The sequence below is a fragment of the Somniosus microcephalus genome, chromosome 9 (assembly GCF_052327205.1).
Source record: "Somniosus microcephalus isolate GS21.2 chromosome 9, FLI_Smic_1.0, whole genome shotgun sequence".
NCBI lineage: Eukaryota > Metazoa > Chordata > Chondrichthyes > Squaliformes > Somniosidae > Somniosus > Somniosus microcephalus.
Window position 1 is genome coordinate 16239593 of NC_140995.1, and position 904946 is coordinate 17144538.

Sequence of the window (904946 nt, forward strand, 5' to 3'; positions counted from 1 at the left end):
TCCTGCCTCAAAGTCCAGTGTATAGAACCTAAGGGGCGAGTGGGTCGAACCACTCAAGGTTTTACTTTGCAAGAGAGAGCGGCCTCTAGAGAGAGAAACCTCGGCGATCAAAAACCCCTTACATCTCCATTCATATATTTGACAGGTCTATCTGTCAAGTGTATGAAGGGAGATTCTCTTCTCCTATCGGCTCCCCATGGCCCACGTGATCCCAGGGACGCTTGCGAACTGCTTGCGCCTCTGGGATACGTGGGCCTCTGCGCATTTTGAGTTGGAGAGGCCCAGGAACGGAAGTGTCCGGACCTCAGGAGCCCTCAGGTTAAGTCCGTGGATTTTTTCCAGATCGGAGGCCTCCACACGCAGGAAGCCTCCGATCGGAAAATACAGGCCAATATATAGTGCAGTACATGTTATCATATTGCTGTCCTTATTAAACAATATATAATTCAACTTATCACGAGCAAAGCTATAGATCTGCTGATATATATAAAAAGACCACAACTTGCATAAGTTTTGCTCATTGCACTTCCTGTGTCCTGTGGATGTGGAAGGCGCTATACAATTACAAGTTCTTTCCTTCTTTCTATATTTGAAATGCCAGTAACAATGTTTTCTGTTGGAGACCTACGCTTGAGCCTTGAGTTTACACAGGTTCCCAGATTCATCACTGTTAGTTGAAGAGACTCAATTTAGCGGCTGTCAGATCCTAACATTAACCTGCCTGCACAATTCCTAGATTTCTGTTATGATTTATAGCACCACTGATCATTCACAAAGTACACCAGGACTTGCTGCTTGCAAATCCCACCTCCGCCAATGGAAAATTATTAAGAATAAAACCCCTCAGGATGTAATGATCAGTAACATGTCATTCTAGAATGGTACACTAGGTGGAGCTGTATGTTTAGTGGTGGGCTACCCACAAGGCAGTAGTCAAGATGGATGCCTGTACACTAGTCCACATGGCTGAATAAATGACTAGCTCAAGCTAGCTGTTCATAATGAAAACGTCTATTTATTTATGAACATAACACAGGGATCACAAAAGTAATTGGTGTTTGTTGTTTTATATAAAATACCAAATACAAGGTAAAGCATGAATTCTTTAACATTTTCTAGGGTAACTTTTCTGATTATTTTTACATTCAGGAGGTTGTTACACTCAAATTGTTGTTTACAGCATGTTACGTCTGCGAAAAATGGAACGTTAAATAGTGTCAAATTTCAAGGTGGAATCTTTATATTTTGTGACACATTATAAAGGCTAACAGGTATCTGCCTTTCTTTTGTTTGTTTACACTGGGAACCCGAATGAATGATTGTTTGTGCAAACAGCTCACAACTTGTGGAAGAACTGTACCATTATTCAAGTTTGGAGGAAATTCTGAATAAAGTCCTGAATTGAAAACGTCTTATCAAGAGCTCCTGCTAAAAACATATGGGTCCTGGTAATTCCCGTGGTGGCACATCTCCACGTACGTTCATGGATTCGGGGTGGGGCAGGGGGGAGGGGGGCGATCACACAATTTGCATGGCAATGGCGGGCTAGGGGCAAGGAAAGTAAACATCTTTCCGAAGAGTTCCGGGCTAGTGGGTGCTGGATTCCCTACCCGGAAGAAAAAAAGGGGCTGCTTCAAAGATCAAAGGAAGAAAAAAATGTCATGTCCAAATCTTTTGGCGGTCCGGGAATGCTGGGGTTGACCAGGGGTACCTGCGCTGACAATACACTGGATCTCGCCTCCATCCTGGGGCCTATTTATTCCTCAACCATCATCACTAACAAAACAGATTATCTGGTCATGATCACATTGCTGTTTGTGGGAGCTTGCTGTGCGCAAATTGGCTGCTGCGTTTCCCACATTGGCTGTAAAGCGCTTTGGGATGTCCTGAGGTCTTGAAAGGCGCTATATAAATGCAAATCTTTCTTTCTTTCCTGAAGAATGCTCAGGGGGCAGGAACTCCAATGTTCATAGTTTCTGCCCCTACCCTGCGCTCTTTACATAAATGACTTTGCAAGGGGTGGTGAAGGCCTATATAAAACCAGACAGCAAACATACTACAGGTAGAGATTTATTTGTGTAATTGTGATATTTATTTACTTATTATCTACCGGCAGTGGGTAAGGAAAACAATATTCATTTAATTTCCAGGAATCAATCAAAAAACACTTATTTCACGGCTTCTTGGAAAATCTCTTAAAATTTCTTCTAAGTTCTTTCACTATGGAGGTGGACATCATTCGTACTTCCGTTCCCCAGCAGTCCCCTTGCAACACTCTGACTCACCAGAAGAGACACCATGAGCGATGTACTAGTTTATATATTTAAATGTTGCTTCTAACGTTTGTTTTGCCCATCACAATAGGCGGATCAGACTTCAGGCCTCATGTCTTTCCATTTCATACTTGCAGCTGATTGACTCAATTTTCATATTTATAAACTCGTCAACAAATTACAACCGAACAGATGGGGAACATGTCAATCAGCTAGTAACAAGCATGAATGAAAAAAACATCAATCATGCCAGTTCTAGATAAGCAAGGCCTTCATAAGAACATAAGAATTAGGAGCAGGAGTAGGCCAAACGGCCCCGCGAGCCTGCTCCGCCATTCAATAAGATCAAGGCTGATCATCGACCTCAACTCCACTTTCCCGCCCGATCTCCATAATCCCTTGATTCCCAGAGAGTCCAAATATCTATCGCTCTCAGCCTTGAATATACTCAACCATTCAGCATCCACAGCCCTCTGGGGCAGAGAATTCCAAAGATTCACAACCCTCTGAGTAAAGAAATTCCTCCTCATTTCAGTCTTAAATGGCCGGCCCCTTGTCCTGAGACTCTGACCCCTAGTTCTAGACTCTCCAGTCAAGGGAAACAACCTCTCAGCATCTACCCTGTCAATCCCCCCTCAGAATCTTATATGTTTCAATGAGATCACCTCTCATTCTTCTAAACTCCAGAGAGTATAGGCCCAATCGACTCAATCTCTCCTCATAGCGCAACCCTCTTATCCCAGGGATCAATCTAGTGAATCTTCGTTGCACCGCCTCCAAGGTAAGTATATCCTTCCTTAGATAAGGAGACCAAGGGCTGGATTTTCTCAGCCCCGTAGAGGTGGGCATGGAGTGAGACAGCCGGTAAATTTGGAGAAAGTGGGGGCGGATGGCAAACCCTCCCCTAACCCGCCTCCGTGCCCTTTTACCAGGAGGCGGGAAGATGTGCAGCTTCGGGTCCCATCTCCTGGAGGCGGGAAAGGCATTTAATCCTTTTAACTGCATGTTAACAGTTAGTTAACAGGCAGAAAAAAGGATTAGTGCCATTTTACCTTCACAGGCGAAGGCTTCCCGACCTCGGAGAACCCCGTCGGGTTGGAGGAGGCAAGGAGGAGGCCTGCGGTGGTTGGAGGCACCTGGAAGTAAGATGTAGAGGTGAGTGGTGGGTGCAAGTGTGGAGTGGTAAGTATGCAAGGTGAGTGATAAGTTTTTAAAAGTGTTCACTTACCTCGTTTTCTTTCGACAGCCTTCAGCCGCATTGGATCGGGAGAGCCAACATCCTCCTTGTCAGTTTCACAGACTGGCTGTTGGAACCTCCATACCAACAGTCATGTGAATTTTACAAAGTTGAAAGGTTTGATGAGTCCTGAACACAAGGACTCATCAAACTAAAGAGAATGTCAGTGTTTGACAGCTTTGCAGAGCTGACATTTCTTCTTTCAAGAAGTCTTGACAGATATCACGTCTGACGTTGATGTGCTCTGTCAGTGACATCCTCCCTAAATTGGCCTGCTGAGCCCGCAGGACGGGCTTAACAAGCTCAATCAGGGGAAAATCCCCTGGTTGGTCAGGCGAGGATGGAGGCGGGAAATTGACACGACAAGCAGCAGTCCCGCCTCCAACTCGCCTCCATTCACAAAATCCAGCCCCAAAACTGTGCCCAGTGCTCCAGGTGTGGTCTCACCAAAGCCCTGTACAATTGTAGCAAGACTTCCTTACTCTTGTACTCCAAACCCCTTGCAATAAAGGCCAACCTGCCATTTGCCTTCCTAATTGCTTGCTGTACCTGCATGCTAACTCTCGGGGGGAGAAATTGGGTTCCTTTGCGCCTCTCATTATCGCTCCTGGGGGGTGCTAATGGGGTGCAAATGCCCTAGCGCCCGGGTGCGGCGCCGCTAACACCTCTCGCGAAATTCAACAGGAGTTTAGCGGCTGCGGTAGCTGCGCCGGTGATGATGACATCATCGCTGTGCGCAGCGCCCCGTTTGCGCCCTGGCCGCAAACTTCCCTTGCGCCCCCTGAATTATCGCTGGGCGATGAGACTGACAGGATCAGGGGGGCGTTTTTGCAGCGATGGCGGCACTACTTAAAGGGCAGGTGTCGGGCAGCCATTTTTATTTTGGCCGACTGCCAGCACCTGCCCACCTTTAACATTTCTATGCGGGGTGACATTTGCGCTCCAAAATGGACGCTACCCAATTTCTCCCCCTCTGTGTTTCCTATACAAGGACAGCTAATTCTTGCTGAACACCAACATTTAATAGTTTCTCATGATTTAAATAATGGCCCAGAAATTCGGGTCCCAACGCGTGAGTATGTGCTGGGTACTCACGCGTAGGCCCAACGAAAGTGCCGGTTTTGTGCATGCACTGCGCATGCGCGGGAAACTGGCACTTCCGTTCCCCTGAAAGAAGGGGTTGACAGGCAGCGCGTGCGCATCGAACTTACATTCTTTTTGCAGGTTTCTCCGGGAGGGTAGGTCTCCAGCAGTTGCACTTTTAAAACGCAGGTGCAAGGCCTGCTTTTAACAAGGTAAGTGGTGAATTTATTAAAATTGAAACATTTTTTTCCGCAGGTTTATTTTTTTTAAAAATACTTTGAAGAAAGGTATGTTTATTTTTAGCCCCATTAGAAAATGTAATTAATTTTTTCAAAAATTTAAATTATTGTTTAAAATAGTTATTTCATGTAATTTATAGTTATTTTAAAAATGTGATTTTTAAAAAAAATTATTTGAAATGTTAGTGATGTTTTGGGGCTTATAGTACAGTATTTATAGGTTTGACAGGTCTTCCTGTCAAACTCATGAATGAAGCATTCCCTGCTACCATTGGCTCTCCATGGCCCACGTGATCCCAGGGGACGCATCGAACGAACTGCGCCCCTGGGATACGCAAGCACTGCGCGCCGGCAGTTGGAGGAGGCTCAGGATCGGAACCCCACGCGGGCCCACAGCTCAACGGTCGGCAAGCTAGGTAAGTGCAGGTTGGAGGCTTGCACCCGCGGGAAGCCTCCGACCCGAATTTCTGGGCCAATATTGGCCCAGAAATTCGGCTCTCCACGGGTGAGTACGCACGGGGTACTCACCCGTAGGCCGAATGGAAGTGCGGGTTTGCTGCACGCACTGCGCATGCGCGGGAAACCGGCACTTCCGATCCTCTGAACGAAGGGGTTCAGAGGTCGAACGCGCACAGGGGAGGCTGCGCGTGCGCTTTGAACTTAGGTTTTTTTTGCAGGTTTTCACGCGAGGTTAAGCCTGTAGGATTTACACATTTAAAAAGCAGGCGTAAGGCCTGCTTTTTACAAGGTAAGTGGTCAATTAATTAAAATTAAAACATTTTTTCCGCAGGTTTATTATTTTTAAATACTTTAAAGCAAGGTAAGTTTATTTTTAGCCCCGTTTTTTTATAAAATTATTTTTTTCAAAAATGTAAATTATTGTTTAAAATAGTTATTTAATGTAATTTGTAGTTTATTGAAAAAGTGTGATTTAAAAAAAAAATTATTTGAAGGTTTAATGCTATTTTGAAGCCTGTAGTATTCATAAGTTTAGACAGGTCTTCCTGTCAATCTTATGAATGGGCTTTTCCCTCCTCCGATTGGCTGCCCATGGCTCACGTGATCCCAGGGGACGCATCGCACTAACTACGCCCCGGGACACGCAAGCACAGCGCGCCGGCAGCTGGGCCAGGCCCCGGAGCGGAATTCCACGGGGCCCTACAGCTCAACTGCCGGCGCGCAAGGTAAGTGCAGGTCGGGGGCTTGCACCCGCGGGAAGCCCCCGACCCGAATTTCTGGGCCTATTAATAATCAAGGAAAAAATTAACAGGCACTTGGAGAGGTTTAAGCTAATTAAGGAGAGCCAACATGGATTTGTAAAAGGCAGATTGTGTTTGACTAATCAAATTGATTTTTTTGATGAAGTAACCGGGAGGATTGATGAAGGGAATGCAATGGATGTTGTCTACATGGATTTTTGGAAGGCATTTAACAAAGTACCATATAGAAGGCTGGTTAACAAAATTGAAGCTCATGGAATAGGTGGGTCAGTGGCAGCTTGGATAAGGAATTTTCTTAAGCACAGAAAACAGTGAGTTGTGGTAAATGGCTATTTTTCAGACTGGAGGATGGTAGACAGTGGTGTTCCCCAAGGGTCAGTGCTGGGGCCACTGCTTTTTTTGATATATATAAATGACCTGGATATTGGAATACAGAGTCGAATTTCTAAATTTGCCGATGACACCAAACTTGGGGGTGTGGCAAACGGTGAGGATGATACCAATTGACTGCAACAGGGCATAGAAAGGCTAGCAGAATGGGCAGACAAGTGGCAGATGGAATTTAATACAGAGAAGTGTGAGGTGATACATTTTGGCAGAAGGAACAGGGAGAGGCAATATACACTTAATGGCACAGTTTTAAAGAGTGTGCAGGGACAGAGGGACCTGGGAGTTAATGTGCATAGGTCCCTGAAGGTGGCAGGACATATTGAGAGAGTGGTTAACAAAGCATATGGGACCTTGGGCTTCATAAATAGAGGTATCGAGTACAAAAGTAGAGAAGTTATGTTGAACATTTATAAAGCGCTGGTTAGGCCACAACTGGAGTATTGCGTCCAGTTCTGGTCAGCACACTTTAGGAAGGATCTGGAGGCCCTTGAGAGGGTGCAGAGGAGATTTACTAGAATGGTTCTGGGGATGGGGGAGCTTAGCTACAAGGACAGGTTGGAGAAGCTGGATTTGTTTTCATTAGAACAAAGGAGGTTGAGGGATGATTTGATAGAGGTGTACAAGATTATGACGGGGAAAGGCTGTTCCCACTAGTTAATGGTACAAGAACTAGGGGGCACAGATTTAAGGTTTTGGGCAAGAGATACAGGGGGGATGTGAGGAAAAACTTTTTTACGCGAGTGGTGAGGACCTGGAACTCGCTGCCGACGGAAGTGGTGGAGACAGAGACACTCATTGTTTTCAAGGGGAGACTGGATAGGCAATTGAGGGAAATAAACTTGCAGGGCTACGGGGATAGAGCAGGGGTGTGGGACTGACTGGATTGCTCTGCAGAGAGCCGGCACGGACTCGATGGGCGGAATGGCCTCCTTGTGTACCGTTATGACTCTATGGGCAGGATTTTCATTGGGCCGTGGAGTCGGGATTGGAGGCGTGCGGGGGGTTAAAATCCCAAAATCAGGGGTCCCGACCCCTTCCCACACCCAAACCCGCCTCCATGCCAGTTTCAAAGGAGGCGGGTACCCGCCCCGCACTGGGACCCGCCTACCCGAGCCGGGAAGGGATTAGTGCCAATTAACTGCCTGTTAACAGTTAGTTAACAGGCAATTTTTAGCCTAATCCCTATTTTTGATGTTGAAGTGTGGGATTCCCGATGGCTCCAAACCACGCCAAGTTAGAGGAGGCGGGCCGTCGGGTTGAAGGACTTGGAGGGGTCGAGATGTCAGTGTTCAGGTGAGTGATGTGTGCATGAGTGCAAAGGTAAGTGTGTTTGGTGTGTCTAAAGTGATTAAATAAGTTTTACATACCTGTACTTACCTTTTCAGCCTTCCTTGCTTTAGGTTCCGGGAGTCCCTCATCTCACCGGCACAGAAAGCAGAATGGCTGCGAACTGTCAAAAGTGACAGCCTTCAGCTTACTGTGCAGGAGAGATTTCTAACTGAGTCTGTGGAGAAGGACTCAGGTTAGAAGTAAGACTGTCAGTGTTTGACAGCTTCAAACAGCTGTGAAACGCTGATATTTCATCCGTCAAAGGCTCTTGACAGATGAAATTTCAGTCTGTGACGTCACCTGTTGCTGGGTGGCCCTTAATTGGCCTGCTGAGCCCGCTGGGTGGGCTCAACAAGGTCAATCAAGTTAAAATCGCGTGGATTGGCCGCATCTCGATGGAGGCAGGACTACAACCCCGAAAGTTGTAGTCCCTCCTCCCGCCTGACTCCTTAACGAAAATCCTGCCCTGTGACTCTATGGCTCTACACAGTCTTAACTGTAGCACTGGTGAATTAGGGGATGAATCGGTTTCACTCATTGTGAAAACACACCAGGTTTGTTTCTGTACATCCAACCAGTGATGGTTATACCTCTAGGATTTATTTAGTAAATTCAGATACTGTAAGAAAGTCGTTTTAACTTAGCAAACAAGGAGTTAAAAGAATACAAACTATATTGAGCCAGAGGTCAGATGAGATTATTGATCAGATGCCTTATTCAAACAACCAGGACTGGCTGCAAGGAGATGGTGACTCATCCCAGGGAAACAAATTAAAGAAACTGTAACTGCAGGGAATCTCGAGTCAGTTGAATACTGCAGCTGAATTTTATGTTTAGTTGAAAAGGTTTCTCCCGGATGGATCAGTGGGTAACTGAACCACCTGGTGTGTAACTGAGCCATACAGGTCTGGAAGGCATCAGGCCTCATTCCCAGTCTGTGTTGAGTTAGCTGATCTCAACACGGGTGGCAGCAGGGGTCCTTTAACCAGCCTCCGTACTTTTGGACTATAGTGGGGGATGTGGGGTAGAAACATAGAAGATAGGAGCAGGAGTAGGCCATTCGGCCCCTCGAGCCGGCTCCGCCATTTAACGAGATCATGGCTGATCATCCAGAATCAGTACCCTGTCCCTGCTTTCTCCCCATATCCCTTGATCCTTTTAGCCTTAAGAAATATATCTAACTCCCTCTTGAATATATTCAATGAATTGGCCTCAACTGCCTTCTGTGGTAGAGAATTCCACAGGTTCACCATTCTCTGGGTGAAGAAATTCCTCCTCAGCTCAGTCCTAAATGGCTTACCCTTATCCTTAGACTATGACCCCTGGTTCTGGACTCCCCCACCATCGGGAACATCCTTCCTGCATGTAGTCTGTCTAGTCCGGTTAGAATTTTATAAGTTTCAATGAGATCCCCTCTCATTCTTCTAAACTGCAGCGAGTATAAGCTCAATCGACCCAATCTCTCCTCATATGTCATTCCTGCCATCCCAGGTATCAGTCTGGTGAATCTTCGCTGCACTCCCTCCATGGCAAGAACATCCTTCCTCAGATAAGGCGACCAAAACTGCACACAATACTCAAGGTGTGGTCTCACCAAGGCCCTGTACAACTGCAGCAAGACATCCTTGTTCCTGTACTCGAACCCTCTCGCTACGAAGGCCAACATACCATTTGCCTTCTTAACCGCCTGCTGCACCTGCATGCTTACCTTCAGCGACTGGTGCACAAGGGCACCCAGGTCTCGTTGTGGTGGGAGCGGTGGCGGAAACAGCCAGGGTTCTTGCACCTGCACAAGTGACAGTTGCTGGAAAGTACGGACGGTGGGCGAACAAAACGTCAAGGCAAATGCTGAGATCCACCCATTCGGGAACCTCTGCCACTGACCCCACCAACATTTGTGGGGTTAGGAGGTTGGTCCCTTACCATGTAAACGGTGAGTAGTCTTTTTGTAAGTGGGGGGGGGGGCGGGGGCTGCAGTTAAATACATTTTTTTTTAAGTTGTAATAGTTACTTCAGGATATCCAGGTCACAATCCCGGCCTAAACCGGTCCTTTGTTTGGCCCGCATGCTGGGTCCATCTGAGAGTCGGAGATTTTGGGAACTTCCACCACAGGGAGTTTCTGCACCAATGGCCTTGTCTGGGATGCTAGAGGCTGTGCCACCAATAGCCCAACCAGCAAAGTTCCAGGGAAGGCTGAGACTCAGCTGGTAACCCTCCAGCTGGAGTTATGGCGGGAATGTGCTGCAGATTCTCAGCCCCATTCGCTGCTTGGCTCACACACGAAGAGCGGCCACTTGGCCAGGTGCTAGATGGCTGTCTGTACTCACTCAATGTAGAACAATCTGAAGTCGTACATTGCGGAAGTAATGTTGGGGCAAGGAAAGACGACTTAACTAGTAAGGAACCAAAATTCCGATGGTGTTGCTGCATGGGCGGGACAATGTTGTTGTGACGCTGACCGCACGGTAAATTATGGGGTCAGCTAATTTGACTAATGAGAGGCGCAGATGCTGTGTAAATTCAGCCTGCACTGCCTCAGGTACGCTGGGATGGGTGGGCAGGATACATGCAAAGTGGCGGGAGTTAGGCCACAACTGCACCCTGAATGGTTGTCAGTTTGCGAAAGGGGGCAGAAAATAGTTGGAGGAGAGGTGGAGGTAGAAAAACCCGCCGCTACTTAAAGGGGCAATGGCAGCAGACAAGCTGTGCGGGAAGGACAGCTACCCGATCAAAGAGAAGAGCTCCAAACTTCAGTGAGTCTGACTCGAATGCCCTCCTAATGGAGATACAGAGCATCAAAGATGGGCTTGTTTGGTGTTCAGGGCTGAAGACTTACCCAGAATGTGGGACACACTATTTGAAGTGAGGTGGCTGTGGCAGTGAGTACCACCTCATTGGCCACAGGACTCCTCCGCGGTGCAGGAAGAAATGTAGTGACGTCACCCGAGCAGCCAAAAATAAGCTACCTGCTCCCTCGACCCTTGCGTCGCTTTGTATGTGTGGCTCACCTTCATTCATTGCACTCTCTGTGCTCCAGGGCTGCACTTTGAACCACTGACCCCTTCTTCCATCGTGATTCATCTGCTGCCTACAAATGCACCTTTCCTCACTGTGTGTCATGCATGAGCAAACCTCCCTAACTCACCACACCTTCCTTCCTGTCCTTCTTATAACCTTATGTGTCAAACTGTTGTAACAAAAGACTCTGTCCAGCCTTCCCTGCACTATCCATGTCTGGTGTGGTAAGTCACGCAGGTAACCTACCCTTCTTTTCTACGAGCTGAAGTTGTCAGGTGCAATTCTGGCATAAATGGTAGAATTTCTGGGACAGCTGCTTTTTGCTCTCATTATCCTGTCATTTGCATATATGGTGGGTGGGGTGGGGTGGGGCGTGGACGTCTTCTGCTAGCACCCAGTTGCAAAGGAAGTCAGCGTGTATTTTAGAACCGTCGTAACTCTGGCACATCTGACATGCCCCAAATTCCCGTCCACGGAGCCAGAAGTCTGCGGGATTTCGGGGCCCTGATATTTTAGATGGAGCAGAGGAACAGAGTGGACCTTGGTGTGCAGATACACAGGTTATTAAAGGTGGCAATGCAAGTTGAAACGGCCATCAAAAAAAGGCAAATGGAATCTTTGGTTTTGTACCTTGAAGCATTGAATGCAAAAGCAAGGAGGAACTTATACAAGACCTTCGTTAGGCTGTAGTTGGAGTATTGTGTGCAGTTTTGGACACCCCATTACAGAAAGATATAAAATAATAGAATGGGTGCAGTTTAGATTCACTGGGATGTTCCCAGGGAGGAATGGTCTCATTTATGGTAAGAGACTAGACAGGTCAGGGCTTTTTCACTAAAGCTAGGAAGGTTAAGGGAAGATGGAACAGGAACATGTCTGATTTACTCTGTTATAATGGTGAGCGTAGTCTGCCTCATCATTGTCCTTAATGCAAAATCCGGTCCATTAGGAAAGATGGCCAAAGGCTTGGTCAAAGAGGTGAGTTTAAAGCAGCATCTTAAAGGAGGAGAGGGAGGCAGAGAAGTTTAGGGAGGGAATTCCAGTGCTTAGGGCCCAGGCAGCTGAAGGCACGGCCACCAACAGTGGAACGATTAAAATCGGGGATGCGCAAAAGTCCAGAATTGGAGGAGCGCAGAGATTGTGGAGGGTTATAGAGCTGGTAGAGATTACAGAGATAGGGAGGGGGGCGAGGCCGTGGAGAGATTTGAAAAGAAGGATGAGAATTTTAAAATCGAGGCGTTGCCGGACCGGGAGCCAATGTAGGTCAGCGAGCACCAGAGGGGCGATGGGTGAACGGGAATGGGTGCGAGTTGGGATCCGGGGCAGCCGAGTTTTGGATGAGCTCAAGTTTATGGAGGGTGGGAGATGGGAGGCCGGCCAGGAGTGCGCTGGAATAGTCAAGTCTAGAGCTAACAAAGGCATGGGTGAGGGTTTCAGCTGCGGATGAGCTGAGGCAAGGGAAGGAGACGGACGATGTTACGGAGATGGAAGTAGGCGGTCTCGGTGTTGGAGCAGATATGTGGTCGGAAGCTCACCTCGGGATTAAATAGGATGTCAAGGTTGCAAATGGTCTGGTTCAGTCTCAGGCACTGATCAAGGAGAGGGATGGAGTCAGTTGCTTGGGAACAGAGTTTGTGACTTGGTCTTCCCAATATTTAGTTGGAGAAAATATCTGCTTCTCTAGGATTGGCTATGATAAATTGACCCTTAGTGTTAGGGGGATTAAATGCGTGGGGTTACGGGGATAGGGTGGGATATGTGTTGGTGTAGGGGTTACGGGGATCGGGTGGGATATGTGTCGGTGCAGGCTCGATGGGCCGAAATGGCCTCTATCTGCACTGTGTGGTTTCTGTGATTTCTGTGATTTCTGACTGGATGTCGGATAAGCAGTGTGCCAAATTAGAGATGGTGGAGGGGTTGAGAGAAGAGGTGGTGAGGTAGAGTTGGGCGTCGTCAGCGTACATGTGGAACCTGATGGATGATGTCGCTGAAGGGCAGCATGTCGATGAGAAATAGGAGGCGGCTCAAGGACAGATCCTTGGGGGATTCCAGAGGTAACGATGCAGGAGCGGGAAGAGAAGCCGTTGCAGGTGATTCTCTGGCTACGACTGGATGGTTAAGTATGGAACCAGGTGAGGGCAGGCCCACCCCAGCTGGACGACGGATTCAGTAGCCCAGCCCAACTCAATGCCTTGGAGCAGAAGAGAAAATTGTAAAAAAAAGAAAAAAGCTCTCAGGAAAGGTAAATAAATGTGATATTATCACACACTCTTTCAATAACTACTAATACAGAATTGAATCAATAAGAACATTAGAAACCATGGAATAGGAAGATGTAATTGTGATTTCTTTCAATGAGCAACATATGCACAATTTGAACTGTTGTATACTCTATAATCATCTAATTTCCAGGATGTCAATGTACTATTATTTGACCCTAACTGGTTATATTCCATAGATTATGTTCTTATGGCCCGAACAGCATCTCAGAATGCAGCACTTAATCATCTATCTCTATACTTATGCCTATATCTTTCAGTCTGTTTCATAACCAAATATTCAAGTACAGGAAACTCTCTTTTTACCGGCACCTAAATAACCGGAAATCTCTCTTAACCGGCAAAATTCAGGAGTAGGTTCAGGTAAGTTTTACTTCATATTAGTGGCCGTGTAACCGGGGTTCCTGGATCTGTGGCCGTGTAACCGGGGTTCCTGCTCCTGTTGCCATGCAACAGGTGCGCCTGGATCTGTGGCCGTGTACGGGGCTCTCGTACCTTAGTAAGTATACCTCTCTGTAATCCGGACCTTTTGGATCAACCGGCACCACGCCGGTCCCATCGGTGCTGGATAAAAAAGTTTCCTGTAGTTCCTTTCAAAAGAGTTAATCAGCATAAAACTGACACCTTCGATAGGAGCCTATTCCATAGTTTCACAGCTATGCCAAAAAAAATTATTAAAATTTCAGTCAGTTTTAAGCCTTGAGATTTTGTACTTGTGTCCTCGCAACCGGCAATCAGTTTGTTGAACAAACTACCGACATCTGCCATATTATTCATTCCAATCAGCATTTTAAAAACCTCTCGATTTTCTTGAGCGAGAATAAGCTCAGTTCTGTCTATCCAGTTTCATAGCTTGGTATTTTGAGACATAGAATTATCCTTGGTGGCCTTCTCCGAATACTCTCCAATGCAACCATGCTCTTTTCAAGATAAAGTACCTCAAATTACACTTAGTATTTCAAATGTGGCTTTATTAATGTTTGTCTTGTTTGTACATTTATTTACTGCGTGGCAAGGTGCAGCTGTAAAATGACCCTAACAAGGATCGCTGTGTCATAAACGTGACCTGGGCAACACAGGAGTTAAATAAAGTCTGCTGGGTTTTCAGTTTGAGATTTCCAATAGTGTAGTACATGCTGCAACAGCTTTAGACTGGCAAGCGATGATTAACTATGCACTTGAGCCTGTGCGTACTCGGGATGGAGTTTCAGGTGATGACACTCATCTGGGGAAGAGCTCCGCGGGCGGGAGAAACATTGTCTGAAGTTTCACAATTGGTATTCTGCGCAGGTGTTGGGATCAATATTGGAGCACCAAAGCTCAGCTGCAGCAACTCTTGCGTTTTTCCCATAAGCAAGGAGGCTTGGGTTAAGTGGTAGCAAGTCTTGTGGTCCCGCTCCTGTCATAATCTTGTAAAAGAATGACAGCCCAGGCACTTCTTTATAATGTTAAGAGGGCCGAATCAGGCTTGAAGGTGGCAACCTTACCCTCGCCCACTGTACTACCTGGCCTAGGAATGTTACAGTAAAGAATTTTCTCTACAGCTTGCCAAAACAAGCCTGGGGGGGAAAAATTCAGTTGTTTGCGCCTCCCGTTAGTGCCTTAAGAGGGCGCTAATTGGGCGCAAAGCAACTAGCGCCCGTGCACGGCGATGTTTGCGCCGCTCGCGAAATTAACTAGACATTTTGCGGCGGCGCTAAACACTACCGCCACAATCTCCTGCACCGGCAGATCATAGAATCATAGAAAAGTACAACACAGGAGGAGGCCATTCGGCCCATCGAGTCTGCGCCGGCTCCTTTGAAGAGCAATCCAGTTAGTCCCACCCCCCCGCTCTTTCCCCATATCCACGCAATTCTTTCTCCTTCCAGAATGTATCCAATTTCGTGACGTCAGTTGAGTGCGCAACGCCCCGGTAGCGCCCGGGACCGGATATTGAGTGGCGCCCCCTGCCTTACCGCCTGCCGCTAGCAACGACAGGTTGGGGGGAGCGTTTTGCAGTCAGAAAGGGACTGGGGGAGCACTATTTAAAGGCGACCGCTTCCTGCCTTTTTTTGTTGGTGACATTTTTGCACCACGCATTCTGAGAGAGAGAGAGAGACTTCTGGAGAGATTCAATGCTGTGTGAAGGGGTTTTGGGTACTGAGCAGCACTTAATTTTGATTTGCCCTTCCTTGCTTCGCCTGTGCTCTGAGGTAGCGCCTCGCTCCTCGGCATTTGCGCCTTAAGACAGATGTGAAGCGCCTGATTTAGCGCTCCAATCACCTCCAGGGGCGATAAAAGCCAAGTTTGCCATCAGAGGCGATAATTAGCGCCAGGCGCTAAACTTTGCGCACGGCCGATAATGGCGCCCCAAACGGGGCGATACTGAATTTTTCCCCCCTGGAATATTGAATCACGGACTGGATATGAAAACAAGCATCCTCGAGATGCATTCCAGGACTTGATTACTTTGTTGCTTATAGCCTTTGATTGATTTTCCACTTTTAATAGTAGTATATCAATCATAAGACTGAAGTTTCAGCAGTGAAGGAACTGTGCCTCAGTATACATAATCCATGACAGACAGTAGGTCAGTAGTCAGTAAGGGGCCATTCCAGTATCGCTATTTAAATGGAACTTTAAAGTGAACTTCTATAACTTTATATCAGTCATGGTTTCATGGCATTTATTCTGACGAGGGTGGTGGGCATGCCCGGGAGTACAGAGGTAGCACAAGAGGCAAACAAGAAAACAAAATAGAACAATTGGGTCAAAGAGTCACAGAATATTCATACATTATAAACACAGGAACAGGAGGAGGCCATTCAGCCCCTCAAAGCCTGTTCCACCATTCAATTAGATCATGGCTGATCTGTATCTTAACTCCATCTATCTGCCTTGGTTCTGTAACCCTTAATACCCTCGCCTAACAAAAATCTAACAATCTCAGTTTTTAAATTTTCAATTGACCCCCCCAGCCTCAACAGCTTTTTGGGAGAGAGAGTCCCAGATTCCCACCACCCTTTGTGTGAAGAGGTGCTTCCTGACATCACCCCTGAACGGCCTAGCTCTAATTGTAAGGTTATTGTAGTGTATGTACCCGTCTACCTTTAAGAGAACTATTGTATGTAACCATTCACCTTTAAGAGAACTATTTTAGGTGTGGCACTACTTTGTTTGGCTTCTGTATACGGTAATACCGACGGTGACCACACCAGTATATAAGTGTTGTGCCAGGAGTTATTGGGCAGATTCGCCCTGACCTTCGAATAGTAAAGTCCTGTTTTAAGTTACTCTTGGAGTCTGTGTATTAATTAACTAAACAACCCACAGACTTTACAGTGGCGACGAGTCCGATCGTATCCTGTGGCAACAATAATTCCGAAGCAGTTAACGAGCGTCGAGAAGAGGCAACCGCCCTCGTCATTCTGCTGGGAGAAAATTCGAGTCTGCAGAGCTGGAAAGGAGGAAGAATTCAGAGACAAAGACTTCCATCAGCAACAGGCACTGACTGTCCCTTCTGCCACGGTGAGGAGTGAGCCGATCAGCACGAGAAGCAAGGCGGCCACGGGGACTGTGAGTAAGGGAAAAGTAAAAAGAATAACCGGAGGATAAGGGCGGTGCACTCGACCACGGTCGAGGGGGAAAGGAGCCGGACAGAAGTCGGGCCCAGAGGCGCTGAGACTGGGGCAGCGTGGAGCAAGGAAGCCGCGGTACAGACAGGCTGGGGACGCAACGGCGTCGTGAGACAGCTAGACCGCGACCGGCGAAAAAGGCCGGGCAGCGACCGAAGCCACGAAGCGCTGCGACCGGGAGCGTAGGCGCGGGAAGATATAAAAACTCAGCCGCAGCCAGGGAGGGAAGCACCGGACTGCGAGACGGCTGGGAGAGGCGTTTGGGAGCCGAGCGAGCGGGAGAGGCAGAGCCGACCAAGGGAGACTGCGCAAGAGCCAGTCCAGCGGCTGAAACTGTTCTCCGTCAACGGGGTGTACCCAGCGCTGGTAGAGCCGAGCGAGCGGGAGAGGCAGAGCCGACCAAGGGAGACTGCGCGAGAGCCAGTCCAGCGGCTGAAACTGTTCTCCGTCGACGGGGTGTACCCAGCGCCGGTAGAGCCGAGAGAGCGGGAGAGAGACCGAGCCCGAGCAAGGGGAACTGAGCGAGAGCCAGCCCAGCGGCTGAACCTGTTCGCCGTCAACGGGGTGTACCCAGCGCCGGTTGCCTTGCCGAGAAAAGGGAAAGCACTGAAGCCGACGCGCAGGCTGTGAATCTGAAAGCCAGCGGCCGTCGCCTGTGGGGGAAAGTGTACCCCTCCCGCTAGGGAAGAAACGTGGGAAGCCGCCATTAGGCGGGGAAGAAGACAGAAGTGGGAAACTGCCATTGAAGTGGGCGGGGAGAGAAGATAAGCGCGGGAAACCGCCATTTTCGCGGGAAAACCGCCATCTTAGAGAAAAAAAAAATAAGTTAAAGAAATAATTCGGGGTGTTATCAGAAAGAGAGGAAGATGCCTAAGCATGGTAACATCAATGATTTTAATGCCGAGGTAGAAGACTGGGCCACGTACGTGGAACGCATCGAGATCTATTGTGAGGCCAATAAAATAGAAGAAGATGACAAAGCTATAACCTTGCTAAACTCGATGGGCGCGAAGACATACGGGCTCTTGAAGCATCTACTATCACCAGCTAAACCGGCGGATCAGACTTTCGATGATATTGTGGCTGTTCTGAAGGATCACTTGAACCCCACACCGTTGATGTTGGCGGAACGATTCAAATTCTATGCGAGAACGCAACGGAAAGACGAAAGCAATGCAGAATACTTGGTCGAACTGCGTAGACTAGCGAAATACTGCCAGTTTGGAGGGAATCTGACAGAGGCATTGCGAGACAAGTTCGTGTGCGGGTTGGCAAAGGAAGGAACGCAAAAGCGACTACTCGAAGAGAACGACCTTACACTTGACAGGGCTGTCCTTATTGCAGCATCGCACGAAGCCGCAGCGAAGGGAACTGCGGAAATGCAGCTAAAGACAGCAGCACTAAGTGTGGATCAAATTACCTCGACAACAACAAAATGCTATTGTTGTGGGAAGACAACACACGACCAGAACCAATGCTGGTTTAAGAACCAGGAATGTAGGAAATGTGGCAAACTGGGTCACATAGCTAAGGTATGCCGGTCAGGGAAGAAGACCAACAACCAAAGGACCAACAACCAAAGGAAGCCATCACAGGAAAAGTACAACAAGGTACACAAGGTGGCTGAGAAGAGTTCAGACGAACAGAATTCAGACTCAGACCCAAACGGCCAGGAGCTGGGTAGTCTGAGAATTCACAATGTGAGTAAGGAAGCTGACCTACAAACTATCTGGGTCATGCTAAAAATAGCTGGAATCCAAGTGAAAATGGAGTTGGACACTGGATCAGCTCTATCAGTCATAAATCGAAGCGATTACCACCGGCTATTCTCACATATACCCTTAAGAGATACCAAGTTCGTATTGCAGACATACACGGGGCATAAAGTATACCCCATGGGAAAGATAAGAGTCAAAGTGAGAGATAGGGGTAAAGAACACCCAAGAATGAACTTATACGTACTACATGAGGGAGGACCACCACTTCTAGGACAGGAGTGGATCAAGAAAATAGACATGGAATGGCACTATCTAAAAGCCATAACGAGTGAGGACTCGGTGCAGACAATCAGCTCAGATTCTGAAACGGATGACGATAAGACCAACCCAAATATGAAAGACAAGGCTGAAATGGACTTGCCGATGAAGGTTGGAAAAACGAAGGCATGCATCAAGGCTTATGCTCCGGAGAAGAACAAAGTTTCAGAACAGAACTCCACCGAACAACGACAACCTAGTTTGACAGAAAATTCTGAGCCTGTTCAAGTTACGGACATATCCATGACGGAAGAACACCGAGCTCGGACTCAAACTTATTGCAAATTACGACAACAATTAGAACAATTGAGTTACCGTCTCGTACAAGAGATGAAAACAATGAAAAAGTTCTATGACACCGAATGGGAGAATCTGGAAAGACAACAGAAGCAGCTAGCTCAAGCAGAGAGCGACCATAGAGCCATCGTGACCAATTACCGATCACATCTCCCTTATGCTGTTCAGGAGATAGAATATTTGCAGGAAGAAGCAAATGAAGAGGAATCTTCGGGAAGCCAGGATTTTATTCCAGTTCTTCTCTACGACTCCTTACAAGCAGAGTGTGAGAAGTTGAAAGAACAGTATGAACAGGCCCAGGCTACAATTCTGGAAGGGGTTAACTCGGCAACCTCCGAAAAGCTAGTTTCAGTGGAAGCATATGAGCAACTGAAGGTGGAACATGAGCAAGAAGTCCAAAGGCTGCAGGAAATTCTTGATGAGCTCAAGGCCAAGACAGACTCATCGGTAGAAGTTCCATCCATAGATGAGAAATTAGAGGTGAAAGACATGGCAGAACATGAAAGACAAGATGTACAAGAACTCATAAAAATATTAAAGGAAACCCAAGACAAATATGGGGCGGCAATGACCGAGATTCAACAACTTGAAGAACAGATTCAACTGGGAATCCGTTCAGTGGAAGAAAAGGGAACTGTAAGAAACACAGCGACTGTAAGAATGGCCTCTGAACATGAGCTAGAGAGCATCAAGGCGCAACTTCTCCGAGCGCTGGAAGCCAAAGTACAAGAGGAAAAGAAGGTGAAAGCATTGGAGGAAAAGGTGGATGAAATGGAGAAGACTCTGACCCACAGTGTTCCCGTGGAAGAGTTAACGGTCAGCCAACTCCTTCATATGCTGAAGGACAAGACTCTACAATGGGAACAATCTGAACACGAGCTTCAATCTTCAAAGGGAAGGAGTTCGGAGCTCTCAAAAGTTATGGAAATAGCTGAGGTTGCAACACAGATTTTACAGGGATGCCAAAAGTACGCTGAATCACATCAATGTGAACAGCAGAATGTTGAAACAGCTGCTCCAGTAGAAGGATTGAATAGCCTGATCAATCAATCCCCGAGGGAAGGGGAAGTATTGAAATCACAAACGAGGTCATTAGTGAAGGATTTGCAGGAAACCCAGGAAGAGCGGGATGAATATGAACGCATGAAGAAGTCTCTTCAGGAAAGATGTCTAGGGAGGGAACAACAGTCGGCTAACGTCCAGTTGGGTACGGAAGAAGTAGCAGGCCCTCTCGCTAGACTAGCTCAGGACGACACCGAATATTACCATGACCTGTTGAGTGACACGGAATATTACGATGACTTGGTCTGCCCAGCTTGTGATGAAAACTCCCAAAGTGCAGAAATCAGGATGAAGCACTTAAAGTCTAAGGAACATAGGGAGATGGTGGCGCTACAGCTGGCAGCGGATAAGGGAGCCCCGAGAGTCTCCAAGAAGCAGAAAAGAAAAAGACGAAGCAGAAGACGATAACCATCTAAATCATTATCACTTCTATCAGATCATGCACGTGGGCCCCACGAAGGGGGCCAAATCAGTTGGAAAGTAGGAAAAATTACCAAGGCAGTCCAGCTGTTTGTAAAAGTCAGCACTTCTGGTTCAGCAGGACGGAAGTTCAAGCTGTTAAGCCAAGGGAAAGACTATTGGATGAGTCACGCTAGAAATGTGAACCGGCTACACCACAGAGATGTTGTTCGGACCGAGTCAAGACCAGAGACTGAATCTGTGAACTGTTCCCGCAGAGACTGAATCTGTGAACTGTTTCCCGCAGAGACTATATCTGTGAATTGTTTTACATGAAGTTGATTATATGTTATGTTTAATGGGGAATAAGTATGTTGTAAGCTAAAAAGGGAGGATTGTAGTGTATGTACCCGTCTACCTTTAAGAGAACCATTGTATGTAACCGTTCACCTTTAAGAGAACTATTTTAGGTGTGGCACTACTTTGTTTGGCTTCTGTATATGGTAATACCGACGGTGACCACACCAGTATATAAGTGTTGTGCCAGGAGTTATTGGGCAGATTCGCCCTGACCTTCGAATGGTAAAGTCCTGTTTTAAGTTACTCTTGGAGTCTGTGTATTAATTAACTAAACAACCCACAGACTTTACAGTTATGCCCCCTTGTTCTGGGCTCTCCCCCACCAGAGGAAATAGTTTCTCTCTATCTACCCGATCAAATGCTTTAATCACCTTAAAAACCTCAGTTAATCACCAAAAGTGTGGATAAAAAATATAAAAATATAATAGGGGCCGAGGTTATGATCTGAAGTTGTTGTACTCGATATTGAGTCCGGAAGGCTGTAAAGTGCCTAATCGGAAGATTGTGTGAGCTCAGTTGGGTAGCACACTCTGCCTCTGAGTCAGAAGGTTGTGGGTTCACAGTCCCCACTCCAGGGACTCGAGCACAAAAAGCTAGGCTGACACTCCAGTGCAGTACTGAGGGAGTGCTGCACTGTTGGAGGTGCCGTCTTTCGGATGAGACGTTAAACCGAGGCCCAGTCTGCTCTCTCAGGTGGGACATAAAAGATCCCCGTGGCCACTAATTCAAAGAAGAGCGGGGGAGTTATCCCTGGTGTCCTGGGGCCAATATTTATCCCTCAACCAACATAACAAAAAACAGATTATCTGGTCATTACGACATTGCTGTTTGTGGGAGCTTGCTGTGTGCAAATTGGCTGCTGTGTTTCCTACATTACAACAGTGACTACACTTCACATAGTACTTCATTGACTGTAAAGGGCTTTGGGACGTCCGGTGGTTGTGAAAGGCGCTATAGAAATGCAAGTCTTTCTTTCTTTTATTTAATAATGACAGGAGGGCTTCCACAGACAAAGGGAGAGGCCCATGCTACAAGGAGAAGGTAATGGACAAAATTGGACCTTGTTGTGCCTGTTTTCTGGGCGGAAACAGGTGCAAAGAGGTCCAATTGAGGGACTACCCTCCCATGCCCGAATAGCATCAGAAACATATCCGATATATTGGTTCGGGCTGCCGACTAAAGCAGGTGTTAAGCCCCTTTAATAGTCTAATAAGGGCCCTGACGCCTGTCTTAGGACCCAAACCAGAAATTGGTTTGCCAATTATCTGGTCTACGTGTGGCCTAACCAGTGGCCCTTAAGGGAACCGCTGGAAGCCACCACCAAAAACCTAAGTTAATAAAAAAATTACTTGAGTGTGGAGCCGGGAGAAGCAGAGGGCGAGGGTGCATCGGCTGGAGAAGGGGTTGATCAGGACAACCAGCATCCAACAGCAAGGAAAAGGAAGTCACAACTTATAGCCTGGTGCTTTCAATGAATAAAGGTTGACGTGCAAAGTACAGGCACTCTACACCTGCCTGTTCTCCCACCCACACCCTCACAGAAGAGCTTCTATAGTTGCTCCCTGACGAAATGCTAGCTAGATCATAAGGCTTTGAACAAAAAAAGGTGCCAGTACCTATTGTGTGCATTTCCCAGCTTTTAACAACCTTCTGTTGCCACTTTGCCTCCAACCTCGCCATCTCCCATAGCCTCATTTGCCTGGCTGCCTACGATTTACAGTGTCTCCCACTTATGTGGACTGAGGCTTTTCAGTAATGGTGCTCCTCACTGGTTGCATTTCTCTGGAGCTGGTTATGGGTCCGCTTTTTCTTTGGAGGGAGAGAAGACAATGTTCAAGGCATGCGAGTGGCATGGACATTGTGGCGTGGACATTGTGGCGTGGACATTGTGGCGTGGACATTTACCCGTATGAATGCATGCATCCCATGAGAGGTGGATGTCCGTTGTTCCTTCAACTGAGGTGTCCTTGAAGACTAGTAGGAGCCTTTGTGGCAGGTAATGTGAGTTACCAAAGTGGTTTTGGGTAAAAATGGTGCTCGAGTGTTTTCAGAGATTTTCCTTTGCAGAAGTGAGTTTAGCTAACACCCAGGAGCTGAGAGAAAGAGTATGAGAGGCAAAGAGGAGAGTGACGGGGGCATGAGTATTGGTATCAGAGTCTTGACTTACCCTTGAGAGATCATTGAACCTCTTCCTGCACTGTGTGGCAGTTCTGTAAGTGGTGGCGGTTGTACTGACAGCTTCTGATAATTGAATGACACTCTTGCAGGGTTTCCTGTCCTCTGTGGCCAAGAGTCTCTTCCTTCTGTGTTCATGCTACTGGATTCAGTGTACATAACTTTACATTTGTCAGCACTAACGTCCTTTGCCATTCCCTTGTGCATTTGCTCAATTGCTCCAGGTCCGTTTGAATGGTATCATTCTCTTTTATATTTGCCACTGAGTGACATTGTCTTGTGTCATCAGCATCTTTTATATTTTTTTATACAGTAGTTCCTTTCTCTGAGTCAACAAGTTGGAATTTCTGAAGGATGGGAGATCAGCAAGGAGTGCATGGAGTAGTCAACAACAACAACAACTTGTATTTATATAGCGCCTTTTACATAGTAAAACATCCCAAGGCGCTGCACAGGAGTTTGATAAGACAAGAAATTTGACACCGAGCCACATAAGGGGAAATTAGTGCAGATTATTAAAAGCTTGGACAAAGAGGTAGATTTTAAGGAGGAGCGTCTTAAAGGAGGAAAGAGAGATAGAGAGGTGGAGAGGTTTAGGCAGGGAATTCCAGAGCTTAGGGCCAAGGCTTTTGAAGGCACAGCCACCAATGGTTGAGCGATGATAATCAGGGATGCTCAAGAGGCCAGAATTAGAGGAGCGCAGATATCTCGGGGGGTTGTGGGGCTGAAGGAGATTACAGAGATAGGGAGGGGCGAGGCCATGGAGGGATTTGAAAACAAGGTTGAGAATTTTAAAATCAAGGCGTTGCTTAACTGGGAGCCAATGTAGGTCGGCGAGCTCAGGGGTGATGGGTGAACGGGACTTGGTGCGAGTTAGGACACGGGCAGCTGATTTCTGGATGACCTCAAGTTTACGCAATTTGAACGTGATGACGGTATGGATAACGGTTTCAGAGATGGAGGAGCTGAGGCAGGGGCGAAGGTGGGCAATGGAAGCAAGTGGTCTCAGTGATGGATAGGGTGAGGGTTTAAAGCTCAGCTCAGGGACGAACAGGACAACAAGATTACGGACATCTGGTTCAGCCTGAGAGATTGGGAAGGGGATTAAGTCATTGGCTAGTAGGTGCATTTTTTTGGTGGGGGTGACAGCCATGGCTTCAAGCTTCTTGATGTTGAGCTGTGGGAACTTGTGACTCATCCAAGACTTGATTTCGAACAGGCAAAAGGCTCTATTTTTCCATTACTTCTCCTAACCCCTCGACGGCACAGAGGCAGTGGAAGAGTTGAGAGAAGTAGTGGAAACGTACTGCTGGGTTCATCGATACACATGTGATAAATGATCCCTCACCTGTGAATGATGTTGCAGAGGGGCAATAATGAAAAGGAAAGAGCCATGGAGAGTGACATAAGAAAACTACCAGGTACTAGGCCTGAGTATTAAACAAGGCTTTAATCAACTGTCTTTCAACATGGAGATCTAGTTGTGTCCTTCACTAGTTCCTGTTAAAGAATGTCCTGAGCAAGCTGGGCCCATGCCCGAGTATTTATACTCTCCCGGGACAGCGCCACCAGCAGGCCGCCCAGTATTATTTCATAAGTCATTTCCACATGAATGACAAGATTCATGTCAGCGAGATCCTTAGAGATGATGCTGTGAGGGAGGGAAGAAAAGCCATTGCTGGTGAGGCAATGACTGCATTTGGATAGGTGGGAATGGAACTAGGCAAGGGCAGTGTCATGGAGCTGGATGGTGGAAGAGAGGCAATGGAGGAGAATGGCATGATCAACTGTATCAAATGCTGCTGATAAGTTGAGGATGACAAGGAAGGATAAAACATCACGATCACAGTCACATAGGATGTAATTTATGAATTTGGCTCGGCCATTTCACCAAAGGGATTCAAACAGGGAACTTTGGGAGAGAAGGGCACAGGGCTGGAAAACAATGACATGTTCAAAGACCTTAGAAAGGAAAGGAAGGTTGAAGGTACATTGGAGGTGGCTGCAAGGATAGTCTTGATCTTAGAGAGGAAGAAGTTCATGAGCGGCTCAGATTTATTTTTTGAGGTGCAAGTAGAGATGGTGGAGGAGAGGGGTTTAAGGAAATGGTTGGTCATGGGAAAAGAAGCTTGGGATTCTCCTCGCCCTCTAGTATGATCCTGGAGTATTAGGTGGCTTTATGTTAATTCTAATCTCATTTTGATTGTTATAGTCTAGCTCTTGCTACATTTCTCTGTTTTTTTATCTCATAGTAATATCTTTTCCAGGTCACAAGATCACAAGTCAGTTATGGATGAGGAAGACCATTTGACCCATTCAACCAGAAACACCCTATAGCCTCCTATTGCAGCACCTAATTTCTTATATGTATGCAGGGTTTACATCTCTCCACTCTACTGGAAGTCCAATCCAAATGTTCATCGCTCGCTGCATGAAGAAGAACTTCCTGATATCAGTCTTAACGTTACCTTTTACTAGTTTAAACCTATGTCTTTGTCCTACTCGCAATTTAATTTAAATTTACATTCCAGCTTTACTTATTCCATTCTCTCAATTATCACGTATAACTCTGTAACATCACCTTTCGGGTGTCTCCTTCCTGAGCTGAAAAGCCCAGGTATTTCCAGTCCTTCTCTATAACACTGGCCTCGGACTCTAGTGCTCAGCTTTGTGGCTCTTCTCAGCCCCGTGTCCAGTGCTTGAATGTCTCATTTATGTCTTGGCAACCAGACCTGAATGCAATATTCAAGGTGTGGTCTGACAAGAGCACAGTACAGTTTTTATCATAACCTCCTCTGACTTATATTCAGCTGTTTTGGCAATGTAGTTCAATATTCTGTTGAATTTATTGATTATTTATTTTAAAACAAACCACCATATATTGTACTGGGGAACATTAAACGTAGGCAGTGTAGGAACGGTAGTTCCTATCTGAATAATTGCAGTTCGACTCAGTAAATCAAAACAACAAAGTTTAATAACAACGAGGTTAACTAGTAAACTACAGGAGAAGATGTATACAGGTCTGTTCAGGCTGCAAGGCACTCGAAGACTACTGGAAGGTTCTGGAAACTGACATCATGACGTCATCGCGTTCTTCGCGCCACTGGCGGTCACGTGATTGGCGTCATGACGTCATCACGCAGAGTATAGGAAGGTACATACAGTATAGTTAACAAACAGCTTAAAGGTGCAGTACGTGGCTACACTACAATGCAGTTAAAGAGATTATTCTCAAATGTTCTGAGTCTCTTAGTGGCTCCGCCACAGCAGGTTAATTGATGAGAAAATGTTGGGCATTTCCACCCCCCCCAACGAAATCATAGAATTCAGCTTTAGCCACTTTACAAGAAATTGTGTGCGAGGGCTGTCCCACCACTTGGGAAAGATCTGTATTCAGATCCCTCAAACATTCAGCTAAGCCTGTACCTATGGCAAAATACTATACAAAGATAAACGTGATTAAAATAGATGGCTGGGAGAGTCGATAGTAAGTATTGCACAGGGCAGCTGGGTAGTTGGCTTTGTACCAAATGCAGTAATCCAGTTTTCTATGTTTTATACTTATCCGCTTGTATTTGGCAAAACACCAACTGTGCGGTCTCCTCCTGATGTGAGGATAGTTGGCCGCTTCCCCCCTTCAGCCTCAGGAAGCACTGCTCCTTTGCGCACAGTGACATTACGCAGCATACAAACAGCTACAATAATTCTGGAAGCACTTGCTGGGCTCTGCTTTAGGACTCCACCAGATTTGTTAAGGCACCTAAAATGAGACTTCAGAATGCAAATGGCCTGCTCTATCACACTCTTGTTGTCCCATGGATCTCATTATATTTATTGCCTGCAGGTGCATTGTGCCAAAATCAGTGGTTTAAAACATTTGAAACTTTAAACAAAGAAATACTCTGAAATTGTGACCGCAATGCCTTTAGAGTATTTGTTGAGAAGAATACTTCTTCCCCTAAGTGCAATTTGAAAAAAAGTCTCTCACTTACCTGATGGCTTAATCGGTAAATGCACCATGTGGTTGAACATTAGTTATATGGACAAGATTTCAGATTTGATTCTGGGCAGCTTTTGAGCCATAACTGGGCCTAGCAACCAGGGGTTGAGGGAGGAAAATAAAACAGGGTTTCGGCTCCTGGTCACTATCTATGGCCTGTGCCTGCATCTCTACAGACAACAGGCATGGACAGGATTGGGCTCAACAATAATGCTCAAAATAGCTTACCAATATTAATTCTCTCGGCTCACGCGTAAGAATATTCAATTGGGCAAGGTACCTGACATAAGAAAACTACTAGGCACTTGGTCTAAGCATTAAACAAAGCTTTAATCAACTGTTTTACAACATGGAGGTCTAGTTGTGTCCTTCACTAGTTCCTGTTAAGAATGTCCTGCGCAAGCTGGGCCCGTGCCTGAGTATTTATACTCTCCCTGGACAGCGCCACCCGCAGGCCACTCAGTATTATTTCATAAGTCTTTCTTTCATGAATGACTGATTCATGTCACCAACCGTACTGAAATTTAACTTACAGTAGTCATTTTTTTTCCTTCCACAAGCCGAACGTCCCAAGCATCCCACAGGGGCTGAAGATTTCACAGCAAATATGACAAATGCAGGAATTGAGCTGGTCTATTATTCAGATGAAGTGGGCTTATGGGGTGGAGTGATAAAGTATGTCTCGCTCCCTGAAGTTAAGTGGCACCAATAAAACACAGTTTGCAAAGTGGTCGACGGTTCCCGCCGTGTTGTTCGGCTGACTTCTTTCTTCAAACACCTGCAGGGTTCAATATATATTACTGTTGCTGCGGGTGCGGTGCCAGGCGGACTCATTGGCCGGGATTTTGCCAGCGCTCAGAGGGCGGGTTCGGAGGCGGGTCAGCTGTTAAAGTCGCAATGATTGATGGCGGGTTGGAAGCCCGCCTCGATCCCGCCTCCGGTGAGTTTCAAGAGTGTTGGGTCTGCGATTTCACAACAGACCCGATACCAAACGGCGGGTGAGGGATTTAACTCCTTGTTACACGCTTGTTAACTGCTATTTTGACAGCCTTTTCCTATTTTCCAACATTTTAATAGGAATTTCACCACGTTCGGAGATCACGCCAGCTAAGTGTGTCGGGAGGACCATCGAGCTGGAAACTTCACAGCTGCAACTTCAGTCTAAAAGCTGCACTCTCACAGCTGCTCAATTTCAAATGTCAGAGTTTGCTGATTTCATGATTTGGGAGACACAAGGGCTGGATTTTGATACTGGAGGCGTGTAGGAGGCGGGACTACAACTTTTGGGGTTGTAGTCCCGCCTCCATCAAGTTGTGGCCAACCCACTCGATTTTGCCTTGATTGACCTTGTTGAGCCTGCCCAGTGGGCTCAGCAGGCCAATTGAGGGCCATCCGGCAACAGGTGACATCACAGATTGACATTTCATCTGTCAAGAGTTTTTGACAGATGAAATATCAGCATTTGACTGCGCTTTGAAGCTGTCAAACACTGACAATCTGTACTCTAAGTTAATTCCTTCCTCTCAGGCTGATTTAGAGATCACTCCAGAACAGAAAGCTGAATGCTGCAACTTTTGACAGCTCGTGGCCATTCTGCTTTCTGTGCTGGTGAGATGAGGGACTCCCGAGACCTGAAGGAAGGAAAGCTGTAAAGGTATGTAAAGGTAAGTAAAACTTCTTTAAACACTTTACACACACCAAACACACTTACCTCTGCACTCATGCACACATCACTCACCTGAACACCGGACATCTCGACCCCTCCAAGTCCTTCAGCCCGACAGTCCGCCTCGCTAACTTGGCGTGGTTTGGAGCCGCCGGGAATCCCACACTTCAGGGATAAAAATAGGGACTAGGCTAAAAACTGCCTGTTAACTACCTGTTAACAGGCAGTTAATTGGCACTAATGCCCTTCCTGCCTCGGGGAGGCGGGTCCCAGCACAGGTCGGGTATCCACCTCCTTTGAAACTGGCATGGAGGCGGGTTGGGGGCGGGATGGGTTCGTGCCCCCTGATTTCGCGATTTTAACCCCCCACACGCCTTCAATCCCGCCTCAACGGCCCAATGAAAATCAAGCCCATTCTGTCTTGAGGCTGTAAGTGTGTGGTGTTAACTCTATATCCACTGTCACCTCCATTGCTGGACGTAAAAGGCACCCTCACCCTTCACTGTGCCACCTCAAATTGTGAACACACATATGGCAACGATGTCAAACATTAACTTATTCCAACATAATAAAAGAATAGAAACTTAACATTGAATTCTATCAGAACACACAAGTGAGTATCATTGTGATTATTTATGTGTCAGCTTTCTCTTACGCGTGCTTCTACGTTGTGCTACCCCTATGGCTTCAGCAGATGTAGAGACAGCCTGCTCACTTCCCTGCTGCGCCTGCTGAGACGCCTTTGGTGGTCGTCCTCTGGGTTTTGGAACCTGTGAAGGCCCCGCCAAAGGCTGCTCCTCCTGCGGCTGTACAGGGGCAGATTCGGCCATCACTGCTTGGGGGAGTCATCTGGGGCTCTGACCAAGGGGTTGGCAAGGGGATGGAAGTTTGAGTGCTTGGAGAGGAGCCCCCACTTGCATGTCGCCGCCCGCCACCATCCCGCTCATGGACCACCATCACATCTCTGCTAGCAAGTAGCTGGAGAGCACCTTGCTGCACATTTGTGGGGCCATGAAGACCCGTCTGTACTCATAATGGGGACATCCATGGTCCTCTGGTTCCTCTCCACGATAGATGCCCATCCATCCTCCATAGCAGATCATCTATTTAGAAGAGTCACCTTGTTGTTTTGAGTCTGGTGATTTATGTCCTCCATGGAGGTTGCCATCCTTTCCATGGCGGGACCTACATTCGCCATTGCGTGCGCCACGCATTGCTCATGTTTGAGATGGACTCCTCCATTCTCTGCACACTCGCAGTCACTGTGGTTGCAAACCTAGTCAGAGCCTCCTGCACTTGTTCCTGAAGCTCCAGCACCGCTCTCTTTCTGGATGGCCCCCAGGGGCACAGCGTCTACATGCAGCTGAGCAGAGCTAGGAGTGTCCTACGGCCTCCGACGAGGACTCTCCACTGCTGTCGCTGTCTCCACCATCTGCTCTTGCTCACTTGTGACTTGTGATACACCAGGTGACACCACCTCATTGTTCCGACAAGGTAAGGATGCGCACGTGCTGATTTTACTCTCTTAATCTGCTGTAATTAAATTATCTTTTTCCTGCAGGTCAGATTAAAACAAAAGGGCTTGTTCCAACTCTGGCCAGATGTATTGAATAGAATGAACGTCTTTTTGTTGGAGAAGTTTTAGAATAACGACTGGAATGCTACATAGTGGCGACGCTTGACAAGAAAATAGTCTTTGAATAAAAGGTTAACGTTGGTAAGGTGTATTAATCTAAAGTACGACATCAAACATATATAAAAAACATCAGAGATTATTACAATATGCCAAGCAATGGTCTCTTTATGTCTTGCGGCTACCTTGCAAGTTAAAACATAAACGCACCAACGTCTTGTGGCATCCAGTGAACGACTTTTACAAAAGCAAAAGCTGATATTTTATTTTGTGATTAGCATTGTACTTAATCGTTAATTCATTGGAGGTTTAACGTTCTTACACATTTTTTGGGGGGCGAGGCCGAACAGCATTTTGGTGAATATTTTCTGCTGCTTTCTCGCCCCACGCGTATATTACTACAAATGCCCTTTTGCTGTATGTTGTAAGGAATTGCAGTAAAGTGGCCACAAGGCGATTTCGAATTTTCATCCAACTCTTTCAGACTACTCAGACAGATTGATTGACTGTATCAGCCAGCCACAGGAAAGCAGCAGAAGATATATACAGTGCAACATTTGTTTCCTCAATGCCGAAGAAACTGTGAAAATAATTGGTTAATAGGCAAAGAAAATCTATATTTTCAATTTTAAGATGGGGATGGTAATTGAACATGTAAAGCAAAAGCTGTAGTCAATGTGGCTCGTAAATTGTACAGGTGAAACAAGTATATTGTTGCCCATTTAGACAGCATTACTGAATCTGAAGTGATAATAAATAAATATTTCCAAATTAAAATTAAGAACCTTAGAACAGGTTTGAGTAGATAAGGAGAAACTGTTTCCAGTCACAGAAGGGCCGGTAACCAGAGGACACAGATTTAAGGTGATTGGCAAAAGAACCAGAGGGGAGATGAGGTAATATTTTTTATACACAGTGAGTTGTTGTGATCTGGACTGCACTGCCTGAAAGGGTGGTGGAGGCAGATTCAATCTATGGAGAAAGAGCTGGGGAACGGGACTATTTAGCTAGCTCTACCTAAGAGCCGGCACAGGCACGATGGGCCGAATGGCCTCCTTCTGTGCTGTATCATTCTATGATTCTAATAAATACCAACATTACTCATGGTTAAAATCAGTAGTACAGATTGAGCGTCCCAAATCCGGAGTTCTGTAATCCGGAATGTTCCGGAATCTGGCCTCCGGGACAATTGGTGGCAGGGGTCCGGAATCCGTAAAATGTTCCGGAATCCGGACACCCTGAAGGAGGCTTACCAAAAGCGCAACCTGGGCCCAGGCATTTCCTGACTCGGCGCATGTTTCTGATGTCCGAAGTCCGGAAATATCGCAACCTGGGCTCAGGCGTTTCCGGACTTCGGACATCAGAAGCACGTTCCGAAGTCCGGAAAATCCCGAAAACTGGCTCGGCCTCGGTCCCGAGGTTGCCGGATTCGGGACGTTCTACCTGTATTAACAAAAGTACTGCTTACCAGTGTGTCAGTGGTGTGTGCAGTGTTGGTTTGCAGTGTGTGTATACATCTATCTATGGTGCGATTATGTGTCTGTCCAAAATATGGCATGTGTGCTGTTTGTCCGTGGTTTGTATTTGTGATTTATGATTGTCTCGCTGTGTTTGTGTGTGGCGGATCAATTTGTGTGTGTGAATGAAAGGGTATTTTGATGTACGGCGTGTAGTTTCCTTGTGCTGAGGGATTCCTTAATGTTATTATTTCACAAGGTGGGTTTTGAGAATGTGCAGGCATGCTTGAATCTCAGGATAGTTGAATTATCGTTGTGATTTCAGAGCTAGGATGGGAAGAGGAACAGCTGCTGGGATGTATTGAGCCCCCGCTGGGAAAACCAGCAAAACGCCAGCAAAACGTCTTCGAAAAAGCAGGTCTTCTTCAGCTACAATATCTTACAGACACGGAACACAGTTTGGAAGGCGAAGGGTGAGGAATAACAATACTTACAAAAATAAAGTTCAGTGGGCCAATAGTGTTAGGTGAAATAAAGGCAAAGTGTTAATAACTACAGGAGTGTTCCTTTCAAACATTTTCATTAAAATTGCAAGAAGTTTCAATACTATGGATTGAAAATGGAATATTTTCCTGAACGTTTTACTTAGCTTGCAGCAAAAACACTATTAACGTAAACAGGGTACGGTAGCATAAAGTGGTCATGTTACTGAACTAATAATCCAGAGGCCTGGAGTAATGATCCGACGGAACGTGAGTTCAAATCCCATCACGGCAGCTGGGGAATTTAAATTCAGTTAATAAATTAATCTGGAATAAAAAAGCTAGTATCAGTAATGGTGACCATGAAACTATCGGATTGTCATAAGAAACCCATCTGGTTCACTAATGTCCTTTAGGGAAGGAAATCTGCCATCCTTACCCGGTCTGGCCTACATGTGACTCCAGACCCACAGCAACATGGTTGACTCTTAACTGCCGGTACAGAGGGATCTGGGGGTCCTTGTACATGAAACACAAAAAGTTAGCATGCAGGTACAGCAAGTAATTAGGAAGGCAAATGGAATGATGGCCTTTATTGCTCGGGGGATGGAGTATAAAAGTAGGGAAGTCTTGCTACACCTGTACAGGGCACTGGTGAGACCGCACCTGGAGTACTGCGTCCAGTTTTGGTCTCCTTATTTAAGGAGGGATATGCTTGCATTGGATTCAGTTCAGAGAAGGTTCACTAGGTTGATTCCTGGGATGAAGGGGTTGACTTATGAAGAAAGGTTGAGCAGGTTGGGCTTATACTCATTGGAGTTTAGAAGAATGAGAGGTGATCTTATTGAATCATATAAGATTCTGAGGGGGTTGGACAGGGTAGATGCTGAGAGGATGTTTCCCCTCATGGGGGAATCTAGAACTAGGGGGCATAGTTTCAGAATAAGGGTCGCCCATTTAAGATGGCGATGAGGAGGAATTTCTTCTCTCAGAGGGTCGTGAATCTTTGAAATTCTCTACCCCAGAGAGCTGTGGAAGCTGGGTCATTGAATATATTCAAGGTGGAGATAGACAGATTTTTGAACTACAGGGGAATCAAGGGTTATGGGGAGCGGGCAGGGAAATGGAGTTCAGGCCAAGATCAGATCGGCCATGACCTTATTGAATGGCAGAGCAGGCTCGAGGGGCCGAATGGCCTCCTCCTGCTTCTATTTCTTATGTTCTTATGCACTCTGAGATGGCCTAGCAAGCCAGTCAGTTAAGGGCAATTAGGGATCGGCAATAAATGCTGGCCTTGCGACGCCTACATCCCGTGAATGAATATAAGAAAAACATATTTGAAAATTTATGCTTTGAAAATGCAAGGCTCTGGATCGCAATTACTTAATCTATCTGTATAAAAAGTTTTGTAAGAATATTTAATCATGTGTGAGCATAGAGTTCCTCCTGTGTTGCTGATTGGTTCATGCTAGCCATATGAATTTTTTTTAAATGAATTAGGAAAATATGGATTTTCATTAAAAAAAAAAATTCTGTAAATATAAACATTCTGGCACTAAGTTTCAAATGGTTTGGTAGTGCGTAAACCTGGCAGATCTAACTGGGTGAGGGAGTGCAGAATTACAGAGCGTTTGCCCGTTTTATGTCACTTTTACGTTCTAGGAACACAGGAGCAGGAGTAGGCCATTCAGCCCCTTGAGCCTGTTCCGCCATTCCGTTAGTTTATGGTGGATCTGTATCTTAACTCCATCCACTTGTCTTGGTTCCATAATCTTTAATACCCTTGCCTAACAAAAATCTATCAATTTCAGTTTTGAAATTTTCAATTGACCCCCCCCCCAGCCTCAACAGCTTTCGGAGGGAGCGAGTTCCAGATTTCCACTGCCATTTGTGTGGAGAAGTGCTTTCTGACGTCAGCCCCTGAACAGCCTGGCTCTAATTTTAATGTTATTCCTCTTTGTTAGAGACTCTCACCAGAGAAAATAGTTTCTCTCGACCTACCCTATCGAACCCTTTAATCATCTTAAATACTTCAATTAGATCGCCCCTTCAACTCATGGGGAAATCTAGAACTTGGGGGCACAGTCTCAGAATAAAGGGTCGCCCTTTTAGAACTGAGATGAGGAGGAACTTCTTCCCTCAGAGGGTCGTAAATCTGTGGAATTCTCTGCCCCAGAGAGCCGTGGAGGCTGGGTCATTAAATATATTTAAGATGAAGATAGACAGATTTTTGCAAGATAAGGGAGTGAAGGGTTATGGGGAGCGGGCAGGGAAGTGGCTTTGAGCCCAAGATCAGCCATGATCTTATTAAATGGCGGAGCAGGCTCGAGGGGCCAAGTGGCCTATTCCTGCTCCTATTTCTTATGTTCTTATGTTCTACATTCAAGGGAATACAAGCCTAGTCTATCCAACCTGTCCTCATAATTTAATCCTCTTAGTCCCGGTATCATTCTGGTGAATCTGCGCTGCCTCCTCTCCGAGGCCAATATATCCTTCCTGAGGTGCGGGGCCCAGAACTGGATGCAGTGTCCAGGTTGGGTCTAACCAGAGCTTTGTACAACTGTAACAAAGGGCTGGATTTTGCCAATGGGGAGCTTTTGGAGGCGGGACTCCCACTTGTCGGGTTTTAGTCCCGCCTCCATCAACGTCTGGCCAACCCACACTATTTTCCCTTGATTGACCTTGTTAAGTCCGCCCAGCAGGCCTAGCAGGCCAATTAAGGGGAAGCCGGTTACAGAGAACGTCAGCGTTTGACGTTTCATCTGTCAAAAATTTTGACAGATGAATTGTCATCGTTTGACAGCTCTGTGAAGCTGTCAAACACTGACATTCTCTGTAGTTTGATGAGTTCTTGTATTCAGAGTTCTTTCGCAGAAATTAGATGGCTGTTGCATTGGAGAATGCAGCGTCCATCTGTCATCTCTGCCGCGGAGGTGTGAGACTCTCCGCATCCCCAACGATTGAAGCCTGCAGGAAGAAACAAAGGTAAGAAAACTTTTTCTAACACTTTTCACTTACCTTACATACCTCTCCACACTTGCACCCATCACTTAACTTCACAGCGCACTTTTGCACTCCTCCGACCCCCGCAGACCCACTGCTCGCCTCGGTGACCCTGGCGGGGTTCGGGAAGCCCGCACTTGTGTGGGTAAAATGGAGATAATCCTCTTATCTGCCTGTTAACTACCTGTTAACAGGCTGTTAAGTGGCTGTAATCCCCTTCCCGCCTCGAGGAGACGGAGCCCGGCGCAGTCGGCTACCCACCTCCTGGGAAGATAGCACGGAGGCATGTTTGGGGCGGGATGGGTACCAGCCCCCAGATTCCGCCTCCATACCCGGCTCCCCAGGGCTGGCAAGATCGTGCCCAGAACTTCCACCTTTTGTATTCCAGACCTAAATTTTTTTTAAAATATTCGTTCATGGGACGTGGGTGTCGCTGGCAAGGCCAGCATTTATTGCCCATCCCTAATTGCCCTTGAGAAGGTGGTGGTGAGCTGCCACCTTGAACCGCTGCAGTCCGTGTGGTGAAGGTACTCCCACAGTGCTGTCAGGGAGGGAGCTCTAGGATTTCGACCCTGCTGGAAGCGATGGCGGGTGTAAGGTAAGTCTGCTTTAGCTACCGACCAGAATGACATCATAAGTCCAAAATTGTGACTTTTACACCCTACAGTCCACTGATCTAATATATGCCACTATAAAACATTCACCACCACTCTCCTCCGCCTGGCTGAACTTGTTCTCACATTGAACAACTTCTCCTTTGACTCCACTCACTTCCTCCAAATTAAAGGTGTTGCTATGGGAACCCGCATGGGCCCGAGCTATGCCTGCCTTTTCATGGGATATGTGGAACATTCTTTGTTCCAGTCCTACTCAGGCCCCCTCCCTCGCCTCTTTTTCCGGTACATCGATGATTGTATCGGTGCCATTTCCTGCTCTCGCCCTGAACTAGAAAAGTTCATTCACTTTACTTCCAATTTCCACCCTTCCCTCACCTTCACATGGTTCATCTCCGATTCTTCCCTTCCCTTCCTTGACTTCTCTGTCTCCTTTTCTGGCGATAGGCTATTGACAAACCTCCACTACGAGCCCACTGACTCCCACAGCTACCTGGACTACACTTCCTCCCACCCCGCCTCCTGTAAGGACTCTATTCCATTCTCTCAGTTTCTCCATCTCCGCTGCATCTGTTCTGACGATGCCACCTTCCATACCAGTGCTTCCGATATGTCTTCTTTTTTCCTCAACCGAGGATTCTCCTCTACTGTGGTTGACACGGCCCTTGACCGTGTCCGTTCCATTTCCCGCACTTCTGCTCTCACCCCTTCCCCTCCCTCCCAGAACCACGATAGGGTTCCCCTTGTCCTCACCTTTCACCACACCAGCCTTCACATTCAACGGATCATCCTCCGCCGTTTCTGCCACCTCCAACTTGATCCCACCACCAAACGCATCTTCCCCTCACCTCCCCTTTCAACATTCCGAAGGGACCGTTCCCTCCGCGGCACCCTAGTCCACTCCTCAATCACCCCCAACACCCCTTCCCCTTCGCCCGGCACCTTCCCGTGCAAGCGCAGGAGATGCAACACATGCCCTTTTACCTCCCCCCTTTCCACTGTCCAGCGCCCCAAACACCCCTTCCAGGTGAAACAGTGATTTACTTCTTGCAATCTAGTATACTGTATTCGCTGCTCACGATGCGGTCTCCTCTACATTGGGGAGCCCAAACGCAGATTGGGTGACTGCTTTGCGGAACACCTCCGTTCAGTCCGTAAGGGTGACCCCGAGCTCCCGGTCGCCTGTCACTTTAATTCACCGCTCCACTCCCACTCTGACCTCTCCGTCCTCGGCCTCTTCCTCTGTTCCAATGAAGCTCAACGTAAGCTCGAGGAACAGCACCTCATCTTTCGATTAGGCACTTTACAGCCTTCTGGACTCAACATCGAGTTCAACAATTTCAGACTGCCCCCATTTTTCAGGCTGTTTATGTTTTTGTCATCCCCATTTGCAACATTTTATCTCCCCTGCCTCCTACCCTAGCACAGACTGTTCCTTCCTCCCCTCCCCTTCCCCTTTCTCTGCCCCTGCTTAAAACCTGTTACATCTCTAGCCTTCTCCAGTTCTGATGAAGGGCCCCAGACCCGAAGCGTTAACTCTGTTCCTCTCTCCACGGATGCTGCCTGGCCTGCTGTGTGTTTCCAGCATTTTCTGTGGTTACTTTGCCGCACAGCCGATGAAGACTGATTTGGGGATCTTACGGGGTAATTGCTGCTTTTTACTGTGTTGTTAGAGAGAGGCTCATAATGTGAATCTGGATTGGCCTTGTGACAAATTTTTTTCTGCTCTTCATTTTGAATGCTCCTTGACATGAATCTTGTCATTCATGTGAAAATAACTTATGTAATAATACTGGGCAGCCTGCTGGTGGCGCTGTCCAGGGAGAGTATAAATACTCGGGCATGGGCCCAGCTTGTGCAGGACATTCTTTAACAGGAACTAGTGAAGGACACAACTAGATCTCCATGTTGAAAAACAGTTGATTAAAGCCTTGTTTAATACTCAGGCCACGTGCCTAGTAGTTTTCTTATGTCACTCCTAACTTAATTTGGAAGTCTCCTATGAGACTGTTTCTTGTTTGGAGAATTTCCGTAAAATTAAGAGGAAGGATGCGAAATGTTTTTTGCATGGGGATTCGTATCTTTATCATTTATTTGCTGGAGGTGGAAGATGAAGAGCAACAGCAGGAAACCTGAGAAGCCAAAACTTATAAGGCAGTATCGCAAAGAATCTACAAATACTCAACCACCAGGGTGCATAGCTCCAGAAGATCATTCCTCAATATATCCATGCAGTTATGTGTCACAAGGTCTTTGTGTTCTGCAGGGCATGTGGAGAGGTTCTGAAGCTACCATTCACTCCAGGATGCTCTGCATTGTAGAGAAGTCCATTTGAAGAGCGCCGGGAAGGATGGCTTTGGACTTTGCTGTCATCTCTGCCATCTGCTGCACACCTTTGGAGAATTTTGTCTATGTCTTCATACGGTTCTGATGCTTCGCAAACATTTGCCTTTTCATGGCAAGGCCCCTGTCACCGTCGTCTGTACACTCAAAAGCCAGTGTCTGACATCTGCTAAGCTTCTGCTCAGGTAGGTCATGCCCACATTTAGCAATTGCAAACAAGGAAATCCTGTGGAACAGTTCTCCACAAACTCACTCTGTAAATGTAGCTCAGGACCAAACACCTGCCAAACAACCAAAAACACACTCCAAAAGCACCCTTGCGGCTTAAAATGACTAACCAAAGACTCACCTTAATGGAAGTGAGGATCCTTTTAGATGCCGCTTGTGAAAGCTGCTTACTGATTGTTCATGCCGAGATTTGCTGGGCGGGTTAAGGAATTGACGTTTCAGGTACGCACGGACACCTATTTAACAAAAGGACTCTGATTCAGGTGCAGGACCTATTTAAATGATGCCTGCGTTCGTTACAGGCAGGGATGCCTGTTGAGCGCCCAAAGCAATATGGCGTTGTTGGCACTTCTGGTGCCGTCCCGCTCGGAACGCCGCGCTGCAGAATTTGACTTAGTGGTGCCTGTTTTGGACCCGGAAAATGTACAAAACGCATTTCAATTTTTACCCCCATGAATTTGATCATCTCTATCTGTATTTGTTCTTGTGTTCCAAACAAGATATTGTCTACTGTTTTTCAAAGGGTGGTGACTGATATAGCATTAGCTGCTTTAGCTGGGAACTCATTCCATATATATATACAATTTTGTCGGAAGTAAAAATATTCCTTTCAAATGAATTGGGATGTTTTAATTTTTATTCTTCTGTCCTCTAGATCTCCTTTCACAGTCGAAGCTAAATAATCCATTTATATCAATATTAACCAGTCTTCTCAGCATTTTAAAGAAAGAAAGACTTGCATTTCTATAGCGCCTTTCATGACCACCAGACATCTTAAAGCGCTTTACAGCCAATTAAGTACTTTTGAAGTGGAGTCACTGTTGTGTTGTGGGAAACGCGGCAGCCAATTTGTGCACAGCAAGGTCCCACAAACAACAACGTGATAATGACCAGATAATCTGTTTTTGTTATGTTGGTTGAGGGATAAATATTGGCCAGGACACCGGGGATAACTCCCCTGCTCTTCTTTGAAATAGTGCCGTGGGATCTTTTACATCCACTGGAGAGAGCAGACGGGGCCTCAGTTTAACGTCTCGTTCAAAAGACGGCACCTCCAACAGTGCGGCACTCCCTCAGCACTGCACTGGGAGTGTCAGCCTAGCTTGATGTGCTCAAGTCCCTGGAGTGGGGACTGTGAACCCACGACCTTCAGACTCAGAGGCGAGTGTGCTACCCACTGAGCCCCGGCTGACAAGATGTGGATCACATCTCTTTTCAAGATTTTTTTTTCTTGAATGAAAATAGTTTTAGTTCTGTGGGTTACACTAGATCAGGAACTGTGGGGGAAATGTTCCCCGTGTGCTATGTGTAGCCAAATTGCAAACTTACTTGCTTAATAAACAGGTTTACAATTTTGTCACACACAGCGTGCAAATCCTCCGCTCTTTCATTACGTCACTGCTGTTTTTAAAAAAATACTTATTGTACATACAATTTTTACACTCGCTATGTTTATCAATTTTCCTGTTAAATCTTACAATTACAAACCAAACCAAAATTAAAATTTTTCCAATGCATTTTTGTACTGCTCCCCATTCCTACTTCAAAAAGTTTGAATTCTACTCCAAGTAAATGTATAAAAAATACATTTCATCACAGTAGTTTTGATTTTTAACACCTCCCTGTTCCAGGCTGACTTCACTCTTGCCACTTTTGGTTTTTGAATGATAATGATTAAAACTTATTTAATTTGAGAGGTACAGCATTCCAGTAATAACAGTCACTACAGGGGCGACTGCTTTTAATATAATCCAGATGTCATGCAAAAGAAAAACCTCCTCTGCTGTACTTGACTGCTTATCTGCACGCTCAGGAATTAGTGCCTCATACCGTCACACTGCAGTGGCTGATAATCCTTGAATACATTAAATATATAATTTTCGGCCAGGCTACAATTTTAGCTGGCGAATGTGCAACTGTGAGGTGTAATACTAAATTATAACATTTTGCTGTGCTGCTCAGAACTTCATTTCTGTGGATGCAATTGCTTTGAAATGAGGCTGCTTGAATGTTAGTGTATGAACGATTAACCTATTTGTATGGAATTTCTTTGTACACTGTTTTAACATATTTAACATAATGTTTGAAGTGTTTAATTTCTAGACAAATGCGTGAAAATGTTGGTCTTGCTTGTGGGGTTTTATCATGTCGAATGTTATCAGAAGTACAGCACTGATGATAAACCAGACCAAAGTGCTACAAAAACCCGACGCCAATTTTTCTTGATTTAAGAGCATTCGTCCCACTTCTCATTTTTTCTAGCTGTGTTTCTCTTGATTATGCACCTCCTGGTGCTGAAAGCATATAGAGGCCTTCTCCAATGCCTGTTGAGTCAGTTGCTAGGAGGATCACCAATTTTTCCTCCTTTTTTTGTAGGGAAACGTGTTACATAAGAACATAAGAAATACGAGCAGGAGGAGGCCATCCGGCCCCTCGAGCCTGCTCCGCCATTCAATAAGATCATGGCTGATCTGATCTTGGCCTCAACTCCACTTCCCTGCCCGCTCCCCATAACAGTCTGAAAACAGTTTGCAAAAGCAGAGCTAAGAGATCATTTCAAGAATGGTAATTGATGTATTATTTAAAATCTGCGCTGGTTTTTGGTTCTTCCTGCCACAGTTATATGGATGGCTTAATCAATCCCCACGTCCTTTACAAAGCTGGCCATAAGAACATAAGACATAGGAGCAGGAGTAGGTCATTTGGCCCCTCGAGCCTGCTCCGCCATTCAATGAGATCATGGCTGATCTGATCTTGGCCTCAACTCCACTTCCCTGCCCACTCCCCATAACCCTTGACTCCCTTATCGTTCAAAAATCTGTCTATCTCCACTTTAAATATATTCAATGACCCAGCCTCCACAGCTCTGTGGGGTAGAGAATTCCACAGATTCTGAGAGATGAAATTCCTCCTCATCTCCATTTTAAATGGGCGACCCCTTATTCTGAAACTATGCCCCCTAGTTCTAGATACCCCCACGAGGGGAAACATCCTCCCTGCATCTACCCTGTCAAGCCCCCTCAGAATCTTATATGTTTCAATAAGATCACCTCTTGTTCTTCTAAACTCCAATGAGTATAGGCCCAACCTGCTCAACCTTTCCTCATAAGACAACCCCTTCATCCCAGGAATTGTAAGGATTCGCAATAATTTACAGTTCTGAAGATTAATTTTTTTGATTAAAGAATCCCTGGGCGATGTGCCTTTAAATTTCCAGGGATAAAAATGGCCGTCAGACCGCATGGTCAAAGACAAAGGGACTTGGAAGCAGCTTGTGTGTGTGTCTGTGAAAAAGGGGTGATCAAAGATGGCTGCCCGACCTCGTGTCAGGACACAGAGACAATCGACATGAAAAAAGGAGGATCAAAGATGGCTGACTAAACTGCCAATCAAAGGCAGTTCGGGGAGTTCCCTCCCTGCAGAGACAATCGATGTTTGTTTACAGAAACTGCTACAAGAATGTTTGCACAAGGGATTAACCACTTGACTGCGGTTTAGCCTGACCACAGAACAATGGCCTTCTGTTTACACTCCTCCCAAGCTGTTTGCATAGTAATACAGCTCCATTCAAAACCCATCAGGATGAATGGAAATGGTTCAATAGCCCATCACACACAATGAAGACACATCTAAACTGCAGCTTTATATTCAAAGCTCAGCACAGACAAGTGAAGAGACTTTTAGACTGAGAAAAGGAACAGTTTAAAATGAATGGGTTTGGATGAATCACCCATTACTGGACAATGGGGCAGTTGGATCCCTTTTGTTTTAGCCCAGAAACATCCAGAGCTGGGCAGGCCCCAAATGGGGGTATAAAAGATAGCTTCCCAGAAGCTCTCTCTCTCTCTGTCCTTGCCTCCGTGTGCCTCTACAGTGTGGGAGTCTGCCTGTGGAAGCGAAACACTAGCAGTTTACTTTTAAAACACTGGGGTGTTTTTCACTTCGGGGCAGTGAAGATCTAAGTTCACAGGGCACGGAGCTGGCCTTCCACAAGGCAACTTAGAATAGGCATAGGGGTGGGAATAAAGTGGGAATTTCATTAGAATTGTGATTTTAGTCAATTTCCCTCGTTGTGTCCATTTTTCCTCCCCTATTTAAGTAAGTCAGTGTTGCACCTAGCAGAGAAGTGCTATAGTGAACACTGGATTCGGTATTTAAACCTGTATTAAAAGTGAGTAGCTGTTTTAAAGTACTTTATTTAAAACTGTATTAAAAGGGGTGTTGCACCAAGCAAAGTAGTGCTGTGGTGAATGCTGTTAGCTGTTTTTAAAGTAACTGTATTAAAGTGCTGTGTTTTTAAGTAAAAGCCACAAAGCTAAGGTGCTGTAGTAAGTAAAGGGTCTTTTAAGTAAAAGGTACTGGATTTAAAATAAAATCAGTGTTGCACTGAGCAGGGAGCCCTCTAGTGGACACTGAGTGTACTGCGTGTATTAATCAAAGGAGAGTTGCACTGAGTAGGGAGCCCTCTAGTGGACACTAAGTGTACTGCATTTAAGCAAAACTGTTGTACGAGGCATAAGAGCCATATCGATTAATTTAAGTTGTTTCTTTCTTTTGTTTTCAATAAATACTGCTCTGTTTTGCACCCAAACCACAAGTCATGTTTTTTTCTGTCCACATCGCCACCGAATAAGTCCGGGGGTGTAAGGGGGGGGGCTTCTTTTAACTGGTTTAAGATATTTCACCTGGTCAGGCAGCCTTGCTGCTACACTGTAAACTAATTTCCAATAAACCAATTTTAAAACAGCGGTTTCGAATCGCTACCCCACCTTCCAGTTCTGACTGCAGGACTTATAATTAATGATAATAAAACGGACACGTGGTTTGGATGAGAGAAAAATCAAGTTTTATTAACTAAAAGAAACTATAATCAAATATCAAACTATACCACACGAACACAGTAATTACAGTAAAATTGCTTAAATGGGGGAATGCAGACGGTAAAAACAAGGGGTAAGTGACTACAATGTTGGTTAAACAATCTTAGCAATATCCCCTTAATTCACCATCCCCCAAACTCCTTACTAGGCTGCTTTGCTGAGGAGTCAGAAACTCTGCTCACATGTGGTCCAGCGAAGTGAGAGAGAGAGAGAGAGGCTCACCTGTGGTCCCAGGAAGTAAAGAGAGCGATAGCTTCTCAGGAGCTATCATATATACCTTGTGAGCCCCCCCTCTGCTGTTTGCCTGTCTGGAAAATTCGCGCCCAAAAAGTTCCAATTCACAAGAGAAAAGCTGTGATTGGCTAACTCAAAGTGGTTGGACTGGGTTAGTGTGTCTGCACTGTGGGGCCGAAATGTTCCCACCCACATCCGGAGCCCACCTGGGCTAAAACAAAAGGGAAATTCAACTGCTCTATTGTCCAGAATGATGGATGATTTAAACCCATTCAATTCTTAAAACGGTTGCAAATCGAAATCCATTCCATGATTTCAGTCTATCATTGTCTGTGAATGCCTTGAATTGCTGTGTAAACATAACAGTTACAAATCGATTGTCCTGCGGTCAATTCTCAAGTGGGCAATTGCTTAAGTCAATAAACAACTTCAAGTGCTTCGAAGGGAACCTCCCTTTGATTGGCAGGTCTGACTCACAGCCCCTGTATCCTCCCACTTTATACACACAGGCAACTCGAGCTACTTGCTGCTCCTTTTGCCATGCTTTCTGTGGCCATTTTAAAACCTTTTGTGATTGCCCAAACTCCAGGGAACGATTATTAATAAAAGCACTGTCTTCAGGTGTGTGAATATTTTCCACAGAATTCCTCGACTCCCGTGTTGTCCACGTTCTTTCCATCTCAGAACAGTCTTTCGCGGTTCTAGGCACATTTTTAAAACACTGTAGACCAGTCACATCACCCAATTCTTCGTCCACGATGTGGACCAATATTTTCAATCTTCAGGAAAATAGGAGAAATTTTGCAACCCCTACAGGGGTCAGGACTCAGGAATAGGGGAGCGCTTCAAAACTGCAAGGAGGTCCCTGGAGCAGCTCAGAGGCTTCTGACTGGCCAGAGACAAATAACCCCAGCCCCGCTAATTCCTTACAGAATCAACCTCGTGAACTTTCTCTGAACTGCCTCCAGTGCAAGTATACCTCTGCTTGACATCTTCCAACATGATATGGCAGAGATGGGGAACAAACCTGTGTCCTTTCACTCTATAAAACCACACGTTGTACTCCAATCAGAGGGTCACAAGATAGTTACAGATTAGCAATGACATTTGGACCATTTTAGTTTATCCAACCAGAAATACACTATCACGCCATCCAATTGTTTCTTAAATGTTTCTGGGTTTTTGTTCCCACTCCTGTACCTGGAGGTCCATTGCACATGTTGATCATTTTTTATCTAAAGAACATCAGTCCTTAATTTACCTTTTAGTTTGAACCTGTATACACATGTGGAGGCCATAAGTTGAGCAGATCACCCGTGAGCCAGAGGTGGGATTTGGGGCACAATCTGGATCTGCTGGGTTTCTGTCCCATTTGGGCTTCATCAGAAATCCCAATGTGGAGCAGGAGTGGGGCCATAGGTGCATCTACTTCCCCCCCCGCCCCCCCCATCATCCTGCACACACACATCTGCAGCCAGCTTTGAGGGGGTGTGTCTGGGGTGTTCCTGGGCTAGCAAAGGAATTCTGCCCAGCGCACTTAACTGATAGACACAGCAGGACCTACACTTGCTCTCAGTAGGAGTTAAGATTCAGCCCTGTGTGTCTCAGTAAGGATTCTTCAATCTGATTGGTTAAGGAGACAAGAGTTACTTGTCCTGTTCACACAGGTCCCAGATCCCCTGCAGAGGGCACTGCGCTGCTTTGGATTTTCAATTACTGCAAGTTCCAGTGCCCATAGAAAGTCTGTGAGCAAGTTTAACTGTGATGAACAGTGGGCGCCGTTCATTCGCCGCTGACCGCAAAATTGCGGGCCAGTGTATTCCAAAACTGTTGCAAAGAGAGATAGCAAAAATCATTATACAAAGCATTACACAATAGTCTCAACAGCCTGTGGTTGTCCTACCTAGTTATAAGCTAATTCTCTCATTGTACAATGTGACAGTATTTCTCTGTGGAGATCACCACCCACTTGCCTCTCACAGATTTCAATGTAGCACCATCCTCAGCTTTCTTCTTATTGAAATATAATACTTATTATCAAATTAATGCGCAATTAAATGGGTGCAATTCAGTCTCGGGGCTCAGGTAGTTGGGCTGATTTTGTGTCAGTTGAACCAAATCAAATGGAGAAAGTTCCTGCCTGTTTAATAATTCATGTTGTTCTCCCTTCTGCATCTTTGTCTGTCCATTATATCACTGCAATGCTATGCCTAATCTAAATAAGAACATAAGAACATAAGAAATAGGAGCAGGAGTAGGCCAATCGGCCCCTCGAGCCTGCTCCGCCATTCAATAAGATCATGGCTGATCTGATCCTAACCGCCAATCTACTATCACAGAACCATCTCCTGAATCTAACAGAATTAGACACACAAAATAGGAGCAGTATCAGGCTACACGGCCCCTGGGCCTGCTCCGCTACCCACAGGGCCATGACCGATCCGAACCTAGACTCATGTCCAAATTCCTGCCCGCTCCCCATAACCCTTTATTCCCTTTACTTCTAGGAAACTGTCTATTTCTGTTTTAAATTTATGTAATGATGTAGCTTCTACAGCTTTTTGGGGCAGCATATTCCATGGACCTACCACCCTCTGAGTGAAGTAGTTCCTCCTCATCTCAGTTTTGAAAGAGCAGCCCCTTATTCTAAGACTATGCCCCCTAGTTCTAGTTTCACCCATCATCGGGAACATCCTCCCCGAATCCACCCGATCCAACCCCTTCACAATCTTATATGTTTCAATAAGATCGCCTCTCATTCTTCTGAACTCCAATGAGTAGAGTCCCAATCTACTCAACCTCTCCTCATATGTCCATCCCCTCATCCCCGGGATTAACCGAGTGAACCTTCTTTGTACTGACTCGAGAGCAAGTATGTCTTTTCTTAAGTATGGACACCAAAACTGTATGCAGTATTCCAGGTGCGGTCTCACCAATACCTTGTACAACTGAAGCAATACCTCCCTATTTTTATATTCTATCCCCCTAGCAATGAAAGCTAGTTGAAGGAAACAGCCAGCAACTTAATTTGGTTTCTTCATCTGTGGGTGAGTTTATTTTTGCAATTTCCCCCCCCCCCTTCTGTTCAACTGTGTGCATCAAAAGGCTTTGCAGGGTTGCCTTGGGGTTAGCCTTCTTCCAGTATACCCTTTCACACATTGGGTGCCCCAATGGGAAATAAGGGGGAATGCATGAATGTAAGAGAAGCCATGTTACATTACGAGAGGATGGCTTCTATCCGCCATCTATCAGCAATGGCAGACTCAATTGGACTTGTCCGACGAAAGATGCATACAATGGCTTAGGTTCATCAGGGAGGCATTGACCGAGCACTGCCCCATGTTCCTAGATAACCTCCAGCTAAACTCTAGGGCAGGCATGGCACTGAACATGTTTGCCTCCAGTTCTTTCCAGTCTGGCATCAACAAAGTTGGTCAGCCTGCAGTCCACAGGCGCATTTAAGCTGATGACTGACACATTGTTTGTCAGAACAAGCAATTTTATCACTTTCCCTATGGACAATCAGCACAAGCACGAGTGAGCCATAGGATTTTTCCTCGTGGCTGGGTTTCTTAAAGGTCAAGGCACTGATTGCGCACATGTAGCCCTACATGCACCTACACACAATAGTGGGGCATTAATGAACCGAAAGGACTATCATTGGGCCTGAATTTGCAGTGGGTATTACCGGTGAACGACCAGCGTTCGCCGTTATTACTCCTTGGAAACTGGCTGCAACTTCAGGATGTAGCGCATGCGCATCTAAACGCGGAAATCCTAAAGTTGCAGTCAGTCATTGACTGCTCCAACACTGGCTGCATGTGCACCCCACCCCACCCCTCGTCCCCATAGCCGACAATCAGTGAAGTCAATAAAACTGAACAAAACTTGGGCTTTTCCGCAGTAATATCACTGTTAAATACCCCATTAAATGTTCAGTCTTGTTGGATATGGTGTAATTGGGATTTTAACAGTGTATTGACTGCCAAACAAACATTATGGCCCTGAGAAACTAATTTTAATTTTGTGGAGTGTCAAAATTCTCCATTATGATAAAAATTACAATTTTTAAGAAACTTAAATTTTTATTAAAATATTTTTTTTAATGTTCTTATTTATTTTAGGTTCTACCTTATCCCCATGTGAGAGCGCCAATCTTTGTTTTGATCTTTGTAACATTTTTAAAAAGTCAGGATAAAAGCAGGTTCTCATTTCCTGCTTCCCTGTCTAAGAGAATTCTGCAACGTGATTGGCTGTTTTGACAGCTTGTTGATATAGCAGCAGATCACATTAGGGATTCTCCATTATATTGCACTGAAATAACTTGCGCCTTGAAGAAGGCAAACTTCTTGCCACAGAAAATTCCGGGCCATTCTGTCAATATACAGATAGTCTGCAACCATCTGCACAGAATCATACAGATAAATGCTCGCTTCCCCAGCAGCTGTCCCCTCCAAGTCACTCACCATCCTGACTTGGAAGTATATCGGCCGATCCTTCATCGTCGCTGGGTCAAAATCCTAGAACTCCCTCCCTAACAGCATTGTGGGAGTAGCTTCGCCACACGGAATGCAGCGGGTTCAAGAAGGCGGCTCACCACCACCTTCTCGAGGGCAATTAGGGATGGGCAATAAATGCTGGCCTTGCCAGTGACGCCCACATCCCAGGAATGAATAAAAAAAAAGTCATAATGCCTTCATTTTGAAGCAATCCATTATCTCCCCTTATTTGACCTGCAAAGAAAAGTACAAGGTTGGCGTCTAAGAGACCAAGGTATCCTCTCCCCCATGTCTCATATTACATCGACAGCAGCTCTGCTGAGCCGATACAAGGCTCATGCGAAAACCAGAGCCATCATGAAGCACACCTTTGGTGTGAATCAAAGATTCCAACACCTTGACAGCTCAAGGGTATCCTACAGGACAGTCTGGTTAAAATATCACACATTGTTACCATTTACTGTACACTCCATACCTCCACTCTTCAACGAGGACCAGTTGGAGCAGGAGGGCACAGTACATCACTTATAGGAGACATGGTTCAGGAGCCAAAGGATTGTGCTGAATAAGCACCTGTTTTGGCTGCGAGAGTTGTTCACAGTTATCTCTCCCACATGATACCTTTTAATAGTTACCCCGTTGAACCTATTCATAAACTGTCCTCCCTCCATCTTTCCCATGCCTTGCAAAAATAATTACCATTGCCTACATTGTCATAGCAACCTAATTAATTGGCAGCCATACAACTCTATCAACTTCCTGTATATTTCCTGAGCTGTGCAAACAAAGCTCTCTGTACATGCTCCAACTTAAGTGCCACCTAGAAGGACAAGGGCAGCGGGCGCATGGGAACACCACCACCTCCAAGTTCCCCTCCAAGTCACACACCATCCTGACTTAGAAGTATATTGGCCGTTCCTTCATCGTCGCTGGGTCAAAATCCTGGAACTCCCTCCCTAACAGCGCTGTGGGAGCACCTTCACCACACGGACTGCCGCGGTTCAAGACGACGGCTCACCACCACCTTCTCGAGGGCAACTAGGGATGGGCAATAAATGCCGGCCTTGCCAGCGACGCCCACGTCCCACAAACGAATGGAAAAAAAACCCCCCAGATGTTCTGGCGGTCAGGATCCCCGTACTGCGGATGGATATGATCTCAGCAGTTGCTTCTTTCTCTCCCTCTGCCACCTCCACCTGTTCCTGCTCACTTGTGTCTGTGCTTCACCCAATGTATTCTCCTCAAGCTCACTTTCTAAATCCTCCTGTGATGTGTACTGATTCCACCCACTTTTTCTAAACTTCTGCGGGTCATGCCATCTTGCTCCCCCTGGGGGGTGGTGATAAGATGAACCTATACTGGTGCAGATACCCACTGGAATTATTACAATTAGCTGACCCCCACCCTGACTTTGGTACTGCATTGAAGGAACAAGCCCAAAATTCTGCTTCGGACCAAGTTGCAACTAGGGTGGATCTCGGGACAAAGGACTGGAAAATGGGGTGAAACTAGGTTGCCCCTGGATTCTGCCCCTAGAAACATAGAAACATAGAAGATAGGAGCAGGAGTAGGCCATTCGGCCCTTCGAGCCTGCTCCGCCATTCAACGAGATCATGGCTGATCATCCAAACCCTCGCACCCGGTCCCTACACCGACAGCCATCCCTATTTGTTAGCTCTTGCCATTTTCCGGTGGTGGGTCTATGGGTGGATCTTCCCCCATCCCACATGTCACGAAGGCTTGTCTGAGGGAGTTCTTGCTAATTCCACCCTTTAAGCACTTTCACTGCCTTAGTTGAACTCTTGCCAACTGAGGCCTGGTGTGAATCCCACTGAGGCCCCAGTAAAGACCCAAGGCTTGCCAGAAGTAAGATGATCAGTTCCCTGTGGGAATGGTCGCTAGGTATCTTTGGTGGAGCGATTCTGTGGCTCTCCACCTTTGTGCTGGCATTTTGAGATGAGGACAGGTTGAGATCTGGTGTGGTGAGATGTGGAGGCAATGGGCAAGGCACGAGTGGGTAGCAATGAAGGTGTCTCCAGTGTGAATGTGGGACCAGGAGATGAGCTAGGCTGGGTTCTTTAACAGGCTTGGCAGAGTATGATATCCAGAATGGGGTTGTCAATTTTAAAAATGAGACCTATTGATTTCAGCAATAACTTTGTTAATTATAACCACACAAGACAACCTCACAAATTGCAATAAAACAGGAATTTCTATAAAGCAGGAAGCAATAAAAGCACCAGAAATCAAGACTGGTTTCATGCATAACAATCTTTATTTGTCTACATTTTGTACAACATCTTACAACAAGAGTGAATACAGTATAACATCATAATAATTACATCATTAATAAGGTGAATAGAGTGTAACATTTTTAAAAGAAAGAAAGACTTGCATTATATAGTGACTTTAACAACCTCAGGATGTCCCAAAGCGCTTTACAGCCAATGAAGTACTTTTGAAGTGTAGTCACTGTTGTAATGTGGGAAACGCGGCAGGCAATTTGCGCACAGCAAGCTCCCACAAACAGCAATGTGATAATGACCAGATAATCTGTTTTTTAGCGATCTTGATTGAGGGATCCATGCTGGCCAAGAGACTGGGGTGAACCTCCCTGCTCGTCTTCGAATAGTGCCAAGGAATCTTTTACGCCCACCTGAGAGGGTGGACGGAGACTCGGTTTAACGTCTCACCCAAAAGACGGCACCTCTGACAGTGCAGTGCTCCCTCAGCACTGCACTGGGGGTGTCAGCCTGTGTTCAGGTCTTTGGAGTGGGACTTGAGCACACAGCCATCTGACTCAGTGGCAAGAGTGCTACCACTGAGCCAAGGCTGCCACCTAAAAGAAAAATGCTCATATTTCATTATCTCTTGTTAAACAACAAAGAATTATAACAAGATTTTAGATTAAAAGGTAAATGCAGTATATCCTCTTGAAAGTGTCCCAGTGTCAGCTGTGGCTCAGTGGGCAGCACACTCGCCTCTGAGTCAGAAGGTTGTGGGTTCATAGTCCCCACTCCAGGGACTTGAGCACATAAATCTAGGCTGACGCTCCAGTGCAGTGCTGAGGGAGTGCCGCACTGTTGGAGGTGCCGTCTTTTGGATGAGACGTTAAACCGAGGCCCCGCCTGCTCTCTCAGATGGATGTAAAAGATTCCATGGCACTAGTTCAAAGAAGAGCATGGGAGTTATCCCCAGTGCCCTGACCAATAGTTATCCCTCAACCAACATAACAAAAACAGATTATCTGGTCATTATCACATTGCTGTTTGTGGGACCTTGCTGTGAGCAAATTGGCTGCTGCGTTTCCCATATTACAACAGCGACTCCACTTCAAAAGTACTTCATTGACTGTAAAGCGCTTTGAGATGTCCAGTGGTCATGAAAGGCGCTATATAAATGCAAGTCTTGCTTTCTTTTAAAAATTGATAATGAACGCTCGCATATCGTGAGTTTTTTTATGCTGCTAAGAATTCTGTAATTTTTAATTTGGTGGAGATCAGAAGTCATCAACCTCCCAGTGCATAAAATTCATCAAACATTTCACTGTCTTTTGACCTGTTGGATCGAGGCAGAACGCACCGTGCAGAATCTACCTCTCTAACCTTTGGAATTTCTAGCTCTGGCACATTTCATTTACATCCTCTGTTGCCAAGTCTTTCAGAAAAGGAGCGATTACTGCATCAATCACATCCGTGCAGGTGTCAAGGTCACCGTCCACTGAAGCAAAAAGATCGAACTCGACCTCACTCAGACTGCCGGGAATCCCCTCACCCACCTGCTCAACTTCGACTGGGTCATTACTTTCCTCGCTAGAAACCAAGGGGGGGAATTTTAACCCCCCTGCCAAAACTCCATGTGGGTTGGGGGTCGTGTGGGAAGTGAAAGCGTTAAAAATCAGAATCGCGACCAGAACATTCCTCCAACCCGCCCACTTCCAGTTATAACGGAGGCGGGACAAGGGGGCGGGCAGCCAACCCGCTCCCAGGAGGTGGTTTGTCTATTTAAATATTATAATGAGACTGCCATGCCTCACATTTAACCTCCATTTTAAATTTAACTTTAGCTGGCTGGATTTTGGGGGCCTCCTGAAACCCACCAGCTAATGCAAGGCAAAGACTCCTGGATCCTGGAGGTAAGTACCTTTACACTTACCTCTTAGATCCAGCGTCCCTGCCTAACCCACCCCCAGCGATTGGAGACCACCCCTCCACGAGGCCTCCGATTCTTCCCCACGAGATCCCCCCTGCCCCATGCTCCTCCAGCCCTCTGATGTTGTCTACCTCCCCACCTCCTGCTTCTCCTGGCCCCCCGCCCCCCCGCTCCTCCTGCCCCCGATCTGCTCTAGACCCTCCTCCGCTCCTCCGGCCCTCCGATCTGCCACTCTGGTCCCCGATCTGCTCCCAACGCCCCTCCGTTCCTCCCCATGCTCCTTCGGCCCCCCCCCTTCCAACCCGGCCCCCGCCCAATCCCTCCCTCTGTCCTCTCTGTCGTGCCGCAGGCCTACCCGCCCGCAGCCAGCCAGCCTCTCAATCTGGCTGGCTACGGGCAGGAAACAGAAGTATCCAATGCAAATCAGCCCCTGTCGTTAAATTCGGCAGGACCTGCGGGAAACCCGTTCTCCCGGGTTTCCCTGACCACTTCTGAGCCCTGCCAGCTCCCAACCCGCCAAACTATTAAAATCCAGGCCCAAACTGCAGTTTCTAAAGTGGTCACTGATGCAGCTGGGAGGCGATGCATTCCGATCTGTACTGGATAAGTGCATAGCATCCAACGTTGGAGATTTTCATAACCTGTGGAACGCCAGTTTCTTCAGTGGAATCTAAAAGAGAAGGCAACTTGCGCAGCAATTGCTTCTTGTGGTGGCGCTTCATGCTATAAATGATGGAAGTGGTGTTAGATGGTAAAAAGTGAACCCTCTCTTGTGATTAAGAGTCAGATCGTGGCAAGTGGCGTTATCACTTCATAGCATCACCTTCTTGCACCACTTGCTCATCCTTGCATTGAAAGACCACAGCCACTTTCCGAAAACTGTTTGCATCATCGCATTAACGCTACAATTTCAGATCATAACATAGAAACATAGAAGGTAGGAGCAGGAGTAGGCCATTCGGCCCCTCGAGCCTGCTCCGCCATTCAATGCGACATGGCTGATCATCCAAATTCAGTACCCTGTCCCTGCCTTCTCCCCATATCCCTTGATCCCTTTAGCCTTAAGAAATATATCTAACTCCTTCTTGAATATATTTAATGAATTGGCCTCAACTGCCTTCTGTGGTAGAGAATTCCACAGGTTCACCACTCTCTGGGTGAAGAAATTCCTCCTCATCTCTGTCCTAAATGGCTTACCCCTTATCCTTAGACTGTGACCCCTGGTTCTGGACTCCCCCGCCATCAGGAACATCCTTCCTGCATCTAGTCTGTCTAGTCCTGTTAGAATTTTATAAGTTTCAATGAGATCCCCTCTCATTCTTCTAAACTCCAGTGAATATAAGCCCAATCAACCAATCTCTCCGCATACGTCATTCCTGCCATCCCAGGTATCATTCTGGTGAATCTTCGCTGCACTCCCTCCATAACCACGGCCCCATTATATTTTTATATATTTTTTATCCACACCTTTGTTTTGTGCCTTTTCCTTGTTTCTCTCTCTCCCACATGGCAGCTGTCTCTCACTCTGCCAGCGCATTTCACACTTCATCTAGAGCCGTCTTTTGTCTCTTTACCTGTCCTATTACCATCTCGTCTCGCCTTGAATATCTCTTAATGTCTCTTCACCTCTCAGACCTTCCCTTTGTTCTTTCATCCCCTCCCCCATTTCCCAGCCCCCAAACTGGCCTTTTAATCTGTTTCATTTCCTGCTTTTTTCTCAGTTCTGACGAAGGGTCTTCGACCTGAAACGTTAACTCTGTTTCTCTCTCCACGGATGTTGCCTGGCCTGCTGAGTTTTTCCAGTGTTTTCTGTTGTTATTTCGGATTTCCAGCATCTGCAGTATTTTGCTATCGCTCCTTTCATAATCAGTTGGAGAAGTTTTCTCATTTCTAAGGCAGTTATTGGTTTTCCTGATCATGTCAGGTTTCACCTTGTGCAGAACTATTTGGTTAACGCACAACTAAATTGTAAGGCATTTCCTCCCCCTCATTTTGCCGCCCTTCACTGTCTCTGCTTTTGTTGCGTAGGTTTGATCAAATGACACAATAGGAAGGTCTGGTCTTGTTGCAACTGTAAACACTGTCGGACGGCTACTATGCAAAGAAACCCGGCAACATTTCCTCTACATCGGCAGCGGATTTGTCACTTTCCGCTTTATCCCATGCAGCTTGTTGTAAACAAGGGATGTGTCTCACTTTACAGCGGACAGGAATCCACTTGATCTTCAAAGCTTTCCACGTCGAGTTCTTTGACAAGCTCATTAGCTTTAGCTTTCAACAGGCTTTCTGTCAAGCGGGACTTTCTGAGCTCTTTTCGTGATGAAACCAGCGAAGCAGCACTTCATCGACATCGGCCATCTTACTCTCACTCTTCCATTTCCGATCCTGCTCTCATTTCTTTCCCAGTCCTTCAAGACGTCCATTTCTATTTTCAGAATTCTAGAAACTTGAGATTCAAAAGTGCCGCGCTTCTGCGCGACCAGCTTTTAAATCCTCGATTCCTTTAAACTCTTCAGAACGTTCACTTGCTCGCGCAGCGACGACTCCCGGCACTTTTTTTTGTTGAGCTACCTGTAAATTAGACTTCTATCCCTCTCTCACCACACAACTCTGCCTGTCACTTTAATTCTCCGCTCCACTCCCACTCTGATCTCTCTGTCCTCGGCCTCTTACACTGTTCCAATGAAGCTCAACATAAGCTCGAGGAACAGCACCTCATCTTTCAATTAGGCACTTTACAGCCTTCTGGACTCAACATTGAGATCAACAATTTCAGACTATAACCCCTGCCCCCATTTTTCAGGCTGTATGATTTTGCCATTCCCCATTTGCACCATTTTATCTTTCCTGCCTCCTACGTTAGCACAGAATGTTCCTTCAGTTCCTTCCTCCCCTCCCACCCTTCCTCCTCTCCCTGTCTCCGCACCTGCTTAAAGCCTGTTACATCTCCAGCTTTTTCCAGTTCTGACGAAGGGTCACAGACCTGAAACGTTGACCCTGTTTCTCTCTCCACGGATGCTGCCTGGCCTGCTGAGTGTTTCCAGCATTTCCTGTTGTTATTTCAGATTTCCAGCATCTGCCGTATTTTGCTATTCTAACAAACAGGTGATAGCCAGGTCACCCCGGTTCTCAGGTACAGTAATCACTGAACCCAATCAGATTGAGAGGTGAAAGCCTTAGGTTCAAAGGTGACAAGTCTCAATAAAGGGGGGTTTCTGCGTGGCGTGCATGCATATAAACTGGAATGGCAATAAGTGAAATTGCAATAAAACAAAATTTTCACAATTGGAAATATAGGGGAACAAATGGGACTTTAGAAATTGTTGTATTAAAACAGGAATCGCGAGTTGCAAATAGACTGTATTAATGAAACACATGAGACGATTCATTAGGTTAATTCCAGAGATGAGGGGGTTGACTTATGAAGAAAGGTTGAGCAGGCTGGGCCTATACTCATTGGAATTTAGAAGAATGAGAGGGGATCTTATTGAAACATGTAAGATACTGAGGGGACTCGGCAAGGTAGATGCAGAGAGGATGTTTTCCCTCGTGGGGAAATCTAGAACTCGGGGGCACAGTTACAGAGTAAAGCGTCGCCCTTTTAGAACTGAGATGAGGAGGAATTTCTTCTCTCAGAGGGTTGTAAATCTGTGGAATTCTCTGCCCCAGAGAGCCGTGGAGGCTGGGTCATTAAATACATTTAAAGCGGAGATAGACAGATTTTTGCAAGATAAGGGAGTGAAGGGTTATGGGGAGTGGGCAGGGAAGTGGCTTTGAGCCCAAGATCAGCCATGATCTTATTGAATGACGGAGCAGGCTCGAGGGGCCAAGTGGCCTATTCCTGCTCCTATTTCTTATGTTCTTATAGTAATTAAAGAATGTGTTAATCTATCTAGTTAATAGCAGTTGGGGCACAGGGGACCGTCATGAATGCCAGAGAAATATTTGTTTATCAGAAATGACACTCAAAAATGGTCTTGGAATGTGATTGATCCCTGGTTATAAGGTTCTGGGATCTGATTGGTGTAAAGGACAGTAGAGTTATACACCCCTACACAAGTTTTTCATTCATAATGGCACCAAAAATCCATCCTTGTTTGAAACCCTAGTGGTAATTTATCAAGTAGATGCTCAAATTGTATTATCTAATTAAAAATCATATTGTGTATGTTAAATTAATACATATCTGATCTTTAACCTGTCTCACTTGCATCATAGTTTCCTACATTACAACAGTGACTACCTTCCCATAAAAAGAGTCCTGAGGACAGTCCTTCTTTCTTTCAGCTGTGTCAGTGTTTGAGTGTCAGCCATGGCTCAGTTGGCAGCACCCTTGCCTCTGAGTCAGAAGGTTGTGGGTTCATAGTCCCACTCCAGGGACTTGAGCACAAAAATCTAGGCTGACATTCTAATGCAGTGCCGAGGGAGTGCTGCACTGTCAGAGGTGCCATTTTTTGGATGAGACGTTAAACCGAGGCCCTGTCTACTCTCTCAGGTAGACATAAAAAACCCTACAGCATTATTTCGAAGAAGAGCAGGAGAGTTATCCCCGGTGTCCTGGCCAATATTTATCCTTCAATCAACATCACTAAAACAGATTATCTGGTCATTATCACGTTGCTTGTCTGTGGGAGCTTGCTGTGCACAAATTGGCTGCCTCGTTTCCCACATTACAACAGTGACTGCACTCCAAAAGTACTTCATTGTCTGTAAAGCGCTTTGGGACATTCGGTGGTCGTGAAAGGCGCTATATAAATGCAAGTCCCTTTTTTTTCTTTTTTCTTTTTCTTTTCTTTCTGCTGTATAGTGTCAGAAATGCGCACACAATGGGCTGGATTTTGATTCTGGAAGCATGTAGGAGGCGGGACTACAACTTTCGGGGTTGTAGTCCCGCCTCCATCAAGTTGTGGCCAACCCATGGGATTTTCCCTTGATTGACCTTGTTGAGCCCACCCAGCGGGCTCAGCAGGCCAATTAAGGACCACCCGGCAACAGGTGACATCACAGATTGACATTTCATCTGTCAAGAGCTTTTGACAGATGAAATATCAGCGTTTGACAGCTCTTTGAAGCTGTCAAACACGGACAATCTGTACACTAAGTTAATTCCTTCGTCTCAGGCTGACTTAGAGATCTCTCCAGAACAGAAAGCTGAATGCTGCAACTTTTAACAGCCATTCTGTTTTCTGTGCCGGTGAGATGAGGGACTCCCGAGACCTGAAGGAAGGAAGGCTGTAAAGGTAAGTAAAACTTCTTTAAACACTTTACACACACCAAACACACTTACCTCTTCACTCATGCACACATCACTCACCTGAACACTGGACATCTTGAACCCTCCAAGTCCTTCAGCCCGACAGTCGACCTCGCTAACTTGGCATGGTTGGAGCCGTCGGGAATCCCACACTTCAGGAATAAAAATAGGGATTAGGCTAAAAACTGCCTGTTAACTACCTGTTAACAGGCAGTTAATTGGCACTAATCCCCTTCCCGCCTCGGGGAGGCGGGTCCCAGCACAGGTAGGATATCCGCCTCTTTTGAAACTGGCATGGAGGCGGCTTGGGGGCGGGATGGGTCCGTGCCCCCTGGTGTCGAGATTTTAACCCCCCACACACCTCCAATCCCGCCTCCACGGCCCAATGAAAATCCTGCCCAATGATTTTGTGCGTATGTTTGTGTGTGGAAGTGAACAGTTCAGCATGATTATAATCCAGTCGGAAATGAAAGGTTGATTCGACTGCTATTTGCAGGCTCCTGCTGCCTTTGGCATGCAGACATAAGATTTTAGAACACACTTGCCTAATTTTTGACTTGCAGCCAAAGGGAAGAGTGGCCTCCTCATATCAGTGATCGCTGATGCTTTCTTATAGTTTCTGACTCTTAACTGGAACAGTATTTTTGGAAATAAATATGCAGTGAAAGCCATCATGCGAAAGGGAGTCATGACACTGGATTATAAATTCATTCTATTGAAAACTAATGGGCATAATAAAGGTGCAAATTTAATTTTTGTTTTGGACAGATTATTCTTTTCCTGGAACAGCATTATTTGAAATCTCCAGTTCTCTGCTGTCATAATGGCACGAAGCTTTGTGCTTCACTAAATGTGATAACTCATGCAGCACAAACAATTAAGATTCTTTCACATAGATTGTTTAATATTTTCAGGTATCTTTTTGGGTCGGGGGTTAAAATATCAGTATCCCCAAGGTAAGGGGCTCTTTTAGCACCTGGGCTGCAACCTCCCTCCCCCAGCCCCGACCTCCAGCCTCCCTCCCCCAGCCCTGATCTCCAGACTCCCTCCCACAGGCCCCGATCTCCAGACTCCCTCCCCCAGCCCCGATCTCCAACCTCCCTCCCCCAGCCCTGATCTCCAACCTCCCTCCCCCAGCCCCGATCTCCAGCCTCCCTCCCCAGCCCTGATCTCCAACCTCCCTCCCCCAGCCCCGATCTCCAGCCTCCCTCCCCCAGCCCTGATCTCCAACCTCCCTCCCCCAGCCCCGATCTCCAACCTCCCTCCCCCAGCCCCGATCTCCAACCTCCCTCCCCCAGCCCTGATCTCCAACCTCCCTCCCCCAGCCCCGATCTCCAGCCTCCCTCCCCCAGCCCCGATCTCCAGCCCCCCTCCCCCAGCCCCGGTCTCCAACCTCCCTCCCCCGCCCCGAACTCCAACCTCCCTCCCCCAGCCCTGATCTCCAGCCTCCCTCCCCCAGCCCCGATCTCCAACCTCCCTCCCCCAGCCCCGATCTCCAACCTCCCTCCCCAGCCCTGATTTCCAGACTCCCTCCCCCAGCCCTGATCTCCAACCTCCCTCCCACAGGCCCCGATCTCCAGACTCCCTCCCCCAGCCCCGATCTCCAACCTCCCTCCCCAGCCCTGATCTCCAGCCCCCCTCCCCCAGCCCCGGTCTCCAACCTCCCTCCCCCAGCCCCGATCTCCAACCTCCCTCCCCGCCCCAACCTCCAGCCTCCCTCCCCCAGCCCTGATCTCCAGACTCCCTCCCACAGGCCCCGATCTCCAGACTCCATCCCCCAGCCCTGATCTCCAACCTCCCTCCCCCAGCCCGGATCTCCAACCTCCCTCCCCCAGCCCCGATCTCCAGCCTCCCTCCCCCAGCCCCGATCTCCAGCCTCCCTCCCCCAGCCCTGATCTCCAACCTCCCTCCCCCAGCCCGGATCTCCAACCTCCCTCCCCCAGCCCCGATCTCCAACCTCCCTCCCCCAGCCCTGATCTCCAGACTCCCTCCCCCAGCCCTGATCTCCAACCTCCCTCCCCCAGCCCCGATCTCCAGCCCCCCTCCCCCAGCCCCGGCCTCCAACCTCCCTCCCCCAACCCCGATCTCCAACCTCCCTCCCCCAGCCCCGATCTCCAACCTCCCTCCCCCAGCCCTGATCTCCAGACTGCCTCCCACAGGCCCCGATCTCCAGTCTCCCTCCCCCAGCCCCGATCTCCAACCTCCCTCCCCCAGCCCTGATCTCCAACCTCCCTCCCCCAGCCCCGATCTCAAACCTCCCTCCCCCCAGCCCCGATCTCCAGCCTCCCTCCCCCAGCCTCGATCTCCAGCCTCCCTCCCCCAGCCCTGATCTCCAACCTCCCTCCCCCAGCCCCGATCTCCAACCTCCCTCCCCCAGCCCCGATCTCAAACCTCCCTCCCCCCAGCCCCGATCTCCAACCTCCCTCCCCCAGCCCTGATCTCCAGACTCCCTCCCCCAGCCCTGATCTCCAGCACCCCCTCCCCCAGCCCCGGTCTCCAACCTCCCTCCCCCGCCCCGACCTCCAGCCTCCCTCCCCCAGCCCTGATCTCCAGACTCCCTCCCCCAGCCCTGATCTCCAACCTCCCTCCCCCAGCCGCGATCTCCAACCTCCCTCCCCCAGCCCCGATCTCCAACCTCCCTCCCCCAGCCCTGATCTCCAGACTCCCTCCCCCAGCCCTGATCTCCAACCTCCCTCCCCCAGCCCCGATCTCCAGCCCCCCTCCCCCAGCCCCGGCCTCCAACCTCCCTCCCCCAGCCCCGACCTCCAGCCTCCCTCCCTCAGCCCCGATCTCCAACCTCCCTCCCCCAGCCCCGATCTCCAACCCCCCACCCCCAGACCTGATCTCCAACCTCCCTCCCTCAGCCCCGATCACCAACCTCCCTCCCTCAGCCCCGATCTCCAACCTCCCTCCCTCAGCCCCGCTCTCCAGGCTCCCTCCCCCCCAGCCCCGATCTCCAGCCCCCCTCCCTCCCAGCCACGATCTCCAGCCCCCCTCCCCCAGCCCCGATCTCCAGCCCCCCTCCCCAGCCCCGATCTCCAACCTCCCTCCCTCTGCCCCGATCTCCAACCTCCCTCCCCCAGCCCCGATCTCCAGACTCCCTCCCCCAGCCCCGATCCCCAACCTCCCCCCCAGCCCGATCTCCAGCCCCCCTCCCCCAGCCCCGATCTCCAACCTCCCTCCCTCAGCCCCGATCTCCAACCACCCTCCCCCAGCCCCGATCTCCAGACTCCCTCCCCCAGCCCCGATCCCCAACCTCCCTCCCCCAGCCCCGATCTCCAACCTCCCTCCCCCAGCCCCGATCTCCAGACTCCCTCCCCCAGCCCCGATCTCCAACCTCCCTCCCCCTGCCCCGATCTCCAACCTCCCTCCCTCAGCCCCAATCTCCAACCTCCCTCCCCCAGCCCCGATCTCCAGACTCCCTCCCCCAGCCCCGATCCCCAACCTCCCTCCCCCAGCCCCGATCTCCAACCTCCCTCCCCCAGCCCCGATCTCCAGACTCCCTCCCCCAGCCCTGATCTCCAACCTCCCTCCCCATGCCCCGATCTCCAAACTCCCTCCCCCAGCCCCGATCTCCAGCCCCCCTCCCCCAGCCCTAATCTCCAACCTCCCTCCCCCAGCCCCGATCTCCAGACTCCCTCCCCCAGCCCCGATCTCTAGACTCCCTCCCCCAGCCCCGATCTCCAGACTCCCTCCCCCAGCCCTGATCTCCAACCTCCCTCCCTCAGCCCCGATCTCCAACCTCCCTCCCCCAGCCCCGATCTCCAACCTCCCTCCCCCAGCCCCGATCTCCAACCTCCCTCCCTCACGGTCTCTCTGGGAGTCTACCATCCTTTGCAGACTGGAAATGATGGGCTCCATGGTGTGCGCAGAGCCTTGTGCAATGTTGGAGGTGGACACCTCCATGCTCCTTATTATTGTCAAGAGGCTCTCGGGCACCATTGCCATTACACCTATCATGTCCATGTGCATGCCCATCGCCCTCCCCATTGAGGTCCTCATCTGAGTCCTGTACAGCAGGACGCGCCTGCGAACTCGCCCACCGGAGAGCTGGACCCCGAGCTATCCTTTCCCCATGGCCTTGCTGCAGCCCACTTATCCCCGGTGCCTCAGCCCGCTACTATACTCGCCTCTAAAGAATGCGTAGTGCCAGCATCTGAGCTGGTGCCTGCTGGTGAGACATGCAGTGACGCAGTGTGTTCTTCCTCCTCCTCTTCCCCCGCCTTGCTCTCTATGGTGCCCTCAGGGACAGGTTGCTCAGCTGCTTGCTCATTATCTGAAAGCATAAAGGCACAAGAGTTGGACTAAAGTGAGGGGAGGGGGGCAGGATGGAGAAATGCTTGCATACAGCATGATCAGCTGGAAAGTGGGATGTGAGAAGAAGGAGTAGGGATGAACACACTGTTGTTGTCCCCAAGGGGGTCAACGTTGCCGGTGGCCATGGTGCCCACCACCTAGTGCCCAATGACCTGCTGCTGCTTGCTGAGGCAGCTGCACAGCCAGCAATGCTGAGAATGAGGTTCTGCAGCATCAATCAACCTCCCCTTTAAGTAGTGAAAAAAGCCGGTGGCAATCATGACTTTCGATTAGACTGCACCTGATATTGGTCCATTCTTTGAGTGTACTCTTTTGGTGTAGACCATAAACAAATAGACTGTAAGTTAACAAAAAAAAATTTAATGAAACTTAACAACTTAAACTAAAATTTGGCTGCCTGGGGTGATGATGCACTCCAGTCCCTCTGGTGCCCACAAGTCGCGGAAGGTCTCAAGTGTGCCGGCGGACACCGCGTGCTCCATCTCCAGGGCCACCCGGGCGTGAACATGGCCGCCGAAGACAGGCGGGCAGTCGCGCCAAACGACCCCCTCGACCGTCCGCTGCCTGGACCAGTTGATGGCCACTTTGGCCAGGCCACCCTTTGAGTGTAACGCCAATGAGCTTGGGCTTTAAGACTTGAATTAGCGCTCCAATCATTTCTTTGATCAGTGAGCACGAATTTTGCGTGCAGTCTAAACCATTAGCGCCTGGCGCTAATTCTCCAACTTTTCTAATTTTACCGCCCATTCCTGGGCTATAATGCATTTCTAGCCCAATGTCTTTATATATTGGCAGAAGCGAATCAAAAAGCGTGCCACAATTAAATTACATTTAAATAGTTGGCAGCATTATCAATTTAAGCTCAATTACACAGAGGGAACAGCAACCACCCAGGGATCTGTAAGTACTTGAGCAGAAAAAAAGAGCGACAGTAACTTGGTTACTGGAAATAAATTTAAATGACGATTAAAAAGCAGCAAATAACGTAACTTTAGAAATTCAAGTTGGTGAGTTCACACCTTCATTTGTTTATGGATGTCAGTGTAGGCTTCTGAAAGAACCAAACAGGTGAGCCTAAAAGCACTGATTAGTAAGCAAATGTGAATGAGTTATCCAATTTACATTACAATCCTTTTGATCACCTTTCCTCCCATGTGATAATCATAGAAAATTCATATACAAAATGGAAATTTAAAAAGATCTGTGCAACAATGTGATGTCAATTAACTTAACTAATAATGGGCCATGCACAATATGCAGCTTTTCAAATGCTTTGTCGTTTGCTCCTAGCCTCCTGTGTAATATACAGTTGACATAGGAAAAGACTTAAGGGTATATTTTTGTGATCCACGTTCATGACGTTCCAGGTACTTTGTCGTAGGGGAGGACTTGGAAAATCTACCCTTTAAAGTTGCATTGGTCTCGAACAATGAAAGGACTAGATTAATATCAGACCAAATTCTTGGGTACATTTGAGTATGCAATCTTTGAAGTCGTACAAGGAAAATCTGAATGGGGGCACACAGAGGGTTCACCGATAGTAAGGACGGTTCCGATTAAGGAGGAGGACAATTTTCAGGCTGATAACTTTTTGGCAAACTGAACTGACAGTAGCAGGGCCCATTTTTCAGCCTTCTGTTGTTCATTTCAAAAGGCGACCAGAAATTTCAACTGTGTGTTCCTCATTTACATTTTTACCAGGAACAGGAAGGCAGAATATTATCTGAACGGCAATAGATTGGGAGAAGGGGAAGTGCAACGAGACCTGGGTGTCCTTGTGCACCAGTCGCTGAAGGTAAGCATGCAGGTGCAGCAGGCGGTTAAGAAGGCAAATGGTATGTTGGCCTTCGTAGCGAGAGGATTTGAGTACAGGAATGAGGATGTCTTGCTGCAGTTGTACAGGGCCTTGGTGAGGCCACATCTCGAGTATTGTGTGCAGTTTTGGTCGCCTTATCTGAGGAAGGATGTTTTTGCCATGGAGGGAGTGCAGCGAAGATTCACCAGACTGATACCTGGGATGGCAGGAATGACGTATGAGGAGAGATTGGGTCGATTGGGCTTATACTCGCTGGAGTTTAGAAGAATGAGAGGGGATCTCATTGAAACTTATAAAAATTCTAACAGGACTAGACAGACTAGATGCAGGAAGGATGTTCCCGATGGCGGGGGAATCCAGAACCAGGGGTCACAGTTTAAGGATAAGGGGTAAGCCATTTAGGACAGAGATGAGGAGGAATTTCTTCACCCAGAGAGTGGTGAACCTGTGGAATTCTCTACCGCAGAAGGCAGTTGAGGCCAATTCATTAAATATATTCAAGAAGGAGTTAGATATATTTCTTAAGGCTAAAGGGATCAAGGGATATGGGGAGAAAGCAGGGACCGGGTACTGAATTTGGATGATCAGCCATGATCTCATTGAATAGCGGAGCAGGCTAGAGGGGCCGAATGGTCTACTCCTGCTCCTATCTTCTATGTTTACCTGATCCCTGATAAAGACTTTACAACAACCCAACCATGGCATTGGAAGTACATGTACTTCAGCAACGCGGCTGCTAAAACTGCTGTACTTTTCTTTTAACTACCGTATTCAAGGCTAAAAATGTCCCGCTGATGCGCAGGGCCGGGTGGATCTCTGAACTATGAAAAGCATCTGTAATCAATTAAGTAGCTCATGTTCTATCAAGCTTGATTCTAAGCAGTAACATACACGCTGACAGGAGATTTTCTTTTTTTTGCAAAATGTGATGAACACTGGGGGGAGGGTCAGAAGATGGTTCTGTTGCTGAACTCAACGGGATCGAGGAGCCCCTACTGTTCATTCCCGCCACACTGCTGCAGTTCCAGACAAAGAATTAGTTTGGCACAATATACTGCATTGACTGCGGTTGGAGTAATTGAGAACATGTCTTGAAAGCTCCATGGATGTGGAGGGTAAAAAAATGATTTTCCTTCTTTCTTACGCTAGGTTCCAAAATTAGTTGTGGTCAATTTTAAATTTGTCTGCCTTTTTAGTTTCTTGCGGCGTCAAAACGGTGCAATTAGTTAATGCTCAGACATGCCGGCCAGACATAAATTTATTATTTAAAATCAATGCCTGTTATAAATCTCATCATCATGAAGAAATTACTCATGAAATAACGCTGGACGGCCAGCTGGTGGCGCCGTCCAAGGAGTATAAATACTCGGGCGTGGGCCCGGCTTGCTCAGGGACATTTTGTAAGACAGGAACTAGTGAAGTACAACTAGACCTCCATGTTCTGAAACAAGTTGATTAAAACCTTGCTTTATACTCGAACCAAGTGCGTAGTGAGTTTTATTACATCAATGCCGAAAAGTAAACACTTGTCAGTGCCATTTTAATCAGGCTCGGAGTATCTTTCAAATACATGGACAGTTAGAAATTTTATGGGTGATTCCGCGGTCTGGCGCTCCCAGTGGTAAGTGATGCTCGCAGGAAGCGCACCTCGGGAATGTTAAATTTGTGTAAAAAAATAACAAGAAAATGTTATTGATTTGAAATTCGTATCTTAACACCAGCAAAGATTTTGGCTGTTAGTGCTGGCTTAAATAGATTTTGTAAAAGCCATGAAAGAGAGGGCGTGAATGAATATTGACAAGTAACATCAAGGAAAACCCAAAGATGTTTTATAAATACATATAGAAACATAGACACATAGAAGATAGGAGCAGGAGTAGGCCATTCGGCCCCTCGAGCCTGCTCCGCCATTCAATGAGATCATGGCTGATCATCCAAGTTCAGTACCCTGTCCCTGCTTTCTCCCCAAAGGCAAGGGGATAACTCAGGAAAGAGTAGGGCCTATTCGAGACCAAAGAGGTAACTTGTGTGTTGAGGCAGAAGACGTGGGTATGGTTCTTAATGAATACTTTCTGTCTGTCTTCACAGAAGAGACAATGCAGACATTAAGGAGGAGTGTGAAATATTAGATGACATAAACATAGTGAGAGAGGAGGTGACATGAATCAGTCATTCATGAAAGAAAGACTTATGAAATAATACTGAGCGGCCTGTGGGTGGCGCTGTCCAGGGAGAGTATAAATACTCGGGCACGGGCCCAGCTTGCGCAGGACATTCTTAACAGGAGCTAGTGAAGGACACAACTAGACCTCCATGTTGTAAAACAGTTGATTAAAGCTTTGTTTAACGCTTAGACCAAGTGCCTAGTAGTTTTCTTATGTCAGGAGGTATTAAGGGATTTAGCAACTTTGAAAGTGGATAAATCACCAGGCCCGGATGAAATGTATCCTAGGCTGTTAAGAGAAGCAAAGGAGGAAATAGCAGAGGTTCTGACCATCATTTTACAATCCTCTGTGGGTACAGATGTGTACTGGAGGACTGCTAACGTTCTACCCTTGCTTAAAAAGGGAGAAAGGGATAAACTGAGTAATTACAGGCTAGTCAGCCTAACCTTGGTGGTGGGCAAATTATTGGAAACATTTCTGTGGGACAGTATTAATCGTCATTTAGGTAGATATGGCTTAATCAAGGACAGTCAGCATTGATTTGTTAAGGGACTAACTTGTCTGACTAACTTGATTGAATTTTTTGAGGAGGTAACAAGGAGTGTTGATGAGGGTAGTGTGTTTGATGTAGTCTACATGGATTTTGGCAAGGCTTTTGACAAGATCCCACATGACAGACTGATCAGAACAGTAAAAGCCCATGGGATCCAAGGGAAAGTGGCAAGTTGGATCCAAAATTGGCTCAGTGGCAGGAAGCAAAGGGTATTGGTCGATGGGTGTTTTTGTGACTGGAAGGTTGTTTCCAGTGGGGTTCCGCAGGGCTCAGTACTGGGTCCCTTGCTTTTTGTGGTATACATCAATGATTTAGACTTCAATGTAGGGGGCAGGATTAAGAAGTTTGCAGATGATACAAAAATTGGCCGTGTGGCTGATAGTGAGGAAGAAAGCTGTGGACTGCAGGAAGATAGCAATGGACTGGTCAGGTGGGCAGAAAAGTGGCAAATGGAATTCAATCCGGAGAAATGTGAGGTAATGCATTTTGGGGGGGTGGGGCTAACAGGGCAAGGGAATACACCTTAAATGGTACGACACTGAGAAGTGTAGAGGAACAGAGGGACCTTGGAGTGCATGTCCATAGATCCCTGAAGGTAGCAGGCCGGGTAGATAAGGTGGTTAAGAAGGTATACGGGATACTTGCCTTTATTACCCGAGGCATAGAATATAAGAGCAGGGAGGTTATGCTTGAACTGTATAAAACACTAGTTAGGCCACAGCTAGAGCACTGCGTGCAGTTCTGGTCACCACATTACAGGAAGGATGAGATTGCACTAGAGGGGGTGCAGAGGAGATTTACCAGGATGTTGCCAGGACTGGAGAATTTTAGCTATGAGGAAAGATTGGATAGGCTGGGGTTGTTTTCTTTGGTCCAGAGGAGGCTGAGGGGAGACTTAATTGAGGTGTATAAAATTGAGGGGCCTAGATAGTGTGGCTAGGAAGGACCTATTTCCCTTAGCAGAGTGATCAATAAACAGTGGGCATAGATTTAAAAGTAATTGGTCGAAGGATTAGAGGGGAGTTGAGGAGAACTTTTTTCACCCAGAGGGTGGTGGGGGTCTGGAACTCACTGCCTGAAAAGATGGTAGAGGCAGAAACCCTCATCGCATTTAAAAAATACTTGGATATGCACTTGAAGTGCGGTAACCTACAGGGCTACGGACCAAGAGCTGGAAAGAGGGATATCTCTTTTTTGGCCGGCACAGACACGATGGGCCGAATGGTCTCCTTCTGTGCCGTAAATTTCTATGACTCTATGATTAAATTAGCGGTGTTATTATAAGTGGCTCATTGTGTAACAACAATGTAAAAGGATCTAATAAAAAATTCAGATGAATATACCTATATAATTAAGAGTCTTGCTTCTCGTGCTCACTCACTGCATCGTGCCATTCAAAGGCATCACACCTCAAAAGTGTTATATAGCCAAAGGGCAAAGATTAGTGATAAGCACACAAAATATCTGATTGACTTAAATGCGAACAGATCAAAAAATAACAAAATGTACCAATAAGCGAGGGCCGATGGGCAGAAAACCAACCAATCAAATAGCTCAATATTTTTAAATACCATTCACACACTTACAAGTGCCACAAAATCAACCAATCAAATTGCTCAAGTGACTTCCTCACGTTTACAGCTAGCTTTTTCCTTCTTCACTCAACTGAGTGATTACAGCTAGTAATAGCATTTATAACAACAATGACCTAATTGTTGAATATACCCGTACAATTGGTTACCTGGGCTTGAGGCTGCTGCTTCCCAGTTGCTCTGAAGAAATTGTGTGTGTGTACGTGTGTGAAACCTTCACTATTGCGCGCCATGCTAAGTTGGGGTAAAATGGTATAGTGGCTATGGCGTCGGACTGGTGGCAGCCCAGAAGTTGAGTTTAAATCCCGCCATGGCAAGTGCTGAAATTGAGTTCACTAATCTGGTAATTGGTGTACTGGCACGAGAAAAAATAACAATCAACGCTATTGGGTTATTATTGAAAAAAAAACATTGATTCACTGATGACCCTCAGGGAAGGGGACTTGCCACCCCTACCCGGTCTGGTATACACCCGGCTCCAAGCTCACATTATGGGGTTGACTTTTAGTGCCCTCTGAAATGGCCGAGCAAGTCACTTAGGCGTGAAAACAATCACTGGCTGCTTGCATGGACATGTCAATAAATGTGATCTTGTCAGCATCGCCCACATCCCATGAACAAAGGATGTATGTGGAACTGTGGCACTTGACAATAATAAGGAGCAAAGGACCAGGGAGTTCTGTGTATATGTGTGACAGTGTTGCATCGTGAGGGCTGTAAATTTAACCCTTCTTAACTTCAGTATTTAGACACACTGGCCCCGATATTGAAGTCGAGGCAGGTTGGGAGCGGGGATTCCGTTATCGCGTGGGAAACCTGCCCCTCGGCCTTTGCGCCTTAAGACAGGTGTTAAGCGCTTGATTTAGCGCTCCAGTCACCTCCAGGGGCGATAAAAGCCAAGTTTGCCATCGGAGGCGATAATTAGCGCCAGGCGCTAAACTTTGCGCACGGCCGATAATGGCGCCCCAAACGGGGTGATGCTGAATTCTTCCCCCATTATGTCTCCCAGCAGCAACCCCTTAGGTCTACTTGCAGGTCCAAAGAGGTCAGCGAGCTTGTACTACTACAGGATGAAAGCATCATGGCAGCTCGCTGGGAATCTGGCGCACACCTGCATAAACCTTCTCTTGTGGTTGCACACCAGATGCAAATTGATGGAGTGGAACCCACATCTGTACAGCCGCTGACACTCTGCACCTGCGGGAAGCCAGCCAGAGACTCAAACCTGAGCGCCTGCTCATTCTGACTGGCATCATCACAGGCGAAGTTGACATCATTGGCGGTCTGACCTCCCTGACACATCCGAGCACAGCCGACTGGGAGATCCTGGATATGTCTCCGGAGGGAAGCCCTGGAAGGATCCCGAGGCATAAAAGTTATGGGGGGTGGAGGATGGTCACTTTCACAGCCACTGGTAATGCACGGGCACCAGGTCCACCAGGGAGCAGGTCTTCTTCTAGGAGGTTGCAGATGTCTACCACCATCTGACACGCCGATCTGAGCCACTGGAAGGTCTGCTCTTCCGAGAGGCCTAGGAAGCTGAGCCTCTGTCTGTACACACTGCGAGCTGCACCCCTCTCTGCTGCTCCCCTCTCTGTTCACCACCTGCTGGTCTCTCCACAGCAGGCTGTTGATGCTGCTGAAGGTTAGCTTGCTCCTCATCCGAAGTCCAGCTGCGAATGGAAAGCTGGCACACAGCTACCGAGAGAGAGGAGCTGCAACTTTGGGAGGAATACCAAGGCTGCAAACCCATGAGTTCACATGAACAGGAATGTCTGCAGATGGTAGGCAGACAAATTTGAGTCTGTGGAAGAGGGTTGAAGTTGGAGGCAAGATGGCAAGAGAAGGTTGGCAAAAGCAGGGCAAGGCTGTTCATGAGTGTCAGCTTCATGTACCTTCTCAAAGTGCCCTGACACTCAGCTGCTATTTCTTCAAGAACAAATGTCGCCGTGCGCTTGCCGAAACAAACTATTCTGCAGTTCATATCGCAGGCGGTGCGCTGGAGGAAGAGGCCGGCCACTCCGATGACCACCCAGCCACTTCCAGAGACACAGCCGCTGCCACTTCCACATCTGAAGTTCCTGCTACTTCATCACCATCTCCGTCATGGCATCTTACCTGCCCAAGCGCCAGCCCAGAGACACCCACTGAAGAAGGAGTAGTTAGTGAGTCAGAAGGGTCGTTGCTGGGCGAAGCACTCAGCACTATGAGCATGAGGACCGGGAAGTGGATGGAATGGGAGAGTGCTGTTTCTCCATGGACTGTGGTGAAATGCTCACCCTTGGCTGTGGAGCCCTGGGTCTCAGAGGCCCTGTCTTCAAAAGAACTATCATTAGGGAGCATCGATCTCGTGCGCAGGCAGTGAAGATATTTCCAAGCAAATGGTTGAGATGATGGAGAGGTGGGTGGAGTCCACTATACATAGCTGCGAAACAATGCAGGATGTGTAGTGGACATGAAGATGAAGAACATCTCCATTCACGACATGAAGAACACCCTGTAGAAAGTGATAGTCGAGGAGGTTTCTGCAGCAACAAGGCACCAGGAGGAGGTACTAACGACACCGGTGGCTTCCAGACTGGCAGCTGCTGCTGTTTCAATAGACATCTTGAGGGGGGGGGGGTGAGCCTGAATTACACATTTGCGCAAGGCTTCCAAGGTTCCAAAGCCTTTGATGTAAGGAAACTACTAGGCACTTGGTCTAAGCGTTAAACAAAGCTTTAATCAACTGTTTTACAACATGGAGGTCTAGTTGTGTCCTTCACTAGTTCCTGTTAAGAATGTCCTGCGCAAGCTGGGCCCGTGCCCAAGTATTTATACTCTCCCTGGACAGTGCCACTTGCAGGCTGCTCAGTATTATTTCATAAGTCTTTCTTTCATGAATGACTGATTCATGTCAGCCTTGTTGGGACTGTTCTTGTTGGATCTGCAATGACAACATCCAGTAGCATCTCTGACCTGTTTGGGGTGGATTGAAGGTTAATTTCTTATAAGGCCTAGCAAAACCTCCCATGCAAGGCTGGGCCCAGTAAATCCAAGTGTTGACCGAATTTACAGCCCTTTGGCTGAAAGAGCTGTGGATTTTCCGATCCCCGTGTTCAGACTAATTGTGAGTCATATCGTTATTTTTCCCTGAATCACCACTGAGTTTTTTTGTGCTCTCAACATTATCGATAAAAATTACATTAAAACGTACTTCATTCATATTAAGAGAATCTCACATCTAAATAAAAGCAGGAACACAGGGAAAACCCTGGCAGGGATGAAGCTGAAGACCCTGGAAATAAGTTTTACTGGTGGCTTCCAGTGGAGCCTCGACTGGGACAGAATCCCAGCCTTCCCCAAATATGGTACCCTGTATCAAAGGCGGGTGGAGACTCCCCATACTGGGAGTTCTAGCGTCCCAGGTTTTGGTGGAACGTCATGTCAGTGTGGAGGGTGATATGTCCCGTGAGATGGGGCAAACCTGAAGGGCGCAAGACAAGGTAGATTTGTTTAACTTTTTGTATTATCGACTCCTTTTTTTAGGGAAGTGAAGTGGTGGAAAAACTGTTTCTCTGGGGCAGTAGTTACTAAAATTAGACATTAAGGGGGAGAAATTGGGTACCTTTGCACCTCCCGTTATCGCCTCCGGGGGGCGATAACGGGGCGCTAACCACTTACCGCCCGCGCGCGGCGAGAATATCGCCTCCCGCTTAAATTCGGTGAGAGGTTTGCGGCGGCGGTATGGCATTGCGCTCTGATCTCCTTCGTCCGGAGATCATGAAGTCATCACCGTGCGCATCGCCCTGGTAGCGTCCCGGACCCGAACTTCGGTTCCGCCCCCCTGCAGCATCGCCGGGCGATGACACCGACAGCTGCAGGAGGCGTTGATCGGGTGCTTCGGGGGCGAAAGTTAAAGGGGGGGTTGCCCAACTAAGTCCCTAAATTTTTCAAATTGTTTTTTGTCAATTTTACTTTTTTCCTTCTCCTCGGCCCGGCACTCTGCTGGCATGCATGGGGCTGATCGAGCCAGATCGCGGCCGCTGTCGGGGACCAGCTAACTGGTCCCAATGCAGAGCTTGCAGCGACGGCCCTTCCCTCTACAGGGGAGGGAAGGAGCCTCGGAACGCGGCAGCGCTGCCCGGGATATTGTGCAGCAGATTTGCACGGGACATTGGGCAGCATTCCACAATCAACCCGCCTGCGTCCTTTTGTGCTCCAGGAAGGAAGTGGAGCGCTTGCTTTAGCGCTGTACTTCCTTTTTGGAGCGCTAAACCCAATTTTGTGAAAGCCGGGAATCAGTAGCGCCTGGCGCTAGGTTTCCCAGTTTTCAAAGGTTACCGCCCCTAAACGGGGTGATAATGAATTTCTCCCCCTAAATCTGCGTTTGATAGAAGCACTGAAATCTCTCTTAACCTGCAAAATTCAGGAGTCGGTTCAGGTAAGTTTTACTGTATATTAGTGGCCGTGTAACCGGGGTTCTTGGATCTGCAGCTGTGTAACCGGGGTTCTTGGATCTGTGGCCGTGTAACCGGGGCTCCTGGATCTGTGGCCGTGTAACAAGGGTTCCTGCACAAGTGCCGTGTAACCGGGGCTCCTGCACCTGTGACCGTGCAACAAGGACTCCTGGATCTGTGGCCATGTAACCGGGGCTCCTGCACAAGTGCCATGTAACTGGGGCTCCTGCTCCTGTGGCTGTGCAACAAGGACTCCTGGATCTGTGGCCGTGTAACTGGGGCTCCTGGACCTGTGGCCGTGTAACCGGGGTTCCTGCACCTGTGACCGTGTAACCGGGGTTCCTGCACCTGTGGCCGTGTAACCGGGGTTCCTGGATCTGTGGCCGTGTAACCAGGGTTCCTGGATCTGTGGCCGTGTAACCGGGACTCCTGCACAAGTGCCATGTAACCGGGGCTCCTGCACCTGTGGCCGTGTATGGGGCTCTCGTACCTTGGTAAGTATACCTCTCTGTAATCCGGACTTTTTGATCAACCGGCACCACGCCGGTCCCGTCGGTGCCGGATAAAAAAGAGTTTCCTATATTCCAGAAACCACGTGGAGACATATTGGAAATCTATCAGGTATGAAATCCCTTTGGCGATATACTATTAGTTTTTCTCCCACAAGGTACACAAACACAGAAGCAGACAAGACACTTCGGTACTAAGATCCGGCCCCGTGGTGTGAAATGCGACTCCATTATTATGGCTTCCAGCTGCAGAGCACAGAGTATGGATGAGGACAATGACTCAAGTGATTCATCAATAAAAGGTGAGTCATTTGATGTTTTTTTTGATTTATATAGAAAGGAATTCATAGTTCAAGTCAATTTAATATGAACCTGAAAATTGTTTTCATCTGACCATAAGATTGTCTCCAAACGTCTGCAACTTTTTCATTCATTCCATACTTTGGGGGAAGATTTCTGCTGTGCACGATTTCATAAATCGTATCTGTTTTCATTTTGCATGTATTATGATTTGACTATAAGCAAAAAGCAACAGGAGCCTCCCCAAGCTGCAAATTGACAAATTTAAACCTATTTATTAAAGTCAAAAATTGCATCTTTTATTCCAGTTGGAACTTTTTCTTGAAGGTTGAATCTGAGTTATCCAAAAACAAATTCTCTTTTTAACCATCAGGTGTAAAGTTATGGTGTTGCAGTGTTAAAGAAAGAATATATTATGGCGGTTAAACTCACCTCCATAGCGCCAGTACTTTCAGCCATTTAAAAAAAAAAGCCTAATTTCTGCCCACTTCCGGCGCGGCGCGGCTCGTGCTGTTCACCATCTTGGTGAGGGCGATAGCACGGGTGGGTGCGCCGGCAGTATGCAGATCGTGTAATGCTGATTTGACATGTGACCTGCCATTTTCGACATCACCGCTCCATTCCCGTGCATTCAGCTGCACGAGGGACCCCCCTGCCAACGCTGCTTAAAGGGCTACATCCAACTTGCAAGTAATTTGCTTATTGCTTTTGTACTGGCTCTTGCAGAGTTTGTTGGAGTACTGGGTTACTGTAAGAGATTTCTAAAGTTGTTAGTGTGCTGGATGTTGGGGAGGCATTGGGCTCGATTTTGTCAATGGGGAGCTTTTGGAGGCGGGACTCCCACTTTTTGGGTTGTAGTCCCGCCTCCATCGACTTGTGGCCAACCCACGCTGTTTTCCCTTGATTGACCTTGTTAAGCCCGCCTGGCAGGCTCAGCAGGCCAATTAAGGGACACCTGGTTACTGGTGACATCAGCGATTGACATTTCATCTGTCAAGAGCTTTTGACAGATGAAAAATCAGCGTTTGACAGCTCTGTGAAGCTGCAACACTGACAATCTGTCTTCTAACTTGAGTCCTTCTACTCAGACTCAGTTAGAGATCTCTCCAGACCAGAAAGCAGAGGCTGCAGCTTTTGACAGTTCAGCGGCCATTCTGCTTTCTGTGCCGGTGAGATGAGGGACTCCCGAGACCTGAAGGAAGGAATCCTGCAGGAGAAAGTAAAGGTAAGTAAAACTTATTAAAACACTTTACACTTACCTCACACACTTACCTCTGCACACATGCACCCATCACTCACCTGCACAACGGACATCTCGACCCCTCCAACGCCTGCAGACCGACGGTCCGACTCGCTAACTTGGCATAGTTCGGAGCCGTCGGACAGCCCACATTTCAGGGCTCAAAATAGGTATTAATCCCCTTTCCGCCTCGGGGAGGCGGCTCCCAGCACAGGTCGGGTACCCGCCTCCTGGGACATTGGCACAGAGGCGGGTTGGGGGTGGGAGGAGTTCCTGCCCCCCAATTCTGCAATTTTCCCACCACTCCCGCCTCCTCGAGGCTTGGAAAATCGAGCTCTCTGGCTGCTACTGGAAGGCCTTTGAGTTCACCACTTGCTCCCGGTCATGGGCGCTCTAGTTGCAGTCCCCCTTGTGCTGCAGCATGACAGGGTGATGGAGCAGAGGCAGCAAAGAAGACAAGCTGCTCGCAGGGAAGAGGGAGGAGGAGGGTTCTCAGCAGGAGGCCTTACTCAGCTAGGGTCTTCAGGGAGCACTTCTCCTACCTGCACCTAAGCCGGGAGTAGCGTGTTCGCTGGCTCCGCTTCACCAAGGAAGTGGGCAGAGAACTCTGCCACCTCTTGGAACCAGACCTGCAGCCTCAGAGCGATGACGGCACTGCCAGTGGACCTCAATGTGACGGTAGCCCTGAATTTTTTTGCCAGCGGATCCCTTCAGGCTGGAACAGGCGACATAGCAAACATCTCGCAGTTCGCCGTCCATTGCTCCATCCAGGAGGTCACAGAGGCTCTGTACGCTAGGAGAGGGAGCTTCTTTGTCTTCTATCTAAGCAGAAGCAGGAGGAGCGTGCCAATGGCTTTGCCAGGAGGTCGGGCTTCCACATGGTGCAGGGTGCCATTGACTGCACATACACATGGCTTTGCGGGCACTGCATCACAATGGTGAGATGTACCATAACCGCAAAGGGTACCACTCACTTAACGTGCAGTTGGTGTGCAACCATGCCCAGCACATCATGCTGGTGAATGCCCGCTATCCTGGTGACAAGGGCTGATGACTCCCCTCCACAACCTCACCACTTGTGGCCAGTACTCATATAATGAGAGCCACGCTGCCATGAGGAACTTCATCGAGCAGACCATCGGGGTGCTGAAGCATCGGTTCTGCTGCCTTGACCGCTCGGGAGGAGCCCTCCAGTACGCACCGGAGTGGGTGCCCCAGTTCATGGTGGTCTGCTGCATCCTCCACAATTTGCCCATCATGAGGGCACAGCCCTTGCCACCACGGGTTCTGCGACCATCTCAGGAGGAAGAAGAGGAGGAAGAAGAGGAGGAGGAGGAGGAGGTGGAGGAGGAAGAAGAGGAGGAGGAGGAGGAGGAGGTGGAGGAGGAAGAAGAGGAGGAGGAGGAGGCGGAAGGGAGGTAGCAGCCTGTACATCCACGTTCCAGATGGGCTGTCCAGGACCGCATCATCAGACTCCGGTTCCCCTGAATGAAACGTCAGATCCCTGTTGCTCAACCTTTCCATCCCTCTGTCACAGAATATCACAGCGGCCTCTTGGCCACAATGCTAAAATGAAAGCCACCACTAAACAAACATTCCAAACCAAATTTATAAATCAATCAATCCAATATTACATAACAAAATCATCTAACCACCCTCGTGTATTCCCTTAGTGCCTATCTCCCGTGTGCCTTTCCCTGTCCTGGTGCTCCTACGAAGTGCTACCCCAGTGGCTACAGCATGACTGTTGGAAGGATGCTGACTTTCAGTGGCTGAGACTGCAGATGGCCTTGCAGGACAACCTGGTGCAGCTCTGGGCCTAGAAGGCCCGGCTGAGTATTGCACCAGATTGGCATGGGCGGCAGCAGTCTGGGCTGGCTGGCTGACAGGCAACAGCAAGGGCACTGGCAGAGTGGCAGTGGTGGAAGTACAAATGCTGTCATCCTGAGAGAGGACAGCAGGTTCGTGTCCGGGGCGGCACCCTAGCGATCCTAGTAATCTGTTGGAGTACAGATTGCTGGACTGCTGTGACACCCTGCAAGCCCCTTTCAGCACTAGTAAATGCAGCCACGATGGCAGCAGTCTGAGCTTGCGCGCCAGCAAGCTGAGCCTGCCTGAGAGTTATCTGAGCCTGCATGAGAGCAGTCTGAGCTTCCACTGCAGCACTCAGACGGGTCACTTCTGCTTGTGCTACAATGAAAGCTGAGGCATCGGCCATCAGACCCCGCATCATGGTTTGATCCACAAGTGCGCTAATGGAGTTGCTCGTCACTTCCATCCGGGAAATTATGTTCTCCAAGCTCTGCACAAAGCCCTATGCAAAGTTGGTGCTGGACTCCTCCATGCTCCTTGACAGTGACAACAACATTTATAAATCAATGTCTCTCTGGCAGGCCTACCAATGCACCAAGCATTTCTGTATGCATGATCATCACCCTTCTTCTGTAGGCTGCCCGATCGAAGTCCTCATCTGAGTCCTCTGCAGCAGAACTAGTGTGTGACCTCGCTCTCCAGGGAGCTGGCACCTGCGCGACCCTACCTCCCTGCCCTGGCTGCAGGCCATTCGTGCCCGGTGACTCACCACGTGCCGATCCCATCTCTATACTACCCTCTAAAGTGCGCGCAGTGCCAATATCTGCGCTGGTGCCTGCGAGTGTCAGATCGAGTGACCATGTCTCTTCTTCTCCATCACTCTCCTCTTGCTGTTCCTGCACTGGCTGGCTAGGTTGGAGCTCTTGGGTATCTGAAAGGAGAAAGGCACAAGGGTAGGGTTGTGTTGAGGGGAGGGGAAACCAAGATGTGCATGATTACACCATCAGCAGCTTGTAAGTGAGAAGAGATTGTGAGATGTGGGGGAAGCCTTTGTGACGGCCCCTCCAATGATGTCAAGCACCGTCTCCTCCAGCTGTGTAAGGATATGCAGGCTTGCTCGTCCCTCGCTGGTTAGTTGCTGCTGCCTTCGGTTATGAGCCATCATGCCCTGCAAGAGAAAGAGAAGTGTGTCAGTGAGTGTGGTGCAATGTGTTTGGGTGCTGTGTGTCAGTGAGTGTGGTGCAATGTGTTTGGGTGAAGTGTGTCAGTGAGTGTGGTGCAATGTGTTTGGGTGAAGTGTGTCAGTGAGTGTGGTGCAATGTGTTTGGGTGAAGTGTGTCAGTGAGTGTGGTGCAATGTGTTTGGGTGAAGTGTGTCAGTGAGTGTGGTGCAATGTGTTTGGGTGAAGTGTGTCAGTGAGTGTGGTGCAATGTGTTTGGGTGATGTGCCTGTCATGGTTGTGTGTGTGGAAGCTGTGAGATGTGGGTGTGAGGCTTGCAGCAGTGGTAAGTGTGTGAGGATGAGGTGAAGCTATGAATGTTAGGTTTGAGTCGTGATTGATAGAGATTGTTGGTAGGCATTTGATGGGGGTGTGGTGCATTGAGCAGTGTGTGAGGCTAATGGTGTAGATGGCAGGAGATAGCTTTTGAAGATGCATTCACTGACCTTGACCACTCGTGTGAGCTTATTGAACTTCTTTCAGCACTGAATCCTGGTCCTGGGGGCAAGATTGCTGGCAGTGAACACTTCGGCTATCTGCTCCCACTGCCTGCTGACTGTGTGTCTAGAGTGCCTCCTGGCCCCCCTGTAGATAGAGGGCCTGTCTCCCCCTTTCTACCCCCTGCACTAAGGCCTTTAGTGCTGTGTAAGAGAACCTTGGTGCCCTTTCTCAGCCCTGTTGAGCCATTCTTCACTCACAGTTGCATTCATAAATAGTTCCAGTAGCTGCTGAATGCAGAATGCACCTCACCTTTAAGAGGTGTAGACTGCCTTTAAGACGTGGAGGCTAGCTGTAAACAGACCTATCCTCGCAGAAACTTCGGCCCCATGCTGACGCTCAGCCACTCAGCAGCGTGCTCAGCTGAACGCAGCAATCATAGTAATTAACAGGCATGATGGATGCGTGCTGCCTGCATTACTTTGAACAGGCGTGGTCCTCATGCCCATTTTTGTGTCTAATCGAATTTTTGACCCATTTTCATGTTCTCAGGACATCCTGCAGCATTTTGTAACCAATGTGTTAATTTTGAAGGGCAGTCACTGTTGTTGTGCAGGCAAACATGCAGTCAATTTACACACAGCAAGGTCCCACAAACGGCAAGTGAATGAACAACCAGAAAATCTGCATTTTGTAGTGTTGACTGATGGAGGAATGTTGTCCAGGACACTGGGAGTACTAATGCCCTTCTTCAGATAGTACCATGAGAGTTCCACCTTGGCAGCCAGACAGGGTCCCAGTTTAACATCTTACCTAAAAGACTGCACCTCGGACAATGCAGTACTCATTCAGTACTGTGTTGAGGTGTCAGCCTGGCTTATCTACCCAGTCTTTAGTGAGGCTTGAACCCACAACCTTCTGACTGACAGGGGAGAGAGTGCTACAGGCTGAAGTAAACTAACAAATAGTAATTTGACACAATGGCCCAGTAATTCGGGTCCCAACGCGTGAGTAAGCACCGTGTACTCACGCGTGGGCCCGATGGAAGTGCCGGTTTTCAGCATGCACAGCGCATGTGCGGAAAACCGGCATTTCCTTTCCTCTGAACCAAGGGGTTCAGAGGTGGAACGCGTGCGTGCAGGAGTCTGCGCGTGCGCGCTGAAATTCCTTTTTTTTTTACAGGGTTGCCCGTGCGTGAAGGCCTCCAGTTTTTACGCGAGAAAAAAGCAGACGTAAGTACTTAGTTTTAAAAGGTAAGTGGTCTATCAATTAAAGTTAGAACATTTTTTCAACAGGTTTATTATTTTTAAAGACTTTACAGTAAGGTAAGTGTATTTTTAGACCCGATTTGTTAACAAATTATTTTTTCAAAAATTTGAATAATTATTTAAATTAGTTTTTTACAGTTATTAATGGTTCATTTAATTAGTGGGATGTTTTTTAAACTTTTATTTGAAGTTTAAGTACTGTTTTGGGCGCCCGGAGTTTTCATGAGTTTGACAGTTCTTACTATCAAACTCATGAATGAACTTTTGCAACCTCCGATTGGTTGCCCAATGCTCACGTGATCCCAGCCGGCTCATCGAACTAACTACGCCGCTGGATCACGCAAGCACAGCGCGCCGGGAGCTGGACCGGGCCACTGACAGGAAATCCATGCAGGGCCAGGCTTCAACTGTCGGCGCGCTAGGTAAGTGTAGGCCGGGGGCTTGCACCCGCGGGAAGCCCCCGACACCAATTTCTGGGCCAATGCAGGATATTGTGAATAGGAGACAATATAGATCTGTGCATTTGCTTTTCTCTATGATGGACTGATGCTGTTCATTTTCTTGCACATGTATTGGTATTTTAGATGGTGGTGGGGGAGCTAGATGGTCTGGTTGCAGCATCGCCTCGAGAGACAGCAACCTTATCCATACCTGTTGCAACCATGCCCTTGTTGCTGAGCACTCTCTCAGTATGTTCAGTGATTTGTGTGTGGGAGTAGTCCTCTAAACAACTAAGACAGCAGTGAAACTTGGGGTAATGGCCCAGAAATTCGGGTCGGAGGCTTTCCGCGGGTGCAAGCCTCCGACCTGCACTTACCTAGCGCGCCGGCCATTGAGCTGTGGGACCGCGTGGGATTCCGATCCTGGGCCTGCTCCAGCTGCCAGCGCGCAGTGCTTGCGTATCCCAGGGGCGCAGTTAGTTCGATGCGTCCCCTGGGATCACGTGGGCCATGGAGAGCCAATGGCAACAGGGAAACGCCCATTCATAAAATTGACAGGACGAGCTGTCAAAACTATAAATACTATAAGCCCCAAAACATCACTAAAACTTCAAATAATTTTTTTTTAAAACATCACATTTTTAAAATAACTCTAAATTACATAAAATAACTATTTTAAACAATAATTTACATTTTTGAAAAAATTAATTACATTTTCTAACGGGGCTAAAAATAAACTTACCGTTCTTTAAAGTACTTAAAAATAATAAACCTGTGGAAAAAATGTTTTAATTTTAATTTATTCACCACTTAGCTTGTTAAAAGCAGGCCTTGCGCCTGCTTTTTATATGTGTAACTCCTGGAGATTTACCCTCCCGGAGAAAGCTGCAAATAAAACCGTAAGTTCCAGGCGCACGCGCTGCCACTCTGGCGCACACGTTCGACCTCTGAACCCCCTTCCTTTAAGGGGAAACGGAAGTTCCGGTTTCCCGCGCATGCGCAGTGCATGCACGAAACCGGCACTTCCGTTGGGCCTACGGGTGAGTGATCCAAAGGCATGCGTAGCAGCTGTATGACCATTCATGAAAGATACGCCCACTGTGTGAAATACATCTGCCATTGGGGCTCAGCTCTGCATGGTGGACTGCAGTTCCAATAAATCATGCACGGCGCCCAGGTGTAGATGGTGGATTCTTCCACAGTCACTGCCAACCGTTGCAAATTGTTCTGCATTAATATCAGATGGCTCCAGGAGATTATCATGCTCAAACAACAACCTGTTCTATGCAGGCTCCATGAGATCTGCATCCCAGTGCTCTGTAGCTAAGGAAGAGCACAAGTTGACCCTCCACCCAGTGGATTTCTGCTCTTGCATTGCACATACTCCTCTTCACTGGTGCTCTATGATCCATTCGGTGCTCCCTCCTCAAGCTTACTATCTAAATCCCCTGGGGCAAATATATCTCTGCTGGTAGATTGAGTAACACAGGGTGCTATTAGGCATTAGTTTCTGTAAACCTTTCTCTTACTATGGTTCGGACTTCGAGAATTACGAATAAGCGTAACAATGACAGACAAGTTTGTGATCAATAAAATTGGTCTTTATTCACACTATATTCAAAATTCAAGTGTACAATCGCAATCAATATGCACCCAATTTACCTGTACATAAAAGTATTTCCCAGCAATTTACACTCTACCTCTGAGCGATTTATATTCCAAGTCAACCATACATAAAAATACCCCTTTTAACAATATCTAAGCTCTATGTCTGACTTTCATACATACTCCTTTATCTCTGGGTGATCGGTCCAGGGAGAGTTGTAAGTCGAAACATAGACTGGCCAGCTTTCTCTGTTTGTCTGTTCTTCTTCTGTGTTCCTTCTGTGTTCTGAATTTCCCGCCTATGGATCACTCTTTATAGCACCTTTCTGTCGGCCCCACTCGTATATCACTGTCTGCCTCCCTCTGATAGGTCAGTTTCACTTCAAACCTTTCCTGATTGGAGTTCCTTCCGCATGACACGTTCATGTTCCTGTGAAGTGTGTGGGGGCGGGACTTCCTTGTCAATTATGTTCCTCCTTCCTGTCCATGTAGTCTTACAAACAAAGGACCATATGCTGACCACCAGGCAAAGGACCTTCTGCTGGCTTCCACCATTTTGAATCCATCTGTAACCATTTCACAATTCATTCTGAGCTTCGATCTCCACACGGTAGCAGCGGTTTTATTACAATTTTCAGAATCTTACACTTCTAGTTCCCTGGGAACTATGACCACTTCTTGAGGATGCCTATAGAAACAGAAGAGTATGTATATTGGACTGCTGGCTGTAAATCACATCTTCAAACAATGCTTGCCCATCAATATACTGTGTGTCATCAAGTATTGTGCTTGAGTGTATGCATGTATGCGGAGGCAGCATTGGTGGTACCTCTCCAGTGCTTTGAGGTGCTTGCTGTACATGGTCCATGTCTCTGAGGCATGATCCTCTGCAAGATCCTGCAAATCCATTGGCAGGATAAGTGTACCAACGTCAGTGTTCTTGCTTAGGCCAACATCCCCAGCATCGAAGCTTTGACCACGCTCAATCAGCTCCGATGGACGGGTCACATTATCCGCATGCCCGATACGAGACTCCCAAAACAAGCGCTCTACTTGGAGCTCCGGCACGGCAAGAGAGCCCCAGGTGGGCAGAGGAAATGCTTCAAGGACACCCTCAAAGCCTCCTTGAAAAAGTGTAACATCCCCATCGACACCTGGGAATCCCTGGCCCAAGACCGCACAAAGTGGAGGAGAAGCATCCGGGAAGGCGCTGAACACCTCGAGTCTCTTCGCCGGGAGCAAGCGGAAGCCAAGCGCAGGCAGCACAAGGAGCGCACGTCAACCCAAGCACCCCACCCACCCGCCCCTTCAACCACCGTCTGCCCCACCTGTGACAGAGACTGTAGGTCCCGCATTGGACTCATCAGTCACCTGAGAACTCATTTTTAGTGTGGAAGCAAGTCATCCTTGGTTCCGAGGGACTGCCTAAGAAGGAGACACGCATGTGTGAAAGTGAGTAAGTGAATAAGGAGAGAAGAACTAACAATGATGGTATGAGCACTGAACTTGGGGAAGGTCTCCAGCTTTACTCTCCTCTCTTCTCACTGCTTGTTGCCAATCATATCCAAAGTGGCCTTCTTGAGTTTTTAAAAAAAAGTGATCGATTGGTTAGATAAAGGAAATGCAGTACATGCAGTGTGTATGGATTTTAGCAAGGCATTTCGTAAGGTTTTACACAAGGAGCTTGTTAGAAACATTCAGGCATATGGTGCAAGAGGATGATTAGAAGAAAGGATGGAAAGCTGCTTAACAAACTGAAAACAAAGAGTTAAGATAAATGGCTGTTACTTGAAGTGGAGAAAAGTCGGAAATGGGTGATATCAAGGCATTTTTTCTCAGTATATGTAGATGATTTGAACTTAGCATAGGAAGCACAATCTCAACATTTCCATAAGAACATAAGAACTCAGAGCAGGAGTCGGCCATTCGGCCCCTCGAGCCTGCTCCGCCATTCAATAAGATCATGGCTGATCTTCTACCTCAACTCCACTTTCCTGCACTATCCCCATATCCCTTGATTCCCCGAGAGTCCAAGAATCTATCTATCTCAGCCTTGAATATACTCAAAGATTCAGCATCCACAGCCCTCTGGGGCAGAGAATTCCAAAGATTCACAACCCCCCGAGTGAAGAAATTCCTCCTCATCTCAGTCTTAAAAGGCCGGCCCCTTATCCCGAGACTATGCCCCCTAGTTCTAGATTCTCCAGCCAGGGGAAACAATCTTTCAGCATTTATCCTGTCAATTCCCCTCAGATTATACGCCCAATCTACTCAATCTCTCCTCATAGGACAACCCTCTCATCCCAGGAATCAACCTAGTGAACCTTCATTGCACCGTCTCTAAGGCAAGTATATCCTTCCTTAAAATTGTGCACAGTACTCCAGGTGTGGTCTCACCAGAGACCTGTACAATTGTAGCAAGACTTCCTTACTCTTATGCTCCAACCCTCTAGCAATAAATGCCAACATGCCATATGCCTTCCTAATTGCTTACTGTACCTGCATGCTAACTCTCTGGGAGGAATTTTGCCGGCGCCCGGGGGGGGGGTGGGGGGGGGGTGGTGGGGGGGGGGCTTGGAGGCGGTACTACTGGCAAAATTGCAAAGATTTTTCTATTCGATTATGGGATGTGGGCGTCGCTGGCAATGCCAGCATTTATTGCCCATCCCTAGTTGCCCTTGAGAAGGTGGTGGTGAGCCGCCTTCTGGAACCACTGCAATCTGTGTGATGAAGGTACACCCACAATGCTGTTAGGGAGGGAGTTCCAGGATTTTGACCCAGCGACGATGAAGGATCGGCGATATACTTCTAAGTCAGGATGGTGTGTGACTTGGAGGGGAACTTGGAGATGGTGGTGTTCCCATGCACCTGTTGCCCTTGTCCTTCTAGGTGGAAGAGGTCGCGGGTTTGGGAGGTGCTGCCGAAGAAGCCTTGGCGAGTTGCTGCAGTGCATCTTGTAGATGGTACACACTGCAGCCACGGTACGTCGGTGGTGGAGGGAGTGAATGTTTAAGGTGGTGGATGGGGTGCCAATCAAACGGGATGCTTTGTCCTGGATGGTGTCGAGCTTCTTGAGTGTTGTTGGAGCTGCACTCATCCAGGCAAGTGGAGAGTAATCCATCACATGACTTACTTGTGCCTTGTAGATGGTGGAAAGGCATTGGGGAGTCAGGAGATGAGACACTCGCCACAGAATACCTAGCTTCTGACCTGCTCTTGTTGCCCTTTGAATACTGGAGTTGAGATCACTTCATGCGGGTCCTCATCACACCCTCTGCCGCGCATTGGACACCAAACCTAGAAGTAAAATGCTAACAAGCTGGCTCAGTTAAAAGCCATAGACATACGTGCTGAACTTACTTCCAGGTTTCCCGCGCAATATTGGCCACCCCTCACTCCCAACGCATCTCCAAGTAAATACCAAGGTCATTATTCTTCACCAGAAATGAGCAGGTGACCAACCTGCTCCCAGGGGATGGTACCTCAATTTAAATATTGTAATGAGGCTGGCAGCCTCTTTTTCCCCGTCCATTTTGAATTTAACTGCCTGGGGACGGGTTTCACACAATTCGTGAAACCCAGCAGTTAAATTGCTGCATCCAGGAGGTAAGTGGATTTATACCTACCTCCTGGATCCAGGGACCCGACCTAATCCACGTCCTGTGATTGGAGACCCCACCACGAGGCCTCCGTTCACCTCCCCAGGTCTCCCCACCCTAGGTCTCCCCCCCACCCCCACCCCCAACGATGATGATGGGGCCGGCCCCGGTCCTCCGGCCCGCCCTGCCAATCCTCTGCCCCACGACCCCTGGCCGTCCCTCTCTCCCCCGCGATCCCCAATCTCCCCCACAGATCTCCCCATTCCCCCCGCGATCCCCGACCAGCCCCCATCACCTGCCGATCCCCGACCTCCCAGATCCCCGATCCCCTACCAGTCCTGCAATCCCCATCGCCGATCCTCTTTACCCCCTCCCGATTCCCGAACCCCCCCTCACCAATTCCCAACCCCCTCCCCACCAATTGTCGAACCCCTCCCGATTCCCGACCCCCACCTTCCCCCGCCCCGCCGATTCCCGATACCCCTCCCCCGGACAGACCCCTCGCAACTGAGGCCTACCTGCCCCGCAGCCTGTATTAAAATTTACATTTACAATTCAGGCGTGACCCCAGCGCTGGTAACAACCGACGTGCCGAAACTGATGCACAAGAGGACCATGCAAAATAGGCCCACTTGCGTCATCAGGACATGATCGATTGGCGAGCCTGGGGCTAGTTACGCTCCAAGAGTCAGTGTGCCGGTCGTGAAGAGGAGGAATGTCAGCCGGCGGGGACATCGGCCCCAGCTGTGTGGTAAGTCTAGGATGGGAGGGGGTGGAGTTCGGAAATGGGGGCGAGCAGTGGCTGGCAGTCGCCTGCACTCCTGCTCCTCCAGGCTCCATATTCAGGTTAAGTAACTTTTATTTTTGGCTGACCTTTTTCTTGGCAGCCTCCAGCAGTCCCTTTAAGGGCTGTTTGTTTGGCTGCGTTAGGGTAGAGTAAACTGACCGCAACATGTACGGCGCATGCTGTGGTCAGTCGCGGTCCAATTCCCAAAGGGGCCTGAAATGGGCGTTAGGCCGCTGCCTGTGCGAATGGAGGGCCTAATGCTAGTTTCAGGTTGGCACCTGGGATGACTAAAGGAATCCCTAACCATTTTGGGACACTGCACTCTCTATGGCGCGGCCTGAAATGTGGGCAATCTGCATGGCATATTAAACACTTCAGTGCCCATTTCTAACCCGAAAAACAGAGTGCACAATTCAATTTCTAGGGCTGAGTATTTGGAAAATATGACATCAGAACAAGAGGGTTGTCCAGGATTAGTTAATAAGCTTCAGATATGTAAGTGCTATATGCTGCTGGAAGGAGTGTGGGAGGAAAGTATAAAGCTACACTGGAGAGAACCATATAATCTTTGTGCCCGCTGCCAAGTAGTTTTACACAAATGACATTTCACATTTTAAAATAATAAGTATATATTTAAGAGCTGTGTGGTAGCTACATCTAGGAGCCCGAAGTTTGAATCTCAGTTTTAACCAACATTGACACTCAGGAGTGGAGGCTTTGTCACCTCCCCTGGGTGATGGTAGGGGAACTACGATTGGCCCCAGCAATCTTGGGCCAGGGAGAAGAAAAATCAGCCCATTCTCCCCTGTTCCTGGTCGTGTCCAGTGACTCCGGCCGTAAACTGCTGCGCGTGGACATTGGTTGAGAGTAGGATCAGACTCTGCTGCGATGCCTCTGCAGTTAAATAGCTTGCCGATATTCACTGCCGAGGCGCACTCGTATAAGATTAGCTACACTCGTAGGGCCTGTGGAATCATACTCCAGCCTCAGGCATCACATTCAGCAGAGGAGGGAAGAAAATTGGAGGTTGGGGGGAGAAAGAGATGCAAGTTTCACCAGGTCCACTACGATGAACCGTGTCAGCCACGTGTTCAGTAAGAATCTAAATTTGTGATTATCAGGCTGGAACATCCCATCTTCGAGAGGGAGCTAAGAGGGTATGAGAAAGAAATAGTGAAAAGCTGGGAGGCAGACAAGCCGTTTTTGTTGTTCATGTTATTTCTATTTCTGGATGCTTAGATTTTACTTTTTATTTAATTATGTATTGGTAGAAGTTTGAATTGATAGAAAAACACAGAATAAGTCACTGGAGCCTTACCTAGTGCTTTTACTAAATGGGATAGCAGCATCCGCAGGTCACACACCATTAACTGCTTTGTTGTTCTCCATTAGCTCACAACATCCCCAGCCCAAGCAGCTGTTAGTGTGAGGAAAGTCAATTTTAATATTCACCAACGGTAGCATTCACTGCACATTGTATTAACTGCAGGACCTTATAGTGCTGAAAACACGCAGCATTAGGAGCAGCAGCAGTTTTTTTTGGATAATACTGCAAAGCATAAGCTGTCATCTGTGTCTGCTATGTAGACGTTTGTTGGTGGAAAGCATCTGTGAGCATGATCCCTTAATCTAATCTCCCTCCTTCCCTAAACCTCTGCTTTTGGTCACCTGTGTCCTAATATCTCCTTCTTTGGCTTGGTGTCAATTTTTGTCTGATTACGCTCCTGCGCAGTACCTTGGGGACGTTTTACTACATTAAAGGTGCTATATAAATGCACGTTGTTGTTGTTGTTGTAAGAGGTATAAAATACTGGGGGCGTTTTTCATTTCGCGACTGTTCCCTTATTCAGTGTGAATAATTCGGGGGTTGTTTCGTGGGATGAAAAATCTGGAAAAGAAACTCACCGCTCACTTGCCACCGAAGGGCACCCGATGCGATTTTTGAACAGGCCTCGATTTAAAGGGCCAGGACTCCCACCCAAAACAGGAAGGAGCCTCACTGAAGTATTTAAGTTGGGTCTTAAGACGTGTCTTGGGGCCCCCCCAATACCAATTCTGGCCAGTGGAATTGGGCTCTTGGCCGCCTAACCAGTGGCCCTCAAAGAGACGGCTGGAGGCCGTTCCAGGAGCCTTGGAGGTAGGTTTTTAAAACCGTATGGGTGAGACCAGGAGGAGCACGATTCTGCCGGCTTGGCTCTGCCGCGGGACTGCCAGAATTGCCGCACCCCTCCCAACAACCCCCCCGGGTTGAATGGCGGAGCAGGCTCGAGGGGCCGAATGGCCTACTCCTGCTCCTATCTTCTATGTCTATGTCTATGTCTATGGACCGGTGAACTGCCTGTCGGTGCTCATTTAGCGCCGGCAGACCGCCGATTTTAATGAGACCCAACCACGAAAATGGTAGGCAGGTGGTGCGATTTAAAAAAAAAAATATTTATTCGTTCCGAGATGTGGACGTCGCTGGCGAGGCCAGCATTTATTGCCCATCCCTAATTGCCCTTGAGAAGGTGGTGGTGGACTGCCTTCTTGAACTGCTGCAGTCCGTGTGGTGAAGGTACTCCCACAGTGCTGTTAGGGAGGGAGTTCCAGGATTTTGACCCAGCGACGATGAAGGAACGGCGATATATTTAACTCGGTTGCCAGATGTTCACTCAAGACGAAAATATCCTCCACCATCTGCTGTTCACATCCTCGCGCCAAGCTTGATTTACATTGTTTTGAACATTGCAGGGTGGAAGAATTCAAATTTAAACAGTACGGTGCGATTGATTCAGTCTGCTTGTGGCAAACAGTTACTTTTCAAATTTGAGAGGTTCGATATTCTGGGATATAAATGAAGCAATTCCGTTTGAATCAAAGAGTCAATCTAAAAATCTCTGAAAGTAAGAACTGGTCAGTTTGAATACTCCTGAAAGATAGAAAAAATGATTTGAAATCTCCAAGAAACAGTTCACATTAATAGAGGCTCTCACAATGATAAGGACTAAAAGCAAAATAATCACTGTATAGAAACATAGAAGATAGGAACAGGAGTAGGCCATTCGGCCCCTCGAGCCTGCTCCGCCATTTAATGAGATCATGGCTGATCATCCAAATTCAGTACCCTGTCCCTGCCTTCTCCCCATATCCCTTGATCCCTTTAGCCTTAAGAAATATATCTAACTCCTTCTTGAATATATTTAATGAATTGGCCTCAACTGCCTGTTGTGGTAGAGAATTCCACAGGTTCACCACTCTCTGGGTGAAGAAATTCCTCCTCATCTCTGTCCTAAATGGCTTACCCCTTATCTTTAGACTGTGACCCCTGGTTCTGGACTCCCCCGCCATCTCAACATTTATTTTTCAAAGGTTTAGCTCAGTTCTTAGAGTTGTGAATTTTCTATGATTTTTACCACTTTGAGGAGCTCGTTAATAAACTTGCTACCATAAATAGATAATAGTATTATATCACTGTTGGATTATTGTTTGTTTAATACATTTGCTTAATATTTCAAACTTAAAAGCAAGGTCGGGTGTGTTGCTCTACAGCACTTGAAGATTTGAGTGAGATATTATGGAGGCATAGCGTAAAAATAAGCCAGCCAGGGTTTGCCGTTTGCGATGCTGGGCACATTACTGGAGGTTTGCTGAAATCTCAGGGGTAGTATTCACCTTGGCAGTAAATTGGTGGAGCGGATGGAGCGTCCATGTCTAGGGAAGTACTGACTCCCTGAATTTGGCTTACTTGACCCATCTTACATTAGCCAATCCAAATTATATTAACATTAACACATAAACTACTAAGTGAATGAGTTAAACTTTTCTTTCCAAAGTCATCAAAGACGAATTCAGGTCATGAAATCATGAACTAATATTTTTTTAACACAATTATAAAAGCACAATCTTAATGCTCACATGACTTAGATAATGGGCCAAATGTTACTCGAGCGGCGTACCTCGTGGCATTAGACTCTTTCTTGCAACTCGCCAAGGCTTCTTCGGCAGCACCTCCCAAATCTGTGACCCCTTCCACCTAGAAGGACAAGGGCAGCAGGCGCATGGGAACACCACCACCTCCAAGTTCCCCTCCAAGTCACACACCAACCTGACTTGGAAGTATATCGGCCGATCCTTCATCGTCACTGGGTCAAAATCCTGGGACTCCCTCCCTAACAGCACTGTGGGAGTACCTTCACCACACGGACTGCAGCGGTTCAAGAAGGCGGCTCACCACCACCTTCTCAAGGGCAACGAGGGATGGGCGATAAATGCTGGCCTTGCCAGCGACGCCCACATCCCATAAAACGAATTAAAAAAAATATCGAATATAATTTTGTATTGTAATTTGCTGGAAGTGCGAGCTGATAACGGTGTGACAAGGGCAACGTCTGGGACCTCAGTGAATGACGGGACGAACAGACCATCTCCTTAAGGATTGAAAAAAGAAAGAGGATTGATGGCAAAGGAAGGTGAATTCAATGTCAAATCAGGTACAGAAAGAGAAATAAAGAGAGGGAAAGAAAGACTGGACTAAGAGACAGAGGAAAAGAGACAGAAAGGAAAAGTAAGAAAATAAGGTTAAAATTTTAATATTTTAAACTCTCTAAGAATAATTTATTACATGCAGGAATGAGACTAAACAGTTTACATTGTTCCCTTTCTGGGCTGGAGAGGTTGATTGACATCGCATTAGCAATTATCATGTTGTTAAAAGGGTACTTATGCTGTTAAGTATGAGCCCTAATTTTCTGTGGAGAGTTTAATGGGCAGTTAATGTGCAAATTCAGCAAGTTCTTCAAAATAACTGTGAGGGTGAAGGCAAGCTGCTGTTTGTGCAAAACAAACGGTGGAGTGGTATATATCGACCAGCAAGTAATGGAGATTTGCAACTCCTGCAGCATCTCTTCTTCCCCTGAACTTACTGACGATTTGTGCATTCATCACGGCGTGCGTTGTGAACTCGTTGTTATTTTTCCAGGAAGATTTGACTCATTGTTATCTGATGGAATTAATAACTTGGGTTACAAAGGCAGTTCAAGTATAATCACAGCAGCTCAGCATCAGCTGGGCTCCACTTATTACAAGTTGATATTATGCCCATTGTCCAAGATCGACATAAAGTCAGCAAGATTAGTTTAGATTAGGCTCCCTGTATAGCTGGTAGGTTAACAGCTTTGAATGGCTAGACGATTGGATATAGTCTATTGGATATATCTTAAAAATCTAATTGGTTTAGCTTATTGCTGATAAGCCTGCAGCTTTGGCAAAGATTTATGAATGTTTTGCAGCCTCGTCCTTCTGAGTCAGTGTCGTAGGGTTGATGGTCTCACCTCTTTCTGGGATATTCAGGTCTACCTCTGGGTTATCATCATAAGAGTTCAGTCTTCTTCCAATGTCTGTTCTCTCTTGGTGGTATTAATGTTATTTCTGTTCCCTGGAACTTAACTCTTATGTACAAGTGACACGCTGAATTATTTGCCATCTCTGGCTACTCGAGTTGCTTAAGTCTTTCTGAGCTCGCGTAGCCTCTCTCTCTTAAAAAGCTTTCTATCCCAGGAGATTACATGGCTGCTGGAGGGGAGTGGCTGTCTAATCATGATGCTTCAGGCATCATGACTGTGTGGGACAGGGTTGATGGACCAAAAGGTCTTTTCCTGCCCATCATTTTCATATGCTTGCATGTATCAGTCTTTTTCTCTGGCTTCTCTGTTCGACTTCTCGTTCATCCTTTGTCAAAAACACCAGGGGATAAATTGTATAAGGCTTGAAAATGGGCACAGGGATTGCAATGCGCGATTAACCTATGCCTGTTCATTGGCTGTATGCATCAGCGGGGGTCAAATGTTGTGAGTGCCTAGTGCTACTTAAAGCCAGCCTGCACCTCTTAAAGGGGAGGTGCATTGTGACTGCTGGAGGTGGTGAGATCATTCTGAATATTGTACTGTGGAAGAATCAACAATGGGAGAGAGCTGCACCAAGGTTTTCAGACACTGCACTGAAGGTCTTGGTGGGAGAAGCGGAACAAAGGAGAGATGTTCTGTATCCACAGTGGGGCAGGAGGCCATTCAGACACATGCTCAGGAGGCAGTGGGAAGAAAGAGCGGGGGAGGTCATTGCCAGGAGTATAGTTGCAAGAACCTGGATGCAGTGCAGGAAGAGGTTTAATGACCTCACACGAGTTTATCTTCAAATGCCATATCCTACCAACTGCACCACCAGCCTCATCCACTGCTCAATTGACTACACCCCCATCACCCACCGACCAACAATCTCTATCAATCAAGACTCAACCTTACCATTCACGTGCTTTACCTGCCCCTCACACAATTAGCACTGTTGTAAGTCTCACAACCACAATTCACAGCTCACACCGGCTGGCACAGATTCTATTATTTGTTGATTGACAATACCTTAGACATGCTCATGACAAGCACTTATAAATGAGCAATTTTTAAAAATCGTTTTGAGGAAAAACAGATTGGTCCATTCATTTTAAATATTTTACTTTGCCTGGACTTTAAATAATTGTGGTAAATCAATCCAGATAAGGATTAAGTCATTCCCAGGTCTTGTTGTGAAAACTCTATTCGATTCATTTTGTCTGGATTTTCTATCCCAGGCACTCTTTATTATGTAAGAAGTCACACAACACCAGGTTATAGTCCAACAGCTTTATTTGAAATCACAAGCTTTCGGAGCGCTGCTCCTTCGTCACCTGACGAAGGAGCAGCGCTCCGAAAGCTTGTGATTTCAAATAAAGCTGTTGGACTATAACCTGGTGTTGTGTGACTTCTTACATTTGTCCACCCCAGTCCAACTCCGGCATCTCCACACCATGACTCTTTATTATGTCAATATAACCTTCCATTCAAACTCGACAAATCTGGGTGTGGCTAGCCAGCTGCTAACTGTAAAAAATCCATTGCCCTCACGATTTCTCAAACACTATTTGTAGGACACCATTGGGCATTTTTAAGGGACTTTAACTACACTAACAAGATGTCACTGATACCAACCTACAAGATGCACTTCAGCAACTCACCAAGGCTTCTTCGGCAGCACCTCCCAAACCCACAACCTCTTCCACCTAGAAGGACAAGGGCAGCAGGCGCATGGGAACACCACCACCTCCAAGTTCCCCTCCAAGTCACACACCAACCTGACTTGGAAATATATTGCCGTTCCTTCATCGCCGCTGGGTCAAAATCCTGGAACTCCCTACCTAACAGCACTGTGGGAGTACCTTCACCACACGGACTGCAGCGGCTCAAGGCGGCGGCTCACCACCACATTCTCAAGGGCAACTAGGGATGAGCAATAAATGCTGGCATCGCCACCGATGCCCACATCCCATAAATGAATTAAAAAGAAAACAAATTTCCACCCTCAATATAGCAAAGCTTAGAATTTGGACAACAATAATCAGATTGTAATAGTCATAGTGAACTTTAGTCACTTTTTACCAAGATCATTATTTTCCAGTAACACAGTGGGATTTATTTTATTTTATTAATAACCTAAGTCATATGAACAAGTGCACATTCTAAAATATTTATGCAAAGGTGTACGCTATAATGTTGGAAAAAGTGCAAATAACGTCAAAAGTCACAATTATCTGGGGGAACCATGTCCCCGGACACTGCTCGAAAACAAATCATGTGCCCTCAGTGTTCACATTCTCCATCAGAAATTTGTAGATTTACAGTTGGACAAAAATTAAGACTATAGCAGTGTTTTTATCGCCATAGCATGGGTGCAGCAGCCATTGACAGTTTATTCATAATGCAGTAGGAGCTTGAGAAAAGAACAGCATGGGAGCGCAAAGGCCATAACAGGCATGCTACTCACTAAATCAGACTGCTTTGTACCACAACAGACACAGCTATCCTGGTCCTCATTGAGTCCCAGTACATGATGAGGCTCAGGCATAGTCACGCTGTGATGCAAGCGTGTAATCTGGTCAAGGTTGACTGGAAGGGACATTCAACCATCCTAATTGCACCACCAATGGTAGTGCCCTCAACTGTTATGTCACAGGGACTTTCTATTCTACGTGCAATGACAAGACACATCTCCAAATTTAGCCACTTTGTTATGTACATAGAAACATAGAAGATAGGAGCAGGAGTAGGCCATTTGGCCGCTCGAGCCTGCTCCGCCATTCAATGAGATCATGGCTGATCATCCAAATTCAGTACCCTGTCCCTGCCTTCTCCCCATATCCCTTGATCCCTTTAGCCTTAAGAAATATATCTAACTCCTTCTTGAATATATTTAATGAATTGGCCTCAACTGCCTGTTGTGGTAGAGAATTCCACAGGTTCACCACTCTCTGGGTGAAGAAATTCCTCCTCATCTCTGTCCTAAATGGCTTACCCCTTATCTTTAGACTGTGACCCCTGGTTCTGGACTCCCCGGCCATCGGGAACATCCTTCCTGCATTTAGTCTGTCTAGTCCTGTTAGAATTTTATAAGTTTCAATGAGATCCCCTCTCATTCTTCTAAACTCCAGTGAGTATAAGCCCAATCGACCCAATCTCTCCTCATACATCATTCTTGCCATCCCAGGTATCAGCCTGGTGAATCTTCGCTGCACTCCCTCCATGGCAGGAACATCCTTCCTCAGATAAGGCGACCAAAACTGCACACAATACTCAAGGTGTGGTCTCACCAAGGCCCTGTACAACTGCAGCAAGACATCCTTGTTCCTGTACTCGAACCCTCTCGCTACGAAGGCCAACATACCATTTGCCTTCTTAACCGCCTGCTGCACCTGCATGCTTACCTTCAGCGTACCTTGCCTTAAGGAGATGTCTGAATCCCTGTCTTGTTATGTACCCACTGCACAATTCAGCTAGAACCAGCAGTAGCCCAGCCACTGCATGGAAGATGTCAGCAATGGCTCGAGTCAGTGGCCTGAGTCAGAAGGTTGTGGGCTCAAACCCCACTCCAGAGACTTGAGCACATTCTCCAGGCTGGCACTTCAGTGCAGTGCTGTGTGAGTGCTGTACTGTCAGAGCTGTTGTCTTTTGGATGAGCTATTAAACCAGGTGGGCATAAAAGATCCCGTGGCATTATTCGAAGAAGAGCAGGGGAGTTCTCCTAGCCAACACTTATCCTTTAACCAACACCTAAAACAGATTATCTGGTAATTTATCTCATTGCAGTTTGTGGGAGCTTGTTGTGCACAATTTGGCCACCTCATTTCCTACATTACACCAGTGACTACACTTGAAAAGTACTTAAAGACTGTAAAGTGCTTTGGGATGTTCTGAGGTTGTGAATGGTGCTATATAAATGTGAGTCCTTTGCTTTCTTTATAGGTGCACAAACATCTCATTGCCCAGATTTAGCAATGCACTTTGCCTATTGGACATATTTTAAAACATGGAACTGCTAATTGCGTTACCTGTTGAGTTGTTCCTAAGAGGTGTCTAAGATGTGCATATGTTTGGTTTTGTTTACATTTAAAATCAATAGACTTCGATTTTTGCACAATAAAGGATGTTTTCAAATTTGTATTTAGTGAATAAATGTATGCATGTGGTGTGAATCTTAATTGTGTTCTTCTAAGGTGTTTTAAATTATACATTGTGATTCATTTAAACTTTTACATATTGTTTGCTCGTATTTCTTACTGCTAAGTACCCTCCTTGGCAATGGTGGTTGACTACGAAGCAATTGATTGAATTCTTTACAATTGACAAGTTGCCTGTGATACAGAATGATTACTACCTACATGTGCAACAATCCTGATGTATTTTCCCCGTGCTGTAGTCTCTGGGGTCTCAACGCCTTCAGATACAGTGGCTGCAGTCACTCGTGAAGGGCACTGTACTGGTCCAGAACTGCAGCTGACATTACAACCAAAAGATGTTCCTGCCTTTCTCCACTGCATGTCGCTGCGAGAGACTATCTTTGCATGAAGCCCAATGACCTGACTGAACATAGAAGAGTGAGGCTTTATGTAGTTGTTCACTCTATCCCTGATGGTTGGCTAAAGCCTTCACCTCCCCCCAACGCCCCCCCCCCATACACCTGCCCTTGGGAATTATCTGCCCGAATTTCTCATTTTGCCGCTTGTGCATCCCCGATTTCCTTCGCCCCCTCTCCATTGGCGGCCGTGCCTTGAGCTGTCTAGGCCCTAAGCTCTGGAATTCCCTCCCTAAACCTCTCCGCCTCTCTACCTTTAAGACGCTCCTTAAAACCTACCTCTTTGAACTAGCTTTGGGTCAAATATCCGAATATTTCACTATGTGGCTCGGTGTCAAATTTTGTCTGATAACGCTCCTGTGAATCGTCTTGGGACGTTTTACTATGTTAAAGGCGCCATATAAATGCAAGTGGTTGTTGTTGTTGTTGTTGCTTCTCTTTCCACTTTCAAAGGTCTCCAAGATTTGCCATGGAATGGTGATCCTGACGTAGATGATAAAAGTGGGAAAGTGTTTCATTCCGAATAACTCACTGTGGTGAGCACAAAACTTGCCAAAAAAATATAAGTTGCCGAATAAGCTCGTCAAGTCTTTAAAGCGGTACTAAACCAATCGTGTAATATAGACTATTCATTTTTGTTAATCTAACGATTTCATAATAGTTTCCTTTGTGAATTAGCTTTGCTATTACCTCTGTGCAGTAGGAAATCATTATAAGTCGAAAATAAAACTTGAAGCTATTTTTTTTGATTGTTGCTGTCATGGAAGACATCAGCTATTTCAACTTACTTTTGTTTGTATTAATTTAACGCTTCACCGAGCTTCTTTCACATAGGTGGGATATTAGAGCTGTTATCAGTCTCAATTACACTTATACTTAGAGATATGTGCAGCTTAGTAATGAGAATTTTCAGACTTCATAAAAATTTACCATGCAAAATAATTTATTTTATTGTCCACGCATTGCAGTGATCTGTGGGACACAGGGGAAGTTTTTGGAATGTCCATCCCTGAAGGTCACTTTGTGTTACGTTAAGGCAATTGATCTTTCCATTTTCTCACTCTCTGCAGCATCCACAAGCCATCTGTAGTCAGAGTTCCATCATCAGTAGCAGCTTAAATTCGTCCTGCTCCTATCACCATGAGACGAGATTCTGCGTACAGGAATACTGCATTTGCTTGGGGGTTGTGAATTTACGAGTTGTTGTTCTAGGGATTAAGTCCACTAATTTTGACAGGGATCGTGAAAGCAGTTGTGTATGTCAAATCCACGTTTGTGTGGAATGAAAATTTTGGACCGAACTGGAGCATGGTCACTTGACTGAAACATTGGCCCTGAATTTCTGATCGGAGGCTTCCTGTGGGCAGATGCCTCCGATCAGAAAAAAACTCTACGGACCTACCTGCTGATCCCGGAGATATGGAGGCTTGCGATCCTGGGCCTCTCCTCTCGGAAATGCGCAGAGGCCCGCGTATCCCGGGGGCGCAGGTGGTTCGCAAGCACCCCTGGGATCACGTGGGCCAGCTCAACCAATGGAAGAAGGGAATCTCCCTTCATACTTTTGACAGTCCCGTACGTACAGAACTGTCAAAAGTATGAATGGGCATGACTGCAAAAAACATACCAACACACTGAAATAAATAAAGAAAAACCATTACATATATAAAATTAATTAAAATGGCATTTAATTAAATATGTTAAACAAAAATATAATGTTTTGAATTTTTTAAATATGTTTTAATGGGGCTTGTAAGTGCAGGGTTCTCAAAATTCCCGCACTCCCAAAATTATGGATCAAGGGACCCTATTCGGACAAGTTATTAGAAACAGGGTACCCAAAATGGCTTCTGTAACCTCGTGACCAAAACCGACAGGATTTTTAAAGCAGGGCTCTGCAGACAAGCAGGCCCGGAGACGAAACTTAAAATGCAGGAACCTGTGAAAAGGACTCTCTGGAGCCAGCCAGACAAAGTAAACACAGAATATACATTCATTCGACTTGAAATGGATCAAGCTAGAATGGGCCTAGAATCGAGGCTATTAGTTTTCTAATATTTAATCGGTAGCAGCTCACAGCAGCCATCAAGTCAGGATGGGGACAATTAAGTTTCATCCATGACAAACAACCAGGACATCGGGGTCATTAGACCCGGAGACAACCACTCCACAAGTCGTTAAAGTAAATGGCTGTGATCAGTTTAAACGAGCCCGCCAAAAGTAAGACAAAGGACTGACCTGATTTGGCGCGCAGATAAGGAGTTGAAGAACGGGTATAATTGTAGGCCCATCAGTGGCAATCGCTCTCTTAACACTCTTATCTTTCTTGACTCATGCCCTGGCCTCGTGGCGGGCTCTCTTCTCGCTCCCCGCGCCGCTCAGCAACCAAAGACGCCCATTACACCGGGGCCAAACGCGGGAGGAGAACGAGACCCGAGGTCAATACCACACAGGCCATAAACGGGCAGACGAGACGAGACGAGACGAAGAAGAAGGTAAACCGGTAAAGGCAGAGAAGGGTAGCGGAAAGACGCATTGGGGAAAACCAAACACCTGGTTATAAGCTGGCGTTTGGTGAATAAGTTGGCAGTGCATGCATGGACAGTAAAACCCCATTTTTGAAGAATAAGCTAGCGTTCAAAGAATGGATAGCAGCGCCCGTGACGAATAAACTGGCGTTCGAAGCATGGGTAGTAAAATCATTTAGACGGTAAAGACCGCCAATCGACCCCCAACCGTAACATTACCGCCGACGACCGCCCGAGGGAGAAGAGGAAGAAAACCCATCGCGACTCGACAACAACGGTAGCTGAGGAAAAGGAGGGTGCTTCGCATCAACAACTTCAGCACCGCACCCTGAGACCACGTGGCGACGGGATACCCCAAAGGACAGCAAGAGCGGACCTCAAAGCCAACCCAATTAAAGCAACAGGTTTTGGATTGGTGCGCATGAATTCCTGGCCCCTCATAGCTTAATCTAGTTAGGTATAGGGGGTGGGATAAGGATAAGGGGATTTTAATGTAGTTGTTTTCCCTCGATGTGCCGTGTGTTCCCCATCCCCATATACTTGTAATTGTTTATGCCTGTATTTCTTACCAGTAATTTTCATAAGATTGTTTTATTCTGCTTTTAATAAAATGTTGGTTTTCTTACACCAAACCACTTGTCTACTCGATTTTCTGTATCGCCGCCTGTACCTAAGTCCGGTGTCTAGAACCCAGGGGTGTGGGAGCGATTCGAACCACTCAAAAGACAGTCAGAGGCGAAGCTGACTGAGCGCACACGCCACCCCCTACAGGCTTAATATAACCTTACCTTATTGGACAGGGTTTTTAATTTATAAGTGAGTGATAACATCTTATTTTTCTATTTTTTAAAACTCTTATGCTGGCCTTACACCTGCTTTTATTAGGCATAAGAATTCTATGGCCTTTCAGCAGGCGGAAGTTGAGCAAATAGCGCAACTCTCCACCCGCAGAGGCCCGTCTCCCGGGCATGCGGATGGTCTGTCACGAGGATCTCTTGACAGATCGCAAGTTCCGGGTTTCAGCGCATGCGCTTCACGTGCCTAAACCTGGAACTTGCACGGCCCCTACGGGCGCGTACACACCTCATACACACCCGTAGGGGTCGGAAATTCAGGGCCAATGTATTATGTAAATTCTGCAAGTGGTTCCAAGGTCCAAGCACATTGGGTTGAAAGGTTAGAGGAACTATTCCATGGCTGAAACAGGGAGACTTGTTTTAACCCAAGCAGCCTGGCAGGGGCGGCCATTAAAATTGGCTCCCGCTGTATTTGCGCTGGCCGTTATTTTAACTCCAGGTTTCGTTTAGGTGGCTGACACGCCAGGTTCCTCATGAATGCATGCAAATCAGGGTCCAATGACGTAAGTGGGACCCCGATGCGATATTAACTGGGTGGGCCAGAAGCCCCGCCCAGCAGCTAACCCGCTGAGTAAAATCTTGTGGGATTGGCTATTTAAAGGGGCACTCGCATCATAGGGATCTGTGAGCTATTGTGCTTAATGGATTTCCAAGGGGCTTTGAAACTGCGGATTGCTCGTTTTGGTCGCTTTTTGCATTACTCACCCTGGATAAGCACTCACAGTTTATCATTGGTGCCATTTTTGCTTCATTGCTTTCGATGGAGGAACAGTTTGAGGTGGAGGGTCAGCAGCAGCAGCAGCAGCCTCAACAGGCAGGATTAGCAGCAGATGCACCATGTGAGAAATAGCTCCTGAGAGTTCCAACATCATTGTGGCCGGAAACAGTGTGATGTCAACGGAATAAAGTTACTAATGACACTCACACCGACATCAAACCTTATTATGTGAAAAAGAACTTAAAGTGCAATGACTATGGTTATGTAGGCAAATAACAACACTTAAAGGGGAATGTACTTATTCTCTTATGCTGCCATCCATACCGTGCTCCATCCAGTAAGGCAGCCATGAGCTGTTGAAATTTAGCCAGGGGAGTTTCAGTGATAGTTGAAACTATGGGGCTAACTTTAATTTTGTGATGTTAGATGTAGCAAATGAAGGATGGGGGTGGGTGGTTTTTAATTTTAATTTTATGACTCCTGGCATCCCCTCTAACTTTAACCTAATCCGCCCACAGGGTCTAAGGGCCAAGAGTCAGTTTCCTGGATGTGATTGAAGAGCACTGCATCAGGAGGCTGTCTCTCATGTCTGGGGCATTACAGACTGCACTCCTGTAGCCATCAAGGTACCAGAAGAGGAGCCGGCAGCTTTTCTCAACAGGAAGGGCTGTCACTCAATTAATGTTCAGCTGGTGTGTGTAATCAATCTCTGCGTCGGTGCTTGGGAGAGAGATGGAGTGCATGGCGGTGCCTCCTCAGCAGGATTGTTCTCAAGAGGTGTGTCCTTCTGCAGGACCTTGCCTCTAAGAAGGACCTGGAGGAATGAGAAAAAGGACAAATGTTAGACTGGCACTGACAGGCTCGACAGTAGATGACAGACTTCGTAATGCAGCTTGAAGTTGTCAAGATAACTGAATATGCTTATTCCTGAGATACATGAAGGGTACAAGTAATAGGCAGAGATGTAATACACCCTTTATAAACCCCATATGAATTTCCTTTTCATGGAAAGGAACGTTGGGTGGGATGTGTAACAGGCAGCCGATCTGCCACTGTCCATTTTACACCCACCCTGAAGTTGAAAGCTGCGCCTGTTGTCTGTGAGATGCATCCACCAAGGTTGAATAACATAATGTCCGACTGCTATTTTGGAGTTTTACTCGTTTCGTTTGGGTCACAGAGAAGTTTTTTTATTGTTGAAAGTTTTAAGTGTTGTTACTCACATTTCCCAGGATGTTAAATGAAGTGAAGAGGATCCGAGAGAGTGAAAACTGTAGAGAGTCTGATGGAAAGGCTGAATGATCCCTTCCTGTTCGGTACTTTACGTTCTGATTCACAGAACCACAAAAAATCCCTATTAGAGACACAGCAATTACTGCAATGATGCAACTCTCATAGGCTTACAAGGGTCCAACGGACCAGCTTTGTGGATGGATGCTGGCTCTTCGACTTTCTTGAGTTGTCACAATTTTAATTTTTTCCCCCTCCTGGTACCACTGGATTTGCCAGCGGAAATCCACTGAGCTGCTACCTTTGGAAGAAGAGAAGGAGGGCTGTCAGGCTGCCCGAGAGTTGCTCAATGCCCTCTGCACACCCCCATCTACAGAGGAAGGAGAAATGACCTCTCATTGACTGACAAAATGCTGATGGAGGCCTATCTTCCCAAAGGAAGCTTTGTGATGATGTCTGATTGCCTGACTAACTCTTATGGTGATTGCTGTGCTTCTGAGAACCAATCACTGCAGGTCATGCATTCATTGGGCAGTGCATGAAAGAAGGCATACCTCAGGTGATCAAGAGCCAGCATTTCTGATTGGCTGCAGCTGCCAAGATACCGCAAACCATTTTTGCAGGCCCTGGCATACCTACCCACCAATGACCGCGGCTGCTGTCTTCTTAGGAGCTGGGCTAGCAGAGAGGCTGATGCAGAGCGGTGTCACCTGCTGCAAGGAAACTTGCAGCTATATTGCAGCAGAGGGCTGGCACGTACAGAGACAGTAACGGCCAGCTGTGGCCTGAAATTTGGCTGCACCTTTTTGTCTCTACCAGTCAGTCATAGAATCATACAACACAGAAGGAGGCCATTTGGCCCATCATATCTATGCCAGCTCTTTGAAAGAGCTATCCAATTGGCCCCACTCCACTGCTCTTTTCCCATATCTCTGCAATGTTCTCCCTTTCAAGTATTTAGCTAATTCCCTTTTGAAAGTTACTATTGAAACTGCTGCCACCACCCTTTCATGTACAGGAAACTTTGGTTTATCCGGAGGTTATATGTCCGGAATGCTCGATCTAACGGCAAAAATCAGGAGCCGTTTGCTATAAGTTTTTTTAGTTCTCGTTGCTTTTTTTTTCCCCAGTCAGGCTCTGCAAGGCCTGTAGCTATAGAAACAGCTTCAGCTAGAGACGCTTGCAGCTGCAGCCAACTGTTTTGAAGCTGTTACTAAGCAACAGGGTTTGTTGACTCACACGGAGCTTTTCAGTTCCGTATGTTTCAACATTAATGCTGGTTTGTCCGGCAGTTTTGATGGTACGGCACCAGCTCGGTCCCGTCAGTGCTGGATATCAGAAAGTTTCCTGTAGTTCATTCCAGATCATAACAACTCGCTGCGTAAAAAAATTCTCCTCATTTCCCCTCTGGATTTTTTGCCAATTATCTTAAATGTGTGCTTTGGTTCCTGACCCTCCTGCCAGTGGAAACAGTTTCACGCTATCTACTCTAACAAAATCCCTCCTAATTTTAAACACCTCTATTAATCGCCTCTTTACCTTCTCTGCTCTGAGGAGAACAACTCCAGCTTCTCCAGTCTCTCCACATAACTGAAGTCCCACAACCCTGTATTGTGTGCAGTTTTGGTCGCCTTATCTGAGGAAGGATGTACTTGCCATGGAGAGAGTGCAGCGAAGATTCACCAGACTGATAACTGGGATGGCAGAAATGACGTATGAGGAGAGATTGGGTCGATTAAGCTTATACTCGCTGGAGTTCAGAAGAATGAGAGGGGATCTCATTGAAGCTTATAAAATTCTAACAGAACTAGACAAACTAGATGCAGGAAGGATGTTCCCAATGGCGGGGGAGTCCAGAACCAGGGGTCACAGTCTAAGGATAAGGGGTAAGCCATTTAGGACAGAGATGAGGAGGAATTTCTTCACCCAGAGAGTGGTGAACCTGTGGAATTCTCTACCACAGAAGGCAGTTGAGGCCAATTCATTAAATATATTCAAGAAGGAGTTGGATATATTTCTTAAGGCTAAAGGGATCAAGGGATATGGGGAGAAAGCAGGGACAGGGTACTGAATTTGAATGATCAGCCATGATCGCATTGAATGGCGGAGCAGGCTCGAGGGGCCGAATGGCCTACTCCTGCTCCTATCTTCTATGTTTCTATGTTTCTATGTAAATCTCTTCTGCACCCTCTCTAGGGCCTTGACATCCTTCCTAAAGTGTGGAGCCCAGAATTGAACACAATACTCCAGCTGAGGCCTAACCAGTGTTTTATAATGGTTTAGCTTTCCTTGCTTTCGTACTCAATGCCTTTTCTATATTAATAAAGTCAAGGTTCCCATATTTTCTTTTAGCAGCCTTCTCAACTTGTCCTGTCACCTTCAAAGATTTATCTACATACACCCCCGGTCCCTCTGTTCCTGAAGCCCCTTTTTAAACTGTACGATTTACGTGATATTGCCTATCCTCATTCTTCCTACCAAAATGTATCACTTCACACTTCTCTGCGTTAAATTTCATCTGCCATCTGTCTGCCCTTTTCATCAGTCTGTCTATGTCCTCCTGAAGTCTGTTACTATCCTCCATTGTTGTTTAATACTTTTCCGAGCTTCATGTCATCTGCGAACTTTGAAATTATACCCTGTGTACCCAAGTCCAGGTCATTAATATATATCAAAAAGAGCATAGAAACATAGAAAAATAGGAGCAGGAATCGGCCATTCGGCCCTTCGAGCCTGCTCCACCATTCAGTATGATCATGGCTGATCCTCTATCTCAATACCATATTCCCGCTCTCTCCCCATACCCTTTGACGCCTTTTGTGTCTAGAAATCTATCTCCTTCTTAAATATATTCAGTGACTTGGCCTCCACAGCCTTCTGTGGTAGAGAATTCCACAGGTTCACCACCCTCTGAGTGAAGAAATTTCTCCTCATCTCAGTCCTAAATGTCCTACCCCATATCCTGAGACTGTGACCCCTCGTTCTAGACCCCCCAGCCAGGGGAAACATCCTCCCTGCATCCAGTCTGTCTAGCCCGGTCAGAATTTTATACGTTTCAATTAGATCAGTGGCCCTAATACTGACCCTTGGGGACTAGCACTGTATACTTCTCTCCAGTCTGAAAAACATCACTAGTAGTGGGAACGGAAATTGTGTGCAAGTGAAATTTAAAGGAATGGGCACTATTAAAGGCAACTGTTACAATAGGGTGACAAAAATGCTGAAAGGCTTTGGAGAGCCTCAAAAGACATCTCAACTCATTATCAGCCTTAGGCAGGCCTGAAGAGATAGGGGTTTAAGCAGCGCTGGACAAAAATGAAAGGAATGTAAACTCCATGTGTAGCCATAAGGCTGTAGGCAAGTAACAGCGCCTCAGCACCTGATCCTGTGTACTGGCAGCTGCAGTTGAGATGATGCTGCATGAGGTGGTTGTACATTAGTAGCACCATACGTCCACATTACCTGGAAAGAGAAGAAGGCAGTCTTGATCAGTACAGTCACTGGCTACGTTAGCCACATGGTGTATGTTACCACCAGGTGTCCTTACAGCAATTGGCGCAGCTCTCCATCTGACTTTCAGCTGACTTGGATCCTGTAATGAAAGAAAGAAAGGCTTGGATTTATATAGCGCCTTTCACCATCTCAGGACGTCCTGAAGTGCTTTACAACCAATTAAGTATTTTTGAAGTGTAGTCACTGTTGTAATGTAGGAAACATGACACCAATTTGTGCACAGCAAGCTCCCACAAACAGCACTGTGATATTAACCAGATAATCGTGGAGAAGACCTGAAAACGGGTGCAGGGATCGCGGTGCACAATTAACCCGTGCCCGTTCATAGCGTTGCAGGCAACACATTAAATTTGTACTGCCTGCTCTTTTAAAGGATTTTTATGTGCAGCCAGCGCTACCCACATTGTTCATTGGTTGCACGCATCAGCAGGCGGCCTGATATTGCGAGTGTCGAGTGCCACTTAAAGGCAGCCTGCTTCTATTAAAAGGGAGGGGCATTGTGGGCTGAAACAAGTGGTGGGAGTTTTTCCAAAACTGAATCTGCGCTCTGATACTTTGAGCAATGGCTGAACATGTGAGAGAGCGTGCACCAAGGTTTTCAGACAATGCACTGGAGGCCTTGGCGGAAAGGAGCAGAGATGTCCTGTATCCACAATGGGGGCAGGAGGCTCTCCAGACACATACTTGTGAGGCAGTGGGATGTAATAGCGGTGGACGTCAATGCCCAGGGATGTTGCGCGTTGAACATGGCTGCAGTGCAGGAAGAAGTTTAATGACCTCACACGAGTTGTCGAGGTGAGTGAGTTCATCTTCAAATGACACATTCTGCCAACTGCACCACTAGTCTCACACCCACTGCTCAATTCTCTGCACTGCCATCACCCACCTACCAACAATCTCTATCGTCAGTACTTAACCTAAAATTCATATGCTTTACCTCACCCTGACACACTTAGCACTGTTGTGAGCCTCGCACCCACAGCTCACGGCTCACACACATTGGCAGCTATTCAACCATGACAGCCACATCACCCAGACCTATTGCAGGACACTCACCAGACACACTTCTCTCCTTGCAGGAGAAGGTGGCGCCTAACAGCAGGCAGCAGTAAAGAAGTGGAGGAGGACAAGTGCTATTGCATGTTTTAACCCCCATGGAGGAGACAGTGCTGGCCATCATGGGAAGGGACATCACTGAGGCTACAGCCACTGGCGGGGCTGGAGGGATCAATGATGAGGGTATCTGCATGCCTAATTCGCCTCTTACCCCACTTTTCCCTCATCCCACAATCTCTTCTGACTCATAAGCTGCAGATGGTGCATGCATCAGCAGGGGGCCCGATATCTCAAGTGTCTCATTCTACTTAAAGGCAGCCTGCACCTCTTAAAGGGGAGGTTCATTGTGGTTTCAACAAGTGGTGGGAGCTTTTTCAAAACTGAATCAGTGTTGTGATACTTTGAACAATGTTTTCAGACAATGCACTGGGGGCCTTGGTGGAAGACGTGGAAAGGTGGAGAGCTATCCTGTATCGCAGGGGGCAGGAGGCCCGCCAGACATGTGCTCAGGAGGTGGTGGGAAGAAAAAGCGGTGGATGTCAATGCCAGGAGTATTGCTCGTCAAACATATATCCAGTGCAGGAAGAAGTATAATGATCTGACACGAGTTGTCAAGGTGAGTGACTTCATCTTTAAATGTCCTACCAACAAAAATCCTACCAACTGCATCAATAGCCTCACCCACTGCTCAATTCACTACACCTACCAAAAATCTCTATCAATCAGGACTCATACCTAACATTCATATGCTTCACCTCACCATCACATGCTTAGCACTGTTGCAAGCCTTGCACTCACAGCTTGCACACACTGCGAACTATTCAACCATGACAGCCACATCTGCCAAACAGATTGCACGGCACTCACTGGCTCTCTCCTGCAGGAGGAAGGTGGCGCACAACCGGAGGCACCAGGAACTAACCGGAGGGGGAGGGGCTCGTCTGCATTTTCTAACTTCCATGGAGGTGACGGTGCTGGCCATTAGGGGAAGGGCCATTGCTGAGGCCTGTAGCACTTTCTCTTACTACTGTTCGGACCTCGAGAATTATGAATTAGCTTAACAATGACAGACAAGGATGTGATCAATAAAATTGGTCTTTTAATCAGACTATAGTTCAAAATTCAAGTGTACATAAAAGCACCTTTGGCAATAAATTCAAAGAACTTCTGGCAATAAATATGCCTGCAACTTATCAATTAAAAGTATATAAAAATGCCCCTTTAATGATTCAAATGTACATAAAAGTACCCCCTTTAACTTTATCTAAGCTTATGTCTGACTTTCATACATACTCCTTCATTTCTGGGTGATCGGTCAAAGGAAACTGTGAGTCAAAACATGAACTGGCCGGCGTTCTCACTTCAATCTTCCTCCTGCTTTGTCTTCTCTGTTCTCCTTCTTATCTCTGCAAACTCCCGCCACTAGGTTATAGGGCCTCTCTGCCTCCCTTGGATAGGTCTGTCCACTCCAAACCTTCCCTAATTGGAGTTCCATCCGCATGACACATTCCTGTTCCTGTGAGATGTGTGTGATGTGCCTCAATGAATCCGAGACTCGCCGTGGTCGATGTTCTTCCGGGGGTGGTGAAAGGATAGTGGGTGGGTAAGAATTGCTGTGATCATTGTTGCTGTTGTTGTCGTGGTTGTTGTCGTTACCGGCTGGGGCGACGTCTTTTATGGACACGGTGTCCTCCCTTCCGTCGGCGTGCCGGACATACGCGTATTGGGGGTTGGCGTGGAGTAAGTGCACTGACTCCACGAGGGGGTCCGTCTTGTGGCCCCTCACATGCCTTCGTACAAATACCGGACCTGGGGTGGAGAGCCATGACGGCATGGATGCGCCTGAGGTGGATTTCCGGGGAAAGACAAACATTCGCTCGTGAGGCGTGGCATTAGTGGCAGTACACAATAGCGACCGTATCGAATGGAGCACATCTGGGAGAACTTCCTGCCAGCGGGAGATCGGGAGGCCCTTGGTCCTTAGAGCTAGAGTGACTGCTTTCCATACTGTCCCGTTCTCTCGCTCCACCTGGCCGTTACCCTGGGGGTTGTAGCTGGTGGTACGGCTCGTGGCGATCCCCCTGGACAGCATGTACTAGCGTAGCTCTTCACTCATGAAGGACGCCCCCCTATCCGTATGGATGTAGCTCGGCATACCGAACAAGCAGAACAGGCTGTTGAGGCATTTAATGACCGTGGCGCTGGTCATGTCTGGGCAGGGGAAGGCGAATGGGAAACGGGAGTATTCGTCCACAATGTTCAGGAAGTAAACATTGCGGTCGACTGACGGGAGGGGGCCCTTGAAATCTAAGCTGAGCCGCTCAAAGGGCCGTGTAGCTTTGATTAAGTGGGCTCTATCTGGGCGGTAGAACCGAGGCTTGCACTCAGCGCAAGTGCGGCAGTTCCTGGTCAGAGACCGAACTTCCTCAATCGAGTAGGGTAAGTTGGGGGACTTTATGAAGTGGAACAGCCGTGTGACCCCTGGGTGGCAGAGGTCGTTGTGGAGGGTCTGTAGCCGATCCCCAGTGGCGCTGGCACACATCCCTCGTGAGAGGGCATCGGGGGATTCGTTAAGGGCCCCTGGCCGGTAAATGATGTCATACTCGAAGGTGGAGAGCTCGATCCACCACCTAAGAATCTTATCATTTTTAATCTTCCCCCTCTGTTTATTATTGAACATAAACGCTACCGACCGCTGGCCGGTAAGTAGGGTGAAGCGTTTGCCGGCTAGGTAGTGCCGCCAGTGGCGCACTGCCTCCACGATGGCTTGGGCCTCCTTTTCCACGGAGGAGTGTCTGATCTCGGGCCCTTGGAGGGTCCTCGAGAAGAAAGCTACGGGCTGCCCCGCCTGGTTGAGGGTGGCCGCCAAGGCAAAGTCAGACGCATCACTTTCCACTTGAAAGGGAGTGTTCTCGTCCACTGCCTGTAGCGTGGCCCGCTCAATATCCCGCTTAATGCTTTTGAAGGCGGCGTGGGCCTCAGCAGAGTGCGGAAAAGAGGATGCTTTCAAGAGGGGGCGGGCTTTGTCGGAGTAGTTGGGGACCCATTGGGCATAATAAGAAAATAACCCCAGGCACCTTTTCAGGGCTTTGGGAGTGTTGGGCAGGGGGAGCTCCCGTAGGGGGCGCAATTGGTCGGGGTCTGGTCCGATTTCCCCATTCTCCACCACGCTGCCTAGTATGCAGAGGCGCGTGGTGTTGAAAACGCACTTGTCCTCGTTGTAAGTGAGGTTGAGTTTTTGTGCAGTTTTCAGGAACCTCTCGAGGTTCGAGTCGTGATCCTGCTGGTTGTGACTGCAGATGGTGACGTTGTCGAGGTAGGGGAAGGTTGCCTGCAAGTGGTGGTCATCGACCATGCGGTCCATCTCCCTCTGGAAGACCGAGACCCCATTCGTCACCCCAAAGGGGACTCTGAGGAATTGGTAGAGGCATCCGTTCGCCTCGAAGGCGGTGTACGGGCGGTCCTCTGGTCTGATAGGGAGCTGGTGGTACGCTGACTTGAGGTCGATGGTGGAGAACACCCGGTATTGGGCGATTTGGTTCACCATCTCGGATATGCGGGGTAGTGGGTAGGCGTCTAGCTGGGTGTATAGATTAACCGTCTGGCTATAATCTATCACCATCCGCTTCTTCTCGCTACCCCTCACCACCACCACTTGGGCGCGCCACGGGCTGTTGCTGCGTTCGATAATGCGCTCCTTCAGGAGCCTGTCTACCTCGGTCGCGATAAACCGCCTGTCCTCCCAGCTGTACCTCCTGCTTTTGGTCGCTATTGGCCGGCAGTTGGGAGTAAGGTTCGCGAATAGCGAAGGCGGCTTTACCTTCAGGGTAGCCAGACCGCACACTGTGAGGGGCGGCTGGGACCCACCATAATTGAGCGTGATGCTTTGGTGGTGGCACTGGAAATCCAGGCCCAAGATCACGCTCGCACATAGATTCTTCATGATTAGTAATTTAAAATTATCGTATACAGTTCCATTAACGGACAATTGTACCGCGCAGTAACCCATAATGGTCGATGTCTGGGTTTTATCAGCCATAGAGATGGTGCCCCGAGCAGGGACCACCGTTAGAGAGAGTTGTTGTGCTAGTTCAGGGTGGATAAAACTCTCCGTGCTTCCACTGTCAATTAAACATTTAACCCCGCACCCGTTTACTTCGATGTCCACCATTGATTTGGATAGTGTTAAGTCTGTGTGTTATATTGCGAATTACTACACAGACCACAAGAGTAAACTTTAACAGGACTTTACTGGTTGAAGGTCAGGGCGGATCTGCCCAATAAATCCTTACACAGCACTTATATATCGGTGTGGTCACCACCGGTATTACAGTATACAGTAGCCAAGATAAAGTAGTGCAACCCTTAAAATAGTTCTCTTAAAGGTGGAACGTTACATACACTACAATCCTCCCTTTTTAGGTTAACAGTATATATTCCCATTAAACATAACATCATAACATATATACACAACTTCATGTAAACAGTTCACAGATTCAGTCTCTCTGGAGGCTTCCTGACTCGGTCCGGATAACGCCTCGGTGGTGTAGTAGTTTTCGGTGGTGTAGTAGGTTCTTCTGGCAAGGTCGATTCGGCTTGCAGGCCAGTGTCAGGTTCATCTGATTCCAGTATTACCGGATCGGAGGTAGATGTCATGGGTATCTCTGCTTCAACATTAGGCGTATAGAGTTGTGGAGTAGATTGGCCCTTTTCGGATGACTCTATGATCTGGTCAACATGGCGCCTTATTATGCTTTCCCCAATGTCCACGGTATACATCAGCGGTCCTAGCCGTTTGCAAATAGTTCCAGGCTGCCATTTCTCGGTACGGTAGTCCCGGGCCAAAACATGTTGACCTATCTGGAAGGTTCTAGTTGGCTTTTCATTCATGCCTTGAAATTGCCGGTTCTCTACGTCCCTTCTGATGTTTGGCTTGATCAAATCCAGCCGGCATCTTAGTCTTCTATTGAAAAACATCATGGCGGGAGTTTGGTTTGTGACCGCATGTGTTGCATTCCTGTACGTCAACAAGAAGTTATCTACCTTATGTTGTAGATTTATGTCTTCATTACCCATGGCCTTTATGGCCTTCTTGAAGGTCTGGACAAAGCTTTCAGCTAATCCATTGGTGGCGGGATGGTATGGGGCGGACGTGTAGTGCTTAACCCCATTGCTTTTTAAGAACTTCTTGAATTCTTCGGACACAAATTGCGGTCCATTATCAGAACAGATCTGTTCCGGCAGCCCATTCCTGGCAAATATGGTCCTTAATACTGTGATGGTTTTTTCCGTGGTGGTGGAGGACATCTTTATTACCTCCGGCCACTTGGAGTGTGCATCCACCGCGATTAAAAACATTGAGTCCATAAATGGACCAGCAAAGTCGATATGTACCCTTTTCCATGGAGATGAGGGCCACTCCCATGGATGCAGAGGAGCTTGTGGTGGGGCGTTTTGGACCTTCTGGCATCCTAGACAGCTCTTGGTCATTTCTTTGATGTCTCCATCGATACCTGGCCACCACACAAACGCTCTGGCTAGGTTCTTCATTTTCACTCCACCCAGATGCCCCTCGTGAAGCTCCTTTAGCACTTTATGCTGGAGTTTGGGTGGAATCACCACTCTGGATCCACACATCAAAGTTCCTCGGCACACTGACAGCTGTTCTCTTCTTTGCGAAAATGCTGGCAACATTGGTTCGCCATGTGCTGGCCATCCCTTCACTGTTAAATCGTAGACTCGTGAGAGAGTCGGGTCATTTCTTGTTTCCTTTTCTATCGTAGAATTGGTTACTGGTAGACATTCCATTATGGTTGAGTGGAACATCTCCACTGGGTCCACTGTAGGCGCCTCTTCTACCGTTGGCAACGGTAGGCGCGATAACCCGTCAGCATTCCCATGCTGTTTGGACCCTTTGTATTCGATGTCATATTGGTGTGCCCCTAGGAAAATGGACCACCTCTGTAGCCTTTGCGCTATCATCGTGGAAACGGCCTTGTTAGGGTTGAATATGGATACCAACGGCTGGTGGTCTGTCAGCAGTGTAAACTTCTTGCCCTGCAGGTAATGGTTGAATTTCTTTACTCCCCACACAAGGCTGAGAGCCTCCCTATCTATCTGAGCATAGTTGCGCTCAGCGGAGGTCAATGATCTGGATGCGAATGCGACTGGCCTTTCCGAGCCATTTGGCAACTTGTGTGAGAGTACTGCTCCAATACCATAAGGGGAAGCATCACAAGCTAGATGAAGAGGTAGCGTTGGGTTGAAGTGAGCCAACACTTCCTCAGAGGTGATCAATGCCTTGCTTTTGCGAAAGGCCTTCTTACAGTCCTCGCTCCACTTCCATGGTACTTCTTTCCGCAACAGAGCATTCAGCGGGTGCAGCACCGTGGATAGATTTGGCAGAAACTTATGGTAATAGTTAATCAACCCCAGAAACGACCTCAACTGAGATACATTTTCCGGAGCAGGGGCCTTCACAACAGCTTCGATCTTGTCAGGTGACTTGTGCAGCCCCTCTTGGTCAATGACATGACCACAGTACGAGATCCGTTTCTGGAAGAACTCACATTTCTGGTGATTAACTCGAAGGCCATATTCCTTCAACCTAGTGAGCACCAGTTTCAAATTTGCGAGGTGTTCCTCCTCGTCCTCTCCTGTAATCAGGATATCGTCCAAGTAACACTGAGTGCTTGGAATTCCCTATAAGACCTGCTCCATGGCCCTCTGCCAAATTGCTGGAGCCGAAGCCACTCCAAAAACCAGTCTATTATATCGATACAAGCCTCTGTGCGTGTTGATTGTGAGATACTGGCGCGACTCTTCCTCAACTTCCATCTGTAAGTACGCTTGCGCCAGGTCTATCTTGGTGAAGTGTTTCCCGTCAGCCAATGAAGCAAAGATATCCTCAATCCGCGGAAGCGGATATTGTACCGTGTGAAGCATCGGATTAACTGTGATCTTGAAGTCTCCGCAGATGCGGACCTTTCCCGGTTCCCCTGGCTTGTTACTCGATGAATGCTTCATGACGGGAACAATGGGCGTGGCCCACTCACTCCAGTCCATCTTAGACAGTACCCCTGAACGTTCAAGCTCTTCCAGTTCAGCCTCCACAGCAGGTCGTATCGCATAAGGTACCGATCTGGCTTTGAAAAATTTTGGGGTTGCATGTTCTGCAATCTTGATTTTCGCCTTAATTCCTCTCAGTATTCCCAGTCCCTGTTGGAATACCTCTTCAGCCTCATCCAATATTCTGGACAATCGTTCAGGTTTGACATCTTTCTTTCCGGAATCTACCGTTATTGTGTTTAGGGAGTGCCAGTCCATATTTATTTTCCTGATCCACTCCCGTCCCAGAAGTGGTGGACCTCCCTCGGGTAGTACATATATGTCCATTCCTTGGTGTTCTTTGCCCTTGTGTAACACCTTGACTTTTATCTTTCCGATGGGGTATACTTTTTGCCCCGTGTATGTCTGCAATACTATCTTCGTATCCCGTAGGGGAATATGTTTGAATAACTTTTTGTAATCTTGCTTATTCATGACCGTCAACGCCGATCCGGTGTCCAATTCCATCTTCACTTGAACTTTTGCAATCTGCAGTGTGACCCAGATAGTTTGTCGGTCAGTTTCCTTACTCACATTGTGAATTCTCAGACTACCCAGTTCCTTGCTGTTGGAGTCTGAATCCGAATTCTGTTCATCTGAACTCTTCACAGTCACCTTATGTACCTTTCTGTACTTTTTCTGCGGTGACTTATTGTTGCTGGTCTTCTTTCCTGACCGGCATACTTTAGCTATGTGACCAAGCTTGCCACATTTTCTACATTCCTGGTTTTTAAACCAGCATTGGTTCTGATGGTGTTTTGTCTTCCCACAACGATAACATTTCGTTGTACCCGAAGCCATTTGATCTACGCTGAGTACCGCTGCCTTCAGCTGCATTTCCGCAGTGCCTCTCGCTGCAGCTTCGTGCGATGCTGCAATAGTGACAGCCTTATCAAATGTAAGATCATTCTCTTCGAGCAGTCGCTTTTGTGTTCCTTCCTTCGACATCCCACACACGAACTTGTCTCTCAGTGCCTCTGTCAGATTTTCCCCAAACTGACAGTATTTTGCTAGCCTACGCAGTTCAACCAAGTACTCCGCGTTGCTTTCCTCTTTCAGTTGCGTTCTCACATAAAATTTAAATCGTTCCGCTAACATCAGCGGTGTGGGGTTCAAATGATCCTTCAGGACAGCAACAATATTAGCGAAAGTCTGATCCGCCGGTTTAGCTGGTGATAGAAGATGCTTCAATAGCCCGTATGTCTTCGCACCCATTGAGTTTAGTAAGGTTAGTGCTTTATCATCATTTGATATGTTATTTGTCTTACAATATATCTCTATGCGTTCTACATACGTGGCCCAATCTTCCACCTCGGAATCAAAATCGTTGATGTTACCACGCTCAGGCATCTTCGCAATCTTTTTGAGAGCCAACAACGAAATTTTTCTTTAACTTTTTTTTTAAATGGCGGTTTCCCGCACTTGCCTTCTTCCCCGCCTCCGAAAATGGCGGTTTCCCGCGCTTGTCTTCATCCCCGCCTCCGAAAATGGCGGTTTCCCGCGCTCACACGGTCTCCCTCGCTCGCTCGGTCTCGTTCTCCCTCGCTCGCTCGGTCTCGTTCTCCCTCGCTCGCTCGGTCTATCTCTCCCGCTCGCTCGGGCTCTGGCTCTCCCGCTGGCTGTGACGGCGATTGCCGTATTGCTGCGTTCGCCCTCCCCAGTGGTTTTCAATCGCGCCTCCCAGCCCCTCTTGCAGTCCGGTCCTTTCCCCCCCGGCTGCGGCTGAGTTCTCCGCGGTTTTCTTTTATTTGTTTTATATTCCCCCGCGCAAGCGGTTCTTGGTCGCTGCGCCTCGTGGCCTCGGTAGCTGCCCGGCCTTGTTTACCGGTCGCGGTCGAGCTTGCTCTCGACGCCGTTGCGTCTCCCAGCCCGCTTGCAGCCCGGTCTCTCACACCGGCTGCGTTTGCCTGCACCGCAGCTTCCGTGCCTTACGCTGCCCCAGTCTCAGCGCCTCTGGCCCCGACTTCTGTCCGGCTCTTTTTCCCCCGGCCGTGGTCGAGTTCTCCGCCCTTATCCTCCATTTAAAAAAAAAAATGTTCTCCCCTACTCACAGTCAACGTGGCCGACTTGCTTTTCGTCGCTGATCGGCTCACCCACCACCGTGATATAAGGGACGATCACTGCCTGTTGCTGATGGAAGGCTTCGTGTCAGAATTCTTCCTTCTTCCTTGCTCTGCAGACTCGAGTCTTCTCTCAGCAGAATGACGAGGGCGGATTCCTCTTCTCGACGTCCGTTACTGCCTTGGATGTATCTCTGCCGCAGGGTAAGATCGAACTCGTCGCCACTGTAAAGTCTGTGGCCTAGAAATTCAGTAGGCTTAGCGCCCCATTTGGGGCGCTGGAGGGCCTAGCGCCGGAGTTATGGCCAGTTGGCAAATTCAGTGGGGCCCTTCCGTCGGTGTTACACCGGTTGCGCTGCGCCGGCACCGATGACGTCATCGGTGTGCGCAGCGTCCCGGTTGCCGTGGTGACGGGCCCCAGCGCCGAAATTGAGTTGCGGCCGCCTCGCCCGTGGCAGCCGCAACTAAGACTTTGGCAACCGAGTCTTGCAGGAGTTAGCGCCGGCGCATTAAGGTCGCGCGGCGGCCGGCCGCTTTCCCGCCGGCCGCCTGCCCGCACCTCCCTCCCCGGACTCCTCCACCCCCCCCGCGGAACAGATGCATCTGGCCTGCAAGCCCGGCACTTGTCCGAGGTGCCGGGCTCATTTTTCTGAACATTTGAACGGCCAGCGGGCGGGTGCAGGCAGCTCCTCCTTAACTGAAGGAGGAGGCCTACACTTCCCCAGCCTGCCGCACCGCATCGGGTGCCGCAGCGCCGGAATTGTGCCGCAATGCGGCACTCAGCGCCCATTTCGAGGCGCTGACACCCTCTAGTAGCGCCGGCAGCCGTTTGGGCGCGGCGCTACTGAATTTTTGGCGCGCGCAGGGGGACTTAGCGCCGGCGCTAAATTTCCGGCGCTAAAGCCCTGGCGAACCCACAACCGAATTTCTAGGCCTGTGTGTTATATTGCGAATTACTACACAGACCACAAGAGTAAACTTTAACAGGACTTTACTGGTTGAAGGTCAGGGCGGATCTGCCCAATAAATCCTTACACAGCACTTATATACTGGTGTGGTCACCACCGGTATTACAGTATACAGTAGCCAAGATAAAGTAGTGCAACCCTTAAAATAGTTCTCTTAAAGGTGGAACATTACATACACTACAGATAGCGGGTGCGGTCTGGTCTGGTCCACTGTGACCGATGCCACTGTAGGGCCCTGATCGAGACAAGATGGCGTCCACGCTGTCTGCTCACAAGATGGCGGACCCCACGAGGTCGGGCAAGACGGTGTCCCAGATGGCCGCTCCCACGGCGCACACGCGGCGGTGGCGGGTTTTCCAGCGGGGTTCCCTCTGCACACCTTCCCGAAGTGCCCCTTCTTACCGCACTTAAAGCAGGTGGTGCCTTTCGCCGGGCACAGGTTTCTGATGTGCTTCGGCTGCCCGCAGAAGTAGCAGTTGGGGCCCCGATGCGTCGCGGCTGTCGTAGGGCTTCTGGGGGGAGAGCGGGGCCCCGACGGTGTCAGGCTGCCGGGCGGGGAAGATGCCTTCCAAGATGGCGGTGCCCTTGGTGCACACAAGGCAGCGTGGGCAGTGCGGGCCGAAGAGTAGGCGTCCGAGTTTCTCTGGGCCACATCCAGGGATCGCGCTGTGTCCACAGCCTGTTTCAGGTCCAATCCCGTTTTTTCCAGTAGTCTCTGCCGGATGTAAGTGGAGCTGAGGCCTGCGATAAAGGCATCACGAACAAACTCGTCAGTGTACACTGCGGCTTTTACATCTTGGCACTTGCAGTCTTTGCCAAGCGTTTTCAGGGTGACTAGGAACTCATCCAGCGATTCCCCAGGTCGCTGTGTGCGAGTAGCGAGCAGATGCCTAGCGTACACCTCGTTCGTAGGCTGCTGGTAATGTGCCTTTAGAATGTCGCAGGTGGCCGGGTACGTGTCGGCGCCTTGGATGAGGGGGTAAACCCGGTGGCTTACCCAATTCCGCAGGATTCCGAGTTTCATACTCTCAGCGTCCGTAGCGCCTGTGATGGCTGCGGAATTGTCCAGGAAGAATTCTATACACATAAACCAGTGTCCGAATCGTGCCGATGCGTCCGAAGCATGCGGGTCCAAATCCAAACGTTCGGGTTTCAAGAGTTGGTCCATCGCGTTGAAAATTGAGTTAATAAAATTGATGTGCCTCAATGAATCCGAGACTCGACGTTAACGGAGCAAAGCAAGGCTTTTATTAACTCAGAAAGTAATACACATTGGAGAAGTGTCTCTCATCCAGAGATCTGCTGTACTGCTGTGAGACACGCTGGGGTTTGCTTAAGTAGGGGCCAGGTATGGGCGGAGCCCTACACACAATACAATACAGGTAAGGAAATGAAACTGAAACTAAACTAAACACAGGGAATACAGTGCCTGATGAATGGCATATTTCATCACAGTGTGTTCGTCCCTTCTTGTCCATGTGGCCTCTCAACCAAAGAAGACACACTGACCACCATTTTGTGTCTTCACAAACAAAGAACACATCCTGATTTCTTACATTTTAAATCCGTCCGTTATCATCTTACAATTCGTTCGCAATTTCGATCTCCACACGGTAGCAGTGGTTTTATTACACTTTTCAGAATCTTACAGGCCGTGGCCACCGGCAGAGCTGAAGCCATTGAAGATGAGGATATCCGCATACCTAATCCTCCTTCCCTCATCCCACTTCTCCCTCATCCCTCAATCTCTTCTGACTGAGAAGCTGCTGATGGTGTAAGCACACACTTCTGACTTTCTCCTCTCCCCTCGCCACAGCCCAACCCTTGTCCCTTTTTACTTTCAGATACCCAAGAACTGCAACCTGTCCAGGCAGTGGAGGAAAAGCAAGAAGACAGTGAAGATGAAGACACACCATCACTCGATTTCACAGTCGCAGCCACCAGCTCAGATACTGACACTGCGTGTAATTTAGAGGATAGTATAGAAGTGGGGTCTGCACGTGGTGAGACACTGGGCACAAGTGCGCTGGAGCCAGGGCTGGGGGAAAGGATAGCGCAGGTGTCAGCTCACCAGAGGGCGAGGTCGCACACTACTTCTGCTGCAGACGGCTCAGATGATGACTTCGATGGGGCAGGCGACAGAAGAATCCTGATGGGTGTACACACCCAAATGCTTGGTCCACTGGGAAGCCTGTTGGAAAGCCTGCATTCAATGTCAAGGAGCATCGAGGAGCCAGGCATCAACTTGGCACAGGGCTCTGCACAGAACTTGGAGCCCATCCTTTCCAACATGGAACGTGTGGCTACCTCCATCAACACACCTGTGGAGCCAACCATGGTGCAGCGTCTGATGCCCGATGTCTCAGCTTCCACTGCAGCATGAGCAGCTTCCACCCAACGTCTGAGTGGAAGCTCAGACTGCTGTCATTCAATCTCCGCTTCCTGCCATTGCAAAACGGGTGCTAACAGGCCCAATTTTGCACCCCCTCTCCCCCAGCCCATGACTATAAATATACTGTCAGACTATGTAGCTGACATCAAGTCGTAGATAAGCTGAACTTTCCTCCAGCAAAACATTGGCAAGTCCAGAACCATCCTTTTCTCTTGTCATCAGAAACTCCACACGCATCCTTGATTTCAATCCACCTCCAGGCTGAATCTGACAATGTGCAACATGGGTGTCTCCAGGTGAGCTGGAAACCCCGCTTCCCATTCATCATTAAGGCTGTCTATTTCTACCTCTGAAACATCTCTCACCTCCGTCCCCAACTCACCCCTACTACTGCTGAAACCCTTATCTCTGCCTTGGTGACCTCCAGGCTCGGCTTTTCCTGTGCCCTTTTTAGTAACTTCCTGGGCTTCTCCCAATGTAAACCCCAACTTATCCTGAACTCTGCTGGCCATACCGTAGAAAGCCCAAGGTACCCATCACCCCAGTCTTCACTGACCTGTAGTGCTCACCATCCCCCAGTGCAGTGATTTCACATGCATGTCCTCATCTGCAAATTCCTTCGTGGTGTCAAGCCATGCTACTTCTGCAACCGCTTCTAGCCCTATGATCTTGCTTTTACTCTGTGCTCTTTTGAGTCTGAACTGCTCCCTGCTCCATCAGCAGTGGTGGAGCCTTCAATTATTATAGAATAAATTATCAAAGAAACTATTATAGCACTGGTGGGATGATGTAGTTGAGGGGGGTCAAAGACAGAGTCTATTTGGTTAGAATTCAGGAACAATAGAAGACTTGTTACGCTATTGGGTGTACACATTCGGCTACCAAATAGTGGGAAGGAGATAGAGGAGCAAATTGGCAGGCAAATTACGGAACGGTGGAAGAACTACAGAGTAGTGATAATGGGGGACTTCAACTATCCTAATGTAGACTGGGATAGTAACAGTGTAAAGGGAAAAGAGGGGGAGGAATTCCTGAAATGTGTTCAAGAGAGCTTTCTTGATCAATGGATTTCCAGCTCAACAAGAAAGGAAGCAGTGCTGGATCTAGTTCTGGGGAATGAAGCAGAGCATGTTTCAGTGGGGGAACATTTGGGGAACAGTGATCATAACATCATCAGGTTTAGAATAGTTATGGAAAAGGACAAGGTACAATCAAGCATAAAAATACTTGACTGGAGGAGGAATAACTTTAGTGAGTTGAAAAGGGATCTGCCCAGGTGGATTGGAATCAAAAAGTGTTCAGCAAAACAGTAACTGAACAATGGGAGACCTTCAAAGAGGAGATAGTTCAGGTACAGCATAGACACATTCCTATGAAGGGGAAAGCTAAAGCTCCCTGGATGACTAAAGATATAAAGGTTCAAGTGAGACAGAAAAAGGAGGCTTATGACAATTGTAAAGTTCATAATAGAGTAGAGCACCAAGCTGAATATAGAAAGTACAGAGGAGATCTAAAAAAGAGTGAGTATAAGAATAGATTAATGGCTAACATAAAAGGGAACCCAGAAGTCTTTTATAAACACATAAATAGTAAAATGGTAGTCAAAGGAAGGGTGGGGCTGATTAGGGACCAAAAAGGAGATCTTCTTATGGAGGCAGAGGGCATGGCTGAGGTACTAAATGAATACTTTGCATCTGCCTTCACAAGAGAAGAGCATGCTGCCAATGTAGCAGTGAAGGAGAAAGCAGTAGCGAGAGTGGATCGAATAAAAATAGATAAAGAGGAGGTACTTAAATGGTTGGCAGTCCTCAAAGTAGAAAAATCATCCGGTCCAGATGGGAATGCATCCTAGATTACTGAAGAAAGTAAGGGTGGAAATTGCAGAGGCTCTGACCACAATCTTCCAATCCTCCTTGGATATGTGGGTGGTTCCAGAAGATTGGAGGATTGAAAATGTTACACCCTGTTTAAAAAAGGGGAGAGGGATAAACCTGGCAACTACAGGCCAGTTAGCCTAATGTCAATGGTGGGGAAACTTTTAGAGACAATAATCCGGGACAAATTAATTGGCATTTAGAGAAGTGTGTGCTAATAAATGAAAGTCAGCATGGATTTGTTAAAGGCAAATCATGTTTGACTAACTTGATCGAGCACTTTGATGAAGTAACAGAGAGGGTTGATGAGGATAGTGCGGTTGATGTTTTGTATATGGACTTTCAAAAGGCATTTGACAAAGTACCACATAATAGACTTGTTAGCAAAATTAAAGCCCATGGGATTAAATGGACTGTGTCAGCATGGATATGAAATTGGTTAAGTGACAGAAAGCAGAGAGTAGTGGTGAATTGTTGTTTTTCAGACTGAAGGGAAGTATACAATGGTGTTTCCCAAGGGTTGGTATTAGGACCACTGCTCTTTTTGATATATATTAATGACCTGGACTTGGGTATACAGGGCATAATTTCAAAGTTTTCAGATGCTATGAAACTCGGAAAAGCATTAAACAATGTGGAGGATAGTAACAGACTTCAGAAGGACATGGACAGGCTGGTGAAATGGGCAGACACGTGGCAGATGAAATTTAATGCAGAAAAGTGTGAATTGCTTGGAAGAATGAGGAGAGGCAATATGAACTAAATGGTACACTTTTAAAAGGGATGCAGGAACAGAGAGACCTGGGGGTTTATGTACACAGATCTTTGAAGGTAGCAGGACAAGTTGAGAAGACTGTTAAAAAAGCATATGGGATCCTTGGCTTTATTAATAGAGGGATAGAGTACAAAAGCAAGGAAAGCTAAACCATTATAAAACACTGGTTAGGCCTCAGCTGGAGTATTGTGTTCAATTCTGGGCACCACATTTTAGGAAGGATGTCAAAGCCTAGGAGAGGGTGCAGAGGAGATTTACTGGAATGGTACCAGGGATGAGGGACTTCAGTTATGTGGAGAGACTGGAGAAGCTGCGATTGTTCTCCTTGGAGCAGAGAAGGATAAAAGGAGATTTGATAGATGTGTTCAAAAGCATGAATGGTTTTGATAGAGTAAATAAGGAGAAACTGTTCCAGTGACAGAAGGGTCGGTAACCAGAGGATACAGATTGAAGGCGATTGCCAGAAGAACCAGAACTGACATGAGGAAACATTTTTTGACACAGTGAGTTGCTGTGATCTGGAATGCGCAGCCTGAAAGGGTGGTGGAAGCAGATTCAATAGTAACATTCAAAGGAGAATTGGATAAATACATGAAGGGAAAAAATTTACAGGCTTATGGGGAAAGAGCAGGGGCGTGGGATTAATTAGATAGCTCTACTAAAGAGCCGGCACAGGCACGATGGGTCGAATGGTCTCCTTCTGTGCTGTATCATTCTATGATTCTATGAATTATCATGCCTCTGCACTCTGAAACCCTCTTCCTAAATATTTCTGCCATGCCACATCTTTCCCCAGAAGCCTCCTCATAACTTATCTTTTCAACCATATCTTCGATTATTTCCCCAAATATTTTCCTTATTCTTGCCCAATGTGTGATCTGCCCCTTTGTGATCCCCCTATCCCTCTGGCAGTGTCTCCTCTTTGAGCATCTCACCTTGTTCCACCCCTCACATCTCCCTTTTAAAATCCTTAGTCGGTACCACCCACCCAAATACTACATCAATTTTCTCAATGAGATATCTTCTCTGCTTTCCTTCCTCTGCCTCTGCACTGAGCGACTTCTCATCCTCGGTGGTTTCAACCTCCATCTCAACTCATCTTGCTCCCTCTCCTCTGAGTTCACTGCCCCCCTTTCCTCCCTTCATGTCAACTCCCCCACCCATATACGCGGTCAGCCCCTTGATCGTATCGTGTCACGTGGCCTCGCTATCCACTTCGTAACCACCTCCGGCCATTTCCTTATATCACTCTCTACCCATATTCCCCTTCCCCCTCTTAAACCTCACTTTTTTTTCGCATCCTGGAAAAAACTCTCCCTCAAGTCCCTTCCCACTTTCTAATTCCCAACTACCTCGCCTTTGGCCTACAATTCTCCATGACATCTCTGCAGCTACTGACTTACTAATTCACACCCTCTCCACCACCTTTGATGCCCTTGCCCCCACTAAAATAATTACACTCTCTCACCCTAGTCTTTCCCTCCGGTATACCCCACATCTTGAACAAAGACTTGAACGTCTTTGGCGGACTACTGATCTAATCATCCATCACCAGATTTGGCTAGATCATATAAAGCACTATCGAGTCCTACTCTCCATCACTGAAACCGCCCACTATTCTAAGATCAGCCAGAACGGCAAAAAGAGCACCAGACTAACCGTCTTCTCAAACCACCCTCCCCTGCTTCCTCCTCCCTCACCTCCAACAATAAATGTGAGGAGCTCATGGACTTCTTTGTTAAAAAGATTGACAACATCTGTCCAACTGCTTCTGCTTTCAATTCCCTCCCTTCCCCTAGCCCACTGGACCTTACTTCCTCTCCATTTTTCCCCTGCCCGAACCCTAAATTTACATATTTCTCTCATTTCTCTCCTATCTTCCCTCTTGCCCTTTCAAAGGTCATCTTGTCAATGAGAACGACCTCCAATTAAATATCTTGAAGACTGAAGCCTTGTCTTCGGTTCACACCACAAACTCCATTCCCTTTTCACTGATTCGATCTCTCTCCCCAGCAACTGCCTAAGGCTGACCAAGTCTGTTCACAACCTTGGTGTCATAGTTGATCACAAATTGAGCTTCCTAACTCATATCCGTTCTATCACTAAGACCACCCATTTCCACCTTCGTAATATTGCCCGTGTCCGATCTTACCTCAACTTATCTGCTGCTGAAACCCTCATCCACGCCATATCACCTCTAGACTTAACTATTCCAGCGCACTCCTGGCCGGCCTCCCTGGTTCTACCCTCCATAAACTTGAGGTCATCCAAAACTCTGCCGCCCGTGTGCTAACTCGCACCAAGTCCCGTTCACCCATCACCCCTGTGCTTGCTGACCTACATTGGCTCCCAGTTAAGCAACGTCTCGATTTTAAAATTCTCATCCCTGTTTTCAAATCCCTCCGTGGCCTCGCCCCTCCTTATCTCTGTAATCTCCTCCAGCCCTATAATCCCCCTAGACCTCTACGCTCCACCTATTCTGGCCTGTTGAACATCCCCGATTTTAATCGCTCCACCATTGGCGGTCATGCCTTCAGCTGCCTAGGTCCTAAGCTCTGGAATTCCCTCCCTAAATCTCTCCGTCTCTCCACTTCTCTTTCCTCCTTTTAAGATGCTCCTTAAAACCTACCTCTTCGACCAAGCTTTTGGTCACCTGCCCTAACATCTTATATGGCTCGGTGTCAAATTTTGTTTCTTTTTTGATAACACTCCTGTGAAGCGCCTTGGGACGTTTTATTACTTTAAATTTATTGCTATATAAATATACGTTATTGTTGTGAAGTACCTTGGGTCTTTAGCTGCATTAAAGGTGTTATACAGGAAACTCTTTTTTATCCGGCACCGACGGGACCGGCGTGGTGCCGGTTGATCAAAAAGTCCGGATTACAGAGAGGTATACTTACCAAGGTATGAGAGCCCCGTACATGGCCACAGGTGCAGGAGCCCCGGTTACACAGCACTTGTGCAGGAGTCCCGGTTACACGGCCACAGATCCAGGAGACCCGGTTACACGGCCACAGATCCAGGAGACCCGGTTACACGGCCACAGATCCAGGAGACCCGGTTACACGGCCACAGATCCAGGAGTCCCTGTTGCACGGCCACAGGTGCAGGAACCCCGGTTACACGGCCACAGATCCAGGAAACCCAGTTACACGGCCACTAATATATAGTAAAACTTACCTGAACCTACTCCTGAATTTTGCCGGTTAAGAGAGAGTTCCTGCTGCACTTTCCATGACTTTAAGCATTTTAAAGCCCTGGATCATGTTCTCTCTTAATTTTCTTTTCTCCAATGAAAATAAGTTCAGTTCTGTGAGATTTTCCTGATTGAGGCCCAGAACGATCCCATCACTCCTCTCTGAACTCTCTCCACCGCATCAATATGCCTTTGATGGTAGGATGTGCCCAGCTGCACACAATATGCCAAATGTTGCCTTATCAATGAGCTGCATAGGATTAAAATACTCTAGCCAGAGTTCGAATCAAATACCCTTGAGATGCTTCACAGTACGTGATCAGCATTGCTGATATTAGCGCCACATTGATTAAGCAATTTCAATGAATGCTTGATTTTCACATCCAAGCACTTTACATTTTCCTCCTCTGCCTACTGATATTCATTATGTGAACACATCTAATATTTCCTGTACAAATGTGCATAATCTTATATTCTCCCTCTGAATACAAATAGAATTGCTATCTTCCTGGGGGGGCGGGGGGAGAATATCACTTTGGATACTGTCCCTTTAAGAAATCCATGCCTTGCTCGCTGCTGGATATCAGGCTTCCTTCTGGGGCGTGCCTTTAATTTTTTTTTTCCCACCGTCAGCACCTGATCTCTCCTCTGTTGTCTGCCATATAAGAAAGTTCGAATCAACATTTATTGATTTTCTATTTGCTACAAACAGTTCAAATTCTCTCCTGCTGTCCCTGTGTTTGTAGCAGAGAAGCTTTTTAACTTCTTTCAAGTTAATTTGTGCAGTTTAGACTGCAAAAATTCTCATGCTGTTTTTTTTTCAGTGGCATTATTTTGAATAGTGGCCTGCTGCAGCCTTACTTGATGGGGCCAACCCACATTGACTCCCTATCCCCATTGTAGGAACTAGCCTATTGGAATGCTTGGTTTGTGTCATGGATCCTTACCAGCAATTAGCTTCCACAACAAATTACCTTTGTCACCTTCCAGACTATGCACAACAGCCTATTGTGACCAACGACTTCTTTGGAAGGTGATTCTGGCCTCTATAATCTGAGGAAGGATGTTCTTGCCATGGAGGGAGTGCAGCGAAGATTCACCAGACTGATACCTGGGATGGCAGGAATGACGTATGAGGAGAGATTGGGTCGATTGGGCTTATATTCACTGGAGTTTAGAAGAATGAGAGGGGATCTCATTGAAACTTATAAAATTCTAACAGGACTAGACAGATTAGATGCAGGAAGGATGTTCCCGATGGCGGGGGAGTCCAGAACCAAGGGTCACAGTCTAAAGATAAGGGGTAAGCCATTTAGGACAGAGATGAGGAGGAATTTCTTCACCCAGAGAGTGGTGAACCAGTGGAATTCTCTACCACAAAAGGCAGTTGAGGCCAATTCATTAAATATATTCAAGAAGGAGTTAGATATATTTCTTAAGGCTAAAGGGATCAAGGGATATGAAGAGAAGGCAGGAACAGGGTACTGAATTTGGATGATTAGCCATGATCTCATTGAATGGCGGAGCAGGCTCAAAGGGCCAAATGGCCTACTCCTGCTCCTATCTTCTATGTTTCTATGTTTACTATAATGTTCAGGTTTAACCATAGAGATCTCAGGGTCTAGATCCCAGGCTAAACCGAAAACGGACTGTTGATAATGTACATTCACAAAAACACTCCCCTAATGATATATCATTTAAACCACATGCATTCTGCATTCACACATATATCCAGGTAGAAAGCATCAGTAGTGCCCAGGCTCCATACAACCTCCTTCAATATTATTCCTAGGTTAGTCCAACCTCTAGATTTGACTTCCAGTCAGGTTTCAGTTTGAGGGACCAGATCTTGGTCATCACGTTGCTAATGTCCCAGACTCCTCCATCACCATTCCTGGGTATGTCCTGTCCCACTGGCTGGAGACACCCACCAGAGGTGGCAGCACAGTGGTATACAGTTGTGTGGGAGTGGCCCTGGAAGTCCTCAACATCGACTCTGGACCCCATGAAGTCTCATGGCTTCAGGTCAAGTATGGGCAAGGATATCTCCTGCTGATCACCAACTACTGCCCTCCCACATCATAGAATCATAGAAATTTACAGCGCAGAAGGAGGCCCATCTTGTCCGTGTCGGCCGACAAAGAGCTATCCAGCCTAATCCCACTTTCCAGCACTTGGTCCGTAGCCTTGTAGGTTACAGCACTTCAAGTGCATATCCAAGTACTTTTTAAATGTGATGAGCATTTCTGCCTCTATTACCCTTTCAGGCAGTGAGTTCCAGACCCTCACCATCCTCTAAACCTCCTAAACCTCAGCTGATGAATCAGTACGCCTCCATGTTGAACATCACTTGGAAGAAGCACTGCGGGTAGCAAGGGCACAGAATGTACTCTGGGTGGGGGACTTCAATGCCCATCACCAAGAGTGGCTCGGTAGTACCACTACTGACCTAGAAGGACATAGCTGCCAGACTAGGCCTGTGGCAGGTGGTGAGAGAACCAACACGAGGGAAAACCCTACTTGACCTCGTCTTCACCAATCTACCTGTCGCAGATGCATCTGTCCATGACAGTATTGGTAGGAGTGACCACCGCACAGTCCTTGTGGAGATGAAGTCCCATCTTCACACTGAGGCCACTCTCCATCGTGTTGTGTGGCACTACCTCTGTGCTAAATGGGATAAAATCAGAACAGATCTAGGAGCTCAAAACTGGGCATCCATGAGGTGCTGTGGGCCATCAGCAGCAGCAAAATTGTATTCCACCACAATCTGTAACTTCATGGCCCGGCATATCCCTCATTCTACCATTACCATCAAGCCAGGGGACTAACCCTGGTTCAATAAAGAGTGTAGAAGAGCATGCCAGGAGCAGCACCAGGTATACCTAAAATGAGGTGCCAACCTGGGGAAGCTGCAACACAGGACTACATGCATGCTAAACAGCAGAAGCAGCATGCTATAGTCAGAGCTAAGCGATCCCACAATCAACGGATCAGATCAAAGCTCTGCAGTCCTGCCACATCCAGTCATGAATGGTGGTGGACAATTAAACAACTAATGGGAGGAGGAGGCTCCATGAATATCCCCATCCTCAATGATGACGGAGCCCAGCATGCGAGTGCAAAAGACAAAACTGAAGCGTTTGCAACCATCTTTTCCAGAAGTGCCGAGTGAAAGATCCATTTCAGCCTCCTCCTGAGGTCCCCGCCATCACAGAAGCCAGCCTTTAGCCAATTCGATTCACTCCACGTCATATCAAGAAATGGCTGAACACACTGGACAGAGCAAACGCTATGGTCCCCGACAACATCCCGGCTGTCGTGCTGAAGACTTGTGCTCCAGAACTAGCCGCGTCTCTAGCCAAGCTGTTCCAGTACATTGGCATCTACCCGACAATGTGGAAAACTGCCCAGGTATGTCCTGTCCACAAAAAGCAGGACAAATCCAATCTGGCCAATTACTGCCCCATCAGTCTACTCTCAATCATCAGCAAAGTGATGGAAGGTGTCATTGACAGTGCTATCAAGCAGCACCTAGTTACCAATAACCTGTTCACCGATGCTCAGTTCGGGTTCCGCCAGGACCACTCAGCTCCAGATCTCATTACAGCCTTGGTCCAAACATGGACAAAAGAGCTGAATTCCAGAGGTGAGGTGCGAGTGACTGTCCTTGACATCATGGCAGCATTTGACCGAGTGTGGCATCACGGAGCCCCAGTAAAATTGAAGTCAATGGGAATCAGGGGGGAAAACTCTCCACTGGCTGGAGTCATACCTAGCACAAAGGAAGATTGTTGTGGTTGTTGTAAGCCAATCATCTCAGCCCCAGGACATCGCTGCAGGAGTTCCTCAGGGCAGTGTCCTAGGCCCAACCATCTTCAGCTGCTTCATCAATGACCTTCCCTCCATCATAAGGTCAGAAGTGGGGATATTCGCTGATGTCTGCACAGTGTTCGCAACTCCTCAGATAATGAGGCAGTCCATGCCCGCATGCAACAAGACCTGGATGACATTCAGACTTGGGCTGATAAGTGGCAGGTAACATTCACGCCACACAAGTGCCAGGCAATGACTATCTCCAACAAGCGAGAGTCTAACCATCACCCTTTGACATTCAGCGGCATTACCATCACTGAATCCCCCACCATCAACATCCTTTGGGTCACCATTGACCAGAAATTTAACTGGACCAGCCACATAAATACTGTGGCTACAGGAGCAGGTCAGAGGCTGGATATTCTGCGGCGAGTGTCTCACCTCCTGACTCCCCAAAGCCTTTCCACCATCTACAAGGCACAAGTCAGGAGTGTGATGGAATACTCTCCACTTGCCTGGATGAGTGCAGCCCCAACAACACTCAAGAAGCTCGACACCATCCAAGACAAAGCAGCCCGTTTGATTGGCACCCCATCCACCACCTCAAACATTCACTCCCTCCACCACCGGCGTACCGTGGCTGCAGTGTGTACCATCTACAAGATGCACTGCAGCAACTCACCAAGGCTTCCTCCACAGCACCTTCCAAACCCGTGACCTCTTCCACCTAGAAGGACAAGGGCAGCAGGCACATGGGAACACCACCACCTCCAAGTCCCCCTTCAAGTCACACACCATCCTGACTTGGAAGTATATCGCCGATCCTTCATCGTCGCTGGATCAAAATCCTGGAACTCCCGAACAACACTGTGAAAGTACCTTCACCACACGGACTGCAGTGGTTCAAGAAGGTGGCTCACCATCACCTTCTCCAGGGCAATTAGGGATGGGCAATAAATGCTGGCCTTGCCAGCGACGCCCACATCCCAGGAACTAATAAAAAAAAATCAGGTGATTGCTTTCACTAGTACAAGCTCCCGCACTGCCCGAAGCAAGCACTTCAGGACTGGTGTTGATCCAGTCCAATTTCCAATGACAAAAGACTTTTTACAAGAAAGGTAGTTAGACTTCCCGTAGAGGTAATGCCGAGGGGCACAACAACATTGCAGAAGGGATTCCATTCCAGGAACACACTTACTCATTAGCAGGACTGCCTGAGCAGTGTGCATTCACTGACCTTGACCACTCGTTTGAGGCCATGAAACTTCTTTGGGCACTGGAGCCAGGTCCTGAGGATGACACTACTGGCAGTGACAGCCTCGGTGATCTGGTCCCACATCCTTCTTTCTGAAGGGCCTCCTGGCCCCCTGTGGGTAGAGGACCTCTCTTCTGGTGTTGACCCCCTGCACAAAGCTCATGTGCTGTTTCCAAGGCCGTGGGTGGCCTTTCCTTGACCTGTTAAGCCATTTGTGTTAGTGCTGAAGCACTTTTAACATTTTTGATCAGCAGAAGGCAGTTCATCTTTATGAGGTGCGGACTGCCTAGTGCTGTAGGAATTTTAAATTTTAAATTCCTTCCGCTTCCTCCTCTTCCGCTTCCTCCTCTTCCGCTTCCTCCTCTTCTGCTTTTTCCTCTTCTGCTTTTTCCTCTTTTGCTTCCTTCTCCCTCTGCGAGCAGCTTGTCCTCTTTGCTGCCTCTGCTGCATCTCCATGTCATGCTGCAGCCCAAGGGGAACTGCAACTAGAGCCCCCAGGACTGGGAGCAAGTGGTGAGTATTTGAAATGAAAAAGACCCAAGGGTTGGGTTGTGGTGAGGGGAGAGGAGAAAGTAAGAAGTGTGTGCTTACACCACTTGTGACTTGTGAGTCAGAAGAGATTGAGGGATGAGGGAGAAGTGGGATGAGAGGAGAATTAGATATGTGGAAGCCTTCATCTTCAATCGCTTCAGCCCCGCGGACTTAGCAATGGCCCTTCACATAATGGCCAGCACTGACTCCTCCATGGGGTTTAAAGTATGCAGGCATGCCTCCCCCCCTCCCGTTAATTCCTGTTGCCTCCTGTTGTGTGCCACCTTCTCCTGTAAGAAAGAGGGCAGTGTGCCAGTGAGTGTCTTGCAATATGTTTGGGTGATGTGGCTGTCATGGTTGAATAGCGGTCAGTGTGTGTAAGCTTTGAGATATGGGTGCGAGGATTGCAACAGTGCTGATTGTGTGAAGGTGAGGTAAAGCATCTGAATGTTAGGGTTGAGGCCTGATTGATAGAGATTGTTGTGAGGGTGTAGTGGATTGAGCAGTAGGTGAGGCTAGTGGTGCAGTTGTTAGGATACGGCATTTGAAGATACACTCTCTGACCTTGACAACTCGTGTGAGATCATTAACATAGAAACATAGAAAAATAGGAACAGGAGTAGGCCATTCGGCCCTTCGAGCCTGCTCCGCCATTCAATATGATCATGGCTGATCCTCTATCTCAATACCATATTCCCACTCTCTCCCCATACCCCTTGATGTCTTTTGTGCATTAAACATCTTCCTGCACTGTATCGAGGTCCCTGGGGCTGCACTCCTGGCATTGACCTCTTGCCACTGCCTTCTAAGCATATATATTAAGGGGTTTAGCATCTTTGAAAGTAGATAAATCGCCAGGCCTGGATGAAATGTATCCCAGACTGTTAACAGGAGCAAGGGAGGAAACAGCAGAGGCTTTGACCATCATTTTCCAATCCTCTCTGGTTACTGATGTGGTGCCGGAGGACTGCTAACATGGTACCGTTGTTTAAAAAGGGAGAAAGGGATAGACCGAGTAATTACAGGCCAGTCAGCCTAACCTCGGTGGTGGGCAAATTATAGGAAAAAATTCTGAGGGACAGTATTAATCATCATTTAGAAAGGCACGGATTAATCAAGGACAGTCAGCATCGATTTGTTAAGGGACTCACTAACTTGATTGAATTTTTTGAGGAGGTAACAAGGAGGGTTGTTGAGGGTAGTGCATTTGATGTAGTCTACCTGGATTTTCGCAAGGCTTTTGACAAGGTCCTGTTGAGTCTGTGTTTTCAAATGTAGTTATGCTGAATAACAGGACACAGACTACAGAAGTAATTAAACAGGTCTTTAGTGATTGAGGGTCAAGGCTGAACTGGGATACACTTTGCTCCGCAGGGTTTATATACCGGTGTGGTCACCACCGGTACTACAATGTACAGGAGCCATCAAAAAGTAGTCCATCACCTTAAGGTATCCTCTTAAGGTGGTACAGGTTACATACACTACAATTCCTCCCCTTTTAGCTTAACAGTGCACACCCCAAATTAAACATTACATGGATAACATATATACAATTTTCACACAAAACTGTTCAAAGATTCAGTTTCTGAGGAGGCCTCCTGATCCGGGCCGGATAACGCCTTTCAGGGGTCTCTGGTTCTCGTTGCTGGGGTGACTCATCCATTTGATCTCCTATGGATTTAACATCATCATGTACGTTCGAGTCTGAGGTAGATGCTACAGGCTGAATAACTTCTTCAACTGGTGTCTCTGCCGTAGACATGGGGTCGACCCTTGTTCTCGATTCCACAAGTTGGTCAGCATGATGTCGTATTACGTTCTCTCCAACGTCTACCGTGTACATCAAGGGTCCTTGTCGGGCACGAATTGTTCCGGATTGCAATTTATCATCCCTATAGTCCCTGGCCAACACTGGTTGTCCTATTTTGAAACTCCGAGTGGCCTTGTTATTTATGTGCTGGAATTGCTTGTTTTCGACTTCCCTTCGCACATTGGGTTTTAACAAATCCAACCGGGACCGCAACCTCCTGTTATAGAACATTATGGCAGGGCTTTGATTTGTCACTGCATGCGTGGCGTTTCGATATGCCATCAGGAAATTGTCCACCTTGTGTTGTAGTGGAATATGGTCTTCGCTCATGGCCTTTATCGCCTCTTTGAACGTTTGTACAAATCTCTCGGCCAACCCATTTGTAGCCGGATGATATGGGGCAGATGTATAGTGTTTCACCCCATTCTTTTTCATGAATTTCTGGAATTCTTCTGACATGAACTGTGGTCCGTTGTCTGAACATATTTGTTCCGGCAACCCATTCCTTGCAAATATGGTTCTTAGAACTGCGATCGTCTTCTCAGAGGTAGTGGTCGACATCTTAATCGCTTCTGGCCATTTAGAATGTGCGTCTACTGCTATCAAAAACATGGAATCCATGAATGGACCTGCAAAGTCGATATGCACACGTTGCCATGGGGTTGAAGGCCATTCCCACGGATGCAGCGGTGCAATTGGAGGTGCATTTTGAACTTTTTGGCACCCTGAGCAGCTTTTAGTCAGATCCTCTATATGTTTGTCGATACCTGGCCACCATACATAAGCCCTAGCAAGGCTTTTCATCTTGACTCCCCCCAGATGACCTTCATGCAATTCCTTCAGAGCTCTCTCCCTTAATTTAGGAGGAATAATCACCCTTGTTCCATTCATCAATGTTCCTTGACATACGGACAGCTGTTCTCGTCTGGCTGAGAATGCTGGTAACAGTGGGTCACCATGTGCTGGCCATCCCTTCACTGTCAAGTCGTAGACCCGAGACAGTGTCGGGTCGTTTCGGGTCTCTCTCTCAATACCCGCATTGGTGACTGGTAAGCATTCGATGATGGTCGAGTGAAATATCTCGACAGGGTCAACTGCCGGTGCCTCTTCCGCTGTAGGTAGTGGCAGGCGCGACAGCCCATCAGCATTACCATGTTGCTTTGTACCTTTGAATTCGATATCATATTGATGTGCCCCTAGGAAAAGGGACCATCTCTGAAGCCTCTGCCCCGTCATTACCGGAACACCCTTCTTAGGGTTGAAAATGGAAACCAACGGCTGGTGATCTGTCAGCAGCGTAAACTTTTGGCCTTGCAGATAATGGTTAAATTTCTTAACTCCCCACACGAGGCTGAGAGCCTCCCTATCTATCTGAGCATAGTTGCGCTCTGCGGAGGTCAATGATCTGGATGCGAACGCGACTGGCCTTTCCGAGCCATTTGGAAACTTATGTGAGAGCACTGCCCCGATACCATATGGAGAAGCATCACAAGCTAAGCGAATAGGCAACGTTGGGTTAAAGTGAGCCAACACTTCCTTAGAGGTGATCAGTGCCTTGCTCTTTTGAAAAGCCCGCTTACAATCATCGCTCCACTTCCATGGTATTCCCATTTGCAAAAGAGTGTTCAGCGGGTGTAACACCGTGGATAAATTTGGAAGAAACTTGTGGTAATAGTTAACCAACCCAAGGAACGACCTCAACTGGGATACATTTTCCGGAGCAGGAGCTTTCACAACAGCTTCGATTTTGTCAGGTGACTTATGGAGCCCCTCCTGGTCAATGACGTGGCCGCAGTACGAGATTCGCTTTTGAAAGAACTCACATTTCTGGCGATTAACTCTGAGCCCATATTCTTTCAATCTGGCGAGCACCTGCTCCAAATTCGCGAGGTGATCCTTATCATCATCTCCTGTAATCAGAATGTTGTCCAGGTAGCATTGTGTGCCTGGAATTCCCTGCAATACCTGCTCCATGGCCCTTTGCCAAATCGCTGGAGCCAATGCCACTCCAAAAACCAGTCTATTATACCGATATAAGCCCTTATGTGTGTTGATCGTGAGATACTGGCGTGACGCTTCATCAACTTCCATCTGTAGGTACGCCTGCACCAGGTCTATCTTGATGAAGTGTTTCCCGCCAGGCAGCGAAGCGAAGATATCTTCAATCCGCGGAAGCGGATATTGCACCGTGTGAAGAACCGGATTACCAGTGATCTTGAAATCGCCACAGATGCGAACCTTCCCAGGTTCCCCCGGCTTGTTGCTCAACGAACGCTTCATGACAGGAACAATGGGTGTGGCCCATTCGCTCCAGTCCACCTTGGACAGTACTCCTGAACGTTCTAGCCCTTCCAGCTCTGCTTCCACAGCAGGTCGTATCGCATAAGGTACCGGTCTGGCTTTGAAAAATTTTGGGTTTGCATGTTCTTCAACCTTGATGTTTGCCGTAATTCCTTTCAGTGTTCCCAGTCCCTGTTGGAACACCTCCTTAGCATCGTCTAATATTTTGGACAGTCGTTTAGGTTTGACGTCGTCCTCTTTACAGGCATCTACAGTCAGTGCTTGTATGGAATGCCAGTCCACATTTATTCTCCGGATCCATTCCCGTCCCAGTAGTGGCGGACCTCCATCAGGTAACACATACAAGTCCATGTTCTGACTTTCTTTACCATTGTAGACCACGTTTACTTTTATCTTTCCTTTGGGGTATACTATTTGCCCCGTGTATGTTTTCAATACAATCTCCGGATCCCTCAGGGGAATGTGCGAGAATAACCTTTTGTAATCTTGCTTATTCATGACCGTTAATGCCGATCCAGTGTCCAATTCCATCTTCACTTGGACTCCTGCTAACCGAAGCATGACCCAGATAGTTTGGTGGTCTGCTGTGTTACCCACATTATGTATTTTTAGACAACCCAGTTCCTTACTGCTGGAGTCTGAATCCATCTTCTGTTCATCCGAACTGTTCTCTGTCACCTTGTGTACTTTTTTGTACTTCTCCTGCGGCGACTTTTTGCTGCTGGTCTTCTTTCCTGACCGGCATACTCTCGCTATGTGACCAAGTTTGCCACATTGCCTGCATTCTTTATCTTTGAACCAGCACTGGTTCTGGTCATGCGTTGTCCTTCCGCAACGATAGCACTTTACTGCGCCCAATGCCATTTCATTGGCGCTGAATTCCAATGGCCTTTGCTGTATCTCTGCAGTGCCTCGTGCTGCTGCCTCGTGCGATGCTGCAATGCTGAAAGCTTTGTCCAGCGTAAGATCCTTTTCCTCTAGCAGTCGCTTCTGGGTTCCTTCCCTTAGGAGCCCACACACAAACTTATCTCTCAGTGCGTCTGCTAGTCCTGTACCGAACTGACAGTACTTTGATAACTTGCGCAGTTTGGTTAAGAATTCAGCGTTGCTTTCTTCTTTGAGTTGAATTCTTTTGTAGAATTTAAATCGTTCCGCTATCAGCAGCGGCGTGGGGTTTAAATGCTCTTGCAGGATAGTAACAATATCCGCGAAACTCTTTCCTACCGGTTTATCTGGTGTTACAAGGTTCCTTAATAACCCGTACGTCTTCGCACCCATCGAGTTTAATAGGGTTAGTGCTTTCTTATCCTCCAGTACCTCATTCGTTGTACAGTAAACTTCGATGCGTTCCACATAAGTGGCCCAATCTTCCACATCGCTATCAAAAGCAGTGCTGTTACCCGTTTTTGGCATCCTTGTTGAGTTTCCTTTCCTTCGGATATGATTATTATTTTATTTATTTATTTTATTTTATTTTTTTCAAAATGGCGGCTTCCCGCGCTTGGCGGCTTTTCCTGCGCTTGGCGGCTTTTCCTGCGCTTGGCGGCTTTTCCCGTGCTTGGCGGCTTTTCCCGCGCTTGTCTTCTTCCCCCGCCGACTCAAAATGGCGATTACCGCGCTGTTGCCGTTCTCGCCTCCCAGCGGTCCTTTATTTTCCCCTACGCTGCTGCTCTTGTTCCCTGCCGCTCCCGCGGTCCTTGTGGTCATAAACGCTTTCCTGGCTGCTGCGCATCTCTGCCCCGATTGCAGTCCAGCCCCTGACACCGGCTGCGGTCATGTTCTCCGCCCTTTTCGTCGTTTCCCTCCCCTTCTCTTACTGACAACTCGGCCGACTTCCCCCCCGTGCCGCTCGATCGGGCTTACCCGCCGCTGTCGTCGAAGGGATGTTCACTGATGTTTGACTCCATGGCCAGAAACCAACCCGGGTTCCCGATGGCCTCCCGTGCGATGCAGTGCCCAGCAGGATGTTGAGGGTGGATGTCCTTGTTCGACGCCCGTTTCAGAGCGCGAAGCTTCCTTTGATGCAACTGCCGCTAGGTAAGACCAGGCTCGTCGCCACTGTTGAGTCTGTGTTTTCAAATGTAGTTATGCTGAATAACAGGACACAGGCTACAGAAGTAATTAAACAGGTCTTTAGTGATTGAGGGTCAAGGCTGAACTGGGATACACTTTGCTCCGCAGGGTTTATATACCGGTGTGGTCACCACCGGTACTACAATGTACAGGAGCCATCAAAAAGTAGTCCATCACCTTAAGGTATCCTCTTAAGGTGGTACAGGTTACATACACTACAGGTCCCACATGGCAGACTGGTCAGAACAGTAAAAGCCCACGGGATCCAAGGGAAAGTGGCAAGTTGGATCCAAAATAGGCTCAGTAACAGGAAGCAAAGGGTAATCGTCGACGGGTGTTTTTGTGACTGGCAGGCTGTTTCCAGTGGGGTTCCGCAGGGCTCAGTACTAGGTCCCTTGCTTTTTGTGGTATATATCAATGATTTAGACTTCAATGTAGGGGGCATGATTAAGAAGTTTGCAGATGATACAAAAATCGGCTGTGTGGTTGATAGCGGGGACGAAAGCTGTAGACTGCGGGAAGATATCAATGGACTGGTCAGATGGGCAGAAAAGTGGCAAATGGAATTCAATATGGAGAAGTGTGAGGTAATGCATTTGGGGAGGGCTAACAACACAAGGGAATACACAATAAATGGTAGAATACTGAGAAGTGCAGAGGAACAGAGGGACCTTGGAATTCATGTCCACAGATCCCTGAAGGTAGCAGGACAGGTAGATAAGGTGGTTAAGCAGGCATACGGGATACTTTCCTTTATTAGCCGAGGCATAGAATATAAGAGCAGGGAGGTTATGCTTGAACTGAATCAAACCCTAGTTAGGCCGCAGCTAGAGCACTGCGTACAGGAAGGATGTGATTGCACTAGAGAGGGTGCAGAGGAGATTTACGAGGCTGTTGCCAGGACTAGAGAATTTTAGCTATGAGGAAAGATTGGATAGGCTGGGGTTGTTTTTCTTTGGAACAGAGGAGGCTGAGGGGAGATTTGCTTGAGGTGTATAAAATGATGAGGGGCCTAGATAGAGTGGATAGGAAGGACCTATTTCCCTTAGCAGAGAGGTCAATAACCAGGGGTCATAGATTTAAAGTAATTGGTAGAAGGATTAGAGGGGAGTTGAGATAATTCTTTTCACCCAGAGGGTGGTGGGGGTCTGGAACTCACTGCCTGAACGGGTGGTAGAGGCAGAGACCCTCATCACATTTAAAAAGTACTTGGATATGCACCTGAAGTGCTGCTACCTACAAGACTCTGGACCAAGAGCTGGAAAGTGGGATTAGGCTGGATAGCTCTTTTTTGGCCGGCACAGACACGATGGGCCAAATGGTCTCCTTCTGTGCCATAGATTGCAATGATTCTATGTGCTTGGAGGGCCTCCGACCACACTAAGTATACAGGACATCTCTCCTTCATTCCAACTCTTCAACCAAGGCCTTCAGTGCAGTGTCTGAAAACCTTGCTGCACGCTCTCTCCCGTGGTCAGTCATTGTTGATTCTTCCGCAGCACAATATTCGGATTTATCTCGGCACCACCAGCAGACGTAATGCACCCCCCCTTTAAGAGGTGCAGGCTAGGTTTAAGTAGTGCTAGGCACTAACGCTATTGAGCCCCCTGCTGATGCATACAGCCAGTTAGCTGGTATGCATAGAAATTAGAATGGAGCGTTAAAAAAGTCTGTTCTGTCTGAAGATTGCAGCAGCAGGTGGCAACAAAAGGGCTTAGCTCACAGTTCATTGTGAGGTGGCTTGAATGGGTGTCTCAGGAGCGTTATTGTGCCACTTTACAAGAATGGCTACCGAGGCAGCCAGAGAAGGGCGTAAAAGAAGAGCACACAACTTCAATGAATTGGACCTGCATGATGGAACGGAGCTCAGGAGAGCCGGACTGCTGGGTGTCTGTGGGAGGAAGCCTCCATCAAATGTTTCTTTTGCCACGTGGAGGAAGGTGCCACTGGCACTGATTATCAACTCTCTCACCCCGGGACTGTACACCAGGACTGCAAGAAGGTCAGTGACCTGATCAAGGTAGGCAAGGTAACGCATCAGCTACGTTCCATTTTCTCCCTTGGGTCCCAACCCGCCGTCAAAAAAACATTTTCCCAGCTGACCCGCCAGCGAACGCGCCCGCTGACCCCCCCAAAAAAATCCCCCCCCCGCCTTGTAAGTAATCAGCAATCAGTTTCTGCCTCCTTGCTCCGACTGAATCACAGAAATCACAGAAACCCCACAGTGCAGATAGAGGCCATTTCGGCCCATCGAGCCTGCACTGACACATATCCCACCCGATCCCCGTAACCCCTACACCAACACATATCCCACCCTATCCCTGTAACCCCACGTATTTAATCCCCCTAACACTAAGGGTCAATTTTTTTTATCATAGCCAATCAACCTAACCCGCACATCTTTGGACTGTGGGAGGAAACCGGAGCACCCGGAGGAAACCCACGCAAACACGGGGAGAATGTGCAAACTCCACACAGACAGTCGCCCGAGGCCGGATTCGAACCCGGGTCTCTGGCGCTGTGAGGCAACAGTGCTAACCACTATGCCACCGTGCTGCCCGACTGCAGGCTGATGGCTCTCTTGCTCCAGCACATCTTCCTCCTGTGCGGTCTCCTCCTGATGTGAGGATAGTTGGCCGCTTCCCCCCTTCAGCCTCAGGAAGCACTGCTCCTTTGCGCACAGTGACATTACGCAGCATACAAACAGCTGCAATAATTCTGGAAGCACTTGTTGGGCTCTGCTTTAGGACTCCACCAGATTTGTTAAGGCACCTAAAATGAGACTTCAGAATGAAAATGGCCTGCTCTATCACACTCTTGTTGTCCCATGGATCTCATTATATTTATTGCCTGCAGGTGCATTGTGCCAAAATCAGTGGGTTAAAACATTTGAAACTTTAAACAAAGAAATACTCTGAAATTGTGACCGCAATGCCTTTATTCCCCTAAGTGCAAATTAAAAAAAGTCTCTCACTTGCCTGATGGCTTAATCGGTAAATGCACCATGTGGTTGAACATTAGTTACATGGACGATTTCAGATTTGATTCTGGGCAGCTTTTGCGCCATAACTGGACCTAGCAACCAGGGGTTGAGGGAGGAAAATAAAACAGGGTTTCGGCTCCTGGTCACTATTTATGGCCTGTGCCTGCATCTCTACAGACAACAGGCATGGACAGGATTGGGCTCAACAATAATGCTCAAAATAGCTTACCAGTATTAATTCTCTCGGCTCACACGTAAGAATATTCAATTGGGCAAGGTACCTGACGTAAGAAAACTACTAGGCACTTGGTCTAAGCGTTAAACAAAGCTTTAATCAACTGTTTTACAACATGGAGGTCTAGTTGTGTCCTTCACTAGTTCCTGTTAAGAATGTCCTGTGCAAGCTGGGCCCGTGCCCAAGTATTTATACTCTCCCTGGACAGCGCCACCCGCAGGTCGCTCAGTATTATTTCATAAGTCTTTCTTTCATGAATGACTGATTCATGTCAGTACCCAAGGATAGCCAACACATCAACCACACCCCAGTAAAATTCTGCACCTTCAGGTGACGAAAGGGAAAACTGGCGCTGGGTGGGGTGGTCACTACAGAGTGATTAGCATCTTGACCATTGATTATCGTTGATCCTTGCAACATGCGAGGCAGGGCACTGAAAAGAGATGTTCCTTTTGTTCCCAAACTCCACACTCTAGACAAACTGCTCCTTTTCGAGCTGCAGGCAAGCTGGGGCCAATGGTGTGTAAAAAAAATCATTTCCACAGTCACACTGGGAGACTACATTGAAAATAGCAGCCCCCTTGATGAGGAGCTCAGCCATCACATGAGTGTGAACAAAATAAAGTCAGCAGGAAGACATTTCTCCTCTGCTCAAATCCTAACCAGTCAGCATAATCCAGAAGTATATATCATTAAGTTACAGTCTTATGCACGCCCTTTCCATTTTGTTTTATAATTTATATTATATCGTCAGTAAAATAAAAGCAATTTAATTACAATTAAAATTAGTCTGTGAGCTGGTCAGTGTAGAACAATACTCACAAGAATCACATAAGTATGTTACGCAGTTTAAAGCAAAATCAACACACTAGTGACACATTGTATAATGATCAGGCTAGTGAAAAAGGAAAAAAAAAACTTTTTATTCATTCACAGATGTGGGCGTCGCTGCAAGGCCAGCATTTATTGCCCATCCCTAATTGCGAAGGTGGTGGAGAGCCGCCTTCTTGAACCGCTGCAGTCCGTGTGGTGAAGGTACTCCCACAGTGCTGTTAGGGAGGGAGTTCCAGGATTTTGACCCAGTGACGATGAAGGAACAGCAATATATTTCCTTGTCAGGATGGTGTGTGACTTGGAGGGGAACTTGGAGGTGGTGTTGTTCCCATGCGCCTGCTGCCCTTGTCCTTCTAGGTGGCAGAGGTCGCGGGTTTGTGAGGTCCTGTCAAAGAAGCCTTGGCAAGTTGCTGCAGTGCATCTTGTAGATGGTACACACTGCAGCCACGGTACACCAGTGGTGGAGGGGGTGAATGGTTGAGGTGGTGGCTGGGGTGCCAATGAAGTGGGCTGCTTTTTCCTGGATGGTGTCGAGCTTCTTGAGTGTTGTTGGAGCTGCACTCATCCAGGCAAGTGGAGATTGACATAATAAAACTCACTACGCACTTTGTTCGAGTATAAATCAAGGCTTTAATCAACTTGTTTCAAAACATGGAGGTCTAGTTATCTTCCACTAGTTCCTCTTTACAAAATGTCCTGCGCAAGCTGAGCCCACGCCTGAGTATTTATACTCCTTGGACGGCGCCACCAGCTGGCCGTCCAGTGTTATTTCATGAGTCTTTCTTCATGGATCATAAAATTCATAACAGAGATTATTCCATCACACTTCTGACTTGTTCTTTGTAGATGGTGGAAAGGCTTTGGGGAGTCAGGAGTTGAGACACTCGCCGCAGATTACCCAGCCTCTGACCTGCTCTTGTAGCCACAATATTTATTATAGTTAAGTTTCTGGTCAATGGTGACCCCCAGGATGTTGATGGTGGGGGATTCGAGGATGGTAATGCCGTTGAATGTCAAGGGGAGGTGGTTACACTTTCTCTTGTAGGAGATTGCTGTGGGTCTGGAGTCACATATTGCTGAGACTGGGTAAGGACGGCAGGTTTCCTTCACTGAAGGACGTTAGTGAACCAGATGGGTTTTTACCACAATCCGATAGTTTCATGGTCACCATTACTGATACAAGCTTTTTATTCCACATTTATTTAATTAACTGAACTTAAATTTCCCAGCTGCTGTGGTGGGATGTCTCCCAAATCATTAGTCCAGGCCTCTGGATTACTAGTTCAGGATCATAACCACTATGCTACCGTACCCTTACTTGCATTTATATAGCACGTTTCAAGACCTTTACAGCTTATGAAGCATATTTGAAATGTAGTCACTGTTGTAATGTAGGAAACGCGGCAGCCAACTTGCGCACAGCAAGCTCCCACAAACAGCAATGAACTAATGACCAGGCAATCTGTTTTAGTGAATGTTGGTTGAGGGATCAATGTTGAACAGATCACTGGGGAGAACTCCCCTGCTCTTCTTCAAAATATTTCCATGGGATTTTTTACGTCCACCTGAAAGGAGAGATGGGGCCTCGGATTAACCTATCGTCCTAAAGATGGCACCTTTGATAGTACAGAACTGAAGTGTCAGTTATGTGCTCAAGTCTCTGAAGTGGGTCTTGAACCCTCAACGTCCCTGACTCAGAGGAAGAATACTATCACTGAGGCACAGCTGACGCAGTACGTAGTGGTACAGTGTATAATTATGAGCTAGTCATCATATCAAATATACCTTATAAATCTCTCATTGACCAGACAGTCACACTTGTGGCACAAACTCAAATATGGCTATTGCTATTCTGGGGTACCAGCCACACTTTTTCTTTATTCGCTTATGGGATGTGGGCGTCGCTGGTAAGGCCAGCATTTATTGCCCATCCCTAATTGCCCTTGAGAAGGTGGTGGTGAGCCGCCTTCTTGAACCGCTGCAGTCCGTGTGGTGAAGGTACTCCCACAGTGCTGTTAGGGAGGGAGTTCCAGGATTTTGACCCAGCGACGATGAAGGATCGGCGATATACTTCTAAGTCAGGATGATGTGTGACTTGGAGGGGATCTTGGAGGTGGTGGTGTTCCCCTGCGTCTGCTGCCCTTGTCCTTCTAGGTGGAAGAGGTCGCGGGTTTGGGAGGTGCTGACGAAGGAGCCTTGGCGAGTTGCTGCAGTGCATCTTGTAGATGGTACACACTGCAGCCACGGTGCGCCGGTGGTGGAGGGAGTGAATGTTTAAGGTGGTGGATGGGGGTGCCAATCAAACGGGCTGCTTTGTCCTGGATGGTGTCGAGCTTCTTGAGTGTTGCAGCTGCCCTCATCCAGGCAAGTGGAGAGTATCATCTAAGCTTCATTGTCGGGTTAGCTAACCTCTCAGGCCAGCAAGCTGCACAACAAGCAAACCATAACATTTATGCCTGAAATAACCCTTTCTTCACAGTTACCGATTACAACAATTAGTTCTGGATTGTTGCCCTGCAGATTGCAATTTACAGAGTGAGAGAAGAGGGAGTGTTTCATAGTGGTCCAACATCAATTTCTCAAATCTGGCTTTTAGAAATTAAACTTTGAGAAATGTTATCTTAGAGTAGAGGGGTTTAAAATTAGGAGCTGTGCCTACAGCTCGCCCATAAAGGGCCTTGTGACCAGTCTGGCTAGGGCTGAAAGATTGTAGTGCTTTGTTGTCGTACAAAGTAGCCACCTTAGGGAGGTCTGGAGGAGTTGGGCACCCCAAGGGCAACAGGGGAGTCAGGCATACGAATAGCACCATGAAGAAGATGCAGAGGACACCCCGTTGCCCGCTCAAGGACAGATTTGTGGCAATTTGACACAGTATTTTCCCAATGCATGAACGCTTCTCTTTACAGTTTTCCCTTTTCCACCACAAGGATGCTTTCATTTGTAGAAAGTTTGCCATGCGCATCAACTCACATGCCTCCCATCCACACCACCTCAGGCATACACTAAGTACATAGACAACAAAGGAGAGGATGGCAAAAGGGAATACGAAAAGGTTCGGAATTAAGTCAAAAAAAATTAGGAAGGCAAAGGGAAACTACAAAATTAAATGATCAAGGAATATAAAAAGTAATAGTAAAGTCTAATGATCAAGGAATATAAAAAGAAATAGTAAAGTCTAATGATCAAGGAATATAAAAAGAAATAGTAAAGTATTCTACAGACACATAAATAACAAAAGAAAATTCAGGATAGGGATAGGGCCACTAAGGGATGCACACAATAAATTCACAGGTAATAACAGCGAAATGGCAGAAATATTAATAATTACTTTGCCTCAGTATTTACCAGGGAGACTAACATGGTGGACATGACTTTAGAAAAATAGATCAAAAAAGATATAAAGACATGTACGATAAAAAGGGGGGAGATAATTGATAAACTAATCAAGCTTGGAGAGGATAATACCCTTGTTCTGGATGGATTGCATCCGCACGTATTAAAAGAGGTAGCAGAAGCACTATTACATATATATAAATAAACATTCATTATAAATGGGAATAGTGCCAGAGGACTGGCGGGCAGCTAATGTGATTCCTATATTTAAAAAGGGAGATGGAACAAGTCCAGGGAACTATAGCCGAATTAGCTTAATGTCGGTGGTAGGAAAGGTAATGGAATCCTTACTCAAAGATGCAATAGAAAAATATCTGGAAATTGAAAATATAATAAAGAATGGTCAGCACGGATTTCAAAAGGGAAGGTCATGCTCGACCAGCCTTATTGAATGATTTGAAGAAGTAACAGAGAGAATAGACAAGGGTAAGACATAATATATTTGGATTTTCAAAAGGCCTTCGTTAAGGTACTGTACAGTAGAATCATGACTTTGGCTATAACATGTGGAGTCAGGGGACAAGTAGCAAGCTGGCTATGAAGCAGAAAACAGAGAGCAGGGGTTAAAGGTGGTCACTCAGATTGGCAAAAGGTGGGAACTAGTGTTCCACGTGGATCGGTACTGGGATCATTGCTGTTCACCATTTACATAAACGATTTGGACTTGGAAATCGGAAGTCCAATTTCAAAATTTGCGGCTGACACCAAATTGGCGGGTATAGTTAATACAGAGGTGAACTGCAACAAAATACAGGAAGACATTAATGAACTTGAAGAATGGGTGTGCAATTGGAAAATGAACTTCAATCTGAGGTGGTACATTTTGATAAGAATAAAGAGGCCGCATACTTCTTGGAAAATAAGTGTCTAAATGGGGTAGAGGAGCAGAGGGATCTTGGGATACATATACACAAATCACTAAAAGTAGCAATGCAGCTAAATAAGGCCATAAAAAAGCAAACATAGCACTGGGGATCATTTATAGAGGGATAGAATTCAAAAGCAGGAAAGTTATGTTAAACTTGTATTGAACCTTGGTTCGGCCACACTTGCAGTACTGTGAACAGTCTGGTCTTCATATTATAAAAAGGATATAGAGGCACTGGAGAAAGTGCAAAAAAGATTGACTAGGATGATACCAGAGCTGGGGCTATACCTATCAGGAACGATTGAACAGGCTGGGGCTCTTTTCTCTGGAAAAGAGAAGACTGAGGGGTGACCTGATAGCGGTCTTTAAGATTATGAAAAGGTTTGATAGGGTAGAGAAAGAAAAGATGTTTCCACTTGCTGGGGAGACCAGAACTAGGGGCCATAAACATAAGACAGTCACTAATAAATCCAATAGGGAATTCAGGAGAAACTTGTTTAACCAGAGAGTGGTTAGAATGTGGAACTCGCTACCATGGGGAGTGGTTGAGGCGAATAGCAGAGATACATTTAAGGGGAAGCTGGATAAGTTCATGAAGGAGAAAGGAATAGAAGGATATGTTGATGAAGTTAGCTGAAGAAGGATGGAAGGAGGCTTATGTGGAAAAAGAAAGAAAGACTTGCATTTATATAGCGCCTTTCACGACCACCGGACGTCCCAAAGCGCTTTACAGTCAAAGAAGCACTTTTTGAAGTGGAGTCGCTGTTGTAATGTGGGAAACGTGGCAGCCAATTTGCGCACAGCAAGATCCCACAAACAGCAATGTGATGATGTCCCAGATAATCTGTTTTTTGTTCTGTTGGAACATAAACACTGGCAAGGACCTGTTGTCCAAGCCACTTGCATGCCTTGCCAAAAACAATATCTGCATGCTCATCAACTATAGTGCAACCACAATTCCAATTAAACCTATAGGAACAGAGGTAGACCATTCAGCCCTTCAAGTCTGTTTTGGCATTTAATTTGATTATGACTGATCTGTATCTTAACTCCATTTACCCACCTTGATACCCTTAATACACTTACCTAACATAAATCTATCAATCTCAGTTTTTACATTTTCAATTGACCCCCCCAGCCTCAACAGCTATTTGGGGGAGAGAGTTCCAGATTTCCACTACCCTTTGTGTGAAGAAGTGCTTCCTGACATCACCCCTAAACGGCCTAGCTCTAATTTTAATGTTATGCCCCTTGTTCTGGACTCCGCACCACCCCCCCCACCCCACCCCCACCAGAGGAAATTGTTTTTTTTAGCTATCTACCCTATCTAATCCTTTAATCATCTTCAACACCTCAACTGTATCACCCGTTAATCTTCTCTGTTCGAGGGAATACAAGTCTGTGCAGCATGTCCTCATAAGTTAACCATTTTAGCCCCGGTATCATTCTGGTTAATCTGCACTGCACGCCCTCTAAGGCCAATATACCCTTCCTGAGGTCTAGTGACCAGAACTGAACGCAGTACTCCAGATGCCATCTAACCAGACTTTTATACAAGTGAAGCATAACTTCCAACGATTTGTATAACAGCACTCTTGAGATTTAGGCTTACATTCCATTAGCCTTTTTAATTATTTTTTGTACCTGTCCACTAGTTTTTAGTGATTTATGTATTTGGAGCCCTAAATCCCTCTGCGCCTCCACAGTTCCTAGCCTCTCATCATTTAGAAAATACTCTGATCTATCTTTCTTTGGTCCAAAGTGGATGACCTCCCACTTTCCCACATCTGCCACAGTTTTGCCCACTCGCTTAATCTATCAATGTCCCTTTGGAACTTTCTGCTCCCATCTACACTACTTACTGTTCCACCTATGTTAGTGTCGTCAGCAAAATTGGTTATACGGCTCCCTATTCCTTCATCTGAGTCATTGATAAATATAGTGAAAAGCTGAGGCCCCAGTACAGATCCCTGGGGGACACCATTAGTCACATCCTGCCCATTGGAGTACATGCCCATTAACCCTGCTCTCTGTCTCCTACCTCCTAACTACTCCATGTCAATAGGTTATCTCAAATTCCACGCGCTCTCATTTTTGCTAACAGTCACTTGTGTGGAACCTTATCGATTGCCTTCTGGAATTCCATCTAAATAACATCCATAGACATGCCATTATCTACCATGTTAGTAACCTAGTCAAAAAATTCAACTAGGTTAGTTAGAGATGAGGTCCCCATTACAAATCCATGCTGGCTCTCTCTGATCAGTTCATATTAGCCCAAGTGCTCAGTCACTCTGTTCGTAATAACAGATTCTAGTAACTTCCCCATAACAGAAGTTAGACTAATAGGTCTGACGTAAGAAAACTACTAGGCACTTGGTCTAAGCGTTAAACAAAGCTTTAATCAACTGTTTTACAACATGGAGGTCTAGTTGTGTCCTTCATTAGTTCCTGTTAAGAATGTCCTGCACAAACTGGGCCCATGCCCGAGTATTTATACTCTCCCTGGACAGCGCCACCCGCAGGCCGCTCAGTATTATTTCATAAGTCTTTCTTTCATGAATGACTGATTCATGTCAAGGTCTATAATTTCCTAGTTTATCTCTCCTACACTTCTTAAATAATGGAGTGACATTGGCAATATTCCAATCCAAGGGGACAACTTCTGAATCATGAGAGTTTTGAAAGATCATGACTAATGCATCAACAATTTCCTCACCTACTTCTATTAAAACCCTGGGGTGGAAACAATCAGGTCCTCGGGATTTGTCTGTCTTCAGTCTCATTATTTTCTCCATTACCATTTAAAAAAATGATATTATAGTAAGTTCCTCCCTTGATTTGTTTTTAGTTTTCCGTGCATCTCTGGTACTTTATCCTTGTCCTCTACTGTGAAGACCGAGACAAAGTCATTATTTAGCAAGTCTGCCATTTCCTTATCTTCAATTATAATATCATATGCATCTGTCTTTAAGCGGCCCATATTAACCTTGGCTATCCCCTTTCTCTTAATATACTGATAAATACCTTTAGTTTTGTCATTGATATCCCCGCAAGTTTTTTCTCGTATTCCCATTTTGCAGCTCTTACTACTTTGTATCCCTTTGGTGTTCTTTATATCTCTCATAGTCTGCAGGATATCCAATATTCTTGGCATTTGTATAAGCCCTTTGTTTTAGGGGCTAGAAATTCGGTGCCTTAGCACCTCCCGCTATCGCCTCCAGTGGGCAATAACGGGGCACTAAGATCTTACTGCCTGGGTGGGGCGACATTACCGCCGCCCGCGAAATTCACCTGCCGATTTGCAGCGGCAGTAACCCTTATTGCCACCCCCACCTGCGGCCGGAGATCGTGGCATCATCCGCTCACGCATCGCCCCGGTAGTGCCCCGGTCCCGAAATTCATTTCCGCCCCCTGAAGCATCGGCGGGCGAAAACAACGCCAGCTTCAGGGGACATGCATCGGGCGACCGGCTGCTTCGGGGGCGATGCTTAAAGGCGAGGTGGCCGAGGTAAGTTAAAAAAAAAGTACCGTTTTTGATCCGTTTTTTTTTCCGCGGGTTCCTGCCTGCGATCGATCAGCCCGGCACTCTGCGTGAGTGCCAGGCTGATCACGTGGGTTCGCCACTCTCTTGGTGGTCCAGCTAGGTGCACTTTCTATTGCAGAGCCTGCAGCGATTGCCCTTCTCTTTAAGGGAGGGTAGGAGCCTTCCAATGTGACAGTGCTGCATGGCCCAGCGTGCAGTGCTGCTGAAGTCTCCGCCCCGCCTGCTGCCGCTCGCGCTCCAAGAGGGAAGTGGAGCGCTTGATTTAGTGCGCCACCTCCCTCTTAGAGCGGGAAAACCAAATTTTTTAAAAGTTAGAAAAATATAGCGCCTGCCGCTAATTTTTCAAACTTTTAAAAGGTATCGCCCCAAACAATTTCACCCCCTAGATTTATACCATCTCCCACCCCTTTTGTTGAATGATACAGCGCAGAAGGAGGACATTCGGCCCATTGGGTCTGTGCCGGCTCTTTGAAAGAGCTGTCCAATTAGTCCCACTCCCCTGCTCTTTCCCCATAGCCCTGAAAATGTTTTCCCTTCAAGTATTTATCCAATTCACTTCTGAAAGTTACTATTGAACCTGCTTCCACCGCCCTTTCAGGCAGCGCATTCCAGCTCACAACAACTCGCTGTGAAAAAATGTTTGCCCTCACGTCGCCTTTTGCCAGTTACCTTAAATCTGTGTCCTCTGGCTACCGACTGGAAACAGTTTATCCTTATTTTCTCTATCAAAACCGTTCAAGATTTAGAACACCTCTATCAAATCTCTTCTTAACCTTCTGTGCTCTAAGAAGAACAACCCCAGCTTCTCCAGTCTTGCCACATAACTGAAGTCCCTCAGCCCTGGTAGCATTCTGGTAAATCTCTTCTGCAATCTTTCCGAGGCCTTCCTAAAGCGTGATGCCTAGAATTGGACACAGTACTCCAGCTGGGGCCTAACCAGTGTTTTATAAAGGTTTAGCTTAACTTCCTTGTTTTTATATTCTATGCTTCTTGATGTGCCTCAATAATCCCGAGACTCGATGTTAGCGAAACAAAACAAGGCTTTTATTAACTTAGAAGATAACATGCAGTGGAGAGAGGTATCTTCCATCTGGAGCTCTGCAGTACTGGATATGAGGCCAGACTGAGCTGGCTTACATAGAGTCCAGGTATGGGCGGAGCCCTACACACAACACATTCCATACATTCCAATATACAATACAATGGTGAGGAGAAACCTGAAACCAACCACAGTCACAGGCAATACAATGGTGAGGGGAAACCTGAAACCAACCACAGTCACAGGCAGTGATGAATGGAATATTTCATCACATTCACCCCTTCTATAGATTTAGTCTGTTCGGGGGTTTGGTAGTCCTCTGCGACCAACGTGGCTGTTGTGGTGTCGCGGGTGTCGGCTGGGTGTCCCCGGTGGCCTCCTGGGTCTCTGCCGGGGGTGCCGCCAGGGTTGTTGAAGGGGTAGTTGGTGGGGGTGCCGTTGGTCGATGTTCTTCCGGGGGTGATGAAAGAGTAGTGGGTGGGTAAGAGTTGCTGTGGTCGTTGTTGCTGCTATTGCCGTGGTTGTTGTCGTTACCGGCTGGGGCGACGTCTTTTATTGACACGGTGTCCTCCCTTCCGTCGGCGTGCCGGACATACGCGTATTGGGGGTTGGCGTGGAGTAGGTGCACTGGCTCCACGAGAGGGTCCGTCTTATGGCCCCTCACATGCCTTCGCACGAATACCGGACCTGGGTGGAGAGCCATGACGGCATGGATACGCCTGAGGTGGATTTCCGGGGAAAGCTAAACATTCGTTCATGAGGCGTGGCATTAGTGGCAGTACACAATAGCGACCGTATCGAATGGAGCACATCTGGGAGGACTTCCTGCCAGCGGGAGATAGGGAGGCCCTTGGTCCTTAGAGCTAGAGTGACTGCTTTCCATACTGTCCCGTTCTCTCGCTCCACTTGACCGTTACCCCGGGGGTTGTAGCTGGTGGTACGGCTCGTGGCGATACCCCTGGACAGCATGTACTGGCATAGCTCTTCACTCATGAAGGACGCCCCCCTATCCGTGTGGATGTAGCTCGGCATACCGAACAGGCAGAACAGGCTGTTGAGGCATTTAATGACTGTGGCGCTGGTCATGTCTGGGCAGGGGAAGGCGAATGGGAACCAGGAGTATTCGTCCACAATGTTCAGGAAGTAAACATTGCGGTCGACGGACGGGAGGGGGCCCTTGAAATCTAAGCTGAGCCGCTCAAAGGGCCGTGGAGCTTTGATTAAGTGGGCTCTATCAGGGTGGTAGAACCGAGGCTTGCACTCAGCGCAAGTGCGGCAGTTCCTGGTCAGAGACCGAACTTCCTCAATCGAGTAGGGTAAGTTGCGGGACTTTATGAAGTGGAACAGCCGCGTGACCCCTGGGTGGCAGAGGTCGTTGTGGAGGGTGTAAGATTCGCAATTTTCAGCAAAAATCACGCAAGAAAACTGGATAAAATTAAGACTGTTTATTGACCAAAGTAAGCTTGCACAGAAAAACCTTTGATAAAAGGGCATACAAAATGGCCGCCAGGCCCCGTGATCAGTTTATGAACCATTTTATTTCTGTTACTGCAAGCCAGACAGGCTTGTGGATTGAAGACAGTGAGCCCACGAAAGCCAATCTCTGGGAACCGAAACTCAGAGCAACAGCATACATATTCAATGGATTATAAGTACAGGATGGGGCCCATCAAGATATGGGCGGACAATGTAAAAACACTTATACCCATTTATCGTACAAAGGAAAAATCGTTTAGCAGCCATCAAGGAAAATGTCCGGACCGATCAATATGCGAACCGAGCCACGGTGACAATGCAAAAGACATTGAAAGACATTATCGGCCAGGAAGGCCAGTTTAAGTTATCACCGGCTCCATTACAAGACAAAGCGCCCCTGCAGAGATTTCTGCCTGCCAAAATTAATACAAAGACAGGACTATGATTTGGCGGGAGATAAGACTGTCCCAAAAGAGTATAACTATGGATTGAAAGTCCAGCTAAATAACTTCGGACTCCGGGTTACTTGAACAACTTCTTCTTCACTGCCACGGCTTTCTTGTTGGGCGACTTCAGGCTTCCATTTTCTTCAAGAACTTTCTTCTACGAGGAACGAACGAAGGGCGGACGGTGCCCGGATCGGCGCCTCTTCCACTTCGGCAGATCGATGAAAACGTTTTCGTCTTTTTAAAGACGGACGGTTTCGGTAAAAGGACAACGTGGTCGGTGTTCAGCCAAACAAGGCTCGGCCACGACGAGAAGACGACGAGGGTGGCCCGGGTACTGGGGTCGGGAGATCATCGACGACCCAGGCCGACGGAGAAGAAACCCTCTGGAGAACCGGCGATCGATGCCACAAGATTCTCCCAAGTGCATAGCCTGCATCTGGGTCTGCTCCATGAACCCAAATTGACTTGGTGGATCTCAACCTTAACGAGCGCTCATCGAGGCTGGGTCTACCCCACCGCCTCGAGGGAGGAGAGAATATCGACTGCGCCAGAAGTTTCCAAATCCACGTGACGACGGAAAGCGGTGCCAAAAAGGCTGCGAACCCCCCTTTCTCGCGATTTCGAGAGTGGTGAGCATGATCCCAAGTTCCCCAGGTCGAAACTTAGTTTAGGTATAGGGGAGGGAGTTAAGGGAAATCGTAATGTGTTTCCCCTTTTTCGATGTGCCGTGTGTTCCCCATTTCCATAGAGTCAAGTTCATAAATTTGTGCATGATTGTAGTAACTTTAATCTGTGCCTATGATATGTATTTTGTAATGCTTCAAACTGTTTAAAAATAAAAGCATCCATTTCGTGCTATTCAACCTGGTCTATTGAGTTCTTTCTCTGCACTACTGTTCTCTGCACCTAAGTCCAAGGTCTAGAACCGTAGGGGGGAGTGGGTCGAACCACTCAAGGGTAATTATTGCACGAAGCCTGGCAGGAGACCAGAAAGAGCAAGAGAAACCCCCTACAGAAATGGCGACCGCGGCAGGACCTTGGCAGCAGGAAAGTAGTGTGTTAGATCAAGATCTGAATAGACGAAATGTGATGGATGAAAGAATAGCAGATTATGTTTTCGGAAAAGTCAACCTCACAAAACAATGGATATCTGATCTACTAAGGGATAGGCGCCCGCTAGACGCAGCCATCAAGTGGACAGCGGGTAGAGAGCATAAGAAATCTGTAGAAAAGGCGGTCTGGCTGATGTGCTACAAGAAGCAAGTCCAGCTTTTGGACCAGGTAGTTGCAGCACAGACAGTCCAGATCAACGGCTTGCTTAAAGGCGTGGAGGAAAAGGTTGCGGGAGGTCAAAAACTGATTGAATCGCTTGACGCGCTGAACCAGGAACGCCGCTCTGTAATTCGCTGCCACGAAACCCGGGTAGAATATTTAAAATGTCAGGTCGTGGAGGCCAAGGCCAGTGAAGGTAGAATGAGAGAGAGGTGTTCCCGTCTAGCCAAACAAGTAGATGCCCAAGAGGAAAAGCTCCTGGGAGCCAGGGCAGCATATAAAATGGCCATGGAGGATAGATCTGAGAACACCGACCACAGCACTTGCCGCCGGGAGCTAGAGGACCTGAGAAAGGCCCTAGCGAAGGCAAACGGGTTGGTGTGTCTCATAAATCCACCAGCGAGTCAGCTGTTGCTAGCCAAGGAATCCAAAAGACCGATTCCACAAGAGGCAGTTGGGGTACCAACCCCCGAACCTTCTGCGCCTCCTGCCTATGAGGAGTCTTGGACTCCGGGACAGGAGACGGAGACGGTAGAGGAAAAGAGCCCTGAGGTAGAGCAACCCCAGACAGTAGAGTCGGGGTCGGCGCCAATGTGTCCAACGAGACACCGGAGGATCGGTCCAAATGAAGAAAATGGCGATGACGGACCCCTTGAGAGTCAGATCATAATGCCTCATAGCGCACGACAGCTAAGAGAGATGATAAGTCACATCCCAAAACTCTCCGAGTCAGGAGATCCCTCCGTGCATTTCAGGGACGTGGAGCAGACCGCAGCAGTCAATGACTGCGACGGGGTTGAACAGTCTAAAATGCTGCTGTTCTCCCTGGACAGTTCGCTCCTCCAGTGTCTCCCTGACGAGAGCAAGAGAGGGCACAGGGACTATGAGTTGCTACGGGATGAGATTCTGGAGATCATGGGAGAGGGGGACGGAACTCCGTTCCTCCGTTTAGAAAAGACAGTGCAGCTAGAGGGAGAACCCCCACGGGTTTTCGCCGACAGGTTGTGGCCAGTGTATCGGCGCAGCTGCCCGGGCGGGCCGGCCCGGGCCGGGCTGGATGGCGAACAAAGGGCTCACTGGCTTCGGTGCCTGGTAGCAGGTTGCCTGCCAGTAGTGAAGGAACAGGCCAAAGCATGGTTTGACCCCACTAACGCCCGCTCCACGGAGGAAGTAGTACTAGATCAGCTCACGATCAGTTATAGAAACAACAAGGGCAAGAAAACGCCTGTTGTGAAAGGAAAGGTGCATGAGGTGAGACCCGCAGCCTCTGCTAAAAAGGAATGGCGTCAGGAGGGAAATCGCCATCCCCAAGCAAATAGCAGTTGTTACGGGTGTGGGAAGGAGGGTCATTGGCGCAAGGACTGTAGGAATCCTTGGAAGGATAAGAGGGAGAGAGAGTTCGCCGCAGCCCAAGATCGAGCCCAAGCCCGAGTCGCCAATGGCCCGAGAGTTTCCCCAACACCAGCACAACCACAAGTGCAGGCCGCTGCCCCAACACCAGTCCAGAACCCAACCGTAGCTTTTGCCCCGAATGAAGGGGGTGGTGCGGTTGTGGACCCCGCTGCGATCGAGTCAGTCTTGGAGACTATGCGGTCTCTGATGACCTGGCAGGGGAAGGTAGCGGTTGCTAACAGCCCTATCGCCCCCGAGACCCCAGCCGAAACACCTAAATGACTGATGCCCGCGCAGCCCATCTACTTGTGTCCGCTCCGCTATGACGCTTGGAGAAGACCTGTGGTGGAGATGGAGGTGGAGAAACAAAGGGGTAGTTACCTGTTGGATACGGGAGCTTCATGTACCTTGATCCACACGGACAAACCTTTTGCCTCACCTCTGTCCGCCCAGGCTCCATATTTAGTAGCGGGTTTCACGGGTAGAGCACAGGCTGGCGCGCACTCCCTCCCGCTCTCCATTCAGTTGGGAGCGCTCCACACCACATGGACGTGCATCCTATTGAAGTGGAAAGAGGGGGGGGGGAAAGGCATCCTCGGGGCTGATTTCTTGGTGGAACACGGGATCCTCGTGGACCTGAGAAATCACTGTCTCTGGGGAGCCGAGGGCGGTTTAGGTAAGGTAGTCGTAATCCCGGGGAAGGAAGAAAAGGGGGCCCTGTGCACTATGAAGCCATCAGGAGGTTACGATCTCGAGCTCATGATAACAAACGTCCCAACGGACTTGCAGGCGCGTGTGTCAGAAAATCTGACCGCGTTCGCCACCCACAAGCACGACTGCGGGAGAGTCACTGGGTTCGAAGTCAGCGTAGACGGGGACCCCATGATCCGACCCCAAAAGCAGTATAATTTCCCCAAGGAGGCAGAACCCGACATGGAGACAGCAATATCTTCATTGGTACAGCAGGGCGTATTGAGGACGATAGCCACCCACGTGAACTCCCCATTATGGCCGGTAAAGAAACCGGACAATTCGTGGAGAGCCACGGTGGACTATAGAGTCCTCAATAGTAATATCCCAGCCTGCGCGCCCACGGTAGCAGCAGTTGCAGACTTAATAGGGAGTATTCCAGCATCGGCGACCACATTCACGGTGCTGGACATCTCGAACGGTTTTTGGTCCATTCCGCTGCGGCGGGAGGACCAGTACAAGTTTGCCTTTACTTTCAAAGGGCAACAGTACACCTGGAACTGCTTACCACAGGGTTTTCACAACAGCCCCAGCATTTTCCATCAGTGTATGGCGGGGAGTTTGAAAGAGTTCAGCCAGCCCAACCAGATAGTGCAGTATGTGGACGACTTACTCCTGTTCACAGATACAAGGGAGCAGCACGGCCCACTGTTAGCCGAATTGTTGGAACTGTTAGAAAGGAAGGGTTTCAAAGTAAACCCAAAGAAAGCGCAGATCGGCCAGCAGGAAGTTAAATTCCTGGGTCTGGCCATCCGCGCTGGGGAAAGAGCCATAGATAAGGCCAGACGGGAATCTATACAAGATCTGCCGATTCCCAACACAGTAACGGGTGTAAGGTCCTTTTTGGGATTGACCGGGTACTGCAGAGATTTCATCGAGGACTATGCTGCCACAGCGGCCCCGCTACTTCGACTCTTACACAAGGGAGTCGAGTGGTCTTGGGACGAGGGGTGCCAGGCAGCATTCGAGAAGTTGAAAAGAGATCTGCAGACCGCGCCAGCCCTAGGGGCCATAGATGGGGGAGAGGAGTTCTTTCTGGAGGTAGCCGCTAGTGGGGACAGCCTGAGCGCAGTACTGCTCCAAGAGCGGCACGGCAAGCTAAGACCAGTAGTTTATTCCTCCAGGGTGCTCACGGATGTGGAGAGGAGTTTCTCCAATTGCGAACGGCATCTCCTGGCCACGCATTGGGCTGTGAACAGATCAGTGATCTTCACAGGGACCTCTCCCATTACGCTCCTCACCCATCACACCCCCACGAAGATGCTTCTGGACGGGAGGATTAAGGATGGGACCGTAAGCAGCGCTCGGATTGCGCGCTGGACCCTCCTCCTTTCCCAGATGGATCTCAAAGTTAAAGGCCTCTGCGCGCCAAGGCTCGCAGCCAATATGGCATATCCCGGGACAGCCCATCAATGTTCCGTAGAAGGGGTATGGGAAGTTAACATAGGTTTACGGGCCGGGATACATCCCACGGGCCACGAGATCTACGTAGACGGTTCTAGCACTGTAGCTGACGGCAAGCGACTCACAGGGTGTGGAGTTTATGACCCTGCGGCAAACATTGCCCTGGCAATAAAGCTCCCCAGCACTATGAGCGCGCAGCAGGCTGAACTGTCCGCGGTGGCGTACGTGGTTACCCACCCCGAGATTTTCCCAACCCCATACACGATTTGCTCAGACAGCATGTTCACGTGCAATTCGTGTACGGAGTACCTCGCCATCTGGTCCTGACGCGGGTACACCTCCGCGGACGGGCGGCCTTTAACAGTTAAGCCCTTGCTGGAGAAGATCCTAGCAGCTGTGGGGGAGAAAGGAGAGGTGTTCATCCATAAGGTGAAGGCTCACTCCATTACAGAACCCCGCAGTCAGGGCAACCAGCAGGCGGATGCGCTAGCCAGGGAGGGTGCCCGCAACGGCATTCTCTGGGACCCATACGAACCCGGACCCGTGGCGGCGATCCAAGGCAGGGAGGGAATTCCCGGGAACACAGGGGTGACACCGCCCCCAGACCTAAAGACCGTCCAAACCCTGGATCCCGCCCTAAAAGCAGTCCTAAAAGCCATCACAGAGGGCAAACAGGTAGAAGGTCCGTACAGTACGGCAGCCCTCACAGTCAAAGAAGGTATGCTGTTCCGAAAGGAGCAGTGGGTTGTGCCGCAGCAGCACCGAAGGGAATTCCTGCAATTGGCCCACGAGGGTCCAGGAGCGGGACACCCCGGACCTGAGGTCACCTGGCAACGGGTGGAGCAGGCGGGATGGTGGCCGGGACTTCGGGACGATGTCCGCGAGTTCTGCGCAAGCTGTCTTGTGTGTGCTGCTAACAACCCAGACCCCCACAAAAGGAAGGTGCCCATGGGGCACATCAGGAGGGTAGAGGGACCATGGCAGTCGATTCAGGTCGACTACATAGGGCCCCTGCCCGCCGCCCAGGGAGGCTATAAGTACTGCCTTGTCCTGGTAGATGTGTTCACCAAATGGGTAGAAGCCTTCCCGTGCAGAACAGCTACGGCACTGGGTACTGCTAAGATCTTGATTCGGGAAGTGTTCTCACGGTGGGGTCTCCCCCGTTTTGTAGAGTCCGACCAAGGGAGTCAGTTCACCGGTCAAGTAATGCAGAACGCCCTCAGGCTCTTGGGCATTGAGGGAAAGTGGCACGTAGCATACAATCCCCAGTCATCCGGGATTGTTGAGCGTATGAATCGGACCCTCAAGGAAAAGCTGAGGAAAGAGACAATGGGCTCGCCCCAGAAATGGGCGGAGGTCCTGCCTTTAGTCCTCATGGGGATCCGAGCCAGCCAGTCCAAAAGCACGGGGTATTCCCCGCACGAGTTAATGACTGGAAGGATCATGCGAACACCCACCCATGTGCTAGCCCCGGTGCTCACTGAGGGCCAGCTCCGAGAGGTGAAACGGGACAAATTCGCCCAAACCCTCTTGGAGCGCCTGAGACAGATTTATGGGCAGGCGGCTGGGAACATGGGAAGACAGCACCAGGGAAATAAACTGTTGTTGGAACCTCGGAAACAACAAGAGTGGGTAGTCGGGGACCAGGTCATGGTCCGAAACTACGCCAGGGTAGGGAGTTTTGAACCACTGTACATGGGGCCATACAGCATTGTAGACAAAGCCAGCCCCATGGTTTATGCAGTGAAGACGCCCCGACGTACCAAATGGTTTCACATCAACCAGTGTAAACTGTTTAAACCGGGTACACCAGGGCCACCAAAGGGGACCAGGTCTGAGAACAAAGATCCTCAGCCTGTAACAGAGTCACAGACCACACAGGCTGGAGCAGTAGCCTGCGTGAAGGGAGAGGCCATCCCATTGGAGTGGGAGGTCTCATCTTTTGAATGGGATTTAGGCAGGGGAGAGCCCGAACAGCTCAACCTCGCTTTAGACCCAATCACGGAGGAGGAAGAGTCAGAGGACGGCAGTCCCGCCCTCGACTCAAGCTTGGGGGAGGTAGGGAGTGGGGGTGAAGACTCGTTACCTGTAGGGACAGGTGAGGTGGAGTCGGAAGCCACAGATCCCGACCCCGGGGGGGCGGAGCCTGAGGAAGGGGAGCTGGAGCCGGCAGCTGTGGAGGAACCACAGGCTGTGACGGTAACAGTCACGACCCCAGGTCCATCGGCCCCGGGAGCCCAACCCAAAGCAGCCCCTCGTAGGTCAGCTCGAGCGCCCCAGCCCAGAAAATTTTGGCCAGATTCTCCCCATCCTCCCCAACCACGGTTTAAAGCAGCCCCAGGAAGACATGATCCCCGTTCAGCAGCGACAGGCTGCGGGGGATCAAGGCCAAAGATCAATGCAGCCCCACCGCAGGGTGTGGCACACGACAGACCTCACAGGGATTCGGAAAGCCGCCCCACGGAGGGCGGCGCTGTACATAAGTTAAGATAGGTAATTATGGTCATAGTTTAAGGAATGTAAAGTATATGGTGTTAAGAGTACAATTTTGAAGTCTGCCCGGTATGTGTGTTTGTTAGGGAGCAGGGTCCAGGAACCCGCGCGTCCAATTAATTTAGGCCAGCACCTATCGGGAGCCCGGCTACATCATTTTGTTGGTTACAGAAACCTGGGATACGATGGAAAGGATTGTCGTCGCGTTCATGGCGATCGGGTGCGGGTGGGCCTACCGAGGCCGCACCAAGGACGTCATCATTTTCGGGTGCTCCGGGGACACGGCCCCCATCGCAACGGATGGGACGGGGGAGCGAGAGGTAGAGGAAACCGCCACCTACTTCCACCAAGGGAGATGGCCAGGTTGGCTGGGAACGAATTCTATGGAATATTCCAGCAATTTCGGTTTTGCCTACCAAGAGACTTCATTAACGTGCCCTCGAGTGAGGATCCTAGCGCCCAGAGTCAGCGTCACCGTGGGAAAGAGGATTTGTCTGGTGTGCAATGGGAACGTACCACCAAGGCGATGGTGGTGGCTACGAAAGCTGGGAAAGGACATGAGAAACTCTACGGTCGAGTGGGAGCGACTGGGTAATAATACCCATCGGACTATTACGGGAACTCACGGACAATTACGTGTGTGTTGGGACAAATGGTGGGAACCGGATGAGGGAATATATGTCTGTATGTGGGGTTCGAGACGCGTCTGCCCCAAGGGCGTGTCCATCTTCTTCCAGAGGCAGTGGCAGGATGAAGGGAAGGGGATGAGATGGGATGTTAGCACTCGAGCGTGCGGAGCCCCATACTCCCCTATTCCGGTGAACGCCACTGAACTCATCACCCGCCCACGCAAGCCCCTGCCCACGCTTCCGGTAGCACTAGCCCAGAAAGGAGGGTGCCCAACCACCACCAGGGGACCCGGGAACGGTTTAGTATTGGTACCCACCGGTCAGGTGCTGTACCAAGGGGTACACTACGCGGTGGCCTCAGTGATTTTAAATCTCACTGAGGTAAGATTGCCGGAGTGGTGTCCCAAAGAAACGGAACAATTATACCAGGTCCTGTTAACCAGTATGTTTAGACAATTTTACGAATTTGATTTTGCCGACATCGACAGAGACAAATTATACACCACACTGCCAGAAGTTTTGGATCGAGTCGGGAGGCAAAGAAGGGGTACTGTAAATGACATATTCACTGCTTTTAATACCGGGACATCTGTTGTCAACGCTCTAGATAACGTGGAACTGCAGACACAGATCAACGGTTTAAAAGCCCAGTTAAGGAACATATTGACAGACGAAAACAAGGTCGTGGGTTCTGAGTTGCATGAGGACCAGGCCATGACACTACACTTTAAGGACATAATTGCTGAGCTGGAGAAACACGCGAGAACGGTAAATGCACTCATTAAGGAGGATCGGAATGCGTCCGATCAAGCTGCGCAAAACGAGGCCTGTGTGCTGTACGGGGCGTGGTTATTGGGCGAGGGCCGCAGTAATCTTGAGGATTTAAAACAGGGTTTGGTCCCGTCCTGGATCAGCAACAAGCACTTGCAAGCGCTCCACCCTTTTGAGAATGCATTAAGCCCGTGCCAGCTCAGACTAGCCGCAGAAGCATACCCAGTTCCAGTGGACTGCGGACATTCGAATCACACTATTATGGGAATAGTAGTAAGAATGCCGGTGTTGGGTCCCGCAGCAAAGCCCGCCCCGGTATACAGAGTAGAGAACATTGGAGTCATTCAGGGGGGCGCACACATTCGTTACGCAGTGGTCCCGCCTTACGTCATCAGATGGGAGCATACGATGACAGGCACCGACCTCTCGGGATGTCGGAGCCGGGGAGCACACATCATCCTGTGTCCCCAGCACTTGAATGCCTTTTTGAAACCACAGTGCGGGTTCAGAACCGCTAGCGCGAAGCCGGTGAATTGCACCATGGAGGCAATGGCAGAGGACCATGTGCCCCCACAGGTAGCATATATCGGGGGTGGGACATACTGCGTCACCACTGCAGCGCCTCAGTACCGATATGGACAACACGAGTGGTGTTCGGTCGGTGATAGCAGTTTCTGTTTCAAACCCAGGGCCGAGGTTCAAGTGGCACAACAACGAATTGTTCCCATTCCTGCGCCCTCCACTGTACACATCACTATCAAAGAGAATTTCACAGACTTACAACGATTTGTCGCGCATTTTGGTTATGTCATTCCCCCTCTTCCCGAACACCTCACCAAGGTTTTAAAAGCCGTTATAGTTTCGCAGAAACATTTCTATACACTGGAGCAGAAGACTTTAGAGATAGGAAAAGACATATTGGATATAACCATCCCACCATGGTGGGACTTGTTCACCAACATAGAGGTCCCCGCCTGGATTAGAATAGCATCCCATATCCTAGTAGTATGTCAGGTTTTGATTGTGATATTTTTGCTCTTCGTGCATTGCAAAAGAGGCAAACGCCTCCAGAGGCACGAGAACACAGGAGAATGGAGAGAACGCTATGTGCAGATGGGGGAAGCAGATACCCCACTCTAAGCTGCTAGTATAAGATTAAGCGTCCCACCATTTAAAAAAATTTTTTTTTTTTTTTTTGATTGTTTTGGGTTATAAGGAAATAAGTATTGTCATGTTATTAGTTGTTCTTAAGTTTTTTTGGATTAATAAAAGATGCATGCAGATGGCGCAAAAGGGTATCAACCCCTGCCCATCTGACAGGTGAAGGTGTTATAGTTTAAGATTTGCTGTCTATGATTCCAAATGTGCATGAGGTAATTTTCATTTTTCTCCGGAAATGGGAACTGCATGTGTCGTGAGGGGCATAGATAGTTAAGTGCCAGGAATGTTTGGATGTGGGGAATCAGGGAAAATTTGCTCATCAAGGATTATTGATACTTTAAGCAAGCTATCAGTATCACAGGGGGGCCTGTAAGATTCGCAATTTTCAGCAAAAATCACGCAAGAAAACTGGATAAAATTAAGACTGTTTATTGACCAAAGTAAGCTTGCACAGAAAAACCTTTGATAAAAGGGCATACAAAATGGCCGCCAGGCCCCGTGATCAGTTTATGAACCATTTTATTTCTGTTACTGCAAGCCAGACAGGCTTGTGGATTGAAGACAGTGAGCCCACGAAAGCCAATCTCTGGGAACCGAAACTCAGAGCAACAGCATACATATTCAATGGATTATAAGTACAGGATGGGGCCCATCAAGATATGGGCGGACAATGTAAAAACACTTATACCCATTTATCGTACAAAGGAAAAACCGTTTAGCAGCCATCAAGGAAAATGTCCGGACCGATCAATATGCGAACCGAGCCACGGTGACAATGCAAAAGACATTGAAAGACATTATCGGCCAGGAAGGCCAGTTTAAGTTATCACCGGCTCCGTTACAAGACAAAGCGCCCCTGCAGAGATTTCTGCCCGCCAAAATTAATACAAAGACAGGACTATGATTTGGCGGGAGATAAGACTGTCCCAAAAGAGTATAACTATGGATTGAAAGTCCAGCTAAATAACTTCGGACTCCGGGTTACTTGAACAACTTCTTCTTCACTGCCACGGCTTTCTTGTTGGGCGACTTCAGGCTTCCATTTTCTTCAAGAACTTTCTTCTACGAGGAACGAACGAAGGGCGGACGGTGCCCGGATCGGCGCCTCTTCCACTTCGGCAGATCGATGAAAACGTTTTCGTCTTTTTAAAGACGGACGGTTTCGGTAAAAGGACAACGTGGTCGGTGTTCAGCCAAACAAGGCTCGGCCACGACGAGAAGACGACGAGGGTGGCCCGGGTACTGGGGTCGGGAGATCATCGACGACCCAGGCCGACGGAGAAGAAACCCTCTGGAGAACCGGCGATCGATGCCACAAGATTCTCCCAAGTGCATAGCCTGCATCTGGGTCTGCTCCATGAACCCAAATTGACTTGGTGGATCTCAACCTTAACGAGCGCTCATCGAGGCTGGGTCTACCCCACCGCCTCGAGGGAGGAGAGAATATCGACTGCGCCAGAAGTTTCCAAATCCACGTGACGACGGAAAGCGGTGCCAAAAAGGCTGCGAACCCCCCTTTCTCGCGATTTCGAGAGTGGTGAGCATGATCCCAAGTTCCCCAGGTCGAAACTTAGTTTAGGTATAGGGGAGGGAGTTAAGGGAAATCGTAATGTGTTTCCCCTTTTTCGATGTGCCGTGTGTTCCCCATTTCCATAGAGTCAAGTTCATAAATTTGTGCATGATTGTAGTAACTTTAATCTGTGCCTATGATATGTATTTTGTAATGCTTCAAACTGTTTAAAAATAAAAGCATCCATTTCGTGCTATTCAACCTGGTCTATTGAGTTCTTTCTCTGCACTACTGTTCTCTGCACCTAAGTCCAAGGTCTAGAACCGTAGGGGGGAGTGGGTCGAACCACTCAAGGGTAATTATTGCACGAAGCCTGGCAGGAGACCAGAAAGAGCAAGAGAAACCCCCTACAAGGGTCTGTAGCCGATCCCCGGTGGCGCTGGCACACATCCCTCGTGAGAGGGCATCTGGGGATTCGTTAAGGGCCCCTGGCCGGTAAATGATGTCATACTCGAAGGTGGAGAGCTCGATCCGCCACCTAAGAATCTTATCATTTTTGATCTTCCCCCTCTGTTTATTATTGAACATAAACGCTACCGACCGCTGGTCGGTAAGTAGGGTGAAGCGTTTGCCGGCTAGGTAGTGGTGCCAGTGGCGCACTGCCTCCACGATGGCTTGGGCCTCCTTTTCCACGGAGGAGTGTCTGATCTCGGGCCCTTGGAGGGTCCTCGAGAAGAAAGCTACGGGCCGCCCCGCCTGGTTGAGGGTGGCCGCCAAGGCAAAGTCAGACGCATCACTTTCCACTTGAAATGGAGTGTTCTCGTCCACTGCCTGTAGCGTGGCCCGCTCAATATCCTGCTTAATGCTTTTGAAGGCGGCGTGGGCCTCAGCAGAGAGCGGAAAAGAGGATGCTTTCAAGAGGGGGCGGGCTTTGTCGGAGTAGTTGGGGACCCATTGGGAATAATAAGAAAATAACCCCAGGCACCTTTTCAGGGCTTTGGGAGTGTTGGGCAGGGGCAGCTCCCGTAGGGGGCGCAATCGGTCGGGGTCTGGTCCGATTTCCCCATTCTCCACCACGCTGCCTAGTATGCAGAGGCGCGTGGTGTTGAAAACGCACTTGTCCTCGTTGTAGGTGAGGTTGAGTTTTTGTGCGGTTTTCAGGAACCTCTCGAGGTTCGAGTCGTGATCCTGCTGGTTGTGACCGCAGATGGTGACGTTGTCGAGGTAGGGGAAGGTTGCCTGCAAGTGGTGGTCATCGACCATGCGATCCATCTCCCTCTGGAAGACCGAGACCCCATTCGTCACCCCAAAGGGGACTCTGAGGAATTGGTAGAGGCGTCCGTTCGCCTCGAAGGCGGTGTACGGGTGGTCCTCTGGTCTGATAGGGAGCTGGTGGTACGCTGACTTGAGGTCGATGGTGGGGAACACCCGGTATTGGGCGATTTGGTTCACCATTTCTGATATGCGGGGTAGCGGGTAGGCGTCTAGTTGGGTGTACCTGTTGATCGTTTGGCTATAGTCGATCACCATCCGTTTCTTCTCGCTACCCCTTACCACCACCACTTGGGCGCGCCACGGGCTATTGCTGCATTCAATAATGCGCTCTTTCAGGAGCCTGTCTACCTCGGTCGCGATAAACCGCCTGTCCTCCCAGCTGTACCTCCTGCTTTTGGTCGCTATTGGCCGGCAGTTAGGGGTAAGGTTCGCGAATAGCGAAGGCGGCTTTACCTTCAGGGTAGCCAGGCCGCACACTGTGAGGGGCGGCTGGGACCCACCGTACTTGAGCGTGATGCTTTGGTGGTTGCACTGGAAATCCAGGCCCAAGATCACGCTCGCGCATAGATTCTTCATGATTAATACTTTAAAATTATCGTATACAGTCCCGTTAACGGACAATTGTACCGTGCAGTAACCCAGAATGGTCGATGTCTGGGTTTTATCAGCCATAGAGATGGTGCCCCGAGTAGGGACCACCTTTAGGGAGAGTTGTTGTGCCAGTTCAGGGTGGATAAAACTCTCCGTGCTTCCACTGTCAATTAAACATTTAACCCCGCACCCGTTTACCTCGACGTCCACCGTTGATTTGGATAGCGGGTGGGGCCTGGTCTGGTCCACTGTGACCGATGCCACTGTAGGGCCCTGATCGAGACAAGATGGCGTCCACGCTGTCTGCTCACAAGATGGCGGACCCCACGAGGTCGGGCAAGATGGCATCCAAGATGGCCGCTCCCACGGCGCACACGCGGCGGTGGCGGGTTTTGGTTTTCCGGCAGGGTTCCCTCTGCACACCTTCCCGAAGTGCCCCTTCTTACCGCACTTAAAGCAGGTGGTGCCTTTCGCCGGGCACAGGTTTCTGGTGTGCTTTGGCTGCCCGCAGAAGTAGCAGTTGGGTCCCCGACGCGTCGCGGCTGTCGTAGGGCTTCTGGGGGGAGAGCGGGGCCCCGACGGTGTTGGGCTGCCGGGCGGGGAAGATGCCTTCCAAGATGGCGGCGCCCTTGGTGCACACGTGGCGGCGTGGACGGCGCGGGCTGAAGAGTAGGCGTCTGAGTTTCTCTGGGCCACATCCAGGGATCGCGCGGTGTCCGCAGCCTGTTTCAGGTCCAATCCCGTTTTTTCCAGCAGTCTTTGCCGGATGTAAGTGGAGCTGAGGCCTGTGATAAAGGCATCGTGAACAAGCTCGTCGGTGTACACTGCGGCTTTTACATCTCGGCACTTGCAGTCTTTGCCAAGCATTTTCAGGGTGCCTAGGAACTCCTCCACTGATTCCCCAGGTCGCTGTGCGCGAGTGGCGAGCAGATGCCTAGCATACACCTCATTCGTAGGCTGCTGGTAATGCACCTTTAAGATGTCGCAGGCGGCCAGGTACGTGTCGGCGTCTTGGATGAGGGGGTAAACCCGGTGGCTTACCCAATTCCGCAGAATTCCGAGTTTCATACTCGCAGCGTCCGTAGCGTCTTTGACGGCTGCGGAATTGTCCAGGAAGAATTCCATACACATAAACCAGTGTCCGAAGCGTGCTGATGCTTCCGGAGCATGCTGATCCAAATCCAAACGTTCGGGTTTCAGGAGTTGATCCATTGTGTTGAAAAATAAGTTAATAAAATTGATGTGCCTCAATAATCCCGAGACTCGATGTTAGCGAAACAAAACAAGGCTTTTATTAACTTAGAAGATAACACGCAGTGGAGAGAGGTATCTTCCATCTGGAGCTCTGCAGTACTGGATATGAGGCCAGACTGAGCTGGCTTACATAGAGGCCAGGTATGGGTGGAGCCCTACACACAACACATTCCATACATTCCAATATACAATACAATGGTGAGGAGAAACCTGAAACCAACCACAGCCACAGGCAATACAATGGTGAGGGGAAACCTGAAACCAACCACAGTCACAGGCAGTGATGAATGGAATATTTCATCACACTTCTATTAATAAAGCCAAGGATCCTATGTGCTTTTCTAACAGCCTGCTCAACCTATGCTACCACCTTCACATATTGGTGTCTGTGAACTCGCAGGCCTCTCTATTCCTGCACCCCATTAAAAATTGTACCATTTAGTATATATTGTGGTGTACCGATCACAGAAAGGACACAATCCGCTTTTCGGTCCGTAGACTATATATCAGGCGTCATGCCTTTAAGAAGGATCACACCTTTAAGAAACGCGATCTGCAACATAGTTAAGCCCAGAGCGGGGGAGGAGCAGTCGAAGCTGTGGACTAATAAAAAGCAGTCAGACTTGGTGTAGTCCCTGACGCCATTTTGTGTTCAACATGTAGCCTTAACAATTAAACCTTTTCTGTTGAACCTCTCCGAGTTCAGTATTTTTTGCTAGGAGTACGTAGACTCCTACAATATTGTCTTTCCTCATTCTTCTTACCAAAATGTATCACTTCACACTTTTTTGTGTTAAATTTCATCTGCCATGTGTCTGCCCATTTCACCAGTCTGTCTATGGTCCACCTGAAGTCTCATCATTGTTTACTACATTTCTGAGTTTCGTGTCATTTGCAAACTTTGAAATTATGCCCTGTATACCCAGGTCATTAATATATACTAAAAAGAGCAGTGGTCCTAATACTGACCCCTGGGGAATATCACTGTATACTTCCTTCCAGTCTGAAAAACAACCATTCCCCACTACACTCAGCTTTCTGTCCCTTAGCCAATTTTGTATGCATGCTGCCTCTGTCCTTTTAATCCCATTTGCTCTAATTTTGCTAACATGTCTATTACGTGGTACTTTATCAAACGCTGTTTGAACGCCTATATACATATCATCAACCATACTACCCTCATTGACCCTTTCTGTTACTTCATCAAATAACTCAAATCAAGTTAGGTCAAGTACGATTTACCTTTAACAAATCCATGCTGACTTTCATTTATTAGCCCATACTTTTCCAAGTGCCAATTAATTTTGTCCTGGATTATCATCTCTAATTGTCTCTAACAACCAAGGTTTTTTAATTACTCAAGTAGAGCTCTTGCCCTTTAGGGGTACGTACACATCTTGCATTGTACCAAATACTTCTTTGAACAACTCCCACTGTTCATTTGTAGTTTTATTCATTAACAGTTCTGCCCAGTCTATTGTGGTCAATTTCTTCCTTGTCCCTTCAAAGTCAGCCTTACCTAAATTTAATACCTTGGTTCGTGACTCACCCTTCTCCCTCTCAAAAGTAAAATCAAATTCAATCATTGTGGTAAACCACGTTCACTATCGTATCACTGTTAGTAGTTAGCACTGTTCACCACTGTTCGTTATAACTGTATCACTGACCACTATTGTATCACGGTACGAGGTCGCCTCTTGCCACACTGCTATACCTGGGATGACCACTGCCGACTCCGCCTTGGCTCCACCCACCAGGCCAGGTATAAAGGTGAGCGACTGGCTGGTATTCCTCCTGCTTGGATCGGATCACCCACGAGAGTGGGCTCTGTTATTTAGTCAATAAAAACCTTTAGTCACCTTCGTAACTCTTCGCCTTTTATTGGAGGAATTGATAGGTATATCAATTTTATTGACTAAATTTAATGATGTCCGACAACGAGTCACAACCGGCGGAGGAGCCACCAGCGCAGCTCCCAGGAGCACAGCCACACCAGCCAGCTTGGCTGCGAGCCCTCAGACCGCCGTACCTGGACCTGAACCCACGAGCAGCAAACTCAGCCGCAGACTTTAAACACTGGCTGGTCTGCTTCGAATCATACCTGAGAGAATCCAGCGTCCCTCAGGCATCCAAACTAAGTGTCCTGCAGGCACAACTGAGCCCGAGAGTATACACTCTCATCGAGGACATGACTACCTACGAGACCGCCATCAACCTGCTGAAACAGAAGTACCGGACCCCGGTAAACTACATGTACGCTAGGCACCTCCTAAGATCACGGCTGCAACAGCCAGGAGAATCAGTAGCCGAATTCTCACAGGCGCTATATGCACTCGCCAGGAACTGTGACTTTAAATCGGTGTCGGCAGCCGAAAATACTGAAGATAATATCCGCGACGCATTCCTGAAAGGCCTACGGTCCGAGTACTCACGGCAAAGACTGCTGGAAGCTAAAGACCTCAGCATGGAAAAAGCTGAAGCCCTCGCTATCTCCCTGGAAGTGGCCCACCAAGATCAGGAAGCATTCACCAGGTACTGCTTGCGACCCTGGGACTCGGGCCCGACCCCTACCACAGCACCCTTCCCAGCGCCGCCCCCGGGACCTACCTCTGCGTCGGCGTCCCGGACCCGACCGGCCCCGCCACCCCCAGCACCGGCCCCGACATCGGGCATCCGCGATCGGGCCGCCGGCTGTTTTTTTTGTGGCCAGGAGAAGCACCCGAGGTCGCGCTGCCCAGCCAAGAACTCCATATGCAAAACCTGCCTGAAGAAAGGCCACTTCTCCAAGGCCTGCAGGAGCGGATCCTCAGAGGCCAGCAGTGCCGCATGCGAACTATGGGGGCGGCCATCTTCGTTTAGGGCAACTGAGGCCAGCATCCCCACACATGAGCCATGGGGGCGGCCATCTTTGTTTAGGGCAACTGAGGCCAGCATCCCCACACATGAGTCATGGGGGCGGCCATCTTTCATTAAGGCAACCGACCCCAATAGTGCCTCATGTGAGCTACGGGGGCAGCCATCTTCTCCGTCATTTTGCCCTACCTCGTGGGAGACGCCATTTTACTCACCGCGCCCGACCGCCTCGCCCGCAGATGACAACGACTCGCTCAGCCACACACTAGCTTCCGTCACCCTGGACCAAGCCCGCCCGCACCATCTGTCCAAGTCAATGATGGACATCAAAGTGAACGGCCATGCCACGACCTGCCTGTTCGACAGCGGAAGCACGGAGAGCTTCATCCACCCAGACACGGTGAGCCACTACTCCCTCTCTGTCCTACCAACGCGCAGCCGAATCTCGATGGCATCGAGGTCCCATGCCACGGACATCAGCGGCTACTGTGTCGTGACCCTGTCGGTTAAGGGCACGGAGTATAAAAACTTTAAACTCCTCGTCCTCCCCCATCTCTGCGCTGCCGTCCTACTAGGGCTGGACTTCCAATCCCACCTCCAAAGCGTAACCCTAGCATACGGTGGACCCCTCCCCCCACTCACAGTCAACAACCAGCAAACGTTAAACCGCCCACCGCGTAACACCTGCAGCCTCTCCACCCTCAAGGTCCCGCCACCCTCTCTGTTTGCTAACCTTACCCCTGACTGCAAACCCGTCGCTACCAAGAGCAGGCGGTATAGCGCCGGGGACAGAGCCTTCATTAGCTCTGAGGTGCGGCGCCTCCTGAAAGAGGGCATTATCGAGGGGAGCAGCAGCCCCTGGCGTGCCCAGGTTGTAGTCGTAAAGACCGGCGATAAAAACCGCCTGGTCATCGACTACAGCCAGACCATAAACAGATATACCCAGCTGGACGCATACCCCCTCCCCCGCATATCTGACATGGTCAATCAGATTGCACAGTATAAAGTATTCTCGACCATCGACCTGAAGTCGGCCTACCACCAACTCCCTATCCACCCTGAGGACCGCCAGTATACCGCCTTCGAGGCGAATGGGCGCCTATACCACTTCCTTAGGGTCCCCTTCGGTGTCACTAATGGGGTCTCGGTCTTCCAAAGGGAGATGGACCAGATGGTTGACCAGAACGAACTGCAGGCTACATTCCCCTACCTAGATAACGTCACTATCTGCGGCCGTGACCGGCAGGAACATGACGCGAATCTGGAGAAATTCCTCCGTACGGCCCAACGGCTGAACCTCACCTACAATAAGGAGAAATGCGTGTTTAACACCACGCGCCTTGCCATCCTCGGCTGCGTAGTGGAGAACGGAATCATCGGCCCCGACCCAGAAAGAATGCGCCCCCTCATGGAGCTACCCCTCCCCCACTGCCCTAAAGCACTTAGGAGAACCCTGGGGCTTTTCGCCTACTACGCCCAATGGGTACCCAATTACGCGGACAAAGCCAGACCCCTCCTGAAAGCCACTTCCTTCCCCCTCACGGAGGAGGCGTGCGCGGCCTTCTCCCTCATTAAGGGAGACATAGCCAAGGCCACGATGCACGCAGTGGACGAGTCCATCCCCTTCCAGGTGGAGAGCGACGCATCCGACTTCGCCTTAGCCGCCACCCTAAACCAGGAGGGGAGGCCAGTAGCCTTCTTCTCAAGGACCCTACAGGGCCCCGAGATCCGACATTCGTCGGTCGAGAAAGAGGCCCAGGCGATCGTGGAGGCAGTACGGCGCTGGAGGCACTACCTGGCAGGCAAACGATTTACCCTCCTCACCGACCAGCGTTCGGTGGCTTTCATGTTTAATAACAAGCTGAAGGGCAAAATCAAGAATGACAAGATTTTGAGATGGAGAATCGAGCTCTCCACCTACGATTATGAGATCTTGTACCGGCCAGGCAAGCTGAACGAATCCCCTGATGCCCTTTCACGAATGACATGCGCCAGCGCGCATATCGATAGGCTTCAGACCCTCCACGACCAGCTCTGCCACCCCGGAGTCACCAGACTCTACCATTTCATTAAGGCCCGCAACCTGACCTACTCCATCGAGGAGGTCAGGACCATGACCAGGAACTGCCAGACCTGTGCGGAGTGCAAACCGCACTTCTATAGGCCGGACCGAGCAAGCCTGATCAAGGCCACCCGCCCCTTCGAGCGCCTGAGCATCGACTTTAAGGGGCCCCTCCCGTCCTCTGACCGTAATGTGTACTTCCTCAACATCGTTGATGAGTACTCCCGTTTCCCCTTTGCCTTCCCCTGCCCCGACATGACCAGTAGCACGGTCATTAAGTGCCTGAATGCCCTCTTCGCCTTGTTCGGGTTCCCGAACTATATACACAGCGACCGGGGCTCCTCCTTCATGAGCGAGGAACTCCGGCAATTCCTCCTAGAGAGAGGTATTGCAGCAAGCAGGACCACCAGCTACAACCCCAGAGGTAACGGTCAGGTGGAAAGAGAGAACGCGACGGTATGGAAGGCCGTCCTCTTAGCCTTAAAGCCTAGGGGCCTCCCAACCTCCCGCTGGCAAGAAGTCCTCCCGACAGCGCTGCACTCCATCCGGTCATTACTTTGCACGGCCACTAACACCACCCCCCATGAACGAATGTTCGTTTTCCCCAGGAAGTCGACTACGGGAACCACTCTACCAACCTGGCTGACCGCCCCGGGGCCGGTCTGGCTGCGGAAACACGTGAGGGCCCATAAAACGGACCCCCTGGTCGAGAGGGTGAACCTCCTGCACGCCAACCCCCAGTACGCCTACGTGGCGTACCCAGACGGGCGGGAGGACACTGTCTCCCTACGAGGCCTCGCACCCTCAGCCGATCCGGAAACACCGCCACCACCCCCCCCAACCCCAGCCCAGGTAGACGGCATGCCGGAACCCCACGAGCCCTCGCCGACCACGCAAACACCAGCATCAACACCAGATAAGGCACCAGCACCAGATAAGGCAACACCACCGCTGCGGCGATCGGAGAGGCTTACGAAGCCTCCGGACAGACTGACCTACCAGAATTGGTAGTACACTTCACCCCGCCGGACTTAATTCTAAACAAGGGGTGAATGTGGTAAACCACGTTCACTATCGTATCACTGTTAGTAGTTAGCACTGTTCACCACTGTTCGTTATAACTGTATCACTGACCACTATTGTATCACGGTACGAGGTCGCCTCTTGCCACACTGCTATACCTGGGATGACCACTGCCGACTCCGCCTTGGCTCCACCCACCAGGCCAGGTATAAAGGTGAGCGACTGGCTGGTATTCCTCCTGCTTGGATCGGATCACCCACGAGAGTGGGCTCTGTTATTTAGTCAATAAAAACCTTTAGTCACCTTCGTAACTCTTCGCCTTTTATTGGAGGAATTGATAGGTATATCAATCATATTGTGGTAACTGTTAGTTAGGTGCTCCCTTACCGTTAGATAGTTGACTAATTGTGGCTCATTGCTCATCACTACATCTAGCATGGCCTGTTCTCTTGTTGGTTCAAGAACATAGTGTCCCAGTGTCTCAAATACACGCATGAAATTTGCTGCCTTTGAGAATTGAGCTGTTCTGCTTCTCCCAGTCTATGTGGTAATTGAAATCTCTCATTATAACCACTCTGCTTTTGTAACAAGCTTCTCTGATCTCCGTATTTATGCATCCCGCTAGTTTATCACTGCTATCAGGAGGTTTGCAGACAATTCCTACCAAAGTCTTGCATATTTCTCTATTCCTCAATTCTACCCAGGCGTTTCTGTTGCCTGTTCATTTATATATAATTGATATCCCTTCTTTCTAATGCTGTAACAGTGTCCTTTATCAATATTGCTACTCCTTCTCCTTTTCCAATTTCCCTGTCCTTTCTAAAGACCTTATAATCTGGAATATTTATCTCCCAGTTATGCCCAGTTTGGAGCCAGGTCTCACTGATGGCCACTACATCATACCCTTTAAGCTTGATTTGTGCTTCTAATTCACTTGTTTTATTCCTTTTGCTATGTGCGTTAGTGTAAAGAATCCTTATTTGCCCTTTTACCCTGATGCAGTTTTTCTCACGCTTTTGAACTTATGACGCTTCTTATTTTCCATCACTCCTGTTGCATTTTATCAGTTATTTTGTTAATATTTCCTATATTTTTTTTCTAAACCTGAAGTATTTATATTGCCTTTAACACTATTTATGACCTGGTCTTTGCTCTCATCCCTTTTTCTCATCTTTAGACTATTGTCACTTTTATTGACTATACTACGTGACATGAATCTTGCCATTCATGTGGAAATGACTTATGAAGTAATACTGGGCGGCCTGCTGGTGGCGCTGTCCAGGGAGAGTATAAATACTCGGGCATGGGCCCAGCTTGCTCAGGACATTCTTTAACAGGAACTAGTGAAGGACACAACTAGATCTCCATGTTGAAAAACAGTTGATTAAAGCCTTGTTTAATACTCCAACCAAGTGCCTAGTAGTTTTTTTTACATCACTACGTGTGTGTCTTGCTGTTTCTTTTTGTCTGCATTCTCCTTGGTGCAGTTGTGCAACTTGTGACCTCTTACATCTAGCTTTCAGCCTCTTCAGTTGCTACCTGAGTGGCAGAGGTATAAGGGCTGGATTTTGTCAATGGAGGCGAGCTGGAGGTGGGACTGCTGCTTGTCGTGTCAATGTCCCACCTCCATCCTCGCCTGACCATTCAGAGGGATTTTCCCCTGATTGAGCTTGTTAAGCCCACCCGGCGGGCTCAGCAGACCAATTAGGGAAGAATTCACTGACAGATCACGTCAACGTCAGACGTGCTATCTGTCAAGACTTCTTGAAAGAAGAAGTGACAGCGTTTGACAGCCCTGTGAAGCTGTCAAACACTGACATTCTCTTGCGTTTGATTCGTTTTTGTGGTGAGGACTGAAAAACCATTGTAAAAAAGTAAATTTCAGATGTCTGATGGATCGGAGGGTCCATCAGCCATTACCTGAAATTGACAAGGTTGTTGTCCGCTCTCCCGATCCAGCACGGCTAAAGGCTACAGAAGTAAAAAAAGGTAAGTGAACACTTTTTTAAACTTATCACTCACCTTGCATACTTACCACTCCACACTTGCACCCATCACTCACCTCTACACCTTACTTCCAGGTGCCTCCGACCACCGCAGACCTCCTCCACGTCTCCTCCAACCCGGCGGGGTTCTCCGAGGTCAGGAAGCCTTCACCTGTGAAGGTAAAATGGCACTAATCCCTTTTTCTGCCGGTTACCTACCTGTTAACAGGCAGTTAAAAGGATTAAATGCCTTTCCCGCCTCCAGGAAACGGGACCCGAAGCTGGCAAAAGGGCACGGAGGCGGGACAGGGGCGGGTTTGCCATCCACCCCCAATTTCTCCGATTTTACGTGCTGTCCTGCCTCCATGCCCGCCTCCTCGGGGCTTGGAAAACCGAGCCCTATGAGTTAGCTGGATTGCTGCGTTCCTCTAAGAGCCTTTTAGGACTGAGATAACTCTTGTCGCAGCGAAACTAAGGGGACGATTTTGTCAATGGGGGCGCGTTGGGGGCGGGACTGCTGCTTGTCGGGTTTCAGTCCCGCCCCCATCGACTTGTGGCCAACCCACGCTATTTTCCTTTGATTGACCTTGTTAAGCCCGTCCAGCAGGCTTAGCAGGCCAATTAAGGGGAAGCCGGTTACAGAGAACGTCAGCATAGGATGTTTCATCTGTCAAAAATTTTTGACAGATCAATTGTCATCGTTTGACAGCTCTGTGAAGCTGTCAAACACTGACATTCTCTGTTGTTCGATGAGTTCTTGTATTCAAAACTCATCAAACCTCTTTTGTGAGCAGAAATTAGATGATTGTTGCATCGGAGAATGCAGCAGCCATCTGTCATCTCTGCCGGTGAGGTGTGGGAATCTCCGGTTCCCCAACTGTTGAAGTCTGCAGGAAGAAACAAAGGTAAGTAAACATTTTCTATCACTTTCCACTCACCTCACACATTACCCCTCCACACTTGCACCCATCATTCACCTCCACAGCACACTTTTGCACCCCTCTGACCCCCCACAGACCCACTTCATGCCTCGCTGACCCTGGTGGGGTTTCCCGACGTCGGGAAGCCCGCGCCTCTGTTGGAAAAATGGGGATAATCCTCATAACTGCCTGTTACCTACCTGTTAACAGGCAGTTAAGTGGCTGAAATCTCCTTCCCGCTTCCAGGAGACGGGACCCGGCGCAGGTCGGTTACCCGCCTCCTGGGAAGATATGGCATGGAGGCGGGTTGGGGAGGGGATGGTTACCCGCCCCCAGATTCTGCCATTTTCCCAGCAGTCCTGCCTCCCAACCCGCCTCCCCAGGGCTGGCATGATTGCGCCCTAAGTCTCGAGATGGACCTGCTGCAGTTTGCATTTTTGTTGCTGCAGGAAGGGGAGTCTGTCCTTGTCTCCTTTCTGCCACAAGTGCAGGCACTTGAGGAGGATGGTGAGAGCGAATGAATCCGCTGCTATCTTGAGAGACAGCAGCACCATATGAGTGTATTCCTCCTGTGCCACTCGAACAAGGCATTGGCTGTGAATGGTCACTCATTGGTGGGGAAGCAGACCAAATGTAATCATTGAACGATAAGGGAGTCGAGGGTTATGGGGAGCGGGCAGGGAAGTGGAGTTGAGGCTAAGATCAGAGCAGCCATGATCTTATTGAATGGTGGAGCTAGCTCGAGGGGCCGAATGACCTACTCCTGCTCCTACATCTTATGTTCCTATGAAGCACTGAGAGATAGTTGCCTGTAAAGTGTCAAAGCTAGAAGAGATAGCACCCTCCATTGTGTCACCAGGCCTCTTTAGCAACAGTCTGAACATCCATACCACAAGCTAAGACTGCCCTTAACCTCTTTGGCACAATGGACTGCAGTGCTACAAATGCTTCCACTGTGGTACTGCAGATTTGGGTAGTGGGCTCCTCCAATTGACTAGTCATCTATTGCACATTCTCAGAGAGCATTGGCAGTGCATATACTTACATTTGATGCTCTGCCAGCACTTTTCTTTTAAAAGCAGAAACCATCGTGAGATCTGGGTCCTGGGGATCTTCGGTCTTCTGACCCTCCGGTCAGCAATGTCTGCATCTTCATCTTCCACCCCCAGCTGTTCCCTGTCCCCCTCGTACTCTCTGCATCAGTCTGTGCACTCCCCGCTCGTTCACCCTGTAATGCCTCTCAGCTAGAGGTCTCTGGGCAGATGCTCGGCAGGGAGAAGGTAAGTGACGCACTTCTTCCTTCTCTGCTTCTTGTCATTGTTCTGTCACATCTAGAGAAGGTAAAGAAACATAGAAACATAGAAACATAGAAAATAGGAGCAGGAGTAGGCCATTCGGCCCCTCGAGCCTGCTCCGCCATTCAATGCGATCATGGCTGATCATCCAAATTCAGTACCCTGTCCCTGCTTTCTCCCCATATCCCTTGATCCCTTTAGCCTTAAGAAATATATCCAACTCCTTCTTGAATATATTTAATAAATTGGCCTCCACTGCCTTCTGTGGTAGAGAATTCCACAGGTTCACCACTCTCTGGGTGAAGAAATTCCTCCTCGTTTCTGTCCTAAATGACTTACCCCTTATCCTTAGACTGTGACCCCTGGTTCTGGACTCCCCGACCATCGGGAACATCCTTCCAGCATCTAGTCCCATTAGAATTTTATAAGTTTCGATGAGATTCCCTCTCAATCTTCTAAACTCCAGCGAGTATAAGCCCAATCGACCCAATCTCTCCTCATACGTCATTCCTGCCATCCCAGGTATCAGCCTGGTGAATCTTCGCTGAACTCCTTCCATGGCAAGAACATCCTTCCTCAGATAAGGCGACCAAAACTGCACACAATACTCAAGATGTGGTCTCACCAAGGCCCTGTACAACTGCAGCAAGACATCCTTGTTCCTGTACTCAAACCCTCTCGCTGCGAAGGCCAACATACCATTTGCCTTCTTAACCGCCTGCTGCACCTGCATGCTTACCTTCAGCGACTGGTGCACAAGGACACCCAGGCCTCGTTGCACTTCCCCTTCTCCCAATCTATTGCTATTCAGATAATAATCTGCCTTCCTGTTTTTGACACTAAAGTGGATAACCTCACATTTATCCACGTTATATTGCATCTGCCATGCTTCTGCCCAATCACCCAGAAGAAGAAGAAGAAGAAAGGTTAGAAAGGGTTACTGACGAGCAGAGTCTACACACACTTTTCAGTAGGAGTGACATGAGGATTTTGTGATCTAGTTGTTGGCAGGTTATGTATGGTCCAACAGCATAAGAAAGAAAATAAGCAGAATGTCAATACAAACCTACAGTTGGCAACTCCAATTTCCTTTGCTGTCTGCCTCTCCACCAGCTGCAGTGTTATACCTTGAAGTGGGGTGAGAGGACAGAGGTAAGGGGCTCCATCACATGTTTCCTATCTCTCCTCTATTATGGGCTGCCCTCTCCTTTTGGATGGATGCAAAAATTGAGGACGCCGCTTCTTGTCATGAGGTGTCTTCAGATCCATGCATTAGCAAGCAGATCATATTGGGGTGATGACGCAGAACAAGCAATTACATACCACTGGGCTCAATGAGTGTAAGGCTGTGAGTGAAGAAACACTTGTGGGTGAAGGCTGGGCGTAGGAAAGGTCCTGCAAGATCTGAACATTAAGACAGAGATGAGGAGAAACTTTTTCTCACAGAGGGTAGTGAATATTTGGAACTCTCTTCATCAGAGGGCGGTGGAAGCAGAGTCTTTGAATATTTTTAAGGCAGAGGTAGATAGATTCTTGGTGAGCAAGGGGGTGAAAAGTTATCGGGGGTAGGCGGGAATGTGGAGTAATCGGATCAGCCATGATCTTATTGAATGGCGGAGCAGGCTCGAGGGGCCGAGTGGCCTACTCCTGCTCCTAATTCGTATGTTTGTATGAAGCACTTAAAGTCAGTGAGGGGACGGTTATTTTAAGATATAGTGGATACTTGTTGCCATGGCCTCCTCCTTCCACTGTGCCTGGGCACTTCTACCAAATGGCCTCCTTTGCTCCAATAGAGCATCTCTCCTTAACCTTATTTGGCCCATTAGCACTTCCACTGAAGACTGAAAATTTGGGGGCTCGGTGTCCTTCAGCAGACAACTGAGACAGTCCTCCCTTGCAAAAAAAATGTCTCTGGATGATACCTGGCCTTTTAAGCCCCTGCACGCATTCAAATCCCGCCACATCACACCATTGCCTGCCCCTCAAATGCTGAGCTCCAAATAGGAGCAGGAATACGGCTGGAAGCCTACTTAGAATATTTAAATGAAACCAACACTGTAAATTTGGCAAGGGTCATCACTGGGACAGTTGGATGGGAGAAATAATGTATGATGTCACACTGTCATTTACCGCCTCGTGTAAATATGGCCACCTGTATTTGGGTGGGTGGTTCTGGCATCCTGTTCAAGTGATGCAGGAAATTCTGATAGCCATTAAAAATGTCCCCACTCCAGTTGCTGCCCACTCCTGCCAGAATACTGGTGAAAGAGAAACGTGCCAGGTAGGCTTTCTCATCTAGCCACCGGATGACAGTGGCCTTCAGCAGGATTCCAGTCACCATAGAATCAAAGAATCATAGAAAGTTACAGCACGGAAGGAGGCCACTTCGGCCCATCGTGTCCGCGCCGGCCAACAAAGAGCCGTCCAGCCTAATCCCACTTCCCAGCTCTTGGTCCGTAGCCCTGCAGGTTAGAGCATCCCAAGTGCACATCCAAGTACTTTTTAAATGTGGTTAGGGTTCCTGCCTCTACCACCCTTTCAGGCAGTGAGTTCCAGACCCCCACAACCCTCTGGGTGAAGAAATTTCCCCTCAAATCCCCTCTAAACCTTCCACCAATTACTCCAAATCTGTGCCCCCTGGTTTTTTGACCCCATGCTAAGGGAAATAGTTTCTTTCTATCCACTCCATCTATGCCCCTCATAATCTTATACACCTCAATAAGGTCTCCCCTCAGCCTCCTCCGCTCCAAGGAAAACAGACCCAGCCTATCCAGTCCCTCCTCACATCCAAAATTCTCTACTCCCAGCAACATCCTTGCAAATCTCCTCTGGACCCTCTCCAGTGCAACCATGTGGCTAGTTTAATTTTTTTTTAACTTACAAGTTAAAATAAATAGGCCCCTTTTCTGGAGTATTAATTTAAGGATGCTGTGAAAATGATTGTCATCGCCACGAGTTGGCTAGGGTTGAATACCGGAGGAACGGATATATACTTTGCAGTTTTCCTTCATTACCTTCAACGGTTAGGGAGTGTTTATATGTAACTTTCTCTCCGCAGATTAAGTGGGATGGGCAGAATCAATGATGGAGTAGATTGTGTATGGTTTGTGGCAGGTTGCTCAATTGTCTACTCCAAGGTGAAATTACAGACCACACTTGGAGCTATGATGCCAATAATGTCTTGACATTAGCAAGTGCATATTTTAGGTAAGCTCTGTAAAATATCTGGTATGGTACTTCACTGAGAAAACTGCCCTTTAACTAGATACAGTGTAATGAAAATGCATAATGACATGTAATATTAATTTTGGAAGAACTATGGTTAAGAGACAGTAATTAAAGTCCTGCTGTGAAACTGACCATTCAATGCAAATTAGCAAAGAATGGGGATTAAGGCTATAGTTGTCTCCTCTCCATCTTGCAGTAACACCATAATTAAACAGGGTGAGGCAAATAGGGAGTTCCTCTTCTCGTTCTTAGGAATTTGTGTGACTGATGATGCACTCCCATATTTCCTGCAGGGTACGGGAGTGACTGCTGATAGACTGCCTGAGCACCGCAGGAGCTGGAGGGATGGAACACAGGCCTCAAGTTCAAAGCTACCTGTCAGTTCTAATGACTTCTTTCTTGAGATGTTTTCGGTGTGTGAGCAGAATGGCCTGCAGGGGTCCTAGCAGCGAGCTGTCTGAAAAACTACTAGAAAGCGCCTTATTTGTGACCAGAATAACAGTAGCCCGTCTCTCAGCATCGCTGCTTTACATGCAGTGTGCGTATCTGAGAGGCACACAGCAGCCTTCCTGATATGGTTACTGTACAGCAGTTATTGCTGCGATGCATTTAGACGCTATGCTGCTGTAATTTGTCCCGACATGATATCATCTTTTGGCTCGGTCCGCAAACCCATGTCTGTCACAATTTTTAAAAAAAATTCTCAAGTCCTGTTTGTTTTGAACTCGGCTAGCAATGACACAAGACCCCAGCTAGTGGAAGACTGAAAAGAACAAATGATTTAATCTAAAAATCTCATTGGAGCTAAAAATATTTGCGTTTGGATGTTTCCGATGTAGCGACAGGTTTTTCTTCCTCTTCCTCGACTGTATAGGCTAGACTGTGGTCAATATATAGTAGCTCTGTTTATCTGATAATAGTGTTAGCAATATGGAACTACTCACTGGTATGAAAGGCTTTTCAAGTGCCTGTTAGATATTTTGTCAGCATGTGTAGCCTTTAGTCAAGTGTATAGTGATCTGCCACTGGTGGCTTTTCCAGAGTCTTATCCATTTATTCATTCTGGCTGCAGTTACTGTGTAAGGACCAATCAGTAAGTGGTTGACAAGTTTGTACAGGTTTCTCAAAATTTAACACTCCCTCCCCCGCCGCCGCTCTCCTCCAACACAAACTTTCACAGCCTCTGTGCCGCTGCACGCCGCAAACCCTGACCGGTGACCTTGACCGCGCTTACTGATTGTGCAGTTATTTAACTTCTTATTCGATTAGCCTCCTGCCACCTGTCAAGACACGGCCTCATCCCCCTGCCGCCCCCCACCCCCCCCCCCGCCAACGCGCGGCGCTACCTAATTGCAGCCAATCATCTGTTGGGCTGACATTTTACTCCTGGCGCAACAGAGGTTTTTTGTGTTGCAGTTGCTGGTGGAAAGCAATGCAGTTTTGCCCTTGTTCAAGGCGCAAGCCCAATAAATGAAGCAGAATATCTGTCCAGCAGGTCCAAACTAAAGGGATATGTGCACTTAATAGGACGTGCCTGCATACGGGGACAACTATTTACATCAGTTTTTTATCGAGATTCAAAAGTCAATTTCATATGTTTGTCAGCCTTGGTCAAGGCTGGGCGTAGGAGCGGGAGAAACATAGAAACATAGAAGATAGGAGCAGGAGTAGGCCATTCGGCCCTTCGAGCCTGTTCTGCCATTCAATGCGATCATGGCTGATCATCCAAATTCAGTACCCTGTCCCTGCTTTCTCCCCATATCCCTTGATCCCTTTAGCCTTAAGAAATATATCCAACTCCTTCTTGAATATATTTAATGAATTGACCTCCACTGCCTTGTGTGGTAGAGAATTCCACAGGTTCCACTGGGTGAAGAAATTCCTCCTCATCTCTGTCCTAAATGGCTTACCCCTTATCCTTAGACTGTGACCCCTGGTTCTGGACTCCCCGCCATCGGGAACATCCTTCCTGCATCTAGTCTGTCTAGTCCTGTTAGAATTTTATAAGTTTCATTGAGATCCCCTCTCATTCTTCTAAACTCCAGTGAGTATAAGCCCAATCGGCCCAATCTCTCCTCATACATCATTCCTGCCATCCCAGGTATCAGCCTGGTGAATCTTCGCTGCACTCCCTCCATGGCAAGAACATCCTTCCTCAGATAAGGTGACCAAAGGGAGGGAGAGTGCTTGGCAGAAATGAAGTGAAAGGAAGCCCAATGTGGTGATACAAAAGAGATTCTGTGAGGAACTGATAGAGTAAGGCAGCATCTGACCCTTTTTTGAGGGGCGGCTAACTGGATATGGAGCTCCGCGAGGTGGGTGGATGTGGATTGTCCAAATTGGCACTTCAGGGCACCCTCCCTGAGCATTCCCGGCAGCAGGTGGTAAGCAGATACTACCTGCGGGACCTGGGAACTGATGGAAAAGAAAATGGCGCACTTCACGGAATCTGGCAAAGGAACACCTCCCGACAGTAGCATGTATCTCATGTATGGCCACAAGGATTGAGTCCTGCGAAATGTTGCCTACTTTACGTGTAGACTCCACCCATGCCAAACCCTTACACAGTCTTATTCTTTGCATCTCATGCATGCCATTACCTCAGGAGGGGCATACCTTCAAGATGCAATGTAGAATTGTAAACCAGGCCGGACTCACCTCTTACAAGGGCATAACACTTCAAGTTATCTTAGAGCTGCATAATGCACACATTATTGACACTCACGTTGGCATACAGGTTGTGCACGTTTGCAGCTGGTGCACGTGCTCCTTCAACCTCCACCTCTCCGGGGGTGGCTCTGCTGATGGTGCACGTGCTCCTTCAACCTCCACCTCTCCGGGGGAGCTCTGCTGCTGGTGCACGTGCTCCTTCAACCTCCACCTCTCCAGGGGGGGCTCTGCTGCTGGTGCCACGTGCTCCTTCAACCTCCACCTCTCCGGGGGAGCTCTGCTGCTGGTGCACGTGCTCCTTCAACCTCCACCTCTCCGGGGGGGCTCTGCTGCTGGTGCACGTGCTCCTTCAACCTCCACCTCTCCGGGGGGGCTCTGCTGCTGGTGCACGTGCTCCTTCAACCTCCATCTCTCCGGGGGGGGGCTCTGCTGCTGGTGCACGTGCTCCTTCAACCTCCACCTCTCCAGGGGGGGCTCTGCTGCTGGTGCCACGTGCTCCTTCAACCTCCACCTCTCCGGGGGAGCTCTGCTGCTGGTGCACGTGCTCCTTCAACCTCCACCTCTCCGGGGGGGCTCTGCTGCTGGTGCCACGTGCTCCTTCAACCTCCACCTCTCCAGGGGGGGCTCTGCAGCTGGTGCCACGTGCTCCTTCAACCTCCACCTCTCCAGGGGGGGCTCTGCTGCTGGTGCCACGTGCTCCTTCAACCTCCACCTCTCCGGGGGAGCTCTGCTGCTGGTGCACGTGCTCCTTCAACCTCCACCTCTCCGGGGGGGCTCTGCTGCTGGTGCACGTGCTCCTTCAACCTCCACCTCTCCGGGGGGGCTCTGCTGCTGGTGCACGTGCTCCTTCAACCTCCATCTCTCCGGGGGGGGGCTCTGCTGATGGTGCACGTGCTCCTTCAACCTCCACCTCTCCAGGGGGGCTCTGCTGCTGGTGCCACGTGCTCCTTCAACCTCCACCTCTCCAGGGGGGGCTCTGCAGCTGGTGCCACGTGCTCCTTCAACCTCCACCTCTCCGGGGGGGCTCTGCTGCTGGTGCCACGTGCTCCTTCAACCTCCACCTCTCCAGGGGGGCTCTGCTGCTGGTGCACGTGCTCCTTCAACCTCCACCTCTCCGGGGGGGCTCTGCTGCTGGTGCACGTGCTCCTTCAACCTCCACCTCTCTGGGGGGGCTCTGCTGCTGGTGCACGTGCTCCTTCAACCTCCATCTCTCCAGGGGGGGGGGCTCTGCTGCTGGTGCCACCAGGTGCTACATTGAGGGTTGAACCCCAAACCTGGAAAGTGACCTCCCTTGTCAAGACAGATTATTATCTGAACGGCAATAGATTGGGAGAAGGGGAAGTGCAACGAGACCTGGGTGTCCTTGTGCACCAGTCGCTGAAGGTAAGCATGCAGGTGCAGCAGGCGGTTAAGAAGGGAAATGGTATGTTGGCCTTCATAGCGAGAGGATTCGAGTACAGGAACAAGGATGTCTTGCTGCAGCTGTACAGAGCCTTGGTGAGACCGCACCTTGAGTATTGTGTGCAGTTTTGGTCGCCTTATCTGAGGAAGGATGTTCTTGCCATGGAAGGAGCTCAGCGAAGATTCACCAGGCTGATACCTGGGATGGCATGAATGACGTATGAGGAGAGATTGGGTCGATTGGGCTTATACTCGCTGCAGTTTAGAAGAATGAGAGGGGATCTCATTGAAACTTATAAAATTCTGACAGGACTAGACAGACTAGATGCAGGAAGGATGTTCCCGATGGTCGGGGAGTTCAGAACCAGGGGTCACAGTCTAAGGATAAGGGGTAAGCCATTTAGGACAGAGATGAGGAGGAATTTCTTCACCCAGAGAGTGGTGAACCTGTGGAATTCTCTACCACAGAAGGCAGTTGAGGCCAATTCATTAAATATATTCAAGAAGGAGTTAGATATATTTCTTAAGGCTAAAGGGATCAAGGGATATGGGGAGAAAGCAGGGATAGGGTACTGAGTTTGGATGATCAGCCATGATCTCACTGAATGGCGGAGCAGGCTCGAGGGGTTGAATGGCCTACTCCTGCTCCTATCTTCTATGTTTCTATGTTTCTATGGGCCCTCTGACATGCCCAAGCAGCTCCAGCAGAGTCTGTAGAACAACCTGAAATAAAAACAGAAAATGCTGGAAAAACTCAGCAGGCCAGGGCAGAGCCTGCGGAGAGAGAAACAGAGTGAATGTTTCAGGTCGATGTCCCTTCGTCAGACTGGAAAATGCTGGAGATGGAGCAGGTTTTTAAGCAAGTGTAGGGGCAGGGAAAGGGGGGAGGGGAGGAAAGAACAAAAGGGAAGGTCTGTGATAGGATGGAAGGCAGGAGAGATTAAGAGACAAAAGGGATGATGGCGCCTGACCTGCTGAGCATTTCCAGCATTTTCTGTTTTTATTTCAGATTTCCAGCATCCGCAGTATTTTGCTTTTGTGTTCGTGTAGATCAACCTACCTGGGTAGTGCAGGGTTTGTGCCACCCATCAACAGGGCAGCTTGAATTAGTGTATTGGCCTCCTTATAAAGATGGCGCGAGGTCACAAACTCCTTTTGGTCTGGTTGCACTGACTTCTCTTCATACAGTCGGCTAGGGGCTGCATTTCCTCCCTTCCCATTCCCGTGGGAGTGCAAGAAGTGGCCATTGCGGCACAGGCGCCTGCCTGGATTATTTCAATGAAGGAGCCTCCCCCTGACCCCGGACACTTCAACACCAGGTGCTGCCCAGCCCTCACACCAGTGGAGCGGCCCCGTGGATTTTCTGAATTAACAGGTTTAACAGGTACAGAAAGCCGTTTCTGATGGCTCAGCTTCATTTATAAAAGGCGCACAGTGACGTAATAAAACTCACTACGCACTTCGTTTGCACATAAAGCAAGCCTTTAATCAACTTGTTTCAGAACATGCAGGTCTAGTTGTACTTCACTCGTTCCTTGTCTTACAAAATGTCCCTGGCAAGCTGTGGCCGACGCCCGAGTATTTATACTCCTTGGACGGCGCCACCAGCTGGCTGTCCAGCGTTATTTCATGAGTAGTTTCGTGATGAATGATGAAATTTATAACACGCAGTTAATGACATAAGAACATAAGAAATAGGAGCAGTAATAGGCCACTTGGCCCCTCGGGCCTGCTCCGCCATTCAATAAGTTCATGGCTGATCTTGGGCTCAAAGCCACTTCCCTGCCCACTCCCCATAACCCTTCACTCCCTTATCTTGCAAAAATCTGTCTATCTCCACCTTAAATGTATTTAATGACCCAGCCTCCATGGCTCTCTGGGGCAGAGAATTCCACAGATTTATGACCCTCTGAGAGAAGAAATTCCTCCTCATCTCAGTTCTAAAAGGGCGACCCTTTATTCTGAAACTATGCCCCCGAGTTCTAGATTTCCCCACGAGGGGAAACATCCTCTCTGCATCTACCTTGTCGTGCCCCCTCAGTATCTTTTATGTTTCAATAAGATCACCTCTCATTCTTCTAAACTCCAATGAGTATAGGCCCAACCTGCTCAACCTTTCTTCATAAGTCAACCCCCTCATCTCTGGAATCAACCGAGTGAATCATCTCTGAACTGCCTCCAATGCAAGTATATCCTTCCTTAAATAGGGAGACCAAAACTGTACGCAGTACTCAAGGTGTGGTCTCACCAGTACCCTGTACAGTTGTAGCAGGACTTCCCTGCTTTTATACTCCAACCCCTTTGCAATAAAGGCCAACATTCCATTTGCCTTTTTGATTACTTGCTGTACCTGCATGCTAACATGACATCACATTGCTCGGTCAAACCACCGGGATTTGTGGGGCAGGTTGTCCCTACCTGAATTGAAATAATTTTTGTCGGCTCACTGAGGCTCCTGCACCCCATTGTGCTGCCTGGTAAGAAAATCCTGAGCAGCGCATTTCCACCTGCTTCTCGCGCATGGTCAGTGCACCATAATTTCCGCTCCCACCCTCCCACCATCCCACTAACCCCCCATGCCTGCCGCACCTATGCCAGCGGCGTACGGAAGTGGACTTACAGCTCCTAAGTACCCGTTGTTATATGTCTGTCCATTTCTGAATACCACAGTAGACGCGGTTTTAACTTGGGGAGGGGGGAGGGAGGAGTTGATGGGCAAGTGTGAGCCGACGTGAGGACCCGGCCATTTTAACTCCTGGGCCTCATTTAAATGTACCAAGCGCAACTCCTGCCTGAACCCAATGTAAAATGCACCAGGTTGGCAGGCGGGAGTCGCATGAACGAGGCCCAAGGCCGTGGCTGGGGTCCTGCGTAAACGGCCCCTTGACAGTCAGGTAAATGATGGGTGTCTCTTAATTTTGTCGCTTAATCTCTCCCGCCTCCCATCCTATCACAGACCTTCCCTTTTGTTCTTTCCTCCCCTCCCCCCTTTTCCGGCCCCTACGCTTGCTTAAAAACCTGTTCCATCTCCAGCTTTTTCCAGTTCTGACGAAGGGTCACCGACCTGAAACGTTAACTCTGTTTCTCTCTCTCCACAGATACTGCCTGACCTGCTGAGTATTTCCAGCATTTCCTGTTTTTATTTCAGATTTCCAGCATCCGCAGTATTTTGCTTTTGTATATTAAATGATGGGTGTGGTTGGGGGAGGGAATCCCTGGGTCCTAGGTCAGCAAGGCTGGTGAGCTGCAGACGCAAATAACCACGTGGGAATATGATGTCGTGGCGATAATGGAGACCTGGCTCCAAAAAGGGCAGGATTGGGTTTGAAATATTCCTGGATTTAAGGTGTTCAGGAAAGAAAGGAGGTGGGGTGGCAGTATTGGTTAAGGAGAATGCTACAGTGCTAGACAGAGAGTGGGAGGAAAAATTCGGTATCGACCATTTTGGGGCGCTAACATCACCCAGGCGCAAACTTTAGCGTCCGGCAACCTCAAAATTGAGTTGTAGCGCCCTAGAGGGAAGTGGAGTGCTAAATCAAGCGCTACACACTTCTCTTAGGGTGCTAACGTCGGGGAGCAGGGCGCTACCTCAAAGCGCTACTCAAGTTCCGGCGCTGTCAATTACAAGTACTCAGACAGACTGGCGCCTGCCAGTTCTTAAAGGGGAGGTTCAATGGTGCTGCATGGCCTAACCCTGACCATTGCTGCTGGTGACCTGGGCCTTCAAGGAGTTGCAATCCATCACCCACAAATCTCATGGCTGGTCAGAGGCCCAGGGAGAGAGCTCGCCGGTTCAGCGACCAGGCATTGGAGGCTCTGGTCGCGGCCGTGGAATGCCGACGGGCAGTGCTGTCCCCAGACACTGGCAGGAGGTCATTGCCCCAGGACCTCAGAAGGATGTGGAGGGAGGTGGCCCAGTATTTCTCAGCCAGAAGTGTGGTCCACAGGACTCACACCCAGTGCCGCAAGAAATTCAACGCCCTCCCTCGGGTGGTCAGGCTGAGTACATGTTTGAAGAACCTCTACATCCCGCCATCTCAACCTCACTCTGTGCACACACTGTATAAACCGCCACATCCCCAACACTCACCCACCAACTATGGCCATTTACTAAAAGTCACATCCACTTCTCACACCTTGCATAAATTAACAGCTATTCAACTATGGTAGGCACACCTGCCAAACACACAGCTGCACACTCACCCACACCCTGTTCTTTTTCATGGAGGCCAAACTTGCTCATAACAGGAGGGAGCAGCAATGCACGGGAGGAGGTCAGCCGGGGCTGCACCCCCTTACACAGCTGGAGGAGTGAGTGCACAGCATCATCGCGGCCCAGGTCGTGGGTGCTGTGGCAGTCGGAGAGCTCGACCCCCTTAAGCACAACAACGGTATGTTCCTCACCTCTCCCTCTTCTCTTATACCACTTCCCCCTCACAACACAAGCCCTTCCCACTTTCCATCTAAGTATACTGTCTCCATCCCTTGCTCCCTTCCTGCCCCCCTCCCCCGACGTTAAACCCACTCTTGTGCCTTCCTGCTTTCAGATAATCAGCCACCATCTGACCAGCTTGTCCCTCAGCCTCACAGTGGCAACGACGCGGGAGAGGAGGAGGAACACCAAGCCGGAGCCTCACTGCCAGTGTCTCCCGAGGGCGAGACATCCGATAATGGGGCCACGCTGTCGCTGGAGGGGAGCAGGGGAAATGGCTCTGATGTGGGTGAAGCTCTGGGACCCAGCGGGCTGCAGCAACGCCATGGAGGAAAGGGAAGCTCGGGGGCCATCTCCCCGGAGGGTGAGTTCGCCATCAAGTTCTGCTGCACAGGATTCAGATGAGGACCTCGATGTGGAGGCGATGACCAGACGGGCGATGGGCATGCACACCGAGCTCATGGGTGTAATGGCAAGGGTGCCTGAGAGCATGGATGTACTGGCTAGGAGCGTGGAGGAGTCCGCCTCCAGCATTGCACTCATCTCTGCGCAAACCATCGAGCCCATCCTTGGAGAGGATGGTTGACTCACAGAGAGGCCGTGCAGACCCAGACCTCATGCCGTGTGTCATGGGTGAGGTGGCAGCAGCTATTGCAGCACAGGCCGAAGCAACGCAACGGCTTAGTGCTGTATTGGAGTCAGTGGTTGGTGGCATGCAGTCTCAGACTGCTCTCATGCAGTCTCAGATATGATGCCACGCAAGCGCTGACTGCTGCCATCCTCACTGGGTCACCCACAATCCACCGGGGATCACACGGTGCCGCAGCAGGCCAGCAGATCTGTGTTTGAACAGATTGCTCCGGATGCAGAGGTTCTGCCCCGGGGGAGTGGCAGTGTGTCGGTCGAGCAGGAAGGTGATGTCCTCTCTCAGGATGACAGCATTCCTGCTCTTACCACTGCCACTCCGCCATTGCACTTGCCGTAGCCTGTAACCCAGCTAGCCCAGACTGCTGCCGCCTATGCTGGGTTGGTGCAGTCTGCAGCCGGGCCTTCCAGGCCCAGAGCTTGTCGAGGGCGTCCTGCAAGGCCATCTGCAGTCTCTGGCTCCCAGACTCAGCAGCCGTCCACCAGCCTTGCTGCAGCCACTGGGGCCACATTACAGAGAAGCAGTAGGGTTGGGAGGAAGGAATTGCAAAGGAGAGGGAAATCATTGACGAAGGGCCAGTAAATAAAATGTTAATAGCAAATGGGGGGGGGGGGGGGGCGGAGTGTGTGTACAAAAGTTTGCGAAGTGTTTGTAAATATATTGTTCAGTTTGGTAAGAAATAGTTCTGTTTGTGAAGAACCAGTTGTGGTTGTTCATAAATTGATATGTTTGTTTATTATTGGTTGCATTTGATAAGAGAGAATTGTGCAGAATAATAAATGTTTATTTCGACGTAGCAAATTTTATGATGTTTCTCATTTGAGCTTTGCCCGGTATAGGGGCTGCGAGCTGGCTGTAATGATATGGTTGTGCTGCTCAGACGCCATGTGCTATCTCATTTACTGGAAGCGCTGTGTAATGAAGCATTCATGAACGGCTCCTGCAGAAGCAACATTGAGTTGCTCCCTCCTACGTTGGTGCTGCTTCTCCTCCTCTTGATCCTCCTCCTCTGCCTCGTCCTCCTCCTGTCCCTCTTCCTGCTCCTGAGGTGGACCTGCAATCCCTGGTGGCAATGGCTGGGTTGTCAGAATGGCCAGGTTGTGCAGCATGCAGCACACAACAATAAAAAGGGAGACTCAATCAGGGGAGTACCGCAGGGCTCCTCCGGAGCGGTCAAGGCAGCGGAACCATTGCTTTAACGCCCCGATAGTGTGTTCGATCAGGTTCCTGGTGGTGCTATGGCTCTCATTGTATGCGCGCTGAGCAGGAGTGTTGGGGTTGTGGAGGGGTGTCATCAGCCAGGTGGTGAGTGGATAACCCTTGTCTCCGAGCAGCCAACCATGAGCTTCATGTGGTGGGTGGAACAGTGCTGGGACACCGGTCTGTCGCAGGATGAATGCATCGCGGCTGCTGCCAGGATAGTGGGCATTGACGACAAGGATGCAATGTCTGTGGTCGCACACCAACTGAACGTTCAGAGAGTGGTAACCTTTGCAGTTACGGAACACCTCTGCATTGTGATGAGGTGCCGGCAATGCCACGTGGGTGCAGTTAATGGCGCCCTGAACCATGGGGAAGCCTGCTATCCTTGCAAAGCCAGATGAGCATTCATGCTGTTTCTCTCTGGTGATGGAGAATGAGATGTACTCCCTTCTCCTTCTGTACAGAGCATCTGTGACTTCCCGGATGCAGCAATGGATGGCAAACTGTGAAATGTTTGCAATATCCCCTGTTCAAGCCTGGAAGGAGCCGCTGGTGTAGAAATTGAGAGCGACTGTGACCTTCACTGACACTGAGAGAGACGTCCTGGTCCTGAGCTGAGGCTGGAGGTCTGGCTGCAGGAGGTGGCAGAGCTCTGTGACCAGCTCCTTGCTGAAGCGGAGCTTTCTAAGGCCCTGCTCCTCTGAGAGATGAATGTTGGAGAAGTGCTCCCGGAATACCGTGGGAGGGTAAGGCCTCCTGTTGAGAGCCCTGTTGGCCCTCCTCCCTCTGGCCACGTTTTCCAATCTTTCTCTCTGCCTCTGCTGCCTCCGACAGTGACGCTGGAGGGCGAGGTGCAGTGCCAGTGCAGCCCCCATTAAGTGTTGGAAATGTTACACTGTCAAATGTAACCCAAATGAACCTGATAAATTTTTGTCCGGAGCAAAACTCCAAGCAGGAAATCTCAAATGGGTCAAAGCGCCTGTCTGCTTCTGCCAAAATGACATGACAGCATTATTTGCCGACAAAAAAAAAACCAGGAAGTACACGCCTTTAAAATAGCACTCCCCAGCTCCCAGCCCACTACAAACTGCCTCTTCTACCTGTCATTCCTAGCGCCAGGTGCTGAGGCAGGGGGCGGAGATGAATTTCCGGTCCGGAGCGCTACCGGGGCAATGTGCGGCTGGATGACGTCATGATCTCCGGGCGCAGGAGATCGTGGTGGTAGTGTTTACCGCCACTGCAAACCACCAGGTGAGTTTCGCCGGTGGCGCTAACATCGCCGCGCCCAGGCGGTAAGTTGTTAGCGCCTCATTAGCGCCCCCCGCAGAGGCACTAACGGGAGGCGCTAACCAACCAAATTTCTCCCCCAGGATGTCCTGGAGGGGTCAAGGACAGAATCTATTTGGTAAGAGTTAAGAAATAATAGAGATGTCATTACACTACTAGATGTATTCTATAGGCCACCAACTAGTGGGAAGGATATAGAGGAGCAGATTTTCAGGGAAATTACAGAGCAGTGCAAGAACTATAGAGTAGTGATAATGGGTAACTTCAACTATCCTAATATAGACTGGAATAGTAATAGTGAAAAAGGGCAGAGAGGGGGAAGAATTTCTGTTGTGTGTTCAGGAGAACTTTTTTGATCAGTATGTTTCTGGCCCAACGAGGAAGGAGGCATTGCTGGATCTGGTTCTGGGGAATGAGGTGGGTCAAGTGGAGCAAGTGTCAGTAGGTGAACATTTAGGGGACAGTGATCATAGTATCATAAGGTATAGATTAGCTATGGAAAAGGACAGGGAGCAATCTAGAGTAAAAATACTCACTTGGAGGAAGGCCAATTTCAGTGGGTTGAGAACGGATCTGGACCGGGTAAATTTGAATCAAAGATTGGCAGGCAAGACTGTCATCGAACAACGGGCTGCCTTTAAAGACGAGATGGTTCGGGTACCATCCAGGTACATTCCCATGAGGGGGAACGGAATGGCAACCAAAGTCAGAGGTTTAGAAATTGGGCTCCTTTGTGCCCCTGGGCAGGGAGGACTGTAGCTTTCAAAAACTCTTATAATAATGTGTCTGTGACTACACAAACCACTCTGGGTCCAGGTATATTGTGTATCAGTAAAACAGTCCGTGTCTACACAAACCACTCTGGGTCCAGGTATATTGTGTATCAGTAAAACAGTCCGTGACTACACAAACCACTCTGGGTCCAGGTATATTGTGTATCAGTAAAACAGTCCGTGACTACACAAACCACTCTGGGTACAGGTATATTGTGTATCAGTAAAACAGTCCGTGACTACACAAACCACTCCGGGTTCAGGTATATTGTGTATCAGTAAAACAGTCCGTGACTACACAAACCACTCCGGGTTCAGGTATATTGTGTATCAGTAAAATAGGTTTATTAAGCATTAAACATCCAGTACAAAGAAGCAATACTTAACAAGAAGATAGTCACAGTCTGTTCGTTCAAACCCCGGCGTTCCTTCCGAGTGACTGGGGCGCAAGTCTCCTGAAGTAAGTTGCTGTGTTCTCTTGACCGATGCGCGCTTCCTTGGGATCTTGCTGTGTTCCGTTGACCGATGCTCCTATTAATCTCTGGTTACACGGTGCGCGCTTTTGATGTTCAAAACCTATATCTTTATACCCTTTTTCCTCTCGTTTTGCCTACGTGGCAGTAATTAACCCTCTGACACCTGGTAAAAAGTCTTGCTTCCCTCGTTAGCCATCTTATGACCTTGTTGATGCTTCTAGCTTTTTCTCTATGCATAACAAAGTACCCTTATCTCAGATGTTCACTTTTCACAGAACACTTCCTAGAATGTTGACAAAACAGTCTGTCCATCCGATAGCTGTACCAATGAAGGATGTCTCCAACTCTTATCTCTCTCTCTAGTTTTTATCTCTTTAAGCATAATTTTGCTGAATTCCTCGTCTCCATAAACTTAGCACACCATTCCGTTACTTCAGTAATTTTAAACAGAGGTTTTTAGTCAGGTTGGCATAATCCCATCCTGCTTTGCTCTCAGCCATTCACCATTTTATACAGGCTTTTAAGCTTTCAACATACAATTTCACATTTTATAGTTATATAAAAATGGTTATAGAGTCTTAATAATGTTTACTAAATCCTACAGGTACACCCTATCCTACAGGACACTAACGGGGCGTAAATGGGTTTGCGACCTGGCGCGCCGATAAATCCGGTGGGAGTTTTGCGGCGGCGGTAAGACATTATGCCTCGATCTCCTGCGCCCGGAGATCGTGACGTCATTGCTGTGCGCAGCACCCCCGGTTGCACCCTGGATGAAAAATTCCCTCTCACCCCCTTGCTTGTACGCCTGCCATTAACAATGACAGGTAGAGGAGGCGGCTTTCAGTCGGATGTCCCCTGGAGGAGGTGGCGCTATTTAAAGGCGTCCACACCCGGTTTAGTTGTCATCGGCCAACAATGCTACGTTGTTAGTTGCACATAGGCAAAGAGGCCTTTTGACCGATTTGCACATTTTGCATTTCAACGAGTGTTCTGCCTCGTAAACACTATTTTGTTTCATTGAGGGAAGATTTGAAAGTGCAATATTTGTATCCTTTCATGCGGGCTATACTGGCACTGGACCTCGGTAGTGGGGAAGCTTTTAGAAACAATTATCAGGGACAAAATTAACAGTCACTTGGACAAGTGTGGATTAATTAAGGAAAGCCAGCACGGATTTGTTGAAGGGAAATCATGTTTAACCAACTTGATCGAGTTTTTTGATGAGGTAACAGAGAGGGTTGATGAGGGCAATGCGGTTGATGTGGTGTACATGGACTTCCAAAAGGCGTTTGATAAATTGCCTCATAATAGGCTTGGCAACAAAGTTGAAGCCCATGGAATAAAAGGGACAGTGGCAGCATTGGTATGAAATTGGCTAAGTGACAGGAAACAGAGAGTAGTGGTGAACGGTTGTTTTTCAGACTGGAGGAAGGTATGCAGTAGTGTTCCCAGGGGTCGGTACTAGGACCACTGCTTTTCTTGATATATATATGTATATATAGCTTGGACTTGGGTGTACAGGGCACAATTTCAAAATTTGCAGATGACACAAAACTTAGAAGAATAGTGAACAGTGATATGTGGTCAGGAGCTCATTTCAGGGTCAAATATGACCCCAAGGTTGCGAACAGAGTGGTTCTGCCTCAGACAGATGTTAGGGAGAGGGATGGAGTCAGTCCCTAGGGAACAGAGTTTGTGGCGGGGACCGAAATTAATGGCTTCGGTCTTCCTAATAGTTAATTGGAGAAAATTTCTGCTCATCCAGAGCTGGATGTCAGATAAGCAGTCTGACAATTTAGAGACCATGGAGGGGGTCGAGAGAAGTGGTGGTGAGGCAGAGCTGGGTGTCATCAGCGTACATGTGGAAACTGACGCTATGTTTTCAGATGATGTCATGAAGGGGCGCCATGTAGAAATAGGAGGGGGCCAAGGATAAATCCTTGGGGGACACCAGAGGTAACGATGCAGTAGCGGGAAGAGAAGCCATTGCAGGTGATTCTCTGGCTATGATTAGATAGATAAGAATGGAACCAGGCGAGTGCAGTCCCACGCAGCTGGCCAAAAGGAATGGCTTGGACATTGTAGGGATGCTTTATGGTGCTGGTGTGGGGTGGTGCCAACCTGGTGCATCATGAGGCAGCCAGGGTGTACAGCGTCAAGTGAAGTAAATCTGGCCATGATGAGGCCATCCCTGGCCTCCCGGGCAGCAATGTGCTCAGGTGCTGATGCCCTCTGTCCTGTGCAGCATCAGTTGAGTGCAGAGAAGGTTGGTGTTGTTGTTGGTGCTGCTGCTGTGCCTGGTGCTGCTGGTGTTGGGGCTGATCATGGTGGGATTCTGAGGACCAAGGTGAGAGAGTGTAAAAGGCACCCATGTTGATGGAATAGATGGCAGGTGAAGTGGAGATGACAGATGCCTTCTGTCAATGGTAAGAGTGTTCTCCCAATGAGGTGAGAATGGTTGGAGAGTGGAAAGTGGAAAGCCTGCAGAATGCATGCTGGAAATGGAGTTAGAAAAAGCTTCTGCCTGAGGAAAGTTAATATCAGTCAGGTGGGAGCTTTTACTGTACATTTGAAGCTGTCAAGTAATCAGCTGGAGCAATGGCCACTGAACTCATGCCTCAGCTTGACAGCCATGGTCTGCGCACAGCGGGGATCCCATGGTCATGAATTAAAGACAAAAGGTAAGTGAAAAAAGGCTGTTAAGCATCTGGCAACTAGTGCTAATCATTTGAATTAGGTCCCCGCCCCGCTGCTCTGTGTTGACAGACCCGACATTGGGAAAGGCGCGTGGCGGTGGGTTCACAGTGGGCTCCAGACCCGCTGTGAAAAAAAACACTTTCCCACCCAACCCGCCACCGATCCCTCCTGCTAAGTGCAAAAGAAAGAAGTTATGATGAACCTTTATAAAACACTGGTTCAGCTTCAACTGGAGTATTGTGTCCAATTCTGGGCACCACACTTCAGGAAGGATGTGAAGGCCTTCCGAGAATGGTTTCAGGGATGAGGGACTTCAGTTATGTGGATAGACTGGAGAAGCTGGGGTTGTTTTCCTTTGACCAGAGAAGGTTGAGAGGAGATTTGATAGAGGTGTTCAAAATGATGAAGTGTCTAGATAGAGTAGAGAGAGAGAAACTGTTCCCATTGGCGGAAGGGTCGAGAACCAGAGGACACAAATTTAAGTTGTTTGGCAAAAGAACCAAAGGTGACATGAGGAAAAACTTTTTTATGTTGCGAGTGGTTAGGATCTGGAATGCACTGCCTGAAAGGATGGTGGAGGCAGACTCAATCACGGCTTTCAAAAGGGAATTGAATAAGCACCTGAAGGAAAATAATTTGCATGGCTACGGGGAAAGGGTGGGGGAGTGGGACTAGCTGAAGTGCTCTTGCAGAGAGCCGGCACGGGCTCGACGGGCTGAATGGCTTCCTTCTGTGCTGTAACTATTCTATGATTCTAGGTTAACTTGTGGGGCCCGGAGTAGCACTCCTGGTCCTCTTGGGAGGACTCGTAAAAATCAACATTTTATTGTGCAGTAAACACGTCTGCTGCATATATGACAAATAAAATTGAATTGAATTGAATGATGCTCAAGTTAAACTTAAAAGAAAAATTACTTACCTTTTCCGCACTCTCCTGGGCTTTCTGCTCCTTTGTGCCCGGTGTTCCTGGATAGAGTTAAAATAAATAAAGTTGGGTCTGAGTGACGTCTCAGGGTGCCTCACTAACTGGCCAAGACATGCCTGTTAAATGGCACGCAGTGCGAGACCAGCAAGGATCAGGTGAGTAGGTCGCTGCAAGGATTTTAACCTTTTAAGCCCCCCCCCCCCGCCAACTCCCGCACTCCTCGGGCTGGATTTTGCCAATGGGGAGCTTTTGGAGGCGGGACTCCCACTTGTCGGGTTTCAGTCCCGCCTCCATCAACTTCTGGCCAACCCACGCCATTTTCCCTTGATTGACCTTGTTAAGCCCACCCAGCGGGCTTAGCAGGCCAATTAAGGGAAAGCTGGTTACAGAGAACGTCAACATATGACGTTTCATTTGTGAAGCTGTCAAACACTGACATTCTCTGTAGTTTGATGAGTTCTTGAATTCAAGGCCTCATCAAACCTCTTTCTTTCGTAGAAATCGGATGTTTGTTGCATCGGAGAATGCAACGGCCATCTGTCATCTCCAACGTGGAGATGCGAGACTCTCCGCATACCCACCGACTGAAGCCTGCAGGAAGAAACAAAGGTAAGTAAACCTTTTCTAACACTTTCCACTTACCTCAGATACTCACCTCTCCACACTTGCACCCATCACTTACCTCCGCACCACACCTTTGGACCCCCGCAGACCCACTACTCGCCTCGGTGACCCTGGCGGGGTTCGCAGCCTTCGGGAAGCCTGCACTTGTGTGGGCAAAATGGGGATAATCCTATTTTCTGCCTGTTAACTACCTGTTAACAGGCAGTTAAGTGGCTGTAATCCCCTTCCTGCCTCCAAGAAGACGGGACCCGGCGCAGGTCGGCTACCTGCCTCCTGGCAAGCTGGCATGGAGGCAGGTTGGGGCGGGTTGGGCACCCACAGTACTCCACTATGATTTAAAATGCTTATTTTTTGTGATTAAACCCACTTTCGGCTGCATTAATCAAACATCACCAAGTTACCACTCTTCAATATATCAAGGAATACTTTTGAAAGCAATTTTTTTAAAAACAAATTACATTTTAAAACGCTGCCCGATTGCGCTGGTTCATGGCAGATTTTGCCATTGGCAATATGCAAATGTGTTTGAGCGGAAACTTGGGGGCGGGGGAGGAGGGGAAAGAAAACATTTTTCCAAACGGGTACAACTTTGGGTGCAATTTGCGCCGGAATCGCCGATTGCACCCAAAGCTGAAAGTCTACCCCCAAAACTTTGCAAATGATAGTTAGGCCGTTTATATTCAAAGTACAACCCTGCAGATTTCTCCTAATGCCCTGCAGGCCTTCGAGAAGGCTCTAAAAATTAAGCTGTCACTTTTGGGTGCAAGGACACTAATAAGTGGATTTTCAGTGTTCTTGCTCAGGCCAACATCCCCAGCATCGAAGTTTTGACCACGCTCGATCAGCTCCGATGGACGGGTCACATTGTCCGCATGCCCGATACGAGACTCCCAAAACAAGCGCTCTACTCGGAGCTCCGGCACGGCAAGACAGCCCCAGGTGGGCAGAGGAAACGCTTCAAGGACACCCTCAAAGCTTCCTTGAAAAAGTGCAACATCCCCACCGACACCTGGGAATTCCTGGCCCAAGACCGCACAAAGTGGGGGAGAAGCATCCGGGAAGGCACCGAACACCTCGAGTCTCTTCGCCGGGAGCAAGCGGAAGCCAAGCGCAGGCAGCGCAAGGAGCGCACGTCAACCCTAAGCACCCCACCCACCCGTCCCTTCAACCACCGTCTGCCCCACCTGTGACAGAGACTGTAGGTCCCGCATTGGACTCATCAGTCACCTGAGAACTCATTTTTAATGTGGAAGCAAGTCATCCTCGGGTCCGAGGGACTGCCTAAGAAGAAGAAGAAGTGGATTTTGAATGCTTTTTTTTAAATTACAAAGGAACTGACTACTGTACCCCAATCTAACTAGAAAATAGTTTGGTATATTTTTTAGAAGTCATTAAAGGTAAGAGTTGAACCGATACACGCACGCACACAACTCTGTACTCGTCACTGGGCTGCCTGAGAATTAGGTGCGTATTCACTGCTGTGCCACTAGGGAAGAGTGATGCATCTCCCACCAGACTCCCAGACAGTATTCTCCCCCTGCTAGGTGGCTTGGAGACAAATACAAGGAAAATATTACAAATGCTAGAAATCTAAAATAAGAACAGGAAATGCTGGGGATACACAGCAGGCCTGCCATTCGATGCAAGATAGGTTAATGTCTTGGGTAGAAATCCTTCGTCAGAACTGATACCAGCTTAGAGTAGAAAATAATGGAGCAGTAAAATGATAAAATGTGCAATCAGGTAAAGGCATAAAGGGAAATTAGGGGGTGGGAATGAGACAGTAAGTAAGTGGCTACTTTCCTACAGCACCTTTTGCCATTAAAAGCTCTCTCATCTGGGATGTTGTGGGAAAGAGGGAGGTCGAAGAACGGCCAAAAAAGTCCCTTCTTACAAAAAAGTCTTGGAGCGGTGAAACAGTCCACGATTGGCACTCTGTTGAATTGCCAGTGCTTATCTGTGCTGCTGTGGGAATGGGCTGAGTGAAGGCTACGCAGCTTCCCCATGGCGGTGGGGAGTGTGCGGCGGGGGTGGGGGAGTTGTCACCAGGCTTCATTGGCAGAGACCCAGTCAGCTGCCCCTACTCTTGCCTACCGTTGCTGTGTGGCCCAGGAAGGCCTCAATAAGAGAAGGGAGAAAATAACTTGAGACAAATAGAACAAGGAGAGGACAAAAGCAAAATACTGCAGATGCTGGAAATCTGAAATAAAAACAGAAAATGCTGGAAATACTCAGCAGGTCAGGCAGTATCTGTAGAGAGAGAAACAGGGGGTAAAATTCGGTTGCTTTATGCCTCTGGTTAGCGCTAATGGGGCACAAAGCAACTGGCGCCCGGACGCGGCGATGTTTGTGCCGCTCGCGAAATTGACCAGACATTTTGCGGTAGCGCTAAACACTACCGTCACGATCTCCTGCACCCGCAGATCGTGACGTCAGTCGAGCGTGCAACGCCCCGGTAGTGCCCCAGACTGGATACTGAGTGGCGCCCCCTGCCTTACCGCCTGCCGCTAGCAACGACAGGTTGAGGGGAGCGTTTTGCAGTCAGGAAGGGACTAGGGGAGCGCTATTTAAAGGCGACCACTTCCTGCCTTTTTTTGTTGGTGACATTTTTGCACCACGCATTCTGAGAGAGAGAGAAACTTCTGGAGAGATTCAACGCTGTGTTGAGAAGTTTTGGGTACTGACCAGCACTTTGCAGGTTCATTTTGATTTGACCTTCCTTGCATCGATTTAGAAGAGACTGTGGGGGCTGCACTCTGAGCTTTTTCGCTGGGCCTCTCCATTGTTCTTTCCAGCAGATTTGATGTACAGGTCTCTCCAGGCCGAGATTCAAGGCTGCAATGAGCAGGGTGTGGATGGAGAGCAACATCGACCCTCCCCTTTAAGAACTGGCTGGCGCCAGTGTGCCTGTGTTCCATTGCTGGCTGACATCACATGAGCTTCGCCAGCGCTCTGAGTTAGCGCCTCGCTCCTCGGCGTTAGCGCCTTAAGAGAGGTGTGTAGCGCCTGATTTAGCACTCCAATCACCTCCAGGGGCGATAGATGCCAAGTTTGCAGTCGGAGGCGATAATTAGCGCCAGGCGCTAAACTTTGCACCCGGCCGATAATTGCGCCCCAAACGAGGCGATACCAAATTTCTCCCGCACAGAGTTAACGTTTCAGGTCGATGACCCTTCTTCAGAACAAGCAGAGGGTTACGTGTCCTCACACTGTGCATTAAAAAAAATGCACAGTCAGGTTGATTCAATATTTAAAGAAATTCTAATTTAACAAAACACCATGTGGGATAACATAAAAGCAGTTCCAACAGATTAGAATTAAAATGTTACAAATGGATTAAAAATGGAATGCGCTGCCTGAAAGGGTGGTAGAAGCAGATTCAATCGTAACTTTCAAAAGGGAATTGGATATTTACTTGAAAAGGAAAAATTTGCAGGGCTGTGGGGAAAGAGGGGGGGAGTGGGATTAACTGGATCGCTCTTTCAAAGAGCCGACATGGTGATGATGGGCTGAATGGCCTCCTCTGCTGTAAGATTCAACAATTCTATGAATAAAAGAAAAAGAAATGTGGAGATCAGAATAATTTATTGAGATTAAGTAATGTAAAAGATGACTGAGGATTTGAAATCTCACATTCCTTACATCAGCTGTGGTTCAGTTGGTAGCACACTCGCCTCTGAGTCAGAAGGTTGTGGGTTCATAGTCCCACTCCAGAGACTTGAGCACGTAAATCTAGGCTGACACTCCAGTGCGGTGCTGAGGGAGTGCTGCACTGTCGGAGGTGCCGTCTTTCAGATGAGACGTTAAACCGAGGCCCTGTCCGCTCTCTCAGGTGGATGTAAAAGATCCCACGGCACTATTTCGAAGAAGAGCAGGGGGAGTTATCCCTGGTGTCCTGGCCAATATTTATCCCTCAACCAACATAACAAAAACAGATTATCCGGTCATTATCACATTGCTGTTTGTGGGACCTTGCTGTGCGCAAATTGGCTGCCGCATTTCCCACATTACAACAGTGACCACACTTCAAAAGTACTTCATTGGCTGTAAAGCGCTTTGAGACGTTCAGTGGTCGTGAAAGGCGCTATATAAATGCAAGTCTTTCTTTTTACTAACTCTACAGTAGAGCAGTATCAGTTTGAAGCACACAGCAAACTGTATTAAACCAAGGGGTCAGCGTACAGAGATTTGCAGTATGTACCTTCAATGAACAGGTGTCTACTATCCAACATCCATATCTTAGAGCCAGGGCACAAAGTATTCACATTATGTCGGGGCCAGTAATAGTGCTGCTTTTCTAAAAAAAATTATTCAGACCCTTCCGAATAAAATGTCTTTTATTTTGGGGAGAAAATGGTATTGTAAATGAGACGTAGAATTGACAATAGGAAAAAGAATGTGCCAAATGCATGTAATTTTTTTTCCCTTTGTGGTTGACATCTATTAAATTTGACCATCTTTCCATTATGATGTCGTGCTTTCCCAGTTAATTTAAGTAATAATTTCTGGGAACCTGCGGGGGCTTGAGCAGCAGAACTTTTGGTACGTTCTGACATCTCTATGCGCTATCAATTATTATATAGTTAATGCCTGGAGCCTCATTTCATTGTGCTTTTGGAGGACAAATCGCAGGCTGGGAGAAATCCATTCACAGCTGTTTAATTAAGGAAAACTATAGGTTACAAGACAATATATTAAGAGCAGCGCTTTAAATGCATTTCTCCGATCCTTAGGCACAATGCCACTAACATGAAGAAAGCTGGGTTTTTTTAAACTGAATGGGAACAGCCTTGTATTTCGCAGACTGTTCCCAGCCGAATGACGAATTGCTACGTGAAGATATTTGGTGGGGAGGGGAGTTTAAAGGCAAATACAATTTTGTACCCCTGGAGAGGGTGTGTACAGTGTACAGTGACTGCAGACCCGCTTGGGCACACGGGTCCCTTTGTGTAGCCTCAGCAGAGGTGTGGCTGCAGACTGCAGAACAGCTGTTTGCTTAATAACGTGCCACTGTCCATCAGCTGTAAGGATTAGCTATATTTAAAGAGAGTTAGTGGATCGCAGATTGAAAGCAGGTGAAGCAGCCATCTGCACACTCTCTGCAGGAAAACGTATAGCCTGTATATGAATTGAAGGTTCTGTGATGGTTTTAGATTCAGAAAATCGTGAGAGCAAAAAAATGTAGCAAGCACAACACAGGAAGAGACGCGAACACTGCAAAGGAAACTTTCTCATAGATCTGTTCCTTTAATTGGTTTTTAGTTGATTAATCAGTAATGATATCAGGGATTCACTCCCGTGTTAAATAGAAATCTCTATAATTTGAATGTAATGATGCTCAATCTTACTGCAATTTTGTGCTTTTTGATTTGCTCAGATTTCTAAAATTGCCGTTGTATAATTATTTGGAGGAATATTATTTACTGCGTACACTTGCTGTATTACTTAACACATAAGTGCCCAGTTTATTACTTATTATGCTGGAACAGAACAGTGCTCATAAATAATTTTTTTCACCAGTCTAGGCTTATTGCAGGTGCACTATAGAGGTTGCTGATACTGGGATCATGTAGGCTGATTTTTTTTTGACTGCTAATTAATCCACCTTTGCCAACTAATTTTAATTGATTTTTTCTCCCAAATAACCTCACTGTTTTTATCATCATCTGAAAGCTATATATACAGTAGTTGGTTGATCATAGTATATGTAGAGTTACACACCATTCACAGGTGTGTATATTTTACAGCTTCCCTTCCTTTCCAGCTCAGGAATTCCATCTGTGAGAGAACCAGCTGCCCAAATACCACAATAAGCCTCCAGATATAGTGTCACTAACACTGCCACTCATGCTCAGTGGCCACTGTGTCTTTATCCTGCCTCCCCCTCCCTATTTTTGGCCTGCAGCCACTAGCCAAGGAGAAACACCAACCGTGCTTATGTGTAGTGCTGTTTAAATTTGCAGCTGTTTACATGCCTACCTCTTTTTTATATATATATATATATATAAAATGTGTGAATTTTGTGTGCCGTTACATAAGAACATAAGAAATAGGAGCAGGAGTCGGCCATTTGTCCCCTCGAGCCTGCTCCGCCATTCAATAAGATCATGGCTGATCTTCTACCTCATCTCCACTTTCCTGCACTATCCCCATATCCCTTGATTCCTTTAATATTCAAAAATCTATCGATCTCTGTCTTGAATATACTCAATGACTGAGCCTCCACAGTCCTCTGGGGTAGAGAATTCCAAAGATTCACCACCCTCTGAGTGAAGAAATGTCTCCTCATCTCAGTCCCAAATGGCCGACCCCTTATTCTGAGACTGTGACCCCTGGTTCTAGACTCCCCAGCCAGGGGAAAAATCCTGCATCTACTCTGTCAAGCCCTGTAAGAATTTTGTATGTTTCAATGTGATCACCTCTCATTCTTCTAAACTCCAGAGAATATAGGCCTAGTCTACTCAATCTCTCCTTGCACTCCGTCTATGGCAAGTATATCCTGCCTTAGGTAAGGAGACCAAAACTGTACACTAAAGCTCCAGGGGTGCTAAATTCAGTTGATTTCCTAAGAGGGCGTTAATGGGGCGCAAATCAACTAGCGCCTGGGTGCGGTGCTGCTAACGCCTCCCGCGAAATTCAGCGGGAGGTTAGCGGCAGCGCTAACCGTTAGCGTGGTGCAGCACTGCGCCGCCGCCGATGAAGTCATCGCCATCCGCAGCGCCCCACTCACGTCCCGGCTGTAATATTGGGTGGCGGCCCCCGACTTACCACCGGACGCAATGTCCGCTGGGGTCAGGGGGGCCTACCTGCGGCTGGGGTGGCGCTAGTTAAAGGGGAGGTGGCAGGTGGCCATTTTTGTTGCTGGCCGCCTGCCAGCACCTGCCTCCATTCCTGTCCCCAACCCCCCATGAATTCCCCCCACTGCGGGGTGCCGGCTGCTCTCCGTGAGCCCGGCATTCCTCTTGAGTGCACTTTAATAAGTGGAGGAAGGCCTGTAGTACCGCGGCCTGCACGTAGCGCCACGATATTGGCTCGCAGCACCCCAAGAGGGACGCGGGCACTTCCAGTAGCGCCCCTCCTCCCTCTCGGGGTGCTACCTGGGAAATTTGGCCGCGGGGGCACTAACTTTTTCGGGGCGCTAAAATCAGCGCCCTGGCAAAGATAGCGCCCCAAAGGGGGCGCTACCAATTTTCACCCCCAAGTGTGGTCTCACCAGGGCCCTATACTTTGACCCTTACAAGACTTTGGAGATGGCACACTGCAGATTCATTAAGATGCTGCCTGGAATGAGGAAATATAAGTAAGAAGAAAGACTAGAGAAATTGGGCGTTTCTTCTTTAGAGTAATGCAGATCATCAGGAGATATGATAGAAGTGTTTAAAATTATGAAAGGATCAAAGAAGCAGACTGTTTCCTGTGGTTGAGGGGGTCAAAAATGAGGGGCCCTAGAGACAAGGTTAAATGTAAGAGATTTGGAACAGAGGGCAGGAGAAACTTCTTTACACAGAGAGTGGTGAGGAGGTGGAATTCGCTTCCAGGGTTAGTGGTTGAGACAGAATCTATGAGAGAGGAATTGGTCCCCAAAGCACCTGTTTTTTGGACACCAAAGTCATGTTGTGAGAGGACCAATTTCCAGGTGTGATCTGCCATGCCCGATCCCCGCCACAGAAGTAGGTAGGCTGCCAAAATAACAACAGAAAATGCTGGAAAAACTCAGCAGGTCAGGCAACATCCGTGGAGAGAGAAACAGAGTTAACGTTTCAGGTCAAAACCCTTCGTCAGAACTGGGTCCTGACGAAGGGTCTTTGACCTGAAACGTTAACTCTGTTTCTCTCTCCACCGATGCTGCCTGGCCTGCTGAGATTTTCCAGTGTTTTCTGTTGTTATTTCAGATTTCCAGCATTCGCAGTATTTTGCTATCGTAGGTATGCTGCCAATTTGGCAGCCGGCAACTTCTGAGTACCTGGGCCAAGTGCCTAAAACAGGTGTTAGGCCCCCTCAGTAGGCTAATCAGGGGCCTAACGTCTTCTTTTAGGACCCCTGCTGTCAATTTTGGCGGAGAATGCGCAACGTCCTTAAAGGGACTGCTGGAGACTGCCGAAGAACAGGCAAGTTGCTTAGGTCTTATTTACTTCAGTGTGGATCGGGAGGAGCTATACTGTGAGCCGCTGTTGGCCACCACTTGTCCGTTCGCCTACCACCTCCTCCCCACCCCCCCCCAACCCCGGTATGACTTATCCACAGACCGCCTCTGCGTCTGTGCTGGCCGGTTTTTGGGAAGGTCCCAATGCAGCTCGTCAGTGTTATAGAAACGAGACCCAAGGCCCAATTTGGAGTGAGCCTTGAACCTCCATCGCTGGTTCTAAATGTGCCGCTCACTTTGCGGCAGGAACCGGGGCAAAAGCAATTTCTTCCCCAACGTCAACAGTCAAGATTAGGTTGGATAGTTGGATGAAGGAAAAGGGGTTCAAGGGATATGGGAACATGGTGGGTAAATGTGAGATTAGCTTGCACAGAGGACCACAGACTGGTTGAGCCGAATGGGCAGTTCTCACGTTGTAACTGCTACGTATTTCTGTTTCTGTGTTTCCGGATATGTGAAATCTGTGTATATCTACAAGCAGCATGACCCATTCAGCTGTGTGAAAAAAGATATGCTTTTTAAGTTATAATATTGAGTTGGCAAATCTGTACTGCATTTTTGGTAGCGCCACATTACTTGGTTATGCCCTAATGAGTGGATCCGGCACAACTGGCTTTCTGCTTCAGGGCTTGTGAGTTATTTGGTCCTGCTCACTTATGCAAGAAGCTCTGTGTTAGCAGCTTATCGTGGAACATCCTAGACACATACTGAATTAGGTTTTCACATTACCCTTCCTCAGTCCTTAGTGCCGTATGACTACCGTGAGTTTTTCTCAGTTTCTGACTGGGTTCCAATAAACATTTAAAATTCTCCTGCTGTGCATTATCATTCCTGGGATGTTAAATCTTGATGGATTTCTTCAGCATCTGTTTTAAATGTAGGTTAATCGTGGGTTACTTGTTCTGCATTAGGGGCAGTGCATTTATTTTGTTTTTAAATGCATTCCAGTTGAATTAATGGTGGGTCTCTCATTTGTGTGTCAGCCAGGGGAGGTAGGGGGAGGTCGTGGAGAGGGAAATGCACCTATTCCCAGATGGCAGAATGTTTTTTTGTTCTTTAATAGCCCCTTGATGTTGCACCATATGGAGCAATTCTGTTGCAGTAAATACGACAAATTTACTTTCTCTGCCATACTGCACATGTCTGCTATACCCAGCGGAACGTGTCTGGGCGAACAGTGGACTCTGGGCTCTTGACTACAGCAATGTATTCGAAAAGAGATGGGAATTTAAGGCAGTGATACCGTGCTGTCTGCAGCCACTGGCTCAAAACCGCTTGGCGCTCTTGTGACCTGCTGACAGCACAATACTGGGGTTAACTTGGCCCAAGACATTTGATTAATTAGGAGATTTGACATTAGCGAAGGAGACACGAGGGCAGATTCTCCCAGGCCCTGTGCCACCCGCCGTGCCCCACGCGCAGTCAGTGTAAGCCCTAAAATAGGCTGTGTGCCCAATCTTACGAGGCGTGATTTGGAGGAGATGAAGGAGACTGCACATTTGGCCTGTACAAGCTGCACATAAATATGCAAATGAAGGCTTTCAGCTTCCAACCACAGCATTAGCCTTATCCATAAATACTGGGCGCGTCCTTGCTCGAGCAGGGAAAACCTGTTTAGTAGGCCTTCTTAAAGCTAGTTTGTTGCTTTTTTATGATAGCAAAATACTGCGGATGCTGGAAATCCGAAAAAAACAACAGAAAACGCTGGAAAAACTCAGCAGGCCAGGGCAGCATCCGGGGAGAGAGAAACGGAGTTAACATTTCAGGTCGAAGACCCTTCGTCAGAACTGGAAAAAAAGCAGGAAGAGGGATAGATTTTAAAGCAAGTGGGGCTGGGAAAAGGGGGAGGGGATGAAAGAACAAAAGGGAAGGTCAGTGACAGGATAGAAAGCAGGAGAGATTAAGAGACATTGAGAGACATTAAGAGATATTCAAGGAATAAAGGATGGCTCTAGATGAAGTGTGAATGGCGCTGGCAGAATGAAGGACCACTGCCATGTGGGAGAGAGAAAAAAGCCCAGACGAAAGTGCGGATTTAAAAAAAGAAGGAATATATATATATATATGTATTACGGGCAGCACGGTGGCATAGTGGTTAGCACTGTTGCCTCACAGCGCCAGGGACCCGGGTTCGAATCCGGCCTCGGGTGACTGTCTGTGTGGAGTTTGCACATTCTCCCCGTGTTTGCGTGGGTTTTCTCCGGGTGCTCCGGTTTCCTCCCACAGTCCAAAGATGTGTGGGTTAGGTTGATGGGCTATGATAAATTGACCCTTAGTGTTAGGGGGATTAAATACGTGGGGTTACGGGGATAGGGTGGGATATGTGTTGGTGTAGGGGTTACGGGGATCGGGTGGGATATGTGTCGGTGCAGACTCGATGGGCCGAAATGGCCTCTATCTGCACTGTGGGGTTTCTGTGATTCTGTGATATGTGATAGGGGCCGAGGTTATGATCTGAAATTGTTGAACTCTGTGTTGAGTCCAGAGGGCTGTAAAGTGCCTAATTGAAAGATGAGGTGCTGTTCCTCAAGCTTACGCTGAGCTTCGGTGGAACAATGTAAGAGACCGAGGACGGTGAGGTCGGAGTGGGAATGGGGCGGTGAATTAAAGTGACAGGCCACCGGGAGCTCAGTTGCTTTTTATCCTGCATTTGGAAATGGGATTGTTTTTTGCTAATAGCATTTTGAAGATTAATCATTGTGTGCCTATAGGGATGGGCAATAAATGCTGGTCTTGCCAGCGACGCCCACATCCCATAAACTAATAAAATATATATATATATATAGATATCTTTTGGGGTCCCTATTGCTGACGTTTTGTACAACCCTCACTTTTGCTTTGCTGCACTTCTGTTTAAGGTACTAACTATCTGCTGCAGTCAAAGTACAATTTAGGAAGGTTGGGAGGATGATCCTCGCTGCATTCATGCCCATATTGTTCCTTGATTTGGATGAGCAAGACCACTTCATGGTGGGGCATTATTTGCAGACCCATATGACCTCAGTAGCTAAGTGTACAGATCATGCCACTCCTACCTGGACCGCTCAGCTGAAACCTGTCTTCAGCACCACTGCTTTAAGGCAGATGCAGCAAACCGGTTGCAGCACCTGCGGCAGCCTGATTCACAGATCACACAAAGGACATAGAAACATAGAAACATAGAAGATAGGAGCAGGAGTAGGCCATTCGGCCCCTCGAGCCTGCTCCGCCATTCAATGAGATCATGGCTGATCATCCAAACTCAGTACCCTGTCCCTGCCTTCTCCCCACATCCCTTGATCCCTTTAGCCTTAAGACTGGGACAATCTGTGGCTGAGATAGTCACAGCGACACTAGGCTTCCATGCCACGGGATTCCTCCAGGCCACGTCAGCCAAACGAGCTGGCATTGCAGTTCATTCCTGCATCGGGCAAGTGGCTGATACCGTGCTGTCTGGTGCACAAACAAGGGTGAGCGTCCAGCGGCAGGATGAGGAGGGCAATAGAGCAGCAGGCCCACACCAGGAGGGGGAATGAGGAGGTAGGGGAGAGTGCGCCTGGCCTCGCCTTGCTATGGAACAGCCCTGAATATGGCTGTGCTGATGCTGCTTTCTCCATCCAACATTGCATTTGAACAAATCTGTCCCACAGCACTGCAGTGATGTCTGAGCTGCTCTATTGCACAGTCTCAGACAAGTGCGGCCCTGTGCTCTTGCATGAACTAGTGTCTGACAGCAGGCCCCGGTAGAACATCAATCCCTTGCCCATGTTGTGAGGTGAAACAGCGATTTACTTGTACTTCTTGCAATTTAGTATACTATATTCGCTGCTCACGATGTGGTCTCCTCTACACTGGGGAGACCAAACGCAGATTGGGTGATCGCTTTGCGGAACACCTCCGTTCAGTCCGTAAGGGTGACCCCGAGCTTCCGGTCGCCTGTCATTTTAATTCACCGCCCCATTCCCACTCAGACCTCACCGTCCTCGGGCTCTTGCATTGTTCCACGGAAACCCAGCGTAAGCTCGAGGAACAGCACCTCATCTTCCAATTAGGCACTTTACAGCCTTCCGGACTCAATATCGAGTTCAACAATTTCAGATCATAACCTCGGCCCCTATTACATTTTTATATATTTTTTTATCCACACCTTTGTTTTGTGCCCTTCCCCCTTTTTTTCTCTCCCACATGGCAGCTGTCTCTCATTCTGCCAGCGTATTTCACACCTATTATCTTAATGGAAAGAAACTGGAAAGTACTGAAGTACAAAGGGATCTGGGGGTCCTGGTGCACGAAACTCAAAAGGTTAGTATGCAGGTGCAGCAAGTGATTAAGAAGGCCAATGGAATGTTGGCTTTCATTGCTAGGGGGATAGAATATAAAAATAGGGAGGTATTGCTTCAGTTGTACAAGGTATTGGTGAGACCGCACCTGGAATACTGCGTACAGTTTTGGTGTCCATACTTAAGAAAGGACATATTTGCTCTCGAGTCAGTACAAAGAAGGTTCACTCGGTTAATCCCGGGGATGAGGGGATGGACATATGAGGAGAGGTTGAGTAGATTGGGATTCTACTCATTGGAGTTCAGAAGAATGAGAGGCGATCTTATTGAAACATATAAGATTGTGAAGGGGTTGGATCGGGTGGATGCGGGGAGGATGTTCCCAATGATGGGTGAAACTAGAACTAGGGGGCATAGTCTTAGAATAAGGGGCTGCTCTTTCAAAACTGTGATGAGGAGGAATTACTTCACTCAGAGGGTGGTAGGTCCATGGAATATGCTGCCCCAAAAAGCTGTAGAAGCTACATCATTACATAAATTTAAAACAGAAATAGACAGTTTCCTAGAAGTAAAGGGAATTAAGGGTTACGGGGAGCGGGCAGGAACTTGGACATGAGTCTAAGTTCGGATCGGTCATGGCCCTGTGGGTAGCGGAGTGGGCCCAGGGGCCGTGTAGCCTGATCCTGCTCCTATTTCGTGTGTCTAATTCTGTTAGATTCAGGAGATGGTTCTGTGATAGTGGATTGGCGGTTAGGATCAGATCAGCCATGATCTTATTGAATGGCGGAGCAGGCTCGAGGGGCCGATTGGCCTACTCCTGCTCCTATTTCTTATGTTCTTATGTTCTTATGTAATCTAGAGCCGTCTTTTGTCTCCACTAGTCCTATCATCATCTCGTCTGGTTTTGAATACCTCTTAATGTCTCTTCACTTCTCTTTTGTTCTTTCATCCCCATTTCCCAGCCCCCAAACTGGCCTTTTAATCTGTTTCATTTCCTGTGTTTTCTCAGTCCTGACGAAGGGTTTCGACCTGAAACGTTGACTCTATTTCTCTCTCCACGGATGTTGCCTGGCCTGCTGAGTTTTTCCAGCGTTTTCTGTTGTTATTTCGGATTTCCAGCATCCGCAGTATTTTGCTATCGTATCGTTGTGGGGACTCTACTTGCTCCTCCTCGCTTGTGAAATATTTGCTTCGCCCAGTGCTCTTTCCTGAAACTCTTGGCAACAAGAGCGGGTCAGAGGCTGGGAATTCTGTGGCAAGTGTCTCACCTCCTGACTCCCCAAAGCCATTCCACCATCTACAAGGCACAAGTCAGGAGTGTGATGGAATAATCTCCACTTGCCTGGATGAGTGCAGCTCCAACAACACTCAAGAAGATCGACACCATCCAAGACAAAGCAACTCGCTTGATTGGCACCCCCTCTACCACCTTAAACATCTAACACCTTAAACTCCTCCTCGCTTGTGAAATATTTGCTTCGCCCAGTGTTCTTTCCTGAAACTCACTAATTATCAACAGCCGGACCACTGCCAGGTGCAGGAGGAATGTTTGACTCAACCTGATACGATACACGAGAAATCTGGCAATGTTTCCGTTTAGCTGCGCAGTCCGAAGCCCCCCCGCACAGACCGTTTGCCGTTTCTCAATGGGAAATCCGTGCATACACGAAAGTTTGAATGGGCCGCGCAGCCCTTAAAGGGACGCACACCCCAAAAATAAAAATTACAGGGAACCTTGCCTGCCATCACTGTATCTTGGAACTTCATCTTGGGAAGAGCCTACGGGAAGAGAAAAAGGACAGCCAGTTATGATGCAATCACAAGACAATGGCCGGGATCTTCTGGGGTCCGTGCAGGCGGGATTGGAGGCGGGTCGGGAGGGAAATTTGAAAAACCTTGGAGCGGGTCGGGAACCCGCCATCTTCCCGCCCCCACCGGCCTTTCCCTCGGGCGTGTTTGCCAGCGTGGCAGCGACCCGTATGGCAGAGGCGGACGATGTAATTGAGATCATTATGAGGTACTTGTCAGACCCTTAACTGTCTTTTTAACCCTACCTTTCAAATTTCCCTGGATGAGCTCGGGGATCACGCAGCTCAGGAACCACGTCTGTGAACCTAAGGCCATTGATGCACCACATTCGTGCGCAGCTTAAAAAGTCCAATATTAACTCCCACCTGACAGCTGGTCACTTTCCTAAAGTAGGTGCTGTTGCTGAGTGCATTGTCAGCACAGATTTAGCTTTCTCGATGTTGCAAGTGTCGGGATCCACTGTTACCTGATTGGTAGAACCTACCACACCATTGACAGATTGCTTCTGTCATCTCTACTTGACCTGCCATCTATTACATCAGAATGGGTGCTGTTTATACTGTCTCACCTTGGTCCTCAGATTCAGACTCCTCTGCTAGCAAGGAACTGGAGAGCGCTTTGCTGCACAGCAGTGGGGCCATGAGGGCCCACATCTACATTGACATCCCTCCTAGAAAGGAGGATTATGAGCGTCTGCCATTTATTCTCCATAGATAGCCATCTATTCTCCATGGAGACCATGTGCTCCTGTGAGTGGTGCATTAGCTGTTCTATGCAGGTGGCCATCCTATCCATGGAGGAGCCTACAGTCGCCATCACCTGCAACACAGTGCTGCTCATGTTGGAGATGGACTCCTCCATTCGCTGCACATTTGCAGACACCGTGCTCGCAAAACCTGTCGGAGCCTCCTGCACTTCTTGCTGCACCTCCAGGATCACCCTCTTTCTGGATGGCCCCCGAGACTTGGCGTCTGCATACAGCTGAGCAGAGCTGGGAGTGTCCTGCACCCTCCCGTGAGGAGTCTCCACTGCTGTCCCTGTTTCCACCATCTGCTCTTGCTTACTTGTGAGTTGTGAGACACCAGGTGAGAACATTACTCTATCTCGTGTTGCACCCACCAAGGTGTGCGTATCTGCGCTGGTGCTGGGTGCGCTTATGTCTGGTGATGGTGTGCCCTCAGAGGCTGGAGACTCCTCTGAGGAATCATCTTGTTCTTCCTCCTGGACAGTGAGCAGGGGCGGGGGCGGGGGGTGGTGGGGGTTAGGGAGGCTCTTGATGGACCTGTGGGAGAGTAAAGAGATGAGTTAGATATGTCATATCAAAAATGGGTACAGATACCATTATGCACATGATGAACATTCACTGGCTGCTAACATCAGTCCCCATATGAGTGACTGCTGTATGCCATGTGGCTCTATGAGATGTAATTCTGTCACCAGGTTGCTGAGATGTCCCCCTCTCTCCGTCTCCCAACTCCAGCTGGTCTGTGACTCCAGACACTTCCAAGGCAGCCTCCTGTGCTGCTGTTAGGGTGGCCACTGATGAAGGGCCACCTCCGGTACTCTCCCTCTTATTGTGGGCTCTCTTTTCCTGCAAGGAGGGAAAGAAGAGAAGGTTGAGTGAGCATGATGGAATGAGTGTAAGGAATGGATGGGTTACATTTGGAGAGGGTGACTTTGATGGAGTGGGGTGACAATGCCAAGTGGCCTCCTTGTGTGTTGTTAGTTGGTATGTTTGCAGTTGGTTTGAGGGGTGGTTAGTCAGATGGGGATCTGATAATGTAGATAGAGAGAAAGGGATGGGTGGACGTGCAAGGTATGTTGGTGTGAGTAAGGATGTGCAGGGGCAGGGTTGGGGAGGCAGAGTGATGGGGCTTCAATGAGAGGCACAGCAGGATGAAGTTGAGTGTGACTTTTCACTCACCTTTCCGGATCTAATGAGATCATTGAAACATTTGCAGCACTGCACCCAGGTCCTCCTGACTACATCCCTGCTGTTGACCTCCTCTGCTATTTGGAGCCAGGCTCCTTTGGTCTGTTGGGATGGTCTCTTCTGCCCACTGGCAGGGGAGAGGACCTCCCTGTATACTCTCACTCCCTCATACAAGCATATGGAGTGCGTCATCTGAAAACCTGGATGCAGCCCTCTGCCTCTGTGCAGTCATGCTTAAAAATCTTTCCAACACTCCAGTGGTGCAGTGCAGTGCCTGCACTATCCTAGATGAACCTTCAAATGCAATGTGGCCATGGCTCCTTTAAATATCCCGGCTGAAAACACATCATCGATGACATCATCAGACCCGCACCATTTAATAGGGCGGCCTTAATAGGCCCCGTTAACGGAAAGTCGATCTTAGGAGCGGGATGAAATGAAGAACAGGGTTGCGACCTGCCATGGAGACTGCCCACACCCGACCAGCCCAAGCACAGAGAATTCCGACCACTGCCTTCAGAGAGAGGTAAGAGCATAAGGCCCCTGAAATTCTGCAAGGGTTCACCTGATCTCCCACCATAACTATGGTGGGACAGCAGCGCAGCTCCCAGGGAAAGGGTGTAAATGGCAGCCATTGACAATATTTCTCCTGGGCATTTCCTGGGTCTCCTGCTGAAGTTACAGCCTGTTATGTCTGACATTGGTGATAGGTACTCGATTGCCTTGGCCTGAGCACATGGAGTTTGATAGTGCTGTTATCATTGTATTGTGTATAGGCATTCGATTGCTTGTGCCTGGAAGTATGTGTGTGTGGCAGCCATTATAAAAGCATCATGAACTGAACTCTGCTGACGGTCTCTGGATTATCAAATGCAAACGCAACACAGCCGTTGACTGGGAGAAACTCGCTGTGGAATTTCAGGGCCCTTAAGATAATTTTTGCACTTGATACAGCTGCTTCGCTTGTGTAGCCCCAGAGTTGGAAGAAGACAGGGAGTGTGGAGAAGATTGCAAAAAAAGGAGGGTATTTGCTGGTTGGTGGCATCACCAAGCACAGTGTCACCAGTGCCTTTAACCATTCAGGAATGGAATGACGGCTATCTCAGGTGGATAAGTTCTTTCAGGATTGCAGGGCTTCTATCTGTCAATGTCCTTTCTGGGTGGTTTTACACAGCAAGAAGAATACAATGAAGAACAGTAAAGGAACTCGTACAGCACCCCAAACAATACCCTATGATTATAACACCTGGGACCAATGCTTTGTGAAGGGGATAGTATAAATCTTTGTGATGGTAGTACTACGTGCAAACAGAACTTATAGGTACTGTGTGAAAGGTGTTTGGGTATCCCACTATAAATGTGCCCAGCTCCTTTGTATTGCTGCTGCCTTTGCAGGATGTGCTCCAAGAATGGCCACCCTCTTTTGCTCTATCTCCTGCAGCAGGACCTCCAGGGCTTTGTCACTGTAAGGGGCAGTTGTGCCCATATTGCCACCTTCCAACTCGTCTGTCACTGAGCAAATGCCACCATCACCAAATCCCCCACCATCAACATCCTGGGGGTCACCATTGACCAGAAACTTAACTGGACCAGCCACATAAATACTGTGGCAACAAGAGCAGGTCAGAGGCTAGGTATTCTGTGGCGAGTGTCTCACCTCTTGACTCCCCAAAGCCTTTCTACCATCTACAAGGCACAAGTAAGGAGTGTGATGGAACACTCTCCACTTGCCTGGATGAGTGCAGCTCCAACAACACTCAATAAGCTCGACACCATCCAGGACAAAGCAGCCCGCTTGATTGGCACCCCCTCTACCACCTTAAACATCTACTCCCTCTGCCACTGGCGTACCATGGCTGCAGTGTGTACCATCTACAAGATGCACTGCAGCAACTCGCCAAGGCTTCTTTGGCAGCAACTCACCAAGGCTTCTTTGGCAGCATCCCCCAAACCCGCGACCTCTTCCACCTAGAAGGACAAGGGCAGCAGGCGCATGGGAACACCACCACCTCCAAGTTCCCCTCCCAAGCCACACATCATCCTGACTTAGAAGTATATCGCCGATCCTTCATCGTCGCTGGGTCAAAATCCTGGAACTCCCTCCCTAACAGCACTGTGGGAGTACCTTCACCACATGGACTGCAGCGGTTCAAGAAGGTGGCTCACCACCACCTTCTCGAGGGAAACTAGGGATGGGCAATAAATGCTGGACTTGCCAGCGACACCCACATCCCATAAAAACGAATTGTTTAAAAATGGTGTGAAAAAATGCATCTCCCCTTTAAGGGCAAACATTCTCCCTTCAAGTGATGGTTGCTGGATAGATTTTGCCACTGGCAATCAGTCAGGTTTCAGGATTGACTCCCTTTGCATGCTTTAAGTGCCCAAGGAGCCAAAGCAAATAACAGCTTTATTAGAAATTACGAACAACACAGCTTTACGTTGAAGGTTTTTCAAGATTTCCCTATTTTCACATTGATCACTAAGTTAATTGCCATGGTGATGAAAGAAAGGGTCAGTGACCATTACAACACTAAACCATCAGAGGAAACTATGGTTTTCACACCTCCTACATTGGAGATCTCACCGAAATGAATTGCTCTCCAGAAAGGGAAATAATTTTGGCACAGTGCACAGCTAGCTTAAAAAGGGAAGGCAAAATTCACAATAGATGCAGTCGGTATCATGTTGTTGCACTATTAGACAACAGTTGGTTAATTTTTACTTTGGGCGAGTGTAAAACGGTCGATATCAATTCAGCCTACCATTATAAATCCCCCCCCCCCCCGATTTCAATTCCATTGAAGGCAATAGAAAATTGGGAGAGAAGCGTAACGGCAGCTGAATCAATGTTGCCTGTGTTACGCTATCGCCCTGTCAGCGCTGAACAGACCCAACACGCAGTGGCGGATGAGGCAATTTAGATCATTAGCTGGATTGTTAAGAGGCAATTAAGTATTATTTTAAGCTTACCTTTAGATTTTAAGAGTTTGCCAATGGCTTCCCCGCTGCTCGGGGATCACGTCAGGTAGGGAAGTCGGGTGTTGTGTCAGCATGGGATGATATACTAACTTGACAGCTGCAACTGGCCTATATTTCATAGGTCTTCACTTTCCAAGGTTAGAAGCTGTTGCTTACTGTATTTGGAAGACAGATTGAGCTTTATGCAGCTTGCAAGTGTTTGGAGCAAACTCTCTATCCAGTGTCACCTCATTGGAACAAACTCTCGCACCATTTACAGATCGCTTCTGTCATCTTGACTTCACCTGCCATAGAAACATAGAAGATAGGAGCAGGAGTAGGCCATTCGGCCCCTCGAGCCTGCTCCGCCATTTAATGAGATCATGGCTGATCATCCAAATTCAGTACCCTGTCCCTGCTTTCTCCCCATATCCCTTAATCCCTTTAGCCTTAAGAAATATTTCTAATTCCTTCTTGAATATATTTAATGAATTGGCCTCAACTGCCTTCTGTGGTAGAGAATTCCACAGGTTCACCACTCTCTGGGTGAAGAAATTCCTCCTCAACTCAGTCCTAAATGGCTTACCCCTTATCTTCAGACTGTGACCCCTGGTTCTGGACTCCCCGGCCATCGGGAACATTCTTCCTGCATCTAGTCTGTCTAGTCCTGTTAGAATTTTATAAGTTTCAATGAGATCCCCTCTCATTCTTCTAAACTCTAGTGAATATAAGCCTAATCGGCCCAACATCTCTTCATACGTCATTCCTGCCATCCCAGGTGTCAGTCTGGTGAATCTTTGCTGCACTCCCTCCATGGCAAGAACATCCTTCCTCAGATAAGGCGACCAAAACTGCACACAATACTCAAGGTGTGGTCTCACCAGGGCCCTGTTCAACTGCAGCAAGACATCCTTGCTCCTGTACTTGAATCCTCTCGCTCTGAAGGCCAACATACCATTTGCCTTCTTAACCGCCTGCTGCACCTGCATGCTTACCTTCAGCGACTGGTGCACAAGAACACCCAGGTCTCGTTGCACTTCCCCTTTTCCCAATCTATTGCCATTCAGATAATAATCTGCCTTCCTGTTTTTACCACCAAAGTGGATAACCTCGCATTTATCCACATTATACTGCATCTGCCATGCATCTGCCCAATCACCCAACCTGTCCAAATCATACTGGAGTTTCTCTGCATCCTCCTCACAACAAACACGCCCATCCAGCTTTGTGTTGTCTGCAAACTTGGAGATATTACATCTAACTCCCTCGTCTAGATCATCAATATATATTGTGAATAGCTGGGGTCCTAGCACCGATCCCTGCGGTACCCCACTAGTCACTGCCTGCCACTCGGAAAAAGACCCGTTTATTCCAACTCTTTGCTTCCTGTCTGCCAACCAGTTCTCTATCCAAGTCAGTACCATACCCCCAATCCCATGTGCTTTAACTTTGCATGCTAATCTCTTATGCGGGACCTTATCGAAAGCCTTCTGAAAGTCCAAATACACCACATCCACAGGTTCTCCCTTATCTATCCTACCAGTTACATCCTCAAAAAATTCAAGTAGATTAGTCGAGCATGATTTTCCTTTTGTAAATCCATGTTGACTTTGTCCGATCCTGTCACTGTTTTCCAAGTGCTCTGCTATTACATCTTTTATAATGGACTCTAGCATTTTCCCCACTACCGATGTCAGGCTTGCCGGTTTATAATTCCCCATTTTCTCTCTACCACCTTTTTTAAATAGTAGGGTTATATTAGCTACCCTCCAATCCATGGGAACTGTTCCAGAGTCTATAGAATTTTGGAAGATGACCAGCAATGCATCTACTATTTCTAGGGCCACTTCCTTAAGTACCCTAGGATGTAGATTATCAGGCCTTGGGGATTTACCGTCCTTCAATCCCATCAATTTCACTAACACCATTTCCCTACAAATACTGATTTCATTCAGTTCCTCCCTCTCATTAGACCCTATGTTCCCCGACATCTCTGGAAGGTTATTTGTGTCCTCCTTTGTGAAGACAGAACCAAAGTATGCATTTAATTGGTTTGCCATTTCTTTGTTCCCTATTATAAATTCCCCTGATTCTGACTGCAAGGGACCTACGCTTGACTTCACCAGCCTTTTTCTCTTCACATATCTATAGAAGCTTTTACAGTCAGTTTTTATGTTCCCTGCATCTTTACTCTCATAATCTATTTTCCCCCTCTTAATTAATCCCTTTGTCCTCCTTTGTTGAATCCTAAACTGCTCCCAATCCTCAGGTTTGCTGCTTTTTCTGGCCAATTTATATGTCCTCTCCTTGGATCTTATGCTATCCCTAATTTCCCTCATTAGCCACCGTTGCGCCACCTTTTTTGTTTTATTTTTATGCCAGGCAGGGATGAACAAGTTCTGTAGTTCATCAATGCGATCTTTAAATGTTTGCCATTGCCTATCCACCATCAACCCTTTAAGTAACGTCCCCCAATCCATCCTAGCCAACTTGCGCCTCATACCATCGTAGTTTCCTTTATTTAAATTCAGGACCCTAGTCTCTGAGTCAACTACTTCACTCTCCATCTTAATGAAGACTTCTATCATATTATGATCACTCCTCCCCAAGGGGCCTCGCACAACAAGATTGCTAATTAATCCTTTCTCATTACATAATACCCAGTCTAAGATGGCCTGATCTCTAGTTGGTTCCTCGACATATTGGTCCAGGAAACCATCCTGTATACACTCTAGGAATTCCTCCTCCACAGTATTATTACTGATTTGGTTAGCCCAATCTATATGTAGATTAAAATCACCCATGATAACTGCTGTGCCCTTATTGCACACGTCTCTAATTTCCTGTTTAATGCCATCCCCAACCTCAGCATTACTGTTTGGGGGTCTGTATACAACTCCCACTAACATTTTCTGCCCCTTGGTATTTCTCAGCTCTACCCATACAGATTCCACATCATCAGAGCTAATATCCTTCCTTACTATTGTGTTAATCTCCTCTTTAAACAGCAATGCTACCCCACCTCCTTTTCTTTTTTGCCTGTCCTTCCTGAATATTGAATACCCTGGATGTTGAATTCCCAGCCTTGGTCACCCTGAAGCCATATCTCCGTAATCCCAATTATATCATATCCGTTTACATCTATTTCATCAACATCGGTGCCCTTGAAATTATCTCACCTTGATCCTCAGAATCCCACCCCAATCAGCCCCAACACCAGCAGCACCAGGCACACCAGCAGCACCAACATCAACACCAACCTTCTCCGCAATCAACTGATGCTGCACAAGACACAGGGCATCAGCACCCGACCACATTGCTGCCCGGGACGCCAGGGATGGCCTCGCCAGATTTACTTCACTTGACGCTGTACACCCTGACTGCCACATGATGCGCCAGGTTGGCACCACCCCACACCAACACCATAAAGCTTCCCTACAATGCCCAAGCCATTCCTTTCACACTCATCACCATTGCGGGAGGTACCGTTATGTCTCACCATTCACTGCAATTCACTAAGCCCCTTCCAAAGGTGCACACAGATCTGTCCAAGAATGCAAAGTGTTGAAAATAAAGATTTCAATGTTTGGCAATATATTAACCAAAACTTGACATGATCATTGGCTAAAACACCCAAGTGCCTACCTTTGTGTGTTATTAGTTGGTATGATTGCACTAGGATGAGGGTGAGTGTGAGGGGTGGCTAGTGAGATGGGAAAGTGAGAATGTAGATAGAGAGGGATGGGTGGAAGTGCAAGGTACGCTGGTGTGAGTAAGGATGTGCAGGAGTAGGGTAGGGGAGGCAGAGTGATGGGGATGTGTTGAGTGGCACAGCAGGATGAGGTTGAGTGTGGCTTTGCAGTAACGTTTCGTGATCTACTGAGATCATTGAAAGGTTTGTGCCACTGCAGCCTGGTCCTCCTGATGACATCACTGCTTGTGCCCTCCTGTGCATTGTGCAACCAGGCTGATGATTGAGAGTAGACTGTAATTGGCCAGATTGGGTTTGTCCTGTTTTTTGTGGACAGGACATACCTGGGCAGTTTTCCACATTGTTGGGTAGATGCCAGTGTTGTAGCTGTACTGGAACAGCTTGGCTGGAGGCGCGGCTAGTTCTGGAGCACGTCTTCAGCACGACAGCCGTGATGTTGTCGGGGCCCATAGCCTTTGCGGTATCCAGTGCGCTCAGCGGTTTCTTGATATGACGTGGAGTGAATCGAATTGGCTGAAGACTGGCTTCTGTGATGGTGGGGACCTCAGAAGGAGGCCAATATGATTCATCCACTCGGCACTTCTGGGTGAAGATGGTTGCAAATGCTTCAGCTTTGTCTTTTGCACTCACGTGCTGGGCTCTACCATCATTGAGGATGGGGATATTCTTGGAGCCTCCTCCTCCCGTTAGTTGTTTAATTGTCCACCACCATTCACGACTGGATGTGGCAGGGCTGCAGAGCTTTGATCTGATCTGTTGATTGTGGGACCACTTAGCTCTGTCTATAGCATGCTGCTTCCGCTGTTTAGCATGCATGTAGTCCTGGGTTGCAGCTTCCCCAGGTTGGCACCGCATTTTTAGGTATGCCTGGTGCTGCTCCTGGCGTGCTCTTCTACACTCCTCACTAAATCAGGGTTGGTCCCCTGGCTTGATGGCAATGGTAGAGTGAGGGATATGCTGGGCCATGAGATTACAGATTGTGGTGGCATACCATTCTGCTGCTGCTGATGGCCCACAGCACCTCATGGATGCCCAGTTTTGAGCTGCTAGATCTGTTCTGAATCTATCCCATTTGGCACGGTGGTAGTGCCACACCGTGTGAAGACGGGACTTCGTCTCTGCAATGACTGTCACTGCTACCAATGCTGTCATGGACAGATGCATCTGCGACAGGTAGATTGGTGAGGATGAGGTCAAGTAGGTTTTTCCCTTGTGTTGGTTCTCTCACCACCTGCCGCAGTCCTAGTCTGGCAGTTATGTCCTTCAGGACTCAGCCAGCTCGGTCAGTAGTGGTGCTACCGAGCCACTCTTGGTGATGGACATTGATGTCCCCCACCCAGAGTACAGTCTGTGTACTTGCTACCCTCAGTGCTTCTTCCAAGTGGTGTTCAACATGGAAGAGTACTGATTCATCAGCTGAGGGAGGGCGATAAGTGGTAATTAGCAGGTGGTTTCCTTGCCCATGCTTGACCTGAAGCCATGAGACTTCATGGGGTCCGGAGTCAATGTTGAGGACTCCCAAGGCCACTTCCTCCCAACTGTATACCACTGTGCCGCCACCTCTGGTGGGTCTGACCTGCCAGTGGGACAGGATATACCCAGGGATGGTGATGGAGGAATCTGGGACATTGGCTGAAAATAACATAGCATTCATTCAAAACTCACAGCCCTGGAAGCAGCTCACCCTGCCCTTGCAAACGACAAAATCACAGACTGAGAAGAATGGTAATTCACCTTTTGCTCTACCCCACTGAGCAGAAAATGCATCCACCTGCCCAGTAAACCCAGCAACACATCCCACACAGCAGAACGGCAGTGTTCAGTCAGAGCAGGCAAACCCCCCACTATTCAGCTACGACCTCTCCCCTGTGGCACCCCTCCCCACAGTGAGTAGAAATTTTAACAATGGACGTAAGACACCAACCCCGGGCAGCAGAGCTGTCGATGTGCAGTGCCGTCATATCACACTCCCAACGCCCACAGAGCACAAATGCATGGCCGTTGAAAGCAGTGAATCTCTTGTGTCCCTCCCAATCAGAAAGGTGGGTTTGTGATGTAAGCTATCCTTCCCCGTACCTGAAGCCTTCTCCCTGCCTTTTCTCTGCCCACCCCACCTCGCTTCCACCCCTTCAGATCTTCCTATCCCCCCTCCTATTCACTTCCTCCATTCTCCTGTCCCGATCCCCTCCCCCATCAACATCCTCCTCTGACTCATCCTCCCACTTCTTTACTTCTCCCTCGTCTCGCTTTTCCCTGTCCTTCAGCCTCCCATCCCCTCTCTGCCTCTTCCTCTCCTCCTTTCCACCACCTCTGCCTTGGGTCCAATTATTCGCTGCTCTTTAACCCTTATTGACTTGAATACTGTCCTTGGTCTTGACTCTCACCACAGGAAATTGTTAAGTCCCCTAAAATATATCCAAGACCCTTCAGTGGTAACATGTCCGGTGTAGGCAGCCGAGCTTCCTTCCCCATTATAGGTACTTTCCCCATTCCTTCCCCATTATTGGTACTTTCCCCGTTCCTTCCCCATTATAGGTACTTTCCCCATTCCTTCCCCATTATAGGTACTTTCCCCGTTCCTTCCCTATTATAAGTTGTCCCAGTGAAGCCATTTGCTCAGCTGTGACAACTTCTGCAGTGGATCCAGAAGTGACTGAATCACAGACACTGTTAGGCATCCTCTGCTACTCACAAGAAATATGTTGGCCCCCTCTAAACATAATGGCCCAGAAATTCGGGTCCCAACGCATGTGTACGCACGGGGTACTCACGCGTAGGCCCAACGAAAGTGCCGGTTTCGTGCATGCACTGCGCATGCGCGGGAAACCGGCACTTCCGTTCCCCTGAAAGAAGGGGTTGACAGGTGGAACGCGTGCGCCGGAGAGGCAGCGCGTGCGCATCGAACTTACGTTTTTTTGCAGGTTTCTTCAGGAGGGTAAGTCTCCAGCAGTTACACTTTTAAAAAGCAGGTGCAAGGCCTGCTTTTAACAAGGTAAGTGGTGAATTAATTAAGATTAAAACATTTTTTCCACAGGTTTATTATTTTTAAATACTTTAAAGAAAGGTAAGTTTATTTTTAGCCCCGTTAGAAAATGTACTTAATTTTTTCAAAAATGTAAATAATTGTTTAAAATAGTTATTTCATGTAATTTATAGTTATTTTAAAAATGTGATTAAAAAAATGTATTTGTAGTTTTAGTGATGTTTTGGGGCTTATAGTATTTATAGGTTTGACAGCTCTTCCTGTCAAACTTATGAATGAAGCATTCCCTGCTACCATTGTCTCTCCATGGCCCACATGATCCCAAGGGACGCATCGAACTAACTGCGCCCCTGGGATACGCAAGCACTGCGCGCCGGCAGTTGGAGGAGGCCCAGGATCGGAATCCCATGGGGACCCACAGCTCAACGGCCAGCACGCTAGGTAAGTGCAGGTCGGGGGCTTGCACCCGCGGGAAGCCTCCGACCCGAATTTCTGGGCCATTGAAAAATATTATTAACAGCATATGTCAGGAGAAGCCCTGGTATGTAGTTCCTTCTTGTGAGGCTGATCTTAACCCACTTGCAACCTTATCACTCATTGATTATCTTATTAATCTCACTTATACAAATAAAAATCATGCTGCCCCTAACACATCTTCTATTTATTACCAAAGTTTATGATCACAGCGCTGTTTTCTTCCAATATGTATGCATAAGGGAAACAAGACCCTGGATTTGCAATGGTAAACCTATGCTTGTCATCTCTGACCCGAACCAAAGACGGCTGCAGAAAAGAGCAATATATATTTAGATCAAACTGGGGATATGACGACATAGAAATTGGATCACGGTTTTCAGGCGAGAAATGGGAGCCCACCATGGGTCCAATAAGGCGGGTGTCGCGCCCGTCTCTGTTCTGAAGTGCCCAGTTGGATCAGGTACCCTCGTAGGTGTGCAGGGTGTGTGCTCGAAATATTCAGACAGCTCATTATAATATTAAAGTGAGCATTTTATGCCGGTTTTAGGATCCTTTTGTGAAATTGATCTGCCCCAGTGCCTGACTTTCCGCATGATAAACTCCCCCATGGCTCCAGCAATCAGCAAGGACCCCCAAGGAGCGTTGTTTAAAGGGTTCATCCCCTTCTTTCAGTTTAGTTGCTAGTTTGTCCTGTTGGGCTGCTGATCAACTTCCTGGCTTTTAAAAAAAATCTTTGTGCCACTCCTGAATTTGAGAGTCCTGGGAACAATTTTTTCCTGGTGCTGGAATGCTGGTCTGCTTTGCAAATATTGTAGTTCACTCATGGGTGGTCTCCAAGGAGGCTGGAACGGAGCTTTGGTACCTGCTGAAGCCCCAACTGGAGCCCCAAACCAGGGCAGGGTCGGTACTACCTGTGGCTGTCAAGGTCACTGTGGCCCTTAAGTTTTACACTGTTGTGTATGTACCTTTAAGGGAATAACTGGTCTTAGACTGCAGTACCGGCAGTGACCACCTCGTATAAAAGGCCCTAGCAGGCTTCTGTAGTTTCAGTTTCAAGCTGCCTCTTGTTCAGTAAAGTACCTGTTAAACTGTTCTCCCGAAGTCCGTGTATTATTGAGGCGCGGACTTTACAGTGGCGACGAGTAAGTTCGAACTCACCTGCAGTGTGGCATTATCTCACGGGGATCTCGCCTGAAAGGAAGGTCCTGGAAGGTCGTAGTCTGAGCAACGGGCGTCGACCGAGGGCAATCGCCCAAAGAATCCATCGGTGTTTGGAGAATTGCGGGAGAGACTGTGGTTCCAGCGAATCGTGCTGGTAGCAGGTAGCGCGCTGACCCTTCCGGACTGCGGCGGGCTCAAGCTCGATCGAGCGGCTCTACAAATCGGGCCGCGCAGCATTGCCGGGAAAAGAAAACAAGAGAGAGAGGGTGGAGCGCACAGGGCGCGGTCGGTGCTCGAGAACAGGACAGCGGAGAGAAACTAAACGGGGGGGGAAGGAAAGCGAGACGCGCCGAAGTTGCCGGTCGCCGCCATTACCCCGTAGAACGCTAGGAGCAGCGTGGCAGTAAGGGGAAGAAGCAAAAGCGCGGGAGGCGCCATTTTATCCCATTGGGGAAGAAGCAAAAGCGCGGGAGGCGCCATTTTAAATCGCCCAAGATGCCAAAAAGTGGCAGTATCACTGCTTTTGACAACGAGGTAGAAGACTGGACCACGTATGTGGAAAGAATTGAAGTGTACTGCAAGGCAAATGAGGTGGCTGATGGAAAGAGGGTGTCGGTATTATTAAATCTGATCGGTGCGAGTACGTACGGCCTATTGCGGAATTTAATTACCCCAGCTAAACCAATGGAGAAAAGTTTTGAGGAGATTGTTCATATCTTACAGGAACATCTAAGCCCTACACCACTGCTGATAGCAGAAAGATTCAAGTTCCATAAAAGAAACCAGCACAAAGATGAGAGCAATGCTGACTATCTTACGGAACTACGCAAGTTATCGAAGCACTGCCAGTTCGGAGCAGGACTGGCAGACACCTTACGGGATAAGTTTGTCTGCGGGCTCCAGAGTGAAGGAACCCAGAAAAGACTACTTTCAAAAAAGGACCTGACGCTAGAACAGGCTTTCAGCGTGGCAGTATCCTACGAAGCAGCAGCACGGGGAGCTGCGGAAATACAACAGAAACCACAAGAATACAGCGCTAACGAAATGGCGTATGGAGCCAAAAAGTGCTATCGCTGCGGCAGAACAACCCATGAGCAGAAGGACTGCTGGTTTAAAGACAAAATATGCAGGCAATGCAGGAAAATGGGACATATAGCAAGAGTCTGCAGGTCGGGAAAGAAGACCAACACGACAAGAACTACTAAGGAACAGTACAGGAAAGTAAAGAAACTGACAGATAGTAGTTCAGAAGATCAGGAGAGTGATAAGGACTCCGGGAGCAGGCGACTAAGTTGTTTAAAGTTACACAACGTGATCGCAAAAGAAGATCACCGAACCATTTGGGTCACCCTCATGATAGCAGGGTCCCCAGTGAAGATGGAATTGGACACAGGATCAGCCCTAACTGTCATGAATCGATGAGACTATGAGCGGCTATTCTCACACATACCCTTAAAGGACACATCCATTGTATTGAAGACATACACGGGGCAAAAGGTCTACCCCAGAGGAAAAATAAGGGTGCCAGTTGAATATAACGGAAAGGAAACACAGAAACTATACATGTATATACTACGAGATGGAGGACCACCATTATTGGGACGTGAATGGATCCGAAGACTACAATTGGATTGGCATTCCATTCTGGCACTAACTGTGACTGACAAAAAAGATGATGACGTCGCACCTGGACGTCTGTCACAAATTCTATCTGACGCGGAAGAGGTGTTCCAACAAGGACTTGGGACTCTAAAAGGAGTAAAGGCAACCATAAAGATTGAGGATAACGCAACCCCAAAATTTTTCAAGGCCAGACCGGTGCCATACGCGATACGCCCAGCTGTGGAAGCTGAACTGGAGAGTCTGGAGCGTTCGGGGTTGCTGTCTAAGGTGGACTGGAGCGAGTGGGCCACACCCATCGTTCCTGTAATGAAGGAAGCATTGAGCAGCACACCTGGGGAGCCAAGGAAGGTTCGCATCTGTGGGGACTTCAAGGTGACTGTGAACCCAGTCCTGCACACAGTACAGTATCCGCTTCCGCGGATAGAAGATATTTTCGCCTCACTATCTGGAGGGAAACATTTTACAAAGATTGACCTGGCTCAAGCGTATCTACAAATGGAGGTGGAAGAAGCATCTAGGAAATACCTCATGATAAACACTCACAAAGGCCTTTACCAGTACAATCGACTGGTATTAGGGGTAGCATCGGCCCCGGCTATGTGGCAGAGGGCAGTGGAACAAGTCCTGCAAGGGATCCCGGGGACCCAGTGTTATTTGGATGACATCCTGGTTACGGGCGAAAATGACAATGAACACCTTGCCAACCTGGAACAGGTGCTCACGAGATTGCAGGAATATGGGCTACGAGCCAACCGTCCCAAATGCGAGTTCTTCAGGAGACAAATCTCGTATTGTGGCCACATGATTGATGAGGAAGGGTTGCATAAGTTGCCGGACAAGATTGAGGCTGTAGTCAAGGCTCCAGCACCAGAAAATGTGTCGCAACTGAGGTCGTTCCTCGGGTTGGTGAACTACTACCATAAGTTCTTGCCAAATTTATCTACAATTCTGCACCCACTGAATGCCCTCCTTCAAACTGGTGTAATGTGGATATGGAGTGATGAGTGTAAGCGTGCCTTTCAGGAATGTAAATGCCAAATCACTTTGAAAGAAGTATTGGCCCACTACAACCCAACACTACCGATTCGGTTGACATGTGATGCGTCACCTTACAGCATTGGAGCGGTGCTGTCACACAAATTCCGTGACGGTTCAGAGAGGCCAATAGCCTTTGCATCGCGCTCGCTAACCTCAGCCGAGCGTAACTACGCCCAGATTGACAGGGAGGCCCTCAGCCTGGTGTGGGGGGTGAAGAAGTTCAATCACTATCTGCACGGGCAGAAATTCACCCTACTGACTGATCATCAACCCCTGGTCTCAATTTTTAACCCAAAGAAGGGCGTTCCTGTGGTGTATGTAACCTGTTCCACCTTAAGAGAACTACCTTAAGAGATGTACTATTTTCTCTTGGCTGCTGTATACTGTAATACCGGTGGTGACCACACCGGTATATAAGTGTTGTGTAGGGATTTGCTGGGCAGTTCAGCCCTGACCTCCGAATAGTAAAGACCTGTTAAAGTTATTCTTGTGGTCTGTGTCCAGTGATTTATAATAAGCATAACTGGGACACACAGACTTAACAGTGGCGACGAGTCCGATCTTACCCTGTGGCAGTTTTACATCCAAGGCAGCTTCGTCCTCAGAACGGGCGTCGAGAAGAGGCATCCACCCTCATCATCCTGCTGAGCACCATCGCACGGGAGGCATCGAGAACCCGGGTTAAAAAGAAAAATTCTGACCACGAAGCCCTCCATCAGCGACAGGCAGTGATCATCCCTTCTACCACGGTGGTGGGTAAGCCGATCAGCGACACGAGCAGAAAGTCGGCCGCGTTGACTGTGGAGTGGGGGAGGGAAAACGGAGGAAAAAGGGCGGAGAACTCGACCACGGCCGGTGAAAAGGGCCGGGCTGCAATCGAGGCCGAGAGGCGCAGCGACTGGGGCAGCTTAAGGCACGAGAGCCGCGGAGAACTCAATCGCAGCCGGTGTAAAGGACCGGGCTGCATGCGGGGCTGAGAGGCGCAACAGCAGGGGAAGCATGAATGCCCACGGGAACCGCGGGGGAGTAAAAGCAGCGTCGGGGAATTGAGAACCGCTGGGGAGGCGAGAACGGCAGCAGCACGGCAATCGCCATTGCAGCCAGCGGGGGAAGAAGGCAAACGCGGGAATCCGCCATTGTAGTCGGCGGGGGAAGAAGACGAGCGCGGGAAAGACCGCCAAGCACGGGAAGCCGCCATTTTAGTAGGCGGGGGAAGAAGACAAGCGCGGGAAGCCGCCATTTTGAGAAAAAGAAAAATTAAAAAACTTGCAAGGATGCCTAAACATGGGAACATTAATACCTTTGATAGCGATATCGAAGATTGGACCACGTATGTAGAACGCATGGAAGTTTATTGTAAAGCAAATAAGGTACCAGGTGATGAGAAAGCACTAACCTTATTAAGCTCAATGGGTGCGAAGACATACGGGCTATTGAAGCACCTTCTGTCACCAGATAAACCGGCGGATCAGACTTTCGCGAATATTGTTACTGTTCTGAAAAATCATTTAAACCCCACGCCGCTGATGATAGCGGAACGATTTAAATTTTACAGAAGAACGCAGCTGAAAGACGAAAGCAACGCTGAATTTTTAATTGAACTGCGTAAGTTTGGAACAGGACTAGCAGATGCGCTGAGAGATAAATTTGTGTGTGGATTGTTAAAAGAAGGAACACAAAAGCGACTGCTTGAGGAGAATGATCTTACGCTTGATAAAGCTGTCACTATTGCAGCATCGCACGAAGCCGCAGCGAGAGGCACTGCGGAAATGCAGCTATGGTCACCGGAACTCAGCACCAATCAAATAGTCTTGGGTACAGTAAAATGTTATCGTTGTGGAAAGACAACGCACGATCAGAACCAGTGCTGGTTCAAAAATCAGGAATGCAGAAAATGTGGCAGGCTTGGTCACATAGCTAAAGTATGCCGGTCAGGAAAGAAGACCAGCAACAAAAAGTCACCGCAGGAAAAGTACAGAAAGGTACACAAGGTGACAGAGAACAGTTCGAACGAACAGAAGTCAAATTCAGACTCCAGCAGTAATGAACTGGGTAGTCTAAGAGTACACAATGTTGGTAATGAAGCAGACCTCCAAACAATCTGGGTCACACTTCAGATAGCAGGAGTCCAAGTGAAGATGGAATTGGACACTGGATCGGCATTGACGGTCATGAATAAGCAAGATTACAAAAGGTTATTCCCACATATTCCCCTACGGGATACGGAGATTGTATTGAAAACATACACGGGGCAAAGAGTATACCCCATCGGGAAGATAGAGGTAAAGGTGGTCCACAAGGGCAAAGAAAGCCGAGGAATGGACTTATATGTGCTACCTGAGGGAGGTCCACCACTACTGGGACGGGAGTGGATTAGGAAAATAAATATGGACTGGCATTCCTTAAAAGCACTAACGGTAGATTCCGGTAAAAAAGATGTCAAACCTAAACGATTGTCCAGAATATTGGACGATGCTAAAGAGGTGTTCCAACAGGGACTGGGAACACTGAGAGGAATTACGGCAAACATCAAGGTTGAAGAACATGCAAACCCGAAATTTTTCAAAGCCAGACCGGTACCTTATGCGATACGACCTGCTGTGGAAGCTGAGCTGGAAGGGCTAGAACGTTCAGGAGTACTGTCTAAGGTAGACTGGAGTGAGTGGGCCACGCCCATTGTCCCCATCATGAAGCGTTCATCGAGCAACAAGCCGGGGGAACCGGGGAAGGTTCGCATCTGTGGAGATTTCAAGATCACTGTTAATCCGGTGCTTCACACGGTGCAGTATCCGCTTCCGCGGATTGAGGATATCTTTGCTTCGTTGTCTGGCGGGAACCACTTCACCAAGATAGACCTGGCGCAGGCGTACTTACAGATGGAAGTTGAGGAAGAGTCACGCCAGTATCTCACGATCAACACGCATAGAGGCTTGTACTGGTATAATAGACTGGTTTTTGGAGTGGCATCGGCTCCAGCAATTTGGCAGAGGGCCATGGAGCAGGTATTACAGGGAATTCCAGGCACACAATGTTACCTGGACGATATTCTGATTACAGGAGATGATGACGAGGAACACCTTGCAAATTTGGAACTGGTGCTCACCAGATTGAAAGAATATGGACTTCGAGTTAATCGCCAGAAATGTGAGTTCTTTCAGAAGCGGATCTCGTACTGTGGTCATGTCATTGACCAGAAGGGGCTTCATAAGTCTCCTGACAAGATCGAAGCTGTTGTGAAGGCTCCCGCTCCGGATAATGTATCCCAGTTGAGGTCGTTCCTAGGGTTGATTAACTATTACCATAAGTTTCTGCCAAATTTATCCATGGTGCTGCACCCGCTGAACGCTCTTTTGCAGAAGGGAGTACCATGGAAGTGGAGCGAGGACTGTAAGAGGGCCTTTCGCAAAAGCAAGGCATTGATCACCTCAGAGGAAGTGTTGGCTCACTTCAACCCAACGCTGCCTATTCGTTTGGCTTGTGATGCTTCTCCATATGGTATTGAGGCAGTACTCTCACACAAGTTGCCAAATGGCCTGGAGAGGCCAGTTGCGTTCGCATCCAGATCATTGACCTCCGCTGAGCGCAACTATGCTCAGATAGATAGGGAGGCTCTCAGCCTTGTGTGGGGAGTAAAGAAGTTTAATCATTACCTGCAGGGCCAAAAGTTTACGCTTCTGACAGACCACCAGCCGTTGGTATCCATTTTTAACCCTAAGAAGGGTGTTTCGGTGATGACAGCACAGAGACTCCAGAGATGCTCCCTTTTCCTAGGGGCACATCAATATCAGATCGAATTCAAAGGTACAAAGCAGCATGGTAATGCTGATGGGCTGTCGCGCCTGCCACTACCTACAGAGGAGGAGGCACCGACGGTTGACCCTGTTGAGTTATTTCACTCGACCATCATCGAATGTTTACCAGTCACCAATGCAAGTATTGAAAGAGAAAGCAGGAACGACCCGACACTGTCCCGGGTCTATGAAGTGACAGTGAAGGGATGGCCAGCACATGGTGATCCACTGTTACCGGCATTCTCAGCAAGACGAGAACAGCTGTCCGTCTGTCAAGGAACATTGATGTATGGAACAAGGGTGATTATTCCTCCTAAGTTAAGAGAGAGAGTTCTAAAGGAACTGCATGATGGTCATCTGGGGGGAGTCAAGATGAAAAGCCTTGCTAGGGCTTATGTGTGGTGGCCGGGTATCGACCAACAGATAGAGGATCTGACGAAAAGCTGCTCAGGGTGCCAAAAAGTGCAAAATGCACCTCCGATTGCACCGCTGCATCCATGGGAATGGCCTTCAACCCCATGGCAACGTGTACATATTGACTTTGCTGGTCCATTCATGGACTCCATGTTTTTAATTGCGGTGGACGCACATTCTAAATGGCCAGAAGTGATTAAGATGACTACCACTACCTCGGAAAAGACGATCGCGGTGCTAAGAACGATATTTGCAAGAAATGGATTGCCAGAACAAATATGTTCAGACAACGGACCGCAGTTTGTGTCAGAAGAATTCCAGAAATTCATGAAGAAGAATGGGGTGAAACATTATACCTCTGCCCCATATCATCCGGCTACAAACGGGTTGGCCGAGAGATTTGTACAAACGTTCAAAAAAGCAATAAAGGCCATGAGTGAAGATCAGATTCCACTACAACACAAGGTGGACAAATTCCTACTGGCATATCGAAACGCCACTCATGCAGTGACAAACCAAAGTCCTGCCATGATGTTCTATAACAGGAGGTTGCGGTCCAGGTTGGACTTGTTAAAACCAAATGTGCGGAGGGAAGTTGAAAACAAACAGTTCCAGCATATAAATAACAAGACCACTCGGAGTTTCGAAATAGGACAACCAGTGTTAGCCCGGGACTATAAAAACGAGAAATGGCAATCTGGAACAATTCGGGCCAGACAAGGACCCCTGATGTACACGGTAGATATTGGTGAAAATGTAATACGGCGTCATGCTGACCAACTGGTAGAATCGAGAACAAGGGTCGAACCCATGGTTACGGCAGAGACAACCGTGGAAGAAGTTAGTGAACCTGAAGCATCTACCTCAGAAGTGAATGTACCTGATGATGATGTCCAATCCATAAGAGACCAACTAGATGAGTCACCCCAGCAACGAGAATCAGAGACCCCTGAAAGGCGTTATCCAACTCGAATCAGGAGGCCTCCTCAGAGACTGAATCTTTGAACTGTTTTGCATGAAGTTGTATATATATATGTTATTATGTTATGTTAAATGGGGATATAACTGTTAAGCTAAAAAGGGAGGATTGTGGTGTATGTAACCTGTTCCACCTTAAGAGAACTACCTTAAGAGATGTACTACTTTCTCTTGGCTGCTGTATACTGTAATACCGGTGGTGACCACACCGGTATATAAGTGTTGTGTAGGGATTTGCTGGGCAGTTCAGCCCTGACCTCCGAATAGTAAAGACCTGTTAAAGTTATTCTTGTGGTCTGTGTCCAGTGATTTATAATAAGCATAACTGGGACACACAGACTTAACAGTTCCGGTGATGACGGCGCAACGGCTGCAAAGATGGTCACTTTTTCTAGGGGCACATCAGTATGACATAGGGTACAAAGGTACGAAACAACATGGAAACGCTGATGGGCTGTCGCGCCTACCGTTGCCTTCGGCGGAAGAAGCACCTGCAATGGACCCGGTGGAGCTGTTCCATGCGACCATAGTCGAATGCTTGCCTGTTACAAACGCAAGTATTGAGAAGGAAACCCAAAATGACCCGACACTCTCTCGGGTCTATGATTTGACGGTGAAGGGATGGCCAGCATACGGTGACTCACTGTTGCCAGCATTCTCGCCAAGGAGGGAACAGCTGTCAGTGTGCCGGGGAACCTTGATGTGTGGATCCCGAGTGGTAATTCCACCCAAGTTGAGAGATAGAGTACTCAAGGAGCTTCACGAGGGTCATCTGGGAGGGGTAAAAATGAAGCGCCTAGCTAGGGCGTTTGTGTGGTGGCCGGGAATCGATAAAGAAATCGAGGATATGACCAAGAGATGCACAGGATGCCAGAAGGTCCAAAACGCTCCACCACAGGCCCCGTTACATCCATGGGAGTGGCCCTCATCTCCATGGCAATGGGTACACATTGATTTTGCTGGTCCATTTATGGACTCAATGTTTCTAATCGCTGTGGACGCCCATTCGAAATGGCCAGAGGTCATTAAAATGTCTTCCACCACCACGGAGAAAACTATTGCAGTCCTAAGGACCATCTTCGCCAGGAATGGGTTGCCAGAACAGATCTGTTCCGACAATGGCCCACAGTTTGTGTCTGAGGATTTCCGGAGGTTCCTGAAGAATAATGGGGTGAAACATTACACATCTGCCCCATATCATCCAGCCACAAATGGATTGGCTGAGAGGTTTGTTCAGACCTTTAAAAAGGCCATAAAGGCAATGTATAATGACGACATACCACTGCAACACAAGGTGGATAACTTCCTGTTTGCTTACCGGAATGCGACACATGCAGTAACCAACCAAACTCCAGTCGTACTGTTTTTCAACCGGAGACTAAGATGTCGCTTGGATTTGCTCAAACCAAACATAAGACGAGATGTTGAGGATAAGCAGTTCCAGCACATAAATGAGAAGCCAACCAGGAGCTTCAAGATAGGACAACCAGTCTTGGCCCGCGATTACCGAACAGAAAAATGGCAGCCAGGCACGATATGCACAAAGCAGGGACCACTAATGTACACAGTGGACGTTGGAGAGAGCATCATGAGATGCTATGCTGACCAGATTCTAGAGTCACAGGAACAAGCTAAACCTGTACCACAAGCATGTGCACCTGATAATGAGCCCGAAGTACAGATTGCGTCTACCTCAGAAGCAGGGGTATTGGAAGCTGACGAACCAACCAATGACAATGAGCCAGAATTGACTCCACCACCAGAACAGGATACTCGAGAAAGGCGCTATCCAGTCCGGATCAGGAAGCCTCCTCAAAGACTGAACTTATAAATGACAATTTCAGTTGATGTATATATTACTGAGAAAATTGTAATTGTAATTAGTTATTATTTAGTTGTTAAATGAATGTTATGTACTGTTTATCTAAAGGGGAGGAATTGTTGTGTATGTACCTTTAAGGGAATAACTGGTCTTAGACTGCAGTACCGGCAGTGACCACCCCTGTATAAAAGGCCCTAGCAGGCTTCTGTAGTTTCAGTTTCAAGCTGCCTCTTGTTCAGTAAAGTACCTGTTAAACTGTTCTCCCGAAGTCCGTGTATTATTGAGGCGCGGACTTTACATACACCATGGGGTCATTCCAGGCTGCGGTCGATGACATCAGCCAAACCTCGCAGTTTGCTGTTCACTGCTGCATTAGAGTTTTTTAAAATTTGTTTCTGGGATGTGGGCGTCGCTGGCAGGGCCAGCATTTAAGGCCCATCCTTATTTGCCCTTGAGAAGGTGGTGGTGAGCCGCCTTCTTGAACCGCTGCAGTCCGTGTGGTGAAGGTGCTCCCACAGTGCTGTTAGGGAGGGAGTTCCAGGATTTTGACCCAGCGACAATGAAGGAACGGCGATATATTTCTCAAAGTCAGGATGGTGTGTGACTTGGAGGGGAACTTGGAGGTGGTGGTGTTCCCATGCGCCTGCTGCCCTTGTCCTTCTAGGTGGAAGAGGTCGCGGGTTTGGGAGGTGCTGCCGAAGAAGCCTTGGCGAGTCGCTGCTGTGCATCTTGTAGATGGTACACACTGCAGCCACGGTGCGCCGGTGGTGGAGGGAGTGAATGTTTAAGGTGGTGGATGGGATGCCAATTAAGTGGGCTGCTTTGCTCTGGATGGTATTGAGCTTCTTGTCGAGTTGTGACCGATGCTCTCTATTTGAGAAGGAAGGAACATCTCCATCTCCTTCCTCCTGGTCCAAGTGAAGTGGGACGAGACGCACTAGGCTTCAAACGCATTACAGGCTTCCCAGGGCCCAAGGGGTCATAGGCTGCACCCCCAACGCCTTGCGTGTTCCCCATCACCAGTCTGACGTCTTCCTCAACAGAAAGGGATATCACTCCCTCAGTGCCCAGCTTGTTTGCGACCACAGGCAATACATCACGCAGGTCCGTGCCTGGTTTCCGGGCAGCAGCTATGATTCATCCTGCGCCAGTCCTCTGTCCCACCTCTATTTCAACCAAACCGTCAATGGAAAAGAAAATCAGGCATGTTGTAAAACGGAATGGCGATATGCTGTTGCCCGTTTTGCGCTATTGCCGAAGACCAATTTCACCTCCGGTATGTTTTTATGTAAAATTCCAGTTTTAACGAAGGTGAAATGAAATTAGCAAAGCATGCATATTTCCAAATCCACATTATTCTTGTAATAAACTAAAATCACTGTAATTTGGTTACATTTTTGAAATTGAGGGTAATAACTACTACAGTTAACTAGTTAACTTATGTCATGAATCTTATCATGACTCATGAAGTAACACTGGGCGGCCAGCTGGTGGCGCCGTCCAAGGAGTGTAAATAATCGGGCGTGGGCCCAGCTTGCTCAGGATGTTTCTGTAACCAGGAACTCGTGATTGTAACTAGAAATCTCATGGTTTTGAAACAGTTGATTAAAGCCTTGTTTTATACTCAAACTAAGTCTTTTTACATCAACTTGTAAACTTCAATTGGCATTAGACCTCCCAGTTTAGAGGTGATTACTTTAGACTATAAATGAGGACTGAAATATCGATCAACAATTGTACATATGAAAAATAGCTTAACTGGTTTCTGTTAATGTTAGATGTTATAGTGATTTAAGTTACGTTTTTAGGTAACAGTGCGTCCAAGTTAATAAATGGATTTTATGTGTAATTCAGCATAAGTGGTAGACATTTTAAGCTATTAACTGCTCCTTAATGTGATTTCCTATCATATTAAAGATTTCTTTGAAAAAAACTTAATGGTAAAGAAATAAATGAGACTTTCAAAGGATGATTTAACAATAAATTCAAAATAGATACTGAATTTTTTATTGGAAAATATTAATCGTTCGAGGTTTTCCTGAAAAGCTGTGTTAAAACAATGCCCATTTTTGGCGCAAAAGATCAAAGAAATTAATTACTTACATTCCTTTTTACGCTATACCCAAATTTCCTTGGGGGGGGGAGAAATTCGGCATATTAGCGCCTCCTGATGGCACCTGGGCGGGGTGCTAGCGTGGCGCTAATGGGTTTGCGGTGGGGCACGGTGAACCCAACGCCGCAAGTGACATTCACCCAGGATTTAGCGCTGCCGAAAACATTTAGTGCCTACGCCTTTAGTGGCTGCCAGATCATGATGTCAATGCATGTGGAATGCCCCGGTAACGGCCCAGGTGCAATATTGACTGCCGCCCCCTGCCTTAGCGCCTGGCGTGAACAATGGCAGGAAGTGGAGGCGTGATGCAGTTGGACGGCCGCTGTAGGAGCGGTATTTAAAGGGATCAACATCCGGTTTGATTTTAGTCACCAATCAATGCTGTCCTCTCAGTTTGACAAAGGGAAACGGCCGTTTTCAGTGAGGTAAACATTTATTACTTTCAGGAGTGTTCTGGCTGGGCCACTCAGCTCCTGACCTCATTACAGCCTTGGTCCAAACATGGACAAAAGAGCTGAAACCAAGAGGTGTGGTGAGAGTGACTGCCCTTGACATCAAGGCAGCATTTGATCGAGTGTGGCATCAAGGAGCCCCAGCAAAACTGAAGTCAATGGGAATCAAGGGGAAAACTCTCCATTGGTTGGAATCATACCTAGCACAAAGGAAGTTGGCTGTGGTTGTTGGAGGTCATTCATCTCAATCACATGACATCACTGCAGGAGTTCCTCAGGGCAGTGTCCTAGGCCCAACCATCTTCAGCTTTTTCATCAATGACCTTCCCTCCATCATAAGGTCAGAAGTGGGGATGTTCGCTGATGATTGCACACTGTTCAGCACCATTCGAGACTCGTCAGATACTGACACAGTCCGTGTCCATATGCAGCAAGACCTGGACAACATTCAGACTTGGGCTGACAAGTGGCAAGTAACATTCGCACCACACAAGTGCCAGGCAATGACCATCTCCAACAAGCGAGACTCTAACCATCTCCCCTTGACATTCAATGGCATTACCATCGCTGAATCCCCCACTATCAACATCCTGGGGGTTACCATTGATCAGAAACTGAACTGGACCAGCCATATAAATACTGTGGCTACAAGAGCAGGCCAGAGGCTGGGAATTCTGCGGCGAGTGTCTCACCTCCTGACTCCCCAAAGCCTTTCCACCATCTACAAGGCACAAGTCAGGAGTGTGATGGAAGACTCTCCACTTGCCTGGATGAGTGCAGCTCCAACAACACTCAAGAAGCTTGACACCATTCAGGATAAAGCAGCCCGCTTGATTGGCACTCCATCCACCACCTTCAACATTCACTCCCTCCACCACCGGCGCACTGTGGCTGCAGTGTGTACCATCTACAAGATGCACTGCAGCAACTCGCCAAAGCTCCTTCAACAGCACCTTCCAAACCTGTGACCTCTACCACTTAGAAGGACAAAGGCAGCAGATGCATGGGAACATCACCGCCTACAAGTTCCCCTCCAAGCCACACACCATCCTGACTTGGACCTGTATCGCCGTTCCTTCACTGTCGCTGGGCCAAAATCCTGGAACTCCCTTCCTAACAGCATTGTGGGTGTACCTACACCATATGGACTGCAGCGGTTCAAGAAGGCGACTCACCACCATCTTCTCAAGGGCAATTAGGGATGGGCACTAAATGCAGGCCTAGCCAGCCAGCGACGCCCACATCCCATCAATGAATAAAACATTTTTTTGTCAGCTTCATTGTGTTGAGATTTCGAACTCCTACACTTGGATACGTTAATGGGGGCTATACTGGCGCTTGACCTCGCCCTCCAGCATCAACATCGGAGGCAGAGACAAAGATTGGAAAATGTGGCCAGAGGGAGGAGGGCCAACCGGGCTCTCAACAGGAGGCCTTATCCTCCCAAGGTATTCCGGGAGCACGTCTCCTACATAGATTTAACTGAGGAGCAGTGTCTTAGAAGGCGCCGCTTCAGCAAGGTGGTAGTCACAGAGCTCTGCCACCTCCTGCAGCCAGACCTCCAGCCTCAGATCAGGGCAACCCATCTCTCTCAGTAGCAGTCAAGGTCACCGTCGCCCTCAATTTCCATGCCAGCGGATCCTTCCAGTCTGTAGCAGGGGACATATTTAACATTTTGCAGTTCGCCATCCATTGCTGCATCCGGGAGGTCACAGAGGCTCTCTACAGTAGGAGAAAAGGAGAAGGGACTACATTTCCTTTCCCATCACCAGAGAGAAGCAGGACGAGCGTGCATGTGGCTTTGCCAGGATAGCAGGCTTCCCCGTGGTGCAGGGCACCATTGACTGCACTCACGTGGCTTGGCGGGCACCCCGTAACAATCCTGAGGTATTCCGTAACCGCAAAGGATACCACTCACTTAATGTCCAGTTGGTGTGCGACCACAGACAGCGAATCCTCACCGTCAATGCCCGCTATCCTGGCAGCAGCCACGATGCCTTCATCCTGCACCAGCACTCTTCCAACCACCACATCAAGCTCGCGGCTGGCTGGTCGGAGACAAGGGCTCTCCGCTCTCCACCTGGCTCATGACTCCCCTCCGCAACCCCACCACTGCTACTCAGCACTCATACAATGAGAGCCATGCCACCACCGGGAACATCATCGAGTAGACCATCGGGGCGCTCAAGCAACGGTTCCGCTGCCTTGACTGCTCAGGAGGAGCCCTCTGGTACTCGGCTGAGCGGGTGTCCCTTTTCGTCGTGGTCTGCTGCATGCTCCACAACTTGGCCATCATGAGGACCCAGCCCTTGCCACCAGGGATTGTGGGACCACCTCAGTAGGAGGAAGAGGGAGAGGAGGAGGAGGAGAAAGAGGAGGAGCAACAGGAGGAGGAACAGCAGCGAGGGAGGAGGCATCCACCCAATCGGCCTTCTGGAAGGGCGGTCTGTGACTGCCTGATCAGACTGCGGCCCTAATAAATTCTATCCCACATCTCAGTTGCTGACAACATCCCCATCATTCCATCCATTTCGCTTGCCACATCACAGCTCAAAGCTGAAATGAGATACAGCACAAAATCGGCACAATTCCATTAATAAATTTATCAACATTCAGTAAACACATATATACAGCAACAATATTAACTAATCACCCTTGTGCAAATCCTTACTTCCCCTCTTTACAGTGCCTTTTCCTAATCTACTGTTCCTTCGTAGTCTGTCCCCAATGGCTGCAGCAGGGCTGGTGGAAGGCTGCTGAGTGTCGGTGCCAGAGACTACAGATGTCCTCGACCGGCTGTACATTGCACCACCTCAGGCTTGGCGGCGGCAGTCTGGCCTGGCTGGATGACAGGCAGCGACAAGGGCAATGGCGGAGTGGCAGTGGTGGGAGCAGGAATGCTGTCATCCTGAGAGAGGACAGCAGGTTCCTGCTCCACTCACCCACTGCCACTCCCCCGATTGGACTGCACCTGAAATTTGTTATCGCTGAGCGGGTAGTGCCCCGCTCTCTGTGTGTAGTGCCCTAAGTTAGGTGATTAGCGCTGGTTTTAGCGCACCAGTTCTCTCTTGGAGCGCTAACAATCAATTTAGCGGGAGGTCAGAAGGATGGCGCTAATTCTCCAAAGGGGGGAAAAGTTGGGTGGCACCCCTTTTGGGGCAAAAGTTACCGCACCTCCGCTGGAAATTCAGTAGTAGCACCCCAAGCAAGAGGAGGAGCACTACTGGAAGCATTTCACCTCCTTCTTGGGGCGCTACAACCGAAGGTCGCGGTACTACGTGCAACAGCGCCACTCGCTTCGGCACGTAGCGTCGCGTCATTGCAGGACTCCCTCCCCCAATTAAAGGGGAGGGGCCTAGTGCGGTGTGCACCGGGGCCCTGCCGGACCAGCGGGGAGCGGGGTGCCGTGAAAGCGATCGCGGCCGGCAGCCCGAGAAAAAAAAAGGGGAAGGGGGCAGGTGCTGGCAGTCGGCCCCCAAAAAATGGCCGCCTGGCACCTGCCCTTTTAACTTGCGCTGCCGCCGCCGCTGCAAAAAATGCCCCCCCTGGCCCTGTGGGACATATCGTCCGGCGATAGGTCAGGGGGCGCAAGGGAAGTTTGCAGCCCGGGGCGCAAGCGGGGCGCTGCGCACGGCGATGGTGTCATCGCCAGAGGCACAACGCCACAGGGCGTTACAGGCTAACCTTCCACTGAATTTCGCGGGAGGTGTCTGCGGCGCCGTGCCCGGGCGCTCGGGGATTTGCACTCCGTTAGTAATGAGAGGCGCAAATCAGCCCAATTTTTCTCCCCAACTTTTTAAAATTTAGCGCCCCAGCAGGGGCGACACCGAATTTCTAGTTGATCTTTTATGTCAATTTTGAGAAACCTCTGCCGACTCCCTCTGCTGTTCATTAACATAGCCCCGCCCCTATGCAAAACTGCAGCTCATGCAAGCTTCCTGACAATGTGTTAGTTCTGAATGGGTTGTAAATTTACACCTAAAACTTCAGGTGCCAAAGAAGCCAAAATCATATTTCTGCTGCATCATTCCAATTTTTAAAGCGTTTTTAAAATTTCTCCTCACTTGTGTTCTCTATGTAAGGGTTAGGGACTTCTTTAAACTGGTTTAAATTAATTTTCCTGGTCTTGCAGCCTTTGCCTGCATTCAGACCAATTCCAATAAAACCAATTTTAAAACAGCGGTTTCGAATCGCTACCCCTCCTTCAGTTCTGAGTGGAGGAACTTATAATTAATGATATTAAAACGGAACAAATGGTTTGGATGAGAGAAAAATCAAGTTTTATTACCTAAATAAACTACAATCCAAAGAATAAACTATACCACACGAACACAGTAATTACATTAAAACTATATAACAGGGGGGTTGCAGACGGCGAAAACGAGGGATAAAATGACTACAATGTTATTTAAACAATCTTAGCAATTACCCTCAAACCACCACCCCAAACTACTGCTAGGTTGCCTTGTTGAGGATTCAGAACACCCTGCTCACCTGTGGTCCAGCGAAGTAAGAGACAGAGATAGCTTCTCAGCAGCTATCTTTATACCTGGTCAGGTCCTGCCGTTCTGTCCTGCAAGGGCTGTGTGCAAAATTCCCGGCCCAAAGGGTCCAATACACAAGAGAAAGCTGTGATTGGCTAACTCAAAGTGGTTAGACTGGGTTAATGTGTCTTCCGGAGCTCCCTGGGCTGAAACAAAAGAGAATGCAACAGCCCTATTGTCCAGTGCTGGGTGATTAAAAAACCCATTCAATTCTTAAACGTTTCCCATTCAAGATACAAAAGTTTCTTCTGCAGTTTAGGTGTATCCACTCGATATACAAACAAATGCTAATAGCATTCAATTGCTTTGTAAACAAAGCATTGTCCTTTGTCTTCGGCCATGTGGTGACAGCCATTTTTATCCCTGGAAATTTAAAAGCACAATGCCCAGGGATTCTTTAATCAAAAAAATTGATCTTCAGAACTGTAAATTATTGCGAATTCTTACAGTCCGCCCTTGGATACTGCCAGCTTGCTTGTAGTATCCTCTTGAAGAGATGAGCAATAATTTCTGACCCCTCACAAACAATCATCCCCTGTATTTACCTAATAGCTATCTGCCACTGATCCCCGTCCCATCTATTCCCCTTTAATTCAAGAAAAAAAACCATGGTACGGTAGGCATCTTACAGACACTTCAGTTTTCAATAAGGGGTCTCATACCCCTACACGCTTGTAAAATTATACAGTGTAAACCAAATTTACAATCACTTTTTACATCATAAGTTATTACAAAATGTTGCAATCTTAGTTACACAATGTAATCAAAATGATCCCAAGCACGGAGAGGGTCCTACGCCTCTGCTCAACTTGGAGTTGTCACAAACTGGTCCCAAGCACGGAGAGGATCCTACGCCTCTGCTCAACTTGGGGCTGCAACACAAAATACAAAAAATCATTAAACAACATGCTTAAATGAACCCCGATCATCGATGATGGGTTGCGAAATTCGAGTGGGCATTGCTCCTCCCACTCGGGCAGTAAAAGTACCTTCCACCCCCTTTAATCGTCTTAAACTTTAAAACAGGCAGAATGGATTTACAGACCAGCCTGCTCCGCCAGCCCCGAGCCATTCCCTTGTCCTTTTGTGGAGGTGGGGTACCCCTCCTGTTTAAAATATACCTTAGCACAGACCGAGACTGGGGAGCATGGGATCTCGACTCCCAGTCTTTCCCCCTCCCGTCTACCCTCAACTGGCTGTAGAAAATGATGGGTGCCTGTGTGGTGGCTCTCCCTGGCCCCACACTGATCCGGCCACCCACTCCTCCTTCCCAGCCACACTTACCCTCACTTTGCCCGTGGGCCCCCGGGTGAATTCCTCCCTTCCCGAACGCACCCACGCGACTCTTGGGTATCCCCCTCCCCTATACAATCCTACCCGGGCCATCACCACCCACCCCCGGGGAATGCGTCCCTATGACCAGGTGCCCGCGCTTCCCCCTCATGACTCCTCAACAGCGAGGTCTCCCGCAAGTGAACTTCGGTCAGGATAGTGCTGGGTTGGGGGCCGTGCCCCACCCAGCTGGGGCCATCTCCTCCCCGTAGGAGGAGTAGGCAAATTCCTCCGGACACTGTCCGGTTTTTCCCGAAGATCGCTGCGGGGTCTCCTGGATTCGTCCAGTGGCGAAGTGATCCCCAACATTCTGTCTCCATATCTTCATTTGGTGTCCAGCTCGGGCTGGGCGAACATGGCTGCTTCATTTTCCAATCTCCTGTAAAAACTTAAAAGGACACGCAACCAGGTCTCACGGACCTGCTGCCTTAGGTGGAGACATGGTCGGGTCCCTCGACCTCGGACCAAAACGCAAACATTCGGCACACATGTAAACTTAAACGCTTTAAACTTAAACTTAAAACTAGTTATATCAACAAAACTTAAAATACACCTTAAAGCAAGCTATATACACACACATAGCTATAATACAAATGCCGCCCGTCTCCGGATGGCCAGGCTAATCTCTGGCCCCGTCGCAGATTGCTGCTGGCTGCAGCGAAGCTGGACTGCCTCCTGTCTCTGGTCCCCTGCAGCTTATGGCTGTTGAGTGGGGACCCCTGTTCTTTGGCTTCTCCCCGGTTTGGGAGATTGCTCTGTGTGGCAGGTACCCTGGTGACCACTTTTTCTTGGGCTTGCGGGCCCGCTGAGACCTTCTGAGGGGCGTCTCTGTGGGGGAAACTTTGGCTGGTGGACCCTCAGCTTGGGTCACAGCCCCAGCTGGCTGGGAACCTTCTCCCCCATGTCCAAATAGCCCGCACTGTATAATGTACCTGGCAGCCTGCCGGTGCAAATCTCTCTCTGGGTTTGTCTGCTCTTCCCTGCCCACTCCTGTGCTGGGGGCAGGTATACTCTCACCACCCGCTGCTGGTGGCTGGAAATTTTCCTCCCCATGTTTAAAACCTGGTGTCAGCTCCCTCCCTATGTCTCCTGCAAGAGGGATTGCTATCCCTGCCCCCGCAGGGTCCCACATCATGGGGTGGACCACTCTAGAAGCGGGCTGGGAAGCTGGTCCCTTTAAACAGGCCACAGTGCCTGTCTTTACAGGCGGTGAACTTGAACTTGCCTTGTACAATTTTTCTGAATTTCTCTGTGCCCCATCCCTGCCTGTAATCACTGCCATTGGCCTGGACCCATATAAAGTGCCTGCACGTGCACTCTCTTTGACCAGCATACCGGCCAGTCATTGTGGGGAGGCAGAGGTGGGCGAGGGGGTTGCAGCACCATTGATGGCTGCTACCTTTCCCTGGTTGGTCAGCAGAGACCGCATTGCTTCCAGTAGCGACTCGACTGAGGCGGGGGAGATTCCTGTCTCTACCCTTTGGGCTGGGGCTGGGGGATTCTTTCCCTTGCTACCCTTCCAGGGATTCTTACAGTCTTTTCTCTAGTGACCGTCTTTCCCACACCCATAGCAATTTAACCTAGCCTGGGAGGGACTGTTCCCCTCCTGGTGCCACTCTTTCTTATACTGAGCCCCAGGTTCAACCTCGTGGACTTTACCCTTTTGCTGGGGGCTCTCACCATTCCTCCCATTCCTAAACCAGCCACCTATACCCCGATAGGTCAGCCTACACACTGCTGCTAAAATTCGCGGGGCTACCCACATACTGAAAATGAGAGAAACTACAGCTGATGCTTTCTCCAGATCCAGACCACTCATTAAACCAAAAACTGCCTCCACTCCTACCTGGCTCACCATTGTAAGGGTTGGGGGCTTCTTTAAACTGGTTTAAAGTAATTTTCCTGGTCTTGCAGCCTTTGCCTGCATTCAGACCAATTCCAATAACACCAATTTTAAAACAGCGGTTTCGAATCGCTACCCCTCCTTCAGTTCTGAGTGGAGGAACTTATAATTAATGATATTAAAATGGAACAAGTGGTTTGGATGAGAGAAAAATCAAGTTTTATTACCCAAATAAACTACAAACCAAAGAATAAACTATACCACACGAACACAGTAATTACATTAAAACTATATAACAGGGGGGTTGCAGACGGCGAAAACGAGGGATAAAATGACTACAATTTATTTTAACAATCTTAGCAATTACCCTCAAATCACCACCCCAAACTCCTGCTAGATTGCCTTGTTGAGGAGTCAGAACACCCTGCTCACCTGTGGTCCAGCGAAGTAAAGAGAGAGAGAGATAGCTTCTCAGCAGCTATCTTTATACCTGGTCAGGTCCTGCCGTTCTGCCCTGCAAGGGCTGTGTGCAAAATTCCCGGCCCAAAGGGTCCAATACACAAGAGAAAGCTGTGATTGGCTAACTCAAAGTGGTTAGACTGGGTTAATGTGTCTTCCGGAGCTCCCTGGGCTGAAACAAAAGAGAATGCAACAACCCTATTGTCCAGTGCTGGGTGATTAAAAAACCCATTCAATTCTTAAATGTTTCCCATTCAAGGTACAAAAGTCTCTTCTGCAGTTTAGATGTATCCACTTGATATACAAATAAATGCTAATAGCATTCAATTGCTTTGTAAACAAAGCATTGTCCTTTGTCTTCGGCCATGTGGTGACAGTCATTTTTATCCCTGGAAATTTAAAAGCACAACGCCCAGGGATTCTTTAATCAAAAAAATTGATCTTCAGAACTGTAAATTATTGCGAATTCTTACATCTGTACATTTGAATGCATCGTTATGACGTCCGAATGATGTGCGTTAAAAATTGAAAAACCTCCACTTGATGGCTTCAGAGTTAAATTTTTATGCATAACAAGGGACTTAAAGAAGGAATATGGAATGAATTTCCTCGGGCCCCGATTGTTGACACCGATTTCCATGTTTTTAACACTGGGTTTTACGTTCTGTCATGTGCTAATGTGATTCTCAGCTAATTTCGGCGTAACTCGCTGATGGGAAGATTGGCGAAAATTTCCAGTTACACCGTTCCAGTTTCTAAGTAAAAATTAAAGACAAAAGTGCTTTTGAAGGTAGGATTGTTGTCTTTTGAGTGTTTTCTCATCTTACAGTGATTAGATTTTCTCCATCTTCAAAACTGACCTCTCTTACTCTGGCTTTAGTCTCCATACTCCTTGCTTTAAAGGAGAAAATTACTTGTACAGGGATCCCTCCCCAACCGCGGGGAATGCGTCCCTGGAACCCCCCGTGGTTAGTAAAACAGTTGGCAAATACAGTATAAATGTTCAAATAACACAATAAAAAAGGATATAAAAAGCAATAAAATCATGTTATTTACCTTAATCCTAAATTAAAAATCGTGTATACGCAAAATTCACTGCCGCGGTTGGCAAAAGTTGTCGCAGAGAGGAAACCGTGTATACTTGAAATCCGCGTATGGCAAAACTGCGGTTGGGGCAGGATTCCTGTATATGTTCATATATATGTATCATCTTAATAGTGTTAAAAGTAGACTAACAAAATACAAATACAGGAAACTCTTTGGTATCCGGCACCGACGGGACCGGGATGGTGCCGGTTGATTAAAAATTCCGGATGACGGAGAGGGTTATCTACCGAGGCTATTTTTAACAAACAAAAATAAAAAAATCAAGAAATGTGCAGTATACAGTAATTGGGTACTCACCTACAGAATGTTGTGTTAAATGGATGTTGGAAGATGCTTGATTAAGTACAGTACTGCCAGTTGAGGGTAATCCATAACTCTTTAATTACTTAACAGTAAAACAAAACTTATACAGTAAACAGAAAAATGGCGGCTCGGAAGAGACTACCGGCAGCGCAGGAGAGTCAGACTCCTGTTATTGAGGTGTTCGGACTTCCGTCAGCGCCAAGAAGCCGAGTAGTGGCAGTTTGGAGAACTACCCCCACTGACTAACTCGGCCACCGCGGGAGACTCGGACTCGGACTCGACAACATTGCTGGTTATTGAGGTGCTGTTTTCGGAGTATGCATTTTGCCGGTTAATAGAGAATTCTGGATATTTAGGTGCCGTTTAAACGAGAGTTTCCTGTGTATGAAAGCCTACACAAGTAATTAAAAATAATGCATAAATATCATTTGTAATGAATCCTGAATTTTATAATGTGGCTTGGAGTCGTTTTGTAAATTCATTCTTAGAATGTAGGCACCACTGGCAAGATCAGCTTTGATTGCCCAACGCCTATTAATACAACTAGAGGGCAACCACAGTTCCACTGTGAACAGAATGTTATATTCACAGGATGGCATGCACAGCTTTTGAACGCCCTGCGATAATTTCATTTGCAATGAAATATGGATAACTAAGTATATGTGGCAAATAAGCAGAGAACTACAAATTAAACAGGATGTGGTACGGCATAGTAAGGTTAAGGAAATGCATGTTACTCTTCACAATTTTCTTTGGAAAGGGGATTTTTGTGTAGTCACATTTCAGCACTGCTAAATTATACATGCAGTCCTGACAAGTGTATTTTGGGCATATTGTGGTAATTCTTATTAACAAGTCACAGTGCCCTACGATGATGGTTAGTTTTCCGATCTGACAATTATTTGCTGACATATGCAAGAAATTAAAGAAAAATTCCATTAATTGTATCTTACTTGATGAATTGCCAATCGTGAGCCAAAATTATACTTCCCTTTACACGATTTCCCTCCCCCCAACTCACACACAAAAAGCTTTAGATCATAAAACTATGGGGACAGACATTTCACTATCCGAGCATGCTAATTACGCACAAAATAGCGTGGACCAGGGAGTTGCTGGCATAAATATTTTTTTATAAAATCAAACACTTTTTTCATTTCAAGCACTGGTTCAGTTTTATTTTTATTTTGAACTCAGGGTGGGAGAATGCATCAGCAAGTGCCTTCCTGGAATACCCCTTTAATTATCAAGGCATCTTAATTGTAGTGTGTTGCAATATTGTTGGTTTGACTCCGGAGGTGCAGAATGGTTACATCTAATACACATGGTCAACGGAACATCAAAAAAAGTTTCTTAGATACCGCAGCCATTTCGGATCCATTGTGATGTATCCAGGCCTCCAACAGCTCTCCCTGAGACTCTGTTCGTGTGTGCACGCCACACTTGACTATTTATAGTTTGCATTAGGGATTCTAGCATGGAAACAACGAGACACAATTATTTGCAGGGAGCCATTAACCCTTAGATTGCCAAATGCTCCAAGCAAATTCTCAGCCACATGGACTGAATATTTTTGCAAATATTGAATTCAGGTGACAGTCTTCTGCTTCTTCTTTCCGATGGTAGCAGCAAAGCCAATCAACTGTCAATATCCAAGTCAGATATCCAGGCCAAAGCTTCCGGTGCAACGGCATGGTTATCTTGTAATAAAAACAGAAAATGCTGGAAATACTCAGCAGGTCAGGCAGCATCTGTAGAGAGAGAAACAAGAGTTAACGTTTCAGGCCGATGACCTGACAAAATATTAAGGAGTTCAGCATCTTTGAAAGTCGCTAAATCGCCAGGCCTAGATGAAATGTATCCCAGGCTGTTAAGAGAAGCAAGGGAGGAAATAGCAGAGGCTCTGACCATCATTTTACATTCCTCTCTGGCTACAGGTGTGGTGCCAGAGGACTGGAGAACTGCTAACATTGTACCGTTGTTTAAAAAGGGAGAAAGGGATAGACCGAGTAATTACAGGCCAGTCAGCCTAAACTCGATGGTGGGCAAATTATTGGAAAAAATTCTGAGGGACAGTATTAATCATCATTTAGAAAGGCACGGCTTTATCAAGGACAGTTAGCATGGATTTGTTAAGGGAAGGTCATGTCTGACTAACTTGATTGAATTTTTTGAGGAGGTAACAAGGAGGGTCGATGAGAGTAGCGCGTTTGATGTAGTCTATATGGATTTTTGTAAGGTTTTTGACAAGGTCCCACTTGGCAGACTGGTTAGAACAGTAAAAGCCAATGGGATCCAAGGGAAAGTGGCAAGTTGGAGCCAAAATTGGCTCAGTAACAGGAAGCAAAGGTTAAAGGTCGATGGATCTTTTTGTGACTGGAAGGCCTTTTCCAGTGGGGTTCCACAGGGCTCAGTACTGGGTCCCTTGCTTTTTGTGGTAGAAACAATGATTTAGACTTCAATGTAAGGGGCATGACTAAGAAATCTGCAGATGATACATAAATTGGTCATGTCGTTGATAGCGAGGAAAAAAGCTGTAGACTGCAGGAAGATATCGATGGACTGGTCTGGTGGGCAGAAAAGTGGCAAATGGAATTCAATCCGGAGAAGTGTGAAGTAAAGCATTTGGGGAGGGCTAGCAAGGCAAGGGAATACGCATTAAATGGTAGGATACTGAGACGTGTAGAGGAACAGAGAGACCTTGGGAGTGCACGTCCACAGTTTGCTGAAGGTAGCAGGACAGGTGCTTAGGAAGGCATACGGGATACTTTCCTTTATTAGCCGAGGCATAGAATATAAGAGCAGGGAGGTGATGCTTGAACTGTATAAAACATTAGTTAGGCCACAGCTAGAATACTGCGTACAGTTCTGGTCACCACATTACAGGAAAGATGTGATTGCACTAGAGAGGGTACAGAGGAGATTTACGAGGATGTCACCAGGACTGGAGAATTTTAGCTATGAGGAAAGATTGGATAGGCTGCGGTTGTTTTCTTTGGAACAGAGGAGGCTGAGGGGAGACCTTATTGAGGTGTATAAAGTTATGAGGGGCCTGGATAGAGTGGATGGGAAGGACCTATTTCCCTCAGCAGAGGGGTCAATAACCAGGGGGCACAGATTTAAAGTAATTTCAATTTTGGGTACCCAGGGTTAGCATCGACCATTAGCTTCCTATATCTTGCCGTTACCAAGTCCAGTACCTGATGTCCCCTACCGAGGTCTTTTAGATGGCCAGATGTGGTTGTTCAAATATTTTCGTGCTCACATTTTTAGGCTGTGCCAGATCCCCCGCTGAATGACTTCTAGCACCAGTTTCCTAACATTGAGAAGAAGTCAATTCTTGATGTGGCGTGTATCCTGGTCTGCTATTACTGGTTCATAGAATGATACAGGACAGAAGGAGGCCATTCAGCCCATCGTGCCTGTGCCGGCTCTGTGACAGAGCGATCCAATTAGTCCCACTCCTCTTGCTTGTTGATGGTGCTTGGCTCTTTGATTATTTTTAAATGGTCGAGAAGCCTTAGGCTGTATTTCACACAAATTCATTGATTTTAAAACATGCAGGCCCCAGTTTTCTTCTCCTCTGTGGCCTGGTAACGTTCAACTCCAAGGTTTAAAGCAGAATAAAAGAAGCAAAGGACCTAGTAGGTCAGGGATCACAGGAGGTGGGGGGGGGGGGGATGTGGAGCAGTTACACTCCAACCAGATGCAAGGTGAAGGTCTTTCAGGTCCACAGCAGCAGCTGGATATCCACTCCTGATTTTATGTGCAGGCCCCAGCCAAGAAGTGTGCCTGCAACTGATGATTATTGGGCCCAGGCAGATGGCCTGAACCCATTAATCCACGTGGGTCCAGCCAGGTCAGGTACTTCGGGCGCTTGCCACCTGACTTGCGGCCAGCCGTGGAGGAAAGGGAATCGAGACTGAAAACTGTTAACTGATTCAGTGCTCCTCACACAAAAGGCATCATCTAGACACAAAAGGCATCAAGCGGTATGGGGAGAGAGCGGGAATATGGTATTGAGATAGAGGATCAGCCATGATCATATTGAATGGCGGAGCCGGCTCGAAGGGCCGAATGGCCTACTCCTGCTCCTATTTTTCTGTTTCTTCTATGTTTCTATGTTTCTTCACCTTCCACAGTGGTTAATGCTTGAGTGTGTGTGTGTGTTTGAACTCATTCTCGTACCCTACCACTACACTTCCATACGCCAATTACGTGTGACGCTTTCACCTGATGCGTTCCAATATGAATTTTAGAAATCATAAGCAAATCACAGCTGACTAGTTAGGGAGTCTCAAAGAACAAGCAGCAAAATGATCAATTAAGTATCAGTAGTCGATTGATAGCTATTAATGAACAACTAGCAAGAAGTAGAAAGGGAATGAATTAAATAGAAACTGTTTCTACTGGCAGGAGGGTTGGTAGCCAGAGGAGACAGGTTTAAGATAATTGGCAAAAGAACTGAAAGGACGGTGGAAACAGATTCAGTAGTAACTTTCAAAAGGGAATTGGATATATACTTGAAAAAGAAAAAAAATCGCATGGGGAAAGAACGGCGGAGTGGGACTAATTGGAGAGCTCGTTCAAAGAGCTGGCGCAGGCACGATGAGCTGAACGGTCTCCTTCTGTGCTAGAAACATAGAAACATAGGAGCAGGAGTAGGCCATTCGGCCCTTCGAGCCTGCTCCGCCATTCAATATGATCATGGCTGATCCTTTATCTCAATACCATATTCCCGCTCTGTCCCCATACCCCTTGATACCTTTTGTGTCTAGTAATCTATCTATCTCCTTCTTAAATATATTCAGTGACTTGGCCTCCACAGCCTTCTGTGGTGGAGAATTCCACAGGTTCACCACCCTCTGAGTGAAGAAATTTCTCCTCATCTCAGTTCTAAATGTCCTACCCCGTATCCTGAGACTGTGACCCCTCGTTCTAGACACCCCAGCCAGGGGAAACATCCTCCCTGCATCCAGTCTGACTAGCCCTGTCAGAGTTTTATACGTTTCAATGAGATCCCCTCTCATTCTTCTAAACTCTAGTGAATACAGGCCTAGTCGACCCAATCTCTCCTCATACAACAGTCCTGCTATCCCAGGAATCAGTCTGGTGAACCTTCGCTGCACTCCCTCTATGGCAAGTATATCCTTTCTTAGGTAAGGAGACCAAAACTGCACACGGTACTCCAGGTGTGGTCTCACCAAGGCCCTGTATAACTGTGCTGTAAGATTTTATGAAATAACTCAAGCATCCAAAGATGTGCGGGTTAGGTTGATTGGCTATGATAAATTGACCCTTAGTGTTAGGGGGGATTAAATACATGGGGTTACGGGGATAGGGTGGGATATGTGTTGGTGTTGGTGTAGGGGTTATGGGGATTGGGTGGGACATGTGTCGGTGCAGGCTCGATGGGCCGAAATGGCCTCTATCTGCACTGTGGGGTTTCTGTGTGATTCTGTGATGTGATTTAAAAAACATACTTTGCCATCTTCAGTAATCCAAGGACCTCGTTAAGAAGAAACCTTGTAGCACAGCAGACATAAAAAAGTTCCATAATCCACAGAAAGAAAATCAGTAAACTTATTCCTACTGCTGCCTTTCTGTGTCTGAAATTTCAGTCTTTGTGCCAGCTGAATAAACAAAGCGAAGCTTCCTTTTCTTGCCTCTCTCTCTCCCTGGGGATTACTTGGCTTTGTGGTGGTGGGGTTGGGGGTTGGTGGGGGTTGGAGTCGGGGTGGGGGGGGCAGCAGGAAGTGTCTCGTTATGAATGTGGGGCATGCTTGATGGACCAGCTAGTCTGTATACAGTTTTGGTCTCCTTACCTAAGGAAGGATATACTTGCCATAGAGGGAGTGCAATGAAGGTTCACGAGATTGATTCCTGGGATGGCGGGACTATCGTATGAGAAGAGATTGAGTAAACTAGGCCTGTATTCTCTTGAATTCAGAAGAATGAGAGGGGATCTCATTGAAGCATACAAAATTATTACAGGGCTTGATAGGGTGGATGCTGGGAGAATGTTTCCCTTGGCTGGGGAGTCTAGAACCAGGGGCCACAGCCTCGGGATAAAGGGTAGGTCATTCAGGACTGAGATGCGAAGAAATTTCTTCACACAAAAGGTGGTGAATCTTTGGAATTCATTACCCCAGAGGGCTGTGGAGGCTCAGTCATTGGGTATATTCAAAACACAAGTCGATAGATTTCTGACTAGTAAGGGCATCAAGGGATATGGCGATAGGGTCGGTGAATGGAGTTGAGGCAGAAGATCAGCCATGATCTCATTGAATGGCGGAGCAGGCTCGAAGGGCTGAATGGCCTACTCCTGCTCCTATTCCTTACGTTCTTATGTTCTTCTTTTCCAGCCTGTGGTTTCTGTATATTCGTACACAATTGAAAAACTTTTTTACGCAGTGAGTGGTGATGACCTGGAATTCGCTGCCAACGGAAGAGGTGGAAGCAGAGACACTCACTGTTTTCAAGGGGAGACTGGATAGACACTTGAGGGAAATAAACTTGCAGGGCTACAGGGATAGAGCGGGGGAATGGGACTGACTGGATTACTCTACAGAGAGCTGGCACGGACTTGATGGGCCAAATGGCCTCCTTCTGTGCCGTTATGACTCTATGACCCTTCAGAGACTAATGAACATGACCTTGGAATGGAGGAAGGGAGTATTTTTTAATGATTTCCTATTGATAGAGTATGCTAAAACTTACGAAGGGAGATTTTTAAATACGTGGGCAGAAATCATGAGCTAAGAAGTGCAGAATTGGAAAATCCCGGCCACTGTTTGTAAGCCCCATCTACAACCCCTGTTGAGTGATGGAATAGGCTCAATTGCACTAAAACCCAGAGAGGCCATTATTAGGCTTGGTGAATGCTTAAAGATACTTGTGCATTTTTTATATTTAAAAACAAGAAAACAGAGTAAAGCAGGAACTTTTAAACTCTTATCTGACAGCAAAAATAATAATATAAGGGCTTGTATAGCATCATTACAAAATAGAATACAACAATAGAAGTCAATAATAAATTAGCCAAAAACTGTAGTTCAGTAATAATAATTAACAATGAATCCAAACAGCATGCAATATTAATATTACTTAGCAATACAGCCAGCGCTCCGTCCCCACATAGGTGTGAGGTAACCCAATGCCAAGCAGAAAGCGGGATTTTAGGAGGGTGACCAAAAGCTCGCTCAAAGAGCTGGGTATCAAGGAGAGTCTTCAAGGAGCAAAGCGCCAAGGGGATTAGGGAGTGATTTCCAGAGAATGAGAGCTAGGCAGTTGAAGGTATGGCTGCTAATAGTGGGGTAAAGATAGGGAGGAATATACAAGAGGCTGGAATGGACAGTACCGAGGAGGGGATTGCACATCTGGAGCAGATTACAGATAAAGGGTTGTCCAAGATGATGGAGGGATTTAAACCTAAGGATGAGAATTTTTAATTTGGGGTGCTGGGTGATTGGGAGCTAACGTTGGTTAGCAAGGACAGGAGTGATAAGCGTGTGGAATGTGGCATGTGGAATGTATTGCGGGATAGGAGACGGCATGAGAGTTTTGGATGAGTTGAAGTTTATGGAGGTTACATGATGGGAGGCTGGCCAAGAGGCCACTGGAATAATCGTGTCTAGATGTGACGATGGGATATATGAGCGTATCCATGGCAGGGTTAGGGATGGAGATGGATGATTTCATGGAGGTGAAGGCAGTCTTTGTAATGGAGAGGATTTGGGATTCAAAGCTCAGCTTGAGGTTGCAGAGAATGCCAAAGTTGTGAACAGTATAGTTCAGTCTGAAACAATGGCTAAGGAGGAGGATGGAGCTGGTAGTGATGATACAGAGATTTTGGTGGGGCCAGGTGATAATGGCTTTGTTCTTTCCAATGTTTATCTGGAGGATGTTAAGGTTTACCCAAGCCTGAATGTCAGACATGTAACCTGACAGCACAGGGTTCGTGGAGGGCCCCAGCGAGATGGTGGATAGTTAGAGCTGGGTATTATTGGTGTATTTGTATAAACTGACCCCTTGTCTGTGGACGACATCTGCAAAAGGCAGCATGTAGATGAGAAAGAGGAGGAGGGAGAGGCCAAGAATGGGTCCTTGAGGGACTCTGGAGGTGATGGTGCAGGGGTGGAAAAAGAAGCCATTGCTAGAGCTACTCTAGCCCTGATTAGATAGGTAAGAGTAGAACCAAATGAGGGCAGTCCCACGAGCTGGACAGCATTGGAGAGGCGTTGGAGGAGAATGTTGTGGTTGATCATGTTGAAGGCTGTAGAGGCTGATGAGGACAAAGAAGAATTACAGTAACACAGAATCTTGTCCATGACTTTGTTTAGGGCTGTTCTCGTGCTATAGCAGGGATAGAAGCCTGATTGGAGGGATTCAAGTAGGACACGAATCTGAAACACGACAACATCTTCAAGGAGTTTGGAGCTGTAGCAGTAGTTAGCAAAGACAGAGGGGCCAAAAGGTGTTTTTTGATATGGGGGTTGACAATAGCAGTTTTGAAAGGGAGAGAAACACTGCCCGAAGAGAATTTTGAAAAAAAATTCATTCATGGGATCTGGGCGTCGCTGGTGAGGCCAGCATTTATTGCCTATCCCTAGTTGCCCTTAAGAAGGTGGTGGTGAGCCGCCTTCTTGAACCGCTGCAGTCCGTGTGGTGAAGGTGCTCCCACAGTGCTGTTAGGGAGGGAATTCCAGGATTTTGATGCAGCGACGATGAAGGAACGGCTGATATACTTCCAAGTCAGGATGGTGTGTGACTTGGAAGGGAACTTGGAGCTGGTGGTGTTCTCATGCAGCTGCTGCCCTTGTCCTTCTAGGGGTAGAGGTCGTGGGTTTGGAAGAAGCCTTGGCGAGTTGCTGCAGTGCATCTTGTAGATGATACACACTGCAGCCATGGTATGCCGGTGGTGGAGGGAGTGAATGCTTAAGGTGGTGGATGGGATGCCAATCAAGCGGGCTGCTTTGTCCTGGATGGTGTCGAGCCTCTTGAGTGTTGCTGGAGCTGCACTCATCCAGGCAAGTGGAGAGTATTCCATCACACTCCTGACTTGTGCCTTGTAGATGGTGGAAAGGCTTTGGGGAGTCAGGAGGTGAGACACTCGCCGCAGAATACCCAGCCTCTGGCCTACTGTTATAGCCACAGTATTTATGTGGCTGGCCTAGTTAAGTTTCTGGGCAATGGTGACCCCCCAGGATGCTGATGGTGGGTGATTCGGCGATGGTAATGCCATTGAATGTCAAGGGTAAGAACATAAGAAATAGGAGCAGAAGCAGGCCATTCGGCCCCTTGAGCCTGCTCCACCATTTGATGAGATCATGGCTGATCTGATCTTGGCCTCAACTCCACTTTCCTGCCCGCTCCCCATAACCCTTGACTCCCCTGTTGCTCAAATGTCTGTCCATCTCAGCCTTGAATATATTCAATGACTCCGCTTCCACAGCTCTCTGGGGTAAAGAGTTCCAAAGATTCACGACCCTCTGAGAGAAGAAATTCCTCTTCATCTCCGTCTTAAATAGGCGACCCCTTATTCTGAAATTATGCCCCCTAGTTCTAGTTTTCGTGATGAGGGGAAACATCCTCTCAGCATCCACCCTGCCCAACCCCCTCAGAATCTTATGTTTCAATAAGATCGCCTCTCATTCTTCTAAACTCCAATGAGTATAGGCCCGACCTGCTCAACCTTTCCTCATAAGACAACCCTACCATCCCAGGAATCAACCTAGTGAGCCTTCTCTGAACTGCCTCCAATGCAAGGATATCCCTCCTTAAATAAGGGGACCAAAACTGTACGCAGTACTCCAGGTGTGGTCTCACCAGCTCCCTATACAGTGCTCCCGGGAGAAGGATTATTTTGAATGTTCCTGCCGTCACTTTTTCAGCACTTGGGATCAGTGAAGAATCTGGAGAGCCTCCAGACTGTTGATGGTCAGTTTTGTTTAAATTCCAAATCAGTTATCAGTAATACATTACACTGAGCCTCATCGGGATTCAAGGCTGTTATCCTTTCCATCATTCGCCTGTTGCTGTTCATTCTCTTCAGGTTTTTTGGCAATTAAATCGTTACAAGACTTCCGTGACAAGCTGTCAGCATTTTCATTTTCTGCTGCAATGGTGGATGTCAAAGTTGCAGAGCTTAATTTTATCCTCAATCGTGCTTCATTGTTCGTGCTGACGCAATGTGGCTAGTCGTGTCTCCGTGCGCTGGTGTGCAGTTTTGTTTTATGTCCCAGGTACACCATTTTACATTTTTGAAGTAAGTGAACATTTACCAAATTAAATCCATTCCGGTGTGCGTCCCATTGACATGCCGGATTTTTTTTCCGTTCACGAGGTCCTCACATGACGCATCTCAAATGTGGATGTAATGTAAAGCGCTTTTTGAACATCTTTTCGGCACAGTCAGTGGCAGATTCTGCATCCCAATTCGGATTGAAGTAAATAATTTGCTTCTCCCGGGAGCATTGTGCCCGTGGTACATATTTCACCTTAAAAAGGATTAAAGTACCATTGGTGATGCTGCATGCACTGCACTAACAAAACTTTCTCCCTTTCCTAATAGTGCACGGCTAAATAAATATGCCATGGCACAGGCAATGGGATAGGTTAGATTATTTAATAAATGGGCATCAATTTTGGCAATAATTAGGAAAGTAAATGGTATGTTGGCCTTTATTACAAGAGGATTTGAGTGTAAGAGTAAAGATGTCTTACTGCAATTATATCGGGCCCTGGTGAGACCACACCTGGAGTATTGTGTACAGTTTTGGTCTCCTTACCTAAGGCAGGATATACTTGCCATAGAGGGAGTGTAGCGAAGGTTCACCAGACTGGTTCCTGGGATGGGGGGATTGTCCTATGAGGAGAGATTGAGTAGACTAGGCCTATATTCTCTAGAGTTTAGAAGAATGAGAGGTGATCTTATTGAAGCATACAAAATTCTTACAGGGCTTGACAGGGTAGATGCAGAGAGAACGTTTCCCCCTGGCTGGGGAGTCTAGAACCAGGGGTCACAGTCTCAGAATAAGGGGTCGGCCATTTGGGACTGAGATGAGGAGAAATTTCTTCACTCAGAGGGTGGTGAATCTTTGGAATTCTCTACCCCAGAGGGCTGTGGAGGCTCAGTCATTGAGTATATTCAAGACAGAGATCGATAGATTTATGAATATTAAGGGAATCAAGGGATATGGGGATAGTGCAGGAAAGTGGAGATGAGGTAGAAGATCAGCCATGATCTTATTGAATGGCGGAGCAGGCTCGAGGGGCCGAATGGCCGACTCCTGCTCCTATTTCTTATGTTCTTATAATTGGTGCTACATTGTGATTATAATTAAGAGGGGTTTATGTGAGATGTGGGATTATTAGAATAGTGCTTTAGATACTCTTCGAAAGCGAATGGAATGTTGACCTTTATCTCAAGGGTACTGGATTACAAAGAGGAGGAAGATATGCTTCAGTTGTTATAGTGCCTTGGTCTAAAGTGTAATTGCCTGATGCTAACACTGGGTAAAGTTGGATAAGTTCAGTTCCCTAACATTGGTATGCCTAACCTATTAAGTACAAAATTCAATTCTCTCCCACTGCCAAAATTTGAGATCTGCCTCATCAGGAAAAAAAGCTGTTCCCACAGAGCCATTTTCCTCTGCTTAATGATGGCAGCACTTCTAGTCACGAAACCGCATTGGTACGATGGTTCTCTTTGTCTCTGCTTGGCCCGGCTTGCCAAGGCCTCTAATTAGCTAACAATACGAACTGCACTCTTTGAATACAGTCCTATTTAAACATTTTACAATGTTCCTGCCATGCTATCAAAAGTATGTTGTTCCTGACAGGCGTTAAGCTTGTAACTGCAGAAACTCCAGCCCAAGTACCCTGCCAAGCAATGACCAGCTACCTAGGTCCCTCGTTCGGCCCACAATTCTTCCCACTTGCACATGTTCCTTGGATCGGCGACAGACGTCCATTTTCTGTTTTACAATTGATAAAAATCTAGCAGTAGTGTTTTACCAGCTGAGGTTATTTGAACATAGATCCGTTCCACAGTGTGAATCTGGAAAAAAATGGAGTTACCTGTATGTACACTGGAACATACAGTAAACTCTTTCTTATCCGACACCTACGGGACCAGGATGGTGACAGTTGCTGAAAAATTCTGGATAACAGAGAGGTAGGCAATTTTTAACACAAACAAAAATAAAAACCACTGACTAACTCGGCCACCGCGGGAGACTCGGACTCAGCAAAACGAGTGCTGGATGGATTCGCCAAGATTACCGGTTATCTATTTTGCCGGTTATTAAAGTATTCCGGATGATTAAGTGCCATTTAAACAAGAGTTTACTGTATATACTGTTTTGAGATTATTTTATTGATAGACATTAAATATGTAACGGCAGAAACTCCAGCTGGGCCCATCACTCCTGCCATACAGGCTCACAAATTTGACTGGATATTTCACTGCCATTTGTGCTGATTTTGCTGAAATGGAGGTGCAGGGGGTGGGGGTGTGGGGCGGGGATGAGGCGCTCTCTTCTAGGACAATCACTGCAGTGGTGTCCATCTTCCTCCGCAATAATTATAGATTTATTTATACACTCCAGACCACTCAGGAGAAACACCATAGGAGATCAGGTAGTAATAATAAATTACCTCCTTTCTGATTAAAAAAAAAGGTTGGAGATACACATCAGGTTTATCAGGAGCTGAAAAGAGAAAAGGGCCCAGTTATGGTGCGGCGGGTGGGATTTGAGTGGGAATGGGGCGGTAAGTTTGCGGGGGCCATTTTAACTGCGTAGCTGCCCCTGTAAAGTCTGCGCCTCAATAATACACGGACTTCGGAAGAACAGTTTAACAGGTACTTTACTGAACAAGAGGCAGCTTGAAACTGAAACTACAGAAGCCTGCTAGGGCCTTTTATACAGGGGTGGTCACTGCCGGTACTGCAGTCTAAGACCAGTTATTCCCTTAAAGGTACATACACAACAGCCCCGTTACTTCGGGTCGAGTGGGTTAAGATTGCCTCCCTCTGTATGTCAGGTCTTTATTCATAATAATAGTGAAGGTGCAATGTGTGCTTCACACCAGTCACTGAAAGCAAACATGCAGGTGCAGCAAACAGTTAGGAAGGCAAATGGTGTGTTGGCCTTCATTGCAAGAGGATTTGAGTACAGGAGCAAGGATGTCTTACTACAGTTATACAGGGCCTTGGTGAGACCACACCTGGAGTACTGTGTGCAGTTTTGGTCTCCTTACCTAAGAAGGGATATACTTGCCATAGAGGGAGTGCAGCGAAGGTTCACCAGACTGATTCCTGGGATGGTATGAAAGGATTCGCAAATTTCATGTCTCCCCTGAAGATTTACTTCTGGCTTATTGGAGAAACCCTGGCTGGACTGAGTTTAAAATCCAGGGCTCCAGGGCCCAACAAGATGGCTACGGTCAACCTCATGGCCAAGGCCTGCAAAGTTCAGGTTTGGACTGACAAAGAAGGAATGTTCCAGAAATTAGAAGGCAGACAGGCCTTCTGCATTTATGTATGAGAAGCAAACAGTGGCATTCGGGCCTCTGATTAAAACCCATCAAGGCCGTTTGCACAGATAATCAACGGGTAATAGCTGCATTCAGACCTTCGTTGGCTGACTTCAACACTGTTTGGAAATGATCAACGGGGCATTAAAACTGGAATGGCCCCATCACAAGACCAGTTACACAAAGGAAAACACTTATGGGACGTCTAAAAACCGATTAACCGGCCATCCAGGTCGATGGGCCCAGAACGGTTTCCTTTGTATAGACTTCAACACGTCCAGGTCAGACAAAGAAACAAGCTGATCTGGCGAGTGATAAGGGCTCCCAGAAAGGGGTATAAGTAGTCCCTCGGGAAGCCATCTCTCTCTCTCTCTCACCTGGACTCCGGTGCCTTGCCTTACCATCAAGAAGATCGATGACGAAGAGCCCATCCAGGGAAGCAGGATACCGACAGTTACCTTTGAATCACTGGGGTATCTCTGCTCTGGGTGGCGAAAACCCTAAAGACATCAGCAGGCAACGGGGCACGGAGCAGGCGTTCTAACATCCGAGACTGGTGAGCATAAACTTTCTGGCCCATCGCAAGACAACTTAGATAGGTGTAAAGGGTGGGAGTTAAGGGGATTGCTAAAATTGTCATTTTAGTCATTTTCCCTCGATGTGTCCGTTTCTCCTCCCCCACTAAGTGTAATTGTGTTACATACATAGTGATTTTCTCTGTATAGTTTATATTTTTCTCTATTTTTAATAAACATTGGTTTTCTTTGCACCAAGCCACTGGTCTCATTTTGTTTATATCGCTGCTCGTAATAAGTTCGGTGGTCAGAACCAGAGGGGAAGTGATTCGAACCGCACGGGGCTGGAGCAGCTCAGATACACCTGATTGGCCAGACACAAACCCCAAACCAAAACCCCCTACAGGTAGGACTGTCGTATGAGGAGAGATTGGGTCGACTAGGCCTGTATTCACTAGAGTTTAGAAGAATGAGAGGGGATTTCATTGAAACGTATAAAATTCTGACAGGGCTAGACAGACTGGATGCAGGGAGGATGTTTCCCCTGGCTGGCTGGGGGGTCTAGAACGAGGGGCCACAGACTCAGGATAAGGAGTAGGACATTTAGGACTGAGATGAGGAGAAATTTCTTCACTCAGAGAGTGGTGAACCTGTGGAATTCTCTACCACAGAAGGCTGTGGAGGCCAATCACTGAATATATTTAAGAAGGAGATAGATAGATTTCTAGACACAAAAGGCATCAAGGGGTATGGGGAGAGAGCAGGAATATGGTATTGAGATAGAGGATCAGCCATGAACATATTGAATGGCGGAGCAGGCTCGAAGGGCCGAATGGCCTACTCCTCCTACTTTTCTATGTTTCTATGTTTCATGTGCATTGTACATCACCCAGATAATACATGCACTGATGCGCTACTGTCTCTTTACTTTATTGGAAGGAGTAGATGTGGAGGCAACTGGAGTGGTCTGCAGAGGAGTTGGTTGCTTACCTCTTCGTGCTGCAGACTTGTGTACTAAAATAGCTTGCCTTATTTCGGCTTGCTTGCTTTTGGGATTGCTCTGCTTGCTATCCAGATGTAAATGCAGCCAATTTGGGGAGCACTCAGCTGTTCCTCTTCACCTCCATATCCCAAACCCCCACCATCGCCATTAATCAACTTGCAGACAAACAATTTCCATTGCCATGACATCTCCGTACCTCTCATTGATGGTTCTCTGGCGTCTTTCTGCCAACGCACGGCCATCTGTTATCTCGCCTTGGATTTTGGACCCCAATGCAGTGGTTGCATTCATGAGAGGTGCTGCAACTGTGCTTGCCGACCTGAGGGGTTTAGCCTGCTGATACTTTCCACCCATGTGCACTCAGTGCCTTCTGTTGAATACTGCTTTTTTCCATAAGAAGAAAAATATATATTCAACGAGTAAATACATTGTTCAGTGTATTTAGGCTGCAGCACAACACTAGAAAGCGAAAGGTCACGATAACTCTCACTAAGCCATCTGCATTTCCTGTTGGTGCCGTCTTTCGGACCAGATGTTAAACCCGGGCACCGTCTGCCCTCTCAGGTGGATGTAAAATATCCCATGACGCTATTTCTAAGAAAAGCAAATGAGTTTTTCCCCCGGTGTCCCGGTCAATATTTATCCCTCTCCCTCAACCAACATTACTGCAACATTAATACGATAGCAAAATACTGCAGATGCTGGAAATCCGAAATAACAACAGAAACCGCTGGAAAAGCTCAGCAGGCCAGGCAACATCCGTGGAGAGAGAAACAGAGAACCTGTCCCATTACCATCTCGTCTCGCCTTGAATATCTCTTAATGTCTCCTCACCTCTCACAGAACCTCCCTTTTGTCCTTTCATCCCCTCCCCGCATTTCCCAGCCCCCAAACTTGCCTTTTAATCTGTTTCATTTCCTGCTTTTTTCTCAGTTCTGACGAAGGGTCTTCGACCTGAAACGTTAACTCCGTTTCTCTCTCCACGGATGCTGCCCTGGCCTGCTGAGTTTTTCCAGCGTTTTCTGTTGTTATTACTACAACATTACCTGGTCATTATAACGTTGCCTTTTGTGGAACCTGGCTGTGGACAGAAATTGGCTGCCGTGTTTCCGACAACAGTGGCCACGCTTCAAAAAGTACTTCATTGGCTGCAAAGCGCATTGGGAATGTCCTGAGGTCGTGAGAGGCGCTATATAAATGCAAGTTCTTTCTTTATTTGATGGCAGCCCATATTGTAGAGGGGAGAGGGATGCAAGAGGGGAAAAAGTAATGTTAGGTGCTGAGATGTTATAGAATATTTTTTTTTTCAAATGGTGAAAAGAAGTGAAGTGGAGGAGCGGGCAAATTCCTACCAAAAGAACTTTAGTATCAGCCCTTAGTGGGTTTGCCCATAGTACCCAGGACGAGCGGTTGTCCTTGCCCTCACATCATTGAGTAAAATGTACTTGTCAGTATAATGGGCCGTAATTTTCCCAATCTGGAAAAAATCTACGCACTTACCCGAGGGCTCCCGAGGTGCGTATAGTTCCGATGCTGGGCCTCTCCAAACTCCAAGTGCGCAGGGCCCACGTATCCCAGGGGCGCAGGCGTCCCCGGAATCACGTGGGCCATGGGGAGCCAATAGGAGAAGGAATCTCCCTTCATACACTTGGCAGATAGACCTGTCAAATATATGAATGGAGATCACCCCAAAAACACTTCAAAACATTAAATAATTTTTTTTTTAAATCACGGCCCAGAAATTTGGGTCGGGGGCTTCCCGTGGGTGTACTCACCCGTGGAGACCCGAATTTCTGGGCCCACATTTTAAAAATTAGTTGAAATGACAATAAATTAAACAAAAATTTAATTTTTTGAAAAAATAATTAAAGTTTTTTATGGGGCTAAAAATAAACTTACCTTTTTTAAAGTATTTTTAAAATGATAAATGACTGAAATTTTTTAATTTTTTAAAAACATTTTTTTCAACTCTTATCCTGGTAAAAGCAGGCCTTATGCTGCTTTTACTGGGCGTAAGAATTCTAAAGGTTTTCTGTGGGCGGAGGTTGTCCAGAAAACGGAACTCTCCACCCGCAGAGGCCCTTCTATAGGGAGGCGTCCGATCTGTCAAGAGCATTCTCGACAGATCAGAAATGCCGGTTTTCAGCGCGTGCGCTGTGCATGCCTGAAACCAGCATTTCCGATGTCCCTACGGGTGTGTACACAGTGCGTACCCACCCGTAGGGATCGGAATATCCGGCCCATTGTTGTTTAACTGAGGTTCGAGCTTGCATGTCCTTTTAGTGTGTGTGAGCTGGGACACTATGGTGTGTTGCAGTGATCCATCTCAAGGAGAAGACTTGTCCTGTTTCACAGAGGACCTGCCCTGATCCACATCAGTGTTATATATTTGTGCCATCACCTTCCCCAGCAGAAATCAGCTAATTCATCTTAGACTGGGGATTAAACTGGGACTTTGCTTGCCTGTGTTGCTTAGCTACTCACTGGATCAATTTTCTGATCCATTGGGGGGCCTGTAATTAATTTTTAAAGAGAGATACTTAAAGATGATTGCCTTTTGTTTAGTTTTCTGTACCTTACTTCATATATATCTGTAAACGGCGAGTCAAAAATTGACTAGGTTTCAGATCCAGCATTGGTCCAGTCTTGCAAGGGGATGTTAGCTACAACAAGCATCGCCACTAACAAGATGTATCATTACTGTATTTACCATTCGTTTTTTTTTTGGTCCAGAAATTCGGGTCGGAGGCTTCCCGCGGGTGCAAGCCCCCGACCTGCACTTACCTAGCGCGCCGGCCGTTGAGCTGTGGGCCCCCATGGGATTCCGATCCTGGGCCTGCTCCAACTGCCGGCGCGCAGTGCTTGCGTATCCCAGGGGCGCAGTTAGTTCGATGCGTCCCTTGGGATCACGTGGGCCATGGAGAGTCAATGGTAGCAGGGAAATGCCCATTCATAAAATTGACAGGAAGAACTGTTAAATCTATAAATACTATAAGCCCCAAAACATCACTAAAACTTCAAATAAATTTTAAAAAATCACATTTTTAAAATAACTATAAATTACATAAAGTAACTATTTTAAACAATAATTTAAATTTTTGAAAAAATTAATTACATTTTCTAACAGGGCTAAAAATAAACTTACCTTTCTTTAAAGTATTTAAAAATAATAAACCTGTGGAAAAAATGTTTTAATTTTAATTAATTCACCACTTACCTTGTTAAAAGCAGGCCTCGCATCTGCTTTTTACATGTCTAACTCCTGGAGACTTACCCTCCCGGAGAAACCTGCTAGAAAAACGAAAGTTCCATGCGCACGCGCTGCCTCTCCGGCGCACGCGTTCGACCTCTGAACCCCTTCCTTTAAGGAAGCGGAAGTTCCGGTTTCCCGCGCATGCGCAGTGCATGCACGAAACCGGCACTTCCATTGGGCCTATGGGTGAGTACCCCATGCGTACTCACCCATGGAGACCTGAATTTCTGGGCCAATATATTATCGCAAATATGCAGAGGCACGGATGTGGAAAAAGTATTCTGAAATAAAGACAGAAAGTGCTGCAAGACACTCAGCAGATCAGGCAGCGTCTGTGGAGAGAGAAACAGAGTGAATGGGGGCAATTTTAACCCCCCTCACCCCACCACGACAGGCAGAAGAGGGTGGGGTGGGGGCCGGGGGGGGAGGGTGTTAAATCGGTAAATATGTGAAACCCCAACTCGAACCCGCCTCGAACGCACCTACTTCCAGTTTAACTGTGGCGAGTCCGTGGGGGGTGGGGGGGCGCCTGAGTAACCTGCTCTGGAGGGGCGGGCCTGTGATTATAATGGGGCCGGATGTTCCGATCGGAGGCTTCCTGCGTGCGGACGCCTCCGATCAGGAAAAAATCTACGCACTTACCTGCTGGCTCCGTAGGTCCCGAGACTTGCGATCCTGGGCCTCTCCTGGTGTGTGCGGGCAGAAGCCCAGGTATCCCAGGGGGCGCAGATGGTTCGCAAGCGTCCCTGGGATCAGATGGGCCATGGGGAACCAATCAAAGAAGGGAATCCCCCTTCACACTTTTGACAGGTCTCTCCGCACCGATCTGTCAAAAGTATGAATGGGGATCACTTAAAAAAGAGTTAAATATTAAATAATTTTTTTTTAAATCACGCATTTAAAATGAGTTAAAATTACATTAAATTACATATTTTAAACAAATTTAATTTTTTGAAAAAAGTAATTAAAGTTTTTTACAGGGTTAAAAATAAACTTACCTTTTTTAAAAGCATTTTAAAATTATAAATGAGTGGAAAAAAATACTTTTAAATTTTTTTAATCTCTTATTTACCAGGCATAAGATTTTTAAAGGTTTTCAGCGGGCGGAGGTTGTGCAGAAAGCGGAACTCTCCCCCCCGCAGAGGCCCTTCTCCAGGGCAGGCAGAGGATCTGTCAAAAGAATTCTCGACAGATCGGAAGTGCCTGAAACCGGCACTTGCGAGGCCCCTACGGGTGCATACGCACCTCGTATGCACCCGTGGGGGTCGGAATAGCTGGCCCAATATGTTAGTGAGGCTCCGACCCTCATATTTTGGCTGCATTTAAATTTAACGGTGGCCGGCTGGGTTTCCCAGGGCTTGGGAAACCCTAAAGGGCAGTTGGAGCTGCCAGATCCAGCAGGTAAGTGCTTTTTAGAGCACTGCTTGTGGGCTAAGAGGAGCAGTAGAGCTTCCCCCAGACCTTTCAAGCAAATCTTCTGCTGGGATCGGCCGACCCCCCAAGATCTGCCAACCCCATCTATGATTTTATTGTTGACGTTACTGTTTCTTTAATTCACCTCAGAAATGGCAGGCCATTGCTTCTTCTTCTTCTTCTTCTTCTTCTTCTCCTTCTCCTTCTCCTTCTCCTTCTCCTCTTTCCTTCTCCTTCTACTCTTTCCTTCTCCTTTTTCCTTCTCCTCTTTCCTTCTCCTCTTTCCTTTCTTCTCTTTTCTCTCTTCTCTTTTCTTTCTTCTTTCTGCTTTTTTTTTTATCCACACTTTTTATTTGGTCCTTTTCTTCTTCCCTCCCACGTGGCAGCTGTCTTTCATTCTGCCAGCGCAATTCACATTTCATCTAGAGCCATCCTTTGTTCCTTAACCTGTCCCATTACCACCTCCTCTCGCCTTGAATATCTCTCAATGTCTCTCAATGTCTCTTAATCTCTCCTGCTTTCTATCCTATCACTGACCTTCCCTTTTGTTCTTTCATCCCCTCCCCTTTTTCCCAGCCCCTAAACTTGCTTTCCATTTCCTGCTTTTTTCCAGTTCTGACGAAGGGTCTTCGACCTGAAACGTTAACTCTGTTTCTCTCTCCACGGATGTTGCCTGGCCTGCTGAGTTTTTCCAGCGTTTTCTGTTGTTATTTCGGATTTCCAGTATCCGCAGTATTTTGCTATTTTGATATTATTCCTAGCTGGCCATAAAATTGTCACTTTGCAATCCCATAGCATCATATCACTACTAAGCCACAGAGGAGGTTTGAGGTAGAAGGGGATGGGACATCATATGGGTGCTGTTTTCAGCTATCACAGTTCCTTCTAATACCTTTCACTAAACAAGGGCTAGATTTTCCTCTGAATTATTGCCCATTTTATGGTGCTTTTTTGGGGTGGTAAGTGGAGTAAAATGGGGTGATAATGTCTATTGTCTCAAAACTGTTTGTCCAACATTGAACCAGAATTAACCTCCTAAAGAATTGTCAGTCCCATTCAGGGCCACTGAGAGCTCGCCCCAGTCCATTGAATTGGGGCCATGCGGCTAACCCCTCTGACCCATCACAAACCAGCAAATTATTACTGCTACGATATAAGTGGCTATAAGAGCACCACTAAGGTATCCCTCAGGAGGGCACTGCATTGAGGAGGCCATTTTATTTGGTGTAGCTGAAAGTCACTATTACTTTGCTTGTATCACTGTGTTAAGCACTTTGCTGCTATTTTTAGTCTTCAAACAGTGTGAGCTTTGGACCGGGAACATTGATTTCCTGATGGTTCCTACCATTTCCATATTATGAAGAGGATATTATGAGGATCTGAATGGATAGATTGGAGGCACTTGGAGTAAGAACAAAACCATGGCAAATGAACATTAACAAACATATTTGGAGCATTCACGGCGCTCTCAAGGATTAACAATTGTCAATTGCTGACGGTTATAGCGGCATTACCATCGCCGATTCCCCCACCATCAACATCCTGGGGGTCACCATTGACCAGAAACTTAACTGGACCAGCCAGATAAATACTGTGGCAACAAGAGCAGGTCAGAGGCTGGGTATTCTGCAGCGACTGTCTCACCTCCTGACTCCCCAAAGCCTTTCCACCATCTACAAGGCACAAGTAAGGTGTGTGATGGAATACTCTCCACTTGCCTGGATGAGTGCAGCTCCAACAACACTCAAGAAGCTCGACACCATCCAGGACAAAGCAGCCTGTTTACATAAGAACATAAGAACAGAAGAAATAGGAGCAGGAGTAGGCCAATCGGCCCCTCGAGCCTGCTCCGCCATTCAATAAGATCATGGCTGATCTGATCCTAACCGCCAATCTACTATCACAGAACCATCTCCTGAATCTAACAGAATTAGACACACGAAATAGGAGCAGGATCAGGCTACACGGCCCCTGGGCCCGCTCCGCTACCCACAGGGCCATGACCGATCTGAACCTAGACTCATGTCCAAATTCCTGCCCGCTCCCCGTAACCCTTAATTCCCTTTACTTCTAGGAAACTGTCTATTTCTGTTTTAAATTTATGTAATGATGTAGCTTCTACAGCTTTTTGGGGCAGCATATTCCATGGACCTACTACCCTCTGAGTGAAGTAGTTCCTCCTCATCTCAGTTTTGAAAGAGCAGCCCCTTATTCTAAGACTATGCCCCCTAGTTCTAGTTTCACCCATCATCGGGAACATCCTCCCCGCATCCACCCGATCCAACCCCTTCACAATCTTATATGTTTCAATAAGATCGCCTCTCATTCTTCTGAACTCCAATGAGTAGAGTCCCAATCTACTCAACCTCTCCTCATATGCCCATCCCCTCATCCCCGGGATTAACCGAGTGAACCTTCTTTGTACTGACTCGAGAGCAAGTATGTCTTTTCTTAAGTATGGACACCAAAACTGTATGCAGTATTGCAGGTGCAGTCTCACCAATACCTTGTACAACTGAAGCAATACCTCCCTATTTTTATATTCTATCCCCCTAGCAATGAAAGCCAACATTCCATTGGCCTTCTTAATCACTTGCTGCACCTGCATACTAACCTTTTGAGTTTCGTGCACCAGGACCCCCAGATCCCTTTGTACTTCAGTACTTTCCAGTTTCTTGCCATTAAGATAATAACTTGCTCTACGATTTTTCCTGCCAAAGTGCATAACCTCACACTTTCCAGTATTGTATTCCATCTGCCAAATCTCTGCCCACTTACTTAGCCTGTCTATGTCCCCTTGCAGGTTTTTTATGTCCTCCTCACTCACTACTTTCCCTCCCATCTTAGTATCATCTGCAAACTTTGATATGTTACACTTGGTCCCCTCCTCCAAATCGTTAATATAGATTGTAAAGAGTTGGGGACCCAGCACTGACCCCTGCGGAACACCACTAGTTACTGATTGCCAGTCTGAGAATGAACCATTTATCCCAACTCTCTGCCTTCTGTTAGATAGCCAATCCTCTATCCATGCCAGAATATTACCCCCAATCCTGTGATTTTTTATCTTAAGCAATAATCTTTTGTGTGGCACCTTGTCAAATGCCTTTTGGAAGTCTAAATACACTACGTCCACTGGTTCCCCTTTATCCACCCTATATGTTACTTCCTCAAAGAACTCCAGCAAATTTGTCAAACATGACTTCCCCTTCATAAAACCATGCTGACTTTGTCCTATTAAATTATGATTATCCAAATGTCCTGTTACTGTCTCCTTAATAATGGACTCCAAAATTTTACCTACCACAGATGTTAGGCTATAGTTTCCAGCCTTCTGTCTACTGCCCTTTTTAAATAAGGGTGTTACATTAGCAGTTTTCCAGTCTGCCGGCTTCCTGTTTGTTTGGCACCCCATCCTCCACCTTAAACATTCGCTCCCTCCACCACCGGCATACCGTGGCTGCAGTGTGCACCATCTACAAGATGCACTGCAGCAGCTCGCCAAGGCTTCTTCGGCAGCACCTCCCAAACCCGTGACCTCTTCCACCTAGAAGGACAAGCAAGGGCAGCAGGTGCATGGGAAGACCACCACCTCCAAGTTCCCCTCCAAGTCACACAGCATCCTGACTTGGAAGTATATCGCCGATCCTTCATCGTCACTGGGTCAAAATCCTGGAACTCCCTACCTAACAGCACTGTGGGAGCACCTTCACCACACGGACTGCAGCGGTTCAAGGCGGCAGCTCACCACCACCTTCTCGAGGGCAATTAGGGATGGGCAATAAATGCTGACCTTGCCAGCAATGCCCACATCCCATAAGTGAATTTTTAAAAAGTCGTCACGGGAGACATTTGTTCCCCACATGCAGATACCCAGTCACCCGGGTTTACAGAGGATCGTACTTAGATTTCTCTGAATTTCAACTTCTGCCGGAAGACCTAAAGCCCACTTCCACCAGGAAAAGAAAAACAAAAGAAAAAGAAAGAATTACATTTACATAGCGCCTTTCATGACCACCGGACGTCCCAAAGTGCTTTACAGCCAAGGAAGTACTTTTTTGCAGTGTAGTCACTTTTGTAATGTAGGAAACGCGGCAGAGAATTTGCGCACAGCAAGCTCCCACAAACAGCAATGTGGTAATGACCAGATGTTTTTTTTAGCTAAAACAGCACGGCATGTACCAATCCTGAATTTCTTTGCCACTGATCCTTCAAGGCAGCATCTGGTGATCTTTGCCACATCAGACAGACAGCAGCTCAGCATTGCACCAAGAAGGTCACTGATGCTCTTTTCAGGAGCACCATGCAATTCCTATCCTTTGCACTGGAATCAGAGAAAGAAAGAGAGAGAGAGAGAGAGCTATCCAGCTCTACAGACTGGCAGGGCTCCACGAGTGCAAGGAGCAATTGACAATTGTTAATCTTTGAGAGTGCTGTGAATGCTCCAAATATGTTTGTTAATGTTCATTTTCCATGATTTTGTTCTATTATTTTCCTTTGTTTAATGTTCTTTCCTGTTTTATTAAGTGAGGGGGGAAGGTGCGGTATTCCCCTTTTAGAGCTATCTATGGCTGTGCTATTGATCTTGTTTAGAGAGTATCTTTGTCTCCACACGGAAGCTGTTACCACTTTTAATATTAACATGGTCGCTGAGGGTGTTTCCCTTTCATTCTGAATCTCATGAGGGTTCCTAGCCCTTCTGCTAGTTGAGTATGATGAGATATAATGAGTGAATTTCTGCCTGTGCGGGTATGGAATATTTCCTTTATACGTCTGTTATATCTTCTGTTATTTCCTACAGTAAGCTTTGCTGTACTTTGCCTTATTGGCCCCGATATTTACTGGGAGGCAGGGAGGGTGCGGGTGAGGCCGAAAATGGTCGAAGAATCCGGCAAGGTCGGGGGATGCTGAGGTTCTGACGGTTATAGCGGAAGGACCTCATTATTATTTTGTTGGTCCCCCTCCCCCTCCAGCCCTCCCCTGGCCGGTGGTGGTGAGGGAGCACCAGCGGCAGGTGGCCGCAGCCAGAGTCCCTTGGGGACGGGCCCCGGCAATCAGGAGGGTGGGAGGGAGGGCCCGTGATCGGGAGGGGCTGGGGGAAAGGTCGGCAATTGGGCCGGGGGGGAACAATCCTACTCCCCCTGGCCCACAAGGAGTGTTGAATAAAGGCACTTACCTCGTGGAGCTGGTCGCTCCCGCCTCCCCTTTCACTGCTGAGTTTTCCGACTCCTGGGAAACCGGTGCAGCAGCAGTGAATTTTAAATCAGGCTCCCGACTACACTGTGAGAGTCCAATTTAAATATGTCAATTAAGAGTTCCGCCTCTCCACGGCGGGACACTCGAATGCCCCGATATCCAACACCGTAAAAAAGGTGACCAGCATGTGCGCGGTAGGTTAGGGACGCATTCCGCGTATTTCACTTTTTAGCCTATCCTGTCTGCCGTGCAGAGGCGGGATTTAATATCGAGGCCATTATGTGGCCTGCTAAAATCCCATGCTTCCCTAACTCAGGACCTGCAGTTTTTCCCTTGTTGCCAGCACTGGTATTTTTACGTAACCTTTATTCCCTTAAAGAAAAAGTGTGGGACTAACAAATCTAGAGCCCCCTGGATGTCAAGGGGCATACAGGGTAGGATAAAGAAAAAAGGGGAAGCTTATGATAGGTACCGAGGGCTCAATACTGCAGGAAGCCGAGAGGAGTATAGAAAGTGCAGGGGTGAAATTAAAAAGGAAATTAGGAAAGCAAAGAGAGGGCATGAAAAATATTGGCAAGTAAAATCAAGGAAAACCCAAAGATGGTTTATAAATGCATTAAAAGCAAGAGGATAACTAAAGTTATGGGCCTAGAAATTCAGTGCCCTTAGCACCGATTTTGCGGCGCTAGAGGGCCTAGCGCTGCAATTGGCGCCGGTTCCTAAATTGCCTGGGGCCCTTCCGCGGCGGTAGACCGGTAGCGCTGCGCCGGCACCGATGACGTCATCGGTGTGCGCAGCGTCCCGGTTGCTGTGGTAACCCGGCCCCAAGCCGAAATTCAGTTGCGGCCGCCTCGCCAGTGGCAGCCGCAACTAAGACTCCGGCAAACGAGTGTTGCCGGAGTCTGCGCCGGCGCTTTAAGGAGGCGCGGCGGCCGGCCGCTTTCCCGCCGGCCGCCTGCCCGCAGCTCCCTCCCCGGACTTCTCCCCCCCCCCCCCCGGAACAGATGCAAGCCCGGCACTTGTCCGAGGTGCCGGGCTCATTTTTGCAGATATTTGCGCGGGCCGCGGCCGGGTGCAGGCAGCTCCTCCTTAACGGAAGGAGGAGGCCTGCACTTCCCGAGCCTGCCGCACCGCAGCGGGCGCCGCAGCGCCGGAATAGCGCCGCAATGCGGCGCGTTGCGCCAGTTTTCAGGCGCTAAAACCCTTCAGTAGCGCCGGCAGCCGTTTGGGTGCGGCGCTACAGAATTTTTGGCGCGCGCAAAGGGACTTAGCGCCGGCGCTAACTTCCGGCGCTAAAGCCCTGGCGCAGCGCAAACTCAATTTCTAGGCCATGGTCTATTAGGGACCATAAAGGTAACTTGTGTGTGGAAGCGGAAGACATGGATATGGTTCTCAATGAATACTTTGCGTCTGTTTTCACAAAAGAGAGGGACGATGCAGACATGGCAATCAGGGAGGAGGTGTGTGAAATATTAGGTGAAATAAACATAGGCCTCGATTTTCATTGAGCCATGGAGTCGGGATTGAAGGCGTGCGGGGGGTTGAATTCCAGAAATCGGGGGTCCCGACCCCATCCCACCCCCAACCCGCCTCCATGCCAATTTCAAAGGAGGCGGGTACCCGCCCCGCACTGGGACCCGCCTACCCGAGGCGGGAAGGGATTAGTGCCAATTAACTACCTGTTAACAGGTAGTTAACAGGCAGTTTTTAGCCTAATCCCTATTTTTAAGCTTGAACTGTGGGAATCCCGACGGCTCCAAACCACGCCAAGTTAGAGGAGTCGGGCCGTCGGGTTGAAGGACTTGGAGGGGTCGAGATGTCAGAGTTCAGGTGAGTGATGTGTGCATGAGTGCAAAGGTAAGTGTGTTTGGTGTGTCTAAAGTGATTAAATAAGTTTTACATACATTTTCTTACCTTTTCAGCCTTCCTTCCTTTAGGTTCCGGGAGTCCCTCATCTCACCGGCACAGAAAGCATAATGGCTGCGAACTGTCAAAAGTGACAGCCTGCAGCTTTCTGTGCTGGAGAGATTTCTAACTGAGTCTGTGGAGAAGGACTCAGGTTAGAAGTAAGTCTGTCAGTGTTTGACAGCTTCAAACAGCTGTCAAATGCTGATATTTCATCTGTCAAAACATCTTGACAGATGGAATTTCAGTCTGTGACATCACCTGTTGCCGGGTGGCCCTTAATTGGCCTGCTGAGCCCGCTGGGTGGGCTCAACAAGGTCAATCAAGTTAAAATCGCGTGGACTGGCCGCATCTCGATGGAGGCGGGACTACAACCCCGAAAGTTGTAGTCCCGCCTCCTTCCCGACTTCTGAATGAAAATCACCCCCATAGAGAGAGAGGAAGTATTAAAGGGTTTAGCATCTTTGAAAGTGGATAAATCCCCAGGCCCCGGATGAAATGTATCCCAGACTGTTAAGAGAAGTAAGAGAGGAAGTAGCAGAGGCTCTGACCATCATTTTCCAATCTTCTCTGGCTACAGGGGTGGTGCCAGAGGACTGGAGGATTGCTAACATGGTACTGTTGTTTAAAAGGGAAAAAGGGATAGACTGAGTAATTACAGGCCAGTCAGCCTAACCTCGGTGGTGGGAAAATTATTGGAAAAACTACTGAGGGACAGGATAAATCTTCATTTAGAAAGACACGGATTAATCAGGAACAGTCAGCATGGATTTGTTAAGGGAAGGTCGTGTTTGACTAACTTGATTGAATTTTTGAGGAAGTAACAAGGAGGGTCGATGAGGGTAGTGTGTTTGATGTAGTATATATGGATTTTAGCAAGGCTTTTGATAAGGTCCCGCATGGCAGACAGGTCACCAAAGTAAAAGTCCGTGGGATCCAAGGCAAAGTGGCAAGTTGGATCCAAAATTGGCTCATAGGCAGGAAACAAAGCGTAATGGTCGAAGGGTGTTTTTGTGACTGGAAGGCCGTTTCCAGTGGGGTTGCACAGGGCTCAGTACTGGGTCCTTTGCTTTTTGTGGTATATATCAATGATTTGGACTTGTATTTAGGAAGTATGATTAAGAAGTTTGCAGATGATACAAAAATTGGCTGTGTGTTTGATAATGAAGAAAGCTGCAGACTGCAGGAAGATATCAATGGACAGGTCAGGTGGGCAGAAAAGTGGCAAATGGAATTCAATTCGGAGCAGTGTGAGGTAATGCATTTGGGGAGGGCTAACAAGGAAAGGGAATACACAATAAATGGTAGGACTCTGAGAAGTGCAGAAGATCAGAGGGACCTTGGAGTGCATGTCCACAGATCCCTGAAGGTAGCAGGACAGGTAGATAAGGTGGTTAAGAAGGCATAGGGGATACTTGCCTTTATTAGCCGAGGCATAGAATATAAGAGCAGGGAGGTTATGCTTGAACTGTATAAAACACTAGTTCGGCCGCAGCTAGAATATTGTGTGCAATTCTGGTCACCACATTACAGGAAGAATGTAATTGCACTAGAGAGGATGCAAAGGAGATTTACGAGGATGTTGCCTGGGCTGGGGAATTTTAGCTATGACGAAAGATTGGATAGGCTGGGGTTGTTTTCTTTGGAACATAGGAGGCTGAGGGAGGAGCTAATTGAGGTGTATAAAGTTATGAGGGGCCTAGATAGAGTGGATAGGAAGGACCTATTTCCCTTAGCAGAAGAGTCAATAACCAGGGGGCATAAATTTAAAGTAATTGGTCGGAGGTTTAGAGGGGATTTGAGGAGTCATTTTTTTCACCCAGAGGGTGGTGGGGATCTGGAACTCACTGCCTGAAAGGGTGGTAGAGGCAGAGACCCTCATCACATTTAAAAATACTTGGATATGCACTTGAAGTGCCGTAACCTACAAGGCTACGGACCAAGTGCTGGAAAGTGGGATTAGGCTGGAGAGCTCTTTGTCGGCCAGCACGGACACGATGGGCCGAATGGCCTCCCTCTGTGCTCTAAATTTCTATGATTCTATGATTATTTGTTTTCCTTAGACCCACACTCACCACAGGGAATAGTTATCCACGTATTTGGAAAACTTGATTTGGTTCCAGTTAAGCACATATTTAACATTTGTTGTAATTTCCTCCGATGCAACAAAAGTGGTGAATGAGCAAAAGTCTGCAAATGAGCTGCCTGGTTGTGCTAGCTTTCTCTTCACTTCACAGATTGAATACGTTCTTATTGGCCATTACCTCGAAGATTTACGACACAAATAAATCTGGATCACAGCACCTTGCTCTGGTCTCTTTCTGTCTTGCATTTCCCTTCCATGCCATGTTATTCCATTGCTTCTTTTCTTTCCAGGCCACGTTAACAAGGCGCAGTCATGGCGGATAATTCTACGGCAAGCCTTTGCTCATTTGTTAATAAGCACCCAGATGTAAATTGTGCCAAACTGCAATATTGCGACGCTTGCACATAAAGCCGTCGTGATGGAAAAATGTTTGCAAGGTATCCTTGGCCCCCGAAAATTGTCTGGATGCGATGCCTTGCCCAGAGTTAGTGGGAGGTCACACGATTTGCATGATCCCTCCGGGTACAAGTGCTACTGTTGGCATATCTCTGGCGCCTGCTCATCGCATACAGCCAAAAAAAAACAGGCGCATGTTCACCGCAGTTACTGGTCTAGTAATCCAGAGGCCTTGACTAATAATCCAGTTAGAAGGTGAGTTCAAATCCCACCGTGCCAGTTTGAGAATTTCGATTCAGTTAAAAATAAATCTAGAAATAAAAAGCTGGGCCGCGGGTTCGCTGACCTCGGCAGGTCCATGGCCAGCGACGTCAGTGGCGGGTCCCGACCCCGCTGCTGGTTCCAGCCCGCTGTCCAAATGAATTTCCCTTGATTGGGTTTGTTAAGCCTGCCCAGCACGTTTCCCAGCCAATTAGAGGAAGCGGACCTGGTGACATCATTTGATGACGCGTCATCACTCGGCTTCCTTAAAGGGAAGGTGTCCAAGTTTATTTTGACATTTGTGCTGTCAGTGTTCTACAGCATTGAGGTGCTGCAAACACTGACAAGCACAGCACAAAGGCACAGGGCTGCACCCAGGCTCTCCCATGACTCCCTCCATATGCTTATGGAGGGAGTCACAGCAAGCAGGGAGGTTCTCTTCCCTTCCCATGGGTGGAAGAGACCGCCCCAGGAGATCAACACAGCCTGGTTGCACATTGCACAGAAGGACACAAGCAGGGATGTCGTCAGGAGGACAAGGCTGCAGTGGCGCAAAACTTTCAATGATCTCAATAGATCACGAAATGTTACTGCAAAGCCACACTCAACCTCATCCTGCTGTCCATCTCATCACACCCCCATCACTCTGCCTTCCCTACCCTACTCCTGCACATCCTTACTCACACCAACTTACGTTGCACCTCCACCCATCCCTCTCTATCTACATTAACACTTCCTCATCTCACTAGCCACCCCTCACACTCACCCTCATCCTAGTGCAATCATACCAACTAATAACACACAAAGGTAGGCACTTGGGTGTTTGAAGCAATGTCCATGTAAAGTTTCTGTTAATGTGGTGTCATTGAAACCTTTATTTTCAACACTTTGTGTTCTTGGACAGATTTGTGTGTACCTTTGGAAGTGGCTTAGTGAGTTGCAGTGAATGGTGAGACATAACGGTACATACCGCAATGGTGAAAGGATTGGCTTGGGCATTATAGGGATGCTTTATGGTGTTGGTGTGGGCTGGTGCCAATCATGTGGCAGCCAGGGTGTACAACGTCAAATGAAGTAAAGCTGGCCATGCTGAGGCCATCCCTGGCGTCCCGGGCAGCAATGTGGTCGGGTGCTGATGCCCTGTGTCTTGTACAGCATCAGTTGATTGGGGAGAAGGTTGGTGTTGTTGTTGGTGCTGCTGGTGTGCCTGGTGCTGCTGGTGTTGGGACTGATCGTGGTGGGATTCTGAGGTCCAAGGTGAGATAGTATAAAGGGCACCCATGCTGATGGAATAGATGGCAGGTGAAGTAGAGATGACAGGAGCAATCTGCCAATGGTGAGAGAGGTAATGAAGTCAGACTGGATGGAGACTTGTGTAAAGACTTGCAGCATGGTGAATCTGTAGTGGAAATGCAGTGAGGAAGAGCTTGTGGCTGAGGGAAGATATCTCTGTAAGGTCAACTCAACAGCTGATTCAATGGCCACTGACCTCCCGCCTCAGCTTCACAGACGTGGTCTAGCACCAGCGTGAAACCCATGGGCGAGCTATCAAATTCAAAAGGTCAGTTTAAAACCATTGTTAAGTGGCTGTAAACAAGCCACTAATCATTTAAATTGGCTGCCCCGCCGCTGCGTGTCGGGTCTGCTCAGCGATCACGAACCCGATATTTGGTAAATGCGCGTGGCGGCAGGTTCACAGCAGGGTCCCAACCCGCTGGGGGAAAAAAACGCTTTCCCGTCCGACCCGTCACCGATCGCGCCTGCTGACCTCCTGGAAAATCTTGGCCCTGGTATTGGTTAAAGAAAAAAGGTGACCTTGAAACAATTGGATTATGGTAAAAACCCAACTGGTTGATTAATGTACCTTAGGGAAGGAAACATGTTGTCGTCACCCGCACCTGGCCCCGTATGTGACTTCAATCTCACATCAACATGGTTGACTCATAACTGCCCTCTGGTGGCATTCTAAACTGCTCAGTTGAATCAAACCGCTACAATAAATATCACGCGGACTGCAGCGGTTCAGAAGGTGGCCACCACCACCTTCTCAGGGCAACTAGCGAAGGGCAATCAATGCCAGCCTAGGCACCAATGCCCACATCCCGAGAATGAATAATACAAAAAAACTGGGGGAGGGGATTGACCAGTCCCCTTCAGACCTCAGCCATTTCCCACACCACCCCTCTGTAAAGGAGCTGACCCAGATAATCTTCTTAATTGTACCTTTGATTCAGTGGGTGCATGCCACTTGCCTCCCTTGGTAGGCGCCCCTTCGGCCTCATCTCTCTTGACATACCATTCTCCGGTGGTATGATGGGCCCCAAAATAGCCAGGGAAATGGGAAAACCCATTGTAGGCAGTGTCCCATTCCCCCCACTCTCCCCCCACCCCCACCATCGCTGATATTGGTGTTAGGAGTGGACGGAAGTTCCTCCCCTTACAAAGCATGCCGGAAAATCCTGGGAGTGGCAGGGACCCGGTGCATTCCTGTCATTTTCCATTGGGTTCCATTGGACTCCTGCCAGACTTACAGCGGGAGACCAGCGGAACCCTCACAGATTTTCGTGTTTTTATTATTGAAGATAGCACGTCTCTTGCAGTTCTCTTAACATCCCGTCTGTGCAGCAGTCATACAGAAGTTAAGGCCTCTGTTCATGGTTGTAAGAATAGATCTCGAGTGCCACAGCAATTTACATAGAATGGAACAACAAAATTACTTTGAAACCGTGTCAGCTGTGGCTCAGTGGGTAGCACACTCGCCTCTGAGTCAGAAGGTTGTGGGTTCACAGTCCCACTCCAGGGACTTGAGCACATAAAGCTAGGCTGACACTCCAGTGTAGTGCTGCACTGTCGGAGGTGCTGTCTTTCGTATGGGATGTTAAACCAAGGCCCCGTCTGCTCTCTCAAGTGGACGTAAAAGATCCCATGGCACTATATCGAAGAAGAGCAGGGGAGTTATCCCCGGTGTCCTGGCCAATATTTATCCCTCAATCAACATCACAAAAACAGATTATCTGGGTCATTATCACATTGCTGTTTGTGAGAGCTTGCTGTGCGCAAATTAGCTGCCGCGTTTCCCACATTACAACAGTGAATACACTGCAAAAGTACTTCATTGGCTGTAAGGTGCTTTGAGACGTCCGGTGGTCGTGAAAGGCGCTATATAAATGCAAGTCTTTCTTTTTGTTATTTGCAAATTACTAATGCTACTGCACTGTTTGATATAAATGGAATAAATGACAGGGAGTGGAGATTTATACAGAAATCAATTGATGATGGCAGGCTGCATGACCTACTCATCCTTTAGACTCCGTGATGATGTGGTCCAATGATTTTCCTGTTTTATATTGTTTGCATATATGGCCGCTCCCCACTTTTATTCTATATATGAAACGCAAATGTGAAGAGTGGGCGTCTGTAGGGAATGTGTAGGAAAAAGACCTAATAAATAAAGGCTTTCCCTCTTTTTGTGTATTTCCTGGTGCTGATGCTGAAGGACTAGGGAACTAAAGGCCGTGATTTCCCCTACCTCGGCGGGTCCGTGGCGGGCGACGTCGGTGGTGGGTCCTGACCCCGCTGCTGGCTCCAGCCCGCTGTCCAAAATGATTTTCCCCTGATTGGGCTTGTTAAGCCCGCCCAGCGTGTTTTCTGGCCAATTGAAGGAAGCGGGTCTGATGATGTCATTTGATGATGTTTCATCAGCCGGTTTCCTTAAAGGGACCATGCGCAAATTGATTTTGACAGTTGTACTGTCGGTGTTCTACAGCAGTGAGGTACTGCAAACACTGACAAGCACTGCACAGAGGTGCACGGCTGCACACAAATTTTCCAATGACTCCTTCCATATGCTTATGGAGGGAATCAGAGCACGCAGGGAGCTTCTCTTCCCATCCAATGGGCGGACGAGACCGCCCCAGGAGATCAACGCAGCCTGGTTGCACATTGCACAGGAGGGCACAAGCAGGGATGTCATAAGGAGGACCAGGCTGCAGTGGCGCAAACCTTTCAATGATCTCAGTAGATCACGAACGTTAGTACAAAGCCACACTCAACCTCATCCTGCTTGCCACTCATCACATCCCCATCACTCTGCCTTCCCTACCCTACTCCTGCACATCCTTACTCACACCAACTTACCTTGCACCTCCACCCATCCCTCTCTATCTACATTATCACTTCCCCATCTCACTAGACACTCCTCACACTCACCCTCATCCTAGTCCAATTATACTAACTAAAAACACACAAGGGTAGGCACTTGTGTGTTTTAGCCAATGTTCATGTGAAGTTTCTGTTAAAGTGCTGTCAAACATTGAATTCTTTATTTTCAACACTTTGCGTTCTTGGACAGATTTATGTGAACCTTTGGAAGTGGCTTAGTGAGTTGCAGTGAATGGTGAGACATAACGGTACACCCCGCAATGGTGATGAGTGTGAAAGGAATGGCTTGGGCTTTGTAGGGATGATTTATGGTGTTGGTGTGGGGTGATGCCAACCTGGCACATCATGTAGCAGCCAGGGTGTACAGCATCAAGTGCAGTAAATCTGGCCATGCTGAGGCCATTCCTGGCATCCCGGGCAGCAATGTGGTCGGGTGCTGATGCCCTGTGTCCTGTGCAACATCAGTTGATTGCGGAGAAGGTTGGTGTTGTTGTTGATGTTACTGGTGTGCCTGGTGCTGCTGGTGTTGGGGCTGATCATGATGGGATTCTGAGGACCAAGGTGAGATAGTTTCAAGGGCTGATGGAATAGATGGCAGGTAAACTTGAGATGACAGAAGCGATCTGTCAATAGTGAGAGAGGTTGTTCCAATGAGGTGACACTGGATAGACAGTTTGCTCGAAACACTTGCAACCTGCATAAAGCTCAATCTGTCTTCCAAATGCAGTAAGCAACAGCTTCTGCGCTTGCAAAGTGAACAGATGTAAGATGGGAGCTTTAATAGCACATTTGCAGCTGTCAGGTAATGAGATGATTCCATGGTCATTTAACTCCCGGCCTGCTTACCTGACGTGATCCCCGATCAGCGTGGACCCCGTGGGCGACCTGGTAAAATGGTAAGGTGAGCTCAAAATACTTTTTAATGGGCTGTTAACAAGGTCATAATGACCTGAATTGCCTCCCCCGCTGCTGTGTGTCGGGTCTGTTCAGCGCCAGCAGACCCGACATCTGGGAAAGGCACGTGGCGGCGGGTTGACAGTGGGGTCCTGACCCGCTGTCAAAAAAAACAATTCCTACCCGACCCACCACCGATTGCGCCCGCTGACCCCCCGACCCCCCAAAAAATTCCCCCCGAAGTGTCTGCAGTGATTAAAAGGGATGATCGATTCATAAGAAACCTGATATCACAACTCAGGATTCCAATAAAAACCTTCATAAATCCTGGAGGCACCGGGTGGGGTGGCTATATTGATTTACGGATGTTTGGTACAGCACCAAACAACAGCAAGAGATAATCTCAGAAACGGATTCTCTCTTGAATATGCTGGAAATATCTTTCCTTCCCATACAGGCAACAGGTTGCGCAATGGTAGATTGTAAAATGTGTGAACAAATGTGTTTTTACAGCTTCACATCTACGACAGGATGAAAACCACTAAAAGTCCCACTTTTTGTGTTAATTCAAGGTGAAGTTGAATGAAGGAATTTGATGCAGTCAATCTAACTCTGGCTAGGAAAAATAGCAGTAGCTACTGAATAATACAGTCCCTTTCACAGATAGTGTTCGATGCTAAAAACTGCAGCTATAAATGATAATTTGAAATTGCACATTTATATTCAGTCAGTTCTGGAATTGTTCTGCGAATATTTAAGATTTCCTGAATCTCACTATTACAAATATGCAAATAGTTCATGATTTTTTCAGGACAGCTGCATTGATTATTCAGAGGCTTGCAAGTTTAGAAACCAGTAGTGAAAAGATTCAGGATAAAACAGAAAGTGTGGTGCGATTGTTTACCATTTTTTGACTCTCTTTTTCCTCTATTCTTTTACATAGAAACATAGAAGACAGGAGCAGGAGTAGGCCATTCGGCCCCTCGAGCCTGCTCCGCCATTCAATGTGATCATGGCTGATCATCCAAATTCAGTACCCTGTCCCTGCCTTCTCCCCATATCCCTTGATCCCTTTAGCCTTAAGAAATATATCCAAATCCTTCTAGAATATATTTAATGAATTGGCCTCCACTGCCTTCTGTGGTAGAGAATTCCACAGGTTCACCACTCTCTGGGTGAAGAAATTCCTCCTCATCTCTGTCCTAAATGGCTTACCCCTTATCCTTAGACTGTGACCCCTGGTTCTGGACTCCCCGACCATCGGGAACATCCTTCCTGCATCCAGTCTGTCCAGTCCTGTTAGAATTTTATAAGTTTCAATGAGATCCCCTCTCATTCTTCTAAACTCCAGCAAGTATAAGCCCAATCGACCCAATCTCTCCTCATACGTCATTCCTGCCATCCCAGGTATCAGTCTGGTGAATCTTCGCTACACTCCCTCCATGGCAAGAACATCCTTCCTCAGACAAGGTGACCAAAACTGCACACAATACTCAAGGTGTGCTCTCACCAAGGCCCTGCACAACTGCAGCAAGACATCCTTGTTCTTGTACTCGAACCCTCTTGCTACGAAGGCCAACATAGCATTTGCCTTCTTAACCGCCTGCTGCACCTGCATGCTTACCTTCAGCGACTGGTGCACAAGGACACCCAGGTCTCGTTGCACTTCCCCTTCTCCCAACCTATTGCCGTTCAGATAATAATCTGCCTTCCTGTTTTTGCCACCAAAGTGGATAACCTCGCATTTATCCACATTATACTGCATCTGCCATGCTTCTGCCCAATCACCCAACCTGTCCAAATCATACTGGAGTTTCTCGGCATCCTCCTCACAGCACACACGCCCACCCAGCTTTGTGCCATCTGCAAACTTGGAGATATTACATCTAGTTCCCTCGTCTAGATCATTTATAAATATTGTGAATAGCTGGGGTCCAAGGACCGGTCCCTGCGGTACCCCACTAGTCACTGCCTGCCACTCGGAAAAAGAGCCATTTATTCCAACTCTTTGCTTCCTGTCTGCCAACCAGTTCTTTATCCAAGTCAGTACCTTGCCCCCAACCCCATGTGCCTTAACTTTACACGCTAATCTCTTATGCGGGATCTTATCGAAAGCCTTCTGAAAGTCCAAATACACCACATCCACTGGTTCTCCCTTATCTGTTCTACCAGTTACATCCTCAAAAAATTCCAGTAGATTAGTCAAGCACGATTTACCTTTTGTAAATCCATGTTGACTTTGTCCGATCCTGTCACTGTTTTCCAAGTGCTCTGCTATTACATCTTTTATAATGGACTCTAGCATTTTCCCCACTACTGATGTCAGGCTTACCGGTCTATAATTCCCCGTTTTCTCTCTACCACCTTTTTTGAATAGTAGGGTAACACTAGCTACCCTCCAATCCATGGGAACTGTTCCAGAGTCTATCGAATTTTGGAAGATGATCAGCAATGCATCTACTATTTCTAGGGCCACTTCCTTAAGTACCCTAGGATGTAGATTATCAGGCCCTGGGGATTTATCGGCCTTCAATCCCATCAATTTCACTAACACCATTTCCCTACAAATACTGATTTCTTTCAGTTCCTCCCTTTCATCAGACCCTATGTTCCCTGACATCTCTGGGAGGTTATTTGTGTCCTCCTTTGTGAAGACAGAACCAAAGTATGTATTTAATTGGTCCGCCATTTCTTTGTTCCCCATTATAAATTCCCCTGATTCTGACTGCAAGGGACCTATGCTTGACTTTACCAATCTTTTTCTCTTCACATATCTATAAAAGCTTTTACAGTCAGTTTTTATGTTCCCTGCAAGCTTACTCTCATACTCTATTTACCCCCTCTTAATTAATCCCTTTGTCCTCCTTCGCTGAATCCTAAACTGCTCCCAATACTCAGGTTTACTGCTTTTTCTGGCCAATTTATGTGTCTTCTCCTTGGATCTTATGCTGTCCCTAATTTCCCTTGTTAGCCACGGTTGAGTCACTAATTTTGTTTTATTTTTATGCCAAACAGGGATGAACAAATTCTGTAGTTCATCCATGCGATCTTTGAATGTTTGCCATTGCCTACCCACCGTCAACCCTTTGAGTAACATTCCCCAATCAATCCTACCCAACTCGCGCCTCATATCAGCGTAGTTTCCTTTATTTAAATTCAGGACCCTAGTCTCTGAGTCAACTACTTTGCTCTCCATCTTAATGAAGAATTCTATCATATTATGATTGCTCCGACCCAAGGGGCCTCGCACAACAAGATTGTTAATTAATCATTTCTCATTACATAATACCCAGGCTAAGATGGTCTGATCTCTAGTTGGTTCCTCAACATATTGATCCAGGAAACCATCTCGTATTCACTCCAGGAATTCCTCCTCCACAGTATTGTTACTAATTTGGTTAGCCCAATCTATATATAGATTAAAGTCACCCATAATAACTGCTGTGCCCTTATTGCACGCGTCACTAATTTCCCATTTAATGCCATCCCCAACCTCCGCATTACTGTTTGGAGGTCTGTATACCACTCCCACTAACGTTTTCTGGCCCTTGGTATCTCTCAGTTCTACCCATACAGATTCCACATCATCAGAGCTAATGGCCCAGAACTTGGTGTCGGGGGCTTGCCACGCGTGCAAGCCCCCGATCTGTACTCACCCTGCGCGCTGACATCTGAAGCCCGGGCCTGCTTGCATTTCCTGTCACAGGCCCGGTTCAGATGTCAGCGCGCAGTGCTTACCTGATCCAGCGGCGTATTTAGTGCGATGTGCCGGCTGGGATCAAGTGAGCACTGTACAACCAATCATGGCAGGGGAAGGTTCATTCATGAGTTTGAGAGTAAGAACTGTCAAACTCATGAAAACTACGGGGGCCCAAAACACTATTTAAACTTTAAATAAAAATTAAAAAAACACCCCAATCATTAAATTAAGTATAAATAAGTTAAAAAAAATAATTTAAACAATAATTTTTTTTTTTGAAAACATTTTTTTTTAATAAAAAGGGTCTAAAACTAAACTTACCTTATTGTAGATTCTTTAAAATAATAAACCTGTGGAAAAAAAATTCTAAATTGCACTAAAACACCACTTACCTGTAAAAATAAATACTTACGTGTGCTTTTTACAAGCGTAAAGACCGGAGGCCTTTACACATGCGCAAATCCCCCAAAACAGAGGAAATCCAAGACGCACGCGCTGCCCCCTACAGCGCATGCGCTAGCCTCTTCACCTCTTGGGTTAGAGGAGAGGAAATGCCAGTTTTCAGCGCATGCGCTGTGCATGCTGAAAACCGGCATTTCCTCCGGCCAGACGCGTGAGTACCCCTTCCGTACTCACGCGTTTGGGGAGGAATTACTGCCCCAATATCTTTCCTTTCAATTGTGTTAATCCCCTCTTTAACCAGCAATGCTACCCCACCTCCTTTTCCTTTTTGCCTATCTTTCCTGAATATTGAATACCCCTGGATGTTGAGTTCCCAGCCTTGGTCACCCTGGAGCCATGTTTCTGTAATCCCAATCATATCATATCCATTTACCTCTATTTGCGCAGCTAATTCATCCACCTTATTACGAATGCTCCTCGCATTAAGACACAAGGCCTTCAGGCTTGTTTTTTTTAACACTCTTACATCTTTTAGAATTATTATTTACTATGGCCATGTTTGATTTAAACTGTGGTGTATGTGCCTTTAAGAGCAATTATGGTGTATGTGCCTTTAAGAGCCCCAGGTGTGCGTAATGCCGGTAATTGCCACTTGGGCTATATAAGCCTGTGTATTGTGTATATCCTTTAGAAACCCCCCCCCCAGGCTTGCTTAGTAAATACCTATGAACCAACTCCTGTCTTCAGTGTCTTTATCTACACATGGACACTACAGTGGCGACGAAGTGGAAACGGACTTACCTGCAATTCGGCAGCACCTCAAGGACATCGATTCCTCCAGCGTCCAGAAGACTCAAGGAAGTAAGAGAAACTGTGGTTTCACCAGCTGGCCAAGCTGGTGACAGGTACTGCGCTAATCCTTCCTGGGCGTCAGGCTGGAGCTCCAGCGGCGGGCTCTACAGCTGAGACAGGCAGCGAAATCGGAGGCAAGCAATAATGGACTGGGAGGGTGCACTCGAGAGACGGCCGGTGCGGCAAGCAGGTCAGCATTTAGACCTCCGTCGGGAACGAGTCTCCAACAGTGAATAAACGGAAACCACAGTAAAACAGCGTTGTTATCGGTAGCAGCGGCGGGAAAGCGCGGAAAGCGCCATATCGTTGCTACAGAGAGAAAAAAAAAAGCGCGGGAAGTGCCATATCTTTTCTGAAATGCCTAAATCTGGTACTATTGAGGCTTTTGAGGGCGAAATAGAAGATTGGACCACATACGTGGAAAGAGTAGAGGTTTATTGCACTGCAAATGGAATAACAGATGAAAAAAAAGCTTCAGTACTTCTGAACTTAATGGGCGCGAAGACATACGGGCTGTTACGAAATTTAATCACTCCAGCCAAACCAAAGGACAAGACTTTTAAAGAAATTGTTGATACCCTGCAGGAGCATTTGAACCCAACACCGCTGCTGATAGCGGAACGATTCAAGTTCTTCAAGAGAAATCAACACAAGAATGAAAGTAACGCTGATTACCTAACCGAATTAAGAAAGCTATCAAAGTACTGCCAATTCGGAGCAGGACTATCGGATTATCTTCGAGACAAATTTGTTTGCGGTCTCTTAAGTGAAGGAACACAAAAAAAACCGCTTTCTGAAAAAGATTTAACATTGGACAAAGCTTTCAGTATGGCTGTATCATACGAAGCAGCAGCAAAAGGAGCTGCAGAGATACAACAAGAGACACAGGACTTCGGCACCCATAAAATGACACAGGAGTTCGGAAGATGTTATCGCTGCGGCAGATCCACCCATAACCAGAGGGACTGCTGGTTCAAGGGCAAAGCATGCAGGCAATGTGGTAAGATTGGACACATTGCACGGGTATGCCAATCTGGACAAAATAAATCCACTGACAGAAAACAAAAAATCAATGAAGAAAAGTACAGGAAGGTACAAATGATGACGGACAATAGCTCCGAAGACCAGAATAGCGATAGCGACTCCGGAAACAAGAGACTAAGCTGTCTCAAATTACATAATGTACTTGCCAAAGAGGATTACCAAACCATTTGGGTTACCCTCACAATAGCAGGGTCCCCAGTTAAAATGGAGCTAGATACAGGATCAGCTCTAACCGTAATAAATCAACGAGATTACGAGAGGCTATTTTCGCATATACCTCTAAAAGACACATCCATTATCTTAAAAACATATACGGGGCAGAAAGTCTACCCCAAAGGAAAAATAAGGGTGCCTGTGGTATACAACGGCAAAGAAATACAACAGTTGTATTTATACATTCTACAAGATGGTGGTCCACCGTTGTTGGGACGTGAATGGATAAGGAAGATACGTTTAGACTGGCACTCCATTCAGGCACTGACGGTGACCAGTAAGGAAAAAAACAATGATGACATCATACCTGAACGATTAAAAGACATCTTGGCCAACGCCAAAGAAGTGTTTCAAGAGAAACTAGGAACCTTGAAAGGCATCACCGCCTCAATAAAAGTGGAAGATACAGCAATTCCAAAAATTTTTAAGGCAAGACCGGTGCCATACGCAATACGTCCGGCAGTCGAGGCAGAGCTGAAGAATTTGGAAAAGGCAGGCGTATTATCCAAAATAGATTGGAGCGAATGGGCAACACCCATCGTTCCAGTCATGAAAAAGACATTGAAAAATAACTCTGAGGAACAGAAAAAAATTCGCATCTGTGGGGACTTTAAGGTGACTGTAAACCCGGTCCTTCACACGGTACAGTATCCTCTTCCGAGGATAGAAGATATTTTCGCCTCACTATCCGGAGGGAAACGTTTCACAAAAATTGACTTGGCACAGGCATATCTACAGATGGAGGTTGAGGAGACCTCTAAAATGTATCTCACAATAAACACACACAAAGGCCTGTACCAGTACAATCGACTGGTTTTTGGAATAGCATCAGCTCCAGCTATCTGGCAAAGAGCTATGGAGCAAGTCCTGCAAGGGATTCCGGGGACTCAATGCTACCTAGACGACATCCTTATAACAGGAGAAAACGACAACGAGCACCTTGCCAATTTGGGGCAGGTGCTCACTAGGCTGAAAGAACGGGGCCTACGAGCAAATCGCCCCAAGTGCGAATTTTTCCAAAATCAGATATCATATTGTGGCCACATAATTAATAAGGAAGGGTTGCATAAGTCACCTGAAAAAATTGAAGCAGTTATAAAAGCCCCAGCACCTGAAAATGTTTCACAATTAAGGTCATTCCTGGGATTAATAAATTACTATCATAAATTTTTACCGAACTTATCAACTATTCTACACCCTCTTAATGATCTTCTACAGACAAGAGTGATTTGGAAATGGAATGAAGACTGTAAACGTGCCTTCCATAAATGTAAAGACTTAATCACATCCGAGAAAATTTTGGCTCATTACAACCCATCACTACCAATCAGACTGGCGTGCGATGCATCCCCTTACGGCATAGGAGCGGTATTGTCCCATAGGTTCCCTGATGGCTCGGAACGGCCGATAGCTTTTGCGTCACGCTCATTGAACTCAGCTGAGCGTAACTATGCCCAGATAGACAGGGAAGCACTCAGCCTGGTATGGGGAGTGAAGAAATTCAACCATTACCTACACGGACAAAAATTTACCTTGCTGACTGACCATCAACCCCTCATCTCCATATTCAACCCTAAAAAAGGTGTCCCCATTATGACGGCACAAAGACTACAGAGGTGGTCCCTTTTTCTAGGGGCACACCAATACAACATTGAATACAAAGGGTCAAAACAGCATGGGAATGCTGACGGTTTATCACGCCTACCGTTGCCAACGATAGAAGAGGCACCTACAGTAGACCCAGTAGAGATATTCCACTCTACCATAGTGGAATGTCTACCGGTGACAAATTCTGCCATTGAAAGGGAGACAAGAAATGACCCTACTCTCTCACGGGTCTACAATTTAACAGTGAAGGGATGGCCAGCACATGGCGAACCACTGTTGCCAGCATTCTCGCAAAGAAGAGAACAGCTGTCAGTGTGCCGAGGAACCTTGATGTGTGGATCCAGAGTGGTGATTCCACCCAAACTCCAGGATAAAGTGCTAAAGGAGCTTCACGAGGGGCATCTGGGTGGAGTGAAAATGAAGAACCTAGCTAGGGCGTTTGTATGGTGGCCAGGTATCGATGGAGACATCGAAGACATGACCAAGAGCTGCCTAGGATGCCAGAAGGTCCAAAATGCTCCGCCACAGGCCCCTCTACATCCATGGGAGTGGCCCTCATCTCCCTGGCAAAGGGTGCACATCGACTTTGCTGGTCCATTTATGGACTCAATGTTCTTAATCGCAGTTGATGCACACTCCAAGTGGCCGGAGGTAATAAAGATGTCCACCACCACCACGGAAAAAACCATCACAGTATTAAGGACCATATTTGCCAGGAATGGGCTGCCGGAGCAGATATGTTCTGATAATGGACCGCAATTTGTGTCCGAAGAATTCAGAAAGTTCTTAAAGAACAATGGGGTAAAGCACTACACGTCCGCCCCATACCATCCCGCCACCAATGGATTGGCTGAAAGGTTTGTCCAGACCTTCAAGAAGGCCATCAAGGCCATGGGTAATGAAGACATAAAACTTCAGCACAAGGTGGATAACTTCTTATTTGCATATAGGAATGCAACGCATATGGTTACTAACCAAACTCCCGCCATGATGTTCTACAATAGAAACCTAAGATGCCGGCTGGATTTGGTCAAGCCCAACATCCGAAGGGACGTGGAGAACCGGCAGTTTCAGGGCATGAATGAAAGGCCAACTAGGGCCTTCCAGATAGGCCAACCGGTTTTGGCCCGGGACTACCGTACCGAGAAATGGCAGCCTGGAACTATCTGCACACGATTAGGACCACTGATGTATACCGTGGACATCGGAGACAGCATAATAAGGCGCCATGCTGACCAAATCATCAAGTCATCCGAAAAGGGACAACCTACACCACCACTCTATACATCTGACGATGAAGTAGAGATACCCATATCTACCTCCGATCCGGTGATACTGGAGCCCGATGAACCCGACACTGGCCTTCAAGCCGAATCAGCCTTGCCAGAAGAACCTACTACACCACCAGAAACTACTACACCCCCGAGGCGTTATCCGGACCGAGTCAGGAAGCCTCCTGAGAGACTAACTTATAATTAATTAATACAGCAATGTATATTATTTTGCATATAACATGTAATTAATAATTACTTAAAATATGATGTGCTAGTTAGCTAGAAGGGGAGGAATTGTGGTGTATGTGCCTTTAAGAGCAATTATGGTGTATGTGCCTTTAAGAGCCCCAGGTGTGCGTAATGCCGGTAATTGCCACTTGGGCTATATAAGCCTGTGTATTGTGTATATCCTTTAGAAACTCCCCCCCAGACTTGCTTAGTAAATACCTATGAACCAACTCCTGTCTTCAGTGTCTTTATCTACACACGGACACTACATAAACCCTTGAGTTTTCTGACTGCCACCTTTGTTTTTCTCCTTCCTTTCTTTTGCTTCTATCCTTGTTTCCCTTTCCTCTGTCTCCCTGCTCAGGTTCCAAACCCCCTGCCATTTTAGTTTAAACACTCCCCCTAGGACATCGGTCCCGGTCCTGCCCAGGTGCAAACTACCATTTGACTGTTTCTAAATGCAAGATTAATTTCATTAATGTGATTATTTGGGGATCTGTGCTATTTAGTTTATGGCATTTTTCAAGTGTAAGTAAACAGAACGTATAATAGAAAATGCTGCAAGTACACAGCTGATGAAGTGGCACCTAATTGAGATCGGTTAAGATTTTGGGTGGGACCCTTGGTCAGAACTTTAATATTTTGTTTTATTTTCCGATTTTCAGGTTTTTTTCTTTTTCTTTTTCTGACTGCCCAACACCTAACTTTGAAATCAGATTCAATCACTTGAGCCAGTATTTAAGTCTTGCCTAGCTGCATCATATTTTAAGAATATCTGCATGCTATTCACAAAATATTTGCTGCTCAGACCCTATTTCTAAGATTCTGGGAAGTGCTCAAGTTAAGAATATGCTCATTTCAGCCTGTGGGTTGCTTCATATATAAATTTAGCTCATATGCTAATTACTGTGGTATTACTTTCGGAATATGACAATGGGGGCAGCATGTTAACAAGTGTTTTCTGTAAGTGTGAAAGTCCCACAGCATTGGCATTCTAAATATCAGTGAGGATTTAAGGTTTTTGTCACTCCTGGAAAGCTCCTTTAACAGATGACTACCAGTATGACCTTTTCCTTATTCTATGGAGTGTTGATTGGGTCTTTTTTAAAAACTGGACCGGACAAGCATACTACCTTCTGGAGATCTTTAATAACACAGTTATACTTTTATACTGTAGCCTGGCTTCTGACTCTTGCAAGTGACGTGTTGCTCAAAATTGGTCCTTGCAACTTTTAAACTTTGGCCTTTACCCAAAGTCAGGGTGTCCGTCCGTCTGGCCAGCATTCTGAAAATTGCTTTTTCATAATCTTGCATAGGTGGGTTGAGAACTCAGACCTCCGGTAGTCAGGGAAAAAAGGCAGCCATGTCTAATTGCCAACACTGGCGCACTGTTGGCAGAAAGCTACATTTTGAAGCGGCTCTCCGTGCCTCTGGTGGCACTAGTTTCAGTGCTGTCTCCAAGGCAGCCTGCCTATGGAAGCAGAGCTGTATTATGAATAGAGTGCCAGACATTATGGGCTGGATTTTATCAATGGAGGCGAGTAGGAGGCGGGACTCCCACTTTTGGGGTTGTAGTCCCACCTCCATCGAGTTGTGGCCAACCCACTTGATTTTCCCTTGATTGACCTTGTTGAGCCCACCCAGCGGGCTCAGCAGGCCAATTAAGGGCCACCTGACAACAGGTGATGTCACAGATTGACATTTCATCTGTCAAGAGCTTTTGACAGATGAAATATCAGCGTTTGACAGCTCTTTGAAGCTGTCAAACACTGACAATCTGTACTCCATGTTAATTCCTTCCTCTCAGGCTGATTTAGAGATCTCTCCAGAACAGAAAGCAGAGGCTGCAGCTTTTGACAGCTCATGGCCATTCTGCTTTCTGTGCCGGTGGGCTGAGGGACTCCCGAGACCTGAAGGAAGGAAGCCTGCATTTGTAAGTAAAGGTAAGTAGAACTTATTTAAACACTTTACACACAGCAAACACACTTACCTCTGCACTCATGCACTCATCACTCACCTGAACACCGAACATCTCGAACCTGCCAAGTCCTTCAGCCCAATGGTCCACCTCGCTATCTTGGCGTGGTTTGGAGCCGTCAGGCAACCCACACTTCAGGGATAAAAATAGGGATTAGGCTAAAAACTGCCTGTTAACAGGCAGTTAATTGGCACTAATCCCCTTCCCGCCTCGGGGAGGCGGCTCCCAGCACAAGTGTAGGATTCTCAAAATTTCTGCACAACCCCAGAACAGAAGGAAAGGTCATTTTAAAAGTGATTTTGGAACATCACAGAAGAAATCTGTAAAAAGGACAACAGTGTGGTTGGGCCAAACAGAAGGATTTCAAAGAGTTTAATTTAAGGAAGAGATTTTTGGACTGGTTTCAGAGTTATTGGGCAAAAAGGATTTAAATCAAAATCCCAGGAAGATTTGGCTGGTTTAAAAAAAAGACATGTTCAGACTTGTAGGAAAAGGCTGCAACAGGAATGTGGGATTGACCTCTGCAGAGGAACAGTTTGTGTATTCGAAAGTAGCCAGACTGTCTGGGAGGAACATTAAATGAAACTCAGCCCCTATCTGGGAATTTGCATTCAATCAATAAATCAATGAAAACTTCAGCCTCACCTAAAGCCCAAAGCCCATTAAAACCCATGCATAAAAGAACCTGCACAGAAATTGAAGGCCTTACAGGAAATCTAAGATTAAAGTACTGTTTGAGACATTCAAAACCACTTTACACCTTCTTCAACTAGTCAGGAAGCTATCCCGAAACCAGTTAACTAAATGGGACCAATCAAGTGGCCCTTAACGAGCCAGCCAGAAATCTAACAAGATTAGCAGGTTTCATTTTCGTATAAACTAAAGACCTGTCTCCACAAGAAGGCATTCTTTCGATGGGTTCGGACAGACACAGAAAGAGGCACAGCTCATTCGAAAGACATCAGCCTCGGGACAACAGAAGGAGAACGGAAGGAATCGCAGCAACCAAGGGCCCCACGAAACAAACAACCAACAATATTACCAACAACTAGGTAATATTGGGCCACCGCGACCAACAAGAAACCAACCTGGAAGAAACCGAAGAGCTGCAAGTTTTTCCCACTCTATAAACTATTCCAGCGTTTGGTGAGCATTTCCTGGTCCTCTGGAATTCAACCTAGTTAGTATAGTGGGATTGGGAGGGGTAAGGTATTTTTGTCTATTGTCATTCTCCCTCGCATATTCTGAAGTGTTCCCCCTTTTAGAGTGATAAGATTTATTGTGTTGTGTATATTTTCTTGTCACAAATAAAATCCAAGTTCTTTTCACCTCAGTTGTCTGCTGCAATTTCATTACAACCCCCAAATAAGTCCAGGGCTAGAACCAAGGGAGTGGGAGCGATTCGAACCGCTCAAAGGAGTCAGAGGTGAAGCTGGCACACACACCACCCACTACACAGGTCAGGTACCCACCTCCTGGGAAACGGGCATGGAGGCGGGATGGGTTCGTGCCCCCCGATTTCACAATTTTAACACCCCACATGCTTCTATTCCCGCCTCCACGGCCCTGGGAAATTCTAGCCCTATTAGTTTGAATATATTCTTACTTTGATTGTTCACTTGAGCGAATGATCACTGTTCTGGTCTGTGCAATGTTCATCTGTTAGAATAAAATTGTGCATATTTGGACAACAAAAGAAAGAAAAATCTTCCATTTATATAGAGCCTTTCACAACCTCAGGATATCCCAAAGCCCTTTACAGCCAATTAAGTACTTTTTTTCGAAGTGTAGTCACTGTTGTAATGTAGGAAACGTGGCAGCCAATCTGCACATAGCAAGGTCTCACAAAAACAGCAATGTGTTAATGACCAGATAATCTGTTTTAGTGATGTTGGTTGAGGGATAAATATGGCCAGGAGGACTGGAATATAAAGGGGAGAAAGCTTTGCTACAGCCCTGGTTAGACCACATCTGGAGTACGGTGTACAGTTCTGGGCACAACACCTTCGAAAGGATATATTGGCCTTGGAAGGAGTGCAGTGCAGATTCACCAGAATGTCACCAGGGCTCCAGGGGTTATAGTATGAGGAGAGATTACATAAACTAGGCTTGTATTCCCTGGAATATAGAAGGTTAAGGGGTGATTTGTTTGAGGTTTTTAGGATTTTTGAAAGGAATTGATAGAGTAGATAGAGAGAAACTTTTCCACTAGTGGGGGAGCCTAGGATGAGGGGAAATAATTTTAAAATCAAAGCCAGGCTAGTCAGGAGAGAAGTTAGGTGAAACTTCTTCAAGCAAAGGGTGGCAGAAGTGTGGAACTCTCTCCCACAAAAAGCAGTAGATGTAAGCTCAATTAATCATTTTAAATCTGAGATCGATAGATTTTTGCAAACCAAGGTATTAAAAGATATGGATTTAAGGTGGGTAAATGGATTTAGAATACAGATCACCCATGATCTCTTTGAATGGCAGAACAGGCTTGAGGTGCTGAATGACCAACCTCTGTTCCTATATTCCTAGGACACCTGGGAGAACTCTCCTGTTTTTCTTTGAATAGTGCCATGGGGTCCTGAGAAGACAGACAGGGCCTCAGTTAACATCTCATTTGAAAGCACCTCAGACAGTGCAGCATTCCCTCGGCATTGCACTGAAGTGTCAGCCTGGATTGTGTTCCTAGTTCTACTGGAAGGGGACTTGAACCTGCAACCTTCTGACGGAGCGGCGAGAGAGCTACCAGCGAGCCATGGTTGATGCTACAGACCAGGGGTAGTCATGTTCTCTGCAATTATTTGCACTGTATTGCCTAATGTTAGCCAAACACGTTAGGATTTTTAACATTCCACTCGGAAATAAATTAGATTACAGAAATGAAAATGATGCATGATTTAGATATTGACATCCTCTGGCTGTGTCCATGGATAAAATTCCCCAAAAGAACATGCAATGTCAAGTGGACAGAAATGAATTCACTGGCTCCCATCTGAAAGTTATGACGATTGTATCCTTATATGGCACAATAAAATACTTTAACTGAAAATACTACAGCAGCATTCAGACTTTCCTTATATAATCTCTGCTTTGCATCAGAAATAATTTTTTAGACAGGGAGAGGGAACTATTCAATATCTGCTTGCAAAATATAATTGAATATATTTCTAGAAGGTATGATTTTGTAATGTTACAATGTTGTAGATAATTATCAAATGTTATTTTTTGAATGTCAGAATCTCCACAACTTGGATTTCACAGCAAACGTGTGGAGTCCTTTTGTTTTCGCGAAAGGGTTACTATTGTCCTCATTTCACTTATCGTGTGAGATCAGGCCACTATCTGATCTGACAGTGCGAGGACAACAGCTTGTGGGCTATGGTGGTCACGTAGGCTTCAGGAGAATGTGCCTCTCGACAGCGCAGCCGAGTGTGTAGGAGTTCAGCTTCACTCTCCCCTGGACTGAAAAATCCAAGCTGCCATTTTTTTTTAACAGACTGTAAATGATTCCTATTCCTTGGTTCACAGAACATCCGATGCAGTGCCCAATCAGCTGAAAACCTCCACAGACGTCATTAGTTGTTTTGAGCACTGGCGTCTGCAGCTGCTCGGAAAGTGGAGGCTCCATTAGAGCGGCTCCATTGATTTCTGAATTAAAATGCACAAGAGCTAGCAGCAGAGACACACACACACAAGCCCCGGCAAAAAGGCAGGCGCAGCCGAGGAGGAAAGTCACACATATATGTTTTGAGCACTTTGGCCGTCGGTTCAGCATTTTTTTTTTGTTCTGTATTGGGGTGGGGGGGAAAAACCAGGTTAGAAACTGCAGACCTCTTTTCAGGCTGCTTGACAGAAGAGCCAAGCAGCCATTAGTGGAGATGCTGCGAGCGTGCTTGCCAGCCAGGCAGTGATGCGCGGTAGTTCCGCCCAGACGTGTGCCTTTGCCATTTTCATTTTAATCAGTTTGATCAGGACGTCTGCTGATTCATTTTTGCAGGACGGCCCCTTGAGAACCAGGGTGGAAGCCTGAGGCGAGCCACCGTTGCATCATTGCAGCATTCCATATCAGCTGGACTGCAGCAAGCACGGATTTTAAAAAAAGCATTTAAAACAAAAACCCACGCTGATACAGTGACCCCCCCCCCCAACCCAAACCCCCAGCACCAGATCAAAAACAACAACAACAAAAAAATGCAGTTTTCAACAAAGAAAGGGTAGAAAAGGAGACTTCACTGCATCAGCAACCAAGGTGATACTTTGTATTAAAATTCATTATCATTCATTCATAAAAGCAGAAAGATTCAAATATAAAAATTAACTTGCCCGTTATACCTGTTTCAGTCAGAGTGTGTGATTTTCAGAACTGACAACCTTATTATGCAGCACCTCTTATTGATATTATTCTGCTCTTGGTTACCATGGCCACATAGCAAGAGACATTCAATTTTCTGTGTTCCATCATCATTATCTATGAGGCCATCTGTTGTGGAAAATGAATTCAGCCTCATTTGCATGACTGATAAGCGTTTTTTTTTTATCTATTTAACAGAAGGTCATATGCCGGAGATTTGAAGCTGGTAAAAAGATGTGAAAAAAAAAGCCTATCGAGAGGATGAGTGGGAGTGTGTGCATTAGTGGATGTATGTGGAAGTATAACAGATCCCTTAGGCCTGGTAGCCTATCGTGCTGCATTTGTCATCCTTGCCAAGGCGACATTTCTACCTAAGCTTCTGCACAGCGAAGAGTGCTGTTCTCTGCAGTCTGGTTGAAGTGACAGTATTTTGCTTATTGTGGTGGGTGTAGTTTAGTTCTCTCTTTTTTTTTGTTCCCAATTTCTCTGAATAGTCTGCTTATGTTCAAATATTTCTAGTACGGGTTGATGAGATTCCTCTCTTTTTTCAGCTGTGATCTGTGCTGTGTTTTAATAGCTATAGCGTTTGGAAAAGAGAAAGTAGGAATAGCACAGGCAGTGCCGGGTGTGATGCAGTTCAGATTTATATTCGAGCAATGGTTAAAAAAAAAAGAACGTAATTTATAAAAATGTTCACCTCTGAGAATATACTGCATATGCCCTTTTAGTTTGTTTGTTGAATCCAGTAGTTCAGTCTTCAGTTGTGTTTGTTGGTTACTATTGACAGCCGTATACCTTGTCCTTTCTAATTCTATATCCGATCTTGTGGTAAAAGTTCGTCACTGATCTGTTATTTGTTGAGCTGATGTAATTGGTATAAAGTCAGGACACAAGCTTGAAGGTGGCTGGAAGTTATTATGTCCACATGTGCCTACAAATATTATAGTGCCATAGTTTCAAAAGGTTGGCTTAACTGATCATCAGCAAAGAAAGCCTAATATTTTATAGAACAAACAGCAAAAATATATTTCGGGCTTCCCTTAATTTGAAGACAAGTAAAAGAGACAGTATTTAGAATTAGAGTCGGCAGATTTAGGCCATAAATGGAAAGTATCAAACTTGACCTAGATGATAGAACTCTTAAAATGCTGCCTCAAACTAGTCCCATTTGGATCTTCAGAAAATTAGTTTGAATGCTGTAAAGTTTTAAATGATTCTGAATCAAGGTTAATATTCATAAGGTAAACATACTTAAAATGTCTTGAATGTTCCCCAAAACTAAACAAAACAGAATTATTTGGACTTAATATATTTCACTTTTAAAGCTCATCACATTGACGTAGGCCATCATAACTTGCTCTGTCTCTTTTACAAATCCATTATTACTTTATAAAGCTTTTATTGCTCTACTCCATGGAGCTGCTCAGCACTTTCAAGCTTATGTGCCCTGCAGAAGCAGAATATTTATTCAAATACTTGCAAGTTTAGAAACCAGTTGTGAAAGCTTCAGGATAAAACAAAGTAGGCTGCATCAGAGTTCACCCTATTTTTTGCCTACCTATTGGTGCTATTTTTCCTGCAAGTTTACTTTTGACTGTTTCTGATTCCAAGATGAATTTGATGAATGTGATTATTTAGGGATGTGTGCTTCACTGCTGTTATTCTGTGGACACTGCTATTTAGTTTGTGCTTCAATCCATTTGCTGGTTATTTTTTGAGGGGTGGTTTCATTTGGGAAATGTGTCTTGAGTGTCCTGTCAGCACCGGGAGCTGTCCATGGCTGGTGCTCTGAGCCCTGACTGACCCCCTACCAGCTAACAGACAGACTGAGAATGACTCTTTCGCTTTACCTTAGTTATGCTTCATGCTGATTTGTTAGCTAAGGATGCTTCATTGTGTTGGGGACTTAATAATACACCCAGCGTGTGCCTTGCTGTCATTAAAGCTGCAGAATATATTTTAAGAAATCCAGCATTATTTTAGAAGGCTGTTTTTTCTGAAGTCACAATTGTAAACACAATTAAGTTATTTGTGCAACTTTTCTACTCTTAAACTTTTGAAACCCGAAGTAATGAGTGTTGTCTTGGATAACTGATATTGTTAATGAAGATATTAACATAAAGATTAGTATATTAAATGAATTCAGGACAGAGCTCAGTGAATCATAATTTCCTAATTATATCTCACTGGTGATTTTGAACAGATAAAATTGCAGTGTTTAAAAAGTATTTTTTTAAAACTCTTATTTTATTACAGATAACAAAAGTTGTGAGAATCTTTTAATAAATTAACGTTTGATGCCCACCATAGTATTTTTGCATTGTTCTAAAGTATGACAGAAACAACATTTTTATAATCTTTGCAGTTATGGATATTGGTCTTTTTTTTAAATGGTATGACTGTAGAAGTTTATATACATCATTTGGTTGACAATAGGGAATGGCAAATGTGTTTTATAAGGTGCAAAGCAAATTTAGCGCTCAAAAGGTTTAATCTAATAATTCATAGACTTTATCCAATTTAAAAAGTAATGATCTGAAGCAACTCACCCAGAGATTATTGCTGTAATCTGCAATGGTCTCTAAAGCTCCAAACTCTAATTTTCTTTTTGCAATTGCTGTTTTTTAAAAATTTTTGAATCAGATTTTTACACCATAAATATGCATTTAATTTTATGAAAAAATGTTTGAAAAATGTTGAAGTTTTAATTTTAAATTAGGAGGATAGTGGTTTTTTTTTTTTGGTCAGATCTTACATTCAGCCTTTCCCTTTATTACATTATATACAGCACTGCACACAATACACACACAGCTCTAGAGATTCAAGGACCCATGGGTACTGTATTAGCAGTACTAGGTATAGAACCCCAAACCATGATCTCGTAGAATCGACCACAGAATTGATGACAGTGTTAGGAAACACTTGTCACGTTTGCTTCCATTGTTCTGATATCCATGAAATTTTTGACCACACATTTTTGATTTGGTTGGAATACAACTTTCCCTGATGTAAGTCTGTAGCTGAGGAAGAGGTAAGTCAGCAATATGCTAGTGATTTTAAACTGCTGCAGAAAGGATTGTCTCTTAAGGGAGCTCATATTCGATGCATACTACATAGCTAGGCTTTCTGCAGTCTCTTGTCTGTCTGATGCCCCTAAGCTGAGGTTGTGTTTGAATCAGCAGCCATCGCGGAGTGTGTGCACTCCTCTGCTCCCTTTTATTGTTGTTTTTAACTATGAATTTCCAAGCCTCTGTCTCGGCCTGTTGATATTTCCACCAGGACTATTATCACTTTTGCCCATGTGGCAGAGCTATTAGCGTACAGATGAACAGTGGTGATCTTCAGGAGTTTTGAAAAAAGACGAGACGTACAGGTGAAATGTGTGATTAGACAAATGGAAAAAGTATTGTTGCGGGGGGGGCGGAGGGGGGGTGTGGGGAGGTGGTGGAAATCAAGGTCATTGTTGAAGTTTATTGTTATGGAGCAGGTTAAGCAATCTTCTGGGCAATGCGCTGCAATATGGAAGGAAGGGTGTTTTTTTGCTTTTGAAGTGTTTCCTTGGTCGTCTCGGGCCTAGTTAAGAGTGCAGAATCTGACTGCAGTGCCTAGGAAGTCCCTGCTCTCTCCGACTCCTTTATGTCTGGTGCGTCACCACATATCCCAGTAAGGTAATTATTTTTGTTTTGGCCTTTTATTTTTTTTTTTTTACAGCATAGCTCAATTGTCGTAAAATGTGTGTTGAATGTGGATTTTGAAAGCTGTTGTTACTTGGAAAATGAATGAAAGTTGAAAAAAAATAATAATGATAGTTTCTTGCACTGTAATTTTTTTTAATGCAATGTGTCAGCTGGATAATTTTTAGATTTTGTGAGCTATATTTGTGCACGTACATAACATTCTAAGGGGTCGGACCATTTCTGGTTTGATGATGGACAAAAAGGAAAGAAAGTATAACATATATATATATAAATGCATGAGATTATTTATCATAAACTGATTTTCTGAATAATCAGGACTGCTGCTTTTTTTTATAACGAGCTGTATAATTTGGCCAGTGGATTTTAATTCTCAGCAGCAAAAATGTACCTTTGGGTCTCACCAAAAGAAAAATAAACAAAACAAAAAGAGGGGCCGATAACCGAGGTAACAAAATGGAGAAATAGGAGGATTGTGAGGCAGCAGGTTGTGAACCTCACTGGTAAACTTTTGCTACAGGCTGAAAAGCTGAGAAAGATCCGCCAGCATATTTGTAGGTAGCGTGTATTAATTTTATTGAACCAGCAACACAAGATCCAAACTGTCTGTCTGTCTTTGGCATCAGAGAATTAATTTAAAGATACCACAACTGGTGCACTGCCCATAAAACGTGGAAGCATGCCTCAGTCTGTTGTAGCTACTTAAACATAAAATACAGCTTGGAGTCCACATATTCGATAAATTATTTCCAATGCCCTGACGAATAGAAAAGGTTACCGAATCACAGTTTTCCTTTTCCCTTATATAGCAATAATATAGCTGGTCCTGTAACATTCATGTCTGGTTACATAGAATTCCCCCCCATCCTCTCCCCAACCACCCCACTATCTTAACTTATTGCATATAAAAGAATTCCACCATATGTCAAATTAAATATTCATGGAATTACCCATCGTACTATTTAGTACAGATTCCACGTTGGCTAAAAATAGATCAGGAGCATGAACCATACAAAGTAAAGGTAAAAAGCTAGAATACCGAAACAGAAACAAACGTATACTTAGTTTACAGCATCTTCTTATCATGAACATTGCTCACATACAAGATTACCTGGCAACAGTTTTGAAAACAGAATTGAAGAAATAGGATAACAAGGAAAATCTAGGGGACTGTAAATAACATTATGTGTGAACCCAACATGTGATGGAAAGAGATATTGTACAGCTTTTGTGCTTGTACTTGAACTTGCAAATACAATGTATAAAAAAAACTGAATTGAATTTTTCAGTACCACAACAATGCGTTGGATTTTCTGTGCAGTGGAATGAATCAAACTGCTTCTGCACATTCCTACAGAGACCACATCTTCTTTTGTTACAGTGACGATGGCTTTTATTTAAACTGTAAGAAAAAAAGATCAAAACTGCACAACATAATTCATTCAAAATTTATCCTCAATTATATTCCCAACTGAGAACGTTCCCAGTGCAGTGGTTCCTTTGAATGTCGTGTTTGAGAGGTACAAAGTATTTTTTTTTTTAGTTTTTAAAATAGCTAGCTCACTGGTGCCTTATGATTGTAATTTATTTCCAGTAACCTTGTGAATATACTTTAAAATTGCGGAAATTAAAAAAGAGTAATCATTTTAGCAGTATTTTTTTTTCTGTCTGCCTGTGTATCTGGCTCTGTCTTAGAAACGAGTTGTTCAAGTTAGTGCTGCAAATCTGCTGTTTTATTTGCAGAGGAGTAGCTGCACTTTGAAATGACTGGATATTGTAGGTACTGGAATGGATTAGGTTGGTGGCTGAAACTTTTCATGCACGTTTTTAGGCTATTAGTAAGTGCTGGTCTTTTTCTTTAAGTGGAATTTGCTTTCATTTTAGTCCTATAAAATGAAGAGGTATGTAGTATTAGTTCTGTGTGCCCTGAACATTTCCAAATAACTAAAATCATTTTTATTAAAAAACCTGTACTGTATTGAATGAAAATATATAACAGACACGACGAGTATGATGTATATGTTGTACTATATATTGCTCTACAGATCTGGTGTTAATGACATTAATGCAGTAAGAAATATTCATTTTCTGTGTTTTGAGAACATAACATTATTTTATAGTAATAAATTGTAGATGGATGACCATATATTCGTTTTACTTTTTTTTACTTTCCATTTGTGTAATTCAGCTGAAATTGAGCATCAGACCATCCCAATTTCAACTTCAGCAATTTTTGCAAGTTAATCAATAGTTTACTTGGCCCTTCTGAAAGTGCGACTGTATGATGCTGTTATCTGTGTCCGAGTGCTGGGTGCCACATATTCACCGTCTTCTTTTCCTGTTTTCAAAGCATGAATGACTTTCACAAGTGATGAGCTCTGGCAGGAGATGTTCAGATCCGAAAAAATCACCCCGCTCTCCCTCCTCATTGTTGAGCCGATGTAACACGGAGGATTACTGAACTATGTGGACAGCTGCAGTAGGAATCCCCCAAATTAATGATTTCTAAGCAAAAGATTTATTTTCAAATGAGCAAAAACCAGCTTTAAAGCTGTGTCTGTCTCCGTACTTCTCAGCAGCTGAGGAAAGGCTGCATTGATTTCAACCAGCAGCAGGAGATGTGGGGATCTGAAGCTGAGGCCCGAAACATCTTTTACAGACTAGATGCAGGAAGGATGTTCCCGATGGTTGGGGAGTCCAGAACCAGGGGTCACAGTCTAAGGATAAGGGGTAAGCCATTTAGGACTGAGATGAGGAGGAATTCCTTCACCCAGAGAGTGGTGAACCTGTGGAATTCTCTACCACAGAAGGCAGTTGAGGCCAATTCATTAAATATATTCAAGAAGGAGTTAGATATATTTCTTAAGGCTAAAGGGATCAAGGGATATGGGGAGAAAGCAGGGACAAGGTACTGAGTTTGGATGATCAGCCATGATCTCATTGAATGGCGGAGCAGGCTCGAGGGGCCGAATGGCCTACTCCTGCTCCTATCTTTTATGTTTCTATGTTTTAAATCCTCCCCGACCGGCGGGAACGGAGCAGGTGAGCTGTTAAATTTGGGGAAGCGTACTTACCGCCCCATTCCCTTTTTTGTTTGAACTGACTGATCCTGGTTTTCACGGAGCAACAGACTCCGTTCAGAAACCGGCCGGGGTGCCTCAAGAATGTATTTAAATGGGGGTTCCATGACGTAACTGTGATCCCAACACAATTTTAATCGGTCGGGGCAAAAGACCTGCCCAGCGGACAACCCGCTCCGTAATACCTCGTGAGCTTGACCTCAGAAACTGACTGACATGGCCTGCAGGAAATTTAAAGGGGTACTCGCCACCATTAATGTAGATCAATAGGATTTCTATGCTTTTCTGATTAATGTATTCCAAATTCATTTCTGAGCTTGGAGATCGCTTCTTTTTCATTTGTTTGCCTCACTCACCCTGACTAAGCATTTTCAGCTTATCCTAGGTGCCATTTTTTGCTTCTTTATTCTGGACAGACTAACAATAGCAGTAGCCTCAGCAGCCAGGGAGAGCAGCACCTGTGCCTGTTAGCGCCACAGAAGGCGAGGGAGGCTGCTGGTAGAAGGCCTTACCCAGCCCACAGGGTCTGTAGCCTGAGTCGCTTTCCTGGACGTCTCAGGGGATCAGTTTGTCAGGAGGTGGCACTTCATCAGCCAAGCGGTTACAGATCTGTGCAGCATCCTGCTGCGCGACTTTCTGCCTGCTTTGACCAGAGGTGGGGTGGGGCAGCCTCTGTCGGTGGGGGTGAAGGGTACCACCGCCCTGAACTTTCTCGCCTCTGGCTCCTTCCGGGCTACTACAGGAGACATCACCAGCATCTCCCAGTCTGCAGTGGACAGCTGTAGTAGGCAGGTCACCAATACCCTCTTAGCCAGAGCCAATCTAGTACATTGCCGATGGACGCCAACAGCCAGAACGAAAGAGCTCTAGGATTTGGAGCTGTGGCCGGCTTCCCTTGTGTACAGGACATCATTGACTGCACACATGTAGTTATCAAGGCACCAGAGATTGAGCCAAGAGCTCTTCTCAACAGGAAGGGCTATCAATCCATCAATGTCCATGGTATGAATCTTGTCATTCATGGGAAATTACTTATGAAATAATACTGGGCGGCCTGCTGGTGGCGCTGTCCAGGGAGAGTATAAATACTCGGGCATGGGGCCAGCTTGCTCAGGACATTCTTTAACAGGAACTAGTGAAGGACACAACTAGATCTCCATGTTGAAAAACAGTTGATTAAAGCCTTGTTTAATACTCAGACCAAGTGCCTAGTAGTTTTCTTACGTCAGTCCAACTGGTATGGAATCACCATCGATGGGATTATGCAAGTCTGTGTCGGTTTCGCTGGCAAACTTTCACCAAACTTTCACCCTGAGACACTCATTCCTCCCCCCTACTATTACACCCCTCCAGGAAGGTCAGAAGCTGGCTGCTAGGGGACAAGGGATACACCCCTCCGCAACCCCAGCACACCTGAGCAGCACAGGTACAACAATAACCAAGGGACCACCGGATACATCATCGGCATCTTGAAGCTACGGTTCCGGTACATTGATCACTCTGCGGATTCCCTGCAATAGGCCCAAGATGGTGTGGGTTGTATCACAGTAGTTTGCTGTGTTCTGCATAATAAAATAGCTATGTAACGGTGACTGGAGTTGGAGGAGGCAGAGGAATGAGAGGCATCGTCGTCCAGGAAGAACTGGGTGAAGGTGATGGAGAACCGGAGGAAGGATCTGGGATAGAACGTAGGAAAAATCTTGCCTGATAGGCGATCCCTCTCTCACCTTTATTCACCAACCTCTCTCTTGCTCCATTGCAACTTTTCTATGTTATCAGTATCAACCACTAGCAGATCTCCTCTGGAATTGTTCACGGTGAGTTGGAGGAGGTGCTGTTTTATAATAATGGACGTGTTGTGCTAAATAATGCACCATGTACTGTTAGGGCCGTTGGTTTTTCAGGCTACTGTTTATTCAGCCTACTTTCCTCACTTTTGACTGGTTCATTGTCTACCCCTCTCAGGTCTGATTTATTGCTGCTTTACTTTGAGATAATCAACAAAGTGTGACTACTGTAGCGTGGCGGAAACTAAGGCCGGAATTTTGAATACCTCAGGTGGGTCCGGTGCGGGCGGTCAGCGTGGCGGGTCGCGACCCCGCTTGGTGGTTCCATCCCACTGCTGAAAATGACTTTCCCTTAATAGGGCCTATTAAGCCCCGCCCAGCGCGTCACCCGGCCCAATTAAATGGTGCGGGTCTGGTGACGTCATTCATGACGCGTTTTCAGCCGGGATCTTTAAAGGGACTATGGCCACAGTAGATTTGGCGTTTAATCTAACACAGTGCTGTCAGTGCACTACAGCATTGGAGTGCTGCAAACACTGACTGACATGAATCTTGTCATTCATGTGGAAATGACTTATGAAATAATACTGGGCAGCCTGCTGGTGGCGCTGTCCAGGGAGAGTATAAATACTCGGGCATGGGCCCAGCTTGTGCAGGACATTCTTTAACAGGAACTAGTGAAGGACACGACTAGATCTCCATGTTGTAAAACAGTTGATTAAAGCCTTGTTTAATACTCAGACCAAGTGCCGAGTAGTTTTCTTACGTCACTGACAAGCACTGCACAGAGGCCGAGGGCTGCACCCAGGTTCTCCGATGACTCCTTCCATATGCTTATGGAGGGAGTCAGAGCACGCAGGGAGGTCCTCTTCCCTTCCGATGGGCGGAAGAGACATCCCCAGGAGACCAAAAGAACCTGGTTGCAGATTGCAGAGGAGGTCACCAGCAGGGATGTGGTCGGGAGGACCTGGGTGCAGTGCCGCAAACGTTTCAATGATCTCATTAGATTAGGAAATGTTAGTACAAAGCCACACTCCGCCTCATCCTGCTGTGCCTCTCATCACATCCCCATCATTCTGCCTCCCCTACCCTACTCCTGCACATCCTTACTCACATCAACATATCTCCACCCATCCCTCTCTATCTACATTATCAGATCCCCATCTCACTAGCCACCCCTCACCCGCGTGCAATCATACCAACTAACAACACACAAGGGTAGCCACTTGGGTGTTTTATCCAATGTTTTTGTAAAGTTTCTGTTAATGTGGTGTCAAACATAAGAATCTTTATTTTCCATACTTTCCGGTATTGGACAGATTTGTGTGCACCCTTGGAAGTGGCTCAGTGAGTTGCAGTGAATGGTGAGACATAACGGTACCCCCCGCCCTGCAATGGCGATGAGTGTGAAAGGAATGGCTTGGTCATTGTAGGGATGCTTTATGGTGTTGGTGTGGGCTGGTGCCAACCTGGCGCATCATGTGGCAGCCATGTGGGTGTACAGCATCAAGAGAAGTAAATCTGGCCATGATGAGGTCATCCCTGGCCTCTCAGGCAGCAATGTGCTCGGGTGCTGATGTGTCCTGCATCCTGTGCAGCATCAGTTGATTGCGGAGAAGGTTGGTGTTGTTGTTGGTGCTGCTGGTGTGCCTGGTACTGCTGAAGTTGGGGCTCATCGTGGTCCGATTCTGAGAACCAAGGTGAGACAGTATAAATGGCACCCATGTTGATGGAATAAGAACATAAGGACATAAGAAATAGGAGCAGGAGTCGGCCATTTGGCCCCTCGAGCCTGCTCCACCATTCAATAAGATCATGGCTGATCTTCTACCTCAACTCCACTTTCCTGCACTATCCCCATATCCCTTGATTCCCCTAGAGTCCAAATATCTATTGATCTCTGACTTGAATATACTCAACGGCTGAGATTCCACAACCCTCTGGGGTAGAGAATTCCAAAGATTCACCACCCTCTGAGTGAAGACATTTCTCCTCATCTCAGTCCTAAATGGCCAACCCCTTATTCTGAGACTGTGACCCCTGGTTCTAGACTCCCCAGCCAGGGGGAAACATCCTCCCTGCATCTACCCTGTCAAGCCCTGTAAGAATTTTGTATGTTTCAATGAGATCACCTTTCATTCTTCTAAACTCTAGAGACTGGATGGCGACATTGCTGGAAAGACTTTCAGCCTGCAGAATCTGTGCTGGAAATGGACTGAGCAACAGCTCCTGTCTGAGGAAAGTGATCATCTGTCAGGTGGGAGCTTTCACTGAACATTCGATGCTGTCAAGTAATCAGCTGGAGCAATGGCCACAGAACTCCCGCCTCAGGTTGACAGACGTGCTTCCCGAGCAGCGTGGTTGCCGTGGCCATGCAGTTACATTTAAAAAGTAAGTTAAAAAAGCCTGTTAAGGGTCTGACAACTATCTGTTAATCATCTCAAATGGGTCGCCCGCCGCTGCCGGTCGGGTCGGCTCCGCGATGACAGACGTGCCTGAGGGAAAGGCGCGCGGGGGGCAGGATAACAGCGGGTTCCCGACCCGCTGTCAAAAATAGCAACTTTCCCACCCGACCCGCTACCACCCTGGAAAACTCCGGCCTAAGTGTGATGCTTACAGGAAGTACAGTATGTGGCATATGCAAGACATTTACAGATGGTCGTTGATTCTCTGACCTTTCCTCTCATGCTCTTCCTAAGCTGCAGCCAAGACACCCTTCTTCATTCTGCTCCGCATTGTTGAAATCAAGACTCATCCCACTGCTTAATTCATACCTCCCAAGACTTCAAAACTTTGGAATTCCTTAGCCCGTGTCATAAGCAAGTCTGGTGTGCAACTTTTTGTTTGTCTGGACATATCGCAAATAATTCAACTCCGCTGTATCATCTTTTCAGAACCTTTGTTAACTGTATGTTCTTGACAATCATGATTGGAACTTGATTTTGATGCTGTCCCGTGTTACATGCAAGGAACTCTGAAGATCATACAGGTTAATTTCAGAAGGATAAGTTGCCATAATGTAGTGGTATACATTATGGCAACTTATATAACTACTCTTTTTAAAATTCATGTCTTATAGTTCCCCCAATAGATCAGTGAGATTACCCAATGAGTAGGTAACTATAGAGACTGGGAAAGTCCCAAATTCAATCCTAGTTCTGTGCAGAGCTATCTGTTCTCAGACAGGATGACAATAGGGGCTATACAATTGGCCTTAGAGTCAAGGATTGCTTAAAGAGAGAAAAATTGACCAAGATTGGCACTCCTGATTGTTGTCTGGCAACCCTTTCTATGTCAGGTGCGTACAAGATTGAGCTTTGGTGTAATAGCCCTGGCAGTTAAATAGCCAGCTGATGCTCGTGTCAAGGCACATTTGTGAACAATGGCCACTTGGGTAAGGTAGTCAACACCCATGGAACTGTACTCCAACATGGAGTTAACACCTACAGGGGAGAAGGGAAGAAAAAACATCACATATTGTTAATCTTGAACAATGTATTACAGTATCACAAGCAACATAAAACCACCTGTCTAAAATGACCATGTAATGACATTCGCAGTAGTACTCATTGTAATGATTCAGATTCAAACTCTGCATTAAGAGGCTGACTGCCAGTAAAGCCCACCTTCTGTCAGCCCCAAAGGTGGCTATTATCGACAGTCTTTACTGCATTTAAAGAGCTTTGTCATGGTGTGCGGGCTTAATTTCTGAAATAGTCAGGATTAACCTCCTCTAAAGTCTCAGAAGGGAATTTTAACCCCCCAAAAATGGGAGGTTGGGGTCGGATGGGAGGTTAAAGTGTTAAAAACTGAATATCGACCGTAACCGCCCACTTCAGGTTTTAACGGGGGCGGGGGGGGGCTGCAGGTGTGGGGTGCAGGTGTGGGGGGGGGAGGTCACGGGCGGTAGGTTGGGCGGGGGGGTGCAGGTGTGATGGGGGAGTGGGGTGGGCAGTCCACTTGCTCCCAGGAGGCAGGTCACCCATTTCAATATTATAACGAGGCTGGCGTGCCTCATGGCGATCCACCATTACAAATTTAACACTGGTTGAGCGGGTTTCCCAGGCCAAGGGAAACCTGCCAGCTAAAGGAAGGCGAGGACTGCTGGATCCAGGAGGGAACTGCCTTACCACTTACCTACTGGATACAGCGTCCCTGCTTCACCCACCCCCCGAGGCCTCTAATCCCCCCACGAGGTCTCCGATTCCCCGCCCCCCCCCCCCGAGGCCTCCAATCTCCCAACCACAAGGCCTGCAATTTCCCCCTGACCTCACCCCCCCCCCGCCCCCCCCACCCAAGGCCTCTGATCCCTCCTCCGGCCCCTGATTACCTGCCTGGCCTCCCCCCTTCCAGTCCCGGTGCTCCTCCGGCCCCCCCATGCTCCACTGGCTCCCATATCCCGACCACTGCCACCCCCCACCCCCCGCCACACCCCCAGATGCTCCTCCGGCCCCTGACCACCCCCTCCCCCGATCCCTCCCTCCTTCCTCTCTGCGGCCCAGTGCCATCGGCCTACACGCTCGCAGCCAGCCAGCCTCTCCATGCGGCTGGCTGCGGGTGGGAAACAAGACCTTTCAAATGCTAATCAGTTCTCCCGGGCTTCCCGACCACTTTCTAGCCACCCACCACCCCCCCCCCCCCCCGACTGCCCCCGCTCCCAACCCAACTCCAGATTAAAATTCCGACCTCAGTTTCTCGGCCAGCATATTGTCTATTCGGAATTTCTCACTGCACCAGAGTCATTGGCTGAGGAATTCCTCAGCGCTTCTCCCACTCTGCCAGCATTGTTCTGTCAGAGGTGCAGCGGAAAGCCCGTTAGCGCGTGTAAATGGAGTTCCTGCTGAACCTCCAGCGAAGGAACGTTGGCGGTGCCAGGAATGTCCTGGCTATTGTTTACTGCAGCAGGAACTATCGCGATGCAAGTTCTGCAGTTTGTTTTCTAACTTTCTCCGTTGAAGCATTGACTTAGAAACATAGAAACATAGAAACTAGGAGCAGGTGTAGGCCATTCGGCCCTTCGAGCCTGCTCCGCCATTCAACGAGATCATGGCTGATCATCCAAACCCTAGCACCCGGTCCCTACACCGACAGCCATCCCACCCAAGCCCTATCCCCGTAACCCCGTAACCCCACATATTTAATCCCCCCTAACACTAAGGGCCAATTTTTATCATGGCCAATCAACCTAACCCGCACATCTTTGGACACAGTTCCAGAGCTGCAGACAGCTCTCTGCTAACTCACCCGAGTAACCATTATTGAGAACTGAGCCTAAGCAGTGAGTGTTGGTAGGCTGTTTGGTTAGGGGAGAAGCAACGATGCTGTTGTTTCACAAAATTTGTCATCACCATCTAATGAGAGAAAATCAGCTTGTGGGTCGCTAAGGGTCACTATCACACATCTTCTGGCGTCTATTTTAGAATTAGCATTTTCCTGGGAGTTGGTTGCCAGCCCACACTGGTCATGTGTTGAATGGTTGATAGAAAGAGGGTAAAAGATTACTTCAAATTCAGACAGAAAATGAGAAACACAGGAAAGAGAGCATGTCAAATGTAACAGTTCTTCAAAACTGCCAATTTGAGACGAGGGCAGCTCAGAAATTAGAGTACTGAGATTTAAAATTGGTAATAATTTACCTCACACTTATTTGTGCTAAAAGAAACCAATAAAGGAATCCCTATTTTTATCCTTTCATCAAACCGTATGAAAGTGAAATGTTGACTATATGTTTGGCATCTACTGTGCATCATTTGCCATATGTAGCTTCAAAACGAATGTCTCAGAAGATAATGTTACATTTTCTGGTACTGTAATGTTCTTTTAAAATATTTGTATCATTTATGAAAATCGGTATCCAACGCTGACTTGCACATGAGCAATCCGTTGTATCACTTACTGTGTGCATGTGTGATGCTTTTGCATGCTTTTTATCTGTAAAATGCAGCGTATCAAATTAGGGATATCCTCTTGCTCTACATAACAAAAAGCTGGCGTGGTAAAGCTCACAAAGTCATTATTAAGCTTTATAATTATCTTCCATAAAACCATAGAGCATTACAGTACGGATAAAGGCCATTCGGCCCATCGTGTCTGTTCTAGCTTTTTGCTGGAGGCATCCAAAATTAACCTCGCCGCCCTGCACTCTCCCCTTGGCCCTGTATCTGTTACTATAGAATGATAGAAAGAAAGAATGACTTGCATTTATATAGCGCCTTTCACGGCCTCGGGATATCCCAAAGCGCTTTACAGCCACTGAAGTACTTTTGAAATGTAGTCGCTGCTTTAATGTAAGAAACGCAGCAGCCAATTTGCGCAAACTGCAATGTGATAATGACCAGATAATCTGTTTAGTGATGTTGGCTGAGGGATAACTATTGGCCGGGGACACCGGGGATAACGCTCCTGCTCTTCTTCGAAATAGTGCCATGGGATCTTTTACGTCCACCTGAGACAGCAGACGGGGCCTCGATTTAACGTCTCATCAGAAAGACGGCACATGCGACAGTGCGGCGCTCCCTCAGCGCCGCACTGGGAGTACCCATGTCTCAGTGGGAACTGGTGTTACATGAGGTGGCACTGAGCCACACAGCTCAGGAAAGGTCCCAGATTTGATTCCAGCTCTGTGCAGAGTGGGCTGCTTTCAGCCAAGGCAGTCTTGGGGGGTTCAACAACTGGTCTCAGTATCTCTGCTGTAGGGAACACAGCCAATTGCTGTCAATTCCTGAAATGTTTATGTGTGCGTATCCGAGATAAAGACGGGATCGGGCCCGGCTGTGATAAGCCTCATGGCTCAATAGCCCCCTGTGACTCACTATCCATGCTCACATATGAACGATGGCTACTTGAGCAAGGTACTGGAGGGATGCCAATATCCATACAACCAAGCCCGAGCATGAATCACAGTCTTTGAAAGCAAAGTGAAGAAGATGGGAGGGGGAGAGGGGGGGGGGCGTTCATATTCTAATTTTCCACTGACACTGAAAAAAATAATCTATTACTTTAGCTAACAGTTCAAAATTAAATTGTTGTGAAGAATACACGTTATTTTTTACTATATGATCGGGTTCTCTGAGCTACTGGCTTAGCCAAAACTGATTTTATGTATTTACTATTGTGAATTAATTTGAAATTGGTCAGCTAACGGTAAATTATTCCTCAGGTAAAAGTGTTTAGCCACAATCAGCTGTAAATTACATTTGAAATATAAAGAAGCCACGCAAACTTGCAAAAAAGGTGTTGTACCCCCAGTCAGAAAGACCAGTAGCTCAATGAGCACTGATGTGCAGTACGTGTGGTGACTTGTGGTGCTTAAAATGTTAAAAGGATTCAATAGGGAAGTCACGGAGAAATGTTTTCCTCTGGTGGGGGAATAAAGAGCAAGGGGACATAATCTTAACATTAGAGCCAGGCCATTCAGGTGAGAAATCAGGATGCACTTTTTCCCCACAAAGGGTAGTCGAAATTTGGAACTCTCTCCCCCAAAAGGCTGTGGATGCTGGGGGTTAATTGGAGCTTTCAAGACTGAGATGGATAGATTTTTGTTAGGTAAGGGTATCAAGGAATATGGAGCAAAGGCGGGAAAATGGAGTTGAGGGGCAGATCAACCATGATCTAATTGAATGGCAGAGCAGGCTCAAGGGGCTGAATGACCTACTCCTGTTTCTAAGTTCCTAGCTATTGTAGTAATCTTGGACTCAGGTTTAGAGGGCCCATAATTCTAGTAGCAGAGCAATAGGGACTTTCAATCAAGGGTTGACAGCTAAAGTAGCCTAGCATCACATTCACATTCAGGGCACCAGTGGACCACGAGAATACTGGAGAGCCATGAACATGGTCCTGCATATTCAAGGTTAGAGTGAGGCTCTGTGTAGTATTCCAAGGGGTCGAATTTCCATGGGGTCTCCCCCAACCGACTTCCTTAACTTCAGCGGAAGATCTGTGGACACCCTGGAGAAAGAGTGTAAGCGGTGTTTACCCTGTTTCTGCAGATCTTCCGCTGAAGTTACAGTGGACAGGGCGGGGTGGGGGGAGAAATCCCAGAGAAATCAACCCCCAATTCTCTAGCAGTGGTTTGTTGGACTCTCATGCAGAGGGCGCTGGTCTACAATGGTACAGTGAAACTCCCAAGCAGAGTGCTTGATCACTCAAGCAATAGGGTCCAGTGCATTTAGCAATAGCTAATCTTTAGACCTTGTTGCGCCTCAGTATCTTTAGCAATAGATTACTGAACTGGCGTTCAAAAGCCCAAGTTTGAAACCCCAACCTTGACTGTCTTTTGAGCACAGCAACCACTTTGCCTTCATGAATGAGTTCAGTTTTTGATTAAGCTGCAGAATGTTCACTTTCAGGGGCAGTAAAGATTGGCAACAGCTGATTCCATCTCACTGCATGCCTCTCCTGTTTCATATGGAGAAGCATTCATTGATAAGTCTGTGACACAGACTATCCTACTCTTCTGACTCAAAGGTAGCCTGGAGGCAGGAGGGAGACAGAAAAAGACAAAAAAATGGGGGAGGAGTAAAATAGTATTGAAGAAAAATGATTAGGCCGTTGATATGGCATTAGGAAATTCCTGTAGCATCAGCTATTATCCAATCAAATTGCAGAACTGCTTCTTCTTGAGGTAGTTCTGTAATACGTGTTGACTCCCAGTTCTCTGAGCTCAGCCTGTTTACAGAGCAGTGCCAACAATTGAAAAGATGCATCCAGACTTTAATTTGCCCAACAATGTCAGGGTTAGGTCCATTCAGGGCAACAATGTACATCTGCATATGGCCCACTCCTGGTCTGAAAAATGTCAGCCCATGGCAGGCTATGCCACCAGGGGTTGCCTTTTACGTTTTGCCTTCAGAAATATGCAGCAAAACCACCTTGCTAAATGGAGTTTGTTGGAGAGATTTAATTCATCCCATTAATGCTATGGAAATGCTTCTGTTACTGTGCCAGTCACACTTGCAGGGTGCAGATGGGGTGCACGCGTGTTACTGGAGTTTGCTGGTGCATACTTCGTATGAATAGACCATTAACTCAGTCTGAGGTGCTCATTACCTGGCTGTGTTCATTAATGGGTCATTACTACAGGAAACTTTGTGCTATCCGGCACCGACGGGACCGAGCTGTTGCCGTCCCATCAAAACTGCCGGACAAACCAGCGGTAATGTTGAAACATACAGAGATTTTGAGCTCCGTATCTGGCAACAAACCCTGTTGCTTAGCAACAGCTTCTAAACAGTCGGGCGTACCTTGCTGAAGCTGTTGCTAAGCTACAGAGACGCTTGCGAGACCTTGCAGAGCCTGACTGGTGGGGAAAAAAAAGCAACGAAAAGAAAAAAAACCTAACGAAACGGCTCCTGATTTTTGCCGGTGGCTCGAGCATTCCGGACAGTTAACCTCCGCATAAACCAAAGTTTTCCTGTATATAGGAACATGGTCCAAATTTCAAAAATGCCCTACTATCCTCCGTCCCTTATCTGCTCAAGTTTCTTTTGTCAAAATGTATCTCGCTCCCTCTTGAACTCTCTTTCGCTGTCTGCTTTCAGTGTCTCTCTCTTGTGCAGTTTGCTTGCCACGTTTGCCCCCTCTGTGTTAAGTAGTTAAATCTAAACTACCTGTTCACTTTCCTTTGTCTGAGCTTAAGTCCTTGCCCCGTTACAGAATTTGTGGTTATGTCAAGCAACTTATCTATACTCCTTGGAATTGTAACTACTTACTTAAGCTTCATTTTATATAATTTTAATAAGTTTTAAAATGTTATAATCTCTGGTGTCAACATCCCAGATTCCCCAGACTCTGCTCAGGGCCCTAATCCCTTAGTAGGGCAGTGTACAGGACAAAAGATTACAGGGTAATTTTAGACCACCTGGACTGAATTGCAGGTGAACGGAGTTGTTTGCAAGCAGTACAGCTTGCTGTTATAAAAAAAAATTAGGAAATGGAACTAGAAAGAAAAACATAAATAAACTCCTTTTATCAGTCAGCCTTTGATAGAATAGCCTGGGCTAAATGTTCAAAAAGAATATTCAAATATTTTGAAAGTTATCAATTTTATAATATAAGGAAAATTCAGCTCCCAGTGGAAAGCCTCGCAGGGCAACGTTGTAAGTCAGAGATAGGGCTATAATGCTAAGGCCCGATTATTTAGTGAGGCTTCACATTGGGAGCCTCGCCTCATTGAATTTATATTTATTTACAGGAATAATAGAACGAAAAGTATATTCTTTGTCGGTGGAATACTTCTTTCTTATCAGGTGATTGTATTACAACCCAAGTATTGTTAAAAAAAAAGAAGGGGGGTATCCAAACTGCAGCCTGCGGGTCACCTGCGGCCCCTGAAACCTAGCAATCTGGCCCTGAAAGCTCAACCAACTCCTACCTATTTGTGCTTATTTTTCTTATTTTCTGGTTTATCCTGTCTGAGTTTTTGTGGGCCTGGAGGATTGGAAGAGGCTGCTTTTAGCACAGTTGCCTCGCTGGTGGTTAAATCCTAAATCAGAACACCGGGATCTGTTAGTCTCGGCAACTTGAGATGGATGCAAATTAATAGGAACATGAATTTAAGCTTAATATGTGGCCCCAAGTCTTCATGCTACATTCTTGTGTGGGCCACGAAAACAAAAAGTTTGGACAGTTTTTTATCCACACTTTTGGTTTGTGCCTTTTCCTTTTCTTTCTCTCTCTCCCCCACATGGCAACTGTCTCTCACTCTGCCAGCGCATTTCACACCTAATCTAGAGCCATCCTTTGTCTCTTTTACCTGTCCTATTACCATCTCGTCTCGCCTTGAATATCTCTTAATGTCTCTTCACCTCTCCCAGACCTTCCCTTTTGTTCTGTCATCCCCTCCCCCATTTCCCAGCCCCTAAACCTGCTTTTTAATCTGTTTCATTTCCTGTTTATTCTCAGTTCTGAAGAAAGGTTTCGACCTGAAACGTTAACTCTGTTTCTCTCTCCACGGATGTTGCCTGACCTGCTGAGTTTTTCCAGTGTTTTCTGTTGTTATTTCAGATTTCCAGCATCCGCAGTATTTTGCTATCGTATTGGCCCAGTAATTCCTGTCACAACGCGTGAGTACGGACGGGGTACTCACGCGTGTGCCCGGAGGAATTGCCGGTTTTCAGCATGCACAGCGCATGCGCTAAAAACCGGCATTTCCTGTCCTCTGACCCAAGGGGTTAAGAGGCAGAACGCGTGCGACTGCACAGGCAGCGCGTGCGCAGTGAAATTCCTTTTTTTTTTCAGAGTTGCCCGAGTGTAAAGGCCTCCGGTTTTTACGCGTGGAAAAACCAGACGTAAGTATTTAGTTTTACAGGTAAGTGGGCTTTTAGTACAATTTAGAATTTTTTTTCCCACAGGTTTATTATTTTTAAAGAATTTACAGTAAGGTAAGTTTAGTTTTAGACCCTATTTTTTCAAAATTTATTTTTTTCAAAAAATTGATTAATTGTTTAAAACATTTTTAAAAACTTATTTATAGTTAATATAATCAGTGGGATGTTTTTAAAAATGTTATTTAAAGTTTAAGTAGTGTTTTGGCAGCCCATACTTTTCATGAGTTTGACAGTTCTTACTCTCAAACTCATGAATGAGTTTCCCCTCCCCTGATTGGCTGCACAGTGCTCACCTGATCCCAGCCGGCACATCGCACTAACTACGCCGCTGGATCAGGTAAGCACATCGCGCCGACATCTGAACCGGGCCTGTGACAGGAAATGCAAGCAGGCCCGGGCTTCAGATGTCGGTGCACAGGGTGAGCGCACATCGGGGGCTTGCACGCGCGGCAAGCTCCCGATCCTAATTTCAGGGCCATTAAGTTTGGACAGTCTTGTCCTAAAGGGTACAGGCTATGAAATCTATTATCTTTTTTTTTGTGAAAGTAACTAATATATTTGCGCTTTAGCTTCCACTTATAGTTCTTACCTTCTCTTTGTTCTTTGTTCTGGCCAGTCCGAGCAAGGTGTTTGCCTCAGAACCATCAGTTCTGATGGAGGGCATCACATGAAGCATTAGCCTCTCTTTCCCTATCGGAGGCTGCTTTGTGTTTCCCAGCGTTTCTGTTTTTATTTCACATTCCCAGCACCATCTTTCCTTTTTGATCAGTGCGTTCTTGGGGACGATGCTTGGGAACCGCTCAAGCGTTCCCTCGCTGTTTACGAAAACGTTTGATTTCCCCGCGAGTGTGTTACAGCCTCAAATTATGTGAAAGGTGGTGAGTTCCTTTGCAACTCATCGTTTTGAAAAAAATGTGCTCGGCTGTGAGCTCCAGTGTCAATTTGGGTCAGCAGGCTGATGGTCTATGAAAGATTGCATCATTTTTGCATCATCAGCTTGTTGTGTCTGTTCAGGGCCTCACCTAGAGGCAGCTGCAGTCAAGGAGTGATGACGCTAACAGAGGTTAAAAAAAAAATTCACGTGATATGAAAAATATTGATGGATGGCAAAGGATTACAGGCAGTATTTCAGTCTCAGGGTTCAAATGACAAACACATTTCTTTTGTGGTTAATACTGAATAACGCAACAGGATTACTGCCTTGTAATCCGTTTGCCACCCACTCAGTATCCTCCATATAGCATACTCCCAGGCATCTGTTAAAAGTGGATGTATAAAACAATGTTATGACTTGAGAGTTACACTGCCACCTCCACATAACACTCTGGCCAGGGATAGTCAAGATCTGCACATGTGCACAAACAGGCAGTGCAGAGCTCCGATTAAGCGCACTCAAATATATGTTAAAATGCCAATGTTTAGCCAAGAGCCACTGGGATGGCTAGCTTTAAAGTTTCACTTTACAACAGCTGCAGTTAAAGTGGCGTGAGAGCACACCCCATACCTAAATTCAATTCAGGTGCTTTCACGCCTCATTCATACGACAGGGTTTGTGGTGGTGCAAAGCTGCTCTACAACAATGCAAAATGTATGGGGAAACTGGCTTGTAAGGAATTGTTTTGTATAGGGCTTGTAAAGTCATTTGTAAGAAACTGTTTGCACAATAGATGCCAGTTACTTACCGTTGTGTATTTTGAATGTGTATTAGAATTGTCCCACATGGGATACCATAGTGGTGATTTGCAATGCACTATGGGAAATGTAGTGCATTGAGTGAAGAAGCACATTGTAAATAAAATGGCCGTTAACTATACTCTCCACCCCGGAGTCCTTCTTAATTGTTATATAGGTAAGGGTATAAAACCCCTTGAGACACAACAAAACTGGCGACGAGGACGACGGACTTGCGCATCACTTTGCACTGGAATCGGCGATGTTTAATGTAAGAAGTTCCTGTCTTTTCTTAATGGCGCGCCCGCAGTTTAGTGCTGATGCAATCGCCTCGTAAAGGTGGCGGTTCGTGTGTTACACAAATAAGAAGGGGGAGAGTAACAATACAGTGAAACGAAGTGGAGGAAAAGGACTGTAAAAATTTTTTTTTAAAGTGGAGGAAAAGGACTGTAAAGAAAAAAAAAGAAAACAAAATGGCTATGCTAACCGGAGCATTTGGACCATTTGATGAAATGGCGCAGCAATGGAGTGCTTATACAGAGCGTTTCGGATTTTTCATGACTGCAAATGGCATTAAAGATGACGTGAAAGTGGCGATGTTCCTCAGTGTGATCGGAGCAAAAACATTTGGCTTGTTACGGAGTTTGATGCACCCGGATAAGCCCGGCGCTAAGACATATGATCAGATTGTGGAAGTTTTGGAAACACATTTCGCACCCAAGCCGCTGCTGATTGCCGAGGTGTTCAGGTTTCACAAACGAAACCAAGGGGAGGGTGAGTCCATAGCCGAATATGTTGCAGTGCTAAAGAAGCTAACTGAGCATTGTGAGTTTGGTGAAACTCTAAATGACACTGTCCGTGATAGGTTTGTGTGTGGATTAAGATGTGAAGCAACACAGAAGTGCTTGCTCACGACTGACAAACTGACGCTTAAATCAGCCATGGAGCTCGCTGTGCCTATGGAGTTAGCAGCTAAAGATGCACAGCTGTTGGGGGCTGCAACAAGAGTGCACAGGGTAGTAGCTACACCGGATAAGCATGCAAGGGGCGCCAGAGAGTGTTACAGATGTGGAAGGTCAGGTCATCAGCCATCTGACTGCTGGTGTAAAGACCTGACCTGTCGGAAATGTGAAAAGAAAGGACACATTGAACGTGTGTGTAAAGGACAAAGTAAATAATCCTACACAGAGACACACAAAAACAAACAAGGAAACACATCCAACTGGCGTTCTAAAAAGAAAAACCTACACATGGTGAAACAAGAACAGGAAGACAGTGACACAGACTCTGATGGGAGCTGAATCTCCATGTGTTAACGGTGAATGGAGGCTCATCAGGCTATGGAGTCACTCCACTACTAGAGGGAATACCGGTCAAAATGGAGCTGGATACAGGGGCTGCTGTCTCCTTGATTTCAGAGAAGCTATTCAAAGAAAAACTGAACCACCTATCACTGACGCCGGCCAAGCTCATCTTAAAGACCTACACTGGGGAAACAGTCCCAATGCTGGGTAAGACGGAGGTCAAGGTGGAGCTTAATGGACAAACCGTGATGCTGCCAGTTTACGTGGTCAAGGGTGACTATCCATCCCTGATGGGCAGGCCATGGTTGGAGAAAATTCATCTGGATTGGAAAAAAGTGAATGTGGTGTCAGTCGAAAAGGCGGGGCTAGCGGCAGTGTTGACAAAGCATGCGGCTGTCTTTGACGGAGAATTGGGGAGTATGAAGGGGATTACGGTCAAACTCAAGGTGAAGCCTGACAGCCAGCCACGATTCCTGAAGGCCAGGAACGTTCCCTACGCCCTCAGACCAAAGGTGGAGGCTGACCTGGAGCATCTGGTCAAGATAGGGGTCCTGGTGCCGGTTTCGCACAGTGAGTGGGCCACGCCCGTGGTACCAGTGATGAAGAGTGACGGCGCAGTTCGCTTATGTGGAGATTTCAAAGTAACAGTGAATCCTGTGCTCTCAGCTGAACAGTACCCCCTCCCCATCATTGAAGGTCTTTTCGCGGGTCTAGCAGGCGGTCAGAAGTTTAGCAAGATTGATCTATGCCAAGCCTACTTGCAGATGCATGTAGAAGAGGACTCACAGAAGTACCTCACCATCACCACCCACAAGGGCCTCTACAGGTACTGCCGCCTACCCTTTGGTATAACGTCAGCACCAGCATTGTTTCAGCGGGCTATGGACCAGATCTTAAGCGGCATTCCAGGGGTACAATGTTATCTCGATGATATCCTTGTCACAGGAAAGGACAACAACGAGCATCTGCAGAACCTGACGAAGACACTGGGAAGACTTGAAGAATATGGCTTACGCGTTCGCAAGGACAAATGCAAATTTTTCAAGCCATCAGTGGAGTACCTAGGCCATGTCACCGACGTGGACGGCCTACACACAGCACCGTCGAAAGTGAAAGCCATTGCCGAAACTCCTGGACCTACAAATGTTGGCCAGCTGCGGTCATTCTTAGGTCTCCTGAACTATTACGGAAAGTTTATTCCACAGCTGGCATCACTGTTGAAGCCATTACATGAGCTGCTGTGTCAGGGCAAGGCCTGGGCATGGACGAAGGAGTGCGAAGCTGCATTCAAGAAAGCAAAAGCAGCTTTGACTGACCCCAGAGTGTTGATGCACTTTGACCCGTCGTTGCAGATTCAGCTGGCCTGTGACGCGTCGCCTTATGGCGTCGGCGCAGTCGTGTCCCACATCTTTCCCTCAGGCGAAGAGAAGCCGATTGCATTCGCATCAAGGTCCCTGAGCAAGGCGGAGGTGAAATACCCGCAGATCGAAAAAGAGGCTTTGGGCATCATCTTTGGAATCAAAAAGGTCCATCACTACTTGTTCGGAAGGAAATTCACCTTGCTGACGGATCATCGTCCTCTGACATCGACCTTTGGTCCACACACAGGAATACCCTCCCTGGCAGCGTGCAGGATGCAGCACTGGGCGCTGATGTTAAGCGCTCACAATTACAACATCAAATACCAGAGGCCAGCAGCACATGGCAATGTGGACGGATTGTCAAGACTTCCGCTGCCTGTGCCCTCCGAAGGCTGCGAGCAGAAGATTTTCTACTTTGACATGGTGAGCAATGCCCCTGTCACGGCCCAGCAGGTCAAGAAAGAGACCAGAGTGGACCCTACGCTATCCAAGGTGCTGGATCGGGTGATGCGAGGAGACGGATCACGGGTGTCAGATGCACCACCTGAGCTCCTACCTTACCTGTCAAGAGGGAAGGAGTTGTCTGTCATGTCAGGATGCCTCCTTTGGGGCATGCGAGTGATCATACCACCAAAGCTGCGGAAACATGTCCTCAACGAGCTGCACTCAGGACATTGTGGTATTGTCCGGATGAAGGAGCTGGCACGAAGCTACTTCTGGTGGCCCGGTCTGCATCATGAAATTGAAGTTGAAGCGAAATCATGCCCATCATGCGAGACAACCAGGGATACGCCAAGAGCAGCGCCACTGCATCCATGGGAATGGCCGGCGACACCGTGGCAACGGATCCATCTGGACTTCGCGGGACCAGTAGAAGGAGCGATGTTCCTGGTCGCGGTGGACTCCCATTCCAAATGGCCGGAGGTTGCAGTAATGTCCACTACCACTACAGAGAAAACCATCGAGACTCTGAGAGAGATGTTCGGGCGATTTGGTCTGCCGGAGCAGATCGTAACCAACAATGGAACACAATTCACATCCCAGGAGATGGAGGAGTTCCTCAAGAGCAATGGAATCCAGCACACGTTCTCCGCGCCTTATCATCCATCCACGAATGGATTGGCGGAGAGATTTGTCAGAACACTGAAACGCGCGTTGAAAGCGGCAAGAAGTGATGCTCCTCTAAAGCAGCACCTGAATGCTTTCTTGCTGAAATACCGAAACACGCCTCATGCTACGACTGGAGCATCTCCTGCTTACTTACTCATGGGAAGGCAGCTACGGACACGCCTTGACCTGCTGAGGCCAACGTCCACAGAAGCAGTGGTGCACGCCAATCAGCAGGATCAAGTCAGCAGACGAGCTCAGAGGTCCAAAGAACGACACTTTGTGGTGGGGGGCAAAGTCCTCGCGCATAATTACACCACCCCGGAGCGGTGGGTCCCGGCTACGTTCATTCAAAAGACGGGCCCCGTTTCATACCGAGTCCGCACCGAAGACGACCGAACATGGAGACGGCATGTAGACCAGTTACTGCCAAGACAGTCGCCACAGGTAACCCAAGAAACAGAGGATCAAGGACCTGCTGGGGGCTCCAGCAGGGACTGGTCGTCTGACCCTGAGACGGTGGCACCATCCACTCTTGTGCCATCGAGGGAGGAAGCCACGCCTGCAGGGTCACGGGAGAGCCAGCCAGAGCCTGCTCCTGAGACTAGGCGTTACCCCCAAAGAGAAAGGCAGCCTCCAGAGCGCCTTAGTTACAGTTAGTGCTAACCTGTGTGCATGGGGCAGAATAATCCCCAGGGTTAGCGGAATGTAGAAGGCAGTCTACCCTCTCTTCCAAAGTTATAGTCATTTTCAGTTATTCTGTTTTGTGGACATTCTATTTTAAGGGGGAGGTAATATGTTGTGTATTTTGAATGTGTATTAGAATTGTCCCACATGGGATACCGTAGTGGTGATTTGCAATGCACTATGGGAAATGTAGTGCATTGAGTGAAGAAGCACATTGTAAATAAAATGGCCATTAACTAAACTCTCCACCCCGGAGTCCTTCTTAATTGTTATATAGGTAAGGGTATAAAACCCCTTGAGACACAACACTTACAATGGTTTAACATATAGATAAGTTTAAGCTAGCTTTGGAGTTTGATGGTAGACTTTCTCATTTTTGCTACAGGTAAGTGCGTCTTGAATCATAGAATGATACAGCACAGAAGGAGGTCATTCGGCCCATCGTGCCTGTGCCGGCTCTTTGATACAGCTATCCAATTAGTCCCACACCCCTGCTCTTTCCCAATAGCCCAGAACATTTTCCCCCTTCAAGTATTTATCTAATTCCCTTTGAAAGATATTATTGAATCTGCTTCCACCGCCCTTTCAGGCAGTGCATTCCAGACCACAACAACTCGCTGTGCAAAATGTTTTTTTCCTCATATCGCCTCTGGTTCTTTTGCTGCAGTGTGTACCATCTACAAGATGCACTGCAGCAACTCACCAAGGCTTCTTCGGCAGCACCTCCCAAACCTGCGACCTCTTCCACCTAGAAGGACAAGGGCAGCAGGCGCATGGGAACACCACCGCCTCCAAGTTCCCCTCCAAGTCACACATCATCCTGACTTGGAAATATATCGCCGTTCCTTCATCGTCGCTGGGCTAAAATCCTGGGACTCCCTCCCTAACAGCACTGTGGGAGTACCTTCACCACACGGGACTGCAGCAGTTCAAAGAAGGTGGCTCACCACCACCTTCTCAAGAGCAACTAGGGATGGGCAATAAATGCTGGCCTTGCCCACATCCTGTGAAAGAATTAAAAAAAAATTATCTGAAATCTGTGTACTCTGGTTACCGACTTTCTGTTACCAGAAACGGTTTATCCTTATTTACTCTATCAAAATCCTTCATGATTTTGAATACCTCTATCAAATCTCCCTTTAACCTTCTCTACTCTAATGAGAACAACCCCAGTTTGTCTCTCCACATAACTGAAGTCTTTCAACCCTGGTACCATTCTAGTATAAATCTCCTCTGCACCCTCTCTAATGTCTTGACCAACTTCCTAAAGTGTGGTGCCCAGAATTGAATACAGTACTCCATCTGGGGCCGAACTAGTGTTTTATATAGATTTAGCATAATTTCCTTGCTTTTGTACTCTTTGCCTCTATTTATACAACCAAGTATCCCGTATGCCTTTTTAACAGCCTTCTCAACTTCTTCTGCTACCTTCAAAGACTTGCGTACGTAAACCCTCGGGTCTCACTGTTCCTGCATCCCATTTAAAGTTGTACCATTTAGTTTATTTTGCCTCAGTCATTCTTCCTACCAAAATGAATCTTCTCTGTGTTAAATTTCACCAGTCTGTCTAAGATCTACATAAGAGTGGACTTACCTGATATTTTCCTCCGTGTTTTAGACTCAGTGGGCTGGATTTTGTCAATGGGGACGTGATGGAGGTGGGACTCCCACTTTTTGGGTTTTAGTCCCGCCTCCATCGATTTGTGGCCAACCCACGCGATTTTTCCTTAATTGACCTTGTTGAGCCCGCCCAGCGGGCTCAGCAGGCCAATTAAGGGACACCCGGTTACAGGTGATGTCAGGGATTGACATTTCATCTGTCAAGAACTTTTGACAGATGAAATATCAGCGTTTGACAGCTCTGTGAAGCTGTCAAACACTGACAATCTGACTTCTAACTTGAGTCCTTCTCCACAGACTCAGTTAGAAATCTCTCCAGAACAGAAAGCTGAATGCTGCAACTTTTGACAGCTCGCGGCCATTCTGCTTTCTGTGCCGATGAGATGAGGGACTCCCGAGACCTGAAGGAAAGAAGCCTGCGTTAGTAAGTAAAGGCAAGTAAAACTTATTTAAACACTTTACACACACCAAACAAACTTACCTCTGCACTCATGCACCCATCACTCACCTGAACACCTGACATCTCGAACCCTCCAAGCCCTTCAGCCCGACGGTCCATCTCGCTAACTTGATGTGGTTTGGAGCTGTCGGGCAGCCCACACTTCAGGGCTAAAAATAGCGATTAGGCCAAAAACTGCCTGTTAACGTAGTTAATTGGCACTAAACCCCTTCCCGCCTCGGGGAGGCGGCTCCCAGCACAGGTCGGGGGCCCGCCTCCTGGGAAACGGGCATGGAGGCGGGTTGGGGCCGGGAAGGTTTCATGCCCCCTGATTCTGCAATTTTCCCCCCACTCTCGCCTCCAAACCCGCCTCCACGGGGCTTGGAAATTCGAGCCCAGTGAATCTGTAAGCACATTTTTTTTATCAACATGTTTATTGATTCATTAAAACTAATGCACAGAAGAAAATATCGGGTTAAATGGTTTGCCGTCTCGGAAACTTTTGATCACAACTTTAGACACTGGTGACGCAGGGTTTTGCAGGCAGCGAGCAGGAATCGGAAAACTCGGCTCATGACCTTGCGCCCCTGATTTAATGTCTACCGCATTATGTGATATACGATTTTGGCAGATGGGAGGAGGCCGTATAAATCTACTGGCCTCATTTAAGTATAAAAAATATGCTATGTATCCCACGCTGAATTTTGGGCAAAGCTTTGTCCCAAACCGAACTAAGTCCTTAACAACTGGGTGGAAAAGGAAGCCTGGCCTGCTCAAAAGAGGTTCTTAAAGAGAGATGGTAGTTTTTGATAAAGCTAAAAAATAAACACATTTTGGCTGCATTTTGCTCTGTGCACGAGGCGACTTTGCTGGGCAGCCCTCCATTTGCTGTTCTTCGGCTGCCGTCTCCCTCTTGAAGAAGAGTGTGCGATACAGCTTAGCCACAATGAAAGATGGCGTGCAAGAGGGCAATAGTTGTGTGAAATGCTTGAAATGGAGCCTTCCAGAGGCTGCAGCAGCTCCCAACTTAGATGTGTACAATGGTTGATGGACCCTAAATGAAAGGTGTGCAGGAGTGTTGAGCACACTAATCTTCACCTTGTTCCTGAGGACAGCATGGTTTTCCTCATTTGCAGCCTAATATGAGGGAGTTGGGTGACTGCATTGACTCAATGACAACCTCCCTCCATTCAGCTTTCACTTGTGCTTTTATTGGAGGGCAGCCATCAGTTGCAATTAGGGCCAACATCCTTTAATTCACCTCATCTAGTACCATCTCTGTCACTGCAACATAAAGGCCACATCACGGAAGACCTCTCCTGGTCCCTCAATACCTCCTCTCTGGTGAAGAAGGCCCAGCAGCACCTATATTTCCTAAGGAGGCTGAAGGGATGTAACCTGTCACCCCTGATCCTCTCTAACTTCTACCGCTGCACAATAGACAGCATCCTGACGAACTGTATCACAGTATGGTATGCCCTGCAGCGGGTAGTCAAAACTGCCCAACGCATTACCGGCACCCGGCTACCGACCATAGAGCACATATGCCAGAAACGCTGTTTACGGAGGTCACGGTCCATCATCAAAGACCCTACCCACCCCAGCCACAGTCTGTTTGCCCTCCTGCCATCTGGGAGACGCTACAGATGCATTCGCACCCGAACGGCCAGATTTAGGAACAGCTTCTTTCCCAGGGCTGTCATCCTACTGAACTCCACAAATAAACTCTAAAGCCTGCACATCTGCCAATGCACTTTATTATGGTTATGTTTATGTTAATGTATTACAAGCCAAATGAATGTTGAATGTTTAAATGTCTTAATCTAAATGTACACTCTCGGGAGCCGCAAGCCTACATTTCGTTGTACTGCACTTGTGCACTAACAATGACAATAAAGTTGATTATGATTATGATTATGATATCGCCGTGAACAATTAATCGCTTTTGTGTCACTATCATAACTTCCCCTTCAAAGGTGAACCGCATTCCTTCAAGAGCTGCTGCCTTGCAAGATATTGCGCTCCTCAGCTGCAAGCCAAACTTTTCAAGTTCCAGTAGCCTGTTCAAAACAGGGGAAGGACTCCCGTTGCTAAGTTCTCCATAGCTGGCCCCTGAGCTGCCGGCACTGTTCTGCATTCGAATGCTCTCCTAGCCGGCCTGCCACCTACCTTCTTCTTAGGCAGTCCCTCGGAACCGAGGATGACTTGCTTCCACATTAAAAATGAGTTCTCGGGTGACTGATGAGTCCAATGCGGGACCTACAGTCTCTGTCACAGGTGGGGCAGATGGTGGTTGAAGGGGCGGGTGGGTGGGGTGACGTGCGCTCCTTCTGCTGCCTGCGCTTGGCTTCCGCTTGCTCCCGGCGAAGAGACTCGAGGTGTTCGGCGCCTTCCCGGATGCTTCTCCTTCCCTTTGTGCGGTCTTGGGCCAGGGATTCCCAGGTGTCGGTGGGGATGTTACACTTTTTCAGGGAGGCTTTGAGGGTGTCCTTGAAGCGTTTCCTCTGCCCACCTGGGACTCTCTTGCCGTGTTGGAGTTCCGAGTAGAGCGCCTGTTTTGGGAGTCTCGTATCGGGCATGTGGACAATGTGACCCGTCCATCGGAGCTGATGGAGCATGGTCAAAGCTTTGATGCTGGGGATGTTGGCCTGAGCAAGAACACTGACGTTGGTACGCCTATCCTGCCAATGGATTTGCAGGATCTTGCGGAGGCAGCGTTGGTGGTATCTCTCCAGTGCTTTGAGGTGCCTGCTGTACATGGTCCATGTCTCTGAGGCATACAGCAGGGCGGGTATCACTGCTGCTCTGTAGACGATGAGCTTAGTGCCGAGTTTGAGGTCCTGGTCTTCAAACACTCTCTTCCTCAGGCAACCGAAGGCTGCACTGGCACACTGAAGGCGGTGTTGGACTTCGTCATTGACGTCTGCCCTTGTTGACAGTAGGCTCCCGAGGTACGGAAAGCGGTCCACATTGTCCAAGGCCTTGTCGTGGATTTTGATAATCAGGGGGCAGTTCTGCCTGAGCTGCGTGTCCGCTTTTGAAATGTGAAGTTTTGGAGATGAAACCTTGAATGGTTCACACAGCCCATTAAAGGGACCGCCCAACCTCCCCCAAAAATGACGGGGAACATTGCCTACCACCCTTCGTAAACTTGAGATCATCCAAAACTCTGCTGCCAATAACCGAACTCTCACCATGTCCTGTTCACCCATCACTCCATTGCTCGCTGACCGACATTAGCTCCCAGTCTGGCAATGCCTCGATTTAAAAATTCTCATCCTTGTTTTCAAATCCCTCCATGACCTCACCTCTCTCTATCTCTGTAACTTCCTCCAGCCCTACAACCCTCTGAGATCTCGGCGCTCCTCGAATTCTGATCTCTTGCGGCAAACCTGATTTCCTTTGCTCGGCCGTGCCTTCAGTTGCCAAGGCCCTAAGCTGTGGCATTCCCTCCCTAAACCTCTCTGCCTCACAACCTCTCTCTCCTTCTTTAGGTTACTCCTTAAAATTTAGCTCTTTGACCAAGCTTTTGGTCATCTGTCCTAATATCTCGTTACGCGGCTCGGTGTCAAGCTTTGTTTGATTCACGCTGCTGTGAAGCACCTTGGGACCTTTTACCACATTAAAGGCGCTATATAAATGCAAGTTGTTGTTGCTACAGACACCTGTGCCTGTGGCATTCTCTTAAATTTAGAGCCAAGGAGTAAACATTAGAGGTTATTCTGTAGAGATTTATTATCAATTAGATAGTGTGTTGGTCTATTACATTACAACAGTGACTCCACTTCAAAAGTACTTCATTGGCTGTAAAGCGCTTTGAGACGTCCGGTGGTCATGAAAGGCGCTATATAAATGCAAGTCTTTCTTTCTTTTTCTTTCTTTCTTTCTTTCTTTCTTTCTTTCTGCATCTTTATGGCTTCTTTAAAAAAAAAGTTTTCTTTTACCTTGACAAAACAAGTTACGCAGACCAGAAACAGCTCAATTAAAACATCACAGGTTAAAATAGTACCTCATTTTCTTTATGGCAAGAGACTAGGACTTGCATTGGAGCAGTAGGATTTAGGTGTCCATGCACAGAAATCACTAAAGGTTAGTGCACAAAGTGTACAAACAGTAATAAAAAAAAGACGAATGGAATGTTGTCCTTTACCTCAATGGGGTTGGATTACAAAAGTGAGGAAATGATCTCCAGTTGTATGGCGCCTTGGACATACCCCCTCTGGAGTACTGTGTTCAGTTTCTGGCTCCAAACCTTAGGAAAGATCTGTTGGCCTTGAAGGGGAGTCGGCACAGATTCAGCAGAATGATACCGGGGTTTAAAGGGTTAAATAATGAGGGCAAGTGCATAACCGTGGTTTGTAGTCCCTTAAGTTTAGAAGCTTGACGGGTGATCTAATGGAGGTGTTTAAAGGGATTTTAAAGGGTAGCTGCCGGAATCATTTCTTCTGGTGGGAGAATCCAGAACAAGGAGGCATAATCTTAAAATTAGGACTAAGTCATTTGAAGTGAAATCAGAAAGCATTTTTCACACAAAGGGTACAACAACAACAACAACAACTTGTATTTATATAGCACCTTCAATGTAGTAAAACGTCCCAAGGTGCTTCACAGGAGCATAAGACAAAAAAATTGACACCGAGCCACATAAGGAGAAATTAGGGCAGGTCAAAGAGGTAGGTTTTAAGGAGCGTCTTAAAGGAGGAAAGAGAGGTAGTGAGGCGGAGAGGTTTAGGCAGGGAATTCCAGAGCTTAAGGCCTAGGCAACAGAAGGCATGGCCGCCAATGGTTGAGCGATTATAATCAGGGATCCTCAAGAGGGCAGAATTAGAGGAGCGCAGATATCTCGGGGGGTTGTGGGGCTGCAGGAGATTACAGAGATAGGGAGGGGCAAGGCCATGGAGGGATTTGAAAACAAGGATGAGAATTTTGAAATCGAGGCGTTGTTTATCTGGGAGCCAATGTAAGTCAGCGAGCACAGGGGGTGATGGGCGAACGGGACTTGGTGCGAGTCAGGACACGGGCAGCCGAGATTTGGATGACCTCAAGTTTACGTAGGGTGGAATGTGGGAGGCCAGCCAGGAGTGCGTTGGAATAGTCAAGTCTAGAGGTAACAAAGGAATGGGTGAGGGTTTCAGCAGCAGATGAGCTGAGGCAAGGGCGGAGACAGGCGATGTTACGGAGGTGGAAATAGGCGGTCTTAGTTATGCTGCGGATATGTGGTTGGAAGCTCATTTCAGGGTCAAATATGACACCAAGGTTGCGAACAGTGTGGTTCAGCCTCAGACAGATGTTAGGGAGAGGGATGGAGTCAGTGGATAGGGAATGGAGTTTGTGGCGAGGACTGAAAATAATGGCTTCGGTCTTCCCAACATTTAATTGGAGAAAATTTCTGCTCATCCAGAACTGGATGTCGGACAAGCAGTCTGACAATTTAGAGACCGAGGAGGAGTCGAGAGAAGTGGTAGTGAGGTAGAGCTGGGTGTCGTCAGCGAACATGTGGAAACTGATACTGTGTTTTCGGATGATGGCGTCAAGGGGCAGCATGTAGATGAGAAATAGGAGGGGGCCAAGGATAGATCCTTGGGGGACACCAGAGGTAACGATGCAGGAGCGGGAAGAGAAGCCATTGCAGGTGATTCTCTGGCTACGATTAGATAGATAGATAAGAATGGAACCAGGCGAGTGCAGTCCCACCCAGCTAGAGGACGGTGGAGAGGCGTTGGAGAACGATGGAGTGGTCAACCATGTCAAAGGCTGAAGACAAGTCAAGAAGGACGAGGAGGGATAGTTTACCTTTGTCACATTCACAAAGGATGTCATTTGTGACTTTGATGAGAGCCGTTTTGGTACTGTGGCAGGGGCGGTAACCTGATTGGTGGGATTCCATCATGGAGTTGCGGAAAAGCTGGGCACGGATTTGGGAGGCAACAACACACTCAAGGACTTTGGAGAGGAAAGGGAGGTTGGAGATGGGGCGGTAGTTTGCAAGGACGGAGGAGTCGAGGGTTGTTTTTTTGAGGAGAGGGGTGATGACAACAGATTTGAGGGAGAGGGGGACAGTACCTGAGGAGAGAGAACCATTAACAATGTCAGCTAACATGGGAGCCGGAAAAGGAAGTTGGGTGGTCAGCAGTTTAGTGGGAATAGGGTCGAGGGAGCAGGAAGTGGGTCTCATGTACAAGATGAGGGAGAGGTCATGAAGGGAGATCGGAGAGAAACTGGAGAAAGATGTGAGTTCAGGGCTAGGGCAGGGGGGAACCTTAGAGGAAGTTTGGCCCGGTGGGCTAGGGGAAGGAAGGGAACTGGCAGAGGCAGTTGAACGGATGGTCTCAATCTTAGAGACAAAGAAGTCCATGAGCTCCTCACACTTGTTGTCGGAGGTGAGGGGTTTAAGAAGACGGTTAGCAGTGGAGACTAGAAGCCGGGGATTATCTTTGCATTCCAGAATGATCATGGAATAGTGAACAATTTTGGCAGACGAGAGCAGGGCCCGATAGTGCTTTATGTGGTCCAGCCAGATCTGGTGGTGAATGGCTAAACCAGTTGTCTGCCATATCCGTTCAAGTCTGCGTCCCTTGGACTTAAGAGAGCAAAGATGAGGGCCACACCAGGGAAACGGCCAGGGTGAGAGAGAGTAATTGTTTCAGTAGGGACTAGGGCATCAAAGGTTGTGGTCTTCTTCTTCTTATCGTGTCCACGGACAGTCTATACATAGCCCAACCAGAACTGGACACATTTTTGCGCCTTGTTGTTGAATTCGGCAAGATCTGCAACAGTGCAGGGTTCCTCTAACGATGGGCATTGCAGGAGATGTTGCATAGTCTGTGCCTCAGTTCCACATTCACAAGTTGTCGGGCTGGTTGAATATCCCCATTTGCTTAGTGACACCTTTGAGCAACCTACACCGGTCCTAAGTCTGTTAAGGCACTTCCAGGTTGCCCAGTTGCAATTAGCTCCTGGGGGAAGGCTTTTATCGAGTAAAATTTCCATCGCTGGGGGTTGTTCGAGACTGGCGAGCCGGTCTTTCCACAAGGCGATGCGGTATGGTTGAGCAGATCGGTAGCTGCAGAAATGTCGTGGTGAATGGAGAGCCAAAGGCTGGACAGCTGCGATTTTGTAAGTGCAGTTGTGAGAGGGTTGGGAGAGAGTATTTTCCAGGGGCGGACACAGAAGGAAGTAGGGTTGTGGGGGTGGGGTAATGGAAGGGGGATGTGGGTGGAGAGCGATACGAGGAAGTGGTCAGAGATGGCCTTAGCTGCGATTGACACGATGGGAGTAGCGAGGCCACGAGAGATGGCAAGGGTAGTGGAAATCTGGAGCTCTATTCTTCAATAGGCTAAGTCAAATATTCAAGACTGAGAACAATGCATTTTTGTTAGGTAAGGGCATCAAATGGAATTGTGGTACAGATCAGCCATAGTCTAATAGAGCGGTGGGATGCTTATCATATGCATGAACTGCAATTTTCTTATTGTGGATTCTTAATTTGCATAGAAATAGTAAAATTACTAAAAATCTGGTCAGTATTGTTTTTGGAATTCTGTGGAATGGTGGTTAGCGGGGATTTTGTTGGTATTAGTGACAATACCATGATTCAGGAATGTGATAATTAACTGCAGTGAAAATAAAAATTCAAACTTATTGGAGTTAATTATCACTTAATGCTTCTCCCCGTAAAACTCATTCCAAAAGATATTGTAAGCAAGTCTATGTGATAAATAAAACATCACACCACTGGCAGCACGGTATGGACATTCTGTCATGCGTGTAAACCCATCATAACTCACTCCTGCAGTACTCATGATTTACAGGTCATTCATGGGTGACAGAATTTCCATGATGCATTTCTATTGGGTATAACTTATGTATGTATCTTAAGTAAAATTACCACATCTGAACAAATGAGTGGAATTCAAGAAAAGTCAGGGATCAGAAAGGCTATTCAGTCTACCAAAACTCATAGCTTTGTAATAAAGCTCCTTCATCTTCAATCCTGATAGCCAATTACAGTGAGCTCAGAATAATTTTGCAATAAGACTCGGTGACCTAGAATCCCAATTGCAATTTACAGGCGTAAAAGGGTGCCGGAGGGTCCAATATGGTGGGCATTGTGTGTGTGGTCAGTCTGCACCAGAAGTCCGGCTTCCGCCATTTTGGATCGGACTGCTCAGTAGGCACCCTGGGCGTACGCCTGAAACTGGTGTTAGGCCTCTGATTTGCATAGGCAACGGGCCTAACACCTGTTTCAGCCCCCGCCCCCTTGTGAAATTGGTTTGTGACTGACCACTGCCGCCTGCAGTCAGTTTCTTCAGGCGTACAGCAGCCAAACCAACGACACAAAGCTGGGTGGGCGTGTGTGCTGTGAGGAGGATGCCGAGAAACTCCAGGATGATTTGGACAGGTTGGGTGATTGGGCAAAAGCATGGCAGATGCAATATAATTTGGATAAATGCGAGGTTATCCACTTTGGTGGCAAAAACAGGAAGGCAGATTATTATTTGAATGGCAATAGATTGGGAGCAGGGCAAGTGCAACGAGACCTGGGTGTCCTGTGCACCAGTCGCTGAAGGTAAGCATGCAGGTGCAGCAGGCGGTTAAGAAGGCAAATGGCATGTTGGCCTTCATAGCGAGAGGGTTTGAGTACAGGAACAAGGATGTCTTGCTGCAGTTGTACAGGGCCTTGGTGAGACCATATCTTGAGTATTGTGTGCAGTTTTGGTCGCCTTATCTGAGGAAGGATGTTCTTGCCATGGAAGGAGTTCAGTGAAGATTCACCAGGCTGATACCTGGGATGGCAGGAATGACATATGAGGAGAGATTGGGTCGATTGGGCTTGCACTCGCTGGAGTTTAGAAGAATGAGAGGGGATCTCATTGAAACTTATAAAATTCTGACATGATAAGGCAGGATCTGGCCAAATTGGACTGGGAGCAGCTACTTATAGGAAAATCCGCATCAAAACAGTGGGAGACTTTCAGAAGGGAAATAGAGAGAGTACAATGCCAACATGTTCCTGTAAAGGTCAAGGGTGGGACCAACAAGCAAAGGGAACCTTGGATGACAAGGGATATACAAAAATGCATTAGAAATAAAAGGGGGGCTTTTGGCAGTTACAAAAGACTAAAGACGGAAGAAGCCCTAGAGGAGTATAAAAAATGCAGGGGCATACTTAAAAAAGAAATTAGGAGGGCAAGGAGGGGCCATGAAATAACACTGGCGAGCAAAATAAAGGAAAATCCTAAGATGTTTTATAAGTATATTAAGGGCAAGAGGATAACCAGGGAAAGGGTAGGGCCCATTAGGGACCAAAGTGGCAATCTGTGTGTAGAGCCAGATGATGTAGGCGGGGTTTTAAATGAATTTTTTGCATCTGTGTTCACTATGGAGAAAGACAATGCAGACATAGAAATCGGGCAAGGGGGCTGTGACATACTTGAAAATATTAGCATCGAGAGGGAGGAGGTGCTAGCGGTTTTAGCAGGCCAAAAAGTGGATAAATCCCCAGGCCCGGACGAGATGTATCCCAGGCTGCTGTGGGAGGCAAAGGAGGAGATTGCAGGGGCTCTGACACAAATTTTCAGAACCTCTCTGGCCATAGGGGATGTACCAGAGGAGTGGAGAACAGCTAACGTAGTACCATTATTCAAGAAGGGTAGCAGGGATAAACCAGGGAATTACAGGCCAGTGAGCCTAACATCTGTGGTAGGGAAATTATTGGAAAAAATTCTGAGGGACAAAATTAGTCTCCACTTGGAGAGGCAAGGATTAATCGGGGATAGTCAGCATGGCTTTGTCAAGGGTAAATCATGACTGACAAATCTGATTGAATTTTTCGAGGGGGTGACTAGGGGGGTGGATGAGGGAAATGCTGTGGATGTGGTTTACATGGACTTCAGTAAAAGCTTTTGACAAAGTCCCGCATAGGAGACTGGTCAAGAAGGTAAGAGCCGCATGGATCCAGGGGTGGCCTTGGCGCGTTGGATCCTAAACTGGCTGAGTGGCAGGAGGCAGAGGGTGATGGTCGAAGGTTGCTTTTGTGACTGGAAGCCTGGTGTCCAGTGGGGTACCTCAGGGATCGGTGCGTGGTCCCTTGCTGTTTGTGATCTACATAAATGATTTGGATGAGAAGTGGGGGTGGAGTGCGGGTGGGGGGTGTTTGGGGTTGGGAGAGAAGTTGGGGGGGGTTGGTAAATTGTGAGGAGGAAAGCTAGGAGGACGATAAACGGTTGTGGAGGAGTAGGTTCGGGGTTTTGGTTGGGGTTCAGATGGGCGAAGGTGGAATGCATTTACTGAAAAGTAGCGAGGTGATGCATTTACAATGGAGGGGATAGGGAACTGGAGGAAGTTTACAATGAGGGTCAGAGGGCTAGGAAGTACAGAGGGTCAGGACCTTGGTGTACATGTACATAGATCCCTGAAGGCAGCGGAAACAGGTAGATAAGGTGGTTAAAAAGGCATATGGGATACTTGCCTTCATTAGCCGAGGCATAGAATATAAGAGCAGGGAGGTTATGATGGAGCTGTACAAAACGCTGGTGAGGCCACAGCTGGAGTACTGTGTGCAGTTCTGGTCGCCTCACTATAGGAAGGATGTGATTGCTTTGGAGAGGGTGCAGAGAAGATTCACCAGGATGTTACCTGGGATGGAGCGCCTCAGCTATGAAGAGAGGCTGGACAGGCTGGGGTTGTTTTCCTTGGAGCAAAGAAGGCTGAGGGGGGACCTGATTGAGGTGTACAAAATGATGAGGGGCATAGATAGGGTAGACAAAGAGGAACTTTTCCCCTTAGTCGGGGGGTCAATAACAAGGGGGCATAGATTCAGGGTAAGGGGCAGGAGATTTAGAGGGGATTTGAGGAGGAACTTTTTCACCCAGAGGGTGGTTGGAATGTGGAACTCAATGCCTGAAAGGGTGGTAGAGGCAGGAACCCTCACAACATTCAAGAAGCATTTGGATGAGCACTTGAAATGCCATTGCATACAAGGCTATGGACCAAATGCTGGAAAATGGGATTAGACTGGACAGGGATGGATGGGCGGCGCAGACACGATGGGCCGAAGGGCCTCTTTCTGTGCTGTAAAACTCTATGACTCTATGAGGACTAGACAGACTAGATGCAGGAATTATGTTCCCGATGGTCGGGGAGTCCAGAACCAGGGGTCACAGTCTAAGGATAAGGGGTAGGCCATTTAGGACAGAAATTAGGAGGAATTTCTTCACCCAGAGAGTGGTGAACCTGTGGAATTCTCTACCACAGAAGGCAGTTGAGGCCAATACATTAAATATATTCAAGAAGGAGTTGGATATATTTCTTAAGGCTAAAGGGATCAAGGGGTATGGGGAGAAAGCAGGGACCGGGTACTGAATTTGGATGATCAGCCATGATCGCATTGAATGGCGGAGCAGGCTCGAGGGGCCGAATGGCCCACTCCTGCTCCTATCTTCTATGTTTCTATGTCCTTAAAGGGACTGCTGGAATCTGCCAACTAAAAGGTAAGTTTCAAGTTTTTATACTTACCTCATCGCAGCTCCACGTTAAAAGCACGCTCCGCTGCCGGCCGCTTTTCGCCCCCTCCTGATGCCTCCCTTCCCGTACTGTCCCAAGGGCCTCCACTGGCACCTGAGCCGGCTGATCTTACTGCCACCAACCCCCCCCCCCCGCCCCCACCCACCGCCACCCCTCCCCCACCTCCCCCCCCCGCCCCTGCAGCCAGCGAGCTGCCTCTGGTACTGCATCTGGCATCCACAACTCGCTGGTACTATCCTAATGAGGCCAGCAAGCCAATTTGCCTTGGTCCTACCGCCAGTCTCATTAGGCGTGTGCCGTGTGTGCTGCGCTCAGCTCCCGTTCCAATTCGGCCGCCATCCAAATTCCAGGCCCACAAGTTTGAGAAAACAATCCTTTGCGTACCACTTTGCACCGTAATCCAAGAACTTCCTAAGACAAAAATAAAGCACTTAAATGATTATAAATCAGTAGTATCAATCTTAACTGTAAAAACTGTTTTATTTCTGGTGAAGATTGCTGTTGAGCAGCCTAAAGCATTGATCTCCCCTTGGATTTAGTGAGTACCATTAATGCCTGTGCTCGCACAATTCTAACCCTTGTTTATGCTTGGCTGCAAAATCTGTTACTTATTTGCCAGTTCACCGTGCACAGGATTTTGAATGTTGCACTTTTAATTCACGGGTCAGTTACACTACATATTTTGTGTTGGTGCAAAGCTATTTAAAACCAAGTCAAACCTAGGAACGTTGCCTGATGGAGATGAGGCTCCCCGTCACCACCGCCACCCCCCCACCCCCCCTCCACCCCCCCAAAACAGCTGCATGACACATAACAGACAAGTTTCTGAATATTGGTAATTCTGCTGCTGGCTTCCTGGTATCTGGAAAAAGTCATGTTGCACATAACAAAACAGTTCGCTGTCAACGAAGCTTCTCATTTGAGTCTAAGCATTTTCAATTGGTGTCCTTATGTTGCTTAGCGGCTGGTCAAAGAGGTTTTCATTGCAGGATCGTGCTGATTGGCACCTTTCAAATGTTGTCTCCACTGCAGCCAATCATTGCTGCAGCACATTATGCATGTCAGAGACGGAAGTATTAATCACTGATATAGATCTTTCCATTCAGCCCAGCCTCTCGTCTATCATAGTGTGCATAGTGGCCACAACATTTTTCAGTATCTTGTTGGTTTTCAATTTTCAAGACAGCTCCATTTACCTCTGCGCCTGCCTGTGCTTCAGCTCTCGGGGAAACTGCAACCTCTGTTTGGTCTCTCCAGCGCATCTTCGACCAGCGAAGGTGGCTTCTGATGAGGTGTGTGGTGCAATAGTGTTTGTAGCCTGGAAGTTAAAGGTCCTTTGGGAAGAGAGAAAAGGTAGATATTGTTGGGAGACTACAGAGGTAATATGACACTCAGAAATACTGTTATTACATGCATTTTGGAAGACATGGTGTGGCACTCTAAGCACACAATAACAGGTAGTAGAGAGTTTTTAAACCATTATCGTCATCTAAGCTTCAGATCAGATTTAGTGTAGTAGCTGTTATAAATCTCATCATCATAAAGAAACTACTCATGAAATAACACTGGATGGCCAGCTGGTGGCACCATCCAAGGAGTATAAATACTCGGGCGTGGGCCCAGCTGGTATGGGACATTTTGTAAGACAAGGAACTAGTGAAGTACAACTAGACCTCCATGTTCTGAAACAAGTTGATTAAAGCCTTGCTTTATAATCAAACCAAGTGCGTAGTGAGTTTTATTACGCCAGTAGTCATATGCATGACATAGAAGGGAAGACACCTATTGAATTCGATAATCAATTATTGAAACATATAAGATTCTGAGGGGGCTGGACAGGGTAGATGCAGGGAGGATGTTTCCCCTTGTGGGGGAATCTAGAACTAGGGGGCATAGTTTCAGAATAAGGGGTCGCCCATTTAAAACGGAGATGAGGAGGAGTTTCTTCTCTCAGAGGGTCGTGAATCTTAGAAATTCTCTACCCCAGAGAGCTGTGGAGGCTGAGTCATTGAATATATTCAAGGTGGAGATAGAGATATTTGAGCTACAGAGCAGTCAAGGGTTATGGGAGTGTGCGGGAAAGTGGAGTTGAGGCCAAGATCAGATCAGCCATGATCTTATTGAATGGCTCGAGGGGCCAAATGGCCTACTCCTGCTCCAATTTCTTATGTTCTTATGTTCATCACTGACAGATACGCCCATTTGGATCACGGTCACTTTTTAAAGACTCTTGAGACCAAAGAGTTCTGCCGCAGCATTCTCTGGGTTTGTTAGAACTGTATATTCCTGTGGCTCCCCAGTGGTGTTTTTCACAGGCCCAGTGACTGAGGGGGGATCTTTTTGTTTGGTGATCTTGTTCACATCATGGAACTGGTTCCTCATCCGCCAGATTCTGTCCAGAGACTGCATTACCCAGCTTGTTATATGCTCTCAGGCACGCTTCCCGGCCAGTGGCCTTAACATGGTGTGCTGCTGAGCTGAAGCTCACCACTTTCTGACGACGAGGGACACTTCCACATCGATGGAAGGCACTTTTACTGGTTGTTTTCTGAATTTTATTTTGCAAGTTTCTGAACAGCACATCTGCATTATCAGGCAAATCGTGTGTTATAGTGATCAAAAGGCCCATTTCCTGCTAATTAAAATGCTACACTGTGATTATCATTAGGTGGCTTAAATTCCCTGCTGCTGACCGCAGTCTGCCATATTGTGCAACTTGTAAGAACAATTCTTCCATTGAGCGGCCTAACAAGTGAATCTTGCGCATTCACTTTCACAGTTACAAGTGCTTGTTGGGTCATCACATCACACCAGAGCCATGTGCGGTTGTACTTATACATTGGTTGGTGAATGGTGGTTGTTAACAGTTGGAGAACATTGTTGCAAACAAAATAAATAAGAGTCCTATCAAATATTTACCTGCAGCATCAGAGAGGAAGACTGTGCTGTATTTGCACGCAGCGACTCAATCAGTGTAACTGCAGTAATGTTCATTGTGATACGTGGACATTGGAGAAGTTTTCTACCTTTCCTCCTTTTAAGACGCTCCTTAGCACCTACCTCTTTGACCAAGCTTTTGGTCATCTGCCCTAATAACTCCTTATATGGCTCGGTGTCAAATTTTGTTTGATAACGCTCCTGTGAAGCACCTTGGGACGTTTCACTATGTTGAGCGTGCTAATATAAATGCGAGTTGTTGTTGTTGTAATTCACATTATTTTGGAAGTATTTTACATAACCTTTTCAATTCAATTTTATTTGTCATATATGCAGCAGACGTGTGTACTGCACAATGAAATGTTGATTTTTACGAGTCCTCCCAACATTGGAATAAATATGGCATAACAATGATAAAAACACTAATAGAAAGACAGTAATAATAAATAAAACAACAGTAATAAATAATAATAAATTAATCGTTCATGAGTCTTATGGCCTGGGGGTAGAAGCTGTTTCGAAACCTGTTGGTACGAGACCATATGCTTCGGTATCTCTTACTGGACGGGAGCAGGGCGAAGAGGTTGTGGCTGGGGTGACTCGCGTCTTTAATGATTCTCAGGGCCTTCCCCCGGCACCTTTCGGGGTAGATATCTTTCCACAAGTTTAACGTGATCAAAGTGCTCCTGCGCTGGGATGGTGGTGTTTTGTAGTTTAATTGATTTTTTTGCTATCTTTTTTTTTAAACCCGCATTTAACTGTAATGGAAAGTGATAGCAGCAGTATGATGCCTGATTGCTGGTGCATCACATGACATGCAACCCGTTATAGTTTGAAAGCAATCCTGTGAAAAAGTGATTTGCACTGGTCTAAAATGTATTTATCTGTTAACCCTGCTGTGATGGTTTTTTATGTATTTGGGATAATACTATGAACGTAGGAATGCTACAAAACATGAAACGAGAATAAAGCATTTGGGTGATCAAGCTTACTGCTTCCACCAACCATGTACAATCCTTCCTATCATGGATTCTATCCAAGCCATTTCATTTCCTGAGGGATAATTCTTGAATGTTTCTTCCTACCCCACTGAAGGTAAATCAAGCGAAACTCCAGAATGTGTATCTAACCGTACATTGTGTATTATTCATCCTTGACCAGATACCTTCCTTGGCATATTTCCATAGTTCCAGCTGCTCAGGAACAATCTTGTTCCACACAACCTTTGGTCATCTCTATCTGTACGTTTTCTTATAACCCTCACTCTTGTCCCAAACAACTCTACTGAATTTCGGCGATGTGGCCTACACTTTCCGGCGGCCGCTAACTTTAGCGAGCGCCCGACTTTAGCGCCCCAAAAGTGTCCAGACTGAATTTCTAGGCCCAGATGTTCATCCATCCCTTTTGAAAGGTGTGAATCATAGACATCAATTCCGAGCACAGGACATTATCAACTAATAGCTACTGGGGAGAGAGTTACAAGGTTGGGACTCAATCAGGGATTCTGGTGACACCATAAATCACGGAAGCACCAATCGAACAATTTATGAATGTTAGCAGGAGGCTGAGATTGAATCTTTTGCTCCCTTATCAGCAGATAGTTTTTTCTGTAATGCTACTAACTGCATTTGAACTGGAAAAATTAAACCAGAAGTCTCTTCTGTTCTGATTGTGCTGACGTGTAGAGCAAGTGGTGGTGTGGCGGTGTGTGTCTGTGGGGGTGAGACAGTAATGGCAGTCGGCAGTGTTGCTGCAGTGCTGAGAGTATCAAAGCTGATCCTAACAGCCCCAAATCAGAATAACATTGGCACATGACTCACAGCATAACTTTTCGAAAAGTTGCTTTCTGAATAATCATCCAATTGATATGTACTGTAATGCTATTAACTATACCTTGCTAACCATACATAGTAAAATATGATCGAATCCTTTATGGCAGAGGAGATTGGTCGAAGTAGGAAGAAAACTTCACAAAACAAGTTGAACTTCACAAAGAAACTGATTCTTCTCACAGCAGACTGTAATATCCTACCTTGCACTCGTCATTCTCCCATTGATCCCTGGCTGTTGTCTTGTAGTCAACTGAGTGTCAGCCAGTGGTTCAGTTGGTAGCACCCTCGCCTCTGAGTCTAGAAGGTTTTGGGTTCAAGTCACCAACTCCAGGGACTTGAGTACAAAATTCTAGGCTGACACGCCAGTGCTGCACTGTCGGAGGTGCCGTCTTTCGGATGAGACGTTAAACCGAGGCCCCCTCTGCTCTCTCAGGAGGACGTATAAGATCCCCATGGCCACTATTTCAAAGAAGAGCAGGGGAATTATCCCTGGTGTCCTAGCAAATATTTATCTCTCAATCAACATCACTAAAACAGATTTTCTGGTCATTATCACATTGCTGTTTGTGGGAGCTTACTGTGTGCAAATTGGCTGCTGCGTTTCCTACATTACAACAGTGACTACACTTCAAAAAATACTTAATTGGCTGTAAAGCGCTTTGAGATGTCCAGTGGTTGTGAAAGGTGCTATATAAATGCAAGTCTTTCTTTCTTTATCCTGTAGTGTCCTCTTTACTTCAAGGTTAATGGTGAACAGACACCATGATTCCAGGGTGAAGGCTACTTTGGCAATAGAATGTGTCATTTGACCTCCAAAGTAAATCCCCCTCATACACAAGCCTTTTCTCTTTTTTCTTGCTTTTTTTCCATAATCAATTTCTTCTCTCCCCCCCCTCGCACCACCACCCGCCACCCCCCCCCCCACCCCTGCCCCCATCCTGGGGGAAGAGTTTCATAGGCATCAAATCATCCCCTAGTACCTTACGCAGATGGCTATTTGCTCTGAGTGAGCCTAGACAATGAATGTCGACAGGACATTTGGCCATGTAGGGCATAAAAACTATCCCAATTCTGTTCTCACCTAACGTACTCACATCAACACTTTCTAGCACTGGATAAAGATCAGGATCGGATATTCCCTCTTCCCTGAGTCACTGAGACTTCTTTGTAGGGCCCATACTGCTCCCATACAGTTTAATTTTGATTCCTTTCTTGTGCTCCTTATTGATTTCTTTCATCCATCCATCCTATATATACACAGGGTTGATTCATAAGAACATAAGAAATAGGAGCAGGAGTAGGCCATTCGGCCCTTCGAGCCTGCTCCGCCATTCAATAAGATCATGGCTGACCTTCTACCTCATCTCCACTTTCCTGCACTATCCCCATATCCCTCGATTCCCTTAATATTCAAAAATCTATTGATCTCTGTCTTGAATATACTCAACGACTGAGCCTCCACAACCCCCTGGGGTAGAGAATTCCAAAGATTCACCACCCTCTGAGTGAAGAAATTTCTCCTCATCTCAGTCCTACCTGGCCGACCCCTTATTCTGTGACCCCTGGTTCTAAACTCCCCAGCCAGGGGAAACATCCCTCCTGCATCTACCCTGTCAAGTCCTGTAAGAATTTTGTATGTCAATGAGATCACCTCTCATTCTTCTAAACTCTAGAGAATATAGGCCTAGTCTACTCAATCTCTCCTCATAGGACAATCCCCCCATCCCAGGAATCAGTCTGGTGAACCTTCGTTGCACTCCCTCTATGGCAAGTATATCCTTCCTCAGTTAAGGAGACCAAAACTGTACACAATACTCCAGGTGTGGCCTCACCAAGGGCCCTATATAATTGCAGTAAGATGTCTTTACTCTTATACTCAAATCCTCTTGTAATAAAGGCCAACATACCATTTGCTTTCCTAATTGCTTGCTGTACCTGCATGTTAACTTTCAGTGATTCGTGTACAAGGATACCCAGGTCCCTCTGAACAACAACATTTCCAAATCTCTCACCATTTAAAAAATACTCTGTTTATCTATTTTTTCTACCAAAGTGGATAACTTCACATTTCTCCACATTATATTCCATTTGCCATGTTCTTGCCCACTCAATACAATACAATACAAATCGCTTTATTGGCATGATAAGGTACATCTTATGTTGCCAAAGCATCAAAATACATTTATGGTTGAACACATAAACGCGGTTCCATTCATACAGTGTATAAACAGGTATATCCCTGAGTTTATAAATATATTTTCGCCTTGTTTATATATACTCTTGTCTTAGTTTACTGGTTGTCCCTCTGTTCATGGCAAGCTGTAACATAGTGTGCCGCCAGTGTTACACAGCTTCTCTCCTCCCCCAGTAGGAATGGGAGTTTTTGGTTGTCAGTCAGATTTCTGAATTCAGGGCATATTTGTGAGAATTTTTGATAGAAATTCTCTCTGATGCCCTGATATTTTCCACAGGCTGTGAGGAAGTGCATCTCTGTCTCAACCACTCCCTGACTGCAGTGAGAGCATATCCTGTCTTCTCTTGGCAGCCTGGTCTGCCTGTGTCTGCCTTTTTCGATCGCTAGGCTATGTTCGCTAAGTCTGTACCTTGTCAAGGTTCTTCTCAGTTTGTTATCCTTTACCATGGTCAGGTAATCAGCTATGTTGTATTGTCTGTTTAGGGCCAAGTAGCAATTGAGTTTGCTTTGGGTTTTTGTTGTTTCTGCCCAATATGACAGATATTTTTCCTTTTGCTTAGCGACGATTGTGTTGGGTCGAATTCTTTGTGTTACCCTGTCACTGTCCTGGGGCTGGTTATTGTTAGTATTGTTATTAGTTACTTTATTGAGTCCCAGGACTAGTTGACTGAGGGTATTCTTCTTTATGGTCAGCTCTTGGCATTTCAGGGCGTCGTAGTGATAGCATTGGGGGTTGCTCATTTGTAGGTGATTCCAAAATTTGGTGGCTCTTTTCACTTAGCCTGTCTATATCCCCTTGTATCCTTCTCACAACTTACATTCCCACCCAGCTTTGTATCATCAGCAAACTTGGATATATTACATTTGGTCCCCTCATCTAAATCATTGATATAGATTGTGAATAGCTGAGGCCCAAGCACTGATCCTTGCGGTACCCCACTAGTTACAGCCTGCCAACCCGAAAATGAGCTGTTTATTCCTACTCTCTGTTTTCTGTCTGTTAACCAATCCTCAATCCATGCTAGTATATTACCCCCAATCCCATGAGCCCTAATTTTGTTTAATAACCTCTTGTGTGGCATCTTATCTTCTGAAAATCAAATACACCACATCCACTGGTTCCGCCTTATCTATTCCGTTAGTTACAACCTCAAAAAAATCTAACAGATTTTTCAAACACGATTTCCCTTTCATAAATCCGTGTTGACTCTGCCCAATCCTATTATTATTTTCTAAGTGCCCTGTTACCACGTCCTTAATAATAGATTCTAGCATTTTCCCTACTACTTATGTCAGGCTAACTGGTCTGTAGTTCCCCGTTTTCTCTCTCCCTCCTTTCTTAAATAGTGGGGTTACATTTGCTAGCTTACAATCCGCGGGAACCGTTCTAGAATCTATGGAATTTTGGAAGATGACAACTAAAGCATCCACTATCTCTATAGCCAACTCTTTCAAAACCCTAGGATATAGGCCATCAGGTCCAGGGGATTTATTGGCTTTCGTCCCATTAATTTCTCCAGTACTATTTTTTTATTATTACTATTTTCTTTCAGTTCCTCATTCTTGCAAGAACCTTGGTTCTCCACTATTTCCGGGAAGTTTTTTGCGTCTTCTTCTGTGAAGACAGACACAAAGTATTTGTTTAATTTCTCTGCCATTTCCTTATTCCCCATTATAATTTCTCCTGTCTCAGCCTGTAAGGGACCCACATTTACTTTTGCTAATCTTTTCCTTTTTACATACCTATAGAAGCTTTTACAGTCTGTTTTTATGTCTCTCGCTAGTTTACTCTCATTCTATTTTCCCTTTCTTTATCAATTTCTAGGTCCTCTTTTGCTGAATTCTAAAATCCTCCCAATCCTCAGGCTTACTGCTCTTTTTGACAACATTATAAGCCTCTTCCTTTGATTTAATACAATCTTTAACTTCTCTTGTTAGCCACGGTTAGACCACTTTTCCTGTGGGGATTTTGTGCCTTAAAGGAATGTATATTTGTTGTAAGTTATGTATTCATTCTTTAAATGCTAGCTATTGCTTGTCTACTGTCATACCTTTTAATGTAGTTTCCCTATCTACCTTAGCCAACTCACCCCTCATACCTATGTAATTTGCTTTGTTTAGATTTAAGACCCTAGTTTTGGATTTAACTAAATCAATTTCAAGCTCAGCATAAAATTCTATCATAATATGGTCACTCTTCCCCAAAGGCCCCTTTACGACAAGGTTGTTAATTAACCCTTTCCCACTGCACAATACTAGATCTAAAATAGCCTGTTCCCTAGTTGGTTCCTCAACATACTGATCTAGAAAACTATCTTGCATACATTCCATGAATTCGTCCTCCACACTATTACTGCAAATTTGGTTTGCCCAGTCTATGTGTAGATTAAAGTCTCCCATGATCACTATATTACCCTTGTTACATGCACCTCTAATTTCCTGATTTATACTCTGCCCTACATTACAACTACTGTTTGGGGGCCTATAAACAACTCCCACCAATGTTTTCTGCCCCTTGCTGTTTCTTAGCTCCACCCAAACTGATTCTACTTCTTGATTTTCGGAGCTAAGATCCTTTCTCTCTACTGTCTTTATCCCATCCTTTATTATCAGGGCTACCCCTCCTCCTTTTCCACTTTGCCTATCTCTTCTAAAAGTTAAGTATCCTGGAATATTTAGTTCCCAACCTTGGTCACTTTGCAACCACGTCTCCGTTATGGCAATTAGATCAAACCTGTTCATTTCTATCTGCGCTATTAATTCATCTATTTTGTTGTGAATGCTTCGCGCATTCAGATATAGTGCCTTTAGTTTTGACTTATTTCTATTTATCCCTGATGTCACCTTAGTCACTGATGACTTATTACCTTTGTTACTCTCTCTGTCCCTTCCTGACCCACTCTGCTTATTTTTACCCAAATCTCTACTCTGCTCTAGAGCCGTGACATTTCTCCCACTGCTTTTAAATTTATTCTTTCCTGAATCCTCCCACCCCGCCTTCATTAGCTTAAAGCCTTGTCTACTGTCGTAGTTATTCGGTTCGCCAGGACCATGGTCCTAGCCCGATTTAAGTGGAGCCCGTCCCAACGGAACAGCTCCCTCTTTCCCCAGTTCTGGTGCCAGTGCCCCATGAACTGAAACCCCTTCCTCCCACGCCATATTGAGAGGGAGGAGGTACTAGCGGTTTTAGCGGGCTTAACAGTGGATAAATCCCCAGGCCCTGACGGGATGTATCCCAGGCTGCTGTGTGAGGGAAGGGAGGAGTTGTAGGGGCTTTGACACAAATTTTCAGAACCTCTCTGGCCACAGGGGATGTGCCAGAGGACTGGAGAACAGCTAACATAGTACCATTGTTCAAGAAGGGTAGTAGGGATAAACCAGGAAATTACAGGCCAGTGCGCCTAACATCAGTGGTAGGGAAATTATTGGAAAACATTCTGAGGGACAGAATTAGTCTCCACTTGGAGAGCCGGGATTAATCAGGGATAGTCAGCATGGCTTTGTCAGGGGGAGATCATGTCTGACCAATTTGATTGAATTTTTCGAGGGGGTGACTAGGTGTGTGGATGAGGGTAGTGCAGTTGATGTAGTCTACATGGATTTCAGTAAGGCATTTGACAAAGTCCCACATGGGAGACTGATCAAGAAGGTAATGAGCCCATGGGATCCAGGGCAATTTGGCACATTGGATCCAAATTTGGCTTAGTGGCAGGAGGCAGAGGGTGATGGTCGAAGGTTGTTTTTGTGACTGGAAGCCTGTGTCCAGTGGTGTACCGCAGGGATCGGTGCTGGGTCCTTTACTGTTTGTAGTGTACATTAATGATTTAGATATGAATGTAGGAAGTATGATCAGTAAGTTCGCAGATGACACGAAAATTGGTGGAGTGGTAAATAGCGAGGAGGGAAGCCTCAGGCTACAGGACGATATAGACGGGTTGGTCAGATGGGCAGAACAGTGGCAAATGGAATTTAACACTGAAAAGTGTGAGGTGATGCATTTTAGGAGGACTAACAAGGCAAGGGAATAAACAATGAAGGGTAGGATCCTAGGAAAGACAGAGGATCAGAGGGACCTTGGTGTGCATATACATAGATCCTTGAAGGCAGCAGGACCGGTAGATAAGGTGGTTAAAAAGGCATATGGGATACTTGCCTTCATTAGCCGAGGCATAGAATATAAGAGCAGGGAGGTTATGATGGAGCTGTACAAAACGCTAGTTAGGCCACAGCTGGAATACTGTGTGCAGTTCTGGTCACCACACTATAGGAGGGATGTGATTGCATTGGAGAGGGTGCAGAGGAGATTCACTAGGATGTTACCTGGGCTGGAGCGCTTCAGCTATGAAGAGAGACTGGACAGGCTGGGGTTGTTCTCCTTAGAGCAGAGAAGGCTGAGGGGGGACCTGATTGAGGTGTACAAAATTATGAGGGGCATGGATAGGGTAGATAGAAAGGAACTTTTCCCCTTAGTAGAGGGGTCAATAACCAGGGGGCATAGTTTCAAGGTAAGGGGCAGGAGGTTTAGAGGGGATTTGAGGAAAAACTTTTTCACCCAGAGGGTGGTTGGAATCTGGAACTCACTGCCTGAAAGGGTGGTAGAGGCAGGAACCCTCACAACATACAAGAAGCATTTAGATGAGCACTTGAAACGCCACAGCATACAAGGCTACGGACCAAGTGCTGGAAAATGGGATTAGAAAAGACAGGGCTTGATGGCCGGCGCGGACATGATGGGCCGAAGGGCCTCTTTCTGTGCTGTATAACTCTATGACTCTATGACCACTCTTTGAGCCATGCATTTAAACCTCTAATCTGTTTGTCCCTATGCCAACCTGCCAACCAGAAATTATTACCTTTGAGGTTCTGCTTTTTAATTTGGATCCTAGCTCCTCAGACTCCCTCAGCAGAACTTCATTCCTCGTGCTACCTATGTCATTGGTTCCTACGTGGACCACGAGAACTGGATCCTCCCACTCCCACTCCAAATTCTTCTCCAGCCATGAGGAGATGTCTTTAACCCTGGCACCGGGTAGGCAACACAACCTTCGGAACTCCCAGTCGCGGTAGCAGAGAACAGTATCTATCCCCCTGACTACACTGTCCCCTACCACAACTACATTCCCTTTCACTCCCCCCACTTGAATGGCCTCCTGCACCATGGTGCCATGGTCAGCTTGCTCATTCATCCTGCAGGCTTTTCTCTCATCCACACAGGCAGCAAGAACCTCATACCTGTTGGACAAGGGCAAAGGCTGAGGCTCCTCAAGCACTGCACCTGAGGTCTCCTTACCTGCCTGAGTTGCAGTCACACCCTCCTGTCCCTGACCACTAACCAGACCTGTACCACTACCTAACCTAAGGGGTGTGACTGCCTCCTGCATCAAAGTGTCCAGGTAACTCTCCCCGTCCCTGATGCCCCGCAATGTCTGCACCTCAGTCTCCAGCTCAAAAACTCTGAGCTGAAGTTCCACAAGTTTCAGGCACTTACTGTAAACGTGGTTGTCCGGGATCACAATACTCTCCACAAACTCGCACATGCTGCAGTTGCGGCACACCACCTGCACTGCCATCTCTATATGCCATCTAATCATCGCCCTAAACCTTACCTGTTTTTCATCCCTTCATTGTTTCTTTCCTCATCTCCTGATACTTCTTAATAAGATAAGGGGCAGGAGGTTTAGAGGGGATTTGAGGAAAAACTTTTTCACTTAGAGGGTGGTTGGAATCTGGAACTCACTGCCTGAAAGGGTGGTAGAGGCAGGAACCCTCACAACATTCAAGAAGCATTTAGATGAGCACTTGAAACGCCACAGCATACAAGGCTACGGACCAAGTGCTGGAAAATGGGATTAAAATAGACAGGGCTTGATGGCCGGCCCGGACATGATGAACCAAAGGGCCGCTTTCTGTGCTGTATAACTCTATGGGGGAAAAATTCAGTTGGTAGCGCCACCCGTTAGCGCCTTAAGAGGGCGCTAAGTGGGGCGCATACCAACTAGCGCCCGGGCACGGTGACATCTGCGCCTCTCGCGAAATTGACTGGACATTTTGTGGTGGCGCTAAACACTACCGCCACGATCTCCTGCGCCGGCAGATCGTGACGTCAGTTGAGTGCGCAACGCCCCGGTAGCGTCCCGGACTGGAAATTGAGTGGCGCCCCCTGCCTTAACGCCTGCCGCTAGCAACGACAGGTTGAGGGGAGCGTTTTGCAGTCGGGAAGGGAATGGGGGAGCGCTATTTAAAGGTGACCGCTTCCTGCCTTATTTTGTTGGTGACATTTTTGCACCACGCATTCTGAGAGAGAGCGAGACTTCTGGAGAGATTCAATGCTGTGTGAAGGAGTTTTGGGTACTGAGCAGCACTTTGCAGGTTCATTTTGATTTGCCCTTCCTTGTATCGATTTAGAAGAGACTGTGGGGGCTGCACTCTGAGCTCTTTCCCCGGGTCTCTCCATTGTTCTTTCCAGCAGATTTGATGTACAGGTCTCTCCAGGCCGAGATTCAAGGCTGCAATGAGCAGGATGTGGATGGAGAGCAAAATCAACCCTCCCCTTTAAGATAAAAATAGAAAATGCAGGAGAAACTCAGCAGGTCAAGCAGCATCTGTGAAGAGAGAAACAGAGTTAACGTTTCAGGTCGATGACCATTTATCAGAACTCCCCTTTAAGAACTGGCCGGCGCCAGTGTGTCTGTGTTCCATTGCTGACTGACATCACATGAGCTTCGCCAGTGCTCTGAGGTAGCGCCTCGCTCCTCGGCCTTTGCGCCATAAGACAGATGTGAAGCGCCTGATTTAGCGCTCCAATCACCTCCAGGGGCGATAAAAGCCAAGTTTGCTGTCAGAGGCGATAATTAGCGCCAGGCGCTAAACTTTGCGCACGGCCGATAATGGCGCCCCAAACGGGGCGATACGGAATTTTTCCCCCTATGACTCTTAATCGTGCTCAGTAATACAGGAGAAGCTACACTATGAGGCACATAAATAGATTCACCCACCCACTTGTTTCGTGCATAACGAGTATTGCTATTTATACTTGCATTTTCCCCTATTGGATTCTTTCCTGCAGCAAAACTAGTCTACTGTATCAATAGAATCCATTGTATCAGTCAAAGTGGTCCCGAGGGAAGCTAAGCCTAAGCTTGGGACCTCAGTTTGAAGGTGGGGTGGGGTGGGGTGGTGCTCATTACAGAGGGCCCAGGAGTAGCAACATTTCCCATATAACACTGCCCAGATATGGATGGTGGACTTTTCCAGGGACGCCCCCACACTGTACCGTCTGTTTGGCAGACTCTCAGATGACTCCTTGAAGCTGTAACGTGCAGCCACCAAAGAATGTTTGGTGAGGTCCAAATCTCCAGGCTCAACAGTTGATGGAGGCTTTGAGCTGGCCCTCTCGCAATTCCATCTGTTTTTCTTCTCCTCACTTATTCCTTTGTGTTTCACCAAGTACTCCCTCCTGCAACTAGTTAATGGATAGCTGGTGCTTGGTTGAAGCTGTAGACATAGCTCAGCCACCTCCTCCTCCCGTACCTGGAGGAACAGATTAAAACATGCTTATAATTCTTGCAGTAAGGCACCCCTTGAAACACGATGAAATATTGCACTGTGTTATGCTGAAATGCTGTATTTTAGGTCAATGCATGAAGAACTGAATAAATAAGGAAATAATAAAGGAAAAGTGAAGCCAGATCCTCTTCCCTCCATGAAAATGTGGGAGGGTTCTAATTTCACCCTCCCTCGCTCCCTTGATTCCCCCCTTGTCCATAATCTTGATGGCTTTCCTCAGAAGGAGTCAGGGGTCACAGGCTTGGCAACCCTCTCCTGTCTGCATTTGCGTGCTCTGTCACCTCCATTCATGCTGTCCTGCTGTCTTTTTAATAGCAGGGTCGCCCTCTCCACCAATAGAGCCACCCTTCATTGCATGACTTTCTGCAACAGAACCTCTGACACCTGCTCACTGAATGGGGTTGTTCTGATCATAGAAACATAGGAAAATAGGAGCAGGAGTAGGCCTTTGAGCCTACTCCGCCATTCAGTATGATCATGGCTGATCCTCTATCTCAATACCATATTCCCGCTCTCTCCCCATACCCCTTGACGCCTTTTGCATCTAGAAATCTATCTATCTCCTTCTTAAATATATTCAGTGATTTGGCCTCCACAGCCTTCTGTGGTAGAGAATTCCACAGGTTCACCACCTTCTGAGTGAAGAAATTTCTCCTCATCTCAGTCCTAAATGCCTTACCCCGTATCCTGAGACTTTGACCCCCTCGTTCTAGAGCCCCCAGCCAGGGGAAACATCCTCCCTGCTTCCAGTCTGTCTAGCCCCATCAGAATTTTATACGTTTCAATGAAATCCTAAGGGGGAAAAATTCAGTTGTTTGCGCCTCCCGTTAGCGCCATAAGAGGGCGCTAATGGGGCGCAGAGCAACTAGCGCCCGGGCGCGGCGATGTTTGTGCCGCTCACGAAATTAACTAGACATTTTGCGGCGGCGCTAAACACTACTGCCACGATCTCCTGCGCCGGCAGATCGTGACGTCAGTCGAGTGTGCAACGCCCCATTAGCGCCCCGGACTGGATATTGAGTGGCGCCCCCTGCCTTACCGCCTGCCGCTAGCAACGACAGGTTGAGGGGAGCGTTTTGCGGTCAGAAAGGGACTGGGGGAGCGTTATTTAAAGGCGACCGCTTCCTGCCTTTTTTTGTTGGTGACATTTTTGCACCACGCATTCTGAGAGAGAGAGAGAGAGACTTCTGGAGAGATTCAACGCTGTGTGAAGGAGTTTTGAGTACTGAGCAGCAATTTGCAGTTTTATTTTGATTTGCCCTTCATTGCTTCGCCAGCTCTCTGAGGTAGCGCCTCACTCCTCGGCGTTTTCACCTTAAGACAGGTGTGAAGCGCCTGATTTAGCGCTCCAATCACCTCCCAGGGCGATAAAAGCCAAGTTTGCTGTCGGAGGCGATAATTAGCGCCAGGCGCTAAACTTTGCGCACGGCCGATAATGGCGCCCCAAATGGGGCGATACCGAATTTTTCCCCCTAACTGTTTTTTCAAGCAAAAAAAAAAATCACAGTTCATTCTTATCGGCAGCCAGCAGCCTCTTTGGAGCTGTTGGAACGGGAAACTCCACCCCTGAACTTGGCCAACTCCCAGTGCATCATGCGCAATACGCCTGGAGTGACTTGGAATTATGTAAATGAGCTTACTTCACATTATGGGGCAAGGTCAGCACACTCAGGCACAAGTACAGCCAGCACCTCGCAAGCAGCGGTCTCATACTAACAGCTTCAGAGTACTGACTTGGATAGAAAACTGGTTGGCAGACAGGAAGCAAAGAGTTGGAATAAACGGATCTTTTTCCGAGTGGAAGGCAGTGACCAGTGGAGTACTGCAGGGATCAGTGCTAGGACCCCAGTTATTCACAATATATATTAATGATCTGGACGAGGGAACTAGATGTAATATCTCCAAGTTTGCAGATGACACAAAGCTGGGTGGGCGTGTGTGCTGTGAGGAGGATGCAGAGAAACTCCAGTACGATTTGGACAGGTTGGACGATTGGGCAGATGCATGGCAGATGCAGTATAATGTGGATAAATGCGAGGTTATCCACTTTGGTGGCAAAAACAGGAAGGCAGATTATTATCTGAACGGCAATAGATTGGGAAAAGGGGAAGTGCAACGAGACCTGGGTGTCCTTGTGCACCAGTCGCTGAAGGTAAGCATGCAGGTGCAGCAGGTGGTTAAGAAGGCAAATGGTATGCTGGCCTTCATAGTGAGAGGTTTCGAGTACAGGAGCAGGGATGTCTTGCTGCAGTTCTACAGGACCTAGGTGAGACCACACCTTGAGTATTGTGTGCAGTTTTGGTCAACTTATCTGAGGAAGGATGTTCTTGCCATGGAGAGAGTGCAGCGAAGATTCACCAGACTGATACCTGGGATGGCAGGAATGATGTATGAGGAGAGATTGGGTCGATTGGGCTTTTATTCGCTGGAGTTTAGAAGAATGAGAGGGGATCTCATTGAAACTTATAAAATTCCAACAGGACTAGACAGACTAGGTGCAGGAAGGATGTTCCCGATGGTCGGGGAGTCCAGAACCAGGGGTCACAGTCTAAGGATAAGTGGTAAGCCATTTAGGACAGAGATGAGGAGGAATTTCTTCACCCAGAGAGTGGTGAACCTGTGGAATTCTCTACCACAGTAGACAGTTGAGGCCAATTCATTAAATATATTCAAGGAGTTAGATATATTTCTTAAGGCTAAGGGGGATCAAGTGATATGGGGAGAAAGCAGGGACAGGGTACTGAATTTGGATGATCAGCCATGGTCGCATTGAATGGCGGCGCAGGCTCAAGGGGCCGAATGGCCTACTCCTGCTCCTATCTTCTATGTTTCTATAATTGCCCCCCCCCCTCACCCTGCCAAGGAACATGGTCTTTCATTGGTAGCTCAGAGCAATAATTTCAACCATTGTCCTCAGCAACCAGGCTATGGCAACCCTGCAATCAAATTCAAAAAAGGTTTGACAAAAATAGCAAACTTGTATAACATTCTTATGAATCTACAGTAATACTTCAGCTATTTCCTTCTCATCAGAACCTCAGTGAACTGTAGACTTCTTTGGTCAAGCATATCTATATGCATGCATAGCATCAGTAGATAATTGATTGGGCATAAACATTGGCCAAAGTTGATATTTGGTTGTAAATGGATTCTATTGTATGACTGGTGCTACAATGCAATAGAATAGCTACTGCAGTAGTATGTAAAGTGTAGTGTTGAAGTATTGATATCATTCTGAAAATAATAAAGCTTAATTTTATATAGCTTAATGTAGCCGTGACTTTTAATATTGCTCATTTTAAAGTGGAAGGGACCCCGATAAACATATGGAAGGGGCATAACACCAGTTTCAGTTGGGCGCCTTGGGCACTTGGAAATTGCCATCTTCCAATTTGGCAACTGGCACACTTCCGGAGGAGATTGCGCCGGGAACTTTCTCTTCCTTTCTCTTTCTTTAGGTGATCCTCACAACAGCGTGGCTAAATTTGGGAACTCAACATGTGGAGCATTGAACATGTGGAGCACTGAACATGTGGAGCATTGCAGATGTGAGCACCGTGCTACCACTTCAAATTGCACCATGGTTGCATTCACTGGTGTCAAATTTCTGAGTACGTTGTGATAGCTGGGAACCTCACCCAGTGACCGCATGTGCTCAGAAAATCTACCGCATTGTGCTGCAACGCTAGCCATTTTTCATTGAGTGAATTTGCAATTTGACTTAAATTTCCCACCATGTTAACTTTGCATGTGATGCAAAAAGTAGTGGTAGAGGCTAAACCTTTCATCATTCACTTCCACTTCAGTTAGTGAGCATTTATTGCTGTTGCTTTGAAGCATTTTCCTTGGTGAAAGTTCTAACTAAGGTTTAGGATGTCAGTGCTGGGGAATGGAACCTCTTGTCACTTTTGCCAGCCAGTGTCAGCATTAAAGATCCTCAGGTTAAAATCTCTCTTACCTGCCAAAGCAATGTTTCTAAGCCCCAATCTCAAAATAATATCTCAGCAGTGTGTATGTTTCCAAAGATCTGGCAGAGACCCAGCACAACCGTTCCGTGCCATTTTCTGGTGGGCTGCCACTGGTGTTATGGCAAGATACTACCAAAATTCATTGGGGCCTTTGTACGCGCGCGTCCCTCCTTCTCTCACTGGCAGCTGTTAGCAATTACAATTTTTACTTTTTCTAACTCTCAACATAACAGGTGATAATCAGGTAAGAACCAAAGGCGACACGAGGAAAAACCTTTTTGTGCAGTGAGTGGTTAGGATCTGGAATGCACTGCCTGAAAGGGTGGTGGAGGCAGACTCAATTGTGGCTTTCAAAAGGGAGTTGGATAAGTACCTGAAGGAAAAAGATTTGCAGGGCTACGGGGAAAGGGCGGGGGAGTGGGACTAGCTGAAGTGCTCTTGCAGAGAGCCGGCACGGGCTCGACGGGCCGAATGGCCTCCTTCTGTGCTGTAACCATTCTATGATTCAGTGCTGCCATTTCCCTTTTAAGCTGCAGCAGGTTTTATTTCCTGCTCCTGGACCCCAGGTTTCAGTCTCTCCCAATTCAATGTCACCTTTGGATCTTCTGCCAATCACCTTAAATCTGTGTCCTTTGGTTCTCAACTCTTCCGCCAATGGGAACATTTTTCTCTCTCTCTACTCTGTCTAGATCCCTCATGATTTTGAACATCTCTAATAAAAACTCTCCTCAACCTTCTCTGCTCAAAGGAGAACAACTCCAGCTTCTCCAGGCTATCCACGTAACTGAAGTCCCTCATCCCTGGAACCATTCTTGTAAATCTTTTCTGCACCCTCTCTAAAGCCTTTGCATCCTTCCTAAGGTGCGGTGCCCAGAATTGGACACAATATTGCATACTACAGGAACAACAATGACAACTTGCATTTATATAGTGCCTTTAAAAGAGTAAAATGTCCCTAGGCACGTCACAGGAGCATTATCAAACAAAACTTGACACTAAGGCCTAGAAATTCAGTGGCCTGCGCCACCAGTTTGCGCCCAAAGAGGGCACTAAGTGGCTTTTGCGCCACTGGCCACACCTACCGCGATATTTAGCGGGGCGCTAATGGTGGCGTTAGCCTGTAGCGCTGCGCCGCCACCGATGACGTCATCGGTGCGCGCAGCGCCCCGCTATCGCCCCGCTGGCCATATTTGATCGTGCCCGCCTCCTCAGTGCCGGCCGCAAATAGCGACCGGTACACAGGGGCCTACCTGTGGCGGTAGTGGCGCTAGTTAAGGTGGAGGTGCGGCCGGCCGCTTTTTCGGCGCCCGCCTGCCCGCACCTCCGTCCCCGGCCTCCTACACCTTCCCCCCCCCCCCCCCCCGCGGCATTGCCGGCTGTTTCCCGAGAGCCCAGCACTTCTCCTTGGTGCCAGGCTCATTTGCCGGCACTTGCGAGCGGGGATCGCGCTGTTGCAGGCACCTCCCCCTTAACAGTGGGAGGAAGGCCTGCAGTACCGCAGCGTGCCGTGCCGCAGCGTGTGGCGCTGCGGCCCTTAGCGCGCCGAAATTCAGTTTCAGCGCCCCAAGCGGGGCGCGGGAAGCCTCGTTTAGTGGCCCACTTCCATTTGGGGCGCAGAAACTGAATATCTGGATGGCGCAAGTGGCTCCGCACGCAGCGGTAATTCCGGCGCCCAGGCGAGCTTGGCGCCCCAAACTGAATTTTTAGCCCTATGTCCCATAAGGAGATATTAAGACAGGTGACCAAAAGCTTGGTCAAAGAAGTAGGTTTTCAGGAGTGTCTTAAAGGAGGAAAGAGGGATAGAATGGCGGAGAGGTTTACGGAGGAAATTCCACAACTTTGGGCCTAGGCAGCTGAAAGCACGACCACCAAGGCTGGAGCGAGTAAAACTGGGATTGCGCTAGAGGCCAGAATTGGAGGAGCGCCGAGGTCTCGGAGGGTTACAGGGCTGGAGGAATGGACAGAGATCGGGAGGGGCGAGGCCATGGAACGATTTGAAAACAAGGAGGAGAATTTTAAAATCGAGTCGTTGCTCAACTGGGAGCCAATGTAGGTCAGCGAACATAGGGGTGATGGGTGAAGGGGACTTGGTGAGAGCTAGGATATGGGCAGCCGAGTTTTGGATGAGATTAAGTTTGTGGAGGGTGGAAGATGGGAGGTGGGCCAAGCGTGTGTTGGAATAGTCAAGTCTAAAGGTAACAAAGACATGGATGAGGGTTTCAGCAGCAGAGGAGCTGAGGCAGGGGCAGAGTCGGGCAATGTTGTGGAGGTGGAAGTAGGCGGTCTTGATGATGGAGCGGATGTGTGGTTGGAAGCTCATCTCGGGGTCAAGTACGACACCAAGGTTGCGAACAGTCTGGTTCAGCCTCAGGCAGTGGGATGGAGTCGGTGGCTAGGGAACATAGAAAAATAGGAGCAGGAGTAGGCCATTCGGCCCTTCGAGCCTGCTCCGCCATTCAATATGATCATGGCTGATCCTCTATCTCAATACCATATTCCCCAAACGGGGTTTGTGGCGGCGACTGAAGACAATGGTCAGAATTTTGTTTACCTGGGTGGGTCGGGCGTGGGCTGTCGCCATGGCGGGTCGCGGTCCCGTTGTTGATTCCATACAACTCCTGAAATCGACTTTGTGCTAATGGGGCTGATTGAACCCACCCTGCGCGTTACCCGGCCCTATTAAATGGTGCGGGTCTGATGTAGTTATCGATGACGCCTTTACAGCCGGGATATTTCAAGGAGCCATGGCCACGTTGCCTTTGAAGGTTCATCTAGGAGTGGGCAGGCAGCACACTGCACCATTGGACTGCTGCAAACATTCCCAGAGATGACTGCACAGAGACAGAGGGCTGCACCCGGGTCCTCCGATGACTCCCTACATATGCTTGTGGAGGGAGTCAGAGAATGCCGGGAGACTTCTCTACTTTTATACTCCATCCCCCTTGCAATAAAGCCCAACATTCCAATTGCCTTCCTAATTACTTGCTGTACCTGCATGCTAACTTTTTGTGTTTCATGTACGAGGACGCCCAGATCTCGCTGTACCGCAGCATTCTGTAGTCTCTCCCCATTTAAATAATATTTTGCTTTTCTGTTCTTCCTAGCAAAGTGGATAACCTCACATTTTCTCACATTATACACCATCTGCCAAATTTTTGCCCACTCACTTAACCTATCTGCATTGCTTCGTGTCCTTCTCACAATTTGCTTTGTATCGTCTGCAAATTTGGCTACTGTACACTCGGTTCCTTCATCCAAGTTATGGATTGTAAATAGATTGTAAATAGTTGGGGCCCCAGCACTGATCCCTGTGGCACCCCACTAGTTACAGTTTGCCAACCTGAAAATGACCCATTATACCGACTCTCTGTCTTCTGTTAGTTAGCCAATCCTCTATCCATGCTGACATATTACCCCCAACATCATGAGCTCTTATCTTGTGCTTTTATGTGGCACCTTATCGAATACCTTTTGGAAATCCAAATGCACTACATCTACTGGTTCCCCTTTATCCACCCTGCTCTTTACATCCTCAAAGAGCTCTAATAAATTTGTCAAACACGATTTCCCTTTCATAAAACCATGTTGACTCTGTTTGATTGTATTATGATTTTTTGAATGTCCTGTTACTACTTCCTTAATAATGGATTCCAGTATTTTCCCAATGACAGATGTTAGGCTAACTGGCCTCTAGTTTCCTACTTTCTGTCTCCCTCCTTTCTTGAATAGGCACATTACATTTACGGTTTTCCAATCTGCTGGGACCTTGCCAGAATCTAGGGAATTTTGGGAGATTACAACCAATGCATCCACAATCTCTGCTGTCACTTCTTTTAAGACCCTAGGATGCAGGCCATCAGGTCCAGGGGACTTGTCAGCCTTCATCAGCGATGCAGAAATTGCTATCAGGGAGGAGGAGTGTGAAATATTAGATGAAATAAGCAGAGTTAAACAGGAATTATTAAGAGGTTTAGCATCTTTGAACATGGATAAATCCATAGGCCCGGATGAAATGTATACCAGACTGTTAAGAGAAATAAGAGACAAAATAGCAGAGGCTCTGACCATCATTTTCCAATCCTCTCTGGCTACAACTGTGGTGCCGGAGGACTGGAGGACTGCTAATGTGGTACCGTTGTTTAAAAAGGGAGAACGGGTTAGGCCGAGTAATTACAGGCCAGTCAGCCTAACCTCGGTGGTGGGAAAATTATTGGAGAAAATTCGGAGGGACAGGATAAATCTTCATTTAGAAAGACACGGATTAATCAGGAACAGTCTGCATGGATTTGTTAAGGGAAGGTCATGTCTGACTAACTTGATTGAATTTTTTGAGGAGGTCAGAAATGGGGATGTTCGCTGATGACTGCACAGTGTTCAGCGCCATTCACAACTCTTCAGATAATGAAGCAGTCCATGCCCGCATGCAACAAGACCTGGACAACGTTCAGGCTTGGGCTGATAAGTGGCAGGTAACATTCGCACCACACAAGTGCCAGGCAATGACTATCTCCAACAAGCGAAAGTCTAACCACCTCCCCTTGACATTCAACGGTATTACCATCGGCGAATCCCCCACCATCAACATCCTGGGGGTCACCATTGACCAGAAACTTAACTGGACCAGCCACATAAATACTGTGGCAACAAGAGCAGGTCAGAGGCTGGGTATTCTGCGGCGAGTGTCTCACCTCCTGACTCCCCAAAGCCTTTCCACCATCTACAAGGCACAAGTCAGGAGTGTGATGGAATACTCTCCACTTACCTGGATGAGTGCAGCTCCAACAACACTCAAGAAGCTCCATCCAGGACAAAGTAGCCCAGTTGATTGGCACCCCATCCACCACCTTAAACATTCATTCCCTCCACCACCAGCGTACCGTGGCTGCAGTGTGTACCATCTACAAGATGCACTGCAGCAACTCGCCAAGGCTGCTTCGACAGCACAATCCAAACCCGCGACCTCTTCCACCTAGAAGGACAAGGGCAGCAGGCGCATGGGAACGCTACTACCTCCCACTTCCCCATCAAGTCACACACCACCCTGACTTAGAAATATATCGCCGATCCTTCATCGTCGCTGGGTCAAAATCCTGGAACTCCCTCCTTAACAGCACTGTGGGAGTACCTTCACCACACGGACTGTAGCGGTTGAAGAAGGTGGCTAGCCACCACCTTCTGAAGGGTAATTAGGGATGGGCAATAAATGCTGGCCTTGCCAGCGACGCCCACATCCCATATACGAATTTTAAAAAAACAAGGAGGGTCAATGAGTATAGTGCTTTTGATGTAGTCTTATATGGATTTTAGCAAAGTTTCTGATAAGGTCCCACATGGCAGACTGGTCATGAAAGTAAAAGTCCATGGGATCCAAGGCAAAGTCGCAAGTTGGATCCAAAATTGGCTCAGAGGCAGGAAACAAAGGGTAATGGTCAAAGGGTGTTTTTGTGACTGGAAGGCTGTTTCCAGTGGGGTTCTGCAGGGCTCAGTACTGGGTCCTTTGTTTTTTGTGGTATATATCAATGATTTGGACTTGAATGTAGGAAGTATGATTAAGAAGTTTGCAGATGATGCAAAAACTGGCTGTGTGGTTGATAATGAAGAAGAAAACTGTAAACTGCAGGAAGATATCAATGGACTGGTCAGGTGGGCAGAACAATGGCAAATGGAATTCAATCCGGGGAAGTGGGAGGTATTGCATTTGGGGAGGGCTAACAAGGCAAGGGAATACACAATAAATTGTAGGACACTGTGAAGTGCAGAGGATCAGAGGGACCTTGGAGTACATGTCCACAGATCCCTGAAGGTAGCAGGACAGGTAGATAAGGTGGTAAAGAAGGCATACGGGATACTTGCCTTTATTAGCTGAGGCATAGAATATAAGAGCAGGGAGGTTATGCGTGAACTGTATAAAACACTAGTTAGGCCACAGCTAGAATACTGCGTGCAGTTTTGGTCATCAAATTACAGGAAGGATGTGATTGTACTGGAGAGGGTACAGAGGAGATTTATGAGGATGTTGCCTAGGCTGTGGAATTTTAGCTACGAGGAAAGATTGGATAGGCTGGGGTTGTTTTCTTTGGAACAGAGGAGGCTGAGGGGAGACCAAATTGAGGTGTATAAAATTATGCGGGGCCTAGATAGAGTGGATAGGAAGGACCTATTTCCCTTAGCAGAGAGGTCAATAACCAGGGGGCATAGACTTAAAGTAATTGGTAGAAAATTTAGAGGGGATTTGAGGAGAAACTTTTTCACCCAGACGGTGGTGGGGGTCTGGCACTCACTGCCTGAAAGGGTGGTAGAGGCAGAGACCCTCATCACATTTAAAAGTACTTGGATATGCACTTGAAGTTCCGTAACCTACAAGGATACGGACCAAGGGCTGGAAAGTGGGATTAGGGTGGATAGCTTTGTCGGCCGGCACGGACAAGATGGGCCGAATGGCCTCCTTCTGTGCTGTACATTTCTATGATCGTTTGATTTAGTTCCATTAGTTTGCCGAATACTTTTTCTCTATTGATATTGATTGTTTTAAGTTCCTCCCCCCTTTTGCCCCTTGATTTTCCATTATTATTGGGATACTTTTAGTGTCTTCTACCGTGAAGACAGATACAAAATATTTCTTCAAAGTCTCTGCCATTTCCTTGTTTCCCATTATTAGTTCCCCAGTCTCATCCTCTAAGGGACCAACATTTACTTTAGCTACTCTCTTCCTTTTTATATATTTGTAGAAGCTCTTACTGTCTGTTTTTATATTTCTTGCTAGTTTAATCTCATAATCTGTTCTCGCCCTCTATTATTTTTTTAGTTATCCTTTGCAAGTTTTTAAAAATTTCCCAATCTTCTGGCCTACCACTAATCTTTGCAACATTGTATGCCTTTTCTTTCAATTTGATACCCTCCTTAACTTAGCTGCCACGTCGGTAACCGCGCCCGGGGGAAAGGCACGTGGGGGCGGGATGACGGCGGGTTTCCGACCCGCTCCAAGATATTGCAAATTTCCCACCAGCCCGCCTCCGATCGCACCCGCACGGACCCCAGAAAATTCCGGCCAAAGGCTTCGGTCTTCCCAATGTTTAGTTGGAGGAAATTTCTGCTCATCCAGTACTGGAGGTTGGACAGGCAATGTGACAAATTAGAGACCGTGGAGGGGTCGAGAGAAGTGGTGGTGAGGTGGGTGTCATCAGCGTATTTGTGGAACCTGATGTGTTTTCAAATGGTGTCGCTGAGGTGCAGCATGTAGGTGAGAAATAGGAGGGGGCCAAGGTTAGATCCTTGAGGGACACCAGAGGTGACGGGAAGAGAAACCATTGCAGGTGATTCTCCGGCTACAATTGGATAGATAAGAATGGAACCAGGCGAATGCAGCCCCACCCAGCTGGATGATGGAAGAGAGGCATTGGCGGAGGGTGGAGTGGTCAACCGTGTCAAAGACTGCAGACAGGGCGAGAAACATAGAAACATAGAAGATAGGAGCAGGAGTAGGCCATTCGGCCCCTCGAGCCTGCTCCGCCATTTAATGAGATCATGGCTGATCTTCCAAATTCAGTACCCTGTCCCTGCTTTCTCCCCATATCCCTTGATCCTTTTAGCCTTAAGAAATATATCTAACTCCTTCTTGAATATATTTAATGAATTGGCCTCAGCTGCCTTCTGTGGTAGAGAATTCCACAGGTTCACCACTCTCTGGGTGAAGAAATTCCTCCTCATCTCAGTCCTAAATGGCTTACCCCTTATCCTTAGACTGTGACCCTTGGTTCCGGACTCCCCCGCCATCGGGAACATCCTTCCTGCTTAAAACGAGAAGGACGAGGAGGAATAATTTACCGTGGTCACAGTCACATAGGATGTCATCTGTGACTTTGATGAGAAGCAGAATAAGTATATGTTCTTCAGATTTGGCTAGAGGGTAACTGGGCTCTCCTTGCTCTGTGAAGGCAACAGATGGTACATTGTGAGTTAATGAAATCTCTTATCTGTTTCCACTTATCCCGCAGTTCCAACGGGGGGAGGATGGTATGCTCAAAGAGTGCGAGGGTGGAAGAATCTGCGCTACATCGTTGTTGCACTTTCACAGATCCTCACTGCCTTCGAGCATGGCCCCCTGCTGGGAACATAGGATTGGTCAATTTACCCTGACATGCTTTATTATACAGCAATTGTGTACAATCAATCCATTTGGAGTGTGCGGACACATTGATGTGACATGGTGTAAATTATGCAATATCTGAATAAGGGGATCCAACAACCTGCTCTAGGCTACACCTTCGGATAATTTACAAGTTTTGCATTTAAACGTATGAACAGTGGGGATTGAGACATTGATTTGGCTCAGTGAAACCCTCTCTCCCATTGCGATATATATATAATGTAGTACGCATAACCTTGCTATAGACACTTAACATCTGAACTGCCACGCACTTACTAACATTTCTGTGCAAGTACAGCTGTTTTAGCATACGCCTTTTACAATTGCAACTGCTCATTGTGGTCATATATGCTCCATGCTACTACTTTATATTAATATACATACCTTCCCATTGCTATTCTAGTGATTATTACAGAGTTTGCCATTTTTATCATATATTTCCATGACACGAAACTAGAAGGGATTGTGAGTTGTGAGGAGGTTGCAAAGAGGCTTCAAGGCGATTTAGACAAGTTGAGTGAGTGGGCAAATACCTGGCAGATGCAGTATAACATGGATAAATGTGAAGTTATCCACTTCGGTAGGAAAAACAGAAAGGCTGAGTATTATTTAAATGGTGATAGATTGGGAAATGTTGATGTACAGAGGGACCTGGGTGTCCTCGTACACCAGTCACTGGAGGCAAACATGCAGGTGCAGCAAGCAGTTAGGAAGGCAAATGGTATGTTGGCCTTCATTGCAAGAAGATTTGAGTACAGGAGCAAGGATAAGAACATAAGAAAATAAGAAATAGGAGCGAAAATAGGCCACTCGGCCCTTCGAGCCTGCTCCACCATTCAATGAGATCATGGCTGATCTTCTGCCTCAACTCCATTCACCGGCCCTATCGCCATATCCCTTGATGCCTTTACTAGTCAGAAATCTATCGACTTCTGTTTTGAATATACCCAATGACTGAGCCTCCACAGCCCTCTGGGGTAGAGAATTCCAAAGATTCACCACCCTCTGTGAAGAAATTTCTTCTCATCTCAGTCCTGAATGGCCTACCCTTTATCCTGAGGCTGTGGCTCCTGGTTCTAGACTCCCCAGCCAAGGGAAACATTCTCCCAGCATTCACCCTATCAAGCCCTGTAATAATTTTGTATGCTTCAATGAGATTCCCTCTCATTCTTCTGAATTCAAGAGAATACAGGCTTAGTTTACTCAATCTCTTCTCATACGACAGCCCCGCCATCCCAGGAATCAATCCCGTGAACCTTCGTTGCACTCCCTCTATGGCAAGTATATCCTTCCTTAGGTAAGGAGACCAAAATTGTACACAGTACTCCAGGTGTGGTCTCGCCAAAACCCTATATAATTGGAGTAAGACTTCTTTACTTCTGTACTCAAATTCTCTTGTAATGAAGGCCAGCATACCATTTGCCTACCTAATGGCTTGCTGCACCTGCACATTCATTTTCAGTGACTCATGTACAAGGACACCCAGGTCCCTTTGAGCATCTGCATTCCCCAATCTTTCACCATTTAGGAAATACTCTGCCTTTCTGTTTTTTCTGCCAAAGTGGATAACTTCACATTTATCCACATTATATTCCATCTGCCATGTTCTCGCCCACTCACTCAGCCTGTCGAGATCCCCTTGAAGCCTCTTCACTTCCTCTTCACAACTGACACTGCCGCCTAGCTTTGTATCATCAGCAAATTTGGAAATGTTACATTTAGCCCCCTCATCCAAATCATTGATATAGATTGTGAATAGCTGAGGCCCAAGCACTGATCCTTGCAGTACCCCACTAGTCACAGCCTTCCATCCTGAAAAAGACCTGTTTATCCCTACTCTTTGTTTTCTTTCTGTTAACCAATTCTCAATCCATGCTAGTATATTACCGCCAATTCCATCTGCCCTAATTTTGTTCACCAACCTCTTATGTGGGACCTTATCGAAGGCCTTCTGAAAATCCAGATACACCACATCTACTGGTTGCCCTTTGTCTACTCCACTAGTTACATCCTCAAAGAACTCCAATAGATTTGTCAAACAGGATTTCCCTTTCATAAATCCATGTTGACTCTGCCCAATCTTACTATTAGTTTCTAAGTGCCCAGTTATTGTATCCTTTATAATAGATTCCAGCATATTCCCAACTACTGATCCGAGGCTAACAGGTCTGTAGTTCCCCGTTCTCTCTCTCCCTCCTTTCTTAAATAGCGGGGTTACATTGGCTATCCTCCAATCTGCAGGAACCGTTCCAGAATCTATAGAATTTTGGAAGATGACAACCAATGCGTCCACCATCCCAATGGCCACCTCTTTCATAAACCTAGGATGTAGGTCATCCAGTCCTTGGGATTTATCGACTTTTAGTCCCATTAATTTTGCCAGTACTGTTTTTTTACCAATAATAATTTCTTTAAGTTCCTTATTCTCACCACACCCTTGGTTTTCTCGTATTTCTGTGAGGTTTTTTGTGTCTTCCTCCATGAAGACAGAAACAAAGTATTTATTTAATTTGAGGAAAAACTTTTTCACCCAGGGGGTGGTTGGAATCTGGAACTCACTGCCTGAAAGGGTGGTAGAGGCAGGAACCCTCACAACATTCAAGAAGCATTTAGATGAGCACTTGAAACACCATGGGGCTGGATTTTCATTCAGAAGTCGGGAAGGAGGCGGGACGACAGCTTTCTGGTTTTAGTCCTGCCTCCATCGAGATGCGGCCAATCCACGCGATTTTCCCTTGATTGACCTTGTTGAGCCCACCCAGCAGGCTCAGCAGGCCAATTAACGACCACCCGGCAACAGTTGACAGATGAAATATCAGTGTTTCACAGCTGTTTGAAGCTGTCAAACACTGACAGTCTTACTTCTAACCTGAGTCCTTTGATGCAGACTCAGTTAGAAAGCTCGCCGGCACTGAAAGCTGCAGGCTGTCACTTTTGACAGCTCGCGGCCATTCTGCTTTCTGTGCCGGCTGAATGATGGACTCCTGAAGCCTAGAGGAAGGAAGGCTGTAAAGGTAAGTACAGGTAATTTAAACTTCTTTACACACTTTAGACACACCAAACACACTTACCTTTGCACTCATGCACCCATCACTCACCTGAACACCGACATCTCGACCCCTCCAAGGCCTTCAACCCGACGGCCCGCCTGCTCTAACCTGGCGTGGTTTGGAGCCGTCGGGAATCCCACACAACACCCCTCAAAATAGGGATTAGGCTGAAAACTGCCTGTTAACTACCTGTTAACAGGCAGTTAATTGGCACTAATCCCTTCCCGCCTCGGGGAGGCGGGTCCCAGTGCGGGGCGGGTACCCACCTCCTTTGAAACTTACGTGGAGGCGGGTTTTGGGTGGGATGGTGTTGGGACCCCCGAATTTGGGATTTTTGCCCCCCCCGCACGCCTAAAAGCCCGCCTCACGGCACACTGAAAATCAACCCCCATCACATACAAGTCTATGGACCAAGTGCTGGAAAATGGGATTAGAAAAGATAGGGCTTGATGGCTGGTGCAGACACGATGGGCCGAAGGGCCTCTTTCTGTGCTGTATATCTCTATGACTCTATTAATTTCTCTGCCATTTCCTCATTCCCCATTATAAATTCTCCCCTGCCTGACTGTAAAGGACCTACATTTACCTTCGCCAGTCTTTTCCTTTTCACATAACTATAGAAGCTTTTACAATCCGTTTTTATATTTTTCGCTAGTTTGTGCTCTTATTCCATTTTCCCTTTCTTTATCAATTTCTTGGTCCCCCTTTGCTGATTTCTAAAAAGATCCCAATCCTCAGGCTGACTGCTTTTTCTGGCAACTTTATAAGCTTCCTCCTTTGACTTAATACAAGCTTTAATTTCTTTTGTTAGCCATGGTTGGATCACTTTTCCTTTTGGGTTTTTATGCCCTAGAGGAATATATGTTTGTTGCAAATTATGCATTATTTCCTTGAATGTTAGCCATTGTATGTCCACCTTCATACCTTTTAGTGTAGTCTCCCAATCTACCATGTCTTACTGCAGTTACACAGGGCCTTGGTGAGACCACACCTGGAGTACTGTGTGCAGTTTTGGTCTCCTTACCTAACAAAGGATATACTTGCCTTAGAGGGAGTACAGCGAAGATTCACCAGATTGCTTCCTGGGATGGCAGGACTGTTGTATGAGGAGAGATTGGGTCGACTAGGCCTGTATTCACTAGAGTTTAGAAGAATGAGAGGGGATCTCATTGAAACGTATAAAATTCTGACAGGGCTAGTCAGACTGGATGCAGGGATGATGTTTCCCCTGGCTGGGGCTCTAGAACAAGGGGTCACAGTCTCAGGATAAGGGGTAGGACATTTAGGACTGAGATGAGGAGAAATTTCTTCACTCAGAGGGTGGTGAACCTGTGGAATTCTCTACCACAGAAGGCTGTGGAGGCCAAGGGCTCGTATTTCCAAGCCCCGTTGAGGTGGGTTTGGAAGCGGGAGTGGGGGGAAAATTGCAGAATCGGGGGGCACGAACCCTTCCCGCCCCCAACCCGTCTCCATGCCCGTTTCCCAGGAGGCGGGTCCCCGACCTGTGCTGGGAGCCGCCTCCCCAAGGCGGGAAGGGGATTAGTGCCAATTAACTGCCTGTTAACAGGTAGTTAACAGAAAGTTTTTGGCTTAATCCCTATTTTTAGCCCTGACGTGTGGGCTGCCTGACGGCTCCAAACCACGCCAAGTTAGCGAGGCGGACCGTTGGGCTGAAAGGCTTGGAGGGTTCAAGATGTCCGGTGTTCAGGTGAGTGATGGGTGCATGAGTGCAGAGGTAAGTGTGTTTGGTGTGTGTAAAGTGTTTAAATAAGTTTTACTTACCTTTACTTACTAATGCAGGCTTCCTTCCTTCAGGTCTCGGGAGTCCCTCATCTCACCGGCACAGAAAGCAGAATGGCCGTGAGCTGTCAAAAGTTGCAGCATTCTGCTTTCTGTTCTGGAGAGATTTCTAACTGAGTCTGTGGAGAAGGACTCAAGTTAGAAGTCAGATTGTCAGTGTTTGACAGCTTCACAGAGCCGTCAAACGCTGATAATTCATCTGTCAAAAGTTCTTGACAGATGAAATGTCAATCCCTGACGTCACCTGTAACCGGGTGTCCCTTAATTGGCCTGCTGAGCCCGCTGGGTGGGCTCAACAAGGTCAATCAAGGGAAAATCGCGTGGGTTGGCCACAACTCGATGGAGGCGGGACTACAACCCAAAAAGTGGGAGTCCCGCCTCCATCACGTCCCCATTGACAAAATCCAGCCCCAAGTCACTGAATATATTTAAGAAGGAGATAGATAGATTTCTAGACACAAAAGGCATCAGGGGGTATGGGGAGAGAGCAGGAATATGGTATTGAGATAGAGGATCAGCCATGATCATATTGAATGTTGGAGCAGGCTCGAAGGGCTGAATGGCCTACTCCTGCTCCTATTTTTCGATGTATCTATCTATGTTCTATGTTGTCTTCTCCTTTGCATATTTGAGGACTTCATCTCTCACTCAAAAAATGTGATTGCGTCACTTCATTCTGGGGCCAGGTCAGCAAGTATGCGTTTTTTCTGATACTGCAACGCCAATTTCTACTCCAATTGCATGCTCCACACAGTTGGATTTGTGAAATTTCTGACTTTTATAAAAGGTGAAGTAGCTTCATAAATAAATAAATAATACTTGCATTTATATGGTGCCTTATCACGCAGAAGCATCTTACAGGCTTCGCACGATTAATTATTTTTTCCTGAACTGCAGTGTAAAATTGAAGTGTTACGCAGGCAAACAATAACACTGCTTGAGAAAGCGAATCGCGATTGGCTGTTGTTATTTTTTGTAACTGCTGATGGAATTGCATTCTCAGGTCCTCACATTTAAAAAAAATCTGTGCCCCCGCCCGACACAAGCTTAACTCCCCTCGCCTGGCAGTTTTTTCAGGTGCTAAATGGGTGCCTAAGACAGCAATTTGGCAGGCAGGAAGCACGCGCTCATCACGAGCCAGATGTACGCTGCCCACCATACTGGTATGGACAAACAAATGGTCGCATTTATTACCAACACCAGATTTCTGATTGGTCACCTTAGAGGACAAAACCTGATATCTGATTGGTCACCTTGGAGGACAAGGCCTGATTTCTGATTGGTCCCCTTGGAGGACAAGACACACCCAACAGTTTCTCTGGAATGTGTAATCAGATCCTGCCTGCCTAAGTAATCAATTACTTTGTAAAGTGTAATTCAAGCCATTCTGACTGCTCCAGACAGAACAGAGCTGACATAGAACGGACAGGGCTCACCCTCACAGGTTGAGACCTTCACACACCCCCCAGACAAGTTCCTGCCCCCTCAACGAGTTCCTAATCTTTCTCCCAACCCCCGAGTTACTGACCTTTTCCCTCCTCAGCAAGTTCCTGACCCTGACTATCCTCCCCCAAGATCCTAACGTTCTCCCCTTGTCCGAGTGCCTGACCTCCCACCCTCCGAGATCCTGACCCCCTCCTCCCTCCAATGTTTCTGATGTCCTCCACCCACCCAAGTTCCTGAACTTCTCCCCCCCCACCAGTTCCTGACCTTCTCACCCTGCCCAAGTTCCTGACCTCCTCTCCCCTCCCCTCCGACCCTCTCTCACCCCCCCTCCAACCCTATCTCTCCCCCCGCCGACCCTCTCTCTCCCCCCTCCGACCCGCTCTCTTCTCCCTCCTCCGATCTCCTCTCTCTCTCCCCTCTGATCTCTCTCTCTCCCCTCCGATCTCCTCTCTCTCTCCCCTCTGATCTCTCTCTCTCCCCTCCGATCTCCTCTCTCTCTCCCCTCCGACCTCCTCTCTCTCTCTCCTCCTCCTCTGGACAGGCTGAATTCAGAGAGAATGTTTCCAATGGCCGGGGAGCACAGAACCAGGGGCCACAGTCTAAAAATAGCGGGCAAATCATTTAAAACAGAGATGAGGAAGAATTTCTTCACTCAAAGAGTGGTGAGCCTGTGGAATTCCCTGCCACAGAGGGCTGTGAAGGCTAATTCAATAAATATTTTCAAGAGAGAATTGGATATATTTCTGAAGGCTAAGGGGATTAAGGGTTACGGAGAAAAGGCGGGGACGGGGTACTGAACTGGTAAGATCAGCTATGATCTCAGACGAAGATCAGCCATGATCTCATTGAATGGCGGAGCAGGCTCGAAGGGCCGAATGGCCTACTCCTGTTCCTATCTCTATGTAACTATGATCTCCTCTCTCTCTCCCCTCCGATCTCCTCTCTCTCTCCCCTCCGATCTCCTCTCTCTCTCCCCTCTGATCTCCTCTCTCTCTCCCTCCGATCTCTCTCTCTCCCCTCCGATCTCTCTCTCTCCCCCTCTGATCTCCTCTCTCCCCTCCGATCTCTCTCTCTGTCTCCCCTCCGATCTCCTCTCTCTCTCCCCTCTGATCTCCTCTCTCTCTCCCCTCCAATCTCCTCTCTCTCCCCCTCCGATCTCTCTCTCTCCCCTCTGATCTCCTCTCCCTCTCCCCTCCGATCTCTCTCTCTCTCTCCCCTCTGATCTCCTCTCTCTCTCCCCTCCAATCTCCTCTCTCTCCCCCTCCGATCTCTCTCTCTCCCCTCTGATCTCCTCTCTCTCTCCCCTCCGATCTCCTCTCTCTCTCCCCTCCGATCTCCTCTCTCTCTCCCCTCTGATCTCCTCTCTCTCTCCCCTCCGATCTCTCTCTCTGTCTCCCCTCCGATCTCCTTTCTATCTCCCCACCGATCTCCTCTCTCTCTCCCCTCCGATCTCCTCTCTCTCTCCCCTCCGATCTCCTCTCTCTCCCCACCGATCTCCTCTCTCTCTCCCCTCCGATCTCCTCTCTCTCTCCACTCCGATCTCCTCTCTCTCTCCCCTCCGATCTCCTCTCTCTGTCCCCTCCAATCTCCTCTCTCTCTCCCCTCCAATCTCCTCTCGCTCTCCCCTCCGATTCCCTCTCTTCACCCTCTGATCACCGATTTCCTCTTTCTTTCGCCCCTTTCGATCTTCTCTCTTCCCCCTCCGCCACCACCCCTCCACCACTGCCACCAATGGATCCTTACGGAGCTGCAGGCCACAACTGTTAGGTACTGCGCATGCGCAGCTCTGGGATACCGTGCATGCGCAGAAGGCCGCTAAAGTGCTCGTGCAGATAATCACTGCAAAAAAAGGGCGTCCAGGGCCCACGCCTGTAACAGGTATCAGGAGGTCCTTTGCTTATGCAAATAAGGGTCTCAGCACTTGTTTGAGGCAACCTGTGCAAAATTGGGTTGCCCTTAATGCTGGGGCGTCTTCATTCAGGAGCACAAGGTCTACTTGCGGCCATAAAGAAGTCTTACTCCAATTATATAGGGCCTTGGTGAGACCACGCCTGGAGTACTGTGTACAATTTTGGTCTCCTTACCTGAAGAAGGATATACTTGCCATAGAGGGAGTGCAACGAAGGTTCACGAGATTGATTCCTGGGATGGCGGCACTGTCGTGTGAGAAGAGATTGAATAAACTAGGCCTGTATTCTCTTGAATTCAGAAGAATGAGAAGGGATCTCATTGAAGCATACAAAATTATTACAGGGCTTGATAGGGTGGATGCTGGGAGAATGTTCCCCTTGGCTGGGGAGTCTAGAACCAGGGGCCACAGCCTCAGGATAAAGGGTAGGCCATTCAGGACTGAGAGGAGAAGACATTTCTTCACACAGAAGGTGGTGAATCTTTGGAATTCTCTACCCCAGAGGGCTGTGGAGGCTCAGTCATTGGGTATATTCAAAACAGAAGTCGATATATTTCTGACTAGTAAAGGCATCAAGAGATATGTCGATAGGGCCGGTGAATGGAGCTGAGGCAGAAGATCAACCATGATCTCATTGAATGGCGGAGCAGGCTTGAAGGGCCGAATGGCCTACTCCTGCTCCTATTTCTTATGTTCTTATGTTAACCAGCAGTCCTTAAAGGGACCTCTGCAGGCCGCCACCAAAAAGTTACGATTAAAAAAATACTTTCCTGAACTAAAACCATGGGTTGCTGTCGCCCACCGCCTGACCCCAATGTTTCCTGTAATTTTGTTTGGCACTGCGCGGCCCTTTTAAGGGGTTGCGCGGACCATTCAAAACACCGCGCATGCGCAGTTTTGGCATTGAAAAACCGGCTGCACGTGTTCACTGGAGCGCTGCGCGGTCATGAAGTTTAAAGGGAACATTAATTCACCCCCCCCTTCTGATTGTCATCTCGACCACCCTGCTCGACACCCCACTCTGCTGTCCCCCTCCCTGATTGTCCCTCATCCAGTTGCCCCCCCGCTCCCGATTGCCCCCTCCCAATCCTTGCCTTTCCTGGCTGCCCCCCCCCCCTCCCAATCACCTTCCCTCCCCCTTTAAACACTTACCTGAGGCTGCCACCAGCGACCCGAAATTCCAAGGCTCTTTGCCGGCGAGTTGCCCGTGCTGGATGTGCATCAACCCTACCCATTCATGCGCAGGGGTCGTGCTGACAGGAAAGAATTTCTAAGCCACAGTCCTTTTGTCTTCTTGTTGCCCTGCTTTCTTCCCCATTTTCACCTCTTCTTAAAGGCATTGACTAATATTGGGTTATGCTTCCATGGGGGATGGGTGTTCTCTGATACCACATCCAAGTGATCATTGTTTGTGTACAAGCCTAGGCAGTGAGTGTAGGCACTCTGATTGAATCACCGTCACCCTGATCCTATCCTTAGCTGAAGTCCACATATTTGATCACTTATTATAGATAGCAATCTTGAGCACGAACCCCAGCCAGTTGTGTTTTTTGCTAGCTCAAGAGCATTGCGATTAATGTCTCTGACACCCCTGATTCTGGAAAACAAGAAATATTTTGACTACTGACAACTGTAGTGAGTGTGATAACAGTTAAGTTGCACCCTCCAGTGCTTATACATGAAATGCAGCGGTCACTACAGCAAGCAATCTACAGGAAAAGATCTTGTACAGTACCCCATCTGGTGTGGTACAGAGTCCCATAGACTGATGAGGTTTGATCCATAGTTTGTGCTGAGTGTTTTAGGGGTTCATGTCGTTCGGAGATCACGTCAGGTAAGTAGGTCGGGTTCTCCATGTCTCCCCATTTCTGAGAATAGGTGACAGCTGCAAAAGTGGTATGAAAGCTACCATTTCACAGCTGGTCACTTTCCAATGTCAGAAGCTTCAGCCTTCGGGACTTGGAAGACACTTTTGAGCTGTATGCAGTTTGGAAGTGTTTGGAGTAAACTCTCTATCCACTGTCATCTCCTTGGAGCAAGCTGTCTCACCCTTAGCAGATTGCTTCTGTCATCTCAACTTCAGCTGCCATCTATTCCAGCAACATCGGTGCCCTGGAAAACATCTCACCTTGGTCCTCCACAATCAGCCCCAAACCAACATCACCAGGCACACCAACATCACCAACAACAACACCAACCTTCTCCGCAATCATCTGATGCTGCACAGGATAGAGGGCATCAGCACCTGACAACATTGCTGCCCGGGAGGCCAGTGATGGCATCACCATGGCCAGATGGCATCTGCACCTGACCACATTGCTGCCCGGGAGGCCAGTGATGGCATCACCATGGCCAGATTTACTTCACTTGACACTGTACACCGTGGCTGCCACATGATGCGCCAGGTTAATACCACCCCACACCATAAAGCATTTCTACAATGCCCAAACCATTGATTTCACACTCATCACCATTGCGGGGGATACCGTTATGTCTCACCATTCACTACAACTCACTAAGACACTTCCAAAGGCGAGCATAGATATGTACAATAAGGCGAAGTGTTGAAAATAAAGATTTCAATGTTTGACAACACATTAACAGAAAATTTACATGAACATTGCATAAAACACACAAGTGCCTACCCTTGTTTGTTGTTAGTTGGTATGATTGCATTAGGATGAGGGTGAGTGTGAAGGGTGGCTAGTGAGATGGGGAAGTGATAATATAGATCGAGAGGGATGGGTGGAGGTGCAAGGTAAGTTGGTGTGAGTAAGGATGTGCAGGAGTAGGGTAGGGAAGGCAGAGTGATGGGGATATAATGAGTGGCACAGTAGGATGAGGTTGAGTGTGGCTTTGCAGTAATGTTTCATGATCTACTGAGATCATTGAAAGGTTTGCGCCACTGCAGCCTGGTCCTCCTGACGACATCCCTGCTTGTGTCCTTCTGTGCAATGTGCAACCAGGCTGCGTTGATCTCCTGGGGAGGTCTCTTCCGCCCATTGGAAGGGAAGAGAGCCTCCCTGCGTTCTGTGACTCCCTCCATAAGCATATGGAGGAAGTCATGGGAGAGCCTGGGTGCAGACATGCACCTTTGTGCAGTGCTTGTCAGTGTTTGCAGCACCTCAATGCAGCAGAACACTGACAGCACAACTGTCAAAATGAATGCGGCCGTGGTCCCTTTAAGGAAACCAGCTGATGACGCATCATCAAATGACGTCATCAGACCCGCTTCCTTTTAATTGGCCGAGAACCCCACAGGGCGGGCTTAACGAGCCTTATTAATGCAAAATCCTTTTCACAAAACGGTTGCAGCCGGGAACGGGACCGGAACCCGTGAACCACCTCTCCTGTCGCGATCCCGCCTCCGCTGGCAAAATCGCGGCCTATCTGTCTAGTTCACACACAGAGAATGGCTACGTCGATAAGGTAGCAGAGTATTACTGACTCAGATGGAACCATTTCCTGCTTAATTCATCACCTTTCAGAGAAAATTTGGAGGAAAAACTGAAAGTCCTATTGGCAGATATTAGCAGTCTCTAGATAGTAGGTAATAATAATCTGAATAATAGCAAAAGATATAAAATCCCCTGTTTATATATTAGGAGGAAAGAGTAGACTTTTTGGGAATAGAATTATTGCAAAGGGAATGGCGTATAAAAGTAGGGAAGTCCTGTTACAACTGTACAGGGTGTTGGTGAGACCACACCTGGGGTACTGCGTACAGTTTTGGTCTCCTTATTTAAGGAAGGATATACTTGCATTGGAGGCAGTTCAGAGACGATTCACCAGGTTGATTCCTGAGATGAAGGGGGTTGTCTTATGAAGAAAGGTTGAGCAGGTTGGGCCTATACTCACTGGAGTTTAGAAGAATGAGAGGAGAACTTATTGAAACATATAATATTCTGAAGGGGCTTGACAGGGTAGATGCAGAGAGGATGTTTCCCCTCGTGGGGGAATCTAGAACTAGGGGGCATAATTTCAGAATAAGGGGAAACCCTTTCAAATCGGACATGAGGAGGAATTCCGTCTCTCAGAGGGTCGTGAATCTTTGGAATTCTCTTCCCCAGAGAGCTGTGGAGGCTGGGTCATTGAATATATTTAAGGTGGAGATAGACAGATCTTTGCATGTTAAGGAAGTCGAGGGTTATGGGGAGCGGGCAGGGAAGTGGAGTTGAGGCCAAGATCAGATCAGCCATGACCTTATTGAATGGCGGAGCAGGCTCGAGGGGCCGAATGACATACTCCTGCTCCTACGTCTTATGTTCTTATTACTCAGTATTTTCAGTCGTGGTAAGTTGGTAATAAACATCCACAAGTGCAAGTCATAGTGTACACTTCTAGGCTTTTTAGGGATGTGAAAATAAAGCAAGACAAAAATAGTACTGCTTTCATCCAAAAGAACTTGTCATTGAGTCATAACGGCACAGAAGGAGGCCATTCGACCCATCGAGTCCGTGCCGGCTCTCTGTAGAGCAATCCAATCAGTCCCATTCCCCTGCTCTATCCCCGTAGCCCTGCAAGTTTATTTCCCTCAAATGCCTATCCAGTCTCCCCTTGAAAACATCGAGTGTCTCCGCTTCCACCACTTCCGTCGGCAGCAAATTCCAGGTCCTCACCACTCGCTGCGTAAAAAAGTTTTTCCTCACATTCCCCCTTGTATCTCTTGCCCAAAACCTTAAATCTGTGTCCCCTAGTCCTTGTACCATCAACTAGTGGGAACATTATTATTTCATTATCTTATTATTCCTGTGTGCAATATTTTTTTTAAAAACAACAAATTTATAGCTTGCAGTTCAAACAGGAATTATGAGCAATAATTATGGCACCTAATTAAACTCAAAGTCTGGGTACTATGTAAAAAGAAAGCACTTTGTAGGATTCAATAAGACACAGGAGTTATATTATACAGCTGTTATATATGGCATTAAATATCTCGGAATCATCAAATGTAATATATTACCTCTGGATTTATGGTTCTGCTTTGTGTTTTTAAATAAAGAAACTAATTTTTAACAATATTCACTGCTGAATTGAAAAACATTGAAATTTGGTTTAACCATCACCATTATCACCTGAGTCGATTAAATATGCACCTATGTTTCTGATAATTTTTCAGTTGTGGCACGTTTGAAACTTTGGGCTTGAATTTCCAAGCCCCGTTGAGGCGGGTTTGGAGATGGGAGTGGGGGGAAAATTGCAGAATCGGGGGGCACGAACCCTTCCCACCCCGAACCCGCCTCCATGCCCGTTTCCCAGGAGGTGGGTGCCCGACCTATGCTGGGAGCTGCCTCCCCAAGGCGGGAAGGGATTAGTATCAATTAACTGCCTGTTAACAGGTAGTTAACAGGCAGTTTTTGGCATAATCCCTATTTTTATTCCTGAAGTGTGGGCTGCCCGACGGCTCCAAACCACGCCAAGTTAGCGAGGCGGACCGTCGGGCTGAAGGGCTTGGAGGGGTCGAGATGTTCAGGTGAGTGATGGGTGCATGAGTGCAGAGGTAAGTGTGTTTGGTGTGTGTAAAGTGTTTAAATAAGTTTTACTTACCTTTACTTACTAACGCAGGCTTCCTTCCTTCAGGCCTTGGGAGTCCCTCATCTCACCGGCACAGAAAGCAGAATGGCCGCGAGCTGTCAAAAGTTGCAGCATTCTGCTTTCTGTTCTGGAGAGATTTCTAACTGAGCCTGTGGAGAAGGACTCAAGTTAGAAGTCAGATTGTCAGTGTTTGACAGCTTCACAGAGCTGTCAAACACTGATATTTCATCTGTCAAAAGCTCTTGACAGATGAAATGTCAATTCCTGACATCACCTGTAACCGGGTGTCCCTTAATTGGCCTGCTGAGCCCGCTGGGCGGGCTCAGCAAGGTCAATCGAGGGAAAATCGCATGGGTTGGCCACAAATCGATGGAGGCGGGACTACAACCCCAAAAAGTGGGAGTCCCGCCTCCATCACGTCCCCATTGACAAAATCCAGCCCAAATCTTTTAGTTTTAAGTATGTAACAGTTAAACACATTTATGTACATAAACAACTCTTAGCGTTTTATTAATTGGGAATTAAAGGACAGTAACTTCATTGAATAACCAGGGTCTCTCCTGGGCAGTGATCACAGAGGGGGTAATTTTGACTTTGAGCACTAGCGTAAAATGGATGACAGCGAATCAGCTTGTTTTACATCTCTCTCGATTATTATTTCCATTGACTTCAGTAGAACTAAAAATTGGGAGGGATGCAAAACGGGCTGCCTATTTGCTATCGTCCGTTTGACACTATCGCCAAAGTCAGAATTACCCCCCCCCCCCTCCACCCCCCGCCCCTCGAGAATCTGGAGCACAGACGTGAGGTTACATTTTCATCTTCCGTCGTCTGGGCAGAGATCTGCTGGTGTGGGCTGCCTGCCCGGTGTAGAAAATCAGACCCTGTTCTACAAGGGCATTCCACTCCACCAGGTTAGCACCCAGACGCTGGTGATGAAAACTTACCCAGTGATGTTCAGTCGCTCAGACAGCTCAGCGTTTCAACCTAGCCTGCATCTTAACGGTCACTGCTCAAGAGCTGTCTGTGGAGAGGTGACCTAAATAGGCGAATCCAGGTAATTGCAGTTGTTTGTGAGGTCAAAGGCACCGGCGGCAGTTTGTAAATTTCTAGCTCCAGGTCAGGGGAAGCCAAGGTGAAATGATTGGCTTTTTTCCACCCCCCTCTTTTTTGTTCAGTTATTATTTTGCATTTGTAACAAACTTTGAAGTGTGATCTCTGGAACTTGACAGAAAAAACTATATAAATGTATAATGGTGAGACCACATCTTGAATATTGTGTGCAATTTTGGTCGCCTTATCTGAGGAAGGATGTTCTTGCCATGGAGGGAATGCAGCGAAGATTCACCAGGCTGATACCTGGGATGGCAGGAATGACGTATGAGGAGAGATTGGGTCGATTGGGCTTATACTCGCTGGAGTTTAGAAGAATGAGAGGGGATCTCATTGAAACTTATAAAATTCTAACAGGACTAGACAGACTAGATGCAGGAAGGATGTTCCCGATGGCAGGGGAGTCCAGAACCAGGGGTCACAGTCTAAGGATAAGGGGTAAGCCGTTTAGGACTGAGATGAGGAGGAATTTCTTCACCCAGAGAGTGGTGAACCTGTGGAATTCTCTACCACAGAAGGCAGTTGAGGCCAATTCATTAAATATATTCAAGAAGGAGTTAGATATATTTCTTAAGGCTAAAGGGATCAAGGGATATGGGGAGAAAGCAGGGACCGGGTACTGAATTTGGATGATCAGCCATGATCTCATTAAATGGCGGAGTAGGCTCGAGGGGCCGAATGGCCTACTCCTGCTCCTATCTTCTATGTTTGTATGTTTCTAAAAGCAATATAAAAGGAAGTACAGTATCTGGAGTGCTTGTTTAGTCTGACGTATCATTTAAATACATTCAGTTATTTTTAGCTGCAATTCTTGATTTTCGTTACAGACAATGATGAATTATGGTGAAATCTTATTCTGCAAACTCCTTTTTCTTAACCTTTTTGGTCCTAAAACTTTTCTTGTTAGGTGATTTGATTGTTGATAATAACTAACAAGGTAGTTAATTGCGGGTATGGCAGCACAGTGGTTATGTTACTGGCCTAGTAATACAGAGGCTGACGTAAGAAAACTACTAGGCACTTGGTCTAAGCGTTAAACAAAGCTTTAATCAACTGTTTTACAACATGGAGGCCTAGTTGTGTCCTTCACTAGTTCCTGTTAAGAATGTCCTGCGCAAGCTGGGCCCGTGCCCGAGTATTTATACTCTCCCTGGACAGCGCCACCCGCAGGCCGCTCAGTATTATTTCATAAGTCTTTCTTTCATGAATGACTGATTCATGTCAGGGGCCTTGACTAATAATCCAGAGTATATGAGTTCACATCCCACCATGGCAGTTTGTGAATTTGAATTCAGTTAATTAAATTTAAAAAATCTGGAATAAAAAGCTAGTATCAGTAATGAAACTATCGGATTGTCGTAAAAACCCAACTGGTTCACTAATATCCTTCAGGGAACGAAGCATCCCATCGTTACCCAGTCTGGCCTATATGTGACTCCAGACCACAGCAATGTGGTTGACTCTTAACTGCCCTCTGAAATGGCCTAGCGAGCCACTCAGTTGTATCAAACCACTACAAAAAAGTACAATAACAATAAAACCAGATGGACTACGTGGCATCGACTTAGGCACCTAATTTGGACAGGACAAAGGTGCACCCAGCCCAGTCTACCCTGCAAAATCCAAAATCCCCCTCACTAACATCTGGGGACTTGTGCCAAAATTGGGAGAGCTGTCCCACAGACTAGTCAAGCAACAGCCTCACATACTCACAGAATGATACCTATCAGCCAACGTCCCAGACTCCTCCATCACCACCCACTGACAGAACAGACCCACCAGAGGTGGCGGCACAGTGATATACAGTCGGGAGGGAGTGGCCCTGGGAGTCCTCAACAGTTACTCCGGAACCCATGAAGTCTCATGGCATCATGGGCAAGGAAACTCGCTGCTGATTACCACCTACCGCCAGCCCTTAGTTGATGAATCTGTACTCCTCCATGTTGAACATCACTTGGAAGAAGCATTGGGGACACCCTCCAAGGGAACATAATGTACTCTTGGTGGGGGACTTCAATGTCCATCACCAAGAGTAGTTCGGTAGCACCACTACTGTCGAAGCTGGCTGAGTCCTGAAGGACATAGCTGCCAGACTGAACTTGCGGCAGGTGGTGAGAGAACCAACATCTTGGCTTCCTCCTAAGGTCGCGCCATCACAGATGCCAGTCTTCAGCCAATTCGATTCACTCCACATGATATCAAGAAGTGGACAAAAGAGCTGAATTTCAGAGGTGAGGTGAGAGTGACTGCCCTTGACATCAAGGCAACATTTGACTGAGTGTGGCACCAAGGAGCCCTCGTAAAATTGAAGTCAATGGGGATCATGGGGAATACTCTCCACTGGCTGGAGTTATACCTAGCATGAACGAAGATGGTTATGGTTGTTGGAGGCCAATCATCTCAGTCCCAGGACATAGAATTACATAGAATAGAATTATAAAGAACATACAGCACAGAAACAGGCGATTTGGCCCAAATAGTCCATGCCAGCGTTTATGCTCCACTCGAGCCTCCTCCCGTCTTTCCTCATCTAAATCTATCAGCATAACCCTCTATTCCCTTCTCCCTCATATGCTTATCCAGCTTCCCCCTAAATGCATCTATACTATTTACCTCAACTACTTCCTATGGTAGCGAGTTCCACATTCTCACCACTCTCTGGGTAAAGATGTTTCTTCTGAATTCCCTGCAGGACATCGCTGCAAGAGTTCCTAGGCCTAACCATCTTCAACTGCTTCATCAAAGACCTTCCCTACATCATAAGGTCAGAAGTGGGGATGTTTGTTGATGATTGCACAGCGTTCGGTTCCATTTGCAATTCTTCGGATAATGAAGCAGTCCATGCTCGCATGCAGCAAGACCTGGACAACATTCATCAATATACGGGGAGTCACCATTGACTAGAAACTCAACTGGACCAGCCTCGTAAATACCGTGGCTAATACAGCAGGTCACAGGCTGGGTATTCTGCAGCGAGTGACTCACCTCCTGACTCTCCAAAGTCTTTCCACCGCCTACAAGGCACAAGTCAGAAGTGTGATGGAATACTCTCCACTTGCCTGGATGAGTGCAGCTCCAACAACACTCAAGAAGCTCGACACCATCCAGGACAAAGCAGCCCGCTTGATCGGCACCCCATCCACCACCTTAAACATTCACTCCTTCCACCACTGGTGTACCATGGCTGCAGTGTGTACCATCTACAAGATGCACTGCAGCAACTCGCCAAGGCTTCTTCGGCAGCACCTCCCAAACCCATGACTTCTACCACCGAGAAGGACAAGGGCAGCAGGCACGTGGGAACACCGCCACCTCCAAGTTCCCCTCCAAATTACATTCCATCCTGACTTGGAATTATATCGCCGTTCCTTCATCGTCGCTGGGTCAAAATCCTGGAACTCCCTCCCTAACAGCACTGTGGGAGTACCTTCGCCACACGGACTGCAGCGGTTCAAGAAGGCGGCTCACCACCACCTTCTCAAGGGCAATTAGGGATGGACAATAAATGCTGGCCTTGCCAGCGACGCCCACATCCAATGAATTAATTTTTTTTTAAAAGAAACTGCAAACAGACAGCAAAATTACATTAAAAATAGTAGCATCTGCAAGATGTTGACATGGAGCATTTGCTGCTGGTTATGGTAATACTTAGCTCAGGAATTCCCTGCATAAAACCCGCCACCTCTCTGCCTTCCTTTAAGACGCTCCTTAAAACTGACGTGTTTGACCAACCTGCCCTAGTATCTCCTTATGTCAAATTTTGTTTGATAACACTGCTGTGAAGCACCTTGGGACGTTGTACTACATTAAAGGTGCTATATATATAAATACAAATTGTTGTACTTAATCCTTCGATTTAGTAGAACAATACATTCGCAAGTTATCTTTGGATCAAACAAGATGGAGGAAATTCAAAAAAAAAAGTGTAAATGTTATGGGGTAAAAGTCAACCTTGACAGGGTATCTAAACGGGCGATAGCGAATCAGCCGCCCGTTGTACACCCCGCCCAATTTCCCTTTCCATTGAAGGCACGGTGTGTAATGGGACAATCGATCCGCTACAACTGATTTTGCTCTCCTGTTGAAGTTGAACATCAGCCCCTATAAGTAGACTGTAAAAATGTTTTAAAAGTGTCCTGCCTCGAGGTGGACTTAACTTTGTCCTGATCAACAGCTGTCAGTTAAACTTTAATCTCGGCAAGTTCATCCGAAAAAGGAATCAGATCGACCTTTTGTATAGATGAATGGCTAATCAGTGGGGGGTGGAGAAGTGCTGCAGCAGGGCACAAGAGAGCAACTAATGGCAGCCGGTAGACAAGAAAACAGCAAACAATTGGAGATAAAAAAAAAGAATGATGCTGTGTGGAAACTGGAGAGTTGCTTTGTTTTGTAACTCAACAGAGCTGAAAAGAAGCATGCCCACGTTTTGGAATTTGACAGCCATCCCTAAAAAGACTTTGGCGTTTCAGTGACCCATTGAAATGATGCAGCACCAATAAAACAATTGAATCTTTCCTACAACCAGACATGATTGTTCTACCTGGCTTTAAAAGAAGCGCCTCTTCAAAATTTGGCACTGGATAGAAATTACGACATAAAAACAGGCTGTTCGGTCCAACCAATCCATGTTGGTATTTATCCTCATGTGAGCAGGATCCCATGTGGCCATTCTGTTTCCATAGCCCTTTATTCCCCTTTCCTTCAACCACCCATCGAACCTATTCTTAAATGTTGACAGTGGTGTCCAAGATTTGCGTGCACACTTACGACGGGAAGTGTGCGAGCGCGCCATCTTGGTAAAGTAGATAGTGTGCGCATGCCTGCCGACCATCAGCAGGATATAGAGCAGGGAGATAGTGACTTAGATTGGCGTGCAACGCTGATTTGAAGCTACCACTGCCATGTTTAAAGTCCCCACTTAGCCGAACGCCCTGTCCTTATCTCGCTTAGAAGAACATGGCGCTAAATGCATGAAGGACCAAAGCTCACCCCCCCCCTGGTCGTGGTATTTAAAGGGATCATGCAGGAGTTACAGGTCAGTTGCTGGATTATTTCTAAGCATTTATGGCTGAGATTTTAAAGTTTCATTCATCGACAACGGGAGGTATGGCTGCTCTTGTAGGGCTGCTACTGTTATTCCCTTCACACATTGTTTTCCTCAGACATGGATGGCCTGGTAGGCCTACCGGTCGGAACAGAACATGACTGGGAGCATAAAGGAAGACACCACAGAGCAGGACAAGAAGAGGGGGGAGGAGGAGTAGGAGGAAGAGAGATGGCAACCTTGGCCGCCACTATCTGCCAGGGCTCTACAAGAACAGCTCATTGAGGAGCACGTCCACTGATGTCAGATACACCTCCCCATTCACCAGCACTGTCACTCTCCTTACCTTTCCTATTTCAATAACCATCACGTTGCCCTCTTTCTGTCAACACTTATTGGTATCTCCCTTACTTGACTGAAGACATATAAATGAACACCAAATGCACATTCAAATCATAATTTATTGAAATAACCATTGCAGAATGCTAACAAAGTAAAACTAATCACCCTTGTGCATTCCCTCAGTGCCTATATTTTGTGTTCCTTTCCATATCCTGGTGCTTCCCCAGTGGTTGGAGCTTGGGAGGAGGAAGGCTGGTGAGCTTCATTGAGGAGACTGCAGAAGGCCTTGGAGGACGACCTCGAGCGGCTGTGGGCCTAGAGAGCCTGGCTGTAGACTGCACCACATCGGCCTGGGCAGCAGCAGCCTGGGCTGGCTGGAAGGCAACAGCAAGGGCACTGGCAGGGGTGGGAGCAGGATTGTTGTCACCCTGAGAGAGAACGACAGGTACCTGTCCCATGCAGCCACTGCCACTTTCCCAGGGTGGCGCCTAAGCAATCCCAGTAATCTGTTGGACAACAGATTGCTGGACTGCTATGATGCCCCTGGAAGCTCCTTCCAACAGTGGTATCCAGAACCATGAGGGCAGCAGTCTGAGCTTCCATTACAGCAGTTTGTAAGAGATAGAAGCTGTCAGATTTGTCATGAGCCCTCACGGTGGGTTCCACAGGTGTACTGATCAAGGTGACCACCCATTCCACCTCGGAAAGGATGGGCTCCAAGCTTTCCGCAAAGCCCTGCACCAATTTGGAGCTCAACTCCTCCATGTTCCTTGACATTATGTGTAGGCTTTCCAGCGTGCCAAACTTTTAGTGGTGTAGACCCATCAGCCTTCTTCTATAGCCTGGCCCATCGAAGTCATCATCTGACTCCACTGCAGCAGGACTAGCGTGTGACCTCGCCCTCCGGCGAGCCAGCACCTGCGCTATCCTTTCCCCCCGGCCCTGGCTCCTGCCAACTTGTGTGCCCAGTGTCTCACCACGTGCAGATCCCTCCTCTGTCCTAGCCTCTATAAAGTACGCGGAGTGTCACTCTCTGAGCTGGTGGCTGTGAGAGGGAAATCAAGTGAGGGTGCATCTTCATCGTTGCTCTCCTCTTCCGCCGCTGGTTGCTGAGCATCCACTTCTTGGGGATCTGAAATGAAAAAGGGACTAGGGTTGGGATGTGGTGTGGGGAGAGGAGAGAAGAAGGAGTGCCTGCTGACACCATCTGCAGGTTCTCATTCAGAGTGCGAGGGGAGAGGTAGAAGTGAGACTAGAGAAGCAGAAATAGCTATGCAAAAGCCCTCATCATCGATCCCTCCAATGCCGCCAGTGGCCATGGCCTCCACAATGCTCCTTCCTATTATAGCAAGGATTGCTTCCATCCAGGGGCATGGGGACGTAGATGCCCGCTGCTCTAATTACATCCTATGTGACTGTAACTGTGGTAAACTATCCCTTCTCACCCTTCTCAATCTGTCTGCAGTCTTTGACATGGTTGACCACAACATCCTCCTCCAACGCCTCTCTATTGTCCAGCCAAGTGGGCCTGCTCTAGCCTGTTTCCATTCTTACCTATCCAGTTGTAGCCAGAGAATCACTTGCAATGGCTTAAAAACATAAGAACATAAGAATTAGGAGCAGGAGTAGGCCATACGGCCCCTCGAGCCTGCTCCGCCATTCAATAAGATCATGGCTGATCTTTGACCTCAACTCCACTTTCCTGCCCTATCCTCATATCCCTTGATTCCTCTGGAGTCCAAAAACTATCTATCTCAGCCTTGAATATACTCAAGGACTGCGCATCCACAGCACTTTGGGGCAGAGAATTCCAAAGATTCACAACACTCTGAGTAAATAAATTCCTCCTCATCTCGGTCTTAAAAGGCCAGCCCCTTATCCTGAGACTATGCCCCCTAGTTCTAGACACTCCAGCCAGGGGAAACAATCTCTCAGCATTTACCCTGTCAATCCCCCTCAGAATCTTATATGCTTCAACGAGATCACCTCTCATTTTTCTAAACTTCAGGGAGTATAGGCCCAATCCACTCAATCTCTCCTCATAGGACAACCTTCTCATCCCAGGAATCAATCTAGTGAACCTTTATTACACCGTCTCTAAGGCAAATATATCCTTCCTCAGATAAGGAGACCAAAACTGTGCCCAGTACTCCAGGTGTGGTCTCACCAAGGCCCTGTACAATTGTAGCAAGACTTCCTTACTCTTATACTCCAACCCCCTTGCAATAAAGGCCAACATGCCATTTGCCTTCCTAATTGCTTGCTGTACCTGCATGCTAACTCTCTGTGTTTCCTGTACGAAGACACCTAAATCTCTCTGAACACCAACATTTAATAGTTTCTCACTATTTAAAAAATATTCTGTTTTTCTATTCTTCCTACCAAAGTGAATAACCTCACATTTCCCCACATTATACTCCATTTGCCACCTTACTGCCCACTCACTTAACCTGACTATATCCCTTTGCAGGCTCTTTGTGTCCTCCTCACAGCTTACTCTCCCGCCTAGCTTTGTATCGTCAGCAAACTTGGATACATTGCACTCGGTCCTTTCATTTAAGTCATTAATATAAATTGTAAATAGCTGAGGCCCAAACACTGATCCTTGCAGCACCCCACTAGTTACAGCCTGCCAATCTGAAAATGACCCGTTTATCCCTACTCTGTTTTTCGTCTGTTAACCAATCCTTTATATCCATGCTAATACATTACCCCCAACCCCAAGTGCCCTTATCTTGCTTAATAACCTTTTATGTGGCACCTTATTGAATGCCTTTTGGAAATCCAAATATACTACATACACTATACTACATCCAACCTGTTCAACCTTTATCCACCCTGCTAGTTGCAACCTCAAAAAACTCTAATAAATTTGTCAAACATGGTTTCCCTTTCATAAAACCATGTTGACTCTGCCTAATCATATTATGATTTTCTAAATACAGGAAACTTTGAGTTATCCGGAGGCGAACCGTCCGGCAAGCTGGAGCCACCGGCAAAAATCAGGAGCCGTTTTTTATTCTTTTCGCTTCTTTTCTTTGCTTTTTTTGAACAGTCAAGCTGTGCAAGGTCTGTAGCTAAGCAACAGCTTCAGCTACAGACGCTACAGAGACGCTTGCCAACTGTTTAGAGGACAGGGTTTGTTGATTCATACGGAGATGAAAATCTCCGTATGTTTCAACATTAGCTCTGGAGTGTACGGCAGTTTGGAGTGTACGGCAGCAGCTCGGTCCCGTCGGTGCCGGATATCACAACGTTTCCTGTACCCTGTTACCACTTGCTTAATAATGGATTCCAGCATTTTCCCAACAACTGATATCAGGTTAACTGGCCCGTGGTTCCCTGTTTTTTCTCTCCCTCCTTTCTTGAATAGCGGGGTTACATTTGCTACCTTCCAATCTGCTGGGACCATTCCTGAATCTAGGGAATTTTGGAAGATCACAGCCAATGCATCCACTATCTCCGCAGCCATCTCTTTTAGAACCCTAGGATGTTGGCCATCTGGTCCAGGGGATCTTTTGGCTTTTAGTCCCATTAGTTTCTCAAATACTTTTCCTCTACTGATATTAATTACTTTAAGTTCCTCTACCCATTCCCGCACCGTTACCTCTGGATTCCCCCAAGGCTCTATCCCTTTCCTATTTCTCATCTACATGCTGCCCCTCAGTGACATCATCCGAAAAAACATTAGGATCCACACATATGGTGATGACACTCAGCTCTACCTCACCACCATCTCACTCATAAGAATATAAGAATATAAGAAATAGGAGCAGGAGTCGGCCATTTGGCCCCTCGAGCCTGCTCCGCCATTCTATAAGATCATGACTGAATTGATCTTGGCCTCAACTCCACTTTCCCGCCCGCTCCCCATAACCCTCGACTCCCCTGTAGTTCAAAAATCTATCTCAGCCTTGAATATATTCAATGACTCCGCCTCCACAGCTCTCTGGGGTAGAGAATTCCAAAGATTCACGACCCTCTGAGAGAAGAAATTCCTCCTCATTTCCGTTTTAAATGGGCGACCCCTTATTCTGAAACTATGCCCTCGACTTCTAGATTCCCCCAGGAGGGGAAACATCCTCTCAGCATTTACCCTGCCAAGCCCCCTCAGAATCTTAAATGTTGCAACATGATCACCTCTCATTCTTCTAAACTCCAATGAGTATAGGCCCAACCTGCTCAACCTTTCCTCAAAAGATAACCCTTTCATCTCAGGAATCAACCTAGTGAAGCTTCTCTGAACTATCTCCAATGCAAGTATATCCCTCCTTAAATATGGAGACCAAAACTGTACGCAGTACTCTAGGTGTGGTCTCACCAGCGCCCTGTACAGTTGTAGCAAGACTTCCCTACTTTTATACTCCATCCCCCTTGCAATAAAGGCCAACATTCCATTGGCCTTCCTAATTACTTGCTGTACCTGCATGCTAACTTTTTGTGTTTCATGTACGAGGACACCCAGATCCTTCTGTACTGCAGCATTCTGTAGTCTCTCTCCATTTAAATAACATTTTGCTTTTCTATTCTTCGTTCCAAAGTGGAGAACTTCACATTTTCCCACATTATACTCCAGCTGCCAAATTATTACCCACTCACTTAACCTGTCTATATCCCTTTGCAGACTCTTTGGGGGAAAATTCAGTCGCGCCCCCTTTGGGGTGCTAACTTTGCCGGGGCGCTACTTTTAACGCCTTGAAAAAGTTAGCACCCCTGCGCCGTAAATTGAGTGGTAGTGCCCCAAGCAGGAGGCGGGGCGCTACTGGAAGCGCTCCCCCTCCTTCCTGAGGCGCTACCATTCAATATCACGGCGCAATGGGCAACAACGCCACTCGCATAGGCACGTTGTGCCGCGGTACTAAAGGCTTCCCTCCCCTGATTAAAAGGGAGGGGCCGAGTGCAGCGCGCACCGGGGCCCTGCTGGACCACTGGGGAGCGGGGTGCTGGGTGACAGATTAAGGAAGCAAAAGGGGGCAGGTGCTGGCAAGCGGCCCAAAACAAAAGGCCGCCCGGCATCTGACCTTTAATTTGCACCACCGCGGCCGCAAAACGCCACCCTGACCCTGTCAGACATAGCGTCCGGCGGTAGGTCAGGGGTGCAACTGAAGTTTGCGGCCAGGGCGCGAGCGGGGCGCTACGCACGGTGATGATGTCATTGCCGGAGGCGCAGCGCCGCAGGGCACTACCGGCTACCGCCGCTGCTAACCTCCCGCTGAATTTTGCGGGAGGCGTTAGCGGCTTCCCGCCAAGGCACTAGGGGCTTTGCGCCCCGTTAGCGCCCACCTGGGGTAATTTTTCCCCCTTTTTCTCACAACTTTCTTTCCCACCTATCTTTGTATCCTCAGCAAATTTGGCTACAGTACACTCGGTCCCTTCATCCAAGTCAATAATATAGATTGTAAATAGTTGAGGCCCCAGCACTGATCCCTGTGGCACCCCACTAGTTACTGATTGCCAACCTGAAAATGACCCATTTATCCGAACTCTCTATTTTCTGTTAGTTAGCCAATCCTCTATCCATGCTAATATATTACCCCCAACATGATGAGCTCTTATCTTGTGCAGTAACCTTTTATGCGGCACTTTGTCGAATGCCTTTTGGAAATCCAAATACACTACATCTACTGGTTCCCCTTGATCCACCCTGCTCTTTACATCCTCAAAGAACTGTAATAAATTTGTCAAACACGATTTCCCTTTCATAAAACCATGTTGACTCTGCTTGATTGTATTATAATTTTCTAAATGTCCTGCTACTACTCCCTTAATAATGGATTCCAGCATTTTCCCAATGACAGATATTAGGCTAACTGTCCTATAGTTTCCTGCTTTCTGTTTCCCTACTTTCTTGAATAGGAGCGTTACATTTGCAGTTTTCCAATCCACTGGGACCTTTGCAGAATCTAGGGAATTTTGGAAGATTACAACCAATATATTCACTATCTCTGCAGCCACTTCTTTTAAGACCCTGGGATGCATGCCGTCAGGTCCAGGGGACTTGTCGGCCTTTAGCCCCATTAGTTTGCCTAGTACTTTTTCTCTAGTGATGGAGATTGTTTTAAGTTCCTCCTTCCCTTTTGCCCCTTGATTATCTACTATTATTGGGATGCTTTTAGTGTCTTCTACCGTGAAGACAGATACAAAATATTTGTCCAAATTCCCTGCCATTTCCTTCTTTCCCATTATTAATTCCCCAGTCTCATCCTCTAAGAGACCAACGTTTACTTTAGCTACTCTCTTCCTTTTTATATACTTGTAGAAGCTCTTACTGTCTGCTTTTATATTTCTTGCTAGTTTACTCTCAATCTATTTTCTCCCTCTTTATTATTTTTTTAGTCATCCTTTGCAAGTTTCTAAAAATTTCCCAATCTTCTGGCCTACCACTAATGTTTGCAACATTGTATGCTTTTTCTTTCAATTTGATAGCCTCCTTAACTTCCTTAGTTAGCCACGGATGGTTCATCCTTTTTGTAGAGTGTTTCTTTCTTTCTCGACCCCTCCACTGCCTCTGATTCGTCATGCTGCTTGTCCAACATCCAGTATTGGATGAGCAGAATTCTCCATCCCTCTCCCTGACTATCTGAGGCGGAACCAGATTGTTCGCAATCTTACCCGACCCTGAACTGAGCTTTCAACTCCATATCTGCTCCATCAGCAAGGCCGCCTACTTCCACCTCGGTAACATCGCCCGTCTCCACCCCTGCTACAGTTTATCTGCTGCTGAAATCTTCATCCATGCCTTTGTTACCTTTAGACTCGACTATTCTAATGCTCTCCTGGCCAGCCTCCCGTATTGGACCCTCCGTAACTTTGAACTCATTCAAAACTCTGATGCCCATACCCTAACTCTCACTAAGTCCCGTTCACCCACCACCAATAATCCCTCTAATTTTTTTTTCGTGGCCGGTCTCTTCAGCTGGCCCATTCAAATTTTCGCGCGTGCACAGTTTCTTCCGTGTGAAAGCCGGTGAGTGACCTGCGCTGGACCTCCAGTCCGAGCGGGAACGTTACCCATGACCCCTGTGCTCGCTGACCTACATTGACTCCTGATGCCTCAATTTTAAAATTCTCATCGTTATTTTCAAATCCTTCCATGGCCTCTCCCCTCCCTATCTCTGTAACCCTCTCCAGCCCCTACAACCCTCCACGATCGCAGCGTTCCTCCCATTCTGGGCTCTTGTGCATTCCCGATTTTCACTGCTTCTCCACTGACTGCCGTGCCTTCAGCTGTCTAAGCCCTAAGCTCTGGAATTCCCTCCCTAAACCTCTCTAACACTCCGTCTCTCTTTCCTGCTTGAAGATGCTCCTTAAAACCTACCTCTGTGACCACCTGTGCTAATATTTACTGTATGGCTGAGTGTCAAATTTTGTTTGATCATGCTCCTGTGAAATGTTAAAGGCGCTATGTAAATGCAAGTTGGTGTTGTTGCTCCTCTACCAGTTGCAGTCTGCTGCCGCCTGTTATGCGCCACCTTCTCCTGCAAGAAAGAAGGAAGTGTGTTAGTGAGTGCTCTGTGACATGCCTGTGTGATGTGGCAGTCATGGTTGAACAGCTGGCAGTCTGTGCGTGAGGTGTGAGTTGTGGCTGTTAATACTTCTGCAGTTCTGAGTGTGTGAGGGTGAGGCCATCTCCAATAATCTCCTCTGTGGTATCTTTTCAAAGAATGTCTAAAAGTCCATGTATGCCAAATCCACTGTCTTTTCCCCACCCGCCACATCTGTCACCTACTCAAAGAACTCGATTAAATTTGTTAACCACAATCTTCCTTTCTGAAATCCATGTTGGCCGCGTCTAATGATTTTCTCTTCATATAGATATTTATTAATTCCATCTTTAATTAAAGATTCCAAAATTTTTGCTACCACAAGTATTAAACCAACTGGCCTGTAATTACCTGGGTTAACTCTGCCTTCCTTCTTGAAAATGAGTGTTACATTGGCCACTTTCCAGTCCTCAGGCACACATTCACGCTCAATAGAACTCTGAAATATAGGGCCTCCACCAATGTTCTCTTTAAGCTGCCCAGTTGCCTGGAGCTCCCATGTGGGCCACTTGCCAGCTTTACAATAGGAATAACCGCGCATGCGCAGGAATTAAGGCCGCACACCCAAAAAAAAAATTAAAGGGAACATTGGCCTTCACTATTTCTTACCCCATTCCCCTCAGGAGCGTTGGATGTATCCCATCTATTCCTGGTCGTTTTATCCTCCTTTATCTTAACTAACTTCTCTAATACTTTCATTTTGTTTATTATAATGTCCCTCGCCTAGTTTTTACCCAATTCATAATTTACCAGCTCCCTAATATCCTTTCCTATTGTAAGCACTGAATCAAAGTACTTGTTAACTATCCCCGTCAATTCCCGCTTATCTTCGACTAACACACACTATCCTCTCCTCTCCGGGCCCTCACCCCACATTTAACAATTGTGTTTTACTGATGTACTTGTAGAATGCTTTAGTGTTTTGATATTTTTGCTTTCCTTATCTCTTTCTTAATCTCTTATTTTCGTATATTCAGTTTTTTCAGTTAATTATGCACTCTTTAATTTGAGTTCCTTTCTGATCGCTTTATTTATCCACAACATTCTGAAACATTTGAAGTTGTCACTCATATATATATATATATGTATAATTTTGCGATCACCTTTTTAAATATATCCTATTGTTCATCCTGTGTGCCAATATCTCCTTCCACTTCACTTCAGCCACCTCACTCCTCATCTTTCTAAAATCTGCCATTTTCCAATCTGGTGCCCGTGTTTTTGTGTTAAACTTTTCCCTTTCTATTTGGCTCTTAAACATTATCACATGGTCACTTCTCCCAAGGAGTCCAGTAATGCCTCTCCCTGGTAGGCGTACAAATGTACTCTTTGAGGAATGTAAACATTTTAACGCTATTTTAATTGTCGTTGAAATATCACTTCAGCTGTAAAAGCACCCAGAATTGAGCGCTTAAATGATGGTTGCAAAAATAAGTATATAAGTTCACCGTAACTATTTGTAGGAGGCTTCTGCAGAATTCCAGTCTAGACATCTCTGAAATGACATCTTATCACCAGCAGGCTGGAATTCCCCAGTGGTGCCAGAGGGCTAGAGGGTTGTAAATGTTACACCCCTGTTCAAAAAAGGGGAGAGACATAAACCTGGTAAACATAGGCCGGTCAGCGTAACGCCGGTGGTGGGGAAATGTTTAGAGACAAAATTAATTGGCACTTGGAAAATATATGGGTTAATAAATGACAACCAGCACGGGTTTGTTAAAGGAAAATCATGTCTGACAAACTTGATTAAGTTCTAAGATGAAATAGCAGAGATGATAGTGCAGCTAATGTTGTTCATATGAACTTTCAAAAGGTATTCGATAAAGCGCCACATAATGCACCTGTTAGCAAAATTGAAGCCAATAATATTAAAAGGGGCAGTGGCTGCGTGGATACAAAATGGGCTAAGGACGCAGAGAGTAGAGGTGACTGGTTGTTTTTCAGACTGGAGGGAAGTATACTGCGGTGTCCCCCAGGGTCAGTATTAGGACCACTATTATTTTTGATATATATTAATGACCTGGAATTGGGTAAGTATACAGGGCATCATTTCAAAGTTTGCAGATGACATGAAACTCAGAAATGTAGTAAGCAGTGAGGAGGATAGTAACGGACTTCAGAAGGGCATAGACAGACTGGCGCAATCAGGAGGCACATGGTAGATGAAATTTATTGCAGAGAAGTGTGAAGTACTGCACCTGGAAGGAAGAATATGAGAGGCAATTGGTACAATTTTAAAGGGGCCACAGGAACAGGGAGACCTGGGGGTTCACATGCACAAGTCGTTGAAGGTGGCAGGGCAAGTTGTTTTAATCAAAGTGTTATAAAAGCATACGGAATCCATGACCTGATAAATAAGGACTTAGAGTACAAATGCAAGGAAGTTATGCTAAACCATTATAAATCACTGGTTAGGCCCCAGCTGGAGCACTGTATCCAATTCTGGGCACCACACCTTAGGGAGAATGTCAAGGCCATAGAGAAGGTGCAGAGATTTACGAGAATGATACCAGGGATGAGGGAGGGACGCCTCTTATGTGGAGAGTCTATAAAAGCTGAGATTGTTCTCCTTAGTGCAGAGAAGATTAAGGGAAGATTTAATAGAAGTGTTCAAAATTATGAAGAGTTTTGATAGAGTAAGTAGGAGAAACTGTTTCCACTGGCATGAGGGTCAGTAACCAGAGGACACAGATTTACAATAATTAGCAAAAGAACCAGAGGGGAGAGGAGGAGGATTTTTTTAAGCAGCGAGTTGTTATGATCTGGAATGCGCTGCCTGAAAGGGCGGCGGAAGCAGATTCAGTCGTAACTTTCAAAAGATAATTGGATAAATACTTGAAAAGGAAAACTTTGCAGGGCTATGGAGAGGGAGCAGAGAAATGGGACTAATTGGATCGCTCTTTCAAAGAGCCGGCACAGGCACGTTGGGCCGAAAGGCCTCTTTCTGTGCCATAAGATTCTATGAGGGTGAAATTGGACAAGGACGGGGACGTAAAACAGGCAGAATCGCATTTGCTGATTGTTGTAGGACCCGCCTGATATTGAGTTCTATTGAAGTCAATGGAACTGAATATCGGGCGGAGCGTATAACGGTGGGTGGATGCGACACCGCCTGTTCTGTGTCGTTGGCCACGTCTAATTTCACCCCCAATGATTCTACAGGAAACTCTCTCTTAACCGGCAAAATTCAGGAGTAGGTTCAGGTAAGTTTTACTTCATATTAGTGGCCGTGTATCCGGGGTTCCTGGATCTGTGGCCGTGTAACCGGGGTTCCTGCACCTGTGGCCATGCAACAGGGACTCCTGGATCTGCAGCCGTGTAACCGGGACTCCTGCACAAGTGCCGTGTAACCGGGGTTCCTGCACCTGTGGCCGTGCAACAGGGACTCCTGGATCTGTGGCCGTGTAACCGGGGTTCCTGCACCTGTGGCCGTGCAACACGGACTCCTGGATCTGTGGCCGTGTAACCGGGACTCCTGCACAAGTGCCGTGTAACCGGGGTTCCTGCACCTGTGGCCGTGCAACACGGACTCCTGGATCTGTGGCCGTGTAACCGGGACTCCTGCACAAGTGCCGTGTAACCGGGGTTCCTGCACCTGTGGCCGTGCAACAGGGACTCCTGGATCTGTGGCCGTGTAACCGGGGTTCCTGCACCTGTGGCCATGTAACCGGGGTTCCTGCACCTGTGGCCGTGCAACACGGACTCCTGGATCTGTGGCCGTGTAACCGGGGTTCCTGCACCTGTGGCCGTGCAACACGGACTCCTGGATCTGTGGCCGTGTACGGGGCTCTCGTACCTTGGCAAATATACCTCTCTGTAATCTGGACTTTTTGATCAACCGGCACTACGTCAGTCCCGTCAGTGCCGGATAAAAAAGAGTTTCCTGTATATAACATCACCGGCTGCATGTCAGGCAGTAGACAGATTAAAACCTCACTGGCACAGAGTGTTGCAATGCTGATGAAATTCCTCCCACAATGAGAAAAATAATGATTGTCTCAGAAATCTGGGATGTATTTTAAGTGACCAGTTAATGTTCTGTTGTCTCACGTTAGCTTCTTAATATCTATCTGAAACTTTTTCAAAACATCACAGTTTGTTTCTCAAATAAACATTACACAGACTTTGGATGTGTTGTAAGAATTCTCAATCAGCATAGGCATAAGTTTTTGGTTGTTTCATCAAACTGTGTCTTGAAAGTGACAGATTTGAAATTAGCAAATGTGATAGAAACGCTGGATTTCAATTTAGTGTTTCTTGCAGTCCTCTTCGCCTCTGTAGCAGAAAGTACAACACAATTGTTTCTTTCGTCCAAGTATTCCTGGTCATGTAAATGAGTTTGCAACAGTTTCTCTTCATTACATTTTGATTTATCGCCAATTTTAAAATTTCAAGCAGAAAGCCGTTCAAAACCAGAAGATACGACATGGACACAAAAGCAAAATACTGCGGATGCTGGAAATCTGAAATAAAAACAGAAAATGCTGGAAATACTCAGCAGGTCAGGCAGCATCTGTGGAGAGAGAAACAAGAGTTAACGTTTCAGGTCGATGACCCTTCGTCTGATGAAGGGGCATTGACCTGAAACGTTAACTCTGTTTCTCTCTCCACTGATACTACATGGATTTTTTTTTAAATCGGCCCTTTTTATGTAAACTATCTATTGGCTGTACAGCAGCTTACCTGAAGTAAAGTATTTCAGCGGCACTACCCATCTTTTGAATTGTCACTTCTGGTGAAGGGTGACACACAAATTGTTGATTGACCCGATATGGATTCCCTGTTTCAGTTTTCTAACATTTGCGAGTTTTCTTTGCATCTCTCGTGTTTCACTGAATCCGCAGAACTAGCAGTTCAAGGTGTCTGGTGCAGGACTCACCGTCGTCACAACAATAACTTAGGCTATTATAATGGCCCTGAAATTAGGATCGGGAGCTTGCCGCGCGTGCAAGTCCCCGATGTGCACTCACCCGGCGCACTGACATCTGAAGCCCGGGCCTGCTTGCATTTCCTGTCACAGGCCCGGTTCCGATGTCGGCGCGCTGTGCTTACCTGATCCAGCGGTGTAGTTAGTGCGATGTGCCGGCTGGGATCAGGTGAGCACTCTGCAGCCAATCGGGGAGGGGAAACTCATTCATGAGTTTGAGAGTAAGAGCTGTCAAACTCATGAAAAGTATGGGCTGCCAAAACACTAAAACTTTAAATAAAATTTTAAAAAACATCCCACTGATTATATTAACTATAAATAAGTTTTTAAAAATGTTTTAAACAATTAATCAATTTTTTGAAAAAAATAAATTTTTAAAAAATAGGGTCTAAAACTAAACTTACCTTACTGTAAATTCTTTAAAAATAATAAACCTGTGGAAAAAAAATTTCTAAATTGTACTAAAAGCCCACTTACCTGTAAAACTAAGTACTTACGTCTGGTTTTTCCACGCGTAAAAACCGGAGGCCTTTACACTCGGGCAACTCTGGAAAAAAAAAGGAATTTCACTGCGCACGCGCTGCCTGTGCAGTCGCACGCGTTCTGCCTCTTAACCCCTTGAGTCAGAGGACAGGAAATGCCGGTTGTCAGCGCATGCGCTGTGCATGCTGAAAACCGGCAATTCCTCCGGGCACACGCGTGAGTACCCCGTCCGTACTCATGCGTTGTGACAGGAATTACTGGGCCAATGTCTCTGGTGTAATAAACTATCTCAAGATGCTTCATAGTGGCAAATAAAAACCCATAACTTGACACCATGCTGTAAAAAGAGAAGGGTTAGGGACAAGAACCAAAGGCAAGATCAAAGAGCTAGGTTTTAAGGAGGCTCGTGAAGGAGGGCAGTGAAGTAGTAAAGCGGTAGGTTCTAGCACTAGCAGGCCATTGTGTGGAGCCAACGTGCTGAAGGCTGTGCTGCTGAGGGTGAAATTGGGGGACGGGGGGTTGCAAAGTAGACCATAGTCGGAAGAGTGGAGGGCCTGTGATTCAACAAAGGGCTGAAGGAGGTTTCAGAAGTAGGGAGGGGGCAAGACCAAAGAAAGACTTATAAATAAAGGTAAATCCTTTTGAAATTGATATGTTGGGGATGGCAAGCTACTGAAGTATTGTGTGCAGTTTTGGTCGCCTTATCTGAGGAAGGATGTTCTTGCCATGGAGGGAGTGCAGCGAAGATTCACCAGGCTGATACCTGGGAAGGCTGGAATGATGTATGAGGAGAGATTGGGTTGATTGGGCTTATATTCGCTGGAGTTTAGAAGAATGAGAGGGGATCTCATTGAAACTTATAAAATTCTAACAGAACGAGACAGACTAGATGCAGGAAGGATGTTCCCGATGGCGGGAGAGTCCAGAACCAGGGGTCACAGTCTAAAGATAAGTGGTAAGCCATTTAGGACAGAGATGAGGAGGAATTCCTTCACCCAGAGACTGGTGAACCTGTGGAATTCTCTACCACACAAGGCAGTTGAGGCCAATATATTCAAGAAGGGGTTAGATATATTTCTTAAGGCTAAAGGGATCAAGGGATATGGTAAGAAAGCAGGGACAGGGTACTGAATTTGGATGATCAGCCATGATCGCATTGAATGGCGGAGCAGGCTCGAGGGGCCGAATGGCCTACTCCTGCTCCTATCTTCTATGTTTCTATGAAGGTTGGCAAGGACAGGGTGATAGGGGAGCAGATTTAGTGCAGCATAAGATGCAGGCGGTGGTGTTTCAGACGAGTTGCAGTTTGCGAAGGGTAGAACGAAGGGGCCAGTGAGGCGAGCACTGAAGTAAACTGGAGGTTTGCCGCAAAGTACTTCAGCGGTAGTTCTTCTTCTTCTTAGGCAGTCCCTCGGAACCGAGGATAACTTGCTCCCACATTAAAAATGAGTTCTCAGGTGACTGATGAGTCCAATGCGGGACCTACAGTCTCTGTCACAGGTGGGGCAGACGGTGGTTGAAGGGGCGGGTGGGTGGGGTGCTTGGGTTGACGAGCGCTCCTTGCGCTGCCTGCGCTTGGCTTCCGCTTGCTCCCGGCGAAGAGACTCAAGGTGTTCGGCGCCTTCCCAGATGCTTCTCCTCCACTTTGTGCGGTCTTGGGCCAGGGATTCCCAGGTGTGGGTGGGGATGTTGCACTTTTTCAAGGAGGCTTTGAGGGTGTCCTTGAAGCGTTTCCTCTGCCCACCTGGTAGTAGGTGAGTTGTGAGGTGGGGGGAGGGGGGGCGCCGAGCCAGTGATGTTGCTGAGATGGAAGTAGGTGGCTTTTGGTAAGGCAGAGAGGATGTGGGGTTTGAAGATCAGCTGAGGTTCAAATAGGACACCAATGGTCCACTTCGCCAAATTCAGCCTGAGTGGGAAGGCCAGGGAGAGGAATGAAGACAGGCGTTGAGCGGTGGAGTTTTTGGTGAAAGCCAAACAGCATGGATTTGGTCTTGCCAATATTGAGTTAAAGCAAGTCCTTGCTTATCCGGTACTTAATGTTGGCTGAAGAGTCAGACAGCTCAGCGGTGGGTGTTGAAGGTGATGACAATTGTTGCATAAAACCTAAAGAACACTTATTAATTTCCTGTAAAGGAGGCTAATTTATATATTTGTTGGCTGTATGTGTGTGTGGGTAGACTCATTTGTGTTAACACAATAAGAATGGCAAAAAAATAGAATTTTGTGGTGAGATAGAAAATCTGCTTAAATTATTTTCTCTTTGTGTAAGTTTTCTTAAATTCAATTAAAAAGAAGTTTATTGTTCTGATGGGGGGGAAGTGGGGTGATGTAATTCTGTGCTCATCAAGCTGAAAGATATTCAGTGCTGGAAAATAGAAAATCTTTCCTTTTTTTGAAGCCAGCGTCAGCATCAAGAACTCCCGGGTCAGCCACATCAAGTGAAGCTCCCTGCACTCTACCTCACTAGTGCACTCCCTACTTCTCAACCAAGTTAATTCCTTCTCCCACAGCAGTCTTCACTGTGGCCACCGAGTCAGCTTGCTAATTTAGCAACAATCCGCTTCTCATTATTTAGGGTTTTGTGCTGTGGACTCCTTCTTACTAGAAACTGGATTAAGACTGCCCCCAGAGTTATTTCAGTTCGGTCTTTGTGAGAGAGGAGATTTTCTTCACATCAGTCTGGGCTGGCTGGATTCAGAGGCAGGTTCTACAAGTGGGAGCACATTGGTTGAACCTGAGATGCCATCAAATCCATACGTACTTTTAAAGTTATTGTGGTTTTTACAGCCTAATTTGCCATCTAAAATAAATAGGAACATGGCAAAGATTAGTGGATGTGCATTTATGAATCCTGCACTTTACTTTGGCCTTATTGAATTTTTGAAGCTAATCTGGATTTGCATTGTTTGTTGCTGAACGTAATAGGATGAAAGACTTCTTAATTCTACCATCTTTGCCCTTTCCCTAATTCATTGCACTCTTATCGCCTTCTGTCATTCTCCTTTTCTCAGTCGCCCGGTCCATTTCAGTGCTGATTTTCTTTGCTTCCTGCCTTTGCTGACTGCCCCACTTGTGATTTAGTTTTACCTGCCTTCCCATCTCCCTTTCTTCACTGCTATCATTTTATTCCTCACTGCAGTTCAATCTTCATTTTTCTCCATTTTTCACTTTCCTCGGTGCCTCAGTTTATACTGATCTCTGTTCCTTTCCTGCTACCTCCCACTCAATTTCCATTCTCCGCCTTCCTGCTCCTCTATTTGTAAATGTGCAACAACAGAATACATATGGGAGAAGTAACGGTAAATAATAAATTAATACGGAGCACACAAAGAAAATGGTAACATTATTCCAGCACAAAATGAAAAAAGAAAAATTTAAAATGGAATATTGCAAAGGGGAGATTAAAATGTGATCATATAAGATGTATAAAGATGAATTTTAAAGATGAGGATCAGATTGTAAGAGAAAAAAATTAAAGACAAAATGGAATAATTATAAATACAGATTTCATAAGGAAACTAGTAAAATAAGTATTGAAGGAATACTTGAAAAAAAGCACAAAGAACAATCAGTTCCTTTTTTATTTGCGTGCAAGTGTGTTCAGTTTGGGTACAGTTACATGTAGCAGCTGTCATGTGTGCATGCATGCTGGTGTGCACATTTATATAGGTGACATCTGCATGCTGCATTGTGTACTTACTATTGTGTATGCTTCTGAGGTCTGTGCCTCTCTGCCAGTGTGTGTTGGGTGCTTGTCAGAATGTTATGTATGATCGTGCTGACAGACAGGGCATGTAGAATAGTTTTATACTAGTTCTTGAAACAGATGGTCAGATTGACAGTACAGTTTATAAAGAGACACAGTACGGGAATGGAGATGGTCTTGCTCGAATCTGATGGGTTTTTGAGGCGCGGTTTTATAGTTGTGACCATTTTTTGTATGCGGATTTTCATTGCTGCCCTGCAGAAAGAGAAGAGTCTGTAACATCAGAGCCGGCATGTGGCAATTAGTGAATTAAGCATGCCAGTGCACTTCAAAGCACCGCTGAGAGTGAGACGTGTGTAAAAGGAAGTCAGCAGGTAGAAGATAGAAGGCGAATATGATTTCTTACGGTGCACTTCAATTTTCTGGGCAGTTCAGGAGACAGCAAATGGTATGCTGCAGAAAGAGACTCATAATCAACCGCACTGATATTTGAGAACGAGGACATTTGATAAGAATGAATCTGGGAAAGCACAGATTACATAATCATAGAATGTTACAGCACAGACAGACCATTTGACTCATCAAATCTGTGGCTGGGGTTTTTCTCCACATGAGCTACCTACTCCAATCCCACTCCCCCGCTCTACCCCCCCACCTATAACCTTTAATATTCCTCTTTATCAAGCAACTATCTAATTCCCTTATAAAAATAATGATGTACTCTGCTTCAACGTAAGAACTTAAGAAATAGGAGCAGGAGTAGGCCATTCGGCCCCTCGAGCCTGCTCCGCCATTCAATAAGATCGTGGCTGATCTTCTACCTCAACTCCACTTTCCTGCACTATCCCCATATCCCTCGATTCCCTTAATATCCAAAAATCTATCGATCTCTGTCTTGAATATACTCAATGACTGAGCCTCCCCAGCCCGCTGGGGTAGAGAATTCCAAAGATTCACAACCCTTTGAGTGAAGAAATTTCTCCTCATCTTAGTCCCAAATGGCCGACCCCTTATTCTGAGACTGAGACCGTTGGTTCTAGACTCCCCAGCCAGGGGAAACATCCTCCCTGCATCTACCCTGTCAAGCCCTGTAAGAATGTTGTATCTTTCAATGAGATCCCCTCTCATTCTTCTAAACTCTAGAGAATATGGGGGGAAAATTCAGTGTCGCCCTGTTTGGGGTGCCATTATCGGCCGTGCACAAAGTTTAGCGCCTGGCGCTAATTATCGCCTCCGACGGCAAACTTGGCTGTTATTGCCCCTGGATGTGATTGGAGCGCTAAATCAGGCGCTTCACACTTGTCTTAAGGCGCAAAGGCCGAGGAGCGAGGCGCTACCTCAGAGCGCTGGTGAAGCAAGGAAGGGCAAATCAAAATATACCTGCAAAGTGCTGGTCAGTACCCAAAACTCCTTCACACAGCGTTGAATCTCTCCAGAAGTCTCTCTCTCTCTCAGAATGCGTGGTGCAAAAATGTCACCAACAAAAAAAGGCAGGAAGTGGTCGCCTTTAAATAGTGCCCCCCCAGTCCCTTTCTGACTGCAAAATGCTCCACTCAACCTGTCGTTGCTAGCGGCAGGCGGTAAGGCAGGGGGCGCCACTCAATATCCGGTCCGGGGCACTACCGGGGCGTTGCGCGCTCGACTGACGTCACGATCTGCCGGCGCAGGAGATTGTAGCGGTAGTGTTTAGCGCCGCCGCAAAATGTCTAGTTAATTTTGCGAGAGGCGCAAACATCGCCGCGCCCGGGCGCTAGTTGCTTTGCGCCCCATTAGTGTCCTCTTAAGGCACTAACGGGAGGCGCAAACAACTGAATTATTCCCCCTATCGGCCTAGTCTACTCAATCTCTCCTCATAGGACAATCCCCCCATCCCAGGAATCAGTCTGGTGAACCTTTGTTGCACTCCCTCTATGGCAAGTATATCCTTCCTTAGGTAAGGAGACCAAAACTGTACACAATACTCCAGGTGTGGTCTCACCAGGTCCCTATATAATTGCAGTAAGACGTCTTTACTCTTATTCTCAAATCCTCTTTTAATAAAGGATAACATACCATTTGCTTTCCTAATTGCTTGCTGTACCTGCATGTTAACATTCAGTGATTCGTGTAGAAGGACACCCTGGTCCCTCTGAACACCAACATTTCTCAATCTATCACCATTTAAAAAATACTGGGCTAGAAATTTGGTGCATTTGCACCTGTGGTTAGTGCCCTTGGCTTGAATTAGCGCTCCACCTCCCTCTTGGGACGCTAAAACTGAAGTTAGCGAACGCCGGCGTCGTTTTTTGCCGGGTGATAAATTTAGCGCCCAGGCGATGTTAACGACCCAAAATGGTTGCTAATGAATTTTCCCCCACTCTGCTTTTCTATTTTTCCTGCCAAAGTGGATAACTTCACATTTCTCCACATTACATTCCATTTGCCATGTTCTTGCCCACTCACTTAGCCTGTCTATAGCCCCTCGAAGCCTCCTTGCATCCTCCTCACAATTTACATTCCCACCCAGCTTTGTATCATCAGCAAACTTGGATATTTTACATTTGGTCCCCTCATCCAAATCATTGATGTAGATTGTGAATAGCTGAGGCTCAAGCACTGATTCTTGCGGTACCCCACTAGTTACAGCCTGCCAACCCGAAAATGAGCCGTTTATTCCTACTCTCAGTTTTCTGTCCGTTAACCAATCCTCAATCCATGCTAGTATATTACCCCCAATCCCATGAGCCCTAATTTTGTTTAATAACCTCTTGTGTGGCACCTTATCGATCGCCTTCTGAAAATCCAAATACGCCACATCCACTGGTTCCCCCTCATCTATTCTGCTAGTAACAACCTCAAAAAACTCTTACAGATTTGGCAAACGTGATTTCCCTTTCATAAATCCATGCTGAATCTGGCCAATCCTATTATTATTTTCTAAGTGCTCCGTTAACACGTCCTTAATAATAGATTCTAGCGTTTTCCCTACTACTGATGTCAGGCTAACTGGTCTGTAGTTTCCCGTTTTCTCTCTCCCTCCTTTCTTAAATAGTGGGGTTACATTTGCTATCTTCCAATCCATGCGAACCATTCTAGAATCTATGGAATTTTAGAAGATGACAACCAATGCATTCACGATCTCTATAGCCACCTCTTTTAAAACCCTAGATTGTAGACCATCAGGTCCAAGGGATTTATCGGTTTTCAGTCCCATTAATTTCTCTAGTACTATTTTTTTACAATACTAATTTCTTTCAGTTCCTCATTTTCGCTAGACCCTTGTTTCTCCACTATTTCCGGGAGGTATTTTGTATCTTCTTCCATGAAGACAGACACAAACCATTTCCTTATTCCCCATTATAATTTCTCCTGTCTCAGCCTGTAAGGGACCCACGTTTACTTTTGCTAATCTTTTCCTTTTTACATACCTATAGAAGCTTTTACAGCCTGTTTTTATGTTTCTCGCTAGTTTACTCTCATATTCTATTTTCCCTTTCTTTATCAATTTCTTGGTCCACCTGTGCTGAATTCTAAAATCCCCCCAATCCTCAGGCTTATTACTGTACTCATTATAAGCCTCTCCCTTTAATCTGTTACTATCTTTAATGTCTCTTTTTAGCCATGGTTGGACCATTTTTCCCATGGCGTTTTTATTCCTTAAGGGAATGTATATTCGTTGCGAATTATGAATTATTTCTTTAAATGTTTGCCACATCAAAAATGATTTGCGGAAAAGAACTCTACATCCTAACCACCCTCTGTGTAATTCCCTGGATCTAGTGCATCTACAATGCCATTATTTTAATGTGAAAAATTTGCAGGGCAATGGGGAAAGAGCAGGGGAGTGGGACTAATTGGAGAGCTCTTTCAAAGAGCTGGCATAGGCACGATGGGCCAAATGGCCCCCTTTTGTGCCTAATGATTCTATGATTCTAAATCCTTCCTGTAATGTGATGCACTAAAATGCACACTACTCCAACTACATTATAATTAATGTCTTGTATAAGTTCAACATTACCTCCTTAGTTTTGTCTTCTATACCTGTACCTATAAAACCATGGATTCTGTTGGTTTTTGTCACCTTTAATGAACTGTGTATCTGTATACTGAGGTCCCTCTGCTCCTCTACTCCATTTAAAATCTTACCATTTAAGTTGCATTTGCTTTCCCTCTTCATACTTCCAAAATGTATTACTTTCACATTTTTCGACATTGAACTGCAGCTACCACCTGTCTGCTCATCCTGCATGCCTACCCATGTCCTCTTGCAGTCTTTCATAGTCCTTGTCACAATTTGTCAACCTTTCAATTTTGGTGTCATCGGCAAATGTCAATATTGTTCCATCACTCCTAAGTCCAGATCATTGATGCACATCGTAAATAAGAGTGGCCCCAGTGCAGACCTCTGTGAAACACCATGGGAGGGAATTTTAATCCCCCCACCACCACGGGTGGGAGAGAGTCGGGAGTTAAATTGCAATATTTGCAAAAAAACGACCCCATCCAGCTGCAAACATGCCTGCGTCAGGGTATCTGAATAACCCGCTCTGGAGAGGCAGGTCCATAATTATAGGCTCAGTTCCTGATATTTTGGCAGCAGCTTGAAGTTAACGCCACCTGCATGGGCAGTTCAGAGACGATTCACACGGTTAATTCCAGAGATGAGGGGGTTGACGTATGAAGAACGGTTGAGCAGGCTGGGCCTACACTCATTGGAATTTAGAAGAATGAGAGGTGATCTTATTGAAACATGTAAGATACTGAGAGGACTCGACAAGGTAGATGCAGAGAGGATGTTCCCCCTCGTGGGGAAATCTAGAACTCGGGGGGCACAGTCTCAGAATAAAGGGTCGCCCCTTTAGAACTGAGATGAGGAGGAATTTCTTCTCTCAGAGGGTCGTAAATCTGTGGAATTCTCTGCCCCAGAGAGCCATGGAGGCTGGGTCATTAAATACATTTAAGGTGGAGATTTTTGCAAGATAAGGGAGTGAAGGGTTATGGGGAGCGGGCAGGGAAGTGGCTTTGAGCCCAAGATCAGCCATGATCTTATTGAATGGCGGAGCAGGCTCGAGGGGCCAAGTGGCCTACTCCTGCTCCTATTTCTTATGTTCCCAGGGCACAGGAAACCCAGCAGCTAAAGAGGGATGGGAGCAGACGGATACAGCAAGGAGTTGCTTGTATAGCACTGTTTTCAGGCCAGGAGGAGCAGGAGAGCGGCCCCTGGTCCCTCGAGAAAATCTTCTGCTGCGATTGTCTGACCGCCCCAAGCCCCCCCGCCCCACAACCACCTCCCACCCCGTGATCTCTTCCGGCCCCCCTCTCCCTCCCGATTGCCAGTCTGACACCTCCCACCAACCACGCGATCTTTGCTGATTGTCGGGGACCGTCCCCATCGATCCCCGGCTGCACCTATCTATCTCTGGCTTTCCCGCCCAGCAGCCAACCCGCCTGTCAATCTGTCCAGCTGCCGGGTGGGAAACGGAGTAAAAAAATGATCATGAGGTCCTGCCCTTAAATTCAGCAGAACTCCGCGTTCCCAGGATTTCCGGGTTTCACACCTGCAAACACGTTCCCCTGCTCCCTCCCCATCTCCCCATAAATATTAGGGCCCACATCTTTCCACCCAAAACACGACTTTGCATTCTGCTCTCTAACCATAATGTTTATTCATGTGGCCATATTACCTTTAATTCCATGTGTCAACGTCTTTGACATACGTGGTAACTTAAATAATGCTTTTCAAAAATTCATATAAACCACATCCACTCATTTCCTTTATCTGTTATTTCTATAAAGAATTCTGTAAGATTTGCCAAGCATGTTCTGCCTTTTAAAAATCCACGCTGATTAACCCTTATTAACTCATGTTTCTCCACGTGCTTAATAATTTCAACGTATATTATAGACTCTGTAGTTTGCTAACAACTGAAATAAGACTAACTGGTCTATAATTTCTTGGCTTATCCTTGTTTTATTTTTTTGAAGGGGGAGTCATATTTATCACCGTCCAGTGCTCTGCACAATTTTCCTTTCCAAAGAATTTTGGAAAATTATAATCAATGCCCCTCCTATTTCTTCACAAGCTTTCCTCAATATCTTTGGATGCCAACCATCAGATCCCAGTGATTTATCCATCTTAAGTTTGAGTTATTTCTTTAGTACCATTGCTCTTTCAATAACCAAATAAGGGCAGCACGGTGGCATAGTGGTTAGCACTGTTGCCTCACAGCGCCAGGGACCCGGGTTCGAATCCGGCCTCGGGTGACTGTGTGGAGTTTGCACATTCTCCCCGTTTGCGTGGGTTTTCTCCGGATGCTCCGGTTTCCTCCCACAGTCCAAAGATGTGCGGGTTAGGTTGATTGGCTATGATAAATTGACCCTTAGTGCTAGTGGGGTTACGGGGATAGGGTGGGATATGTGTTGGTGTAGGGGTTACGGTGATCGGGTGGGATATGTGTCGGTGCAGGCTCGATGGGCCGAAATGGCCTCTATCTGCACTGTGGGGTTTCTGTGATTCTGTGATTCTGTGAACCTCCACGAACAGGTCTACAGCCATCTAAGAAATAAGAGCATAAGAACATAAGAAATAGGAGCAGGAGTAGGCCATACGGCCCCTCGAGCTTGCTCTGCCATTCAGTAAGATCATGGTTGATTTTCAACCTCAACTCCACTTTCCCGCCCGATCTCCATATCCCTTGATTCCCCTAAAGTCCAAAAATCTATCGATCTCAGCCTTGAATATACTCAACGACTGAGCATCCACAGCCCTCTGCGGTAGAGAATTCCCAAGATTCACAACCCTCTGAGTGAAGAAATTTCTCCTCATCTCGGTGCTAAATGGCCGACCCCTTATCCTGTGACTGTGACCCCCTAGTTGTAGACTCTCTAGCCAGGGAGAAACAGCCTCTCAGCATCTAACCTGTCAATCCCCCTCAGAATCTTGTATGCTTCAGTGAAATCTCTGGTGGTTCGACAATCCACCTTTTCTGTGAAAGCTGAGGCAAAGTGATTATTTAATATTTCTACCATTCCCTTCCTCTATACTACAAGTTTGCCTCTTTCATCTCTTAGCAGCCTTACCTCAACACCTACAACGACTCCCACCACTACCTCTACACATACCCCTACCATTAGCATGACTATCCTCTTACTTCTAATGTGACTATAGAGAGGTTTTTTCTTGCTGTCTATGTTGTTTGCCTCCTCTGATGTTAAAGATTCAATGGCACTGTTTGAAGAAGAGCAGCGGAGTTCTCCTGGTGTCCCGGGCAATATTTATCCATCAATCAACATCACTACAGATTATCTGATCATGTATCTCATTTCTGTCTGAGGGATCTTGCTGTGCGCAATTTGGCTGCTGTGTTTCCCTATGTTACAAGAGTGACTACACGTCAAAAGTTCTTCATTGGTGGTAAAGTGCTTTGGGATGTCCAGAGTTCATGAAAAGCACCTTCCTTTCCTTTCAGTATAGCACCAAAGTTGAAATGAATTGGAAGGAAGACCCAGCAAATCAAGAGTAACGGTTAAGAAATACCAATCTTGGGTTTTATAAGCATGTAGTTGACATGAAGTGAAAACTGAGGGAGGTAAGGGGTTTCACAGTTTAAGGTCCTGGAACAGTAGTTAGAGTAGGAGATAGCGCAGTGAGTCTTGATTTCAACACCGCGAGGATGCAAGGAGGAGAAAGAGCTTATAGAACGTAGGAGGAAGAGAAGAAAGTTCAAAAAAGAGCTAGATAAGTATCTGAAAAAAGGATGGGATGGAATATCTTGTATAGATATAGGTGATGGATAATTGTCCTGAGTGACATTGATTATGCTATGGTGCCACTTAAATCATAAACCCACTATTATACAGGGCCATCTCTTTTTGGTTCCAGTCCATTTGGGACAGTTACATGTGGAATGCAAATAGCTGTTGCTAACTAACATAAATTGTGATGTCATCTTGGTATATTTTGTGCATGGTTACATGTAGGGCTGAGAGAGAAATTTCAGTTTTCTCATACATTTTACCTGTGGTTGTTCATTCTTCGCAGGAGATGAAATAGCTGCACCAAAGTCATCAGAGAATAAATTGTATGCAGTTTTCTGGAGGGAGTGGACTTGATCGGTTGAATGGCTTTCTCTCATTCCCTACTTTAAGTGTGGTGACAGGAGGCAGCAGAATGTAGATAAAGGTGGGCGCAAAGGAAAATACCTATCTATATAATAGATGCAATATGTGGAAAAGATTTGTAGAAGACATGCCTGATGGCTAGAATCTTTAATGTAATACAATCGATAGCTAAAATGTATTCATCTTAATAGTAAGGTAACATATATATATATATATATATAGTCGGTAGAAAGGCTTTTTTTTTGTTCTTGTGTCCATTAAAACTGATATAGCTTGTGGGCAATCTTTAACACTGTATCAGGCAGCAGCTGATGGGTAATTGTCCTGAGTGACATTGATTATGCTATGGTGCCACTTAAAACATAAACCCATTATTATACAGGGCCATCTCTTTGGATGGAGGGTCTTTAGATCCCCAGTACAGAATAAAACAGAACAATAGAATTTCTCTTACAATCTACAGATCAATGGAAGCATGTTCCAAGCTTAATCCCTTGAAGCAGACTAGATTAGTTTTTCAGGCAAGTTTATAATATTTCATTTATATAATTAATAAAAAGAATGAACTCGTTAAAAATAACTTGACGTTTCCCCCCCCCCCACCCCCGTATTTGAGGTGCCCTATTCTTGCTTTACTTGTGTCTGTCGTGAAAGCATCATGGTCGCGGCAAGTCGAAATGGCCGAATACAATCAAGACTTTTCTATATATTTTTTTCCTCTGGCCAGAGGCTTTTTTGTTCTTTCTTGTAGGGCCCAAGCTTAGTTTTCTCATTTCTACTGCTCATCAATACAAAACTGATTTGACGCTGAGCTGTATAATAATAAGCCTTTCACCAGCCAGGCCTGACACTTGCCTTGTAATTAAGGCCTTGATAGTTGTGTTGATGGGAAATGAAAGAAAATGGCCTTGTTCTCATTCCAGAGAATGATTGCTGGTTCTGGTACTCACCTGAATTCGACCCATTCTGCATTGTGAACATGATTGCTGAAGTGTGAGTAATTGCAGTACAGGCAGATGACATTTTCACAAAGCATACTCCCCACTATTCCAAAGGGAATTTGCAGAATATTTGTCTGTGAAGCTTATCAAATGTGTATTTAAAAATGCCCGTTAAAAAGAAGGGGGAAAATCGCAGACAAATACTAAAATTTTCACCTTAACCTGCACTTGAAAAACATTAATCCCGCAGTGTCATTTTAAATTTTTTTTGCCCTAAAGAAAAATCAGTGATAATGCTTGTGAGTAATATCACCAAATATAATTCCTAAAATGTTTCTATCAGGTAGATGCTCCATATTTCATAAAACACCTTTGGAGTAGAAATGAAATTCTACGACAAGGCATTTGACTTGTCCTGGATAAGGAACAATCTGGAATATTAAAGCAGCTGTTCAGGAATGGAGTTTTTTGAGAGAGGAAGCATAGCAAACTGCTTCCATTCCCATAGCCCTGCCCGAACTTTCGTTAAAGCCTCGATTCTAAGAAGACGGTGCTGACATAAACAATGCATGTCAGATCACAGATGCAGTTCCAGTGTCTGGCTGGGGTTGCTGGCCAAGGTGCTGAAATAAAGCGAAGCATATGCTTGTACCAGGGAAGCAGTAGAAGGGGCAGTGTTCAAAGCAGCTACAGCCGACAGAAATACATGCGAGAAAACCCTGAATACAGTTCTACTTTAATGGAGAATTGAAACATATTTCTCCCCCCCCTCCCCCCCAAAAAAATTTGCAAACATTGCGATGTAAGCAGCCAGTTTTGGGGGGTTGCCTATTCCAAGATCGTTTGCACGGTAGATAGGTGTCTAAGTCTTGTGTGCACTTGGAACAAGAGAATAATGCTGAGATGTTACAGAAAGCATTGACTACATGTGTAAGTAACAGGACGTGAAGTTCAAAGTGGAAACCTTGGAAGTATAAACCTCTAAACTTAAATATTTATTCGTGGAATCTAAAATACTGATTTTTGTTTTTAAATCACCATACAGTGTACCGGCTTACTCTGTTGCTTATTTTGCACTGTATCAGCCAGGGTTAAATAATATTTAGAAGCAAATTTGTTTCTTTCAAATCTGCAGTGGTGCTTTTCACGCTATTAGGAGATTTATGGTAGAGCAGCTCTCCTGTGGTTGCTGATTTTAGCTGATTATAAACACCGTGCCAGGCCCCCAAGGGTCCCTTCATTTTCCTGACACACTTGACTGCTGCCCCATTAACACTTCGTCTGTTATTGCAATATACCAATTTTAATTAGTATCATTGAATTTGGAGCTTGACGTGAAAATAATGCAGTATATATTTTTTGGTTACGAAAAAGATGTGACTACTTTTACTACTATTCCTTATTACTGGAGACAAAAGAAGTAAATACACTATATATATTTTTTTTAATAATTCCTTTCCTGTTTGGTTTTTGACGCGTTATTTCCCTGGTTTAGATGTTACCTTCTCACATTTTCCATAGAAAATGAATTCAGAAGAAAACTGGTGAATCGGCAGACGTGGACTCACAGCTGCTGTGACAAGCTCAGAGGAGCAAAGTGTGGACCAAAGAAATAATCACGCCACCAAACGACTTCAGGTACAGAACCATCAAATGAAAGCTCTATTTTGGAGTCTTTGAACAGTTGAGTTTTCCTTGTCTTCTTCAGTCTTTTCCTTCCATTTCTAAAAAAAAAAAAAATGATTGCTAACCGCTGTGATATTATCTGCTTGCTCTTTCATGAGTATTCACAGGCAGTAAAGGAGCTGTATTATTTTTGCATTCACTGTCACCAGATGATTCATGGGTAAAAGGCCCCTTTTGCCGTTCGATTAGATGATGCATATGCTGTTCTTGTTGCTAAAAAAAAAAATCACGCTCCTAAGTAGAATGAGCCTTTACAGAATCATGCAGCACTTGATAAGAAAGGAGGCTAGATAAATTGTAAAGCCAGAACGAGATGGGAAGGGGATAAATCATACGCCTATCTAGCTAGGCTTTTTTTTAATCAACAGTGATTGTACAATGATAGACTGGCTGCTTTCAGATGCAAAGAGCTATTTAATTTTTTTAACTATTTTTCAAATGCAGATTTTTGGTTGTAGGTTCTCTAATTATTTTCAGTTATGGTTTTATGGAAATTTTAAAAATTGTACCATCGGATAAATGAAGTGTCTAATGCAGCAGCTATTTAAATGGATGAAGATTATAAGAGAAAATAAAAATGAGAACAAAAGAACATCCAATAATTATGACGTTTAAATGAAATCAGCAACTAACTGGTTAACAGAAAGTACACACTTTTGCATGAAAAAGCAGTGTAGCGTTTCTGTTGGTAGATAGGAAAATCCCAAGCAATGCTGCTTAGCAGGACAGTTGCACAGACATCCTTGCAATGTAAATAATGTCTGTAATATTAAAACATTACCAAATTCCATTGAAAAGAGGGTAGAGAAAAAAAAGAGACATGTTATGAATAAATTAGCTATTAGAACTTAGAATACCAACAATATCATCACACTTCCCTACTTATAGGATGGGTTTCATTTTGTTTAATATGCAGTGCAACAAAAATGTTTTTTGCTGTGAATTTTGTACATTTTTCACTGGTCTCTCTCTCTCTCTCTCTCTCTCTCTGTCTGCTGCTGTCTACTTCTTTTAAGCTGCAAAGAAAAGGAAGGAAGTGGCATTAGTGCCTGATGTACCAGGAACGGCAGCTTATCGTTCCATTTTTCAGGTGGTGTGTCCCAGACTCTTTGATTATTTGCGTTGCATATAATTTGAATCGTTGTTGACCAGATCCTCTGATGGGTAATTTGGTTAGATGCACCATCTTGATGTGGTACTTAGTCATGTAGTCAATGAAAGCCCAAAGTTCACGACTGCAGTGAGAGCGTTGCAGCAGCCCCCTGCATTCGGGAGAGGACGATTGGGTAGGCTTTCTGCTCTTTGCCTGCTACCCAGCAGTGCCTGCTGGAAATGCCTGCTGGTGCAAAGAAAGATGGGCACAGCGATGGCGGACCCGAGGAGCAAGTAGTCACCCAGCACTCACTCTCTCCATTCACATACACACAAACAAGAGGTTTTACAGGACTGCGATTGCCTGGGGAACTATATTTCAGCATTGAGCTGTAGCGTTAAAGGTAAACAGAAAAATAATGGAGATAAAAGAAAAGAACTATATAGAGTAAAAATAAAAAACAAACTTATATCGGACATTGAAAAAAAAGAAAGACTTGCATTTATATAGCGCCTTTCACGACCACCGGACGTCTCAAAGTGCTTTACAGCCAATTAAGTACTTTTGGAGTGTAGTCAACTGTTATAATGTGGGAAACGCGGCAGCCAATTTGCACACAGCAAGCTCCCACAAACAGCAGTGTGATAATGACCAGATAATCTGTTTTTGTTATGTTGGTTGAGGGACAAATATTGGCCAGGACACCGGGGATAACTCCCCCTGCTCTTCTATGAAATAGTGCCATGGGATCTTTTACATCCACCTGAGGGAGCCTCGGTTTAATGTCTCATCCGAAAGATGGCACCTCCGACAGTGCAGCGCTCCCTCAGCACTGCACTGGGAGTGTCAGCCTAGCTTTACGTGCTCAAGTCCCTGGAGTGGGACTTGAACCCACAACCTTCTGACTCAGGCGAGTGTGCTACCCACCGAGACACAGCTGACACTACATTGATAGGTCAGGTCCCCCCGCTAAAAGGTCCTTAGTACCAAATACTGTCCTTTGCTGCTACATAGTGGGGAAGAAGAAATGATCTTAGAACTTGCGTTGCATTTGACATCCTCTTGGGAGAAATGCAACTGAAGTTCTGGTGCACCGACATGAATACTTGGTGGAAATGGATTTAAAATGGTCAAAATACATTGCTGAAGAATGACGTGTTGGTTTATTTTACCGTTTAATAAAAAATAATTTCTCTTTTTTTACTCCTCTCACTTAGTTTCCTTGCCTCAGCCCCCTTTCCTTTGGTGGGTGGCTGACTCTCAGGCCATTGCAAAGACTGCTCCTTATCCTATTGTGAGAGGTGTGCATGAGCACCCCCTAGGTTAATGACAGTCTGATTCTTACTCTCGCTCTGTGGAGAAGCACACGCCTTCTGCTTGGCTCCTTCTCACTAATCAGAAGGTAACCTTTTGGTGATCCTGTGCCCTAACATTCCGCCACACTGCTTTCCCTCTTCATCTGAAATATCCTTTTATTTATTTTTTGCCGAGACCAATTTGTCATGCTTTTTGACTGTTGCCCCAGATGCGATTAGCCAACTCAGCACAGACCAGAGAATCGACCTGGAACCCAGCTGTACTACATGGCTACATATCACATCACACGGTGCACTTACTGACTAAGTAATCAAGGAGTCTCTTTTCTTAAAAAATCATATGCAATGCTAATATATTAGCTTTCCAGAAGGATAGAGTATTCTGCTATTTTCAAGTTTATCTCCTTGCTCAGACAATTGGAGCTTTCAAGACGGAGATAGCTAGATTTTTGTTAGGTAAGGGTATCAAGGGATATGGAGTTGAGGTGCAGATCAGCCAGGATCTAATTGAATGGCGGAGCAGGCCTGAGGGGCTGAATGGTCTACTCCTGTTCCTAATGTTCCTATGTTGCTTGGGTACTTGAGGTCATGCACCATCTATGGCAACTGGAGCTATCAGACCCCCCTGCTCCCCAGCCTTCGCTAATGTCACTCTTTGTCCTGCTACCAGGTGTTGCGAAAAAATGAGACGGCCATCGTCCCACCTTCAGTTTTCTCCTTATCCCTGAGAAAATGCTTGGCTTGTTTTCCCACACAATGGAGCCGAGTTTGTTTTCATTATCACGCCGTTTGTTGCCAGGAATAGAGAGGTAGCGAGACCAAAATCACTTCCCATTCCTGCTGATACCGGCTGCACCGGGTTTTTGTAGCGGGCCGGGAAATAATCGCCCAGTACTCCCGCCGTATACGGGTGGGAAGCTCAATAATCTACGCAAATGGAGGCCCTATGATGTGTTACAATTTTAGTGTTTTAATGGACAGCAAGCCTTCTGTGCAAGCTCACCCAGTGGGACTCTATGTAGAGTGGCCTAACCAGTGGTCCTTCACGAGACGGTGGATGGCCACTCCGAAAATGCTCCAGGTAATTTCTTTTAATGACTTTTTTTGTGTGGGCCTGAAGGAGCTCCTCCTGACCCCACAAAAAATCATTTTGTCTGCCACTGGACCCTCGGCAACCGTCTCCCCCGGTGATAGCACGCCCCTCCCCCCATCCCCCACCTTAATTAAATACTGCTGGCTTGGCTCCATGGAGACTCTGCTACTGGATTTCCAGTGCCCCAACTCCTCCCTGATTGGCGGGCTGCTTGTCAGCGCTCTGCCTGTCGCCTGCTCAAATAAGCAGGGTCAGGAGAGAAGGGACCCCTTATATTTCCAAGATTAGAGACTGAACTGAGTGCAGAGGGGAAAACAGTTAAAGAGTGAGGTCGACTGCTGTGAATGGTGCCTGGCACAGAGGGAGCTAAGGTGTGCTGCAACACTCGGCAGCACCATGTCATTAAAATATATTTTTAACTAATTGATACTAGAGTTGTCGCTATTGTAGCATAGCGTCTGATAACAGGAAATTTTAAAATGTTATCGGAGTCCAAGAAGCCTTTCTTGGATACAAAAGTCACAGTAAGTCTTCAGATACTTGCCCATTGTTTGCGTAGACATCTAAACTTCCATTGGAGCAAGCGCTAACATGACCAGCAGAGTGGAACCTCTCATTTTGTGCTTAATTAATTAACAATAACACAGAGTGGATTGCGGGGAGACATGTCCCCCTGTTCCTATTGGTTGAGAAAGTCAGTAAACACCACCAACAAAGTAATGTAATCAAACATGCTGATCGTAAAGGTTCATTTCAAAGATTAGTGGTCCAATTCATTGGTGTGCTAAGCTGTAATTTTCCCCAAATAAGTTTCTTATTTCAGATGACCTTTCTGGGCAATTCCACATTGAAAAAGAAGGAGAACCTGACAACCAAACCTGAGCTTCCCTAATGCACCTCTCAGTGACCAGTTAAAGCATGGCTTTGGCTGCTTTGAATGGCATTTGCCAAAAAGGGACTTTGAGAGGTTGAAAGCAAAGAAAATCTAAACAAACTTTAGGAGTAGGAAATATTGGCTATTTCCCAGATTGGCCATGATCTTATTGAATGGCGGAGCAGGCTCGAGGGGCCGATTGGCCTACTCCTGCTCCTATTTCTTATGTTCTTACGTTCTTATACCATAATGCACAGTGAAGTAAGACTTTCTGAATAATTCTATGAGGACATTTTTGACATCCAGTTCTGGATGAGCCAAAATTTTCTCCAATTAAATATTGGGAAAACCGAAGCCATTGTTTTCGGTCCCCGCCACAAACTCCGTTCCCTAGCCACCGACTCCATCCCTCTCCCTAACATCTGTCTGAGGCTGAACCACACTGTTCGCAACCTTGGTGTCATATTTGACCCTGAAATGAGCTTCCGACCACTTATCCGCAGAAGAACAAAGACTGCCTATTTCCACCTCCGTAACATCGCCCGTCTCCGCCCTTGCCTCGGCTCATCCGCTGCTGACACCCTCATCCATGCCTTTGTTACCTCTAGACTTGACTATTCCAACGCACTCCTGGCTGGCCTCCCACATTCTACCCTACGTAAACTTGAGCTCATCCAAAACTCAGCTGCCCGTGTCCTAACTCGCACCAAGTCCCGTTCGTCCAACACCCCTGTGCTCACTGCCCCGTGTCCTAACTCGCACCAAGTCCCGTTCGCCCAACACCCCTGTGCTCGCTGACCTACATTGGCTCCCGGTTAAGCAGCGCCTCGATTTCAAAATTCTCATCCTTGTTTTCAAATCCCTCCATGGTCTCGCCCCCTCCCTATCTCTGTAATCTCCTCCAGCCCCACAATTCCCCCGAGATATCTGTGCTCCTCTAATTCTGCCCTCTTGAGCATCCCTGATTATAATCGCTCAACCATTGGTGGCCGTGCCTTCTGTTGCCTGGGCCCTCAGCTCTGGAATTCCCTGCCTAAACTTGTCCGCCTCGCTACCTCTCTTTCCTCCTTTAAGATGCTCCTTAAACTCTACCTCTTTGACCAAGCTTTTGGTCACCTGCCCTAATTTATCCTTATGTGGATCGGTGTCAAATTTATTTTTCTTAAAATACTCCTGTGCAGCACCTTGGGACGTTTTACTACGTTAAAGGTGCTATATAAATACAAGTTGTTGCTGTTTGTGCGATAGTATAAAATGGGAGATCATGAATTTGCAGCCATTTTACATCTATCCTGATTTCAATGGAAATAAGATTCGGGAAAGATGTAATATGGGCTGCTGATTCGCTATCATCCGTTTTACACTACTGCACAAAGTCAACATCTACCCCTAAGGGGGAGAAATTGGGTGAGTAGCGCCACCTGTTAGCGCCGAAAGAGGCAGCCAGTGGCTGTAGCGCCACTGGCTGCGCCTCCCGCGATATTCAGCAGGGGCACTAATGGTGGCATTAGCCTGTTGCGCCGCGCCGCCACCGATGACGTCATCGGTGTGCGCCGCGCCCCATTAACACCCCGATCGCGATATTTGGTAGCGAACGCCGCTGTAGCGCCGTTCGCTACCCGCGCCCGGTTCACGGGGCCTTGCTGTGCCGGCAGTGACGCAAGTTAAGGTGGAGGTGTGGGGCGGCCGCTTTTTTCGGCGGCCGCCTGCCAGCACCTCCGTCCCCGGCCTCCTGATCCCCCCCCCCGCGGCATTGCTGGCTGTTTCCCGAGAGCCCGGCACTCCTCCTCGGTGCCGGGCTCTTTTGCCGGCACTCGCGATCGGGGATCGCGCTGTTGCAGGCCCCTCCCCCTTAACAATGGGAGGAAGGCCTGCAGTACCGCAGCGTGCCGTGCCACAGCGTGTGGCGCTGCGGCACGTTGCGCTGCGATATTCAGTTTCAGTGCCCTAAGAGGGACGTGGAGCACCTCGAGCCTCGCCCCGTCTCCTCTAGGGACACTGAAACTGAATTTTTGGCGATCGGTATTACTCCGAACACTGCGCAACAATCAGCGCCCAGGCGAACTTGGCGCCTCAACCCAATTTCTAGGCCTATGTGTTTTAAGTTAAGCCCACACCTAAGAGATCCTTCAAAACATTCAGCATCATTGCAATAAAATGCTAACTGAAGAAGACAGGCATTAAATCAACTGTAAGCACAACGTAAGCTCGAGGAACAGCACCTCATCTTTTGATTAGGCACTTTACAGCCTGCTGGACTCAACATTGAGTTCAACAATTTCAGACCATAACCCCTCAGGTTGTTTATGATTCTGCCATCCCCATTTGCAACATTTAATCTCTCCTGCCTCCGACCCTAGCACAGACTGTTCCATCAGATCACCCCCTCCCCTCCCCTCCCCTCCCCCCCCCTCCCCCTGCCTCTGCGCCTGCTTAATATCTGTTACATCTCCAGCTTTTTCCAGTTCTGATGAAGGGTCCCAGACCTGAAACGTTAACTCTGTTTCTCTCTCCATGGATGCTGCCCGGCCTGCTGAGTGTTTCCAGCATTTTCTGTTGTTATTAAATCAACTGTGTATGTTTGAGGAAAGGAGGTGTTAAGTCTGTGTGTTATATTAAGAATTACTACACAGACCACAAGAGTAAACTTTAACAGGTCTTTACTAGTTGAAGGTCAGGGCTGCACTGCCCAATAAATCATTACACAGCACTTATATACCGGTGTGGTCACCACCGGTATTACAGTATACAGCAGCCAAGATAAAGTAGTGCAACCCTTAAAATAGTTCTCTTAAAGGTGGAACGGTTACATACACTACAATCCTCCCTTTTTAGGTTAACAGTATATATTCCCATTAAACATAACAGCATAACATATATACACAACTTCATGTAAAAACAGTTCACAGATTCAGTCTCTCTGGAGGCTTCCTGACTCGGTCCGGATAACGCCTCGGTGGTGTAGTAGTTTTCGGTGGTGTAGTAGGTTCTTTTGGCAAGGTCGATTCGGCTTGAATGCCAGTGTCGGGTTCATCTGGTTCCAGTATCACCGGATCGGAGGTAGATACTATGGGTATCTCTGCTTCATCATTAGGCATATAGAGTTGTGGAGTAGGTTGTCCCTTTTCGGATGACTCTATGATCTGGTCAACATGGCGCCTTATTATGCTTTCACCAATGTCCACGGTATACATCAGCGGTCCAAGTCGTGTGCAAATAGTTCCAGGCTGCCATTTCTCGGTACGGTAGTCCCGGGCCAGAACTTGTTGACCTATCTGGAAGGTTCTAGTTGGCCTTTCATTCATGCCTTGAAATTGCCGGTTCTCTACGTCCCTTCTGATGTTTGGCTTGAGCAAATCCAGCCGGCATCTTAGTCTTCTATTGAAAAACATCATGGCGGGAGTTTGGTTGGTAACCGCATGTGTTGCATTCCTGTACGCCAACAAGAAGTTATCTACCTTATGTTGTAGATTTATGTCTTCATTACCCATGGCCTTTATGGCCTTCTTGAAGGTCTGGACAAACCTTTCAGCTAATCCATTGGTGGCGGGATGGTATGGGGCGGACGTGTAGTGCTTAACCCCATTGCTTTTTAAGAACTTCCTGAATTCTTCGGATACAAATTGCGGTCCATTATCAGAACAGATCTGTTCCGGCAGGCCATTCCTGGCAAATATGGTCCTAAATACTGTGATGGTTTTTTCCGTGGTGGTGGTGGAGGGCATCTTTATTACCTCCGGCCACTTGGAGTGTGCATCCACCGCGATTAAGAACATTGAGTCCATAAATGGACCAGCAAAGTCGATATGTACCCTTTGCCATGGAGGTGAGGGCCACTCCCATGGATGCAGAGGAGCTTGTGGTGGGGCGTTTTGGACCTTCTGGCATCCTAGACAGCTCTTGGTCATTTCTTCGATGTCTCCATCGATACCTGGCCACCACACGAACGCTCTGGCTAGGTTCTTCATTTTCACTCCACCCAGATGCCCCTCGTGAAGCTCCTTCAACACTTTATGCTGGAGTTTGGGTGGAATCACCACTCTGGATCCACACATCAAAGTTCCTCGGCACACTGACAGCTGTTCTCTTCTTTGCGAAAATGCTAGCAACAGTGGTTCGCCATGTGCTGGCCATCCCTTCACCGTTAAATCGTAGACTCGTGAGAGAGTCGGGTCATTTCTCGTTTCCTTTTCGATGGTAGAATTTGTTACTGGTAGACATTCCACTATGGTTGCGTGGAACATCTCCACTGGGTCCACTGTAGGCGCCTCTTCTACCGCTGGCAACGGTAGGCGCGATAACCCGTCAGCATTCCCATGCTGTTTTGATCCTTTGTATTCTATGTCATATTGGTGTGCCCCTAGGAACAGGGACCACCTCTGTAGCCTTTGCGCTGTCATAATGAAAACGCCCTTTTTCGGGTTGAATATGGATACCAACGGCTGGTGGTCTGTCAGCAGTGTAAACTTCTGGCCCTGCAGGTAATGATTAAACTTCTTTACTCCCCACACCAGGCTGAGAGCCTCCCTATCTATCTGAGCATAGTTGCGCTCAGCGGAGGTCAATGATCTGGATGCAAATGCGACTGGCCTTTCCGAGCCATTTGGCAACTTGTGTGAGAGCACTGCTCCAATACCATAAGGGGAAGCATCACAAGCTAAACGAATAGGTAGTGTTGGGTTGAAGTGAGCCAACACTTCCTCTGAGGTGATCAATGCCTTGCTCTTGCGAAAGGCCTTCTTACAGTCCTCGCTCCACTTCCATGGTACTTCTTTCTGCAAAAGAGCATTCAGCGGGTGCAGCACCGTGGATAGATTTGGCAGAAACTTATGGTAATAGTTAATCAACCCTAGGAACGACCTCAACTGGGATACATTTTCCGGAGCGGGAGCCTTCACAACAGCTTCGATCTTGTCAGGTGACTTGTGCAGCCCCTCCTGGTCAATGACATGACCACAGTACGAGATCCATTTCTGAAAGAACTCACATTTTTGGCGATTAACCCGAAGGCCATATTCCTTCAACCTGGTTAGCACCAGTTTCAAATTTGCAAGGTGTTCCTCACCGTCATCTCCTGTAATCAGGATATCGTCCAAGTAACATTGAGTGCTTGGAATTCCCTGTAATACCTGCTCCATGGCCCTCTGCCAAATTGCTGGGGCCGAAGCCACTCCAAAAACCAGTCTATTATATCGATACAAGCCTCTGTGCGTATTGATTGTGAGATACTGGCGTGACTCTTCCTCAACTTCCATCTGTAAGTACACTTGCGCCAGGTCTATCTTGGTGAAGTGTTTCCCGCCAGACAATGAAGCAAAGATATCCTCAATCCGCGGAAGCGGATATTGCACCGTGTGAAGCACCGGATTAACTGTAATCTTGAAGTCTCCACAGATGCGGACCTTCCCCGGTTCCCCTGGCTTGTTACTCGATGAACGCTTCATGACGGGAACAATGGGCATGGCCCACTCACTCCAGTCCACCTTAGACAGTACTCCTGAACGTTCCAGCCCTTCCAGCTCAGCTTCCACAGCAGGTCGTATCGCATACGGTACCGGTCTGGCTTTGAAAAATTTTGGGTTTGCCTGTTCTGCAATCTTGATTTTTGCCTTAATTCCTCTCAGTGTTCCCAGTCCCTGTTGGAACACCTCTTTAGCCTCATCCAATATTCTGGACAATCGTTCAGGTTTGACATCTTTTTTTCCGGAATCTACCGTTATTGCGTTTAGGGAATGCCAGTCCATATTTATTTTCCTGATCCACTCCCATCCCAGAAGTGGTGGACCTCCCTCAGGTAGTACATATAAGTCCATTCCTTGGTGTTCTTTGCCCTTGTGTATCACCTTGACTTTTATCTTTCCGATGGGGTATACTTTTTGCCCCGTGTATGTCTGCAATACTATCTCCGTATCCCGTAGGGGAATATGTTTGAATAACTTTTTGTAATCTTGCTTATTCATGACCGTCAACGCCGATCCGGTGTCCAATTCCATCTTCACTTGGACTCCTGCTATCTGCAGTGTGACCCAGATAGTTTGTCGGTCAGCTTCCTTACTCACGTTGTGAATTCTCAGACTACCCAGTTCCTTGCTGTTGGAGTCTGAATCCGAATTCTGTTCATCCGAACTCTTCTCAGCCACCTTATGTACCTTTCTGCACTTTTCCTGTGGTGACTTTTTGTTGCTGGTCTTCTTTCCTGACTGGCATACTTTAGCTATGTGACCAAGCTTGCCACATTTTCTACATTCCTGGTTTTTAAACCAGCATTGATTCTGATCGTGTGTTGTCTGCCCACAACGATAACATTTCGTTGTACCCGAAGCCATTTGATCTACGCTGAGTACCGCTGCCTTCAGCTGCATTTCTGCAGTGCCTCTCGCTGCGGCTTCGTGCGATGCTGCAATAGAGACAGCCTTATCCAGTGTAAGATCATTCTCTTCAAGCAGCCGCTTTTGTGTTCCTTCTTTCGACAATCCACACACGAATTTGTCTCTCAGTGCCTCTGTCAGGCTTTCCCCAAACTGGCAGTATTTCGCTAGCTTACGCAGTTCAATTAAATACTCCGCGTTGCTTTCCTCTTTCAGTTGCGTTCTCGCATAAAATTTAAATCGTTCCGCTAACATCAGCGGTGTGGGGTTCAAATGATTTTTCAGAACAGCAACAATTTTAGCGAAAGTCTGATCCGTCGGTTTAGCTGGTGATAGAAGATGCTTCAATAGCCCGTATGTCTTCGCACCCATTGAGTTTAGTAAGGTTAGTGCTTTATCTTCATCTGATATTTTATTTGCCTTACAATATATTTCTATGCGTTCTACATACGTGGCCCAATCTTCAACATCGGGATCGAAATCGTTGATGTTACCACGCTTAGGCATCTTCGCAACCTTCTTGAGAAACAAAAGAATTATTTTTGTTGTTGTTTTTTTTTCTTTTACAAAATGGCGGTTTCCCGTGCTTGTCTTCTTCCCCCGCCTCCGAAAATGGCGGCTTCCCGCGTTTGCCTTTCTCCCCCGCTGGCTGTAATGGCGATTGCCGTATTGCTGCGCTCGCCCTCCCCCAGCGGTTTTCAAATCGCGCCTCCCAGCCCCTCTTGCAGTCCGGTCCTTTTCCCCCCGGCTGCGGCTGAGTTCTCCGCGGTTTTTTAAATTTTTTTATTTTCTCCCGCGCCTTACGCTGACCCGGTCACTGCACCTCGCGGCCTTGGTAGCTGCCCGGCCTTTTTCACCGGTCGCGGTTGAGCTCTCTCTCGACGCTGTTGCGTCTCCCAGCCCGCTTGTAGCCCGGTCTCTCACACCGGCTGCCTTTGCAATCACCGCGGCTTCTGTGCCTTACGCTGCCCCAGTCTCAGCGCCTCTGGCCCCGACTTCTGTCCGGCTCTTTTCCCCGGCCGTGGTCGAGTTCTCCGCCCTTATATCCTCCGTTTTTTTATTTTCTCCCCTACTCACAGTCAACGTGGCCAACTTGCTGCTCTTCGCTGATCGGCTTACCCACCACCGTGATAGAAGGGATGATCACTGCCTGTTGCTGATGGAAGGCTTCGTGTCAGAATTCTTCCTTTGCTCTGCAGACCCGAGTCTTCTCTCAGCAGAATGATGAGGGTGGATGCCTCCTCTCGACGCCCGTTAAGCTGCCTTGGATGTATCTCTGCCGCAGGGTAAGATCGTACTCGTCGCCACTGTTAAGTCTGTGTGTTATATTGAGAATTACTACACAAACCACAAGAGTAAACTTTAATAGGTCTTTACTAGTTGAAGGTCAGGGCGAAACTGCCCAATAAATCATTACACAGCACTTATATACCGGTGTGGTCACCACCGGTATTACAGTATACAGCAGCCAAGATAAAGTAGTGCAACCCTTAAAATAGTTCTCTTAAAGGTGGAACGGTTACATACACTACAGGAGGACATGTAGAAGAACAATCTGGGCTGTTGTGAAAGTATGCAGTTGCCTATTCCTCTATGGGAATTCTCCTGATCTCCCACCATAACTTCAGTGGAAGATTGGTTGAAACCCTGGAGAAATAGCACTAACCTCACAGGAGTTCTACCCCAATAACACCTAGTTATGTCTTAAACAAGCAGATATAGGTCATCTCATTTATAGTGGAGACACTTCAATCTGCAACAGTGTCTGAGTTTCTGGGGATTCCCTATTAATCTTTAAAAATCATAAAATCATTAAAAATAGCTTTCTTATTGAAACGATGCTTTTCTTCTCTGCATCCTTATTTGCTGTTCTGCTTTTGTTAATTCTCAAACATTTGAGCCTCAATGCAATTATAATTAAGCCATTAGAGTGTCAGTGTCAATTATTAAGGACTTCTATTAAAAAAAATAAAGTCTGCTGTTTTAGTGGTTTTCCAGCTTATAATTCACAAAACTAATTTGGTGACTAACATAATTATTAACTCGCTTTTGGTTACCATAACCTTTGAAAAAATATCACACTTGATTTTTTTTACTGTTGAGTGGGAAGTAGGGTTTGGCGTGACTTATGTGCAATGTGGTTAGTTTGTTGTCAAAGGTCATTGGCTCTCAATAGTGTTTGCCACTGAGTATAGAAATCAGGAACTGACTGAAACTAATTAGCTGTTGGTGTGCTAATCTTGAATACCATTCTTGAAAAGAACATGACAAAAGGAGTTTGCTTTTGGAGTTGTTGCCATTGGAAAGAGAATGCAAGAGAGCTCCTTAAAAGTTGTCATTTTCACAGTTTATTTCATGGAGCACTCCTTTGAATTTTATCTCGAGGATAAAAGATTCATTGTGAATGATTGTAATTCAAAATGAATAGCCATTAACATGCTTACACTTGGTGGTTGCTATATATACTAAACAATGTTATTCAGTGAGAAGTGTGTATGTTTCTTCCTCATTCTCTTAGGTTGTCAATGGGGAGAATCATTACAAATGCAGCTCAACGTAATGGGCAGTATTTTCCGATCAGAGGCCTCCGATCTGGTAAAATCTACGAACTTACCTGAGGGCTCCCGAGGCACCTATACTTCCGTTCCCGGGCCTCTCCAAACTCCAAGTGCGCAGAGGCCCACGTGTCCCAGGGGCGCAGGCGGTTCGCAAGCGTCCCTGGGATCACGTGGGCCATGGGGAGCCAATAGGAGAAGGGAATCTCCCATCATACACTTGACAGACAGACCCGTCAAAAGTATGAATGAAGATCACCCCAAAAACATAGTAAAACTTTAAATAAATTTTTTTTTAAATCACCTTTTTAAAATTAGTTGAAATTACAATAAATTAAATATTTTAAACAAAAATTTAATTTTTTGAAAAAAATAATTAAAGTTTTTTACGGGGCTAAAAGTAAGCTTACCTTTTTTAAAGTATTTTTAAATGATAAATGAGTGAAATTTAAAAAAAAAAACTTTTTTTCAACTCTTATCCTGGTAAGAGCAGGCCTTACACCTGCTTTTACCAGGCGTAAGATTTCTAAGTGTTTTCAGCGGGTGGAGGTTCTGCAGAAAGTGGAACTCTCCCCCCACCCCCCGCAGAGGCCCTTCTCCAGGGCAGGCGGAGGATCTGTCAAGAGCATTCTTCACAGATCGGAAATGCCGGTTTTCAGCACATGCGCTACCCATGCCTGAAACCGGCATTTCTGATGTCCCTACGGGTGGGCACACTGCGTGTACACACCCGTAGGGATCGAAAAATACGGCCCAATGTTTTTGATGTTAGTCATGTTGTGACATTGAGATAGTACTTGACATGAATCAGTCATTCATGAAAGAAAGACTTATGAAATAATACTGAGCGGCCTGCAGGTGCCGCTGTCCAGGGAGAGTATAAATACTTGGGCACGGGCCCAGCTTGCGCAGGACATTCTTAACAGGAACTAGCGAAGGACACAACTAGACCTCCATGTTGTAAAACAGTTGATTAAAGCTTTGTTTAATGCTTAGACCAAGTGCCTAGTAGTTTTTTAACGTCAGTACTCACTTGACCCTTCCAGCGCTGCTTAAAGGCACCTCTCCTAGGTTTTTGCATCAGTTCTTTTCCCTGTTTCCAGCAGTCAGGCACTCCTCTGTTTTTCCTGTACCCTTGAAGTTAATTACAACAGTTTATGCTTTGTCAAACTTCAAACAATTATTTCAGTGATGTAACTGCTTTAAAAAAAAAATGTGTTTATCTTTTTGAAGATTTTAAATGTTGCGTGAAGTGCTTTACAGTGATTCATATCCACAGCTACTATCTGTGGTACTTGTCCTGCAAACATAATATATCCATGCTTGGGTTTCTCCACCTGCATTTCCTGGAACTAGCTGTAGAAGTGAAAATGATCCTTCAGGAATATGTGCACTCTACGAGTGAGCCCGAGGCAACAGGAAAGTTGGCAACCCTGCCAGCACTGTTTAGCTCCATGCCACTAAGATGCCAGTATGGCCTGCTCCATTGCCAGAGAAACAGTCTTGGACAGGATAAGCATTCTTACTTCCACTTCTGGGGGGCTTTGCTCCATGGTGGAATCAGCCACTGCCACACAAAGATCAAGGGGGGAAAATTCAGTTGTTTGCGCCTCCCGTTAGTGCCTTAAGAGGGCGCTAATTGGGGCGCAAAGCAACTAGCGCCCGGGCGCGGCGATGTTTGCGCCGCTCGCGAAGTTAACTAGACATTTTGCGGCGGCGCTAAACACTACCGCCATGATCTCCTGCGCCGGCAGATCGTGACATCAATCAAGTGCGCAACGCCCCATTAGCGCCTCAGACCGGATAGTGAATGGCGCCCCCTGCCTTACCGCCTGCCGCTAGCAACGACAGGTTGAGGGGAGCGTTTTGCAGTCGGGAAGGGACTGGGGGAGCGCTATTTAAAGACGGCCGCTTCCTGCCTTTGTCGGTGACATTTTTGCACCACGCATTCTGAGAGAGAGAGAGACTTCTGGAGAGATTCAACACTGTGAGAAGGGGTTTTGAGTACTGAGCAGCACTTTGCAGGTTCATTTTGATTTGCCCTTCCTTGCTTCGCCAGCGCTCTGAGGTAACACCTCGCTCCTCGGCATTTGCAACTTAAGACAGGTGTGAAGCACCTGATTTAGCGCTCCAATCACCTCCAGAGGCGATAAAAGCCAAGTTTGCCGTCGGAGGCGATAATTAGCGCCAGGCGCTAAACTTTGCGCACGGCTGATAATGGCGCCCCAAAAGGGGCGATACTGAATTTTCCCCCCAAGCTTCTTGCTGCCTAGCCCTTGGCAGGATGAACATTATATAATAGGAAGTCAGTACTTGGGGGAAGTAGGGCCATTTTGCCATGCAGTGCACTTTTCTTCTCTTACCTAGGTTTTTACAATTGAACTTTGAGCCTTCCTATCATTCCCTGAGCAGGAGTTGTGACAACCCCAGATGATCACTTCACAACACAGGGACAAGAAGGTGTGGATCCTATGGTTGCCCCTCCAAGTTCCAATTGTCAGAAGTTCATGACTCAAGTTTTACCTCGATGAAGGATGTTATTTGGAAGTTGGCAGGGAACTTTCCTGCCCTTGCCTTTGCTATTAACAGAGTTGGAGAACATAAGAACATAAGAAATAAGAGCAGGATTAGGCCATATGGCCCCTCGAGCCTGCTCCGCCATTCAATAAGATCATGGTTGATCATCGACCTCAACACTTTCCTGCTTGATCTCCATATCCCTTGATTCCCTAGAGTCCAAATATTTATCTATCTCAGCATTCACAGCCTTCTGGGGCAGAGAATTCCAAAGGTTCACAACAAATTCAGAACCTCCACTGATGGTTAAGATTGAGGAACCCATTCCTCTTTCCCCTCATGAAATGCCTGTATCAGATGTTAGAGGCTGCTGTGTCTCAAGTGTAAGATTGCTGAGTTTAGGCACTATGGGGGAAAAATTGGGATGCTTTGCACCTCCCGTTAGTGCTCTAGGGGGCGCTAACGGGGCGCAAAGCAACGAGCGTCCGGGCGCGGCGCCACCCACACCTCCCACGAAATTCAACAGGTTAGCGACGGCCCGCTCGCACCCCAGCCGCGATCGTCGGGAGCGCCCCCTGACTTACCGCCAGACGCTATGTCTGACGGGGTCAGGGGGGCCTACCTGCGGCTGGGGAGGCGCTATTTAAAGGCGAGGTGCGGGGCGGCCATTTTTGTTGCTGGCCACCTGCCAGTACCTGCCTGCGCTCCCGTCCCCGGCCACCTGAACCACCCCCCCCCCCCCCGCGGAGTGCTGGTTGCGCTCCAAGAGCCCGGTACTTCTCTTGAGTGCCGGACTCTTTTGCCGGCACTCCCGATCCCCGGGGGCCCAGCTGGGGCCCGGGTCGCACTGCGCAAGGCCCCTCCCCTTTAAGAAGGGGAGGAAGGCCTGCAATACTGCAGCGCGACATGCTGCAGTGCCGTGATATTGACTCGCAGCGCTCCAAGAGGGATTCGGGGCGCTTCCAGTAGCGTCCCGCTTCCCTCTGGGGATGCAACCACTCAATGTCTGGCGCGGGGGCGCTAGCGCCCCGGTGAAGTTAGTGCCCCAAATGGGGCGCTACTCAATTTTTAGCCCTATATCTCTCTACACTCTGCAACATCTGCAAGGGCAAAGAACATCTGGATCAAGCGTTCCAGAGGGTGGCTACTTACAGAGTCAGCAAATAGTCAAGAGAAACAAGAGTTTAGGGATAGGATAGGAGTGGGCGACCATCCACAGGAAGGGCAGGAATAGACGAAGGTTCAGGAAATCACTAGGTTCCTGTAGCTGACTGATAGCTACATCGTTCTGGATAAGAACATAGGAACATAAGAAATAGGAGCAGGAATAGGCCACTTGGCGCCTCGAGCCTGCTCAGCCATTCAATAAGATCATGGCTGATCTTGGGCTCAAAGCCACTTCCCCGCCCGCTCCCCATAACCCTTCACTCCCTTATCTTGCAAAAATCTGTCTATCTCCACCTTAAATGTATTTAATGACCCAGCCTCCACGGCTCTCTGGGGCAGAGAATTCCCTCAGTATCTTATATGTTTCAATAAGATCACCTCTCATTCTTCTAAATTCCAATGAGTATAGGCCCAACCTGCTCAACCTTTCTTCATAAGTCAACCCCCTCATCTCAGGAATCAACCGGGTGAATCGTCTCTGAACTGCCTCCAATGCAAGTATATCCTTCCTTAAATAAGGAGACCAAAACTGTACGCAGTACTCCAGGTGTGGTCTCACCAATACCCTGTACAGTTGTAGCAGGACTTCCCTGCTTTTATACTCCAACCCCCTTGCAATAAAGGCCAACATCCCCCATGTGTGCGGGAAATGCATCCAGCTGCAGCTACTTGCAGACCGCATTGCGGCGCTCGAGCTGCGGGTGGATGAATTTTGGAGCATGCGCGATGCTGAGAGGCTCGTGGATAGCACGTTTAGCGAGTTGTTCACGCCTCAGGGTAGGGCAGCACAGGGGGTGACCATCAGGCGGAGCAACAAAGGCAGGCAGGTAGTGCAGGGAACCCCTGCGGACATCCCCCTTTCAAACAAGTATACCGCTTTGGATACTGTTGAGGGGGATGACTCACCAGGGGAAGGCAGCAGCAGCCAACTTCCTGGCACTGGGGGTGCTCCTGCTGCCCAGGAAGGGGGGAAAAAGAGTGGGAGAGCAATAGTGGTAGGGGATTCTATAGTAAGGGGAACAGATAGGCGTTTCTGTGGCCGTAGACGTGAATCCAGGATGGTTTGTTGCCTCCCTGGTGCCAGGGTCAAGGATGTCACTGAGCGGCTGCAGGGCATTCTGGAGGGGGAGGGTGAACAGCCAGTGGTCGTGGTCCACATTGGTACCAACGACATAGGTAAAAAGAGGGATGAGGTCCTGCATCAAGAATTTAGGGAGCTAGGTAACAGATTAAAGAGCAGGACCTCAAAGGTTGTAGTCTCTGGATTACTCCCAGTGCCACGTTCTAGTAAGTATAGGAATGGGAGGATAGAGCAGATGAATGCATGGCTAAAGAGTTGGTGTAGGGGGGAGGGTTTTACTTTCCTGGATCACTGGGCCTGCTTCTGGGAAAGGTGGGACTTGTACAAGTCGGACGGGTCGCACCTGAACCAGAGCGGGACAAATATCCTTGCGGGGAGGTTTGCTAGCACTGTTGGGGGGGGTTTAAACTAACTTGGCAGGGGGATGGGATACAGAGGGGAGCTGAAATAGGGGGGGATGTGCTGCCAATTATAGAGAAAAAAACAAGTCAGCTTGGTAGACAGGGCAAATATATAAGGGCAAGGCTGGATGGCATCTATTTTAATGCAAGGAGTCTTGCAAATAAGGTGGATGAACTGAAGGTGTTGATAAACACATGGGAGTATGATATTGTTGCTATCACGGAGACATGGTTGAGGGAAGGGCAAGATTGGCAGCTCAATATTCCGGGGTACAGAATCTTCAGGCGAGACAGAGGGGGAGGTATAAGAGGAGGGGGTGTCGCAATATTAATTAAGGAGTCAATTACTGCAGTAAGGAGGGATGATATATTAGCAGGGTCCTCTAATGAGGCCATATGGGTGGAGCTTAAAAACAAAAAGGGGGCAAGCACTTTGCTGGGAGTGTACTATAGGCCTCCAAACAGTCAGGGGGAGATAGAGGAACAGATATGTAGGCAAATCTCAGAGAAATGTGCAAATAATAGGGTAATAATAATGGGGGATTTCAACTTCCCCAATATTAACTGGGATAGTCAGAGTGTGAAAGGCTCAGAGGGTGTAGAATTCTTAAAGTGCATCCAGGAGAGCTTTTTGAGCCAGCATGTAGAAAGTCCTACAAGAGAGGGGGCGGTACTGGACCTAATTCTAGGGAATGTGGCCGGCCAAGTGGAAAAAGTGCTAGTAGGTGAGCACTTTGGTGATAGTGACCATAATATGGTAAGATTTAAGGTGGTCATGGAAAAGGACAGGGATGGGCCGGAAATAAAGGTTCTAAATTGGGGGAAGGCCGATTTTAATAGGATAAGGCAGGATCTGGCCAAAATGGACTGGGATCAGCTACTTGTAGGAAAATCCGCATCGGAGCAATGGGAGGCTTTCAGAAGGGAGATTGAGATCATACAATGGCAACATGTTCCCGTAAAGGTCAAGGGTGGTTCCAAAAACCACAGGGAACCTTGGATGTCAGGGGATATACGAGAATGGATTAGGAAAAAAAGGAGGGCTTTTGGTAGATACAAAAGGCTAAAGACAGAGGAAGCCCTAGAGGAGTACAAAAAGTGCAGGGGGATACTTAAAAAAGAAATTAGGAGATCAAGGAGGGGCCATGAAATAACACTGGCGAGCAAAATAAAGGAAAATCCGAAGATGTTTTATAAGTGTATTAAGGGTAAGAGGATAACTAGGGAAAAAATAGGGCCCATTAGGGACAAAATTGGCAATCTGTGTGTGGAGCCGGAAGATGTAGGAGGGGTTCTAAATGAATTTTTTGCATCTGTTTTCACTATGGAGAAGGACGATGTAGACATAGAAATAGGGCGGGGGGACTGTGATATGCTCGAACATATTAACATCGAGAGGGAGGAGGTATTGGCGGTTTTAGCTGGCCTAAAAATGGATAAATCCCCAGGCCCGGATGAAATGTATCCCAGGCTGCTGTGTGAGGCAAAGGAGGAGATTGCGGGGGCTCTAACACATATATTCAGGACCTCTCTGGCCACAGGGGATGTGCCAGAGGACTGGAGAACCGCTAATGTAGTACCATTATTCAAGAAGGGTAGTAGGGAAAAACCGGGGAACTACAGGCCAGTGAGCCTAACATCAGTGGTAGGAAAATTATTGGAAAAAATCCTGAGGGACAAAATTTGTCTCCACTTGGAGAGGCAAGGATTAATCAGGGATAGTCAACATGGCTTTGTCAAGGGAAGATCATGTCTGACTAATTTGATTGAATTTTTTGAGGGGGTGACTAGGTGTGTGGATGAGGGTAACGCAGTGGATGTGGTATACATGGATTTCAGTAAGGCCTTCGATAAAGTCCCGCACAGGAGACTGGTCAAGAAGGTAAGAGCCCATGGAATCCAGGGTGCCTTGGCACATTGGATACAAAACTGGCTTAGTGGCAGAAGGCAGAGGGTGATGGTCGAAGGTTGTTTTTGTGACTGGAAGCCTGTGGCCAGTGGGGTACCACAGGGATCGGTGCTGGGTCCCTTGCTGTTTGTGGTCTACATTAATGACTTGGATATGAATGTAAAGGGTATGATCAGTAAGTTCGCGGATGATACAAAAATTGGTAGGGTGGTAAATAGCGAGGAGGGTAGCCTCAGTCTGCAGGACGATATAGATGGGTTGGTCAGATGGGCGGAACAGTGGCAAATGGAATTTAACCCGGAAAAGTGCGAGGTGATGCACTTTGGGGGGATTAACAAGGCAAAGGAATACACAATGAATGGAAAGACCCTAGGCAAGACGGAGGGTCAGAGGGATCTGGGTGTGCAAGTACACAGATCCCTGAAGGCGGCGGAACAGGTGGATAAGGTGGTAAAAAAGGCATATGGGATACTTGCCTTCATTAGCCGAGGCATTGAATATAAGAGCAAGGAGGTTATGATGGAGCTGTATAAAACACTGGTTAGGCCACAGCTGGAATACTGTGTGCAGTTCTGGTCGCCACACTACAGGAAGGATGTGATCGCGTTAGAGAGGGTGCAGAGGAGGTTCACCAGGATGTTACCAGGGCTGGAGTGCTTCGGCTATGAAGAGAGGCTGGGCAGATTGGGTTTGTTTTCCTTGGAGCAGAGGAGGCTGAGGGGGGACATGATTGAGGCGTACAAAATTATGAGGGGCATAGATAGGATGGATGCTGAGGAGCTTTTTCCCTTAGTAGAGGGGTCAATAACTAGGGGGCATAGATTCAAGGTAAAGGGCGGGAGGTTTAGAGGGGATTTGAGAAAGAACTTTTTCACCCAGAGGGTGGTTGGAGTCTGGAACTCACTGCCTGAAAGGGTTGTGGAGGCAGAAACCCTCACAACATTTAAGAAGCATTTGGATGTGCACTTGAAATGCCATAGCATACAAGGCTATGGGCCAAATGCTGGAATATGGGATTAGATTAGGCAGGGCTTGATGGCCGGCGCGGACACGATGGGCCGAAGGGCCTCTATCCGTGCTGTATTACTCTATGACTCTATGACTCTATTCCAGTTTCCTTTTTGATTACTTGCTGTACCTGCATGCTAACTTTTTGTGTTTCATACACAAGGACTCCCAGGTCCCTCTGAACTGTAGCATTTTGTAATCTCTCTCCATTTAAATAATAATTTGCTTTTTTATTTTTCCTGCCAAAGTGGATAACCTCGCACTTTCCCACATTATACTCCATCTGCCAAATGTTTGCCCACTCACTTAGCCTGTCTATATCCCTTTGCAGGTTCTTTGAGTCCTCTGCACAACTTGCTTTCTCACCCATCTATATATCATCAGCAAACTTGGCTACATTACACTCGGTCCCTTCATCCAAACCATTAATTGAGGCCCCAGCACCGATCCCTGTGGCACCCCACTAGTAACCGTTTGCCAACCGGAAAGTGACCCATTTATCCCGACTCTCTGCTTTCTGTTAGTTAGCCAATCCTCTATCCATGCTAATATATTAGCCCCAACTCCGTGAGTTCTTATCTTATGCAGTAACCTTTTATGTGGCACCTTATCGAATGCCTTCTGGAAATCCAAATACACTACATCTACTGGTTTCCCTTTATCCACCCTGCTTGTTACATCCTCAAAGAACTCCAGCAAATTTGTTAAACATGATTTCCCTTTCATAAAACCATGCTGACTCTGCCTGACTGCATTATGATTTTCCAAATGCCCTGCTACTGCTTCCTTAATGAAGGACTCCAGCATTTTCCCAACGACAGACGTTAGGCTAACTGGTCTATAGTTTCCTGCTTTCTGTCTCCCTCCTTTCTTAAATAGGGGTGTTACATTTGCAGTTTTCCAATCCGCTGGGACCTCTCCAGAGTCCAGGGAATTTTGGTATATTGCAACCAACGCATCCACTATCTCTGCAGCCACTTCTTTTAAGACCCCGGGATGCAGGCCATCTGGTCCAGGGGGCTTGTCGCCTTTTAGTCCCATTATTTTACCACGTACTTTTTCCTGAGTGATAGTGATTGTCATTAGTTCCTCCCTCCCTGTAGCCATGGAGAAGATGGCAACAGTGACTTTGGGGAGGTTAGTCCTGATCAGCACTGTTGGCCTGAAACAGTGACATGGAGGGAAAAGTTGCAAAGGAAAAAAAAGAAAGACTTGCATTTATATAGCGCCTGTCATGACCACCAGACGTCTCAAAGCGCTTTACAGCCAATGAAGTATTTTTGAAGTGGAGTCACTGTTGTAATGTGGGAAACGCAGCAACCAATTGCGCACAGCAAGGTCCCACAAACAGCAATGTGATAATGACCAGATAATCTGTTTTTGTTATGTTGGTTGAGGGATAAATATTGGCCAGGGATAACTCCCCTGCTCTTCTTCGAAATAGTGGCCTTGGGGATCTTTCACATCCACCTGAGAGAGCAGACGGGGCCTCGGTTTAACGTCTCATCTGAAAGATGGCACACTCCGACAGTGCAGCACTCCCTCAGTACTCAGTAAAGGAAAAGACAAAGATATTTGGAGTAGAGGATTCCATAATTGGAGGCATAGATAGCTTGCTTTTCAGCCGTAACTGTGAGTCCCACATGGTTTGACTGGTGCCACAGTGAGGGATGTCGCACATTGGCCAACAAACTTCCCATCAGGGAAGGTGACCAGTAGCTGTCATTCGTATGGGAATCAATGACATAGGCAAGAGTAGGTTCGAGGTCCTGCAGTCAGATTTTCTGGAGCTAGGTGCTGGGTAAAGAAAAGGTCCAATCTCTGGATTACTGGCGGTCACACATGTTGGACAGTACAGGCAGCACAGGATTAGACAGGTAAATGTGTGGCTAGAGATGTGATATAGGAGGGAAGGATTTAGATACTTGGAACATTGGATGAGTTTTACGCAATCTGGACCTCTGTGTTGCAAGAATTATAATTATTATAGGTATTACAGCGTCGTGGCTAACTAAGGATACAGAGGTGGGCGGGGGGAGAGAACATATCAAAGGATAAAGATTGATATGTAACAATAGAGAGGATGAGTCAGGAGGGTTTTTCTAAATATTAAATAACATGAAACTGAGGGAAATAATTAAGTCTGGATTTAGTGTGGACAAGTTAGACATTGTGGATTGATATAAGGGATAATAAATGTTTATCCACTGTTCCATTAAAAGATGCAATGGACCCACCTATGGGAAAGCATCCCAGTCTGTAACAACTCTGCGTAATAAATTTCTCCTAACCTCTGTCCTCACTCTTAGGCCTAGAAATTCAGTAAGGCGCTGCAAGCTTTGCGCCCAGTTACCGCCTAAAGAGGGCTTCTGCGCCAGTATAGGAGGTTGCGCTGATATTGAGATCGGCGGTAATGGCGGCGGTAGCCGGTAGCGCTGCGCCGGCACCGATGACGTCATCGGTGTGCGCAGTGCCCCGTTTCCGCCCCGATGCCGGCCCGACGCCCATATTCAGTTGCCGCCGCCTCCTCCGTGGCGGCCGCTACTAACATCCGGAGACCAGGGCCTTACTGCAGCCTTAGTGGGGCGCATAAAGGTGGAGGTGCGGCCGGCCGCTTTTTCGGCGGCCGCCTGCCCGCACCTCCTTCCCCGGCCTCCTCCACCCCCCCCCCCCCCGTGGCATTGCCGGCTGCTTTCCGCGAGCCCGGCACTTCTCCGTGGTGCCGGGCTCATTTGCCGGCACAATCCAACGGCGATCTCCCCGTTGCAGGCACCTCCACCTTAAGAGAAGGAGGAGGCCTGCAGTACCGCAGCCTGCCGCACCGCATCGCGTGGCACAGCGGCACTTAGAGCGCTGATATTCAGTTTCAGCGCCCCAAGCGGGGGCGGGCACACCCTGGAATAGCGCCCGGTTCCGACTTGGGGCGCAAAAAGTGAATATTTGACGGTCGCACATGGCTCCGCGCCCAGCGCTAACTTTTGGCCGTTAGCCAGCTGGCGGGGCCATAGTGAATTTCTAGGCCTTAGTGTTAATTTTAAATTGATTTCCATTCATTACTGACTCCCCAGTCAGAAAAGTCCTTCCCTATTTAACATAGCAAAACCTTTCATAATTTTAAAAACCTCTATTACATCTCTTCTTAGGCTTCTCTGCTCCAATGGAAATAGTCCCAGTATCTCAAGTCTGTTCTCGTGATTATAGTTTCCCATCCCTTGCACCATCCTGTGAATCTACACTGTATGCTCTCTGTGGGGGGGGGAGGGGAATTTTAGCACACAAAAAACAGGTGGGTTGGGAGCACATGTGTGTGGGGGGTGGGTGGGTGGGTGAAAATTTTAAAATCCTGAACCCCGACCCCAACCCACCCACTTCCGGGGTTTACGGAGGCGGGACAAGAGGCGGGCAGCCAACCCGCTCCCAGGAGCAAGGCGAGGACAGCTTCGGGAAGAAGGTCATAGAATCATGGAATCATAGAACAGTTACAGCAGGGAAGAAGGCCATTCGGCCCGTCGAGCCCGTGCTGACTCTCAGCTAGTCCCACTCCCCCGCCCTTTCCCCGTAGCCCTGCAAAAAAAATTTCTTCAGACACTTATCCAACTCCCTTTTGAAAGATAAGATTGAGTCTACCTCCACCACCCTCTCAGTAGTGCAGTCCAGATCTTAACCACTTTTGTTTTCTTACGTCGCCTTTGGTTCTTTTGCCAATCACCTTAAATCTGTGTCCTCTGGTTCTCGACCCTTCTGCCAATGGGAACAGTTTCTCTCTATCTACTCTGTCCAGACTCCTCATGATTTTGAACACCTCTATCAAATCTCCTCTCAATCTTCTCTGCTCCAAGGAGAACAACTTCAGCTTCTCCAGCCTATCAACGTAACTGAAATCCCTCATTCCTGGAAGCATTCTCGTAAATCTTTTCTGCACCTTCTCGAAGGCCTTTACATCCTTCCTAAAGTGTGGTGCCCAGAATTGGACACAGTACTCCAGTTGGGGTTGAACCAGTGGCCACGATTTTGCCGGCACTCAGAGTGGGTCCGCTGTCAAAATCGAAATGATTGACAGCTGGTTGGGAACCCACTCCGAACCCGCCTCCATGTAAGTTTCCAAAGTGTCGGGTCTGCCTTTTCAGAACAGACCCGACACCAATCGGCGGGGGAGGCATTTAAGATAGTTAAACACTTGTTAAACGCTTGTTAACTACTATTTTGCCAGCCTATTTCTATTTTCCCACTTTTTTAACGGGGTTCACGTCATTTGGAGATCATGTCAGGTAAGTAGGTCGGGTTCTGTATCTCTTCTCATTGCTGAGAATAGGTGACAACTGCAAAAGTGGTATGAAAGCTACCATTTCACAGCTGGTCACTTTCCAATGTCAGAAGCTTGAGCCTTCAGGACCTGGAAGACACTTTTGAAGTTTATGCAGTTTGGAAGTGTTTGGAGTAAACTCTCTATCCACTGTCACCTCTTTGAAGCAAGCTGTCTCACCATTGATGGATCGCTTCTTTCATCTCAACTTCAGCTGCCATCTATTCCAGCAACATCAGTGCCCTTGAAAAAGTCTCACCTTGGTCCTCAGAATCCCTCCACGATCAGCCCCAACACCAACATCACCAGTCACACCAACATCACCAACAACAATACCAACCTTCTCTGCAATCACCTGATGCTGCACAGGACACAGGGCATCAGCACCCGACAACATTGTTGCCCTGGAGGCCAGCAATGCCATCGTCATGGCCAGATTTACTTCACTTGACGCGGTACACCCTGGCTGCCATATAATGCACCAGGTTGACACCACCCCGTCCGTATCAGCACCATAAAGCATCCCTACAATGTCCAAGCCATTCCTTTCACACTCATCACAATTGTGGGGGCGGGGGGGGGTTGAGGTATTGTTTCAACATTCACTGGAACTCACTAAAACACTTCCAATGGTAAGCACAGATCTGTTCAATAAGGTAGTATTGAAAATATAGATTTCAATGTTTGAAAGCACATTAACAGAAACTGCACATGAACATTGGCTAAACCACCCAGGTGCCTACCCTTGTGTGTTGTTAGTTCGTACGCTTGCAGTAGGCAGTAGGATGAGTGTGAGTGTGAGGGGTGGCTAGTGAGACGGGGAAGTGATAATGTAGATAGAGAGGGATGGGTGGAGGTGCAAGGTAAGTTGGTGTGAGTTAAGGTGTGCAGGAGTAGGGTAGGGAAGGCAGAGTGATGGGGATGTGATGAGTGGCACAGCAGGATGAGGTTGAGTGTGACTTTGCAGTAACGTTTCGTGATCTACTGAGATCATTGAAAGGTTTGCGCCACTGCAGCCTGGTCCTCCTGACCACATCACTGCTTGTGTCCTCCTGTTCAATGGGCAACCAGGCTGCGTTGGTCTCCTGGGGAGGTCTCTTCCACCCATGGGAAGGGAAGAGGACCGCCCTGCATGCTGTGACTCCCTCCATAAGCAGATGGAGGGAGTCATGGGAGAGTCTGGGTGCAGCATTGCACCTCTGTGCAGTGCTTGTCAGTGTTTGCAGCACCTCAATGCTGTAGAATACTGACAGCATAACTGTCAAAATCAATTTGGAAATGGCCTCTTTAAGGAAACCGACTGATGACGCGTCATCAAATGATGTCATCAGACCTGCTTCCTTCAATTGGCCAGGAACCTCGCCGGGCAGGCTTAACAAGGCCAATCAATGAAAAATCGCTTGGAGAATGTGGGCTGCAGTAGGTAGCGGGCTGAGACCACGACACCGACCCTGGCCGCTCCGAAACCCCCTCGGTCGGCAAAATCACAGCCAATGTTTTATACAGGCTCATCATAATAGTCACACCTTTTGTACTCTGTACCTCTATTTATGAAGCCCAGGATCCAATAAGCCTTTTTAACTGCTTTCTCAACCTGCCCTGCCACCTTCAACGATTTGTGCACATATACCCCCAGGTCTCTCTGTTCATGCACCCCCTTTAGGATTGTACCCTTTAGTTTATAATTCCTCTCCTCATTCTTTCTACTAAAATGTATCACTTCGCACTTTTCTGCATTAAATTTCATCTGCCACATGTCCACCCATTTCACCAGCCTGTCTATGTCTTCCAGAAGTCTTTCGCTCTCCTCCTCACTGTTCACTATACTTCCAAGTTTTGTGTCATCTGCAAATTATGAAATTGTGCCCTGTACACCCATGTTCAAGTCATTAATATATATCAAGAAAAGCAGTGGTCCTAGAACCAACCCCTGGGGAACACCGCTGTATACCTTCCTCCAGTCCGAAAAACAACCATCTACCACCACTCTCTGTTTCCTGTCACTTAGCCAATTTCGTATCCATGCTGCCACTGTCCCTTTTATTCCATGGGCTTCAACTTTGCTGGCAAGCCTATTATGTGGCACTTTGTCGAACACCTTTTGGAAATCCATGTACACCATATCAACTGCATTACCCTCATCAACCCTCTCTGTTAACTCATCATAAAACTAGATCAAGTTGGTTAAACAGGATTTGCCTTTAACAAATCTGTGCTGGCTTTCCTTAATTAATCCACACCTACCCAAGTGACTGTTAACTTTGTCCCTGATTACTGTTTCTAAAAGCTTCCCCGCTACTAAAGTTAAACTGGCTGGCCTGTAGTTGCTGGGTTTATCTTTGCACCCTTTTTTGAACAATGGTGTAACATTTGCAATTTTCCTGTCCTCTGGCACCACCCCCGTATCTATGGAGGATTGGAATATTATGGCCAGTACCTCCGTGGTTTCCGCCCTCAATTCCCTCAGCATCCTAGGATGCATCCCATCCGCTCCTGGTGATTTATCTACTTGAAGTACAGCCAGTCTGTCTAATACCTCTTTATCAGTTTTATCCTATCAAGTGTCTCCACTACCTCCTCCTTCACTATGCCTATGGCAGCATCCTCTTCCTTGGTGAAGACAGATGCAAAGAACTCATTTAGTACCTCAGCCATGCCCTCTGCCTCCATGCATAGGTCTCCTTTTGTCCCTAATCAGCCCCAACCCTCCGCTTACTACCCTTTTGCTATTTCTATGCCTGTAGAAGACTTTTGGATTACCTTTTATGTTGACTGCCATTCTATTCTCATACCTTTTCTTTGCCCCTCTTATTTTCTTTTTCGCTTCTCCTCTGACCTTTCTATATATAGCCTGATTCTCAGATGTATTTGCAACCTGATATCTGTCATACGCACTCTTTTTCTGCTTCATTATATTCTCTATCTGTTTTGTCATCCAGGGAGCCCTGACCTTAGTTGCCCTACTTTCACCCTAGTGGGAATGTACCTCAACTGTACTTGAACTATTTCCTAACGGCAGCCCATTGTTCCATTACAGTTTTGCCTGCCAATCTATGATTCCAGCTTACCTAGGACAGATCCGTTCTCATCCCACTGAAATTGGTTTTCCCCCAGTTAAACATTTTTACTCTAGATTGCTCCCTGTCCTTTTCCAAAGCTAGTGATACTATGATCACTGTTCCCCAAATGTTCACCTCCTGACACTTGCTCCACTTGACCTAGCTCATTCCCCAGAACCAGATCCAGCAATGCCTCCTCCCTCGTCGGGCCAGAAACATACTGATCAAGAAAGTTCTCCTGAACACACTTCAGAAATTCTTCCCCTTCTCTGCTCTTTACACTATTACTATCCCAGTCTATATTAGGATAGTTGAAGTCCCCCATCATTACTACACTGTAGTTCTTGCACCTCTCTGTAAGTTATCTGCAAATTTGCTCCTCCATATCTTTCCCACTATTTGGTGGTCTATAAAATGCATCTAGTAGTGTAATGGCAGCTCTATTATTTTTTAACTCTAGCCGTATAGATTCTGTCCTTGACCCTTCCAGGGCATCCTCCCCTCCAGCACTGTAACATTCTCCTTGACCAATACTGCCACACCACCTCCTATCTTTCCTTCCCTATCATTCCTGAACATCTTATAACCAGGAATACTTAATACCTAATCCTGCCCTTTTTTGAGCCGGGTCTCCGTTATTGCCACATCATAATCCCGTGTGGCTATTTGCGCCTGCAGCTCACTTACCTTGTTTACTACGCTTCCTGCGTTCACATACATACACTGTAAACCCACCTTAGACCATCCTGTGTTCTCTCTTAGTCTGACCCCCCCTAATAACTTACTATTTCTTACTTTAGTGCTCTCTGCCTCTCCCAATCCTTTCAGCACTTTATTTCCCCTTTCTTATGTTACATCCTGGTGCCCATCCCCCTGCCAAATTAGCATAAACCCTCCCCAACAGCACTAGCAAACCTCCCCGCGAGGATATTGGTTCCGGTCCTGTTGAGGTGCAACCTGTCCGGCCTGTACAGGTCCCACCTTCCCCAGAACTGGTCCCAATGCCCCAGGAATCTGAAGCCCTCCCTCCTGCACCATCTCTCCAGCCACGCATTCACCTGCTCTATCCTTCTATTTCTATATACTCACTTGCGTGTGGCACCGGGAGTAATCCGGAGATTACTACCTTTGAGGTCCTGCTTTTTAAACTCTTTCCTAGCTCCCCAAAATCTGCCTGCAGGACGTTGGTACCAATATGGACCACGGCCTCGGGCTGTTCACCCTCCCCCCTCAGAATGTTCTGCAGCCACTCAGAGACATCCTTAACTCTGGCACCGGGGAGGCAACATACCATCCTGGAGTAACTTCTACAGCCGCAGAAACGCCTGTCTGCTCCCCTAACTATCGAATCCCCTACCACTATTGCTCTCCCACTCTTCCTCCTCCCCCCTGTACAGCTGAGCCACCCGTGCTGCCGCGGACTTGGCTCTGGCTGTATTTCCCAGAGGAACCATTGCCCTCACCAGTACTCAGAACCGAATACTGGTTGGAGAGCGAGATGCACTCAGGGGACTCCTGCATCACCTGCCTGGTCCTCCTTGTCTGTCTGGTGGTCACCCATTCCCTCTCTGCCTGCACACTCCTTAGCTGCGGGGTGACCACCTCCTGAAACGTGCTGTCCACGTAGCTCTCAGCCTCGCGGATGTGATGCCAGCGGCTGCTCAAGCTGCGAAACCCGGAGCTCGAGCTCCTCCAGCTGACAATACCTCCTGCACACGTGGTTGTCCAGGACATGGGACGCATCCTGGATTTCCCACATGGCACAGGATGTGCATTCCGTGGGACTGAGCTGCCCTGATGCCTCTACTTAATAGACTATTAACTAACTTACAGAAATAAACTTAAGACTAAGGGGGAAAAATTGGGTTGCTTTGCGCCTCCCATTAGCTCCCCCCCAGCGCCTGGGCACGGCACCGCTAACACCGCCCGCGAAATTCAGCGGTAGGTTAGCGGCAGCGGTAGCTGGTAGCGTCCCATGGCACTACACCTCTAACGATGACGTCATCACTGTGCGCAGCGCCTCGCTTGCGCCCCGACTGCAACCTTCCCCTGCGCCCCCTGACCTACCGCCGGACGATATGTCCGACAGGGTCAGGGGGCATTTTGGCAGTGGCGGCGGCGATATTTAAAGGGCAGGTGCTGGGCGGCCATTTTTCTTTTGGCGGGGTGCCGGCCGCGATCGCTCAGCCTGACGCTCCTCTTGAGTGCCGGGCTGTTTTCATGACACCCCGCTCCCCGGTGGTCCAGTAGGGCCCTGGTGCGTGCAGCGCAAGGCCCTTCCCCTTTAATCAGGGGAGGAAGCCTGTAATACCATGGCGCTACATGCCAACGCGCGTTGCACGCGCAAAATTCACTGGTAGCGCCCCAAGAAGGAGGGGGAGTGCTTTCCAGTAGCGCCCCGCCTCCTGCTTGGGGCGCTACTACTCAATTTATGGCACGGGGCGCTAACTTTTTCGGGACGCTAATATATTAGTGCCCCAAAGGGGGCGCCACCGAAATTTCCCCCAGGCGTCTTAAAAGTCAGACCTACCTTTATCTCCGGCTGCTTCTCTCGCTCTCTTTATTCACATGATTATCTACAGTTTTATTAATTAGCTTATCTAGTTACGTTAGAGAGAATAAAACACAAATACTCACTCACCAATCACCAACCTGCAGTCGTGTGACGTCACTCCTTGCTTTTGGTGTTCTTTTGGAATTTGGCGGCCCCGCCTTCTTTATCCTGTGCTGCCGCCTCTGCTGCCAATTCTTGTCAGTCCGCTGTCCTCGGGCCCCGCGCTCGTCCGCTGTCCTCGGGCCCCGCGCTCGTCCGCTGTCCTCGGGCCCCGCGCTCGTCCGCTGTCCTCGGGCCCCGCGCTCGTCCGCTGTCCTCGGGCCCCGCGCTCGTCCGCTGTCCTCGGGCCCCGCGCTCGTCCGCTGTCCTCGGGCCCCGCGCTCGTCCGCTGTCCTTGGGCCCCGCGCTCTTTATCCTGTGCTGCCGCCTCTGCTGCCGATTCCTTTCAGTGGCTTCACAGCACTGATTGTGGGCTAGGAGGAGCAGGAGTGCTTCCCCCTCAGCCCCCAAGCTACCCCCCGTATCAGACCGCAACCCCGCCCCCCCCAGCCTGCCCATATTGGGGATCTGGATCTAGAGTAAACAGAGAGTTAAAGAATTCGAGCTATAGAAGACAATAGCGCAGAAGGAGGCCATTTGGACAATAATGCCTGTTCTGGAGCAATCCAAAACTAATCGAACCTTTGGAAGTTTCCAATGCGGGTGGTGGGAGCAGGGCGCATGGTTTCAGGCAGTTGGGAAATGGACGTCATGCTGGACTTCTTTGTATTAGTTTCTATGGAAGAATCCACTGACTTTCTCTTGGAAGTAAGGGTTTATTTTCCAGGAAATGAGGAAGAAATATGACGGACAATTGTAATTAATGCTAAGGGAGTGATGGAAATGTTGAAGGCTTTTTGAAAAAGGAAAAAGGACTTAGATGGCCAGCACACAAGAGTACTTAAGGAAGTGGCTGGCGGAATCGTCTAGCAGTGGTCTTTAGGAAATTATTACAATCAGGAGTTTACCAAAGTATTGGACACAGGAAAATATAGCATTTATCTCTTAAAAAAGGACAAATGGACTGCCCTTGAAATTACCGGCTGGTGACGTTGACATTAATTGTGGATAAAATGTTAGAGGTTATCCTGAAGAACAGTGTTGTGAATTACCTTGAGAATTATGAAGTTGTTAAGGTGGCTTTATGGAGAGAGGATCCTACTTGTCAAATCTGTTCGAATTCTTTAAGGAGCTGTTTGAGTTTGTGGATAAAGGGGAATCAGTTGACATTTGTTTACCCAGACTTCACTACAGTAGCACATCAGAGGTTGTCCAATAAGGTAGAAAAGCCTTATGGAATAGGTGGGCAGTTATTGAAGTAGATTGACATCTGGCTGCATCAAAGGCGGCAGAGTGCGGTCGTGCCAGGAGCCGTGTCAGGGTGACTATGGATTGCCCTGAGGATCAAAGCTGGAATCTTTGCTGTTCATATTGTTTATCAATACTGTCAAAATTTGCTGATGATACTGTCATGAATCTTATCATGACTCATGAAGTAACACTGGGCGGCCAGCTGGTGGCGCCGTCCAAGGAGTATAAATACTCGGGCGTGGGCCCAGTTTGCTCAGGATGTTTCTGTAACCAGGAACTAGTGATGTAACTGGAATCTCATGGTTGTGAAACAGTTGATTAAAGCCTTGTTTTATACTCAAACCGAGTGCTCAGTAGTCTTTTTACATCAGATACCAAGGTGGGGGGCATTGTAACTCATCAAGAACAGGCAGATCAGGTGCAGAAGAGTCTAAATAGATTGGAAAATGGGGGCAACAAGTGCCAATTTGATTGTCCAGGGAAGCAGAGTTAGCAGTGGGCCTCTAAATTTCACCGACCCTCTGGTGTTGCACTTCTAACTGCAGCTGCGGGACCCAGACATGCTACGTCCTGGCATGTGTTGCCAGAATCAACGGGGCCTTGTAAGGGCTGGAACCTTGGGCTACCTTTGACAAGGGCACCATTGTCAGAGGGGGTGGGACTGGGGGAAGGGTGTGCCTCTGCTGGGGCTTCCCACACCTACAGCCTCACAGGGACCTGTTGTAACTTTAAAGGCCGGTCGGCCAAGTGAGAAGAGGCCTCCTGAAGGGTGCACGTGGGCCCCACCGGATGAATAGTGAGATCCAGGCGCGGATCCATTAGATTCGGGCACATTCCCACAAGGGGGAAAGGACGGCCATCCAAAGCTAGCGCTCTCTTAATGACTAAAGATATGGGGGGAGAAATTTGGTTGGTAGCGCCAGCGATTAGCGCCTAAAGAGGCCGAGAATTGGGGCGTTACCCAATTTTCGGGCGGGCGCAGTGAACCCAGCGCCTCTTGCCATATTGAGTGGGTTTTAGCGCCGGTGCTAAATCTTAGCACCCGCTCGCGGGCGCAGGCAGATCATGACGTCATTTCAGTTTGCAACGCCTTTTTGGCGCCCCAGACCGGAAATTCAGTGGCGCCCCCCTCCGTTCCGACCGGCGCTAATAAGGACAGCTTCCTGGAATGTTCCCCAGTCGCTCTCGGGCTTAGGGGGGGCGCTCTTTAAAGGGGACTGCACTGGTATAAAAGCGGCAGCCATTTTGGGAGCGCAACTTCTTTGAGATTTACACAGAGTAGCAAAGTTGAACTCTGAGCCATATCACTAGTGACACAGCGCTGCCAGAGGACCTTCAGCCTTCATACCATCACCCTGCTGCTGGTGAACGTTTACACCCTATTTAATTTCTGGTGACCTATTATTATGGGGGCTGCTTTGGAGGGGAACGTCCTGCTGCTCGACCATCTAGAAAGGGCACAGGGACGGAGGGAGAGCGGGCCAGGAATGGCCAGACGGAGGAGGGCCAACAGACGTCGCCACACCAGACCTTACGCTGCCAGGGTATTCAGGCAGCAGTTCTCTTACCTCAACATGTCGGAGGAGCAGTGTGTTAGGAGGCTGCGATTCAGAAAGGAGGTGGTGACTGAGCTGTGCCACCTGCTTCAGGCAGATCTGCAGCCGCAGATAAGTGGCAGGACCTCTCTGTCGGTGGCTGTGAAGATAACAGTGACATTGAATTTCTATGTGACCGGCTCCTTTCAGTCAGCAACTGGGGACATTGCCAACATCTCCCAGTTTGCGGTGCACAGCTGCATCCAGCAGGTTACAGATGCCCTGTTTAAAAGGCGGCGGCAGTACATCTCCTTCAATGTGACACCGGAGAAGCAGCGGGAGCGCGCAGAGGGCTTCGCGGCAATAGCGGACTTCCCCATGGTGCAGGGCGCCATTGACTGCATGCACGTGGCTTTGCGGGCGCCTGTTTTGAATCCTGAGGAGTTCCGCAACCGCAAAGGGTTCCACTCCTTGAATGTGCAGCTGGTCTGTGACCACTGGCAGCTGATCCTGGCGGTCAATGCACTGTTCCCAGGCAGCAGCCACGACGCATTCATCCTGCGCCAGACTTCAGTCGCTGACCTTTTCGAGGCCCCGGCTCACCCAGAAGGCTGGCTTTTCGGCGACAAGGGCTATCCACTGTGCCCATGGCTGATGACCCCGCTCCGTACGCCCAGCACCCCTGCAGAAGAGCACTACAATGTCAGCCATCAGGCGACGAGGAACATTGTGGAGCACACAATCGGCGTGCTGAAGCAGCGGTTCCGCTGTTTGGACCATTCGGGAGGCGCCTTGCAGTACTCACCAGAGCGAGTCTCCCACTTCGTCGTTGTCTGCTGCATGCTCCATAACCTCGCCACCCTGCGCACCCAGCCAATGCCAGCAGACATTGAAGGACCAGCAGAGGAGCAGGAGGAGGAGCAGGAGGAGGAGGAGGACCAAGACGGGAGGGTCCGAGAAACTGGAAGGGCCGTCCGTCAGAGGCTGATAAGGAGTTGGTTCTAGGCCCCTCTCACGGACTGCTTGGTGCCATTCGAAGACCAGGAATGGAACCATTCGGATAACCCAAAGCCTATGAAGGCCAGAATGATTGTAAATAGCAGACATGGCCAATGACATTAAATGTTTTTGTTTATTTTGAAAACTGTGCTTCCTTCCAACATGACAAAGCAATGGCACCAGAAAGCTTAACTAACAAACTAACACATAAGTGTCTGGCTCACACACCCGGGAGACTATCCAAAACATGACTAACATTCAGACCAGCATCCACGGCCTTGATTTCTAGAAATAGGACGTCTCAGCAGCACCTTCTACTCTTTCCCCTTTGATGGTGGTCTACTTCTCTTGCGAGAACGGCCCCTTCCCTTCCTGCAGCTCCTCCGTAATGGGACCCCAGTGGCTGAATGAAGGCTGGGGGACGGCTGCTGACTGTCCGAAAGCGCAGATGTCCCTGAGGGACGGCCTGGATGGACTCTGGGCTTGGAGGGGCCAGATGCTGACTGCTCCAAATGGGCATGGGTGGAAGCAGTCTGTCCTGCAGGTGATGGCAGCTGCAGTGGAGAAGTGCCAGCGTTGGCATCAGGAATGCTGACATCCTGAGAGTGGACACCTGCTCCGTGGTCGGCCGACACACTGGCACTCTGACGGGGCAGCACCGCAGTATGCGCACCAATCGGCTGGTCCACAGATTGCTGGCTTGCTGAGGTGTTGCAAGGGCCCCGGGTAATCCTGCCTGATCCATTGAGGGTGGCAGCAGTCAGTGCTTGTGTGGCCTCAATCAGCCTCTGCATGAGGCCAGCGAGGGACTGCGTGGCAGCACTCAGCACTTGTGTGGCAGGTGCCAGTGCTTCGGTGAAGCCCTGGACAGTCCTTTCCAGTGATGTAGCGACGCCCTGGACAGTCCTTTCCAGTGATGTAGCGACGCCCTGGACAGTCCTTTCCAGTGATGTACCAACGCCCTGCTCCTTTCCTGTGCTGCCCCGAAGTCTTGCACACTCCTTGCCAGTGTCTCGATGGATTCAGGCATCCTTGCAACTGCAGCCACCAGCTCAGTGTGCCTGAGTCGAGCCTGGGCGCTCATTTCTGCGAGGGAACGCACCTCTTCTGCACTCTGTGCAGCAGTCATCGTGGCCTGACGCGCCCTCCGGGGAGATGGCTCCCGAACTTCCCTACCCCCCTTGCGTTGCTGGAGGCCGCTGGTTCCTGCAACTGGTTCCTCCTCAGAGCCATCCCCCCGGCTCCCTTCCAGGGAAGCACTATCCCCAGTCTGCAGATGGGCTGGCTCGCCTGAGGGTGGCACGGATGGTCCGGCTTCCTCCTGCTCGTCGCCTCCGGAGTCACTGTCCCTGGCAGCTTGATGGCCCGGCTCCCGAGCTGGTGATGCAGCATCTGAAAGCAGGGAGGTTGGAGAGTGGCTTTAGCGAAAGGACAGGGTGGCAGCAAGGGATGCAAGAGTGCTGCAATGCTCTGACATGGGTCAAGAGTGAAAAAGCATGCTGGTGGGGGGAACAAGTGGAAGGAGACAGTTCAAAAAGGTGATGACCTTACCATCGCTGTGCACAATGGGGTCGGCAGCTCCAGTGGTGACAGGACCACTCATCCGGCCTCCAACAATCTGGTGGACTCTTTCCTCCAGGTCCATGAGTTCCTGCAGCTGAGGAGGGCCCCCTCCAGTACGAATCTGTTCCCTCCGGTTCCTGGCCAGCTTGGCCTGCAGGAGAAAGGACGGGAAGTTATGAAACATGCTGCCCTGAGTTGTCATCTCATGCCCCCCCATGGTGGATCAGCCCTTACATGATGCCCTGAGTTGTCATCTCATGCCCCCCCATGGTGGATCAGCCCTTACATTATGCCCTGAGTTGTCATCTCATGCCCCCCATGGTGGATCAGCCCTTACATTATGCCCTGAGTTGAATGTGTGTGTGCGTTCCCAGAAAGGGCCATGGGTGCTGGCTGACAGATGGCCATTGGGGCATCGCGCACCCTCTGGCCATAAAGTCAGGTGCAGATGGAGGGATGAAGAAGATTGCCAATAAGCCACTCACCCTAATGACCCGAGTGAGATTGTTGAACTTCTTCCTGCATTGCACAGGAGTCCTGAGCGCCACGCTGCTGGAGTTGACTCTTTGACAAACGTCCCTCCAAGCTCTGCGGTACTCGTTCTGATGAGGCCTCCTGCCATTGTCAGGGTACAGCACTGCTCGCCGGCGCTCCACTGCGCCAACCAAAGCATCCAATGCCCTTTCAGAAAAGCACTCCGCTCTCTGCCTCGCCCTCTCCATCTGGTCAAAGTTTGTAACACATCAGAATGCACAGCGCCGATTTTGAGGCCTACAGGGTGATGAGTGTGGCTGCTGAACCTAAATGACCCGCCCCTTTAAGAGCTGGCCGGCGCCAGCATGTCTCGTGGTCATCGATTATTGACAGCACCTGCGCTGCGCCCATCCGCCCAGATATTGAGTAGCGCCGCCAGGTTAGCGACTTAGGAGTCCCGTGCAGCGCCTGATTTAACGCCGCAATCACCCTCAGGGGCGATGCAACCCAATATCACTGGAGGTGGCGGTAAGTTGCGCCTGGCGATAAAATTTGCGCACCGCCAATTCTAGCGCCCCAAGCGGGGCGATACCCAATTTCTCCCCCATAGAGATTAAAATGAAACAGAAAAAGAAGGCTTATGATAAATGTCAGGTTCATAATACAGCAGAGAATCAAGCTGAATACAGAAAGTACAGAGGAGAACTGAAAAAGGAAATAAGAGGGACACAGAGAGTGTATGGGAATAGATTAGCGGGTAGCATTAAAGGGAACCCAAAAGATTTCTATAAACATATAAATAGTAAAAAGGTAGTCAAACGAAAGGTGAGGCCAATTAGAGACCAAAAAGGAGATCTTCTTGTGGAGACAGAGCATATGGATGAGGTACTAAATGAGTACTTGCCATCTGTCTTCATTAAATAAGAGGATGCTGCGAATGTCACAGTAAAGGAGGAGGTAGTAGAGAAATCGGATTGGATAAAAATAGGGAAAGAGGAGGTGCTTAAAAGGTTGGCAGTGCACAAAGCAGAAAAGTCACCTGGTCCGGATGGGATGCATCCTGGGCTGCTGAGGAAGGTAAGGGTGGAGATAGCAGAGACTCTGGCTGTAATCTTCTAATCCTCCTTAGATATGGGATTGGTGCCAGAGGACCACAGGAATGTTACACCACTGTTCAAAAGAGGGGAGAGGAATAAACCCGTCAACTACAGGCCAGCCAGCCTGACAGCAGTGGTGGGGAAACATTTAGGGACAATAATCTGGGACAAAATTAATTGCCGTTTGGAAAAATATGCTTTGACTAACTTGATTGAGTTCTTTGATGAAGTAATGGAGAGAGTTGATGAGGGTACTGCAGTTGATGTGTGTATGGACTTTCAAAAGCCATTTGATAAAGTACCGCATAAAGTACACACCATTATAACTTGGAAATATATCGCCGATCCTTCATCGTCGCTGGGTCAAAATCCTGGAACTCCCTCCCTAACAGCACTGTGGGAGTACCTTCACCACACGGACTGCAGCGGTTCAAGAAGATGGCTCACCACCACCTTCTCAAGGGCAATTAGGGATGGGCAATAAATGCTGGCCTTGCCAGCGACGCCCACATCCCAGGAACAAATGAAAAAACATTTACTTGTTAGCAAAATTGAAGCCGATGGAATTAAAGATGCAGTAACTCCGTGGATACAAAATTGGCTAAGGGACAGACAGCAGGGTGCAGTGGTGAACAGTTGTTTTTCAGGCTGGAGGGAAGTGTGCAGCGACGTCCTCCAGGTGTCAGTGTTGGGACCACTGCTCTTTCTGGTATATATTAATGACCTGGACTTGGGTATACAGGGCACAATTTCAAAGTTTGCAGATGATACAAAATTCAAAACTGTAGTGAACAGTGAGGAGGATAGTCCAGTAACAGACTTCAGGAGGAAATAGACAGCCTGGTGAAATGGGCAGGCACACGGCAGCTGAAATTTAACCCAGAGAGGTGTGAAGTGATTCATTTTGGGAGGAAGAACGAGATGAGACAATTAGAACTAAACGGTAGAATATTAAAAGGGGTACGGGAACAGAGAGACCTGGGGGTGTACGTACACAAACCTTTGAAGCTGGACAAGTTGAGCAGGCTGTTCAAGAGGCAAACGGGATCCTTGACTTTCTAAGTAGAGGCATTGGCCCCGCTATTTACTGGGGTGGGTTTTCCAAGCGGGGGGTGTGACGTTCTGGTCCACCAAACGCCGTAGAGTTTTAACTCCACAGCGTGCTTTTTTTTTAACAGGTTCCCTGCCCAGAAGCCAGCTTGATTGACAGGCTGGGCTCCCTGTCGGGCGGGGAAATGCTCCAGGAGAGACTGCAGCCCAGGAGCAGGTAGGTTTCCTGCTGCTCTGGCTGGAGATTGCGGGGGGGGTGGGGGGGGGCGGAGGGTGGGTACGGTTTGGAGAGTCGGGCGTGGCGGGGGGTGGGGTGATCGCAGTGGGTCGGAGAGAGATCAGAGGCAGAGTTGGGGGGTCGGGGGGATCAGTGATCGCGGGGGGCATGTCAATGACTGTGTTTGGGTTCAATCGCGGGAGTGGGGTCGGCGATCGCGGGGAGCGGGAATTGGATACTTGCGGGGGGGGGGGGGTCGGCGAGGAGCACTCCTGCTCCTCCTGGTCCACAAGCAGTGCTGGAAAAGCACTTACCTCTTCCATGCAGCAGTCCTTGCTTCCCTTTAGCTGCCGAGTATCCCGAGGCACGGGAAACCCGGTCAGCCAGTGTAAAAGCGGAAGTGAGATAAAATCTGAGGAACGCAGCCTCATTAAAATATTTAAATGAGCGACCCAGCTCCTGGGAGCGGGTTAGTCGCCCACCCCCCAAACCCGCTGTCCCGCCTCCGTTAAAATTGGAAGTGGGTGGGATCGAGGCAGGTTGGGTTTAGATTTGAGATTTTTTACATTTTACCATCCCACCCGACCCAAATGTGTTTTTGAGGGGTTAAAATTACCCCCATAGAGTACAAAAGCAAGGAAGTTATGGTAAACCTTTATAAAACACAGGATATGACCCAGCTAGTGTATTGGGTTCAATTCTGAGCATCACACTTTAGGAAGGATGTCAAGACCTTGTAGAGGGTGCAGAGAAGATTTACCAGAATGGCACCAGGGATGCAAGACTTCAGTTACGTGGAGAGACTGGAGAAACTGGTGTTTGTTCTCTTTAGAGCGGAGAAGGTTACAGGGAGATTTAATGGAGGTGTTCAAAATCAGCAGGGGTTTTAATATAATACATAAGGAGGCCCCATAATTACTTGGGACCATGAAGAGAGCGGGCAGGAGGATTTTCGGACGGGAAAGCCGGAAGTATGGATTTACCGGACAGCCTGTTGATTTGGAGATCGGAAGGGTGAGCACTCGGGATTTGCAGGGGAGTGTGGGATATTGGAGATCGAGGCTGAGCACTCGGAGTTCGCAAGGGGAGTGGGGGAGTCGGAGATCGCGGGAGAGTGACGGGAGTCTGACATCGTGGGGGGCTGGTGAGTATGAGCTATCAGGGATCGCACAGGGGTGGGGGGAATCGGAGATCGTGGGGGTGGGGGGGAGTCTGAGATTGCGGTGGGGTCGGGGAGTCTCAGATCGCGGGGAGGTCGGGGAGTCTCAGATCGCGGGGAGGTGGGGATTTCTGAGATCGTGGGGGGTGAGCACTTGGAGATCGCGGGTTTGGGGGAGTCAGAGATCGCGGTGGGGGAGTCGGAGATTGTGGGGGGAGTAGGGGGAGTCACTCATAATTACAATCATTTCAGGTCACATTTCAGGCCCATAAAGCATCAAAGTAGAGGTTCAAGCATGTGTGGGCTGGAGATAGCCAATAGGTTGCATGGAAAAATCTGTCCTCGTAGTGTCCTTGTCTAGTAAGGAAGAAAAGAACAAATTTTGCATTAATATGCTGCCTTACCAAGTCCTCATGATGTCTTCAAGCACTTCGCAACCAATACATTACTTTTGAAGTGCAGTCACTGCTATTATGTAGGTAAATGCAGCAGCTAATTTCACACAGTACGATCCCGCAAAAAGCAAATGAAATGCATAACCAGATAATATGGTGATGCTGGGTAAGGGAGGGATCTTGTCTAGGACATCCAAAGAACTCCCTGTTCTTCTTCAAAGTTGTGCAGTGGGCTATTTTATGTCCACCTGAAAAGGTAAACAGGACCTTGGTTTAATGGTTCATCCAAAGGACAGCATCACTCACAACGCAGAATTCCCCCAGTGCTGTACCATATTAACGATAGGTTTCCTTCAGAGACCTAGACTGGTGGGAAAGGAAACTGCCGTTGATCTATTAGTTTCGTTTTAATTTAAGATACCTCTTACGTTCATTAATAAATAGACATTCTTATTATGAACACAGCTAGCTTTTGCTAGACACTTTTATTGAGCACATGTGGACTAGGTACAGTACCTGTAGAGGCTTCCATCTTGACTGTTGCCTTGTGGGTAACCTAGTGCCTCATGGGTAATGTAGTCTTAATATACATACAGCTGGGTAGTGTAGTCTTATATATATATAGCTCTACACAGCTCTACGGCTCCACCTAGTGTCCACTATAGAATGACATGTTATTGATCATTGCATCCCCCTTTCTTTGAGGTTTAACAAAATCAATATCAATCAACTTTCAAGAAAACAATAAAGATAATATCAGTAACACTTTTGTTAGTGCTCTATAAACATAAACATTTTCAAAACAGTCAACACATTTTCAAAGCTTTACATTGTACTCAAAGATTAAGTCTATCAGGCTTTTTTACTTCACGTGTGGATCTTCTCAACACGGGTAAGTCTGATGTGTCTTCATGAGATTGTTCTGGTGGTGAATGACAAGATGCAGTTGCGGCATTGTCATCGATCTGCTCTTGTATAGATCGAGGTCTCCTTGCGATCTTTGCTTGGAGAGGGTTTCAGTGTTTCCTTCACTCTTCATGCCATAACTCTCAATGTAGTCAATGCACTCTCGAAAAACTGCTGGCAGCTGGATCCCATCATACAGCATAGTCCTCTCAGCAGCCTCGGCTAATGGAACACCAAAGATTGGCCTGAGGGAAGAAGGAATATCCACCGGAACTGCTTCCTGCTCTGGTGCAGGCTTCTTCTTTTTCTTTTTCTCTTTCCACTGCTTAACAACATCTGCTGCGGTTATATCTTTGGACTTTTTCTCCTTGTGTTTTTCCTCTTTGTGCTTTTCTTCCTTTGGCTTCTCTTTGACCTTTAAGTCTTTTTTCTTTCTTCTTGGAGAAACTAGGCTTTTTGAAGACATGGATACCCTTTGGCCTTTTCATCCTTGATGGGCTCTCTGCTTCATCACCTGAGTCATCTGGTCTGCTTATGGCACAGTTTATACGGTAGACTCTCTTGACCAGTTCTAAGTCTTCACAAGCTTTGTCACCTAGTATTGAATCAAGTCTTTCAGCCACAACAGAAAACATGAGATGATGCATTTTGTCTTTGACTGTCACTTTAAATCTGCATACACCTAAGCTATCTATTTTCTGTCCGTTATAGCTCTTCAGTAGTACTGACTTTTTCTGTATTTTGGGCTTTTCTTTCATATTTTTTATGTCACTCATACTGATTAAGTTTGCTTTTGCCCCAGTGTCCAGTTTCAATGTAACTAATGCTCCATTTATCTGCAGTGGGATCATCCATTTGTCCACTTTTACTGCATTGATTTTATGTTCAGCATTGTCCATTTCTGAGGGCTGCACATTTTCTGTATCTTTTTTGATATCGTCTCATGACACCATTCCTACAAAAAATGTCTCACTTAATCAGTGTCCCCAATCACATTAACTTGTTGCCCTTTCGTTGTTTTTACTTTTGAAAAGCATTGTTTGGCAAAGTGATTCTTTCCATTACACTTTGTGTACATTTTTCCAAACGCTGGGCATTGTCTTAACTGGTGTTTGTAACCACAGCGTTTACAATTAAAAATTTCATCCTCCGATTGCTTTTCATTTCTGTTCTGCCCACGTTTCTTCCCCTTGTAGGACACAGCACCGACAGCAGCATTATCACTCATTACAATCGCATCATTATTGATTTCACTGAAAGTCTTCGCGTGCTTTCGAGCTAGCTCGCTGGCTTGGCATATTTTCACCGCATTTTCCAAATTTAGTTCGGTTTCTCTCAACAGACGTTCCCTGACTTTTTTATCATGAATACCAAACACAATCTGGTCACGAATCATGGATGCTTTGAGCTCAGAGAAATTACATGTCTGTGCTTTCAGTTTCAGATCAGTTATAAAGCTATCAAAAGTCTCATTTTGTTGCTGTGTCCGAGAATGGAAGATGTATCTTTCATACGTCTCATTCTTTTTGGGAGAGCAATGTGCATCAAATTTTTTTAGCACATCTTCTAATTTTTCTCTGTTCTCCTCTGGATTAAATACAAATGTATTAAATACCTCTATCGCCTGTGGGCCTGCAACCGTAAGCAGCAACGCTATTTTTCTTGCGTCTGGCTTCGTACCGAATCCGATGGCAGCAATGTAGAGTTCGAATTGTTGTTTAAAAATCCGCCAATTGTAGTCGACATTTCCCTCGAGATTCAAATGCTCTGGTGGCTTCAAATTCTCCATGTCGCTTTTCACAATTTTTTAGCAGATATTTACAACTCTTGGTATCCTGGTACCATCTTATGTTTATTAATAAATAGACATTCTTATTATGAACACAGATAGCTTTTGCTAGACACTTTTATTGAGCACATGTGGACTAGGTACAGTATCTGTAGAGGCTTCCATCTTGACTGTTGCCTTGTGGGTAGCCTAGTGCCTCATGGGTAATGTAGTCTTAATATACATACAGCTGGGTAGTGTAGTCTTATATATATATATAGCTCTACACAGCTCTACATCTCCACCTAGTGTCCACTATAGAATGACATGTTATTGATCATTACAATACCGAAAACTCAAATTACTGCAGGGGTTACTCCTCTGATGGTTCAGCAGGTAACTGCGCATGTAGCATGGCACTGGGCCATACAGACCAGGTAGGTCCTAGATTCAGCCCCTGATCTGCACTGAACATGCAGATCGCAGCTAAGGCAAGGATGGTGGCACAACAATTAATACGGCTGCCCCAGGCTGGAAAGGATAAAAATCACCCAAGGGTCAAACTCTTGGTCGCTAGCCAATGGTCCCTGTGACAGTCAGTTGAGGGCAGGATTGCCTGCCAAAAGTTTAGTGTTTAGGCTCATACACAAAGGATTTGGACAAAGTACTGGAAGATTGCATCAGTTTGAGTCACCGTCTCCAGGGCAGTAGCGTAGATAAAATGGAAAACAAAATGGAGAGATTTTTGGCAGCAGCTCATTTAGGTTCAATTAAGGAGGTACCAATAAGCCAAAAAGTTAGGGGTTATGATCACTGAACAGACTTTTGAGAAAGGAGAAGTTTAAATTGTTCGGCCAGACAGTTAGCTGGGTGTAAGAGAACTAAAGGATGCTTACTTTCATGTAGTACTTTGGCCATGGCACAGGAGATCCTTGAGGCTGAAAGAACCACCAATAGAAGGCACTTGTACACTACTGTAATGTGAATTATTGGCCCGTATTTTCCGATTGGAGGCTTCCTGCGTGTGGCGGCCTCCGATCTGGAAAAAAATCTACGGACTTTCCCGAGGCTCCCGAGGTCCGGACACTTCCACTCCTGGGCCTCTCCAAACTCCAAGTGCGCAGGGCCCAGGTATGCCAGAGGCGCAGGCGGTTCGCAAGCGTCCCTGGGATCACGTGGTCCATGGGGAGCCAATCAAAGAAGGGAATCTCCCTTCATACACTTCACAGATAGACCTGTCAAATATATGAATGGAGATCACCCCAAAAACACAGTAAAACATTAAATAAATTTTTAAAAAACCATCACATTTTTAAAATGAGTTGAAATTACAATAAATTAAATATTTTAAACAAAAATCTAATTTTTTGAAAAAAATAATTAAAATTTTTTACGGGGCTAAAAATAAACTTACCTTTTTTAAAGTATTTTTAAATTATAAATGAGTGAAAACATTTTTTTTTACTTTTTTCAACTCTTATGCTGGTAAAAGGAGGCCTTACACCAGGCTTTTACCAGGCGTAAGATTTCTAAGGGTTTTCAGTGGGCAGAGGTTCTGCAGAAAGCGGAACTCTCCCCCCCCTCCCCCCACCCCGCAGAGGCCCTTCTCCAGGGCAGGCAGAGGATCTGTCAAGAGCATTCTTGACAGATCGGAAATGCCGGTTTTCAGCGCATGCGCTTGGCATGCCTGAAACCGGCATTTCCGATGTCCCTACGGGTGTGTACACAGCTCGTACCCACCCGTAGGGATCGGAATATACGGCCCATTGTGTTTCTGTCTCTGGAATCAGAAGCCAGTTCTGGGGAAGTGCTTTGCTACAGTGTGGGAGGAGAGAGTTACATGGCTGCCACTCACCATCATCATTGTAACGAATAGCGAACTGCATCTGTAATGTTTCTCCCCGCTGGTAATCTAAAATTAGTCATTTCGTGTAGGGGGAAGCTAGTTCATTTGAAGAACAAAGACTATCCTCGAAAAGTAAGCATTCTTTTACACACAGAACCATTAAATCAGAATCAGAGATTATATTGCAGTGCATAATACCGCAGCTGCGGTGTACAAATGTGGATTAACAGTTGCTTAATTTTGAAAATGAATTCTACCCGGCAATGAATTATTCCATAACCTAACTGTTAGCAATGAAGCAAACGTTATTTCACTGTTACAGAAATATGCCTTTCAGTGATTGGTATGCCGACAACCAGCGTGAGGTTATGTAGTTCAGCTGGTAACCTTTGACACATGGAGAATGTAAGGCTGCATGTAATGTGTTGTTTTTTTCCCCCCCACTTACTTGGCAGACGTGCTTTGCATGGATGTAGAACAATGCACATAAGGTGCATTTAAAATGAGTAAAAGAAAAAATAATTTTGTTAGTGCAAAACTATCTCAGTCTGCTTATTTTATGTTTATAGAAGTAAATTGTCTGGGACTCAGTAGCAATATCTGCATGCACATGTTTCAATTCTTTATAATACAATTTCTTGTGTATGCCCCTTGATATTCAACGGCATTACCATCGGCGATTCCCCCACCATCAACATCCTGGGGGTTACCATTGACCAGAAACTTAACTGGACCAGCCACATAAATACTGTGGCAACAAGAGTAGGTCAGAGGCTAGATATTCTGTGGCGAGTGTCACACCTCCTGACTCCCCAAAGCCTTTCCGCCATCTACAAGGCACAAGTAAGGAGTGTGATGGAATACTCTCCACTAGCCTGGATGAGTGCAACTCCAGCAACAGTCCAGAAGCTCGACACCATCCAGGACAAAGCAGCCCGCTTGATTGGCACCCCATCCACCACCTTAAACATTCACTCCCTCCACCACCAGCGTACTGTGGCTGCAGTGTGTACCATCTACAAGATGCACTGCAGCAACTCGCCAAGGCTCCTTCGGCAGCACCTCCCAAACCCGCGACCTCTTCCACCTAGAAGGACAAGGGCAGCAGGCGCATGGGAACACCACCACCTCCAAGTTCCCCTCCAAGTCACACACCATCCCAACTTAGAAATATATCACTGTTCCTTTATCGTCGCTGGGTCAAAATCCTGGAACTCCCTCCCTAACAGCACTGTGGGAGCACCTTCACCACACGGGACTGCAGCGGTTCAAGAAAGTGGCTCACCACCACCTTCTCAAGGGCAATTAGGAATGGGCAATAAATGCTGGCCTTTCCAGTGACGCCCACATCCCATGAACAAATAAAAAAAAATGTCAAGTCTGTTGACAATGCTGTGGCTGTCAAGTCATTGGTCAATTTACATCTTCCTCACTAGTTAAGCATTTACCTCTGTGTTTTTCTCCTGCATAATTGGTTATTTTCTACTTTCATCTTTCACCAATCATATTATAAAAATTTCTCTTCCTAATTTCAATTTTCTCCCCAATCACACTCCACAAAAAATTTCCTCCCCAATTACTTTCCAATAAAAAAATCCTCCTGAGATGTAGCTGTCATGACAGCTGCTCACCCACACCAGTGTATATCACTAAAAGTAACATTTATCACGTAACAAAGACATTAAAACATTTACAAAAAAAACTTATCTACAAACTAGCTTCAACAATTTTTACCTCCTCACCCTGCTGGGTGCCTGAACATCCTGGATAAACCATCCCCCGTCTGCTTCACGGTCTCCACCTGGCCCAGCTGACTGCCGATATTCAGAGGCTGAAGTAAGCTCGCCAATGTAAACAAACAGAATGCATGACATGAATCAGTCATTCATGAAAAAAAGACTTATGAAATAATACTGAGCGGCCTACAGGTGGCACTGTCCAGGGAGAGTATAAATACTCGGGCACGGGCCCAGCTTGCGCAGGACATTCTTAACAGGAACTAGTGAAGGACACAACTAGACCTCCGTGTTGTAAAACAGTTGATTAAAGCTTTGTTTAACGTTTAGACCAAGTGCCTAGTAGTTTTCTTACGTCAATGCACATGCACAAGGGTACTTGTCCAAGTTAAGGACTTCAGTTCCCAGGTTCCACCACTCAGAACTCCCTACGTTTGTGGTCCAGCTGGTGGACAAAAAGAGAAAGCAGGAAACAAATAACGAGAGCGAGGTGTGAATATGGTGAGTGATAAAAGTGATGACAGGCAGCTAGAAACCGCACCGGGTTTTTTCTGTCCTGTTTTTAATTTAATTAGGGAAGTGTCTGAGAGGGAAGGAGAAGAGCAGGCTGAGAAGGTGAGCAAAGACAGCGACTGAACACGCAGAATGAGAGGGATTAGAGAACAGATAGAGACTAAAGAGAGAGAAAATATTACAGCAAGTGCAGAAAGAGAGATACGATGAGATGCCTTGAGAAAGAGGGAGAACTTAGAACAGAAACTGTACAGAGAGGGGGATAAAGAGTGGGGGGGGAAAGAAGATAGTATTGAAAAAAACGGGGGTGGGGAATCAAGAACGGAAAAAATGGCCCAGGTGAAAAGGGATAAAATGTTACAGAAACTGTCGAGAGACAGAAAGATAGTGAAACAAACACCCAGAAAACGAGGAAAGAAAATATTTCAGTAACTGTAACAATAGAGAAAGAAGAAAGGAGAAAAAATATAGAAACAGTTAGAATGTAGAAATCAGAGATGTTTTCTTATTGATCTGACATATGAATGATGCTGGCATAGCCTCATTTATGGGCCTTCTGAGCTGCCCTGAGAAAGTGGTGGGCCTCCTTCTTCAACTAGTGCAGTTCTTCTGGAATTGTTACTCTTACTTAGGGTAAGGTATTGCAGGATTTTGACAATGAAGGAACTCCAATATATATCCAAGTCAGGGTGGTTTGTGACTTTGCGGGAAGCTTATGGACATACAAGATTGGCAGGAAAAGGCCAGCTGGTCTGCAAAGCCTGCCCCACGCTATGATGTCCACCGTGACTTCTTCCCACCTCCTACCCATCCCTGCAGCCTGGGAGAGGCGAAAAACCCAGGGCCAATAAGGGAAAAAATTACACTGGAAAATTTCTCCCTGACCCCCCTCAAGCAATCGAAACCAGTCCAGGAGATCACATGGACCAGGTGTTATCTACAAAGACGCTTACCTTTTATATGATGTGATTTCTGCCCCAGTCAAGAACCGGTTTTAGAGGTGATGCTGTTTCAATGGCATTGCTGCTGTTCTCTTTCTTGGTCACAGAGGTCACAGGGCTGGGAAGTGCTCTTATAGAAAACTCGGTGCGTTTCCGCAGTGCAGATAGTGCCTACTTTAGCCACCGTGCACTGATGGTGGAAGGAATATTCAGTCGAAGAGCTCAAGCATGATCAAGTGGACTGCTCTGTTCTGCGTGGTGAACTTCTTGAGTAGTGTTGCAGCTGCCCCTATCCAGGCGAAAGGAGAGTATTGCACACACTCCCGACGTTAGCCTTGTAGATGAGCCTTTGAGTAGTGAGGAGGTGAGCCATTCATTGCAGAATACCCAGACTTGCTCTTGTAGCCATGGTGTTGGTCTGGTTAATCTTTTGATCAGTGGTGACACCAAGATGTTGATGGTGGGACACTGGGCGATGCTCATGTCATCAAGAGGTGCTTGGGCTTCTCATTGGTCGACGTGGTCACTGCTTGCTACATATGTAACGCGGACATCAGCCCAAGCACGAATATTACCCGGATCCTGCTGTAGGCTGGCATGATGCCAAGCCAAGTATGTAGATTTCAGGAGAATGGGAAGTCTGAGGGAGGTAGGAGTTCTGCCATTCTAAGATTCGGGAAATGAATGAGATGGCACAGTAAGCCTTGATTTGAACACAGTGAGGATGCAGAGATGCAGAAGAGTGTGATGTATGTGGAGCTCAAGAGGAAGAAGAGAAGTCCAACGGCCACAGCCGCATCATAAAATATGCAGAAATGTTGCAAGAGTGAAATGTTGGAGGTCAGAGGTGAGAGAAGTATCGTCTGTCACAAAACAAGCGTTTTCTCCTATGCAGCGATGGAGAGAGGTGGTAAAAGAGAAAGTAGCCCTAGATGCAGAGGTCATAGGGGATTCAACAGGGGGATGGACAGGCGTTTCTGCAACCTCCAACATGAGTCTTGCATGGTGTGTTGCTTCCCTGGTGCCAGGGTAAAGGGCATCACTGAACAGGTGGGGGAAGGGGAACCGCCAGAAGTCATGGTCCATGTTGGAACCAATGACCAAAGGGGTTGAGGTCCTACAGACAGAGTTTCAGGAGCTAAGGGGGAAGTTAAAGAGCAGGATCTCTGGATTACTCCCACTTTTTTTTTACATTAAAAAAAAAAATTCATTTTATGGGACCTGGGCATCGCTGGCAAGGCCAGCATTTATTGCCCATCCCTAGTTGCCCTTGTGAAGGTGGTGGTGAGCCACCTTCTTGAACCGCTGCAGTCCGTGTGGTGAAGGTGCTCCCACAGTGCTGTTAGGGAGGGAGTTCCAGGATTTTGACCCAGCGATGATGAAGGATCAGCGATATACTTCTAAATCAGGATGGTGTGTGACTTGGAGGGGAACTTGGAGGTGGTGGTGTTCCCATGCGCCTGCTGCCCTTGTCCTTCTAGGTGGAAGAGGTCATGGGTTTGGGAGGTGCTGCCAAAGAAGCCTTGGCGAGTTGCTGCAGTGCACCTTGTAGATGGTACACACTGCAGCCACGGTACGCCGGTGGTGGAGGGAGTGAATGTTTAAGGTGGTGGATGGGGTGCCAATCAAGTGGGCTGCTTTGTCCTGGATGGTGTCGAGCTTCTTGAGTGTTGTTGGAGCTGCACTCATCCAGGCAAGTGAAGAGTATTCCATCACACTCCTGACTTGTGCCTTGTAGATGGTAGAAAGGTTGCCATGCGTTAGTGAGTATAAGAGCAGTAAGATAAGACACGTGGCTGGAGAAATGGTGCAGGAGAGGAGGCTTCAGATTCCTGGGGCACTGGGACCAGATGGACGGGTAGCAACAGGGCTTTGACCTACGTCCTCATGGGTAGGTTAACTAGTGCCGTGGGGGAGGGGTTAAACTAATTTGGCTGGGACAGGGGCAGAGGCAGCAGGATGGAGCATTAGAGAGGAGATATACAAGGTGCACAAAGGACTGGGAGGGACAAACAGCAGTAGAATAAAGAGCAGTTCAGAACTAGGAGAGATCAGACACGGGGGAAATGCAAGGCCGACTTAGATTGGATTAGAGTGTATGTGTGTAAATGCATGGAGTGTGGTAAGTAAAGCTGGTGAACTGCAGGCACAAATAGTCACATGGGATTATGTTACAGTGGCAATAATGGAGTCCTGGCTCAAACAGAGAGTAGTGATGATTGATTGTTTTTTAAAGTAATGTGCCGTGGTGTAAAATGTAAGTTGTTGTAATTGTAGATACAAGTTGTTGTTGCTGTTGTGGTGTCCCCCAGGGATCAGTATTGTGACCACTGCTCATTTTGATATATATTTATGACATGGGCTTGGGTATACAGGGCATAATTTCAAAGTTTGCTGATGATACGAACCTTGGAAATGTAGTAAACAGTGAGGAGGATAGTATCAGACCTCCGGAGGACGTGGACAGACTGATGAAATGGGCAGACACATGGCAGATTAAATTTAATGCAGAGAGGTGTGAAGTGATTCATTTTGTTGGGAAGAATGAGGCGAGGCAATATAAACAAAATGGTACAATTTTAAAGGGGGTGCAGGAACAGAGAGACCTGGGGGTGGACGTACACAAGACATTGACGGTGGCAGGACAAGTTGAGAAGACTGTTAAAAAGACAATGGTGTGATATCCAAGTGGTAAGGTCAGAAACTGAGAGAAGCGAGATATTAGGAACAAAACCCAACTGTTTATTTACCCGGTGTAGCAGAGAAACATCTCTTACAGGCTGCAAGCAAAGCACACAATTCTTACTGCACGATGGCAAGATGGAGGATTCACCTCTGAGTCATACCCATAATGCAATGCCACATTACCGTATAAACTGGTGTACCAGGACATTGAATACATGACCCACTACCTTAAAAACTGGTGAATGTGAACCCTTAATATTTGGCTCCATCTGGTGGATAACTTAAACATTACATTCCAGATGACTATAAATGGGATCCTTGGCTTTATTAATAGAGGGATAGTGTACAAAAGCAAGGGAGTTAAACCTTTGTAAAACACTGGTTAGGCCCCAGCTGGAGTATTGTGCCCAATTCTGGGCACCACACTTTAGGAAGGGTGTCAAGGCCTTGGAGAGGGTGCAGAAGAGATTTACTAGAATGGTACTATGGTTAAAATACTTCAGTTACGTGGAGAAACCAGAGAAACTGGGCTTGTGCTCCTTATAGCAGAGCGGGTAATGGGGAGATTTGATAGAGGTGTTTAAAACCATGAGGGGTTTTGATAGAGTAAATAAGGAGAAACTGATTCCAGTGGCAGAAGGGTCGGTAGCCAGAGGACAGAGATTTAAGGTAATTGGCAGAAGAACTAGAGGCGATATGAGGAAAACATTTTTTACAGCGAGATGTGATGATCTGGAATGCGCTGCCCGAAAGGGTGGTGGGGGCAGATTCAATAATAACTTCAAAGGGAATTGGATAAATACTCAAAGTGGAAAAAATGGCAGGGCTTTGGGGAAAGAGCAGGGGAGTGGGATTCATTGCATAGCTCCTTCAAAGAGCTGGCCCAGGCACAATGGGCTGAATGGCCTCCTTCTGTGTTGTATCATTCTATGATTCTATATAGGAACTTTCATATTTCCAAGACACACACCCATTTCTTCAAAGTCCAATTGGGGCTAGAAATTTGCCTCCTTTGCGCCTCCCATTAGCGCCTCCAGGGGGCGATAAGGGGGCGCTAACGACTTACCGCCCGGGCGCGGCAATAGTACCACCGCCCGCAAAATTCACCTGGCGATAACCCCTAGCGCCACGCTCTCCTACACCCGGAGATCGTGACATCGTCCGGCTGTGCAGCGCCCCGGGACCCGAGATTCGGTTCGGCCCCCTGCAGCATCGCCGGGCAATGACACCGATGGCTGCAGGAGGCGTTGTTCGGGAGGCCGGGCGCTTCGGGGGCGCGAATTAAAGGTAAGGCCACTGGTCTTCGGTGGAAATGTGTTTCCTTCCTTTAGGGTGCATTTTGAACATTTTTAAACGGAGTGATTGATCAGCCCTGTGCTCTGTTAGATTCACCAGACTGATTCCTGGGATGGCAGGAATGACGTATGAGGAGAGATTGGGTCGATTGGGCTTATACTCGCTGGAGTTTAGAAGAATGAGAGGGGATCTCATTGAAACTTATAAAATTCTAACAGGACTAGACAGACTAGATGCAGGAAGGATGTTCCCGATGGCGGGGGGGGGTGCAGAACCAGGGGTCACAGTCTAAGGATAAGGGGTAAGCCATTTAGGACAGAGATGAGGAGGAATTTCTTCACCCAGAGAGTGGTGAACCTGTGGAATTCTCTACCACAAAAGGCAGTTGAGGCCAATTCATTAAATATATTCAAGAAGGAGTTGGATATATTTCTTAAGGCTAAAGGGATCAAGGGATATGGGGAGAAAGCAAGGACAGGGTACTGAGTTTGGATGATCAGCCATGATCGCATTGAATGGCGGAGCAGGCTCGAGGGGCCGAATGGCCTACTCCTGCTCCTATCTTCTATGTTTCTATGTCGAGGATCCTGGCTGCCCTTGGCGACGAGGGACATCATTCAGATGCAGAGCCTGCAGCGACAGCCCTTCCCTTTAAGGGAGGGAAGGAGCCCTCGGATCCTGGCAGAGGTGCCCGGGACATTGTGCAGCTCTGCTCCTCTACCGCCCCGCCTGCTTGATTTAGCGCTCCACTTCCTTCCTGGAGCGCTAACACTGAATTTATCGAAAGCTGAGAATGAATAACGCCTGGCGCTAATTTTTCCAGCTTTCAAAATTTAGCACCCCGAATGGGGCGATACTGAATTTCTCCCCCTAAGTGCGTAAATGACTCTGTGGTGTAGTGCTGAGCTATACAGAGCAGAAAGATCCATGGTTTGTGGTGAATTAGTTGACTTCAACTGAGGGGATAGTGGTGGGAAATCAACTGACCTCAATCAGTTGATTTCCCACCACTATCAACTGACCTGTTCCCAATCCTGATCACTATCAAGTGACCTCTGCTACAATCATGCAGAAGAGGGTGCTGGTTAAGGATAGGCCCAGTCTCTGCTTTAATGGTCTTTGTGGTCAAAAAGGCCACTGATTTTCACCACCCACCCTCACACATGAAAAACAATTACTTGTGTGAAATGCAGGAAAGTTGTCCCAGCCCTGAAATGGTATCCCAAATGACCATTCTTCAACTGTGAGCCTAAACGGTGAGGCCGCAATTTCGCCAGCCGTGGCGAGTCCATTGCGGCCGGAGCAGACTGCGGCCTCGAACCCCGCTCCTGTCTTCATTCCGCCTCCTCCAAGTGATTTTGTCCTGATTGGGCTTGTTAAGCCCGCCCTGCGAGGCTCTCAGCCAATTAAAAGGAAGCGGGTCTGATGACGTCATCTGTTGATGCGTCATCAGCCGGTTTCCTTAAAGGGACCACGGCCGCATTCATTTTGACATTTGTGCTGTCAGTGTTCTACAGCATTGAGGTGCTGCAAACACTGACAAGCACTGCACAGAGGTGCAGGACTGCACCCAGGCTCTCCCATGACTCCCTCCATATGCTTATGGAGGGAGTCACAACACGCAGGGATTTTCTCTTCCCTTCCCATGGGCGGAAGAGACCTCCCCAGGACACAGTCTGGTTGCACACTGCACAGGAGGGCACAAGCAGGGATGTTGTCAGGAGGACCAGGCTGCAGTGGCGCAAACCTTTCAATGATCTCAGTAGATTACGAAACGTTACTGCAAAGCCACACTCAACCTCATCCTGCTGTGCCACCCATCACATCCCCATCACTCTGCCTCCCCTACCCTACTCCTGCACATCCTTACTCACACCAACTTACCTTGCACCTCCACCCATCCCTCTCTATCTACATTATCACTTCCACATCTCACTAGCCACCCCTCACACTCACCCTCATCCTAGTGCAATCATATCAACTAACAACACACAAGGGTAGGCATTTGGGTGGCTTAGCCAATGGTCATGTGAAGTTTCTGTTAATGTGTTGTCAAGTATTGAAATCCTTATTTTCACCACTTTGCCTTCTTGGACAGATTTCTGTGCACCTTTGAAAGTGGCTTAGTGAGTTCCCGTGAATAGTGAGACATAATGGTGCCCCCCGCAATGGTGATGAGTGTGAAAGGAATGGCTTGGACATTGTAGGGATGCTTTATGGTGCTGGTGTGGGGTGGTGCCAACTTGGTGCATCATGTGGCAGCCAGGGTCTACAGTGTTAAGTAAAGCAAATCTGGCCATGGTGAGGCCATCGCTGGCCTCCCGGGCAGCAATGTGGTCGGGTGCTGATGCCCTGGTTCCTGTGCAGCACCAGCTGATTGCGGAGAAGGTTGATGTTGTTGGTGCTGCTGGTGTGCCCAGTGATGCTGGTGTGCCTGGTGATGTTGATGTTGGGGCTGATGGTGGTGGGATTCTGAGGACCAAGGTGAAATTTTTCAAGGGCACCGATGCTGATGGAATAGATGGCAGGTGAGGTTGAGATGACAGAAGCGATCTGTCAATGGTGAGAGAGGTTGTTCCAATGAGGCGACACTGGATAGAGAGTTTGCTCCAAACTCTTGCTAGCTGCATAAAGGTCAATCTGTCTTCCAAATGCAGTAAGCAATAGCTTCTAACCATGGAAAGTGAAGACCTATGAAATGTGAGCTTTCATAGACCATTTGCAGCTGTCAGGTTAGTAAATCATTCCATACTGACACAACACCCGACATACTTACCTGATGTGATACCCGTGCTCTGGGAAACTCGTGGAAAAGCTGGTAAAATGGTAAGTGCATGGTAAAATGATGCTTAACTACCTTTTACCAATCTAACTATCTAAATTGGCTGACCCGCTGCTTGGTGTCGGGTCTGTTCAGGGTTAACAGACCTGACACTTGGGAAGCTGACGAGGAGGCAGGTTTACAGCGGGATACCGACCCGCTGTCAATCTTTTTGATTTTGACAGCGGACCGCCCTCCAAACCCGCGCTCTGAGCGCCGGCAAAATTCCGGCCTGTGTGTGGCTGGAATGTTTAAAAATGGGAGGCGTCATGGCCAAGCCCAATTCTACCCTCGTCTGACCAAACACACGCAGGCCCAGAAATTACTTGGAGAAATGCTTCTGGCAATGACACGGGGGATTGAACCCGCTGGTGACCTCTGCCGCTGATCCTGATGGATACCTGGAATGCCAGAAAATACCAAACCCCGGAAAATTCGGAATCAGCCCCAGCAAGAGGGCCATAGTGAACCTTTTTTTTCCCCTTAAATCTTCGGGGGTCCAGGCTGGGATTGTGGCCCGGACGCCCAAGATGATGCGTTCCACAGCTGCCACTGAGAAGGCCAGAAGGCCTCGTCCCACATGGACATACCGACCCCCCAAGGTGAGGCAACTGCCTCCTAGGCTGAGGTCATGGGGATTCCCAATGCTGGGAGTTGCCGCCCATAACCCTGGGCTCGCACTCTCTGTGTCACGGGCCTTGTTAGGGTTGGGTGGAGGCTCTGCTTCTCACAAGGCCCCACAGGAACTCCCAGCCCAGGCCAGAACACGGTGTATAAATACCGTGTATTTCAGTGGTTAAAACACAGCAAAGCATCTACTGCCTGTGAATCCAATAAATGAAAATCCTGTTCAGCTTGAGTGCATAAAATTGAAATGTGAGAGACACTTTTACACTTCGTGCTGATAAAATATACTTGTTAACTCACATTGTGTTGAATTAAAGTTGATCCAATGGGGTTTTCCTTTTAAAAGTATTGCTTTTAGGAGCTCTCTCGGTGACTCAGTGAGTAAAAATACTCTATGGTGTGGTCAGGAGGCATGCAGGCTAGGAAAGTATCAGTTCCAGGCCCTGGCCTGTGTACATTTGGCTGGTTTGTGCCAGGGTGGTAAAGAGAGGCACCATCACTAGCCTCAGTGCTCCACAGCTAGGGAGTCAATAAATCTGCCTCCCTAACTCCCTCTCCGTCTTTAAGTCACTCCTTAAAACCTATGGGGGAAAAATTGGCTCACGCCCCCTTTGGGGCGTTAATTTCGCCGGGGCGCTACTTTTAGCACCCTGAAAACGTTAGCGCCCTTGCGCCCGAAATTCAATGGTCGCGCCCAAGCAGGAGGCGGGACGCTACTGGAAGCGCTCCCCCTTCCTCTTGGGGTTCTCCCATTGAATATCGCGGCACTACGTGCAGCAGCGCCACGCGCGTCGACACGTAGCGCCGCGGTACTGCAGGCCTCCCTCCCCTGATTAAAGGGGAGGGGCCTAGCGCAGCGCGCACCAGGGCCCTGCTGGACCACCGGGGAGTGGGGTGCCGGCAAAAGAGCCCGGCACTCCTCCTGACCGATCGTGGCCGGGCACCCCGCAGCAGGAGGACAGAAAGGGGGCAGGTGCTGGCAGGCGGCCCCAAAAAAACCGCCGCCCGGCACCTGCCCTTTAATTTGCACCACCCCGGCCGCAAACACGGCACCCTGACCCTGTCGGACATAGCGTCCGGCGGTAGGTTAGGGGGCGCGAGCCAGGTTTGTGGCCAGGGCACGAGTGGGGCGTTGCGCACGGCGATGACTTCATCGCCGGAGGCAGCAGCGCCGCAGGGCGCTACCGGGAGGCGCAAAGCAATTGAATTTTTCCCCCCTGTGTCTTTGACCAAGCTTTTGGTCACCTATCCTGAGATATGTTTATGTGGCTCGTTGTCAAGCTTGTCTGATTACACTCCAGCGAAGCGCCTTGGGACATTGTTGCTATTTTAAAGACGCTATACAAATGCCAGTTGCTGTTGTTGCTGGTGTCTATGGAAACGTATCCCAGAACGAATCACCACCTTCAGGATAGGAGAGAAGAAGAAAACAAATGGAAAAGATTAGCTGGAGGAGCAGGAGGCGAGAAGATACAAGTTTTCAGTCCTGTTAATAATAAGCCAGTGTTGTATCACAGTTGGAAATAAATCACAAAGTTATTCACCTCTTTAATTTTTGTCTTGCCATTAGTTTAATTGTAGTTGTAGTTACATTTAAGTGTCGCATATTAAAAAATCAGCTGTGAATAATTTTGATTAACTTCAATATCTTTTTGATTTTTATCCCTTAATTTTTTTTTTTGCTTACATAATGAGTTTTGATGATATCGTTAAAGTCCTGATTTGAGGAGTTACTAAAAACCTGTTTATGTTGATGTTGTGCACTGGAAGAGTGTTGCTCTCCTGTTGTTTTTATTCACCAGCATATTATGAGTGCTTATTTGAGCCATCAGAGGCCTAAAAAGAAGGACCCCAAAATGTCTTCAATGGCGAGCCAAAAAACGTGAGCCCTAGCTAGACCTGACTGAAGGCATGGTGTATGAATCCTTTGTATTGCTATGAGCAGTAGGAGTACTATGCCTCTGCTCTCGATGGCACACTGTCAATATAAAAAGACATTGAGTGACCTCCCAACATCTGAATTGACAGCAGCAGATTGTTATTAACCCAGAGCTGGATCAGTGACCCTCCCTATCTCCATAACCTCCTCCAGCGCTCTACAACCCCCTACCACCACCCCCCACCCCCGGTCTCACCCCATCCCCCAATTCTCCAGTCCTCTGATCGTGCCATCTTGTGCTTCCCTCCTTCCTTTGCCCCCAGCATCGGCAACTCTACCTGCAGCAGTCTTTGGAATTACCTCCCTATCCTCCTTTATGACCTTAAAATTTACCAGTGGTCACCGTTCCTAATATATCCTTCCATGGATCAGCATTCATTGGGGGAAAAATTCAGTTGTTTGCGCCTCCCGTTAGCGCCTTAAGAGGGCGCTAATGGGGCACAACGCAACTAGCGCCTGGGGACGGTGATGTTTGCGCCGCTCGCAAAATTAACTAGACATTTTGCGGCGGCGCTAAACACTACCGCCACGATCTCCTGCGCCAGCAGATTGTGACGTCAGTCGAGTGTGCAATGCCCCGGTAACGCCCCGGACTGGATATTGAGTGGCGCCCCCTGCCTTACCGCCTGCCGTTAGCAACGACAGGTTGAGGGGAGCGTTTTGCAGTCAGGAAGGGACTGGGGGAGCGCTATTTAAAGGCGACCGCTTCCTGCCTTTTTTTGTTGGTGACATTTTTGCACCACGCATTCTGAGAGAGACAGAGAGAGAGAGAGACTTCTGGAGAGATTCAACGCTGTGTGAAGGAGTTTTGAGTACTGAGCAGCACTTTGCAGGTTCATTTTGATTTGCCCTTCCTTGCTTCGCCAGTACTCTGAGGTAGCGCCTCGCTCCTCGGCCTTTGCGCCTTAAGACAGGTGTGAAGCGCCTGATTTAGTGCTCCAATCACCTCCAGGGGCGATAAAAGCTAAGTTTGCCGTCAGAGCCAATAATTAGCGCCAGGCGCTAAACTTTGCGCACGGGCGATAATGGCGCCCCAAATGGGGTGATACTGAATTTTTCCCCCATTTTCTTTTCTTAATACCTCTTTGAAGTGCATTGGGAAGTTTTCTACATTAAAGGCACTATATAAATCCAACTTATTGATATATATAATAATGCAGCTCCACTACTCTGTTGGGCTCAGTAACTCCTTCAAGCTAGTTTTCCTCAGTAATCTCAGTGACAAATATGAAGTAAAGTATATATTTTTAATACAATAGCAAAATACTGCGGATGCTGGAAATCTGAAATAACAACAGAAAATGCTGGAAACACTCAGCAGGCCAGGCAGCATCCGTGGAGAGAGAAACAGAGTTAACGTTTCAGGTCTGTGACCCTTCGTCAGAACTGGAAAAAGGTTAGAGATGGAACAGATTTTAAGCAGGTGCGGAGACAGGGAAAGGAGGGAGGGGGAGGGGAGGGGAGGAAACATAGAAACATAGAAGACAGGAGCAGGAGTAGGCCATTCGGCCCCTTGAGCCTGCTCCGCCATTCAATACGATCATGGCTGATCATCCAAATTCAGTACCCTGTCCCTGCTTTCTCCCCATATCCCTTGATCCCTTTAGCCTTAAGAAATATATCCAACTCCTTCTTGAATATATTTCATGAATTGGCCTCTACTGCCTTCTGTGGTAGAGAATTCCACAGGTTCACCACTCTGTGGGTGAAGAAATTCCTCCTCATTTCTGTCCTAAATGGCTTACCCCTTATCCTTAGACTGTGACCCCTGGTTCTGGACTCCCCGACCATCGGGAACATCCTTCCTGCATCTAGTCTGTCCAGTCCTGTCAGAATTTTATAAGTTTCAATGAGATCCCCTCTCATTCTTCTAAACTCCAGCGAGTATAAGCCCAATCGACCCAATCTCTCCTCATACGTCATTCCTGCCATCCCAGGTATCAGGAAGGAATTGAAGGAACATTCTGTGCTAGGGTAGGAGGCTGGTGAGGTCAAATGGGGATGACAGAATCATAAACAGCCTGAAAAATGAGGGCAGGGGTTATAGGGGTTATTTATTTTTAATATCCGCAGAAATATATAGAAAAACAAAAGAAGGCAATGATGATATTTTTTGTTGCTGTTTTGATTTGTTAAAATGCATACTGACGGTGACATTCATTCTCCAGCTGCACTGCCAGCTGAGTGTGTCAGCAACTGTATATAATAAAAACTGGAAACGCCAAAAATCTGAAATAAATGCCGGAAAAGACAGGGCGGTCCTGCCAGCATCTGAAAAAGAAGAGATAAGAAGAAATAAAAGAAGACTTTTGGGCAGGCCCTTCGTCAGAGCAAAATATCAGGAGTTGTTTGAAAGAATTAGGCAATTGTGACGAGTGTATCTCTGAGCATGGCAATGGTGAAAGCCAGACACTTGTCCTTTCACCATCTGTGGTACTTAAATCGGAGAAACCAGCGCTAAGCTTTTTGCTGCAGCATTTATGTGTGCGATACACTCTCCTAAATTGGGAAACTCGCCTTCAAGGGGGGTGGATAGGTTCTGTCTGCACATTTTTTTTTTCCTGAGTGCTTTCCTATTGAACGCTGCCCTTTCATTTGTCTTGGTCACTGTTTTCATGGCTCTACTGTTGACGCGATCGGTGACGTTGACCAAATAGCTGGCTCTTCAAAACTGCAAATCTTTTATTTGAAATAGGGGATTAGAAAGGGCCTGGTCAGTACATTTTAATGATACGCCTGTATCTGTCGGTTATGTGATTTGGTGCAAAAAAGTGGCATTTGTGCAAAAACTCAAGCTTGACTGCCTTAAAGAGGCAGATCATATATATATATATAGTGTATTTGCATATCAGATCCAAATAGCCAAATACAGGGCTTTCCTTACAGTGCCTTTTACAGGAGGATCAAATATGTCGATTGAGATTGCAGTGTTCTACAAGGGACATTATGTCCCTTCTACTTATTCTGAAATTTATTTGTCAATTTAATACAAAAAAAATTCTCCTTTTCCTTCAGCTTCTACCTAGGTTAAAGTTGGCTGCAGTTTTTAGTTCGGTGGAGTATGCTATATTTTGATTGACAGTTTTCGTTCACGGTTTTTATGAAAAAACAACATGAAAGCAGTAAATTTATACTCTTGCAGAATAAGTAGCATATTACATTTACATTCTAATAAACCTTGAGTATGTTGCTGGATTTGTTTGTTTAAAAAGATTTAACCATTATGAGTTTGATTCTGAAAGTGCATGAAGCTGGAAAGGTTTGAAAATGGATTTGACTTTGATCTGAATAATGGTTCAAGGTAGAGGGACTGAATGGGCTTTGCTTGTTCTTATTTTATGGTTGTATATTCTCAAAGGCAGTTGAAACTTAATCAGGAAACTTTGCTTCCTAACTTGGAACTGAAATGTTCTTGCGCCAGTTCACTCCACCTGTCCTCTCTTCTCCTGACCACAGTGACACAATGCTTGAGGAACAGCACCTCATCTTCCGATTAGGCACTTTACAGCCTTCCGGACTCAATATCGAGTTCAACAATTTCAGATCATAACCTCGGCCCCCGTTACATTTTTGCTTATATTTTTTATCCACACCTTTGTTTTGGCCCTCCCCCCGCTTTTTTTCTCTCCCACATGGCAGCCGTCTCCCATTCTGACAGTGCATTTCACACCTAATCTAGAGCTGTCTTTTGTCTCCACTAGTCCTATCACCATCTCGTCTGGTTTTGAATACCTCTTAATGTCTCTTCACTTCTCTTTTGTTCTTTCATCCCTATTTCCCAGCCCCCAAACTGGCCTTTTAATTTGTTTCATTTCCTGTGCTTTTTCAGTCTTGACAAAGGGTTTCGACCTGAAACGTTGACCCTGTTTCTCTCTCCACGGATGTTGCCTGGCCTGCTGAGTTTTTCCAGCATTTTCTGCTGTTATTTCGGATTTCCAGCATCTGCAGTATTTTGCTATCGCGTCACATGCTCAGTCTGATTTCCAGCAGTCCTCCAGTGTCTCACACAAACAGCCATTCTTTTTTGCGTGCATCTAGGTAGTGAGTGTTGGCCGGCTTTCCAAACCACAGAGGGCGTCGTGGCCAAGTCTGGCGCTGTCCTTATCCAACATCCCCACATGCACACTGGCCCCTGGGACCATTGGCTGCTTTATCCCTCCCTAGTTCAGGGCTACTCAGACCAATCTTACCATTAGCTTGGCTGACATCAGCTAACTCAATACGGATAAATTACTCTCGCCGAACCTGGCACTTTCAGGTCTATATTTCTTAGTGATATACCACATGGTGCATTTACTCACTGAACCGTCAGAGGAATCCAGTTAATGAAAATGCAGTAAAGTAATAGAAACATCTTATCACAGTTTGTCTAATGACAGCACTTCTTTCGTAATTGTTTTGTTCTAAATTCACATTTGGAATTCATTTAAATATCATGTTATTCTGTTGGCAAAAAAAGGTATTAATGTTGTGTGCAAGAGTATACAATCAGGAAAAATTTGTTAAAAAAATTAATACATCTAACATAGGATTAAATTGCTGTGGCAACACTCCTCAGCTGTGCCTTGGCTTCATTTCATGATGAAAACAGTATTCAGTTGCATGCAAAAAATGCATCCGATTCTTCTACTATGGTGTATAAGGCTTGTATTACAGCACTAAGAAGAGCATAGAATGATCTTAGTGCAGCACCAAGTGTACATGCACCTTTAGTTATTGACTTGCAATGTCCCAGCATCACCCCTGTGCTAGCCTTTGTAACAGTTAGCAGCATCTAGCTCCGAAGGTATATTTACTTACATACTTCAGCCTATCCCTGATTCATCAGTCAAGGGTTCTCAACGGGCATTGTGCCTGTCAAGTTTTTTTTTTGAAAACTGCCCTGGCTTCTCCAACCGTGGGAGGAAATGACCTCATTATTCTTACAGTTTGGTAGGAGAGAATTTCCTCCCTGGTGACCAGCTGTAGTTTCAGCACGCTGCTGTGCGAGGATGCGGCAATCTCACGTAACTCATTTTGTTTGTTTCAATCCAACCACACAAAGGGCATTTCCACCTCAGAATAAAATGCCAGCTTGGGGCTCCCCCCGCCCCCCCTCCTTTCCTTGCACATAAAAACGGATCATTCGTTATTTCTTCAAAGGCAAATTAATTTTATTTGAAAGAGGCAAATTTTTGTGGTTTACTCGTAAACTGCTTGTATTCCTCGCGGCCGGAACCATATGTTTCTGTCTTATGAAGAAATACGGTTTCAAATAATTGCACCAAGGGATGTCATTCCTTCGCCTTCATCCAGTGCATTCGGGGTAAGATCATAGAAACATAGAAGATAGGAGCAGGAGTAGGCCACTCGGTCCCTCGAGCCTGCTCCGCCATTCAATGAGATCATGGCTGATCCTCCAAATTCATCACCCTGTTCCTGCCTTCTCTCCATATCCATTGATCCCTTTAGCCTTAAGAAATATATCTAACTCCTTCTTGAATATATTTAATGAATTGGCCTCAACTGCCTTCTGTGGTAGAGAATTCCACAGGTTCACCACTCTCTGGGTGAAGAAATTCCTCCTCATCTCTGTCCTAAATGGCTTACCCTTTATCCTTAGACTGTGACCCCTGGTTCTGGACACCCCCGCCATCGGGAACATCCTTGGCCAGGGTGTGATGAAATATGCCATTCATCACTCATCGGTATTCTCTGCCTGTGACTGTGGTTTGGTTTCAGTTTCATTTCCCTTACCTCAGTTCCGTTTCCTCACCATTGTATTGTATTGTGTGCAGGGCTCCGCCCATACCTGGCCCCTATGTAAGCAGGCCCAGCCTGCCTCACATCCAGTACAGCAGACCTCTGGATGGAAGATACCTCTCCACTGTGTGTTACCTTCTAAGTTAATAAAAGCCTTGTTTTGTTCCGCTAACATTGAGTCTCGGATTTATTGAGGCACATCACGGGGAGTCCCATCTACTCTCATCTACTCTGAAGTTTAGCTGTAAAGCTTTTCCTTTTTATTAAACACATTATTTATTTTTTTTGCCCTTGTCAAGATGTGGGACTTTAGTACAGGACATTGGAAAACTTTTCCCACTGTTTTTGCACCCAGTGTTGACATCGAGCTCGGGCATGGCATCGGTGAGACGTAGAGTACCCTGCTGTAGCAATGGGCATTAAACACACTTTAAAGCAGCACCCCTATGGCAACAGTGTGACGATTACATTCTCCACACCAGCTACCAATGAAGCTTTTTTTTTGTGCAATTGCCAGTCTTTTACTAAATTGACGCCAAAAGCATGGACCGTTTTTTTGTGCTGTTGAGCGATGCCGACTCGGAACTGGGTTTAGAATAGGGAAATTAATTTGACCCTTACAGCCAGCAGAAAGAGGAGACTTCAATCACACCAAAGACTGGACTGGATTCAAATATAGATCCCAGAAGGCAGTGTTGTAATCGAGGCTGCAGCTATGTAAATTGATCATTTTAAATAAAGGAAAAGAGCACGTAATATATGAGAAATAAAATTATTGAACACTTTTTAAAAGCCTAAAATTGCCAAGCCATGCCGAAATTTGCATACTTTTTTCGTGGCTGCTATTTTTCAGTTATTGCACTCTAAATGACCCCTTCACTTTTTATTTCTCCTTTTTTTTCTAATTGCAGGTCATCTGATGCTCTATGACCTGCGTGCTTTTTTAAAAATTCTCTAATAAACTGGAACTATTTTAGAACCTGAGCTGTTTATTGACAAGACTGGATGCTACCCAATCTTGCAAGACCTCTTCTCAAGTGCTCCCCTGGTGGGGAAGGGAGGGAGTGGGGGGGGGGGCAGCACTAAGAGATACTCGGGTGGCAGACGTAAAGTCTAAGTAACATTAAAAAATCTTAGGTGAAGCGCCAAAAGAGGCATTAATAGTGCACAGTGCATTGGAGTGCTTCCAGTGAACACTTTGCACTCATGCTCCATGCTAACCTTGGGCTCATGCCAGCGTTTGGGCAAACAGATCCTCCCTGGTGATCTTCTGTCTCCTGGTCTTGCAGATGCTCATCGACTGGTTAATGTTTTAAGGGAAGGCTGGTCCCTTGGCGGCTGTACTGTCAGGCCAGGTTCTAATTGTAAACTATTAGCCAGATTACCTGATTAGTAGCAAAACTCTGTCCCATTGTGCAAAAGGATTTGGCAATATAAGTACTTTGGCTATTTCTTGAAACTAGAACCTTTTTTATTGTTTCAAAAGGAATACACATTTAGAGATTCAAATGCAAGGGCTGGACAAAAAGAAGCTTTAATAGTCTCCATGCTGAAATTCAGTACGCATTTGCAATTTTTTTACCAAAAATTCTATCTATAATATTTTGCTGCTTTCATTTTTTAAAATAAAGTCTTTATGAGCCAAATAGGCAGACAGAAAATCAACAGTTATGTTGAATTATTGCACCACGAGGAATATTAGCCAGAGTGAAGGAGAAGTCATGGACTCCCCTCAGTGCAATGCAGTAGTATATGGTTCAGAAACACTTGGCAGAATTTGTGAGTCTCCAATTGAAGAGGTTCACCTTTTAAGCAGAGCTGAGTAACCCTTTAAGATATTAATTTATAACCCTTCCATAACTCGGAGACTGGTGGCACCTATCCTAATTAATCTTATTGCAATCAACATCACGGTTATCTTCACTGAGAAAAATTAACCCTGAAAAATAAAAGCAACGTGAAGAAGAGATCAATTGTTTTGGTTTTTTTCAAACATAGACTGAAGTTTTATTATTATAAATAAAAAAGAGGCATTCAAATCATAAATTTTATTAGTTTTATGTATCAAACTATATATGAAAGCAGGGAGAGGCTTGTTAATAAATCCTGTGACACACTTTGACATGCTGTGTATTGAAGGTCTGTGTGTGCTGGATAAGGACACTGAATGCCTACTAATCTGTTTTCAGATGGAGGCGGATGCAGACCAGAAGCGTCACCGCACACGCTCTAAAGGTATCCGAGGTAAGGCTATTGGCTCAGTAAATCAGTCAAACCCCTGCTCAGGGTGACCTTCATCCACCAGAGCCTCTTTGCTTGTCTCATCCTGACTGTAGTTTTCATGGCAACTTACTGGCTGTTATATATGAAGAACCAGGTAATTATAAGAGATGATAAATCTGTGTTGTTTTCATTTCTCCCCAGTCCCCATAGAACCAGTAATCCAAGAACTGTTCAGGTGAGTGCTCATTGTGAAAAAAAAAAATTTCACCACATTAGCAGTTTTTGAAATTTCATGCCTTTTAATGGATAAAGCACGTTGTCACTTGCATTGGTGGTCGGTTCCTGCCTGGCTGCACTGAAGAAATTAATTCTCCTGGGACTTGCTAATAAAAAATCCAGTATTTGGCTCTTCTCTCTTTTTCTTAATCTATCCCTCCCACACGTACACTCACAGATCTGCACACATGCGCACGTATTCACACATAAACCACTGTCAGTGATAATGATCACAATCGAGCTTTTCTCTTTTTTTTTTAGTTGTCCAACTCCTGGCTGTGACGGCACAGGCCATGTTAGTGGGAAATACGCAAGGCACCGAAGGTAATTTGTGCGCTTCTATTTAATTATTTTCTTTCTGAAATCTGGAGTGGGGCAAGTGCAATTAAAGTATGCTGTCGGAGCTCAGGGCTGTGAATGTTCTAACGATGCTATGTGAAGGTTTATTTTGCTTTTATAATGATGGGTAGCCCCACAAGTACGTGTGAATATCTTGCTCCTGACACTTTGAAGACTGTCTTCTACAAAAAGCAACACAGCTGAATGTCTGATATAAACTGTGAGACAGAATACCAGGAAGGACAGTGGAGGTCTATGATACCCGTTCGTTAAGTAAATCATGAGGATTTTGTAGTGGACACAAGCCATTTATTTTAACAATTTAAGCATCAAAACAGCAATGGAACTAAATTGATAATTACTTGGAAAATACAAATGTATATTATTATGGATGCATATCAAATTTACAGAGGTTACTGTAATCCGATCTTACCTAAAGCTTCAGATTTCAACAATTGTACCCTGGTTTGAACCAAAATTGTAACAAAAATGTGCAATCGGTATTCACCAAGATTGCTTTATTGACAGAACGGGAAGTAACATTTGTTTTGGAAAGTGTAATGTGACAGACATTGAGGTGTTATGACACTATGCCACGGCCACTTGTTGCGTTTTGTACTGAGAACACTCATTATAGCCTGTGTGACGCACTAAAGGCAGTATGCTGTGCCCAACATGTGGGGAAGAACAGTTCACCTTGTACTTGGCCTGTAATGAAGTAAACATTATTATGACTTTGAGAGAGGCAAATGTGCATAAATATATGTATAATGGTAGGTTTCCTGTTTCTGGTGTAAATCACAAATAAAACACCAGGGTGAAAATTCTGAGGCTGTTTTTTAATGAAATAAACAGCAGAAAAAAATGGACAATACTATTCCACTGACTACCAAAATTAGCCTTTTCAAACAAAACCCCATGCTCCCTTTGAGAGATTTTTTTTAACCTCAGGTCTGTTCGACTATTTTCTTCAGTGAATTAGTAAGTGAAACGTGTACAATGCAAACATCTATCTATATATATATATATAAAAGGACCCGTCTGTCTGTTTGTCTGTCTGTCTGTATGTCTGTCTGTCTATCCGCTATACACTCAAAAGTTATAGAGCGTGCCTACACATATGTTATATCAAAAGAAAGCTTATGATTAGGGGAGTCTCATAGGCGTATTTACTTTTTGGTCAGACAAAAATTGTTCGGACAGTATACAAAAAACGTTCAAAAATCCGCTCATTAGCGGTTGACCAATCCTACCGCTCATTAGCGTTGAGTGACGTGATGGTTGACCAATCCTACAGTTCAGTGACCTGATGGTTGACCAATCGGTGCGTCACAGGGGGCGTTTAATTCCGTGTGTGGGCGGGACCTAATCCTGCAGCCTCCCGAAACGAAGCCGCCATTTTTTTCACTGCTTTTACTCAACAGCGAGCGGGGCAGCTGCGGCGGCCCGCTGGAGCGGGAAGTGAGTTGGGGTCACTCGGGCCGGGCTTGACAACCGCTCGGCCTGAGACACAGAGCGGGGGAGTGGCAGCGGCCGGCCGTCAACCGTGCGGCCCTGTAAACTGCCGTTTTACAAAAAAGCCTTGGCAACGCCGGGCCCCCCCAGCTAGTTCTAAATAGTTTTGTAGTTACAAAATAAGACTCATTGACCCAAAATTTACGATCGGAGGCTTCCCGCGGGCTGAGGCCTCCGACCTGTTAAAAAAAAAAATCTACGCATTTACCTGGTGGCCTGGGAGGTACGGAGGCTCGCGATCCTGGGGCTCTCCGGGTACGCGCGGGCAGAGGCCCACGTATCCCACGTATCGCAAGCGCCCCTGGGATCACGTGGGCCGGCCCAACCAATAAAAGAAGGGAATCCCCCATTCATACATATGGGAGTTCTGTACGTACGGAAACCCCGTAAGTATGAATGGGAGTCACTTAAAAAATACACGAACGCATGAAATAAATGTTTTAAAAAATTAAATATTTAAAATTAATTAAAATGCCATTTAATTAAATATTTTAAACAAAAATTTAATTTTTTGGAAAAAAATGTACATGTTTTAACGGGGCCAAAAATAAACTTACCTTATTGGACAGGGTTTTTAATGTATAAATGAGTGATGAAATTTTATTTTTCTATTTTTTAAAACTCTTATGCTGGTAAAGCAGGCCTTACACCTGCTTTTACCAGGCGTGAAAATTTAGCGGGCGGAAGTTGGGCAAATAGCGCAGCTCTCCCCCGGCGGAGACCCTTCTCCCGGAGATGTGTTTGAACTGTCAAGAAGATTCCTGACAGATGGCAAGTGCCGGGTTTCAGCGCATGCGCTTCGCGCGCCTAAACCCGGCACTTGCGCGGCCCCTATGGGCGCGTGTACACACCTCGTACGCACCCGTAGGGGTCGCAAAAATACGGCCCAACATTGGTAAGATTTTAGACAAAAAACAGGTACAGAGACTCTGGCACTTTTTTTTTTCTCTCCTCCTCCCCCGCCCCAGTGTAAATTAAATGGTGCGCTTTTCGTAAGGGCTCAACTTGGCCTCAGCTGAACCCAGCTGTGTTTGCAGGTTCAGCTATTTGAAATATGGTGGGTAAGCGCCAGGAGGGCCCGCCTGATGGGAGTCGGCGCCCATTCCAAAACGGGGAAAGGGAAGCTGCATGGCGGCCGCAGGCTTTGAAAGTCTGCAAGTGAAAATTCCAGGTGTTTCTATTGGCCTGCAAGCTGCTCTTGGAAAAACTGTAGCTATATGGCTTGCACTCCCACAGTACGTGGCTGCCGCACCGGAGAATAAACAACCACTTAGCCGAGGTGATTGGAAGTTGAACTATTGTATTGCACTTGAAACAAGGAAGGTGGTGTGACAAGGAGAAAGAGCAGCGGGGAAGCCTGACAGGAGGGGAGAGTGGGAAAAATGTATCGTGAATGCTATTGGTTTAAAGAAGAAAATGCTGATAGCAGATGGCAGACCAGACCTGAATCCAAAGGTGGGACTGACTGCAGGAAACTCTTTTTTTTTTATTCGGCACCGACGGGACCGGCGTGGTGCCGGTTTATCAAAAAGTCCGGATTACAGGGAGTTATAGTTAAAAGGTACGAGAGCTCCGTACACAGCCACAAATTCAGGCTTCCCTGTTGCTTAGCAACAGGTACAAGAAGCCCGGCCACAGACCAAGCGTCCCTGTTGCTTAGCAACAAGTGCAGGAACCCCCGATTACACAGCCAAGAATCAAGAAACGGCCACTAATAGGAAGAAAAACTTAACTGAACCTACTCCTGAATTTTGCCGGTTAACCAAGATTTTCGGTTGTTTGGGTGCTGGTAAATCGAGAGTTTCCTGTAATGAGCACTATTTCCTGCTGCAGCCCACATTTTAAGAACCCATTTTTTCCGGTTATTTTTTATTCCCGGTCGTTTGTAATTTTCTCCTTTTTCTGGAGAGTGATCTGTCTGAATTACTTGCAGCTTTTATCTTCCCACCGTAGGAAAATGACAAGCCTCCATTCCTTTTCAAATTCAAATCTGGCGTCACCTAACCACTACATGATTTATCTCATCGTCTCTCCTACTCTTTCCAACCCTGGTGGAGTCCTGCACCGTCAGCCTTGGACCTTCACCGTGTTTTAGCAATTAAAAATTCAATGCCAGCCGATTGTTTGATTAAGCTCAAGCCCTCGGCATGGATCATTGGCCATCAACCTGAGTCCAACACCATGACACAGTGCAAAAAAAGCAAAATACTGCGGGTACTGGAATTCTGAAATAAAAACAGAAAATGCTGGAGATACTCAGCAGGTCAGGCAGCATCTGTGGAGAAAGAAACAAGAGTTAACGTTTCAGGTCGATGACCCTTCGTCAGAACTGGGACCCGTCTGAACCAGTTCTGACGAAGGGTCATCGACCTGAAACGTTAACTCTTGTTTCTCTCTCCACAGATGCTGTCTGACCTGCTGAGCATCTCCAGCATTTTCTGTTTTTATTTCAGATGTCCAGCATCCACAGCATTTTGCTTTTTGTATTAGGCTTCTCCTTTATGCTAATTTCGGACACCCGGCTGGCTGACTGCCGGCAGGGATGTTAACTTAAAGCCCGGGAGTTAAAATAACCCGGGACTTAAACTAATGACATTGGGAGGGGAGGTGGGGGGAGCGGGGAGGGGCTTTAATGCTCGAAGCACCTGCACGAAACCCGCACCCAGTTAAAAACCCCACTTTATGTATTTTAAACCTGCCTTCTGAGTTAGGATTGCCATCTTTTGCCAAGTACAAAAACTGGACAAAGGATGGGTTTGCGAGTAGGGTCAGTGGTGTAGCTTGTGGAAGTACTTTGAGTTAATTCTCTTAGTTTGTTTCAAGTATTGTGTGCTGACAGCGTTCATTTGCCACAGGACGTACATTTATTTCAGTGCAGATTATCTTTCTCTTACACTCTGTTTTGTAGGAAATCCAAGCTCATACCTCTTTGCCAGCTCTTTGTTTAGAACCTGCAGATTTAGATTCAGCGGGCAGCATTTGCATTGGGCCATGGAGGTGGAATTGGAGGCGTGTGGGGGGTTAAAATCGCGAAATCGGGGGGCATGAACCCATCCCGCCCCCAACCTGCCTCCATGCCAGTTTCAAAGGAGGCGGATACCCGACCTGTGCTGGGACCCGCCTCCCCGAGGCAGGAAGGGGATTAGTGCCAATTAACTGCCTGTTAACAGGTAGTTAACAGGCAGTTTTTAGCCTAATCCCTATTTTTATTCCTGAAGTGTGGGATTCCCGACGGCTCCAAACCACGCCAAGTTAGCGAGGGGGGCCGTCGGGCTGAAGGGCTTGGAGGGGTTGAGATGTCGGTGTTCAGGTGAGTGATGTGTGCATGAGTGCAAAGGTAAGTGTGTTTGGTGTGTCTAAAGTGATTAAAGAAGTTTTACAGACCTTTTCTTACCTTTTCAGCCTTCCTTCCTTCAGGTCTCGGGAGTCCCTCATCTCACCGGCACAGAAAGCAGAATGGCCGCGAGCTGTCAAAAGTTCCAGCATTCAGCTTTCCGTTCCGGGGAGATCTCTAAATCATACTGAGAGGAAGGAATTAACTTGGCGTACAGATTGTCAGTGTTTGACAGCTTCAAAGAGCTGTCAAACACTGATATTTCATCTGTCCAAAGGTCTTGACAGATGAAATGTCAATCTGTGACGTCACCTGTTGCCGGGTGGCCCTTAATTGGCCTGCTGAGCTCGCTGGGCGGGCTCAACAAGGTCAATTAAGTGAAAATCGTGTGGGTTGGCCACAACTCGATGGAGGCAGGACTACAACCCCGAAAGTTGTAGTCCTGCCTCCTACACGCCTCCAGTATCAAAATCCAACCCAGCATCTCTGGCTCTTTATTATTGTTTAGTATATTTTGTATTGATGTTTGTATCTAGTTCAAGGATTCGTTTCTATATGCATTTGGATGCTTTCCCTGAGTGATCAGTTAACGTGTAAGGTATTTATTTGGGCTCGAGCTCTCTCTGCTTAGGAATGATTTTATATTGTGATCGCCAGGACCAGCTTCTTCCCTCAGTACTGCTGGTGCTGAACATCGTTTGAAGAACTCGCCAGCTTTTTCAGCTGCAGCAAATCTGAATCAGTCCAATTTTGATATTTGACTGCGAACCCCACAAAACGGGACCAAAAAAAAATTCCACCAGAAACCTCAGACCCTGGATTAGAAATGAAAACTGAACAGTCTACTCAAACAGTGGACTATCCAGCAGGTGACAACTCTAAATGCAGTGGGATCTTGAGCTGGTGGAAACATTTTAAGAAGAACAAGAACTCCCATTTATAATGTGCCTTTCATGACCTCAGGATGTCCCAAAGCATTTTGTAGCCAATTAAGTACTTTTTTTGAATTGTAGTCAGTGTTGTATTATAGGGAAACACGGCAGCCAATTTGCACACAACAAGGTCCCACAAACAGCAATGACATAATGATCACATAATCTGTTTTAAGTGATGATCATTGAGGGGCGAATATTGGCCAGGACACTGGGGAGAACTTTCTGCTCGTCTTACAAATAGTGGCCGTGGGGATCTTTTACGTCCACCTGAGAGAGCCTCGGTTTAACGTCTCATCCGAAAGACGGCACCTCCGACAGTGCGGCACTCCCTCAACGCTGCACTGGGAGTGTCAGCCTACATTATGTGCTCAAATCCCTGGAGTGGGACTTGAAAGCCACAACCTTCTGACTCAGAGGCGAGAGAGAGTGCAACCCACTGAGCCACGGCAGACACTTTCGGCAACTTCGGCAGAGGCACAAGGCGAACGGTAGCAGATCAGCCACCCGTTGTACCCCCTGCCTGATTTTCTTTTCCGTTGACTTCAATAGAAGGGAAAGTCAAGTGGAGTACATAATGGGCGGCCGATCGCTACTGTCCATTTTGTGCCGATGTTCAAGTTGAATTTCACCCCCTGTATCTCATGCTTTAATTCCCTCTCTTTATCTCTATCTTCTCATCCAAGTAGTCGGATAGTATAATCATGCTCAGGGCCACTTTTATGGTAACTGAATAAATCAAATTCCAGTTTTATTACATGGGATTCTGGGGTATTTAGCAGTGATTTGGGATCACGTTCTGTGATTCTGCCCAGTTATAATTAGGCTTATTGGCTTACAATGACTGACTGAATAAGTCAAATCCATTTTTATTACATTAGATTATAGGGTTTTCCATATTTTTGTGATCATGTTGTTTCGTTGCTTTCCGTTGGTTCCTGAGCTCATGGGGCTGGGAGGTGGAGAAAGGTTGTTGTCTATGAAGGGCAGTCAGACAGTATTGAACAATGGAGACGTGTGCATCGATGAATATTCTGTGTTTTGCTTAATTGCCTCCAGAGATCAGGGAGTATTTACGTAGAACTTTCCCTTAGGAGCTTAATCAGGTGGGTAGAGTCCATGGTAGGGTAGATTGTACATAATCTGTGGAAGGAGCCGACTTAATGGACTGAATGGCATTTTCTCATTCCGTATTTTCTTTTAGTCTTAAGTAAGCAGATTAGTTCAGTCTCTGGCACCATTTGAGTTTTGTGTCAGCTGTGGCTCAGTGGGTAGCACACTTACCTCTGAGTCAGAGGTTGTGGGTTCAAGTCCCATTCCAGGAACTTGAGCACATAAAGCTAGGCTGACACTCCAGTGGAGTGCTGCACTGTCAGAGGTGCCATCTTTTAGCTGAGACGTTAAACCGAGGCCCTGTCTGCGCTCTCAGGTAGCCATGAAAGTATCTCCATTTCGAAGAAGAGCAGGGGAGTTATCCCTGATGTCCTGGCCAATATTTATCCCTCAGCCAACATAACAAAAACAGATTATCCGGTCATTACCACATTGCTGTTTGTGGGAGCTTGCTGTGTGCAAATTGGCTGCTGTGTTTCCCACATTACAACAGTGACTCTACTTCATTGACTGTAAAGCGCTTTGGGACATCCGGTGGTTGTGAAAGGCGCTATAGAAATGCAAGTCTTTCTTTCTTTTCACTCTATATGAGTTTTACTGAAAAAGGTAAAAAGTCCAAAGATGTGCGGGTTAGGTTGATTGGCTATGATAAAAATTGACCCTTAGTGTTAGGGGGATTAAATATGTGGGGTTACGGGGATAGGGTGGGATATGTGTTGGTGTAGGGGTTACGGGGATCGGGTGGGATATGTGTCGGTGCAGGCTCGATGGGCCGAAATGGCCTCTCTCTGCACTGTGAGGTTTCTGTGATTCTTTCTGTGATTCTAGTTACCCCAGCCTTTTTGCTATATAAAAGTTGACTATTGTAAAGCCCATCCCAGTTTTGTATCTGCTGCCTGATATCAGTAATAAGCATTCTTAATGGTAGCATAGTGGTTATGTTACTGGGTTAGATAATCCAGAGGACCTGGTAGTAATAATCTCAAAGATTGGGAGATATTAATTAAATAAAAAATCTGGAATTAAAGAGCTAGTATCAGTAATAGTGACCATGAAACTGCTGGATTGTCATAACAAACCCATTTGGTTCACTAATGTCCTTTAGGGAAGGAAATCTGCCGTCCTTACCCGATCTGGCCTATATGTGACTCCAGACCCACAGCAATGTGGTTGACTCTTAACTGCCCTCTGAAATGGCTTAGCAAGCCACTCAGTTGTACAAAGCCAGCACCTTCACCATGGGGACTGCAGCGGTTCAAGGGCAATTTGGGATGGGCAATAAATGCCGGCCTTGCCAGCGATGCCTACATCCCAAGAACAAATGAAAAAAAAACTCAGGTAGAGTGGATCAGTGGCACCGACTATTGCTCTCCTGTGATTAACTTTATTCTTTTAGTTGGAACTCTAGTTTCTTACGGCTCTAACAGAGGAAAATATTTTCATTCTCTCTACTTTGTTTTGAACTGAAAGCCAGGTCTCCAGAGGTTTAGAGCAATGACAAAGACAACAGTTTTAGTTCACTGCACCTTCTACCCTCACAGTTATTGCACCATTACTAATCTTTGGCAACTGAGGTAGTGTTTGTTCAAATAAGAATGAACATTAGCAAAAATGGATTCAAATGAAATTCCTGCACTATTTATTTTGTTTACAGTTCAGTCACTGAACACAATAGACCTAATATTCTGGAATATCAATTATTCTTGGCATTTAGGGTAAAGAAATTAACAGATGGCTATATATAGCAGCTCTTAAACTTAAAGCAGCTTGCTTGTATTCTTGGAGACTTCTTTAAACATAGGTTTGCCCGAGAGGATTTTTTTTTGTTATAAAGAAATGCTTTTTAGTATTTATCTACTCTGTTGGCAAGCTGATTGCATAGTGAATTGATTGGAACTTTTTTTCATTTCATTTAGTTTTGTTATTGTGCTGGAAGTAACTAGAGCTTATAATATCCTTGAATTAGCATTTTGGGTGCGACCCTTCACTGGTTTCTGACGAAGGGTGGTACCTGAAACCTTAACCGATCTTTCTCTTCCAGATGCTGATAAGCCAGTTTACAAAATTTTCTGGTTTTGTGTCAGATTTCCAGCAACCACACTTTTTTTTTCTCTTTGTGTCTGCCGTAAGTAATGTCTGTCTTACTAATACCGAGGAGCCTTTTATTAAAAAGAGAATTTAATTTGTCCACATAGAATTTTAATTCATATTAGTACCTCACTCTATTGGCTTTTGTAGCGCTTTGTTAATGCCAAGAGTTTATTTTGATATTTTTCTAGTTTTTGTCAGAGGCTTCCATTATAAATGAGGGTTGCAGCTCTGGGTGATGTCACGTACAGTATTTGTGTCAATACAAATATGGCTTTCAAGTTCTTTGTTCCTATTTCTATAAGCATTAACAATGGCAATTCTTAATATGTTTATGCCACAATGATGTTTCCGATGAGCAGTTCAAAGACCTGTTAAAATATGACCTAAAATGTAGGTTAGTTATGCAAAATCTTATGATTGCAAATGGTTAATCTGAAATTTTGTTTTTGCTCTTCTAAAGTGTTTCCTGTCTTATGCAATAATAATTTATTACTTCCCAACAACGACTATGTATTTTTGGCAATCCCTGAAAATCTGATTTTATAAATAGTTCCTCATAAAGCCACGAGACTGAATAACTCAGGAGTACATATAAAATTGGCCATTGCTCTCTCTTGATAACGAATTATTGAATTTCCTCTGGCCTATTTTGCTATATTTTATTCAAATTTTTTTTTTTCATTTTGTGTACCTTTTCACCCACCAGTTTGATTGCCATGGTTGCTGCAGTGGGTGAATAATTGGCTGTCTTAGCAGGAGCATGTTCTGGAGCTAAAGTCGAGTGCTTTCTTCGTGATGTATGCCTCATTTGGATTCAGCCGACAGCCTAGGGGCTGTATTATTCATGCCTTGACAGATAGCACTCACTAAAAGCATTGGACGAGGGCCAGGTACTGGCAGGGAGATTCTGGAACATTGCACCTTACTACTCAGAGTATCATCTACAAAAGGAAAGCTGCCTCATTTCCATAGCTACGTTAGCATGATAAAAATATAGAAATCCAATTTGCATTCAGCGAATAAAATACCAAAATTGTGGGGCTTTTTTTTTGCAGCATGGATTAAGATTTTTAACACAATTTTCTACGTTTAATTGCAAGGCTTATGTTTAATTAGTAAGTCACCACAAGTGAAAAATGAAGATTCACATGAATGCATATAACACAATGCAGTGACACTGAATTCACTAATTAATGTATGGCTGCTGTACCGCAGAATGCACTGTGGGATATTTATTAGAAATACTAAGGCCAGTTTTAAGTATCTTCTTTCCTCCCCGCAACCTCCCCCCCCCCCCCCCCGACTTTTCTATACCACATTAACGTAATTCTGCATCTGCTGTCATTATCCTTGACAAAGAAGTATCTGAATTAAATATTCGGTTTATCTTTTTAGGCATAGACTTGGAGATTTTTTTTTAATGGTTGTAAGCTTTTGTTAACAGCACCCTGAAAACAATTGCATTTTTTTAAACTCCTTTCACGAGGACAAAAGTTTGCAGTTTAATTAGGAATGAAGAGAATTCTGAACACTGTGTATCCAGTGAGGTTCTGCGTGTTATATGATGTATGACTTCATTAATGCTGCTTTTGCTCGCAAATACTTGCATTTGCTGGTTTAACCCTGTAACTGCTACTGCAGTTTGGCTATTCCCTTTCAACGTAGCGTTAAGCAATTTTTAAAAATCTCCCCCCCCCCCCACCGCCACCCCTCATTAGTTTCTCCTCTCCTTTCCTGAAGCAATTGATTTATTTTGGGACGTGATGCCACAGGCTCCAGCTTGCTATTCTTCACGTACGATCTCTGGCACTGAACATAGGCAGACGAAATAGGGCATCACAGTCTGCAGCTTCTGTCCGCACACTCACAGTTCCAGTCAGGGTTATTGAATGGTGATCAGGGGCAGGAATCACTTCATTTTTATCCCCCCCATCCTTAGCCCAGTGAGGCCAATTGTAGTGCCTCACCACTGCCCGAGGTGAGATCAGCGATAGTGCCTCATTAATTTTTTTTTATATCCTGCAGTTTAAATGTTTAGTTGTAATGTTAGTAAGTTTAGGAGAAGGAGGCATTGGCTTTTGGTATACACTGGTGGGGGTGATGGCTCCTCTGGGAGAGCAGCCAGATCCAAGGCCACGGCACCATGGGTGGCTCAGCTGCGCAGGGGTGGGGGGAGGAAGAAGAGTGGAAGAGCAATAGTGATCGGGGATTCATTGGTTTGGGGAACAAACACGCATTTCTGTGGACGCAGACGTGACTCCAGGATGGTATGTTGCCTCCCTGGTGCCAGGGTCAAGGATGTCACTGAGCGGCTGCAGGACACTCTGAGGGGGGAGGGTGAACAGCCAGAGCTCGTTGTCCATATCACATAAGCAGAAAGAGGGATGAGGTCCTGCAGGCAGACTACAGGGAGCTAGGAAAGAGATTAAAAAGCAGTACCTCAAAGGTAGTAATTGCCGGATTACTCTCGGTGCCACGTGCTAGTGAGCACAGGAATAGGAGGATAGAACAAATGAATGTGTGGCTGGAGAGATGGTGCAGGAGGGAGGGCTTTAGATTCTTGAGGCATTGGGACCATTTCTGGGGAAGGTGGGACCTGTACAAGCCAGACAGGTTACACCTCAACAGAGCCGGGACCAATATTATCGCGGGGAGGTTTGCTAATGCTGTTGGGAAGGGTTTAAACTAGCTTGGCAGGGGGATGGACACCAGCATGTAGGAGTGGAGGGGAGGAATGGGATGCATGGAAGAGTGAGTGTGTTGGATAGTACTAGAGAAGAAAGTAGTACTCGAGGCGGCAGTAGTACCATATTAGATAGGAACAGACTGAGAAAGACTACAAAAAATTCAAAATGGGTTTAGAATGCATGTACATAAACGCATAAAGTGTGGTGAATAAGGTTGGTGAGCTACAAGCACAATTAGCCGTGTGGCAATATGATGTTGTAGCAATAAACGAAATGTGGCTTAAAAATGGTGAGGACTGGGCACTTAATATTCAAGGGTACAAGGTGTTCAGAAAAGATAGTGAAGGAAAAAAGGGAGATGGGGTGGCAGTGCTGATTAAGGAAGACATTGTAGTGTTGGAAAGGGAGGATGTTCTTGAGGGGACAAGGACAGAATCCATTTGGTTGGAGTTGAGGAGGAAAAAGGGTATGATTATGCTATTGGGGGTATTCTATAGGCCTCTAAATAATGAGAGGGAGGTAGAGGAGCAAATCTGCAGGGAAATCACAGAGATATGCAAGAGCTATAGAGTGGTGATATTGGGGGACTTTAATTATCCAAATATCGATTGGGATAATGCTAGGGTAAAGGGAAATGAGGGTGAGGAATTTCTGAAATATGTTCAGAAGAATTTCCTTGACCAGTATGTTCTTGGCCCAACTAGGAAGGAGGCATTGCTGGATCTGGTGCTGGTGAATGAGGTGGGCCAGGTCGACCAAGTGTCTGTGGGAGAACACTTGGGTACGAGTGATCATCGTATCATAAGATTTAGATTAGCAATGGAGAGGAGCAAGGAACAATCTAGAGTGGAACTTCTAAATTGGAATAGGGCTAACTTCAATGGGATGCAAAAGGATCTAGCCAGGGTAAAATGGAACCAAAGACTGACAGGAAAAACTGTAACGGAACAATGGGTGATCTTTAAGGAGGAGATGTTCCAAGTACAGGCTAGGTACATTCCAACAAGAGGGAAGGGTAAGGGAACCAAAGCAAGGGCTCCTTGGATGACGAGGAAGATTGAGAAGATGATGAAACAAAAAAAGAGGGTGTATGATGAATGTCAGGTGAATTCTTCAAGGGAGAACCAGACCAAATACAATAAGTTGAGAGGGGAAGTGAAGATGAAAATAAGATTGGCAAAGAGAATCGACATGTAAACAGTAAGCGGGTAGTAAGAGGCAGGGTGGGGCATATTAGGGACAAAGAAGGAGATATATGCTTAGATGCGCAGGGCAAGGCTAGAATACTCAATGAGTACTTTGTATCGGTGTTTACTAAGGAGGTGGATGCTGACAAAATATCGGTAGAAGTGGAAAAGATAGAAGCAATGGAAGGGGTGAAAACTGATAGGCAGAATGTACTAGAAAGACTGGATATGTTTAGCGTGGATAAGTCACCTGGTCCAGATGGCTTGCATCCCAGGTTGCTAAGGGAATTGGGGGCAGAGATAGCGGAAGGGCTTGCCATAATTTTCCAATTTTCCCTAGATGCGGGGGAGGTGCTTGAGGATTGGAAAGTGGAAAATGTAACACCATTGTTCAAGAAAGGGTGTAAGGACAATCCTAGTAACTACAGGCCGGTCAGTTTAACATCAGTGGTGGGTAAAGTTTTAGAAACAATAATCAAGGAAAAAATTAACGGGCACTTGGAGAGGTTTAAGCTAATTAAGGAGAGCGAACACGGATTTGTAAAAGGCAGATCGTGTTTGACTAATCTAATTGAATTTTTTGATGAAGTAACAAGGAGGATCGATGAAGGGAATGCAATGGATGTTGTCTACATGGATTTTAGGAAGGCGTTTGACAAAGTACCACATAGAAGGCTGGTTAACAAAATTGAGGCTCATGGAATAGGTGGGTCAGTGGCAGCTTGGATAAGGAATTGGCTTAAGGACAGAAAACAACGAGTTGTGGTAAATGGCTGTTTTTCAGACTGGAGGATGGTAGACAGTGGTGTCCCCCAAGGGTCAGTGCTGGGGCCACTGCTTTTATATATATATATAAATGACCTGGATATTGGAATACAGAGTAGAATTTCTAAATTTGCAGATGACACCAAACTTGGAGGTGTGGCAAACAGTGAGGATGATACCAATCGACTGCAACAGGACATAGAAAGGCTAGCAGAATGGGCAGACAAGTGGCAGATGGAATTTAATACAGCGACATGTGAGGGGATACATTTTGGTAGAAGGAACAGGGAGAGGCAATATACACTTAATGGCACAGTTTTAAAGTGTGTGCAGGGACAGAGGGACTTGGGAGTTCATGTGCAGAGGTACCTGAAGGTGGCGGGACATATTGAGAGAGTGGTTAGCAAAGCATATGGGATCTTGGGCTTCATAAATAGAGGTATTGAGTACAAAAGTAGAGAAGTTATGCTGAACCTTTATAAAGCGCTGGTTAGGCCACAACTGGAGTATTAAGTCCAGTTCTGGTCACCACACTTTAGGAAGGATGTGAAGGCACTTGAGAGGGTACAGAGGAGATTTACCAGAATGGTTCCGGGGATGGGGGATCTTCGCTACAAGGACAGGTTGGAGAAGCTGGATTTGTTTTCATTAGAGCAAAGGAGGTTGTGGGGTGATTTGATAGAGGTGTACAAGATTATGACGGGTTTGGATAGGCTAGACGGGGAAAGGCTGTTCCCACTAGTTGATGGTACAAGGACTCGGGGACACAGATTTAAGGTTTTGGGCAAGAGATACAGGGGGGACGTGAGGAAAAACTTTTTTACGCAGCGAGTGGTGAGGACCTGGAACTCGCTGCTGACGGAAGTGGTGGAAGTAGAGACACTCAGGCCTAGAAATTGGGTTGAGGCGGCAAACTGGCGCCAAGTTCGCCTGAGCGCAGGATTTAGCGCAGCGTTCGAGTCTTCAGCGATCGTCCGATATTCAGTTTCATTGCCCCTAGAGGGAGACAGGGCGAGGCTCGAGGCGCTCCGCGTCCCTCTTAGGGCGCTGAAACTGAATATCGCAGTGCAACGTGCCGCAGCGCCACACGCTGCGGCACGGCACGCTGCGGTACTGCAGGCCTTCCTCCCATTGTTAAGGGGGAGGGGCTTGCAACAGCGCGATCCCCGATCGCGAATGCCGGCAAAAGAGCCTGGCACTGAGGAGAAGTGCCGGGCTCTCGGAAAACAGCCGGCAATGCCGCGGGGGCGGGGTCAGGAGGCCGGGGACGGAGGTGCTGGCAGGCGGCCGCCGAAAAGGCGGCCGCCCCGCACCTCCACCTTAACTTGCGCCGCTGCCGGCACAGTAAGGCCCCATGAACCGGGCGCGGGTAGCGAACGGCGCAACTGCAGCTTTCGCAACCAAATATCATGAACGGGGCGCGAATGGGGCGCTGCGTACACCGATGACATCATCGGTGGCGGCGCAGCGCAAAAGGCTAACGCCACCATTATCGCCCCAACTGAATATCGCGGGAGGCGCAGCCAGTGGCGCTACAGCCACTGCCTGCCTCTTTAGGCGCTAACAGGTGGCGCTACTCACCCATTTTCTCCCCCTCAATGTTTTCAAGGGGAGACTGGATAGGCACTTGAGGGAAATAAACTTGCAGGGCTACGGGGATAGAGCGGGGGAGTGGGACTGACTGGATTGCTCTACAGAGAGCCGGCACGGACTCGATGGGCCGAATGGCCTCCTTCTGTGCCGTTATGACTCTATGACATTTTAAAAAGTAAAACTGTGCCATATTGTATCCTAATACTAAACTCTGTTTGTGGCTGTGAAGATTGCATCGGGGGATTGTGTAGTCACATGGTGCATTAAAAAACGTGAAACCCTGGCTGGTTACAAGAAGATCCTGTATATGTACTGATGAGGTTCCTGTCATTGATCAGTCAAAGCATCAGTAGATTTCGTTTCTAGTTTACTGCATTAATTAAAATCTGATATAAAATTGAAGTATATTTAATCACAGTATCTATTATAAAATATAAGCCTTATCTGTATAAGCAGGAAGTGTGGAGCTCCTTACCTCGATGCTTCTTTCCCCCTACAATCCATAGGCTTTTAAAACTGAAGCTCGGCATCAGCTAATTCCCCGTTTGTCTTAAATAACAACAGGAACATGCTGGAAACACTCGGCAGGTCAGGCAGCATCGTGGAGAGAGGAACAGAGTTAACGTTTCAGGTCGATGACCCTTCGTCAGAACTGGAAAAAGTTGGAGATGTAACAGATTTTTAAACAAGTGTCGGGGCAGGGAGAGGGGGGAGGGGAGGAAAGGACAAAAGGGAAGGTCTGTGATAGGGTGGAAGGCAGGAGAGATTAAGAGACAAAAGGGATGATGGTGCAAGGCAAAAGGAGATGGTAATGGGACAAGTTAAGAAACAAAAGATGACTCTAGATGAGGTGTAAATGGCAATGGCAGAATCATCAAAAGCTGCCATGTGAGAGAGAGAGGAAAAAAGAAAGTGAAAGAAAAAAATATTGGGACCGAGGTTATGGTCTGAAATTGTTGAACTTGATGTTGAGTCCAGAAGGCTGTAAAGTGCCTAATTGAAAGATGAGGTGCTGTTCCTCGAGCTTACGCTGAGCTTCAGTGGAACAGTGTAAGAGGCCGAGGACAGAGAGATCAGAGTGGGAGCGAAGCAGAGAATTAAAGTGACAGGCATTTGTCTTGTCTTTTAAAATCTTTTCAACTTTGCTGACACCTGCAAGATAGATCTTGGTCCTTTATCTTGGTTTCTCAATTAATACTCTATAATTGCACTCCTGCCCATTCAACCTGTGCACCTATGGAACATTTTAAAGATGAAAGATGTAAATAAACAAAGGCTGCCCGTCTGTTATCTCTCAGACACATACCTATCTATAAAAATGCACATTTCCTACCCATTACACTTTGATGATTGGTCGAATTTTTGTATTTGTAAAATAGAAACAAATGTTCCTACCGGTGTTAATTATTTATATTGGTGGCCCTCTGATTGCACATTCTTGGCTGTGACACCATGAGGCACCTACCCCTGGGATCGGTGCATGCACAAATCACACACAAATTTATTCATGGCACATTCCACTTTCCAGTTCAATACAGCTAGAAGCAAAAATCAGGCAGTGTATAAAACAGGCAGCCGATCCACTACCACCCAATTTAAAGATCAAAATTCACCCCCAAAGTGTTTCAGTTTCTCTTGGGTTAATTCTTGGTGTCGGTTGAACATTTGGGTTTTTTTTCCTGATGCTCAACCACCCCCCATTCTCCAGCGGCCCCCCCCCAAAACAGCATAGCCACTGGCTCACCGTGAGCATTTCTTTGGAAGATTTGCTCGTAGATATACGCGACAGTCTTGCCTCTAGCGTGCGTCATAGAAACATAGAAGATAGGAGCAGGAGTAGGCCATTCGGCCCTTCGAGCCTGCTCCGCCATTCAACGAGATCATGGCTGATCATCCAAACCCTAGCACCCGGTCCCTACACCGACAGCCATCCCACCCAAGCCCTATCCCCGTAACCCCACGTATTTAATCCCCCCTAACACTAAGGACCAATTTTTCTTATCATGGCCAATCAACCTAACCCGCACATCTTTGGACTGTGGGAGGAAACCGGAGCACCCGGAGGAAACCCATGCAAACACGGGGAGAATGTGCAAACTCCACACAGACAGTCGCCCGAGGCCGGATTTGAACCCGGGTCCCTGGCGCTGTGAGGCAACAGTGCTAACCACTATGCCACAGTCACACCCCAGGGGGTAGATTGGAGCTTCCATCACCGGGCGAGAAACTGGGGGTACCTGCGGTTACCGGCCGATCAGCTACCTGCCTACCCCGGTTTTCCTTTCCATTGAAATCTTTGGAATGAAAATTTCCGCTGGGGTGAATGACAAGCCGCTGATCCGCAATCGGCAATTTACCAGCCAGCGTTGGAAGTTAAAATCTACCCCTAGAAGTTCTGCTTTGTTACAGATGTGAAAACAGAAAAAGAAAGCCAGGCACTGCGTCCTGGGTCCTTCTGACCTGAAGCCTGAAATTTACTGACCTCAGGATTTTTTTATAAGCAGTTACAATTCCTTGGAAGCTCACAGAGAGAACGAGTAAAGGGACAGGCCAGGCTAGCAGCTGAACATCGCACCGTGCTCCAGGCCCGAGACTACTAGGGTTTCCAACCTGCCAGGCTCATCCCAAAGTGTCCAGGAATTGACGATCAATCTCCAAGGCACTGGCGTGAGCAGCCCAGGAGAAATATTATAGGGACATTTTAAGATACGGTGTGTCTTTTTTCATTTTCTTTGAACACTTTTGTTTAATGGTTATAAAAATATTGACGAGTCCGTTCACTTTTGCAATTAATATGGGAAGGCGGTGTCCCGTGATGATGGACACGTCGGGTGACCAATGGTGGGAGTGTGGGGGCGGGGCAGTTAGAGGTGGGCGGTCATGTGATGAAACATCCAGGAATATATCCAACCAGAGTTGGCGACCCTAAAGACTACCAGTGAGTAACACGAAGGGAGATCATCATTTCAGTAAAAATACTTTGTTGTTTTACTTAATTTATTGATTAGTCTGTAAGGTAGAAATAAAATGTAAATGCTTGAAATATGAAATAAAAATTAGAGGGGGAGAAATCCCTGACCTGAGCGCCACCCGTTAGCGCCGTGTCAAGAAAAGTCAAGAAAATGGCGGCCGCCGCTCTTCCGCCAGCTGGTGGCAGGTCCTGCGGCGTCCGCCATTTTCAAAGTCCCGGTAGCGCTGCCGTTCTGAAGTAGCGGCATGCAAAAAACAAAAATGGTGCAGCGGTGATGTCAGTCCGACTTAACGTCACCACGGCGAACTTCGACCCTAGCGCTGGGTTCAGCACTGGGTCCTGAGCACGCCAGGTAATCCCAGCCTGCAAGCAGACTGACAGAGGCGCTGTCAGCACCTCTTGAAGGGACACACACATCTTTCAGGTAAGTTTGGATTTAAGCTTTTGGACTGTTTTTTTTTTAATTTTATTGAAGTTGTGGCTTGGTGCAATACATAGAAACGTAGAAGATAGGAGCAGGAGTAGGCCATTAGGCCCCTCGAGCCTGCTTCCACCATTTAATGAGAGCATGGCTGATCATCCAAACTCAGTACCCTGTCTCTACTTTCTCTCCATATCCCTTGATCCCTTTAGCCTTAAGAAATATATCTAACTCTTTCTTGAATGTGTTTAATGAATCGGCCTCAACTGCCTTCTGTGGTAGAGAATTCCACAGGTTCACCACTCTCTGGGTGAAGAAATTCCTCCTCATCTCTGTCCTAAATGGCTTACCCCTTATCCTTAGACTGTGACCCCTGGTTCTGGACTCCCCCGCCATCGGGAACATCCTTCCTGCATCTAGTGATAGATGTTAAAATGTTTTATAAGTGTGTAGGGAGTGCTGCTGAATGCTTGCAAGACCTCGGATGGTAAAGGAAAGCCTCTAAGAAGACAGAAAACACTGCAAATGCTGAGCAGGTCATCAACATCTGTGCAGAGAGAAACAAAGTTCACATCTCAGGTCAAAATGCTGCCTGACCAGCTGAGTATTTCCAGCATTTTATCAGATTCACAGCATCTGCTCGCAGAGGGAAGAGGAAGACACAGAAGAGGAAGAAACAGAAGAGGAAGCAGAAGGAAGGATGCAACACAACCCTTTCTGGGCGGGATATCCAGGATGGAATCATCCGCCTGCGGTTCCAGTGACCACAACCCCAATTCACCTTTCAACATTTGTCCTACACCTTACTTTCCCTCTGTTACTGACCATCACAGCATCCTCTTGGCCACGATGCTGAAATAAAAGCCACCACAAAGCAAACTCTCCAATCCAACTTTATACATCTATCCATCCAATGTGACATCAAGAAATCAACTCATCACCCTTGTGCATTCCCTTAGTCAGTGTCTTGTGTGTGCCTTTGCCTATCCTACTGATGTCACACAGTGCTACCCCAGTGGCTGCAGCATGGCTGGTAGAAGGCTGCTGACTTTCAGTGGGGGACACTACAAATGGCCTTGCTGGTCGACCTTGAGGAGCTGGTGGCTGGGAATGTCAAATCAATCTTCTTCTTCTTCTTCACTTTCCTCTCCCTCTTCTTGGTCACCCACTGGCTGGGCGGGCTACATTTCTTGGGTGTGTGAAATGAGGAAGGCACAAGGGTGGAGTTGTACTGAGGCGAGGGCGGGAAAGTAGAGGTGCTTGTCAGCATCTTGTATCCTTTCAGCCCCGCGGCTGGCCAAGGGCTCAGCCATGCCCCTGCACCGTCTCCTCCAAGGGGGTAAGGTGAGACTAGGAATGGGAGATGTGCCTCGTCATTGGTACAGATTGTTGGTAGGTGAGTGATTGGGGAATGGGGGGGGGAGTCGTGCATGGAGCAGTGTGTGATGCTAATGGTGCAGTTGGTAGAAGACGGCTTTTGAAGATCCATTCGCTGACCTTGACCACTGGTCTGCGGTCATGAAGCTTTTTTGGGCACTGGAGCCAGGTGGTGGGGGGGTCGACACTGCTGGCAGTGATGGCCTCGGTGATGTAGACCCACATCCTTCTTTCTGGAGAGCCTCCTGGCCCCTGTGGGTGAAGGGCCTCTCCCGCAGTCTTGGCCTCCTGCGCAAAGCTGGAGTGCTGCGTGCGATACCCTGGGTGCCTCTTCCCTGGCTTGCTGAGCCATTTGTGTTAGTGCTGAAGCACGTTTCTCCTTTTTTTGAGGTTTGGAAGGGAATTCAGCTTCAAGTGCTGAAGACTCTGATTTGAGACTGCTTTTTAATGTTAATATTTTCTTTTGATTTTTTATTTTATTTGATATTTTAATTTTTATTAGTTCGGAACGCATTGACCCTTGACTTCATAGCCCTTTTAATTGCCTGCAATGCCTTGCGAACTCCACAGCCTCGCTCCCAGAGGCTGTAGGAAGCTGCAATGCCGCTCTTGAATGGGAACTTTGGGTCGGAGGCCTCCACTAGCGCCACCTAGCGGGCGTTACACGGTAGGTTAGCGCTGCGCCACCCATCTCCAGCCCCCAGCGCAAATTTTTTTAGCCAGTAGCGCTGCGGCCATTTTCAGCACTGGCGTCGGCGGGTTTTCTGCCGCTGTCCAATTCTTCCCCCAAAGTGTTAAAATACAAAACCTATCTTTTTATGCTGACAGATTTGTTAATATTTTGGGTGGGACATTTCATTAGAATATTTTACTGTAATTTAATTCATATCTTATTAATAATTGGAACTCAGTTTGCCTATTAAGTAGTACTGACCAGAGAAGTTTATGGAAAAATTAAGCAAGAAATAGCTGCTCAATCAGTTGAGTGCTTTGATTCTGGACCAGAAGGTCATTTGCTCAAGTCCCAGGGCCTCTGTCACTCAACATTGTGTACATCAGTCGGTTGAGTCTTGTCAGGTATTGGCTTGGGGGTGGAGTGGAGGGGGGCGGGGGAGAGGTGAACGGGTGGTGGTAGACGGAGCATTGCACAGAAGCAAAGCCTTCAACCTCAGCGAAGGAGAGGAGAGGGGGAGGTAAACCTGACGCAGCCTACCTCGCATCGTTTGAATCGTACCTGTTGTTCACTGATCACAAACAGCGTTACCAGCCACTGCTGGGGAAAGCTGAAGCCCAGACTCTTCCACCCTTTCAGACAGAGGAAATGTCTGCCAATGAGAGGGCTACGATGAGGTGTTACTGGGGATTAAACAAAAAAAAAGGATGAATTATTTTGCTGCCTGATGCTGTTGTTTTTTGTACAGTCGTTCAGCTCTGACTTTAAAGATGGCAATGTTTGGGACACATAATTGAAAGAATATGGTAAATTTAAATTTAAAAAAAATTAAACAAAATGCCTGTAATGATTTCTCTACCTTTTTTCTTTACTGTAATACCTATAGATAGCTACTGAAAAATGATTAATAACAGGGGTTTTGCAAGTTCAATAATAAAGAAAAGAAATATAGCCTGGAAATTATACTCTATTATTATTCTTAATGCATTTATATGAATTTCCTTTATCCTCTTTATTAGCAGAGCCTTTAACCTGTTCTGTTAAAATATGGACAAAAATTTGAGATGAACATGCTAAGTACTTGTAGAATAATGTTGCACAGAGTAATTTCCATGTTTATGTGTCATCAGATATATCTTGTAGTCTATTTGCTAGAAGCATTTCAGAAAATAAAATCAACACAGATTCTTCAAGGACAAAAATCAGGATTATAATCAGATCACCAAATAAAAAGAAATTGCAGACATTTTTAGCTTTTGTAGCCTACAGATATAAAGGCGTTCAACTGTAGCAAATGAACAAATGTTTAGCTCATTGGAATAGACATTGTCCCATAGGAACATTAGCTTTGAATGACGTTTAAAATGTTCATGAGCAACTTCTGGTGATTAAAAGATGATCATTCAGATAAATTCAAAGTTAGGTTCCAAAATTGATTTTTCTCTGAATCTGCATGCAAATTTCAAATTCTAAAAAGGCTGATTTGTGAGTTGCTGCCAGAAGATCATCAGGAATCTGATACATATCTCCTGCCCATATGCGGCCACTCTAGGTTTGACACGGATTCCCCCCCTCTCATTTCTTGCCTACACAAAGAAACTAGACTGACCATGAAAACATTCACAAAAGGCTTAGTCACAGATCACAAAGTAGCATTTTAGCGTCCTAAGGTGGTAAAATACAGATTTGCACCCAGGATGTCCACAATGCGATAAGTTCCCAATGTCATACAGGTCGTCTGAGTGAAGTGCTGAAATGGAGGCGAGACAACAAGAGAGGGCGGTAGAATCAGAGTGTTAACATGTGCCACTCTAGTGCACCACCTAGTGGCCACATATATATTGACTAATACAGGCAAAGGCTTGGGACCTGTGCACCAGCCTAACCTGTTTGTTGAGCAATGATGCTCACTGGTGGGACGATAGAAAGAAAAGAAAACAAAAATCGATCTTGTCTATTTGCAAGCAGATGTAAAGATTATCTGAAACAGAACCCCCCTGCGCTGGCTGACCTACATTGGCTCCCGGTCTGACAACGCCTTGTTTTCAAGTCGCTCCATGGCCTCGCCCCCCCCCTCCCCATTTCTCTGACCTCCTCCAGCTCTACAACTCACCCAAGATCTCTGCGCTCCTCCAATTCTGACCTCTTGTGCATCCCCCGATTTGTTAGTCGCTCCACTATTGACGGTCGTTCCTTCAGCTGCCTCGGAACCTAAGCTCTGGAATTCCCTCCCTAAACCTCTTCGTCTCTCTACCGCTCTCTCCTCCTCTAAGACATTCCTTAAAAACTACCTCTTTGACCAAGCTGCTGGTCACCCGTCCTAATATCTCCTTAGATGTTTGCCAACACTCCTGTGAAGCGCCATGGGGTCACAGTCTAAGGATAAGATGTAAGCCATTTAGGACTGAGATGAGGAGGAATTTCTTCACCCAGAGAGTGGTGAACCTGTGGAATTCTCTACCACACAAGGCAGTTGAGGCCAATTCATTAAATATATTCAAGAAGGAGTTGGATATATTTCTTGAGGCTAAAGGGATCAAGGGATATGGGGAGAAAGCAGGGACAGGGTACTGAATTTGGATGATCAGCCATGATCTCATTAAATGGCGGAGCGGGCTCGAGGGGCCGAATGGCCTACTCCTGCTCCTATCTTCTATGTTTCTATGTTTCTATGTTTTACTATGTTAATTGGGTCGACCAGGCCTGCATTCACTAGAGTTTAGATGAATGAGAGGGGATCTCATTGAAACGTATAAAATTCTGACAGGGCTAAACAGACTGGAGGCAGGGAGGATGTTTCCCCTGGCTGGGGGGTCTAGAACGAGGGGTCACAGTCTAAGGATATGGGGTAGGACATTTAGGACAGAGATGAGGAGAAATTTCTTCACTCAGAGGGTGATGAACCTGTGGAATTCTATACCACAGAAGGCTGTGGAGGCCAAGTCACTGAATATATTTATGAAGGAGATAGATAGATTTCTAGACACAAAAGGCATCAAGGGGTATGGGGAGAGAGCGGGAATATGGTATTGAGATAGAGGATCAGCCATGATCATATTGAATAGCGGAGCAGGCTCGAAGGGCCGAATGGCCTACTCCTGCTCCTATTTTTCTATGTTTCTAAAGGTGCTATATAAATGCACGTTGCTGTTGTTGTATTATGCTACCACTCTTTGCATATACCATTTGTTTTTAAGTGTGATAGTATTTGATGATCTTACATGAGCAAAATTTGGTTTCATATAGAGTGTGTAATTTACATGGCAGTAAGACAAGGGAGCATTGGTTCAAACAAGTGAAAGAACTATCTAGGGCCGGTTCGAGGAAGATCCTCACACAAAGAGTGCTCAACACTAAAAGTAGACTTCTGGGTAGGGTAGAAGAGGGAAAAACCCAGAAGCATTAAAAAAAATTTGAATGATTGTTTGTGGTGTTTCCTGAAAGAGGTTAAATTTCCTACATACAGCCAGGCAACATCACAGATATTGGGCTGCTTACCAGTGGTGCACTTTTGCATATTAAAATTTACCTAAAGCCATTGTCTATTCATAGGAACTGCTCACTGAAGAGCAATTCAGCATTTGCCTGATCTTCGAATGATCTAGCACATACCTTAGCTGATGCAAAACACACAGAAGAAATTCCCAACAAGTGATACTAAAATTGGCCACGTGTAAAGTATTGACAATAGCTTAACTCTGGAGACATATAGTGCCAAGAAATGAAATAGTTCTAATCATGATTTTAATTAAAGAAATCATTTGCAGGCTAAAGGATTTGATGATTAATAACAATGCAATAGGCCTCTGAAAACTTTTGAAGTACCCTGTGGATTATTATATTTATAAAACTGTAGGCAAGCCAAAAATTATGTGAAGTAAGAAATACAGTTGCTTTCCAAAAACATTTTTTTTTAAAGGAACTACAGGAAACTTTTTTTTATCCGGCACAGACGGGACCGACGTGGTGCCGGTTCATCAAAAATTCCGGATAACCGAAAGCTGTAGTAAAAGATACGGAGCTGAGAGCTCCGTATAAAGCAACAAACCCTGTTGCTTAGCAACAGGTTCAGAACAATGGCCACAAGTTCCAAGCGTCTCTGTAGCTTAGCAACAGCTGCAGCCACACCCTTGCACAGCAACAGATGGAGGAAGGCAAGTAATAAAACTTACCTGAACCTACTCCTGAATTTTGCCGGTTAACCGAGATTTCCGGTTATTTAGGTGCCGGTAAATCGAAAGTTCCCTGTAACATGTTTAATAGTTCAGAACATGCACACAGTACGTACAGAAGATACTTGGAGACCAATCACTGAATATGGAATTAATGTTCTGAGTGAAGGAAGAACATAATTACATGTGGAAGACTTCAGAAGTGAGCAACCAAGATGATTCCAGGCATCAATATTTCGGCTATGAGGAAAGGTTCAGGACATTGGGTCTGTTTCCTTTGGAGAAGAAAAGACCTTGAAATGTTTTAGTTGAAGTTTTCAAGATTGTGAAGGTGATTGACAATGTTGTTCACTGAGGCAAAGCTTCCAACTACTGGAGATACAAGTTTATACATGAGGAAGCATGAGTAAGAAAGAAGTGAAAATGGAGCTTTATCAGCCAAACAATCGCAGAATTGTAGAATGAGTTACCAGAGAAGGAGATAGAAGTGGACATTGAAATTGAAATGGCTCCAAGAGGCATTTCTGATGAGAAAGGATTGAGGGTAACGGTGACAAAAGTGAATAAACTCCATTGATCATTGAAAAAGAGAGAGGCTTGTTGGGCTTAATGGCCTTTTCCTTAACCCTGAAAATTCTTCTATGCCTATGAATGAAGTGAGCCATATAACTAACAGACGGCTCAGGAGAGAGTTGTGTCGATTTGAAAACTGTTCCTGTATTTAGGGAGTTTCTTCTAAAAGTTCTGTACTTTTGGTTAGGGTACAAGAAAAAGTTTGTTGTTTATTGGCCAATTACTCTGCTACCTCTAACCTCCGACTTGTCTCACTCCATTGCAACCTTGCTCGTTTCGCTATTTTATTGACACTACTATGATTCTAGCCCTGCTAACCTCTAGTTCCTCTTAAGCTGCACATAAGCCATCCTCTTCCTGCTCCTGACATTCTCATTATTTCAAAATGTAAGACCTTTCGCAGTGTCCCCTAATCAAATTCTCTCCTAAAGCTGCAGAACTACTTGGGGGCTAAATTCGGTTGATTTGCGCCTCCCATTAGCGCCCTAATTTAGCGTGAGGTTAGCGGCGGCACTGTGCCGTCGGTGATGACGTCATTGCCGTGCGCAGCACCCCACTCGCGCCCCGGTTGTAATATTGGGTGGTGCCCCCCGACTTACCGCTGGACGCTATGTCCGCCGGGGTCAGGGGGACCTACCTGCGGCCGGGGCGGCGCTAGTTAAAGGGGAGGTGGCGGGCGGCCATTTTTGTTGCTGGCCGCCTGCCAGCACCTGCCCCCGTTGCCGTCCCCGGCCCCCGTGAAGCCCCCCGCCACCGGGGTGCCGGCTGCTCTCCGTGAGCCCGGCACTCCAGTTGAGTGCCAGGCTCGTTTGCCGGCACTCCCGATCCCTGGTGGCCCAGCTGGGCACCGGGACGCGCTGCGCCAGGCCCCTCCCCTTTAATAAGTGGAGGAAGGCCTGCAGTACTGCAGCGCTACCCTCTCGGGGTGCTACCTGGGAAAATCGGCCGCGGGTGCGCTAACTAAATTAGTGCCCCGGCGAAGGTAGCACCCTAACTTTTACCCCCTTATCTCCCTCAAGTCTTTTTTTCTTCTTACAATCTTCAGGTTTCTAAAACCTAAACTTGGCATCACTACTTCCTGAGTTACTTCAACCATTTTACTCTTTGGTGATATCCTGAGTTTTGACCTTTCAATTTGGTTTCTCCAGTTAAAAGAAATTCTGCTCCTGTGGGCTATGAATTGTGTTTTTTGTTTATATCATTTGTGACATAAAATATGAACTTAGAATATTTTCTTTTATGATTAGCTTAATTATAAACATGGAAGTCTCTTTAATACTTCTGGTATTACAAAAAGGATATAGAGGCACTGGAGAAGGTGCAAGAAAGATGTACAAGGATGATACCAGAACTGAGATGTTATAACCATCAGGAAAGACTGAACAGGCTGTTATAAATCTCATCATCAAGAAACTACTCATGAAATAATGCTGGACGGCCAGCTGGTGGCGCCGTCCAAGGAGTATAAATACTCGGGCGTGGGCCCAGCTTTCCAGGGACATTTTGTAAGACAAGGAACTAGTAAAGTACAACTAGACCTCCATGTTCTGAAACAAGTTGATTAAAGACTTGCTTTATGCTCGAACCAAGTGCGTAGTGAGTTTTATTACATCACAGGCTGCAACTCATTTCTCTAGTAAAGAAAAGGCTCAGGGGTGAGCTAATAGAGGTCTTGAAAAGATGTTTCCACTGGTAGGGGAGTCCAAAAACTATGGTCATAAATATAAGATAGTCACTAATAAATCCGGTAAGGAACTCAGGAGAAACTTCTTAACCAAAGAGTGGTTAGAATGTGGAACTTGCTCCCACAAGGAGTAGGTGAGGCAAATAGCATTGATGCATTTAAAGGGGAAGCTAGATAAGGGCATGAGAAAGAAAGGAATAGGAGGATATGCTGATAGGGTGAGATGAAGTAAAGTGGGAGGAGGCTCGTGTGGAGCACAAACACAGGCAAAGACCAGTTGGGCCGAATGGCCTGTTTCTGTGCTGTAGAGTCCTAGAGTTATACAGCACAGAAAGAGGCCCTTCGGCCCATCGTGTCTGCGCTGGCCATCAAGCCCTGTCTATTCTAATCCCATTTTCCAGCACTTGGTCCGTAGCCTTGTATGCTATGGCGTTTCAAGTGCTCATCTAAATGCTTCTTGAATGTTGTGAGGGTTCCTGCCTCTACCACCCTCTCAGGCAGTGAGTTCCAGATTCCAACCACCCTCTGGGTGAAAAAGTTTTTCCTCAAATCCCCTCTAAACCTCTTGCCCCTTACCTTGAAACTATGCCCCCTGGTCATTGAACCCTCTACTAAGGGGAAAGGTTCCTTTCTATCTACCCTATCTATGCCGCTCATAATTTTGTACAGCTCAATCAGGTCCCCACTCAGTCTTCTCTGCTCTAAGGAAAACAATCCCAGCCTGTCCAGTCACTCTTCATAGCTGAAGCGCTCCAGCCCAGGTAACATCCTGGTGAATCTCCTCTGCACCCTCTCTAATGCAACCACATCCCTCCTATAGTGTGGCGACCAGAACTGCACACAGTATTCCAGCTGTGGCCTAACTAGCGTTTTGTACAGCTCCATCAGAACCTCCCTGCTGTTATATTCTATGCCTCGGCTAATGAAGGCAAGTATCCCATATGCCTTCTTAACCACGATTAATTCGATGTAATACCTCCTGTGTATCTCGCTATCCCTAGGATTTTCGCTACCATCTTGATAATCCTATTAGCAAATATTAAAGTTAGAAAATATGGTCAGGTATGGTCTCACTAAAAAATTATTATTGAGCTAGTTTAAGTTTCCAGCTAGCCAAAGCAAAAATCACCAGGATTGGAGATTGCTGCTCAATCTGATTCCTTATCAAATCGCCAATTTAAAAATAAATTTATACTAATGGTCCTAAAGTGTCAGGGATAGAAATTTGCAATATTTCTGTGCCAGTGATTAAAATATGCTACTTTTGGACCATTAGCTGAGGCAATTGTAAGCATTAAGTGTTGTCAACGATTGGTCCCTGTCCCTGTGCTTGGTTAAGTTATGCAAATGAAAGACCATTGAATAACAGAATTGTATTCAACAATCTGTATCCCCACATGAATTACATAGAAATAGTTGGAATGACAGATTGACGGCAGTGTCACGAGGGAATGTTATATTGAGAGATTTAGAAGGTACCAGAAGCCACAAAGTTTCAGCATTATCTTAACCTCTTGATGGAGTAACTATTTTTTTAACTTAAAGTTGTGATTATGTTTTATTTTATTTTATTGCTATGAAATGGGGTTGCTGCTGGCGGCTGTCTCGGTGTGGGTTTGGTGTATGGTAACATTCCTATTAGGATTGGAAAGACTGTGATGGTGAGGCGGATTTGCCGGATTCCAGCATGCACAGCGCATGTGTGGGAAACCGGCATTTCCTCTCCATTGAACTAAGGGGTTAAGAGGTCCAACGCGTGCATGCAGGACTCTGCGCGCACGCGTTGAACTTCCTTCGTTTAGACAGGTTTGCGCGTGTGCAAGGGGCTGAACTTTTTGGAAATGAAAAAAGGAGGCGTAAGCAGTGGATTCTTGAAGGTAAGTGGTCTATTATTTAAAATTATTACATTTTTTCCACAGCTTCATTGTTTTTAAGGACTGTACAGTAAGGTAAGTTTATTTTTAGACCCGAATTCGTAAAAAAAAAAAATTTTCAAAAATTTTATTAATTGTTTTAAATAGTTTTTAAAGTTATTTATAGTTTATTTAATTACTGGGATTTTTTTTAAATTTTAATTAAAGTTAAACTAGTCTTTTGGGCACCCGTACTTTTCATGAGTTTGACAGTCTTTACTATCAAACTCATGAATGAGTTTCCCCTCCCCTGATTGGCTGCAGAGTGCTCACCTGATCCCAGCTGGCACATCGCACTAACTACGCCGCTGGATCAGGTAAGCACATCGCACCGACATCAGAACCGGGCCAGTGACAGGAAATGCAAGCAGGCCCGGGCTTCAGATGTCAGCGCGCAGGGTGAGTGCACATCGGGGGCTTGCACGCGCGGCAAGCACCCGATCCTAATTTCTGGCCCATAATCATGCAACAGTACAGTGGTGTTCAGCAGAACAGTAGCGAATAACATACACCGTATATGTTATGTTGAAGTATTCTATAGGGGTGTGAATAGCAATTTACAGACCAGTAACATAATAATTCACTATAGTGAAGTGTCATTAAATGACCTTACCTGTGAGGCACATTTCCTTAATTCATTTAAAACTTGCAAATAAGCCCCTAAGGAATAAATAAGGATTGATCTGCTCAGAATTAGATTGCCCTTTTCAGTTTGGCTGAAGCATTTTCATAGAACTCAGATACAATTTGGAAGAAATAAATGCTTCAGTGTGTGCGCGTATTCGATTAGTTTGGAAATGAATATGTCTATCAACCAATATACAATTACATGTACTTGGTCGGTACATTTAGAACTGATACGCTGAGAATATCTTCAGTCAGTTAAAAATATGTCTTGTGAAGGCCATACATATTGTCTACAGTGCCTTCAAATCTTTAAGAATAAACTGTAACAGTGGTTAGTGCTATTATTTGGGGAAAAAAAGACATATTGGAATGAAAGGCTGACCGTGTGTTTCATTTGGATAAAAAGTGGTACATCCGCCTGTTTTAGTGAAAGAAGGTTATAGGAGACGCCATCTGGTAACAATTGCAACTTATAACATTGTACAGTTGAATAAGTCTTAACCAAACATGCAAGCATAGACTATTAAATGGGCAGGATTTTCATTGGGCCGTGGAGGCAGGATTGGAGGCATGTGGGGGGTTAAAATCTCGTAATCGGAGGGCACGAACCCATCCCGCCCGCAACCCGCCTCCATGCCAGTTTCAAAGGAGGCGGGTACCCGCCCCACACTGGGACCCACCTCCCCGAGGCGGGAAGGGGATTAGTGCCAATTAATTGCCTGTTAACAGGTAGTTAACAGGCAGTTTTTAGCCTAATCCCTATTTTTATTCCTGAAGTGTGGGATTCCCGACGGCTCCAAACCACGCCAAGTTAGCGAGGCGGACCGTCGGGCTGAGGGACTTGGAGGGTTCGAGATGTCCGGTGTTCAGGTGAGTGATGGGTGCATGAGTGCAGAGGTAAGTGTGTTTGGTGTATGTAAAGTGTTTAAAGAAGTTTTAGTTACCTTTACAGCCTTCCTTCCTTCAGGTCTCGGGAGTCCCTCACCTCACCGGCACAGAAAGCAGAATGGCCGCGAGCTGTCAAAAGTTGCAGCATTCAGCTTTCTGTTCTGGAGAGATCTCTAAATCAGCCTGAGAGGAAGGAATTAACTTAGTGTACAGATTGTCAGTGTTTGACAGCTTCAAACAGCTGTCAAACGCTGATATTTCATCTGTCAAAAGCTTTTCACAGATGTGTGACGTCACCTGTTGCCGGGTGGCCCTTAATTGGCCTGCTGAGCCCGCTGGGCGGGCTCAACAAGATCAATCAAGTGAAAATCGCGTGGGTTGGCCACAACTCGATGGAGGCGGGACTATAACCCCAAAAGTTGTAGTCCCGCCTCCTACACGCCTCCAGTATCAAAATCCAGCCCAGTGAGTGAATTTGAAAATAAAGCGACAAAATCTGAAAGTCTTAGATTTGGGAATGAAAATAATCCAGGCTGAATTCTACAGATTCATTTATATTTTGGAAAAATTAATATAATGTCCCAGAATTTGCTGGCGTGGGGCATCTTGCAGCGTGAGTTGGATTGTTTTCCTCACCCTTCAGCTTGAAACTTTTTTTGCGCCGCAAATTGCCGGACGTGCGAGTTGATAACAGCGAGGTCAACGGGGACATCTGGGACCTTGGTGAACAACGGGACCCACAATGTATCTCCTTAACCAATGAGGTTTAAGGACAGAGCTAGAAACAGGAATGAACGAGGAAGAGGAAATAGGCTGAATTTGAGTCAAATCGGGTACAGAAAGAGAAATAAATGTACAAGATTGGATTAAGAGGGAGCGAAAAAAAGAGAGTCGGAAAGGAAAAGTAAGAAAATAAATTTAAAATATAAAATTTTAAAAAGCTCTAGGAACAATTTACTACCTGCAGGAGTGAGACTCCACTGTTTCGATTGTTCCCTTTCTGGGCCTCCGTGGTTGAGTGGTATTGCAGGAACATAAATATCATCATTAATAGGGTCCTGACATCGTTAACTTTCTTCGGTGAGTTTAATCTATATTTACAGTGTAACTGCAGCAATTTCTTGAAACTCATGGGGAGATTGATGGTGAGATCTCGTTTTTGGGAGGTTAATGGCGGAGCGGCACAGATTGTCCAGCAATTTCTGCCGATTTGCAACTCACGCTGTTATTTTCCCAGCAAATTCTGGACCATTGTGTTCAAAGAAGATTTAGTGATGTAATACTACTATGGTTTTCCGGTGTTATATTAGTACAATATCTTTCTGTAATTAAATTTGCAGTTTTTTATTGTTTAAAATTAGGCAGTTGAACACCTTGGAGTCAGGAAAACAAAAAGGTTAAGCGGGACAATTAAGAGATTGCATTGCTGATTTTTAAGGCTAGCACATCTACCTCCATGTAGACATTCAATTGGAGGCAAGTGAGTTGACCTCTCAGGGGAGGGAGAATGTCACATAAAACTCCTCACAAATTTTCAATCAAAGCCAATTATGTTAACCTCAGAGGCAGATGTCAAATGTGCGTCCATGCACATTTTTAATTAGAAATAAAATAATTAAGTTAAGTAGGACATTTGAAGGTCAACTTGCTGATCATTTTTAATATAGTGTTTAATTCAGGGGTAACATTGCACCTTCACTGGAAGGGAGGAGAAAGAGTAAGATTAACATGAACGCATAGAGGCAGTGTGCTGAGAAGTAGTTATTTGTATAAGCCAGTCATACTGTGCCAATGTGAGACAATTTTAACTTCGCATCAATGCAAACTCTCAGGGCTGAATTTTGCCAGCGCTCAGAGGGCGGGTTTGGAGACAGGTCCGCTGTCAAAATTGAAATGATTGACAGTGAGTTGGGAATCCGCTCTGAACCTGCCTCCATGTAAGTTTCCAAAGTGTCGGGTCTGCAAATTCAGAACAGACCCGACACCAAGCGGCGGGGGAGGCATTTAAGATAGTTAAGTAACAACAGAAAATGCTGGAAAAACTCAGCAGGCCAGGCAACATCCATGGAGAGAAATTAGAGTCAACGTTTCGGGTCAAAACCCTTTGTCAAGACTAAAGAGGCACAGGGAATGAAATAGATTAAGAGGCCAGGCTGGGAGAGAACAAAAGAGAAGAGACATTAAGAGGTATTCAAAACGAGACGAGATGGTGATAGGACTAGTGGAGACAAAAGACGGCTCTAGATTAGGTGTGAAATGCGCTGGCAGAATGGGAGACAGCTGCCATGTGGGAGAGAAAAAAAAAAGGAAAGGAGGGGGGGGGGAAACCAAAACAAAGGTGTGGATAAAAAAATAAGTGAAAATGTAATAGGGACCGAGGTTATGATCTGAAATTGTTGAACTCGATATTGAGTCCAGAAGGCTGTAAAGTGCCTAATCGGAAGATAGTTAAATGCTTGTTAACTACAATTTTGCCAGCCTATTTCTATTTTGCCACTTTTTTAAAGAGGTTCACGTTGTTTGGAGATCATGTCAGGTAAGTAGGTCAGGTTCTCCATGTCTCCCCATTGCTGTGAATAGGTGACAGATGCAAAAGTGGCACAAAAGCTACCATTTCATAGCTGGTCACTTTCCAATGTCAGAAGCTTGAGCCTTCAGGACTTGGAAGACACTGTTGAGCTGTATGCAGTTTGGAAGTGTTTGGAGTAAACTCTCTATCCACTGTCACCTCCTTGGAGCAAGCTCTCTCACCATTGACAGATCGCTTCTGCCTTGGCAACTTCAGCTGCCATCTGTTCCAGCAACATTGGTGCCTTTGAAAAAATCTCACCTTGGTCCTCTGAATCCCACCACGATCAGCCCCAACACCAACATCACCAGGCACACCAACAACAATCACCTGATGCTGCACAGGAAAAAGGGCATCAGCACCCAACAACATTGCTGCCCAGGAGGCCAGCGATGGCATCACCATGACCAGATTTACTTCACTTGACGTTGCACACCCTGGCTGCCACATTGACACCACCCCACACCAGCACCATACAGCATCCCTACAATGTCCAAGCCATTCCTTTCACACTCTTCACATGTGTCTGGGTGTGGGGGGGGTGGTGGTGTTATGTCTCAACATTCACTGGAACTCACTAAGACACTTCCAAAGGTGAGCACAGATCTGTCCAATAAGGCAAAGTGTTGAAAATAAAGATTTCAATGTTTGACAACATATTAACAGAAACTTCACAGGAACATAAGAACATAAGAAATAGGAGCAGGAGTAGGCCATTCGGCCCTTCGAGCCTGCTCTGCCATTCAATGAGATCATGGCTGATCTTCTGCCTCAACTCCATTCACTGGCCCTATCACCATATTCCTTGATGCCCTTACTAGTCAGAAATCTATCGACTTCTGTTCTGAATATGCCCAATGACTGAGCCTCCACAGTCCTCTGGGGTAGAGAATTCCAAAGATTCACCACCCTCTGTGTGAAGAAATTTCTTCTCATCTCAGTCCTGAATGTCCTAACCTTTATCCTGAGGCTGTGGCCCCTGGTTCTAGACTCCCCAGCCAAGGGAAACATTCTCCCAGCATCCACCCTATCCAGCCCTGTAATAATTTTGTGTGAACATTGCATAAGACACCCAAGTGCCTACCCTTGTGTGTTGTTCGTTGGTATAATTGGACTAGGATGAGGGTGAGTGTGAGGGGTGGCTAGTGAGTTGGGGAAGTGATAATGTAGCTAGAGAGAAAGAGGGATGGGTGGAGGTGCAAGATAAGTTGGTGTGAGTAAGGAAGGCAGGGAGATGGGGATGTGATGAGTGGCACAGCAGGATGAGGTTGATTGTGGCTTTGTACTAACGTTTCGTGATCTACTGAGATCATTGAAAGGTTTGCGCTAGTGCAGGCCGGTCCTCCTGACGACATCCCGGTTTGTGTCCCTCCTCTGCAATGTGTAACCAGGCTGCTAAGCATATGGAGGCAGTCATGCGAGAGCCTGGGTGCAGCCGTGCATCTCTCTGCGGTGATTGTCAGTGTTTGCAGCACCTCAATACTGTAGAACACTGACAACACAACTGTCAAAATGAATGCGGCCGTGATCCCTTTAAGGAAACTGGCTGATGACGTGTCATCAAATGACGTCAGCAGACTCACGTCCTTTTAATTGGCTGGGAACCCCGCAGGGCGGGCTTAGTAAGCCCAATCAACGTAAAATCCTTTTCACAGAGCGGCTGCAGCCGGCAGTGGGACCGGAACCCACCTACCACCTCTCCCGCCGCCATCCCGCCTCCGCTGCCGAAATTAGGTTTTGGTGCAATATCCCACAGACTGAATTTTGGCAAGTGGGGTCAGATTGTCTTGCCTTCAGCTTACTCCAGCTGCAACATAACTACAAGTGATTAAAAAAACGTGAGTTCAAAAGGCCACTGGATAGCACGGAAACTTTCAAAACTTAATTTTTATTTTTTTTAATGTTAGCAGAGAGCTGGCTGTTCACCCGTCCTTTCACAGAAGAATCACAGAAACCCCACAGTGCAGATAGAGGCCATTTCAGCCCATCGAGCCTGCACCGACACATATCCAACCCGATCCCCGTAACCCCTACATCAACACCCTATCCCCGTGTATTTAATCCCCCTAACACTGAGGGTCAATTTATCATAGCCAATCAACCTAGCCCACACATCTTTGGACTGTGGGAGGAAACCAGAGCACCCGGAGAAAACCCACGCAAACACGGGGAGAATGTGCAAACTCCACACAGACAGTCACCCGAGGCCGGATTCGAACCCGGGTCTCTGGCGCTGTGAGGCAACTGTGCTGACCACAATGCCACCATGCTGCTAACATTTGCTAACATTAGAATTGAACAGGCATTTGGACAGTAGTTTTTCGGGCCTGAGAGTGATGGATAGCCTTCGGTATAATTTAGCTTTGATGGAGCTCATTGCTCTAACCAGGCACTGGTGTCAAACATAGAAACATAGAAATATAGAAGATAGGAGCAGGAGTAGGCCATTTGGCCCCTCGAGCCTGCTCCGCCATTCAATGAGATCATGGCTGATCATCCAAATTCAGTACCCGGTCCCTGCTTTCTCCCCATATCCCTTGATCCCTTTAGCCTTAAGAAATATATCTAACTCCTTCTTGAATATATTTAATGAATTGGCCTCAACTGCCTTCTGTGGTAGAGAATGCCACAGGTTCACCACTCTCTGGGTGAAGAAATTCCTCCTCATTCAATCCTAAATGGCTTACCCCTTATCTTTAGACTGTGACCCCTGGTTCTGGACTCCCCGACCATCGGGAACATCCTTCCTGCATCTAGTCTGTCTAGTCCTATTAGAATTTTATAAGTTTCAATGAGATCCCCTCTCATTCTTCTAAACTCTAGCGAATATAAGCCCAATTGACCCAATCTCTCCTCATACGTCATTCCTGCCATCCCAGGTATCAGTCTGGTGAATCTTTGCTGCACTCTCTCCATGGCAAGAACATCCTTCCACAGATAAGGCGACCAAAACTGCACACAATACTCAAGGTGTGATCTCAAACTGGTACCAATCGTGTCACGACATCCATCGCGCTGCAATCTGAACTTTTTTTGGGGGGAGGGGGGAGGTTGCGATGGGGGTGGGGCAGGAAGTTGCTGAGCCAATAAAGATATAAAAATCTCTTTCTTGCAGTGCGCTCCTCGCCCGCTGCTACAAATAATTTTAAAAATCAAAATATTTTGATCGCTGGTACCATTTTGCAGATCTTAACCGCCTCAGAACCTCGGGATCAGATAAACAAGTTAAATGCATGTTTTGGCTTTTCCGATCGCATAAGCTAAGTTCTTGCATTGCCATATTGCTCAGTTGTTCGTATAATTCAAAGCAAGATCCAATGCAGTATTTAACCATTTTGGGGCCTAGAAATTGGGTATAGCCCCGCCAGCACGTTTGTGCCGAAAATTTTGCGCCCGCCGCGGAGCCAGTTGTGCCCGCCCCATATTCACTTTCAGCGCCCCAAAGCGGAATCGGGCGCTGGTACAGGGTGTGTCCGCCCCGCTTGGGGCACTGAAAGTGAATTTCAGCGCTCCCGGTCCCGCTGCGCCACCCGATGCGGTGCGGCAGGCTGCTGTACTGCAGGCCTCCCCCTTCTCTTAAGGGGGAGGTGCCTGCAACGGCCGGAGCCCCGATTGCAAGTGCCGGCAAAAGAGCCCGGCACAACGGAGAAGTGCCGGGCTCCACGGAAACCAGCCGGCAATGCCGCGAGGGGGCGGGTGGAGGAGGCCGGGGAAGGAGGTGCAGGCAGGCGGCCGCCGAAAAAGCGGCCGCCCCGCACCTCCACCTTAACTTGTGCCGCTAAGGCTGCAGTAAGGACCCGGTCTCCCGATGTTGTTAGCGCCCGCCACGGAAGAGGCAGCCGCTACTGAAGATGGGGATCGGCGTGGTTTCGGGCGGTACCGGGGCACTGCGCACACCGATGACGTCATTGGTGCCGGCGCAGCGCTACCGGCTAACGCCGATGTTAGGGCCCACCTAATTTTGGGCGCGACGCAACTTCCGGCGCAACCCACTCTTTCGCCCCTAATTGGGCGCAAACGCAACTGAATTTCTAGGCCTGGATGTTTTGTTTAAAATTTTCTAGCAGATGTTAAGCAAGCAGTATATTTATCCCACTGGCTATATAAGTACAAGTTGTTACAGACCTCACTGTACTCGGGCTCTTGCATTGTTCCACGGAAGCTCAGTGTAAACTCGAGGAACAGCACCTCATCTTCCGATTAGGCACTTTACAGCCTTCCGGACTCAATATCGAGTTCAACAACTTCACATCATAACCTCGGCCCCCATTACATTTTTACTTATTTTTTATCCACAACTTTGTTTTGGCCTTCCCCCTCCCTCCCCCCCTTTTTTTCTCTCCCACATGGCCGCTGTCTCTCATTCTGCCAGCGCATTTCACACCTAATCTAGAGCCGTCTTTTGTCTCCACTAGTCCTACCACCATCTCGTCTGGTTTTGAATACCTCTTAATGTCTCTTCACTTCTCTTTTGTTCTCTCCCAGCCCGGCCTTTTAATCTATTTCATTTCCTGTGCTTTTCCAGTCTTGACAAAGGGTTTGACCCGAAACCTTGACTCTTTTTTCTCCACGGATGTTGCCTGGCCTGCTGAGTTTTTCCAGCATTTTCTGTTGTTATTTCGGATTTCCAGCATCTGCAGTATTTTGCTATCGTTGTTGTTGTTATTGGCCGAAAATTCCTCAGACCTGGTCCTGCCCTGCCACCGTAACTTTGCCGGAAGTGTGGCGGTACCCCCATTCACGGCGGAACAGGAGCAGCTCTGAGTCATTTCCCGGCCATCGAGTTGAGCATAATTTGTTGGTTACAATTTTGTGTTGACCAGATTCAACAAAAGAAAATCCCAATAGAAGCTGCTGGGGAGCTTTAGTTAAATGTATTTTTTTTTTTAAATGATGTGTTAAGTTCAAGCTGCAGTACCTGATACCTCAACAACTGCGTGCATGACTCCTGACCAGGAGGTTGCAGGTTCCGCCTCGAATTGATATTTAAGTGCTTTTCGGGTGAGTTCACCACCAACCCCCTAGCTTTGTGCAGACGTAGCAATTCATCTTTTTCATTGCGGGTGTGGGGGGAAATTTAGCAATGAGACATCTTGCCCTCATCTTGATTAGCTCATACTCCATGGTGCCTGGAGTTTGATTTCAGTGGCACCAATGGTAACTGCATATATGTCTACAACCCAGATCATCTCACGTTCTTATTAAATAGTGCGTGGTCTCAAAGGGGGAGGGAACATATGAACAGGAGGAGGCCATTCGGCCCTTTGAGCCTGTTCCACCATTTAATTAGATCATGGCTGACCTGTATCTTAACTCCATTTAATCGCCTTGGTTCCATAATCCTTAATACCCTTGCCTAACAGAAATCTATCAATCTCAGTTTTGATATTTTCAATTGACCTAGCCTCAACAGGTTTTTGGGGGAGAGAGTTGCAGATTTCCACTACCACTTGTGTGAAGATGTGCTTCATGACATCAACCCTGAATGGTCTGGCTCTAATTTTAAGGTTATGCCCCTTTGTTCTGGACTCCCCCGCCAAAGGAAACAGTTTCTCTCTATCCATCCTACCTCAATTAGATCACCCCTGAATCTTCTATACTCAAAAGGGAATACATGCCCAGTCTATGCAAGAGAGGGTAAAAACTGCACTGCCACATATATTATGAATAGACATTTTGAAATGACTGTTTAAGTAGAACTTACTTAGCAGAAACTTATTGGCCCTGAAATTAGGATCAGGGGCTTGCCGCGCGTGCAAGCCCCCGACGTGCACTCACCCGGCGCGCCGACATCTGAAGCCCGGGCCTGCTTGCATTTCCTGTCACTGGCCCGGTTCCGATGTCGGCGCGATGTGCTTACCTGATCCAGCGGCGTAGTTAGTGCGATGTGCCGGCTGGGATCAGGTGAGCACTGTGCAGCCAATCAGGGGAGGGGAAACTCATTCATGAGTTTGACAGTAAGAGCTGTCAAACTCATGAAAAGTATGGGCTGCCAAAACACTACTTTAACTTTAAATAAAATTTAAAAAAACATCCCACTGATTATATTAACTATAAATAAGTTTTTAAAAATGTTTTAAACAATTAATCAATTTTTTGAAAAAAATAAATTTTTTAAAAATAGGGTCTAAAACTAAACTTACCTTACTGTAAATTCTTTAAAAATAACAAACCTGTGGAAAAAAAAATTCTCAATTGCACTAAAAGCCCACTTACCCGAAAAACGAAGTACTTACGTGTGGTTTTTCAATGCGTAAAGACCGGAGGCCTTTACACGCGCGCAACTCTGAAAAAAAAAGAATTTCACTGCGCACGCGCTGCCTGTGCAGTCGCGCGCGTTCTGCCTCTTAACCCCTTGGGTCAGGGGACAGGAAATGCCGGTTTTCAGCGCATGCGCTGTGCATGCTGAAAACCGGCAATTCCTCCGGGCACACGCATGAGTACCCCGTCCATACTCACGCGTTGTGCCCGGAATTACTGGGCCATTGCATTTTTTTTAGGGAGTGATATACCAAATAAACACACTTTTAGGGCTGATACCAAGTTTTGATGAGTAATAAACAATTTCAGACTTTATAATAGCCACCTCTCGCTTTCACTCTGTCGACTGTCCTTTGAAAATTGGCCAAATCTTTCTGCCACCTGCTAAAACTGGTCTCTTGCTCGATTTTCCACCTGCAGAGAGCCGCTTTACAGGGCGACAGCAAACAACCTAAGGCTGTAGGGACTGTGTTTGGGACCCTTGATCAAGGTAGGATCTGCACAAACTCTTAAGAGCTGGGGATAGTAGAATATCTACTCTGTTTACATTTCATGAAATTTAACCCTTCCCTTCAAAGCGACCACTTCCTGTCATGAACACTACAGGTAAACTATAGATGGGAATTTCCCGGGGGGTCAGTGGGCACGATCGGTGGTGGGTCAAGTGGGAAAAAAATGTTTTGACAGCGGGTAGGGACCTCATGAGATCCATTTAGAGCCATTGTCTGTTTCTTTACCGATCTTATTACTATCTCGTCTCACCTTGAATATCTCTTAATGTCTCTTCTTTCATCCCCTCCCCCATTTCCCAGCCCCCCAACTGCCTTTTGTTTCATTTCCTACCTTTTCTCTCAGTTCTGACGAAGGGTTTCGACCCGAAACGTTGACTCTATTTCTCTCTCCACGGATGTTGCCTGGCCTGCTGAGTTTTTCCAGCATTTTCTGTTGTTATTTCGGATTTCCAGCATCCGCAGTATTTTGCTATCGTTACTTGTATCTGTGTTCAGATTAATTGGTCAACTTTTTATTTAAGTTTGCCACTGTGCAAACATTTGTATTTGATTAATAAACTAGATAGTTCAGAAGCAAAAAGCCTCTTCGTGATATTATTTTTAAGGAAGTAAATCCAGTTTGATCAAGAGTGCCTATTAAGGCAGCTTAAAGTCCAATCTGTGGAAATCCGTAACTTCCCCCAGTCTTCCATGTCTCCTAGTAGCTTTTAAAAACGTAGCCGCTATTTCTTGAGTTAGTATATCTCTCCTGATCTTTTCAATCTTGGTGGTGCCGTCTAAAGAAATTAAAAATTTGCACAGCTTTCACTACCTCAGGATGTCCCAAAGCACATTACCACAAATAACGTACTTTTTGCAGTGTAGTGACTGCAGGAAACTCTCGACTTACCGGCACCTAAATAACCGGAAATCTCTGTTAACCGGCAAAATTCAGGAGTAGGTTCAGGTAAGTTTTACTTCATATTAGTGGCTGTTCCTGGATCTGTGGCTGTGTAACCGGGGATCCTGCACCTGTTGCTATGCAACAGGGACGCCTGGATCTGTGGCCGGGGTTCCTGCACCTGTTGCTATGCAACAGGGACGCCTGGATCTGTGGCCGTGTACGGGGCTCTCGTACCTTTTACTATACCTTTCTGTAATCCGGACTTTTTGATAAACCGGCACCACGCCGCTCCCGTCGGTGCCGGATAAAAAAGAGTTTCCTGTATTGTAATGTAGGGAAAGCGGCAGCCAATTTACACACAGCTAGGTCCCACAAACAGCAATGCGATAATGACCAGCTATTCTATTTCAGTGAACTTTGTTGAGGGATAAGCATAGACCAGGACAGCAGGAGAACTCCCCGGTTTTTACCAGTGCCATGGAATCTTTTGGAGCAACCTGAGTCGGCAGACTGTTGGTTTAACATCTCATCTGAAAGACCGCTCCTCTGACCGTGCAGCACTCCCTCAGTCTTGTGCAGAACTGTCAGCCTAGCTTTATGCGCTCAAGGCTCTGGAGTGGGACTTTAACCAGCAACCTTCTGCCTCAGAGGCGAGAGAGAGTGCTAGCCACTGAGCCACAGCTGACACCTTTACTATGGTCTTGGTCCTTCAACAAAGTTTCTCAATAAAAAACAAAGATTTATAAACCAACTTTTAACTGAAAACATCCGCAAAATTGGCCAGTTGAAAGTGGGATGGCAATGGTTGAAGAGTACTCAAAGTTTAAAGTGGAATAATGAATGTTGAAGCGAGACATAGGCCCAGGTTTTAAAGGAGGAGGGCGATACAGTGCGCGCGAATCCCAAAGCGGGCGGTGCACTCGGAGAGGCCAAGAATGTGCAGGCCAGGCTAATCTTAAAGCTGGTCCTGATTTACATACATTTTCCGAGAGTCAGCCCAAACCTGTCCAGGTGCACTATGGCTGGCGGGGGGAGAAGGAATTCGGCGACTCAGAGACCGGAAATCAGCTGGGGGAGGCTCAGTCCGTGCTGCGGGGGGGGCTCAGTCCGTGCTGTGGTGGGGGCTCAGACTGTGCTGGGGGGGGGGGGGGGCTCAGTCCGTGCTGTGGTGGGGGCTCAGACTGTGCTGGGGGGGGGGGGCTCAGTCCGTGCTGGGGGGGGGGCTCTGTCCGTGCTGTGGTGGGGGCTCAGACTGTGCTGGGGGGGGGGGGGCTCAGTCCGTGCTGGGGGGGGGGCTCTGTCCGTGCTGGGGGGGCTCAGTCCGTGCTGGGGGGGGCTCAGTCTGTGCTGGGGGGGGGCTCAGTCCGTGCTGGGGGGGGGCTCAGTCCGTGCTGGGGGGGGGCTCAGTCCGTGTTGGGGGGGGCTCAGTCCGTGCTGGGGGGGGGCTCAGTCCATGCTGGGGGGGGGGCTCAGTCCGTGTTGGGGGGGGGCTCTGTCCGTGCGGGGGGGGGCTCTGTCCGTGCTGGGGGGGGGCTCAGTCCGTGCTGGGGGGGTGCTCAGTCCATGCTGGGGGGGGCTCAGTCCGTGCTGGGGGGGGGCTCAGTCCGTGCTGGGGGGGCTCAGTCCGTGCTGGGGGGGGGGCTCAGTCCGTGCTGTGGGGGGGGCTCAGTCCGTGCTGGGGGGGGGCTCAGTCCGTGCTGGGGGGGGGCTCAGTCCATGCTGGGGGGGGGCTCAGTCCGTGTTGGGGGGGGGCTCCGTCCGTGCTGGGGGGGGGCTCAGTCCGTGCTGGGGGGGTGCTCAGTCCATGCTGGGGGGGGCTCAGTCCGTGCTGGGGGGGGGCTCAGTCCGTGCTGGGGTGGCTCAGTCCGTGCTGTGGGGGGGGCTCAGTCCGTGCTGTGGGGGGGGCTCAGTCCGTGCTGGGGGGGGGCTCAGTCCGTGCTGTGGGGGGGCTCAGTCTGTGCTGGGGGGGCTCAGTCCGTGCTGGGGGGGGCTCAGTCCGTGCTGGGGGGGCTCAGTCCGTGCTGGGGGGGGGCTCAGTCCGTGCTGGGGGGGGCTCAGTCCGTGCTGGGGGGGCTCAGTCCGTGCTGGGGGGGGGCTCAGTCCGTGCTGGGGGGGGGCTCAGTCCGTGCTGGGGGGGGGCTCAGTCCATGCTGGGGGGGGCTCAGTCCGTGCTGGGGGGGGCTCAGTCCATGCTGGGGGGGGCTCAGTCCGTGCTGGGGGGGCTCAGTCCGTGCTGGGGGGGTGCTCAGTCCGTGCTGTGGGGAATGGGGGGGTGGGATTGGGACCTTTTGCCGCGAGCGAGGAAGCGGTTAGTCAGGGGCAAGGATGGCCCGAGGCTTCTCTGTGTTGCCCAGAGGAACAACAAGGAAACTTAAAATTACATTTTTCACGCTTACCTTCTGGCCTAGTATCTGGCTTCGGGCAGGGTTGGCCTGATGGGAAAGCTGTCACTGTCTTCCCCCCATCTCCCTGCCTCCTCCCTACAACCCCCCCCCCCGCTCAGGTCTCCAACTAAAATTGCAGATCGGGTCCCAATAACATCATTTTTAAAGAAGGACATCGCTTCCTTTCTGCGTGTGTCCCACTCGTCTGCTCACAAGTGCAGGCCAAGATTGGGACATGGTGGGACGGCAGCGGGATCAGAGGAGGCAAGTGACTGGCCTCATTTTAACTGCCCCCCACCCCCCAGCCTGGTGTCCGCCAGGCAGGCAGTGTTAATAGCAGAGCCATAATTGCTAAATATGACATAAGTGATCATGAAATGTTGGAAATATTAGCCAATAAGTTTTCAACATGAGCTGGTTAAAGTTTGTAAACAGGAGTCACAGTAATTCACTGAGTGAGTTGCTTGGCTCCCAAGTGCAGCACTGAATGTTTGATTAGAATAGAATAGATGTATGTAAGGGGAAGCTAGATAAGCACAGGAAGGAGAAAGGAATAGAAGGATATGTTGATAGGATTAGATAAAGTAGGGTGGGAGGACACACGTGTGGAGCATGAACACTGGCACAGATGGCAGAGACAGAATAAGGGGTCGGCCATTCAGGACTGAGATGAGGAGAAATTTCTTCACTCAGAGGGTGGTGAATCTTTGGAATTCAGAACTGAAGAAGGGTTTCGACCTGAAACGTTAACTCTGTTTCTCTCTCCACGCATGTTGCCTGGCCTGCTGAGTTTTTCCAGCGTTTTTTGTTGTTATTTCAGATTTCCAGCATCCGCAGCATTTTGCTACTGTAAAGTCGCTTACATGTTGGATCCAGCCCTTCTCTCCTCCTTTTACCTGCCCGGTTCCCCGGGGCCTGGGAAACCCGGCTGACATGTGTTAAAAACAGAAACACTGTTAAAATAAAGGCACGCAGCCTCCTTACAAGGTTTCAATGACCGGCTCGTCTCCTGAGAGTGGATTGGTTGCCTACCCCACCCTCGTTAAAATTGGAAATAGGCGGATTTGAGGCGGGTTGGGTTTCTGTTTTAAATTTTTAACTTTTTAACCTCCCACCTGACCCAAACCAACCAATCTTTGGGGGTTAAAATTACCCCCTATGTAACTCTATGATTGAAAGATATCTGCTAGCGTTCAGGATTAATTTTGTAGAATCTTCTATCAGCTGTTCCTGCAAGAATACTTTTGCCCCTGTGATCGGGAAGCTGTACTCTACCATCTCACAGGTGCATACCCAAGGGACTAATATTGCAGTAATTTGCTTATTGGTTTTAATATAGTTTGTACCATGCTACCAGATTCTCTTGGAAGTAGTATACAGACCAGAAAATAGCAGACTAAAGTAACTAGTAAATTCTATTTATAACTAAATATTTCTATGAAGCATAACTAATCGAAAATACAAACAACACTAATGATAATGACCATTGTACATTAATTACTATTCAAATAGCTCTGTCAGATTGATGAACAATATTTTTGTTATTGTGAATTTAACCTCTTCTTGACCACCAAGTAGAAATTCAAGTGTGCCCAAATACGGGGGGCAGGGAATCATCCCTGGTCGGACTGGATAGTTCTGAGGCGGATATAATATTGGGCCTTGGGCCTCATTATCATCGAATCGGCGAGCTGCCGACATCTAATTTGCATCTCCAGGCAGCTCGCTGGAGAAGAGTACACAAAGATTGGAGAGGGCGGCGGTGATCAGGGAGAGTGGGGGTGATGGGGGAGAGTGAGGGTGATGGGGGAGAGTGAGGGTGATGGGGGAGAGTGAGGGTGATGGGGGAGAGTGGGGGCAATGGGGGAGAGTGGGGGCAATGGGGGAGAGTGGGGGTGATAGGGAGAGTGGGGGTGATGGGGAGAGTGAGGGTGATGGGGGAGAGCGAGGGTGATGGGGGAGAGCAGGGGTGATGGGGAGAGTGGGGGTGATGGGGAGAGTGGGGGCAATGGGGGAGAGTGGGGGCAATGGGGGAGAGTGGGGGTGATGGGGAGAGCAAGGGTGATGGGGAGAGTGGGGGTGATGGGGAGAGTGGGGGTGATGGGGAGAGTGGGGGCAATGGGGGAGAGTGGGGGTGATGGGGAGAGTGGGGGTGATGGGGGGAGAGCGAGGGTGATGGGGAGAGCAGGGGTGATGGGGAGAGTGGGGGTGATGGGGAGAGTGGGGGCAATGGGGGAGAGTGGGGGTGATGGGGGAGAGCAAGGGTGATGGGGAGAGTGGGGGTGATGGGGGAGAGTGGGGGTGATGGGGAGAGCGAGGGTGATGGGGAGAGTGGGGGTGATGGGGAGAGTGGGGGTGATGGGGAGAGCGAGGGTGATGGGGAGAGCAGGGGTGATGGGGAGAGTGGGGGTGATGGGGAGAGTGGGGGCAATGGGGGAGAGTAGGGGTGATGGGGAGAGTGGGGGTGATGGGGAGAGTGGGGGTGATGGGGAGAGTGGGGGTGATGGGGGAGAGCGAGGGTGATGGGGGAGAGTGGGGGTGATGGGGAGAGTGGGGGTGATGGGGAGAGTGGGGGTGATGGGGGAGAGTGGGGGTGATGGGGAGAGTGGGGGTGATGGAGAGAGTGGGGGCGATGGGGGAGAGTGGGGTGATGGGGAGAGTGGGGGTGATGGGGAGAGTGGGGGTGATGGGGAGAGTGGGGGTGATGGGGAGAGTGGGGGTGATGGGGAGAGTGGGGGTGATTGAGAGAGTGGGGGCGATGGGGAGAGTGGGGGCGATGGGGAGAGTGGGGGTGATGGGGAGAGTGGGGGTGATGGAGAGAGTGGGGGTGATGGGGAGAGTGGGGGTGATGGGGAGAGTGGGGGTGATGGGGAGAGTGGGGGTGATAGAGAGAGTGGGGGTGATGGGGAGAGTGGGGGCGATGGGGGAGAGTGGGGGCGATGGGGGAGAGCGAGGGTGATGGGGAGAGTGGGGGTGAGGGGAGAGAGTGGGGGTGATGGGGAGAGTGGGGGTGATGGGGAGAGTGGGGGTGATGGGGAGAGTGGGGGTGATGGGGAGAGTGGGGGTGATGGGGAGAGTGGGGGCGATGGGGGAGAGTGGGGGCGATGGGGAGAGTGGGGGTGATGGGGAGAGCGAGGGTGATGGGGAGAGTGGGGGTGATGGGGAGAGCGAGGGTGATGGGGAGAGTGGGGGTGATGGGGAGAGTGGGGGTGATGGGGGAGAGTGGGGGTGATGGGGAGAGCGGGGGTGATGGGGGAGAACGAGGGTAATGGGGAGAGTGGGGGTGATGGGGAGAGTGGGGGTGATGGGGAGAGTGGGGGTGATGGGGGGAGAGTGGGGGTGATGGGGGAGAGTGGGAGTGATGGGGAGAGCGAGGGTGATGGGGAGAGTGGGGGTGATGGGGAGAGTGGGGGTGATGGGGGAGAGTGGGGGTGATGGGGGAGAGTGGGGGTGATGGGGAGAGCGAGGGTGATGGGGGAGAGTGGGGGTGATGGGGAGAGTGGGGGTGATGGGGAGAGTGGGGGTGATGGGGAGAGCGAGGGTGATGGGGAGAGTGGGGGTGATGGGGGAGAGTGGGGGTGATGGGGAGAGGGGGTGATGGGGAGAGTGGGGGTGATGGGGAGAGTGGGGGTGATGGGGAGAGTGGGGTGATGGGGAGAGTGGGGTGATGGGGAGAGTGGGGGTGATGCGGAGAGTGGGGGTGATGGGGAGAGTGGGGGTGATGGGGGAAAGTGGGGGTGATGGGGGAGAGTAGGGGTGATGGGGAGAGTGAGGGTGATGGGGAGAGTGGGGGTGATGGGGGAGAGTGGGGGTGATGGGGGAGATAAGGGGTGATGGGGAGAGTGAGGGTGATGGGGAGAGTGGGGTGATGGGGAGAGTGGGGGTGATGGGGAGAGTGGGGGTGATGGGGAGAGTGGGGGTGATGGGGGAGAGTGGGGGCGATGGGGAGAGTGGGGGCGATGGGTAGAGTGGGGGTGATGGGGAGAGCGGGGGTGATGGGGGAGAGCGAGGGTGATGGGGGAGAGCGAGGGTGATGGGGAGAGCGGGGGTGATGGGGAGAGTGAGGGTGATGGGGAGAGTGGGGGTGATGGGGAGAGTGGGGGTGATGGGGGAGAGTGGGGGTGATGGGGAGAGTGGGGGTGATGGGGAGAGTGGGGGTGGTGGGGAGAGTGGGGGTGATGGGGAGAGTGGGGGTGATGGCGGAGAGTGGGGGTGATGGGGGAGAGTGGGGGTGATGGGGAGAGTGGGGGTGATGGGGGAGAGTGGGGGTGATGGGGAGATTGGGGATGATGGGGGAGAGTGAGAGTGGGGGTGATGGGGGAGAGTGGGGGTGATGGGGAGAGTGGGGGTGATGGGGAGAGTGGGGGTGAGGGGGGAGAGTGGGGGTGATGAGGAGAGTGGGGGTGATGGGGAGAGTGGGGGTGATGGGGAGAGTGAGGGTGATGGGGAGAGTGGGGGTGATGGGGGAGAGTGAGGGTGATGGGGGAGAGTGGGGGTGATGGGGAGAGTGGGGGTGATGGGGGAGAGTGGGGGTGATGGGGAGAGTGGGGGTGATGGGGAGAGTGGGGGTGATGGGGAGAGTGGGGGTGATGGGGAGAGTGGGGGTGATGGGGGAGAGTGGGGGTGATGGGGGAGAGTGGGGGTGATGGGGGAGAGTGGGGGTGATGGGGGAGAGTGGGGGTGATGGGGAGAGTGGGGGTGATGGGGAGATTGGGGATGATGGGGGAGAGTGAGAGTGGGGGTGATGGGGGAGAGTGGGGGTGATGGGGAGAGTGGGGGTGATGGGGAGAGTGGGGGTGATGGGGGAGAGTGGGGGTGATGGGGAGATTGGGGATGATGGGGGAGAGTGAGGGTGATGGGGGAGAGCGGGGGTGATGGGGAGAGTGACGGTGATTTGGGAGGGTGACGGTGATTTGGGTGTGTGACGGTGATTGGGGTGTGTGACGGTGATTGGGGTGTGTGACGGTGATTGGGGTGTGTGACGGTGATTGGGGTGTGTGACGGTGATTTGGGTGGGTGACGGTGATTTGGGAGGGTGACGGTGATTGGGGTGTGTGACGGTGATTGGGGTGTGTGACGGTGATTGGGGTGTGTGACGGTGATTGGGGTGGGTGACGGTGATTTGGGAGGGTGCCGGTGATCGGGGTAGGTGACGGTGATTTGGGTGGGTGACGGTGATTTGGGAGGGTGCCGGTGATCGGGGTGGGTGACGGTGATTTGGGTGGGTGACGGTGATTTGGGTGGGTGACGGTGATTTGGGAGGGTGCCGGTGATTTGGGTGGGTGACCGTGATTTGGGAGGGTGACGGTGATTTGGGTGGGTGACGGTGATTTGGGAGGGTGCCGGTGATTTGGGAGGGTGACGGTGATTTGGGAGGGTGACGGTGATTTGGGAGGGTGCCGGTGATTTGGGAGGGTGACGGTGATTTGGGAGGGTGACGGTGATTTGGGAGGGTGACGGTGATCGGGGAGTGTGGTGGCAGCTCTGGGAGGGTCAAAGTCACGATGGGGCGGAAAGTGGTGGCCGGCAGTGGCCCAGCTTAGGGCCGGGAGGAGCCCTCCTGCTGGAGCCCCTTTACGGATTGCCTGTTGGGCCGGATGTAGACCTTGTTTTCCTGAACACAGCCGCCACTGGTGCGGGCTGCCTCACAACAACCCAATGTTGCAGTGGGGGCCTCAGACAAGCATTCGGCCCCTTATTTGAATATGCCTCGGGCTTAACACCTGTTTCAGTTGTGGACCCAGGATGCCTGTTTTTCTGCCTACACCAGTATTAGGGTGGGCACTTCCGGCTTGTCATGAGCATGTGCTTCCTGCCGTTTATTGTCAGCAAAACAGTCGCTGCTTGTTCGAATTTCTAAGCCGTTGGGTCTCTAATATATGGTTAATTGCTGTAAACATCCTCCACCTGGTCAGATGGACTGTTTTCTATAACCCCTGTTCTATAACCCCTTAATGTATAACAACTTGGGGTTCTCAGACAAATCAAATAACAACTCGTACAATTTTCTGACTAACATGGGAGACTGCTAAGACAGTCTCCTGAATAAATTAAACAATATGTCATGCATAAATTTAATTGAAGACAAAAGATTGGTTTTGATCTTCCCAAATAGTAGAGGGATATCACCACAAAGAAATGGGGACTATACAAAATTACTCAAATGTGTACATCAAACAGGTTTGTTAGTTAAGTGTCTTCACAATTAAACACACCTATTCTTTGCGTCATTAGAAGCCTTTGTTAGTTCAATCAATAATGGTATGTACAGTAAACTCTTGTTTTAACGGCACTTAATCATCCGGAATTCTTTAATAACCGGCAAAATAGATAACCGGTAATCTTGCCGAATCCATCGTTTTTCCGAGTCTGCGTTTCCCGCGGTGGCCGAGTTAGTCAGTGGGTTTTTTTTGTGTGTTAAAAATGGCCTACCTCTCTGTTATCCAGAATTTTTCATCAACTGGCACCACCCCGGTCCCGTAGCTGCTGGATACGAAAGAGTTTACTGTACTGTGTAGACGCACTGCTTGAATTTCAAATCAAGGAAACAAACAATTCAGACGCTGCCACAGAATCCCTTAAAACAGTAGGACCTGGAGTTGCGCTGGGTTTTTTTGGAGCCCATTTCGCCTGAAATTGAACCAAACCAGCGCAAAAGATCGAGGAATTTCAAGTGCAAATTACGTCCCGCCCAAATCGAGTTTCCGCAATCTTTTGCGCCGGTCTAAAAAAACATCGCGCTGGAAGCTGCCCACAAAACTGCCCCTGCCCCCCCACCACCCCCCCCCCCCGCAGATTGAATCAGTCACCAAGGCGAGTTTCCGATAATTGCGCCCATTAGCAGGACTTCGAGGAGGCTCTTAAAATTAAGCTTTTTTTGTTTCAGGCGCAAGGACACTCATTGGCACCTTTTAAAAGCTTTTAAATATTTATTTTTTTAATTTACTGAGAAACTGACTACTGAGAAATGTAACTGGTAAATGGTTCTGTATAGTTTATTGTAAAGTCATTTTCAGTTATTTAAAAGCGGGTTGCTCACAGTTGGTGGACTAGACAATACGATTAAAAATACTTATTTTTTGTGATGAACCCATTTTCGGCTGTATTAATAAAACCGTAGCAGGTTACCACTCTTAAATAGATCGACGAATATTTTATAATACTCAATTTTTTTTAAAACTACGTTCTAAAACACTGCCCGATCGTGCTGATTCATGGAAGGTTTTACGTTCAGCGATATGCAAATGAGTTTAGGCGGGAAAAAAACCCCACTTCTTAAAACTAGCGCAATTTTGAGCGCAATTTGTGCCCGGATTGCCGATTGCGGCCAAAGTGGAAACTCTTGGCCTAGAAATCTACTCAATGACGTCCGATTTCAATATCAGCTCCTGTTTATTTTGACTGTTTCAGTGAATAGGATCTCCAAAGCTCTGATTTGTACAATGAACAGTTTTGTAAGCGGCGCTGTATTATATGCAAACAAGAACATGTATTACCATTTGACAATGAAACTATATGAAAGTAAATGGAAGAAGACAGTTTAAGATATCTCTCAAAACAGTCAAGTTCAAGATCAGTGACCATTGCAGGTAACAGTTCAAAATCTTAATTAACAGAAGATCATCCAACTAACAGCCAGCCACAATAGATCTAGTTCAGTATTCTACAAATGCGTTACTCAGTTGATCATAGTACATTCTTGAGCAGCCTATTGGTATTGTGGTAATATGAGAACAAACATAAATATATTTGTGTCCTTATATTTCATTAGCTAGGTCATATAAATATGCTTTGAAAAATAAGCTGGGGTCATCCACTATGATGACACATCACTATGCAAGATAACCAATTGTTTAATGTATGTAAATATTTGATCAAATATTTCAGTAATCGAGAGAATATTTGATAAAAATAATTTGATGCCTATCATTTGAAACATAACTTCAGTGACTAGATATTCTAGTCACGCCACATGTTACATTTTACTTACAACATTGTTTAGTGTGAGAAGTCACACAACACCAGGTTATAGTCCAACAGCTTTATTTGAGATCACAAGCTTTCGGAGCGCTGCTCCTTCGTCAGGTGAAGACTTCACCTGACGAAGGAGCAGCGCTCCGAAAGCTTGTGATCTCAAATAAAGCTGTTGGACTATAACCTGGTGTTGTGTGACTTCTCACATTTGTCCACCCCAGTCCAACACCGGCATCTCCACATCATAACATTGTTTAGGGGATGTTATTTTCCTTCCACATTCCCTCTCTTACTCTTTTCCCTTTCTTAGCAACTTCCAATCATGCTAGATCTCTCTCCATAAGGGCAGGTGAATGTGCCAGTGACTGCGCCGCAACCTCTGCATTGTGGCCTGACTGTCGTGGGGCACCATTGATGGAGGATGGTCTGTCAGTTTTCCTAAGGCGGAGTTTCCCTTTCTCCTCCTCCAAACCTCAGTTCAACTAAAAACTCATTGCGGGGAGGAGAGGAGGGGGCATTTTGACTTTGTGCAATAGTTTTTAAATGGGCAATAGCGAATCAGCAGCCTGTTTTCCATCTCTCCTGATTTTGATTTTGATTGAAATCGATGGAAATAAAAATTGGGAGGGATGTAAAACAGGCTGCTGATTCGTTATCGCCTGTTTCACACTATCGCACGATGTCAAAATGAGTCCCATTTGAACGCATGGCAGCTATTATTAGTTAATGTGTTAGAGGATCAGCCACCACTGGAATTCAAACTTGTGGTCACTGAGGTGTGACGGAAGCAGTTCCAATGATGCCAGGTTGGTGAGATTAAGTTGGGCAGTATTGCGAGGGTCTCACGGCTGGAGAGAGTGGGAATGCCGGAGCAGCAGATTCCTTATGGGGACCAGAGGGGCTCTCGTTCCTCTGAGCTCCACTAAGGAAAGTGTTTTTAACTTAACTAAGAGAGCCTTGCTGGCTTCCCGACATCCATCTTGCAATGTTCTAAGATCCCTTTTTTTGTTTGTTTCAGGAGTGGGTTAAAATTCCTAATGGGACTAACATGAGACCCCAATTTGCATTTGTCAATGAGGCTCCTTCTGAAGTCCGACAGGCCACCACCAAACCCAACGGCGTTAAAATCACAGATCGGCAGGAACAGAGCAAGAAATGGAACCATTCCATTTTAACTGCTCACCTGCTCCATTCCTGCCAATTGTGAAGAATTAAAATCATCCCGTAGATTTATTTATGGTAGCAAATACAGAGCTTCTTTTCGGAATCACGGCAATGTTCCAAATCCCACTTCATCCCATTTTGCTGGAATGTTGTACCTGGAGCGAGCTCACCGTTGATGCTACTGGTTAATATGAGAAGTGGAGCTGAATGTAAGCTTCCCCCCATATTTTGACAAGTGCCTTTTATAACTAATCTAAATGAAAATTATAAAAAATAAGAGTAGTTTCAAAACTTCTTTTTTTTTAGGTAAACATTTAGGTCAATACTGTTCCAACACTTGAATTGAAAGATAGGCCTCTGTGGGGTAATAGAGCTTTTTAATCCTCAAAAATAAGTTGCATTTACAGACACTTTAACATACTGGTGTAAATGAAATATAAATGAAAAGTCCGTAGAACTGTCTTACATTCCAAGCTGGCAAAATACCACTTTGTAAAATGTAAGTAGGAAGTAAATACATTTTTTAAAAGCCTGCTGATATACACAGGGACTAGGTTGAGACTATACTTGTTTAGTGAGAGGCAGAGAATTTCACTCCCCTTGCTGACTATATTTAATGTTAACAAAGCTAATGAGACAGTTGGCTCTCTGTTGATGTTAAAGAGATTAAAAGGAAGTTCAAAACGTTCCCAGGCAGCTTAGTGATCACCTTGGAACTTTTTAATGTTTGCACTGGACCCTCCTAGAGAGAGCTTCTGACTGTTTTGTTAAATCCTTGGCCTAGTGGTGTTGACTGTCGTATCATATGTAATTTGTTTGTCTACAGCAAATAATATTGCTGTTCGAAATATAACTTGTTACTGTAGGAATTCTTCCTATTGTACTAATGTTTCTGTTTCCTTGTCCTAGTGTTTATGGGTGTCCATTGGCAAAAAAACGGAAAATACAGGATAAGCAGCCAAGTGAACCAGCTCCTAAGAGAAAACAGTTTCTGGTGAGAACAGACAACTCTTCTGTGGATGAGTGCTATGAGACTGATGGTACAGAGGAGCTGGATGAGAAAGAAGAGGAATACTCTGATGAAAATGATGATCAGGAGGAAGATGAAGAGGAGGAAGAGGATGCGGAAGCAGAGGAGGAAGACGAGGACGAATTAGAAGAGGAAGATGAGGAAGATGAAGAGTACGAAGATCAGAGTAATGAACACGGTACGAATTGCATTGCAGTTAAACAGATTGAAACAACTCTTGAACACTGCTCAGTGTTTAAGTGTCAAAGCAAAGATTTACCCAGTTTGGATTCAGCTGTCTTCATTTTTAGTTTGCATTATTTGAAGATTAGTAGAGACCAAGTATGAAGCTTGACTTTATTTTCAACATTTGTATAAATTGGCTGATCTCATATTCCCTGTGGTGAGCTGTGTTCACAAGAAGCTTGGTTTGGTGAAAAGGATACAATGCGATTGAGGAAATGACCCTCTTATTATTAAATGTGTTGTGAATCAGCATAAACTTGTTTTTAACACAGGTGATGCATTTCATTAACTGATCATGAGGCCTCATAAAAGCTACCGCCTATTCCTAAATGCCTATCATGCTGGGACTTTATTTTATCTTTATTCCATGACAAGCCAATTAGTTCAAAACTTTGTCACCCAAGTGACTTTGTTAAACCTGTGAATATTCACTTGGAAACAGTAGTAATTACTGTATTTTTTGGTAACCAAGAGACTATTCATGTGTTAATACTGCAATTCTGACAGTATCCAGGTGAGCTCAAAGATGTTTTTATTTTAATTATACAATAATTATAAACCGTACTGCTAATGCATATGAATTCGTTTTGATTTTCTGCACCCAGGTAGTTGTTTAGGGCATTATTTCCTTTTATAAGAAGGAGAATAAAAATATTGTTCCTAATTAATGATAACTTGCTGTAAAACCAGTGTGCCATTTTAATTTTCAGACTAAAGTTACATCAGTCCATGAGTTAGGTTTCAGTATTGTGAGTCAGAATAAATTTACTTTTAACCAGTATGATGACTTCCCATGACTTGATCATGGAGGCTTTGTAAAGACACCAGTTGTTCCTACATGCCAATCATTGTGGCACCCCTCTTTTATCATTGTTCATCACAGGTCAATAGGCCTGATACTAAATTGTAGGTTGTATTGATGATTCTATTATTAATATTCAACTACCTAGAATAAATTGTTTATACTATGCATGCATTTGTTAATTATCATGCTGATTGCTGTTTGATATGAGATGCATACATTTAAAATATAAACCAAGGCATTCCTGAATACTCAGCGGATAAATGTGCCATGTGATATGGTACTGAGCCGTACGTGAAGATACCAGGTTTTATCCCTGGTCTTTGTTGAGTTCGATGATCTCAGCCAGGGCAGCAGTGGCCACAACAATTGGCCTCAATGTTTCTTAGCTATGACAGAAGAAAAAAAAGGAAAGGCCCAGAAAAAAAAAATCAGAGTTTCCACTCCTGATGGTTGCTGCTGGATCGTGTGCAGAGTTTGGAGGTTCACTGAGGACAAAATTGGGTGATGATGCCCCCCCCTCGTCGTAAAATAGCTTGCTGACATTCAGGCTGTGAAATTCTGTGGAGGTTCTCCTGGTGGAACCCCTGGCGAAATAGTATAAAGGGCCATTTTCAGCATTTACGTCGTTTCTTTGGGGGTTCATCTGGTCTCCTGCCAAAGTGATGGTAGGAGATGTGAAGAACCCCCATGGAATTCTAGGGCCTCGCTGTCTATGCATGGAAAAAGGTCATATGAGCAAGATACTAGAGCTGTGCCAGTGCCTGTGGCACCATACTGCCACTTGAGTCACTGCCTTCAGGCGAATAGGGGAAAAATTGGGGGGGGGGTGAGATTTAATGGCAATAAACCATACCCGTTGAATAATTTCATCTATAGGTGAAAAACAATAATTAAGCTTTGCTTTCTTGTTTTCCATTAGAAGACCTTCAAGAAGAATCTGATATTATCAGGAGAAACCAGGACATTGAGAAAGATGATAACAACAATGATGAATATGACAATTATGATGAGCTTGTTGCAAAATCATTATTAAACCTGGGCAAAATAGCTGAAGATGCAGCATTTAGGGCTATGACAGAGTCTGAAATGAGTGACAGCACGGCGCGTGGCCTGGAGGATGATAGTGACACTAACGGGAGCAGGGGTAGAAAAACAAATAAAAGTGACTCCTGCCAGCTGAGTTTGGATGTTGACAGTGATGTTGTTAGGGAAACAGTGGATTCCCTTAAACTACTGGCACAAGGACATGGTGTGGTACTTTCAGACAATGCAAGTGTTAGGGGTCGCATAGATGGTTTAATACAGAATGAAATTAGAAATGTGAACTTAGGATCATGCAAGTCCACCAATGATGGTATGGAAAAGACTGTTGATGAAAGTGATGAGGCTGTTTGCCTGAGCAGTCTTGAGTGCCTGAGGAACCAATGTTTTGACTTGGCTAGGAAGCTAAGTGAGAGTCAGCATGAGGAAAGAAACCAGCAACATCATTTTAGTGATTGTCAACAGAACAGACCTGATGATGACATCACAAGAAGGATGTCAGATCGGAACTATTCAGATATGGTTAACCTGATGAAGCTTGAAGAACAGCTTAGTCCTCGCTCTAGAGCTTTTTCTTCTGGGGTTAAGGAAGAAGATTCACATGACAGAGATGATGACACTGGCTCAGTCAAATCTGAACGGTCTGAGGAGGTGTTTGATATGACCAAGGGGAACTTGACTCTGTTAGAAAAGGCCATTGCTCTGGAAACAGAGAGGGCTAAAGCGATGAGAGAGAAAATGGCTCTGGAAGCTGCAAAGAGAGACACATCAGATCAAATTCCAAGGCATCATGTCGGAGATGAGAAGAAGTCTAGATCCTCTGATGGTCATGTTAAAAAGCCATACTACCCTAAAGGTACAACTTCTGTCTGTTTCTAGAATATAAAATAATCATCTGTTGAGAGCTATTGATTCAGCTACCTTGTCTTTAAAACTAAAGTTGCCAGATAACAATTGAACAGTATCAGAATGACCAATAACAAAAGAGAGGAGCATTGACTACACATTAATTATGTTAACATTGTGAGTCAATGGAAACCATTTACCATGCAAGGTAAAAACTGGTCCAGGGCTAGATCAATAGCTATTTATCTTTAAGTCAAATCCCACTTCACTTGATTTCATCCTTTTGCAAATTGTGGCCAGGTATTATATACCATGAGGACATACTATACAAAACAGTTAGGGCGTGAATTTCCACAGGGGTTCTCCTGCTCATCTGCCATCATTTTGGCAGAAGAGCAGCGGAAACCCCAGAAAAACGGCATAATTGTGTGTGCACACCGATTTTCTGCGGTACTTCTGCCGAAGTTACGGCAGATGAGCGGGAGAACCTCAGCAGAAATTCAACCTTTAGTATCAATATTTACGAAATGCGCACAGAAATTCTTTACAGCTGAGTAACTATTTTATTACTGTGGTCTTATTACAATAATTTCACATTAAAATTGTTTTGTGATTTTTTTTTGCACATAATCAGATATTAAAATGATTTGCATTCTTATTCCAGTATTTGCTTGCTAATTAACTGGTCTCTTGGGACGAACCTACATGACACAGTCATGCAGTAACTTATTAAAGATGTCACAAATATAGCATAATTTGCCTACAATGTACCCAGCTATAGAATGTCTAATGGAATTGTATGATGTTAGATGGACTTGATTCCATGAGTACTTATTGTGTAGAGTCACCCAGAATAAGAATCAATGGGTTGATTGATTCTTAGAATTTAAACCAAAATGTTGTGTTCATATATGGTTTTGGTGCTTTGGACCTTAGACTGTCAGCAGGTCTGAGCAAGTTTCAGCTTCCCTGGTCTGGTCAATTTTCAATGCATTTCAGCCTTCATGACGATGCTGAAACAAAGCCAAATATTGCAGTATTAAGTTATTCAAATGTAAGGAATAATTTTATGACTATAATAACTCTGTAAAATTAAAATTACTTCTGCTTGCCCATGTTCTCTTTTCCTCCATTCTGTCTTATCTCTCCTCTCTTCCACTTTTACTAACTATTAATTCCATTCTACTTTAAAAAATATATATATTTTGGTTCCATTTGCTTTGTTTTCTGTGCCTCCAAAGGTCCCATCATCCATTTTGGAGATGAGTACACCTTTGGACAATTTGCCCTCTAATTGGCTGAAAATCAGTTACAGGGGATAATTTTCAGCCAATCGGAAGTATCAAATAGACAGCTGTTGCTACAGGATAATTCATCTTGTCCAGGGCTGGGGCAGTGCAATTGAAAAGAAAGAAAGAACTTGTACATATATAGTGCCTTTCACGACCTCGGGTAGTCCCAGAGCGCTTTCCAGCCAATGAATTGTTCCTAGACAATATAACATATCCAAAGCACAGGAGGCGTTAATGTAATGGAATTGATAGAAGCAACAAGCTAAGCGAGACAAACGATAAAAAAAAATTTAAACAGTTAAAATATGTATCAACACTGGCAAAGGAGTGAAATATGAAGCATACAAAAGCAAAATATTGCAGATGCTGGAAATCTGAAATAAAAACAGACAATGCTGGAAATACTCAGCGGGTCAGGCAGCATCTGTGGAGAGAGAAACAGAGTTAACGTTTCAGGCCGGTGACCCTTCGTCAGAACTGGAAAAAAAACTGGAGATGGAACAGGTTTTTAAGCAAGTGTGGGGGCAGGGAAAGGGGGGAGGGGAGGAAAGAACAAAAGGGAAGGTCTGTGATAGGGTGGAAGGCAGGAGAGATTAAGAAACAAAAGGGATGATGGTGCGAGGCAAAAGGAGATGGTAATGGGACAAGAAACAAAAGGTGACTCTAGATGAAGTGTAAATATGAAGCATGTTCCACTTCGAAATGTTTATTTCTAATTTATTTCTAATCTTCTAGTTATTTTTTGAAATCTCAATTCGTATTTTTGTAAAACAAACAAAAAAACCTATTAAAAAATATATATATAAATATCCATGAGTATTATAAGGCAGTTTTTCAAAAGAATACTGTAGATAAATTACAATAATAGAAAATATGGGTTAGTGATCCATTACCCATGTAGAAGTTAGTGAAGCATGTGTTACGCAGAAACTGCAAGGATAATGGCCCTGAAATTAGGATCGGGAGCTTGCCGCGCGTGCAAGCCCCCGACGTGCACTCACCCTGCGCGCCGACATCTGAAGCCCGGGCCTGCTTGCATTTCCTGTCACTGGCCCGGTTCAGATGTCGGCGCGATGTGCTTACCTGATCCAGCGGCGTAGTTAGTGCGATGTGCCGGCTGGGATCAGGTGAGCACGGTGCAGCCAATCAGGGGAGGGGAAACTCATTCATGAGTTTGACAGTAAGAGCTGTCAAACTCATGAAAAGTATGGGCTGCCAAAACACTACTTTAACTTTAAATAAAATTTTAAAAAACAGCCCACTGATTATATTAACTATAAATAAGTTTTTAAAAATGTTTTAAACAATTAATCAATTTTTTGAAAAAAATAAATTTTTTAAAAATAGGGTCTAAAACTAAACTTACCATCCTGTAAATTCTTTAAAAATAATAAACCTGTGGAAAAAAAATTTCTACATTGTACTAAAAGCCCACTTACCTGTAAAACTAAGTACTTACGTCTGGTTTTTCCACGCGTAAAAACCGGAGGCCTTTACACTCGGGCAACTCTGGGAAGAAAAAAAAGGAATTTCACTGCGCACGCGCTGCCTGTGCAGTTGCACGCGTTCTGCCTCTTAACCCCTTGGGTCAGAGGACAGGAAATGCCGGTTTTCAGCGCATGCGCTGTGCATGCTGAAAACCAGCAATTCCTCCGGGCAGACGCGTGAGTACCCCGTCCTTACTCACACGTTGGGCCCGGAATTACTGGGCCATTATATCCGGGAGACTCCTGGGTAATAGGGGACATGTCCTGGAAGCCACAAAGAATTAAAGGAGAAAATTCACAGGATTTGAGCATAGATTTTCTGCTAGGGTGAAATTGAAAGTAGAAGTCGGGCAATGTGTGATTTGCACTCACCTGATGTGAGGTGGGTTAACCCGCCACAGTTTCAAGGTCAGCCTAATTAAAATAATGGCAATGAGCTTCAGGCGTCAAGAACACTACTGATTAGTAACACACTTGTTGGGGGGGTGGAGGGAGCGGGGGGTGGGGGCGGGCTGCAGCAGCTTATAGAGGCAGTCATCCAACAAAAAATAATAGCTGGAGAGCACATCAGCAAGGTTGCTGGCAAAGTAATGTCTGTCAGGACTGCAGGAGGGCAGAAAGCCTCTAGGTTCACTGAGGAATCTGGAAAATGCTGCTGGATGAAGTCATGCAGCGGAAGGAGGCACTGTTTGGAACAGTGATACAGGCCCTCTGGGCGTATGGCTCAGAGGCAGTTGGAAGAGAGTCAGTGCCAATGCTAACACCCCATGCATGGCAACTCAGTGCAGGAAAAAGTTTGACAACCTTACCAGGTCAAGCAAGGTAGGAGGATCAATCCATACCTTCTAAGATTACACTAAGCTTAAGCATATCTGCCATTCATAATGACCTCGCCTCACACTGTGTTAAAGTGCTTGAATTGCATTCCATCAGTGCCCATGAGATAGCATGGGGCCTTTTACATCCCCAGCCTTCAGATGAAAGTATTCTTTCACTCACAGCCTTACCTGCAGTCACCATACCAAAAGCCTCACATAGAATCTAATTGTTTGGTGCAAGCACCTGTCATTACAACCACAATGGCTGCATGCTAACATTTGGATTTTACTGCATGTCATGGTAATCAAAGCTAATTCTTATCTTGTGCATTCTTTTTTAAGGAGAAGACAGTCCATAACGCCAGACAGAGAACTGCAACAGGTGATGAACCTTAACCCTCTTCTCTCTCAGCCCCTATGATGATAAATCTCTCCAAATCCTGAGTAGTGAGGCAGTAGATGGTATCAGAGATGGGGAAGTAGAATGGCAAGTGCCAGATGCAGGTTCATGATGACATTTTGCTTCTCTTCCTTCTCATCCTACTGCACTCTACATTACTTGTAAGAAAAATATATCGTGAAACCCTCATGTTGCTCCTTCTACTAAAACTGACCTGTGAACTCTGCTCCTCAGCACCCATTCTAACATCTCTTCCTCTTTTCCTCCTCTAGATGTGCCAGAATAAGCAGAACCAGTGCTGCTAGTTCTGTGGATCCAGTCCTGCTAGAACACATCATCACTCACTCTCTCCCTTGCACACATACTCTTTCAGGGAAATTAGAGAGTGATCCAGGGAGGACTGCACTGGATGATACTCAGAGCAAGAGCAGCTAATGGTAGAACGTGAGGAGGAACATGTTAATGACTGAAGTGTTCAAGATATGTCACTCCTTGGTTGGAGAGCTTGGGGTCCTACTTTTAAAAGAAGAATGCGTTCAGACCATCAAACATCTATGCAGGAATTGGTGGCCATGTCAAACAGTACACTGCTGTTGGATTGCATAGAGAAGTACACTAAACCGCATATGCAGTACAATGCTGGATGGCTTTGCAGCATTACAGTCCATCCTGGATTGTGGTAACTCCAAGGATATCTGTTGCAGAGGCCCCCAAGGCAGAGCCATGAAGGCAGCCTGTGCTTCATCTATTGATGCTGAGAATGCTGCCATAGAGAGGGCTGGATGCCAGATTGGAGAGGGCTCTCTGTGGCACCGAAAGGATTGGGGTTGTGTTGCTGACGAGCATCACACGGGCTTCACTGATCTCATTGGTACCATTAAGTCTGTTTTTTCTCAGATCAATGGCCATGCAGAGACAGTGCCCGGTACCAGTGGCGTGGCAGGAATGGACATGTGGTAGTACAGTCTCTCTAGATGTCAGTACATGTGTGTGCCTAAGCCAGCCCCTTCCAGTCCTTGCACACGTGGCTGAAAGGACACAGAGCCAGGCTGCCCGATGCAATAGCATGAGACACAGCCTGCAGTAGGTCAGTCTGTGGACTTAGCTACCAGGAGACAAGGACATCTCAAGCCCAAGAGGTTCTTAACGGAACATAGCAGCCTGCCATCATGCATTCTGCTCACTCATGAAGGACCGAGGACAAGCACAAGGCTGGGCTTGAGACTTCACATGCCACACACTGGCACCAATGGGAAGTATGGTGGTAAGAAGCACCAGTACACAGTTGACCGTGCTTGCTGCCAGAAGTCCAGTGGAATGGGATTTGTGGCTACCTGCAGCAAAGAATGTTGACTCTGTCATAAATCCTGCCGTTTATTTAAAAAGTAATTTAAATAGTTTGGGCAGGTGGATCGCAACTGTAGGGGTGCCCCGGAGGTCCCCACCTCAAAGAAGTGATTGGAAATTGGAGGCTCACCCTGCTGCTCCGAGTAGGGGAACCAAAGGCCTTTAACCAGCCAACAAAGAAATTTAAGAAAAAAAAATCCCTTATCCTCCAAAGATTAAAATTATGGTCACTCTTGCCTGAGCTGTTTGGGGCTCGTAGCAAGCGTGACTTCTGTTGGGCCTATCAGGTTGTACTGTATAGAGCTCCTGGAATAGCACTGGGCAGAAAGCTGGAGAATCCAGGTTCCACCCTAGTGCTGCCCACCAACCCCACTGGAATTTCAGGGTCGTTGTGTATGAAGACCTTTTTTAGAGGAAAGGTTTTGAAATTGCTTTCATTATGTAGTACAAGTGGGAGTTGTGTGAGCTAATGCGTACCGTAATGTGAAGGGACCGTGGATAATAGCATGTTAGTGGTGGGAAGCAGGATGACGTATGCAGCACTATTAAAGACGTAGCCAGATATGGTAGTCAAGAGAAGAGCTCATGTTCCATGTGCCATGAAATATGTCCTTGGGTTGTCCTCAACATCCTCTTCAATCTGCTATTGGTTTCTGCTCCTCTTCTGGAGCTCCTTGCTTCCTCTGGTGCTTTTGTCTCTTAGGGCCTCAAGAAGGAGCCCTCTATGTAAGGAAAAGTTGTGCAGCTTGCAGTACACCACCACAATCCTTGGGATCCTACCTTGACTGTATTGCAGCATGCTCCAAGATCAATCCAAGCACCTGAAGCACACCTTCAACCTCTCAGTGATGTACTCAGTGATTACTCTGGTGGACAAATGGACCTTCTTACAGTGTTAGCAACTTCTGTCCTAGGAAAGCACATAGGCGTCACATGGCTGTAGAGAATAGGCTTCCAGGATCCACCCAGACACTTGCCTTTCTGGGTTAAAGGGTATTGGCACAGCTGAGTTTCTTCAACTAAAAGAATCATAGGAGTTCCTAGAGAAACGAGCATTCACTTGCATTGTGGTTTGTTGCTGGTCACAAACAATTGAATCATTTCCGGCTAACATAACTATAGGTATTGATCAAGGGAACACGGATGGCCATGTGGATGGAATCTATGACTCCTGGGACCATGGGAAATCCTACCACTCTGTAAAAGCTACCTAATGGCTTTTTTATTGGGAGTTCCTCTCTATCTTTGCTTCTTGGAAGAAGAGGAGGATGTTACTGCTGATCAGTCATGAGATGAAATTGCTAGTACTGGAAAACAACCCGTAACTTGCTTAATACGTCTGTGCATAGCTGTTTGGCTAATGTGACAGATGTCCCCAGTGGCAGCCTGGAATGACCCCCATTGCATAGAAATGAAGAGTGGTCGTGACCTTAGCCATTGGTAGAGTGCTGCCTGTGGTGAAGTTGGGATTAGATCTCCTTGCAGCATGTGACATAACACAGTGACCGCTTCTTTTGGAAAATGAAGCCTCTGCAGGCATTGCTCCTCAGTCAAAGGCAGGTAGGAGTGCTTGTGTCTGCCTTGGGGCTAGCAGCGGGTCAGTGGCATGTGCCTCTGGTGTAACCTCACCAGCCTAGTATCCTTCCAATGCTCATCCTCCTCTTCTTCCAAGAAGCAAAGATAGAGAGGAACTCCCAATAAAAAAAACCATTGGGGTAGATTTTTGTTTTCTCTGCCCGGTCAGTAATCTTGCAGAGTAGATCATCGGCGCTTTATAGAACCCACTTAATTTAATTTCATTCCCGGATTACTGCCCAGCCAATGAAGATGTCGTCCTGTCTGAAATGCAGGTGGGAGCGATTGACAGCCCCTCAGCAAATGGAATAAAGACAGATGATAAAGTAGTTGACAACAATAAAAAAACAAAGAGAAATCTAGGTCTTTAGATTCTCTTTCACTTTTTCTATGGCACCTAGCAACTCTCAAGACAGATATTAAACATGCAAGAATATATGAAAATGGAGTATATGATGTGGCCACATTAATACTGCTTCATTTCCGTGGGATAATAGATGGCAGGCAGTCTGGCAGCTGTCAGAACTGATGGCAGAGAATGGGCCAAGCATAAAAGTGTGTGAAGGTATGTTGGCCTAGAAATTCAGTGGGCTTTGCGCCCAGTTACCGCCCAAATAGGGTTTCTGCACCAGTGTAAGAGGGTGCGCTGATATTCAGCGCTGCGGTAATGGCGGCGGTAGCCGGTAGCGCTGCGCCGACACCGATGACGTCATCGGTGTGCGCAGTGCCCCGGTTCCGCCCCGCTTCCGGCCCAAACCCCATATTTAGTTGCGGCCGCCTCTTCTGCAGCGGCCGCAAACAGCGATTGAAAAACGGGGCCGTACTGCTGCGCTACTGGGGCGCTTTAAGGCGGAGGTGCGGCCGGCCGCTTTTTCGGCGGCCGCCTGCCCGCACCTCCTTCCCCGGCCTCCTTCACCCCCCCCACCCCGCGGCATTGCCGGCTGCTTTCCGCGAGCCCGGCACTTCTCCGTGGTGCCGGGCTCATTTGCCGGCACAATCCAGCGGCGATCTCCCCGTTGCAGGCACCTCCACCTTAAGAGAAGGAGGAGGCCTGCAGTACCGCAGCCTGCCGCACCGCATCGGGTGGCGCAGCGGCACTTAGAGCGCTGATATTCAGTTTCAGTGCCCCAAGCGGTGGCGGGCACACCCTGGAATAGCGCCCGGTTCCGACTTGGGGCGCGAAAAGTGAATATTTGACAGTCGCACATGGCTCCGCGCCCAGCGCTAACTTTTGGCCGTTAGCCAGCTGGCGGGGCCATAGTGAATTTCTAGGCCGTTGTCTCATTTCCCACTGCCACCTGCACCAGTTAACACTGGAAAATTGGATGGTGGTCTGCTAGTTTTAAGAACTCTATAACTACTGGAGTAGTGCCTGATGCTCGGAGAGTAACCACTGTAATTTCAATATTTAAAAGGAGAAGTGCATTAATCTGATGCATTAATTCAGGCCAGTTAATTGAACATCCATGTTTGGAAACTATGCATATTTAAAGACCATGGGGTAAAAATTCAGTTGGTTAGCGCCTCCGTTAGCACCTCCAGGGGGTGCTAACGGGGCGCTAGGAACTTAGCATCCGAGCGCGACGATTTTAGCGCCACTCGCAAAATTGACCAATCGTTTTGCGGCGGCGCTAAACACTACCGCCACGATCTCCTGCGCCCGCAGATCGTGACGTCAGTCGAGCGTGCAACGCCCCGGTAGTGCCCCAGACCGGATACTGAGTCGCGCCCCCTGCCTTAGCGCCTGCAGCTAGGAACGACAGGTAGAGGGGAACGTTTTCAAGTCGGGAAGGGGCTGGGGCAGCGCTATTTAAAGGCGGGCGCTTCCTGCCTTTTCTTGTCGGCAAAAATTTTGGTTTTAACGCTGTCCTAAGGAGTTTTGGCTCTCAGCACCACTTTTGAGGTTCCTCAGCGCCGAGCTCGTTCCCTGGGTCTATCCATTAGTGCTTCCAACACAGTTGCTTTTGAGGTCTCTCCAGGCCGAGATTCAAGGCTGCAATGAGCCAGGAGTGGCTGGTCAGCAAGTTTGCCTCTCCCCTTTAAGAACTAGATGGCACCAGTCTGTCTGGCTTCCATGGTAACTGACACCGCCTGAGCTTCGGTAGCGTTCTGAGGTAGCGCCTCACTCCCTGTCGTTAGCGCCTTAAGAGAGGTGTGTAGCGCCTGATTTAGCGCTCAAATCACCTCCAGGGGCGATAGAGGCGAATTTTGCAATCGGAGGCGATAATTAGCGCCGGGCGCTAAACTTTGCCCCCCAGTCAATATTAGCGCCCCAAAATGGGCGATACCGAATTTTTCCCACCATATGTTAAGGAGCAGGCCACATGGCTCTAGAAGTAATAGTTTGTGTCTCACAAACCTATTGTAATGCTTTAACGAGGTAACTAAACTAGTTAATGAAGTACGTGCAGTTATCTTGGATTTTCAAAAGGTGCTTCACAAAAGTGTCCTTTGTAAGCCTAGCATGCAAAGCTAAGGTCTGTGGAATAGTTGAGAACTTGATGGTTTGAAAAATGCAGTAGCAACAGGAGACAGAGGGGGGGGGGGGCGGGGGGGGTTGGTGTGACGAATGGGAAATGTTTTCCCTGACAAAAAAGTTCCATTGGGTTCTGCTCTGAAACCTCTGCTGCTCACATTATTTGTGAACAACGTGGAACAGGGGGATTGACTTTAACTCCAGGCACGGAATGGGCAAGCTGCACACCCCTGGGCTGGCCTCAATATCAGGTGGCCTGGATGCTGAGCTAAGTCGGCAGATGGGTAGGTCTGGGGGGGCGGGGTGGGTGGGGGGGTGGGGGTGGGGTGGGATTGATCACAGAGAGTGGGAAGTGATGTTCCCTCTAAGCTGCGCGGCCACGCGGTAATGGGAAAGGCCCCGCGCACAGGCCGCTCACCGGCTTCTCCGCGGTAAATACCGCGCATGCGCGGGAAATTTAAAGGGGCCGCGCACTTAAAGAAACAGGCCGCGCAGAACAAAGTGCAGTTTACGGGGAACGTTGGTGGGAAGCCCATAGTATCCTTGTGGAGCTCAAAGGAGCAACCTTGCTCTTCCTGGGCGCAGAACAATAAACCTGTACTTAGCTTTTTGGGCTTCAGCTAATGGGGTGTATGTGGACTGCAAGTTCAAAGAAATTATAGTTACATTGTATAAATCAGTGGTGAGGCCAATACCTGGTCTATGGTATACCGTTTTAGTGAGATTTTGTTCATTGTGCATTAGAAACGACTCAGAGTAGAGTGACCAGGATGATTCCAGGCTTTAGCGCACTAGATTATGAAGGAGGGCTGAAGAGACTGAGGCCAGTTTTCAGCAGGTGTGCAGCAATGTGAGGTAGGAACTCAGGCGTTGCTCCAGAAACGAGGTCAACGATTGGGAAAGCGGGGTGTTCATGGAAGGGGAGGCCTTGGCACTCCTGTTCCTCCGGGCTCTAACAGGAAAGTTAAAAAAAAACAGTGAAAACTTACCTTTTCGATCCTCTTCTGGCCCAAGTCCACTTCGCCACTTGGTTGGCCTGATAGGAAACCCACTGGTGCTTCCCACTCAGCCCCCACACCTCCCCACCCCACCCCACCAGTTAAAATTGCACTCGCGACCTAATGACGACGGGAGAGCAGGTGAAAATCTGAACCTGTCAGCTCTCGGCCGTTCTAGGGCAGCTGAGTAACTTGGGAAATTTTAACTGCCCTCCCACCTGGATTCCTTCGGGCAGGGAGGGTTAAAATCGGCCTGTAAATTTATTTTACCTGGAGGAAAGACTAAGGAGAGTCATGGCATAGGTCTTTAAAATAATGGACGATTTAAGTAAGCAAGCTACTTAACGTGGACAAAGAATGTAGGATCAGAGGACACAAGTACAAAATTCACAAGCCTTGAAAAACTTCTGCCCCGCTCCAAACCCCTGATCCCCAAGATAGTGGACATGTGGAGCATGGTCCCAGACAAGGTCATTGCTTCAGGGTCAAGTGGCACCTTTAAAAGGGAACTGGATCAATGTAATTTAACAAGAGGATTGAAGGTGATAGCAATACATTTAAGAAGGAGATAGATAGATTTCTAGACGCAAAAGGCGTCAAGGGGTATGGGGGGAGAGCAGGAATATGGTATTGAGATAGAGGATCAGCCATGATCATATTGAATGGCAGCGCAGGCTCGAAGGGCCGAATGGCCTACTCTTGCTCCTATTTTTCTATGTTCTTTGTTTCTACTTGCAGTACTCTAAGACAACATTCTTCAACCAGTAAGACCTAAAATAAATGAACTGGTCATTCACCTCATTGCTGTTTGTAGGACTATGCTGCAGGCAAAATGTTTGCTGCATTCCCCTTGCATAACAATAATGAACATGCAAAAGTGTTAGACAGGAAAAACACAACTGATTTATTCAGCTTGTCCCATACAGTCGTGGTGTCTTATGCGTCACGATGTAAGCACTCCATACTCACCCGGAGCCATGTCATCTCCTGGAAGAGGCGTAAAACCTGATTAAAAACCCAGCCAATTAAGGGAAACATTCTGAAAATTCCTCTCCAACCCCTTGATCGAAATGAGTCCAGGAGGCCACACTGACCCTGAGTTATATTACAGCGTAGCTACCTCTTGGACAAATTGATCTCCTCCCCAGACAGAAAAAGGTCCAGCTCTCTCTTAAAGGCCTACACTACCCGAACCGACAGCCTGTTCCGAAACAGGAGCAGGAGTAGGCCATTTGGCCCCTCGAGTCTGCTCCGCCATTCAATAAGATCATGGCTGAGCTTGTACCTCAACTCCACTTTCCCGCCCTAACTAGGAAACATCCAACCTAGTTCTGTTCCTTGCGTAACTTGTAAGCGTGACCCCGGGTCCTCCATAACCTAGCCATTTCAAGTAAAATGACTGCAATTCAAAAATAATTCATTGTATGTGAAATATTTGTGATGCCCTGATAGATGTGATAAGGCATTATAAGTTCTTTGTTTCCGTAAGATAGTGGAGAAACGCTTTGGGGTGGGCACGGGACCGGGCACGGTATCGGCGATGTGCCCGCTCAGCTTTCCGGTTCGGGCCTCGGTAACGTGTTATCAGCGAGCTGCGGGCTCCGAACGGGTGCCCCACTGCACCTCGCCAGTTTCGCTGGCACCATTTTCTGGCTACTCCAGCAGGCAGTGTAGGTTGTGGTGGTGGCGGGGGGTGGCAGGGGTGGGGGAAGACCAGCCAACAGCAGGCTCCTGCTCCTCCAAGTCCTACAGAAATCTTAAAAAAAAAAAAACAACAAAAATCTCGCCTTTTGGGAAGAGGCCTCCAGTGGTCCCTTTTAAGCTGGGCCTCTCCACACCTGGAACAGAGCAACATAGGAACAGGAGTAGGACATTCCACCCCTCGAGCCTCTTCCACCATTCAATTAGATCATGGCTGATCGGTATCTTAAATCCATTTACTGCCTTTGCTCCATATCCCTTGATACCCTTACCTTTCAACAATCTATTGATCTCAGTCTTGAAAATTTCAATTGGTCCAGTAACCCCAGTCTTTTGGGAAAGAGAGTTTCAGATTTTCACTAACCTATTTTTAAAATTGCTTCCTGCTTTCACTCTTAAATGGCCTACCTCTAATTTTAAGATCATGCCCTCTTGTTCTGGATTCCCCCAGCAGAGGAAATAGTTTCACTAAGAATGCCTACTTCCACCTCCGTAACATCACCCAACTCCGCCCCTGCCTCAGCTCATCTGCTGCTGAAACCTTCATCCATGGCTTCGTTACCTCTAGACTTGACTATTCCAACGCACTCCTGGCTGGCCTCCTGTCTTCCATCCTCCACAAACTTAAACTCATCCAAAGCTCCGCTGCCCCGGATCCGAGCTCACACCAAGTCCCGTTCACCCATCACCCCCTGTGCTCACTGCCCCGTGTCCTAACTCACACCCAGTCCCGTTCACCCATCACTCCCTGTGCTCACTGCCCCGTGTCCTAACTCACACCCAGTCCCGTTCACCCATCACCCCCTGTGCTCACTGCCCCGTGTCCTAACTCACACCAAGTCCCGTTCACCCATCACCCCCTGTGCTCACTGCCCCGTGTCCTAACTCACACCCAGTCCTGTTCACCCCTCACCCCCTGTGCTCACTGCCCCGTGTCCTAACTCACACCCAGTCCCGTTCACCCATCACCCCCTGTGCTCACTGCCCCGTGTCCTAACTCACACCCAGTCCCGTTCACCCATCACCCCCTGTGCTCACTGCCCCGTGTCCTAACTCACACCCAGTCCCGTTCACCCATCACCCCCTGTGCTCACTGCCCCGTGTCCTAACTCACACCAAGTCCCGTTCACCCATCACCCCCTGTTGCTCGCTGACCTACACTGGCTCCCGGTCCGGCAATGCCTCGATTTCAAAATTCTCATCCTTGTTTTCAAATCCCTCCATGGCCCTCGCCTCTCCCTACCTTTGTCACCTCCTCCAACCCTCCGAGAGCTCTGCGCTCCTCCAATTCTGACCTTGTGCGCATCCTCGATTTTAATTGCTCCACTTTTTGGTGGTCGTGTCCTCAGCTGCCTGGGCCCTCGGTTCCGGAATTCCCTCCATAAGCCTCTCCACGCTCCTTAAAACCTCTCCTCCTTTTAAGATGCTCCTTAAAACCTCTCCTGACATCATCTTACGTGGCTCGGTGTCAAAACCTTGTTTGATAACACTCCTGTGAAGCGCTGTGGGACGTATTAAAGGCGGTATACAAATTCAAGTTGTTGCTGTTTCCTTTTCTCAACCTTATCGAACCCCTTTATCATTTTAAACACCTCAATTAGATCACCCCTAATCATCTAAACTCAAGGAATACAAGCTATGTTTATACACCCTGTTCTCATAATTTAACCCTTTAAGCCCGAGTATGATTCTGTACCCCCTTCAGAGGCCAATATACCTTTGCAGAGGTTCGATGCCCCAAAACTAAATGCAGCACTCCAGATAAGAAGAAATGAGACTGGCATGCACTGTGCATGTTTCTACTTGAAAGTTACAACTGGGGTTCTACAACAGGCTTAGGACTCCGATTTGCATATCTAAGCAGCTCCTTGCCCGTTTTTTTGTGCGCGGAATGCAGGGTGCCCATTTAAAGGCCTGCCTGAAAGTTGGCTCAGGCTGCCGACTGGGTGCCCAAAGGTCCCCCCACCAGACTTTTGGATGCCGGTCACCTGTTTTTTTCAGGTGAGAAATGGGCAGCCAGCGATTGGAAAGTCTCCCCCATTAGCATTCCGTTTATGCTTCTCTCAGCAACTTGCCTGCCTCAAAAGTTTACTTCGCACAGATTACAAGATACCAGATTTTCAATCATTGGAAAATGTTTTGAGTTGTGGCAGAGAAAGAGGCTATCTTGGGTAAAATTCTAACTATCGTAAAGCATAATCTTTTGCTTCAGTTGTGGTTTTTATTCAATCTGTTCATCCAAGTCCTTATAAATGGAAGGTAGACTCTGATGTGGTTACAGAACATTCCTTAATCTCAGAACACAGAATGTGTAGGTCTGATCCCTCTTTTCACTTTCACACCTAAAACAAAAATGATTTCAAAAGATATTGGGGCCGATTTTAAAATCAACACCATGGGTCCCCAGCGTGGAGTGGCTAAACAAGCGGTCTTACAGGCTGCTCCAAAAAAACAGCCAAAAAGTATCTGTCTTACACTTTTTTGAGTTGAGGAGGAGCAGGATCGATAGTCCCTGTCTGGGTCCCCCCCCCCCCCCCACTTAAGGAATCGCCTCCCCCACTGGTTCCGATTTCCCACCCTTCTTGAGCGATAAGCCAGCTTGGAGCGTCCATTCGAGGCTCGTAGCTCACCGGCTGCCTGCTAACGAGGCCCCGCCACTTTAACTTTCAACGCGGCGATTAATTGACAGTTGCAGATTGGTGGCCCGTGACCGATTATCCCCTTCCGTTGACTTACAACGGGCGTATAACGGGCAGCCCATTGGCAACTGCCAGCTTACTGCCGCGCCAAAAGTGAAAATTGGCCACGCAGTTTGGGCCTCTCGCTGCTGTGATCGGGCCGGCAGCACCAGTGCAACGCCGTTGGCCCGCTCCCACCTCCCCCACCCCCCCCCCCCACCTCCCCCCGATTACCACAGTGAACAAACGCTGGCCCCATTATCTGTATCGTATGATGCAAATTTATTTTCTTCTGCCAAGCTCCTTAACTGTTTTCTGATTCTAAAAAAAAACTGTTCTCTCGTTTTCACAGACTCGTCGAGGCCCGAGAAGAAGGAAAGCAAGTGCCCCACGCCAGGATGCGATGGAACTGGACACGTCACAGGCCTCTACCCCCATCATCGCAGCTTGTCAGGCTGTCCACACAAAGACAGGGTTCCCCCAGAAAGTAAGTGAAAAAAGAAGCTCAAAGTGCAAGGTAGACATATTTTACAATTACCATCATGTGTAACCTGGCGTAGCTCCTGAGGGAACGTCTGTCATTTTCTTATCAGTTCGGGTGTCGTGCCAACCACCAAAAAAATGAACCATGTAGTTTTTGTTTTATTCCTTGATAAATTGCAGAAAGTGAAATACAGGCAATTATCTGTAGCTGGAATTTTGAACGTGGCGGGGGCGATACTGGTTTTCGCCAGTGACTCGGCAGCCCCCCCGTTTTACACCACGCCCGACCGACTGGCTGAAATGGAAATGGAAATGGAAATCAGACACGGTGTAAAACGAGCTGCTGATTCGCCACGACCACGTTTCGTGCTACTGCCGAAGACCAGTTTCACTCCCAAAGTCTCTTGTGATCATCAAATTTATAAATAACGTGTAACTGTAAAAAAAAAAAATCAGATGAATGTCAAGCTTGCAGCAAGGCTCAAAGCTTTCAAAAACATTTATTTATGTGACAGGAAAACAGAGTGGTAAAGTTAGAATATATATATTTTGCTCCCTTTCTCTATGCGACTGCGCCATGTCACGTGCTATCCTCTGTTAATAAGGCAAATAACTGAGCTGCTCATAGGGGCGGAACTTTCAACTCTTGTAGGGGGGGTAAAAACAGAGGGTAGTGGATCACCCGCCCATCGCCCCCCCCCCCCCCCCCACCGCCCAATTTTCCTTTCCATTGAAGTCAGTGAAAAGCAGAACTGGGCAGCTGATACGTTACAGCCTGTTTTATGCCCCCGCCGAAGTTGAAAGTTCTTCCCCAGGAGTCTTGCTTGTGCCACTCCACACTGGGGTGAGCCTATTCTAATATTTCAAATCACTCCCTGTAGAGAAAGTGTGGTCTCTTCCTTTGGGCGGCCAATGCCCCTGCCTGTTTCAGGCGGCAGGCTCTTGCCTTTGAAAATTGGGGTCCTGTGATTGCAATTTTCAGGGTCATGCGGGCGGAATCCAAAGAGAGCCCGGAAAAGTTTCTGGGTCGCATTTTTGCAGAGCCAGGTGGAGCATTCCTCTGCGGTTTGTTGCTGGCCTGGGTTTGCCCCGCCCCCCCCCCCCCACTTCTAACGTTCGTGTTTCCCACCCTCCCCCAGGACTGACTGAGGGCTGAGGCGGTGTCCGAGTCGCCCAATATTGCAGCGCCCTGGAGCTGGCGAGCTGCTTTGGGGCGCAGGTTCAGGGCACGCAACTCGCCGGCAAGCATGGAAATCAGAGCCAGTCCTCTAAACGACTCGGACCTCCTGCCGGTGGGAATGGGCGGACGGCTGGCGTGCTCAACGACAGATTGAGGGGAGTGTTATGCTGTCAGAAAGGGACTGGGGGAGCGCTATTTAAAGGCGACCGCTTCCTGCCTTTTTTTGTCGGTGACATTTTTGCACCACGCATTCTGAGAGAGAGAGAGAGAGACTTCTGGAGAGATTGAACGCTGTGTGAAGGAGTTTTGAGTACTGAGCAGCACTTTGCAGGTTCATTTTGATTTGCCCTTCCTTGCTTCGCCAGCACTCTGAGGTAGCGCCTCACTCCTCGGCGTTTGCGCCTTAAGACAGGTGTGAAGCGCCGGATTTAGCGCTCCAATCACCTCCAGGGTCGATAAAAGCCAAGTTTGCTGTCGGAGACGATAATTAGCGCCAGGCGCTAAACTTTGCGCACGGCCACCCGAAAGTTCAAATCTATCCCAATTTCCAATGCTGATGGCAATGTGTAGAGAATCACAGGTTTCTTTTTTTTAATTCGTTTTTATGGGATGTGGGCGTCGCTGGCAAGGCCAGCATTTATTGCCCATCCCTAGTCGCCCTTGAGAAGGTGGCGGCGAGCCACCGCCTTGAACCGCTGCAGTCCGTGTGGTGAAGGTGCTCCCACAGTGCTATTAGGGAGGGAATTCCAGGATTTTGACCCAGCGACGATGAAGGAACGGTGATATATTTCCAAGTCAGGATGGTGTGTGACTTGGAGGGGAACTTGGAGGTGGCGGTGTTCCCATGCGCCTGCTGCCCTTGTCCTTCGTGTGAGCAGGTATCCTACCACTCAACATCTCTTCCTGATTGCAATTTGTAGGTAATCACAGCACAATCAGATATTCTACCACTCCCATGAGGCAGCATACCAGAGCACCAATATGGCAGTGCTACCATGCTGCTATTAAAAGTTCAAAACTGAATAACAAAGATTAAAACTAGAAATTAATAGAGCACAATAAAATCAGAAAGAAAACAGATACAAAAAAACAGGAGCAAAGAATGAAAGTGGAAAACAGCAGACTAGAAATTAAAAATACCAATTAGAGGCTCAGTAATTTTATCACCAAGTGTCACTACAAGTAAGTGTAGTTTTAGCTGTGCAACACTGCTATTTAATCCTAAGGTATGTTTAACATAGGCTGAAAATTTCCTCGCAGCTGCTTCTGCTCTGCCACCTTAACTCTGCCGGAAGTGCATCTAAAACGTTGTTAAAACCGAACGTAAAGAGGGATTCCGCTGTACTTCCGGCGAAGTTACAGTGGAGGAATGGGAGCAGCTCCGAGGAAATTCTTGGCGATAGTCATAGTCATAGAGTTATAGGCCTAGAAATTCAGTGGGCTGCGCCACCCGTTAGCGCCTTAAGAGGGCGCTAAGTGGGTCGGAAGCCACTGGCCGCGCCTCCTGCTAAATTTAGCGGTACGCTAATGGTGGCGCTAGCCGTTAGCGCTGCACCGCTACTGATGATGTCATCGGTGTGCGCAGCGCCCCGCTACCGCCCCGATTGCGATATTTAGTTGCGCCCCCCTGCTTTAACGCCGGACGCTATTTGCAACCGGTTCAGGGGGGCCTACCTGCAGCGGTAGAGGCGCTAATTAAAGGAGAGGTGCGGGGCGGCCATTTTTTTTGATGGCCGTCTGCCAGCACCTCTCCGCGCTGCCGTCCCCGGCCTCCTGAGCCCCCCCCCCCGCCACCTGCAGAGTGCCGACTGCGTTCCAAGAGCCCGGCACTTCTCCTCGGTGCCGGGCTCTTTTGCCGGCACTCGTGATCCTCGATCGCGCTGCACAAGGCCCCTCCCCTTTAAGAAGGGGAGGAAGGCCTGCAGTACCGCAGCACGCCGTGCCGCAGCGTGTGGCGCTGTGGCACGTTGCGCAGTGATCTTCAGCTGCAGCACCCCAAGAGGGATGCAGGGTGCCTCCAGTAGCGCCGCGCTTCCCTCTGGGGCGCGCAAAGTGAATTTCCGGCGGGCGGCCGCAACTACTTCCAGGGGCGCTACTTTTAGCGCCCTGGCGAGGCTGGCGCCCCAAATGGGGCGCTACTGAATTTCTAGGCCATAGAGTTATAGAATCATAGAGTTATATAGCACAGAAAGAGGCCCTTCGGCCCATCGTGTCCGCGCCAGCCATCAAGCCCTGTCTATTCTAATCCCATTTTCCAGCACTTGCTCCGTAGCCTTGTAGGCTGTGGCATTTCAAGTGCTCATCTAAATGCTTCTTGAATGTTGTGAGGGTTCCTGCCTCTACCACCCTTTCAGGCAGTGAGTTCCAGATTCCAACCACTCTCTGGGTAAAAAAGTTTTTCCTCAAATCCCCTCTAAACCTCCTGCCCCTTACCTTGAAACTATGCCCCCTGGTTATTGACCCCTCTACTAAGGGGAAAAGTTCCTTTCTATCTACCCTACCTATGCCCCTCATAGTAATATGGATATATGATATAAATACTATAGATAGTAATAACATTACTGAAGTAAAACAGCCATTTCTTGTGGATGGTTCACACCAACTTTAGCTTGGCTGTGATTTCCATATATTTGAAATAATTTACAATGCCTGCGATATAACTCACTTTGCCTATCTGCTCCTGTAGCGATAATAATGTTTGGAGCTATTTGGACAATATTTTTTTCTCCCTATAGGAGTAGTTTTACACTCACCTGTGAGAAAGAGCAGAAAGAATGGGAGATTTGAGAACCTAGGAGGAGGACAAAGAGAAACCCATTTTCACATAGCAGGCTGTACAAGCCAAGAATAAATGATTTGTCATTATTGGAGGAACAGTGTATAAGGAGCTTGAGGCTAATTAGAGAGAAAATAATCGTTTCGTCAAAAGCTGGCTCCAGATCTGGAAGTTTCCTCGGTGACTTCAACTACTATGCCTATGGCTGGAAAAATTTGCCGCAAGTAGGGGCTGTTGGCCTAGTGCCCCTGAGTTAACAAGGCAATAATCAGCCAGGTTTCTCACTCCTAAGGAGCTATACCTGCTTGAAAGTATGCTCGCCCATCGGGTGTAATGGGAAGAGACGAGGGTTCGCGATGACCTCATTAAATATCATTTCAATTCACATACTCTCTATTCTGCCAGCGGCCTCAGTTCATCTTACTTTCTAGATCGTTTTATTTCGCTATTCCCAATTGACAATTAACTGCGGCTACATAATATGTATGCATATATTCATATAGAACAATTACATAGAATTATGATCAAATCACTCTCTGGAACAGAGAATTAAACAAATTGAACTACATATAAAATGCTCCATAGATTTATATGATATATACAGAGAGAGAGGGTGACCCTAAACTTCTCTGCCATATTTCTTCCTGGTTATGACATTTGTGAATCTCCCATGGAACTAACATCACTGGAGGAAGGAGTCACGTCTATATGGGGTGTTGGAATGATGGTGGCATCAATGGAATTGTCTGATGTTTGTGCACTGGGGCAAGGACCATCTTAAATCATCTTCATGGAGGGTGGGCAGTGTCTTAAAAATGGATTACAAGGATTTGTTGCTTGGGCTAGCTAACATAACTGACTTAAAAACCAACACCATGCCTACTCAATGCAGACATCCACCTGGCTGAAATCAGACTAAATGACATATCTAGCCTTACAGATGATTGCACTCTCTCTCCATTTTGTAAGTTCTGCTCTCAGTAAAGTTTGGAAAGTTGATCCTGTGCCAGAAGTAATTATAATGGGAGAATTTTCCAATGTAGTGCCTATGTTGTTTAATCTCTGGATTGTGCTCACAACTTGCAAAAGTGGTGTTATTCCTTTGTGTTATCGGCTGTTTAATGTATCTCCTTCAACTCCAGATGGCTAGCTCATCTGTGGAGAAACAGGGGGTAAAAGTCAACTTTGGCCGTTTCAAGGTTATGTCAATAGAAAGGAAAATTGGACAGGATGTACAACAGGTAGCCAATACATTAACACCTAGTTTGCGCCCCCATTGAAATTGAATTTACCCCCACAACGTAGTAAATTGGACTGTATCGCACCACCTTTATAATCACATCAGACAGAACGTAGACCTAAGAGTGGGATTGATGGGGGCTTGAGAGCAGCACGGCTGTCCAACCATTCAGCTGTGGAATTGTGTGGTGCAAGGAAAGAAAGGAGAATTATCATCTCCAAAGCAAGAAAAACAATTTTTTAATTAGCAGTACAATTAAAAGGAAAAAGCTAGCTAAAAGTGGAGCAATGAAGTAGAATATGGCAAGAATAAAAGTAAATGATAGAATTTCAAAATAAGAACATTTCCAAAAATATTTGAAATATTGAAAAGATGTGCTTTTTTAAACAGGAAAAAGGTGATAGAATTGAGAAATATATCATGAGGGGCACTGATTTCAGGAAGTGAATTGAGGCACTGAAGAACCTTGTTGTTGCTAAAGAAGTTAGTTATGAAAGTAAACAAACCCAAGTAACAGTGTGTTGGGCAGGCAGAGAGTGGATGTGATTAGATAAGAAAAATTAACTAGACAAGCGAGAAGGAATATGCAAGGGAAGGATCTCAACTCACTCTATAGTAAAAGTATTCACAATTACGTAGCCTCATTTTCATTAGCCCCTTAGTCAGTTTTCCTGGTCTCTAAGGTATAGTGTGATAGCTATAACATTCATTATGCACAAGTATACTTGGCATCAAAGCCCCATGCTACTTTATAAGTATCTTAGCCCATAGCCCATGGCTTAGGCATTTATCCAACATGGTCAAACTTTCATGCATAACAAAATATGACAAGTAAAATGCATCATGGAACTGTATTTTATAACACATCCAGAATACAACTCCTGCTAAAAACATGGGGAAAAAATTCCATGTTTGGGCCTCCTGTTAGCACCTTAAGAGGGCGCTAATGGGGCGCAAAGCCACTAGCGCCCGGGCGCGGCGATGTTTGCGTTGCTCGCGAAATTAACTAGACATTTTGCGGTGGCGCTAAACACTACCGCCACGATCTCCTGCACCGGCAGATCGTGACGTCAGTCGAGTGTGCAACGTCCCGGTAGCGTCCCGGACCGGATATTGAGTGGCGCCCCCCTGCCTTACCGCCTGCCGCTAGCAACGACAGGTTGAGGGGAGCGTTTTGCAGTCAGGAAGGGACTGGGGGAGCGTTATTTAAAGGCGACCGCTTCCTGCCTTTTTTTGTCGGTGACATTTTTGCACCACGCAGTCTGAGAGAGAGAGAGAGAGACTTCTGGAGAGATTCAACGCTGTGTGAAGGAGTTTTGGGTACTTAGCAGCACTTTGCAGGTTTATCTTGATTTGCCCTTCCTTGCTTCGCCAGCGCTCTGAGGTAGCGCCTCGCTCCTCGGCCTTTGCACCTTAAGACAGGTGTGAAGAGCCTGATTTAGCGCTCCAATCACCTCCAGAGGCGATAAAAGCCAAGTTTGCCGTTGGAGACGATAATTAGCGCCAAGCGCTAAACTTTGCGCACTGCCGATAACGGCGCCCCAAACGGGGCGATACTGAATTTTTCCCCCTAAGACTTTCCTCGCAAACTGGAGGAGCGGGAGTGCTTCCCCCCGACCCCCCCAAGCAAATCTGTTAACCTCCCCAGCGCTTGAACCCCCCCATTCCCTGCTCTCCGATGGCCTCCCAATGTCCGCCACGGCCCGCAATGTCATCCCACCCACCCCCATGTCCTCCACAGGCCCCCAGTGATCTTCTTCGATCTCTCCCCCACTCCCAACATCCGTTCTCTCCGCCTCCGCCCACCCCCCCAACCGCCCACCCCATCGATGTCCTGCCAGTCTCCCGATCTCCCCATGCCTCTCCATTGATGTTCAGCCCTGACCCTCCTCTCCGCTCCCTGGCTGCAGCCTGGTGCCGGAGGTCTACCCACCCGACAGCCAGCCTCACAATCTGGCTGGCTGTCGGGCGGGAAACGGAGTCCAAAAATGGTAATCGGGGCCTGCCGTTAAATTTGGCAGGGCCTGAGGGAAACCTGTTCTTCTGGCCCGACCACAACACTGCCACCCCCACCCCACCGCACCCTCGCCACCTCCCTGTTAATATCGGGGCCAAAGTGTTCCTAAAATCAACAGAAGTAAACAAAGATGTTTAAGTTAGTTGTAGCTCTTTGTAACTGTTTTATTTTTAAAAGAGGTTCCAACGGTGAAGTATTCCTCCCATGTTTAATCTGCTCTTAGTTGAAAAATATCATGCAAAGCAATAATATATTTTAGTGACCTCATAATGTATACAAAAAATTGCACTATTCAGGAAATGATGTTCTCTGTGGGGAAGATTTTCTCTGTGCAACTTCATAGAAGTATTTTTGTAAAGTTTCTGATTTTACTGCGCCCAGCGCACTGAGGGAATATTCCCCTGTATGTATCACAGCAATTTAAAACATAATTTAACTGTATAGTATTTTTCTTCTTTTATAAAAAATATTGAATCAGTGAGACAATAATTGAATTATGTGCTTAGCTTAAATCTCCTCCCATACTCCTGAAGAAGCATTTTGCCTGGTAACTTCAGTATTTACCCAAAGTGGTTCGTATTTATCAAATCTTACCCTATTTCTCATCAGTTTCACAACCTTTATTACTGATTAATTTACATCTATTCCTATTTTTGTTGTAATTATTATTCACAAATACTGTACTAATAAATAAATGCTGGTCTTGTCAGCGACGCCCACATCCCATGAACGAATAAAAAAAAATACATTAAAGTTAGTGGTGTTAAGCTTTGTTGTCCATCTATAGGTTCAAATAATGATTTGGCTTAAGCATTAATGGAAGATTCCAGTGCCAATAATTAATTTAACCTTGGCCAGTCAACCAAATAAACAATTTGCTGACATTAGGTGATATATAGTGGTGGAGACAATTCAATCCATCAATAAACTAGGAGCCTAATTATGCATAAGAACGTCCAGGTCATGAAACTGTTCATCAGGCTACTGTCGCAGCAGCAGTTACAGATTCAAAGAAACCTGTACCTATTCACAGAATCACAGAAACCCCACAGTGCAGATAGAGGCCATTTCGGCCCATCGAGCCTGCACCGACACATATCCCACCCGATCCCCGTAACCCCACACATTTTAATCCCCCTAACACTAAGGGTCAATTTATCATAGCCAATCATCCTAACCCGCACATCTTTGGACTGTGGGAGGAAACCGGAGCACCCGGAGGAAACCCACGCAAACACGGGGAGAATGTGCAAACTCCACACAGACAGTCACCCGAGGCCGGATTCGAACCCGGGTCCCTGGCGCTGTGAGGCAACAGTGCTAACCACTATGCCACCGTGCATAGTGAGAGCACACAGAAAAATCACGCCTCTCAGATTGATAGTGATTGTAATAACTTTTTTCTTTGGTCATTATTAATCACTTCTCTTCATTTGGTCAGCCACATACCACTAAGATCACCCTATGACACCAATAAGGAGAACTGTGGAAGTGATACCTCATTAAGACAGTCTGAATGCCAATGTTGTCCTAATGTCAGTGCCAAGCACGTTAGAAGAAGTTTGCCCCTCCTGGGCTTATTCATTCATCTTCTCTGTTGCCACCTTCATCTTCATCTTTTCCTGTATCCTAGTTTTGGATACTGCACTAAGAGCCAGTAAGCATTCTGTGCTTTCAGTGGCCATTTCCAAGGCCTGTCCTGCATGTCAATGAAGCATGACATTGTCACATGCAGTTCCAGTTTTTCCCTGAATCCATGAGCCTAAAAAGTCAACCTCGTGATGCAGGAAGTCATCTGAAAGCAATGCATTTGATCAATCCAGGGAACCTTGAAATAGCTCGGTGGCTTCAATTGTGAGCCATTTTCTCAAGTTATGCAGTTCAATACAATGTGCTGGGAATCTTTTAGTAAGAAGCCTGGGACTTCTATATTCTGCAGTTTGAGACTTGTACTGGCTCCGTAATAGCCGATAATGAACAGATATTTAGTAAGGTATCTACTGCAGTGGGTCATTAATTTGTTTTTGCATATATGGCGCAGACCCAAAGAGCAGACACGGGATTACGTTAGACCACAGATTTAAAACTAAGCCAATGATAAACATGAAACTCCTTTTTGACAATAATTTTAGTGATAACCAATGTGAGTATAAAAGGGAAGTTTTGTTATTTTCAGTTAGATTATCAACAGGGGTAATTTTAATCCTGAAGTTAATACGCATAAAATCCAACCACATAAAAAAATGCTTTCTCTGCACTTAAATTGCAAGACTCTTGCCTTCTGTTTTGGCGCAGCTTTCTGCCAATAGTTCAGCATTATCAAGTGCCAACATTCAGCTGATTCCGGATCATACAGTATTGTGGTTTATAAATACTTGAGAATAGTCAGTTGGGTACTACAACATAGCCCAGCACAAAAACTAGAACTGGCTGGCGCTGATACTAGCTCAGGAAGACACTTCAATATTTGGACTGCTTTGCTCATCCATTTTTACTATAAGGGATCAGCAATGCTGTGAATGATATTGTCCAGTATTGGTGTATTTTAAATAGCTGGATATTAACGACTTTGACTGTAATCCTCATGACTTACATCCACTTTCAGTTGGTCACCTTTTTTGTTTGGGTTTCCTCATACCATATTTTTGACTCAATCGTCTTCCATAGCTGGTGAATTCTTTGAGCAAACTCATCTGCCTAATATTTAAGTCACAGTACATCTTCTCCTTGTAGGCAAACAGATTCGCAGCTGGCACTGGCATCTAGAGGAAGGATCAGCAAATTCTATCTTATGGAAGATCAACCCTGCTTCGTATAACATACAGATAGAATAAACTTAGGCCCTTAATTGCTCCCAAAATAGTGTTCCAGTTTCATTTATCTCGGGAGTTAAATTATTTCCTTCCTTGTCCCCTCCCCCACATCTTATTCTTCAGAGATAGAGTGGCATTTTCATTACACTGATGGCATTATAAGTTCAAAAGAGTGGTGAACCTGTGGAATTCTCTACCACAGAAGGCAGTTGAGGCCAATTCATTAATTATATTCAAGAAGGCGTTAGATATATTTCTTAAGGCTAAAGGGATCAAGGGATATGGGGAGAAGGCAGGGACAGGGTACTGAATTTGGATGATCAGCCATGATCTCATTGAATGGCGGAGCAGGCTCGAGGGGCCGAATGGCCTACTCCTGCTCCTATCCTATCTTCTATGTCTATGTAGAATGCCAAGGGCTCCTGTAAATCAAAGGAATGGTCCACTTCTTGTGGGGCTTTAGCTGATCTTTAAAGAAGTGGTAAGAAAGTGGCTAATCAACTGGCATGAACAAAAACCTTTTGGAATAATGAAGGGTCATTCTCTCCATTCTATCAGTATTTCTTGGGTTAATCCCACAGATGTTACTATTCAAGGCATCGGTAAGCCTATCATATGGAGCAATCCTTATATATTTACTATAAGTGTTATTATTTAGCATGGGGTGTCCAACCTGTGGTCCTGGGGCTTCAGGCTGTCCCTGAGTCCTGGAAAATCAGTCCTCAGAGCCCAGGTAATGCAGTCCTATTTACATTTATATCTTTTAATTGCTGGCGTTTTTGAATTTGAAAGAGGATTTTTCTCACACCAAAGTCTGCTAGTATCAGCGCTTGTCATAAATGCGAATTACTGGGAACATTCATTTAAACTTTATAGATGTGCAATTATGTGGATCACGAAGATAAAAGTTTGTTCACGTCTGATTTAGACCTGTCTTGAATGTTTGGTCGTTCTTTACTTAATATAGGTATTAGAAATCACCTAACAAGTCCAATTTCTTCATGAGTGATGCAACTTTGTTATAATCCATTCCTAACGGTAGGTTTGAATGATCAAGAAAAATAATGTTTTTGCAGCGATTCAGTTATTAATGGACTACCAAGCATGGAATGGAGCCATACAGACCAGGAAGGTCCCAGGTTTGGTCTGTGGTCTGTAATGAATTCACTGATCTCAGCTGGGGTAATGCAAGGTGTGCTACCAGTTCGCATCACATTCCCTATCTAGGCCCATACATGAAGAATTGCAACTTGGGTGAGTTACTGCAAAGCATCCATGCTCACTGAGCTGTACCCCTGCATTAGTTACAGTCTTCAGAAGAGGAAAGGAGAAAACTGGGGCAAAAAAGAACAACGGGGCAGAATTTCCACCTGAGTGCCCCGAATCTCCTGCTGTAACTTCGGCGTAAGATTAGTGGAAACCCTGGAGAAGCAGCCATTCCCGACATTTCTCCAGGGATTTCTGCTGAAGTTATGGTGGCAGGTCAGGAGAACCCATGTGGAAATTACTGGTGTACTTACTTAATGGGATCTTCTTTATCATTCGATTAGAAAGCATCCTCCATGCACCGTGCTCCTTACCAACTGGTTATATCTACAGGAAACTCTCAATTTACCGGCACCCAAACAACCGGAAATCTCGGTTAACCGGCAAAATTTAGGCGAGTCGGGCAGAGGCAGCGCAGCGCATCGAGCAGCAGCAGCAGCCACGACGACTCGCAGTCCGACTGGGAGGAGGGGAGCCGGGAATGGTGGCCAGAGGGTGAGCGGGAGAAGCAGGCCACCACACGTGGAGCCGAGCCGGCAACAGTGAGGAGGAGGCCGCGGTGACGAGGAGGACGGAGCGGCTGAGGGACATCGTGCTCCCACTGCCACTGGATGCCAAAGAATTGACTTTCTGAACACGGCGCTGTAAAAATAGCTGACGTGTCCCTACGGGGAGTAAGCATTCCATTGTACTAGTACATATGGCAAATAAAATTGAATTGAATTGAATTAAGTTTTTCTTCATATTAGTGGCCGTTCCTGGATCTGTGGCTGTGTAATCGGGGGGTTCCTGCACTTGTTGGGGACGCTTGGTCTGTGGCCGGGCTTCTTGCACCTGTTGCTAAGCAACAGGGAAGCCTGGATTTGTTGCTGTGTACCGAGCTCTCCTACCTTTTAACCATAACTCTCTGTAATCCGGACTTTTTGATAAACCGGCACCACGCCGGTCCCGTCGGTGCCGGATAAAAAAGAGTTTCCTGTATTTCTTTATCATTGTTCATATTGTTCAAAATATTTTTGTACCTGATTAATTTTTTTTTAGTAGCGTACGGTGCTTCGCTTCTCCTGCAACAGAACTAACAGTGCCCAGGAGAGGCACACCTTTAATATTGCAAGGGAGAGTCACACAACTAAAATGGTGACATCAAAAATGTTCTAAATATCTGTAAAGGGTTTTATTTCTTTTTTTCCCCCCCTGTTGATAACCTGGGCTTATCCAAGTGGCATGTTGATGTTGGAAGAATGAAGAAGGCTGTCATAGATAGCAATTAGGCATTAAGTGTCCTTGAGATGCTCATTAGTAGTCACCTTAGGGATGGTATTGACCATAATTCCTTCCAATTTGATCTCACTATATAATTATATTATTTCACCTTAATTCAAATAACAATTGGTACTTTAAAAGTCATGCACTTTCCTTTTTTTTGTATGTACGTTGTGGCTCCATCCTGATTTATCTGTATCATGGCATAAAGGAAATTGCTCCAATCTTGAGCTAAACTTAATTCGGAATAACATTTTTTTGGATAATGAATAACTACAGATGACTTCTGTCTTTCTGAATGTTTCAGCCTGATGCTGTTATTTTATGGTAAATAAAATAGCTATTGGAAACCTGAATGTGGTCTTCCCTTCTGTTAAGAGCATATGTAATCAAATTGGGCTGGAAGTCTGAACTAATTCCCTCTCTTGCCTGTGTTTTTCTTCTGTGGTCATTCTTTACTAATAGCTTCCAATCTTTTTTCTGTCAAGTTCTTGCCATGCATGAAAATGTGCTTAAGTGTCCTACACAAGGCTGCACTGGGCGAGGCCATGTAAATAGCAACAGGAATTCTCATAGAAGGTAAGCAAGGATTTTACTATAATAATAGTAACGGCTGAAAAAACATGGAAGGGCTATATTCATAGATTCAAAAATTAGCTACTTGTCATTCCCTGTCCCTCTCACTACAAGCACCACCAATAATCAATACTCTAAATAGCAGGAACATACATACGAACATATGAATTAGGAGCAGGAATAGGCCACTCGGCCCCTCGAGCCTGCTCCGCCATTCAATAAGATCATGGCTGATCTGATCGCTCCACATTCCCGCCCTACCCCCCAATAACCTTTCACCCCCTTGCTTATCAAGAATCTATCTACCTCTGCCTTAAAAATATTCAAAGACTCTGCTTCCACCGCCCTCTGTGGAAGAGAGTTCCAAAGACTCACGACCCTCTGTGAGAAAAAATTTCTCTTCATCTCTGTCTTAAATGGGCGACCCCTTATTTTTAAACAGTGACCCCTAGTTCTAGATTCTCCCACGAGAGGAAACATCCTCTCCACATCCACCCTGTCAAGACCCCTCAGGATCTTATATGTTTCAATATAATTCAACACTTTGCTGAATCTACAGTTTGTTAATATTAGATAATATAAGGGACATGTAGGAATCTCAGGTTAATACTTTGTCAATTTAAGTTTTGTTCAACAGAGCTATACAACCTCTTCCCCCCATCTTTGAAATCAACACTTAAGTCAATAGTCTCAGGGCACAGTTCGCAGTGTGATGCACAGACGTATTTATCCTGATGCTGTGCCTGTGTCTGTGTGGGAGAAAATAGAATGGGAGCTATGTTACATTCTCCCAAGAGGTAGTTTATCAGAGGACTTTCAAAACAAGCCCAACATTTTTTGCTGAATTGTGCGAGCACCTACCTAGATTGTTTTAAAAGCATAAGGCTGGAATGAGAAAAGACCATTTGAGCCATCTAGTCCACGTCTTCCACCGACCATGTACAGTATATGCTGTTAAGGAGCCTACCCTAGCCACTTAACACTTGAGGGACAGTTCTTCATGAACACTCTCTGATTCCGGATATAATCAAATAAAACTCCAGAATGCTGATCCATTCGCACATTTCCACTACTGAACCCTGGCCTGCCATGCCCAACTGATAATGTTCCTTCCTCACCCCTCCCCCGCCACCCCCCGCCCCCAAGAACCCCATAGCAGACCATTGTGTCCTGCGGAGCATTTAATGCATGATCATGAAATGGAAAGTGGAAACTATTCTATTCTCCATCAACTTAATGAGCACTAATTTTCTGATCAGAATTTTCTTTTCATGTTTCTATTTAGTCAGCACACAATAACTAACATCACTAGCTCACTCTGTTCGGCTGTGGACTTACATTTTGTCAAATCTTACCACTCACTTTTTCTCTCTCACCTCACTTTCTTTCTAGATCGATTGGTTCCTAACATGGCCAGCGATCTTCTAAAAAAAAAACCTTTATTTTCAATCTATGGATGATGAATAAAATATATTTACATTCAAAATAATGTTATCAGGCTGATTTTTCACAAAACCTAAGGTTAAGAACTTCATCAAAGATTATGAAAAACTCTTTAAGGTGCATTTGAAAAGACTGCATTTTATATGAGAATAAAAAGCATTTTGGCCCAAAAACTGTGTGGTGATCTAAGGATTAGAAGCAGGTCTACATGGATGATTTCACATGCAATGCTTTTATTTATATAGACTGAAGTGTATGGCTTGTTATTGTGTTGACCGAAAGCTGCACAGTTTAATTACTTTTCTTCTTTCCTGATATTTGCTGCAGCTCAGAAGCAATCAGCCATATGCTTCCAATTCCCCAGTGCTTGGTCTTGCGCTACCGTTCCTGCTGCTTGTACGTGTGTTTAATTGTTTCTCTGTTCCTGCAGTCTCTCTGGATGCCCCATTGCTGCTGCAGAGAAGCTGGCTAAAGCTCAAGAAAAGCACCATAGCAATGAAGCCACAAAATCGAACCAGGGTTCAGATCGTGTGTTAAGGTAGGGGAGACTTGTGTGCTAAAATTCTGACAACTTTTTTTTTTTTGCAGAGAGCTGTGTTTTCCTTCGAACAATACAGCGCCACGTTAATGTTACAAAGCTGGGCACCAATCTGAAGCAAATTATTTGTATTAATTCTTCCTGTCTTGGGACTTTTCCAGCTTTCACAGAAAGACATCTTGCTATTGATACGCAGTACCTTTATTCACTCTACTAACCAGTTAGTTCACTCCAGTTGTGTTTTCTGCTGGGCTGATTCATATTTAGGTTCTATAACATCAGTATCAGAGAAGGATTGCTTTGGTCACTATGCATAGTGACATTGTTAATACAGTCTTGAAGGTTTCTTCTCATTAGTGTTTCTAGAGCAATCAGAAACATGTTGAAAAAGGTGTTTCTAATTTCTCTAGAAATTGGAGCCAGAGGGAATCTTCACAAACACACGTATGATGTTGCTACACCTAGCGACTAGAGCAATTCTTCCCCCAGTGTGAATCATATTTAGGATATTATCAGTTATTACAATCATTAAAGTGTAGAGCTGCTTTTAGACTATTGCTTGCAGTCTCCTTTACTATGTTAAAATTTTCTAATGACATTGATGAACGCTAACCTTTAAAATAACTGGTTAAATACATCCAACCAACCATTAATGAGGACTAGATGATGTTGCCATCAGTGGTGTTGCTGAAAGGTGTGCAGTCACAACCAATCAGGAAAAGTAGGGCTGATAAAGCACTATTTTGTTGTTTAAACTCATGAACACAGGGTAGAAGTAGTCAGCTATCTTGGTGAACTTTCCATTGCATTCATGGCTTAGCTTGTAGAAAAGGGTCTGTGGTTATCTCACACTACTGATTGCAGATCATGTCACAGAATTTTAGAAGACAGAACAGTGAGGTTCTTTGACATATGATTGTGTGTTTTATATTACAGTATGTAAAGAAGATGTTTAGAACTGCAGTATTTACATTGGATCAGCATAATAAGAGGGCGCTAATGGGGCGCAAAGCAACTAGCGCCCGGGTGCGGCGATGTTTGCGCCGCTCGCGAAATTGACCAGACATTTTGTGGTGGCACTAAACACTACCGCCACGATCTCCTGCGCCTGCAGATCGTGACAGCAGTCGAGCATGCAACGCCCCGGACCAGATATTGAGTGGCGCCCCCTGCCTTTCCGCCTGCCGCTAGCAACGACAGGTTGAGGGGAATGTTTTGCAGTCGGGAAGGGACTGGGGGAGCGCTATTTAAAGGCGGCCGCTTCCTGTCTTTTTTTGTCGGTGACATTTTTGCACCACGCATTCTGAGAGAGCGAGAGACAGACTTCTGGAGAGATTTGGGTACTGAGCAGCACTTTGCAGGTTCATTTTGATTTGACCTTCCTTGCATCAATTTAGAAGAGACTATGGGGGCTGCACTCTGAGCTCTTTCCCTGGGCCTCTCCATTGTTCTTTCCAGCAGAATTGATGTACAGGTCTCTCCAGGCCGAGATTCAAGGCTGCAATGAGCAGGGTGTGGATGGAGAGCAAGATCGACCCTCCCCTTTAAGAACTGGCCGGCGCCAGTGTGTCTGTGTTCCATTGCTGACTGACATAACATGAGCTTCGCCAGCGCTCTGAGGTAGCACCTCGCTCCTCGGCGTTAGTGCCTTAAGAGAGGTGTGTAGCGCCTGATTTAGCGCTCCAATCATCTCCAGGGGCGATAGAGGCCAAGTTTGCAGTCAGAGGTGATAATTAGCGCCAGGCGCTAAACTTTGCGCTTGGCCGATAATCACACCCTAAACGGGGCAATACTGAATTTCATCCCCCCTGAAATCCAAACTTTATCTTTGTAAGCAGTATGGGCCCTTGCATCCAGGTCACTCTAAAAGCTATTTTACTTTGACCCACATGTGTCAAAATCTGAATGCAAGTTGGGTCACTCGAACTGTGAGGAGCAGCATAAATTTAATAAATTGGGCGGGGGGGGGGGAAACCCTATCTCTGCTTGAGAAAAAGATTGAGAAAATAATTTTTTCATAAGACTCAACCAAGTAAGCAGACAGAGTAAGCAATGGAAAGAGTCATTATATTCTGTGGAGTATTTGACCTTTCAATCTATGCCTATCTCTAAAACCGCTAATCCCATTCCCAACCAGATATTTATCCAGGTACTTTCTGAAAAAAAAATTAATCAATGCAGCATCGACTGCTTTTGATTGTCACCTCCCCACAATTACACAGCTGAAATTAAGTGCTCACTAGCAGATGTTTTCCACTTTAAAAAAAAAACAGGGTGTTAATCTTGCCATGCTTTGTTTATTTTACCAACAAGTAGAAATGTTAATTGCATCATTTTTCATTCGGGAAAGTTTGTTGTATAGGATTTCATTAGCCAAAAGCTAGTCAGGACTCAGCCGCAGTAGTGCCCATTTCATGCCTCTCGTGGCTTAACGGCCACTCAACTAGTCAAATAGTGGCCAAGTGCACTGATCCACCTCTGGAGAGTGAGGCACTGGTGGAATTAAGCAAGGCAATAATTTTGTACATCCTGATTCACTGAGATATCTGAATGCACGAAGCATTCGCAACAAAATAGATGAATTAATAGCGTGGATAGAAATTAACAGGTTTGATCTAATTGCCATTACGTGATTGCAATGTGGCCAAGGTTGGGAACTAAATATTCCAGGATACTTAACTTTTAGAAGAGATAGGCAAAATGGAAAAGGAGGAGGGGGTAGCCCTGATAATAAAGGATGGGATAAAGACAGTAGAGAGAAAGGATCTTAGCTCTGAAAATCAAGAAGTAGAATCAGTTTGGGTGGAGCTAAAAAATAGCAAGGGGCAGAAAACATTGGTGGGAGTTGTTTATAGGCCCCCAAACAGTAGTGTAGTGTAGGGCAGAGTATAAATCAGGAAATTAGAGGCATTTGCAACAAGGGTAATACAGCAATCATGGGGGACTTTAATCTACATATAGACTGGGCAAACCAAATTTGCAGTAATAGTGTGGAGGACGAATTCATGGAATGTATGCAAGATAGTTTTCTAGATCAGTATGTTGAGGAACCAACTAGGAAACAGGCTATTTTAGATCTAGTATTGTGCAATGAGAAAGGGTTAATTAATAACCTTGTAGTAAAGGGGCCTTTGGGGAAGAGTGATCATAATATGATAGAATTTTATATTGAGTTTGAAAGTGATTTAGTTAAATCCGAAACTAGGGTCTTAAATCTAAACAAAGCAAACGACGTAGTTATGAGGGGCGAGTTGGCTAAGGTAGATTGGGAAACTACATTAAAAGGTATGACGATAGAGAAGCAATGGCTAGCATTTAAAGAATTAATACATAATTTACAACAACTGTACGTTCCTTTAAGGCACACAAACACCACAGGAAAAGTGGTCCAACCGTAGCTAACAAGCGAAGTTAAAGATAGTATTAGATCAAAGGAAGAGGTTTATAATGTTAAAGCCTGAGGATTGGGAGGATTTTAGAATTCAGCAAAGGAGGGCCAAGGAATTGATAAAGAAAGGGAAAATAGAATGAGAGTAAACTAGCGAGCGACATAAAACAGACTGTAAAACTTCTATAGGTATGTAAAAAGGAAAAGATTAGCGAAAGTAAATGTGGGTCCCTTACAGGCTGAGACAGGAGAAATTATAATGGGGAATAAGGAAATGGCAGAGAAATTAAACAAATACTTTGAGCAGAGGTGGGATCGCGGTGGGAGAGGTGGTTGACGGGTTTCAGTCCTGTTCCCGGCTGCAGCCGCTCTGCAAAAAGGATTTTCTGTTGATAGGGCTTGTTAAGCCTGCCCTGCAGGGTTGCCGGCCAATTAAATGGAAGTGGGTCTGATGACATCATTTGATGACGCCTCATCAGCCGGTTTCCTTAAAGGGACCATGGCTGCATTCATTTTGACAGTTGTGCTGTCTGTGTTTTACAGCATTGAGGTGCAACAAACACTGAGAAGCACTGCACAAAGGTGCAATGCTGCATTCAGGCTCTCCCAGGACTCCCTCCATATTCTTATGGAGGGAGTCACAGCACGCAGGGAGATTCCCTTCCCTTCCAATGGGCGGAAGAGACCTCCCCAGGAGACCACGCAGCCTGGTTGCCCATTGCACAGGAGGGCACAAGCAGGGATGTCGTCAGGAGGATCAGGCTGCAGTGGCGCAAACCTTTTAATGATCTCAGTAGATCACGAAATGTTACTGCCATACCACACTCAACCTCATCCTGCTGTGCCACTCATCACATCCACATCACTCTGCCTTCCCTACCCTACTCCTGCACATCCTTACTCACACCAACTTACCTTACACCTCCACCCATCCCTCTCTATTTACATTATCACTTCCCCATCTCACTAGCCACCCCTCACACTCACCCTCATCCTACTGCAAGCGTACCAACTAACAACACACAAGGGTAGGCACTTGGGAGGTTTATACAATGGTCATGTGATGTTTCTGGTGATGTGCTGTCAAACATTGAAATCTTTATTTTGAACACTTTGCGTTCTTGGATAGATTTGTGTGCACCTTTGGACGTGACTTAGTGAGCTGCAGTAAATGGTGAGACATAACGTCCCCCCACCCCCAATGGTGATGAGTGTGAAAGGAATGGCTTGGACATTGTAGGGATGCTTCATGGTGCTGGTGTGGGGTGGTGCCAACCTGGCACATCATGTGGCTGCCAGGGTGTACAGTGTTAAGTGAAGCAAATCTGGACATTGCTGGCATCCCGGGCAGCAATTTGCATGGGTGATGATGCCCTGTGTCCGGGGCAGCATCAGTTGATTGCAGAGAAGGTTGGTGTGGATGTTGGTGATGTAGGTGTGCCCCGTGATGTTGGTGTTGGGGCTGATTGTGTTGGGAATCTGAGGACCAAGGTGAGATTTTTTCAAAGGCACCAATGTTGCTGGAACAGATGGCAGCTGAAGTTGCCATGGCAGAAGCGATCTGTCAATGGTGAGAGAGCTTGCTCCAAGGAGGTGACAGTGGATAGAGAGTTTACTCCAAACACTTCCAAACTGCATACAGCTCAAAGGTTTCTTCCAAGTCCTGAATGATCAAGCTTCTGACATTGGAAAGTGACCAGCTGTGAAATGGTAGCTTTCATACCACTTTTGCAGCTGTCACCTAGTCACAGCAATGGGAAGACATAGAGAACCTGACCTACTTACCTGACATGATCTCCGAACGACGTGAACCCCATTGAAAATGTGGTAAAATAGAAAAAGGCTGGCAAAATTGTAGTAAACAAGCACTTAACAAGCAGTTAAGTATCTGAAATGCCTCCCCCGCCACTTGGTGTCGGGTCTGGTGTGAAATCGCAGACCCGACACTCTGGAAATTTACATGGAGGCGGGTTCACAGCAGGTTCCCAATCCGCTGTCAATCATTTCAATTTTGACAGCGGACCCTCCTCCAATCCCACTCTCTGAGCGCTGGCAAATTTCTACCCTTTGTGCCTGTCTTCACGGAAGAAGATGCAAAACACTTCCTGGAAATAGTGGAGAACCAGAGCTGTCAAACGATGACAAGACGGGCTTAACAAGGTCAATCAAGGGAAAATAGCATGGCCTGGCCACAAATCGATGGAGGCGGGACATCGACTCGCCAAGCAGCAGTCCCACCTCCAATGCGCCCCCATTAACAAAATCGCCCCCCATGATCCAGGAGTCAGTCACACCCCTTAGGTTAGGTAGTGGTACAGGTCTGGTTAGTGGACAGGGACAGGAGGGTGTGACTGCAACTCAGGCAGGTAAGGGGACCCCAGGTGCAGTGCTGGAGGAGCCTCAGCCTTTGCCCTGGTCCAACAGGTATGAGGTTCTTGCTGCCTGTGTGGATGATGGAAAAGCCTGCAGGATGGATGAGCAAGCTGACCATGGCACCATGGTGCAGGAGGCCATTCAGGTAGGGGGAGTGAAAGGGAATGTAGTTGTTGTAGGGGACAGTATAGGGGGCAGCCACGACCGAGAGTTCCGAAGGTTGTGTTGCCTGCCCGGTGCCAGAATTAAAGACATCTCCTCACAGCTGGAAGAGAACTCAGAGTGGGAGTGGGAGGGGGATGGGAAGGGGGAGGATCCAGTTGTCGTGGTCCATGTCAGAACCAACGACATAGGTAGAACTAGGAATGAGGTTCTGCTGAGGGAGTTTGAGGAGCTAGGATCCAAATTAAAAAGGAGAACCTCAAAGGTAATAATCTCTGGATTGTTACCTGAGCCACGTGCAAATTGGCATAGCAACAAACAGATTAGAGGTTTAAATGCGTGGCTCAAAGAGTAGTGCGGGAGGAAGGGGTTAAAATTCATGGGGCACTGGCACCAGTACTGGGGAAAGAGGGAGCTGTTCCGTTGGGACGGGCTCCACTTAAACTGGGCTGGGGCCAGTGTCCTGGCGAACCAAATAACTAGGGCAGTAGACAGGGTTTTAAACTAATGAAGGGGGGGCGGTGGTGGGAGGATTCCGGAAAAAGTCAATTTAAAAGCAGCGAGAGAAATGCCAATGCTCCAGAGCAGAGTAGAGTTTTGGGTAAAAATAAGCAGAGTGGGTCAGGAAGGGACAGAGAGAGTAACAAAGGTAATAAGGGCATCAGTGACTAAGGTGACATCAGGGACAAATAGAATTAAGTCAAAGCTAAAGGCACTATATCTGAATGCGCAAAGCATTCGCAACAAAATAGATGAATTAATAGCACAGATAGAAATGAACAAATTTGATCTAATAGCCATTACGGAGACGTGGTTACAAAGTGACCAAGGTTGGGAACTAAATATTCCAGGATACTTAACTTTTAGAAGGGATAGGCAAAATGGAAAAGGAGGAGGGGTAGTCCTCATAATAAAGGATCAGATAAAGACAGTAGAGAGAAAGGGCTGGATTTTGCTACGGGGGCGGGTTGGAGGTGGGAAACCCACATTCGGGCTTGTTGTCCCGCCTCCATGGAGATGTGGCCAACCCACTGGATTTTCCTCTGATTGACCTTGTTGAGCCCGCCCTGTGGGCTCAGCAGGCCAATTAAGGGCCACCCGGCAACAGGTGACGTCAGAGATTGACATTTCATCTGTCAAAAGCTTTTGGCACATGAAATATCAGTGTTTAACAGCTGTTTGAAGCTGTCAAGCACTGAAAAACTGCTAATTCAGCCTCAGTCCTTTCTCAGGATAACTTTAAAATCATTTTGCTGGAGAAACCAAGAAGCTGATTTTTTTTTTTTAAATCGGAGCTTCTGTGGTTCTTGCAGCCGACTCCCGACACCGGAATGCAGGACTCCTGTAAAGGTAAGTAAAAGTAAGTTAAACTTATTTAAACACTTTAAACACTTGCAAAACACTTACCTTTGCACTCCTGCACCCCTCACTCACCTGAACACTGGGCATCTCGACCCCTCCAAGACCTCAGACCCACGTCCCGCCTCAAAAACTTTTCGTGGTTTGGAGCTGTCGGGAAGCCCACAAACCAGCAATAAAAATCGCAAATAGGCAAAAAACTACCTGTTAACTACCTGTTAACAGGCAGTTTAATTGCCTTTAATCCCTTCCCGCCTCTGGGAGTCGGGTTCCAGCACTTGTCGGCAACCCGACTCCTATGAAATTGACATGGAGGTGGGTTGGAGGCGGGATGGGGTCGGAACCCCCGGATCTCCGATTTTTATCGCCCGCACGCCTCCAACCCGACTCCAGGGGCTTAGGAAAATCCAGCCCAAAGGGTATTGGCTCCAAAAATCAAGAAGTAGAATCAGTTTGGGTGGAGCTAAGAAACAGCAAGGGGCAGAAAACATTGGTGGGAGTTGTTTATAGGCCCCCAAACAGTAGTTGTAATGTAGGGCAGAGCATAAATCAGGAAATTAGAGGTGCATCTAACAAGGGTAATACAGTAATCATGGGGGACTTTAATCTACATATAGACTGGGCAAACCAAATTTGCAGTAATAGTGTGGAGGAGGAATTCATGGAATGTATGCAAGATAGTTTTCTAGTTCAGTATGTTGAGGAACCAACTAGGGAACAGGCTATTTTATATCTAATATTGTGCAATGAGAAAGGGTTCATTAATAGCTTTGTAGTAAAGGGACCTTTAGGGAAGAGTAACCATAATATGATAACATTTTATATTGAGTTAGAAAGTGATTTAGTTAAATCCAAAACTAGGGTCTTAAATCTAAACAAATCAAACTACGTAGTTATGACAGGCGAGTTGACTCAGGTAGTTTGGGAAACTACATTAAAAGGTATGACAGTAGAGAAGCAATGGCTAGCATTTAAAGAATTAATACATAATTTACAACAAATATACATTCCTTGAAGGCACAAAAGTCCCACAGGAAAAGTGGTCCAACCGTGGCAAACAAGAGAAGTTAAAGATTGTATTAGATCAAAAAAAGAGACTTATAATGTTGCCAAAAAGATCAGTAAGCCTGAGGATTGGGAGGATTTTAGAATTCAGCAAAGGAGGACCAAGAAATTGATAAAGAAAGGGAAAATAGAATATGAGAGTAAACTGGCGAGAAACATAAAAACAGACTGCAAAAGCTTCTATAGATATGTAAAAAGGAAAAGATTAGTGAAAGTAAATGTGGGTCCCTTACAGGCTGAGACAGGATAAATTATAATGGAGAATAAGGAAATGGCAGAGAAAGTAAACAAATATTTTGTGTCTGTCTTCATGGAAGAAGCAAAAAACCTCCCGGAAATAGTGAAGAACCAAGGGTCTAACGAGAATGAGGAACTGAAAGAAATTAGTATTCGTAAAAAAATAGTACCGGAGAAATTAATGGGACCGAAAGCCAATAAATCCCCTGGACCTGATGGCCTACATTCTAGGGTTTTGAAAGAGGTGGCTATAGAGATAGTGGATGCATTGGTTGTCATTTTCCAAAATTCCATAGATTCTAGAATGGTTCTCGTGGATTGGAAGGTAGCAAATGTTAACGGAGAGAAAATGGAGAACTACAGACCAGTTAGCCCGACATCAGTAGTAGGGAAAATGCTGGAAACTATTATTAAGGACGTGGTAACAGGGCACTTACAAAATAATAATAGGATTGGGCAGAGTCAACACAAATTTATGAAAGGGAAATCATGTTTGATAAATCTGTTAAGAGTTTTTTGAGGTTATAACTAGCAGAATTGCTAAGGGGGAATCAGTGGATGTGGTGTATTTGGATTTTCAGAAGACATTTGATAAGGTGCCGCACAAGAGGTTATTAAACAAAATTAGGGCTCATGGGATTGGGGGTAATAACTAGCATGGATTGAGGATTGGGTAAAGGACAGAAAACAGAGAGTAGGAATAAACAGGTCATTTTCGGGTTGGCAGGCTGTAACTAGTGGGGTATCACAAGGATCAGTGCTTGGGCCTCAGCCATTCACAATCTACATCAATGATTTGGATGAGGGGACCAAATGTAATATATCCAAGTTTACCGATGATACAAAGCTAGGTGGGAATGTAAGTTGTAAGGAGGATGCAAGGAGGCTTCATAGGGATGTAGCCAGGCTAAGCGAGTGGGCAAGAACATGTCAAATGGAATATAATGTGGAGAAATGTGAAGTTATCCACTTTGGTAGGAAAAATAGAAAAGCAGAGTATTTTTAAATGGTGAGAGATTGGGAAATGTTGGTGTTTGAAGGGACCTGGGTGTCCTTGTACACGAATCACTGAAAGTTAACATGCAGATACAGCAAGCAATAAGAAAGCAAATGATATGTTGGCCTTTATTACAAGAGGATTTGAGTATAAGAGTAAAGATGTCTTACTACAATTATATAGGGCCCTGGTGAGACCACACCTGGAGTATTGTGTACAGTTTTAGTCTCCTTACCTAAGGAAAGATATACTTGCCATAGAGGGAGTGTAACGAAGGTTCACCAGACTGGTTCCTGGGATGGGGAGGTTGTCCTATGAGGAGAGATTGAGTAGACTAAGCCTATATTCTCTAGAGTTTAGAAGAATGAGAGGTGATCTCATTGAAACATACAAAACTCTTACAGGGCTTGACAGGGTAGATGCAGGGAGGATGTTTCCCCTAGCTGGGGAGTCTAGAACCAGGGGTCACAGTCTCAGAATAAGGGGTCAGCCATTTAGGACCGAGACGAGGAGAAATTTCTTCGCTCAGAGGGTGGTGAATCTTTGGAATTCTCTACCCCAGAGGGCTGTGGAGGCTCGGTCGTTGAGTATATTCAAGACAGAGATCGATAGATTTTGGGATATTAAGGGAATCAAGGGAAATGGGGATAGTGCAGGAAAGTGGAGATGAGGTAGAAGATCAGCCATGATCTTATTGAATGGCGGAGCAGGCTCGAGGAGCCCACTCCTGCTCCTATTTCTTATGGTCTTATGTTCTTAAGTTCCAGAGTTTGGAAGTACAGGAAACTTTCTGGTATCCGGCACTGACGGGACCGAGCTGGTGCCGTACCATCAAAACTGCCGTAGAAACCAGCGCTAATGTTAAAACATACGGAGCTTTTGAGCTCCGTGTGAATCAACAAACCCTGTTGCTTAGCAACAGCTTCAAAACAGTCGGCCGCAGCTTAAAAGTGTCTCTGTAGCTAAGCAACAGCTTCAGTTAGACCTTGCAGAGCCTGACTGGGAAAAAAAAAGCAACGAGAAGTAAAAAAACTTATAGGAAACGGCTCCTGAATTTTGCCGGTAGATAGAGCTTTCCGGACATTTAACCTCCGGTTAAACGAAAGTTTCCTGTATTTGCTTTTATGTTTGTAATGAAATTGTGGGTTTTGAAATCAGCAACAAAGAATAAACTACAATTCAAGTTTTTAAAATCAAGTGCATTGTCTGACTGTGCAGTTTCTATTGAAAATTATATTTAAATTCATTCCTTGGTTAGTTCTGGCCTTTTTTGTACCTGTAATCATTTATTTCAATATCCAAATTTGGATTTTGATGACTTCTCATGAACAAATGAAAAATACAGCTGAGCATCACATCTGGACTTTTCAACAGTTTACTGCTCATCTGTTTGAAGTGCTCTTGAGCTGGGTGCCGTGTAGCTGAATAAATTGATGGTGAACACAGCACAGTAAGCTGTGTAAAACCTTGATGATAATATGGTGAAGTGGATGCTGTGGGCTGGATTTTGTCAATGGGGAGCTTTTGGAGGCGGGACTCCCACTTGTTGGGTTTTAGTCCCGCCTCCATCGACTTGTGGCCAACCCACGCTATTTTCCCTTGATTGACCTTGTTAAGCCCCGCCCAGCGGGCTCAGCAGGCCAATTAAGGGACACCCAGTTACAGGTGACGCCAGCGAGTGATGTTTCATCTGTCAAGAGCTTTTGACAGATGAAATGTCATCATTTGACAGCTCTGTGAAGCTGTCAAACACTGACAATCTGTCTTCCAAGTTGTGTCTTTACTCAAGACTCAATTAGAAAGCCTTCCTGACCAGAAAGCAGAAGGCTGCAGCTTTTGACAGTTCAGCGGCCATTCTGCTTTCTGTGCCGGTGAGCTGACGGACTCCCGAGAACTGAAGGGAGGAAGCCTGCAGGAAGAAGTAAAGGTAAGTAAAACTTATTAAAACACTTTACACACACCTCACACACTTATCTCTGCACACATGCACCCATTACTCACCTGCACACCGGACATCTCAGCCCCGCCGACCCCCGCAGACTGACGGCCTGCCTCGCTGACCCTGGCGAGGTACGGAGCCATCGGGAAGCCCACACTTCAGGGCTCAAAATAGGGATTAGCCAAAAAACTGCCTGTTAACTACCTGTTAACAAGCAGTTAATTGGCATTAATCCCCTTCCCACCTCGAGGAGGCGGGACCCGGTGCGGGTTGGCTACCTGCCTCCTGGCAAGATAGCATGGAGGCGGGTTGGGCACCCGCCCCCAAATTCTGCCATTTTCCCGGCAGTCCCACCTCCAAACCCACCTCCCCAGGGCTGGCAAGATCCAGCCCATAGTCTCCGGGACCTGCACTCCCTGTCAGTTTTCTCCCACCAACAGGAATACTGAACCAGTTAGTGTAACAATTACAGCATATCTCCATGTTGAACCTACACACTGCCATGTGTTTTGCTGCCCCATTGTTCAAGTAACTCCAGCTCAATGTTTGAGCTAATTCCCACCTACTCCTTTTAATTTCTCCTGTGAAAATGATCACATCTTTCTCTGAAAGGGCCGACGGAAAGCAGCGACAGATTTTTTAAAAAGAAGGCTGTTCCTAATTTCATTGCCCGGGGGTAATTTTATCGGCGATGATGTGAAACGGCCGATCGTGAATCGACCACCAATTATACAGCCTGCCTGATTACCCTCACACGATGCTTCAACAGAATCGAAAACCGGGCGGGGTGCATAATAGGTGGTCAATCCGCTATCGCCCGAGTTACACTATCGCCAAAAGTTAACATTACTCCCCACCCCCACCACTTTTTTCAGGTGGAAAACAGGATTAGCACAAAATGAAAAAAAACTGGTACCTTCAGCTCATGTCCCAGCTTCAATGTCAGTCTCTGCCTTCATTGCAGATAAGAGCAGGAAATATCCCACTGCAATACAGGAAACTCTCATTTAAACAGCACCTAAATATCTGGAATTCTGTATTAACCGGCAAAATTCATACTCCGAAAACACCTCAATAACCGGAAATGTTGCCGAGTCCGAGTCTCCCGCGGTGGCCGAGTTAGTCAGTGAGGGTAGTTCTCCAAACTGCCACTACTCGGCTTCTTGACGCTGTCGGAAGTCCGAACACCTCAATAACAGGAGTCTGACTCTCCCGCACTGCCGGGAGTACCCAATTACTGTATACTGCACATTTCTTGATTTTTTAATTTTTGTTTGTTAAAAATAGCCTCGGTAGATAACCCTCTCCGTCATCCGGAATTTTTAATCAACCGGCACCATCCCGGTCCCGTCGGTGCCGGATACCAAAGAGTTTCCTGTACAGGAAACTTTGTGATATCCGGCACCGACGGGACCGAGCTTTTGCCATCCCATCAAAACTGCCGGACAAACCAGCGCTAATGTTAAAACATACGGAGCTCCGTATCTAGCAACAAACCCTGTTGCTTAGCTTCTAAACAGTCGGCCGTAGCTTGCAAGCGTCTCTGCAGCTAAGCAACAGCTTTAGCTAGACCTTGCAGAGCCTGACTGGTGAAAAAAAAGCAACGAAAAGAAAAAAAACTTACTGAACCGACTCCTGAATTTTGCCGGTGGATCGAGCATTCCGGCCAGTTAACCTCCAGATAAACCAAAGTTTCCTGTATATAGAATTATACACAGAAACCCACACATCCCACCACTCTGTAACACCACATATTGGGGCACGAACATAAAATACTAGTTGCAGTCTGTACTGGACAAGTAATTAGCATAATATGTGGCCCAATAAATGAAGAAGCCCATGTTTCCTTCTCAGTCGTGTCAAGAGTCTCAAAGACTTGACTCGGGCTTTAAAATAAAAAATAACAACACATAATTGCAGAAACCTAATATAAAGACAATTGTACAGGGGGGACAAAAAGCTAGACGATAGACAGACCAAATATGCCGAACAATATGTGACTTGCTCAACACACAAATGGTTTGACCATGAAAACAGCCTTCTTGGTTGTCAGTTAAAAGCAACAAAATATATGCTGCACCGTGTCGGCTATTTGGAGCAAAAAAAAACAAGATACCATAGGTTAAATTGTCACCTTCACCACCTGGACGGTAATCTGATGGAACAGATTGATAACCCCTTGTAGAACCCATCTAAACATAGAAACATAGAAGATAGGAGCAGGAGTAGGCCATTCGGCCCTTCGAGCCTGCTCCACCATTCAGTGAGATCATGGCTGATCATCCAAAATCAGTACCCTGTCCCTGCTTTCTCCCCATATCCCTTGATCCCTTTCGCCTTAAGAAATATATCCAACTCCTTCTTGAATATATTTAATGAATTGGCCTCTACTGCCTTCTGTGGTAGAGAATTCCACAGGTACACCACTCTCTGGGTGAAGAAATTCCTCCTCATCTCTGTCCTAAATGGTTTACCCCTTATCCTTAGACTGTGACCCCTGGTTCTGGACTCCCCGGCCATCGGGAACATCCTTCCTGCATCTAGTCTGTCCAGTCCTGTCAGAATTTTATAAGTTTCAATGAGATCCCCTCTCATTCTTCTAAACTCTAGCGAATATAAGCCTAATCGACCCAATCTCTCCTCATACGTCATTCCTGCCATCCCAGGTATCAGCCTGGTGAATCTTCGCTGCACTCCCTCCATGGCAAGAACATCCTTCCTCAGATAATAGTCTAATTTTTATCCCATTTAAATCAGTGGGAAGAAAGTCAGGAAGGTCCTACTAAATGCAGGAGATCCGCACTAGCAGATTACCGCCCCCCACCCCCGTTCCTGGGGTGAAGGTGAAAACTAACCCCCCCCCCCCCCCCAGCCACCCCCACCCCCACCCCACATACAACACCCTTGCCCTGCTATAAATGATATATATTTTCCTATATTTTGGACAATTTTATACATCAGAGACTGGCGGTGTTAATGCTGTTGCTATCTCAAAATCTGTTCCGCTGCTTCAGACCTTGGGAACTGACTTTTAAATGTTGAATGCTTGCATTACTTTAGCTGATAGAGAGCAAAATCCCTGAGAGATATCCACAGGGAAGGCTCTGGAGCCCCAGTGGGTTTCTCGGCCGGTTTTATAATGTTTTTATCTCAATTATTACTGGGCGTCCTCAGCCACTCTAGAGGATGGAATTTTTATGCATTCACCATGTTCAAGCAGTATGACAAGAAGTTTCAACAAGGAGAAGGAAGCTCCTATTAACCAGAATCTCCACATAAAACCGATGATAACATTCCAGCTGAAATCTTGACAAGGAAGCTAGAAAATGTCCTCCCAGCATACTGAAGCCAAACTGCATTGAACTGAGCCTCGTTCCTGTTCCTGGGACTAGGGACAGGGTCACTGGTCTAAGGCTTAGAAGCTAAGCTAGAGCCAGGCCTGGTTAGTACCTGGAGGGGTGACCATCAGGGAAGACCAGGTGCAGAAGGTCCCGGAAGTGAGCCCCGGGAGGGGCAGCTGGTGAGCAGGCCCGGGCGTTGGGCTGAAGATTGTCGGACAGGAGGAATGGTGGAAATGGAATGGCGGCGCGCACAGATGCAGCGGCTTTGCTTTTCCCAGGACGGTGCTATTTACGTTTAATGTTAATGTTATTTGTACTGGACTCATGGGAGCTTGCAAGATCACATTTCGTTGTTCATGTACTTGTGCATTGTACAATGACAATAAAAGTTGAATTATTATTATTATTGCTCATTTTAAAATTGTATCTCTCTTCATTTAACTGTGTTCATGCCTCTTTTCCAGTCTCTAATTCCTTCTGTTTCTCTCTCTGTTTTTCTCTTTGTGTCCCACTCTTGTTTTGTTTTTCTCTCTATGGCTCTCTCTGTGGTGTCTGTATCTCTCTGTTTACAACTTTTCTCGCTCTATAAGTTTTTCCTCCTCTTTGTTGCCTCTCTCTTCCATATGTCCTTCACACATGTCTTGATTGACATACTCAATTTCTACATCTTAACTTTTTTTATAGTCCAGGATATGCAGAAAAATGGGAGGCAACATCTACTGGGATTGGTGGTGGGTACCAGAATTTGGTGGGAAGAAGTGCTTCATCATTTGTGAGTGAGGGAGACAGTGAGACTGGGAGGGAATGGAGCCCATGATGGGAGGGACAGGGTGGCTGTGGCCAAAGGGGTAAAGGGTTGGGGTTAACACATGAATGAAGGGGGTGAGGGCTTGTAATGGGCCTGGGAGTAATTGGGGTTCTGGGAATGCTACGGTTTGGGAACCTTATTGGGCAGTGTGTAGAAAGTGCCACAAGTGTGGGAGTATTTGCGAGATATGATTTGAGGCTTTGGAGCAATTGGAAGGTCAAGCAGAGACTGGTGCGTGGGAATCAGAAGCACTTAAAGGCAGGGGCTGGGTGGGGACTGGGAGCACTGAGGATATTGGAAGTTTGGAGAAATGAGGGCCACTGGGATCAGGGGCATTTAGGGAAATTTTAAGACTGGGAGCAATTGTGGAGGAGATTTGGTGTAGTGGAATTTTTTGAGGATGTAACTGGTAAAATAGATAAGGGAGAACCAGTGGATGTGGTGTATTTGGACTTTCAGAAGGCTTTCGATAAGGTCCCGCATAAGAGATTAGCGTGTAAAGTCAAGGCACATGGGATTGGGGGCAAGGTATTGACTTGGATGGAGAACTGGTTGGCAGATAGAAAGCAAAGAGTTGGAATAAACGGATCTTTTTCCGAGTGGCAGGCAGTGACTAGTGGGGTACCACAGGGATCGGTCCTTGGACCCCAGCTATTCACAATATATATTAATGATCTAGACAAGGGAACTAGATGTAATATCTCCAAATTTGCAGACGACACAAAGCTGGGTGGGCGTGTGTGCTGTGAGGAGGATGCCAAGAAACTCCAGGATGATTTGGACAGGTTGGGTGATAGGGCAGATGCAATATAACGTGGATAAATGTGAGGTTATCCACTTTGGTGGCAAAAACAGGAAGGCAGATTATTATCTGAATGGCAATAGATTGGGAGAAGGGGAAGTGCAATGAGACCTGGGTGTCCTTGTGCACCAGTCGCTGAAGGTAAGCATGCAGGTGCAGCAAGTGGTTAAGAAGGCAAATGGTATGTTGGCCTTCATAGCGAGAGGGTTTGAGTACAGGAACAAGGATGTCTTGCTGCAGTTATACAGGGCCTTGGTGAGACCACATCTTGAGTATTGTGTGCAGTTTTGGTCGCCTTATCTGAGGAAGGATGTTCTTGCCATGGAAGGAGTTCAGCGAAGGTTCACCAGGCTGATGCCTGGGATGGCAGGAATGACGTATGAGGAGAGATTGGGTCGATTGGGCTTGTACTCACTGGAGTTTAGAAGAATGAGAGGGGATCTCATTGAAACTTATAAAATTCTGACCGGACTGGACAGACTAGATGCAGGAAGGATGTTCCCGATGGTCGGGGTGTCCAGAACCAGGGGTCACAGTCTAAGGATAATGGGTAGGCCATTTAGGACAGAAATGAGAAGGAATTTCTTCACCCAGAGAGTGGTGAACCTGTGGAATTCTCTACCACAGAAGGCAGTAGAGGCCAATGCATTAAATATATTCAAGAAGGCGTTGGATATATTTCTTAAGGCTAAAGGGATCAAGGGGTATGGGGAGAAAGCAGGGACAGGGTACTGAAATTGGATGCTCAGCCATGATCTCATTGAATGGCGGAGCAGGCTTGAGGGGCCGAATGGCCTACTCCTGCTCCTATCTTCTATGTCTATGTTTCTATGGAAAGTGGCTGGAGATTGTGAGCACTGGGAGGAAATGGGGTGTGGGAGCACTGGCAGGGGGAAGCTGGAGTGTGGTAGTATTGCGCGGGAATGATGTCTTGCAGCAGTGTGGGTAGTGAATGGGGCCTGGCGGCACAGAAGCAGGGCTGGGAGTTGCTGCAATGAGGGAGTTGAAGTACTTGACGGGGACAGAGTTTGTGGAAGTGGGGGAGAAAGTTATAGCAGGGAAGGTTATGGCGAGTGAGTGATTTTTCTTTTCCTGTAATATTAAAATTTTTGTGTGTAACTTAAAGCTTTTATTTTTAAGGTGGAGTCGTTGGTTGCCTTTGTGCTGCTTGCTAGTTTTCAGGGCTTTTTAACACAAAAAATGTTTGTTTGTTACTGTTTACTGGTGCTTTTTTTTTTGCAGCTTACCAATAGTTAATTGGTAGTTTTGCTGCTTGTGGCCATAAGAAAATCAGCGCCGTTCAGTTAACTCTGATTGGTTGATCTTTATTGCTTTTGGGCCAATCAGGAATTTTGGCCTACAGAAACTTTCCATATGTAACGGCCTGTATTTTCCGATCCCTACGGGCGGGTACGCGCTGTGTACACACCCGTAGGAACATCGGAAATGCCGGTTTCAGGAATGCGAAGCGCATGCGCTGAACACCGGCATTTCCGATCTGTCCTCTTGACAGATCCTCCGCCTGCCTTGGAGAAGGGCCTCTGCGGGCGGAGAGTTCCACTTTCTGCAGAACCTCCGCCCGCTGTAAACAATTAAAAATCTTACGCCTGGTAAAAGCCTGGCGTAAGGCCGGCTTTTGCCAGTATAAGAGTTTAAAAAAGAAAAACATTTTTTTTTCACTCCTTTATAATTTTTAAATACTTTAAAAAAGGGTAAGCTTATTTTTAGCCCTGTAAAAAACTTCAATTATTTTTTTCAGAAATTTAAATTTTTGCTTAAAATATTTAATTTAATGTAATTTTAACTCATTTTAAAACCGTGATGGGTTTTTTAAAATGTATTTAATGTTTTGATGTGTTTTTGGGGTGATCCCCATTCATACTTTTGACGGGTCTATCTGTCAAAAGTATGAAGGGAGATTCCCTTCTCCTATTGGCTGGCCTGGCCCACGTGATCCCAGGGATGCTTGTGAACCGCCTGCGCCTCTGGGATACGTGGGCCCTGCGCATTTCGACTGTGGAGAGGCCCAGGATCAGAAGTGTCCAGACCTCGGGAGCCCTCAGATAAGGGCGTAGATTTTTTTCCGCTAGGAGGCCTCCGCACGCGGGAAGCCTGTTATCGGAAATTACGGGCCATTACTTGCACATGTGATGGGCACTTTGCAGACAGGATGCTGTGAGCTATTTCCACTGTGAGGGAAACACGCTAGACACAAGACGTTTAATTCTGTACTACTACGCCGCCTGTGTTGTTGCGCACATGATTTACTAGCTTATAATTAAACTAGTTTATCATATAAGAAAATGGCCCTGAGTATCTGCGGGGGCAGGAGCGCAGTCCCAGTGTACGTCAGTTCAGAGTGCAGCACAGCCCTAGGGGAAATCGGGTGGGACTTGGGTACGCTAGGAACTCTGGGTCTCAGTCCAGGTTGCTAATTTCCGACTGGGCCGATTGGGATGGAACCCCAAACATAGCCTATTACATCATAGGGGGTGGGGCTGGGGGGAGGACTTTCCCACAGCAAAACTTTCCTTGGTCTTGGCCTCTCTGTTGGCTGTCGTTATGAACCCAGCGTGTAAATTGTTTGAGGGGGTGCAAGTGGGGCCCACATGGGGATTTGGGCCTTGACCAGCAGCTTGAATATTATTGGCCCCCCCCCTTATAAAAGAGGCCAGTTAGGCAGCAAAAAAAGACTATGCACATGTGACCCAAAGAGTGACATGCCTGCGCCGTTCCTTCCATCCTTCTCCTCTCTGGCGAGTTCCCAAGATACGCCCATAGTGCCGTGGGCACCCACCACTTCAATGCAAATTAGGTGACCCTACCGTGACCCCAGATACTCTTGACAGGGTCAGCTGCGGAGGTCACCAGCACTTGCCCCACAGCTCTTTTGCTGGTGGAGTGGAGGCAAGGGATTTTGGCCCCAAAGTATAAAGTTGATCTGTGACAATTGTTCATTGACAACAGTAAAATGTCTATCTTTCTGTCGCTGCTTTGTTCCTACTCTCTGTCCTGGTCTTCCTTTCTGATAATAGAACATGATCACATTTCTAAGACAGACTCCTGAGTAGAAGTACCCTACAAGTAATCTCTTTCCAACATAAAAGATTTTCTTTTATGGCTTCCTGGTCTGATCCAGGTATCTGTCATGTACTACATTCTCTATTCATGATTCTTTAACTTTCATGTTAATATTCATTGTAGAACTATGTCAGATAGGTTTCTTAAATCTCTCTCTCTCTCGCTCTTTCTGGCTGTCACATAATTTTCTCATTGCAGTGTCTATTACTGTGTTGACACTTTTTCTCATTGTTTGTCTCACTCATTCTGTAATACTCTCCCGCCTCAGTGTCCTCTCTCTCTCCCCTCCATCTCCAATATGGCTCTCACACATGTTCCTTTACTAACATACACAAAAGGGTTGATTTTATGCCGCCCCAGAAAAGAGCTTCTCCCACTGCCTGTGCATATCGGGGAAATTGCGGACATTTAGTTTTAACGGATGGAAAATTGTGGGAAACCTGCGTGCAATTTCCTGATATGTGGGTCTCGCAGGCGGGGTTCCCTGCTCGTAATGCATATTCTAAAATTGACCCTACTATTTCTCGGTTATATGGACTGCTCCTGAGTGAGGTGAAGTCCCATTCAGTTGGTAAGTACCAATGAAGAATGAGTATTAACATTCGACTCATTGATATTTAGTCAGTTGGATATTTGATTGTCAACACACAAGTCTTTGTTTCACTGCCTATTGCCTACGCATGTATAGTGCTTTGAGATGTGATGTCCTAAGATGTAACACCCCGATATGTGATAGGGTGAAGTGTAACACTTAGAGGTGTAATGTCTTTGAGAAGTGTGATGCAATAGATGCATGCTAGTTGCAAAACTTTTACTTATATAGATTAATAATCCCTGTCCAGTGTTGAATACAAAAGGGGATAAATTCCTCTTACAGCAGAAATAAGAGTTAAATGAGTTACTTTTTTAATGCACTCATAGGAACACGCAGGTTTACTTTGTGCATTTTTGAATCTTGAATATGTTAAAATTAGTGCATAACTGAGTGGCAAAATCTAAACACGCCTGCAATAATACTGCTCCGCTAACTAACCAGGCACATAACCAGTAAAAGTAGTATACTGTGGGGCAACCCAGCTGTGGAACACACAACTAACGGGCAACAAAGAAGATTGCAGCAGGTGAAAACCAGAATCAGCAAAAAAAAACAATCTCCAAGTGATAATAGATGACGTGCGGATATGGAGCAGTTCGCTGTGTGCGGTGCACAAGGCAAAGATGGGAGGCCATCGATCTGGATGTCAATGAGGGTTCATGTACTTAGTCAGGCTGGAGAAGTAGCCACAAGAACGCGTCAGCCCTGAAGAAAAGTGCCAAGGTGAGAAATGAGGATAACCATGACTAACCATCTGCAATACCGTATATGTAGGAAGCCATTTTATACTAATCAAAGTAAGTTGCAAGTGTCAGGCGAATTTGCTCGAGTACCTTAGAGTGTGCTTATAAGTCCAACTGATTTAGTAACCTGTTACAGTTTCAACACAACGGGAAGTAATGGTTGAGAACTAGTCCACCAGGTCAAAACGAATCAAATAAAAAGTTGTAGATAAAAAAGATTGAAGACAGGCTATTATTATTCACATACAACTGCTAAATATAACAAATTCAATCAACTCAAACGTTCTGTAGACAACGTACTTTACAATTAGGTAAGCTATGCATATACCACTAAACCTATGTTGTAGTTTAAGATACTTAATACAAAATTTCTGCTCATTCAATGCATTTTTCCTTCTTACAGAAAATGGCAGCATACAACAGAAGGCACTGAGCACAGGTAGGCAGTGGGTTTCAGCAGGTCAAACTCCTCATCCCAATAATGGAGGTCATTGGCTGGAAGGCAGTATATGGTCAGTCTAGCTCTGGTGCCAGCTGATCTCCCTGGCATCCTCTCTTTGATCTTTGTTTTCAAACATTGAAAACTTATGCTGTGGGAGCTTTGAAAGCAAAGCTCAAATTCATGGAAAAATGTTTTTTTTAAAAAGCCTCCATAAGAGTTTTGCTACCCACGAGCTGTTTTTTTTAGTGACTACTTTCAGTGGGCGGATTTACAGAAGATGTAAATCAGAAAATGTTATGAGTGGTGTTCCAGCAAGATTGGTGAGTCCTGATTTTTCGACCTTTGCTTACCCATTTAGCACCAGATCTTTGCAAGCTACGCAGTCGCACATTTTTAGAAAAGGCTAACCATTCACGAGGGTTCAGCTTCATTATTTATTGATTGGCAAACTCCCATCCTGGACTAAGCCTGGTGTTGGGAGCTTGCTTAATGTGGAATTTCCTGTGCAGTGGCAGCTCTTGAAGGGATTCCGCTGCGATTTAATCTAGTATTGTTGGGCAGGCAGAAAATTGTAGGGACGGAAACATTGGCTCATTGGGGAATGGTGTTGCTGAAAACTACCATTGACTATTGCAGCAGTGAAGGTGATCCGACCCCAAGTGGAAGAAAGGAGGTGACATGAATCAACTGAGCGGCCTGCGGGTGGCACTGTCCAGGGAGAGTGTAAATACTCGGGCACGGGCCCAGCTTGCGCAGGACATTCTTAACAGGAACTAGTGAAGGACACAACTAGACCTCCATGTTGTAAAACAGTTGATTAAAGCTTTGTTTAACGCTTAGACCAAGTGCCTAGTAGTTTTCTTACGCCAGGTGGGTTGTCCTTTTTGGAGCAGACAGTGTGAGCCATCTGCACACCACAAAAGGGTCTCCAACGTACAATTGGACAATCTCTCCAGAAGAACACAAACTGACGAGAGAGAAACTTATTAGCCTCAGGAAAATTGCCATGGTCAGGCTACCCACCATTAGAATGCTGCTAGACACCACTTCAAAAAGACGAGCCTACACGGCAAAACCCCGAGCAGCGTGGTGTTCTGCTGCAACCAGTGAGTGAGTTGGTGGGGGGGGGGAAGAGAAAAAATAATAGGAAAAAGATGGCACTAGCCCCAAGCTTGGGAAATTACTTTTGTCTAAAAACGCTTAAAAACACTCCAGCCTTGACATTTGCACTCAAGTGCTGGGCTCCACTAACAGGAAGGTGAGATTTAACTTGCATTATTCTGTGCATATGATCATGAAGGTCATCGGCTTTGGTCTAGGGAACCAGCTGACTTTTTGAGTGGCATCAATAATGCCCTGCACTTTGGGGAATATTGACTTGCAGTACAAGTGGAATGTCCTCTTGTGCTGTTGGTGGCATGCCGTGGAAAAATTATGAATGACCAAACACAAGTCACCTGCATTGGTGATTGACTGACATGTCCTATATCCTCAGAGCTAGCTTGGAGGGCTACGGGCAACTTCGCATCCACAGAGCAGAATCATCCCTGTGGTCAATCATGTGCGAGGTTCAGGTTTGAGGACGCAGCATAACTCCATCACTGCCTCCCCCGTTGAAATGCAACCAAAGGTCAACATGTGCATTCCCAGCATTGTCCATTTTATATTGGCTCGATCAGCACACAACATGTTGCTGACAAGAAATTTGGGAAATGCGACCTTCACGGTACTATAGGAGAGCCCTATAAGTGGTCTGGTTAGCTTAGTTGGTTAGCGCATGATGCTCATAACGCCAAGGTCGCGAGTTCAATCCCCGTGCGAGCCATTTATTTCTTAAGGCTAAAGGGATCAAGGGATATGGGGAGAAGGCAGGGACAGGGATGATCAGAGTTTAAAGGGTAGTAGGCAGAAGGCTGGAAACTATAGGCCTGTTAGCCTAACATCTGTGGTTGGTAAAATGTTGGAGTCCATTATTAAGGAGACAGTAACAGGACATTTGGATAAACATAATTTAATAGGACAAACTCAGCATGGTTTCATGAAGGGGAAGTCATGTTTGACAAATTTGCTTGAGTTCTTTGAGGAAGTAACATACAGGGTGGATAAAGGGGAACCAGTGAATGTAGTGTATTTAGACTTCCAAAAGGCATTTGACAAGGTGCCACACAAAAGATTATTGCTCAAGATAAAAAATCACAGGATTGGGGGTAATATTCTGGCGTGGGTGGAGGATTGGCTCTCTAACAGAAAGCAGAGAGTTGGGATAAATGGTTCGTTCTCAGACTGGCAATCAGTAACTAGTGGTGTTCCACAGGGGTCAGTGCTGGGTCCCCAACTCTTTACAATCTATATTAACGATTTGGAGGAGGGGACCGAGTGTAACATATCAAAGTTTGCAGATGATACAAAGATGGGAGGGAAAGTAGTGAGTGAGGAGGACATAAAAAACCTGCAAAGGGACATAGACAGGCTAAGTAAGTGGGCAGAGATTTGGCAGATGGAATACAATACTGGAAAGTGTGATGTTATGCACTTTGGCAGGAAAAATCATAGAGCAAGTTATCATCTTAATGGCAAGAAACTGGAAAGTACTGAAGTACAAAGGGATCTGGGGGTCCTGGTGCATGAAACTCAAAAAGTTAGTATGCAGGTGCAGCAAGTGATCAAGAAGGCCAATGGAATGTTGGCTTTTATTGCTAGGGGGATAGAATATAAAAACAGGGAGGTATTGCTGCAGTTGTACAAGGTATTGGTGAGACCGCACCTGGAATACTGCGTACAGTTTTGGTGTCCATACTTAAGAAAAGACATACTAGCTCTCGAGTCAGTACAAAGAAGGTTCACTCGGTTAATCCCGGGGATGAGGGGGTGGTCATATGAGGAGAGGTTGAGTAGATTGGGACTCTACTCATTGGAGTTCAGAAGAATGAGAGGCGATCTTATTGAAACATATAAGATTGTGAAGGGGCTTGATCGGGTGGATGCGGTGAGGATGTTCCCAATGATAGGTGAAACTAGAACTAGGGGGCATAGTCTTAGAATAAGGGGCTGCTCTTTCAAAACTCCTACTCCTTGTATTCTAATTCTGTGTTAGATTTCAGGAGATGGTTTTATTCCTGTTCCTGGCTGGGGTGGAGATCGCCTTTACAGAAGGTAAGTACTGTAGAAAATACAGGGACAGAGTGATCTCCTGGACGAGTTTCGATTGCCCAGATGGGTCGGAGAGGAATTTCCCAGATTTTTTTCTCCCAAATTGGCCATTGGTTTTTTTTTAATCTGGTTTTTCGCCTCTCCCGGGAGATCACATGGGTTCGGGTGGGATGGAGAGTGATAGTAGATTTGAGGTTAGGATCAGATCAGCCATGATCTTATTGAATGGCGGAGTGGGCTCGAGGGGCCGATTGGCCTACTCCTGCTCCTGTTTCTTATGTTCTTATGTTCTTATATCATTGAATGGCGGAACAGGCTCGAGGGGCCGAATGGCCTACTTCTGCTCCTATCTTCTATGTTTCAGATCATTTGAATATATTTTAATAAATTTCAGACTTTTAATGAAGCTCTTGCACATTGCATGCGAGAGAGTACACTAGTGCACAATTCCGATCTCAGGGGAAGTGACACTCATTGTATGTCAGGCAGGGAAAGAGCATAAAGGGTTCCTGTCTGATTCTCCGGCCTGTTTTTTGCAAGTTCTGTGGTGTTAGAACTCAGCCCGTGAATCGGAAAATCGGCTCGAGAATAACTTCTTAAAAATGGAGCATATTTTTGGAGACTGTCTTTGTTATAATTTGATGGAAAGCTTTTAGGCCCAAGATCATACTTGACTCAAGAGTTTCAACGCCGAGTTATGCCTACAGTGGAGGTCGGAGTCTCAAGTGGCTCTTAGCATTTCCCTGATCTGAAGGAGAGATCCTTCGAGTGATCAGGGATTTCCTGCTCTAAGCTTTTATTCTCAGAGGAGTAAAGCTTTAAGAAGAAGGGGGAAAGTTTCTGATTAATGATGGCAGACATAGGAGACCAAGGTGTCAGCGGACTAATTTTGGATGTACTTTTGCTATTAATTTGCTAGCTGTGAGCAGAGCCTAAAACAATGTTGGCCTTTATTGCAAGGGGGTTGGAGTATAAGAGTAAGGAAATCTTGCTGAAATTATACAGGGCTTTGGTGAGACCACACCTGGAGTACTGTGTACAGTTTTGGTCTCCTTACTTAAGGAAGGGTATAGTTGCCTTAGAGGGGTTGCAATGAAGGTTCAGTAAACTGGTTCCTGGGATGAGAGGGCAGTCCTATGAGGAGAGATTGAGTAGAACGGGCCTATATTCTCTGGAGTTTAGAAGAATGCGAGGTGATCTCATTGAAATGTATAAAATTCTTAGAGGGCTTGACAGGGCAGATGCTGAGAGGCTGTTTCCCCTGGCTGGAGAGTCTAGAACTAGGGGGCATAGTCTCAGGATAAGGGGTCGGCCATTTAGGACCGAGATGAGGAGAAACTTCTTCACTCAGAGGGTTGTGAATCTTTAGAATTCTCTACCCCAGAGGGCTGTGGAGGCTCAGAAGATGAGCATATTCAAGACAGAGATCGATAGATTTTTAGGCACTAAGGGAATCAAGGAATATGGGGATAGGGTGGGAAAGTGGAGTTGATGTAGAAGATCAGCCATGATCTCATTGAATGGTGGAGCAGGCTCGAGGGGCCGAATGGCCGACTCCTGCTCCTATTTCTTACGTTCCTATGTCCCAGAAAATCCCCTTACTCATAATATCTGGCCTTGGTATAACATGGAAGGCAGTCAGCATAAAAGAAAACAAGGGTAAATAACACTTAGATTAGATTAGCACTTGTTTAGTCTTGAGAGAGAGATCCCGAAAAGCAAAGTGCCCAAAATTCCAAGCTTTTGGGTGTAAAAACAGTGTAGTTCTGGCGTAGGGAACCAGAATTTGGGGTGGTTGTCACATACGTCAGAGTTTCGCCCATTCTATAATATGCATTAATTCCAGTCAAAGAGGACAGAAAATAAAGCTACTTCCAAAGTGGTATGCAAACGAAAGGACAATGAGTGCCAAGCTGTTGCAAGGGGGTTGGAGTTAAAAGCAGGGAAGTCCTGCTACAACTTTACAGGGTATTGGTGAGACCACACCTTGAGTACTGCATAGAGTTTTGGTCTCCTTATTTAAGGAAGGATATACTTGCATTGGAGGCAGTTCAGAGACGATTCACTCGGTTAATTCCAGAGACGAGGGGGTTGACTTATGAAGAAAGGTTGAGCAGGCCGGGCCTATACTCATTGGAATTTAGAAGAATGAGAGGGGATCTTATTGAAACATATAAGATACTGAGGGGGCTCGACAAGGTAGATGCAGAGAGAATGTTTCCCCTCGTGGGGAAATCTAGAACTCGGGGGCACAGTTTCAGAATAAACGGTCGCCCTTTTAGAACTGAGATGAGGAGGAATTTCTTCTCTCAGAGGGTCGTAAATCTGTGGAATTCTCTGCCCCAGAGAGCCGTGGAGGCTGGGTCATTTAGTACATTTAAGGTGGAGATAGACAGATTTTTGCAAGATAAGGGAGTGAAGGGTTATGGGGAGCGGGCAGGGAAGTGGCTTTGAGCCCAAGATCAGCCATGATCTCATTGAATGGCGGAGCAGGCTCGAGGGGCCGAGTGGCCCCTATTTCTTATGTTCTTATATTTCCCAGAAACTTTGTCAGTTACACTAGAATTGCACCTGACTCAAGTTTGTAGAAAAGAAGGGTACATTACTTTCAGTGACTGCTCAAATCTGGACGTGGTTGAGTTTACAGGTTCTGAGGGCTGGTTTTGCCTCCACTTAGTCCACCCCAAATAGCAATGGAAACAGCAAGAAAATGGGATGGTGAGGCTTTCTGCCATCATCCCCATCCTGACCTTCAGTTTCCTTCCTCCTCCCCCATTGAGACAGCTGGCACCTTCCCTGCAGGGCCTGGCAAACTGTCCCATTTCCCAGCCCCTGCCTTTATCCAGGGACTGTCAGTATGGGGGTGGTAGTAATTCCTGGGGCCGTGTTGGAAGGCCTCCTGATGGCCCTTTTGGTGAGGAAGAGGACTCGGGCCTTTACCATTTTAGGCCTCGGCCAAAACTGCAGGCCCCTTCTTGGTCTTCAGAGCTCTTCCTGCTCCATTTAACTTGTTCTACCTCATCGGGCACTGCAGAAGCAGCCCCAGTGCAAGACTGCTGGAGTGTTCCTCAGGGACAATGGTGTGCCCCCTGCCTGCTGGTGGGGATCCTGCCAGGAGCCCGCTTTGCACACATAATGACCCTTGACCCAGGAAACTGGGCCGGGGCCATGGAAGGGTGGGAGAAGAGGCTGATGTTCTGCTCCAACCCTCTTGGGGTAGGAAGCATAAAGTCCAGGCCTGAAAATCCACAAACCTTGTCTACAACATTAGCTTTGACTGAAGTGATTAGAAAAACCTTTGCTCAGCTGTGCTGTGAAGAAAGGATTCTACAAACTGCCTTTTCGCATTTTCAGGCAGGAAAATTGCTTGCTTGCCACCCTTCTGCCATGGAACCCACATTAGGCATTCCCATGTATCTCCTTATAATGAAGCCAGAAGAGGAGCGGGTGGAAGATGAAGAGAGAAAAAAGTAGGATAAGATACCAAAGGAAAAGACCAACTAGGAAGGATGCTTTCACCAGAGTCTATAACTACGCCACTCTCTCAATTTAATTTCTGTAGACATCTGCCTAAGGAGGCACTGGTCCAGTTAAGAGATAGAGAAGAAACTCTGCTTCCCATTACAAGCTGACCTCCAAGCATCCCCTCAAACACAAACAACCAAAGATTAGGACATTGGTCTTCATATCACAATGATAGTCGATCTCCAGTGAGGATGCACACAGGAAATAAGGGAATGTGGTCACCTGCCTCGGCTGTCTTCCTGTTGGTGGTTTCTCTGTTTGTTCTCTTTTGGTTTGATCGATCTGTCTCACTCTTCCCTTCCACTTCTCTCCCCTAACTCTTTTTGCTTAAAAGGTTTTGACCCGAAACGTCGACTCTAATTTCTCTCCACGGATGTTGCCTGGCCTGCTGAGTTTTTCCAGCATTTTCTGTTGTTATTTCGGATTTCCAGCATCTGCAGTATTTTGCTATCTTTCTTTTTGCTTTCTTCCTGCCTTCTTCTGCTTATCTCTCCTTTCCTTTCAGGTAGGAGGTGATGGGTGGAATTGTGGCTGTAGTGGCAACAGGAGCCACCGATGGCTTCAGGCTACATTTGGGTGGGGGTTGTGGGGAAAACGTGGCCCTCAGTGCCTCCCTTCCCATCCCCTCCATCAATCACTTGTATTTCCCTACCCCCTCACTCCCCTTGCGTTCCTTATCCCTTGACCTTTTCACTCCCCCTTCCCCTTCCTACCACACTTTTGCTCCAGTCACAAGCCCTACTCATTTCCTCTGCTGTCACTTATCTCGCTATTAACACTCCACCCGCTCCTACTCTGTCTAAAGGTAAGTAACAAGAGGCCAGAAGCCTCCTCATCCTCAAACACTTATCCATCTCCCCTCCCATCTTTCCTATCTGCTTTCCTGATAAAAGCTTTACTTGCTTTCAAAGCTCAACTTTAAAAAAAAAATCAAATTAGAATTATGGAAGAAAGTGCATTTCTCTCTTTTTTTTGTCTCTCTCTGTCTCAACTGATCTCCTTTCTCTCAATCCTTCTCAACCAATTTCTCTCAAACCCCCTCCCCTCTCAAACTCCCATCCTTTTCTCTCTCAAACCCCTCCATCTTTCAATACCCTCTCACAATCCCATCTTTTTCTACCTTCTCTCTCTGCCCACCTCTCTCTCTCTCTCAACTCTCTCTCTCTCTCCCTTATACCCTCCTCCGCTTTCTTTCTACCTTCCTGATTTTATTTCTCTTTAAAAAAAAAATCAAATTGGATTGAGCAAATTGATGCTGGATCTGTTTTACAGGTGTTAAATGGGTACCTGAGCATTTAATATGGTGGGTGAGGTGCGCCTATACTCTGTGCCGGAAGTGTGCCACATATTGGTAAAGGCTTCCAGGGCCCGTGCCTGAAACTGGTGCTAGGCTCTCTGCATATGCAAATAAGGGGCCTCGCGTCTGTTTCAGGAACCCTTCCAGAAATTGGGCCGCCCTGAACACAGTCAGCATCGGGCCTGTTGTGTTCAAGATAACCAGGTCTACATGCGGCCTAAACAGTTGTCCATAAAGGGACCCTTGGAGGCCGCCACAAAAAACGTAATCGGAAAATTAAAATACATAACCGAATGTGGAGCCAGGAGGAACAGGAGTCCTCCCAGCTCCACAGCAGTCTCAAAGACTGTTGCCAGCCCCATACCAATTGCCTCCCGATCGCCTCCCCCTTCCCCCGATCGCCTCCCCCTTCCCCCAATCGCCTCCCCCTTCCCCCGATCGCCTCCCCCTTCCCCCAATCGCCTCCCCCTTCCCCCGATCGCCTCTTTCCCACCCCGCAGAACCTACCTGAGGGCCACTGCAAGCGACGCAGCGGTCCAAAATTTAAATCCGCTTTGCAGTCTAATTTAAATTTAATACCCGTTTTGTGTACCCAGTTAGGCAGGCTGGCGGTGACTAACTTCACCCCCCAACTGGTGCCTCTCTCTCTCTCTCTCTCTGGCTCTCTCCTGCTGTCATAGAAACATAGAAACATAGAAGATAGGAGCAGGAATAGGCCATTCAGCCCCTCGAGCCTGCTCCACCATTCAATGCGATCATGGCTGATCATCCAAACTCAGTACCCTGTCCCTGCTTTCTCCCCATATCCCTTGATCCCTTTAGCCTTAAGAAATATATCCAACTCCTTCTTGAATATATTTAATGAATTGGCCTCAACTGCCTTCTGTGGTAGAGAATTCCACAGGTTCACCACTCTCTGGGTGAAGAAATTCCTCCTCATCTCTGTCCTAAATGGCTTACCCCTTATCCTTAGACTGTGACCCCTGGTTCTGGACTCCCCGACCATCGGGAACAGCCTTCCTGCATCTAGTCCTGTTAGAATTTTATAAGTTTCAATGAGATCCCCTCTCATTCTTCAAAACTCCAGCGAGTATAAGCCCAATCGACCCAATCTCTCCTCATACGTCATTCCTGCCATCCAGGTATCAGTCTGGTGAATCTTCGCTGCACTCCCTCCATGGCAAGAACATCCTGCCTCAGATAAGGCGACCAAAACTGCACACAATACTCAAGGTGTGGTCTCACCAAGGCCCTGTACAACTGCAGCAAGACATCCTTGCTCCTGTACTCGTACTCGAATCCTCTCGCTACGCAGGCCAACATACCATTTGCCTTCTTAACCGCCTGCTGCACCTGCATGCTTACCTTCAGCGACTGGTGCACAAGGACACCCAGGTCTCGTTGTACTTCCCCTTCTTTCAATCTATTGCCATTCAGATAATAATCTGCCTTCCTGCTTTTGCCACCAAAGTGGAGACACTCTCTCTCCGTCTCGTGCTGCCTGTCTCTCGCGCTGTCTGTCTCTCTCTCTCACACTGTCTGTCTGTGTCTCTCTCTCTCACGCTGTCTGTCTCTCCCTCTCGCTCTTGCTGTCTGTCTCTCTCTCTCTCACGCTGTCTGTCTCTCCATCTCACGCTGTCTGTCTCTCTCTCTCACGCTGTCTGTCTCTCTCTCGCTCTCTCTCTGTCTGTCTATCTCTCTCTGTCTCTCTCTGTCTGTCTCTGTCTGTCTCTCTCTGTTTCTCTCTCTCTCTCGCGCTCTCTCTCTTGTGCGCTCTCTCGCGTGCGCTCTCTTGATCTCTCTCTCTCCCCCTCGCTGTCTGTCTCTCCCTCTCTCTCCCTCGCTGTCTGTCTCTCTCTCCCTCACTGTCTGTCTCTCTCTCTCTCCCTGTCTCTCTCTCTCTCTCTCCCCCTGTCTCTCTCTCTCTCTCTCTCCCCCTTGCTGTCTGTCTCTCTCTCTGTCTGTCTGTCTGTCTCTCTCTCTCTCCCCCTTGCTGTCTGTCTCTCTCTCTGTCTCTCACTCTCTCTCTCTCCCCCTTGCTGTCTGTCTCTCTCTCTCTCTCGCTCTCTCTCTCTCCCTTGCTGTCTGTCTCTCTCTCTGTCTGTCTCTCGCCCTCGCTGTCTGTCTCTCTCTCTCTCTGTGTCTCTCTCTCTCCCTCCCTCGCTGTCTGTCTATCTCTCTCTCTCCCTCCCTCGCTGTCTGTCTGTCTCTCTCTCTCTCTCTCCCTCCCTCGCTGTCTGTCTCTCTGTCGCTCTCTTGCTCGCACTCTCTCTCTCGCACTCTCGCTGTCTGTCCGTGTCTCTCTAGCTCTGTCTCTCTGTGTCTGTTTCTCTCTATCTCTGTCTCGCTGTCTGTCTGCCTCTCGCTCTCTCTCTCTCTCTCTCTTAAATGTGTCAGAAACTAGAACCTCTCTCTCACAGGTGTAACCCATTAGCACTGACCTTTTCTAACTGTCAACAAAAGCAGATGGAGATAATTAGTTACCTTCTAAATCAACTAATTAGCACGAACAAAGACCTCTGTCTGTCTCTCTCTCCCATCCCCTCCCCCTCCCTCTGTCTCACTGTCTCTCTGTGTCTCACGAACTCTCTCTCTCTCTCCATCTCTCTTCTTCCCTCCCTCTCTGTCTCTCTATCTCTCGCTGTCTCTCTTTCTTGCTTTCAACGCTCCTCCCTCCCACTGTCTCTTTTTCTCTCTCTCTCCCGCACAGACATAAGATTTTAATATATAATATTAAGAGTGGTGAACCTGTGGAATTCTCTACCACAGAAGGCAGTTGAGGCCAATTCATTAAATATATTCAAGAAGGAGTTAGATATATTTCTTAAGGCTAAAGGGATCAAGGGATATGGGGAGAAAGCAGGGACAGGGTACTGAATTTGGATGATCAGCCATGATCGCATTGAATAGCGGAGCAGGCTAGAGGGGCCGAATGGCCTACTCCTGCTCCTATCTTCTATGTTTCTATGTTTCTATTAATATAGATAGGTGACTAAGAAAGCAATTGTTTCATTAACTAGTGGTGTTCCGCAGGGGTCAGTGCTGGGACCCCAACTCTTTACAATCTATATTAATGATTTGGAGGAAGGGACCGAGTGCAACATATCCAAGTTTGCCGACGATACAAAGATTGGAGGGAAAGCAATGAGTGAGGAGGACATAAAAAACCTGCAAAAGGACATAGACAGGCTAAGTGAGTGGGCAGAGATTTGGCAGATGCAATATAATGTTGGAAAGTGTGAGGTTATGCACTTTGGCAGAAAAAATCAAAGAGCAAGTTATTATCTAAATGGAGAGAAACTGCAAAGTGCTACAGTACAAAGGGATCTGGGGGCCCTGGTGCATGAAACACAAAAAGTTAGTATGCAGGTGCAGCAGGTGATCAGGAAGGCCAATGGAATCTTGGCTTTTATTGCAAGGGGGATGGAGTATAAAAACAGGGAAGTCTTGCTGCAGTTATACAGGGTACTGGTGAGGCCACACCTGGAATACTGCATGCAGTTTTGGTTTCCATATTTAAGAAAAGACATACTTGCTCTCGAGGCGGTTCAGAGAAGGTTCACTCAGTTGATTCCGGAGATGAGGGGGTTGACGTATGAGGAAAGGTTGAGTAGGTTGGGCCTCTACTCATTGGAGTTCAGAAGAATGAGAGGCGATCTTATCGAAACATATAAGATTGTGAGGGGGCTTGATCGGGTGGATGCGGGGAGGATGTTTCCACTGATGGGTGAGACTAGAACTAGGGGGCATAATCTAAGAATAAGGGGCTGCCCTTTCAAAACTGAGATGAGGAGAAACTTCTTCACTCAGAGGGTAGTAAATCTATGGAATTTGCTACCCCAGAGAGCTGTGGAAGCTGCAACATTAAATAAATTTAAAATGGAGATAGACAGTTTCCTAGCAGATAAGGGAATTAGGGGTTACGGGGAGAGGGCAGGGAAGTGGACGTGAGTCTGGATTCGGATCAGCCATGATCCTATTGAATGGCGGAGCAGGCCTGAGGGGCCGTATGGCCTACTCCTGCTCCTACTTCTTATGTTCTTAATGTCTGTGCCAGTAGGGTGTATTTGGAAAGGAGGCTTATTATCATGGGAAGGTGATCAAATTGGGCAATGGTAGCTGCTCCTTGTCGATGTATTTAATAAAGAAGATAATTCTCCAATATACCTTGTTTAGGTTCGAATCAAATTATCAATAGGAGGCAACGCATTGCGGGCCATGCTTTAATAATCCAGATCAAGGAAATGCATTATTGTGGCAGATAAAGGATACTGGAGCTTGTCGCCCTGGGAAGAAATGAGCTCGCAAACATTGCTTCTGAAAATAGCTGAATGATCTAGGTGGGAAGGAAGTGTCATAAAGCCTGGTGTAGAATTTTGAAGAGTCCTCACTAGGGCCATCCACCTTCACGAGAGCTCGTGATACTCTTTCAGACTGTCCCTTTTCCAGAATAAAACAACCATTCGCTCTGGAGGTGATGTTACATGGAAGCTGCATTTATAAGAATGGCTGCTTTATGGTAACTGCAAGACTAAGTAGATCAAGCTCACTAAGTGTCTAGGGAGTTTGTTATGTTTAATGAAGCAAGACCACTTCTGCAGCCTCACTTTCTGGATGATTATATTTGATTTTCCTCCATTTCCCCCCCTGTATGAATTCTCACCATGCCACACACCTTTGGTCATTAGTATTGCTGTTATTCAGGAAATTCATCGTCTGTTTTCATTTCCTCTCTTGCTTTGGTTTTCTCTATTCCTGTTGAGGAATGACCGTACTGCACAATGTCACAGCTTAACAGCTGTCTGCTTTCAAAATAAGAACATTTAGCTTTCTTGGCTTCTCTTCATAGCTCCTTTTGATTGTTAGCATTCTGGGCGCCTTCATTCGAGATTTTCTGCTGTCAGTCGTGGCTCCGTGGTAGGACCTCTTGCCTTTGAGTCATAAAGACTGTGGGCTGGATTTTCATTGGGCCATGGAGTCGGGATTGGAGGCATGGGAGGGGCTTAAAATCCCGAAATCGGGGGTCCCGACCCCATCCTGCCCCCAACCCGCCTCCATGCCAGTTTCAAAGGAGGCGGTACCCGCCCCGCACTGGGACCCGCCTCCCCGAGGCGGGAAGGGGATTAGTGCCAATTAACTGCCTGTTAACAGGTAGTTAACAGGCAGTTTTTAGCCTAATCCCTATTTTCATTGTTGAAATGTGGGATTCCCGACGGCTCCAAACCACGCCAATTAGCAAGGCGGGCCGTCGGGCTGAAGGGCTTGGAGGGGTCGAGATGTCTGGTGTTCAGGTGAGTGATGGGTGCATGAGTGCAGAGGTAAGTGTGTTTGGTGTGTGTAAAGTGTTTAAAGGAGTTCTACTAACCTTTACTTACCTTTACAGCCTTCTTTCCTTCAGGTCTCGGGAGTCCCTCATCTCACCGGCACAGAAAGCAGAATGGCTGCCAGCTGTCAAAATCTGCAGCCTCTGCTTTCTGTTCCGGGGAGATCTCTAAATCATCCTGAGAGGAAGGAATTAACCTGGAGTACAGATTGTCAGTGTTTGACAGCTTCAAACAGCTGTGAAACACTGATATTTCATCTGTAAAAAGCTCTTGACAGATGAAATATCAATCTGTGACGTCACCTGTTGCCGGGTGGCCCTTAATTGACCTGCTGAGCCCGCTGGGTGGGCTCAACAAGGTCAATCAAGTCTAAATCGCGTGGGTTGGCTAGAACTCGATGGAGGCGGGACTACAACCCCAAACGTTGTAGTCCCGCCTCCTACCCGCCTCCTCAATGAAAATCCAGCCCTGTGGATTCAAATCCTGCTCCAGAAGCTCGAGTTTAAAGCCAGCGGCGAAGAAAACTGGGCAGCTGATTCACTATCGCCTGTTTTTCGCCCGACGATAAAAGTTAAAGTTACCCCCGTGGAGCTTCATTTAAAATAAAGCACCAGCCCCTTGTATGTATCCTGTTCTTTTTAATATGCTTGTAATACACTTTCAAGCAGCTAAAGCGTTTTTTTAATTTTAAGAACTCTTTTTTGGTACACTTCACATAATCTTGCTGTATGTGTCACCTTTCATTAAATCTGCAATGCGTGCATCTAAAATTGATGAAAGGCTAAATAAAAATTAATGAAACTCAAGCAATAATCTAATGCCTAATTTAATATATAAGTAGAAAACACACAGGAAACTGTTGGCTCACTGATAACAAATGAGCCCTGTAACTGTACTTATGAGTTATCTGCGTGGCATCATTCCATGGTTTATTTTGCAGAGGCCAGCATTTGATAACAGGTATCCTTTAAATAATAGACACCTGCATTTATTACACTGAAGATATCAAGCTAATAACTACAGGAAACTCTTTTTTATCCGGGACCGGCGTGGTGCCGGTTTATCAAAAAGTCCGGATTACAGAGAGGTATAGTAAAAGGTACGAGAGCCCCGTACACGACCACAGATCCAGGCGTCCCTGTTGCACAGCAACAGGTGCAGGAACCCCGGCCACAGATCCAGGCATCCCTGTTGCATAGCAACAGGTGCAGGAACCCCGGTTACACGGCCACAAATCCAGCAACGGCCACTAATATGAAGTAAAACTTACCTGAACCTACTCCTGAATTTTGCCGTTTAATAGCGATTTCCGGTTATTTAGGTGCTGGTAAATCGAGAGTTTCCTGTATATAATTTCCAGGACTATGCTTCTGAACTCATTTAAAGGCTGGAATAATATTCAATATCTTCCAATCCACTAGTATCACCCATGTGTCCTGTACCTGCTGTTTTTACTCTGATTTCTGTTTCATACCCTCGGGTGCGTTCCATCTGAGCTTGATCTATTACCAGCCTTCAGGTACTCCAGTATCTTGTTTTCTTTTGCTCACATCAAGGTGAGGGATGCCACTGCGAGAGAACCAGACATTTTTCACTTTTTGCACCCAGGTGTCAGTGTCAAGAAGTGTCAGCTTAAGTAGGGAATGAATTAGATTGCTTTACCAGTGTGATATTTACATTTGCAACACCTTGTGGCCTTGCTGGAGCTGCCAATTAGTACCAAATTATGAGCAATGTAATGCTGCAGACTCACTCCCACTTAGGGAATGTGTTGAAACTGCCCAGATCGAAATGGTTCATAAATCCTGATGGTACAAGTCCTGAGTAACTGTACATCTTCCCATTGTTTGTACAGAGTGGGAAGAGTTTTCTCACTGTCTTGCAGCTCAGCAAGCGATATCCCATTCTTAAATAACAACAGAAAATGCTGGAAACACTCAGCAGGTCAGGCAACCTCCGTGGAGTGAAATTAGAGTCAACGTTTCGGGTCAAAACCCTTTATCAAGACTAAAGAGGCACAGGGAATGAAATAGATTAAGAGGCCAGGCTGGGAGAGAACAAAAGAGAAGAAGAGACATTAAAAGGTATTCAAAATGAGACGAGATGGTGATAGGACTAGTGGAGACAAAAGACAGCTCTAGATTAGGTGGCATGGTGGCATAGTGGTTAGCACTGTTGCCTCACAGCGCCAGGGACCCGGGTTCGAATCCGGCCTCGGGTGACTGTCTGTGTGGAGTTTGCACATTCTCCCCGTGTTTGTTTGGGTTTCCTCCGGGTGCTCCGGTTTCCTCCCACAGTCCAAAAGATGTGCGGGTTAGGTTGATTGGCTGTGATAAATTGACCCTTAGTGTTAGGGGGATTAAATACATGGGGTTACGAGGATCGGGTGGGATATGTGTCGGCGCAGGCTCGATGGGCCGAAATGGCCTCTATCTGCACTGTGGGGATTCTGTGATTCTGTGAAATGTGCTGGCAGAATGGGAGACAGCTGCCATGTGGGAGAGAGAAAAAAAAAGGGAAGGGTGCGGGGGTGGGAAACCCAAAACAAAGGTGTGGATAAAAAATATAAGTAAAAATGTAATAGGGGCCGAGGTTATGATCTGAAATTGTTGAACTCGATATTGAGTCCAGAAGGCTGCAAAGTGCCTAATCGGAAGATGAGGTGCTGTTCCTCGAGTTTACGTTGAGCTTCCATGGAACAATGCAAGAGGCCAAGGACGGTGAGGTCCGAGTGGGAATGGGGCGGTGAATTAAAATGACAGGCGACCGGAAGCTCGGGGTCACCCTTACGGACTGAACGGAGGTGTTCCGCAAAGCGGTCACCCAATCTGCGTTTGGTCTCCCCAATGTAGAGGAGACCGCATCATGAGCAGCGAATACAGTATACTAGATTGCAAGAAGTACAAGTAAATCGCTGTTTCACCTGGAAGGGGTGTTTGGGGCCCTGGACAGTGGGAAGGGGGGAGGTATAAGGGCAGGTGTTACATCTCCTGCGCTTGCACGGGAAGGTGCCAGGCAAAGGGGAAGGGGTGCTGGGGGTGATAGAGGAGTGGACTAGGGTGTCTCGGAGGGAGCGGTCCCTACGGAATGCTGAAAGGGGAGGGGAGGGAAGATGCGCTTGGTGGTGGGATCACTTTGGAGGTGGCGGAAATGGTGGAGGATGATCCGTTGAATGTGGAGGCTGGTGGGGTGAAAGGTGAGGACAAGGGGAACCCTATCGTGGTTCCGGGAGGGAGGGACAGGGTTGAGGGCAGAAGTGCAGGAGATAGAATGGACACGGTCGAGGGCCGTGTCAACCAAGAGGGGAATCCTCGGTTGAGGAAAAAGGAAGACATGTCGGAAGCACTGGTGTGGAAGGTGGCATCGTCGGAGCAGATGCGGCAGAGACGGAGAAACTGGGAGAATGTAATAGAGCCCTTACAGGAGGCCGGGTGGGAGGAAGTGTAGACCAGGTAGCTGTGGGAGTCAGTGGGCTTGTAGTCAGCGGGCTCAGTCCGTAAGGATGACCCCGAGCTTCCGGCCGCCTGCCATTTTAATTCACTGCCCCATTCCCACTCGGACCTCACTGTCCTTGGCCTCTTGCATTGTTCCACGGAAGCTCAACGTAAACTCGAGGATCAGCACCTCATCTTCCGATTAGGCACTTTACAGTCTTCCGGACTCAATATCAAGTTCAACAATTTCAGATCATAACCTTGGACCCTATTACATTTTTACTTATATTTTTTATCCACACCTTTGTTTTGGTATCCCCCCACCCCCCCATCCCTTTTTTTTTCTCTCTCCCACATGGCAGCTGTCTCCCATTCTGCCAGCGCATTTCACACCTAATCTAGAGCTGTCTTTTGTCTCCACTAGTCCTATCACCATCTCGTCTCGTTTTGAATACCTCTTAATGTCTCTTCTCTTTTGTTCGCTCCCAGCCTGGCCTCTTAATCTATTTCATTCTCTGTGCCTCTTTAGTCTTGATAAAGGGTTTTGACCCGAAACGTTGACTCTAATTTCTCTCCACGGTGTTGCCTGGCCTGCTGAGTTTTTCCAGCATTTTCTGTTGTTATTTCGGATTTCCAGCATCTGCAGTATTTTTGCTATAAGTACTTTTGGAGTATAGTCACAGTTGTAATCTGGTAAGCGTGGCAGCCAATTTGCGCACAGCAAGCACCCACAAACAGCAATGTGATAATGACCAGATAATCTGTTTTTGTTATGTTGATTGAGGGATAAATATTGGCCAGGACACCGGGGATAACTCCCCTGCTCTTCTTCAAAATAGTGGCCATGGGATCTTTTACGTCCACCTGAGAGAGCAGACGAGGCCTCGGTTTAACGTCTCATCTGAAAGGCGGCACCTCCGACAGTGCAGCACTCCCTCAGCACTGCACTGGGAGTGCCAGCCTAGCTTTATGTGCTCAAGTCCCTGGAGTGGGACTTGAACCCACAACTCAGAAGCAAGTGTGCTACCCACTGAGCCACAGCTGACACAGGGGAGGAAAGAACAAAGGAAAGGACTGTGATAGGCTGGACGGCAGGAGAGATTGACTGACAAAAGGGATGATGGTGCGAGGCAAAAGGAGAGGTAATGGGACAAGTTAAGAAACAAAAGATGACTCTAGATGAGGTGTGAATGGCGATGGCAGAATCATCAAAAGCTACCATGTGAGAAGACAAGGGGAAAAAATAAAAAAATATAGGGGCCAAGGTTATGGTCTGAAATTGTTGAACTCGATGTTAAGTCCAGAAGGCTGTAAAGTGCCTCATCGAAAGATGAGATACTGTTCCTCGAGCTTACATTGAGCTTCATTGGAACAGTGTAAGAGGCCGAGGATGGAGAGATCAGAGTGGGAGTGGAGCAGAGAATTAAAGTGACAGGCGACTGGAAGCTCGGAGTCACCCTTACGGAGATCCAGCACTTTCTGTTGTTATTTCAGATTTCCAGCATCCTTGGTATTTTGCTATTGTGATATCCCATTCTTGTTTGCACAGTGTAGATCAGATGTGATTAATATGTCTGGGAGCTGAATCTTTGCCAATTAAAAAAAAGTTTTCTATCCCTACAGGGTGGAGATGGGTAGGCAACATCATGCTTGTTCCCTTTTCAATATTTAGCAGTGATGAACACAGCACAATTATCCACCACTGTCCAATTGTCTCTGCATCAGTCTGCAGTCAGTAGGTCACTGAAAAAAAGACTTGCATTTATATAGCATCTTTCACAACCTCAGGGCATCCCAAAGCGCTTTAAAGCCAATTAAGTACTTTTGAAGTGTAGTCGCTGTTGTAATGTAGGAAACGCAGCAGCCAATTTGCACAAAACAAGGTCTCACAAACAGCAATGTGATAATGACCAGATAATCTGTTTTTTAATCATGTTGATTGAGGTATAAATATTGGCCAGGACGCCGGGGAGAACTCCCCTTCTCTTTTTCAAATAGTGAAATGGGATCTTTTACGTCCAGCTGCGAGGGCAGTTTAACATCTCATCCAAGCAGCATTTCCAACAGCGCGGCACTTCCTCAGTACCACACTGAAGTATCAACCTAGATGTTGTGCTCAAGTCTGCGGTGTGCGCTTTGAACCTACAACCTTCTGACTCAGAAGTGAGAGTGCTACCGCTGAGCCAAGGCTGAGACCGCTCCTTTAAAGTCTCCTCTAAAAGTGGTGTCAGGAACATAGGAACAGGAGGAGGCCATTCAGCCCCTCGAGCCTGTTCCACCATTCAATGAGATCATGGCTGATCTGCAACCTAACTCCATATACCTGCCTTTGACCCATATCCCTCAATACCTCTCCGATTAAAATTAACAATTGACCCAGCATCAATTGCTGTTTGCGGAAGAGAGTTCCAAACTTCTACCACCCTTTGTGTGTAGAAGTGTTTCCTAATTTCACTCCTGAAAGGTCTGGCTCTAATTTTTAGACTATGCCCCCTAGTCCTAGAATCCCCCAACCAGCGGAAATAGTTTCTCTCTATCTACCCTATCTCTCCCCCATAATATCTTGATAACTTCGATCAGATCATCCCTTAGCCTTCTAAATTCTAGGGATTACAACCCTAATTTGTGTAATCTCTCCTCGTAACTTAACCCTTGAAGTCTGGGTATCATTCTGGTAAATCTACACTGCTCTCCCTCCAAGGTCAAGATATCCTTCCTAAGGTGTGGTGCCCAGAACTGCTCACAGTACTCCAGGGGTGGTCTAGCCAGGGCTTTGTATAGCTGCAGCATAACTTCTACCCCTTGTACTCTAGTCCTCTAGATATAAAGGCCAGCATTCCATTTGCCTTTTTGATTATTTTCTGTACCTGTTCATGACATTTTAATGATGTATGTACCTGGGCCCCCAACTCTCTTTGGAGCTCTACTATTTTTAGCCTTTCACCATTTAGAAAGTACTCTGTTCTATCTTTTTAGTCCTCACATTTGCCTGCCACCTACGGAGGTGCCGTCTTTCAGATGAGACGTTAAACCGAGGCCCCGTCTGCTCCCTCAGGTGGATGTAAAAGATCCCATGGCACTATTTCGAAGAAGAGCAGGGGAGTTATCCCCGGCGTCCTGGCCAATATTTATCCCTCAACCAACATAACAAAAACAGATTATCAGGTCATTATCACATTGCTGTTTGTGGGACCTTGCTGTGCGCAAATTGGCTGCCGCGTTTCCCACATTACAACAGTGACTCCACTTCAAAAATAAATGTACTTCATTGACTGTAAAGCGCTTTGAGACGTCCGGTGGTCGTGAAAGGCGCTATATAAATGCAAGTCTTTCTTCCTTTTACATTGAAATCCATTTGCCACAGTTTTGCCCATTCACTTAATCTGTCAATGTCCCTTTGTAATTTTATGCTTCCATCTACACTGCCTACAATGCCGCCTATCTTTGTGTCATCGGCAAATTTGGATATGTGACTTTCTATGCCATCATCTAAGTCATTAATAAATAAGGTGAATAGTTGAGGCTCCAACACAGATCCCTGCGGGACACCACTAGTCACCTCCTGCCAATTTGAGTACCTACCCATGATCCCTACTCTCTGTCTCCTGCCGCTCAGCCAATTTCCTAACCAGGTCAATAATTTGCCCTCAATTCCGTGGGCTTCTACCTTAGTTAACAGTCTCTTATGTGGGACTGTATCAATGCCTTCTGGAAGTCCATATAAATAACATCCATAGATATTCCCCTATCCACTACTTTAGTCACCTCCTCAAAAAATTCAATCAGGTTTGTCAGACATGACCTACCTTTCACAAATCTATGCTGGCTCTCCCTGATCAACTGAAAACTTTCGAGGTGTTCAGTCACCCTAACCTTAATTATAGACTCTAGCAATTTCCTGACAACAGATGTTAGGCTAACTGGTCTATAATTCCCTGGTTTCCCCCTCTCACCATTTTAAAATTTTCCAATTTAAGGGAACGGTTCCTGAATTGAGAGAACTTTGGAAGATTAGAGTTCGGGCATCTGCAATGTGCTCACCTACTTCCTTTAAACCCCTGGGATGAAAACCATCTGGTCCTGGGGATTTGTCACTCTTTAGTGCCATTATTTTCTTCAATACTGTCATTTTACTTACATTAATTTTATTGAGTCCCTGTCCCTGAATCAATATTAGTTTCCTTGGAATTTCCGGCCCGCTATCCTCTTCCTCTACTGTAAATACTGATGCAAAGTAATTATTCAACATGTCCGCCATTTCTTTATTATCATTGATAATATCACCGCTTTCATTTTAAAGGGGCCAACATTCCTCCCGACTACCCTCTTTTTCCTAATATAATTGTAAAAAAAATTTGTATTGATTTTGATATCCCTTGCAAGTTTCTTTTCATACTCCCTTTTTGTAGCTCTTACTACCTGTATTGTGACACTTTGCTATTCTTTGTATCTTTCCCATTTGCCAGGATCTGTGCTATTTTTTGCATTTTTTTAATGCTTTTAATTTTAGCTTTATGCTGTCCCTTACCTCTTTAGTCGTCCATGGCAGGTTTTTTTGGCTCTTGCTCCTCAGGGGTATAAACTGGAGAACAGCAAAGAGAACAATATTGACTAATGATTTAGACATTATTTCAGTTGAAAAATGTTTACCAAATATTGGGCAACATTACTGGTCCAGTTTCAAGCACAGTCATATATGTATCAGTGGCAACACAAAGAGCCTTTTTGTGATTGGAACCTATAATATAATAATAATATAATAATCAACTTTATTGTCATTGTTAGTGCACAAGTGCAGTACAACGAAATGTAGGCTTGCGGCTCCCGAGAGTGTACATTTAGATTAAGACATTTAAACATTCAACATTCATTTGGCTTGTAATACATTAACATAAACATAACCATAATAAAGTGCATTGGCAGATGTGCAGGCTTTAGAGTTTATTTGTGGAGTTCAGTAGGATGACAGCCCTGGGAAAGAAGCTGTTCCTAAATCTGGTCGTTCGGGTGCGAATGCATCTGTAGCGTCTCCCAGATGGCAGGAGGGCGAACAGACTGTGGCTGGGGTGGGTAGGGTCTTTGACGATGGTCCGTGACCTCCGTAAACAGCGTTTCTGGTATATGTGCTCTATGGTCTGTAGCCGGGTGCCGGTAATGCGTTGGGCAGTTTTGACTACCCGCTGCAGGGCTTTCCGGTCATAGTAGCTACAGCTGCCATACCATACTGTGATACAGTTTGTCAGGATGCTCTCTATTGTGCAGCGGTAAAAGTTAGAGAGGATCAGGGGTGACAGGTTACATCCCTTCAGCCTCCTTAGGAAATATAGGCACTGCTGGGCCTTCTTCACCAGAGAGGAGGTATTGAGGGACCAGGAGAGGTCTTCCGTGATGTGGACTCCGAGGAACTTAAAGCTGTCCACCCTTTCCACCACAGCCCCATGGATGTGGATGGGGGTGTGACTTCCGCCTTTAGACTTCCTGAAGTCCACAATGATTTCTTTGGTTTTCTTGATGTTAAGGGCCAGGTTGTTATCGGCGCACCACTTCACGAGATGCTGGACCTCCTCCCTGTAGGCTGACTCATCGTTGTTGGTGATCTGGCCTACTACCGTGGTATCATCTGCAAACTTGATGATGGTGTTGGAACCATGAACAGCCACACAGTCGTGGGTGAAGAGGGAGTAGAGGAGGGGGCTCAGCACACATCCTTGTGGGGCCCCCGTGTTCAGGGTCGGGGGGGAGGTGTGGTTACCTAATTTGACAGACTGGGGTCTGTTTGTTAGGAAGTCCAGGGTCCAGTTGCAGAGGGAAGTGTTCAGGCCAAGAGTGTGGAGTTTGGTGGCCAGCTTGTTGGGGACGATAGTGTTGAATGCTGAGCTGTAGTCTATGAACAGCATTCTGATGTAGATCTCTTTACCATCTAAGTGATTCAGTGTAGAGTGTAGAGCAGTTGTGATTGCATCCTCCGTTGATCTGTTTGCACGATAGGCAAACTGGTGTTGGTCAAGAGAGGCGGGAACACTGGCTTTGATGTGAGGAACCTTGCATTCTAGTTCATGCAACTGATTCCTGAAATACATCGGGGTCAGCGGGCGGAATCGGTGGCGGGTCGGGTGGGAAATTTGAGTTTTTTGACAGTGGTTCGAGATCCCACTGTCAACCCCTCACAAGGCGCCTTTCCCGATGTCGGGTCTGTCAGCGCTGAGCAGACCCGACAGGCAGCGGCAGGTGACCCAATTAAACTCATTAGCATCTAGTTGACAGATCATTAACAGGCTTTTTTAACTTATCTTTTCACTTTAACTTTGTGGCCACGGGAACCACGCTGTTCGGGGACCATGACTGTCAATCTGAGGCAGGAGTTCAGTGGCCATTGCTCCAGCTGATTACTTGACAGCTTCAAATGTACAGTAAAAGCTCCCACCTCACTTTCCTCAAGCTGCTTCTCAGTCCATTTCTAGCACAGATTCTGCAGACTTTTCACTTTCCACTCTCCATCCACTCTTACCTCATTGGAAGAACTCTCTCACCATTGACAGAATGCTTCTGTCATCTCTACTTCACCTGCCATCTATTCCATCAACATGGGTGCCCTTTATACTGTCTCACCTTGGTCCTCAGAATCCCAACATGATCAGCCCCAACACCAGCAGCACCAGGCACACCAGCAGCAGCACCAACAACACCAACCTTCTTCACAATCACCTGATGCTGCACAGGACACAGGACATCAGCACCCAAACACATTGCTGCCTGGGAGGCCAGGGATGGCCGCACCATGGCCAGATTTACTTCACTTGATGCGGTACACCTTGGCTGCCACATGATGTGCCAGGTTGGCACCACCCCACACCAACACCATAAAGCAGCCCTACAATGCCCAAGCCATTCCTTTCACACTCATCACCATTGCGGGGGGGTACCGTTATATCTCACCATTCACTGCAACTCACTAAGCCACTTCCAATGGTGCACACAAATCTGTCCAAGACTGGAAAGTGTTGAAAATAAAGATTTCAATGTTTGATAGCACATTAATACAAACTTTACATGAACATTGGATAAAAGACCCAAGTGCCTACCCTTGTGTGTTGTTAGTTGGTATGATTGGACTTGGATGAGGATGAATGTGAGGGGTGGCTAGTGAGATGGGAAAGTGATAATGTAGATAGAGAGGGATGGGTGGACGTGCAAGTTAAGTTGGTGTGAGTAAGGATGTGCAGGAGTAGGGTAGGGAAGGCAGAGTGATGGGGATGTGATGAGAGGCACAGCAGGATGAGGTTGAGTGTGGCTTTGTACTAACGTTTCATGATCTACTGAGATCATTGAAAGGTTTGTGCTACTGCAGCCTGGTCCTCCTGACAACATCCCTGCTTGTGCCCTCCTCTGCAATGTGCAACCAGGCTGCGTTGGTTTCTTGGGGAGATGTCTTCCGCCCATGGGAAAGGAAGAGGACCGCCCTGCGTGCTGTGACTCCCTCCATAAACATATGGAGGGAGTCATGGGAGAGCCTGGGTGCATCCCTGCACCTTTGTGCAGTGCTTGTCAGTGTGTGCAGCACCTCAATACTGTAGAACACTGACAGCACAACTGTCAAAAGAAAGTTGGCCATGGTCCCTTTAAGGAAACCGGCTGATGACGCGTCATCAAATGACGTCAGCAGACCCGCTTCCTCTAATTGGCCCGGTAAACGCGCTGGGCGGGCTTAACATGCCCAATCAATGGAAAATAATTTTTCAGTGTGGGATGGAGCCAGCAGCGGGGTCGGGACCCGTCACCAACGTCACCCGCCCCAGACCCACCAAGCTAAGGAAAATCTCGGTCATCTATTCTGCACCATTTACAAAAATCTATACAGCTGTACCATTGTATCAGTCTGGAAAGTCTCTGTGGTGTACTGCTACTGATTTCCATGCTGGTTCTGGTGACAATCCCCAGCACAGCCTGCCCCTTGCTTGTAAATTCCCCTGAGATCTAAATCTTTGGGGGCATCTCTGGGGTGAGTAAAAATCTGCCCACCAGCGAGGCCCTCCAATTGTAAAGCCTAGGCCACTGTGACTAACATGGTATAATGTTTCTATCCTTATAAAGGAGAATACCCTTTGACCTACCATGAGTCGTGATCTGGGAGATCTCCTAGTTTAGATTAAACTTCTTTCATCCCCCACAAAATTCTTTTCACTTCGGACTAATCACAATCATTCTGCGTCACTAAAAAGTGCGGGTTTCAAGAAAAGGCATCGGTTATGATGATCTAAATTCCAACCATTTGGCACGCTGCCAGAGGTGCATGGGGGTGGAATTTCCACCTCCTGCTTTGGCCCTACCATGACCCCATCCCACTGAACCTTCTCATGATCAACACTCCCTTTAAGCTGTGTTAGATTCGAATTTTGGAGAAACCCAGACGGAGACGGAATTGAGGACAAGTACAGAATTTATTAAAGCAACTAAGAGAAGCTTGTTAACAAGGGAGAGTCACCCTGCTTCCTCAAACAAGAGGTGCACTCACAAGGGAAAAACAGTGGTTCATTCAAGTTATACAATTCTATAAGCAATGCCCACTTACTACAGAATGGGGCGTATACGTACAAACAGTGTCATAACAGTTGCTCTTTATTGGTTTATGTGGTTAGTCACTCAACTGTCGGGTCCACCCTTTGACTGTCGGACCCACCCCCTTGAACTCAGGCACCCTTGGGCCATGTTAGCCACAGATGTCGGTTGTAATCTTACTCCCCACATTCCACTCTTCTCCGTTGTAGAACTTGTTTATTGTTTGAACTGTCGAACTAGGCGGGTAATTGCGAGGCCACAGTGATTCATGTGTTCTGCGACTATTCGAATTTGGTTGTTAATTGTACTCTTATCTCCTAGGAGGACAGGGCAGTGTTTAGACACTGGCTCAACTGAAGTGCTGTGAACACACATTCCCATGCCCTTATCACTTCTATGTGTCTTTGATGTTTGATATTCGACCTTGCTGCATCCCTGCTATCTGTTCCCAGCTGCATTTTGTCAATCTCTGTTCTAAGACTTGAAAACCCATCTTTGTCTTTAACAGCTAACATAGTCAAGTATCCCAGAATTCATTGGGAACTAGCTGGATCCTTCAGTTGCGCAGCCCGGGACTGGCTTTTTCAATGTTAAATTTCGTGCATGCGCAAAACTGTAAATGGGCCACGCAGGCCGCACGCACTCCCCCCCAAAAAAAAATTGGGGGGCAACATTGCTCATGACGTATCTGGTAGGATTCCCACAGAAGCCCAGGAACGGTCTCAGAAATACCTCAAAATGGCAGTCAGGACACAGTGGGTGCAAGAAGGGCCCACTCCTGCCTTAATCAGATTAATCTGTTCCAGCATTAAAGGGGCAGAAATCCTGGTATCACACCAATTTCTACCTATTATCTTAGAATCACTTTGACTCCTTCAAAATACAGGAAACTCTCGATTTACTGGCACCTAAATAACCGGAAATCTCTGTTAACCGGCAAAATTCAGGAGTAGGTTCAGGTAAGTTTTACTTCATATAAGTGGCCGTTCCTGGATCTGTGGCTGTGTAACCGGGGTTCCTGCACCTGTTGCTAAGCAACAGGGACGCCTGGATCTTGTGGCCGGGGTTCCTGCACCTGTTGCTAAGCAACAGGGAAGCCTGGATCTGTTGCTGTGTACGGGGCTCTTGTACCTTTCAATTATACCTCTCTGTAATCCGGACTTTTTGATAAACCGGCACCACGCCGGTTCCGTCGGTGCCGGATAAAAAAGAGTTTCCTGTAAGTTCTAATGCGACTCCAAATAATTTATTACTTTTTCAGTTTTTCAATTTGCTGTCCATAACTCGTGATAGTGACAGATTTAACACCCTGCTCATTAAATTCAGTACTTGTTGAATTGTGGGATTTTAGGACTGGGAACCAAAGGGTTGATTTTAACCTTAATTGGCTGGTGGGAGCATAGGAACATAGGAACTGCGAGGTGAAGAATGGACCGAGGTCCATCTGGTTCGCCTGCTACCAGCCTGGCAGTCGCACGATACACCAGTAATGGAATTACTGGCTAATCATCGCAATCTCTATCAATTAATTTCCAACAAATTGACCAGTTGTTAAGATGGTGGGGGTGGCGGGGGGGGGGGGGTTCGAGCCAAGTCCTGAGGCGTTCTCACCACTCCCCACCCCACATCCCCCTCCGCCGCCCCTTCCCCGCCCCCATCCTCTTAACTTACCTCAGAACGGGCACAGGAGGGCCACCCACCCCTGGGAGGCGGGGGTCTACTTTACATGGAAAAGTCAGGGCCCGATGATGTCATCGGCACCATGGCCCCATTTTAACTTAAAATCGTGGGAGGCTGGCACAGCACCAAACCCGCCAGTGAAACCTGGCAGGAGGCAACAGAGTGGCCAGAACAGGACAACATAAGTATTATAAATAAAAACAGAAAATGCTGGAAATACTCAGCAGGCCAGGCAGCATCTGTGGCGAGAGAAACAGAGTTAACGTTTCAGGTCGATGACCCTTCGTCAGTTCTCAAGTGAAGGATTCTTGACCTGGCCAGCAAATCAGCCTGCCTCAAAACTGTGCTGGAAAAATTCCCACTGGATTACTAAATTACATTTAAACAAATCTGCTCAATCAGACGGAAACCTGGCATCTTTTGCAGTATTTAGTCTCCATTCCGAATCTCCCACAATTCAATTTAACAAATTGAGTGATATCCCATCACATCTTGCCTATGTTTATTTTCCTCTGTCAGGCAGCACTGCCCTACCTAGTGACAATAAGGTTTGAGAATTTTCTGATTAAAAAAATACATTAAAATAATTTACCTTGGAATCTTCATGCCATTCTAAATGCCTTCGTGTTATGTCAGATCTGCGACACTGAGCAAATCCCAAGTCTGGGAGTTTCAATTAAAAATCTGTCTTGGTACAAGTCGTCTTCAGCTTTATGTATCTTGTTATACTCCCTGATGTTCAAAAATGTCTGTGTTGAACTTTCCCAGCTTAGGTGCTCCCATTTGGCATCCGGGCCAGTGGTGATGCTGATCTCAGGGATTCCATTGAAACTATAGAAATTCACAACACAGAAGGAAGCCTTGCAACCCATTGTGTCTGTGCAATGTGCAAAGTGTCATGAATCTTATCATGACGCATGAAGTAACACTGGACGGCCAGCTGGTGGCGCCGTCCAAGGAGTATAAATACTCGGGCGTGGGCCCAGCTTGCTCAGGATGTTTCTGTAACCAGGAACTAGTGATGTAACTAGAATCTCATGGTTGTGAAACAGTTGATTAAAGCCTTGTTTTATACTCAAACCAAGCACTCAGTAGTCTTTTTTCACATCACAAAGCACCTCTTTGCTCGAGCAAGCCAAAACTAATCCCACTGCCCTGTTCGCTCCCCATATCCCTGTATTTCTCTCTGCTTCAAACGCCTACTTATACTTTCCCTTCAAAGATGCAATGTTCTCTGCCACCCTTGCCTTCCTATCTTTGTGACAGTTTTAAATTGATGACCCCTCACAGCTGACTCCCCAGCCAGAGGAAACAGTCTTTCCCTATCCGTTCTCTTCAAACCCTTCATAATTAAAAACCTCCATTAGTCTTCTCAATTCCCAGTACCTCAAATCACTCCTCATAACCATAGTTTTTCCATTCCTGCTATCGTCCTGGTAACTCCTCACTAAACCCTCTTTTGTTTTGGGGGAGTGGGGTGGGGGTTACAAGCGTGAATTTCTGTAATAAGCCTCCTACAAGACAGTTTATCGAATGCTTTCTGTTAAACCACAGCGGCAACATTCCCTTTATCTATCGAATTAGTTCTTGAAAAAACTGTATTAAACATGTCAAATGTGATTGGGCTGTAACAAATCCTTGCTAGCTGCCCTGATTAACCCATACATTTCTACATGCTCATTAATTTGATATTAATTGTGGTTTCTAAAAGTTTTGCCCTCAACTGACCTTAGCCTAATTGGTCCACAGTTACCTGGTTATTACTTCTCCCTTCTTGAATAGATGTGTTACATTGGCTACCTTTCCGTCGCCTGGCATTATTTGTAGGAGCTAAGGCATATATTTTTAGCATTACAATTTCACAAGAAAGTGGATGTCACTGATACTGCAACTTTGAAAGTTTTTGTTCTGCCCACCTCCCCAAAATAGGCACATCAAGATCCAATTTCTACCCGGGTATGTCAAAATTATCAGAAATTGTCACCTTAATCTGTTGAAATGAACCACAGATTAAGGCAGCAATTTCAGATCATTTCGAATACAAAATGAAATGATTATTTTAGTGGGGCAGGGTTTGAGGTTGGCAGTTATGGCACAGACCAGACACACAAGACTGAGGGGGAAAATTCCGTTGTTTGCACCTCCCATTAGCGCCTTAAGAGGGCGCTAATGGGGCGCAAAGCAACTAGCGCCCGGGCACGGTGATGCTTGCGTCACTCGCGAAATTAACTAGACATTTTGCGGCGGCGCTAAACACTACCGCCACGATCTCCTGCGCCGGCAGATCGTGATGTCAGTCGAGTGTGTAACGCCCCGGACCAGATATTGAGTGGCGCCCCCTGCCTTACCGCCTGCCGCTAGCAACGACAGGTTGAGGGGAACGTTTTGCAGTCAGAAAGGGACTGGGGGAGCGCTATTTAAAGGCGACCGCTTCCTGCCTTTTTTTTTGTTGGTGACATTTTTGCACCACGCATTCTGAGAGAGAGAGAGAGAGAGAGAGAGATTTCTGGAGAGATTCAACGCTGTGTGAAGGAGTTTTGGGTACTGAGCAGCACTTTGCAGGTTCATTTTGGTTTGCTCTTCCTTGCTTCGCCAGCGCTCTGAGGTAGCGCCACGCTCCTCGGCCTTTGCGCCTTAAGACAGGTGTGAAGCGCCTGATTTAGCGCTCCAATCACCTCCAGGGGCGATAAAAGCCAAGTTTGCCGTCGGAGGCGATAATTAGCGCCAGGCGCTAAACTTTGCGCGCGGCCGATAATGGCGCCCCAAACGGGACGATACTGAATTTTTCCTCCTAAATTTCAGTACAACAAAATTAAGTGTAATTGGGAAGGGGACCGAGCAGGTGCCAGTAACAGTCTCCTGCTCCTCCAGGCTCCACATTAAAGCATTTTTTTTTCAATAGTTTTTTGGTGGCGGCCTCCAGCCATCCCTATCAGGACAGCTGGTTCGGCCCCGCACAGACCTGGTTATCCTGAACCCAGCAGAACCGGCACCGCCAGCCCAATTTCGGAAAGAGTACCTCAGACAGGTATGAGGCCCCTTACTTGCATATGCAAAGGGAAACTGGGAGCCCGATTTGAAATTCACTGCTGCTGCACGGGTTCCCTGGGGATCGGGAAACTCGGAACTGAAACTTGAGCTGCCGGATCCACAATGTAATTCCGCACTCCTTGTGGGCCAAAGGAGCAGGAGTGCTGCCCCCTGGACCCTCGAGGAAGCCTTCGGCCTCCCCCAGTCCTGATCGCAGGTCTCCTCCCCCCAAAATCCCAATTGCCCACCTTCCCCATACCTGAGAGCTCCCCCCCCGCCCCCCACCTCCAGCCCTCCCAGTCGCGGGTCACTTCCTCCCTCCCAATTGCCAGGGACCATTCCCAAGTGTCCCCCGGCTGCAGCCTCCTGTCACTGGCGTTCCCACCCGCCTGCTGGCCAGGCTGTCCACTTGGCTGGCATCCGGGCGGGAGACGGACCTACAAAATGTTAATGCCTCCGCATCCCCGGCCTTGCCGGATTCTTCGGCCATTTTCGGGCTCCCCACTGCCACGGCCTCTGTCTCTGTGTATGGCTGTCACTTTTATTCATTGCGGTATCTGTCACTGTTTCTGTCTGACACCTTTGATCATTCTTTATCCATCACTCTTTCTATAAGTCTCTCCTTTATCTGTCCCTCAGTGCCTCTCACACATGTTGCTTTACGGAATTTACTCAATTTATATGTCTTACTACTTTAAACCCTCTGAGACCGCTGCACTCCTCCAATTCTGGCCTCTTGCACATCCCCGATTTTAATCGCTCCACCATTGGCGGCCGTGCCTTCTGTTGCCTAAGTCCTAAGCTCTGGAATTCCCTCCCTAAACCTCTCCGTCTCTCTACCTCTCTCTCATCCTTTAAGACGCACCTTAAAACATACTTCTGTCCGAATATCTCCTTGTGTGGCTTGGTGTCAAACTTTGTTTGATAATCGCTCCTGTGAAGCACCTTGGGACGCTTTACTATGTTAAAGGCGCTATAGAAATGCAAGTTGCTGTTGGTACACAAAAAGATAGCAGCCAACATGTAATGGAATCAGATTGGGTCTTGGGAACTCCAACTCTGGGTGAGAACAGGTTGTGCAGTAGTTGTTACAACACGTACAGATGAAAGCAAAACATAGTTTTAGCCAGAAGGGAGTGGGAAATTGGGACCAGGGGTTAGTGCATGGGTTGGAGTCAGAAGGTGATTGGCAGGGTGTGGCTGGCTTGTGCAATATTTTGCCTTCTGCCTTATCTTATTATTTAATAGGCCCAAGAGTCTAGTTTCAGCAGCTTTAATACTTTATTAATAAATACAAGATTTAGCCTCTGCCTTATCTTATATTGATCCATCAATCATAGTGAATGCATAAGTGTCCGCACGGTTCATAAGAAGCTAGTTTGTTGGATGGAACCTTGGATGTCTTGAGCTTGTGTTTTCAGTTCCAGGTGCTGTAGGCCGCTAGTATACCGTAACCTTTATACCTTTGCGAAAACACACCTACTTGTGGTCACAGTGATATGATGTAACCACAGCATTGTGTACTAGTCTCTTTGTCTGAAAAATGGTCGAAAGCAGTTTTGTTAAGTCTTGCAGTACATTACTTGGCCAGTCTAAGACAACTCCAATAGACAGTAGGTCCATCTCTTATCTCTTGGTCAAGGTTTCTCTGTTCAGTACTTGACACTATGCTTCTGTATCCATGGTAACCCCGCTTAACTATTCTAAACTTGTATTCTCCTAAAATCATGTAAGTCTATTGTCTACAGGAATAGAGTTAATTACTTCTACACCAGCTGTCTTATCTTACTCATCTACAAAGAGATATTTTAGGTACATGCTGTACCCATTGTCTCTCTCACACACACTCCAACACATGCTGTACTCTCTATACCGGTTAACCCATGATGCTTTCTGCTCATGTCAAGTTATCCGAACGTAGTCATTTTCTATATTAACCCTAAACCTTAAAAGTTGTGCTCATGCTGGGATTTGGAAGCATTTTTAAAATTCATTCATGGGATCTGGGCATCGCTGGCAAGGCCAGCATTTATTGCCCATCCCTAGTTGCCCTTGAGAAGGTGGTGGTGAGCCGCCTTCTTGAACCGCTGCAGTCCGTGCGGTGAAGGTAGTCCCACAGTGCTGTTAGGGAGGGAGTTCCAGGATTTTGACCCAGCGATGATTGAAGGATCGGCAATACACTTCCAAGTCAGGATGGTGTGTGACTTGGAGGGGAGTGAATGTTTAATGTGGTGGATGGGGTGCCAATCAACCGGGCTACTTTGTCCTGGATGGAGCTTCTTGAGTGTTGTTGGAGCTGCACTCACCCAGGCAAGTGGAGAGTATTCCATCACACTCCTTACTTGTGCCTTGTAGATGGTGGAAAGACTTTGGGGAGTCAGGAGGTGAGACACTCGCCGCAGAATACCCAGCCTCTGACCTGCTCTTGTTGCCACAGTATTTATGTGGCTGGTCCAGTTAAGTTTCTGGTCAATGGTGACCCCCAGGATGTTGATGATGGGGGATTTGGCGATGGTAATGCCGTTGAATGTCAAGGGGCGGTGGTTAGACACTCGCTTGTTGGAGATAGTCATTGCCTGGCACATGTGTGGCGCGAATGTCACCTGACACTTATCAGCCCAAGACTGAATGTCATCCAGGTTTTCCCTGATGTGGGCATGGACTGCTTCATTATGTGAGGAGTTGCGAATGGCACTGAACACTGTGCAGTCATCAGCAAACATCCCCACTTCTGACCTAATGATGGAGGGAAGGTCATTGATGAAGCAGCTGACGATGGTTGGACCTAGGGCACTGCCCTGAGGAACTCCTGCAGCGATGTCCTGGGGCTGTGATGATTGACCTCCAACCACCACAACCATCTTCTTTTGTGCTAGGTATGACTCCAGCCAGTGGAGAGTTTTCCCCCCGATTCCTGTTGACTTCAGTTTTACTGGGGCTCCTTGATGCCATACTCGGTCAAATGTTGCCTTGATGCCAAGCACAGTCACTCTCACCTCACCTCTGGAATTCAGCTCTTTTGTCCATGTTTGGACCAAGGCTGTAATGAGGTCTGGAGCCGAGTGGTCCAGGTGGAACCCAAACTGGGCATCAGTGAGCAGGTTATTAGTGAGTAAGTGCCACTTGATAGCACTGTTGACGACACCTTCCATCACTTTGCTGATGATTGAGAGTAGACTGATGGAACGGTAATTGGCCAGATTGGATTTGTCCTGCTTTTTGTGGACAGGACATACCTGGGCAGTTTTCCACATTGTCGGATAGATGTCAGTGTTATAGCTGTACTGGAACAGCTTGGTTAGAGTCGCGGCTAGTTCTGGAGCACAAGTCTTCAGCATGACAGCTGGGATGTTGTCGGGACCCATAGCCTTTGCTGTATCCAGTGCACTCAGCCATTTCTTGATATGACGTGGAGTGAATCGAATTGGCTGAAGACCAGCTTCTGTGGTGGTGGGGACCTCAAGAGTAGGCCAATATGGATCATCCACTCGGCACTTCTGGCTGAAGATGGTTGCAAACGCTTCAGCTTTGTCTTTTCCACTCACATCATGGAGAGATGCATCTGTGACAGGTAGATTGGTGAGGACGAGGTCAAGTAGGTTTTTCCCTCATTTGGTTCTCTCACCACCTGTCGCAGGCCCAGACAGGCAGCTATGTCCTTCAGGACTCGGCCAGCTTAGCCAGTAGTGGTGCTACCGAGCCACTTTTGGTGATGAACATTGAAGTCCCCCACCCAGAGTACATCCTGTGCCCTTGCTACTCTCAGTGCTTCTTCCAAGTGGTGTTCAACATGGAGGAGTACTGATTCATCAGCTGAGGGAGGGCGGTAGTTGGTCATCAGCAGGAGGTTTCCTTGCCCATGCTTGACCTGAAGCCATGAGACTTCATGAGGTCTCGAGTCAATGTTGAGGACTCCCAGGGCCACTCCTTCCTGACTGTATACCACTGTGCCACCACCCCTGGTGGTTCTATCCTGCCGGTGGGACAGGACATACCCAGGGATGGTGATGGAGGAGTCTGGGACGTTGGCTGAAAGGTATGATTCTGTGAGTATGACTATGTCAGGTTGTTGCTTGACTAGTCTGTGGGACAGCTCTCCCAATTTTGGCACAAGTCCCCAGATGTTGGTGAGGAGGACTTTGCAGGGTCAACTGGGCTTGGTGTGCTGTTGTCGTGTCCGTAGCTGGTGCCGGGGTCAATGCCGGGTGGTCCGTTCGGTTTTATCCTTACTGTTTTTTGTAGCGGTTTTTTATAACTGAGTGACTTGCTGGGCCATTTCAGAGGGCAGTTAAGAGTCAACCACATTGCTGTGAGTCTGGAGAACAATATAGGCCAGACCAGGTGAGGGCGGCAGATTTCCTTCCCTAAAGGACATTAGTGAACCAGATGGGTTTTTACGACAATCCGATAGTTTCATGGTCACCATTAGGTACTAGCTTGTTATTCCAGATTTATTTAATTAACTGAATTTAACTTCCCGTCTCCGGATCATTAGTCCAGGTCTCTGGATTACTAGTCCAGTAACATAACTACTATGCTATCGTACCCGATACTGGAAGTACTCAGGCTAAAGGCTGGCATTACTTGGAAGATACTGGGGCCTAGCAGCTCTGTAAAGAGGTTGTAACCTAGGCGTCCTGGGGATTTCCGGCACAGGTAAAGGTCACTGTAGTCTGGTGTCAATGTGGAGGAAGTCTGTGGATTGACAGTACTTGGGGGAGGGCGGGGTGTTGGGGCCCAGCAGTCACTGGAATGGAGGCCGTGACCTGGCAGCACCGGCAAAGAGGATGGGATTTGATGAGAATGGGGGAGAGATTGGGACATTTGTCTGGTTTCCCCCTTCTGCGCTGTAGTGAAATAAATAAAGCTGATGGTTTTGTGCAGCTTGACTTTATTTTGGCACCAGAGATTTCAGAAATATTATAGGAAGGCTATAGAGGCACCAGAGAGGGTGCAGAGAAAATTTACAAGGATGATACCAGAAATGCGAGGGTGTACCTATCAGGAAAGGATGAACAGGCTTTGTGTCTTTTCGCTTGAAAAAAGAAGACTGAGGGGTGACCTAATAGAGGTCTTTAAAATGATGGAAAGGTTTTGATAGAGTGGATACAGAGAGAGTGTTTCCACTTGTGGGGAAGAGCATAACCATAGGCCATCAATATAACCAACAAATCCAATAGGGAATTCAGAAGAAACTTCTTTATCCAGAGAGTGGTGAGAATGTGGAACTCACTACTGCAGGGAGTGGTTGAAGTGAATAGTATAGATGCATTTAAGGGGAGGCTAGACAAGCATATGAGGGAGAAGGGAATAGAGGGTTACACTGATAGAGTTAGATGAGGAAAGACGGGAGGAGGCTCGTGTGGAGCATAAACACTAGCATGGACTGGTTGGGCCGAATGGCCTGTTTCTGTGCCGTATATCCCATGTAATCCGATATAAATAAATGAAGTAGCACTGCACAAACTCCCGACTTTATTCCTGAAAACTTTGATGCTCAAATAAACAACCAAATCGATAAAATCAAGTGACGTTAATTCGACTTTATTTATTGCAGCAGAGTGAGAATTGCCAGGTCTAAAAATGGCAGCCCCCTCATTTCCACCGTCTGGAAGCTCAGGCTGCAGACTGAGATGGAGCCTGCTCAGAGCCCAGGAAACATCAGCAGGAAAACCTATTTAAGCCGCGGTGGACCTGGTAGAACTCCAGCCCCAGGCCTCAGAGAAAGGGGCAGGCCTGTGCCAAAGAAAGTTGTTCTAGGGATTGCTAAAATAGAATAGGCATGGCTGGTTACTAATTTATATGAGTATGTTTTAATTTTTATGTATTCTGATAATTCTTCAGTTAAATATAATCAGTGACTCGAAAATTAACAGGCCCACCAGAAGTAGTTGGAGCAAAACCTTTTGAGCAATTTGGTTGGTTTTGCTTTTGTGGTACTTGCTTGTTCATGACTGGCAGATTTGGAAAAAAAAAACGAATGACTTGACTGGTTGATGTTGTGGTGGTTGCTGGTTGTTGAATGGTAGACTTATCACTCAGTCTAGTGAGCAGAAGTGGTTTTTGATCAGTTTTTGTGTAGACGTTTAGATATTTGAACCAATCAGCAGAGGCAGCTTAACAGGTGGTGCAGGATTATAAGAAAATAAGAATATAAGAAATAGGAGCGGGAGTCGGCCATTTGGCCCCTCGAGCCTGCTCCGCCATTCAATAAGATCATGGCTGATCTTCTACCTCATCTCCACTTTCCTGCACTATCCCCATATCCCTCGATTCCCTTAATATTCAAAAATCTATCGATCTCTGTCTTGAATATACTCAACGACTGAGCCTCCACAGCCCTCTGGGGTAGAGAATTCCAAAGATTCACAACCCTTTGAGTGAAGAAATTTCTCCTCATCCCAGCCCTAAATGGCCAAGCCCTTATTCTGAGACTGTGACCCCTGGTTCTAGACTCCCCAGCCAGGGGAAACATCCTCCCTGCATCTACCCTGTCAAGACCTGTAAGAATTGTGTATGTTTCAATGAGATCACCTCTCATTCTTCTAAACTCTAGGGAATATAAGCCTAGTCTACTCAATCTCTCCTCATAGGACAATCCCCCCATCCCAGGAGCCAGTCTGGTGAACCTTCATCTCACTCCCTCTATGGCAAGTATATCTTTCCTTAGGTAAGACCAAAACTGTACACAATACTCCAGGTGTGGTCTCACCAGGGCCCTATATAATTACAATAAGACGTCTTTACTCTTATACTCAAATCCTCTTGTAATAAAGGCCAACATACCATTTGATTTCCTAATTGCTTGCTGTACCTGCATGTTAACTTTCAGTGATTTGTGTACAAGGACACCTAGGTCCCTCTGAACACCAACATTTCCTAATCTCTCACCATTTAAAAAATACTCTGCTTTTCTATTTTTCCTACCAAAGTGGATAACTTCATATTTCTCCACATTATATTCCATTTGCCATGTTCTTGCCCACTCACTTAGCCTGTCTATATCCCCTTGAAGCCTCCTTGCATCCTCCTCACAACTTACATTCCCACCCAGCTTTGTATCATCAGCAAACTTGGATATATTCCATTTGGTCCCCTCATCCAAATCATTGATATAGATTGTGAATAGCTGAGGCCCAAGCACTGATCCTTGCGGTACCCCACTAGTTACAGCCTGCCAACCCAAAAATGACCCGTTTATTCCTACTCTCCGTTTTCTGTCCGTTAACCAATCCTCAATCCAGGCTAGTATATTACTCCCAATCCCATGAGCCCTAATTTTGTTTAATAACCTCTTGTGTGGCACTTTATCAAATGCCTACTGAAAATCCAAATACACCACATCCACTGGTTTCCCCTTATCTATTATGCTAGTTACAACCTCCAAAAACTCTTAACAGATTTGTCAAACACGATGGCCTAGAAATTCAGTAAGGCGCTGCAAGCTTTGCGCCCAGTTACCGCCTAAAGAGGGCTTCTGCGCCAGTAGAGGAAGTTGCGCTGATATTGAGATCGGCGGTAATGGTGGCGGTAGCCGGTAGCGCTGCGCCGGCACCGATGACGTCATCGGTGTGCGCAGTGCCCCGTTTCCGCCCCGATGCCGGCCCGACGCCCATATTCAGTTGCCGCCGCCTCCTCCGTGGCGGCCGCTACTAACATCCGGAGACCAGGGCCTTACTGCAGCCTTAGTGGGGCGCATAAAGGTGGAGGTGCGGCCGGCCGCTTTTTCGGCGGCCGCCTGCCCGCACCTCCTTCCCCGGCCTCCTCCACCACCCCCCCCCGCGGCATTGCCGGCTGCTTTCCGCGAGCCCGGCACTTCTCCGTTGTGCCGGGCTCATTTGCCGGCACAATCCAGCGGCGATCTCCCCGTTGCAGGCACCTCCACCTTAAGAGAAGGAGGAGGCCTGCAGTAGCGCAGCCTGTCGCACCGCATCGGGTGGCGCAGTGGCACCTAGAGCGCTGAAATTCAGTTTCATCGCCACAAGCGGGGGCGGCCACACCCTGGAATAGCGCCCGGTTCCGACTTGGGGCGCAAAAAGTGAATATCTGACGGTCGCACATGGCTCCACGCCCAGCGCTAACTTTTGGGCGCTAGCCAGCTGGCGGGGCCATAGTGAATTTCTAGGCCGATTTCCCTTATTTGGCGAACAGATACACGTCGCCTTTGACATGTGAGACCTTTGTGAGTTATGGTGATATGGACACGCAAGGGGGTGCAGGATTTTTAATTTCATAGCAATATGTAGGCTCTTATTACTTACAAGAATGTAGTTTCCCATTTTATATACAAATTAGAATCCACTAGTGCACTGTATCGTAAGTTTCTCATTGAAACTTATAAAATTCTAACAGGACTAGACAGACCAGATACAGGAAGGATGTTCCCGATGGCGGGGGAGTCCAGAACCAGGGGTCACAGTCTAAGGATAAGGGGTTGGCCATTTAGAAACATAGAAACATAGAAGATAGGAGCAGGAGTAGGCCATTTGGCCCCTCGAGCCTGCTCCGCCATTCAATGCGATCATGGCTGATCATCCAAATTCAGTACCCTGTCCCTGCCTTCTCCCCATAGCCCTTGATCCCTTTAGCCTTAAGAAATATATCCAACTCCTTCTTGGAAACCCCAAGGGATGAGGAGGAATTTCTTCACCCAGAGAGTGGTGAACCTGTGGAATTCTCTGCCACACAGGGCAGTTGAGGCCAATTCATTAAATATATTCAAGAAGGAGTTGGATATATTTCTTAAGGCTAAAGGGATCAAGGGATATGGGGAGAAAGCAGGGACAGGGTACTGAATTTGGATGATCAGCCATGATCTCATTAAATGGCGGAGCAGGCTCAAGGGGCCGAATGGCCTACTCCTGCTCCTATCTTCTATGTTTCTATGTATCTTCATTTACCACAGTGCAAGTCTCAATTTCTAAAATATTTTCCATATCATGCATTTTTATCTCGCATCTCCCCTTGAATCCTTCTGTCAATATATTGATGAAGAAAGCAGCTCGAAGTTTGGCACTTGCAAAGTTCAAGATGTCTTGCAATATTGTTGCAGTGTTGATCTCGGTGTCCATTCAGAGTAACGAAATGTAAGGTAAATAATCTTATTAGCAATCATATATATGCTGGCAATGTTCTTCAAAATCATTAATATTTAATTATCTAATATATAAGCCATCAGTGCATTTTAAAATCACTAATATATACTAAATTCTCTCCATCATGTAGAAAAAACCCAAACGTCTTTAATTTACATGTTTTGGCATTAATATACTCCAGTCTGGTGTAACCTGCCCGGCATAAGGGCTTCAAAATATTAGAAAATGACAAATTTAAGTTGATTGTTCTGCCCCAACAGTTGTCTCAGTTGCTGTTCAAGAACCACCAGCAGTGAGCCTTTATATTTAAAAAAAAAATCTGTCAAAAAGGGGAGGGGTAATTATTCTTAATGCATTGTGAATATGTGACATAAGAGCTAACTTTTATTCATTGTTAGCGCAGTCTGGAAAGAGCAATTTAACTCCGATCTCTGTGATAACAGTGGCCCGTATTTTCCGATCCCTACAGGTGGGTACGAGCTGTGTACGCACCCGTAGGGGCCTCGCACGTTCTGGGTTTCAGGCGTGCTCTTGACAGATCCTCCGCCTGCCCCTGGAGAAGGGCCTCTGCGGCGGGGGGGGAGAGTTCTGCTTTCTGCAGAACCTCCGCCCGCTGAAAACCCTTAAAAATCTTACACCTGGTAAAAGCAGGAGTAAGGCCTGCTTTTACCAGCATAAAAAAGTAAACAAAATATTTTTTCCACTCATTTATAAAATATTCTAAAAAAGGTAAGTTTATTTTTAACCTCGTAAAAAACTTTAATTTTTTTCCCCAAAAGTTACATTTTTGTTTAAAATATTTAATTTAATGTAATTTTAACTCATTTCAAAAACGTGATTAAAAAAAAATTATTTAATGTTTTGATGTGTTTTTTGAGTGATCCCCATTCATACTTTTGAAAAGTCTAAGCTGTCAAAAGTGTGCAAGGGGATTCCCTTCTTTGATTGGTTCCCCATGGCCCACGTGATCCCAGGGGCGCTTGCGAACCGCCTGCGCCCCTGGGATACGTGGGCCTCTGCGCATTTCATAGAGCAGAGGCCCAGGAGCGGAAATGTCCGGACCTCCGGGGCCCTCAGGTAAGGGCATAGATTTTTTTCCAGATTGGAGGCCTCCACTCGCAGGAAGCCTCCGATCGGAAGCATAGAAACATAGAAGATAGGAGCAGGAGTAGGCCATTCGGCCCCTCGAGCCTGCTCCGCCATTTAATGAGATCATGGCTGATCATCCAAATTCAGTACCCTGTCCCTGCTTTCTCCCCATATCCCTTGATCCCTTTAGCCTTAAGAAATATATCTAACTCCTTCTTCAATATATTTAATTAATTGGCCTCAACTGCCTTTTGTGGTAGAGAATTCCACAGGTTCACCACTCTCTGGGTGAAGAAATTCCTCCTCATCTCCGTCCTAAATGGCTTACCCCTTATCTTTAGACTGTGACCCCTGGTTCTGGACTCTCCCGCCATTGGGAACATCCTTCCTGCATCTAGTCTGTCTAGTCCTGTTAGAATTTTATAAGTTTCGATGAGATCCTCTCTCATTCTTCTAAACTCCAGCGAATATAAGCCCAATCGACCCAATCTCTCCTCATACGTCATTCCTGCCATCCCAGGTATCAGTCTGGTGAATCTTCGCTGCACTCCCTCCATGGCAAGAACATCCTTCCTCAGATAAGGCAACCAAAACTGCACACAATACTCGAGGTGTGGTCTCACCAAGGCCCTGTACAACTGCAGCAAGACATCCTTGCTCCTGTACTCGAATCCTCTCGCTGCGAAGGCCAGCATACCAGTTGCCTTCTTAACCGCCTGCTGCACCTGCATGCTTACCTTCAGCATACGGGCCAGTGTGTTATAACTGATGTGCAACTGGGCAGCCAATCAAAACTCAGGCGCGGTGTTGGTGTCGAGCCACTCAATAACTAGCAAAATAGCCACTTAACTGACATAAATAGTGAAGCTGTGAAGTGCCATTATTTTGAGTGACCGTGGAGCAAGAATGCAACCAGCACCTAGCCTGCTTGGCTGAGTGGCCCCTGCAGATGGTACAGGGGCCTGCAGACCATGTCAAAGGTCAATCCACTAATGAGCTGAGGGTCTAGGAGGCATCTGAGGCAATCATGCAGGTGGCGAACAAAGGTGTGATTTCCACTAGGTGTTCTTGCTAGTGCTGGCAGGATTCAGGTGAGTGAGGACTGGGAAATTGCATGGCTAATGGGCCATTAATCCAGCTAATCCAGTGTCTGCTGAAAATGCACCCCATATATATATATATTCCTAGTGGGGCTGTACATTGGTGTTAATCACCACCACACCTTTTGAGCGAGAGCCTTATTAAGCACACATGAAGCATACTAATGAAGGCCTTTAGCAGACCTGTTTCACTTTCCAGTGATGGGGTAGAAGTCTCACCCATGAGACGTCCTGACTGGTATAATAATGTGTGAAAATAAAGTTACGTGAAATCCCAATTAAAGAGCAGAAGGAAATGTTTTAAATACCCTTTTTGGAATTTTTTTTTTTCATTTAATGTTAGCAGTCTATTTTTTCAGCAATGTTTTAAATAATTTTCCGATGAAGGAAATGTTTATATGAGAGCAGCAGCTGAAGCATTGTTACCAATATCGCAGGAAAACGGACTCTACAGAAATTCTTTCCAAGAGTTCTGCAGAACAAGAACATCCTGTAAAGTGTCTCCCACCCCATATCGATGTTTGTACCGCCAAAGGGTGCACAGCTGTATCTAACTGGGAGTTGCCGGGCCGGTTGGAAAGCATTCTAGTCAGAGTATTCCGTGCTTTAAGTGGTACAAAAAGAACTAAGGCATAAAAGGAAGGTGCGAAGGCAGAACAGCCAGATCGGCTGTACCCGCCATGATGCCATATCTGCAGACTCCGGCACACCTACAATGGCAATGACCGTGGGGAACGGGCCGAATAGTATTCGGAACAGCAGGAAGCCAGTTGGTGAGCTGCACCATCAGTTACAAGGACACCTTTTTCTTTTAATTCATTCGCAGGATGTGGGCATTCGCTGGCAAGGCCAGCATTTATTGCCCATCCCTATAGTTGCCCTTCTTGAACCCGCTGCAGTCCATGTGGTGAAGTTACTCCCACGCAGTGCTGTTAGGTACAACTGAGTGGCTCAGTACACTATCTCAGAGAGCAGTTAAGAGTCAACCATATTGCTGTGGGTCTGGAGTCACATATAGGCCAGACGACGGTAGACATTAGTGAACCAAATGAGTTTTATACGACAATCCAGTAGTTTCATGGTTACCATTTTTAATCCAGATTTACTTAATTAATTGAATTTAAATGCCTCAGCTGCTTGTGGTGGGATTGGGAACTCAGGTCTCCAGATCACTTAATCCAGTAACATAACCACCGTGCTACCATACCTGCAGCCAACCTGCACCATAGGGTTGACACTGCCAGTGGCAGGCAATGTTACCCATGCACTTAACCTTTGTGTCTTTGCTTCCTTCCAATCTAACCAATGCACCTCTGTGCTATCAGCCAATGTACAGCCCTCAGATCTATGAAGCAACTGTATGATGTATTGGTCAGCATAACCAGCTGTTTTATCTCCTTTCCCTCGGGCTAGCAATATTTGCTCAATGTCACTGAACTGTTATACTTCCCAAAGTACAAGGGGGTCCTTAAGCAGGTTCCTGTTCCTTCCTGGCGACCATCACTTGCCCTTCCCTTTTGACTCACCTGGGCTTTATCTTCGCAAGCTTGCTACCTTCTCAAGATCAAGGATCTGTGCAGCTTGTGCTGGTGCTTTGCAACATTTTTTGAGAAGGACGCAAGATGCTGTAAGATCCTATCTTGTCCTGGTCCAGCGACATTGCTTATAGGCTACTTGTGTGGTTGTACGCGTGCATGAGTGGGAGCGAGTGAGAAGGAGAGCAAGAAATAAGAGCTGGATGTCACTTTGAGGATACCTGTGTCTTCATCTTCTCTTCTCCCCTCAATGGTCTTATAGACAGAGTTGTCCAGTTTGGCTTCCTAACAGGGAGTCAAGGGCTTGTAATCTAAAGTCCACATTCTATTCGGGTCTGTTGAAAGGTCTTCGACCTGAAACATTGACTCTGTTTCTCTCTCCACGGATGTTGCCTGGCCTGCTGAGTTTTTCCAGCGTTTTCTGTTGTTAATTCTATTCGGGTCTGTTCGCTTGCATGAAGTACTGTCTTGTTGTGAAAGCAGAGATGTAGTCTCGACTTGTAAGTTGAAGGAGCACATGGACAGTGGCAGACATGCTGAAGCTGCAGCCCTTCATGGCTGCCATCAAGTGACGATGCATCCGGCAGCTGGGTTCTGTTACAGTGCTTGCCCCAATTTGTGGACTACCTCCATGTAATAATTGCTTCAAATGACGTGGATGGATTGGGGGTTGTTTTAAGGATTATATAAATCATACTTAAGTAATAGTTCTTTTATATCTATTATTCTATTGCTTCAATATACAAGAGTGATATTGATATAGATGGTCATTTTTTTTTTAACTGCATTGCTGTTTGTGCAGTGTTAAAATCCCTTTGAAGACGTGAGTATGCTGAGATTTGCAGTTGTAATTTACAGCTGTAATGTATGGGCTTTGGGCCTGCATCGCCACCAGTGAAAGGGCTTGGCAAGGGCTATCATCCACTGTAGAACAGACGTCCTGCCAACACTTTGTGGCTTCCATATGTGTGCCGTGCGGCAGCTTCTTCTATATCAGTTCCCGGGTTTTGCAGGTAGTGTGAGCAGTATTGAGCCTGGCCTCCGCCTCCTGCCAGGTACGCTGCTCTGCTGTCCTGCGGGAAGGGTTCCCTGGGATGGAAACAGAGCGACACTCCTCACAGCCACCCATGCTGCAGTATATGCACTTCGCCAGCCATCAAACGCAGAGCTAGAGTGCTGCTCGGATCCATCACTTGTACAGCAACTCTATTTCCTGCCTTTGTGTTTCTTATACCAGTCACTGGGAATTTCTAGCCACTTTTTCCCCCTTAAAACAGCCTTTGGAAAAGCGAAATATCCGTGACAAATTATTTCCAACCATTTATGAAAGACTAGCACTGTCTTTGCACCCTATGTGACTACTTATTTTTAAGTAGCCACATACCTTTAAATGCTTCTATTTTGCTTTATCAGCATCCCTTTAAAGGGCCAGTGTCTGCTATCTGTCACACACAAAAGGAGATGTCTGATCAGAAGAAAAGTGCAAAGGTGAGCAATGATGATGAATAACTGAGCCTGTTATACACAGGTATCAAAGTAAGTTGCAGGTGACATAATTGATTAGCTTCTCAAAGTACAAGGAGACTTAATATTTAACCTGAATTCACCCAACAACTTGCAACACAAAAGAAACTGATGACAATTATTCTGACGTATTAGAGCAGGCCACATAAAAGAAACACAAAATTGCAAATAAAAACCAAAAATGTTGGAAATACTCAGCAGGTCAGGCAGCATCTGTGGAGAGAGGAACAGAGTTAATGCTTCAGGTCAATGACCTTTCATCAGATCTAGCAGATTAATCCAAAAGACTTCCCCACTTTGAACTGTCATAGTTGTACCCACTCACTTAGTCTGTCTATATCCCATTGTAACCTCCTGCTCTCATCTGCAAAACTTGCTGTGCTTCTTAACTTAGTGTCATCTGCAAAGATGGAGATATAACTCTCTGGCCTAGAAATTCAGTGGCGCCCCCAGCCTCGCCAGGGCGCTAAAAGTAGCACCCCGGAAGTAGTCGCAACCGCCCACCGGAAATTGACTTTGCGCGCCCCAGAGGGAAGCGCGGCGCTACTGGAGGCGCCCTGCGTCCCTCTTGGGGCGCTGCAACTCAATATCGCTGCGCAATGTGCCGCAGCGCCACACGCTGCGGCACGGCGCACTGCGGTACTGCAGGCCTTCCTCCCCTTCTTAAAGGGAAGGGGCCTGCTGCAGCGCGATCGAAGATCGTGAATGCCGGCAAAAGAGCCCGGCACCGAGGAGAAGTGCCGGGCTCTTGGAACACAGCCGGCACTCCGCGGGGGGGGGGGAGCGGTGGGGGCTCAGGAGGCCGGGGACAGCGGCGCGGAGAGGTGCTGGCAGGCGGCCAGCAAAAAAAATGGCCGCCCCGCACCTCAGCGCCTCTACCGCCGTAGGTAGGCCCCCCTGAACCAGTCGCAAATAGCGACCAGCGTTAAAGCAGGGGGCGCAACTAAATTTCGCGATCGGAGTGGTAGCAGGGTGCTGCGCACACCAATGACGTCATCGGTAGTGGCACAGCGCTAACGGCTAGTGCCACCATTAGCGTCCTGCTAAATTTAGCGGGAGGCATGGCCAGTGGCTTCTGACCCACTTAACGCCCTCTTAAGGCGCTAATGGGTGGCGCAGCCCACTGAATTTCTAGGCCTCTATTCCTTCATCTATGTCATTGATATTTATGGCGAAAAGCTGAGGCCCCAGTACAAAACCCTGAGGAAAGCCACATGTCACATCGCGCCAAACAGAGAAACATAGAAACATAGAAGATAGGAGCAGGAGTAGGCCATTCGGCCCCTCGAGCCTGCTCCACCATTCAATGAGATCATGGCTGATCATCCAAACTCAGTACCCTGTCCCTGCTTTCTCCCCATATCCCTTGATCCCCTTAGCCTTAAGAAATATATCTAACTCCTTCTTGAATATATTTAATATAAGTTGCCCTCAACTGCCTTCTGTGGCATAGTGGTTAGCACTGTTGCCTCACAGCGCCAGGGACCCGGGTTCGAATCCGGCCTCGGGCGACTGTCTGTGTGGAGTTTGCACATTCTCCCCGTGTTTGCGTGGGTTTCCTCCGGGTGCTCCGGTTTCCTCCCACAGTCCAAGGATGTGCGGGTTAGGATGATTGGCTATGATAAATTGACCCTTAGTGTTAGGGGGGATTAAATACGTGGGGTTACGGGGATAGGGTGGGATATGTGTTGGTGTAGGGATTACGGGGATCGGGTGGGATATGTGTCGGTGCAGGCTCGATGGGCCGAAATGGCCTCTATCTGCACTGTGGGGTTTCTGTGATTCTGTGAATTCCACAGGTTCACCACTCTCGGTGAAGAAATTCCTCCTCATCTCAGTCCTAAATGGCTTACCCCTTATCCTTAGACTGTACATTCACTTTATTCCTACTCTCTGTCTCCTGCCTCCCAATCAATTACTGACCTAATGTCACAAGGTTGCCTCAAATTCCATGTGCTCTAATTTTGGCAATAATCTCTTGTGCCAAATAATCCCTTGTCAAATGCCTTCTGAAAGTCAATATCAACAACATCCATAGATACTCTCCTACCCACCATGCTAGTGACCTCCTGCTGTAATTCAACTAGATTAGTTAGACATGACCTACCCTTCATAAACCTACAGCCTATATTTGAAATATATTTTACATAAATAAAAACACAGCACACCAAGTTAAAGATTTGAGTTGATATTTTTTAAGGACTCTTTCTTAAAGAAAATAGTAGCCGTAAGGGATATTAACCAAACAGATATAGAAAAAAATCCTATGAAGCCGAGCATAAAGGTTTCCGAATTCCTCAAATTTGCCCTGATATTTAGTGCACGGCTCTGATCAGGCTTCAGGAAAGAACCCCTCAAGCAGAATCAGCAGATTCCTGCAGTGACTAATCTGCTTCTGCTGGCTCCTAGTTAATCAACATCCTGCTCCTGCTGTTCCAGGCTTTATTGCTGTTCCGCATCCACAGTTATACTGATGTCTCTTACTGTGGCATATTGTAGGGCACCCCTGGACTGATCCACACAATTGGCTCCTTGTATAATAGCTGTGATGTTCCTGCCTCTGGGATTTGTCTTGATATACACTGTTTACTGAGTGCTGGGTAATTATGTTGTGGTATTATAACCAGGTTTTGAGCATGTAACCCATATCTCTGAGTGACCAGCCATATGGCCTATTCTCACTCTGGAAAAGCTGGGAAGCCCATAATTCCCTGAGGATAATATTCTGCCCAGTCCCTGGAAACCAGGCATTGAGTACCTAATCCATTTCCTGTGGGTGCGCGCCATTTGGAAATTCGGGAAGTGCTCACCTTTGCTGTCGATGAATGCATGGGGTTTTTCTATAGATGCTTGCCTGACCAGAAGGCTGTAGTCGTTGACCGCCTAGACGACTGGGAATGCCGTACCTTTGGTAGAAGGGCTCTGGCTGTTGTTACATCCCCAGTGCTGAACTTGTATAGTCATGAGCATGTCAAAATAGCAGATCTGTGACCTCCGTCGTGCAGCAGCAATCCATGACCTGGCCAATCCTTGGGAAGTTCCGTGCTGATGGGGTGTAACAGTTAAGTGCTGTTGTCACTTCTACAGCTTCTCCAAGTCTGCCGGTCTGATTCCAGGAGATGACACATTTCAGCCCCAGTTGAGATAGCTCAAATGCCTGTCGGAGACATAAAACAACAACAACTTGTATTTACATCGCGCCTTTAATGTAGTAAAACATCCGAAGGTGCTTCACAAGAGTGTTATGAAACAAAATTTGACACCGAGCCGCATAAGGAGAAATTAGGCCAAAAGCTTGGTCAAAGAGGCAGGTCTTAAAGGAGGAAAGAGAGGTAGCGAGGCGGAGAGGTTTAGGGAGGGTATTCCAGTGCTTAGGGGCTCGGCAGCTGAAGGCACGGCCGCCAATGGTTGAGCGATTATAATCAGGGATGCTCCAGAGGCCAGAGTTAGAGGAGCGCAGATATCTCGGGGGGTTGTCGGGCTGGAGGAGATTACAGAGATAGGGAGGGGCGAGGCCATGGAGGGATTCAAAACCAAGGATGAGAATTTTAAAATCGAGGCGCTGCTTAACCGGCAGCCAATGTAGGTCAGCGAGCACAGGGGGTGATGGGCGAACGGGACTTGGTGCGAGTTAGGACACGGACAGCTGAGCTTTGGATGACCTCAAGTTTACCCAGGGTAGAATGTGGGAGGCTGGCCAGGAGTGCGTTGAATAGTCAAGTCTAGAGGTAACAAAGGCATGGATGAGGGTTTCAACAGCGGATGAGCTGAGGCAAGGGCGGAGACGGGCGATGTTTCGGAGGTGGAAATAGACGGTCTTAGTTATGGCACGGATATGTGGTCGGAAGCTCATTTTTGGGTCAAATATGACACCAAGGTTGCGTACAGTCTGGTTCAGCCTCAGACAGATGCTAGGGAGAGGGATGGAGTCGGTGGCTAGGGAATGGAGTTTGTGGCGGGGACTGAAGACAATGGCTTCGGTCTTCCCAATATTTAATTGGAGGAAATTTCTGTTCATCCAGTACTGGATGTCAACTTAGAGACAGTGGAGGGGTCGAGAGAAGTGATGGTGAAGTAGAACTGGGTGTCATCAGTGTACATGTGGAAACTGACGCTGTGTTTTCGGATAATGTCACCAAGGGGCAACATGTAGATGAGAAATAGGAGGGGGCCAAGGATAGTTCCTTGGGAGACACCAGAGGTAACGATGTGGGAGCGGGAAGAGAAGCCAATGCAGGTGATTCTCTGGCTACGATTAGATAGATAAGAATGGAACCAGGCGCGTGCAGTCCCATCCAGCTGGATGATGGTGGAGAGGCATTGGAGAAGGATGGAGTGGTCAACTGTGTCAAAAGCTGCAGACAAGTCAAGAAGGACGAGGAGGGATAGGTTACCTTTGTCACAGTCACAAAGGATGTCATTTGTGACTTTGATAAGAGCCGTTTCGGTACTGTGGCAAGGGCGGAAACCTGATTGGAGGGAGTCAAACATGGAGTTGCGGGAAAGATGGGCACGGATTTGGGAGGCGACAACATGTTCAAGGACTTTGGAGAGGAAAGGGAGGTTAGAGATGTGGCAGTAGTTTGTAAAGACGGAGGGTCAAGGGTTGGTTTTTTGAGGAGAGGGGTGATGACGACAGATTTGAAGGAGAGGGGTCAGTACCTGATAGGACTGGCTGAGGTGTTAGCCGATGGCCCTTCTATTAGAGAAGCATAGAAACATAGGAGCAGGAGTAGGTCATTCGGCCCTTCGAGCCTGCTCTGCCGTTCAATATGATCATGGCTGATCCTCTATCTCAATACCATATTCCCGCTCTCTCCCCATACCCCTTGATGCCTTTTGCGTCTAGAAATCTATCTATCTCCTTCTTAAATATATTCAGTGACTTGGCCTCCACAGCCTTCTGTGGTAGAGAATTCCACAGGTTCACCACCCTCTGAGTGAAGAAATTTCTTCTCATCTCAGTCCTAAATGTCCTACCCCGTATCCTGAGACTGTGACCCCTCGTTCTAGACCCCCCCAGCCAGGGGAAACATCCTCCCTGCATCCAGTCTGTCTAGCCCTGTAAACATTTTATATGTTTCAATGAGATTCCCTCTCATTCTTCTAAACTCTAGTGAATACAGGCCTAGTCAACCCAATCTCTCCTCATACGACAGTCCTGCCATCCTAGGAATCAGTCTGGTGAACCTTCGCTGCACTCCCTCTGTGGCAAGTATATCCTTTCTTAGGTAAGGAGACCAAAACTGCACACAGTACTCCAGGTGTGGTCTCACCAAGGCCCTGTATAACTGTAATAAGACATCCTTGCTCCTGTACTCAAATCCTCTTGCAATGAAGGCCAACATACCATTTGCCTTCCTAACTGCTTGCTGCACCTGCATGTTTGCTTTCAGTGACTGGTGTACAAGGACACCCAGGTCCCTTTGTACATCAGCATTTCCCAATCTATCACCATTTAAATAATACTCTGCCTTTCTGTTTTTCCTACCGAAGTGGATAACTTCACATTTATCCACGTTATACTGCATCTGCGATGTATTTGCCCACTCACTCAACTTGTCTAAATCGCCTTGAAGCCTCTTTGCATCCTCCTCACAACTCACAATCCCACCTAGTTTCGTGTTACTACTGATGGCTACTGATCTTCCCAGCCCTCCTTCTTCCTTCTCTAACATTTCCAAATGAGTTTTGCTGTGGTATGCACTGAAACATGTTACAGGAAACTCTCGATTTACCGGCAAAATTCAGGAGTAGGTTCAGTTAAGTTTTTCTTCATATTAGTGGCCGTTTCTTGATTCTTGGCTGTGTAATCGGGGGTTTCTGCACTTGTTGCTAAGCAACAGGAACGCTTGGTCTGTGGCCGGGGTTCTTGCAGCTGTTGCTAAGCAACAGGGAAGCCTGGATTTGTTGCTGTGTACGGAGCTCTTGTACCTTTTAACTATACCTCTCTGTAATCCGGACTTTTTGATAAACCGGCACCACGCCGGTCCCATTGGTGCCGGATAAAAAAGAGTTTCCTGTACTAGTTCTGTATTATAAAGTAAATTTACTGGTGCCGTGCTCCCGGTGGAAAGCTGTAGTCGAAGGGAGCGTGGGTCAGAGAATTGTTGTAACCCTGGCTTAGAAATTCCTCTTCTAGTCTCCTTTGTGCAGGTCTGGGACAGGGCAGAACTTCCAGCCATACATGGATGTGCTGCTGACTCTGTCCAGAATCCTGGGGTTCGGGCAGTTGTGCCATTTTTGGCACTTCTGGGATGCCCACCTCAACAAATGAATGGCGGAATGAATGAACTGGGCCGGTTGTGGCTGGTGAAGATCTTTCCAAAAGATTTTCAAGCTTATAATTCGAAGGTTGCCGAAGAAAGCCACACAGGCCCCCCCGCGTCCACCAGGAGCAGGGCCTGGCATGCTTCCTGCAGCTGTACGTAGCTTTGGGGGGCAAGGAATGCAGAACTGGCGGGGTTTCTGACAGATGGGATTACATCGGTCCCATGGCCCCAACGTCAAGATGGAGTTTTGAACAGGCTAACAAAAAGGGGCGGAGTCGCAACGTAACCTGCCTCAAATTCATCCCCCACCAGATAACTGCTTCGCTCCATTATGGCCTTGGAGTTTCGAGGCTCCAATCTCCAACCCGCACGTGCACCCTTGAAGCGCGACTCACCACTGGGAGTGCAGGATTGATGGACTTAGCCATATACCTCCATGCTGGACCTCTGCTGGCAACCCTTGAATGGTGCCTTTTAATGGGTTCAATAACACAATCCGCATGTCAAGTCAGGCTTGAGTAATTTTGCGTGAACCATGTTAATTGCTGCTTAACAAGGGCAGAACAGGCAAAACAACATGGTGCAGGATTTGTTGGTTAACTTGCACAGTAATTGTTTAGGCGCAGGAGAAATTTCAAGAGTAGAGGCAAAATTGAATGCTCTTTTCATTAGCGCTAATTCAAAACTGACTTAATTTTTTGAAGAGCAAATGCTCCGCTCCTGAATGCTCTTTGCCATGGAAAAAAATACAGCGATTGTAAAATCAATGGTTGTAACCATATAAACATAACATTTTTAAATATCAACCAATGGTAAATGGCTATACCCGTAAGCTTGATCCATCACAGATATTTAAAATAAAAATATTAAGGATTTGTGCGGATTAAACTTGCAGTTGCCAAAGTTTGCATACAAACAATTAACGCACTTGGACTCTGTTCTTACATCATGTTTAACCCGTTTAAAATAAACAGGCTGATGGCTGTGCATAAATAGTGCAAATAAGACATAGGGTAGCTGTTTTAAGTATTCATACTTGAACTTTGCTGATCAGAAGTTCTGCTCTGTGACTTTGCTGACAACTGTGCAATATTTCATCTATAGACGATCAAAAAGGAATATTGTCTCTTTATTATAGTAGCATAAACATTTATCGCAATCTTGTATGCTATTTCTATTCTTAAGATTTGTACTGGTTCTGGGGAGCAATGAGTCTTTACTGCAGCTATGCCTGGAAATCTATCACTTTGATGCAACCCTTAGAATAATGGAGGAAAAATTCGCTAGCGACCATTTTTGGGTCGCTAACATCGCCTGGGCACTAAATTTAGCACGCCGGCGATCAGTAAATTCAATTTTAGCGCCTCAAGAGGGAGGTGGCGCGCCACTTCCTTCTTCGAGCGCTAACCCCGAATATCGGGGCGATGCGTTCTGCAGCGCTACGCACTGGGCCACGTAGCACTGCCGCATAGAAGGGCTCTTCCCTATCATTAAAGGGGAGGGTCCAAGTCCACAACTCTGCGGGGCCCTATCTGGACCACCAGGGCGCGGGGTACCATGCCAGCAGCCCGGCACACAAGAGGAGTGCCGGGCTGCCAGATCGCGGCACGGACCACGCGTTCAAAGAGGCAACGGGCCGCGACAAGTAAGTCGGACGATATTTTTATTGCCCCATACCCGCCACCTCCCCTTTACTTAGTGCCCCGCGAGCCTCCTGTCGCTCTGTTCCTGCCCACTGAATCGGTCGCTGCCATCGCCCGGCGCGGATTCAGGGGGCGCGGGACAATTTTTGCAGGTGGGGCGAAAACGGGGCCTGCGCAGCGGAGCGGGGGCGCTGCCGGTTACCGCTGCCGCTAAACTCCCGCTGAATTTAGTGGGAGTCATTAGCAGCGCCGTGCCTGGGCGAAAAGTCGTTTGGGGCCCTCGTTATTGCCCCCCCCGGGGGGGGGGGGTGCTAACAAGTGGCACAAATGCACCGAATTTCTAGCCCTATAGTACATTCTTAAATAACTGAAGTCATTTGGTAACCAACAGCATTCCCTGCAATCAGCCGACAGTTTGTTCTGAATTCATCCCTTAAAGTCTGGTTGCATCCATTATACCATTTAATAAAATCAACGGCGAACTGAAAATTTTAGAACTCTCCATTTCCTGGTTTCATTTCTTCATCATTCAGTATCGGGAGAAACACAATGGGACTGATTTTCACTTGGGGAAATCGGTGTGAACAGGGTGGCAAGTGGGCCTCAAATTGAGGTTGGTAGACTTACTGCCACGCTGTTGCCGATGCTACGATGACAGCCATTTTGAAAGAGGTCTACCCCGGGCGGCCTGAGCGTCTGCTTGAAACAGGCGGTGGGCCTCCTTCTCATGCAAACAGGGCTCCTAATGATGTGGTTAGGTGCCTGATTGCAGTTTTCATGGGACACACGGGTGGACCGTGTGTACTGGGTGTTCCAATCAGGAAACAGCCAGAAACAAAAAATGAAAGGATTGCTTTTCTGTGGAGCCGGAGGGCTCTTCCTGGCTCCACAAAAAATAAAACACTGCGGCCCGTTGCCGGCCCCCGGCATCACCCCCTCCTCCCCCTCCCCCCGAGGAACTACAGGAAACTCTCGATTTACCGGCACCCAAACAACCGGAAATCTCGGTTAACCGGCAAAATTCAGGAGTAGGTTCAGTTAAGTTTTTCTTCATATTAGTGGCCGTTTCTTGATTCTTGGCTGTGTAATCGGGGGATTCTGCACTTGTTGCTAAGCAACAGGGACGCTTGGTCTGTGGCCGGTGTTCTTGCAGCTGTTGCTAAGCAACAGGGAAGCCTGGATTTGTTGCTGTGTACGGAGCTCTCGTGCCTTTTATAACTCTCTGTAATCCGGACTTTTTGATAAACCGGCACCACGCCGGTCCCGTCGGTGCCGGATAAAAAAGAGTTTCCTGTACCTGCGGTCCTCTGCCAGCAGCCCAGCTGCCCGATGTTCCTGAGGTTGAAGACGGGTGAGCTGCGTCCGAAGGCCCGTGTGCGCCCGCAGCTCGCCTGTCAAATTCAAATGAGGGCGGGCCACAAAACCGCCACGATCTCTTTGCTGCCGGAATGGCTGCCCATAAGTCAAAATCGATCCCTATGAATTTTGTTATGAAGTTCAAGTTATGATCGTTGTAATAGAAAAGCACGGGGCACTGGGTAACACGGTGGGTTGGACGTCGGTCTTTCGCGCTCGGGCCCAGTGTTCAAATTCATCCAGACTAACCGGATGAAAGTCTTCTGATCGTTTAGTGTCCTATGTTAAATCAGTCTCTACTCAGTGTCTAATGGGCATGAGCCCATAGCATGAAAATGGCATTAATTGGTACTAAATGGCAGTCTCACTTAAGATTTCTGATGTAGGAAAATGTCACACTACAGCAGTATTGGTTGCTCTTCTTAAGTCGGAGCTGAGGTGTGGCAGAGCAAAGGTAACATCAAATAATGCTATACCTATTGTGTGAAACTGATACTGGGTACCCAAGGTGATAGTGCCCCATTCCCCAGCATTGAAATTGCCTCACTTTGATGAGAACTAAATTCACACCAAAAAAAAAATGCTTTAAACTCTGGTTTCTGGTTTTAATTTTTATGTTCATTTGAAAATAGTCTGCAGTTTATTACATCAGCAACATTCGTGAAAGAAAACCTGAGGTCGCTTTTTCTTAATTGTCTCCTCCTTGGTCCTCAACCCACTGGATGATGCCATGGTCCTATGAGTGTTGGCAATCCTTGGATACCTTGCCCATTCTCCACATGTGACCTGTGACAGCGAATGCTGAGTGTATTCGCTGGGGGTATCACGGCTGACCTCAACCATCATCTACACGCAAGAGATTTCTAGGGGGGGGTGGGATCTCAGGATACCGATCAGGAGTGGAAACCATGGCCGATTTTACCCCTCCCTAATTCTAGGGCTAGGTCTTGCACCTCAATGCCCTGACCGCCCCCCACCCCCCGCCCCCCCTCCGCTCCTGATGAGCTCAGCTAACTTAGAACAGATCGGTAGCTCAAAAGTTGTCCTTTCCTGGCGTGACCAAGCAGTGCCATTACGTACTGAGCCATCAAAGAATCTGGTTCTGATGACATTTTTCAATCCTAAAAAAAACTATCAGTGACTCGGAGATGTATTGTAGGTTTGAATTTTTTTTTTCCCATTATTAAAATAATTTCTGTTAAAATAACGTTGAGCCATCCAAAAAGTGCATGGAGTCATAACTACAGGCTCAGTTCTTTCACTAATTATAAATTGTTTCGATACTAGGGAAGTATGAAGACTGGAGAGTACATTTTCTGCTCCAGGGTTCCTGGTGCAAGAGCCTGCCTAGCAGGAACATTAGTTATGGACAGCAAATCACAGGCTGGAGATGCGTAATTTCCCAATATGTACTCCCAATGGGGGCAGGTCCACACTGGGAACACTGAAATGGAAAATTTGCCCTTATAATTTACACTGTAGATATCAAACTTGTCTTGTGAACAAAGTGTAAATTCTTCAGCGACTATATAAGAAACACAGATCCTAGTAATTTACATATCTCTTTCATTTTAGGCCTATGTGTTTTGTTAAGCAGCTCGAGATCCCACAGTATGGCTACAGACACAATGTTTCCACCACCACGCCTCGGTCTAACCTGGCAAAAGAGCTGGAGAAATATTCTAAGACGACATTTGAATATAACAACTACGACAACCAAGTTTTTGGAAAACGAGCTATTGCTCCCAAAGTTCAGGCCAGGGATGCATCTCCCAAAGGGTATGACGGTAAGAAAAGTGATGCTTTCTAATATTATGGAAGAACAGCAATAACTAACGCGTTTGACACAGAAAATTGTTTTCAATCGCCAAAACGAAGCAGGCTTTCGTATTTGCAGTTTATGTTGCATTCTGTTTGTTGTGAGCATTACTGACGGTTCTTTCAGGCACTACATCTGGCTGCAAACTACCTGTGATTGTAACATCACCCGAAGGACCTTTCAAGCACAATAGCAATGGAAATTGTAGATACTGTTAAAACATAATGAGGGTGAAACTGGACCTCATTGTGCCCGTTTTCTAGGCAGAGGTCCAACTTGGAAGGTCAAGCTCCTCCACTCGAATAGCGTTGAACACACGTCCGGTGCCATTTTGGATCGGGCGCTGTAGAGGCATTCCTGGCGGCCACCTAAAGCCAGCTTTAGGCCCCTTGATTATGCTCATAAGGGGCCTAACTCCTGTTTTAGGACCCAAACGGAAATTGGTTTTCATTGAACGCAGCAGGCGACAGGTCAGCTGCGCTCGTGATTACCAGGTCCTCATGCAGTCGTAACCAGCGCTCCTTTAAGGAACCGCTGGAGACCGCCACCAAAAAGGTACGTTTTAAAAAAATAAATAAAATACTTACCTGAATGTGGAAACGGGAGGAGAGTGCCGCATTAAAACCACAGACTGCTGCCAGCCACTGCTCGCTCCCTCTCCCGGACTCGCCCTCTGGTGCCTGCAGCTCACCATTAATAAATAAATAAGGCTGTGGGACCAATCTGCTATGGTCCTGCTGGCGGCCTCTTAAGGCGCGTGCAGTGCGCACTGCGGCCGTATTGTGCCCCGAATTGTGTGCGATTCCAATTTCAAATGCCTTCTGCAAGTTAGGATACTGAAGGAAAGCAATAATCATGCAGAAAAGTAAAACAATTAAAAAATACGAAATAATGCTTGTATATATGTCATATATATATTTGGAAAACTTGTCTGTATAGTGATTGTATTATTCTGTATTACATTATTATATAAATTAAGGAGACATCACTGAAATGTGACTTTAATGGTTTTCTGATAAGAAAACATCTTTCATTTCCAGAGGACTGTATTATCCCAGGGACACCTGATGAAATTTGACAGCAAAAAAAATATAAGGTGAACAGAGAAATGGATTTGTTGACAGCTTTAGTTTAGCCCTGGAGGAACAACCTCTCTTTATAGTACAAAAAGCGCCTAAATAGTCAAATGCGGTGCAGAATCTTTTCTGCCGTGTGGTCAAGATTAAATTGTCACAGCAGTCAGGTTGGTGTTCCTTGTGACTGCTGGCTATGCTTGTGAATCCAGTTTGATTCATTCTGACAAGAGATTTGTATTAGAACTGCCCTGCTTCTTGAATAGTTCCTTCTGCAACGGAAACAAAGAACCTTGGCAAAAAGAGCAAAGGACCGGAGCAATTAAAGTGGGGCAGGCCGGAGAAGGGCCTGTACAACAATAAATTAGAAACAGGCAGCATAGATTTATAAGACCACAGCCTGGGGGTGGCCTTTGCTAAATCCAGAATTTTGTTAGGCCGGAGTTCAGTGCAGTAAGGTCCAATTGTATATTCTTTTTTTTTTCCCCCAGCAGAGATTGGATAAAAATGGAGAGTGCATTTCCTCTGCTGCACTGGGCCTTGTACAGCCTCAGTGACGTCACATCTATTAGAATGCTGCCTAGTTCCCCTCTGTTTATCCTTATTACATCACAGAGTAGTCTCCAGTGGGAGGTAACAGGGTCCCTCATATAAGGATGCAGTGGAAAATTTAAGAACATAAGAATTAGGAGCAGGAGTTGGCCATGGGGGCCCTCGAGCCTGCTCCGCCATTCAATAAGATCATGGCTGTTCTTCGACCTCCACTCCACTTTCCCGTCCGATCACCATATCCCTTGATTCCCCTAGAGTCCAAAAATCTATCGATCTCAGCCTTGAATATACTCAATGATTCAGCATCCTCAACTGTTTGGAGTAGAAAATTCCAAAGATTCGCAACCCTCTGAGTAAAGAAATTCCTCCTCATTTCAGTCTTAAATGGCCGACCCCCTTGTCCTGAGACTATGCCCCCTAATTCTAGACTCTCCAGCCAGGGGAAACAACCTCTCAGCGTCTACCCTGTCAATCCCCTTCAGAATCTTGTATGTTTCAATGAGATCACCTCTCATTCTTCTAGACTCCAGAGAGTATAGGCCCATTCTACTCAATCTCTCCTCATAGGACAACCCTCTCATCCTAGGAATCAATCTAGTGAACCTTCGTTGCATCGCCTCCAAGGCCAGTATGTCCTTCCTCAGATAAGGAGACCAAAACTGTGCACAGCACTCCAGGTGTGGCCTCACCAAAGCCCTGTACAATTGGAGCAAGACTTCCTTACACTTTTACTCCAACCCCCTTTGCAATAAAGGCCAACATGCCATTTGCCTTCCTAATTGCTTGTTGTACCTGCATGCTAACTTTCTTTTTGTCATTAGAGCAACAGCAATGTATTTAGGAATCTTCTTCTTAGGCAGTCCCTCGGAACCGAGGATGACTTGCTTCCACATTAAAAATGAGTTCTCAGGTGACTGATGAGTCCAATGCGGGACCTACAGTCCCTGTCACAGGTGGGGCAGACGGTGGTTGAAGGGGCGGGTGGGTGGGGTGCTTGGGTTGACGTGCGCTCCTTGCGCTGCCTGCGCTTGGCTTCCGCTTGCTCCCAGCGAAGAGACTCGAGGTGTTCGGCGCCTTCCCGGATGCTTCTCCTCCACTTTGTGCGGTATTGGGCCAGGGATTCCCAGGTGTCGGTGGGGATTTTACACTTTTTCAAGGAGGCTTTGAGGGTGTCCTTGAAGCGTTTCCTCTGCCCGCCTGGGGCTCTCTTGCCGTGCTGGAGCTCCGAGTATTTAGGAATATCTCATTGTCAGCTTTCGTCTTCCTGAACCAGTAGGTGAAACCAATTACAAGCAAATCTGTGTTGCTTGTTTTCGGTATAAATTAAGAGAGAATTTCTACAATCAGAAACTTTGGGTTTAATCAGCAAAATAAATCTGGAAGAAACAAATGAAATACTTGAAATAACACACACTTACAACAGCCTTTACACAGTACCGTGCTAAAAGCAGCTGACGTGCTTCACTCGCTCTGCTCTCAGTGCCTCCTCCCTGACGCATCTTCATTCAGCCATTTCTGTGTGATCTAGGCGACTGAAGGGGGCACTCTGCATCGATGCTGCCTGTCGCTACGGAGGGACGATGAAGCATACCCCTGTGCCAAACGGAGAAAGCTGCCGCACGTATCACACCAGAACTGCAGTATGGCAGCATTGACGTTTCCAGGTTTTTTTGGTCAGGTTTAACCCTAATTTTGGAATTCATCCTTCTGCGGAGGGGGTGAGGGAGGGTAATAACACTAAAATCAGAAGCTTAATTAAATGTACTGGAGGATGCAGTGCATGAAGTAATCAAACGCCCTTTGAAGTGAGACTTTAGTACACTGATTTTTTTCGCTCAAGCCGAGATAATGCGACGTTAATTTACATTTTTAGTAAAAAATTAGAAATTCTCTTAGTATTCTGAATTTTAAAGGAAAATCCCAAACAGTTGTTTTATCTTTGTTACGTTTACTAATATAACAGTGGAAACATACAATTATCAAATATGAATGTACATTTTTGAGGTTGCCAGCATGCTGGACCAATGCTTTGGCTGTGCCCATTTGATTGCCCAAGCCAATATGGACAGCTAGGAAATGAGGTCCAGCATAGATATCAAGCAAAGTTGGGAAGACCTGGAGTGGCACATAAACGTACCATGCCAAATCAGCCAGGCCCAGTGGAGGAGAATCATCTGCTCAGTAGGTTTGCCCAGAAGTGGTTGGGGGGGGACAAGAAGGTCATGCACCCTCGGATGCCAAGCGAGACTGGAAGAGTGATTTTAATATACGACAGCTGCATGTTTCTGGCATAACACCGTTTTCTGACACATGTCCTCATTATGGATGGTGGACTGAGAGCCACATATGTGCAATCAGTAGGACTCTCGACAGTTGTAAAGCCTGCCATTTAATTGAAATCATAGTTGGCTTGCTGTTGCTCCTGCTGTGACCCAGGAATCCAGATACTGAGATGTACTCGCCTGAGAGCATCTGTCACCTAAGACATGCAGCATGACATGGATGGCTAACTGACTGAGTTTCCCTGCACGGCATCCTTATTAAACCGATACCTCCTGATGACTTGGGAACCTGTCCAATCCTGAAATATTACTGTGGTAAACACCAGCACGTCTGAAAGAGGGGTCTTGCTGACATTTCTCAATGCTGTTAGGTGAGCATTAAGAAAAGAAGGGTCAGTTTTTGGAGAAGTGAATAAATGTCAAGTTAATGTGGTACTGATTTCTGCTAAATTACGGTTGGGGTGGAATTAGGTGGCACCCCTTTTGGCATGCTAACGTCACCTTAGCACCCCGAAAAAGTTAGTGCCCCTCCGCTGTAAATTCAGTAGTAGCGCCCCAAGCAGGAGGTGGGGCACTACTGGAAAGTGCTCCCCCTCCTGCTTGGGGCGCTACTACTGAAGTTTGCGGTGCTACGTGCAACAGCGCCACGCACGTTGACACGTAGCGCCGCGGTACTGCAGGACTCCCTCCCCTGATTAAAGGGGAGGGTCCTAGCGCTGTGCGCACCGGGGCCCTGCTGGACCACCGGGGAGCGGGGTGCCGTGAAAACAGCCCGCCGCTCAAGAGACGTGCCGGGCTGAGCGATCGCAGCCGGCACCCCTCATAAAAAAGTGAAAGGGGGCAGGTACTGGCAGTCGGCCAAAATAAAAATGGCCGCCCGACACCTGCCCCTTTAACTTGCGCCGCCGCTGCTTCAAAAACACCCCCCCCGACCCCGTCGGCCATATCATCCGGTGATAGGTCAGGGGGCGCAAGGGAAGTATGCGGCCGGGGTGTGAGCGGGGTGCTGTGCACGCCGATGATGTCATCACCGGTGGCACGGCGCCACGGGGCGCTGCTGACTGCCGCCGCCGCTAACCTCCCGCTGAATTACGCAGGAGGCGTTAGCAGCACCGTGCCCGGACGCTAGGGGATTTGCGCCCCGTTAGCCCTCCCTAACGAGAGGCGCAAACCAAACCAATTTTTCCCCCAAAGGGGCTTAAAGTTTCTGTATTTGATATTTTCTCCAGATTGCAGCTTGCAGATCAGCAAGCTTTAGTAAATGGCAGATAAAATATAGTTTGCGTGCATCTGTTTCAGTTTGACTCCTTAACCGTCAGACACATCAACACTTCTGCAGTTGGAGCATTATTTTCACAATTCTTATCTAGTGACTAAGGCCTAGAAATTCACTTTGGGCCCGCCAGCTGGCGTGCGCCCAAAAGTTAGCGCTGAGCGCGGAGCCAGTTGCGCCCGTCAGATATTCAGTTTTTGCGCCCCAAGTCGGAACCGGGCACTATTCCAGGGTGTGCCCGCCCCCGCTTGGGGCGCTGAAACTGAATTTCAGCGCTCTAGGCGCCGCTGCGCCACCCGCTGCGGAGCGGCAGGCTGCGGTACTGCAGGCCTCCTCCTTCTCTTAAGGGGGAGGTGCCTGCAACGGGGAGATCGCCGCTGGATAGTGCCGGCAAATGAGCCCGGCACCACGGAGAAGTGCCGGGTTCGCGGAAAGCAGCCGGCAATGCCGTGGGGGGGGGGGCCGGGGTGGAGGAGGCCGGGGAAGGAGGTGCGGGCAGGCGGCCGCCGAAAAAGCGGCCGGCCGCACCTCCACCTTAAAGCGCCCCACTAAGGCTACAGGACGGCCCCGTTTTCTGATCGCTGTTTGCGGCCGCTGCGGAAGAGGCGGCCGCAACTAAATATGGCGGTCGGGGCGGTAGCGGGGCACTGCGCACACCGATGACGTCATCGGTGGCGGCGCAGCGCTACTGGCTAACGCCGCCATTACCGCAGCGCTGAATATCGGCGAAAGCTCAGCAAGTGGCGCAAAAGCCCTCTTTGGGCGAAAACTGGGCGCAAAGCCTACTGAATTTCTAGCCCTAAGTCCCTTCCAGAATGACTCCTACAGAAAAAAAATCCCACTTTGTGGATCCATGAATGCTTCATGAATAGACTCCAGTTGCTATTTTAGTGCAAGAGTTGAAGCTTTTAGTGCAAAATAGTGTTTTTTAAAAATAATATACAGGAATGACAAGGCAGCTATTCGATTAGCATGAGAGTATCTGTGTATGGGGTCGAACAGATCGGTGGTTACAGGGAAGAACCACGTAAAAATAAAACAGGAAACTTCAAAAGCCCAGAGCTGTCAATTTAAGAGGCGTATTGTAAGACTGTAGGGGAATGCTGCGCACAAGGAAAAGCAGCATTGGGAATGCTGGTCTTCATTAATAATGTAATAAGTATTCCGGCTATATTTGTGGGGGAGTTTGAATCAGAAGTTAATTTATAACAGTCGTGTGAAAAGAGGTGCGATGTTGAATCTGATTAATGTGGTATTTAGCTCTGTAAAAAAAAAAGCAATACATATTTGTTTGCAAATAAATGGAAAGGTACAGTCTGAGGTACAGATAGGTACTTAGAAATTTTGGCTGGTGAGCAGTTGGGATTACGTGAGTCGTTTGAATTGAGAAACGTGATTTATGAGAAAAATATTGTAGGAGAAAGAATTGAGATGGTGCTAAAGTGAACTTAGTAATGTTTATTATATCTAAAATAACGAACTTTGCTTTTTCTAATGCATGTGGCACCTCTCCTTCCCATTATTTCAGCTCAGGTGTGTAGAGTTGCAAGGAAGGTGTGCAAACAGTGGGGGGCTTTAAAATTGATTACTAGATTGCCCATTTTAGAACCCGTCCAATTATCATCACGCTGAAATCAATGGCAGTGAAAATCGTGTAGGTTTAATAACGGACGATCCTCTACCACTTTACCACCCAAGCGATGAAGGTGAAAATTAGTAGTGAGCCTGACCTCGTATCGGGCCTCCCTGTGGGGGAACATCCACATAAGAACATAAGAAATAGGAGCAGGAGTCGGCCATTTGGCCCCTCGAGCCTGCTCCACCATTCAATAAGATCATGGCTGATCTTCTACCTCAACTCCACTTTCCCGCACTATCCCCATATCCCTTGATTCCCTTAATATCCAAAAATCTATTGATCTCTGTCTTGAATATACTCAACGACTGAGCCTCCACAGCCCTCTGGGGTAGAGAATTCCAAAGATTCAACATCCTCTGAGTGAAGAAATTTCCTAATTGCTTGCTGTACCTGCATGTTAACTTCCAGTGATTCGTGTACAAGTACCCTGAACACCAATATTTCCCAATCGCTCACCATTTAAAAAATACTCTGCTTTTCTATTTTTCCTACCAAAGTGGATAACTTCACACTTCTCCACATTTATATTCCATTTGTCATGTTCTTGCCCACTCACTTAGCTTGTCTATATCCCCTTGAAGCCTCCTTGCATCCTCCTCACAATTTACATTCCTACCCAGCTTTGTATCATCAACAAACGTGGATGTATTACATTTGGTCCTCTCATCCAAATCTGATCCAAAATTAATATAGATTGTGAATATCTGAGGCCCAAGCACTGATCCTTGCAATACCCCACTAGTTACAGCCTGCCAACCCGAAAATGATCCATTTATTCCTACTCTCTGTTTTCTGTCCATTAACCAATCCTCAATCCATGCTAGTATATTACCCCCAATCCCATGAGTCCTAATTTTGTTTAATAACCTCTTGTGTGGCACCTTATCGAATGCCTTGTGAAAATCCAAATACACCAAATACACTGGTTCCCCCTTATCCTGCTAGTTACAACCTCAAAAATATCGAACAGATTTGTCAAACACGATTTCCCTTTCATAAATCCGTGTTGACTCTGCCCAATCCTATTATAATTTTCTAAGTGTCCTGTTACTGAAAGGATTATTATTAGTCCTAGCCCCTTTAGGGCTACCCCGGATCAGGCGTATTCCCCAGACGTTCACTTTCAACTAAAGTTAGAAGTAACCGAATCCAAAAGATGCTTAATTGGGTCTAAAGGTCCAGACTATCTCTCCCTAAAGGAAAGGAACAACCTGAAGATGTTACCATCCTCCAGATAGCACTTTTAATAAGTTTAGCTAGACTGTAACCTTCCGGATATTATGAGGGTCCGGAAAACTCCCCCAGAATTATGCAACTCCTCACCAAAGAGTGTACAGAGATTGAGTTTGCGAGTTTGATACAGAAGTACTATGTGAGACAATTCTAAAAATATATAGATTTATTAAAGAACCGACATGTAATTACAGTAGGTGATTCAATCGCAACATTAACGGTTCCAAATACAGAAATCTTACAATCTTCTTATCAGAGATCCTTATTCTCAAATCTTAACTTCGTTACATTTTTACATTTCTTAGTCTTATTCCAGGATATCCACCAAAATCAAATACAATACCGTTGATCCCCAAGACTCAAAGAGTTGTAGACTTACAGAGCTTGCCTCTGAAGCCAAGAATGGCTTTGCCCCTTCAAGTGAATCTGTCTTCCCATTTGAAAGTTCAATTTTTATACCCTTTCTCAGTGGTATTTCCTTTGAAGTTTTCTGCTGATGTAAGCTAATTATCTCTAGTCATTTTTCTGCTGACTTCTGCTATTCTTACAGTCAGTTCAGCTGGTAGCATTAAGAATTATGTCTCCTGTGTAGGTGTCTCAAGCTTAACACAAAAATAATGTGATGGCTGGTGCATATATTTGATGTCATTCTTACCAAAGTCTCTTTACGACATGTAAATTAAAAAAACACCTCAACTGGGTGCACAATTGTCTTCTTAGTTACCTCAACTGGTTGTATTAAGAATTATGTCTCTCGTTTTTCATTTGATGTCATTTTTACGAAGGCATATGTTTCTTTATCTTATGTGTTCCTTTCCAAAGTGTTGGTTTAAGACACCTAAACAGGGTATACCATTGTGTTCTTTCCAAGGCTTCAGGCTTTCAGGAACCTCCAACCTCCTGCTTCAATAAGGCTATTGATTCAGTGTCAACAACTTATCTTATCTTAATAGCCTGTATGCTGTTTACAGCTTTTCCATTGTTAGGTTTTTAGATTTTCAGACCTAGTTTGTCATGTTTTAATAAAGTAAAAATTCTTTCATAGGATGGTGTATTTTTCTGAATAGGTATATTGCTTATTCCTTCACATTACCACGTCCTTAATAATAGATTCTAGCATTTTCCCTACTACTGATGTCAGGCTAACTGGTCTGTAGTTCCCTGTTTTCTCTCTCCCTCTTAAAAGTGGAGTTACATTTGCTACCTTCTAGATTCTAGAATCTATGGAATTTTGGAAAATGACAACTAATGCATCCACTATCTCTATAGCCACCTCTTTCAAAACCCTAGGATGTAGGCCATCAGGTCCAGGGGATGTATCGGCTTTCAGTCCCATTAATTTCTCCAGTACTATTTTTTTACTAATACTAATTTCTTTCAATTCCTCATTCTCGCTAGAGCCTTGGTTCTCCACTATTTCTGGGACATCCTTTTTGCAGAGTGGCAGCAGTCGGGAACGGGACCGGAATCCGCAACCACCTCTCCCGCCACGATCCCGCCTCCGCTGGCGAAATCACGGCCAAAGTATTTGTTTAATTTCTCTGCCATTTCCTTATTCCCCATTATAATTTCTCCTGTCTCAGCCTGTAAGAGACCCACATTTACTTTCGCTAATCTTTTCCTTTTTACATAACTATAGAAGCTTTTACAGTCTGTTTTTATGTCTCTCATTAGTTTACTCTCATATTCTATCTTCCCTTTCTTTATCAATTTATTGGACCTCCTTTGCTGAATTCTAAAATCCTCCCAATCCTCAGGCTTACTATTCTTTTTGGCAACATTATAAGCCTCTTTCTTTGATCTAATACTATCATTAACTTCTCTTGTTAGCCACGGTTGGACCACTTTTCCTGTGGGGGTTTTTGTGCCTTAAAGGAATGTTTATTTGTTGTAAATTATGTATTAATTCTTTAAATGCTAACCATTGCTTCTCTACTGTCATACCTTTTAATGTAGTTTCCCAATCTACCTTAGCCAACTCGCCCCTCATGCCTATATAGTTTGCTTTGTTTAGATTTAAGACCCTAGTTTCGGATTTAATTAAATCAGTTTCAAAATCAATATACAATTCTATCATATTATGGTCACTCTTCCCTAAAGGCCCCTTTATTACAAAGTTATTAATTAACCCTTTCTCATTGCACAATACTAGACCTAAAATAGCCTGTTTCCTAGTTGGTTCCTCAACATACTGATCTAGAAAACTATCTTGCATTCATTCCATGAATTCGTCCTCCACACTATTACTGAAAATTTAGTTTGCCCAGTCTATATGTAATACTGTATTACCCTTGTTACATGCACCTCTAATTTCCTGATTTATACATAATGCCCTATATTACAACTACTGTTTGGGGGCCTATAAACAACTCCCACCAATGATTTCTGCCCCTTGCTGTTTCTTAGCACTACCCAAACTGATTCTACTTCTTGATTTTCAGAGCTAAGATCCTTTTTCTCTACTGTCTTTATCGCATCCTTTATTACCAGGGCTACCCCTCCTCCTTTCCCATTTTGCCTATCTCTTCTAAAAGTTAAGTATCCTGGAATATTTAGTTCCCAACCTTGGCCACACAGTTATTAGCTTGGTTAAAACCAGGACAGTGATAAGACCATTAAAAAATACGTCTGCTAGGCGCATCTGCACTTATCTGTATAAGTTTGTAGCATTTCGGGTGGGTTTAGTAGAGATTCAGTTTGAAGAATTTGAAGAAAAAGTGGCAAAGATCATTTTGAAATATTTTAAGAACAAGATAAAATTGTGGAAAACAAATATGTACCCAAAGTCAAAAGGAGGAAGTGTGGTGAGAAAAAGCCAAGGTGGCTGATTGGTTATGTACAAAGACAAATAAGATCTAAACAGAAATGTTTCTATAAATTAAAGGCATCTAATACTCAACTAAACAGAGTTGAGTACAAGGAACAACTAAAGAAAATGAAGGCTCCTATTAGATCGGCAAAAAGGCTAATGGAAAAGAGGATCGTAGACAACTGTGGATTAATGGGAAAGCTTTTTCAGTTACGTGAAGAGTCAGAGAACTGTCAAAGACTGTATTGGGCCATTGAAGAATGTTCAAGGACAGGTTACAAAGGACTCACTGGGTATGCCAGAAATATTAAATGAGTACTTTGCATCGGTCTTCACTTTTGAAGATGATGCTCAACTATTAGAATTTAATAATGTTACTAACAAAACTAGTAATATTAACATAGATGAACATATTATTTTAGAAAGAATTAAGAACTAGATAATAGATAGAGCAGCCGGGCCAGATGATATCAACCCGAGGGTCCTCAGGGAGATGGGGCATGTGCTGTGCGAGCCCCTAGTCTGTATTCCTAATAGCTCACTGCACTCTGGAATGGGTCCTATAGACTGGAAGGAGGCTAATGTAGTCTCCATCTTTAAAAAAGGTGACAAGACAGACCCAGGTAACTATAGGCCCATTAGTTTAACATCAGTAATAGGCAAGATGCTTGAAGGAATCATTAGGGATGCAATATATGAATGCTTGGATAGAGAGGGACTTTTTAGGGACACCCAACATGGCTTCATAAAAAGGAGGTCATGTCTTACAAATCTAATTATATTTTTGAAGAAGTTACAAAGTTGGTGGATGAGGGAAGCCCAGTAGACATTGGCTACTTAGATTTCCAAAAAGCTTTTGATGAGGTACCGCACAAGAGGCTTCTCTATAAGATCAAACCCTTTGGTATTAGTGGTAATATATTGAGCTGGAATCAGAACTGGCTGGCAGGACGTAGGCAAAAAGTAGTTATAGATGGACTTGGATCTGTTTGGAGACTGGTCACCAGTGGTGTCCTGCAGGGACTGTTGCTCGTCACTATTTTTATTAATTATCTAGATGTAGGTGTTGGGGGCACAATCTGCAAATTTGCAGATGGCACCAAGATCTGTGTGAGTCTTAGAACTGTAGATGATGCTCGTCTGCTTCAAGCAGAACTAGAAATTCGGTGGGCTGCGCCACCAGTTAGCGCCCAAAGAGGGCACTTAGTGGTTTTAGCGCCACTGGCCACGCCTCCCGCGAAATTTAGCGGGGCGCTAATGGCGGCGTTAGCCTGTAGCGCTGCGCCGCCACCGATGATGTCATCGGTGTGCGCAGCGCCCCACTACTGCCCCAATCGCGATATTTGGTCACGCCCCCCGCTGTAACGCCGGTCGCAATTTGTGACCGGTTCAGGGGGGCCTACCTGCGGCGGTAGTGGCGCTAATTAAAGGGGAGGTGCGAGGCGGCCATTTTTTTTGCTGGCCGCCTGCCAGCACCTCCTCGCGCCGCCGTCCCCGGCCTCCTGAGGCCCCCCCCCCCCCCGGGCAGTGCCAGCTGTGTCCCAAGAGCCCGGCACTTCTCCTCGGTGCCGGGCTCTTTTGCCGGCACTCGCGATCTCGGATCGCGCTGGTGCAGGCCCCTCCCCTTTAAGAAGGGGAGGAAGGCCTGCAGTACCGCAACACGTTGCGCTGCGGTATTCAGTTGCAGCGCCCCAAGACGGATGCGGGGCGTGTCGAGCAGCGCCCCGCTTCCGTTTGGGGCGCTGAAACTGAATATCGGGCTGGCGCTCGTGGCTCCTTCCGGGGAGGGACTTCTGGCCCCCAGGCGAGATTTGGGGCGCCACCAAATTTTTAGCCCAATGTGTTGGGAGATTGGGCTCAAGACTGGAAAATGATGTATAACTTAGATAAGTGCAGTGTTATGCATGTGGGTAGGGCAAATGCTCAACGTTCATACACCCTTCAGGGAAAGGCATTAAAGAAGGTGGAGATAGAAAGAGATTTGGGCATTCTAGTGCATACATCCTTAAAGGCACATGAGCAACGCCATGAAGTGATAGCTAAAGCAAATAGGGTGTTGGGGGGTATCCATAGGACAATTGAGTACAAGACGAGGCATACTGTTTTGTCCTTGTACAAGCCTTGGTCAGGCCACACTTGGAATGCTGTGTCCAGTTTTGGTCTCCCTACATGGTGGGTGATATTGAGACTTTGGAAAGGGTGCAGAGGAGGAGCCACTGGACTAATTCCCAGTCTCAACATCTTAGTTATCAAGATTGGCTAAAGGAGTTGGGACTCTACACTTTAGAGAAGCGTAGACTTAGGGGGGATCTGATTGAGGTTTATAAGATGATGAAGGGAATAGATTGTGTTCTAGCTGACAGTTTATTTCAATTAAATAGGTTAGGCAGCACCAGGGGTCACACATTTAAGTTGTATACGGCTAGACCTAGGTTAGATGTCAGGAGGTGGTTCTTTTCCTAGAAAATAGTGGACATCTGGAACAGGCTGCCATCTTGTGTGGTGGACATGGACTCGCTGAATTCCTTCAAGTGAGAGCTGGACCTGTTTCTGGCTGGGAGAGAGATCACCTCTTACAGAAGGCAGGTACTGCAGAGAATTCAGGGCCAGAGTGATCTCCTTGACTAGCTTTGATCGCCTTGATGGGTCAGAGAGGAATTTCCCAGATTTTTTTCCCTAAATTGGCCTGGGTTTTTAATCTGTTCTTCTTTTGCCTCTCCCAGGATATCACATGGTTTCAGGTGGGGGTGGAGTGTATATGTTGTGATACAAAAGGTGTGGGACAGGCTCGATGGATCAGATGGTCTTTACCTGTCCATCATTGTTCATATGTTCGTAAGATCTTCCATCGCACTGCTCGCAGCTTGAGTGTGTGCTCGTGGAGCCAAGCGTGGGTGAATCGGGTCTGTGTGGAGGCCACCATTGAGGGTTAGGAGGTGGTTTCAAGTTGAGGTTTGGGTTGGGGAGATAATTGGAGTAATGTTTGCTTTCATCACTTGGAAGCGGATCACCTGCCCATTTTGGAACCGTCCAATTATCATCATGTTGAAATCAATGGGAGTGAAGATTGGGTAGGAAGAATGTTCTTGCCATGGAGAGAGTGCAACGAAGATTCATCAGACTGATACCTGGGATGGCAGGAATGACGTATGAGGAGAGATTGGGTCGATTAGGCTTTTATTCGCTAGAGTTTAGAAGAATGAGAGGGGATCTCATTGAAACTTATAAAATTCTAACAGGACTAGACAGACTAGATGCAGGAAGGATGTTCCCGATGGTTGGGGAGTCCAGAACCAGGGGTCACAGTCTAAGGATAAGGGGTAAGCCATTTAGGACAGACATGAGGAGGAATTTCTTCACCCAGAGAGTGGTGAACCTGTGGAATTCTCTACCACACAAGGCAGTTGAGGCCAATTCATTAGATATATTCAAGAAGGAGTTAGATATATTTCTTAAAGCTAAAGGGATCAAGGGATATGGGGAGAAAGCAGGGACCGGGTACTGAATTTGAACGATCAGCCATGATCTCATTAAATGGCAGAACAGGCTCGAGGGGCCGAATGGCCTATTCCTGCTCCTATCGTCTATGTTTCTATGTTTCATAATGGGTGATCCTCTCTCCCACTTTACCACCCATGTGCTGATGGTAAAAATGATCCCAATGTGTCGAGATGTTGATGTACAAAATAATCAAAAATGGAATAAAAAGGAAGTTAAGCCTGCAGGTAGAATACCATTGGCGCAGGTGCATGCATGGTAATGGTGTGGGCTCCTAAAGTCAAGTCTGAGACTTTTGGAGACTCAGGTGTCTTTACCTCAGTACGCTCTACATGTAGTTGCAGCTCTGAGGCAGAAATCACTTAGCCAGTTTATTCTTTGAATCATATGATAGTCTATTTATTTCAATATTCACATTTAAAGCAACAGTGCTATCAAAAATAAAAAGTGAAAATGCTCGAAATACTCAGCAGGTCAGGCAGCATCTGTAGAGAGAGAAACAGAGTTAACGGGCTGGATTTTGATTCTGGAGGCGTGTAGGAGGCGGGACTACAACTTTCGGGGTTGTAGTCCCGCCTCCATCGAGTTGTGGCCAACCCACGCGGTTTAGACTTGATTAATCTTGTTGAGCCCACCCAGCACTCTGTCAAACACTGACAATCTGTACACTAAGTTAATTCCTTCCTCTCAGGATGATTTAGAGATCTCTCCAGAACAGAAAGCTGAATGCTGCAACTTTTGACAGCTCGCGGCCATTCTGCTTTCTGTGCCGGTGAGATGAGGGACTCCCGAGACCTGAAGGAAGGCTGTAAAGGTAAGTAAAGGTAAGTAAAACTTCTTTAAACACTTTACACACACCAAACACACCTCTGCACTGATGCACCCATCACTCACCTGAACACCGGACATCTCGAACCCTCCAAGTCCTTCAGCCCGACGGCCCGCCTCGCTAACTTGGTGTGGTTTGGAGCCATCGGGAATCCCACACTTCAGCAATGAAAATAGGGATTACGCTAAAAACTGCCTGTTAACTACCTGTTAACAGTCAGTTAATTGGCACTAATCCCCTTCCGCCTCGGGGAGGCGGCTCCCAGCACAGGTCGGGTAACTGCCTCCTTTGAAGCTAGCATGGAGGCGGGTTGGGGGCAGGATGGATTCGTGCCCCCCGATTTCGAGATTTTAACCCCTCACACGCCTCCAATCCCGCCTCCACGGCCCAATGAAAATCCTGCCCAACGTTTCAGGTCGATGACCCTTCGTCAGAACTGGAAAAAGTTGGAGTTGGAACAGGTTTTGAAGCCAGTGTAGGGGCAGGGAGAGAGGGAAGGGGAGGAAAAAACAAAAGGGAAGATAAGAGACAAAAGGGATGATGGTGCAAGGCAAAAGGAGATGGTAATGGGACAAATTAAGAAACAAAAGATGGCTTTAGATGAAGTGTAAATGGCAAGGGCAGAATGATCAACCGCTGCCATGTGAGAGAGAAAAAATGATAGGGGCAGAGCTTTCTCCTCAGTCTGGGCTTAGGTAGATCATCCTATTTTGTTGCAGTAATTTGACTGGGAGAACGGTTTTTGCAGAAGGTGATTAGTGAATAACAAAAGTTTAAAAAAAAATTAGAACAGGGAAAAATATTGAGACTTAGCCAATGAGGAAGAAGAAATTGACACACAGGGTAGATATTTTTTCCACCGCCTGGGCTTAAAACATTGCCTGGGTTGTACGCAGAGAGCAAAATGGAGTAGAAAGGATCTCACAGCAACTACTGATGTGCAATCCTCCCCACCCATGTTCCCTCTCTGCAGTCTGTCAAGGCGATTCTTTATGTCTCGGCAATAAAGGCAAAGATCTACCCCATGGACTCACTGGTCTTCCGTATCTTGCACCATTCCTAGGCCAAAAGATGGTCTATTTCCAGATCTTTGTCAATGACCAAAACCAGGAGGTACGCAAAGAGTGGCACAGGGTGACTTACCATCCCTCCCTGCTTGGTCTTCACTTGCTGCATCCTGAGGAGACAGGGGACTCGCCCTATGGGCAGTGCTACCATTCTGTATCACAGTGATACACTGAGGAGCTGCATGCCCAGGCCCCTAAACTGTATTCTGTAAATTAAATATGTGCTTTCAAGACAGTGATCCTCCAATTTCCTAACCAGGAACTCTTAGGAGCTGAATGTTCACTATTTATGTTGACCTTGAGTGATCACTATTTATCTCAACCCTGAGTGATCACTATTTATCTCAACCCCGAGTGATCACTATTCATCTCAACCTCGAGTGATCACTATTCATCTCAACCTCGAGTGATCACTATTCATCTCAACCCCGAGTGATCACTATTCATCTCAACCCCGAGTGATCACTATTCATCTCAACCCCGAGTGATCACTATTCATCTCAACCCCGAGTGATCACTATTCATCTCAACCCCGAGTGATCACTATTCATCTCAACCCCGAGTGATCACTATTGTAGGGGGTGGCGTGTGGCGCGTGCGCCCAGTCAGTTATGCCCCTGACTGCCTGTGAGCGGTACGAATCGCTCCCACACCCCTGGGTTCTAGGCACCGGACTTAGGTACAGGTGGCGATACAGAAACTCGAGTAGATAAGTGGTTTGGTGTAAGAAAAACCAAGATTTTATTAACAACAGAATAAAACACAGTCTTATGAGAAATTACTGATAAAATTACAGGCAAATACAATAATTATACTTATACAGGGAATGGGGAACACACGGCACATCGAGGGAAAAACAACTACTTTAACAATCCCCTTATCCTTATCCCACCCCTATACCTAACTAGATTAAGCTATGAGGGGCCAGGAATTCATGCTCACCAATCCAAGCCTGTTGCTTTAACAATTGCGAGTTTTGAGGTTTGGGCTGCTGTCCTTTGGGGTACTCCGTCGCCACGTGGTCTCAGGGCGCGGTGCTGGAGCTGTTGCTGCGACACACCTTTCCTCTCCTCAGCTACCATCGTCGTCTCATCGCGATGGGTTCTCTTCTTCTCCCTCGGGCGGTCGTCGGCAGTAACATTGCGTTAGTGGGACGGTTGGCAGTCTTCACTGCTTAGATTTTTCTACCCATTCTTGGAACGCTGGTATATTCGTTATGGCATGGACACCTGCGTTTAATGCCAGCTTAATCGCAGTGTTTAACTAGCCAACTTATTCTCATTGTCCATACATATATTTCTTCCCCAAGCGCCAGCTTATAACTAGGCGCTCGGCCTTTAATCAATGCATCTTCTGCTGCCCTTCTCTGCTCTTGTCGGGTCTTTCCCTTTTTCTTCGTCTCGCCTTATCTCATCTCATTTCGTCTGCCCCTTTTTGGTGGACCGTGTGTCCTGTATAACTTTGGACTCGGGTCTCGTTCCCCTCTCCGCGCTTGGTATGGATGTCCTTGGTTGCAACTTAATGCGGGAGCGAGAAGAGAACCTGCCACGAGGCCAGGGCATGAGCACGAGCGGCAGCAGCCCAAGAGGCCGGAGCCACGAGAGCAGAGCAGGAATAAGGGGCAAGAGAGAGATTGCTACTGAGGGCCTACAATTATACCCGTTCCTTCATCTCCTATCTGCGCGCCAAACCAGGTCAGTCCATTGTTTAACTTTTTGGCGGGCTGTTTTAAATGATTATACCAATCTAACTTAACAGGTTTTAGATGGCTGTTTATCACACCTAATGGCCCGATGTCCGGGCTGTTTTGTCATTAATGCATTTTAATCGGCCTGTGCAGCCTTGATGGCTTCCTTAAGCTGTTTCCGATTATTTATGCGGACAAACTAATGGCCTTATGCTTAGGCCTAACTGGGTTGATCTGTTTCAATCGGACGAAAATATATATTCAATGTTTGCCTAGCTGTCTGGCTTTTCAAACACAAAGTCCTTTTCACAGAAATGCATTTTAAGTTTCGATTTCCCAAAACTACCTGTTCTGTGCTGCAGAGTCCAAGCTTTTAAAATCTTGCAGGCTTTTGGTCACGAGGTGCGGACGCCATCTTTTGGGTACCCCTTTTAAATTGTCCACGCAGGGTCCCTTTTATTGATAACCTTGGCGGGGGGAATGTGGGAATTTTGAGAACCTTACACTATTCATCTCAACCCCGAGTGATCACTATTCATCTCAACCCTGAGTGATAACTATTTATCTTGTCATGCTGCCCATTGTTATTTTTTTTTAATTGCAGATAAAATTTCCACAAAATTAGTTTGTACAGTCTGATTACTTCCATTGTGAAAATAATAAATTTATTATTCACACAGTTGGCAGCTAGAAAACCAAACACTCCTCTACATTACACAGCATATTCTCCAAGCAGCTCGCTTGGCCCCACATCATCGAACATGAAAGCCTGATCAGGGAAACTGGGTGGGGACTGATTAGTGCCTAGATGCTAACCGGAGCAGAAACTGGGCCAATACATACATTGAAGGGAGATTTCAGTCTTCAAACAATGTGGCCCCAAATTTCCTCATAAGTTGGACAGGAGTGCAGTATATTGCAAGGAAAGTCAGGCAGGACCTGGAAATGCCAGGCTCCAACCCAGGCTGGCAGTTTCTGATGGGCCTGGGCGGGGGAAACTTTCCTTCTGCCCCAAACGTGGCCCATGATGTCGGAGGGGGAAGGACTAATGGATCGGAATTCCCATGAATGGAACATTTTTGCCCCCTGACTCCTTTCCACCTAGTGATCTGCACGCCGGGAGGAATCCATTTTTCAGATCCGTCAAGGAGCAGAAGTAGGGCCAACCGAGGTCTCCAGGGCAGGGTCCTGGTCTGGAACGCCCTGGAAATGGATCCAGATGGGCAGAAGTGGATCCCATCGGGGGAGTGTCCAATCCAAGGAAGCTGCCTGGGCTTTTAAAAAAGTGACGGAGGTGCCATCTTTCAGAAGAAACTGTTGTGTCTGTGTATAATAAGACACAGACTGCAGGAGAACGGTATAACAGGTGTTTACTCAACGGGGCTCACACTGGAACTGATCTGTACAGATTACTACTCAGTGCTATATACAGGTGTGGTCACTGCCGGTACTGCAGTATACATGAGCTGTAAAAGATAGTTCCCCCTTAAAGGTATATACATTACAGAAACGTTCAACTGAAACCCCGCCTGCCCTCTCAGATGGACTTAAAGGATCCCATAGCACTATTTTGAAGAGGAGCAGAAGAGTTCCCCCCAGAGTCCTGGCCAATATTTACTTGAAGGTTTTCATTAGAATCCTAGAGACCATCTTAACCTATCTGGCACTCATTTTACAAGAAAAAATTCCAGAGTTGACAGTATGTCATTCAAAATATTATAAGAGTACATCATTGTGATTATAGTGATAATAATTCATGGATCTAGTGGTACTTCTTTAAAGTAAAATGTCCCCAAATGTACTTGCCAAATTTTACACAATCCATGTGATTTGGTGGTAATTACATATTAAAGGGACAATAATTACTTTTTTTGGAACCAGAGTCACATACAAGGATAGAGAAAGAGAGAGCGAGAACCACAGATGCATATAGAAACATAGAAGATAGGAGCAGGAGTAGGCCATTCGGCCCCTCGAGCCTGCTCCTGGGACTAGGGACTAGGGACAGGCGTCACTGGCAAGGCTTGGAAGCTAAGCAGGGCCAGGCCTGGTTAGTACCTGGAGGGGTGACCATCAGGGAAGACCAGGTGCAGAAGGTCACGGAAGGAGCCCCAAAGAGGGGCAGTTGGTGAGAAGGTCACGGAAGGAGCCCTGGAGGAGCGGCTGGTGAGCAGGCCCGGGCGTTGGGCTGAAGATTGTCGGACAGGAGGAATGGTGGAAATGGAATGGCGGCGCACACCGACGCAGCGGCTTTGCTTCTCCCAGTCATGGGAGCTTGCAAGATCACATTTTGTTGTTCATGTACTTGTGCAATGACAATAAAGTTGAATTATTATTATTATTATTATTCAATGTGATCATGGCTGATCATCCAAATTCAGTACCCTGTCCCTGCTTTCTCATGATAGAATGAGTCTACAGCACAGAAAGGAAAAAAAGAAAGACTAGCATTTATATAGCACCTTTCACAACCTCTGGACATCCCAAAGCGCTTTACAGCCAATGAAGTAGTTTTGAAGTATAGTCACTGTTGTAATGTAGGAAACGCAGCAGCCAATTTGCGCACAGCAAGCTCCCAGAAACAGCAATGCGGTAATGACCAGGTGATCTGCTTTTTTTTGTGATGTTGATTGATGGGATAACTATTAGCCAGGACACTGGGGATAACTCTCCTGCTCTTTTTTGAAATAGTGCCATGGAATCCTTTACATGGGACCGCCACCTGAGAGAGCAGACGGGATCTTGGTTTAACGTCTCACCCGAAAGACGGCACTTCCGACAGTGCAGCACCCCCTCTGTACTGTACTGGAGTGACAGCCTAGATTTTTGTACTCAAGTCTCTGGAGTGGGAGTTGAACCCACAACCTTCTGACTCAAAGGCGAGAGTGCTACCGACTAGCCACAGTTGACACAGGCCATTCGGCCCATCTGGTCTATGCTGCCATTTATGTTCTACATGGGCCTCCTCCCATCCCTCTTCATCTAACCCTATCAGCATATCCTTCTACTTCTTTCTTCCTCATGTGCTTATCTAGCTTCCTCTTAAATGCATCTATGTTATTTACCTCAACTACTGCTTCCACATTCCACATACTTAGCACTCTTTGGGTAAAGAAGTTTCTCCTGAATTCCCTTTTGAATTTATTACTGACTATCTTATATTTATGGCCCCTTGTTTTTGAATCCCCTACAAGTGGAAACATCTCTATATCTACCTTATCAAACCCTTTCATCATTTTAAAGACCTCTATCAGGTCACCTCTTAGCCTTCTCTTTCCTAGAGAAAAGGGCCCCAGCCTGTTAGTCTTACTTGATAGTTATAACCTCTCAGTTCTGGTACAGCGAGATAGTGAGAATTACAGGCATGCACAGGGAGCCAGAAATAGAGAGTGAGAGATTCAAGGACACACATGGACAGAGAAGGAGAGAATCACAAACACAGGCACAGGGAAACAGAAAGAGAGCCATTGGTACATACCGAGATAGAAAGGTGGAACGATTGATCTACAGACACACACAAGAAGAGAGAAAGAGAGAACTACAGACACACCAAGAAAGAGATAGGAAACCTGTGACACACTCAAACAGAGAAAGAAGTACTGGCACATATAAGAAAAGAGTAAGAGAGAATTATAGACATACGCAAGGACAGAGAGCGAGAACCACAGGCACACAAGGACAGTAAGTGAGAGTTATTTTATCAATTACTGTCTAGGATAGACTCGCTGTCTGAGAAAGCCATGCACAAAAGCAGGTTAGCAAAGCAGGTTTCCTCTACAGCTCCTGGATTCTGCTGCAATATATTAAGTGCCTGCACTCTGAAAAGGAGATTTGAAGTGGCGGCCAAATTAAAAAAATTAGGTTGAAAGTAATTCATTATTTTTTGACGGTCAACTAACTGCCAATGTTGGGTTTCACTGTGAAACAAATGGTTAAAGACAGAGGAAGGTTTTTTTTTCTTAGCCCAGCTAACTGCAATCACCGCAGATGAAACTTGTAAGAACTCAAGTGTAGAGTATCTGAGACTTTCACACCATGGATATCATTGCTATCACTGGTTACTGACTCCTGGAGTAACTGGAAGATAAGGATGCTCTGATAGTAAAGATGATCACAGCGATTACTTTTTACATGACTAGCACGTTTCAGGTACCCATGGAATATTTCTTACATTATGCACAATCCTGCCCAATGTGGTGTAAGGGATGTCACAGTACACCAAGAAAGAAAGACTTGCAATTAAACAGCACCTTTCACAACCTCAGGATGTCTCAAAGTGCTTAAGAACATAAGAAATAGAAGCAGGAGTTGGCCATTCGGCCCTTCGAGCCTGCTCCACCATTCAATGAGATCATGGCTGATCTTCTGCCTCAACTCCATTCACCGGCCCTATCGCCATATCTCTTGATGCCCTTACTAGTCAGAAATTTATCGACTTCTGTTTTGAATATACCCAATGACTGAGCCTCCACAGCCCTCTGGGATAGAGAATTCAAAAGATTCACCACCCTCTGTGTGAAGAAATTTCTTCTCATCTCAGTCCTGAATGGCCTACCCTTTATCCTGAGGCTGTGGCCCCTAGTTCTAGATTCCCCAGCCAAGGGAAACATTCTCCCAGCATCCATCCTATCAAGCCCTGTAATAATGTTGTATGCTTCAATGAGATCCCCTCTCATTCTTCTGAATTCAAGAGAATACAGGCCTAGTTTACTCAATCTCTTCTCATACGACAGTTCTGCCATCCCAGGAATCAATCTCGTGAACCTTCGTTGCACTATCTCTATGGCAAGTATATCCTTCCTTAGGTAAGGAGACCAAAATTGTACACGGTATTCCAGGTGTGGTCTCACCAAGGCCCTATATAATTGGAGTAAGACTTCTTCACTCCTGTACTCAAATCCTCTTGTAATGAAGGTCACATACCATTTGCCTTCCTAATGGCTTGCTGCACCTGCACATTCACTTTCAGTGAATCATGTAAAAGGACACCCAGGTCCCTTTGAGCATCTGCATTCCCCAATCTTTCACCATTTAGGAAATACTCTGCCTTTCTGTTTTTTCTACCAAAGTGGATAACTTCACATTTATCCACATTATATTCCATCTGCCATGTTCTCGCCCACTCACTGAGCCTGTCAAGATCCCCTTGAAGCCTCTTCACATCCTCTTCACAACTGACACTGCCACCTAGCTTTGTATCATCAGCAAATTTGGAAATGTTGCATTTAGTTCCTTCATCCAAATCATTGATATAGATTATGAATAGCTGGGGCCCAAGCACCGATCCTTGCGGTACCCCACTATTCACAGCCTGCCATCCTGAAAAAGCCCCATTTATCCCTACTCTTTGTTTTCTGCCTGTTAACCAATTCTCAATCCATGCTAGTATATTACCCCCAATTTCATGTGTCCTAATTTTGTTCACCAACCTCTTGTGTGGGACCTTATCGAAGGCCGTCTGAAAATCCAAATACACCACATCTACCGGCTCCCCTTTGTCTATACAGCCAATGAAGTACTTTTTGAAGTGGAGTCACTGTTATAATGTAGGAAACACGGCAGCCAATTTGTACACAGCAAGCTCCCACAAACAGCAATGTGATAATGACCAGATAATCAGTTTTTTTAGTGTTCGAATGATAAATATTGGCCAGGACACCGGGGATAACTCCCCTCCCCTTCTTCGAAATAGTGCCATGGGATCTTTTACATCCACCTGAGAGAGCAGACGGGGCCTCGGTTTAATGTCTCATCTGAAAGACGGCACCTCTGACAGCACAGAACTCCCTCAGCACTGCACTGGGAGTGTCAGCCTAGATTTTTGTGCTCAAGTCTCTGGAGTGGGACGTGAACCCACAACCTTCTGAGTCAGAGTCGAGAGTGATGCCACCTGAGCCACGGCTGACCCAACTATAGCTTCAAACCAAACCAACAACCACAGAGGAATGTACACTTTTTTCATGTTCCCTTACCATAGGTATTTTAGACTGTACCTCTGATGCCACTCATGTGCCTATTGCACAACATTGGGTGGCCCAGAGAGCAGCCTGGCCCAGAAAAAGGTAGAGGAAGAAGAGGTCCGTTTGTGGCAGTGGTGGTGCTGGGCAGCAGCTGAGGTTATTTTTTGTGCAACGTGGAGGAGCACTCCACCTCCTCCTGGCCCCGCGACAATAAATAAAATCTTAGCTTTGGGCTCCTTTGTTGCTGGACCGCCAGCTGAAACTGGGCAGAGCGGGTGCAGTTCGGCCCTTAAATAGCAACCGGGGTATTATATGCGAAACAAGAGGGCGCCTAGATGTAGGGCCTGATGTAAGAAATCTACTAGGCACTCGGTCTAAGCGTTAAACAAAGCTTTAATCAACTGTTTTACAACATGGAGGTCTAGTTGTGTCCTTCACTAGTTCCTGTTAAGAATGTCCTGCGCAAGCTGGGCCCGTGCCCGAGTATTTATACTCTCCCTGGACAGCGCCACCCACAGGCTGCTCAGTTGATTCATGTCAGGGCCCATTGAAAGTGGCGGCGGCTGGAGCGCCAATGTAAACGGGACAGTAAGCCATTTTCAGGCCGCTACCACCCAGTCTATGCCAGGCGGCCCAAGTTAAAATCTAACTCTACAATTCAAAAGTGCTTTTGTTGACTGTCAAGCGGTTTGGGGACATCCTGAGATCGTGAAAAGTTCTTTATAAAGGCAAATTCTTTCTTTAATTTGCTGATTGTGCAAATGATGTGTGGCGCTGACAGAATTTCTGCACGAGTGTTCCATTGCCAGGTCGGGCTTGAGATGTTTGTAGAGGCCATGATTCCTGGCTATTGCCTGTGTAGCAAGGCCACCCACTGAGAATGGAGAATGGAGCACATTGCAAGCTTACCCGCATAAGTCTCTCCACTGTGCTGAAGGCAGTTGCTGTTCATGAAGCTAACCTCACTCGTATATGCAAGGTTCAGGGTCTCCCAGGATTCAGTTGCAAAGAGTTAAGCAGGTGTTGCTGAAGCTGCCTATTTCCGACTGATGGAACCACCATTAGATGAGATATGGGGCTGGATTTTATCAATGGAGGCGTGTAGGAGGCGGGACTACAACTTTCAGGGTTGTAGTCCCGCCTCCATCGAGTTGTGGCCAACCCACGCGATTTTCACTTGATTGACCTTGTTGAGCCCATCCAGCAGGCTCAGCAGGCCAATTAAGGACCACCCGGCAACAGTTGACGTCACAGATTGATATTTCATCTGTCAAGAGCTTTTGACAGATGAAATATCAGTGTTTGACAGCTCTTTGAAGCTGTCAAACACTGACAATCTGTACACTAAGTTAATTCCTTCCTCTCAGGCTGATTTAGAGATCTCTCCAGAACAGAAAGCTGAATGCTGCAACTTTTGACAGTTCGCAGCCATTCTGCTTTCTGTGCCTGTGAGATGAGGGACTCCCGAGACCTGAAGGAAGGAAGGCTATAAAGGTAAGTAAAGGTAATTAAACTTCTTTAAACACTTTACACACACCAAGCGCACTTACCTCTGCACTCGAACCCTCCAAGCCCTTCAGCCCGACGGTCCGCCTCGCTAACTTGGCATGGTTTAGAGCCGCCAGGAATCCCACACTTCAACAATAAAAATAGATATTAGGCTAAAAACTGCCTGTTAACTATCTGTTAACAGGCAGTTAATTGGCACTAATCCCCTTCCCACCTTGGGGAGGCGGCTCCCAGCACAGGTTGGGTATCTGCCTCCTTTGAAAATAGCATGAAGGTGGGTTGGGGGGCCGGATGGGTTCGTGCCCCCCGATTTCGAGGTTTTTAACCCCCCAAACGCCTCCAATCCCACCTCCACGGCCCAATGAAAATCCTGCCCATGGTGTGTGTCCATGCTGTGGTGAGGTGGATGGTGGCAATGCACTCACAAGTTATATGGTGGAGTGGGCTGCTTATCATGCTGCTGGCAGGGAACTCCTTAACCTGCTGTCCGCCTAAAGAGGACTCAAAACCTGCACCTGTCAGTTGTCTAATGAGTAACTCGTGACACCGCTACTTGTAATCAGAGTCTCTTTGGGGCCGAGGTGCCATCAAATTGACATGCTCGGTGATGTACGATTCCCATCAAGTCAATCCTCTGTGCGAGACTCAGTAATCTGATCGTAAAGCTAGGCAGATTCACAGTACTCCAGGACTCTTTGTAATTGAACAGCCAGACTTCCTATTTAATGGGACTGGGAGGAGTCGACCTGTCACTCGTAGCTGGGATTCTTCGGTAGGTTTGTCTTGGGTGGACAAACAGCAGGAAGCACGTCCTCCATGCTGGTAAGCTGCACCATGTTAGCTGATTCTTTAGCTATACCCCTGCTTATAGCTGGGGCTCCCTCCGCCTTGGTTCTCGACAATCTAAGTTTAAGTTCTCTGGACTTGGGTAAGTGAAGTGAAGTGTGTCTCTATGGAGAGATGTGTACACTCCGTAATGAGTAAACATTTGTTTGGAGACTCTTGGGAATGGTGATGGGTTTTTTCCGCATGTCAACATCCAGATGATCAAAATAAAATGATCAGTTCCTTCATGCTGACATCTAGCAATCATATTTCTATGCCTTTATACTCGTAGGTCATTTGGCATGTTAGTAGCGCGGCCATATTTTGGTTCTCTTTGCCGAATTAGACCTGGAATATTGTGGACATGGATAGAGAGCTGACATTGTCGGCCACCTGCTGCCATGCTGTCTTCACCATCATGTTGGAAACCCCAAACGGAGAATGCTGTAATCTTACTCACTTAGACCTGGATAGCTTCATGCATAAACATGAGCTTGCAACTTTGGCACAAAACCATAACTTTGCTTATTTACAGCTGCACTAATGATGTTTTTTGCCCTTTAACCATTTCAATAGTTTGGTCAGCTTCTTGGGCAGTATGAGAAGAGGTACCTGTTAAAGGTAATGGATCAAGAGACAGACCTTTGGGGGTAATAGTGGAATAATCTTATTGAAACATAAGATTCTGAAGGGGCTTGACAGAGTAGATGCAGAGAGAATGTTTCCCCTCGTGGGGGAATCTAGAACTAGGGGGCATAATTTCAGAATAAGGGGTCACCCATTTAAGACGGAAATGAGGAGGAATTTCTTCTCTCAGAGGGTCGTGAATTTTTGGAATTCTCTTCCCCAGAGAGCTGTGGAGGCGGAGTCATTGAATATATTTAAGGTGGAGATAGACAGATTTTTGAATGGTAAGGGACTCGAGGGTTATGGGGAGTGGGCAGGGAAGTGGAGTTGAGATCAGCCATGATCTTATTGAATGGCGGAGCAGGCTCAAGAGGCCAAATGACCTACTCCTGCTCTTACGACTTATGTTCTTATGCTCAATCAGTATGCCTTTTTAAATTTAAACTATAAGGAGATAAAACGAAAAAAAACATTTCAATGGCCCAGAAATTCAGTTCGGGGGCTTCCCGCGGGTGCAAGCCTCCGACCTGCACTTACCTTGCGCGCCGGCCGTTGAGCTGTGGGCCCATGTGGTATTCCGATCCTGGGCCTCCTCCAACTGCCGGCGCGCAGTGCTTGCGCATCCCAGGGGCGCAGTTAGTTTGAAGCGTCCCCTGGGATCACGTGGGCCACGGAGAGCCAATGGTAGCAAGGAATGCTTCATTCATAAATTTGACAGGAAGAGCTGTCAAATCTATGAATACAATTCAGCCCCAAAACATCACTAAAACTTCAAATAATTTTTTTTTAATAATCACATGAAATAACTATTTTAAACAATAATTTAAATTTTTGAAAAAATTAATTACATTTTCTAACGGGGCTAAAAATAAACTTACCTTTCTTTAAAGTATTTAAAAATAATAAACCTGTGGAATTTTTTTTTTAATTTTAATTAATTCTCCACTTACCTTGTTAAAAGCAGGTCTTGCGCCTGCTTTTTAAAAGTGCAACTCCTGGAGACTTACCCGCCTGGAGACACCTGCAAAAAAAACGTAAGTTCAATGCGCACGTGCTGCCTCTCCGGCGCACGCGTTCCACCTGTCAACCCCTTCTTTCAAGGGAATGGAAGTTCCGGTTTCCCGCGCATGTGCAGTGCATGCACGAAACCGGCACTTTTGTTGGGCCTACGGGGGAGTACCCAATGCGTACTCACGGGTAGGGACCTGAATTTCTGGGCATAGAAACATAGAAGATAGGAGCAGGAGTAGGCCATTCGGCCCCTCCAGTCTGCTCCGCCATTCAATGCAATCATGGCTGATCATCCAAATTCAGTACCCGGTCCCTGCTTTCTCCCCATACCCCTTGATCCCTTTAGCCTTAAGAAATATATCCAACTCCTTCTTGAATATATTTAATGTATTGGCCTCTACTGCCTTCTGTGGTAGACAGTTCCACAGGTTCACCACTCTCTGGGTGAAGAAATTCCTCCTCATTTCTGTCCTGGTGCACGAAACTCAAAAAGTTAGTATGCAGGTGCAGCAAGTGATTAAGAAGGCCAATGGAATGTTGGCTTTTATTGCTAGGGGGTTGGAATATAAAAACAGGGAGGTATTGCTGCAGTTGTACAAGGTATTGGTGAGGCCGCACCTGGAATACTGCATACAGTTTTGGTGTCCATACTTAAGAAAAGACATACTTGCTCTCGAGTCAGTACAAAGAAGGTTCACTCGGTTAATCCCGGGGATGAGGGGGTGGTCATATGAGAAGAGGTTGAGTAGATTGGGACTCTACTCATTGGAGTTCAGAAGAATGAGAGGCGATCTTATTGAAACATATAAGATTGTGAAGGGGCTTGATCGGGTGGATGCGGTGAGGATGTTCCCAATGATGGGTGAAACTAGAACTAGGGGGCATAATCTTAAAATAAGGGGCTGCTCATTCAAAACTGAGATGAGGAGAAACTTCTTCACTCAGAGGGTGGTAGGTTTGTGGAATTTGCTGCCCCAGAAAGCTGTGGAAGCTACATCATTAAATAAATTTAAAACAGAAATAGATAGTTTCCTAGAAGTAAAGGGAATAAAGGGTTACGGGGAGCGGGCAGGAAATTGGACATGAGTCTGGGTTCGGAATGGTCATGGCCCTGTGGGTAGTGGAGCGGGCCCAGGGGCCGTGTAGCCTTGTTCTGCTCCTACTGTGTTCTAATTCTGTTAGATTTCAGGAGATGGTTTTATTCCTGTTCCTGGCTGGGATGGAGATCGCCTTTACAGAAGGTAAGTACTGTAGAAAATATAGGGACAGAGTGATCTCCTGGAAGAATTTCGATCGCCTAGATGGGTCGGAGAGGAATTTCCCAGATTTTTTTCTCCCAAATTGGCCATTGGGTCTTTATCTGGTTTTTCGCCTCTCCCGGGAGATCACATGGGTTCGGGTGGATGCAGAGTGATAGAAGATTTGAGGTTAGGATCAGATCAGCCATGATCTTATTGAATGGTGGAGCAGGCTCGAGGGGCCGATTGGCCTACTCCTGCTCCTATTTCTTATGTTCTTATGTTCTTATGTAAATGGCCTACCCCTTATCCTTAGACTGTGACCCCTGGTTCTGGACTCCCCGACCATCGGGAACATCCTTCCTGCATCTAGTCTGTCCAGTCCTGTCAGAATTTTATAAGTATCAATGAGATCCCCTCTCATTCTTCTAAACTCCAGCGAGTACAAGCCCAATCGTCCCAATCTCTCCTCATACGTCATTCCTGCCATCCCAGGTATCAGCCTGGTGAATCTTCGCTGAACTCCTTCCATGGCAGGAACATCCTTCCTCAGATAAGGCGATCAAAACTGCACACAATACTCAAGATGTGGTCTCACCAAGGCCCTGTACAACTGCAGCAAGACATCCTTGTTCCTGTACTCAAACCCTCTCGCTACGAAGGCCAACATACCATTTGCCTTCTTAACCGCCTGTGAGTTGTGCCCCTTTCTAAAGAGGACCAACTCATAGAAAACTTAAACAAAAACAAAGGAAACTTATCACTTAACTAATAATATGAATTACACTACCCACCATGCCCTCCAGTCACTGCGGTGTCCGACGATCACGGAAGACCTGAAGCGTATTCATTCTCCAGGGTCACCCGGCTAGACCTCACCTGCTCTTCGAAAAGTGTCATGGGATCTTTTACATCCACCTGATAGGGCAGACGGGGGCTCAATCAGTATGAGATGGCTATAAGGAAGGCAAATATGATTTTAGGTTATATTGCCAGGGCCGTTAAGTATAAAACAAATCGGGCTAAAAATTCGATTGCGTAGCGCCCGTTGTTTGGGCGTCAGGGGTGCCGGTTTAGGTTGAAAATCGTGTCCGAGCCGTCTGCGCGCACGTCCGTTGCAAGCCGCGCCGGACACCATCTTGGTGAGGGCATTAGTGTCGGCGCTGGGAGTGTACGCCAGAAGTATGTAGAGTAGGCAGATCATGACATCAATCAGCATGCAGTGCTGATTTGATGGCAGCGCTGACATTTTCGTCCTCAACACTGGAACTAATGCCCTGTATTAATCTTGTACAGCTGAACGTGTGTTCAGCAGCTGCAAGGACCCCAATTATTTAAAGGGATCATCAACCACTCTTGGGTCAGTTGCTCATTAATTCCTACTGCCTCTGTGTTTGTTTGTGGAAGTGTTTGGAGCTTTGTAGAATTGTTTAAAGTTGGTGAGGTGACAGGGAGCGTTGCTGCAAGTGGAGAAGGCTTTGCTTCTGGTCAGACCACTACTCACAGTCATGGGTGCTCTAGTTGTCACCCCTCTTGGCCTGCAGCATGACAGGGAGATTGAGAAGAGGCAGCGAACAAGAGTACAATCTGCTCGCAGAGGGAGGAGGTGGAGTGGGAGAAGGGCTCTCAGTAGCAGGCCTTACTCACTGATATACCTTAAATAGCTACAGAGACTGGTAGTTATAACTCAAACAGTTGGCTTTTAATAGCTTAGAACTGGACAGAACAGAACACACATGTTAGCCTTCTGACCAGCTTCTCAGAAGTGAACTAGGAGGCGGAGCCAGGGGCGAAGTAACAGATCAGGACAATCAATGGCACAGCAGAGTGGTATACAGTACATCAGCATTCCTGGCCAACCAAGAAAACAGCAGGGTTACAATAGATTACAATAGGAAACTATACACAGGTAGAATAAGGTATATACTTATAAGACTTATTTCACCACATTCACCCCTCCTATAAGTTAAGTCTGACCGGGGGTTTTACAGTTCATAGTGAGCGACGTAGCGTCGGCCGAGGAACCTCTTGGGGGACTTGCTCAGGTTCCTCCGCCGTCCCGGCGTCTGCTGGGTTTTCCAAAACGATGTTTTGTACGTCTTGTACCTCCGGGCATCCCACCCCCACAGGCGGCGCAGCACGGTGCTCCACACCCGCATCTTCGCTAGCAGCATCGCGCTCTCTCTCTTCTCCTGCCGGAGCCAGGTCCTTTATTGAAACAGTATCCTCACGTCCATCAGGGTATTGAATATATGCGTACTGAGGATTGGCGTGGAGGAGCTGTACTTCCTCCACTAGGGGATCAGTCTTATGACCTCTCACATGTTTTCGTAGCAGTACAGTGCCCGGGGACATCAACCACCCGGGTAGTGAAATACCTGAGGAAGATTTCCTGGGGAAACCGAACATCCTCTCATGAGGAGTAGCATTTGTTGCGGTGCACAGCAGAGACCTTATGGAATGCAGTACATCGGGGAGAACTTCCTGCCAGCGAGAGGTCGGTAGGCCTTTCGATTTTAAAGACAGAACGACTGCCTTCCACACTGTCGCATTCTCCCTCTCAACCTGCCCATTGCCCCGGGGGTTGTAGCTAGTGGTCCTACTAGTAGCAATCCCTTTTGATAGTAAGAACCGGCGTAACTCATCACTCATAAACGACGACCCTCTGTCGCTATGGATATAGTTGGGCATACCGAACAGACAGAATAAGTTGCAGAGGCTTTTGATTACCATAGCACTGGTCATGTCCGGGCAGGGAATGGCAAAGGGGAAACGAGAGTATTCGTCTATAACGTTGAGGAAATAGACATTACGATCAACCGATGGGAGAGGACCTTTGAAATCAAGGCTTAGGCGCTCGAATGGCCGAGTTGCCTTGATGAGGTGAGCTTGTTCGGGCCTGTAGAAGCGGGGTTTGCATTCCGCACAAACGCGGCAGGCTCTGGTCATCATTTGGACCTCCTCAATGGAGTAGGGTAAGTTGCGAGACTTGATGAAGTGATTCAATCGGGTGATTCCTGGGTGGCAGAGTGCGTCGTGGAGACTTTGGAGCTTGTCAGTACTAAGGCTGGCACATACCCCTCGAGATAGGGCATCGGGTGGCTCGTTGAGTGCTCCTGGCCTGTACGTAATATCGTAGTCGTAAGTGGACAGTTCTATCCGCCATCTTAGGATCTTGTCATTTTTTATCTTGCCTCTCTGCTTCGTGTTAAACATGAAGGCCACAGACCGCTGGTCAGTGAGGAGTGTGAAACGTTTGCCAGCGAGATAATGTGTCTCCAATGTCTGACCGCCTCGATAATTGCTTGTGCTTCCTTCTCAACGGAAGAATGCCTGACTTCAGGACCCTGTAGTGTACAGGAAAAGAAGGCTACCGGTCTCCCGGCCTGGCTGAGGGTTGCAGCCAACGCGAAATCAGAAGCATCGCTCTCTACCTGGAAGGGTATCCTCTCATCTACAGCACATACCACGGCCTTTTCAATGTCCCGTTTGATGTTGGTGAATGCCTCCTGCGCTTCTACTGATAGAGGGAAGGACGTCGGCTTGATAAGGGCTCGGGCTTTGTCCGAATAGTTGGCCACCCACTGAGCATAATAAGAGAAGAATCCCAGACACCTTCTTAAGGCCTTAGGGTTATGTGGCAGTGGTAGTTCTTTAAGCGGGCGTAATCATTCAGGGTCTGGCCCGATTACCCCATTCTCTACCACACAGCTGAGAATACACAGACGAGTAGTGTTGAAAGTACATTTGTGCTCGTTATAGGTCAGGTTTAGCTTTTGGGCAGTCTCTAGAAATTTAGCGAGATTCCGGTCATGCTCCTGTTGGTCGCGTCCACAGATAGTAACATTGTCCAGGTACGGAAATGTTGCCTCCAACGCATTCTCATCTACCATACGGTCCATTTCCCGTTGGAAAACGGAAACTCCATTCGTGACCCCGAAGGGTACCCTAAGGAATTGGTACAGGCGCCCATTTGCTTCAAAAGCCGTATAAGGACGGTCATCTACTTTTATGGGGAGCTGGTGATAGGCAGACTTTAAGTCAATAGTGGAAAACACACGATACTGGGCAATCTGGTTCACCATCTCGGAGATGCGAGGCAAGGGATAAGCGTCTAGTTGCGTATATATGTTGATGGTCTGGCTGTAGTCGACCACGAGCCGTTTCTTTTCGTTAGTTTTAACCACCACTACCTGAGCACGCCACGGGCTATTACTGTTTTCGATGATACCCTCCCGCTGTAGCCTTCCTACTTCTTCTTTTATAAATTTTTTATCTTCCGAACTGTACCGTCGACTTTTGGTCGCGATAGGTCTACAGTTTGGGGCGAGGTTCGCAAACAGGGATGGCGGGCTTATCTTTAAAGTGGAGAGGCCGCAAACTGTGAGCGGGGGCTGGGACCCGCCATATGCAAGTGTGACGCTCTCGTGGTGGCACTGGAAATCTAGGCCTAGAATTAGTTTCACGCAGAGCTGCGGCAACACAAGGAGTTTAAAATCTTAATACTCTGTGCCCTTAACAGTCAGTGTTACTTTACAGAAACCGATTACCTCCGAAGTGAGGGACTTAGATGCCATCGCGATTTTGCTCCGGGTAGGGTACACCTTTAGTGAGTACGGTTTGATGAGGCTAGGGTGAATAAAACTCTCAGTACTCCCGCAATCGATTAAACACTTCGTCGGGTGTCCGTTTACCTTAACGTCCATCATAGACTTTGATAGTGGATGCGGTCTGGACTGGTCAACCGTGACTGAGGCTATCGTAGATCCGTAGGCGGCCGCTGAGACGGTATCAAATTCTGGGACCACGTGTAGGGCCGCGGAGACTGTATCAGGTACGGGATTCCCCTTACATACCTTGCTGAAATGTCCCCGTTTCTTGCACTTGAAACATGTGGCGTCTCTCGCAGGACGTCGGTGTCTGGGGTGCTTGAGCTGGCCGCAGAAGTAGCATCTTGGTCCGCGGGACATCGCTGCAGTGGTGGGGCTGGGTGGAGACTCCCGTGGTGTAGGGCTGGTCCGAGGCCCAGGCGGAGAGGATGGTGCCTCCTCGCTCGCCGCGCACGAGGCTGAGAGGGCCGCATGGCCTGACGCATAGGTCTCGGAGTTCTTCTGCGCCACATCCAGCGATCGAGCTGTAGCCATGGCCGTCTTTAGATCCAGAGTGTCCCTTTCAAGCAACCTCTGCCTAATGTAATTCGATCGAAGGCCCGATATAAACGAATCGCGAACCGCTTCTTCCTGGTACAAAATGGCCGTCACGGCCTTGTAGTTGCAGTCCTTCGCCAGGGCCTTTAGATTCTGTAGAAAATCATCCAGCGATTCCTCCGGTAGTTGCCTGCGGGTAGCCAAGAGATGCCTGGCATACACCTCGTTAACAGGCTTCAGGTATTGGGCCTTGAGAGTCGCGAGTGCATCCTCGTATGTAGAAGCGTCCTCGATTAGCGAGTAAGTCCGATGACTTACTAGGTTAGTCAGTAGGCCCAGTTTGTTGGCCCCATCATCGAGCGATGCAATGAAATGTTCGAAACACCGGAGCCAATGTGCGAATTTCTTCGATGCGTCCGCCGAATGTGGATCACTGTCTAGACGCTCCGGCTTCAGGAGTCTGTCCATCCCTGGAAGCAATAAGCTATTAAAATTGATATACCTTAAATAGCTACAGAGACTGGTAGTTATAACTCAAACAGTTGGCTTTTAATAGCTTAGAACTGGACAGAACAGAACACACATGTTAGCCTTCTGACCAGCTTCTCAGAAGTGAACTAGGAGGCGGAGCCAGGGGCGAAGTAACAGATCAGGACAATCAATGGCATAGCAGAGTGGTATACAGTACATCAGCATTCCTGGCCAACCAAGAAAACAGCAGGGTTACAATAGATTACAATAGGAAACTATACACAGGTAGAATAAGGTATATACTTATAAGACTTATTTCACCACACTCACCTAGTGCATTTCAAGAGTAATTCTCTTACCTCAGCCTGAGCCAGGAGCAGTGTGTGAGGCGTCTGCGCTTTGCAAAGGAGGTGCTCACAGAGCTGTGTCACCTCTTGCAACCAGACCTGCAGCCTCACACCAGGGCAAGGACAGCGCTGCCAGTGGCTGTGAAGGTGACCGTGGCCCTGAACCGCTTCGTGTCGGGATCGTTTCAGGCTGGAGCAGGCGACATTGTAACATCTCCCTGTGGGCCATCCACTGCTGCATAAGAGAGGTGACAGACGCTCTTTATGCCAGGAGAGGGGACTTCATTGTCTTCTCTCTGACCAGAGAGAAGCAGGTGGAGCTTTGCCAGGATAGCGGGCTTCCCCATAGTGCAGGGTGCCATCGACTGCACGCATGTGGCTTTGCGGGCACCCCATCTAAATGCTGAGATGTACCGCAACCGCAAAGGCTATCACGCGCTGAATGTGCAGTTGGTGGGCGACCATGCTCAGCACATCATGATGGTGAATGCCCGGTATCCTGGCAGCAGTCATGATGCTTTTATTCTTCGCCAGTCCGGTGTTCCCTCAGTCTTTGCGCCACCAGGAAAAACCGGATGGTGACTACTGGGCGACACGTGGCTCATGATTCCGTTCTGCAACCCAACCACATACGGGCAGCTTGTGTACAATGAAAGCCATGCTGCCACATGGAATCTAATAGAGCAGACCATTGGCGTCCTTAAACAACGCTTCCGCTGCCTGGACCGTTCTGGCGGAGCCCTGCAGTACTCACCAGAACGCGTCTCAGGATTCAACGTGGTTTGCTGCATGCTCCAAAACCTCACCATCCTGAGGGCACAGCCCTTGCCACCAGGCATACGGCGACCAGCTGAGGGGGAGGAGGAGGAGGAAGAGGAAGAGGAGGAAATGGAAGAGGAGGAGGAGTAAGGGGAAGAGGAGGAGGAGGAAGCGGAAGAGAGGAGGCAACCCAGACATACCCTTTCTGCCTGGCCTGTCTGTGATTGACTCATCCAACTGTGGTACAAGTGAACGCAACCCCAATTCCCCATTGAACAATAGTTTCAAACGTTACCTTTCCTCTGTTACTGACCATCACAGTGTCCTCTTGACCACTATGCTACAATAAAAACCACCGCAAAAGAAACAGTCCAATCCAACTTTAACCATCAATCCATCCAATATTACATAACAAAGTCAACTAATCACCCTTGTGTATTCCTTTAGTGCCTGTCTTTCATGTGCCTTTGCCTGTCCTGGTGCTCCTACGAAGTGCTACCCCAGTGGCTGCAGCATGGCTGGTGAAAATCTCTTGACTTTCAGTGGGGGAGACTGCAGATGGCCTTGCAGGAAGACCTCGAGCACCTCTGGGCCTAGAAGGCCTGGCTGTGGACTGCACCGCCTCGGCATGGGCGGCAGCAGTCTGGACTGGCTGGCTGACAGCCAACAGCAAGGGCACTAGCGGAGTGGCAGTGGTGGGAGGACGATTGCCGCTATCCTGAGAGAGGACAGCAGGTTCTTGCTCCACGGAGCCACTACCACTCACAGGGGTGGTGCCTCAGCATTCCTACCCATCTGTTGGAGGACAGATTGCTGGCCTGCTGTGATACCCTGCAAGCCCCTTTCCACACTGGTAAACGCAGCCACGATGGCAGCAGTCTGAGCTTGTGTGGCAGCAAGCTGAGCCTGCAGGAGAGCAGTCTGAGCCTGCATGACAGAAGTCTGAGCTTCCACTGCAGCACTCAGACGTTGGGTGGCTTGTGCTTGTGCTGCAATGGAAGCTGAGACATCAGCCATCAGGCGCTGCATCATGGTTGGGTCCACAAGTGCACTAATGGGTCTGCCCACCCCCTCCATTCTGGAAATCATGGGCTCCACGTTCTGCTCAAAGCCCTGTGAAAGGTTGGTGCCGGACTCCTCCATGCTCCTTGGCATTTCACTCAGGCTTTCTGGCAGGCCTGCCCAATGCGCCAAGCATTTTGTTGTGCACACCCATCAGCATTCTTCTGTAGGCCGTCCCATCAAAGTCCTCATCTGAGTCCTCTGTAGCAGAACCCGTGTGTGACCTCGCCCTCCAGAGATCTGGTATCTGCGCTACCCTTCCCCCACTGCCCTGGCTGCAGCCCGCTCGTGCCCGGTAACTCACCATGTGCAGATCCTGCCTCTAAGCTGCCCTCTAAACTCCGCGCAGTGCCAGTATCTGAGCTGGTGGCTGCGACTGTCTGATCAAGTAACTCTATTCTTCTTCATCAGTCTCCCCTCCCTCTTCTTCTTGAACCACTGGCTCGGCAGGTTGGATTTCTTGGGTCTCTGAAATGAGAAAACACACGATAGGGTTGTGTTGAGGAGGAGGGGGAAGTAAGAGTTGCATGCTTACACCATGTGCAGCTTGTAAATCAGAAGAGATTGTGGGATGAGGGGGAAGTGGGATGTGAGGTGGAGGATAACGTAGGAGGTATTTTTTCAGCCCTGCCACTGGCCACGGGCTCAGCCATGCCCCTCCCAAGAATGGTCAGCACCGTCTCCTCCATGGGGGTGAGGTTATGCAGGCGAGCCTGCCCCCTCCCCTCCCTCCCCCACACTGGTTAGGTTCTGCTGGCGCTGATTATGTGCCACCTTTTCCTGCAAGAGAAAGGGGAGTGTGTCAGTGAGTGTGGTGCAATGTGTTTGGGTGCTATGCCTGTCATGGTTGAATAGCTGACAGTGTGTGCAAGCTCTGAGATGTGGGTGTGAGACTTGCGGCACTGCTGAGTGTGTGAGGGTGAGGTGTAGCTATGAATGTGAGGTTTGAGTCGTGTTTGGTAGATATTGTTGGTCGTTGAGTGACGGGGGTGTGGTGCATTGAGCAGTGTGTGAGGCTTGACATGAATCAGTCATTCATGAAAGAAAGACTTATGAAATAATACTGAGCGGCCTATGGGTGGCGCTGTCCAGGGAGAGTATAAATACTTGGGCACGGGCCCAGCTTGCGCAGGACATTCTTAACAGGAACTACTGAAGGACACAACTAGACCTCCATGTTGTAAAACAGTTGATTAAAGCTTTGTTTAACGCTTAGACCAAGTGCCTAGTAGTTTTCTTACGTCAAGGCTATTGCTGCAGATGGTGGGATATGGCATTTGAAGATAAATTCACTGACCTCAACTACTCGTTTGAGATCATTAAACTTCTTCCTGCACTGCATCCAGGTCCTCGGGGCTATACGGCTGGCATTCACCACAGTGGCTATCTGCTCCCACTGCACTTTGCTCTGTTGCCTGGAGGGTCACCTGGCCCCCCTGTGAAAGGAGGACCTCTCTCCTCCTATTGACCTCCTGCACCAAGGCCTCTAGTGCTGCATCGGAGAACCTTGGTGCACGCTCGCTCCCCTGTTGTGCCATCAGTAATTGTTTCTTTTCCACTCTCTTCCTCAGCCAGTTCAATGATCTGCTGCAGACAGAATGTACCTCCCCTTTTAAGAGGTGCAGACTGCCTGTAATTGGTGCAGGCTAGCTTTAAGAGATGCAGACTGCCTGTAAGTGGTGCAGGCTAGCTTTAAGAGGTGCAGGCTAGCTTTAAGAGGTGCAGACTGCCTGTAAGTGGTGCAGGCTAGCTTTAAGTGGTGCAGGCTAGCTTTAAGAGGTGCAGGCTAGCTTTAAGTGGTGCAGGCTAGCTTTAATGGTGCAGGCTAGCTTTAAGAGGTGCAGGCTAGCTTTAAGTGGTGCAGACTAGCTTTAAGTGGTGCAGGCTAGCTTTAAGTGGTGCAGGCTAGCTTTAAGTGGTGCAGACTAGCTTTAAGTGGTGCAGGCTAGCTTTAAGTGGTGCAGGCTAGCTTTAAGTGGTGCAAACTAGCTTTAAGTGGTGCAGGCTAGCTTTAAGTGGTGCAGACTAGCTTTAAGTGGTGCAGGCTAGCTTTAAGTGGTGCAAACTAGCTTTAAGTGGTGCAGGCTAGCTTTAAGTGGTGCACCTCGCACGATCTTGGGGCCCCGGCTGAGCGTTCAGCAACTCAGCAGCACGTTCAGCGCTGGGCTGAATGCCACAATCATGGAAATGAGCAGACAGCACGCAAACTTGGTGCTCCGAACGGGCACGTCGCGATCCCCACGTCTGTTTTCAGGGGGCAAACCAATTTCTAGGCCATAGTATTATACTTAGGTTATATAAGGCTTTTATATATCTGTTCTTGGAAAATTGTGTCCTGTTTTGGCCCAAGCACATGACAAAGTATATCAAAGAAAAGTGCTGAGGAGGGTTAGTAGTGTGATACCTAGGCCCGTATTTTCCGACCCCCCACGGGTGTGTACGGGCTGTGTACACACCCGTAGGGACCTCGCAAGTGCCGGTTTCAGGCGTGCGAAGCAGATGCGCTGAAAACCGGCACTTCCGATCTGTGAAGAATGCTCTTGGCAGATCCTCCGCCTGCCCTGGAGAAGGGCCTCTGCGGGAGGAGAGTTCCGCTTTCTGCACAACCTCCGCCCGCTGAAAACCTTTAAAAAATCTTACGCCTGGTAAAAGCAGGTGTAAGGCCTGCTTTTACCAGCATAATAGTTTTTAAAAGTTTTTTTTTTTTAATTTCACTCATTTTATAATTTAAAAATACTTTTAAAAAAGGTAAGTTTATTTTTAGCCCTGTAAAAAATTTTAATTATTTTTTTCAAAAAAATTTAATTTTTGTTAAAATTATTTAATTTAATGTAATTTTAACTAATTTTAAAATACGTGATTTAAAAAAAATTATCTAATGTTTTAATGTGTTTTTTGAGTGATCCCCATTCATACTTTTGGCAGATCCGTGCAGAGAGACCTGTCAATAGTGTGAAGGGGGAATTCCCCTCTTCCATTGGTTCCCCATGGCCCACGTGATCCCAGGGACACTTGCGGACCGTCTGCGCCCCTGGGATACCTGGGCCTCTGCGCGCGCGGACCAGGAAAGGCCCAGGATCGCAAGTCTCGGGACCTACGGAGCCAGCAGGTAAGTGTGTAGATTTTTCCAGATCGGAAGCCTCCGATCGGAAAATCCGGCCCCATGTCTTGGGCATCTTAGTTATCAAGTTAGGACTATTGGCGCAGAGAATCTGTAAGTTTTCTGACGCCAATGGTGCTGAAACCAATTGCTTCCCTAGCTGAGATCAGCAAATTCAGCGTTGACTGAAAATCAGACCAAGGACCTTCTGATCTGCATTGCTTAGGACTACACCAGGTTGTTCCTTTATCAATTGGCCATGGGAGGAGTTTCCTCGTGTTCTTACAATATAATTCATGTGATTCATTTTGCATTAGAAAATATCACAGAATAAGAAAAAGACACCATTAGGTGCCTGCCATCGTTCTGACGCACGGGTCTGCCCTGATAATTCCCTTTCAACATAATTTATGTTTTTTTTTCCAAATATGAAACAATTCAATTTGTGCAAAAATAGTGGAATTTTCATAATCAACACAATATTAAGGGCTATGCCTCCCCCATTTCTCTTCCAAAAGGAAATAAAAAAATTGGAACAGAGTGCTGTTCTCAAATCTTAAAACGAGTATATACCAATAATCAAGCCCAGAAACAAAAACCCAGCTCCATTATTGCCAGCTCTACTGTGTTGTCTGTCATTTCTCCTAAGAATATTCTTGCTGCCTTTCAAGAGCTGAATTTTCTAGCTACGAAGGGTAATCTTTCAAGTCTTTCCTGAGATTCCTGTTCCTGCTCCTTTCTCTCATTTTGAGGGCCACATACTTTATACACTCCAGAAGGATAGTTTCTTCCATCATTTTACTTAATATTCAACAACTCCAGTTATCACAGAAACCACAATAGTGCACCTGTTATCATTGAAAGAAAAGTTCCAATGTTATGCTTTCTGAGGAATAATTATTCATGTAAATAAAAGGCAAAATAAATTCTATTCAACCTGACAATGAACTGTAAGCAACCAGCTAATATTTTGAAATTACTATTAATGGAGGAAGGCAGGAAGCTAATTTGGGATCAAGCATACCTGAAGCATTTCTGTGTTACCTTGTCAGAAATAGTGCTTCTAATGACAGTGGTATAGTTTGTGATAATAACAAGAGCCTTAAGTTAAACTGAACTGGCAGCTATGTCATTGGTCACTGAGCTTAGGGCAAGGTATTCTGACAGTTTTAGGAGAAGTTCTCTTCAAGCCAATTCTAAAAAAGAGGACATAAAAATTAACCATCTAACAGCCCCTAGAGTGCAAGACCATTTTTTTTTGGCTAGCCATCCTGTTTCTGTCAGAAGTGTAAATTCTAATAGAAAAATAATAGCTCTTGACTGCCAACCCTTGTCTATTGGAGAATGCATGACATTCTGGAGATTAATTAAATATATGCAACCCAGATACGCTATTAATTCCCGTTTCTGCCTTTTATGCTCAATTATTCAAACTATTTATCGAGCTATTTAAAAGTGTTTTCAGTGATAAGGAAGATGAGCAGATTTATTTATTTCGGCTCTGACAGGTTTCCCAGCTGCTCGCGTAATATATGCTTTCATTTTATTCAGAAGGAGAGATGAAGAGCCGAGGCCCATAATGCAGGGCACCATCAAGATTGAAAGAGTAGGAGAGAAGACTAGATAAATCAAGTAGTGATTAGGTGAGGCCAAGTTTTTGTTTGAAAAATCTGTAAATTATAGGAGGAAGGGAAGATTGAATTTAACTGCTAACTGACTGACCTTGAAATCATAGCTGGGCGTGCATAAAGTATTTGTGTGAATCGATCCTACTGAACGTTAGTAAATGACGATCATACTGAATATTAGAAGATAAAGAAAATCTGATGATCTGACTGGTTTGTGAGCAAACTGTAATCCTTGGGACAGTCCCATGCAATTTTAAATTCCAAACTGATAACCATGCGTATTTCACAACTACTGTACCTAATGATGGCTAGAGTGTACAGTAAGGTCAGTTCTGTTATAATGGGGACCTCAAATTGATTAACACGTTTGAGCCGCTATTGTCTTTTATAACCTCTTTGTCCCCTGTAGTAATATTAAAATATGCCCACACGGTTGGCGACATCCTTCATGGTTGACGTTTCTGCTGGATGAATGGCTCCATCCTTGGCGCTAGACAAAGTGGGAAGCTTGTCACAGACTGAACTGATGAGAGATATGGTGGTTATAATAAGACACAGTGCTATGTGTCAGCGTTAAATATTCCAGAGAATCAGAAAGTCATCATCATTGTTCATCAAATGTGGGCCAACTTCACTTGGCCTCTTAAACAGTCTTTAACTGTTTTCCTTAAATTGCCGAAGACCTCAGTTGATCAAACAAAGACACTTAATTGAGTTGCCGAGGGAAGTCCAAGTCTTATAGGATCATTCAGTCACGATGGCAAACATCCATCATTTCAACGGCTTCAAGAGTGACCTTAGTGGAATAATGCCAATTATAAGCGACAAAAAGAGAAATGGCGACAATGACGGCAGCTGGTGATTGTACTGTGTAAACTCAGTTTACTCAAAACACATACATGATGGATCTCAATACCAGCTCCATTATTTCTGCCTCTCAAAGCTAAAAATTCAAAAAACGTTTGTATTTTCAAATGGCAGTGAAAGACTCAGCTATCCTCCCACTGTTCTGCTGTCAGAAAGGGGTCTTAAGACCAGTCAGCATTTCTGTTTTGCCTGGTCTATTCCAAATATACCCAGTCCATATAGCAGGTTACATTTCTCAGATTCAACTTGCCTATTCTCAGCAGACTACTCACTTAGGGTCTTGAGTCAGTGGATTAAACGCTGACCACTGCTGACTTCATTGCACTGTGAGAGACACAAGGACGGACAGACATTCAGTGATTTCAGTGCATGGAACTTTTCTGACACTCTTCCCTTGTAAAGGCTAATAGGAGTAACCATCATTTGATTCGAGCTTCTCTAATGATTCTAGATTTTTTTACTGATACACAGAAGAGAAGAGGACAAGGCAGCAAGACTGGTTTACTTGACAGTTTAATCATGACAGCTGTAACAAAGCCTGTAAGAACAAAAGGATGTAGACAAAGGGAGGAAGGCTATTAGAAACACAATTAAAGCAGCGTTACCGATTGTATTTTAGGTCACGCAGACAGTAGTAGTATTTGAAAAATAATATTACAATTGTGTCAAATGACAAATGTGTCTTTTTCTTGCTTCTGTCTGCTTTAGACATCCAAGAGGAGGGGGATCTAGTTGGGATGGAGAGGTGGGGGGTGGGCACGGCGGTGGGGGTGTTGGTTGTTGGGGGAAGAGGGCAGGGCTGTATTCCATATAACCTTCGGCTTGAAGAGGGCATGGCCTATTCCAATCGACTTTCACTTTGCAATCAACTATCAGATGCTGAATGTCAGCTGCTATTCCCCCATGGAAGAATTCCTGCTCATGTTCCCCTTGGGTACCTAAACCAGGCAGAGGGAGGGAAAATTTCAGAGCTCAGATTCGAGCTCGCCCTCTGGTGAGCTGTTTCCTGGACCACCGTTTCCACCTGCACTTGCTCCTGCTCACTTGTGTTCACTGAATCACCCATTGCGGATCCCTTTAACTCACTTTCTATAGTAAGTGAGGTGCCAAGTTCTGCACTGGTGCTTGAAAGGATGAGGGTACATTGTCAGGAAGGCTCTCCTCTTCAATGTGGCCTGAGACATCTGATGGACCTAGAAAGGGGTGAGAGGGACAGTGGGTAGCACGTAATGGCAAGGGTAAGCAGCAGCAGACAATTGGCAGCGTTATGAACCAGGTTGTTGTGCTGAGTGGGTAAGAAAGTGTTAAGTATAAAGGAAGAAGGAAGGGTAGAAGAATGGCAGTGGGGTAATGCTTGCCCTGTTGGAGGGTTTTGCAGACACGTGAGGCAGCTTAGCATAGTGCTCATGAGGAGAGGAAGGAACAGCTGCTGTGGGCAAGATGGGGAAGTCATTGTGAGAAACATAGACATAGAAACATAGAAGATAGGAGCAGGAGTAGGCCATTTGGCCCCTCGAGCCTGCTCCGCCATTCAATGCGATCATGGCTGATCATCCAAACTCAGTACCCTGTCCCTGCCTTCTCCCCATTATCCCTTGATCCCTTTAGCCTTAAGAAATATGTCCAACTCCTTCTTGAATATATTTAATGAATTGGCCTCTACTGCCTTCTGTGGTAGAGAAGTCCACAGGTTCACCACTCTCTGGGTGAAGAAATTCCTCCTCATCTCTGTCCTAAATGGCTTACCCCTTATCCTTAGACTGTGACCCCTGGTTCTGGACTCCCCGACCATCGGGAACATCCTTCCTGCATCTAGCCTGTCCAGTCCTGTCAGAATTTTATAAGTTTCAATGAGATCCCCTCTCATTCTTCTAAACTCCAGCGAGTATAAGCCTAATCGACCCAATCTCTCTTCATACGTCATTCCTGCCATCCCAGGTATCAGCCTGGTGAATCTTCGCTGCACTCCCTCCATGGCAAGAACGTCCTTCCTCAGGGCTGTAGCAGGTCCTGAGTGTACAAGTACAAGCAAAGCAGGTTTGGTGAAGTGTCCTGTTCTATTGGAGGAGAGGCATAGGATGCCGGGGAGGGAGGATTGGTCGTACTGGGACTAAAATAAGGTAGTGCAGGGTTGTGCAGAGTAAGAGAGATGTGAAAGGGAGTCTTACCATAGCGGTTCTGGTGAAGTTGTTCCAATTTTATCCTGCATTGCTGCCATGTCCTAGGAACAATGCTCGTGGCATTTGCTTGCTCCGCCACCTCGTTCCATTGCTGCTGAGAAATTTGCCTAAACACCATCTGAAATTCTCTGCCCACTGCCCGCCCTATTTACGTGATGTACAAAAATTGGCCTCATGACCTCAATATGTATGACATAGTGCCGTTCTGTTTGAAATATATGCTCCTAGAAGAAGAAAAAATTCTGGAGCAAACCTTGAGGCCCGCAGTCCTCCTACAGCTAGCTATACGCTGTTATTTCCTTTCGGGAAGGTGCTTTTCTTTTTTTCAAATAGAAAATAGCACAGTTATGTCTGCCCATGGATGACTGAGTCATTTGAAAGTATAATTTTAAAAAACAAAGAAAATAAGTCAATTCGAATAAAGAAATAAAAAGATCAGCATAACAGAAGTGAAAACAAAAGATAAAAACGGGATTGGGTATGTTGCCTTCTTTAGGAATATATGTTGAAGTTCAGTCAATTCACTTTGTGCCTATCAAACTGAGGAGTGCATCCTTCAGTTGGATTGGGACTCACCGATTCAACATTCCTGGCTGGTTGGGAATGTCAATGAGCAGGTACCTCCCCCAATGGGCATGGAAGGACATGGGGAAGAAGTGCCGTGACTGGGGGATCGCACCCAAGGTAATGCAGAGGTGGAACTGCAGGCCATGCGGCCATTTACTGTACACTAATCACCAGCACCATTTGTAGTTGCAGCTCATGATATTCAGTTCTTCAAAGGGTAACTGACATCAGTTGGGTGGGGGGGGGACAAATTTAGGTGCCTCCAAAATGCATGCTGCCCGTCTCCTGACAGTATGCCTACGAGTGTGCCTGTTGATGAAAGGTCATTCAACGGCAGCCTCCAAGCACAGGCAAAAGAACAGTCAAGTGGCCATGGTATCTTTATCAGCACCAGACCCTGTTACAAAGAAAATTGAGTCGAACTTAATGGGCAGGATTTTCATTGGGCCGTGGAGGCGGGATTGGAGGCATGTGGGGGGTTAAAATCGCGAAATCGTGGGGCACGAACCCATCCCGCCCCCAACCGCCTCCATGCCAGTTTCAAAGGAGGCGGATACCCGACCTGTGCTGGGACCCGCCTCCCCGAGGCGGGAAGGGGATTAGTGCCAATTAACTGCCTGTTAACAGGTAGTTAACAGGCAGTTTTTAGCCTAATCCCTATTTTTATTGGTGAAGTGTGGGATTCCTGACGGCTCCAAACCACGGCAAGTTAGTGAGGCGGACCGTCGGGCTGAAGGGCTTGGAGGGTTCGAGATGTCCGGTGTTCAGGTGAGTGATGGGTGCATGAGTGCAGAGGTAAGTGTGTTTGGTGTGTGTAAAGTGTTTAAAGAAGTTTAATTACCTTTACTTACCTTTACAGCCTTCCTTCCTTCAGGTCTCAGGAGTCCCTCATCTCACTGGCACAGAAAGCAGAATGGCCGTGAGCTGTCAAAAGTTGCAGCATTCAGCTTTCTATTCTGGAGAGATCGCTAAATCAGCCTGAGAGGAAGGAATTAACTTAGTGTACAGATTGTCAGTGTTTGACAGCTTCAAAGAGCTGTCAAATGCTGATATTTCATCTGTCAAAAGCTCTTGACAGATGAAATGTCAATCTGTGATGTCACCTGTTGCCAGGTGGCGGGCTCAACAAGGTCCATCAAGTGAAAATCGAGTGGGTTGGCCACAACTGGATGGAGGCGGGACTACAATCCCAAAAGTTGTAGTCCCGCCTCCTACACGCCTCCTGTATCAAAATCCAGCCCAATGTTTCAAAGGATGGAAAATTGATACTCTTAAAAAAACACACATATAAGATATCTAGTCTGATACAATTAAGAAAATATAAGTTTTTACAAATATTGGCAGGCCTTTTTGAAATTAAGTGAGCTTCGATACCTGGTACATTTTTAGAGCTTCACCAGGTATTCTCTTGTTCTCGACATCAAAGACCATTCTTACAAGCGAGTCCTGACTGACTGCGGGAGAGGTGGGTGACCTCATTGAGGTACTTAGCTGCTCCTTTACAGACACTTAACTGCCTTTTTAACCTCAGGTTTGGGCTTTAACGGGTTTACGCACCTCGGGAACCTCGCCTGTGAAGGGGAGGTGGGAGCTCAGTGGCCATTGTGCGAGTTCATTAAGTGACAGCTGGAAAAAACACAAATACTCCCTGATGTAAGAAAAAGGAGACTTACCATCAAGTAACTTTAAAGTAAGCTTTAAGTAACTTATAAACACACTATATACACAAGAGAGGTCTTTACCATGCCTCTGGTAGAAGCCTCTTGCAATACTGAACAGACCAGTATTTATACCAGTCCAACAGGAAGTGACATATGGCAGGAAGTGAGGTATGTACACAGTTCATAGTTCATAGTTCACAGGAAGTGATGACATAACTTCCCGGAAGTTATCATTTTTATCACATTCTTCCCTCCTGCAGGATTAGGAGGCTGTGGTCTACCTTTTGGTCCGCAGCCGCCGAACAAGGAAGAGTCGCACCCGTTTGGATTCCCGTCGTAGAGGGTCGCTGGTCCGCTTACATGCGGTTGGCCATTGGTCAGAGTCTGTGTGGCCTGGATTGCCCTGTGAAGGGTCGGGGAGATCATGGCTTCGAGTACGAGCCCCAATAGGTTCAAAGTCGGACTGCCTCTGTTCAGAGGGAGGTGCAGAGCTGGTCTGTGGCAGATCAGTACTTTCATGCGCGGTACTGGGAGGGTCGCAACCTTGAGCACGGGGTTCTACCGGCACCAAGCTAGTTGGTGTCCGATCAGGATCCTGGAGAGGGGTACCCGATAGGTCCCAAGAGTTTCCTGGTGAAATGCCATCACCCGATGTCCCACTAGGTCCTGGTGGGCAGGGAGCCAGATCCCGTAATGATACGGTAGATTCTCGGCCGTCGGAATATCGTATGTTTGCATAGGTGGGGTTGGCATCGGTTAGTTCGACCTCATCTACAAGAGGGTCATTTTTAGACGTCCGAACGTATCTTCGGAGTAATACAGGTCCAGGAGTAGTTAGCCATGACGGGAGTGATGTCCCATGAGATGAGCGACGCTGGAATCCAAAGAACCGCTTATGAGGTGTAGTATTTGTGGCTGTAGAAAGCAGGGACCGTATAGAGTGCAATGCATCCGGAAGCACTGTTTCCCATTGCTGGTCTGGTAGGCCCCGAGATCTTAAAGCGAGACGTACGGAATTCCAGATGATACCGTTATACCTCTCTACCTGCCCATTTCCGATGGGATGGTATGGTGTTGTTTTGCTTGTAGCAATTCCCCGTTCTCAGAGGTAGTCCTTGAGTTCCCTTGACATAAAGGATGGACCCCGATCTGAGTGAATATAAGCCGGCATGCCACAGAGAGAAAATACCTGCTCAAGGCAGCAGATTACTGTGGACGCCAGCATATTGGAGCAGGGGAAGGCAAACGGAAAACGTGAATATTCGTCGATCATGGTGAGCAAATATGTGTTCCGAGTTGAAGAGGGCACTGGGCCCTTAAAATCGATGCTAAGTCGTTGCATCGGTTGGGTTGCATGTATGAGTATACCATCTGAGGGGCGGAAGAACTGAGGTTTTAATTCCGCACAAAGCCGGCATTCTGAGCATATTTTCTTTACATCTCCAGTGGAAAAAGGGAGATTCCGTGATCGTACGAAATGTAGCATGCGCGTAACGCCAGGATGACACAAACCATTGTGGACATCCATGAGAGTGGAGGATGACATAGTGGAGCAGAATGCCCGTGTGAGGGTGTCCGGGGCCACATTCTCCTTGCCAGGCCGATAGAGAATGGTATAACCAAAAGAGGCCAGTTCCATCCTCCAAAGTTGTATTTTATTATTCTTAATTTTGGTTCGTTTTCGATTATCGAGCATGAAGGCGACTGATCGTTGGTCCGTGATCAATGTAAAGTGCTGGCGAGCTAGAAAATGGTTCCACTTCTGTACTGCCTCTATGATGGCTGTGGCTTCTTTCTCAACCGGAGGATAATGTAGCTCGGCACCTTGTAAGGTCCTGGACATAAATGCTACAGGACGACCTTCCTGATTCAGAGTAGCCGAGATCGCCACCTCCGAGGCATCACATTCAACCACGAAAGGGAGATTCTCATCAATGGAGTGAAGAGCCGCTTTCTCCAACTGTTTTTTGAGAAGGTTAAAGGCTGCAACAGCCGCTGTTCCCAGTGGAAATGATCTAGCATGCAGCAAGGGTTGGATTTTGTCCGAAAAATGAGGAATCCATTTAGCGTAGTATGCAAACAGACCGAGAGCCCGACGTAAAGAAGCCGGATTCTTAGGTGACGGGAGCTCTTGGAGCGGGCGAAGTCTTTCTGGGTCTGGCTTAATGATACCATTGCCTACGCAGTAGCCAAGGATGTTGATGGTCGGTTGCGACTCAACAGATTTGGATTCATTCAGGGTCAAATTACGGCGATGGAGGGCATCCCGAAATTTTTGGAGGTTGGAGTCGTGTTCCTGTTGATCGTGACCTGCAATGGTAATGTTATCAAGATAGGGAAAAGTGTCCCTTAGGTTTTCCTGCTTAACCAGGCCATCCATTGCCCGTTGAAAGACAGCCACTCCATTAGTAACCCCGAATGGGAGGCGAAGAAATTGGTACAGCCGTCCATTAGCCTCAAAGGCTGTGTACTGCTTATCTGAGACCTTCAAGGGTAACTGATGATAAGCACTTTTTAAATCGTAAGTTGAGAACACTTTGTATTCGGCCAGTTTATTAACCATATCATCAATGCGTGGCAATGGGTAGGCGTCCAAGTCGGTATATTGATTGATGGTTTGCGAATAATCGATGCATAGTCGCTGTTTGTGAGGTTTTAGAGGGTTCTTGACAATGACGACTTGAGCCCGCCAGGGCGACGAACATGGTTCAATGATATCCTCTGCTAGAAGTCGAGAGATTTCAGCCGCAATAAAAGATTGGTCTTCCTGATTAAAGCGCCGCGATTTCGTTATTATCGGTTGGCATTGAGGCGGAATACTGGCAAATAATGAGGGTTCATCAAGTGAAGCTGCTGATAATGCACAAAATGGTAATTTAGACGGTATATTAGAAATAGTAAGTCCAGGTTTGGATCCACCAAACTCAATGGTGAGTTTCTTATGCTGTTTTTGGAAGTCCAGCCCTAAGAGGAGATCACTACATAAGTCCTTGAGCACCGAAAGTCGGGTGGAGGGATACATACGACCATGAAGTGTCATATCAACAACACAAAAGCCGGAGATTCTGGTATTAAGTGATGACTGGGCCATCGCAATTGCCTGGTCCGATGGGAAGACATGTAGTTTCAATTTCGCAACAATCTGTTCCTTAATGAAACTATCAGTACTTCCTGAGTCAATTAAGGCATCTAAGGTATGCCCTTTAATTGAAATTTTTGTGGCTGCATGAGACAGGTTCTGTGGGCAAGCAGCTGTAATCGGTGTCGTTGCACAGAGAGTGGCTAAAACTCTCGGTGTGCTTCTTCGGGAGAGAGCTCGAGAGGAAGCTTGATAGGTCCTGGCTGGAGCATCTTGATAGGCCCTAATTGGGGCAGTTCGGTAGGCCTTAGCTGGATTGGCCCTCGTAGAGGCCCTTGATAGGCAAACTTTAGCAAAGTGTCCTTTTTTCCCGCAATAACTGCAGATTGCATTGCGAGCAGGGCAGGTTTTCCTAGGGTGAAAAGCATCTCCACAAAAGAAGCATTCCTTCCTAGATTGCCAAGAGGCTGCTAAAGTGGGGTCGTCCTCCTCTTCTTCATCAGAATTATCAGAATTAGATTCCCCCATGATAGGGTTCACCTGAGACCGCTTGAATTGTCTGGTTGCAGCTACAGCAGCAGATCGAGATCTGGGCAGCTGATAGAGGTCTGCATTTCTCTTTGCCAAATCCAGTGAACAAGCTAGGTCAAAAGCTTTTTGTAGCTCAAGTGTTTTACTTTCTAGTAGACGCTGGCGTATAAATGGAGAGGCAATCCCGCAGATGAAAGCATCACGAATCATTTCTTGGCGGTACAGCTCAGCTGAGGCTGCCTGAAAGTTACAATCTACGCTGAGCCTGCGAAGTTCTTGCAGGAATTCGTCAATTGATTCCCCTGGCCCTTGTCGGGCTGTGGCCAGTAGATGTCTAGCATAGACCTCATTTGGGGTCTTCGCATACAGTTTCTTAAGTGCCCGAATCACCTCTTCGTAATTATCCCATTCATCAACATATTCGAACACTTTTGGGGTCACATAATTGACAAGTATCTTCAATTTAGCAGGAGCATCCGCTTTACATTCATCCAGAAAATTCTCAAAAGTACGATACCAATGCTTCCATACCCTGCCAGCTGCTGGTGTATTCGGGTCCAAGTCCAGACGAATAGGTCTAAGGATTTTCTCCATGATGGGTGGTTCCCTGGATCCTTAACTTCCGAGTTTGTCTGAAGGTCTAGTATTTGTCAGTGTAAATATTAAGTTACTTAAATTGATGTAAGAAAAAGGAGACTTACCATCAAGTAACTTTAAAGTAAGCTTTAAGTAACTTATAAACACACTATATACACAAGAGAGGTCTTTACCATGCCTCTGGTAGAAGCCTCTTACAATACTGAACAGACCAGTATTTATACCAGTCCAACAGGAAGTGACATATGACAGGAAGTGAGGTATGTACACAGTTCATAGTTCATAGTTCACAGGAAGTGATGACATAACTTCCCGGAAGTTATCATTTTTATCACACTCCCACATTGCACCTGCTTCCTTGCCTAAGGAAAGGCTCTTGCTGACTCCATTTTGGGCAGAGATTTAGTTTTCAGGAGTTTGCAGGTCATTTCTGCAACCTCGGAAGCCACTCTCATCACATTGCTAGTCACTATCAGAACATTGAAGGATTGTCCCTCCGATCTCCACTTTACCTGCCATCTATTAGATCAGCATGGGTGCTGCTTATGCTGTCTCACCTTGGACCCTCAGAATCAGACCAAGGTACGCCCCAGCACCACCAACACCAGCCACACCAGCAGCAGCAACCATAACATCAGCCTTCTCCTCAACGACCTGATACTCCACAGGAGAGAAGAGGTCAGCACAGGGCTACACCGTGCCGGAGGCATTACCCCCAACAAAGGGTGTACAGGCAGAGGATGAGCTTCCTCAACATGACTGAGTAGCAGTGCTTCAGGAGGCTCAGCCTGTCATGCCAGGTCATCACAGACATTTGGACATTGCTGGAACAAAACCTGCATCCCAGAGGAGCAGGTGGACAGTCCTTACCAGTGGCTGTCAAAGTCACCACCACCCTCAACTCCTTCACCTCAGGCTCCTTCCAGGGATCTGCAGCAGACATTTGCGGCATCTCACAGTCAGCCGCCCACAGATGCATCACCCAGGTGACTGATGCCATGTTTCACAAGTCAGCCAATTATGTAAACTTTGCCACTGATGAAGCCAGTGTTACTGAGCGGGCACTCAGCTTTGCGGCTCTGGCTGGCTTCCCACGGGTGCAGGGCATCATCGACTGCACACACGTGGCCATCAAGGCACCCCATCATCACCCAGGAGTGTTTGTGAACCACAAGGGCTTCCACTCACCCCATCATCACCCAGGAGTGTTTGTGAACCACAAGGGCTTCCACTCCCTCAATGTGCAGCTCGTCTTCAACCATAAAAAGGTCATCATGCATGTGTGTGCCAGATTCCCTGGCAGTTGTCATGACTCTTTCGTGCTGCGCCAGTCCACCCTCCCTCAGCTCTTCGCACCTCCAAACAGACTTACTGGCTGGCTGCTTGGAGATGTGGGCTACCCACTGAAGATATGGCTGATGACAGCCTTGAGGAGGCCAAGCAATGAGGCCAAGGGGCGTTATAATGACAGCCACATGTCGACCAGATGTGTCATAGAGCAAGCAGTCGGCATGATGAAGATGCACTTCAGATGCTTTGACAGATCTGGAGAAGTCCTTCAGTGCGCACCAGCCAGGGTCTCCAGAATCATCGGCGCATGCTGCATGCTGCGCATCATAGCACAGCAGCAAGGATGGGAGCTGCAGGAGGAGCAAGGTGTAGAGTGCACAGCCTCTGAGAAGGAGGGGGAGCAGGAACAGGTGGAACATGAGGAGGAGGAGAAGGAGGAACCTGAGATGGAGATGGCACCAGCAGCGGCGCACATTGCTGCCCGGGAGGCCTTGGATGGCCTCATAATGGCCCGATTTATTTAACTTGCACCAGTGCATCCATATGGCTCCCAGATGCTTTACTAACTCCACCCCCCCCCCCACACAACAACACCACAAAACAGCCCTACAATGACCAAGCCATTCCTGTCACCCAAACCTCCATTGCTCGAGGTTAAGTAATGTCTCACCATTCACTCCAAGTGACAAAGCCACTTCCAAGGTAGCAGGCAAAAATAGACAAGATGGGAAAGTTGTGCAAAGAAATAAATTTATGTGCGTCATAAGTATAACTGAAACTTAACATTAACATTTGTCATACACCCATGTGCATATTGGATTGTGTCTTTTTTCATTTTCGCGCGCTTCTACGAGGTGCAACCCCTGTGGCTTCAGCAGAGGTAGAGGCAGGCTGCTCACTTCCCTGCTGTGCCTGCTTTGACACTTTTGGCAGACGTTCTCTGGGTTTTAGGGCCTTTGAGGGCCCCACGAAAGACTGCTCCTCCTGCACCTGTGCAGGGACAGACTCGGCCATCGGGATGCGAGGAAGCATGCGGGGCTCTGACTGAGTGGGATGCAATGGGGGAGAAGTGGGAGAGCTTTGAAAAGAGCCCCCAGTTCCATGTCCCCTCTCACCATCACCCCTCTCATGGGCCACTTGCACTTCCCTGCTAGCAAGGAGCTGGAGAGCACCTTGCTGCACAGCAGTGGGGCGATGAATGCCCAAGTCTACATGAGGTTGTTCACAGCAAGCATCTTCTCGTTGGACTGGCACATTAGCTGCTCCATGCAGGTGGCCATCGTCCAGGGAACAGCACATCGTCGCCATCACCTGCGACATGGTGCTGCTCATGTTGGACATGGACTCCTCCATTCTCTGTACAGTCGCACACATCACGGCTGCAAAAGCTGCCAGAGCCTCACGCAAATGTTGCTGCTACTCCAAGATCACCCTCTTTCTCGATGGCCCCCGAGGTTCAGCATCTGCATGCAGCTCAGCAGAGCTTGGAGCATCCTGGGCCCTCCAGCGAGGATTCCCCACTGCTGTCCCTGTCTCCGTCATCTACTCTTGCTCACTTGTGATCTGTGAGACACCAGGTGACAACACTACTCTATCTCTCACAGGACCCACCAAGGTGTGCGTATCTGCGCTGGTGCTGGGTGCGCTTGGGTCTGCTGACGGTGCACCCACAGAGGCTGGAGCTTCCTCTGAGGAGTCGTCTTCCTCCTCCGGCAGGGCAGTGGTGGGAGGGGGGGCACTTGATGGACCTGTGGGAGAGTAAAGAGATGAATTAGAAGTCTTATGATAAGAATGTGTAACGTTACAATTATGCACATGATGACGTTTCACTGACTGCTGACATCAGTCACCACGAGTGACTGTTGTATGCCCTGTGGCTGTATCAGATTTAATTCTGTCACCAGGTTTCTGGGAGGTCCCCCTCTCTCCATCTTATACCACCAGCAGCTCTGCGACTCAGAGATTTCAAGTGCCTGCTCCTCTGCTGGAGTCAAATTGGTGATTATTGAAGGACCACCTCCAGTTCTCTACCCCTCCCTGTTGTTCTGGGCTCTCTTCTCTTGCAAGGAGGGAAAGAAGAGAACTTTGAGTGAGAGTGATGGAATGAGTATAAGGAATGGATGGGCAACATCTGTAGAGGGTGACTATGAGGGAATGGCGTGACATTGCCAAATGGTCTCCTTCTGTGATTTACTTCCTATGATTGCATTAGGATGAGGGTTAGTGTCAGTGGTGGTTAGTCAGATGGGGATGTGAGTAGGCGCGTAGACAGAGAGGGATGGGTGCACCTGCAAGATAGGTTGGTGTGAAGAGTGATGTGCAGGAGTAGGCTTGGGAAGGCAGAGTGATGGGGTTGGGATGACACGTACATCAGGATGCAGGTGAATGTGGCAATGCACTCACCTCTCCTGACCTCATGAGATCATTAAATCTTTTGCAGCACTGGATCCACATCCGCCTCACGACATCTCTGCTGCTGTCCTCCTCTGTGATCTCCAGCCATGCCCTCTTAGTGTCTCTGGCTGGTCTTTTGCGGCCATCCGCAGAGAAGTGGACCTCCCTGCATACTCTACCTGGACCAGTGTTTCCAGGCAGGCATCAGGGAATCTGTCTGTGTGACTCCATGACCCACACAAATCTCAGTAATATGCAGCAATTTGTAGCTCTCCCAAACACCCTTATCTCTCCTACAACAACCTTCAACTGGGACGTGTGCAAGGCTGCTTTAAATATCTGCGCTGAAAACTAGTCATCGGTGACATCATCAGATCTGTTCCATTTAATTGGGCCGGGAAACCCGCATGACTGTTTCAATTGAAGCAATTGAGCTAAATGCGCAGTGCAGAACACGCTGTTGAAAAGTTCCAGATGGAACCCACTACGTGGCCCGCACGCGCCTGCCCCAATGCTCAGGTAAAGTTTCCGGCCCTTGTCGCTGTAAATATCACATTGAATTGACACAGCCCCTTCGTGATTATCTAGTCTTCAGGTTGCACAATGATATGTATTCCATTAGACTGTGCAAATTAAGCTACAAAGCACAAAGTCAAATTTATTATGTTAAAATAAACTGGAACAGAAAATTAATACAGTAGATTTAATTTTATTACAGACTAGCTGGAGTGCCCGGCGGTGCTGAGGGTTTTTTGAGGGCATATAAATGAGTGAGTTTGTCTGTCTGTCTGTCTGTGTGGGAAGGAGAGAGAGAGAGGGAAGGAGAGAGAGAGGGGGAAGGAGAGAGAGAGAAAGAGAAGCAGAGAGAGAGAGAGAGGGAAGGAGAGAGAGAGAGAGAGAGAGAGGGAAGGAGAGAGAGAGAGGGAAGGAGAGAGAGAGAGAGATAAGGAGAGAGAGAGGGAAGGAGAGAGACAGAGAGAGGGAAGGAGAGAGAGAGAGAGGGAAAGAGAGAGAGGGGGAAGGAGAGAGAGAGAGAAGGAGAGAGAGAGAGGAAGGAGAGAGAGAGAGAGAGAGGGAAGGAGAGAGAGAGAGGGAAGGAGAGAGAGAGAGGGAAGGAGAGAGAGTGAGAGAGAGAGGGAAGGAGAGAGAGAGAGGGAAGGAGAGAGAGATAGAGGGAAGGAGAGAGAGAGAGAGGGAAGGAGAGAGAGGGAAGGAGAGAGAGAGCGAGGGAAGGAGAGAGAGAGAGACAGAGGGAAGGAGAGAGAGAGAGAGGGAAGGAGAGAGAGAGAGAGGGAAGGAGAGAGAGAGAGAGGGAAGGAGAGAGAGATAGAGGGAAGGAGAGAGAGAGGGAAGGAGACAGAGAGAGAGGGAAGGAGAGAGAGAGAGAGGAAAGGAGAGAGAGAGGGGGGAGAGAGAGAGGGAAGGAGGGAGAGAGAGAGGGAAGGAGAGAGAGAGAGAGAGAGGGAAGGAGAGAGAGACAGAGAGGGAAGGAGAGAGAGAGAGAGAGGGAAGGAGAGAGAGAGCGAGGGAAGGAGAGAGAGAGAGAGAGGGAAGGAGAGAGAGAGAGAGAGGGGGAAGGAGAGAGAGAGAGAGAGAGGGGGAAGGAGAGAGAGAGAGAGAGGGAAGGAGAGAGAGACAGAGAGAGAGAGAGAGGGAAGGAGAGAGAGAGAGAGGGAAGGAGAGAGAGAGAGAGAGAGGGAAGGAGAGAGAGAGAGAGGGAAGGAGAGAGAGAGAGAGGGAAGGAGAGAGAGAGAGAGGGGGAAGGAGAGAGAGAGAGGGAAGGAGAGAGAGAGAGAGAGGGGGAAGGAGAGAGAGAGAGAGAGAAGGAGAGAGAGAAACAGACAAATACTAACGGAAAACAGCTCCTGCAGCTCTGTCGAAGCCTGGGTCTGTACATTGTCAATGGTAGGTTCATGGGAGACCTCCTAGGAAGATCGACCTATTGCTCACCTCTTGACTGTAGCACCGTAGACTATATGATTACGGATTTGGACCCATCCTCTTTCAGAGCATTCACAGTCAAACCACAAACAACACTGTCAGACCACAGTCAAATTACTATGTATCTTAAAAAGACAGAAACAACCAACACAGAAACACAACCCAGTAAGCTGTACAACACCAAAAAATCATACAGATGGGCCAAAAACAGCACGGAAAAATACCAGAAAGCAATTAGCAATCAATCAACTCTCTTGGACACCTTTCTGGATAACATATACACTCACAATAAAGAAGGCGTAAACCGGGCAGTGAATAACCTAAATAATATTTTTGATAATTTGGCAACAAGGTCAAACTTGAAAGCTCGCAAGAACAAACCCAAAACAAAAAACTATGAAAAATGGTTTGACCCAGATTGCCATAACATGAGGAAAAAACTTAGAAAAATATCAAACCAAAAACACAGACAGCCAGAAAACGAGGAATTACGCCTTACTTATTGTCAGACACTAACACAATACAGAAACACACTCAGAACCAAAAAAGAGCAGTATATTAAGAATACACTCAGCTCCATTGAGGAATCCATTGATTCCAATTGTTTCTGGGACAACTGGAATGCATTACACAAAAAACAACACGACGAATTGGCCATTCAAAATGGAGACACATGGGAAAACCACTTTGAAAAATTATACCAGAAAAACACACTAAGGCCCAAGCAACACCAAATATGCAAAAAACCAGAAAAGCTCGAAATGGCCATAAAAGATAACCAAAACCCGCTAGACTCCATAATAACAGAAAAAGAACTATTTGAAAAACTCAAGGACCTGCGACCAGGAAAAGCTTGCGGTGCAGACGGCACACTAAGCGAGATGATTAAACACACAGACGATAAAATGAAACTGGCTATCCTAAAACTCTTCAACTTGGTTCTGAGTGTCGGTTACTTCCCTGATATCTGGAACAAAGGACTCATAACGCCCATATACAAAAGTGGGGACAAAGTCGACCCAAATAACTATCGAGGCATCTGTGTAAACAGTAACCTGGGGAAGGTATTCTGTAGTATCATAAACAAAAGACTTATAAACTTCCTTGAGGAGCACAATGTCTTGAGTAAAAGCCAAATTGGATTCCTACCAAACTATAGAACATCAGATCATATCTTCACCCTACAGACCCTAATTGACAAACATGTTCATCAAAACAAAAGCAAAATCTACGCATGCTTTATAGATTTCCAGAAGGCTTTCGATTCCATCTGGCACGACGGTCTATTCCTGAAACTTATTGAAAGCGGGGTAGGGGGAAAAACATATGATGTAATTAAATCAATGTATACAAACAACAAATGTGCAGTTAAAATTGGAGACAAACAAACAAAATACTTCCCACAGGGGTCGGGGGTGACGCAGGGCTCGCCCATCTCACCGACACTCTTTAATATTTACATAAATGAATTGGCAAAACTACTTGAACAATCTACAGCACCCGGCCTCACCCTATATGAATCCAAGGTTAAATTCCTCCTCTATGCAGATGACCTGGTTCTGCTGTTACCAACTAAGGAGGGTCTACAGCAGAACCTGGATCTGCTGGAGTCGTTCTGCCAGACCTGGGCCCTGACAATAAACCCCAAAAAAAACAAAGTCCTTGTGTTCCAGCAAAGATCCAAACATCAGGGACCCAAAATAAATTTCACACTAGGAACAACCAAAATTGAACAAACCACTAACTACACATACTTGGGCTTAAAAATCAGTTCTATGGGAAATTTTCATCTGGCTGTGAATGAACTGAAAGAGAAAGCAAGAAGGGCTTTCTATGCCATTAAAAAATCAATCCAAATAGAAATCCCAATTAGCATTTGGCTCAAAATTTTTAAATCAGTAATTGAACCAATTGCACTCTATGGCAGTGAGGTGTGAGAACCGCTAACACGACAAGAATTTGCAAAATGGGACAAACACCCAATTGAGATCCTACATGCAGAATTCTGTAAAAGTATCCTCCGGACTCAAAGGAAAACCGTAAACAATGCATGCAGGGCAGAACTAGGCCAATATCCATTAATAATCACTATCCAAAAAAGAGCCACCAAATTTTGGAAACACCTAAAAATGAGCAACCCCCACTGCTATCATTACGAAGCCCTGAAATGCCAAGAGAGGACCATAAAGAAGAATACCCTCAGTCAACTAGTCCTGGGACTCAGTGAAGTAACTACTAACACTACTAACAATAACCAGCCCCAGGACAGTGACAGCGTAACACAAAGAATTCGACCCAACACAATCGTCACTAAGCAAAAGGAAAAATATCTGTCATATTGGGCAGAAACAACAAAAACCCAAAACAAACTCAATTGCTACTTGGCCCTAAACAGACAATACAGCATGGCTGATTACCTGACCATGCTAAAGGATAGCAAACTGAGAAAAACCTTGACAATGTACAGACTTAGTGAACATAGCCTGGCGATCGAAAAAGGTAGACACAGGCAGACCCGGCTACATTGCTGGAAAATGGGATTAGACTGGACAGGGATGGATGGGCGGCGCGGACACGATGGGCCGAAGGGCCTCTTTCTGTGCTGTAAAACTCTATGACTCTATGAGGACAGGATATGCTCTCACTGCAGTCAGGGAGTGGTGGAGACAGAGATGCACTTCCTCACAGCTTGTAGAAAATATCAGGGCATAAGGGAGAATTTCTACCCAAAATTCACAAAAATATGCCCAGAATTCAGAAATTTGAATGACGACCAAAAACTCCCATACCTACTAGGGGAAGAGAGAAATTGTGTAACCTTAGCGGCACACTATGTTACAGCTTGCCATAAACAGAGGGACAACCACTAAATATAAGAAAAGAGTATATACAAATTATATGAATGTATATTTATACACTCAGGGATATATCTGTTTATACACTGTATGGATAGATCTGTATTTTTTGTGTTCAACCATGAATGTTTTTCGATGCTTTGGCAACATAAGATGTACCTTGTCATGCCAATTGTGGTGTATGTGCCTTTAAGAGCAATTGTGGTGTATGTGCCTTTAAGAGCCCCAGGTGTGCGTAATGCCGGTAATTGCCACTTGGGCTATATAAGCCTGTGTATTGTGTATATCCTTTAGAACCCCCCCCCCCAGACTTCCTTAGTAAATACCTATGAACCAACTCCTGTCTTCAGTGTCTTTATCTACACACGGACACTACAGTGGCGACGAAGTGGAAACGGACTTACCTGCAATTCGGCAGCACCTCAAGGACATCGATTCCTCCAGCGTCCAGAAGACTCAAGGAAGTAATAGAAACTGTGGTTTCACCAGCTGGCCAAGCTGGTGGCAGGTACTGCGCTAATCCTTCCTGGGCGTCAGGCTGGGGCTCCAGCGTCGGGCTCTACAGCTGAGACAGGCAGCGAAATCGGAGGCAAGCAATAACGGACTGGGAGGGTGCACTCGGGAGACGGCCGGCGTGGCAAGCAGGTCAGCGTTTAGACCTCCGTCGGGAACGAGTCTCCAACAGTGAATAAACGGAAACCACAGTAAAACAGCGTTGTTATCGGTAGCAGCGGCGGGAAAGCACAGGAAGCGCCATATCGTTGCTACAGAGAGAAAAAAAAAAGCGCGGGAAGCGCCATAGCTTTTTTGAAATGCCTAAGTCTGGCAATATTGATGCTTTTGATAACGAAACAGAGCCTAACTTTGGCAATATTGATGTTTTTGATAACAAGATAGAGGATTGGACCACATATGTAGAAAGAGTGGAGGTGTTTTGCACCGCAAATGGAATAGAAGATGAAAAAAAAAGCTTCAGTGCTTCTGGATCTAATGGGCGCAGAAACATACAAGCTGTTACGCAACTTAATCACTCCAGCCAAACCGATGGACAAGAATTTTGAGGAGATTGTTGATACCCTACACTGCCAATTCGAGGCAGGACTGGCAGATTCTCTGCAAGACAAATTCATCTGCGATCCCCTAAGTGTAGAAACACAAAAAAAGGTATCTTCTGGAAAAGATTTAACACTGGACAAGGCTTTCAGTGCAATAGGAGCGGCAAAGATACAGCAAAGGCCACAGGACTTCGGCACCCATGAAATGACACGGGGTTTCGAGAGATGTTACCGCTGCGGCAGATCCAACCATGACCAGAGGGATTGCTGGTTCAAAGAAAAAGCATGCAGGCGATGTGGAAAGATGGGACACATTCCACGTGTATGCCGATCTGAAAATAAAAAACCCACTAACGGGAAAAGAATCAATAAGGAAAAGCACAGAAAGGTACAAATGATGACGGACAGTAGCTCCAAAGACCAGAAGAGCGATAGCGACTCCGGGAACAAGAGACTAAGCTCTCTCAAATTACATAATGTAATTGCCAATGAAGATTACCAGACCATTTGGGTTACCCTCATAATAGCAGGGTCCCCAGTTAAAATGGAGCTAGATACAGGATCAGCTCTAACCGTAATAAATCGACGAGATTACGAGAGGCTATTTTCGCATATACCTCTAAAAGACACATCCATTATCTTAAAAACATATACGGGGCAGAAAGTATACCCCAAAGGAAAAATAAAGGTGCCTGTGGTATACAACGGCAAAGAAATACAAAAGTTGTATTTATACATTCTACAAGATGGTGGTCCACCGTTGTTGGGACGTGAATGGATAAGGAAGATACGTTTAGACTGGCACTCCATTCAGGCACTGACGGTGACCAGTAAGGAAAAAAACAATGATGACATCATCCCTGAACGATTAAAAGACATCTTGGCCAACGCCAAAGAAGTGTTTCAAGAGAAACTAGGAACCTTGAAAGGCATCACCGCCTCAATAAAAGTGGAAGATGCAGCAATTCCAACATTTTTTAAGGCAAGACCGGTGCCATACGCAATACGTCCGGCAGTCGAGGCAGAGCTGAAGAATTTGGAAAAGGCAGGCGTATTATCCAAAATAGATTGGAGCGAATGGGCAACACCCATCGTTCCAGTCATGAAAAAAACATTGAAACATAACTCTGAGGAACAGAGAAAAATTCGCATCTGTGGGGACTTTAAGGTGACTGTAAACCCGGTCCTTCACACGGTACAGTATCCTCTTCCGAGGATAGAAGATATTTTCGCCTCACTATCCGGAGGAAAACGTTTCACAAAAATTGACTTGGCACAGGCATATCTACAGATGGAGGTTGAGGAGACCTCTAAAAAGTATCTCACAATAAACACACACAAAGGCCTGTACCAGTACAATCGACTGGTTTTTGGAGTAGCATCAGCTCCAGCTATCTGGCAAAGAGCTATGGAGCAAGTCCTGCAAGGGATTCCGGGGACTCAGTGTTACCTAGACGACATCCTTATAACAGGAGGAAACGACAACGAGCACCTTGCCAATTTGGAGCAGGTGCTCACTAGGCTGAAGGAACGGGGCCTACAAGCAAATCGCCCCAAGTGCGAATTTTTCCAAAATCAGATATCATATTGTGGCCACATAATTAATAAGGAAGGGTTGCATAAGTCACCTGAAAAAATTGAAGCAGTTATAAAAGCCCCAGCACCTGAAAATGTTTCACAATTGAGGTCATTCCTGGGATTAATAAATTACTACCATAAATTTTTACCGAACTTATCAACTATTCTACACCCTCTTAATGATCTTCTACACACAGGAGTGATTTGGAAATGGAACGAAGACTGTAAACGTGCCTTCCATAAATGTAAAGACTTAATCACATCCGAGAAAGTTTTGGCTCATTACAACCCATCACTACCAATCAGACTGGTGTGCGATGCATCCCCTTACGGCATAGGAGCAGTATTGTCCCATAGATTCCCTGATGGCTCAGAACGGCCGATAGCTTTTGCGTCACGCTCATTGAACTCAGCTGAGCGTAACTATTCCCAGATAGACAGGGAAGCACTCAGCCTGGTATGGGGAGTGAAGAAATTCAACCATTACCTACACGGACAAAAATTTACCTTGCTGACTGACCATCAACCCCTCATCTCCATATTCAACCCTAAGAAAGGTGTCCCCATTATGACGGCACAAAGACTACAGAGGTGGTCCCTTTTTCTAGGGGCACACCAATACAACATTGAATACAAAGGGTCAAAACAGCATGGGAATGCTGACGGTTTATCGCGCCTGCCATTGCCAACGATAGAAGAGGCACCTACAGTAGACCCAGTAGAGATATTCCACTCTACCATAGTGGAATGTCTACCGGTGACAAATTCTGCCATTGAAAGGGAGACCAGAAATGACCTTACTCTCTCACGGGTCTACGATTTAACAATGAAGGGATGGCCAGCACATGGCGAACCACTGTTGCCAGCATTCTCGCAAAGAAGAGAACAGCTGTCAGTGTGCCGAGGAACCTTGATGTGTGGATCCAGAGTGGTGATTCCACCCAAACTCCAGGATAAAGTGCTAAAGGAGCTTCACGAGGGGCATCTGGGTGGAGTGAAAATGAAGAACCTAGCTAGGGCGTTTGTATGGTGGCCAGGTATCGATGGAGACATCGAAGACATGACCAAGAGCTGCCTAGGATGCCAGGAGGTCCAAAATGCTCCGCCACAGGCCCCTCTACATCCATGGGAGTGGCCCTCATCTCCCTGGCAAAGGGTGCACATCGACTTTGCTGGTCCATTTATGGACTCAATGTTCTTAATCGCAGTTGATGCACACTCCAAGTGGCCGGAGGTAATAAAGATGTCCTCCACCACCACGGAAAAAATCATCACAGTATTAAGGACCATATTTGCCAGGAATGGGCTGCCGGAACAGATATGTTCTGATAATGGACCGCAATTTGTGTCCGAAGAATTCAGAAAGTTCTTAAAGAACAATGGGGTAAAGCACTACACGTCCGCCCCATACCATCCCGCCACCAATGGATTGGCTGAAAGGTTTGTCCAGACCTTTAAGAAGGCCATAAAAGCCATGGGTAATGAAGACATAAAACTTCAGCACAAGGTGGATAACTTCTTATTTGCATATAGGAATGCAACACATATGGTTACAAACCAAACTCCCGCCATGATGTTCTACAATAGAAACCTAAGATGCCGGCTGGATTTGGTCAAGCCCAACATCCGAAGGGACGTGGAGAACCGGCAGTTTCAGGGCATGAATGAAAGGCCAACTAGGGCCTTCCAGATAGGCCAACCGGTTTTGGCCCGGGACTACCGTACCGAGAAATGGCAGCCTGGAACTATCTGCACACGACTAGGACCACTGATGTATACCGTGGACATCGGAGAAAGCAGAATAAGGCGCCATGCTGACCAAATCATCAAGTCATCCGAAAAGGGACAACCTACACCACCACGCTATACATCTAACGATGAAGTAGAGATACCCATATCTACCTCCGATCCGGTGATACTGGAACCCGATGAACCCGAATCGGCCTTGCCAGAAGAACCTACTACACCACCAGAAACTACTACACCCCCGAGGCGTTATCCGGACCGAGTCAAGAAGCCTCCTGAGAGACTAACTTATAATTAATTAATACAGCAATGTATATTATTTTGCATATAACATGTAATTAATAATTACTTAAAATATGATGTACTAGTTAGCTAGAAGGGGAGGAATTGTGGTGTATGTGCCTTTAAGAGCCCCAGGTGTGCGTAATGCCAGTAATTGCCACTTGGGCTATGTATTGTGTATATCCTTTAGAACCCCCCACCAGACTTCCTTAGTAAATACCTATGAACCAACTCCTGTCTTCAGTGTCTTTATCTACACACGGACACTACACCAATAAAGCGATTTGAATTGAATTGAAATTGAATTGAATTGAGAGAGAGAGAGGGAAGGAGAGAGAGAGAGCGAGAGAGGGGGAAGGAAAGAGTGAGGGAAGGAGATAGAGAAGAGAGGAAGACACCCCGGGGAAGGGGGCTGGACTCAGAGCCCGGCGGGTGAAGAAGGGCGGCCGCCATTTTGTGAGGTCGGCGGGAAGTTTGAATTGCGGCGGCCGAAGGAAGGAAGAAGGCAAGCTCTCCCTCCCTCTCCCGCCCCTTCACACTTTCCCTCCCTCACCCTGTCTCTCTCCCTCCCCCTCTCTCTCCCTGCCGCTCTCTCTCTCCCCCCTCTCTCCTTCACCCTCTCTCTCTCCTTCCCCCTCTCTCCCTCCCCCTCTCCCCCCCTCTCTCTCCCCCCCTGCCCCTCTCTCTCCCCCCTCTCTCTCCTCCCTGCCCCTCTCTCTCTCCCTGCCCCTCTCTCTCTCCCTGCCCTTCTCCCTCTCTCACCCTCTCTCTCCCTGCCGCTCTCTCTCTCCCCTCTCTCTCTCCCTCCCCTCTCTCCCTGCCGCTCTCTCGCTCCCCTATCTCTCTCCCCCCTCTCTCTCTCCCTGCCCCTCTCTCTCTCCCTCCCTCACCCTCTCTCTCTCCCTCACCCTCTCTCTCTCCCTCCCTCACCCTCTCTCTCCCTGCCACTCTCTCTCTCCCCCCTCTCTCTCCCTGCCCCTCTCTCTCTCCCTGCCCCTCTCTCTCTCCCTGCCCCTCTCTCTCTCCCTCCCTCCCCCCTCTCTCTCCCTGCCCCTCTCTCTCTCCCTACCCCTCTCTCCCTCCCTCTCTCTCTCCCTGCCCCTCTCTCTCTCTCCCTGCCCCTCTCTCTCTCCCTGCCCCTCTCTCTCTCCCTCCCTCCCCCTCTCTCTCTCCCTGCCCCTCTCTCTCTCCCTACCCCTCTCTCCCTCCCTCTCTCCCTCCCCTCTCTCTCCCTACCGCTCTCTCTCTCCCCTCTCTCTCTCTGCCCCTCTCTCTCTCCCTCCCTCCCCACTCTCTCTCTCTCTCCCTCCCTCTCCCTCCAACTCACCTCAGTACCAGAACGGAGTCAGCCTGACACCGGGAGGCCGGGTGCCCATCGCTCAGAAGCGAGCCCGGGGTTCCTCATGTTTAGCCAGGCGGGCCTTTGGACCCGGTTGGCCGGGCGGCAGTTGAAGGCCTTTCGCTCCGGACTCCCATGTCCGAGAGCCCGGCGGGTGAAGAAGGGCGGCTGCCATTTTGTGAGGTCGGCGGCAGAGAGAGAGGGGGGGGAAGGAGAGAGAGAGAGAGAGGGGGGGGAAGGAGAGAGAGAGCCGCCGCTCCTCCGGTCGATGTGTTGCGGGCCAACCCCTGATGAGCGCCCGATCCGCTGAGCCGGAGCCCTCGCCACTGCTCCCTGCTCGCTGTCTCTCGGGCCGCGTGGTTCTCTGTTTTCCCGCGCAGCCGGTCAGAGAGAAGAAAAACAAAAGAGATGAAGAGAGACGCGACTGAGTGAACGATCTAATTTAAAGAAGCCTCTCCCCCGCTAAAAGGTGAGAGCCGGAGGGAGATTTTGCGGGTGAAGAAGGGCGGCCGCCAGCGCTTCAGGCCCGGCTGGTCTTTAATGGCCGCCACTCACCTCAGCTCAGCTCCCGCTCGGCAGTTTGAAGGATTAGGCCCCACCCACAAACGCCATGAAACGCCCCCCAATTGGTCAACCATCACATCACTCAACGCTAATGAGCGGTAGGATTGGTCAACCGCTAATGAGCGGATTTTTGAACGTTTTTTGTATACTGTCCAAACAATTTTTGTCTGACCAAAAAGTAAATACACCTATGACACTCCCCTGATCATCAGCTTTCTTTTGATATAACATATGTGTAGGTACGCTCTATAACTTTTGAGTGTATAGCGGACAGACAGACAGACAGACGGACGGACAGACACCACTATCCTTTTATATATATAGATAGATGTTATAGAACAGAAGTCTAAAAAGATGGTTAAACATAAAGTGAGAGGAAATCCTATTAAAAATGAGTTAAACTCTCTTTACAGCAATGCACACAGTGTCCATAATAAAAAAGGGGAGCTGGAGGCAATCATACGTTGCGAGGAACCAAACATAGTAGGGATTACTGAGACATGGCTACAGAAAAATCAGGACTGGGAATTAAACATTGCAGGGTATAACGTATTTAGAAAAGATAGGGAGGGAAAAAGGGTTGGTGGAGTAGCTGTACTTATTAGGGATAATATAATGGCAGTAGAAAAAAGTGACGCAGATATCAGCAAGACAAAAATAGAATCCATGTGGATAGAGATAAAAGATAATAAAGGATCAATCACACTCATTGGCATAGTCTACAGACCACCTAATAGTGGAAGGGAGGTGGAGGAAGAAATATGCAGACAAATTAGGGAAATTAGTAAAAAACATAGAATAATAATCATGGGGGATTTCAACTACCCCGATATTAATTGGACAGAAGAGGAAGATAAAGTGGATAAGGGAATGGAGTTCCTACAATGTGTACAATGTAAAAAGCCCAACAAGGGAGGATTCACTATTGGATCTAGTAATGGGGAATCAACCAGAGCAGATAAGAGAAGTAAAGGTAGGGGAGCATATAAGCAATAGTGACTATAATATAATACGCTTTAAGATGATAATTGAGAAAGACATAAGTATGATGAAAACCAGGTTAATAGATTGGAGAAAAGTTGATTTTGAGGGGCTGAGAATAGAGCTTGGGGAAAAAAAGGGCAACAATATTGGCAAACAATGTGGAAAACATTTAAAACGGTGTTCAACAGAGTGCAGGAAAAATATACTCCACTAAGAGGAAAGAACAAACTAAACAATAATGAGACTCCATGGATGAATAAAGCCATAAGGGAACAATTGAGGGTAAGGAAAGAGGCATACATTAAGTACATAGACAGCAGGGGAGTGCATGATAAGGGAGCATACGAAAAGATTAGGAGAGAAGTCAAAAAAACTATTAGGGAGGCAAAGAGGGACTATGAAATTAAATTATCAAGGAACATAAAACAAAATAATAAAATATTTTATAGGCACATCAATAAAAAAAGGAAGGTTGGGATGGGAATAAGGCCATTAAGTGATAGTCAGGATAATACCACAGGTAATGATAGAGAGACGGATGTTGCCTGACCTGCTGAGTTTTTCCAGCATTCTCTGTTGTTATTTCTGTATCGAACCTTGGTTAGACCACACTTAGAGTACTGCATACAGTTCCGGTCGCCATATTATAAAAAGGATAGAGAGGCACTGGAGAGGGTGCAGAGAAGATTTACAAGGATGATACCAGAAATGCGAGGTTATACCTATCAGAAAAGGATGAACAGGCTGGGTCTCTTTTCTATTGAAAAAGAAGACTGAGTGGTGACCTAATAGAGGTCTTTAAAATTATGAAAAATTATGATGGAGTGGATACAGAGAGAGTGTTTCCACTTGTGGGGAAGAGCATAACCAGAGGCCATCAATATAAGATAGTCACCAAGAAATCCAATAGGGAATTCAGAAGAAACTTCTTTACCCAGAGAGTGGTGAGAATGTGGAAGTCGCTACCACAGGGAGTGGTTGAAGCAAATAGTATAGATGCATTTAAGGGGAGGCTGGACAAGCATATGAGGGAGAAGGGAATAGAGGGTTACACTGATAGATTTAGATGAGGAAAGCCAGGAGGAGGCTCGAGTGGAGCATGAATGCCGGCATGGACTGGTTGGGCCGAATGGCCTGTTTCTGTGCCGTATATCCTGTGTAATGTATGTAATCCTATGTTTAACTTACGCAAAAAAAAAAAAAATACGCCACACCTAACTCAGTAATTCTAGATCTGGGTCACGGGCCGTAACATAAAATGTATACGTGAAGTTATATCTAAACACCACAGATCCACCAGCGTCTATCTTCATGGTCTCAGAAAACCCGAAGAGCCGTAACAGGCTGCTGAAATCTCTCTCTCCGACTGCCGTCCATAAACCCTTCCCACAGAGACAGCTGGTGGGCCATTCCCTGCTGTGAAAAGCTCTGCTACTCCATGGCACTTCCCACAGGCATCTAGACTGTCAATCCACACTCGGAAACGCCACCCGGCCTGAACCACGCAAGAGAGGCCAAACACAAATCTATTTTTCACATGTCACCAAGCATTTTACTCTGATCATTTTCACTGTAAAGGAAGCAGTTTGCGGTAAGCGGCATCTATTTGCTTTGTAATCAAAATGCGTTTGCACACAAAAAATGCAATGGCCGCGATTTTGCTGGCTGGCGCTCAGGGGGCGGGTTCAGAGGCGGGTCAGCTGTTAAAGTCGCAATAATTGATGGCAAGTTGGAAACCCGCCGCGATCCCGCCTTCGTGTGAGTTTCAAGAGTGTCAGGTCTGCAATTTCACAACAGACCCGACACCAAGCGGCGGGTGAGGAATTTAAGACACTTAACTCCTTGTTAAGTGCTTGTTAACTGCTATTTTGACAGCCTTTTCCTCTTTTATCACATTTTCAACGGGTTTCACGACGTTCGGAGATCACGCCAGGTAAGTATCTCGGGAGGAGCAACGAGCTGGAAACCTCACAGCTGCAACTGCAGTCTAAAAGCTGCACTCCCACATCATACAACAATAATTTATTCCAACAGAATAAAAGAACAGAAACTTAACATTGATTTCTAGCAGAACACCCAAGTGAGTATCATTGTGATTATTTATGTCTCAGCTTTCTCTTACGTGTGCTTCTACGTGGTGCTACCCCTCTGGCTTCAGCAGATGTAGAGACAGCCTGCTCACTTCCCTGCTGCGCCTGTTTAGACGCCTTTGGCGGTCGTCCTCTGGGTTTTGGAGCCCAGGAAGACCCCGCCAAAGTCTGCTCCTCCTGCGGCTGCACAGGGGCAGACTCGGTCATCACTGCTCGGGGAGTCATCTGGGGCTCTGACTGGGGGATGGAAGTTTGAGCGCTTGGAGAAGAGCCCCCACTTGCATGTCACCTGCCGCCATCATCCCTCTCATGGGCCACCCGCACTTCTCTGCTAGCAAATAGCTGGCGAGCACCTTGCTGCACATCAGTGGGACCACGAGGACCTGTCTCTGTACTGATGGTCCTCATAACGGGAACGTCCATGGACCTCTGGTTCCTCTCCATGATAGATCTCCATCTATCCTCCATAGCTGACCATCTATTTAGAAGAGTTACCATGTTCTGCTGTGTCTGGCGATTTATGTCCTCCATGGAGGTGGCCATCCTTTCCATGGCGGCACCTACATTTCGCCATTGAGTGCGCCACGCATTGCTCATGTTTGACATGGACTCCTCCATTCTCTGCACACTCTCAGTTATTGTGGTTGCAAACCCAGTCAGAGCCTCCTGCACTTGGTCCTGAAGTTCCAGCACCGCTCTCTTTCTGGATGGCCCCCGAGGCTCAGCGTCTACATGTAGCTGAGCAGAGCGAGGAGCGTCCTGCGGCCTCTGACGAGGACTCTCCACTGCTGTCCCTGTCTCCACCATCTGCTCTTGTCCACTCGGGCGTTATGATACACCAGGTGACACCACTACTCTATCTCGAGAACGACCCACCGAGGTGTGTGTCTCTGCGCTGGTGCTGGGTGCGCTCATTTCTACTGAGGCTGCTCCCTCAGAGGATGCAGCATCCTCTGAGGAGTCCTCCAGCTCTTCCTCCAGGGCAGTAGGGATTGATGAGCATTCATTTTCTATTGACATCAGATGCCATATGTGTCACTCATGAAAGCCAAATAAGATGGATGGCGAAGCATTCTGTCACCAGGTTGTTCTACTGAGCCCCTCTCTCCGTCCCCAACTTCGAGCTGTTCCACTGATCCCGCAATGTCGAGAGCGGCCTCCTCAGCGTGGGTGAGCTGTGAGTACGATTGTGGTCCTCCTCCTGTTCTCTCCCTCTCCCTCTTATTGTGGGCTCTCTTTTCCTGAGGGAAAGAAGTGGAGTTTCAGCGAGAGTGATGGAATGAGTGTAAAGAATGGATAGGGTAGATGTTTAGAGAGAGACTGTGAAGGAGTGAGTTCCCATTAACAAGTTCCCTCCTTTTGAGTTGTTAGTTGTTGTCAGTGCATAACCTTGAGGGTGGGTGTGAGGGGTGCAGAGTTAGATGGGGAAGTGATTGTGTGCAAAGGGAGAGAGGGATGGGGGATGGTGCAAGGGATGTTGGGGTGAGTTAGGATGTGCAGGAGTAGGGTTGGCAATGCAGAGTGATGGGGATGTGATGACAGGCACAGCAGGATTAAGGTCAGTGTGCTTTTATACTCACTTTTCCAGAGCGCAGGAGATCATTGAACCTTTTCCTGCATTACACCCCAGGTGCGTCTGTACACAGACCTGGCATTGACCTCCTCAGCTATTCGCAGCCAGGCTGCCTTTGCCTGCTGAGAAGGTTTCCTCCTTCCATCACCTGGGTACACGACCTCTCGACATCCTCTGACTCCCTCCACAAGAAGATGGGGGGGAGTCATCGTTGAAGCGGGGAGCTGCCTTTGGTCTCTCTGCAGACATCGTGGTGAGCGGCAGCACTCAGGAGCAGCAGAAACCAAGTGGGAGCCAATGGGGACACGGCCCCCTTAAATACACGGGCTGCAAACGCATCAGCAGAGCAGCTCAGCAGACCCGCAACTTGTGATCAGGGCGGGTAACCCACACGGCGGGCTTAACGAGCCCAATTAACAGAAAATTGTGTCAACAGGCCGGCTGGAGCTAGGAGGGGGACCGGAACCCGCCGACTAACATTCCCGACGACAACCCGCCTCCAATTGAAAAAATCCAGCCCAATTTCTCTGGCCTATTCTTCCACAACATGACTTCTGGTCACCCACAATAAATGTTGGATTTTATCCCACCATATGGACATTAAAATGACCAACTACATCTCAGAAATAGTTTTTTTTTTAAATAAGTCGGCTTTTTTATAATTTAAAACGAGACAGAGCTTCCTTTCTATCTCAATGTTAGCCTGCTGTGTGTGGTCTCCTGCCACTTATTCTTCATCATTGGCTTCTTCATTCTGCTGCCCCCATCTTTTCTTCCTGCCCCTTCTCTTACTGTAGCCCCTTCTCTTGCTGCCCCTTCTCTTGCTATCGCCTCTCAGTATTTTTCTTTTCACTGTTTTTGTTGGCTTTAGATCAGCATTTTACGATCAGGAGGAATTCTCCTTTCGGTGGTAATAATGCAAGTTTTAAAGACATTTATGAAAATGCTTAGACGTCCTTGCCAGTCTATGCACTGGACCTTTGCGTTGTTGCTGTTTATACCATGAGGAAAATATAGTCCATAATGTGAGAAAAATAAGAGCATGGGGGGAGGGGAGTCAGAAAAAGAGCGCGAGGGAGAGGAATGACCTTTCTTGCTGGGAGGGAACATAAAAAGAAGTTTTATGTAAATGAGGAATGCTACCCACGGGCAAAAAGGGAAGGTATATGGTGGGTGAGGAATGGCCCCTCTTCTGAAATGGCGCAGAAAAGGTTTGAGGAATTGTCTCCTGCTGTGGATAGAGAGTAGCCTTCAAGATACTGTGAGGGTAAGAATATCTTCCTTGTCGGGAGATTGCAAAAGTACAATTTGTTTCGCTTTCCATTGGATTCTACATCGAAAATAACCATTTTAATTGTTTGCTTCTAGCTGGGCTTATGTCCGTTCGTATGACACTGAACCGGTTATCTAAACTGAGGCCAGCTCTGATTTCCTTAAGTAACATTTGTACAATTAAACCCAGTCAGCTAACCTTTTTCGAGATTCCCCTGTCCTTAAGGTCTTTCAAGATGCCACCTCCAGTTTATATTTGGTTTTCAAGGCGACAAGATGTAAGCTGACACAGCACGTGCTGAGTTACTTACAGTTTTGTATTCTGTAGAGCAATTAATTGGTACGTTAGGCTAGAAATTTGTTTTGGACCACTTTTGGGTACAGAACGATTGGCGCGCGATGGATACGCACACCGGAAGGTCAACCGAAATTGGGCCTCAGGCCTCATTAGATATTTCCAGTGGACTGCAGATGCCAATCAGACATCCAGAGGCAGCTCACTGGTTTGAAGGGGACCAATTTGGGCCGGCTGCCTTGCTGGCAGCAGCCCTGAGGCATGTTCTGGTGGGAGGGTCGGGGTCGGGGTGGGAGGTGGGGGGGGGGGGGGGGAGAGAAAGGGAAAGTGGAGGGTGCGGGGGGGAGCAGGCTAGCATGGATTGGCAGTGGCTGCCAGTAGCGTTGTGCACCCAGAAAGAGCGCTCCTGCTCCCTCTGCTCCACATAAAGGCAAGTTTAAAAGAAAATACTTTTATTGGTGGTGGTTTAAGGACCACGAGGTTAGGCCACTGAAAAAAAAAACCCTGAGTGAAGCATGCCCCACATTTGCTCAGTCCTATCGAATCTACGGGAGAGTTCCTGAAATAGGCATTAATTAGGCCCCTCATTACCTTGTTTTAGATGGCTGCCAGCGATGCCTGAACATCGCCTGTCTCGATAAGGGCACGGACATATTTCGGGTGCCCTTAGGTGGGGGAGACAGTGTCGGGAAATTGGTACATTTTACCTCCGTTTTGCGCCCAGTAAACGAGTCCATTTCCCACCACCACCTCCCTGTTTTTTATATGTAATTTAGCATTAGTAATCTGTAAAAAGCAATTCTGTGATGCAGTCCTCAATATTTCCCTCTGTGCGTTATGTTTAATTCATTAGTAAGCATGTACTTTGCAAGCATGTTGATGAAATTACTAAAACTAATGCACAGAGGAAAATATTGGCAAGGACGTGTATATATTAAAATATAACACCTGTTCGGGAATTTGCCACAAGGCTGTAACATTTTATGTTTTTAACACAATACGCCGTTGTGTAATGACTGAAAATGTTAACATAGAACACTTAATAGGTTTAACATAAAAAACAGAAAATGCTGGAAATACACAGCACGTCGGGCAGCATCTGTAGAGCGGGAAACAGAGTTAACGTTTCAGGTCGATGACCCTTCGTCAGAACTTAATAGGTCTGTCTGAAATCTCTCTCTCTCCACCGATTTATAGGAAGTCCTTCACGTGTTTAAAATAAATGGGTTAAAGTCCTCACCAAGGTACTAGAGAGAGGATTTTTTTTAGCTGAAAATATTAAGTGTTCATACATTAATATCGCAGAATGCAATTTCAGGGCCTTTATTTTTTTTTTAAAAAGAAACAACACAAAAATCTTGCTGCTGACATTTGGTTAATGGAATAATTAGTGGTCATGTGTTCCCTTTATTGCTTGTTGTTACAGCAAAGCATTTTTGCAAGAACTCCAGTTCAGCCAGCAGCACGACGAGCAGCTATGCGCCCAGCAGCAGCAGCAGCAGCATCAGCTGTGGCGGAGGGAGCAGTGCCAGCAGCACCTCAAGCAAGAGCAGCTTCGACTACACGCACGACATGGAGGCAGCGCATATGGCAGCCACCGCCATTCTGAACCTGTCCACCAGGTGCCGCGAGATGCCGCAGAACCTGTCGACCAAGCCTCAGGATCTCTGTGCTAGAGTAAGTGACGTCCCTTGTCTCAGCGTCAATGGCAGTCCACGGCTCCATCGTCTGCGCCGATACGCGCGTGCTTGTATACAACACAAAGAAAAGCCACTTTTCAACATATAATGCAGTGGCTTCATTGAACGGAAGGACAAGCAGTCTGGCTTAGTGTGAATATTGCATTTGATCCTGTGTTCTGTGAATTTGGGGTTTTAACAGGGATGTCAACAAAATTATTTTTGGGGGGTTAAGAATAGACAAAAGCAGTTTCCACTCATGTCCTTTTGGTTCGGTCACGCCTGTCCTTTTTTTGGAGAGTGGAGCAATGGATAATTCCAATTTGGGACGCAGGGGGAAAACTTGGGTTGCTTTGCGCCTCTCGTTAGCGCTAACGGGGCGCAAAGCAACTGGCACCCGGGCACGGCGTCGCCCACACCTCCCGCGAAATACAGCGGGAGGTTAGCGGTGGTGCTAACCGGTAGCGCCCCGTGGCGCTGCGCCGCCGGCGATGACATCATCGCCGTGCGCAGCACCCCGCTCGTGCCCCGGCCGCGATCTTCAGGAGCGCCCACTGACTTACCGCCGGACGTTATGTCCAATGGGGTCAGGGGGGCCTACCTGTGGCCGGAGAGGCGCAATTTCAATTTTTGTTGCTGGCCGCCTGCCATCACCTGCCTGCGCTCCCATGCCCAGCCACCTGAACGCCCCCCCCCCCGCCGCCCAATGGAGTGCCGGCTGCGCTCCAAGAGCCCGGCACTTCTCTTGAGTGCTGGGCTCTTTTGCCAGCACTCCCGATCCCCGGGGGCCCAGCTGGGCCCCCCGTCGTGCTGCGCAAGGCCCTTCCTCTTTAAGAAGGGGAGTAAGGCCTGCAATACCGCGGCACTTAGCGTCATGATATTGAGTCGCAGCACCCTAAGAGGGATGTGGGGTGCTTCCAGTAGCACCCCGCTTCTCTCTTGGGGTGCAGCCACTCCATTTCCGGCGCAGGGGCGCTAATTTTTCCGGGGCGTAGTGCCCCAGCAAAGTTGGGGCGCTACTCAATTTTTAGCCCATAAATTTTAATATTTTTGCTCATCAGGGTGAGGGATGTCAGTGCTGGGAATCTAAGGGCACAACTGTACTGCCACTTTCGCATTGCAGATGTTTAGAGTGGGGCGCTGACTTCACCGTGCTGTCTCCTGCCACACGGGCTTAACACCGCAATGAGTATGGCTATAGTGTGGTGTCAAGTTCAGTGTAGACAATGTTCAGAACTTCCCCGTGCTTTATAAACTTAAGCACTCTCAAAACCTTTAAAATTTACGAGGTGGGAAAATGGTGCTCCGTTGCGTGCCGGTAAGCAGAAAGACCTCTCCTAACACAACAGTCAGATTTACAGCCAGGCAGCATAAATAATGTGGTGCCAGCTATGATTCAGTACTGTAGCTACTGACCTGTGATCGGTAGCTACAGGTACAACCACAGTGACGTAAAAAAACTCACTACACACTTGGTTTGAGTATAAAGCAAGGCTTTAATCAACTTGTTTCAAAACATGGAGGTCTCGTTGTCCTTCACTAGTTCCTGTCTTACAAAATGTCCCTGAGCAAGCTGGGCCCATGCCCGAGTATTTATACTCCTTGGACGGCGCCGCCAGCTGGCCGTCCAGTGTTATTTCATGAGTTGTTTCTTCATGATGATGAGATTTATAACACACAGCCTAGCACTTTTCCATTTTTGTGCTTAGAGTCGGCATTAAGCTCTCCGAGATGCCTTAACCCCCGACCTCAAGAAGCGCTCCTTTTGCGCCAGTGTGATTTTTTTTTTCCATTTCTTACTCAAACCATTCTTATGACCTCGCTGACAGCTAATTTGTGCGATGGGCTCACACCCATTGGGTACTGGGTTGAGACTGACCAAAGTAATTTTTCACAGGGCCCTTATTAAAGCAGCAGAGAGAGACTTTTATTTTATTCTATCAGTTCTAGGAGAGATTGGGCAGTCAGCACTGCGCTATGCAGTCTGCCTGAAACCCTATTTTTAAATAATCCTTCACTAGCGTTCCTGCACGTAATTACTTCAAATAAGTTTTTTCCTTTTCATTTCTTCGAATCCCATTATCTTAGAAATGTGTTTTGTGCCTCTCTTTCAGCTGCACTAAAATTGAGGATTGAGGCCGAGTTGATTATAAGAAAAAATATGCTGAAATATAAAGCACAGCTCATACAGGAACATAGGAACTGGAGTAAGCCATTCAGCCCCTCGAGCCTGCTCTGCCATTCAATTAGATCATGGCTGATCCATTTCCCCGCCTTAGCGCCATATCCCTTGATACCCTTACCTAACAACAATCTAGCGATCTCAGCCTTGAAAGCTCCAATTGTCCCAGCATCCACACCCTTTTGGGGCAGAGAATCCCAGATTTCTACTACCCTTTGTGTGTAGACACAAAAGGCATCAAGGGGTATGGGGAGAGAGCGGGAATATGGTATTGAGATAGAGGATCAGCCATGATCATATTGAATGGCGGAGCAGGCTTGAAGGGCCGAATGGCCTACTCCTGCTCCTATTTTACTATGTTTCTAAGTGCTTCCTGATTTCCCTCCTAAATGGCCTGGCTTTAATTTTAAGATTATGTTCTCTCGTTCTTGATTCCCCCACCAGAGGAAATACTTTCTCTGTATCTACCCTATTGAAACATTTAAACATCTTAAACACTTCGATCAGATCACTCCTCAGTCTCCTATACACGAGGGAATACAAGCCAAGTGTATGCATAGAAACATAGAAACATAGAAATATAGAAGATAGGAGCAGGAGTAGGCCATTCGGCCCCTCGAGCCTGCTCTGCCATTCAATGAGATCATGGCTGATCATCCAAACTCAGTACCCAGTCCCTGCCTTCTCCCCATATCCCTTGACCCCTTTAGCCTTAAGAAATATATCTAACTCCCTCTTGAATATATTCAATGAATTGGCCTCTACTGCCTTCTGTGGTAGAGAATTCCACAGGTTCACCACTCTCTGGGTGAAGAAATTCCTCCTCATCTCTGTCCTAAATGGCTTACCCCTTATCCTTAGACTGTGACCCCCGGCTCTGGACTCCCCCGCCATCAGGAACATCCTTCCTGTATCTAGTCTGTCTAGTCCTGTTAGAATTTTATAAGTTTCAATGAGATCCCCTCTCATTCTTCTAAACTCCAGCGAGTATAAGCCCAATTGATCCAATCTCTCTTCATACGTCATTCCTGCCATCCCAGGTATCAGCCTGGTGAATCTTCGCTGCACTCCCTCCATGGCAAGAACATCCTTCCTCAGATAAGGCGACCAAAACTGCACACAATACTCAAGGTGTGGTCTCACCAAGGCCTTGTACAACTGCAGCAAGACATCCTTGCTCCTGTACTCGAATCCTCTCGCTATGAAGGCCAACATACCATTTGCCTTCTTAACCGCCTGCTGCACCTGCATGTTTACCTTCAGCGACTGGTGCACAAGGACACCCAGGTCTCGTTGCACTTCCCCTTCTCCCAATCTATTGCCATTCAGATAATAATCTGCCTTCCTGTTTTTGCCACCAAAGTGGATAACCTCACATTTATCCACATTATAGTGCATTTGCCATGTTTCTGCCCAATCACCCAACCTGCCCTCAAGCTGACCTTATAATTTAACTCTCTAAATCCCGGTGTCATTCTGGCAAATCTGCGCTCCAAGGCCAATATATCATTCCTGAGCAGCAGTGCCCAGAACTGATTCAGTTTTCCAGATGGAATCTAACCAAGGATCTATGCAACTGAGCATCATTTCCTCTCCTTTGTAATCCAGCTCCCTTGAGATAAAGGCCAACATTCATTAGACATTTTGATTGCTTTTTGTACCTGTCTACCAGCTTTAAATAATTTGTGTACTTGGACTCTCAAATCTCTCTGCTCTGCTACAGCTCCGAGTTTCTCACCATTTAGAAATACTCTGATTTATCTTTCTTCAGTCCAAAGTGGATGTCTTCACCCTTGCGAACATTAAACTCCATCTGCCATAGTTTTGCCCACTCATCTAGTCTGTCTATGTCCCTTTGCAACTTCCTGCTCCCATCTACATTATTTACTGTCCCCTCCTAATTTAGTGGCATTTGCAAGCTTGAAAATACAACTCTCTATTCCTTCATCCAAGTCATTAATAAATATGGTGAAAAGTTGAGACCCCAGAACAGATCACTGGGGAGCACCACTTGTCACACCTTGTATCTGAGTATACACCAATTATCCACATTCTCTGTCTGCTACCTCCCAACCAATTGCCAATCCAAGTCAAAAGGCTACCTCCAATTCCGTGCACTCGCAGTTTTTGCTAATAATCTTTCATGTGGAACTTTATCGAATGCCTTCTGGAAGTCCATACTGATAACAGCCACAGGCACTCCCTTGTCTATTTTATGAGTGGCATTAGGATGAAAGAGATTTGGGGGGGAAAATTCAGTATCGCCACATTTGGGGCGCCATTATCGGCCGTGCGCAAAGTTTAGCGCCTGGTGCTAATTATCGCCTCCAACGGCAAACTTGGCTTTTATCGCCCCTGGAGGTGATTGGAGCACTAAATCAGGCGCTTCACACCTGTCTTAAGGCGCAAAGGCCGAGGAGCGAGGCGCTACCTCAGAGCGCTGGCGAAGCAAGGAAGGGCAAATCAAAATGAACCTGCAAAGTGTTGCTCAGTACCCAAAACTCCTTCACACAGTGTTGAATCTCTCCAGAAATCTCTCTCTCTCTCTCTCAGAATGCATGGTGCTAAAATGTCACCGACAAAAAAAGGCAGGAAGCGGTCGCCCCCAGTCCCTTTCTGACAGCAAAACGCTCCCCTCAACCTGTCGTTGCTAGCGGCAGGCGGTAAGGCAGGGGGCGCCACTCAATATCCGGTCCGAGGCGCTAACGGGGCATTGCGCACTCGACTGACGTCATGATCTGCCGGCGCAGGAGATCGTGGCGGTAGTGTTTAGCGCTGCCGCAAAATGTCTAGTTAATTTCGTGAGCGGCGCAAACAGCGCCACACCCAGGCGCGAGTTGCTTTGTGCCCCAATTAGCATCCTCTTAAGGCGCTAGCGGGAGGCACAAACAACTGAATTTTTCCCCCTTGTAGTTTCCCATAAAAATAAACTGCCAATCAATGGGCATAGTGTCACAAGCCTGAAGGTCGAATGAATATTCTAGTCTTGACTTAGTTGATTTTTAATACCATTCAAAAAATGCTTTTTCCATCTTATTTTTGGTATTATTATTATCCTCAATTTTCTGATTGGTTTCCCCCAAAAGATGGGTGTAATTTGGGTAAAACCACCTGGAAATCAGGTTCGAAAACCATCCTGCCAGTTCCCTGCCCATTTAGTTTTCCACTTTGGTTTCCTTCTGACGCCGTGATGCCCACCTGTTTTAAGAGTCTGCGTAAGTTAATAAGGCGTCAATGATTTTTTTTCACAACCTTCATACAATTTCATTGCGTTCCTGCTGGGCTAACATTTAATTAGCACAGCCATGCCAATTGGGTATCCACAATAGCTAGGGGCTGTTGAAGGATTATTGCTGAAGAGCCCTTCCTGGAGACTACAAGGGCAATTTACACCCCAATCGTTTTTATTTTCTCTTTTCTTTGTTTCTCTTGTTTTTGCTTGAATTCGGATACCTTTATAGCAATTGCTGGGCAGCTGACATTTATTTGCCAAACCTCGTTATTATTACCATAATAGGAATTCCCAATGACTTGTGGGTTTTTTTGGATGAAAAGAGTAAGAATCAGTGGAGGGATGCAAGGCTGCACCTCAGGTGCTTTCCTTCAACTCACTAGTCTCACTCAACCTGCATTGACAGCACAAGGTGTGCCTACCTATGACTGTCAAAGGCACAGGCTGAGATTCGCAAGAGAGGCTATGCCATTCTACAAAGCGATCTTCAACCAAGGTTGTCCACACACGCAGTACTATAACGGCTGTGAAAATCACAACAGCCCTCTTAAGCCTCCAGATCGTTCAAAAGTGCCACTGATGACATCATTGCGCTTCCCATTGATGACGTTGCATGACGTGTGCGCGCTCTCATATCAAGCCTAGCTTTTGCTTAATCTAGTGATTTCATCTCCTTCTCACATGAACAACCAGCAGCAGCTTGACAGAGCTCTCAAAGGCCAAAATGGTTATAGATTGCACCCATATTGTCTGAGTTGTTCCACTGCACATGCCATTACCTGTATGAATCAGAAAGGATTCCACTTTATCTTTTCACAAGGATAAATATGTTTCAGCTTGCTTACAACCATCAGCATGTCATTGCTTGCTTCCTAGGCAGCTGTCATAATGCCATAATTGTACGGTCCTACCGTTATTCGAACCACAAAAACTAAATCACAAGGTGGCTGCTGAGTAATCAAGCTAGCCTCTGAAGCAATGACATCTCTGTGTGTTCCAGGGCACCAATTGAAGACAAGTACAATGTGGTGCATACACCCACTCGAGTACTCATCCAGCGCTTCAAGTGCTTGGATACATCTGAGTGCGTTCTGCAATACAGCCTGGCTAAAGTTTCAAGCATTGTGGTAGAGGGCTGCATGCTGTGTAACGCGCCTTGCAAAGAGGCATCATCATGGAGGTCACAGAGGAGGAAGACCCCAAGTGCAGCAAAGAGACGGACAATAGGAGGAGAAGCAGCTTGGAAAGCTGGTGAAAGGGAACCTAACGCTAGTTGAGAGAGCCACTTGGCATGCTCTCATTCATGACTATTAATGCAGTGGGCATTTTGAAATGTTCCCACTGCATTAACTGTCCTATCTACAGCTTCCCATGCCTGCCAGAAATATTTGACACCAATGCCTTAAGTCTTCCAAGCAACTCACAAATCCCACGTTCCCGCCACTTGATGATACATACTTGAAAATTCTTTCAACAACGCCCTTTATAAATATTCAGCTTCAGTACAACCAGATTGTTAATGCAATAACATGCTGTGTGTGAGTGGCTAGTGTTTGCTTCCATTGCGCTTCCCCTTGACGACATTGCATGATGTGCGTGCTCTCATATCTAGTCTAGCGCATGATCTAGGTGCTACCTGAGTCGCTGGAGTACGTGACATGGCTGGCTGACGTGTGTGGAAAAGAACCTCTTGGGTTGGAGGTGGTCCTTGTCACCTGACAGCTGAGTCCCACGATAGACCAGCCGCAGGCTCCACCATTTGGACAACTGCTCAGGCAACCTAGCCCTGTGCACTTTCTGTCATATGTGCAGCCATTGGATTGGAGATAGGAACAGATGTGTTACAGTCCTGAGGGTCAGCACCATCATCCATGCTTAGTTCAGCCAATGCCTCTTCTGCAGCACACTGCCTTAATAGCGTCACTGAGCACCATGACAGCAGTACTAATGCACCAATCAGATCAGTGAAGCATAGTTCTGTGGTTCTTTCTAGCTGATCTGCAAGTCTTTCTAAGCCAAAAGTGATAGCACATTCCACTGTAGAACCACAAATCTTTATAACAAAAGTCTGAACACACCTGAAAGAATCACTAACTGGTCTTAGGGCCGCTAGCATGGGGGGCTCTGCTGCAATTACTCCTGGAGTTGTTGCACGCTCCATGCTGGATTGTAGTGCTGCAAAGGTTTGATAGGGTAGACTTAGAGGAGATGTTTCCATTTGTGGGGGAGAAAGGAATAGAAGGATATGTTGATAGGATGAGATGAGGTAATGTGGGAGGAGGCTCGTGTGGAGCATAAACACTGACATAGACCTGTTGGCCTGAATGGCCTGTTTGAATGTAGCAAAATTCTATGTAAACCTATCATAGAAGGTTAGTGGATTCCTCCACACAACTGCCACCTGCAGCCGTTGCTTGTCACGAGCCCTGCCTGCTTGCAGAAATCATCTTTCTTTTGATGTGTTTCAGATTCCCGGGCTCATCAGCCAAAGAATGACATTGCATGAGCTAACTCACAAGACAGCAGCTTCCTACTCCTCCTCTGTCACTGGCAGCTGCTTCAGCTCACTTGTACCCTGTGCTTTCTGGGCATTTAGTGCAAACATTGACAGTACTTCAAGGCTGTATGGGCAGGGGGCGGGGGGAGGGGCTTATTTTAAGTGTGGTAGGTGCTTCCTACACTGAACTAAGAGAGTGGTGCAGTGTGTTCTTTTATCTTGGTCATTAAAGGGGTAATTCTGCAATCCATTGCTCCCAGTGCTGAGACATGCTTGCAGAACATGCAGATCGGAGAACCAGGCTACAACTTAGTCATGGAATCACTTCTCCAATTTCTTGCGTTATGCCATTGTTGTTGGGCAGCTGCCTGAGGTCCTGTGAGCTCCGTCCTGAAGACAGCCCTGCTCCTATGCCTCGCTTCTTCCATCAGAATTTCTGTGGTCTCATTAGGGAAATGGGGTGCTCTGAGTCCTGTTGGACTGCTTACAGACAATTTTCCAAACAGAAGGGTGCTGCCCCCACCACACCCACCCAACACATGCCCCCCCCCCCCACCAACCCCCGCCCTTAGGCTGCAGCAGATCTATAAAGCCTGCTGCAGCCTACAATTTTCCACCTATTAATGGATAATCTCCCAGCCACAGGTGTGTCCCATGCTCGGAGCTCATTGAGATTATGCTCACCCTGGAAATATGTAGGGGGTTAGCACACTATAGGCCAGGCCGGTGCTCTTCCTGCACAGGCTATTTCTGGCCTGCTATTTATTTTAAATGGGCTAACACCATCAGTAAAATAGCTGACTGAGTAATGCTCTACGAATGTGTTAAGTGTTTGTCTGCTATGATCGCCAACAGTACTTTCCATCGATAGCCCTCAATCTAAATGTACATCAGCGTACGTTGTGGATATTAATTCAGCTCTCTCGCATTGCTAGGCTCAGTAAATTGTTCAAGTCACTACCCCCGATGGTGACCTCAGTTTTACATTTAAATGTAAACATTTCACAAAATTACCAAAGCAAGGCAGTAGGATATTCGTTTTAATCATGATTCTTGACATCCGTTGACTTTTGAAATGGGTCACAATCTAAAGATCGTGATTAAGATAAATTGGTAGTTTTTATTTTCCTGATGGCAGCTTGGGCATGAATGAGTAACCCCAGAAAGGCACAAGCTGCATTTGTTTGAAGCAGTGTGTGAACAAGATTTACGAGGATGTTGCCACAACTGGAGAATTTTAGCTATGAGGAAAGATTGGAGAGGGCTGGGGTTTGTTTTCTTTGGAACAGAGGAGACTGAGGGGAGACCTTATTGAGGTGTATAAAATTATGAGGGGCCTAGATAGAGTGGATAGGAAGGACCTATTTCCCTTAGCAGAGGGGTCAATAACCAGGGGGCATAGATTTAAAGTAATTGGTCGGAGGTTTAGAGGGGAGCTGAGGAGAACTTTTTTCACCCAGAGGGCGGTGGGGGTCTGGAACTCACTGCCTGAAAGGGTGGTAGAGGCAGAAACCTTCATCGCATTTAAAAAGTACTTGGATATGCACTTGAAATGCCGCAAACTACAAGGCTACGGACCAAGAGCTGGAAAGTGGGATTAGGCTGGAGAGCTCTTTTTTGGCCGGCATGGACATGATGGGCTGAATGGCCTCCTTCTGTGCCGTAAATTTCTATGATTCTATGCACAGGTCCAGAAGATCAATGATAGGGTTGAGGGTAAATAGGCAAAAGTCACAGAAAGCACGAAGGTGGGTAGAAATATAAAAGACAGAGCACTGAAAAGCAATGGTGGGAAAGTGAAAGACATAGCCAGGAAGAGAATGGATGCAGGGAAAGAGACAGACATGAAATGGATTTTTTTTTTAATTTGTTCACAGAATGTGGGTGTCACTGGCAAGGCCAGCATTTATTGCCCATCCCGAATTGCTTTGTTAGGCCATTCATGGGGCTGTTGAGAGTCAACCAGCTGTGAGTCTGGAGTCACATATCAGCCAGACCAGCAGATTTCCTTCCCTAGAGGACATTAGTGAACCAGATGGGTTTTTACAACAATCCGATAGTTTCATGGTTACCATTACTAGCTTTTCATTCCAGATTAATCTAATTAACTGAATTTAAATTCCCCAGCTGCCGTGGTGGGATTTGAACTTGTGTCTCATGAGATTATTAGTCTAGGCTTATTGGATTATGAGCCCAGTGACATTACCACTATGCTACCGTTCCCACATGGGTACACAAGAAAGCGAACATTGAGTTTTTTTAAACAGGTGAAAATAGAAGACAAAGCATCTCAAAAAGTTCCTTTAAAGGGAGTTGGATTTGGAAATTTTCATTTTTTTAAATTTATACCGGGGCTGTATTTTTTAGTACTGGCAAATGAAGGCTACTTCAACTAAAGCTACTGATAGAATACTTGAGTGCACCATGTGGTGCTGTACCAAAGGCATGATGCAGCTCTTTGAAGATAATTCCAGATTGGCATTCGTGGCAATGTTAGGAGGGATCAGCTCAATAAAATACTTTCTTTTAAAAAGAACAACTGTAAATAACAAATGTTTTAGCAGATCACCCACACCCGAACTGAACATCCAAATAACTTAAATTCTACATGCTTTTAACTATGGCCACATGTAATGCTATTGCACTACCAAAGATTGCAAGGAGTATATTATCCCTGCTGCTGAAAAAGAAACCACTGCTTTCTAACCCATAGGTGAGATACGAAGCTCCAAATGCAAGTCGGCTAGATATTATTCATCGCACTTAAGACTGGTTATTGGTTAAAAATTTTTACTTATAATTTTTTCCACCCCTTTGTTTTGGGTCTTCCTTTCCCCCACCCCGCCCCCCACCCCCCTTTCCTTTGGTTTCTCTCTCCCACCTGGCAGCTCTCTCCTATCCTGCCAGTACACTTCACACCTAATCTCAGCTGCCTTTTGTCTCCACCGGCCTATTACCATCTCGTCTGGTTTCGAATACCTTTTATTGTCTCTTTTACTTCTTTTGTTCGATCGCAGCCCTGCCTTCGATCTATTTTCTTTTCTTTCCAGTTTTGAAGAAGGGTTTCGACCCGAAACGTCAACTCAAATTTCTCTCCACGGATGTTGCCTGACCTGCTGAGTTTTTCCAGCATTTTCTGTTGTTATTTCGGATTTCCAGCATCTGCAGTATTTTGCTATCGTCATAGCAGGAGCCTCCTTGACGGTCCAGTGGGCAAATTCACCAAGTATGGTACTTAAACATATTGGCCCAGAAATTCAGGTCGGAGGCTTCCCGCGGGTGTAAGCCCCCGACCTGCACTTACCTTGCGCGCCGGCAGTTAAGCTGTAGGGCCCTGTGGAATTCCGATCCGGGGCCTGGTCCAGCTGCCGGCGCGCAGTGCTTGCGTATCCCAGGGGCGCAGTTAGTTCGAAGCGTCCCCTGGGATCACGTGGGCCATGGGCAGCCAATCGGAGCCTTACGCCTGCTTTTTACATTTCTAAATTCTGCAGACTTACCCTCACGGAAAATCCTGTAAAAAAAACCTAAGTTTGATGCGCACGCGCTGCCTCCCCCACGCATGCGTTCGACCTCTGAACCTCTGCTTTCAGAGGAACGGAAGTGCCGGTTTCCCGCGCATGCGCAGTGCATGCAGGAAACCGGCACTTCCATTGGGCCTACGGGTGAGTACCCCGTGCGTACTCACCCGTGGAGACCCGAATTTCTGGGCCAATAATAAAGATCTCGGCCTCAATTTTAACTGACCCATGGAGTCGGGATTGGAGGCGTGCGGGGGGGTTAAAGTCCCGAATTCGGGGGTCCCGACACCATCCCGCCCCCAACCCGCCTCCATGTAAGTTTCAGGGGAGGCGGGTACCCGCCCCGCACTGGGACCCGCCTACCCGAGGCGGGAAGGGATTAGTGCCAATTAACTGCCTATTAACAGGTAGTTAACAGGCAGCTTTTAGCCTAATCCCTATTTTAAAGCTTGAAGTGTGGGATTCCCGACGGCTCCAAACCACGCCAAGTTAGAGGAGTCGGGCCGTCGGGTTGAAGGACTTGGAGGGGTCGTGATGTCAGTGTTCAGTTGAGTGATGGGTGCATGAGTGCAAAGGTAAGTGTGTTTGGTGTGTCTAAAGAAGTTTAAATTACCTGTACTTACCTTTTTAGCCTTCCTTCCTCTAGGTTGCGGGAGTCCATCATCTAACCGGCACAGAAAGCAGAACGGCTGCGAACTGTCAAAAGTGACAACCTGCAGCTTTCTGTGCCGGTGAGATTTCTAACTGAGCCTGTGTAGAAGGACTCAGGTTAGAAGTAAGACTGTCGTGTTTGACAGCTTCAAACAGCTGTGAAACACTAATATTTCATCCATCAAAGGCTCTTGACAGATGAAATTTCAGCCTGTGATGTCACCTGTTGCCGGGTGGCCCTTAATTGGCCTGCTGAGCCTGCTGGGCGGGCTCAACAAGGTCAATCAAGTTAAAATCGCATGGGTTGGCCGCATCTCGATGGAGGCGGGACTAAAACCCGAAAGTTGTAGTCCCGCCTCCTTCCCGACTTCTGAATGAAAATCACCCCCCTCAGCTTCGATGTGTGTTAAGTTATGCGGTTTCAACCAGGGTAGTGATGGGGCTAGATTTTCAACTCTCCACCCGAACACTAAACTGGAGTTGCGGATCAGCCGGCCGTTATAGAAATCAAAGTTTTTTTTAATGGGCGGCTAATCCACGATGCCAGTATTGTGCCCAGGCAGAAAGCTGAAAATTTACTCCGTAGCGTCAGTATAATTGGGCTTACCAACTCTGAGCTAGAAATGAGAAAAACTAGCCTAGTTTCCCAGTTCACATTGCTAATTGTGCAAGCCACACGTGTGTGGATGATTGGATTGGGCTATAATGGCTGCAGCATCAAATTACTTCCCACCACACACTGTCTATGCGCAACACGTGAAGATAATTAAGTCAAAGTACTGGAGAGCTATTGATTCTCAGCAAGACTTAGCACTATCAGGGAGGAAAGGTCAAGGGAGAAAAGTCAGAGGGGAGGTTGGAGGAAATTAAAATTATCAAAAGAATCAAGGGGAGAAATTCATTATAGCCCCGTTTGGGGTGCTAAAACTTTGAAAGCTGAAAAGTTAGCACCAGGCGCTAATGATGATAAGCTCCCGCGAAATTCGTTGTAGCGCTCCAAGAAGGAAGTGGAGCGCTAAGTTAAGCACTACCACTTCCCTTGGAGCGCTGGAGCCAGCAGAGGGGCAGTAGCGGTGCAGCGCTGCCCAATGTCAAGGGCAGCGCTGCCGAGAACGGAGGCTCCATCGCTCCCTTAAAGGGAAGGGCCATCGCTGCAGGCTCTGCATTGAAACGAGGCAGCCGCACTCTGACACGATCAGTCCCAAGCACTCTAGCAGAGTGCAGGGCTGATCGATCGCGGCCGAAGAAAATGCTGAAAAATGGACGTAAGGCATTAAGAAGATTTTTTTCTTTCACGCAACCATCATCACCTTTAAATACCGCTCCCCGTCGCTTCTGCCTGTGCTGCAATGGAAGCTGCCAGATCGCCCATCACACGCGGCATCAGGTCTGGGTCGCCACGGTCTCTCTGGGAGTCTACCATCTTTTGCTGACTGGAAATGATGGGCTCCATGGTGTCCGCAGAGCCTTGCGCAATGTTGGAGGTGGACTCCTCCACACTCCTTACCATTGCCGAGAGGCTCTCGTGCACCCTTGCCATTGCACCTGTCATGTCCGTGTGCATGCTCCTCACCCTTCTTCTGAAAGGTCTCCTCATCGAGGTCCTCACCTGATCCTGTGCAGCAGAACCCACCCGCAAACTCGACCTCCGGGGAGCTGGCCCCCGAGCTACCCTTTCCCCCTGGCCTTGCTGAAGCCCACACTTGTCCCCAGTGCCTCACCCTGTGCAGATCCCACTACTGTACTAGCCTCTAAAGAATGTGTAGTGCCGGTATCTGAGCTGGTGTCTGCGGGTGAGACATGCAGTGACGCAGTGTCTTCTTCCTCCTCCTCTTCTCCCTCCTTGCTCTCTACGGTGCCCTCAGGGACAAGCTGTCCAGGTGCTTGCTGATTATATGAAAGCATAAAGGCACAAGAGTCAGGTTAAGCTGAGGGGAGGGGGCAGGAAGGGAGAAAGGCATGCATACAGCATGATTAGCTGGAAAGTGAGAAACGCTTGTGGGGTGAGGGGGAAGTGGGATGTGAGAAGGAGGAGTAGGGATGAACATACCATTGTTGTCCCCAAGGGGGTCAACATTGCCGGTGGCCACGGCACCCACCACCTGGTGCCCAATGATCTGCAGCACTTGATTCTCCAGCGCAGACAATGGTTGGATGTTGACTTGTCTTCTGCCTGTGCGCTCCTGCTCCCACCTTGGTCTGCAAGAGAAAAGAAAGTGTGTGAGTGAGTGTGGAGCAATGTGTTTGGGCGATGTGCCTGTGATAGTTGAATAGCTGTCATTGTGTGCAACGTATGAGATGTGGGTGTGAGTGTTGGTAGGTAGAGATTTTTGGTGGGTGAGTGCTGGGGGTGTGGTGCTTTGGGCAGTGTGTGAAGATTGTTGTACAGATGGTGGTATGTAGCAGCTGTTGAAGTATTCACTCACCCTGACCACCTGACTGAGGTTGTTAAATTTCTTCCTGCACTGTATGTGGGTCCTGGGGACCACAGTGCTGCCTGAGACCTGATGGGCTAACTCCCTCCACATGGTGTGGAAGACTTGTGGCGAGGGCCTCCTGTCACTTGCCAGGTAGAGCACCGCCCTCCATCTCTCCACAGCGAAAACCACCGCCTCCAATGCTTCATCGCAGAATCTGCGGGCTCTCCCCCTGGGGCGTGGATCTGCCATGAGCACACCTGGTTCAGTCCTCTGGCTCCTTCTCCTTGTTCTGCTTCTGTTTGCTGAGGCAGCTGCACAGCCAGCAATGCTGAGAATGAGGTGCTGCAGCATCAATGAACCTCCCCTTTAAGTAGTGAAAAAAGCCTGTGACAATCATGACTTGCGATTAGACTGCACCTGATATTGGTCCACCCTTTAAGTCTAACGCCAATGAGCTTGGGTTTTAAGACTTGATTTAAGTCTCCAATTATTTTATTGAGCAGTGAGCACAAATTTTGTGTGCAGTCTGAAGCATTCGCGCCTGGCGCTGATTCTCCAACTTTTCTACTGACATTGCCCATTCCTTGGCTATAACGAATTTCTAGCCCATACTTTCCTCACCTAATGTCTCTTTCTAGTAGGGCCCTGTCTAAACTGGCGAATTCATTTTGTTTCCCCATTAAGATCTGTCATCTTATTTGCATGCCTCCACCTGAGTTCCACTCAGTTTCAACATTCAAACCTAACCCCTCCTCACTTCTCTTCTATAATCATCCTCACCTTCCCAGCTTTGACCTTGTCCCCTATTGTTAATCTTAATTATCTCTTAACTCAACCATAATGCCATGATGCACGCTAAAATATAACACCTGCCTGACTTAATCCCTACATCTCACCAGCAGTTTTCTCTTTCTGCATTTGATATATTTATTGGCAGGCGCAGAATGAACCTTGTTATCACGGGAGCAGTTGCTTCATATCATATTATGAGAAGTAATGAAGTGCTTTCCCGGTTTCACAGTCTTTCTAGGAATGTAATTAGGCTTTTAATGGACAGATAGAGCTTTTTATGTTATGCCAAGTACACAACCTCAAATTGTCCATCCAGTGACAATGCCTGGAGCATCAACTAGGGGTCCCTTTGAGGAAGGATAAGCATGGGAGTATCCAACGAGTTGAATAGTCAAGCGCTGATCTACTAGTGCTGATTGAACTTACTTGGGTCCTCTGACATATATGTCGGGCAAAGTACTCGGCGCTGAGTGAGGAGCAATGTTGCTCTCAGGGAAGGAGTGAGAATGCACAGCTTTTGTCGGCAGATACCGTTAATGTTGACAAAAACATACGTGGGGGGAGAGCAGTCAGTATCATCTGGCCCCCGCAACATCTCTTCAGGGAATATACCAATGACATTTTGGGTCCTATGGAGTATAATGTAGGAAGAGTTATTGTTGGCCGATCCTAATGCATCTGTCATGGGAGGCGTGTGCATCGATCGGGGCCTGAATTATCCCAGGGTTCAGTATCGCCAGAGGGAGGGAATTAAGTTTGAGTTGTCCAGTTCTCTGTGACATTGATGGGCCTAAATTGCTTCAAGTTAGATCAACTGAATCACAGGCCTTAGCTAATTTGTTGATTTTGATTGTAATTTCGTCTGTGATGCAGCATAAACATAATGGCCCAGAAACTCAGGTCTCCACGGGTGAGTACGCGCTGGGTACTCACCCGTAGGCCCAATGGAAGTGCCGGTTTCCTGCATGCACGGGAAACCGGCGCTTCCGTTCCCCTGAAAGAAGGGGCTCAGAAGTCGAACGCGTGCGCAGGAGAGGCTGCGCGTGCGCATCGAACTTACGTTTATTTTGCAGGTTTTCCCGGGAGGGTAAGTCTCCAGAAGTTAGACATGTAAGGTCGCAAGGCCTGCTTTTTACAAGGTAAGTGGTGAATTAATTAAAATTAATACATATTTCCACAGGTTTATTATTTTTAAATACTTTAAAGAAAGGTAAGTTTATTTTAGCCTCATTAGAAAATGTAATTAATTTTTTCAAAAATTTAAATTATTGTTTAAAATAGTTATTTCATGTAATTTATAGTTTATTTTAAAAATGTGATTTTTCTTTAAATTTATTTGAAGATTTAGTGATGTTTTGGGGCTTATAGTATTTATAGGTTTGACAGGTCTTCCTGTCAAATTTATGAATGAAGCATTCCTTGCTACCATTGGCTCTCCATGGCCCACGTGATCCCAGGGGACGCATCGAACTAACTGCGCCCCTGGGATACGCAAGCACTGCGCGCCGGCAGTTGGAGGAGGCCCAGGATCGGAATCCCACGGGGGCCCACAGCACAACGGCCGGCGCGGTAGGTAAGTGCAGGTCGGGGGCTTGCACCCGCGGGATGCCCCTGACCTGAATTTCTGGGCCAATGTAATGAGTTTTGTCTTTCAGAGACACTGGAGGGAGGGTACTATGCAGCTGGAATAGGTTCATTGTTCATTGAAAACTGCCTATCTGTCTGTTACACATTGCCTAATCGGTAACTACGAACAATTTTAAATGTTGGATTATGAGTTTTGGTAAGACCTACAAGAAAGAAAGAAAGACTTGCATTTCTATAGCGCCTTTCACAACCGCCAGACGACCCAAAGTGCTTTACAGCCAATGAAGTACTTTTTGAAGTGTTGTACTGTAGGAAGACTAGATTTCAAACAACCGAAAGAAAAATGTATTCTTCATTAATCACCTCTCTTTCTCCAGCATTTTCATAAGGTGGTTTTTTTTTGATACATGAGTTTTGCCCCAGGAAAAAAAAAGCTGCCAAAATTCGCAGCAAGATTGTACACTCGTTTCTAGAAATCAAATATAGAAAGTATGCTGAGTTTATTTTTAAGTTCAAAATATGAGAAGGGAATGTCATGCAGGGTTTTTATTGCTTTTTTTAACTCATTCTGCGCCAGCTAAAGAAATATTGAAACTTTAAAGAAGTAATAAAGAAAAAATTGCTTTTCAAACAAACAGAATGCAGATCTCTTTTATGATTCTTAGCAAGCTGCAATTGTACTTCGGGGTTTCAAATCCCTCATTCTTCCGAAGGTAATTTCCTACAGCTTTGGAGGGCACTTGACATTATTCACCACACTCTGAAATTACTGAAGGGTTTAAAAGTAATGCATAAAGCTATCATTAATCTCAGAACAGACTCATTAATCTAAGAACAGACTAAAATGAGAGAGATTGCAGTGTAACTAGTCCGCAGTGCAAAGTCAGTTAAAAGGGATGATCTTTGTTATACAGAATCCTGAGATCGAGGTGGATGAGAATGGAACCCTAGATCTAAGCATGAACAAACAGAGGCACAGAGACGGTAGCTGTGGCAGCAGCAGCAGCACTGGCTTGCTGACTCCATTAGAACCAATGTCCCCACAGCGACAGAACATGGTGGTCAACAAGTGCTATTCAATGAACGAGAGTGATTGCTGGGACTTTCCGGTAGACTACACCAAAATGAAACCTAGGACGATGGACGAGGAGGATCCCAAAGAGGTATTTGTGAAAGACGGTTGTAAAATAAAACAAACAGAAGACAAAACACTTTGGGCAGGATTTTCATTGGGCCGTGGAGGCGGGATTGGAGGCATGTGGGGGGTTAAAATCTTGAAATCGGGGGGGGGCACGAACCCATTCCGCCCCCAACCCACCTTCATGTCAGTTTCAAAGGAGGCGGGTACCCGACCCGCACTGGGACCCGCCTCCCCGAGGCGGGAAGGGGATTAGTGCCAATTAACTGCCTGTTAACAGGTAGTTAACAGACAGTTTTTAGCCTAATCCCTATTTTTATTGGTGAAGTGTGGGATTCCCGATGGCTCCAAACCATGCCAAGTTAGCGAGGCGGGCCATCGGGATGAAGGGCTTGGAGGGGTCGAGATGTCCGGTGTTCAGGTGAGTGATGGGTGCATGAGTGCAGAGGTAAGTGTGTTTGGTGTGTGTAAAGTGTTTTAAAAAGTTTTACTTACATGTACTTACCTTTACAGCCTTCCTTCCTTCAGGTCTCAGGAGTCCCTCATCGCACCGGCACAGAAAGCAAAATGGCCGCGATCTGTCAAAATCTGCAGCATTCAGTTTTCTGTTCTGGAGAGATCTCTAAATCATCCTGAGAGGAAGGAATTAACTTAGAGTACAGATTGTCAGTGTTTGACAGCTTCAAACAGCTGTCAAACGCTGATATTTCATCTGTCCAAAGCTCTTGACATATGAAATGTCAATCTGTGATGTCACCTGTTGCCGGGTGGCCCTTAATTGGCCTGCTGAGCCCGCTGGGTGGGCTCAACAAGGTCAATCAAGTGAAAATCGCGTGGGTTGGCTAGAACTCGATGGAGGCGGGACTACAACCCCAAAAATTGTAGTCCCGCTTCCTACACGCCTCCTCAATGAAAATCCAGCCCTATGAGTTTTACTGATTATGCATATTCGCGGTGTGCAAAAGTAGAATTTAAAGTTTCACCGTCACTTTCAAAGAATTAGGATGCATTTTGACTTCCCTTTGTTTTCCCTCTGTGATTTTTTTTCAAAGATTCATCAGGGACTATCATTGGAACAGCAGCTCAATTGTACGAATTTACATGTGCATGTAGCTGAAGGTGAAGCACTCTGTGTTAATCATGATATCAACTGATTCACCCCCTTTACAGTCAGAATCAGTAACTTCACCAATCCAGTGCTCTGACAATGTCATTAGGACTGCTTTTGAACAATGATAATCAAAAAAATAGTGGCGGGGCGGGCGGGGGGAATCAAACAGATGTTCAGGTTAATCGTAACTGTTTGCGATAGCCTGATTTTTATGAAGGGAACACTGATGGTGAGGCTCCCACTTGAAGCTTGACTGACATCCCCTGACAATGTGACATTCCTTCTTTGCATTTTAACTTGTTTTGTAGTTGCAGATGTACAATTGAAAAGGACGGCCCCGGGTTGGCTGTATATATTAATATTTGCCATCAATGGTAGAGCTACGGTCGCTTTTCATGCTGCCCAGGCTATTCTTTTTTTTAAATTTGTCTTTCAGCAGTTACAACATAATTCATAACCGAGAAATAAAAAGAGAAGGATCAAACAACGCCTGAGAAAAAGAAGAACCATTAATGTTTTGAATGTGACTCTTCAGTTCTGACAAAGAATCTAACTCAAGCCATTTACCTGCCTTTTTTTTTTATTTCTCAGCTGCAGATGACTTGCTCTGTATTTTCATCATGTTCTCTATTTATCTCACATTTCCAGCATTTGTCGGTTTTTTAAAAATCTCTTACCAGAGGGATGTGACCATAGTAAATTCAACAGCACATACGGTTGCCCATATTCTTACGCTGTGATGTCCCTATTACCTCTAATTGAGCGCACGTTGGCCAGGACTATATAGAAACATAGAAAAGATAGGAACAGGAGTAGGCCACTCGGCCCCTCGAGCCCACTCCGCCATTCAATGAGATCATGGCTGATCATCCAAATTCAGTACCCTGTCCCTGCCTTCTCCCCATACCCCTTGATCCCTTTAGCCTTAAGAAATATATCCAACTCCTTCTTGAATATATTTAATGAATTGGCCTCAACTGTCTTCTGTGGTAGAGAATTCCACAGGTTCACCACTCTCTGGGTGAAGAAATTCCTCCTCATCTCTGTCCTAAATGGCTTACCCCTTATCCTTAGACTGTGACCCCTGGTTCTGGACTCCCCGGCCATCGGGAACATCCTTCCTGCATTTAGTCTGTCTAGTCCTGTTAGAATTTTATAATTTTCAATGAGATCCCCTCTCATTCTTCTAAATGAGAGATCATCAGCGGAATAGCAGGTGGCAATAAAATAATTCAAAAATGCTTTGTTTGAAAACAGAAATGCTGATTCAGTTTGCCGCCCGCCACCATCCTCAGGTTAGCGCAGGATTTTAATTTATCACCGGTGTGGGTCAGGGGAAAGCCGATAAACACAGCTACTTGCGACGGACGCTGCACTGCCCGCTGTATTCTGTCATTTCGTTGGCAGAGCCCTCAGGATCACCTTGGAGGAGGGGTGGAGATAGCTATCTGTTTGAATGAAAGTTTTTTCAAAGAGTGTCCGTCACACTGCGGATGTCACACTTTGTCTGAAGCAGCAGCGTACCACAGCTGAACAAACGTTTAAAAAAAAAACCCAGTTGTTTCACACAGCGGTGCAGTAAAGGTTCCTTGCTGCCGGTAAGTAGTATGCCGATTAGCCTGAGGCGGAAAATTTACAAGCACTCAATAATCTGTAAGCTTCCCTCAGATTCATGAAGAATGGTGGGGCTGTGCGGAAGAATAGTACCATAACTACCAGCGGGTTGTGCCGTCGTTCCCTCCCCATCCCCTTTCTTTCACATTGTGGAGGACAAAACTGCTGGCAGTGCCAATTTCATGTCAGAAGAACATATAAATTATGAATTATAATGTCGATTGGGAGTGTTCAGTACAGATTATGCTAACATAAAAGTATACACTTTTTGTACTGTAGCTTGTTATTGGCATTGACATTACTAACAACTGTACAATTGGACTAATTGCTTTTGGCTCCTTCACTAACAGAAAATCATCTAAGCACCTTTAGAACAGCAGAATAATATTCATTTCACTGTGAAACACTGTGACCTCCAAATCCTGTACATTGTGGGGGGGAGTCTATTGTTTGCTTCTGTCTGTCTGTCTATCCATCTATCTGATAAAATAATACGCGCCTGGCCATTTTCACTGTTCTGTGATAACCAGGTGACCGTTAATGTACTATCAGTCATGTGGACCAATCTCCCTGCTCCTGACCTCAGTCTTCTCCCTTTGCAGCCAGTCTATTTGCTTCCAGCCTTGCCCTTTCCACTTCTCTCCGCTCTTGAGCCTCGCTGCTTCCAACTGCAGACTTGCCACTTTCAGCAGAGTGATACATAAATACATGCACCTGGAATCTGTACGTGGGTTCTCCAGTGAAAGATCAGTGGAAGCTCCAGAGAAAGTGCATTAACAACTTAAAAATGGGCATTTCTTCGGGGGGTTCTGCCAATCAACCAGACTTACAGCAGGATATAAGATCTCTGCAGAAATGTCTAGCCATGTTGTTGTTGGCCTTGACTTTCCAACTGTGTGCTAGCCTTTTCCAATTGTTTGATGTCTACTAATAAACACCTCAATGAACCAATTCAGTAGGCTCTCCCCATGGCTGATAACAGCCTCCCCCCCCACTTACACCAACCCTCCGCTCCACACACCAGCATGCCCCCTCACATCACCAAAGCCTCACACGCGCACTCCAGTACATTCCCCACACCTGCAGTTCCCTATCTAAACTTCCCCCAATCCCTCTCAGAAGCTGGATCTCCCCACTCCCAGCCTACCCAATTTTTGTCAGCTGTTGCCCCGGCCTCCCCATTCCCTTCCGGTTGCAGCCCTGACCTCCTTGCTCCTTCCTGGCGCTTTGTGGCTGTGCCTGTCACTTCCTCATGGCACCAGCTCAAGCCTCTCTGCTTCACCTTAGTGCCCTGGATGTGTTAGTCATGGCCGAGGCTGTGGCCCTAGTTTACCGCAGCTGGAACAGAAAGACCATTCAGCCGGGTAAGAGTTGCATCACAACGCAGGCCCTGGTCTCACCCCCACTCCCACCCCCCACCACTGTCCCTTCGCCCCAGCAGACGGCCAGGTCTTGGCTCCTCACTCCCTTCATCCCCAAATCCAGCCCTGTAATCCCTCCTAGCCCAGATCTGGTCCTCCACTCCATCCAAGCCCAAGGCCTAGCCCCACTTTACCTCTCTTTGCGATATTCCACAGTGGCCTTTCCCTTCTTTCCATCCTTATCCCACCAGTTCTGGTAAAAGATTGCACCCAAAATATTAACTTTCTCAGATTCTGTTCTAAACTGCAATGCATTTACTAGATTTTATATTTTTTATTTCAGATTTCCTACATCTATGTCATAGAGTCATAGAGTTTTACAGCACAGAAAGAGGCCCTTCGGCCCATCGTGTCTGCGCCGTCCATCAATCCCTGTCCAGTCTAATCCCATTTTCCAGCATTTGGTCCATAGCCTTGTATGCAATGGCATTTCAAGTGCTCATCCAAATGCTTCTTGAATGTTGTGAGGGTTCCTGCCTCTACCACCCTTTTAGGCATTGAGTTCCACATTCCAACCACCCTCTGGGTGAAAAAGTTCCTCCTCAAATCCCCTCTAAATCTCCTGCCCCTTACCCTGAATCTATGCCCCCTTGTTATTGACCCCCCTACTAAGGGGAAAAGTTCCTCTTTGTCTACCCTATCTATGCCCCTCATCATTTTGTACACCTCAATCAGGTCCCCCCTCAGCCTTCTTTGCTCCAAGGAAAACAACCCCAGCCTGTTTAGTCTTTCTTCATAGCTGAGGCGCTCCATCCCAGGTAACATCCTGGTGAATCTTCTCTGCACCCTCTCCAAAGCAATCACATCCTTCCTATAGTGAGGTGACCAGAACTGCACACAGTACTCCAGCTGTGGCCTCACCAGCGTTTTGTACAGCTCCATCATAACCTCCCTGCTCTTATATTCTATGCCTCGGCTAATGAAGGCAAGTATCCCATATGCCTTTTTAACCACCTTATCTACCTGTTCCGCTGCCTTCAGGGATCTATGTTTTTCCTCTTTATCCACATCTTTTTATAGCAATGAGTTTTTCAGACATTTTAGACCACAAAGCTATAGCTCTTAAGCCATTTTTGAACAGCGGCGCCTTTTGTAGCCAGGCTGACCAGTGGACATATTAAGAATTTCTAAGGGAAAATGTGGCAAAAGATATAGGGCCAGATTTTGCTCAGGAATTAATGGCGTGTGAGTGATGCCTGCCGTTATTAATGTGCAAATCGGCCAGCAACGAGGAAGAGATACCCCACAAATTGTGAATTGCTACACGTTTCTGGCCGATTTGTACCACTCTGCCATTAGCTTCACAAAAATGGTATTTTGCACTTAACCTCCCTGTGAGTTTCATGAAGTAGCTGCATTTATACATTAATTGCCCATTAAACACACCACAGAAAGTTAAGTCTAGTAATTAACAGCGTAAGGACCCTTTTAATAACATGATAATTGTTAATGACAGCCAATCAACCTCTCTTGCCCAGAAAGTGAACAATTATAAGTGTGGAGTCTCATTCCTTCAGGTTGTGAATTGTTGTTGGAAATTTTTTAAATGTCAAATTTTCCATTTTCAACTTTCTTTTCTTACTTTTCCTTTCTGTCTCTTTTTTCTCTCTCTCTTAATCCAATCTTTCTTTCCCTCTCTTTCTCATTCTGTGCCTGATTTGACGTTGAATTCACCTACTCGAATTCACCCTCCTTCTCAGCCTTTCCTCTGTTTATTTCTGAAACCTTTAATCTCATCGGTTAAGGAGATACCCTGATTGTCCCATTGTTTACCAAGGTCCCAGATGCCCTGTTGCCAACGCTGTGCCATTATCAGCTCACACTTCCAGCCACTTTGTGGGCAAAAACATTTAAAAACCTAAACTTGCACAAACAACACTAACGGGGCATGTCAAGAGATGCCCTGCTCCAGCAAAATCTGGCTCGTGGTTGGCAGGATGATAGGTTGAAGTAATGTGTCATAATAATGGCATGTTGTGATGTGACTATTCGCTAACAAACATTTCCAAAGATAATTTACTATAAAATCTGGCATATTAATCAAATGTATTTGTAAGTTATTCTACCCATAACTTGCATTTAGGAAGAATGAACTACAAATCTGGAAAAATATATAAATCACTCCCTTCTCCCTTTTTTGATATTGTAAAGTTTTGGAGTCATTAAACATCTACAGAGTACCCATTTCCTTCCTTTGGGGGGTCTCAGTGGGCCGTTGACTCTTTGCCTCTTCTCTATGTGTTGCTGATTTCTATCTCTCTCCTACCTCTAAGCAACCAATCTAATACACAAAGATCACTGGCAAAATGAACAAGAGCTCTCCAGTACCATTCCAAATCTTGGTGGCCCTCCTATCAATGCTTACGTCAAAGCACACCAATCTACAAATCACGCCAACAGCCAAGAACTAATATGTATGTTAAGGTGTGAATTATACACAGGGTTTTTGGGCCCAATATTTTGTGAATTTTCTGGGCCCAATATTTTGTGAATTCTCTAGAGGGCTGAAAATTCCGATAAGGCCCATTGACAAAGAGGGAAGATCTGGCGAGGGACGCCATATTCAGAGCAGACCACAATTCTGCTGGGATGCTAGGCATTTCCAAGTCTCAACTAAACTTTCAGTAGAGAGGGAGACCTCGGCTGGTGAGAGTTCCATGTAAGGACCCAGACCTTACACAGGCCAAAGTAAACAATCTTGGAGGGGATCGGCTACCTTAAAAATCACATATACAGGCTTCCTTAGGAGCTGAATAATGTTTTCAGTATTTTCACTTTTGGTCTGGGAGCAACCTCGGATCACCTATAATAAAATATTGGCAAATAAAATCAAGGAAAACCCAAAGATGTTTTATAAATACATTAAGAACAAGAGGATAACTAAAGTAAGAGTAGGGCTTATTAGGGACCATAAAGGTAACCTGTGCGTGGAAGCAGAAGACATGGGTATGGTTCTTAATGAATACTTTGGGCTGGATTTTATCTCAGGTGCGGGATGGTGTCGTGTTATCCGCATTTCGCGTTATCCACCCGAATCTAAATGGATGTGGGAGATTGATGCAATTTTAACTTAATTGTCCAAGTGATTTCCAACGTGTGGGAACCCTTGACAAGTGGGTTTTTCCTGACTGAAAGTCGCCTCCGATGACGTCATCATTGCTGCTGCATTTAACGTCTACAGCAAGCCTTGCTTCTTCTGCAGACTGCCAAGCTTTTTGCCTGTGGAGTGTGAGAGACCTGCAGGAAAGATGACTAGCGGGAGACCCAGATCAGCTCCTCGTTTTGACGAGGTGGCCCTGCAGGCTTTAGTAGATGGGGCTACAGCCAACAGGGAGGTGCTCTTCCCTTCTACATGGAGGAAGAGGCCTCCCAAGCAGACCAAGGCAGTGTGGATGCAGGTGGCTGAGGAGGTCAACTCCTTGGGAGTCACCCGCAGAACTTGGATTTGGTGCCGCAAGAGATTTCATGACCTTCAGCGCACTGGAAAAGTGAGTATGATTTTCCCATCACCCTCAATCTGATCCCCATTGCCTTTCCTCACCAGCACTCAGCTTCAGCAATCTCTTCCTCCACATCCCACTTGACACTGACATCCATGCACCCTTACCCATTCCCTTTCGCTCTATGGTCACATTCACATAACTATTTGACTATGCAGCCCTCACACTCCCTATCACTCTGATGCTTTGCAAACAACTGACAACACACAGGGAGGGCCCTTGGTCTTGCCACCTCACTCCATCTTTGTCTCCTTCTAAGTATCGATGCTATGGAATCTCTACACTCACTCCTTCATTCTCACTCAACCTCCACTTGTCTCCCTCATTGCAGGAAAAGAGAGCTCACATTGGCCCTAAAATTCGGGTCTCCACGGGTGAGTACGCACGGGGTACTCACCCGTAGGCCCAATGGAAGTGCCGGTTTCCTGCATGCACTGCTCATGCGCGAGAAACCGGCATTTCCGATCCCCTGAAAGCAGAGGTTCAGAGGTCGAACGCGTGCGCAGGAGAGGCTGCGTGTGCGCATCGAACTTCGTTTTATTTTACAGGTTTTCCCGGGAAGGTAAGTCTGCAGAATTTAGAAATGTAAAAAGCAGGCGTAAGGCCTGCTTTTTACAAGGTAAGTGGTGAATTAATTAAAATTAAAACATTTTTTCCACAGGTTTATTATTTTTAAATACTTTAATGCAAGGTAAGTTTATTTTTAGCCCCGTTAGAAAATAAAATTATTTTTTTCAAAAATTTAAATTACATATTGTTTAAAATAGTTATTTCATTTAATTTATAGTTTATTTAAAAAATTTGATGTTTTTAAAAAATTTATTTGAAGATTTAGTGATGTTTTGTAAGAGGAAAGGGCCCGTAGTATTTCTAAGTTTGACAGCACTTCCTGTCAGACTTATGAATGGAGCATTCCCTGCTCCGATTGGCTCCCCATGGCCTACGTGATCCCAGGGGACGCTTCGAACTAACTGCGCCCCTGGGATACGCAAACACTGCGCGCCGGCAGCTGGACCAGGCCCCGGATCGGAATTCCACGGGAGCCCAGAGCTCAACGGCCGGCGCGCTAGGTAAGTGCAGGCCAGGGGTTTGCACCCGCGGGAAGCCCCCGACCCGAATTTCTGGGCCAATAAAAGAGAGTGAGCGAGGACAGGAGGAGGGACAGCCTCATTAGCCCACCTGACCCCCCTGGGAGGAAACGGTCCTGGAAATCGTGGGAGTAGAGGAGGATGCACAATTGGGGGACGGAGAGACTGGTGCAACACAGCAAGCTGGTGACAGAAAAGTTTCCCATCTCTCTCATTGGCATTGCATGAGTCACTGATAATGATTCTGAAGCTCTAACAGATGGACTTATGAGCATCTGCAATATGCAATGTGCATGTAACCTTGGCATCACATCTCTGACTCTTTCCTTTACTCCCCCACAGGACCATCGCAAGCATCCATCCCCACTAGCCAGGAAGAACAGGCTGAGCAGCCAGACTCCTCAGAGGAAGCTGCAGCTTCTGAGGGCGCAGCGTCAGCAGAATTCAGAGCACCCAGCACCAGCGCAGACACTCACACCTCGGTGGGACCTTCGGGACATAGAGTAGTGTTGTCACCTGGTGTATCACAGCTCACAAGTGAGCATCAGCAGATTGTGGAGACAGGGACAGCAGTGGAGAGTCCTAGTCAGAGGGCGCAAGACTCTGCCAGCTCGGCTCAGCTGCATGTCGACCCTCTGCCTCTGGGTCCATCCATAAGATCAGCGGTGCTGGAACTCCAGGAACAGATGCAGGAGTCTCTGGCAGGTTTTGCCTCCAGGGTCGCTGTGAGTGTGGAGCAAATGGAGGAGTCCATAGCAACCATGAGCAGAGCCTTTGTGGAGTCATTGGCGCATGAACGCTTCACGACGGATAGGATGGCAACCTCCCTCGAACGGATGGCAACAGTAGACGAGAGGATGGCTTTGGTCATGGAGGAGCTAAGTCGCCAGAGTGCTGAAAACATGGTGAGTGTTCATAATAGAATAACATCTCTGGAGGAGCGATGGTCATCTATTGAACTGAGAAACCAGACCTTCATGGAAGTCCATCTGAGTAGGACTGCCATTGCAGATACAGGTCCCCATGGCCTCCCTGATGTGCAGCAAGGTGCTCTCCAGCCACTTGCAGGCGCTGAGGGAGACCTGACCCATGAGAGGGAAGTTGGTGGCAGACATCAAGGAAGTGGGGGCTCCTCTCCAAGCGCTCACACTTCCATACCACTGCAGAGCCCTTGGTCAGAGCCCCACCAGAGTCCACACCCAAGTGAGATAGGCGTCTCAACCCCTACACAGCCTCAGGAGCAGCAGACTGTTGGCGAGCCCTCACAGGTTCGCAACCCCAGAGGACGCCCGCCAAAGGTGTCGAGACAGGAGCAGCAGCAAACTGTGCAAGGGGCCTCCACATCTGCTGAGGCCACAGGGGAGGCACCACGTAGGAGCACGCGTAAGAGAAAAATTCTGCACAAATAGTCACAAGGGTAGTCGCTTGGGTGAAATGTTGTGTTTATTGTAAAAATGCCATCAGTTGGTTCTTGTACATAAAAATTCTGATGGCAACTGTTGCAGTTGTGGCGTGTGTCATTTCGCGAATGGGACTTTCACATTGAGGGCTTAGGATTACTTGCAACTGTCAGTATGCTGGTCAAATAGCTAGGAATCAGCAGGGTCTTGGCCAATATTCGATGCTCAGGCAAGAAGCTGCGAGGCAAAAGTGCTTGATCGGCTAGGCTCGGCAAATCTGGCCAAGATGAGTGCGTTCATTGCATCCCGGGCAGCAATGTTCTCGCGTACTGCTGCCGCTGGTTGATGGGCCTCTGCAGGATGTGCGTTTTCGCACTCCTCCTCCTCCTCCTCATCTGAGGAGGATATGTGAGGAGCCACTTGGTCCTCAGGAATCTGCAAGCCACGACACTGCCATGTTGTGAAGTGCACAGCAAACCACGACGATTCTGGAGACCCTGGCTGCTGAGTACTGCAAGGCTCCACCAGATCTATCCAGGCATCTGAAGCGCATCTTCAGCAAACCGATGGTTTGCTCGATTATGGCTCTGGTGGACATGTGCCTGGAGTTGTAGCTCTCCTCAGCTTCGTTGGATGGGCTCCTCAACAGCGTCATTAGCCATGTCCTCAGGGGATAGCCCTTGTCTCCAAGTAGCCATCCGTTAAGTTGGTCTGGTGGACTGAATAACGGAGGCACACTAGACTGGCGCAGTATGAAGGAGTCATGGCAACTGCCAGGGTTCTTGGCACAAACATGCAAAATTTCCTTCTTGTGGTCACACACCAGCTGAACGTTAAGGGAGTGGAAGCCCTTGCGGTTGACAAAAATACCTGGATTGCGATGGGGTGCCTTAAGGACCACATGTGTGCAGTCAACGACATCCTGCACCCTTGGGAAGCCTGCCAGATTAGCTAATCCAACTGCTCGCGCCGTGACACTTGCTCGATCCTTGGTGAAATGGATGTGATTGTGCGCGATGGCAAAGAAGGCATCGGTTACCTGCGTGATGCAAGTGTGTGCGGCCGCCTGGGAGATGCCGCTGATGTCTGCTGCTGATCCCTGGAATGAGCCTGAGGCAAAAAAGTTGAGTGCGGTGGTGACTTTGACGGCCACTGGTAATGCTTGTCGACCTGGTGCTCTGGGCTCCAGGTATTGTTGCAGCATTGCGCAGATGTCACTCACTACCTCTCGCGAAAGTCAGAGCCGCCTTTGGCACTGCTGCTCAGACATGTTGAGGTAGCTGACCCTGTGTCTGTAGACCCTGTTTGGGGGGTATCTCCTGCGCTGACAGGCTTCCAAGCACTGGCCCCTTCTGGCCTGTGCAGCTTCAGGTGGGTGAGCAGCAGCCTGGCGCTCCTGTTGCTGCTGCTGTTGGTGCTGCTGTTGTTCCTGGTTCTGCTGGTGCCGCGGCTGGTGCTCGAGCTCATCTAATGTCCAGAAGGGAAGGAAATAAATGGCTCCCATGCTTCTGGTATATGCCTCAGTTGAGGAAGCACTCAGTGAGGGTGGCGAGAGGGGTTTCCCAGGAGGTCACACTGGAGATGGGTGTCAGGCTCCAAACTTCCACAGCTGTGGTTATGCCTTCTAAAATTTCCCCCAGACCTGAGACAACAAAGTCCTGCCACCTGCAAATGATGGCTGATCAAATCTCCTCTTTAATGGTTGACCTGCAGCTGATAGTCAGCAATCCAATAGTGCGCCCGCCAGGTTTCACCATCGTGTTTCCCACCAGGCGTGTTTCTCGTGGGAAAAGGGTTAAATTCGCAAGGGCCTTTCAAAATAGGATTATAGAGGCTATTTAGTGCTTGTTAAGGGCCTTAACGACCTATCCCGCCTGTTGGAGGCGGGACGGAGTCGGGACCATTAGACACGACAGTTAAAGTTGCTCGGAGTCAGGACCCAGGCGGGGGAGCTCCCGCCCACCAGTTTTCACGATTTTAACCCGCCACATGCCTCCAATCCCGCCTCCACGGCCCAATGAAAATCCAGCCCTTTGTGTCTGTTTTCACAAAAGAGAGGGACGATGCAGACATTGCAATCAGGGAGGAAGAGTGTGAAATATTAGATGAAATATACATAGTGGAAGAGAAAGTATTAAAGGGTTTAGCATCTTTGAAAGTGGATAAATCCCCAGGCCCGGTTGAAATGTATCCCAGAATGTTAAGAGAAGTAGGAGAGGAAATAGCAGAGGCTCTGGCCATCATTTTCCAATCCTCTCTGGCTACAGGTGTAGTGCCGGAGGACTGGAGGACTGCTAACGTGGTACCATTGTTTAAAAAGGGAGAAAGGGATAGACCGAGTAATTACAGGCCAGTCAGCCTAACCTCGCTGGTGGAAAATTATTGGAAAAAATTCTGATGGACAGGATAAATTTTCATTTAGAAAGACGCGGATTAACCAGGGACAGTCAGCATGGATTTGTTAAGGGAAAATCGTGTCTGACTAACTTGATTGAATTTTTTGAGGAGGTAACAAGGTGGGTTGATGAGGGTAGTGCATTTCATGTAGTCTATATGGATTTTAGCAAGGCTTTTGATAAGGTCCCGCGTGGCAGACTGGTCATGAAAGTAAAAGCCCATGGGATCCAAGGCAAAGTGGCAATTTGGATCCAAAATTGGCTCAGAGGCAGGAAACAAAGGGTAATGGTCGAAGGGTGTTCCGCAGGGCTCAGTACTCGGTCCTTTGTTTTTTGTGGTGTATATCAATGATCTAGACTTGAATGTAGGAAGTATGATTAAGAAGTTTGCAGATGATACAAAAATTGGTCATGTGGTTGATAATGAAGAAGAAAGCTGTAGACTGCAGGAGGATATCAATGGACTGGTCAGGTGGACAGAACAGTGGCAAATGGAATTCAATCTGGAGAAGTGTGAGGTAATGCATTTGGGGAGGGCTAACAAGGAAAGGGAATACACAATAAATGGTAGGACACTGAGAAGTGCAGAGGATCAGAGGGACCTTGGAGTGCATGTCCACAGATCCCTGAAGGTAGCAGGACAGGTAGATAAGGTGGTTAAGAAGGCATAGGGGATACTTGCCTTTATTAGTCGAGGCATAGACTATAAGAGCAGGGGGGTTATGCTTGAACTGTATAAAACACTAGTTAGGCCGCAGCTAGAATACTGTGTGCAGTTCTGGTCACCACATTACAGGAAGGATGTGAGTGCACTAGAGGGTACAAAGGAGATTTACGAAGATGTTGCCTGGGCTGTGGAATTTTAGCTACGAGGAAAGATTGGATAGGCTGGGGTTGTTTTCTTTGGAACAGAGGAGGCTGAGGGGAGACCTATTTGAGGAGTATAAAATTATGAGGGGCCTAGATAGAGTGGATAGAAAGGACCTATTTCCCTTAGCAAAAGGTCAATAACCAGGGGGCATAGATTTAAAGTAATTGGTAGGAGGTTTAGATGGGATTTGAGGAGAAATTCTTTCAGACCAGAGGGTGGTGGGGGTCTGGAACTCACTGCCTGAAAGGGTGGTAGAGGCAGAAACACTCATCACATTTAAAAAGTACTTGGATATGCACTTGAAGTGCCGTAACCTACAGGGCTACGGACCAAGTGCTTGAAAGTGGGATTAGGATGGAGAGCTCTTTGTCGGCCGGCACGGACACGGTGGGCCAAATGGCCTCCTTCTGTGCTGTAAATTTCTACGATTCTATGACATGCACCGTTGAGCAAACCCATCGGAATTTCGGCCCCTCTGTCTTTATACCACATTTTAAATAAATGCATTGAAATTCTAAAAAGCAGAGTGTGAAGAAAAACCTATACTGTTAAAAATTCCAGTAGAGTGGGATTCCTTCACACCCATCGAAAAGGATGCAGACCACCATCCCAAACTCCGGTGACAGGATTATCAACATGATCGGAGCGGGTGTCTGTACTTTCAAAGGTCCATCAGAAACACCCACCCTGACGCACCGGCGAAAGTGAGAGTGGCCTCTGGGGAGCCCCTGAGGCCTTCCCACTTGAAAGGAATGGTAAGTTATGTTTTGCTTCAACTTCTGAAGGAGCCAAAAGACATTTTATTAAAAGTAATCGATCCCCTCTGGAATCAATTTACCTGCGTCTTGGAAACTTTTGGGGCCTCAACAGAACTCAAGCCAGTTCTTAGCTGGCAAGGGTTCCATTGGGCTTATCAGGGCATAATGGGTGGAATTCCCAGAGTAGCTTGCGACTTCTCCCAGACACACCCATTGTCATGGGAGGGATAGAAGACTCTCCACTCCACTGATTGGCGTGATTCCTGCACAGGGCAAAAATCTGACCATTCCGCAAACTTACCTGCATGTGCTGCGGCCCCCTTCCCTCCAGCGGGTGATCTGTCCTCGCTCCGCCGTCCCTAACCCCAGAAATTTCAGGGCCATTAAATCCATCAGCTTTGGCTCAGTTGGTCGCACTCTCACCTCTAAGTCAGATGCCTGTGGGTTCAAAATCCCACTCCAGATGAGACTAGCACATAATCGAGCCTGACACTTCATTGCAGGAGTGCTGCACCGTTGGAGGTACCATCTTTCGGATGAGATGTTAAGCCAAAGGTCCCTTCTGACCTCTCAGGTGGACGTAAATAATCCCATGCCACTATGTGAAGAAGAGCAGGGACGTTCACCTGGCCAATAGTTATCCTCAACCAACATCACTAAAACAGATTATCTGGTCACTGCAGTTTGTGGAGCTTGCTGTGTAAATCTGCTGCCACATTCCCTACGTTTCAGAAGGACTCAATTGGCTGCAAAGTGCTTTGGAATGTCCTGAGGTCTTGAAAGGTGCGGTATAAAAGCAAGTTCCTTTCTTCTATTTCTTGCTTTTCTGCAGTCTGATTATTCTTTTGATTGAAACTAAGAATGAAACCTGTTTCTAACTGGTCAATTAACTGTAGCAAATTGCAGTTTTCTGCAATTTAGTTGGTCCGTTAGTTGAAGCCAACGTTGAAACCCCTGTCAGCCTCTTAATAAACACAGTCTAATTATTCTTAGTGCATAACCAGTACTGACGTAAGAAAACTACTAGGCACTTGGTCTAAGCGTTAAACAAAGCTTTAATCAACTGTTTTACAACATGGAGGTCTAATTGTGTCCTTCACTAGTTCCTGTTAAGAATGTCCTGCGCAAGCTGGGCCCATGCCCGAGTATTTATACTCTCCCTGGACAGCGCCACCAGCAGGCCGCCCAGTATTATTTCATAAGTCTTTCTTTCATGAATGACTGATTCATGTCAAGTACCTTAAATGAGAATTTAAAATTGTTGCTTTTGTTTATTATGTACTCACAGGAACACCTCACTTTACTTTGTGCATATTGTGGACGCTCGAGTGTTTAGGGTGCACTTAAAACACACATACAACTGATGGCCACTCAGAAGTGCCTTCAGGAATTGCTGCTGAACAAACTAAACCATCACGTAGATACCGGCCCAGAAATTAGGTTCGGGAGCTTGCCGCGCGTGCAAGCCCCCGATGTGCACTTACCCGGCGCGCTGACATTTCAATCCTGGCCCGCATTGCATTCCCTGTCACTGGCCCGCTTCAGGTCCTGCCGCGCTGTGCGTGCGTGGCCCAGCGGCGTACTTAGTGCGATGAGCCGGCTGGGATCACGTGAGCACTGGGCAACCAATGGGAGGTTGCAAAAGTTCATTCATGAGTTTGATAGTAAGAACTGTCAAACTCATGAGAACTCCTGGTCCCAAAACACGACTTAAACTTGAAAGAAAATTTTAAAAAACCTCGCACTACTTAAATGAACTATAAATAACTGTAAAAAACTATTTTAAACAATAATTTTAAATTTTGAAAAAAATTATTATATAAAAAATCGGGGCTAAAAATACACTTACCTTACTGTAAAGTGTTCAAAAATAATGAACCTGTGGAAAAAATTTCTAATTTTACTTAATAGACCTCTTACCTGTTAAAAGTAAATACTTACGGCTGCTTTTTTCACGCGTAAAAAACCGGAGTCTTTTCCCCACGGGCAACTCTTCAAAAAAAAAGGGAAGTTCAGCGCGCACGCGCTACCTGAAACCTCGCACGCGTTCCGCCTCTTAACCCCTTGGGTCAGAGGAGAGGAAATGCCGGTTTTCCCCGCATGCGCTGTGCATGCTGAAAACCGGCAATTTCTCCGGGCCCCACGCGTGAGTACCCCGTCCGTACTCACGCGTTGGGACAGGAATTACTGGCCCAATATAAATAGCACACTGTGGGCTATTCCAGCAGTGGAATGCACAATAACAACAGAAAATGCTGGAAAAACTCAGCAGGTCAGGCAACATCCGTGGACAGAAATTTGAGTTGACGTTTCGGGTCGAACCCTTCTTCAAAACTGGAAAGAAAAGATAGATCGGAGGCAGGGCTGCGATCGGACAAAAGAATAAAAGAAACAAAAGAAGTAAAAAAGAGACAATAAAAGGTGTTAGAAGCTAGACGAGATGGTAATAGGCTGAGATTGGGTGTAAAGTGTACTGGCAGGGCAAGAGATAGCTGCCAGGTGAGAGAGAGAAACAAAAGGAAAGTGGGGGGGGGGGGAAAGGAGTGGAAAAATTACAAGAAAAAATGAAATAGGGGCCGAGGTTATGATCTGAAATTGTTGAACTCGATATTGAGTCTGGAAGGCTGCAGAGTGCCTAATCGGAAGATGAGGTGCTGTTCCTTGAGTTTACGTTGAGCTTCCGTGGAACAATACAAGAGGCCAAGGACGGTGAGGTCCGAGTGGGAATGGAGCGTTGAATTAAAATGACAGGCGACCGGAAGCTCGGGGTCACTCTTACGGACTGAACGGAGGTGTTCCGCAAAGCGGTCACCCAATCTGCGTTTGGTCTCCCCAATGTAGATTGGGTGCCCGCTTTGCGGAACACCTCCGTTCAGTCCGTAAGGGTGACCCCGAGCTTCCGGTCGCCTGTCATTTTAATTCACCGCTCCGTTCCCACTCGGACCTCACCGTCCTTGGCCTCTTGTATTGTTCCACGGAAGCTCAACGTAAACTCGAGGAACAGCACCTCATCTTCCGATTAGGCACTCTGCAGCCTTCCGGACTCAATATCGAGTTCAACAATTTCAGATCATAACCTCGGCCCCTATTTCATTTTTTCTTGTAATTTTTCCACTCCTTTTCCCCCCCCCCCTTTCCTTTTGTTTCTCTCTCACACCTGGCAGCTATCTCTTGCCCTGCCAGTACACTTTACACCCAATCTCAGCCTATTACCATCTCGTCTAGCTTCTAACACCTTTTATTGTCTCTTTTTTACTTCTTTTGTTTCTTTTATTCTTTTGTCCGATCGCAGCCCTGCCTCCGATCTATCTTTTCTTTCCAGTTTTGAAGAAGGGTTCGACCCGAAACGTCAACTCAAATTTCTGTCCACGGATGTTGCCTGACCTGCTGAGTTTTTCCAGCATTTTCTGTTGTTATTTCGGATTTCCAACATCCGCAGTATTTTGCTATCGTGGAATGCACAATGTCTGGTGAGAACTGGAGGGGGGCACGCAGAAGACATAAAGCATGGCTCTCTGTGAAGTGAAGAGGCAAGCTCCCAATGCCCAGAGTATGGGAGGTCAAGCACAAGGTCGCGTAGCAAGAATGTCTAGAAGGATATCCGGAAGAAGTTGTTCCACTTGAAGCAAAGTCCCAAGGTAAGAAAGGAGAATGAGTGTGAATAAAGGTAACCTGCCAGTTAAAGAGGCAGCTACTCCTGTAGTTAACAACTGACACCAATCAAAGTAACTTACAGGTGTCAGACAAGCTATCTTTAATACTTAAAGCAAATTGATCCAGTAACCTGCTGAAAATGCAACACAAAGGGAAGTAATGAACATAGTTGAGAACTAGCACAGCAGGATCAGGGAAGTAAAACTTAGAATGATGAACTGCAGAAAGACTGATGGCTGATTATAATTATTGACACAAATAGCTGTCAATTAAAATGCACTCAGTCACTCTCAAAAATTCTCTTACATATTTTGTAGGCAAGGTACTTTATATTCAGGGGAAGCTGCGAATGCCATAGAACAGTGCTGCTGTGTAACAAAAAACAGGTATTCACTCATTCAGTGAAAATTTACCTTCTCTTCACAGAAAAATGCTGTTTTCAACAGAAAGTACTATGCGCAGAAGGGTCAAGGAACTCAGCAGGCCAAACCACCTATTCCTTTGACGATGCTATCATGAACGCCTTTGGCTGGGGAAACTGTAAACTGCATGGCAGACTCGGAGAACCTATGCTCCAGGCTCGTGTATTTATAATCACCTATCTTGTCCGCACAAATGCAGTTGTAAAGCTGTGACTGTACCGTGTATTTGAAATGTGTCAAGAATTGTCTGTGTAGCAACAGCAACATATCTAACTATTTGCATTGACTTCTTGTTACAGGAAAAACCACAACCCAAAGAGCAACAAGCAGCAGCAAGCCTCACCACAGCACTTAGCACAATCACCACGATTAACACCACACCAGCCAGAGACTCATATTTCGGAGTGATTTAGAAGAGGAAGCATTGGGTGAGTCGTTTCTCGTGATTATGGAAAGGGCAGAGGCGGTGGCTGAAGAAGGCTGGGTTGCTGCTGAGTGGAGGCACTGTACAGCCACAGAACCTGTTGAGTTACTTCTTGACTGACCTGATGAGGCCAGCTTTGAAATGAAGGGTGCTTCATGAGCAGGCTGGGTACACCAGTCACTTGACCCCTTGCAGACTATGTTGCACTACAGATTCCACTAATCAGTTGTGCACTCTCATAAAGATTGTCATTGGGCAACAGGCAGCACCAGTGCATGGGAGACCTCAGCCATGCAGATGCCAAGCACAGTTGCAGCATCTCTCAAGAGTGGTTCTACTGATGATGCATAGGCACTGAGGTCTTCGCTTCCTGATGCAGTAATGGTTGGTTTACAAGAGCTTGAAGACACTTCACAGCAGCAAACAGAGATGGCCAATGTAAAGACTTAGGCCCCGATTTTCGGCTTGTGTGGGAAATGGTCGGGTTTCCCCGAATGTGGGGTTTCTGACACACATAAAAAAGTGTCAGCCAGCTCCACGCAATTTTCCCTCAAGTGGCCAATTAATTCCCAGCATGTGGGAAGCCTTGCTAATTGTCCAATTCGAGTCAGAAATCCCCACAGTATGATGTCATCATTCGTGGTGCTTTCAAGGTCCATAGCAAGCACTGCATCCTCTGAAGACTTCCAAACGAACCATACAGGATGGCAGAGGAGCCTGCAGCAGCTGTGGCCAGTGCCAGACCCCGAGCTGCCTTCAAATTCGACGAGGCTTCACTGCAGGCATTATTGGATGGGGTTAGGGCCCACAGGGAGGTCCTCTTCCCTAGGTCAGGGAGGAAGAGGCCTCCCACTGAGACCAATGCTGCATGGATGCAGGTGTCAGCAGATGCCAACTCGCTGGGAGTCACCAGAAGAACCTTGGTATTACATCTCTAACTCCTTCCTTTACTCCCCCACAGTACCATCCAGAGCCCCCGTCCTCACTGTGGAGGAGGAAGAGGCTGTGCAGCCAGACTCAGAGGAAGCTCCAACTTCTGATGGTGCACCCAGCACCAGCGCAGACACTCACACCTCGGGTGGACCTACGGGACATAGAGTAGTGTTGTCACCTGGTGTTTCATAGCTCACAAGTGAGCCTCAGCAGATTCTGGAGACAGGGACAGCAGTGGAGAGTCCTAGTCGGAGGGCGCAGGACTCTGCCAGCTCAGCTCAGCTGCGCTGCCTGTCGACCCTCTGCCTCTGGGTCCATCCGCAAGAGAAGAGGTGATGGATCTCCATGCACAGATGCAGGAGTCTGTGGCAAGTTTTGTCTCCAGGGTCGCTGCGAGTGTGTAGCGAATGGAGGAGTCTATCGCGACCATGAGCAGAGCCTTTGTGGACTCATTGGCGCATGAACGCATCACCAAGGAAAGGTTGGCAACCTCCATGGAGGACATAACTCGCCAGGGTACGGAAAACATGGTGAGTGCTCATAAGAGAATGACATCTCTTGAGGAGCGTTGGCCATCTGTTGAACAGAGAAACCAGATCTTCATGGAAGTCCTTCTGAGTAGGACTGCCAGTGCAGAAACGGGTCCCCATGGCCCCCTAAAGCGCAGCAAGGTGCTCTCAAACCACTTCCAAGCGCTGGCCCCTTCTGGCCTGTGCAGCTTCAGGTGAGTGAGCAGCAGCCTGGTGCTCCTGGTGCTCATCCTGCTGTTCCTGGTTCTGCTGCTGCCGCCTCTGCTGCTGGAGATCCTCTAATGGCAAGAAGGGAAGGAAAAAAAGGCGTCCCATGCTTCTCGTAGATGCCTCCGCTGAGGAAGCGCTGAGTGAGGGTGGCGAGAGGGGCTTCCCAGGAGATTGCATTGGAGAAGTGTGTGAGGCTCCAGCCTTCCACAGCTGTGCCTAAGCCTTGAAGAAGGAGCCCCAAACCTGCAACAACAAGGTCCTTCAACATACAAGCGCTGTCCCTTTAAATTGCAGCTTCTCCGATTGACCTGCAGCTGACAGCAAGCAAGCCGGCCAGCTTCACGCCAGGTCTCAGCAGCGGGGTTCCCCGCAGGCGGGTTTGATGTGGGGAAAGCCCCAAAGTTGCAACGGCCCCGAAATAACTACCTCAACAAGCTGATAATTGGTAATTAGTGTGCCGATGACCAGTCCCGCCAGCGGCGGCCGGGACTGAAGCGGGTTGCGGGGAAACGGCGGTCCGAAAGTCGGACGGGGCGGGGAATCAGGCGGGGGGGGTCCCGACCCGCATTTTCGCCGATTTTCGGCCCCCGGCCGCATGAAAAGCCGCCCGACGGCGGCCAGAAAATTGACCCCTTATTCTCCAATAAGGACTAGTCATAATGCTGCCAGTCCCTTGCCTGTAGCTACCTCTGGACAAGTGACAGGAGAACTCCTTTAAAACAAGTAAGCCTTAGCACCTGAACTGTGACAGGGTATCCCTGACACACAGATGGGACTGTCTGGACCTCCCAAGGACAACTAAATCATAAGAGGATCCACAGCAGAAATCCCAAGAAGTTTTCCTACCATTCTCCTTATAAAATACATCACACAGCATTAATAGATTAGAAATATCAGTCATTCATATACCATGAGGTGTTGGCATGGCAACACGTCATATTCTAATGAACACACAATGGCCCAGAAATTCGGGTCGGGGGCTTCCCGCGAGTGTAAGCCCCCGACCTGCACTTACCCAGCGCGCCGGCCGTTGAGCTGTGGGTCCCCGTGGGATTCCGATCCTGGGCCTACTCCAACTGCCGGCGCGCAGTGCTTGCGTATCCCAGGGGCGCAATTTGTTCGATGCAAAAAAAACTTAAGTTCGATGCGCACGCGCTGCCTCTCCCACGCACACGTTCAACCTCTGAACCCCTTTGTTCAGGGGACCGGAAGTGCCGGTTTCCTGTGCATGCGCAGTGCATGCAGGAAACCGGCACTTCCATTGGGCTTACGGGTGAGTACCCCGTGCGTACTCACCCGTGGAGACCCGAAGTTCTGGGCCAAATATATTATCTTAAATTTTGCAGTCATTCTTTACTTTTGAAATTAATAGTTTTCCACAAAAACAACGTTACTGTGGAATGGTTGTTTATTTCAAAACAAAACTCTAATGAAACATAAAAGCAGGTCTTATGGAAAGCAGTGCTCAGTCAGAGCTTGATCCGCCCATGCTGTATCCTGCAGTGGCTGCTAAGCTTCTGCTAACTGCACCTTATCATCTCCTATCTTTCCTACCCCTTGCTTTTCTGTGCCGTGACTTGTAGTGACTCCTCTACCACAAACATATATACTGTATGTTAATGTCAATTCCCTACTTCCATATTCCTTAATGCAATTACTTTCCAATGATCTATCTCCCTTTTAAAACACCTCAATTGGTATTGCATCCATGGCTTTCCGGGATCGTGTGTTCCACATTCTCGCGACCCATCGTGTGAAGAAGATTTTCCTGGATTCGCTTTTAATTAGTTTCGCTTGAATTCTAAGGTTATAGTCACTAGTTCTGCACGCCTCTACCAGAGGGAAAAAGTTGTTCACTAGCTACTCGGTCAATTCCCTTCGTTATTTAAAGACCTTGATCAGATTATCTCTTAGCCCCCCTCATCTCCAGAGAATTTAACCCCTGTTCACCCAGTCTATCTTCATAACTCATTTCCTTCACTCAGGTATTATTCTGGTAAATAGTCGCTGGACTTTCTCAAAGGGCAATACATCCAACCTAAGGTGAGGCTCCAAAACTAGTCCCAAGCAGTAGTGCAAAGCTGGTGATATTGTATTGGCAGCCCATTTTAACCGCCGCCGCCGGATTTTCTTTTCCAATTCCACTGCCCCTTCTATTTTTGGTATTGTCTCCAAATTTGACCAATTTGCATTGAGCTTCTGAATCCAAGTTGTTCATGTAAATTAGAAACAGTAATGGTCCCAATACTGAGCTTTGGGGCACCCCATTCAGTACCCCACTCCGACATCACTCCTCTAACCAATACCCATTGTTTTCTGCCCTTCAGCCAGTTTCTTATCCATTCCCAAGTTTTGTTTTGAATTTCCACACCGCTGAGTTGAATCCTCATAACTTTGAGTTAAGTAGTAGTCTTTCAGGTGAAACTTTACTAAGTGCCTTTTGGAAGCCCAAGTACACAATGTCTTAAGGTTTACCACAGTCAACTTGTATTGTCAGTTCCTCAAGGAAATGATGGAGGTTGGTCAGGTAGGCTCTTTCCTGTCTAAAGCTGTGTTGACTGCTGTTTACGGGGCTATTGTTACATAGATAATCCTCAAGTTTAAACCTGAAAATCAATTTAATTAATTTACATGGACTGGAAGTGGCATTAATGAGTCTGTATTTGCCTGTGTCTGTTTTGTCACCCTTTTTGAATATGGGCACCATATTAGCCTGTTTCTAATCTACTGATACATCCCAATGCCAATTGACTCTCTTATAATGATTGTCAGTGCCTCTCAAATTGCCTCCATTGGGCTGGATTTTCATTCAGAAGTCGGGAAGGAGGCGGGACTACAACTTTCGGGTTTTAGTCCCGCCTCCATCGAGATGCCGCACGCCTAAAAGCCCGCCTCACGGCACACTGAAAATCGACCCCATTGTCTCGCTCAGCACTCTGGGATACATACCATCTAACTCTGGGCATTTGTTTGCTTTACGACCTTTCAGCTTGTCTAGAACTTCCATCTCCTTTTATAGCAGGACCCTAAATCTTGCCTTGGTACTTTGAGGAGGGCATTATCCTTCATACTTTAAGGAAGTAATCATTCAGAATATTTACTATTTCATGCTGATCTGAAGTTTCAATACATTTTCATATTTTAATGTTCTCACTCCTTTCAGAAAGACCTCTTGCTATTGTAGTACTGAAAGATTTTCATACTGTCATGGTTTACCTTGGTGTGGAGATGCCGGAGTTGAACTGGGGTGGACAAATGTAAGAAGTCACACAACACCAGGTTATAGTCCAACAGCTTTATTTGAAATCACAAGCTTTCGGAGCGCTGCTCCTTCATCAGGTGAAGTGGAGAAATGCATAAAGACACAGCTTATATAGTCAGAGAATAATGTCAGATGTTTACAGGTAACCTTTCCAACTGCCATTTATCACACCTCGGCAGAGAGATAATCACAGCAATCAAAGGTGTGAATGGTGTCCAAACAGGTCAGTCAGGAAAACATTACATCAAAGAACAATGAGGTGGGGTCACAAGGGGCCAAATATTGCAGATGCTGGGGTCTGTATGAAAAACAAAAAAACAGACAAAAAACATTTTTTTTGCTGGAAATCACAGCAGGTCCGGCCGCATCTGTGTAGAGAGAACAAGCCAATGTCGACTCGAGTCTGGATGACCCTGCGTCAGGTGGGGTTACATGTAGCGTGACATGAACCCAAAATCTCGGTTGAGGCCGTCCTCATGGGTGTGGAACTTGGCTATCAGTTTCCAGCAAAAAAAATGTTTTTTGTCTTTTTTTTGTTTTTCATACAGACCCCAGCATCTGCAATATTTGACCCCTTGTGACCCCACCTCATTGTTCTTTGATGTAATGTTTTCCTGACTGACCTGTTTGGACACCATTCACACCTTTGATTGCTGTGATTATCTCTCTGCCGAGGTGTGATAAATGGCAGTTGGAAAGATTACCTGTAAACATCTGACATGATTCTCTGACTATATAAGCTGTGTCTTTATGCATTTCTCCACTTCACCTGATGAAGGAGCAGCGCTCCGAAAGCTTGTGATTTCAAATAAAGCTGTTGGACTATAACCTGGTGTGTGACTTCTTACAATGGTTTACCTTCCCAGCTGTCCTTTTTTTCTAGGTCTCTCATTGCCCCTCTGATCAACATTTTGGCACGTTTCTGCATTTTCTTGTATCATCCCAGTAAACCCCTTCCCCCTATTTCCCAGTAAATTAATTTCCTCCTGTTTATTTCACCTTTCCAACAACAACTTGCAGTTATAAAGCATCTTTAACATAAAAAGAAAAAGTCCCAAGGCACTTCACAGAAGTGTAAAGAACATTTTGTTAATCCTTTTATGATCACACTTATTTATTTTAATCTTGCTGATTTTAGGCATGTCTTTGTCCAGCATGCTCAGCATTATTCTTTTAAAAACGTTCTATTTAACATCTGCTGAAATATTGAAAACAACTTCCTCCAATCCACATGATAGCAAAATACTGCGGATGCTGCAAATCCAAAATAACAACAGAAAATGCTGGAAAAACGCAGCAGGCCAGGCAACATCCATGGAGAGAGAAACAGAGTTAACGTTTCAGGTCAAAGACCCTTCGTCAGAACTGAGAAAAAAGCAGGAAATGAAATAGATTAAAAAGCAGGTTTGGGGGCTGGGAAATGGGGGAGGGGATGAAAGAACAAAAGGGAAGGTCTGTGAGAGGTGAAGAAACATTAAGAGATATTCAAGGCGAGACGAGATGGTAATAGGACAGGTAAAGAGACAAAGGATGGCTCGAGATGAAGTGTGAAATGCGCTGGCAGAGTGAGAGACAGTTGCCATGTGGGAGAGAGAAAAAAAAGGAAAAGGCACAAACCAAAAGTGTGGATAAAAAATATATAAAAATATGATGGAGGCCGAGGTTATGATCTGAAATTGTTGAACTCGATATTGAGTCCGGAAGGCTGTAAAGTGCCTAATCGGAAGATGAGGTGCTGTTCCTCGAGCTTACGCTGGGTTTCCGTAGAACAATGCAAGAGGCCGAGGACGGTAAGGTCTGAGTGGGAATGGAACGGTGAATTAAAGTGACAGGCGACCGGAAGCTGGGGGTCACCCTTATGGACTGAATGGAGGTGTTCCGCAAAGCAGTCACCCAATCTGCGTTTGGTCGAGTTCAACAATTTCAGATCATAACCTCGGCCCCTATCATATTTTTATATTTTTTAATATATTTTTATATATTTTCTTCCCGCTTTTTCCCGCTCTGCCTGGCCACTCAAGCTTTCCCCTCGAGCTGGAACGGCAATAAAATGATAGGTTGGACGATGAGAAAAGAGACGGGCTTTTGATCATTAAAAACTGTGGGAGAAATGGATTAAGGTTGATTTTTTTTTGTGTGTGTGTGTGGCTATACCAGGGGGTGTGAAGCGTACGGGAAATTAAATACGTAGAAACGGGACATCAGTTGAGACATTTTGAGAATAGAAACCAATTTTTTTTCAAATGCAGTCTCAACGGTAAAATGATACACACTTGGTCGAAATGCCGAGAGTCCCACTGCTCGAGCAGCAATGAGACGGAGCGGGACTCCTGGTCACCCGTGCAGAAGGACAGGGCGAATATTGTGAGACACCTTTTGGCTTGCTCGATAGATGTTTGGTATCTGAAGCCTGCAATGATTAGGGTCTAGATATAATATTTTCAGTTTCATTTCTCTGCCACTGTAAGTGCTGGCCTATTTCTTTTTAGCAACAGTTTGTCCTCTTTCCCACAACAATGGAGAGGAGGCATCCAGGAAGTGGATTTCGTTCTCTGCCCAGAAGTAGAAAACGCTATCCATCATAGAACCGCAGAGAGTTTACAAGACAGAAAGAGGCCGTTCGGCCCATTGTGTGTACCGTCTCTTTGCTAGGCCAATTCAAAACGAATCCCACTGTACCACACTTTCCCTATAGACATGTATCTTCCGCATTTCAAATATTTATCCAATTTTCGCTTTCATAAAAGATGCAGTGCTCTCTGCCTCAACCATTCCCTGTGGCGAAACATTCCAGGCTTCAACAACCGTGTGCGTAAAGAAATTTCTCATGTATGCTAAGACATGTGGGCCTCCTGTGATGAAGATAATGAGCCTTCAGGGGCCCTGAGAATGGAGCAATCTGGTTTTTGATAAATATAGATACAATAGGACATGGACAAAGCAGTATGTATCTCATTCTATAGGATTTGACATTACTAATTTGTGTTTTATTTAGAGAAAGTAAGTGAGCATGACGTTTGCAGTGGAGTAAAATGTAAATTCAAAGCTTGTGGAGTGTAATGTCGTACAAGGTGCCCAACAAAAGGTCTTGCTTGAATAACAGCAGAAAATGCTGGAAACACTCAGCAGGCCAGGCAGCATCCGTGGAGAGAGAAACAGAGTTAACGTTTCAGGTCTGGCACCCTTCGTCAGACCTGAAACGTTAACTCTGTTTCTCTCTCCACGGATGCTGCCTGGCATGCTGAGTATTTCCAGCTTTTTCTGTTGTTATTTCAGATTTCCAGCATCCGCAGTATTTTGCTATTGTTAAAGGTCTTGCTTGGTGGGTTTCATTTCCGGACCATGTTATTTAATCTATTTTTATCTCGGAAGAGTTTATGTCTGGTAGGAGGAGCAAGCAGAGAGAAAAAAAAATGAATGAATTGAGGGAGTGTTCCAGATACAAACAGAATCTCCTTCTGAGACCTCCACATGAAGGCCCAAATGCTGAAAATCTCTTAATAGGAAGGAAAATTTCTCCCTCATTTTGGGGCGTATGTTTTCTTACATGTGGCTCTTTACTAAACTGCTGCTAGCATTTTCTACAGGGCTCTGTTCAATAAGTGAGAATGCTAAGGGCTAAAAATTCAGTTTGGGGCGCCCAGCTCGCCTGGGCGCCGGAATTACCGCTGCGCGCGGAGCCACTTGCGCCAGCGGGATATTCAGTTTCAGCGCCCCAAGTGGAAGCCGGCCGCTAAACAAGGGTTCGGCGCGCAAAGTGCCGCAGCGCCACCCGCTGCGGCACGGCAGCCTGCGGTACTGCAGGCCTTCCTCCCACTCTTAAGGGGGAGGTGCCTGCAACAGCGCGATCCCCGCTCGCGAGTGCCGGCAAATGAGCCCGGCACCAAGGAGAAGTGCCGGGCTCTCGGGAAACAGCTGTTTGCGGCCGGCGCGGAGGAGGCGGCAGCGACCAAATATGGCCAGCGGGGCGATAGCGGGGCGCTGCGCACACCGATGACGTCATCGGTGGCGGCGCAGCGCTACAGGCTAACGCCGCCATTAGCGCCCCACTAAATATCGCGGTAGGTTTGGCCAGTGGCGCAAAAGCCCTCTTTGGGCGCAAACTGGTGGCGCAGGCCACTGAATTTCTAGGCCTAAGTGTTTAGTGATGTATCGGCTACTCCTTTGCTCTTTGCAAAGTAGGTAACTGACTCCGTTTCTGATTAATCTGAGGTACTCAGCTTTAGTGATACTGGACTGTTGAAGAATGCAGTGCGATAGTACTTACTTTCATTTTATTGTCTCGCTTAATTAGTTCGAGGGACATTAACTTAATTATTGTCATCATGTATTTGCATAAACATGGTTAACAATAAATTTTCTCTCACACACAAAAAGCTGAGCCCACAGTTTTACAGCAGCCATTATATTCAGCACAGGAACGGTCTCATGACAACAAATTAACCTGATGGCCTCTTTAAGTAAGATTGACAGTTGAGTGCCCCTTTCCTTCTGGGGGTCTGAACCTACTAGGAACTGAATTGGCTCATTTCACATTGGACCCTTACATCCAAGAGAGAGAAATGACTTTTCACCCATCAGACTTGCATGGATCCAACCTCCGGTCTCGGAAGCGAGAGGGAAGTTTGCTAACCCACTGTAAAATCCGGTTGATATTTATAGCTCAGTGTGTTCGTAGATAAAGAAAAAAAGACTTACATTTATATAGCACCTTTCATGACCACCAGACATCTCAAAGCGCTTTACAGCCAATGAAGTACTTTTGGAGTGTAGTCACTGTTGTAATGTGAGAAACGCGGCAGCCAATTTGCGCACAGCAAGCTCCCACAAACAGCAATGTGATAATGACTAGATACAGGAAACTTTCTGGTATCCGGCACTGACGGGACCGAGCTGGTGCCGTACCATCAAAACTGCCGTAGAAACCAGCGCTAATGTTAAAACATACGGAGCTTTTGAGCTCCATGTGAATCAACAAACCCTGTTGCTTAGCAACAGCTTCAAAACAGTCGGCCGCAGCTTAAAAGCATCTCTGTAGCTAAGCAACAGCTTCAGCTAGACCTTGCAGAGCCTGACTGGAAAAGAAAAGCAACGAGAAGTAAAAAAACTTACAGGAAACGGCTCCTGAATTTTGCCAGTAGATAGAGCTTTCCGGACATTTAACCTCCGGTTAAACAAAAGTTTCCTGTAAACTGTTTTTTTGTTATGTTGATTGAGGGATAAACATTGGCCAGGACACCGGGGATAACTCCCCCGCTCTTCTTTGAAATAGTGGCCATGGGATCTTTTATGTCCACCTGAGAGAGCAGACGGGGCCTCAGTTTAACGTCTCATCTGAAAGACAGCACCTCCGACAGTGCAGCACTCCCTCAGCACTGCACTGGGAGTGTCAGCCTAGATTTATGTGCACAACTTGCAGCTTCAACTAAAGAAAAGGAGCAAATAAAAACAATAATAAAATGAAAACCAGAGAGCAGGACATCTTCTATTCCAAAGAAAAGCTCTGGCCTGATTGATCACCCTTCACCCATAAAATACACACCTTACCATGCAACGCAAGTATTGTTCCATGAACTTTCCCACTGTTCACCTCACTGCCGTGAACAATCACGACTAAAATGTTGTTCCATCGCGGTAACTTTGGCAGAATTGCGGAAAAAATGAGGGCCTAGAAATTCATGCCCGCTGCGAAAGCTGCCGGTGCCGCCATGGCCAGGGATTAACGGACGGCGAAAATGGTGGCACTGACAGGACTGAAAAATTGGTGCTGGGGGCTAATGATTATTAGCCCAGCGCTAAACCTACCGTGTAAAACCCTCCTGGTGGTGTTGGTCCCAGCAGCAGGTCCTAATGTGGCGTGCCCAAGCCACGTTGCAGCTTCGAGCAGCCTCTGAAAGCGAGGCTGTGATTTCTCAAAGCATTGTGGGACATTAAAAGAGCAATGCATTGTTATTTTCTTAAAAGGGCAATGCCTTCGGTAATAATTCAAAATAAAAATGATGTAAAAATATGCAGTTTTCAGCCCTTACAGCTCAACTGCCTTCTGAAAAAATAATTAACATTAGAAAGAATTCTGAAATGGGAGACCTCAGCTCTTAAAACCGAATTGCCTTCCACACCTAAAAAATGGGAAAAGTGCTTCAGCACTAATACAAATGGCTCAGCAGGCCAGAGAAGGGGCACCCAGAGACTCACACGCAGCACTCCAGCTTTGTGCAGGGGGGTCAACACTGCAGGAGAGGTCCTTTACCCACAGGGGCCAGGAGACCCTCCAGAAAAAACAATGTGGGACCAGATCACCGAGTCCGTCACTGCCAGCAGTATCATCCCCACCACACAAGAAAGTCACGAAGGGAATGCATCAGGGTGATTACTTGATTTCTTGATGTCATATTGGATGGATAGATGTACAAAGTTGGATTGGAAAGTTTGCTTTGTGGTGGCTTTTATTTCAGCATTGTGGCCAAGAGGACGCTGTGATGGTCAGTAATAAAGGGAAGGTAAGATGTGGGACTAATATTGAAAGGGGAATTAGGGTTGTGGTCACAGGTACCGCAGTCGGATGATTCCATCCCGAATATTCTGGCTAGAAAGGGGCTGTCTGGGTTGCATCCTTCCTTCTGCTTCCTCCTCTTCTGCTTCTTCCTCTTCTGTGTCCTCCTCTTCCCTCTGCTAACATTTACTGTAAATCTGAAATAAAAGCATAAAATGCTGGAAATACTGAGCAGGCCAGGTAGCATCTCGACCCGAGACGTGAACTCTGTTTCTCTCTCCACGGATGTTGCCTGACCTGCTGAGTATTTCCAGCATTTTCTATCTTCTCAGAGGCCTTCCTTTACCATCTGAGGCCTTGCAAGCATCCAGCTGCACTCCCTGCACATTAAAAAAAAACATTTAACATATATTGCACCAAGCCACTACTTCAATAAAATAAAAAAAATCCAGTCCAAAAATTTAAATGCAAACTTACCTGAATGATATGTGTGTCTCTTTATAGGTGCTGACAGCGCCACTGTCAGTCTGCTGAACGCTGGGTTTTCATGGCGAGCTTAGGACCCAGCGTTGAACTCAGCACTAAGGTTCAAGTTCGTTGAAGAGACATTAAGTCGGCCAACTGATGTCACCCTCTCTTAATTTACATTTCCAGGGCCAGTGCTGCTATCGGCAGCGCTAAGGCCCTCACCAAAATGGTGGCCGCTGAGTCCCGCGCCACAGAAGGGTGCGAGAGTGGTGGCCGCCATTTTTAGACCGGATCGCAGCGGTGACTCGTGGCGATAGGTGGGCCAAATTCTAGGCCGCGGTTTCGGACACACTTCTAGTGAACTTACAGTGGAGACACAGCAGCGGCTCCGAGGAAATTCCTAGCCATTTGGCAAATGGTATGTTTTGATTTTCAACCCCTATGACCCTAGTAAGACATCCCTAACTATATAAACCATAGCAATTTTATTTCTTGTCTCATACAACAGAAGATTTACATGTAGTCATTATGCAGTGCTAACTTTTATTGCCTTTGAATATAGACATCGGATGAAATATGGTTTGTCTAAAAAAAAAATGTTTTTTTCCAATCTCATCTTTAATACATTGTGTGATTATCTTGAATTTGTGCCCTCTTTGTTACCGTCTCCAATATGGAATTCACTGCTGTGTACCATTGTTGAAGCAGAGTCCTTAAATTATTTTAAAATGGAATTAGATAGTTGGTTTAAAAAATAGAAATATTAAAGAAAGCTAACAGGAGCATGGGATTAAACTAATAGGCTCGTCGAATCTTACAGCACAGAAGGAGGCCATTCGACCCATGGTGCCTGACGTAATAAAACTCACTACGCACTTGGTTCGAGTATAAAGCAAGGCTTTAATCAACCTGTTTCAAAACATGGAGGTCTAGTTGTACTTCACCAGTTCCTGTCTTACAAAATGTCCCTGGGCAAGCTAGGCCCACGCCCGAGTATTTATACTCCTTGGATGGCGCCACCAGCTGGCCGTCCAGTGTTATTTCATGAGTCATTTCTTCATGCTGATGAGATTTATAACAGTGCCTGTGCCGGCTCTTTGAAACAGCTGTCCAATTAGTTTTACTTAGTGTGTTGTGTTAGGTCATAAATACTGTGGCAACAAGAGCAGGTCAGAGGCTGGGTATTCTGTGGCGAGTGTCTCACCTCCTGACTCCCCAAAGCCTTTCCACCATCTACAAGGCACAAGTCAGGAGTGTGATGGAATACTCTCCACTTGCCTGGATGAGTGCAGCTCCAACAACACTCAAGAAGCTCGACATCATCCAGGACAAAGCAGCCCGCTTGATTGGCACCCCATCCACCACCTTAAACATTCACTCCCCTCCACCACCGTCGTACTGTGGCTACAGTGTGTACCATCTACAAGATGCACTGCAGCAACTCGCCAAGGCTTCTTCGGCAGCACCTTCCAAACCCGCGACCTCTTCCACCTAGAAGGACAAGGGCAGCAGGCGCATGGGAACACCACCACCTCCAAGTTCCCCTCCAAGTCACACACCATCATGACTTAGAAGTACATCGCCGATCCTTCATCGTCGCTGGGTCAAAATCCTGGAACTCCCTACCTAACAGCACTGTGGGAGCACCTTCACCACACGGACTGCAGCGGTTCAAGAAGGTGGCTCACCACCACCTTCTCAAGGGCAATTAGGGATGGGCAATAAATGCCGGCCTTGTCAGCGACGCCCACATCCCATGAGTGAATTTAAAAAAAAGGTCGCTTTTACTCGGGCATCTGTGTGAACCCCGCCCCCATTGAATTAGTGTAACTATTTTCAAGCCAATGAAGTTAAGTTTCTGCTCCATTTTCAGTAAGACTGGGAAGGTGCATTGTTGTGTGCTCTTGTCATAGATTTTGTGCTATGACCTGGACTGAAGTGAGCGCAGATATGGATAATTAACGCTTGACCTGCAGGTAGGATCCCGACGCATCTGGTGCAGAAAAGGAGCCTACAGCTCTGTCTTGTATAATGATTCTTGTGGGGTGTAGCACATGATAGCGGATGCCTGGTTTTCACAGCAGGACTTTTAACCAGTTACATTTCTTGCAGAAAGCTAGAAAACGAGGGAATGTCTGTCTATATCAATACGGTAGAAAACGCAGTTGCCTTTGAGCCATGGCTTCTGGAGAATTTCTTTCTTGGTCTGAATATTTGAGCGACAACGCAAATGCTCATTCATGATCTAGTAGGATTGCTGGAACAAGGAGTTAATGTTCAGTGAGCTCTACCGATGGCCAGGTCAGTCGATGTATTAATATCTGCCAGGCTGCCTAGGGCATGCAAAAATAGAACGGAGCTGCATGGGTGCACTGAAAAGCGTATGATTTGGGTCTTCTCTATTACCTAAATCATCTGGTTTAACTGCTCACAGTTACTAGTGATGACACACTAAAGAGGCTTAATTAATTGCACTTCGTGTATTGAAGCATCTTTATAATCCATGAGGTCCAACTGATTGACTGGGCTTTGAAACTTGTTTGTGGGCAATCAGCCTGCTATATTTTCAAACGTGGCGGTAATATAAATGTTGTAGAGCTCAATGTTTAAGCAAGTTGAATTCAGCGTGCATGTTTTAAGCACTGCCACAACGTAAGACCCTTACAAGATAGTTTATGTTATTACGCTTGAAAGATTAAAGTTTTAATTTTATGAAATACGAAAAGTAACCGAATTAAAAGTTCTGATAACTGAGCGAAAAAGTGCCAAGGAGAGGATGACTGTGGTCTCATCCTGTCCTTCCATCTACCTACCTGTATCTGTGTGTGAAGTACAGCACGTGCTGCAGGGAAAGGGGTTGTCCTTTAGTGCTTAAGTAATAAAGGGTAAATGAAGGCTCTGCTGATAGGATTAGAAGAAGAGGAGTGGGCGGAGGCTCGTGTGGAGCATGAACGGCAGCAGAAACCAGTTGGGCTGAATGGCCTATTTCTGTGCTGTAAACTCGATGTAAACCAATCTTACGAAATACATGCTGAAATTTGCAAATAGTGTACGGCTTCCATGGGAGAGTGAAGTGATATCAATGCATTTCAAATATAGATGATCAACTATAATTTAATAATCTGTCTGAAACTATTATAATTTGGTGTATAGATACTGACTAATTTTAGCCGGCAGGCTGATTCCAGGAGTGGGCCCGCCAATATTTGTTTTCAGTTCATGTTCTGTGACATTAAATTAAACATTAATACAGTAATAGTACAGTAATAAAGCTATGCAAATGTCAGGAGTAGCTTTCTTGCTGCAATAAAAATTTCATTCAGTTTTAGTCACCCTTTTCCCCCATTATTTATCTTCTATGTTATATTACTTTAAGTGTACTTTTATTTTATTTCTGTCTTTATAATTTTTTGGTATCTGTCGTGTAGATTACGTCTGTCATCTACATTATGAATGTCAAGCTGCCTGTAATTTTTATTCTTCCTCATTGGTTAGGTCTGTGAGTTTCTCCTTCAATTATTTACCAATCATGTTATGCAAAATCTTTCTTTCCAATTTCATTTTTATCCCCATTACATTCCTCAAAAAAAAATCTCCATGTTACAGCTGCCATAACTGATAATCACACACCCCAGGGTATACCCTGAAAAATAACATTTATAACATAGTAAACACAAACAAATCACACCTTTATCCGTTAGAATTGGCTGCGATACCATCACGCTCCCTTGCAGTGTAACTCCACCTCCCACCCAACTAACTATGGGAATGGTAGTGTAGTGGTAATGTCACTGGGCTAGTAAGCCTAGAAGTCAGGACTAATGATCCAATAAATATGAGTTCAAATCCCACCACAGCAGCTGGGGAATTTAAATTCAGTTAATTAAATAAATTTGGAATTAAAAAGCTAGCATTAGTAATGGTAACCATGAAACTATCAGATTGTTGTAAAAACCCATATTGTTCTTTAGGGAAGAAAATCTGCTGGTTTGGCCTCCAGACCCACAGCAATGTAGTTGACTTTTAACTGCCCTCTGAAATGGCCGAGCAAGTCACTTAGTTGTAACTAACCACTACGAATACCACATGGACTGCAGTGGTTCAAGAAGGTGGCTCACCACCACCTTCTCTAAGGGATGGGCAATAAATGTTGGCCTTGCCAGCGATGCCCAGATCCCATAAGCGAATATTTAAAAAAAGCTGTCACCCTGCATTCTGGTGCACTTCCCCTAATATTACTGGGAGCCACCGTTGACATAGTTAAACTCCGGCAAAGTGAGACAAGTATATTCCCAATCTAAGTGTTGGTGCTGCTGCCCGTGCTAAACCTTGTGTCGCTTCACTCTGATTGATAATGATTGATCTGAACCAGGTTCACTGCTCAGCCGAAGCCTAAACCACCAACAGCTTGCATTTATATTGTGCCTTTTAATGTAGTAAAAACATTCCAAGGCACATCACAGGAACGTTATCAAACACAGATGTGACACTGAGCCAAAGAAGGAGATATTAGGATGGGGTGACAAAAAACTTGGTCAAAGAGGTGGGTTTTAAGGAGCGACTTAAAGAAGGAGACAGAATTCCAGAGCTTAGGGCCGAGAGCGGCTGAAGGCATGGCCGCAGTGGTGGGGCGAAGGAAGTGAGGGATGCATACAAGACCAGAGTTGGAGGAGCGCAGCGTTCTCGGAGGGCTGGAGGAAGGTACAGAGATAGGGAGGGGCGAGCCTGTGGAGGGATTGGAACATGTGGATGAGAATTTTAAAAATCCAGTGGAGCCAATGTCGAACAGTGAGCACAGGGGTGATGGGTGAACGGGACTTGGTGTGAGTTAGGATACGGGCAGCAGAGTGAGCTCAAAGTTTACCACCGTGGAAGATAGGAGAGCATTGGAATAGTCGAGTCTGGGCGTAACAAATACATGGTCCAAAAAAACCAAGATCAAATTTCTGATACATCTGCCCATGTAAATTACCTCCAGGTATGTCCTGCTAGTGTGCAAAATCACATGCATACAGCAGTTCAATGGAAACAGCTGCAATATATGTATTGTGGTGGTGAATTTTTTCATCATTTTCCGCGCATTATCGCTGTGTAAATGGCACGGGAATTTTTTTACGCAAAGTAATGAAGGTGGAATTTGTCTCTGCTCCTTGTGCACCTTTAAAATGTTTCCCCCGACTTTCTTATTGAAACATATAAGATTCTGAGGGGGTTTGACAGGGTGGGTGCAGAGAGGATGTTTCCCCTCGTGGGGGAATCTAGAACTAGGGGGCATAGTTTCAGAATAAGGGGGCACCCTTTTTAAATTGGAAATGAGGAATTTTTTCTCTCTGAGGGTTGTGAATCTTTGGAATTCTCTTCCCCAGAGAGCTGTGGAGGCTGGGTCAGTGAGTATATTTAAGGTGGAGATTGACAGATTTTTGAATGGTAAGGGAGTGAAGGGTTATAGGGAGCGGGCAGGGAAGTGGAGTTGAGGCCAAGATCAGGTCAGCCATGATCTTATTGAACGGCGGAGCAGGCTCGAGGGGCCGAATGGCCTGCTCCTGCTCCTACGTCTTATGTTCTTATGTTCCTTGCGCTTTTTGAGCCTGCCCGCAATCCACTCACCTGGTCCCCACTGGCTGCGTTTGCAGCGGTCAGAGTGAGAGCCGCGGGCGTAGCAGCAGTGAGTTTCCTGGGCCTGCACTGCTATTGCACTCGAGGCCAACTGAGATTGGTGAGGTGCAGCAGCTGCCAGTTTTAAAGTTGGAAATGAGGAGTTTCCGAGCTTGAAGAGCTGTGGAAACAAATGGAGGGATTTCTGCGGCTTTACAAACCTGTCTTTTTCTCTACAAAAACCTGCACTTCGCTCTGATACCCTCTCACAGGTTCAGTCCAATGGTGAATTGTCAGACCAAACCACCACCCCCCCTCCTTCCGCACAATCAGGGCATCCCGGGAGCAGGTATGACTTTTCCCTATGGGCACACCATATGCCTTCTCACAGAGGAGGAGCAGCAGCACAGGATGGAGCTAAGGAGAATTAGGAAGCATTCAAAGAGGATGCAGCTCCTCAGGTATTAACCCACCCACCCCCCCACACCTTGCCAATCACGAATACCCCAGACATGCTCCGAATGTACAGATGCCCACCACTGGCATCTATATATATAAAAGGATCGTGGTGTCTGTCTGTCTGTCTGTCCGTCCGTCCAGGGCATCACTCAAAAGTTATAGAGCGTAACTACACATATGTTATATCAAAAGAAAGCTTATGATTAGGGGAGTCTCATAGGCATATTTACTTTTTGGTCAGACAAAAATTGTTTGGACAGTATACAAAAAACGGACAAAATCCGCTCATTAGCGGTTGACCAATCCTACTGCTCATTAGCGTTGAGTGACGTGATGGTTGACCAATTGGGGGGCGTTTCATGGCGTTTGTGGGTGGGGCCTAATCCTTCAAACTGCCGAGTGGGAGCTGAGCTGAGGTGAGTGGCGGCCATTAAAGACAGGCCGGGCCTCAAGCTAAAAGGTGAGGAAATTGTTGATTCATTAGTATTGATTCAGGAATTTCTCTCTCTCTCCTTCCCCCCCTCTCTCACTCTCTCTCCTTCCCCCCCTCTCTCTCTCCTGAAGTGGGAGCTCAGCTGAGGTGAGTCGCGGCCCGAGAGCCCGGCCGGGCCTGAAGCACTAGGCCGCGCATGGTCACCGCGGCCTGCCTCTAAGTCCTTCCCCACCTCTCTCTCTCTCTCCTTCCCCCCTCTCTCTCTCTCTCTCTCCTCTTCCCTCTCTCTCTCTCCGCTTCCCTCTCTCTCTCTCCTTCCCCCTCTCTCTCTTGCGGTTAGTGCGGGACCGGGAGAACCGGGGCTTTCCAACGAGCCATCCCCGACCTAAATTGGACACGGGAGTCTGGAGTGAAAGGCCTTCCACTGCCGCCCGGCCAACCGGGTCCAAAGGCCCGCCTGGTTAAACATGAGGAACCCCGGGCTCGCTTCTGAGCGATGGGCACCCGACCTCTCGGTGTCGGATATACTCCGTTCTGGTACCGAGGTGAGTCGGAGGGAGAGGAGAGGGGGGGAGGGAGGAAGGGAGGGGGAGGGAGAGAGAGCGGGGAGGGAGGGGGAGGGAGAGAAAGCGGGGAGGGAGGGGGAGAGAGCGGGGAGGGAGGGAGAGAGAGAGAGGGGCAGGGAGAGAGAGGGGCAGGGAGAGAGGGGGGAGAGAGAGGGGGGAGATAGAGCGGCAGGGAGAGGGTGAGGGAGGGAGCGAGAGAGTGAGGAGGGAGAGAGAGGGTGAGGGAGGGACAGAGAGGGGCAGGGAGAGAGGAGGGGAGAGAGAGCGGCAGGGAGAGAGAGGGGGAGGGAGAGAGGGAGAGAGAGGGGCAGGGAGAGAGGGGCAGGGAGAGAGAGGGGGGAGAGAGAGAGGAGAGAGAGAGCGGCAGGGAGAGAGAGAGGGGGAGGGGAGAGAGAGAGGGTGAGGGAGGGAAAGAGTGAAGGGGTGGGAGAGGGAGGGAGAGCTCGCCTTCTCCTTCGGCCACCGCAATTCAAACTTCCCGCCGACCTCACAAAATGGCGGCCGCCCTGCTTCACCCGCCGGGCTCTGAGTCCAGCCCCTTCCCCGGGGTGTCTTCCTCTCTTCTCTATCTCCTTCCCTCACTCTCTCCTTCTCTCTCTCTCTCCTTCCCTCTCTCTCTCTCTGTCTCTCTCTCCTTCCCTCTCTCTCTCCTTCCCCCTCTCTCTCTGTCTCTCTCTCCTTCCCTCTCTCTCTCTCCTTCCCTCTCTCTCCATCCCTCTCTCTCTTTCCCTCTCTCTCTCTCCCTCCTCCCTCTCTCTCATCCTTCCCTCTCTCACTCCTTCCTCTCTCTCTCCTTCCCTCTCTTTCTCTCTCTCCTTCCCTCTCTCATCTCTGTCTCCTTCCTCTCTCTCTCCTTCCCTCTCTCTCTCTGTCTCTCTCTCCTTCCCTCTCTCTTTCCCTCTCTCCCTCTCTCTCTCTCTCCTCTCTCCTTCCCTCTCTGTCTCTCTCTCCTTCCCTCTCTCTCTCTGTCTCCTTCCCTCTCTGTCTCCTTCCCTCTCTCTCTCTTCCTCTTCCCTCTCTCTCCTCTTCCCTCTCTCTCTCTTTCCCTCTCTCTCTCTCTCTCCTTCCCACACAGACAGACAAACTCATTTATATATGTATAAAAATTATTCTACTTTTCATAACAACATGCCCTCAAAAAACCCTCGGCACCACCGGGCACTCCAGCTAGTGTTTAATAAAGGGTCTTCTCCCGACTGCACAAAATTTGGCGGAGCCAGTTTCAGAGATCCTGGGCAGACATATCCCCCCCCCCCCCCTGTTTGCACAGGGATGCAGTTCTACCCCACCCTCCCAGAGTTTCAGTGAGATTTGGACATTCTGCCAACAGCGCATCAAAAATCCCATGATAATTTATTAACATTTGGGGCAGGATTTTCATTGGGCCGTGGAGTCAGGTTTGGAGGCGTGTGGGGGGTTAAAATCCCGAAATCAGGGGTCCCGACGCCATCCCGCACCCAACCCGCCTCCATGCCAGTTTCAAAGGAGGCGGGTACTCGCCCCGCACTGGGACCCGCCTCCCCGAGGCGGGAAGGGGATTAGTGCCAATTAACTGCCTGTTAACAGGTAGTTAACAGGCAGTTTTTAGCCTAATCCCTATTTTTAATGCTGAAGTGTGAGATTCCCGACAGCTCCAAACCACGCCAGGTTTGCGAGGCGGGCCGTCGGGTTGAAGGAGTTGGAGGGGTCGAGATGTCGGTGTTCAGGTGAGTGATGTGTGCATGAGTGCAAAGGTAAGTGTGTTTGGTGTGTCTAAAGTGTTTGAAGAAGTTTAAATTACCTTTTCTTACTTTTTCAGCCTTCCTTCCTTTAGGTCTCGGGAGTCCCTCATCTCACCGGCACAGAAAGCAGAATGGCTGCGAACTGTCAAAAGTGACAGCCTTCAGCTTTCTGTGCAGGAGAGATTTCTAACTGAGTCTGTGGAGAAGGACTCAGAGGTTAGAAGTAAGACTGTCAGTGTTTGACAGCTTCACACAACTGTCAAACGCTGATATTTCATCTGTCAAAAGCTTTTGACAGATGAAATTTCAGTCTGTGACATCACCTGTTGCCGGGTGGCCCTTAATTGGCCTGCTGAGCCTGCTGGGTGGGTTCAACAAGGTCAATCAAGTTAAAATCACGTGGATTGGCCGCATCTCGATGGAGGCGGGACTACAACCCCGAAAGTTGTAGTCCCGCCTCCAACCCGACTCCTGAATGAAAATCCAGCCCGTGGTTTCCAAGCTGACGGTCATTGTGTTTACATTGTCACAAGTAGGAATAGATTTTTCAAGTAGGACTACAATTTTTGAGAATATCTATTATTTTGTAGTATGAAATGTTTGCAGAACGAGGCTTCACTCAGGTGTTTGGTATTTTGTTTGGACACCCCATTTTCAGTAATGCTATTTTTGCAGCTACCTCAGCCTGGCAGAAGATGACACACAAACTATGCAGGCATATGGTATTTGCCTACATTAAATTCATAGAGAGTATTTTGGGATTGACTGGCCAGGTTCCAAGGAAATACTGTGCCTTTTATTTTTTAATGAAGTCAAAGAAATAATCGTCCTGTGTGTTTCTGTAATTACTCATCAGTAGACTGCGGTGTACTTTCTGCTGACTGAGCATAAAGAGTTGCTTCCCGTATTGCTTTTCGTCTTCAGACTCCCGTAAGGCAGGTCTCCCTCAGCCAGCCTCCGCATCAATGCAAACCCACTAAATTTCTTCAGACTGCCCGATGAGGAGGACCCGTTGCTGCCGTTGGTTTTGCTAGTGTTAGTAAAGGGGCCGCTGCAACAATTGACGACCAGCAGGAATGAGATTGAACACTTTAAATTGTTCACTTTCTGGGCCAGAGAGGTTGATCGGCATTGCATTAATAATTATTGCATCGTCAAAAAGGGTACTTGCGCTCTTAATTACCAAACTTAACTTTCTGTGGCGAGTTTAATGGGCAATTAATGGGCAAATCAAGCAAGTTCTTAAAAATAATGGGGAAGTTTAGGGCGAGATGGCGTTTGTGCGAAGCAAACAGCGGAACGGCCTAAATCAACCATCAAGTTGTGGAGATTCACAACTCCCGGAGTATCCCTCAATCCCCCGAACTTGGTTTGCACATTAATTGGCTCGGCTGCCCATGTCCTAACTCGCACCAAGTCCCGTTCGCCCATCTCCCCTGTGCTCGCTGACCTACATTGGCTCCTGGTTAAGCAGCGGCTCGATTTCAAAATTCTCATCCTTGTTTTCAAATCCCTCCATGGCCTCGCCCCTCCCTATCTCTGTAATCTCCTTCAGCCCCACAACCACCCCCCCCCCCCGAGATATCTGCGCTCCTCTAATTATCTGCCCTCTTGAGCATCCCTGATTATAATCGCTCAACCCTTGGTGGCCGTGCCTTCTGTTGCCTAGGCCCTAAGCTCTGGAATTCCCTGCCTAAACCTCTCCACCTCGCTACCTCTCTTTCCTCCTTTAAGACACTCCTTAAAACCTACCTCTTTGAACAAGCTTTTGGTCACCTGCCCTAGTTTATCCTTATGTGAATCGGTGTCAAATTTTTTTTGTCTTATAATACTCCTGTGCAGCGCCTTGGGATGTTTTACTACGTTAAAGGCGCTATATAAATACAAGTTGTTGTTGTTGTTAATAACGACGTGCGTTGTTAAGACGCAGTTATTTTTCCAGCAAGCTTCGGCCCAATATGTTGAAACTTTTCTGAAGAACTGCCTCTCCCAGGAGATTACATGGCTGCGGTGGGAGGGGAGGGGAGGGGTGGAGTGAGTATTCATTAAATATATTCAAGAAGGAGTTAGATATATTTCTTAAGGCTAAAGGGATCAAGGGATACAGGGAGAAGGTAGGGACAGGGTACTGAGTTTGGATGATCAGCCATGATCTCATTAAATGGCGGAGCAGGCTCGAGGGGCCGAATGGCCTACTCCTGCTCCTATCTTCCATGTTTCTATGAAGTGTCTAGTCAGGCTGCTCCAGCCATCATGAGTGTGATGGAACAGCTGGTCTTTCCCTGCCCGTCATTTTCATATGTTCAGAAGCAACCATACAAATGTAAATAAATAAATAACAACGACTCATTTTCCCGTAGCCAGAAGACATGGATCCATTTCAGGAAAGCCTGGAAGAACGGAGGTATCCCGGTGAGGTCACAATACCAAGTCCCAAATCTAAATATGGACAATGCAAGGACATCAGCAAAAAAGATCTCATAACGTAAGCAGGCAGAATAGTGTCAGCTATTTCTCGACTTTGTTTGCTAAATTTTTCTTTGAAATAAACTCTTTTCCTTTGTATTTTGGTAGCATGCGACCCAATGTGCAACCTGTACTTTTTAAATCTTCATTTCCCAAAACTTTCTTCTCAGATAAAGTTTCTTACTTTAATTACGTAGCATTAAGACTAAGTAAAACATCACTGATGCAATTGCTTCATTTTTGCAGTTTTTCCTTAGGATGCTTAGCAAGCCAGTGCAGACAGTGAAGCTAAACTGGAAACAATGAAATATCAACAACAAAAAAAGTTTTCTAAAAACGTAATGACTATTTTTGGATGTTTTCTTGTTTGGTGACAGATGTCCAACACCAGGGTGTGATGGGAGTGGTCATGTCACGGGTAATTACGCCTCACATAGAAGGTGTGACTTTCTTTTTCATGGTGGATACCGTCTTTTCAATTTATTGTTTTCAGCTTACCTGAACAATGCTGTCAAGTGAATTGCAAAAATAAAACCTCGTACGTTAACCCTTTGACAATGGAATTTCCTTGACAGTTTGCAGCATGTTTATCACTGAAATGTGTGCAATAATCAGTAAGATTTTGGGGCTGAATGCCATGAAGAGTAAGAATACTATATAAGAAATAATATTTCTTTATTGTCAGTACTTCCACGAATAAATTGTAAACATTTCCCTTTGTTTTGTATTTGTAAATATGATGCAAATGTTTAGTCACACAGAGTAGTTGTCTTGAATGTGCTGCCATTGTATTATAGAAATTTGATGTTGATCCATAAATATATTTTTATAAGTTATTTATTATAAAATGTGTGCACATCAAAGAAGCAAGTGCAGAGCTTTAACAATGAGATTTCATAACTATATAGGTTGTGATAAACAAAGTAATACTTAAATATGTAACTATTGGCGTGAATTAATCAGCAATTCAACAGTGAAACCATTGCTTCTGTGCATTTGTCAAGTTGTGTCATGTGTGTGTATGAAAGGTTGGATTGAATTGACATGAGTTAACTTTGCTGCCTTGCGTATCTTACAGTCTATCCGGCTGTCCCTTGGCTGACAAAAGTATTCGAAGTATGGTGGCCACCAGCTCACAAGAACTCAAGTAAGGCTTCAGTGGCATTAATGCATGCAGAAAGTCTTCATTTTCTCATTACCAATTTTACCTTGTTAAAGTCGGGTTCTTCTTTAACTAATAACTGCCATAGCTGATGTGAAGCCAGCAGTTAAAGAAGTTGTTTTCACATGCCGGTGTGCACAGACTCACACATATAAATATGAGGTAACAACAGAAAATGCTGGGAGCACTCAGCAGGCCAGGCAGCATCCGTGGAGAGAGAAACAGAGTTAACATTTTTGAGCCCTTTTACCTTCCCCCTTCCCACTGTCCATGGCCCCAAACACCCCTTCCAGGTGAAACAGCGATTTACTTGTACTTCTTGCGATTTAGTATACTGTGTACACCGCTCACGATGCGGTCTCCTCTACATTGGGGAGGCCAAACGCAGATTGGGCGACCACTTTGCGGAACACCTCCGTTCAGTCCGTAAGGGTGACCCTGAGCTTCCGGTCGCCTGTCACTTTAATTCTCTGCTCCACTCCCACTCTGATCACTCTGTCCTCGGCCTATTACACTGTTCCAATGAAGCTCAACGCAAACTCGAGGAACAGCACCTCATCTTTCCATTAGGCACTTTACAGCCTTCTGGACTCAACATTGAGTTCAACAATTTCAGACCATAACCCCCCCATTTTTTCAGGCGGCAGCTGTTGATTATTCTGCCATCCCCATTTGCAACATTTAATCTCTCCTGCCTTCCCCCCCAGTACAGACTGTCCCTTTAATTCCTTCCTCCCCTCCCCCCCCACCCTTTCCTCCCTCCGCACCTGCTTAAAGCTTGTTACTTCTCTAACTTTTTCCAGTTCTGATGAAGGGTCACAGACCTGAAACGTAACTCCATTTCTCTCTCCACGGATGCTGCCTGGCCTGCTGAGTGTTTCCAGCATGTTTTGCTGTTATTTCAGATTTCCAGTGTCCGCAGTATTTTGCTATTGTATAAATATGAAGTATTGGTTTTGCTCATTTCTGTGTTGATCCATACCTGGTTGTTTCCTTTGGAGATGACCGCTATACCTTTCTACCCGAGTAACTTTGGTTTTCTTTCAAGTAGATTTTGTAGCAACCTGACTAAATATTTCTGTGTTGCATTGTGTTAGTTGTCTCTATGCATGAATACTATTATTCAGCGATGGGAGATCCGTTGGATTTCCCACAAGGTTGTGAATTTGTTGCGCTTATATTATCCGACCTGGTTTCATATACAATCCCCCAGCAACACAACAATTTCAATCACCAACATGTCATCCTCTTTTGGTGCTATGGCTTGACATTTGTCAATTCCGCAAAGGTTATCTTTTGGTCACCTGCAGAGTTGATTATTATAAATATGTATGCAGTTGACCTACTCGCACAACTGACTGGAAAGAGAGAGCGTCATGGGAGCGACTGGCAAAGAGAGAAAGGGAAAACCTGGGTGTGGGGGAGGGAGGTCGGAGGGGCTGGAAAACCCTATAAAGCTGTGTCCGTTACAAATGTTATAGCCACACACTCACTTAATTTAACTGGCAGACATTGTTGACGATTATAGGGCAAATTAAGTGGATAACGTCTACTGGGAGCTCGGCAAAGAACAGATGTGCTACCTATGATGCTTTTATTTTAGTTAAGGTCTTTTAAAGTGATGATAATCCATTTTCAGTTATTTTTAAAAAAAGTTTTACCATCCGGATATGTAAGACACGAAACATCCAGTGTATTTTGTCACGCGTGAAGCTAATGTGTCAAAATATAATATTGTATGTTGTACAATTTATTTATTTAGTACTGTTATATATTTGAAAATCATTTTGAGAGGCTATAAACATCATTTGGGCACCAAACTGGCAGATCTAGTCCTTTCAGTTTCCCATCTGTGAATTGTATAACTGACGCAAGGTGCATCTGATCAATATGCCGTTCCTACGTTTTCATTGGTAGATGTCCGACCCCTGGATGTGATGGATCCGGGCATATCACTGGAAACTATGCTTCTCATAGGAGGTAGGTGGTAGACCTTTCACTTGTCTGATTTATTTTTTATCGCCCTCCTTTTATCCCTCCAATTCTCCCCCTTCCCCTTCCTCCTTGCATGACGGGGTTAACTCTTTGCTGGGGATCCGGTTCCGCATTCCCAGCTTGCCATTCTTCCTGTGTAAGCTTGGACAGTGAGTGGCGGCAGGCTGTTTCACCAGGGGGCAATATAACCAATCAAGTTCCTGTCTTCCCCCAAACACCCACACGCTCGCCCGTCCAGCAGGCTGCCAATCAGCAGCAAGAACCCTGGCCGATTTTTCCTCTCCTAACTCACGAGTGCTGTAGCCAATTATAACGACACTGCTGCTAGGCTGATTGAGATCAGTTAAATGAGCTCAAGCTGTGGATCAAGCCAAGAATCTTCATGGTCTTTATGAATCGGCTAATCACTGCCTTAACCAGCGAAACCATCAGGAGGACTTCTAATGGTAGATTTTCCTCTGCCCTGTTCCCAAACAGTACCCTAAAAATAGGGGCATCGCAGAAAACAAATGGGCATTGTTTTGTCTTTTCTGCAGCAGAAGAGCAATGCACCCAAACTCCCTCTATGGTTTTCTTGGTGTCGGCAACTAACTACGACTGCAGAGGGAGCAGTAATTTAAATTACATGCAAATTTGTGCCTGATGGCTCTGGGCACAGATTTCCAGGGTCCAGATCAGGCAGACTGCTGCCGTAAGAAATCTTTCTGAGCTGCTGTTTAGGGACTTTGGTTACATCCATGTCAGAATGCCACGAATCCATGAATTTCACAGCAGCTTCTGAGAAAAATAATAATGGCCCTGAATTCGCGGTCGGTATGACCGCATACTCTCAGCGTACGCCGTCATACCACCTTTGAAAGTGACCGTAGGTTCGGGATCTCTCTGCGTGCGCTAAATCCCGAACTTGCAATATGTCAAGTTCCGAGTGCACGTCGGCCTCGCTGCACGCTTCACCTACCCATTCAAATGAACGAGCTGGCGAAAAGTCGGGCTAATTGGCCACCTACTGCACAGTAATTACCCTGAAAATGTTTACATCTGGTGCAAACAGGCGCAGGAGCCTGTTGCACAGCGTAAGGGGAAGGGGGGAGAATGAGAAAATTGTATTAGTTGGTGGCTGCTGACTGACCCATTGAGTGTTTCGAGCATTTTCTGACAAAAATCTACCGGCCAGACACAAAGCTCTTTTCGTGTGTCAGAATCTTTAATGATGAGTTTTTGAACCCAGAAACTAAGCACAGTAAACACCAGCAATGACACTCTATAGATTGGATATATTGGTTTCAGGGCAAAGTATCTGAGTGCCAATTATTTTTCAACATATTATAATTTTTAAAAACTACTGATTCATAGAAACATTTTGTACTAGGGTTTGCTACTTTATTGGCACAATTCTAATAGTGGAGCATCTAATCTAATACTAAGTAGGTAAGAACCATATATCTAACAAATGCAGTATTATTTACACATAGTTATGAAAGATGTTTGATCAAATAAGAACATACGAACATAAGAAATAGGAGCAGGAGTCGGCCATTCGGCCCTTCGAGCCTGCTCCACCATTCAATGAGATCATGGCTGATCTTCTACCTCATCTCCACTTTCCTGCCTGATCTCCATATCCCTTAATTCTCTCAATATTCAGATGTATATCTGGCATAACTAAAATATATATACCTATCTTTTTAAATCCTTTCAACCAACATTTCCAATTAAGAGTGGCTATTAAACGCTATGTAGATTGTAAACATGTGCCAATAGAAGACGTCTGTCTTCTATTGACATATATTTACAATCCTGTTTCAGCAATCTCCTCTGTTTCCTGATTGGCTAAGAGTCAGGAAGTGAAAGGAGCGCCGCCCCACGTGATCCCAGGTTCGCATACGCTCAACGATGCGCCCCCTGGGTTCCGTGGGGCCGCTACGCTGCGCACAACTCTGCAGCGTTTGAAAGCAGCTTTTCGAAGGGGAGTTCGCACGAGGTAAGTGCGGATTATGCCGCAAATTCAGGGCCAGTATTTATATTTTGACCATAATCTCGTTTTTTTTTTAAAAACGCAATACAGGTAGACTATCCTTTATCCGAAAACCTCGGGACCAGCCGTGTTTCGGTTTTCGGAAAATTTCGGATTTCGGAAGATATTTTATAAGACTGGGAAATTTGTCGGGGGTGGGTTCCCGGGGGGGTCCGCGGGGGGGTCGGCGGGGGTCGTCGGGGTCGGGGGTGGGGGCCGGCGGGGGGGGCGGCGGGGGGGTCGGCGGGGGGGTCGGCGGGAGTCGGGGTCGGCGGGGGGGTCGGCGGGAGTCGGGGTCGGCGGGGGGGTCGGCGGGAGTCGGGGTCGGCGGGGGGGTCGGTGGGGGTCGGGGTCGGCGGGGGGGGTCGGCGGGGGTCGGGGTCGGCGGGGGGGTCGGCGGGGGTCCGCGGGGGGTCGTCGGCGGGTGGTCGGGGTCGTGCGCACGACTTACGCTGACCCTCTGCTCAGCGTAAGTCATGCGCCACTCTGGTCATGTCGTGCGCACGACTTACGCTGAACGAAAAAACCTTCGGTTTTTAGAGGGTTTCGGTTTTCGGAAGTTCGGATAACAGGTAGTCTACCTGTATTAGTAACATTCAAGAGAAAAATACACAATTGGTAACCTTTCTGCTCCATATTCCAAAAATCATTGTACAAAATTTTAGGATTAGGACTAGTCCTGGGGCTCCTCCTGCACCAGCCCCTTTAATGTTGCTGTGACCTGTAAGATCCCAGAAGTGCCCAGATTTCCTTTGCACTGTGGTCCTGTATTATATGAATCAGGTCCGACAGCTGCTCAGGTCATGTTCCCAGGGGAGCGCACGTGCCCAAACTGCCTCCAGCCAACGTAAGTGGATGAAAATCGGGGTTGCCATCATTTTTACTTGTTAATAAGTATGTTTGTTAATATCTTCCCTCGCACAAAATGCAAGCTTGTAAGTTATCTGTTTATCATAATTCTTCTTTATGGTTTGAATTCCTTTACTGGTTTTACTCTTGGGCAGGTGTACATTTTTTTGACTGTATTAACTCAGCGAGTTGTTAGGATCTGGAATGCACTGCCTGAAAGGCTGGTGGAAGCAGATTCAATAACAACTTTCAAAAGGGAATTGGATCTCTACTTAAAAAAGAATCATTTGCAGGGCTATGGGGAAAGAGCAGGGGAGGAGGACTAACAGGATAGCTCTTTCAAAGAGCTAACATCGACACGATGGTCCGAATGGCCTCCTTCTGCACTGCCTGATGTTATGATTAACCATTAGAGTAGCAACACTATTGCACTTTAGAAGTGTTGCTTTGAGACCATGAATAGTCATCCAGACCTGCCAGGTAGAATTTTTTTTCCACACATGCTCTACAATATCTTCAGAACTTCACACTTTTAGTTCTTTTATCAAAGATGAATGTCGATTTGCCAAAGAAACCCTGGCAAATACCTGCTGACTATTTTAGTCATGTAGGCTGATTAATATTACCACAGCAAAAACCTGTTTGTCGCTAAGTAACTGATTATCTGATCTAAACAGCAGCACAATTGCTGTCCCCTGTCAGTTTAGACAGCACTGTTCTATTTAACTACTGACACCAAAAATGCATCTTGTTTATAGTGACGTTTCAAAACGAAACCACTTCCAATTTCTGAAGCACTTTGTTTTAGAATTAATAGCATAAACAACACAGACTGCCCTGGTTCTGCCAAACCTACAGTAATTGATAGTCTGCAGATCCATTTTGGTTGGATGAGGAACGTTCCGAGACCAACACACTCTGGCTGTCAAATGGGAACAAAGCATCAGTTACCAAATAAGCTAAAACATAGAATTGTCTATATGGATATAAGTTTAAGATCCTTAGATCAATATAATTTTTTTTAAATTCGTTCATGGGGTGTGGGCGTCGCTGGCAAGTCCAGCATTTATTGCCCATCCCTAATTGCCCTTGAGAAGGTGGTGGTGAGCTGCCTTCTTGAACCGCTGCAGTCCGTGTGGTGAGGGTACTCCCACAGTGCTGTTAGGGAGGGAGTTCCAGGATTTTGACCCAGCGACGATGAAGGAACGGCGATATACTTCCAAGTCAGGATGGTGTGTGACTTGGAGGGGAACTTGGAGGTGGTGGTGTTCCCATGCGCCTGCTGCCCTTGTCCTTCTAAGTGGTAGAGGTTGCGGGTTTGGGAGGTGCTGCGGAAGATGCCTTGACGAGTTGCTGTAGTGCATCTTGTAGATGGTACACACTGCAGCCACGGTGCGCCAGTGGTGGAGGGAGTGAATGTTTAAGGTGGTGGATGGGGTGCCAATCAAGCAGGCTGCTTTGTCTCGGATGGTGTCGAGCTTCTTGAGTGTTGTTGGAGCTGCACTCATCCAGGCAAGTGGAGAGTATTCCATCACATTCCTGACTTATGCCTTGTAGATGGTGGAAAGGCTTTGGGGAGTCAAGAGGTGAGACACTCGCTGCAGAATACCTAGCCTCTGACCTGCTCTTGTTGCCACAGTATTTATGTGGCTGCTCTAGTTAAGTTTCTGGTCAATGGTGACCCCCAGGATATTGATGGTGGGGGATTCGGCGATGGTGATGCCGTTGAATGTCAAGGGCGGTGGTTAGACGCTCACTTGTTGGAGATAGTCATTGCCCTGCACTTGGGTGGCGCGAATGTTACCTACCACTTATCAGCCCATATAACTGTGGAGCGATTAATATAATTTTAAATGCTTTGTCAAAGCTGATCCATTTGAAATTCAACAATAAATGTTATATTATGCCTACAGTTATTTCAAATGGTGCTTATCTCTACTGGAAGCCGTTACAGATATAGTGGTCAGAATTTTGCCTACCTGGGCGGGTCCGGTGTGGCCGGTGTCCGTGGCGGGTCGCAATCCCGCTGCTGGCTTCATCCCGCTGCAGAAAATGAACTTACCTCAATGGGGCCTATTAATCCTGCCCAGCGTGTTACCCAGCCCAATGAGATGGAGCGGGTCCGGTGACGTCACTCATAATGCTTTTTCAGCCGGGATCCTTAAAGGGACCATGGCCGCATTAAATTTTAAGTTTAATCTAGCAAAGTGGGTGTTGAATCTTTACTCTACAATAATATAATAAAAGTTATATATGAGTGACAAAGAAATATTTAAATAATATCATTAAGTAATATGACGCCATCTACAAATACGATCAAGAACATAATTTAAAATGTACATTAATTGGGAAGTTATTGGTGCTTTAGTCACAAATCTATACTTTTGTATCAGTAACTGCTACAAATAAAAGATGTGTGTATATAGGTAATATATAAAATTAAGCAGATTTTAAATGTAATTGTAAAGGGGTGGATTTACAATCTGTGTAAGTTCTGCGGAAGAGCTGCGGAATCCCTGACAAACAGTGTAAGTAGTGCTTACAATGTGTTTCTGGGATTTCTGCAGCTCTTCCGTTGAAGTTAACAATGGACAAGTGAGAGAACCTCTGCAGAAATTCACCCTAAATTCTCAGACTGAAAAATTAAATTAGTCAAATTCAGGGACTGAAAGCAAATTGAACCAGTGGAATGAGTGAGGAGAATGAAATTGTTACGGTTGATGACTTGATTCAATGTGTAACTGGACAATCACAGTATACTGTGAGAAAAACCTGACCAGAAACAACAGAAAAATGTATTTAAATGCTTTATGTCATTTTTATAATGTAGATCAATTCACTGCAATTACTGTTGAGCTGGAAGGCAACAGCAGAGAATGGCCAGTGAAAAATGTATTCCCCTCACCATCCAGGGTAGCACTTACATCCCTTCAGGAATTTCTGAATTAACATTTACCAGTAGCTTTTCAAGTAGAACAGAATCTCCATCAATCTGTTAGCTGATGTAATCCATATGTTTTTATTTTGGTTTGTTTTCCATGCTGTCAAGTAATCAGCCGGAGCAATGGCCACGGAACTCACGCCTCAGGTTGACAGACGTGGTTCCCGAGCTGCGTGAATCCCGTGGCCATGCAGGGAAATGTAAAAAGTAAGTGAAAGAAAGGCTTTTAAGTGCCTGTAAAGTCCCTCATAATTATCTTAATTGGGTCCCCTGCCGGTGCATGTCAGGTCGGCTCCATGATGACAGACGAACCTGTGGGAAAGGCGCGTGGGAGCGAGATGACAACGGGTTCCCGACCCGCTGTCAAAAATAACAATTTTCCCACCCGACCCACCACCGATCACGCTCGCTACCACCCCAGAAAATTCAGCCCAGTAAGTGTGTATGGATCTCTGGACATCTTCAGAAGCAACTCACATATGAATCTAAATCTTCATATTTGTGAGGACTCTTTCCTACTAAAAATGTGTGAGATTAAAAAAGAAATGGCCAAACCATTGTATGAACTTCTTGCTTGACCTGTCTGCTTCCAGAACTCAATGGTTTCCATTTTACCCCCAGGTGTCCAAACAATAGTATGTGCAAAACGGTGTGCTTTTGTGTGAAGTTTGCCCATAGTAACAAACTCACGTAGGGGGAATTTTAGCACACAAAAACGTGTGTGTTGGGAGTGGGTGGTGGTGGGGGGGTGAAAATTTTAAATTTCTGAACCCTGACACCAACCCGCCTCCAACCCGCCCACTTCCTGATTTTACGGAGGTGGGTCAAGGGTCATGCAGCCAACCCGTTCCCAAGAGGCAGGTTGGCAATTTAAGTATGTTAATGAGGCTGGCAGCCTCTGATTTAACTTGCTTTTCAGGGATTACAGTGGACAGCCGGGTTTCCCAGGCTTCGGGAAATCCGGCAGCTGAAGCAAGGCAAGGACAGCTTCTGGGAGAAGTTAAGTGCCTGCACAGCTCTGCTTGTAGGCCAGGAGGAGCAGGAGTGCTTCCTCCGGCCCTCCAAGCTCCAACCCCGTACAAGGGCCCCCGGGGTCAGGGATCAGAAACCCCCCCCCGCCAAACCCCAGGTCGGGGAATCAGACCTACCTGGTCTTGCGGCCTGCTCCGGAGTGCTCACCGCCCGACTGGAAGCCAAGCCTGTCAATCAAGCTGACTTCTGGGCGGGGGACCTGTCAAGGCCAAAAGATACACAGCATGCGAGCACAACCCGAACTTCCAGGTTTCCCATCCGAAAGTCCGCCCACCCCCCTTCCCTGCCTATGTAACACGCCCCTGTTAATATCCAGACCACTGTGTCTCCATACAACTGCGTGCAAACTGCGTATGTGAAAAATGGTGAATACATGAATCAAAATTAAGTTTGCTCAGCTCCAAGACGTAAATGAGGCTCGAACTGTAGTAAACGTGCACAATGTTATATAGGCACCTATGCAAAAGGAGTAGCTTGAGGAAGAAGCTTTTCATCAGTCACAATGTTGAATTAATCATAAAAGCAGTAATTTGGAGGAAAAAATGGATCTGGCACAAGAGACTACCTCCATCCTAAGCTGTAAAAAGCTGAGCAGGCAGGTCAAGAGCTGACCTGAAAATACAATATAACTCTTGAAATCAATGAGAATCAAAAGGAACAACCAAAAGTATTGTAATAACATTAAGTGGTGCACCTGATATAAGATGGACAAGATAAGGAGATTGCTCAAAACTACTGGTCATCCTCTGAATCAGGATGGGAAACTGACTCTGTCGCATGAGATATCTTCCCAGCTCGTTTCGCCAGAAGTTGTAACTGGCCTGGGAGGCAGAAGCACAGCTGGCGTTCTTTGACCGGGTAAGTCTGCCTTCTGCTGTTTACAGTTCTTCTTTTAACTTGGTATCCTCACTGGGTAAAGTGCCTCCACTATCGAACATGCTTATTTGCATAAGTTATTTCATTCAGAAGCCAAATTACAGCCATTCAAAATTTTACAGGAATACATCCAACCACAAATGGTTTATTAATTTGACTGGCCATATTTTGTTATAGTGCACAGAATGAATGTACTTTCATTTCAACAAACACAAGTAAAATTCTTAATCAAAATTATGACCAATTTTAGTCTTTAGCTAGTTGGCCAGAACCTGAAGCTAACCCCTTGAAACTCATTTGTCACTTACTCCAGCTGCGTAATTGTTACGCATTACTTAATCGTTGTAATTAATGTCACTAGACTATATCGTAATGGTGGTTCCCTGGTTCTTGTTCACAGATTCTATCAACTGGGCGTGACCCTTCTTCAGGTCCATTTCTTGCCCCCCGCCCCCTAAAAAAAACCACCTGTGGAGCGGACAGCATTATGGTACTTCCTTGAAGTGAAAATGCAGAATTGGACCAGGAGCCGCAGTGAAGAGCAAGATTCTGGTGGAGCAGAAGGTTTTGGTGGAGGAGGCAAATGCATCTGAGGGCTGGCCTCTCAACTTTCTTGCAAGAATCGAGGAGAGCAGGCAGGTGTAGGGAGGATGAGTATTCACAAGTCCAGGCATAAACAGTTACAGCGTCACTTAAAATGAGTGCTTTTTCCAAAGTGGGTGCACCGTTTTAAGATACCATGCAAACAGTTGGCCATCTGCCTGGGCAGCAATTTCTATTAATTTGGGCGATTCTTGGAGAAAGATGTCAAAGATCTGGGCAACAGGGCTGATGACTATTCCAATTACAGGAAACTCTCTCTTAACTGGCAAAATTCAGGAGTAGGTTCAGGTACGTTTTACTATATATTAGTGGCCGTGTAACCGGGGTTCCTGGATCTGTGGCCGTGTAACCGGGGTTCCTGGATCTGTGGCCGTGTAACTGGGGTTCCTGCACCTGTTGCCGTGCAACAGGGACTCCTGGATCTGTGGCCGTGTAACCGGGGCTCCTGCACCTGTGGCCGTGTATGGGGCTCTCGAACCTTGGTAAGTATACCTCTCTGTAATCCGGACTTTTTGATCAACCGGCACCACGCCGGTCCCGTCGGTGCCGGATAAAAAAGAGTTTCCTGTATGTGGTTGCATTGGTTGCAAGAAGTCAAATTCATACCTTTCCCTAAGCAGCTGGAGCAGGTCACTATGGCCTGTCAAACACCTTTGAAAAAGATTTCAGGATCCACAGGGACAAGTGGCAGCCCCCTCACAAACTGCGACACGCCTTCCAAAAGGGAATTTTAAATGCTGATCAGGAATCCTCCAGCATCACCAATCATCCCTTTAACACTACCAGCAGAATTTACGTGCTCCCACTAAACATCGATCTCGAGCAGCCAAAAAGTGACAAAACCTTTAAAACAAAAAGTAATTAACAGCATAACACAAGTCATGGATGTGAGATGGGGAAAATGCTGAAGTTTATGTAACTCGGTTTGAAATCTGTCATGGATTGATCTCTCTATGGCAATGACGGAGTTTGTAATGCAGCGTTCCAGTCTAGAAGCACAGGGTAGGCATCACTTCTATATCTCTAGGGTCTTCAGCAGCTGGGGCACTTTCTGTAAATATGTAGAGGCTCAGATTTGTTGTATTCTCTTATGCTCAACAGCAAACCTTCACCGATATATATTTACAAATAGATTTGCAGGACATCAAAATGGCACCGTGCTCCATTTTATTGTACTGATACAGACAATCAATGGTGATTCAGGAGATCAGCAAACGAAGACACTGCGGGCTGGATTTTCATTGGGCCGTGGAGGCGGGATTGGAGGCGTGTGGGGGGTTAAAATCCTGAAATCGGGGGGCACGAACCCATCCTGCCCCCAACCCGCCTCCATGCCAGTTTCAAAGGAGGCGGGTACCCGCCCCACACTGGGACCCGCCTCCCCGAGGCGGGAAGGGGATTAGTGCCAATTAACTGCCTGTTAACAGGTAGTTAACAGGCAGTTTTTAGCCTAATCCTTATTTTCATTGGTGAAATGTGGGATTCCCAACGGCTCCAAACCACGCCAAGTTAGCGAGGTGGGCCGTCGGGATGAAGGGCTTGGAAGGGTCGAGATGTCCGGTGTTCAGGTGAGTGATGAGTGCATGAGTGCAGAGGTAAGTGTGTTTGGTCTGTGTAAAGTGTTTAAAGAAGTTCTACTAACCTTTACCTACCTTTACAGCCTTCCTTCCTTCAGGTCTCTGGAGTCCCTCATCTCACCGGCACAGAAAGCAGAATGGCCGCCAGTTGTCAAAATCTGCAGCCTCTGCTTTCTGTTCCGGGGAGATCTCTAAATCATCCTGAGAGGAAAGAATTAACCTGGAGTACAGATGGTCAGTGTTTAACAGCTTCAAACAGCTGTGAAACGCTGATATTTCATCTGTCAAAAGGTCTTGACAGATGAAATTTCAATCTGTGACGTCACCTGTTGCCGGGTGGCCCTTAATTGGCCTGCTGAGCCCGCTGGGCGGGCTCAACAAGGTCAATCAAGTCTAAATCGCGTGGGTTGGCTAGAACTCGATGGAGGCGGGACTACAACCCCGAAAGTTGTAGTCCCGCCTCCTACCCGCCGCCTCAATGAAAATCCAGCCCTACTTGTCATAGGGAACTTTGTTTAAAAGCTGAGGCAGTGTAAAGGAGAAGAGTGAAGTATTGTACAATGAATACTTCCTCTTTTTAGTACTTTCTGCTCTAAGCTTGCTCGGCAAAATATTATAGTCTTTTCTTCCACTTTCTCGTCAATTTCCTCTCCTCCTGCTGCAAGTATTGACTCCTCTTTGTCCTGTTCCTGTCCTAGTATCTCATACAAATGCCCCTTATTCATGGGTAGGCAGAGTGTTTGGACATGAGGGCATTATAGCCAAGCACAATCCTGTTCTTGGGCAATATCCACACAGCTGTACTTCCAGCAGAGACCTCTGGAGAACGATCAGGAGCAGGAGCAGGAGCTCTCGACAATTTTCCCTTTCGCACCTCAAGATTTTCTTAACTGTCTGGCCAGTTGTACAGCCTCTACTTCCACTCCAGCTGAGACCCTCAAACTCAGCGCAAACTGGGGGATCAAACTTGGGACCATTTCGGTCTGTGTAGTGTTGCCACTTATTAGAGAAAAACACACTGAGCCACCAAGGGAACTGTGACTTCAGTGGAAAGGAAATGAGGCAGGGTGTATAACGGGCAGCTGATCAACTGCCGCCAGTTTTACATCTCCACCAAAGTTGAAAGTTCCGCCCGTTATTCCCAATTTAGTAGGCAGTTATTCTTTTAAACTGAGCCTATCTACATGCAGGGAGAAAATAAAACATACAAAAAACATGAAACAAAAAACGGCCCTCATGCCATTCAACCCATTCCTTCTACTTCCATTCCTTCTGTGTACAAGTTTGCCTATCATGGACTCTACCCCTCCCATTTGACCTCTTATGGTAAAGCTTTGCCTGAATTCTCTTTAATCCTTAAAGTTAATCAACTAAAGCTTGTCCCTTCCTATATTTCCTGTTAAGTCTGTGTGTTATAGTGAGAATTACTACACAGACCACAAGAGTAAATTCAACAGGTCTTTACTGGTTGGAGGTCGGACTATACTGAATACAATATTATTACACTGTGCTTATATACCGGTGTGGTCACCACCGGTATTACGTATACAGCAGCCAAAGAAAGTAGTACCTTTCTTAAGGTGGACCAGGCTTAAGTTCTCTTAAGGTGGAACAGGTTACATACACCACAATCCTCCCTTTTTAGCTTAACAGTCATATCCCCAAATAAACATAACATATATACATATATAACTTCAGGTATAACAGTTCAAAGGTTCAGTCTCTCAGGAGGCTTTCTGATTCGGCTTGGATAACGCCTTTCAGTGGTCTCTGATTCTTGTTGTTGAGGTGCCTCCTCTAGTTGGTTGCCAATGTCTTGGGTGTCATCATCATCAAATACATTCTCGGCCGAGGTAGATGCTTCAGGTTCATGAACGTCTTCCACAGCTGTCTCTGTCACAACCATGGGTTCGACCCTTGCTCTCGACTCTACCAGTTGATCCGCATGCCGCCTTATCACATTATGACCAATATCTACGGTGTACATCAGAGGTCCTTGTCTGGCCTGGATTGTTCCGGACTGCCATTTGTCGTTTCCATAGCCCCTTGCCATCACTGGTTGTCCTACGTCGAAAGTTCGAGTGGTCTTGTTGTTAATATGCCGAAACTGTTTGTTTTCCACTTCCCTCCGCACATTTGGTTTTAACAAATCCAACTTGGACCGCAACCTCCTGTTATAAAACATCATAGCAGGACTTTGGTTAGTCACGGCATGATCGGCGTTTCTATATGACATCAGGAACTTATCGACCTTGTGTTGCAGCGGAATCTGATCATCATTCATGGCCTTAATAGCCTTTTTGAATGTCTGGACAAATCTTTCAGCCAACCCGTTTGTCGCCGGATGATATGGGGCAGAGGTATAATGTTTAACTCCATTCTTCTTTAAGAATTGTTGGAATTCTTCCGATACAAACTGTGGTCCGTTGTTCGAACAGATCTGTTCTGGCAATCCGTTCCTTGTGAATATTGTTCTTAACACCGCAATTGTCTTTTCTGAAGTAGTGGTATTCATCTTGATGACTTCTGGCCATTTGGAATGTGCGTCCACCGCGATTAGGAACATGGAGTCCATGAATGGACCAGCAAAGTCAATGTGTACGCGTTGCCATGGGGCTGAAGGCCATTCCCATGGGTGTAGCGGTGCTATCGGAGGTGCATTTTGCACTTTTTGACACCCAGCGCAGCTTTTCGTTAGCTCCTCAATCTGTTGGTCAATACCCGGCCACCATACGTAAGCCCTAGCAAGACTTTTCATTTTAACTCCCCCCAGATGACCTTCATGTAGTTCTTTTAAAACTCTTTCCCTTAACTTGGGAGGAATAATCACTCTTGTCCCGTACATCAAAGTACCATGGCAGACGGACAGCTGGTCTCGCCTTGCCGAGAATGCCGGTAACAGAGGATCACCCCGTGTTGGCCATCCTTTCACTGTCACCTCGTAGACTCTGGACAGTGTCGGGTCGTTCCTGGTTTCTCTTTCAATACTTGCGTTGGTGACAGGTAAACACTCGATAATGGTCGAATGAAATAACTCAACAGGGTCAACTTCCGTCGTGTCTTCATCTTTAGGTAGTGGCAGGCGCAACAGGCCATCAGCATTGCCATGCTGTTTCGTACCTTTGAATTCTATCTGATATTGATGTGCCCCTAAGAAAAGAGACCATCTCGGGAGACGCTGTGCTGTCATCACCGAAACACCCTTCTTAGGGTTAAAAATGGACACCAACGGTTGATGGTCCGTCAGAAGTGTGAATTTTTGGCCCTGTAGGTAATAATTAAACTTCTTCACTCCCCATACAAGGCTAAGGGCCTCCCTATCGATCTGCGCATAGTTGCGCTCAGCGGAGGTCAATGATCTGGATGCAAACGCGACTGGCCTTTCCATGCCATTTGGCAATTTATGTGAGGGTACTGCCCCAATACCATATGGAGAAGCATCACAAGCCAACCGAATAGGCAGTGTCGGGTTGAAGTGAGCCAACACTTCCTCTGAGGTGATCAATTCTTTGCTTTTGCGAAATGCCTTCTTACAGTTTTCGCCCCAGTCCCATGGTACCCCTTTCTGTAAAAGAGCGTTCAACGGATGCAACACCGTGGATAGATTTGGCAGAAATTTATGGTAGTAGTTAATTAATCCTAGAAACGACCTCAACTGAGAGACATTCTCCGGAGCGGGAGCCTTTACAACTGCCGCTATCTTGTCAGGAGACTTATGAAGCCCCTCCCGGTCAATGACATGACCACAGTACGAGATCCGCTTCTGGAAGAACTCACATTTCTGCCGATTTACCCTAAGTCCATACTCTTTCAGTCTGTTGAGCACCAGTTCCAAGTTAGCGAGATGCTATTCATCACCATCACCTGTGATCAGAATGTCGTCCAGGTAACATTGTGTGCCTGGAATTCCCTGTAATACCTGCTCCATGGCCCTCTGCCAAATTGCTGGAGCCGATGCCACACCAAAAACCAGCCTATTGTACCGGTACAGCCCTCGATGCGTGTTGATCGTGAGGTATTGGCGTGACTCTTCTTCAACCTCCATCTGCAAGTACGCCTGCGCCAGGTCTATCTTGGTGAAGTGTTTCCCACCAGACAGTGAAGCGAAAATATCCTCAATCCGTGGAAGCGGATACTGCACCGTGTGAAGCATCGGATTAACGGTGATCTTGAAATCTCCACAGATGCGAACCTTCCCTGGATCTCCTGGCTTATTGTTCGCAGGACGTTTCATAACGGGAACAATGGGCATAGCCCACTCACTCCAATCTACTTTAGACAGTACCCCTGAACGTTCTAGTGCTTCCAGCTCCGCTTCAACCGCAGGTCGTATTGCATAGGGTACCGGTCTGGCTTTAAAAAATTTTGGTTGTGCATGTTCATCAATCTTGATGTTTGCCGTAATTCCTCTCAGTGTTCCCAGTCCCGGCTGGAACACCTCTTTAGCCTCATCCAATATTCTGGACAATCGTTTAGGTTTGACAGCTGTTTCCCCGGAATCTACCGTTAGTGCTTTCAAGGAGTGCCAGTCCATATTCATTTTCCTAATCCACTCCCGTCCTAGTAGTGGTGGACCTCCTTCAGGTAGCACATATAAGTCCATTACTTGGCTTCCTTCGCCCTTGTGGACCACTTCTACCTCTATTTTTCCGATGGGGTACACTCTTTGCCCCGTGTACGTTTTCAATATAATCTCCGTATCCTGTAAGGGAATATGTTGGAATAACCTTCTGTAATCTTTCTTATTCATGACCGTCAATGCCGATCCAGTGTCCAATTCCATTTTTACTTGGACTCCTGCTATCTTAAGAGTGACCCAAATTGTCTGGAGGTCTGTATCCTTACCAACGTTGTGTATTCTTAAGCTATCCAGTTCATTACTGCTAGCGTCTGAATCTGACTTCTGTTCAGTCAAACTGTTCTTTGTCACCTTGTGTACCTTTGCATATTTTCCGTGCGGTGACTTTTTATTGCTGGTCTTCTTTCCTGACCGGCATACTTTAGCTATGTGGCCAAACCTGCCACACGTTCTGCATTCTTGGTTTTTAAACCAACACTGGTTCTGATCGTGTATTGTCTTTCCACAACGATAACATTTGACAGAACTCAAACCCAATTTGTTTGTACCGAGTTCCGGTGGCCGTAGCTGCATTACTGCCGTGCCTCTCGCTGCGGCCTCGTGTGCTGCTGCCATAGTGACCGCCTTCTCGAGAGACAGCTCATTCTCCTCGAGCAGTCGCCTTTGTGTATCCTGTTTAAATAAACCACACACAAATCTATCTCGAAGTGCCTCTGTCAGTCCTGTTCCAAACTGACAATATTTTGCTAGCTTACGTAATTCCATCAAATATTCAGCATTGCTTTCATTTTGCCGCTGTCTTCTATCGTAAAATTTAAATCGTTCCGCTAGCATCAGCGGCGTGGGGCTAAGATGATTTTTTAGGACAGTAACAATCTGTTCGAACGTCTTATCCGCCGGTTCATCTGGTGATAACAGGTGTTTCAATTGCCCGTATGTCTTCGCACCCATTAAGTTTAGTAATGTTAGTGCTTTATCTGTCTCAGGAATTTTATTTGCCTTACAATAGTTTTGTATGCGTTCTACATACATAGCCCAGTCTTCTATATCACTGTCGAAGGCATTAATGTTCTCATGTTTAGGCATCGTAGCAATTTATCGTATTTTTAATGTTATCTAAGATGGTGGCTTCCCGCTCTTGCCGTCGTCCTCCGCCCACAAAATGGCGGTTTTCCCGCGCTTGGCGGTCTTCACCCGTCCCCCGATGCTGTCTCCGCTTCACCGCGGCTCTCGCGCCTTCAGTTTCCCCAGACGCCGCGCCTTTAGCCCGAATGCGGCCCTTATCTCCGGTCGCGGTCGATGTCCCGCGCTGCACCTCTCGCTCGAAAGCGGCCCGGCCCTTATCTCTGGTCGCGATCGACCTCACCGCCCTTATTCCGCCGTCTTCCCAGCCCCGTCAGTACAGCCAACGCGGTTGACTTTCTGTCGCGTCGCTGCCCGGCTTACCCACCACGAGGTAGTAGAAGAAGCTGACAGTCGCTGATGGAGGCTTCGAGGTCAGGATGTCTTCTGCACTCCGGTTGCTCGATGCCTGCCGCTCGACGTGTCTTCCCGTAGGTGATGAGGGTGGAAACCTCTCTTCGACGTCCTGTCTGTGGACGAAGTCGCCGTGGAAATTACTGCAGCAGGGTAAGAATCGGACTCGTCGCCACTGTTAAGTCTGTGTGTTATAGTGAGAATTACTACACAGACCACAAGAGTAAATTCAACAGGTCTTTACTGGTTGGAGGTCGGACTATACTGAATACAATATTATTACACTGTGCTTATATACCGGTGTGGTCACCACCGGTATTACGTATACAGCAGCCAAAGAAAGTAGTACCTTTCTTAAGGTGGACCAGGCTTAAGTTCTCTTAAGGTGGAACAGGTTACATACACCACATTTCCGCCATTTAATCCTGGCTGATTGCTTTCCATTGTTAGTGTAGGAGCTATGGTATTCCCTGCAGCATTTAATAGCTCTGTCTGCAGCAGTCGCCTTCAAGCAATCTTCAGTGCCATTCCTCACTAGCTACTTGTCTTTTCTGAGGGAGTTAATCAAAATTGTATTAACTGCTTCTGCTGGGAACCTGTTCCAGATATCCACTACACTGTGGATATGAAATAATGGGGTCGAACATTTGCGGGGGGAGCACATTCCAGACTAAAGGCGCGATCTTGCCAGCCCTGCGGAGGTGGGTTCGGAGGCGGGACTGCCAGGAAAATGGCAGAATCTGGGGGCGGGTACCCATCCCGCCCCCAACCCGCCTCCGTGTCATCTTCCCAGGAGGTGGGTAGCCGACCCGCGCCGGGTCCCGTCTCCTTGGAGGTGGGAAGGGGATTACAGCCACTTAACAGGTAGTTAACAGGCAGATAAGAGGATTATCCCCATTTTACCCACACAAGTGCGGGCTTCCCGAAGGCTGCGAACCCCGCCAGGGTCACCGAGGCGAGCAGTGGGTCTGCGGGGGTCGGAGGGGTGCAGAAGTGCGCTGTGAAGGTAAGTGATGGGTGCAAGTGTGGCGAGGTGAGTTTGTGAGGTAAGTGGGAAGTGTTAGAAAAAGTTTACTTACCTTTGTTTCTTCCCGTAGGCTTCGATCGGTGGGGATGCGGAGAGTCTCGCATCTCCGAGGCAGAGATGACAGATGGCCGCTGCATTCTCCGATGCAACAAACATCGAATTTCTGCTGAAGAAAGAGGTTTGATGAGTCTTGAATACAAGAACTCATCAAACTACAGAGAATGTCAGTGTTTGACAGCTTCACAGAGCTGTCAAACGATGACAATTCATCTGTCAAAAATTTATGAAACGCTGGGCGTTCAAGGGAAAATAGCGTGGGTTTGCCAGGAGTCGATGGAGGCGGGTCTAAAACCCAACAAGTGGGAGTCCCGCCACCAACAGCTCCCCATTGGCAAAATCCAGCCCTAAGTGCCAGGATACATCTGCCAGGAAGCTCCACAGCTGACCCTGGCAGACTTTTCAGGGTCGGGGTCGTTTGCATGACATTGGTGAGCTCCTGCACTAGGGGTGAGGGGGTGTCGGTGCCATTGAACCCCGGATAGTACAAAGTTGGGCCTCAATGGTCCCTTCTGTAAAGAGGCTGATTTACAATTAACTACAAAATGTGACCTTAAATCTTTGTGGGAGTCCAGGCCATGATCCCAGCTTTGGCCCTCCAGTGAGCTCACTGCTGCTGTTCAGTGGCCTGGTTCACCAGGTCTTACTAGAGGTACCATTGCTGGGTCCCACTGAGAGCTGAGGATATGGGAACACACTTGTTTAGGGTGGGTGTAGGCTTCGCCCCCCGCCACAAGGTTCCTGGGAGCTTGGATGTTACCCAATTTTTCCCAATTTTCAGCCCCTGTGGTGCAGTCCTTCATCGTCGCTGGGTCAAAATCCTGGAACTGCTTACTAACAGCACTGTGGGAGTACCTTCACCACACAGACTGCAGCAGTGCAAGAAGGCGGCTCACCACCACCTTCTCAAAGGGCAACTAGGGATGGGCAATAAATGCTGGCCTTGCCAGCGATGCCCACATCCTGTGAATGAATACATTTTAAAAAGTCCTGCCAGAGTTACAATGGGAGTGCACTGGAAGGGCTGCAGATTTTCGGCTCCAATTTCTCCTCATATCAGGACTCCCTTGACGCGTATTCATTTTAAATTCACCATCCAATTCAAATAACCCTATTTACATTGACATTGTTCATGTCCGCCAGCATTTTAAAGATCTGCATCGTCCCCTCTCAATTTTATTCTCTGCAAATGAAAATAATTTTAGCTCTGTGAGTCTCCCTCCTGAACTTAGGATCCGTGGTAAAGAGTAATCCTGATCCTTTTCTAAACCCGCACATTCTAAACCTGATCTATACAAATTCAGAATACTTTCTTTTGACTTAAAATCAGATGCCCTTGAGTTGTATGCTTGGACTGTTTGGTTGTTTTCTCTTTTGTTCAGTTGCACTCACTCATCATTAGTCTGTACGATTGCTGATTTTTATTTAGTGTGGGAGCAGAAATATTGTCCCGTTTCTTCAGCAGTGCCATTGCCCAATCATAAATTTAATTATGGTTTTCCCTTCTCTGGTGCAAACGTTCTGCATCGTGCTCAGTGCCATTTTGTTCACTACGCCAGCTTCCAATGATGCATCAGCTTTCTCTGATTTTTTGCTCTTTGATTTCCTGTCATTTTGATTCAATCAAACAGTGTTCAGAGACCCAGGTACTCGGTTAGATGTATTTTACAGTTACATACGGAGGTAACTTCCCAAATCCCACAGTCCCAGAGGAGACTGCTTTAAGGGAGCGTAGGTTGGAGAAATCATGCCATAGCAATGTAGTCCTACCTTTGATCTCGCCTTGCTTTCAGCTTAATCACATGGCTTCAATTACGCTGCCTTCTATAGACTAATCTGTTGGAGCCTTGCCTCTTCCATGGTCATAAGAACATAAGAAATAGGAGCAGGAGTCGGCCATTTCGCCCCTCGAGCCCGCTCCACCATTCAATAAGATCATGGCTGATCTTCCACCTGAACTCCACTTTCCTGCACTATCCCCATATCCCTTCATTCTCTTAATATTAAAAAATCTATCGATCTCTGTCTTGAATATACTCAACGACTGAGCCTCCACAGCCCTCTGGGGTAGAGAATTCCAAAGGTTCACCACCCTCTGAGTGAAGAAATTTCTCCTAATCTCAGTCCTGTCAAGCCCTGTAAGAATTTTGTATGTTTCAATGAGATCACTGCTCATTCTTCTAAACTCTGGAGAATATAGGCCTAGTCTACTCAATCTCCCCATCCCAGGAACCAGTCTGGTGAACCTTCGTTGCACTCCCTCTATGGCAAGTATATCCTTCCTTAGGTAAGGAGACCAAAACTGTACACAATACTCCAAGTGTGGTCTCACCAGGGCCCTATATAATTGCAGTAAGTCATCTTTACTCTTATAATCAAGTCCTCTTTTAATAAAGGCCAACATACCATTTGCTTTCCTAATTGCTTGCTGTACCTGCATGTTAACTTTCAGTGATTCGTGTACAAGGACACCCAGGTCCCTCTGAACACCAACATTTCCCAATCTCTCACCATTTAAAAAATACTCTGCTTTTCTAATTTCCTACCAAAGTGGATAACTTCACATTTCTCCACATTATATTCCATTTGCCATGTTCATGCCCACTCACATAGCCTGTCAGTATCCCCTTGAAGCCTCCTTGCATCCTCCTCACAACTTACATTCCCACCCAGCTTTGTATCATCAGCAAACTTGGATATAATATATCTGGTCCCCTCATCCAAATCATTGATATAGATTGTGAATAGCTGAGGCCCAAGCACTGATCCTTGCGGTACCCCACTAGTTACAGCCTGCCAACCTGAAAATGACCCGTTTATTCCTACTCTCTGTTTTCTGTCCGTTAACCAATCTTCAATACATGCTAGTATATTACCCTCAATCCCATGAGACCTAATTTTGTTTAATAACCTCATGTGTGGCACCTTATCGGATGCCTTCTGAAATTACAAATACACTGATGCGCTATCAATTACTCAAAAGACTGAGGTTAAGCGAGTAACTAACAGGCTTTTATTAACAAGAGAATGAAGGTGTGCCTCAAGTGGTCGACCAGTCCAGAATACAGAGGGACTGTGGAGCAGTCACCTTTATACCTGGACTCGTGGGAGGAGTCAGCCGAGGCATGTACAGACATGTACACAGTGGAATACAAACAGTGGTTTACCACATTCACCCCTTGTTTAAAAATGAGTCCGGCGGGGTGAAGTGTATTAAAAGTTTGTGTATTGGAGTCTCTCCGGAGGTCTTGTCTGCCGCTGTGATCGATGTGGCGATGGCAGGGGTAGCGAAGCTTCCAGTGTCGAGTCCCGCGTAGGCTGGGGCACTGGTGTGTAGTCCTCGTGGGTGTCGAGCGGGTCGCGGGGCCCAGGCGTGCCGTCTGCTGGGGTTGGATATTGGATCGTGGGGGGGGGGGTGGTAGTGGGTAGTGGGTTACTGGGGCCCCCGAGGGTGCGAGGTCTCATATGGAGACTGTGTCCTCCCGCCCATCCGGGTACGCAATGTAAGCGTACTGGGGGTTGGCGTGGAGGAGGTCGACCCTCTCAACCAGGGGGTCCGTTTTATGGGTCCTCACGTGTCTTCTCAGTAGGACCGGCCCTGGGGACGTCAGCCATGGCGGTAGCGATGTCCCCGATGTGGACTTCCTTGGGAAGACAAACATTTTCTCATGGGGGGTGGCATTAGTGGCAGTGCAGAGCAGTGACCGAATAGAGTGGAGCGCATCGGGGAGCACATCCTGCCAGCGGGAGGTCGGAAGGCCCCTAGACTTTAAGGCTAGCAGGGCGGCCTTCCAAACTGTCGCATTCTCTCTTTCCACCTGTCCGTTCCCCCGGGGGTTGTAACTGGTGGTCCTGCTTGTGGCAATACCCCGAACGAGCAGGTACTGGTGGAGTTCGTCGCTCATAAACGATGAGCCCCGGTCGCTATGGATATAGCTGGGGAAACCGAACAGGGTGAAGAGGTCGTTCAGACATTTAATGACCGTGGCACTGGTCATGTCCGGGCAGGGGATGGCGAACGGGAAACGGGAGTACTCATCAATAATGTTGAGGAAGTACACATTACGGTCGGAGGAGGGGAGAGGCCCTTTAAAATCAACGCTCAGGCGCTCGAAGGGGCGAGTGGCTTTTATCAGGTGAGCCCTGTCTGGTCTATAAAAGTGCGGTTTGCACTCAGCGCAGACTTGGCAGTTCCTGGTCATGGTCCTGACCTCCTCAATGGAGTAAGGCAGGTTGCGGGCCTTGATGAAGTGGAAGAACCTGGTGACCCCCGGGTGGCAGAGGTCATTGTGGAGGGCCCGCAGTCTATCGATCTTCGCACTGGCACAGGTGCCACGCGATAGAGCATCCGGGGGTTCATTGAGCTTCCCGGGCCGGTACAAGATCTCATAATTGTAGGTGGAAAGTTCGATTCTCCACCTCAAGATCTTGTCGTTTTTGATTTTGCCCCTCTGCTTGTTGTTAGACATAAAAGCAACTGAACGCTGGTCAGTGAGCAGGGTAAATCGTTTTCCGGCCAGGTAGTGCCTCCAATGACGCACAGCCTCCACAATAGCCTGGGCCTCCTTCTCAACAGCGGAGTGTCTGGTCTCTGGGCCCTGGAGGGTTCGTGAAAAGAAGGCCACGGGTCTCCCCGCCTGATTAAGGGTAGCGGCCAGGGCAAAGTCGGACGCGTCGCTTTCCACCTGGAAGGGGATGGATTCGTCCACTGCGTGCATGGTGGCTTTGGCAATGTCTTCCTTGATACGGTGGAAGGCTAAGTGGGCCTCTGCCGTCAAGGGAAAAGAGGTGGACTTGATCAGCGGATGGGCCTTGTCCGCATAGTAGGGCACCCACTGGGCGTAATAGGAGAAAAACCCTAGGCACCTCTTCAGGGCCTTGAGGCAGTGGGGCAGTGGGAGTTCCATAAGGGGACGCATCCGGTCGGGGTCGGGACCGATGACTCCGTGTTCCACAACACAGCCAAGGATGGCGAGGCGGGTTGTGCGGAATATGCACTTCTCCTTGTTATACGTCAGGTTCAGGAGTTGGGCGGTGCAGAGGAATTTTTCGAGGTTTGCGTCATGGTCCTGCAAGTCATGGCCGCAGATGGTCACATTGTCCAGATATGGGAAAGTGGCCTGCAACGCATTTTGATCGACCATCTGGTCCATCTCCCTTTGGAAGACGGAGACCCCGTTGGTGACGCCAAAGGGAACCCTAAGGAAGTGATAGAGGCGGCCGTTTGCCTCAAAGGCAGTATACTGGCGGTCCTCAGGGCGGATAGGGAGCTGGTGGTACGCTGATTTCAGGTCAATGGTCGAGAAGACGCAGTACTGCGCGATCTGGTTGACCATATCAGCTATGCGGGGGAGTGGGTAAGCGTCCAGCAGGGTGTAGCGATTTATTGTCTGGCTGTAGTCGATGACCAGGCGCCGCTGCTCGCCGGTCTTACCGACCACAACCTGGGCTCGCCAGGGGCTGGTGCTGCCCTCAATAATCCCCTCCTTCAGGAGCCGCTCCACTTCGGTTTTAATGAAAACCCTGTCCCCGGCACTGTATCGCCTGCTCTTTGTGGCGATGGGCTTACAGTCGGGGGTGAGGTTAGCAAACAGTGGCGGGGGGTGACTCTGAGTGTGGAGAGGTTGCACCTGGTGCGCGGCGGGCAATTTGGAAGCTGCTGGCTGCGGACTGTGAGTGGGGGGAGGGGTCCACCGTACGCCATCGTAACACTTTTAAGGTGGCACTGAAAATCTAACCCCAGTAGAACGGCAGCGCAGAGGTGGGGCAGGACCAGACGTTTAAAATTATCGTACACAGTCCCGTCTACTAAGAGTGTCACCACGCAGTAGCCGCCAATGTCCGCCGACTGGGACTCGGAGGCCATAGAAATCCGCTGGTGCGCAGGCAGGACTGGGAGAGAGCAACGCCGCACCGTGTCGGGGTGGATGAAGCTCTCCGTGCTCCCAGAGTCAAAAAGGCAGGTTGTTTCTTGACCATTTACCTTAATGTCCATTGTGGACCGGGCCAGTTGGTGCGGTCTCGCTTGGTCCAGCGTAACGGAGGCCAGCGTAGGGGTCGGTGTGTCGTTGCGGGTATCAGATGAGGCGGTGTTGGGGGCCAAGATGGCGGCTGGCGTCCAAGATGGCGGCGTCCATGATCCCCATGTGGCTGGAGGCGTCCAATATGGCTGCTGTTCCGGTGGTTCGCACATGGCTGGGGAGGCCCAAGATGGCAGCCCGCACGGCCCACACGCGGCGCTGCTGGGGTTCGGGGTGGCTTTGGCCCTGCAGATGCTGGTGTAGTGTCCCTTCTTCCCGCAGCCCGAGCAGATCGCATTTTTTGCCGGGCAGCGCGCTCTGGGGTGTTTGGCCTGGCCACAGAAGTAGCATTTCTGGCCTTGGGACACTGCTGCGGTAGTTGGGCCGTTGCTGGGATGTGGCTGAGGTGGCACGGCGCTATGAGGCGGTCCTACCGTGTCCCAGGCTGTCGTTCCCCGCGGCGTCCACGGTGCAGAGGAGTAGGCATCCATGCCCTGGTAGGCTGCGTCCAATGATAGTGCGAGTTCAGAGGCCTTGTTGAGGTCGAGGTCACTCTGCTCCAACAGTCACTGTCGTGTGTAATTGGACCTGTGGCCCGCCACAAAAGCGTCCCGGATAAGTTCCTCTGTGTACACGGCGGCCTTTACATCCTTACAACCACAGGCCCGGCCAAGCACAGACAGTGCCTGAAGGTATTCCTCGGTCGATTCCCCAGGTTGTTGTTTACGACTCCCCAGGAGGTGCCTGGCGTACACCTCGTTCACTGGGCGCGTGTACTGGTCCTTGAGGAGCTTGAGAGCAGCCGTGTACGAGGTCGCGTCCTGGATGACCGAGTAGGCTCGGTGGTTCACTTTGGAGATCAGGACATCCAGTTTGTCCTCATCCGATTTCACTGTTGCAGCGGAGGCGATCAGGAATTTTTCAAAGCATTTAAGCCAGTGAGCAAACTTGGTGGATGCGTCCGCCTCCCGATTGTCTAAGTCCAGGCATGCTGGTGTGAGGATCTTCTCCATTATAAAAAAATCTTGTTAATAAAATTGATGCGCTATCAATTACTCAAAAAACTGAGGTTAAGCGAGTAACTAACAGGCTTTTATTAACAAGAGAATGAAGGTGTGCCTCGAGTGGTCGACCAGTCCAGAATACAGAGGGACTGTGGAGCAGTCACCTTTATACCTGGACTCGTGGGAGGAGTCAGCTGAGGCATGTACAGACATGTACACAGCGGAATACAAACAGTGGTTTACCACATACACCACATCCACTGATTCCCCCTTATCTATTCTGTTAGTTACAACCTCAACAAACTCTAACAGATTCGTCAAACACGATTTCCCTTTCAAAAATAAAAACAGAAAATGCTGGAAATACCCAGCAGGTCAGGCAGCATCTGTGCAGAGAGAAACAGAGTTAACGTTTCAGGTCGATGACCCTTCATCAGAACTGGAAAACGTTGGAGATGGAACAGGTTTTTAAGCAGGTGTGGGGGCAGGGAGAGGGGGGAGGGGAGGAAAGAACAAAAGGGAAGGTCTGTGATAGGGTGGAAGGCAGGAGAGAAAAGACAAAAGGGATGATGGTGCAAGGCAAAAGGAGATGGTAATGGGACAAGTTAAGAAACAAAAGATGACTCTAGATGAAGTGTAAATGGCGATGGCAGAATGATCAACAGCTGCCATGTGAGAAAGAGAAAAAAAATGATCGGGGCCGAGGTTCTGAAATTGTTGAACTCGATGTTGAGTCCAGAAGGCTGTAAAGTGTCTAATCGAAAGATGAGGTGCTGTTCCTCGAGCTTACATTGAGCTTCATTGGAACAATGTAAAAGGCCGAGGACGGAGAGGTCAGAGTAGGAGTGGAGCGGAGAATTAAAGTGACAGGCGACCGGAAGCTCAGGGTCACACTTACGGACTGAACGGAGGTGTTCCGCAAAGCGGTCGCCCAATCTGCGTTTGGTCTCCTCAATGTAGAGGCGACCACATCGTGAGCAGCGAATACAGTATACTAAATTGCAAGAAGTACAAGTAAATCGCTGTTTCACCTGGAAGGAGTGTTTGGGGCCCTGGACAGTGGGAAGGGAGGAGGTAAAAGGGCAGGTGTTGCATCTCCTGCGCTTGCACGGGAAGGTGCCGGGCGAAGGGGAAGAGGTGTTGGGGGTGATAGAGGAGTGGACCAGGGTGTTGCAGAGGGAGCAGTCCCTTCGGAATGCTGAAAGGGGAGGTGAGGGGAAGATGCGTTTGGTGGTGGGATCACGCTGGAGGTGGAGGAAATGGCGGAGGATGATCCGTTGAATGTAGAGGCTGGTGGGGTGAAAGGTGAGGACAAGGGGAACCCTATCGTGGTTCCGGGAGGGAGCGGAAGGGGTGAGAGCAGAAGTGCGGGAAATAGAACGGACACAATCAAGGGCCATGTCAACCACGGTCGAGGGGAATCCTCGGTTGAGGAAAAAGGAAGACATATTGGAAACACTAGTATGGAAGGTGGTATCGTCAGAGCAGATGAGACAGAGAAACTGGGAGAATGGAATAGAGTCCTTACAGGAAGCAGGGTGGGAAGAAGTATAGTCCAGGTAGCTGTGGGAGTCAGTGGGCTTGTAGTGAATGTTTGTCAATAGCCTATCCCCAGAGATGGAGACAGAAGTCAAGGAAGGGAAGGGAAGAGTCAGAGATGGACCATGTGAAGGTGAGGTAAGGGTGGAAATTGGAGGCAAAGTGAATGAACTTTTCTAGTTCTCACCCATTTTTTGCGTCTTCTTCTGTGAAGACAGACACAAAGGGAGTGATTTTGCCAGCTCTGGGGAGGCAGGTCTGCCGGGAAAATGGAAGAATCTGAGGGCGGGTACCCATCCCGCCCCCAACCTGTCTCCGTGCCATCTTCCCAGGAGGCGGGTAGCCGACCCGCGCCGGGTCCCGTCACCTGGAGGCGGGAAGGGGATTACAGCCACTTAACTGCTGGTTAACAGGCAGTTAACAAGCAGTTAAGAGGATTATCCCCATTTTTCCATCAGAGGTGCGGGCTTCCCAACGTTGGGAAACCCCGCCAGGGTCACCGAGGCGAGCAGTGGGTCTGCGGGGGTCTGCGGGGTGCAAAAGTGTGCTGTGGAGGTAAGTGATGAGTGCAAGTGTGGAGAGGTAAGTGTGTGAGGTGAGTGAAAAATGATAGAAAATGTTTACTTACCTTTGTTTCTTCCTGCAGACTTCAACAGTTGGGGAACCGGAGACTCCGGCATCTCACCGGCAGAGATGACAGAATGGCGGCTGCATTCTCCGATGCAACAGCCATCTGATTTCTGCTCAGCAGATAGGTTTGATGAGACTTGAATACAAGGACTCATCAAACAACAGAGAATGTCAGTGTTTGACAGCTTCACAGAGCTGTCAAACAATGACAATTCAGCTGTCATAAATTTTTGGCAGATGAAACATCATATGCTGACGTTCTCTGTAACCGGCTTCCCCTTAATTGGCCTGCTAAGCCCACTGGGCGGACTTAACAAGGTCAATCAAGGGAAAATAGCGTGGGTTGGCCACAAGTCAATGGAGGCAGGACTAAAACCCGACAAGCAGCAGTCCGGCCTCCAACACGCCCCCATTGGAAAAATCGCGGCTCAAAGTATTTGTTTAATTTCTCTGCCATTTCCTTATTCCCCATTATAATTTCTCCTGTCTCAGCCTGTATGGGACCCACATTTACTTTCTTTTCCTTTTTACATACCTATAGAAGCTTTTACAGTCTGCTTTTATGTCTCTCGCTAGTTTACCCTCATTCTATTTTCCCTTTCCATATCAATTTCTTGGTCCTCCTTTGCTGAATTCTAAAATCCTCCCAATCCTCAGGCTTACTGCTCTTTTTGGCAACATTATAAGCCTCTTCCTTTGATCTAATACTATCTTTAATTTCTCTTGTCAGCCACGGTTGGACCACTTTTCCTGTGGAGTTTTTTGTGCCTTCAAGGAATGTATATTTGTTGTAAATTATGTATTAATTCTTTAAATGCTAGCCATTGCTTCTCTACCATCATACCTTTTAATGTAGCTTCCCAATCTACTATAGCCTACTCATCCCTCATACATATGCAGTTTGCTTTGTTTAAATTTAAGACCCTAGTTTCAGATTTAACTAAATCACTTTCAAACTCAATATAAAATTCCATCATACTATGGTCAGTCTTCCCTAAAGGCCCCTTTATTACAAGGTTTTTAATTAAGCCTTTCTCGTTGCTCATTACCAGATCTAAAATAGACTGTTTCCTAGTTGGTTCCTCAACATACTGATCGAGAAAATTATCTTGAATGCATTTCATGAATTCGTCCTCCACACTATTACTGCAAATTTGGTTTGCCCAGTCTATATGTAGATTAAAGTCCACCATGATTACTGTATTACCCTTGTCACATGTGCCTCGAATTTCCTGATTTATACTCTGCCCTACATTACAATTATTGTTTGGGGGCCTATAAACAACTCCCACCATTGTTTTCTGCCCCTTGCTGTTCCTTAGCTCCACCAAAACTGATTCTACTTCTTGATTTTTGGAGCCAAGATCCTTTCTGTCTTTATCCCATCTTTTATTATCAGGGCTACCCCGCCTCCTTTTCCACTTTGCCTATCTCTTCTAAAAGTTAAGTATCCTGGAATATTTAGTTCCCAACCTTGGCCACATTGCAACCACGTCTCCGTAATGGCAATTAGATCAAATCTGTTCATTTCTATCTGCGCTATTAATTCATCTATTTTGTTGTGAATGCTTCGTGCACTCAGATATAGGGCCTTTAGCTTTGACTTATTTCTATTTTTCCCTGATGTCACCTTAGTCACTGATGACTTATTACCTTTGTTACTCTCTCTGTCCCTTCCTGACCCACTCTGCTTATATTTACCCAAAACTCTACTCTGCTCTAGAGCCTTGACATTTCTCTCGCTGCTTTTAATTTACTCTTTCCTGAATCCAATTTCTTCTCCAGCCGTGAGGAGATGTCTTTAACCCTGGCACTGGGCACGCAATACAACCTTCGGAATTCCCAGTCGCGGTAGCAGAGAACAGTATCTATCCCCCTGACTACACTGTCCCCTACCACAACTACATTCCCTTTCACTCCCCCCACTTGAATGGCCTCCTGCACCATAGTGCCATGGTCAGCCTGCTCATCCATCCTGCAGGCTTTTCCTTCATCCACACAGGCAGCAAGAACCTCATACCTGTTGGACAAGGGCAAAAGCTGAGGCTCCTCCAGCGCTGCACCTGGGGTCCCCTTACCTGCCTGAGTTGCAGTCACACCCTCCTGTCCCTGACCACTAACCAGACCTGTACCACTATCTAACCTAAGGGATGTGACACCTGGATCAAAGTGTCCAGGTAACTCTTCCCATCCCTGATGCCCCGCAATGTTTGCACCTCAGACTCCAGCTCAGAAACTCTGAGCTGAAGTTCCTCAAGATGCAGGCGCTTACTGCAAACATGCTTGTCCGGGATCACAATACTCTCCACAAACTCCCACATGCTGCTGTTGCGGTCAAAATGGATTTCCTGACCTTGGAATAATAGTAGATTTTGTTATCAATTGTGACGGATCTCTACGGGCTGTTTTTCTACAACTTCAAATATCTATAAAACAATATTTTTCTAAATGAATTTGTGTTGCACAATAATTTAATAATAAAACAAAATTATATCATCTGTTCGAAGCAAGTTGTGCATTTATGATTTAAAGCAAAATTTGAAAGCTGAAGTAGCAGTGTGACATACTAGAGCTCCAGTGGTCTGCCCAGTGTAATAATAGGATTTCTCCATGTGGTCCCTTTGAGATTTTATCGCTTGGAAGGGGTGATTTCTGATTTCAACCATGCTGCCACAGAGAGACCAAGCAAAGGTTAGATGTGTCTCCATATGGGGGAAAGAAGCAAAAGAGGAAATCTCAGATAGTCAGCCCAACCTGTCTTTGTGTACCTCTTTTCAGATAGCACTGCAGAGGCCTAGCAGTAACTTTCAAACCATACTCTCACCTTGGCAGGAATCATGGCAGAGAAGGTTCACTCGGTTGATTCCTGAGTTGAAGGGGTTGTCTTATGAGGAATGGTTGAGCAGGTCGGGCCTATACTCATTGGAGTTTAGAAGAATGAGAGGTGATCTTATTGAAACATATAAGAATCTGAGGAGGATTGACAGGGTGGATGCTGAGAGGATGTTTCCCCTTGTCAGAGAATCTAGAACGAGGGGGCATAGTTTCAGGATAAGGGGCCGTCCATTTAAGACGGAGATGAGGAGAAATTTCTTCTCTCAGAGGGTCGTGAATCTTTGGAATTCTCTACCCCAGACAGCTGTGGAGGCGGAGTCATTGAATATATTCAAGGCAGAGATAGACAGATTTTTGAGCAACAGGGGAGTCAAGGGTTATGGGGAGAGAGCGGGAAAGTGGAGTTGAGGCCAAGATCAGATCAGCCATGATCTCATTAAATGGCGGAGCAGGCTCGAGGAGTTGAATGGCCTACTCCTCCTATTTCTTATCTTCTTATGTGGCCACTTAGAGATGGGAAAAGGAGAAATAACAACAACAACTAAAACTGAAACAATCCATTCCTTGGCATTTTTGAGATTTTATGAAAATATTGAACTCCTAAGAAGTTGTGTTTGAAAGATATGCCATTATAGAATAATAGGACACACAACAATCTTCAATACGAAACCAAATATATTTGTGCTTTTTGTTTCTTAGCAACGTATTATACTAATGAGTATTCCTTAAGTACATTTTTTTTTTAATGGACTCTTGCAGCTTTACATTAATATAGGCAAATAAAATGGCATTTGTGCAGCAATTTCTTTTCAATATAAGCCAGCTGCTCAGGTTGAATACATTCGCATTGCAATGGAAGAACGTTCTGCGGGTAAGTGCTCTAAATGTAAAGCCTCTGCTCCGTATGTGTTCCATGTGATGCTTTTTATTCATCTAATGTATTTAGAAAATTCTAATTGAAGGCGCGTGCATAGAGTGCACAGAGCCATCAACACCTGCAGGAAGTCAGGAGGACATGTCGTGGTGACACGAGCCAATGGGGTCACCTAGCGTGCACTCACTGCCGAGCATTCAAGTTGGGTTTTTCAAGGCCTGTTTTTAAAATTTGGTTTTTGATGAGATCTTGTCAAAAGAAATGAAAGACATTGGCCTAGAAATTCAGTGGGCTTTGCGCCCAGTTACCGCCCAAATAGGGTTTCTGCGCCAGTGTAAGAGGGTGCACTGATATTCAGCGCTGCGTTAATGGCGGCGGTAGCCGGTAGCGCTGCGCCGACACCGATGACGTCATCGGTGTGCACAGTGCCCCAGTTCCGCCCCACTTCCGGCCCAAACCCCATATTTAGTTGCGGCCGCCTCTTCTGCAGCGGCCGCAAACAGCGCTGGAAAAACGGGGCCGTACTGCTGCGCGACTGGGGCGCTTTAAAGGGGAAGGTGCGGCCGGCCGCTTTTTCGGCGTCCGCCTGCCCGCACCTCCTTCCCCGGCCTCCTCCACTGCCCCCCCCCGCAGCATTGCCGGCTGCTTTCCGCGAGCCCGGCACTTCTCCGTTGTGCCGGGCTCTTTTGCCGGCACTCGCGATCGGGGCTCCGGCTGTTGCAGGCACCTCCCCCTTAAGAGAAGGAGGAGGCCTGCAGTACCGCAGCCTGCCGCTCCGCAGCGGCTGGCGCAGCGGCGCGAAGAGCGCTGATATTCAGTTTCAGCGCCCCAAGCGGGGGCGCCGAAACCCTTGAATAGCGGCCGCCTTCGAGTTGGGGCGCTGAAACTGAATTTCCGGCGGGCGCAAGTGGCTCCGCGCGCAGCGCTAACTTTTGCGCGTTAGCCTGCTGGCGGGCCTTAACTGAATTTCTGGGCCCATGTCCCTGAAATTCCTTGCGGAGGTGATCCCGGAAGTTACACGGGAAAGCACCCGCTGGTGCCCTCAAGCACTGACTCTGCCAGGGTTCTGTGGGGTCAATGGGAAAGCACCTCATTTCCATGGGCAAGTCGGTGCAAGTGCTACTGCGGGCATATCTGCAGCACCCCCCACCCCACCACACACACGTACACCACTAGGGAGGAGGTGGGTTGATGCCCAGGCCCAAGACAGGGTCATTGCCCCCTTGGACCCCTGTGTTAGCTCCCCTCCCCCCCACTTCAGAAGTGCGCTGGGTCTGGACTGAGCCAGTCCAACAGGGACTCCCGGCATAGGGAGTCCTTGCCCCGGCTTTCCCCCACCCACCCCAACAACAGTTGTCATGGTGCCCTTACAAGGCATTTCATAAAGTTCTAGGAACAGCAACTGGGTCTCTCTATAGGGCAGTAACAGTAGGGGATTTCAACTACCCCAATATTAACTGGGATAAAAATTAGTGTGAAGGGTATAGAGGGTGCGGAATTCCTAAAATGCATCCAGGAGAACTTTTTTAGCCAGTATGTAGCAAGCCCAACAAGGGAGGGGGCGGTTCTGGACTTAGTTTTAGGGAATGAAGCTGGGCAGATAGAAGTGGGGGAGCATTTTGGTGCTAGTGACTATAATTCTGTTAGATTTAAGGTAGTTATGGAAAAGGACAAGGATAGACCAGGAATAAAAATTCTAAATTGGGGAAAAGCAAATTTTGCTAAGCTCAGAGGGGATTTAGCCATAGTGGACTGGAAACAGCTACTTGAAGGTAAATCAGTGTCAGAGCAGTGGGAGGCATTCAAGGAGGAGATCCGGAGGGTTCAGACCAAATATGTGCCCTTAAAGAAAAAAGGTGGGACTAACAAATCTAGAGCCCCCTGGATGTCTAGAGACATATAGGGTAGGATAAAGAAAAAAAGGGAGGCGTATGACAGATACCGAGGGCTAAATACAGTACTCCAGAATCTTTAGAGGAGTACAGAAAGTGCAGGGGTGCAATTAAAAAGGATATTAGGAAAGCAAAGAGAGAGCATGAAAAATTCTTGGCAAGTAAAATCAAGGAAAACCCAAAGATGTTTTATAAATATATTGGCCCGTATTTTACGATCGCAGACCTCCCGCGGGCGGAGGCCTACGATCTGGAAAAATCTGCGCCCTTACCTGAGGGCTCCCGGGACGCACACGCTTCCGCTCCTGGGCCTCTCCAAACCTGAAGTGCGCAGGGCCCACGTATCCCGGAGGCGCAGGTAGTTCGCAGCGTCCCTGGGATCACATGGAGCCAATCACAGAAGGGAATCTCCCTTCATACATTTGACAGGAAGACCTGTCAAATATATGAATGGAGATCACCCCAAAAACATAGTAAAACTTCAAATAATTTTTTTTTAAAGCACATTTTAAAAATGGCTTGAAATTACAATAAATTAAGGATTTTAAACAAAAATGTACGGGGCTAAAAATAAACTTACCTTTTTTAAAGTATTTTTAAATGATAAATCAGTGGGAAAAAATGTTCTTTTACTTTTTTCAACACTTATCCTGGTAAAAACAGGCCTTACGTCTACTTTTATCAGGAGCAAGATTTCTAAGGGTTTTCTGCGGGCGGAGGGTCTCCAAAAAGCAGAACTATCCGCCCGCAGAGGCCCTGCTCCAGGGCAGCCGGAGGATCTGTCAAGAGCATTCTTGACAGATTGGAAATGCCGGTTTTCAGCGCATGCGCTGTACAAGCCTGAAACCGGCATTTCCGATGTCGCTACGGGTGGGTGCACAGCGCGTACCCACCCGTAGGGATCGGAATATCTGGGCCATTAAGAGTAAGAGGATAACTAAAGAAAGAGTAGGGTCTATTAGAGATCATAAGGGTAATCTATGTGTGGAGGCGGGAGACGTCGGTAGGGTTCTTAATGAATACTATGCGTCTGTTTTCACAAAGGAGGGGGGCGGAGCAGACATTGTTACCAGGGGGAAGGAGTGTGAAATATTAGATGAAATAAACATAGTGAGAGAGGAAGTATTAAGGGGTTTAGCAGCTTTAAAAGTGGATAAATCCCCAGGCCCGGATGAAATGTATCCCAGGCTGTTAAGCGAAGCAAAAGAGGAAATAGCAGAGGCTCTGATCATCATTTTTCAATCCTCTCTGGCTTCAGGTGTGGTGCCGGAGGACTGGAGGACTGCTAATGCGGTACCCTTGTTTAAAAAGGGAGAAAAGGATAGACCGAGTAATTACAGGCCAGTCAGCCTAACCTCGGTGGTGGGAAAATTATTGGAGAGAATTCTGAAGGACAGGATAAATCTTCATTTAGAAAGACACGGATTAATCAAGGATAGTCAGCATGGATTTGTTAAAGGAAGGTCGTGTCTGACAAACTTGATTGAATTTTTTGAGGAGGTAACAAGGAGGGTAGATGAGGGTAGTGCATTTGATGTAGTATATATGGACTTTAGCAAGGCTCTTGATAAGGTTCCACATGGCAGACTGGTCACAAAGTTAAAAGCCCATGGAATCCAGGGCAAAGTGTCAAGTTGGATTCAAAACTGGCTCAGAGACAGGAAGCAGAGGGTAATGGTTGATGGGTGTTTTTGTGACTGGAAGGCTGTTTCCAGTGGGGTTCCGCAGGGCTCAGTACTAGGTCCCTTGCTTTTTGTGGTATACATCAATGATCTAGACTTGAATATAGGGGGTATGATTAAGAAGTTTGCAGATGATACTAAAATTGGCTGTGTGCTTGATACTGAAGAAGGAAGCTGTAGACTGCAGGAAGATATCAATAAATTGGTCAGGTGAGCAGAACAGTGGCAAATGGAATTCAATTCAATCTGGAGAAGTGTGAGGTAATGCATTTGGGGAGGGCTAACAAGGAAAGGGAATACACATTAAATGGTAGCACACTGAGTAGTGTAGAGGAACAAAGGGACCTTGGAGTGCATGTCTACAGATCCCTGAAGGTAGCAGGCCAGTTAGATAAGGTGGTTAAGAAAGCATACGGAATGCTTGCCTTTATTAGCCGTGGCATAGAATACAAGAGCAGGGGGGGGGTTATGCTTCAACTGTACAAAACACTAATTAGGCCTTAGCTAGAGTACTGCATGCAGTTCTGGTCACCACATTACAGGAAAGATGTGAGCACACTAGCGGCTACAGAGGAGATTTACAAGGATGTTGCCGGGAGTAGAGAATCTTAGCTATGAGGAAAGACTGGATAGGCTGGGTCTGATTTCCTTGGAACTGAGGAGGCTGAGGGGAGACCTTATCGAGGTGTATAAAATTATGAGGGGCATAGATAAAGTGGATAGAAAGGACCTATTTCCCTTAGCAGAGGGGTCAACAACCAGGGGGCACAGATTTAAAGTAATTGGTGGAAGGTTTAGAGGGGATTTGAGAGGAAATTTCTTCACCCAGAGGGTTGTGGGGGTCTGGAACCCACTGCCTGAAAGGGTGGTAGAGGCAGGAACCCTAACCACATTTAAAAAGTACTTGGATGTGCACTTGGGATGCTCTAACCTGCAGGGCTACGGACCAAGAGCTGGGAAGTGGGATTAGGCTGGAGAGCTCTTTGTTGGCCGGCGCGGACACGATGGGCCGAAATGGCCTCCTTCCGTGCTGTAAATTTCTGTGATCCTATGGGCTAAAAATTGAGTAGCGCCCTGGTTGGGGCACTAACTTCGCCGGGGTGCTAAAAGTAGCACCCTGGAAAAATTAGCACCCCCGCGCCGGAAATTGAGTGGTTGCACCCCAAGAGGGAAGCAGGGCGCTACTGGAAGCGCCCCGCATCCCTCTTGGGGCGCTGTGAGTCAATATTGCGGTGTTATGTCGGCACATCGCGCCACGGTATTGCAGGCCTTCCTCCCCTTCTTAAAGGTGAGGGGCCTTGGGCAGCGCGATCTGGGGCCCAGCTGGGCCCCCGGGGATCGGGAGTGTAGGCAAAAGAGCCCGGCACTCAAGAGAAGTGCCAGGCTCTTGGAGCGCAGCCAGCACTCCGCGGGGGGGGGCGTTTCAGGAGGTCTGGGACGGGAGCGCAGGCAGGTGCTGGCAGGCGGCCAGCAACAAAAATGGCCGCCCCCCACCTCACCTTTAAATTGCGCCTCCCCGGCCGCAGGTACGCCCCCCCTGACCCCGTCGGACATAGCGTCCGGCAGTAAGTCAGGGGCGCTCCCGAAGATTGTGGCCGGGGCGTGAGCGGGGCGCTGCACACACCAATGACGTCATCGCCAGTGGCGCAGTGCCACAGGGCACTACCGGTTAGCACCACCACTAATCTCCCGCTGAATTTTGCGGGAGGCGTGAGCAGTGCCACACCCAGGCGCTAGTTGCGTTGCGTCCCGTTAGCGCCCTCTTAAGGCGCTAACGGGAGGTGCAACCAACTGAATTTTCCCCCCTATGATTCTTATTACCCCAGGCTGGGGGTGGGTTCTGCCTGTCTCTCACCGGGAGTTACTGCAGGCCATTGACTGAATTTGGGAAGCCCACTGAGAAAACTCATCAAAATTGCGTTGGCGTAAAGTCCTGTTCATCAGTCGAAGCCGATCGAGATCAGGGAGTCATTGATGCTGAACTGATGAACGTGACCTGCTCCACGGCTTGGATAGTGCGGCGTGTCAGTCTGGCAAAATGCTCGGTTGCAAAGTGGCAGGAAGCGGGTGTTTTTGCACCTATTGTTGAGCCCGTACCACATTTGTGATGCAGGGCAGGCGTTGAACAGAAATCAGTCATTTGCTGACACGAGGGAGAAAAGATCAGCGGGTGAAATTAGCTGGTCTGCTCTTCTGCACCAGTTACCAGACAAATCGCAAATGGCACTGCAGACATTTGGGAGCTTGTTGTCAGGCTGCCGCCTCAGTTGGGAAATGGTCTGACGGGGAGAAGAAAGATAAATATTTAATGGGGAACAGAAGAAAGCTGAAGCTTTTGAGTTTTTTTTTCCCCAATGAAATATATTTACCAATTGCACAGAACAATTCAATAAATTATATTCAAGCTCACAAAAGAATTGAAATATTTAAGTGATGGGCTCAAAGTGGCGGTCCACGTTTTGTCGAAAAATTATCTGGGAACGTCTGTGACTTGAGAAGGTTTCCTCTTCACAGAATCACTGCTACAATACCTGCGCTGATTTGCCTGCAATGAAATCGTGTCGAGCAGCACATTTTCCAGTTTCACTTTACTTGAGCACCACCTGCTGCTCATGTGGCCTTGCTGCTTGTCATCGTCAGTCAAAACTAATCCAGTCAACACACAGATAATCAAAGCAGAATCATTTATTTCATCATCATTTCCTTAAAGAGTACCAAAAAAAAGTCACATGCGGCAAAAAAAAAAATGCAACACAAAATCGTGACGACCGAGCTGGTGAAATGTACTTTGAAAACCTCAGCCAGCAAGCAAGAGGTTCCGGGCTGAGTCCCCAGTCTGTGGTAAGTTTGCTGATCTCAGCTGCTTGGGATGCTCCAGCTCGCCGTGGTGCTCTTGTGGGTGGGAGAAAGAACTGCAAGTGCGGATGTCAGAGGGGTGGGTGGGGGGGGGGGGAGCAGGATCAGGTGAGGCCTCCATCACTGAAGTAACACTCACTGTCAAGGCTCACGCGTGAATGATGGGCACTTGGGCGACGGGTGATGCCAGCTTGCTGAACTCAATACCCCAGCGAAAAGTCAACACCTTCAGAAAGGGAGTGAAGAAAAGAAACAAAGAATCGAGAAAATTGCCAAAAGAAAAAATTGTGCTTGTTACCACACTTGCACAAATACTATTTTTATGTCATTAAATATAACTGACATAGGCTGTGAGCTATAAAGAGCAATTGCCTTTTGAATTGAGTAGTTTATGATACATATATTTCTGTAGTCTTTCAGGCTGTCCTCGAGCAAAGAAAAGTGGAATCAAAATTGCTCAAAGCAAAGATGACAAAGAAGACCAGGAGCCCATCAAGTGAGTACAGCTTTACCCGGCGGTAATGGTTTGCCAATCAGCATGAAAACAATGGATAAAAATGTATTGGTGAAGTCCCAATTAATCTACGCATTTTGTGTTAATTTTATAGCAATTTCAGGTTCACATCAATACAAGCGCAGGGTATAACTAGAATGCAAAGTCGCCAGAATCGAATTTAGGCCTGGGGTTGAAGACCACCTGGAGCAGATAATCTCCCGCCACTTTGGCTTCACATCGATTGTGCAAAGAAAATTTGAAAAGCTCTGAGGATGTCCTTCATTTTCACTTTTAGAATCATAGAAGAGCACAGCACAGAAGGAGGCCATTCGGCCCATCGAGTCTTTCAAAGAGCAATCCAGTTAGTCCCACTCCCCCCTCGCTCTTTCCTCATATCCTCCAATTTTTTTCTCCTTCAACTATTTATCCAATTCCCTTTTGAAGACTACCATTGAATCTGTATCCACCGCCCTACCAGGCAGCGCATTCCAGATCCAAACTACTCGTTGCATAAAAAAGTTTTTCCCTCATGTCGCCTCTGGTTCTTTTGCCGATCACCTTAAACCTGTGCCCTCTGGTTATCGGCCCTTCAGCCACTGGAAACCGTTTCTCTTTATTTACTCTACCTAAATCCTTCGTGATTTTAAACACCTCTATCAAATCTCCTCTTAGCCTTCTCTGCTCTGCGGAGAACAACCCCGATAACAACTTCTATCATAGTAGCAAAATCTTGAACCATTTGGCACCAACAGTGCAAATCTACCTCTAAAGAAATGACACAAAGTAATTAAAAGATAACCTGTAGCAGAAAGGGCCATGTTGAACAGAACTCATTGAAGAGCATATCTGGTCATTATAGTAACTGCAGTAAAAACTAAACCTGATATTTGGTGTGTAATGGTGGTAAAGATCAATATTAATTGCAAAGATATTGGTACAGGATATCCCAATTAAGCTTCAGGACAAGGGCTTACAAACACAACAGAGTGGAGAAAATGAAGTAAAAACAAGAAATATCACACAGATGACCACGGTACAAATTCTGATCTCTTTCCGCTCAATCAATTGATAATAATGTTTAATCATTTGTTTAAAAAGAGCAAAGCAAAGCAATATCAGCAATATGTTAAGTACACAGATATAAAGGTCAGTTCTTTGAACAATCCCAAGGGTGCTTTCCATCTGCACCAATATAGAGGCGACTGACCCAGTCTTTGAATGTCTTGTTTTCAACTGCAAAAGGGGTTTGATTAATTTACGGTAATGATGACAAGTTCAGGGCGCTTCTGTGAATGTTGCACTGCACTAATTTCAGCTGTCAATCTACCTCACAATCCTAAGGGCTAATTTTACAAACCTGCACTCCCGCTGGGAAAACCCTGCGGAGTTCTCCAACCTCCGCACCCGGATCCCCAGCATACGCTCCTAGTGGATGCAGCTTGGTGCCAGGAGTATGAATTTGTAAAATATTCCTTCCAGTGTTTGCTTAGAAATCAATACGTAGAGACAAAATTAAAAAAGGAAAGTAAGGGGCAAAACTTCAGAAATTCTGGAATTTTATACTTTTTCATCTTCACTACAGTGGAAGAAAGTTGCGGATTTCTGCAAGTGTTTTTTTTTTAATTATGTATTTTTGTACTATTTTGTTCATATCAAGCTGAGCAATATGAGTGCTGGGAAATGGATCACTTTTTTGCCACTTTTGTCACACAGAGTCGGCATCAGCCAGATTAGATAAACTCTGGCCACATGCAAACCAAGGCACCATTTAATCTGCCCCAGCGATCCTTTTTTTGTATTCGTTATTGGGATCTGGGTGTCGCCGACAAGGCCAGCATTTATTGCCCATCCCTAATTGCCCCGGAGAAGGTGGCGGTGAGCCGCCTTCTTGAACCGCTGCAGTCCGTGCGGGGAAGGTGCTCCCACAGTGCTGTTAGGGAGGGGAGTTCCAGGAATTTGACACATCGACGATGAAGGATCAGCCGATATACTGCCTCAGTCCCCGAGAAGAGCATCCTGTACTCCGTCAGTACGAGTTCTTTCATTTCTCACACAAGCCATCCTGGGTGAGATTGCAACTTTGTGCCAATTTGTGGACAGTTTTGGCTTGTGGAGCTATACCCAGTAGGAGCTGGATTAAGACTGCCTAAATTTACTTCACATAGCTCCCTTACTGCTGGGAAACACAAGTGAATGGAAAATATAGCTGGTCAGTAATATACATAAAAACCACACACCTGGAACGTATCTTATTGATCGGAGAACTCCGCTGGGTTTTCCCAGCGGGAGTGCAGGTTTGTAAAATTAGCCCTTCGGATTGTGAGGTAGATTGACGTCTGATTGATTGTATTTGGAACATTTCTTTTTCCTCTTGGCCACAGTCTGTGAGTTTTAAATATGCACAGCCACTCAAGGGTGTTGCTTGTTACATTGTTTCTGTAGATGTCCTGTTCCTGGGTGTGATGGTCAAGGTCATGTGACTGGGAAGTATGCCTCTCATCGCAGTGCATCAGGGTGCCCCCTAGCAGCCAAGAGACAAAAGGACGGCTACCTTAATGGTTCACAGTTCTCGTGGAAGTCTGGGAAAACAGAAGGCATGTCCTGTCCAACTCCAGGATGTGATGGTTCAGGACACGTTAGCGGCAGCTTCCTTACTCATCGCAGGTGAGAAATCAGGTAACAGTTTCTTCAAATAACAGCAGAAAATGCTGGAAATACTCAGCAGGCCAGGCAGCATCCGTGGAGAGAGAAACCGAGTTAACGGGGTTGATTTTCAGTGTGCCGTGAGGCGGGCTTTTAGGCCTGCGGGGGGCAAAAATCCCGAATTCGGGGGTCCCGACACCATCCCGCCCAAAACCCGCCTCCACGTAAGTTTCAAAGGAGGCGGGTACCCGCCCCGCACTGGGTCCCACCGACCCGAGGCAGGAAGGGATTAGTGCCAATTAACTGCCTGTTAACAGGTGGTTAACAGGCAGTTTTTAGCCTAATCCCTATTTTGAAGGGTGTCGTGTGGGATTCCCGACGGCTTCAAACCACGCCAGGTTAGAGCAGGCGGGCCATCGGGTTGAAGGACTTGGAGGGGTCGAGATGTCGGTGTTCAGGTGAGTGATGGGTGCATGAGTGCAAAGGTAAGTGTGTTTGATGTGTCTAAAGTGTGTAAAGAAGTTTAAATTACCTGTACTTACCTTTACAGCCTTCCTTCCTCTAGGCTTCGGGAGTCCATCATTCAGCCAGCACAGAAAGCAGAATAGCCGCGAGCTGTCAAACATGATAGCCTTCAGCTTTCAGTGCCGGCGTGATTTCTAACTGAGTCTGCGTAGAAGGACTCAGGTTAGAAGTAAGACTGTCAGTGTTTGACAGCTTCAAACAGCTGTGAAACACTGATATTTCATCTGTCAACACGTCTTGACAGATGAAATTTCAGTCTGTGACGTCACCTGTTGCCGGGTGGCCCTTAATTGGCCTGCTGAGCCCACTGGGCAGATTCAACAAGGTCAATCAAGGGAAAATCGCATGGATTGGCTGCATCCCGATGGAGGCGGGACTAAAACCCGAAAGTTGTAGTCCCGCCTCCTTCCCGACTTCTGAATGAAAATCCAGCCCAACGTTTCAGGTCTGGGACCCTTGAAACGTTAACTCTGTTTCTCTCTCCACGGATGCTGCCTGGCCTGCTGAGTATTTCCAGCATTTTCTGTTGTTATTTCAGATTTCCAGCATCCGCAGTATTTTGCTATTGTAACAGTTTCTTGAAACTGTTGTCTCAAAGTTAAGGTTGCATTAGCTTTTACATTACTGGAATCGATCATAAAAAACTAACCATTTGATGACTCAAATACTTGTTTTCAGCCATCCTTTCTCATGCCTGGTATATTGGGTGTAGGGCGGCCAGCCCTCCAGGGTTGCCCTGGAGTCTCCAGGGATTAAAGATTCATCTCCTGGACACTGCAGCGCGCAACCTGGGAGAAAAATCAAATTTGTGTGTTCTCGTTTTTCATTTTCTTTGAATGCTTTTCACAGAATCACAGAAACCCCACAGTGCAGATAGAGGCCATTTCGGCCCATCGAGCCTGCACCGACACATATCCCACCCGATCCCCGTAACCCCTACACCAACACATATCCCACCCTATCCCCGTAACCCCACGTATTTAATCCCCCTAACACTAAGGGTCAATTTCTCATAGCCAATCAACCTAACCCGCACATCTTTGGACTGTGGGAGGAAACCGGAGCACCCGGAGGAAACCCACGCAAACACGGGGAGAATGTGCAAACTCCACACAGACAGTCGCCCGAGGCTGGATTCGAACCCGGGTCCTTGGCGCTGTGAGGCTTTTGTTGATTAATTATAAAAACATTGGAGATGGGGGAAGAAAAGGCTGTTTGACTGGGCAGGGTGGTTGGCGGCGGACGGTCATGTGACGAAACTTCCAGGAATATGTCCGACCAGAGTTGCCAATCCTAACTGTGACGGAATCACGTGGAATTTCTCTCCCAACGTTAAGTGTTTTCCCTGCCAATTACCATAAACAATTTGGAAGCACTGAGCGCACTAAGCTGCACTTGAACAATTTAGAACGTTTGATTTTATGAAACAAAAATTTTGTCATATACAATATTTTTCTGAATATTTATCACGCCAATGAATTGTCTGTGAGTCAATACCAAGTATAGTCTTCAGGTGAAGCAGGGTTGGAGGGTATGGGTTTAATTGGACTGGGGTGGACAGCACTAATTCAGTCCCCATTTGAAACTTATACAATATTTCCTTATTTTTATGTAATACTTTGATTTTATTGGGGTTTTTTTTCCATTAAATAGCAAAACTGATGGTTGTTTGAAAAGGGCTGAAGTAGAATTGGTTGGAGCAGCGGAGACTCTCTACAGTACAGGCTGAGGAGCTGGGAGATACAAAGCTGGAGTGCTGAAACACCACCACTGGCGGGAGGGATGTGACTCCAATGTGACAAATGCATTTCGGCCGTTTCTAGAAAACTGTGGACATAGGAATTTATAACAGAAAAAGTTGACAGCAGCAAGTAAGATTTTGTAGATAGGAATTTCCCACAGATGTGAGATTCTTTTATATATTAGAGATAGATTGAGGTGGTATTTCAAAACTATTTATTATATTGAGATGTCCAACCCTGGAGAAACCTCTCACCGAATCGACATTCTCATGCCATAAAATTTGGTTAGGTGTGCCGCCGAAATTGGCCTTGAGGCACCACAGAATCCTAAGGACCCTGAATATAATTGGAAACATAGTGACCCGTATTTTCCGACCCCCCAAGGGTGAGTACGAGCTGTGTACGCACCCGTAGGGGCCTCGCACGTTCTGGGTTTAGGCATGCGAAGCGCATGCACTGAAAACCGGCATTTCCGATCTGTCAGTAATCCTCTTGACAGATCCTCCGCCTGCCCTGGAGAAGGGCCTCTGCGGGTGGAGAGTTCCGCTTTCTGCAGAACCTCCGCCCGCGGAAAACGCTTCGAAATCTTACACCTGGTGAAAGCAGCAAAAGAGTTTTAAAAAGTAAAAAAATAAAAAAAAATTCACTCATTTATAATTTTAAAATACTTTAAAAAAGGTAAGTTTATTTTTAGCCCCGTAAAAAATTTTAATTATTTTTTCAAAAAATTAAACTTTTGTTTAAAATATTTAATTTAATGTAATTTTAACTAATTTTAAATACGTGATTTAAAAAAAATTATTTAATGTTTTAGTGTGTTTTTTGAGTGATCTGTGCGTAGAGACCTGTCAAAAGTGTGAAGGGGGATTCCCTTCTTTGATTGGTTCCCCATGGCCCACGTGATCCCAGGGACGCTTGTGAACCGCCTGTGCCCCTGGGATACCTGGGCCTCTGCGTGCGCGCACCAGGAGAGGCCCAGGATCGGAAGTGTCGGCACCTATGGAGCCAGCAGGTAAGTTCATAGATTTTTTCCAGATTGGAGGCATCCGCACGCAGGAATCCTCCGATCGGAAAATCCGGCCCAATGGCTCTTATTTTGCTAGAGCAAGGCATCTCACGGTGTGCCCGGTTAGCTCGACTTGTTCCTGCATCCTTCAGCTCAAAATGTTTTTTGCCCACAAAGTTGCTGGAAGTGCGAGCTGATAATGGGGTAACTGCGGGGTAACTGGGACCTTGTCAACAACGGGACAAACAATGTATCTCCTTAACCAATGAGATTGAGAAATAAACAGTGAAAGGACTGAGAATGAGGGTGAATTCAAGTGGGTGAATTCAATGTCAAATCAGGTACAGAAAGAGAAATAAAGAAAGGGAAAGAAAGATTGGATTGAGAGAGAGAGAAAGGAAAAGTAAGAAAAAAATCAATATTTTAAAATTTGACATTTAAAAAAAATCTCCAACAACAATTCACTACCTGAAGGAATTAGACTTCACAGTTTTAATTGTTCACTTTCTGGGCAAGAGTGGTTGATTGGCAAAACTGGCAGTATCTCTTCCTCCCCACAAGTTGCTGGATGATGCACACTAATGTCGTTCACACACCATTATTTTTTCAGCAAATCCCGGACCAATCTGCAGGAGTATTTATTTAAGATATGCTTTGAGCAATTTGGAAGTATTATTTTGAAGGAGGTATTTCAGTATGTTTAGGGATGTGACAATATAGCTTTAGTATTGGTAAGATAATCATTAACCATAATGATAACCATAAACCATTTGCCAGCTGATGAGTTTCTGCTTGTGCTAGTTGTACATCAGGCCGCTTGTCTTGATGTGTCGTAGAAGCAGCATTCAAACAAGTAAATAAGTATATGTACAAGTTATAACAACCTCCAGAATGTAATTTATTCAAATCTAAATCTGCATGATGAAGGGATTAAGAAGTGTTGAGTTATATGAAACATTCAGTAAATGTACAATTGTCATTATTTCTACCTATGTAAACATCACTCAAATATTAATACGACTGAAGTTTTAAAAGACAGAGTAAACTTTTAAAACTAATTGTATTATGTTAATGTTTATATATATTAAATCAGTCAGTAAAACATTTTCACCTTTTGGAACTCCAGTCCTATAAATATCTGATCAGCATCAAACAAAAATAATTAACGGTAATTTCAGATTTTAGAAGACAGAGATTCCCATTCAGATGTCAATCTGTCATAATCTGTGTACAGTTATCAAAACAAAGAATTTCCGAATGTGCCTGTGATAAAAATTTATATATCAGTGATGTGATAAATCATGACTATCCCAACTTAATTAGTAGAAGCAGAATGAAAATAATAACTTCAGTAAGTGTTTCAGTCCCATTGTTAAGATTTTGTTAATTTGATGTTTCACTTTCCTGCATTTCCATGGACCCAGCCTGTCAGGATGTCCGAGAGCTACATCTGCAATGAAGAAAGCAAGGTTGTCGGGAGAGGAAATGTTGACGATAAAGCAACGCGCCAGTAATGGTAAACAGACTTCACTTAGCTTGCACAGCAACTCAATGTATGATTTAAAGCAGATTTTCTTAAGTGAAATTGCCACGTGTATGTAAAGATTTGTCCAATAAAGCTCAAACAACCTGTAGGGACACAAAAGATAGGCTTGTGCTCCCTTGGCAGCTGGCCACATAAAATATATTGGAATTAAAAGGTTTCTCATCCAAAATAACTCAATTAATCAATAAAATTGTGACTCGTGGCCTAAAAGGAAGAAAAAAAAGGCATGAAATACATGTTGATTTTATAGAATTAGACACCTCAGTTTTTGAAAACTTAGTTCAATTAAAATAACAATTGGAAAAATTACTTTATACTACACAAGAGTGAAGATATAATGTACAGTACTAGGGAAAGCCTTTATAGATACAGCGGCCCTGAAAAGGATAGTAGAAGAAATTAAATCTTCTGATCAATTGGACAATATAACAGAAAATAATTGTGTGAGAAGTTTTAAACCACTACAGTATTAGGTTATGGGAAGATGATACAATAGATATTGTAAAAAGGGAAAGCATGGGATTCAGAGTTAGTCAAAACAAAACTGCTTATAAAAATCTTTTGTTGAAATGCTTCAAATATTAAATTCTATAACATAGGCTAAAAGGATTTACTGTGTGCCTTGTATGTTCCCACAAATTTTATTTAAAAAAATAAAGATTGTAGGAGGATCTTATAGGTTTTTTGAACATATTTGGTAAATGAATGGGATGATTGTGTATAACATCAGTAAGATAGTAAGAGTAAGTAAAAACAGAAAATGTTCAGTCTGTAAGGGTGACCCCGAGCTTCCGGTCGCCTGTCACTTTAATTCTCTGCTCCACTCCCACTCTGACCTCTCGGTCCTCGTACACTGTTCCAACGAAGCTCAAAGCAAGCTACAGGAACAGCACCTCATCTTTCGATTAGGCACTTTACAGCCTTCCGGACTCAACATCAAGTTCAACAATTTCAGATCATAACCTCGGCCCCTATCTTTTCACATGGCAGCTGTTCATGATTCTGCCATCCCCATTTACACCTCTTCTAGACCCATTTTTTGTTTCTTTACTTGTCCCATTACCATCTCCTTTTGCTTTGTACTATCATACCTTTTGTCATTTAATCTCTCCTGCCTATCACAGACCTTCCCTTTTGTTCTTTCCACCCCTCCCCCCTTTCCCTGCCCCTACACTTGCTTAAAATCTGTTACATCTCCAACTTTTTCCAGTTCTGCCGAAAGGATTCTGTTCGCCTTACTGGCAGAAGCCTAGCCAGCCAAGGCTGATCTGCAATCACATTCATTTCCTGCCTCTCGTGTGACTTTACAGGCACTTGGCTAGCCAAGTGATGGCCAAGGATGTTACAGAGCTATGGAGAGTGGGAAACTAGTAAATTAAACAGAGCAGATAATCTGGACAGCCTGTTTCATTGATATTGAAAGGCTGATTCGTAGATCCTCCGCACTAGAACTGAAGTAGTTGGTCTTAATGTGTGTGACCAACCTCTGAGTTTAAAATCGTTGGCTTGTGTACTTTGTATTGAAAATTAATTTCTTGAGTAGTTCTGGCTTTCTTTGCACCTGTAATGATTTGATTAACCATCCAAACCTTGAGATTTAAAGCATACTTAAGTTTTTCAATAGTTTACTGCGCATCTGCATAAAGTGCCCCTGAGCCCAGCACCGCCCATCAGAGTCCATGGAACTGTATTCGAGTCAATGACATCAAGCGAGGGCGAGAGGGATAATTGGTGGAAAACACAGGGGAGAAAAAGAAAGATAGTGCAGGGATTTTATCAGTTTCAGTACAGCTCCGGTTCAGCTGAAATCACTTCAGGTGAAACAAAACCAAATGTATAAACCAGTGGTACTCATATTTCTGCCAGTAGGCCGCTGGCAGTCTATCTCCCCCTCATCTATGGTCCTCAGCAGGCTGCTGCTCTGTGTAGGCTTCCAATTACCCCTCAGCAGTCCAGAGAGGGAGAGGTGTCGGCCCTGGCAAAATGTTAGTGAGTCACCCTGATGGAAACCAAGACCGTTTCAGTCACCTGCAGCTCTGCATGCATGATCCATTGATCTCACTGAGCTTTGACAATGTTAGCAACCAAGGAAGATTGCAGCACAGTTTAAGCTATGTATCTTTATCCCGTGTTTAAGTACACACATCGTGTTTTTTAATGATCTCAATGGCCTGTAATTTCCGATAGCAGGCTTCCTGCGTGCGGAGGCCTCCTATCGGAAAAAATCTACGCCCTTACCTGAGGGTTCACGAGGTTCGGACGCTTCCGATCCTGGGCCTGTCCACGGTCGGAATGCGCAGGGCCCACGTATCCCAGGGGCGCAGGCGGTTCGCAAACGTCCCTGGGATCACGTGGGCCAGGCCAGCCAATAGGAGAAGGGAATCTCCCTTCATACTTTTGACAGATAGACCTGTCAAATATATGAATGGAGATCATCCCAAAAACTCACTAAAACATTAAATAATTTTTTAAAAAACCATCATGTTTTTAAAATGAGTTAAAATTACATTAAATTAAATATTTTAAACAAAAATTTAATTTTTTGAAAAATTAATTAAAGTTTTTTACGGGGCTAAAATTCTAAATGAGTGAAAAAAAATTTTTTTTTTTTTTACTTTTTTAAACTCTTATGCTGGTAAAAGCAGGCTTTACGCCAGGCGTAGGATTTCTAAGTGATTTCAGCGGGCGGAGGTTCTGCAGAAAGCGGAACTCTCTCCCCCGCAGAGGCCCTTCTCCAGGGCAGGCGTCCGATCTGTCAAGAGCATTCTTGACAGGTCGAAAATGCCGGTTTTCAGCGCATGCGCTCCGCATTCCTGAAACCGGCATTTCCGATGTCCCTGCGGGTGTGTACACAGCCCGTACAACACTGGTAGGCATCTGGGTATACGGCCCATAATATTATGTTTAAGCACCTGAACCATTTATTCCACTGTAGTCAGCTGAGATATTTTAATCATCTCCTATTTTGTCATTATATTGTATTTGAACATGACTTTGTGAAGTTGTGACTTACAACAAACCACAATGTTACACAGTTCCACTTTTAAACTGAGCTTCAGCAAATTATTTATTTATGACATCCAAGTTACAGGAGTGCAGCAACTATGTGGCGGCTTTTCTCACTTGTTAGGAGACAAAATCATATTTGTAAATGTTTTATATTTCGCTCTTTTATAAAAAAAATCATCTCTGCACGCGCATAAAGTGGGGATTTTGTAGCACAAACTAATTGTGTGGACAGTGTCAATTATTTTAAAGGCTTTTCATGATTTGCGTTGTCAGTAAAAATGTGCAATTTATATATATTTTTTTGCTGCATTTCATATATTCTCCCTGACATTTTGCCGTAATTCTCCTGCATGTTTTCTCCTGGTGGCTAGGATGTGCTGAAGACCTGCTCCCCCATCTCTGTTAGTGCCGTCCAACAGCCAGCCACCGGGAAGTTCACGAGAGAATCTGGGTGATTGTTCTGCTTTCCCCTCCCTCTCTGTATGGAAATACCTGTACCTGTGCACCGTATCGCCCCGGCATCTGGCTTAGATCAGGAACTCGATGTGCGGAGAAATTGTGGGCAGGAACCTGCATCTTACCACTTGATTAGGCCCCAGCATGAGGAGAGATTGAGTCGACTGGGCCTATATTCTCTAGAGTTTAGAAGAATGAGAGGTGAGCTCATTGAAAGATACAAAATTCTTACAGGGCTTGACAGGGTAGATGCAGGGAGGATGTTTCCCCCTGGCTGGGGAGTCTAGAACCAGGGGTCTCTGTCTCAGAATAAGGGGTCGGCCATTTAGGACTGAGATGAGGAGAAATTGCTTCACTCAGAGGGTGGTGAATCTTTGGAATTCTCTACCCCAGAGGGCTGTGGAGGCTCAGTCGTTGAGTATATTCAAAACAGAGATCGATAGATTTTTGAATATTAAGGGAATCAAGGGATATGGGGATAGTGCAGGAAAGTGGAGATGAGGTAGAAGATCAGCCATGATCTTATTGAATGGTGGAGCAGGCTCGAGGGGCCGAATGGCCCACTCCTCTTATTTCTTATGTTCTTATGCTATATAATATTAAGTATTGAATAAATTTTACAATGGACCAAAAATCAAAATAGTCCCACGTGTAGATTTATTTTACAAAGGCTGGGGAAGCTATAAACATGTCCAAACCTACTATTATATGGCACGTAATAACCCAGATGATTTACTGCACATCACTATGAGGTTGATTTCTACCACCCCCCACTGGATGAGAATGAAACGGTCGTGCTATGAAAATCGCAGCGCTGAACTTATCGCCCTGTTCCTGCTCCCGGTCCACCTGCCGCCATTTTGTCGGGTGCCTTGTGAAAGGTGGCCAGAGTGCCCACCTGTTTCAGGTGGGAGCGGACTTGTAATATGTATGTCGGGGTCCTGTGATGCAAAAGGTCCCCAGTGCAATTTTGAGATACCAATGGAAGGAGCATTCAGCGTAGAGTGACCTAACCAACAGTGCTTAAAGGAACCTCTGCCAGTTGCTCATAAAAACAGCAAAGGTAAGTTGTAAAAAGATTTTTGTGGGACGAGGAAGAGAATGCTGCTCCTTGCCCCACAGAAATCTTTCCGCCCACTGCCTGCCCCTCCACATCACCCTCCTCTGATTGCACCCCCCCCCCGCCCCCCACAAACCATTAGCTCTGTCTTGTCTCCATGTAGGAGCCAGCCGATTTCCTTCTGTCCCCACCCAAAATGTCGATCGCCTGTGAAGCTCACGTGCTTATTAAAATGGTTCAGGCCTTTCGCCAATAGCACAGCCCGAGTGAAAATCAGCCCCTATATTTCCCTAATTGTACAATTTCCTGTCATAAGACTGATTAGAGCCTTAACCCCAAGCAGAAGGTTTTGTCTTCTTATACTATTTTGATATCATAACTTAGTCTCACGTAATGTCTCAAGTAGGGTAAGAAAAAGATCCTTTGGCTATTCATGTAACAGAATTTTTAAAAACCTTCTGAACTGTTTGAACCTCCAACTTTAACCTCCTCGTGTTTTTGAAGGAGAGAATTTATAGAGGAACTTTAATGGTATTACTGTACATGCAAATATGCAGTTGTCCATGCTATGTACAAATGTGCAAAAAATACATTATGCAGCTGAGCTAGACAGGATTTACGTTATAGACAGAAGTAAACATTCTGGCTGTAAGAAGTAAATATATTTAACAAGTCCCTATTAATCAATGAAATGAATCACTTTTGCTCTTTAATTACGACAGCTAAATGAAAATCCGCACTTTCTTTAATTCATTCATGGGATGTGGGTTTCGCTGGCAAGGCCAGCATTTATTGCTCATCCCTGGTCACCCTTGAGAAGGTGGTGGTGAGCCGCCTTCTTGATCCGCTGCAGTCTGTGTGGTGAAGGTACTCCCCCAGTGCTGTTAGAGAGGGAGTTCCAGGATTTTGACCCAGCGATGATGAAGGATCGGCGATATACTTCCAAGTCAGGATGGTGTGTGACTTGGAGGGGAATTTGGAGGTGGTGGCATTTCTTGATATCACATGGAGTGAATCGCATTGGCTGAAGACTGGCTTCTGTGGTGGTGGGGACCTCAGGAGGAGGCCGATATGGATCATCCACTCGGTACTTCTGACTGAAGATGGTTGCAAATGCTTCAGCCTTGTCTTTTACACGAGTATCATTAGACCGCTACAGACAATGGGTTAAGTAATCCAGATCAAACTCAGAATTAAAAAAAATACAACTTCATTTTCATTTGGTCTTCCTTCTCAGAATTCCACGATTCACCATTTGTTCCGTGTGAGGTAACTTTTTCCAGGCTTCTGACAGTGTCATTTTCAATCTGGCCTCTCGGAGATGCACGAGAGTTCCACAGGACAATATTCTCCAGCTTTGCCTTTCTCCATGTGGAGAAGTTATTGGGCCTTACCTCAAACATCTCCAGGAAAGCCTGGCCATGATTGAGAAATCACTATTTGAGGCATCTTGGAAGCAAAACAACAGTCCTGCCCTCACACTTCCGCCTTTGATCGCCTAAAACATCCATCCTCATGGTTTACTGCAATCCCCCCCCCATCCACCACCTTAAACATTCACTCCCTCCACCACCGGTGTACCGTGGCTGCAGTGTGTACCATCTACACGAAGCACTGCAGCAACTCGCCAAGGCTTCTTCAGCAGCATCTCTCAAACCCACGACCTCTTCCACCTAGAAGGACAAGGGCAGCAGGCGCATGGGAACACCACCGCCTCCAAGTTCCCCTCCAAATCACACACCATCCTGACTTGGAAGTATATCAGCCGTTCCTTCATCGTCGCTCGGTCAAATTCCTGGAACTCCCTCCCTAACAGCATTGTGGGAGTACCTTCACCACACGGACTGCAGCGGTTCAAGAAGGTGGCTCACCACCACCTTCTCAAGGGCAATTAGCGATGGGCAATAAATGCTGGGCCTTGCCAGTGACGTCCGCACCCCATAAACGAATGTTTTAAAAATTGGAAAGCAAACAGACTCTTCATCACCCGATTGGATGTTTCTTTGACTGTGTTTTTACCAATCTCCAATATTTTTATGACTAATCAATGAACGCGTGCCAAGAACATTTTTTAAAAACACTTTTTTTTTTTAAAAGCTACTATGATTTTTCTCCAGGGTTGCTCGCAGCAGTGTCCTGGAGATTAATCTTGAATTCCTGGAGATTCCGGGACGATCCTGCAGGGTTGGTGACCCTGGTGTGGAAAGAAAACAAAATGGACAGGGGCTAGGTTTGCCGTGGTTATAGGGAAACGTGCCTGGGGAAGAGTAGCCAGTCGTGGGGGGGTGGGGGGGGCGGCGATGGAAGAGCACATAAGAATGTCAGCCAGGGATAGGAAATGAGGGCAGAGGGAAAAGGGAAAGTGAAGTTATGGGGGGTGATTTATCCTTGGGTTTAGCATCTATGTAGCACCTACAAAACCAGGTGCGACATACAGAAAAATTGAGACTAGTCATTTGGCCCTGTTCTGCGCCTGAACAGCACTGCGGTAAAAATTTCCTGCGTGACTTTTCAGGTGGCTAAGCCCACTGTGGCTGAAGAGGGCGCAAGCAATGTAAATGTCCGAGACCTTTGCACTCAGGTTTCCTGCTCTACCGCCGAGTACAGTTCGGGCCATACTGCTCGCAGAAATAGCTGGCGTAATAGCTTCCAAGGCTGCTGTTTCAGAGTTATCTGCCTCAAGGGATAGGCTGGTGTTGGCAAGAAAGTTCTTTATTTTTGGCTTTTTGAACAGATAGGGATAGAAACATAGAAGATAGGAGCAGGAGTAGGCCATTTGGCCCCTCAAGCCTGGTCCGCCATTTAATGAGATCATGGCTGATCATCCAAATTCAGTACCCTGTCCCTGCCTTCTCCCCATATCCCTTGATCCCTTTAGCCTCAAGAAATATATCCAACTCCTTCTTGGATATATTTAATAAGTTGGCCTCAACTGCCTTCTGTGGTAGAGAATTCCACAGGTTCACCACTCTCTGGGTGAAGAAATTCCTCCTCATCTCAGTCCTAAATGGCTTACCCCTTATCTTTAGACTGTGAACCCTGGTTCTGGACTCCTCCGCCATCAGGAACATTCTTCCTGCATCTAGTCTGTCTAGTCCTGTTAGAATTTTATAAGTTTCAATGAGATCCCCTCTCATTCTTCTAAACTCTAGCGAATATAAGCCTAATTGACCCAATCTCTGTTCATACGTCATTCGTGCCATCCCAGGTATCAGTCTGGTGAATCTTCGCTGCACTCCCACCATGGCAAGAACATCCTTCCTCAGATAAGGCGACCAAAACTGCACACAATACTCAAGGTGTAGTCTCACCAAGGCCCTGTACAACTGCAGCAAGACATCCTTGCTCCTGTACTCGAATCCTCTCGCTATGAAGGCCAACATACCATTTGCCTTCTTAACCACCTGCTGCACCTGCATGCTTACCTTCAAGGACACCCAGGTCTCGTTACACTTCCCCTTCTCCCAATCTTTTGCCATTCAGATAATAATCTGTCTTCCTGTTTTTGCCACCAAAGTGGATAACCTCGCATTTATCCACATTATACTGCATCTGCCATGCATCTGACCAATCACCCAACCTGTCCAAATCATACTGGAGTTTCTCTGCATCCTCCTCACAGCACACACGCCCACCCAGCTTTGTGTCGTCTGCAAATTTGGAGATATTACATCCAGTTCCATCGTCTAGATCATCATTAATATATATTGTGAATAGCTGGGGTCCTGGCACCGATCCCTGCGGTACCCTGACCATATATATGCTCCGCGCAAACTGGAATATAAAGAGAACCCTCACAGTCCAACCATCTCCCGCCTCCTGTTCCTGCACAAGCACTCTTTATGCCCACACTTGAACTCACCTGCCGCGGTTCCCGAACCTACCGCTTGGCACAACAGTATCACCCCTTCACCAGTTCCTTCCAAGGAAAACTGCGGAGGAGCCCAAATGCTGCTTGGGGTCTTGCTAATGTCACAGCATGAACTCATTCGTGGGCGATGGAACCTTCACATTAACATGAAGGCCACTGGCGTACAAAGCTGGTGCACATCAATTAAAAACCTACCACAAGTCATCACAAGCTGGCACTATAAAAATCCTGCCCTATTACTTTTTTTTTTTTTTAAACTGTGTCTGTCCTGGGGCCTCGTGTATTTGCCCTTTAGATGTTTTTGCTGCCTGTAAGGCCCAAACTGCTCCCAATCTTATTGGGCCAGAAATTCGCGGCCAAAGGCGTGAGTGCGCTCGGGGTACTCACGCATCTGGCCGTTGGAAATGCCGGCGTTCAGCATGAACAGCGCATGCGGGGAACGCCGGCATTTCCAGACCACGAGCGCGTGCGACTGCACAGGCAGCGCTTGCGCAGTGAACTTCGTAGATTTCATTCATGAAATCCGTGAGGGTAAGTCCTCAGAAGTTACACTTGAAAAAAGCAAGTGTAAAGTGGTTCATTGGCTGCGGAGGAAGAAACATTTTATCGTGGAGCTTCTGAAATGCAATATTTTTGTTTGGGAAAGGGAGGGAAGTTATTTTAAGAAATTTTAAGTAAGTTTTAAAGTTAAAATTTTTTTTTTTTTATAAAAGGGTTTTCAGAACGGTAGGTAGAAGGAGCAATTGTGGCTGTGTGAATGGAATGTGAGAATGAGTTATGTATGTATGTCCACATATATTCCTTTACGTATATGTATGTATGTTTTATATTCCTTTACTAATGTGTATGAATGTATGTTTTTAATTATGATTTTCCAATAAGTTACTTTCTCTGAAAGTCATAATTAAATAATACATTCATACACATAAGTAAAGGAATATATACATAACACGCAAAGGAATATATACAGACATACATACTTTCAGAAGCTCCACGATAAGAAATATCTTCCTCCGCAGCCTCTGGAGCAACTGTACCCATGCTTTTTTCATGTGTAAGTTGTAAGGACTTGACCTCACTGAAAGCAGTAATGAAAGCGGCAAATTATACTGCGCACGCGCTGCCTGTGCAGTCGCACGCGTTCTGCCTCTGAACCCCTTCGTTCAGAGGACAGGAAATGCCGGTTTTCCCCAAAAGCACTGTGCATGCTGAAAACCGGCATTTCATCCGGCCAGATGCGCAAGTACCCCGACCGTACTCGCAGAGTTGGAAGGGAATTACTGGGCCAACATTTTACATGTCAATAAAATGAAAAATTTAACAATTGCACGACTTGCCCCCTCGCATCTGCGACTGAGGGTCCAAGGAGGTGCATTGCGCAAGAGGTCATCATCGTACGTATCCTCACACTGTTCCCTTTGGGGAACTGTATGAAGTGGTGGAAGGATTTATGGCCGTGATTAACGCTCATTCCGTGACCGTAACCATCTTTGAACCAGCCATTAGGGTGGTTAGTCCTATGGCGGGAGGGTTTTACGGGCTCCCACAACCCATCTGAGGGGGGGGGGGCCACCAACACCCACGGACGCAAGTATCCCGCTGGATGTCCACCCAGAATTTAAAGTTGGAACTCCGACTCCACTTGCCGGGACTGTCTGGAGTGGGGTTCAAAACCCTACTCCTTCTGGCCCAGCGGCGGGGATGCTTACTGCTACGCAAAAGGCCCACTCCGCACAAAAGGTGACACCCATATGTTTCCTGTGCCTTTTCCCTCCCCGTGACTGGAGCCCTATGCTGCCATTTCACGTTGCTAATCGGATTGGGCCTTTGTCATAGCGGTAGGATCCCCGCCGCTGGGCCAGATCAGGGTAGGGTTTCGAACCCCGCTCCAGACAGTCCCGGCAAGTGGAGTCGGAGCTCCGGCTCTAAATTCTGGGTTGACATCCAGTGGGATATTTGCGTCCGTGGGTGTGGGTGGCCCCCCCTCCTTGCATAGCTTGTGGGAGCCCGTAAAACCCTCCCGCCATAGGACTAACCGCCCTAATGCCTGGTTCAAAGATGGTTACGGTCACGGAATGAGCGTTAATCATGGCCATAAATCCTTCCACCACTTCATACAGTTCCCCAAAGGGAACAGTGTGAAGACACGTATGACGACGACATTGCTAAATAAATAAATGGAATTAAAAAAATTCTTTTAGGGCTTTTAAAAGTCTTTAAATTGCTTTAATTCTGTTTAAAACTATTTCAGATTACTCAAAATAATGTAAACATTTTAAAAAGTTTATAAAAGTTACCAAAATCTTCAAAAAACTTCCAAAAACCTATTTAAACTGCTGCTTTGCATGTAAAAATGCTTAGCAGCTTGACAGAAACATTGGGGGCGTGTCCAGTGAAACTGAGACCTCAAGGGGCGTGTCTCACTTGCACTGCATGCTCCTGGCTTCGCGCTGGCTGCACTCCTGGGCGGCGTGACGTCATACGCTGCCCGGGATTCTTCTTCTGGAAACACCAATTCCAGGCGTCCCTGGAGCTGATCGGCAGTAGCGCGGGGTAAGTGCAGAAACGGGGCTGCAAGCCCCGTTCACCAATTTCTGGCCCATTGTCTTCACTGGTATATGCCCAATAAGAGTGCTTCCAGCAGCAGCAGAAATCCACCCTCTTCATTATAATAAGGGCCAGCAGGAAATCCCAGAGCTCCATTATTTCCCCGGGTGCAGCACACACATTGCCCCTGAACAGCGCTCGCCCAGGACATTCAGCCACATGAGAGCAGATACACTGGAGATGGGAACTAAATGAAAGGGACTGAGATGATTGGAAGGGTGGGAAGAAACAACAAACGTATTGTATTCTCACAGTGCCTTTTGTATTGGAATGGGTGCCCCATTCATAGTCAATGCGGTCCATAATCTTCTGAATAAGTGCAATACAAATTAAAGATATATTGTGAAATTTCCCTATTTTAAATGTCTACGTCACTTCTCACAATATGCCAACACATATAAAATGATACTAAATTTGAATGTTTATGGAAAGAAACTTTAGTAAAAGGAACATAATGGGTAAAACAATATGTCCAGATTTGACAAGATGCTCACCATAAGCATCAGCAACAATAGTAGTAAGCCTAAGGACTGGGAGAGTTTTAGAATCCAGCAGAGGATGACAAAAACAAAATTATAAAAAGGAGGAATTTCTTCACCCAGAGAGTGGTGAACCTGTGGAATTCTCTACCACACAAGGCAGTTGAGGCCAACTTATTAAATATATTTCTTAAGGCTAAAAAGATCAAGGAATATGGGGAGAAAGCAGGGACAGGGTACTGAATTTGGATGATCAGCCATGATCCCATTAAATGGCAGAACAGGCTCAAGGGGCCGAATGGCCTACTCCTGCTCCTATCTTCTATGTTTCTATGTTTCAACCAAAGCTTACCAACCTGTGAAATGTACAAAACATGGCCTCTATGTTGGTCTCCCTCGTAGCTCAGTTGGTAATGTCCCTGGTATGGACCAAAACCATAAAAAACAGCTGATCTCAGGTTAGAAGTATGCTATTCTTATGTTACATTCATATTAGGGTTCCTAATAATCTAACACTGAATGATAAAGGAAAAACAATTTGATTTATAATGGTTTTAAAGAACTTCACATTCAGCAGTTCACTGTTAGCTTACAGACTCTTCTTATCAAGTCTTGATCTACCAGGTTGCTTAATTGCAACATCAGTACAGCACTTACTGCTGTTAAGTGAACATCTCTACATTATCATATACTCAAACTGATATTTCAGTACAGTAGGGGCACTACAGTTGGCCTCAACACCCTTGGCTAGGGAAAGGAAAAAAAAACTGCCACGGTTTCTGCTGCTGATCACTATCCAATGAGGTGAGGACAAACTCAGGCCCAGCTCTGGTGCCCCAGGCAGTGAATTCCCCACCATCAGTCAATAGGGCCGATAGTCTGAATGGATTTTTCCCCCTGGGAACGCATAGCAGGAATTTACAAATGTACTCATAGTATTACAGCACAGAAACAAGCCATTCAGCCCAGCAGGTCTATCCCGCGTGTATGCTCCACAAGAGCCTCCTCCCATCTTACTTCATCTCACCCTATCAACATATCCTTCTATTCTTTTCTCCCTCGTGTGTTTATCTAGCTTCCTCTTAAATACATCTATGCTGTTCGCCTCAACCACTCCATGTGATGGTGAGTTCCACATTCTTACTGCTCTCTGAGCAAAGAAGGTTCCATCCAGTGGATTCCTTATTGGAATTATTAGTGATTATTTTATATCTATGATCCCTAGTTTTGGACTCTCGGACAGGTGGAAACATCTTCTCTACGTCGATCCTGTCGTACCTCTTCATAATTTTAAAGACCTCTATCAGGTCACCTCCCAGTCTTCTCTTTTCTAGAGGAAGGACCCCCAGCTTGTTCAGTCTTTCCTGAGAGTCGTAACCAATCAGTTCTGGTATCATCCTTGTAAATCTTGTTTGCACATTCGCCAGTGCTTCTGTATCCTTTTTGTAATATGGAGAGCAGAACAGTGCACAGATTGGGCTGTAACAGTATAGGATTGTTAGGCTAGTAGTGTGCCGCCAACCATATTGGTAAAGGCTCTTGTATAGGCGCACAGGCATTCGGCCCTTGACATGTGCAACTAAGGGGACTGTCGCCTGTTTGATGCCCCCTTTTCCAAATTTCGTTAGTGACTGACCACAACATGCGCCATGCATGATGCGGTTAGTATTCTCAGGCACTTGGCGGCCAAACCGGCAGTCCTTGGCGGCTGCCTCCCCGATGGTAAGTTTTTTTTATTTGTTCACTCACCTTACGGTGGAGCCGGGAGGATCAGGACCACTCACCCTCCTTCCAATTGCCTCCTTCAACCCTGCTTTACCGCCTTAGCCAGCACCTAATCCGGCTGATCTTCATCCTTGCGGCGTGCTGCCGATGCAGCTCACCAGTCGTGAACAAATTAGGCTGGTGGACCAATTTTGTGTGGTCCTGCCGCCGGCCTCATTAGGCGCGCGTAGCATGCGCTGCACTGGGATCGCGCCCCAATTTGGGCGTTATCCAGTTTCTAGGCCGATGTTTTTAATTTAACAGTAGCGTATATGAGTAAGTCGAATTCCTGAGGTGAGTTATCCTGGTGAACCACCATTCCTTACCATATTAGTACTACACTTACAATTTTGAGTAAATGATTAGTAAATTATTCTAATTTTTTTTTTTAGAAGTATGGCCTGGATTTTGCGGTCAGCAGCGAATTAACGACGCTCGCCGTTTACCTCGCTAACGGCTGCTCCCAAAGTTTTTGCGGGCTTTTGAGCTGAGACTTGCTCTACTCGGGCATCTGATCCAGCGCAGCGCCCTCTGCAGCGGATCTGTGGCGTCTGTGAGCAGGACAAGACACAGCAAGGCTCTTCAACCAATCAGATTGAAGAATCCTCACTGAGACACACAGGGGGGAGTTTTTCAGGGGGTCAGCGGGCGCGTTTGGTGGCGGGTCAGGTGGTCTCCCAGATGTTGGGTCTGTCATTGCTGAACAGACCCAAAACCAAGCGGCAGGGGTGGCAATTTAGATCGTTAACAGATTGTTAAGAGGCTCTTAAATAGTATTTTAAGCTTACCTTTAAATTTTACATGTTCTCCCACGGGTTACAAGCTGCTCGGGGATCCCATTAGCTCAGCATGTCGTGAGTAGATTCAGCATTGAATTAACTGATTACCTGACAGCTGCAAAAGTGGTACAAAAGCTCCCATCTCACAGCGGTTCACTTTCCAAGCTCAGAAACTGTTGCTTACTGAATTTGGAAGACAGATTGATCTTTCTGCAGTTTGCAAGTGTGTGGAGCCAACTCTCTATCCAGTGTCACCTCATTGGAACAACCTCTCTCACCACTGACAGATTTGCTTCTGTCACCTCACCTTCACCTGCCATCGATTACATCAGAATGGGTACGGTTTACACTCTCTCACCTTGGTCCTCAGAATCTAACCACGATCAGCCCCAGCACCAGCAGAACCAGGCACACCAGCAGCAACAACAACAGCAAGAGTGCCAACCTTCTCCTCAACCACCTGATGTTGTACAGGGCAGAGGGCATCAGCGCAGGGCTGGACCGCACCAGAGGCGATACCCCCAACACAGGGTTTACAGGCAGAGGATGAGCTTCCGCAACATGACTGAGCAGCAGTGCTTCAGGAGGCTCAGCCTGTCACACCAGGTCATAAGAACATAACATAAGAAATAGGAGCAGGAGTCGGCCATTCAGCCCCTCGAGCCTGCTCTGCCATTCAATATGATCATGGCTGATCTTCTACCTCAACTCCACTTTCCTGCACTATTCCCCATATCCCTTGATTCCCTTAATATTCAAAAATCTATAACTCTCTGTCTTGAATATACTCAACGACTGAGCCTCCACAGCCCTCTGGGGTAGAGAATTCCAAAGATTCACCACCCTCTGAGTGAAGAAATTTCTCCTCATCTCAGTCCTAAATGGCCGACCCCTTATTCTGAGACTGTGACCCCTGGTTCTAGACTCCCCAGCCAGGGGAAACATCCTCCCTGCATCTACCCTGTCAAGCCCTGTAAGAATTTTGTATGTTTCAATGAGATCACCTCTCATTCTTCTAAACGCTAGAGAATATAGGCCTAGTCTACTCAATCTCTCCACAGAGGACAATCCCCCCATCCCAGGAATCAATCTCGTGAACCTTCGTTGCACTCCCTCTAAGGCAAGTATATCCTTCCTTAGGTCAGGAAACCAAAACTGTACACAATACTCCAGGTGTGGTCTCACCAAGGCCTTATATAATTGCAGTAAGACGTCTTTACTATTATACTCAAATCCTCTTGTAATAAAAGACCAACATACCATTTGATTTCCTAATTGCTTGCTGTACCTGCATGTTAACTTTCAGTGATTCGTGTACAAGGACACCCAGGTCCCTCTGAACACCAACATTTCCCAATATCTCACCATTTAAAAAATACTCTGCTTTTCTATTTTTCCTACCAAAGTGGATAACTTCACATTTCTCCACACTATATTCCATTTGCAGTGTTCTTGCCCACTCACTTAGCCTGTCTATATCCCCTTGAAGCCTCTTTGCATCCTCCTCACAACTTACATTCCCACCCAGGTTTGTATTAACAAACTTGGATATATTACATTTGGTCCCCTCATCCAAATCATTGATGTAGATTGTGAATAGCTGAGGTCCAAGCATTGATCCTTGCGGTACCCCACTAGTTACAGCCTGCCAATCCAAAAATGACCCGTTTATTCCTACTCTCTGTTTTCTGTCCGTTAACCAATCCTCAATTCATACTAGTATGTTACCCCCAATCCCATGAGCCCTAATTTTGTTTAATAACCTCTTTGTGTGGCACCTTATCAAATGCCTTCAGAAAATCCAAATACACCACATCTACTGGTTCCCCCTTATCTATTCTGCTAGTTACAACCTCAAAAAACTCTAACAGATTCGTCAAACATGATTTCCCTTTCATAAATCCGTGCTGACTCTGCCCAATCCTATTATTATTTTCTAAGTGCCCTGTTACCACATCCTTAATAATAGATTCTAGCATTTTCCCTACTACTGATGTCAGGCTAACTGGTCTGTAGTTCCCTGTTTTCTCTCTCCCTCCTTTCTTAAATAGTGGGGTTACATTTGCTACCTTCCAATCTGCGGGAACCGTTCTAGAATCTATGGAATTTTGGAAGATGACAACCAATGCATCCACTATCTCTATAGCCACCTCTTTCAAAACCCTAGGATGTAGGCCATCGGGTCCAGGGGATTTATCGGCTTTCAGTCCCATTAATTTCTCTAGTACTATTGTTTTACTAATACTGATTTCTTTCAGTTCCTCATTGTCGCTAGACCCTTGGTTCTCCACTATTTCCTGGATTTTTTTGCGTCTTCTTCCGTGAAGACAGACACAAAGTATTTGTTTAATTTCTATCCCATTTCCTTATGCTCCATTATAACTTCTCCTGTCTCAACCTGTAAGATCGTGGTGGACATTTGCAGATTGCTGGAGCAAGAGCTGCAGCCCAGAGGAATGGGTGAACACCCCTTACCAATAGTTGGCAAAGTCACCCTTGCCCTCAACTTCGCCTCAGTCTCCTTGCAGGCATCTGCAGCATGCATTTGCAGCATCTTGCAGGCGGCCACCCACAGATGCATCACACAGGTCACCAATGCTCTCTTTGACAAGTCCGCCAATTATATTGGCCCGGATATTCCGATCCCTACGGGTGTGTACGCTCTGTGTATCCACCCGTAGGGACATTGGAAATGCCGGTTTCAGGCATGCACAGCGCACGCGCTGAAAACCAGCATTTCCGATCTGTCAAGAATGCTCTTGACAGATCCTCCGCCTGCCCTGGAGAAGGGCCTCTGTGGGCGGATAGTTCTGCTCTCTGGAGCACCTCCGCCCGCAGAAAACCTTTAGAATTCTTACGTAAGGCCTGCTTTTACCAGGATAAGAGTTGAAAAAAAGTATTAACATAGAAACAAAGAAGATAGGAGCAGGAGTAGGCCATTCGGCCCCTCGAGCCTGCTCTGCCATTCAATTCGACCATGGCTGATCATCCAAATTCAGTACCCGGTCCCTGCTTTCTCCCCATATCCCTTGATCCCTTTAGCCTTAAGAAATATATCCAACTCCTTCTTGAATATATTTAATGAATTGGCCTCCACCGCCTTCTGTGGTAGAGAGTTCCACAGGTTCACCACTCTCTGAGTGAAGAAATTTTAAAAAAAATTTCAGTCATTTATGATTTCAAAATACCTTAAAAAAAGGTAAGTTTATTTTTAGCCCTGTCAAAAACTTTAATTATTTTTTCAAAAAATTAAATTTTTGTTTAAAATATTTAATTTATTGTAATTTCAACTAATTTTAAAAATGTGATTAAAAAAAAATTATTTAATGTTTTACAGTGTTTTTAGGTTGATTGCCATTCATATATTTGACAGGTCTATCTGTCAAGTGTATGAAGGGAGATTCCCTTCTTTGATTGGCTCCCCATGGCCCACGTGATCCCAGGGACGCTTGCGAACCGCTTGCGCCTCTGGGATACGTGGGCCCTGCGTACTTGGAGTTCGAGAGGCCCAGGATCGGAATTATATGCACCTCGGGAGCCCTCCAGTGTTGCTGAGCATGCGCTTGGCTTTGCGGCTCTGGCTGGCTCCCCACGGGTGCAGGGCGTCATCGACGGGACACGTGGCCATCAGGGCACTCCATCATAACCCAGCAGTCTTTGTCAACCGCAAGGGCTCCCACTCCCTCAATGTGCAGCTGGTCTGCAACCATAGGAAGATCATCATCCATGTGTGCGCCAAGTTGCCTGAGAGCTACCGTAGCTCTTACATCCTGCGCCAGTCCACCATACCTCAGCTCTTCGCACCTCCAAACAGTCTTTCTGGCTGGCCGCTTGGAGACAAGGGCTGTCCACTAAAGATATGGCCCATGATACCTTTGAGGAGGCTAACAAATGAGACTGAGGAACATTGCAATCAAAGCCTCATCTCCACCAGAAGTGTCATAGAGCTGACAATAGGGTTGCTTAAAATGTGCTTCAGATGCTTCGACAGATCTGGAGGAGCCCTTCAGTACGCTCCAGCCAGGGTCTCCAGAATTGTAATGGCCTGCACAACACAGCGCAGCAGCGAGGATTAGCGCTGCATGAAGAACAAGGCGCAGAGCGCACAGCCTTTTCAGAGGGGGAGGAGGAGCATGAGTTTGAAGACGAGGATGAAGAAGACCTGGAGGAGCCGGCAGTCCCAATGCCACCAGTACACGACCGCATTGCTGCCCGTGAGGCCAGGAATCACCTCACCATGGCCAGATTTAGTTAATTTCACATTCCACAGACATGTGGCTGCCACATGTGTTGGCATATAAAGCATCCCTACAATGGGAAGAGAACCTCCCTGCGTGCTCTGACTCCCTCCACAAGAACCTGGAGAGAGTCATCGCTGAAGTGAGGAGCAGCCCTCTGCCTTTGCAAACTCATTTTCACCTCAAAACAAATTATGTCTGCACTGCAGCCTGTCAAGAGAAGAAGTGAAATGAAATGGGGCCATGGGCCATGACGTAAGAAAACTACTAGGCACTTGGTCTAAGCGTTAAACAAAGCTTTAATCAACTGTTTTACAACATGGAGGTCTAGTTGTGTCCTTCACTAGTTCCTGTTAAGAATGTCCTGCGCAAGCTGGGCCCATGCCCGAGTATTTATACTCTCCCTGGACAGCGCCACCCGTAGGCCGCTCAGTATTATTTCATAAGTCTTTCTTTCATGAATGACTGATTCATGTCAGGCCCTTTAAATATACCGGCACCAGAAGTGTCAGCGTTGACCTCACCAGACACCGCACCTTATAATTGGGTCGGGGAACGCGAAGGGCGGGCTGAACAAGGCCCATTACGACAAAAAAAAAATTTCAGCGGGATGAAGACGGCAGGGGGCTCATGGCCCACCAACGACCTCTCCCGCCGTGAACCTGCCCAGGTTGGGGAAATCGCAGCCACAGAGTCTAAACCAGGAAGTATCAAGCAGGAAGTATAAATTAGATTTAAATCATGTACAGAAAGCAAAATAAAGATTGGGAAAGACCGATGGGATTAAGAGAGTAAAAAATATATATTTTTTAAAATCTCCAACACTAATTAACTTCTGAAGGAATGAAACTTCACACTTGTAAAATTAAACTTTCATGGCCAGAGAGGTTGTTTGGCAATAATTATTACCATGCCGTTAAAAAATCACTTACTTCTGATTGCACCAGCCCTAACTTTTTCTGGCGTGTTTAGTGGGGAACTAGTGGGCAAGTGCCCCAACTTCACACCATTGCATTGATTTCAGTGTCGAGATATCGGCGAGGACTGTTACAGCGCACCCTGTAGAGGAGCGGGGTATCTCTGACAGCAACTTCCAGTTTTCCCTGTTTAACTGCGCATGTGCGGATGCCAGAAGTTGCAGTCCAATTTACTCCGTTATAATGTTAGCCTCACCGTTATTCTCCAGACAAAATCTGGGCCTGTGTGTTTTGCTTAGTAAACGTGTGCTCATTACTGTTGAGACCATCTGGTCTGCCTCATAATATATGCAAATTGTTTTGTGATGGAGCCTCCCCCAGAACATCAGCTTGTTAATACATAGGGCAGGATTTTAATTGGGCCGTGGAGACGGGATTGGAGGCGTGTGGGGGGTTAAAATCCTGAAATCGTAGTTAACAGGCAGTTTTTAGCCTAATCCCTATTTTTATTGGTGAAGTGTGGGATTCCCGACGGCTCCAAACCACGCCAAGTTAGCGAGGCGGGCCGTCGGGATGAAGGGCTTGGAGGGGTCGAGATGTCCGGTGTTCAGTTGAGTGATGGATGCATGAGTGCAGAGGTAAGTGTGTTTGGTGTGTGTAAAGTGTTTAAAGAACTTTTACTTACATGTACTTACCTTTACAGCCTTCCTTTGTTCAGGTCTCGGGAGTCCCTCATCTCACCGGCACAGAAAGCAGAATGGCCGCGATCTGTCAAAATCTGCAGCATTCAGCTTTCTGTTCCGGAGAGATCTCTAAATCAGCTTGAGAGGAAGGAATTAACTTGGGAGTACAGATTGTCAGTCAAACAGCTGTCAAACGCTGATAGTTCATCTGTCAAAAGCTTTTGACAGATGAAATGTCAATCTGTGACGTCACCTGTTGCCGGGTGGCCCTTAATTGGCCTGCTGAGCCCGCTGGGCGGGCTCAACAAGGTCAATCAAGTGAAAATCGCGTGGGTTGGCCACAACTCGATGGAGGCGGGACTACAACCCCGAAAGTTGTAGTCCCGCCTCCTACACGCCTCCTCAATGAAAATCCTGCCCGATGTTTCCACCTGTCCAAGAGTCCAAAACTAGGGATCAGAGTGTAATATTCAGATCATCGGGCGCTTAGGAAAATGTGTTGCTGCTGAAACCTTCATTTGTTACTGCTGAGGAAAACGTGCTGGGTAGCAAGGAAAGAGGCAACCAGAGATATTTCCAATTGTTTCTGGCAGTTAGATTAAAAAAATAGGCTTGAGGTTAAGTGAGTGGGCAAAGATTTGGCAGATGGAATATAATGTGGGAAAATGTGAGGTTATCCACTTTGGTAGGAAGAATTTTTAAAAAAGCAAAATATTGGGCCTGAATTTCTGATCGGAGGCTTCCTGCGAGCGGACGCCTCCGATCTGGAAAAAATCTACGCACTTACCTGCTGGCTCCGTAGGTCCCGAGACTTCCAATCCTGGGCCTCTCCTGGTCCGCGCGGGCAGAGGCCCAGGTATCCCAGGCAGTTCGCAAGCGTCCCTGGGATCACGTGGGCCACCAATCAAAGAAGAGAATCCCCCTGCACACTTTTGACAGGTCTCTCCGCACTGATCTGTCAAAAGTATGAATGGGGATCACTTAAAAAAGTTAAACATTAAATACATTTTTTAAAAATCACGTAATTAAAATTAATTAAAATGACATTAAATTTAATATTTTAAACAAAAATTTAATTTTTTGTAAAAAAATAATTAAAGTTTTTTACAGGGCTAAAAATAAACTGACCTTTTCTAAAAGTATTTTTAAATTATAAAATCAGCGAAAACATTTTATTTTTTTATTTTTTGATCTCTTATGCTGGTAAAAGCAGGCCTTATACAGGCTTTTACCAGGCCTAAGATTTGTAAGGGTTTTCAGCGGGCGGAGGTTGTGCAGAAAGCGGAACTCTCCCCCCGCAGAGGCCCTTCTCCCGGACAGGCAGAGGATCTGTCAAGAGGATTCTTGACAGATCGTAAGTGCCAAGTTTTAGTGCATGCTCTTCGCGCGCCTAAACCCGGCACTTGCGAGGCTATGGGTGCGTACGCACCCGGGGGGGGTTGGAAAATCTGGCCCATTATTTAAATGGAGAGAGACTACAGAATGCTGCGGTACAGAGGGATCTGGGAGTCCTCGTACATGAAACACAAAAAGTTAGCATGCAGGTACAGCAAGCAATTAGGAAAGCAAATGGAATATTGGTCTTTGTTGCAAAGAGGATGGAGTATAAAAGTAGGGAAGTCTTGCTACAACTGTACAGGGTGTTGGTGAGACCACACCTGGAGTACTGCGTACAGTTTTGGTCTCCTTATTTAAGGAGGGATAGACTTGCATTGGAGGCAGTTCAGAGAAGGTTCACCAGGTTGATTCCTGAGATGTAGGGGTTGTCTTATGAGGAAAGGTTGAGCAGGTTGGGCCTATACTCATTGGAGTTTAGAAGAATGAGAGGTGATCTTATTGAAACATATAAGATTCTGAGGGGGCTTGACAGGGTAGATGCTGAGAGGATGTTTCCCCTCATGGGGGAATCTAGAACTAGGGGGCATAGTTTCAGAATAAGGGGTCGGCCATTTAAAACGGGGATGAGGAGGAATTTCTTCTCTCAGAGGGTCGTGAATCTTTGGAATTCTCTACCCCAGAGTTGTGGAGGCGGAGTCATTGAATATATTCAAGGCAGAGATAGACAGATTTTGAAAAACAGGGGAGTCAAGGGTTATGGGGAGCGGGCGGGAAAGTGGAGTTGAGGCCAAGATCAGATCAGCCATACAATAGCAAAATACTGCGGATGCTGGAAATCTGAAATAACAACAGAAAATGCTGGAAACACTCAGCAGGCCAGGCTGCATCCATGGAGAGAGAAACAGAGTCAATGTTTCAGGTCTGTGACCCTTCATCAGAACTGGAAAAAGTTGGGATGTAACAGGTTTTAAGCAGGTGCGGAAGCAGGGAAAGGGGGGGGGGCGGAGGGGAGGAAGGAACTAGAGGGACGGTCTGTGCTGGAGTGGAAGGCAGGAGAGATTAAATGCTGCAAATGGGGATGGCAGAATCATCAACAGCTGCCGCCTGAAAAAATGGAGGCAGGGCTTATAGTCTGAAATTGTTGAACTCAAAGTTGAGTCCAGAAGACTGCAAAGTGCCTAATCGAAAGATGAAGTGCTGTTCCTCGAGCTTACGTTGAGTTTCGTTGGAACAGTGTAAGAGGCCGAGGACAGAGGTGTCAGAGTGGGAGTGGAGCGGAGAATTAAAGTGACAGGCGACCGGAAGCTCGGGGTCACCCTTACGGACTGAACGGAGGTGTTCCGCAAAGCGGTCGCCCAATCTGCGTTTGGTCTCCCCAATGTAGAGGAGACCGCATCGTGAACAGCGAATACAGTATATTAAATTGCAAGAAGTACAAGCACTGTACAGCCTTCTGGACTCAACATCGAGTTCAAAAATTTCAGACCATAACCCCTGCCTCCATTTTTCGGGTGGCTGTCGATGATTCTGCCACCCCCATTTGCAACATTTAATCTCTCCTGTCTTCCATCAGATCATTCATGATCTTTATGAATGGCGGAGCAGGCTCGAGGGGCCGAATGGCCAACTCCTGCTCTTATTTCTTATGTTCTTATGAGTGGCATTAGCAAGGCTCTGAGTTGATGTTGATTAAAGCATATCTGTAGTTATAATGGCTGCTGCTCCAAGAGAAAGTAATGTTGGAAAAAAAAGATAAAGGAAAACCAGCAGTGATGAACATGCAGCAAGTTTGAACGTTCACACTTTCCGTTTTGTGATTTATTTTTGATTATACCTGGATCAGACTGGCACATTTTAACTCCACTAATGAATATGAATTCACAAATCAAGGGATGTTTTTAAGGGGATCCGTCAGTGATTCCCCCCCCCACTAACAATTTAAGATTGTAAAAATTTGTCAATATTAGCACTTCCATAAACACAGGTGAGCAACAATATAGTGTTAAGATTAAAGAAGGAACCTCAGGTTGATATTTTTATTTTGTTAGAAAACATCAAAATGATGGATTATATAATATCTCGGTGAGTAAAATTTAAATTCTGAACTGTGTGTAGTAATTCAACAATTGCCTGTGATTTTTAACTTGTAATTTTATTCCCTAGGGATAGAGAACGATGAAGAAATCAAGCAGCTGGATGAAGAAATTAAGGAATTAAATGAATCTAATTCCCAGGTGGAAGCAGACATGATCAAGCTTAGAACCCAGGTAGCATTTCTTTTAAAATCTCAGCGTTCTGTGCATGCCCAAAAAAGCCCAGCCCTTCTAGCAAAAGGTGTGGTGTGATATCAACCAAAAAAAATCATCTAGCACAAAATCGAATCGGATCCAGCAGACTGCTTCCTGGGTCTCTCCATTGCGAACCCATCCCTCCCCACCCATTCCCCACAACCCAAACATGGGCAGGTTCCTGGACTTCCTCCCAACAACAGCCCATCAGTGCCTGCAACTGGTGTTAGCCCAGCTCCCCGTCATTTGGCCAAAGTGCATTGAAGCGATCCGAGAGAACCGTGCACCAACCAAAGGCAGAACCGAAGAATCTGGTTAAAAAAAAAAACCTGGTCTCTGTTCCTGCCTACTGCCTCTGGCTGGTCAGCAATACAATCCACATAGCTCGTGCACCAAGTGTGTGTGGGACATGCTCCAACCATCGCAAGTGGAGCAGCTCACTAAGCTGTAACTACCTATCAGACACTAAATATGCCGCGGTTATACGGGCTAGTGGTCTGAAACAGTCACTGCAGAGTGTGATTTGCAACTGGCCACACCCGCGTTACGCCGCAGGTTGCGGAGCCGCCTTCTGGGGACCAGGGCGGAGCTCTGCTCCTGGTCGCAAACCCGCCAATGTTTTTTTTCCAAAAGTGTGAGTGGGAGTATTAGCTTTCTTAAAACATTACTTGGGTTTATTTTTTTGAAAATGCTCAAATGGTTCAAAAGAGCGACTGAGCACTTTTTTTTTTAAACCCCAGTGCGACAGCGCACTGGAGTTAACCTAATGCGGCATCAAGCCCAAACAGTGTGAGTTAGCCTCACGGAACTGATCTCGCTGCTGTGATCCAGAGTCAAATCGGGGCCTGACTTGAGAGTTATACTGTCACTTTAGTGTCGCTGAAAAGGGGAAGCTACTTCACAGTGACATAAAAGAGACAATATGACTACACCCTCAGTGGTCAAGTGGATCAGCAGAAATGAACACTACGACTGCTCCCATGAAATGGTCTCCAAGGACATTTGGTACACAAGTCACTATAAAACTTCCGATTAGGCACTTTACAGCCTTCCGGACTCAATATCGAGTTCAACAATTTCAGATCATAACCTCGGCCCCTATTACATTTTTACATATATTTTTTATCCACACCTTTGTTTTGGCCCTTTCCCCCCTTTTTCTCTCTCCCACATGGCAGCTGTCTCCCATTCTGCCAGCGCATTTCACACCTAATCTAGAGCCGTCTTTTGTCTCTCCACTAGTCCTATCACCATCTCGTCTGGTTTTGAATACCTCTTAATGTCTCTTCACTTCTCTTTTGTTCTCTCATCCCCATTTCCCAGCCCCCAAACTGGCCTTTTAATCTGTTTCATTTCCTGTGTTTTTTCAGTCCTGACGAAGGGTTTCGACCTGAAACGTTAACTCTGTTTCTCTCTCCACGGATGTTGCCTGGCCTGCTGAGTTTTTCCAGCATTTTCTGTTGTTATTTCGGATTGCCAGCATCCGCAGTATTTTGCTATTGTCACTATAAAACTTGCTCGCTTTCACACTGTACTTTTCATTTTGTATACTGTGGAATGAATATACGTACAAAGTATTGTAGCCAAAGAATAATTGCAAAAACAAGTCTCAAAGTACTCGTCAGCTGAAATTCTCTATAATAAATTACTTGAATATTATATCATAGAAAGCATTTATTCATTTATATTTTCCCTCCTTTAGGTCCCCCACACCATGCATCAATCCCTGGCTGAGAGGGGGGTAGGTGATCTGCTGTCTTTGCCACTTTGTAACAGGCTACTCAGAGCTCTTCCGGAGTGTCCCAGGTTGACTTGCATGATGGCGTTTTAAGTCTGAGCCGGTGGGGAAGCATCTGCTGGCCTTTGCTCTGTAATTCTCACAGTTACCTGGCTGAGATCACCAGATGTGAACCCACTTACTACCACTCAGCAGTTTAGTGAATTACTAAACCGGCACCAAATGCATATTCTTATCAATATTTAGAAAATCTGCTAAAAAAGGAAGGAAATTGTGTTTTTTTTTTAATTTACAAGGAAGTAGTAGGGATAATCCTCAGTGTATGAAGCTTCCTAGGCCACCAACAAAGAAGGATGTACATTCACAATTGCCCCCCTCCCTTACTATATTTTATAGAAAAATAACATGCTTAACTATTTTTGTACAACCTGGGACTGGATGCAGCATTATCAGCCCATCAGCTTCGCCAGACAAGGTGGATAGATCATCACATTAACCACGAATGGGACACTCTAACTGCCAAATTGCCATTGATTAGATTCCAGTGCTAAACTGCCCGAAATTGATTGCCTTCCATTAGACAATTAATCAATTACTTGGCTCCAGCCACAGACACACACTTTTCTTTTCAAGTACTCTTATGGTGGGATGCTGATGGCCTGATTTTCACAAAGCTGGCATAGACACATGCTTTGAAATTACTGTTGGCAATATTAGCAGATCAAACTTTTAACATGTTGGTATGATATTCCTTTGTCCATTATTTTTAGCAGGGGCATTAATTTGTTTATTCCAACTGGATTAATAAGCTGATAAGATAGTGGACCGAGGAATGCCATAGAGAAGGGTTAAGTATCCGTCCACTAATGTTGCCAACACTCATTTCCAGGCTATGGAGGAGCAGTTTTTAAATGACAGGCCATCCAAAACACAAAAGCAGCTGAATTAGGCAAAAGTCAAGAATTTATGAATTAACCCAGGCTGACCCAATTCAATTCCCCTTGGCCTTGAAATTACACTGAACAAAGATTAGCATACGGGCACTTACTGCATTTGCATGCAATTCCTTTATTCACAATTCTAATGAGGGTGCTAAATCGTTAAAAATAAAGGAATTGTGTCGGAGCGTGCTAAGCATTTATACACTAATAATCTTCACACAGCAGAATTTCAAGGCCTTTGGCTTCTGAATTTGGTTGGGAACGTTTCCCTATTTTTTGATCATATGTTACATTTTGGATTACTAATTAGCATTGCATATTTTTTTGGATAACTAATTGTATTATTTTTTGATTACTAATTGGTATTATATGCTTTTTATTTAAGATGACTAATTGGTATTGTATATTGTACCTTTAAGATTACTAATTGGGATTGTATGTTTTACCTGTAAGATTACTAATTGGCAAAGTATGCTTTACCTTTAAGATTACTAACTGGTATTGTATGCTTTACCTTTAAGATTATAAATTGGTATTGTATACTTTACCTTTAAGATTACTAATTGGTATTGTATACTTTACCTTTAAGATTACTAACTGGTATTGTATACTTTACCTTTAAGATTACTAATTGGTATTGTATACTTTACCTTTAAGATTACTAATTGGTATTGTATACTTTACCTTTAAGATTACTAATTGGCAAAGTATGCTTTACCGGTAAGATTACTAATTGGTATTGTATACTTTACCTTTAAGATTACTAATTGGTATTGTATATTTTACCTGTAAGATTACTAACTGGTATTGTATGCTTTACCTGTAAGCTTATAAATTGGTATTGTATACTTTACCTTTAAGATTACTGATTGGTATTTTGCTTTGCAGATCACAACAATGGAGAATAACCTAAAAACGATAGAAGAGGAAAACAAAGCAATTGAACAACAGAACGAGTCCCTTCTGCATGAGTTGGCCAATCTCAGTCAGTCTCTGATCCATAGCTTGGCCAACATCCAACTGCCACATATGGTAAGGTCTAAAATAAAAATATTTGTATTGTGCATTTTCCAAAACGATGGCATGACAGAACTGCAAACATTTTACAGATTTACACAGTAAATGACCAGAATGTGACTTGCGGCAATAATTTTCCAATCTGTTTAAAATCTGCGAAGTAATGCAGTGATAAGAATTTTTATTTGTCAGTGAAAAAGATTTGTGGGGTTGATTTTAGTCCCGTAGAGGTTTTGGGCAAGTGTGAAATGCACTAGCTGGCCTGAGTTTCAGGGCGGGAGTATTTTAACCCTCATGCCTCATTTAAAAGCCGACAGTCCATTTCCCGCCCTTGGACAGGAAGTGGGCGAGACCAGCTACTGGCGGAGAAAGATCTGGCAGCCAAGGGCCGCCAGCCAGCTTGCAGGTAAATAGCAGGGAGGGAGTTTTGGGAGGGTTTCGAGGAAGGGCGAGGGGTATCCAGGGCAGGGGAGGCCACAACTTTCCTTGTGGGGTCCGGAGGAGGGCTCCTAATCCTCCTAGCCCCACAAATGGAAGTTTCACACATCACACTTACCTTGGAGAGCTTCTGTCTGCAGACCTGCTTCACCTGATGGGAAAACCACGGAGGTTTCCCCACTCAGGCCGCAGTTGAAACGCAATCGGGGTTATTTTGACGTAATAGGACCCCAATCAAATCAAAATCAAATCAACTTTTATTGTCATTGTTAGTGCACAAGTGCAGTACAACGAAATGTAGGCTTGCGGCTCCCAAGAGTGTACATTTAGATTAAGACATTTAAACATTCAACATACATTTGGCTTGTAATACATTAACATAAACATAACCATAATAAAGTGCATTGGCAGATGTGCAGGCTTTAGAGTTTATTTGTGGAGTTCAGTAGGATGACAGCCCTGGGAAAGAAGCTGTTCCTAAATCTGGTCGTACGGGTGCGAATGTATCTGTAGCGTCTCCCAGATGGCAGGAGGGCGAACAGACTGTGGCTGGGGTGGGTAGGGTCTTTGATGATGGACCGTGACCTCCGTAAACAGCGTTTCTGGTATATGTGCTCTATGGTCGGTAGCCGGGTGCCGGTAATGCGTTGGGCAGTTTTGACTACCCGCTGCAGGGCTTTCCGGTCATAGTAGCTACAGCTGCCATACCATACTGTGATACAGTTTGTCAGGATGCTCTCTATAGTGCAGCGGTAAAAGTTAGAGAGGATCAGGGGTGACAGGTTACATCCCTTCAGCCTCCTTAGGAAATATAGGCGCTGCTGGGCCTTCTTCACCAGAGAGGAGGTGTTGAGGGACCAGGAGAGGTCCTCCGTGATGTGGACTCCGAGGAACTTAAAGCTGTCCACCCTTTCCACTACAGCCCCATTGATGTGGATGGGGGTGTGACCCGATCTGCGTAAATTCATGAGGCCTCCGCCTACTTTATGCGAGCGACTCATCTGCCTGCAGAACTCCGTAGGTTCAAATTGAAAATGGCGTGAAAAGGTCGAGTTACGAGCGGGTAGGTAATCTGCTCGTTATTAACTGTCCACACGCCCAGTTTCTTATCTGATCCACCCAAACTTCTCTGTAAGCAGAAAAGCAACTGGTTGTAATTCTTCTAATACACCGTTGATGTGCATGCCATACCTTCTCCCTGTGGCTAGTGATAACTTCTCAGTTGCTGCTATGTTTTTTCTGGCACAGAGCTCTATACTGTAGCTTTCAAAAGCTCTTATAATAATGTGTCCGTGACTACACAAACCACTCTGGGTCCAGGTATATTGTGTATCAGTAAAACAGTCCGTGACTACACAAACCACTCTGGGTCCAGGTATATTGTGTATCAGTAAAACAGTCCGTGACTACACAAACCACTCTGGCTACAGGTATATTGTGTATCAGTAAAACAGTCCGTGACTACACAAACCACTCTGGCTACAGGTATATTGTGTATCAGTAAAACAGTCCGTGACTACACAAACCACTCTGGGTCCAGGTATATTGTGTATCAGTAAAACAGGTTTATTAGGCATTAAACACCCAGTACAAAGAAGTAGTACTTAACAAGAAGATAGTCACAGTCTGTTCATTCAAACCCTGGTGTTCCTTCCGAGTGGTTGCGGTGCGGTCTCCTGATGTATTTTTCCGTGCTCTGTTGACCGAAGCTCGCTTCCTTGGGATCTTGCTGTGTTCTGTTAACCGATGCTCCTATCAATCTCTGGTTACATGGTGCGCGCTTTCGATGTTCAAAACCTGTATCTTTATACCCTTTTTCCTCTCGTTTTGCCTACGTGGCAGTAATTAACCCTCTGACAGCTGGCAAAAAGAGTTGCTTCCCTCGTTAGCCATCTTACGACCTTGTTGATCCTACTAGGTTTTTCTCTATGCATAACAAAGTACCCTTCTCTCAGATGTTCACTTTTCACAGAACATTTCCTAGAATGTTGACAAAACAGTCTGCCCATCCGATAGCTGGACCAATGAAGGATGTCTCCAACTCCCATCTCTCTCTCTAGCTCTTATCTTTTTTCCATAACATTACCAAATATCATGTCGCTGACAGTCTTCATGTTTGTGCAGCACAACATTCCATTACTTCAGTAATTTAAAACAAAGGTTTTGAGTCAGGTTGGCATAATATCCCATCCTGCTTTGCTCTCAGCCATTCACCATTTTATATAGGCTTTTAACATACAATTTCACATATTATAGTTATATAAAAATGGTTATAGAATCTTAATAATGTTTACTAAATCCTACAGGTACACCCTATCCTACATATCTCATTTGTCTCCATCTTATTCATGCTCGGGCGATCCTGCCCTACATAAATAGAAAAGATCAGATAAGTCACAAACATCTTCAGAGAAGATGACGGTTTCTGAGACCCTACACACGCAGGAACGTATATTCTTATCGAAATGTTTTACAACTTAAATTCCGTCTTAAACCTTCTCACTTGTAAGTGCAACCAAATGCTGTTGCTCAAAGTATTAGACAACCAAAATAAAGACAAAGTTGATACAGAATCTACTTTCCGTCACTTTCCATCAGCTCATCCGCTGCTGAAACCCTCATCCATGCCTTTGTTACCTCTAGACTTGACTGTTCCAACGCACTCCTGGCTGGCCTCACACATTCCACTCTACAAAACTCGACAGCCCGTGTCCTAACTTGCATCAAGTCCCGTTCGCCCATCTCCGCTGTGCTCGCTGACCTACATTGGCGTCCGGTTAAGCAGCGCCTCGATTTCAAAATTCTCTTCCTTGTTTTCAAATCCCTCCATGGCCTTGCCCCTTCCTATCTCTGAAATCTTTCAGCTCCACAACTCCACAAAATATCTGGGCTCCTCTAATTCTGGCCTCTTGAGCATCCCTGATTATAATCACTCAACCATTGGTGGCCGTGCCTTCTGTTGCCTAGGCCCTAAGCTCTGGATTTCCCTGCCTAAACCTCTCCACCTCGCTACCTCTCTTTCCTCCTTTAAGACGCTCCTTAAAACCTACCTCTTTGACCAAGTTTTTGGTCACCTGCCCTAATTTATCCTTAAGTGGCTCGGTGTCAAATTCTGTGTGTCAAAACTTTTTGTCTTATAATACCCCTGTGCAGTGCCTTGAGATGTTATACTACGTTAAAGGCGCTATATAAATACAAGTTGCTGTTGTTCATTCTGATAAGCTTATTTATGCTGTGTTCACGTTTTTAGGGAATAATGTTACGATTCCATGCCAGTAGTGAGCCTTGCCCACCTGCAGTACATATTGCAAATTCAGATGCACACTCGTCTCTCCGACCATAATGGCCATAATGGTAAACTTATGGGCCTGAGCTCTCAGCAGAGAGCTTTGCCCACAGGTAGCGCATATTGGAATACTCAGCAACTCATGGGTGGTGCGGGACGGAATAGTCAATATGCGCTTCCGGCAGGCACTAGTTCTGCAACAAAGCATGGGCTCGTAAAATTACCACCCAAAATAAGTATGAAGACTAAAGGGGGACCGACTGGATTATTCACATGGTCATTTACAAAAGTGGGGGCTGATTCTGGGTGTCTCCGCTAAGGCATAAACGGGGACCGTAACAGCCTGGAAATGGTGTCGGCTCACTTACAGCTGCCAGCTTGGGCCGAGTGCTCCTCCCGAGCCCAGAATAAAAACCACTGCCCTGCTGCCAGCCCGTGCGAGGCTTCCCCCTGGGATCGCCTCTCAGCATCTGGGTTCCAACTGTTGGCCAGCTCCGTGTAGCAGCCAGTCAATTCCTCACCCTCCCCAGTATAGTGGCAGCAGCATACAAATGAGGCGCAGGTCTCAAAAGGGCTCACAACGCAGCAGGCACGGTCCATCCGCCGACCTGCTGCCGTGCGCCCAAAACTGGAACCGGCCCCGTGGACTTTAGAGTACAGCGGGTGGGCACACGGAAATACAGTAAACTCTTTCTTATCCGGCACCTACGGGACCAGGATGGTGCTGGTTGATGAAAAATTCCGGATAACAGAAGTATACCTACCAAGGCAACTTTTAAAATTTAAAATAAAAACCACTGACTAACTCGGCCACTGCGGCAGACTCGGACTCAGCAAAACGAGTGCTGGATGGATTCGGCAAGATTGACGGTTATCTATTTTGCTGGTTATTAAAGTATTCCGGATGATTAAGTGCCGTTTAAACAAGAGTTTACTGTATATTGGAGCGAAATGTTGAAGCTCTGCAGCAGAACTGCTTTTCCTCAACTGAAGCATTGATCACATTTGAAAACCAACAAGGAATTCCCAGGAGTACCACTTTGTCCAGTACCATGTCAAATGCCCACAGCAACCAGGAATACTGAAGAAAATCATTGGAAAAAAAACCCCCAACAATTCTTTGGCATAACCCCAACTTTCACCTGCCTGTAAGAGGCTTAGTTGAACTGGCCAGGCCTCAAGATCCCAAGTGTGCCCATTTCTATTGGGCGAGCAGCATGCCATGGGCCTAAAGGAACTCATTTAAATAAATAGACGATTAAAATGAGACCCACGCACACCAGCAGCACAGCCTCATTCGCAGCCCCAATTTATCACATCGGAAAAACGGGCATCACTTATTTTAGTTAACAAATATCTAAGGTTTTTTGATATTGATTGTATCACTGCGTGTTAAGTAAAATGTGAAAATATTTTTCATCTATGAAAATATGATTTTCATTTTTTAATTAAAAAAAATAACTGAAGAGATAATTAATTTATCAGTTACCTGATGCTTAGCCTTGGAAGTCTCATCTGTTAACATGCTAGGACCATGGATAGACATCAAGGGAAGGAAGACTACCGACCAGAATGAACAACAACAACAACTTGTATTTATGTAGCGCCTTTAACATAATAAGACGTCCCAAGGCGCTGCACAGGAGTGTCATAAGACAAAACTTTGACACCAAGCCACATAAGGATAAATTAGGGCAGGTGACCAAAAGCTTGGTCAAAGAGGTAGGTTTTAAGGAGCGTCTTAAAGGAGAAAAGAGAGGTAGTGAGGCAGAGAGGTTTAGGCAGGGAATTCCTGAGCTTAAGGCCTAGGCAATTAGAAGGCACGGCCACCAATGGTTGAGCGATTATAATCAGGGATGCTCAAAAGGGCAGAATTAGAGGAGTGCAGATATCTCGGGAGGGTTGTGGGGCTGAAGGAGATTACAGAGATATGGAGGTGCGGGGCCATGGAGGGATTTGAAAACAAGGATGAGAATTTTGGAATCGAGGTTGTTGCTTAACTGGGAGCCAGTGTAGGTCAACAAGCACAGGGGTGATGGGTGAACGGGACTTGGTGCGAGTTAGGACACGGGCAACCGAGTTTTGGATGACTTCAAGTTTACGTAGGGTGGAATGTGGGAGGCCAGCCAGGAGTGCGTTGGAATAGTCAAGTCTAGAGGTAACAAAGGCATGGATGAGGGTTTCAGCAGCGGATGAGCTGAGGCGGGAGGGAGACGGGCGATGTTACGGAGGTGGAAATAGGCGGTCTTAGTTATGCAGCGGATATGTGGTCGGAAGCTCATTTCAGGGTCAAATATGACACCAAGGTTGCAAACAGTGTGGTTCAGCCTCAGACAGATGTTAGGGAGAGGGATGGAGTCAGTGGCTAGGGAACGGAGTTCGTGGCGGGGACCAAAAACAATGGCTTCGGTCTTCTCAGCATTACTTGAGGAAAATTTTTGCTCATCCAGTACTGGATGTTGGACAAGCAGTCTGACAATTTAGAGACAGTGGAGGGGTCGAGAGAAGTGGTGGTGAGGTAGAGCTGGGTGTCGTCGGTGTGCATGTGGAAACTGATGCTGTGTTTTCAGATAATGTCGCCAAGGGGCAGCATGTTTTTTAAAATCCGTTTTATGGGATCAGGGCGTCGCTGCCAATGTCAGCATTTATTGCCCATCCCTAGTTGCCCTTGAGAAGGTGGTGGTGAGCCGCCTTCTTGAACCGCTGCAGCCCATGTGGTGAAGGTACTCCCACAGTGCTGTTAGGTAGGGAGTTCCAGGATTTTGACCCAGCGACGATGAAGGATCGGCGATATACTTCTAAGTCAGGACGGTGTGTGACTTGGAGGGGAACTTGGAGGTGGTAATTGTAGTGTATGTAACCTGTACTACCTTAAGAGGATACCTTAAGGTGATGGACTACTTTTTGATGGCTCCTGTACATTGTAGTACCGGTGGTGACCACACCGGTATATAAACCCTGCGGAGCAAAGTGTATCTCAGTTCAGCCCTGACCCTCAATCACTAAAGACCTGTTTACTTACTTCTGTAGTCTGTGTCCTGTTATTCAGTATAACTGCATTTGAAAACACAGACTCAACAGTGGTGTTCCCATGCGCCTGCTGCCCTCGTCCTTCTAGGTGGCAGAGGTCGCGGGTTTGGGAGGTGCTGCCGAAGGAGCCTTGGCGAGTTGCTGCAGTGCACCTTGTAGATGGTACACACTGCAGCCACAGTACGCTGGTGGTGGAGGGAGTGAATGCTTAAGGTGGTGGATGGGGTGCCAATCAAACGGGCTGCTTTGTCCTGGACGATGTAGATGAGAAATAGGAGAGGGTAATGGATAGATCCTTGGGGGACACCAGAGGTAACGATGCAGGAGTGGGATAATGTAGGATGTGAGATTGAATAGGTATTCTGGAGTTTAGCTTGATTTACCTTTTAGGGATAGAAAGAAACAGGAGGATCCTCTTCATCAGGGGCTAGGTAGAGGCCATGATAGAGCAGATTGTACATAGTCTGTAGAATCAACAGACTTGATGCGCCAAATGGTCTAGCCCATTCCACACTTTGGGCTGGATTTTATCAATGGGGGCGCGACTGCTGGTTGTCGGGTTTCATTCCCGCCCCCAGTTTCTGCCATTTTCCCGGCAGTCCCACCTCCCCAGGGCTGGCAAAATTCCCCCCTTTGTTATGATCTTACATTCTCACATATTTTAAATGGCCATAAATGTTTACAGTTTGAAGTCATTATAAAATACAAAGTCTATGATGCATTTTAGGTTTAGCTGACAGTAACAGGACAAAATATGAGCTCGCTTCGAAGGATGTTTGAACACAACTCTCAGGCTCAAATTTGTCCCCATGCTGTTTCCTGTCCACTTCATAAGTTCAGTGTGCACCCCCAGCATTGATAAATACTATACAGGAAACTCTTTTTTATCCGGCAACGACGGGATCAGCATGGTGCCGGTATATCAAAAAGTCCGTATTATAGAGAGGTATAGTAAAAGGTACGAGAGCCCCATACACGGCCACAGATCCAGGCGTCCCTGTTGCATAGCAACAAGTGCAGGAACCCCGGTTACATGGCCACAGATCCAGGAACGGCCATTAATATGAAGTAAAACTTACCTGAACCTACTCCTGAATTTTGCCGGTTAATAGAGATTTCCGGTTATTTAGGTGCCGGTAAATCGAGAGTTTCCTGTACCACAATGAGATCTAGAATATACTAACGATATTTAGTTATAGTTCACAAAACATACCATGGGTTAATTCCAACGAGGAACATAGGAGTAAGAGTCGGCAATTCCGACCCGCCAGCTTGTTCCACCATTCAGTTACATCATGGCTGATCTGGACCTCAACTCCATTTACCCGCCTTTGTTCCATATCCCTTGATACCTTACCTAACAAAAACCTATTGATCTAAGTGTTTAAAATTACAATTGTCCCAGCATCCACAGCTTTGTGGGGCAACGAGTTCCAGATTTCCACTACCCTCTGTGTGGAAAAGTCTTTCCTGATTTCGCACCTAAATGGCCACACTCTAATTTGAAGATGATGCTCTTTCTTAAGATTGTTCTGAATTCCCCTGCCAGTGGAAATCGTTTCTCAGTACCTACCCTATCGAGTCCCTTATTGATTTTACGTACCTTGATTACATCACCCCCTCAATCTTCTAATCTCAAGGCAATACAAGCCTAGCTTATACAACCTGGCCTCATAATTTAGCTCTTTAATCCCTGGTATCATTGTGGTGGATCTGTGTTGTACCTCTTCCAAGGCCAATATATCTTTCCTGAGGTGTGATGCCCAAAACTGAACGCAGTTACTCCAGATGGGGTCTGAACAAGGCTCTGTACAACTGAAGCATAACTTCCTCACTTTTCTATTCCAACCACTTTAACATAAAGGGGGAGAAATTTGGTATCGCCCCGTTTGGGGTGCAATTATCGCCTCCGACTGCAAACTTGGCCTCTATCGCCCCTGGAGGTGATTGGAGCGCTAAATCAGGCGCTACACACCTCTCTTAAGGCGCTAACGCCGAGGAGCGAGGCGCTACCTCAGAGCACTGGCGAAGCTCATGTGATGTCAGTCAGCAATGGAACACAGACACACTGGCGCCGGCCAGTTCTTAAAGGGGAGGGTCGATCTTGCTCTCCATCCACACCCTGCTCATTACAGCCTTGAATCTCAGTCTGGAGAGACCTGTACATCAAATCTGCTGGAAAGAACAATGGAGAGGCCCAGGGAAAGAGCTCAGAGTGCAGCCCCCATAGTCTCTTCTAAATCGATGCAAGGAAGGTCAAATCAAAATGAACCTGCAAAGTGCTGCTCGGTACCCAAAACTCCTTCACACAGCGTTGAGTCTCTCCAGAAGTGTCTCTCTCTCTCTCTCTCTCTCTCTCTCAGAATGCGTGGTGCAAAAATGTCGCCGACAAAATAAGGTAGGAAGCGGTCACCTTTAAATAGTGCTCCCCAGTCCCTTCCCGACTGCAAAACGCTCCCCTCAACCTGTCGTTGCTAGTGGTAAGGCAGGGGGCGCCACTCAATATCCAGTCCGGAGCGTTGCACACTCGACTGACGTCACAATCTACAGGCGCAGGAGGTCATGGCGGTAGTGTTTAGCGCCGCCGCAAAATGTCTCGTCAATTTCGTGAGCGGTGCAAACATCGCCACACCCGGGCGCTAGTTGCTTTACGCCCCATTAGCACCCTCTTAGGGCGCTAATGGGAGGCGCAAAGCAATCGAATTTTCTCCCAAAGACTTACATTCCATTAGCCTTTTTTGTACCTGTGCTTTTAGTGAATTGTGCACATGGAAACCTAAATACCTTTACTCCGTCACAATTCCTAATCTCTCATCATTGAGAAAATATTCTGATTTGTCTTTCTCAATCCAAAGTGGATGACCTCACATCTGCCATAGTTTAGCCCCATTTTCTTTTAAAAAGCAAATGATCATTTTAATAGGGGGCTGACAGCTGCACATTAAAAGCCTAATTTTCTAAAACTAGCTTTATATTGATGTTAAAGAATTAAGCCCATAAATTACGCTGTGCAGTATTAGTGTCTGAGTGTGTCTCCCATTCTTACAAGTCTAATATCTTAATGGATGTGTTAGGCTCTTTAAAATAAATAGCTTAAACCAGTTACAACAGCAGGCAAAAGCCTGGAGATTACTCCATTAGTTTACAAATGGAAATAGTTGTGTTTAGCAAACGTTTTTGATCATTGGCAGGATTCAATCTTCTCAAAGTCAATCTAGCAAGGGTTTCAGTGTACTAAACTCACTAAGGCTAGTTATAGTACTCCCACAGCCAAACTGTTGAGCGTATGATCAATATGATCAGTGGTGTACATTTAAGGAGTTATTTTACAATTTCCAAAAAATATATATTCCACTGAGAAGAAAAAGGGTGTAAAAGAAAAGACAGCCATCCGTGGCTAAGTAAAGAAATTAAGGATAGTATTCGACTAAAAACAAGGGCATATAAGGTAGCCAAATCTAGTGGGAGGATAGAGGATTGGGAAAACTTTAAAAGACAGCAAAAAATAACAAAAAGATTGATTAAGAAAGGGAAGATAGATTATGAAAGTAAATTAGCAAAAAATATAAAAACAGATAGTAGCAGATAAAAAGAAAAAGGGTGGCTAAAGTAAATGTTGGTCCCTTAGAGGATGAGACCGGGAAATTAATGGTGGGAAATATGGAGATGGCAAAAACACTGAATGAATATTTTGTATCAGTCTTTACAGTAGAGGACATCAAGAATATCCCAACACTGGACAAGCAGGGGGCTATAGGGGGGGAGGAGCTAAACACGATCAAAATCACTAAGGAAGTGGTACTCGGTAAAATAATGGGACTCAAGGCGGATAAATCACCTGGACCTGATGGCTTACATCCTAGGGCCTTGAGGGAAGTGGCGGTAGGGATTGTGGATGCATTAGTAATAATTTTCCAAAACTCCCTGGACTCAGCAAAGGTCCCAGCAGACTGGAAAACTGCGAATGTAACACCCTTATTTAAAAAGGGCAGTAGACAGAAGGCTGGAAACTGTACCGGTTAGCCTAACATCTGTGGTAGGTAAAATTTTGGAGTCCATTATTAAGGAGACAGTAACAGGACATTTGGATAATCATAATTTAATAGGACAAAGTCAGCATGGTTTTATGAAGGGGAAGTCATGTTTGACAAATTTGCTGGAGTTCTTTGAGGAAGTAACATATAGGGTGGATAAAGGGGAACCAGTGGACGTAGTGTATTTAGACTTCCAAAAGGCATTTGACAAGGTGCCACACAAAAGATTATTGCTTAAGATAAAAAATCACGGGATTGGGGGTAATATTCTGGCATGGATAGAGGATTGGTTAACAGAAGGCAGAGAGTTGGGATAAATGGTTCATTCTCAGACTGGCAATCAGTAACTAGTGGTGTTCCGCAGGGGTCAGTGCTAGGTCCCCAACTCTTTACAATCTATATTAACGATTTGGAGGAGGGGACCGAGTGTAACATATCAAAGTTTGCAGATGATACTAAGATGGGAGGGAAAGTAGTGAGTGAGGAGGACATAAAAAACCTGCAAGGGGACATAGACAGGCTAAGTAAGTGGGCAGGGATTTGGCAGATGGAATACAATACTGGAAAGTGTGAGGTTATGCACTTTGGCAGGAAAAATCGTAGAGCAAGTTATTATCTTAATGGCAAGAAACTGGAAAGTACTGTAGTACAAAGGGATCTGGGGGTCCTGGTGCACAAAACTCAAAAGGTTAGTATGCAGGTGCAGCAAGTGATTAAGAAGGCCAATGGAATGTTGGCTTTCATTGCTAGGGGGATAGAATATAAAAATAGGGAGGTATTGCTTCAGTTGTACAAGGTATTGGTGAGACTGCACCTGGAATACTGCATACAGTTTTGGTGTCCATACTTAAGAAAAGACATACTTGCTCTCGAGTCAGTACAAAGAAGGTTCACTCGGTTAATCCCGGGGATGAGGGGATGGACATATGAGGAGAGGTTGAGTAGATTGGGACTCTATTCATTGGAGTTCAGAAGAATGAGAGGCGATCTTATTGAAACATATAAGATTGTGAAGGAGTTGGATCGGGTGGATGCGGGGAGGATGTTCCCGATGATGGGTGAAACTAGAACTAGGGGACGTAATCTTAGAATAAGGGGCCGCTCTTTCAAAACTGAGATGAGGAGGAACTACTTCACTCAGAGGGTGGTCGGTCCATGGAATATGCTGCCCCAAAAAGCTGTAGAAGCTACATCATTACATAAATTTAAAACAGAAATAGACAATTTCCTAGAAGTAAAGGGAATAAAGGGTTATGGGGAGCGGGCATGAATTTGGACATGAGTCTAGGTTCGGATCGGACATGGCCCTGTGGGTAGCGGAGCGGGCCCAGGGGCCGTGTAGCCTGATCCTGCTCCTATTTCGTGTGTCTAATTCTGTTAGATTCAGGAGATGGTTCTGTGATAGTAGATTGGCGGTTAGGATCAGATCAGCCATGATCTTATTGAATAGCGGAGCAGGCTCGAGGGGGCGATTGGCCTACTCCTACTCCTGCTCCTATTTCTTATGTTCTTATGTAGTTAACTCAATGTAGGCCTGGGCCTTCTTGGTCTATATAGCTTAGCTACTCACTAGGAATCCTGTTTCATCCTTGCTAAAAGCTATATAATTTGTTATGTCTTACAGCGTGTCCTTTTACCTCTGGAACTTGAGTTTCAATCTAACTCAGATTAATATGATAAAAGTCATTTCTCTGGTGGTAGTACGGGTTCTAAGTGAAATTAGTTTGGACAGTGTAAACCTTGTCCCTAGAGGGTGCACAGCACAAATCTTTCCAATTATTTGGCACTATTTTTAAAACAGTGGCAATCACCAAGGACTTTGGGTGTGGAAAATTGAAATGTCATGCTGGTACCATGGAGTGTTCCTCTGAGGACAAAGTCAAAGCACATTTCCGGGGCAGGTTAAAGATAGTTTTAACCTGCAATTAACCTGACATGACCAGGGGAATTAAAAGGTATTACTCCCCCAACACTAGCATCACTCACCTTGGTAAATCCAAAACAATAGATCCGTATAACCAGGAATGGTACAAGCAACTTTTATTGTTTCCTGATCTATTATGTATTAGAGAGCTTCACTGTCTATTACCACAAAATCATTACTTTGTATTCCTCTAACACTTATACTGCAGTTTGGCTACATGCTTGATTTAGCAAATAGAAACCACACACAGTGCATTACCTAGAAAGAAAGAAAAACTTGCATTTATATAGCGCCTTTCACGACCACCGGACGTCTCAAAGCACTTTACAGCCAATGAAGTACTTTTGAAGTGTGGTCACTGTTGTAATGTGGGAAACGCAGCAGCCAATTTGCGCACAGCAAGCTTCCACAAACAGCAATGTGATAATGACCAGATAATCTGTTTTTGCTATGTTGGTTGAGGGATAAATATTGGCCCGGACACCGGGGATACCTCCTCTGCTCTTCTTCGAAATAATGCCATGGGATCTTTTTACATTCACCTGAGAGAGCAGACGGGGCCTCGGTTTAACATCTCATCCTAAAGACAGCACCTCCGACAGTGCGGTGCTCCCTCAGCACTGCACTGGGAGTGTCAGCCTAGCTTTATGTGCTCAAGTCCCTGGAGTGGGACTCGAACCCACAAGTATACAGATATACTGGAAGCTCCCTCATCACTGCACTGGAGTGTCAGCCTAGCTTTATGTGCTCAAGTCCCTGGAGTGGGACTCAAACCCACAAGTATACAGATATACCGGGAGCTTAAAATTGAACAAATAGGGATGAAGCATAACTTTGCATATTTTACTGTTGAGAAAAATTAATAGAGTAATTGAATAATTAACTAATCAGCAAAGGATTCTTACCTGCAAGAGTCTGCGTTTACTCGAGATTGTTTATTGTGTATGTTACTGACATAAGAAAACTACTAGGCACTTGGTCTGAGTATTAAACAAGGCTTTAATCAACTGTTTTACAACATGGCGATCTGGTTGTGTCCTTCACTAGTTCCTGTTAAAGAATGTCCTGAGCAAGCTGGGCCCATGCCCAAGTATTTATACTCTCCCTGGACAGCGCCACCAGCAGGCCACCCAGTATCATTTCATAAGTCATTTCCACATGAAGGACAAGATTCATGTCAACCACCATATTAAAGGCGCTGTATAAATGCACGTTGTTGTTGTAAAAATGCAATGGCATGCAATACCTTAGTATAAACTATTCTTATTTGTTGCATGACAGGGATTTTGTTAATCAGGTGCCTGACAGTTATTTCTTTCGTTGTGTAGGATCCAATAAACGAACAGAATTTCGATGCCTACGTGACGACTTTAACGGACATGTATACAAATCAAGATCGCTATCAGAGCCCGGAAAACAAGGCCCTGCTGGAAAACATAAAGCAAGCTGTAAAAGGAATTCAGGTCTAAGGACCGCTTTCTGGTTTTAAGAGAGATCTTGCTAGGATGCCTCACGTTTTTTGCTGCTCTAATTTACCAGACAGTGTTGAATATCGAAACTTTATTTCTGTTACAAAAAAAAAGGTGTTATGCGTAGGAGACTTCATAATGATTTTATGTCCTGCTTTGAAAATAGTAATTGCATTTAATATATAGTTTTTAAAAACATTCACATTTTGTACGTTTTCATATGAGATGACATAGTGTAATATGCCATGTAATGTTTATAGCTGCCACCGTATGCACTTTTTTTGAGTGTATACTCTTGAATGGTTGACGGAACAAAAAAAAAATGAATAGGATATGAATTCTTTCAAATGCTTTACAAAAAGGGAAGGATTTAATATTACAAATTGAATTTGACAGATAACAGAAAGCTTGGGAGCATGTGAGCTATGATCTGACTATGTATCGCTATCACTTGGATACTCTGATTTTGTGTCTCATATGGGAGATGGTGTTTTACAGAATTTAAAAAAAAAAAAGAATTTATGTGCATATTGTTTAATAGACAAGGATTGGTAGCGAAAATGCTCTAGTTTTGGACAACGCTTTAAAAATATTATGTGCTTTAGTTTTAAAAGGATTAACATTAATTAGGTGGGGACACTCAAATGAAATTATTGTTTTGGGATTTTAGAACAGTGAATGAAATAATGAGTAGCTTTAAGATTGTTTTCGTTAACGTTTGGTGAATAGCCCTGCGTCCTCACTATCCTGCATTACTTCTAGTTAAAATTTTTAAAAAGAGCAGTGGGGGTTAGTGGTAAAAACAAAGTAGCCCAGTGAGGGCCCAGGGCTAAAACTCCAAGACAAGGTAACTTGACAGAAGGATTACTTACACACTGCACTGATTGGTGTTGTGACTTCAGTAGCCTTCTAGGCCATAAGATGCTTACAGCAATGCACTTCAATGAACATAGGACGGTCACTGAATGCCACAGCACACTTTCTGTGAAGTTAATTTGTCTTGCAGTTTACAGTACATGTTTATCTGTACTATGGGTCTCTGTAGAAGGAAGTATGGGTTTTATACCTTATTAATAATTTCATCTGACTGGAAATTACAGGGTCACTGTCCCTAGAAACCTGCCAGTTCTACTTTGCACTTACCTTGTCCTATATCTACAGTGTAATAAGGTGTGCAATTGCTGATGTCATCAGTCACATGACAAACGTTGCATGAGTCTGAACAAATGAAACACAGAAGCCCGTGTAGCCACCGTTGGGGCGACAGCCATAATGGCAACTACTGGGTGCAATGCTGTCATGACAGGAAATATGATAAAAATGTTCAATGTGAATACATAATCCCAGCAGCACTTTATTCATAGTCGTTGTGCAAAACTTTGCAAAGTTTTCCCAATGGCCAAATTCTTAACTAGCTGGGAAAAAGATTCTGTAATTACTCTGGGTCTGTGCGGCATTGAGCCTGCACGGTGCCCACTTTCTGTTGTGCTATTAGTTGTAGCTGCCATGTTCAGAATTGCCTTTTTGAGAGCTAAAGCAAGGTGCTTGTCTTTCACCTTATGCCATATATATACATATATACTTGCCCTAGCCTCTTTTAGGGCTTTGTCCTTCATTGACTGCATATGCCTTTTTTTTCCACTGCATTGTGTCTGCAGCTTCTATGCCAATATAGTAATGCTTTTAATAGAGTAAGAGCTAGTTTGACTTTTGGATTATTACTGTTCTCACCTATGTAAATGGAAAAGGGATTTTAAGCACAAATCTGCTGCTCATCTAATGTTGGTACATAATATCGAATCAAAACGTACCTGTGACTCCGACATAGTGAACACAGATGTGTCACATATTAGAATGCTAACATTTCATAAGGATTATTGCAGATTCGTCAGAGTTTATTTATAATAACTTATTGTTCATATTCATTTCTAAGTTAATTTAAGTGATATTCATTTATTAAGACAGGATTTTGTATAAACTATTTATTGTGCTCTCTGTGGAACTGAAGTTTGATTTATTTTTGTACAACACAGCATGGATTTGTTGACATTTTAATTTTGCTATAAATGTGTGAAATCACAAGTTGCTGTGATGATTCATTTTTAAATTGTGAACTTTGTACAATTTTGTCATGCTGGATGTTGACACATCTTACTATAAATAAAATCGTGTTGCCACATTTGTAGCACAGTGGTTCTCTGATCAGTGTTAACATTTTAACTTTATTGTATGTACTGGCAGCTGTGGCAAATAAATATTCAGCTAATATAATAAGTATTTCATGAACTCTGCCCTCTTATTGTCATACTTTTTGCATGCCAGGCCTTATCAGGCATGGACCTCGTTTATGCATGCAACCATGTAGTCTTGGGGCTTTCTGGCCTTCCAGGGATTATGCCCTTGACGCTACCTATAAAAAAAGCTCCAGGAGTAAGACACGAGGACACAGAAATTAGTTAAAGGCCACATAGCTTTTTAAGAAAACCAGGATAATGGCAATCCAGACTTGACCCGAGGGCAGCCTTCTCCGTGGGAAGTCAAATTAAATTAAAATAAAACGCCAGAATGAGAAACTGCTCTCCCGCTGGCACAGCAGGTGGTTACAATGCCCTGGATGCCTCTGATTGCCGTGTATTATAGTCTGGCTGTGAGAGTGAGGCGAGCCTGTCATTTCTCTACGAGTCTTCCCTTTTGCTGAAAGAGCGACAATGCCACAGCGAATGGTGGGGGGGGGGGGGAAAGTATTTTTAAATAAGAATACTTTCCACATTGTGTCAGCTTGTCAAGTAAATACTGTAATATTAAATAATGTGTTTTAATTATTCAGTTAGTGGTGAAGAAATTATGGGCTTAAATCATCAACTGCTTTGAGGAAATGTATAAGATGGGCAAATTCTAAACCAATTGGAGGCCTGTTGCTATGATAATCAAACCAGGTGCTAAATGATGCTGTCAGTGTGGCCTCGTTATTTTAAATTGTGTCATTGCTATGTATGTAAAGTTTTCACTTGTGTTCATCAAGTCACCTATACTATCCATGTAGCTGAGGTATTATAGTTTTATTCAGTCTTAGTTATACACAAAGGCACAGATGTGGGGGCATTATTGTACTAGAGATGTTAAGATATATGCACATATATAACTACACTTTAGGAAGGATGTGAAGGCCCTTGAGAGGGTGCAGAGGAGATTTACCAGAATGGTTCCGGGGATGGGGGATCTTAGCTACAAGGACAGGTTGGAGAAGCTGGATTTGTTTTCATTAGAGCAAAGGAGGTTGCAGGGTGATTTGATAGAGGTGTACAAGATTATGACGGGTTTGGATAAGCTAGACAGGAGACGGCTGTTTCCACTAGTTGATGGTACAAGGACGAGGGGACACAGATTTAAGGTTTTGGGTAAGAGCTACAGGGGAGGGATGTGAGGAAAAACTTTTTTACGCAGCGAGTGGTGAGGACCTGGAACTCGCTGCTGACAGAAGTGGTGGAAGCGGAGACACTCAATGTTTACAAGGGGAGACTAGATAGGCACTTGAGGGAAATAAACTTGCAGGGCTACGGGGATAGAGCGGGGGAATGGGACTGACTGGATTGCTCCACAGAGAGCCGGCACCGACTCGATGGGCCGAATGGCCTCCTTCTGTGCCGTTAATGACTCTATCTGACTCTATGACTAAGTAGATAAAGGTCATTAAGCCCATCAAGCCTGCCCCATCCAGATAAGATACAACCATGTACACCATTTAACCTCCTTGGCGAGGCAAAAAACCAGAAAAGATTAGGAAAAGTTCTGGGAAAGAGCAGAGAGAAAAGTTGTGGGGAGTGGCATGGGACTTTAAAATAAAAAGTTGCTTACTACCAACTTCATATTTTAATCAAAATTAAAAACCTTTTGGAGCGTTTCAAAAGAAAACAACTTTTAGACAAATAGTGAGGGGGACACGTATTTATTCAAATTAAAAAAGACATTTGGAAAGTGCCAGAACCTAAATGGGCAAATTTATTTTTGTTTTTAGTTGGTTGCAAAGGTTTTTAATTTTGATTAAAATATGAAGTTGGTAGTAAGCAACTTCAATATACAAAGGGGAAAGCTAAGATGCCTGCAGTAATTTTGTTTTTAAATTTTTGATACTTTTAGTTTACCTAGTTTTTCATTTGTAAAGAGCAGCGTATCCTCAGCGTCACCACACCAGTGAGGGGAGACGGGATATCAGCTGCATGGGGAGCTCGGGGCGCCGTGTGGAGGGCCAGTTATCACAGGAGAGAGGTCGCACTGCCGGGATCTAGCACGTCGGGGAGGGGATGGCCCGACATATGGTGACTGCACTGGCAGCCCATGGGGTAGGCAATATCGGGCCTGGTGGAACGTTTCAAAAGAAAACAACTTTTAGACAAATAGCACCAGTGAGGGGGACACGTATTTATTCGAATTAAAAAAGACATGTGGAAAGTGCATCTTTTTTCAGGGACAGCACTTTGTTGAGGCCCAGGAAATCGGTGAGGAGAAGACCCGCAGGAGCAGGTAATTCTTTTGCTTGTACCCAAAAAACCCAAATTGGACTGTAAACAAAAGTTCAACTAAAACTTAACAAATCAAATTAAAACTTGGTTTTCCGTGTTGATGATGCACTCCAGTCCCCGCGGCGCCCACCGGTCGCGGAAATACTCAAGCGCACCGGCGGACACCGCGTGCTTCATCTCCAGGGCCACCCGGGCGCGAACATGGCCGCGGAAGAGAGGCAGGCAATCCGGCTGGGCAGGAGCAGGTAAGAGCCGGATCAAGTTTAAAATTTTAGAGGGGTGGGTGGGAGGCAAAACCCTAGAGAAGGAGAAAAAATAAACTTAACATTACGTTGTTTAAAAAAGTTACAACGCTGGCTTCGTTGAAGAGGAAAAAAAGATAGCGGACAGGGGCCTAGAAATTGGGTATAGCCCCGCCAGCACGTTTGCGCCGAAAATTTTGCGCCCGCCGCGGAGCCAGTTGTGCCCGCCCCATATTCACTTTCAGCGCCCCAAAGCGGAACCGGGCGCTGGTACAGGGTGTGTCCGCCCCGCTTGGGGCGCTGAAAGTGAATTTCAGCGCTCCCGGTCCCGCTACGCCACCCGATGCGGTGCGGCAGGCTGCTGTACTGCAGGCCTCCCCCTTCTCTTAAGGGGGAGGTGCCTGCAACGGCCGGAGCCCCGATTGCAAGTGCCGGCAAAAGAGCCCGGCACAACGGAGAAGTGCCGGGCTCCACGGAAACCAGCCGGCAATGCTGCGGGGGGGCAGGTGGAGGAGGCCGGGGAAGGAGGTGCGGGCAGGCGGCCGCCGAAAAAGCGGCCGCCCCGCACCTCCACCTTAACTTGCGCCGCTAAGGCTGCAGTAAGGACCCGGTCTCCCGATGTTGTTAGCGCCCGCCACGGAAGAGGCGGCCGCTACTGAAGATGGGGATTGGCGTGGTTTCGGGCGGTACCGGGGCACTGCGCACACCGATGACGTCATCGGTGCCGGCGCAGCGCTACCGGCTAACGCCGATGTTAGGGCCCACCTAATTTCGGGCGCGATGCAACTTCCGGCGCAACCCACTCTTTCGCCCCTAATTGGGCGCAAACGCAACTGAATTTCTAGGCCAGAGTCTAAACATTTCGAGAAACCCAGAGCTTCTGAAGCTCCATCTAGTGTAGAAATGCACAGTTAGCACTGGTACAGGTGTGACCGGAGGCCTGCAACACCTAGTAGCTGCTCACTTAATAATAGGAAATCCTATCGAGGTGCCACCTCGAAGCATGATGGAAATGATGACATCCAAATGCGGAGCGTGCAATGCGCATACAGAATTTAATATGGATTACAAACACTTTTTTTCCAGGTTTGATATCTTGCAAACGTTCTTTATGTAGCAATGTATTCAGCTGGGTCAGAAAGAAAAAGTAAATGCTTGACGCTTAATTAGCAGAGAGGCATTTCAGACACAGGTTTTCAGGCTGGTACAGAATAATTTTACAGCTAATGTGATTCTGCTTTTTTTTAATTCGTTCATGAGATGCATGCATCAAGGCCAGCATTGATTACCCATCCCTAACTGCCCTCAAGAAAGTTGGGGTGAGCTGCCTTCTTGAACCATCTTTGCCGTGGGTCTGGAGTCACATATAGGCCAGACCGGGTAAGGACGGCAGATTTCCTTCCCTAAAGGACATTAGTGAACCAGCTGGGTTTTTATGACAATCCGGTAGTTTCATGGTCATCTGACACTAGCTTTTTAAAAAAGAAATTCCAGCTGTTGTGCTGGGATTTGAACTCGTGTCTCTGGATCACTCCAGGCCTCGGGATTATTAGCCCAGTAACATAACCACTAATACAATAGCAAAATACTGCGGATGCTGGATATCCGAAATAACAACAGAAAACGCTGGAAAAACTCAGCAGGCCAGGCAACATCCGTGGAGAGAGAGTCAATGTTTCGGGTCGAAACCCTTCGTCAGGACTGAGAAAAAAGGCAGGAAATGAAACAAAAGGCAGTTTGGGGGCTGGGAAATGGGGGAGGGGATGAAAGAAGAGACATTAAGAGATATTCAAGGGGAGACGAGATGGTAATAGGACAGGTAAAGAGACAAAGGATGGCTCTAGATGAAGTGTGAAATGCACTGGCAGAGTGAGAGACAGCTGCCATGTGGGAGAGAGAAAAAAAGGAAAAGGCACAAACCAAAAGTGTGGATAAAAAATATAAAAATATAATAGGGGCCGAGGTTATAACGTAACCACTATGCTATTGTACCCATCTTATAGTGGACTGCCCAGGAAAACAACTTTTACAGGAAGTTTTGCAGAAACCGGTACCATAAAGGAAGCTTGATAAGGATTTGATCTTTTCAAAGATTACTAACCAGTAAAATTAGATGCGCTAATAAAGAGTGACGCTAAAGGTATTTGATCTGATTTACAGGTGGACTTTTCCATACGTCGCAGTTTGGGTTAGCACTTGCAACACTCCACACTGATAGGATTACCAGCCCTCCAGGATTGTCCTGGACTCGCCAGGGATTGAAGATTAATCTCCAGAACACTGCCGCGGGCAACCCAGGAGAAACAAAATCATTGCGGCATTTAACAAAATCGTGGCTTTTTTTCATTTTCTTTGAAGATTTTCATTTACTGGTTACAAAAATATTGGAGATGGGGGGAAAAAAAGGCTGTTTCACTAACAGTCAAGATTAATACAATTGGGAGACAAAGGGTTGGAATTTTAACCCCCAATAACAGGTGGGCTGAGGGAGGTTGGGTAGTTAAAAAAGGTCATTTTAGACTGCGATCGCAACCCAGCTCCAACGGACCCACTTGTGGGTTTAACGGAGGTGTGTTTGGATGCCTGCGAGTAAACTATTCACCAACATTGGGGCCTTAATTAGTGCAAGCGGGCGAGTACTTATTGCAGCAATTAACATCCTTAGGAGATGTTAATGAGGTCTTTTTGAATTGAATTTGACTAACCTTTAAATTTAACGTGTGCAGTATAGGTTTCCAGGATCTCGGGTAACCGACCAGGGAAACAGAGACGATATTGAGCTGCAATTCAGGTGGGTATTTAAACTTGTGATTGCCCCATCTGAATATAAGCTCATTTATTACAGCTGGTGTCTCAGTTCCCTCTGGCAAATGCTTGGCACAGAGATCTTGCGTTAATACAGCTTTTTCTTAACTTTGAAGGCTTTCAAACTGACAACATCAGGATGGGTAGGTGCATTGGATGTTGATGTGCCTCAATAAATCCGAGACTCGATGTTAGCGAAACAAAACAAGGCTTTTATTGACTTAGAAGGTAACACACAGAGGAGAATGTATCTTCCATCCAGAGGTCTGCCGTACTGGATGTGCTGCAGGCTGGGCCAGCTTACATAGGAGCCAGGTATGGGCGGAGCCCTACGCACAGTACAATACAATGGAAATGAAACTGAAACCAACCACAGTCACAGGCAGAGAAATACTGATGAGTGATGAATGGAATATTTCATCACATTCACCCCTTCTATAGATTTAGTCTGTTCGGGGGTTTGATAGTCCTCTGCGACCGACGTGGCTGTTGTGGTGCCGCGGGTGTCGGCTGGGTGTCCCCGGTGGCCTCCTGGGTCTCTGCCGGGGGTGCCGCCAGGGTTGTTGAAGGGGTAGTTGGTGGGGGTACCGTTGGTCGATGTTCTTCCGGGGGTGATGAAAGAGTAGTGGGTGGGTAAGAGTTGCTGTGGTCGTTGTTGCTGCTGTTGTCGTGGTTGTTGTCGTTACCGGCTGGGGCGACGTCTTTTATGGACACGGTGTCCTCCCTTCCGTCAGCGTGCCGGACATACGCGTATTGGGGGTTGGCGTGGAGTAGGTGCACTGACTCCACAAGAGGGTCCGTCTTGTGGCCCCTCACATGCCTTCGCACGAATACCGGACCTGGGGTGGAGAGCCATGACGGCATGGATACGCCCGAGGTGGATTTCCGGGGAAAGACAAACATTCGCTCGTGAGGCGTGGCATTAGTGGCAGTACACAATAGCGACCGTATCGAATGGAGCACATCTGGGAGGACTTCCTGCCAGCGGGAGATAGGGAGGCCTTTGGTCCTTAGAGCTAGAGTGACTGCTTTCCATACTGTCCCGTTCTCTCGCTCCACTTGACCGTTACCCCGGGGGTTGTAGCTGGTGGTACAGCTCGTGGCGATCCCCCTGGACAGCATGTACTGGCGTAGCTCTTCACTCATGAAGGAAGCCCCCCTATCCGTATGGATGTAGCTCGGCATACCGAACAGGCAGAACAGGCTGTTGAGGCATTTAATGACCGTGGCGCTGGTCATGTCTGGGCAGGGGAAGGCGAATGGGAAACGAGAGTATTCGTCCACAATGTTCAGGAAGTAAACATTGCGGTCGACGGACGGGAGGGGGCCCTTGAAATCTAAGCTGAGCCGCTCAAAGGGCCGTGTAGCTTTGATTAAGTGGGCTCTATCTGGGCGGTAGAACCGAGGCTTGCACTCAGCGCAAGTGCGACAGTTCCTGGTCAGGGACCGAACTTCCTCAATCGAGTAGGGTAAGTTGCGGGACTTTATGAAGTGGAACAGCCGCGTGACCCCTGGGTGGCAGAGGTCATTGTGGAGGGTCTGTAGCCGATCCCCGGTGGCGCTGGCACACATCCCTCGTGAGAGGGCGTCGGGGGATTCGTTAAGGGCCCCTGGCCGGTAAATGATGTCATAATCGAAGGTGGAGAGCTCGATCCGCCACCTAAGAATCTTATCATTTTTAATCTTCCCCCTCTGTTTATTATTGAACATAAACGCTACCGACCGCTGGTCGGTAAGTAGGGTGAAGCGTTTGCCGGCTAGGTAGTGGCGCCAGTGGTGCACTGCCTCCACGATGGCTTGGGCCTCCTTTTCTACGGAGGAGTGTCTGATCTCGGGCCCTTGGAGGGTCCTCGAGAAGAAAGCTACGGGCCGCCCCGCCTGGTTGAGGGTGGCCGCCAAGGCAAAGTCAGACGCATCACTTTCCACTTGAAAGGGAGTGTTCTCGTCCACTGCCTGTAGCGTGGCCTGCTCAATATCCTGCTTAATGCTTTTGAAGGCGGCATGGGCCTCAGCAGAGAGCGGAAAAGAGGATGCTTTCAAGAGGGGGCGGGCTTTGTCGGAGTAGTTGGGGACCCATTGGGAATAATAAGAAAATAACCCCAGGCACCTTTTCAGGGCTTTGGGAGTGTTGGGCAGGGGCAGCTCCCGTAGGGGGCGCAATTGGTCGGGGTCTGGTCCGATTTCCCCATTCTCCACCACGCTGCCTAGTATGCAGAGGCGCGTGGTGTTGTAAACGCACTTGTCCTCGTTGTAGGTGAGGTTGAGTTTTTGTGCGGTTTTCAGGAACTTCTCGAGGTTCGAGTCGTGATCCTGCTGGTTGTGACCGCAGATGGTGACGTTGTCGAGGTAGGGGAAGGTTGCCTGCAAGTGGTGGTCATCGACCATGCGGTCCATCTCCCTCTGGAAGACCGAGACCCCATTCGTCACCCCAAAGGGGACTCTGAGGAATTGGTAGAGGCGTCCGTTCGCCTCGAAGGCGGTGTACGGGCGGTCCTCTGGTCTGATAGGGAGCTGGTGGTACGCTGACTTGAGGTCGATGGTGGAGAACACCCGGTATTGGGCGATTTGGTTCACCATTTCTGATATGCGGGGTAGCGGGTAGGCGTCTAGTTGGGTGTACCTGTTGATTGTTTGGCTATAGTCGATCACCATCCGTTTCTTCTCGCTACCCCTTACCACCACCACTTGGGCGCGCCACGGGCTATTGCTGCGTTCAATAATGCGCTCTTTCAGGAGCCTGTCTACCTCGGTCGCGATAAACCGCCTGTCCTCCCAGCTGTACCTCCTGCTTTTGGTCGCTATTGGCCGGCAGTTAGGGGTAAGGTTCGCGAATAGCAAAGGCGGCTTTACCTTCAGGGTAGCCAGACCGCACACTGTGAGGGGCGGCTGGGACCCACCGTAATTGAGCGTGATGCTTTGGTGGTAGCACTGGAAATCCAGGCCCAAGATCACGCTCGCACATAGATTCTTCATGATTAATACTTTAAAATTATCGTATACAGTTCCGTTAACGGACAATTGTACCGTGCAGTAACCCATAATGGTCGATGTCTGGGTTTTATCAGCCATAGAGATGGTACCCCGAGTAGGGACCACCTTTAGGGAGAGTTGTTGTACCAGTTCAGGGTGGATAAAACTCTCCGTGCTTCCACTGTCAATTAAACATTTAACCCTGCACCCGTTTACCTCGATGCCCACCATTGATTTGGATAGCGGGTGCGGCCTGGTCTGGTCCACTGTGACCGATGCCACTGTAGGGCCCTGATCGAGACAAGATGGCGTCCACGCTGTCTGCTCACAAGATGGCGGACCCCATGAGGTCGGGCAAGATGGCGTCCAAGATGGCCGCTCCCACGGCGCACACGCGGCGGTGGCGGGTTTTCCGGCGGGGTTCCCTCTGCACACCTTCCCGAAGTGCCCCTTCTTACCGCACTTAAAGCAGGTGGTGCCTTTCGCCGGGCACAGGTTTCTGCTGTGCTTCGGCTGCCCGCAGAAGTAGCAGTTGGGTCCCCAACGCGTCGCGGCTGTCGTAGGGCTTCTGGGGGGAGAGCGGGGCCCCGACGGTGTCGGGCTGCCGGGCGGGGAAGATGCCGTCCAAGATGGCGGCGCCCTTGGTGCACATGTGGCGGCGTGGACGGCGCGGGCTGAAGAGTAGGCGTCCGAGTTTCTCTGGGCCACATCCAGGGATCGTGCTGTGTCCGCAGCCTGTTTCAGGTCCAATCCCATTTTTTCCAGCAGTCTCTGCCGGATGTAAGTGGAGCTGAGGCCTGTGATAAAGGCATCGCGAACAAGCTCGTCAGTGTACACTGCGGCTTTTACATCTTGGCACTTGCAGTCTTTGCCAAGCGTTTTCAGGGTGCCTAGGAACTCCTCACCGATTCCCCAGGCCGCTGTGCGCGAGTAGCGAGCAGATGCCTAGCATACACCTCATTCGTAGGCTGCTGGTAATGCACCTTTAAGATGTCACAGGCAGCCGGGTACGTGTCGGCGTCTTGGATGAGGGGGTAAACCCGGTGGCTTACCCAATTCCGCAGAATTCCGAGTTTCATACTCACAGCGTCTGTAGCATCTTTGACGGCTGCGGAATTGTCCAGGAAGAATTCCATACACATAAACCAGTGTCCGAAGCATGCCGATGCGTCCGAAGCATGCTGGTCCAAATCCAAACGTTCGGGTTTCAAGAGTTGATCCATTGTGTTGAAAATTAAGTCAATAAAATTGATGTGCCTCAATAAATCCGAGACTCAATGTTAGCGAAACAAAACAAGGCTTTTATTGACTTAGAAGGTAACACACAGAGGAGAATGTATCTTCCATCCAGAGGTCTGCCGTACTGGATGTGCTGCAGGCTGGGCCAGCTTACATAGGAGCCAGGTATGGGCGGAACCCTACACACAGTACAATACAATGGAAATGAAACTGAAACCAACCACAGTCACAGGCAGAGAAATACTGATGAGTGATGAATGGAATATTTCATCACAGATGTGTTTGACAGCACATCAGAAGAGGAAGACCATCACCATCCACGGCAGCGACAATGTGCTGTGGTGGGATCAGCACGTGCACAGGAGAGGGGTGCAGAGGAGGGAGGTGCAGAGGAGGGAGGTGCATGGGAGGGATGTGTACAGGAGGGAGGGAGGAAGGTGCACTGGAGAGAGGTTCACAGGAGGGAGGTGCACAGGAGGGAAGTGCAGAGAAGAGGGGCAGAGGTCTAGGAGGCATTACCCATGAAACGGCGTTTACAGACAGAGGCTCAGGTTCCTTGACCTCACAGAAGAGCAATGCTTCTGCAGTCTGAGATTGTCACATCAGGTGGTGGTCACAGACATCTGTAGCCTCCGAGAAGAAGACCTGCTACCCATTGGACATGGCAGCCACGCATTACCAGTGGCTATGAAAGTGAACTCCGCCTCAATTCTTTTGCCTCTGGTTCCTTCCAGGGTGCTACCAGAGACATATCGCGAGTCTCGCAGACCGCTGCACTTAGAAGCATAAAGCAGATGATGGCTGAATTGTTTGCCAGGGCTGGGAGTTATGCAAACTTCCTCTGTGATGACAACAGCCAGAGTGAGCAGGCACTTGGATTTGCCTCTCTGGCTGGCTTCTCATGGGTACAGGGTGCCATCGATTGCACACACGTGGCAATCTGAGCACCACCACAGCAACCAGGAGTTTTTATAAACCACAAGGGATATTCTTCCATCAATGCACAGCTGGTGTACACCACAAGAAGAGGCTCATACAGGTGTGCACCAGATTCCCTGGCAGCTGTCCTGATGCATTCATACTGCAGCAGTCCAACATTCCAGGCCTCTTCGTTCCAGGAAGCAGACTTGAGGGCTGGTTTGTAGGAGACAAGGAATACCGCCTTCAAACTTGGCTCACGACACCTGTGTCATCCGCTGCTGAAACCCTCATCCATGCCTTTGTTACCTCGAGACTTGATTATTCCAACACACTCCTGGCTGGCCTCCCACATTCCACCCTATGTAAACTTCAGGTCATCCAAAACTCGGCTGCCCGTGTCCTAACTCGCACCAAGTCCCGTTCGCCCATCACCCCTGTGCTCGCTGACCTACATTGGTTCCCAGTTAAGCAACACCTCAATTTCAAAATTCTCATCCTTGTTTTCAAATCCCTCCATGGCCTTGCCTCTCCCTATCTCTATAATCTCTTCCAGCCCCACAACCCCCCGAGATATCTGCGCTCCGCTAATTCTGCCCTCTTGAGGATCCCTGATTATAATCGTTCAACCTTTGGTGGCCATGCCTTCTGTTGCTTGGGCTCTAAGCTCTGGAATTCCCTGCCTAAACCTCTCCGCCTCGCTACCTCTCTTTCCTCCTTTAAGACACTCCTTAAAACCTACCTCTTTGACCAAGCTTTTGGTCACCTGCCCTAATTTATCCTTATGTGGATCGGTGTCAAATTTGTTGTCTTAAAATGCTCCTGTGCAGCACCTTGGGATATTTTACTCTGTTAAAGGTGCTATATAAATATAAGTTGTTGTTGTTGTGAGGCACCCCACCAATGAGGAGCAGGAGCGCTACAGTGAGAGCCACGTGACCATTAGGTGTGTCATCGAGCAAGCCATTGGAATGATGAAGATGCGCTTCAGGTGCCTCAATAGGTCTGGAGGCGCCCGTCAGTACTCGCCCGCAAGGCTGTCCAGAATAATAGGGGCGTGCTGCGTCCTGCACAAGATTGCACAGCAGAGAGGGTTCCAGGTGTAGGAGGACAAAGGGGGCTCATCGTTCACCTGGTGGATGCAGTGCATTGACTGTCAGTAAGATGCGTCACATTGCATAAGGATTGCAGTAAGTGGCAACAGTGGATGGATAAATGGGGCGGTGATGAAGTCCATAGAAAGCGAAGGCTGTGTACTGCTTAATTTTGAGTGGGTGCGAGGAGTGATGTGATGGAGAACACTTAGCAATACATGGTGAAAGGAGGACGGGCTTACAACACAGGATGTAGTTGAATCAACAAATGTACTCACTTTTCCTGGCCTGGTTAGATCATTAAACCACTTCCTGCACTGCATCCAAGACCGGGGCACAATGCTCCTGCTGTTCACCGCCTCAGCTGCCTCCAACCACACTTTCTTGGTGACAGCAGCGATGTCCTGGGGCTGAGATGATTGGCTTCCAACAACCACAACCATCTTCCTTTGTACTCGGTATGACTCCAGCCAGTGGAGCGTTTTCCCCCCCCCCCCGATTCCCATTGACTTTAATTTTGCTAGGGCTCCTTGATGCCACACTCGGTCAAATGCTGCCTTGATGTCGAGGGCAGTCACTCTCACCTCACCTTATTTGATTAAGGTACACAGCAACGGTTACTCGGAGTCACTTGTGATTTACCGGATGTGCTATTAGGAGGAAAAATGCAATTTCTGAGACCATTCTCAAGTTGATTTCAGAATTTTAGGCATTATCTGTGTACATTTGAGAACGTTTTCCCTGAATCATGCTCCACATGAGCAATGGTGCTTGGAGGAAGCATTGGTTGGGAGCTCATGGGCCTCCATCCCCTGGTGTAGGCCTGTGAGTCAGTGGATGGAAAATCAAGGTCTGCGGGCCTATGGTTTCTGACCAATGAAGATTGTCCATCACTCGAAGCACTCGATCAAGGAATCAGCCCTTTGATGTATATCAAGTATATGCATATTCTATTCCTTGGAACTGGTGTATCAATTTTTGATAATTTGACCTCTGGCATTAAATAATTGGATTACCAAAGTCAATGCAGGAAAAACGTAAGAGAGGCTCAACATTTTGGGTCAAAATCCTGGAACTCCCTCCCTAACAGCACTGTGGGAGCACCTTCACCACACGGACTGCAGCGGTTCAAGACGGCAGCTCACCACCACCTTCTCAGGAGCACTAGGAATACTAGCCAGCGACACCCACATCCCAAGAATGAATTTTTTTTCCAAGCTTCGTGCATGTTAGAATTGTGCTAATTTCTCCCGCTTTCCCTGTTGATAAAGTAAGTAGCCGACCCATGCTGACCAGGAGGTCCGAGGTTTGACCGCCCAGTAGTGCTGAGTTAACTGGTCTCAGCTCGGGTAACAACAGAGGTCCTACAATTGGCCTCAGCACCCCTGAGCTAGGTCGGCAAAAAGGAGCCATGGTTCGTGCTCCTGGTTGTTTTGCAGTGCCTGTTAAAAGAAAGCCAATGTTGGGAAATTTTGATAAGACATTTCACCGTGAAGAAAAAATGTGGTTTACGAAAAGGGTGGAATGAAAACAGCAAACGTCATTTTTAAAGTGGGTGCTTCACCAGATGCACTGTAAGCAGAAGCATGTAACCAAGCGCTCAGCCAAGAATGTGTATAATTTCAAACACAAGAAGAGTTGCCATAAGTTAGGCAAGTGTATTAGAAGTGGTTGTCCACCATACAGTCGGGCGTCGTGCCCAGCTGCAAAGGCTGCAGGCCACAAGTCTGGGCAAAATGGACATTTCACAGTTGTGCTGTTCAAGCAAAGGATCTGTCCCAATGCTTCACCTAAAGCATACTCAAAGAGTACAGTGATGTCACTGATGGCTTTGGTTGCATGCCAGTTAAGTACAAAATGAAAGTAAATTCAGAAGTAATCAGATTTAGTCTACTGGCCAAGCATGACCAGAGTCATTCAGGGGATTACGCAATCATGCACAACGTGTCAGGAAAACCAGAACTCACAGACAAAAGAACCACTGATGTTGCAGGAGAAAAGAGAGCCCAGAGGAATAGATTGTGAAAACCTGCAGATATTACTGGAAGGCAGGCACACCAACATATTGCTACATCAGAACCAAAAAGGAGCACGATATTATTGCAACTGAAAGTTTAGCTGAAAATTTAATTTAAATATCCAGGATCGAAGCACAGCTACTGAGAGCCCTACACCAATGAAACTCAAACACGTGGAAAGAATCAGGAAAACAGAATTCTCACAAATGAGAGCTGTCACAGTGCAGCAACAGAGCATTAAAATGAGAGTCCGGAAACAGTGACGCAAACACGCAAAATAATGATGGTACTAAGCCAGGTTCTAAGCAGACTAGACTGTGCAAGATGTTCTAAGTATGGGTGTATGTTGAATCCCAAAACCTTGGACGATCTTTTACAAAATGGCTTTATATTTTTTAATCTAAAGCTATGCATAGCAAATTTGCATATTTTCACAGCAGGAAGTGACACTCAGCTTGAAGTGACACTCACAGCAGGAAGTGACACTCACAGCAGGAAGTGACACTCAGCAGGAAGTAACACTCATAGCAGGAAGTGACACTCAGCAGGAAGTAACACTCACAGCAGGAAGTGACACTCACAGCAGGAAGTGGTACTTCCAGCAGGAAATAACACTCACAGCAGAAATGGCACTCGCTGAATTTACCAAAAGACTTGCATTTATATAGCTTCTTTCATGGTCCCGGGATGTCCCAAAGTGCTTTACAGCCAACAAAGTGCTTTTAGAATGTAGTCACTGTTGTAACGTAAGCTCCCACAAACAGCAATGTGATAATGACCAGATAACCTGTTTTAGTGATGTTGGTTGAGGGATAAATATTGGCCAGGACAGCGGGGAGAACTTCCCTGATCTTATTCGAAATAGTGCAATGGGACCTTTTACATCCACCTGAGAGGGCAGATGGGGATTCGGTTTAACATCTCATCTAAAAGATGGCATCTCCAGCAGTCCCTCGGTACTGCACGGGAGTGTCAGCCTAGATTTTGAGCTCACATGACTGGAGTGGAACTGTGAAGCCATGACCTAACTCAGAGGCATGAGTGCTACCAACTGAGCCATGGCTGACACCACGGCAGCAGATTTGGGCTTTTAAAACCCTTTTAGACTGGAAAAAGAAAGAAAGACTTGCATTTCTATAGCGCCTTTCACGACCACCGGTCGTCTCAAAGCGCTTTACAGCCAATGAAGTACTTTTGGAGTGTAGTCAACTGTTGTAATGTGGGAATGGGGGAGAAAAAGACAGAGGTAGGTGACGAGTTCCACAGTTTTACGGTCGTAGTGGGAAATGGTTTCTGAATCTTGATTTCAACAGATCAAGGATACAGCTGGTAGGGAGCAACATTGGTGAGTGCATGAAAGCAGGCAACCTGCCCTGCCCTCTTGAACATAGGAGGTGAATTACTGAGGGGAGCCAGAGAGAAAAAAAAATAGGGATAAAAACCAGGCTGGCTGATCTCATAAGAGGATAATATAAATGTGACAAAAAATGAAGCATTTTTCGACAGTTTAACATGGTACTGGCTTCTTTCATTTAACCATGGTGCATAAGGGGTTAGAAACCAGCTTCAGGCACAGAAATCGTGTCCCAGCTTAATATGTTTTGACAACTAGCCAGTTGTCTCTAGGCAGCTTGCTTGAGGGAGCAACCAAGCCATATAATTCAAATAGATGAATCTATGATTTGCTTAGATATGGTTCTCCGTGACAGCTCCTTTTGAATTTAACATGCAATAATTTAAATTCAACAAAGGTCCAGTAACTGAGTTAAGCATATTTATTAGCCTGCACCACTCAAATCAATGAGTGGCAGCTGGAGTCTTTGAATACAGTCCATCTGGAACTTCTAAACATTATTAGTTAAGTAAAGTGGGCAAGTTCTATAGTTGATGAGAAAAGGGGGGAAAGAAGTTTCACTATGCAAGAAAATTGATTACAATTAGTTTAGTACAGAGTTGTAAACAATTTATTTGTTGTCACATGAGCAATTAGCAAAGTTGAACAACTCCTGTGAAAATTTGTTATTATTTACTATTCATTGGCCCGTATTTTCCGACCCCTACGGGTGCGTACGAGCTGTGTACACACCCGTAGGGGCCTCGCACGTTCTGGCTTTCAGGAATGCGAAGCGGATGTGCTGAAAACCGGCACTTTCGATCTGTCAAGAGTCCTCTTGACAGATCCTCCGCCTGCCCTGGAGAAGGGCCTCTGCGCGGGGCGGGGCGGGGGGAGTTCCGCTTTCTGCAGAACCTCCGCCCGCAGAAAACCTTTAAAAATCTTATGCCTGGTAAAAGCCAACATAAGGCCTGCTTTTACCAACATAAGAGTTTAAAAAAGTTTTAAAAAAAATTTCATCATTTATAATTTAAAAATACTTTTAAAAAAAAGGTAAGTTTATTTTTAGCCCCGTAAAAAACTTTAATTATTTTTTTCAAAAAATTGAATTCTTGTTTAAAATATTTAATTTAATGTAATTTTAAAAATGTGATTAAAAAAAATTATTTAATGTTTTAGTGTCTTTTTTGAGTGATTCCCCATTCATACATTTGACGGGTCTAAGCTGAGCGACCTGTCAAAAGTATGAAGGGGGATTCCCTTCTCCCATTGGCTCGCCTGGCCCACGTGATCCCAGGGACGTTTGCGAACCGCCTGCGCCCCTGGGATACCTGGGCCTCTGAGCCCTCAGGCAAGGGCGTAGATTTTTTCCAGATTGGAAAATATGGGCCATTAAATTTGTTTGGAAGTTCAAACCTAAAGCAAAGTCTGGTGCAGTGTCCCTCTGCTGATTCTTGAAGACAAGCAGGATCCTGTGGATGCATGGGCTAGAACCTGTAGTGAAAACAATCTCGGGAAAGGTTTGCAGTTTCTTATTCTGAGCGTGCTATCAAACTTACCTAGGGGTTTCTGTGATTCTGTGATCAGGGAAAGTCTAAACACTCTTAAGGACATAGGGAACAGGGACTCACCAATGAGGGCAGTCTGAACACAGAAGCCAATAATGTCTAAGGTAAAAAGAACAAAAAAAGCAACAATATCAAAAGCACGGTGGCATAGTGGTTAGCACTGTTGCCTCACAGCGCCAGGGACCCGGGTTCGAATCCGGCCTCGGGCGACTGTCTGTGTGGAGTTTGCACATTCTCCCCGTGTTTGCGTGGGTTTTCTCCGGGTGCTCCGGTTTCCTCCCACAGTCCAAAGATGTGCGGGTTAGGTTGATTGGCTATGATAAATTGACCCTTAGTGTTAGGGGGATTAAATACATGGGGTTACGGGGATAGGTTGGGATATGTGTTGGTGTAGGGGTTACGGGGATCGGGTGGGATATGTGTCGGTGCAGGCTCGATGGGCTGAAATGGCCTCTATCTACACTGTGGGGTTTCTGTGATTCTGTGATCATTAAAAACTTTCGGGAAGGATTTTTCTCAGCGTATGTGTAATAAATTTATTCTTTGTATATTTTGTTTACAATTTTGTTACACCTACCACATCGAGGAAATCTTTTCCCATTGATAGAAAACACTTAACAGAAGCATTACTCAAATTCTATCTTTTAATGGTTACTGGGCACTTTATTTATTTCTTCCATGCATCAGTAGAATTTTAAGTTGTAAAAATAACAAGTTCAAAATTAAAGTGATTTCTCAAATAGTAAAATAACGCATACATTTTCTATTTATATTTAAGTGTCAAGCACCAAATCTAAGATTTCAACAAACCGCAGTTTTTTGCCATTGAATGAAATGTGAAAAGTAAAGGGTTAGATTTTACCAGCCCTGAGGAGGCGGGTCTGGAGGCGGGACTGCTGGGAAAATCCCAAAAAATGGGAGTGTGTCCCAAACCCGCTCCCAACCCACCTCCAACCAATCTTCCCAGGAGCCGGGTCCCCGATTTGCGCAGGGCCCCGACTCCTAGAGGCGGGAAGAGAATTACAGCCACTTAACTGAGGCTTTTCCCAATTTTTCAACTGCTGCTACGGGCTTCCCGACTTCGGGAAACCCCGCCAGGGTAAGTGAGGCGTGATGTGGGCCTACTGTAATTTTTGATAGCTGCAGAAGTGGTTTAAAGGATTCAATGGGGCACTGGTGAGTATCAGAGGTGAGAAAATGTTGTGAAAGTAATTTTTAATGTGTTTAGATGTTCCTGTAGGTGACAAGCTGTGAAGTGTTTGTGTAGCCTCATCTCATCGGGAGAAGTGACAGATGGCTTCTGCAATCTCAGCTGCAGCTGCCATCTGTTTTATCCTAAGGAAAGAGTAATTGGAGAGCCTGGGTGCAAGGGCTCACCTTTGGACAGTGATTCAGTGTTTGACAGCCCCTCAATGCTGTCAAACACTGTCAAATCATCTGTCAAACAAGTGTGGTGCATATGCCTTTAAGAAAACCGGCAGATGAAGCGTCATCAACTGACGTCATCTGACACTGGCTTTCCCTTAATTGGCCGGCAAGCCCAGAGGGCGAGCTTAACAAGGCCAATCAGGGCAAAATAGCGTCTGTTCGTCAGACGTCGCTGGGGGCGGGACTAGAACTCGGAAGGCAGCAGTCCCGTCCCCAACTGGTTTCGGTGAGTAAAATCCAGCCCAAAGAACCTGCACGACCAGTGGTTGAAACTCACATTTGTTTTAAAAGTTCCAAAGTCACATGTTCTCCATTCATAGAACTGTACATGTCTATAATTTTTTAGCCATAAAACGAACAGTTAAGCAAATAATTCTGCAAAGTTTTGTGTCGTCTATATAATTTTTTTAACTGCTAAAACCGATTGGTCATTTTCTTCACTAATCCAGTTAATTATAGCCTGTTTAGGATATTGGCACACAGGTAGTTAACACATTCATATGCCATTAACCCACAAACAGTAATCTCCACACGCACATATACATTTCGTTTCAAGTAAACAGTTGAGGGCTTCCTGGTCTAGAAATCTGATTGTGCCTGAAAACATGCCTGCAGGGGATGGGTGTGCTGCCCGCGCCTGCTTATGTGGTCCCAGGGAACATGTCAAATTGGTGCAGACAACTCATTATAATGTGTCAGGTGTGCAGCCAGCTATTTGTTGGCTGCATGCCTATTTAGGGAGGTGGGAAATCGGGCTTCACTGATGTCACTTAAAGGCAGCCAGCACCTCTTGAAGGGGAGACGCACTCTGGCTGCAGACAGGGAAACTTTAGGGAAACTGGAGAAATAGCTGCGAGGTCCAGAGAGGGCGCCCAGGTCCTCTGATGCCACATTGGAGGCCCTGGTCTCCCAGTGGAGCAAAAAGCCCTCCAGGTAACACCAGTGGGAAGAGGTCAATACCAGGAACTTAGCTCCCAGCACATGGCTGCAATTCTGAAAAAAGCTCAATAACCTCACCACAGTTGTCAAGGTAAGAATATTGCTCCCTTACTCTGCTCACACCTCCAACACTTCCTGCCTCACTACACACAATGCTCTCCTTCCCCGCTTCCCTTCACTCTCCTACATTCTCCACGCCACACTTCACTCCGCTTCCTTCTCCTCATACTCACAAGCTCACCATTATTACAATCGTAACTTGCTCACACCTCACATCTTACACACCGCATATGAACTATTGGACCATGGCAGACACACTCTATAAACACTGCACAAATCTGTCATTAACACACTTTCTTGCAGAAAAAGGGTTTTTCACAACTTGCGATAGGATACCGCAACCAGAGGAGGCCAAGCCCACCTGCATGTCTTCTCCTCTTTGGAAAAAAGCATGCTGGCCATCATAGGCAGGGTGAAGAGTCATGGCTGTGGCGAATGTCAGTCACTGGAGGAGATGTTGCTCAGGGGTTCTGAACACCTTTATCCTCTTTTTTTCCCTCTTCTATCTCACCCTCTAGACTCTGCATGACTAACTGCAGCTGCTTTCACCAGCTACTTCCTTCTCTGCTCTCCCTTCACATTAAAAGCTATCCGCTATCCCTCTCTTTCAGGGCTTGAAGATGCAGGGAGGATGTTTCCCCCCGGCTGGGGAGTCTAGAACCAGGGGTCACAGTCTCAGAATAAGGGGTCGACCATTTAGGACTGAGATGAGGAGAAATTTCTTCCCTCAGAGGGTGGTGAATCTTTGGAATTCTCTACCCCAGGGGGCTGTGGAGGCTCAGTCATTGAGTATATTCAAGACAGAGATCGATAGATTTTTGGATATTAAGGGAATCGAGGGATATGGGGATAGTGCAGGAAATTGGAGATGAGGTAGAAGATCAGCCATGATCTTATTTAATGGTGGAGCAGGCTCGAAGGGACAAAATGGCGACTCCTGCTCTTATTTCTTATGCTCTTACGTTCTTTCATGTCAGGTGCCGAAAATGTGGACACCTCTCTGCCATTTCAGGAAGAGGAGGCCAGCCTACCTGAAGATGCAGCATCGCTTGATCTTTCCTACAAGAGGTGCCGTATTTTAGATGAGACATTAAACTGAAGCCCTGTCTGTTCTCTGAGGTGGATGTTAAAGATCCCACAGCACTGTTTTGCAGAAGAGCAACAGAGTTCTCCCTGGTGTCCTGGGCCAATAATTACCCCTCAATCAACATCACTAAAACAGATTCTCTGGTCATTATCACATTGCTCTTTTTGGGAGCTTGCTGTGCGCAAATTGGCTGCTGCGTTTCCCACATTACAACAGTGACTACACTTCAAAAAGTACTTCATTGGCTGTAAAGCACTTTGAGACGTCTGGTGGTCGTAAAAGGCGCTATATAAATGCAAGTCTTTCTTTCACATGTACGCACTGGCTTTAATTGCTAGGCAAAGAAATGGCCTTATGACACTGGAAACTACAAGGGACTCATACTGCAGTCACAACAGTGCATTTACTGGGACTTGGTGGACAAGAACACCCAGTTAAAAAAAGGACACACACATCTTCCTGGCTGCCAGTCTGAACAAATCCAATAAGATTAGGTTTGGGGTTGCCATTAGCTGCGCAAGACTCACACATTGGGAGCCAGGAGCATCAGAGTAGCTTACATGAAGAGTGTCACATGGTCTTGCCATTTCGTTGCTGAGCTATTCCTTTCTCTCTGCTTCAAAGCATAAGAAAGACCACGCCAAAACTAGGTAATATATGGATGAGTTCTGATTAAAGGTCTTCGACTTGAAACATTGACTCTGTTTCTCTCTCCATGGATGTTGCCTGGCCTGCTGAGTTTTTCCAGCGTTTTCTGTTGTTATTTCGGATTTCCAGCATCCGCAGTATTTTGCTATCTTTCTAGGTAATATAATATTGATTATACATGGCACAAATGCAGCTTAGTGTCATCTGTGTCACAGAGTATAAAAGCAGCTCTGATGTCTCTTGTAAGATGGTTGCAAATTTTTTCCAGACCCTTTTTCCCGTCAACAACAATAACTTGTATTTATATAGCGCCTTTAACGTAGTAAAACGTTCCAAGGCGCTGCACAGGAGTATTTTAAGACAAAGAATTTGACACCGATCCACATAAGGATAAATTAGAGCAGGTGACCAAAAGCTTGGTCAAAGAGGTAGGTTTTAAGGAGCGTCTTAAAGGAGGAAAGAGAGGTAGCGAGGCGGAGAGGTTTAGGCAGGGAATTCCAGAGCTTAGGGCCTAGGCAACAGAGGGCACGGCCACCAAAGGTTGAGCGATTATAATCAGGGATGCTCAAGAGGGCAGAATTCGAGGAGCACAGATATCTCAGGGGGGTTGTGGGGCTGGAGGAAATTACAGAGATAGGGAGGGGCGAGGCCATGGAGGGATTTGAAAACAAGGATGAGAATTTTGAAATCGAGGTGCTGCTTAACCGGGAGCCAATGTAGGTCAGCGAGCACAGGGGTGATGGGCGAACGGGACTTGGTGCGAGTTAGGACATGGGCAGCCAAGTTTTGGATAAGTCCTGGATGCCTGATTTCAAGGTCCCAAATGTAAAGCCTTAACTTGACAGATGTGTGGAATTCTAATTCAATATGTTATATCTGACTGTCCAGTGAAATATAACTAAAAAAAGGTCCTACCAGCTGAGTTAATAGTTTCAAGCGAACTAGGTTCCCTATTGCCAATTCAACATATGTCAACCGATACCAGTATATACTAATATACAGCGATTCCATATTATCCAAATAACCCACTAGATGGCAACAATAAGCATTGCAAAACCTTATTAAAAAGACACCAATAAAGCACTAGGTGGCAGCATCAAATGTGCCCAAATAATTCCACAAGCTTGAAGTAAAAATAACTAGGAGCACACTTTTAGAGGTTCGTTCGATGGAATCTATCAGAATTGAAATAAGTTCAATGAACTATCTTGTGTTGTATCATCATTCATAGAAACATAGAAAAATAGGAGCAGGAGTAGGCCATTCGGCCCTTCGAGCCTGCTCCACCATTCAATACGCTCATGGCTGATCCTCTATCTCAATACTATATTCCCACTCTCTCCCCATACCCCTTGATGCCTTTTGTGTCTAGAAATCTATCTATCTCCTTCTTAAATATACTCAGTGACTTGGCCTCCACAGCCTTCTGTGGTAGAGAATTCCACAGGTTCACCACCCTGAGTGAAGAAATTTCTCCTCATCTCAGTCCTAAATGTCCTACCCTGTATCCTGAGACTGTGACCCCTCGTTCTAGACCCCCCAATGCACTGTAGCTGTCATGAGGTTTACACATTGCATCACTCTCAATATTTTTCTGATTTCAAATATTAAATTTTTTTGTCTGACAACTTTCAACTCACTTGACCTGACTTTGAATGCATAACTGAGAAACAAGCAGATTTGGCTTAATGTATCCCGGATGCCCACAGCAGTCAGGACCTCTTATTGAATTAGGGACCCAGCCTTGTGGTTAATAGTGTTCATTCTTCTTCACCTGCTACAACTCAAAAAAGTCCATTTGCTTAATTTCTCAAGCATTCACTGTAGCTGCCTCAAGTGTCCTCATTGTTAATGTAAAAAAAAAAAAAATGAAACATAAGTCAATGTTTAATTGCTTTAAAAGCAAGTGCGATTATAATTGGAGATTGCTTAGTTTTGTGAGTTTGTATTGAAAGAGAAATGATCTAAGGTGAAATTGAAGTAAACTTTTTTTGGGGAAAATGGAGACAGAAAGAGATGAAAGTGTCTTTTTCTAAAAGTGTAGAGACTATTGATTGGAGATTATAATTTGTTTTGAAAATGGCACTTTGTTTCTGCCATACTCCCAGGATGATAAGGTGTCTTTAATGGTGACACAAGGCTCCTTCAGTCCCATTGGAAGTATCATTGCTGGCAGACCACTAGAAGTAAAAAGAAGCAACATCTATCTTAAGGAAACACATTGTCCAACAGGTGGCACACTGTCTCAATGGATAGTTCATTATTGGGGAACTGTGATATACAAAATCACAAGGTACTGTAGCTACAAGATGAGGGAAGCTTTCAACCCATCTTAGCACATCCACAGAAGAAAGAAAAACTTATATTTCCTTTATCACGTTATCCAACTGTCTCTTGAATGGGCAAAGGTTATCCAACTGTCTCTTGAATGGGCAAAGGTTTTTTGCTTCACTATACCGCCTAGAAGACCATTTCAAGTATTGACTCTGTATAAAGAAGCTCTTCCGAATATTTGCCCTTTTACCAGTTTTATTTCTCCTTATGGTAGTATCCTGGTGTACATTGAAGTCGTGTTCTGGATTAATTTTATCTATACCATCAAGTATTTTGTACAATAAGATACAGCTCCCTCTCGGTTTCCTCCTTTCAAAGCTAAAAAGCCCCAGATTCTCTCGCCTTTCCTTGTAACTCAACTCTTTGACGCCAGGGTTCAGCTTCATGCCCATCTCTGCACCACCTCCATGGCTTTAAAGTTTCCCTTATATCTTAGTGACCAATACTGAACACAGTACTCGAGCTGCAGTCTAACCAAGGCACTGTACAGTATTTGCATGACAGCTTCTGACTTATACTCAAATGACCCAGCAATATAATTATGCAATAGCAAAATACTGCGGATGCTGGAAATCCAAAATAACAACAGAAAACGCTGGAAATACTCAGCAGGTCAGGCAGCATCAGATAGCGAGAGAAACAGAGTTAACGTTTCAGGTCAAAGACCTTTCGTCAGACCTGGAAAAAAACAGGAAAGGGGATAGATTTTAAAGCAAGTGGGGGCTGGGAAAAGAGGAGGGGATGAAAGAACAAAAGGGAAGGTCAGCGACAGGATAGAAAGCAGGAGAGATTACGAGGCATTGAGAGATATTCAAGGAACAAAGGATGGCTCTGGATGAAGTGTGAATGGCCCTGGCAGAATGAAGGACAGCTGCCATGTGGGAGAGAGAAAAAAGCCCAGACAAAAGTGTGGATTAATAAAAAGAGAATATATATATACTAGCTGGGGGAGCCCGGCTTTGCCAGGGCTGTTTTGGGCCGGGCGGTTTAAATCGAGTCCCAGGCTTTGGGGCCTGTCTGTCTGTCCCTGTGTGAATCTGCTGCCGGGCAACATTTTAAATCGAGTCCCAGGCTTTGGGGCCTGTCTGTGTCCCTCTGTGAATCTGCTGCCGGGCAACATTTCTACCTTTTAATAGCTTCAAAGATGAAAGTGAAAGTACTTATAAAACGTTTTTGGTAAATGTTATGTAATTTTTAAAAGAGATACTAACTTTTTCGAAGCTGGATTAGCAGAGTAGTTTGAGCTGGAAGTAGTGAAGCAATGGCTGCCCGATGCCTGAGTTGAAAAGCATTAGTCCCGCCCACAGACGCAGCGATTGGCCAACCATCAGGCGACTGAACTGTAGGATTGGTCAATCGTGCCGGCACAGGATTGGTCGACCTTGACGTCAGTCAATCAATGCTACTTAGCAGATAATGAGTTTAATTTTGAAGGTTTTTTGCATAACGCGCGAACAATTTTTGTCCGGCCGAAACATAAATACGCTTAGGACAGTTCTGGAATCGTCAGCTTTCTTTCGACGTAATGCACGTGTAGGTACGCTCTATAACTTTCGAGTTAATTCAAGACAGACAGACAGACGGAATGACAGACAGAAGTATCCTTTTATATGTATAGATATATATGTATATTATATATATATATGTGATAGGGGCCGAGGTTATGATCTGAAATTGTTGAACTCTATGTTGAGTCCAGAGGGCTGTAGAGTGCCTAATCGAAAGATGAGGTGCTGTTCCTCGAGCTTACGCTGAGCTTCCGTGGAACAATGCAAGAGGCCGAGGACAGTGAGGTCGGTGTGGGAATGAGGCGGTGAATTAAAGTGACAGGCCAATAATTATGCATCCTATTAGCTTTGTTTACCGCTGTTCCCCAGCGATTTGGTATATTAAATGCTGAAGTTACTAACACCCATAGATCCCTTTCAGCTTCACTTTTAGATGTTTTTACACCGTCCACAATACAGTGTAGATCTTGCACTTCTATTGAATTTCCTGTTGACTTCATTAGTAGGCCCCTGGTTACTTTCTCCGATACAGCTGGGCGCCTAACTTAGCATCAACTGTAAATGTTACTAGATTTCACTGGGTTTTAAGTTTTTAATGTAGATTAAGAACAGTCGGGGCCCCGGCACTGATCCACGGGGCGCTCCATTTCATACTATCGCTGTTCCCCACCCCCCACCCCCCCGAAGACTGACATTGCTCCCTAACAAATATCTGCTGCTTTTTCTTCCTTAAGCCAGTTGCTTATCCACACCCAGCTTTTACCTGGATACCCACCATGTTCAATCTTCTGTCAGGAATTTTATCAGAGGCCTTTTGGAAATCTAACTTCAACTGCCCACTTTGGATGTACTAGGTTTTATAAGGGACTGGGTGGCACAATGGATTACAACGTTGTCCTTTCACCTATGGAACCTGTGAGCGAATCCAGTCTAGACTGACGAGAGGGAAGGTTTCCCTCTTTACCAGATGTAAGAGTCCTAATAAAATAGAGCCAGGTAGTTCCAACCTAGTTTCTAGTGGGCATAGTTGGCATGGCCCCACAATGCAAAAACTGTCCAATTATTAGTGATAACTTCTGAGTCTTCACCCAACCACAAGCAGAGCTGATGTGGATTGGAAATGTCACCGGGGTGCAGTAGAGTGTGGTCTTTGAGAATAGGTTAAGACTAATAGGCAGTGCTTAGTACCAAAACTCCAACCCATGCTAAGACTTATGTCAAAGTCCTTGGAAGTGACACAACTGCCCATAATATTGCATTAATTTGTCAGTATCACTCCTAAAGGCCACAAGATGGTTTGGTGTGAGAAAAGGGAAATGTTACAATGGTACAGTAGAGGTATTACATAAGAGCATAAGAAATAGGAGCAGGAGTAGGCCATTTGGCCCTTCGAGCCTGCTCCTCCATTCAGTAAGATCATAGCTGATCTTCTACCTCATCTCCACTTTCCTGCACTATCCCCATATCCCTTGATTCCTTTAATATTCAAAAATCTATAGATCTCTGTCTTGAATATACTCAACAACTGAGCCTCCACAGCCCTCTGGGGTAGAGAATTCCAAAGATTCACCACCCTCTGAGTGAAGAAATTACTCCTCATCTCAGTCCTAAATGGCCGACCACTTATTCTGAGACTGTGACCCCTGGTTCTAGACCCCCTAGCCAGGGGAAACATCCTCCCTGCATCTACCCTGTCAAGCCATGTAATAATTTTGTATGTTTCAATGAGATTCTTCTGCAAGTGTGGTTAAAGGATATTTGGGTATATTTTCCATTGTTAGTGCCCTTGACGGTTGATGTTAAAAGAGGCAAGAAAACCACGCTGGTTGTGTCGATTGGCACTTTTAGCACTCGTCTGGGTCCTTTTCCCTCTGAAAATAATTTATGAATATTAATGCTCTGTCATCATTTTAATACTCACTACTTAATAATGGCAATTAATTATTTGTTAGTGGCAATTAACACAGAATATGGCTGTTTTCCACTTCATGCAATAGCTTCTCCAATGCCCCTGTCTTGAATCAGAGTTAATGGCTTATCTTCTTCTTAGGCAGTCCCTCGGAACCGAGGATGACTTGCTTCCACATTAAAAATGAGTTTGCAGGTGACTGATTAGTCCAATGTGGGCCCTACAGTCTCTGTCACAGGTGGGGCAGACGGTGGTTGAAGGGACGGGTGGATGGGGTGCTTGGGTTGAGGTGCGCTCCTTGCGCTGCCTGCGCTTGGCTTCCACCTGCTCCCGGCAAAGAGACTCGAGGTGTTTGGCGCCTTCCCGGATGCTTCTCTTCCACTTGGTGCAGTCTTGGGCCAGGGATTCCCAGGTGTCGGTGGGGATGTTACACTTTTTCAAGGAGGCTTTGAGGGTGTCCTTGAAGCATTTCCTCTGCCCACCTGGGGCTCTCTTGCCGTGCCGGAGCTCTGAGTAGAGCGCTTGTTTTGGGAGTCTCGTATCGGGCATGCGGACAATGTGACCCATCCATCGGAGCTGATTGAGCATGGTCAAAGCTTCGATGCTGGGGATGTTGGCCTGAGCAAGAACACTGATGTTGGTGCGCCTATCCTGCCAATGGATTTGCAGGACCTTGCGGAGGCAGCATTGGTGGTACCTCTCCAGGGCTTGTAATTTGCGGTCAGCGGCGAAGCAAAGGTGTTCGCCGCTGGCCCCGAAGTGAGCTTCCCGCGAAGATCCCGCGATCTCTGTGGCGAGAAGTTCAACTTTTCCGACGTTCAATCGCGATCAGTGTAAGTTAATGGGGAATCCCTAACGCGAGCTGTTGTGACGTCAACAAGCAGCCGATCACAATACAGGATTCTCACAGTCCGAGAACCAGGAAGTGGCTCCTTTTATTCTAACTTTTAAAAATATATTATGGAGAGCGAAACAAAGATTGGGGCTCTCACATGGGGAAACGATAAAACCTGAAATAAAGAGGAACAAACTTTTTTTTTTTAATATTAATTTTTTTTAAATTTCTTAAAAATTGTAATTTTGATTAAAATTGATAAATTTGACACTCCACAAAATTAAAATTAGTTTTTATGGGGCCATAACATTTGTTTAGCAGTCAATAAGCTGTTAAAACCCCAGTTACACCTAATCCAACAAGGTCTAACTTTTAATGGGGTATTTAATGGGAAAAGCCGAAGTTTTCGTTAGTTGCACTGATTGCCGGCTATGGGGGGTAGGGGGTGGTTGCGGGGGTGGGAGCACAGCACAGCCCGTGTCGGAGCAGTGAATGACTGACCACAACTTCAGGATTTCCACATTAGGATGCACATGCGCTAAATCCTGAAGTTGCGGTCAGTTTCAGAGTGGTAATAACAGCGAACGCTGTTCGTTTGCTGTTATCACTCACTGCAAATTCCGGGCCATTTAATCTCAGTGAAAGGTAAACATGTTACTGAGCTTTACAGCTACATTGTGGGCTGTCATGCATCACAGCAGAAAACAGCAAATGCAACATAAAGCACTCATTAGCATCTACACCAACTATGAGTGCAAGAAGCACTTAACTCCTCCTTAACAGAGGAGCAAAGCTTTCAACAGCTGACATTGTCCAGAGAGCTGCTTACCAGTCTTTTCCAACCTCCTGAATAATGAGGTGCAATTACCATTACCTCCCTCTGGAAGGCAAGGTAATGGGAGCTCTCAATGTAATATCCATTAGGAGACACAGTAGAGATCTTCTTCTTCTTAGGCAATCCCTTGGAACCGAGGATGACTTGCCTCCACACTAAAAATTAGTTCTCAGGTCTACTGAGGAAGAGAGTGTTTGAAGACCAGGACCTCAAACCCGGCACCAAGCTCATGGTCTACAGACTAGTAGTGACACCTGCCCTGCTGCATGCCTCAGAGACATGGACCGTGTACAGCAGGCACCTCAAAGCACTGGAGAGGTACCACCAACGCTGCCTCCGCAAGATCCTGCAAATCCATTGGCAGGATGGGCGCACCAACGTCAGTGTTCTCGCTCAGGCCAACATCCCCAGCATTGAAGCTTTGACCACGCTCGATCAGCTCCGATGGATGGGCCACACCATCCGCATGCCCGATTCGAGACTCCCAAAACAGTAGAGGTAAGGTGCTAATCACCCCACAGAGCCTTCAAGTAGATGACTGATGCACTCTTCGGCTATACCCACTGACATGAATCTTGTCATTCATGTGGAAATGACTTATGAAATGATACTGGGCGGCCTGCTGGTGGCGCTGTCCAGGGAGAGTATAAATACTCGGGCATGGGGCCAGCTTGCTCAGGACATTCTTTAACAGGAACTAGTGAAGGACACAACTAGATCTCCATGTTGAAAAAGTTGATTAAAGCCTTGTTTAATACTCCGACCAAGTGCCTAGTAGTTTTCTTACGTCACCCACCACTATACCAGCTTTGCTGTGACGGAACACCTGGAATTCCAAAGGTAGCAGGGCTCCGAACAATCTGTGTGGCTTCCTAAGTTCCAAGGAATAAATAATTGTACCTATATTGTTATTCAAACACTGCCCAGGAATGTCATTTCATTCAATTACAAGTACCCTGTGGATATTGTTAAGGTATATGTTTGATTGCCAGCTCTAATTAAGTTAGTGGTCATTTTTTTGAACTTCCTGTTCTGGAACTTTCTGGGGCCCCACTCCACTGCCATAAGTGCAGTTGAGTGAAACACCCATCCGCCCACGAGGAAATATATATGTAAGTGACAAGTATAGCTAAGGCTCGACAAAGTTCAGTCACTACAGGTAGACTATCCTTTATCCGAAAACCTCGGGACCAGCCGTGTTTCGGTTTTCGGAAAATTTCGGATTTCAGAAGGTATTTTATAAGACTGGGAAATTTGTCGGGGGTGGGGGTCGTCGGGGGGTCGGGGGTCAGCGGGGGGTCGGGGCGGGGTCGGCGGGGGGTCGGGGTGGGGGTCGGCGGGGGTCGGGGTCGTGCGCACGACTTACACTGAACGAAAACACTTTCGGTTTTCAGAGGATTTCGGTTTTCGGAAGTGCGGATAAAGGATACACTATCCCTTATCCGAAAGGGTGGGGGTCGGCGGGGGGTCGGGGGTCGAGAAAAGAATATCAGACAGGCCGCTGCAGCTATCGGACGGGCCGCTGTATTGTTGGGTTCACTCTCCCGGTATACCTCCTTCACAACTGCCCGGCTCGGCCTGCAATCTCCTACCCAGGAGGGAACTCAGTGACCCTCTGCCCTGCTCAGCGTAAGTCATGCGCCACTCTGGTCATGTCGTGCGCACGACTTACGCTGAACGAAAAAACCTTCGGTTTTTAGAGGGTTTCGGTTTTCGGAAGTTCGGATAAAGGATAGTCTACCTGTACCAGGACATTGAGAAGAACATACTAGAGGGGATGCAAGAAATTGTCCCACCAATAAATTTTCTAAACTTTGGATGATAAAGTACGGATTGCCCTGAATTATAGACTGCTTTTGCTAGTTTTTGAAGCATAATGCATGAAATTTAATAAAGCAATTTTTAAAAATTCATTCTTGGGATATGGGTATTGCTCGCAAGGACGGCATTTATTGCCCATCCCTAGTTGCCCTTGAGAAGGTGGTGGTGAGCCTTCTTCTTGAACCACTGCAGTCCATGTAGGGAAGGTAGGGAAAGTGCTGTTAGGTAGGGTGTTCCAGGATTTTGACCCCCTCAACAATGAAAGAACGGTGATATATATGTCCAAGTCGGGACAGTATGTGACTTGGAGGTGACGACGTTCCTATGCACATGCTGCCTTTGTCCTTCTAGGTGGTGGGAGGTGCTGTCGAAGAAGCCTGGGCAAGTTGCTGCAGTGCATCCTGTAGTCACTTACATTATTTTTAAAACAGTTACTGTAAATTTACTGTGACAATCTGTTACAGCGTAACTAACAGATGAAACATCAGCGTATCAAAAAAGATAGGTGTCTACGTTGTTATATGCCAGCTGTATCCCCACAATACTCGACTGTTTATAAACTTTATTTGTGTTAAATTACTACAATCATAGCTCCATACTGATATCTCTTTATTGGTATTTTTACACTTCAGGTACCGTTCCTTTAAAAAAACACACAATTGCAAAGACAATGTAACAATCTTACTTCAATAATGCAGCATATAATTCTTTTTTAATTTTGCTCATTAGTAGGATCATATTTTTTTTTTAATTCTCAGCTAGTAGGTGTCACTGGCAAGACCAGCATTTATTGCCCATCCCTATTTAACCTGCGTGATTTGATACAACTGTGTGGCTTGCTAGGGCCACTTCACAGGGCAGTTAAGAGTCAACCGCCTTGGTGTGGGACTGGAGTCACATATAGGCCCGACCAGGTAATGACAAGTTTCCTTCCCTCAAGGATATTAGTCAACCATTTGAGTTTTTAGGCACATAGGAACAAGACTAGGCCATTCAGCCCTTCGAGCCTGTTCCGCCATTCTATTAGGTTATGGCTGATCTGTATCTCAACTCTATTCACCCGCCTTGGTTCCATTTCCCTTAAGTCCCTTACCTAACAAAAATTTAACTATCTTAGTTTTGAAATTTTCAATGGACTTACCCTCAACAACCTTTGTAGGATTCGCAAAATTGGACTTTATATTAATAAGGATCAAATGGTAGAAAAGGCCGTGATTTTAAAGACTGTTTTAAAAGCCCAGAAAAAGGGGCATACAAAATGGCTGCCGTACCATGTGACCAACTTATTGGGACACTTTAAAATGGTTCCTGCGCAACCTCAGACAGTTTTGTGGATTCAACCCACAGTAAGTTCTGGAAGCCGTTCCTGAGAGAACGAAACCAGACCCCCAGGTATGCATATGGATTAGATGCAGATCCAGTCAAGATCGGCCTGGAGACAGAGGCCATCAAAATGCTGCCCCAGACAAAAGGGGACAATTTCATATTCATGAGAACAGCACCCAGGACTAGATAACGAGATCAGCAGGACATTCAAAACAATGGAGGTAATTCCAAACCAGAGATGGGCCTTTACCAGCCGTTTAAGACATTTTAAATATAATAACTACCCCACTGTGCTCACAGCCCGCCAAAATTAAAACAAAGACTTACCTGATTTTGGGCGGGAAGTGAAGCCTCTGGAAGAAAGGTATATCTGGAGAGACCTTTTGGCAGTTGGGGCAAGCTTGGACAGTCACAAGGAGAGGAGAGTTGTTGGAAGAGGCACTCGGCGAGCTGGCAGCTGGAGGACACGATCACACACTCAGGACGAGCAAGCTTGAAGAAGGAGCAGTCAATCGCAGGTGTTCCGTCCCGGGGAAGTACATCGGGAGATCATCGACTATCCCCGGGCCATTGCCAGAACGAGAGGCCATCGACCCAGCTTGGGAGAAGAGACAAAAAAGTAAAGGTCCCCAGCGAAGAAACCTTCCAGCCACCACGGCTCGGTAGAAGAGAGGAAAGGAACCTGAAGAAGCGCTGGGAGCCAGCCCAAGGCTCCTCTAACCAGGGTCGAGCCGACGATCCTCGACCCCGCCGACATCCAGGCCCGCCGGTGTCCAGCCGCCCCCGACCCCCACCTCAGGAGAGAGGTGTGGCGCAGCCTGCAGGGGCTCCACGATCCACGTGGAGACAAGACGCCTGAAAGGACCAAACACAGACTCGATTTCAAAACCGTGCACTTCCTAGTGGGATTGGTGAGCATGTTTCTGGCCCTTCACAATCAGATCTAGATAGGTTTAATAAGGGGGTGGATTTAAGGGTACAATTAACATGAGTTGTTGTCCCTCGATGTTCCGTGTGTTTCCTTATTTCATAATGATCTTTGTAGAGTATAAGATGCCTGTATTTGCTTTAGTTAGAACTGTGTCGTTATGATTTGTTTTGTGTTGTTTTTCCCTCCCATGTATTCCCTTATCTGCTTGCATTTGATTCGATAATTTTCCTTATGCAATAAAATTTCATTTTGTTTCATCAAACTTGGTCTACATGAGTTTTCTCTACATTGTAGTTCCTGCGCCTAAGTCCAGAGTATAGAATCTAAGGGGCGAGTGGGTCGAACCACTCAAGGTTTTACTGTGCAAGAGAGAGAGGCCTCTGGAGAGAGAAACCTCAGGGAAACCTCTCAAGGACGAAACCCATTACACCTTTTGGGGAGAGAGTTCCTGATTTCCACTTCCCAAAAAATACCACAGGTCCTGGTGACTGGGACAGATACAAAGGACAACAAAAGGTGACAAAACAGATAGTAAGAGCCACAAAAAGGGAATAGAAAAGAAACTTGCAAAATCAACACAATTTGTTTTACAATTATATTAGGAAAAAGAGGGTGGTCGGGCACAATGTGGGCCCCTTGAAAACTGATATTGGTGATATTGTAAATGAAAATAAGGAAATGGCAGACATGTTGAATAACTACTTTGCATCAGTATTTACAGTAGAGGAAGACGATAGCATGCCGGACATCCCAAGGAAACTAATATTGAATCAGGGATGGTGACTCACCAAAATTAACATAAGCAAAATAACAGTAATGAAGAAAATAATGGCACTAAAGAGTGACAAATCCCCAGGACCAGATGGTTTCCATACCAGGGTTTTAAAGGAAGTCGGTGAGAACATTACAGATGCCCGAACTATAATCTTCCAAAGTTCTTTCGATTCAGCAACCGTTTCTTCAGATTGGACAATTGCACATGTCACTCCGTTATTTAAGAACGGTGAGAGAAGGAAACTAGGGAATTATAGACCAGTTAGCCTAACATCTGTTGTTGGGAAATTACTAGAGTTTATAATTAAGGATGGAGTGACTGAACACCTTGAAGATTTTCAGCTGATCAGAGAGAGCCAGCATGGATTTGTAAAGGGTAGGTCATGCCTGACAAACTTGATTGGATTTTTTGAAAGAGGTGACCAAAGTAGTGGACAAGGGAATGTCTATGGATGTTATTTATATAGACTTCCAGAAGGCAATCGATAAAGTCCCTCATAAAAGACTGTTGGCTAAAGTTGAAGCTCATGGAATTGAAGGCAAATTATTGGGAAATTGGCTAAGTGGCAGGAAACAGAGAGTAGGGGTAATGGGCATATACTCTAATTGGCAGGATGAGACTAGTGATGTCCCACAGGAATCTGTTTTGTGGCCTCAACTATGCACTGTATTTATTAATGACTTAGATGGTGGGATAGAGAGCCACATAGCCAAGTTTGCTGATGACACAAAGATAGGCGGCATTGTAAACAATATAGATGGAAGTATAAAATTACAGAGACATTAATAGATTAAGTGAATGAGAAAAACTGTGGCAAATGGATTTCAATATAGGCAAGTGTGAGGTCATCCACTTTGGACCTAAAAATGATAGAGTACTTTCTAAATAGTGAAAAGCTAGAAAAAGTGGAGGTCCAAAGAGATTTAGGAGTCCATGTACATCTTAAACACCTCAATTAGATCATCCCTTAATCATCTACATGCAAGGGAATACAAGACTAGTCTACGCAACCTATCCTTATAATTGAACCCTTTTAGCCCCGGTATCATTCTGGTGAATCTGCGCTGCTCCCCCTTCAAGGCCAATATATCCTTCCTGAGGTGCGGGGCCCAGAACTGAACGCAGTACTCCAGACGGTGTCTAACCAGAGCTTTATACAGCTGTAACATAACTTCCACACCTTTGTAGTCCAGCCCCTTTGAGATAAAGTACACCATTTCATCAGCCTTTTAAATTATTTTTTGTACCTGTCCACTAGCTTTTCGTGATTTCTGTACTTGGACCCTTAAATCTCTCTGCTCCTCCACATTTCCGAGCTTCTTACCATTTAGAAATAATCTGATCTATCTATCTTAGGTCCAAAGTGGATAACCTCACATTTCCTGACATTGAACTCTATCTGCCACAGCTTTGCCCACTCCCTTAATGTATCAATGTCCCATTGCGACACTACTTACTGCGGTGAAGAGGAGGACGGAGCGGCTGAGGGACATCGTGCTCCCACTGCCACGGGAAGCCATTGTATTGACTCTGAACGCGGCGCTGTGTGTATAGCTGACGCGTCCCTACGGGGAACAAGCATTCCATTGTACTTGTTACATATGGCAAATAAATCGAATCTGAATCTGAAACCTAACTTAGTGTTGTCAACAGACTTGGATATACAGCTCTCTATTCCTTCATCCATGTCATTGATAAATATAGTGAAAAGCTGAGGCCCCAGTACAGATCACTGGGGGACACCACTAGTCACATCCTACCAATTGGAGTAAATACCCATTATCCCCACTCTCTGTCTCCTGGCTCCTAACCAGCTCCCTACAACTTTTACGACAATTCGACAACTTTGCGGTCACTTTTACTTTATTTTATAAAGGCTTTATGAGTACTGAAAAAACTTCCCAGCTGATGAACTACTACCATAAAATATTTTCTTTGTTAACTTTCCAGTAATTTTAAACAGACCCTTATGTTTTACATTGCTATTCACTCTCGAGGATCAATCTTCCAGATATACTTGTCTTTAATTGCAACAAATTCCTCATACATTACTAAGGATATAGGATTACTTTCAGTTCGACCAGAATTCACAGTTTAAAATTCACAAAAAATCAAACTGCAAACATCTTTGCTTAATCTATTGATTGTTATCTTTTGTCAAAAACTGAAAAATGTTTATCCATTACCCTCCAATGTTTTTATTTAATTTTCCCAAAAGAGTTTTCCAGTAGGAAATTGTTTGCTTACTAATTTCTTTAATAACTGGATATGTGGAATGCAGTGTTCCTTTTTGTTGCCCTATTAAGGCAATTATGCTTGGGCAGCAAACGTTCCAAGCAAAGTTCCCTCTTAGCTGCGCAGCCACGCAACAATCTGCACGGTTCCGCGCAGCCCGCTCACCATCTTTTCCATCGTGTCAGCTGTGGCTCAGTGGGTAGCGCACTCGCCTCTGAGTCAGAAGGTTGTGGGTTCACAGTCCCCACTCCAGGGACTTGAGCACATAAAGCTAGGCTGACACTCCAGTGCAGTGCTGAGGGAGTGCTGCATTGCCAGAGGTGCCGTCTTTCGGACGAGACGTTAAACCGAGGCCCCGTCTGCTCTCTCAGGTGGACGTGAAAGATCCCACGGCACGATTTCAAAGAAGAGCAAGGGGGAGTTATCCCCGGTGTCCTGGCCAATATTTATCCCTCAACCAACATAACAAAAGCAGATTATCTGGTCATTATCACATTGCTGTTTGTGGGAGCTTGCTGTGCGCAAATTGGCTGCTGCATTTCCCACATTACAACAGTGACCACACTTCAAAAGTACTTCATTGACTGTAAAGCGCTTTGGGACGTCCGGTGGTCGTGAAAGGCGCTATATAAATGCAAGTCTTTCTTTCTTAAATACCGCGAGTGCGCAGAAATTTAAAGGGACCGCGCATTAAAAGAAACAGGCCGTGCAGAACAAAGCGCAGCGTACAGGGGTCATTGGTTCCAAGTAGTAATCTAATGAGGTATAGTTGTCAATTGCCTTTTCTTTCAGTATACCTTCAAAGGATGTTGGGTGTTGTATCTGGGCTGACTTTATATTAAGAGAGGTAGTTTACAGGCCACAACCTGTGCTGGCCAATGGAGACGTTTGGTCAGCTTGAAAGTGCAGCATATTTCACAGAATAAGAAGTGAGCTTCTGTTTTAACATTGATATTTAGAAAGAAAGTGAGTGATGCCTTGATTATTTCATAGAGCGCGATTATGCCAGCCCTGGAGAGGCGGGTATGGAGGCGGGACTGCTGGGAAAATGGCAGAATCTGGGGGCGGGTACCCATCCCACACCCAACCCGCCTCGGTGCCATCTTCCGATGAGGCGGGTACCCGACCAGCGCCGGGTCCCGTCTCCTTGGAGGCGGGAAGGGGATTACAGCCACTTAACTGCCTGTTAACAGTTTGCTTCCAATTTCCACCCCTCACCTTCACATGGTCCATCTCCAACTCTTCCCTTCCCTTCCTCGACTTCGCCGTCTCCATCTCTGGGGATAGGTTATTGCGAAACATTCACTACAAGCCCACTGACTCCCACAGCTACCTGGACTACACTTCCTCCCACCCCACTTCCTGTAAGGACTCTATTCCATTCTCCCAGTTTCTCCGACTCCGCCGCATCTGCTCTGACGATGCCACCTTCCATACCAGTGCTTCCGACATGTCTTCCTTTTTCCTCAACCGAGGGTTCCCCTCTACCGTGGTTGACACGGCCCTTGACCGTGTCCGTTCTATCTCCTGCACTTCTGCCCTTACCCCTGCCCCACCCTCCCGGAACCACGATAGGGTTCCCCTTGCCCTCACCTTTCACCCCACCAGCCTCCACATTCAACGGATCATCCTCCGACATTTCCGGCACATCCAGCTTGATCCCACCACCAAACACATCTTCCCCTCACCTCCTCTTTCAGCATTCCGTAGGGACCGCTCCCTCCAAGACACCCTAGTCCACTCCTCTATCACCCCCAGCACCCCTTCCCCTGGCACCTTCCCGTGCAAGCGCAGGAGATGCAACACATGCCCTTTTACCTCCCCCCTTTCCACTGTCCAGGTCCCCAAACACCCCTTCCAGGTGAAACAGCGATTTACTTGTACTTCTTGCAATTTAGTTTACCGTATTCGCTGCTCACGATGCGGTCTCCTCTACATTGGGGAGACCAAACGCAGATTGGGTGACCACTTTGCGGAACACCTTTGTTCAATCCGTAAGGGTGACCCCGAGCTTCCGGTCGCCTGTCACTTTAATTCACCGCTCCATTCCCACTCAGACCTCACCGTCCTCGGCCTCTTGCATTGTTCCACTGAAGCTCAGCGTAAGCTCGAGTAACAGCAGCTCATCTTTCGATTAGGCACTTTACAGTCCTCTGGACTCAACATAGAGTTCAACAATTTCAGATCATAACCTCGGCCCCTATCATATTTCTTATCCACACTTTTTGTCTGTGTCTTTTTTTCTTCTCTCCCACAGGGCAGCTGTCTTTCATTCTGCCAGCGCAATTCACACTTCATCTAGAGCCATCCTTTGTTTCTTAACCTGTCCCATTACCATCTCCGCTCGCCTTGACTATCTCTCAATGTCTCTTAACCTCTCCTGCCTTCTATCCTATCACAGACCTTCCCTTTTGTTCTTTCATCTCCTCCCCCCCCCCCTTTCCCAGCCCCAACCCTTGCTTAGAAATCTGTTCCATTTCCTGCTTTTTTCCAGTTCTGACGAAAGGTCATCGACCTGAAACGTTAACTCTGTTTCTCTCTTCACAGATGCTGCCTGACCTGCTGAGTTTCTCCAGCATTTTCTGCTTTTATCCAAGAAAGTACTGTACAAAGCACCACTACCTGAACTAATTGGCCATTCATGTGCAAGCCAAGACAGTTGACTATTTTCCCCATGAGAGGCATTGCAACTGGACCCTCTCCCTCTTGACCTCATGTGTCAGCTGTGGCTCAGTGGGTAGCACTCTCTCGCCTCTGAGTCAGAAGGTTGTGGGTTCAAGTCCCACTCCAGAGACTTGAACACATAAAGCTAGGCTGACACTCCCAGTGCAGTGCTGAGGGAGCGCTGCGCTGTCGGAGGTGTCGTCTTTCGGATGAGACGTTAAACCGAGGCCCCATCTGCCCTCTCAAGTGGATGTAAAAGATCAGGGGAGTTATCCCTGGTGTCCAGGCCAATATTTATCCCTCAATCAACATAAAAAATAAAAAAAATCTGGTCATCATTGCTGTTTGTGGGAGCTTGCTGTGTGCAAATTGCCACATTACAACAGTGACTGCATGCCAAGAAAGTACTTCATTGGCTGTAAAGCGCTTTGAGATGTCCGGTGGTCGTGAAAGGTGCTATATAAATGCAAGCCTTTCTTTCTTTATCACTCAGCTTTCCCTTGCTCAAAATATAATTATTACTTTTTTTAACCAACATGTACCACCTCACTTTAGTATTAGCTGCAAAATTTGACATCCTTATATCCAAGCCCTATATCCAAATCATTGCTGTGCACAGTGAACAGAAGTGCTCCCAGAACAGAACCATGTTGGACACCACTACCCACTTCCACCCACATTGGCCCCAATTTTAACTCCAGGTAGATTCCCCCGAGTTAAAGTTACAGTCGGGACTCAGTGATGTCATCGGGCTGCAACATGCCTATGTAAAGAAGGACCCTGTTGGCTCCGGGCGTGTGTCCTTGCTGCCTGCTCAGGAGAGCAGGTTAAAATTGCAGATGTTGCCATCATGGTGGCTTTCAGACAGGTAAGAGCCAGGGCGATTTTAACTGCCCGCCCGCCAGGTTTCTGCTGAGCGAGTAGGGTTAAAATCGCCTCTAGAATCTGCCCTCAAGTCCTATTCTCTGCTTCCTCCCTTCTAACCAATTAGTAATCCAGTTTGCTACCCTCGCCCAACTCCACGTCCCTTAATCTTCTCCATAGCCTCCCATGTGTTATCTTGTCATAGGCTTTCCAACGGTCGATGTCCACTGCGTTTCTCCCACTCACCCTATCTGCCACCCCCTCAAAGAAATCTGTCATTAGAATCGGGAACAAAAGCTTTGGTTTTTATTTTATCCAGAGCAGACGAGGTCAGCAACAACTGACCCGGAGCTCGGGATGAAGAAGAATGAGCAAAACACCGCCGGTCGGCAAGAACCCTTGCAGCCAAAGACCAAACCGCATTCAAAAAATGAAAACCCGCCCTTCATTTTCCTACATGACAACAGTGGCTACACTTCAAAATGTTGGCTGCAAAGTGCTTTGAGAGGCGGTGAAAGGTTCTGTAGAAAATGCAATAAAAATATAAAATGCTGGAAATACTCAGCAAGTGGAGAATCATAGAAATTTAAGGCACAGGAGGCCATTTGGCCCATCTTGTCTGTGTCGGCCGACAAAGAGCTATCCACCCTAATCCCATTTTCCAGCCCTTGGTCCCTGGTCCTGTAGGTTACGGCACTTCAAGTGCATATCCAAGTACTTTTTAAATGTGATGAGGGTTTCTGCCTCGACCACCCTTTCAGGCAGTGAGTTCCAGACCCCCACCACCCTCTGGGTGAAAAAAATTCTCCTCAAATCCCCTCTAAACCTCCAACCAATTACTTTAAATCTATGCCCCCTGGTTATTGACCCATCTGCTAAGGGAAATAGGTCCTTCCTATCCACTCTATCTAAGCCCCTCATAATTTTATACACCTCAAATGAGGCCCCGTCTGCTCTCTCAGGTGGATGTAAAAGATCCCATGGCACTATCTCGAAGAAGAGCAGGGGGGGAGTTATCCCTGGTGTCCTGGCCAATATTTCTCCCTCAACCAACATAACAAAAAAACAGATTATCTGGTCATTATCACATTGCTGTTTGTGGGAGCTTGCTGTGCGCAAATTGGCTGCCGCGTTTCCCCCATTACAACAGCGACTCCACTTCCAAAAAGTACTTTAGCAAAATACTGCAGATGCTGGAAATCCGAAATAACAACAGAAAATGCTGGAAAAACTCAGCAGGCCAGGCAACATCCGTGGAGAGAAATTAGAGTCAACGTTTCGGGTCAAAACCCTTTATCAAGACTAAAGAGGCACAGAGAATGAAATAGATTAAGAGGCTGGGCTGGGAGAGAACAAAAGAAAAGAGACATTAAGAGGTATTCAAAACGAGACGAGATGGTGATAGGACTAGTGGAGACAAAAGACAGCTCTAGATTAGGTGTGAAATGTACTGGCAGAATGGGAGACAGCTGCCATGTGGGAGAGAGGAAAAAAAATGGGGGGGAAAGGCCAAAACAAAGGTGTGGATAAAAAATATAAGTAAAAATGTAATAGGGGCCGAGGTTATGATCTGAAATTGTTGAACTCAATATTGAGTCCGGAAGGCTGTAAAGTGCCTAATCGGAAGATGAGGTGCTGTTCCTCGAGTTTACGTTGAGCTTCCGTGGAACAATGCAAGAGGCCAAGGACGGTGAGGTCCAAGTGGGAATGGGGCGGTGAATTAAAATGACAGGCGACCGGAAGCTCGGGGTCACCCTTACGGACTGAACGGAGGTGTTCCGCAAAGCGGTCACCCAATCTGCGTTTGGTCTCCCCAATGTAGAGGAGACCGCATCGTAAGCAGCGAATACAGTATACTAGATTGCAAGAAGTACAAGTAAATCACTGTTTCACCTGGAAGGGGTGTTTGGGGCCCTGGACAGTGGGAAGGGGGGCACTATATAAATGCAAGTCTTTCTTTCAATTCGGTCTCCCCTCAGCCTCCTCTGTTCCAAAGTAGACAACAGAAGTGCTCCCAGAACAGAACCATGTTGGACACCACTACCTACTTCCACCCACATTAATGGCCCCAATTTTAACTCCAGGTAGATTCCCCCGAGTTAAAGTTACAGTCCGGTCTCAATGATGCCATATATGTAAATGACTTACATATGTAAAGAAGGACCCTGTTGGCTCCAGGCGGGTGTCCTTGCTGCCTGCTCAGGAGAGCAGCTTAAAATTGCAGATGTTGCGATCATGGCAGATTTCGGACAGGTAAGAGCCCGGGGCGATTTTAACTGGCCGCCCGCCAGGTTTCTGCTGAGTGAGTAGGGTTAAAATCGCCCCTAGAATCTGCCCTCAAGTCCTATTCTCTGCTTCCTCCCTTCTAACCAATTAGTAATCCAGTTTGGTACCCTCGCCCAACTCCACGTCCCTTAATCTTCTCCATAGCCTCCCATGTGTTATCTTGTCAT

General features: G+C 46.8%; 1 protein-coding gene across 6 annotated transcripts; it reads left to right on the forward strand.

Moving 5' to 3' along the window:
* Positions 1-295002: 295002 nt before the first annotated feature.
* On the forward strand, positions 295003-863766 carry LOC147112280 (myelin transcription factor 1-like protein). Of its 6 annotated transcripts, none has more exons than XM_085996413.1 (24): positions 295003-295322; positions 408589-408705; positions 474900-474954; positions 475135-475168; positions 475471-475533; positions 528721-529019; positions 530791-531768; positions 546883-547017; positions 560057-560147; positions 562018-562125; positions 583419-583454; positions 638643-638854; positions 712679-712929; positions 730725-730973; positions 772638-772762; positions 773822-773890; positions 775823-775885; positions 812676-812759; positions 815202-815423; positions 820100-820191; positions 843586-843689; positions 845413-845451; positions 847278-847421; positions 861447-863766. In XM_085996413.1, the coding sequence occupies exons 3-24, from the start codon at positions 474900-474902 to the stop codon at positions 861585-861587; spliced, it is 3594 nt and encodes a 1197-aa protein (XP_085852539.1). In that variant the 5' UTR covers positions 295003-295322; positions 408589-408705; the 3' UTR covers positions 861588-863766. The 6 variants fall into 6 exon arrangements, with proteins under 6 accessions (XP_085852539.1, XP_085852538.1, XP_085852541.1 ...); XM_085996412.1 differs by lacking the exon at positions 295003-295322 and adding an exon at positions 406049-406187; XM_085996415.1 differs by lacking the exons at positions 295003-295322; positions 845413-845451 and adding an exon at positions 406049-406187.
* The last annotated feature ends 41180 nt before the right edge of the window (positions 863767-904946 follow it).

Coding starts and splice junctions, on each gene's coding strand:
- LOC147112280 (XM_085996413.1), top strand. CDS start 474,900: ATGGAGGCGGATGCAGACCAGAAGCGTCACCGCACACGCTCTAAAGGT. Junction 815,424..820,099: donor AGCTTCCTTACTCATCGCAG/GTGAGAAATCAG, acceptor CCATGGACCCAG/CCTGTCAGGATGTCCGAGAG. Junction 843,690..845,412: donor TGATCAAGCTTAGAACCCAG/GTAGCATTTCTT, acceptor TCCCTCCTTTAG/GTCCCCCACACCATGCATCA.